General features: G+C 36.6%; 3 protein-coding genes and 1 non-coding gene across 7 annotated transcripts; 3 read left to right on the forward strand and 1 right to left on the reverse strand.

The window, feature by feature from the left end:
- Positions 1-13882: 13882 nt before the first annotated feature.
- Positions 13883-65660, reverse strand: LOC150106867 (uS5 assembly chaperone PDCD2L-like). 4 transcript variants are annotated; one of them, XM_090392778.1, is made up of 8 exons: positions 65433-65568; positions 60101-60352; positions 58212-58305; positions 49700-49913; positions 38981-39183; positions 30137-30247; positions 25155-25312; positions 13883-14108 (listed from the first exon to the last, which is right to left on the reverse strand). In XM_090392778.1, exons 3-8 carry the CDS (start codon positions 58265-58267, stop codon positions 13966-13968), a joined length of 885 nt encoding a protein of 294 aa, XP_090248904.1. In that variant the 5' UTR covers positions 58268-58305; positions 60101-60352; positions 65433-65568; the 3' UTR covers positions 13883-13965. The 4 variants fall into 4 exon arrangements, with proteins under 4 accessions (XP_090248904.1, XP_090248902.1, XP_090248903.1 ...); XM_090392776.1 differs by lacking the exon at positions 60101-60352 and having other exon boundaries at positions 58139-58305; positions 65433-65660; XM_090392777.1 differs by lacking the exon at positions 60101-60352.
- Positions 65661-92066: 26406 nt separating this feature from the next.
- LOC150106868 (regulating synaptic membrane exocytosis protein 2-like) lies at positions 92067-920218 on the forward strand. Its single transcript, XM_090393494.1, has 23 exons — positions 92067-92221; positions 168531-168735; positions 209690-211046; positions 259024-259097; positions 293137-293359; positions 325273-325396; positions 375820-375899; positions 388162-388220; positions 406242-406372; positions 450527-450692; positions 491292-491381; positions 514664-514805; positions 560007-560150; positions 560546-560744; positions 574811-575028; positions 603388-603694; positions 623268-623430; positions 626479-626506; positions 627675-627683; positions 666879-667032; positions 823092-823303; positions 891997-892136; positions 920027-920218. The coding sequence occupies exons 1-23, from the start codon at positions 92067-92069 to the stop codon at positions 920216-920218; spliced, it is 4572 nt and encodes a 1523-aa protein (XP_090249620.1).
- An 86375-nt stretch (positions 920219-1006593) lies between these two features.
- TRNAL-UAA (transfer RNA leucine (anticodon UAA)) lies at positions 1006594-1006677 on the forward strand. The gene has a single exon. It is a non-coding gene; the product is annotated as a tRNA-Leu (tRNA).
- An 84311-nt stretch (positions 1006678-1090988) lies between these two features.
- On the forward strand, positions 1090989-1112748 carry LOC150106870 (uncharacterized). Its single transcript, XM_090392780.1, has 2 exons — positions 1090989-1091115; positions 1111104-1112748. Exon 2 carries the CDS (start codon positions 1111499-1111501, stop codon positions 1112444-1112446), a length of 948 nt encoding a protein of 315 aa, XP_090248906.1. The 5' UTR covers positions 1090989-1091115; positions 1111104-1111498; the 3' UTR covers positions 1112447-1112748.
- The last annotated feature ends 4416 nt before the right edge of the window (positions 1112749-1117164 follow it).

Genomic DNA, 1117164 nt, shown 5'->3' on the forward strand with positions numbered 1-1117164 from the left:
AAACATCAACGTTTGCAACTTTATTCCTTCATGAAAAGAACTTCCTTCAAACAAAAGGCAGCCTTTTGCCTTTTATCCTGTTGAGTGCTACCACGTGACCCTTTTGACGCGATTCGAAAACTTTAATGTGCTGCAGCTTCCTACTCGAAATCGTCATATATAAATATTGCCATTAACTGATTCGTCTGAATTTGTGGTTGTAATCTTCTGAAATAGTATTTCTCCTCAGGTTTCCAGTGTATAAAACTCTGTAGTGGGTGGGTTCCAGAGTTTAGGTGTGTAGATGGACCCAATGAGGACTCTGAGATGTCCATCAAAAGTTTTCAAGAAGGTTGCAGAAGAGATGTTTTTCTTGACAGACACAAAAAATTGTAGTTTCACTGCAGTTATGATCAACTGTTTAGTATGTATTAATCTCAAAGTCCTCCACAAGTGTTTACAGTGATAGGAGAATCAAAATTTTACCTTTTACCTTAGCAAATTCTTGTTTTAGTCCTTATTACCAAAACAGAATTAAATTGTTTGACTCCTTATGCTGTTAGCAATAAAATAAAATAAAATAAAACTGCTGTGCCAAAATTCTCTCGCTCGTTCAGGAATCCAAAGTATTTTCTTTGCCAAAATCAAGCGAAATATATTTTGATGATGTTTCCAACAGTTTAATTCATTGTTAATCTGAATACGTGTCTATCGTCTTCTTTTCGTCATAGTTCGCCTTTCAGCATGATTGAATCGAGAAAAGGTAAGATTCTCAATCTTTTGCACAGTGTTTATTTTATCCCTAAGATACTGTTCATTAATGAACAATTCGAGGATGGTCTGAAAAGCTCTCGTCCTAACAATGAAAAAATTATTTATAATTTCAAAATTATTTTTATTTTTCAACATGATCTCTCTTAAGACTAATACATTTATTCCAGTGATGCCCCAGCGCTATTATCCCGTCCCTGTAGTGGTTCTCAATAAGATCTGCAAAACACCCCTCTATACCTGCAATCACCTCTTGATTCGAAGAAAAACGCTGATAAGCGAGGAAGAATTTCAGTTTTGGGAAGAGATAGAAGACAGAGGGAGCCAAATCTGGGGAATAGGGTGAATGTTCCAACAATTCATAGCTCAGATCCCTTAATTTACCCATTGCCAAAACACCTTTGTGGACAGGTGCATTCTCCTGATGAAGGATGATTTTTTCTTCTGCAAACTGAGTCTTTTCTCACGAATTTTTTCGTCTAGTCTGGTTAAAAGATCGGAATAATATTCCCCATTATTATTTTAACCTTTTCAAGATAATTAATAAATAAAATGCCTTTAGCATCTCAAAACACCCCATGACCTTCCCTGTTGATGGAAAGGTCATGGCATTTTTGTCTTCTTTGGCGCTGAACAACCGGCTTCTGTCCACTGTTTTGACTGCTGTTTGGATTCTGGTGTGTAATGGTGAATCTAAGTCTCATCGATATTAATAAATCGACGCACAAAATCAGTTTTATTCTTGTTAAAACGCTCCAAGCACTGTTCAGAGATTTTCATGCGAGTGCGTTTTTGATCTGCTATGAGCAAGCGCGGCCCCATCTTGCAAAGCTTTTTCGTTTGCAATTCTTCATGTAAAATATATCCTACACGTTCTTTTGAAATGCCTATAGTCTCAGCAATTTCATGCACTTTGACTCGCAGGTCATCCAATACACTTGATCAATGATTTCTGGTGTTGTTACACTTTTTGGACGTCCTTCACGTGAATCATCTTCAAGGCTGGTAAGGCCATGTTTAAACTTGGCAGCCCATTTCTTAAATGTCGACAACGAAGGAGAAGAGTGCCCATAAACTGTTATGAATTTCGAATGAATTTCTTTTGGCGTTAATCCTTTTTTTTTTTTTTACAAATAATTTTATAATAGCACGATGCTCTTTATCCACTTCAAAGGATACAGACAACATCTTGGCTTCCGACAGCTGTATAAAAAAAAAAACTACTTGATAGAATGACTTGCAATTTCACACGGATGCTTATGACAGATGTACCAACTTAGACAAATAAAAATGTTGCCGATAGTGTTGCCATCTATGGTGGAGGCAGAGAACTTTTCAGACCACCCTCGTAGTTTATCTAACAAACGGAATTAATATCCATAATACGCGGGCGTAAATAGTCTTGGGTATAATTCAAAATAATCTAATCCTAATACATGATAGTCTGCTCGGTTAGGCTAGTGGCTATGCGCTTCGCAATCATATGCCTGGGGGAGGAGTGTCCTAGGCTCGATTTCCGTCGACGACGTGAGGACCTTAAGGATCTTCCTCAGCCATAGTCAAGTTAGCCGGTCTTGGGCGTGGACAGCAGGGTTTTTCTCCCCGTTTACCTGGGGGTTTTTCATAACGAAAGCAGGCAAACCGTCCCCGAGAACACACAGGGATAGTCATGAATATCGCCCTTAGGGGGGGGGATGCAGCAGAGGAGTGACGAACCGGCTGCATTAATATGCCAGTAACCCCCTCATTAGAAGAGGACTCAACCTGTCTCCCTCCTAATGAGGATAGGATAGGATAATACAATAAGGACGAACATTTTACCTGTATATGGAAAATATTTTCATCACTACAGCAAAATGTGGACATAAATTTATTGCCAACATACTAATAAATTCTATTACACAAAAAAAGTGTTACAAATTACATTGCAATATGGTTTTGACAAAAGTTACAAATTTCCCAAGGACGTAATTAAGGAATTAATGTACAGTGTTTACAGAAAATATGCAGAGAGAGAGACATTTCAGTATGGAATATGTCCACTCCGAACTGCGATGCAGCTCTCACATCATACCATGCTTAGCATTAAGTAATTCATGAGTTCTTGAGGGGAAACTGGCTCACTTCTCCATCAGAGCAAAGATAAGGAATTGTTTTCTGGAGGAGAATTTCGAGAAGCAATGAATCTCAAACGTATTCTAGGGTGGAGATCTGGGAGTGTGTTGGCCAATTGATTCAATTAATATCCTCTGTCTACAGAAGAATCTCCACTGCTCGTGTACAATGTGATGTGGCACTGTCATCGATAAAATGGAATTCTTTGCCAAAGCAGCAAGGAACAATTGATTATATTGATTATATATATATATATATATAGCTTCGACCTCCTTTACAATCTTTCACCAGTCATAGTCCCTTTTTCCAGCACTTGTAGCTCAGTGCGTCCATTAAGCGTAATGCCTCCCAGAAACCACGACTCTCGCACTGCCGTATCTATCCACTTCAAGAACATTCTCGCGATGGCAAACAGTACCACTTTCACGCAGATCAAAGGTCTTCTAGAATCGGAAGACTAAAACAATCACATCTGTAAAGAGTACGTTTATCCATTGATATTTTGTCCAATTTTTATGGATACACCACTGAAAACGTGCTGTACAATGAGCTGTGGATAAAAGAGATACAGACTACAGGCATTCAGGCCTACTTGTTGCAGACATCTTGTCACAGTTTGTCGAGATATCTGTGAACTGCGCTTGAATGGAGCTGAACAGAAGTGGAGACAGAACCACCTTCTTTTCTTTGGATGTGTATATCCAGGAGGGAGATACCCTGTGGAGATTCTTTTTCCAGGGTGAATTTGATGCGAGAATGAAGGAGGTTGATTTTATCTAGAAACAAGTGTAGTTCTTGTTCAGAATGACCCCAGACAAAAGACTGGCTATGAAAATGGTAAAAATCTATACCTTAGATCAAAGGCATCTCCTAATGCCTTTCAAAAATTATGAAGAAATATAAATTGGTGACTACCTACAAACCAATCAGCCAAATCTACAGCGGGCTACTTTCTCCTAAAGACAAACTCTCATCTCTGATGCTACCTGGCATGTACGAGGTCCCATTCCTGTAAATTGTCGTACTATGGACAGACAGGTAGATCCGTCTTATCAAAACAGGGAAATCTGCCCTCCCACGACACAGAATTGAAAACCCAAACCATAGGATCCATTGGAAGACGACTAAACTTCTTCAATGGATCCTAGATCTTCATATAAACATGAATGTTTATATAAAAAAAGTGCTTGAAGCCCTACGTCACAGACCTAATTTGAACCATAATGATGCTCTTACTATCCCTAAAGTCTGGGCAAATTGTCATCCTGAACTGTGTAAAATAATATTTATATATGTTATCTCATTTTAATGTAATTTTTTAAAAAAATCCAGACATTTTAATATAATTCTATAACACGTTGCTGCAAGCATAGAGGGATTCCATTGTACACATGCACCCTAACTGTATATAATTCCCAGTATTGTTTGAATTAACTATACTGAAGATGTCCTATACTTAGGACGAAATATTTACTTATTAAAAATCACTACTGTGGTTACTTGTGTATGTTTAGTCACGAATGCTTCACAGGTTTCATTATACAACAAAGGAGGCTATATATATAATCTTTTTTAATGTAGTTCTCACTCAGGAAAGGTTGTAAGCTTATAGTATATTAATAGTGTGAGTAGGCTAAGAATTTATTTTATTCAATTTTTTGTATTTTTATTTATTTTACATAGTGAGGAAACCCTACTGTAGAACTGAGGTCAGTGTATTATGTACGTAGATTGCATGTGATTGAACACAGATGAATCCATTATCAATAGTAATATCTTGAGCACTAAACAAATGGCGTACAAAATACTGACAGAAATTCTGCCCCAAAAATGTCAGTTTTACAGTATTCAATTTCACCAAATGACCACAGTCCCTAATCATTTTTCCAACGATAACACACAAACACACACATTAGTAAATGCAGTCACCTAAAATCTGTAAATACTATTATAACTCATCATATTTCAAGGTATCAGTGTTATGTGAAATATCTATTGCGAGATTTTTTTTTAGTGCAATTGTCTTTATATTGTCTTTATATTAGCAATACTGAATGATTCTTCACATTACTCATTCATTCAAGGTTATCAATAATCACAAAGAAAGGTTGCTGTGTAAAGTTTTATGTAGAGCTGCCTTCAGCAACTAAATAGACCAAGGACAGCGTCAAGAATGCTCCCAAGGTGTAACCAATTAACACTGCAAATTTGAAAAAGCACTTTGGCATCACATTTCTACTATAACAAGAAGCTATTCACCACAGGTATATTTTTAATTTTTTTTGTTAGGTTAGCTACTGACTGATATTGATTTCTCATCACTACAGTGATGTGATATGGAGTAATTTGACCCTTATCCTTGAGGCATTTTTATTACTGTTATTATTAAATGCTATCTTAATTGATGACATTCATAAAAATAAATACATTTTTTTAATGATAAACTACAAAGTATCTTAAAAGATTGCAAAATATTTTTATGATAGGTCAATTCTAACTAATATAACACTATTACAGTGAACTCGCACTCAATACAATGAACTATGGATAACATTGAGGAGACTTCCAAATGGCCTTTTGAGGAATGTGAAGAACCAATCAGGGCTTCTGACCTAATGTAAATCCTCACCTTCTAGTGGTGCACCTGTTGGGTATCTACTTGGATACTAAACAAACTAGGATAGGATGACAATCTGGGATTTAGTTGACCAAAATGTATTCTTATTGGCTTAAACCATAACTTTAAAATGATGGAATTTTACACCAGCTAGGGGTGTAAAATTACCTTGTAATAGACCTTGTTTAACTGGGTGTGTCGCCCAGTTAAACAAGGTCTACTGGTTTGGTCAGAGAACCAGGACCAACAGTGAAAAGTTAGCTACTGGAACAAAACCCCAACTTAACATCAGCAGAGATCAAAATTGGCACCATCAACATAAGAAGCATCAATGGAAAAGAAATGGAGCTAGCAGAAGAATTGGAAAATTACAAGATCAACATAACAGGTGTTACTGAAACAAAGAAGACAACAACAGGTTAGATCTTTCTAAGCAGCAAATACAAGATATTATATTCAGGCAATAGCAATTATGGAAAAGAAGGGAAGGAGTAGCTATAATATTAAACACTAAATAAGAGGAGAACCTTCTTGAATGGCATGCAATATCAAGTAGTGATGTGGGCTAATATCAGAATGGGGAAGACAATGAGAGTTATTTGTGCTTATTGTCCCACAGAAGGTTCTAATAAAGAAGTGAAGGAATTTTTGAGGGGGCATTAGAGAAGGCAGCTGACAAAGGAAAAGCTGGTCCTTGTTGGAGAACTAAACAGCAGAGTAGGAAATGATTCTTGTATGTCTGGTAATGTTTTTTAAAAATTCAGAGAAAAGAGCAAAGCTAATAATAATGGTAAGTACCTGCTAGATTTCTGCTAAGGACATGGACTAGTTATTACTAGCACCAACATAAAAATGTTCACAAATTCACATGGAGAAAAGAAACAAGGAATAAGAAAAGTCTCATTGACTATGTTATTGTTGACAGTGATGTTTTCCTACTAGTTCAGGACACAAGAGTATACAGAGGATTTGAAATAGGAATCCCCCATTAAGTGTTGAAGAAGATAAAACTGTGTGTAAGAAAGGGTATGTAAGAAAGTTTTGAAACAAATCAAATTGTATAGCTATCAGATGTGAATTGTAGACTCAAATACACAAACATTATTCAAGAAAAACCAAAAAAAGTTTGGACAAAAGAACCAAACCTTGGAGATACAGTAGCAAATCCTAAAGAAAACTTTGATTGATTCAGCCAGAGAAGCATGTGGTGAGGTAATCTACAAGGATAGAAAATCAGAAATCCATGATAGACTCAGGAAGTTAAAGAGGCAGTCAAGGAAAAGAAGAAAGTATATTGAAAGTTTCTGGCAAGTAAGTCGGCTTGTGCTCTTAGGGAATACAAAGAAAAAATATAAAAAAGCAGCAAAGCACTGTGTAAAATATTAACTAAACAAAAGTCATGGGAAGACTTTGGTAATAATGTAGAAAATAAATATCAGGAAGGAGGTAAAATATTTTGCAGCCTATTGAAAAACGCTCAGAAATGAAGGAAAGAGTACTGTAAAAAGAATTAGAAATGATGAAGTGGAAATGAAAACTGAAGATAAAGATACTTTGAAAGATTGTTAAATGAAATGAGCAGTGACAGTATGGTAGTAGAAAATACTCAACAGGAATGCCATCTGGAATATATATCTGTACTTGAAGCAGAAAAAGCTATTCCTGAAATGTAGAAAGGCAGCTGGAGTAGATGATATTCATCTAGAAATGCTAAAATATGGAGATATAAAAGTTTTATAGCAGCTACGCTGCATAATTCAGAAGTCTTGGTCAGAGGGTCGAATTCCAGATGATTGGAGTAGAGCACTCAATAGTACCCATCTATAAAAAGAAAAGGGAATAAAGCTGAATGTGAGAATTAGAAAGAAATTTCTCTACTGAGTGTTCCTGGTAAGATTTATGCAAATATTCTTGAGAAACGGCTAAGAAAAATTGCAGAGGAGAAGATTGGAGCTGGGTTCAAGCCAGAGGTTGTAAGGATCAGATTTTCCTTTAAGACAAATAGTTGAAAAATCATGGGAACATAAGAAGGATCTGTATTTAAGTTTTGTAGATCTAGAAAAGGCATTTGGGAAGGTGCCAAAAGGAAATCTGTTCAAAATGCTCCCGTTATATGGTATAAATAGGGCATTATATCAAGCAATATATAATCTCTATTTAAGCTGTAAGTCAGCAGTTAGAATTGAAGGAGGTAACAGAAGATGGTTTGATGTCAAGTCAGGTGTGTGACAAGGTTGTATACATTATCTCCATTTTTATTCATTATTTATATGGATTACAGTATGAAGGAAAGCAGTAGTAAACCTGATATCAAAACTAGAGATGTTAATCTTAGCTCTTGCTGTGTAAAGTAAGATCTTAGATCTTACTTTATACAGATGATGTTATATTCTTAAATAAATCCAGGACAAATAAATTAAACTCAGGTGGTATGGTAAGTCTGCAGGATTCCCTGACCAAATTGAATATCTGCTGTAACAAATTTAGTATGAAAATTGGCAGAAACATTGAAAACATCAACTGCATCCTGAATAGAGAACATGTAAAACATTTCAGCTATTTAGGCACAATGTTTAGTGAATACAGCAAATTAAATATAGAAATAGACAATATAATTAGTAAAGCTGGTATGGTAGAAAGTCAGCTAAATAAATTTATATAGAATAAGAAAGAAATTAGGAGAAAAAAACAACTAAATTAGTTATTTCAAGACAATGTTCAAACCAACTTTAACTTATGGATATGAGAGCCAGGTTAGAACTATAACATGTCATCAAAGGCTGGAGACTACAGATATGAGTTCTGAGAAAGATTAGTGAACAGATGAACCATCAATGGCAGTATTATATTAAAAATTAGGATATCTGGAAAGAATTTGACATTGTTAGCATTCAAGAATGTGTTAACAGAGTTAAACTCAGGTGGAATGGATACCTGAACAGAATGGGAAGGGAAGAATTAGCTAGATATGTTCTTTGCCAGGTTGGCATGGAAAAGACCTTCAGGAAGACTAAGATATAGATTGACTGATACAGTAAAAAGTGCCTCAGAAGACAGAAATATAAGATCAGATAATATTGGAATGTTGACAGATAACAGGCTAATCTGGAGGAAAATTGTTGATAACAAGTTAGTAATGATGCAACTTTTCATGTGGTACTATCATAAGATACTGTACACTCCATGAGGGTATATGTCAGGAATTTGATGATGAAGATGAATAATTCATCATAGTAAACCTTACATATACACACACACACATTTTATAATGAACCCGTACATTAAAGATCACAAGACTTATAACAATAGTGCCATATGTGGGCAAGTATTTAAGGAAAAATAAGTAATCTATTAATGTTTGTTTAAAAAGTTGTGAACTGAACTCATTAGAAAAAATAGTATGGGGAGACTGTTCCAAAGAAAAGAGGTAGATTGTAGGAATGTAAGAAGATGATGAGTTGAACAGCAAATAGTTGTAGACTCCAGTTTCTTATTTACAGGATTAGAAGTGGAGGAATGGAAGCACAATGTAGAACTCAAGAGAACAATGGGTATGAAAGTGCCTACTAAAATAAGAATAAAAAATGCACACTGTGGAAACAGAGCACCTATGAGAAAGTGACTGGAAGGAGCCTGTGAGAGAGGTTGCCTATTAAGTAGATTGCCCTCTTCTGTAATCACCAACAATTCTTAGGAAGGTTAGGAGTACACCATGCCAAATATAAGAACAATATTCCAAGGTTGCTCTAATCTGGGATTTATAAAGTGCTAGGAGTTAAGCAGTGTTTTGAACAAAAAAGAGCACCAAGTTTTTAGAGGCTGAGGAGACTATAAATGTAATATGTTTTTGCCAGGCTGAATGCCAGACACCCCAAGAAGGGGAAACTGACCGTGAAGGATAAGACAAGATTTTAATAGTATTGAAGTTTACTAAGTTGTCTTCAACCCACTTGAGAATGGTGAGATCAGTATTTAAGGGATCAGCTATGGAGATCTTGAGGTACTATTTGAGTATTACAGGATTGTTCAAATAAAGATAAGGAATGGAGAGGACTGTCATCTACAAAACTATGAATAGGATTTGAAGTCAGAGAGAAAAGGTCATTAATGTAAAGGAGGAAGAGTGTAGAGTAACCAGCATTGATAAAAAAATCTGATGAGAGAAAGTCATCCACCATGACATGCAACAAACAAACAACTAGAGAAGATGTAAGCCAAATCACAAAGGGCAGGAGAGAAACCACAAGAGGATAGCTTGTTTAGAAGTCTCGATGCCAGACATAGATTTAAACATGGGCAATCTCACTATCAAGAGGCATGGGTTTCTCCAAATCTTTCCATGGCCTGTACCCAAAGGTAGGTAAGGTTGGCAAAGAAGCTGGATGTTGATGATCCTCTTCATCATTTTTGAGAGTAGTGAGGCAAGTGCAATGTGATGATAGTTTGGTGGCTGACCTTGATCTCCTTTTTTTGTGTGTGTGCAGCCCAGATAAAGGCTTGCTCTTCTATGCTGTTGGGTAGATGCCAGATGAATATGAGAGCTAAAGTGAAAATTGCTTTATAGTGAAAGTGTTGCTATACTTTCATATAAATGATGCAATGTTTGGCATGCATTTACTGAGTAGGTGATTCATAGACTCAAAACTGAATAAACAAGGATCAATCATACAGTCAAAGAGGGAACTATTTCTTTCCTTCTACAGCTTGTTAGAAAGTGATGAAAAATATACATTATAAAAATTTAATTCTTTTAAAATTAAAAACAGAATTATTGGTCTTGTCTCATGACCACTGTCAATGTAACGAATGACAATCTCAACCTTTCCCATTTTGGGGAAGAGATCTTACAAAATACAGCCCATCACTGTAGTTAATTTTGTGTTTCTGCTGTGAATTAACCCCCCCTGCACACACACACACCTTATACTCTTATGATATATAGATTAAGATCTTCACAGGTTTGTAATATCTTGTTTTGTAACACAATTTTTTAAACTGCTATTTAAAAGTGTTTTTTCAAACCATTCAGTTGCACTGACAAAGGTAATGAGACATGACCAAAAACTGCTTTTTTAATAATAATAATAAAAAAAAACTTTTGTAAATTCTTTCTGTGTTTAATTAGAACTTCAGTCAGTCAGCGATACTGCCTCTGAAAACTGCTATTTTGATGCCATATTTTTAATGTGATTTACACTTTATTTTATATTCATCATCATAATTTCATATTTATAGATTCATCACTCTATGAATACATATTTATTTTGAAAATTATTTTTGCAAGACATTTGTATCCAAGAAATTAAGTTAATGTGTCAGTGTTCTCAGCAACCACCTCATTTGAAGCTCTCTAAATAAGAATGACAGTTGTTCATACACAGCCAATTTTCAACTTGGGTGCTAAGGCTCAGATATCAATAAGGAAGATACAAAAAAGTTTATAATACATTTAAGACTGACATACCAACCTTTGTCACTAGATATGGCACAATATTGTTGTTTGCAATGGCAACTCAACAGCATATGATATGCTGTTTTGTAATTTTATGAATAAAGATCTATGACCATTGCTCAGGGAGAGTTAAAAAGAATTTACCGTGAAACTGAAAATCTAAATTGAATTGACTGGAAAGGCACGAAGTCCCTACACCGCACCAAAACCTGGTTTGAAAGAAAATTCAAAGAAGCTTTTGAAATGCTGAAACATTATCCAAACCTGAACAAAATTGATGGACTAATCATTCCAAGAATGTGGAGGACCCATCTGCAATCCGTATAGCAACAAGAACAAGCTCAAACAGAAGAAAATCTCAATATGAGAGGACTTTCGAAATGTTTAATGTAGTTCCGTTTATATGTTATTTTTAGTTTAAAATTTTTATTATTTTTTAAAAAATTTCATTGAATTTATTTTAATTTTTTCCACAAGAGGTTAGGCTAGGTTAAAGATTAACAAGCATTTAGATTCATCTTACTTATGTAGAGTGCAGTGTCATGTAGCTTGAATCTTATACAAATGTATTTTTCCTGATGATGATCGCAATACAGAGGTCAAAATGTTGAATGTTACTTTCCTAATGTTAAGTAAAGTAATTATTCTAACACATGTGTTATGTCTCCATAAATTTTTCACTATGAATGTTAACCACTGTGTAACCTTAAAAAAAAAGAACTCCATTTACAATATGTTACAGTTTATCAAGAAAGGCTGCTATTGCAAATGTATAAGCCAATGTATATGTGTGCGAGAAGAAATCGTCATTATAACATCAGCAGAGTGGACCAGTGATATACTGATTTATAAATAAAATTTTGAGATATCTTCTTAATTGTCTCAGTTCGTTTCTATAAGCCGTTCAGTTTTTAAAGTAGAAAGATAAACTGCAATAATATATTGTGGCTTCAGATTATTGGCATTAGTGAGACCTGGCTCTCAGAAGCAGCTACACTAACTGGTATCAAGTGTAAAGGATGGAGTATTTTTAGAAAGGATAGACAAAATAGGAGAGGAGGGGGATGTGATGTTAATGACATGGGATGATTTGAGTCCAGTTAGAATAGAAAGCTATGATTGCAATATTAGTAACACCTTTATATGTAGCAGTGAGTTTGAAGCTATACGGTGTTGATAAAGCCCTAGTAGATCCGTTGCTGGTGACAATTTAATGCAATGTCAAATAAGCGTAACAGGTACTGGATGACTAGTCATCACAGGTGATTGTAAAAAGTGGCTAAATTAATGGTCATTCAGAAAAGGTTACATGCTGAACTACAAAGCAGAAAATTATGAATAACTGAGAAGAATACTAGGCTTGATCCCATGGCATCACTGTTGTTCACACCTTCCTAGTGTCATTAATGACACTAGGAAGGTGTGACAAGAGATTACCAGGGTGCAATACAGCTATTTGCTGAAGATGCATAAGCAGGTTAATCAGGTATGCAACTGACATAACAGCACTTGCAGAATGATTTGAAGAGTCTGTACTTAGAGGAATGTGAAAATGGCTGTCAGTTCAATGATATAAATGTAAAGTTATGCACTTTGGTGCGTTGAGATATTTAGTGGTGTATTATATTGGTGGGATTATGCTAGAAGAAACTGACCAATCTAGGGATCTTGGAGTTTTAGTATATAACAAAGATTATAAATGCAATTCAGAGGACCACAATGCTGAGATGAACAAACATTGATAAGGATAAGGAAGTAATTTGTGATAGGGACCTGCAAACTTCTGAAGTCATACAGATACCAGAAGATGGAATTTTTCCACTTCATGGAGAAGGGATGAGAGGTATCTCTGGAAGTTGAGAATGAATGCAGTCAAGAAAGGTGCAAGGGCTCACATTTTCTCTCACAGAGCAATGAATGATTGGGATGGCTTGTCTTTGGAGGTGGAGTATAGTGTGAATAAATTCAAGAGAAGGTATGAGAGGTGGCATGAGAGATATGTGGCCTCCTTTGCTGACTTCCTGAGGTCTCTTATAATAATAATAATCTAGGAGCAATACTGCACAGAGTATGTGAAACATTAAATCCACAATAATCTTAAGAGATTAGATTAATAGTGTAGTACATAGTCTTCTATCATGCCTAATTTTGAAACTGGTTTGATTTAAACAAAAATTGAGCTGCACAACTAGATCAAAATCTCCAGTTGATCTGGAGTTTTCATGTTTGTTAAGACATATTGCAAATCGAATTTAATAAGGTTGCACACCTGACAAAAATGTCCAAAAATATTTATCTGAATACTGATGCAACAATATTCTGACTCTCTGCAGTCAAAGAGAGTATATCGCAATGTATTATATGGCTGGTGAGTGATATACTCACTTTGCTAGCAGAGAGTCAGAATATTGTTGTATCAATATTCAGCTAAATGTTTTTGGACATTCTGAACAGTGTGCAACCCTGTTAGATTTGATTTGTCTGTCTGTCTTAATGCATACAGTGAAGTGACTTGCTGTCTTGAGAGGTGCAGAGACCAATGCAATGGTTATCTCCAGAATGATTTTAACTGAGAAGTATGGAGAGGGACCAAAGTGAGAAATGTCTGAAAAATTAAGTTTGAATATGCTTTTAACCCATCTTTGATATCAGCTACTGTAAAACTGAATGTCAGTAAGGAAATATCGAAAGACTAAATCTTTGCATACTGGATTTAATTACTTTTCTGTGGTTCCTATAAAAGTATGTGGATTCTCATGTATTAAAGTATTATTTCTATCATACCCATGGGTGGTTTACACAAAAAATTTAAGTATTAAATACTTAATTATTTATTGTAATAATTCTGCATTAATCTAAAAGCTTTAAATGTAGAAATTAAACCAGTTATTTATTTATTGTTTTGTTTGAAAAAGTATTCATGTGATTTATTATTCATTTTCCAGTAATGATACTAATAAATATTAAGCTTTAATATCTGTACAACATTTACACAAAATTCATTTATAAATATAATACAATATACCAATTTTTAAAAACAGGGCTTTTTACTCATTAGATTAATATCAGAATATGGCTGAAAAAGTATATGTTCTATTTTAAATATATCTCTTTCATTCCAACAACTACTACTGCAAGAACTGACAATCATGGTTCCAAATTCTACTGCTGTACCTAGAAAAATATGAAATACAAAACACAATTACTGCTTCATGAAATATAACATCCTAATAAAAACGAATGAAGTCAAATAAAAATATTCTTTAAAAATTAAATAGAACAATCTAAATCTAAACATGTATGTAGGTGTGTGTGTGTGTGTGTGTGTGTGTGTGTGTGTGTGTGTGTGTGTGCGTGCTGATAGGTGACACCTGGGGATAAGTTACTCTAAACATGTGCTCCCACATTTTATCATCGTTACAAGTGTTTTTCACCAAAATTATCTGATAAACAAATCACAACAGTAGGTACTAAGGAACTAATTACTTCTACACAACCTGTAAATACCAGGCATCTGCAAGCACTTGCTATGCCTACTGTGCTCAGGTGCCATTGTTTTGGACCCATGAATAAAAGCAAGGACAAAACAAAATTCCCACACCTTGTGAAAGTGACTTGCGACACACCAACAAGCACATCTAAACTAATAACAGCAATTTAAGTTCAAAGGCACCCCCCCCTCCAATTGTACATATGAACTTGGCTGACCCAAAGAGAACAACGATGTAAAATTCAAAAACAATCTGAAGCAAAAGACAAAATAGAGATGACAGTTGGGGTCATCAACTACAAACAAGAAATGTTGGTGCAGAAATCAAGCGACACCACTAATTGCAACCATGGAGACCAGTATACAGGCACTGCATAGGAAATGTGCACGATTCTTGCAGTCAAATACATGCCTCACAGAGCTTTGCATATCTACTTCACCAACATCTATGGCCTCAACATCAACCTTAATAGTGTCCACTACCATCTCCAGTCTACCAAACCAACCTACTCTTTCTGGTAGAAACTCAAATCTCACCTCCCCCAGTACTATTCGTCTCAACTTTCCCAACTACACAATCTTGAACTCCTTTCAACCTAACGGTGACATCTGTACATATATCTGCTCTGACATACCATGCCAGAGGGCATACAACCTTGAACTTCTTTAGAAAATCTCCCTGCCTTCTCAGTCAAATTCATTTGCTATCTCTATTACTCCCCCAATGTCACCAACTACTCTGAGCTCTTTAACTTCCTATCCCTTAAAAACTGGTCTTCTTCAGTCACACTTCCCTAACAGCAAAATCATCCTCCTAGGAGATTTCAATGTCCACAACACCAACTGGCTTTCCTCCTCCAGTTGTACAGATCAAGCAGGCAGAGATTAAGAAACATTTGCCATCACTAACGACCTTACACAGATTGTTCACATGCCAACCAGAATATCAGATAACCCTGACCACTCCCCAAATACCTTAGACCTCTTCTTCACCAATGACCCTTCCAAATACACTGTGAATGTAGTGGACCCTTTTCCAATCGCAATCTAGTGTTGGTCTCCTTCCCCATGGAACAATGCTCACACAGACACTCCCATATAAGAGTAGTCTGGCATTATAACAGTGCTAAATGGGACAGCTTTTGTGACTTCCATGACTCATTACCATGGTTGGACTATTGTTTCCAGACTTCCAACCTAAATATATGCATTGGATGTATCACCAAAATAATCCTTACTGGCATGGAAACACACATTCCCCACACTACTCTGAACTGCAGTTCCTAACTAAGCTCTGGTTTTCCAAAAGATATGCCACTTGCATGTAGAAGCTTATGCCTTGAACAAAAGATTAAACCAAGTATATAATTTCTTGGTATTTTTAATTTATAGTATAACCAAGTGGAAAAAACGTCCAACAACTATCTCTAATCTAGAGTATTTTAATAATAAGGTGTGATACCTTTTGGAAACTCATATATGAAAATATGACCTGCATTACTTCAACCCAGGTATCATCTCTGGGTCTGGCTCCCACTGATGAGATTTCAATCAAGGTCAAAACTGGTGTGGGGTCTGGTGGATCTGGCTCTGAGAGGCTCCGTTTGGAGGTAGGTTTTTGCCTGTCTCTGAGCGGGGCCACTGCTGAGATTATGGCTCTGCTTGGTGGTGAGCCTGCCACTGGATAGAGCCAATATTGAGAAATTTTTCTTGGTGATGGGGTGAGCCTGTCACTGAGTGGAACAATGCTGAGTTGGGCGATCTTTCAGGATCGTCTTATTTTTAGCACTTCACCTATACAAAGGTCAAAACTGGTTTGGGTGGTGACCTTCCCCATAATGCATAACATTATATACATACCCTAAGGATATGTGCTTTGCATTATGGGATACTAAGGCAAGTAATGTGAAGTCATAAGCTTCTATATACCAGTTGCCCCAGTCCTGAAAATAGTTTAGGCACAAATTTGTTTGCTTACACTTGGATAAAGGATTAAACCAAGTATATAATTTCTTGGTATCTTTAATTTATAGTATAACCAAGTGGAAAAACTTCCAACAACTATGTCTAGTATTCATTTTATACTTTGCTTACATCTCCAACTTTTCCCTTTTATTTATCAACTGCCTTCTCTAATGACTCAAAAAATTCCTCCTCTTCTTTCTCAATAGAAGTTTTAATACAAAACTCTTATCTACATGTTTAGTAATGAATACTATAGCTACTCCTTCCTTTTCCCAATTATTATTGCCCAAATATAACATCTTGTATTTGTTTGTAGAAGAGTCTCAAATGTTTTTGTTTTCTTTGTTTTGGCAACACAATTACGTTGACATGGTACTTCTCTAATTCTTCTGTTAGTTCCACTTATTTTCAGTTGATGCGCTTTATGTTCATACTGAGTTAGATTTTTCACTGTTCACCACAGTTCCTGATGAAAATAGCAAGGGACTTGTTTAACTGAGAGACACCCTAGTTGGCATGACATTTCATCTTGGTATAAAGCCAATTACAAAAAACAACTTATTACCAACAGTTTGTGCTCTATTTAGAGGTTATTTCCTTTGAGGTTTTATCTATTACAATGGGTATGCACAAGAAATTAATGAACAGATGTTCAGATGTAGACTAGAAACAGGGTTTCTTGTAAATGAGAAAAGGCCCATAAAGACACTTTCAACTCAGCTGGTGTAACTAATATGATGCACACTATCATACATTTCAAAGGGATTAATATTATAAGATCAGTTAAAATAATTTATACATCATTAAACTAACTCAATTATGTGATCCTCGGCACAAAATGTTTAGATCCACAGATGAATACTAGAAATGTAATGAATGAAACTGCTCTTTTTTATTTTTAACTTTTATTTTATTTTATATTCAGCATTTATGACTGTTAATAAGCTTTGCATTGCACTTTTTGCATGTGATAGAACTGCAAAAGCAGGAAGGCAGAAAAAGCTACCTAAACAGCCCTTCCCCAGCATAAAAATGCTGTTGGCTGCTTATTGTTGATTTATATGTCAAATCACACTAAACTGAATGCATAATTTTTTTTTTTATATATGGGGAAAAAAAAAAATACATATATAAATATATGGCTTGTTCTTTTCATTGCACTTTTTTGCTTCATGTGAGATAGAACTGCAGCTTTGATTAGCATTACCGGTTATAGCAACCAGCAGAAAAGACTACATAAACAGCCCTTTCCCACAATAAAATACTGCTGGTTATTTATTGTTGATTTAAGTGTCATTAGTCCACTAAAGTGAATGAGCAAATATTTTTTATATATGGAAAAAAAAAAAAAAAAAAAAAAAAAAAAAAAAAATTATATATAACAGACCTCAGCAGCATTGCGTCAGAGGTGGGAGAATACCAACCTAGAGAAACAAGAAGTGTGGTAGAGGGTGAGGATAATGAGCAGAATGTAAATGAAAAACTAAAAGTGGGGAGTGTGGCAAGTTTGAATCATTGTGAAGTTTTCGGAGATGGTCTTAGTTGGGAGGAGGAAGAATGGCGAGCAAGAGTGGGCAACTTGCACAGAGAGAGAGAGAGAGAGAGAGAGGTGTTGAAAGAGGAAGTGAAATGTCTCAGGAATGAGTTGAGAAGCGTGAAAGAAGAGATTGAGTGACTGGAAACGATGAATGCAAAGGAAATCAGAGTAGGAGTGAACAAGTCATCAGCAAGTTTCTTCAGCAGATGACTAGGTCCCCCTGTTTCTAAGATGGTTTATATAATGAAGTACTTGATTAGGCAAGTTCCTATCTGTATTTTTTTCTTTAACTGTCCAACTGTATTTATATGTCTTTATTTTGTCTATTACTAGTTCTTGATTTATTTCTTTCATTATTTCTTCATTTCTCCATCATCATCAATTTCCTGAAAGTGAGGAAATTTCCAATTTCCTCAATTCCCTTAAGCAGTGTTCAGGCTACTATGACAGCACTACATGATTAAGTCGACATTATTATTAATCTCCTATCAACAATTTTATTCCAAATTTGTCCATTACCTGCCAGCACTCCAATATTGTTATAGCTAACATTCTGTGCTTCTAAGGCACTTCCAACTGAAACACAACTCACCTGGACCTTAAGTCTTCCTCTTGGTCTCTTTCCTGCTATATTGGCATCAAACATCTATTTTGCTAACCTTCCTCTCCCATTCTGTTTAAGTGGCCATACCACCTTAGATTAGTTCTGCTTACACATTTTTGAATGCTAACAATGTCAAGTTCATTTCTAATATCTCCACTTTTAATATGATTCTGTCACTTCTCCAAGGTTATGTAAAAATTCTAATTGGAAAAATCTGGCTTTTATATTATACTCCATCCCAGTTTGAGCAGCACTAGATTAATAAGCAACACTAAAACTTCCAAAGCAAACCACTACCTCATTACATCATATCATCATCATCATCAAATTCCTGCCATGTATCCTCAAGGGGTGTACAGGATATGATAGTAATACATGAAAAAAATTACATCATTATTAATTTCCTATCTACAATTTTCCTCCAAATCAGTCTCTTACCTGTCAAGACTCCAACATTATCAGATCTTATATTTCTATCGTCTAAGGCACTTTGTACCGTATCAATCCACCTATATCTTGGTCTTCCTCTGGGTCGTTTTCCTGTCAACTTGGCAGAGAACACTTGTTTTGCTAATCTTTCCTCGCTCATTCTGTTTAAGTGACCATATCACCTGAGATTAGCTCTGCTAACGTATTCCTGGATGCTGACAATGTTAAGTGCTTTCCTAATATTCTCGTTTTTAATATGATATTGCCATTGATGCCATCTGTTCATGCCTCTAATCTTTCTCAGGACTCTCATATCTGCAGTCTCTAGTCTTTGGTGAAGTGTTTTACTTCTGACCCAGCTCTCAGATCCATAAGTTAAAACTGGTTTGAACACTGTCTTGTATACAGCTAATTTAGTGTTCCAACTAATTTCTCTCTTATTCCATATGAATATATTCAATTGACTTCCTACCATACCACCTTTGTTGATTCTGTTGTCTATTTCCATATTTAATTTACCATCTTCACTAAAAATTGTGCCTAAGTAGCTGAAATGTTTTACTTGTTCCACAGGTTCTCCATTCACAACACAGTTGACATTTTCAATGATTCTGCCTATTTTCATTGTCTTTGTCTTTTTATTGCTGACCTTCATACCATATCTATTACAACAGTTATTCAATTTAGTCAGAGAATCTTGCAGACTTATAGCAGATTTATTTAGAAGTATAAAATCGTCTGCATAAAGCAAAGAGCTGACATTAACATCTCCAATTTTGATATCATGTTTAATACCACTTTCCTTCATAATGTGATCCATATAGATAATGAATAACAGAGGGGATAATATACATCCTTGTCTCACACCAGATTTAACATTAAATCATCTTCCTGTACTTCCTTCAATTCTAACTGCTGACTTACAACTCAAATAAAGACAAAGTATTGCTTGACATAATCCGCAAATACACCATATAACTGTAACCTCTCTTGGCACCTTGTCATAAGCCTTTTCCAAATCGACAAAACTTAAATACAGATCTTTGTTATATTCCCATGATTTCTCCACTATTTTTCGTAAAGTGAAAATCTGATCCTGAGAGCCTCTATTTGACCTGAATCCAGCTTGTTCTTCCACAATTCTTCTCAACCATTTCTCAGTGCATATATCTTACCAGGAACACTCAATAGTGATATACCTCTGCAATTCTCACATTCAGTTTTATATCCCTTTTTATATATAGGTACTATGAGAGCTCTACTCCAACCATTGGGAATTCGTCCCTCTGTCCATGCTTTCTGAACTATGCAGTGCAGCCACTGTAAGACTTTTATACCACCATACTTCAGCATTTCTGGTCGAATATCATCTACTCCTGCTGCCTTTCCACATTTCAAGCCTTTGATGGCTTTTTCTACTTCAAGTATGGATATGTATTCCTGACTGCATGCCTGGTCAGTGTTTTTTTATCACTGTGCTGTCATCACTACTTGTTTCATTTAGCAAATTTTCAAAGTAATTACTCCATACTTCCAGGATATCTTTTTCTCCCATTTTCATTTCACCTTTATCATCTCTAACTCCTTTTACGGCACTCTTTCCTCCATTCCTAAGCTTCTTTAACAACCTCCAGAATATTTTACCACCTTCTTGATATTTATTTTTTTATGTTCTTGCCAAAGTCCTCCCATAACTTTTGTTTAGCTAGTTTTACACACTGTTTAGCTTTCTTACATTTGTCTCTGTATTCTCTAAGAGCACAAGCTGACTTATTTGCTAGGAACTTTTGATATGCTTTCTTCTTTTCCTTCACTGCCTCTTTAACTTCCTGTGTCCACCATGGAGTTCTAATTTTTCTATCCTTGCAGACAACTTTACCACATGCCTCTCGAGCTGAATCAATCAGGGTTTTTTTCAAGGCTTGCCACTGAATCTCCAAGGTTTGGTTCCTGTTCTCAAACTCTTTCATTTTTCCTTCAATAATCTTTGTGTATTTTAGTCTAAAGTTTACATCTGAGAGCTTCTTAACTTTTACTCGCTTTAAAACTTTCTTACATGTCATTCTTTTCAATATGAAATTCAATTTTATCCTGCTCAAGACTAAATAGTGATCACTTCCAATTTCAAATCCTCTGTACACTCTGGTATCCTGCACCAGGGAGAAAACATCACTAACAACAATAACATAGTCAATGAGACTTTTCTTATTCCTTGCCTCTTCTCTCCATGTGAATTTGTGCACATTTTTATGTTGGAACATGGTGTTAGTAATAACCAGTCCATATCCTGAGCAGAAATCCAACAGGAATTTGCCATTATTATTAGCTTTGCTCTTTTCTCCAAATTTTCCCAAAACATTTTTGTATGTCTGACAATCACTTCCTACTCTGGTATTTAGATCCCCAACAAGGACCAACTTTTCCTTTTTCATTGTGTCAGTAGCTTTCTCTAGAGCCTCAAAAAATTCCTCCACTTCTACCTTAGTAGAACCTTCTGTGGGACCATAGGCACAAATAAGTCTCATTGTCCAATTCCGCATTCTGATATTTGCCCAAATCACTCTACTTGACACTGCCTGCCATTCAAGAAGATGAGCCTCATATTTTGTGTTGAATACTATGGCTACTCCTTCTTTGCCTTGATTGTCATTGCCTGAATATAACATTTTGTTTCATAGCCGAATAAGAAACTCAAAGAGTTTCATGCTGAATATAGTAGAAACTATAAAGTTCGGCGATTCCAAGCGTAAGCAAATATCTAGATACTGCAGCAACTCACCCTAAAGGTAGTGCAAGCTGAGGCAACTCATGTCAAAGGTGGAGCACGCTCCGATCACTATTCTTGATATTTACCCATAATGTGAACTTAGATCCTAGGAGCTGTATTACTGTTCAACATTATGAGAGAAGGTCACTACCCAGACCGGTTTCAACCTTTATTGAGGTCTCATCAGTGAGTAGGTAGACCTAGTTAATACCAAGTTTGTAGCGAACAGAACTTACAACCCTTCTATGAGTATTTCCGAGAGGTGTCCTAATAAATTATTATATATATGAAGAGCCAAAGGCTTCAATTTGGTGACATATGACTTGTTTAAGTTAAGGGATTTTATATCCCATATCGTTTCTTAGCCGAATATAGTTGAAACTATAAAGTTCAGTGATTCCAAGCGTAAGCAACTCATGTCAAAGGTGGAGCAAGATCCGATCACTATTCTTGATATTTACCCATAATGTGAACTTAGCACCTAGGAGCTGTATTACTGTTCAACATTATGAGAGAAGGTCACTACCCAGACCGGTTAACTTAAACAAGTCACATGTCGCCGAATTGAAGCCTTTGGCTCTTCATATATCTAATAACATTCTGTATTTATTGCTCAGAAAGATCTCACCAGTTTTTGTCTTTTTTGTTTCAGTCACTCCTATTATGTCGATCTAGTACTTATCTAATTCCTCCATTACATCATACCTCATTATTACTCATTACCTCATAAGACTTGTTAAACAAAGACTTGCAATATCATATTAAAAATGAGGATATTAGGAAAGAACTTGACATTGTCAGCATCCAGGAATGCATTAGCAGAGCTAATCTCAGGTGGTATGGTCACTTAAACAGAATGGGCGAGGAAAGATTAGCAAAGCAAGTGTTCTCTGCCAGGTTGGCAGCAAAATGACCCAGAGGAAGACCAAGATATAGGTGGATTGATACGGTACAAAGTGCTTTAGACGATAGAAATATAAGATCTGATAATGTTGGAGTCTTGACAAGTAACAGACTGATTTGGAGGAAAATTGTAGATAGAAATTAATAATGATGTAATTTTTTTCATGTAGTACTATCATATCCTGTACACCCCTTGAGGGTACATGGCAGGAATTTGATGATGATGATGACTTGTTAAACGAATAAAAAAAAATCATTAATGTTTGAATCTGGTTTTGAAATGATGATAGTCAGTCCTGTGTTTGTCTTCTAAGTGTGTGTACAAACAACAGATAAATATTCAAGCATCACTGTAGTATAGTTGGAACAATATGCACTCTAGGATCAGAAAAACTTGGGTTCACATTCCATCTTGGACACAGGAATATTTTGAATATTTTATGGAGAATTTTCAACTGAAATTCGAGAGGATTAACCACCCTATAAAAATAAACTTAGTTAAATGAAAGCTAAGTTACTTAGATGTAACAGGCTCTTCTAACAGTCTAATGTGGAAATGGAGGATGAGATGAGATAAAAATATTTAGAAGTAAAAAAATAAACTAAGTAATAAACTTTTTATGCTGCATTTGTAACATGGTTTTGCTATAGTTTATTTATTTATTTTTAATGTTATATTGATGACATGTACTATTCAGTAAGTTCTTAAAATATCTAGACATTTTACTGAAAGCAGCACTGAAAGGATGCCACATCATTAATCTTTATTGCATGTTACAACTTGTTTTCCATTTTATTGCTATCAACACTACTTGATGTGATAAAAAAAAAAAAGATCAATATAAGCTGAAACAGGAATCACTAAACCTAGAATTTGTTCATAAAATTTGAAACTGAACCAGTACATGTCAACAGGCTTATTCACAGAACACATCTATTGTCCAGAAGAAGCTGAAAGTTTTGAATATTACTGTAGAATAGTGGCTCATATAATATTAGTATTACAGTAACTTCCATGTAGTCAGAAGACTCATTGTTGGAGACCTACTTAACTTAAATGTCTATCACAATGAACCTTGAAATGATTCACAATCCTGCAATGCAAAAAATCTACTCCTTCACCACATCTTTATACAACTTGATGGCACCTTGTTCTTTCCGTCTTACCCTCCACTCTTTTTTTATAAATAGCAAACATTTGAAATAATGCTTCATACTGTTCAAGCTTTACTCTGAGATTCATAATCTTCATCATCCTTTTCTGATGTATTATCCTCAAGGAATGTTCCAAATATTATGATTTCCAACACAATTAATATTCCATGACTGGTTTCCTATCACCAACAACTTTTGAAGAAAATAGTTCCAAACATGAACTACACATTTCAGTTTTTTTCTCCTCTTATCACCTCCCTTCCCCAAAACACAAGAGGTTGTTGTTGTTGTGTGGGGTTCCCCCAATTTTCCTCATCCGTCCCTTAGGACCACTTGAGGATGTGCCCTCCAATGAGGGACTTCTAAGTATGTATTTTTGACTGTAGATCCATGTGTTCATGGAGCCAGTTCGCCTGTTCTGAGGGATGAAAAATCCGAGTTTCCAGGAAGGAAAAAAAAGACCAAATAAAATTCCTCACTTTATAGACGGGAATCGAACCCAGATCTTTCCGACCAAAGGGAGCCTTGTGTATACCGACTAAGCTATGGAGACTCAAACACAAGAGGTCTCAAGACTATTAAAAAAAAAAAAAAAAAAAAAAAAAACGCATCATGTGTGGGCAAGATGAGAGAGAAAAAAAGGAATCTGTTAACGTAATTCTTGAAGCAGCACAGTACTCCATAGGTACACTGCTATGTTAAAAGTTTTACTATAATAAACTATCCACCCATTATAACAAATTGTTGGTTCCTGTTACCTATGAATTTGCTGAAGTAAGTTGCATTCATAGTACAGTCAACACTCACTACAGCAAATTCACAGGTAACAGGAACCATTTGTTAAATGAGTGGATAGTTTATTATAGTAAACTTTTAACATAGCAGTGTACCTATGGAGTACTGTGCTGCTTTGGGTGGGATGTTTTGGCAGCCTGTTATAGTGAGAGATGAGGGTATTATTAGAGTATGCCCATCATTTTCTAGAGGAAAATAAATAAATAAAAATTATTATAAGTGCTGGCCTGGTTGGCTGAGTGGTTAGTATATCTACTCTCTCCAATCAAGAGTCTGCAGGTTCAAATCCCACCATGGGTATGAATGTTTTGATCATCTTTAGGTGGTAGATGAAATTCTTTACCTAGTATGAAATGAATGCTTACTGGTAGCCTGAAGTGACTTGAAAAAGTTTCACGTTTGGTTTCCAAAGTAAAGTTTCCAGACTATGTAAAAAATAAAATAAAATAATACAAGAAATGTATAAAACCAATAAAGAAAAATCCATATGAAAGTATTAATGTACTATAGGTTTAGAAAAAAGCTTTCATGGTTGCAAGTCACACAAAACAAGGCTAAAAAAATTATCAGCTTACCTGCTGTTTCAGCTCCCTTCAAAACAAGACTTTCTACTAAAGCTGGCATTAGTTGAAATTCAAATACTCTAGATGCATTACAATATTCACACGGAGGCAAAGATATATCTTGTGATTTCAGACTACTCATATAAAGAGGCTGACCCTGCCAATTATATCTACAGATAAAAATATCCAAATAATTTCTTATTAAAATATGGTTTGGAAAACATGCATTTCACAATAATGTATATCAAGAATAACAAATATCACTGACTACATTAAAACATATGAAATTATATTAGAATGATGACTAATATCTATATGCAATAGCTTAACAAAAATTCCATATGGAATAACAAGACATTCCTACCAAGCTAACAGCGGTTCCTGTCAAGTTGGCTATGGTGATACGTTTGGTTTATTTAGATTTATGGCTGAAGCAACTCAAGGGCTATGAGGCCAGTGTATTATGTATGTTAACTACATGTGTTCTAATGGCTGGGTTGCCTGTTCTGAGGGGCAAAAAACCACCTATCTCTGTATGAGATAGTGAGAGGTGACTGTAGTATGTTTTACAGATCAGCAGAATATACCAGCAGTAGTAAGTAAAGCTAAACCCACAAGACACATCTTGTGGCCTTAGCTTTACTGACTTTTACTTTACTTAACTACAGACCAAAAGGGTAATTTTTCAAGCGACCTCAGGCATTCAATACCAGTGATGGTCTTATAATTAGTGATAAAATTCAAAAATTCACCTACTACCTAAAGACATCTCCATGCCCATAGTGGGATATGAACTCAACAACCTGCTGGTTGGGAAACAAACATACTAACTGCTTAGCCAACCAGAATGGTATTACAGACATTCTACAGTCTTCAATGAAAACAGAAAACGTGGGTTCCTTCATATGTTGTTACGTGTTTAGAGATCAAATAAACAATCACAATGTTAAGTAAGCATTAAAAAGTGGGTGGGTTAGAAGCAGGAAATCTGCTATACAATAACAAAGCATGATCAGTTTTCACCCTATGCAGTTTCAATTGTGTCCAGATATTAAGGATGTGGTTTATTTGAAATTTCCTACAGCAATTTTGTCCGAGTCTGAACAACATGAAACATCCTTTTTATACAATGAAAAACAGCACCTGGAAAGGTATTTTTCACTAAGCAACATTTATCCTCATATTGTTTGGGAATATACATGCTAAAATCAAAGAGATATTAATGGAAGAGAAATATGAAAATTTCAGGACCTAAAATATCACCACCATCATCAATTTCCTGGTATGCACACCTGCAAGGGATGTTCAAGCTACTATGACAGCACCACATTATTAAGTTTGCAATTATTATTAATCTCCTATCAGCAATTTTCTTCCAAATTAGTCTATTATTTGTCAGCACTCCAATATTGTCATGTCTAACATTTCATACTTCTAAGGTACTTCTAACTGAATCAATCCACCTAGATATCAGTCTTCCTCTGGGTCTTTTTCATGCTATCTTGGCATCAAATACCTGTTTTGCTAACCTTTCCTCACCTATCCTCACAATCTAAGATGGTATGGTCACTCTATGTAAGTGACCATACCACCTTAGATTAGCTCGGATGACATATTCTTGAATGCTAACAATGTCATGTTTCTTTCTAACATCTCCATTTTTAATATGATTCTGCCATCGATGCCATCTATTCAATCCCCTAATTTTTCTCCAAACCCTCATATCTGTGGTCTCTAGTCTTTGATTAAGTGTTTATTTCTAACCCAACTCTCAGATCCAAAACTTAAAACTACTTTGAACACTGTCTTGTATATTGCTGGTTTGGTGTTTTGACTAATTTCTCTCTTATTCCATATAAATTTATTCAGCTAACTTCCTACTTCATATTTTATCAGTATGCCTTCTTTCCAAAGCAAGTTATCCATATTCTACATTATCCTAAAACTCCCATATATCTATAATATTTGACATCAAATACATCCTCAGATATTCTAATTATAGAATTGTCTTCACCACAAGCAACACTACATTTACTAAAACATAAAACTACAATATAATGTTGTTTACAAATTTAACTGCAATCAGGATGCAATACCAGAAAAACTTCTTTAAAGATTTCTTTATTGGAATATTACTGAATTTGCAATATCCCCATACTAGAACGCTTACATTTCACACTAAAAAGAAACACAAACAAAAACATACCAATAATATCAACAAAAAACCCAGTAAAGAAATAGCAATGCAAACTACAATTTAAACATACTTCTTAAACTGAAAAAGTTACCATCACTGATTTCCAAGAAAATGAAACCAAATTATGTTGTTCTGAATCTCTAGCAATAAGATCCAATCGGGATGCCATAAACATAAAAAGATCTTACCTATATTGCCATCTTAGCAATTAGAGAAAATAAAGTACTCCACATTAATCTAGAACTACCAAACAAGCTCGTAGTCAGTTCTGCACTCTTCGTTATTTGATGATTCCTATGAAATGTCCAGCGCACTGTCATGTTGCTGGTCTTGTATATTACTAGTGTTTGTCCTTTTTGGTCTTTAATTTTTAGTTTTCATAATTTTAATTCTTAACCTTTCAAAATCTACAGCCAATGTGATTCATTACCTTCCTTGTTTACTGGTTTTATTTGTTTCATTTTCACCTACTGAATATACGTATTTAAGTTCACATAATTGGGCTTCATTTTCAATATCTTTTTCTTACCACATGTTTTAGCACAATCAAGTTTGACTCCAAATATCTTGTCATTCCAACCTTCTAAAAATATACAACCCAGGTATGTCTTTTTGATTACTTTTTTAATACAAATTAAAATTTATATTAGTCAACTAACTTAGCCCCTGGTTTAGAGAAGCAGGGTAGCTTCATCACCTAATAAGCTTAGATGCATGAAATGAAAAACTGGTCATCTGATTTTTCTCATTGGATGACCAATGGGAAAAATTTCGAGCTGTAATGGTAGGAACAGCAGAACAAAATTATTATCTCATTATAAAAGTGATTAGTCATTGAATTAAATCTCAGGTATAATATAAACACTCAACTTACTGCTCATTTCTATGATAGTCATAATTCAAAATTTAATTAATTTTTATTATTTACATGATATATTTGTATATTTGTAAAATGCTGATTAACATAATTCATTATTTGATTTTGATCCTGTTACCATATGATGGACAATAAAGAGGAGAAAAACATTTTTGTGACTTGAGAAAACAAGATATTAATATAATGTTGTATAATGTGCATGCATTATTGTTTCTCCCTCCTCAGCTTCATTCAAGTGATGTTATTGTTTTGTACATATTATGATTGACATTATCCTGTTATACATAAGAATTATGTACAGGGTGTTCGGGATAAATTTGACATATTTATAATTAATTATATTTTTCCGTAAGTTACATGTATTAACACACACTTCTCTTCATTTAAAAGTTTGGACCCTTCTTCATTCATATACAAGATGTCAGAAAGGATGGATAGCTGGAACCCACCTGAATCATGGAAGGGAATAACTTGTATCATGATGATTCGTGCCCGCCATCAAAATAAGGATATTACGACTGCTGCCCAATGCTCCCTGAATACAGTAAAAACAATCAGGCATGAACTAGAGACTTGCAATGGTGACTACGAGGATGTAGCAAGAAGAAAGATCCCTAGCAGACGATCTGATTGCGTTCGTACAGCAGAATTCCTCGCAAATCTGCAGGAACAGGTGTTGAAGAACCCTGGCATTGGAATTCGGGCTTTGTTCGTGGAGTTGCTAACTGTAGTCAAGCCCTGGATAACAAGGGTAGCCAATGGTAGGCCGTATGTATGGCAGCAGGATTCGGCCCCTTGCCACACCTCTGGGAAAAGTCAAAAATGGTTGTCTGAAAATTTCTACGACTTCACCAGTCCAAATGTTTGGCCTCCAAACTCCCCAGACCTTAACCCCATGGATTATTTTGTATGGGGTGCAGTTGAAAAAGACACCAATCGCACTTCCAGTAATACAAAAGCCCAGTTAATGGATAAAATTAAAACAGTTTTTGTGGCCCTTCCCAGGGAGACTGTAGCATCAGCTTGTTCGAGGTTCCGAAGCAGAATTGAAGCTGTGATCGATGCTAATGGTGGTTATTTTGAGTAAATCTTGTTGATAGTATTGTAATTAACTCTGCCTGTAATGTTTTTTTGTCAATTCATTAAATTTAATAGATACAAAGAAGATTTTCTTTTTCCTTACGAAACTGTCAAATTTATCCCGAACACCCTGTATGTGGATATTTTGTATTATGATTTATTTATGCTTGTCTTGAGTATTCTGAAGCAACAGTGTCAAATGTTATAATTTTTATGCTTGTAATGACATGCATATTACATGCTAGAGAAAGACAATGTCATTTACATTTTTTTTTTCCTTTGAAGCAAAAATAATAATTTTACTACTGGCAGTGATGTGATCCTGTGAATCAAGATAGCATATTTTATTTATTATTCAATTTTTTGCTGTATTGGATTTGAATCATGCTGAAGTCAAATTTATATGGCTATTTTAAAATAAACTATTTCTTTATGTCATTTTACAGACATACACTGACACTGCTATATACTTTAACATTTTCAGTTTTTTTCCACACATAGCATTGATGTGATAGAGGTTTTGCAACATCTTGTGTGCAGGACCAGATGATATAAAACACACTGCTGATTTGAATTCCAATGTGGCCTAAAAAGTGCTATGTATGGTATCTGCATTATCTAACCCTTTCATTCACCTATGGTACTGAGTTTTAGAACTGTTTGTAGGTATGATAGTCATTAAAAAAAAAAAAAAAAAAAAAAAAAAAAAAAAAAAAAAAAAAAAAACATTTTCCCCAAAAGCCTCAAATAACTTGGCTACATCTTGAATTGAAGGCATCAGTTTTAACAATATCTGAACTTGCAATTTAAATACACATATATGAAAAATAGAAAACTTACCTAATAATTTGTTGAGGACAGCATGCAATTTTTTTGTGGAATTTGTGAAATGTTTTATCTCCATGCTTGATTTCCGATTTCTCATACTGCTCAAATGATTTGGAGTTTTGACTATAATGTAAAGATTAAAACAACATTAGCTAGTATTTACATTAGTGTATTTGCAAGCGATCTTAAGTTCACCAAACATTAATACTATATTGACACAATGCAACTACTATCTGGATATACCATAATTCTCAATACATAAGCAGAGATGAGTAACTTCTGATTTTATCCTCTGCTATACAGATCTCTGAAAATATCAAAAAGTAATTCTGATATGAACATCCATACTACTCGCATTTATAAAAATGTAATCAGCATAGAAATCTCCCCCACCCCCAAATTCATTGTGGACTTATCTTCCCAGGTACTTCATTGTATCAGTCCATAAAAATCTAGGTTTCCCACAGTGTTTCTCAATGTTCTCAAAGATTTTGATGCCCCCCCCCCTCGCTGACAATGGTGAGTGTTTTGAGTATATCAGTGATGCAGTTACGAATGCAACTGCATCATTTTCTAATTGTCCCCCCTGTGGGGACAATTAGAAAATGATGCAGTTGCATTCGTAACTGCATCACAAGAAATAACACTAGTGCAGTGTTTCTCAACGTGTATACCCCACGTTGAGAAACACTGCACTAGTGTTATTTCTTGCCACCCTGGCTCAAATACTTGCTATGCTAATCTTCCCTTTCCCATTCAGTATACTAAAGTGATAATACCATCTTAGATTAGCTCTGTTCACATATTCTTGGATGCTAACAATGTCAAGTTCCTTTCTAATATCTTCATTTTTAATATGATTCTGCCACTGATGCCATCTATTCACTCTCTAAGTTTTCTCCTAACTCTCATGCCTGTAGACCCTGATCAAATGCTTAATTTCTAACCAATCACCCAGAATTAACTGACAATCATCATTATATTCCTACTCTAATATGTATATATATACTCTCAAGGGAAATAAACAATACTAAGACAGTAATAATATAAATTGTGTAGTATTAACTTTCTATCAACAATCTTTCTCCATACTAGTCTGTCAGGACTCCAATATTATTCAGTATTTTACTAAAAATGTAAGATAGTCTTTTAAGGCCATTTTTTTATTGCATTAAGCCACCTAGATCAGACTTTCCCTATGGATCTTTTTCTGCCATCCTAGCATCAAACACCTGTTTGCTAATCTTTGCTTTCCCATTCTGTTTATGTGATCATGCCACCTGAGATTAGCTTCGCTAGCAGCTTCCTTTTAATATCTCCATTTTCATAAGATTCTGTCACTGATACCATCTGTTCACTTCTGTAATTTTTCTCTCATATCTGTGATCTTCAGTCTTTGATCAACTGTTTTATTTCTAGCACAGATCTCAGTACCTTAAATTAAAACTGGTTTGAACAATCTCTTGACTAATTTCTCTGTTAATCTATATAAATTTATTCAGGTGACTTCACTACCACTAGATTTGCTTATTCTGGTACATATCTACATAATTAACTTGCTATCATCACTAAAAAAAATGTGTTTACTTGTTCTACAGGTTCTGCAATCTACTTATTCTACATTTAAGATGTATTTGATGTTTTCAATGTTCCTAATTATTTTAGTCTGTTTTCTTAATGCTCATTTTCATACCAAATTTGTTACTGAAGTTATTCAATTTAGTTAAACAATCCTGCAGATTTGTACTAGAATGCACATATCATTATTTTTATGTTCCCTGAAGATGGTAATGTAACATTACCGAAATATAGGAAGTATTAATTAAAGTTTTTTTAATTAATATTATAGTATACGTTGTTTTTCCCTAAAAATCTGACAGTTATGGTGAATAGTAGTGGAGATAATGTACACCCTTGTTGCACACCTGATTTTACTCAAACTATATTCATGTGCCTCCTTCATATTCTGAATGCTAGGCTGGCATTTCACAACAAAAATGTAGCATTTTGAAAGCATTTCTTTTGGCAACTTGTGATATTTATGTTATATATATATATATATATATATATATATATATATATATATATATATGTGTGTGTAGAAAGTATTTTTACCTTGGGTATAATAAATGTTAAAAAATACCAAGTAATTTTAAACCTGGTTTTACTCCATTTCCCAAGTAAGCAAACAGACAAACAAGTCAAGTTTGTGCCTGCAAGTGATGCAAGTCTAGCTGATCCTACAGGTAGTGCAAGACCAAGGCAACTCGTGGTAAAGGTGGCATAAGCTCTGATCACTAATCTTAATATTTACCCTTAATGCCAAAACACATCTCCAAGAAGGGGATGTATGATGCTTTGTATTATATCAAGTCAAGTCTGCACCTGCATCACTTGCAGACGCAAACTTGACTTGTCTGTCTGTTTGCTTACTTGGGAAATGGAGTAAAACCAGGTTTAAAATTACTTGGTATTTTTTAACATTTATTATACCCAAAGTAAAAATACTTTCTACATTTATATCTCCTCCTGAGATTTTTATTTAATAAAGTTAAAACACCTTATGGTAACTTGTTCTGGTAAAATACTTATAAGCTCTGTATCACTAAAATCTTGGTATTTCTAGCCTGGCTCCCACTGATGAGACCTCAATAAAGGTCGAAACCGGTCTGGGTAGTGGCCCCCTTGCCTTTAATACAAAACATCATACATCCCCTTCTTGAAGATGTGTTTTGGCATTAAGGGTAAATTTTAAGATTAGTGATCAGAGCTTATGCCACCTTTACCACGAGTTGCCTTGGTCTTGCACTACATGTAGGATCAGCTAGACTTGCATCATTTGCAGGCGCAAACTTGACTTATTGTCTGTTTGCTTACTTGGGAAATGGAGTAAAACCAGGTTTAACATTGCTTGGTATTTTTAACATTTATTATACCAAAGGTAAAATACTTTCTACATATATATACATATATATAACATAAAAATCAACAGCAACAGGCAGTGATGACAACACAGTGGTAAAAAACACTGACCAGACATGCAGTCAGGAATACATATCCATACTTGAAGTAGAAAAAGCCATCAAAGTCTTGAAATGTGGAAAGGCAGCAGGAGTAGATGATATCATCATCATCATCAAATTCCTGCTATGTATCCTCAAGGGGGTGTCAGAATATGACAGTACTACATGAAAAAATTACATCATTACTAACTTCCTATCTACAATTTTCCTCCAAATGAGTCTGTTACTTGTCAAGACTCCAACATTATCAGATCTTATATTTCTATCGTCTAAGGCACTTTGTACCGTATCAATCGACCTATATCTTGGTCTTCCTCTGGGTCGTTTTCCTTTATGTCGATCTGGTAATTATCTAATTCCTCTGCTAGCTCCATTTCTTTGCCATTCAGGTTTCTTATGTTGATAGTACTGATCTTTAACTCTGGTGATGTTGAGTTGGGGTGCGTTTTCAGATTTGTTCCAGTAGCTGACTTTTCGCTGTTCGCCCTGGTTCCCTGGCGAAAACAAAGGGGGCCTTGTTTAACCGGGCGACGCCCCAGCTGGTCATTTCATTCTCCTTCAAATTAGTGGTGTCCACTTCCTATTTTAAATTCTCTGCATACTCTTGTGTTCTGAACCAGCATGAAGATATCACATCAGCTATAACACAATCAATGAGATTTCTTATTTATGTTCAACAGTAGATAATTATTATTTTCTATTTCAAATCCACATGCTTGAAGCAATCTGAAGCATCCTATCAAATAAACATTCAATAAACTTTTACTTGTTTCTTGTGTATTTTCAAGATGTGAATTTATGCATATCTCATGCATATTTATATGTACGAGGGACATCCAGAAAGAAAGTTCCATTTTTAAATCTTTTCACTGCAGTGCTGCGATTGTAATTGTATGCATGTGTGCTGAGTTTGTTGATTTATTAGCAAGGTGTTGGTGCCATTTTCCGACATTCTCAGAGTGCATACGCTTCTTGGTGTGTTTATAATGTCCAAGAAAATCAAATCGCCCACCGTATGTGAAGTTAGGTCAGTTACCCGTTTCTTGAATGTGAGGAACATTCAACCACTGAAATTCATCGGCATATTATTGAGGTTTATGGAGAACACGCAATGAGTGATTCAATGGTACGAAGTTGGGCAAGACTTTTTAATGAAGGAAGGACAGGTGTGCACGATGATGAATGGAGCGGACGACCCTCTTTAGTGACTGACGATTTGATACGTTCAGTTGAAAAGAAGATTCGACAAAATAGGGGATTCACTAGGCATTACTCTCACTGCAATTTATAGAAGTTTTACATTCATGTATTCATGAAATTGTGCCAGAGAAACTAAATTATTGAAAATTGAGTGCACGCTGGGTGCCGAAGTTGCTTACAGAACAACACAAAGTGAATTGGCTGGCAGTGTGTTGGAATTCTTGACACACTACCATGAGGATGGTAATATTTTCTCGAGCAGACTTGTCACATGGGACAAGACTTGGGTGTCGCACACAACCCCTGAATCCAAACAACAGTCCATGGAGTGGAGGTGCACCTCATCACCAGTCAAGAAGAATTGAAGACAACGGTTTCCACTTGGAAAATCATGTGCATTGTATTTTGGAACAGACAAGGAATTTTGCTGGTAGACTTTTGAGTCAAGGCTCCACAATCAATGCAAGAATGTACTGCCAAACTGTTAAGAAACTGTATCATGGAATCCAGAATAAATGACGTGGCATATTTACCAGGGCATTGTTTTGATCATGATAACGCCCACCCACACATGGCCGGCATAACACAACTTCTCGCCACCTTCAGCTAGAAACAATTCCATCATCCCCCATATAATCCTTACCTCATGCCAAACGACTTTCATCTGTTCAAACATCTGAAATCTTTCCTTGGTGGCTGGCAGTTTCAAGACGATGAGGTCAAAGAAGCAGCCAATACGTTTTTTTTGCACACAGGCGGCAGCCTTCTACGACAAAGGCATGCAACTCTTGGTGCCCCATTATGATAAGTGCCTGAATTTCTACATAATTTCTAATGGTGAAAATTATGTAGAAAAGTAGTAAAAGATGTCTACTTTAATTTTTTAAAGTTTTTTTGTAAGTATATTTTTGTTTCTCTGACAGCCCATCGGAACTTACATTCTGGAAGTCCCTCATAGAAACTGATGTTAGTAATGACTAGTCTATATCCTGAGCGGATACCTTTCTCTCCATTACATCAAACATTTCTATGTCTAGGATTCATTCTCTATTTTGCTGTTTTTCGGCATTCAATAAGTATCAGTTTATCCCTTTTCTATATTTGCTGCCTTCTTTAATACTTGAAAATTAGTCTATGAGGGTGGTCTGAAAAGTTCTTGGTCTCGGCCATAGATGGCAACACTATCATCAAGATTTTTTTTTCTAAGTTGGTACATCTGTCATAAGCATCCATGTGAAATTGCAAGTCATTCTATCAAGTAGTTTGTTTTGTACAGCTGTCTGAAGCAAAAGTGTTGTGTGTATCCCTTCGAATGGATAAAATTGAGTATCACTTGGCAACAACTCAGCAAGATTTTTTTTTTCTAAGTTGGTACATCTGTCATAAGCATCCATGTGAAATTGCAAGTCATTCTATCAAGTAGTTTGTTTTGTACAGCTGTCTGAAGCAAAGGTGTTGTGTGTATCCCTTCAAATGGATAAAATTGAGTATCATGTGGTTATCAAATTCTTTGTAAAAGAATGTTTAATGCAAAAAGAAATTCATTTGAAGTTCATAAAAGTTTATAGGCATTCTTCTGCTTCGTTTTCGACAATTAAGAAATGGGCTGCCAAGTTTAAATGTGGCTGTACCGTACCAGCCTTGAAGATAATCCATGAAGGACATTAAAAAAAAAAAAAAATAAAAAAAAAAAAATCAACACTAGAAATCATTGATCAAGTGCACGATATGGTATTGGATGACCAGCAAGTCAAAGTGCATGAAACTGCTGAGACTATAGGCATTTCAAAAGAAAGTGTAGGATATATTTTGCATGAGGAAATGAGAAAGAAAAAGCTTTGTGCAAGATGGGTGCTGCACTTGCTCACAGCAGATCAAAAATGCATTCACATGAAAATCTCTGAACAGTGCTTGGAGCGTTTTAACAAGAATAAAACTGATTTTATGCATTGGTTTATTGCTATGGATGAGCAATATGAACTTGGATTCATCATTACATACCAGAATCCAAACAGCAGTCAAAACAGTGGACAGAAGCTGGTTTGTTCAGCGCCAAAGAAAATAAAGTCGGTTCCATCAGCAGGGAAGGTCATAGCATCAGTGTTTTGGTATGCTAAAGGCATTTTGTTTATTAATTATCTTGAAAAGGGGTAAAACAATAACCGGTAAATATTATTCCGATAATAATCATTATCGTATGATGTACAATGTCTGTGAGTCCCCTTTACAGGGAGGTATGGCACCATCTCAGTCCTCCCAAATTTTATCCAGGCCCTGGAACTGGCATAGCTGACGAATCAGGCCTATCGCTGGGGGGGGGGTCAGTATTCCTGACTGCAATCTGCGTGTGTTCAGGGGGCCAGTTTGCCTGCTTGCAGGATGAAAAACTCCAGATAAACTGGTGGAAAAAATCCTGCTGTCCACTCCCAAGACCAGCTAACTTGGCTATGGCTGAGGAAGATCCTCAAGCTCCTTGCGTCGTCGACGGGAATCGAACCTAGGACACTCCTTCCCCAGGCATATGGTTGCAAAGAGCAAAGCCACTCGACTAACTGCGCGGACTATTCCGATATTTTAACCAGATTAGATGAAAAAATTCATGAGAAAAGACCTGGTTTGCAGAAGAAAAAAAATAATCATCTTTCATCAGGACAATGCATCTGCCCACAAAAGTGTTTTGGCAATGGGAAAATTAAGAGATCTGCACTATAAATTGTTGGAATATGCACCCTATTCCCCAGATTTGGCTCCCTCTGACTTCTATCTCTTCCCAAAATTGAAACTCTTCCTCGTTGGTCAGCATTTTTCGAATCAAGAGGTGACTGCAGCAGTAGAGGGGTATTTTGCAGATCTTACTGAGAACCACTACAGGGACGGGATAATGGCACTGGAATAAATGTATTAGTCTTAAGGGAGATTTTGTGAGCAGTAAATCAATATGTACCCATATGTTTTTTTTTGTACTGTTTTTTAGCGTGACAATTCGATAAAATAGAAATTACAAATTTCATATAAAAAATTTAAAATGCTGTAATAAAATCTAAAAACTAAAATTACTTAAAATATAAAGAGTCAATAGGCTTCAATTCGGCGATGTAACATTATTTAAATTAAGGGGTTATTAAATCCCATATTGTTTCAAAACCGAATAAGAAACTGAAAGATCGGAATCAAAGAGTTTATTATATTGCCGAATATAGTAAACTATAAAAGTATCAGCGAATACTAGCATAAGCCAAAGCACATAGTCCAACATTAGGGCAACTTGCTGCAAAGGTGGGGAAATTTCTGATCGCTATTCTTAGTATTTCCCATAATGTAAAACCCATCTCCTAAGAGTTGTATGATATTATACATTATGGTGGAAGGTGAGACCAGTTTCAACATTTATTGAGGTCTCATCAGTAAGTAGGTAGACCAAATTAATACTAAGGGTGTAGCGAAAAGAACTTATATACTCTGCTATATGAGTTGTCAAAAAGGTGCACCCATTAAATTACTTAGAATATAAAGAGCCAATTGGCTTCAATTCGGCGATGTAACATTATCAGAACTTTCCCCACCTTTGCAACAAGCTTCCCTAGTGTTGAACTATGTGCTTTTGCTTAGGCTAGTATTTGCCGATACATTTATAGTTTACTATATTCGGCATGAAACCCTTTGATTCCGATCTTTGAGTTTCTTATTCGGTTTTGAAACAATGTGGGATTTAATATCCCCTTAATTTAAATAATGTTACATCACCAAATTGAAGCCTATTGGCTCTTTATATTTTAAGTAATTTAATGGGTGCACCTTTTTGACAACTCATATAGCAGAGTATATAAGTTCTTTTCGCTACACCCTTAGTATTAGTAGACCTACTCTCATCAGTGAGTAGGTCTACCTACTCACTGATGAGACCTCAATAAAGGCTGAAACCGGTCTGGGTAGTGACCTTCCACCATAATGTATAACATCATACATCTCCTAGGAGATGGGTTTTACATTATGGGAAATACTAAGAATAGCGATCTGAACTTTCCCCACCTTTGCAACGAGTTGCCCTAGTGTTGGACTACGTGCTTTAGCTTACGCTAGTATTCGCCGATATTTTTATAGTTTACTATATTCGGCACGAAACTCTTTGATTCCGATCTTTGAGTTTCTTATTCAGTTTTGAAACAATGTGGGATTTAATATCCCCTTAATTTAAATAATCTAAAAACTAATATTTATTGAAACATACTAACAAAGAGGAGTAGTTTCTTCAGGTGATCTTTCTGCTTTCTTCAGAGACCAATGTTGGTTTCATTAATACTGAACTCAGAGTTGCTGTCCTGTTATTATGTCTGTGTGTTATCATGCATTGTGTCTGTTGCAGTTTGGTACTTTGTTTTAGTGATCTTATGATGATGTTTGTTTGTTTTATATATATATATATATATAAGAGAGAGAGAGAGAGAGTTGAATGTACTGTTAACACGAATGGTTTCAGAAACGAGTAATTTTGTTTTGTAATATAATTTTGATAGATTACATCATACAGATAACGCTTTAAGAAATTTTCGGGTGTTAGATAATTTCAAACTTTTGTGCAGTACAACAACTAATAACCATGTTTTTAAGTAAGGCAATAAAAATTACAACTTACTCATGTTTAAATGAATCTGGCATGATATCTCCACTCTTACTTTCGTATTCTCTCAACAAAACTTTAATATGTTCATCGATATGCACATCACTGTCATTAGGTTCTTCAATAACGTCGACATAGTAAGGTACGAAAGCTATTTGATTTTCACTTCCACTTTCTAATTTCAAACTTTCACTGCTTTTGGTTTCCACTGACAGTTCCTATTAAATGTTAAAAAAAAAATATTGAAGCTCATATTACTGAACAAATAATTTCTGCAAAATATAGTGATTATAAAAGCTGCTTTAACAAATGGAAAATAATATATATACATGTAGTTCACAGTACTTGCTCAAGACAGCTGGAGTTTGTGGAAATAATTCTATTAGCCAGCAATGTTGTACGATAGACAGACATACCACTTGTTGTCCAGATCAAATTTTCACTACCGGGCAAGGTAAGCTGGTAATTATAACAAGCAGTTTTTCTTTCCCCCATCCAAACCACAATGACTAGGTAATGTGATATGTACCTTCAATATCCATTTTAACTACAGAACAACTTAGGCCATGATGATCCAGCTGAGTCAGCAATTGTTGTCTCTTTTCAGGATGAAAATTCAGTTATGCACAGAAAATTTTACAATGTCCAACAGAGAACAACAATATCCGAAGAGTTCTAGAATGCATCATAATAACTGCTCTTCATTTATCCTTGCTACAAACCTGCTATAGCAAATGTCATTAAAGTGAATTCACTCAATATAGCAAACATTTCAAAAAGTCCCAGACAAAGTCTCCTGTAGTATAAATGCTATTCTAAAGAAACTATCCTTTGGCCTTTGCTATAGTGAGAATTGCCTTTATTTCCATCTTATGGGAAAAGTTCTTCCTCTATCAAGGTAACAATCACGGTGAAGTTTAGCAGAATAAACCCACATCCATAGATAACTAAATTTATTTATAATAAATTTAGTTTAATCCTTTATCCAAGTGTCCACAAACGAAGTTTATGTCTGAAAGTATCTTCAGGACTGGGTAAGGTAGTACAACACTGGGCAACTCGTTGCAAAGGTGGACCAAGCTAACATCACTCCTATCTCAGTATCTCCCATAATTTAGTCAAATTATCATGCCAATATTTCTCCATGGACATAAAGAAATAGACTGAGCATGTGCACATAGGCACAATGCAAACACAAACTAGTGTGAATGGCAGGATCCTACATTCCTAACTGGTGCCCTCTGTAAGTGTGATGACAGAAACCTGTTGAAGTCTCACAATGATGATCTCCCAGATTTTTGGGTAAAGTTAGACAGATTCTAGAAATCATGCCTCAAATTTATATCTACTCCTGTATATGGGAGAAGTTTTGATCTACTATTGATCAAATAATGATTGCTGATCACCATGTAATTATGAAAGAAAAGACTGAGAGAAAATTAATTAAACAGACGGTAATTATAAACAAGCAGTTTTTCTTTCCCCCATCCAAACCACAATGACTAGGTAATGTGATATGTACCTTCAATATCCATTTTAACTACAGAACAACTTAGTCCATGATGATCCAGCTAAGTCAGCAATTGTTGTCTCTTTAAGTAAATTCAAGAGTTTTTGTGCTACATAGCAAGTAAGAAAAAGAATGATTATGGAAAGATAACTTTACTCAGTGATGACAGGAAAGAGACAGAAGCAGAAGAAATAGTTCAGTTACTAAATGATCACTTTGCAAGGGTATATCATCCAGGTGGTGATTTTGTGGTTACTGAGGTTACAGAAACTGATGTGAGCATTGAGGTAGATGAACTGGAGCTCCACAGTATATTGAAAAATATCAATGTGAATAAAAGCAGATCAACTGGGCCTGGATGGGTGCTACAAGAATATTCAAGTGAATTGGCAATGACTCTAACAAAGTGTTGTTTAATGTTTAAGCTCTGGCAAGGTTCCAAGGGAATGGAAAGAGGGGTAAGATAGTTCCATTACATAAAAGTGGCACCAAGACAGAACTAGCAAATTACAGACTAATTAGTATATCTGGAGTAGTGGTTAAAGTATTGGAAAAGTTGGTTAAAAGTAAAATTCAGAAAATGGGTGGATAGGAATATGATACTCTATAGGAGGCAGCATGGCTTTGTAAAAAGGTAGGTCATGCCTCACTAATTTATTCATTTTATAATAAGGTTGACAGCAGAATTGGAAAAGAAAATGACAACATAATGATACTGGTGGACTTTGCAAAGGCATTTCACAGAATATCACATGGAAACTATTACATAAGTTGGCACAAATGGGAATGGAATCGAGGCAATGAGGGTGCCTAGTAGAGTGCCCCAGGGCTCTGGTATTAGGACCACTACTCTTCAATTTGTACATTAATGATATAGTGGAAGATTTGAAGGAGGATATTCAGTTGTTTGTCAATGATGCAAAACTAGGGAGTAAATAGTTGATAAAGGTGATGTAGATATCTTACAGGATGATTTAAATAAATTTGCAGCATGGGCAAAGGACAATGGTGTCAATTTAATGTTGTAAAATGCAAGGTAATACACTTTGGGATGAAAATATTACACATTTTGTATCATGTTGATGGTTTAATAGTTTACTTGTATATACAATCACCTTTCATTCACCACAGTAAAATGAAGGTCATAATTATTGTTGTTGTTGTTATTATTATTATTATTTATATGGGTACTCAATAAGTCAAAAGACTCATCACAGGAGACCAAATCTATTCATTAACACAATACCTATCATACATCTCCTTAGACCTATTCTCTGTTGGGGTGCTCACAGCCACCTCTGGCAATCCATTCCATTCATTCACCACTCCTAGAAAAGAACCTAGTCTGTACACTCTTACTAATCACATTCTTAGACAACTGGAATCACAATCTATCAATCAATTTTGTATCATGTTGATGGTACTAATTAACAGGAAATTGATGAGGCTAGGGATCTGGCAGGGGGGGGGTATAGAGATTTGAAATTAAGAGGAAAAGAGTTTGCAAAATAGCTCAGAGAATTACTTGGATGCTGAAGAGCACAGTGACAAGAAAGATAGAAAGGTTATTATCCCTCTTTATGAGATTGTGATTCCAGTTGTCTAAGAATGTGATTAGTAAGAGTGTGCAGACTAGGTTCTTTTCTAGGAGTGGTGAATGAATGAAATGGATTGCCAGAGGTGGCTGTGAGCACCCCAACAGCGAATAGGTTTAAGGAGATGTATGATAGGTATTGTGTTAATGAATAGATTGGATCTCCTGTGATGAGTCTTTTGACTTATTGAGTACCCATATAAATAATAATAATAATAACAACAACAATAATTATGACCTTCATTTTACTGTGGTGAATGAAAGGTGATTGTATATACAAGTAAACTATTAAAATATAAAAATTAGTGAAGCTCATGGGATAGGAAAGGTAAAATAATGCAATTGATAAATTACATTGGTGATTTAACAAGACACTTTGGCACAATGGATTGCAAGTTAATATTCACAATGCAGAATGATGACAAAGCCAAAGTATCTATTAAGTGCTGAGATATTATAATGTTCTGCTCACTTTAATTTTAAATGTCAATCCTATCCATAACAAGTTGGAAACTTACAGGATGTTTTAATGCTACAGGCAGGCTAAGGGTTAGATAATCTGGAAACTCAGTTTTATACATAGAATATATCCGTAGCTCAGTTTGTATTTTGCATACCGTGAAGCACTGGTATGAATAACCAACAACTAAACCTTTCTACGTGGAGGCTTACTAGTTTGTACTGCGATTTTTATTCTGACTAATTTTACAAACTGACATCCAGTTTCTGTTGTGGTCATGCCATTTTTTCATGGCTTCTGTTTGACTCAGCAGATAGCTTCCCACTCTCTCCAGTCATCTGCAGGCTATGGTTTAAATCTTACTGTAGCATGGATATATGCGAAAGCCATGGTTTGTAGATTGCACATACATTCATTGAAGAGTGGGGAACTGTCTACTCCAATAAATATGCAAAAGCCATGGTCTGTAGATTGCACAAACATTCATTGAAGAGTGGGGAACTGTTTGCTCCAATAAATATGCGAAAGCCATGGTCTGTAGATTGCACATACATTCATTGAAGAGTGGGGAACTGTCTACTCCAATAAATATGCAAAAGCCATGGTCTGTAGATTGCACAAACATTCATTGAAGAGTGGGGAACTGTCTGCTCCAATAAATATGTGAAAGCCATGGTCTGTAGATTGCACATACATTCATTGAAGAGTGGGGAACTGTCTACTCCAATAAATATGCAAAAGCCATGGTCTGTAGATTGCACAAACATTCATTGAAGAGTGAGGAACTGTCTGCTCCAATAAACAGGAGCCTGTTTATCAGGCCTGAAGAAGACTATGAAACCCATGTAGTGTCTCTGTTAATTTCATATGTTCTATGTTCTTCTGGTGATTTGCCTATTTTATAGGATGAAAACCTTGCTTTATAAGAGCTTCAGTTGAGAAGCCTTTATAAAGGTTCTTGTCTCATACAGGATTTGAGCCCATTCCCACCCATTGATGATTCTCTTTGGAGACCTAAACAGCAGAGTAGGAAATAAATTCCACCATCCATATAGAAAAGTTTTAGGAAAATACTGAGAAAAGGACAAGAATCAAAGTAAGTATCTGCTGGATTTCTGATCAGGATATGGATTGGTCATTACTACCACCATGTTCCAACATAATGATGTGCATAAGTTCACTTGGAGAGAAGACATAAGAAAAGCTTCAGTGACTATGTCATTATTAATAGTGATAGCTTCATGCATTTTGAGTAGGATAAAAATAAATATCACCTTATCATATTGAAAAGAACAATATGTAAGAAAGCTTGAAAAAAGAATTCAACTTGAGTAGTTTTTACAGGTAAACTGTAGATTCGACTATACAAACATTATTCACAGAAAAAATGAGATCATTATACAGAGAAATACACAGTCTATATTTGAGTTTTAAGTTAGCAATTAAATTGAAAGAAATACAGGAAGACGGTTTGATATAAAATCAGGTGTAAGACAATGATGCACATTAAATCCACTCTTATTCATCATCTATATGGATTACATTATGAAAGAGGGCATTAAATCTAAATATTTCAGAATAGGAAATATCAAAGAGCATTTCGCTTTATGCAGGTGATGATATTCTCCTAAATGCATCCAGTGCAAGTCTCTGGGATTCTCTAACTAAATTGCATAACAGTTGTTAACAAATTTGGCATGAAAATCAGCAATAAAAAGACCAAAACTATGAAAATAGAAAACTTCAGCTGCATTCTCAATTGAGAACATATAGAAGATATATAGAAGTTTTCTCAACTGAAAACTAGGAACAATATTTCAAGTTTTTATGAAGATGACAAATAAATCTCCACTGTTTATCTTCAATTCTGTTGAAGTTGTTCTTGTAACTAACTCTTTACTGTTCTATCCTGTTAAAACTACTGGAGTGATTCCTTGTTTTAATTCTAACTGACTTTACATTTGATTATTCCATACTGGGTCTGACTATTCTGGGTGGATATCTACTAACAAAGTGCACCTTGGAAAAACAACAATTGAACACTGGCTCAGAACTCCTCAGTTGGTTCACTGCACTCCATACAGGTTACCTGAAAGTATCTTTCTAGCTATACAGCTTTTACATCCAGTTATGATTATTTAAAAAAACATTGCATACTAAAAGAAGTTAATCTACCTACCAGATGCTAATTTCAGAAATAATTTACCTTTGATAATTGATACATTAGTACTTTAGTCCATGTTAGGATGCATTCAGTTACTACCTATTTCTGTCAATGGCATCACAATTATACAATTTTACACATGTTTAGTTATTATTATTTATTCGTATATACCAGGGGTGGCCACAGCGTTGCTCGCGAGTCACATGCAGCTCATGTCCACGATCTACCAGGAAAAAATAAACAAAAAGAGAAGAGACAACAAAAAAGAGGTACAAAATAAAAAAAAAAGAGAGAAGAGAGAGAGAAAAACAGGGTTAATAAAAATTACTGCAATAAAAAAGTTTAATTCGAAACACATTAAATGAAGTTTACTTTGAACAATTAGAATAATTTAAAGTCAAAACACAATAATTTTAGTTACTTATTTACTAGTAGAGGCCTTCCTTGTATCCAATTTCTTAGTAAACTCCTTAAAATTAGGTGTATAATTAATCAAAGCAGTTCTCACAAGCTCGTCATGCACACACTCACTTACTCCTGTACCCTGTACTATTGCATCAGTCAAAGGATGAGGCTCTATTAAGTCTTACTGGAATTATTTTGGCTCCAAAAGGACACATAGTTGGCCCCCGATATATACAGACATGCGAATAAAGTTTTATTTCTTTGCAGGATGGCCACAGGTGTCAGTTTATTCATAACAGTGCTTCTTAAATAATCAAAAATCTTAATCTGAAAGATTCAGACAATGACAAGACACCCTTGAGCTTATCAAGCCACATTTCCTGACTGATATATTTGAATTATTCAAATTAGCCATTCTTTCAAGCAATTCCAATTTCTACATGGAATTTCTAAATCAGGCACTCAACACAGCTAAACATAAAATGAACAGTTTGGCTACACTGTGTAGATCAGTGTTTCTCAAAGTGTGGTACGCGTGCCTCTGAGGGTATGCGAAAGGTCTTCAGGGAGGTACGTGGCAATTTTCGGCTATGCATCATTAACGCATGGAATCATTATTAAGAAAAAAAAGAATTATTTTAAAAGTATATATTTCTCAATAAAGTATATATTATGTATGAATTCTCCTACTCAAATAGCGGGTTACTATCGGGCACGATGTTCATGTCCTGGCAATAGTAACTCGTTCCCTGCGGTAAACAACGCCCTCCCCAACAGTGTCACTATACTGAAGACAAACATGTAGTTTTAGTGTATCACTGAATAAGGTAGAGAGACTTTGCAGTCTGTGTGATATATTTCCTCAACAAATAGTGCAATTTGAGACAACTGGGATAAAAATGGCACTAACTAATGAATCACATCTCCCCTACAACAGAAATTGCTGTACAGACTCAAGCAAAACCATACGTTGCCGGTGCAACATATGGTTTTGTTTGACACTACCCCCGCCGTGAACTTATTAATACTAAGAAATATATAGTGAATGTGTTTCAGATATTATGGAATTTGGTTGAAGAGAATTATCATTTCGACTCAACTGTGCTTGCCTTTGTCTTTGGTTTGCGTGATCTTTTGTTAATACCCCACCAATCATATGCGCTTCTTCATAGCTGCTCTATCTCTAATGGGCTACCATTGCTGTTTGTTTCACGTTCTGCTTTTACTTCTCATTAGTTATTTGTGAGATTGTTCATTACCTCAAGTCTTGTAAATTATTGGTAATTTTTGCTTGAAATAATGGGAAAAAAGATGGAGCTATTTGGGTAGATGACTTTGACGATGCACACAAGAAACTGTTTTCGATGCCAAAAGTAGCGATAGCGAATAGGAGCTTCTTGGTAAGTCACACCATTTTCAGTTTTTTCTGAAAAATTTTAGTTTCCAAAAATTCCCCGCATATAACTCCCACCACGATTTTTTAGCCTTAAATTTGGAAAAAAAAGTGTAAGTTATATTCGAATAAATACGATAAATTTTTTGTAGCTTTCAAATTCTTAAGTATGAATCATTGGTTAAAGACTGGATTTATAAAACACACAAAAAGAGAGCAATATAGCAAATACAAGTAATAGCAACAAGAAAACATTGATATTGTATCTGGATCAAATGAAATTGATAAGGGTGTGACATCTGACATCTCTAGAGAACCAACTAGGAAGAAGATGAAAAATCTTCCTAAGTATGATATGAATTACTTGAAATGTGGATTTTTATGGATGGGAAATGAAGAGGAACCTATTACAAATTTTGTTCTATTAAAAATGAATCATATTTTTGTTTACAACAACATTAAAATTCAAATAAAATAGATATTTATAATGAAATATACTTTATTTATTTATGTATTTATTTATTATTATTGTTTTGAAGGAGGTACTTGCTAATAACAAAAATTTAAGAAGGGGTACATGGATATCTGAAGTTTAAGAAACACTAGTGTAGATGATTGTTTGCTATATGGTCTGATGGTCCAGACACAGATACATTTTTAGCGCATTTAAACAGTGCCAACATCCCTAAAATACACTTCACTACTGAAAAAAAGACTGTCTTTCCTAGATATACTAACATGACTACCAAATGACATGTTACTATTTATTTGCTGTTTATTGGAAACTATACATACACACATGGTAAGATTCAAAAGAAATCACACCAGTATCCATCCTAACAGCATGGCATGATCAAAACGCTTACATATAGAGCTAGGGGCTATTTGTTCAAATGACAAAGGATGGCTATTGAACTCAGGCTTCACAACATGTTTTTAGCCACTTGTTACAACTCCTATAAAGCAGATAATATATTGCATGCCATCCATATATTCAATGTTCATCAGAAAAGACAGGTAAACTTCTCTATAAATATAACCTCGATACCACTTGCAAACCATACATCCTATACATCAACTAGTAACCTTCATCCATTATCCTAAGGATCAGCTTCATTCTCTTGCACATCCTAGAGTGTATAAAGTACCTTGTACCTGCAAACCTAGCTTATTTTGGACAGATTCTTAGATCTGTTAACATCTGCTTTGAAGAATATAAAAATTATGGTTACGATCATCTATGTCAAGTCAGCACTAGCAAACCATGCTCTGGACATTCCTTCACACAGGGTTAAATGGAAGAAAACTTTTTGGCAAAGAAGTTGCTAAAGGTCTAAGAGACTATTTTAAGAGCCCATCATTCTAAAACAACATTTATCTCGATTTTTTCTGGATAAAAGTATCCATGTTAGGACAGTAGTTCTTTTCGGTTACAAATTTGAACTGTTTTTATAATTTTCTGAGTGCTATGTATTTATCACATATGTAATTTTGTGCTGTGAGGAAGCTGGTTGGAAATCCAGCAATGTATTAGCCTAATGCAAGAGATGTGGTTTAAAAATAGTAGCAAACCATGATTTAACAGGAAAATACAAGGCATGTCAAGAAAGTAAGGTCTGTTCAAGAATTTTAAAAAAAGCTGGTAGAGAAGAAGAAAGTTTTATTATACACTGGAAGACCTACATACATATTTTCCCACATAATCATCATTGACTTCCAGGTATTTTTGGTATCGTGGCACCAACTTTTTCATACCATAAAAAAAAAAAAAAAACAGTCAACAGTCACTGCACTGACTGTTGTTTTGACTTGATGTTTGTGTATGAAATCCATGTTTCATAACCAGTCACAATAGGAGAAAAAAGTTCAACTTCTTCATTTACGTACTGGTCCAAAAATTTTGAGCTGATTTCACTCATTGCTGTTTATGTGCATTGGTCAGCACTTTTGGGACCCATCTAGCACAAAATTTCTTATACCTCAAGTTTTCTGTTACAATTCCATGAACGATCGAGGGTGAAACTTCCAGGAATTCAAAAGAAAGTTCTGTAATTGTGAAATGATGATTCTCACGTTCACTCTTTCCACCAAATTATCTGATTGGCCAGTTACAACACTCTTCATCATAAGCAATGTTGCGCTCTTCTTTAAACAAACAACACCATTGCTTAACCTTACTGTTCGTTCATTACATTATGCAAATAAACCTTACATAGTTGTCAGTGAATTTTTGCAGCACTATTATTTTCTGCCAACAAAAACCATATCACACCATGAACCTCTCAACTGACGGGATTTTTTATTGCAGCATTTTATAAAAATTATTCGTAGAAGATAACAAACAATAGCATGGTGAAAGTAAAATGGTCAACAGTTAGCTAATGAATTAAAAATGCCAAGAAATTATATTCCTGGTTTAATCCTTTATCCAAGTATAAGCAAACAAAGCTTGCATGTGAAGTCACTTCACGACTGGGCAATTCACATATAGAGGCTAATAACGTCACATTCTTAGTATCCTATAATGCAAAGCACATATCCTTATGGATATGTATAATGCTATGCATTACAGAAAGGGTTGCTCCCAGACTGGTTTCAACCTTTATTGAGGTCTCATCAGTGGGAACCCGACCCAGATGTGATACAAAGTTGAAGTAATGCAGAAGTCATATTTCCATATACAAGTAGACAAAAGGTGTCACACCTTATTACTAAAATACTCTGGATTAGCGATAGATGTTGAAAGTTTTTCCACTTGGAAATATGACTTTTCCATTACTTCACCCTTGGTATCACATCTGGGTCTGGTTCCCACTGATGAGACCTCAATAAATGTCGAAACTGGTCTGGGTAGCAACTCTTCTCGTAATGCATAACATTATACATGCCTGTAAGGATATGTGTTTTGCATTATGGGATACTAAGTCATTAGCCTCTATATACAAGCTGCCCAGTCGTGAAGTTACTTCATGCGCAAAATTTGCTTACACTTGGATAAAGGATTAAACCAGGAATATAATTTCTTGGCATCTTTAATTCATAGCATAACCAAGTGAAAAACCTTTCAACAGTTAGATAATGAGTCACTTTATGCTACAACATATATGCAACCCCTCTCCAATGTCTTATCTGGAGGTAAATTGTTACTTTCTGGATGTGCCTCATAATATATCATTAAATTTAATATTATATAATTATTTTTACTTACTGATGTTTTGAAAAGAGCAAGTCCATCTAATTTTGCTTCAATTCCTAACTCATCTTGTTTTGATCCCACCATTACATCCATGCAGATATTTGTATCACCAGTACAATCATTCTCCCAGCTATCCTCTTCATCTAGCCAATTACTGCTAGTTGAAGAATCAATTGGTGATGAGCATTCTTGCACTTCATGAAACTGACATCTTAACACCTGCCAACTAAAAATAATTTATTTATTTAGACATTTATAGTTGCAGGAGAATGAGAGACTTTCGTTCACACACTGATTTCTCCACACACATAAAACCATGTCATCACATCAAAGCACTATTAAAAATCTAAAACATGCTCTTTTGAAGATTTATTTGTAAATCTTATAGATGAACAGCAACCAAATCAATAGTATTTAAAAATTTAGTCACAGTTCAGTGAATTATTAGTTTATGAAATTAAAAATTAACTGATTAATTAAATAATCTAATCACTGATAATGAATTATGAACTTTAACTGATTTTCTTTGTTAATACAGAATATTTATGACATCTAAATCACTACCAATTTGGAAAGATATAGATTAAGCAGCACAAAAATTACAGATCTGCCCCATCATAAATCAACCTATCCACAAGAACACATCTTAAAACCCTTTATCCCCCTTCCCCCCCATGTTTCATCTAATTGTAATAATGTTGTTTTTCTCTTAGGATACATAAGAAGGCATGTCAGAGGTTTTGAAGAAATTCGAAGACACAGAGGTGTGGGCCGTCGTCAAGTTTTTTGTGCTGAAAGAAAAGTCTGCAACTGAGATTCACCAAACTTTGTGTGAGATTTTAGGGGAGTGTGCTCCGGCATATCCAACAGTTGTAAATGTAAGTTTCTGTGGTTTAGCAGTTCTGTTGGAAGTTTTTGGTCATTATAAATAAGCAATTAAAAACCCAACAAGCTGACTTAAGTCTTACAACATATGAAACTTGTCAGGTTTTAATTGCTTATTTTTTATTAAACTCCTTATTTATATTATAATGTGGTCTCAAAACCTAAAACTTCAACACAATATCCAACAGTTGCCAGACGGGTGGCCAAGTTTAAAAACTGGGGACATCTGATGTCTCAAGTTTGAGACATCGGATGTCCCCAGGCAGGAAGACCTTCCACAGAGATCGCACCTGAAAACATCGATGCAGTGCATGCCATGATCCTTGATGATAGATGAATACCAGCCAAATACATTGCAAAGGCTCTAGGGATATCCATGGAACGAGTTGGGGTCATTATCCACCAACATCTAAATGTGCAGAAGCTCTCAGTGAAGTGGGTCACCAAATGTTTGAATGCCAACCAAAAGAGAGAACATGTGCTGTCATCTCAAGATGATTTTGGGTCATTTCAGTGCAAATTTTTTGGTTAGTATTCTGCTTGTTGATGAAACATAGCTTCATCACTATGATCCAGAGAACAAATAACAGTCAATAGAGTGGAGACAAAAAGGTTACCCACAGCCAAAGAAGTTCCGAACCGAAAAGTCAGCAGGGAAGGTTCTTGCCATCGTCTTTTGGGATATGGATGGTGTAATCCAAAAATTCAAAAAAAAAGGAGAAACTGTTACAGCAGCAGTTTATTCAACAGCTCTGAAAGAAAAATGCTGCAGGAAACTGAGCAGAGGCATGTTGCTTTTGCAGGATAACGCACCTGCTCACACTGTTCATGAAACCCAACAGCCAATACACAACCTTGACTTTCAATGTCTGCCTCACCCATCCTATTTGCCAGACCTGGTCCTATCTGACTATTTTCTATTCCCAAATTTAAAGAAATACTTGAAAGGAACAAAATTTACCACTGATGATGAAGTTATTTTTATGCATCCCTACTGTACTTATTAGGGCTATGAGCAGGATGGGGAAGATCAGTCCAGTCAAATGTTGCAACTGCTTCCCCTGTGTGTAAACTGGTGTGAAGTTGGTCACTGTCACAGAGAAAGCAGACCCTATTCATGTTTCTAGTGGGCTGAACTCTATGGAAGTTTTCAATTTCTTTTGCATCTCCATACTTGTGAATTGATCATGGCATTTCTCCCCAAAAAGTAAACAAGCAAGACAACATCTTTATACAAGAACATAGCTGCCATTATTTTGCCTCTGAAAGCTGTTTTTGAATTTCTTCTTGCACAGTGAATTGAGATGATATCTTTCTATGAAATGGCTCTTTATTTCAGGGTCATAATGGTGAACCCATATATATCATCACCCGTGACTACACAAGAGGAAAGCCTTCCCCTCATTCTTGTAGTGCTAGAGAACTTCCATAAAGATGACTTTCCAGGCTTCTTTGTGTTCATCACTCAACATTTTGAGATCCATCACATGACATATTGCAGTGTGTCATTAACCATGGTTTATCAACACTGCACTGTGCAATTTCTGAGTTGGGATGCAATGTTCCTCTCTGAAGAGCATGCTAATGTGGTTCTTGTTTTCTATCCTCACTATTGTTGCTGGCCTGCCAATTTGAGGTTTGCCTGAGACCTTGGTTTCATCATTCTTAAAGTGTCTGCCTGCTCAAGAATAGTATCATCTCCATGCAAAACTTTCAAATGGATATTAACTGGTTTGACTATATGATAGCCTGCTCTCTGACACTCGCTACATAAACAAAATAATGTTATCTAATGGGTTATAATCAAAGTCACCAAAAAGAACCATTATGTGGATAATTTTTTTTTTTTTTTTAATTTTAGCAGGCTATTTGGCAGGTTATTTATTTTTCATGCTTTTCTTTAGATGACCTGGTTGTAAGATTGTCTTTACTGTGCTCTTGTTTGTGATGACTGTTTTGTTACTTCATGTCTGTTCGTGCTATATTAGAAATTGCATTTAATATTTTTATGGATGTGTTGTAAGAAGGTCATATATATGTCTTGGTGTTTTATGGGAGGTGTGTATTATGAGGGGAGGACAGGTAGGGCAGTTGGATTTTTTAAGGTGGTAGGTGTGTCTTTTTCAGGTGGCAGACAGTAGTTTTTTTAGGCAACAGCAAGTGTTTTTTTTTGCAGTGGGGGATGGAAATGGCAGTGCAGCGTGGCTGCATGCCAGTTGATCCTGTGATGACACTTCCAGTGATGTGACCACATGGTGGGTAGGTGTTCAAGTGGAAATGGGTGGCACAGAGCAGCACTGCTTCAGTTGCCCTTGTGAAGTAATTTTCCAACCGCCCACATGGTGGGTGAATGTTTTTCAGGCAGGGCACAACAGGAGAGCAAGTGGGTGGATGGGCAAGTTTTTTTAGGAGGGGAACAGCAGGTGGGTATACATTAGTCTCCGAGGGTTGCAGGCCAGAGGTCATCATCATCATCAAATTCCTGCCACGTACCCTCAAGGGGTGTACAGGATATGATAGTACTACATGAAAAAAAATTACATCATTACTAACTTCCTATCTACAATTTTCATCCAAATCAGCCTGTTACTTGTCAAGACTCCAACATTATCAGATCTTATATTTCTCTCGTCTAAGGCACATTGTACTGTATCAATCCATCTATATCTTGGTCTTCCTCTGGGTCATTTTCCTGCCAACCTGGCAGAGAACACTTGTTTTGCTAATCTTTCTTCGCCCATTCTGTTTAGGTGACCATACCACCTGAGATTAGCTCTGCTAATGCATTCCTGGATGTTGGCAATATTAAGTTCTTTCCTAATATCCTTGTTTTTAATATGATATTGCCATTGATGCCATCTGTTCATGCCTATAATCTTTTTCAGGACTCTCATATCTGCAGTCTCTAGTCTTTGGTCAAGTGTTTTACTTCTGACCCAGCTCTCAGATCCATAAGTTAAAACTGGTTTGAACACTGTCTTGTATATAGCTAATTTAGTGTTCCTACTAATTTCTCTCTTATTCCATATGAATTTATTCAATTGACTTCCTACCATACCAGCTTTGCTGATTATGTTGTCTATTTCTATATTTAATTTACCATCTTCAGTAAAAATCGTGCCTAAGTAACTGAAATGTTTCACTTGTTCAACAGGTTCTCCATTCACAACACAGTTGACATTTTCAATGATTCTGCCTATTTTCATTGTCTGTCTTTTTATTGCTGACCTTCATACCATATCTATTACAACAGCTATTCAATTTAGTCAGAGAATCTTGCAGACATGTAGCGGATTTATTTAGAAGTCTAACATCATCCGCATAAAGCAAAGAGCTGACATTAACATCTCCAATTTTGATATCATTTTTAATACCACTTTCCTTCATAATGTGATCCATATAGTTAATGAATAACAGTGGGGATAATGTACATCCTTGTGTCACACCAGATTTAACATTAAACCATCTTCCTGTACTTCCTTCAATTCTAATTGCTGACTTACAACTCAAATAAAGACTAAGTATTGCTTGATATAATGCCGCATTGACACCATATAACTGTAGCGTATTGAATAGCTTCTCTCTTGGCACCTTGTCATATGCCTTTTCCAAATCGACAAAACTTAAATACAGATCTCTGTTATATTCCCATGCTTTCTCGACTATTTGTCGTAAAGTAAAGATCTGATCCTGACAGCCTCTATTTGGCCTGAATCCAGCTTGTTCTTCACCAAGCTTTTCTTCCACAATTCTTCTCAACCGTTTCTCAAGTATACTTGCATAGATCTTGCCAGGAACACTCAGTAGGGAAATACCTCTGTAATTCTCACATTCAGTTTTATTTCCCTTTTTATATATGGGTACTATGAGAGCTCTACTCCAATCATCGGGAATTCGTCCCTCTGTCCAGGCTTTCTGAACTATGCAGTGCAACCACTGAAAGACTCTTATACCACCATACTTCAGCATTTCTGGTCGAATATCATCTACTCCTGCTGTCTTTCCACATTTCAAGCCTTTGATGGCTTTTCTACTTCAAGTATGGATATGTATTCCTGACTGCATGCCTGGTCAGTATTTTTTACCACTGTGCTGTCATCACTGCTTGTTTCATTTAACAGTTTTTCAAAGTAATTACTCCATACTTCAAGGATATCTTTTTCTCCTGTTTTGATGTCACCTTTATCATCTCTAACTCCGTTTACAGCACTCTTTCCTCCATTCCTAAGCTTCTTCAAAAACCTCCAGAACATTTTGCCACCTTCTTGGTATTTATTTTCTATATTCTTGCCAAAGTCCTCCAATGACTTTTGTTTAGCTAGTTTTACACAGTGTTTAGCATTTGTATTTGTGTTGTCTCTGTCTTGCATTTGTCTCTGTATTCTCTAAGAGCACAAGCTGACTTATTTGACAGGAACTTTTGATATGCTTTCTTCTTTTCCTTCACTGCCTCTTTAACTTCCTGTGTCCACCATGGAGTTCTGATTTTTTTATCCATGCAGACAACCTCACCACATGCCTCTCTGGCAGAATCAATTCCTGTTCTCAAACTCTTTCATTTTTTCTTCAATAATCTATGTGTGTATTTTAGTCTACAGTTCACATCTGAGAGCTGCTCAACTTTTATTCACTTTAAAACTTTCTTACATGTTATTCTTTTCAATATGAAATTCAATTTTATCCTGCTCAAGACTAAATAGTGATCACTTCCAATTTCAAATACTCTCTACACTCTGGTGTCCTGCACCTGGGAGAAAACATCACTATCAACAATAACATAGTCAATGAGACTTTTCTTATTCCTTACCTCTTCTCTCCATGTGAATTTGTGCACATTTTTATGTTGGAACATGGTGTTAGTAATAACCAGTCCATGTCCTGAGCAGAAATCTAACAGGTATTTGCTATTATTATTAGCTTTGTTCTTTTCTCCAAATTTTCCCAAAATATTTTTGTATGTCTCACAATCATTTCCTACTCTGCTATTCAGATCACCAACAAGGACCAACTTTTCCTTTTTCATTGTTTCAGTTGCTTTTTCTAAAGCATCAAAAAATTCCTCCACTTCTACCTTAGTAGAACCTTCTGTGGGACCATAGGCACAAATAAGTCTCATTGTCCAGTTCCCCATTCGGATATTTGCCCAAATCACTATACTTGATACTGACTGCCATTCAACAAGATTAGCCTCGTATTTTGTGTTGAATACTATGGCTACTTACTCCTTCTTTTACTTGTTTGTCATTTCCTGAAAATAACATTTTGTATTTATTGCTCACAAAGATCTCACCAGTTTTGGTCTTTTTTGTTTCAGTCACCCCTATTATGTCAATCTGGTACTTATCTAATTCCTCAGCTAGCTCCATTTCTTTGCCATTCAGGCTTCTTATATTGATAGTATCAATCTTTAACTCTGGTGATGTTGAGTTGGGGTTTGTTTTCAGATTTGTTCCAGTAGCTGACTTTTCGCTGTTCACCCTGGTTCCCTGGCGAAAACAACGGGAGCCTTGTTTAGCCCCAGCCAGCATGAAATTTTGTCATGTCGTACCATCATTTTTTTATTTTGGTTTAACCAATAAGAATACAATTTGGTCGGCTAAATCCCAAATTGCCCAGGCCAGAGGTGTCTGGTATTTATTGGCTGCATTTCTGGTATTGGTTTGTTTATGTTTTTCTTTGTTTGTTTGTATTCAGGTGGTGATTTGTTCGTTTCACTGACTTTAAATGGTCAAGTTAGCTCTCGAGGACCTGGTGGTCCTCGAGAGCTAACAAGTACCAAACACCAATACCTTTCCAGATTTGATGTTTTGGATTAATCTGAAGTGAGCTGTGTAGTGTTTTTTTTTTTTTTATGTGGTTGTGAACCCAGTGTCAATTTCAGTGAACCGACATCTAGAAAAGCAGAAATCCTTCTGCTCAGGTTTATACTCATCATTGTGCATTTCTTAGGTATTCAATGCAATTTGGAAGAAATAACAGCTAATATTTCCACATCAAGGGAAATCACACATTGCATATTAAGTTTCATTACCGAAAGTGAGGAAATACTATGAGTAACATCTTCATCAATGACTGTATTTAAGCTGACAATCACTGTAACAGAAGAATGCATTTTTGGAAATTATGGAGACAACTACCGTGTTTGAATAAAAACTTTAGTTTACTATTACTAAAATTTTACAATTCGACGTTTCGACCTTTATGTTAAGGTCATCTTCTGGAGCGTACAAATATACACAGGAAACAAGCTATACCACAATCATACTGGTTCGTTAAAGACACTGACTAACCGCTGACTAACAGCGGTTAGTCAGTGTCTTTAACGAACCAGTATGATTGTGGTATAGCTTGTTTCCTGTGTATATTTGTACGCTCCAGAAGATGACCTTAACATAAAGGTCGAAACGTCGAATTGTAAAATTTTAGTAATAGTAAACTAAAGTTTTTATTCAAACACGGTAGTTGTCTCCATAATTTCCAAAAATGCATTCGGATCACCGTGCAAGCCTAAAAGAAAGGAAAAAGTAACAGAAGAACATACAGCATTCAATATAGCTTACTAGTTTCCAATAGAATAATGATAGTTTTTCAACTTTATTTTCACATTTTTATTACTTGAATTTGCATAATGTAAACAATGCCAAGCAAAGGTGGAAACAAACTTAGAGAACATTTAATTTCTTTGTTGCAACAAAAATAAATGAATATCATATAATTATTCAAGGTTAGTGAACAACTGATCATTGTTTGAAGGAAAAGACAGGAATAACGTATAGTATTTATTATATTCTGGGTAAAACTAATGCTTCATAGATTACAAATAATGAAAGTAGAATTGCTATGTACAAAAGTGCCAGAAATTGACTGTCATTTCATCAAGATGTTTCTTATGATTGTGCTACAGAAGATCATCAGGTTTAATAGGAAGAAAATTAGTTATTTACATAGGCAAAGATATTTTGGGAAGGTCATATTACAAAACTGATATCAATAACTGTATTCTTATGTGTGCAATATGTGAATTTTTTCTGAAGTTTACTTGGCTTGTTTCCTTTACGAATTTTGATGTTTTTCAAATTTTGCCACAGAATGAATTCTAGTCTTCTGCGTGGTGTTTGTTCCTAGTTAACGTGATGTGTGGTGGCATGTCAATCATCCCGTAATGTTACTTCTGGTAACATCGAGATTATACTGCCCACTAGGTCACATGATTTCACTCATGCAGCAAGTTTCGAAGAGCAGGGTATCACTATATAGTCATACCCATGAATTTCCATTGACTGACATCTTCTGCATAAAGAATTCAATCACCACTCTCTGCTTCATATGCACATCTATAATGGTTACCATTTTTAGCTACTTATACAATGTACTCATATGACTGATTGCAGTGGCATTCAATGTAATGGAACTAGAGACTACTACCATCCACTCAGTGATGTTTAAAGCTTTCTGCCACACCCAAATTGAAATTAAAAAATAGGAGGCATTACTTTTGTACAGCACTCATAAGGTATGTTAAAAATTAAATAAAAAAATATAGAAGTTAATATCTTTATTGCTTACCCTAAAGACTGGTTCCAACAATGTGGGTTTCTACAACAGAAAACATATAGTGTTCTATGGTAAAAAGAATTACCTAGAGGACAGTACAGCTGCACTACCAGAATACTTGTCTTGGAACAAATATGACATAAAGGATTGCTCAATCCTTGCAAAGATGGACACCAATTCTATAAAATAAAATTCCTCCATACAGACACAATTTGGATATAAAGTTAAACAATATACGTGATCACAGAAAAGTCACAACACATAAAATTTAAACATTTATACTAAAATAGTGTTTTTACTGGGATCAGGACTAACAAAGGGTGGGGAAAGCAGAGGAATTCATGCTGTGCACAATTTATATAAAAATGCAGTTTAAAAAAAAATCAAAGATTTTTTGTTATTTTATACATTTTTGTTAATGTATTGTTTTTAATACACATCTAAATATTGGTGTTTGCATCCTCTGCACATGGCCGCATGAAGTTAGACATATAGTTCGAGTCCAATCGCCGAATGGAGGAACTTTTTCAAAGTCTTTCTACGACCGGTTCCCGAGTTAGTCGATCTCTGGCACGGGCAAGCAGGTTTTTTCTCCCAGAAACTCAAGAAAATCGACCATAAAACTCACATTATTTCAGACAGTAACATATCCTGTTAGGGTTAGGTACCAAGAGATGGCATCATTTGTTTGCCGGTCTTTTCATCAGTAGCTGCATATAATTAGTGATAGACATGGGCCAGCTATCTCTGATTGGCTACTGGTGGAGATTGAACTGCCCACTCAGTCTCCAAAAGGTAGAGGGTTTAAAGGCCTCACCTACTCCCTATATGGAAATAAAAAGGTGTTAGCTTATTATTATTATACCATATTAGAGTGGTTTTTAAACCAACTACCATGATCAGGCAAGTCTTAAGATCTCCCAAAAATGAGGTGCCTTTCTTCAAATTTCCTGGAGTATATGAAATTCCATGCACGTGTGGCCTTTCTTACATTGGACAGACCTCTAGAAGTTTTGAAATAAGACAGAAGGAACATGTGGGGGATGTCAATCACAATAGAATCATCACATCTGGTTTAGCTCATCATCAAATCACGTTATAGATTGGAAAAACAGTTCTATGCCTTACATCGAGAATGACTACAGACACAGAACTTTCAAAGAAGCAGCAGTAGTGCTACGCACAGGCAATAATTTAAATTAAAATCAAGGTGCTATTCTTAAAGACATATGGAAATATCTCATCAATTCTCTCAGCTCAACAATATGTGAAAAACTACACAACATGTGGTCATGTACCGGATTCTGGCTGAAGCATTCGAATGCATGCACACCACCAAACACGAATTATCAAATGTAACGGCCTAACAGTTACTAAAGTGTATGTTTTCATGTAACTTGATGCATTTGTTTTCACACCAGTACAGCCTTGAAAATGCTAGACAGTGGCTAGTGAAACTTGTTGGCTCTTTGTATTTGTAATCATTAAATCTTATGGTCTTTTAACAATAAATGTTCTCAATTATTATATCACATTTAAAACATTTTAAGGTATTCTTCAGCTGGAAAGGTATGCATAGTTAACATTTTGTTCCAGATACAAAAATGCATAGTTACATCATTGATTGCATAATTTCACTTTTAAATTAATATACATTCATTTAATACACCTAAATTAGTTAATTTAGGTAGTATTAGTTTTATGTTTGGTCATCAGAGCAGTTTGAATTATCTAATGCTTACCCATGGTACAATTAGATAATTCAAAGAAATAAATCAAAAATTGATATTCTATAAAGACAATGCTCCCCCCCCCAACCACTCAAAACTTCTGCTAGGTATATGAAGTCAGTCTTTGCAAGCAACTTACAGCACTTCTCCTTTGGGGAAGTGCTATAAGTGTTGCTTACAAATCAAATCAAAGAATTAAAGCAAGAAATAAATTAAAAAAAATAAATTTTTATGTGGCTCCTACCTGCAAATGGTCACAATACTATAGAAGTGCATTAGTACAATCTGGAGACCAAACATGGAACTTTTTCAAGCCAGTTCAGGCCTCCAATATATACGAGGTGGTCTTAAAAGTTCTCAGCCTCGAATATAGATGGCAACACTATTGGCACGATTTTTGATACATCTGTCATAAGCATCCATGTGAAATTGCAAGTCATTCTACCAAGTACTTTGTTTTATACAGCTGTCTGAAGCAAAAGTCTTGTCTGTATCCCTAGAAATGGATAAAATGAATATCGTGCAATTATAAAATTCTTTGTAAAAGAAGGTTTAACACCAAAAGAAATTTTCGAAGTTGATAAAAGTTTATGGTCACTTTTCTCCTTTGTTTTTGACAATTAAGAAATGGGCTGCCGAGTTTAAATGTGGCCGTACCAACCTTGAAGATGATCCACATGAAGGATGTCCAAAAAGTGTAACACCACCAGAAATCATTGATCAAGATATGGTATTGGATGACTGGCAAGTCAAAGTGCATGAAATTGCTGAGACTATAGGCATTTCAAAAGAACATGTAGATATATTTTGCATGAAGAATTGCAAATGAAAAAGCTCTGCACAAGATGGGTGCTGCGCTTGTTCAGAGTAGATCAAAAATGAACTCTCATGAAAATCTCTGAACAGTGCTTGGAGCATTTTAACAAGAATAAAACTGATTTTGTGTGTCGATTTATTACTATGGATGAGACTTGGATTCACCATTACACACCAGAATCCAAACAGCAGTCGAAATAGTGGACAGAAGCTGGTTGTTCAGTACCAAAGAAGACCAAGTCGGCTCCATCAGCAGGAAAGGTCATGGCATTGGTGTTTTGGGATGCTAAAGGCATTTTGTTTATTAATTATCTTGAAAAGAGTAAAACAATAACCGGGGAATATTGTTCTGATCTTTTAACCAAACTAGACGAAAAAATTCGTGAGAAAAAACCTGGTTTGCAGAAGAAAAAAATCATCTTTCATCAGGACAATGCAAATGCCCACAAAGGTGTTTAGGCAATAGGAATAAGGGATCTGCACTATGAATTGGAACAATCACCCTATTCCCCAGATTTGGTTCCCTCTGACTTCTATCTCTTCCCAAAACTAAAACTCTAACTTGCTGGTCAGCGTTTTTCTTCAAATCAAGAGGTGATTGCAGCTGTAGAGGTGTATTTTGTAGATCTTACTGAGAACCACTACAGGGATGGGATAATGGTGCTGGAGCATCGGTGGAATAAATGTATTAGTCTGAAGGGAGATTATTTTGAAAAATAAAAATAATTTTGAAATTATAAAATTCGTTTTATCATTGTTAGGCCATCTCCACATTGGAACTGGACACACTAAATTTTCTCCTGATATCTCAGCCCTATTTCAGTTCACAATGAACTCAGGCTATTTCGTTTGCCAGGGAAAATTCTACAAACAAATAGAGGGGACAGCCATGGGTTCACCACTCTCCTCACCCTTGGCCAATTTCTTTATGGAGACCTTTGAAGAAAAAGCCTTAGCTTCTGCCCCACAAAAACCAACCATATGGCTTCGCTACATTGATGATGTGTTCGCTATTCGACCACATGGCTCTGATACACTCCTCTCCTTCTTAACACACTTAAACAACCAACACCCCAGAATCAAGTTCACCCTGGAAAAAGAGGAAAACAACAGCCTCCCTTTTCTAGACACACTAGTCACCCACCAGCCTAATGGAACCTTGGTTTTCTCAGTTTATAGAAAACCCACCCATACAGGCAGGTACATTCACCAACAATCCCCCCCCCCCCACACACACACAAAGAAAATATGGAGTGGTGAAAACACTACATAACAGGGCTAAACTAATCTGTTCTAACGACATGGCCCTAAACACTGAACTAAATCACATCCTCAACACTTTCTCAGCCAATGGCTACCCCCTCAAAAAAATCCAAAAAATATTAAAACCTACAAACCACAACCCCCCCCCCTCCACAACAAGGATTACTCTAAATCCATCACCACTGCCTACATCCGAGACACCTTGAAAAAAATTACCAAAATCTTAAAAAAAACATGACCTGATCTCCTGTTACAGGCTATACAGAAAATTGGCATCCCTTATCCGCTCCACTAAAGACCAACCACTTCCCCTAGACCTACCTGGTGTATACCAGGTCCCTTGCAGCTGTAAACTGTCTTACTTTGGCTAAACAGGCAGGACAGCGAATATCAGAATTTCTGAACACAAGGACTACATCCATTTTCACAAGTACAGCCATTCTGGTCTTGCAGACCAAGCTCTGGATACAGGCCACAGAATACGGTGGAAGAAAGCTACAGTAATACACCGTAGCAAATACAAATTCAATAGACTATTTATGGAATCAGCCTCAGCCCTAAGAAACTCTCCAAACTTCAACAAATTTGGTTGTATGCGACTGCCCCAAATCTGGGAGGCATACATCAGCAGACCTTCAGCCCAATAGCCAAGAACACCTACTTAGCCCACTAGAGGGCATCATCAGGACTTTTAGGAGAACAATAGCGTCATCTCTTCATTCTCAGTTACTGTGTTGTAGTGCCTACGTGCACGTACCTTTTTTTATAAGTTCCTTTTGAAGATGGCAACGTGACGTTGCCGAAATATTGGAAATATTTATTAAAGTATAATTTAATTTATATTGGTATCTGCGTTTTTCAATTCCTTAAGTGATTTATTAATGCATAACCAATGTATAAGCCTGTCTATGAAAATTCATGTTGAAGGGGAGAAAGAAATAAGGCGATGTACGAATTGGTCACCAACAGCAAAATCACATGCTTAATACATAAAATTTTCCAACTGTTATACAAGCAAAATAGTTACCACTTTAAAAACTACAATGATCACAAAAGAGAAATTAATTTTCCGACGTGTAATAATAAACACTCATCCCACAATACGGATTGATTACCCTATTATCGGAATGGATTCTCCTTCTTTTGACATGTGCAGAAGTGTTGAAGGGTCTTGTATCTGTGGGTGTACTATAACAGCTTTTATTCCTCTATAGGTTGTTGGTGAAGCTGTTTTTAGCCCCATCTAACTTTCGGAGACTGAGTGGGGCGAAAGCAGTTCAATCTCCACCAGTAGCCAATCAGAGACAGCTGGCTGAAGACTATCACTAATTATACATGGCACCAATGAAGAGATGTGGCTGACAAGTACAACCTAATGGTCGTTAATCCTAACACTATGTCTCCATGTTATCCAGACTACCTTTTAGACAGTATGAAATATTTGAAAGAAATTTTTGGTACACCACTCCATATGGGAGAGCAAAATCCTAATGTAGGACAGATTTGGGACTTGATTTGGAACTGTGCAGTATCAGCACTGTATGTGCTAATACTGCACAGTTGAACAGGCGGGAAGAAAGGTGTGGAGTGGAAAAGGACACTTTTGGAGGTAGAGAAGGCAGTCTCTGATAGCTGAGCACAGTAGTGGTCTGCAAGAGTAGCAAATAGATTTTTCTCAGGGTAACAATTTGTGGAAGTGGTAAAGCCAGTAATGGTTAGTCAACTATTGAATTTAAGAGGGAGTTGGGTCATAACCGGGTCAATGAAGGGAATTCACGACACTTATTTATTTTATTTTTTTTAAATTCATAAAACAATAACAGGTACACAATTAAATAACGATTAACGGGTTAATTTCAACAAATATTGAAACAATTCAGATAGGTTGATATTCAAACTAGAGTAGATGGGGTTAGATATTACATTAGTGCACTGGATCAAAGATTGGCCATCTGATAAGTATCAGCAAGTTGTGCATGGAGGAACAATATCCCGGAAGAGGAAAGTCACTAATGGTGTGCCTTAAGGATTTGTTTTAGGGCCACTGCTGTTTAACCTGTATGTTAATGATATTGATAATGGAATTGTTAATGATATAATAATAAATATTCACATCCAAGGATTTAGATGTGGATCAGTTGTTTGCAGTGGATGCAAAGTTGGGACAACTATGAAGAGTAGAGCAGATGTTGTGACCTTACAAGAAGACTTGAACAGATTGGGTGAATGGGCACGGGAGTGGGAATGCCAGTTCAATGTTGCAAAATGTAAGATTTTAAATTTTGGGAAATAAAGATGGGATGTAGAATTTATGCTTGGTGGGGATATATTGTTGGAGGTGGAGGAAATAAGAGATCTTGGGGTGATCGTGGATAAGGATCTAAAATTTAGAAGACACATTGACAACATTGTGAGGATAATACAACAAATTCTGAGAATGATGTGTAAGACACTGACTTGTAGAAGTAAGGATATTCTTGTTCCATTGTATAAGGCTGCACATGGACTACTGTGCAAAAATTTGGTCAACTGGTCTTCAAAAGAATGAAGAGATGTTGGAAAGGGTCCAAATGACTAAGGTAGTTTCAGATCTCTGGAATGTCAAATATGAAGAAAGGTTGATAATTCTGTTGTGGGCGATGACAGTGAGCAAGTTCAAGGCAAGGTATGATAGATACTGTGAGAATGTTGAACAGTTGTGTGAACATGATGTTTAGGGCCTCCCTCGATGAGTCTAAGGACTCCTGAAGTAGCCCGTAGTAATAATAATAATAATAATAATAACATGCAATTTGCAGTCTAGCGAATAGGAAGAAGAGCTGTAATATGACAGAGACCTCCAAGTTAGTAAGGGGTTGTTATAGGTTCAATGATGAAGAGGTTTTACATAAAATGGTAGGAGATCAGGGGGAGAACAAGAGATCAGCCCTGAAAGCTGTATAAGGAGGATGTGAACAAGGCATGAGAAACAGGTTTTTTGCATGCAGAGTTGTAAATGATTGGAATGCCTTGCCTGAGAGGATGGTGTTGCTAAGAATTTGAGTGTGTTTAAGGCATGGCATGATGAGCTATGTGTATGACAATGGGACCTTTTAGATGAGTCTCTGACTCCATGGGGGGGGGTCTGAGGATAATAATAATAATTTTCATACAAAACATCAAAATATCAAACAAAAATATAAGAATTCATATGTTTTTTTAAAAAAGGATTTTCCCGTTTCTCGCTTGGAGAGTCATAATTAAATTACATTCATCTTTTTTCGGCACAGATCCATAGAACAAAAAAGGGAATATGACATCATAAATTAAGTTATTCATATTCTTAAATAACGCAATTTATTTCAAAAGATATCTTCTGAACAGTCTAGACTCGTCTTCTGACAGTCTATGCTAAAAGACTAAGAATTTAAACAAACCTCTCATTCGTATTACGTAGGCAAATACCTAATCTACAAAACAAGTTCGTTATATATGCAAACAACTCGGATAGTACTTACGGGATAGCCACCGATTTTGTTTACTTTATAACTACAGTTTGAATTTCCACTAGCAGTTATTTCTCCATTTTTTAAACCTAACAAAACATAATTCGCTGACATATTTTCTTTAGCATATGTTTTGTCTTAATTTATCTAGACTTTTGCTTATATATATATTTTTTAAAATAACATTTTTTTTTTTTTTTAATTAAACTACATGATAATAACAATTCACACGTAACTCTTTCAAATCAAAACATAACATGTAAGCATGTGGTGACGAATTCACTGACACGGTACACAAAATAACTTTGTTCTAACCATGATGTGAAAGTAATGACACGAATCATAAGTAAAAATTGAAATAAAATAATAATATTAATAATACAATAAAATAAAATAATAATAAAATAAAATAAAATAAAATAAAAAAATCAGCTAACGCCTTTTTGTTCCCGTATAGGAACTAGGCGAGACCATTTAGCAATAATAATAACAAACGCACAACCGATTCGCTTTTGTCCAGCTGAGCAACGTTTCATGGAAAGACTTAAAAAGGTCTAAAACAAAATCCAAATGCTGTATCTGGAAAAAAAAAATGTGCTAAAATAATTCTAATTTAATGTATCTACGGAATTCCTACAGTCTCCGTAGTTCAATTGGTTTCGACGAAGCTATTTGATTGAAAAAGCTAAAGAAGCTTTATCACGGCTTCAACCGTTAGTTATTATTTTTCATATGGGGTGAAAGGTTTTTCACCTTGAAATTGGGGTTCATCATCATCATCATCATTAAGCTCGTGAACATACATACACACAGATAATTAAATAAATAATAAAATAAAAAAACACCTTGTTCTATTATTATTCGGTAGAAAAGTACATCTTACTTTACTAGGGAATAACAGTAAAATAAAGCAATTATTAGAGTGAGGAAAGAAGAAAGACACGTAAAAATTAATCAATTATGTTTGAGAAACTTATTGAGTGTAGCATGATGTTGTTTCTTGAAACTAGTGCAGATAAAGGAGTGCATTTTTTTAAAAACTTTCTTGCAAGAATTAGAGTAGTAATCAAGCAACAAATTTCCTAGCATGCTGGTCAGTAACTCATTCAAGCTCAGGGGTCTCAGCTTCGTCACTTTCTCGTCTTCTGATATTATTATTATTATTATTATTATTATTATTATTATTATTATTATTCCTGATACCTCCAAGGAGTCCGAAGACTCATCGTGGGAGGACATCTACAATTCTCTCTACACCTAACCTCTACTACGAATCATCTCCATCAACCATCTACCGCCCACTTCCAACACCACCACAACTAGTAATTTTTGTCTGTAAATTGCGTGTGTTCTGATGGGCCGATTTGTATGTATGCGGGATGAAAAACCCGAGTTTCCGGGAGAAAAAACCCTGCTATCTTGGTGTTATATATCTTGGTGTTTTGTTGCGGTCTGTTCAATAGCTGCATCTTAGCAATTTTCACATTTGTTGTAACACTGTTTGTCATTTATACAAATTCTGACGTCTTATAATCAACTAAGATGGGGAAAAAAAAGGTTTTAGCTGACGTGTTACAATTCGAAATGAATAATTATTGCCATTGATCATATTTCGAATCATTGCGTGGGATTTCCATGAAGGCGGCGTGCTCAAAATCAAATAATGAACAAAGTTCTGAATGATATCGCTTCTTATTTATCGCCAACCATCGGCGTTTGTAAAAGATTAACCCATGGACTGGTGTCTTTGGATGTTGAAGTTAACAATTAAACTAATAAAATAAAATATATCGCCATGTCCTTATATTCCCAAAAGGCAGCACCCACAATTTAGCCCTAACTGACTTTCAGGGGCGGCTTGTGCATAGGCACTACAGAACTGCAGCAACCCCAATTTTTCTAGCTATATAAATATATTTATTAATTTATTTATATTTGCTTGTATTGTATAAAAATAATAAAAATCCATCTTGTAGCACTTAGGAGGGCTATGGACGCTAGCAGCACTGTGCTTATCACAGTGTCATATTACTACGCACGCAAGCATGTGCAGGTAAGGTCATAGTGAGATGCGAGCTATTAGCGTAATGCTGCACTGTCCGTTGCACAGTTCCACTGTTGTTTATATGCACTTCGCGCCAATAGTAGAATGTTCGTAATTCTTATCGTGTTTACTCCGTGTCTTTCAATATTTAGACATTACAATTAAAGACATAACATTTGTTATAGTTTTTATTTTAGAACATTATTGGGGTTATTATAAAAAATCAGCTAACGTCTTCTTGTTCCCTTTTAGGGAGTAGGCGAGGCCGGTTTTAAGCCCTATCGAACTTTTGGAGACTGAGTGTGCAGTTCAATCTCCATTGGTAGCCAATCAGAGATAGCTGTCCCAAGACTATCACTAATAATAGGCACGCAATGAAGAAGGCGGCTAGTAAGTGCCGCCATCTGGCGGTCCCTTACCGTAACACAACATATTTAATGTCTGAAAATAGTGTGGGTTCGACGGCCGATTTTCTTGAGTTTACGGGACGAAAAACCAGAGTTTCCGGGAGGAAAAACCAGCCAGTCCGTGCCAGAGATCAACTAACTCTGGAACCGGTCGAGAAGAGGCTTACAAAAAAAGTTCCTCTAGTCGGCGACTAGATTCCAACGCCTCTTATCCTGCGGTCAAGCGATGTAGAGTGCAAACGCTACTTCTACTGAGCTACACAAGCTCTTATTATAATGGATTTTATTTTTAAGTAATTTTGAATTATACTAAACTGTATAATTTTATCGATAATAAACAATATTATTTCATGTTTATTTTTTTAAATTTTTATTTTTATCATAATTTTGATATTTTATCCAAACATGTATATTTCGAAAGTTGCAAGCATCCCCACGGTTTTATGCCATGAGCAGCCACTGCAAGTCTCTGACTGTTGTTTCAGCCATTCCTAATCTTCTTCTGACGTCTTCTGAACAGCAGTTCTTCACCGTCGCTACGCTAACAATTCCTGTTAGTGTAGCAAGTGCGGAAAGAAGTTTTTCCAAGCTTAAACTGATTAAAAATTATTTGCGAACAGCCTTCAGCCAAGAAAGATTGGTTGGTCTAGCAACTATATCGATAGAGGCGGACATTGCTTATAATTTAAATTTAGAAGAGCTTATAAACAGTTTTATTGTGCTATATCCCCATAGGGCAAACATTAAATTAATATCATTATGTAATCGTTTTGCATTAATGTTTGTCTAGTTATAAAAGCAAAATAGCAATTGGAGATTTTCTTATATTTTTGTCTTAAAATCCATCAGGGGCGATATTTAATTGTTTTACCTCAGGGCGCGATCTACTCTCGCGACGGCCCTGCTGCTGCTACTACTACTACTACTAATAATAATAATATAATAATAATAATAATAATAATAATAATAATAATAATAATAATAATAATAATAATAATAATAATAATAATAATAATAATAATAATAATAAATCACTACAGAAGATGAATTTTTCAAGGTGACTTACTTTCACTTTCATTGTTCATTCTGATACTGATTCTTCTAACATTAATTCTAAACTAGCTTTGGATACCAAATCTAGCTTTGGATATCAAACATCAAAGCAATCAGGAAAATATATCTCATTTGTTATACATGAATGACCTTAAACTATACGGAAAATCATCCAGAGAAATTGAGTCACTGAAATGTCGTCACTGAGAATTCAGACTGCATTGAGCAGTTTGAATTTTCAGTGACGACATTTGTATGCAATTTGGGCTTGAGAAATGTAAAACACTCTCTATAAATCAAGAGCAAAAACAGGCAACAAAGAAACCATATTTGCAGATGGAAGGAAAATTAAAAATTTGCCACAGCATGAATCCTATAAATACCTAGAAATGTTGACGCAGGCGACGTTTCAAGTTCGGAAGTAAAAAAAAAAATGTGTGTGTGTGTGTGTGTGTGTGTGTGTGTGTGTGTGTGTGTGTGTGTGTGTGTGTGTGTGTGTGTGTGTGTGTGTGTGTGTGTGTGTGTGTGTGTGTGTGTGTGTGTGTGTGTGTGTGTGTGTGTGTGTGTGTGTGTGTGTGTGTGTGTGTGTGTGTGTGTGTGTGTAAAGGGGAGCCAGAAAAGTTCTAAAGTCCAAACTAAATGGAGGCAACGCTGCATCAGCAGTCGATACATGGATGATTCCTATAATCAGATACACAGCAGGGATAACTGACTTGACACAAAGCCAATTTGTGCACCTCATTGTAAAAGACGAAAGTCAATGACACTTAATCATGTTTTGTACCCACACAGTGATGTGGATCGGTTATACATAGCCAGGGAAAGGGTAATGCGTGGTCTTTTGCAAGTGAAGCAAATAGTAGAAGAAGAAAAGCGAGTGTAGAATACTTACATCAATAAGATCACAGAAATTATATTAACTGAAGCTTAGAAAGAAAAAGTAGTGAATATAGTAGATCCGAAAAAGAAGTAAAAGGAGAAAGTATGGCGAAAAGATATGGCATCAGTGCCAGGAAAGAGAGAGGTCTGATACTTGCTGCTCAAGATCAAGCAAAACAAACGAATCCAATAAAGGCGAAAATGCCTACTGTGAAGAGATAAAGAAAAGATAGTGGACCATCTAATTAGTCGAGAGGTTGCCCATACAGACTATAGACAAAGGCGACATGACCGAGTGCCAAAAGCTTGACACTAGGGCTTGTGCAGGAAACATGGTTTGCAACTTGCAAAATCTTTTGGGAAGAAGAGAGTTGAAAACATTATTGAAAATGAGAATGACAAGATGCCATGGGATTTTAAAATTCAGACAGATTGACATCTTGAACATACTCGTATATGCCGAACATCACTGCTGTCGATGAAAAACATTTGCAGTTTATTGATGTGGCAATACGAAGGTGATACTAGAGTAGAAGAAAAAGTACATGAAAAACTGACCAAGTACAGGAATCTGAAGATTGAAATTCAATGATATTAGAGCAACAAGAGTTCCAATTGTCATAGGAACGTTAGGAGTTATGCCAAAAACATTTATGAAACACCCGGAAAAGATGAGCCTTTCAGCTATGACGTCATCTGAACTTCAGCCAATTGTACTTTTAGAGATCTCTCACATCTTAAGACGATATGTTATCTAGTCGATTCCTTGGCCTTTTGATGAGGTCCAAATCGGGCTCATTTGCTAGTCAAATATTTCATTATTCTATTTTATATTTTTTGTTACTCTTTGACTGTGAACACCATTAACTGAATTTAATAATAATAATAATAATAATAATAATAATAATAATAATAATAATAATAATAATAATAATAATAATAATAATAATAATAATGGCAATTGTAATTTTGTTCAAGAGAAATATATAAAAGCAATGTCAGCTGCTAAACACTATAAATATCTAGGAATATTAGAAGCCAGTGGTGATCTCCACCTCGAAAGTTAAACAACAGGTACCAGCAAAATACACGAAAAGAGTTTGAAATATTCTGAAAACAAAACTGAATGGAGTAAACACAATTTGATCAATGAATTCCAGTGATCCGATACACAACTGGCATAATAGAATGGTCAAAAAGAGACCTGGAGAAACTTGAAAACTAATCAACATCACTTCGTGGATGCATTACATCCACGAAGTGATATTGACCGGTTTTACCTACCGAGGAGAATATGTGGACAGGGTATGCTGCAAGTGACACAAACTATGGAAGAAGAAGAAATTAGCTTAAAAAGTTACATCGACAATAGCTCTGAGCAAATGCTTCAAGCAGTTACACAAGAGGGTCTTCTGAAAGAAACAGAAAATAAATCCGATTACAAAAATGGAACAGCAAAATAACCGATAAGTGCGCTGGAAAATAAATCTTTGCATTGGTCAATTTCTTCGAGATACTGTGAACATAATTGAGGTGAACAAGATGTGGCAATGGCTACAATACGGATATATTAAAAAAAAAAGAAGGATTTATTCTAGCAGCTCAATAACAGGCATCACAATTTAATGCAATGAAAGCAAAAATTTTGAACATCAATAATAACAGTAAATGCAGATTATGCGATCAGAAAGATGAGATAGAACATATAATCAGGGCCTGCAGCAACATAGGCTCAAACTGACTAAAAATAGCGCCATGATCAAGTGGCTAAAATAATTTTTAGCCACTAGATTTTAGCTATTTTTGCATACATTGACATGTATGCAAAAATGGATTTCCTACTTCTGATAACTTGTGGCATCATAAAATAGAGACAGTATTGAAAAAACCAAACAGAAAAAATTCTCTGGGACTTTCGAATACAAACCGATCGGCATTTGGAACACAATAGACCTGAATCACAACAAAAAATTACTAAATATCGAGGTCTGGAAATCGAAGCTAGCAGTCTGTGGCTTAAAAACTAAACAGAAACTAAAGTTATCCCAATAGTTATCGGTGCACTCGGTGCAACTTCAAAGAAGCTATTCAAATATTTACAGCAATAATAATAATAATAATAATAATAATAATAATAATAATAATAATAATAATAATAATAATAATAATAATAATAATAATAATAATAATAATAATAATGATAATAATAATAATAATACAGATAGAGTGGTTCATTTTAAAATTAATTTCAAATAATATCTATAAATATCTTTATCTTCTTCCTTTTACGTATTATGCCTAGTGGCCTGTTACAGTCTCACCCCATCTGAGTCTGGGTCTTCCTACTGAACGTTCACCCTTTAGCCTGTAGTTCAAGAGTTTCTTTGGAATTCGGTTAATATTCATCCTCTGCACGTGATTCTTTCAGTTTTCCCTGTATTGCTTGATGTGTTCGATTATTGGTTTTACATCGATTTCTTTTAGAATGTCACTATTTCTTTTATGGTCGAAAAGTATATATATCCCGGTCATTATCTCATGAAATGCATCTCTGCTGCTGTTATCCTCTGTTCATCTCTCTCTCTCTCTCTCTCTTCTTTCAAGTCAAGTCTTCACTTCCCTAGCATAATACTGGTCTTGCCAAAAGCTATGATTCTGGTGTGCTTTTGAACAATTGAAGGTTTTAAAACTTGATTTATAATGCCTAGTGCTCTGTTGAATATAATCAATATCTTGATTATTTTGATGTTGATTATTTGATATAGAAAGATATTGATTATTTTATAATCAATATCTTTCTCTTTTTTTAAGGTTAAATGGTAGCCTAGGTATTTAAAAGTATTTACTTGTTCCAATATTTGGTGTTCAGTGCAAATTTTACTTCTTATGGGGATGTTACCTGAAGGCCATGCCTTTTATCAATAGATATTTTCATATCATTGTCTTTTGCAACAATGTCTAAATGATGTATGAAATACTGAAGTTCATTTTCTGATAAAGTATATAAGCACCTGGTCGTCTGCATATAGTAGTGTAATCTGAAATTGATTTTAGATAGTTTCCCTTTATTTTTCGTCTCCGAGTTTATATATATATATATATATATATATATAACAGAAGCTGGAAGAGACTACAGCCTTGTCTGTCTCCTCTGTTCATTGGTTTTCAATCTGAAGATTGTTTATTTGTTCGAACAGAAATAATGTTAGTTGTATATATGTGCTGATGCTTTTATCAGTTGGTTTGGAACTCTGTCATTTTCTAAAATATTCTGAAGATTTGTACGATGCACTATCAAATGTTCTACTGTAATCAATAAAATCCAGATGAGTCTCAATGTTACATTCCTTATGTTTCTCAATGATAAGTTTTAATGAAGAGTAACCATCAGCACACGTGCGTTCACGTCTAAAGTCATTTTGTTCTTCGCCCAGTCTTTCTTCATAAAATTTCCTGAGTTTATTTTTTATAAGTTTGCTGTATATTTTATAACCTGCATTTAGAAGACTGATTCCTCTATAATTATTGCAGTCATTTATATATATATATATAGTAATTCAAAAAAAAATCAGCTAACGCCTTTTGATTCCAGTATAGGGAGTAGGCGAGGCCGTTTTAGCCCTATCTAATTTTGGGAGACTGAGTGGGCAGTTCAATCTTCACTGGTAGCCAATCAGAGATAGCTGGCCCAAGGTTATCACTAATTAATAGGCACGAGTGAAGAAGGCGGCTAGTAAGTGCTGCCATCTGGTGGTCCCTAACCCTAACACAGTATTTTTAATGTCTGAAAATAGTGTGGGTTCGACGGACGATTTTCTTGCGTTTACGGGACGACAAACCCGAGTTTCAGGGAGAAAAAAACCCGCTAGCCTGTCAGAGATTGACTAACTCTGGAACCGGTCGAGAAAAGGCTTAGAAAAAGTTCCTTTAGTCGGCGACTAGATTCGAACGCCTTTCGTCGTGCGGTCAAGCGCTGTATTCAAAAAAATTCAAAAATTCAAAATTCAAACGCCTCTTCTACTGAGTTAATTTAAGGAATCGCATTTTGAATGATTCACTGGCATATTTAAAGAGTTACATGTTGATGCCATCCTCTCCTGCTGCCTTGTTATTCTTGAATGACTTTAAAGCTTCTTCCAGGTGTTTAAGATCTAGTTCTATATTATCATCATTAAAAATGAGTATGTTGGTTGATAAACACCATGTGTTTTTTTTCTCTCCATAGCGCTTGTAAATATTGTGCCCAAATATCTGTATCAATACTAGTAATTCTTGCTATGTCTTTTATATCCCTGTTTAAGTGATTTAATATTTTCTATGTTTTACTCTAGTTATATCTCTTTCTAATTCAGGAACAAAATTGTTCCAAGATTCTCTGTGATTTTGTCTCACTGCTTTCTTTTCTAAAATTCGTTTTCTCTTATAATCTTCCTGTGATTTGGTTGATAAGTATTTTTTGAATTTTTTCTTTCGTCTTCTACGATTTCTGCTATTTGGTTATTACATTTTCTTACTCTATTTCTTCTCTTTCTTTTCCTTTTTTTTTTTTTTACTAGAGTCTCTGAAGCGGCGCTTGCTAGAATTTTACATAGATTTTCCTACTGTTCTTTGATGTTCATACTTTCCTGGAACTCTTCTGTTTTTGTATGGGTACTTCCTGAGTACAGCCAACGAATTCTAAGTTCATTTAAGAGACTGACTTCAAATAAGCTATTCAATATTGAATGGTGATTTTGGGGTAATTTTTTTACTTTAATTTGATGAAAATCTGACTATTTCCACTAGAAGGAAATGATCTATTTCTATTTCATTTCCACGGATATGTTTTTGGAAATGAAATAGAAACAGATCATTTCCTTCTAGTGACAAAAGTCAAATTTTCATTAAATTGAAGTAAAAAAATTTCTTACTTCGATTTGATGAAGTAAGAAATTACTTCATGGTCACCACGAGCTGACCAGGTGAACTAATGGGCAGTTTTTATGTTCATATACATTATTCTCAGTTTAGTAAAAAGCGAAGTCTATTATTTTGTGCTGTTACTATTGCAAATATCTTCTCCCATTCCACACATGCAATCATTGATGTTCTTGTTTCAAATTCTAGCACTTAAATCTCCCATTAAAATAATGTAATCTGTCGTATAAATTTTGCGGAATATTTCCTGTAGTTTAAAGTGACATTTTTCAGTTTCTTCATTCTTACCTTCTACTGGTGCCTATACAACTAGAATTGTTATATGTTCTTGGCCAATATTTTAATCTAACCTGTAAGATTCTTTCATTACGAAATGGATAGTTTCAACATTATTTTTAAAGGTATTATTAATCATCAGCATTATGCCGCTTCCCGCGCTTTCATTTCTGTTAACACTTAGTATAACTTAAAGTAAGTGGATATAAATTTTGAACCTTGCAATTTCCAAATTCAAATTCCTTGCAAATTCTTAGTTTCGGATATTGCAGCTATTGTAATTTTATATTTAGATAAAATTTCATATGACTATTCTTCTTTATGTCCAAGTCCTTGGACATTCCAGGTGGCGAAAATTTCAAATGTTTTTCCTTTTCCAAGTCGTATTCTTTTTCAATCCAGGTCCGATATCCATATTTGACTGTCTTTTCTTCATATCTTTGTGACATTTAAAAGCAAAGAATATTTTCTGCAGATTGGTTGCTAGCCAAAATGCAGTAAGTCAGCAAGCACGCACCCTTTCGGACGTGTAAGATGCTATGCATAATGAGAAGGGTCATTAATCAGACCGGTTTCGACCATTATTCAGGTCTGATCAGTGGGAGCCAGATCCGGGAGAGATACCAAGGATCAAGTAATGCAGTTCACTGCTTAGAAAGAAGTCAACGAACACCATAGTGTGAAATACAAAGTCATTTCGCCCACCTTAATAAGATGTAGGACCTCCTTTTGCTGAGATGACTACAGCAATCATACGGGGCATGCTATCCACAAGCATATACGATAGCGATCAATGGGAATTTTAGACCATTCTTCCTGTATGTGTATAATGAGGTAATGAAATGTTATGGGGTGTACGTCCCTTGACTTCACCTGACACTCCAGTTCATCCCACAGATGTTCAATAAGGTTGAGATCAGGGCTCCACACGAGATTGGGGGGCTATAGGTGTGGTGATGTTCACGTTCACGAACCACTCAGTTACAGCAGTAGCCGTATGACATTGTTTTTGCTGAAAGAGACAATGATTAGTTCCGTAGAAATGCTACAAAGTAGGAAGCATTGCATTGTGCAAAATGTTTTCTATTTTCTAGTTTATGCTACAGCCTTTGTTGTTATCTTATCAAATGCCTTAGCAAAGTCCAGCTGTATCATAGTGTATTTTGCTAAAACGTAACATAAAACATAAAGAAATTGCTAAAACATAACCTCCTTTCAGTTAACTGTAGCCTACTCCACAGTAGGTTAGGCCGTTTTATTTAAACGCAAATAACAGAATGCACTGGCTTGAGGTTCGGGCGTAATTTCAAACGACATCAGCAATAAACAGTGAAAAGTAAAATACTGGCTGTCCCATAAGTTCCTAGATATTTCAATAATTCATAAAAATTAAAGAAAAATAGTATATTAGAGTACGGTTTGCACGAAAGTGAATCGCGAGGGAAATTTTTTGCTAGGAGAAAAAATTTACTTCAAAGCAAATGACAGGTCTATAAAACGCAGGGTGAACTGCTGACAGCTCGTAATGAATGCGTACAAATTCCCAGTCACTGGGAGTGAACAGAATTGTTTTTGTGAAAAGAAAAATTTGTTGCTGGGAGTTCCAGAATTACTGCCAGCATTGCTGAAGTTACTCCAGGTATGCTCTACTGCGTGTGGCAGGAAATTAATTACAGATGGGACATCTACAGATTACTGGAGAGAATCATATCGAACTGTCTGTATTGAAACTTCAAGTGTATTGTTATATTTGCATATTAGTAAAAATTGTTCATCTATTGCTATTTGCCTTCTATTGTCATTCAAAGTTGTGAAAGAAGTTCAATCTCCACTGGTACCCAATCAGCTATTTCTGATTGGGTACTAGTGAGATTGAACTGCCCACTTAGTCTCCATACGTGGCGACTGTGGGCAGTTCAATCGTTAAATAGGGCTAAAACGGACTCGCCTACTCTTTATACAGGAAAAAAAAAAGCGTCAGCTGATTTATTATTATTATTATTATTATTATTATCATTATTATTATTATTATTATTATTATTATTATTATTATTATTATTATTATTATTATTATTATTATTATTATTATTATTATTATTATTATTATTATTAAATTATGAAAGAATTAAACTAAGAACAAGTAATAGAAAAAATTAAAAAATATAAACATAAATGGATGGAACACGTTCAAAGAATGAAAACAGAAAGATTACCAAAACAAACCTTAAAGTACAAGCCATTAGGAAAAAGAAAACCCGGACATCCTCTTAAACGATTCAACGATGACTTCTAAAGCCGGAACAGGCCATGCTAGGCCTAAATCCTTAATATGCATTATTATTATTATTATTATTATTATTATTATTATTATTATTATTATTATTATTATTATTATTATTATTATTATTATTATTATTATAAAAAGGAAGAAGCACTAACTAAATGTTAGTTAATTACTAATTTAATAAGCCGAAAGGCTATTTTATCTTGCTCTACCTTTGCATGGAGTTGCCCTGGTGTTGTACTACCCAAGTGATTATTTACACTTGAGGCTCGTCGATAATTTTTCGGCATGAAACTCTATGGATTTCGATCCGAGTTTCGTACCCGGCTATAAAAACATAAAGGGATTACCATCTCCCTTTCTATTAAATGTTAGTTAGTGCTAAAAGGCCTCATCTGCGCCCTTTGAGGAATAGTGTTAAGGAGATTTATTTATTTTTTATTTATTTTACTCCAGACATCCATAATGTGCTTTTCTTTAATTTTTATGATCTCTAAGATTTTATTCATCTTCTTCAGTTTATTTCTAGTCTTCAAATACATTTTGGCTACATTTATTTTAATGTTTTCCCTAAGATCTTCCCATTACTAGTATTCGTTTATTTTTACACGCAGCCTTCTTATATTTTTTCCATATTCTCTAAAATCAACGAGAATATGTATTGTACACGCTCAGAAACTGTTTATAAAATTTTTTAATAGATTTCTTTAACTTCCTTTCTCCACTATGGGTTCTTATTTTTCTGACTTTCACAGAACTTCATCCACAAAATAATACAGGGTGTTTCGTGCGGTCAAGCGCGTGGTGCGTAAACGCCACAACCACTGAATCCGGATGGTTAGCCGAGTGGTTATGCGCATTGCAACCATATGACTGGGAAAGGAGTATCCTGGACTCGATTCCTGTCGCCGACGTGAGGAGCTTAAGGATCTTTCTCAGACATAGCCAAGTTAGCCGGTCTTGGGCATGGACTGCAGGTTTTTTTACCCAGTTTATCTAGGGTTTTTCCTCCTTCAAGCAGGCAAACCGGCCCTGTGAACACACTCATCTACAGACATAGGACACATCGGGAGGCTCAGGGCTAGCCACCTTATCCTCGGGATGGGTACGGCTTAGAAGGGCTAATGATAGCTCCGTTACAGCCACTAGGCCTAATACGTGAAAGGAAGAAGAAGAAAAAAAAATCAGCTAACGCCTATGTTGTTCCTGTATAGGGAGTAGGCGGGGGAAGAAGAAGAAGAAGATAATAATAATAATAATAATAAGCTACATCTTTTTATTTCCTTATAGGGAGTAGGCGAGGTCTTTATACCCTATCTAGCTCTTGAAGACTGAGTAGGCAGTTCAAACTCCAATGGTAGCCAATCAAAGATAGCTGGTCCATGTCTATCACTAATTATAGGCGGCCACCGATGAAGAGACCGGCAAACAAGTACTACCATCTGTTGGTAACTAACCCTAACAAGATGTGTTTCTGTCTGAATTTACGGTCGATTTTCTTGGAGTTACGGGACGAAAATCGGGTAAGTGGTTTTTTTCTACTTAGTTTCCAGGTGAAAAAACCCACTTGCTCATGCCAGATCTCGACTAACTCGGGAACCGGTCGAAGAAAGGATTAGAAAAAGTTCCTCCAGTGAGCGACTAGACCTGAACTGTAAGTCTATCTTTGGGTGGCCTAGTGCAGAAGATGCAAGTGCCACTTCCACTGAGCTACAAAGGCCTACTTCCCTTTTATTTATATATTTATTTGAAGATCGATGGGCGCCAACTTCGATCTTAACCGCCACTAATAACTGGCTCACGACAATCAATAGTTTCATAAATATTTGGAATGAGAGATGGCAGACTACTGTGCCCATCTCTTAGTCCCTAACTGTAAGAACACTATATATTATTATGTGAAACATAATGCGAATTCTATAGTTAAATTTCTTGATTTTTTTTTTTTTTGTGTTTGTTTAGAGGAGGGCACGTCTTTGTTGCTGGGAAATTTTGCCTTAGCAATTTACTTTGTTTCTATAATAGAGTGATGCCTGGTTGGATAAAACAGGTGCAGATACTATGCCTATACTATGATATTGCTGGACTTGACAAAAGCATTTAACACATTACTACATGGAATCTGTTAAGTAAACTGAAGCAAATGGGAACAGATACTGGATTGCTGAGATAGATAAGTGGGTTGTTGATATCAAACTGGCAGAGAAGAGTAGTGTGTGTGTGTGTGTGTGTGTGTGTGTGTGTGTGTGTGTGTGTGTGTGTGTGTGTGTGTGTGTGTGTGTGTGTGTGTGTGTGTGTGTGTGTGTGTGTGTGTGTGTGTGTGTGTGTGTTGTGGAGCTGTAGTGATGTGCCACAGGTCCGGTTCTTGTCCATTGCTGTTTAATCTGTATATTATGACATTGGAGATAATGTGACAAATGATACCCATTTGTTTGCTAATGATGATAAATTGGAAAGAACAATAGTAAATGAAAGAGATTTTCAATCTGTATATTCTATTGGTGGAATTTCACTGCTGAAAATCGAAACCAGTGATATGGAAGTAATGGTTGAAAGGAAATTGAAGTTCAGTGTCCATATTGCAAAAATGGCAAACCTCAAACCATTACTTGGATGCTTAAAAATACGTCGACTAGCAGGGACAAAGAAAGGACCTGATATGTGGATGTGGTTGAAAGAGATTCAGAGATGGTAACCAACATGGTTTCAGGATTGTGGAGTGTTCCCATGAATGGAAATTGGCAGAAAGACGATAAAGAGGAACATAATAGATACAGAGCATCTAAAAGAGTTTTGTAGAAAGGTGATAGGAGCTCCTCTCGGTTGATCGGCGATGGACTGTATGCCAGTTGGCCAGGAAAACTGGGATAACCACGAAAGTTTTGGCACATCCTAAAAGAGAGGCTCGGAATGCGAAATATTTCAGCTAAGGTTCCACATCAATTGACTTAAATGCAAAAATGGCAAACGTAGACAAATGCTGGCCTCCATCTGGAACGATACGAAAATGAAGGGGATGCATTTCCAAATCGTAGGGTAACCATTATATGGCAGGGGAAAAAAAAACAAGAAGTCATAATTGGAAGTTATTTTGAGATATTGAGATTTTTTGTTACGAAGGTGGTTAATGATGAAAAGAATTATCTGAAGTGGTTGTGAATACTTTTCGTTGGTGAATCAGTTTAGAAGAGATATGATAATTTGCTAATAATAGTTAGTTTGTGTTCTCTTGGTGAGATTTTGGAGGAAAAATGGAGTATGGAGTATATTGGGAAAAATATTTGTTGGGCCCTTCCAAGATGAGTCTTTGAAGTCCATAGAGATACCCGTTTAATAATAATAATAATGAAAGTCTAAGATCAACGAATTCTGCAGCCGCTGAAAAGTGCCTTAGAAAAAGTTTCTTCAGTAACCACTAGGATAAAATCTATACATACATGCATACATACATCTTCAAGGCCAACCTTTCCTAATTGGGTTGTGGGGGAAGCAGCTGTAAGAGAAACCTCCAATGGTCGGATAGAATCTATCTGAGTAATTATTTTTTTTTTAAACTAAGAGAGTTGTAAATAAAGTACAGTGGAACCTCGGTTTTCGAACGCCTCTGTTCTCGAACAATTCGGTTCGCGAACATATTTTCCGAACAAAAAACGCCCCGGTTTCCGCACAGAATTTCCGTTCCCGAACAGGAAAACGGCAACCAACTGCTTCGCGTGCTGAGCTGTAAGGCGGGAAAGCGTCAGTTACGCGGCAGCCTTCGTTCAGTGCCGACACCTGCTCGAATTTACAGTGAGTTTTCTTGATTTTCTTTTTTCTTTTTTTTCCATAAATTATTATTAATTAAGCCACCATGGGAACGGAGAAGATTAGTGATAGCAGCAAAGCAAAAAGAAAAGTTGTTAGAACCACAATAGAGATGAAAAAGGAAATCATATCCAAACATGAAAATGGGTTCGTGTCTCGGATCTTGCTATGCAGTTCGGTATAGCGAAATCAACGATCTGTACAATACTCAAAAATAAAGAGGCGATCAATTTTCGTCTATATTTTATCTATTTATTATGTTTATTCTTTTTATGTAATATTTTATGCATTTTCATTATGTTTGTATACGATCTTATGCATGAAATAATGTTGTAAAGGTTTAAATAAACAATCATCAGGGGTTCGGGAACGGATTAATCCATTATACATTAATTCTTATTGGAAATTGGTTGCAGTTTTCGAACAATTCGGTTTCCGAACAGCTTCGGGAACGAATTAAGTTCGACAACCGAGGTTCCACTGTAGTGGCAACATGTATGCAAAATGTAAAATAATTTATTTATAAAATCCATACAATTACATCCTCTCAATGTAATCTCTTGCCATGTTCTGCGCCCGTTTCCAAATTTGTGGGAATCGCCGGATACCATCAGCAGAGTATTGCCTATTGATATTAGTGATAGTGGCGGCTTACTGCACATGACGACACCGCTTACCTCTGAGGGGTTCTTTTATTCTGGAGAACAAGACGAAATCACAAGGACTGTTATGTTGTAAATACGGAGGATGTTCCAATAATTCTCATTGCCAAAGTCTAACATCTCTTCACCATTTGCGAAACATGACATCGTGCATTATCATTCAATAAACCCGCGAAATAATGTGGTCGCTTTCTCCCTAAAGATGGGCCTAAATGGTGCTACAGAAACCGTCAAGTACTGTGCGTTAACAGTTTGCCCTTAGGGCACAGCATGATGAAGAATGACACTTTGAACATCTTAAGCGACTGTCAGCATAACTTTGATTTTGCTGACTTCCTGGCGAAGTTCCTGTTTCGTGAATGGTGCCATTCGTTGGAGTTATCTCTTCAGTTCAGGCTTATAAGCCCTTACCTAAGCTTCATCAATGGCTATTATTATTATTATTTGACACCTCCAGGGAGTCCAAGGACTCATTGAAGGAGGGCGTCTGCTCTACAACTCCGTCTCCACCATTCAATCACCAACTGACCGAAATTATACCAACGCCATCTACCGCCGACTACCACTGGTATTTCCACAGACAATCACAAACATACATACCCACGGGGAGATTCGAACCTGCAGCCTTTTGACTGGAGAGCTGATACGCTATCCACTCAGCCAATCAGGCCGGCATGATACGATACTATTTGGAAATGCATCCCTTTCATTTTCGTATCGTTCCAGATGGAAGCCAGCATTCGCCTACCTTTGCCATTTTTGCATTTAAGTCAATTGATGTTGAACCTTAGCTGACATTTTTCGCATTCCGAGCCTCTCTGTTAGGATGTGCCAAAACTTTGGTGGTTTATCCCAGTTTCCTGGGCCAACTGGCATGCAGTCCATCGCCGATCAACCGAGAGGAGCCCCGCACAATCTCAACATATTCATCTGAAATGGCGAACAGTCCTCCACGACGATTACCATCCTGGTGATCTTACCCTGCACGAAATGCATTGAACCATCTTGTGACAGTCCGGTACAGTAGGGCCCTGTCGCCACAGGCTTTCCTAATGTCACGATAAGAGTTGCTCGCAGTTTTACCTAGTGCAACCTGGACCTTCATCCAGGATTGTTCTAATCTTTTGAACATACCTTAGAACGTTGCACACTGAGACATTGACTCTAACCACTTTTCCGCTAAAGGACACGTGTTAGAATGGGCTTTGTTGTCACCTTGTCCGCAATTACAGTACATACAAATAGCGCCTCTATCTGTCAAGAGTAACAACTGAGTTACCAACTACGTCTCCTGACAATGTTGCCATTACAGTATTTTATTTACAATTCTCGTATTAACTGAGCTAACAAGTAAAATATAAAAAGCCTCAAAAACCTGACGTTTTGAAAAGTGGCTGTAGTAAATGACATTCAAACTGTGCTTAGTATTGCCTAAGGGGCATACTTGGTAAAAAACCACTCTTCCCTCACTCGCCAAAAGTTAGAAATGGCTAAAACGGCTTCGCCTACTCCCTATAGGGAATAAAAGACATTAGCGGATTTATTATTATTATTATTATATTGGGCAACATTTCCTGACCTTCTTCCTGTACAAGAAAGTCCAACTACACCAGCAGAAGAATCAGAGTCTGCTTCTGCAAGAAGAGTTGTTACACATGAAGGAGAGCTGTGGCTACGTGCAATTCCAAGAAGACTGAATGTAGACCAATCAGAATCATCTGTTAATTAATCCAGTTCCTCTTCCAGTCCGGACATTAAACCATCCTGATGTGTCACTTGGAACAGAAGGAAGGATTACACCAGATAATGTGCATGATATAACACATAGTGGTCAAGCACAAGCTGCTTTAAATCAGCAATTAAAACTTAGACTAGCTGGTCCTCAAGTTTACATAATGCACCAGTTAGGCAATACACAACAATACAGAACGGTACTTGAGCAACAATTAGATCATCCGAGAAGAAGAAATGAACAGCTTGAAGCAGATAAGTCATAGTCGATCACAGATTCAAGAACTATCAGTGAGATTATAAGAAAATCAGGCTAGTATGGAAGAAAGGATAGCAAATTTGAGGTCTGCAGATTATCAAGAGTGGAATAGTATATTACATCAATTACAGGAAGAGATAATAACATTATGAGAAATAAGAAGTGAAGTAACTGATATGCAAACTTTAAGGCAACAAGTAATAGAACTTAAAGAACAGATTGATAATAAGGTACAGCGACAGGTTGAAAAATAACATCATGAATTAGAAGACAAATTATCCAAAAGGTTAAGTGAAGAATATAGTAGAATTGGTCAAAGTGTGTAGAATGCCATGCAGCAGTGTAGTCAGAGCTTGTGCGATAATGATTCAAGTGTATTATTAGAGAGCTGTAAGAAGAGTAATGATTGTCATACTTATCCTGTAGATAACATACTAGATGTTATAAGAGTAGAATTACAAAGGCATGAAGCACAGCAGAAAAAAGTTATTGAAAAAGAGAAACGCCAACAGTTGACAACAGTGTCTACAGCCTTACAGCCTGCCCTTCAGCATCTGTCAACAGCTATTGCTTCAGAAGAGACACCTAATTCTGAGGAAGATGCATCTTGATCACCATTCTTTTCCAAGTAGAGTGTTATTTTGGAATTCAGTGACTTATTTACAACACAGATGTCAGAACAATGATAAAGTCAGCATGGATTGCAATGAACTTTGTAATAAAGTTGCTTGCTGCATGCATACTAGAACCGAACATGTTTATATGATGTAGCTAATCGATTTTAATTTTATTTAGGATAGTGATTTAAAAAACAAATGAAAAAAAATTATTATTATTATTATTATTATTAGTTATTCCAAAGGCTGTAGTTCGAAATTCCGTATAAGACATGAATGTTTTTTAAAGCCTTCTTTAGATGAGCTTGTATAGCTCTTTGAGTCTATAAAGTTTGTCTTTTTGAAAAAAAAGAACAAAAAAGAAGCTGAAATATAAAATTTTTCATGTTGATAAGTGCATCATCTGGAACGCTTCATTACAAGGTCTGATCTAAGATGATGGGAGTAGGAATGTTATCGTTCCAGTTATAAAAAGGGAAACAACTAAATGTGTGGAATTTTTCTAATGTTGCGCCAAAGATACATTTAAATATATTTGAGAAAAAGTTACGAAATAGTTGTGAACAATAAGTTAGATAAAGGCAAATATTGCAATCGTTAGTAGTATTCATCACAATGGGAAAAACAAATGATCTTTTAGAGTTCGATAAATAACTAATTGTGAGTGCCGTTTGGCTGGAGTCACGATTCTGAAACCAGCAGGATTTTTCAAAAGGAGAGATATTCTGGGGTATTTAATCAGTGAAAAAAATATAAAAAAATACTTGTCTAAGAGGCGTAACTGTGGTCTTAAGGAAGTCTCTCAGAAACGAGATGCCTTCGTTTGCGAAGGGTTGTACAGACAAACAACTTTTTGTGTGCAGCAATTGACTATAGCACTTAATGAAGGCAGTCCCCGATCCCCGAGCCATAGGATCGGTATAGATAGTCGTATGCCTATACGAAAATCGAAAATATACGAAAAGCGTCTAATTCAGTGGCCAGTATGTGTAATAATTACTACAGAATACAAGCTTTGATGATCTCGGAAAAAAGAAAAAAACTAAGGCGGGAAACCGTTGAAAATATTAAAAAAAAATGCGTCTGTAGCGCAATTTGGCTACGGAGGTAGCAATGTTTTTCCCTCCCAGAAACTCGGATTTTTCATCCCGCATAAAGGAAAATCGTCCTTCAGAAAACTCAATTTACAGACAAAAATTACTGTTGTTATTCTTGGTGGCAGTAGTAGTTGGAGGATTAGGTTGGTGAATTGTGTAGATTGAAGTAGAGTGCCCTCTCATGATAATTCCTTGGAGGTGTCATGCAATAATAATAATAATAATAATAATAATAATAATAATAATAATAATAATAATAATAATAATAATAATAAATTAAGATAATTTATGACTCCATGCATGCATATTTTATATGAAATAGGCTTCCTTTCATCAATTATGTTTCAGCAGAAGTGAACACAAAGCCGTCGCGAATAATTTCTTACGTCCTTAAAATAATCCTTCATATGATCCATTTAGTTCAGTCGACTAGTTAGGGTTATCATATTGTTGTCTTCGATCCAGGTCCTCCCTTGATCATGTTCATATTTGTAACGAGAAGAATTATTTCGTTGACATATATATACGACCTTTACCATACAATTACATGTTGTAGATAACGTTGGTTACTGCAACGCTGACTGACAAAAATTAGCTTTTACCATGAAAATCATCGCCTATTAATGAAACGCATCTTCACAATAACACAATTCTACCACCATTTCAAACTGGGACAACCTAATTCTGTTTAAAATGTTCCCAGAACTGTCACTAGATTAACCTTCTGTGGTAGAAAATAAGTAGGGAGATTTGTGGCTCTAGCAAATGGCTTTTTATTCTTCCAGTTCCATCTTCTGTGGTCACAACACGACTGTAATCATCACTGGGTATTGCCTGCGATCATGACTTTCGGAGCTGCTGACGAAATGTGCTGATTTGAATATGCATCTGTTGTCAAAACTATTCTGAATGTCTTATATGATTCTGTTATCAATGTGACTGTTTTGAGAACTCATGTTTCTACTCGTAGGTTTTTGTAAAAATAAGCAGCCATTTCAATACTGGGATTTCAAAGATTCTCTGATTCATAAACAGTGGTAGATGAAAGGTTTGCTTAAAAAAGCAAACCTTTTGTTGATCACCCCCCTCAAAAAAAGGTGAAATTCACTGATACTTATATTTAAACTTTGATAATGGTGTGCTTAGCTCAGGCGTCCCAATACATATGGACACAATTTTTAGTTATAACGATTAACAACTAAAGTTTCTTCAACATTTCTTTAGAAATTCTTTCTGTTAATAACAAGACTTCCACCACTTTTCTAATTAAAAAAAAAAACACTCACGTTCCTAGAGAGAGAGAGAGAGAGAGAGAGAGAGAGAGAGAGAGAGAGAGAGAGAGAGAGAGAGAGAGAGAGCATATTGTTTAAATCATTTTGGTAAACAAATTAATTTTCCATTGCAGCACACAAGAAAGAACGTGGGTCATGATGACGTTGAATACCATATCAGACTCTATCACATCCCATGAAACTGCCATTTACTTTGTTCTGTCACTTAATTTCTCATGTGGATATAACGGAGATTTATTAGCTAACACATACAGACAATCTGACTTTGTGATAATCCTTGGTGACATGCAGAGGATCTCGCGTGCAAAACTTGTTTAAGCAAACCGGTGTGATCATTTGGTAATTTTGGCTTGCTTAGAGAAGCCACACAAGGATTTCCTATCATAGCTTTATCTGTACTTCTCGCAACCATCCTTGTGTTCTGGAAACGCTACCGACAAAGCATGTGGCACATCTAATCAATAGGCTATCTAAAGCTGCCATCCGAACATAATTCTTCTACGTGACATCTCTCTGTCTCACTCTCTCTCTCTCTCTCTCTCTCTCTCTCTCTTTTTCTCGTCATTTGTATATTACTTTTCTTAGTAATCATAAATGATCATTTTTATCGGATTAATTTTTTATTACTCTTCACATTCATCATTAGTTTAATTACATTAAAATTAAATGATCTATTAAAAGCTTTGAGAGAAGGAATAAGTATTCGAAATGTTTAATTTTATTTTATAATATTCGGAGGACATCATACATAGACACGTCAATAATATGAGTAAAATTATACAGGCTGTTTGATAGTGAACTGGATGGCCATTTCTCTATTGCTCAGTTTACTTCATGTTACCATGAAAAGGATAATTAAGTTTTTTTTTTTTTTAAATGCGAACATCGCTCGTTACTGGATGTTTTAAAGATTAGAAACTTTTATGCCTTTCAGGGTATATATTTAGTACTCACGTGGAATTTGTTCAACCCATTTTAGACCTGCAATAAGTAGAATGGTGGGGTGAGGTGGTCGTGCACTGTATAATGAAAAACAACAACAACAATAACCAGTCTAAAGATACAAGGATTATCAACATTTGTGCCACGTGGGATTTGAATACACTGCCTATAAACTTTGATTGCGAAGACGCTGTTCGTTTGTCCAACTAACCCATCAGAAATCCGCTATGACTACGATAGAAACCAGTTGTCAATTTTTAAAAATAACATAAAAATCATAAATTATGTAAGCCTATTATGCAACGAAGCTGTTAATATCAACTTCCCCCTTAATATAATTGTTAGGCTCAAATATTGTTCCATAAGAATGAATTAATCTTGTAATAAGACAAGGAAGCCAAGACGTGTGTACCCTGGGTCGGTTCACACGTATTGCTGGATTAAACATCCGAGTTTCCAGAAGGAAAAGTCATACGGAATTTTTCTTTTTGAAGTTCGGTTTTATTATTTATTATTATTATTTATTTAATAAGAGTCCTCCGGTCATAGACAGGAACACAGGTTATTTGAACTCAAGTCATTCCAAATAAATGATATCATCGGTCGTTCCTATACGAATACTTTTAAGTTCTAAAGTTTACATTTAATTCATAGAAGAACGTTTAAAATATTATACATAATTGCTTACCTTCTTTGCTTACGGGTCTGTGTAAACGGTGTTAATTTGGTGATCCTGATTTAAATAATAACAGGAGATCACAGTATGCAGTCTACTAGTAGTGAAAACAAAAAATATTTTAATAAAGATGATGCGATTAAATTTAAATAACTATTGTTGTTTGAAATTTAATTGCAAAGATGAATACGAGTTAATTATAAAGTCAGATAAACTGATATAACCCTACCTCGAACATATATGGAATCAGTGTTATAACGTAAATGTAAAGTAAGATGATTGTGGAGTTCCCATAATAGATCAACTAAGTTCTTTTAGTGGAAGGCTGAATTAGTTATTCGCATGTTTTTTTTCTTCGCTCTTATCTACACTTTGTATTATTTTTATTTATTTTTTTGTTTTCAATTTTTTTCAGAACTTTTATCAAAGTGCTATGAAAAAAAGTAAAAGACCGATATGTTAAATTGAAGCAAAGGATTTCATATTTTGAACAAGTATATTTTTTGTTTTGAGGTTTAACCAAAGGAGAACTTCATTTCTCGCATCCTTCCGTATTAATTCACACTTCACACACACACACACACACACACACACACACACACACACACACACACACACACACACACACACACACACACACACACACACACACACACACACACACACACACACACACACACACACCAGAAAAAGAAAAACATTATTTGATATGCAATAATTCTTAATGTTAATGTCAGGATTTAGCAATTTTATTGTATCCTTTAATGACCATTAAATATTTTAAAAACAAGTCGGTTTACTTTTATTTCTAATTTGAAACATTCAAACATTTCTGACAAAATACTTCCGAATTTGTCTCAAGACATTATACCAGATTCCCCTCTAGTGTGGCACATCATTTTACAATAGTCCGTCGGTTTACATGATAGAATACAAAGAAAGCAACTTTATTTTACGGGCTTAATTGATTGCATGATACGTTATCATTATTTTATTACTGTACAGCGTCACTCTTGCACATTATTTTTTATTAAATAATTAAAAAACAGAACAGTTAAAAGAGGGAAAGTATCTCACTAACCCTTAGTCTCACCTAAATATTATTTTCAAAACAGCAATAAAATATAATTTTATCCAACGAAATAATTTGCACTAAATTGTTCATTAGGAATGATACATAAATGGCTTATTACATGTTCTATAGTAGGAATCAGCAATTGTTTTGGATTAAGAGCAGTGCATATTTAACACTATAAATATTTGTATGTTCAATAATAGCCCAAATTCATCTTCCATTTAGCAAAATCATTGAGCTGATTTTGCACAAGTATTGTATTAAATAAACAGGATAAATAACAAACAATAATAAACATTATTGTTCTGATCTATTTTTTCTATCAACCATTCAAATAAGAAAAAAATACAACTTATCATTATAAAAATATACATTTTCGTAAATGGCCAGACACAGAGGCGGACTGAATGAAATCGGTTGGCGGAGCAACTATGTCTCCCCCCCCCCCAGCCCCACACATTCGGCCAGCTGTAATCTAGGAATAATGCCAATTTTTAGGAAAAATTACGCAGTAATGAATATGACTCTTATATGTGATATGTAAAAATGCTATTTCATGTGTGTGTGTACTGAATTTCTTTACAGTAATTAAAACCAATAATCAATTCGGTATTATTTATTTATTGTTTTTTACTAAATTTATCTTCAAATTATACACGCAGAAGTTTATATAAATATAAAATAACAGTTCTAAAGAAACTAAACTTTAATATTACATAATATATTTAACCCTTTCTGACCTGAATTTTTTTTACAAGTGAAAAAAATTTTTCTTTCTATTTATTTTGTCTTTAGGTCTAAAAAAGCAAGGATATCGAGTATTTTTCTGAAAAATACATTTTCATTTTTCAGAAAATGAAAAGGTATTTTTTTTTCAATGATTCATGGAAATTTCATTTTCAATGAATCATTGAAAATGAAATGATTCATTTTCAATGAATCATTTCAGAATTGGAATCATTTGTCACGTAATATGGGCTATGAAGGCCAAGAAAGTTAGTATTCCAATTGGAATCACTAGGGCAGAAAGGGTTAACAACCAAAACCAAAACCAAAACAAAAACAAAAACAAAAAAAAATGTTTTGGTTGTTAAATGAATCGTAAGTAATGTTGATATGAATTGAGACTTACTTCAGCATTTTTGCCTTGATAAATTAATACAGGATCAGTGCATGGTGATTATTGCTACTATTCGGAATACTTAGTTCACTTATAATAGAAATACTGTAACAGAAAAAAAAACGAAAGATATGCTTTGCCGCATAACACCAACTTCACAGTGAACATACATTTACAGGGGTTTGTATATTTTGTTCGTAAAATGTATTCAAAATTATATACACATTGCTTTTGTATACTATTCATGTTGTAAAAAATTTAATATACATTGTGCAGTCTCGATAAAGATTGCACAAAGGTCATCAAAGAAAACATATTATAAAATACTATAAAAGGCCATCAAATAAATTATAATTGTTATAATACTATAAAAGGTTAAAAGAAATTATGATTGTTGTGTAAAATTTTACGAAAATAGTTCTGCAACTGAAGGTGGAAAAAAAAACAACAACTTAACTTGTCATTATCGTTTGACATTTGATTTAAGAATGTTCTGGATTTTTTTTACAACATTTGTTTATTGCAAGTAATTAATCTAAAAACTTAGTGATACCGAAAGTTGCAGAGTAATTAATAGTTCTACAGCTATTAATGATTTTTGTGACAAAAATTTAACCTAACAACGAACATTATACCAACAGACTAAATTACACTTTTAGCACTTTTCAATTTCCTGTTTCTTATCGTGGTATTTCACCAATAGGTCAAAGTGAGAAACACTGAGAAATAGCTCATATAAATAGAGCTAAACGAAAAGAGAGAGAGAGAGAGAGAGAGATGAATAAAAATAAGAGATTAAACAGACATATTTTTGCTTTCCGCATATTCTGAGTGCTAACTTTAAAAGGACAAAATCTACCCATTCAGTTTTCTTTGTAGCATGTCGGTGTGTGCCGAAAATGGGCCGTTTGCCTTCCGAATGACGTCAACAGTGCAGAAGTCTCCGATTGGACTGCGGCAATGACGTTTCCCAACATGTTACCGGAGTAACTTATTCATAAGCCAGAGCCCACACTGAAACACGTATGTTTATGAACATTCTATGCCGCGCATTCGCGTTGTCGGCATCAGTAGCTGGCTCTCGACCCGCCCCGAGGTGCCATACGACTGCCGCCAACTCGGGGGCGCGTCTTTTTGCCTTCCATGAAGTAAATGGCCCCCCAAAACCACAACATTAATGTTTTCCTTCAAAATGGAACATCCTTTGCCACCTCGGATACTGTTTTCGTGTGGACGTAGGTGTTTGTGTTAGAGATTTTCGGCGCACAACACAAGAGAGTAATGGCGCAAACGACCTTCTCGGCGGTTGGCGGCCACCAGCACTCACTGCGACATCTGTAGCTCAGAGCTGCTAGCTCCCACCGAGTCTGCTGGACCACGGATAACATAGCCAATACTGGAGCTTGCGTATCCTCTACTTTATTGCTAGGCCTAACCAACATACTCGTAAGCCTAACCGAGGTTCGCCAGTGGCGGATTATAGTGTGGTATTGGTCTTCCATTGCAGTATAATGTCGGAGAAAAAAGGCCCCACCGGGGGGCCCGTGGCCTCTATACCTCCCTCCGTGCCTGATCTAAGTCATCTTACGGAGGAGGAAAGAAAGATAATAGAATCTGTGATGGCTCGACAAAAAGAAGAAGAGGACAGAGAGATGGAAATACTAAGGTAAGAAATATTTCTATTCATTATTAGTATTACCATATTTTAAGTACTTGTGCATTAAAAGGAACCGTAAACTTGAGTGTGTTATGTTCTGTTTGTGAAAAGGTCGTTTGACAGAAGCGAGTGACTGTAAACACCGCCTAATTCACATACAGTATTGGCTTTAATTTATGTGACACATTAGGAATTAATATACGCATTCTCTTTGTTTATTGGACCTTGCGTCTATGACAGCGATAAACATAATATACGCGAAGTATATTCAGTTCCTTAGTTCGCATTTCCTAGTGTAGTAGGGAGTCACAAGAGAAGATGACACATTTGGATTAATATCTTGTACTAGTTTGATAAGAAGCAGAGGAAAGAATGAATAAAAAAACGTAAATTATTATAGTGAGTTAAGGTAGAGATTTTCTTTCATAATAAAGCATATTCCAATGCTAATAATTATTGTAATTAATGATATTGATAATTGATATCATGATTAATGATAACAACACTATCATGATACTGTTATTGTTGTTGCTACGTAAAACTGTTACTAATCACAAACCAGTTAACAATCACAAAACACTAGTATGACTAATTTGAATGTCTTACATGTCAAATGATACCGAGTTACAACGGTAGGGGGCAGCACAGTAAAATTGTTTTAGACAGGATGTCAGTAAGTTTCACTCTCTTGCACACATATACACACAGTTCTATATTACTTATAAATAATTTATCTAGTTAATTAATTTTCATTGTATTCACACTAGGTATTCGTTAATATTTATATGTCCGTTTATTGAATTGATCTCTGTATGAATATCCTCATTGAATTTTGAGTGTTTTTTAAATAACAAATCAACTCGTAGACAAAAAGGAAGCACTGTAATTTATAGTTATGTAATTGAAAGAGAAATAAAGACACTATTCTTTTGCTAATTATGCAGAGAAGTGGAAAGAATGACATCAAATTGAATATCATAAGTAATATGAACGTGTAAGATTAAACAAATAGGAAAGCAATAAAGGTGTGTGTGTGTATGTGTAGAGTTGTAAACAGGATGAGGTTTGATTTCTGTTGTTAAGCAGAACTTTATTGTTTATGAACGTCATAAGAAAGAAAACGATGAGAAAGAGGAAAGGAAGAAAATTACCGTAAAGATTAGACCTAGCTCCGACTCCCCCACTTCTTGCTTTACTGTTCCCTTTAACTACGAAGCCGTAAGTCACAGGCCAGGAATGGGGGGGAGGGAATCTTCCTCTCCCCGCAGCACTAGACATATTTGTTGCGTGATACCGTGCACGTGCGCAGGGAAGTACCTGGAGGACTCTTAGTTTGGGGGGAAAACAACAAACCCGACAGCCGGTAGTCGCCATATTGAGTTTGTTCATTTTACGATGACTCTTCGAGTTCAAGTGATTGCGATTCGTTGTCCAAATGATCGGAACACCGGCCTACGTTTAGCGAGATGTTTTGCATCCGGTTTGTAGCTGTCAAAGGGGAAGGAGGGGGAGGAAGAAAAGTGGGTAAACACGTAACCGGAATAACGAAATGCGTAGCGTCGTTCGTCGGTTGCTCATGCCAGTGAAGAAAATGGCGTCATGAAAGAACGAACCATTCGCGAAAGCGGGGAAGCTCTGACGTGATGTTGCACATTGCAAAATACGGGGTTGCGTTGCATATTTTCTGATGCAACTTTTCACGGAAGTCGATCTACGGAAGCATAGAAAACTGGTTCACATTTTAAGGGAATCCTCACATATCACTGCTATAAAATATGCTTCGCCTTCTCGTCTTCGAACATTCTTTCGTCTTGTCGCACCATCAGATGCTACTGCAGCATACGAAATCTAAATATATACACATCACTGATGGATTGGAATTTTTGTTTTTCCCTGAAGTTTTAACTTTCTTCGTATTTCTGTTTTTAAAGCTACGTTAACCAACAATATTTTCAACTTATTCTTTCAACTCTGCCTATCCTAAGAACACTTTATTGTCTTAATTTTAAGCACAAATTCTATTGCAACCAACCAAATGGATGAAATTAGGTTACACATACATGAGTGCTTTTAAAACTAAAATATAAAGTTTCTTCAAAGTCATCTTAATAAATTTATTTCTACAGTGTAAAAGCTATGATTGCTGTGTCTCTATATTTAGTGAGATTATGTAAAGAATTCGGATTAGTGTTCATTTATTTCTGAAGTAGTGCAAGCGAACCGATATTGAAACACTTTTCGTCACAAAGGAGTAATATCTTTCTAGTAACAAAAGGAAGCATATTCCTGTGTATGACTATCATACACAGATGGCATTGTATCCTAAAAGTAGAGTAGATTTAGTAGATAATGTTAAATATTCTCTACAAACTTACAGTACACATGATAAGCTGAAACTATAATCAATTTAATTGTAATCAGGCTATTTGCACACTGATAACAATTGAGGAATAATTAAAACGATTGTACAATAATAATTCTAAACTTATAATTATGTATTTATAATTGTAAAATGATAACAACTGAATAATAATCAGAATAATTGTACATTTTGTTCGTTCACCCACTGTACTATTAGTTTATGTCACGAATGACATTTACATAAAAATGACATCACAGTTTTCGAGGTTTCTACATTTTTTCCATATAGAGTTGTGCATCTCCCCCCCCCCAAATCATAATGGTATCACAACTTTAAAAAAATAATAAAAATTCATTCTTCTTGTATTAAAATTTCTTTATGTATAAATGTCATGATCTTACTCACCTTTAAACTTCTAATAATTATAGAACTAATGAAGTAAAAATATTAATAATTCAAGGTGTTTAAAACAAATGTGCCGTTTTTTTATTCGCAAATATAGATAATGTTTGTTGGGCTTTCATTACTCCTACTCTTCTCCATCTACTTAAGGATTATTTTTTAAAACGAATTGCCTTCTAAAGTTAGTTAAGGATATTTTGATTCTCTAAGAACTATTTACGGGCATGTTATGTATGGAAATTATTCAAAATCTCTGACAACTCATACGATATTTACGCCATAACGGGATAGTTTCAACTTCATGGGAGTTAAACTTTAATTTGGATTATTAATAAGTTTCAAATATTTAAACGCGTAATCTTTAGCTAGAGTTTGAAAATGATAATTAACCATCTAGTACCAGCTGAATTAAAAGTAAGTTTTACAGAAGTTGGATACCAAGTTTATCCTGAAATTATATTCAATTAATTGCCTGTTGATGTGGCGATGACCAAAGAAGTAAAAAATCAACTCACAATTTGGTGCAGTAATGCTAAATGGAAGATAAAAAAACAACGTGTTCCATATTAATCCAATTCTCTTGCTTTTCCAATAATCAAACATTATCAATAGTGTGAAAGTGTTTACAAGAATAACAACACATATTCGATCAATTGTGTAATAATATTGATTTAGAAATTGCATCACGTCATCTTCATTAATAGTTATAATAATTGCAATAAGAGAGAGAGAGAGAGAGAGAGAGAGAGAGAGAGAGAGAGAAATAATACTCATAAAAGCAAGAACGATAATTTTATTGTGTGCATTTATTTTACATGATATGTATGATGCATGTATAAATATTCAAATATGACTACGTGTATAATAAAATTCCTTTTCATATAATATTTCCTGTGAGCCAACTGGATATTGGTGATTAGTATTTAAGATGATGGATATCTCAGAGTTCTGTTTTACATTTCTTGTTATTTATTTTATTAATAATAAAAGCAGGTTAAATATTAATGGTAAAATATGTTGTTTCGCTAATGGAGTTAGATGATTTAGTCAACTCTTTGGATGGTTGGAATCTTCTTCTAGATGCATTTTGTATAAACAGCATTTAGATGGATACAAAGGGAATGTAACAGGCTTTGAAAAAATGCTTCTGATTATAAAGATTTCCATACAAAAATGCTTAATAAAGTCATGCAGAGAAGACTGTTAGTTTAATTAAAAGAAGCTTTAATTATAAGTGGAAAGAAGATATACTCTTATGTAGTTTGTGAGTAGTCTAATAATAAACAGAGAATATCGCTTAGATTGTAATGGATGCTCACAGAATAGAAGATATCCATTGTGTATTGAGAATCTACTGTTCAAAACTTTGCAGATGGCATGAATCTCTTGCTCTGAGTTTTTCCTTACAATATTACGGTGAATAATAATAATTTTTTGTAATAATAATACTTTATTTTTGTCTCTGATTACTTGCATACATATGATATAGAATTTAAGCAATGATATTACATTTTATATCATATGATTCAAGAGCAATTTCTAATTATCATTTGCATAATGTGCAATGCTATTACAGGATAATAATAATAATAATAATAATAATAATAATAATAATAATAATAATAATAATAATAATAAACAGAGACGGTCGACTATGTGAAACTCACCATCAACAATGGATAATAGAAACAGAGAATTTAGATGTTTTTAAGGAAGACTAATTAAATAAAAGAGATAAGTTATGAGAGGAAAGTAAGCTACAATTAATTAACTTACAGTTAATTATATGTAATTAGTTACAGTTACACGTGATTAGTAATTTTGAGCTGCTGTAAGGTTTTGGGCATGTAAGATACGAATTAAGTTAAGTTATAATGAGAGAAAAAGAGAGGGAGGAGTTATGCGTAAAGATGCACCAGCCAAACGTTGTGTGTGTTACGTGTTAAGGCCGATTTTGTGTGACTTGTATCGTTTGTTTCATCTGCCCATGTCCGCGCGGTTAGCCTAGTGGCCATGCGCTTCGCAACCATATGCCTTGGGAAGGAGTGTCCTAGGTTCGATTCCCGTCGACAACATGAGGAGCTGAAGGATCTTCCTCAGCCATAGCCAAGTTAGCCGGTCTTGGGTGTGGACAGCAGGGTTTTTCCCCCCCAAGTTTATCTGGGTTTTTTCATCCCGCAAGCAGGCACACCGTCCTCGTGAACACACACGGATACAGTCAGGAATACTTCAGACAATCCTCCAGCCATAGGTCTGAATTGTCAGCTATGTCGGTCCCGAGCCCGGTTAAAAATAGGTGGGATTGAAGTAGTGTCGTACCTCCCCGTAAAAGGGGCTCACCGCCGTTGAATCACCATACGAAATGAAATGAATGGATGAATCTGATCATAATGGGCGATTTGTCAGTAATATTGTTCCTTTGCTGACAGTTGTGTTTGTAAAATTTATTATCCCCCAGCTGCTCTGGTTTTTATCGCGCAAACATAAATCTTTTCTGAAACATATTTTCTGATGATAATGCTGCATATATTTCGTTGGATAGAAACTAATAACAATGAAGTAATTTTTGTGTTTTATCCCATTCCTACTCGAGATGGGTCGTTGTTTAGGTACATTTAAAATAATGATTAAACATGCTATATTAGATTCCTTTTGCACACTTTTTTTATGATTGTCGCCTATAATTTCAGTATCTGCTATTACTGTTTCTGTTTTTTTATGTTTGACTTACCCAATCAATTTCTTACATGTTGAGGTCTGTAGGGGACGTGATGAAAATAATGCTACATATATACATATTTATTAATATCATATTTATATATATATATATATATATCATATTATAGTTAAATATCATATTATAATGTAGCATTATTTTATATATTTTATATATGTATATATATATATATATATATATATATATATATCATATTATAGTTAAATATTATATTATAATGTAGCATTATTTTCATCACGTCCCCTAGACCTCAACATGTAAGCAATTGATTGGGTAAGTCAATTTATGCGAATACATTACATTAGTCAATTACATTTATGCGAGTGAATCGAACTGGAATTAGATAAGTGGAAGTCCCTTCTCTGGAAAACAAACTGTATTTTATTATTTATTTATTTATTTGTGACATCTTAGAGAAAGAAAACAGTCATCTGCCTAACACATACTGAGGTGAGAGTGAAAAACATTGTTCCCTTCTTTCTAATACTGAAAATTCAAAAATCTCCTAATGAAATGCTTTGATATCTTTGTTACGTGATACTTCCCCGTCACGAAATATCATATTTTGTGTTTCTAAAGAGTACCAATGTCAGGACGACCTAAATAAATAATCTCAAATATTCTTCCACTCTATGAATAAGAATATAAACATGAATTAACAGCTGGATCACATAAGGATAGTGACAGATCTGCTTCCTTTTTTTTATAGGTTTTGAGTTAAGCGAAGAAATTATGGATGCCGGTTCATTTGAACAGTTCTAAGAAACTGCCTCTGCACTATTCCATATCCACGATAATACCCAGATCTTCAAACAGGATGAAATCTTTTCACGGATTAACACAAGCGTTCAACTTCTGGCATAAATACCTCACACCTACAGAATAACAGCCTCAGAAAAGTTGCTTTCTCCCGAGGTTAATTCTTGAACAACCACGTTACTTCGTAATTCTAATATTCTAATGCATCCTATACACTTGGTTCTCTACAAATACTAGATTTCGGACATTTGGGATAGTTCGCCAAAAATTATCCAAAAATACCTGTTCAAAAGAGGAAGGTCAATTAACTGTCAATTCTCTCTCTCTCTCTCTCTCTCTCTCTCTCTCTCTCTCTCTCTCTCTCTCTCTCTCTCTTATTCACTCACTCAACTTTCTTTCACACAGAAGGCCTCTGTATGCTTTATACATTTTCTATAGGTACTTAGAGTCACTCGCTCAAAACAGTATTTGGTCAACTTACTTTTTCTTTATGAAAGTCTTCCTCCTCTGTTCTCCAAAGATAAAAAGATCAATCTGTTTTTTTTTCTTTCTAACCTTTCGGCTTTAAATTTCAATCAATACTGCATATTTACTTCTGTATTTCAATTCTTTGGTCATAGCATTCAGGTGCTAATGCCTGTCGACATATATTTGTCTGCAGGAGACAAAATTTTACTCTAAAAAATAAGAAGAGAAAATCTAATGAGAAAACTTTAAAATTCGAGTTAGAAAGTGTTCTTTGGTCACTTGAAAATAAGAATTTTTATAAAGGCTTAAATAAGAAAATAGAAACATAATAATAGATAGATAGGGGCGAAGGTGCAAAAGATAGATAGATAGAGAGAGAGAGAGAGAGAGAGATAACAGACATCTGCCAAAATATGTCCATATTTCAAAAACGTGCACTGTGATTTATATGCAAGATATTTTTATCAAATACAGTCTGTATTATTTGCAATGTCACACACACGCACGCGCGCGCGCGCGCGCGCACACACACACACACACACACACATATACGGGTTTCCCTTACAAATGCCGATTTTTAAGGTAGTGTATATCATTGTTCTAAATATAGTAAGTGAAAACAAGCATTGATATAAATAGTCCACTTTTATTGCGAGGTAAGCTGTGAGCACACAGCATACGTGACCAATATCGTGTGGGCTAGCTCCATGTTTTAAATATTGATTTGTTCCAGTTTAAGAAAGATTTGGTGGGTATAAAAGGACAACATGCTCATGGTGGAGCACGGGAACCGTACACGTAAAGGTAGCGTTACTGCTGAACATCGGTGTAAAGCAGCGAAGTCACCACTTCCTGGTCAGTGAAACTTTTAAATCTTTTGGATAGACATCCAACCTTTGTTATTAATCTGCATAGAAAAACATATAAATATTTCTGATAACAGCATTACACTCAGTTTATAGTGTGTGAAATTGTGAGCGATGTATATTTAATTATTCTTTTCAGTAACGAATGTTATTTCAGGTATAAATTTAACATCGTTTCTTTCGCTGATAAAAAGGCCCAGTTAATATACAGTATATATATTATATTAGCTGAACAATATATCGTTACATACAATCTGTTGTAACAATAACTGATATAATCGATTGTTAAAACAGATGAACTGAGGTATGAAGACATTTGAGTGGACAAATCAGAACATAATCTCTCGCTATTATAATTAGTTAGTGGACTCCATCTCCTTCACCAACCCATCCACCTTCTCTTGTTTTTCAGAATATATGATTTAATTCCCGATTCAACAGTTTATTATCGCTACTACTATAAACGGGCTTCATTAATGCTATTACTATAATAATTTCGGATGACGTGTTTTTTATTTTATTTTATTTTATTTTCATCAATACCGACTTTGTCATCCTCGTGGTTTAATGATTTAATGACGTCTTATATCCAACACTGACCAACAGTTTATTCACGATTAAATTTCTTACTGCTAACAATAAGCAGGAGGAGGACGATTCCATGTATTTGGTTAAGTGAAAATTCAAGTCTCAATGCTCGTCAGTTAGCAGCGGAAAAGATGATGAAAGGTTAGGTTTTATATTGAGACTTATCCATATTTCATCGTCATCATCATCACGAACCATGGGCTCACTGCCCGTTGGTGTCCGATGCCTTCTTTACTATCTTCTTCCACCTTTCTTTGTCCAGTGCACAGTGTCGCAGTTTCTGTACATTCATTCTACACCAGTCCTTTATGTCGTCTATCCATTCTCTGTATGGTCTACCTCTTCTGTTTACACCATCCATAATACCAAACACGATTGTCTTTACTTTGCACAGTGCACTTCCAAATCCATATTTTGAAGTATTATTAATTATAGTGATATACAGTAGACCAATCACTTCAATTAATTTTTCCTTTTCTTGTATGGTAACTAATATTCCGATGTTGGGAACCTTTGCCTAATGTGGCATCATTTATCCTGCTTACACCATGATGGCAGTATTACCTTTTCTGTGTCTCATATGATTAACTACTGTGTATTTTGTCATGATGCAAATGAAGGCGATGTTACTGATGTAGAAAATGATTCGAGTCTCAAATCATTTTCTTAAGGGGGAAAAGTTTTGTTTTTAATCTCCGAAATACATCGTTTAACAAATTTCACAAATCATCAATGAATACTTCTCAGCGATTCGAAGACGAAGTGACACGTGTCTTTCGCTTGGGAATAAATCGTTTCAAGTGCTGAGGAAACTTCAGATGGATTGTTTTTTTAATTTCAGGAAATTGTCTGGTTTTTGTCCCCAGGAAAATACACCCAAGTGACAGAAGCCGTGACGTGAGTTCACTTTTAATCACCTGCTGGGAAGAAAATTTTCTATGCCTTTTTTTCAGACTGTTCCAGAGTTATTCGATCTTTGATACAGGCAATTAGGACTTTTCCCTTCGGAAACTCGCTTTTTTTTAACTCGGAAAAATCGACCGTAGAGCTCCCACTATTTTGGACTATAATATAATAGAGGTTTAGGAATACGCGATAGTGTAAAATGTGTACGATGCTCTCTCTCCTCTCTCTCTCTCTCTCTCCCCGGAAGTCTTTAAAATCATTCGTAGCCATGAACTCAGCTATGGGTGACAACTAAATGTGGAGACTGGTTTATCGATTTCAAAAAGTTCGGACTAAAGAGGTCTGCCTACTCCCTTCTCAAATAAGAAGGAATTAGAAGATTTATTTAAGTATTCTATAAAAATTATAACAATAGTAATAATAAAATTATCACAAAATATGAATATTCAAAATTCCTTGGTGATCATTCAGAATTTCATCGGGTATTTAAATCAAAATAATCACCAAGCTTAAGTTTGAATAGATTCAGACTATTAGTCCAATCCTTTAAGGGTAAAGTATTTAATGTCACCCCACCAACAATGTTAGATTTCCTTCTTCACTTATTTCGTGCTCAAATTTAAAGTATGTCCCCTTGTTTATTGTCCGAAGCGCATAAGAAGACAATTAATGTAATAAACTCTTTGTATATTGTATATCAGTCATCCTATGCGAGATTTCATCCTGATCATTGGATACCGGAAGTGCCTTAATAAAGTATAATGTCTAACTAGAGCGGAATTTTCGGATTATTTAATCCTTACTCATCCATGACATGACACTAATTGTGCAATAAGCTTCGGGTGAAGTTAGCATACAAAACGAAATTAGTCCGCGCGCGCGCACACACACACACACACACACATGCCGACACGGTCGGCCGAGTGGGTAGCATATCCGCTCTCCATCCAAGATTCTGTGAGTTCGAATCCCCACCCCCCACAAGGGCATGGAAGTTTGTGATTGTCCTACTAATCCTTTACCAAATGTACTACTGTAAACCTATGTTCTGCGCAGTATGATGTGTGATGTCTTTCCACCATGAAAAACCAAATCAAAACATACACACACATTCAAACTTACATAAGGAATGCCGCACAATCTAGAAATTCTTTTCACGAAGCTTGGAGAGCTATCCTGGCTTTTATAATATTTGAACCCGAGAATTTTTTAATGTAATTCTCAGTCATCAGCAGCCTAGTAGTTGGATAACAAATACACTAAACACTCGTCCAACGAGACCAAATCACCAAAATAATTTGATATTAATCACGATTGTATAAAGCATGCATATATAAACAACATTTATATACTCGTATACCTTTTTGTTCAGTGTATTTTAATATTTGCTTTTCACTCATTTGAACTGTCTCTCAAACTTTTCAAAGTCCCTTGCATTGCCGAATTTTACGGTTGTGACACTTTCCAATTCCAGTACTTTCACAAAGCAATCATTTTTCCTTTTCGTTTTTGAAAGAAACGAGTTCCAATCCAGTGTAGTATGTGAGGAACCTTTATAACGACTTTACAGCTGAAGGTGAGGTAGCCGGTCTCAGATGGTCATAGCAGTTTTTTATCATATAAAACAGGCCTTCCGGCTATAGAACAGACACAACACAAATTAACATATATAATACACTGTTCTCATAGTCTTAATTGTTTTGATGCGATCTAAACAGACGGAGCCAAACTCCTCCATTATAAAATTTAAGGGGACTACATCCCATGAACCTATACCTCTAGATACGCTACTTTCCATATTTACTTTTAATCCTTATTATTTTAAAAAATAAATAAACTTAACTTTATAAAATACATACATACATTCCTCTACTTTTCCCCTAACAAAATCCAACCGAAGTTAATTGAATTTACAGAAAGTTTCATCACTACATGTATTAAAAATTAATAAAGTGCAGGACTTGCTAATAAAAAAGTAGGAACAGTGAATAGTATTTCTTGTTACCACCGTTACATTCAATAATATTTGAATGTATGCATTATAAAATAAATATACTAGCGATCATAAAAGTGATGCTGTTCTTAGTGAAGTTAGTTCCTGTACAACAATCGATTTATTCTGCTAACGTCATATAGGAAACACTTCCTCCTAGACGAAGCAGGAGACAAGATTTTGACTGCCTGTATTTGTGTCAAGCTTAAGCTGATATTTTTGCCGCAGTTATATTTTTTTTTCATTATCTTCATGCTCATATATTTATTTTTCATTATTTATATTTTTTCTCTGTTTTACGTGCTCAGTAAAATTTTTCATGAGATGGTGATTGATCATTCCTATGGCTGATAGCTGCTAATCGATTGAATGATGACACTTACGCTTTTATTTTTTCCACAGTCGAAATACGTAGAACAAAATCTATTATATACCATTTTTATTCATTATGCTTGGCAGAATTATTTATTGTAGAGTTGTCAGCTGTTATCACGATTTTTTTAAATAATGTAAAATAATTTCTTCCTTATGATTTCTGTTTTCACCGTGTTCCAATTTGGTTTATATTCTTTAACAGGCTGAAGAAGATAATAAAGGAATTTCATTGGTTGGTATGAAATCCCCTAACCAGCTTATTTGAAGAGAAACTTCGAAATTTTTCAAGTACTGAAGTGGCTTGAAATGTTTCATGTTTGGTCCCTAGTGGTTGCAATTATAAGTCTTCAACCATTCGTGGGTCGGTTTCACATAAATAAAACTGAAGGTTGTAGGCCTCGAAAGAACGTAGAGCTGTCTCAAAGTATGAAGATAGATGGAATGAAAGACAAAGAAGAGAAGTTGGTTCGAAATGCTTGAAGCTAGATTACAAACGAATGCTAACCAGAGGCTTAAAATAAAACTAATGGAAAAGGAATAACGAAAAAACAAAATATCTTGAATAAAGTCAGATTGCCTTCTTATAGCTAGCAGAATGACTCTAAATGCGAAAAGAGTATTCTATATTTGGTTCGAATTTGGAAAATTTGGGATTGATTTTCTTATTAGTATCTGTCTAGGAGAGAAACGACCATCAAGTAGAAAGGGACACCAAGTTTTTTTTTTGGGGGGGGGGGGGTTGAGGAAAACATAGACATAATGCTAGGAAAGGTTGGAGATAAAATCAAAAATCTGGAGATTCATCTCAATTTCCTTCACAGTATTATGAAAGTTAAGAAGAAAACGAGATATTTCTTTTGCAAAACTCTGTTTCGATTGTATTGAAATCTGACGAATTTGTTCTCCTCCATTGAAGAATCGTTATGAATTTTTTTTTTATATTATAATGTTTGAATACTATAAAATTTGTCAGATGAAGAAGAACAATGGAATGTACTATTGTGAGCAAAAAATGATTTCGAGGATGTCATCGTTTACTGAAAGAAGGTTATTTATATATATAGGAAAAAGAATCTAATCTTAGGACACTCTAAAATTCGAGCAAAATTCTGAAAGCTGTCAGGCAACATGCAATTGCTTGGGCCTCAACAATTTGTGTGGTTATATTTGGATTACAAAATGCTTTGCATACTCCAGTATTTCCCTTATGTTCTGTAAAAATTCTCTTTCTCCTGTATGTTATGCGACTCCCTCTAAACGCATAATCATCCTTTATTTGAGAAGTTAAGTTATCAACCTTATTAATCAAAAAAAGATAGGTGTCTGACCACACCAATGCAACACGCCTGGGTCAATGTGAAGATTGCTCCGAAAATTTTGCTGCCCTCTTCAAACTCCGCGAAAAAAAAACAGACATATGGTCATGCAAGGTGCAATACAATATAAAAAGGGGGGAAAGGACTTGTATACAAGTGCTTCGTTGTATACAGGAAATCGCCGTCATTAAGGATCGATAAGGTCAGTATGATACTGATCATTATTGTGACACTAAATAATCCACTGTGTCCTAAGCGATATGTCGCTCAGCACAGCTTTGTCTACTTGTATAAATGTGATTCTTAGGGCCTCTTTCAAGTGTTCAATTGTCTAGTATATTTTCTTGAATACAAATCCATAATAGTTTCTCACAGTATATATTTTGAAAAACTGGAGGTCATTAACCTTTACAAGTACATCAGTCATCAACGTAATTAACTTAGCTGCCTGGTGTACCCATATACATTGATTACCCATATCCAACAAACATTAAATTGGATTATCAAAAAAAAAAATGATGCGTCAAAAAAGCAGCGCGGTCATTTAAGGCATAGATGGTATATCAGAAAGATATTTTAAGTGACATTTAATTAGGATCCAATACAAATCATTTGCTTTGTCTTATATTAACGTATTTTCTTTTTAATAACTCGTTTTTTATAGTTCATAATTACTTTTAGTATCTTCAAATTATGTTTAAACATCAATTCTGTTGATAATTAAAAAACGAATTTCAATTTAAAGATATCAGCTGTGGCTTTTATATGAACTATTAATTAATAATTATTACTAACAACAAACGTCTGTAGGAGTGATCATCTAGTGCACTGTTTACGCCTTCGAAGCCCAATTATGACAAATATCTTAGTTTTACTTTACATACTAAAAATTTCAATTTCGGCTTATTTAAATAAACGGTTTTATTTGGTGAGATTCATTCGATCATTTTTATGTACTTTTCGTAAAACGAGTTTGAACTATTTTATTAATTTCGTTTCCATATATTAGATTACTTACGAACGGGTCTAATGGATTTTTATTGACATATGGTACTGGAAATATTTATTAAAAATTGAAGGTCGTCTCGATTTCTGTAAAAACTGAACTAATTTTAGTGACAAACTTAAGCAAAACCATTCGAAATAAACCGAATTATAAGTTACAAATGGCAATATATAAACAGTATACAAAAAAGTCAAAAAATGGCTTTACATTTGTATTAAATTATGTCATTGTTTATTGATATGATTTCAAGAGACTCAAAAATGTTGCATTTTTTATTTATATGCAATATCAACTTTCTACGAATTTTCTTATATTATGAGATTTAAAATATAAGCGAAAAACAATGTAGTTGACAGATGTGAAATAATTTATTGATTTTCACGTGACGTATAACATGGGAGTATCGTATGTTCAGTAGCTTACCTTGAAGCGAATCAGCTTTTCACAATCCAGGTATTTTTCGATAATTTTATTCAATTAGTGTTACTTTCATGTTTATGTAATTTCAGTATTTACATCCATACTGCTGTTTATTCCATTTATTTATCTTTTTGGGTTTTACACGTTTGAAATTATAATAAAAACCGCATAAGTGCTAGAAGTGTAACGTGAATCTAGCTCATGAAAGATTGTACTTCCTTAGCATCATAAGTGGACTAAGGGATAGATAATCCAGTAATATATATATATATATATATATATATATATATATATATATATATTACTGGATATATATATATATATATATATATATATATATATACGCTGCTTGGAAAGAAGTCAACGCACATCTCCCATGGGCAAGGTACATCGTGCAATGCAACGAGTCACGTGTTTGTACCTGGTATAAATTGAAAGAATATGATGTTCCCGAGTCATTACAACTGTGCAGGGGTGAAATGGCTGCGAGAAGTGACGGAGTTTGAAAGAGAAGTTGCAGTGAGTAGAATCGATAGACCATGTTGTAGGCCTATCTGTTCCGCAAACTGTTGAGAAACTGAGCCATTTCAGTTCAACAATCAGTGATACCATACCGAGATGGAAGCGCAGGAAGTCAACTGCAAGCGCTACCCGCAGTGGACGACCCACCACACTCACCGAACGTGACCGTAAGGTGCTACTAAGGATAAAATGCAAAAATCGTCATTTTTCAACTGACACGTTCAATGCGGAGTCCTGGGCATCGGCTGGAACACGAATCGCACCAAAACATTCAGAACCCAGGCTCACAACATGGATTTTTCCATGGTACGATCGCAATATGGAAGCCTCACATTACCCGAACCAACACGCAACGTCGTCTTCAGTGGTGCAAAGCGCGGTTACAAACTCTGGTGAATGTCTCTCACCAGAGTTTGTAACCCCAACTATGAAATTTGGAAGTGGTAGTTCAATGGTATGGTCCTGTTTTTCCTGGTTTGGCCTCGGGCTTTTGTTTGCTGTGCCACAAACACCAAAACCTGAGAGGTACCTGAACATTCTGGACAATGCATTGTGTCACAAGGCTGCTGTTATAACTGCCTGGTTTGTGGACATGAATGCCAGTACACTTGACTGGCCTCCACAGAGCCATGACATCAACCCTATTGAACATCTGTAGGATGAACTGGAGCATCGGGTGGGGGTTAAAGGACATCTGTCCTGTAACAATTCAGTACCTCATTACATGCCATTGATCTATCGTAAGCTTGTGGAAAGTAAATTACATTGGATTACCGTAGTCATCGCAGCGAAAGGAAGACTGGAGCGAAAAATGCCATGAAGTGCTAATCCACTCGGACAATCAAACTGCCCAAAGAATTCTCAGACTGATTACTTTCTTTAAAATAAATTAGTACTCGTCCACCAGGTGATGTGGTCGAATTTGAAGTACTTCCATTCGAGTACAAATTTTCATTAATTTTCCAAAGCAAGTAAAATTATTAATAAACAATTTTGCGACTTTTTTTTTTGCAATCTCTGGAATGATCTGTCGTAGCTGACTTGATCTTTTTTCAGGATATGATTTATTTTATTTTATTTATTATTTATTTATTTATTTATTGAGGAGGTGTAAGCATAGGTCGCATTGTGTTAGGCTAGGTAAGATGATGTATACAACCCTGAATGGTGGAGTATTTTTTTCTTTCCTTTTCGTTTGGTTTTTATTGAAATTACAGCCGAAACAATAAAGACTATGAGACCAGTGTATGATTACTGTTGATTACGTGTGTGTGCGCTCAAGCTCGGTTTGTCTGTTTGCTGGATTACTTTATGTTGCTGCAATAACCAGTCACCTGCTAGTCGAGTAGATTTTTTTGGATGTTTCAACCTCTCTTTTAACTCCGTTTTAGTTATCGAGAATAATAATGTATTCTGAAACACAAAATAGTGTTAACATGACCCTGAACTTTGAAAATGCGAAAGATTTTTCTAGGCTTTCTTAATGTTTAAGCAATGTAAAAATAGTTGAGCGCCTCCTTTTTTTTATCATTTTGCAAGTTTTATACAAAATTTTACATTCTCACGCAATTTAGAATCTACATTGGAATTGCTTTACAAGATCCCACCCTAACTATGGAGAAAAACGAATCCCTCTTATCTGAGAAATAAGTCTTCTTGAAATAAAATAAAAAAAAAAAACATTTTTTGATATTTATTTTCGTGTTTAGCATTTCTTTTGTTTTCTTTTTTTTTTCAAAGATCTTTATTCTAATTTTATTATAAAATAAAAGTTAAGTATATCCTGTTAAACTTTCTAAAACTGCATTTTTTTCATTTAGTTTAACGTTTCAACAAACATGTACATCTGCCAAGTAAGCTGTAGTGAAAGATATGAAAAAAAAAAAAAAAATGAAAATATCGCCATGTTAGCGTGCTATTTTGCATGCTTCTATGCTTTAGCGTTGGCACGAAAGTTCTTGCGCACGCAGTACTTTACATACGGGTATTTCCTGATGTGTTAGTAAAGAATAATTCTCAAGCATTTTTGCCAATGCATTTCGAAAGCAAAAGAGTTAATGTGTTTGAATCATATATTTTTTGAAACGTAAGGTTATCACGCTAGTATGTCTTCAAAAATAATATTTTTTTTACGTCTGTAAGCTGAGATATTGTCCATTTCATACTGTTGACTATTAAATTATATGTATTTTCTGAAATATAGAATAACGATCGTTTTGACATAACGACTGATTTTGAGACGATTCCTTTATCCAATAATATTCCATAAAAACTCACTCTTAACGGGATTGGCTGGAAAATGATAATGCACAATTCTATAAGTTGTAAATACTCAATTTTTTAATAACTAAATTAAAAATAAATCAAAGATAGTTCTGCTTACTAATCATCAAGCGATTTTGCTGAAAGTGCATGTAAAAGAAGGAAAACGTAATATAAAGTACTTATAACAATAACGATTATTTAGGCAGACAGAAAAGCAATAACAAGATACATTATTATTGTTAATAGCGTTACAAAAGTGGATGTCTTGGCTGACCGGAAATTTAATTGTGGATATAAAACTAGATCTTAATCTGTTAAGTAGACAAACAATTCGCAAAGAAGGACATTCGATACTACACAAATAAAACACAAAGGCATATTAGGATCAACTCAAAACACATAAGTAATTAAACTGCTTGTTTCTTTGTTTTGAATTTACGACCGACACAGCTAAGGCTGTAAGACCGATGTATTATGTCTATTAATTGAGTATATTCTTCTAGAGTTTGCTTGCTGTATTAGATTTATAAACAACTCAAGTTTCCGGGGAAGGAAAAACATTAACACTTCCGTATGAGGCTGGCTAACTCATATCAACACTGTATAAAAGCTTCAAGATATATTAATAATAATGCGAGTTGTTGAAACAGCATTTACTACTTGATGAATTGTTATTTTTTATTCTCTTTTTTAATTTTATTTATTGTAAAGTATTTTATAGCGACCAAATTATAATTCTTTGGCTAGTGGTAGATAGGAAGGGGGGGGGGAGTAACAGCGAAAATTTTCCGCATAATCAACAAAATTCCATTTTTTTTTTCTAAATTTATAAACATTCAAATAGATATCCTTAATTTTATCTTCAATTTTGACTGTTTTAACATAGAGCCTCAACTCTTTACCTGATGCATGATGTTGTTTTGAATACTATTAAAAGTGTATGTTTTGTGATAATTTAATATGCCATGGGCACTGGAAGAAATTATTTATTTATTATTATATATAGTATTATATATATGCCCGCAATAACATACTATATGACTAGAAAAGTCGGAAATGTGCAGACCAATACATAATCCTTCGCACACGACACCTACACAGAAACTCTAGGCAGTTTATATTTCTTTCATCCAAAGCATATAATCCTGGGCTTCTGTAAGGCCTCCGAGCTCACATATATATTACGTGTTTGATATGTTACCGTTGTCCAAATTGCAGCTGTGACACAGTCCAGTCAAGCTACCCATTATCACATGTGTTCCAAAATTGACAATAACCTTTACAGAAAGTGTTCACTAGCGCTGTTCTTTTCTCGATAATTGGATATCGTATAAAGTGGGATTGGGAAGAAGATGAGGTAATGACCGAATAGTCTTTTCTTTGAGAGAGAGAGAGAGAGAGAGAGAGACCGTGTTACAATGCAGAGGAATCAACGCAGACGCTTTAAGGGTAGAGTATAATCGTTATTATTGACTGCATGGGAGAATGCTGCTTCTTTTAGGTTACAAAATATTAAAAATCTTCCTCTTTCTCCGCTGATTACTTTTCATTTCATTTGTTTTAGCTAATTATTCGTTGATACGACAGTATAAAACTTAAAGTTCATAAATTAACTAAATAGAAATAGGGGATTTAAAGATCCAACCTTATTTCAAATAAGGTTGGATTATTTGAAATAGAGAAATTAACCCCCCCCCTCTCTCTCTCTCTCTCTCTCTCTCTCTCTCTCCATAATTTTCTGTTTACGTCAATTGTGTGTATATTATTTGTCCAGTTGGCATGTTACAGAGAGTGAAAAACCTGAATTTATTGGGAAAAATGCTGTCACTTCCGGTTGAGAGAAACCAGAAGTGGCTTGTAACTTCCTTTTATGTCGAAAATCGAAAAACCGTTATAAGTGATCATCGTTCTAGAAGAGATTCAAACTCAGGTCGTTTGTTAACCAGAGAACATCACTAGAAAACACATGCACTAACCACAGTGAAGTTTTAATACGTAAATATTTCATCCCAAGTATCTTGGAACATCCTCAGTACAGTAAATACAAACCTATTAAGGGACAGTCTTGTTTTTATAATTTGGTTGCACAAATAAGGTTGATAAGAGAGATCCGTATATTGTATATATTTCTAGTTCTCGAAACGACACTTGACAGACTATCACGTGATGGGATATCAATCTGTCCGGCTCTCTAATAGATAAAAAGAATTCTAGAATAAGTTATATAATAGGAGAGCGGATCCCCTTCGACTACGGGAGAAAACTCTTAGGAATGATTCTGAAGTGGTGGCTTAGGATGATTTGAATATATTCGTATGGACAGGCAATTGGGTTTAAACTACGTTCAGTGAAAGAGTTTGAACTCTGGAGCTCAGTAACATGGAAAAAAGATGTTTAATACCATTTGTTTGAAGTTTGGAAACTTCTGGAAGTTATACTGTATATATTATACGATAGTTTCATATTATCTTCAATAAAAAATAATACTTTTACTTGATCCGTGATCAGCTTCTATATAGTTTGAAATAATATGCTTAGATTATAATGGAAAAATCAAAAAGAAGAAATTTTAAAATAAAATAAAAAAAATCAAAATTTCTCCAGCTGTTCTCTTCCAGCTGGAGAAAGGTATATTGGGTGTGGTGCTATACTAAGAGACGAAAAGAAGGCAGAAATTTTTAATTGAATAGTAATCTAAAGATCAAGGAGCTTCTTGCGACATGTGAGTATTATAATAGTAATAATAAGAGTCTGACTGGTAATGAGGTCATTGATCTAATTAAACTTTTATAAACGAACATCCACTTAGTAAGTGGTTGGTGGTCCCAATGTATGAATTTTAGACAACATCTGGACACTGTGAAAAGATTTATTTGACTACAGTTCAGGGAGATAAGCCTGCATTCATGAGGAGGATTCAGAGGCATATTACAAGGCCACAACGGAGATTGTGGAATGTGAGATTTGAGAATAGATTGAGAATATGTAATCTGCAGAATCTAGTAAATACGACGGGATGGATTACATGACTGCAACATAAGTTATATCATCCTAACCTATCCCATTTTGAGAGGAGTTTACTGGATGGAAGATATTACTCAAAGAGTTAAAGGAGAAAGTCAAGAACAGCAGGCATTCCCCGGAAATTATAAGTAATAATAAGGAAGGAAGAAGTAGAATTTCTGCGTGGAGAGTGGTTGAATGCCTTATCAAAAGTGAATGTCGAGAAGTAAATAAATTGAAGATGTGGCATCAAGGACATTGCAAGAATTAGCTTGCACTCCTACCAGCCACACGAGGTTATGTACCAATAAACTCTAATAACAGTATATCGTTAAATACTCTTATTAAATGTACATATCTGTTTTATTTAATTTTTGAAAAAATGCACACTAATTTCAACTAAGAATCATTGGGTAAATTTTTTTCTTAGTATATTGTTAACTCCAGTGTTTGAACTCATTTTCACTTAAATCAAACTCTTGCATAAGAATCATTGCTGTTACTTTGATAAGCAAAATTCATTTGTACAACTAAAAAAAAAAAAGAGAAACATCTAAGATGAAAAAGAAACAATTTTAAGTACATGTCGCTGTCAACTTCAGGAAGAAGGGGTTGCAACCATACGATAACGAGATATTTCGTGTTAAGATAGCGACCTACTAGATATTGCGTGTAGAATACTGTGTCAGATTTGTCCGCCCAAAGTCGTAAATGCAATTGTTATTGTCAAGAGCAGAACAGGCGTAATACATCACTGTATTTGCTTTATTTTACTAAGTTTCTAATTTTCAAGTGTGCTAACTTCAAATCAGGTTTTGTCTATAAGGTTTAAAAATCCACTTCTCTATTACCAAAGAATTATGACAGTTGCCCTCAAATTAGTTCATACGAGTTCATTTTTTTTCCGTTTTGAGGATTTCAGGTTGTAGGAACACCAGTAAGGTGTTCGAATAAAACTGGCTTACTTCTGAGATGACGTTGCCTGTTAGAATATAATGTTTAACAGTAATGTGGAGAACATTAAACATTCTGACTAACGATAAAAGAACAGTGATTGTTTAAATTATAATTAATTTTAAATATCACTTACTAGCATTTGATAATATAAAATACCACAATGTTACGTATTTTTATTTTTTATTCGACTTGAAGTAACACACATAATGAAATAAAACTAGGCCTGTGATTCTGTGAGACTTCAATGATTTGTGCGATAAAAATATATCGATCTATCCCATTAAAATGAAAGCTTAGTGCAAATTTATCTAATTAATTAACTAATTACCGTGGCTAAGTATATCGATAATTAGAAAGAAATTAAACCTTTTACCCACAATTAAAGTCACTACGTAGTTTTGAGATGCAGACGTGTAAAGTACAAGTTTTTGTCGTCTGACTGCATTTAATTATGAGATTTGAAATATTGGCTTTAATAATGTCTTTTATTTTACGGAGATTAATTAATGTAAGTCTTAATAACAACTAAAATCGGTTTAGATAATTTACCTCTTTACACAATCAGATATATTATTGACTTAATCTTCCTTCTTTTTTTAAATAATCCTATTTTCTTTCTGTGTGATTAATTTGATGTCAAATAAAGTCAGTTTTCTGTTTTTCTAATTTTATTTCCAATGGCAAAATGCAAACGAAATTTCATTGCTTTGTTTATACTCCATTTATTTTGAACTATTACATGAAAAGGCGAAACTGAATATTGTGTTTTCATTGCATTAACCAAGTTTCTTTTTAAACATTTAGAATAACTAATGTCTAGACACAGTACAGAAAGCCATGGGTTTTCTACAGTCACAGATTTGGATTTTTGCCAATGTACAGAACGCCCCTCACAAATAAATCTTCCATATTTATGCTATAATAGAGTCCATCATAGAGTAGAGGACACGTGTAATTTATGTTCTTGACATTTTAATTGTTTCATGACTCTCTGGAGGTGTTGCATATAGATATAAAATAGTTCAACATATATATTACAAGTTAGGCCTAAGGATTTATCTATAAATAAAGTGTAAAACATATATATATTTTTCTTTCTCCAAAACAATTTATAAGTACTCTTCCTTATAAACAATAAAAATAAAACCAGATAATCCTGGCTAAAATATTCTAGAAAATTAATCACTACATAAGAATTACATGCTTTTCATAAGCTGTTGCATGCTTCTCGAGTGTTTGGATTCAAAACCAGTTTTATCATAATAAAGCAAACAGCAAGACGCAGTAATAAACATCACTGTCGGCTAAAGCTACTAGAGAAAATTCTCCTTTTTATAGAATGGCCGTGATTTCTCTCGCATTTAATTATGTTACTCCCATAGGACTATGTTTCAGAGGCTGGAGAAACGGCGTTTAGATCTCTCCTCATTCCCATTGGGAGTGAGGAGATATCTAAAAGCAAGCCTCTCTAGAACGAACGATTTGAATTCTCACGAGGCAATACCTTCTTCCTATTATTATTATTTTTTCTACATTCGTCGATAATTTTCATTAGATATAGAAGAAAATCTTCAGAGATTTGAAAATATATAATATATAAAAAATGAGCCCATGTTTAAACATGTAGTAGGCTGCGGATTCTTTCTGATTAGAGTTGTGTGCGCGTGCGCGTGCGACCGAAGATAAATCTTGGAATAGTCCATTTATTGATAATAGGTAAGGTACTCGGTTGTTTGTCATTCCCATTGTTATCAATAGACATCCCCAGAGAGATTATACAAATAAAGGATTTTTTTTTTAAATTCAGAAAGCAATTTTATCATTTATTTCAGTTATATTACTAGTGTGAATTCAACAGATTTATTGACTAGTAACGAATAAACTAAACATGTCATAGAAATACACCTAATGTTAATAAATAAAACGTCTGCAAGTTAAAACATGTTATTTATTAAGTTTTTTATTGGAAGAAAATATTGTAACTCGTAGAATAAGGTTTTTGTTAAATATACTCTTCTCAGGCGACATTTATTTTCCAAATACAAAAAAAAGTGAAAATCTGACGAGATTACGTGAATTTCTATCTTTCTTTTAAGTATCACAAATTAACATTAAGCAAGGCCCTTGTTAATTATAGCGACGTACTGAATTTGCCTCAAGCGCCATATTAAAAAGACAAAAATTCGAAAAATCAATTAAAAAGGTTTCCGATTTTCAAAAATTGAAGTAAAAATTTCTCCCTAGTATGTGTAGCCGTAGGTGCCAACAAGCCGGGCGCCGAACTTGTACTTAAGATGTTAATTATGGCTAGTTTTCTAAGATTATAATATTCATAATTCTAAAAATACCACGAAGAAGTAGGAAGGGGGGGGGAATAAACATAGAAAAACACTTCGAAATGCTCATCTTAAAAATCAAAGGTATAGCTTTTTTTTTTAATATTCTTTTTTCTTCTTGCGTTTAATTAAAAAAAAATTAAAACAAATACAAAAACAAATTCTACCATTCCTTGTTGGAATATAATGAAATATGATATTTAGAATTATTATTGCAATTTTTCAAGTAGACCTTGTTGTTTCAAGTAGACCTATGACAAAATTAGGCAAATCAAAAATCATGTTTACCATACTTATTGCTTCACTAAAGAAAACACAACACTCTGATGAAATACATCCTTTTATGGTTGTCCGTAGTCATAAGAGGTTTCAGTTCATTGCATACTAACAGTAAATGTATTATTTTATTACGAAAAGACAGTGATTTAAGTTTTATTTTCAATTGCCATATAATTATTTATTACGTTCATTTTTTAAAAAAAAACTAACCCATTCCGTTAATTTGAAAATCTATGGTCCATTAACACTGGATTTAAATAAGTTCCCCAAATTCTCTTCTATAGGCCTAACATGATATTTCGGGTCTCTTTTTTTAGATTTCTAGTATTAGATTTCTAGTATTTTAGTATTATATGGCATATATTTGTATCGTTACGTCGATGGCATGAAGTAAAATGATGAAAGATAAAAGATAAAGCAATATTGTACTGGAGGGTTATACGGAAGATGTCTCATCTGTTTATTTAATTCCAAATAAAACTGGAAACCATTAAAATAGAGTATTTCTAGATTATGTATTTCCAGTTCCTTTTTTCTCATTCTTTTCCGTAAAATTTGACAGTATATTACAATTATAATTTCTTGACACTTTCAAAAAAAATCCAAGGACTCATCGTAGGCACTCCCCACAACAATTCACTACATTAATTAACTCTCAATCTACACACTCGCCACTATTCGTCTTCTGCACACTCCACCATTTATCGCCAATCGTATTTATGTATGTTAATTGCTTGTGTTTTCTGGCCAATGTGCCTGTGTGCGGGATGAAAAATTCGCGTTTTAGGGAGGAAAAAAAAAACCTGCTGTCTCCATAGGAGATCGTATAAAGATTCTTCTCAATCGAAAGTCACAAAGGCAACTGAAAAGCAACCTCCTTTTTTAATTTAAAAAGCATTTAAATATGTTTTCCTTCTAGTAAGTATTTCAGCATAAATTTTATGTTTATTTTGAATCTATGGTGCATTAACACTATGCTTAAATAAGCTCCCAAAACTATAAAGATAGTATATTTTTTTTATCAATCTTAACATTCACTTATCCTTTATACAAAAGAAAAGAAATAAAAAATAAAACGTTGATGTTTGAAGCCAACTTTCTATTTCGGTAAACTTATAAATGAACGAAATATCTTAAGAATTTCTTCATTTTTGATTAGGAACTAAATCGCTAGTTTAAATATTTGTTCTCATTGTAATAAAACAGTAAATTCAGTAGACAAATTGAATAAATTAGTAAAGATACTGAATAATAACACATGACTTGTTTTATCAACAACAAAGAACAGTACGTTTAGACTTTATTATAGAAATATAGCACTTAAGTGCATAAAGAAATAAATGATAGTCCTAAATTCGAACTGTTTTTGAGGCTGTTGTCTTAAATGAGACAGTTCCCTTTGCTATTATTAAAATAATTTCACGATGAAAAAAAAACACAACTGAATGGATATATGTTAATGGGTATATGTTATATAAGTCTCCGTGAATATTATTATTTAATAAATGTGTGAATTTTAATTGGCAGACAGCTTTTTCACTTTTTTTATGATCACTTCCTCCTCCAAAGTTGGCTAAGAAAGAATAATGTGGATGGGGAAAACCATTAAGCAGATAAGTCTCTTGGTAGCTGCCAAGAAATTTTTTTTTAACTGGAGGAAGTGTTATATAACTACGATAAAATGGGGCTTAAATTAGGGATGGTCTAATGGTGGTTATAGTTTGAATAAATCCTTTATTCTCATCCATCATAGGAATATCATTCATTTTCTCATTTCTCACGAATACTCAGAAAGAAAGAAATTGACAGCTGGTATCTTCCCTTGGATAAAGTATCATAGATATTATAGTATTCTTATGGTTTCGCTTGCTGTCTAATTTAAGAATGATCCATTGGTTTTTCTGTCCATTGACACTATTGGAATCAGTGTCAATGTATTTGGGCTGAAATGTTTTTCAGATTCTTGTATTCACTGCCGATTTTTATTTTTAAGGAGGAAACTGACCACTTTCTTCTAAGCATGACAAACAGCCGGGTTGAAAACGTATAGAAAATGTCTTTGGAGAGATTCGAACCTAGATTTTTTCAACCAAATGACATATGTTATTCTTTTGTCTTCTATGGTAGACATTTGCGCCCCATAAAGAAAAACAAACTATTTGTTTGAATCCCATATAAAAAAGGTTGTAAACCTATAAAAAATTGAGTGTCATGTATGGGCAAAGAATTGTTATTTTACGAACACTGCTTCTAGGTTTTAAGGTCCTATCACGGCCAAGTAACTGGGCTTCATAGAAGTTTATCTAATGCTACGTGAAGACCGCCCTATTTACATTTTTTTCCCATGTCTATCCAACCGTATTTCAGTGAAGTGAGGAAACAACCCTTCATTTCTCCATGAAACCGACTTAGAAACATTGCTCTAAAGATCATCATGGTTCTTTTACATACCACTTAGGTTTCCAATAAGCAATGTGGTGGCCTCATTTTAGGAGATGAGAAATCATCCTTGCGTACAATTTTTTTCGCAAAATATTTGTACCTCAGTGGGATTCTAACTCATTTTGGCAATTATGTTTTATTATAACAAATGTGAAGAAATAAATTAAAAAATTCTTTCGTTCGTTTGATTTAATTGTTTACTCCTCTGAAAGAACGGGTATGATATACGAAAAATTAGTTCCATATTCGATTTGTTTTTCTTAATTTGCAGTGTTACGTGAAGGATTAAAGAGCGAAATGATTTTCCAAAATGATGTGGTCGATCCATCATTTTTCTTGGATGCAAAAATGCAAGCCACCAATTTGAAGCAAACAATGGCTGGAAATGACTATGGCTGCCTTCTGAACTGAATTGAATATTAAATACTTATTCATTTCGTTTTTATCATTTCTACTCAGAGAGAGAGAGAGAGAAAGAGAGAGAGAGAGAGAGAGAGAGAGAGAGAGAGTTCCAGGGATTAAAAAAAAAGCAGTTTAAAGAGATAGCAACCGATTGCATTGGAGTGTTTGTTAATGTTTTTATTACTATTTGCACTTAGACATGTTAATTTCAACAATTATCTGATAATAGAGCCATTATCCAACTAAAACTCTCTTCAATTTAAATTTTTTAATTTCTGTGCCTCAGTCATCATTCAGACAATTATTCATTCCTTGCTTACGATTATTCTGCTGTTAAAGATCGACAACTAGGCTATAAGTACAATTTATTATGTCAATACCTGAGTTCTGTTTCGAGAGTTTCGGGCCACTTGTGTATAAGACTAACTCCATTTCAGCTGGAGAGTCCTAGTTAAGGTTCATCACGCACCTAGACAGGATTCGAACCCAGGTTTTTTCCTTACTTAAGAGAGGTTTTCTATATTGCTCTCAAAGATCACCGTTATGTGTCATTCTACTGTATTATTCTATTTGATTAATCTTGCGTGACTAATTACATTTTAAAATAAATATATGATTAGTTACTTTTAATGCAAACCTGTCCATAACAAGTTGAAAATCTGTAGTACACTACGTCATGGTTGCATCAAGTTAAAGAAAAGTCAGAAACACTGCTTGCTCTAGAGATTAAAATGTTTTTATTATTTATCATTTTGGACATTAGCAAGACATTCAAGTATCTTTAAACAAGTGCATTTCGTAATATTTTTTTTGTGATTATTCAGGACAAAATAGTAATTAATGTGATTTTAACTCGACTATTACGTTATTAAATTAGGTCATCTGATTATAGGTAACCCTCGTATAACGCGGATGTTAGGTTCCACAAAAATGTCGCGTTATGCGAGACTCAGATCACATAGAAAAAAAGTAGGGTTGTGTTCCCAAATCGTTTTTTTTTAAGATTATATAAACAATGACATATCCAACAAAAATATATTTTTATTTAATTCATGTAAGTTAAGAAAACATATAAACTATGAAACAAATACATAATATAAAATTATAAAAAATGATAAATTGTACGTAAACTTCATTGCATATAATACATAAATGTTTTAGTCAAAATAAAATAAAGTGTATATTTTAATCGTCATCACTCTCTTCAAAACTAACATTTCGTCGATGTTCTTTATTTACGAGTGGCCGGACGTCGTCATCACTTGAAATCTCTTGGACATCATTAGTATAATTCTCATTTCATACTTCGGCTGGTTTTGTTATCAAGAAGTCAGTAATAAGACCTTGCTTACCACTATGCTGCAATTTTTTATTAAGTTCATTATACGGAGCTAAACAAATATCCAATTGTCTCGTGAATTTTCCGGAGCGCTCCATTGATTGAGAGATCATTATCCATAAAATAACTTTCTTGCCAAGTCCAATCCTTCTGCTAATTTCTTTAAACTGAATTCTTTAACGGATTCGTCACAATCAGAATCTTTGGCAGAACTTTCCCCGCCATTTGGTTCGACGTCATCTATTAATTGTACCAGTTCTTCCTCATTTAAATCGCATTTCCCCATCAATTAATTCACTATTGAAGAGATTGGAGCACTTATGAAGAAGTTCGCGAAGGTTGAGTCTCATGTGCTGATCGAAACCGAATGTATCTTCAGTCTTGTTCAATTGTTACCTTGGCAGTTTGCAGCGGATGGATTTATCTCTATTAACACACGCGTATATAGCAAAAGCGCTCTAAGTGGCCATTACTATAAAAATATTTTTTTTACATAAAAAGAAGCATTACGTATGTAACTCACCAAAAAATAAAATGCTCAGCTTGAGATTAACACACTTATGATTTTTAATGCGCTTTCCTGGCAGAAAACGAAGACAATTTTCAACAATAAATACTTTATTCTGTAAACAATTAATGTACATGCGTACAAAAGGGTATTCCCCCTAATATAAATTCGTTACTTATAACTACATGCGCGATACGGGCAGATGCAAATTTAACGAAGATAAAATTTGGTTTTAAAGTCGCGCTTTGAAAATATGAAAAGATAAAGGGTTACTACAGTTTGTAGACCGTCTTATATCGAAACCGCGTTGTATAAATACCGAGTTTCAACAAGGGTTACTACAATTTGTAGACCGAGTTATACGAGGGTTATCTGTACTTCACTTTCTTCAGAGATATTATATTAGTGAAACTTTTGGCTTCATCGATCACTTTATTTTAATCCAAACTTTTATTCTTTGTCATATCCAAGATTAATTTGATGTTTTGGCTTTCCCATTTCTCTCCAGTTATTCAACTGGATTTCTTATAAAACTTTACTCATCTGTTACCTATGTATCCATTTATTTTACCTTTGTTACTAAAAATGTTTTGTAGTTTAGTAATGGTATTTTTATTTTCTAACTTCCATTTTGGTTTACCGTGAGTATACTTGGACTATTCAGCTATCTGGCGTTATGACCGAAGCAACTTAGACTATGCTTGTCTATATATTATGACCGCTAATGCATTATTCTGATCGGTTTGCCTGTTTTGGGATGAAAAACAAAAGTTTCCGGGAGGGGGGGAAAGGGAACGACATCTATATGCGAGTGGATAATGTTTCATTTCTCCATCCAAAGGAATGCGGATTCGAAGCCCAGTATGGCACGGTCGGTTGCTATCGTCTTTTAGGCGAGAGGTGAATTTTTCCCTCCCCGTTCGAGACTACCACTCTATTTATTAGAGACCCCCAAGTAACTTGAATCATTACCATATCTGATCTCTAGAGCAATATTCTCGGATTATCTAATAGTTAGCACTGACAGTACTAATGGACGATGTATTTAATCGTTCATGTTTTGTAGTCAGAATAGATACAGTTTATGTTTTCTGTTCGCATAGCTTCATTTTAAGGTTTTCGGTGAATTGTATGCATATCCGAATGGATATGCATACAATTATTAATTATACCAAAATTATTAATTATTGGCTAGTTTGCAATAGTTGATAACAATGATAATATGTTTTTCTCAATGAGAGCGTCCTCTGATGGAGTACATTACGGTGACAATTGCATTCATTTGTGAAAACTTAACAGTTGGCATCTGTCTTCGCTGGAATCTGTTTGCATATAGTATTTTTTGGGTGGTGGGGAGGGGTAACAGACAACAGATATGACATGTTTTCTTTTTTAATATCGATTCTACCATTTTGTTGTTTTTTGCGTGTAAAATAAATTATGAAGAATATTTTAATTATGAAAAGTTGATGTTGTTTCATGGATAGACAGTGAAATCCATCTCTGACTCATGACTGAAAAGCGCTTTCCGATCTTTTCTCCAATTCTGTGAAAAAAAAACACATTTTTAAAAAAAATCATTGAAGATAATGTATTACTTTCAAACAGCCAAATACTTCACAGATAGTTTAATGTTATTCATTTTCATAATAAAAATGTCAACCAGCCATTTTTTCCCCCTCTTCCTTGATCGCCACTGCCATTAATTATTAAAACTTCCTTAGATTTCGAAAACGGCACATTCCAGAGCATCAAAGACTAACCAAAGTGATTATCCCCGGAGAGTGCCACCATCAGTGGAAACCACTACCATACTTACGCCAAGTTGCTCATCATGTACGACCGAAAAGAGAGAAGACCCGGTTCAGGTTCGTTGACGTGCGCATACACGCACATGCACATACACAAACACCCAGCCGTCTTCCTGAGCGAAACAGCTACCGCCATTCTCGCTAGCCCTTGAGTACAAAATCAATAATTTTGCACGCCAGCTGTGACGACAGCGCCTCTCCGTCTGGCCACCACAGCCGGAGGTGAATCGACGCAGACGGTGACGTCACACGCTGAGAATCTACGGTTTTCGAAAGGGGAGTCATTCTGTTTGCCGTGAATGGGAAAGGGTCGTAATGACTTGCCGGAAGTGCTACGGAGTATTTGTGCGGAAGGAAAAACAACAAGGTTTATTCGATAGTTTCCAATGAACCGCAGCTAAGAGAATATCAGTAGCTGAGATAAATGTTTGCGATCGGTTCTGCCTTATCTTGGATAGTGGAATTGAGGGGAGGGAGAAGACGGAGAGAGGATTTTGAATAAAAGCATCTGCAGTAATGTGACTTGCAAAGTGATGCCCTCTCTAGTGGTGGAGTCAGTTTGCTACTGCATAAAGTGCAGAGGATGCAGTTTTATCTCTTTCATATCAAACAGCATTCTGCTGACGTAGTTTGCAGTACGCCAGAACCACCATTTGGCATCACTAATTAGTGTATTCTGATTAGACCAAGTACATTAAAAAAAAAGCTTACTCTTAAAAAAAAACATTTCGGGTGTAAGTCCTTAGAACCGATCTATATGAGTAATTCTTGATAGTTTGAAATCTAGAAGAATCGGAATTATAGCATACATATTACTCGATCAAATACAAATTCCTAGCTATTCGACAAGTAGGGATACGGATTCTTTTCAGACTTAATTTGGCGCTTAGTTGATTGAAGGAACAGTCTCATCTTTCAAACCTAGAAGCTGTAGGTTTGAATTGTATGGCATAGATATTTGTGAATGCATTTATGTGATAAGTGATAATAATCGTCGGTTTGAGTTAGCTATCCTATTGAGTGCGGGTATGAATGAAAAACTTTAAAAATATATCATGTTTTGGTCTCTAGAGCGAGATTCACGGATTTTCTTACTTATAGCACATTTAGTACTGAGGGCTAATCCCATTCATAGAAGATAAGAATTTTGCAAAAAATACTTAATGCTTTTTGAAAACGGGGAAGGAGGGGGGGGGGTTATGTTTTGTAGGCAATAGGTAGGGTTCTAAAATATGTTTTATAACATATTTTAGGTGTAAATAATTTTTTTAGTTTTTTTTCGTTTTCTCTTAAGTGTCATTAGATGAAAATTCCTTTATTGCTTCTGATTTCCAGATTAATTTAGTCCTTAACAATATAAACTAGATTAATTAGCTAAGATTCTCCAGAGTGTATATATTTATTACATTTAATTCTAATCAATTACAATGAATTTAACTCTTAATTAAATTTCTTTAGTCGGAGAAATAATTTCTTGCGTGATAGTAACACTTTAAATTTAATAAACACAAGAAAGCATGTAGGACGCAGATTATTATTCTATTTATACCATCACATGTGTTGCTCCAAAACCATTTCCCGAAATGCAAGAAAGAATCCCAGCAATTATTGCTCGTGACGAAAATGAAGATGTAGAATGGTATGACCACAAACGGAGGAGCATGCAATTTGATGCACTCTCTGATGAATCGGGTGATACCTTTCAAGTGATTATATTTCTTTAATTGCCAGTTAAAAGTTCTGCATGATAAGAAAAAAAATTAAAATAAAAAATTATTATTGTAATAATCTGAACACTTTATTTTATAAATTGGTGCCTGTACAAACCTGTGTAAATTGTGTGTATGCATCCATAGCGCTAGGCCGCCAGAAGAAAGACTGTTCTAATTTCTATTCTAGTCACCGAGGGCTAAAGGAGCTCTGTCTATTCCCTTTGATGAATAAAAGACGTTAGAGAATTATATTTCTTCAAAGGAATTTTCTTCCTGCTTCGAAATGCTTGAGCCAACCTGAGTATGCATGCAGCAACTGTTCAAGAAAATCGAATCATTTCTGTTGAAAGTAAATTTGCCAGTCTCGTACAACAGTGGTAATCCTTATGAAATAATAATAAAGATATGCACAGTTAAGATCTACAATTAAGTCAAGTGCAGGTATTTGCATGTCAGTGCAAAGGATATATTCCAGGCCAAATTTCAACATCAATTGCACAAATGATTTTTTGTTGTGAAACATGTACAAAAAACATCAAATATATTACATTTAAATAAAATTCAGTTACACCTGAATCATGTTACATGTTTCTTCAGTTAGAAGAAACGTGTCGGTAAGCAAAGTCATTTATTATTATTATTTTTTAATTTGAAAATCACGAAAAGTAATAACGAGAAATATCCGGAGTGGGAATTGAAATCACGAAGCTATATTACAAATTCCTGCACTAGTCGATATCTCTGATGCAATTAAGTGCGGTTTGTCGTCCAGAAACTCGAGTTTTCAATCTGGAAATACAGAAAAATATATGTAGAACTCACAGTATTTCTTGCATACATATTAATTAGAATTGTAAACAGCAGTGGTCTGACGTTATCCAAGTGCGCTTTTTGTTATGCATGCTAGCTAGAGATCGCACACTAATTTCTGACGATAAAGGTTGAGACTGCCTAATCGATATGAAAAAAGTTAGGGATGAAGAGTTCATTCTAATTCTACGGAATAAGAAAAATATAGGGGATTTATAAACTAAAATTAACCTAGAAAAGAACACTTGTTTTGCTAATCTTTCCTATCCCATTCTGTTTAAGTGACCATACCATTGAGATTAGCTCTGGTAACACATTCCTGAATGTTAACAATGTCAAGTTCTTTCCTAATATCCTCGTTTTTAATATGATATTGCCATTGATGTCATCTGTTCACGCCTCTAATCTTTCTCAGGACTCTCATATCGGTCTCTAGTCTTTGGTCAAGTGTTTTACTTCTGACCCAGCTCTCAGATCCATAAGTTAAAACTAGTTTGAACACTGTCTTGTATACAGCTAATTTAGTGTTCCGACCAATTTCTCTCTTATTCCATATAAATTTATTCAGTTGACTTCCCACCATACCAGATTTGCTGATTCTGTTGTCTATTTCCATATTTAATTTACCATCTTCAGTAAAAATCGTGCCTAAGTAGCTGAAATGTTTTATTTGTTCTGTAGGTTTACTATTCAGGATACAGTTCATAGTTTCCATGTCTGCCTATTTTCATCGTCTTTTTATTGCTGATTTTCATACCAAATCATTCAATTTAGTCAGTGAATCTTTCAGACTTGTACCGGATTTATTCAGAAGTATAACATCATCTGCATAAAGTTAAATAAAGAGCTAAGATTAACATCACCAATTTTGATATCAGATTTAATACCACTTTCCTTCATAATGTGATCCATATAGATAATAAATAACAGTGGAGATAATGTGCACTTCTTCAAGTCTAACTGCTGACTTACAGCTTAAATAGACACTGAGTATTGCCTGATATAATGTCCCATTTACACCATATAATTAGCGTTTTTAAGAGCTTTCTCTTGCCACATTATAAAGAAAAATATTTAATATTTTATAACTGTTATAATATTTTAACGTTTATTGTAGTTCGATATGATGTTGTAAATGTAATTACATATAACATAATCACACATAACTCTCTTTCTCTCTCTCTCTCTCTCTCTCATATCAGTATATTTACCATGATCCGTGCAAGAAAGTGTTGTTCGCTATTGATACTACACATTAACCATTCTAGTGTTGCTTTGGTAGTGTACTACAGTTTACGAGTATTTCTAAAGGTTTCAGTAATCTAATGGATGATTGATTTGCTTTTCTCTATCAAAGGTGCAGTAAAGACAGAAAAAACGATAGTTAAATATTTTATATATAATACAGTAGAGAACAGATCAGAATTCTTATTGCATAAATCTCAAAATTCTCTTTTGTATTATTGCCTCCCCTTCATGGAAATCGAAATACTTTCCTGTTTAAAACTGGTTATAACATTAATCTCACTTGACCAATAGATTGACTTTTAAAATAACATCTTCTTGTCTTAAAAACTGTCGTATGAACAATTTATTGCATAATAATAATAATAATAATAATAATAATAATAATAATAATAATAATAATAATAATAATAATAATAAGAAGAAGAAGAAGAAGAAGAAGAAGAAGAAGAAGAAGAAGAATGATTTATTCTAGTAATATTATATATTACTGGATCTATTATAGGATTAAATTTTATAGGATCTATTCTTATAAACAGAAGGATTTATTCTAGCAGCTGAAGAACAGGTGTACAAACTAATACAATGAAAGCAAAAATTTTTAACATCAATAATAACAGCAAATGCAGATTATGCGATCAGAAAGATGAGACTGTAGAACATATGATCACTGTCTGCAGCACGATAGCTCAAACTGACTATAAATACTGTCATGATAATTGGCTAAAATAATTCATTGGTATGTATGCACAAAATATGGCTTTCCTACTTCTGATAACTGGTGGCAACATAAAATAGACTGTATTGGAAAACCAAACAGCAAAAATTCTCTGGGATTTTAGAATACAAACTGATCGTCATTTAGAACACAATAGACCTGAATCACAATTATCGAACATCGATCACAGGTTTGGATCATTGATATCGCAACAAAGAACTGGAAAAAATGACTAAATATCGAGATCTGGCAATCGAAGTTGGCCACCTGTGGTTTAAACGCATCAAAGTCATTCCAATGGTTATTTGCAAAAAACAGCATTACTTTGAACAGTCTGTATTTTACGACGCTACCTGACGGACTATTCTTAGATTCTTTCTTAGATTCTTGGGTAGAATCTGAATTATTCTGTATCCCAGTCAAATTGTTTACTGTGTAGTATCAATTATGACAGTCTGCGCGGTTAGCCTAGCGGCTGTGCTCTTCGCAACCATGTGCCTGGGGAAGGAGTGTCCTAGGTGCGATTCCTGGGGTTTTTCATCCCGCAAAGCGGGCAAACCGGCCTTGAGAACTCAACAGTACAGGACATGGAATACACCGGTGCGTTGGGCTGACCACCTTATCCTCTGAACGGTTTGAGGCCCGATGATTAATAAACCCTCTCGACACCGCAAGGTGAAAGAGGGTATAAAGAAGATGAGATCAATTATGATAATAATCAAAAGTTTTACTAGAGTAAAGGACAAGCTCCTAATATCAAAAGTCGTTAAAATTTATTTTCCCAGTATATGATAGTTTTTTTTAAAGTCAGATAATTAAAAATAATTTAAGAAAAAAAATACATTCGATTGCTAAATTAAAGAAGTACAGCTGAGATACATACCGCCAAGCTAACAATAAACATTGCAACTATTTCCTAGAAGTGAAAGAAAGATATTTTAAGTAGTTTTTGATATAAATTATATTATGTTGTTGTGTTATTAATATTCTGAAAATACTGGAGCCCCTATTTCTTTTTATGTTTCTTGTAGCTGCTTCCACTGGGTATAAACAATACAACGTATTTTTGTATTGCTTTTATTTCTTTACATTTACTGACTATTGTGTCTCTTCTCTCCTAGGTAGCGCTTTATTTGCTATATCGTTGTAGTGAAATTTGCAATAAAATATGTATTTTTATTAATACTTTAAATTACTGAAAAATTGCGATGCTCCTAAATTTTTACAAGTGTAATGCACATTACTATAAACTTAAGAGCGGAACTTTTTTCCGTTTAGGAAACTTTTGCTAATAATAGAATTACAGCTAGTAGGTTTTAATTAAACCTTAGCCAACCGTAAACTAATTTATTCATTAATTTCCTTAATTATTGGTAATTGAGAAAATTGGTCTATAACGATGGCTCACAAAAAATAAAGAAGATATATAATAAGCAGTGACGACACCAAAGTATTTTTACAGGGATCTGGAAATACTTTGTGAAAATAAGAAAAACTAATAAATATTTTCATAGGGTGACCAAAATGAAGGCAACAGAAAGAATGAAAAAGTCAGAGAATTAATAGACACATTTAACAAATGAAAGTCAGCTGATCTCGGACATATCATTAGGAACAAACATATCGTGTATAATACAACACAATGAAACAAAAAGTGAAGATAAAAGAAGTAGAGGAAGGAACAAGTAAAGTAATAACTATGAAGCAGAGACTGAACAGTAATAATAAGTGATAAGTATATTATTTTCGACCACAAAACTAATGTAATAAAAATAATTAACATTGGGTTTATTGGTCGTAAAGACTTAATACTACTAGTTACCTTCTAATTTCGCCACGTAAACTAGTGGCTTCATCTGGGGTTTGGATGAACAAACATACATATACAAATAAACAACAAGCGTTGATTATGAATATATTCATTACTAAAAAAATACCGAATGCGTAGGAACTGTTACACAAGTATAAACACGTGGAGCGTGGATGCTGGCACATGGTCAATCATTGTTGAGGAGTATGTACCATGCCAGGTGCATCCGATAGTTAGCAGAGAAATTAAACTCTCATATGTTTAGAGATCTGATGAGTGCCTTCCAAATGTCACACAGAATCAGAATCATCCTTTGGTTTCTGTTTAGGGTACTTTGCGAGTGGATTACAACTGTAGCTTATTTGATGCTGTGGGAGTTGTAGTCTTCTTCTATGTATGGCGTGGTGCTCTTATCCCATTCAATGTTGTGGTGCAATGGAATACCAAACCTGAACTGCCCTCTATGTTGCTGTTGAAGTCTCTAATATGCTTCTTTTGTCTTATTCCCAAAATTCTCGAAGTTTGTCCTATGTAAGTAAGGCTACAGGAACATGAGATGTTGTAAACTCCCGGATGTTTTTGTTGAAAGAGTTGTGATCCTTGGGTGAGCATAACAGATTTCGTACCGTCATAATTGGTTTAAAGGCTACTCTAGTGTCATGAGATTTCAGGAGATTAGCAATTTTTTTGAGAAAGTTCGCCAACAAAAGGGATGGAAATTGAAATTCTGTAATGAATGTTATGGATTTGTTGTGGAGAGGGATTAGAGTAGTATTGTTTTTGCTATTTTTTAGGATATCCATTGCTGATCAATAGTTGAGAATATAATGTAATTCTTCTGTTAAAGTTCCTTCTTCTCTTATAATAGAGATCGCCCTCTTTTTCAGAGTATGTACCATGCCCAATTTTTCTGAAATATGGTGCAACGAGAAGAAATGTAGATAACAACCTGTGTGGGTCGGCTTACTGTACACACTAAGAAGTGCTTTCGTCTGCTTGTTTCGTAATTAAAATGTCTAGAAAAGTAATTTTCCTTCATTCCCAAGTTCTAAGGTGAATTTGATTTTATGGTGGAAGGAGTTAATAGATGTCAGAAAATCATATAACTCAGCTACACTGTGTTTCCATATTATGAATTGTTGTCTACATATCTCCACCAAATTAACGGTTTAGGATTTGTAGATAAAAAGACATCATTTTACTAGTATAATCGTAGAAATCATACAATATTATAGGTAGAATCGGAGAATATAAATCGTATTTATACTCGTATAATAAAAACACAAAGCTAATTTGAAATAAATTTGCATAATAACAATAAAATTTACAAGTAAGAAACGTTTCAATTTTAATTTCTTTTTCCATTTTTTAAATTCTAAAAAAACTGGTCTTGTTGTGTTTCTTTTCTAAGGGAATTTCAGTTTCCTTAAGAAGGAAATTACCAGTGCAGAAATTTTATTTCTACAGAATTAAAATAATTCTGTAGAAATACCAATAGACCATAACTACATGAAATTCTGTTTGTGGAATATCTTTTCGTTTTTGCCTCTAAAGATACGCTCTCTTAGTTGAATAGAAAGTGAATCAAGGAAAATAGACTTAGTAAGAAGACTTTTTTTCTTTTTTTTTTCAATCAACTCATAGCTGTCAACTTCGTCTTTTGATTGATCAGTAACTGTGCCACTGCAGATGTTAGAACGAGTGCCTCCAGGATACTACAGTGTGCAGTGATGAAATCTTATTCTTTGCTTTCTCTTCCTCAGTTTCCTAGGAAGATGCCAAAGTAATGGTTCAGATAGTACAGTGATGTTCTTGTAATATGTGGCGACCTTGGAACTGTCAAATGGAATAGCCGGATAATATGTATTAAGGAAACGTTAAAGAAATCAAGACTGACTCCCAAACTGGCGACGAGCAAACACAGCTACTGTTTTCCAGTTGTTCGCAGCCAACATCCGAACAGAAATGTCGTTTATTTTTGAATTTCTCTATAGTATCTTTTATATAAAATTTATTTGTGACGTTATTGATCCATGAAAACAAACTGCATTGCATCACTCAGAAATTAAATGGTACCCAAATGATACAGAATAAATAAGAAACAGAGAATTTAAATGGCATTTTAAGATATGATCGGATTTTTACACGGTAACTTGCCAATATTTCAAAAACCTCTTCACCTTGGTTTGACATCATCATTATATTAAATTGCTGTGAAATTTGTCCGGCTAAGGCAAGTGTATACTTGCCTTAGCTGGACCAGAATCAAAATCCTTTTTTAATCATTTTCTGGACCTGAATCAAATTTCCTTTTCTAATAATTGCAATATTGTAGAGAGAGAAGGGAAGTTTGAACAACCAATGACCTCCCCCCCTCTCTCACTCACTCACTCACTCTTTCCTCTTTCTCTCTGTCCTCTCTTACAGACTTCGTTCCTTCTCTGTCCCATTATGTATGATACTACGATGCTGGCGATGATGCTGAGTCCACCATAAATTTCTTGTCCTCTAAACGTTTTGATACGAGAGAGACTACTGGTCAACCCGCACTCACAATCCAAATAAAAATGTCTAAGAATTTGTTTCTATTTTTTTTTCATCTTTCATACCTCCCTTTCTATATTTGGCTTTCTTATTTGTTTTAAAAGGGTTCCTACATGGTATTAATGTATTATAAGTTTTACAAATTTGTTTAACCTGTAACAGTATGATGTCTGGTCATTGTACAATCGACAAAAACTAGCAATTCAATTACCATACGATGAAAAGCATTTTGCGACATGCTAGTCCATTTGTATCACCATGTTTCACAGGTAAAACAATAGACCAGAGAATTTGAGACAAATTCTCTGGTCTACTGCCAGTTGTAAATTTTTTTTCGAAGAATGAAAATGAAGGATAGAGATTTACAGTTCTAAAGAATGTTATTACTACTAGAGTGATGTTTCTGACGGTATGGCACTAATGTAATAGTTTCCGAGCATTAACGTTAAGTGATATATTTTGATGATGGGAAAATATTCCTGATGTTTGTACGCTTCGTCCTATAAAAATTCACGCTCTGTCCTTTCTTAGTTCAGCATTGTTATTGCCTTTCTTCTACCCCTATTCAGTACTTTTTGGGAATATGAATCTCCAAATTCCATAGAACACCAAGACTTGTAGTGCGGTAATGCCTTAGTCAAATACTAATCACTGATCTCTCTCTCTCTCTCTCTCTGGTACAATACTACTTATATACGTAGGCAAGAAGAATTTCTTAATCCAAAAAGTGGCTTGAAATTTTTTTGTTTGTTTTCTTTAACAGGATTTTGAGTTTATCTAATTTCCAATCGATATCCAAGGGTATTGATATATGATAGGTATATAAATTTTGAGAGTGGCCTGCACAAAAAATTTGTCATTATCAGAACCTACATTGCACATCATATGGTGTCCAAATACTTGTGAAAACAATTCATACTGATTCCTGTCTAATTTGACATTTGACAGAAATTCTAGAGAGTTCCATTATCTAGTTGGTGGTTTCTTTAGGATAATACTATAATAAAAAATTGAAATACAATAGTCGATATAGTTAATTGCATACAAAGTAAACAACTGTGTATATATTGACTTTACAGGATCAAAACTAGAAATTTCTCTGGTTCTCCATTTCATATATGTTGAGTACTTCAGTTTAAAGGGGCTTTAGGATTTAGGTTATTCATAATGAACTTACATCTCCAGCCATGAGAACAGTATATTTTACCTGTCAGTTGTTTGTGTTTACCGGTTTGCCTATTTTCACTGAAGGTTAAACCTTTTCGTCGCAGTTCTGAGATAGGCTAACTTAGCATTAGTCGATAAGCCTGATGAAATGCTTTTCGTCTTCGTTGAAATTTGAACCAAATTATTTTGAACCATAGTTCTCATATCTTTCAAGAGGTGCATTTAAGGAGACAAAGATGATGAATAATCAAATCCTAAATGAACTACGATAGAAACCAAGAAAAGAATAGAATATTCACCATGCATACCATCTTAACTAAAGACTGTGATACTTGAAATCTGAGAACGAAAAGTATATGTTCAGTGAACATCCCATCCCATCCCATCCCATCCCATCCCATCTTCCCTTTCGTGTTAGGCTTAATAGCCTTTCATGGCCAAGCAGCTTGGCTTCTAGAAACCTCATACTTTAATTATGATTTGGCGGTTAACTCACGGCCTTCAGTTGAAAAACCCTGATAAAGGTTCTTCGTGGTCTAGACGGAACCCCAGTCTTTCCAACCAATCGGTCTGGACCGATTGAATTACGGAGGCTCTATTTCATTTATTTGGATGATAAATATCGAAATGACAGTGGCATGTTTTACGATCTTTTTTTTTTTAGAAAGAAACGGTAGGATCACACGTTGTTCAATTTGAAGGTGGTGGTTATGCCTACCGATATTTTAAAGGTTTAGATGTTATCAGTTAATGAATTTCGCAAGATGATTTAAACATTTCATTGTTTTACATCACCTTAAAGACAATGAATTTAAATGGCTGCATTTTTTACCCCCCCCCCCCACCAAACAAAATGTAAATCATGGTGTGCTCAGTATTTTAAAAATTATATTTTATGTTTAAAATACCCGCTGATTTAATATTAGGCATTTGCTTATCATAAAAAGGTAGATCCATTTGACATATTCTGAAGCACTTGAAAATCCGGAACTTCAGATGGATTCAAAACCAAGTCAACAATGATAGCCATTACATAAGATGACAGAAAAATTGGATTTAATGGGTCGGAGATTTTGATACAAACTATTATACTGCTAGTTTCTCTACGTTAACTGGGTGGCTTCTTCTGGGACAGATAAATCTACACATAACAGCTTAAAAACAAAAACGAGCTTAAGTTACGAATCCCTTAAGATCATCTAAACAGAAACCAAGGGATGATCCTTGGTGACATCTGGAAATCATTCATAAAATCTCTCAACACATCGGAGTTCAACTTCGTAGCCAATTATAGGACGCAGTTGCTTAACAATTACTGACCAAGTGCTAACACTTGGTCAGTCATTAACATCCTAACATCCACGCTCCACGCATTTGTGTAACAGTTTCTATGAATTCGATATTTTTTCATCTTTCAGTTGTGTTAATTCGTAACTTAAGTTCGTTTTTGTTTTTAAGCTGTTATGTGTAGATTTATCTTGCTCAGAAGCCACCAGCTAACGTGGCGAAACTAGTAGGCTAATAGTTTGTATCAAAATCTCCGACGTATTAAACTCAGTTTTTCTGTCATCTCATGTAATATATAGTGATCGAAAAAAACATTTATAATGATAACCATTACATAACTAAGCAAGAATAAAAATAAAAGTAAGAAGAAACTCGTTGAACAAGACAATCGTCTATGTTCTGTTCTGTTCTATTCTATGAAATTAATTTTTTATAGTAATTTACACACGAGAGATTTTTGGACTTATAAATACAGTATTAATAACATGCATGAGTGGAGTGACGAGGAGAAAGAAGATATTGGATTGGAAGACCTGCAGAATGTACTATTTTAGGTTATATATAAGAGAAAATGCTTTCTGACGCGTAGTAATACAAAGAGAATGAAAGCACAGGATTAGTTATGCGAGCTTGGAAATGAATTGTGAATAGGTGTTCCATAGCTTTAGCACATATTAAAACGGATTTAGAGGGAAATGAAGGAATTACCAATAACAGTTCTGACGAACAATGACATCGAAATGTCCTTGAGAAATGTAAACAGCAGCAAGTGAACTAGAAGAACGTATGTATGTATGAAAGAGAATGGAGTAAATTGGGCGAATCGCCAATCATTAATTATCATTAATAATTGTGCTCTTCTGATTTAAATATACATTTTAATCTACCGATTCAAATAGTTTTGAGAACTGCTCAATGTAAACACAAGAACAGCATCCAGTGGTTGGGCCGATTTGTACTTTGTATGCAGTCGAAGTTCTTTAAAAATAATATAACTTATTGAGAGAGGGAGAAGAGGGTACTTATTACTAGTAATAAGTAACTGAATTTATGTAAGTTTTGTTACTTGGCAATGCTACTAATTATATATTTGATTTAATCCTTTATCCAAGTGTAAGCAAACAAAGTTACAATTTTTTTTCATAAACATATTACGTGTTTATGATAATTTTTCTGAGAATTGTCATAAAATGTATAAAATGGTACAAAGATAAATTCTGTTACTAATTGTATATTTGGTTTTATCCTTTATCCAAGCATAAGCAAACGAAGTTTGCGCCTGAAGTACTTTCAGGACTGGGGCAACTCGCGGTAAAGGTGGTATAAGTTCTCATCGCTTGCTTTAGTATCCCATAATGCAAAGCACATCTCCTTGCGGACATGTATAATGCTATGCATTAAGGGAAGGGCCACTATCCAGACCGGTTTCGACCTTTATTGAGGTCTCATCAGTGGGAGCCAGACCCAGATAGACCCAGACCCTCTTCTCCTGAGTCCGGCTCCCACTGATGAGACCTCAATAAAGGTCGAAACCGGTCTGGATAGTGACCCTTCCCTTACTGCATAGCATTATACATGTCCGCAAGGAGATGTGCTTTGCATTATGGGATATTAAGGCAAGTGATGAGAACTTATTCCACCTTTACCGCGAGTTGCCCCAGTCCTGAAAGTACTCAAGCGCAAACTTTGCTTGCTTACGCTTGGATAAAGAATAAAACCAATTTATAATTAGTAACAGAATTTATCTTTGTATCATTTTACACATGTTTATGACAATTCTCAGAAAAATTAGCATAAACATGTAATATGTTTATGAAAAAAAATTGTATGTTTGCAGGTTAGAAATATTCCAAGAAGAGAAACTTTCATGTCCAGAGATTTAGTTGTAAAATTGGAAGAAAGGGAAGGTGAATAAGACATGCTTGAGTTTTTCATAAAATGAAGTTAATATGGTTGTCAGAACCCTACCAAGGATTATTCGGAGATCAGGATGTGGGGTTATAAAAGTAAATATTCTAGATATTTGAGTGATTTTCATATTGTGAAGTTTGTCACAAGGGAAAGCAGAATGCGATATACTCTCATCAGTAACTGATGACCAGATTCATAGTCATCTGGAGAAGATCATGAATATACAGACGTAAGACGATAGGTAAAACAATGAAATATTCTAGAATCCCATAATTTCTTGCAAATGTTAAGGATAAATCATTTACTATCGTATGCAATATGCGTGCAGAAAAAAACCAGTCATAAAAGTCAAAAGATAGACTTTAAGATAAGTGCTTACTTAATAGTCCTTAGCATCAAATTCGATCCTTGAGAGGTATCTTTGATACTTGAGATCCTTGATATCTGAGAGGTATCAAGAGGTCGCTTTCTTATATGGAGAAACCTGTGAGGTATTCATAACTATAGTCACATATATACCACAGTAATTAACCTTTTTAATAATATGTATGTAATAATATGTTCCGGGTGAGGAGGCTCAATTATAAAAGGATGTTTTATTTAGTTCGTGACTTAAAGCAACATTTTAAGCCCAAATTGAATATCATCAAAGACAGGAATGGGGCATTACTAACAGAAGAAATGGAAATCAAAAACAGATGGAAAGAATACTGCGAAGAACTGTACAGTAGAGTGGATAAAGAAAATGCGGAGGAGCCCTCTCACCAGGAAAATTTTGATTTGGAACCTCCTCCACTTAGGAACGAATTGAAAGAGCGTTTAAGCAGCTTAACAGCAATAAGGCACCAGGTACAGATGAAATCCCAGCACAGTTAATTAAGGCCACAGAGGATGGAGGTATAAAAGTGTTTCATAGATTGATTACAAGGATATGGGAGACAGGATCAAGGCCTAGAGACTGAAAGAATTCTGTTTTCATACCACTACATAAGAAAGGAGATATGAAAGCGTGCAACAACTATAGAACTATTAGTTCAGTATCTCATGCAAGCAAAATTTTATTGAAGATCATGCTAAATAGGATTGAGGCCAAAGTTGAGGCAGAGATGTCCGAGGAACAAGCAGGTTTTAGGAAAGGTAAGGACACCAGAGATCAGATCCTTTGCCTTAGACAAATCATAGAAAAATATAAAGAATTTAGACTATTATATATATATATATATATATATATATATATATATATATATATATATATATATATATATATATATATATATATATATATATATATATATATATATATATATATATATATATATGCATATATGCGGAGAATATCATGCGTGAAGCATTGGATAAGCTCAAGACAGGAATTAGAATAGGAGATAGACTGATGTAATCTGAGGCATGCTGATGATACAGTACTCCTTTATAATGACATGGAAGAACTAGGACAAATTCTTTACATAATTAAGCCAACTTATTGAGATGAGTTGTTTTATTTGAAATTCACAGGGAAGCTCTTGAGAAACAAGTTTACCTTAATGGAAAAAGAATTGAGGAAGTCAGCAAGTTTGAGTACCTGGGATCCATTATTAATGTGAAGAATTGCTGTTCAGAAGACATCAGAAGAAGGTTAGGAATGGCTAAAACAGCAGTCAGAGATATGTCTAAAATCTGGAAGGATGGATCTATCTTCATGTGAACAAAGTTGAGGATTTTGGATGCAGTTGTTTTTCCAACAGCGACTTGTGGATGTGAGACTTGGAACCTAAAGAAGTCAGATAAGAAAAGTAGCGAGTTGAAAATTTTTGACAAACGTTCAGAGATGCCTTTGATATATGGTTAAGGCATCTCTGAACGTTTGTCAACATTTTTTGAAGAAATACGAACTCGGTGCTACCAATAACCCACATTCACAATTTGTTACCTTCTCTAAAAGACAAATTCTCACCATTTACCCCATGTTCTTGTAACTTGTTTTACTATGGACAAACAGGAAGATCTGTAGATAAACGCACCTCTGAACATCAAGAGCACATCCGTCTTATCAAACCTCACAAATCTGGTCTCGCACAACATGGAGTTGTAAATGCCAACCACAGGATCTAATGGCAATACACCAAGCTACTACATCGATCTATATATAAACATGAGCGTTTGTATAAAGTACTGAAGCCTTACGGCACAAATCCAATCTTAATCGTAACGACTGTCTTACTGTCCCGAAAGTTTGGGAAATTGTTATCCTCAACTGTATAAAATAAATTTATCAGATTTAATTTAATTTAATTACAGCCTAATAGTATTTAGTCCTTAAACACGCTACTGTATACATAGAGGGATTCCAATGTAAGCATGCGCACTAATGTGTTTTTTTTTAAGGTAATTCCTATTTTTATTTATAATTGTACTAATGATGTCTTATGATACTTCAGTCGAAATATTTACATATTATTAAAATGTTAATTACTGTGGCATACGTGTGAATTTATAGTCAAGAGAGCAAACTGAATTTCCATTATGATATATGCATAAACAAGTGCGTGTATTCTCAGAAATAGCGAGTGGTTTGTATGAGGAAAATAATTGAAATTTTCTGGAATAAAACTTTGCGTCTTTGGGATTCATAAATGGCCAATAGACACTTGAGTACATGGATTCCACAGGTTTTGGTACTTTTAGCAAAATTTTTATTTATTGATCATTTTATGGTATATAATTTGAAGTTTTCCTGACGACTTTAAAAATTAAAAAAATTTAATTTAAAGATTATCTATTCATTATATAACAGAATTGAATTTGCTATTGTTTAATGATATCGCTGAAATGAAATAACCAATTTGATAATTATAGTAGAGCTGGTTATCGTAGTTTGGTATTACGGCCAAAACAACTTATGCTATGAGATCCGTATTATGTATATGTATTATGTCTGTTAATTGATTGTATTTTAGTCGGTTAGATTGCATTATGGATGAAAAATCCGAGTTTCGGGGAGAAACCACTTTACTATCTTTGTATTAGACCAGCTAACTCACCTTCAGTCGAAAAGCTGCTGTAAGGTTCTCGGACTAAATGAAATTCGAACTTAGGAGTTGAACCATCATGTGACAAATATTTACTAGAACCAATGGAGAATTTCTACAATGGTTCAATGTAGAAATGTATCATAATTTTAAAGCGGCAGAAAATGTAAAGAAACACGAATGTCCAAATAAACATAAATAGTATCAAAATTAATCATACAGTAATAAACATTATTGCGTAATTAACTACATCACGTGTTTTTTAATTTAAAAGGTGATGATAGTTGTACTGATTATCAGTTGACTGAAAGAATACACTAAAGTGATCAAATACGAAATGATAGAAATTATATAAAAGAATGAAGAATAGTATAAGCAACTAAACAATTTAAAAAATAATGATTAAAAAATATCACTTTATTTAAAGTCTTCTTGTGGATAGTAAGAGGGATATTCGAGCATTCTTCCTCCAAAACTAACTCAACTTCAATTAAAAATACCTTTCTAATTTTTGTAAGCCTCAATTTCTTAAAAATTCTAATTGAAGTATTTTTTTTTAACCCAAAAAATGCTTGCGTTCTTCCGGAGGCGCCACGAAGGCGTCCAGTTTAGTAGGACGAAAAGGATGGTAGATGTAGTTTCAGCTGGATGAATTAGACAACTGAAAATAAATCTGTGAGACGTCGTCTGTCTCTCACTTCGTTATCTTTTACTTGTTGGCGGAAACCCTTGCATTTCTGTCTGATGGTTTCTTTGTACCTTTGATAGATTCAAACCCAAGTAACCATAAGAAATTGCTTTAGTAGCAGTTCTTTAATAGCAGTTTTGGAATTATGAATCCAATCAACTAAAGGCTATGCGGTCAGCATATTATATATGTTAATTGTAGTTCTATAAGGACAGTTGTGGTTAGCATAATTATAATTAGTGCAGAGACACCAAGGACAAGAAATCCATGTACTTAAGAGGGCATAATTCTGTTTATTTGATGGCAACACTCCAGAATAGAGCTCGGTTGTCCTGGGAGTTAGGTTAATTAAACCAAACTTTTCAACCAAGTGTGCACGTATAGGTGGAAAGAGAAGGTCATTCGCACTTCCCCCAAAGGAGGCATTTTCTATAAATTAAAAAAAAATGAATGGATGGTACGTATTAAAATCTCCGGAAGACTAAACTAAGAAGGAGAGATACACTTGTATTAAGAAGTGCACTTTATAGTTATATATAGGTAGCATAATCAAGTGGTAGTGTTCCTCCCATAATAATAACAAAAAATTAAAAAGAAAACTGAAAATGTTGATCATTGTTTAGAAATGTACAGAATGATGAACCATAACCGTTCTGATAATGCACGATAATAATCCTTCTCATAGCTAAGAATAATTATACCTCAATCACGAGAATTGTTATGTTATTTTAATGTGTCACCCACACAAGAAAGGTTACAGACCTACAGTAAATTGGTACTGTGGATTGGCTAAGGAATTTTCAGGCCTCCAATAAGCATGGCGATCGTCTGACGTCACTCTACGATATTCATCTCACACCTAAAACAATCAGAAACGACCAGGCCCACGAGGGGAAGATATTAGAACATGCAGTCTGTGGATTACAGATCAAATATGTTAACCATTCATCAAGTATTAATCTCATAAAAGCATCTCATATGGGAAAAAAAAAGTGAGCTGAGAAAGCAGAAAGTTGGCTCTAATCAGTATTATTGACGTTTTTCTCTCACGGGATGCTCAAATTTTATTTTAGAAAGGAATTTACATTCTCAATAACTGAAACAATAAGGTGAACAAAATAGTTGTTGCTGAAATAAATAAAATAAAATTTTGTCGAAATTGGTTGTCCTTTTATCTCACCTCCTGCTCTTTATTCTCGGGGCTGTGGAAGTCCCCGAGAATAAAGAGGGGGCAGATGATGAGAAAAAAAGAGGGAAATAAAATCCCCAAGTTTTGAGCTTTTTTGTGCTCAAAAAGTGAACCATTTGTCGATACCATTTCTTATGATAATAACTCAAAAAAAAATAATCTAGAGATATCTGGCCCACCCTATAATTACAACGGAATTATATATAGCATGATGATATCATTATATATCAATAATGAATTTTTTGAATAAGGCCTGTTGTATATATTATATTAACTCTTAGAACTTAATAGCATACAAATTAATCATGCACGTAATATGCTGTTCGGAATATTCTTGTTATAAAATTTTGGTCCGAATGATTTTATAACAAGAATATTCCGTGACTTGTTACTACTGGGCTTAAGAGTCGTGGCAGAAACTCTTGATAAACAGTTGATTTTACGATGAGAAACAAATTCAAGATAGGATCTATTTTTATATCAATCAGTTCCGCCCATTAAAGTTAGTTGTTTTGAGAATGGAGACGCATATCTTCTTCTCCAAACAGGCACCTGTTTAGCAGATCACAATCGAAACAATTCTGTAGCCTGTTGTTAGTACAATCTGCTTTTTTCAGTTTGAAGGAGGCTACTAAAAGTGAATTAAATAAAGTTCTTGTGATATTATTGAAACTGTTTTTTTTTTATTATTTGCAGCTTTTAATTAGGATTCTGTAACATAAAATAATTAAATAATTGAAATTGATAATATATTAAAATATCAGTTTTTAGTACGTTATCTAATTGCATGATATTGCAAGAGAGCATAAAATATAACCAATAGCATTATAATAGTATTATATATCAATAATGAATTTTTTGAATAAGGCCTGTTAAAACGCAACATTTTTGTCCGACTTCCGACTTCTTCAGGCGTGGGAACATAGAAAGCAAATAAAAAAAACACTATAAGAAACATCGTATCACTATAAAAACGACTATTATAAAATTCAGTTAGCTTAATAGTCGTTTTTATAGTGATATGATGCTTCTTATAGTGTTTTTTATTTGCTTTCTATGTTCCCACGCCTGAAGAAGTCGGAAGTCGGACAATCCGATGAAACATGTTGCGTTTTGAATAAATTTAATTGTTATTTTTATTTCTCGGTTCCAAGTCAGTATATATAAATATGAACATATCTCAATTCCGAGTTAATATTACAGACCGTTATATATATATATATATATATATATATATATATATGTATGTATGTATATATATCTTAATTATAACTCTGTCATCGATTGGCTATGATTTAAATAAACTCATGTAAACGTGCCACGATCAATTCATGATCAACAGAGTGTGGAGTGTAATCTGTCCAGGTGGAAGTGTGAACGTCACACAGAAGCGAAACAGTAGACTGTGAATCAGAACGGAGCGGAGAGAGAGAGAGAGAGAGAGAGAGAGAATGGCATATTGGCATGGCTATTTCCTCTCAAGGTTTGTGACTTTTCTCTGAGCTAGAGGCCAGTCTGTTTGGCTGAGTGGTTAGTGTATCCGCTCTCCAGCCAAAACGCTGCGGATTTGAATCCCGCCAAGGGCATGGATGTTTGAAATTGTCCTACTAACCAATTACCATATGTACTGCTATGACCTCTATCCTAGTGCAGTATGAACTTTGATGTCTTTGCGCCATAAAAAAAAAGCAAACTAAATCTTAGTTAGAGAAAAATTCTACGTATTAATACGAGTTAATAAAGTTACAACAAACTATAATGAGAGTTATCATGGTGCATCACTGCATGACTATGAAATTCACCATGATAACTCTCATTATGAGACAAATTCAGAATAGAATTAAGGGCAATTTTTTTGTCTACAAAATTACTTTTTCCTTAGGAAATTTCCATTGCATGCAAAACAACAATTTATTGAAAGACTATTTAAGCTCATGTTAGACCCGCCGACTATTTGAAAAGTGGTATGATGTTCATGGTAATTCTTTAAATCAATTAAAAAGGATGGAGTATCTATTGGTTATGGCTGTTAGCGCTTTAAATTCACAGCAGACTTTATTTTCTTACATTTCTATAAAATATATAAAAAAATCTCGTATTTACAATACTATTGTAAGATATTAATTTATACTATAGTATAAATAAATGCAAGCATCATGAAATCGAACCTGGGACTATAATTTTCCCCATGTTACCAATTATCCGGAAGGTCAGCATAAATTCGAAGGTTAAAATAGGTTAAAACAGTGACAGAAATGTAGAAAAATGATTGAAAATGTAAAATTATATCCATGTTAGTGAGGATTTCGAAGTGGCAATCATGTATTCGGGCGCATGCCAATTATGCAAGGAAGAGCCGCCTACTATCATTTTTATTAGAATTTCATCACTGAATATGATGCAGAATAAAAGCATTACGAAACACTTTAATCTCCACATATATTTTTTATGTGAAAACCTGTTTAAATAAAATATAAATGTAATTACGAAATATGGATGGCTGATTTCAGGGGGAGACACTGTACTGTTAAATACAGACACTCCTAAAAGAGAAACAAGATTGATTGTCGTGTTTTTATTGAGAGGAATTCACATTTTACTCCTCGTCAATATTTATAAATTTGTAATTGTTAAAAAATCGTTTTATGTTAAATCAGCAGTAGGGAAACCCGGAATGTGCAAAGCCATTATACAATCAGTGTATGGCATTATTCTTTCTTTATTTATTTGATAAAAATAAAAAAAAACACTCGATATATGACCTTTTTGGTCATATATCAGGTGTCAGCACTTGTACTTTTAAGCAGACGATTACGCTTCGAGCAACATGTACATTATTTTCTTTCGCAAAGGAAATTTGTATGAATTTAGAAGCAATTACATAATACATGGAACTATAAATTAGGTAAAATACTTTAATTTTAATACTAATTTAGTACATAAGTAATAGTAAGTTGTGTTAGTACGGTTGAATTTTACTAATTATGCAATTAGTGCGTTATGATATTTATGGATACCAAAGACAAGCTAAAAGAGTATTATCCTTGTATATCTTCGAAGGAAGAAGTATATATAAGTATATATACACTAGTAAAATAATATATATACATATGTATATATTATTAAAATGATTAAACGATCGTTGTATAATTTTCGAAGAGCACTTTTTTGGTTGTTTTACTCTTGTATTTCAAAATGAACATCCTAATAATTTTGATGTTCTAATTCTATAATTAGACTCACATATTTTATTCATCCTTATATTTTTTTTTATGAATAAGTAGGTTGCGGTTGGAAGGTTAATCACAGTCGTTTAGTTAGCAGTTTTGGAAAAAAAAGTTAGATTGAACGCTAACGGCCACCAATTCATGAAACCGAAAGGCATTGTGTTCGCGGCACTTCTCATTACAGCCATCTCAGATGGCCAAAGTAATTGAGGCTTCCTTCTGGCAGTCTGTCCTCTTCACTTAAATAGCCTGGCGGCTGTTTTGACGATGATCCGGATGTTTGCTCAGAATTCTTGATAGAGTCGTACTTAGACGATTGCTTCAGCAGTATTCTACTGCATATCAGAAAGGAAGGGGGGAATACTGTCTTAGGGACTCAACATGTGACAGGTCAAGACGAGTCCATACATGGAGAAAACAATGTGTTAATTTTCTGTGAGAAATTAGCAAACTGTTGAACGCTAATTTCTAACAGTAGAACATTTTACTGGTATTTTTGTTAGAAATATGTAATTTTGAGAAACAACATAAATGTTTTATTGATACTTTCATTTCGGCAATTTATTTAAGAATGCTTATCTAAATGCAGTTATATGAACGTATAAATTATTTGCATATATTTTAATATGACGCATATCTTTTTTGGATATGCGTGTAATAAAGTATGTATAAACGAATAGCAATAATTTACTAGATAATTAAATTCTTAACGGAAAAAAATAGATGAAATTGACTGAAATATGTTTATTTTATTTTATTTTTTTCCTTATGGAAATGACCATAAAATATGACAGACGAGACTTGGAGCACTTATGTAAGGAATTCTGGTATCTTTGAACGATTGTGTTTGAAGTTTTTGACAAGATAAATTAAACAAATTCGCGAATAAACAGAATTACTGGCAAACACACTTCTTCCAGAAATGATAACGATGGCGAAATGATGGATATAATAATTTCCTTACGGCAGTTAGCACTATAATGGATAGGCAGATTCATTTATCAAGGTTGTGACGTGATTATTAAGTGTTAGATATATTAATATAAATTATTCATGGCATTATAATTCGATGTTCTAAAGAATGCGATGTCCGATTAGACCAAACAATGAACGATTATCTATTTTAAGTTGACTTTTTTATATTGGTCTTGAACAAATAAACCTAGAATGCTCAAGGTTTTTTAAATTATTTTATTGCATTCAACCCACGCAAAGAGCTCGCATTAATTTCTTTAAGCAAGTATATGCTCTCTCTCTCTCTCTCTCTCTCTCTCTCTCTCTTTCTCTCCTTCATTTGTTATCCTTTTGAGTGGATCAGCTCTTTTATATTTCTAAAATGTAGTCACATTACGGAAGTTGTGGTTTTGATATTCCATAGACCACGCTGTTTCTTTTACTCTGAGTTTTCATTGAATTCAACGAACAATCATTTGTGAAATCAACTATATAAAAACCATTCATTATTATAAGGACTGACCAAGCAATACAGGGAGGGAAGTCAGTTCCATTGCACAAGAAGGTGATGCAGAAATGAAGAGAGGAAACGTCAGGGAAGTTAATATTTCTTGAGTGGTAGTTAAAAGACTTGGAAAAATTGGGTATGACTAGAATTCAGCATATGGGTAGATAAGTGTAAGATATTTTAGAATGCTCATGGTTTATGATGGGGGAGGGAGAAAGAGATAGATAGATAAAGAGAGAAAGAGATCTTTCTCAGTATCTACTTATATTGTGCAATAAAGTGACAATTGAGTTGGAGAAGAACAATGAATATACAAGGTAATGTTATTGGACTTTGAACAGATATTTGACACACACACACACACAAGAAAAAAAAACATCATAACGGATTACTAGATAAATCATTGTGACTGAGAATAGGTAATAAGCTAACAGCATGATAAGAGGGTGGCTGGCTGTCTATTAGTTATCCAAGAATAGTGTATGTACAGATGAACAGAGTCATAAAAATGATGAAAAGTGCTGTACGTCGTAGCTTTTGTACGCAAGTATAATTACATTGCGGATAGTCGGAAGAGGTATATTCAGTTATTTCGTTTGACAACAAATGACCGACATAGTATAGCATTGCTAGAATACGGGAAGCATTTCAGATAGAACGCATGTGAGCTCACAGCATTTAGAGTGTGAATAATTGAAACATGTCTTGTCGTGTTGTGTTGTGTTGTGTTCTCTGACCCCCCCACCCCACTACAATTTAGCGTACAACAGTGAATGATTGAAGTTGCATTTCACATGTTATCGTGTACACAGTGGATGAGCCTTTTACACGCTTGTAGAAGTGCATAAAACAACGCACAGTAATCACATTTTTGACGCATGAAAATGAATGTTACTGAAATTCAACGCCGATTACAGGGTTGCTATGATGAACGACGGAACTGTTGTTGTAAGTACTGTACGTTGTTAGGCACGAAGAATAAGAAACGGTGTTGACAGAATTGATATTAATGATATTAATGACTGATCATAACGTGGGCGGATAAAATCCGCAGCTGATGATGATGTTCATAAGCAAAAAGCTGAGTAGATAATCAGAAAAAAAATCGGAGAATAAATCAGGAATCACCGAAACTGAACATTAGATTCACGTGACAACCAAGTCGTTAGTGAACTGAACTGTAATAAAGTGTGAACAGGTTGGGTGCCTCGTCAGTTGACTAGCGAAATGAAACAGATGAGACTAGGTTTTGCTGACTGCTTCCGTCTGAGCCTATCAATAGGACCCCCGAAATGAAAATTCAGTCTATAAAATAATACTATTCTACTTATCATAGATTATAGACTAAGAGAAGTAAAAAGTTCAAAGTACAACTTATTCTAGAAAGTGCATATTTACATTGCTAAGAGACAGCAAGGTGTCACTCACTAAATCACTAAAACTCTATGGTGCAAGGGACGACAATAAACTCGCAACGCTATTTGAAGATCGTGAGAAAATTGAAACAATGAAATAATCGTGTTCAATGCAGACGAACAATACTTCTTTTGCAACATGACAACGAGGCCGGTCGCATACTAGCAAGTTCCTATCAGAAAGACGAATTTGACATTGCGTGGTATTCCCCCCCAACCCCGGCCTACTACTAGGTTGTCATCACTCACCCCACTAAACAATGATATAGAGTTCAGTGTTTAGAGCACAGGTTGTAGACGATTCTGTAGGTTCGTAGGAATGGAGCATACTCTCATCAGCAATATATGGACAGAATATGAGGCTCGCGAGAGAAAGAGTTATGTGTAGGAAAAAGAAATAGGTGATATAACACTGATATGCACCTACATTGGTAAAGAAATCTGAAAAGAGAACACCGACCATCATTACAACAATGAACAGCCAGAGAGAAAACTGGCTCCTCTATTGATGGAAGCCAGACCATAAGATGGCAATCTGGGTAGCTCTCCATGTTAGATCCTATTAAATGCCATGGAAAGAAATGGGTGATAAACACTGAATGCCATTGATTTTGATTTAGTATAGTAATCAATAGTTCAGGATAATATTGAAATTGACAATCATCCAATGAATATTCTGGAAATGCATCAAGGTTCATCACCAATTCTTAGTTATTAAGTTCTTGCTGAATTCCTCCTGAGCAATAATTATCATCATTTCTTCAACTATTTTTTTTCCTGCAATATACTTATCGGCTTTATTTCTAGTTTACTGTGGAGTAGTTTTTCTAGGTATACTTCTATGGCTCCTTATGAAGCGCAGATGAAGGGAAATATGCTCCACTTAAAGTGTACTATATGTTTTGAATAACGGCTTCACATATGTGAGAGGAAACTAAATATAATTTATTACTCCCATATACTTCGCTCAGTATATGACGAGCTCCTTTCTGGAGAAGACAGAAAAACTGGTAACAACACAGGGGATCCTCGAGTTACGGCGGAGATCCGTTCCTACGGACCGACGTAAGGCGATTTTCGATGCAAGTCGAAATTACCATAGCCAAAGTTACTTACCTAACCTAAAACACCCTAAAGTCATGCGTATATATCAAGAAACAGAACTAGGCCATAGGAAAATGAAAGGGAGAACATAATTACTGTATAGCTTTTTCGTAATCACAGTAGATTTCATGGGCGCCAATCCTTTCACGTGTTCAAGGATGCGAACTTTATCCTTGATAATATTCCCGACTGTGGTGCGACTTAAATTTAACGCGCGGCCGATGTTCGTTGTCGTTTCTCCTTTTTTTGCTCTTTTAATAATGTCTAATTTCACTTCTAATGTAATGGCTTTCCTTTCTTCGACACACTGCCATCGGAAAAGGCTGCCTTACGTTTAGGAGCCATATTGAAGGGTAAAAAGTCACAAAAAAAAAAAAACACAAACACAAAAGTGAGAGAGCGGAAGTAAACAAATCACGCAGTACCCAAAGAGCGTATGCTGGGACCCAAGCGACGCCACTTCTCCCAAACAAACGCTGCGTAACGACGTATTCTTCCGCCGCGCTCACAAACAAGTTCGCCCGCTACGTTTGAATTTTACGTCGCGCTGCTTCAAGTCGAAATTTATTTTTTTAATTATTTATGGGATTACCGCCGGAAAGTCGAAACGACGCATTTCGAGGACGACGCAGGTCGAGGATCCCCTGTATTTAAATTCTGCAATACAAGAACGAATCATACAGCATGCGTATGATATCACGTGTCTCGGTCGCAGCTGTCCAATAGGGGAAAACACTATTAGATTCAGAGACGTGGAAATCGATTTATAATTAATTTTAAAATAATAAATAAATAAAAGTTATAAACAATTAACGGCAATCGCTTCCCAAAGCTTAGAAATAGGCATACAATCTGTCCGATTAAGATTAGGACGTTGGCGTAGAGCTACTTTGGCTGATTATTTTATGAAGCATTTAGAGGATTGGATTTCTAACACTATTTCTCCTCGGCTTCGCATTTGTGGATGACATCTTTGCAATTTGGTCTCCCTCTGAAACAGAACTATTTCATTTTCTGGATAAAATTAACTCCTTATATACTCGCATCGAGTTCACTATTAACCGTGAATCTAACAGCAATGTTCCAATTTTGGATACTTTAATACATCCCAACTGTGCTGGTAATATTGAATTTTCTGTTTACAGGAAGCCATCCTTTACAGGCAGATATATCGACGCATCCTCACATCATGATTATCCTTCACAAAAATAGATATTACCAAAAGCCTCGTGCACTGATCACGCACAATGTTTTCTTCTGAGTCTCTTCTATTAGAAGAATTAAATAAAATAAAACTTTCTCTATTACTTAATGGATACAACGAGACTTTGATACAGAAAATACTTGCTAATTATCACGCCTCTTCTAGATTGAATATGATGTTAAAAGGATCAGCATATCCTACCTTAAAGGAATATCTAAACGAATATCAAGGGCTCTTCTCAGATATAATTTGTATATCACCATCAAACTAGCCCAGAAGTTGTCATCATTCTTACTACCTATCAAAAATACATCATCCCATTTATTGTTCTTGTCATTTTTGTCACTTTGGACAGGCTGACCGTTCTGCTACTATTAGAATCTAAGAACATCAATATTATCTAAGAGTTTTGGATTCTGAATGTTCAGGTCTTGCTTCTCATGCCATCGACACTAGACACAGAGTTCACTGGAACCGTACCAAGATGCTACAAGGTTCAAATCTGATGGTCTATTTTTAATCGTGTGAAGTCCTACACCGCCGTTCTAATCTTAATCGGACAGACTGTATGTTTATTTCTAAGCTTTGGAAAGTGATTGCTGTTAACTGTTTATATATTTTTTTAATATTTTTATTTATTATTTTAAAAATAATTAATTAATTATACATCTATTCCCACGTATCTGAACTCTAATAGTGTTTCCTCCTACTGGACAGCTGGGACGTACTCATGCTATATGACTCGTTCTTATATTCAGAACTTAAATGTTGTTACCAGTTTTTCTGTCTTCTCTCTGAAAGGAGCTCATGGTCATACATATTGAGCGAAATATATAGGAGCAATAAATTATTTTTAGTTTTCTCTTATATGTATAAAGCCATTATTTTAAAAATATATAGTAAGTCTAACGCGCATGTCTTCTTCAATTAAACAACTATTATCTTAAAGTGAAATTCAAGTAAACATTTCTCTTGACTATTTATTGCAAATATATCTTTTATTTATATATCAAAATTATATTTCAAGTTTTATTTGGTGTCATCATACATTAACTTGTTAATACCAGATCTAAACAATTTCAGTCGGATAAGAATCTAAAAGTCTGTACTTAAACATTCATGTTTAACATTCGTTACAGATTAAATTTTAATCAAGATTAGAATTCGCTACAATTTAGAAGTGGCCAGTCTCATAAATTTCTAGCAATATTATAATATCGGCAAAAACAGTAATATTAATTATTCGAAACAATGTTGGTATAGGAGTTCTAAAAATTTAGTCAACCTTCTATTTTGGCCGGACTTGGCTCATTAACCTTTTTTGAATGTGAAATTAATTTTCTGATATTTATTTCTTTGTGGCAGTAGTCAATAGAATAGTATGGACTATTGGCTAGGATGTCACGACAATTTTATTTTATTTTTTATTTCATAATTTTTGGCCAGTTTGATATTGCAAAAATCGAACAAAAGTGAAAGATGGAAATACTAACAAATATTAACCTTGTACACATTTCATGTGTACAAGATATAACTCTGATAGATAGTTTCTTGCCTCTTCGCTCTTATTGTAGAATATGGGATAATAGAAAGTGGGTCTTACAGGGAATGTAGGATATGAGACATACTGGATGGTGGACTAATTATTTTTTCTGCGTTCAAAAGAGAGCAAACTGGAAGAAACTATCTCTCAGAGACAGACAGTTTCCTGCCAGTGAATTGAATCCACAATTCTTCACACTTTATTACAAATCGCTTAAAACACACGAAGAATCAGTCATCATACACTCACAAGTGAATAAATAAGTTTTTACTTCCCCTCTACCTCAAATTATAGTCGACCGTATAACACTGTGGTAATGCTTTTGATTCCATAACAATAGATCATCCCAGGAAAGGAAACCTTATAGGTTACATTTGACTTATAGCTAGACAATTTTCTGTAGGTTTTGTTTCGGTAGGTTCTTCTTGAGTTAATCTATCTTTGACATTGACAACTGTGACTTTTTTTTATATCCCAGAATTTTTGGTTTTCCGCAACTCAGAAAAGTCTACTGTAGAACGTACACAATTTCCGACAATAATGCAACTTATGGTTTAAGATCGGTAGGCATAAACTCAGTTACCGGCAATGACTTAGGCTTGTAGGTCCGATTTTTAAAAGTTACTTAGGGCTCCTTTAATATTGCATTTATTTCCTTTGGAAAATAAAATGCTTCGTAGGATTTATTTATTTTATTATTATGCTTTGCACAATTTGACATAGCCACGAGAAATTTTTGACAACTGCATAAATAATTAAATCGAGTTAAACTTAGTAGAATTTTACTAAATTAAACGGAATCTTACTTCAACATTGTTTCACTGTCTTTTTGTTTTTTTCCGACAGCATCTCAGAAAGATTTTAGAAGAAACTAACAAAAAATATCTAAAATTGCGATTGTTTGAAGTGTTTTAGATCTTTTTGTTTGTTTCTTCTTCATGAAGATGCTGTCAGATAAAAAAAAACTGCGAAACATGTAAGTAATATTTAGTTTCAGGTATGAAAAATACAAATTTTTTGTCAACAAACTGTGAACAATTTAGTTGTTCATCGCTGGTTCTAGTGCGTTCTAGGTTACATACTCTTCCTATGTTTGAGATCTTTTTTTTTAATTCTTTTTTTTTTTCATTTTTAAAATGGCTATACACTCCTTGTGTGGACTCTCAGCAAGAAAGAAATATATCATCATGAGCTTCCGCTGATTGCCAAGGACATGTTGCAACCTTGCTTTTTAATAGAATGAATAGATCTAGTTAATGTGCGCACGCACGCGCGCACGCACACACACACGCACAAGCACACACACACACACACACACACACACACACACACACACACACACACACACACACACACACACACACACACACACACACACACACACACACACACACACACACACACACACACTCAGACTCGTGGCTTTAGTTGTCTCGTATTACTCTAAACAACTGTAATGATGTTATACTGGCACAGGCTTCCTGTCACAAGAAAATGAAAATGCGCAATTTATTCAAATCCAATAGCAATCCATTTTGTAATAAGCTGGTTTGTTGGAATTTACCACAGTGGCAATTAGGCTATAAGACTAGTGTATTATGTCTAGTGTCTATTCTTTGACAATTTGTTGGGATGAAAATCCCTAGATTTTAGGAGAATGAATTCCTCCACTTGCGTTTGAGATTCTTTCGTCTTCTGTTAAGAAGTCTCCTTGCTTTCTAGATGGAATCCGAAAATAGAGCTCTCCAAACGAAGGTCAAATGTGGCGACTACTCTAGTTTGTCATGGTTACTGAAAAGCAAATGTGCATCTTTCAAAATTATGACATTGACATGAATTGTTACAATATCTACATAACAACATATAATCACCAAAAAAGCCTTTCTGAGAGTTTGATTACTGGGGTCCCGTTCCCCCTCAATAATTACTACAAGGGAACTTTTTATTTTCGGTTTAATTCTGATTACCCGAAAAATTCTGTATTTACTTAAAATTATAACAAAGCAGTTTTCACTGCACATAACATATAGGAAAGAAGAAATGTGGCTGGAGATGAAAGAAAATCTCAGCGTCTACTGTTCCATTCATATATAGTTAAACAGAAACATCATTTTATTTTAGCAGTCAACTTAGATCCAGAGCGAATGATAAGTCTTGATGACAACATTTCTTTTTTTTTTTTTTCACTTTCACAAATTTTAAAGCCCAGTTAACTGATCACGGTTAGAAAAATTGAAGAACTGTTAACCAATTGTGCATATTGGTATTTTGGTATATCAGAAAAAATATGATTATATATATATATATATATATTGTATAATAGAGTTGAATGCCTTAAACCAAGAGTTAGGTAAAAAAAAGGGGAGTTAATAGTAAAACACGACTAGTTTCGGCTTATAACAGCCTTCATCAGGTGACATGATAAAAGAAAAGAAAAAACACTAAACACTGAAGGTTAAAAATAACTATGAACAACATAGAGAGTCTCTATACATAATTAGCATGAAAACGTTGTAGTTGTATTTAAAGCTGTTCTTTCGTTTGTTGCATTGTTGGGAGAGTGCGTGCTTGCAACATCACGTGAACGCCAGTACATGATTACAGCTGAATGACTATCTGGGAGGTTGTAGCTCAAGTTGTTATTTAGATGTTCAGGGTTGAGGATGAGTTCCCTAGATTCTACGATTTTTCTCTCCAATTCATCATGGCAACGAAAGATGTTAGTAGATTACATATATTACATATATTATATATATATATATATGTAATATATGTAAATATTGGATTATGGCTTTCATCTATATTTACCGTTTTTAATGAGTGCCAAAAGAATCGACAGTATCCAGAGAAGAGATTCGCCGAGTGTATGAGGGAAGACTGAATCATGATAGTTATGAAAATCAGTTGGATAGTTCCCCACACACGGCGCTGATCTGCTATAGGTCTTGTGACTTTTCGTGTGTGATTTAGATAAAAATCATAAAAAGATAACGAAGAATAGAATTAGAACATACGATTTTTTTTTTTTCTTTGATCTTAGGAGTTGAAAATATGAGGAATGGCCTTCAGCAATTAGGTTGTTTGGTATTTAGACGGAAGCAACACTAAAGCTACGAGACCAATGTATTAAGTTTATGTCAGATAATTGCATGTGTTCTAGTGGATTTGCTTATTTCAAGGGATAAAAATAGTTCGAGGTTCTTGGAGAAAAAACTCTTTCACCTGTGTATGAGGTGGAATATTTTTCTACACAGGATTCGAAGACAGGTCTTTCCATTCAAAGGGCATCGTGGTTGCCTAGGGAAGCATATTATAGAAGAGTCATTCATTCATTTCGTATGGTGATTCAACGACCGTGAGCCCCTTTTACTGGGAGGTACGGCACCACCTCAATTCCCCCCCCCCCCTATTTTTATCAGGGCTCGGGACCGGCATAGCTGACAATTCAGACCTATGGCTGGATGGATTGTCTTAAGTAATCCTGACTGTATCCGTGTGTGTTCACGGGGCCGGTTTGCCTGCTTGCGGTATGAAAAATCCCAGATAAACTGGGGAAAAATCCCTACTGTCCACACCCAAGACCGGCTAACTTGGCTATGGCTGAGGAAAATCCTTAAGCTCCTCACGTCATCGACAGGAATCGAACCTAGGACACTCCTTCCCCAGGAATATTTCACATATTCAAATCCATAAACTTTTCAAATGTATTTCCATTTTTGTGGGTGGTTCATTACTAAATAAATAATTCACCAATTCAAAATATTGCGGGAGAATTACAATGACTTCGCTTTTAATAATGATGATTGTTCAAATGTTCCGAAATCACTAACGTAATCTGTATGCACTCATGAGTACAACTTCCTAACTAGTGACCAAAGAATGTTTTCTTATGCCGCTTTTTTTTTTTTTTTTTCATTATGATGTTATCCAAATGATGAATCTTGCTATTTGGCATAAGATTTAACGGGGGAAAAAAGTGAACATTTGCTTTCTCTCGGAATAACCGGAAACAAATGTATTTAACTGATACTTAAATACGCAAAAACTTAGCTCTATGTTTGACTTGAAAAAAAAAAAGTAATGAATGAACGCCCAAGTAGAACGCTGTATATGTACTCGCTAATATGCTTGCCTATGAATCCCCCCCTAATAAGTCCAATAAAAGGACTTCCATAAAGGAGTTATAAGGAGTTCCATAAAATGATTGGTAGTGCTGTTTGGAGAATATTTTCGCAGTGTCAGAACCACTAGAAGAAAGAGAAGTAATAAATAATAATAACAGGAAGAACATTACTTGATTTTTTGTAAACTATACTTTGTTTCATTAATATTTGTTACTGTAGTGGCCCTTTATAATATTCATATTCTTCTGTGTGAAAGATTTTGTTTAGAAAACAAATTTTTTATTAAATAAAAAAAAAACAGTCTGCGGCTACTCGCCTGATGGCAAAAATATATTCCCCACTGGCTAGTGGGCGAGCGTATTTGTCGAGCCCTGTTCCCAAGCATAAGGTTGTTACTGATAAGTGGTATAAATTTTTACTCGTTTGAACTTTTTTTCCCCTACTTGCCTCAGAAATCATGGTCAAAACGGATGTAAGAAATATTTTTTAATATATTCCAAAAAGAAAAAAAAACACTGCAATGCGGAACGTAATAATAATAATAATTTAAAAATATGCTATAAATGGCATCTACTAAAATTTAAAATGCATTAATACATAAAATATGCTTATACCTCTTTTGTGTACACTTGAACTATATCTAAATTATACAACGTATTTATAAAAGCAGATATGTGCGATATAAATAAACTAAATATGTCTTTCTTTTGTTTATATTGGCCTGTCCTGATATTGATCGAACAAAATATGTTTATATTTTGTTTAATCAATATCAGGATACGGGTAGCACTTTATCGCACACCCACTTTTAACCATGAAATTGGTAGATAGTGAGTGAGTGGTATTCTGCTTCACTACTCCTTTAAAAGGATTAGTAATTTCCACTAAAAGCGACAAAGTGTTTTTCAAAGAAGAAAAGAAATAGAGATGAAGGTGAAAACCAAGTTTTAAGTTCGACTGCGAGGTAGAGATGAGTACTGGTCGTGATTTGTGTTTTGAGCGAAATGAGTCAACTAAACTCAGTCGCGCCATCCTGTAGAAATATTGATATAAGAGATAAAGGAAAAATGAGTGAGATGTTTATTAAAATTACAACCACACTAGACTCTGTCGAACAGAATGTTACAACTGATTATATTTGCTGTGTTGGGAAGCATTTCCCAACAGGGCAAATATAACCAGTTATAACATCTGTAGGGGAATAATAATAAAAAAATATATTAAAAGATTGACCCTTTTAGTGCTTAATCAGCCGAAATTTATTTTCTTTCATTTATTTATTATTTATTTTATTTATTATTTATTATTGAATTGCTCAAAAAATAATTTTCATTGTCAAATACGAAAAATGGTCAATAATGCAGACATCGGAATTTAAGCACTTGGTTGTGTATATTCTTAAGGCTTCATTTGTTTGTCAGCGCATTGCAAGTGTCATTAGATTGTCTCTGGCAGAGATCGAGGCGTGGTGCTCCCCTTTATTAATTATGATGATTTAGAGCAATTTTACAGTTGAGGTGTGCTTATTAAGATTATTTATAATTACTGCATTAAAAGATTAAAATAAAAATTACTTGCTGTCTCATTATTATAAAAGAAACATTAATTATAGTCTTATTTGTCATTATCATTGCAATGGTGGCGTACTGGACAAATTTAGCATGCAACAAATACTTGAACAGGATTGTTTTGAAAACGAAGGAAACAATCTGTATCTAATGAATTACACAATGATCTTGAATCTGACAATTAGGCAAGCTATTATTAAAACACCAACAATTAATTAATGTAAGAAAAAATTTAATTAATTTTACTAATAATGAACAAGCGTAAAAGTAGAAAAAAATCCTGAAACCCAGCACGAAATGAAAAGATTCTCATGGCATATTATAGTTTAATTTTAGCAGTTAGTTATTAAAACTAATGTTTGAAGCAAAACTTCTCTTAAAATAACTTTTATTTTTTCTTCGTTTACTTTTATCCCCTCTAAAAGTGAATTTATAATTTAATTGCCGAATCATTTTTTTCCTGAATTTTACAGAAACTTCTTCAAAATAATAGTATATTTACCAATAAATTTTAAGTATTTTATTCTTTCCCTATTTGTTACTAATCCTTTTTACTTAGTATTTATTTTTTCTAAATTTAGATGCGAATTTCTTTGTGGCTGAAATACTTTGTCTATGGTCTCTATTTAAATCGGGAAGTACCGGATTAAACGAATCAAATTTATGATTATATTAAGTATAAAATAAATATTATTTTCAAATTGATCAACAGGCAATCTTATGTTAAAATATATAACTTAAGTCAAAGTTACGTTTAAGCTTTCTAAGCCAATTTTAAGCATTTTCTCTCCCCACCCTTAGTTATTTCCATCAAATGAAATGTTTTCATTTGAAGCAAATAAAGTTTAGAGAATCGTCGAAAGCTGGAGTCATAGATGACTAAAATGTTATGCAATATTATAACATTTTACTCATCTTTTTACGGCAGTTTGGATAAGGCTCTGAGGCCAGTGTTTTATATCTGTAAACTCTGTATATTCTTCTAGCTAGTTTGCCTTTTTTGTGGGATTACAAATCCGAATTTATGGGAGAAAAAGTCCTGTCACTTCCACGTGATACAGACTAACTCATCTTCAGCTGTAAATAAAAATAATGATTTTTCAAGTACAGTACGTGATCAAAACTTTTTGCTAATTATTTATTTTTTAAAAAAGGTTGTTTGACATCTGATTTTTTAATACGATTCCCATATAAAACAAAATTATAAACTTATCGTGGGGGCGTTAACTAATCCGAGACTCTCTTCTCGACCAAACTTTAAAAATATTTCAAGATCTTTCAGATCTCTAACAAATTTTACACCTGCGAAACTATGCCGCCTGACATTAATTCCCATCCTTTCTGCAGTGGGATTCAAACTCACAGCCTGCTGGTTGGAGAATCGTAGAGATGTTATTTATTTGGCTAATCAGGTTGGCAGTTTGAAAGAAGACATGCCTCTACCTACTAGCATCCTCATTGCTTTTGTCTGTCTTTCATAGAGAGCAGGCGATCTGTTAACATTTTGTTTTGCAAAATGTTAACAGTCTAACTATCAATTAAAATGGATATGTATGATCGTTACCTATCAAGTTTCGCATAGACAAACGGTTTTTTTTTTATTCTCACATTGTTACGATGTTGACTACACAGTACCAAAGTTGGAATACGGCAAATTGTTTCCCAGTCTAGCTGATTTCGACGAATTCCTTTGGTTGGAAAGAACCAGGTTTAAATCCTGTCTTGGACGTGAAGAATTTATATTAGGAATTTTCAGTTAGAGGTAAGTTAACCGCTCCCCTGTAGATGTGAAAAAGTTTTTCTCCCACGAAATTATTGTTTTACACCCTAAATCAGGTTAACAGGCCAGCAGAATACACTCAGTCCACAACCGAAAAATATATATTTAGGCAGAAGACTAACTACTCTATTAAAATTATGGGCAGACTGTGAGCCTTGGGCTTATATGCGCCAAGGATTATTTTTGTTTTGAAATGGTCAGCTTTTCTCTATCTCGTTGGAAATTTTTGTCTTAACTATTTTGTTATATTTATGTTTCTCCATAGAGCACTTGGAAGCCATTGCCTTTTGGTGCTTCCCCGAATATATTGTATAGCTTCTTGCTCGTTCTAGGCTTTTCTACTATACTTATATAACTTTCGTCTACCGTATCTGTGCTTTAATAACTAAATTATCAGCAAAGCAATCCAGATAACATATATATATATATATATATATACTAGGGAGCTCCCACAGATCTCAAATTTATTTATCCTTAATAGTGTTCACCCACATTTGTGGTTAGTTAGTTATTCACATGTGACGTCAACTCACGCCGCATGGTCACTCCTGTACCTCATGGGGTTTTGGGAGTGAAGCTAGAAGAAGTGGCAGGGTTGCATATGTGCTTTCCACACAAAATTAGTAGGACAATTACAAACATTCATGCCCATGGCGGGATTCGAACATGTAGCCTTTTGGCTGGATAGCGGATACGCTAACCACTCGGGCAACCAGGCCAGGCACATGTGGGGTGGTGCACCTAAAACCTCCCTAAAAATTCTTGCTGCTGTCCTGAGAAGAGCAGTTCGACTCATAGATGACTTTTTCTCAAAGCCTCATTTCAACCTTTATTTTTGCAGACGCACTGTTTCAGTGATGTATCTCTTTTACAGGTACTTACAGGATCACTACTTCAGTGAACTGGAAAACAGCATTCCTCCGCTTTCTGTTGGACATGTTAAAACAACATCAGCAGCTTCCTGGCATCCTTTTTCATTACTACTACAAACAAATTGAACCTGATTCTTCTTTTCCTCATTTATTTCATCTACCTCTGTCCTCTGGAACATTATATAATATTAAATTTTATTTGTTGGGAAATGCATTCTCTTAATGCATTTCCTAACAACTTCAATCTCCAGCTCTTCAAGAAATATTAATAGATTTCTTCTTCCTTAATCTTTACGTGCCCTCTACACACGGAACTGTTGTGTTATAGGTTCTTGTACCTTTCGTATGTGGAATTATATATATATATATATATATATATATATATATAATATTTTTTATTTATTACATAAATGATAATTAAGTCATATTATTAACATAAACTTTTTTATATTGAAGTTCTCAAAATTATACATCAAGCTTTTATACTTGTACATATTGAAAAAACGTATTTTGAGTATGTGCTTTAAATACAGTATATATTCAGAATTCAGAATGCATATTCAATACAGTCACACATTATTTCTGGCTCTGACACTAACTTTCTTTCTTGATATAGAGACCCAGAGCATATTAACTATCTGTCTTATACACTAATTTCTATATTCTATGCAATTTCTTCCCATTATCTTTTGCTAACAATCGCGGAAAAGTTCATTAATCTAGGGAGCCTCTATAAAAAGGCCTTTAAGTGAAAATATTTAGATTTAAATATTAATGTAGTTCTGTGTGTGTAATGAGAGGCGAACTCTTATCTAGAAAAACTGACATCTTAGATTTTGGATTTTCCAGTTTTAATTTTGGATGTCTTTTAAAATGTTTATTATGCAGCGACGTGTGCTATTTTCATATTTTTCAAAACTCCTGCTAAATGTTTTGTGCTATATTCAAGAGCACTGATACAACTAGCAATCTGATTTCGGAACTGCGTTGTAAACTATGTATTTTGGGGAGAATCCTATCCTTCTCATCCGTCTCTTAGGACGGATGGAGTCCCCTTATGAGGGGCTTACGACGAATTAATGCAGCCGGCTCATTACTCCTCTGCTACATCCCCTAAGGGCAAGTATTCATGACTGTAGATCTGTGTGTGTGTGGTCACGGGGCCGATCTGCCTGTTCTGGGGTGAACAAAAAAAACCTGTATGAGACCGGCTAAGCCGAAAGAGACCAGATGAAGATTTCTCATCTCACTAACGGGGATTGAACCCAGGTCTTTCCGACCAAAGGGCTTCGTCTATACCAACTGAGCTACGGCGGAGGCTCTGGGGGAGAATATGGACCATTTTTACTATACTATCTGTTTCGATATGGTGAAAAAATTATTCTGGTTTATGTGGTTCCTGATAGTCAAATCATCTTTTTATGTAGTAAAACTAACATCTTTTTCTTCAGTGAATTTGCAGAATTTTCGCAAATTTCTTATTTTATTTATTTTATTTTGCATCGACGGCAAACAGTATTCATGACTAGTGCGAATCTGTTAGCTTCCGATTTTTTGCTTTATTGTTTTGAAGAGATACTTTCTTTTTTGTGCGATTGTTTAGTTGCAGTTTAATTTAGTTCATGCTGCTGTTATTTCAAGCCTACTAATGTTTACTATAGAACTGATATTTTTAATTCGGAACATAGCATGATTGTGAGCAAATGACTAACCATCACATAAAATAAATCTATCTTTCAGTTTTCGCTGTAGAATATCTTTTCAAATTTATATTTTAATGTTTCCAATGAAATTGGAATCTAAATACTGAAATAGAGTCAAAATTGTATTATTATTATTATTATTATTATTATTATTATTATTATTATTATTATTATTATTATTATTATTATTTGTAGTGTTGAGATATTTTAACAGAAGTTGTATAAGGTTAGTCAACATAGTTGAAGCACCATTATGTTATTGTATCACATCTAGAAATATGAGTGCTTAAGAATAGAGGTCGCCAGTGATACTTTATGCTAATCTGTAAAACGAAAATGTAAGAAAGCAAATTATTATATAAAAAGCACGTTGAAATACATTTAACGAAGAAATCGGAAAGCCTCAAAATTGTATTTTTGGTATTCTGCTATAACAGTAATGGTTATCAAATACAAAAGAATGAACACGGAGAATATATCTTTTGTGTAACTTTTAATGAACCACTCTATAATATGGCTTGGAGACACTGACTGACAAAATGGACTTTGATTGTTCAATCGAGATAAAAAAGTTAACTCAAATCTTTCATTTCTTTGGCGCTGAATAAAAGGTCTCTGTCTTGTCCAAGATGCCAATTAACAGTGCACTCTGCATTCTAGCTTTTTCTTGCTTTATGTTTTCAGGCTGAAAGCCAAATTGAAGAATTTTCCAAGGCCACATAAAATCGATGTGAAATTACATTCTTTCATTATATGTGTCCTGTCATACTTTTAAAGAAAGAACTTTGTAAGTATTGCTCTGTGCTATACTTAATACTCAAAATATATATAATATATTTAAGATCTAAATAATATTCAAAGACATGCAGAGAGAATTAATCTCCCTATCGTAGTAGCAATTAGGTTTCTATAAAGCCAAGTTATTTGGCCGTGAAAGGTAGCTGAGCTTAATACATTGAGCGATGATACCTAAGTTATATGTTGTCCTTAGGCTATAATGACTTTCATTGAGATTTCAAATGTGTCATGAATAAATAGACACTTTGAATTTTAAGAATCTTGTTTATAATTTCATAGGTATACGCTCATGACTCAAATGACACGAAGTCAATCCTCACTGATTTCTCTTTCATTAATATGATTATATATTTTTAAATTATTTATCATTTCATATTTTAAAGTTATCTTTGATTTTATCATACGAGAAGAAGTTTATTTATTCTCGTAGAAGTTTATTTATTCTGTATCCTTTTATTATTTTTTTATTTTCTGTTTGGTTATTTCTTTTAGATTTTAGTGATAAGTTGTCATGAGAATCTTCTTAGTTCAGAGGTTAAGAGGAGAACACACGCAATTTACACACAGAAATGCATATTTGAGCATAGAGCTTAACTAACGTATCCTAAAATACAGTTTCGAAAGCTAGGCTTACTTAATACATGGTGGGTGGGCACTTTAAGACCACGGATTGTATTATTAATTATTATCAAATATCATACGAGTAGATGAAGCCAAGATTTATTTAGTGATAGCTGACGTAGGTATATATATATATATATATATATATATATATATATATATATACAGGTATCCCTCTATTAACGCGGTTAATTAATCCTCGATGTTACCGCGTATATCAAAATCGCGTTAATCAAATCTAATAATGAATGGTAAACATTATAATTCGTCCATGATCGATTACCGTATTAATAATTCGTTTTATACGGTACTCTTTTAGGAAAGGTAAAAAATTAATGTAAAGTAAATGCTTAATAAATACTTCTACCTACATTATTTACTGCAATTTTTTTTATCAAAAAAGTTTTCAAGTGTCGTTTGAACAGTTTTAGTTTTTTTTCTTATCGGCATGAATTATACGATAACAAGCAAAATGACTCTCCAGACCTCGGCAAACAAGCAATGAAACATAAAGAAAAAACACTGCAATTATAATACATGATGGTATACAAATTAAGTTAATATTGAATCCAACATTATTTCATAACCGAATATAGAAACTACAAGAGTTTCGTGCCGAATATATAGAAATTAAAAGTTTCGGCAGATGCAAGCATAAGCAACCTTATGGGCAACTCGTAGTAAAGGTGGAGTAATCCAGATCTCTTTCCTTAGTATTTTCCATAATATAAAGCACATCTCCTAGAGGACATGTATGATAAATAAGCCTTTGGCTCTCTATTTCAGTAATACATGATGGTTTATTTATTTTCAGTTACAATCTAGAAATTATTGAACAAAGAATAAAAAAAAAAACTAAACCATACTATAGTGACCTCGGAGGTCGCGGTATATCTCTCAGATACAATTTATTGTAAAATATCACAAAACCTTTACATAAACATGTGTTAAAGCAAACTGACAGCAAAAAACAGTGCCGAATATCACTCGTAACATATGAAAGCACAGCTACGCATGACCTCCAAGCTATACACTGAATTGTGTAAGAATATTTATATTAAACATTTTGCATGCATCTGTCAGATCAGCTGCAAACTCTGCAGGGTTAAAGGCACGTTAATCAAAACTCTTCCGCGTATATCAAGGGATTGCCGCAATTAATTTCACCGCGTTAATCAAGGGATACCTGTAATGTATGTTTGAAAGGATTAGAATTTCGCTTCTAAAATTTATGAAAACGATAACTTCTTTCATATTTAGTATCCATTTTCATTCCCTACTATTTTTATTTTTCGAATCTATAACTAGAGTGTGCTCCCAACTTTTTATATTAGTCTTTCCTACGAATTGTTTTAAGTCTGAATCACATTAGCCAGTGGTTTCCAACCTTTTTCCACTTGTGTACCACTTTTAAACCCATTTCTATAAATTGTACCATATGTTTTTAAAATAGCTGTTTTTAATTAATGACATTTATGTTTCATAACTAACGTTTTGCATTTTGTTTACGTTACTTGTTTTTCCGCCATTACTGATTATTACGAGTACCACCGGTTGGGAACCATTGCACTAGACAGTGGGTAGGCTGAAGGTTAAATAATTCAGAAACCCTGCTCGACTGAGACTAAACACGGGGACTTTTTTTAGGCCATTTCAGGTCACCATTATAAAAAAAAGGTTGTGGTATACTGGCCGATCCGATGAAACTAATCTATGCCAAAAATATATTCCATATTCCAAATTTCCATTCCGCAACTGATTTTCAACCCAAAGTCTGTTAGTTGAAAAACAGAGACTCTCAATTGATATTCTAACTGATATTTCATTATTTAGCAGCCTAGTTAGATGACCAATGATTCAGTTTTTTCTGCTAAACAAACGTTGTAAGCATCAATTTACATCAAAATTTCAATATCTTCAGTTTTTAATCTTAGTGCCTTAAAATAGTATTATTCAAATTTCAGTTTGTTTCTTGCGTTTTGCTTAATTGCTGGATCTGTTTATGATCACCTTTTGAAAACAATATAACCATAACTTTGCAATTTACAGATAAGTTATTTCTACACAGACTTATTAATCTCTGCAAGGCAATTAATATTCCACTTGATAACTGATTTGTTACGGATAAATCCATAAATTTGAATTTAATAGCTGCAATATATATTAAAATAAAACTCATCTAAAATATAAAATTTATTATATAAAATTTTGTACACATTTATATAATTTTCACAGTTCTGTAACGGTATTAGTACTGATGCTATCAAACTACTGTTATTGGATTTCTCTACAGCACGAAGGAAATGTAGTTTTTTTCTTATCTTATCATCTCATCAAGCAAGCAAATATCATATATTTGCAGCCTGCTGGATAACTTAAATTCTTTCTGTTCAAAATGATCTCTCCACTTCAAAGGATAAGGAGAAGAAAAGCGATCGTAGGCAGATCATAAGGAGATGGGTGATGTTTAATAGCTGTATTAGTAGATGAGGTGAAGGATCAGAGAATTAAGATTTTCAGCTCTATCTTAAGAACGGCCATGGGATTTCAAATTCCTCGAAATGACCTTGGCAAACTTAATATTCTCGAATTACTAGTTAAGGAGAATTTAATTTACACATGATTGATATACTAATGTGGACTGATGGCTGTTGGAGTACATAATTGCTGAACTCGGAGTATATATGCCATACCACAGTACTGGTTGCTTCAGCTTTGATGATTTTTTTGCCTGTAGTATGCTATATTACAAATAACCTCACATTCGGAACATTTAAAAAAAATTAATTTAACATAAACGTGTTTTTATTTTTTCGGATAAACTTATAACAAATTGTTCTTATAAGGATTTCTCTTCTAAGGAATTTCTGGTTTTACGTGATGAGCAGCTTAAGTTTTTAAAATTTGATATGTTTAATAAAATTAGTCGAATAGCATTCAGTTATATGTAAAAGGGATTAAAATCTCTTAATATAGATAACACAATACTGGCAGTGACTCAAGATTCACTCCAAAGTTTTCTCTGACAGCAATGCAAATTTCAGATTGCCGACATTACAGAGTCTAAATTTAATTTCGCCTCGTGTGTAATGTGGGAGTTATAGGAACTATTACCGTTTCGAGGAGACTTAATATTTACTTCATGACTCATATTTACGTATGAAACCCTGCCATATGAGATGCCATTTCCCGTTATGTAATATGCTATTTGAAAGTCCTAATAAATTGAAAATTTGATTCATTAAGTATATTACCTAAAATGTGTAAGTCCCTATTAGATTCATTTTGTGTATTTTTCGGCAAATGAATAATTTCTCTGGTATAGCTGGACAGTTTTATGAAATTCAGTATTTCGAATCCGTACATGAACCTTTGTTTCAATCATATCGTTGCACTTGCAAAATTTAATAAAACGTTTCGAAATTATCCGAAACAATAACTACACCTTTAGCTGTAAGAAATTTAATGAAATTGTCATATAAAATTTGAAAATTGTATAATAAAATTTGTTAAATCATATGTTTTGGATTCTCTCAGTCGAATTTTAAAATTAGGCCTAACAGCATACACTACTATAAATCTGGTGGTTGACCACTCACTTATCCACGCTACTAACTTCATAACCACCACATTCGCTTCAGTTCACTTAACATAATACCATGCGATATATTGTCAGTGAATTGTCAATTCACTTCACTATAGAAGGAGAATAAATTGCTAATGCATGAACATCTCTCCTTTCATACTACGCTTTTGGTTTCAGTAGCTTCACAGTTTCATTCTCATTATGCTGTTGTTAACATGTTGTTGTTGTTGTTAGATACCCCACTCCAGGAAAAAGGCCTCCCCCAACTTCTCTCACCCTCTTCTTTTCCTGGGACACCCTTGTCCATGTGACATAGACCCTTTTTTTCGATGTCATCTCTCCATTTGTTTTCTCTGTCTTCCAAGTTTTCTGACTCCTTCGTTCGGCAGCCACTCCGTTGCTCTCTTTGCCCATCTCTCATCTTGATATCTTGCCAAGTGGCCTGCCCAATCGCATTTTGATTTAATAATTCTCCAAACGACGTTTTTTATATTTGTTGGGTATCTTAAGTCCTTTTTCCTTATTCCATCTAATCTGGACACTCCAAGTAAACTCCTCTCCATTGTTCTTTGGCAACCTTGGATCTTTTTTTATCTGTAATGATTAGTGCTCAAGTCTGGGAACCATAAATTAAAGTTGGTAGGATAATCATATCTAATAATTTTCCTTTTAGACAGATTGAGAGAGGTCCCCTTTCATCCAATATTTCATTCCCTAGTAACTCTTCCAAGCACTGGATTTCGAGGTCAAAACGATTTGAGATGGATATCTGTACACATATTCTTTGTATAGATATCCATGTTCACGGTTTGTGAATGTTTTTTGTTTTATGATAGTTTATGGTTAGACCTATTTCCTTGCTTTTTTATGCTTAATTCGTTGATCATAAGATTACGTTGAGAGCAATCTTCGACAAACAGAACGACGCCATCCTCAAAACGTAGATTGTTTAACATCTTCCACTGAATCTTAATGCCATAATCATCCCAATCCAGATCCCTGAAAATGGCTTCTAGGGCTGCTATAAAAAGGTTTGGGAGGAATGGGGATCACCTTGTTTGTTTCCTCTCTCTATCCTAAATAAGTTGCCGCCTCCTTCCAACCTGATAGATGCCTCACTATATTCATAAATGGTTTGAAGTAGCCGGATATTTTTCCTCGATTCCCATGTCTTGCAAAGCACAGAAGAGAGGGTAATGTTCTATGGAGTTAAATGGAAGGCTATATATAAAAGAGTATTGTATTCTAGATATTTTCTACTATTTGATTAACCGTGCGTAGAAAATATTTTCTAAAACCGGCTTGTTAATATGGTTGTTCAGAGTCCAGATGGTTACAAATTTCTAGATGATTATTCATTATAGTTTATTTTAATTACAAAAGTTACACTTTGTTAGTTTTATGCAAAAATACGTAATGATACGTAATGATACCAGAATAAATTGAAAGCTCTTCACTAATATATATTTCAATGTTGGAAATATATCAGAATATATTTTTGAAAGATGGGTCATAAATTATTTTCACCATAATGTACAGACTTATTGAAACACGTCTCTCTGGTAGAATGGTAGCGACTGCCAACAAATCTATGGAGGTTTATTCGTCATCACTTGTAAAATGTTTGGATTATTGAAAAAGACCTTTACTGGCCAATATTTCACAGCCTGGATCAGGACTTCATGGAGTCCTGGTGAACGACCTTCCACCCCCTCAGTGTTTACTTTTGAAACAGTTCCACTGTATATGTGTGGTTAGGTATCATCCCGAAACGAAAGTAGACTTCAGACTACAACATATGAGGTCATTTCGTTTGGATGAGCACGTTGAACCATGTTGCGATGTGATTCGGGTGTGATAATACAGCCCGAGAGAAATTGGCAAACATTGTTCTTTTGCCATCACAGAAGGGCACGAGCATCCTTTTGGTAATTATTTTTGAAATATTTGCACCAACAAATTATTGTCATGGCAAGCCTTTCTTTCCATATACACACATACTATTCGTCACTATATGTACCTTGATGTGATAGTCTATAACCACAAAAAATCACACAACACTATGTTATTCTGGGCGTGAACACGTAAGTCAGAAACACTATAGAAATATAGTAACAGCCAGTCAAGTGTTCGCACTGACAAAATTCCAAAAAACATTTAGATATCGTCTTTGACTTGTCATCATCATCATCATCGTCATCAAATTCTTGATATGTACCATAAAGGGGGGGGGGTGTACTAGATAATTATGATAGTACTACATGAAAACGTTGCACCATTACTAACTTCTGATCAACAACTTTCGTCCAAATTAATCTGTTATCTGTCAAGATTCGGGTCTTTTCCCCGCCAACCTGGCAAAGAACACTTGTTTTGCTAATCATTCCTATGCTAAATATGAGAAGATTATTCTCATATTTAGCATTAAATACTATAGCTACTTCCTCTTTTCCCCTGATTGTTATTGCCTAAATATAACATTTTCTATTTGCTTCTTAGAAAGATCTCACATATTTGTGTCTTTTTGTTTCAGTAACGACCTATTATGTCCATCTGGGACTTATCTAATTCATCTGCTAGTTCCATTTCTTTTCCATTGATGCTTCTTACGTTGATAATACCAATCTTGAACACTAGTGATGTTGAGTTGGGATGTTTTCCGGGATTTGTTCCAGTAGCTGACTTTGCGCTTTTTGCCCAGGATCCCTGACGAAGACAACGGGGACCTTGTATAACCGGGCGACGCTCTCAGCTGGCATGAAATTCTGTTATGTAGGACCATCATTTTACTTTGTAGTTTAAGCCAATAAGAATACAATTTGGTCAGCTAAATCCCAAATAGCTAGTCCATACTCGTTCGTTAAGTATTCGGGTACATACCTAAGAGGGTGCACCACGAGAAGGTGAGGACTGAACATTAGATCTTTGATTTGTGTATCCTGAAATATAAAATTTCTAAAATGTTCTTAACATTAAAATATTCAAGTAAACATACTTTGGAAAAGAACTTTCAATTTAATTTCCTAATGATATCACAAACGAAATTAATTACTCAAAGTAATTATTTAATCAGTGAAACGAATACTGAGAAAAGATAAAGAATAGTAATCTAAACTTAGCTTTTTTGTTTTTATTGTAGGAAAAAGCAGGACGAAGTTCGCTTACTGGAAACCGCTATTAGGAAAAGAAATGAAGAACAGCGGAAATTAGGAGCTGAACTGGATGCCACCTGCCAGATCTGCCTCAAAACGAAATTTGCTGATGGCATAGGACATATATGTAATTACTGCAATGTTCGTTGCTGTGCCCGTTGTGGCGGAAAGGTGTCCTTAAGGTCAAACAAGGTATGAGTGACCTCGCGTATTTATATTGTGCTATAATTTATACGAGCTATAATGCAAATATTATATGGACACCTAACTGCTTTATAAACGTTTTATTTTCATAGACCACAATAAACCGTTAGCCCTCCTGTGGCCGTGGTTATAGACCCACTTTCCTGAGTAAATTGTTCACTGAAGGTTGATAATAGGAATGTATTATAGCCCATTTCTCTACCAAAATGTCATTCAGCCTTTTTCAGTAAAGTTAGATGTTTTGGTTTTCTCCAAAAACCGACATATGAATTTTTCCGAGCAAGCTCTATAGGGTTCAGATCGCACAAAGCATTGTTTGTTTGTTTGTTTGTTGTGAGGTGATGTATGGCTTGTACGTAGAAGCTCTTCTGTGGAATACGTTGCTGTGAAATTTATGTAATTTTATGGAACAAATAGTGCCTCTGTAACTCAATCAGTATGGAAGATATCTTTTCGAATCTTTTCACTAATAATTTTTATGAAGGATTTTCAACCGAAGCTGAGTTAGCGATTTCATACAAAGACAAGATTTTTTTCCTCTCGTAAGCTATTTTAAGATTTTTTATTCCGCAGAGTAGGCAACTAACGGGACACACAGCAATTAATACATATACACATTGACCTCATCGTCTTATTTGCTTAAGCCGTAACAACAAAAATAACCTAGAAATACATTTGGGAATGCTATGGACCAGGAATCTCGAACCATTTTCCTATTTACTGCCATCAATTTATATGGTGTGCCTATTTTTATGAGATTACCTTTCCTCATAACGTTTCTGTTTCTTTAACAGGGTTAGCGGCAGTTGAATCTTAGATGCTCTTTTATACTGCAGTCGCATGAACTGATTGGTATGTAATATAACAACACAGCAATATAAAATTTTACTAGAAGGAGGCAGGTGGACAGCACTTTCGCCAGAGTAGACCGTAGGTTCAAATCCCAATGCAAAAATGGATGTTTTTGAGTCATTTCAGGTAAGAGGTGAATTTCATTGCCCGATCAAGATCACCGTCCTGCTTATTGGATTCCTGAAGCGTCTTGATCTCCAGAGCATAGTTTCTAGGTTGTCTAGCTTTTAGACAACTCGCAGTACTAACTGCACTTTACATTTATGTGAATCTCAACCGCCTCATCTTGCTGTATCAGGTAGTTTCAGGATATGTAGTATTTGAGAAAAATGGGTTTCTCTATAATTTTTGTAGCATAGTGTATATGGTTGAGAATCTTTGCAACTGTGCTGTTTTGGTCGTGCGAATTGATAGAGGAATTAATCATAATTTATCCGCGTTACTGTAACACAGAAGAAAGCACAAGGTCCTTTTAATTTATTTACTTGATTTTGTTGTTATGTACCAAAGTGAAAGAAATATTTCGGATTTTAGCTAGTTTTCACTCATTGTCAGTAATGAGTGAAAGAAACCACGGAGAGAGAGATGAATTAAATGTGAAAACAGTTCATCTATTTCTGTGAGTAGAATTTGGTAGATAATTATGAGGAATTCATTACCATCATTGCGCAATACCCAAGGCAAAGTAAAGACTACCTGCGTTTTATTAATTAGCAGTTAACTATTATTAGAAACTAATAAAATTGGAAAGTAACTATTGGATAAGTATTGCGCACGCGCGGACGGGAGCACACACACAGACATAAATATTGCCTATTGTTTATATAACTTATACGTAAAAATGTTAATGCTATTTATTCAGTTATATGATATGTATAACAAACATGATTTTTTTCTTTATTTATAAACATACTTCAGAAAATGGTGATATCACTCAGTTACTCTTGTTTGATATTGGAAAGAATCAGTCTCTCTGTAAATTTCATAAATTCTTTGTGCCCAAATCATTAATTAGTTAATGATTTGGGCACAAATTTGGGCACTACTGATGTAGGTACAGACATCATACGATTTATCTTGTAAACTGAAGATATCGATAAATACAGTACAGTACAGTACAGTCCTGTAAATGTATTTTCACTTCCTTATCATTTCTTTAATAACATTTGCTTTTCTCTAGCTTACTTTATTGTAAGAATAGAGCATATATTACATATATACAATACAAAAGATGTGATACTCGACTGTTTATGTTATCGACAAGGCATGTTTATGCTATCGGTCCGGTCAACAGTTGGCTATTAGTAAAGTTTTTGGGGAGTGAAAAGTTATACAGGAAAACCTCGCTTAACGCGAATTCGATATGCGCAATAATCAGTTAGCGATTGAGTGAAATAATACTATTTCCAGCTTTAAGCGAGTGATTAATCAGTTAACGCGAAATTTTGTCGCCAATCTGCAGCGAACGAAAAAGCTGGAAGTCATTAAGAGACGAAAGTGGCGCTAGTAATACAATGATTGTGCGAGACGAGACCTGGGATACAGCGAGTCTACAGCTTGGACTATATTAAATAAGAGCAAAGAATACAAAGAAAAAAGGAAAAGTTGCTACATCTTCTTTAAGCATGCAGATCACCCGAAATAGACGCCATTTAATGATCGAGATGAAGCGTCCTCTGTAACTCTGTATTGAGGATATAACCAAAAAACAATACTTCTTAGTACAGAGAATATTCAGGCAAAAGCTCTCAATAATTTTACCTCAGTGAAAGAGACCAAATTTCAATAGGGATGTGAAAAAGCTTTACTTCGAGTTTAGGATGGTTTGACGTTTTAAAAATCGAACTGGATTGCATAATAACAATAACTGACGAATCTGCTGGTGCTAATAAAGATTCTGCGGCTAAGTTTCCTGAAGAATTTCAAAGGATAATTCAGGAGGGTGATTATGACGCTCGGTAAATATTCAACGTCGACGAAACTGATCTGTTTTGGACGCGTATGCCAACAAAAACTTTCCTAGCTAAAACGGAAGCATCTCAACCGGGATACAAAGTATCTAAAGATCGTCTTACGCTTTTATTAGGAGGCAATGCAGAAGGAAACTTTAAACTCAAGCCTATGTTAGTTTCTCGTGAGCAAAATCCAAGATCTAACATTATTGAAGAAATCAGCACAATTGGAAAAGAACTTGGATTTAATGAACTGGATAATGAAAATGTGAGAAACTTGCTCGATTCCTATTCAGAACATTTAAGCGAGAATGATCTCATTCAACTAGAAGAACAGCGTGCACATGAAGAAGAAGATAAGGAGTGCGAACAAGAAGAGAATTACGACTAAGAAGCTAACTTCAAAAGAACTTGAGCTAGTTTTCAATCACATTGAGTACGCTAAGGAAATTTTGTTCGATGCTGATCCTCATATGGAACGAAGCTTCGAAGTCCACCGAAATCTTGATAAAGTGATCGCTAGCTATCGCAAATTGTATGACAAGATGAAAAATTCGAGCATGATTCAAACATCTTTACTTAATTTTTTTTGTAAAAAGCTCAATCAAATGTTTAGACACTAAATAAAAATTCAAGCAATTGACTTTTATCCTCTAATATAGCATATACTGTAATTTTTTTCCAAATTTACGCTAACTGGTGGATAAATTATAATTTTTCCTATTGTTTATTATATTCGCTTAACGCGATATCGCTTAGCGCACATTAATTGATGGATTAATCAATCGCATTAAGTGAGGTTTTCCTGTACGTTGATTTTCGAACAACGCGGAGTTTCAACGTCCCCAAACCCCGCGTTGTTCAAGGGTCAACTGTATATTTAATCTGATAATTTGAAAAGCTGCAGAATTCTCAAGTGTTGTGATAAGTTATGGGCTTTGTCTTTTTACAAATGGAAAAAAAAACACTTCGATATGTTTTATAAGTTCATTACTACTGCTAACGTCCAGCAAAATCTGGATACGATTCTATAACACCTATTGAATAATATGGACAATAAGTGCAATTTGATCTCATTATTTCATCCACCAGGGCAGGTAGAGAGGTTAAATATACTTTCTGAAAATTTATAGTTTGTTCCTTTTTCCTTGTATGATGAAACCCGGAAAGATTTCTCATTCCCCTCCTTTCTATATAAGATTTTTTGTTGCAACTTTTCCTCTGCAACAAACGCTTTTTAATATCTTTCAAAAGTGCTCTTTCCCACGCATTATGATATTTTTCTAATATGTTCCTATAGAGCAATTTTGTATTTCTGAATAATAGTAATGGATACCTGATGTCTGATGAGGCAATTTTTTTGCCTGAAATATTTGCTTTATGATTAGTATTATCTTCCAGGAAATCTTCATTTTTAGCAGGTCATATTTCTGTATGACCTGCTAAATATGACGCATAGAAATTATAAAATTTTATGAAATAAATCGCTTCTGCTTTAACAGATTATTCTTTTAAATCGAGTGCTAAGCATACTTAAGTAAAAAAAAAACCTCTTGATTACATATTGGTCATATGATATTGAATATATTTTACATTTTGCAGAATCCGTGTTGGAAAAAATCCATCAAATTCCGCAGAAAATTCTTTATATTTTTGTATTATTTATTTATTGAATTGGTGATTCAGTGTGTGTGTGTGTGTGTGTGTGTGTATATATATATATATATATATATATATATATATATACCCGGTCTTCTCTTTCCAATTGGTTTATATTTTATTATTTGTTTAGGATATCGAATGTTGGCCATTCGGTTTACATGTTCTATCCATTTTTGTTTATAATTGTTCAGTTTTTTTTATTGATTTGGTTTTTAGTTATTTTACGTATGTGGTCTGAAGAGTTCTCGGCATAACAATGAAAAAACGAATTTATAATTTCAAAATTACTTTGCAACATAATCTCCCTTAAGACGAATATATTTATTCCAGCAATACTCCACGCCATTACTCTTCCCTGTAGTGGTTCTCAGTAAGATCTGCAAAATACCCCTCTACAGCTGCAATCACCTCTTGATTCGAAGAAAAACGCTGACCAGGGAGGAAGATTTTTAGTTTTCGGAAGAGACAGAAGTCAGAGGGAGCCAAATATGGGGAATAGGGTGGATATTCCAACAATTCATAGTGCAGATCCCTTAATTTTCCAATTGCCAAAATACATTTGTGGCCAGTGCATTATCCTGAAAGATGATTTTTTTTCTTCTGCAAACCCGGTCTTTTCTCACGATTTTTTTCGTCTAGCCTGGTTAAAAGATTGGAATAATATTCCCCGGTTATTGTTGCTGTTTGGATTCTGGTGTGTACTGGTGACTCTATGTCTCATCCATAATAATAAATCGACGCACAAAATCAGTTTTTTTTCTTGTTAAAACGCTGCAAGCAATGTTCAGAGGTTTTCATGCGAGTGTGTTTTTGATCAGCACGGCACCCATCTTGCCCAAAGCTTTTTCATTTGCAATTCTTCATGCAAAATGTATCCTACACGTTCTTTTGAAATGCCTATAGTCTCAGCAATTTCCCGCACTTTGACTCGCCGGTCATCCAATACCATATCATGCATTGATCAATGATTTCTGGTATTGTTACACTTTTTGGACGTCCTTCACGTGGATCGTCTTCAAGGTTATTACGGCCACGTTTAAACTTGGCAGTCCATTTCTTAATTGTCGAAAACGAAGGAGAAGAGTGCCCATAAACGTTTATGAACTTCGAATGAATTTAGTTTGGCATTGAACCTTCTTTTACAAAGAATTTTATAACCGCACGATGCTCAATTTTATCCATTTCAAGGGATACAGACAACACTTTGGCTTCCGGCAGCTGTATAAAAAAAACTACTTGATAGAATGACTTGCAATTTCACATCGATGCTTATGACAGATGTACCAACCTAGGAAAAAAACAACTTGCCGATAGTGTTGCTATTTATGATTGAGGCCGAGAACTTTTCATACCACCCACATATCTTTGTTCTTTTTTTGGTCTAATAATGTGTATTTTTCAGTTCTTCTCATGAATCTCATTTCACTTTTTTTTATTCTTTGTTTATCTTGTTTGTTTATTGCCCAAATTTCACTGACATAATAATGTGGGCACTGCTAAAGTATCGTATATTTTCAAGAGTGTTTATGTTTGTATTATATTTGGATTGAGTGTTCTGTTCATCAGGACAAAGTTTGAAGTTTTTAATTTTATGTCTTTTTCTACTTCAAATGATATTTCACATCCAACCTAATTAAAAATATTTATCTGTTCTATTATTTATTATTAATAACCATTAATAATAACTATATAATAATAATAACTTCTAATTATGAATTTTAGTTGTTTTAATGGGACTTCATTGATATTCATGCGGCTTGGGAAAAAACAAGATGAAATTATCTAAATCTAATAGAAAGAGAGGATATTATAAATCCATTATTATTTTATTGCCAAATTACTGAATTTAAAACTTACAAAGTGTCATCGGAGTTACCTTGGTATTGCACTACTTAAAATAGATGAACTACAGTATGCACAGGAACTCGTACATTGCCTTTTTATTAATACGCCTGATTAAGGGTTCACTGGCCTGATAGTTGTTGCGAACTGTTGTTTCGTATCAAAGAGCAGGCAGAAACCTTAAGAGGCCAACATCCCTCTTTCACTACTTTAACAATCCTACATGTCAGAAAATTGCATTTTCTGAAGTCAATTCTGGTCTGGTCAATTTTGATTATTTTTATGTTTGAAATTCAATTATTTGACTAAACTAATGATGGATTTATAATATCCTTTATTTCTATAATTTTATAGCGTCAAATTGAGGCTTTCTAAGCTCATTCGTCAACTATTATATTCAGATCTAAGCTAGTCTAATAATATGTTTACCTGATGGATGTATGTTAAGCGATCGCAGGTTTAAATCACGAATGGGAGCTTAATTCCAATGGTATAGTAATATTTTTTGCACGAGGCTCGCTTGTATAATATTTTCATATTCTTCTTCTCACTTTTATTAAAATGAATATTATTTTTCAGAGGCCAACAACTTTCTTTTTATATAAAAGGAGTGAATATCTGTATGCCCATTAAAGTTATTCAAACGATAGTTTTGGGTCATTTCAGAGAATCCACTCAAAATATCTGTAATTAACCTAGTTTCTATTTGCTTTCTATGTTACAACTGGATATAATTTTGTATTTGATAGCCACATCAGCTAAGGATTCTGATCTCATCCTTAAATCCTCCAACCATTAGATTCAAAGAACATAAGTAGAAGGAAAGACCTAGGTGGACGAAAAGTTGGTTCTGTAGGATTGAAGCTGCACACTTAATGGACGTTGACCAGCAGTTGCTCACGCGTTTACAGACTTGAAGAATAGTGATAGCCAGTGAAGGGAACTGAATTTGTGAGCCAGCGAGGGAACTAAGAGGGATAATCAGATAAACGGGCTACCCTCTTCCAATAGCATCAGCATTTTTGGAAAAGCTTTTAATGCACGGTTCTAAATGTGAGAACAGTATTTTAAGACCGGGATGATTTGAGACTTGTGCATTGTTAGAAGTCTTACAGGCCGTACTTTAACCTGTACAATTGTACAGGTTACAATAGTCTTCACTGGGTAAAACACCTTTGTTGGAGCTGAGAAGACTATGGGCTTGAAGTGCGTATGCAAGAAGTTAAACGTATACGTTAGCTCCAAAAAGAGATTTTAGTATTATCAGAGATATGGGGAGGTGAAGTGTGATTTTTTTTTTTTTTTTGCGAAATAAGATAGGATTTTGTGTAGCATTGAAATTGCCAGAGTTATTATCATCATCATCATCATCATGATTCCACTGGAACTTGTAGCAAAGAGATAAATATTTAAGATAGTGTTTATGAATAATCTTGTAGCATTGTACAGTTGAGCATCACAAGTGTGTAAACTGAAAAGTGGAATGGAATATATTCTCATCAACAAATCTCTGGAAGATGTGAGGTTAGTGGGAAACTGTCATTTATATATAAAGGAGGAAATCAGGCGAAAGTGCAGCACCATGTGGTATTTAACACCGGTGAAGAACTCTGAAAACTGGAAGTCATCCTTCACGACACATAACGAGTGACCAAAGAGGAAATTGTAATAATCTCATCGCAGTGAATGAGAGAAAAACCATAAAATGGCAGTGTGGTAAGTAGGCTTTTGTGCTAGATTTGTTTAAATACCTTGAAAATGTTATGAGCACTAATTCGAGGTTCTCAAAACTGTTCTCGGTGTTATGTGCAAAGATGAGTAATGCTGATAAGAAATCTGAAATGGAGCGATTTTGACGGAATCCATATTGGCTGGCACTGATTAACTGGTGGGCTTTCAGTCAGTGAAGCGAGCGTTGATGAATGTCTCCTTCATTTTCGAGAGAACAGTAGTTAGGATAATTGGACAGTACAGTAGTTTGCTAGCTGACTTTAGTCTCCCTTGGGCTGAATGTGGGCTTGCTTCTACTATAAGTAGATGCTAGATGAGTACAAATGAATATACAGACTATATATGATGGGTGTTAATTCTGGAACACAATTGCGGGAATATACCATTTGGGCTAGAAAACCTCTTGGTATTCCAAGCTATTTGGAATATTTCTAATTAAAATCACATGGTTCATGCAGTCAGCTATCCTTCGTTATCTATGCATGAGCTTGTGGAGAAGAATGATACCAGGAGTTCAGCGTTATCTTTAAAAGATGTGACGATTGTACAGTAGCGAACAAATTAATCCGAACACCGCATATTAAAGAACAATTTTAATTTCTCAAGAAAATAAGTTCAAAAAGTAAGCTTCAACTTTACCTAATAATTTATTTGCATTCTTCTGTTCCTAATAAGTTCATTAATTCGCTTAGGCATGGACTCTACCAACATAGAACACGTATTTCTTATTTCTGCATTTTGAAACCGTACTTTTATGATGGATTGTATTAAGTTATCCTTCGTATCACAATTTAATTTTTGAATTAAATTGTGATACAAAGTCTCTTTTTCACTATGGCCCACAAATATTCTATTGGGTTAATGTCAGGAGAGTTACATAGCCACTGAAGCAATTCGATGTTGTGATTTTTGAGGAACTCTTTCACCTTTTTCTAAGTGTGACTTGCAGCGAGATCCTGTTCGAAGATGAGTTCCATTACTTCAGAACGTTTCAACTCTGGACTTGGAAAAGGTGATTGCTCAGTCAATGGCATGTACAGATATTTTCTCCAAATAACTTCACTTTTCAACACTGTTAGCAGTTTCTGTGATCACTTTGCATATAGGTTGATCGAAATGCTAATCTCTTTCATAGGTCAACAGATTTTGTATATTGCGTAGTTATATAGTTTTATTCTGTATTTCGACAGAAATTCCATGACTTTTGGCAGGAGTGTATGCTAACATCATAAAAATCATTAAAATATGGAAAAAAAGACTGCTGAATGTAAGAAAAATATTGTCCCGTGATAGAGCTTCCTGCCATTCATATTACCTGACAAATTCTAAAAAATAACATAAATACATAAAGTTTGTACGTTAAAGATACCAAGCTATTTTAATTATAAACCTGGTTTTAATCCATTTCCCAAGTAAGCAAACAGACAAGTAAGTCAAGTTTGCGCCTGCAAGTAATGCAAGTCTGGGTGACCCGCTTCTTTTAAAATTTACAAAGGAAAGAGGATGGAGGGATTTGAAAGCGTGATTTTTGTAGCCAAAGCAGAATAGAATATTTCAAAAGCAAGTAAAAAATGCTAAAATTTTGAAAAAGAGAAGGGTCTTGAGCAACATCATGCTTAGTAAATTTACTTAAATTAAGGGGGATATTAAATCCCACATAGTTTTAAAACCGAATAAGAAACTCAAAGATTGGAATCAGAGAGTTTCTTGCCGAATATAGTAAACTATAAAGTATCGGCGACACTAGCGTTAGCCAATGCAAGTGATCCTAGTACGTAGTACAATACCGGACGACACGTTGCAAAGGTGGGGAAGTTCAGATCGCTATTCTTAGGTATTTTCCATAATGTAAAAACACATTTCCTAGGAAATGTATGCTGTTATTACATTATGGAGGGAGGTCACTACCCAGACCGGTTTCAGCTTTTTTTGAGGCTTCATCAGTGAGTAGAATGGGAGTTAATGTCTTTCATCATCGGCCTTTGGAGTATAAAGATTGCTGAGGGTCAGCAGGTAGTAATAGGGGAGATTAAAGAAAGGTAGAGTAGGATAGTAGTAGGTAAAAAGAGGCCTCAGTCAAACCGTTTAGCTGTATAACCCAGAGGTTGTGGCTAAAAGGTCTGTAAAACATCATCTCCTTACACCTGTTCTAAAAAAAAAATCTTTGAAATAAACTTTTCTTATATGCGCTCGTAAAATACTTTTAAATTAACAATTTAACTGATCAGGTGTCTTTGGAGGTCATCTTCTAACACCTGTTTTAGTATAAAACTTAAATCGGATTTTTTTTTTTTTTATTATTATTATTTTTTATTATTATTATTATTTTTCTTTTTTATATATATATATATATAAACAGTAAGAGAACTGGCCAACCTTACACCACGGGAAGAGCAAGATTTGGGGGAAGAATCTGGCCCGAGAGATGCCGCTCACAAGGAGCAGCACCGCCTCGCTGTAAGCCTTCGCAGCCCGGGTTCTCAGATCTGCCCCCTCCTATATGAACTGTAAGAACTCGTGAAGAGAGAAAAAGAGAAGGAAAAAAAACAACAAACAAACAGATATTTATTTTTAAAGGAAGAGACACGGTATGATTAAGCCCTGTCTCAGGACACAGAGGATAGGAGGTTTGCACCATTTATGTACAAACCTCCCATCCCCTAGTATATGTCTTTTTGTGCGAAGAACCTAGGTAGGTAGAAATAGATCCCACTGAGTATTTTGGCTTGTATAGTGTTTTCATCGCTGATTTGGGACTTTTTCCGCACTTTCCAGATGTGATACTTGATTACACTGATGAGAAAAATTGTAAATTTCTGAATTTTCTTGACTGGTGGGGGAAATTGCAGGTACAAGACCTCCTGTAGGGTAAGCGGCTTGATTCCCAGTGCTGTGCTTAGTCTTTGCCAGACATATCGGGCGGGGGGGGGCACGAGTAAAAGAAATGTCCCACCGTTTCAATGCTCTGGCAGACGTCGCAGAAGGGGTCGCACGGTCTTGAAGTGTATGGGGACATAACCAGTTTCACCGGTAGCTGACCATAGGCTATTCGCCATGCCAGATCCCGGTGAAATGGCTGTCCCCAGCTATTTCTGATATTTTGAAATAGCGTTTCTATGTTAGTTTCTATATTTGGCGTATCACATCCGGAAAGTCGAAAGAACTCCCAATATCTTGCTTGTGGCTTTAATTTTAGAATTTCCATTCCTTCGGTTTTAAATTTTTTAAGTTGTTGGCATAATGGATAATACCATTCTGGCACAACCTCTGCGCTGGGGTTAGCATGTCCCGTGGTCCCGAAGTAGGGGAGAAAATGCTCTAGAAAATATATAATTAGGGATCCTGAAATATGGTTAGATTTTAAGGCTTTCCCTATGGTTTTGAGAGTGTTTGCATAGAATAGGCAGTTTAATTTCGGAAGTGAGAAACCCCCTTGATTGATTTTGAGTTTTAAATATTCTTTTTTAACTTCATGTTTTCTTCCGTTCCAAAAAAAATCTATTAGTATTTTGTAAAGTTGACCTTCTTGGGTTTTTTTTTATATTAGTAATATTTATTGTATGTATTAGCATGGAGATTATCGCCGTGAATGGGACGCCTAGTACTGTTAGGGGCTGAGTTTGCGGGACTAAACCACAAGGAAGGTTATTTCTATGGAAATTTCCAAAAATTTTAATTTTAGTCTTCGAAGTATTAACGCGAAGACCACTGGCCATGCTGAATTTTTGCAAAATGCCGAAATAAATGTAGATGGACTCAGAATCTCTGAGCGTCGCAACTACATCATCGGCATATGCTACAATTTTGCTCTGTCTGGAGACTAGGGGTAACGGTATTCCTCTGACTGCAGGGGAGTTATCTATTCTTCTTATGAGGGGGTCTAACGCGAGTGAGAAGAGGAGAGGGCTTAGTGGGCAGCCCTGTCTTACCCCCTTTTTAATAGGAACTGGTTCCGAGAGGAACCCGTTGATAGCTATTTGGGTAGAGGCCTTTGCGTAGATGTTTTTGATTGTTTGCCTAAGCCTCCAGCCCACACCTATTTTCTGAAGGATGTCCTGCAAGTACGTGTGTCTGACGCTGTCGAACGCCTTTTCCAGATCCGTAGAGAGAAGTGCCAAAGGGTAATTTTTATTTTTGGCCAGACGGATTAGATCTCGTAAGAAAAATAGATTTAATTCCATCGATCTACCCGGTATTCCGTAAACCTGGGTGCTTGTTATGATTTTTTCTATACCGCATTTGATGCGGCTGCAGATAATTTTTGCAAATATTTTGTAATCCGAATTTGTTAGGGAGATCGGTCGCCAGCTATCTGCCAAGGTGCGATCTCGATCTTTCTTTGGGATAAAAATTGTGTAGCTTTTAACGAATTCCTCGGGGATATTTCCCGAAGTGAGGAATTCGTTAAATATTTTTACCAAAACTGGTAGTGCGTAGTCCCAGATAGATCGGTAGAATTCTTTCCCTAACCCATCTAACCCTGGGGTTTTTCTTGCCTTCATTGTTTTGCAAGGTGTTTTTATTTCCTCAGCAGTTATCGGCCTGTCATGCAGAGCGGTAAGATGCTCGGGAAGACGTGTGATGTCCCACTCATTGAAAACATCTGCGCTCTGCTGATCAGAAAAGGCGCCGAGGTACTGCTGATGGAAGATGCGAAGTATTTCAGGGGTTGATTTTATCAGTTTGCCATTCTCTTGGATCTGGTAAACCGTTCGCTCGTCATTTGCCGCCACCCGTTGTTGATTGTAGAAAGCGGCGGAAGGTGTTTCCAAATATCTGAGATAGAGTCTCGCTCGAAAATCGAGGTCCTCGACTCTACTCTGCCGCTCTTGATGTAGCTCGATTTCTACCTGTCTGATAAGATCGCTACAGGGAATTCCTCTCCGCTCGTTGGTGCGGTACCAGCCGAGCTCCCTATAGAGATCCCTCAGACGTTGTCTCTGTTGGTGTGCCCTTTCACGCCCACACCGCTGAAAGAATTCCTTTGCCTGCGACTTGAACTGTAGCCAGGTTTCCCAGTCCCAGTTAGTGTCTCTCCATTCGTTACAGAGGTTCTGTAGCTTATCGCTAAAAATACTGGGGAAATTGGGAGTGAGCCTCCAAGGACCTCTGGCTGTTTCTATTATTTCTGGTATCCTTATTTTTAATAGTACCATTTTGTAGTCTGTTAGCAGACCTCTCGCAGCGATATGACGTACCCCAAGAACATGTGGTTCTAAAAACTGGGATACATAGAACCTGTCGAGCCTTGTTGATATCCGACCACGGCACCACGTTGTTCCGACTTTCAGTGGATTCTGCCGTCTCCAGATATCGACAAGGTCGAAGTTTTCGCAGCAACGTTTCAGTGCTGCAAAACCGCCACTTCCGCTGTTAGCATTCCCGCCTATTTTGTCATATCGTGCATCTTCTATACAGTTCCAGTCGCCCGCCACGATTAGGTGTTGCGCACCAAGAAAATAGTTTTCCAGTGTGGCAAAGAAACCGTCTCGTTGGTGGGGGTTATTCGGGGCGTAGACAGCCATAAACCGGGTGTTACGGCCACCGTACTTCCAGTCCACGGACAAAAAACGTCCCGCAGCGTCTTTCTGGACATTGAAGAACCCCCCCGCGATTGGGGGGCGAATTAGTATCCCCACCCCTCGCGAGTGAGCTTCCCCGAAGCACCAGTAGCTGGTAACTGGGTAGCTTCTCGAAAAGTTCTCCACGTCCCAGTGTTTGTAAAAGTGGGTTTCTTGTAAGAATAAAATGTTGATATTATGCATTAGCATCAGTCTCCAGACAGCGCTTTGCGCCTGAGGATTGCGCAGACCGCTTACGTTTAATGTTGCGATTTTTAAACTTTGGTTCATTTTAGAGGTTGGGGGAGGTGTTACTTCGTTTACGAACTTCCTGGATTTCTGGGGGGGGGGCTGTTGTATTGTTATCCTCCATGTTGCTGTCTTAGAATTTCATATCGTCGTGAGAGTCTTCTTTACCGGAGATCTGGGATTCCAGTTCCCCTGGTTCCCCCATTGTTGTTAGATTTTCCTTTGCGAGTAGCTAGACCTAATACCAAAGTGTATAGCGAAAAGAACTTATATACTCTGCGAACGAGTTTTCCAAACAGGTGCAACCATTAAGTTACTTAAGTATAAAGAGCTAATAAGCTTCATTTCGGCAATGAAAACATTACTTAAATTAAGGGGATATTAAATCCCACATAGTTTTAAAACCGAATAAGAAACTCAAAGATTGGAATCAGAGAGTTTCTTGCCGAATATAGTAAACTATAAAGTATCGGCGACACTAGCGTTAGCCAATGCAAGTGATCCTAGTACGTAGTACAATACCGGACGACACGTTGCAAAGGTGGGGAAGTTCAGATCGCTATTCTTAGGTATTTTCCATAATGTAAAAACACATTTCCTAGGAAATGTATGCTGTTATTATATTATGAAGCTTATTAGCTCTTTATACTTTAGTAAATTTAATTTTTTTCCCCCGTGAATTGTACTCAACAAAGATAGTAAATTTATTTTATTTTCCTAACCTCGTACTAAAATCAGTGGTCCCGCACGTAAACCGTAGTATATTAATATTAGTACCACGGGTGAAATAAGTACTGTATCATCCATAAACTTGCTGTAGATATCATCAAACAGGGACCTTTTCAAAGTCACGACATGCCTCTCCTATTCGAAACCAAAGCTTGTTGACTAAGGAGAAGAATACGCAGTTGGTCCAGTTGGTCAACAGGCGGGCAACTAAATATCTTTTGTGTTTAAATTCTTTATTGATAACTAGGCAAAACGGTAGACATTAAAATTTTGTACATTTTAGAATGGAATGCACAACATTCGGAGTGTGATTGTTGTGACCAAACATTGATATTACTTTACTGTACGCCCACAGATGAGAGATCCTTAGACACTTCTGCGCATGTCAGAAGAAGGAGAATCCATTCCGATAATAGGGTAATCAATCCATCTTGTGGGATGAGATGTTTATTATTACACGTTCGGAAAATTAACTTTTCTTTTATGAACACTGAAGTTTTTAAAGTGGTAACTATTTTGCTTCTATAGCAGTTGGAAATTTTTACGCTTATGCACGCCATTTCGCGTGTTCATAACGAATTCGTACATCGCCTTATTCTTTTCTCCCCTTCAACATGAACTGACTCTTCTTGACACATTGCCAACTGAGGGTCTTGGATCTGTGGTCCTTTCTTCTCTCAAATGTTGATATATTTATCAAAATACTTGAAATTTTGAATTGTATTTCTCGTCAGATTTCTTTTCGCTTTAATTTTCAAAATTCGATATAAATAAATAAAACTGGCTTGTGAAGGGTATATTTTACTGATAACACTACTGATATTCCCAAAACACTTCTTTTGGAGAAGAGTGCTAGCGTTATCAGACAAAACTTCTTGAATGCAATAAACTAAAAGTGAAATATAATAGATTGCAGTTTTATTTTAATTAACAAAAAAGAAACTTATCAAAGTATTAAAAGTTGAAAAAAACATCTAATAATAATATTCTGTGTGCCTTTTTAATTCCCAAAGGGAACAGGCAGCGCTAACATTTTGGAAATCATTTGGCAGCTAACCTCTAACTTTCGTGTAAACCGAAACTTTGTTTTCAGTATTTTATGCTTAAAAAAGGAGATTACATTAACTTAATATTGAGCTAATCACTTGGCTTTTGTTGTGTGTATTTTGCTGTGATAGACACTTGTCACATGTGTGCAACAGAAAGGCAAAATTTCCCCTTTCATTTATGATTTATTTATTTTTATTTACTTATTGCAAGTTTGATATTGATCTTGGTTTTTCTTTAGCCCCTCCTCCTATCACAACACATGAAAGCAATATAGTTGGGAAAATTATCAAAACACCAATTATGCCTACTACATTACATATCTTATTAAAAGATCAGTCAGTTGTTTTTTGTTTCCATTGGAATTATGACCGAAGCAACTAACTCTATGAGGCCAGTACTATGTCCGTTAACTGTATGTATTTTAGCCAGTGTTGGCCCGTTTTTTTTTTTAGTGGAGATGAAAAACCCGAGTTTCCAGGAGGAAAGATCTTACCGCCTCTTTCTTACTAATAATTTACCTTCAGATGGAGAGAAGAAAAAACAAAACAAAAGTTCTTCACGTCTTGGAATGGAATCTAACCAAAAAAACAAAAGCATCATCGATACCGAGTATACTAATCAAGCTCTACGAAAAAAGTGTCAACAATGAAAAGTGAGGAGATTGTGATGTATTGCAAACGTGACTGGAATGTTTAAACTGCAGAATAATTTTCTTAATATGTTTAGTTTTTACCTACTAAATTAAACTTATGTTATCCTCGAATATTTCAAATAATGATTATGATAATTTTTTGGCATTCTGTGGTCGATTTTTAAGCATATTTATCTTCATTATTCGCCCACATTATATCAGTTTCGATTGATAGGCTTATTGTAGTAAAGAAAATGAAGCAATAAAATACAAGGAACGTTTCTGCCACATCCCAAGCAGTCAGGTACCATTACCACACATGCGCCACACAGTACAAAAGAAAGAGGGAAGAGGAGAAGAAAAAGAATAAGAAAGAAAAAACACGAGGAAGCCAGTGGCTAGTATTGATTTAGGCCCTGTCGGAGTGCAAAAAATAGTAGCATATTCAGCAGGATTTTTATTTCTTTTTTATCAGAATCGATTCGCTATATCCGTGTGCCAATACTTTTTCTTATTAAAATATATGAATGCTGTTATGCTGAAAAATGTGCAAATTATGCTAAGTTGATCTGAGTAAACGTAAACATCGAGTTCTCATTCACTACCTTAATCGATATTTTTGAATGCGTTAATCCGCTGATTCGCACACTTAAAATTTTGCCGCTTTTTTATCTTTAAAATTTTTTTTAACTATATAATTTTGTGAATATTATTGTCTCATTTATTAATTTCAAAAATAAATTTGGAGCCTTTGTAACTCAGTCGGTTTGACTTTTGACGATGCCCGTTTGTTGGAAAGACCAGGATCGAATTCCGTCTAGGATAAGTAGATCCTTGATCAGAGGTTTTCAACTGAAAATGAGTTATCAGTCTCATATAGAAGAGAGTTGGCTGTGACAGGCGATCGGGTCTACCATTCACGGAGAAAATAGGAAAACGAATTTCCCTCCCTCTTTCTTTCTTTCTTTCTTTCTCTCTCTCTCTCTCTCTCTCTCTCTCTCTCTCTCTCTATATATATATATATATATATATATATATATAAACATAATCTTTTGCTATTCCTTTTCTTTAGAGCAAAGCAAAGTTTTTTAGTAAACCAGCTTACCGTTTTAAATTAAATTAGTATATCTTGAAATGATACCACAAGTTCCAAAAATCTTATGTTATCATTTCTAAGACCGAAAATTTTCAAAAATAATTTAGCTTCAGATTATCGATTAAGATTATTTAAGAATATATCAATGAACATTGTACGAATTAAATCTTATAGCAATTTGTGATTTAGACTGTAAAGAAAGGGTTTTCAACAAGATTTCTATAAAGTATTAATGCAAAAATAATACTTGCTTTTAGAAATATCTGCGATTTTCAGTGTTAAAAGAAGAACGGAGAAGCGAAGCCAAGAAATACGAATATGTACAATTTGTCTACATAAGCCGATGTCCAAGTTTTTGGCATTATTCCAACCCAGTCGAATTCCCCAGCATGCTATTTAATTGTCAGCACAGCTCACACAGTGCATCTACAATATAGATAGGAAAATTATATGTTCAGAATATTGAAATCCAGTTGTTTGGCTATTATATTGTTTATTTGACTATCCGTAGAAATATAACATTATTTCAAACGCATTTGAGAAAGTGAAATATTATTTGAAATAGCTAAAAAATTTTGTATAGTTTGCACACACACTAGAAATATTGAAAATTTCTGCATACCTGAATGAAATGAATTAACATCGTTAGTGTTTCCAAGAATCAGGATTGTTGGAAACACTAACGATATAATCAAATATAAGAAAAATGTATAATCAATTATACATTTTTTTATTAAATAAGAGTTTTATTTAAATAAGAGTTATCACCTTTTCAGAAATGTTCTTGCAATCGATGTCCCATTTTTATCCCGTGAAAATTTTATTTCCATTTTCATGAAAAGTTCGATAAAAGTTATTTAGAGCTATTGGAGCTCTCAGTAATCAAAATTTTTATTTGTGGCCAGTAAAGTTTCACCAGCTCCAAATGTATAAAGAGTGAGTGCGTATAATTTCCACGTACTATTCTTAAAAAACATAGCTTTTTGAATGGATATATTCTCTTTTATGAATTTTTCCTATTAACAAAAACCAACTCTAGAGGCAAAAGAATAGTTTTTAATATTTATTTTTCCCTTTTGCAGACTCCTTGAGCACTTAATAGAGGCACTTGAAGTAATAGGGAATATCGTTTTACACATAAAATGGTATTCCGTATATTACCCGAAGTTCCTCTGTTAGGGAAAACAGTTATGAAAGAAAATACAATTATTAGTATATCAACATGACTTCAACTCTCTGCCGGGAAATAATAGATATAATAATATGGATTAATATGACTGAGTCCCTGACTCCCTGGAGGTCTCATTACTACTACTACTACTACTACTACTACTACTACTACTATTAATAATAATAATAATAATAATAATAGTTATTATTTTTATTAAATCAAGTGCAATTAAGCAACGCTTATATGACATTGATCTCTGAAAACAGGCAGAATCTGCAGTCACATCCAAATACAGATACATTCAAGAAGACGCAGAATCTATAACACAACAGTCCCGGGTGTAGGAAAAGTGGCTGAAGAAAAAGAAGTAACCTGTTGATATGTTTACTGAATAACTAGAGGTCATAGTCCGTGAGAAAAGCTTTCAGGAAGGAAGGCTTTTTAAAGAACAGAGATTGATAGAAAGAAGAAGATAAAAAGTTGGTTGGCTCAGTTAATTCGAAGCGAAGCTGAACTGTTTATGGATATTGACCAGAAGATTCTGGTCATTGTTTCATATGCTTATAGGAAAGTGGAATGGTAACAGCCATTTCATTGGAGCAGTGTCCATGGAAATACTTATAAAATCGCATAAAGTAAAACCAGAATATCTGTGAGAAAGTTAAATGGAGTGGTCTGTGAGAGACGGGTCATCTCTTACGGCATTCCCTCTTCTGGAGAGTATCTAGCATTTCAATATAGCATTCAAGATGATTTGGATTTGTTAAACTTGTTTACCGATGTTGCTGGCTGCAGGGTAGACTGTGTACGAATATGAGGTTTAACTTCAGCCATTATATATATATATATATATATAATGGCTGAATAAATCACGGAACATGCCATAGAAAAGGCCTGTCTTTGGCAACTGCATAAGCATTTTAACATTACCAGATTTTTTTTATTAGTTATGAAAACACCACATCACGCAAATGCCTTCCATTTTCGGCTTCACAAAGATGTGTTCCTTTCTACTGAATGTTTCATGACTTATACTTTTATATAAGCCTATATATATATATATATATATATATACCTTAAATTTGGTGTTGAAATGAAGAAGGCCATCATTCCAACAAGGATTAGTTGTGATATAATATCCTGATGGGCAGATATTTAGATCAGCAGAGCGGAAACTGCAAGGAGACCATTGCACGAAGGAGCAAAACTGGAGTTATACCATTTCGTATCATTATAGTACCAAAGGACATAAGAATTGTCTGGGTGAATTACACATTATGCAGGAAAGAAAAATGCGGAGAAAAGTATAGTTAGAGTTAATAAGAGGAGAGGTGGCATCTGCAGGGTTGTTTAGAAAAGGTCCAAAAACGTGGGCATGATAATAAGGAAAATTAATTTAATGAGTAGTGAATGATATGGATATCATATTCATATTCAAAAATAAAATGTGTCAGCATTTCTTTCAACTTGATTAATGACGTTAGAGAAGAGATACTGGCTAAGTTCCAGAAGACAATAATTTTGCTATTTCAGAAAATCAAAAGCGGAAACGAATCCAAACTAAATGGTAAGGAAATTTTAAGCCAAATTAGAGAGAAGATTCTATGAAGATTCTAGTAGATTTAGCATTCTCTGATATGCAATATCAGATATGACAAAAGCTTATGTTCATTTTAATGGGAGAAATCAGGCAAAGTGTAGTTTAGACATTTGAGGCAGACAGTAGTTATTAATTATGCCAGTTGCAATTAGGAGAAATGTCATACATTTAGATAATGCCATGAAAAAAGTTTTCAAAATGCATTTTACACAGCGTTCCTTACAGAAGTCAGAAATGATCTTGATATTACTGAGGAAGTTAAGTGAGTTTGGCATACACAAACAAATTAACAAAGCTTCTAGAAAATCTATCTCTGTAATCATAAATTCTGATATTTAAACAATTCTTTGACAGGGTGCTGATAACCTTGTTAACTTCAGTATCTGTAAAACTCAATTCTCTCTTATTTTTTGGGAAAAAAAAAGAACGATTTCTTCCAGTTTTATTTTTTACAATTCCCAAATTAATCTCTGTCAAGTTGAGATTTCCGCTTATTGGAATAATTCTAAACTCCAATTTAAAAAAGACCACTCATTTACAACAAACAAGAAAGGCGACTTTCTTGGATTATTACCTCTCCAGCATTTAAGAAATTAGGTTTTACTTTAGCTCCTAATAACTATTAACTCCTCATACAAATCATAAACTTGCTCAACCATTAAATACTATTCTTGGTTATGAGATTGTGCCCTCTAAAAGCTCAATAAAACCCTTGACTCAGTACAGAAGATCACAGTTCGGTTGATTAATAATCTACCACTCATCAGTCCAATCTATGGGTTTCACACACATGGACTGGACTTCTCAATCTGTTGTTTCCATTTTCTGTAGATATTTTCATGATAATTGCTCATCATAATTTAAATTGGTAATTTCTTTTCTTCTCCTCTAAACCTGTTAAGGTCACTACTCATTAATCTCAAACACTAACAAAACAAATTTTCTTCCTCTTCTTCATTATTTCTCCTCGTAAATCCTTCACTCTTATGGGATACTTAAAGAGTTTAAAGTACAATGTGCAGGTCAGCGAATCCAATGTTAACAAGTTTCTTCGTTCTTCTTGATTTTCTACCTATACACTACTTCTGTATTATAGTTGAACAACGTCCCGTGTGTGAGATTACCATAAACATTTCATGAAAAATAAGGAAAGAAATGCATTCGCAAGTCTGATTGACTCATTACACCATTAAAATCATATTGGATTGTAATGCATCACTATTTCTAAGTCCTTTTTATCTTCCGCTGTCTTTAGTTTATTCCTATTTATTCATACCAAAATTATAGGCAACCTTACTACTACACAAATTTTTTACTAAACAGATTTTCAGTAGCAGTAATGTGTCTGGTTCGATTAGATCGCGATAACCAAATAAGTTATCTAAAACTAGTTTAGAAGCTGCAAAGTCTCTGAAGCCATATTATGAAGTCCAGTTAACCTTAAAAACTCTGGAAAACTGGGTAGCCCGTAGTAAACGAATGTTATATCCTAAACACAGTTTACAAATTCGGAAATTAGCAAATAGTAGTTCCTGTTTTGGTGGAATTTCTAAGACTATGAAGGTAATATATTAACTGCATGCATTCCCTGACTAGTTTTCCTGTTATTAGATAAAAATATCTGCACCCTCCTCATGGGACATCATACTACTAGTCAGTTAGTTCACTAACTAGGGCAGAAAATTATATTCGAGAATAACTTTTGTCTAGCTTTACCAACGTGATGAACCCTGATCATACCCAATATTCCAGCTACTAGCATACTCCTTGATTTAGCTTGGTAAGGCGAATTTTGAATAAATATTTATTCCATTTGCTTAGTTCTCTGTGTTCATTGAGATTCTCGAGTCTCAAAATATTGAAGAAAAAAAAAGGCTTCCGTGATGTCGAAAAAGTCTTCAACATCATACTCCAACGTCATAGATGTTATTATTCGAAAAGCAAATAAAAAGCAAATCGCATGGAATCTAATGCACATAATAAGTTTCCTTCTTCCCTTGTATTATCATATGTATGCTGTTTCAATTCTAAAATACTCGTTCTCTGGCTTTCAAAAAGAAATTTGTTAAATCACGTTTTTGGAGTAATTATCGCAAATTAAAGAGTTTCTTCTCTCCCGATGCACATCTCCTTTGTGCACTCATGCTTTTTGGTTGAAATGCTCTGGATTCGAACCCTTTCAAGGATGAGTGGAACATTTTCTAGGCCAGTTAAAACATCGGAATTGGCTATCCTCAGGGCGATGTGACAGAGTTTTTTCTCCACAAAAGATATAACACTGTTCGACGAACACACGCAATTAACAGACATATTAATTATTCATTCTTTAACTCAAAATAATCTAAATAACTCGTCCAGCTATTTGGAGTTAAATTCACAATTCGAATCTTCAGTGACATATTTTGTTGATTACATTAAAATTTCAAGTAAAGTTAAATTTCTAAACATTGTGAATTCGATGTTTTCAAAAATTATTTTATTTGTTTTTATTCTGTGAATACTGAAAGCAACTTTTCTTAACACCATTTTGGTGCACGCCATCTAATTTGAATACAGCCGGTTCTAAATTTCAATCACATTTATACTAATAAATATCTTAAATCACGATTATTTTTTATACATTAAAATTAGAACTGTAATTCAATTGTGAATTTTAACATTAAGAAAATGCATTATCAAAAAGGTATATTTTATATTAAAAGTGAAGTGGGTACAAAAATAGAGTCATGATTTACTTTCTGATTCTTGTTGAACAGTCACGCACAATCATACAATAACGAAGAGCATTTATTTTCAGAAGCAAATATGATGAGAATAGAAACTCTTCTTTTCTTTAGCGATTTTTCATTGCATGTCGCGAATAAGGTCGACGTCGACGATCTCTATATTTCGCTGATCACATCTACTCAAGTCTTCCTTGGTTTGTTACCGGTCATGCTCGGAGGTGAGAGATATTCACAGAGAGCGCAGATGTCAGGAAAGAGTTTTGATTTATGATGATCACCTCTTTAAGTGACTGCATATAAGAATAGTGGTAATCCCGTTGCAGATCGAATTTATTGGATTACTTTCACCAGTAATTAAGTTAATGAACTATTCAGAAAAATTCTGATCGATTAGTAAACATTGGTTATCAGAAAACAGTCCTATGAGATAAAACTGTTGAGAATTACAGATTTTGAAACTGCTGTTGCATAAGTCGTTCTAGCACTGAGAATTCTTTTAACAGAAGAAATAATTAATTACTCTTAATTTTATCAACATATACCTGAGATACAGAAAGACATAATTACGAATTATGTCATTTTGTATCTCAGGTATTTTTGAAAGAACAGAAATTATGTTCTTTCAAAAAAAAAAAAAAGAAGCAAAATTTAATATCTGATTGATTACCATAATACTGTTAATGACTGCGTTTCTGCTCGAGTTATGTACAGTCGCCTCCCTAACGTAGTTGGAAAAATAATATGTTCCTTTTAATCCTGTTTAATACTTGAGAAACATTTATAAAGATTTCGTTCATTTAGACGTAGGTTAGTCGATCTAAAGATGACCAGGCTCACCCACTCGGAAACACTGGGTTTATTTCCGGTTGAATGTATAATGTTTAGGTTAGGTAGGTTTTTAAAATACTGTCAGTAATGTTAATGAACAGACCTCTGTGACTAAAACCCAACATTTTTAAACTACAAAAAAATATATATGCAATAGTGCTACTCAGTTGTTTCCATCTTGACTAAAAAGGACGGGATGTTTTTCATATAGGCTTCAAATTGTAGGTAGGTCTAACTTAATTACAGATCGTTGTTGTCGTTTCCCACAAAGTAGTCTTCTACCTAATTTATATACTCAAACCAACTTTCCTACAGATTGTAAACATCGCAGAGAGTGTTGATTAAGTTTAGAATTGCCTGCGATTTTAGACGGAAATCTTTGGAACGTCCTCAGCATTTTCAACAATTTTAGCGTAGTGAACAAAAACGATCCCAGTGAGGAGTAGGAGCAGAGGGTTATGGGAGGTATAAGAGCACCGAAACGTGTTGTTTTGCGAAAAACCTCTTGCATACCGAACATAGTGTGGGCTAGATAGGATTATGATAGTGATGCAACTAATTCCGCATGTGTAACCTTTTTGATCGTTTTCGGCGAACATCTTTCCTTAAACGCCTGTGCAGTCTGCTTAGCTGTTAGCTGAGGCTCAGCAGCGAGAACGGATGCCAGATAGAAAAAAAAAAAACGTCGTGTTCATGATGTTCGATTGAATCTGCCTGGCATTCTTTGGATATGAATCTCTCCGATGCAGATTTATTGAATTGAAAACAATCGCTCATTGAGAAAATAGTAATACACAATGAGCATGATGCAACAAACTGTGTTTATATGAAAATACAGCAGAATATGATGCAAGTACTCAACAGATATTAACTTATAACGATTATAAATATAATTCTTTTCTGAATCCGAGAATTTATAGGCAATAATTCGTATGACTTACAGTAATCTCGATTTATTTTTTGGCAGTTATTGTACTAAATGCCTTCATTAGGAGAAAGCAAGAAATTATTTTGACAATGAACTGTGTACAAGTTCAAGAATACTTTTGGAGAAAATTTTAATTCAGCATGATTGCCAGTAGGGCAATTAAAAGTTTCCTTGAACTTGTGTACAATTTGCTTTCAAAATAAATTTACTCTTTCTCCCATGGTCAACATCAATCAGTACATAGATGTAAAAACATTACGTCGAAATATTGGTCTACATGTTATATTACGGTTATGAAAATTGTATTAATGAGAATGTTTTTGCATCAAAATACCCTGCAAATAACACCAGACTTCTTGGTTTTAAGATATATTGTTGTGCTGATACTTACCTGGACCTAGCCACATATAAAACAATCCATACCATACCATGACTCCATTAAACTTCACTGAATGTAATGCCAACTTTCCAGAAATATTCTGTGAGTCCGTTATATACAGGTGCTTCCATCGATTCAGCAAAACTCACCACTCCGTGACGCAATGACGGTATACGGTAATGCTATAAAGTTCATTGTTTTTACTCTTTGCACCAAAACATTTTTTATACGAAATTGCTAGTTTTTCCGTACAGAATGTATTGCGGTGATATTCCATTTTATTCCGGTCTTTTGTTTACACTGCAAACACAGTCATTATTTTGGTAAATATTAGTTTTCCATGAATAATTTTATTCCAGGACAGAAGAATGTATTGAACAATTTTCTACTAAATCCAAAAAATGCCTGCTTGCTACTGTTTCCCCCCATTACGTTTGATGATGAGGCAGTTTGTTAAATCTCTCAATTCCTCTTTTTTTGATGAATAAATTTCGAAGTCAAACTAAAATAAAAGAAAGTATTTTTGTTGTCCACACGAAAGACACTAATTTTGAAAACAAATCAAATGAAGTAGAAAAATCAACGCGTGTGTATGTGTGTGTGTGTGTGTGTGTGTGTGTGTTTTCCTGGATATCTATTTTTAGACGAGGTGGGTGTTCTTGTTTTGTGTTTCGGAGGTATACATTGCATTGAATAGACGCAGAAAGTCGTATGCGATATTCTTGTAGTTTTATTAAATTTTTATGCACATTTACATTCTTTCTGGATATTTATTTTAGACCAAATTTATCAAAAACTAAATAGCAATATGTTTCAGATTTCTTCATTGATTAACGCCGTGCCTATGCGTCTGTTGTCTATGCGTATATTACTTTAAATGTAATTTAATGTAATATACGTTTACAATATTTTGTAATGTATCATAGAGGAACAAGAAATAGGGGACGACCAAGAAGATGGACTGAGTCCGGAACAGGCCACATGGTCTAGAGCCTATACATCATTTATATTTCGTCTGACAATCGAGACTCCTCTTTGTGTTTCTATTTCTTGCATGACCATTTCGGAAATGTTCCCAAAATATGTCAGTGATAACAGACATCATTGCCGAACTACTCTCTATTGTAAGGGTGTGCTGTTAATTTCTATTGTAGATTGTTAATTCCTATATAGTTTTCGTTATTATCCATTTGAGTATTGCTCAATGTTTTCCAAGCCCTCTATAAGTTATCATGAGAGACAGCCAAATGTTTTTCCAGTATTAGTACAACAAAACTCGATCTGTTTTTATACAACAATCGATCTTTTGCATGTCATTCTGCAACATTTGTAGGTTTTTCAACTTCTACATTATATTGTTCTTTAGTTAACAGTTTTTTTATCAATAAACTTTTTGATATCCAATATTTTAAAAAGTAAATAATCCCAAGGCATTGATTAAATTGTTCTGCAATCTGAACATCTGAAGCAGTTGCTTTTTTTCATTACGATATGATGTGACCGTTTCCATATTTTCAGGCAAAATACCGTAATCATATATTAAATTATATTTTTTTTGCTCATAATTATTTTAACATTTTGCTTATAACCAAATCTGGACCAAGTGCTGATTTACTAACGTTTAGGGCATTGGTTTACTTCTTCAGATAAAACTGAAGAGCTATGTATTTCTTTCTCGTAATTTCTTTTTAGTACCTTCCGGTGATGAGTTTCTGGACTTCTTGGAAGTGTCTCGTAATAATAAATAATAATAAATAGTCATCACTGATGTTGTGAATACAGTTCATTTATCACAATGTATAAATGGTCATCTAGTCATTCCTAACCCCAAATTTAAAAGAATACTAATAAAAAATAGAATAAGAAATGCTGTTCTTAATATGCCACTACTTCCCGGATTTCTCAGAAATTCAAGGAATTCTCAGATTAAGAAAGTTGCAGAGAGAGAGAAAACCTAGGCGGTATTCATTCTGTTAATATATGCTGATATAAAAATAATGTAATTTTTTATATATTTTTAAGACGCAGTTCAGTTTTTCTTGCTTAACAAAATAAAGACGGGTTTCCCTGATGTTTTGATAACGAAAGGAACTCAATTAGTGTGATGAAAAAAATGATTAGAATAAATGCCGTCGTAGCCTTAGGTACTTCGGCAATAATTCCCACCAAACCACTGGTTTGGTTTCCTGCAATAAATAGATAGCATACTCGATCTCCAGCCGACAGACTGCAGTTTCGAATCGCTTCGTGGACAAGGATGTTTGTGAATGTCTTTAGATGGGAAATGAATTTCATCGTTTGGTGAGATCACTGCACTGTCTTAGTAAATGTAATTTAATGTAATATACGTTTACAATATTTTGTAATGTATCCTAGAGGAACAAGGAATATGGGACGACCAAGAAGATGGACTGAGTCCAGAACAGGCCACATGGTCTAGAGCCTGGATAGGAAGACCACGACGACAATATTTTGTGAGTTGGCATCACAGCTAAAAAAAGAAAAAATTCTAAAATATACCGTAAGAAATGAACATATCTCACACGATATCTATCTACAGATCTACAGCTACTGCAATCATATATATATATATATATATATTAGCTTTATATAAATGTCACTCATGAAATATCCACATCTTTACGAGGAACTTTCTGCACAGAACGTTTCTTTCAAACATTTTATCAATGGACACAAAGAAATCAGGTCTCGAATTCTCACGACGTCAAAAGCATGGCTATCGTTTAGTACCTGGAAAAGTGGCTTTCATCACTCAGCGCGCAAAAAAAGAAGTTCGCGGTTCAATTGTTTAATCACGTCTTTCAATGCTGGAGGGAATTGGCGTGAGCCATTGAGTGACTGAATGATGGACTGTGACTTACAGTTTCACGGAAGAAAAAATCAAATCTTAATGGTAGTAGGGTTGTATAGTGTAGCTAGCAGTGATTATTGGTTAGTAACTAGTTGAGACTTCATGATATTTTTTTAAAGAAATAACAAATAACATTTACTTTTAAATGTCATTTATTTAACATTTCGAAAATAGCTTGCTTAAGGCTTATCTTGTAAAATTGAATTTCTTGTAACATTATTTTTCAAGTACTGCAGAACACCCACAGAACCATAAACTGAAATTCTCAGTCTTTTCATGAGTCACGTGCTCAGGCAAAAATGTCATATCTTAATAAGTCCCAAAAAATTATATCTCTGCATCCCATTTACTATAATCCTGTTCTTGATATCAACCATTTTTATAGCTACCGTCATACAGTTTATTCCCGTTTCCTACATACTCTGACCAATCAATAATTAAACCACAATGACTTACAAACTGTTTCTTGAGCGGTCTGGTTATGAGATAAGAAAGTGAATAAAAATGTAGTAAGCGTACCTTCCTTTTAATAAAATGCAGCACACACACACACACACACACACACGCGCGCGCGCGAGGATGGTCTGGAAAGTTATCGTCCTCGACCATAGATGGCAACACTATCGTCAAGATTTTTTTTCTAAGTTGATACATCTATCATAAGAATCCATGTGAAATTGCAAGTCATTCTATCAAGTAGTTTGTTTTGTAGAGCTGTCTGAAACAAAAGTGTTGCCTGTATTCCTTGAAATGGATAAAATTGAGTATATAAAATTCTTTGTAAAAGAAGATTTAACGCCAAATGAAATTTATTCGAATTCCATAAACGTTTATGGGCACCCTTCTCCTTCGTTTTCGACATTTAAGAAATCAGCTACCGAGTTTAAACGTGACCATACTAGCCTTGAAGATGATCCACGTGAAGGACGTCCAAAAAGTGTAACAACACCAGAAATCATTGATCAAGTGCACGATATGGTATTGGATGACCGGCGAGTCAAAGTGTATTAAATTCCTGAGACTATAGGCATTTCAAAAGAAAGTGTAGGATATACGAGGGTGGTCTGAAAAGTTCTCGGCCTAACAATGAAAAGACGAATTTATAATTTCAAAATTATTTTTATTTTTCAACATAATCTCCCATAAGACTAATATATTTATTCCAGCGATGCTCCAGTGCCATTATTCAGTCCCTGTAGTGGTTGTCAGTAAGATCTGCAAAATACCCCTCTTCAGCTGCAATCACCTCTTGATTCGAAGAAAATTGCTGACAAGCGAGAAAGAGTTTTAGTTTTGGGAAGAGATAGAAGTCAGAGGGAGCCAAATCTAGGGAATAGGGTGAATGTTCCAACAATTCAGAGTGCCAAAACACATTTGTGGGCAGGTGCATTGTCCTGATGAAAGATGATTTTTTTCTTCTGCAAACCGGATCTTTTCTCACCGATTTTTTCGTCTAGTCTGGTTAAAATGTTGATTGGATTTTAACGGTATAGATGAGAACACAGATTGATAAGAAAATAACTATTTATTAACTTAAATGCTAATATTTCGCTGGTATTATATTCAGTATCTCAAGAGCATACAAACAAAGTGTTTGTTACAATAGCGAGACAACCGCAATCCGGTGTAACAGTGGGACTAGTATGAGTAATTGTTGCGTGCAACACAAAGACGAAAGTCCTAATTAGGGGCCATCTAAATTAAAAAATAATACAGATATTAATTTGGTCTTAGGATGACTGTCTCCCAAATGTTTGGTAGATTTATACAGCCATACTTGTTGAGGTTTGGAGTATGTTACAAGGCTTCTGTTGATTCCAGGAACAACCTCTCTTACTTGTAAAAGCTTCTGTGCAGTACTTTTGTTTGTTTTTTTCAATTGATCCTTTGTGCATGGGTATCCAAAGCATGGTCTTCCAGACCCGACTTGCCATAGCGAAAGTGCTGGATATATTTTTTGTGTTCACCGAGGCGGATATCCACAGTTCTTCTTGTCTGTCCATAGTAGGCTCGATGACACGAACAGGACACTTCATAGACTCCTGAATGCGATAAAGGAGATAATCTGTCCTTAGGTGAACGGAGGAGAGTTGCCAATTTCACATAAGGTTTAAATACAGTGCGTAGTTGGTGTTTGTTAAGCACCCTAGATATCATTTCAGATGTGCCTTTAATGTATGGGACAGTGATAGTTTTGTTGTAGTCTTCTGTGGTAAATAGTGGGGGGATTTTTGGGGGCATTTAGTATTTTATCTATCTTATGGGAATTATAGCCATTGTTCAGGAAGGTGTGATGCAAGTGAGAAAGTTCAGCAGTGAGAGCAATACCATTGGAACAGATTGCTCTAGCTCCATGGGTTAGCGTTTTTAAGATACCATATTGTTGAGAAGGGTGATGGTATGATTGTTCGCGTAAATATCTGCCTGTATGTGTGGGTTTTCTATAAACCCACATTGTTTGTATGCTCTGAAGATGCTGGATATTTATAATACCAGCGAAATATTAGCATTTAAGTTAATAAATAATTATTTACTTATCAATCTGTGTTTGCATCTATACCGTTAAAATCCAATCACCATGTGCGACGAACACATAAGCCTTTCCACACGGTTAAGTCTGGTTAAAAGATCGGAATAACAATCCCAGGTTATTGTTTTACCTTTTTCAAGAGATGCCTTTTGCATCCCAAAACACCGATGCCATGACCTTTCCTGCTGATGGAACCGACTTTGTCTTCTTTGGCGCTGAACAACCGGCTTCTGTCCACTGTTTTGGTTGCTGTTCGGATTCTGGTGTGTAATGGTGAAGCCAAGTATCATTCATAGTAATAAATTAATTCAAAAAATCAGTTTTATTCTTGTTAAAACGTTCCAAGCACTGTTCAGAGATTTTCATACGAGTGTGTTTTTGATCTGCTGTGAGCAAGCTTGGCACCCATCTTGCGCAAAGCTTTTTCATTTGCAATTCTTCATGCAAAATACGTGTAACTCTCGTTTAGAAGTCTGCAGTAGAAAATATGGGAAGGTATATGACCCATTCAGATGTTTAAAGAACATCTGAATGGATCAGATGTGGTTGTATATCAAAAACATCGTATATGGGGGATGCGTCTGCAAGATTCAGGGTAATCAGTAATGTGCCTCAAAGATTAGTCCTTGGTCCATTGTTATTCAATCTGTACATACATTAATGACATTGGGAAGGATTGGACGTGCGACATGCAGCTATTTGCTGATGAAGCGAAGATAGATATGGTAATCAGGAGTGCTGCTGATTTGCAGCACTTGTTGATTTGAATGATTTGAATAGGCTGAAATTGTGGGCATGTGAAAATGGCTGTTAATAAATGTTAATCAATGTAAAGTCATACACTTTGGAATTAGATATCTAATGTTGCATTTAATTGGTAGGATTATGCTAGAAGAAACTAATCATGCTAAGGATCTCGGAGTTTTAGCAGACAGGAAGTTGAAGTTCAGGGAGCAAATACAATTAAAAGGATAATCGCAATACTGAAACGAACTTTGACATGCAAAAACTAGGAAGTCAATTTGCCTCTTTACAAGGCCTTGATAAGACTTCACTTGGACTATTGCGCGCAGTCTGGTCTCCTGATTTCTGTGGTGATTCTGATACAGTGGAGAGAGAGAGTGTGCAAATGAGAGTGTCAAAATAATATTAATATCAAGTTTGTGGAATACTGATTATGAAGACAGATTCAGAATTCGTAGGCTACAAAAACTAGCAAACAGTAGAAAGATGGATGATATGATTGCGACTTACAAACTTCTGAAAGGGTTATACGGAATTTCAGTAAATGGAATTTTCCATTTTATGGAGGGTGGATAAAGGACGCAAAGGCATTTTTGGAAGTTGAGAATGAAAGCTGTCAAGAAGGGGATGAGGGCTAGATTTTTCTCTCAGAGGGTGGAATGTATTGCTGTTGGATGTTTTGTGTACAAGTAGTGTGAATGAATTCAAGAACAGGTATGATAGCTGGTACGCTCGATGAGTTTTTGACTCCCTTTTGGCCTCTCTTAATTTGTTTTTTCAATCTGCAGTTCATTTTAATTCATAAATTATATTTACAGTTTATTTTTGTGTTATCAGTACGGGATACTGAATGAATGGATTCATTTCACTTTTTAACATTGCTATATTTTGAATCAATAATAATTTTTTTTATCACTTTACTTCCCTTTTTATTACCTGTCAGAGAAATGATATATTTCATAATATATCATTTATATAGGCAACAGAACTATAATTTTTTACGTTACACTTTTCACTCTTAACATCTTTATAATTTGCATAATTGGAATTTATAACGGAATAATAACAATTACAGTAATCGTTTGAAAATATAATTCACAGTTACACAAGGTAGATAATATGATCACATGCTGCATTTTACATTTTATGATATACTCGTATATTTGTTTTCCTTTTTTTTTTTTTAATTTGGCAAAGTGTTATCGTTATCATACAGGCTATTTACATTTAGGCTATTCACATATTATGTTTATATTTTCGGTTTAGTACAGAATGTTATGTAATAATAATAATTGGTTACGGCAGCGATTTTCAACCGGTGTGCCGCGGCACATTGGTGTGCCGCGGGAGGTCTTCAGATGTGCCGCGAGATTTGTGAACACAATAATGTCGTAATTTGCGCATTTATTTATTAGTGTCTGGTCTTCCATCAGCACCTGAAGCTCCCTTATTTATATTTTACGAAACGTACGGTTGATGAATCGGTTTAAAATTGTGTGTTAATTAGCTTTAATCTTTTGATAAGTGTGTTTACAAATAACTTTATTTAATTCTCTTATTTTTAAGGTAACTGGTAAGAGTCTTTTATTGTTTTTTTTTTTTCATTCAGTTAATTTTATTCAATAGTATTCCTTTAACATGGATAAATTTGTAATAAAAACGCAAATATGAAGACAATGAAGAAAGTGAAGCTCGTACGTCGAAAGAAAAAAAAAAAGAAAGAAGAAAGTGAAGCTAGTTTTGCCCAGCACATCAGCAGCTGATACCATATCTACAGGGTGGCCATAAATTAACTTTCCCTCTTTGGATGTATCTGTAGCTAAAACTAATATACGAAATGCGACCACATTTTATATTGAGACTTTCGAAAGCATGGGGGAGATGAATTCCGAACAAAAGATTTAGTACCAAAAGTCGCCGATAGGGTAAATTTTGGCGCTTGCAGAACGGAAAGCAGTCAAATATTTGCAGTAAACGCAGGTAAAAAGGATTATGCAAATTTTACTGTGGATACGTGACAGCAGCGCCACTAATTCCACTTAAAAAGGGATTGGGAACGTTCATGCAGTTATTTGAATGACTGACGAATTGTGCTCAATATGCGTCCTACCTTGCCTCAGCGTGCTTTACTTGTTAAGTTGTTTTACCTTAAACAGTGCAATGTCGTAGTGGTCCTTCGGGAATTTAGAAGGCTTCATAACCTGCGTACAGGTTCTATGCCAGCTGTAGCACTGAGAACTATGATCAAGAAGTTTGAAGAAACTGGATCACTAGGAGTTAGACCTAGCAGAGAACGGAAAGCAGTGCAAGAAGAGACAGTAACAGACGTTGCTACTGCGGTGTTCGACGACACAGGGACCAATACTGGTCCAAGCGCTCGTGCCATAGCTCGCAAACTTGATATGGCTTATGGTACAGTCTGGAAAATCTTACGGAAAATGCTTCACTTTTATCCGTATATGATAAGTCGTGTGCAAGCACTAACTACAGCAGATTATGATAAGCGCATGACCTTCGCGCTAACGTTTCTTGCCCGAATGGAGGTCGACAATGACTGGCTTTGGAGAATATTGTGGGGTGATGAGGCTCATTTTTATCTGAATGGGTCGGTCGACACTCATAACTGCAGAATTTGGGCATCTGAACATCCCCAAGCGATCCAGCAAGTACCACTGCATTCTCCAAAAGTAACCGTGTGGTGTGTGGCTTCACAGCCGATTTCATAATAGGACCATACTTTTTTGAGCGTATTACCCCAACAGCGCCAAAATTTCCCCTATAGGGACTTTTGGTACTAAATCTTTTTTTCGCGGAAATCATCTCCCCATGCCTTTAAAAGTCTCACTATAAAATTTGGTCTCATTCCGTTTATTGGTTTTAGCTACAGATGCCACCAAAGAGGGAAAGTTATTTTATGGCCACCCTGTAGTACTGGTTCTTCTAAAACTAAATTAAAAACTAACATTCTCCATTACAACGAAAATTATTTGTCATTTGGCTTTATTTCCAGTCAAGAAGATCTGCCACGTCCTACATGCGTAGTTTGTGACGAAAAATTAGCAAACAACGCTATAGTTCCCAGTAAATTAAAAAGACATTTACAATCTAAACATTCTCACTTGAGGAAAAACAGGCTGAATATTTTAAAAGACTTGTACCGGATAAAACTATTCAAGCAAAAATATGGACTAAATTTGTAACTGTGTCCGAAAAAGCCCAAGAAGCCAGTTACGCAATCACAGAAATTGTTGCTAAAAATGAAATCTCACACAATTGAAGAATCTGCAATGCTGCCAGTATGCTATAAAATTGTTAATATCATGCTTGGCGAGAAATATGAAAAAGAAATTTTAAAAATTCCTATGTCAGATAATACCATTTATCGACGTATTCAGGATTTGGCCAAAGATGTTGATTTGCAAGTGGTATCTCACATTAAAGAAGCATATATATTTGCTATTCAGTTGGACGAATCAACTGATGTAACTGGTAAAGCTCAAGCCCTTCAGTAGATTTATTTATAAGGAAGATATTATAGAACAGTTTTTATTTAGCCGACCACTCCCAGAAACGACGAAGGGCCAAGATATTTTTGACGTTGTTGATAATTACTTTAATTGCCACATAACTTGTCTTGGGATTCTTGCATCAGTATTTGCACGAATGGTGCCCGCTCAATGTCAGGAAATGTGAAAGGACTTGTTACACTGGCTCAAAATAAGAATCCTAGAATTATTTTTACACATTGTTTTCTCCACAGAGAAGTACTAGCGTCAAAATCATTGTTACCTGATCTTAAAAAAGTACTAGACGAGACTATCAAAATTGTCAATTATATAAAAGCCAAGCCGTTACAATCGAGATTGGTTGCAGCACTATGTGCTGCATAATAAATAGATTTATTATGCATAGATGCTTCTTACACGCAGTTGTTAATACATACAGAAGTGAGATGGTTATCTCGTGGACGAGTTTTATCAAGATTTTATGAACTAAAAGAGGAAATTCTAATTTTTTTGACAACTCAACAATCTGAGTTATCAGATTTTCTTAGCGATGAGCATTGGTGCAGTAAGGTTGCATTTCTTGCTGATTTATTTCAATCTTTAAATGCACTTAATAAAAGTATCAAAGTAAGACTGTGCAAGCATTCTTACTTCCACTGACAAAATTAACGCATTCAAGGAAAAATTAATGCTTTGGGAAGAAAGAATCAGAAAAGAAAATGCAGTAAATATTTGAACTAACGAAAAAGTGCAAAATGAATGAAAATCTAATAGATCTAATTTTACAAACCTTAAGATTACTAACTACAAATATTGAAAAATATTTTCCCTCACTTGATATATCATTCTTCAATTGGATAAGAGATCTGTTTGTCTTAAGCGCGTGTAAATTGGGAAATTTAAAGATTACAGAAGAGGACGAATTAACAGATATAAGAAATGACAGAGGTTTAAAACTAAAACATTCAACAATAGATACTGCTTCGTTTTGGTTATCTCTAAGAAGTGAATTTCCCAATATTACCAAAGAGCAATAGAAGTACTTCCATTCTCCACGTCATATTTGTGCGAATCAAGCTTTTCTGCAATGAATATTATTAAGAACAAAAATAGATCGTGGCTGGAAGCCTTGGAAGATGATTTAAGAGTATGCCTATTTAAAAGTCAACCTCGCAAAAAACACATTCTGAAACAACATGAAGCTCAGATATCTCATTAAAATTAACTGCAAGTATGTATATTATTTAATACATTTAATATTCATTTGAAAAAATCAATCAATAAAAATTTTTAAATAAAAAACAATACTCAAATAATTTTGAGTATTGTATTTCTTACTCAAAATGTCAAAAATATAGTTTAAATTTTTTTGGAGCAAAAAAGGATAAGTAATTACTATTATTAATATCTTGTGTGTATAAATTAATCAAAATTATGCCTATTTTTTGCCAGATCGTCAAAAAAAACTAAAATAATATATTTTTAGCGTGCCGCAGAATTTTAATAATTAGTCTAGGTGTGCCATATTATGAGAAAGGTTGAAAATCACTGGGTTACGGTATTGTGACATGGAAGTTAATTGTAGTGATTGAGTAAAGAGGATAATAAGAATTAGATAATAATAATATAGATGGATGATGAATGATGAGGCGGAGTAGTCCACTAACTTCGAAGCTTCAGTTAGCTTTTCTGAAGCCAGTGGGATTAACGATTAACTAAATTTTTTTTTCTTTTTTCTTAGAGTTTGTTACTGTGATTAATATGTTTTACGTGAAATGGTGGTAATTGTTGCAGTTCTAAGTGTGCTGATACAATTTCTATAGTTCGGCTTTTAATGTTCTGTAACTGTTCAGATGTTTTACCTTATATGGATGGAAAGTTGTTGAGTAATGTGGGCATAAGATACTCCCTCATGGCTGCGCCATATAAATTTCTATTATGCCTGGTTGTGAAGAGGGTTGTGTTTAGTCTGGTTATGTCAGGTTCTTTATTATTAGCATTTACTATACTCGAATTATGATAGAAGTAGTCAGTTACGCTACGTTTCTCTGTTATTGCAGTAAGCGTTGTTGAAATAGTGTCTTAGTAACAATACGCAGTGTCTTAGATTCTTTATACTCAGGATTTTGTTTTGCCATTAGGGGTTCAGTTATTTCCTGGTGTGTATTAGTTAATCCCACTGTCTCCAAAGAACCGTTGAAACAATTCCTTGATGAAGTTTTTCTAAATTTGACAAGGTCACTATTTGCTGTGTTTGCGTAGACAGTTTTACCGTACCTTAGTAATGTTTCGCAAATTCCATGATATATGTTGTTGTTGTTTTTTTTTTACTTTGGTCGGCATCATATCTTTTGCTTCGAAGAGTTTTGCAGCAATCGTGCGTAGTTTGTTATGAAGGTATTCTATGTATTTAGTCCATTTAAGGTTGTTGCCAATGTATAAACCGAGGTATTTATCTTGCGTTACGGGTGTGATTTCGGAGCAGTGGCAGCTTCCATGGTTAATGCAATGGTATGTGTGACTATATATTGTTAGTGGTGTAGGGTGCATAATTCTAGGGTTCTTTATTATTAGCATTTGCGTTTTGGTGTTTACTATAATGGAATTGTGATAGTAGTTATTTTGTTTAGATCATGTTGTGCTTTGGAGAGTGCAGCGTTTATGTCTGTGCGGACTATTCGTAGTGTTGTGTCGTCTGCGTATGATGTCGAAGGGATGTTCAAAAAAAGACCGAACTTTTGCTATAAATACTTTATTGTTCATTTTAAAACATTTTAAGCACTGTCCCTTCAAAGTAGTCCCCTCTACTGGTGATACACCGTTCCCAACGTTTCTTTCATTGTTGGAATACTTCCTGAACTCACTTTCTGTGATCAGTTCTCTTATTGCATTTTCCTGAATCTCTTCTATGGTTTCGAAACGACGTCCGTTCAAAGTGGTTTTAAGTTTTGGAAACAGGAAAAAGCTTGCTGGGGCAAAGTCCGGAAAATAGGGTGGATGAAGCACAACTGATGTCTTATGTTTTGCTATAGTGATGACTACGCATTGTCGTGGCGCAACATCCAACTCTGGTTTTCCCACAATTCAGGCCTCCCCGGATCATACAATCCTTCCTGCGCACAGCGTCCCTCAAACGCGCTAAAACTTTCTGGTACAACTCTGTGTTTACCATCTAACAACGTGGTACAAATTCATAATGGACAATGCCTTTCCAATAAAAAAAAAAAAAAACACAACTAACATCACCTTGATCTTTGACGGACTCATCCATCGACTCTTAAACCACTCATAGCACTGCGCTCGGATCATACAATCCTCCCCGTATGCTAGGTTAAGCAAATGAAATGTCCTGTAAAATTTTTACCAAGTTTGCAGCAAAATTTCACACACACATGTTGTTCTTCAAGCTCTTTCATTGTCTCTTTGTCGCTAATCCGACGAACAGCTTGTGCACGTGCTCACTTCAGCGGATGTAACTCGACGAACTAATGCTCATAGTAGGATGTGGCAAATAGCAGTTTGTTGTCAAAACCTGCCACTAGGTGTCAGTAGCCGCAGGACTCTCTCTGTGCCGGTTGGTGCGCTATTTAAAAAGTTCGTTCTTTTTTTGGACACTTCGTATTCGACTTTGTAAAACCAAGTTTTGAATGCCATTTATGTATATGTTGAACAGTGTGGGTGATAATATTGCTCCTTGAGGGACTCCGTGTTGTATTTGTATTCTCCGGCTGTGATATGTGCCTATTTTTATTACTTGCGTTCTGTCTGTGAGATAATTCCTAAACCAGATGTGCAATGTCCCTCTTATTCCGAGTGTAGTTTGGATAGTAGTATTTCATGGTCAAGTGTGTCAAAAGCTTTGGTAAGATCAAGGAGTATGAAGTAGCAAAGTTGTTTTTGTCAAGAGCTTTATTTAGTTCGTTTGTAATGTCCTTTAATAACATGGTTGTGCTATTCTTTTCTTAGAAACCGTACTGCTTTTGTGAGATGGTGCTATATTTCTGTAAGTAGTTTTGTAGTCTTGCGTGTATTATTTTTTCAAGAAGTTTAGAGATGACAGGCAAGTTAGCTATTGGTCTGTAGTTGTGAATGTCACTTCTTTTTCCATGTTTGTAGATAAGTGTAACTATAGCGGTTTTTAGTTGTTTGGGAATAGCGCCAGTATCGAATATCACGTTCACCAGTTTTAGAAGTACAGGATTTAGTTGTTCAAAATGTGTTAGGAGGTATGTGAGTCTGATTTTGTCAATTCCTGGACTCGTCTTTTGCTTTGATTGTGAGAGAGCATCTTTAGTTCTAATTTGGATACAGGAGGAAAGTACATTGTTTGCTGTTGAATTTGGGTTAATAGTTTTGTGTTTGGCCTAATGGGAAAAGTATCTTTTTTTTTTTTTTTTGAGTTGTATAATGTTGTTACTGAAGGCATAATTAAATCATTCTGGGAGTTCATTCTGGTTTCTTTTCCTGACCGACGTTTTTAGTGATAAAATCTTGTGGGGGAGGTCTTCCTTTTTCGGGTTAATTGTTCATTAAGTGTAGACCATGTTTCTTTCATATTGGCACTGTATTTCGCGAATTTCTGATAGTAATAGTGTCTTTTTGCGTTCCTAATTTTAGTTATCAGCTGGCTTCTTGTGTTTTTGTACAATGCTTGTAGGTGAATGTCATTGGGTGATTTTTTACTCTCTTCCATAGAATGTCTTTTATTGCAATGCTGTTAAGGATGTCCTCATTTATCCATGGATTGTTTAGTGCATGTCTCTTGTTTCTTCGGTGTTTTGTTGCCTTTCTGTATATTTCTGTAAATAAACAGAAATTTGAGGCTGTCGTATAAAGTTATTGGATCATTTATAGTAAATAGATTGTTCCAGTTTGTTTTCTTTTATAAGGTTATCAGCGATGCTTTTTGCTATGATAGTACCGTGTTGTTTATCTAATGGGATTTTATAGCATGTGGATAAATGGTGGTCTTGTGGAATGACGTTGCGATAAAGTAGTGGTCAGCTAATTTAATAATAATAATAATAATAATAATAATAATAATAATAATAATAATTTTATTTTATTTATTTTTTTTTATATAGTTTATTATCCCTCAAATAATTACATGAATAGACTAATATTTAGGTAACAATGCATCTTTTTCTTGAAAAATGATTCAGTAAGAATTATAATTACTCTTAATATCATTATCATTTGCAGTAATAATAATAATAATAATAATAATAATAATAATAATAATAATAATAATAAAGTTTTGTTTAATTTTTTTAAATAGTATTGTGTCCATGTACGTATATCTAAATTAAATGCTTTTGTCTTGTATAACTAGGCTAAAGAGTAATTCTACAGTTTTTGTTATCTTTTGCAAGTTCAATGACTAACGTAAATATTAATACTTTTTGTTTATATTTAATTCTATGTCTTCTCTTTTCCTCCTTAAGAAGTTTTAGTTCTCCATGTCTGGATAATTTTCATATAAATATGCGATTTCAACAACATTTCAGGGTGCTTATTTTTTGTAATGATTATTTTAACTGAAACGGGACAAACAGCACACACGATGATTTCATATGTTTGTCAGACTCAATGTGAAATTATCTCGTCTGCTAAACTTTCATATGAACTATATTTAAAAAAATCCAAATTGGAGCAGTTGTTAACAGAGTTTTAGAACTTATAAAGAACTCTTCAACTTATAATTGTTTCCAGTTTTTTGAAAAATTAAAATTTTAGGAGTCAGTTTCCTGAAACATTGAAAAGTACAGAGCTATAGCAAAAAGTGGGATTTAGGAAACTAGCCCGAAGGAACTCTAACATAGTCGAGCAGCTACTGAAAAACTGTTTCGAAGGAAATGATTGATGAGTAGGAAAAATAAACTCTCAAAAGTAAAAGATGTGGAATTCATAGGAGTTTTTCTATGGACTTAATATTCAGCCAAATAAAGTCGAAAATTCTGGATTAGTGTCACGTATATATTAGAACTCAGTGATATATAATCAAAACTTTCCGTTACCAAAATTAAGATAATAGATTCCTGATGTGTGAATGTGATATAATCATTGAGAAATTTATCTACAATTTTAGTGAGTGTTTGTTGAACTTGACTGAACTAAATCATTTTTGAATGCTTTTAGTATTCAGACTACTTTTTCATTAGTTTCATTAATATGAAATTTAGGTTTGTTCCTTTAACTATTTGGAATTCAAAAATTGATAGAGTAATTCTGTATGGACATTAAACATTTATTTTGATTCTTCAGCTTTCAGGCTTCAGCATTTTGACCAATCCTCTTTTGCAGGTGATCTGGGTGTGCATCGTCTGCAGGAAGAAGCAAGAACTTCTCATCAAGACAGGACAGTGGGTGCACAGTGGGATGGCAGCCAAAGTGCAACAACTAGAAATGGAGTCCGCAGGAGAGACTATCACTCCTATCGACAAAAGGCCAAAACTGGAAAAAGGTCACAGTTCCGAAAAGGAAAACATCATCCAGCAACATCTAGCTGCTCACGGTATAGTTGTGCCACCACCGTCTGGTCGACGGAGTTCACTACAGAGGACAGGAAGTCAGCAAGGGCGTGAATTACATAGGCAATTTTCTCAAGAAAGGGAGCAAGGAAGACCAGTACCACCACCACCACCACCACCACCACCACCCGAACCTTCACAACAGCAACGAATAGAAAGGACAGAACGGTCTTTCACAAAACCGGGAGACAGACTCCCACCTGACAGGGGGCGGCCCCCTTCAGAAAGGAGTCCACCTAGTGATACCAAAAGGAAGCGGTCCTTAGGGGAGGGTGGGGAGGGACCACGAGAAACTCATCCAAGAGAGGTGAGTGAAAGAGGGCGACACATATATCCAGAGGGATCTAGATCCCGCGAGCCTTCTCCAGAACCTCCAAGTAGGAGGAATCACGAGAGAGAGTCGGAGAGGACTAGAGAGCAACATTCAGAACGTTCACGCGAAAGGGGGCGGGATGCTTCTGTCGAAAGGCAGAGGGATCATAGGCGAGGAAGTAGAGAGTATCGGGAGGAAGTGAGGAAAGAAGAAGGTGAAGACCGTCGGCGAGGAGAGCTGAGGCCGAGAGAAGGAGTTCCTAGAGAAGCCATTCATGAAAAGTCATGGGAACGGTCTCGAAACGATGAGCCACAAAGACTACGGGACCAATCTGTGGAACGAAGGCCTGTTAGAGAAAGTGGTCACCACATGCATGAAGAACACGGACTTAGGCATCATCGCGAGCCTAGTGATGTAGGAAGATTTGTTCACCAGGAAGAATGGAAGGACTCCAGAAGAGAATATGATCCACACGGTGCACCAGTGATGGTCTCAGACGACCCTCGATATAGGTTTACGCCGGTTAGGGGGTTAGAAGTGAGAAGGAATCATCTCGATCCTGGCTATGTAGTTGTAGATAGTCGTGTCAGAGTTCACAATAACCGTCGGAAAGTGGAGTCGGTTGTGAGGAACGACTCCCTTAGCTCCGACCAGTCGGAGTGTGTACGGCCACCTCCTCCTAAGCCTCATAAAAACAAGCGGGGCAAGAAATTAAGGCAAAGGTCACTTAGTAGTTCAGATGACGAAATCAGATCAACACCTGAGTGTTCCAGTTGTGAAGAACTGGAGATTGAAAGTGAAAGCGTAAGTGAGAAAGGTAAGGAAATTTTTCCATTAATCCTGTGCTTGTGGAATTTAAATGTTTTCTTATCAAAATTTCTAAAATGTGACGACTTTTAGCATTATTTCCTATCAAATATTGGAATAAATTATTAAACTGTAAATTGAATAGGTAAGCATGTTTTAAATATTTATTTAAAAACAATAACCTTTTCAAAAAATATTTGTTAAAAATATAGTTTCTTTTGAAGACTCACATGAATCCAAATTGTATGTTTCCTTCTTAGCTTTTTATATGTTATATTTATTTTAATCTTGGAATATATAGAATGAGCATATTCTACATCTGAAAAAATTCATTTTTAGTAGTGATACTTTATTTTAGAAGTGATGCATTTACTATTGTCATTTATATCATTTCTCTAGTGCAGTCTAAAAACCATGGATGATCTAAACACCATGGATGATCTATAAAATAGATCAACAATGGATTATCCACTACAAACCCTGCGTTGTACATAGGATGTCCTCACTTTATCTGTCCTATCGACAAACCTTTCACAATATTTTGGCTATATATATTTTTCTGCATTGGTATTATTTGAATTGAACCTGTGCTTGAAGTCGACATTTCCAAGAGAGCTTCTCAGCAAATCACAGTCTTTATGGTCTGTCTGTATGTCTGTCTTCTACCCTTTATAGTTGTATGGCAGTTTACTCTTAGACTTTCCCGCATATAATGATGGAATGATCGGGCGCTGTCTTCAGATATTCCTACTAACGCAGGTTTTTATTTTATCCATCAATTTTCCTTATATACATAAATAATGATTTCTCATTGATCTCAAACCCTGTGCATGGTTTTTCTGCGCTCGGTGTTCCTCCTACTCATACGACAAACCTTGCAGTATTCAAACATCTCCAGCTTAAAGATCAGATACAATCAGCGCCTTAAACATTGATCATACGACAATTTTGTCTTTTTTTTTTCTCAGCCAATATCTGCTCTCTTCTCGGACTAATACTTCTATCCTTTTCTAGCTGAAGCGCATCACTTTTATATCATCTGCGGCTTCCAATAAACTTGACAACCTTTCTTCGTTTTCAAGATATTACTTTATTTGTCCAGATACTGTCCAAACTTGAAATGCTGATTTCGAATTTGGAATGGTGCATCTAAAACCTTTCTAAAAACTTAAACTTCTATGTCAGCCGGACTGTTTAGCAGAAGTGGCATGGGTAATGTACCCATTTCTGCTAAACATTCAACGAACATTAACAACAGTTTCTGGTCAATGTCAATTTATAATTGTGTTCCTGAGTCATCTATCCTGCTACTTCCACTCATCTTTTATTAAAAAAAAAAACACAGATCACCTTCGTCCTCTTAATCCCTTTCCTTGTGGCGTATAGAATCGGCAAAATAATTTAATTATTTTGCCGATTCTATACGCCACATCATTAGCCATATCATTAATACATAAATAGAACAGTCATATATAATTTAAAATATATAATTTAAAATATAATTTAAAATATTAAAATATAAATAAAATACTGGGGTATATTATATGCACTTCAGTAACCAGAATTATTATTAAATGTAAGTCAACTACATATAATGTTCGAGCTTAATGTATGAGATGTGTTTAGAACTTTCTGGATACCTGTTATTTTATGCTTCCTTTAAAGTAGTGTCTTTGCAGTTTGATATCTATCGCACTATTCTCCGCATAGATGAGAGAATCTGCAGAAATCTGAACTCAGCAAGTATTGTAAACATTTTTTCCCAATCATGATGATATCATCAAATCTTCATCTCTCAAGTATCAACTTAATTTTTTTTAAAATGAAATTCGTGTAGTGTCCGATCTAGGGAGTAAGGAAGGTGTTTTTTTTTTTTTGGATCAGAAATTTCTGTGCAGCTAAGCAGAATGAGCCATTACTTGGTTTGTTTTTCCCGCTTATTTTTCAGTCTCTGCAGAATATCTCTATATAAATGTTGGCTCGTACTGACTTTTGAGAACGAATTCGTAATGCATGGATTAATTAAAAAAAAACTTTAGACACCACTCCACTTTGAATTTTGAAAATGAATCAAGTAATAGTTGCAGAGTCTAATAGGAATCAAAGCTCTGTTTTGGGTTGTAATGAAAACAGTGATAAAAAGCAACTAAGTGGAGAATGTATATTTTTTCATTAGGTGACACATGATTTCATGACGAAGCCCTTTGGCGGAAAAAGGTTTTTTTCTTTCTTCCCTGAAATTCGGGTTTTTCGTCCCGCAATCCGGAAACCGGCCGGCAGAACACTCGCAATTCACAGACTAAAGACTACTTATAGGTGTAGGGCTAACTACCTTATCCTCGAATTACGGTTACGAAATCTAAGGGTACTTGGAAGATCGTGGGCGCTTAAGTGCCTGCTAGAACCACTGATGATTCTATAAACTTCTGATGATTCTATAACCTAAATGATGATTTCATTTAGGCTATTGCTATTAGGGATTATTATTATTAGCAAAGCGAAACGGTATGAAGTAATACCATTTCGTTTTGCTAATTATGTAATTATGTTTCCCAGCGAGATTGCTTTAACAGGGGGAGGAACTCCAGTTTCCGAGAGGAAAACCTTGTCGCCTTTATGAGTCTTATTAATACACTTTACTTGAAAAGACCTTATAAAGATTGCTCGAAAAAGAAAAGGAACAAACCTAGATCTTTTCAACGAAAGGGCACTGTTGTTCATTCTTTCTTCCTATCGAAATTAAATACCTGAGTTACTAGACTGACTGTTATTGAACGACGTGTAATGGGCATGCTCATTGTAATCAGGAGATTGCAATGAACACGATAACTTTGATGATAACTCAGATTAAAACTTTGTAAGTAGAGAATATATTGCCATTAAGTAGAGAATATTAAGTAGAGAATATTATTGCCATCAAAAAGATTTTTTGAAAGTTAATTTCAAATGAAATACTACCTATTAGGTTATTTATTTATTTATTTTTAATTCATTTCGATTAATTCTCCTAACTTCTATAATGGTGTTGGTGTCTTGATGGAGGAAAATAGATACATTTGTTTCAATAACACCGCTCCAGAGCTTACAATTTCAGCGAAAGCAGTGTGTGCTGCATCGTTCGTGACCATTTTCATTGCAGAAAAGTTTGTGTAAGAAAACGCTCTTTGAACGGGACAGTCCTGATTTAGCACCATGTGATATTCATCTTTTTAGACCAATGAATGATCATCAAGTTCGAACACTGAACTATGCAAGTTATTCAGAAAGTTTTACTAGAAACTGTTTTTGTGAAACTAGTTGAGAGTGTATACGAAATTTTGTAATGCAGACCATAGAGAACCCACGTCAGACTGTTGCGGTATCAGGTGTTACAGAACCACCACTAGCATAGAGCTCTGCAAATTTCTTCTTCATCCAACATGAATTTTATTAGAACCAAGCATCTTGGCCTTTCCATATACAGTAGCATATTGGCTTCTGGGTGATCCATGGCTTACTCGTCATGTGGATGATAATGCACATTCCATTATGAAAAAAATAATAAATCCATTAATACTTTTACTCCCTAAAGGAGAAGTCTGAACTCTTTTAGCCTTAACTTTTGGAAATCAGTAGCAGCTTGTCTCCACAGTTAATCCTTACTCCTAGTTGTATTTATGATTGCCAGGAATTTGTAGATTTTTGTGAGCGAAAATAACTGCCACTATCTCGCATTCCTAACCATAACTTGTATGTTATCATCTGTGGTAGTATGAGTTCTAAGGTCAATTTTTCTGAGTTAAAAAATCGAGTTTTCAGGAAAAATAAATAAAAATTTATTTGACTGCGTAAAAAATCAACTAACTTGTAATCCCCTAAAAAATAAACAAAAGTAAAAAAAAAAAAAAAAAGCACTAAAAGGTTCCTCCACTCAGCGACAAAAATTGAACCTTCATTTTGGGAGTCACAGAAGCGTTACTCACTAAAAGCTACGCAAGCGCCAGCTCTAAAAACTTAAACACACATTCGTAATTGTCTAATTTTGTTAAGACGAATCTACACATAATAAGTCTAATACTTCTAGTTTGAAATCACTTTGCAATTTCAATAAGTTTGTAGTGGACATTGATATCAATGTGCATGGATATCGATGCATTACAATAATCGCGTGCGATATTTCGTTGCTGCGATGTGATATCGACACATATTTCGCTACAGAAGTACTAAAGCTGTATACATGTGAATGCCGAAGAAAAATGTTATCCAACTGATAACATGTTTGGCAGGTAGCCGGGATGACATCAAGACCCGAGTGAATGTTTCTGTTCTTCTCCTTCCCACTTTGTTCATATAGACATTGAACTACAAATTCCGATAGAACTGCGAAGCAGCATAGAAGAATTCTATCTGGCTATTAATAGAAATGGTAATAAATGTATATTATTACTTCATAGTGAATTGGTAGCACAGTGCCTCTCTTCAAAAATGTTTAGTTTCAAAAAACACGTGAGAGTTTATGAAAATACAACCTTGGGCATGAACGTGGTTTAGTACCGCACTACTTTAAAGTGGCAAATTCTGCCTAGGAGCTAATATACGATTATTAGCTTTTTATTGGTGGTTTTGTTTAAGGGTTTCATTGCCGTGCTAGCTATTTTGAACTGCTTGTTCCAAGGACCAGGCAAAAAAACACCTGGGGACAAATTCTTTAATGAATATTGTGTATGAAAGTTGTCTTTTTCATAAGTGAACTCGAGATCGGTTCCTAAATTAAAATTAAGAATTAAAAATACTTCATAAATTTATCTTTAGGTTTCAAAGGGAAGCATTGTTTTACTACTTGCCTGTGAAAACAATAATGTATATTCATTATTTTTCCCTATAATGTTTACTTTCTCAAGAATACTTTCATATCTCCAATACTTGGTAATTTTTTGCTTGTTTGAGAATGGGTATCCAAGCTTTGCTGAATTTATAAATCTCTTCTTCTCTGAAATCATCACATACCTGAAGGACTTGATACAGGTGTTCATCCTTAATATAGATATGTGCCAAATTAAGTCCAAGTTATACATCTTTTATATAAATTTCACAATATTTTAAATACATAATCTAATTTATAAATATAGGGATACATTTTTATTAACTTAGATATTCTAACATTTACTTGAAAGTTTTAGTACTATCGAATAAAACATCTACTCCTTCTGCTCTTTTCGAATGTAAAAGCTTCAAGAATTAGTTCTGCAGGCTAATATTAGGTTGGTATAGTTTTTACGAAAGGCTGAGCAAAACGTGTCTGTGGGAGATTGAAAACTCATATGACAAAACTTTCTTTACTGCTTGTACTGCGAGTATAAAAGTACATTGTTGAACCATAAATAGGATCAGAGAGGCGTATGCCATCCACAAGACTCCAGCTGCTGTAGCGAAAATAGTAAATAATTCAATGAATTCCATAATCTTGAATGTTGAGATAAAATAGAAGTGATATTTTTACACAGTCGTATCAATCCAATAGGAAATAAGAAGGAAAAATGTGAACTTGGTGAGGTGAGATTAGGAAAATAACAATATCGACCGTTAACCATATTAACAAATATCTATTACTAATGCAAACTCAGCTAACATACTCAATTACATATAATAGACACTAGGAGAAAAATAAAATATAATCCAAAAATAAATATTCAATACTGGATGTGGCCACGATGCCGCCTTAATAAATATATAAATAAATTAGACGAAAGGTCTAATTTCTTTCAATGACTTGAAATGAATTGTTTAATATGCTACGATATGAGTACGGAATTATCCAAACTAATGGAATTAGGCTAAAACATGCGGAAGGAAACATTCTGTGGATCATGCTAGGATCCACATTGCCATATAACGCTTGCATCAGAAAGCTGTCACTTCTGCGTCGTCCATTGCTTTTGTCTCTTGCACCATAATAATAATTGTTGGATAGAATCCATAAACGCTATCCTGAGCAGCTTCAGAGCTACGATATCAGAGAGAGAGAGAGAAAGAAGCCTATTCATTAGGTATTACGTATACCGAGCATCACCCTTTAATTCCAGGACAATCTCAGTATCTGAAATATGAACTCCACGAAATACCTAAAGCGTTCTAAAGAGATGATGGTCATGTAGATCCGATCGAATCTCGCAGTTGCTTTCCATTGGACTTCGCAAAGACCCTATAGTGAGCATTTTTTCCAGTTAATTCTACATATGCAGGCCGACTCACGATGACAAGGATCACAAGGAGTAACAATGATCAAGTAAACTGATGCACTCATACGTCTTTCCATCAATATTTGGAATCTGATATGCTGCTGTTACCAAAGCTGTGAAACAACTGTAATCCAAATTAGGAATAAACGATCTTTTTTTTTTCTTTCTTCCTTCAGATGAAGCGACCCGATCCATGTGAGTTTCAATGCATCCATTGCAAAAAGCATGTTGAGAAATGTTGAGAGAAAGAGCAAATACTGCTCTGTCAATGTGCCCAACTATTAGGCTGCCCAATTCTTTTAACCCCACGTTGTGCTCTTGCATCAGAAAGCTGTCACCAAGTTATTTTTTAAAATCATAGCAGGATAGTACTGTCTTTGATATTGCACAGGAAGATCTGGCGCTGACTATCTATGATACTGAGTTCAAATTGAACTCGGAATCATTATACCTCGGTAACTGCACACTTTGCTTTATGTATCATGTGAACTTATTCTCTGATGGGGCATTGGATTTCATGAAAGATGGCAGGTTTACTTAATCATTGTACATCCTGATGCCGATGCCTTTGTCAAGGCATTTATATGGAATACAGCTATTAGATTCGCCTGCCCTTTCTATTGATTTAAGCGTTCCGATATTTGTGTGTGTGTGTGTGTGTGTGTGTGTGTGTGTGTGTGTGTGTGTGTGTGTGTGTGTGTGTGTGTGTGTGTGTGTGTGTGTGTGTGTGTGTGTGTGTGTGTGTGTGTGTGTGTGTGTGTGTGTGTGTGTGTGTGTGTGTGTGTGTGTGTGTGTGTGTGTGTGTGTGTGTGTGTGTGTGTGTGAGAGAGAGAGAGAGAGAGAGAGAGAGAGAGAGAGAGAGCGGGTCCTCTTATGAGGTGTTTATTTACTTCGGAGAAAGACAGTATACAGGATCTCAGTATTTTAAAGTTACTCAGTGTGCTACAGAGAAAAAGAAGAAAAAAATAAGTAAAAGCTTGAGGGAACACATGCAAATCCGTTCTTGACCATCAATGTCTCTTAAAAATATATATTGCGTTATGCTAGTCACGCATCAGTCTATTCAGCCATCTCCGGACTAACCAGAGTAACGTTGCGAGTAAGTGCGATTGACGTCGATTTTGAGATACTCTTGATTTTGTAAGAAAATGTTATTTCAAAAAAAGAAGCATAACTTTTTTTTAATATGCATATATCAACTTATTCAGGTATTTAATTTTTACTCCAAATATTTTACTACTTGAAACTTTTAATTGGCAATTTTCATATGCAGGTTTTGTGGTCAAGCCTGACAAGTAAGCAGTTTTTTGGTACTTTTTTGGTGGCAAAAAGAAATAATCCCATGCGTTTCGCAAAATGCATAATCACCTATTTACTTTGGCCATCTGTATATACTACTGTAGTTATTCATGGACTCTGGCTATACGGATATGAGTAGCATTTCGTATTGGAAATCCAATTCGAAGGCAGATGGTCCAAGATTTTTTGTCCTTTTATAAGTTTGTCCAACGGAACACTCTTCCAGTCGTACATTTCGTCCAATCTCAACTGGCCCGGTCGTACATTTCGTCCAATCTCAATTTGTCCCATCGATGTCAACTGACTATTATTGTCACCTGTATCAACTGACTAACCTACTACTATGTCAACTGACTAACCTAACCTAACCTAACGTGTGACGGTGGACCATGCATATTGTCTTGCGCCCTTCTTTTTTGTGCCAACCGACTAACCTGACTAACCAATGTGTCAACTAACTAACCTAACCTAACGTGTGAGGGTGGACCATGAATATTGTCTTGCGCCCTTCTCTTTTGTGTCAACTGACTATTATGAATGATCACAAGTTACTTATAACTCCTTGGACTAATATGAAGAATTGGACAAATAGGATTGGACGAAATGCCCTGAAACCGGAAATCTACATAAAACTTTGTCAAGCCACCTCAGTTTTTTTGAATCGGACTATATTGTAATGACTGAAGAATCAAAAATTAAAAATAATAATAACAATAACTATACTCAAATTCGGAAGAACTGGTTATATTTTGGTTTTAGAATGTGCTCGAGACCTCATCTGTTTCAAGGGTTCCTGTATTCTTTGTCCTTGAAACTTCATCCATGTATTATCCCCTTACCAACTTAAATAGTGGTCATTAGGAATCCTGAAGGCCGACACATCTGACATCTGTTATACGGAAGTTTTTATGGGGAAGGGTGATTTGCTCTTCGCCCAACCCTCCTCTATCCCGGCTCGGGACCGGAATAAGGGGATAGACCTCCTTCCCCCTTTCCAAAGTCAGTTTCTCCTGTAACTGATAATATGTTATTGTTGTTTTTCTTGTTTTGTTGTTTGGAGTTACTGAAGAAGCAACTAAGACTGAGGCCAGTGTATTATGTCTGTTATTTGCATATCTGGAGGACATCTGTTTTAAGAGATGAAAAACCCAAGTTTCCTGAAGAGGAAATCCTACCAATTTCATATGAGCCCAGCTAACTCACATTAAGTTGGAAAGCAGTTGTAAAGGTTCTTCGCGTCCTAGAAAGGTTTCGAACCCAGGTCTTTCCAATTAAAATATATGCATATGCTATAGCACAGTGATTTCCACTATCAGGTTCAAGACTATTTGATGAGAAGGATTTTCTTCTTCCCGCTATTAATGATATAACAGTTCGAAATAATAATAATTCTCTGGTTCAGTGGAATTTAAGGAAATCTGGTGTTTAGAATAATTCGATCTTTAGAATAGATTTACTTGGATCATTTTAGTGGCAAAATGAGCAAACCACGACGAATCGAGATTCATGTCATTATAAAAAATTACTGTTGCAACACTCATATTTTTATTGTCTACGATCATTTCTATGTTTTAAGTTACAATTTTGTGACCAACACTCATTTCAACATGGAACATTGAAAAAAATGTCTTGTTTTACTATTCTTAGCATCTATCTTCGCTAGTTGTGTTTTGATTACAGTAAGTAATCTACATTCTTACAGCATTCCTTAACATAAATTTGTAGATCATTGATTCTTATCCCATAACTACTATTTATAATCATGAAATCAAATTATTTATGAGTTTGTTGTTTGTTGCCCAGACTTGTAGGAAAGATATATGATTGGTCATGAAATTCGAAAACGTTTTGAGGGTGACAATTTATCATAAATGAATTTCCTTTAACATACAACTTTACATTTAATGGCTATACTTATTTAAACACTCATCATCCATATATAATTGATAATGAGCATGCAATGAAAATATTCATCAACGAGGGAGAAATGTTCATAAACAAATGGCTGAAGTTCCTAAAAAGGTTTACGAATCCTCTGTTTTCGACTAAGTCATTAACTGTTCTCTCATTTCATTATATACTCGTCCATAAACTACAACAATGAAGACCGTTTTTTCTAAAAACAAATGCTAAGCAATAGCAACTCACTGTTTTTTCATTCACCTAAATTTTATGGAACTTCAACAATACAATAATGAGTTCAAGTGCATAACAAAATTTGTCTTCCAAAATAAGCGCGATAAATTTTCCATACCAAGATCTAAACGTTTGCTTTTCCTAGGAAAGCCAAAAAATAAAATGCTATCTATTCCGAAATACGTGACTTATTTAATAAAGAAAGCCCAAAATTTGAAGTAAGAATGAAAATTATTTATAAAAAAGTGATAATGAATTATCTTCATTCTTATATACTAAGTTTTTTTTTAAATGAATTCCATCCAAGAAGGATATCACAACCGTACTGCATTAGTGCTGTAGATGGTTCAGAATTTGTTCAATTTGTTCTTGTATAATCCGGATTACCGTGCTCTAGAGTATGGTCTCTTCCTTGAAGATGAAAATTATCTCCACCTAAAGACAAATCACAATCACAAATCACAATCCACCCCACCATGGGAATCGACTTCGCAGCCTGTCGATTGAGCGGAACCACTAGGCCAAGCAGTCCTATTAGCAAAAGATGCATGCCTTTTAAAGATTAAAAGTTCAGAAGTGTTGCGAGCTTAGAATACAAACTTTCGGCATGGGTTGTCCTAGTACTGCACTACCGTAAGAATAAGTCCTTCATGGAATCCATATATCCTTCAAAAGCTATCAGGTTTTCACAGACCTGACAGCTGTTTCGATTTTTTTTTTTTGGTACCAGTACCGATAATTTTATTTGTATTAGATTTTTCTAATAAACTTTTTTAAAACTGACACAACCAAAAGTACGATTAGATGAGGATGAAAGAACAGCGTAATCAGTGATAACCTACAAATATTATCTTCAGTTTGTTAAATTTCAGTAACTGTACATATACCATTAATACATAAATACCTTGTTCCACGAACGGACCCATATGTCTCTTCGCATATTAGAGACTCATTATTTTCTAGGATTTATTCTCTAAGTCGCAGTCATTTTACGAGCATCGGAAACAGGGTATTTCCTTTGGAACTACACGGTTCGAAATGAAAGAAGGGGTAGTAGAAATGAAGAGAAGTTCTTGCCATTAAGAAGATGGCGCATTTAAATAATAATAACGTACACTGCTTTTAAAAAAAGTTAACGAACATCCCCATGTTTTATCATGCCATGTAACGAGTCACGTCTTTGTAGCCCGTATAAATTGGAGGAATATCATGCTCCCAAATCAGTGTAACTGGGTGCGGGTGAAATGGCTGCGAGAAGGGAACTGCGGGAGTTTGAAAGGGGCGTTGGGATACGATGAAATGTTTCAGACCTATCTGTTAGGCAAATTGTTGATACAAATTGGGCCACCCCAGGTCAACAATCAGTGATGCCATATTGAGATGGAAGCGTAAGTAGTCAACTGCAAGTGCTACCTGCAGTAGACTTTTCACCATACTCACCGAACGTGAGTGTAAGGTGCTACGAATGATAAAATGTAAAAACCGCCGTCGGTTGACACGTTAAATGAGGAGTTCCGGGCATCGACCGGAACACAAATCTGCACAAAAACACAACTGAGGATCACGACTGGTTTCCATGGTAAGACCACAATATGCAAGCCCCACATTTCCCGAACCAACAATCAGCGTCGTCTTCAGCGGTGTAAAGATAATATACAATGGGACATGGAAGCTTGGAAAGTTGTGTTATTTTAGTAAAAAAAATTAGGATACCATATTACCTTTGTGGTATGTCCTTGCTGTTTTCATCATCATCATATCTACTCGTCCATCCTATTCTAGGACGGGTTGAGTCCCCTCCCCCTCCGTACCGAAGAAGCTTATAGCTAATTAATACAACCGGGTCCCCACTCCTTGCTGCATCCCCCTAAGGGCAGTAATTATGACTGTAGTACGTGTGTTCACTGGGCCGGTTTGCCTGTTCTCGAGTTTCTGGGTGAAAAAAAAAACCTCTCCCTCAGTATGAGACCGGTTAACTCATCTTTCGTCGAAAGGTTCCTCACGTCACTGACGGGAGTCGAACTGAGATCTTTCCAACCAAAAGGCTTCGTCTGTACTGACCGAGCTATGGAGGCTCCCTTGTTGTTTTGCCTTTCTATTAAAATGCCGTTTAAGAACAAATACAGTCCATCTTGGTCCACTTATTATCAAAGTCGAATTTTATGCCGTATTGATAATACTTAAATTAAGCTGGCATCTAAACTGATAGCCTTGGATCAGCTAACAGTTTAGCTCTGACTCCAAAAAAAAGTTTCAGCTAAATGGTCTCTCCTACTTTCGTCGGCGAATAAAATATATTAGAATAAAATACATTAGAATTTTTTTGTTTGTTTATTTGGTGTTTTATTTATTCTATTAATAAAAGGCGTTAGAAGATTTATTTACTATTATTTTTATGTAATGTTTTTCTCTTTGTTAGAAGTTACAAAAGTTTTATTATCAAGAAAAGATGAAACCTTTTATCTTATAATCAGTTATAAAAGTAGCTATCTTATAATTTATAATAATTTATAAAGTAGCCTTATAATCGATTATAAAGTATATTAAAATCAATATTATTAACAGACTTATGAAAATTATTTGTTTCCTCATGAAGGTGGTCTTTCAGATATTGTTACCAGCTCTCATGTTTATATGTTTCAGGTATAAAAGATTGGACTTCATTTTAGTCTTTATTTTTGATTCCCGACCTTAATCTGTCTTGAATGCTATAGAAAACTGTCACTTGCATTAGTCTAGGTAGATATCGATGGATCGTTGGTAAGCCTGAAGCACGAATTCCGCCATCATCGTTCTCCACCAACCTTCTCGAGAAGGTTGGTAGAGAACGGTCTGTGGAGTCTAATTGCTGTGCAGATTTTCCATATAACTTCAAGTCATCCATACACAGCATTACGGAAACTTTTATATTTAGGAATTATTATATTTAGGAATTTCATATCCAAGTTGTTTTCCTCAAAATAATGACAAACGGTATCAAAGAAATGTTGAAGAGTAATGGTGATAAGGAATGGCCTTGGAAAATTTTCACGTTTAATGCTAATATTTCGGAATCGTTCATTATTGCTATTAAAGTTGTTTTCCATGATTTCGTTGCAGCAACCAGAAATGAACATATATTTTTGCTGATTCCAAATATTTCTAGTGATTTTAGGATCCAAGAGTGTGGGAGAGAATAGAATGCTTTCTTATAGTCTATCTATGCCATATTTAAGTTCGTTTTTCGTCTTTTTGAATTTCATTTATCAACAAGGATCTGATCGTTTGTTCCTCTAGATTTTTCAAAAATTGTCTTTTTGCTCAATCGGATAAATCTGATTATCTGATAAGTAGCGGTATATGGAATTTATTATGATCGCAGTGAAATGCTTAAGTAGTAGTTGGTAGGCATGTTATTGGACGATACTTACTTGTGTCCGCACCCTTATCCTTATCTTTCATAATGAGAAAATTATTATTATTATTATTATTATTATTATTATATTTAATAAATTATTAAATTATTATACAAAATTATTATACAAAATATTATACAAATTATTATACAATAATATAAATACAAATACAGTAAATTATTATACAAAACACCTCCTGGAGTGGAGTCTCATTTAAGAAAGAGACTCATTTAAGAAAGTTACAATAACAAGCAATCTAACAGAGATTATATCTGACATTCCTCAACGTAAATTGATTTAATGTCTCACTCACTTATGCACTACACCGTACACAATTTCCAAGAATGACCTCTTGTTCCTAATCCGTTACCTCCCTCACCCCTTTCAAGAATATCCCAGTGTCTGTTTGGTATGTTTCTTTTAATAGTTTATGCCTCAGTCATATCACTTCTATGCCTATTTACCAAACTCTTCAACTTATATTCCCTTTTTCTTGTCATCAGAGTAATACGAGAAAAATGCCGGCCTGGTTGGCCAAGTGGTTAGCGTATCCGCTCTCCAACCAAAAGGCTACGGGTTCGAATCCGCCCCCATGGGCATGAATTTTTGGGACTGTCTGTTAAAATACTAGTGGTGGTGGTCGGTGGTAGATGGCGTTGGTGTAGATGATGTGTGGTTGCGATTGGTGGAGACGGAGAGTTATAGAGTAGGTGCCCTCCCTCGATGAGTCTTTGAACTCCCTGGAGGTGTTAAGTAATAATTATAATAATAATATTCTACAAACCCAATACTGCTTTTGTTATCGATCTTTGAATCTTTTCTAGAACTTGCTTCTCTCCCCTAAAAACAGAAGCTATCAAATCTTTGTTCAATGGACTAGATGCTTTCTAATCAAAGCTCTATAGAGTGAAATTACCTCCTCCTACGGAAAATTGGCTTGGATAATCGGATAGGAAATTAGTTTTCTGGTATATATCAAATGGTTGTGTACACAGAGAAGCTGTCTTTGAGGAGGAAAGCTACCATTGGGACTACTGCCACTGCTGCTGTTTAGTGATGCTATCGCGAGTGGTTTGAGTGGATATTCAACAGTATGCAGTAATGCAAAATTGGGAAAGTCTGTTTAGAATGATTCTGATGTATTGGTTTTCAGGGTGATTTGAATGCACTATCTATGTGAGCAGACGAGTGGGGTATACCAATTAAGCATCAATAAGTGTAAAGTTCTGCACTTTGAAAGTCGAAAATGTAACGCTGTACATCGCTTCCTTCACCTTCTGTTATACGGCAGGTAGAGGAAGCGAGAGATATTCGTGGTTAGAAAGCTGCAGTTCAAAGGATATATTGCAAAAGCGATAAAGAAACAACACAAAAGAGAAATGCTACAATATTCTTCTTGCTGTTGTGGCATTTCTCTTTTGTGTTGTTTCTTTATCGCTTTTGCAATATATCCTTTGAACTCCAGCTTTCTAACCACGAATATCTCTCGCTTCCTCTACCTGCTGTATAATAGAAGGTGAAGGAAGCGATGTACAGCGTTACATTTTTTTTCGACTTTCAAAGTGCAGAACTTTACACTTATTGATGCTTAATTGGTATACCCCACTCGTCTGCTCACATAGATAGTGCATTCAAATCACCCTGAAAACCAATACGTCAGAAGCATTCTAAACAGTCTTTCCCAATTTTGCATTACTGCATACTGTTGAATATCCACTCAAACCACTCACGATATCATCACTAAACAGCAGCAGTGGCAGTAGTCCCAATGGTAGCTTTCCTCCTCAAAGACAGCTTCTCTGTGTACACAACCATTTGATATATACCAGAAAACTAATTTCCTATCCGATTATCCAAGCCAATTTTCCGTAACTTATACACTAATCTATTATGTTTTAGTCAATTAAAGGCCTTTGAAAAATCCAAAAAATATTACCATATATGAATTACCTCTATCAATTTACAGTTTTTTCACCTCATTAATTATAAAATGTAGGTAGATTACAGAAACGAGACATTTCGTTAAGAAACCATTTTGACCAATACAGAATCTCCTCCTTATCTACCCATTCCTGAATGGGTAGATAAGGAGGAGAACAATATCTTCACAATCAGCCTGAAAAAAACTTAATCTTATGACAAAATAACACGAGAACACAAGGATAAGGATGAATATGTCCTACATTTATGCAAAAAGTATCTCTAAATATCAAAACCTTAAACTTAACAAAATGATCATTGGAGAGTTCCACTATAACTTATGCCTTGATCGCTCTTATTTCGTTTCGATTCAGCAGAATTATTTTCCCATAATCATCCTTTCTTTTACTAGCCGCATAATGGAAAAATTCCCTCATATTTTTTCTGGCTTTTCTCGCTATTTTACTCTAATGCTGCAACTTTTGTGAAGGTTACTGTTCTAGCCTGCGCTTCATATGTTTCGTGTAGCTGTTCACTTCTTCAACATTATATTTCCTCCATCGTCTTCTATTTTTCTTTAATTATTGCTTAATCTATTTATTAATCTAAAAATGAAATACTTCTTAGCTATCGCCCACTCAATTTCTGTCTCTCTTTCCCCGAAGCATCTCCTAGTTTCTTCAAAATTTCGATTCCACACTTCTGTTCTGCACTCTCTCCGGAAGAATTCTCACTTTTACTCATTCTACATCTTGCTTTCAGGTACCATCTCTTCATTAAGCTTACATTTCAACACGCGATGAAATCCTTCACAAAATTGAAAGCATTCAATTTTGTGTTTTTAAATGCTATATCCGTAAGTACTAGTGAAGGAAAAACAGAGATGTACTGTCATTCAGTCTATTCGTTGAACTTTGTCCTGCTAACATGTAAAACTTTTGCCCGTCCAAACTGGTTGCTTTCCTTATTAGTTTTAATCAAGGCATTTGGTTTTCTATATTTAGGACAGGTGGGTTTGGCCTCTCCGATGTTGTTATTATCTTTCAAGACGTCGCCTGAATTCCTTGTTCTCTTCTAACCACCACACAAAGCTGAATCACATGATTTCGAGGCTTACTGTTGCTTTTGATTAAATTTTCTTTTTCTTGTTTCCTGTTACACCTAGGTTTCCATGGCCTTTTGTTTGGTACTTAGAAACCAGAGAGAAACCTTAAGAGGACAAAACCCTCTGTCTAACTGGAGATCATCTTATGTCAGATCAAGGTCTTAGGAAAATTTTAATCTGGCTATTTAATTTTCTCTCTTAAGGTTTCTGCCCGGTCTCTGATGAGAACCAAACAGTTCGAAACAGCTGTCTGGCTAGCGAAACCTAAACGCACTAATGAAAGGCGAATATATGGGCTCGTGAACTGAGTTATGTACAGTATTTTAAGTAACATAAACCAAGGCAACTCCCATGCAGAAGATTATATTCTCATAAGCTTTCATGAAAATTTTAATCTTGCTATAAGAGAGTCAAATGGATATATAATATCCTTTTTATAAATAAATTTCTCCAATTGAGTTTTGACTAAGCATCATTGAGGACTACAATGTCTTTCTTCCAAAAGAAATTTGTAATTTGATAAACTTGAAAAAAATTCTTTTTCTATCTCTGAGCCAAACTTTAAAACGGTAGGAAATTATGAGATGGTCGTTTAAGAAGAAAGTTCTTACTGAACTCCCAATCGGGTGAATTCAATAAGAAGAGAAGAAATTTGGTGTTTGCTGAAAAATTTAGTTTTTTTCCTCGCTCCTCAAGAAAGCATTCACTCCCCACACTACTTTGTAGCTTTTTTGTTCTATCTTATACTAAGGTGCCATCCATTCTTTTTGGTGATCAACTGATCATATTTTATTATGCTACTAAATTGATCTAGGCAAATTATAATTTTGTGTTTTGTTTAGTGTCATTAGCAAAACTTACTATAAAATCCTTCCAAAGGTTACTCTTCGGCAAAAGTTTTTGTTAGCATTTTTATTTGACAGTAAGCGTTTTATTTTTTAATTTTTGACACTTGGTATTGTTCAGCATAACCTTCAAACATATTGAGATATTTGTTCTATCGTTCCACGAGTTTTTAATGTTTTTGTCGTAGTATGTGACCGCTGCCACGAAGACATCGGGTCAAACAGATTGAGGTCGCTTGGAACTAGGTCAGGTCTATTAGGAAAACGATGGAGGTTCTACCCCCCCCCCCCCCATCTCCCATGCCCAGTAATCGACGTGTTGTTGAATCAGATCGGTTGTATGTCACTGGGCATTGTCATGAAGTAGGCAAGCACGCTGGACTGCATTAAAAAAAAGCCAGTTTTTATTTTTATTGATTATTTTTTATTTAATGACAATCACATCAACCAAATTTCGAACTTGTAGAACATTATTATTGTTAGTGGGTAAAGAGTTCATAATCCGGGAGATTTACTCTAGAGACCAAATATAGCACTTTCCAAACTACTTCGAATCTTCGATAAATAATCGAGTGATATTCTCACACTGAAAAATGACATTCATCTATCACCTAAATTCATTCACAGACATTCACAGCAAATTCGGATTCGAACCCACATTCCGGAGGTTGGAAAGCAAAGCACTATTCATACACCAAACCCGGACAGAAGTCAACAAAGATATATAGCATTTGTCGCGATAACGTATCCTGTTCGTGATATCATTCGCCATTGAAAACAGGACCAAATGAATTATTTTTCTTTTGAATTGATCTGTATAGAAGTTGTTGAACTGCTGTTTAATCATGTCTGAACTACGCGTAATATCAACTTACCTTTTGGTATTATAAACATTTCACTTCATATACGAGGGCCATCTACAAATATGTTACTTAGTTTGACATTCTGGAGGGGGGAGGCAAAGTATACAAAACTTCCTTGTTCCTCTGGTAGGGACATAAAAAGGAGAGTCACCACATTTGAAATGTCACAGGAACGAGTGTAGTTTCGATAGCTGCAAGAAACGTATAGGCAATGTGTAGAATCTGCAAATATTGATACTAAAGTTAGCTTTAAGAAAAAGAATTCGATCAAAGAGAATTTGATTCTTACAGATATGTTAAAATTTTTAAAATAGTGACATATTAAGTCGTAATGATCATTATTCTCATTATAATAATTTATCACTATTATTTTTTATTTTATGTAAATGTCAACGGTCTTGCTTCCTAAATAATGCATTATGCTTAGTCAGATCTCTTTTATAACACACATTTGCGAATGCTCGAATGTGTTTTTGTAGGCACAGCACACATTTGAACTTGTGCTCAATTTCACTTCTTATTATAAGGAAATGGCTGCTTTCCGTTCCAGAATCATTTAGCAACTAAAACGATTTGTTAATGACTAGCTTAAGATGCGAACCATGTTTTCTTAAACATGACTCGAGTTTTTATAAATAGCTGCAGTATTTGTCTCCTGAATTAGCGAGAATCACAGTAAAGAAGAAAGTGCTCATAACAATGCCATGTTGATCCGCAGATTTATTCTAATTTTGCGTTTGTATTGGAATATACAAAACAACTAATCAGCATACGAAATCTGTTTAAAGAATACGAGTTACCTTAGTTACATGCCATCCGTACATTTTATTATATAAAAATTCATAAAGTTATGGGACATGTCGGTGCAAGATAAGTTATAGACCTAGACGTACGGAGCAACATATTTGTGTTAACTTTGTTTTAAAATGACAAATAGCTAACTTTATCATGATTTACCATAAAGAGCATATGGAGTGAATGTTATGGAAACATACACATGGATCTGATTAGCCCCTTCAATTTAAACAGGGAAGAATCACAATCGAAAGTGATTCGTTTTCTAGGGAGCCCTCACAATTCTGTTGGTATCATCGATGACATCCATTTGGTTGGATAAACCTGTTTTCGAATCATAACTTGTAGAACATTTGTAAAGTCTTTTCAGCTAATGGTGATTTTATCGGTCTGATATGTGGATAGAGGGAGTTTTTGATTCCAGTATTCAAAGTTTTTCAACCCACAAAACAGCTAAACTGACAAGAAAAACACACGCAATTAAGAGACATAATACAGTGGCTTCATAGTCATAGTTACTTCGGCTGCAATTCAAAATAACGCAAACTAACGATCTACATATTAAACGCTCATCAATGTCGACTAATGTGGAAACTAAAATGTGCAATTTAGTTCAAAATAATCACTTCACTAGTCACTTCATGCGAGACAGTACAAGAAGTTGAAATGTCCATATGCTTGTGCCATTCACTTTTAACCGAAAATCTAAACATGAAGTCCATTGCCGCATCTACTAACAGAGCAGCAACATTTGAACTCAAATTAACACCATTCCGTGCATTTTTATTTTTATCCCCAGGTCTCATTTTTTATCGAAAGACCACGAAGTTTGATGACTTCGAGAACATTAAAGAAAATAGTTGCCGTCACAAAATTTTGGATATCCTAAAAATGGAGTTCAACAGTGATGGAAATGATGGAAAACCGATTTGCTGCAAAAGGAGCGTGCGTTAAAGAAGATTAAATTCCGAATCATGTGACCTTCCTGATACTTTTTAACAAGTATTTATTTTAGTTAAATTCACTGGGAAATTTTACGATTGGAAATTGCCTATTACTGTTGAAATGTTGATGTTCACTTATCGTTTATTTTGATCAATAGAACATTTAACAGAACTCTTTCACCTCTGCGGTGGGCATCTAAACCAAGACGAATGGAATTTAGACACGTAGCTTCTATTCTTTGGATATTCTATATTCCTTTATCATTTTTAACAGCCTCGTCCTCATTTTAACTAGCATCAACAAAATCAGGTCATATAGTTATATTATTGTTTACTTCGATCCAAGAATAATTAGCAAATACTTTATAGACTATAGTTGTTGTGAAGAATTTCATAATTTTGTAAGATGATTTTCACTTAAATAATATAATTTTCTCTTTCCAATTAGAAATTCATTGAATATATTATAATTTCAATAAATGTCACTATTTGGAAGCTGACGTTTAACTTGACGGAATGTGTCCTAAAGAAAACACATTGTGTGATTTTTGGTCACAACTGCATGGATTGATGATGAACGAAATGCGGAAAAAAAAGACTGTGTCATTAAAAAGTTCACGATTGAAAACTTACAGAACTTTTTAATCATGAAACTGTAAGTTTCGTTATAACCTATAGGGTAAACTTCAAAAATTGTTCCTGTGGGACATGAGTAGGATATACATCTCCAATTGCTTCTTTTACACTTTGAAACAATTTGGGAAGTCTTCTTCAAAAAGTGTTTTGGAGATATTTTGTTAAGTCACTTTATGTGAACTAAAGTTATCAAAATGAGTTCTATCGAGAAATTAGGTTTGAAACCCAGAAAAAAACTTCTGAAGGGACGATATCTACGAATGCGGTTGGTGTTTCATTATTATGATTTTTCTTTTAGGCCAAATATTGCTTCACTGATAACGCTGAAAGAGAAGAGGAATTGTCGTGACAAACAACATACTAGTTAGACCGCAGCTCCTGTCTTTACAACGGTTATTCTCTCTCTCTCTCTCTCTCTCTCTCTTTCTTTCTTTCTTTCTTTCTTTCTTTTTCAATGCCTCCAGAACATCGCTGGGAGTACTGGTTAAACGTTTACTTTTCTAGAAGATAGTCGTATTACACATTTAATGTAAAAAAACGCCATCTATATTGTCTACACTTAATAGCCTCATATTTGCGCCTTCTTTTGCAGAGAATATGGGGGTCGTTGTCAACTAGAGGATTTTGTGCTTTTAGTTTCGGTTTCGGATTTCTTAGATTTGATGTTATGCACTTCTCTAAATCTTCTCTAATTTTCATTATATATTTTTCGACAGGAGTGATAAAACACGTCTTTACACAAATCACAAATGGATCTCACATTATTTATCAGTTTCGAATATGCGAGTGCTTATTAGGACCATGAGATTAGATTATGCTTATCAATTGACTCATCTGTTTGATTGAAGGGGTGTACTGCGTAAACTAAACTTTTCTTTTTTTCTTCCTCAAAATCATTTAAATAATAACGTGAAAACCTATATGTAACAGGGATTATTTTAAATCGTTATCTTTCTTCGCTGATCAAAAAGGCGTTTGACATGTCTGGTTTGTAATTTGTAAAACCGTTATATAGAATGCATGACAAAATGCTCTATGAAAACAGAAATTGGACACCCACTTTCCATGAAATAAAGTAAAGAAAAATTGGAAAATTCAGCTATATTATTTTTATGATGGCATTATTCTCTAATCATTTCAAATTGTTTCGTAACTTAGTTCTTGGTTCAAATCCCATTGATGGGATTCAACCTAAGAGCTTCCATTCTTATAACCTGAAATTTTTACGTCTGCAGTAAAAGAACGTATTATGAATTATTTCTGGAATAATATAATATATCGATTAAGCAAATCAATTTGGGAGGATTAATAATATGAGAAAGATTCAAAGGAATAAAAGAGTTTAGTAATATTAGGCAAGACAATCGAACAAATATTCTTCTATTGGACAAACAGATATTCTGTTTGAGCTGTGCAATTCGTTACTTGACTACACCGAGTTTCTGTCATTTCAACTATACCTTTTGTTTTTTTTAAATAATTTAATTTTTCTTCAGCAATAAGATATTAACTTGGTTAACTATCACAAATGTTAGGAAAAAATCTGGCATGTGTAATATTTCCTGAAATCTCTCAAAGAATCATTCAAGAATAGAGCCCTGTAGAAGACCTGTGACTAGGGACGTGATAAAAGGCTTAGTGCTTGAGCACTACGATTTAATTAGTACATTAATGATATCGAAATTTTCTGAGTGGAAATATTCAGTTGTTTGTACATGATGTAAAATTAGATATCCAATAGTCAATGAAGATAACATTGAAATGTTACAGGATCATTGAAATAGACTGATAGTATGGGCAAATGTCAATTTAATGTGGCAAATTGTAAAAGCCTCATCTGGATTGCTGCGTACAAATCTGGTCACCTGGGTTTCTGGAGATGTCGAACGGATTCAGACGCGAGTGACCAAGATGGTGCTGTGGGATGCTCCCTATGAGGAGAGATTGAACATATCACTCCCTTATCCACCGATCCACCACAGAGCGTGGTGGATCGGTGGATAAGGGAGTGATATCATAAAGACATATAAGTTACTTGAAGGGGGGGGCGTATAGGACTGACGTGGAAGAGATATTTCTGTACATCAATAATACTGGAAAACTAGAAGTCATCCATGTGAAATAAGTAAGACTCTATTTAGCATAGGAGATGAAGACTAGATTTTGTGCTTGGAGAGTGAAGAATGGGTAGAGTGAATTGCCAAAGTCAGTTGTATGCTTTATCGGTGAATGATTCCGAGACAAAGCATGACAGGTATTGTACAGATATTGATGGTTAATATTTATGTTATGGGCGCCTATGTGGAGTTCATAGACCCATCACGGGAGATCTGTACAATACCTGTCATGCTTTGCCTTGAAATCATTCACACCGATAAAGCACACAACTGACTTTGGCAATCCATTCTACTCATTCTTCACTCTCCAAGCAAAAAATCTAGTCTTCACCTCCTTTGCTAACCAGAGTCTTACTTATTTCACACAGATGAAGTCTGTCACTTCGGTTATCTCGGTAGCTGTGTAACTGATATTGGCGAGAAGTGAAGTGGGTAGAATATTAGCAATATATTCACGAGTATTCGAAAACTTATGGAAAGTTTTGAAAGGAAGCGGATTGTCATTAAAAACAAAATGGAAAATTTACAATAGTCTGTCTCTCTCTATTTTGCGTTATGGAGCTGAAATATGGATATTGTTATGAGTGATAACCAGAGATTTGATGAACTAATATCAGATCATTGAAGTCTGTTGAAAAGTCTTCTTCGGTGAATTTGTTTTTAATTTCTAAACTGGTTGCGTTATTTAATATTAACAATCAAAACAGTCACATTTGCTTGCCAGTGCACTACGGTTTTTGTTGCTTCACATGTGGATAAATTTTTGCATTTGTTTATTTTACATGCAATATACAAACAGCAATAAATAAATAAATAATGAATAACATACTATTAAGAAGAGAATTACGTCAAAAATAATTATCTGTTTATAGATGGTTCTCCTTCTTTCATCTGGAACCGAAGCTATGCGAAACACAGATATCGGTTTAACGAGAGAGATTGAATCGCTGTTTTCAAGGACTGTGGAACTTTCACAATGAAACAATAAAGATAAAAATATATGCACAGCTTTGGAGATTAGGCCAGTTCACAGAAAGTTCATCAAACTTAAAAACCAAAATACAAGTCAACTCCATCACCAAACAAAATAATTTGTTTGGCATTTTTCACACACACACACACACACACGCGCGCGCGCGCGTGCGTGTGTGTGTGTGTGTGTGTGTGTGTGTGTGTGTGAAAAAAGATTACGACTGCAATATTTCAATGTGTTTTTAAACTATAAAAATGGAAAAAAATGTAATTCCCCAAAACCGATTTGCGGAAATAATATTCAACTGCTGCATCCATCGAACTGAAAAAAACCATAAAATCCGTAAAGTTAAAAAGTTTCAAAAAAGAAACCAACGAAAATTATGAATACTGATTAGAAATACGAGTGAAGTGATATTCCAAATAATAAATGGAATAGGAGTCCCGATTAATAGATGGACAATTTTGTCATTTTTATTTTGATATTAATACACTAATACACGAAGCTTGTAAAATTGGATTCTAAAAGATCCTGTGAATTAAATCATTAACAAGAAATTCAGCTGCATATTGTGTGGATTTCTGAATCGCGGTTTGAGAAAGTTCCTATATTAAAGTTAATAATGCTACTTATAATGTTGTCAGAAGAGATCGAAATAGAAAGAAATAGAGAGCAATGTTATTTGCTTATAAAGAATATGTTGAATGTGAGATCGATAATTATTTAGTTCCCGTTCAGAGAAAAGTTGGAGATAATATGCTGCTTAATAAAACTGATAATAAACGAATGATAAATGACAATAAACAATACATATTTCTAGGAGAACGGACAGATGATAAAACAACTGATAGTAAAACTTCAGGAGCAACTTTGTACTAGTTTTTTTTTTTTCAAAGCTATGTACATGGATCTGTTAAAAGAGATAGATCTTGGATTTTATAATAACATTAAAGGAAGCAGTGATGGATCATATTAATTACTCAGAATCCATAGTTAAGAGCGATCATTTGACCTTAGCAGTGTGATTAAAATTACGTGAAGAAGTAATAAATGAGAAACATATGCATGGAATTTCATTAAAGCTAACTTTGAGGATTTGATAAGAGGAATTAAGTATTATTATTATTATTATTATTATTACGTAACACCTCCAAGGAGTCCTTGCACTCATTGTGGGAGGATACACTGCTCCATTACGCAGCAATTCACCGTTTCCTCTATTTATCTTCAAACTACGCACTGTGACACTATTGATATCAACATAGGGCACTATTTATCTGGGAAAAATTGTTCTAAGAAAGTGATACAAATACAAAATACACTGCTCGGAAAGAAGTGAACTTACGCTATAGTGTGAGGAACAAACAGCCATAGCGCTAACCATGATAAGATGTAAGACTACCTTTTGCTGCGATGACTGCAGCAATCATACGGAGTATACTTTCCACAAGCTTACGATAGCGATCAATGGGAATTTTGAACTATTCTTCCTGTAGGCATGTAATGAGGTACAGGACTATTGTGTAGTAGACGTCCCTTGACCTCACCCGATGCTCCACTTCATCCCACAGATGTTCAATAGTTGAGATCAGGGCTCTGTGGAGGTAGTGGTGTAGTTAGAGCTTTTGCTGCCTTTTTTTACTCATTATCCTTCGTAGCACCCTACGTCACGTTCGGTGAGTGTGGTATGTTGTCCATTGAGGGTACCATCTGCAGTTGACTCCCTGTACTTCCATCTGAGTATGGTATCACTGACTGTTGATCTGGGATGGCTCAGTTTGTCAACAATTCCGATCAGATAGTCCTGCAAGATGGCATCCTATCACAACGTCTCGAGAGGGATACTAATTTGTGGGTGGACGATAGAAAGGAAGCCAGCGTTTTAGAGTGATTTTTCTAGGCTTCATTGTTGGACATATGTTGTTTAATATCTTCATAAATGATTTAGGTTCAAAGATTATAATAAAACGTTTTCTCTTTGTTTATGACGGGAAGCTATCTAGAATACATGGAATAGTTAGTTGGTCGGATATTAGTTCTTTATAGGATGATCTTAGAGTGTAAGAATAGAAATGGAGATTTAATATCGACAGAAGAAGGTATTATTAGATCAATTTTGACTAAATGGACAGTGTTTGTGATTTGAACATTTTGGTTTACAAATTCAATTTCGGGAATCATACTGGGAAGAAAATTGGTGACGTTCTGATGATTGTAAATTTAGTTAAACGAAACTTCACTTGCATTCTTGCTCCCAGACATTTCATGGATCCCAAGAGATTTGCATGGGGAGTGGCCTGCACTAACGAGTGGAATAATTATGGAATTTTCTTAACATTAAGAAAAAATTAGACTACTGGTTGAGTGGATGACATGTCAGTTAAAAGTTACTGTATAATGATTACCTAATCATTCCCGTTTAACATGTCGGTATGTGTGTATAAGTTAACCTCTAGTTAAAACAAAACTATATTAAAAAGTAATAAACGAATATATGAAAATGGAGAGAGAGAGAGAGAGAGAGAGAGAGAGAGAGAGAGAGAGAGAGAGAGAGAGAGAGAGAGAGAGAGAGAGAAGCTAGTTGTAAGTAGGTCAATTTTTATGCCATTTCATGATTTTTTTCCAGTAATGTGTTATTGAATATATAACCATAAGCATGAAAGGTGCGTATGGTTCTGTTGGTTATAACACAACAGTCCACGATGAGATAAATGATTAGGGAGATTGAAGAAATCTGTTGATGTGTTGGTTGTAGATCTGGAGTTGTATTCCTTAAGGAAGACAGTATGAAGAAGACTGTTTCAAGGAACGGGATCAAATGGCATTAAGGAAGGGATAAGTTGGTTTGATGCGTTTGAAGATGAATGTGAGAATACTTATTTGTGGCTGCTCATTCTATGATTAGAGAAAACGGAGGTGGTTGTTCGTCGGAGTGGTATCCATGAAAATATCTATAAAAAGACAATCAATAAAAAGGCAATAAGACAATACAGAAAAAAGCGTCTGTGAGAAAAAGATTTCAGATTGTCGGTGTGAGAGGAGGCATCGGCAACTATTAACACAGATTTCTCTTTTCTGGATACTATCGAGCATTTTGAAGTGGTGGAGCTTAGAATGCGTTACCATACATGTGAGAATATGTTTCTTAGGTCGAATAGATTTCGGAATTATGAAGTGTTAGGTGAATAGTCAAGATTTGGGATTTATCAAGTGTCGGGAGGGTAGTCGCGATTTGGGATTTGTAAAGTGCAGAGATGAAGTAGTGTTTTGAACGAAAAAGAATACAAGATTATTTGCAGGCCGAAGAGGTTAGGGACGCGTTGTTTGTGCCACGATATGCTAGATGTGAATTTCAGCTCAAGAAGAGAAAACTGATTCTGACAAGGAATCTGTGTAATAATTGCCGATGCCTCCTTTCACACCGACTCCCTACAATATTTTTCATTCGATTCATTCACAACGTTTTATAATACTCAAAAGTAAGGAAGAAGAGAAGCAAAGCAAGATCTGTGTTGTGATAAATATGAGAGGACTGTGCTTTCGTAATATTGAAAATCACTAAATTATCCTAACTTTACCTGAGATCAATGTTTAAGACATTGGATATGGAAGGTCTTGAAGCTTGAGTCATTTTGAGTATTATGAAGAGTTGTGAATGAATAAGTGGAATGAGAGGTACTGTCCTCGACAAAATATTAGGTCCCTAGCTGTAGCTATGGTGTTGGTTTCTTTTTGGTATCTACTATTTCTCTTATAAATGTAATAGCGACCATTTCCACATTTGGTAACAATGGAAAGGTTTTTAAGGGTGAAGTAGTAATTTCGTGTAATTCGTAGAGTTCAAGCCATGTCTAGGGGTGGAAGGTAGGTGTATAATAACAATAATAATAATAACAGAGTGCTTTCTTTTGCTATCTTTAAACTTTTCTTAGAAATTTTAGGATTAGATTTCATTAATTTAACTTTATCATTCCCGTTTTTAATTTAATGTTCTTAATTGTATGTACTTCTGATAACTTTAGAATAAGATTTCAGAGATTATCTTTACCATTAATTAAATTTTGTACTTTTAAATTATACTTATACTTAAAATATATTCTTTTTTTTTTGTTTGTTTACACTTGGGTAAAGGATTTAACAAGAATATAATTTTTTGTCTACTATAATTAATTTTGAAACTACAAGGGAATTCTTTCTACAACTGTACTGAGTCAGAGTATTTTAATATTATCGTGATACACTATTTTGTCATTTGTATATGGAAAGTATATGATTTCTGCATTCAGCAAAGGACAATTATGGAGAATAATGATTGAATCAATCGACCGTGAGATGCGGTGATTGATTCGTTCGATCCAATACCCTTGGAGGGTAATGCTGTAGCCAGTGAAGTTCTAACTGAGGCTCGGTTATTGCTGTTACACTCCTGCCATGATCAGAGCTTTAATTGCTCAATACCACCTTATCCTTATACTGTCCTCTACAGATAACGGGGAAGATGAAAAGCATTCTTGCTTCGCCCCTTTAAGCCAGTCCTTATAAGGACTATAAGGACAATTATATCCGTTAATCAATCGATGCAGCCATCTAAGCACTGAAATACTACTATACAAGATGCTGATTAGGCCAATCCTGACATATGGTTGACCCAACTGGAGTCACACGGCAGGCTCAAGCGTCATCAAACTTCAGATAATCCAGAACCTGCTTACGAATATCAATCAAAGAATTGTGGTTTTTAAGAAACGTACAGTTTCACCGAAAAGCCGATATCTCACTCTTGTTCACACGTGAATGATATGAAAGGAACATCACACGATGATGTTCCTTTCATATCATTCACTTCTCATGGATCGCTTTTGCTTAATAAATTTGCAAAATCATCTCACTCAGACTTATTCTTTCTATAAAGTCGAAGTACACATTCAGGTACCACATTATTTGAGTATCTTTTGAAATTTTCCCCATACAGGCCTGATTGGCCGAGTGGTTAGTGCACCCGCTCTCAAACAAAACAGACTGCGGGTTCAATTTCCGCGGTGGGCATGACTTTTTGTATATCGTCAGGTGGGAGATGAGTTTCATCGCCCGGTGTGAGACTACCTCCTCGCTTATTGGAGGCCTGAAGTGGTTTGAAAAAGTTTCATGTTTGACTCAAGAGCAGGGTTTCCGGACTGTGGAAAAAATAAATTAATATATAGATAGATCTATTATATGCACTACTATGAGAGAAGTCAAGGGACAAGCCCATGAGCAACCTGCATCGTGTCACGTAACGAGTCATATACTTGTAGCCGGTATAAATTAGAGGAATATGATTCTTCCAATTCAGTGCAGCTGTGTCCGTGTGAAATGGCTGCTAGAAGGATACTGACAGAGTTTGAAAGAGGCATTGTGACAGGATTCCATGTTGCATACCTATCTTTTACACAAATTGTCGAGAAATTGGTCCACCCCAAGTCACCAATCAGTGATATCATACTGAGATGGAAGCGCAGGAAGTCAACTGCAAGTGACACCGCGGTGGACCTCCCACGACACTTACTGAACGTGACCGTTGCGTGCTACCAAGAATAATATGTAAAAATGACCATTCATCGGCCGACACCTTGAAAGCGGAGTTCCGTGCATCGACTGGAACACGAATCCGCACAAAAACATTCTGAATGGAAGCTATGGGTTTCCATGGTAGGACCGCAATATGCAAGTCCTACATAACCCGAACCAACAGCAGTGTCGTCTTCATCGGTTAAAGAGCATGTACAGTAGGACATGAAAGGTTAGAAAGCTGTGTTATGGAACGATGAATGACGTTACGCCCTCTACTTAGCAGATGGAGGAGTGCAGATGCCCGGTGAATGTGTCTTACCAGAGTGCGTAATCACAACTACGAAATTCGGAGGTGGCGATGTGATCCTGGTTTGGCCTCTAACTCTGTTTGTGGTGCCACGAACATTGAACTCCGAAACGTATCTGAACATTCTGGTCAATGCAATACTTACTATATTGTGGCGATTCTACGCCACATATTTAATCTGCAATTTAATTCCTTTTTAATAAATTAAAGACTTAATTCTGTATGTTAGTCAAGTAAATAATAGTTTAACATCCGACGTTTCACTGACTAATATCTGTCAGCATTTTCAAAGGATACACTGGTAAGCAATAGAAAGTAACAAAAACTAGGAAACTAACCGACAATTCTAAAAATTATATAAAGTTATCACTGTGCGTGATAACAATACAACATGATACAATACACGTGTCGCAAGTAAAACGTTTTATTTGTTGAGATATTTATTGTAATTTTCATGAAAGTTCCTTGATCTGATTAGAGTTTTCCATATATCTGATAGGATTAGGCCTTGATTCTTATTTAAGCTATCTGTTGAACGGGAGACTGTAGCAGCTTCTTTGAATGTTCTAGAATGGTAGTTCTCTTCTATGTAGAGCATATGACTCATATCCCATTCTATATTATGGTTGGTAGAGGCAAAGTGGGAAGAAAAGCCTGATATATCTTGTCTGTTATTCCTTACATAGCCTATGTGTTCTTTCTTTCTTGTTTCAAAACTTCTAGATGTCTGTCCGATGTAATTGATACCGCATGAACAGGTTATGCTATAAACTCCAGAGTATTTGTAGAAAGGATGGCTATCTTTTGGTGATCTTATAAACTTTTGAATGGTCTCAATAGGTTTGAAGGTTACTCTGATATTATATGTTTTAGAAGAAGAGTTAATTTTTTGGATGTGGTACTAACAAATGGAATTGTTATAGAGTTGATGTATTGGGTGTTTAATCTCGTTGTCTTTGCGGTATGTCATTATTAAAGAGAATCTTGTTGATGATTCTTGTAGGGTAGCCATTTAGGGATAGATCACTAGATATTTTAATTAATTCTTCTTGTAAGTCACCAGGGTCTGTGGTACACTGTATAGCTCTTTTTTTTTTTGAGCATATGGATAATGCTGAGTTTCTGGGATATGTGGTGAGACGAGTCGAAATGGAGGTAGCGTCCAGTGTTAGTAGGTTTTCTATATACCGACAGGTTGATGCTATTGTCAGTTTGTTTCTTAATAAGGACGTCTAGGAATGGAAGTGTGTTATCTTTTCTAGTTCCAATGTGAACTTAATAGTGTTGTGGAAGCCATTCATTTTGTTTAGATAATCTATTAGTTCTTCTTTTTTGTGATTCCAAATGATGAAGATGTCATCAACATACCTAAACCACGTGGTTGGTTTAGGGGTAATTTGGGATAAAATTTGAGTTTCCAATTTTTCTAAGAATAGGTCGGCACAAGAAGGAGAGAGAGAGGGCTACCATGGCTAATCCTGCAAGTTGTTTGTAGTAGATTTTTTTGTCATGTAAAATAATTCGAAGTTAAGCAATGATTGAACAACTTGGTGATGTTTGGTGGAATTAATAGGAATTAATAGGCATTTCGAATTACTTCTATGGGAGTTTTGATACTACGATAAATTCCAAATGGTTAGTGGAAGAATAGTGCAAAACTGAAGTTAATGGTATCCGGAGAGTTCACCGAAACACAGTTAACCGAAAGACAATTCAACGAACTCAATTCATCGGACGACAATTTATCGAAAAAGCAATTCACCGAATAATCAATTCATCGAAAATCATTTCATCGAACAACAATTAATCGAAAAAGCAATTCCTCGAAAGGCAATTCCACGAAAAAGCAATTCACCGATCAGCAGTTAATCGAAAACACAATTCATCGAAAATACAGTTCACCAAAGAATGAATTATAAGGCATGTGGGATGAAGATGTGTGTGGAATTTTTTTTTTTAAATTGTTTTGTGAGGGATATATCTTTCAGGTAACTTATATACAGTAAACTACTATTTATCCGATTTCGTTCGAAAAGCGATTTTTTTTGCGGGGCATACTGGTTGCAGTGAATGATATCCACTGAGGCGGATATAGTTGAGATGTTAAATGAACATTTCATAAAGGATTTCATCCTCGTGAAAATAACGTCCTACAGAACTTGAGGTCAGTGGGGAGGGAGGAGGAACATTGATGGTAAGTGAGTTGGAAGTATAAATGAGGAATTCAGTAAACTGGATATCAATCAGCATGTAGGACTTGTTGATATATCAACATGTGTCTTTGCGATATCTCAGAAGAGGAAGTCACTGGTGGTGTAGTGAAAGGACCAGTTGAAAGTAACAAGCTGTACGAGGGAGGGGAGGGGGACTGAAAAGTTCTGATAAACACCTAGAACAAAATGATGTTAAAGCATTCTGATATAAATCACAAGGAAGACCATATCTTAAAACCCTTTAATACCTATGTTTCCTGAAATCGTAATAATTATTGTTTTTCATTTAGGATATGTAAGAAAACATGTTAGTGGTTTTGAAGAAATACTAAATGATATTAGCAATTCCACTCTGGCTGGATGAAATTTTTAATTTCAATCGGATTAGATTTATTGCGACAAAATTTGGTGGAATGAAATGTCTTCTTCAGAGATAAATCGCTATCTGCACAAAGAAGCAGGATGTACACTTACATTAAATGTTCTAAAATGTAAGAAAATAATTATTACATTTCAATGACCCCTTCCATCTGTTGACTGTATCATGAGTAACGTTCAGTATTGTAACTGAATATTTTCTAAACAACAGTTTGCAAGAAAAATGACTTTTCGATGAATTATGAAAGAATTTATCGAAAAATTTTCGGTGAATTGTTTTTTCGATGAATTGCATTTTCGACGAATTGTCGTTCGATGAATTGCCTTTCGAGGAATTGGTCATTCGATGAATTGCCTTTTCGACGAATTGCCATTCGTTAAATTATCTTTCGATGAATTGTTAATTCGGCGAATTGCGTTTTCGATGAATTGCTGTTCGATGAATTGCATTCGATGAATTTTCTTTCGATTAACTGTTTTTCGATGAATTTGCCTGTAACCGAAGTTAATACATAGAAGAAAATAAGGAATTAGTAGATAACTTATACCAAGTGCATCAAGACTTGTGTATTTCTGTGCCTATAATTCAGTTATTATAGTGGAAGATTTCTTTGAATTGTCTTGCCATAAAGTAAAAGTCAACCAGGATTTCAAATGTGCATATGCGAATTCGATGTGTAGAAGCAGTAATCCGGTAAGAGTTGTCCTTTATATAACCTGTGAAGCTATGACAGTTAACTCCGTCGGATATATTTTGACCTTAGCTGTGATGTTATGCCAATTAATGGTCGGATGTTAGATGTACTGAAGTACTTTCTCCTCGAAATAATAAGTGTTATGTTGATCTATTAAGTGTTAGCTGACTGAGAAAGAATATAGTGTAGCCTGTCATAAGATTAGTTATTGTAACATTTGGAAGGTTAAACTTTTAAGAAATATTCTCAACTTGATTGACTGAGCATAAAGAACTGAAAAATGAGTGTTTGATATTTAATGGATTGTAATTATTCTGAATACTTTAAACTAAGCTAATATATTTATGATTTAATTCATCTAATTGGGTAGAGAGAACTATGTGAAAGAATTACCGATGCTTTAAGAAGTGTCAATATTAGCCATAATCCTTAAACCAAAATAAGAAGTTACTAATATCTGAATATGAATTTTTGTAATTGTTCAATTTGATAACCTTTTGCAGATAGTAATTCTTGAATGTATATGTTGTACTATTCCACATTAAATGTTTCCTTTTGTTGAGTTAAACTTGGTGTTTGCCTGATTTTCTTTCATTGCACCACTCATAAAATTATTTGGACCTTTGCAGAAGCCTTAAAATTATTAATAACCTTGGCCTGAAGATAAACTGATAATATAAGTATAGTTGATGATTGATTCCTCTATATTATTTAGACTAACCTGAATATAGGGTGGCGCAGTATAATATAAATTTCTTTGTATTCAGATGAGCATCAATCAACAACTAATGAATAAAAACGAAATTTAAAGAGGTAAAGATAAGATTAACAAACCAACAAAAATGGAACAGTCAGTTAGGTAGGACGTTCCAACAAAAGTGCAGTAGACAGGATAGATAAAGAAAAATATAATAAACTTCCATTCCTAGACGTACTTATTAAGAAAAAAACTGACAATAGCATCAACCTGTCGGTATATAGAAAACCTGCTAACACTGGATGCTACCTCCATTTCGTCTCGTCTCACCACATATCCCTTAAACACAGCATTATCCATGTGCTCAAAAAAGAGAGCTATTCATTTGTACCACAGTCCCTGGCGACTTACAAGAAGAATTAATGAAAATATCCAGAGATCTATCCCTAAATGGCTACCCTACAAGAATCATCAACAAGATTCTTTTTAATAATGACATACCGCAAAGACAACGAGCTGAAACCCAATACATCAACTCTATAACAATTCCATTTGTTAGTACCATATCAAAAAAATTAGCTCTTCTTCTAAAACCATATAATATCAGAGTAACCTTCAAACCTATTGAGACCATTCAAAAGTTTATAAGATCACCGAAAGATAGCCATCCTTTCTTCGAATACTCTGGAGTTTATAGCATACCCTGTTCATGCAGTATCAATTACATCGAACAGACATCTAGAAGTTTTGAAACAGTTAGCTCTTCTTCTAAAACCATATAATATCTGAGTAACCTTCAAGCCTATTGAGACCATTTAAAAGTTTATAAGATCACCAAAAGATAGCCATACTTTCTACAAATACTCTGGAGTTTATAGCATACCCTGTTCATGCAGTATCAATTACATCGAACAGACATCTAGAAGTTTTGAAACAAGAAAGAAAGAACACATAGGCTATGTAAGGAATAACAGACAAGATATATCAGGCCTTTCTTTCCACGTTGCCTCTACTAACCATAATATAGAATGGGATATGAGTCATATACCCTACATAGAAGAGAACTACCATTCCAGAACATTCAAAGAAGCTGCTACAGTTGCCTCAACAGGTAACTTAAATAAGAATCAAGGCCTAATCCTACCAGATATATGGAAAACTCTAATCAGATCATTTAACCAAAAAGAAAGGAATTTTCATGAAAATTACAATAAATATCTCAACAAATAAAACGTTTTACTTGCGACACGCGTATTGTATCATGTTGTATTGTTATCACGCACAGTGATAACTTTATATAATTTTTAGAATTGTCGGTTAGTTTCCTAGTTTTTGTTACTTTCTATTGCTTACCAGTGTATCCTTTGAAAATGCTGACAGATATTAGTCAGTAAAACGTAGGATATTAAACTGTTATTTACTTGACTAATATACAGAAATAAGTCTTTAATTTATTAATACTAGTGGTCAAGAAAAAGCTCATAATAATTAATTCCTTTTTTTTCCTTTTTTTTTTACAGTTTTGTCTTTTTCTCTTCGATTTTTACATTTTCTCCTTCTCATTTCGTTTCTTTTATTTTCTTTTGCCATAACTGCACTATTTTAATGACGAAATTCGGAAATTTATGCCTACAGTACACATTTGTACAGTTGTGCGCCGATTAGTTAGAGCAGTGGTTCCCAACCTTTCAAACCCATTTCTATAAATTGTACCCTTTGTTTTTAAAATAGGTGTTTTTAAATACGGAAATTTATTGTTTCATAACTAATGTTTTGCATTTTGTTTACTTTTCTTGTTTTTCAGCTATGACTGATTATTTTTTGTGTACCCCTGACGGCCCTGCACGTGCCCCCGGGGTATGCGTACCACCGATTGGGAACCGATTGGTTAGGATATCTCCTCTCCAAACAACGGGCCACGGATTTGAATCCCATCGGCGGCATGGATATTCTGTGAATGTTTTTAGAAGGGAGATGATTTCATCATCTAGTGCGAATCACCTCCTGGCTTGTTGGACGATTGAAAATTTTCCATAATTACTTCCAGTATCTGGATTATATAACTCATACCATTGGCATGGCCTCTGAGGGGAGGGGGGTGCATGGGATCCATCATACCTGCTGGGCCTGGGAGCCATAAAGAGAATGGCTAATGGAGAAGGCAAGGGGACCCAAAAGGAATTTTGTAGCCCCCTGATAAAATTTCTCTCAGGGGGCCCTGACAAGCGGTACTACTAATGTAATATACAAACAGTGGGAAAATCGTGGCAATTTTGGATTTTATTGTGTTTATCATAAAAGACAAAAATTCATGAGACATATATACTATTTTTAACAAACATATCAATGCATATACTAACATACATAAAATATAATACATATAAATGAGTAGAATTTTTCCAGCATAATATAAACGAATATTAAAAAAAATGGAGTTGACAATATAATAAATCTTGCTTAGGACATTTTGTTCTGCGTGATAGCCGCCAACGGGATAATATAATTAACACCAGTCGCCACTCACCAATATCCAGCAGTATCCCACAATTCACCCTGGGGATCTTGCATTATAACGAGTAATTTTGTTTTTAAAATTGGTTCGGACAACATTTTAAACAACTAGCATTAGAAGTGAAAGTCCTATAACACAGTTAGTTGTTTAAAATGTTCGAACAAAACAAGGGTAAGAAACAGAAGTATGTAGAAAAAAAAGAGTGTTTGAACAGGAATGGAAGAAAAGCTTTGTGCTAACTGTTAAGGGTGAGAAACCTATGTGTGGCAATGACAGAAAAGTTCAAATTTTTTAAAGAAAATATCTTGCAGCTGAAGAACATTTGAAAACCGCCCTATGTGACTTTGGTGCATCGGAAACTTGGCACCGCCGTAATATACACTAATAGATTTTCATAGGTGTGTTTCACATTAAATAAATAAATAAGTAAAATCAGGACTAGGATTGATTGTTTTGAATGATTAGTGTCCTTGTATTAGAATGCAATCATGAAACCTGCGTTCTTTATGATTATCAAATTATTTACTTATATATTGGCACATATATGGCACACATATCTTTCTTATGTTTTATTTGCCATTAATATTTTTCATCAAGAAGGTTTGTGTAGCTCAGTGTAAGTGGTCTTTACGCTTGGCCGCACGAAGATAGACTTCGAGTTTAGTCGACGATTGGAAAACTTTTTCTAAGCCTTTCTTCGACTGGTTCCCGAGTTAGTCATTCTCTGGCATGGACAAGCCGATTTTTTCTCCCAGAAACTCGGTTTTTTTTCATCCTGTAAACTCAAGAAAATCGACTGTAGAAACTACATTATTTTAGACAGTAACATATCCTGTTAAGGTTAGGTACCAAGAGATGGCAGCACTTGTTTGCTCGTCTCTTCATCGGTGCGCCTATAATCGGTGGGCGAGCTATCTCTGATTGGCTACCGAGGGAGATTGAACTGCCCACTCAGTCTCCAGAAAGCTAGATACTGCTTAAAGGCCTCACCTATAATAATGGAATAAAAGGCGTTAACTTATTTATTTATTTTTATTTTACATCAATTCCACACACGCGAGGCTGCAGGGCCTATGGAAAATAAACGACATCTGAGGTCAGGAATCAAGGGCAAAGCATTTGTTGATATTCGTTTTGAAGATCTTGGATGTAGTCCTGACGAATATTTCATGAGAAAGGCTGTTCCACAGAAAAGAGTTAAAAATAATAAAAATTATCATAATAAGAATAAAAGATCATCATCGCAGATAATCTTCCAGACCGAGATTATTAATATCAGATTCAAATCATTTTACCAATAACAAATGGTCTGATTGAAACTAAAATTAAACTACAATAATTTTTAGGGTTCATTTAAAATTCCAAATTTTATTAAAATCCACTACTAAGAGCAGAGCTATGGCATTAATATTCATGAGATATCCTAAGGAGTTCTCTCCTTATGTGGCCAACAGCAGGAGGAATGACTGTGAAAAAATGACGTTGCAAAATGGAACAGGTAGTAGTCGAATGAATATTGTAGATGGTACAGGTATTTATCGAATAGTGGTATTTCATTCTGGCAAAGCAGATTTTATTCCTAGAGGGCCAGTGATGATTGAAACATTACAACTGACATCTAGAATATTAAATATTCTAGATGTGAGCAAGGCACAGACCCAGTCTAGCAAGTGTGGACCCTAGGCAATATGACAGTATGGGGACTCACTAAGAAAAATTTCATTTCAAAATATATAATCTGATGTACCATAGATTTATTATAAAAAAAAGTATCTAATAATATTTAGAATAACATAGAAAAGAAGATACTTTACAAATATATAATATATTTTAAAGACAAATTTCTGAGCAATTCAAATGTGGTCCAATATTATTTTTAAGAAAGTCTTCCTTTCTTTTTGGTGGCCCCTTTTGCACTAAATATTCTCTTATATTTTGACTAATGTAATTCGGGGACGTCATGCCCTATCATCTGAAACTTTCAGTTGCTCGTGATCTGAATGTGTTTTTGTAATATCTATTTGTCCTGTATCTGTTTCACTAAATTATATACCTATTTCAGGCTAAATTGACCAAGGCATTTATCTGAAAGGATCATATATGAAAGGATCATTACCTATCTTCTAAATGATCCATAAGGCTCTTAACGATTAGTCATAAGCCTTATGTCTTAAGGCAATGTTTCTCAAAATGTGGTACGCATACCCTTGGGGATACTCGAAAGGTCTTCAGGTGATACATGGCAATTTCCGGCTATGCATCATTAACGCATGGAATCATTATATTTCTCAACGAATAGCGCAATTAGAGACAACTGGGATAAAAAGGCACTAACTAATGAATCACATCTCCTCTCCAACAGAAACTGCTGTACAGACTCAAGCAAAACCTTATGTTGCCGGTGCAACATATGGTTTTGCTTGATACCACTCCTTCGTGAACGTGTTAAAACTAAGAAATATACACATATATAGTGAATGTGTTTCAGATATTATGGAATTCGGTTGAAGAGAATTAGTATTTCAACTCAAACTCCATATCTACTTACATATAAATTTAAATAAAAATAGACATTTACAATGAAATATACTTCGCTTATTTATTATTTGATAAGGGGGTACTTGGTAATAATGAAAACATTTATTTGATAAGGGGATACTTGGTAATAATGAAAATTTAAGAAGGGGCATGTAGATATCAAGTTTGAGAAACACTGTCTTAAGGACATAAGGGCAACGCTTTTTTCCATGGATCCCATACCCTCTTCATTACTCAGGTCATAAATAGGTATCCGGGCTTCTCTTCTGCACAAATACTTGATCAGTGAGTACATTATTTTCTCTTTTTTTTTTTTTTTTTTGAGGGGGTTTGATTTGCTGATTTTTAGTTTTTGACTTCGGCTTAAGTATTTTCTTCCAGTGTCTCTAATTCGTACGGACGTTATCGAAGCTTCAAATCTGAAATATTTTAGTATTTATTAGAAAACGTATTCCATACTCTTTTTTTTTATATATGGTTCCCACCCACGACAGGTTATTAATAAACCTATAGTACATTTGGCAAATTGAGGAGCCTGTGTAGCTCAGTGGATGTCACGTTTGCATACCACAGCACTTGAGTGCACGCAGAAAGATTTGCTTTCGAATCTAGTTGGCGACTATGAGAAATTTTTATAAGCCTTTTTTCGACCGGTTCCCGAATTAGTCGATCTCTGGCAAGGACAAGTGGGATTTTCGTCCCATAAACTGAAGAAAATCGACCGTAGAACCCACATTATTTCAGATATTAAATATATTGTGTTAGAGTTAGGGATCAGAGATAGCCTTGGGCCAGCTATCTCTGATTATATATATATATATATTATTTCAGATATTGAGAATAACATTTAGAATAACAGTTTTTTTATAAAGATTTTATAGATATTAGATATTTTTGCACACCATGGCGCTTGGCCGCACGAAGGAAGACTTGATTTCGAGTCTAGTCGGCGACTAGAGGAAATTTTTCTAAGCCTTTTTTCGACCGGTTCCCGAGTTAGTCGATCTCTGGCACGGCAAGCGGGTTTTTCTCCCGGAAACTCAAGAAAATCGACCGTAGAACCCACATTAATTCAGACATTAAATACGAGTGTTAGGGTTAGGGACCACGAGATGGCGGCACTTGTTGAGCCGTCACTCTTCACTGCTTGCCTCTTAATTAGTGATAGCCTTGGGCCATCTATCTCTGATTGGTACCAGTGGAGATTGAACTGCCCACTCAGTCTCCAAAAGTTAGATAGGGATAAAAACGGCCTCGCCTACTCCCTATATATATGGGAATAAAAAAGGTGTCAGCTGATTTTTTTTACATTGTAAGTTTTATTTATTCTTTCATAGTACAGAAATCCTGCTCTAAAGACAAAATATGAAACTTTTTCAAGCCATTTCAGGCCTCCAATAAGCGGGGATGTGGTCTCACACTGGGTGATGAAATGCATCTTCTACCTAAAGAGAATCACAAAAATCCATGCTGGCGTGGATTTTTGTGATTCAAATCCTTAACCCGTTGGGGATTCGATCAACCAGGCCAGCAGTATTATAACAGTAATAGTAATAATAGCACCTACTCATATAATAGCCTTATATAAGATAGCCCCGACAACCCAGAAATTACTATATATTTCTTGCTTACAATTATTTTTTTAGAAACTAAATACATTTTGCAATTTTTATATTGTAATAGCATTTACGACAAAAAATTAAGAATATAATATAATATTTAATATAATATTTAATATAATATAATATAAAATATAATTTTAAAATTATATTTTAAAATATAATTAAAATTTATATTTTAATCCTATAAACAATTGCTTAAAGATTCCATAATGATGCACACATACTTCCTCAAAAATGTGCATTTCTGAAAGGATCACTACCTAGAAGGGTTGTTTCAGCTGAAAAGGAAAGATGGTAGCAGTGCATGAGAGTTGGTCAATGGGGCGCCGGAAGAGAAGCATTGAACAGTTGCTGATCTACCAGTTTGGCAAAATTATGAAACTCCACACTCGCACGGAATTAGTTAGATTCCAGAGCGTGTTAAAGTTAATCCCTTGAAGAGCACAGAAAATGAAAAACCTTAACAGAGTTCCACACCAAGACCAATAGATATAAGCAATTTTTCTCTATTCATTCAGAAACATCTTTATCGGTAGAGCAAAATGAATGAGTTAAATATACAGGCGTCTTAATGCTGCGAATCTTTTTAAGACTCTTGATCATTATCATCAAATTCCTGACATGTATCTTTTAGGGTTGTACAGGATATGATAGTACTATATGAAAAACGTACATCATGACTAATTTTCTATCTACAATTTTCCTCCAAATCAATCTGTTACCTGTCAAGACTCCAACATTGTCAGGTCTTATATTTCTATCTTCAACGCACTTTTTACTGTATCAATCCACCTATACCTTGGTCTTCCTCTAGGTCTTTTCCTGCTAACCTGGAAGAGAACACTTGTTTTGCTAATCTTTCCTCCCCCATTCTGGTTAAGTGACCATATCACCTGAGTTTAGATCTGCTAACAACACATTCCTGGATGCTCACAATGTTAAGTTCTTTCATAATATCCTCGTTTATAATATCATATTGCCATTGATGCCATCTATTCACTCCCCCTAATCTTTCTCAGGACTCTCATATCTGTGGTCTCTAGCCTTTGGACAAGTGTTTTACTTCTGACCCAGCTCTCAGATCCATAAGTTAAAACTGGTTTGAACACTGTCTTGTATACAGCTAATTTAGTGCTTTGACTAATTTCTCTTTTATTCCATATAAATTTATTCAGTTGACTTCCTACCATACCAGCTTTGTCGTTTCTGTTGTCTATTTCCGGATTTAATTTACGATCTTCACTGAAAATTGTGCCTGGGAAGCTGAAATGTTTTTCTTGTTCTATAGGTTCTCCATTCAGAATACACTTGATATTTTCAATGCTTCTGCCTATTTTGCCTTACTATCGAGGTCTGTGTAGCTCAGTGGAAGTGATCCTCTGCACTAAGCTGGGCGAAGATAGATTTACAGTTCGAGTCTAGTTGCCGAGTGGAGGAACTTTTTCTAACCCTTTCTTCGACCGGTTCCCGCGTTAGTCGATTTCTGGCACAGGCAGCCGGGTTTTTTCTCCCGGAAACTCGGGTTTTTCATCCCGTAAACTGAAGAAAATCGACCGTAGAACCCACATTCTTTCAGACGGTAACATATCCAGTTAGAGTTAGGAACCAAAGAGATGGCAGAATTTGTTTGCCAGTGTCTTCACTGGTGGCTGCCTATAATTAGTGATAGACATGGGCCAACTATCTCTGATTGGCTACCGGTGGAAATTGATCAGTGGCGGCTTGTACATAAGCACTGCGATACTGCCAGCACCCCAAAGAAAAAAATGAAAAAATTAAATTTTGTATGTGTTTATAAATAATAACAATGTTTACAACATTATGTAAATACAATACAACATGTTAAAGGCTACAGCTTATGTTTTGACATTGATTGAATAGTTAATAATTGGAATTGTTCGATTAACGCTTTAGAGTACGACACAAATGCACTGTGATCTAACGCGGCTTCGGAATTATCACATTCGGCCAAATGCAGCTGCACTCGCCGATATTCGTTTGCAATTCTCATTGAACGTTACCACTGATTCCGACACTGATCGTTTGGGCAGTGTATCGTATGCTTGCGCGCGTTATTTCTGTGAGATACGAAACTTTTATTACTGGTGCGTGTTCGTGGTGAACTATTTTTTGTAAATCTTATTTTAGTTTGTTAAAATAACATATAATTATTTATTTATTATAGATACAAGGCTGAATTATGACGAGTTTCTCACTGTTGAAAATATGAAACGAATTATATTTTTTCAATTATCGTTACACGAAACAAATGCACTGTGGTCTAATGCAGTGTCAGAATTATCGCGCCAATTGCAGCTAGACTTGCCGATATTCGTTTACGCTTGTCATTGCACGTTACAAGTGATTCCAACACTGTTCGTTTGGGCAGTGTCGCTTACAGATAAATTGTATGCATTCGGGCGTTATTTCTGTGAGATACGAAACTTTTATTAGTGGTTGTTCGTGGTGAAGGTGAAATATTTTTAATAAAGCAATTTTTTAATATGTAAATTTATTTATCAATAAATTGGTTACTGATTAGGAAAAAAAGAATTTTTTTTATTTGTATATGCAGCACCCCCCACTTAAAATTTTCACTGGCCGCCACTGAAACTGAACTACCCACTCAGTCTCCAAAAGCTAGTAGGGTTCAAAGGTCTCGCCTACTCTCTATAAGAGAATAAAAAGGCATTAACTTATTATTGTCTTGCTATTGCTGATTTTCATACCAAATTTCATATGTCAGAGAACCTTGCAGACTTGAAATGGATTTATTTAGGAGTATAACATCGTCTGCATAAAGTAAAGAGCTGCGATTAAAATTTCCAATTTTGATATCAGGTTTAATACCACTTTCCTTCATAATGTGATCCATATAGATAATGAATAACGGAGGGGATAATGTATATACTTGTCTGACATTATATTTTAAATATTAAATCATCTTCCTATACTCCTTTCAATTCTAACTGCTGACTTACAACTCAAATGAAGACAAAGTGTTGCTTAACATAATGCCCCATTGACACCATACAACTGTAGCGCTTTGAATAGCTTCTCTCTTGGCACATTTTCACATGCCTTTTCCAGATCTACAAAACTTAAGTACAGATCTTTGTTATATTCTCAATATTTCTCAACTATATATCATAAAGTGAAAATCTGATCCTGATACCCTCTATTTGGCCTGAATCCAGCTTGCTCTTCACCAATCTTCCCTTCCACAATCCTTCTCAACAGTTTTTCTCAAGTATACTTGCATAAATCTTACCAGAAACACTCGGTAGAGAAATACCTCTGTAATTCTCACGTTCAGATTTATTTCCCTTTTTATATGTGGGTACTATGAGAGCTCTACTCAAATAATGTGAAATTTGTCCCTCTCTCCAGGCCTTCTGAACTATGCAGTGCGGCCACTGTAAGACTTTTATATCTCCATACTGGAGCATTTCTGGTCGAATATCATGTAATCCAGCTGCCTTTCCACATTTCAGGCTTTTGATGGCTTTTTCTACTTCAAGTGCCTATTGAGTGTTTTATGCCACTGTGCTGTCACCGATTGTTTCATTTAGCAATTTTTTCGAAGTAATTACTTCATACATCAAGGAAATCTTTTTCTCCAGTTTTCATGTCACCTTTATTATCTCTGATTCCTTTTACAGTACTCTTTCGTCCATTTCTCAGCTTTTTCAATAACTTCCAGACTCTTAATCAAGGTTCTTAAAACCGAGAAGTAAAGGATAAAGCTTACCCTCTTAACAGGGTTTGCCATTGCGTTCGGTTCAGACTTAAAGCAGGCCATCTATTTACCTTTTTAGACATTCTTCTTTGTCAGCCAAATGGAAACCTTTACTTCTTCTTTTTTAGAAAGAAAACTCAGACAGAACTTGATTCATGTTTTTTAACATCATTAGCCTTTCAGTAATCTGATCCCATTAAGACTTGTACATCGAACCTACTATTTGCGCTGTACTAAAACTGCTATATCAATTCTTTTCTAAAGCCTTCATTGAGTCTTATATCAACAAAGCTGCTGATAGTTATAAAGTTTCCTTGTGATCTGCCTCCAAAGGAGAAGGAGTGATCCATCGTGTTAGATTTCCTTACATTAAACGTGCTTTGGAAGAATTAACTTAACTGCTTAGAACTGTTGATCTCCATATGTCATTCTACCTTGAGCCCTGAACTCTATCAAACTCCATGCTGATGCAAGTCTTTGGCAAATCTAATAGATTTCCAGATGTTTGTCGTCATGACATCTCCATCCATCTATCCGTTAATTGGACACCAACAGATGTCGTATGGGCACTCAGATTCTTGGTGATGTGCCACACCAGATCTTGCCATTTGGTATTGATGTATGTTTCTCTGGCGGTTTCAATTCTAAAGATCTGTCGCTCCAGAGATACCATCCACACATTTCATTAAGGATCTACCCCTTCCTCTTTTCCAGTAATTTTACCTTCTGTTACTATTCTGAGAAGTCCTCCTTCCAATCCTTTTAATGTGTACAAAGTATGTTAACTTTCTTCTGTCAGTACCCATAAGGAGTCTTAAGGTTCTATTGAGCCTTTCCAGCACCCGCCCATTTGTCTGCCTTTCAGCCTATGATATCCTAAACAGCCTTTTCTGACACCACATCTTAAAAGTAGTTCTCCTTTTCTATCAGATTTCTTTAGATCCCAAATCTCACATTCATAAGTAGCTGTTAGAAAAAAAACTGCATCCAAAATCCTCAACTTTGTTCTTATGGAGATAGATCCATCCGTCCAGATTTTAGACAAGTCTCTGACTGTTTTAGCCATTCCTAATCTTCTTCTGACGTCTTCTGAACAGCAATTCTTCATGAATTCCAAGTACTCCAACTTGCTACCTTCCTCAGTTCTTTCTCCATTAAGGTACACTTGTTTCTCAGGAGCTTCCCTGTCTCTTTATTTCCTTTGAGAACCATAATCTGTGTCTTAATAATGATTGAAATAAAGTCTTCTGTTCTTACTGATCTTGTTAATTTTGTCAAGAATTTGTCCCAATTCTTCCTTGTTGCTACAGAGGAGTACTGTATCATCAGCATATCTCAGATTACTGATTAATCTAACACCTACTCTAATTCCTGTCTTTAGCTCATCCAATGCTATATGCATGATATCCTTAGCATAACACTAAACAAGTGGGGAGAAAGTATTCTTGCCTAACTCCATTTTCAACCTGAAGCCAATCGGTTAATCTAACACCTGTTCTTATCATGGCCTGTGCTCTCTGTACAAGTTAGACATCAGCCTGGCAGCACGTTGAGGAAAATCCATTCTTTTCATTACTTTCCTCAGTTTCACATGCTGAACATAGACAAAAGCTTTAGAGTAGTCTATGAAACACATTACCATAAGGAGTCTAAATACTTTATAGAGGGTGGCCATAAAATAACTTTCCCTCTTTGGAGGCATCTGTAGCTAAAACCAATAAACGGAATGAGACCAAATTTTATATTGAGACTTTTGAAAGCATGGGGAGATGATTTCCGCGAAAAAAAAAAAGATTTAGTACCAAAAGTCACCGATAAGGGAAATTTTGGTGCTGGCGGAGCCGAAAACAAGGGGATAATTACATTAAAGGTAGATAAAATGGAATAATAACATTTCGACGGTGTAAGCGACAGCCGCATCACTCATTCCAGCTGGATATGTGGCGCATTACAATGATAATAATAATAATAATAATAATAATAATAATTAAACTCAAACAACAACTTGCGAGAGACACAGAAATTGATGTAGTGATTGAACTCGCAGGAAATAATGTTTTATTCATTAGAATCAGGGTCCCCTGGACCACATACACGATTTTCAGTGTGCTGACCTTTAACGTCTGTTGACTGCTGACTGTTGAAAAATAATAAAAATCCATCTTGTAGCACTTAGGAGGGCGAAGGACGCTTGCAGCACTGTGTTTACCACAGAGTCATATTGTTATACGGCGGCAAGCATATGCACGTCATAGTGAGATGAGAGCTACTAGCGTAATGCGGCACTATCCGTCGCGCATAAAATATAATATTGGACATTACAATTAAATCGATTAATTGTAATGTCCAAATATTTAAAGAGACAGAGTAAACACGATAAGCACTACGAACACTCTACTACTGGTGCAAACTGTTTATATGCAGTTTGCACCAGTAGTAGAGTGTTCGTAGTGCTTATCGTGTTTACTCTGTCTCTTTAAATATTTGGACATTACAATTAATCGATTTAATTGTAATGTCCAAAAATTGTTAAAACCCATTCCTTTAATTAATTACAATTAAAGGAATGGGTTTTATTTTTAAATAATTTTGAATTATACTAAACTGTATAATTTTATCGATAATAAACAATATTTTCTCATGAAACAAAACAAGAATATTATTATTATTATTATTCGTGACACCTCCATGGAGTCCAAAGACTCATCGCGGGAGTACACCTACTATACAACTGTCTCCACCGCTACACCAAACCTCTTCTGCTAATCATCTTCATCAACGCCATCTACCGCCCACCACCACTAGTATTTTTTGTCTGTAAATTGCGTGCGTTCTGAAGGGCCGATTTGTCTGTATGGGGGATGAAAAACCGGAGTTTTTATTTTATTTTATTATATATTTTATTTTTAAGTAATTTTGAATTATTATTATTATTATTATTATTATTATTATTATTAACTATTATATCAAACTGTATAATTTTATCGATAATAAACAATATTTTTTCATGTTTAATTTTTTTTAATTTTAATTTTACAATAATTTTCATATTTTATCCAAACACGTATACACTGTACCAGTGTGCATGTATATTTCGAAAGTTGCAGCACCCAACGATTTCAAGCCACGAGCCTCCAGTGCTCGTGAATTGTCTGGAGCGCTCCATTGAGAGATCATTATTTAAAATAGCTTCTTAACTTTCTTGCCAAGTCCAATCCTTCTGCTAATTTCTTTCAACTGAATTCTTTAACGGTTCATCACAATCAGAATCTTCGGCAGAACTTTCCCCACCACTTAGTTCGACGTCATCTATTAATTGTACCCGTTCCTCTTAATTTAAATCTATTTCCCCATCAATTAATTCACTAATTTCGTTTTCAACCATGTCGCAAAAGCCCTCTAAGTGGCCATTACTAAAAAAAAAAAAAATTCACATAAAAAAGCTTTACATATTGTATGTAACTCACCAGCAAATAAAGTGCTCAGCTTTAGATTGACACACTTATGATTTTTAATGCGCTTTCCTGGCAGAAAACGAAAACAACTTTCAACAATAAACACTTTATACGGTAAACATTTGACGTGCATGCGTGCTAAAGGGTATTTGCCCATAATATAAATTCGCTACTTATAACTACATGTGCGATACGGGCAGACGCAAATTTAACCAAGATAAAATTTGATTTTTAAGTCGCGCGGTGAAAAATAGATGAAAAGATAAAAGGTTACTACAATGTGTAGTAACACACTTATGATTTTGTTTACAATTTGTAGACCGCGTTGTATAAGTACCACGTTGAACAAGGGTTACTACAATTTGTAGACCGCGTTATATCGAAACAGCGTTGTATAAGGTTGTATAAGTACCGCGTTATAGGAGGGTTACCTGTATATATATATATATATATATATAGGTTATATATACATATATTTTATATATTTAGTATACTTTTTTTTTTTTGAAGGCAGGGAAGTAATCCCTAACCGCCATGACGTCTATAGACATCCAGCTAAATCTGGATACGATTCTGTAACACCTATTGAATAACATAGATAAAAAGTGCAATTTGGTCTCACTATTTCATTCACCAGGCAGGTAGGGAGGTTAATAAACATAGACATGGACCTCCTACACTAACATGCATATACTCCTATGTGTGTTGTAGGTTTTGGTCAATTGGTAGAGCCTCTGCTACTAATGGCTCAGTTAAGTAAGTTTGAGCGCAGTTAGGAGTTGGAAGGGGACCAATCATTCGATGCTGTTGGCACACTCTCCCTCGATGAGCCTTTGGACTCCCTGCAGGTGTCTAATAATAATAAATACCCCACAAGTTGGATGTGCACATGTGGGTGCAGGTGTGTGTGTGTGCGCGTGTTTGTTTGTGTCTGTTGTGTTCCACTGCTGTAGATATATATAGTACTGGAACTTCCTGAAAAGTATTAAGATAACACTTCTAATTTTTACCTTTAGCATTTTGTATTTTTAATAGGAGAAGCTGAAGTTTTGGGACACACATGGAAAAAAGAAGAAATTTTAGATGCCAAAATAAAAAAGTTCCTTGCAGTAAGTATATCAGCTAATTCAACCATCAGTCTTCTTTTTATAAATATCTGCCATTTCAATTTGGAGTATAGTTTTTTATTTGGAGTGAAGAAGATCATTGTGAGCTCTATGGATAGCTTGGTATACATTCCAGCCTGTGACTCAGCTCTTGATATGTATGTTGCAACAATTCTGGAGTACCTGTAGCCATAGCTACACTGTTTTTTAATTCTTATTTTATAAGTTAATAATTAACTTTGTTACAAGAATTTGTCACACTTATTATTATGTCACTATCATTAATATATTATCATCAAAACTTTGAGTTAAAATTCATTGTGGGGATGTATTCATTGTCACACCCAAAACTCGCATTGTGCTTTGCCTTCAACATATTTGCTATTTCTGTTCTCACCGCATTGTCAGGTAATGCATTCCACTCACCATCCACTCTCCATGGAAGAACCCTACTCTCCCTCTTCTTCTCTCTCTCTCTCTCTCTCTCTCTCTTGTTCATACCCTCCATATCTTCTAGGAATAGTGTCTTGTTCTACTCCTGTCTCCCTTCATTCTATGAAAATCTTTTCAATATTAATCTGGTAACAATCCCTTAACAACTTATTTATCTCAATTATATCACTGCCCCTATATGCAGGGTTCTGCAAAAGGCTTTCTCTAAATCTATCTTTATACTAGACATTCCAGAAACCCAATGTCATCTCAGTCATTCTTCTCTGAACCCTTTCTCATATATCTGGCATAGGAACAGGGTGGTGATACCATCAAGGAGGAATAATGCAGTTATCTAATGTAATGACTTGAACCACATGAGCTATGTGGTCTCTAAACTTTGACTCTTTATCCACTATAATCTCTAAGTCTCTGTCTTCATTGAGTATTTGCAGCAGATTCTGATTACTGTCACTCACACTCTCCTAACTTGGGATAACTGGATACCACCTTCTAGGCTGTTCTCGATATAATGACAACAGTGGCCCATGTACAGAACCGATACACTACTACTGGTTACCATCCTTCTCTTAGACTAATCACATCCATACATTATTTTCTGATACCTGTCAATCAGCCAGTCACTCTTGTATCCATGCCTCAAGCCTATTTTGTACATCTATCTCTTTCAATTTGTACAACAACTTCCCAAGTAGAATCCTGTTAAATGTTTTTGGCAAATTCTTGAAGCATCATTGTATATTTGTTTCCCTTATCCAACTCTGCTGTCGTATTAGAGAAAGTGAGAAGATAGCCAAAGCAAGATCTACCATTAACAAAACCAAGCTGTCATTGATAGAGCTCCTAGTATTTGAAAGTTTTTCACTTTGTTATAAATTAAATTAAAATGCCAAAAAATTATATTCATGTTTAATTATTTATCTAAGTGTTAGCAAACAAAGTTTGCATGTGAAGTATCTTCATTACTAGGCTGCTTCACATTAATTGCCTTAGTATCCCATAATGCAAAGCACATCCTTTTGGGTGTGTATAATTCTATATATTATGGGATGCACCACTACCCAGACTGTTTTTGACTTTTATTGAGGTCTCATCAGTGGGAGCCAGACCCAGAAGAAATACCAGGGTTGAAGTAATGCAGAAGTCATATATTTCTTGTATACAAATAGTGAAAAAGTGTAACACCTTATTATTAAAATATTCTAGATTAGAGCTAGTTGTTGAAAGTGTTTTTTCACTTGGTTACTTTATACAAGTAACCTAGTTTTGAAGATTTCACATGCAAACTTTGCTTACACTTGGATAAAGGATTAAACAAGAATATATTATTTCTTGTTTAAATTTAAAAAGAATATATAATTCCTTGGCATCTTTAATTTAATCTATAACAAAGTGAAAAAACTTTCACCAATAACTTCAACCTTGGTGTCGGATTCTGCTTTTGACTTTTGATGAGAATAGACGTATTATTTTAGATTGAGCCTGATTAGATTGCATACAAGGTTTTTCAGGAATCTCGCATTGCACTGGTGCTGACACAGTTTGATTCCTACTGTCTCCCCCTCTGCATGAAACATGCAAGAGGTCTGATGGCCAGCAGGCCCCATCCACTATGAGGACCAGTGGTGGATTTAAGGTATTATAGGGAGGTAGGCTTTCACTCTGTGGCCAAGTGAGATACTGACATTCCTTTCCTCATTTAGTAGGATGCTACAAGTCTAAATATTGCTAGTAGACCACCTTGGTCTGCAGGATTTTTTGCTGGCAGGCCCCTAGCCCTGCAGGATTATATATACTGCTCTCAAACAATTTCAGCTGGCAGGAGACCCTGCTCCGATATGGAAAACATCAAGGAGCAGATCCGGATTCTTAATAAAGAGCAGTCCCTAGAGGTAATGAAGCTCATAATGGACAAGCTTGAATCTGACTGGCCGGATTTTATAAAGCAGTACATTCAAACTAATGACCAGGATGGAGAGGAGGAGGTATCACAAGGAGAATTCATTACTGCTCTGTCACCAAAATCCCCCTGTCAAAACAACTCACAGGGGGAGCATTCTAACAAAAGATGTAGAACTACAGAGGATCAGATGGATGAAGACTCACCAACACCAGACGTCCTGAGGAACACTGAAAAGGTTCTACCTGTTATATTAAGGGACAAGGACAAATGGACCAATGTCTCATCAGCCCTTAGGTAACATAAAATCTCATATTCCTGGGCTAAAAACCAAGATGAAGGAGTCAAAATCCAGCCAGCCTCAGTCACTGACTACAGACAAATGACAAAGCTAATGGATAACAAAAGTCTTCCTTATCACACATTTGCTCTACCCAGTGAAAATAATCTCAAGGTGGTACTTCATGGGGTAACTGAAAGAGTCACCTCTGAAGAAATCATTTCTGACCTTATGAATCAGGGCCTGACCCCAGTCAAAGTGAGCAGGATGCTCAGGTCAGATAAACAGCAATGCCACTGGTAGAGATTGACAAGATGCAGAAAAAGATATATGAACTGACCACTATATATGTGGCCTCAGAATTTCTACTGAGCTGCTAAGGAAAAAGTCATCAGCTGGGCAGTGCCATAAGTGCCAAAGGTTTGGCCATGCCCAAAAACTTTGCAAGGCTAATTTCAGGTGTTTAAAATGTGGCGAGGGCCACCAGACCATCATATGCACCAAGCCAAGATCCATGCCAGCTAAATGTGCCAATTATGGAGGACCTCTCCCTGCCAACTACAAGGGGTGCATTACTCACCCAAAGAACCGCAGGACAGCAAAAGCTGCCCTTCCAACACACTACAGCGATGCTCAAGGCAGCCGTGCAGGTCGCACCCCTGTACAAATAATCTCCAGTTCAACAACTCAGGAAAGAAAACAAGCTGCAGCAATGAACAAAACTTATGCCAAGGCTGCACAAACTAAGGCTGTTCCATCCCATGAACAAACAAGCTCTAATCTAACATCAGTATTAACTGCCTCACTAGCTACCATGTTACAAGAATTCAGCATGACAAATCCTTCGACATCCTCCACGAAAAGATTCCTGCAAGGTATCCACTCAATTTTGACAGTCCTCAATAATGAATAAAAGAAAATACCAGCCCAACTCTCTCATGATCACTGCATGGAATGCAAATGGACTGAGTAACAAAATTCTGGAATTGCAAGAGTTCACTCACAGACACAATCCTGATGTAATATTAGTAAATGAAACACATCTCAGGCCAGCTAATAACTCCAAATTACAGAACTACATAATGTACAAAACAGACAGACTCACCAGCAGTGGAGGAGGTACAGCTGTATACATTAAAAACTACCTAAGCCACAATGTCCTGACCAATTCACCAACCAAGAACCTAAAGATAACAGGCATTGAAGTTCATACTAACAATGCTGGTAGTATCAAAATCTATGCTGTATACAATCCACCCAGCATTCCATTACTGGTATCTGAATTGGACTCCATTCTCGGCTTCACAGACTCCATCATCATGGCTGGTGACTTTAATGCCAAGCATACAGCCTGGTACAGCTCCACAATCAATGACAAAGGTTGTACTCTAAACCATTACTCAACGCAAAATTCTATTGTTATAGCCAGACCCTCAGAGCCCACCCATCACAGCTCAGCTGGAAGCTCAGATGTACTTGACATAGTCAAAGTCATCCTCAAAACAAAACAAAGTCATCCTCATGACATAGTCATCCTCAAAAAAATCAGATACCAGTATCAGTTGGAAACATTAAATGAACTTTCTTCCAATCACAACCCCATTCTGCTTAAACTCGATACACAAGAGCAATTCTCTCCTCCGCACTCTTTCATATCTTGGGACAAGCTCTCCAGAATTCTCCCACACCACATTGGCCCAGGCCCTGTTATTCACAATAAAGAGGAGATAGGCCTTGCTGTAAACAACCTAACCAGTCAGATCAAAAAAAGCAATAAAGTCAGTCACCCAAACTACAGTCTTTCACCCTAGTGGTCAGATCCCTGAGGAAATCTTGGATCTAATCAGATTGATAAACAAAGCCAGAAAGAGATACCATAACACAAGAGCCCCACAAGATAAAACAACTCTGAATAATCTAAATAGACAAGTCCGTGGAGCTCTGCAAGAACAACAAAGCTAAACCCAGAGGACAAATTCTTGAGAACCCTCTGCACTAAAAGGCAACTCATCACCCCATTTCAGACTAAGAAGGGAATAGCCCATACTGACAAGGAAAAGGCAGAGGGTCTGGTAGACAGCTTGGAAACTCAATGTAATCCCTCTTATGAAAATTTGAACATCAATCTTATCTACAAGATTCACCACGTCAAGCAGGTCATAACATAGCAAAAGGATGACCTAGAACCAATCACACCCACTTCTCCAGCAGAAGTTATAAATATCATAACCCATTTGAACAACAATAAGGCTCCAGGTCCAGATGGAATCACAAACAAAATAATCAAACTACTCCACAGAAAAGCCATTGTGCATCTAGTCAATATAATCAATGCCATCCTCAGGAAGATGGTGGATATCACGCCAATCAAAAAGATTGGAAAGAATTCCCAGCTCCCCAAAAGCTACAGACCTTTCAGTCTTCTGTCCAGCCTTGGAAAGGTTGCGGAAAAAGTCATCCTTAGAAGGCTTCAATCAGCAATGGATAAATTAGGTTTTATTCCCAATGAGCAGTTCGGATTCAGAAAAACCATAGCACTGTACAACAGATACACCGACTGCTCAAATTCATCACCAAAGGCTTCAACTGGAACCTCCACACAGCTGCAGTCTTTATAGATGCTGCGAAGGCTTTTGATAAGGTGTGACATCAGGGTCTTCTCTACAAGCTCATCATATTCAATATACCAACTAATCTAGTAAAAATAATTCACACATACCTCAATGACAGATTGATGCAAGTCAAAATAAATGAAACTGTGTCAACCAGATGCAAGATCCTCGCAGGTGTTTTCTATCTACATAGCTAATATCCCTCAAAATCCAAGTTCAACAATCACTGCGTTATATGCAGATGATACTGCATTATTAGCAACATCTCTCAGTCCCAAACTAGCTATCAGAAGACTCCAAAGCAGTATTCATACATTGGAGAAATGGTTGATGGACTGGAGGATCCAAGCAAACCCACAGAAGAGCTCAGCCATACTGTTCACTAAAAATAAGTTTCAGACCAAGGAAGACATACATCTGCTAGGAGTTAAGATTCCATGGTAGAGCGAAGTCAAATATCTCGGCATGATGCTCGACAAAAAACTGCAATTCACCAATCATATAAAACACATAAGCTTGAAGACATCCAAAGTAATCACACAGCTCTACCCCATGATCAACAGAAGAAGCAAACTGGATACTTGGAACAAACTACTCATATACAGGATGGTAATACGCCCAGTCACATTTACGCATCTTTTGCATGGAGCCATACCTCGGATACAAATATTCAAAAACTGCAGAGGATACGGAATAAATGCCTGAGAATGATTCTGGATGCCCCATGGTTTATCAAAAAATCCCAGATTCACAGAGAAGTCAACATTTCCTACATCACATCCCTCCTCCATGACCTAGCAGAAAAGTTCTTCACCAATCATCCAAACCCACTGATCAAGCAAGCTTCAGACTACAATGAAGCAGAATTCTGCAAATACAAAAGACTCAAGTCAATTCTATGCTCAGCTGAACACAGCTAATCTCACTGACCTTCCAGGGCGAGCTTAAAGCTCAATAATTCTCCATTCAAAGAACTTCCTTTTCAGACAAAGGGGAATGTGAAAAGCATTTATGCTTCACACATCAAATCAGTATCGTTCTGTGAACCTTGGTGTCTCTTCTGGGTCTGACTGACTGACTGACTGACTGATGATTTTTCATGATGTTTGTCTCTGGATTTTCTTACTTTCTGAGGAGTAGAGCCTTTGCTCAGTGGTAGGTTTTTGCCTGTCTCTGAGTGAAGTTACCACTCAGTTTGCTATCATGGAATGATTCGGGTTAGGAGTGATGAGTTTTTGAGACTTAATGACTTATGTGATCCTTTGAGTTGTTCATTGAGGTTGGATGATCCAAGGGATAGCTCTATTTTTTGAAGAAGGACCACACTTAAGCAGTCTTTCAGCTTAATTCAAGGATGTAGAGTGTTTCTGCTCAGTGGCAGGTTTTGCCTGTCACCGAGTAGAGCCACCGGTGAGAGTTTGATGAGTTTAATAGTAATCCTTTTGGGTCACTTAGTGAGATTTAGAGTGATGTTATAGATCACTTGGAGTGTTTGGAGAGAGATATGCCCCTACACCTTAACAGTACCTTAATAAAGATTGAAACCAGCTTGAGTAGTGGCCATTTCCATAATGCATAGCACTACGCATACCCGAAAGAATGTATGCTTTGTATTATTTGATAATAAGGCAATTAATGTGAAGTCATTAGCCTCTTTATATAAGTGGCCTAGTTGTGAAGATGCTTAATATGCAAACTTTGTTTGCTTACACTGGGATAAAGAATTAAACAAGTATATATGTATGCCGGCCTGGTTGGCCGAGTGGTTAGCATATCGACTCTCCAGCTAAAAGGTTGCGGGTTCGAATCCCGCTGTGGGCATGGATGTTTGTGATCGTCTGTGAAAGCCCTAGTGGTAGTAGTCAGCGGTAGATGACGTTGGTGTTAGATGATGAAGGTTGGTGGAGTAGTGAGACAAAAAGTTGATGCCCTCTCTCGATAAGTCTTTGGACTCCCTGGAGGTGTGATATAATAATAATAATAATATAATATCTTTTTCTCTTTAATTCAAGATCCTAATACTGTCTGTCCACCTTTGGATATGAAATTCCTAATCAGGTTCTCCATTACCTCAATGATCACACTGAAGATACTGACTAGGATTTTCTTATATTTTGGTATTTTGGCAATGTTACATTGCCATCTTCATGGAAACATAAAATTGTAATATGTGCACGCAGGCACTAACAACGAGCAAATGAGACCGAAGAGAGTAACTAACATAGTTCCTAGAGTCCTAAAGGTGCTCCCTAGCAGGCTAAATTGGGTTGTCTTGGCTGTTGGGCTGATGTTCGTGTGATGCAAGCTTCCCAAATTTGGGGCAGTCTCATGCACCCAAATTTGTTAAGGTTTGGGAAGTTTTTTAGAGCTGAGGCTGATTCCATGAACAGTCTTTCATACGACGGTGGCCTGAAAAGTTCTCAGCCTCGACCATAGGTGGCAACACTATTGGGAAGACTTTTATTTTTCTAAGTTGGTACATTTGTCATAAACGTCCATGTGAAATTTCAAGTCATTCTATCAAGTAGTTTGTTTTATACAGCTGTCTGAAACAAAAGTGTTGTCTGTATCCCTTGAAATGGATAAAATTGAGTATCGTGCAGTTATAAAATTCTTTGAAAAAGAAGGTTTAATGCCAAAAGAAATTCATTTGAAGTTCATAAAAGTTTATGGGCACTCCATTCCTTCATTTTCGACAATTAAGAAATGGGCTGCCGAGTTTAAACTTGGCCGTACCAGCCTTGAAGATGATCCACGATCCACGTGAAGGATGTCTAAAAAGTGTAACAACACCAGAAACCATTGATCAAGTGCACGATATGGTACTGGATGACCGGTGAGTCAAAGTGCATGAAATTGCTGAGACTATAGGCATTTCAAAAGAAATCCAGAAAATATTAAAACCAGTTAACCACAAACCTCCCCCCCCCCATAACAAAGATTACTAAATCTATTGCCATTCCTTATATCCGGGGCACCTTTGAAAAGTACCACCTTTGGCCATACCAGCCTTGAAGATGATCCACGAGAAGGATGTCTAAAAAGTGTAATAACACCAGAAACCATTGATCAAGTGCACAATATGGTACTGGATGACCTGCAAGTCAAAGTGCATGATATTGCTGAGACTATAGGCATTTCAAAAGAAATCCAGAAAATATTAATTTAATATAAATTTAATAAAAAATATTAAAACCAATTAAAAATATGACCTGATGACCTGTTACAAACTATATAAGAAATTGGCATCCTTTATCCACTCCACCAAAGACCAGCTACTTCTAATAGACATACCAGGAGTATACCAGGTCCCTTGCAGCTGTAACGGTACTACTATGGCCAAACAGGCAGGATAGCTAATATCAGAATATCCACACACAAAGACTACATTCGACCAATACAGCCATTCTGGGCTTGCGGACCATGCTTTGGATACCCACCACAGAATACAATGGAAGGAAGCCACTTTACTACACTGCAGCAAATATAAATATGAAAGACTGTTCATGGAATCAGCCTCAGCTCTAAAAAACTTCCCAAATCTCAACAAATTTGGGTACATGAGACTGTCTCAAATTTGGGAACATTATGAGAAAATATCAAGGATAGTGAGGAAGCTTGCTCCACCTTTGCTTCGAGTTGCCTTGGTGTTGTGCAGTCGCTTACACTTGGATTCGCCGATAGTTCTTCGGCATGAAACTCTTAGATCATAGTTTTTGATCTTAGAGTTTCGCATACTGGCTGTAAAAAAAAAAATTAAAAAAATAATAATAATAAGGGATTTTTATCCCCTTAATTTAACTAATTTTGACAGAAAAAATAGCCGTTTGGCTTTTCAACCAAATTTGGGAAGTTGGATCATGAGAACATCAGCCCAACAACTAAGACAACCCAATTTAGCCCACGAGGATACACCTTTAGGACTCTAAGAGCAACATTAGTTACTCTCTTTGGCCTCATTTGCTCGTTGTTGCCTGTGTGCACATATTACAATTTTATGTTCCCGTGAAGATGGCAATGTAACATTGCCAAAATACAGGAAATATTGATTAAAGTTTTCTTTTAATTAATATTTAGTATATGTTGTAATTTCCTGAAATAATTTAATAGTCATATGTTACAATGTATAAGCTTATTTTTACAAGAATGAGAGATTTAAAGAATGTAAATTGCAAAACCTTCTGAATAGGAGGAGGATGATTGGAGAGAGATATGATTGCGAAATATAAGTTAGTCAGGGGTTGTTATCTGTTGACATGGAAAAAATTTTTCATAGAATGGCAGAAGGGGGGGGGGGAGAACAAGAGACATCCCTGGAAACTGTATAAGGAGAGCACAGGAGTGAGAAGGTTCTTTGCATGGAGAGTAGTTGGTGAGTGAAATGCATTGCCTGAGTGTGTTGTGAATGTGAACACATTGAATCAATTTAAGACACAGGATGAGCTTTCTTTGTGATAGTGTATATCTCCATGATGAGTCTCTGACTGCATGGAGGTTAAATGTTAATAAAAATCTCTAATTTATGTATCTCTACCCTTTCATCAATTTTTCCCTCTTGAAATTCAGAGTGCTAATTGGATTTTGTCTTGAATATGTGAGAAACAAACAACCATTCTGTCCATATTAATAAGATGCTGGATCTTCTTTCACTGTGATGACTGCAGCAATTGAGCATCCTTTCCACAAGCACACTATAGCAGTCAATGGGATCTTAGACCATTATTCCTGTATACATGTAATGAGGTCCTGGGCTTTTGTAGAGCAGATTTAACTTGACCTCACTTGACACTTCAGTTCATCCTACAGATGTTCATTAGGGTTGAGACCAGGGCTCTGTCAAGTTTGATGATGTTCATGTTCACAAAGTGTGCTGTTATAGCAGCCTTATGATGTGGCTCATTGTCTTGCTGAAAGAGACAATGGTCAGTTCATTAGAAATGTTGCATAGTAGGAAGCATTGAATTGTCCAGAATGTTCAGATATCTCTCAGAGTTTGATGTTTATGGCACCGCAAACAGAAGTCCCAGGCCAAACCATGGATTTCATAGTTGGGATTACAAACTCTGGTAAGAGATGTTCACCAGGCATCCACTACACCCTTCCATCTGCTTATAGAGTTTAGTGTGATTTGTCGCTACAGTAACACATCTTTCCAGGATTCCAACTCACACTGTACATGCTCTTTGCATCACTGAAGATGACACTGCATGTTGGTTCCTGTAACGTGGGGCTTGCATATTGTGGTCATACCATGGAAACCCATGTTGTGATCCTTGGTTCTGAATGTTTTTGTGCAGATTTATGTGTCAGTTGATGCCTGGTACTCCACATTCAATGTGTCAGCTGACGAATGGCGGTTTTTACATATTATCCTTTGTAGTACCTTACAATCATGTTTGTTGAGTGCAGTGGCAGCCCGTGAAGCTTTAAGTGGGGGTGCTGCCTATACAAAATAATTTAAAAAAATTATTTTTTTCCTAATCAGTAACCACTTTATTAATAAATAAATCTACAGATCTATTTATTAATAAATTGGTTACTGATTAGGAAAAAAAGAATTTTTTAAAATTATTTTGTATAGGCAGCACCCCCCCACTTAAAGCTTCACGGGCCGCCACTGGTTGAGTGTGATGGGTCATCTGCTGTAGGTAGCACTTGCAGTTAACTCCCTTTGCTTCCATCTCCATATGGCATCACTGATTTGCTGAACAGATAGGCCTGTAACATGGCATCCATCGCAATGCCTCTTTTGTCCTCCGTTAGTTCCCTTCTTGCAGCCATTTCACCTGGACACAGTTGCACTGACTTAGGAGCATGATATTCCTCCAATTTATACCAGCAACAAACCTGACCATTTATACTAGCAACAAACCATGACCAAGGTGCATGGCTCGTTACATGCCATGTAACGAGCCATGCACCTTGACCATGGGCATGTCTGTTGACTTCTTTCCAAACAGTGTATTCCTTATTAAATTGAAGTGCTGATTTAGTAAGGTCATAATATCCGATATTCATTTAAGTTATTCTTCCTTTTAATTTCTAGGTAGTGAAAAAGTTCCCTGATTTTGCCTGCCATGTTTGGTTAACTTATCTTCATAATCCAACTTTTTGTCATCCTATGATGTTATTATTCTGGCCTGCTCTTTATACTGCTCCTGAGCTTCATGTTCACTCTTCTAATGAATCAGATTGACCCATTCTTTTCTTTATGCTGCTCCCACTTTAGAGTTAATTATCTACTAAATAACTGCAATTTATTTTCTTAACTATTTGGATGCAATTATACATTGCTTCCTTCAGTCTCCTTTTGACTACTATATACTGTTGATTCCACTAACATGCAGTGTGAAGGAACTTCAAGCTGCCTTCTCAGTTTATTGTAATCTTCTGCTTTATAGTTCCACACATGTTTCTTCTCGGTCAAAGTTCTCCTACACATCATCAACTCCTAAGTGAAAACTACATGATCATGTTCACAAAATTATTATTATTATTATTATTATTACCCAAGAACTCATGGAGTCAAAGACTGATCTGGGATGTCCTTTTATCACACAAACAGCTCATCATACCGTGCTTTGAACACATTCAAACTCCCTACAGACACCACACTCTCAGGCAAGGCATTCCAATCATTTACAACTCTGCACGAAAAAAACCGGCCACTCACTCCCCTACGCACACCTTCTTTATACGGTTTCCAGGGAATGACCTCTGGTTCTCCCCTGATCTCCCACTATTTTCTGTAGAACTTCTCCAGCATTGATCCTATAACAACCTCTTACCAACTTATAGGTCTCTACCATATCTCCCCCTCTTCCTCCTGTCCACCAAACTCTGCAAATTGCATCTCCTCAATCTTTCCTCATCCTTGACATTTCAGAGGTCAGAAACTACCTTAGAAAGGGTCACCTTTGGACCCTTTCAAATATCTCTTCATCCTTCTGAAAACCAGGTGACCAAATCTGGGCACAATAGTCCATGTGTGACCTAATCAAAGCCTTATACAACGGAACAAGAATCTCCCTACTTCTACATGTCAGTGTCCTCTGCATCATTCCCAGAAGCCTTTGTGTTATCTTCACAATTTTGGCTATGTGTCCCCTAAATTTCAGATCCTTATCCACTATCACCCCCAGATCTCTTATTTCTTCCACCTCCAACAATGTATCCTCACCAAGCATAAATTCTGCATCCCATCTTTGTTTTCCAAATTTTGCAACATTGAACTCACATCCCCATTTCCTTGCCCAATCACTCAGTTTATTCAAGTCTTCCTGCAAGATTACAACATCCTCACTACTCTTCATGGTTCATCCCAACTTTGTATCATCTGCAAACAACTGAATATCTCCATCCAAATCTTCACCTACATCATTAACATACAAGTTAAACAGTAATGGCCCTAAAACAGATCCCTGAGACTCTCCGCTAGTGACTTTCCTTTTCCTCGATATTCCCCCCCCCCATATACAACTTGTTGATACCTATCAGACAGCCAATCTCCAATCCAAAGCACCAATCTAATATCCAACCCCATCCACTCCAGTTTGACTATCAATTTATCATGAGGTACTTTATCAAAAGCCTTTGCGAAATCCAAGTATATCACTGTGTATCCTTCTCTTCTGTCCAAGGAAGCAGTCACTTTATTGTAATAAGTAAGTAGATTACTGAAACATGACCTACCTTTAGCAAATCCATGCTGTCCATCAAAGATGATACCATTGTTGTCAACCCAACTCTGGATCCTAGTTCTCACAAGCTTCTCCATCAACTTAACCACAACACCTGACACAGATAGGCCTATAGTTTGATGCTTAAATTTTATCACCTCCTTTATGAAGTGGCACAGTCTTGCCCTCCTTCCACTCCTTAGGCACTTGACCGAGTGCAAAACTCATATTAAAAAAATATGTCAAGACAGGTGTCAACTCCCTGGCACATTCTTTCAGAATACATGGCGATATATTATCAAGTCCCACAGCCTTATTAACATCTAGTTTACTCAACTCTCCATACACCTCTTGCTCACCTACAGTCAGTCTCTCCTCCCCATCATCAACTGCTCTGAATCCCTCCATGAAGTCACATTCACAAGATTGAAAGATCTTTATGAACTGCTCATTAAGTATCTTCACCACACATTTTGCATCAGCTGTCTGTATACCATTTTCTCCAATCAATGTCATCCTTCCGTATTTATTCTTTCTTTTGCTGGCTACATATCGAAAGAACTCCTTAGGATTCTTTCTGGCTTAATTAGCCAACTGCTGTTCATACCTCTCTTTAGCTAGGATCACTAACCAAGTCACCCTCCTTGCTTGGTCTTTGTAGACCTCATGGAATTGGTTATTTCCATTTCTCTTATGCTGCCTCCACAATGCCCTTTTTCTCTGTATCGCATGCTTAATCTCTTTATTCATCCATCTCACACCTACTTTCTTTAACCTTCTCACCCTTGGAATATATTTAGACATTGCATCTACTAGATAGTTTTTGAAAATCCCCCAAGCTGCATTGATCTCTTTTCCAGCTAACTGCTCATTCCATGTTACACCCACAAGCTGTCTCCTGAGCTCTTCATAATCACCCCCCCCCCCTTGTAGTTCCACATATACCCTTTTCTCACAGAGGTCCTCACACTGCTGGCCTTCACACCCAGGTAATCACCTCATGGTCACTCTAACCAACACCTTCATTTATATACAGATTCTTAGATGCAGGTGTTAGATTCAGTGTTCTTGTACACCATGATTTCTTTCCATCACATGATGCTTAAGGTTGCCACGTAATACATCATGTTTGTTGTTGCTGGTATAAATTGGAGGAATATGATGCTTCTAAGTCAGTGCAACTGTGTCCAGGTGAAATGGCCTCAAGAAGGGAACTAACGGAGTACAAAAGAGCCATTGTGATGGATGCCATGTTACAGACCCATCTGTTCAGCAAATCAGTAATGCCCTATGGAGATGGAAGCAAAGGGAGTCAACTGCAAGTGCAACGTACAGCAAATGACCCATCACACTCAACAAACATCATTGTAAGGTACTACAAAGTATAATTTCCCTCAGTGATACATAGGGCGAAGCGGAAGCTCGAGCGATTACAAAATTGTTTGCAGACTGCATCAGCTAACAGAAAGAAGCAAATGCGGGATAAGAAAAACGGGAGAATGATCTTGAGTGAATGAAAAATTAAGGAGCGAGTGTTGTATGGTGATTCAGTAGTAAAAGGTGTAATAGATGAGAATTTGACGAAATCGTGCTTTCCGGGTGCAAAAATTAATGATGTAAGTGAGGCTATTAGAGCACTCAAAAGCATAGGGTGAAAGAAATGATAGTAGTGGTAGGAACGAATGATTTAAAAGGTGAAAAATTTGCTATGAGAGAGGACTTGAAGAAATTACTAGAGGTAGCAAAAGAAAAGAGTGAGAGAGTTATGATAGTGAGTCTGTTGCTGCTATGTGACAGAGTAGAGTTGAGGAGGGCCATAATTGAGAATGACTCTATGCGCAGGTTATGCAGAAGGAGTGGTGTGGAGTTTGTGGATGTGTGAAGTGAGTTTGATGGACGAAAACACTTATACAAGAAGGATGGTTTGCATCTGAATGGATTTGGTTTGTGGAGACTGGAAAAAAGTGTTGCTGAATGAAGTGAAAGTGGATGTGCAGAATCAGGGAAACTAGAGCTATTGGGTGGGGGAGGAGAAAGTGGATATGCAGACATCAGTGAGGCAGTTGAGTGTAAGAATATGTATAATATGGCTGAGCTAGTATGTAGGACAACAAACTGGAATGGGATAGTTAGTAGAAGACATTAAGATAAGGGTGGGACTGCACTTTATGTATACTAATGCCAGGAGTATTAGGAACAATACTCCTGGCATTAGTTAAAAAGATAAATGAATTTTTGGCCTTGGTTGGCTCTTCCTGGCTACAGGTTATTGGTATTAGTGAGACATGGCTGACAGAAGATGATATAACTAGTGGGATAGAATGTGAAAGGTATAGCATGTTCAGGATGGACAGAGAGAAAAAAATCGGGGGAGATGTTATTGATTAATAAAGCTGATGAACCGCAGGATAGTGAAAAGAGCACATTTGAGGCTATTTGGTGTGAGATCGAGGCCAGAACAAAATATACAGTTGGGTGCTGCTACAGACCTGGTGATGGAATAAATGATGGAGATAGTATGCATAGACAAATAGACTCAATGAGTAGAAGACGGGTAATTATTATGGGGGATTTCAACTATGGTAACATTGATTGGAAGGAGGAGAGGACACATGGGAGGAAGGAAATGGATTTTATGCAGTTACTAAGGAATAACTACCTGAGAGCATGTCATGGAATATACTAGGGGTTCGAGAGTGCTTGAACTAGTAATTGCAGCTGAGAATTTGACTGTAATGAATATGACCATGTTGCCACCAATTGGTGAGAGCGAGCATAAGGTCTTGACCTGAGAGGTGGCTAAATGTGTGGAATTTTTAATTAAGACAGGGTACATGTGGAATTACCGGGCTGGTAAGTATGACAAGCTTAGGAGATTGCTTGATTCAGTGCCATGGCATGTAAAACTGCAAGGGCTGGATGTTGATAGTGCATGGGAAGTGGTTAAGGAGCATTTGCAGAAGGTAATGACTGACTGCATACCTAGAGTCCTGATAGTAAATCAAGTGGGGTTAAATGGATGAATAACACCATTAAGCTTGAGCTGCAAAGAAAGAAACAACTGTGGAGGGAATTTAAGGAGAAAGGTGACCTGCAGCCACACAAAAAGTATAAAGCTCAGACCAGAAGGGTAACTAGTGTGGTAAGAAAAGCAAAAGCAGATTATGAAAAGAAATTAGCAACGCAAGCTAAAGAGAATCCAAAAAACAGTTTTTTCGATATGCTGCAAGTAAAAGAAAAAATGTATACGGCAGAATGATTTTAAGGAATGCCGATGGTAGGGAGGTAACTGAATCAGTTGAAATAGTGTGGAATTACTGAGCGAGCACTTTGCAAAAGTATATCATCCAGGTGGTGATATTGCAGGAATGAAGGAACCAATAGCTTATACAGGAATTGAGGTGAATGAAATGGAGGTGAATAGTATATTACAAAACCTTAATGTGAATACATCTGTGGGATTGGATGGTATACCAGCTCGGGTCTTATGTGAAGCGGGAAAAGAATTGTCAGTGCCCTTGACCATTTTGTTTTATTTGAATCTTAGGTTTGGATTAGTCCCGAAGGGGTGGAAAGAGGAGAAAATAGTTCCATTGCATAAAGGCGGCTCCAAGACTGCTGTTGCAAATTTCCGACCGATCAGCATATCAGGAGTCATTATCAAGGTTTTGGAGAAAGTAGTCAAGAGAAAAATACAGGAATGGATAGATGATAATGGGATACTGTATGGGAGACAGCATGGTTTTGTGAAGGGTAGATCATGCTTCAGTAACTTGCTCATGTTTTATAACACAGTGACTGCTGAACTGGATAAGGGTAATGGGTTTACAGTGATACTGCTGGACCTTGCTAAGGCCTTTGACAGGATACCACATTGAATGCTAATCAGTAAACTGCAGCAGATGGGGATGGATATAGGGTTGGTGAGAGGATAGGAGGGTGGTTGATATAGAGATATCAGTTTATTCAGGAGTAGAGTCCAAAAGAAGGCCTGTGACTAGTGGTGTGCTGCAGGGTTCTGTTCTTGGATGACTGCTGTTTAATTTTTTCATTAACGATATAGGAAAGGATCTGAGAGGAACTGTTCATTTGTTTGCTGATGATGCAAAGTTGGGTAGAGCAATAGTGAATGCACATGATGTCAAAATTTTGCAGGATGATTTGGATAGATTAGAAGACTGGGCTAAGGAGAATGAATGCCAGTTTAATATGGCAAAGTGTAAGGTTATGCATTTTGGGGTGAAAAGAATAGCAGCAGTATACCACATTGGTGGAACTGTACTCCAGGAGATTGATGAGGCCAAGGGATTTGGGAGTGTTGGTGGACAGGGAGTTGAAGTTTAGGGGGCACATTACAAAAGTGGCTAAATCAGCTCATCAGATCACTTGGTTACCGAAGAATACTTTGACGAGCAGAGACAAGCAAGTTATTGTTAATCTTTCTGGAGCCTTGATAAAACCCTATCTTGACCACTGTGCCCAGATCTTGCTGCCAGGGTTTCTTCTTGACGGGGAGGAGGTAGAGTGTCGAGTGACCAAGATGATACCTAGCCTATGGAATGAACCTTATGAGAACAGGTTGAAGATCTGTGGGTTGCAGAAATTGGCTGATAGGCAGAAGAGGGGTGATATGATTGAGACATTCAAATTACTGAAGGGTTTTTACAAGATTAATTCAGAGGAAATTTTTCAGACCAGGTCTGGTGGTGGGAGAACTAGGGGCCATTCATGGAAACTGGGTAAGAGTGTGGTTAGCAAGGGTGTTAGAACTTGGTTTTTTGCATGGAGAGTGGTGAATGAGTGGAATAAGTGGAATAATATCTGTTGTGGGTGCAATGACTGTGAATGAGTTCAAGGCAAAGTATGATAGAAACTGTGTGGATGCTGAATAGTTGTTCTGGACGTGATGTTTAGGGCCTCCCTCAATGAGTCTAAGGACTCATTTTCCTTGGAGTTTCCTGTAATAATAAGAATAATAATGATGATGATGTTGCATGCTCTCTCTCTCTCTCTCCATTTTCCAGTTTATATCCCCATAGGTGAAATTGTCCATCAGTGAGAGTCCTACTTTTGTAGTCATAAGGTTGATCGGTCTATGAAGTTTGCAGTACTCTTCAGATGCTTGTCTGCAGTTATTAACAATACTCTTCTGTCTTTTCTATTTCATCTGTCCTCCCTGAATGCACTCAACCCATCACATTTCATTTGTATTAAGATATCCTCTTCTGTTAATGAAGTCATTAATGCTAATGATTTTTGATTCCGTTACATGTACTGATGCTAAGAACTCCTCACCTTTATTCCTAATACTTCTGGCATTAGTGTATGCTTATGATAACTGACTGCCAGGCTGATGAGTATTCATATAATGCTAAGTTGATTCTCAACTAAATGTCCAACTATATATCTGCAGTTTTCACTTCTCAAATTTGAGAAGTGAAATCAAAAAGAAATCAAATTTGTCTCTCCATTTCTGGGTTCATCTCTAACAAACTATCATAATCTCTCTCTCTATCATTACACTGATAATTTCAACTTTTTAATTTAATGCATGCACCCACCTAGACAGAATTCAATCTCACACCATACCATTCAAATGTGATTCATTCTGCAATCAATCACATGTCCTTTTGATCATCCAAATCAACATACTACACACCATTTCTCCAACACAGTCCAGTCAGTGAATTATTCACAATCGGCTCTCTGCCTCAGCTCATTTCTGTTATACCATGGTAAGAGACTCACAGTGTTCATCCTTTTGCTCTTCTTTTCACCTTATTCAACAACATTTTCATATCGTAACTATCAAGATTTCTATCTTTAAACTTCAAGATGAACAATGGAAGGAGTGATGACAAGAGGCCATCCCTGGAAGTTATGAAAGGAAACTGTGAGCAAGAAGGTGAGGAGTGGTTTCTTTGCATGGAGGGTGGTTGAAACATGGAATGCATTGCCTGATGGAGTGGTGAGAGCGAGAACGGTCAATGAGTTTAAGGAGTGGTATGATAGACTTTGTGTTTCTTAGGGGGGAGGAAACCTCCCCTCGATGAGTCTTGATAGACTTTGTGTTTCTTAGGAAGGACTTCCCACGATGAGTCTTTTGACTCCATGGAGGCCTGGATAATAATAATAATAATAATAATAATAACAGACAGTGTATAAGCTTGAACACCAGTCTTTCACATTTTCTCTTATACTGTACTTATATTCTTTCAGAGTGTTTATTCAGACCAATAAAATTATATCATTTACACATACTTGCTTACATATAGTAGCTTTGGTCATGATATGACCAAAATGATGTGTCTTTGCTCCCAGAAAATATGATTTCATATGATTTCCCAGGAAATATGATTTTCATCTGTCCTACCCCTAATAATGGAATGACCATATCCTCTTTTGTCAATTTCTTCTTTCTTATGTTCATTTCCTTTCTTGTCTTTCCTGCTGTTTGCCAGGTGCTTTTATTAGTCTCTCCAATTCTTGTATGGTGTTGGGAAGCACTTATTAATGACTCAAAATTTACCAACATGTGCCAACTCCTTTTTTTTTTTCCTATTGCTTTCATGCACATTTTTACACCTTTCACACTACTATCACCATCATTGACCATAACAGTTTAATTTATACTCACTTGCCTTCTTATGTGCATAGCAATCCCATTTCCACTCATTTGTAGTCTGGCTCACATTCATCACCTCATCATCCTCAATCTCCTAAATCAAAATTCATTTTTGACATATTCTAGCACCATCATCTTTTTCTCACAAGCTATACATATTTCACTGCAGGCATTCCACACATCAAAGGATTCGCTTCCTCCATTGTTATACCACACACTTTATATGTGATCAAAGGACTTCTCCTTGTCTTTGGCGTCATAGAAAAGAAAAGAACACTTCTCTTGCTATTGTTTTTCAATGCTAACTCCCTAGAACATTCCCTTACAACATGTGGTGATATGGCATTAAGTCCTATTGCTTTATTAACATCTAGTTTGCTTAACTTCTTGCTTGCTCACAAATAAGTTGTCTCTTATTTCATTCTCTATACTTGAGCTTCTGATTTTACACTGAAGATGAAACACCTTATTGAACTACTCACTGAATATTTCAGTGAGTAGTTCAATAAGGTGAGTAGTTCAACTATATCCTCTCCAACAGTTACCAATCTACCACTTTCATCCATTAACATAATCACTCTTCTCTCTGCTTGCCAGATATCGAAAAAAACCTCCCTAGAATTTTTCTTGGCCTGATTTACTAATTTCTGCTTGTACTGCACTTTTGCTGTCCTTACAAACTGAGTCACTCTCTCCTGGCCTACTCTTTACACTCTTCATGCAATTGATTATTTTCATTATGCATCTTGTGCTGTCTTGAAAGTGGCTTCTTCCAGATTTCATGCTTAATCCCCCTCATTCATCTATTTGACATCTACCTTATTCAGACTTTTGACCTTTGGAATAAATTCACACATTGATGATAAGTATCTCTTTGTTAGTTCCAAAGCAGCATATATTTCTTTTTCACTTACCTTCTCATTCCATCCCATAATTCCAAGCTGTCTCCTCAGCTTGTAATCATCAGCTTTGTAATTCCACATATGTATGAGATTGAGGGGGGGAGTACCCAAATATAACCAGAATGTGAACTTGGCATGCATTCATTTTCTAGTTATGGATGATGCCACAAGGCATCGTAAGTGTGCAGTTTTCTACACCAGTCTGGCAAGTGGCATCATAGGTTTTCCAGGCAATCAATGAAGATTATCGAAAGACCATTGAACAAGTTTCTGAAGAGACAAATTTGTCAGGAAGATTGTGCTAGAGAATTTTAAGAGAAGATTTGCAAATGAAACGTGTGTCCACTAAATCTGTGCCTCCTTTGCTCACAGAGGATCAAAAAAAAAAAAAAAAAAAAAACAATCATGTGAATGTTTGCTGCAATTTGAGGGAGCAAGTTCTTACTGACCAGAACTTTTTTCAGAAATTATGACCAGGGATTAGTGCTAAGGTTATGATTCAGAAACAAAAGCATCAAGCCAATGGAAATATGCAAATTCACCAAGACCCAAGAAGACATGTCAAGTTCGAGCAAATGTCAAGACAATGTCAATTTGTTTTTTTGATGACTGGAATTGTACACAAAGAATTTGATCCTCCTGGACAGACAGTGAACCAGCATTTTTATCTTAACACTTTGAGATAAAAATTTGAGAAGACTGCATGATAGTGTGCGACAAAGATGGCTAGAAATGTGGAATAGAAGAAATTGGCTGCTGCACCACAATGCCTTGTTGTGGTGCAGCATACGGCCTTGTCTGTCCAACAGTTTTATAATGAAAAAAAAAACATGCTGGTTGTTCTCCCACCCTCCCTATTCGCCTGATCTCTCTCTCTCTCTATTTGACTTTTTTTTTATTCCCATGGATAAAGAAAATAATGAAAGGGCAGTAATTTGTTGATGTTGACAAAGTGAAGGAAAAGTTACTGGAGGCATAAGCAGTATTCTAGTTGAGCAGTTCCAGAACTGTTTCCAGCGCTGGATAAAACATTATGACAAGTACATTGACTCACCTGGAGAGTACTTTAAAGGACACTAGAATGTGGTATTGTAAACTTTAATAAACGTTTTTAAAACAATAATTCCACTTATTTTGGGTACCCCCCCCCCCCCTTATGTATCCTTTCCTTACAAAAGTCTTCATGTGGCTAGCCAGAACTCAGGTGATAACTTCATGATCACTCTTATCAACTGGAGGGGAGGTGCAAAACCACTCAGTCACATCCTCTAATTAAATGAAAAGACTAAAACTCGATTCTCATGTGCCCTCCTTCACATACTGCTTAAGATAGGTTTCTCCCAAGAAATTCATTTTCCTTATTCAGAAATGCTCTCTTCATTTCAATCTATACTGTAATAATTAAAATTACCCTTCCCTTTTTCACTAACCAAAGTTGCTTATACATTTTTTCATCACTATCCGCTTCCTTATCTTATAGCAGCATCCAATTATATATTTCTTCATGGCAACCTCTGCCTCATCCCACACTGCCTCAGAACCATTGCACTATTTCCTTCTTTCATGTATACCTTATTATTATCCTAAGACCCCATAGAGTCAAATACTTATTTAGGAGATCACTTTGTCATACACACAGGTCGTCTTGCCCCTTAAACTCATTCAAATTCTCCACAGACACTACACTCATAGGCAATGCATTCCAATCATTCACAACTCTATGCAAAAAACCTGATTCTCACTCCCTTGTTCGATCTCCCACCATTTTATGAAAACCTATTCAATGTTAATCCTTTATATCAATCCAACTTGAATGTCTCTATCATATCGCCCCTTTTCTTATTCACTAGATTATAAATTGCATCTTCTCAACATTTCTTCATATTCAACATTAGAGAGATCAGAAACTACCTTGGTCAATCGCCTCTGGACTTTTTCCAACATCTCTTCATTCTTTTGAAAATCAGGAGACAAATCTGTGCACAGTAGTCCATATGTGGCCTAATCCAGGTCTTATACAATGGAACTGGAATCTCTTTACTTCTACAAGTTAGTTTCCTTTGCATGATTTGCAGAATTTGTTGTGTTGTCCTCACAGTTTTGGCAATGTGTCCCCTAAATTTTAGATTCTTATCTACCATCACCCCAAAATCTATTTTCTCCACCTCCAACAATATATCTCTACCAAGCATAAATTCTGCATCCCATCTTTGTTTCCCAAATTTTAAAAAGTTTCATTTTGCAATGTTGAACTGGTATCCCCACACCTGTGCCAATTCACTCAATCTATTCTAGTCCTCTTTTAAGGCCAGAACATTAACTCTACTTCTCATAGTTCATCCCAACTTTGCATCATCTGCAAACAACTGAATATCCTCATCCAAATCATTGCTAATATCATTAACCTATAGGTTAAAGAGCAATGGCTATAACACAGACCCATGAGGTAAACCAGTAGTGACTTCCTCTTCCAAGATATTGCTCCCCCATAAAAAACCTGCTGATACCAATCAGATAGCCAATCTCCAATTCATTGCACTAGTCTAATATCCAACTTAATCTATCAAAAGGCTATCAAAATCTAGGTATGTTTCTGTGTATCTATCTTCTTTGTTCAAGGAAGCCATCACCTTATTGTAATGAGTAATTAGATTACTAAACATGCCCTCCCTTTAGCATATCCATACTATCCATCAAAGAGAATACCACTGTTATTAATTCAATTCTGGATCCTGGTTCTTACCAGCCTCTCCAATAGTATAATCACAAACAATTGACACACAGATAGGCCTATAATTTGATGCTTGAGTTCTGTCACTCCCTTATGAAGTGGCACAATCTTGCCTTCGTTCTAATCCTTTAGAACTTGATCCAGTGCAAGACTCATATTAAACAAATATGTCAAGTCAGATGCCAACCCCCAGGAACATTCCTTCAGAATACATGGTGATATATTATAAAGTCTCACAACCTTATTAACATCAATTTTGCTCAATTCTCCCATATATACCGCTTGCTCACTTACGATTTGTCTCTCCTCCTCATAATCAAACTCTCCATGATGTTACATTCACAAGAATGGACCACCTTTATGACCTGCTCATTAAATATCTCAACTATATCTTCCACGGCAGTTGTTCTTATACCATTTTCTCCAATCAGTGTCATCCTTCCATAATCATTCTTTTTTTTTGCTGGCTGCATATCAAAAGAACTCCTTAGGATTTATTTTTTTGTCTTCATTAGCAAACTGCTGCTCATACTTCATTTCTGCTACTCTTACCAACCGAGTCACCCTCTTTGCCTGTTCTTTGTAATCCTGATGGAATTGATTATTACCACTTACTTAGGTTGCTTCAATCATGCCTTTATCCCTCTGTTATCACATGCTTATTTTCTTCATTCATCCATTTCACACCTACCTCATTTAACATTCTGACCCGTGGAACACATTTAGACATTGCTTCTACTAGATAGTTCTTGAATATCACCTGAGTAGCATTGATCTCGTTTGCACCTAACCCCTCAGTCCATGCTATACCTGCAAGCTGTCTCCAGAGCTTCTCATAATCACCAGCCTTGTAGATCTGCATGGTTGGCAACCATCCAAGTAATCATTTCATGCTCACTCTCACCAACTGAAGGGTGATTTGATAACTCATTCATAATCACATCCTCTGATGAGATGAGATGAGGTGATCAAATCCAAGACCCTCAATCCTTGTGTGCCCTCTGTTACATACTGCCTGAGGTAGTTGTCCATCAAAAACTCAAGAAACTTATTTTCTTTAAATATAAAGAGCCAATAGGCAACAATGTGGGCAGAACTTTCCCCACCTTTGCAACTAGTTGCCTGAGATTGTACTACGTACTAGGACTACTGGCATTAGCTCACGATAGTAACCGCCGATACTTTTATAGTTTACTATATTCGGCATGAAACTCTCTGATTCCAATCTTTGAGTTTCTTATTCGGTTTTAAAACAATGTGGGATTTAATATCCCCTTAATTTGAATAATACTTATTTTCTTTACTTCTAGTTGCTATATCATCATCCCAGTCTATATTGCCATAATCAAAATCACCCATAATCATCACCCTTTTCTTATTTTCTGGCTAATTTGATTGTGTTTCATGGTCACTACCATTAAAATTACCAGATCTATATCAATATCCGATCAAGTATTTCATTCTATCCTCTATCTCACACCATTGTGCCTCAAAACCACTGCCACTTTCTCTCTTGCCTCTGTATCTTGTATGGACATAATTCTTTTTCTAACATCAATAGCACTCCACCTTCTTTTTTATCCTTTTTATCTTCATGAAATATATCATACCCTTCCAACTCTATCCCTGTCAGGATGTCATCCTGACCAACCATGTCTCACTTAACAAACTGAACAAACTCAATCAATGCAACTATTTCATTTGCTTTGTTTCTTATACTTCTAGCATTTGTATACAAACATAACAGCTCATTCCTGAATCTATAACAAATTTAGGAATGAGCAGTTATGTTTGTAACTCATTCATCATTCTTCATTCTTCTCAACTACCTGTTAATATCCAATCTTACATTTTCCTTGTTCCCAGTGAAGTAATTTGTCCCTATTACCACTATCAACTCTTTTGATAGTGGTAATAGGGACAAATTGCTTGCTTACTCCTCATATCTAATGCCTCAATCACATAATTCCCATACTATCATCAGTAGCATTTCCCCTTCCTTGTTATCCTTTCTATCTTTGCAAAAAAACACTGAATCCTTCCATGTTTGTTCTATTTCTAATGCCTCAATCACATAATTCTCCTACTATCATCAGTAGCACTTCCCCTCCATACTTCCCCTTCCTTCTTATCCTTTCTATCTTTGCTAAAAACACTGAACCCTTCCATTTCCATTCTATTTCTATCAGGATATCATCCTCATTCAAAGATGTTTCACTTATTCCAACAATGTCTGGGTGAATAAATTCAATCAGTGAAATAATTTGATTTCCCTTATTTCTGATGCTCCTGGCATTTGTAAATAAACAAAGCAATTAACTTTTAGGTCTATAACTTGTCCTATCCAAGCCATCTGTTGGATGTGATTTCCCACTATACCTGTTTTTGCCAAATCACCTTTATCACCACTTATCCCATATATCTCTTCAGTCTCCTCTATATCCCAGCTCACATCCCAATCCATTCCATTTCTATGCTGATCATCCTCATACATATATTCACTACTGCTTCCAATATCCAATCTCCTCATTCATTTCTTATTTGAATTTTCAGTGTCTCCTGTCCACCCCAGCCCTCCCTATTTCCCTGTTCCTTTTGCATTTCTGCTCTCTCCATCTCTCTTTCCATCACCAAGCACTAAAGTCTCATGTGTTCCACTGTCCTGATTTTTCACTACACCTCTTACTTCTTCTGATCTCTTGCTTGCATTACACACTGTAATTCCTTCTGGTAACAGTGTCTCCAGTTTACTCATTCCAAAGCCATGGAAATGCGATCTGTCACTTTTGTACAAATCTGTTCTTCCCTCATACATGCCATATGCCTACAAACTGCACTCTCCTCCCCTCACACAGCTCTTCCATCATGCCATTCATGATTCTTGCTCTCCATCTCAACCCATCATTATCATACCTTGTTAGCATACTGACATTATGCTGTCATCTTTCACTCTTCTTGATAGCCTCCTGATATCCATCCTTACATTCTTTTTATGTCCAACTAATTCATTTGTTCCCACAACCACCACTAACTCTTTCGCTTGTTCCTTCCTCATATCCAAAACATGAATTACCTTGCTCATTCTCTCTTTCTCCTGGAAAGCAGACCTATTGACTTTCTCATGAACTAATCAGCTAATAATGGAATATCCATACACAGCTGTTCTCAAGACATTCTTCACCTCTTTTTTCTTTCATTCTGTCTTTCTACACTCTTTCATTTTTTCCACTAAATGTCCAATATCACTTTGCATTGTGCAAATTTCACTCTCTGCTGCTTCTGTAGTCTCGCTCTGCCTTACCTTTCTTACATTCTTTTATGCTGTCAGTCTCACAATGCCACACGCCTTTTGCACCCCCATTTATGCTAGCTTTCATTCCTTTAGTCTGTTTGCAGTCGCTGATAATTCAGTTTTTTTTCACATTTTACTATGCAAACGTGTTGCATTCATAACTTCAAACTATTTTCAAAAAGTCTATTGTTAATAGCATTTGATTTTCATGCTGCATGGCCTGCAGATCTTGTTCATACTGCTGTTGTCTTCCATTCAAGGCAAGATTCAGAATGTCAGTAACAAACCCACAAAGTCCAACAATCATGCAGATACACTATGCTATCAAAAATAAATAGTACTATATTAAAATGCAAGCAATATTGCCAATTATTACACAAAACAGCACATCTTTTCTGAATCTCTTTACCAACAATCATGTATGTTGGGGTCCTCTAACATTTAAATTTTATGCAGTGTCCTGTCAAATGCTTTTGCAAAGACTAGCAGTATCACTGTGTACCCATTTCCTTTATCCATCTCAGCTGTCACTTTATTATAAAAGGTGACAAAGTTACTGAAGCATTACTTACCCTATACAAAACCATACTGTCCTCCATAGAGTATCACATTCCTGAATTTTGTCTTTACCAAAATCTCTATTACCTTGACCATGACTCCTGAAATGCTGATTGGTTGATAATTTGCTACTTCTGTCTTATGAGCCTCTGTAGCTCAGTCAGTATAGATGAAGCCCTTCGGTCGGAAAGACCTGTGTTCAATTCCTGTCAGTGACGTGAGGAACCTTTATCTGGTCTCTTTCGACTAAATGTGAGTTGGCCGGTCTCATACAGAGGTAGATGTTATTTTCATCCAGAAAATCGGGTTTTTCATCCCCCAGAACAGGCAAACTTGCCCCGTGAACACACATGGATAATAGTCATGAATACACCCAGCCATATGCCGGTCTTGAGCCCGGATAAAACCGGGTGTTGGGGAAAGCAATGGTGAACTACCTTGTAAAAATCTTACCAGGAATACTTTGTGGGAAATGCCTACAAAGTCACCTATGGTCGGAAACAACTGAAAGGGAAAATCAGATTAGATCTGTCTTATAACCTCATTTATGTAACAGAACTATTTTCCCTTCCTTCTACTCCTTTGGGATTTCATCAGAATGGAGACTCAGATTAAACAATCTAGCCAATTCCCTAGCATATTCCCATAATACACAAGCTCATATTCCATCCAAATTCATAGCTGTATTCACACCAAGGCTCTGTAATATCCTACATACTTCAACTGTTTCTACCCCTATATCAACATTAAGCCATTATATCTATTACTGAAATATCTTCACCTGGATGGTACATCCTTGCAAAGTGATCACTCAATAATTCAACTAATTTGTTTGCTTCAGTCAACTCCCTACCATCTGCATCTATCAGAATTATTCTACTATGGTCATGCTTTCTTTTACTTGCCACATACTGTTTAAGAATGCTTTCAGATTATTCTTGACTCTCTTAGGTAGTCTCCACTCTCTCTCATTACCATACCACCCACTCTTCTGTCCTGAACTTTATACTGATCATATGGGCTTGCTCTTCATCTTTCTCTTTGAATCTCCTCCACATCTTTTCTTTTTTTTTTTCTTTAACTCTTGCTTAATGCTGCTACTCATCCATTTAATTCCCAATTTTTTTAACTCTAGGTATGCAGACAGTTACTTGTTACCTCAAACAAACCTTTATCACTTCCATCCACTACTAATATTTTTCCCTGAAGATGTCTTCCCATGGTACCACTCTAAGCAATTTCCTAAATTTCTCATAGTTTCCATCTCTGTAATTCCACATGTAACCCTTCTTCACTGAAAATTCAACATGTTTAGTCACCCCCCCCCCAAGAAAAAAACTGAATGATCACACTCACCAATTGGCAGCAATACTTAGTTATGGGCAAATCCTCTAATATAATTGAAAGGTCTAGCACTCAAGATCCTTTAGCACCTTCCATTACATGCTACCTTAGGTAATTATTCCTAAGAAGCATAAATTCTGTTTCATTCCACCTTTCCTCCTTCCAATCTATATCTCCATAATTAAAGTCACCCATTTGCATTCCCTGGCCTATAACAACAGCCAACTAAATACTTTGTCCTGTTAGACTCTGTGTTACACCAGACATCCCTAAGTGCACTGCTTTCCATCTTACTGACTTCCTCTAGTACTCCCACTCTTTTAGGCTCAGTTCATCTGCTATCATCAGTAATAGTACTCTCCAATCTGTCCTAAAATTATTATAACTTTCATATTGTATACACATAATTATATCATCCTCTGTCAGCCACATCTCACTAATACCCATAACTTTTGGCCATTAGAAACTAACCAAACTAAAAAACTCCTCTTTCTCGTTTCTAATATCTGTGGCATTAGTATACATAAATGATATTTTCCTCATATGCTAATAACTAACTTTATACTTTGTACTCAAGTCCCATTCCTATTTTCTACCTAAGGAACTAAAGGCATCACCATTTTCTGTCCAATCACACATTCATTTTCCTTATTTATCAGCTTCTCTGATTTTGCAGATCCAATCCAACTCCAGTTAGTAGCACTTTTTCTAAACTCATAACACCATATCCATTCAAGTGCATGCCATCTGGCTTATATAAGTCTTTTCGACAATCAGATTCACTCCATACATCCAGAAACTGCACACGTTCCTCCTTAACATCCTATGCATTTGTAATTATGGCTCTCATTTGCAACTCGCATCTATCATGCTGTGGCAATAGACTTACTATCGTTACACTCTTAATCTCCTCTTTTGCTACTGTCAGTACCATCTTCCTGTGTTCCCTCTTACCATACTTTTCACCATAAAGACACTCAATGACTGAATCCAAAGTGTAGTCTACCAATTCAGTAGATTCATATCACTCTTCCTCTGTTAGTATGTTACTATCATCATCATCATCAAATTCCTGCCATGTACCCTCAAGGGGTGTACAGGATATGATAGTACTACATGAAAAAAATTACATCATTACTAACTTCCTATCTATAATTTTCCTCCAAATCAGTCTGTTACTTGTCAAGACTCCAACATTATCAGATCTTATATTTCTATTGTCTAAGGCACTTTGTACCGTATCATTCCACCTATATCTTGGTCTTCCTCTGGGTCGTTTTGCTGCCAACCTTCCAGAGAACACTTGTTTTGCTAATCTTTCTTCTCCCACATTTGACTTGTTAATAATAGAAATGAAAGAAATAGAAAACTTGTTAAATAACTTAATGATTAATTTGAAAATTTTTGCCTGAATGTGCCAGGGCTAAAATTTTACAAAAATTTTCAGAACAGAAATAGAAAAGCATACTACACAAATAACAGATTCTAAAAAATTCCACATTAGTTACAGAAAGGTCACAAAACATTCACAATTCCTAATAATATATTTCAATCTACTGTGATTAGCAGATTAAAAAAGTACTATCTCCTATAAAGGACATAAACATAATCTAAGGACAATGAAGTTTCTTATAAAGTTATTCCATAAGAAATCTGCTCTTATGTAGGATCTTAGTCTTATTCAAGAGGACACTGTGCTTCATAGAGATGGCATGTTCAGCAGAATCAGATTGTTTAGACTCAAGATGCTTTATGCAAGATTTATGTTTGTCACAATGGACAAAGGCAGATTTTTCAGATTGTCCATAATAAGACAAGCGACAAGAGCAAGGAATGTGGTAAACACATGGAAAACTAAGCGAAGGAAGTTTATCCTTTGGTGAGAGAGAGGGGTGAAGTTTTTTCTGACTGGACAGTTTTAAAATGTTCACTGTAGGTCAGATTTTTCTTTCACATTAGGCAATGGATTGCGAATAATTTCTTCTTGAGCAGAGGAGGCAGGAATTTTATGCCTGCCTCCTCTGCATTGTTAATGACAACTTCACTGAAATCATTTAATGTAATGCAGTTCCTTTTATTCCCATTATTTGTGCAGTAAGTCATCTGTAGAAAATAAAATGTGGGCACAATGAATTAAGGTCTTAATAGTTCCAATATGTTGACTCGAGTGATAGTGTGATTTTGCATGAGTATATGTTTATATGTTTTTATTATTTTTTATTTTTATAATTAGTTTTATGGGTATTAGACTTGTTGCCTGTTTTGTTACATACTGTAGCTACTGTGGCATGTTTTAGAATCTTTTTGACTTCATATGAATACCTGAAATACAGCCTATAGAAATTCTTAGCTGATTTAAAAATCACTACTGGTGAATGCCATCATTTAATTTTGTCTCCCAGAATTCCCTTATATAGATTCAAGTATGTATGTGTGTGATCTCCAAGATATCATTCTTATATTTCTTTGCTACATCTTATCATCCATATTTGGCTATACATGGCTGACAGGTTATAGGTTTTGTAAACTTTTGTGTGTAGAATTCATTTAAAAAAACTAGCCAAGGAAAGATTACTATTATTAAGAATAAAAAGTTTCGGTATAGAGGAGATTGTCATTTGTTAAGTAGGTCTCTGTACCAAAACTTTAACATACAATCATTCCTTTTCGGAATGAGAATATTTTCATTCTGAAAAGGACTGTTCTGTTCTGAAAGACTGTTTTCATGAAAACAGAAGCATCTGTTGCATTCCTAAAGAATTTCACAAATAGACCAATGTATTTCATTTTCACTATAAGTTTCCACTACATTATCTAGCAAATGTCTTGCTTGATAATGTTATATCTTGAGATTGACATTTCATCAACATTCAGGCTCCACCATGCAAATACTACCTGGGATCTACTGCCATTTTAATATCATTAATCTTATGTGATCTGATCTGATCCATAGTAAACAGATTCTCCTTCCCACAAGCCCATCTAATATCTTTCTTCAGTAGCAGGTTCTCTAACAGGAGAATATCACCTTCAACCCTGATCACCTGATGCTTAGCTTGACTGTTGTTTCTCTCTTTCACAAAACATTCTGTAAGAACACACACACAGTTGTTAAAAGAAGACCTCTCTTTTATATCATATACCTAATCTAATTTATAATTTATTCAGAATATTTGGCTTTTCTCAACCAGTGACTGCTATTACATGAAGGAATTCAAAATCTAGACCAATCCTCTTTCTCATTTGGACTTAATTGCTGGTTTAACTTCATGTATGGATAATTATTATTACTCAAGTTTTCTCCAAGGTGTCTGAAGACTAATTGTAGGAGGCCCTACACTAACAATTATTCACACAATATCCATAACTTCTCAGAATTCATTCACAATCAACTCTGCCCACCCATTCTGCACCACTATCCAAGCAAAAAATTTAATCAAATATGTCTGTATTACCCACATTTTTACACAATATCCAGAGGTGACTCCTTTTTTTCTCCTTTCCTTTCTTGTCATGCACTGAAAAATTTCTTCTGCATAAATCCTGTAAACTTTTCTACAAAAGATTGATGACAGTTCAATAAAATGATCCCTATGAGGATGGAATTGGTTTGTGGATTACCAAGTCAAGATGATAGGTTGTACAGGCACTATCTTGGTTACTCCCTTCTGGATCTTCTTCAGCACTTCCTCAGCTCCAAGAAGCTCCAGGGAAACCACATCTCTGTACAGTAATCCAGATGTAGCTTTATCAAACCTTATAGAGAGAAGTTTGATATATATATTTATTTCTGCTTATCAGTGAGTTCTTCAACATCCAAGTGAGCTGTGTCCAAGTGTTTTGCAAATCAGCATAGCTCATTGAACACAGTGAATGAACCTCAACTACCTGTTTACCATCACCTCTAAATCCCATATAATCTTTTTATCCCAAGGTGTATAACCTTACACTTTGCCACATTAAGCTGACAACATCATCCTTTGTCCATAATGTCAGTAATTTTAAATCATTCTACCAGATTCTGCATGACTTTATTAATTGTTGCTCTACCCAGTTTTGCTATATCGGCAAACAACTGGATACTTCCCCTTATGTTATTGTCTGTAATCTGCAGAATGATTTGAGCACGCTGATGTTACAGGCCAAGGATATTGTTTTGTTTTGTTTTTAAGGAAATCCCAACCATTAAAAGTTATAAACCTCAAGTATGTTAGGGGAGCGAGTGTGCTTGAGGTTTATAACTTTTAATGGTTGGGATTTACTTTAAAAAAAAAAACAAAAACCAATATCCTTTGCCTGTAACATCAGTGTGTTCAAATCATTCTGCAGATTTCTACATTGCCTTTATTTATTATTGTCCTCCTCGATTTAGTATAATGCAAATACTTGAATCCAGGAGAAGGCAGCTGGCCAGTAACACTAGCAGTCACTTTATATTGATTCTGCTTCACCATATACTACTCTGCAATGTCTGTTTATCATCAACTTTCTAATCCATGTTTCGAGCTCTGTATCCATCCCAATTTATGTATTGATTTCTTACAATATCCTGTCAAATGGTGCTAAATCCAGGAAGATCATAGTATAGCTATTTCTCTTATCTAACTCAACCACATTACTGTATTGTAGAAAATGAGTAATTCATGACCTCTTACCCACAGATTATCATGATTTTTATCCACTCATTCCTGAATTCAGTCTTAACCAATTAATTTTTCCAATACTTGACCACTTCCACTACCACTGCAAAGACAATGACTAATCTATATTTTATACATCTGTCTCAGAGCCTTCTTTATCTGACTTTCCCTCTTTCCATTTCAATTTCACCCAGCTAGTTAGATGTGGTAGTCTAACTTTTATAGAAAATTAGTTGAAATACATTACCTTGAATGGATTGTTATAACTGATAATCTGAATGCTTTTAATGCAAGGCTTGACATTTATTAAAAATCAGGTTTTATTTCTGCTTTATAATAATAACAAAAAATGAAAATGAGTAAAGAAGATCAATGGTTGTTTTGTAGTCAGCCTTAATTTTCATTTGTGAATATCTTTAAGGTGGTAGGCAGTTTTCATCAATTCAATAAGCAAAGCCACCACCCTATGTATATCAAAGTCTGAAGTGACTTAAAAAAGTTCCATGTTTGGTCTCTGGAGAAGATCTTCCAGATTATCAAACTACTTTATTGCTAATGTACTATAAATATACAACCTTTTGTGGACAAGACTCACAATTAAAAAAAAAAAGAAAAAAAGTGAAAAAATGTTTTTGTTGAGCTTTTATCTCTCTCTCTCTCTCTCTCTCTCTCTCTCACACACACACACACACACACACACACACACACACACACACACACACACACACACACACACACACACACACACACACACACACACACACACACACAGATGCTATAAATAAAAATGTGCATCAGTCATAATAGAATCAGAATGAAATATTATGTGATTCACTGTAGCTGTTGAAGTTAAATCAAGTATTTTCACATTATATATATATATATACACATTAAATTAATGATATAATTATTAGACTGTTTTGCTTGGTGATATTTTAATGTATAACTATCAAACAATTAATACATTTTTTTGGCTTCATGAATTTGTTACAATTAGCTGTTACAATTTAACTTCCATGCATTTAGCATCCTGTCTCCTGGCAGCCATCAGCAGACGGCACAAAAATGATAGGCCACATGATACTGAAAAAGTCATTAAAAGAAGGCATGGATAGCAACAGTTCAAGTGCTACTATTTTAGGTTTGAAAGTAGTTGGTGGACGGATTATGGATTCTGGTCAGTTAGGTGCTGTTATAGAAAAAGTTAAGAGAGGAAGTATAGCAGATACTGTTGGTCACTTAAGACCAGGTAAAATTGCAGATATTGCTGAATCTATATCTGGTTGTTTTTATTAAAATAAACATACTTAATGAAAGGTTAATGAAATTAAAATCATATAATATATTTTTGTAGTAAAGCATTTAATTTGAATTTCATTAATTTCATATATAATTAATATAATCTTTTTAGCGTTTGACATCCTACTTTTGCACTTAGGATATTAGTTATGAATACATAAAATAATTTTTTTAGGAACTTGGCAATGAAGCATTTGTAAATAGAAACCACGTGTATGTCAGTAACTTCTTGATGAGTTGTTTGGTGGATTTTGTTGATTGACATTGTGCATAAAAAGATCTTTAAAAGTTTATTGACCAGATTTTGTGACTTCAACCCAGAAAATACTTTAAGAGTATAGTACATTAATATTATTGGTGGGCTAAGGGTTAGATAATCAAGAAGAGTCTTAAGTGATGGTACTTCTCTTGGGATTTCAGGATTCTCTCTTTGTGCCTTCCAGGACACACAGGTAGCATGGAGAACTTACCTGAGAATGACCTCTCAAATGTCTGAATAGCTCAGGATATTGTTGGAGGCTTAGGTGTCTTCTGATCCTACATGTGGGAATATAATAATAATAATAATAGTATGTAGCACTGTTTTCAATGCAAAGCTAGAAAAATAAAAATAAATCTCTAATAAGCAGGTGGTAGTCTCAAATTAAGCAAGGAAAAGTTGTCTGCCACCTAAATCATAATGATCTATTTATGATACAAATTCTTCATTGCTAGTGATTTAACAGTTTTCTAGCATTATGTGTCATGTCATGGAGTTCATGCCAAAGTCTTAATCATCATGGAGAGATTTTTTTCTGCTTATATTGAATATGTTATGTGCTGAAATGTATTAACAATGAAAACATTTTAATTACTTTTGAATTTTTATATTTTGACTTTTGCATTACATAAGTCAATGAAACCTTTATTAACTAATTTCGAAAAATTTTTGAAACTTTGATACATTTCATTTTTGCCACATTTTCTTGTACTTAGTATTGCTAAGATTTGTTTTTTAGTTGGGAAGATCCCCTCTTGTTTATCAGCATATAACAAAATCATATCATATAACAAAATAATGAATGCTTCATAAAAAAAAACAAACGAACAAACAATAAAATTTACAGTTCATGTGTGTGTGTGTGTGTGTGTGTGTGTGTGTGTGTGCTCTTATTATGTAATAATCCCTTATGAACTGGTCACACACTTAGATTTTATTAACTTTATCATAACTTGCTGTTTAACTTGTTTGTAAATGATATATCATGTGGACTGACTCAGGATCTTCAGTTATTTGCTGATGATGCAAAGTTTGGAAGAATTATAAGTAGCACTGCTGATGCTGAATCCCTTCAGGAAGATTTGAATAGTCTTTTTACTTGGACAAAAGAGTGGGGTTGTTTTTTTTAATATCAATAAACGCAAGGTGTTGCATTTTGGAGTGCAGAAATATAAGGCTGTGTACTATATTGATGGTGCCATACTGCAGGAGGTGGATGAGATTAGAGATTTGGGAATGATGGTTGATAGTAGACTGAAGTTTAGAGAGCATATTGCTAGTGTTGCAAAGGTTTCACATCATAGTGTTTCTATGATAAGAAGTACTCTAACATGCAAGGCACTGGGCAGACCACACTTGGATCATTGTGCTCAGATCTGGTCACCTGGTTTTCAATGTGATGTGGAGACATTGGAGAGAGTCCAGAGACGAGTGACTAAGACAATATCAGGACTTTGGAATGCTGGCTATGGAGAGAGGTTGAAGAAATGTGGATTACAGAGTTTAGTGGATAGGAGGAAGAGAGGTGATATGATAGAGACATTTAAGTTAGTGAGAGGATTTTATCAGAAATATCCAGAGGGGGATTATAAAAAGAGTAGAAAGTGAAAGGGGAAGAACCAGAGGTCATTCCTGAAAGTTGTTATTATTATTATTTGACACCTCCAGGGAGTCCAAATACTCATTGAGGTAGAGTGTGCCAACAGCATTGAACGATTGGTCCCCTTCCAACTACTAATTGCGCTCAAACTTACTTAACTGAGCCATAGTAGCAGAGGCTCTACCAATCGACCAACCTTTGCCGGCTATGTAAAAGTGTGGTGAAGAAGGGTGTGAGGAATAGATTTTTTACTTGGAGAATTGTCAGTGAATGGAATGCATTACTAGAATGTGTTGTTAATACAAGGAGTGTTAAGAATTTTAAGATTCTATATGATAAATATATTGTCAGTTGAATGAACCTCCCATGATGAGACTGTCGACTCCATGGAGAGTGTAATAATAATAATAACTTTTGGAGCCTCCAGAGCTCAGTTGGTATAGATGAAGCTCTTTGATTGGAAAGACCTGAGTTCATGTCTGTGATGGGAGGAACCTGTATCAGATTATTATTATTATTAAAAAAAAAAATGCTAACGTCTTTGATTCCCTTACAGGGAGTAGGCAAGGCCTTTAGCCCTGTTTAACTTTTTTGGAGACTGAGGGGCAGTTCAATCTCCACCAGAAGCCAATTAGTGGTGGCTGGCCCAAAACTATCACTAACAATATCTGACGTCTGGTGAAGAGTGGCAACTGACAAGTTCTGCAATCTCATGGTCCCTAACCCTAATGCTATATATTTATTGTCTGAGATAGTGTAAGTTCTTCAGTTGATTTTTTGAGTTTTTGGGATGAGAAACCTGAGTTTCCTGGAGGAAAAAACCCACTTGTCTGTGCCAGATATCGATTAACTCGGGAACCAGTCGAAGAAAGATTTAGAAAATGTTCCTCTAGTCAGCCAAGTTAATCGATATACACTGAGTTATGCAGGCTTCCCATTATCATCATTATTAATATTATTTATTATATTAGCACTCCATGGAATCAAAAGACTCATTGCCAGATTCACTCTATCCATTAATACAATAACTATCATACATCTCCTTAAACCGTCCGCACGGTTAGCCTAGGCTACGCACTTCGCAACCAATGCCTGGGGAAGGAGTGTCCTAGGTTCGATTCCTGTCGACGACGCGAGGAGCTTAAGGAACCTCCTCAGCCGTAGCCAAGTCAGCCAAGGGCATGGACAGCAGGGTTTTTTCCACCAGTTTATCTGGGGTTTTTCATCCCACAAGCAGGCAAACCAGTCCAGTGAACACACACACGGATTACAGTCAAGAATACTGACCCAGCCATAGGTCTAATTCATCAGCTATGCTGGTTCTGGAGCCCAGATAAAATTTGGGGGGACTAGATGGTACCGTACCTCTCCATAAAGGGGACCACGGCTGTGTATCATCATATGATTATTATTATTATCTCCTTAAACTTATTCACTGTTGGGGTGCTCACAACCAACAACCTCTGGCAATCTATTCCACTCATTCACCACTCTCCAAGAAAAGAACCTAGTCTACAAACCCTTACTAACCACACTCTTAGACAGCTTCCAAGTGTGACCCCCTTGTTTTCCTCTTACTCTCCATGCATTGAAAATTTCTTCTGTGTAGTTTATAGTATCCCTTTAGTAATTTATAAGTTTCTATCATATTCCCTCTCCTCTGCCTGTCACAAAGCTAAACTCTGCAACCCACACACCCTCAATCTATCCTCATAGGAAACATTCCACAAACCTGTCATCAGCTTGGTCACTCATCCCTGAATCCTCTCCACCACCTCTTGATCCCCAAGAAACACAGGTGATCATAGTAGTCAACATGTGGCCAAATCATGGCCTTATAAAGAGGGATAATAACCTCCTATCTTTACTTGTCAGTGTGCTCTTCTGCATCGCTCTGAGCTATTTTACCAACTCTTGCAATATGACATTCATTCCATGTAATTTCTAACGCCATGGCACTACTCCAAGTTGCTTCCTAAGTTTGTCATAATCGCCAGCTTTGTAGTTCTGCATAAGCCTTTCTTAACTGAAATTTCCACATGTTGAGCAACCTCCCAGGACTAGACTGCATGGTCACTTTCCCTGATCAGAGGTTGAGTTGAGCTGCAGTTATAGACAGATTTTCTGATGCTATTACCAGATCCAACATGCTCAAACTGCTGGTCTCTTCCATCATGTGCAGTTCAGGTAATTATCCCTTAGTAACTATATAAATTCCATTTCCAATTTGTCATGTGCTCTTACTAATTTGGTTTTCTTGGTTTGCTAATCTGCTGATGTAGGCCGACATTTTCTTCTGGATCCCCAGGCCTATAGCAGCAACCAACAATATATTTTTCATCATCATTGCACATTTCTCATATGTCAGATATGTCCAGTTCTTAAGGTTGCTGCTCCAAGTATTCTTTGCATTCCTCGTTCCCCCTTTCCCTTTGCCATTCCTTCCAGGAATGCTTTTTGTAGGCTATCATGTCTTAGCAAATGTCTGAAATGTTTGGCCTTTCCCATTTTGATAGTTTTAAGAAGACTTCTTTTTTCTCCCATCATTTATAGAACTTCTGCATTCGTTTTCTTCTGAGGCCATGATACCTTCATAATTCGTCTAAAAATTCACATCTCAAAAGCTTTCATTTTATCTTCTGCTTCCTTTAATATTGTCCATGTCTCAGCCCTATACAATAGTATTGACCATATATAGCATTTTATCAACCTTATCCTCATTTTTATGCTCAGATCTCTAGATGTCAGGACATTTTTCATTGTATTGAATTTCTCTTATTCCTTCTGTTATTAAGGTGCTGATATATGAAATTTGTCTACTTGCTGAATATGTATGTCATCTATTTTTCTATCAATTTTAGTTGTCTTTTTTCTGGTTATTGCCATTGTCTTGATTTTCTTGGGATTAAAACACAAACCATATTCCTCACTCATAACTCTTACATTGTTGATTAGATTTTCTAGATCTTTTTTATTTTCTGCCAACAGAGAACTGTATCATCATATCTTTGATTGTTTATGTTCTTTCCTCCTATTAATACTCCATTTATGTTTCAACTTCCTTGTATATTTCTTCAGTATATAAATTAAAGAGTATTGGGGATGGTATACATCCTTGTCATACACCTCTTTGGATTCTAAATTCTTTAGACGTCTCATTGTCAACTCTTATTGCTGCTGTTTTCTCCCAGTATAGATTTGTTAACAGCCTTATATCTTTTCCATCCATTCCAGTTTTATTGAGGCACTTGATCAGTTTCATATGGTTGTTTGAATCAAAAAATTTGGTGTAACCTAAAAGCATATATAAATGTCTCTATTTTTTCCAAGATATCTTTCTATTATTGTTCTTAGAGTGAAAATACTATCTCTTGTTCCATTTTTTCTTTGAATTCAAATTTATTTTATTTATTTTGTATGATAATACAATGACTGTGAGCCCCTTTTATGGAGAGGTACAGCACCATTTCAATTCCCCCCTAATTTTTATCCAGGCTTGGGACCTGCATAGCTGACAAATCAGGGCTATAGCTTGGTCTTGAGTTTTCCTGACTGTAATCCATGTGTGTTCACGAGGCCGGTTTGCCTGTTCTGGAGGACGAAAAACCCGAGTTTCCAGGTGAAAAAAACCCTACCTCTGTATGAGACCGCCTAACTCACCTATTGTCAAAAATTTCTTCACTCAGATAAAGTTCCTCACCTTTCGTCAAAAGAGACCAGATAAAGTTCCTCAACTCATGGATGGGAATCAAACCCAGGTCTTTCCGACAAAAGGGCTTCATCTATACCGACCGAGTTATGGAGACTCTGAATCCAAATTGATTTTCATCTGTTTCCCAGTTGACTTTTATTTTGTTTTTTTGCAGAATAATTTTTATCAGTATTTTAGCAACATGACTCATGATGCTAATTGTTCTATACTCTGAGCATTCTGAGCAATGTACTTTTTTGGAATGGGTATGAAAATAGAGTGTTCTTGGGTCTTTTGGGAGATATCCTGTGTTGTGAATGGTTGCATGCCATTCTCAAAGCATTTATGCCTATATTATTAAGAGTTTTGTAAAATTTCTGCTGTGATTTCATCGCTTCCTGCTGTTTTCTTATCCTTTAATCCCGTTATTGCATTATATACTTCACTAGCAAGAATATCAGGACCATCTAGGTTGTTTATGTTATCTTGCACCAGAAAGTCCCAAATGAACCATTTCCATCAGATCTACAATCTTCCTTAACTTCTATTTTTGCTGGTTGAAGTTCTCTCATGGTAGCTATCATTAATAATACCCCATCCTCCTGCCCTATTTCTTCTATCTTTTCTGAAAATACAATATCCATTGCATTCTATCTCTGTAACTACATCATTCTCTGACAACTCGGTCTCACTGATGCTAATAATGTTTGGCCAAATTGAGCTGACCAATACTAAAAACTCCTCTCCTTTATTTCTGATACTTTAGGCATTTGTGTACATGCATTTCAATGTTCCCTTGGTATAGATGAATCTCTTTGGTCAGAAAGTCCCAAGTTCAATTCCTATGTAGTTTTGGACTAAAGGTGATGTTTTTGATGAAAAATATATTTTCAACTAAAGGTGAGTTAGCCAATTTCATACAGAGGTGAGTTTTTCTCCTGGAAACTTTGGTTTTCAAACAAGAAAACTGGCCCCATGAACATACAGATCCACAGACATTGAACACTTTGGGTAATGATGGTAGCCTGCACTGACCCTCGACTAGGAAGTAGTCACTTCTGAATACCTCATCTCGGATACGAATGCTTATACTGGTATCTTAGATATTTACTTATGCTAACAATCATAGCTTTTGCACTTATATATGTTAGGTGGTTGGAATAATAGCCAAAGCAAAGGGCTATGAGGATTTAAGTATTTTCTAAGTTAATAACTGCATACATTTACAATTGCTAAATGTAAATGCACATAATTAACAGACAGTTAACATCTACAGTCGACAATTGTAGATATATGTATGGCTGGTTTGTTTGTTTTTAAAATCTTGAAACTTCCATATGAGGCTGGTTAACTTGCTTCAAATTGAAAAGACTCATATCTGGTGGGTAATTTTTGCTCAACTTTCAGGGTTGCAGGAAAATATCCCAAAATGATTTGTATCTAAGTTAAATGTATTTCTTTTTTCTTGAGAATTTACTTTTTCATGAATTATTTATTAATAGTGATTATATAAATGTATTAATTTTATAATTATTATATTTATTTATTATAATTATTATTAACTTTCAGCCTTTGTGAATTAAAAAGACTCATCACTGGGTGGTTTCCACTGTTGCACACAAAGCTCATTGAACCATCTCTTAAGCTTATTCATAATTTCTTCACTCATCACGCTCTCAGGCAGTATTTATTTATTTATTGATTGATATGGAGTTTCCTCTCTTTTCTCCTCCGTCCCTATTGGGGAGAGTTGAGCCCCCTCATTGGGGATATTTATGGCTGTAGATCCATGTGTGTTCACGGGGCCGGTTTGCCTGCTTGCGGGATATAAAACCGCAGGTAAACTGGGGGGGGGGGGGGGAACCCTGCTGTCCATGCCCAAGACTGGCTAACTTGGCTATGGAAGATCCTTAAGCTCCTCACGTCAGTGATGGGATTCGAACCCAGGACACTCCTTCCCCAGGCATATGGTTGCGAAGCGCAAAGCCACTAGGCTAACCGCGCGGACTCTCAGGCAGTGCATTCTCTCACAAACCACTCCATGTAGAGAACCTGCTCAGCACTCTTTTGGTCATATTCTCCTTATACACTTCCTGTCTCTCTCCATTTTGTGAAAAATCTCTTCCACAGTTAACATGTAACAACTGCTTACTAACTTAAATTTCTGAGGGATGCCATTTGCATCCCTCATTCTGTCTTCATATTTAATTGATAATTAAATATTTAAAAAAATGTTATAAGCAATGCAAATATCTCACTCACATGATTTCCTTCATAAAGAAAACACATCAGAAGAGTTTTATCCAAATGAATGTACTTTTTAGTACAAATCAACTTAATATTCATAGGAGGTTAAACTTGATTTAATTTTGTAAGTGTCTTATAACAAAAGAGTTAGTTTGCTTCACTAGTGTTGGCTGGCTGCAGTAAAATAACTATTATTTAATAAACTTAGTTAATTCAAAATTAATAGTATGCATAAATTTAAAGGTACTAAAGAAATTTTCACTCTAATTGTTGTTTATTGAAAAGTAACAAATTCAATATATATTTTATACAAGTTAGATTTAAATTTTGGTTTCTGAAATTTGACAGATGTTAAGAACAGAGTGCAGTGCACCAGAAGGCTGCTGGAATAAGTCCCTAAATGCTGAATATAATGGGATAGTGCCTCTGTAGTACAGTTTTAAAAACAATGGGGGCAATCACTCTTTGATTGGAAAAGACTCGATTATTTTCATGATAAGAATCCTTCTCCTCAGTGTGTAATTGAATGGTGAACAGCACTCAATATTATTAGATTTAAAGACCCAATTACTGTTTGAGATAAAAAAAAAAAACTTGAATAACATTAAAATTCTATGTTTCACAATTTACATTAATGTCATCTTCAGGAATGTATACATATCTGTTTGTGTGTTAAGGCTTACTGGGAGGACATGTTGGAGATTTAATGGAATATCAACAGCACTAGGAAAGGATCAAAAACTAATAACAAAATTTACAAACATATAGAGGTAACCGCTATAGGTTTCCCCCTCTTATCTCCTCTTGCCAATTTTTATATGGAAAATTTTGAAAAACGAGCCATAGACTCAGCTCCTCTCAAACCTTCTATCTGGCTAAGATATGTAGATGATGTGTTCTCAATTTGGCCTCATGGCCCAGACACATTAGACTTCTTCCTCAGTCACCTCAATAGTTAAACTATTGGATGTAGCATCCAAGAATCCGGTGATGTTTTATGATGGAAGAGGAAAATAACAATAATTTACTCTTCCTAGGCACCTTAGTAACACGTGAAGTGAATTCACATGCAAACTTTGTTTGATTACACTGGGATAAAGGATAAAACTAAGAATATAACTTCTTGGCATCTTTAATTTATAGTATAATCAAGTTGAAAAACTTTTAACACCTTTCTGTAATCCAGAGTAATTTAATCATAAGATGTGACACCTTTTGACTACTTGTATATGGAAATATGACTTTTGCATTACTTTAACCTTGGTATGAAGGTTTATGTGTGATGAGGTGAAAGTAGAGGCGTGCTTCAACGAATTTTAAGGATTGTGTAACATGTTAATAAAATAAATAAAATATATGAAACTCTGGTTTTGTAGTGTAGCTGCTAGATTAACTAGCAGAGACGCGATTGAAGTTTTTAAATTGTGGATTATATATAAGAACAGCAACACAGGTAAGTGGACTGTAATTGCAACGAGGGCGATTCGCTAGGCCTAACTGCCGTTGGAATTGGCATTGTTGATTTAATTATTAAAAGCAACTGAATCATAGGCTCACTGCCCTACTTTGTTGAAGGATTTTTTCATAGCATTTAAATAACTCCAGGAGACTCCCGATTGGCATGGAAGGCATCAAGAAACAGATTAAGACTCTAAACAAGGACGAGTCATTAGAAGTGTTAAAGCTTATCATGGCAAAGTTTGAGACTGACTGGCCGGGTTATTTAAACCTGTACGCCCAAACAAATGATCCAGAAGGAGAGGATGAAGAATCCCAAGGGGAATTCATAACTGTTCCACCATCTAAAACTCCCCGTCATAACAACTCACAAGAAGAGCAATCAAACAAATGGAGAAGAACAGCAGACGATCTTATAAAAGATGGCTCACCCACACAGGACGCTCCGAAAAACTCAGAGAAGGTCCCCCAGTTATTCTATGGGACAAGGAGAAATGGATTTCTGTCATATCAGCCCTCAGGGAGCAAAACATCACATACTCCTGGGCAAAAAACTCAGATGAGGGAGTCAAAATCCAGCCAGCCACCGTCACTGACTATAGGCAAATGACAAGGCTACTGGACACCAAAAATCTTCCTTACCATACATTCGCTTTACCGAGTGAAAAGACTTAAAGGTGGTAATACGTGGAGTCACAGAACGAATCACTCCAGAAGAAATCTCAGCTGATCTAAGCAACCAGAGCCTGACCCCAATCAAAGTGAGCAGGATGCTCAGGTCTGATAAAAGGATTGTCTCCACAAATACTAAATGCCTTTAGTATTTGTGGAGATTGATAACACCCAGAAGAAAATATATGAACTGACTGCTGTCTGCGGCCTCAGAATTACTACAGAACCTCTAAGAAAGGGAGCATCAGTAGGACAGTGCCACAGATGTCAGCGGTTTGGGCATGCCCAAAAGCTATGCCGGGCCAACTTCAAGTGCTTAAAATGTGATGAAGGCCACCAGACCATCATATGCACCAAGCTAAGATCTATGCCAGCTAAGTGCGCAAACTGCAGAGGTCCTCACCCCACCAACTATAAAGGATGCATAGCACACCCAAAGAACCACAGGTCTCCCACAACCGCTCATCCATCACCCAGTAGTGACACTCCGGGCAACTGTGCAGATCGCCATCCAGCTCAAATAACCTCCACCTTGACAATGCAGAAAGGAAATCAACCTGAAACCAGGACCAAAACATATACCGAGGCTGCATGATCCAATGAATTCACAAGCTCCAACCTTACATCAGTTCTAACTGCCTCACTAGCTACCATGCTTCAGGAATTCAGCAAAACAAATCCTACGCCATTCTTCATGAAGAAATTCCTTTAAGGTACCCATTCCATTCTGACAGCCCTTAATCATGAACAATAGGAAATATAAGCCCAACTCCCTCACCATAACTGCATGGAATGTAAATGGACTGAGCAACCAAATCCTTGAACTACAAGAGTTCACTTACAGGTACACTCCTGATATAATTCTAGTAAACGAAACTCATCTCAGCTAATAACCCTAAATTACAGAACTATGCAATGTACAAAACAGACAGACTCACTACCAGTGGAGGAGGCACAGCCATATTCATTAAAAAATTAAGTATTTTTAAGTATATACAAGGTGACCATAATTAAAGAGGAGGTGTTCAGAGCCCTGTAGCAAAAAATATATTGGACGAAATTTAATCAAACTTGGTGTGAGTACACTCTGGAACATAGGGTTTTGATTTACAGAAGATAAAAAATACTACAAAATTCTGCTACCAGGGGACATTTGATGCTATAAGCACGTGATTTGGTTGACACTGGGGAGTTCTTTCTTGGTTGAACAGCAGGAAGGAGTGATGATGAGGCGCCATCCCTGGAAGATACGAAACGAAACTGTGAGCAAGAGGGTGAGGAGTGGTTTCTTTGCATGGAGGATGGTTGAATCGTGGAATGCATTGCCTGATAGAGTGGTGAGAGCGAGAATGGTCAGCGAGTTTAAGGAGTGGTATGATAGAATTTGTGTTTCCTAGGAGAGACCTCCCACAATGAGCCTTGATAGACTTTGTGTTTCCTAGGAAGGACCTCCCGCGATGAGTCTTTTGACTCCTTTGAGGCCTAAATAATAATAATAATAATATGGAGGTAGGGGATTTTTCACCCAGAAACTCAGGGTTTTCATCCCCCAAAACATGCAAACAGGTCCTGTGAACACACGCATCTGTAGATGCGTGTGTTCACAGGATTTGTTTGCATCTAACCACCTTATCCTCAAGTTATGGTTACAGTTCTGAAGTCCAAGAATACTTGGAAAGGTCATGGGTGCTTAAGTGCCTGTTAGGACCACTGATAGGATAGGATAATGCGACTTTGCTATTTTTTGTGTCTTCTCTCCATGTCAATTTATACTCATGTTTATTTTGGAATATGGTATTAGTAATGACTAGTCCATGTGTTGAACAGAAATCCAGCAGTATATTACATATGACAATAAATTATATTCTTTTTTTCATCCTTTATGTTTACCCAGCAATAAGCAAACGAAGTTTGCATATGAAGTATTTTCATGATTAGTCTATTTGTATATACAGTGTCGGCCTGGTTGCCAAATGGTTAGCATATCCCCCTCTCTAGCTACGAAGTTGCAGGTTTGAATCCCATCAAGGGCATGGATTTCTGACTGTACTACTAACTGTTTACTAGATGTAGTGTTGTAACCTGCATCCTGGCGCAGTATGACTTTTGATGTCTTTTAGCTGGCCTGGTTGGATGAGTGGTTAGCATATCTTCTCTCCAGCCAAAAGGCTGTGGGTTCAAATCCCACCATGGGCATGGATGTTTGTGATTGTCTGTGAAAATAGTAGTAGTGGTGGTGGTTGGCAGATTGAGTGGCGGAGACAGAGTTGTAGAGTAGGTGTCCTCCCTTGGTGAGTCCTTGGACTCCCTGGAGATGTCAAGTAATAATAATAATAGTATATAAAGGCTGTTGACTTCATGCCTTACATCAATTGCCTGAGTATCTGAGACCATAATGCAAAAACATTATGGGAAGGGCCACTACCCAAACCAATTTTCATTTTTATTGAGGTCTTGTTAGTGGAAGCCAGATCCTGGAAGATCTTCTTCTTGGCTTCGCGTGTTAGGCGATTGTTGCCTGTAACGTTTTCAAGGGTTTAAAAAGTCTTCTGCCCATCTCCTTCTGGGTCTTCCTCTTGATCGGTGTCCCTTTGGTTTATATTTCCAGGCAATATTTGGGCTTGGAGCAGAGCTACTGTGACTAAGCGGGTCCCCAGGTGGCAGATAGGGGAATGGCCATCAGAAATGTTGGTTGGCTGCGAATACCCAATAAGCAGTTCTGAACCAAAGCAAGCATGTCTGGAGGCCATGAGATGGCAGCCCCATCACCAGACCAGACTGCAGATGTTTGGTAACCAGCCCAGCTGACAAATTCTTATACTTGAAAATTGCAAGGGAATAAAAACTGGACAGCCCAAACCCTGGAAGATAAGAAGGTTAAATCAATGTAGAAATCATATATTATCTAAAGCAGTTAGTCACCTTTCCTGTAATGTTTTTATTTATAGGATATTGAGGCAGCTTATATGAAGTACTTCAAGCATAAATGTTGTTTTCTTATGCTTAGATAAATGATTAAAATAAGATTATAATTTCTTATTGAGTATTATGCAATATAACTTTCTACAGTAATCAAGCAGATACTTGCCATTATTATTATTAGCATTGCTCTGTTCTCCAGATTTTACAAAAATGTTCTATATGTCTAGTATTCCTTTTCTACTCAGCTGTTTAGATTTCTGATAAGGACCAACTTTTCCTTTTTCTTTGCATCAGTTGCCTTCTCTGATCACTCAAAAAATTCCCCCACTTCTTTATAGTATCCTCATTGTACCTTGGTAAAACCATCTATGGGACCATAGGCACAAATAAATCTCATCTTTTAATCCCCATTTTGATGTTTGCCTTTTCTTGAAATTGCCTGCAATTCGAGAAGATGATTACTGAGTTTAGTGTTGATTACTACAGCTACTCCTTTCTTTCCCCCATGATAATACTAATAATAATAATTATTATTATTATTATTATTATTATTATTATTATTATTATCATCATTTATCCATGGATAAATGATGACATACTAAATACTATTACTGTAAAAGAAAATCTATGGAAAAAACTTAAAAAGTCACCCAGTAACACACATTTACAAACCTTATTCAAAAACACAAGAAAAAAAATAACAACAAAAATTCGTAGGGCAAAATGATGCTACTACTTCCAAAAATTCATGGAATATAACGACAACAGTAAGCAAACATGGGCTATACTCAACGAATTAGTAACCCGAAAAAAGAAAACTTCAGCACAAGATTTTATTGCAAAAAGCTTCGTTCAGGACACAAACCAAGAGGAACTAGCAGATTCATTCAACCATGCTTTCACAAACAACATCACACAACTCAAAAAAGACAAACTACCAACGATCAACAAAAAACTACCGACACAAAGTCAACTACAAACGATGTATTTTCCACCCATAACAAAACAGGAACTGAAAGAAGCAATCCTACAACTAAAACCAAAGACCACTCCAGGAATAGACAAAATAAGACTCACAGACCTTATAACACACTTTGAACAAATAAATCCAATACTTTTGAAACTCGTGAACACAATATTCGACACAGGCATTATTCCACAACAACTAAAAACTGCAGTAATTACGCCAATATACAAACATGGCAAAAGAAATGATACTCAGAACTACAGACCAATAGCTACACTACCAGTCATCTCAAAAATTCTAGAAAAAATAACACACACCAAACTACAGAACTATTTACAGAAGTACAACATCATCTCACAAAACCAATATGGCTTTCAGAAAACAAAAAGCACCATTACTTTATTAGAAGACATCGCCGACACAATAAACAAAGCTCTCGACAAAAACAAGTATGCCGTCCTTATACAGCTAGACCTAACCAAAGTATTTGACACATGACATACTACTCACCAAACTATACTCAATAGGTATAAGAGGAACAATGCATACATGGTTCAAGAACTACCTCTCAAACAGAACACAAGTAACAAAAATAGGTACATGTCACAGTCGGAGTATATAAGTAAAACACAGTGTACCTCAAGGTGCCATATTATCACCCACTCTATTCAACATATACATTAACGATGTTCATAACATATCCATAAGAAGTCAAATATTTCAATACGCAGATGACACTGCACTACTAGCAATCCACACAGACATTAACACAGCTCTCTGCAAAACACAACAAGACCTAAACGAAATCACAATATACTTCCACCAAAACGCAATTCTAATCAACGGCACCAAAACACAGATGTTGATAATACACAACCCAAGAATCATACGCCCTTCATCACTATTGATACATTGTCACACATACCACTGCATTAACAACAAAAATGCCTGCCAATGTTCTGAAATCAAATCTGTAACACACGCAAAATACCTTGATCTCTATATATAGATTCCCACCTTAAATGGACAAAACATATAGCATACCTACACACCAAACTCCGGATCATTGCAGCAAAACTCTTCCAAGTTAAAGACATTATTCCACCCAACATAAAAAAACTCCTATATCACAGTATCTGCGAATCCCTACTCAGATACAGAATAACAATCTATGCAAATACATCAAACTTACCACATAACAAAATTAGAAACACTACACAGGAAAATCGTGTCAACAGTGATCTGGACACCTTACACGCAACAACCAATATCCGACAAGCACATGGCGATACACAGAATTCTGAGCATTAAAAACCTGAAACACTACATGGCATTAACAAGGAATTACTTCAACATCACCTATCGAAACAACAGAGACACATATCGTATAACACAACCTACAACAACTCTCTACATCCCCCACACCCTTCAACAACTCATACGGTTCTTTTGTGAGATCACATCAGATACCCACGCAACTCAACAACCTACCAAGAAAGTTAAATCACGTAGATAACTACAGAACATTAAAAAATTAACTCTGGAAAATATACCAACAAAGTTAACAAACCATTAACACTAATATACACATCACAAATCACTAGCATCCAATGCCTACATCCCATACATAAACAGTAACAACAACACAAATAGTGAAGGCTAAATCCCACTCTCTTCATAAAAGCTAACCCAAGCTTCGAAGTAGGTGGGATTAACTTGCCTCACTCATCTACAAGTAATCCTTATAAGCAAATGCAGAAATTTGTATGTATAATCACTCTTTCTCAAACTTTAAAAAACAAAAAAAAAAAAAAATTAAAAAAAAAAAAAAAAAAATTATTCAGGTCTCCATGGAGTCAAAAGACTCATCGTGGGGAAGTCCTTTCTAAGAAACAAGTCTATGATGTTTCCTAGGAGGGACCTCTCTCGACGCGGTCCCTCCTAGGAAATTAAATAGAAGAAAACATAGGATTATATAGAAATCACTAAGGTGACAAAGAGGGTCAGATAGTTCTATTAGACTTTAAGACAGAAGTAGCAAATTACAGACCAATTAACATAACAGGAGTATTTGTATAATTTAAAAAAAAAGTTGATTATATATAAAATTCAGGAATGGCTGAATGGGATATGATGCTGAATAAGGGGGGGGCAGCATAACTTTGAAAAAAAGTACATTCTGCCTTAGTAATATACTTATTATTATATTTATTATTATTATTATTATTATTATTATTATATTGCCTGAATATAACATATTTTATTTATTAACTAGAAGAATCGCATGTGTTTATGTCGTCTATGTTTCAGTAACAGTGGTACTTTGATACTTCTGCAGTTCCAGTTCTTTATTATTATTATTATTATTATTCAGGCCTCCAAGGAGTCAAAAGACTCATCGAGGGAGGTCCTTCCTAAGACATAAAGTCTGTCAAGACTCATCGAGGGGAGGTCCCCCCCCTGAGAAACACAAAGTCTATCATACCACTCTTTAAACTCACTGACCGTTCTCGCTCCCACCACTCCATCAGGCAATGCATTCCACGGCTCAACCACCCTCCACACAAAGAAACCACTCCTTACTCTCTTGCTCACAGTTTCCTTTCGTAACTTCCAGGGATGGCCTCTTGTCATCACTCCTTCCCGCTGTTCAACCAAGTGAAAGAACTCCCCAGTGTCAACCCTGTAACCACCTCTCAACAGTTTAAAAGTCTCAATCATATCACCTCTCCTTCTTCTATCCACCAAACTCTGCAGTCCACATTCTCTCAGCCGATCCTCATAACTATCCTTGTACAGTCCTGAAACCATCTTTGTCATCCGTCTTTGTATCCTTTCCACAGTTAATTTATACCCTTCAAATCCTGGGGACCAAATCTGAGAACAATAGTCCAAGTGTGGTCTGATCAGAGACTTATACAACGGAATGATAACCCTCTTATCTCTGCAGGTCAGTGTCCTTCTCATAATAGCAGCAATCCTCTGTGTTACGCAATATGCCCCCTAAACTTCAGGTTTCTATCAATCATCAACCCCAGATCTCTTGTCTCCCCTACTTCCTCCAGTATAACTCCTCCCATAGAGTATGCCGCATCCCATCGATGTTTCCCAAACCTCAAGACCTTACATTTTGCTGCATTAAACTGACATCCCCATTCATTTGCCCATCTATCTAGCTTATTTAAATCCTCTTGCAGGGCTACCACATCTGCACTATTACTAATAATCCTTCCCAGCTTCGCATCATCCGGAAACAACTGAATATCCCCCTGCAATCCACTGGCTATGTCATTGATATAAAGGTTAAACAATATAGGTCCTAGTACTGAGCCCTGTGGGACCCCACTTGTAACCCTCTGCCTCCTGGAAACTGCTCCACCATACACAACTCTCTGTTAATACATCCTAAATTGATGGTGCCTGTCTTGAATTCATCTAATTCCGAGTTTGTTCCAGTAGTTCACTTTTCCTCCATTTATTCTTCTCACTTTGAGGATTATTATTATTACTATTATTGTTATTATTACAGGAAACTCCAAGGAGTCCTTAGACATATCGAGGGAGGACCTAAACATCATGTCAAGGACTATCCAACATTTGTGTAGTATATATCTTACTTTGCTTTGAATTCATTCACATTCATGACACCCACAACAGACTCTGGCAACCTATTCCTTATTCATTACTCTCTAAGCAAAAAAACCTAGTTCTAACAACACCCTTGCTAACTACACTCTTACTCAGTTTCCATGGATGGGCTCCTAGTTCTTCCACCACCAGACCTGTTCTGAAAAATTTCCTCTGAATTAATCTTGTAAAAATCCCTCAGTAATTAGTATGTCTCAATCATATCACCCCCTTTTCTGCCTGTCAGCCAGTTTATGTAACCCACAAATCTTATTCGTTCCATAGACTTGCTACCATCTTGGTCACTCGCTTCTGGATACTTTCCACTTCCTCCTTCTCATCATCACCAAGTAACCCTAGCACCCAGATCTGCATGCAATAGTCAAGATAGGGGTCTTATCAAGGCTCAATAAAGTGGAACAAAACCTGCTTGTCTCTGCTCATCAAAGTATTCTTCAGTAACCAAGTGATCTAATGAGCTGCTTTAGCCACTTTTGCTATGTGTCCCCTCAACTTGAACTCCCTGTCCACTAATACTCTCAAGTATCTGGTTTCGCCAGTTACCAGCTGCATACCAGTGTGGTACGCAGCTAGTAAACTTTTCATCCCAAAAGGCATAACCTAACACTTCTTTACCACATTAAACTGACATCCGTTTTCCTTTGCCCAATCTTGCAAATCATCCTACAAAATATTGGCATCATCTGTATTAACTACTGCTCTACCCAACTTTGCATCATTAGCAAATAACTGAACAGTTCCCCTCAGATCCTTTCCTATATTGTTAACGAACAAATTAAACAGTAGTGATCCAAGAACAGAACCCTGCAGCATGCCACTAGTCACAGGCTTTCTTCTGGACTCTACTCCTGAATAAACTCTTCTCTGATATCTCTCCATCAACCACCCTCCTATCCATCTGACCAACCCTATGTCCATCCCCATGTGCTGCAGTTTACAGATTGGAATTTCATGTAGCATCTTGTCAAAGGACTTTGTCAATTCCAGCAGTATCATTGTAAACCTATTACCTTTATCCAACTCAGCTGTCACTGTATTATAAAACATGAGCAAGTTGCTGAAGCATGACTTACCTTTCACAAAACCATGCTGCCCCATACATTATATCATTTCCATCTATCCATTCCTGTATTTTGCTCTTGACCAACTTCTCCAGTACTTTGACAACAACTCCTGATATGCTGATTGGTTGGCGATTTGCTACATCAGTCTTGGAGTTGCCTTTATGCAATGGAACTATTTTCCCGTCTTTCCACTCCCTTGGGACCAGAGCTGAGACTTATATTAAACAATATTATCAAATCATTTCATTCCCTTGCTGCTTCACTAGAACTCGATCTGGTACACCATCCAATTCTACATCTGTATTCACATTAAGGTTCTGTAATATGCTTTGCTTAAGCCTTTGACTCTCTCATTTCTCCAGGTGGTGATATACTCTTGCAAAATGTTCATGTAGTAATTTTACTATTTAGACTGATTTGGTTACCTCCCTACCATTGGCATTCCTTAGAATCCCTCTGCCATATACGCTCTTTCTTTTACTTGCAGCATATCGAAAGAACTGTTTGGGATTCTCTTTAGCCTGCATTGCTTACTTCCTTTCATAATCTGCTTTTGCCTTTCTTACCACACTAGTTACCCTTCTGGCCTGCCTTGTACTGTTTATGTGCTTACAGGTCACCTTTCTCCTTAAATTCCATCCAAATTTGTTTCTTTTTTTGTAGCTCCAGCTTGATGATGATATTCATCCATTTAATTCCCACTGGATTTCCTCTTCTGACTCTAGGTATGCAGTCTACCATAACTTCCCTCAAACACTCTTTTACCACTTCCCATGCACTATTAACATCCATCCCTTGCAGTTTTACATGCCATGGCACCAATCCAATCAATCTTCTAAGCTTGTCATACTTACCAGCCCTGTAATTCCACATATACCCCATCTTAACTGAAAATTCTACACATTTGGCCACCTCCCAGGTCAAGACCATGTGGTTAACTGTCACCAATTGATGGCAGTGTGGTGATATTTGTTATAGACAAATTCTCAGATGCAGTTACTAGATTGAGCACTCTTGAACCCCCTAGTATATTCCATTACATGCTCTCTCAGGTAATTATCCCTTAGTAACTGCATAAAATCCATTTCTTTCTTCCCATGTATCCTCTCCTCCTTCCAATCTATGTTCCCATAGTTGAAATCCCCCATAATAATTACCTGTCCTCCACTTGTTGAGTCTGTTTGTCATTTGGTCCATCCTCTAGTCTATAGCAGCATCCAACTGTATATTTTGTTCTGCTGGCCTCAGTCTCACACCAGATAGCTTCAAATGTGCTATTTTCACTGGCCTGCAGTTGAACATCAGCTATCATCAATAACACTCCTCCCCCATTCTTTTCTTTCTATCCTCCCTGAACACACTATACTCTTAACATTCTATCCCACTAACTATATCATCCACTGTTAGCCATGTCTTACTAATGCCAATAACCTTTGTCCAGGATGAGCCAACCAATGCCAAAAATTCTTCCTGCTTGCTCCATATGCTCCTGGCATTAGTGTACATAAAGTGTAAAAGCCCCTTATACTAACTATCCCATTCTGGTTTGTTACCAGACCCCCCCCCCCCCCCAAAAAAAAATTAGTTTCCCTGATTCTGCACATCCACTTTCACTTTCTTCAACAACACATTTTCCAGTCTCCAAACACCAAATCCATTCAGATGCAAACCATCCTTCTTGTATAAGTCCTTTCGCCCATCAAACTCTCTGCACCACTCCTTCATAATGCATTGGGTCATTTGCTATTTTAGCCCTCCTTCACAGCTCTATTCTGTCATACTGCAGCAACAGACTCACTATCTTAACTCTCTCACTTTTTTCTTTTGCTACTTCCAGTAATTCTTTCATGTCCTCTCTCATGCCATACTTTTCTTCTTTTAAATCATTTGTTCCAGCCACTACAATCATTTCTATCACCCTACCATTTGTGTTCTAGTAGCCTCACTAACATCATTAATTTTCACACCAGGAAAGCACAATTTTGTCAAACTCTCATTGATCGTATCTTTTATGAGTGAATTGCTGCACAACACTTACTCCTTGATTTTTCTTTCACTCATCCTTATATGTCCTCACATGCTATTCTATATTCCAGTTCTTGGTTACTCGTTGCCAGGTGGAGAGTGCAAAAGCCCCTTAGGCCCATCCACTTTATAACTATCCCATTCTGGTTAGAGATGGAGAGACAGCTGAAAAGCTGTCTCTCTATCTCTTTGGAACTAAAGTGCTCACAATAGTCCATGTGTGGTGTTATTGAAACCATGTAAAGTGGGAAAAAAAACTTCTTTATTCCTATACTTTGGTGTTTTTTTTTTTTTTAAAGGGAGTTGAAAGAAGACAAAATATTCCACTGCATGACTCCAAGTAAATTGTAGACCAATTGGTATCTCTGGAATGATAGTTAAGGTATTGAAAAAGTTTATAAAAGACAGAATTCAGAATTGTCTCAAAAAGAATATAACACTATAAAGGGGGCAGCATTGTTTTGTGAAGGGTAGGTCAGGGAGCCTCTGTAGCTCAGTGGATGTGGCGTTTGCATACCACCGCACTTGACCGCACGAAGGAAGACTTCGTTTCGAGTCTAGTCGGCGACTAGAGGAAATTTTTCTAATCCTTTTTTCGACCGGTTCCCGAGTTAGTCGATCTCTGGCACGGGCAAGCAGGTTTTTCCTCCCGGAAACTGGTTTTTCGTCCTGTAAACTCAAGAAAATCGACCGCAGAACCCACATTATTTCAGACATTAAATATATTGTGTTAGGGTTAGGGACCACGAGATGGCAGCACATTTGAGCCGTCTCTCTTTACTGCGTACCGCTTAATTAGTGATAGATTTGGGCCATCTGTCTCTGATTGGGTACCAGTGGAGATTGAACTGCCCACTCAGTCTCCAAAAGTTAGATAGGGCTAAATGGCCTCGCCTATTCCCGTATAAACGGGAATAAAAAGGCGTTAGCTGATTTTTTATATATATATATATATATATATATATATATATATATATATATATATATATATATATATAATAAAGTGACAGTTTAATAAGATAAAGGAAATGGCCACTCAGTAATACTGCTGGACTTTACAAAAGCATTTGACACGATTTCACATGGAACTTTGTTGGAAAATGGGAGCAAGTGGGAATGGATATGAAGCTGGTGATTTGGATAAGAGGGTGGCTGATGGCAGATATCAAGGAGTGATGTATTGTGGGGGGGGGGGAGAAGCTAGCGATGCACTGCAGGACTCAGTGCTTGGTTCTCTGCAGTTTAATTTGTACATCAGTGATATAGGAAATGATTAAGAGGAAATGTTCAGCTGTTCGTTAATGATGAAAAGCTAGGAAGAGCAATGTTCAATGAAAATGATGTAGAGATTCAGCAGGATGACTTAAATAGATTGAGAGTATGAGCAAATTTTAATGGCTGCCAGTTTAACATGGCCAAGTGTAAGGTCATGTGGTCATGAACAGATCATAGTTGTGTACTATGCTAATTAAAAGGAACTGTAAGAAGTTGATGAGGCCATGGATTTGGTGATTATTGTGGACAGGGTGCTGAATTTTAGAAGGCATATTGCAAAAATGGGCGAAGCAGCACAACAAATTATATTGGTGAAGAACACACTCACCATCATGGATAAGGAGGTTATTATTCACTTCATAAGACTTTAATACTGCCACATCTGGATAATGCATGTATGTCTGGTTGCTAGGATTCCATGGGGGATCAAGAAGTGGTGGAGAAGGTTTAGAGACAAGTGACCAACATTGTGGCAAGTGTCTGAAATACTCCCAATGAGAATATATTGAATCTGTCTGGGCTTCAAAAACTAGCTGATTGGCAAAAAAGAGAGGACATGATAAAAACATACGTTATTAAATCAATTTTTGTAGGATTGACACTGAAGACTTTTTTTCAGTGCATAGTGGGAGGGGAAAGAACAAACACCCCTGAAAATTGTATCAGAGTGAGGTTAACAGATTTTTAGCTTTGAGGGGTTAAATGGGCAGAAAGGGTTGCCATAGGTGGTTGTGAGTGCTATGTTGGTGAATGAATCCAAAGAGAGGTATGATACATATTGTTTAATAATGGTTAAGGTTGGTCTCCTGTGATGAGTCTTTAGCTCCATGGAACCATTCCAGAAATAATAATTTATTTTATTTAAATAATTGAATTTAAATGTTTTTAAATAATGATATTATTATTAAACTTTAACTCACTATTTACAAATAACTCTCCAAGTCTCTAGCTTCAACTGCTTTTTATGTGCCTGCCATCTACAAAAGTTTGTCAACCTATAAAATACTGTTGGTGGACTGAGGTTTTTTTCTTTATTTTTTTTAAGATATTATTTTTGTTAGGTATTTTAAATTTATTTTTTTTTCATAATCAAAAACCCTGTTCTAGAGACCAAACATGGAATTTTTTTCAAGCCCCTTCAGGCTTCCAATAAGCATAGCAGTGGTCTTATCGAGTGATGAAGTTATTCATAAATATCTGTACCTACAGTGGGATTTTGAACGTGCAACTTGTCACAGAATGAATACACTAACCACTGGACCAACCATTGTGTCAAATTCCACATGAAATTCCAATTAATACAAATAAGAATAGTCTGCCTGCATTCTCCATCCCAAATGCATAACTATACACATGGCAGAACTGAACTGATGTCTTTGTCATTTTGCTATATAACCAAGCTGTCCTCAAATAAACTTGCAGACATACTTCTCAGCTACGTTCCTTATCACTTACCCTAATGTAGCATTAACAGCAAATAACTGAAAGTTATTTGGCTGAAGTTATATGAATTAGCGAAGTTATATGTGATAGAATGGTTGGAGAAACACTTGGGGAGTAGTATGGCACAGAGAAAAAAAATAGGGAGTGGTGTGAGAGTAGAGAAAGCAGAGTACAAAAGAGCAAATGAAGATGAATTAAAACAGGGAGTATCTGTACAAAAATCAAGTTTCCCCAGGAAGAAATATTAAAGAAGTTAGTGTTAAGATAAAAAGGGAGGAAAGTGAAAGAGAGAATTATTTTGGCATGAATGATCAGGCTGGTGACAATATGAGTGTGCAAGAAGATATTAGAGGTGCTGGGACAAGTGCATGAGAAGAGTGAAAAAGTAAAGGTAGGTTGTGAGTTCTGCCAAGGTATAAAAGAGATGAGTTGAGATGAAAGGCTGTGATCACAAATTAGTCAATACAGAGGCTGTGTAGCAGGAATGGTGTGCAGTTTGTGGATATATATGGCATTACTTAGATCAATGAAATGTCTTATATAAGGCTGATGGTTTGCATCAGAATAGAGTTAGAGGTCAAAAGAAAGAGAGTGATTTCTAAAGTGCCTCCGTAGTGCAATTGGAAGAATGACGGTATATTGCGCCATTCGATTGGAATAGGCCTAAGTTCGATTCTCGTCGTGACGGGAGGAATCTTTATCTGGACGATTTCAATCGAAGGTGAGTTAGCCGATCTCATATGGAGGTAGCAGGGTTTTTTCTCCCGGAAACTCAGGTTTTTCATTCCGCATACAGACAAATCGGCTCTTCAGAACACGCGCAATTTACAGACAAAAAATACTAGTTGTTGTGGTGGTGGAGGTGTGCAGTAGATGGAGATGATTCGTAGTAGAGGTTCGGTGTAGTGGTTGAGACAGTTGTAGGTGTCCTCCCACGATGAGTCTTCGGACTCCTTGGAGGTATCAGGAATAATAATAATAATAATAATAAAGTTTAGAGTCTAGGAAAGTAGTATTTAAAGGGAGGGGTATAATTATAAATTATAATTTATAATTATAAAAAAAATATAATAATAATAATAATGATTATTATTATTATTATTATTATTATTATTATTATTTCATTATGATAATTATTATTATTATTACGGAGCCAGTACATAACATATCTCTTCTTGTTGAACTCATTCAGCATTGAAGCCTTCACAGTCACCCCTTGCGATTCATAGGTGGTTGTGATTGCTTCATTGGTGAAAGAGTTCAAGTGCTTCAAACAAAAAATATAATCCTAACACCCCCTGCTAACCATACTCTTATATAATTTCTTGGGGTTGTTCTCTCATTGACTTCATTCAAATTCCATGCATTGCTGATATGCATTTCCTTATGGCCACCTTTTTTAAAATGTCAACTAACATAAGAAACCAAACAGCAGTGACAAAAAATAACAAAATTAAAATTATAGTGTCACAGAACAATGTCTATATCCACTCTGCGTACGTAAGTAATACCTTTTTGGTAATAGTGCTTACAGAAAGCACTATTACCAAAACGTTATGCAATATAATTAAAAAAAAAAAAAATTTCATTAGTGCATTTCAAATACACTTCTAATTCCTTTCATCACGTTAGCTTTCTCAACACTTTTTAACATGAGATAGAATATAAACTTGGATCGATGAGAAGCATTTATAATTTGGTACCAACTGTATGGGACAGGGAAGATGCTTATTATTATTAATTCCAGACTTCCATGTGGTTAAAGACTCAGCATGGGAAGTCTCCTCTCTCACTTACATTGCTCATCATACGAGGCGGTCTGAAAAGTTCTCGGCCTCGACCATAGATGGCAACACTATCGGCAAGATTTTTTTTTCTAAGTTGGTATGTCTCTCATAAGTATCAATGTGAAATTGCAAGTCGTTCTATCAAGTACTTTGTTTTATACAGCTGTCTGAAGCAAAAGTGTTGTCTGTATCCCTTGAAATGGATAAAATTGAGTATTGTGCAGTTATAAAATTCTTTGTAAAAGAATGTTTAACACCAAAAGAAATTCATTCGAAGTTCATAAAAGTTTATGGGCACACTTCTCCTTCATTTTAGACAATTAAGAAATGTGCAGCCAAGTTTAAACATGGCCGTACCAGCCTTGAAGATGATCCACTTGAAGAACATCCAAAAAGTGTAACAATACCAGAAATCATTGATCAGGTGCATGATATGGTATTGGATGCCCGGTGAGTCAAAGTGCGTGAAATTACTGAGACTATAGGCATTTCAAAAGAACGTGTAGGATATATTTTGCATGAAGAATTGCAAATGAAAAAGCTTTGCGCAAAATGGGTACTGCACTTGCTCACAGCAGATCAAAAATGCACTCGCATGAAAATCTCTGAACAGTGCTTGGAGTGTTTCAACAAGAATAAAACTGACTTTGTGCATCGATTTATTACTATGGATGAGACTTGGAATCACCATTACACACCAGAATCAAACAGCAGTCAAAACAGGAACAGAAGCTTGTTGTTCAGTGCCAAAGAAGACAAAGTCAGTTCCATCAGCCGGAAAGGTCATGGCATCGGTGTTTTGGGATGCTAAAGGCATTTTCTTTATTAATTATCTTGAAAAGGGTAAAATAGTAACCAGGGAATATTATTCCAATCTTTTAACCATTGATTTTAACCTAGATGAAAAAATTTGTGAGAAAAGACCAGGTTTGCAGAAGAAAAAAATCATCTTTCATCAGGACGGCTGCAATGCACTTGTCCACAAAGGTGTTTTAGCAATGGGAAAATTAAGGGATCTGCACTATGAATTGTTGGAACATCCACCCTATTCCCCAGATTTGGCTTCGTCTGACTTCTATCTTTTCCAAAACTAAAACTCTTCCTCATTGTTCAGCATTTTTCTTCGAATCAGCTGTAGAGGGGTATTTTACAGATATTACTGAGAACCACTACAGGGATGGGATAATAATGCTGGAGCATCACTGGAATCAACGTATTAGTCTTAAGGGAGGTTATGTTGAAAAATAGAAATAATTTTGAAATTATAAATTCGTTTTTTCATTGTTAGGCTGAGAACTTTTCAGACCACCTTCATACAGTGCCTTGAATATATTCACATTGTCTATAATCATGCTCAACATTCCAGAGACTGAGACCACCTTAGTCAGTCATCACTGCACCCATTCTGATATTTCTTCATCTTTTTGAAAGCCAGATGACCAAATCTGTGCACAGTAGTCCATATGAACCTAATCCGTGCCTTATACAATTGACCCGTAATCTCCTTTCTTCTACAACTGAGTGTCCTCCAATCATTGCCAGAATTCGTTGTGCTGTCCTCACAATTTTAGTGCATGCCCTTTAAATTTTAGGTCCCTATCCCTCATCACCTTCAGATCTCTTATTTCTTATTTCCACCAATATATACCTTCAATTCTCTACTTTATATCTCATCTTTGTTTTCTGATTTTAATGTTAGACTTTGCAACATTGAACTGGCAGCTATTCCCACTTCCATGCTTATTGACTCACTCAACTCAAGTCTTCTTCTAAAGCGATAACATCTGAAAACAACTGAATATCACTATTGAAATGTTCTCCAATATCATCAACATACAAATTAAATTGCAATGACCCTGAAATAGACCCCTGAGGCACACCACTAGTGACCTTCCTCCTCCTGGATATTGCTCCTCCACTAATAATTTGCCGAAACATATATAGCCAGCTTCTATTCCAATGCGCTAACCCATTATCCAATCTCATTGGTTGCAATAAATTTATCATGTGACAATCTATTAAAGGCCTTTGCAAAATCTAAGTATACCAATGTATATGCATCTCCTTGCCCAGTGCACCTGTTTTCCTTATTGTAATAAGTAAGTAGACTTTAATCACAAGCACAACACTCAGATTGGTCTGTAATTTATAGATCGTGTCTTGTTACCTTCCTTATCTTGCCTTTCTTCCCTCATTTGGAACTTACCTCAATGTAACACTCGTTAACTGACTACTGCATACTTCTCTTTTGCTATCCTAACCAACCAACTCACCTTCCTTGCCTGTTCTTTGCACTCCTCATACAGCTGATTATTACCACTCATATTACGATGCTTCCATAATGTTTTCTTCCTTCAGATTGCATGCTTACTTTCATCATTCATCTGTTTCACACTTAACTCATATAACATTCTATTCCTTGGAATACATTTAGACATTTCTTCTACTAGATAGTACATTTAGAAATTGCATCTCACCCAACCAGCATTTATCTCCTTTCCACCCAAATGCTCATTCCATGCTCACCTGCAAATTGTCTCCTTAGCTTCTCATAATCACCAGCCTTGTAGTTCCATAACCTATCCTTACAGAAGTCCTCACACTGCTGGCAGTGACTCAGGTAATCACTTAATGGTCACTCTCACTAACTAGAGGGAAATTTGACATTTCATTTATAATGACATCCTCTTGATGAGATAATCAAATCCAATACTCTTGATCCTTTCATGCCCTCTGTTACAAGCTGCCTAAGGTAGTTATCCTTCAAAAACTACTCAAGAAATTCATTTTCTTTACTTCCAGATCTATCTTGTAATCTCAGTTTGTATTACTATAATTGAAATCACCCATCATGACCATGATTATTCCTATTTGCATGGATAATTTGCTTATACATTTTATTGTCAATGCCATTCACATCACCAGGTCAATAGCAATAGCCAACCAAGTAGTGTTCATTCTATTCACCTATACCTCACACCACACTACTTCAAAACCACTGCCATCTCCACCTTTCATGGGTACAACTCCTTTTCTATCATCAACAGCGCTCCACATCCCTTTTTGCCTTTACCATTTTTGCGAAAAATATCACACCTTCCATCTCTGTTTCTTTCAAGAAGTTGTCCTCATCCAACCACATCTCACTTATCCCAACAATTTTTGGCAGAATAAACAACAGTTTTGTTCCCCTTGTGTCTATAGCAAGTTCCACTGATACCACTTCTTAGCTGTGACTCCTTCATGCCTTCCCCAGCCATTCCTCTCTGTTATTGTTCATCTCAGAATCCTTTCTAGATCCATTTTCCCATCTTTTTTGCACACTTCTTCTCTCATTCTTATTGCTCATGCTGCTCAATTCTCCATTCATAAGTATTCCTTAAATTTCTCCTTCCTTACCATTCTGCTCTTCCACATTGCTTCTTACTTGCTCTGCAGTCATAACTCTATTTTCTAGCAGCACCTCTCCAGATGACTCACACCAAAACCATTCAAATTTTGTCTGTCACTCTTATATAGTTCCATTCATCCCTCAAACTCATCCCACACATTCACTCCTTTCTCTTCACACATTTCTGCTAACATGCTATTCATGATCCTTATTCTGTGCCTCAGCTTATCACTGCCATACCTGGGCACTGACTACCTTTCCTCTCACACTGTTAGCAATTATACAATGACTGTTCCGAGATGTTGCAATCATTCAGTAGTATATTGTAAAGCAAAGTGTTGTTGCAGTGAGGGGGGGGAATGGGATGGATAGTCAATTTGTATCTCAAAAAAAAAAAAAAAAGGTAATAAATGTCATACTACAAGATTTTGTTCTGGAGCTGCTACTGTATAATTTGTGTACTGATGATATAGTTCAAAGCACAAAAGGAGATTTTCATTTGTTTGTGTAACATTGAGAGAATAATAGAGGGGAAACTCTTAACTTGCTTTTTCTACAAGAGAAGTTGTAGAGATTTGCCCTTTAATGGGGAAGTCATATCAATATTGTCAAGTGCAATGTCATGCACTTTGGCTTACACAGAAGAAGAACATTATGGAGGCAGCATAAGAGAAGGGGAAATAACCAATTCCATGAGGACTACAAAGAACAGGCAAGGCTGGTGACTTGGATGGTGAGGGTAGCTAAAGAGAGGTATGAACAGCAGTTAGCTAATGAAGGCAAAAAGAATCCTAAGGAGTTCTTTCAATATGTAGCCAGCAAAAGAAAGAATGATTATGGAAGGATGACATTGATTGGAGAAAATGGTATAAAGACAGCCGATGCTGAATGTGTGGTGGAGATACTTAATGAGCAGTTCATAAAGGTCTTTTAATCTTGTGAATGTGACTTCATGGAGAGATTGAGAGCAGTTGATGATGGGGAAAGGAGATTGACTGTAAGTGAGCATGAGGTGTATGGGGAGTTGGGCAAACTAGATGTAAATAAGGTTGTGGGAATTGATAATATATCACCACGTATTCTGAAGGAATGTACCAGGGAGTTGACACCTGCCTTGACATATTTTGATAATACTAGTCTTGCACTTGGTCAAGTTCCCAAGCAGTGGAAGGCAGGCAAGATTGTGCCACTTCATATAGGAGGTGTTAGAACTCAAGATTCAACAATAAGCCTATCTGTGTATCAGGTGTTGTAGTTAAGTTGTTAGAGAAGCTTGTGAGAACGAGGATTCAGAATTGAGCTGACAACAATGGTATTATCTTTGATGGACAGCATGGATTTGCTAAAGGGAGGTCATCTTTTAGTAATCTACTTACTTATTACAATAAAGTGACTGCTTCCCTGGACAGAGGAGAAGGATACACAGTAATATACTTAGATTTTGCAAAGGCTTTTGATAGATTACCACATGATAAGTTGTTAGTCAAACTGGAGTGGATGTGGTTTGATATTAGATTGGTGGATTGGATTGGAGACTGGCTATCTGATAGGTGTCAACAAGTTGTGTATTGGGGAGCAATATTCAGGAAAAGGAAAGTCACTAGTGGTATGCCTCAGGAATCTGTTTTAGGGCCATTACTGTTTAACTTGTATATTAATGATATTGATGAAGATTTGGATGGAGATATTCAGTTGTTTGCAGATGATACAAAGTTGGGACGAACCATGAAGAGTAGAGAAGATGTTGTGGCCTTACAAGAAGACTTGAATAAATTGAGTGATTGGGCACAGGAATGGGAATGTGAGTTCAATGTTGCAAAATGTAAGGTGTTAAAATTTGGAAAACAAAGATGGGATGAAGAATTTATGCTTTGTTAGGATATATTGTCAGAGGTGGAGGAAATAAGACATCTGCAGGTGATAGTGAATAAGGATCTGAAATTTTGGGGACAAAGCCAAAATTGTGAAGACAATACAAAAGCTTTTGGGAATGATGCGGAGGACACTGGCGTGTAGAAGTAGGGAGATTCTTGTTCCATTGTATAAGGCTTTGATTATGCCACACATGGACTGTTATGCCCAGATTTGGTCACCTGGTTTTCAGAAGGACGAAGAGATGTTGGAAAGGGTCGAGAAGCGACTGACTAAGGTAGTTTCTAACCTCTGGGATGTCGAGTATGAGGAAAGACTGAGAAGATGCAACTTGCAGAGTCTGGTGGACAGGAGGAAGAGGGGAGATATGATAGAGACCTACAAGTTAGAATGGTTGTTATAGGATCAATGCTGGAGAGGTTCTACCGAAAATAGTTGGAGATCAGGGAAGAACCTGAGATCATCCCTGGAAACTATAAAGTGGGTGTGAATAGGGGAGTGAGAAGCAGGTTTTTTTTCATGCAGAGTTGTGAATGATTGGAATACCTTGCCTGAAAGTATGGTGTCTGCAGAGAATTTGAGTGTGTTTAAAGCACAGTATGATGAGCTGTGTGTATGATAAAAGGACCTCCCAGATGAGTCTTTGACTCCATGGGGTCTTGAGTATATAATAGTATATAATAATATATAATAATAATAGTGAATATATTATATATTCACTATATTATATTCATATAATATAGTGAACATATAATATAGTGAGTATATAATAATAATAGTGAACCAGAATAATATAAAAGCAGCAAAAATTCAGCCAGTGATAGCCCTGTGGCCAGAAACAGCTTATTGTTGAACAAAGGTGGTTACATGAATCATGCAGTTGCATGAAACAGGTCACAGATGGTCAAATGGTAGTGCAGTACAATGTTAGTCAGCAAATGAGCATATTGGAATGTACAATGCATCATATTCTTTTTTTGATAGAATATATTGTACTATCAGACATTCATAATGTAATATGGCAGGCATTTGTTTTATATGTATATAGTTATATTTCCAAAATCAATCTTGATAAATCAAAATAAGCTTCTCCATCAAGTATTGATAAGAAAGTAAAGCCAAATCTTTATGGATTCAAAAATACAAGAAGGGTTTGTCTTTGCTTTCTGAGATTGTACATATACCCATTTCAGAAAGATATAAAGGAAACAAATTTCAGTTAAATTCACTTTTTTTTTTCATTTATTTATTTATTGATATTTCTGTAAAATTCACTTTTTTCATTTATTTATTGATAATTCTGTAAAACTCTGAATAATACTTTGTATGATATGTTTTTTGAGTAATAAATATGTAAGAAAAACAGTGTATACTAGTATCTATAGTAGGGCATTCATATTTGTGTTTTGATTTTGTCTTCACATAATTGGAATTTTTTTATGATATATGGTATTTTCTTTATTTTGAAGCTGTTTAGAACATTAAAACTTTTTTATTTTAGCTCCCTTTGATACTGAAACATTTCTCTTTCTTTTTTCTCAGGTGATGAGGTGATGGAATGGAATGGGCGCTCACTTCAGAGTAAAACATTTGAAGAGGTACATGATATCATAGCTGAATCAAAACAAGAACCACAAGTAGAGCTTATAGTTTCTCGTCCTCTTAGGTAAAATTATTTTAAAATTCCTACATATTCTAAAACAGCTGATTTTCTGTGTTCATAGTATCTGAATTAGTAAATTTCAGTTATGTGTAAGATGTTGAAAAGTTCCAGCCTTTTCTTCTCTTCATACTACAGAGGTAGTTAAATTTTGATAAGAGGCTATATCATTATTAACTTTTTGATCTTTTGGTTACATATGCCATTGAAACATTTTTGTGGTGCAACTACTTTTTTTAAATTTATTTTTGACTGTATATAGCTCTCTAAATATAATATGCTCTTAATTTAATTGCTTAATTTAAACTGTCTTTCTTTCTCTAACTTCACATATCAATATGGAAGGGAAGCTTCATTCGATTATATAGATAAATTGCAGATATTTAAAGCAGATGGAAGGAGGGTGTGCGAAGTGTGAGCTGAATGAGGACTTGATGAATACTAAAATGTTGATAACCGAAAGTGTTGGTAGCAAAATGCTGTGAAGAAGAGGAGTGCTTGTCTGATAGAAAAGGACGGTGTAAAAGAGCAGCGAAAATATGGTAAAGAAGTTCTAAAAAAAAGAACAGGCAATCTGAGAAACTTAACAATCGATGGTAAGAAGGGCGAATATAGTGGAAGTTAAAAAACAAAGCACAGTTAAAGATTAGCTGGTGAGCCGCATTGACTACAAATGAGCATGTATGGCTAGCAACAAAATTGAGAGATTAAATGAGAGCGAAGATATGATGCAGGATTCGAAAGTTGAGTTGTTTAAGATCAGTCATGAGATGATATGGATGTGGAATGAAGTTAAGAGAATTTGAGATATGTATGAAAGAGTGAAAATGATGAAAGTGAATAATATTGGTATAAAAGAGGTAAAAAAAGACCTGCAAATGACATGAAAGGATGCACAAAGTTTATTTAACTGGTGGTAGAATGAGTAGAGGGATTGATGCATTGGATATAAGAAGTACCCAATGTGATTCAATTATTAAAGGTGTGCTGGATGAGAGGATGCACAAAGTTTGTTTAACTGGTGGTAGAATATGTAAAGAGTTGGTAGCTATAATAGGGACGAATGACTTGATTGCGAAACAAAGGACATGTCAGACTGGATATCAGGAGGTTGTTGAGATAGATAAAAGAGAATAGTGATAGGAAAGGTAGTAAGCGTGTTGCCCAAGTATGACAGTGGTGAGATGAGGTGGAGAACAAGGATTATTATTATTATTATTGTTCCGGGAAACTCCAAGGAGTCGACAGACTCATCGAGGGAGGCCCTAACATCATGTCTGGAACAACTATTCAACATTCACACAGTATCTATCATATCTTGCCTTGAACTCATTGACAGTCGTAGCACCCACAACAGACTCTGGAAGCTTATTCCACTCATTCACCACTCTCCAAGTAAAAAACCTAGCTCTAACACCCTTGTCAACCACGCTCTTGCCCAGCTTCCATGCATGGCCCCTAGTCCTCCCACCACCAGTCATATTTTCAAAAATATCTTCTGGATCAATCTTATAAAAACCCTTCAGTAATTTGAATGATATGATCAATCATATCACCCCTCCTTTGCCTATCATCCAATTTCTGCAACCCACAAATCCTCATTCCACAGTCCTGCTATTATCTTGGTCACTCGTCTCTGGACCCTCTCCACTTCCTCCCCATCACGAAGAAACCCTGGTGCCCATAACTGGGCACAGAAGTCCAGATGGGGTCTTATCAAGGCTCGATACAGAGGAACAACAACTTGTTTGTCTCTACATGTTAAAATATTTTTCGTAAGCCAAGTGATTTGGTGAGCTGTTTTAGTCACTTTTGCAATGTCCCCCCCCTAAACTTCAACTCCCTATCCACCAGCACTCCCAAATCCCTGGCCTCATCAATCTCCTGGAGTATGGTTCCACCAATGCGATATATTGCTGCTGTTCTTTTCGCCCCAAAGTGCATAACCTTACACTTTGCCACATTAAACTGACATCCATTTTTCCTAGCCCATTCCTCCAAACTATCCAAATCATCCTGTAAAATTTTGACATCCTGTGCACTCACAATTGCTCTACCCAACTTTGCATCATCAGCAAACAAGTGAACACTTCCTCTCAAATCCTTTCCAATATCATTGATGAACAAATTGAAAAGCAGTGGTCCAAGAACAGAGCCCTGCGGCACTCCACTAGTCACAAGACGTCTTTTTGACTCCACTCCTGAATAAACCACTCTCTGGTATCTCTCCTTCAACTACCCTCCTATCCATCTTATCAACCCTATATCTATCCCCATCTGCTCCAGTTTACTGATTAGGGTTCCATGTGGTATCCTGTCAAAGGCCTTGGCAAGGTCCAGTAGTATCACTGTAAACCCATTACCCCTATCCAGTTCAGCCATCACTGTGTTATAAAACGTGAGCAGGTTACTGAGGCATGATCTACCCTTCACAAAACCATGTTGTCCCCCATACAATATCCCATTTTCATCTATCCAATCCTGTATTCTTTTCTTGACTAATTTCTCTAAGACCTTGACAATGATTCCTGATATGCTAATCGGTCGGTAATTTACAACAGCAGTCTTGGAACCACCTTTATGCAGTGGAACTATTTTCTCCTCCTTCGACCCGCTTGGGACTAACCCAGACCCGAGACTCAAATTAAACAAAATGGTCAAGGGTACTGACAATTCTTTAGCTGCTTCTCGTACTACACGAGCTGGTATACCATCCAATCCCACAGATGTATTGACATTGAGGTTATGCAATAGACTACTCACCTCCACTTCATTCACCACAATTCCCGTATAATCTACTGGTTTATTCGTTTCTGCAATGTCACCACCTGGATGATATATTCTTGCAAAGTGCTCACTCAGTAACTCAGCTATCTCAACTGATTCAGTTACCTCCCTACCATCGGCATTCTTTAAAATCATTCTGCCATGTACATTTTTCCTTTTACTTGCTACAACTGTTTAGGATTCTCTTTAGCCTGCATGGCCAATGTTCTTTCGTAATCCTTTTTTGCTTTTCTTACCACACTCGTCACCCTTCTGGCTGCGCTTTATACCGTTCATGTGCCTGCCGGTCACCTTTCTCCTTAAATTCCCTCCATAGTTGTTTCTTTTTTTGCAGCTCAAGCTTAATGGTGTTATTCATCCATTTAACCCCTACTTGATTTATTATTCGGACTCTAGGTATACAGTGAGCCATTGCTTCATGCAAGCACTTCCTAACTACCTCCCATGCACTATCAACTTCTAGTCCTTGCAGTTGTACATGCCATGGCACTGAGCCAATCAAACTCCTAAGCTTGTCATACTTTCCCGCCCGATAATTCCACATGTACCCTGTCTTAATTGAAAATTCTACACCTTTAGCCACCTCCCAAGTCAAGACCCTATGATCACTCTCACCGATTGGTGGCAATGTGGTCATATTTGTTACAGCCAAATCCTCAGATGTAATTACTAGGTCAAGCACTCTCTGAACCCTAGTATTTTCCATTACATGCTGTCTCAGATAGTTATCCCTTAATAACCGCATAAAATCCAATTCCTTCCTCCCGTGTGTCCTCTCCTCACTCGAATCAATGCGACCATAGTTGAAATCTCCCATAATAATCACCCTCCTTCCACTCATTTCTTCTATTTGCTTGTGCATACTGTCACCACCATCTTTTCCATCACCTGGTCTATAGCAGCACCCAATTGTATATTTAGTTCTGCTAGCCACAATCTCACACCAAATGGCCTCAAATGTGCTCTTTTCTCTATCCTGCAATTCAACTTCTATTCTCCTTGGCTGTAGCTCATCAGCTATCATTAACAATACTCCTCCCCCCATTTTATTCTCTCTGTCATTCCTGAACACACTATACCCAACACATTCAATCCCACTAGCTATATCATCTACAGTCAGCCATGTTTCACTAATACCAATAACCTGTGGTCTGGAAGTGCCAACCATGGCCAAAAACTCTTCCTTCTTGTTTCTAATACTCCTAGTATTAGTGTACATGAATTAAGACCCCCATTAGCCCCAACCCTACTTTGATGCCTTATATTAACTATCCTGGTTTGTTGTCCTTATTTGCTCTAGCATATTATATTCATTCTTACATTCAACTGCCTCCCTAAGGACTGTATATCTACTCCTCCCCCTTAACAAATCTAGTTTCCCTGAATTTGCACATCCACTACATTCAGCAACACTCTCTCAAGTCTTCTTACAACATAACCATTCAAATGCAGGCCATCCATCTTATATAGATCCTTTCGCCCATCAAACTCACTCCACACGTCCACAAATTCCACACCACTCGTCATACATAACCCACGCATAAAGTCATTCGCAATTATGGCCCTCCTTTTAAACATTTCACTGTCATACCGTGGCAAAAGACTAATCATTCTAACTCTCTCACTCTTTTCTTTTGCTACCTCAAACAATTCATTCAGGTCTTCTATCATTTCCATTTTATCTCCTTTCAAATCATTCGTACCTGCCACAACAATCATTTCTTTCACCCTTTCCTTTTGCTCTCTAATAGACTCAGTTACATCCTTTATGGATGTAATCGCGTTCAACAATGCGATCTCACTCAATGCATCTATCTCATCCTTTTTATTCTCTGAGAAACCATTAATACTATCATTCACACTTTCTACATTCACACTCTCATAATTCTCATGTACAACCTTGCCGTTTCTTGTCATATCGCTATTTTCTTCATTCTGAAGTTTGACAAAATTATCACACTCACGATCCGAAATACACTTCAATTCCTCATTCTCCCTACATTTTCTACACACATTCAATCCTTTATTATCATCTATCCACACTCCGACCGCACTTCGCAAAGCGTACATTTCACAGCTAGTACACTGACTCATTTCTTTTATACTACCGTTCTTTGATAAAGATAGCGAACCATCATTAATGGCCGCCATTTTCCTTCGTACAGGTGCCATAATTGTTGCAACGTGTTTTATCAAATAATAAGTTATAACACACCAAAAACACACAAATAGACGCACTAAAATATGCAAGGCAAACAAAACCACGCAATATTAAGTAATTTTATCAATGATAACTGAAAATAATACTTATCTTATCAGGAGCTTGCACGAACACTACACACTACGATATAACCTCGGTATGTTAGCAGAAATGTGTGAGGAGAAAGGAGTGCAGTTTGTTAATGTGCGGAATAAGTTTGAAGGACAAAGTGAACTGTATCAAAATGATGGACTATTCATTCTTTACCACTCTAACTCTAATGAAACAACAGATTTATTCAAGAAGGTTAAGGATATAATCAAAAAATTCAAACCAAAACTTAATATAATTGCAGAGGAAAAAGGCAAGATCTGAAATGACACTATTGACATAGCCAAAAGATGGAAAGAGTATTACATGTGCTGAGCTTTACAAGGACTTAGTTATTCAATAAGAAAAATGAAGGAACTGTCAAAAACATGGAATCGGAACCAGAGATCCTCAAGAGTGAAGTAGAACAAGCAATCAAAAAATTAAAGAATAACAAAACTCCAGGTTCTGATTCAATATTGGCTGAAATGCTGAAAAAATCAAGTTTCAAGTTGACCATGTATCAAGTTGACCGCATTCTCCTTCAGGAGAATGCGGTCAACTTGATACATGATTTATGCAACAAAATCTGGAAGACTGGAAGATAGCCAAATGACTGGACCAGTTCCATCTTTATCCCAATCTACAAAAAAAAAAAAGGCAATCACAACAAATATGAAAACTACTGCACTATTGCCCTTATCTCACATACTAGCAAGATTTTACTACACATTATTAAGGAAGCATTACAAAGTTTTAGAAATCATTAAATCTCAGAAGAATAAGCAGAATTCAGAAAAGGTCAAGGAACTAGAGATCATATATCAAACATCAGACAAATAATCGAAAAAGCAAGTGAATTCAACTTAAGCCTTTATCTATGCTTTATAAATTACTCCAAGGCCGTTGACTATATGAGGTGGGATATCATGCAAGAATCGGGAATACGAAACCATCGAGTAGCCCTCATATATCAAGGAAATCAAGCAACAGTAAGAATTGAAAACTTGGTATCCCCCCCCCCCCCTGCATTTCAATTTGAAAAAGGATCAAGACAAGGATGCATTCTCTCACCATTACTATTCAACCTTTACAGTAAAACTATAATGAAAAGATCTCTAGAAAAGTGAAATGGAGGCATTAAATTAGGTGGCTGACAATCACTAATCTACGATACATAGATTCACAGTGATAATAGCCACAAACAAACAGGAATTAAAATCCATCCTGAATCAATTAGAATGGGAAAGTGTAAGCCATGGTTTATGAATAAATCAAGATAAAACCAAAATAATGATTTTAAACAATGCAGAAGAGATAGATATAGAAGGAATTGAAATTGTCAGCAATTTCAACTACCTTGGAGTGATAATAACAAAAAAAAGAGATGTAAAAAAGAGATAAGAAGAAGAATAGCACTAGCTAAGAAAGTGATGACTGATTTAACTAAGATCTGGAAAGACAGGCACATCTCCAAAAAGACTAAAATTAAGCTTGTAGAAAGCTTAATTTTTTTCAATTTTTATCTATGCTTCTGAGTCTCGGACAATGACAAATATGATAGAAGAAGAATTGAGGCATTTGAGCTCTGGTGCTGGAGAAGAATGTTAAGAGTTTCTTGGATAGAAAAACGAACATTCGTGCAATATTTTGGACACATATGCAGAAGGGAAGGCAACTGCCTGGAAAAAATAATCATCCAGGATAAACCATGTGAAAAATGAAAAGAGGGAAACCCCCCCAACAAATGGATTGACCAAATATCAAGAATCACTGGACTTAAACTAGAACAAATAGTAAGAGAAGCACAGGGGAGAAAGAAATGGTGAAGCATCATCAGGAAGGCCACGAGTCCTCAGACATGAAGAGATCTGAGAGAGAGAGAGAGATACATTATCTCATAAACATAAACACTTGATATACATTCTTGTTCAGTATTATAACTACTTACAATTCTTGTTCAGCATGCTGTCTTTCACCTTAACCTTCTGTTCACACGAAGTGTTCTTCTTGTCTTTCTTTCTGTCTGCCAGCTCATTCCTGATTTTTCTGCTGAATTTCGTCCTTGTCCGAGTTCATCTGTTATTCCTTACCATGTACGACCCTTAGCTTGGCAGTGATGTGCAGCTCTTTCCTTACATGATATCAACACAATACTTCTCACGTGGTGATGGACCCAGGCAGAAGACTCAGAATCCATGACACTTCTCTTTAGATTTCCAACAGCGAACCAAGTGTGACGGCAAACCCAGATAAGAGAAGGCTTAGAAAACTCCAAGACAAATTTCCTCCTCAACGACCTGCCTTTTATAAGCTTATGTGCATGCACGCACGTGTCTCTCGAAAATGGTCACCTATTGACATTTGGACATGATGATGTCATTCTTTAGGTGTTTTTTAAATTTCCATCTATGACAATTCCTGGAATTCTTCACTATTTTTATAATTAGACTTATTGATTTAACATGAGTTAATATTGTTACATGATGATGTCATGAGCCACATTATTTTAACAAAGGCTCATTACAAGATTATGACAAAAATTAACATTTCTCTCAGTACATTCTCCTAAACAAAAAACATGTAAAAACGAATGCCATAAGTTATGAAGTCACATATCATGAAATATTTTACAGAACTACAAGGCTGGTGTAGTTCTGTAAAATATTTCATGATATTTCATCATAAGGCTGTGATTATGGGGAACTCAGAATACAGCTTGGAGGTGTACCATGGAGTTAGCTGGAAAAGAGATCAATGCAGCTTGGAGGATATTCAAGAACTATATAGTAGAAGTAATATCAAAATGTATTCTAAGGGACAGAAGGGTTAAATAAGGTAGGTGTGAAATGGATGAATGAAGAGATTAAGCATGTGATACAGAGAAAAAAGGCAATATGGAGGCAAAATAAGAGAAGTGGTAATAATCAATTCCATGAGGATTACAAAAAAACAGGCAAGGAGAGTGACTTGGTTGGTAAGGGTAACAAAAGTGATGTATGAGCAGCAGTTAGCTAATGAAGCCAAAGAGAATCCTTGGGAGTTCTTTCGATATGTAGCCAGCAAAGGTGTGATTATAAGTGAGCAAGTAGTATATGGGGAATTGAGCAAACTTGATGTTAATAAGGCTGTGTAACTTGATAATATATCCACATATTCTGAAGGAATGTGCCGTGGAGTTGCCATCTGCCTTGATATATTTTTTTTTAATATGAGTCTTGCACTGGGTCAAATTCCAAAGTAGTGGAAGGAGGGCAAGATTGTGCTGATTCATAAGGGAGGTGATAGAACTCAAGCATCAAATTATAGGCCTATCTGTGTGTCAGGTGTTGTGGTTAAGTTGTTGGAGAAGTTTGTGATAACTAGGATCCAGAATTGGGTTGACAACATTGGTATTATCTTTGATGTACAGCATGGGTTTACTAAAGGGAAGTCATGTTTTAGTAATCTACTTATTATTACAATAAGGTGATGGCTTCCTTGGACAGAGGAGAAGGATGCACAGTAATATACTTAGATTTTGCAAAGGTTTTTGATAGATTACCACATGGTAAGTAGATATGTTAAAGATACCAAGCAATTTTAAACCTGGTTTTACTCCATTTTTTCCAAGTAAGCAAACAGACAAAATGTCAAGTTTGCACCTGCAATTTATGCAAGACTAGCTGATCCCACAGGTAGTGCAAGACCAAGGCAACTCGTGGTAAAAGTGGAGCAAGCTCTGATCACTAATCTTAATATTTACCCTTAATGCCAAAACACATCTCCAAGAAGGGGATGTATGATGTTTTGTATTAAAGGCAAGGGGCCACTACCCAGACCGGTTTCGACCTTTATTGAGGTCTCATCAGTGGGAGCTAGGCTAGAAATACCAAGATTTAGTAATGCAGAGCTTGTAAGTATTTTACCAAAACAAGTTACCATAAGGTGTTATAACCTTATTAAATAAAAATCTCGGAGGAGATATAGATATAGAAAGTATTTTTAACTTGGGTATAGTTATGTTAAAGATACCAAGCAATTTTAAACCTGGTTTTACTCCATTTTTTCAAGTAAGCAAACAGACAAAATGTCAAGTTTGCGCCTGCAGGTAAGTAGATAGTCAAACTAGAGCTGATGGGGTTGTATATCAGATTAGTGCATGGGGTCGGAGACTGGCTATCTGATAGGTATCAGCAAGTTGTGTATTGGGGAGCAGTATCCCAGAAGAGGAAAGTCACTAGTGGCATGCCTTAGGGGGGGGGGGGTCTGTTTTCAGACTATTACTGTTTAACCTGTATGTTAATGATATTGGCAAAGATTTGGATGGGTATATTCAGTTGTTTACAGATGATGGAAAGTTGGGACGAACTATGAAGAGTAGAGATGTTATGGCCTTATAAGGACTTGAATAAATTGAGTGAATGGGCAAAAGAATGGGGGATGCGAGTTCAGTGTTGCAAAACGTGAGGTTTTAAAATTTGGGAAACAAAGATGGGATGTAGATGCTTGGTGGGGATATATTGTTGGAGGTGGAGGTAATAAGAGATCTTGGGGTGATAGTGAATAAGGATCTGAAATTTAAGGGACACATTGCCAAAATTGTGAGGACAACACAAAGACTTCTGGGAATGATGTGGAGGGACACTGACTTGTAGAAGTAGGGAGATTCTTGTCCTTGTATAAGGCTTGATTAGGCTACATATGGACTACTGTGCAGAGATGTGGGAAAGGGTCCAGAGTTTCTGATCTCTGGAATGTCAAATTTGAGGAAAGGTTGAGAAGATGCAATTTACAGAGTCTAGAGGATAGGAGGAAGAGGGGTGATATGAGAGATGTACAAGTTAGTAAGGGATTGTTATAGGATCAATGTTGAAGAGGTTATACAGAAAACAGATGGAGATCATTGCACGCAGAATTTTGAATGATTCGAATCCCTTGCCTGTGAGGGTAATGTATGAAGAATGTGTGTTTAAGGTTTTTGAGTGTGTTTAAGGCATGGTATGATGAGCTGTATGTATGACAAAAGGACCTCCTAGATGAATCTTTGACTCCATGGGATCTTATGATAATTATAATAATATTATGACATAACACCTCCTGGGAGTCCAAAGACTCATCAACGGAGGGCACCTACTCTACAACTATCCACCAACTGCACTCACAGCATCTACTGCCTACCACCACCATTAGTTTTCCCACAGACAATCACAGACATCCATGCCCATGACAATATTCGAACCTGCAGCCTTTTGGCTGGAGAGCCAATACACTAGCCACTCTGCCAACCAGGCTGGTAAAATAATAATAATAGTAATAAATTATTTGTTCTTGGTCTGACAGCAATTGTTCACCTACTGAACAGATTACTTTATAATCCTCATAATTTTCATAACACTAGACCTTTTCTTGAAAACTCTCTTTCCAGATATGTGACAAATGCTGCTCTCCTTTTTGACAACTCTAACAATAACCTCAGAGTGTTTGCTTTTCTACAGATTGACTTCTTCCAGCTAGTTGCACCCTTTAGTTTTTTGGCCATGTAGTAATACCTAGTATGAAATTTTCTGTAATTTCTACACCTCTTTTCCAGGGTAAAACATTTAAAGATGTATGATATCATAGCTGAATCAAAACAAGAACTACTACTCCACAAATAATGAAAATAATACTTGCTAGATTGAGGCCTCCCATTCTTCTAATTTCCCTCTGCTGTTCAAGCTTTTGTTTTCTAGCAGTTGTGCTGAAATAGTTCTAGATTAAAAAAAAAAAAAAAAAAAAAAAGTAGCATATCTAAGATGACAAGTCAAAAACCTCAGTTCATACTTGGCCTACCAAAACTTCAGCAGGTGACATTTGCTGCAAAATATTATCAAAAAGTCCAAATCAGACTTTGTTAAGGCTATTGAGCCTTAACCAACTTCTCCCCTCCATGTTTCCATCTCTCTTACATCCAGTTTGGTTGGCTGTTTTGGATTTATAACCAAAGTATATTATATCTGTATATTGTGCATTTCCTACTGGCTAGTTTGTCTATTTTACAGGATGAAAAATCCAAGTTTCTAGGGTTAAAAATCCTGCCACCTATGAGCCCAGCTCAGATGATAAGACCCTTATGAAGGTTCTTTTCATCCTAAATGAGATGTGAACCCAGATGAAGATAAAGCTTTTAGTGTTATACAATCAGCCATTTCAGTAAATTATGGAGACTACAACCGTGTTAGGAATAATTACTTTAATTTTCAATGTTTTAACCTTCATATTAATGTCATCGAATCGAGGAGCCTGTGTAGCTCAGTGAATGTGGCATTTGCATACCACGGTGCTTGGTTGCATGAAGGAAGACTTGGCTTCAAATCTAGTCGCCGACTAGAGGAAATTTTTATAAGCCTTTTTTCGACTGGTTTCTGAGTTAGTTGATCTCTGGCACAGGCAAGCAGGTTTTTTCTCCCAGAAACTCGAGTTTTTCGTCTTGCAAACTCAAGAAAATCGACTGTAGAACCCACACTATTTCAGACATTAAATATATTGTGTTAGGGACCATGAAATGGTGGCACTGGATGAGCTGTTTCTTCACCATGGTGCTTAATTAGTGATAGTCTTGGGCCAGCTATCTCTGATTGGGTACCAGTAAGATTGAACTGCCCGTACAGTCTCCAAAAAGTTAGATAGGGCTAAAACGGCCTCGCCTACTCCCTATACGGGAATAAAAAGGCATTAGATGATTTTTTTTTTATTAATGTCATCATCTGGAGTATGCACATATATATAGAAAGACAAGCTATATTACATTTCAAACAGTATGCCAAACTGGCCTGACTTCAAGTGGAATAAAAAACTACATCAAAGCTATTTCCTGTTTATAACATCATCAGAGAACAAATTCATATAAATACCTTTAATATAGCAAAATTGGTGGCCTAATCAATAATTTAGTATAGATATTTGTTATACTAAAGCTAAGATCGTAGATTACTACAGTCCTAATTATAATTAGGACTGTAGTAATCCTAATTATAATTAGTAATAATGTAGTAATTAGGAGTTTACCAGTTGATTAATAATGATCAATATGGATTTTACTACTGAAATTTCACAGCAGTTCTCCTAGTCAACCTAATCCATCTTTAAATGCAAGCCATGGAAAAGCTTGAAGAAACGGTTGTGGATGCTCTTTCTATTTCCAGTGCATTTGATTGGGTCTAGCATAAAGGCCTTCTTCCCATGTTACAATCTTATCCCCCTTCTGGTCACTTTGTGTGTGTGTGTGTGTGTGTGTGTGTGTGTGTGTCTGTTATTATTATTATTATTATTACATCACACCTCCAGGGAGTCCAAAGACTCGTCAAGGGAGGGCATCTACTCTACCACTCTTCATCTCACTACTCCACCAACCTTCATCATCTAACACCAACGCCATCTACCGCCGACTTCCACCGCTAGTACTTTCACAGACAATCACAAACATCCATTCCCACAGCGGGATTCAAACCCGCAGCTTTTTTGGCTGGACAGCAGATACGCTAACCATTCGGCCAACCAGGCGGTGCGTGTGTGTGTTTTTTGGCATTTTCCTCCCAGTAGTAACCCTACCAGGAGGTAATTTATGTTCCATTCCATACAATGCATATATTACATGTAGCTTCCAAGTACTGATTAACATTTACATTTTTAATTTTATATCAATATTCATATTTACATTTCCAATTTTGTATCAATATTCATGTTTACATTTCCAATTTTGTATTAATATTCATATTTACATTTATATTTTTACGTCTATATGTATGTACATATTCCGACTTTTGCACCCATATTTATATTTATATTTTTATATATACATATATTTACACTATATAATTCATACAATATCAATAATTTATGTTACTTTACAACGACTGGTAGTTAATCTCATTGGCAAATTTAATTAGTTCTGAGTAATACTGTTCGATTAGTCTGTTTTGACACTGGCCACTTGTCTCCAGAAGTAACGACGTGTTGCATTAGGGGCATCCGTATGAAGTCCAGTAGCTGGCAGTCGTAAAGTATGTGGTCAACAGTCTGTTGGAGTTGTCAACTACAAATACATGATGGTGATTCCAGGATATGGAATATGTGTAAGTAGTGTCTTAGTTTTCCATGTCCCTATAGTAGTGTGGTTAAACTTGAAGAAATGGTGTGTTTTTTCAGCTGGAGTTTGTTTCTGATGCTAGGAAAGACTTATTTTGTTGATGATCCGTTTATTGATGTTTTACATTCTTCTTCCCACAAGTCTAGGCTTCTTTCTTCTGCAAGTGTTTTTATAGCAGATTTCGAGTACTTTTGGTAACTCGTTTTTGCCATTCACTTCTAGTCGCTTCCTTAGCCAACTGATCCGCTCTCTCGTTTCCTGCAACCCCTGTATGTGCGTTCACCCAGCAGAACTTGATTTCCCATCCTGATAGAGTGAGATTCCAAACCAGCTTTCTTGTCTGTTCTATTAATGCTATATGGTTGTTCTGGTTTTTTATGCCGTCTATAGTGCTTCTACTGTCACTGTAAATTGTTGCTGTCTTTTGATATAAGTGAATGGACTATAGCAAGTTGTTCTGCTTGGTTGTTGGAACGGAGAGGATGCAGTCTAGAGCAGCATTCTTGTATAATGGACTGCCTGTTATATGCCAGCCGACATTCCCTCTAGTTTTGCTTCCGTCAGTGTATATATGGAATTCGTCACTTTCAGAGCTTTCCTTCTCCTTAATATTCATTTTCTTTGCTGGGTGAGGCCACTTACTGTAGTGAAGCGGACGTTCGTAGTAATTTGGATCAATGTTAGAATTTTCATTATATCTTCCGGAAGTGACTTCGTATATTAGAGGTGATTCTTGTATTTTCAGGCAGATCGGTGTAAAAGCTGCAATAATGCAAGCTGCCTCGAAAGATATTGTCCTGTATCCTTTAATTTTATGTATGGCTATAAGGCATTGAACTCTATTTAGCTTTTGTCTATTTTTCTTTGATTTTAGTGACTGTTTCCAGGCAGGTGCAGCACAAGATATTAATGGTAGTATAGCTCCGTTATATATTGTTTTCAGCGCTCCTCCTAATCCCCACTTAATCCTTGCCGACTTTGCTAGAAGGTTTACAATTTGTAAGCTTTTTCAGCAACATATGAGATGTGCTTGTTGAAGGTAAATCTTTCATCTATTATTACCCCTAGGTATTTTAGCTCATTGGCTACTTCGATAACTTCTCCGTTTAGGAAGACTGTAACAGGTTGTTTTGATTTTTTACTTGAAATATGAAGCACTTTATACTTGCTGCTATTGAATGTAACTTTCTTCTCGCGTGCCCACTCTGCAATTTTAAAGAGTTCTTTGTTGGCTGTTACTTCTAGTTGTAACCCATTGCGTCCCCGAATCATTATCATTGCATCATCAGCGTAAGCTATGACTTTTGTTTAGTAGTGAAAGGAAGTCTTAATAGTGAGTCGTACTGGATGTTCCAGAAGCCTTGAGGGCAGCCTCATTTGACTTCTTTCATTACAGTTGTGGTTTTTAATAACATGGTTGCTCCTCTGTCTGTAAAATAATTTTTTGTAAGATCGAGTAAGTTTTTTGGACATTTTAAATCTCCTAATTGATTGATTATGGCTGGCCACCACACAGCATCGAAAGCTCCTTGTACGTCGAGTGAGATCAGTAGTATGTCTTTTTTTTGCTGTAGACTGTCTCCTGTGAACTCTTTTACCTCCATAATTGCGTCTACTGTGCTGGATTGAGGTCTAAATGCATATTGATTGCTGCTTAATAGGTTTCTTGAGCAGACATAGTGCATTATTCAGTTTATCAGAGTTTTTCTAGCACCTTACCAGCAACGTTTATGAGACTGATTGGCCTGTATTTGTTAATTTCGTCGGATGTTTCTTTTCCTGGTTTTATAATGGGTATAATTTTAGAACATTTCCATTTTAAAGGAAATCGCCCTCTTTTTAGGCATTCATCGTAAACTGTTGTTATGAATTCGGGGAATTCAACAAACGCTCTTAGTAGTATATCGCTGGTTATTCCATCCTCTCCAGGAGTTTTACTTGGATCCATTGATCTTAACCACGCTACCAGCCAGGACGTATATATATATATACGTCCAAGTAAACGTGGATGCAAAGTGCATATTAAAATTGTAATACCATTGATATTACATTGAAATATATGATGGATACGAAGTGTATGAGAATGCGTATTTGATCCATAATGGCCGGAAAGGTGGTTAATACTGCCTCAGTTTCTTTAGTTGTAAATAAGTCGTCATTAAGAGTATCTATGTCTGTTTTCATTCTTTGTCTGTAGGTTTTGTGGATTTCTTCGTCTGTTGATTCATTGTCATCAGGAATAAATTTGTTGATCATAATAGCTGCAGTTTCTGCTAAATGTTTAGTGTAGGTATTGTCTGTTTTCTTGATGGTTGATAATATAGATGTTGATGTATTCTTGCTTGCTGCTAATTTATATATGCAATTCCAAGGATTCAATATGGTTGAAACAGTACAGAATTTTTTCCATGATTCTGTTTTCGCATTTGTAATTTTGGACTGATAGCTGTATTTGGCTTTATAGTAGTTCTGTCTTCTGCTCTCTCTTAAATCTTGGTTATTGTATGCTCTTTGATATAGTCATCTGAGTGAATTAACACATTTTCTTAGGACTGTTAATTCGATGTTCCACCAGGGTACTGATTTTTCTTTCTTCGATGTTTAGCTTCTTGGTTGTTCTGAGTGTTTGGTCGCTGGATTTTTTCAGACCTGATGAAAGCACATAAACAAGAAAGTCTATATCGGCTTGTTTTGATGCCCAGATGACTAGGTTCTTGTCTAAGCTGAGCTGTTGTTTGCTGATCCCATTAAAGTGATGTTCTGAGATTAGGCATGGAAATTCGGTTTTTAATATTTTAGCAAATATCTCTAAATTGATTTTTATTGGTGAAGTACTCGATGTTAATGCGATGGTTTGTGTTGTTTATTCCATTTATATTTTTGTTACTGATATTAAAACTTAATATGTGATGATCAGAACAGCTTTCCTCTTCTTCGCATTTCCATTCAGAAACCTGGGATAAAATAGCGTTGTTTGCCAGTGTCAGATCAATGAAGCTTTTTCCTCTGGTATTTTCAAATGATGGAGTGTTACTGTCATCGTTTAGTATGTGTAGGGAGTTTGATTCTATGAACTCTTCCAAATTTTTACCTCTATTGTTTGTGCTCTCGTTAAACCATAAAACTGAATGGGCATTGCTATCTATTCCCATAATTAAGCCGTGGTTGATTGTAAAATCCACGATGTTGACCATTTTTTCTAAGTCATATTTTATGTCGGTGTGATAGTTTAGATACATACTTGCAGCAAAAGTTTTAACTCCTCTGTATGTAATTTCAATAAGTACCGAGTCCTCGTTGCTGTGCTGAGAAATTTATATTGCCTCGACTTCAGGGTTGACCACAAGTATTGCAGCTCTCTTTCTTTCAGATCCTTTGGAAAATATTTTAAAATTACTTGGAAAGCCGCATATTTTGTTGTTGTTGTGGTAGGGTTCTTGTATTAATGCCAGTCCTATATTTTTCTGTTTATGAGTTCTGTTAAGTTATAGACAGCCTTGATAGAGTGTTGTAGATTTATTTCAAGACATGCCAGGGAAGTAGTGCTGTTTCTACAACTTTATTATTGCTTTCCATAATCTATGTTTTGAATTTTGAGCTGTTTGTAGTAGTTGTATGTCGGGCAGTCTGCAAACATATGCCATTAAGCAATAATGGCATATGTTTGCAGTCGTTTTTGGTTTTGGCATGCTTGTTGTGATTTTGGCAATTTATGCAATTCATCTCGGACTTCATTTCGTGGGCACTCGCAGAACTTATGTTCTTTAGAGCAGAATGAACAGGTGATTTTTCCCCTGAAGTCTTGTGTATGATGGTGAAATTTATTGCAGTTAAAGCATCTCAGAATGCTTACGTAGTCTGCACAATGGCAAATTCTCCATAGGATTTTGACACCGGTTTTCAGTAGTTTGGTCCTCACCATTGGATCGAGTTCTATTATCAAGTTTCTTTTGTTCGTTTTTTTATTTGGCATGATAAATTTCTGTGTCATCTTCGATGAAGAGTTCTTCGTTCTGCATGTGGATTGAGTCTATTGCGTTGTCTGTATCTATTGGGAATATCATATATTATCAGCCTTGGAAGATGTTTCTTACTGGGATTTGCTACTAACATGTCTTTGCATTCCTTAGATATTTCGTTATGTAGCAAGTCTATATCGGCCTTTTCTTTTGATTCAATTAACACTCCTCCTTTATTAATGCTTTTCATTTTTGTGATTCCGATTTTTATTTTTCTTGGGTCTATTTTTTCTTTTATAAGATTTTTGGTTTCTTCATTGTTTAGTTGAGCTATCGGTTTGACTATTAATTTATATCAAGGATTGTTTTCGGATTCATCCTTATTTTTAGCATTGTTTTTAACCACTTGCGAGTATAGCTGAGTAGGCTGAGCCAAGTTAGGCTGTCCCTGGTTGTTTGTATTAGTCTGTTGTTCTATCGATACTTTAGTTTCGTTTTTCATTTTGTTGAAAACCTTTGTTAATTCACTTACTGCAGTTAGGATGTCCTTTTTTAAATCGTTCCTTAAATTGCCGCTTACTTTGGCTACGTTACGCAGCAAATTTAGGGCTTTTTCGAATTCTAATTCGTACCGTGCCGCCATTTTAATATTATTCGAAGTTGTAGTATTATATCCTCCTATTTATTTCACTGGGAATATCATATATTATCAGCCTTGGAAGATTATATCCTCCTATCTATTTCACTGAGAGTATCATATATTATCACCCTTGGAAGATGTTTCTTAGTGGGATTTGCTACTATGCATTTGCATTCCTTAGATATTTCGTTATGTAGTAAGTCTATATCGGCCTTTTCTTTGGATTCAATTAACACTCCTCTGTTATTAATGCTTTTCATTTTTGTGATTCCAATTTTTATTTTTTTTGGATCTATTTTTTCTTTTATAAGATTTTTGGTTTCTTCGCTATTTAGTTGAGCTATCGGTTTGACTATCAATTTATAGCAAGGATTGTTTTCGGATTCATCCTTATTTTTAGCATTGTTTTTAACCACTTGCGAGTATAGCTGAGTAGGATGAGCCAAGTTAGGCTGTCCCTGGTTGTTTGTATTAGTCTGTTGTTCTATCGATACTTTAGTTTCGTTTTTCATTTTGTTGAAAACCTTTGTTAATTCACTTACTGCGGTTAGGATGTCCTTTTTTAAATCGTTCCTTAAATTGCCGCTTACTTTGGCTACGTTACGCAGCAAATTTAGGGCTTTTTCGAATTCTAATTTGTACTGTGCCGCCATTTTAATATTATTCGAAGTTGTAGTATTATATCCTCCTATTTATTTCACTGGGAATATCATATATTATCAGCCTTGGAAGATTATATCCTCCTATCTATTTCACTGAGAGTATCATATATTATCACCCTTGGAAGATGTTTCTTACTGGGATTTGCTACTATGCATTTGCATTCCTTAGATATTTCGTTATGTATTAAGTCTATATCGGCCTTTTCTTTGGATTCAATTAACACTCCTCTGTTATTAATACTTTTCATTTTTGTGATTCCAATTTTTATTTTTTTTGGATCTATTTTTTCTTTTATAAGATTTTTGGTTTCATCGCTATTTAGTTGAGCTATCGGTTTGACTATCAATTTATAGCAAGGATTGTTTTCGGATTCATCCTTATTTTTAGCATTGTTTTTAACCACTTGCGAGTATAGCTGAGTAGGATGAGCCAAGTTAGGCTGTCCCTGGTTGTTTGTATTAGTCTGTTGTTCTATCGATACTTTAGTTTCGTTTTTCATTTTGTTGAAAACCTTTGTTAATTCACTTACTGCGGTTAGGATGTCCTTTTTTAAATCGTTCCTTAAATTGCTGCTTACTTTGGCTACGTTACGCAGCAAATTTAGGGCTTTTTCGAATTCTAATTTGTACCATGCCGCCATTTTAATATTATTCGAAGTTGTAGTATTATATCCTCCTATTTATTTCACTGGGAATATCATATATTATCAGCCTTGGAAGATTATATCCTCCTATCTATTTCACTGAGAGTATCATATATTATCACCCTTGGAAGATGTTTCTTACTGGGATTTGCTACTATGCATTTGCATTCCTTAGATATTTCGTTATGTATTAAGTCTATATCGGACTTTTCTTTGGATTCAATTAACACTCCTCTGTTATTAATACTTTTCATTTTTGTGATTCCAATTTTTATTTTTTTTGGATCTATTTTTTCTTTTATAAGATTTTTGGTTTCTTCGCTGTTTAGTTGAGCTATCAGTTTGACTATCAATTTATAGCAAGGATTGTTTTCAGATTCATCTTTGTTTTTAGCATTGTTTTTAACTACTTGTGAGTATAGCTGAGTAGGCTGAGCTAAATTAGGCTGTCCCTGGTTGTTTATAGTAGTCTGTTGTTCTATTGATACTTTAGTTGCATTTTTCATTTTATTAAATACCTTTGTTAGTTTGCTCACTGCTGTTAATGTGTCCTTTTTTAAATCATTTCTTCGATACTTTCGATACCGCTTCGATACCACTTACTTTGGCAACATTGCGCAGCAGATCTAGAGCTTTTTCGAACTCTAATTCATCCCGTGCCGCCATCTTAATGTTACTTAAAGTTGTGTGTTATAGCTTTCCTATTGAACTGCTACGCTTTCTAAGATACAAAGTTTAAGATAGCGTACTTATAGTTTTTCTGCTTGTTCCTAGAAGTGACACTTCCATTGAATTAGGCTTCAGAGGGTTGTTTCTTGTGTCCTTTGTACCTCCCAGTGGCAGCAATTTTTTTTTTTTTGTGGGGGAAAGTGTTAGCCCTTGCTGTAGCACTAATCCTATTATCACTGGTTTGAGATAGCTGAACAATAGATAGTCTGACTACAGCAGTATTCAGTTCAAAAAGATTTATCAATGAGTTTTATCAAAGATTTATCAATTTAAAAAGATCAGTGAGTAATTTACTCCATGTAGAGTAAATTACTCACTGTTAGAAAGAGCACTGTACGAGCTATCAGTCTATACTAGATACATCCAGTTTTTTTGTTCGATACTGCACAAAATCAAGGTAAAAGCAGGAGCGATGTTAGGCACGTCCGTTCGCGTCCGAGCTTGTGCGACTCTCTGAGTCACAAGTGTGTGTCATGGTAGATGGCTTCCTTTTATCATATTTCTCAATCATCGCCAAGATAAGCAGGGCTCTGTACTTTTTTCTCCTGTACATTATTGAAATTCTTTTGCTAATTTGATATTGTATCCATAGTTTGCTGTTGAAATACACTTCACTCCTCTACTTCATTCAGAAAACTTTGTAGTGCGCAAGTGATTCAAGCTTTGCCATTCTTTAGTAACATGAAGAAATCTAGTGAATTTCAGTGCTTTTTGAAAACAGAATCCTGTTTTTTTTATTTTATGTTATTCTCTGATGAAAGATCTTACTTCACTCCATGCTTTTGATAATATAATCACTAGTCAAGATCAATTTTCTTTTCTTTTGGAAGCTGAGCAAGCTGTGGCCTGCTCAGCTTCCAAAAAATTTGGTGTTCTCTTTCATTCAACACATACTTTTCATCTGCACAACTAACACTATAAATCTCAAATCCATATTTTAGAATATTTTCACATTTCACATTTTGGATCTAAGAATGCTTGATTGACTGCAGAAGAGGACAATCCTTAGCAGATGTCCCCTTTATTTTAGGATGTCCCCTCAATTCCATTGCTTTCTCACTTATATTTGTTTATTTTTTTAAGCTACTTTCATGGGCTTTCATCATCAAACTGGCCAGCACTATAAATTAAAAATGCCAAGAAACTATATTTTTGGTTTAATCCTTTATCCAAGTGTAAGCACACAAAGTTTGTGTGTGAAGTCACTTCATGACTGGGCTGCTTGTATATAGAGGCTAATGACTTTACATCAGTTGCCTTGGTATCCCATAATGCAAAACACATATCGAAAAGTCTCTGAAAAGCTATGAAAGTCTCTTTTTCAGCATGGCAGAGATTACTGCATTAAATCACTTTAGATTTTTTTAGTTGTTAGATAAATTAGTCTAAAAAAAAAAAAAGAAAGAAGCAAGTTCATAATAATGAGCAGACCCTCTTTGCCTCTATTGAAGAGGAAAATGTTGAAACTTTTGGTATAAAGTGGATATTTGATTTTTGAGTATTATCTTCCAGAATTTTTGATTTATTTGTGCTTTACTACTTTGACAGACATTGAGCATGGGGTTGTTATGGCCCAGGCAAAATTGAGTGGATTCTTGTTACAAACCAATATTCTTGTAAAATTGCTAGTGGAGATAATTTCTAAACAGCCTGCTACATAGGGAAGCAGATGGGAGAATGGAAACACAAAGATGCTCTGGCTGAATTTTCCACATCTCCATAAACAAGCTTGTCACCCAAATGCCACTAGTCACTGTGAATTGAAGTGCATGCTGTCTAGTTTACAGCCATTATAATTTTAACAACTGGCTCACAAAATCCCTGAGAATTTAACAAATTTGGTTCACGTAAGCTGGTCCAAAGGATGACATCATTGCAGCACTTATTACAGATTCAGATATAAACCCTCCATCTCCTCCATGTAGAAGCTATGCATTTCCCAATATATATCTTCTATGAAATGCAGATGTCATTACTTCCTTCAAGCCAGTGCAGACATTTCAAAGGGAATAAAGAATCTGTGGTAAAGGCTACAAAGAAAGGTTACAGAAATTATATCAGGATTATGGAATTTAGATTATGAGGACAGGTTATGAGTATGTGGATATTATAGATTGGTTAATAGGAGAAAGCAAAATGATGCAATAGAGGTCTATAAACTTCTGAATGGGTGTTATAACATCTGATAAAATTTTTCATTATATGGAAGGTAGGGAGAGAGCCTAGGGCATCCATGGAAGTTAAGTTTGTTTTTGGTTAAGAATGGGATAAGATGCTAGATTTTTCTCTCACAGAGCAATGAGTGGGATAGTTGAATGAGTTTAAGGGAAGGTATGACATCTGGTTTGGATGATGTATAACCTCCATTCAGGGAGTCCTTAGTCCCTAGAGTTCTCAGATAATAATAATAAATACAAAAAAGCTTAATCTCTCTGCTTCAGCCACTTTCTTGAGAACAGCTACATTTCCAATGTATAGCTTCTGTTTTAAGATATTCAGATGTCAGATCCTCCTTCAAGCCAGTGCAAACACTTCAATCTTTCATGATTCCCAAAAGATAGCAATCCCCAAAAGACAATTCCTTTTCAAAATTTTCTTCTTGCAGCGAAGTTTACATAAGTTTACAGCGAGGTTTACATCAGATTTCAAAGCCTCTTCCAGACTGGAAGAGGCTTTGAAATCTGAGTTTATCTGGGTGTGGGTGAAATCTGCAATGTCACCCACAAGTATAAGGATAAATCAGGTCTTGCACTTCGTCTTCACAAAACACTATGCTTATGCAATGGTCATTAGCTTGGCTTCAAGATGATAGCCTCCTATCCTGGCTTTTCAAAGAATCTGTCTTATCTTAGTAATTTACTCTTTTTCTTCAATAAAATTACAGCAGATTGGATAAAGATATTCAAGGATGATGTATGAGAACCCTAATATATAAGTTGAAGCAAATGGGAATGGACGTGAAGCTGGTGACGTGGATAAGAGAGTATATGACAAAGTTGGATCCAAGAGAAGAGACAAGACTCTTGGGCTGCTACTGTTTAGTTTGTACATTAATGATATTGGGAATATTTTTTGTGGGGGAGGGGAAGCCAGTTGTTTGTTAATGATGCTAAACTGAGAAGGGCAATAGTTAATAAAAGTGATATAGATTTTTTGTAGGATGATTTGACTGGTGGGGTGGATAGAAGGTAATGATTACCAGTTTAATGTGGCAAAGATGTGCAGTTATGGGTTGAAGAAATTGTGAACTGCATTATATAGACAATAAGAATATATTTGGACTAGAAAGTGTTGAAGAAATTTTTATAAACTCCTGTTTGAAATGGGTTGGATATGTATAGAGAATGTATTCAAAAAGAATGCCAAGTAGAACGTGTGAAATGAAAATTGATGGAAAAGACTAAGCAGAGGACCATAAAAATGGTGGAGACCAGATAAAATAAAATTAAAAAAAAAAAAAAAAAAAAAAACTTGAGCTGAAACAGTATTCATGAAAAAAAAAAAAAATACAGGAGGATGGAGAGAAATGGAGAACTTTTGTACACCTGACCTGAGAGTTTCTATTGGAGCAATTGGTAATATGTTGTATATTGATGGGAATACATTTCAGGAAATTGATGAGACTAGGAGTTTGGAAATAGTAGTAGATAACAAAGAGTTGAAGTTCAGAAGACATATTGCAGAAATGGGCAAAATAGCTCAAAGGATCACTTGGATATGAAGAAACATACCTAGCATTTAGGGAGAAGGAAGTTATTTTCTCTCTTCAGAAAACTTTGATATAACTGTGTCTGGACTATTGTGTGCAGTTTTGGTTTCCTCAGTTTCATGTGGGATGTGGAAATGGTGGAGGGCATTCAGAGGTGAGTGATCAAAATGGCGTCTGCCTATTGAATTCTCCCATTCTTTCTGTTGAGGATAGATAGGCCAAAGATTAGTGGGTTACAAAGTTTATCTGATAGGTGGAAAAGATGGGGGGGGGGATATGGTTGAAACATAAGTTACTAAGAATGATATAAAGTGGATGCTAAAGAAATTTTTCAGTTCTTGATTTGGATGGGAGAGAACAAGGGGTCATCTTTGAGATTATGTAAGGAGTAATTATCAAGGCATAAGGACTAGTGGGCAGTTGTGAATGCTCTGTTGGTGAATCAGTTAAAGAAGAAGTATGCTAGGAATTGTGATTAATATAGTGCTCCTGTGGTTGGTCATAGGACTCTACAGGTATCTCTGTGTATTAATAATATATGCAAAAATGCAAAGCAGCATTTGTTTTAAGAGAATGTGCTAAGGAGCTGGCAGAGTCATTATCCTGATTTTTTAATGAAAGTCTGGTAGCTGGATGACTCCTTTGGAAGTGGAAAGAAGGTAAGATAGTGCCATTTCATGAAAGAGGTTTTAAAATTGAAGCACAACTACAGACCAGTTTGCATTTCTTAGTAGCTAAAATTTTGGAAAAATTGGTAAGGGCTTATATTACAAGAATGGGCAAATGAGGGTGTAATTTTTTAAAGCGGTCAGTATTTGATTTATACAGGATAGTGCTATTTTAATGATCTGGCCACAGTTTTATGTTTTGAAGAGCATTTGATGATGCTAAGGCATATGCTGTGATAAATTAAGCTTGATACAAACTTATATTCTTGTTTAATCCTTTATCCAAGTGTAAGCAAACAAAGTTTGCATGAAGTCTCTTAATGACTATGCCAGTTGTATATAGAGGCATAGTTCACATCAATCACCTTAGTATCATATAATGCAAAGCACACTTCCTTTCAAAAGTGTATATTACTATGCATTGTGAGACAGGTCGCTACCTAGACTGGTTTCAACCTTTAGTAAGTTCTCATCAGTTGGAGCAATACCCAGAACAGATAATACCAAGGTTCAATTAATGCAGAGTTCATATATTTCCTATATATAAGTAGTAAAAAGGTGTATCACCTTATTATTAAAATACTCTGGATCAGAGGTAGAGGTCAAAACTGGTCTGTATAGTGACCCTTTCCATAATGCATAGCAGTACACACTTCTCAAAGGAAGTGTGCTTTGCATTTTGGGATACTAAGGCAATTGTTGTGAAGTCATCAGCCTCTGTATACAAGTAGCTTAGTTATGAAAATACATACTTAACATGCAAATTTTGTTTGCTTACACTCAGTGGGGGAGCTATGGAAATTTTAACAAAGGGCTCACATCGTCGAGGAAAAAAAAAAGGTCTAATTAGCCCTTGTAATACTTATATTGCGACTTTGCAGAGCTTCTGACAGATATCATGATTCCTGTAGGATATCAATCATTAATGCTAGATCTTTTAAAAATTCCAAATTGAGAAGTCGGTTTAAAAAGCCATTACATTTATCGTTAGATGCAAAATGCTTGCATAAAGCTGGGTAATTTCTCCACAAAGCAAGAGCCATTTGTAAACTGTAAGCTGCTTATCGTGGTCCAAACACACGGACGATCTTTAAAATTTTGATACCAAGGTCTTTTGCAATCATATTTAATTCTCATTGATTTTTTGGTGATTGAAGATAAAAAGCATGTAATTTATCCATAAACATTTCAAAATGATTTATTTCTTTAATGTTTTTTATCGAACCGTCTAATGCTGAGTGTAAACGATGAGCGTAATGCCAAATCTAAACGTTTGGAAATTTTTGTAGAAGTTTGATTGCAACACCTGATTTGTTTCCTAACATTACACTAGCTCCATCAGAACAAAATGCAATGAAATGATTTTTTATATAGTTATCAGAAAATCTATATGAATTTAAAGTAGCAGTTTTAGTAGCATGTATACATTCCACGGTGGTATTTTCTAATTCTACAAGATTATTAAACAAGAAGAACGAGGGGCATGCAAATTTGAGAAAAATTTAACAAAGAGCTCGCACGAGCCCCTTATAGCTCACCACTGCTTACACTTGAATAAAGGATTAAACATGAATATAATTTCTTTTCAGGCTTAATTTAATTTCTAACCAAGTGGAGAAACTTTCTCCAACATATGCTGGGATTTTCTGATTTGGCAAAAGCATCTGACAGGTTGCTGCATAATAAGTTCATATTGAAATTATTACAAATAAGTTTAGATAATTAGCTTGTAGATTAGACTGGATTTACAGTTTGCTATCTGCCAGATGTGAAGGAGTTATGTATAACAAGCAGCTACAAGTGATGCTCTAGAGTTCAATACTGAGATTGTTACTGTTCAGTCTGTATGTTAAAGATATTTTGAATGGATTGCAAGGGAATATTCAGTTGTTTGCATGGGGGAGGGGAGAGTTTGTTGCAGATGTTTACAAAGCTAGAAAGAATTATTAGAAATGGTGTTGGGAAAGGTGGACAAATGAACATTAGTAGAAATGCTAGTTTAATGCATGAGATTTTAAACTTTGGGATATCTGGAAGGATCTGTACTCAATTAGTTGTACTATACTGAAGGAGCTGTTGGAGGCAAGGGATCTTAGGAGTGATGGTCAACAGGGAGTTGAAGTTTGGGAGGGGAATGCATTTTGAAGTAGTGAAGACATTTACCAGCAGAGATAATGCTACCATCATATGGAATCTTATCTGATGGTACAATGGTAGATGAGACCACATATACCATTGTACCATTTCTAAAGTTAAGTTTCCTTGGATCTATGTTTCTCAATTAGTTGTACTATACTGGAGGAGCTGGTGGAGATAGAAATGGTATAATCTATATAATGTATATACATATACATATTAATGTATAATCTAAACTTGATCCGACCACTTGATACCATCTTTGTTACAAGGCTTTTAAATGTTGGTTATGAAGGCAGATTGAGGAGATATAATCTCTCAACATTTGGTGGATAGGAAGAGGAGTGAGGTATTTAATAAAAAAAGGGTTGAATTTATCAAATTTACAAATAAATATCCTTGAGATTTTTCAAAGAGCAGTTCAAAGAGATAAGACAAGAAACACATGGATTATAACTTGAAGTTGCATAGCTCAGAAGCAAGCAAGGGATTGATATGTCTTTTATTTTATTTATTTATTTATTTATTATTATTATTATTTTGAAGTGGAATGCTTTTGCCTGAGAGATGGTGAATATGCAAACAGCAATTAATTTTAAGGCATGATATGGTTGAATTAACTTCATTGGACCTAGAAAGAACCTCCAATGATGTATCTCATTGTTTTTTTCCATAGGATAGAGATAAACATTTGGAGGTGGTGAATGATTTTAATGTATGGAATCATCAACTCTGTTGGCCTCATGTAGTGAGTCTCTTGACTTCATGGAGGTTCAATAATAATAATAATAACAGTGTTGAGTTCAATGATAGCAAATGGTTACAAATATGAGGATAAAAGTGATCAGACAGATGATATTGTGAGGAATGACTTTAAACATAACGGTATTAGGTACTTTGTTTATGTAGAAATATACAGGTTGATGCTTGAAGAGGACAAGGGAGGGAGGGAGGCAGGGGGAGAGAGTGAGTGAGAGAGAGAGAGAGTAAATATTGTATCATAAGTTAAGGGGAGGGGGGAAATACAGATCTAGAGGTTGGTTATTATATTCATATAATTCACTGTAAACTTGTCTTGTTGAAGTTGTATATCTTGTAATATATATTCAGTATATTGAATTTAATAGGATTTTAATTGTGATCAATTTTGAGATAAAAATTTTTTCACAATTTCTCAAATGATACACCAAATTTTGTGAAAATCAAAATTGTGATTAATATTGGAGTTCGAGGTTATCTGGTGAAATAACGTGCTGTTAGAAAGCTCCTGAAAGATCTGTGATTTTTGTTGATTTGTTGATTGTTTTCTTTGATTTGATGGTGTATTATTGTGGTTTTTGGTGTGATTGTTGTACTACAAAGTTTTATAGCATAATTACAGAAATAATTACGAATTAAATACGAATTCGTTATTATTAGACCTTAGAGCAGTACCGGCAGAAAACATGGCGGCGGCTTTGTCATCAGGGTGACCATCCAGCAAAAATATTTTGTACTAACTTATGCAGGAAAAAAAAGTACTAAATTTTCATTTACTTTCGTTTCACTCTATTTAAGACATTTTATGATATTACTACCTTATTATCATAGATGAACTCAATGTAAAACCGCTAAATTAACATATCTACAACAAAAATGAAAAGAAAAAAAGTCAAAACTAACCTCACTGTATCATCTATGAGTCCAAGAGCTGCAGTTGTCAATCATCATAACAGAAGTCCCAGTTGTAATTCTAGCACTTCACATGTGTATTAATTTACCATATAATTTTTAGTCTCATTTTAGTGTTTAAAATAATGTAACATTAATTTTTCAGTTATTTATTATGCTATTTACATATATACAGAGGTTCCTACCCACAAGAAAAACACTGGAAGTATTTATTCATTATTTTTATCAGATTTTGCTAAATTAATTAACTCTTCAGAAACAGTAAAATCTGTAGCTGATGAATGTTTTCATTTTTCTTTTGTCAAAAGGAGTTCATTCATCAAAGGAATTTTTTTTTTTGAGATTTCATTGCGTGAATCTACAGCCAATGCATTTTTTATGACAGTTACATTTAGTGCGTCCACACTGTATTTTCTTAGCAATTTCACTATCAGGAGCAATTGTTTTCACTAGAGTTAGAAGAATATCCATAAGCCACAAAAGCAGATTGTGTTTGGCATCCAGGGCTGTTCCGTGGGTTTGCGACTCCTGAGTGCAACATTTTTGTGCCCCCTTTCCATTAAAAATTAAAGTATCCCGAAGTACAATAACATGTTACGAATCATTTTATTATACTGCACATTAAGAGGGATGTATCTTAAAATAAAGAAAAAACACAAATAGTAAAAAAAAAAAACTTATTTTATATAATAAACAAACATACTCCTATAATGCAACATGGAACACGACAAGAAAAGAAGAGACTCTCAGAATAATTCAGCGTGCAATAGAACTTAGGATTTGTAACATCAGCAAAATGGAACATGTTAGAAACACGGAACTAAGAAAGAGATCAGGCTTAAAAGATATGGTAACTGCAGTATATGAAAGCAGGATAAGATAGGCAGGTCACATAGCCAGACTCAGGAATAACAGATGGACATATAGAATATTCAACTGGCAACAGGAATAAAGAGAAAACCAGGAAGACCACCTATAAGATGAGAAGATCCACTAGTGAAATCTATGGGTATAACATGGAAGAGAGAGGCTCAAGATCAAGATTGTTGGAGGCATCTTTGTAACCTGCACTCATGGAGAAATTCTGAGTGAAACACAGGTCCATCAAGAAAAAACTCAAGAAACTCCTAAATGTTTGTTCTGTGTGCTGAGAGTAGTGATTAAAGTAAGTTGTGTTGAATTCGTACTATTTATTTAACTACCCAGCGACTCAGCCCCTCACTGAAATCTCTCACATTGGAAGGTTACAAATATGCACAAACAGTTCAGTGTATTATACATTCCCTATTTTTTATGAATGTGTTCGATTATATCACCCCTAAATTGTGCCACCCAGGTTCATTGTACTCTATGCACCCCTGAACGGAAGGGACCTGTCTGCATCATATGCACATAATCTTAATTCTGCCTCTTTAATTTGTTTTTCCGACTGGTATTTGGAACTGGATTTAAACAATGACATTATACCTGGTGACTTCTTTTAGATTCTACATTCTGCTAATGTTTTGGAGTGTTTGCATAACGAATCAACAGACATTTGCTACCATTAATGCTTATATCACAAAATTTACATTAAGCAGTGTCTCCTTTACTTTTACTTGAATAAATCAAGGATTTAAGAATGGGATCCTCCAACCATTCTTCTTTGAATTTTTACTTATATGATTTTTTCATCTTTTTAGATGAACCTTGTAAACCTGAATCATAACTATTATCACTTTCTCTTTTATCTGAATTACCTGCGTCAGAAGTGGTTTCTTGTGAGTGGGAAGGGCTGCCATTGAGATCTTCACTTTCAGTGGTTCGTTTATGTACTTTACTGACTCATGTACTACACATTTTCCCCTGAGATTTAGAATCAAATTTAAATTTAGAAAGTTTTTCCTTGTCCATGTTTAAAAGTAAAATCTAAATAATAATATTTTCGATGAAGAATTAAACTAGTTTTTGTTAATAAAATTAATAAAAACACTGGACTTCTTATAACACGTGAGTAGTGTTTGAACAGCGAAAAATATATTTTCATTGGCTAATGTCAGTTGGATTGCGTGAGCATGGGATCAGAGGGGCAAGAGAAGACTAGTGATAGGAAAAAAAGAGAAATCATTCTTGTGTCACTGAACGTGACACATGGGGAGGTGAGAGAAGAGAAAAACATTAAACTCATATGTCTAACTCTGATGTTGTTGTTATTATTATTCGGAAGGAAGGAAGTACTAGATCTGTTGGTGAACGTACTAGAACACTAAAAATTTATAAAACGTACTAGATCTAATACAAAAGTACTAGATGTGGTCACCCTATTTGTCATTCCATGATTTTAATTTAGACTTCAGTCATTTCGTTAAGTGTGAGGTGTGCTATATGTATTCTTTCGATTACATAAATGATTTGTGGATGTTTAGGGCTGATGGAAGGAGGGTGTGTGCAAAGTGCGACCTGAACGAGGAATTGATAAATGCAAATATGAAATTGATGACAGTGTTAGTAGAGAGAATGTCGCGGGGAAAATGAGTGCACGTTCGAAAGAGAAGCATGGTGTGAAAGAGAGGCGAAAGAAATGTTAAAAAATCAGTAAAAAAGAAAATGAGTAATATAAAATCCATATTGATTTTATATTACTATATAAAATGATGTTAAATATAATATGATTTTAAAAAGGACAAAAGTGAGGCGAGAGTGGCAGAAGGAAATGAAATTGAGAGAACGAATGAAACTGGAAACGGCATGATGAAGGAATTGAAAGTGGAAAAAATCGAAGAATGAATGATAGCGAAAGTTGGACGCATGTTGGACCGAAAGTACGGGAGAGTGAAAGTGACAAAAGGGGATCAAGAGTTAGAAAATTAGGAAGATTAAATGATAGAGAGAATGTGACATGAGATTCGGAAGTTGAATTGGATTGGATGAGGGGAAAGAGATTAAATGGATGCAGAATGAAATTAAGAAAATTCGGGTAAAAAATATTAAAACAAATCATGATGGCATGAAAGAGTTAATGAAAGATGAGTAAGTGGCTTTCTATGGCGACTCCATTATTAAAGGTGTGCTGGATGATAAGATGCATATGGTATGTTTTCCAGGTGGTAAAATGAGTAGAGTGATTGAGGCATTGGATATGAGGAGGGAGCGAGCAAAGGAGTTAATGGTATTAATTGGTACAAATGATTTGACAGAGGACAAAAAGAGCTTCAGAATGGATATCAGGAGGCTGCCTAGAAGGATAAAAGAGAATAATGTGACGAGAAGGGTGGTCAGCGTGTTGCCTAGGTATGACTGTGGTGAGATGAGGCGGAGAACAAGGATTATGAATGATATGTTGGCTGAAATGTGTGAGGAGACAGGAGTACAGTTTGTTAATGTGGGGAATGAGTTTGAGGGATGAAGTGAGCTGTATGGGAGCAATGGGCTGCATTTGAGTGGTTAATTGTGAGTCGCTTAGAGAGACTGCTGCTGGAAGGTAGGAAAGTGAGCAGAGTGAGAGAGAATAAATCAGATCAAGTGGGAAGTGATGTGGAAGAGCAGGAGAGTAAGATAGGAGAGATTGAAGAGGTGGTTATAAATGAGGAAGTGAGTGGTATGAGTATAGAAAATGAGGGAATGGGTGTGCAAAAGGAACAGGAAAACGGGGAGGCTCAGGTTGGACAGGGGTACACAACATGAGAAAGGTGGATGCTCTGAGAGGAGGTGAGAGCATGTGTAGAAAGGAATGGGATGACCTGGGATCAAGAGGAAACAGTTGGAATTGAAAAGGGTTTTAAAATGAATAAGCAGAAAGGGAAATGTCCCCAGTCGAGCATTGAGAGATCACATCGAGTGGATGGTATAAGTGGAACTATCTGTAGATCTAGAAATGAGCTGTTGTGTTTATATACAAATGCTAGAAGTATAAGAAACAAGGCAGATGAAATGGTTACATTAATTGCATCTGTTCACCCAAAGATTGTTGGAATAAGTGAGACACGGTTGGAAGAGGACGACATTATGACAGGAATGGAAGGGTATGATGTGTTTCGTGAGGATAGAAAGGGTAAAAAGGGAGGGGGAGTGCTATTGATGATAGAGAAAGAGTTATGTCCATACAAAGTAGAGATGCAAGAGGGAAATAGTGCCAGTGGTTTTCAGGCAGTATGGTGTGAGATAGAAGTGAATAGAATCAAATACTTGGTTGGATGTTGTTATAAACCAGGAAATGTGGGTAGTGTTGATAATGAAATGTATAATCAAATTAGATCCAAGCAAATAAGAAAAGGGGTGATCATTATGATTTTAATTATGGCAATATAGACTGGAATGATTAGATAGCAACTGGAAGTAAGGAAAATGAGTTTCTTGAGTTTTTGAGGGATAACTACCTCAGACAGTATGTAACAGAGGGCACACGAGGATTAAGGGTCTTGGATTTGGTCATCTCATCAGAGGATGTAATTATAAATGAGGTGTCAAATCATCTACCAATTGGTGAAAGTGACCATGAGGTGATTACTTGGGTGGTTGCCAGTAGTGCAAGGACCCCTGTGAAAAAAGGGTATATGTGGAACTACAAGGGGGGGTGTGATTATGAAGAGCTCAGGAGACAGCTTGTGGGTGTAACATGGAATGAGGAGTTAGCTGGAAAAGAGATCAATGCAGACTGGGGGATTTTCAAAAACTATCTAGTAGATGCAATGTCTATCTAGTAGATGCAATGTCTAAAGTAGATGCATGCGATACAGATAAAAAGGGCATATGGCAGCAGCATAAGGTAAGTGGAAATAACCAATTCCATGAAGTCTACAAAGACCAGGCAAGGAGGGTGATTTGATTGGTGAGGGTAACTAAAGAGAGGTATGAACAGCAGTTAGCTAATGAAGCCAAAAAGAATCCTAAGGAGTTCTTTCGATATGTAGCCACCAAAAGAAAAAATGATTATGGAAGGATGACATTGATTGGAGAAAATGGTATAAAGACAGCTCTTGCCGAATGTGTGGTGGAGATACTTAATGCGCAGTTCATACAGGTCTTTCAATCTTGTGAATGTTACTTCATGGAGAGATTGAGAGCAGTAGATGATAGGGAGGAGAGACTGACTGTAAGTGAGAAAGAGGTGTATGGGAAGTTGAGTAAACTAGGTGTTAATAAGGCTGTGGGACTTGATAATATATCGGCACGTATTCTGAAGGAATGTGCCAGGGAGTTGACACCTGTCTTGACATATTTTTTTAATACGAGTCTTGCACTCAGTCAAGTTCCTAAGGAGTGAAGGATGGCAAGATTGTGCTGCTTCATAAGGGAGATGATAGAACTCAAGCATGAAATTATAGGACTATCTGTGTGTGTGTGTGTCAGGTGTTGTTTTGATAAAGTACCTCATGATAAATTGATAGCCAAACTGGAGCGGATGGGGTTGGATATTAGATTGGTGCATTGGATTGGAGATTGGCTGTCTGATAGGTATCAACAAGTTGTGTATGGGGGAGCGATGTTGAGGAAAAGGAAAGTCACTAGCAGAGAACCTCAGGGACCTCTTTAAGGGCCATTACTGTTTAACTTGTATGTTAATGATATGTGTGAAGATTTGGATGGAGATATTCAGTTGTTTGCAGATGATGCAAAGTTGGGACGAACCATGAAGAGTAGTGAGGATGTTTTGACCTTGCAGAAAGACTTGAATAAATCGAGTGATTGGGCAGGGAAATGGGTATGTGAGTTCAATATTACAAAATGTAAGGGTTTGAAATTTGGAAAACAAAGATGGGATGCTGAATTTATACTTAGTGAGGATACATTGTGGGAGGTGGTGGTTAAGGATCTGAAATTTAGTTGACACATAGCCAAAATTGTGAAGACAACACAAAGACTTCTGGGAATGATGTGGAGGACACTGACTTGTAGAAGTAGAGAGATTCTTGTTCAATTGTATAAGGCTTTGATTAGGCCACACATGGACTATTGTGCCCAGATTTGGTCACCTGGTTTTCAGAAGGATGAAGAAATGTTGGAAAAGGTCCAAAGGCGACTGACTAAGGTAGTTTCTGACCTCTGGAATGTCGAGTATGGGGAAAGATTGAGGAGATGCAATTTGCAGTCTGGTGGACAGGAGGAAGAGGAGAGGTATGATAGAGACCTACAAGTTGGTAAGGAGTTGTTATAGGATTAATGCTGGAGAAGTCGTACAGAAAATAGTGGGAGATCAGGGGGAGAACCAGAGTTCATCCCTTGAAACTGTATAAAGAAGGTGTGAAACAAGTCCCGAAGGGGAGAAGGAAGGTAAAACTGTTCCACTTCACAAAGGTGGTGAGAAGACTGAGATACAAATTCCATGTCAACCTGTATATTTTGAGTTGGAGATAGGTGTTAGAGAGGTTAATGAGAGCTAAGATACAGAGTTGAGTTGATACCAGCAGCAACAGATAAAGAGTTATATCCATACAAAATAGAGATGTAAGAGGGAAATAGTGCCAGTGGCTTTTGAGGCAGTATGGTGTGAGATAGAGGTGAATGGAATGAAATACTTGGTTGGATGATGTTGTTATAGACCTGGTAATGTAGTGGTAGTGACTGTGAAATGTATAATCAAATTAGCCAAGAAAATAAGAAAAAGGTGATCATTATGGGTAATTTTATTTATGGCAATATAGACCGGGATGATAAGATAGCAACTGCAAATAAAGAAAATGAGTTTGTTGAGTTTTTGAGGGACAACTACCTCACAGTGATTTTATTTATGGCAATTTAGACTGGGATGATAAGATAGCAACTGCAAATAAAGAAAATGAGTTTGTTGAGTTTTGGAGGGACAGCTACCTCACAGTATGTAACAGAGGGCACACAAGGATTTAGGGTCTTGGATTTGATCATCTCATCACAGGATGTAATTATAAATGAGATGTCCAATCACTCTCCAATTGGTGAGAGTCTCCATTAAGTGCTTACCTGAGTGGTTTCCAGCAGCGTGAGGACCTCTGTGAGAAAAGCTTATATGTGGAACTACAAGTGTGGTGATTATGAAGTGCTCAGGAGACAGCTTGCAAGTGTGGCATGGAATGATGTGTAATCTGGAAAAGAGATCAATGCAGCTTAGAGGATATTCAGGCATTGCTTCTATATAGTAGAAGCAATGTCTAAATATATTAGAAGGGGGTCAGAAGGTTAAATAAGGTAGGTGAGAAATGGATGAATGAAGAGATTTAGCAGGGGAAAAAGACATTATGGAGACAGCATAAGACAAGTGGTAATAAACAATTCCTTGAGGATTACTAATGAAGCCACAGAGAATCCCAAGGAGTTCTATTGATATGTAGCCAGTAAAAAAAACAATCATTATGGAAGACGGATGAAATTGATTGGGAAAAATAGTATAAAGACAGCTGTTGCAGAAGATATAGTGGAGATACTTAATGATCAATTCATAAAGGTCTTTCAGTCTTGTGAATGTGACTTCATGGAGAGATTGAGAGCAGTTGATGGTGGAGAGAAGAGACTGATGTAAGTGAGCAAGAGGTGTATGGGGGAGTTGAGCAAACTAAATGTTAATAAGGCTGATGGACTTGATAATATAACACCATGCATTCTGAAGGAATGTACTAGGAGTTGACACCTGCCTTGACATATTTTTTTAAAATGAGTCTTGCACTGAGTCAAGTTCCTAAGGAGTGGAAGGATGGCAAGATTGTGCTGCTTCATAAGGGAGGTGATAGAACTCAAGCATGAAATTATAGGACTATCTGTGTGTGTCAGGTGTTGTGGTTAAGTTGTGGAGAACTGGAATCCAGAATTGGGTTGACAACAATGGTATTATCTTTGATGGACAGCATGGAATTGCTAAAGGGAGGTCATGTTTTAGTAATCTACTTACTTATTACAATAAGGTTACTGCTTCCTTGGACAAAAGATAGGGATGCACAGTAATATACTTAGATTTTGCAAAGGCTTTTGATAGATTACCACATGATAAGTTGATAGTCAAACTAGAGCGGATGGGGTTGGATATTAGATTAGCACATTGGATCGGAGGCTGGCTATCTGATAGGTATCAGCAAGTTGTGTATGGGGGAGCAATATCCCAGAAGAGGAAAGTCACTAGCTGTGTACCTCAGGGGTCTGTTTTAGGGCCATTACTGTTTAATTTGTATGTTAACGATATCGGTGAAGTTTTAGATGGGTATATTCAGTTGTTTGCTGATGATGCAAAGTTGGGATGAACTATGAAGAGTAGAGATGTTGTGGCCTTATAAGAAGACTTGAATAAATTGAGTGAATGGGCATAGTAATGTGGGATGCAAGTTCAGTGTTGCAAGATGTGAGGTTTTAAAATTTGGGAAACAGATGGGAAATAGAATTTATGCTTTGTGAGGATATATTGTCGCAAGTGGAGGAAATAAGAGATCTTGGGATAATAGTGGATAACGATCTGAAATTTAGGGGACACATTGCCAAAACTGTGAGACCAACACAAAGACTTCTGGGAACGATGTGGATGACACTGACTTGTAGGAGTAGGGAGATTCTTGTTCCGTTGTATAAGGCTTTGATTAGGCCCCACATGGACTACTGTGCACAGATTTGGTCACCTGTTTTTTTCAAAAATAGGTGAAGAGAAGTTGGAAAGGGTCCAGAGGAGACTGACTAAGGTAGTTTCTGACCTCTAGAATGTCGAACATGTGGAAAGGTTGAGAAGATGCAATTTACAAAGTCTAGTGGATAGGAGGAAGATTGGAAATACCTACAAGTTAGTAAGGGGTTGTTATAGGACAGGGGTGTTCAACCTTTTTTACTACGCGAGCTACTTTTCTATAAAAAGTTATTCAGTGATCTACTCTCTTATATATAAGTTATTTGGCGATTTACTCTCTTATATAAATCACGTTCCTCCAACCTGATATCCAATTATGCACAAATAAACAACTAAAAAAAAATACACAACTAAAAACTTTATTTGTTTATTTAAAATTTTATTTGTCACTTTTAATTATTATAATATGACAAATATTTTAATACAACAAAAAAAAAAATCAAATATATTCGAATAAAATATTTATTTGTCTATTTTGGAAAACTAAAGTTAGAAAAAACAACAGATTGATTACAAACTCAAAAGTTACAGGAAATGCTGGTTGATTAAAAAAAAAAGTTAATGTGAAATTTGGCATTGTTTGGACCTCACAATATTTTCATAGTCAAGTTGATATGAAAAAGTGGCCAATTGCAGACAATCATCCAAATAAGCATTTGTAATTTGGTTTCTTAATTGATTTTTTGTGGCAGTCATATTTGAAAAAGCGGATTGTGACAAGTACGTTGATCTGAAACATGACAGAATTTTTCGCGCAATATCAGTTAATATTGGGCATTTTTCATGTGCATACTTCCAAATGACTTCATTCTTTATTGATTTTAAATGTAGACTATTCTGAATATTTATTATCTCAAGTTCTACTTCAGCTTGGTTTATATAAAAAAATCCCACTAATTTTATTTAAAATTTCTGTGATGTTCAAGTTTTCTTGAAATGGATTATTGATAAAAGATATAATCATTTCAGTTTTATTAAAATCTTTAAATCTTGAATTTATTTCTTCCTCAACTAATTCTATTTCACGAATAAATTCTTTTAAATCATAGGGAAGCATTTCTTGATTTTGTTCAAAAAATTTTAATAAATATGGGAGATCTCTAAATTAGCTGTCATTTATATTTTTCTTTAATAAAAGTAAGTATTGTTGGAAAGTTTTTATTGAACTTAACATGTCAATTAAATTTTTATCTCTACCTTGTAACTCTAAATTTAAATTGCTTAATTTTGTACAGAAATCTACTAAAAATGATAAGTGTAACAACCATCTTTTATCACTTAGTTGTGGATAAATATCTTCTTTTTCATCAAGAAAATTTTTTATATCGTTAATTAATACAAGAAATCTTTCTAAAAATTGACTTCTGCTGAGCAAGCAAACATTATTGTACAACAGAAGTTCCCTATCATCATTTGCCTGTAATTTAAATAACCGCCATTGCAGGGCTTTTCCTCGAACAGAATTTACAATTTTAAATGTAATATCCAAAACATCTTTTGTGTTTAATCTTTTACTACACAGTACTTGTTGGTGAATAATACAGTGGTACTTTAAAAAATCTGGATATTTGTCATCGTTTTTACATAATGAAATGAAGCCTGATTTATTACCTATCATTGCAGGAGCACCATCAGTAGTAATAGACACAAATTTAAAAAGCGGAAGTATGTGTTGTTTCACAAATTCATCAAATGCCAAAAAAATGTCTTCTCTCCTAGTCCTTCCCAATAATGGTATAATTTTCAAAAGTTCTTCTTTATTTGAATAATCTTGAAATACCATGCGAATAAATACCATTAACTGAGCAATATCAGTGAAGTCATTTGATTCATCAAATTGTAATGAAAACACAACATGCTGGTGAATGTCTGACATTAACCTGGCATGGAAACTTTTCTCCGGCAATTGGAACTCTTCCTTTCGGCAATTTGAAACCTTGTCTACGGCCTAGAAATAGTCTCTCTCTCTAGCGACGTCTTGAACCGAGAAGCTCCCTTCTGGAAGTGAGAAACTCCTCTCTCAAGCAATGTGGATCCGGGCAGTCTCTCTGACGGCGACTCTGGACCGGGTGGCCTCCTCTCTGACAGCAATTCTGGAACCGAGATCCCCTTCTGCTTACTTCAGTCCTTTTTTATTAGGCCTCCTCCGAGACCTCACATGAAGTTTGGCAACCCCCAAAGAATTGGTATGAGTTTTTCATCTTAAGTTTCAAGTTCAGCATGCCTTTTGTTCTCCTCCGCTTTCTTTTGATTGTAAGTTGCCAGTCATCGGAAAGTTGTTTGAACTCTTTCTGACTGACTTCGGAGATGTTTACACTTAGAGCCTGCAAGCTTTTCTCATACATACAAATTTCAATAACAATCTTTCTAATGCCGCCATGTACAGCTTTGGCGACAAAAACATTGCCTTTGTTTTTAACACTCTAACATATTCTTATTAAAGCAGTATATACAGTTAGCTTCAAAAGAGTTATTTACAAAAACATCTAATGCAAACTATACTGAGACAAACAAAGTTTATTTTTTTTACAATATTCACATGGGACTTAACCTAAGTAAAAAATTGATGTAATGTGCTTTGGAATATTTAATATTTAAGCTACAATCAAGTTTTTACACTTTGCTTATAATTGTATTCACTCGGCTCGCTGTTTGACTTCCACTGATCCAAATTTATTTATTTACCTGGACTTATAAGAAAATTACTGATTTGACAATTTTAACGAAAAATAAATAAACAATAGCAATACACTTAAAGTGAATTAAAAATAATACAAAATAATGATAAATAAAATATTATGTTTTCAGTTTTAATTAAATTTGTAAGTAAGGAGGAATACACAAGAGGTCGACCGGTCGATTGCGATCGACGGGTTGAACACCCCTGTTATAGGATCAATGTTGGAGAGGTTCTACAGAAAAGAGTGAGAAATCAGGGGAGAACCAGAGGTCATCCCTGGCAACTGTATAAAGAGGGTGTGAGCAGAGGAGTGAGAAGCAGGTTTTTTGCATGCAGTGTTGTGAATGATTTGATTGCCTTGCCATAGAGTGTAGTGGGGAATTTGAGTGTGTTAGTTGATGATGAGCAGTGAGTATGATGAGCTGTGTGTATGATAAAAGGACCTCCTAGATGAGTCCTTGACTCCATGGGGTCTTGGGGTAATAATAATAATACCACTACTCAGCAGAGGTCTTTGAATAACGTTAATTGGGTACATACATCATGATAGTTAAATAGTTGAAGACAATTTTTTTTTTAACTCTGAATGATTTCAACATTTATTGTATGTAAATAATTGTAAGAGCTTTCTGCCACATTACCTGGGGGAATGTGGTAGAATGTGTCTAGCGAGCATCCTTATTGCAATCATTTTCATTGTTAAAGCAGTTTCAGATGAAAAAAAAATGTTTTGATTACAGTTTCATTTTAATAGTAAAACAATTTCATATGATGATAATTTTTTTCTTCTCTCACTATTCTTGGCCATTTTAATTGAAAAATGATTCAAAATTATTATTATGCTTTGATGAAATTTAAGGAAATTAAGTATTTAGAATTATTATTAAAAGTTGTTATTGTTGTTTTGACTGGATGATTTTAATCACAGAATTAGGAAGAACAAAATTATGTTTATGATGTAGATATGTCATATGCATATCTATTATGCAGATATAACATGTGAACTAACTGAGGATCTTCAGTTGTTTGCTGATGTTTCAAAGTTGTGGAAAATTATAAGTAGCACTGCTGATGCTAATTCCCTTCAGGAAGATTTGAATAGACTTTTGACTTGGACAAAGGAATGGGATTGTAATTTTAATATTGATAAGTTCAAGGTGTTACAATTTTGAATGCAGAAATATAAGGCTATGTACTACATTGATGGTGCTATTACTGCAGGAAGTGGATAAGATTCAAGATTTGACTACACTGAAGTTTAGAGGGCATATTACAAGGGTTTCAAATAATGTGCATCATATTGCTACTGTAGTAATAAGGACACTAACATTTAGGGATATGGAGGTTGTGGTGATGGTGGTGGTACCACTATATAAAGCCGCACTGGTTTTAATCAGATTTTATCACCTGGTTTTCATCATGTGGAAACATTGCATGAGGATCCAGAGACATGACTAAGACATGGCTCTGGAATGTTGGCTGTAAAAGGAAGTTAAAGGAATGTGGATTACAGAGTTTGGTGGATAGGAGGAAAAGAGGTGATATGATAGAGACATTTAAGTTAGTGAGAGGATTTTATCAGATTAATGCAGATAGGATTATAAAAAGAGTAGAAGATGAGAGGGGGAAAAACCAGAGGCCATCCATGGAAGTTATGTAAGAATTTGATGAAGAGGGGGTATGAGAAGTAGATTTTTACTTGTTAAATTGTCAGTGAATGAAATGTGTTACCAGTATGTGTTGTTAATGCAAGGAATATTAAGGATTTTTAAGATTTAGTATGATAAATATGTTGTCAATTGAATGAACCTCCCACAATGTGTCTACTAACTAAATGGAGGATGCAATAAACTAATAATAATAATAATAATACATTATGTATTAAAATGACACTAGGTCTGCTTATGGCAACTGAATGATGAGCCTGATTTTTTCTGGACCACAAGGGTGAGGCTAGGAAATATATGCTTCCTATCCCCACCCTAGCTCAGTTTTCAGAAATGATCCCAACACTCAAGCTTACAATGAGCTCGGAAATATATGGTATGATTCTCTTACTACCTCCTGTTCATTTTGACAAATTATGGAGTCTATAACCCTCTTAGGAATAATTACTTTTTTTTCTGAATATTTTGACCTTCATATTATTATTATTACTATTATTATTACCAAGACCTCATGGAGTCAAAGACTCATCTAGGAGGGCCTTTTATCATAACACAGCTCATCATACTGTGCTTTAAACACACTAAAATTTTCTGCAGACACCACACTCTCAGGCAAGGCATTCCAATCATTCACAACTCTGCATGAAAAAACCTGCTTCTCACTCCCTTGGTCACACCCTTATTATACAGCTTCCAGAGATGACCTCCAGTTCTCCCCTGATCTCCCACTATTTTCTGTAGACCCTCTCCAGCATTGATTCTATAACAACCCCTTACTAACTTGTAGGTCTCTAACATATCTCCCCTCTTTCTCATATCCACCAGACTCTGCAAGTTGCATTTTCTCAATCTTTCCTCGTACTCGACATTTCAGAGGTTAAAAACTACCTTAGTCAGTGGCCTATGGACCCTTTCCAACATCGCTTCATCCTTCTGAAAACCAAGTAACCAAATCTGGGTAGAACAGTCCATGTGTGCCTTAATCAAAGCATTATACAATGGAACAAGAATCTCCCTACTTCTACAAGTCAGTGTCCTCCGCATCATTCCCAGAAGCCTCTGTGTTGTCTTCACAATTTTGGCTGTGTGTCCTCGAAATTTCAGATCCTTATCCACTATCACCCCTAGATCTCTTATTTCCTCCACCTCCAACAATATATCCTCACCAAGCATAAATTCTGCATCCCATTTTTGTTTTTCAAAATTTAAAACCTTACATTTTGCAACATTGAACTCACATCCCCATTCCCAATCACTCAATTTATTCAAGTCTTCTTGTAACACCACAACATCTTCTCTACTCTTCATGGTTCGTCCCAACTTTCTATCATCTGCAAATATCTGCATATCTCCATCCAAAATCTTCTCCAATATCATTAATATACAAGTTAAATAGCAATGGCCCTAAAACAGACCCCTAAGGCACACCACTAGTAACTTTTCTTTACCTGGATATCGCTCCACCATACACAACTTGTTGATACCCATCAGATAGCCAGTCTCCAATCCAATGCACCTATCTAATATCTAACCCCATCCGCTCTAGTTTGACTATCAACTTATCATGTGGTAATCTATCAAAAGCCTTTGCGAAATCTAATCATATTACTGTGTATCCTTCTCCTCTGTCCATGGAAGCAGTCACCTTATTGTAATAAGTAAGTAGATTACTAAAACATGACCTCCCTTTAGGAAATCCACTGTCCATCAAAGATAATACCATTGTTGTCAACCCAATTCTGGATTCTAGTTCTCCAAGCTTCTCCAACAACTTAAACACAACACCTGACACACAGATAGGCCTGTAGTTTGATGCTTAAGTTCTATCACCTCCTTTATGAAGTGGCACAATCTTGCCCTCTTTCCACTCCTTAGGAACTTGATCCAGTGCAAGACTTTTTTTTTTAAAAAAATATGTCAACTCCCTAGCACATTTCTTCAAAATACGTGGTGATATATTATCAACTCCCACAGCCTTATTTATGTCTAGTTTGCTCAACTCCCCATACACCTCTTGCTTACTTACAGTCAGTCTCTCTTCCCCATCATCAGGCCTGGTAGTGATACTTAAGGAGCAGTTCATAAAGGTCTTTCAAACTTGTGAATGTGACTTCATAGAGAGATTGAGAGCAGTTGGCGATGGGGAAGAGAGACTGAAACAGCTGTCTTTATACCATTTTCTCCAATCAATGTCATCCTTCAATAATTATTCTTTCTTTTGCTGGTTACATATTGAAAGAACTCCTTAGGATTCTTTTTGACTTCATTAGCTAAATGCTGTTCATACTTCTCTTTAGCTACTCTCACCAACCAAGTCACCTGCCTTGGCTGGTCTTTGTAGTCCTCATGGAATTGTTTATTTCCACTTCTCTTATGCTGCCTGCATAATACCCTTTTTCTCTGTCCATGCTTAATCTCTTTATTCATCCATTTCACACCTACCTTATTTAACCTTCTCACCCTTGGAATACATTTAGACATTGCATCTACTAGATAGTTTTTGAAAATCTCCCAAGCTGCATTGATCTCTTTATCAGTTAACACCTCATTCCATGTTACACCCACAAGCTGTATCCTGAGCTCTTCATAATCACCCCCCCCCCCTTGTAGTTCCATATATACCCTTTCACAATTACCCTATTAAGGTCATTATCTGGAGTACACACACACATATATATATATACAGTGGGTGATCGGTTAACGAACAGTTCGGACTGCGAACAAATTGGACAACAAACACAAGAAGAAGCGACGATGTGTGTAAGATTTGTAGAACTGTATTTTACTGCCATCTATGAACGGTTTCTGGAACGAGATTTGACAGTTGTATACATAACCTTTTTGTGCGCTAGTTGATTTCTATTCTCTGAATTTTTGTAAGTGCTTTTCTGAACTTTTTATTTAAAAAAAAAAAAACTGATAATATTATGGGGCCTGAAAAGAGTGGAGTGTCAAGAACTGTGCTCACCATAGAAACCAAGCAAGAGATAATAACCAAAGTAGAGAGTGGGCAGAAGATGTCTGATGTTGCTAGGCAGTATGGCTTGAGCCAGTCTACAGTAGGCACAATCTTAGCTAAGAAAGATATAATCAAGAAGACTCGAGCAGCTAAAGGAGTAACGAAAATCACATCTTAGAAACAAAGATGTGCCATCCATGAAATGAAAAAATGGGGAGATTGCTTTTAGTTTGGATAAAAGAAAGGGAAATGAAAAAAGATGTAACTAGTATGACTATCATTCAAGAGAAGGCTAGAGAAATTTTTGAAGAACTGAAGAAAGAAACTGAGGAGATAGAATTGAAGGCTATCACTGGATGGTTTGCAAAGTTTAGAAGGAGATCTGGCATTAAACATGTGGTAATGCACAGTGAGTCTGCTAGTGCAAATAAAGAAGAAGCTGAGAAGTTCTGTCTCAAATTTCAAGAATTCGTTAAAAAAAGAAGGATATTATCCAGAACAAATTTTCAATTGTGATGAAACTGGTTTATTTTGGTAGCGCATGCCGAACTGTACCTACATCACGAAAGATGAGAAAAATATTCCTGGGCATAAGCCCATGAAAGACCGATTGACGTTACTTTTGGGAGCTAATGCTAGTGGTGATATGAAGCTTAAACTGCTTCTTGTCTACTCTGAGAACCCTAGAGCATTCAACAAAAATTCTATAATTAAAGAAAGACTGCCAATGATGTGGAGATCGAATGAAAGGGCATGGGTCACGCAGGTTCTTTTCAAAGAATGGCTGTTTAAAGTTTGTGCCCCAAGCATCAAGGATTACCTTCAGACCAATGAATTGCCATTGAAAGCACTGTTGCTATTGGACAATGCACCAGGACACCTAAAAGACCTTGAAGATAATTTGCTGGAAGGCTTTCCCTGGCTGACAGTTCAGTTTCTGCCTCTAAATACCACTTCATCGATTCAGCCAATCGATCAGGAGGTTATTGTGGGTTTCAAGAAATTGTACACTGGCTCGCTGTTTCATCGGTGTTTTGAAGCATGCCAGTTCTCCTCAGCGATGACATTAAAAACGTTTTGGAAAGAAAAATTTGATATTCTTGAAGCTATCCAGCTCATTCAAAAGGCATGGTCAGAAGTCACTCAACGACAGTTGAATTCTGCTTGGCAAAAGCTGTGTTCATCCTGCATTCAGGAAGACGGGATGATGTTCCTGAAATTATGGATGAAATTGTGACAAGTGCTAGAGATCTGGAATTGGAGGTGAATGAAGATGACATTGAAGAGCTCATAATGGAGCATGAAAATGATCTGACAACAGAAGAACTCCAAGAACTCTTGAATGAAGAACATCAAGAAATCAGCAAGATGTGTTTTCTTCTGAAAAAGAGGAAGACGTAAGAGGACCAATGCTGACATCTGCTGTTAAAGATCTTTTGAAGAAATAGGAGGATGTCAGAACAGTGGTCTTAGAATGGCACCCAAACCAGGTTGAGGTCAATAGGCTTGGGGATCTCTACAACGGCAATGCTATTAATCACTTCCGAAAAATCCTGAAGAAGAGAGAAAAGCGATTAACATTTAACAGATTCTTTAACACCCCACAAACGAAAAAAAAAACATGACTGATGACAATGCAAGACTGTGTATGTATGTATTATTGTTATTATAAATAAATGTAGTACGAAATTATATAATTTTTATTTTTTTTTGGTTCTCCAGAACGAATTAATCAAATTTCCATAAAAATCTATGGTAAATCAATGATTGGTTAATGAACAATTCGGGTAGCAAACATCGTCTTTGAATGGATTATGTTCCTTAACTGATCATCCTCTGTGTATATACATAGACAACCCACATTATATTTCAAACAGTAAAGTGACAATGATTTGATCTACTGTTATTGTACTGCCTGACCTTGAGTGAAAAAAAAAAAAAAAAAAAGCTACATCAAGGCTATGTGTTATAAATAGGATATAATTATGATGTAGATTTTATTTTTCACTAGAGGTCTGGCCAGTAGAATAACAATTGATCATATCATTGTCACTTTGGCATACTTTGAAATGTAGTGTAGCTTGTCTCTGCACGCACGCGCACGCACACACACAGTTTCCATAATTTATCAAAATGCATGCTGATCATTGTTTAACATTAAAGGAAAGGATTACAACCTTCTGTGTTGTTTCTACCATATCTTTCTATTTTTTAAACTTTGGTGACCACATTCCTCTCTCTCTCTCTCTCTATACACAATTCCATTGGCCAAATATCATCTGTTACTTGCTGCTAGATCTTTCTGACTGACTCCCTGTCTCCATAAAACTCAGATGACTTTATTTGAACACTGTAGTTCAGATGTAGTCCCACTTTAGAAGCCTTAGATAAGACTTCTAAAGCGGGAGAATAATTACTTTATTACTACTACTGCTGGTGCTGGTTAGTGTTCTCTTCAGTATTGTAGTTTTCCACCTTAGCAGCATGGCCTCTAAGTGAAACTTTCTAAAGCTCTTTTCTCTTATCTCTGATGATTCTGGTATTATACATGCATGGCAGTATTCCAGTAGGCCCATAAAGTATCTTTGTATCTTCTAAATGGTTCCAGTGCACCTATTAATTTCCTCTGCTATCATAACTGAATTATTCCGAATTACAGTGGTACCTTGAGATACAATGCCCCAACATACGAGTTTTTTGAGATACGAGCCGTCACTAAGGTCGATTTTTTGCCTTGAGTTACGAGCCAGAATTTGAGATACGAGTCTGCTTCGGTGACGTCACAACCACCACTCTGCTCAGATTCCCAACTCTTGCGCATTGTTCAGTTCACATGTTTACCTCACCGCAGAAGCATTTCTGTCGTGTTGAGTTTTAATTTTGTGTTTTTTTTTTTTTTTATGTACAGTTATTTAGTTAATTTTTTTTGTATAACCATGAGTCCAAAGAAGGTGAGTGTAAAGAACAGTGGTGAGAAAAGGAAAAAGGTGATATCCATGGAATTAAAGCATGAAATAATGGGCAAACATGAGCAAGGCATAAAAGTAATAGACTTGGCAATGCAGTACGATCACACTACTTCTACGATATGTACTATTCTGAAGCAGAAGGACTCAATAAAGGCTATAACTCCAGCTAAGGGTGTTAAAATTATTTCAAAGCTACACAACTCTGTCCATGAAAAGATGGAGAACCTGCTGAATTTTTGGTTGACAGGGAAGCAGCTTGCAGGAGACACTGTGACAGAGACTATAATTTGTGAGAAGGCACGAGCATTTGCTGCAGCAGACCCCAGATACTTCAGCACAGGAGGCTTCACAAGAGCAGTTCAAAGCCAGTCATGGGTGGTTCGAAAATTTCCGAAAAAGGACCGGCATTCACTCCGTTGTCAGGCATGGTGAGGCAGCGAGCTCTGATTCTAAGGCAGATGAGGAATTTGTAAAAACCTTTGCTGAATTGATTGAAGCCAAAGGATACATCCCTCAACAAGTTTTCAACTGTGATGAGACAGGGCTCTTCTGGAAGAAGATGCCAAGCAAAACTTACATAACGGCAGAAGAAAAGAATATGCCAGGTCACAAGCCCATGAAGGATAGGTTGACCCTCGCACTACGTGCAAATGCGAGTTGCGACTGCAAGATCAAGCTGCTGCTCATATACCACTCAGAAAACCCAAAGCCTTCAAGACACAAGGTTTTAAAAGAAAAACTGCAGGTTATGTGGAGGGCAAACCAAAGGCGGTGGTCACCAGGCAGTTTTTTGTGGAATGGGTCAACTTGGTTTTTGGTGGTCCTGCCATTAAGGAATACCTCGAGGTCAATGACTTATCCCTGCAAGCCCTTCTCATCCTTGACAATGCTCCTGCCTACCCACCAAACCTTGAGGTTGACATCCTCGAGGAGTTCAGCTTTATAAAGGTTTTCTCTACTTTCCACCCAACACCACCCCTATCTTACAGCCCATGGACCAACACAGGTGATCTCCAATTTCAAGAAACTTTTTACCAAACACATGTTCTGACACTGCTTTGAGGTTACGGAGAGCACAAACCTCACCCTTCGAGAGTTCTGGAAGGACCACTACAACATTGTCATATGCCTCAAAATTATTGATATGGCCTGGCAGGGTGTTACAAAAAGGACCTTGACCTCTGCAGGAGATTAGTACAACTGCAGAAGCAGAGAAGGTTATCTCTTCAAGTGAGATAAAGAAAGTGTTGGCAATGTGGGAAAAAGTTTCGGACCTTATTGAAAAGAAACACCCTGAAAAAGTTGCAACTGGTTGTGCAGCGGCGCTATTTAATGACACTTGCCTAACTCATTTTAAAAACATTCTAAAAGGGAGGAAGAAACAAAGCTCCTTGGACAGGTTTCTATTGAAACGCCCTGCAGATGAAAGTGACGAAAGCGTGAAAAAAGAAAAAAACTAGTGAAGCAGAAAATTAAGTTAAGCAAAAGTGAAATGAAAGAAAAAATTAATACCATACGCTAATCGGCTCCGCCAACATCTGTTTATTTCTTTAGAGTCTCTTTTACATGTATGTATGTATGTACAGTATTTGGTTTTATTTTGTTTGTATACAATATTTGTTCATTATAAATACATTATTACAAAAAAATTGGAGTGGTTTTTTTTGGGGGCTAGTATGAATTAATCTCATTTTAATTAATTTCAATGGGGAAAATTGATTTGAGATATGAGCATTTTGACTTACGAGCTCGGTCTAAACTTGTATCTCAAGGTACCACTGTATTTTGGAAGAGTTGGCTATGTTACATTTGATACTGTTATCCTTGCTCCTTTTTCGATATTTCTAAGAACATTTTGGGATTAATTTTAGTATTCTATAATAAATTTAGTTTAATCCTTTATCCAAGTGTAAGCAGACAAAGTTTGCACCTGAAAATATCTTCAGGACTGGGGTAAGGTAGTGCAACACCAGGAAACTCTGAGCAAAGGTGGACCGGGCTCTCGTCACTCCTTGTCTCAGTATCTCCCATAATGCAAAGCACATCTCCTTGTGGACACGTATACTGCTATGCATTAAGGGAAGGGTCACTACCCAGACCGGTTTCAACCTTTATTGAGGTCTCGTTAGTGGGAGGCAGACCCAAGGAGTGATGAGAGCTCGGTCCACCTTTGCTCGGAGTTGCCTGGTGTTGCACTACCTTATCCCAGTCCTGAAGATATTTTCATGTGCAAACTTTGTTTGCTTACACTTGGATAAAGGATTAAACTAAATTTATTATAGTCTAACCAAGTGAAAAATAAACTTCCAAAAAAAAATTTTAGTATTCCTAGATAGTTATTATTGAAATTTAGCTTTACAGATTTAGCAATTAAAAGTTGAAGCCATTTAGGTAACACTAACTTCAGGGAAGACCTAGAATGCATATTAATCCTTGATAATGTTAATGAGATCAGTGATAGCAGATGACTTAAAACCTCAAACTATTAAGATCATTGTGTTTTGTTTTCTTGTGATTCCATCAGAAAAGGATTTTGCAAAAGAAATTATGCTTTTCAAAATTGCAAAATAATCAATGAGGTCAGCAGATCTGAGTATTTGGGAACCATTATTAATGTGAAGAATTGTTATTCTGACGGCATCAGAAGAAGACTAGGAATGGCTAAGTTAATACTTAGCGAAGGATAGGATAGACCAGTTACCAGAAGAACCAACTTCAGATGCTGAATTCAACTGTTTTTTTTCAGTAGTAACTTTTGGATGTGAAAGTTGGAACCTAAAGAGGCCTGATAGTTTCCAGAAAACGATAGTTGCCTTTGAGATGTGGGAGGAGGCTTTTGAAGATTTCATGCATAAAAAGAGACAAATAGATAGGTTCTAAAGAGGATTGGCAGGAGATTTTCTTAAGAGCATGGATAATTCATGAGATTGATAATTCTAAAGACCAGTCAAACCTGCCAGGTCTTAAGAATTAAGGCTTCAGGCATAATGACACCTGCTGGAAATTTTTATTCCATTTCATAGAGCTTTAGAATAACCATACAGTGTCTGCTGGCATCTTATGTAATGTATGCTAGTATGATAGACATAACCCACAGCACAGCACTAGTTAGCTGATGGCAAAAATTCAACTTTATCTATTAGACTCTAATGGTGCATTAGTGCATGTAATTTTCAGCTTATTATAAACAACAGTAGTGTTGGATAATTGATCTGATTTCATATAATAAAAAAGCAGATGACTAATATTCCACCTGTCTTGTTAGAAATGTATAAGGTATAAGAATATTAGGGATGAGCTTCCTTACCAAAACACGTAATTAAAATATGTAGTGTTAGAAGAATGTAAGGGGAAACAAAGACATGACAACTAAACATAAAGGATCATTTGCTAACATTTCTCCATGTGCAGCATTTCTTATGACTTGTTATGAATTTAATTCATAGGCAAAACAAGTTATATTCAATTTTAATCATGATTGTGTAGAATCTATTTCTCAAATTCAGTTTATGAAATAGTTGTAAAACAGGTTATGCAGATTTTTCTTGTTTATGTAATTTCATTTAGTCAGATTTTGTTTTATTTATTTTTATAGTGATGTTGGTAGAGCTAATCTCCGTGAAAGATCTATACGGCGGCACACTCATATTGGAATTACTCCTGTAGGAACTAGTGGTGAGTAATTATTCTCAAGATATTGTGCTTTTTGAATTCTCTTAAGATGAAGCTGATTTTAGTAGAGCTATTCATTTAGACATAGACAGTAGCTTCTAGAATTTGAGTGCTTTGACATATTTTCTTTCTTTCAACATGCATTTTGTAGTCAGAATTATAAAACTTAATTTTGGGATATTTAGATCTTGAGAATGTTAATATGTTCACTGAACAAAAAAGCATTTATTGTTATTATTATCATCACCATTATCAGAAACTGCCAGGGAGTCAAGGCCTCATCAAGGGAGGCCAAACATCACTCACACCAGCTGTCATACCTTCTCTTAAACTTAAACTTATTCACACTAGATACACTCACTACTTCAACAGGCAAACTATTCTACTCATTCATGGTTCTAAGAGAGAAAACTCGAGCTCTTACTCCTTTCTTAACTGCACACATACTTAACTTTCATAGATGCCTCCCTTGCTCTCTCTCTCCACTTTCCATATAATGAAAAATTTTATCAACTGATATTATTATTATTATTATTTCGTGGCACCTCCAAGGAGTCCAAGACTCATCGAGAGAGGACACACACATACTCTACAACTTTCCATCTCCACCACTATATCAAACCTCTACCACCATCATCATCTACATCAACACCATCTACTGCTCACCACCACCAATATTTTTTGTCTGTAAATTGTGTGTGTTCTGGAGGGCTGATTTGTTTGTATGTGGGATGAGAAACCCAAGATTCCAGGAGAAAAAATCCTGCTACCTCTGTATGAGATCGACTAACTCACCTTCAATTGAAAAAATCCATATAAAAATTCTACGAGAATCGAACTTAGGCCTTTTCCAATGAAAGGGTGCACCGTACCATCATTCTTCCAATTGGGCTCCTGTAACACCCTCTCAAAAGTTTATAAACATCTACCATATTGCTTCCTCTTTCTTGTGTCTACCAGTGTCTGCATGCAGTCCACATACACTCATTCTATCCTCATAATCTACCTTCCATTATCTGATTACATCTTTGTAACCCTTCTTTGCATCCTTTCCTTTATCTTTTCTTTATCTCTTCAAAGCCTAGGAGATGAAAAAATATGCTCACAGTATTCCAGGTACAGTTGTAATAAGACCTTGGAAAAAAAAAGAAAACGACTTTCTTATCCTTACATGTCAGTATCATTTCAGCATTGCAGTTAACCTCTAAGTTGTATTTGCAATTTTTGTTATGTGACTTTTGAACCTCAAATTCCTATAACTTTAAGGTCCCTTACTTCATTGCTTTCTCCACCATTACTTACTTCATAATCCCACCATTACAACATGCAGTTGGATGTCTCATCATGCCAAAGTGCAAAACTTTACACTTACTAACATGGAGTTGATCATCATTATCATTTGCCATGCTTCCAGCCAATTCAAAGCATTCTGTAAATGCTGCGCATCAGTAGCATCCCTGATTGTCCTGCCTACCTTTGCATCATCAGAAAACAATTGAACCTCTCCTTTCAGGTCAGTCCTTTCCAGTATCATTAATATATAGATTGAACAAAATGGTCCAAGGATTGTTCCCTGGTGTACATCGCTGGTCACCTTAAATCTGGCAGATTCATGCTTCCCACACACCATATACCACTTTCTGATATCTGTCCACTAGCCAACTACTTATCAAAGTCAGTAGTTTATCTTCCAATCCCATATTCTCCAGTTTATTTAAGGACTAGATTTTATGCAGCACACTACAGGATTTTGTGGAATTGCAGTATATACACATCCTGGCAGTTAGAAAAGTAGCAGATGAGAAACTGAGGAATGTATGTCTGTTTAAAATGTAGAAAATGGGAAGAGCTTGGTAATATGGAAATTAGCATAATAGACTTCAGCAGTGTTTTTTCAGAAACAAATGCTTATCAAAGGAGATGAGTAACATCATCAAGGGTGATGAAGACAAGCATTATAGGAATAAAGATATGAAATCAGGGAGCATAGTAGGTTTGGAAGATGGTGTTGATTGTTGGGAGATGAATGTAGTTTGCTTGGAGAGAGAGAGAAAGAGGAAGAGAGATGCACTGAGAGAAGTGGAACATATGAGGAGTAAGTTAAGAAGTTTGAAAAAGAGATTAGGAGACTAGAAAGAATAGATGTGAATAATTGCCATAGTCACATTGTTTATCATTCCAGACAAACACTACTCTGGCATTCTATTTTACACTGCACAGATGCAAGTGAGCAAGGAAGGAACAGAATGGTAAGAGACATGATGTATAGAGATTAGATAATCCATGGAGTATAAAATAAAATGCCAGAGTAGTCTGCCTGGAATGATAGACTATGGCATTTAAGTGAGGTGAGAGACAGTGTGAATTGGGTGGCCAGAAATCTGAGGTTTATGCTTGAGGTTGTATGGCAGAAGACCAAGAGAGGGAAGATTATTATTATTATTATTATCTGACACCTCCAGAGAGTCAAAAGACTCATCGAGGGAGAGTGTGCCAACAGCATCGAACGATTGATTCCCTTCCAACTACTAACTGCACTCAAACTTGCTTAGCTTTTTGCGAGCTGTTAGTAGCAGAGGCTCTACCAATCTACCGACCTTTGCTGGCATAGTGTGTTACCTAAGTAGGATAATGCAGAACTAAGGAAAAGCGCATCATTAATGAATATTATGATAGCCAGAACATGTTAAAAGAGAGGCTTGGATTATGTGGATGCCTGGAGTGCATTTGAGGACAGAAAAGAACTGTATGCGAGAAGTGGTCTGTTTGACTGAGGAAGGATGTAGGCATCTGGAGAGAATGTTGTTCTCTGGACAAGTGAGAGTGTTGGTTCAGAGCATATGGGAATAGACACTTGGGAAAAGGAGGAATACATGGTGTAATGCAGAATCCAGTAAAGTTTGGAGAGAATAATGTAGGTATAGAAACACTGACAATGCATTGATGTTTCTTTATTCAAATGCTAGGATTATTCGAAATAAAGGAGATGATTGGTGGCACTGAGAGCCTCAGCCTGTCTAAAGATTATTGGGATCAGTGAAACATGGTTGATCTAAAGATGATATACTGACATGAATAAAAGGAGGGTATAGCATTTTTTTTGCAGGATAGGAAGAGCAAATGCAGTGGTGGAGTATTACTTATAAGTGATGAGTTGTGTTCTCTGAGTAGAGGATTTGGAGATTAATGGCACTAATTGTTTTGAGAGCATATGGCATGAGGTGGCGGTGAGTAAGTCGGGATAATTACTGGGGTGTTGCTGTAAGCCAGGTAGTATAGAGGATGAAGAGATGGAGATGTTTAGGCATTTGAGCTTGGTGAGTGTGAAAAGAATGATTGTTTTGAGCGATTCTAACTATATTATTATTGTATTATTATATTATATTATATTAAGCTATATTATTATTAAGAGAAGCCTCCAGGGAGTCAGGGCTCATCGAGGGAGATTACATAAATGCACCAGCTATCGTACTTGTTATTGAATTCATTCACACTGCTAGTGCATGCAACATCCAATGGTAATCCATTCCAATCATGCACCACTCTATGAGAGAAAAATCGAGATCTCACTCCCTTCTTAGCAACATTCATTCTCAGCTTCCAAGGATAACCTTTTGTCCTTTTCCCACCCTCCATAAAATAAAAAATTCCATCAACTGAAATCAAGTATGACGCTTTTCAGAAGTTTGTAAGTCTCAATCATGTCACCCCTCTTTCTCCTGTATGCTAGTGTCTGCAGTTACAAATTCTCAATCTGTCTTCATAATCAGTATTTCACAATCCTCATATCATTTCTAATATTCTCCTTTGTACTCTCTCTGCTGTATCTGAATCACAATGGAAGCCAGGAGACCAGACCAGACCTACACACAATAGTCCAAATGAGATCTTATCAAGGCCTTGTAAAGAAGCAAAATGACATTCTTATCTTTGCATGTCAAAGTTTGTTTCAACATTGCAATTATCTTTTGACTTGTATTTTCAATCTTTGTTACATGGCCCTGAACTTCAACTTTCTATCTACTAACACAACAAGATCTCTGTTTCTTCCAGCATAATTCGACCTATATAATTCAACATTCAATATCTAATCATGCTAAAGTGAATGACTTTACATTTACTGATATTGAACTGACATCCATTTTCCCATGCCCATAATTTCAGCCTATTCAAATCATTCTGCAAGTACTGCATATCAGCAGTATTCCTGATTACCCAACCTATCTTTTCATCATCAGCAAATAGCTGTACGTCACCTGTCAAATCATTCTCAATGTCATTAATGTACAGTTTGAATAACAATGAACCAATGACTGATTCTTGTGATACATCACTGGTCACCTTAAATCTTACAGGCTCACATTCCCCGTACACACTTTTTGATATCTGTCAGTCAACAATCCTCTTACCAAAGCTTACCAAAATCCAAAAGTATCATGGTGTATCCATGCTCATTGTCTAGCTCAGTGGTTCTTAAATGGTGTTTCCAGGAACACTTGTGTTCTGTGAACTGGTTACAAGTGTTCTGCTAGCGAAAGATGTCACATGACAGTTCTGAGTGTAATTGGCTACTCTGGTCCTAACAACTGAAGACTTCTATGATGTCTAAACCAATAGAATATCTTTTATAGGTCACGTGTTTGCAAGAGAGACTGGAAGGAGCATCTCTTTTACAGTCATTCAATGATGTGTGTTGTCTAACATCGTAATATCGCACAGTCAATTTTTAATGTTTATTTGATCTCTCTGATCCATTTATACAATGGATAAATTTATTATTAAATGAAAATATGATTCTGAGGCAAAGATTAATGATGGGGTAAGTACAACTATAAGTAGTAATAATGTTGCGGAAATACATCTCATACAGAAGATAGCATCATACGTAGTAAAATAAGAAAAATTAATAGACAATATTTGGATGAATATTTAAGTTGTGGTTTTACATGGACCAATGAATAAGAATGTCCTATATGTGGCCAGTAGGAGGAGGAATAATTATCTAAGAATGACATTGTTAGACAAAGATGGTAGCTCAGTGACTGATGCAGAGGACATAGCAGAGTTGTTTAATAATCATTCTGTTTCATCCTGGAGAAGAAGGCTTTAATATTAGAGAGGTGGGGAGGATTCATTGTTTAGAAGAGGTGCAAGAGGAGAATGTGTTTCAAATACTGAGTACTCTGAATGTAATTAAAGCAATGGGACTGAATGGAAAGTTGCTATGGGTTTTGAGAGAATGTGTGAATCACTGACAGCTCTGTTGACTTGGTTTTTCAATGAAATAATGAAATTCACGAAAGGTGTCTAAGGAGTGGAAGTAGGGCAGGATAGTGCCATTGCTAAAGGATGGTAGTAGAATGGAAGTGCCAAACTATAGACCAGTTTATATTTCTTCAGTAGTTGTTAAGATTTTGGAGAAATTAGTGGAAGATCATATACAGCATTGTGCGGATGAGGGTAATGTTATCTGTGAGAGTCAGCATGGATTTATTAAGTGGCACTTGTGTTTTAGTAATCTGGTTGCCTTTCATAATCAAGTAACAAGAGTGATTGATGAAGGAAAGATATATACTTCTATTTTTTTGGATTTTACGAATGTATTTGACAGGGTGCCATATGATATGCCGATATTTAAGGTAGAGCTCATGGGTTTAGATGTCAGGGTAGTGAACTGGATTGGAGATTGTCTGTCTGATAGATATCAGAGAGATGTATACGAGGGAGTGGTGTTAATGTAGCAGACAGGTACATGTACATGTTACCACAGCTCAGTTACTAGGACCTGTATTATTTAACCTGTATATCAATGATTCAATGGGAGAGTGAAAATGATTGCTATAAAAGAGATAATAAAAGACCCGTGAGTGGCGACTAAATTATTAAAGTTGTGCTGGACGTGAGGGTGCACAAGGTATAGTTTTCTGGTGGTAGAATGGGTAGAATTGAGGCATTGGATATGAGAAGGAAGTGAGCAAAAGAGTTGGTAGTTTTAATAGGTATGAATGATTTGACTGAGAACAAAGAGTATGTCAGATTGGATATGGGAACGATGGGCTGCATTTGAGTGGTTATGGTGTGAGATGCTTGGAGAGACTGCTGCTGCTGGAAGGTAGAGAAGTGAATAGAGAGAATGAATCAGATCGAGAGGGGAGTGATGTGGAAGAGCAGGAGAGTAAGACAGGAGAGATTGAAGAAGTGGATATCAATGGGGAAGTGAGTGGTATGAGTATAGAAAATGAGAGAATGGGTGTGCAAGAGGAGCAGGGAAACAGGGTGGATGCTACAAGAGGAGGTGAGAGTATGTGTAGGCAGGAAAGGAATGGGATGTCCAGGGATCAAGAGGAAACAGTTGGAATTGAAAAGGGTTCTAAAATGAAGAAGCAGAAGGGAAAATGGCCCCAGTCTAGCATGGAGAGATCACATCGAGTGAGTGGTATCAGTGGAACTAACTGTAGATCCAGGAATGAGCTGTTGTGTTTGTATACCAATGCTAGAAGTATAAGAAACAAGGCAGATGAAATGGTTGCACTAATTGAGTCTGTTCACCCAAAGATTGTCGGAATAAGTGAGACATGGTTGGAAGAGGATGACATCCTGACAGGAATAGAGATGGAAGGGTATGATGTGTTTCATGAGGTTAGAAGGGGTAAAAAGGGAGGGAGAGTGCTATTGATGATAGAGAAAGAGTTATGTCCATACAAAGTAGAGATGCAAGACGGAAATAGTGTGCCAGTGGTTTTGAGGCAATATCGAATGTGATAGAGGTGAATGGAATCAAATACTTGGTGGGATGTTGTTATAGACCTTGTAATGTGGATGGTGGTGATAGTGAAATGTATAGTCAAATTAGCCAAGCAAATAAGAAAAGGGTGATCAATATGGGTGATTTTAATTATGGCAATATAGACTGCAATGATGAGATAGCAACTGGAAGTAAAGAAAATGAGTTTCTTGAGTTTTTGAGGGATAACTACCTCAGACAGTATGTAACAGAGGGCACACGAGGATTAAGGGTCTTGGATTTGCTAATCTCATCAGAGGATGTAATTATAAATGAGGTGTCAAATCATCCACCAATTGGTGAGAGTGACCTCATGGTCACTGTGGTCACTCATGACCAACCTGGGTGGTTGCCAGCAGTGCAAGGACCCCTCTGAGAAAAGGGTATATGTGAAACTACAAGGGAAGGTGATTATGAAGAGCTCAGGAGACAGCTTGCGGGTGTAACATGGAATGAGGAGTTTTTGGAAAAGAGATCAGTGCAGCTTGGGGTATTTTCAAAAACTATCTAGTAGACGCAATGTCTAAATGTATTCCAAGGGTGAGAAGGTTAAATAAGGTATGTGTGAGATGGATGAATAAAGAGATCAAGCATGCGATACAGAGAAAAAGGGCATTGTGGAGGCAGCATAAGAGAAGTGGAAATAACCAATTTCATGAGGTCTACAAAGACCAGGCAAGGAGGGTGACTTGGTTAGTGAGAGTAGCTAAAGAGAGGTATGAACAGCAGTTAGCTAATGAAACCAAAAAGAATCCTAGAGAGTTCTTTCGATATGTAGCCAGCAAAAGAAAGAATGATTATGGAAGGATGACATTCATTGGATAGAATGGTATAAAGACAGAAGGTGTGGTGGAGATACTTAATGAGCAGTTCATGAAGATCTTTTAATCTTGTGAATGTGATTCCATGGAGAGATTGAGAGCAGTTGATGATGGGGAGGAGAGACTGACTGTAAGTGAGCAAGAGGTGTTTGGGGAGTTGAGTAAACTAGATGTAAATAAGGCTGTGGGACTTGATAATATATCACCACGTATTCTGAAGGAAAGTGTGAGAGTTGACACCTGCCTTGACTTATTTTTTTAATACGAGTCTTGCACTTGGTCAAGTTTCCAAGGAGTGGAAGGAGGGCAAGATTGTGCCACTTCATAAAGGAGTTGATCGAACTCAATCATCAAACTATATGCCTATCCGTGTGTCAGGTGTTGTGGATAAGTTTTTGGAGAAGCTTGTGAGAACTAGGATCCATAGTTGGGTAGACAACAATGATATAATCTTTGATGGGCAGCATGGATTTGCTAAAGGGAGGTCATGTTTTATTAATCTACTTACTTATTACAATAAAGTGACTGCTTCCTTGGAGAAAGGAGAAGGATACACAGTAATGTACGTGGATTTTGCAAAAGCTTTTGATAGAGTACCTCATGATAAGTTGACAGTGAAACTAAAGCAGATGGGGTTGGATATTAGATTAGTGCCTTGGATTGGAGACTGGCTATCTGATAGGTATCAACAAGTTGTGTATGGGGGTGCGATATCCAGGAAAAGGAAAGTCACTAGTGGGGTGCCTCAGGGGTCTGTTTTAGGGCCATTACTATTTAACTTATATATTAATGATATCGGCGAAGATTTGGATGGAGATATTCAGTTGTTTGCAGATGATGCAAAGTTGGAAGGAACCATAAAGAGTAGTGAAGATGTTGTGGCCTTGCAAGAAGACTTGAATAAATTGAGTAATTGGGCACAGAAATGGGGATGTGAGTTCAATGTTGCAAAATGTAAGGTTTTAAAATTTGGAAAACAAAGATGGGATGCAGAATTTATGATTGGTGAGAATATATTGTTGGAGGTAGAGAAAATAAGAGATCTGGGGGTGATAGTGGATAAGGATCTAAAATTTAGGGGACACATCACCAAAATTGTGAAGACAACACAAAGGCTTCTGAGAATGATGCGGAGGACACTGACTTGTAGAAGTAGGGAGATTCTTGTTCCTTTGTATAAGGCTTTGATTAGGCTACACATGGATTTGGTCACCGGGTTTTCAGAAGGATGAAGAGATGGTTGGAAAGGGTCCACAGGAGACTGACTAAGGTAGTTTCTGCCTTCTGGAATGTCGAGTATGAGGATAGATTGAGAAGATGTAATTTGCAGAGTCTGGTGGACAGGATGAAGAGGGGAGATATGATTAAAAACCTACAATTGGTAATGAGTTGTTATAAGATCAATAGTGGAGAAGTTCTACAGAGAATAGTGGGAGATCAGGGGAGAACCAGATGTCATCCCTAGAAACTGTATAAAGAGGGTGTGAGTAGGGGAGTGAGAGGCAGGTTTTTTTCGAGCAGAGTTGTGAATGATTGGAATGCCTTGCCTGAGAGTGTGGTGTCTGCAAGGAGTTTGAGTGTGTTTAAGGCCCAGTATGATGAGATATGTGTGTTTGTGATAAATGGACCTCCCAGATGAGTCTTTGACTCCATGAGGTCTTGGGGTAATAATAATAATAATAATATCCATGCATAATAATAATAAACAAAGGTAGTAAGCATGCTGTCTAGGTATGACAGTGGTGAGATGAGGTGGAGAGCAAGGATTATGAATGATATGTTAGCTGAAATGTGTGAGGAGAAATGAGTGCAATTTATTAATGTTTGGAATGAGTTTAAAGGACGAAATGAACTATATAAGAGTGATGGACTGCATTTGAGTGAATCGCTTGGAGAGACTGCTGGAAGGTAGAGAAGTGAGTACAGATAATAAAGCTGATCAAGTGAGGAGCGATGTGAAAGAGCGGGAAAATAAGACAGGAGAGATTGAAAAGGTGGTTATGAATGAGGAAGTGAGTGGCACGAATATAGAGAATGAAAGAATGTGTGTGCATGATGGACTGTGAAATGAGGAGGCTCAATGTGGACAGGGGAATGTTCTCATATCATGGTCCCATATCTTCCCTCAGAATGCTTGATTGTCTGGAAGAGACCTATTTGATTAATAAATGACCTCTCTATTCTCTCTCTGATTGACTCACTCTCTCTCTCTCTCTCTCTCTCTCCAATCACTTTTCCATAAACACTGCATTATGCGGAGAATAAGACAGGAGAGATTGAAGAGGTGGTTATGAATGAGGAAGTGAGTGCAACGAATATAGAGAATGAGAGAATGTATGTGCAAGATGGAACAGGGAAATAAGGAGGCTCAGGGTGGACAGGGGAATGTTCTCATATCATGGTCCCATATCTTCCCTCAGAATGCTTGATTGTCTGGAAGAGACCTATTTGATTAGTAAATGACCTCTCTCTCTCTCTCTCTCTCTCTCTGATTGACTTACTCTCTCTCCAATCACTTTCCTATAAACACTCTGCATTATGTCTTTTCTATAGGTATTTCTATTGACTCTGTTCCACTGAACTCGTCACCACCCCTCCAATTCCCTCTAATCATGTACAAACATGAATATTTGCTGCTTGTCAACATCCGCATAGTCATAAGCTCCAAACTCAACTAACCAACTTCTCATCTTCTTCATTCATTCCGTATACTTCTGCCCCAATGACATTTTCTCCACTGAACACAACCTCCAACTATTCAAGAAACATAAGAGATTTCTTTCTAGTCTCTCCAGTCACTTGCCCATACTGTCATGTCATTATGTTATAGATTTCGAGATTTTTTGTGTGGGGAGTCTCTCATATGAAAAAAATAAAATAAAAATTCGATTTCTATATCTAGATCTCATAGATGGTCTTCAGTTTCAGGTTGTATAAAACCAATGCTTTTTTTTTTAGAATTTTTGGGACAGTACACAACAGCACAGCATACCAGCACATTTACGAAGGTGGTCTGAAAGGTTCTCGACCTAACAATGAAAAAACGAATTTATAATTTCAAAATTATTTTTATTTTTCAACTTAATCCCTTAAGACTAGGTTCTCTGCAAAATACCCCTCTACAGCTGCAATCACCTCTTGATTCGAAGAAAAATGCTGACCAACGAGGAAGAGTTTTAATTTTAGGAAGAGAGAGAAGTCAGAGGGAGCCAAATCTGGGGAATAGGGTGGTTGCTTCAACAATTCATAGTGCAGATCCCTTAATTTTCCCATTGCCAAAACACCTTTGCAGGCAAGTGCATTGTCCTGATGAAAGATGATTTTTTCTTCTGCAAACCGGGTCTTTTCTCACAAAATTTTTTCATCTAGTCTGGTTAAAAGATTGGAATAATATTTCCTGGTTATTCTCTTACCCTTTTCCAGATAATTAATAAACAAAATGCTTTTAGCATCCCAAAACACTGATGACATGACCTTTCCTGCTGATGGAACCGACTTTGTCTTCTTTGGCACTGAACAACAGGCTTCTATCCACTGCTTTGCCTGCTGTTTGGATTCTGGTGTGTAATGGTGAATCCAAGTCTCATCCATAGTAATAAATCGATGCACAAAATCAGTTTTATTCTTGTCAAAACACTCCAAGCACTATTCAGAGATTTTCATGTGAGTGTGTTTTTGATCCGCTGTGAGCAAGCCCGGCACCCATCTTGCACAAAGCATTTTCATTTGCAATTCTGAAATGCCTGTAGTCTCAGCAGTTTCATGAACATGTATTGGTCATCCAGTGCCATATCGTGCACTTGATCAATGATTTCTGGTGTTGTTATACTTTTTGGACGTCCTTCACATAGATCAACTTCAAGGCTGGTAATGCCATGTTTAAACTCAGCAGCCCATTTCTTAATTGTCGAAAATGAAGGAGAAGAGTGCTCATAAACTTTTATGAATTCAAATGAATTTCTTTTGGCATTAAACCTTCTATTACAAAGAATTTTATAACCGCACGATACTTAATTTTATCAATTTCAAGGGATTCAGACAACACTTTTGCTTCAGCCAGCTGTATAAAACAAACTATTTGATAGAATGACTTGCAATTTCACATAGATGGTTATGACAGATGTACCAACTTGGAAAAAAAATCTTGCAGATAGTGTTGCCATCTATGGTCAAGTCCGAGAACTTTTCAGACCTCCCTCATATTAACAGAGACATGTAATATACTGATTCGGTATGGTTTTAATTTTCGACTTTTTCTGCTAGCAAAGAATGATATAATGGCACTTGCGGCTTTACAAAGAATAGTGCTGTAAACCATCTATTCATTTGTCTTTATTAAATTGGCTTTAACACATCATATAAAGGAGTAATGTATTATTTACTGTTTTCTCAAATGATGTTGTACTGTATAAAAGTCTGACCACTTGCAAACGCATATGTAAAGATGGGTGCATTTATTTGTTAAGTTTCATTATGTGCTAATTGAATTACAAACTGTAGAGATGAAGTGAGGAGCTATAGTTATGTATGTACATTCTCAAAAAAAAATGCAAATGATGATTTTTTTTTTTTTTTTTTTTTTTTTTTTTTTTTTTGTCATGGAATTGTTGAATAGCTCTTTTGTGATTTTCACATAAAGTCTCTGTTATTTCTTTTGTAGGTTCTCCAGACATTGGAAGATTAAGAAGACATGGATCAGCAGTTGGTGGAAGAATACAGGTATGTTATTGTTGTAGGTGAAAATGCTTTAGAAAACTTTTCTTTAAATTTGGATGAAACTGAATTTTATAAATGCAAAACTCAATGTTATGAGTATTTATGAATATTATTATTATTATCACATCAACCTTTACACAACTTCTATGGATGGCCTCTATTTCTTTTCCTTTCACCTTCCGGCCTTTTTATAATCCCACTGTATTAATCTGATAAAATCCAATCATTAACTTAAATGCCTCTATCGCCTCTCTTCCACCTATCCACTAAACTCTGCAATTTATATTCCCTTAATCTCTTCCCATAGCCAGCATTCCAGATCCAGATTTGGTCACCTAGTTTTCATTGTGATATGGAAAAATGGAGAACGTCCAGTGACAAGTAACCAGGACCTTCTCCATGTTTATTTATCACAATGAAAACTAGGTGACCAAATCTGAACTTGGTAGTCCACATGTGGTCTGACCTATGCAAGCACAGTCACCTCTTTATCCTTATTTGTGATGTTCTTATCCTAGTGATAATGCAGTGTGCAGTCTTTGCTACACTGCAAGGTATGCTCTAAACCAGCGCTTCCCAAACTGTGGGCAGCAGCACCCTCGGGGGCTGTAGGTTTTGTTGACGGGGCCATCAAATAATCAAAACAAATTGAAAATGTTTTAAGACTAAGTAGATTTTTTTTAATCTTAAAAGAAAAGTATTTAATTTTTATTATTTATTATTTCTTTTTTGTTATTTTTTATATTTTAATGGAAAAAAATCACACATTGGTGCGGGTTCACAAATTTTGCTTCCTGCATATTTCAGCACTTAATGAATATTAGTAAATATATGCTTATTCATATAAGTTTCATTTCAAAGCAGAAATCTAAGAATTGCAGTTTCAAACATTTCACTTGATATTGCCTTTTTGTGTAGCAGTATTGAAACACATCCATCACATTAAATTGTTATTAAACTTCTTTTATGTTTTTAATTATTTCTTTATTATTAATCATTTTACATTTCATGTGCTTGTACTGCAAATGTACAATAACAATCTATGTATTTAAAAATATGAGATAATATGCCATGTCAAATGTGTACATAAGACGCTAAAAATGTAATATTTGCATTTGATTTTTGCAATATTTGCTGTGTATGTTTTGTATTGAATATAATTACAATAAATATTATAATAATATATGTTCTATATTACAATTTTTTTTTGAAGGGATCGTGAAATATTTTAATTTTTACAAAGGGGGCCCTGACATCCAGAAGTTTGGGAAACACTGCTCTAAACTTCAGTCTGTCAGCCATCACCCTCAGATCATAAATCTCATTCATTTCTTTTAACACATTGCCATCAATATGGTGCACAGCCTTATAATATTATTATTATTATTATTACGGGCAACTCCAGGGAGTCCTTAGACTCATCGAGGGAGGCCCCAAATCATGTTCATCACAACTATTCGACATTCACACAGTATCTATCATACCTTGCCTTAAACTCATTCACTGTCACAACACCCACTACAGACTCTGGCAGCTTATTCCACTCATTCACCACTCTAAAAGTAAAGAACCCAGCTCTAACACCTTTACGAACCACACTCTTGCCCAGCTTCCATGGATGTCCCCTAGTCCTCCCACCACCAGCCCTTTCTCAAAAATATCTTCTGAATTAATTTAATAGAAACCCTTCAGTAATTTGAATGTCTCAATCATATCTCCCCTCCTCCACCTATCAACCAATTTCTGCAACCCACAAATCCTCAACCTGTTCTCATAAGGTTCATTCCACAGACCTGCAAATGTTATTAAATGGATGGCCTCTATTTATTTTTCTTTCACCTTCTGGCCTTTTTATAATCCCACTGATCTCTTATATACTTATATACTCCAATGTGCAACTGACACCTTGCACTTAGCTATATTAGAACTATAATTCCACTTATTTGATCAAGCTAAAAGTCTGTTCAAATCTTCCAAAAGAGAAGAATTAATATCAGCAGAGTTTCTTATAGTTCTCCTGAAGTTTGTATCATTTGCTAACATTATCACTATCGAAGATCCCAGTCAGTTCAAAGTGAAATAGCATTAAAAAATAAAATAGCAGGCATCCAAGAACAGAATCCTAGGGCACACCACTCATTATCTTCCTGTTTTGAGACACTGCCCATCACACAAAACTTGCTGGCATTGTTCATAGAGATTGTACCCTAGCTATCTAGCCAATTTCTTAACAATTCCCATCTTCTGCAGCTTGTACATCAAACTCTTGTGAATCTATCAAATACCTTTGCTAAGTCCATGAATATCATTGTATATAAATCTCAGAGTTCATGATATCCAGATATTTCTGGATCATGAAGCACCTCTGAGACTTGCCAGAAGCAGGAAAGTGAAGCGATGGAAGTTAATTCTGAAAGGTGAGAAATCAAGAGTGGTGTAGAGAATGGAGTTGAAGGAGTAAATGATAGGAAATAAATGTGAAAGAGAGTTTAAATGAGGTTGTTGAAGGCAACAATAACGTACACTATGTGAAGAATAGTCCAACTGAATGTCAGATAGCAAGCGTTAAAGCAACAAAGACGAAAGTGCATTTGACCAAGTAGACACAGCAAATGGCAGTGATAAAGTAATTCAGGACACAAATGCAGAGTTATAACTTACAGCAAGCTATTTTAGATCTAAATGAGATAGCCAAAGATTATGGTATAATAATATCAACAGAAAAATCAAAAACTATGGCCTTTAAAGGACAAGATCCAGTAAGAACTAAAATAGTAATAGATAACAAGATCTTAGAATAGGTGAATTCATTTAACTACCTAGGATGTATGATCACATATGAAAATGAAAACGATATAAACCTAAAAATTGCAAAATATTTAAAAATAACAGGTATAATTAACTCTGTATTTAAACCAAACCTAGTTCAAAAACAAACCGGACTAAAAGTATACAACACATTATATACAATACATTGTCTTATTGTATGGAAGTGAAATCTGGACAATAAAACAAAAAGCCAAACAACGATTAATAACAGCAGAAATGAAGTTTATGAGAAAAACTGCAAAGTATACTCTATTTGATCACAAAAGAAACAAAGAAATTATGAAAGAATTAAACCAAGAACCAGTAATAGAAAAAATTAAAAAATAGCATAAATGGATGGAACACATTCAAAGAATGAAAACAGAAAGATTACCAAAACAAGCCTTAAAGTACAAGCCATTAGTAAAAAGAAAACCAGGATGTCCTCTTAAAAGATTCAATGATGACTTCTAAGGCTGGAACAGGCCACGCTAGGCCTAAAATCTTGACATGCATGATGATGATGAAATGCAGAGTTGGTGAAGATGAGGCCTTAGAAGTCATCAAATAAACGAAGAAATTATTCATAATTTCTTCGTTTCTTTTGTGATCAAATAGAGTTATATTGTGATCAAATAGAATAATGGAGATAGAGATTAAGTGATTGTAGAGTGAAATGTGAGGAAGACTGGAATAAAAGATAGCAATATCAAGGTGGTGATGAATGATCCAAGAGTAACTATGGAAAAGGGATTCAATTGTTAAAAGCATAGTTAATGAGAAGGTGCATAAGGTGTAAGTTAGCAAAAGAGTTGGTAGTGGTAGGCACAAATGATTTGGTTGGTAACAAGAAGAATGTTAGGATGAATATATATATATATATATAGAGAGAGAGAGAGAGAAGGAACACAAGACAGATGAGGAAACAGGAGGGGGGGGGATCAGGGTCAGATACTCTCACATCCATACTACCAGCTTCATATCTATCTCCATTTGCTTCAATTTTTATTATTATTATTATTATTCAGGCCTCCATGGAGTCAAAAGACTCATCCTTCCTAAGAAACACAAAGTCTATCAAGACTTATGGTGGGAGGTCCCTCTTAGGAAACACATAGTCTATCATACCACTCCTTAAACTCATTGACCATTCTCATTCTCCACTCTATTAGGCAATGCATTCCATGGTTCAACCACCCTTCATGCAAAGAAACCATTCCTCACCCCCTTGCTCACAGTTTCCTTTCATAACTTCCAGGGATGGCCTCCTTGTCGTCACTCCTTCCCACTGTTCAACCAAGCGAAAGAACTCCCCAGTGTCAACCACGTAACCATTCTCAACAGTTTAGAAGTCTCAATCATATCACCTCTCCTTCTTCTATCCACCAAACTCTGCAGTCCACATCCCCTCAGCTGATCCTCATAACTAACATTGTACAATCCTGAAACCATCTTTGTTATCTGCCTTTGTACCCTTTCCACAGTTAATTTATTCCCTTCAAATCCTGGGGACCAAATCTGAGAACAATAGTCTAAGTGTGGTCTGATCAGAGTCTTATACAATGGAATGATAACTCTGAATGATAATGAATTATAACTGAGTTCCATGTGGAATTCTGTAAAATGTCTTATTACTTAGGCAAGGACTACCCTTCACAAAACCATGCTGGCCCAAACTATCATATTCCTGTACACCCATTTCTGAATTCTGCCTTTTATTAACTTATCCAATACCTTAATTTGTTACTTCTGTCTTGGTGCCTCCTTTTTAGCAATGGTACTATTTTGTCCTCTTTTCATTTCCTTATTACCTTCTCAGAGTTGAGACTTAAATTAAACATCTTGGTATTAGGAGTTACTGATTCTTCTGCAGTTTTATGTAATAAACAAACTGATATAGAAAGAAAAGTCAGAGAGTAAAAATCTTGCTACCTAGATATGATAGTACTGAATTAGAAGGAAGGCAATGATAGCAAATGATTTCATGTGCAGGCTATGTAGAAGAAATGGATGCAAGTTTATAGATGCATGGAGTATGTTTGATGGCAGATAAGACTTGTATAAGAGGGATTATAATAATAATAATAATAATATTAACAGATGAAATTCTTCTAAGGAACAAATACAAGATATATTCAGGCAAATAATGAGGGAAAAGATAGGTATCTATAGTATCAAATCCTAATTTCAAGGATAATCTTCTTGAATGGCAGGCAATAGCAAGTATACTGATGTGGACAAATATCAGAATGGGTTATTGGACAATTAGACTTATTGTGCTTTCCATTAAGCATATCAGAACATCAGAGCACATGCTGACAAGTGAAGTCAGCATGCGCTCTGAGGGAATACAAAGAAAAATGTAACAAAGCAAAGCAGTGTGTGAAATTAGCTAAACAAAATTAATGGGAAGATTTTGGTAAGAATATAGAAAATAATTCTTGTAGAATTATTAGAATATAGAAAATAAATAATAAATATTAGGAAGGTACGCAATATTATGGAAGCTGTTGAAAAAGCTTAGAAATGGAGTAAAGAGTACTGTAAAAGGAATGAGAGAAGATAAATGTGACATGTAAACTGAAGATAATCATATTCTAGATGTCTGGAGTAATTACTTGAAAGATTGCTAATTGAAACAAGCAGTGATACCATGATGGTAAGAAACAGTCAAGGCAAAATAATCACTAATACATATCAATTTTTGAAGTAGAAAAAGCCATCAAAAATTGAAATGTAGAGAGACAGCTGGAATAGATGCTATTCAAACAGAAATTCTCAAGTATGGAGGCATAAAAGTTTTACAGTGTGTCTACACTACATAAGTTAGGAGACCTGGTCATCCATCCATTTATTCATTGGACATCAACAGATGCTGTATGGTTATTCAAATTCTTGTTGATGTGCCACACGCCAGTCCTCACTACGTGGTCCTATTGTATGCTTTTCTGCAGGCTTCAACTCTCTGAAGATCAGTCACTCCAGACACACCATCCATCCATCCATCCATCTCATTGATGGTCTACCCCTTCCTCTTTTCCCAGGAACTTTACCTTCTATTACTGTTTTGGGAAGTCCTCCTTCCATCCTTTCAGTGTGTCTAAAGTATGTCATCTTTCTTCTGTCAATATCCTTAAGGAACCTTAAAGTTCTACTGATCCTTTGTAGCACCTATCTGTTTGTCTGCCTTTCAGTATATGATATCGTCAACAGCCTTCTGTAACATCACATCTCAAAAGCAGCTATCCTTTTCCTATCAGACTTCTTTAGGTTCCAAGTTTCACATCCATAAGTCACTGTTGGAAAAAACAGCTGCATCCAAAATCCTCAACTTTGTTCCCATCGAGATAGATCTACTCTTCCAGATTTTAGACAAGTCTCTTACTGACTCTTTTAGCCATTCCTAATCTTCCTCTGACATCTGTGAATAACAATTCTTCACATTAATAATGGATTCCCAGGTACTTGAACTTGCTGACTTTCTCAATTCTTTTTCTATTAAGGTACACTTGTTTCTCAGGAACTTCCCTGTTTGTATTTCCTTTCAGAGCCATAATCTTTGTCTTGCTAGGATTGTGAAGAATTTGCCCTAGTTCTTCCTCAGATTACTGATCAATCTACCACCTATCCTAATTCCTGTCTTGAGCAGCATAGATACTAACTTGATCACTGTACAAGTAAGCTTAAAACCTGATAGCATGTTGAGGAAAACCCATTCTTTTCATTACTTCTCACAGTTTCACATATTGAACACAGTCAAATATTTAGAGTAGTCTATGAAACACATTACCATAGGGAGTCTAAATACTTTATGCTTTTCTATGATCTGTCCAAAGCAAAGGATCTGAATCTCTAGTACCCTTACCTTTCCTAAAACCTGCTTATTCCTCAGGCATCTCATCCTTAACTTTGGCTCCAATCCTATTTAGAATGATTTTTAATAAAAGTTTGCTTGCATGAGATATTAAGCAAATAGTTCTATAGTACTTGCAATCCTTCATATCTCCATGCTTATATAGTAGTATGAAAACCAACTTCTTCCAGTCTCTAGGCCATGATCCTGTCTCCCATATCCTTATAATCAAGGATATGGGAGACAGGATCATGAGACAGTGTCATCTTAATTAACTCTGCTGGGATTCCATCTACACCTGGGACTTTATTGCTATTAATCTGTTTAACTGCTCTTTCAACCTCATGCTTAAGTGGAGCAGGTTCCAAATCAAAACATTCCTGATGAGAGAACTCCTCCAAATTTTTATTATTCTTTCTACTGTATAGTTCCTCATAGTATTCTTTCCATTTGATTTTGATTTTGATTTCTTCTGTTAGTACCTTCCATTCCTTTCTTTGATGACATTCAATACCTTGCAGAGGGTTGAATTTCAGATGACTGGAGTAGAGCTCTCATAGTATCCACCTATAAGAAGGGAAATAAAACCGAATGTGAGAATTATAGATGAATTTCCATACTCAGTGCTTTTTGTAAGACTAAATCAAGCATACTTGAGAAAAGGTTAAGAAAATTGCAGAATAGAAACTTGGAGAAGAATAAGCTGTATTCAGACCAAATAGACGTTGTCAGGTTCTTTAATTTTAACTTTAATAAAAACCTCCTATATTTCGGCATACAGGCAGATACATTCACCAGCAATCCCTCCCCCCTCACAATATGGGGTTATAAAAACACTATATAACAGGGCAAAATTAATCTGTTCAGATGACAATGCCCTAACCACATCCTTAATACTTTCTTAGCCAATGGCTACAATCCCCCAAAAATCCAAAAAATATTAAAACCAGTTAACCACAAGCCCCCCCCCCATCCATAACAAATATTACACTAAATCCATCACCATTCCCTATACCCAGGGCACCTCTGAAAAAATAACCAAAATCTTAAAAAAAATACGACCTGACTTCTTGTTACAAACCATATAAAAAATTGGCATCCCTTATCTGCTCCACCAAAGAACAACTACTTCCCCTTCCCCTATCTGGGGTATACCAGGTCCATTGCAACTTTCAACTGTCCTACTTTGGCTAAACAGGGGAGAGCAAATGTCAGGATTTCAGAACACAAAGACTACATCTGGTTTCACCAGTATAGCCACTCTGGGTTTGCACACCATGCTCTGGATACCCGTTACAGAATATGTTGGAAGAAAGCCATATTAATACACTGTAGCAAGTTTAAATATGAAAGATTGTTTATAGAATCAGCCTCAGCTCTAAAAAACTTTCCAAACCTCAACAAATTTGGGTGTATGAGACTGCCCCAAATTTGGGAAGCTTACATCATGAGAACATCAGCCCAACAGCCAAGACAACCCAATATAGCCCACTAGGGGGACACCATTAGGACTCTAGGAACAACAGTAGTTTCTCTCTTCTGCCTCATTTGCTTTTTGTAGTGCCTGTGTGCACATGTCATAGTTGTATGTTCCCATGAAGATGGCAATGTGACATTGCCGAAATATAGGAGGTATTTATTAAAGTTTCTTTTAATTAATATTCCAGTATTATTTTTATTATTATTATTATTATTATTATTGCAGGCAGCTCCAAGGAATCTTTAGACTCATCGGGGAGGCCCTAAACATCATGTCAAGAACAGAACAACTATTCAACATCCACACAGTATCTATCATACTTTGCCTTGAACTCATTCACAGTCATGGCACCCACAACAGACTCTGGCAACTTATTCACTCATTCACCACTCTCCAAGTAAAAAACCTAGTTCTAACACCCTTGCTAACCACACTCTTGCCCAGTTTCCATGGATGGCCCCTAGTCCTCCCACCACCAGTCCTGTTCTGAAAAATATCCTCTGAATTAATCTTATAGAAACCCTTCATTACTTTTGAATCTCTCAATCATATCACCCCTTTTCCACCTATCAACCAATTTCTGCAACCCACAAATCTTCAACCTGTTCTCATAAGGGTCATGGCATAGACTTGCTATCATCTTAGTCACTCGCCTCTGGTTCCTCTCCACCTCCTCCCCATCAAGAAGAAACCCTGGCACCCAGATCTGGGCACAGTAGTCAAGATGAGGTTTTATCAAGGCTCGAGAAAGATTAACAATAACTTGCTTGTCTCTGCTCGTCAAAGTATTCTTCAGTAACCAAGTGATTTGATGGGCTGATTTAGCCACTTTTGCAATGTGCCCCCTAAACTTCAACTCCTTATCACCAACACTCCCAAATCCCTAGCCTCATCAATCTCCTGCAGTACAGTTCCACCAATGTGGTATACTGCTGCTAATCTTTTCAGCCCAAAATGCATAACCTTACACTTTGCCACATTAAATTGACATCCATTCTCTTTAGCCCAGTCCTCCAATCTATCCAAATCATCCTGCAAAATTTTGACATCATGTGCATTCACTATTGCTCTACCCAACTTTGCATCATCAGCAAACAAAAGAACAGTTCCTCTCAGATCCTTTCCTATATCATTAATGAACAAATTAAATAGTAGTGGTCCAAGAACAGAATACGTTGTAAATTCCTTAAATAATTTAATAGTCAGATGTTGTCAGGATTAGATTTTCTCTTGAAGACAAATAGCTGAAAAATCATGAGAATATAACAAGGAAAAGGCATATGGAAATATACCAAGAGAAAAACTGATCAAAATACTACAGTTATATGGTATAAATAGGATAATATGTTGAACAGTACATAGTCTGTATTTAAGTTGTAAGTCAGTAGTGAGAATTGAAGTAGGTACAGAAAAATGATTTGATGTTAAATCAGGTGTGAGGCAAGGGCACACATTATCTTCACTGAAATTCATCATCTGTGTGGATATCAGGAAAAATATCATAAGTTCTGATATTAAAACTGGAGATATTCAACTTTATGCAGATGATGTTGTGCTGCTATACAATTCTCTAGAAGAGAACTACAATGCAGATATATATTATTATCATTATTATTTCAAGACCCAATGAAGTGAAAGATTCATGTAGGAGGTCCATTTGTCGCACATACACAGTTCATCATACCTTGCCTTAAACACATTCAAATTCTCTGCAGACCACACTCTCAAGCAAGGCATTCCAATCATCCACAACTATCCATGCAGAACATCTGCTTCTCACTCTCTTGCTCACACTCTCCTTATACAGCTTACAGGGATAACCTCTTGGTCACCTAGATCTCCCACCATTTTATGAAAAACCTCTTCGATGTTGATCCTATAACAACCCCTTACCAACTAGTATGTCTCTATCACGTTTCCTCTCTTCCTCCTATCCACTAGACTGCAAATTGCATCTTGTCAACTTTCTTCATATTCAGTATTCCAGAGATCAGAAACTACCTTAGTCAATCACCTCTGGACCCTTTCCAAATCTCGTCATCCTTTTGAAACACAGGTGACCAAATATGTGCACAGTAGTTGATATGTAGCCTAATCAAGGCCTTATACAATGGAACAAGAATCTCTTTACTTCTACAAGTTTAGTGTCATTTACATCATTCCCAGAATACGTTGTGTTGTCCTCACAATTTTGGCAATGTGTCCTCTAAATTATAGATACTTATCCACTATCACCTCAAGATCTATTATTTCTTCCATCTCCAACAATATTATTATTATTATTATTATTATTATTACACACCTCCAGGGAGTCCAAAGGCTCATCGAGGGAGGGGTAACCACTCTACAGCTTTGCCTCCGCCACTCATTCCACCAACTGACACAACTATACCAATGCCATCTACCGCCAACTACCACCACTAGTATTTCTAAAGACAATCACAAACATCCATGCTCATGGTGGGATTTGAACCCACAGCCTTTTGGCTGGAGAGTGGATATGCTAACCACTCGGCCAGCCTGGCTGGCCCCACATCTCCAACATCACCCACCAAGTGCAAATTCCACATCCCATCATTGTTTTCGAAATTTTAAAACCTTACATTTCTCAACATTGAACTGGTATCCTCATTCCCGTACCAATTCACTCAATTTATTCAATTCTTCTTTTAAGGCCAGAACATCCCCTATACTCTTCATAGTTAATCCCAACCTTGCATCATCTGCAAACAATTGAATATACCCATCCAAATCTTCCCCAATATCATTAACATACAGGAAAAATAGCACTGACACTAAAATAGATCCCTGATACACACCACTAGTGAGTTTCCTTTTCTGGAATATTGTGTCCCCATACAAAACTTGCTCATACTTATCAGATAGCCACTCTCCAATTCAATGCAGAAGTCGAATGTCCAACTTCATCTGCTCTAGTTTGACTATCAACATATCATGCAGAAATCTATTAAAAGCTTTGCAAAATCTTAGTATACTATTGTGTATCCATCTTCTTTGTCCAATGAAGCTACAACCTTATTGTAAGAAGTAAGTAGATTACTAAAACACCTCCCTTTAGGAAATTCATGCTGTCCATTAAAGATGATACCACTGATGTCAACCCAATTCTGGATCCTAGTTTTCACAAGCTTCTCCAACAACTGCTGTGTTCACATTCATATTTTTTTTAATATGCTGAACAATTCCTGTTCATTTACCTCAATGTTGATATTTCTGTAACATCAGCAACTGTAAAATCATCACCTGGATGACACGCCTTTGCAAAATGATTACCTAGAAACTCAACTATTTCTTTTGATTTAGTCATTGTCCTACCACAAGCATTGTTTAAAGTCTTTCCATAGAGGTAAAATGACTACCATAATCATTTTACCTCTTACTTGCTACATAACAAAAAAACTCTTTTGGGTTTACTTTGGCCTGTTTGACTAATAATCTCTTATAGTCTGATTTGGTCTTTCTTACCATACTAGTCACCACTCTTGCTTGCACTTTGTACTGCTCATGAGTATGCTGATCACTTTTTCTTTATATTTCCTCCACATTCTTTATTTGCAGCTCTTGCTTTATATCCCTATCCACTTAATTCCAACTTGATTTATTCTCCTGACCTGGGATATGCAGGCTCATACTGCTAGCTGCAAGTAATCTCTGACCACTTGCCAAGCACTACTGACATTCTTTCCTTGTAGCTTCTCAAGCAATGGTGCTGTTCCAAGATGATTCCTGAGTGTGTCATAATCACCAGTCTTATAATTGAACATAAAGTATGGAAATGACTGAATCATTTTCCCTTTCAGTCATTGCTGACTGTGACTTTGTAGGCATTGCCCTTGCCCCCCCCCCCAATTTTATCCGGGCTTAGGACTGGCATATGGCTGGGACATATTCATGACTGTAATCCATGTGTGTTCACTGGGCCAGTTTGTCTGTTCTCAGGGATGAAAAACCCGAGTTTTTTGGGTGAAAAAACACCCTACCTCCATATGAGACCAGCTAACTCACCTTTAGTCAAAAGAGATCAGATTCATTCATTCATTTCGTATGGTGATTCAATGGCCATGAGCCTCTTTTACAGGGAGGTATGGCACACCTTAATCCCCTATTTTTATCTGGGCTCAGGACTGGCATAGCTGACAATTCAGACCTATGGCTGGAGGGATTGTCTTAAGTATTCCTGACTATATCCATGTGTGTGTGTGTGTGTGTGTGTGTTCACAGGGCCGGTTTGCCTGCTTGCAGGATGAAAAACCCCAGATAAACTGGGGGGAAAACCCTGCTGTCCATGCCCAAGACCAGAGACCAGATAAAGGTTCCTCACGTCACTGACTGGAATCAAACCCATGTCTTTCCAACCAAAGGGCTCATCTATACTGACTGAGCTACGGAGGCTCTCAAGTATGGAAATAAACAAAATTAGCAAAGCTGGTATAATGGGGAGTCTGATGAAAGTTAAAGACTAAATTTTTTTAATTCATCTAAATTTAGTTAAAACACTAAACTGTGTATACGAGACACTGTTCAAACCAATGGTAACTTGATCTGAGAGCTGGATTAGAAATAAAACATTTGATCAAAGACTGGAGATTACAAGTATGAGAATTCTGCAAATTGTAACAACAATTTGCAAATAGATTGCATTGTGGGAGAACCATATTAAAAATTATGATATTAGGAACAAACTTGAGATTGCTAGCAATCAGGAATATGTGAGTAGTTCTAATCTTTGATATTATAGTTAATAGAATGGGAGAGGAAAGTCATAAGCTTAGGTGATGAAGGTTATTCATGACTTATTTTTAATGATATTGACAACACCAAATGAACTATTTTATAACAAAGATGTTTTATTTTGCTGAATTTCAGATCAGCATCTTCAGAGCACAACACACCATGTATATGCAACAGTGAGTAAGTAAAACAATGCAGTTGTAATGGACAAAAGATCTAAAGTCCTAATTTGGCTCCCTCTAATGTTGTAAAAAAAAAAAAATTACATCTATGTAGGAGTTGCTTATAAGATAATAACAGTCTCCCAAATTTTTTGCATATTAATGCAACCATACTGGTTCAGGTTAGGAGAATTCTTCATAGCCATGAATGACTCTAAAAATAATCTTTCGGATCTGTAACAACTTCTAAATAGCACATTAGTTTTTTCCATCTAATCCTGTTTGAAGTGGTGTCCAAGGCATGGTCTTTGCCATAATAATCATAGCTAATGTATTTTTTATGTTCTTCCAGGTGAATGTTAACAGATCTTCCTGTTTTCCCATAGTAGGCCAATTGACAGTCACAAGGAACTTTATACACTCCAAGGTATGCTAGTCCTTTCTTTTAGGCTTACACTGTGATCCGAATACATTTTGGAAAATTATGGAGACAACTACCGTGTTTGAGTAAAACTTTAGTTTAATATAAACCAAAATCCACATGCGACGTTTCGACCTTTATATCAAGCTCATCTTCTGGAGCATATATACTATATACAGAAAAACAAGCTGCACTACAATCTACATGGTTTGTTAAAGTTACTGACCAATCATTACAACAATTATTGGCCTGACCTCTGGCGAAAAAAATGGTGAGTGGGATAGTGGTGAGCCCATGGGCTCACCACTACCCCCCCCCCCAATCACTGACTTCTATATGGAAACTTTTGATCAAAGTGCTCTTGATTCCTCCACTCTAAAACCACAGTGTGGCTTAGATACATTGATGATGTGTTCATCATCTGGCTACATGGGCGACAAATGTTAAACACATTCCTTAGCCACCTGAACAAACAACATGCACGCATACAATTTACGATCAAAATTGAAAATCAGAACTCGCTCCCGTTCCTAGACACACTGGTCGCACGTCTTCCTTCAGGTAATCTATCCTTCATGGTCTACCACAAACCGACACACACTGACCAATATATACATGCTAATTCATACCACCACCCATCACAAAAATATGGAGTCATTAACACCCTTAAAAACAGAGCTATAACAATTTGCTCTAACCAGCAAGCTCTGAAACAGGAACTAAAAATCATCAGTGACACTTTTATAAATAATGGTTATAACAAAAATACTGTTAATAAAGTACTTCATAAAACATCATTAAAAAATAATCTAGATTACAGTAAAACCATAGCCATCCCATACATTAAAGGGGTTATCAGAAAAAATCAACAGAATCCTACACCAGTATAATTTCAATACCACCTTTAAACCACCTACAAAACTTAAAAAAATATTTAACTCCTCTAAGGATCCTCTCCTTTCATTAGCACATCCTGGAGTTTATTGCATCCACTGCATCTGTAACTTATCATACATTGGTGAAACAGGATGTACAATCCCCATACATAAGAAAGAACACATAAGACATGCATTTTTGAAAATTATGGAGACAACTACTGTGTTTGAATAAAAACTTCAGTTTGATATAACTAAAATCTATATTCCATAAAATTACATAAAATTCCATAAAAATACTCCATAAAACAACAACAAAAACGAATCTAGATTACAGTAAAACCATATCCATCCTATACATTAAACGGTTATCAGAAAAAATCAACAGAATCTTACAACATTATAATCTCAATGCCACCTTTAAACCACCCACTAAACTTAAAACCATATTCAACTCCTCTAAGGATCCTCTCCCCCCATTAGCACATTCTGGAGTCTGTTGCATCCGCTGCACCTGTAACTTACCGTACATTGGTGAAACAGGACGGACAATCCCTATACGCAAGAAAGAACACATTAGACACATTAAATATAACCTTTATGGTGAAGCAAGCCTCTCAGACCATGCACTCAACCTTACACCAAATCAACTGGAAAAGCACCTGCTCTTTACACCGCACAAAAACCTAGTACGAAAGGAAATTTAAGGAAGCCTGCAAAATCCTGATAAACCACCCAAATATCAACAACAAAGATGGCATGAAAATTCCAAGGATTTGGATGGCACACATCCAGCCTACCTAATATATAAGATCCAGCATAAGTCAGGACTCTAGCCAATCTTTAGCTAGTAATAGAAACCATTCCATACCAACTGGCTGGAATATACATGATGTTAATATATGTATTTCTACAACCAACAGATAACACTAATAATAGGACTCTAGCATTGATGTATAATTTTTTTTTTTGTAATATATATATATATATATTTTTTTTTATTTTATTTATTTATTTATTTTTTTTCACCAGAGGTCAGGCCAGCAATTATTGTAGTAGTTAGTCAGTGTCTTTAACAAACCAGTTTCATTGTAGTGTAGCTTGTTTTCTGTGTATAGTTGTATGCTCCAGAAGATGACCTTGACATAAAGGTCTAAACGTCTAATGTAGATTTTAGTTATATTAAACTAAAGTTTTTATTCAAACACGGTAGTTGTCTCCATAATTTTCAAAAATGCATTCGGATCACCGTGTAAGCTTATAAGAAAGGAAACACATAAGATACATTAAATACCATTTTGGTGAAGCAGGCCTCTCAGATCACTCTCTCAACACCTTACACCAAATCGACTGGAAAAGTACCTGCTCTTTACACCATTCAAAAACCTGGTGTGAAAGAAAATTTAAGGAAGCCTGAGAAATTCTGATAAACCACCCAAATATCAACAATAATGGTGGCATGAAAATTCCAAGAATCTGGATGGCACACATTCAGCCTACTTAATATTTAGTATCCAGCATACTTCAGGACTCTAGGCAACCTTCAGCTAGTATTGGAAACCATCCCATACCAACTGGTTAGAATATATATGTATAATCATGGTGTTTGTATGTATATATGTATAATCTTTATATATGTTTATATGTATAATCATTTGTTTATATGTTTGTATGTTTATGTTTATATGTATAATTAAATGCATATTTATAATATACATAATTGTATAAGGTTTATATGTATACTCATACATATATAGATTTGTTGTTGCTCCCAATGTAATTTTACAACCAATCAGGGGCGCGCCAGTAGTGTCTGGTGCCTGTGTGCAAAACTTTAGTTGGCGCCCCTATACCCTGTAGCACGCCAGTAGTGTCCGGCACCTGTGTGCAAAACTTTAGTTGGCGCCCCTATCCCCCTCCCCTCCAATCAAAAAATCACTTTAAAAAAACGTTTTTTTTTAAAGTATTTCCTTCTCTTTGGCACCTTTACTATCCTGACACCTGTGTGTGTCACACACATTGCACATATGGCCAGCGCGCCCCTGCAACCAATAGATAATATTAATAATAGGACTCTAGCATTGATGTAGTAAGTTTTTTTTTTTCACCAGAGGTCAGGCCAATAATTGTTGTAACGGTTGGTCAGTAACTTTAACAAACCATGTAGATTGTACTGCAGCTTGTTTTTCTGTATATAGTATACATGCTCCAGAAGATGAACTTGATATAAAGGTCGAAACATTGAATGTGGATTTTGGTTTATATTAAACTAAAGTTTTACTCAAACACAGTAGTTGTCTCCATAATTTTCCAAAAGGTGTGCTAGAGAGTGAAGTTCATCCTTAGCAGAGTGGATCAGAGTTGCTAATTTAACATGAGGTTTGAATGTGGCCATGTTTTATTGATACTTTGGCTATCTTATTATTATTATTATTATTTACAGCAAATCCATCGAGATTGGAGATTCATCGTGGGAGACCCAAATCATCCATCATACACACAAATCCTATCATATGTCTCCTTGAATTCATTCACCATCAGGGAATTCACAGCCAATTCTGGCAATCCATTACAATCACTCACCACTTTCCACACAAAAAATCTGGTCTGCACACGCTTACTAACCACACTCTTGCACAACTTCTATGGATGGCCACTAGTTCTCTGACTATTTGTCATATATTGAAAAATTTCACTTGCATCAATTTTAAAAGTTTATATCATGTCCTCTCTTTTCCACCTATCAACTAAACTTTGTAGCCCACAAACCTTCAACCTATCATAGGGAGTATTCCACAGACCTCTCATTATCTTGGTCATTCATCTCTGAATCTTTTCGACCACCTCTTGGTGCCCAAGAAACCCAGGTGATCAAATCTGTGCACAGTAGTCAAGATGAGGCTGAATCATAGCCTTATAAAGTTGATAATAACTTCCTTATCTTTGCTTGTTAGCATGTTTTTCAATCTTTTATTAGTACTTTGGCTATCTTTTCAGATATACCTCTGGAATAGGAATGGTAATGTTGTTACCATTCCTATTCCTATGTCATATGGTAAATACTACATAGCGCAATTACTTCTCCCTCCTCTAATTCCTGGGAATTAGAGGAGGGAGAAGTAATTGCGCTATGTAGTATTTTATCTATTTTGTAGGAATTGTAGTCATTGGCCAAGAAAGTATGGTACAGATGGGAGAAGGATCTCAAGAATGGGAGAGGAAAGGTTATCAAAAAAAATTATTTGTTCCATAGATGGCAGAAAAAAAAGAACCGGAGGAAGACGAAGATCTGGGTAGTTTGTTACGGTAAGAAGTGCCTTAGAAGACCAAAATATGAGATCTGACAATATTGGAGTCCTGACAGATAACAGATTTGGAGTTAGTAATGATGTAGTATTATCATAATATCTTGTTTATCCCCTCAATATACACATAATGAATTTGATGATGATGATGATCAAAATATTTTGATGTATTATTTCAATCATTTTGATGATTTCTTATCCAATTATTTTGATTTGACAGTGTTATTATTAGCTACTTATTGAATATCATCCATTCAATCTTTCTGGTAAGAATATTATAAGAATTCACACAAGAACTGTTATCATCATAAATGTTCAAATATGATACCATTATGTTTTGTTCATGAATGTATTTCTTTGTATATATAGGTGAAATTATGGTATGATGCTCAAGCCCTTCAGTTAGTGTTAACTATTGTTTGTGCAGTAGAACTGTCCGCAACACAGAACCACCAAGCCCGAAATCCATATATTAAAATGTTCCTGTTACCAGACAGAAGGTAAAATTTTTGCTGTTTTATAAACTTTGTTATATGAAAATAAGTTCAGAGAAAAAAAAAATTAGACAATTGATTTTATTTTATCAAGTTTCAGATCTATTATTTTAACTTTTCCAGCTGTTTGTCTAAATCTGCATTGTATTCTATTCCATTTTTAGGCATATTTTTTGCACAATGCTACTCTGAACCTATTTTATTGATTTAATTTGACAATCGAGACTTTCACTACTGGAGATCATTATGAGCTAATTTTATGAGCTATATTAACATTTGGTCAACAGCACACATTTCAGATTATGACTTCATCAAAGTCCATTATATGAATCATGCCTATTTACTTCTTATCATAATTACTGAGCCTTCATGGACTCAAGAGACTCATTATTTGAAGTTATCTGGGACTAAAAAACTCATACAGTACCCCAGAATAATTCACTGTTTGAAATATTTACCAGCCTTTTGGACAATGCTCCCACCTACAACAATTTCCATGCAAAAACCCACTTTTCATCTTCTTTTCTCATCCTCCATTTGAGCAACTTTAAGATTTGGTTTCTTATCCTTACTCCTGTCCAAATGCTGTCCTTTATAAAAAAATAATAAAAAAATTCCATAGGATCCATTTGATAAGTACTTCTCAACAAGTTATAGGTTTAATCATGTCACCTCCTCCTATCCCATCAAATTTTGCAAGGTTACATTCTTTTATTTATTTTTCATTTTTGGGGGGAGGGGGGAAGGAAGCCACAAGAAGTTGGTCAACTTATAGTACACTAGTACTGTGGATGGGCAAGAAGCAACTTGTTCACATTTATTTTGAAGAACTGTGGATTGTATTCCTTCGGAAACACTTAAGATGGCAGACTGGTTCCAGAGGACAGGTGGAAGGGATAAACAAAGAGGAGAAAATTTGTCCCGTGAGTTTGGAAATGCATTATGTGGGAGTGCTGATTAGTTGCTGCATACATTTGAACTGATATAATAGAGAGTGTGGGTGAGAGCTCATTAATCAGTCTGATTGCCCTTTTCTGTACAGAGTCCAGTATCCTTAGGGGTACCACCCCAGATATGGGACAATCAATGGTTGAACAGATTTGTGATTTGTATAAAGTTAGAAGTTATTTGGAATTGAAGTCACACCTTAAGCAAAAGAGAAAACCTAATTATTTGGAGGCAATATTCGTAATATGTTTGTTCCAAGAAACATTTGAGGTTAGTGTTATCCTAAGAAGATAAATCTCATCATGCACTGATGAATGTTTTGGAGATCTGTATTTAAGGTAGTTGTGGATCTGAGATTGTGGTGATTTGTACATTGCCGAGCTTGTCATATGAAAGGGAAGAATGCGATGTGCTGTCATCAGCAAAACTGTGTATTGAGTTGGCAGTTTGCTGGAGTAAGTCATTTATATATAGAAGGAATAGGGTGAGGGAGAGAACAGCATCTTGTGGGACCCATGCGCTTGTATACTTAGAAGATATGGAACCATCACCTGAAATGAGCATCCAGTCAGAAAGCTGGCAGTCCAAGTGCAGAAGTCAGGAGGGTAGACCAAATGATGAGAGTTTATTTAATAGGCCTTTATGCCAAACCTGTTCAAATGCCTTGGCAATATTAAGGGAAACTACTTGGGACTCGTCAAAATTTTCCATGGTATTTGTCCAGATATGGGTGACATATGTGAGTATATCAGCTGTTGAATGACTGTGATAGAAACCATACTGGCAGTCATTTATTAGCTGAGAGTCTTCAAGAGAGCATAGCAACTGAGTGTTCTTTTCATTAATTTGAAAAGAATGGAAATAAGAGAAACTGGACAGTAGTTTGAGGGTACAGATTTATCACCCTTTTTTAGGGATAGGTGAATATCAGCTAATTTCCAAAATGCAGGGTAGATACCTGTGGAATAAGAGAGTGTAAAAACATGACACAGAATGGGAGTCAACTCTGGAGCATAGACCTTTAGGACAATGGGAGGAATTCAGATCAGCATTTATACTTTTGAAGGCATAACCTAGGTGTAACCATTATGAGATCTCAAAAGAACAAGTCTATTTCAGTTAATCAAATTCATATGCATTTTTTTTTAGTTTATTGAAAATAAAAGCTGACATATCCATAATAACTGATTTTAATAAAATAAAAATAACACAACATTGGTATACATATATTTGCATTTAAAAATGTATAAAAATAAATCAGTTCAAATTTAAATTAAAAAATTAATATCTAAAAGTTTTTTTTTTCTGGCTTTGGTTTTAACAAATATATCTATAATGTCATCATAATTAATCAAGTACATTACATCTGATTCAATGCATAATAACAAGGTCACTTATTTTATTTTGGTGCAAGTTGCTTCTTAAATAATTTTTTATTCATTTCAACAATGAAAATGAGCGTTCAGCACTTGCATTTGGGATAGTCATCATCAAAAATATTTTTAAAATTGTTTCTACATTCGGAAAAGTGGACCTTAACCCATCTTTTATAATTTTGTGCATATTTTTAATTGAAGAATTTTCTTCTTTTATCATTATTAAAAATTATTTAACTTCATCAATAAATTTTTCTGGGTCAATATCAGTCCCATAAGTTTATAAAATTTTGTTAATACTAGTCTTGTACTTGTCTTTGATCTATATATTTCTTCAAAAAAAAAAATGTCAAACATATCTAATATGTCTAAAGAGCTTTTTGCTCTTTCATTGATTTCCAAAATTAGATTATTGCAAATGACATTAAAAGTATTAACAATGAAATTTTCTTTCTGTGTAATATAATCTCATCATTAGAGTGTGAAATTTTGTCACACATTTTTTTTCTCGTTTTTCACTCTTTCCTTCTCATCTTTAAATTTTATTTCATCTGTTAATAAATTTAGTTCTTCATTTAAAGCATTAAAACTATTTCTTATATCTAAAATAAAACCAACTAAAGACTGTAACAAAAATATTAACTAACAACAAATTCGTATCGGGATTTTGTAGAGATTTACTAATAATATTTATTCGTTGTAAAATTTTGTCCCACACAAGTGTTAAAATTGCTGTTTCTGAATTGTCAAAATGTTCAGCCAATGATGAGCTCTAATTTAGAAATAGGTTTTTCATGAGGAGAAATGGATAGTTCAAGTAATACATCTTTAATTTGTTAATATCCATGTTTCAAAGCCAATATAGCATCAGCTCTTGCAGACCACTTCATTTCGCTTAGTCTTGTAACTGTTAAAGATTTTTTTTATAAATGTTTAAGGAGTATACCCCATCTTCTTGTTGAAGATGAAAAGTAATTATATACATTTTGAATAAAACAAAAATATTTCACTGCTTCTGGACAAGATTCTGTGGCATAGTTGCCAATTAAATTTAAGGAATGACTAGAGCATGTATATAATGTGCAGAGAGACTATGTTTTTTTAGCCTCCCTTGAAAACTTGTATAGACACCTTTCATATTGGCAGCATTTTTGTTGGAGGTTTTTTCCCACTTGGTTAGACTATAATAAATTTAGTTTAATCCTTTATCCAAGTGTAAGCAAACAAAGTTTGCACCTGATCTTCAGGACTGAGGCAACTCGTGGTAAAGGTGGACCAAGCTCTCTCATCACTACTTCTCTTAGTATCTCCCATAATGCAAGGAGAATGTGCACATTAGCATATCTCCTCGCAGACACGTATAATGCATTAAGAGAAGGGCCACTACCCAGATCGGTTTCGGATGAGAAAGTAAAGATGCCATCATCAGCCTATTGAAAAATAAAAGGGGTCAGAGTGTCCCCAAAGAGAAGAAAAAGAAGGATAAGGAAGTGACAGAGAGGTTAAGGTTAGGTGCTTGAGGGGGGGGGGGGGGGAGGAAAAGGAGAAGAAAGGGAATGGGAAGGGCAGGTGGGGAGTGGGGAAGAAGAAAAATAGGCCTCAGCTCATAATTCTCATCTTGCTAGCTCAATGCTATCAGATAATAACTGTTCACCCAAACCAGATGTCTGTCTCATAAGATCAAAGGGACCACGGAGGTAACTGATGCATAGGTGATCCGCCCCTTCAGGGCAGACCGCCTCGAGTAGGCCTGCGCTGCTTGGGTTCTTCCTCTGAGTTACCCCTGTGGGAGACCAAGGAACAAAGTAGACCTCATAGGGGATGCAAAGACCAGAAACATGGCTAGAAGTAGAGATGCTGCTGCAGATGGAGATGTTAAAGCAGCAGCAAACAGAACTTGATGGTGTTATTTCTGTTAGCGCACAGGATTGGAGGTGTACACCACTGGATATTAAATCTGGTGCCACCCAAAGCCTCTTTCTCTCTCTCTCTCTCTCTCTCTCTCTCTCTCTCTCTCTCTCTAGATGTAGGAACCTCCTCAAAGAGCTATAAAACGTGTAGAGGACGACTCGAGAGAGAGATGCAACAGACTGGGAGGATTAGCATTGTTAGGGAATTTCTTCCTTACCTTCCAGATGTGGTATTTAATCTCATTAATGATGAATATCAGTAACTTCTGCTTGTTGGTGGCTGGTGGGGCAAACTGCAGGTGGATGATTTGTTCCTGCAGTAGGAGGAGTGGGATGCGGAACATGTCGCTTAACCTCCTCCTGATGTTGTTGGATAGAGGACACTCGTAGAAGGCATGCTCTATGGCAGTGGTTCTTAACTGGTGTTCCCCGGAACACTTGTGTTCCACGAACTGGTTACAAGTGTTCCGCTGGTGAAAGATGTTAAATGACACAGTTCTGAGTGTAATTGGCTACTCTGAATAAAAATGTCGAGAGAATTATTTCCATTATAACAGAACAATTAACAATATTAGAAGAAAATATTTTGAGCTACTTTCCTTCCTTAAATACACACAATTATGACTGGATACGAAATCCATTTGGCACAGTTAATACATCGAGTCGTGAATTTTCATTACAATTAGAACAATTAGTTACCTTGTCAACGGATCGTACTCTGAAAACGAAATTCTCAGAAACAACTCTATAGGAATTTTGGATTTTTGTCCAAGCCGAATACCCAGCTCTCTCCACAAGAGCACCGAAAATTTTTTTACATTTTTCAACATCATATTTGTGTGAGCTCGGTTTCTCAATATTAACAAATATAAAAACTAAAAAGCGTGAAAGACTTATTAATATAGACAAAGAAATAGGGTAGGTATATCACATATTAGAACTGATATTGTTGAAACCTGCAAAAGCCAACAAGCTCAACTATCGCATTAAAATCAGTTCCATTTTTATAAAAGACAAGTCTATGCATATTTTTATTGTTAGTTTTATGATCCTAATGCTTTTGGTGTTATCCAAATTTTTCTTATAATCAGAAGTGTTCCATGACTTTGAAATGGTTAAGAACCACTTCTCTATGGTGTCCAAGCCCTGGCAGAAGTCACAGAAGAGGTTCCTGGTGTTGTGGAACCTCCAGATGTTGATGTTAACGAACTTGAAGGTGGCTGTAGGCTATCCTTTACGCCTGGTCCTTTCTCGAAGGGTAGCCTCGATGTTTGGAGAGGTGGCCAAAGAGGATGTTGTTGTTGTCAATCCCTAGATCCGGAACATTGGTATGGAGGATGTTGAAGAAGTGGTCGTACCAAGTCTTGCTGTTCCAGATCCCGGTGGCATTAATACCCGACAAGTGAAGTTGTTGTATAAGCTGGACAATAATCCAGGACAATATCCACTTTGGGACCTTGGTGGACTATGATCCCAAACAGAGGAAGCTTGAAACCTAAGAAATACCACACAGGATAGCTGCAAGGATGGTTAGTTTGCAGTATCCTGTTGAGATGAAAGGCGGTATTACTTAGGTATCTGATGTTAAGGACAGGAAGGCCAAAGCTCCCCCACTTCTCCAGAAGTTGAAGGATCTTAATGTCAACTTCTTGGCGTAGATTGCCCCAGAAAAATTTCAGGGGTTTCCTATAGAGCTGAATTTCATGATCCTTGCTGATGTTGGTAATATTGACGATGTGCTGGTAGGCAGGGCATACGATGGTCTTGATCACAGTCGCCCTGGAGGAGTGACAGCTGTCCATATGACCAGTCCTTGAGGCTCTCAACTGTAGTGTTTATAAGATATTGCATGTTAAGTAGGTTGTGCAGCAAATGGGACCTCCCCCAGGATGGTGAGGGGATCTTCTGTAGGGACGAGACCCATAAGGGATATTATTTGGGTCCCAGGCTCCATACATCTTGATCTTAGTTTTGTCAGGGTTTGATGTTAGTCCTGACACTTTGAACTTCTCTATGGTGTTGAAGAAGTTCCGTATGGAGTCGTTGTCCATGAGGGTGGCCACCACATCGTCTGCATAGGCTATTACTTTGGAGTCATCCGCAGTAAGCGTGCCATCAGAATCCCTCTAATGGCATGCAAGTTGTTAACTGACCATAGGAACGGCTCAAGGGCTAGTGCGAAAAGCAGCGTACTAAGAGGACAACCTTGTTTGACCCCTTTCTGGATGTTGATGAGGAGGCAGGTGGAGCTGTTGTTGTATCCTCCTGTAATGATGGAAAGTAGTCCACTGCTGACCCCGACTTTCTGCAGGATGTCGAATAGAAAGGAATGCCAGACATTGTCGAATGCTTGGTTGAGATCGATGGATAACAATGCCATGGAATACTTTTTGATGTTAACCAGACGGAGCAGTTCTCGGATGAGGATGAGATTGAACTCCATCGATCGGTCAGGAACACACCATACACTTGTGTATTCTTGATGACATACTTCATCCCGACCTTCAGTCTGTCATTTAAAACCCTCTAGAAGTTTATCTCTCAATGCAACGTTCTTGACTACAATCAAATATTGTAGTCAAGAAAATAGAAAAAAAAAAGAAATTAAAAGTCTAGAGACTCTAATCCTGTAGCACTATAAAGCACTACCAGCAGGTTAGTAGTTAGTAATAACACGTAAGAAAAAGACAATATAACAACGTTAGTAAATATCAAGCAAAAACACAATATAACAACATAAGTAAATAGAAAATAAGGGGATAAACATCCTTTATTGTTTTATAGCCAGTAAGCAAAACTAAAGATCGATAACTACAATCTATAAGTTTCATGCCAAAAAACTATCGGCGAAGGCAATTCGAAGTAAAGGTGGAGCAAGCGCCCTCACTATTCTTGATGTTTTCTCATAATGTAAAACACAGCTCCTAGGAGATGTACTACTGTCATTACATTATGAGGAGAGGTCACTACCCAGACCGGTTTCAACCTTTTTTGAGGTCTCATCAGTGAGTAGGTAGACCTGGAAGATATCAAAGCTTAGTGAAAAGAACTTACATACCTTCACTATACGAATGCCATAAAGGTGTAATTATATTTTAGTTAAGATAAAAAGCCAAATGGCTAGTTTTCTGACACCTTAATATAGAAAATAAGGGGATAAACATCCTTTGTTGTTTTATAGCCAGTAAGCGAAACTAAAGATCGATAACTACGATCTATAAGTTTCATGCCGAAAAAGGGAGCCTGCTCCACCTTTACTTCGAATTGCCTTCGCCGATAGTTTTTCGGCATGAAACTTATAGATCGTAGTTATCGATCTTTAGTTTCGCTTACTGGCTATAAAACAACATAGGATGTTTATCCCCTTATTTTCTATATTAAGGTGCCAGAAAACTAGCCATTTGGCTTTTTATCTTAACTAAAATAACGTTAGTAAATATTAAACAAAAACACAATATAACAAGTAATTAAACTAGCAAATCAAATGCAAAAATCCTCTCGCAATCCTAAAGCATCAGTGGAAGTCAGACCAAGAGGTGGTGATACTGAGATGGAAGCAATGGGGAAGTCATATTTACCTGTACGAGTTGCCAAAAGGTGTCTCACCTTATTATTAAATTACTCTGGATTTAGAGAAAGATGTTGGAAGTTTTTTTCCACTTGGTTAGACTATAATAAATTTAGTTTAATCCTTTATCCAAGTGTGAGCAAACAAAGTTTGAGCCTGAAGTATCTTCGGGACTGAGGCAACTCTTGGTAAAGGTGGACTAAGCTCTCAACACTACTTGTCTTAGTATCTCCCATAATGCAAAGCACATCTCCTTGCAGACATTTATAATGCTATGCATTAAAGGAACACCTCTGAGTCTGACTCCCACTGACGAGACCCCAATAAAGGTCAAACCGGTCTGGGTAGTGGCCCTTCCCTTAATGCATAGCATTATTCAAGTTTGCAAGGAGATATGCCTTGCATCATGGGAGATACTAAGACAACTAGTGAAGAGAAATTGATCCACCTTTACCATGAGTTGCCTCTGTCCTGAAGATAATTCAAGTGTAATTTTCTTTGCTTACACTTGGATAAAGGATTAAACTAAATTTATTATAGTCTAACCAAGTCGACAAAAACTTCCAACATCTCTCTCTAAATCCAGAGTAATTCAATAATAAGGTGAGACACCTTTTGGCAACTCGTATAGGTAAATATGACTTCTCCATTGCTTCCACCTTAGTATCTCCCACTGATGAGACCTCAATACAGGTCGAAACTGTTCTGGGTAGTGATGCTTCCCTTAATGCATAGCATTATACTGTCTGCAAGGAGATGTGCTTTGCATTAAGGGAGATACTAAGACAAGTAGTGATGAAGGTCTACTATTAAATGATCAAGTAATGACTCATGGTAAAGGTCCACCTTTATTATTATTATTATTATTCAGGCCTCCATGGAGTCAAAAGATTCATCGTGGAAAGTCCTTTCTAAGAAACACAAGTCTATCAAGACTCATCGAGGGAGGTCCTTCCTAGGAAACACAAAGTCTATCATACCATTCCTTAAATGCATTGACTGTTCTCGCTCCCACCACTAAATCAAACAATGTATTCCATGGTTCAACCACCCTCCGTGCAAAGAAACCACTCCTCACCCTCTTTCTCACAGTTTCCTTTCGTAACTTCCAGGGATGGCTCCTTATCATGACTCCTTCCCGCTGTTCAACCAAGTGAAAGAACTCCTCAGTGTCAACCCTGTAACCACCTCTCAACAGTTTAAAAGTCTCAATCATATCACCCCTCCTTCTTCTATCCACCAAACTCTGCAGTCCACACTCCCTCAGCCGATCCTCATAACTATGCTTGTACAGTCCTGAAACCATCTTTGTTATCTGCCTTTGTACCCTTTCCACAGTTAATTTATCCCCTTCAAATCCTGGGGAGCAGATCTGAGAACAATAGTCTAAGTGTGGTCTGATCAGAGTCTCATACATGATAACCATTTTATCTCTGCAGGTCAGTGTCCTTCTCATTATTGCAGCAATGATCTGCCTTACCTTCACTAACCTTTGCAATATGTCCCCTAAATTTCAGGTTTCTATCAATCATGAAACCAAGATCTCTTGTCTTTCCTAGTTCCTCCAGTTTAACTCCTCCCATAGAGTATGCAGCCTCCCATGAATGTGTCCCAAACCTCAAGACCTTACATTTTGCTGCATTAAACTGAGCCCCATTCATTTGCCCATCTATCTAGCTTATTCCAATCCTCTTGCAGGGCTACCACTTCTACACTATTACTAATAACCCTTCCCAGTTTCGCATCATCTGCAAACAACCGAATATCCCCTTGCAATCCACGGACAATGTCATTGATATAAAGGTTAAACAATATAAGTCCCAGTACTGAGCCCTGTGGAACCCCACTTGTAACTTTCTGCCTCTTTGATATTGCTCCACCATACACAACTCTCTGATACCTGTCAGACAGCCAATCCTGAATCCAGTTGACCAATCTGACAACCAGAATTATGTGCTGCAACTTGAATATCAGCTTATCATGTGGCACCCTGTCTAATGCCTTTGCTAAGTTTAAGAAAATGGCAGTGCCTTTCCCTCATCTAATGCTCTTGTAACTTTATCATAAAAGGCTAGCATATTGCTAAAACAAGAGCGCCCCTTCACAAATCCATGCTGACTCTCACTGACAACATTACTCTAATCTGCCCAATGCTGTATACGGTCCCTCACTACTTTCTCCAAGATCTTACTAACTACTGAGAATGCACAAACTGGCTTATAATCACAAACTTCCAGTCTGCTACCGTTCTTATGCAATGGCACTATCTTACCTTCCTTCCATTCCATGGGCACCTTTCCCACAGCCAGACTATCATTGAAAAGCCAGGTCAAAGGCACTGTCAGTTCCTTAGCACATTCTCTCAAAACTCGTGCTGAAATACCATTCAGTCCCACAGCTTTTCTAACATCCAGAGTACTCAGTATGTGGAACACACTCTCCTCCTGCACCTCTAAACCTTGAACCTGCTCTATCCCTCTAGTATTCAAATTAACTCCTCCAGGATGAAATACTCCAATAAAGTGTTCATTGAACTATTGCGCTTTGTCCCCTGCATCAGTCATTCTAATCCCATTTTTATCCCACAATGTCATTCTTCCATAGTCATTTCTCCTCCTACTGGCCACATAGCTAAAAAATTCCGTGGGATTTTCCTTGGATCTAAGGGCCAATCTTTTCTCATATTCCAGTTTCGCTTTCCTTACCATACTAGTCACTCTTCCAGCCTGTGTCTTATATTCTTCATGCATCTTCTCTTCAACTGTCTCCTTATATCTCTTCCATAGCCTCTTTTTCGCATGCAATTCCGGTTTAATATTGTTTGTCATCCACTTTACTCCAAATTGTGTTCTCTTCTTCATTCGTGGAATACAGCTTACCATGGGTGCTAACAAATATTCCTTCACAATTTCCCAAGCACTAGTGATATCCTGGCCTTCCAATTCCTCCCTCCACTAGACTTCCCCAAGTTGACATCTAAGACTATTATAATCACCTGCTTTATAATTCCACATATGTTCCCATCTCTTTGATACTCCTGCATGTCTATTCATTTTCCAAGTCAAAACCATATGGTCACTCTCTCCAACTGGTGGGAGAGATGTCATCTCAGTTATTATCAGCTCTTCTGAAGCTATAACCAAATCCAAAAACTCTTGAACCTCTTGTTCCCTCTGTTACATGTTGCCTAAGTCATTTGTCCCTCAAGAATTCTAGAAATTCCATTCCCTTATTGTTACATGCATCATCCTTTCCCCAATCTATACTACTGTAGTTGAAATCTCCCATAACAATCGTTCTTGTACTTGCCACACTCAACTGTCTCAACATCTCCTAGTCCCCACCCTCTGTGCTGCTTGGTCTGTAGCAATAGCCCACTAAATATCCTGTCTTGCCCACCTCCACCTCATACCATATGCTTTCAAAATCATTAGTGTCACAGCTTCCGAAGCCTCCACTCTTAGAGGACATAGGTTGTCACTTATCATAAGCAGTACTCCACCACCACGCTTTCCCTTCCTATCCTGCTGAAAAATGCTGTACCCAGCAACTTCTATTCCTGTTATTATATCCTCTTCTGTCAACCACGTCTCTGTGATCCCAATAATCTTTGGCCAGTCTTATGCTATCAGTGCCACCAATTCCTCTCCCTTATTCTGAATACTCCTGGCATTGGTACAACGCATAAAAATGTCATTGTTTCTATACCCAGCATTATCCCCTCTAGACTCCACTGGGCTCAGCGTTACCTGATGTTGTCCCTCTTCTCCCAAATACCCATTCCCACAAGAGGTCACCCCTGCTACCTCCACACTGGGACACACTGACTCTTTCAGAACAGCAATCTCTCCAGATGCCTACGTCCTTCATTCAAATGCAGGTGGTCTCTCGCATATAATTCCTCTCTGCTCTCAAACACACTCCAAGCATCCACATATTCGAATCCTCTCTTCAGACACATTCTTGCTATTATGCCATTCAATATCACCGCTCTTCTGCTGAGCTCGACATTATCATACCTAGGCAACACACACAAACTATCTTTCCTCTCTGTGTTTTCTTTCGCACAGCATCAAGCAAGAATCTCATATCTGTCGCTGCCCTACGCAACTCTTTACCACGAGTTGCCTCAGTCCTGAAGATACTTCAGATGCTAACTTTGTTTGCTTATACTTGGATAAAGGATTAAACTAAATTTATTATATTGGCTGCATTATCATAGCTTTGCCCTCTTTATATTTTTATCTCCAAAGATAATTCTTCTAATTTTTTACTACCACTTCTAAATGTAAGGAATTATGTTGTGCAAATATAATATCTAAATATAATAGCTAGTTGGTCATTATGGGCGACACCTAGGGTTGAATTGAGTGTTATTGCAAAATAAGCAGCATCCTTAATTTCTGATATTAATATTTCTCTTGTTTTATTAGCTATTAACTATGAATTCATCACAAGTACGGTAAAAAAGATAATTTGATCTGCCAGAACCACAGTTGGCATACATTTTCACGTGATGTTTTAAAAAATCATCAAATTCACTTAAATAATGTAAACACAGCAATTTTAACACGACAAATAATTTCCACAAGAATTAGAAAAAATATCATTTATATTGCCTCTAAATTATTGTTATTATTATTATTAGAGGGAGAGGGTGCTGTGTAGGCATATGAATGGGCGCACGGTGATATCGCTGCTCCAGTTTTTTATAGTTTTAAAGTGGTTCCAACTCCTGTTTTAAGTTGAAAGTGTTCCCAAGTAACCCTACTTATCATGCCGAAGACAGTGATATAAAATTCATCGAGATTGGCTAAGAAGAAACCAAATTTTTAAGTGTTGATAAGTGAACAGAGAAGACCGTGAACAAGTGAAGAACAAAGGACGTCGCCATCTTTACAATCACGCCATACTGCCTAAGGGAAGAAAGGTGAGTCATGAAGTGTATCAAATGCCTGGAGGATTTATCGTCCAACGGAAATAATATAACTTGTTCGAAATGTAGTAGGATTCTACACTTAAAATGTGCCAGCTTTTCAGAAACATAAATATAAATCCGATGTAACACCCGAGGAATGGAAGAGCGTACTCTGTAGGAAGAACAAAGAAACGCACCTAAAGCAGCCACCTACGATGCAGCCGATTATACTGGAGGCAAAATCAGACGACGAACTGAACAGACAAAAAAATGCAGGTGAGTCCTATAATTTCAACCCTTTAAATATACTTATCGGAAATGGTCTAGAGACCATAAAAGCCAGCTTAGTAGACCTTGTGCAAGAACTCTTTAATAAACAGAACGAACAAATAACAAAAAAATCTAGCGAATATGAAGATTTGGTAAAACATAATAATTTAGCAGTTAAAGAAGTGTTGCAAATGGTAAAAGACATTAAAATGAGCATTAATGCACTAAATGACAGGCAACACAATTTGATGAAAGAGACATCCAAACTCCGCCAAGAACTTCATTCTCTAAAACTACAATACGAATGTTTAAATCAGCAACAACATAAAGAAGATCTTGTCATAAACGGTCTTCCTGAAACTGCACCTACAGATTGACCTCCTCAGAGACACGGTTTTAAAATTAGGCCATATAATTGATATCCCCCTAACAGCTTAATGACATTCAGACCGTAAATCAGATTCTTAGGAAGAGCAAAAACCAAGGCTTGCCACGACCTGCACCAGTCATAATTCGTCTTACGAGAAATTCCACAAGAGACAATCTCATAAAAGCTAGCAGGCAGAAAAAACCAGTTGCCAAGGACATGAACACACAGCAAGACAATACACCAATCTTCCTATCCGAATATTTAACACCATTCAACCAGAATCTGTTGTACCAAGCAAGAAAAGCAAAATTGGAAAAATAAATTACCAATTTTTGTGGACCAGAGATGCCAAGATATTCATAAGGAAGTCACAAACTTCAAAGCCGATACAAATTAAAAGCTCAAAACACATAGAAAGGCTGCCACACCTAATTAGCTCAAAAAGAAGCCACAATAAAAAAAAATGTGAACCATGAAGACAGATGCAATAACACAGGATATATCGGCAATTTCACTTTGATCAGACCTTTCAGATCATTCATTTGACCTCCCAAACAGCTGCCTACTTCCAACATAGCAACCAAATCAATAATATATATATATATATAACCAGTGTTATCCTCAGATAAGCTAATTACAAAGCTTCGAGGATGGAGTTGAGTTACATCCCAGTAGTAGTATTTATCTAACATTATTCACTTAACATTCTGTAATGAATACTTGTAGTAATCAGAAAATGTGATAGTAATACTTCAGTTATATATTTAAATTTAAAATTATATATTTAATTTACATATTTAAATTTTTTTTAAAAATTATTATTATTTAAACTGCAACATAAGTAATATTGTTTAACTTGTGAGTTATTAAGTGTAAAGTATTACTATGATTATTAAGGTAATAATACATGCTTTTTACTCTTGTGTCAATGAGAAATTCTGCAAATGATAATGATATTACGAGTAATTATAATTTTTACTCAACCATTTTGCAAGAAAAAGTTGCATTGTTGCTTAAATTTTTGTATATTCATGTAATTATTTGAGAGATAATGAACTATTATTATTTTTAAAAAAATTATTATTATTATCCAAACTATATAATTGTAAATTATTGTTATTTTAAAAGATAGCAAAAAAACTATGTTATCATCATTATTATGGAAATTTCATTATATGCAGCACTTTGTGCTGAACCTTGTAAAATAATATACTGAATGTTACTCAAGATGATAATTGTATATATGTAAATATTTGAGAGATCAATAAAAATAAAAAAAAAATTTAAAAAAATTACCCAAGACCCTCATGGAGTCAAAGACTCATTTAGGAGGTCCTTTTATCAAACATAGCTCATCATGCCTTGCTTTAAAAACACTCAGATTCTCTGCAGACACCAAACTCTCTGGCAAGGCATTCCAATCATTCACAACTCTACATGAAAAAAACTTGCTTCTCACTCCCCTACTCATTCCCTCCTTATACAGCTTTGAGGGATGACCTCTGGTTCTTCCCTGATCTCCCACTATTTTCCGTAGAATCTCTCTCTCTAGCATTGATCCTATAACAATCCCTTAATAACTTGTAGGTCTCTATCATATCTCCTGTCCTGTCCACCAGACTCTGCAAGTTGCATCTTCTCAATCTTTCCTCATACTCAAAATTCCAGAGGTCAGAAACAACCTTACTCAGTCGCCTCTGGACCCTCTCCAACATCTCTTCATCCTTCTGAAAAACAGGTGACCAAATCTGGGTACAGAAGTCCATGTGGCCAAATCAAAGCCTTATACAATGGAACAAGAATCTCCTTACTTCTACACGTCAGTGTCCTCCACATCATTCCCAGAAGCCTTTGTGTTGTCTTCACAATTTTGGCAATGTGTCCCCTATATTTTAGATCCTTATCCACTATCACCCCCCAGATCTCTCATTTCCTCCACCTATGACAGTATAACCTCACTAAGCATAAATTCTGCATCCCATTTTTGTTTTCCAAATTTTAAAATCTTACATTTTTCAACATTGAACTCACATCCCCAATCACTCAATTTATCAATTCTCCTTGTAAGGCCACAACATCCTCTCAACTCTTCATGGTGCATTCCAACTTTCTATCATATGCAAATATCTGCATATCTCCATCAAAAATCTTCTCCAATATCATTAATATACATGTTAAATAGCAATGGCCCTAAAACAGACCCCTAAGGCACACTACTAGTAACTTTTCTTTACCTGGATATCGCTCCACCATACACAACTTGTTGATACCTATCAGATAGCCAGTCTCCAATCCAATGCACCTATCTAATATCTAACCCAATCCGCTCTAGTTTGACTATCAACTTATCATGTGGTAATCTATCAAAAGCCTTTGCGAAATCTAATCATATTACTGTGTATCCTTCTCCTCTGTCCATGGGAGCAGTCACCTTATTGTAATAAGTAAGTAGATTACTAAAACATGACCTCACTTTAGCAAATCCATGCTGTCCATCAAAGATAATACCATTGTTGTTAACCCAATTCTGGGTCCTAGTTCTCACAAGCTTCTTCCACAGCTTAAACTACAACACCTGACACTCAGATAGGCCTATAGTTGGATGCTTGAGTTGTATTACCTCCTTTATGAAGTGGCACTATCGTGCCCTCCTTCCACTCCTTGGAACTTGACTGAGTGCAAGACTCACATTAAAAAAAATATGTCAAGGCCGGCATCAACTCCCTGGCACATTCCTTCAGAATATGTAGAGATATATTATCAAGTCCCACAGCCTTATTTATATCTAGTTTGCTCAACTCCCCATACACCTTGCCCACTTACAGTCAAGCTTTCTTTCCTCATCATCAACTGCTCTCAATCTCTCAATGAAGTCACATTCACAAGATTGAAAGACCTTTATGAACTGCTCATTAAGTATCTCCACCACACCTTCTGCAACAGCTGTCTTTATACCATTTTCTCCAATCAGTGTCATCCTTCCATAATCATTCTTTCTTTTGCTGGCTACATATCAAAAGAACTCCTTAGGATTCTTTTTGGCTTCATTATTAACTAACCTGCTCATACCTCACTTTCTCTGCCCTTACCCACCAGGTCACCCGCATTGCCTAGTCTATGTAATCCTCATGGAATTGGTTATTGTGACTTCTCTTATGCTGCCTCCATAATGCCCTTTTTCTCTGTATCGCATGCTTAATCTCTTTATTCATCCATTTCACACCTACCTTATTTAAGCTTCTCACCCTTGGAATACATTTAGCCATTGCATCTACTAGATAGTTTTTGAAAATCCCCCAAGCTGCATTGATCTCTTTTCCAGATAACTCCTCAATCCATGCTACACCTGGAAGCTGTCTTCTGAGCTCTTCATAATCCCCCCCCCCTTGTAATTCCACATATACCCTTTTTTTTACAGAGGCCCCACACTTCTGGCAACCACCCAGGTAATCACCTCATGGTCACTCTCACCAATTGGTGGGTGATTTTACACTTCATTTATAATTACATCCTCTGATGAGATGACCAAATCCAAGACCCTCAATTTCCGTGTGCCCTCTGTTACATACTATCTGAGCTAGTAACCTTCAAAAACTCAAGAAACTCATTTTCTTTACTTCCAGTTGCTATCTCATCATTCCAGTCTATATTTCCATAATTAAAATTGCCCATAATGCTAGCTATAGTTTACTAGTAACTTAATGGTAGGTATTATTCTTTTTAAAATCTCTCTCCAATAATTTTCTTCGGATTATATTTGTTTCATCAATTCGACTATTTACAGAACTTGATTTTCTTTTGTGATATGTGCACATAGCTCGTATATGCTCAGTGGAATGCTCGTGATCACATAAGGTTTGTGTTATATTTCTCCAGTTATTAAAACCTTTCATTAAGCCATTATTTGACTTAGAAAACAGTTTACAAACAAAGCAGTAAATTGCTTTGCTGGTTTCAGAAAAAATTAGCCACTCTTGTTTCTGCTTTGTTCCATTCACCTTTTTACAGTAAAAATGTGATTCGTTTACATTTCTGACATGTATTCTATTGCATTCTGTGTATTCCTTTTTTTTTAAATGTTCGATTTTACTAACATATTAAGCAATATTTATTAAAATATACTTGATAAATTGTTCATTAATACTAATTGGCCACACTGCTATATCAGTAGGATGAGTGATAGATTGCTTGCTGGTAAGTACAGACTCCAATTGAAAATTTTCTTCAAAACCCTCTTGATTAGTTTCATATACTTCTTTTTCTCCTTCTATGTTTTCCACATTATTTTGATGTTCTCGATTTTCACTTTCGTCTCCTCTTGATAGTGATACCAATGTTTCGCTTTCATTTCGAGAAGTTTGAGGTACAATTTCAGTTCTATGAAATTCTTCACTTCCTTCATTTTAAGAAGAATGTAGAAAGGACAAAATTGCTCCCTTTTGACTATTTAGCTGTTTTTTCTTTTCTCTGAGTCGTTTTCTTTTACTAGCTGCAGATTCAAAATTTCTTGTCATCATTATGTGTATTACGGTATCAAAAGTGAAATAAATATTTATTAATTCCAACATAAACAGATAAATAAATAAAATAAATAATTACATTAAAAGCTAAAATAATACAAAAATAGAAACAGCAGTATCTTGGTTTTGTTAAAATAAACAAGTAACAATAAAATAAGAATAATAAATTTATTGAAAAATATCTTCCTACCGACTGCTACAACTACTTTAACCATTAGCGAACCCACAGCCTCTCATGCCAAGAGGCTGTGGGTTCGAATCCCACGTAGGCATGGATGTTTGTGATTGTCCTCTCCCAATATGGATTGGGTCACCATGGGATTGGGTCACCTCTCCTGCAATGGGAGAGGCCTTCACCCTGCAGTGGGTAGAAAATAGGCTGTTAATTAATACACTTGTATATGATAGACTTTGTGTTTCTCAGGGGGCGGGACCTCCCCTCGATGGGTCTTGACAGACTTTATGTCTTAGGAAGGACCTCCCTCGATGAGTCTTTTGACTCCTTGGAGGCCTGAATAATAATAATAATAACAAATACTGACCAAATAACGGTAACTAAACTATCAGTTGTTACACGTGTATGAACGACACTTAACCTCCCTGCCAGACGAGGTGGATGAAATAGCAGACCACCCCAGCATTTTTCATGGATCAAAACTTCAGCATTCTACCTTCTATCATGCAATTATCCCTCCCCTCTGATGTTAATCCCTGAACGGCGATTTTAGAGCCATTAATGGATTAACTGTTGTGGAGCGACCTTTGTGTCACTTGTCTTAACATGTACTGTGTTACTTGGAATTTCCTTTACTGTCCTAATATTTGACCCTTTTTTGCTGCACAAATTTTCAGTGGCCTCTAGTTTTTATATTATGAATTGAATATTTAAAAATAAGTATTTTATTTTGCAACTATAACTTGACTGTTTTTTATATTGTTGTTTGTGAAGATTAAGGTTTTAAAATGTGGCCCCATAGAGAAAGAGTGAGGTCCCAGCTTGTGCCTAATGTGCCTTATGGTAAATGCTGCCCTTGGAGGAATTCCATCAGGACAAGAAGACTTTTCAGTATTCAATATGAGCCAAATTTTCTTTATCTCTTTTTGGCAAAAGGACACACTGGGCTTTGAATGTACAGTGTGTGGGATGGTTAGGGGACATTTTCCAAAATCGGCAGTACAAGAATTGGAGGAGAAGTATGAAGCCAGGTAATTGGCTTTTTCTGTAGGTGATCATGAAGCAGAGTTATCAAGATGCAACAGTGGTGGAAGTTGCATTTTGCTCACTGGCAATCCAAACATCTGCACTAAACTATTAACTGAATTAATCCTCAATCGAATGTGAGCCTTCATTTCCCACTCTACTCTGCAAACCCCAACCAATATCCAAGCCTTGGTTTTCAAAAAAAATGCACCTCTGCAGTTCATGATAAAAATGCAGCTTATGTTCAATAGCTTAAATTAAAAACTGCAGCGTTTCATATTCAGCTTTCACAGCATTCCAAAGCAGACTTCATAAGAATGAAATGAAATAAACTTGCCTCATGCTCAAGCGGCAATTGAGCCTTCTGGTCCCTTGCTAAGGCTGTTGGACATAACTTTTTCCCTTTCCTATTGCAACCCCTCTTGCATCCTGATGGAACCATTGTAAGTCCACCATGAAAAGGAAAGGCAGACCTCTTGGCATCAGTTTTTTCCCTCCAACTCTTGCCTGGACAGCCAAGACAAATCATCTCTTGCACTACCCCAGATTGTCCACTGCATGCCTGATTTGAACTTTTATCAAAAGGACATCAGGAAAACCCTGATCAATCTCACTACTAATAAGGCTTCTGTTCCTGATGGTATTCCTCCAGTTATGCTTAAAACTTGTGCTCCAAAATTAACATCCATCCTGTGTTGCCTATATAATATATCATATTCTACTGGCATCTACCTAACAGCATGTTGATAAGTCAACATCCAGCTTGTATCCAAAAAGGGAGACAAAAGTCAACCATCTATCAACTCATTGTTCTCACATTGGTACTTTAAAAAAAAAGTGATGGAGAAATCTATCAATGACCTGCTTCTTCATTACGTGGAGCCTCAACAGTTAATTAGCCATCACCATTATGGATTCTGCCATTCTCATTCTACCACTGACCTCCTAGCTAATTTCAACCACCTTTGGACACAAGCCATAGAAAGATTTGGAGAAACCTATTTTATCGCTCTCAATATTTCAAGGGCATTCAATTGTATCTGGCACCAAGCCCTCCTGAACAAGATTTTTTTATTATTTTTGTTTATTTATTTATTTTTATCTGGCTCCCATCCTTCAAACATTATTAGTAAACTTACATTTTATTTGTACCATGGATGGGTTAAGTATTTATTTTTTACCTGTTTTTATCAATTTTATGTATGTTTTGTAAATTGTGAAAAGTTATTTAACAGCCGGCCTGGTTGGAAAAGTGGTTAGCGTATCCGCTCTCCAGTCAAAAGGCTGCGGGTTCGAATCCTGCCATGGGCATGGATGTTTATGATTGTAAAATACTGGTGGTAGTGGGTGGTAGATGGCGCTGGTGTAGATAATGATGGTAGTTGCAGTTTGTTGTAGTTGATGGATTGAGTGGTGGAGACAGAGCTGTAGAGTAGGTGTCCTCCCTCGATGAGTCTTTGGACTCCTTGGAAGGATCACGTTGTAATAATAGCTGTTGTTTTGCCTATACTGTAATAACCTATTTAATGTGATATCTTTTTTCTATCTTTATTCTAATTAGCAGTGCTCGCTTTTTCTCTCATAACCTTTCTTATTCTACTGCGTACTATGTTTATCCACCTTCCGTATTTACTAGTCATATGCCTATGAACACTGGAAAATTTATTTGTAAGACTGCGCCACCAGTATTATTTATATCGGCAGATAACTTAGTAATATGTCTGGTAGATCTCTCTCTCTCTCTCTTACTAGCATGAGTTCCTTCAACAAAGTTTATATAAACAGTCGTGGTTCTTAAGTAACTGCGCTTTTATTGCCTTAGTTGTTTCCCCCCTCACAAGTCCGATTTTTTTAGGAACAGTGCAGTTGTAAAATAAAAAATCAGGCAGCACTCTATTTGCATATAAATAAAACACATTTAATTACAATAATAACAAAGTACATTAAATAAGTGATAGGGAGGTTACTCTCTCTATCTATCCTTTAGACTTTTAGCTTAAAGAAACAAACTTTCCCTTTTCAATACTAAATGACTATACAATATAATTACACTATTGCTTCTCTGTTAAAAAAATCAAATTGCAGAGACTAAATTACTCATAAAGAGATTAGCTAGCTATGGCAAGTTATCTTACAATTTATATTCCAGTAAACAACAATTCAGAGGACTCTATAGATTAGCTAGCACTCTTTTTCCTTGTTTTGTTGTGCAGCAGAAACTTTTCTGAAACTAGCGGATCTGTTTGATACGAACTCGGCAATGAAATTTCATCTCCCACCTAAAGACAATCAAAAACATCCATGCCCATGGCGGGATTTCAACCCACAGCCTTTTAGTTCGAGAGCAGGTATACTAACCACCTCAGCCAACCAGGTTGGCTAACCCAATTCACAGCTTTGCTGATGACAGTACTCTTCATTCCTCTTCCTCATTAGAGGAACCCTGTAGTACTCTAATGAAAGATGTCATCTTATGGCCTCCTTCCTGCGTTCTGTGATAGGATTGCCAGCTTCTTCACTGGTCATTCATTGCAAGTCATGATGGATGGCTTCCTCTCACCAGATTTCTCTATCACTGCTGGAGTGTACCAGGGTTCACTCACGCTTTTCCTCCATGACCTTCGCTCTCTGATTTCAAATCCTATTTGAAGTTTCGCCAATTACAGTACACTTCATTCTTCTTCCTCATTTGAGAAACCATGTAATACTCAAGTGATAAAAGCCTCAAGATCTTTCATATCCAATGACTTAAACACTGATCTCCTAACATTCTCAAATGGGGTGAAGACAACTTAGTATTTCAATGCCAAAAAACTTAAGCTTGCCTTATTACCCACAAGAAAGATCCTACCTCCTACCTGATTTATTACAAGATCCTAAATAAGTATTGGATCTGATAATAGCATCAGAAGAGCTGTATATAACTACAGTAGCAACCCTGCCTACGATTGGTGAAAGTGACCATGCAGTCTTGTCCTGGGAGGTTGCTCAACATATGGAAATTTCAGTCAAGAAAGAGCTTATGTGGAACTATGGTTGGCAATTATTAGAAACTTAGCACATGGAGCAGAGCCATGGCATAAAAAACTACATGGAATGAATGTTATTATTGCACAGGAAGCAATCAAGAAGGATTGTTTGAGTGAGGCAGTATCATCGTACATACCAAGGTCAGGAGGATAAACGAAGTAGGGATTAAGTAGATGAGTAACAATATAAAGCAGGAGCTGCAAAAAAAAAAAAAAAAAAAGCATTGGGGAAAGAATATAAACAAAAAGATTATTAGCATGCTCATGAGCAATATAAAGCATAAGTAACCAGGATAGTGAGGAAGGCTAAATCAGATTTTGAGAGAAAATTAGCTAAGCAGGCCAAAGTAAATCCAAAAGAGTTCTTTTGCTACATAGCAATAAGAAAAAGAACGATTATGGAAAGATAACTTTATTCAGTGCTGATGGTAGGAAAGTGACAGAAGCAGAAGAAATAGTTCAGTTACTAAGCGATCACTTTGCAAGGGTATCATCTCCAATTACATAGGTGATTACTTCGCAGCTGTGAGAATTGAGGTAGATGACCCAGAGGTATACAGTATACTGAAAAATATCAACGCGAATACAGCAGTGGGCCTAGATGGTAACAATCATAAATTATTATTGTTTGTTTTTAGAGAAATCAAAATGCTATTTAAAGCATTCGAGATGCATTAGTGTGGATGTGTTGAAATTTGCTAACAGAATGGTCTGTCAGCTCATGTGTTATGAGAATGTGCAAGTGAACTGGACGTGCAGTGCCTCTTATAAATTTGTTTAATCTACGTCTCAGCTACTTAAAAACTGAATAATATAAGTTAGGTTTTACGAAAAATAAATTAGGTAGTGTGTATTTTACTTGTATAAATATTGAAGAAATACATACCGCCCAGAAGAGACTTGTCCGTTTTTATAAATACGAAGTTATAACATGAAACCATTTTGTTCACTGCACATTAACAATAATAAATTAGTACTGTTTGTTTTTAGAGAAATCAAAATGCTATTTAAAGCAATCGAGATTCATTAATGTGGATGTATAGAAATTTGCTCACAGAATCGGAAGATTTCTGTCAGTGTTCTAGTATCTTCCATGTCAGCAATAATATCAGGGTTGAAATTACCACATTTCACTATTGCTTCACTAATGAGAAGGACACTGACCTGCAGAGATAAAACAGTTATCATTCCGTTGTATAAGACCCTGATCAGACCACACTTGACTATTGTTCTCAGATTTGGTCCCCAGGATTTGAAGGGGATAAATTAACTGTGGAAAGGGTACAAAGGCGGATAACAAAGATGCTTTCAGGACTGTACAATGATAGTTATGAGGATTGGCTGAGGGAATGTGGACTGCAGAGTTTGATGGATAGAAGAAGAAGAGGTGACATGATTGAGACTTTTAAACTGTTGAGAGGGGGTTACAGGGTTGACACTGGGGAGTTCTTTCGCTTGGTTGAACAGCGGGAAGGAGTAATGACAAGAGGCCATCCCTGGAAGTTACAAAAGGAAACTGTGAGCAAGAGGGTGAGGAGTGGTTTCTTTGCATAGAGGGTGGTTGAACCATGGCATTGCCTGATGGAGTGGTATGATAGACTTTGTGTTTCTTGGGGGGAGGGGGCTTCCCCTCGATGAGTCTTGATAGACTTTGTGTTTCTTAGGAAGGACCTCCCACGATGAGTCTTTTGACTCCATGGAGGCCTGAATAATAATAATAATAATAATAATAATAATAATAAAATGGTGTTTAAGTAGAATATATAAATGAGGAAAAGTGACACTTCATTGCTAATAACTTTAAACATAAGGAATGAACTCCTCTAATTCCATTTAAACTTTTCACTCTCTGAAAAACAACAAACAATGCAAATTATACAGATATAAAATAAGTTAAAGGGACCTTGTTTCTACTTGATATCCTTTACAGTACCATGACAAATACTTTCATTTAATTACTTAAATTATTAATGTTGAATATTCTGAGTATTAATATGTTAAATAAACCTAATTTATTCAATAAAATTGTAAAATTACTGCAATTGATACAGAAGAACATGAAAGAATAAAATATGGGAGATATGCATTTCAGTATAATAGTAATAAATGTTTCTTTTGGTGGTCATTTGTTGGTAAGTTAACACCAACAAATTCATGCTAGATTAATGCAATCGATTAGTTTAAAGCCTTTCAAAATTTAGAAAAAATTGGTCATGTTTGAAATAGACGCTCTGGCTATGTATTGTGAACCTGCATTAGTTTATTTGTGGAGGGAGGGTAAAATTGTTCCACTGCATAAAGGTGGAGATAAGGCTTCAAATTATAGACCGGTCTGTATATCTGGAGTTGTGGTGAAGGTCCTGGAGAAATTGGTGAGAAGTAGGATACAGAAATGGATTGATAACAGCAGTATTCTCTGTGGTTATCAGCATGCGTTTGTTAAGGGGAGATCATGTTTCACTAACCTATTTATCTATTATAACAAGGTGACAAATACCTTGGACAGGAAAGATGCATATACAGTGGCGTACTTCGATTTTGCAAAGGCTTTTGATAGACTGCCACACAACAAGCTCTTAAATAAATTGAAATGGATGGGATTGAATAACAGACTTCTGAGTTAGATCAGTGACTGGCTGTCAGATAGGTATCACAAAGTTGTATATGGGGAGTGCAGTATCCCGAAAGAGAAAGGTCACTAGTGGCGTGCAGCAGGGGTCAGTTTTGGGGCCATTGTTTTTCAATTTGTATGTTAATGATATTGGGTTGGGTTTAACTAGTGATATCCAGATGTTTGCAGATGATGCAAAACTGGGGAGAGCAATGGAGAGTCAATTGGATGTTATTGCCTTACAAGAGGACTTGAATAGATAGCATGAATGGGCAGGTAAGTGGAACTGTTAGCTCAGTGTTTCAAAGTGTAAGGCTTTGAGATTTGGTAAGCAACGATGGGATGCAAAGTATACACTTGATGGGGAAACTTTAATGAAAGTAGAGGGGATGAGAGATCTAGGAGTGATGGTGGACAAGGATCTGAAATTCAGGGGCCACATTGCACAAGTTGTGAAAACATCACATCGGATAATGGCAATGATGCGGAGGACCCTGACATGCAGAAATAGAGAGGTTTTGATTCCACCGTATAAGGCCTTGATCAGGCCTCATATGGATTACTGTACACAGATTTGGTCGCCGTTTTTCGTGGTTACGAAGATATGTTGGAAAGGGTCCAAAGAAGATTCACAAAGGTAGTCAGTGGTCTTTGGAATGTGGAGTACAAGGAGATTAAGGGAATGTAAGTTGCAGAGCCTCGTGAATAGGAGGAAGGGGGGGTATGATTGAGACATATAAGCTAGTCAGGGGTTGTTATTGGGTCAACATGGAAGAGATGTTTCATAGAATGGGAGAGGGGAGTAGAACAAGAGGCCATTGCTGAAAACTGTATAAGGAGGGTGTGAACTGAGGAGTGAGGAGTAGGTTCTTTGCATGGAGAGTGGTTGTTGAGTGTAATGCATTGCCTCAGTGTGTTGCGGGCATATACATTGAATCAATTTAAACCACAGTTGAATGAGCATTGTGTGCAATAGCGTGTACCTCCCACAGTAAGTCTCTGACTCATTTTGGGAGGTCAAATGTTAATAATAATAATAATAATAACTCGTTGCTTTGGCTTTTGAAATATCTGCTTAAATGAGTAAGTATTTAAAAGTTATTTGGTTATTTAGCAGGGAGCACAACATAGTTTGGGCATTTTCTCATAGATTTGGCTGGGGGGGGGGGGAAATTCCTTTATTATTCTACAGATACCTCCTGGAGTCAAATATTAATTATTCATTACCATTTTTTTCAAATATTAATAATCATTTCTTACATAGAAGTAAGCTAAACTAAAATAAAACATGATGTGTAATATACTCTTAATAGAAGAAAAATCACGACTTTGCAGATAACAGTTTGAAAGTGACATTTTTCCTGCTGAATAATTTCAATTAGGTGCTGACATATGGCAATCAATAATAATGCATTTCACAAAATCCGGTAGCTTTTTCTGAAACTGACCCAGATTTACTTTTCGTTATAGTGTGTTGTTAAAAGCAAACAAGCACTGGGTTTGCATTTAAAGCTCGAATAAGAGGCTTCAGAAATGTATCTGTGGCAATGGATGCAATTTCCCTACAAGCTGTGCTAATGTTAGTTACATTTCACTCATCTCAAATTCAGCCTTCCAGGAGAAAACCCTATCCATTCTATCAAAAAAAGTAATATTTTAAAAAACTTAAGTTAGAATTGTTTTGGGATGTGTATGCTTCTAACACTTTCAGTCAAGCGACTAATTATATATTATATAAGATTTTTTTTATATACTTTGTAAGATTTGCTACTTTCTCTAATAGACAAACTCTCACCAATGATCCTACCTAGCATATACCAAGTACTATATTCATGTAATTTGTCTTACTATGGACAAACAGGAAGATCTATAAATAAATGTATCTCTGAACATCAAGACTACATCTGGCCTTGCACAACATGGAATCGAAAATACTAACCACAGGATCCAATGGCAAAACGCAAGTTACTACATAAATCCACATACAAACATGAACGGTTATATGAAGAAAGTGCTGAAGCCTTATTTCATAGATCTAATCTTAATCAAAATGACTGTCTCTCTATTCCAAAAGTGTGGGAAATTGTTATCCTCAATTGTATCCAATAATTTATCTGCTATATTTTAATTTAATTCAAGTAATTTTAATTTCAGCCCAGTAGTTTTTAATCCATGAACATGCGACTGTGCACATAGAGGGATTCTAGTTTAAGCATGCACACTACTGTTTTTTGTTTTTTGAATTCAATTCCTATTGTTGTTCGTTAGTTGTACTGATGACGCCTTATACATAAGACAAAATGTTTACATAATAAAAAGTTATTTACTGTAGCATACATGTTATTCTATAGTTATGGATACCCCACAGGTTTCACTATATATAAAAAAAATATATGTAAGATTGGCGCACTGGATTTTCTCCTCCACCAATGCCTCTTGTGGTTTCCTTGTATAAATAACTTAAGCATTTTGTCAACATCCATACTTCTAATTCATTTCTGAACTACAACTGCCCTTGTACGAAATAAACAATGTGCACTGCACTCAGCTTTTAGAAGACTGCCAAGAGGGTGATAAAAAGGTTCATTCCCATTTGGTAGCTGTGGCATTATACTGTGGTTTGTTTGTGAAGTCATAGCGGTACACACTATGGCTCAGTCATCGTCATCATCATCATCATTACGAACCATGGGCACACTACTTATCGGTGTGTGATGCTTCCTTCACTATTTTTTTCCACCTTTTTTTTTTTCCAGTGCACAGTGTCACAGTTTCTGTAAACCCATTTCACACCAGGCCTTTGTGTCATCTATCCATGCTCTGTATGGTCTCCCTCTTCTACTTACATCATCCATAATACCAAACATGAATGTCTTTATCTTCTGATCCTCACTCATTCTGCATGTGTCCAAATAATTGCAGCATCTGTTGTATAATCTTCTGCATTAATTCTCCTTTGGTTGCATCTTCCGATAGAGCTCTTCATTTGTGATTTTCTCTACCCATTCTATTCTTAGAAATTTCCTGTAACATGATCTTTCAAATGCCAAATTCTTTTTCTTGATACCTTATTATATATTATATATAATTATTATATATTATTGTATTATATTATATATTATACCCACATTTCAGATCCATACAGTACACCACTAAAATTGCATGTTTCTAGTACTCTTAATTTTGTTTGCAGGCTGATCACTTTACTTTTCCAGATGTTATCTATGGCCTTCAGATTTGTTCTTCCCTTTACAATCCTGAACTTTATTTCTTTTTTACAGTCCAAATCATATGTCATTTTACTTCCCAAATATGTGAATTGTTCTACATTTTCTATATCAATTCCATCCACTTGTATTTGTTTCATGTTCTTCTCACCAAATACTATTGTCTTTGTTTTTCCAAGTTAATAATAAGTCCAAATCTCCTCCCTTCCTCATTTAACAATGTTTTTTGTAGTTCTCTTTTGTCTTCTTCAGTAATAACAATGTCATCTGCGAATCTCAGATTGTTAATTCTCATCCTGTGTACTGATATTTCAGAGAAAAAGGGCATTGTGGAGGCAGCATAAGAGAAATAGAAATAACCAATTCCATGAGGTCTACAAAGACCAAGCAAGGAGGATGACTTGGTTAGTGATCCTAGCTAAAGAGAGGTATGAACAGCAGTTGGCTGATTAAGCCAGAAAGAATCCTAAGGAGTTCTTTCGATATGTAGCCAGCAAAAGAAAGAATAATTATGAAAGGATGACATTGATTGGAGAAAATGGTATAAAGACAGATGATGCTGAATGTGTGGTGGAGATACTTAATGAGTAGTTCATAACGATCTTTCAATCTTGTGAATGTGACTTCATGGAGAAATTGAGAGCAGTTGGTGATGGGGAGGAAAGACTGACTGTAGGTGAGCACGAGGTGTATGGGGAGTTGAGTAAACTAGATGTTAATAAGGCTGTGGGACTTGATTATAAACTCCACATATTCTGAAGGCATGTGCCAGGGAGTTGATGCCAGCCTTGACATATTTTTTTAATGTGAGTCTTGCACTCAGTCAACTTCCCAAGGAGTAGATGGAGGGCAAGATTGTGACATTTCATAAAGGTAATAGAACTCAAGCATCAAACTGTAGGCGTATGTGAGTGTCAGGTGTAGTTTAAGCTGTGGGAGAAGCTTGTGAGAACTAGGATCCAGAATTGGGTTGACAACAATGGTATTATCTTTGATGGACAGCATGGATTTGCTAAAGGGAGGTCATGTTTTAGTAATCTACTTACTTATTACAATAAGGTGACTGCTTTCATGGACAGAGAAGAAGGATACACAGTAATATGCTCAAATTTTGCAAAGGCTTTTCATAGATTACTGCATAATAAGTTGATAGTCAAACTGGAGTGGATGGGGTTGGATATTAGATTGGTGCATTGGATTGCTGACTAGCTATCTGATAGGTATCAACAAGTTGTGTATGGGGGAGCGATATCCAGGAAAAGGAAAGTCACTAGTGGAGTGCCTCATGGGTCTGTTTTAGGTCTATTGCTGTTTAACTTGTATATTAATGATATAGGTGAAGATTTGGATGGAGATATTCAGTTGTTTGCAGATAATGCAAAGTTGGGACGAACCATGAAGATTAGTGAAGATGTTGTGGCTTTACAGGAAGACTCGAATAAATTGAGTGATTGGGCACGGAAATGGGGATGTGAGTTCAACGTTGCAAATTGTAAGGTTTTAAAATTTGGAAAACAAAGATGGGATGCAGAATTTATGCTTGGTGAGAATATATTGTTTGAGGTAGAGGAAATAAGAGATCTGAGGGTGATAGTGGATAAGGATCGAAAATTTAAGGGACACATCGCCAAAATTGTGAAGACAACACAAAGGCTTCTGGGAATGATGCAGAGGACACTGACGTGTAGAAGTAGGGAGATTCTTGTTCCGTTGTATAAGGCTTTGATTAGGCCACAAATGGACTATTGTGCCCAGATTTGGTCACCCGGTTTTCAGAAGGATGAAGAGATGTTGGAAAGGGTCCAAAGGAGACTGACTAAGGTAGTTTCTGACCTCTGGAATGTCGAGTATAAGGAAAAATTGAGAAGATGTAATTTGCAGAGTCTGGTGGACAGGAGGAAGAGGGAGATATGATAGAGACCTACAACTTGGTAATTGTTTGTTATAGGATCAATGCTGGAGAAGTTTTACAGAGAATCGTGAGAGATCAGGGGGAGAATCAGAGGTCATCCCTAGAAACTGTATAAAGAGGGTGTGAGTAAGGGAGTGAGAGGCAGGTTTTTTTCATGCAGAGTTGTGAATGATTGGAATGCCTTGCCTGAGAATGTGGTGTCTGCAAAGAGTTTGAATGTGTTTAAAACACGGTATGATGAGCTGTGTGTGTGATAAAAGGACCTCCCAGATGAGTTTTTGACTCCATGAGGTCTTGGGGTGGTAATAATAATAATAATAATAATATAAGTTGGTAAGTGGTTGTTACCTCATTAATGTGGAAGAATTTCATAGAATGGGAACAGGGGTGGAGAGGCTATCTCTGGAAACTGTATAAGGGGAATGTGAACAATAGAGTAAGGAGCAGATTCTTTGCATTGAGATTGGTTGGTGAGTGGAATGCATCATCTGAAAGTGGTGAATCCACTGAATGAGTTAAAAACAGTTTGATGAGCTTTGTATGTGCCAGTGTGAACGTTATAAGGCTTTTGTTTCTTTGCAGGTCTGGAGTTAATAAAAAAACAAATAAAAACCAGATGTTTGAAAATTATGTGAGGATATCAAAAACTGTGAATATACACACCTCAAATAAATTTGAGATATGTATATAATGATGCATGGCTGATAATAATGTAGACTATAGAATAGTATGATACCTCCAGTTTGATATCATGTTTACTGTCTTTTCTGAACCATATGATCCATATCAGTAACAAATATCACTGAAATTTATACAAGAATTCATTGACCTTAGTTAGGAAGTAGGAGAATTCAGATTTTTTTTCCCTAATCTGAAAAAATTCCTGCCATTAAATGATTAAATCAAAATCAAATAATTTCATGATATTAGGAGAAAAATCTGTGTGCAATATTTAGAATATATTAGAACTTGTCATAAGTTTGCCATGGGATTCTAGTGAACCCCATATCAAGCTTATTATTATTATTATTATTATTATTACCACCCCAAGTCCTCGTGGAGTCAAAGACTCATCTGGGAGGTCCTTTTATCACACACACACACACACAGCCCATCATACTGTGTTTTAAACACTTTCAAACTCTTTGCAGACACCACATTCTCAGGAAAGGCATTCCAATCATTCACAACTCTGCACGAAAAAAACCTGCCTCTTACTCCCCTACTCACACCCTCTTTATACAGTTTCCAGGGTTGACCTCTAGTTCTCCCCTGATCTCATACTATTCTCTGTAAAACTTCTCCAGCATTGATCCTATAACAACCCCTTACCAACTTGTAGGTTTCTACAAGTTGGTAAGGGGTTGTTATAGGTTGTAACATCTTCACTACATTTCATGGTTCGTTCCCTGAATATCTACATCCAAATCTACACCTATATCATTAATATACAAGTTAAACAGCAATGGACCTAAAACAGACCCCTGAGGCACTCAACTAGTGACTTTCCTTTTCCTGGATATCACTCCCCCATACACAACTTGTTGACACCTATCACATAGCCAGTCTCCAATCCAGTGCACCAATCTAATATCCAACCTCATCTGCTCTAGTTTGACTGTCAACCTATCATGAGGTACTCTATCAAAAGCCTTTGCAAAATCCAAGTATATTACTGTGTTTTCTTTATCTCTGTCCAAGGAAGCAGTCACTTTATTGTAATAAGTAAGTAAGTAGATTACTAAAACATGACCTTCCTTTAGCAAATTTGTGCTGTCCATCAAAGATAATAACATTGTTGTCAACCCAATTCTGGATCCTAGTTCTCACAAGCTTCTCCCACAGCTTACGCTACATCACCTGACACACAGATAGGCCTATAGTTTGATGCTTGAGTTCGATCACCTCCTTTATGAAGAGGCACAATCTTGCCCTTCTTCCACTTCTTAGGGACTTGACCAAGTGCAAGACTCGTATTAAAAAAATATGTCAAGGCAGGTGTCAAATCCCTGGCACATTCTTTCAGAATTCATGGTGATATATTATCAAGTCCCACAGCCTTATTAACATCTAGTTTACTCAACTCTATATACACCTCTTGCTCACCTGCAGTCAGTCTCACCTCCCCATCATCAACTGCTCTCAATCCCTCCATGAAGTCACATACACATGATTGAAAGATCTTTATGAATTGCTCATTAAGTATCTTCACCACATACTTTGCATCAGCTGTCTGTATACCATTTTCTCCAATCAATGTCATCCTTCCATATTTATTCTTTATTTTGCTGGCTACATATCGAAAGAACTCCTTAGGATTCTTTCTGGCTTAATTAGCCAACTGCTGTTCATACCTCTCTTTAGCTAGGATCACTAACCAAGTCATCCTCCTTGCTTGGTCTTTGTAGACCTCATGGAATTGGTTATTTCCATTTCTCTTATTCTGCCTCCACAATGCCCTTTTTCTCTGTATCGCATGCTTAATCTCTTTATTCATCCATCTCACACGTACTTTATTTAACCTTCTCACCCTGGAATACATTTCAACATTGCATCTGCTAAACAGTTTTTGAAAATCCCCTATGCTGCATTGATCTCTTTTCCAGCTAACTCCTCATTCCATGCTACACCCGCAAGCTGTCTCCTGAGCTCTTCATAATCACCCCCCCCCTTTGTAGTTCCACATATACCCTTTATTGTTGTCCTTGCACTGCTGGCAACCACCCAGGTAATCACCTCATGGTCACTCTCACCAATTGGTAGATGATTTGACACTTCATTTATAATTACATCCTCTGATTAGATGACCAAATCCAAGACCCTCAATCCTCTTCTGCCCTCTGTTACGTACTATCTGAGGTAGTTATCCCTCAGAAACTCAAGAAACTCATTTTCTTTACTTCCAGTTGCTATCTCATCATTCCAGTCTATATAGCCATAATTGAAATCACCCATAATGATCACCCTTTTCTTATTTACTTGGCTAATTTGATTATACATTTCATTATCACCGGCATCCACATTACCTGGTCTATAACAACATCCCACCAAGTATTTGATTACATTCATCTCTATCTCACACTATACTGCCTCAAAACCACTAGCACTATTTCCTCTTGCATCTCTACTTTATATGGACATAACTCTTTCTCTATCATCAATAGCCCTCCCCCTCCCTTTTTGTCCCTTCTGTCCTCACGAAACACATCATACCCTTCCATCTCTATTCCTGTCAAGATGTCATCCTCTTCCAACCATGTCTCACTTATTCCGACAATCTTTGGGTGAACATACACAATTAGTGCAACCATTTCATCTGCCTTGTTTCTTATACTTCTAGCATTTGTATACAAACACAACAGCTCATTTCTGGATCTACAGCTGGTTTCACTGATACCACTCACTCGATGTGATCTCTCCATGCCTGACTGGGGCCATTTCCCTTTCTGCTTCTTCATTTTAAAACCCTTTTCAATTCCAAGTGTTTCCTGTTGATCACTGGTCATCCCATTCCTTTCCTGCCTGCACATGCTCACCTCCTCTTGGAGCATCCACCTTTCTCATGCTGTGTACTGCTGTCCACCCTGAGCCTCCCCGTTTCTCTGCTCCTCTTGCACATAACCACCTCTTCAATCTCTCCTGTCTTACTCTCCAGCTCTTCCACATCACTTCCCACTCGATCTGATTCACTCTCTCTCTCTATTCACTTCTCTATCTTCCAGCAGCAGAGTCTCCAAGCGAATCACACCATAACCATTCAAATGCAGTCTATTGCTCCCATACAGCTCACTTCATTCCTCAAACTCATTCCACACATTAACAAACTGTACTCCTGTCTCCTCACACATTTCATCCAACATATCATTAATAATCCTTGCTGTCCACCTCATCTCACCACAGTCATACCTATGCAACACGCTAACTTCCCTTCCTGTCACACTATTCTCTTTTATCCTTCTAAGCAGCCTCCTGATATCCATTCTGATGCACTCTTTGTCCTCTCTCAAATCATTCATACCGATTAATACTATTAATTCTTTAGCTCGCTCCTGCCTCATATCCAATGCCTCAATCACTCTACTCATTTTAGAGCCTGGAAAACATACCTTGTGCATTCTATCCTCCAGCACACCTTTAATAATGGAGTCGCCATACAATGCCACTTGCTCATCCTTCGTTAACTCTTTCATGCCATCATTATTTAATTTAATAGTTTTTACCTGAATTTTCATAATTTCATTCCAAATCCATTTCATTTCTTGCCTTATCCAATCCTTCAAATTCAACTTCCGAATCTCACGGCAGATTCTCTCTATCATTCAATCTTTCTAACTTTCTAACTCTCAACCCTCTCTTCTCACTTTCACTCTCATTCATCCTTCTTTGTTTCCGTACTTTTGGTTCAACATTTGTCCAAGTTTCGCTATCATTCTTCCCATTTTCACACGCATTCATCTTGCTTTGTTTCTGTACTTTCAGTCCAACATGCATTGAAATTTTGCTATCATTCATTCTTTTTTCGCTATCATCCATTCTTTCGATTTTTTTCACTTTCTATTTCTGCGTCACGCCATTTCTAGTTTCATTTGTTCTCTCAATTTCGATTCCTTTCGACACACTTACCTCACTTTCGTCCCTTTTAACACCCGTTACGGTTTTCAAATTGCTCTTTTTCTTTTTTAATGATTATTTTCATTTTTTTTTTTGCCTCTGTTTCTCACCAGTCTTTTTTTTTTTTTTAATTATCTTATGATGATATACTGAAATAGACAGCACATCATTATTTCTACTGCTGGCTAGTCAGCTTTACTACAGTTTTTTTTTTTTTAGCTCATAATATTCAATATTTCATAATCTTTATGAAATTTAGAAATGATTTTAAAGGTTTTTATGCTTATTTTTTGGTATTTCTTTAATCACATATTTGGTTTTCACCTTTCAAATTGTATCCCAATAAGCAGAAAGCGAAATGGCTCTAGTTGAGCATGGAGAAATCACATCGAATGATTGGTATCAGTGGAACTAGTTGTACATCCAGAAATGAGCGGTTGTGTTTCTATACAAATGCTAGTAGTGTAAGAAACAAGGCAGATGAAATGGTTGCATTAATTGAGTCTGTTCACCCAAAAATTGTTGGAATAAGTGAGACATGGTTAGATGGTGATGACATCCTGACAGGAATAGAGATCCTCATGAAACACATATGATGTGTTTCATGAGGATAGAAAGGGTAGAAAGGGAGGGGGGGGGTGCTATTGATGATATAGAAAGAGTTATATCCATACAAAGTAGAGATGGAAGAGGAAATAGTGCCATTGGTTTTGAGGCAGTATGGTGTGAGATAGAGGCGAATAGAATGAAATACTTGGTTGGATGTTGTTATAGACCTGGTAATGTTAATGATAGTGACTGAAATGTATAATCAATTAGCCAATCAAATAAGAAAAGGGTGATCGTTATGGGCTATATTAATTATGGAAATATAGATTGGAATGTTGAGATAGCAACTGGAAGTAAAGAAAATAAGTTTCTTGAGTTTTGGAGAGTCAAATACCTCACAGTATGACAGAAGGCATATGAGGATTTAGAGTCTTGGATTTGATCGTCTCATCAGAGAATGTAATTATAAATGAAGTGTCCAATCACCCAACAATTGGTGAGAGTGACCATGAAGTGATTACCTGGGTGGTTGCCAGTAGTGTGAGGACCTCTGTGAGAAAAGGATATATGTGGAACTACAAGGGGCAGGGGTGATTATGAACAACTCAGGAGACAGCTTGTGGGTGTAGGATGGAATGAGGAGTTAGCTGGAAAAGAAATCAGTGCAGCTTGGGGGATTTTCAAGAACTATCTAGTAGAAGCAATGTCTAAATGTATTCCATGGGTCAGAAGGTTCAATAGGGTAGGTGTGAAATGGCTGAATAAAGAGATACAGAGAAAAAGGGCATTGTGGAGGCAGCATAAGAGAAGTTGTATTAACCAATTCCATGAGGATTACAAAGACCAGGCAAGACGGGTGACCTGGTGGGTAAGGGTAGCGAAAGTGGGGTATGAGCAGAAGTTAGTTAATGAATCCTAAAAGAATCCTAAGGAGGTCTTTCGATATGTATCCAGCAAATAAACAATGATTATGGAAGAAGGATGACATTGATTGGGGAAAATGGTATAAAGACAGTTGTTGTGGAAGATATAGTGGTGATACTTAATGAGCAGTTCATAAAGGTCTTTCAATCTTGTTAATGTGATTTCATGGAGAGATTGAGAGTAGTTGATGATGGGGAGGAGAAACTGACACTAAGTGAGCAAGAGGCGTATGGAGAGTTGAGCAAACTAGATGTTAATATCCAACCCCATCCACTCTAGTCAAACAAGTCAAAAAAAGTGGATGGGGTTGGATATTAGATTAGTGCATTGGATTGGAGATTGGCTATCTGATAGGTATCAGCAAGTTGTGTATGGGGGAGCAATAGCCCGGAATAGGAAAGTCACTAGCGGTGTGCTTCAGGGGTCTGTTTTAGAGCCATTGCTGTTTAACCTGGATGTTAATGATATTGGAAAAGATTTGGATGGAGATATTCAGTTGTTTGCATCTGATGCAAAGTTGGGATGAATACTATGAGGAGTAGAGCAAACAAAGATGGATGTAGAATTTATGCTTGGTGGGGATATATTGTTGGAGGTGGAAGAAATGAGAGATCTTTGGGTGATGGTGGATCAGGATCTAAAATTTAAACGCACATTGTCAAAATTTTCATGAGAACACAAAAAATTCTGGAAATGATGCAGAGGACTCCGACTTGTTGAAGTAAGGAGTTCTTGTTCCATTGAAAAAAGCCTTGATTAGGCCACGTGTCAGCTAATGTGCATACATTTGATCACCTGGTTTTCAAAAGAAACAGAGATGTTAGTAACGGTTCAGATGCAACTTACTAAGATAGTTTCTAATCTTAGGAATCTTGAATATGAGGGTAGGTTGAGAAGATACAATTTACAGAGTCTAGACTCTAGACTATATATAAGGAAGAGGCTTGATATGATAGTGACCTACAAGTCAGTAAGGGGTTGTTATAAGATGACTGCTTCCTTGGACAGAGGAGAAGGATACACAGTAATATGCTTAGATTTCGCAAAGGCTTTTGATAGATTACCGCATGATAGATTGATAGTCAAACTAGAGTGGATAGGGTTGGATATTAGATTAGTGTATTAGATTGGAGACTGGTTATCTGATAGGCATCAGCGAGTAGTGTATTGGGGAGCAATATCCAAGAAAAGGAAAGTCACTAGTAGTGTGCCTCAGGGATCTGTTTTAGGGCTACAACTGGTTAACTTGTATATTATTGATATTGGTGAAGATTTGGATGGAGATATTCAATTGTTTTCAGATGATGCAAAGTTAGGAAGACCCATGAAGAGTAGGGAAGATGTTGTGGCCTTACAAGAAGACTTACATAAATTGAGTGATTGGGAATGGGAATGTGAATTCAATGTTGAAAAATGTAAGGTTTTAAATTTTGGGAAATAAAGATGGGATGCAGAATTTGTGCTTGATGAGGATATATTGTCAGAGGTGAAGGAAATAAGAGATTTTGAGGTGATAGTGGATAAGGATCTGAAATTTAGTGGACACAATGCAAATTGTGAAGACAACATAAAGACTTCTGGGAATGATGCGGAGGACACTGACTTGTAGAAGTAGGGAGATTCTTGTTCCGTTGTATAAGGCTTTGATTAGGCCACACATGGACTATTGTGACCAGATTTGGTTACCGGGTTTTTCAGAAGGATGAAGAGATGGTTGGAAAGGGTCGAAAGGAGACTGACTAAGGTAGTTTCTGACCTCTGGAATGTCAAGTATGAGGAAAGATTGAGGAGATGAAATTTGCAGAGTCTGGTGGACAGGAGGAAGAGGAGAGGTATGATAGAGACCTACAAGTTGGTAAGGAGTTGTTATAGGATTAATGCTGGAGAAGTCCTACAGAAAATAGTGGGAGATCAGGGGAGAACCAGAGGTCAACCGTGGAAACTGTATAAAGAAGGTGTGAGCAGGGGAGTGAGAAGCAGGTTTTTTTTTAATGCAGAGTTGTAAATGATTGGAATGCCTTGCCTGAGAATGTGGTGTCTGCAGAGAGTTTGAGTTTGTTTAAAGCATGGTATGATGAGCTGTGTGTATGATAAAAGGTCCTCCTAGATGAGTTTTAACTCCATGGGGTCTTGGGTAATAATAATAATAATGTAATTTTTTTGGCTCAATTTTAAAATTTACTCAGCATATCACCATGTTCCTGATTTTCATATTATCCAGATATATCTGATTTATTACTCCTAATTTAAATTTTTAATTAAGAAATGAGCCATCAGTCTTAAACTTACATCAAGTATAGCTTTTTTTGTTTATTATTATTATTCTCCTTGCTATAATTCTAATGACTCTTGTCTCCAGAATATATACTATTAAAATAGTACTGTTCATCTTGTTTTTAAAATCTTCAGAATTTTACACATAAGGAGAATTATTTATAAAGTATTTGTATTTTAAATGAATTGAATTTGTTTCTTTGAGAACAAATTCAATAGTGGAAACTGATTCACAAAAGCACATATTCACATGTTAAGCAAAACTAAATGATTAAATATTAATAAAGAAAGAAAAGCAAATGAGTAATTCAACAAAATTGAAAAAAACTGCTTTGATATGTTTATTTCATTAATGAATCTATTGACTGAAGTGAATAAAATCATTGTTATTAAGATCTGACCTCCATGGAGTCAGAGACTCATCGTGGGAGTCATGACCAGCATAATAATGCTACAAATTAAAATCAGTCATTCTAATAACTTGAATTCACTTGGCCTTAACTTTGGACCACTCCCCCATCACTTGAACTGGCTCCTCTGACCAAGCTGTTTAATTTAAGCCTCAGTACTGGGAAGGTGCCAGGAGTGGAAAGAGGGCAAACACTAGATTCACTGCATAAAGTAGACCCTAAGACAGAAGCAGCAAATTATAGACCGATCTGTATCTCAGGGTGATGGTTAAAGTATTGAAGAATTTGATAAAAGACAGTATTCAGGACTGGGTGAATGGGAATATGATAATTAATAAGGAGCAACATGATCTTGCCTTAGCAATTTGTTTACTTTTCATAATAAAGTGACAATGGAGTTGGGTAAGGGAAATGGCTACTCAGTGATACTGCTTGGCTTGCAGAGGAATTTGACAAGATTCCACATACAACTATTTTCTTAAAATGGCACAAAAGGGGATGTATACGAATCTGGCAATTTGGATGAGAGGGTGGCTGATTGATTGATATCAAATAGCGGTTTATGGGGGAGTTGTGTCTGGGAGAAGGCAGGTAGCCAGTGGTGTACTAGAGGGCTCAGTACTTGCTTTTCTGTGGTTTAATTTGTACATCAGTGATTTCCCCCCTTAAATCTATAGGAAATGATTTAAGAGTAAATGTTAAGTTGTTTGCTGATGATGCAAAACTGGGAAGTGTGATAGTAAATGAAGATGAAGACATCCTGCAGAATGACTTACATAGGCTGGCTGTATGGGCCATGGTAAATGGCTGTCTATTTAACATGGCCACATGTAAGGTGATGCACTTGAAGAAGAGATCACAAGCTGTGTGCTATACTATGGAACTGAGCTGTAGGAGACTAAGGAGGCTAGGAAGTTGGGAGTGATTGTGGACAGGAAACTGAAGTTTATAGGGTATATTATGAAGGTAACAAAAACAGCATATTAGATTACCTGGTTGTTGAAAAACACACAAACAAGCAGGGATAGAGAGGTTATTGTTCCCCTATATATATATATATAGGGGAACAATATGGAATAGTCTATGGAATGAACCATATGAGAACAGGTTGAAGATTTGTGGGTTGCAGAAACTAGTTGATAGGCAGAAAAGGGGAGACATGATTGAGACATTCAAATTGCTAAAAGGATTCTATAGGATTAATTCAGATGATATTTTTGAGATCAGGACTGGTGGTGGTGGGAGAACTAGGGGACACCCATGGAAGCTGGGCAAGAGCGTGGTTAGCAGGGGTGTTAGAGCTGGGTTCTTTACTTTTAGAGTGGTAAATGAGTGGAATAAGCTGCCAGAGTCTGTTGTGGGTGCTATGACAGTGAGCTAGTTCAAGGCAAGGTATGATAGATACTGTGAGAATGTTGAACAGCTGCGTGAACATGATGTTTAGGGCCTCCCTCGATGAGTCTAAGGACTCCTGGAGTAGCCCGTGGTAATAATAATGATAATAATAATAATAATAATAATAATATATGGCTTTAAAAAGGCCACAGATATTAAAGCCGCATATAAAATAACAAATGCAGAAAACTCCTCCCTTCTTGTTTTTGGAATCAGTATTCATGAATGTATCCCCTTGGGCTCACAACCATCGCTACACATTGCATTGACTATCTCATTCACTTTCAGGATGTGAGCAACTACATTCAGCATTTTGAATCATTCTCCCATTTACTCATTCATCTCAAGGCTGCCTGCACACACACCCTACCTGAATCCCACCCTCCTTCAAAGCTCTAGCTTCAGTGACTCAGCACATCCATACTCTCACTGATCAAAACTTTTTCCAAACACCTATATCAACTCCATATCAATCACTGATATATATGAGCCTTCTGTCCATCAAATTTGCTCTACATATTCACAAGTTGCATACTATATGTTTTGCATAACCTATTTATTGATTCATTTTGATCATGGCTCTTCTTCACTCACCTCTGTCATACCACTGCAGCAGACTAACAGTTGTTCCTCTCTAACTGTTCTTTTCACATGTATCAGCAAGTTTTTCATAGTTTCTCATACCACACTTGTCTCCTTAGGGATCATTTGTACATGCTAAAATAATTATCCCTTTCACTCTTCCTCTCTGCATCTCTGCCAAACCTTTATTATTTTTCTAACAAAAATCCAATTTCAACTAGAATCACTGCTCATTTCGCTTTTCTCATTTTTCCACCCATGTAATCCTACCCATGAAAGTAGGGGAGAAAGACATTATTCTTGTAATAGCCAAAATAGACAACATAATTCTAGTGCTAAACCTCAGAAGCTTGGTTTAAACTTAAGTGTAAAGGTCCAAGTGACCTTATCCAAGTGTAAGGTCACTTCAGGAAGAAAAGATCACAAGTTGTATGCTATATTGATGGAACTAGAATGCAGGAAATTGACAAGGCCAGCGATTTGGGGGTTATCATGGACAGGGAGGTGGAGTTTAGAGAACATATTGCAAAAATGGGCAAAACAGTGCATCTGATTACTTGGATATTAAAAAACACACTGATAAGCAGGCATTAGGGAGGTTATTATTCCTTTGTAAGGCTTTAAATAAGACCATACCTGGACTAACTATGCACAGATATGATTGCCTGGATTCCTTGAGAAAGTAGTGAGAATCCAGAGGCAAGTGAACAAGGGTGTGATAGATCTATAAAACAGGTCTGTAGCATATGAGGATAGATTTAAGATCTGTAGGTTACAAAGACTAATTGATTATGAAAAAGAAGAGACATGATAGCAACACGTAAGTTATTAAAGGGGTTCCATAGGATTAACACTGAAGATTTTTTTATTATTCAGTGTTAATTTTATTATTTTACATAATTTTACATGAAAATTATGTAAAAGTGGTTAGCAAGGTGTTAGGACTAGAATATTTGCTTGGAGGATAGTGAACGGGTGGAATGCATTGCCAGAGGAGATTGCAGTCAGTGTTTTGTCAGTTAATAAGTTCAAGGAGAAGTGTTATAGGTATTGTATGGAATAATGGTTAGTATGGGTCTTCTGGAATGAGTCTTTGACTCCATGGAGATGCCTGAGAATATAATAATAATAATTTCTATTTTAACAGTTCATAAACTGTCGCAGATTGTTTTTTATCTGTAGTAAAGCAGGAATGTGCAATAAGAATGAATTCCCCTCCTTCATTGCCCAATGGATGAGATTTTAAACCAAAATGTCTGTGATACCTTTTGAAAAACTGTTAAATTATATACCATTATCAGTGGATAAACATGAAATTATTTAAAACAGCTACATTTTGATACAATAGTAACAATAAAGTTGTACTGGATTTGCATTTTTAAATATCAGTGACGAACATTACTATTAAAAAACTTATAACAACACCTTCCACAAACTTTCTGTGGAAGGTGTTTGTTGCTTCACTTTTGTAAAGTTAAAATTTTCCATATTCATTACCTTAGAAAGCAAAATTCCCATTTAGAAATCTAGAAATTTGTTCCCATCTAGACATGTTGCAGTCTTTGAACAGGATGGATGTTCTCTATGTTAGATCTTAAGGTCATTAAACGTTTTGAATGATCTAAACATTCTTATATATGTTTTATTTATTTATGTTTTCATGATAATTCCATACATGAAAGGTTACAAAATTATAAAATTTAATACTATGCACAGGGTGGAGTATTGCAGCTCTGTCAAACAGACCAAACATAGTTTTTTCCCTTAGCCACATCAAGACTTCTTCCTGAATAAGGTAGTAGACTAACAATGAAAATTATCTGCCACCTAAAGTTTTTCATTACCCAGTGTGAGACACACTTGAGTGAAAAGCAGATATGTTTTCTACTCAGTCACTCAAGCCTGCATTTTATAGAATGGACATGTCCCTCACAAAGCATTCGTTTCCATGGAGAATAGGGTGTACTTCATAAACTATCTATGCTGTGCAGGTTGAGTGGATGGAAGGAAAGAAGACTTTGCTAACATTTAGATTTGAATATCTGTAATTGTACTTAAAAGTACAATTACAGATATTCAAATTATTGCAAAATGTGCATACAGTAGACTCGACTATCCAGCCTAATGTGGCGGAAGGGCAGTCTGGATAACACAAAAGCCAGATAGGCCAGAGTTCTAGGCCTACCTTTTCACACAAATGTGAAAAGGTAGGCCTAAGATGAAAGAGTCAAAACTTACAGTTTTTAGTTTTTGAAAAAGTCCTTGATAGATGATTGCTTCACCCTTTTAGCCCTCTTCTGTGACACAATGTCCCTCCACTTACGCAAGCAGATGATATCAGCTGGCGTTGCTTCCTCCTGCTCACTAGTGTACTGCAGCACTGCCTCAATCGTCTTGAACCCTTTCGAATGTGGGATGAGATTTTTCCTGTCATCTAAGGATGCCTCCTCCTCCTCCTCTTCTTCTCCCCCCCACCGTGTCACCATTTCCACAATATTGTTGTCAGTTATTTCATCAACTTTGTCGTTTGACATCCATTCTGTAATGTCCTCTGCATCGACATCGTCACAGCTCGGTACATTTTTGAGCAACGAAACAAGTTTATCATTTTCATCTTCCACTTCGGTTTCACACGCAGGCTCAAGGTTAAAATGTCCACCTTCATGGTCCAAAAGAATTTTCCAAGACTTTACAAGTGATATGTTTCGAATCTCTTTACTAACAATTTACTAACGTAACCAGGAACAGTGGCAAACGTATTCTGCACTTGTGGACATCCGATACACAACAGACGAAGCAGGGAAATCTGCACTTTTCATGTCTCAACTTGTGTTATGCATACGGCATGTAGGAGGATTGTAGCAGATGCCCGCTTGCAACGCCTTGCAAAGTAAATTACAGTACATATTCCTCATTCTATCACAGAGAATTATTGTATTATTATAATTCTCCGTGATAAAATTCGGGCTCCGGATAGTACGAAGGCCAGATAGTCGTGAGCCAGATAGTCAAGAGTCTACTGTAGATATATTATATGCTACTTAATAAAATTTTATATTCTAAATGCTTATTTTCTGACACATAGGCTTAAAGGTTTTTAAAGTAACAAAAGGAATTATTATTATTATTTTATTTTTCTGACTTCGATGGAGTCACAAGACTCATTGTAGGAATGTAATAAAAATTTGTGTCAATTTAGTGTACATTAGACATGTGAGAGGGGTGAAGGTGATGACTAATTGCATGAATGTAGGATGCAACAAAAAAAAATTGTATATTCCTGTTCTAGATAATGACATTTTGCTCATTTTTAAAGTGGAAGAATAAAGAGTCTAATATCTTTCACTTACATAGTTTGAAATTATTGTTATCTGAGAATTTACTGAATTAAATATTGGAAATTTTTGTTTAAGCTTTACTGATAAAAAAAGCAGATTAAATTTATTTGCTGATACAAGTAGTTAAAATAATTTTAACAAGATTCTTACATATATTTTGATTTTTGATTTTTATTTTGTTTCAATGTCAAATATCTGCTTTTCATTCATGCTGTAGTGAAAAGAGCAAGCGGAGGACAAAAACCATAGCCAATACAAATGAACCTAAGTGGAATCAGACTTTTGTTTATTCTCCCTTAAGGAGATCAGACCTAAAGACAAGGTCATTAGAAATTACTGTCTGGGACTATGACAGATATGGTGCTAACGATTTTTTAGGAGAGGTAAGCTTTATTTCACATGTGTTTAATCCTATTACAAGGTTAACATTTATATCCTATGTAACTATATTACTTATTTATTAGAATTCATTTTGGAATTTAGAATTCATACACTAACCACTCGGCCTGGTTGGCTGAGTGGTTAGCATATCCACTCTCCATCCAAAAGGCTACAGGTTCGAATCCTGCCGTGGGCATGGATGTTTGTGATTGTCTGTGAAAATACTAGTGGTGATGACGGGCGGTAGATAGCATTGGTGTAGTTGCGATTAGTTGTAGTTGGTGGATTGAATGGTGGAAACAGATGTAGAGCAGGTGCCCTCCCTCGATGAGCTTTCGGACTCCCTGGAAATGTCATATAATAATAATAAAATTTTTCCTGTAAAAGAATGGTGCACTTACTTATCATATGTACATCTCTTACTGAGAGGAAGCAATCTCTGGCACAACCAACACAATACCCCTCTGTTAAATTAGAACTTCTTTCAAATAATACACTTAGTGAAGAAAAATAAATAACTTCTGTATGCTTTATCGGCTGTGCAGCCGACATTTTTGGGAAATTCACAAAGTAACAAAGTAAGGAATCTACTTACAAAATAAACAACATGGCAAATGATGTATATAAAACATTTGCACAGTAGTCAATTTCTGAGCTATTCCACTGTATTAAATCAGAAGTGAATGTCTTGTATTGCTTTAATAGAAGTGTCTTTTCTAAGAATGCAAATAAAATCATAAGTTGAGGTTGGCAATGTTCATATGACTTCAGCAACTTTCTTAAAAGCCCCCCCCCCCCCCCCCGTATTTATTTATGATGTGGGTGGTGGTTGATTTAGTGCTGTAAATGTGTTCATGTTTATTCCAACATGTTCCGTGTCATACAGTAATGGCTCACAACTGTGAACAAATGTTGTGTGGCAGCCAGAACAACAAAAAACAAGACCCAATTATTCTTCTGGTGGTAGGAGATCTAGGGGCCATCCTTGGAAACTGAGCAAGAGTGTAGTTAGCAATGATGTTAGAACTAGGTTTTTTGCTTGGAGAGTGGTGAACAAGTGGAATAGGTTGCCAGAGTCTATTGTGCTACCATGACTGTGAATGAGTTCAAAGCAAAGTATAGATACATGTGTTGAGGCTTAAGTGCTGTGAAGAATTCATGTTAGAGGTTTAATGGAATATTAACAGCACTGAGAAAGGATTAAAACTAATTTTAATACTTCCATCGTCTCCGTCACAGAGACATCTTCGGAGATTTCAAAAACTTTTTGTAACAACACACACACACAAATACAATACAGAGTGAAACTAAAGTCCTATCTAGGTGGTGTGCCCTCTATGGACATTTGCAGGTGGCCTGGGATGTAAAGAGGGATCTCTGATAATTAAAGTTTCCCAAATTTTGGGAAGTTTAATGCAACCATATTTGTTTAAATTAGGTTGATTCCTGAGTGCAGATTGTGATTCAAAGAATACCCTTTCTTTTTTGAATTTACTATCCTGTGGGAAGTATCCAAAACATGGTCTGCAAGGCCAGATTGACCATAATCGTGTTTGCAGATGTAAGAACTGTGTTCTTCTAACCAGATGGATGTTGACCTACCTGTTTGTCCGAAGTAGGCAAGTTTACAGGAACAAGGTACCTCTTTATACACTAGGCGCTGAAAGAGGAGGGAACTGGTCTTTAGTGGAGCGGATAAGGGTAGCAGGTTTAAGGTGGGGCTTAAAAGCTGTATGGAGGTTGTATTTTTTTAATGATCTGGCTATTTTTTCTGAAGTACCACGGATGTAAGGAATGGTGATGGCATTTCTGAAGTCCTTCTGAAGAGATGGTTGGGGAAGGGGGAAGGACTTGATTATTTTTTTAATTTTGTAGTCATTATAGCCATTGGAAAGGAAGGTGTTGTGTATGTGTTTGAGTTCGGTTGAAAGGGCAGTTTTACTGGAACAAAGATTGTGGGCCCTATTGATCAGAGTTTTAATAATGCCATATTGCTGGGAGGGGGTGGTGGTGGTGGGAGAGTTTGTGAATGTATCTGCCTGTACGAGTAGGTTTTCTATACACAGAGAAAGAAAGGTTACCATTAGGAAGGCGTGTTACTAAGGTGTATAGGAAGGGTAAACTATTGTTATTTTCCTTTTCCATCGTAAACTGGATTCTTAGATCTAGATGTTCTATTGAAGTGACTGAGGAAGGAATCTAATGTGTCTGGGCCATGAGGCCAAATAGAGAACGCATCATCTACATATCTTAGCCAGATAGACGGTTTTAGAGGGGGAAGAGTCAATGGCTCGTTTTTCAAAATTTTCCATGTAACAATTGGTAAGAGGGGGTGAGAGGGGGGAACCCGTGGCAGTTCCCTCTATCTGTTTGTAGATTTTGCTCTTCCAAGAGAAATAACCAGAGTTGATGGCAAAGGAAAAGAGCTCTAAGATATCAGAAGGAAAAACATTTTTTAAGAGTGTTAAGGTGTCAATTAGGGGAATATTTGTAAACAAAGAGATGATGTCAAAGCTGACCAATATATCTGTATTATTTAAAGTAAGATTTTCAATTAAGTTTTTAAAATGCATAAATTTCCCAAAATTCGGGAAACTTTAATTATCAGGCAGTTCCCTCTATCTGTTTGTAGATTTTGCTCTTCCAAGAGAAATAACCAGAGTTGATGGCAAAGGAAAAGAGCTCTAAGATATCAGAAGGAAAAACATTTTTTAAGAGTGTTAAGGTGTCAATTAGGGGAATATTTGTAAACAAAGAGATGATGTCAAAGCTGACCAATATATCTGTATTATTTAAAGTAAGATTTTCAATTAAGTTTTTAAAATGCATAAATTTCCCAAAATTCAGAAAACTTTAATTATCAGATGTTGAAAGTTTATTTTTCACTTGGTTAGACTATAATAAATTTAGTTTAATCCTTTATCCAATGTGAGCAAACAAAGTTTGTGCCTGAAAATATCTTCAGGACTGGGGCAAGGAGATGTGTTTTGCACTATGGGAGATACTGAGTTAGGAATGATGTTAGCTTGCTCCACCTTTGCTACGAGTAGCCCGGTGTTGTACTACCTTACCCCAGTCCTGAAGATATTTTCAGGTGCAAACTTTGTTTGCTCACACTTGGATAAAGGATTAAACTAAATTTATTATATTTAATTTTCAGAGATCCCTCTTTACATCCGAGGCCACCTGCTAATGCTCATAAAGGGCACACCACCTAGATAGGACTATAGTTTCACTCTGTATTGTATTTGTGTGTGTGTTGTTACAAAATAGTTTTTGTAATCCCCAAAGATGTCTCTGTGACAGAGACGAAATATTGGAAGTATTAAAATTAGTTTTAATCCTTTCTCAGTGCTGCTAATATTCCATTAAACCTCTAACATGAACAAAGTATAGATACTACACAAATGTTGGATAGTGCTTGGCATAATGTTTAGGGTCTCTCGCGATGAGTCTCAGGACCTCATGGAGTAGCACGTAATAATAATAATAACAACAATATTTTTTAGTGAAATATTCTTCTTGTGGAGTATTTTTTTTATATTATGATGTTTAGGTTGAGCACTATGTAAATTTTCTATTGATTTTTGGTGAGTATACTTTATGAAACTGTAGTGGTGGTGAACGTGTGAGCAGCCTGACTAATTTCAGTAGGAGCATATTACAGTGTAGTTATTGTGTGTACGTTACATGTAACTGCTATAGAAATTCTGTTGATGGTACTATGCTGATCAATCTGGTTAAGTAATCCTAATATAAGTATGTTATTTTAATGTTAGTTCAGTACTAAATATGATGACAAGTTTGCAGAAAATTTGCTTGAAAGGGTACAATCATAAATCTAATATATTATTATTATTATTATTATTATTATTCAGGCCTCCATGGAGTCAAAAGACTCATCGTAGGAGGTCCTTCCTAAGAACATAAAGTCTTTCAAGATTCATCGAGGGGAGGTCCCCCTTAAGAAACACAAAGTCTATCATACCACTCCTTAAACTCATTGACCGTTCTCGCTCTCACCACTCCATCAGGCAATGCATTCCACGGTTCAACCACCCTCCACGCAAAGAAACCACTCCTCACCCTCTTGCTCACAGTTTCCTTTCGTAACTTCCAGGGATGGCCTCTTGTAATCACTCTTTCCCGCTGTTCAACCAAGCAAAAGAACTCCCCAGTGTTAACCCTGTAACCACCTCTCAACAGTTTAAAAGTCTCAATCATATCACCTCTCCTTCTTCTATCCACCAAACTCTGCAGTCCACATTCCCTCAGCCGATCCTCATAACTATGCTTGTACAGTCCTGAAACCATCTTTGTTATCCGTCTTTGTATCATTTCCACAGTTAATTTATCCCCTTCAAATCCTGGGGACCAAATCTGAGAACAATAGTCTAAGTGTGGTTTGATCAGAGACTTATACAATGGGTGATAACCCTTTTATCTCTGCAGGTCAGTGTCCTTCTTATAATTGCAGCAATCCGCTGTGTTACCTTCACCACCTTTGCAATATGTCCCCTAAATTTCAGGTTTCTATCAATCAATGCCAGATCTCTTGTCTCCAGTATAACTCCTCCCATAGAGAATGCAGCATCCCATCGATGTTTCCCAAACCTCAAGACCTTACATTTTGCTGAATTAAACTGACATCCCCATTCATTTTCCCATCTATCTAGCTTATTCAAATCCTCTTGCAGGGCTACCACATCTGCACTATTACTAATAATCCTTTCCAGCTTTGCATCATCTGCAAACAACTGAATATCCCTCTGCAGTCCACTGACAATGTCATTGATATAAAGGTTAAACAATATAGGCCCCCACTTGTAACCCTCTGCCTCCTTGAAACTGCTCCACCATACACAACTCTCTGATACCTATCAGACAGCCAATCCTGAATCCAGTTGACCAATCTGACATCCAGACCCATGTGATGCAACTTAAATATCAGCTTATCATGTGGCACCCTGTCAAATGCCTTTGCTAAGTCTAAGAAAATTGCAGTATATGCCTTTCCCTCATCTAATGTTCTTGTAACTTTATTATAAAAGGCTAGCATATTGCTAAAACAAGAGCGCCCTTTCACAAATCCATGTTGACTCTCACAGATAACATTATCCTCATCTGCCCAATGCTGTATATGGTCCCTCACTACTTTCTCCAAGATCTTAACAACTACTGATGACACACAGACTGGCCTATAATTAGACACTTCCAGTCTGTTACCACCCTTATGCAGTGGCACTATCTTATCTTCCTTCCATTCCCTGGGCACCTTTCCCGCAGCCAGATTTTCATTGAAAAGCCAGGTTAAAGGCACTGTGAGTTCCCTAGCACATTCTCTCAAAATTCATGGTGAAACACCATCCAGTCCCAAAGCTTTACTGACATCCAGAGTACTCAGTATCTGAAACACACTCTCCTCCTATACATCTAAACCTCGAACCAGCACTATCCCTCTAGCATTAAAACTGACTCCTCTAGGATGAAATACTCCAATAAAATGTTCATTGAACAATTCCACTATGTCCTCTGCATCAGTCACTCTATTCCCATTTTTATCCCACAATATCATTCTTCCACAGTCATTTCTTCTCCTACTGGCCACATAGCTAAAACATTCCCTAGGATTTTCTTTGGATTTTAGGGCCAATCTCTTCTCATATTCCAGTTTCGCTTTCCTTACTACACTAGTCACGCTTCTGGCCTGTGTCTTATATTCTTCATGCATCTTCTCTTCACCTGTCTCCTTATATCTCTTCCATAGCCTCTTTTTCGCATGCAATTCCTGTTTAATATTGTTTGTCATCCACTTTACTCCAAATTGTGTTCTCTTCTTGACTCGTTGTATACAACTTACCATTGCTGATAACAAATATTCTTTCACAATTTCCCATGCACTAATGATATCCCAGATTTCCAATTCCTCCCTCCATGAAACTTCCCGAAGTTGATGCCTAAGTCTATTATAATCACCTGTTTTATAATTCCACATAAATTCCCATCTCTTTGATACTCCTGCATGTCTATTCATTTTCCAAGTCAAAACCATATGGTCACTCTCTCCAACTGGTGGGAGAGATGTCATCTCAGTTATTATCAACTCTTCTGATGCTATAACCAAATCCAAAACTCTTGAACCTCTTGTTCCCTCTGTTACATGTTGCCTGAGACATTTGTCCCTCAAAAATTCTAGAAATTCCATTCCCCTATTGCTACATGCATCTTCCTCTCTCCAATTTATACTATTATAGTTAAAATCTCCCATAACAATCATTCTTCTTGCACTTGCCAAACTTAACTGTCTAAACATCTCCTGGTCCCCATCCTCTGTGCTCCTGGGTCTGTAGCAACACCCCACTAAATATCCTGTCTTGCCTACCTCTACTTCACACCATATGCTCTCAAAATCATTTGTCTCACTTCCTTCCAAAACCTCCACTCTTAGAGGACATAGGTCATCACTTATCATAAGCAGTACCCCACCACCATGCTTTCCCCTCCTATCCTGATGAAAAATGCTGTACCCAGCGACTTCTATTCCTGTTATTATATCCCCTTCTGTCAACCACGTCTCAGTGATCCCAATAACTTTTGGCCAAGCTGATGCTATCTGCACCACCAATTCCTCTCCCTTATTCCAGATACTCCTGGCATTAGTATAAAGCATATAAATGCCATTGTTTCTATACCCAGCATTATTCCTTCTAGACTCCACTGGGTTCAGTGTTATCTGATGTCGTTTCCCCTTCTCCCAAGTATCCATTCCCACAAGAGGCTACCCCTGCTATCATCCTACCTGGGACACACGGACTCATTCAGAACAGCAATCGCTCCAGATGTCTACGTCCTTCCTCATTCAAATGTAAGCGGTCTCTCGCATACAATTCTTCTCTTTCCTCAAACGCACTCCAAGCATCCACATATACCAGTCCTCTCTTGTCGCACATTCTCGCTATTATGCCATTCAATATCACCGCTCTTCTGCTGAGCTCATTATTATCATACCTAGGCAACACGTACACTATTTTTCCTCTTTCTGTCTTCTTCCATACAGCCTCAAGCAAAAATCTCATATCTCTCGCTGCCCGACTTACATTACCACTCAAGTCATTTGTTCCTACCATCACAATCATCTCATCCACCCTTTCACCTCTCTTAATTGCCATAGCCACCCTTTCTGTTGTTCCTCCTGGCAAACACTCCTCACGCATCCTATCTTGAACACCACGAATCATTGAGTTGCCATACATTATACCTCTTACCATTCCCTCTCTCCTATTGTTTCCATTCTCTCCTCTCTTTCATTCCCATAAGTCTCTCTCATTCCCTCTCCTCTACTGCTATTCTCTCTTCTAGCATTCCCATACCTCTCTCTCTCCTACTGTTTCCATTCTCTCCTCTTCTAGCACTCCCATACATCTCTCTCATTGCCTCTCTCCAGCTGTTTCCATTTTCTCCACTTCTAGCACTTCCATATCCCTCTCTCATTCCGTCTCTCCTACTGTTTCCATCCTCTACTCTTCTAGCATTCCCATACCTCTCTCTCATTCCCTTTCTTCTACTGTTTCCTTTCTCTCCTCTTTGGCTTGCATTTATCTCTTCCATTCTCCTAATCTTATCCTTCATACTTCTGCTCTCATTCACAAGACATTCCACCTCCTCTTTCAACAATTCTATCTCCCTCTGCAGGTCAGTCACTCTTAATCTAAATTCACTCTTCCAAACAAAACCATCTCCTAAACTTTCACAGTCACTCATGCCTTCCACACTATCAACTATTATTTTCTCATTCATATATATATATATTTTTCATTCTCTCCTATCACACTACTTGTCTTCCTACATTCATTCCCCATTCCTGGAGCAACAAGGTCGGATACTGATATTTCGAATGCACTTATTTCCTCCCACTGCCTGTATTTTGCACACACATGCTCTCTGCTCTCTTTCACAAGCCACATATCCAATTCCCGAGACGCATACATGCCACAAGTACTGCATGCCACAAAGTCCCTTATGATATTGCTTATAATAGAGTTCTTAAATGGTGGAGGACTTGGCGATATGTCACTTGCGGCTGCAGCTGAATCCGCCATCATTCCTTACTGCCCAGTAGCATAATCGTTAATTATTCAATTAATAAAATCCGTTAAATAAATAAGAAAAAAGTACAAACAATTACAAGCAAAACAAAACCTTTAAGTACACTAAATAAAATGAAATATAACTAAATACAGTAATGAACGAAAACTTAGCTTCGTTTTGTCTTCCACCGTTATGCATTCGATTCCGACGGTAACCAAAATATATTATATTGCGACAGCAACTAACTTCCAAAACACAACCACTGAAGTACACTTGTATTCAGAGAAACAATTTAGCACTCAAAAACGTAGAAAAACGTGTAAAAAAATGGACTATTCACCGATTCAAAATCACTTTCTTCTGTACAGCTCAAATTCACCGCCGCGTACTACGGCGATGAATTATTTATGCCTCTATGTCACATATAGAGGCATATGTTATGCCTCTATATCACATATTATTCTGTATTAAGTGAAGTGAATATATAAAAGGGATCTAGACTGAAAATAATAATGGATTAGTGTTAGCAAACAGTTGATATTGTTGTGGTCCATTATCAGCTGGAGTGCCTGCCTGACTGTTTTAATTCCTAATCCTTATTTATGACACAAAACTAATGCATCATTGCTTTCAATCATGAACTTTGTAATAGTCTTGATTCTTGTCAGAAAAAGACACCATGGTATGTTCACAGAGATCATAAACAAGAGATTGTCATTATGTTACATTCCACAAAAAAATTACACTTTTAAACCTTCAAAAATCATCTGCCAATTATTAAGATCTCCAAAAGACAGTCATCCTTTTTTCAAATATGCCAGAGTCTACAACATCCCCTGTTCGTGTGGCTTAAACTATATTGGCTTTCAACTTCATTATATTTAATTGAACTTCATTTACTATGACCATTAACAATGTTCATACCAAAGTTTTGCAAAGAAATTGCTGTTCTATCACATGTAGCTTTCTCAAGAGCAGAGCAATGAAGACTACCATAACATGATAGCATTTTCTTGTTCAGCCACATCTGATTCATCAGAGTCTAAAAGGTCTTATTGAAGGTTACTTTAGAAGGAGAAAGTTTAAGCCAAGTCCACTTTAGCTTAATCGGCTTTTGAACATAACTCCCATATTAACTGCTTTTGATAATTTACTTGCTTGAAAGCCTGGTTGATGTAACATTATTGTATGAGGGAATGACCCTTAGGATTCATAAAGTGGTTCTATCCACGCAGTCCTCTTCTCTACAGCTTATTTTTAGAGAACTCGAGTAATCATTTTATTGTGACATTTAGTGATATGAAGCTTAATGACTTAAAGTTGATGGTTCAATATATGTACTATGGTTAAATTAATATATTGCAGGATATGTTTCCGTCATTGTTAAAGGCTGTGGAATTGTTAAAAATGTTAGCAATTCTAAAAAATCTTACGTAAAAAAATTTTTCTGGAACTTGCTAGTAAGTACCGTGATACTGTGGAAGGCACACAGCAGGAGCTTCAGGTAATGATCATCAGGAAGCAGGGAAACTGAATATGAATAGTCATATTGTGTCCAGCCAAAGATAGCTGCACTCAACTATGGAGATACAGATAAGTAAGAGTAGATGAGGAAAATTGTCAGAAAGCCCTGTGATGAACTTAGATCACAACATTACACAAAGCTAAATGCCTTCAAGAATTGAACAATCTAATTTGTTGTCTGTTATAGGTGATGCTAGGAAGAAGTTGTCAGGTGTTAAGCATCCTGAAATGTTTGTTGCCATCCCATGTAGATTTAAACTAGGTGAATATTTGAAAATATCATTTGACAACTCAAGTGACAGTGTCATAAATGAATTGGTATTATTAAAGGATAAGGAGTCAGACTTGCTTATTGAGTATGACAATGACAACTTTCAAATGGTCTTGACCTGGTTGCTGAAGACCAACTGTCAGATGAATCTATACAAACCACTGTATTGTCCCTTCCGGTTCTGATGCTTTAGTCAATACTCACCTGCCAATCAAAACCTTGGGTCCTGGTTACAATAGTCCTTTATTTTCTAGTTTGGAAAAGTCATCAGAATCTACCATTTCTTCTGTAATTCCAACACATGTCAGTAAACATCTTCTTCATCCTGTGTATCTATGATATCACCTCTTGTACCTGATTCCAAGGTAGAAATAAAAGCTCATGCAGACCATTTCATATCTTTTAATGTGTCTACTGGTTTGCCTGTTTTGACTCATATTGACACCAAAGTATTCATGAGATGTATGATGAGACATCTGCTTTGTCTATTGTTCCAAGTTTAAGCAAACATCAAGACTTCACATTTAAGTGCAATCAGTGTCTCATAGGAAGCATGCCTTCTTTATGCAACCATACTCCAATGTAACTGATAGAGGCATGTGGAGTAAATTGTGCCACAGGTTCTCTTGGGACAAAGAAACTGACATTTTTAAATGACTGGAATATATTTTATAATTTTGAACTGACCAATTTGTATAGCTTATCTTGCAGCATTCCAATATGTTCTGATTTTTTTTATGGAGTAGAAAGTATGGGCCTGTGTGGGGGACACCTGTAACCCCCATCGGGCATGTCTCCTGGTGGCAAATCGGGGAATGCTCCTCATGGTTTACTATGAAAGGTAGGAGGGAAATAAAATACCTTCCGCAGTCCAACAGGATAGCACTTTTTCATAGGCTGGTCTGGGGGCCTCAAAGGCGGCAGTCCCACCACCAGACTCAGGTGCTGAAGGCTAATCCCCCTACACACCTTAAAAATTTCACATATTAAAAGAAATAGCAAAGAGATAGCTGAACTGCCTAAATGGTTAATGACAAAGCGAGGAAAAAGGTACATGAGATAAGGAACATGGAATGTTAAAAGTTTACACAAGAAAAGACATGAATCTTTTTTCGTTTATGGTTTTTAAATTCATCTATTAAAAAATTAATAGATGAATTTATAAAATCGAAATTGAATCTCCTAGCAGTCACAGAAAGAAAATGAAAGGTCAAGGTTGCCAGAAAATGAAAAATGGATATATATATATATATACTTTTCTATTCAGGCGTAAGTCCAATCTATGCCATCATAAGCAAATTCTACTGGAAATATACAAAAAATGCAAGAGTATGTAGAGGTCCTGAAATAGGCAGTGACCACTACTTATTAGTATTGGAAATGATCCATAAAATAAAAATTTAAAAATGTAGAAAAAGTAGTAAGGGAATAAATGTTAAGATAATAAAGAACTACAAACTAAAGAAAGAAGAAACAACCATTGAGTATAAAAGTAAAATAGAAGAGAAGATGAAAGAAGTAGAAAAAGAGATATATGAAGACTAAGACATAGAAAGCCTATGGTACAGGTTCAAAACACTTCTTCTAGAAACAAGCAAGGAAATTTGTGGTGTATCAAGAAAAGAAAATGCTGGGAAGACTTCGGACATACTTTAGAACAAAATTTTAAAGGAAACCAAAAACTCTTCCATAATGTTTTAAGAAGAATGAGGTCAGAGAAAGAATGCCCCATAAGAAAGGGATTGACTATATTTAAGAAATGGGATTTCTTATTAGGTCTAACAAGATTAGACCTAATAAGAAATCAAACTATAAAAGACAATCTTCAAGTTACACCTCTGAACCAATTCATAACACGAGCCCAAACGAGGTGGTTTGGAGATCTTATTCAAATGGAAAAAGGAAGAATAGCAAAAACTATATGCAAGCAAGACAGGCAAGCAAGATTGAAGAAGATCAAAGAGAGGAAATTCAGGAAAATGAGCTGTTAGCAGCAATAAATAAAACTGGGCAAATCAGCAGGCCATGACCAAATAACACTAGAAATGATAAAGAATTTAGGAAAGAAAGCCATAAAATTTCTTTTACATCTATTTAATGTCATATAGAAAAAAAAATTTATTCCCCAAGACTGGGAAGTTGCAATGATAATTCCTATATTTAAGAAAGGGAATATCTATAAATGTGCAAACCATAGCGGAATTTCGCTTTTAAGCATTCTAGGAAAATTATATGCCTGTATTTTAGAACAGAGACTTAGGAACCAAATAGAGGATACACTGGATGAAATGCAATATGACTTTCAAGAAAATAGAAGCACACAGGTTCTTATCTTCATTCTTAGACAAATATCAGAGAAAACATTGGAATATGGAAAAGAACTACATGCATGTTTTATAGATTTTGAAAAGGCCTTTGATCCTGTAATAATAGATCAAAAGAATTTGAAACAAAGGTAGTTGTGAGGAAAGGCTGTATCTTCAGCCCCCTTCTTTTCATTATTATTATTATTATTATTATTATTCAGGCCTCCATGGAGTCAAAAGACTAATCATGGGAGGTCCTTCCTAAGAACATAAAGTCTGTCAAGACTCATTGAGGGGAGGCCCCCCCCCCAAGAAACACAAAGTCTATCATACCACTCCTTAAACTCATTGATCTTAAACTCACCACTCCATCAGGCAATGCATTCCATGGTTCAACCACCCTCCATGCAAAGAAACCACTCCTCACCCTCTTGCTCACAGTTTCATTTCGTAACTTCCAGGGATGGCCTCTTGTCATCACTCCTTCCTGCTGTTCAACCAAGTGAAAGAACTCCCCAGTGTCAACCCTGTAACCACCTCTCAAAAATTTAAAAGTCTCAATCATATCACCTCTCCTTTTTCTGTCTACCAAACTCTGCAGTCCACATTCCCTCAGCCGATCCTCATTACCAAAATTGTACAGTCCTGAAACCATCTTTGTCATCCGTCATACCCTTTCCACAGTTATTTTATCCCCTTCAAATCCTGGGGACCAAATCTGAGAACAATAGTCTAAGTGTGGTCTGATCAGAGACTTATACAATGGAATGATAACCCTTTTATCTCTGCAGGTCAGTGTCCTTCTCATAATTGCAGCAATCCTCTGTGTTACCTTTACCACCTTTGCAATGATGGGTAAAATTTTAAAGGCATGCCAAACAAAAACAAAAAAGTTCCACCTAGGATACAGGAAACTGAAAGAAACCAGGATTTCACATATGGCTTTTGCAGATGATGTAGTGATTCTAACAAATACAGCTGAAAATTTGTAGTATAATGTTAACATTTGGTATGAAGAAACAAAGAAAAGGAATATCACCATAAATATAAATAAAACTAAAATAATGATCATATCTAGAAACCAATCAAAACACATAATAAAAATAAATTAAAGATACCAAGAAATTATATACTTGGTTTAATCCTTTATTTAAGTGTAAGCAAACAAAGTTTACACCTAAAGTACTTTCAGGACTGGGCAACTCATAGTAAAGGTGGTATGACTTCACATCACTTGCCTTAGTATCCCATAATGCAAAGCACATCTCCTTGCAGACATGTATAATGCTATGTATTAAGGGAAGGGTCACTAACCAGACTGGTTTCAACCTTTATTGAAGTCTCGTCAGTGGGAGCCTGACCAGAGGTGATACCAAGGTTGAAGTGATGCAGAAGTCATATTTCCATATACAAGACATATTCAAGTCTCACCCTTTACCACGAGTTGCCCCAGTCCTGAAAATACTTCAGGTGCAAACTTTGTTTGCTTCCACTTGGATAAAGGATTAAACCAAGTATATAATTTCTTGATATCTTTAATTTATATTATAACCAAGTGAAAAACGTTCAATTATTATTATTATTATTATCACCCCAAGACCTCATGGTGTCAAAGACTCATCTGGGAGGTCCTTTTATCACACACAGCTCATCATATCGTGTCTTAAACACTCTCAAACTCTTTGCAGACACCACAATCTCAGGCAAGGCATTCCAATAATTTTCATCTCTACACAAAAAAAACCTGCCTCTCACACCCTCTTTATACAGTTTCCAGGGATGGTTTTCTCCCCTGATCTCCCACTATTTTCTGTAGAACTTTTCCAGCATTGATCCTATAGCAACCCCTTACCAACTTGTAGGTCTCTATCATATCTCCCCTCTTCCTCCTGTCCACCAGACTCTGCAAATTGAATCTCCTCAATCTTTCCTCATATACCAACATTCCAGAGGTCAGAAACGACCTTAGTCAGTCGCCTTTGGACCCTTTCCAACATCTCTTCATCCTTCTGAAAACCAGGTGACCAAATCTGGCCTAATCAAAGCCTTATACAATGGAACAAGAATCTCCCTGCTTCTACACGTCAGTGTCCTCCGCATCATTCCCAAAAGCCTTTGTGTTGTCTTCACAATTTTGGCTATGTGCCCCCTAAATTTTAGATCCTTATCCACTATTATCCCCAGATCTCTTATTTCCTCCACCTCCAACAATATATCCTCACCAAGCATAAATTCTGCATCCCATCTTTGCTTTCCAAATTTTAAAACCTTACATTTTGCAACGTTGAACTCGCATCCCCATTTCCGTGCCCAATCACTCAATTTATTCAAGTCTTCTTGTAAACCCCCAACATCTTCACTAATCTTCATGGTTCGTCCCAAATTTGCATCATCTGCAAACAACTGAATATCTCCATCCAAATCTTCACCAATATCATTAATATACAGTTAAACAGTAATGACCCTAAAACTGGAGTGGTATGATAGACTTTGCGTTTCCTAGGAAGGTCTTCCACAATGAGTTTCTTGACACCGTGGAGGTCTGAATAATAATAATAAAATAAACGTTAATGTTGGTACAAATACTGAACAGTACACTGACATTTTGTTATTCTGGGTAACTTCTTACTTATCTTGTAATGGGCATTTCTTTGCATAGAATAGCTTATAGAGATTCTATAATTAAGGATGTGAAAGATGGTAGAGTCATTAAAGCATGTTATCAATGTTCAAAGATATGGGATACAACTAATAAAACTAACAATAACTAATAAAAATAGAGAACTATGAACTGGAACAAGTTTACTCGTTTAAATACTTGGGATCATATGTACAAGAAGATGGTAGACTAGACACAGAAATTAACAACAGGATCATTGCAGAAACAAAGCTATCCTATGCAATATAGGGCCCATTCCAAGATTAGTAAGAAGTTACCCAGAATACCAAAATGGCAGTGTACTGTTCAGTGTTTGTACCAACATTAACGTTATTATTATTATTATTCAGGCCTCCATGGAGTCAAGAAACTCATTGTGGAAAACCTTCCTAGGAAACACAAAGTCTATCATACCACTCCTTGAACTCATTGACCGTTCTTGCTGAATGTTTGTTTGCAACTGTATGTTTAACATACAGGTGCAAGTATTAGTGTTTAACAACAGGAAATGCAAATAAACTACAAACAATTGAAATGAAACAACTTAAGAAAGTGCCACAAAAAACAAGATTAGACCTAATAAGAAATGAAACTATAAGAGATGATCTTCAAGTTGCACCTCTGAACCAATTCATAACACGAGCCCAAATGAGATGGTTTGGAGATCTTATTCGAATGGAAGAAGGAAGAATAGCAAAAACTATATATGAAAGCCAGAAAATAGGAACAAGAAACATAGGTAGGCCCAGGAAAGGTTGGCAGAAGGAAATTAAAGAAAAATTGGAAAAGAAGGGAATTAACTGGAAAGAAGCAAAAGAACAAGCTTGGACAGGATGGCATGGAAATCTCTTTGACAAAATCTCAATGCTTAAAGCACAAGAATTCATAGATGAAGAAGAAGCGAAAGTATTGGGGGGGGGGATTGAGAATGAATGATTATTTAGTAATGGATTAAGTAAGTGTGTGCAAGTAATGAAAAGTGCAGAAACACATATGCATAGATTACTGAGCAATGTACAAAAGAACATTAGAGAAGAATAGGGACAAAAACATGCAGCAGTAGGAGTAAAGGGGCGTGAAAATTAAAAGGAGGAAAAAATATAGTTTATGGAGATTCTATAATTAAGGATGTGAAAGATGGTAGAGTCATTAAAGCATGTTATCAATGGTCAAAGATAAGGATATAACTGAGACTGTGAAGTTGCAGAGGGATAGAGTGAGTGAGTCAAATTATTGTAGTTGTGGGAACAAAAGATCTAGGTAGTGAAAGATTTTCTGTGAGACAGGATTTGAAAGACTTAATGATAGCAATGAATGCAAAGGGCAAGAGTGGAAAGATTATGAGTGTGCTACCAAAACTCAACAGTGATGAAATAAGCAGAACAGTGATTGTCGAAAATGGAATGATGTCAAGATGCTGTAAAAACTTTTGTAAAGAAAAGAAACTGAAAATTCATTTTATGAATGTCCGGAATGAATTTGATAAAAGAAAGGAATTTTTGAAGAGTGATGGTTTGCACTTAAACTGATAGGGTGTATGGCATTTAGAACATTTACTGATAAGGATAGAATAAATAGTCACAAAAGAGAAATGGGATTTCCTAGAGAGGTATTCACAGCAATTATTGACCTTCATACTAAGGTCAATAATTTTGTGAATATGGGATTAATTGTTCTGAGAAAATAAATTGTATACAGAATGGGCTTAACTGGTAATTAGTTTACGGAATTAACAACACAAATAAAGTATATTAATTAAAGGTAACTTTAATGAATGCCATGGGTTCACCACTTTCCCAACCCTTGGCCAATTTCTTTATGGAGAGATTTGAAGAGAAAGCCTTAAACTCCGCCCCACAAAAACCCACTATTTGGCATCGTTATATGGATGATGTGTTTGCTATTTGGCCACATGGCTCAGGCACACTCCACTCCTTCCTAACACACTTAAACAACCAACACCCCAGAGTACAGTTCACCTTAGAAAAAGAGGAAAACAACACCCTCCCCTTCCTAGACACTTTAATCACCCGCCAGCTTGATGGATCTTTGGTTTTCTCTGTTTACAGAAAACCCACCCATACTGGCCGATACATTCACCAGCAATCCCCCCCCCCCTCACAACAATATGGGGTTATAAAAACACTATATAACAGGGCAAAATTAATCTGCTCAGATGACAAGGCCCTGACTACTGAACTAAACCACATCCTCAACACTTTCTTAGCCAATGGCTATAACCCCAAAAAAATCCAAAAAATACTAAAACCAGTAAACCACAACCCCCCCCTCCCCCCCTCCACAATAAAGATTACACCAAGTCTATCACCATCCCCTACATCCAGGGCACCTCTGAGAAAATAACCAATATCCTCAAAAAATATGACCTTACTTCCTGTTACAGACCATATAAAAAGTTGGCATCCCTTATCCGCTCTACCAAAGACCAACCACTTCCCCTAGACCTACCTGGTGTATACCAGGTCCCTTGCAGCTGCAAATTGTCCTACTTTGGCCAAACAGGCAGAACATCTAATATCAGAATTTCAGAACACAAAGACTACATCCGGTTTCAGTACAGCCGCTCAGGGCTGGCAGACCATGCCTTAGATACCCACCATAAAATTCGTTGGAAGAAAACAAAAATAATTCATCGCAGCAAGTTTAAATACGAAAGATTATTCAAAGAATCTTCAGCAGCTCTAAAAAACGTTCCTAACCTCAACAAATTTGGGTGCATGAAACTACCCCAAATTTGGGAGACTTACATTATGAGAACTTCAGCCCAACAGCCAAGACTACCAAATTAGCCCGCAAGAGGGCACCATAGGACTTTAGGAACAATATTAGTTTCTTGCTTTCTTCCTCATTTGCTTTGTGTTAGTGCCTGTGTGCACATACCATATCTTTATGTTCCTGAAGATGGCAATGTGACGTTGCCGAAATATAGAAGTGATTCATTAAAGTTACCTTTAATTAATATACTTTATTTGCGTTATTAATTCCGTAAACTAATTACCAGTTATGTCTAACCAACATATAAGCCTTGCTACTAGAAACAGAATGGGCTAATTTACACACAGGGAGGTTATGGAAGGAAGGGAGTATTGCAGTTTATGTATATGAGGGGGGTCTGAAAAATTCTCAGCCTAACAATGAAAAAATGAATTCATAATTTCAAAATTATTTTTATTTTTCACCATAATCTCCCTTAAGACATACATTTATTCCAGCGATGCTCCAGCACCATTATCCCATCCCTGTAGTGGTTCTCAGTAAGATCTAAGATCTGCAAAATACCCCTCTACAGCTGCAATCACCTCTTGATTCGAAGAAAAATGCTGACCAGCGAGGAAGAGTTTTAGTTTTAGGAAGAGATAGAAGTCAGAGGGAGCCAAATCTGGGGAATAGGGTGGATGTTCCGACAATTCATAGTGCAGATCCCTTAATTTTCCCATTATGAAAACACCTTTGTGGACAGGTGCATTGTCCTGATGAAAGATGATTTTATGCTTCTGCAAACCGGGTCTCTTCTCCCGAATTTTTTCATCTAGTCTGGTTAAAAGATCGGAATAATATTCCCCGGTAATTGTTTTACCCTTTTCAAGATAATTAATAAACAAAATGCCTTTAGCATCCCAAAACACTGATGCCATGACCTTTCCTGCTGATGGAATTGACTTTGTGTTCTGTCGCACTGAACAACCGGCTTCTGTCCACTGTTTTGGCTGGTGTTTGGATTCTGGTGTGTAATGGTGAATCCAAGTCTCATTCATAGTAATAAATCGATGCACAAAATCAGTTTTATTCTTGTTAAAATGCTCTAAGCACTGTTCAGAGATTTTCATGCGAGTACATTTTTGATCTTCTGTGAGCAAGCATGGCACCCTTCTTGCACAAAGCATTTTCATTTGCAATTCTTCATGCAAAATATATCCTACATGTTCTTTTGAAATGCCTGTAGTCTCAGCAGTTTCAACCACTTTGACTCGCCGGTCATCCAATACCAATCGTGCACTTGATCAATGATTTCTGGTGTTGTTACACTTTTTGGACGTCCTTCATGTGGATCATCTTCAAGGCTAGTAAGGCCATGTTTAAACTCGGCAGCCCATTTCTTAATTGTCAAAAATGAAGGAGAAGAGTGCCCATAAACTTTTATGAACTTTGAATGAATTTCTTTTGGCGTTAAACCTTTTTTTACAAAGAATTTTATAATACTCAATTTTATCCATTTCAAGGAATACAGACAACACTTTTACTTCAGACAGCTGTATAAAACAAACTACTTGATAGAATGACTTGCAATTTCACATGGATGCTTATGACAGATGTATACCAACTTAGAGAAAAAAAAAAAATCTTTCTGATAGTGTTACTATCTATGGTCGAGGCCGAGAACTTTTCAGAACACCCTTTTACTAATGCCAGAAGTATTTCAGCATAAATGTGAAGAATTTTGGGCATTAGTTAGTACAACTTGACCAAATATAGGACTTAGTGAGACTTTGTTGACTAAGAATGACATAGTTATAGGGATAGAGTATTTTCAGGGAGAAGAGAGATGACAAAATGGGGATAAGGTTTGCTAATGTTGGACAAAGAGTTGAAGCCAAAAAGAGTAGACATGCCTCAAGTTGATAGGTATCCAGAGAACAGTTCATTTGAGGCCGTTTGGTGTGAGATAGAGATCAACAGGATGAAATATGTAATTAGTTGCTGCTATAATCCAGGGGAGGGGGTATAAGGGAGAATGTAGATGGTATGCATTAGCAAGTTTGCATGATGAGTGCAGGTTGGGTTACTATTATGGGGGATTATAACTATGAGGACATAGATTGGGAGAAGAAATGGTCACAAGAAGGAGGAAAATAGAGTTTATATATTTGTTAAGAGATAATTACCTGAGACAGCATGTAATGGAAGGGACAAAAGGTTCGAGAGTGTTGGATCTGGTCATAAAATCAGAGAACATACCAATAACCAATTTAGTCAGACTGTCTCCACTTGGGGAAAACGAACATGCTGTTTACTTGGAAGTTAAGAAGTGCTGAATTTTCTGTTAAGAAGGGTTTATGTGGAATTACAAGGCTGGTTTTTGACAAGCTGAGAAGTCAGCTTTCAGCATGAGAATTTGTATGGGGAAGAGATGATGATGGCGCATGGGAGATTGTTAAAGGACGTTTAAGGAAAGAAGTATTAGACTGCACAGCCATAGTCATGAAGGGAAATCAAGTAGAAGTAAGATAGATGAATAGTATTATTAAGCAGGAGTTGCAGATAAAGAAAAGGCTGTGGAGGAAGTATAAAGAAAAAGGTGAGCAGCATGCCCATGAGTAGTACAAGGTATAGGCAAGGAGGTTTACCTGTATGGTAAGGAAGGCAAAAACTAATTATGAGAAGAACAGGGGTGAATGCTGGTCTTGAAATTCATGCTTGCTCTTGTTATCATTCAGGGAATGAGAGGTGTGATTGAAGTCTGATTAGTGGAATAATGAATTACTGACCATTTAAAACTATGTACAGGTAACCCTCGTATAACGCAGATGTTAGGTTCCGCAGAAATGCCGCGTTATATAAATCGCATTATGCGAGTCTCAGATTACATAGAAAAAATAGGGTTATGTTCCGAAATCTTTTTTTTTTTAAATTATATAAACAACGACATTTCCAACAAAAAATATATTTTTATTTAATTCAGGTAATTCATGTAAGTTAAGAAAACATATAAACTATGAAACAAATACATAGTATAAAAGTATAAAAATTACAAATTGTACTTAAACTTCATTGCACATTATTATAATTATTATAATATTATAATTATAATTATAATTATTTGACACCTCTAGGGAGTCCAAAGACTCATCGAGGGAGGACACATAATGCATAAATGTTTTAGGCAAAATAAAGTAGTGTATATTTTAATCTTTCATAGCACGAGGATTTGAGGATTGGTTAATAAACACTAGTTTTGTCATGTAATCACCTGATGCATTACTACAAAACAGTAGAGTGATTCTATCTTTGGAAACTTTGAATTCAGGAGCTGATCTTTCATTTTTCGAAATATAGGTGCGTTTTTGCAGTTTTTTCCAATATAACCCGGATTCATCTGCATTGAACACCTGGTCTGCACTATAAATATTTATAAACTTTGAGAGTTTTTTGTTTAATAAGATTTCCATCCATAGGAATTTTCTTTTGAGATGCAATCTTCTATCAAAATCATTAGAGATTTCTCCATTTTTTCATTAGAATATCGTGTACACGAGCAACGCACTTTGCACTTATCATTGACTCAGCAATAAACACTTTCTCAGATTCTATGTTCATTTTGTTTAATTGTTCGAATTGTTGATTCATTTAAATTAAAAGTCCCTGCAAAACCCCTGATTTTTCTCCATTTTTCAACCGATCCAAGATTTTGAATATTTTTCTTCGAGAGAAATTAATTTTGTTTTCAATGTTGGTTTTTTCCCTTTCATTGCAGTTTGTGGCCATTACTATAAAAATAATTTTTTACACAAAAAAGCAAGCATTACATATTGTATCTAACTCACCAGAAAATAAAGTGCTCAGCTTGAGATGAACACACTTATTATTTTTAATGCGCCTTCCTGGCAGAAACGTGGACAATTTTCAACAATAAACATTTTATACGGTAAACAATTGAGGTACATGCATGCTAAAGGGTATTTCCCCTAATATAAATTCACTACTTATAATTACATGCGGGATACAGGCAGACACAAATTTAACGAAGATAAAATTTGATTTTTAAGTTGAGCGGTGAAAAACATATGAAAAGATAAAGGGTTACTACAATTTGTAGACTGTGTTTTTATCAGAACCGTGTTCCATAAGTACCCGCATTCAATAAAGGTTACTACAATTTTAGACCACTTTATATCGAAACTGCATTGTATAAGTACCGCGTTATACGAGAGTTACCTGTATTTAGAAATTTATGTGCATTTAATCATACAGATACAACATTTATTTTACAAAAGATATTCTATATTTTTCAATTTAGCTACTTTGAATACAAATTCTTCTTTATGAACTGGTCAATAACATTGTCATAAAAAGTTGGTTGTAACTTAATTTTCCCAAGCAACATGCACACTTGTAAAGGCTGGCTGAAGCTCACTGGCTAGAGCTACTTTGACTGCGTATGGCCTGTGTTTAAGCAACAGGGTGAGATGACATGGAGGGAACGGAAATGGCTATGCGTGTGCATGAAATCACAGTGCTGGCCATATGCAATTTATAGACATAATACACTGTCCTCGTAGCCTTAATTGCTTCTTCCATAAATAAATAAAAAAAATAAAAACACCTATCCAATACAGTACACTTCATTTCATCCTATGTGGCCAAAGTTCCTGACTTTATGCTTAGTAATACTGAAGGGAAATCCATTTCGGCCCAAAGGTAATTTGGCCTGAAGAATGTGGATTTCATTTCAGTATTACTAAGTGTAAAGTCAGGAACTTTGGCCACATAGGATGAAATGAAGTGTATTGTATAGGATAGGTGTTTTTTTATTTTATTTTATTTTATTTATTTATGGAAGAAGCAATTAAAACTATGAGGACAGTGTATTATGTTATGTCTATAAATTGTGTATGGCCAGTTATTCTATTCAAATCTTTCTGAAGCAATATCATATCACAGCTTCCTGTTGTTGCTCTTCCTCATTTAGCATCATCAGCAAACAAATAAATATTACCTCTGAAACAATAAGTTACATTGTCAATATATAAATTAAACAACAGGTATCATGAAACAACAGAATTGTGCAGTAACTTGTTGTGTCCTTTCTTTTTTTTTTTGGACACTGCACTATTATACACAATTCACTGGCTCCTATCAGTCAACCATCCCTGTACACCATACTATCAACTGACAATCAATCCCCATGCTTCTCAATTTCAACAGTAGTTTTCCATGTGGTAGTCTATTAAAAGACAACAAAATCCAGAAAAATCACTGTATAAGCATATCCCTCTGACTAATATACTTGTCACCCATCACAAAACATAACTAAGTTTCTGTAGCAAGACTTCCCTTAAACAAACCCAGGGTGATCTCTCAAAAGATTTCTATTCTCACCAAGTGAGGTTTGTATTCTATCTCTAACACCTTCACCACTATACCTGATATACACATTAATTGGCTACTGATTTGGATTCTCCTTTATACAACAGCACTAATTTTCCTCTCTTCTGGAACTGTTTCTGTTACCAGTCTTCTTGAACAACAGATCAGGAACACTGCCAACTCCTTTGCACATTCCTCAATATATGTTATGACTGTTGTGATATTCTATCAAGTGCTACAGCCTTATTAACATAAAGCTTACTTGAAATTTTTAATAGTTCACACTTCTGAACTATCAGTCCTCTGGCCTCCCTGTTTCTCTTTAGAAACTACTACTGCTAGTTTCTACTGCTAGGAGGAAATTAATATTATAATGAAAGAGTCAAAAGATCCTATATCAGTGTACGGTGACTCGATCCTTAGAGGTATGATTACTAATAAAGTGAAAAAAAACATGCTTTCCTGGTGGAACAATGAAGCAAATAACTGGTGCATTGCAGAAAAGGAAATACTGGGTGTCAAAATTAGTCATGGTTACAAATGACTTAGTTGGGGAGAAAAAAAAATGTTGCTAGAAACTTGAGAAAGTTGTTGTATCAAGTAAAGAAGAATAGTGTTGTTGGTAAAGTCGTAGACATGTTGCCCAGACATGATAACATTGAATTGAGAAGGAAAGCAGAGATAATGAGTAGTAAGATGGCTGAGTTGTGTGAGGCAAAGGGGGTTCAATATGTAAATCTGTGGAGTAAATTTGAAGGGAAGTTGGAATGGTATAAAGCTGATGGATTACATTTGAATGGGTTTAGTGTTGATCATTTAGAAAGGCTATTGTTTTCTGAGAAGGCACGGAGTCAAGAAATTAATGTAGCAAATGATCTGAGTCTACCTGTGAAACAGGATAGTGCAAATCAACAGATTGTATGGCTATGGATATGAGGTTGAAGATGTGGTTGCAGCAGCACAAGATGATGGAATGCATAAAGATGAGGATGAGACAAGTAGGATATTGGAAATCACAGTCAGGATCAGGAAAACGGGAGTGATCAGACTGAAGAGAGAGAGAAGTATAGTATAGCTGCTAGAATAGAGAATGTTGTTGCTGGTAGAATGGTCTCAAACATACAGCAGTTGTTATGTTTATTCACAAATGTAAGGAGCATTGGAAACAAGAGAGCTGAGTTTGTTGCATTGATTGAGATGGCATGTAAAAAGAAGGTGATCCTGATGGAAGACTTTAATTACAGGAATATAGACTGGAAGGAGGAGATAGTGTATGGCAGGGCTGTGCATAATTGGAATAAGTGAAACTTGGTTGTCTGAAGGGGGATGTGATGTTGGAAATAGAATTATTAGGACATATTATTTTCCAGAAGGATAGAAATGTGAAAAGAAGAGGGGAGGAGTGCTATTAATGATTACAGAGGAACTGTGTCCGCAAAGTGTGGAAGTTGGTACTGCATGCATAGATTTTGAATCTGTGTAGTGCAAAGTTGAAATAAACAGGTTAGTATATCTGATAGGATGCTGTTATAGGCCAGGGAATACAGAGAGTACTGATTGTGAAATGTTTAGGCAAATTAGTTGGGCATGTAAAAAGAAGATGATCCTGATGGGAGACTTTAATTACAAGAATATAGACTGGAAGGAGGAGATAGTGTAATGCAGGGCTGTGCAAAACACTGCCTGCGGGCTGCGTGCGGCCTGCCTGTGGGTTTTAATTTTCACGAGTGAAAAAATAAAATAACAATTTGAATCAAATGTGTATTATATATTTTAATTCCATCACTAATCGATAATCTCAATGTTGGTAATTTTATTTGGTGTTTTTGCTCTCTCCAGGCACTTGTGGAGAACATGACAGCGCAATTAGTGTTGTTCGCTTGTTCAGCTATCGAGGTTGTGTCGCTGCTGCGCACCAAATTACTAGATGCACATTGTGATGCAGCCCTCGGATAAATCTTTTTTTTTAATGTGGCCCTCAGGTTACCTAAGGTTGGACAGCCCTGGTGTATGGGAACAAGGAGAGCAAGTTTGTGGAATTTCTGAGAGATAACTACCTTAAGCATGTAATTGAAGCAACTAGAGGCTTTAATGTTTTGGATTTGGTGATAACTTCACAAGATGTAGTTGTTAATGAAGTTTTCACACTGCTGTCGGTTGGTGAGAGTGATCATGAGGTATTTGTTTGGGAAGTGATGAAACAAGAAAGGTCACTGCCAAAAATGGATACATGTGGAAGTATAAAGCAGGTGAATATAGGAAGCTCTGTAGTCACTTAGTGACTACAGAGCTTCCTTTAAGCTTCTTTAAATGAGCTGAGCAAAAAAGATGTTGACATTGCATGGAAACTCACAAGGCAGTATCTCACAAAAGCAATGCATGACTGCATACCAAGGGTTAAGCAAGTAAATAGAGTAGGAGTGAAATGGATAAACAATGAAATCAAGCAAGCTGTGCTGGAAAAGAAAATGTTATGGAGGAGGTACAAGACAGTTGGTGGTGATCAGATCCATGAAGAGTATAAAGCGCAGGCTAGAAAGGTGTCGAACAACACATCAGTATTGTATTCAGTAATAACTGAAGATGCCACCATAATGCCAGTTGGTGAGAGAGCAATCATTTAGATTGCACTTATGAAGTGGCAATGTTTATGAAACTTCAGTGAAGTTTCATGAACTTCACATTTCATGAACTTCAAGTTTCATGAACTTCACATGAAACTTTCAGAGATGTGTGGAATTACGCAGCACAAGGCTATGATAAATTAAGCAAATAGATTAGTGACCTTCTGTGGCTTGATCTGATGAAAGGGAGAAATATTAGTAGTTCCTGGATCTTGGTTTGAAATTAGGTACTTATTATAATGTATTTTATTCCTAAAGTTAAAAGTATAAATACAGTAGTGGTGAAATGGATGAATCATCAAATTATGCAAAACTGATAAGAAAGAAGCTATCACAGAGGAGGTATAAAGAACAGGGTATTACTCCTCAGCAGTATGAAGAATATAAAACATAGGCTAAGGCAGAAAAGTAAACTCCTAGATAATTCTAGAGATATGTGGCTAGTAGTTTAATTAACTTAGTTGTTGGAGATGGCACAAGGATCACATCTGCTGAAGATATAGCCGAAATGTTCAGTAAATATTTTGTCAGTATATTTCATGTTGGAGGATAGCAGTAGTAGTTTCTAGAGAGAAATAAGGAGACTAGAGGACTGATAGTTCAGAAATGTGAACTATTACAAATTTCAAGTAAGCTTTAAGTTAATAAAGCTGTAGCACTTGATAGGATATCACAACAGTCACAACATATATTGAGGAATGTGCAAAGGAGTTGGCAGTGTTCCTGATCTGTTGTTCAAGAAGACTGGTGGGAACAGAAAAAGTTCCAAAAGAGAGGAAAATTAGTGCTGTTGTATAAAGGAGAATTCAAATCAGTAGCCAATTATAGGCCAATCAATGTGTATATCAGGTACAGTGGTGAAGGTGATAGAGATAGAATACAAACCTCAATTGATGAGAATAGAAATCTTTTGAGAGATCACCCTGGGTTTGTTTAAGGGAAGTCTTGCTACAGAAACTTAGTTATGTTTTGTGATGGGTGACAAGTATATTAGTCAGAGGGAGATGCTTATACAGTGATTTTTCTGGATTTTGTTGTTTTTAATAGAATACCACATGGGAAAACTACTGTTGAAATTGAGAAGCATGGGGATTGATGGTCAGTCGGTAGTATGGTGTACAGGGATGGCTGACTGATCTGATAAGAGCCAGTGAATTGTGTATAATAGTGCAGTGTCCAAAAAAAAAGAAGGGACACAACAAGTTACTGCACACTTCTGTTCTGTTTCATGATACCTGTTGTTTAATTTATATATTGACAATGTAACTTATTGTTTCAGAGGTAATATTTATTTGTTTGCTGATGATGCTAAATGAGGAAGAGCAATAACAGGAAGCTGTGATATGATATTGCTACAGAAAGATTTGAATAGGATAACTGGCTATAGACAATTTATAGACATAATACACTGTCCTCGTAGCTTTAATTGCTTCTTCCATAAATAAATAAAATAAAATAAAATAAAAAAACACCTATCCAATACAGTACACTTCATTTCATCCTATGTGGCCAAAGTTCCTGACTTTACACTTAGTAATACTGAAATGAAATCCACATTCTGCAGACCTTTGAGCCGAAATGGATTTCCCTTCAGTATGACAAAGCACAAAGTCAGGAACTTTGGCCACATAGGATGAAATGAAGTGTATTGTATTGGATAGGTGTTTTTATTTTTTTAATTTATTTATGGAAGAAGCAATTAAGGCTATGAGGACAGTGTATTATGTCTATAAATTGCATATGGCCAGTTTGGCATATGCAATTTATAGCAGGGTTTTGCTGCCCAGAAACTTGGCATTTTCATTCTGCAAGATGGACAGCAGAACCCTGCCATCTCTATGTGTGACACTGACCAACTCACCTTCAGTTGTAAAATCCTTATAAAGGTTCTTCACATTCTAGATGGAATACTCTATCAGAGGAACTTTGCTCCAGGAGAGAGAGAAGACAAGGGATTTTGGGGGAGGGGCCGGTGATTCAGGAACTGATGCTCAGTGGACATATTGCAAAGGATTGTGACAGTTAGGGAAGAGAAAGTGATTTAGGGAAAAATAAGTTTCTTAGCAGCCTGCTTAGCTTCCTGCTTTCTTGTTACATATGTATCCGTTCTTAATTGAAAATTTCCCAATTTCTTTTTATATCTCTTGGATATTTACTGATATTTATTATAATGGTTTATTAAGTATGTCATATCTTAATGTCTATTTTTTGATTTCTGTATTGCCAGCATGAAGTGTGAGGTCACTTGGGACATTATTATACTTTGTAACAAGTAATCTCTGACTTGTGATACCCAACTAATGTTTGGGCACTACAGGGCTCCATTCTCTTGTTTACTCTTCTTTCCTTCAATATATGAGTGACTCACTCCAATAATATTATTATTATTATTATTATTATTATTATTATTATTATTATTACGGGCAACTCCGGGGAGTCATTAGACTCATCGAGGGAGGCCCCAAATCATTTTCATCACAACTATTCGACATTCATACAGTATCTATCATACCTCGCCTTAAACTCATTCACTGTCACAGCATCCACCACAGACTCAGGGAGCGCATTCCACTCATTCACTACTCTAAAAGTAAAGAACCCAGCTCTAACACCTTTACTAACCACACTTTTGCCCAGTTTCCATGGATGTCCCCTAGTCCTCCCACAACCAGCCCTGTTCTCAAAAATATCTTCTGAATATTATTCGTATCAAAAACTAATATCAAAAATAATAGTTTTCTCATTTGACAAACTTTGCACCACACTTATCGATAAAAATCATTTTTCACTGCTTGCAAAGCACTGAAATTTCATTTCATAAGTCAGTCCATTTTTTTATATATATATTTTTTTTTATTGCAAAATAACTCTTGTCTTCATTTATCTTCTTTTGACAGCAACCAAATCTCTGGACATCTCAAGATTTCTGTTCTTGTGATTATTCTGACCTCAGTTATTTCTTGCAGCCTATTACTACACATCTGACCAGTTTAAATATATATAAATTAAAGAAATTCTGTCTGCCCATTCAATATTATTATTATTATTATTATTATTATTATTATTCCAAGACCCCATGAAGTCAAAGACAAATCTAGAAGGTCCCTTTATCCTACATACAGCTTATCATATACCTTGCCTCAAACACATTTAAATTCTCTGAAGACACCACATTCTCAGACAAGGCATTCAAATCATTCACAACTCTGAATGCAAAAAACCTGCTTCTCACTCCCTTGTTTACACCCTCTTTATAGAGCTTCCAGGGATGACTTCTTGTTCTCTCTTGATCTCCCACCATTTTATGAAAAATGTCTTCAACATTGATCCTATAACAACTCCTTATTAATTTGTACATCTACAGGGTGTTCGGGATAAATTTGACATATTTATAATTAATTATATTTTTCCGTAAGTTACATGTATTAACACACACTTCTCTTCATTTAAAAGTTTGGACCCTTCTTCATTCATATGCAAGCTGTCAGAAAGGATGGATAGCTGGAACCCACCTGAATCATGGAAGAGAATAACTTGTATCATGATGATTCGTGCCCGCCATCAAAATAAGGATATTACGACTGCTGCCCAATGCTCCCTGAATACAGTAAAAACAATCAGGCATGAACTAGAGACTTGCAATGGTGACTACGAGGATGTAGCAAGAAGAAAGATCCCTAGCAGACGATCTGATTGCGTTCGTACAGCAGAATTCCTCGCAAATCTGCAGGAACAGGTGTTGAAGAACCCTGGCATTGGAATTCGGGCTTTGTTCGTGGAGTTGCTAACTGTAGTCAAGCCCTGGATAACAAGGGTAGCCAATGGTAGGCCGTATGTATGGCAGCAGGATTCGGCCCCTTGCCACACCTCTGGGAAAAGTCAAAAATGGTTGTCTGAAAATTTCTACGACTTCACCAGTCCAAATGTTTGGCCTCCAAACTCCCCAGACCTTAACCCCATGGATTATTTTGTATGGGGCGCAGTTGAAAAAGACACCAATCGCACTTCCAGTAATACAAAAGCCCAGTTAATGGATAAAATTAAAACAGTTTTTGCGGCCCTTCCCAGGGAGACTGTAGCATCAGCTTGTTCGAGGTTCCGAAGCAGAATTGAAGCTGTGATCGATGCTAATGGTGGTTATTTTGAGTAAATCTTGTTGATAGTATTGTAATTAACTCTGCCTGTAATGTTTTTTTGTCAATTCATTAAATTTAATAGATACAAAGTAGATTTTCTTTTTCCTTACGAAACTGTCAAATTTATCCCGAACACCCTGTATATCACATTACCCCATTTCCTCATCATATTTGACATTCCAGAGATCAGAAAATTTGGACCCTTTCTCACATCTCTTTGCACCTTTTGAAACCCATGTGACCAAATCTTGGCAAAGTAGTCCATGTGTGGCCTAATCAGAGCCTTATACAATGGTACAAGAATCTCCCTACTTCAAGTCAGTGTACGCTGCATCATTCCTAAAATTCATTGTGTTGTCTTCACAATTTTGGCAATGTGTCCCCTAAATTTCAGATCCTTATTCACCATCACCTGATAATCTCTTATTTCCTCCACCTCCAACAATAAATATACCCCCACCAAGTCTAAATTTCTACATCCCATCTTTGTTTCCCAAATTGTAAAACTTTTCATTTTACAACATAAAACTAGCATCCTCACTCATGTGTCCATTCACTCAATCTGTTCTAGTCTTCTTGTAAGGCCAGAACATCTGCTCTCCTCCTTATAGTTTGTCCCAAATTTGCATCATCTGCAAACAACTGAATATACCCGTCCAAATATTCTCCAATATCATTAACATGCAGGTTAAACAGCAATGGTTCTAAAACAGACCCCTGAAGCACACCACTAGTGACTTTCCTCTTCTGTGATATTGCTCCCCCCCCATCCACAACTTGCTGATACCTATCAGATAGCCAAACTCCAATCCAATGCATTAGTCATCCAACTTCGTCTGCTCTAGTTTGACTATCAACTTATCATGTGGTAATCTATCAAAAGCCTTTGCAAAATTATTATTATTATTATTATTATTATTACATGACACCTCCAGGGAGTCCAAGGGACTCATCAAAGGAGGGTAACCAACTACAATGAACTGCAACTATCATCATCATTTACACCAATGGCATCTAACCCATGACCACCACTGGTATTTTCACAAACAATCACAAACATCCATGCCCACAGCAGATTCAAACCTGCAGCCTTTTGGCTGGAGAGTGGATACGCTAACCATGTGGCCAACCAGACCGGCTAAATCTAAGTATACTACTGTGAATTCGTCTCCTTTGTCCAGTGAAGCTGCCATCTTATTGTAAGTAAGTAGATTACTAAAACATGACCTCTCTCTCTCATCAAAGATAGACAGCATGGATTTTGTGGACACCAATTTTGTATCCTGGTTCTCCCCAGCCTCTCCAACGCTTCAGAACTGCAACAACTGACACACAAATAACCCTATAATTTGATGCTCAAGTTCTATCGTCTGCATTATAAAGCAGCACAATCTTGCCTTCCTTCCACTCCTTTGGAACTTGACCTATTGCAAGACTCATATTAAACAAATATGTCAAGGCAGATACCAACTACCTTACACATTCCTTCAAAATATGTAATGATATATTATGAAGTCCCACATCCTTATTAACACCAAGTTTGCTTAATTCCCCCATATACCTCTTGCTCACTTGCAATCGGTCTCTCCGATTCATCATCAACTGTTCTCAAGCTCTCCACGATGTCACATTCACCAGAATGATAGACCTTTATGAACGGCTCATTAAATATCTCAGCTTTATTTTCTGCAGCAGTTGTTCTTATACCGTTTTTTCCAATCAATGTTATTTGTCCATAATCATTATTTTTTTTTATTATTAGTTACACATCAAAAGAACTCCCCAGGATTCTTTTGTGTTCATTAGCTAACTGTTGCTCATTCTTCACTTTTGCTGTTGTTACCAACCAAGTCACCCATCTTGCTTGTTCTTTGTAATCCTCATGGATTCGAATATTACCACTCTTCTTATTTTGTCTTCATAATGCCTTTTTCCACTGTATTGCATGTTTAATTATTTTTATTCATCTATTTCTTACCCCTTATTTAACCTTCTTACCATTGGAATACATTTAGACATTGCTTCTAGTAGATAGTTCTTGAATATCACCTAAGCAGCATTGATCTCCTTTCAAGCTAACTCCTCATTTCATGCTACACCTGCAAGCTGTCTCCTGAGCTCCTCATAATCACTAGCCTTGTAGTTCCACATATACCATTTTCTCACAGAAGTCTCACACTGCTAGCTGTCCTCATACTCCCAGGTAATCCCTTCGTAGTCTCAACAACTGGAGGGTGATTTGACACCGCATTTTTAATAACATCCTCTGATGAGATGATCAAATCCAATACCCTCAGTCCTCTTTTGTCCTGTGTTATGTATTGCCTGAGATAGTTGTTTCTCAAAAACTCAAGAAACTCATTTTCTTTACCTCCAGTTGCTATCTCATCATCCCAGTCTATATTACTAATTAAAATCACTCATGGTTATCACCATTTTGCCATTTGCTTGGCTTATTTGCTTATGCATTTCGTGGTCACTACCAACCACATTGCCAGGTCTATAGCAACATCCAATGAAGTATTTCATTCTATTCCTCTCTATCACTCCACTTCCCTTTTTACCCTTTCTTTCTTCACAAAACACATTATACCTTTCCATCTCTATTCCTGTAAGGATGTCATCTTCATCCAACCATGTCTCACTTATTCCAGCAATTCTTTGGTTAACAGATTCAATTAATGCAACCATTTCTTTTGCCTTGTTTCTTACACTTCTAGTATTTGTATACAAACATAGCAACTCATTCCTGGATCTATAAGTTTCACTGATACCGCTTATTAGATCTGACTTCTCTATGCTTAACTCAAGCCATTTCTTTTTCTCCTTATTCATCTTAGAACCTTTTTTCAAATTCAACTGTTTGATCCCAGGTCATCCTTTTTGTCTACACACATTTATATCCTTTTGGAGCATCAACCTTTTTTCACTCTTTGTATCTCTGTCCACCCTGACCCGCCTCATTTCCCTGTTTGTCTTGCACATTTGTTCTCTCATTCCCTACACTCATGCTACCCACTTCTTCGTTCATAAGCACCACTTCAATCTCTCCTTCCTTACTCTCCTGCTCTTTCTTATTGCTTCTTAGCTGGTCAGATTCATTCTCTGCACTCATTTTTCTTCCTTCCAGCAGCAGTCTCTCCAAATTACTCACACCAAAACAATTCAAATGCAGTTTATCACTCTTATACAGTTCAATTCATTTTTCAAGCTTATTTAATACATTAACAAATTGCACTCATTTCTCCTCACACATTTCTGCTAACATATCATTGACATATGGATCACTTTTCCTAAAAGTTCTTGATTCAGTACAGATCATAATAAGGTTGGTTAATGACCTCTCTCTCTCTCTCTTGCCAAATCACTTTTCTTTCCACCAGCTCAGTTTTTTTACTATATTCATGCAGTTGCTGCTTTTTTCATTTTTTAAAAATAGGTTCTTCAGAATTGGTATCAATAATTCCCCTACTCTCCTTTTAAGTTTATTAAAACATGCAGTAGCTGCTCAACACTTGATGCAAACTGCTAGAACAAACTTTTCTTCCTTTGCATTATTCTCTCTCTCTCTTGTGAATTTCCTAGCATAATCTGCAGGTCTTATCTTCAATTCCAGTCTCAAAAATATTTTCTTCCCCATCAACTTTGTTCTCATTCATGCTAGTAAATCAAAATATTAGATTCTATTTGTTAACCTGGTTGGCAGTATGGATTATATATCTGCTTTCCAACTGGTCCCATGTGAGTTTGAATTCCACTATGGCATAAGTGTATGTGAATGTCTTTAGGCATTGATATTATTATTATTACCCAAGACACCATTGAGTCAAAGACTCATCTAGGATGTCCTTTTATCAAACTCACAGCTCATCATACCATGCTTTAAACACACTCAAATTCTTTGCAGACACCACACTCTCAGGCAAAGCATTCCAATCATTCACAACTCTGCAATGAAAAAATTTGCCTCTCACTCCCCTACTCACACCATCCTTATATAGCTTCCAGGGATGACCTCTGGTTCTCCCCTGATCTCTCACTATTTTCTGTAGAACCTCTCCAGCATTGATCCTATAACAACCACTTTATAACTTGTAGGTCTCTATCATATCTCCCCTCCTCCTCCTGTCCACCAGACTCTACAAGTTGCATCTTCTCAATCTTTCCAAATACTCGACATTCCAGAGGTTAGAAACTACCTTAGTCAGTCGTCTCTGGACCCTCTCCAACATCTCTTCATCCTTCTGAAAACCAGGTGACCAAATCTGGGCACAACAGTCCATTTGTGGCCTAATCAAAGCCTTATACAATGGAACAAGAATCTCCCTACTTCTACAAGTCAGTGTCCTCTGCATCATTCCCAGAAGCCTTTGTGTTATTATTATTATTATTATTATTATTATTATTATTACCCCAAGACCTCATGGAGTCAAAGACTCATCTGGGAGGTCCTTTTATCACACACACACAGCTCATCGTACCATGCCTTAAATGCATTCAAACTCCTTGCAGACACCACACTCTCAGGCAAGCCATTCCAATCATTTACAACTCTGCACAAGAAAAACCTGCCTCTCCCTTCCCTACTCACACCTTCTTTATACAGTTTCCAGGGATGACCTCTGGTTCTCCCCCAATCTCCCACTATTTTCTGTAGAACTTCTCCAGCATTGATCCTATAACAACCCCTTACCAACTTGTAGGTTTCTATCATATCTCCCCTCTTCCTCCTGTCCACCAGACTCTACAAATTGAATCCTTCTCAATCTTTCCTCATACTCAACATTCCAGAGATCAGAAACTACCTTAGTCATTTGCCTTTGGACCCTTTCCAACATCTCTTCATCCTTCTGAAAACCAGGTGACCAAATCTGGGCACAATAATCCATGTGTAGCCTAATCAAAGACATACAAAGGAACAAGAATCTCCGAACCTCTACAAGTCAGTGTCCTCTGCATCATTCCCAGAAGTCTTTATGTTGTCTTCACAATTTTGGCTATGTGTTCCCTAAATTTCAGATCCTTATCCACTATCACCCCCCAGAACTCTTATTTCTTTCACCTCCAACAATATATATCCTCACCAAGCATAAATTCTGCATTCCATCTTTGTTTTCCAAATTTTAAAACCTTACATTTTGCAACATTGAAGTCACATCCCCATTTCCGTGCCCAATCACTCAATTTATTCAAGTCTTCGTGTAAGGCCACAACATCTTCTCTACTCTTCATGGTTCATCCCAACTTTGCATCGTCTGCAAACAACTGAATATCTCCATCCAAATCTTCACCAATATCATTAATATACAAGTTAAACAGCAATGGCCCTAAAACAGATGCCTGAGGTGCACCACTAGTAACTTTCCTTTTCCCAGATATCGCTCTCTCATACAGAACTTGTTGATTCCTAATAGATAGCCAGTCTCCAATCCAATGCACCAATCTAATATCCAACCCCATCTACTCCAGTATGACTATCAACTTATCATGTGGTAATCTATCAAACGCCTTTGCAAAACTAAGTGTATTACTGTGTATCCTTCTCTTCTATCCATGGAAGCAGTCATTTATTGTAATAAATAAGTAGATTACTAAAACATGACCTCCCTTTAGCAAATTCATGCTGTCCATCAAATATAATACCATTGTTGTCGACCCAATTCTGGATCCTACTTCCCACAAGCTACTCCCACAGCTTAAACTACAACACCTGACACTCAGATAGGCCTATAGTTTGATGCTTGAGTTCTGTTACTTCCTTTATGAAGTGGCACAATTTTGCCCTCCTTCCACTCCTTGGGAACTTGACTGAGTGCAAGATTCGCATTAAAACAATATCTCAAGGCTGGCGTGAACTCCCTGGCACATTCCTTCAGAATGTGTGGAGATATATTATCAAGTCCCACAGCCTTATTTACAGCTAGTTTGCTCAACTTCCCATACACCTCTTGCTCACTTACAGTCAATCTCTCTTCCCGCATTATCAACTGCTCTCAATCTCTCAACGAAGTTACATTCACAAGATCGAAAGACCTTTATGAACTGCTCATTAAGTATCTCCACCATACCTGCAACAGCTGTCTTTATACCATTTTCTCCAATCAGTGTCATCCTTCCATAATCATGCTTTCTTTTGCTGGCTACATATCGAAAGAACTCCTTAGGATTCTTTTTGGCTTCATTAGCTAACTGTTGTTCATACTTCTCTTCAGCTACCCTCACCAACCAAGTCACCTGCCTTGCCTGGTCTTTGTAGTTCTAATGGAATCAGTTATTTCCTCTTCTCTTATACTGCCTCCATAATGCCCTTTTTCTCTGTATCGCATGCTTAATCTCTTTATTCATCCATTTCACACCTACCTTATTTCACCGTCTCACCCTTGGAATACATTTAGACATTGCATCTATCAAGTGGCATAGCTTTTTCATAAGTAGCTCTTCATAACCCCCCCCCCCCCCCATTCCCTGTAGATCCACATATACTCTTTTCTTACAGAGGTCCTCACACTGCTGGCAACCACCTAGGTAATGACCACATAATCACTCTCACAAATTGTTGGGTGATTTGACTCTTCATTCATATAGTTGGCTGAAATGTGTGTGGGATGGGAGAGTTTTGTGTCCCCTTTTTACCATCCTATAATTGTTAATTCCTCTTACAAGTTTATTTTTTATCTTGTTTGTAACAAATTTCTTACTATGTGCGATATCACCCAAATACAAGCTATCTAAGCTCTTGCTCCCCTTAGTGTCCTGAAACATTTATATTTTTTAGCTGTGCCATTTAGAACATTTAGTTTATGAAAGAAATTCTAAACAAGAAGCAATTTCTTAAATATGTTTAGGTGTGAAACAATTATGCAGCCATGACCTTGAACTCACAACTTAATCCCCCCCCCCCCCCGCTACTAGATTCATACGTTATTACAAGTGGTGCATTGAATGGCAATTTCAGACAACGGAGTTTTCAATGAGCAAAAGTTTTATTATACACATAAACACAATACAATACATTAAAATTCGTTAGAACTTAACTCAATACTAAGCTGAAGCAATACAATGCAATACTAGCAAACACAAATGATAGGTTATAAAATTCTATGTGGGAAGGGTGATTATGCTGCCACAAAAGACTCCACACATATGATACAAGGATATCCTTGCAAATGTTAACAATGGACTAAAACTTCTCATCTGTCTGAGCCCAATATTATGATACAATACCTTAATTAAACAAATTAGTTTATACACGTTAACTCACGAGAGTAATATGGGTTAAACAGTCCTATCGCTACAATAGTAACCACATTCTATTCTTCAGACAGCTCTCAGACAAAATATAGATGACATGCATAAGTTACTAGACACACGATTATTCATCTATTAACACTGACAAGCTTATTCTCTTTCTATTCTTAAATACGCTAAAGTCCTAGTTCAACTTTCGTTCAAGTCTTTCAATAGATCGGTAACTGGACTACAATCACAGCTACATAAGATTTGAAATAAAATAAGATTTTGCGATACCGTTTGATAAGGATCTTCTTTGCTAGTCTTTGCTCTCACTCGTCTGTAATTTTCGAGGACAAATTCTTCTCTGTAGTGGACCATATCTGAGATTTCTTGGATCAAGGTGGGCCTTCACATCTTCAGCACATCGAGCTTCTTCCAAGGAAACACAATGGATCTGTGATTCTGTAGTCGTGAGATTCACTATGCGGGCACCTACTTCTCCACAGATTTTTTTTTTTTTTTTTTTTTTTTTGTCAAGAACACGGTTGATATAACATGCAGTAGTTACCTTTCTTCTCAGCTGTCTGGCATCCCTCCTTTCTATAATAGGGAATTGGGATCGAAATCCCGCTTACTTTGTTCCTTGTTGTGATGGAAGGAGAGAACTCTTGACCGGCATTCAAGAAAACCACTTAATACAACCCATACGTAGACTGGAGAACCAAGAGAGAGAGCCTCGTGTGTGTGTGGGGGGGGGGGGGATTCCTAGCCCTTTTATACCATGACCCTACTGGCACCTTCTGCAATTAATCGTCCCCCCCCCCCCCCCCCGATGTCTGGATACGCTTTCTGTGACCAGTTAGGGTGGCGTTTTCCTGCTGAAATTTCCATGCAACTGACTCGTTGCGATGTCCAAAATCGGGAACTTTGACCTTGGACCTTACCTTGTTTCTTGCTAACCCTATGAGTCACATTTATTAAACTTTATCAGCTTACCAAACTTTTCTAAGAATTGACATAAACTTATAATCCCTTGTTTCAATTGTTTAATAGTGAGCCTTTACATGCAAAATTCTTATGACCAATATTCTATAATTTAATTGTCTTATTTTTATCATATTACAACAAATTTTCTTATGTGAGTTAACAAATACTCTCAGTTGTATTTCACACTTAGATGCAAGTATATTTTCTTTTTTTATTAGAGGTTCCTACTTGTTAAATTGTGACAAAATTTAAATTCCTTTTAGGAACTTTAATCACAAACTTTAACAGGAGTACAATTTGTTAATGTGTGGAATGAGTTTGAAGGATGAAGTGAACTGTATGGGAGTGATGGACTGCATTTGAGTGCTTATGGTGTGAGTCATTTGGAGAGACTGTTGCTGGAAGGTAGAGAAGTGAGTATAAAGAATGAATCAGATCAAGTGGGAAGTGATGTGGAAGAGCAGCAGAGTACGACAGGAGAGATTGAAGAGGTGGTTATAAATGAGGAAGTAAGTGGCATGAGTATGGAAAATGAGAGAATGGGTGTGCAAGATGAACAGGGAACCAGCGAGACTCAGGGTGGACAGGGGTATGCAGCGTGAGAAAGGTGGATGCTCCAAGAGGATGTGAGAGCATGTGTGGAAAGGAATGGGATGACTTGGAATCAAGAGGAAACAGTTGGATTGAAGAGGGTTCTAAAATGAATAAGCAGAAAGGGAAATGACCCCAGTCGAGCATGGAGAGATCACATTGAATGAACGTTATCAGTGGAACTATCTATAGATCCAGGAATGAGCTGTTGGGTTTATATACAAATGCTAGAAGTGTAAGGAACAAGGTAGATGAAATGGTTGCACTAATTGAGTCTGTTCACCCAAAAATTGTTGGAATAAGTGAGACATGGTTAGATGAAGATGACATCCTGACAAAAATAGAGATGGAAGGATAAAATATGGTTTAAAAAAAAAATAAATACATAGAAAAGAAAAATAATTGAACTTCACAGCCAAAAAATTTGATGTCTCAGTTTCATTTTTAATAATGCTGCAGTATTGATGCTTTTTATAAGATGAGTAATGATATTATGTGTTAGTACTTTTTTGTGGCCTATGGAAAAAGCATAAAAACAAAAGAGAAAATAAACTGTATGAAGAATTCAGTTATGCTGCCTGCTTATACCTTTTTTAAAAATAACTGTAATGATTTATCTGTTTTAATAATATTTTAAAAATATTTTTAAATATTTATTAATTTATTAAACAATGACCGCGCGGTTAGCCTAGTGGCTTTGCGCTTCGCAACCATATGCCTGGGGAAGGAGTGTCCCAGGTTCGATTCCCGTTGTAGACGTGAGGAATTTGAGGATCTTCCTCAGGCATAGCCAAGTTAGCCGGTCTTGGGCGCGGTCAGTAGGGTTTTTTCCGCCAGTTTATCTGGCGTTTTTCATCCCACAAACAGGCAAACCGGCCCCATGAACATACGCCTCTACAGTCAAAAATATATCCCCCCCCAGCGGCAGACCAGGCGACGGGTCGGTTGGGAGTAGTACTAACAAAGAAGTCGCATCTAAAGTAACATGCGGACCCTGCATAGGAAGCGGGAATAAAGCGTAGAAGAAGAAGAAGATTAATTTATTAAACAATCATTTATTATTTATTGAATGTTAAATATTTAATATTTAATCCAAAATGCATAACATTTTCCTTAATAACATTGAACTGATATTCATTGTCATTTTGCCATAGATCCAGTTTGTTCAGCCACCCTCCAAGGATTCTCATTCATTAACATTCCTTATCACCCTTCCTACCTTTGTATCATCATCATAAATTGTATATTATTATCCAAACCAACCCCATGTCATTAATATACAACAATAGCCCAAGTTCAGTACACTATGGGACTCCATTGGTTATCCTCCTTTTCTTAAACTTAGCACCACCATACATTACTCTTTGATACCTCATTCAGACATCCTCCAATCCACATCACAATCCTATTGTCCATACCAGTCCTTTGAGTTTTTATAACAACCTCCAATGTGGAATTCTGTCAAATGTCCTTGGCAAAATCCCAATATGTCATGGTATGTCCATTCCCTTATCCAACACTGCATTAAACTTTAAAAAATTAAACTTTATCAGATTGGCTAAAGCAAGACCTACTTTCAATAGAACCATGCTCTACTCTGTGATATAGATAAAATTGCTATTTCTATAATGATGATTCTAATTAGTCTCTCCAACACACCTTAATGCTTACTGTAGAGATACTGATTGTCGATAATTGGTTACTTCAGGTCCTTCCCTTGTATAATGGAATTATCCTTCATTCCCACTCATTCAGATCCGTGCTCATGTCGAGCCCAATTCCAAATGAGTTTATGATAAATAATAAGTTCCTAGTAAAGATAACGTAAACTATTTCTTAGTGTAAATTTAGTCTAATTGAAATCCATATGCAGGATTATTTCTTATTTTTCTGTTTAAAAGTGTAAAAAGTTATGCTTTCTGTTTGTAAAAATGGGACCTGAAAAAATTAAACAACTTAGAACTTTAGAGAAAAAAATTTATTATTTATAAATAAACAAATTTTTTACAACATTCTATTGGTTATTTTATAATACATTTATATGTAAATTTGTCTTTTGTTACAATTGTATGATAGGTGGTTATTGACTTAGCCTCAGTACCTTTGGACAACGAAGGAGAATGGTATTTACTAAGTAGTCATGAGGACAGCCTGGCTTCACAATTGGTTAGTGGCTTCACAAATATTTGCATCAGAAAAAAAAACTTATTTTTTAATTCTCAGTATGTTGAATATTATGTAAAAATAATTATTCTTTCATTCATTTCTTTTTCTATCCAGATTGGAATTTTTATATTCATTAAGAATAAGCAATATCACTGATTTTCTTGTATTATATACTAAAGAACATTATATTAGGATAAGATTCATAGAACACTTATGGTCAGGGTGCGATAAATTCGTTTGCCCAGTAGTTTTTTCCAGCTGATAAGTAGTTACAGACTGGATAAAATAGAATATTTTTTATTTATTAAGAAATCTTTTTTAACTTTAAGAAAACACAGAAGAATATGTGTAATATAAAGGCTATTCATCATCATCATCAAATTCCTGCCATGTACCCTCAAGGGGTGTACAGGATATGATAGTACTACATGAAAAAATTACATCATTATTAATTTCCTATCTACAATTTTCCTCCAAATCAGTCTGTTATTTATCAAGACTCCAACATTATCAGATCTTATATTTCTATCTTCTAAGACACTTTGTACCGTATCAATCCACCTATATCTTGGTCTTCCTCTGGGTCGTTTTGCTGCCAACCTGGCAGAGAACACTTGTTTTGCTAATCTTTCCTCGCCCATTCTATTTAAGTGACCATACCACCTGAGATTAACTCTGCTAATGCATTCCTGGATGCTGACAATGTCAAGTTCTTTCCTAATATCCTCGTTTTTAATATGATATTGCCATTGATGCCATCTGTTCATGCCTATAATCTTTCTCAGGACTCTCATATCTGCGGTCTCTATTCTTTGGTCAAGTGTTTTACTTCTGACCCAGCTCTCAGATACATAAGTTAAAACTGGTTTGAACACTGTCTTGTATACAGTTAATTTAGTGTTCCGACTAATTTCTATCTTATTCCATATGAATTTATTCAATTGACTTCCCACCATACCAGCTTTGCTGATTCTGTTGTCTATTTCTATATTTAATTTACCATCTTCATTAAAAATCATGCCTAAATAGCCGAAATGTTTTACTTGTTCCACAGGTTCTCCATTCACAACACAGTTGACATTTTCAATGATTCTGCCTATTTTCATTGTCTTTGTCTTTTTATTGCTGACCTTCATACCATATCTATTACAACAGCTATTCAATTTAGTCAGAGAATCTTGCAGACTTGTAGCAGATTTATTTAGAAGTATAACATCATCCGCATAAAGCAAAGAGCTGACATTAACATCTCCAATTTTGATATCATGTTTAATACCACTTAACTTCATGTCTCACACCAGATTTAACATTAAACCATCTTCCTGTACTTCCTTCAATTCTAACTGCTGACTTACAACTCAAATAAAGACAAAGTATTGCTTGATATAATGCCCCATTGACACCATATAACTGCAGTGTATTGAATAGCTTCTCTCTTGGCCCCTTGTCATATGCCTTTTCCAAATCGACAAAACTTAAGTACAGTTCTTTGTTATATTCCCATGCTTTCTCGACTATTTGTCGTAAAGTGAAGATCTGATCCTGACAGCCTCTATTTGGCCTGAATCCAGCTTGTTCTTCACCAAGCTTTTCTTCCACAATTCTTCTCAACCGTTTCTCAAGTATACTTGCATAGATCTTGCCAGGAACACTCAGTAGGAAAATACCTCTGTAATTCTCACATGCAGTTTTATTTCCCTTTTTATATATGGGTACTATGAGAGCTCTACTCCAATCATCGGGAATTCGTCCCTCTGTCCAGGCTTTCTAAACTATGCAGTGCAGCCACTGTAAGACTTTTATACCACCATATACTTCAGCATTTCTGGTCAAATATCATCTACTGCTGCTGCCTTTCCACATTTTAAGCCTTTGATGGCTTTTTCTACTTCAAGTATGGATATGTATTCCTGACTGCATGCCTGGTCAGTGTTTTTTAACACTGTGCTGTCATCACTGCTTGTTTCATTTAGCAGTTTTTCAAAGTAATTACTCCATACTTCAAGGATATCTTTTTCTTCCATTTTCATGTCACCTTTATCATCTCTAACTCCTTTTACAGCACTCTTTCCTCCATTCCTAAGCTTCTTCAACAACCTCCAGAATATTTTGCTACCTTCTTGATATTTATTTTCTATATTCTTGCGAAAGTCCTCCCATGACTTTTGTTTAGCTAGTTTTACACAGTGTTTAGCATTCCTGTATTTGTCTCTATATTCTCTAAGAGCACAAGCTGACTTATTTGACAGGAACTTTTGATATGCTTTCTTCTTTTCCTTCACTGCCTCTTTAACTTCCTGTGTCCACCAGGGAGTTCTGATTTTTTTATCCTTACAAACAACCTCACCACATGCCTCTCTGGCAGAATCAATCAATGTTTTCTTCAGTTTGCCACTGAATCTCCAAGGTTTGATTCCTGTTCTCAAACTCTTTCATTTTTTCTTCAATAATCTTTGTGTATTTTAGTCTATAGTTCACATCTGAGAGCTGCTCAACTTTTATTCGCTTTAAAACTTTCTTACATGTTTTTCTTTTCAATATGAAATTCAGTTTTATCTTGTTCAAGGCTAAATAGTGATCTCTTCCAATTTCAAATCCTCTGTGCACTCTGGTGTCCTGCACCAGGGAGAAAACATCACTATCAACAATAACATAGTCAATGAGACTTTTCTTATTCCTAGCTACTTCTCTCCATGTGAATTTGTGCACATTTTTATGTTGGAACATGGTGTTAGTAATAACCAGTCCATGTCCTGAGCAGAAATCCAGCAGGTATTTGCCATTATTATTAGCTTTGCTCTTTTCTCCAAATTTTCCCAAAATATTTTTGTATGTCTCACAATCATTTCCTACTCTGCTATTTAGATCCCCAACAAGGACAGACTTTTCATTTTTCATTGTGTCAGTTGCTTTTTCTAAAGCCTCAAAAAATTCCTCCACTTCTACCTTAGTAGAACCTTCCGTGGGACCATAGGCACAAATAAGTCTCATTGTCCAGTTCCCCATTCTCATAATTGCCCACATTACTCTACTTGAGACTGACTGCCATTGAAGAAGATTAGCCTCGTATTTTGTGTTGAATACTATGGCTACTTCTTCTTTTCCTTGATTGTCATTGCCTGAATATAACATTTTGTATTTATTGCTCAGAAAGATCTCACCAGTTTTGGCCTTTTTTGTTTCAGTCAGCCCTATTATGTCGATCTGGTACTTATCTAATTCCTCAGCTAGCTCCATTTCTTTGCCATTCGGGCTTCTTACATTGATAGTACCGATCTTTAACTCTGGTGATGTTGAGTTGGGGTTTATTTTCAGATTTGTTCCAGTAGCTGCCTTTTCGCTGTTCGCCCTGGTTTCCTGGCAAAAACAACGGGGGCCTTGTTTAACCGGGCGACGCCCCAGCCGGCATGAAATTTTGTCATGTTGTACTATCATTTTTTATTTTGGTTTAACCAATAAGAATACAATTTGGTTGGCTAAATCCCAAATTGCCAGCCCATCCTCGTTCGTTCAGTATCCAAGTAGATACCCAACGGGGTGCACCACGAGAAGGTGAGGATTGGACATTAGGTCAGAAGCCCTGGTCGGTTCTCTGCATTCCTTTAAAGGCTATGTGGAGGTCTCCTCTCAGTTATACAGCTTTGACCCTTAAGCACCCCTAAAGGCTATTCTAGTAACAAAAATCAATGTAATAAATTATATTTTAAAAAAATACAAAGTTATTTTTTACTGTTCTTTCTATTCTTAGTATTTATTGACTTCATCTTGGAATGGCTCATTCTCACAAATGGAAATGTGCTCTGTACAATAACACAATGCCACTAAACATGTATCGTTAAAAAAATTCAGGGTGGGAGGGAGGTCCTTGGGCAAGTACATTTTTGTTGTGGTGAGTAAGATTTTGCACAATTTGTTGAGCCCTGCTTATGGTAGATGATGTTTTCACACATGGTAATAATAATAATATCAAGAGAGATTCATAACTTTTTTCTTTTTTAAGATAGGATTGTTATAAAGCATTTCAACCCATTTTCAGCTTACTGCATTAGGCTCAGTGGCCTTCACAGCCAAGTAACTTTGCTTCATATAAACCTAATTAATTCTATGATGAGTCAGATTTTTTTTATGTGAATATGACACAAAACATTGATATGTTGCACTTTGGGAGGAATGTTTAGATCAGCATTTCCCAAATGGTAGGTCACTACCCGGCACCGGGTCACGGAAGCTAAATGCCGGGTCGCCTAAAAGTCTCTCAAAAACCTAGGTGTTAAAATCTAGTTAACAAACAACAGCATCACACTTCTCATTAATAAATTACTTGGCTTTAGTTTAATTTCTTTATATTTTTGTAAGAGTAAATGCTTCTTTTTCATAATAATAATAAATGAAAACTTTATGAACATTCAAATCTGTTTTATTTTACCTATTGGCCATAAAAATTTTAGTGGGTCACGAAGATGAAGTATTAAAATAAGTGGACCATGGAAAAAAAAGTTTGGGAAACCTTGTTTCAGATAATCTGGAAATTCTGCTCTAGAGACCAAATGTGGTAATGTTTTTCAAGCTGCTTTATGCCTCCAGATGGCTGTTTCACACACACACAGCAATGAAATTCATCAACAACAACAATATAAATATCCATATCTGCATAGGATTCAAACTTTAGCCAGAGAGTAGCTCCTTAACCAACAGTTCACTGTTATCCAATTTACACAGTTTGCTTATTTTGTGTTTACTGCTTGACTTATGCTTCAAGTTGAAATAGTTCTTATAAATTCCTTAGTTCAATCCAAGACAGGAATTACAAAAACTTAATTGAAATTCATTTGAAACTGAAAGTAATTGAAATTCAATAACTCACTTAATCAAAAAAAAAAAAAACAAGGAATATCAGATTTCCCCCTCCCCACCTCTCTCTCTCTCTCTCTGTGAGATTCATTGATTATGTAAATGTATTTGAGCTGTACCAATTTTAAAAACATTTTAAAATGCACAGAAAAGCAGTGAATACTACAAGAAAAGATACTACTCACAAAAAAAGAATAAAAATATTAAAAAATCACATCCAACATAATAGCAGGGTTTCTTTTGCACAAAAGCTCAAAAATATTGTGTTATGCAAGGTTTGCCACAATTCTCTGCATTAAGAGTAAAACTATGTTACATAAGTATTGTGCTGTGTCAAGATTGTTGCAATTTTCTAACCATGTTAAAGTGAAACCATATTGTAGAGGTACCGTGTTATATGGGAGTTGCCAAAAGGTATGCATCATCAAATAAGCCAGATGAGTGAAGAACACTGGCCTGGTTGGCTGAGTGGTTAGTGTATCCACTCTCCAATCAACAGGCTGTGGTTTGAATCCTAACATGGGCATGTATGTTTGTGATTGTCTTTAGGTGATAGATGAATTGTCCAGTATGAGTCCACTGCCCCACTTATTGGAGGCCTGAATGGCTTGAAAAAATTCTGTGATGGTCTCTAGAGCAGGTTTTCTGGTCCAGGTACAAAAATGGATAAAAGATACAAAATTACAAAAATGAATAAAAAAATATAAAAAAAAATCCTTAATCCACACACAGTACTAATGTTCTGTGGGTTTACAACCTTTTGTGGGTCACATAAAAAAATTAATAATAATGATCTGGGATTCAACTATTAGATCATAGATTGGAAAAGGACAGGACAGATGGGTAAAAGGAAATGGAATTTATGCATTGCTTAAGAAATAGTTACCTGAAGCAGCACATGATGAAAGGTTAGGGTTTTTAAGAGTACTGGATCTTGTGATTATATCAGGGAATTTGCCTATAACTAAGGTAGCAGTCACTGCCTCTGGGAAAGTAATCTTGCATTTTTTTTTGCCTTGGAAGATGGCTAAAAACGTGAAATTTTTAGTTAAGAAGCAATATATGTAAAGGTGTACTGTTTCTGGCATAAGAAAAAAGATGGTGATAGTGCATGGAAAATGAGCAAAGGATATTTGAAGAAAGTAGTATTGACCTGCATTAAGAGTCAAGAGGATAAACCAGATGGGAATTAAATAAATGATTAAAATCGTTAAGCAGGAACTGAAAAAAAAAGTTAGGGCAGCATTTAAAGCGAGTTTTTAAAAGAATTTAAAGAGATGAGCAGTACAAAGCACAGACAAAAATATGACTGCTAAAGTAAGTCAAATTGTGAAAGGTAGCAGAGCCAGAGTGAATTCCAAAGAGTTCTTTCTTTGTAGCAAATCAAAGGAGGAATGACTGTGACAGAATAATGCTGGTGCTAAAGAGGGGACAGAAAGTGGTTCAATTCCTGAGTGATCATTTTGCAGAATTTGTATTCCATTTGGATATATTCTAGTAATACACATAAAAGGGTATGATGTAGAAATAGAGATAGATAAACTAAAAGTGCATTGGATATTGGAAAATCTTGTGAATGCTGCTGTGAAATTAAACAGGATAGCAGCCTGGTCAGAGGCACAACTATTTCCATAGTGGCCTGTGTAATATGAGAATGTGCTATGGAAATAGCCATGCGCCTCTGACCTATCCCTGGAAGTTACGGAAGGAAACTGTGAGCAAGAGGGTGAGGAGTGGTTTCTTTGCATGGAGGGTAGTTGAACCATGGAATGCATTGCCTGATAGAGTAGTGAGAACGGTCAATGAGTTTAAGGAGTGGTATGATAGACTTTGTGTTTCCTAGGAGGGACCTCCCACAATGAGTCTTGATAGATTTGTGTTTCCTAGGAAGGACCTCCTGCAATGAGTCTTGCCTCCTTGGAGGCCTAAATAATAATAATAATAATTAAGTCTCAGCTCTGATAATGTATCAAGGGAGTGGAATAAGGATTTGACTGAGTGGTTGTTTTGGATTTATAGCTGAAGCAAATAAGACTATGAGGCCAGTTATTATGTCTGTAAATTACAAATATTCTTCTGGCTAGTTTGTCTGTTTTGTGGGGTGAAAAATCCAAATTTCCAGGAGGAAAAATGTTGCCTCTTCCATATGAGAAACTAAAGAGTGCAAAATTGCACAAAAGGTAACAAATTATAGGGGTGATTCAGTATCTCAGGAGTGGCAGTAAAAAGGAACAATTTAAGAATTGGATGGGAATATGATACTCTGAGAGTGATAGCACAAATTTCTTGCCTTAGAAATTTACTCACTTTCTTTTCTTTTTTTTCTTTTTTTTATTAAAGTGACAGGTGAGCTGGATAAAGGAAATGGCTACATGATAATACTGCTGGACTTTGTAAAGCATTGTGGTAGGATACACATGGAGCCTCATTACATAAAATGGAGAAAATGGGGATGCATATGAAGTGAGTGACTAACAGCTGTTCTATATATATGAACTACTGCTATATAATTTGTATGTTAATGATATAGGAAGCTGCACGAAGAGAAAGATTCAGTTATTTGCTGATGAAAAACTAGGTAAAGTAATAATCAATAAATAAAGATGCTGTAGAGATCTTGCAAGATCATTTAAATGGATTGACAGTATGAAAAGAGGAGAATGGTTGCCAATTTCACGTAAAAAAAAAAAAAAAGGGTAAGGTTATGCATCTTGAAGTGTGAAAAAGTATAGTGTATACTACATTGATGGAACTGGACTGCCAGAAATTGATGAGGCTAGGGGATATGGAGCAATGCTTATTGACAGGGATTACAAAATTAATTCATAGGATTACCTAGTTATTAAAGAACATGCTGACAAGCAGAAATTGAGAAGTATCTAGACTGCTGTGTGGAGATCAGGTTACCTGAATTTCTTGGGAAGAATAAGTGGTAGAAGTTTTCAGTGGTAAGTGACCAAGTTGGTGACAGTCTATGGCATTCTTCATGAGAATAGATTGAAGATTTGTAGGTTATGAAAATTGGTTGATAGGCAAAATATAGGGAATGACAGAGACATAAGTTACTAAAAGGGTTTTATATGATCGATACACTTTTAATTACAACCTCCCTAAATGAAACAGTTATTTGCTATAGAGAAAAATGGAAAGAACACATACTAAGAATGAATAGAAGCAGAATATCTAAACAAATTCTAAATTACCACCCAAAAGGTACTCGATGCAGAGGAAGACCCTTAAAAAGATGGAATTGAGTCCAGAACAGGCCACTTGGCCTATAAACCTGGAAAGGAAGAAGAATAAGAAGATATGATTGATACAGATTAAATTTTTCAATACATGACTGAAGAGATGAGAACAAAGGGTTATCCTTCAAAGTTGAGTATGTAGCTCATAAGTATGCATGGAGAGTGGTGAATTAATGGGATGGTTTGCTAGTAAAGGAGTTTAAAGAGAAGTATGATATGCACTACGTGAATGATGGTTAGTGGTTGGCGAAATGTGTAGTGGGCCTCCCATAATGAGTTTTTGGATTATGTGCAAATGCTAGTGTAATAATAATAGCAATAATAATTCCTGCTTATCTCTATTAGAAATTATCTCAAGAGAACTGCAGAAAGGGATCAGACAACAACTGAATATGAATAAAACCAAAATAGTGAACAATAAGTATCAAAGTGGACAAAAATAGAAGAAAACTATACTTGTTTATTGAGGAACACACACTGACAAGTAGAGATAGCAAAGTTATCCCTCTTAAAAGTCTTTTGATAGAACCACACCTGGACTACTGCGCACAGATTTCGTTATTTGGGTTCAGTGGAATGCTGTCACTGAGAATGGGTTGAAGATCGGCAGATTAAAAAAATTGGCTGATAGGTTAAAGAGAGGATGTGACAGAAATTTATAAGTTATTAACTAGGTTTTTTAGGATAAATGCAGAGATAACAAAGAAATTTTCTAAAGAAAGAATTTTGCATTACTCCACATGAGGAGAGAAAACAAAGAAGTCACCCCTGGTAGTTCATAAGAGAATGATTTGCAAGTGTTGAATGAGTACAGTGGGTTGCCAGAGGTTGTTTTGAGTACTATGTTAGTGTGCTTCTCAGTGCAGTGAACATCCACAGAGATGTTTACATGATGATGATAATAATAATAATAATAAATATCATTGTTCTTAATAAATAAAGGTGATGTGGCATGAGTTGAGGTGGTGTGAATTAAACATTGAACGTCATATGGGCTGCAGCAAGTTAAGTATTTATATTGAAATGTGTGCCAATATTGTCTAATTTGTAGATTGAATGTTACTGTGAGATATCTGAGTGTGAAACACACTGTTTGGATAAATTTCATAGGCAATATTATCATAAATTCATTGTTTTTGTTAGTGCACTGATACCGGCCTGGTTGACCGAGTGGTTAGTGTATCCACTTTCCAGCCAAAAGGCCGTGGGTTTGAATCCTGCCTTAGGCATGGATGTTGTGACTGTTTGTGAAAATACTAGCAGTGGTGGACAGTAGATGGCATTGGTGTCTAGATGATGTAGTTTGCTGTAGTTGGTGGATTGAGTGGTGGAGACGGAGAGTAGTAGAGTAGGTGTCCTCCCTCGATGAGTCTTTGGACTCCTTGAAGGTGTCATGTAAAAAAAAATTAAAATATGGCAGTGAAAGGCAAATCATTGTATAGGTCAGTGCAGAAGAAAAAGTAATCAGCATGGATTTTTTAAAAATGGTATGCCACTGTGAATGAAGTATGTTTGTGTGTGTGGGGGGGGGATGTTGCTGATATTTGTATAGAGAGGCTGAATAAGAGGAAAGAACGAGTGTGGGTATGTAGGAAATGCAACATTCTGAGGGACCATGAGGCTTGCTTAAATATGAGTTTAAATAGTTTAAACATGAGTAGGGAACATGGCATCATAATTGAAATGGCAGTTGAAGATTATACAAATGTTCAGAGATTGTGTGGAAGTGACAGTGAGAAAAAGACTGGTGATAAAGCAGGTGATAATGACATTGAAAAGCAGAGTGCAATTAATGGTAAGCTGGCGAGCAGGGTTGATGGCAAACAAGTGTGCATGACTGGTGATAAAATAGTGAGAGTGAATGACAGCGAAACAAAGATAAAACATTTGGTGAAGATGAGGTGGTAGCAGAGTGAAATGAAGAGAGTTGAAGATATGTATAGAAGAGTGAAGAAAACAAAAGCAAATAATGTCAGTATGAAAGAGATAACGAAAGAACCACAAGTGGTGTTGCATGGTGATTTGATTATTAAAGGTGTGGTAAATAAGATGCACAAGATTTATTTTCTGGAAGGTAAAATTAACAGAGTGATGGAGGTGTTGGATATGAGGAGTAAGCGAGCAAAGGAGTTGGTAGTAGTAGAAGGGAAAAAAGATTTGACTAGGAACAAGGAGAATGTAAGATTGGATATCAGGAGAGGTTTTTGAGTAGCATAAAACATAATAGTGTGATAGGAAAGATAGTCAGTGTGTTGCCTGTGTAGTCAGTGATGATATGAGGTAGAGAGCAAGAATTATGAATGATGTATTAATAGAAATGTGTGAAGGGAATGGAGTGCAATTTTTTAATGTGTGGAATGAGTTTGAAGGAAGAATTGAACTGTATAAAAGTGATGAACTGCATTTGAATGGTTCTGGTACGAGTCATTTGGAGAGATTGCTGCTGGAAAAGAGTAATAAGTGCAAAGAATAAATGAACAAGTAAGAGGTGATGTGAAAGAGCAGGACAGTAAGAAAGGAGAGATTGTAGTTGTGCTTATGAATGAAGAAGTGGATAGCATGAGTGTAGAGAATGAGAGAACAAATGTGCAAGACAAACAGGAAAACAGGAAGACTTAGGGTGAATAGGTGAACATATTGTGAGAAAAGTTGATGCTTCAAGAGGATGTGAATGCATGGGTAAACAAAATGGGAAGAGAATGACCCGGGATGTAGGGAAAACAGGTTGAAGAAGGTTCTAGGATGAGTAAGGAAAAAAGAAATGGCTCAAGAAAGATATGGAGAAATCACATCTGATAAGTGGTATCAGTGAAACTTGTTATACACCCTCTGTCCAAAAAGAAACTGAACTTTTTGAAAATAGAAGAAACTAATGGTGCCACCTGTTGTATCTTTTTGTTGTCATAAGTGGCAATGTTCATTAGTGTTGTGTTAACTGTTTATGAGATTCATTTCAATAGAAGCCGAGTTATAGTGCCAAGACGGATGGTATGTTTTGACGAAATGTCAGAAAATTAGTTTCAAACAGAGAGCTTCGATTGACTTTTGTGTTAAACTTGGTAAAGTTTTACTGAAACGCATCAAATTCTTCAAAAGGCATACGGTGATGAATGCTTATCCCGTACTCAAGTTTACAAGTGGTTTAAGCAATTTCAAAGTGGTTGTGAGATGCTTGAGGACGACAAAAAGCCGGGCCATCTAAAAACTGGACTGAATGAAGTTAACATCCAAAAAGTGCGTGATTTCGTCAAAAAATACCCAAAATCATCATTGAGATTGATTGAAGATGAATTGGGGATTCCAAAATCAACTGTGCACAACATTTTGACCAGGAGTTTGGGCCTTTGTAAATTGAATAATTTGAGATTTGTTCCCCACAAGCTGACCGACGACCAAAAAAATGTATTGAATTGAACAAACTGCAAAGACCTCATTAAAACCACTCGTAAGGAATCCTTGAAATGATCGTTACTGTAACAAAATGTGGTGTTTTGAGTATGAGCCCAAAACAAAGCTCCAGAGTGCTGAGTGGAGACCACCAGAAGAGGGGCATCTGAAAAAAAAGTCGCTTAGAGAAGTCAAAAGTAAAGACAATGCTAATTTATTTCTACAATTCCAAGGACATTATCCACCAAGAATTTGTTCCGCCTGGCCAAACGGTCAATGGTGAGTTTTATCTCGAAGTTTTGAAGTGATTGGTAGCAAGAATTTGTCGCATACAGCATGAATATTCTGATGTAGGCAGCTGGTCACTTTTGCACGATAACATACCATCTCATCGTTCGAACATTTTGTTCAAAAACAAAAACCAAGTTTGTGTATTGGATCACTCACCATATTCACCTGATTTAGCACCCTGTGACTTCTTTCTCTTCATATAATCTCAGTATTACCTAGATCTACCTACTCACTGATGAGATCTCAATAAAGGTCGAAACCGGTCCGGGTAGTGATCTTCCACCATAATGTATAATATCATACATCTCCTAGGAGATGTGTTTTACATTATGGGAAATACTAAGAATGGTGATCAGAACTTTCCCCACCTTTGCAACGAATTACTGTAGTGTTGAACTATGTGCTTTAGCTTACGCTACAATCCGCTGAAACTTTTATAGCTTGCTATATTCGGCATGAAACTCTTTGATTCCTATCTTTGAGTTCTTATTTGGCTTTGAAATAATGTGGGATTCAATATCCCCTTCATTTAAATAATGTTACATCACCGAAATGAAGCCTATTGACTCTTTATTTTAAGTAAAGAGATGAATAGAATAAAATAGTTCATTGGATGTTGCTATAGATCTTGTAATGTGGAGAGTAGTAACTAGGAAATGTATAAGCAAATGGCAAAAGGGCGATAATTATGGGTGATGTTAATTAAGGCAATATAGATCGGGATCATGAAATAGCAATTGGAAATAAAGAAAATGAGTTTGTTGAGTTTTTGAAGGACTATAACAAGGATTGAGGGTCTTGGATTTGATCATCTGATTAGAGGATATTATATAAACGAAGTGTCAAATCATCCTCCAGTTTGTGAGAGTGACCATGAGAATGATCATTATTACCTAGGTGGTTGCCAACCATGTGAGGACTTTTATGAGGAAAGGATTTATGTGTGGAACCACCAGGCTGGTGATTATGTGAAGCTCAGGAGACAGCTTGCAGCTGTAGCATGCAGTGAGGAGTTATGTGGAAAGGATATCAATGCTGCTTCTACTATTCTGGTAGATGCAATGTCTAAATGTATTCTCACAAGGTTAAAAAGGGTAGTTTGAAATGGATGAATGGAGAGATTAAGCATGTAATACAGAGAGAAAAGCATTATGGAGACAACATAAGAGAAGTGGTAATAATCAGTTCCATGAGGAATACAAATAGCAAGCAAGGGGGCAACTCAGTTGGTAAGGGTAGCAAAAGTTCAGTATGAGCAGTAGTTAGCTAATGAAGCAAAAAATAAATAAAAATAATAATCCTAGGAAGTTCTCATAGACCCCTGACCTCATCTGTCCTGCCAGGTGCATACTCCACATTCCATCTTTGTTTACTGAATTATTTTAAACCTTACACATTGCAACATTGGAATGGCAACTCCACTTCCATACCTATTCACTCAGCCAAAAGTCTTCTTGTAAGGACACAATATCTACAATATCACTCCTCATAGTTCTTCCCAACTTTGCATCATCTGCAAACAACTGAATATCCACATTCAAACCTTTCCCAATATCATTAACTCCCAGTTAATCATCAATGGCTGAATACCTTGCTGTCAGATAGCCAATCTCCAACTGCAGTAGTCTTAGATCCAACTCCATCAGTTCTAAGTTACAATTTACTATACAGCAATCTATTAAAATTCTTTGCAAAATTTAATTATAAGATTGTATATCCATTCCCATGTCCATTGCACCCTTCACCTTATTGTAATAAGTAAGCAGATTAGTAAAACATGACATTCCTTAGGAAACCTGTGCCGGTCCATCAAAGAGTTGTCAACCATATTCTGAATTTGGTCCTCATTAATATCTCCAACACTTTAATCATAACACTTTCACTTTATATAGTTTAATTTAATTTCTTCCGCTTTTTGTTTCTTGTGTGCTGGTTATTACAATTTTAATGTTTTTCTGAAGATGTTTCTGTGACAGAGACAAAATGTTTAAGTGATTGAACCTGCTGTTTAATATTTCTCTTTGTGCTGTAGTTATTCCATTAAAGTGTATTATGAAAGAAAATATTGTGGAGGGAATATTAAGAAAAATGTGATCAGCATACTCATGAAGTAGAAAGTGCAAGCAAGAATGGTGACTAGTATGGTAGAAAGTCCAAATCAGATTATGAGAGAAAATTAGCTAAGCAGGCCAAAATAAATTCAAAAGAGTTTTTTTTTGTTGTTATGTAGCAAGTAAGATGAGGAATGACTATGGAAGGTTGACTTTAATCGATATTGATTGTAGGAGATGACAGAGCAAAAGAAATAGTTGAGTTGCTGAGTGATCACTTTGTCACGGTGTATCATCCAGGTGGCGATTTTGCAGTTACTCATGTGATAGAGACTGACATCAGAATTGAGCTAGATGAACAGTTGGTGCTCAGCATATTGGTACAGGATGGCATGTTGACCTGTATGCTACACAAATGTACAAGAGAATTGGCGGTGCCTCTGATGAAGTTGCTTAATCTGAGTCTCAGTCTCAGCTCTAGTAAGCGATGACCTCTGGTTCTCCCCTGATCTCCCATTATTCTCTGTAGAACTTCTCCACCATTGATCCTATTACAACCCCTTACCAACTTGTAGGTCTCTATCATATCTCCCCTCTTCCTCGTGTCCACCAGACTCTGCAAATTACATCTTCTCAATTTTTCCTCATACTCGACATTCCAGAGGTCAGAAACTACCTTAGTCGCCTTTGGACCCTTTCCAATATCTCTTCATCCTTCTGAAAACCCAGTGACCAAATCTGGACACAATAGTCCATGTGTAGCCTAATCAAAGCCTTATACAAAGGAACAAGGATCTCCCTACTTCTACACGTCAGTGTCCTCCGCATCATTCCCAGAAGCCTTTGTGTTGTCTTCACAATTTTGGCGATGTGTCCCCTAAATTTTAGATCCTTATCCACTATCACCCCCAGATCTCTTATTTCCTCTACTTCCAACAATATATTCTCACCAAGCATAAATTCTGCATCCCATCTGTGTTTTCCAAATTTTAAAACCTTACATTTTGCAACATTGAACTCGCATCCCCATTTCCGTACCCAATCACTCAATTTATTCAAGTCTTTTTGCAAGGCCATAACATCTTCACTACTCTTTATGGTTCGTCCCAACTTTGCATCATCTGCAAACAACTGAATATCTCCATCCAAATCTTCGCCAATATCATTAATATACAAGTTAAACAGTAATGGCCCTAAAACAGACCCCTGAGACTCTCCACTAGTGACTTTCCTTTTCCTGGATATCGCACCCCCATACATAACTTGTTGATACCTATCAGATAGCCAGTCTCCAATCCAATGCACTAATCTAATATCCAACCCCATCTGCTCTAGTTTCACTGTCAACTTATCATGTGGTACTCTATCAAAAGCCTTTGCAAAATCCAAGTATATTACTCTGTATCCTTTTCTTCTGTCCAAGGAAGCAGTCACTTTATTGTAATAAGTAAGTAGATTACTAAAACATGACCTCCCTTTAGCAAATCCATACTGTCCATCAAAGATAATACCATTGTTGTCAACCCAACTCTAAGATAGTTCCATTACATAAAGGTGGCTCCAAGACAAAAGTTGCAAATTACAGACCAAATGACATCTCAGGAATGGTGGTTAAAGTATTGGAAAAGCTGGTTAAAGATAAAATCCAGATAGGTGGATTTACTCAAATTTTATAATAGTGTGTGCAGAATTAGATAAATGAAATGGCTCACCATGATACTGCTGGACTTTGTAAAGGCACTTGTCAGAATACTGCATGGAAAACTATTATGAAATGTTGGAGCAAATGAGAATGGATATGAAGCTGATAGCAAGGATGGAGGCTGATAGATACCGGAGAGTAGTATATGGTGAAGTGGAATCTAGGATAATGAGGGTGACTAGTGGAGTCTGTTTTGATTCCAGGGTCACTATGCTGTAATTTGGATATAAGGAAAGATTTAATGGAGGATATTCAGTTTTTTGCAGATGATGCAAAGCTGTAGAGGACAATAGTTGATAAAGGTGATGTAGTTATCTTGATGGATGATTTAAATAAATTGACAATCAGGAGAAGGATAATGATTGTCAATTTAATGTTGCAAAATATAAGGTTATGCATTTCAGGTTGAAAAGATTACATACTGTATATCACATTGATCAGATGAGGATAATGGTTGACAGAGAGTTGAAGTTGATATTGCAGAAGTTGGTAAACTAGCTCAAAGGATTAATTGGAAAATTAATTGGAAAAAACTACAAAAGATCTAAAGGATTAATTGGAAAATTAATCCTTTGAGCTAGTTAACAAAAACACACTAACGAGTAAAGATAGAAAAGTTATTATCCCTCTTTATAAGGCTATCTTGACTTAGCATCTTGGCTACTGTGCACAGTTTTGATCACCTGAGTTTCTTGGGGATCAGGAGGTGATGGAGAAGATTTAGAGACAATTGACCAAGCTGGTGACAGGTCTGGGGAATGCATCCTATGAAAATAGGTTAAAGGTATATGGATTGCAAAGTTTAGTTGATTGTGGAAAAAGAAGAATGACAGAAACTCATAAGAAGGGTTTCCATAACATTGACACAAAGGAAAATTTTCAATACATGATGAGTAGAAACAGAACTAGAAGTCAACCCTGGAAGTTGTTTAAGAGCATAGTTAGCCACCCTTACTAATAATGGTGTTTTGACTATATTTTTTGTGTCGAGAGTAGTGAGTGAGAGAAATGGATTGCCAGAATTAGTTGTAAGTGCCTTGGCAGTGAATAAGTTTAAAGAAGGGTATGATAAGTTTTCTGAATCCATGGAGATACCCATATATAATAATAATAATAATAATAACAACAACAATAATTAAAGTTATCCTTCCATAGTTATTCTTCCTCATGCTCACGATGTACTGAAAAACAAATTCTTGGATTTTCTTTGGCCTTATCAGCTATCTTCTTCTCATAATCTGTTTTTGTCTTCATAACACTGCTAATCACTGGTCTGTTCTTTGCACTGCTAATGAGTTTGTCAATCACATTTCTCTTTATATGCCCTCCACAACTTTTTTATGCAATACCACTTAGTGACACTTAATGATACTATTCATCCATCTACCTGATATGTTCTTACTCTGAATGTAAAGTCTTATACTGCTTTCTTTAAATACTTTTTAACTATTTCTCGTGCATTGTTAACATCTTTCCACTCCAGATGCTTATGAACTATGATACTGCTTTTAGCTAACATCTAACTTTGTCATAATCACCTGCTTTATAATTCCTCTTATAGCCCTTATTAACAGAAAATTCCACATCTGATAATTTCTTAGTTAAATACAGCATCATCCATTCTCCCCAGTCAGAGGGAATGTTGCTACATTGGTTACCAAGTCTTCTCCATTATCTTGAGTAATTATGTCTTAGGCAACTGTATAAATCTCATAATTTCTTTTCCTTCTTGTGACCATTCCTCCTTCCAGTCTGTATCTCATAGTTAAAGTGACCTATATGATAACTACTTACCCTGCACTGATTGTGCTGATTTGCCAATGCATGCCATTCATGTTTTCTTTTGCATCCCTTTGCCTATATCAGCAGCCAACTATATTTCATTCTGTTGTTCTCTGTCTCACACCATATAGCCTGAAATTCACTACTTTCCACATCACTGACATCCTGCTGAACTCCCTCTTTTAGCTTTGTTTCTTCTGCTATCATTAGCAAACTCCCCCATTCCTGTTCCCTCTGAAAATACTGTGCCCATTGCATTCTATCAATTCAACTGTATCATCCTCCATCAGCTAAGCCTCTGTAATTTCTATAACCCTTGGCCAAGTTGAACTAACCAATACCAAAAATTCCTATCCTTTATTCTGGATGCTTCTGGCATTAATATACATAAACGCTAGTATTCCTTTTGGGGCTCAACCTTCCTCACATTTTGTTGTATCTATCCCTCAATTTCATAACCTGTGAGCTACATTCAGCATCATTTGCTCATTCTTCCATTTGCTTGCCTCAATTATAAATACTCTTGTTTCCCTCTGCACTTCCAACTTTCACTGACGAATATGTTCTCAAGACATCTAACTCCAGATCTATCCAAATGCGAACTGTAACCAGATAACAAGATGATAAAGCAGTTGACAAGTGTTTACCACACTTGGCAACTGCTATTATCATTTGTACCTGTCAAAATAATCATCCCTTTTGGAGACCCTCTCTACATCCTAAAGATTAATCTTAGTGATGCTGTTAGGATGTAGAGAGGGTCTCCAAAAGGGATGATTATTTTGACAAGTACAAATGATAATAGCAGTTGCCAAGTGTGGTAAACACTTGTCAACTGCTTATATCTTGTCATCTGGTTACAGTTCGCATTTGGATAGATCTGGAGTTAGATGTCTTGAGAACATATTCGTCAGTGAGAGTTGGAAGTGCAGAGGGAAACGAGTATTTATAATTATAATTATAATCCTCAATGAAACACAATTTTGTCACACTCTTCTTAAGTAGCACTCCTCTTGTTGTGGAGTCTCCATACTAAACGCTCCTATTTCACTCCATTGTTCACTCCTGCATTCTTTTCTTTCTCTTCCCTTGCACCTCTCTCTCTCCTTACACTTTTTTTGCATCACTCAATAGGCATTTCTCCAGTTCTATCTTTGTGTTTTATCCTGTGTAGTACTACATGTAAGCATGCTGTCTTTGATTACTATCATCTCATCAAAACTCTAGATCAGGTTGGGTGTTCAAATCACATCTGGACATTGTGTTTTGTAATTCTGGCTGAGTGGTCTTAGGTGCCAGACTCGAGGTGTACAACCTTACCCTTTGTAAGGGTTGTGATTTTTGTTCATATATGTAGCATATGTTTAATCTCACAATCCCACTCTTGACAGAAACTTTTATATTTGAAATCATTTTTGGTGTGTGTGTGTGGGGGGGGATTTTCGGTTTGTTTATTGATGCTAAACTGAGGAGCGCAATAATTAATAAAGATGATAGAAGTAGTGTAAGATGGTTTAAATAGATTGACAATGTGAGCAAAGAATAATGGTTGATATTTCAGTGTGAGAGAATGTAAAGTTATGCACTTTGGACTGAAAAAATAACAAGCTACATATTATGCTGATGGGTTTACAGCAAGAAATTAACGAGATTAAAGATTTTTCAGTATATGATAGGAAGAAAAGAGAGGAAGAGAACAGGAGGTTGCCCATGGAAATTCTATAAAACATGATTAACAAGTTTATGAAAACTACATATTTTGTTTGGAGAGTGGTGAGTGAGTTGAATGGGTTATCATAGGTGGTTGCAGGGTGCTTTGTAAGTGGCTGAGTTTAAGAAGGACATGATAAATGTTTAAATAATGATTAGAGTGGGCCTTCTGTAAGAAACTCTTTACATTTATTATTATTATTATTATTATTATTTTATTTATTTTTTATGTAGCTCCTATCCATTTGTTTGCCTATAGTGTCTTCATTCCTATGGCAGGCTAAGGAATTTTTTTTTCTATTCTTTTTTTCAGTTTTTTTTTTTTGATTGTCTATTTATTTTTACATAGTCTGGCAACTCTTCTCTAGAAACCAAAAATGGAACTTTTTCAAGCCACTTTAGGCCTCTAGTAAGCCAGTTGGTGGTCTCACACTAGCAGTGAAATCCATCACCCACCTAAAGACAGTCATAAATATCTATGCCCACACAGTGGTATTTGAACCCTCAGCATGTTGGTTAGATAGCAGATAAGCTAGCCACTTGGCCAACCAGGCTGGCAAATAATGATGGCCGTGTGCCTAGTATTATATCTTTTAAAGCATTGATTCTTTAACATTTATATGTATTTTAGTATATTACTTTTTGAGTTCGGTTTTTCTTGCTTTTATGCTTAACTAATTAATATGTTTCAGTTTCTTATATCCTCCTGGTATGTATGTATGTATGTATGTGTGTGTGTGTGTGTGTGTGTGTGTGTGTGTGTGTGTGTGTGTGTGTGTGTGTGTGTGTAGGCAGTTAAAAAGAAAATAGGAACCTATATGTCTCTTGAGCAGCTGGAGTTATAATCTTGCTTGAAGAAAACAGTACAAGAAAGGCTGTTCCATTAAATTGTGGTGAATAGAATGGAAGAGGAGGATGAGTTGTTGGTTTGGTAAGTTTGAAGCTAAACTATATACAGATTTTAACTGGCATCTTTATGTGTTAGAGAAAAGTGGCAGAATGTTGGTGGCCAGTTTGCTGAAACAACACTATCAAAATATGTATAGAAAAAAGCATAAAGCAGAAAAAAAAATATACGTGAACTGAATAGTGAGTGTGTGAGAGAGGCATCATCTGTTAACTCACAATCAGATTAGCATCAATCATTTTTAGGGAAGTTTTGGTACTTCCTCTCAGATGTGATAATAGTATTCTATGGTTAGCAAATTTGAGATTTATAAAAGGTAAGGGAATACACCATGACACTTTTGGATTTTGCTAAGGCTTTTGACAGAATACAGCATGGTAGACTGTTGCATAAATTGGAGAAAATGGTTTTGGGTTATAGATTATTAGCATGGATAAAAGGATGGCCGACTGACAGATATCAAAAAGTAGTATATGGGGGATGTGAGTCTGCAAGATTTAAGGTAACAAGTGGTGTACCACAAGGATCAGTGCTTGGTCCACTGTTATTCAGTCTGTACATTAATGATATTGGGAAGGATTTGACAAGTGATATACAGCTATTTGCTGATGATGCAAAGATAGGTAGAGTAATCAGGAATGCTGCTGATGTGCAGTGCTTGCAGAATGATTTGAATAGGCTGGAATTGTGGGCTTGGGAAAACGGGTGTCAGTTCAATGTCAATAAAGGTAAAGTCACTCACTTTAGCATGATTAGATATCCAATGTTGCATTATATTGGTGGGGATATGCTAGAAGAAACTGATGAGGCTAGGGATCTTGGAGTGTTAGTAGATAGGAAGTTGAAGTTCAGGGGCCATGTGGCAAAGATTGCAAGTATAACTCAAAAGATAATTGCAATGCTGAAACGAACATTCACATGTAAAGATAAGGATGTTATTTTGCCTCTTTACATGGCCTTGATAAGACCTCACTTGGACTATTGTGCACAGTTCTGGTATCCTGGTTTCCATTATGATTCTGATATATTGGAGAGAGTTCAAAGGAGAGTGTTAAAAATGATATCAGGATTGTGGAATACTGATTGTGAAGACAGATTGAGAATTCGTAGACTGTAGACGCTAGCAAACAGGAAGAAGAGGGGTGATGTGATTGAAACTTACAAACTTCTTAAAGGGTCATACCGGATTTCAATTAATGGAATTTTTCAATTTATGGAAGTGGGGAAAATTCAAGAGGGCATCCTTGGAAGCTGAGAATGAGGGGCTGTTAAGAAGGGGGGTGAGGACTAGATCTTTCTCTCAGAGGGTGGTGCGTGATTGGAATGGTTTGCCATTGGATGTTGTGTGTGCAAGCAGTGTGAATGAATTCAAGAATAAGTATGATAGCTGGTGTGTGTAGTATATGGCCTCCCTCGATGAGTCTCTGACTCCCTGGAGGTCTCTCTCTTAATAATAATAATAGTATAATATATATTACATTCTGCAGAAATGATAAATTTTGTGTATTTACTACTAATTATACATTGCCCTACACTAGTTATACATACATATGATTAGATCATTACCAGGCTGGTTGGCTAAGAAGATTACCATCTCAATGAATCTCTATTGATGATGAATGTCTATAGGTGATAGATAAATTTTTTCACTTGGTATGAGACCACTACCATTCATGTTAGTGGCATGAAATGACTTAATAAAGCTTGTTGGCACTGTTCAAAGGCTATGATCCTTCTTATCATGATAAAACTTATGACATGAAAAAAAAATAGCAATCTAAATCACTAACCTAGTTCTCCAGGTAGATATATTTCTTCTCGACTAACAGGAGTTGTATGTATGATTAAATACAACTGTGAACATGGAAGTTTGTGAATGCCTTTAGGTGGCAGATGACTTTCATCACTTTACTTCATCAAATGTCTGAAACAACTTGAAGGTTTATTCCATGTTTGGTCTAGAGCAGGATTTCTTATCCATCTACCCATATTATATCACCAGTGTCCAAAACCTAGGGATGAACACTATTTCTGAATATTGCAACTGCAGATGAATCAGCTTGTGGTAATTTATATGACTGATGATTTCAAGTAGAAAGTGACTACACATTCAGATTTTTGAACTGTGTACAAAGGGGCCACATGGTGATACACAATCGGATAAAAGGCAAAAGACTGTGCTAAGTGAAGTGTGTTTGAAAGGAGATCTTTTCACGAAGGAGTAAAGTTGCAAACTTGGATGTCTTGTAATGTCTCAAAGACATCATCCAGATGATTTTATGCAGGGGATAATTATTGGAAATCTTGAAGAAGGCCGTAGAATTACTGATATTGCCAGAGAGTTTGGGATCTCACATAGCATTCTGTCCAGGCTCGAGGTAGCTTTTCAAACTTATGGAATATGTTCCAGACATTTGCTAAGAGGTAGCCCTCTCTTTACCATGGAGCATGGAGACAAATTTTTGGTTGTAACAGCAATACTTATTCGACACACTACATCAGGTCAGCTTGCATGTTGGCTCCATTCCAGCACAGGTATGCAGATATCTCGACAAACTGTGGCAAGACATCTGCTACAAATAAGCCTATATGCCCTATATATAAGGGCATATAGGCTTACTTTTTACTCTTTAGAGATGAAAATCATTTAAAGTTTTCCTCTGATTCTAGATGACACTTGATGGCATGAAAGTAGTACTACTTACCATCATGAGAATGTTCTTGAAAGGGATGGATGCTACAGTGCTGATCTCAGCCCAATAGAACATGTTTGGGGCGCAACAGAGAACACACTGCTGCTCGAAATTCCTCTCCAAAAATCAAATTATCCTTGCTCTGAAGGAGGAATTTTGCTTCAAGAACTCCTGAATCACATGGTGCTAAGTAATGCGTGACATTGTTTGGGGCTGGATTTATTACGTACTGAAATGTATCTCTGCAGAGTTTTCTGTAAGCACTATACATTAATTCCTTAACTATATCCTTAGGAAATTTGTTACTTTTGCCAAGAACATATTGCAAATTAATTTATACAAAATTTATGAGACATTTTTTGTGTAATATAATTTATTAGCATGCTGGCAATAAATTTATATCCCCATTTGACTGTAGTCATGAAAATTTTTCATATACAGGTAAAAATGTAGTTTGTCCTTAGCTTTTGGATACCGGTATACTAAATAAATGATTTATAGAAAAAATGGTTAGCCTAATTTTTTTTTATAATGTTGAATAATATTATTTTTCCAACTGATAACAACCAATCAGTTTTTTAATTAGTTTTAATAAAATGCAAGTAGAGTTATAATTGAAAAAAATAACTACAACTAATTCACCTTTATTTTTTCTTTTAGAGGAGACAGAATATGTATCTTGATACAGAGGCTGCTAGTACCATTACTTCCACTGACCATTTATCACCTCCTTCCACTATTTCGCGTCTCTCTGATAGTGATGTTTCAGAGTTTGACTACGAAGAAGCACTCTTACTGAGGGGTAAATGAAGTTATATTTTTGCTCTATGTTATATAAAAAATGTTTGCATTAATAAACATTAACTGCATTAAAGCAAACAGTTTTGTTTCTCTTTTTTTGAATGTGAATTTCTTTCTTAACCTGATTGATGTTTATATGACAACCAAAACATGGATGCAAAGTAAATGATAGTCGAAGTATTATACATGGATGAGAACTGCTAGCCATCATTTATCATCATTATAAAGTGCAGTAATTTTTCATGCTTAGGAGAACACTTAACAGGATTAACTTGTGTTTATAGCTTCATCTCTAAGTCAGAGTTACTGAAAATACATAATTCCTTATATTACTACTACTATATTATTATTATTATCCCAAGACCCCATAGAGTCACAGACTCATCTAGGAGATCCCTTTTATCATACACACAGCTCATCATACAGATGAGCTGTGTGTATGATAAAAGGGATCACACCTTAAACAAATTCAAATTCACTGCAGATGCTCTTAGTCAGTAGTCAGTGCATTCCAATAATTTACAACTCTCCATGCAAAAAACCTACTTCTCACTCCCCTCCTCACATGCTCCTTATATAGCTTCCAAGGATGACCTCTTGTTCTACCCAATCTTCCACCATTTTATGAAAAACCTCTTCAATATTAATCCTATAACAACCCCTTTCTAACTTGTACATCTCTATCATATTATATCATATCAACCCTCTTCCTCCTATCCACTAGACTCTGCAAATTGCATTGTGTCAGCTTTTCTTCATATTCAACATTAGATCAGAAAATATTTTGGTCAATCACCTCTAGATCCTATCCATCTCTTCATTCTTTTGCAAACAATGTGACCAATTCTGTGAATAGTAGTCCATATGTGGTCTAATCAGAACCATATACAATGGAACCAGAATCTCCTTACTTCCACAAGTCAGTGTCCTCCACATCATTCATAGAATTCCTTGTGTTTTCCTTACAGTTTTGCAATATGCCCTCCAAATTTCAGATCCTTATCCACCATCACCCCAAGATCTCTTATTTTCTCCATCTCCAATGATATATTTCCACTAACAGTAAATTCTACATCCCATCTTTGTTTTCCAAATTTTAAAACCTTACATTTTGCAACATTGAACTGTCATCCCTACTCCTGTGCCCATTCACACAGTTTATCCAAGTATTCTTGTAAGGCCACAACATCTGCTCTATCCCTCATAGTTTGTCCCAACTTTGCATCATTTGCAAACGACTGAATATCTCCATTCAATTCTTCCCCAATATTGTTAACATACAGGTTAAACATCAATGGCCTTCGATCAGACCCTGAGGCACACCACTAGTCACTTTCTTCTTCTGGGATATTGCTCCCCCATACACAACTTGTTGATAATTATCAGATGGTTAATCTCCAATCCATTACACTAATCTGATATCTAACACCATCCACTCTAGTTTGAATATCAACTTGTCATGCAGTAATCTATCAAAAGCCTTTGGATAGTTAAAGTACACTACTATGTCCATCTTCTGCATCTAATGCATCTGCTGTCATCTTATTATAATAAGTAAGTAGACTGCTATGCCTTTTTTCTATGTATTGCATACTTAATATCTTCATTCATCCATTTTACAGCTACCTTATTTAACCTTTTGACCTTGGAATACATTTACACATTACTTCTATTTGATAATTCTTGAGTATCAACCAAGCAGCATCAAGCTGTATCCTAGCTTCTCATAATCACCAGCCTTGTGGTTCCACATATACCCTTTCCTCACAGAAGTCCTCACATGGCTGGCAACCACTCAGGTAATCACTTCATGGTCACTCTCACCAACTGGATGATGATCTGACACCTCATTTATAATAACATCTTCTGATGATATGATCAAATCCAAGATCCTGAATCCTTGTGTTCCCCCTCTGTTACATACTGCCCGAGGTAGTTCTTCAAAAACTCAAGAAGCTCATTTTCTTTACTTCCAGTTGCTGCCTCATCATCCCAATCTCTATTGCTGTAATTAAAATCACCCATAATTATTTCCCTTTTGTCGTTGCTTGGCAAACTTGCTTATACATTTTCTGGTCACTGCCCTCCACATTACCAAGCGTATAGCAACAATCAACCAAGTATTTCATTTTATTCACCTCTATCTCACACCATACTGCCTCAAACCATTATCATTATTTCCCTCTTGCATTTCTACCTTATATGGTCCTAACTCTTTATCTATTATTAATAGCACTCCAGCACCCTTTTTACCCTTTCTATCTTCATGAAATACATTGTTTTTTCACAGGCTTCTTTCATAGGCTTCCATCTCTATTCCTGTCAGGATATTATTCTCATCCAACCATGTCTCACTTATTCCCACAATGTTTTGGTGAACAATCTCAATCAATGCCACCATTTCATTTTCATTGATTCTGACACTTCTAGCATTCCTATACAAAAATAACAGCTCATTCCTGGATATATATATCCAAGAATGAGCTCTTATATATATATATATATATATATATATATATATATATATAACAAGTTTCACTGATACCACGTATTAGATGCAACTTATCCATACTCTCCTCAAGCCATTTCTTTTTCTCCTTACTCGTCCCAGAACCCTCTTGAAATCCAACTGTTTTCCCTACATCCCAGATCATCCGCTTCCCTTTTTTTGTCTATCCACTTCAAGCGTCAAGAGGATGTGAATTGCACACTTGTTCTCTCATTCACTATACTCATACTACCCACTTCTTCATTCATAAGCACAACTACAATCTCTTCTTCCTCTTACTGTCCTGCTCTTTCACATCACCTCCTACTTGTTCATTCATTCTTTGCACTCATTACTCTTTTCCAGCAGCAATCTCTCCAAATGACTTGCACCAGAACCATTCAAATGCAGTTCATCACTCTTATACAGTTCAATTCTTCCTTCAACCTCATTCCACATTAACAAACTGCACTCCTTTTTCTTCACACATTTCAATTAACATATCATTCATAATTCTTGCTCACTGCCTCATGTCATCACTGACTACACAGGCAACAAACTGACTATCTTTCCTACCACACTATTATCTTTTATCCTTCTCAAAAATCTCACTCTTACATTCTCCTTGTTCCCAGTCAAATCTTTTTTCTCTTCTACCACTACCAACCCCTTTGCTCGCTTACTCCTCATATCCAACACCTCCATCACTCTGTTAATTTTACCTCCCAGAAAACAAACCTTGTGCATCTTATTTATCAAACCTCTAATAATCAACTCACCATGCAACACCACTCATAATTCTTTCATTATCTCTTTCAAACCGACATTATTTGTTTTCATGTTCTTCACTCTTCTATACATATCTACAATTCTCTTCATTTCAGTCCTCATCCACCTCATTTTTTGCCTCATGTTCACTAACTCAGTGAAGCTTGTTCACTATCATTCACACTCACTATTTTATTGCCAGTGACACACACTTGTTCGTGTCAGTGCCACTCTTCACCTTACTAGTAACTGGATTCTGTTTTTCAATGTTATTATTAATTAATTAATGATAATGCACACATTATCATTAATTTTTCTCTGGGTTTTAACATTGTATAAATAATCACCTGATGCATCATCAATCAAACTTTTTTCCATGGACATTCGCACAATCATCAACTGCTGTGTGAATTACAACGCCATGTTCCCTATTTGTATTTAAACTATTGAAACTCACATTTAAGCAAGCCTCATGGTCCATTACAATATTGCATTTCCTACACACCCACACTTGCTCTTCTCTCCTATTCAGCCTCCCCACATAAACATCTGTGACATCCCTCCCCCTACACATGTATACTACATTCATGTCACTATACCATTTTTGAGTAATAGCTGTAGTTGTGGATCGACATAAAAAACTAAACATATATAATTTATTTTTAAAATATTATCAAAAAATTTGCTATTGATATTTGAAAAATCAGCTCATTGAATGATAAGCATTTTTTTTATTCAGTAAGATTATTTTTGTGAAATAGTTATACTATAAACGAATTGAATATATTGTAGAAGCTTTGAAGAATTTACAGGTTTTCCTATATTAATATTGTTTAATATTTACTTATTATCTTATTTGCAAATAATTTCACAGAATGCTTAGAATAAACAGTATCCTTAGTCTTATTCCATGTGGCCTGTTCCGGTCTCATGCCATCTCTTTCTTGGTCTTCCGATTCTTCTTTTTCCACTTATTTTGTTTCTGTATAATATTTTTGGTAGTCTGCTGTTGTCCATTCGATTTAAATGATCTAACCATTTTTGTTTATACTGTCTTATGTAGTAATTAATTGGTTTGATTTTTAGGGATTGTAAGATTTCTTCATTTGTTTTGTGGTCCCACTTGGTATATCCAGCTGTTTTTCTGAGGAACTTCATTTCTGCTGTTTGAATTCGTTTTTCATCTTTCCTTTTCATGGTCCATGTTTCGCTTCCGTATAGTAGAGTTGGTTTTGACAAGACATTATATAGTCTGATTCTAGTGTGTTTTTGTACCAGGGATGGCTTAAATATACTATTTATTATGCCATTTACTTTGACAAAGTTTGATATTTTAGTGTCTATGTGTTATTATTATTATTATTATTATTATTATTAAACAAGACCTCATGGAGTCAAAGACTCATCTAGGAGGTCCTTTTATCTCACACACATCTCATCATACCGGGTCTTAAACACATTCAAACTCCTTGCAGACACCACACTCTCAGGCAAGGCATTCCAATCATTCACAACTCTGCACGAAAAAAACCTGCCTCTCACTCCCCTACTCACACAGTTTCCAGGCATGACCTCTGGTTCTCCCCTGATCTCCCACTATTCTCTGTAGAACTTCTCCACCATTGATCCTATAACAACCCCTTACCAACTTGTATGTCTCTATCATATCTCCCCTCTTCCTTCTCTCCACTAGACTCTGCAAATTACATCTTTTCAATCTTTCCTCATACTCGACATTCCAGAGGTCAGAAACTACCTTAGTCAGTCGCCTTTGGACCCTTTCCAACATCTCTTCATCCTTCTGAAAACCAGGTGACCAAATCTGGGCACAATAGTCCATGTGTGGCCTAATCAAAGCCTTATACAATGGAACAAGAATCTCCCTACTTCTACATGTCAGTGTCCTCCTCATCACTCCCAGAAGTCTTTGTGTTGTCTTCACAATTTTGGCGATGTGTCCCCTAAATTTTAGATCCTTATCCACTATCACTCCCAGATCTCTTATTTCCTCTACTTCCAACAATATATTCTCACCAAGCATAAATTCTGCATCCCATCTTTGTTTTCCAAATTTTAAAACCTTACATTTTGCAACATTGAACTCACATCCCCATTTGCTTGCCCAATCACTCAATTTATTCAAGTCTTCTTGAAAGGCCACAACATCTTCACTACTCTTTATGGTTCGTCCCAACTTTGCATCATCTGCAAACAACTGAATATCTCCATCCAAATCTTTGCCAATATCATTAATATACAAGTTAAATAGTAATGGCCCTAAAACAGATCCCTGAGGCACTCCACTAGTGACTTTCCTTTTCCTGGATATCGCACCCCCATACACAACTTGTTGATACCTATCAGATAGCCAGACTCCAATCCAATGCACTAATCTAATATCCAACCCCATCTGCTCTAGTTTGACTGTCAACTTATCATGAGGTACTCTATCAAAAGCTTTTGCAAAATCCAAATATATTACTGTGTATCCTTCTCCTCTGTCCAAGGAAGCAGTCACTTTATTGTAATAAGTAAGTAGATTACTAAAACACGACCTCCCTTTAGCAAATCCATGCTGTCCATCAAAGATTATACCATTGTTGTCAACCCAACTCTGGATCCTAGTTCTCACAAGCTTCTCCAACAACTTAACCACAACACCTGACACACAGATAGGCCTATAGTTTGATGCTTGAGTTCGATCACCTCCTTTATGAAGTGGTACAATCTTGCCCTCCTTCCACTCTTTAGGGACTTGACCAAGTGCAAGACTCGTATTAAAAAAATATGTCAAGGCAGGTGTCAACTCTCTGGCACATTCCTTCAGAATACGCGGTGATATATTATCAAGTCCCACAGCCTTATTTACATCTAGTTTACTCAACTCCCCAAACACCTCTTGCTCACTTACAGTCAGTCTCTCCTCCCCATCATCAACTGCTCTTAATCTCTCCATGAAGTCACATTCACAAGATTGAAAGATCTTTATGAACTGCTCATTAAGTATCTCCACCACACATTCTGCAACAGCTGTCTTTATACCATTTCCTCCAATCAATGTCATCCTTCCATAATCATTCTTTCTTTTGCTGGCTACATATCGAAAGAACTCCCTAGGATTCTTTTTAGCTTCATTAGCTAACTGCTGTTCATACCTCTCTTTAGCTACTCTCACCAACCAAGTCACTCTCCTTGCCTGGTCTTTGTAGACCTCATGAAATTGGTTACTTCCACTTCTCTTATGCTGCCTCCACAATGCCCTTTTTCTCTGTATTGCATGCTTAATCTCTTTATTCATCCATCTCACACCTAACTTATTTAACCTTCTCACCCGTGGTATACATTTAGACATTGCATCCACTAAATATTTTTTGAAAATCCCCCAAGCTGCATTGATCTCTTTTCCAGCTAACTCCTCATTCCATGCTACACCTGCAAGCTGTCTCCTGAGCTCTTCATAATCACCCCCCTTGTAGTTCCACATATACCCTTTTTTCACAGGGGTCCTTGCAATGCTGGCAACCACCCAAGTAATCACCTCATGGTCACTTTCACCAATTGGTGGATGATTTGATACCTCATTGATAATTACATCCTCCGATGAGATGACCAAATCCAAGACCCTTAATCCTCTTGTGCCCTCTGTTACATACTGTCTGAGGTAGTTATCCCTCAAAAACTCAAGAAACTCATTTTCTTTACTTCCAGTTGCTATCTCTTCATTCCAGTCTATATTGCCATAATTAAAATCACCCATAATGATCACCCTTTTCTTATTTGCTTGGCTTATTTGACTATACATTTCACTATCACCACCATCCACATTACCAGGTCTATAACAACATCCCACCAAGTATTTGATTCTATTCACCTCTATCTCACACCATACTGCCTCAAAACCTCTGGCCCCATTTCCCCCTTGCATCTCTACCTTGTATGGACATAACTCTTTCTCTATCATCAATAGCACTCCCCCTCCCTTTTTACCCCTTCTATCCTCACGAAACACATCATACCTTTCCATCTCTATTCCTGTCAGGATGTCATCCTCATCTAACCATGTCTCACTTATTCCGACAATCTCTGGGTGCACAGACGCAATTAGTGCAACCATTTCATCCGCCTTGTTTCTAATACTTCTAGCATTGGTATACAAACACAACAACTCATTTCTGGATCTACAGCTAGTTCCACTGATACCACTCACTCGATGTGATCTCTCCATGCTGGACTGGGGCCATTTCCCTTTCTGCTTCTTCATTTTAGAACCCTTTGCAATTCCATCTGTTTCCTTTTGATCCCTGATCATCCCATTACTTTCCTGCCTACACATTCTCTCACCTCCTCTTGGAGCATCCACCTTTCTCACGCTGTGTATCCCTGTCCACCCTGAGCCTCACCGTTTCCCTGCTCCTCTTGCACACCCATTCTCTCATATTCTATACTCATACCACTCACTTCCACATTCATTTCCACTCCTTCAATCTCTCCTGTCTTACTCTCCTGCTCTTCCACATCACTCCCCTCTCGATCTGATTCATTCTCTCTATTCACTTCTCTACCTTCCAGCAGCAGTCTCTCCAAGCGACTCACACCATAACCACTCAAATGCAGTCCATCGCTCCCATACAGCTCACTTCGTCCCTCAAACTCATTCCACACATTAACAAACTCTACTCCCATCTCCTCACACATTTCAGCCAGAATATCATTCATAATCCTTGCTCTCCGTGTTTTTCTTCTTCGTATGATAGATCACATCCCAAGTATCTGAAAGTGTTTACTTGTTCTAGTATTTTATCATCTATCACTATTTTACTTCTTATTGGGTTTTTTCCTTTGAATGCCATTATTTTTGTTTTTTCTTTGGATATTGTCATATTATATTGCTTTCAGATATCATTTAATGATTTTAATGATCTTTGTAAGTCGTCTTCTGATGTAGCTAATACTATTTGATCATCTGCAAATAGTAGTGTTTCTATCTTCATTTGCAGGGTCATTTGTATACCAAATGGGTTATGCTGTTTCCAGATTGTTAATATTTCATTTATATATATATTGAAAAGCAAAGGTGAGAGGGTACATCCTTGTCGTACTCCTCTTGATATATCTTTCCATTCTGAGGTGTGTTCTAATTTAACTGCTATTTTATTTCCTGTATATATTTCTTGAATAGATTGTAAAAGTTGGTTTGGTATGTTTAAATTGGTTAATATTTTAAACAATTTTTGTCGACTAATTTTGTCAAAAGCTTTTTCATAATCAATAAATGCCACATGTGTTTCTTTTTGAAATTCTCTTCTCTTTTCTATTAATTTTAAAGTAAAAATAGGATCTATGCAGGATCGGCCTTTTCGGAAGCCATTTTGTTCTTCTAGTAATTTGTTTTCTACAATGCTGCTTAGTTTCTCTTTTAATATTCCTGCATATATTTTATATCCTGTATTCAGCAGGCTAATTCCCCTATAATTATTGCAATTGTCTTTATTTCCTTTTTTATAGATTGGGATGACCAGTGCTTTTTTTCCAAGAGTTAGGGGTTTTTCCAGACATCCAAACCATATTAAAAAATTTCAAAAGTCTTTCATTAAATTTTTCACCTGCATTTTTGTATAGTTCTATATTTATATTGTCTTCTCCTGGTGTTTTCCTATTTTTCATCTTCTTTATTATATTTTTCAGTTCTAACATTGTGATATTTTCTATTAGGTCATTCTTTGTCTTATAAAATTTTAATTCATTGTTCTCATCTGTCCAGAGATTTTGGAAATAGGTTACCCATTTTTCTAAATTTATTGTTTGTATTTTTATCTTTTCTTTTATTTCTTTATTCATGTATTTTATTACTTTATAGGTTTTGGGTTGTGGCTTAAATAAATCCTTTTCTAGTTCTGTTACGAAATTGTTCCATCTTTCTCTATGTTTTTTCCTTACTTCTCGTTTTGCAATTGCACTATTTCTTTTATACTCTGTTTCTGCTTCTATTGTTTTGGAATTTAGCCATTTCTGGTAACTGTCCTTTTTGGTTTTTATTATATTTTCTATTTCTTTGTTCCAGTCTCGTAGTCCTCTTTTTCTAATCCATTTGTGCTTTATTCCTAAGGTTTCTGTTGCTGCTTTTGTGAGAATTTGTTTGAAATTTTCCCATTCATCTTCTATGTCACTTGATTCATGTGTGGTTTCTGTTTTTAAGTTTGTGCATTTTTGATATTGTAGTCTAACTTGAGGATCCTGTAATGAAGAAATTTTGTAGCTTGCCTGGTAAGAATTTTCACTTCTACGTGTTTTTAGCCACTTTGGTTTAAAACGAAATTTTGCTGATACCATATAATGATCAGGGTTTAATTCAAAGCCTCGATATGCTCTTACGTCTAAAATTAACTCCGCTAATTTAAAATTTGTGATAACGTAGTCAATTACTGATTTGTATCCTCTGGCTGACCAAGTATATTTATGTATTTCCTTGTGTTTAAACATTGAATTCATTATTCTCATATTATTATAAATGACAAAATCGCGCAATCTGCGACCATTTTGATTACATGTATCTTCGCCAAATTTACCTATGTTTGTTTTGTATTTTTTGTTTCCTATTCTGGCATTTAAATCTCCTGCTAGCAGTAAATAGTCAGTTTTGTTTGTTTTATCTATGGCATTCTGTAATTCTTTATAAAATATATTACTGTCTTCTTCTTTTCCCTCTTCTAGTGCATATGCACCAGTTATTGTTATGTGGCCTCTTAATGTCTTGAGTCTAATTTCTATTAGTCTTTCATTCAAATAGTTGTAAGATACAATATTGTTCTTTAGGGATTTATGTACCATAATCATTATACCTGCTTTTGCTCTTTCTTCTTTTTTTACCCCACTGTAGATTTGTATATAGTTGTTTGTTTCTTTTGTACCTTTTTGTTTTTTCTTTGTTTCTGTTATTATACATATTTTTATGTTAGCTTGGTTTAGTTGTTTATCAAGTTCTTCTTCTTTGTGTGCAATGCTTCTCACATTCCATGTTGCAATCTTCATTATGTGTTCCTTTTTCCAATTTCGTTTACCATTTTCTGGGTTGTGGTCTTTTCCCTGACAGTCCGTCCTGCTTTTCTTTGCATGAAACTTGAAAGTATTTTGAATTTCCCCAGGGCAGGTTACTAACCTGTCGCTGGGTAAGTATCCTTAGTGTGTATCAATTATCTGCAGTAATTGGGGGATGTTAGAGCCCAGATAATTGAAAAACATGATTAATCCAAATTATGTTTTATTGGGTCAAATACATGAAAAAACTATAAAAACATAAGAAAAATATTCTTGTATTATGTAAATACAAAATTGAACATTTCTGAACTTATTTAGAAAGAATGTCTGTAATTTTTGTTTGTTTTCTTTGTAGCATATTTTCTTGGTTAATTTTTCTTATATGGAAACAAATTTGTAAAACTCCATTGTAATCAACATCATCAACTTGACTTTCCATGAATTTAAGTAATGTTTTCACAGTGGGGCTTCATTAAAACTTACTGTGTGAGTTGGTTGAGTCCCTTGTCCTTGTCGAGAGAAACACTTATCCTGCCATTGGCAATGGTTCTTGCACATTTTGGATTAAGCCATTGTCAGACATTTTTTCATATTGGCTTCATTTTTGTCTATATTTAACCACTTGTTAATATTTTCTTCATCTATATCTTCAAGCCCATCAATATTTATAATTGATTTTAAAACATCAGGTTGATTTCTATACTATTATTTGAGTCTTCCACTTCCAAATTCTTTTCATCGATCACAAAGTTATCAGGCAATATTTTTTTGAATAAGTTTTCAATTGTTTCGTTTTTAACTTCTTTTAACAATGGCTGTAGAAATTATAGATAACATCTTTAAATGTTTCACGTTTTTCACATCTTTTAATAATTTCTCATTTATTATCTGCTGTTAAAACAACTTTTTTCTTTTTTCCCAACAGTTTAGGGGTTGAAATGGTACATACACCCTCTGTCCAAAAAGAAACCGAACTTTTCAAAAACAGAAGAAACTAGTGGCGCCACCTGTTGTATCTTTTTGTTGTCGAAAGGGGCAACCTTCATTAGTGTTGTGTCAACTGTTTATAACATTTGTTTCATTAGAAGCCGAGTTATATTGCCAAGAGTGACAATGTGTTTTGACGAACGGTCGGAAAATGAGTTTCAAACAGAGAGCTGCGATTCACTTTTGTGTTAAACTTGGTAAAGTTTTACTGAAACGCATCAAATGCTTCATAAAGCATATGGTGATGAATGCTTATCCCTTACTCAGGTTTACGAGTGGTTTAAGCGATTTCAAAGTGGTCGTGAGACACTTGAGGATGACGAAAAGCTGGGCCATCCAAAAACTGGACTGAGCGAAGTTAACATCCAAAAAGTGCGTGATTTCATCAAAGAAAACCCGAAATTGTCTGTGAGATTGATTGAAGATGAATTGGGGATTCCAAAATCAATTGTGCACAACATTTTGACTGAGAGTGAGTTTGGGCCTTCGTAAATTGAATTCGTGATTTGTTCCCCACAAGTTGATCAATGACCAAAAAAGTATCGAATTGAATACTGGAAGGACCTCATTAAAAAACTGCTCATAAGGACTCAAACTTCCTTGAAACGATCGTTACTGGTGATGAAACGTGATGCTTTGAGTATGAGCCCGAAAACAAAGCCTCAGAGTGCTGAGTGGAGACCACTAGAAGAGGGGAATCTGAAAAAAAAGTCGCTTGGAGAAGTCAAAAGTAAAGACAATGCTGATTTGTTTCTACAATTCCAAGGCATTAGCCACAAAGAATTTGTTCCACCTGGCAAAATGGTCAATGGTGAGTTTTATCTCGAAGTTTTGAAGTGATTAATAGCGAGAATTCATCACGTATGGCATGAATATCGTGATTCAGGCACCTGGTCACTTTTGCACGATAATGCACCATCTCATCGTTCGAACATTGTGAGACAGTTTTTCAGCAAAAACCAAGTTTGTGTGTTGGATCACTCACTGTATTCACCTAATTTAGCACCCTGTGACTTCTTTCTTTTCCCCTGACTTCATTTGCTGATGAAAGGAAAGCAATATGACACCATTGAAAACGTTCAAGCTGCAGTAACCACGACCCTCAACAGTATCCCAAAAACCGATATAAAAAACTCATTTAACGAATTTCATTTAACGAAATGAAAGGAAAGCAATATGACACCATTGAAAACATTCAAGCTGCAGTAACCACGACCCTCAACAGTATCCTAAAAACCGATATAAAAAACTCATTTAACGAATTAATTGACCATGCCAAAAGCTTTATCGAGGCTCAAGGAGAGTATATTGATTGAAATAAATGATTTGAATAATTATAATTGGCCTGTGTTTTATTTTCTATCAAAAGTTCGGTTTCTTTTTGGACAGAGGGTGTATATTTGGTTACACAAGAGGAGCACATGAACAAGCTTTCATAATGTTTAATAGACAAAAGTGACCACATTAACTTTGTAATACACTTGACTACATATTCTGATGGCAGAACAGGAAACTGTAATAGTAATTACAGGAACAACATGAGTCTTGTTAGCCCAAGTTCCAAAGGAGTGATTTGGAAGGATAACAAAATTGTTCCACTTCATAAAGGGAGTAATTAGACTAAGTCTTCAAATTATAGACCAATCTGCATGTCTGGAGTTGTGGTCAAGGTGTTGAAGAAGCTAGTGAAGACAAGGATTCAGAACTGGGTTGATAGCAGGAGAATTCTCTTTAATGGGCAGCATGGGTTCACTAAAGGAAGATCGTGTTTTAGTAGTCTGCTTACTTATTATAACAAGGTGACAAATACATTGGACAAGGGGGATGCATAGACAGCAGTATATTTAGATTTTACAAAAGCTTTCAATAGATTGCCACTTGGCAAACTTGTAGTTAAATTGAAACAGATGGGGTTGGAGAGTAGATTAATGCATTGTATTGAAGATTGACGGTCTGATAGGTATCACAAGTTATATATGGGGAGCGATATCGAAGAAGAGGAAAGTCACTAGTGACGTACCCAGGGGTCTATTTTGGGGCCATTGTTGTTTAATTTGTTGTAAATGACATTGGAAAAGGCTTAAATGGATATACATAGTTGTGTGCAGATGATGCAAAGTTGGGGAGAGTTACGAGAAGAAAGTAGAGTAGATGTTGTAGCTTTGCAAGAGAATCTAAATAGACTGGCTGAATGGACGAGTGTGTGGGGATATCAGCTTAATGTTTCAAAGTATAAAGTTTTAAAATTTCGGTAGCCAAGATGGAATGCAAAGTATAGCATTGGTGGCAATATTTTAAAGGAGGTGAGGAGATGAAAGATATGGGGTGATGGTGGATAGGGACTTTCCATGAACATTTTGATGAACATTTCATGAATATTTTGCTAAATTTGTGAGGGAAACACAGTGGATTATGGGAATGATGTGGAAAACACTGACATGGAGAAATGGGGGGCCGGGATGTCATTGGTGCTTGGGAAATTGTGGGGGAGTTTTTATTGGCAGCAATGGTGAGCTGTATTCCACGAGTGAAGAAGAAGGGGACACGGTTTGGAGTGGAGTGGATGACGGGCAATGTTAAACAGGAGCTGCATGCGAAGGGGAGGCTATGGGGGGAGATGTAGGGAGACAGGTGAGGAGGGGATGAATGGGAAGTATGGGACACAGGCCGGGGGAGAGACTGGAATGTGGGAGGGGATTGGCCCTTGGATCCGGGGAAAATCCTGGGGGTTTTTTTGGCTGTGTGGCCAGTGGGAGGAGGGGTGGTTGTGGAGGAGTGACGTTGTGGGATAGAAGTGGTAGTGGGGTGACTGATGCAGAGGACATGGTGGAATTGTTCGGTGGGCACTTTGTTGGGGTGTTTCATCCTGGAGGAGTCAATTTGAATACTAGAGGGATAGGGCAGGTTCAAGGTTTGGAGGAGCAGGAGAGAGTGTGTTCTCTGGATGTTAGTGGGGCTGTGGGACTGGATGGTGTTTCACCATGAGTTTTGAGAGAATGTGCTAAGGAACTGACAGCACCCTTGACCTGGCTTTTCTATGAAAGTCTGGCTGTGGGAAAGGTGCCCATGGAATGGAGGGAAGGTGGAATAGTGCAATTGCATGGGGGAGGAGACTGGAGGTGTCTAGTTGTGGGCCGGTTTATGTGTGTCATCGGTGGTCGATGGGATCTTGGGGGAGTGGTGGGGGCCGTATGCAGCATTGGGCAGATAGGGGGGTGTCAGTGAGAGTCGGCATGGATTTGTGAAGGGGCACTCTTGTTTTGGCAATATGCTAGCCTTTTATGTGCCCTTCCCTCATCATTAGATGAGGGAAGGGCATATACTGCCATTTTCCTGGACTTGGCGGGGGCATTTGATGGGGTGCCACATGATAAGCTGATATTTAGGTTGCAGCACATGGGTCTGGATGTCGGATTGGTCAACTGGATTCAGGATTGGCTGTCCGATGGGTATCGGAGAGTTGTGTGTGGTGGGGCAGTGTCAAAGGGGCAGAAGGTTACAAGTGGGGTTCCACAGGGCTCAGTGCTGGGACCTATATTGTTTAACCTTTATATCAATGACATTGTCAGTGGATTGCAAGGGGATATTCAGTTGTTTGCAGATGATGCGAAGCTGGGAAGGGTTGTTGGTAATGGTGCAGATGTGGTAGCCCTGCAGGAGGATTTGAATGGGCTGGATCGATGGGCAGATCAGTGGAGGGTATCAGTTTAATGCAGCAAAATTTAAGGTCTTGAGGTTTGGAACACATCGATGGGACGCTGCATACTATATGGGAGGAGTTAGGCTGGAGGAAGTGGGAGAGACAAGAGGTCTGGGTTTGATGATTGATAGAAACCTGAAATTTAGGGGACATATTGCAAAGGTAGTGAAGGTAACGCAGAGGATTGCTGCAATAATGAGAAAGACACTGACCTGCAGAGATAAAATGGTTATCATTCCGTTGTATAAGACTCTGATCAGACCACACTTGGACTATTGTTCTCGGATCTGGTCCACCCCTCCACAGTTAATCCATCCCCAGGATTTGAAGGGGATGGATTAACTGTGAAGGGGTGCAGGGGCGGATGGCAAGGATGGTGTCGGGACTATACAATGTTGGTTATGGGGATCGGCTGACGGGGTGTGGACTGCAGAGTTTGGTGGATGGAGGAGGGAGGGGTGTATGTGATTCAGACTTTTGAACTGTTGAGAGGTGGTTGCAGGGTTGACACTGGGGAGTTCTTTCGCTTGGTTGAACAATGGGAGGGAGTCATGATGGGGGACCATCCCTGGAGGTTGCAAGGGAAAACTGTGAGAGGGAGGATGAGTAGTGGTTTCTTTGCATGGAGGGTGGTTGGGCCATGGAGTGCATTGTCTGATGGAGTGGTGAGAGCGAGAACAGTGATTGCATTTAAGGAGTGGTGTGATAGACTTTGTGTAATCTTTTGACTCATGGAGGCCTGAGTAATAATAATAATTACCTTGTTATATTATGAATCTACTTGAATAGAGAATTTAAAAAATATGTGATTTGTATGTACTACAGAGGGCCATGATTAATCTGACCCATAGATATTTGGATCCCAGCTAATTGGCATTTTACTGTACATAAAATGTATAACACTGTGTTTTATTATTATTATGTTGTTGTTATTGTTATTATTTTCATCATCATCATCAGATCTGAAAAAATGAAAGGGGTGCTTAAGAGTCAAAGCTGGATAACTGGGAGGAGACCCCCATGTGGCCTTTTGGGAAATGCGGAGAAAATACAATTTGGTTGACTAAATCCCAAATTGCCAGCCCTTCCTTGTTAGGTATCTACCTAGATACTGAACAAACAAGGAAGGGCTGGCAATTTGGGATTTAGTCAACCAAATTGTATTTTTAATGGCTTAAACCATAACTCAAAATGATGGTACAACGTGATGTAATTCCATGTCGACTGGGACGTTGTCTGGTTAAGCAAGGCTCCCATTCTTTTTGGCAGGGAACCAGGGTTAACAGTTAAAAATCAGCTGATGGAACAAACTCCAACTCAACATTAGCAGATATCACGATTGTTGTAATGGTTTGTCAGTAACTTTAGCAAACCGTGTAGATTGCAATGCAGCTTGTTTCTCTGTATTGTATGCTCGAGATGATGACCTTGATATGAAGGTCGAGACGTCGAGTGTTCATTTTGGTTTACAAAGTAAAGTTTTGCTCAAACACAGTACTTGTCTCCATAATTTTCCATAATGTAGGTGAGATATTTCTAAGCAACAAATACAAGATGTGATATTCAGGAAATAACAATCAGGGTAAAGAAAGACTAGTTATAATATTAAACATTAAATATAAGGATAAGCTTGTTGAATGGCAGGCAATATCAAGTATAGTGATGAGGCTAATATTGGAATGGGGAACTGGACAACTGGAACTGGACTCTGCTGTTTTGATCTTAGAGATCTAAACAGCAGAGTAGGAAATGATTACCAGACATATAAGACTGTTTTGAGAAAATTTGGAGAAAAGAGCAAAGCTAATAACAATGGCAAGTACCTGCTAGATTTCTACTCAGAACATGGACTAGTTATTACTAAAACCATGTTCCGACATAAAAATGTGCAAAATTCACATAGAGAGAAGATGAAAGGAATAAGACAAGTCACATTGACCATGTTATTGTCAACAGTCATGTATTTTCCACTGGTTCAGGACACAAGAGTGTTGAGCAGGATAAAGTTTAATTTTATATTGAAAACAAGGGTGTGTAAGAAAGTTTTGAATGAATCAAAGTAGAATAAATAGCTATCAGATGTGAACTGTAGACCCCTAAAGAAAATTTTAATTTAATTTTGCAGAGGTGCATGTGGTGAGGTAATCTGCAAGGATAGAAAAATCAGAACTCCATGGTGGACTCAGGAAGTTATAGAGGAAAAGGAAAAGAAGAAAGCATATCAAAAGTTCCTGGAAAACAAGTCAGCTTGTGATCTTAGGGAATACACAGAAAAACATAAGATTGTAAAGCATTCTATTAAATTAGCTAAACAAAACGTAATGGGAAGACTTTGGTAAGAACATTGAAAATAAAATAAATATCAGGAAGGCTATTGAAAGAGCTCAAAAATGGAGGAAAGAGTACTATCATTGGAATTAGAGATAACAAAGGGGACATGAAAACTGAGGATAAAGATATTCTTGATGTATAGAATAATTACTTGGAAAGATTGCTAAACGAAACAAGCAGTGAGAGCAAGATAGTAGAAAACAACTAACAGCAATGGCATCTGGAATATATATCTGTACCTGAAGTAGAAAAAGCTATCACAAACCTGAAATGTGGGAAGGCAGCTAGAATATATGATATTTGATTAGAAATGCTAAAATATGGAGGTATAAAATTAATTTTTCTTCACTAGAGGTCATGCCAATAGAATAACATGGTGATCAATTCATTGTTTCTCTAGCTTACGGTTTGTAATGTAACGCAGCTTGTCTTTTGTGTATGCTCCAGATGATGATCTTGATATGAAGATCGAAACGTCAGGATAATAAAAAGAGTTATTTTAACATGGTTGTAGAATCCATAATTTCAAAAATGAATGCTGATCACTTGTAACACTAAAAGAAAGGAAAAAGAAAGGATGGAGGTATAAACTTTTTACAGCAGCTATACTACATAACTCAGAAGACCTAGTGAGAGGGTTCAATTCCAGATGATTGGAGTAGAGCACTCATAGTATCGTCTATAAGAAAAAAAGGAATAAATCTGAATGTGGGAATTACAGAGAAATTTCTCTAATGAGTGTTCCTGGTAAGATTTATGCAAGTATTCTTGAGAAATGGTTAAGAAAAATTGTGGAGGAGAAGCCTGGAGAAGAACAAGCTGGGTTCAGGTCAAACAGATGTTGTAAGGATCAGATTTTCAATTGAAGACAAATAGTTGAGAAATCATGGAAGTATAACAAGGATCTGTATTTAAGTTTTGTAGATCTGGAAAAGGTATATGACAAGGTGCCAAGAGGAAAATTGTTCAAAAACGATCCAATCATATTGTGTAAATGAGACATATCAAGCACTCTTTTTAACAGAAACTCAAATCTCACCTTTCCCCCAGCATTATCCATCTCAACCTTCCTAACTATACACTATTTAACTCATTTCGACCCAAGGGTGGCGTCTGTGCATATATCTGCTCTGACATACCCTGCCAGAGAGAGAGCACCTAACCTAGAATCGGCCAACTTCGACCTTCTTTGGCTGAAAATATCCCTCCCCCCATTAGTCAAATTCATCTGCTGTCTCTATCGCTCTCCTAATACCACCAACCACTCTAAGTTTTTTCATTTCCTCTCCTTAAAAGTTGATTTTCTCCATTTCCACTCTTCTAACAGTGAAATCATCCTCCTGGGTGATTATAATGTCCATAACACCAATTGGCTTTCCTCTTCCAGTTGTACAGATCCTGCATGCAGAAATACTAAAACATTTGCATCACTAACGACCTTACACAAATTGTTCAAAAGCTGACCAAAATACCAGATAACCCAAACCACTCCCCAAATACCCTAGATCTCTTCTTTATCAATGACCCCCTCTAAACATGCAGTGAATGTAGTGAGCCCCCTGGGTAATTCTGACCACAACCTAGTGCTCATCTTCTCCCCCATGCAACAATGCTTACACAATTACTCCCACACAAGAGTTGTTTGGCATTATAACAGTGCCAATTGGGACAGTCTCCAAGATGCTTCATTTGCACGGTTGGATTATTGTTTCCGGTCTTCCAGGTCAAACATATGCACCGAGCTCATCGCCAAAGTAATCCTCACTGGTATGAAAACATACACTCCCCACACTACTCTGAACTGCTGTCCCCTATCTAAATCCTTGTTCTCCAAAACATGTGCCAAGGTCGTACAAATGAAAAATCAGGCATACCACACTCAAATCAAGAACTCCATCCTCCTTCAGTGCTTATATTGAAGCCCAAAACAGATGCAAGAAAATTATCAATACGTCTAAAACAGAATTTAAATGGGCAAAAAGCAGGAAACTTGCAGCCTGTCCAAATGGCAGCCATGCCTTTTGGTCTCTCACTAAGGCAATTGGTAATAAGTTTTGCCCTACACTATTCCCACCCCTATCATACCCAGATGGCTCAATTGCAACATCACCATCAGAAAAAGCTAACCTCCTGGCTTCACACACTTTGCCTCTAATGCACACATAACTGACAATCGCAAATACCCTCCGGTCATTCCAACTTCCCAACATGCAATGCCTCCTATATCCTTTTGCCAAAAAGAGATCATAAACCTGTTGTCTAAATTAGACACAAAACAGTCCTCCTGACTCTGATGGCATTTCTACAATTGTCCTGAACGTCTGTGCACCAGAACTGACTCCTATCCTATGTCGTCTATACATACTCTCTTACTGCACTGGTATATATTCCAAAGCCTCCTATATTCAATCCATTCCTAAAAAGGGTGACAAATCACCGAAAAACCATCTAACTACCGCCCTATCTCACTCACTTCAGTCCTATCCAAAGTGATGGAGAAAACCATCAACTCTCAACTCCTATTCTGCCTTGAAGGTACCCAGCTGTTAAGCGACCACCAGTATGGATTCTGCCGATGCCAATCAACAGGAGATCTACTCTCAGACATCACCGATCGATGGAAAAATGCCATGGAGAAATTTGGCGAATCCATTGCACTTAATATCTCTAAAGCCTTAGACCTGGTCTGGCACAAAGGCTTACTAAGCAAACTCAAATCATTTGGACTGTCCCAGGACTTCTGTAGATGGATTGCGAGCTTCCTCTCTGGATGCACACGTGTGATGGTAGATGGCTCCCTATCCTCTCAACATCCAGCTAATGCTGGGGTCCCACAAGGTTCAGTTCTCTTACCGACCCTCTTTCTGCTATATCAACAACCTACTTCAGTTGACCTCCACCCCAATACACAGTTTTGCAGATGACAGCACATTGCACTCCTCCCTTTTATTTGATAAACCCTACTCAACACAACTCACTTTAACCCACAGAGCATCAACCACCACTGCCCTTAATTCTGATCTCCAAGCCATCGTCCAATGGGGGCTCAGATAACCTTGTCAACTTCCACGCTAGTAAAACCCAGTTCTATCTTATTTCTCACAAAAAAGAACCATTTTCCCTCAGCATTAATTTTGATAACACTCAAATTCCCAGGCAAGATGAGATTTCTCTTCTCGGAATTACCCTGACATCAAACCTCTCCCAACCATCGCATCCTCAGCTTCCAAAAAACTAGGTTTTTTCCTTTTGCTCAAGATGTTACTTCACCTCTAAACAGCTGTTAACCTTATACAAATCACAAATCTGCCTAGCTATCAAATACTGCTCTCACATTTGGAGTGGGGTTCCTAAAAGCTCCCTCAAAATGCTTGACTCAATACAGAGGAGAGCAATTAGATTGATAAATGACCTATCTCTTACCAACTTGCTCCCCTCACTCTCACATAGACTTTTGGTCTCTGCAATTTGTATATTCTATAAATATTTCCATGGGAAATCTGAAACAGCATCAATAATTCCCCCACTCTGTGCTAAGCCAATTGGAACACGTACAGCTGCCCCCAACATCCTTTCACAGTACACCTTGAAACCCACAGAACAAGTTTCTTTTCCTCTTCCTTCATCCCTGCTACTTCTGTACTGTGGAACAGTCTTCTCCCATGTATTTCCCAAAGAATTCAAATACAGGCTTTTAAATCAAATGTAAACAAGTTTCTCTTTTTCCAACCCACTACCCATACACGGTACTAACGTACTGTAGGTTGACCAGCCAACCTCCCGTATATGGGCCCAACATAAAAAAAAAAAAAAAAAAAAAGCAATACATATTGAGTTGTAAATCAGCATTTAGAATTGAAGGAGGTACAGGAAGATGGTTTGATGTTAAATCAGGTGTGTGACAAAGGTTGTACATTATCTCCACTGTTATTCATCATCTATATAGATAACATTATGAAGGAAAGTGGTATTAAACCTGATATCAAAATTGGAGATATTACTCTTAGCTCTTTACTTTATGCAGATGATGTTATATTTCTAAATAAATCCAGGACAAGTCTTCAGGATTCCCTGACCAAATTGAATAACTGCTGTAATAAATTTGGTATGACAATCAGCATGAGAAAGACAAAGACAATGAAAATAGGCAGAAACATTGAAAACATCAACTGCATCCTGAATGGAGAACCTATAGAACAAGTAAAACATCTCAGCTATTTAGGCATAATTTTTAGTGAAGATGGCAAATTAAATTTGGAAATAGTCAACAGAATTAGCAAAGCAAGTATAGTAGGAAGTCAATTGAATAAATTTATATGGAATAAGAGAGAGAGAGATTAGTCGAAACACTAAACTAGCTGTATACAAGAAAAGATGGATCTGAGAGCTGGGTTAGAAATAAAACTCTTGATCAAAGACTAGAGACTACAGATATGAGAATCCTGGGAAAGATTAGGCAGACTGAACAGATGGCATCAGTGGCAGTATCATATTAAAAATGAGGATATTACGAAAGAACATGACATTGTTAGCATTCAGGAATGTGTTAGCAGAGCTAATCTCATTTGGTATGGCCACTTCTTTGCCAGGATGGCAGGAAAAAGACCCAGAGGAAGACCAAGATGTAGGTGGATTGATACAGTAAAAAGTGTCTTAGAAGACAGAAATATAATCTCTGATAATATTGGAATGTTGACAGATAACAGGCTAATCTGGAGGAAAATTGTCAATAGGAAATTAGTAATGAGGTAACTATTCATGTAGTACTATCATAAGATCCTGTACACCTCCTGATGGTATGTCAGGAATTTGATGATGATGAGTTATGACCTCTCTTATTTTGCAAATCCACTTGAATAGAGAATTTAAAACAAAAGAAATTTGTATGTGTACTGCAGAGGACCATGGTTAATCTGACCCACAGATAACTGGGCCCTGGCTGATCAGCGATTTACTCTATACAAAATGAGTAGCACTGTGTTTTACTATGTTGTTGTTGTTATTATTATTGTCATTATCAGCAGACCTCCATGGAGTCAAAAGTCTCATTGCAGATGGGGGGTGTCCCGCTCTCACATACAAAGGTCATTGATCACCCACCACTCTGCATGTCAAAAAACCTACTCTTCACTCTCCTGCTCACAGCTTCCAGAAATAGTTTTGAAAGTTTTTTCACTCAGTTACAAAGTAAATTATATCTGACAAGAAATTATACTCATGTTTAATCCTTTATCCAAATATGAGCAAACAAAGTTTGCATGTGAAGTATCTTCACAGGTAGGCTACTTATATATAGATGCTGTTGACTTCACATTATTTGCCTTAGTCTGAAAGGAAGCATGCTTTATATAATGGGATACTAAGACAACTGATGTGATGTGATGTCAGCAAAATGTATATACAAATAGCTTAGTTGTGAAGATACTTCATGTGCAAACATTGTTTGCTTATACTTAGATAAAGGATTAAACAAGAATATAAATTCTTGTTAGGTATGATTAAATTACAGGGATGGTCTCTTGTTTTTCCCTCTATCTCCTCCCATTCTATGAACAGCCTCTTCCATATTAATCTTGTAAAAACCTCTTACCAGTTGATATGTCTCAATAATATCTCTCCCCTTCTAGTATTCACAATACTCAACAATCTGCAATCTTTCTTCATACTCAATGTTTCAGAGACAGGAAACCACCTTAATAACCATCTATGGATCCATTCCAATCTTCATTTTGTGTCAAGTATAATTTAACTTCCACCAATGGCTTCTTGTTTTTTCCCTGTCTTCTCCAATTCTATGAAGAACATCTTCCATATTAATCTAGTAAAAACCTCTTACCAACTGATATCTCTCAATCATCTCTCCTTCTAGTATCCACAATACTGGACAGGGTTCAATCTTTCTTTATAATCAACATTCCAGAGACCAGAAACCACCTTAGTTAACCATCCATGGACCTTTTCCAATATATCTTCATCCTTTTGAAAACCAGGTGACCAAATGTGTGTGCAATAATACATATGTGGTCAGGTGAAGGCTGTATACAAGAGAACCATAACTTCCTTAATTCTACATGTCAGTATCATCTGCATCACTGTTATAATCTGTTGCACTATCCTGACAATTTTAGCAATGTGCTTTTATTTTACGTCCTTGTCCACCATTACTTCCAGATCTCTTCTCTCCTTCACCTCTTGTAAGATATCTTCACCAATTGTATACCCTGTAGCCCATGTTTACTCCCTGAATTTTAAACCTTGCAATGTTGCAAAAGTGTAAGGTTTTAAAACTTTACACCTACCCCCATACAACTTGATTATACGTATTAGAAAGCCAATCTCCAATTCAGTGTGCTAACCTATTGTCCAACCATCCAATACATTAATCACCAGTCCAGACACACAGATTAGCCAATAATTTTAAGACTCAGTCTTATCACCTCCACTTCCTTTATAAAGTGAAATAATTTTGTTTTTGTTTGTTTTGGCCTCAGCCAATTAATTTCACCAGATCACATGGCCTCAGCATGAAGCAAAAAAAAAAAAACATCACCCACATAGTGTACCAAAATAATTATTGAGGTTGTATAAGAGGAGAATCAGATATTTTCTAGATGCTCAAAGTAGAAATTGACTAAGGCTCGAAGCCTGTAGAAGTACTGATAGAAGATACTTCTATGGGTCTTCTTTCCATAGGGAAAGAAAACCCACAGAAGTATAGCGTTCATTTATGCAACAGAGTTTGATTTCATCACTTGCAAGTGATGAAATCAAGCAGGTTGGCACTGTCTGGAGGAATTGCCTGTGATAATAACTGAAGAGTTTTAGCTAGAGGCACATTTGTAAATAAGGACTGAATGTCAGAACTGAACTGAATTTTTATTTTATTTTTTTTCATTTTTTAAAAACATCAGCAATGGGCAGTTAGAGAAGCAGTTAAGAGTTGAGATAAGAACTTTGCTAGAGTATATGCAGGAGAGTCAATGCATTCAACAATGGGTCTAACAGGAATACTTTCTTTATGGATTTTTGGAAACTCCATAAAGAAATTCCTTTCTCCAACATTACTGATTCTCGTAGACAGGCTTATACGTTGGTTATGCATTTCTAATAACTTAGGGAATTGAAACAACGTAGATCCGAATATAAATTAAATTATATTTTAATAGATATTTCCGATATTTCGGCAATGACACATTGCCATTTTCTAAAGGAACTTACAAAAAGGCAGGTGCACACAGGCAATAACAATACAGTAACTGAGAATGAAGATTTGAAGCTATCGTTCTCCTAGAAGTCCTGATGGTGCCCTCTGGTGGGCTAAGTAGGCGTTCTTGGCCGTTGGGCTGAAGGTCTACTGATGTATGCCTCCCAAATTTGGGGCAGTCGCATACAACCAAATTTGTTGAGGTTTGGAGAGTTTCTTAGGGCAGAGGCTGATTCCATAAATAATCTTTCGAATTTATATTTGCTCCGGTGTATTATTGTTGCTTTCTTCCACCGTATTCTGTGGCGAGTATCCAGAGCATGGTCTGCAAGACCAGAATGGCTATACTTGTAAAGCCGGATGTAGTCCTTGTGTTCAGAAATTCTGATATTCGCTGTCCTGCCTGTTTGGCCAAAGTACGACAGTTTACAACTGCAAGGGACCTGGTATACACCAGGTAGGTCTAGGGGAAGTGGTTGGTCTTTGGTAGAGCGGATAAGAGATGCCAATTTTCTGTAAGGTCTGTAACAGGAGGTGAGGTCATGTTTTTTTAGAATTTTGGTAATTTTTTCTGAGGTGCCTCGGATGTAGGGAATGGTGATGGATTTAGAGTAATCTTTTTTGTGGAGGGGGGGAGGAGGGGGGGCTGTGGTTTGTAGGTTTTAATATTTTTTGGATTTTTTTTTGGGGGGGGGTAGCCATTGGCTGAGAAAGTGTTGAGGATGTGATTTAGTTCAGTGTTAAGGGCTATGTCGTTAGAACAGATTAGTTTAGCCCTGTTGTATAGTGTTTTTACCACTCCATATTGTTGTGAGGGGGGGGAGATTGTTGATGGATGTATCTGCCTGTATGAGTGGGTTTTCTGTAAACTGAGAAAACCAAAGTTCCATAAGGCTGGCGGGTGACTAGTGTGTCTAGGAAAGGGAGGCAGTTGTTTTCCTCTTTTTCCAGGGTGAACTTGATTCTGGCGTGTTGGTTGTTTAAGTCTGTAAGGAAGGAGAGGAGTGTTTCAGAGCCATGTGGCCAAATAGCGAACACATCATCAACGTAGCGAAGCCGTATGGTTGGTTTTTGTGGGGCAGAGGCTAAGGCTTTTTCCTCAAAGGTCTCCATAAAGAAATTGGCCAAGGGTGGTGAGAGTGGTGAGCCCATGGCTGTCCCCTCTATTTGTTTGTAGAATTTTCCCTGCCAAACGAAATAGCCTGAGTTCATTGTGAACTGAAATAGGGCTGAGATATCGGGGGAAAATTTAGCTTGGATTAGCTCTAAAGTTTCCTTGAGTGGGACATTTGTGAATAAGGAGGAGATGTCGAAGCTGACCATTATGTCAGTATGTTGGAGTGTAAGGTTTTCTATGCTGGCTTTGAAGTCGGCTGAGTTTTTTATGTGTGATGGTGTGTTGCCAGTATAGTGTGTGAGCTCTTTGGCCAAATGTTTAGCTAATTTGTATGTGGGGGAATCAATGCCATCCACTATGGGACGTAATGGCACATTTTCTTTATGTATTTTTGGGAGTCCGTAAATATGGGGGGGTATAGAGTTAAATGGTTTTTATCTGTTGGTAACTACTACAGGCCAAGAAGTGACTTTCTTAAGGAGCCTGTGAAGTTTTCTAATTTGTGAGTTGGTGGGATTGTAATTGATAGGGAGGTAAGTAGCCCGATCTAATAGAAGAGCATTCAGCTTACCTTTGTAGTCCTTTTGGTTAAGTACTACAGTTGCATTTCCTTTATCCGCTTTGGTGATAACTAATTCTTTATTATTTCTCAATTCCTGTAGGGCTTTAAATTCCTTGTTGGATATATTGGTTTTGGGTGGTTTTGCTATGGAAAGGACACAAGCTACATCCAGTCTTACACTGTTGGCGATTTGATGTGGAAGGTGGCGGATTCCTCTTTCAATCTGGATCATAATATCCTCACTTGGTATTTTTCTGGGAGCAATGGAGAAGTTGTGGCCACGTGAAAGCACGTTGAGAGCTTCAGGCTTCAGGGTGACTGAAGAAAGGTTGATTACGGTGTTGGTAGCAAGTTTTGGATTGACGGTAGAATTCTTTTTTAATTTATCGAATTTCTTCATCTGTCGGCCTCGTATCTTTTCAAACTCTTTGTCTGCAGCGGTACACGAGATGTCATGTAAAATTGACCACAGTTCTTGATTCAAAGTGCACGAAAGTTCATCTTCGAGGGTACGAATAGCTTCGTTAATTTCGGCTAAGCCTAACCGCGTGGCGGTGATTTGTTCGCGAAGTAACGCGTAGCTAGCGCGGTTGTATACGGAGCGCTTTTTGCGACACAAAACGGTGCTTCAATTTTACACAGTTCGCGATTACCTTGTTATCCCGGCAGCGTTTCAGGAAAGTCAGACGATTTAATTGTCTAGACAGCTTCAACTTCATTTTACCATATTGGCGAGCTTTCCGTGCGATCGTATCTCCATGGATGATGTTGATTCTCGTAGATAGGCTTATACGTTGGTTATGCATTTCTAAATAACTTAGGGAATTGAAACAACGTAGATCCGAATATAAATTAAATTATATTTTAATAGATATTTCCGATATTTCGGCAATGTCACATTGCCATTTTCTAAAGGAACATAGCCCTTAACACTGAACTAAATCACATCCTCAACACTTTCTCAGCCAATGGCTACCCCCCCAAAAAAATCCAAAAAATATTAAAACCTACAAACCACAGACCCCCTCCTCCCCCCCTCCACAAAAAAGATTACTCTAAATCCATCACCATTCCCTACATCCGAGGCACCTCAGGAAAAATTACCAAAATTCTAAAAAAACATGACCTCACCTCCTGTTACAGGCCTTACAGAAAATTGGCATCCCTTATCCGCTCTACCAAAGACCAACCACTTCCCCTAGACCTACCTGGTGTATACCAGGTCCCTTGCAGTTGTAAACTGTCGTACTTTGGCCAAACAGGCAGGACAGCGAATATCAGAATTTCTGAACACAAGGACTACATCCGGTTTTACAAGTATAACCATTCTGGTCTTGCAGACCATGCGCTGGATACTCGCCACAGAATACGGTGGAAGAAAGCAACAATAATACACCGGAGCAAATATAAATTCGAAAGATTATTTATGGAATCAGCCTCTGCCCTAAGAAACTCTCCAAACCTCAACAAATTTGGTTGTATGCGACTGCCCCAAATTTGGGAGGCATACATATGAGAACAGGTTGAAGATTTGTGGGTTGCAGAAACTAGTTGATAGGCAAAAAAGGGGAGATATGATTGAGACATTCAAATTGCTAAAAGGATTCTATAGGATTAATTCAGATGATATTTTTGAGATCAGGACTGGTGGTGGGAGAACTAGGGGACACCCATGGAAGCTGGGCAAGAGCATGGTTAGCAGGGGTGTTAGAGCTGGGTTCTTTACTTTTAGAGTGGTAAATGAGTGGAATAAGCTGCCAGAGTCTGTTGTGGGTGCTATGACAGTGAGCGAGTTCAAGGCAAGGTATGATAGATACTGTGAGAATGTTGAACAGCTGTGTGAACATGATGTTTAGGGCCTCCCTCGATGAGTCTAAGGACTCCTGGAGTAGCCCGTGGTAATAATAATAATAATAATAATAATACATCAGCAGACCTTCAGCCCAACGGCCAAGAACGCCTACTTAGCCCGCCAGAGGGCACCATCAGGACTTCTAGGAGAACGATAGCTTCAAATCTTCATTCTCAGTTACTGTATTGTTATTGCCTGTGTGCACCTGCCTTTTTGTAAGTTCCTTTAGAAAATGGCAATGTGACATTTCCGAAATATCGGAAATATCTATTAAAATATAATTTAATTTATATTCGGATCTACGTTGTTTCAATTCCCTAAGTTATTTAGAAACTCCAACATTACTGATTAAGCTAGACTGGATGTGGAAGTTTTTGTTATAAACAGTAATCTAATGCAAATCGTACATTTACTTACCCAAATTCCCGATAATCCTCTCCACTTTCCCAATATCCTTGATCTTTCTTTTTGTTATTATTATGTGACACTTCTACTGATTCCAAGGACTCTTTGTAGGAGGGCACCCTACCCTACTCTATGCCACTACACACATTTCACTGTCTCCCTGCTACTTGATTTTCCAACTAGACACAATGACACCACTACTATCAATGCTATCTATCACTACCACCAACAGCAACATTATTTTTTGTCTGTAAATTACCTGTATTCTCATGACTGATTTGACTGTATGCAGGATGAAAAACCCCAAGTTTCTTGGAGAAAACGCCCTGCTATCTCCATATGAGAGTGGCTAATTCACTTTCAATTGAAAAAAGTCCCCTATAAAGATTCCTCTCATCACAACGAGAATTGAACACAGGTCCTTTCCATTCGAATGGTGCAGTGCTCCATTATTCTTCCAATTGTGCTACAAGGCTCTTTATCTTTTTATTTTAACTAGTACTCCTTCCAGATAAACTGAAGAGGTTACTTCTCTCTTCTGACAGCTATATCAAGTAGAAAATTTTCTGATCTCGTTAATTCAGTTTGTTAATGAGATTATAATTAGTTTCTTGGTAGGTGGTTCTGTCACTTAAAAGAAAGGATATTTGGTATGTGATCAGAATCCCTGCAGGTTAATTATTACCAAGTGTGAGAGAATGGGTAGGAGCAATGTATTGATGGAAATTTTCTGTGAGTAACCAGTGAAGCTGGAGACTTGGGGATGATAGTGGACAAAAAGTTAATGAACTACATGTAAAGTGTATAATAAATTTAGTTTAATCCTTTATCCAAGTGTGAGCAAACAAAGTTTGCGCCTGAAAATATCTTTAGGACTGAGGTAAGGTAGTACAACACCAGGCAACTCATAGCAAAGGTGGACCAAGTTAACATCACTCCTATCTCAGTATCTACTATAATGCAAAACACATCTCCTTGCGGATATGTATAATGTTATGCATTAAGGGAAGGGCCACTACCCAGACTACTGGGTACTAGCCACTACTGAGATAGGAGTGATGTTAGCTTGGTCCACCTTTGCTACGAATTGCCTGGTGTTGTACTACCATACTTCAGTCCTGAAGATATTTTCAGGTGCAAACTTTGTTTGCTCACATTTGGATAAAGGATTAAACTAAATTTATTATAGTCTAACCAAGTGCAAAATAAACTTTCTACATGTAAAGTGGTTAAGTCTTCACATGAATATGAATAATTGCACTATTATTATTATTATTTGACACTTCCAGGGAGTCCAAAGGCTCATTGAGGGAAGGCACCTGCTCTACAACTCTGTCTCCACCACTCAATCCACCAGCTGACTCCACAAACACCATCTACCACCAACCACCACCACTAGTATTTCCACAGACAATCACAAACATCCATGCCCATGGTGGGATTCGAACCCCGCAGCCTTTTGGCTAGAGAGCAGATATGCTAACCACTCGGCCAACCAGTCTTGAAGAGAACACTAACTTGTAGAAAAAATGAAGTTATTCTCCCACTTTATAAGGTTGTAAGACCCCATCTGGACTGCTGTGCACAGATATGATTACCTTGGATCTTTGGAGATGCAATAATTACAACAGGTAACCAAGATGATTCTTGGCATATGGAAATGTGCATATGAGAATGCGTGAATGTGATCTTCGAATTTTCAAAATAAATAGAAACGTTTGAGAAATAGGCAGATATAATGGAGACATGAAATCTGAGAAAGGGATTTTACATTTAGATCTGAGTGAGATTTTGCAGCTTATGAGAATTGGTAAGAAAACTCAGGGTCCCCCCACGAAGCTGACTGACAAAGTGGTTGTGATTAGGAGTTTTGAGTGCAACCTTCGTGAATTATGTGTTCAACAAATGATGTGATAAGTATCTAAGCATTGTGTAACTTAGAAAAGGCTCTCCGTTAGTGAGTCTTTGGACTCCCTGAAAGAATATGCAAATAATAATAATATTATTAAACCATGGTAAACCAAAATGTATGTGAAGCTTGTAACGTGGTTAAGAGATTGACTGGTAAACACTACAGAGTGGTATATTACTGTTATTATTATTATCATCCGTCCATAGAGTCATGACTTATTGTGGAACATCTTACTATTCACACACAGATTCACGTCGTCATCAAACTGTGAATTAAACCCATTTACTGATTAGTGGAATGTATGATGCAGTCAAAGCCACAGAATGGCAAGAAGACTGATCACTCTCTGTATGGGTTAATGTTCACAATGTCTATCTCTTCTAACTGCACATTCCTCTCCCCCTCTTTCCTTTCATCTAACAATAAACCAATAATGAAACAGACCAATAATGATGGCAACACTGCAATCAAAATAAATAACTCCCTCAATAACCAATACATCCAAACAAATCAAATGATGCACAATTTTCCAAACATACCAGAATTGCTAAAAAAAATAAATAAATAAAATAATAAAATAAAATAAAATAAATCATCTCTACATATCCTTTAAAACTTCCATGGCATAAATTCACATGAACAACATTCATCACAACTGACAGAAATCCAAACCAGATCTCCTTTTCTTAACAGAAATCCAGATTGAAGCTACACCACAGGGAGGGCACCTGCTCTATAACTCTGTCTCCACCACTCAATCTGCCAGCTGACTCCACCAATGCCATCTACCGCTGACCACCACCACTAGTATTTCCACAGACTATCACAAATATCCATGCCCATGGTGGGATTCGAACCTGCAGCCTTTTGGCTGGAGAGCAGATACACTAACCACTTGGCCAGCCAGGCTGAGTGGTTACCTTCAGTGCTAAAATTATACTCTTTGTGATTAACTTAGGAACATTCACCTGTTGTATTTACTGGTCTCCAAACTCTGAAAACTGATTGGATCTCTTCACCTAGGTGACCTGAATCTCCATAACTCCAGTTAGCTCCCCTTCTCCAACACTAATGATCAGCATCACATTCAGCTTGATTACTAATAATCAAGCTGAATGTGATGCTGAAATTTTTGCTATAAGCAATGGTTTAATGCATATTGTAGAACTACCTATTCCAATTCCTGATAATCTCTCCACTTTCCCAAATACTCTTGATCTTTTTTTTTAAACTAGTTCTCCTTCCAAATACAGTGTAGAAGTTACCCTCCTCTTGGCAACTCAGACCACAATCTTGTGCAAGTTTGCAGTCTCACAATGCCACTCTGCTTACCACACCCAATCTTGAGTTCTTTGGCACTATAAAGGTACCAAATGGAAGGACCTCTGGAACTATTATTCTTCTTTTCCATGGAATGAATGACTTTTGCTTCTGCTTCTGACACAGACATGCACTGCATGAATAACAGAACTCATCCACACTGGCACGAATGATTCAACAGATGATTCAACAGATGATGTTGAACCAGAGATTGCAGTTAAAGAAAAAACTCAGCTTACTGAAGGTGGGTGGCATTAAGAACCCCAATTTGATACTTGGCCTATATACCAAAGCACACAATAAATCTAAAACATCAATCAGCAAATCCAACTTTATAAAAACCAAGAGCAGAAAACTCACCTTTTGTCTAAATGGAAGCCATGTCTTTTGGTGCATCACACAAGCTGGAGGCATAGGTTGGCAAATTCTGCCAACCTCCACCTCTCTCTCTCTCTCTTATTCAGATGGCACTACTGTTACAGCACTCAAAGCTAAAGCTGATCTCCTGGCATCACTCTTTTCCTCTAACTCCTGCATAGATGATGAAGGCAAATTACTTCCTTCTATGCCTGCAACCAAGCCAAGCACTGTATGCCTCCTGTGGTCTTTCAGCAAAAAGACATAACAAGAATGTTAGACAACCTGAACACTACAAAGTTGTCTGGTTGTGATGGCATCTTTCCTCTTATACTAAAATGTTGTGCTCCAGAGCTAACACCTGTCCTCTGTCATCTCTTCTATCTTCTTTACTCAGCTGGCACCTATCTTATCATGGAATAAAGCATATATCCAATCCATTCCAACAAAGGGAGATAAATGCCAACTATCCAAATACCAACCAATTGCCATCAACTCAATCCTCCCCAAAATAATGGGAAAAGTTATCAATAGTTAACTTCTCCACTACGTACAAGCTCACCAGCTAATCAGAGACCATCAGCATGGATTCTGCTGATCTAGATTCACAATTGATTTCTTAGCTTACATCACCCATCACTGGATATGTGATGGGTGATGTAACGATAAACATGCACTATTTAATAGTGTTTGGCATCAAGGCCTGTTTTACAAACTGCTTTCCTTTGTTTTACATGCCACCTCTGTAACTGTATAGCCAGTTTTCTCTCTAGTCTTGCTTATCATGGTAGACTGCACCCTCTCTTCTATCTTTACAACTAATGCAGGAGTGCTTCAGGGCTCCATTCGATCCCCTGCCCTCTTTCTCTCATGCATAAATGACCTACTCTCATTCACTTCAAATCCTATCCATAGCTTTGCCAACAATAGCACTGTCCATTCATCCTACTCCTTTGACAAACCATGTAGTGCCCAGACACCTTTACATCAAGATCATCTGCAACCAGTGCCATAAAGACCAATCTCTATGCTTTCTTTCAGTGAGGCAAGGATAACCTAGTCACCTTCAATGCTGCCAAAAGTAATCCTGCCTTTTCTCTCACAAAAGGAATCTCAGCCCACCTTCCCTGATCCTCGGTAATATGCATATCATTAGACAGGATAGATTATCCCTCTCTCTCCTTGGCCTGACATTTACCTTCAGCTTCTAAAAAGCTAGTCATTCTTTTCTGCTCAAGCAGCTATTTTACACCCTCCTATCTACTATTTTATATAAATCCCAAATCCATCCATCCTTAGAATACTGTTCACACATTTGGAGTGGTGCACCCAAAACCTCCCTAAAAACTCTTAATGCTGTCTAGACAAGAGGGACTCAGCTCATAGATGCAGGCTTCATTCATCTTCCATCTCACAGATGCAATGTTTCAGATCTGTGTCCCTTCCACAGTATACTTCCATGGTCAATGGTCCAGTGAATTAGTAAGTATCATTCCTTCATTTGCTGTTGGACCTGTTCAAATAACAGCAGCAGTTGTCCGGCATCCAACTGCAAACACATCGACCCTGCTTATACTCTTCCTTATTTATTCCAACTGCCACTGCCCTATGGAACAACCTTCTTCATAATGTGTTTCCCAATAACTACAATGAACAGCTCTTTAAGAAAAATGTCAATAGACTTCTACTTTATCAGTTTTTAACTGTACTTCACACACAACAGTGATGCGCTGTTGGTTCTTGTGCCTCTTTTTGGATAAATAAAAATAAGAACTTTTTTACACCTCATCATACACTGGTGTTCAAAAGCTAAGGATAAATTACATTTTTACCTGTACATGAAAAACATTTCATGACTACAGCCAAATTACATATAGATGTGCAAGCATACTAATAAATTATGTTACACAAGAAATGTGTTATAAATTTTGTGCAAATTAAATTGCAATATGTTTTTGGCCAAAGTTACAAATTTCCTAAGCACGTAGTTAAGGAATTAATGTACAGTGCTTACAGAAACCTATGTGCATTGCCATTTCAGGATGGAATGTGTCCCTCCCGAAGCTGTGATGCAGTTCTCCCGATGTCATACCATTCTTAGCACCAAGTGATTTGGGAGTTCTTGAGGCAAACTGACCCACTTCTCCTTTAGAGCAAGGATAAGGCCTTGTTTCTTTTCTGGAGAGAAATTTTGAGCAGCAGTGTGTCTCTGTATTGTGTCTCAAATGTGTTCCATGAGGTTGAGATCTCGGGAGTGTGCTGGCCACTCAATTCGATTAGTATCCTCATCTCCAAAAGTATCTCTCTACTGCTCATGTATGATGTGGAGTAGCATTATCATCCATGAAAATGAATTCTTCACCTACAACACCATGGAACAATCAAACATAACATTGAAAAACTTTGTTGTAATATCGTTCACCAGTCATAATTTCTTTTTCCAGCAGTTGTAGCTCAGTGTGTCCATTAAGCATAATGCCTCTCTACATCATGATCTCAGTACTACCATATCTATCCCTTTCAAGAACATTCTCACAATGGTAAGCAGTACTGCTTTCATGCCTGATCAGGTGTCAACTAGCATTGGAGGAAAGACTAAAACGACTCTCATCTGTAGAGAGTGCATTAGCCCATTGATGTCGTGACCAATTTGAATGGATACAACCCCACTGAAAACATGCTCTACAATGAGCTGTGGATAAAGGTATGCAGACTACAACCTACTTGTTGCAAATGTCTTGCCACAGTTTGTCAAGATATCTGCCTACCTGTGCTTGAATGGAGCCATCTTGCAAGCTGATCTGTTGTGGTGTGCTGATTACATTTTGCTGTTATAACCAATAATCTGTCTTCATGCTCCATGAGAATGTGTTCATGCTCCAATGGAATGTGTTTCAGACATTTGCTAAGAGGTCGCCCTCGCAGAGCAAGGGTGACCTCTTAGCAAACGTCTGAAACACATTCCATGTCCAAAATGCTGCCCATAGTCTGAATACAACACTCTATGAGATTCCAAACTTTCTGGCAATATCAGTAATTCTGTGATCTTCTTCAGACTAGACAGACTGTCATGCTCAAATTTGGTTGCCTAGTTTTCATCATGATAAGAAAACACGGGAGAGGGTATGCAGATAAATGAGCAATGTGATATCAGGACTCTGGAGTGTTGATTATGCAGTTAAATATGTGCATTGACATATTTAGGATGTCAATGTAAATTGACATCCTAAATGGAATGTAAATTATGGAGTTTAGTGGATAGGAGGAAAAGAGATAATATGATAGAAACTTTCAGTTTGGTTAAGAGATCTTATCAGATTAAACTAGAGATAAAAAGAGTGGATGGTAAGATGAGAAGAATAATCAGCCATCTCTGAAAGTTGTATGAAGATGTTATGAAGAAGGGTGTGAGTAGTAGATTTTTTACATGGAGAGTTGAGTTGTTGGTGACTGGAACACATTGCTGGAGTGTCCACGAGTCTACTGACTTTGTGCAAGTTATTGTAATAATAATAATTATTATTAATACTATTTGCAAGAAATAAATAAAGACTATATACCCTGCCTTTTGCCTAAAATTAATAATAGAGAAAAGAAGAGAATACAATTTAGAAACACATATTGTATTTAGAAAGGGGGATTTACCATCCCCCTTTCTGTTTACCATCCCCCTTTCTGTTACCATCCCTTTGTGTTTTAAAAGCCGGGTACGAAACTCGGATCGAAATCCATAGAGTTTCAAGCCGAAAAACTATCAGCAGGCCCAAGTGTAAATGATCACTTGGGTAGTACCACAATTTCACCAGTAAAATAGCTTTTTGGCTTATTAAACATATTGTATTTATTGACTTTGAAAAAGCATTTGACAAAGTTAAAAGAAACATATTATTTAACATATTAAAAGAAAGACAAATACCAAATAACATCCTAAAAGCTATCACAAGTATATATGAAAATAATCAAATACAAATAAGATTAAATCACGAGCTATCATATACGAGAGAGATAAACCAAGGGGTCTGACAGGGATGTCCCCTCTCAGCAACTCTTTTTAATATTTACTTAAATGAAATAATAATAAAATGGAATAAAAATTTACATCAAGGAATTAAACTTTCTCCTACACAGTGAACTTAAACACTCTCCTTTTTGCTGACGACCAAATAATAATTACAAATTCTGAAGATAACTTACAGAAAGCTATTTTAGATCTAAATGAGATAGCCAAAGATTATGGTATGATAATATCAACAGAAAAATCAAAAACTATGGCCTTTAAAGGACAAGATCCAGCAAGAACTAAAATAGTAATAGATAACAGATCTTAGAACAGGTGAATTCATTTAACTACCTAGGATGTATGAGCACATATGAAAATGCAAAAGATATAAACGTAAAAATTGCAAAATATTTAAAAGTAACAGGTGTAATTAACTCTATATTTAAACCAAACCTAGTTCAAAAATAAACCAGACTAAAAGTATACAATACATTAGCCCTACCAGTCTTAATGTATGGAAGTGAAATCTGGACAATAAAACAAAAAGGCAAACAAAGATTAATAACAGCAGAAATGAAGTTTATGAGAAAAACTGCAAAGTATACCCTATTTGATCACAAAAGAAATGAAGAAATTATGAAAGAATTAAACTAAAAACCAGTAATAGAAAAAATTAAAAAATATAAACATAAATGGATGGAACATGTTCAAAGAATGAAAACAGAAATATTACCAAAACAAGCCTTAAAGTACAAGCCATTAGTAAAAAAAAAACCAGGACGTCCTCTTAAACGATTCAACAATGACTTCTAAGGCCGGAACAGGCCATGCTAGGCCTAAATCTTTGATACGCATCATCATCATCATCATCATGCGTACTTTAGAACTATAGCATTTATAGTTCTTTTCATTTTAGAAAAAATTAAACTTCCTCTAAAAAAAAAAATAATGCCTCTTATACCAACATATCTGATCTCGATATGTTTAGCTCTAACCTGTATAAAAATGGTTAAAAAGTTAACATTTTTATAACTTCTTAAAAAAACATAAAAGTTAATACTTTGTAGCACTCAGCCGAGTTCTCAATTGGAATCAGAAAGAACCTTTTTTGCAACTGGTTCACTTCACTTATCACCAAATAAAGAAGTTGGTGGAATGATTTTCAGTGCACTGGACAAACACATAATCTGTGAAGCTCTGTGTCCAGTTGTTTTGACAAAGTTAAAAGAAACATATTATTTAACATATTAAAAGAAAGACAAATACCGAAGTTCTTGGTACTGAAGTTCTTGTTTCAAAACCTTGCTTAAACTCTAAGTCTAATCTGAAAAAAAAACAGAATAATGTACTGGTCTTGTCTTTAATTGCAACACTTTTTCTAATTTGTCTATCAATATCTTGGGTTCTGTAGTTTCTTGGCATATCTTCTGACAGTGAAGAACTAGTAGCGATCATCTTCCTTGAAAAGCTTTGTAAATATAATTTTTGCAGATTCTTTGTTATATATAATTATAATAGCTATTAACTAAGAACAAAGTTATAGAATGGCAGTAGAGTGATGAGAGTAAGTAGTAGTATGAAAGTGGAGATGCCTACAATTATTAGATAGTAGATACAGTAAGTCACAGATATACTGAGTCAGTATTAGTGGTATTACTAATTCACTATGATTCTTAGTATATGAGTCATTGTATTATCTAGCAATCACAGACAACTACTTCACATGATACAGTATCTTATTATTTTCATTATTGAAAATAAATGAATTGCAACACTTTAATATGTCTGGGAAATCCTGGGAATATTTTCCAATTCCTGGGATTTTAAAATTCAATAAATACATACAGGATCCCTGGGATTCCTGGGTCAAGCAACCCTGGTTACTGCCCACACCGAGGAACTTTGGTATCTTAAGTTGAATTAATGTAGAAGTCATATATTTTTCATATACTTTTCATTTTTATAAAAAAAATTATAAAAAAAAATATAAAATTGATAAAAAGGGGATAAAAAAATCCTTAGCCCACCCACAATACAAATGTACTATAGGTTTACTAATAACCTTTCATGAGTGGGAACCACATAAAAAAAAAAAATAGCTTACAGAAAGTTCAGTACATGGATGGAAAAAAAGAGGATACGATAGTAATAACCTATAAATTACTGAAGGGATTTTATAGGATAGATCAGGAGCAGTTTTTCAGTACATGGTATGATGGGAAAGAATAAGGAGACATCCCTTGAAATTGAGCACTCTGAAAATTAAGTAAGGCTGTGGTTTGCAAAGGACTGATGAGCAGATTTTTTTCACTTGGTGAATAGCAAATGAGTGATAATTATTAATATTATTATTATCATTATTAACATTTGGCCTCCATGGAGTCAGAGACTCATCGTGGGAGGTCACACTATTGCACATAGTGCTCATCCAACACACACTATTACACACGATGCTCATCCAACACACACTATTACACACAATGCTCATCCAACACACACTATTGCACACAGTGCTCATCCAACTGTTTCTTATATTGATTCAAGATTCATTTGTGTTGTGGGTGTAGACACACCCACAACACAAATGTACTGTAGGTTTACTAATAACCTTTCACTGACTAGCTTGTATGTCTCAATCATATCCCTCCCCCTCTTCCTCCTATTCATGAGGCTCTGCAGCTTACATTCTCTCAATCTGTCCTCATACTGCACATTCCAACTGTCCTCATACTGCACATTCCAAAGACCACTGACTACCTTTGTGAATCTTCTCTGGATCCTTTCCAACATATCCTTGTCACTTTGTCACTATGAAAACCTGGCGACTAAATCTGAGCACAATAATCCATATGAGGCCTGATCAAGACCTTATACAGTGGAATCATTTCCTCTCTATTTCTGCATGTCAGGGTCCTCTGCATTGTTGCCATTATTCAGTGTGATGTCTTCACAATGTGGCCCCTGAATTTCAGGTCCTTGTCCACCATCACTTCTGGATCTCTCATCTCCTCTACTTCCATTAAAGTTTCCCCACCAAGTGTATGTATACTTTGCGTCTCATCGTTGCTTACCAAATCTCAAAACCTTTCACTTTGCAATATTGAACTGATAGTTCCACTCATCTGCCCAATCATGAAATCTATTCAAGTCCTCTTGTAAGGCAATAACTTCCGCTTCACTCTGCATTGCTCTCCCCCAATTTTGCATAATTTGCAGACAGCTGGATATCACTAGTTTAACCCAACCCAATATCATTAACATACAAATTTAACAACAGTGGCCCCAAAACCGGCTCCTGCGGCACACCGCTAGTTACCTTATCTTCTTTTTCAGGATACTGCACCCCCCATATACAACTTTCTGATACCTATCTGACAGCCAATCACTGATCCAACTCAGAAGTCTGTTATCCAATCCCATCTTTTTCAATTTATTTAAGAGCTTATCGTGTGGCAGTCTATCAAAAGCCTTTGCAAAATCTAAGTACACAACTATATATGCATCTGTATAATTCTCGAAATGCAGTCATGCACTGCTTGTGATAGATACTGCCTTATCATTTCCTATGCATTGTCAACATATTTTCTGCTCAATTCATCAGCCCAATGTATTGATTACTAGTAGACTGCAGAGCTGTATAATTAGTTGCAAAAGTGAGTGATAAGTTACTGTCAGCAAATGAGTTTAAAAAAAGTATAATGGGCATATAAAAATGTTGTCATGAAAAGGGATTTGAAAAAGTTGTTGTAGGAGGTGAAGGATAATAATGTCATTGGGAAAGTGGTTAGTTTGTTGCCCAGATGTGAGAGTCGTGAACTGAGAAGAGCGGTAATACTAAATGACAAGATGGCTGAATTGGGTAAGGTAGAGAGTGTTCAATTTGTGAATATATAGAATGAATTCAAATGCATCCCATCAAAACTGATGGAATGCATTTGAATTGGTTTGGTGATACAGTGGAACTATAAAGTGGGTAATTATGAGAAGCTCCACAGTCTACTAGTAATCAATACATTGGGTTGATCAATTCAACAGACAAAGATGTTGACAATGCATGGGAAATGATAAGGCAGTATCTATCACAAGCAGTTCATAACTGAATACCAAGAATTAAGCAAATAAATAGAATAGGAGTGAAATGGATGAACAGTGAAATCAAGCAAGCATAGTTACAAAAGAAGTTGTTATGGAGGAAGTACAAGACAAATTGCAGTGAACAGATGCATGAAGAATATAAACTGCAGCCCAGAAAAGTGAAATGCATGGTTAAAAAAAGAAAAAGTAGAATATGAGAGGAGATTGGCCACTCAGGTCAAATCTAATCCAAGGGAATTTTCTGCTATGTGGCAAACAAGAGGAAAAATAATTATGGCAGGTTGACATTGTTGGATAGTGATGGCACAGAGTAACCATAAAAATGATATAGTGGAATTATTTAATGAACACTTCATCATTCACACCACTTATCAGTGGTGTGAATGATGCTATTCAATATATAGAAGGGAGCCAAGGATTAGGAGAATTAAAGGCAAAAGAATCAGAGATGTATCAAAGTGTTGCTTGAATTAAATATTAATAAGGCTATAGGAATGGCTTTGAGCTGATTATTTAATGAAAGGCTTACAGAAACTAGCGTCAACACTCAAGTAGTTGGTAGGTCATTTCCCCTCCTATGTTAAAAATACACAGCACTTTTTAAACAAAATCAAAGACCGGTAAACAGTGAAGGAAAACACACTGGAAAAAGATGATTTATCAGTCAATTTTGACATCTCTGCTCTCTTCACAAATGTCCCAATCAATGACATCCTTCTATTACAGGACAAATTCCCTCTCGATATCAAAGCGCTCTTTGCGCATATACTACGCTCTGGCTATTTTGTGTGGCAAAACACTTTGTACCTACAAAAAGAAGGCACAGCCATGAGCTCACCATTATCCCCCCCCTATTGTTAACTTTTACATGGAACATTTTGAGCAACGTGCTCTAGATTCCTCTCCTTTAAAACCCAAAGTCTGGCTTAGATATGTTGATGAGGTTTTCACTGTCTGGCTCCATGGCCTCCAGACAGTAGACATCTTCCTCAGCCACCTAATGAAACAACACACAAATGCATACAATTCACAATTGAGATTGAAAAGCAGAACACACTTCCTTTTCTAGATACACTTGTCACACATCTTCCTTCTGGCAGTCTTTCCTTCACTGTTTACGGAAACCGACACATACTAGACAATATATATACAAAAACTAGGAGGTCATTAATACACTTAAAAACAGGGCTTTGAATATTTGCTCCAATGAACAGTCACTTAAAGATGAATTTAAAGCAGAACACACTTTCATTTCTAGATACACTGGTCACGTCTTCCTTCTGGCAATCTTTCCTTCACTGTTTATCGGAAACCGACACATACTGGCCAATATATATACACAAAAACTAGGGGTCATTAATACACTTAAAAACAGGGCTTTGAAGATTTGCTCCAATGAACAGGCACTTAAAGATGAATTAAAAGTTTTCAACAATACCTTCCTAAAAAAATGGTTACAGCCAATACTATCAACAAAATTCTGTACAAGACCTCACTTAAAAACAAAAATAAACAAGACTACAGTAAAACTATAACTATTCCATACATTAAAAGAATATCAGACAAAATAAACAGAATACTACAAAAATACAACCTTAACACCACCTTTAAACCTCCTGCAAAATTAAAGAATTTACTCAACTCATCCAAAGATCCACTCCCTCCACTGGCCCACCCTGGAGTATTCCATATTCATTGCACATGTAATTTGCCCTATATAGGGGAAACAGGATGCACAATTCCTATCAGAAAAAAGGAACATAAACGACACATTAAATATAATAACAATGGTCAAGCTGGTCTTTCTTATCATACCCTGAACCATAGAATTGACTGGAAAAGCCTGTTGCTTACAGCACATCAAAACATGGCATGAACGTAAATTTAAGGAGGCCGTGAGATTCTTATCAATCACCCTAATCTTAACAATAATGATGATCTAAAAATCCCAAATATATGAAAGGCACATATTCTACCCACCTTAACCTTTCTCCCTAAGAGTTAATTATAAATAGGACCATAGGTAATTTAGGATCTTAAATCTAATATAACAATTGTCATGGTAAATTAGGACATCATTTTACTTTAATAAAACTATCTATATAAAAGAATGTTTCTCTGATGTTGTAGAATATAGCTTTGATGTAGTTAATTTATTTGATTTTATTTCATTTATTTATTGTAATTTTATTTTATTTTCATTGGAGGTCAGGCCAGTAGAATAATCGTTGATCAAATCATTGTCTCTTCAGCATACTATATGAAAAGTAATTTATCTTGTCTCTGTATATATATGTGTATACTCCAGATGATGACCTTAATATGAAGGTCGAAACGTCGGGAAATTAAAGTAGTTATTTATAACACGGTTGTAGAGTCCATAATTTGTGTAAAATAAAGTGATCACTGTGTAACACTAAAAGAAAGGAAAATCTTACAGTGATGAAGGTTCCTAAGAAGTGGAAAAGAAGACAAAATAATACTGCTCCAGAAGCATGGTTTCATAACAGATTTTTCTAATTATAGCCCAGTCTGTAAATCTGCAGTTTTGATCAATGTGTCGGTAAAAGAATACAGGATTGGATTGATGGACATAAAATATCCTATGATAGTCAGCATGAGTTTGCGAAGGGCAGTTCTTGTTTTAGAAATCTGCTTATGTTTTATGATAAGGTGAAATGTGTTAGATAAGGGAGAATCATATACAGTAATATGCTTGAATTTTGCAAAAGCATTTGATGAGATTATAGTACATGTGATAAGTTGTTGTACAAGTTGCAGAGGATAGGAATGGATAGTATATTGGTTAGATGGATCAGAGATTGGCTCTCTGAGCAATACCAGCAAGTTGTATATGATGGAGCAGTGTCTTAGAAAAGGAAAATGACCAGTGGTGTGCCTCAGGGTTCTGTTCTTAGGTCCTACTATTTAACTTATTTGTTAATGATATTTCATGTGGATTGACTGGGAATCTTCAATGTTTGCCGATGATGCAAAGTTAGGTAGAATTATCAGGAGCAGTGCTGATGTTAATTCTCTATAGCAGCGTTTTGCAAACTTTTCCTATGATGGAACACTTTACAAATCCTGAAATTTTAATGAAACACCTTGGTTAGAGTCGAGTATCATAGGTCTCGTATTCAATGTAAAGCTAAGTGCACACTATCACCGAAGCAGGCTGTATCGCATCGCAAAAATGTGACACTGCACACTACAGGCATGCCGGGCCGCATTGCATCACATTGACCTTGCTTGTGACAACACATTTCCTAGAATAGATACCTCCGTACTTCACTCACGCTCGGAGGTGTCAACAACCATTGGCGGCTGCATCAAGGCCAGCGCATGCTGGCATTAATAGCACAATCCACATGTAAAATCAGCAGCGCCTGATTTTTAAACATGTTTGAACTTGTCGCAGCATTTAAAACCATTCTTGGCTCATATTAATTTTGATAATTTTTCACGGACCACTTATCCACTTTCCGCAGAACACTGGTGTTCCGCAGAACACAATTTGGGAAACCCTGCTCTACAGGAAGAGTTGAATAGCTGTATTTCAGGAAGTGGATTAGATTCGGGATCTTGGAGTGATAGTAGATAGTGGACTGAAGCTCCGGAGGCAGATCACACCTGTTGCAAAGACTGCACATTGTATTGCTGCTATGAAGTACATCGACATGTAGAGATAAGGAGGTGGTGCCTCTATATAAGGCATTGGTCTGACCACACATGAACTACTGTGCTCATATTTGGATCTCTGGATGAGCTGAGTGAGTTTGAAGGTTGCCTTAATATTGTATTTATGTAGTATTCTATCTATTTTTTCCTGATATATCCCTAATGTATGGTATGGCTATGCCATTCTTTTAATCTTTTTTTGCTTTTAATAGCATTTTTGTGGAGGATCGTTTGAACTGTATTTTTTTATTGTGTTGGATTTCTTGTGTAGCCATTTGCAAATGTTTGGCTAATAATTTCATATTCTTTGTTCAGTGCTTGCTCTTTGGAGCAAATTATGATTACTCTGTGTTTGAGGGTGCTGATGATCCCTAGTTTTTGTGTTGATTCCTTCAACTATCAGTCATAGTAGTGTTTTTGTTTTGTGTATTTTTGGCAGGCCATAAATTCTGGGAGTGTGGGCATAATGTGGTATTAGTTTTTTAATTGTTTCCTCTGGTCACGTGATCACTGACTTGATTAATTCTGTTTTCCTTTTGATGCGATTTGCAGGGTTAACCATTTGGTACATGTTGTAATTGGATACCAATTGGTTCATTTTTTCCAGGTATGCTGTCTGATCAGGGTTAATGGGAGCATTGCCTTTATCTGCTTTGATAATAACCATGTCTTGGTTATTTCTTAAAGATTTAAGGGCTAATTATTCTGCTTTGGTTAAATTGCAACTTTACTGTTTATTGGAATTTAGTATGTAGGATGTTTCCATTCATATTTTATTGGCAAATTGGAAGGGAGGTATTTTAGACCTCTTTCAATGTGGTAAATGAAATTAGTATGTTTACTGACCTTGGTGTGTTAATGTAGTTCAGGCCTTTTTTTCTTAATTATAAGTAAAGTAATTATTCCAACATGTGTGATTTTGTCTCCATAAATTCTTCGCTATGAATGCTGTCCACCATGTAACCTTAAAAGAAAGATATTATCAGATCATTTAAATTCAAAGTATTGTTATGTCGCTTTTATTCTTCATTATTTCTTACTTATATATACAGGCATGTTTACATATCTAAATACTCCAATATCACAGTGGCAATGATATTTTTATTGCTAGAATTACAGTTTCATGGGAATTTCAAGAGTGACAAAAGCACTCCACTAGTTATCTTCTCATTTTATGGAATAAACAAAAATGCACCATAACTGAGAGCACAACTGGTGGAGTGCTTTTGCTGCTTATTGATTGCCAGGAATAGTAATTTAACAAATTACATTCATTGCAATTTATGTAACATTTTATGCTGTTTTAAATTAGTATTAAAAAGTGAAGTTAATAAATAAATATTGTTTTTATTTTTCTTTTATTTATTTATTATTATTTTTTTTGACAGAACATAGAGTGGTTGGAGCAGATGGTGCCAGCATTAGCTCTGTAGGTAGTAGTCCTACACTTGTTGCAGAAGATATAAGCAAAGTAGTAGAAAGGAGATCCAGGAGAGACATGTGGCCAGAAGAAAGAGATCATTCTATATCAGGCAAGACTATTACGGTTTTTATGTGGGAGCCACATAAAAAATTTTTTTTCTGTGACAGATTTATTTGTAAACCTATAGCACATTCACACTGTGGAATGCTATGGATTTTTTTTCTCCATTTTTTATCGATTTTATATATGCTTTTGGCATTTTTACTTATTTTTTAAACCAGTTAATATTCTGAATATTACTTGGGATAATGCATAAGTTTTATATTAATATAAAAACTATAAACTATATGTAAATAAAATATATATAAATTATGAATGTTAAAACAAATTTTTATAATTTTATATATAATATATATGTTATATGATATTACTGAAAAATATATTTTGAATTCTTTTCTATAAGATGTTTATAACTAAAGATGTTTATTAATTCTTTTTAATTAGTTAGTACAAGGGAAAGAGAAGAAATGCTATATAGCCAACATGGAAGAACAGAAATGATGTCATTTGATGTTGCCTCCAGCATAGGTGCCAACAGAGGACGATCTAGGTCAGTTGCACCAGGAGAAGGATCATTAACAAGATCTCCATCACGGAGAGTGTCAGATACTGCATCTCGCTCCCTTTCCCCTCCTGAGTTACGGTATTATTAAATTTTGTAAATGTAGATTTCATAATGTTGTCTGGATTATGTGTTCACTTTTGGGGGTAGTAATGAGGGACACACACACATATATATATAGTCATGAGTGCATAATATATATCTCTATACAATGAAAATAAGAAAAAAAAATGCTGAAGCAGTTTTTGAAGAGATAAATAAACCAAAACATTTCTAAGTATGCACAGGGTGGGAATTTCATAGTTGGAAAACAAAAATCCCATATTTGCATCTCATATTTCAATCTTCTAAAGCAGGGATCGGCAACCTTTTCAGACTCGCTGGCCACATTCAACTTTTATTTTTAATAATCGGACTGCAAGCATTTAATTAAGAGAAAATAGTGAACGAAAAAATACTTAAGTTATCAATTTTTATTATATCAATTTTAAAAAACACAGAAATATTTAAAGTACCAGATATGAAACAAGCATGAAAATGAAACTCAATGAAAAATTATTATCACGTAAAAACAAAGTAATATAGTTTATGCATCACAATTTGTGTGTCTCCTTGCGTAATGTGACTTTTGTGATTGTTTTCCCTTAGCCAAATTATCTATATCCACTTTACAACCTGAGGTGCAAATTTGAATAGAAGCATGCAAAGTTCATCAGTCAGGTTGAGAAAAAAATTTATTTTTTCTAAAACTCATGGCAGAAAATGCACAAATGTATTCACAAATATATGTGCTTCCAAATGCGACTATCATCTTCTTTGTGAAACTGATTAATACTTCACATTTTTTTGATAAGCATCGATAAAATTTTGGGATATTTTCTAATGAAAATGCGTTCTTTATTGTTTCATTTTGCTGTAATTCCAAAACTTCCATCTGTAATTGGTTTCCAACAAAAGGAAACTTTTGTTGGAAATACCAACAAAAGTTTCCTTTTGTTTGTATTTCCAAGTTGCAGTGATATCACAAAGCATAAGTATAAAATTATTTTTAATTTATTATTCATATTATAAAATGTATTATTTAAATAATTCAACATATGGGCCACATGCCATGTAAGTATGATCAACCTTTTATGGGCTGTCAAAAATGCACGTTTGGGCTGCATGCAGGCCGCCGGTTGCCGACCCCTGTTCTAAAGCATCTCTTATTCTAGGTGGATTGATATAGTAAGAAGTGCCTTTGAAGACTAAAACATAAGATCTGATAAATACTGAAGTCTTGAAAGATAACAGATTAATTTGGAGGAAAATTGTCAATAGGAAGTTAATTATCATGTGATCTTTTTATGTGGTACTATCATAATACCCTGTAGCTCCCCTCCCTCCCTCCCCCTCCAGTGTATATATCAGGAATCTGATGACGATGAAGATGATGGAAATAAGAATGATATTTGATGAATAATTTATGTATGACGAAAAATTCCATTCTTGTTTTTATCTCCTTATTTTGGCATAGTGTAAGCAACAAATGTTTGTACGTGAACCATCTTCTTGATTAAGCTTGTGATGGAGTTGTCATCAAATTGCTGTTTGTATCCCATAATGCAATACTCCCATCTCAGAGCATGTATAATGCATCCGTTATGGTGAGTTGCTTTCCAGACTAGTTTGACCTTTACTGAGGTTTCAGTGGAATCTAGACCTACAATGATACTGAGAATTATCTCAATGGCATAAGTCACGTTTCTTATATACAAGTAGCTAAACAACATATCATCTAATTATTGTATTCTCTATTCAAGATAGTTGTTGAAGTTCTTGCTGAATTGGAAAGTATATTATACCATATAAGCAGATGTATTCTCATATTCATCATAGTTTACCTTAGCATCAGTAAACAAAGGTTTGTGAATGAAGATCTTCATTATTAAGTTTAGAAATTGGCCCATAAGTCATGGAACATTCTGTATCGAGGACCTGTCTTTGTAAGGCCAAAAATGGAAGGCATTTATGTGATGTTGTTTTTCATAACTTATAAAAAAAGAAATCTGGTGAGGTCAAAAAACTTATGCACATGCTTCACAAAGATGGGCCTTTTCTAAGACATGTTCCATGACTTATGGGTTATACAGACAGCAATTGACTTCACTTACATTAAGTTGCTTTCTGTATCTCATAAGACTTGATTAATATGCACCCTTCACATGGCATGTGCATTGCCATACATTATGGTGGGCGAGAATAACTTCCCAGACTGAATTTTACATTGTGTTTATTTCCTTTTCTTTTTTTTTAGTCCCTATCCCACTTTAAATATTTTATGCTAGCCTATCTGTAGAGAGAGTATAGATTTAGTTCTAAAGATGTTGTCAATGCTTCCCACTCTAAAAGAAATGTAACATATCATAAGTTTCTCATGACATAACATAATCGTTTTTTTTTTTTTACATTAACCATCAGAACATGATTTTTATCTTACAAATGTGTATATCTCGGATCCTACTGAATATTTTAAATTCATGCATATATGAAACATTCTTATTTATGTTAAGCGAAATAGATATTTATGCTTTAATAATTCAAAGTTATTTTACCTTAGTTACTAGAATAACTAATTCAAAGTTATTTTACCTTAGTTACTAGAATAACTTTCTAAATAACATTTTGTTTTCCTTTTTCTCAGTTCCACACAGTCCTGCAATTTTTTTTTTTTTTTTTTTTTTGTACAGCATATATTCGAGTTGCTTCCATAGCACAGTCAGTTTTGACAATGCCCGTTAGTTGGAAAGACTTGGATTCGAATCTAGACACAAAGAGCGTTTATCAGGGCTTTTCAACTGAAGGTGAGAAAGTAATGGAATATGCTATGCACGCTTTGTTGAATAATCACAATATTCTTAATTTTAGCTGGTCTGGTTGGCTGAGTGGTTAGCGTATCTGCTCTCCAGCCAAAAGGCCGCAGGTTCGAATCTTGCCGTAGGCATGGATGTTTGTGATTTTCTGTGAAAATACTAGTGGTGGTGGTGGTGGGCCATGGATGGCATTGGTGAAGATGATGCGGTTTGCGGTAGTTGGTGGATTAAGTGGTGGAGATGGTGAGTTGTAGAGTAAGTGCCCTCTCTCGATGAGTCTTTGGTCTGGAGGTGTCACATAATAATACTTTTTTTTAAAATTCAATCCTTTTTTATTATTAAAATTATGATTACATATTTACAACATATGATTTATATAGGATCATATATTTATAACACATATAGTTCTTTTTTTTTTTTCTTCTGATAGTTCTTTTTTTTTTTTTTTTTTTTTGTAACAGTGAAATTCATACAAATTTTCCTTTTTTTTTCTGTATAATGTATTAATAATAGTTACTGTAGTTGGTAATTTCTAGTTGCAGTTGGATAATATTGAATTTTTACAGCATTTATACAATAAAAATGAGTTATATATATTTACAATTTTTGATTTAATGTAATTAAGCTCTGTAACTATAGCACTTAAATATAATATATGGATTTTTTTTCCTTTTTTGTTGATCTTGGTTGAGATGTAATTTTTCAGCTTTCATCCTCGAAGCTTTTTTATTAAGCTTATCTGTTTTGTAGCTCGACAGATATCAAAATGATACTTGAGCTCTTGCCAAGTGTTTTTCAGCAACTGAGGCATTATTAGAATCCAAATCTCAAACTTTTCTCTGATATACACAGTCTTTAATAAAGCCTCATATAAAAAAGTCCAATGGAGTCATATCCGGAGATCTTGGTGGCCAGGCAGTTGGGTCTACTCTTACGATCCGATATCCAGGAAAACGGCTCATTTTTTGCCGATTTTTGTGCATGTGTGACTATGCATGCATACCAGTGACCTTGAGTGTGACAAAACAAATCTTGGAGAGATTCTCTATCAACTGAGCTTTAGTTTGAGAAAATATGAGTGGTTCTTGCATTATAAGCCATTATTTTCTGGATACTTCTAGCCTAGACCCCCTGTATTTTCTTCTTCTTCTTCTTCTTTCTTCCATCATCTATGTGGATGATGATGAGGCAGAATGAACTCTTTCCACTTCTGTCTGTCCCGGAAGAGTCCAAACAATTCTGTCCAGTTGGTTTTCAGGTTCTCTTTTATTTTCTCTATCCATCTAATTCTGGGCCATCCTTTGGATCTTTTACCTTCCATCGTTGTATTCAAGGCTTTAGATGGTAGTCTTTCTGCTCCTATTCTGGTCATATGGCCAAGCCATTGCAGTCTTCTTTCTTGGATTTTGTCTATTATTGTTATTTCTTGTTTTAGTCGTTTCCTTACGTCTTCATTTCTTAGTCAATCCAGCAGTATTTTATTTGTTCTATTTGCTCTCCATTAAGATTGCAGTTGATGTGTTCAATATTTCTGCCTATTTTCATACTTTTGGTCTTTTTATTGCTGATTTTCATGCCAAATTTGTTACAGCTGTTATTCAATTTAGTTAGAGAATCCTGGAGACTTGCACTAGATATGTTTAGGAGTACATCATCTGCATAAAGCAAAGAGCTATCTTCAGTTCTAATATCAGACCTAATGTCACTTTCTTTCATAATGTGATCCATATAGATGATGAATAAAAATAGAGATAATGTGCATCCTTGCCTTAGCCCTGATTTTACATCAAACTATCTTCCTGTATTTCCTTCAGTTCTAACTGCTGATTTACTACTTAAATATAGACTATATATTGCTCTGTGTAATTTATCCCATATAATTGTAGTATTTTGTAATATAATTGCAGTATAATTATAGTGTTTTGAAAAGCTTTTTTCTGGACACCTTGTCATATGCCTTTTCCAGATATACGAAACTTAAGCACAAATCCATAATATATTCCTATGATAAGGTGGACATGAAAGGGGGAAATAATGCCAATGGTTATAAGGCAGTGTGGTGTAACTTAGAGGTTGAGAGGAAGATATATTTAGTTAGATGTTGTTATAGACCTGTGGAGCGTGGTGATGAAGAAATGTATAAACAACTTAGATTAGTGAACAAAGGAAGGATAATTATTATGGATGATTTTAATTATGGTGGTATAGATTGGAATGAAGAGATAGCATTTAAAAATAAGGAAAATGAATTTCTCAACTTCTTGAGAGATAACTATCTCAGGCAGCACATAAAGGAAAGCACTCAAGGATCGAGAATTCTAGATCTAATCATTTCATCAAGGGATGTGATTGTAAGAGGGGTTTGACACTTTCTTCCAGTTGGAGAAAGTGATCATGAAGTAATCGCCTGTGTTTTGGCTAGTCATATGGACTTTTGTGAGAAAAGGATATATGTGGAACTATAAGGCTGGTGATAATCACAAACTTAGGAGACAGCTTGGAGCTATAACATGGAATGAGGAGTTGAGTGGTAAGGAAATAAATGCAGTATAGGAACTGACAAATAAATTATTATTATTATTATTCGTGACACCTCCAAGGAGTCCGAAGACTCATCGCGGGAGGACACCTGTTGTACAACTCTCCATCTCCACCACTACACCAAACCTCTACTAATAATCATCTACATCAGACAAACACATAACAGCATCAATGTGTGAATGTATTCCAAATGCCAAAAGGCTAAGTAAGGTTAAAGGAAAAAGAAAGTACTTTGGAGGAAGTACAAGATGAATAATAGTTATAATCAGTCACATGAAGAGTATAAAGAACAAGCCAAGAGAGTGACTCAGTTAGTAAGGAAAACAAAAAGTAGAGTATGAGAAGAAATTGGCAAATCAGACAAATAAAAACCCTAGAGAGTTTTGTAGATATGTGGAAAGTAGAAGGAAGAATGATCATGGTAAGATGAAGTTAATGGACGAAAGTGATAGAATGTTAACTGCTGCAGAAGACATTGTTGAGGTGTTCAGTGATCAATTTATATGGGTGTTTCATCCTGATCTGGGTGGAATCATGAGGAACTTAAGTGTAGAGGACATGAGAGGGGATGGCTTAATTGTGAGACAGCTTGGAACTATAACATGGAACAAGCAGGAGGTATTTGAGGAATTAAATAACCTTGATGTAAGTAAGGTGATAGGATTTGATTACATGTTACCACTCATCTTAAGGGAATGTCCAGGGAATTGGCAGTATCATTGGCATGCCTGTTTAATAAAGTCTGACAACAGCACAGGTTCCAAGGGAGTGGAAGGAGGGTAAAATTGTTACACTGCATAAAGGTGGTGATAACACTATAGCTTTAAATTATAGGTCGGTCTGTATATCTGTAGTTGTGATGATGGTACTGGAGAGATTAGTGAGAAGTAGAATACAGAAATGGGTTGATAACAGCAGTATTCTCTGTGGTTATCAGCATGGATTTATTAAGGGGGAGATCATGTTTCACTAACTTATTTATGTACTATAACAATGTGACAAATACCTTGGATAGAGGAGATGCATATACAGCGGTGCACTTAAATTTTACAAAGGCTTTTGATAGACTGCCACACGATAAGTTCTTCTATAAATTGAAATTGAATCTGACTGGCTGTCAGATACATATCAGAAAGTTGTATATGGGGGTGCGGTATCCTGAAAGAGAAAGGTCACTAGTGGTGTGCTACAAGGGCCAGTTTTGGGGTCACTGTTGTTCAATTTGTATGTTGATGATATTGGGAGGGTTTTAACTAATTATATGCAGCTGTTTGTGGATGATGCAAAATTGGGGAAAGCAATGCATGACTCATGACTCATTCTCATGACTGCAAGCCATTTCAGGCTTGCAGTCATGAGAATGACCTTTCGTTATCGAAAAAAGAGCAGCTAATTGAGCTTTCAAGGTCCAATGTTCCAGCTGATTCTGTAGAAGAGTATTTCAGGAGAACTATTTCATTCCATTTATTGACCAAATATTGACTCAACTTCATGAACGTTTCACTCGGCACTGCAACATTTTGAAATATATTTTTTTCTCTTCTACCAAATGGAAAAGATGCTCCAACAGCAAGTGCAATGGACAATTTTCATCAGTTGTGTGAATTTTATGCCAGTGATTTGCCTTATACAAATTCCAGCAATTTTGAATGCCAAATTCAAGTTGTGCTATAAGAAATTTGAAAAACCGTTTGCAATAGCTCCATGCAAAAATGCCATTGATGCAGTTTCAAAGTGTGACAAAATGATATATTCTAACATCTATAACTTATTAAAAATATTTGCAATGCTTCTGGTAACAACATGCATCAGTGAAAGGTCATTTTCTAACTTACGCCTTTTAAAAACCTATTTAAGATCTACCATAACACAATCACGATTGAACGGGCTGGCTATATACTTTGTTATATACATACACACAGACTTTGCTATATACATACACACAGAGAGAGATTAATGTAACCATGACTGAAATAATTCAAGAGCTTTGTAAAAAGAAAAGAAAACTGGATTTTATTCTTTAAATAAATTTTTATAATTACCTAATGAATTTTATTGAATGAATGAAATTTAACGAATTTTAGTTGAACAGATAAAAATATTTTTAATGCAAATTCATTGTATTAAAAATATTTTTATCCATTCAACTCGAGCCCCCCCCCCCAAGATTAAATCCTGGGCATGCCACTGTTGGGAGTACTGGTGAATAGGGAATTGAAGGTCATTGACTTACTGCAAAAGCGTCTACAGAAGCTCACAGAATTACATGGTTGTTGAAGAGCACACACAAGCGGGGATAAGGATCTGCTGTTGTGCCAATGGGTAGTATTGTTTTGGTTCCTTTATTATGAGAGGACAAGTTGGAGAGATCCATATGCAGTCATCATGATTGCATGTATATGGATCTAAATACAGGCAACTAGCTATGGAATGCTCCTTATGAAGAAAGATTGAAGATTTGTGGATTACAGAAATTGATATTGATTGATGGAAAAGGGTTTAGGAGAACATTACTAAATGGATTTTATAGAATTAATAAATAAATTTTTCAGTACATGAGTAGTGAAGAGAAGACATGGTGTCTTCCCTGGAAACGGATCAAGATTATAATAAATTTAGTTTAATCCTTTATCCAAGTGTGAGCAAACAAAGTTTGCACCTGAAAGTATCTTCAGGACTGGGGTAAGGTGGTAAAACACCAGGCAACTCATTGCAAAGGTGGAGCAAGCTCACAACACTCCTACCTCAGTATCTCCCATAATGCAAAACACATCTCCTTGCGGATATGTATAATGTTATGCATTAAGGGGAGGGCCACTACCCAGACTAGTTTCAACCTTTATTGAGGTCTCTTCAGTGGGAACCAGGCCCGAGTGGAGATACCAGGCAGAAGCATTAGCAACGTCATCTAGTTTGCTCACACTTGGATAAAGGATTAAACTAAATTTATTATAGTTTAACCAAGTGAAAAATAAACTTTCAGGATCAAGATTGTAAGTACTAGTTTTTTGTTTAAAGAGTGCTGAATGATTGGAATGGGTTTCCAGAGTCTGTCATGAGTGTTTGTTTGTCAGTGAAAGAGTGGTTCAAAGAGAAGTATGAAAAGTATTGTGTAAATGATAATTAGCATTTAGTGAAATGTGTAGTAGTCCTACAGTAATGAGTATTTGGGCATTATGAAGATGCCCATGTAATAACATTAATAACCAGTCTGATTAATTTTTCTAGTACTCCAAATTCCTTTAAGATTTTCTATAGACCTTCTCAACGTATGCTATCATATCCTTTTTTTGGAAGTCAATGAAGATATTATGACTTTCTTTATTGTATTCCCAATTTTTCTCTAATTTGTCTAAAGGTAAAAAGGTGATCAATGGTTGAACAACTTCTGCATCCTGCCTAATATTCTTCGAGAATTTCTTCTGCATTTGGAATAATTCTTTTTAGAATAATATCAGACAGGATTTTGTAACTAGTATTTAAAAGTGAGATGCCTCTGTAGTGTTCACATTTTCTTTTATCACCTTTTTTGTGGATGGGGATTATTATTGATTCTTTCCAGTCTTCTGGCAGTTTTTCATTTTTCCATATGAGTTTAATTAGTGCGAAAAGTTTGTTAGTTAATTCTTTTCCTCCATATTTAATTTGTTCAGATGTGATTTTATCAAATCCTGCAGCTTTATTTATGGTGGCTCTTTGACTTCAGGTTCACAAGTAGGATAAATTCTGGGTAGGAATGTTACTTGGGGATTTTGGCAGTTTAACAGCTGTTTGAAAAATTCCCTCCACCTTTCAGCCATCTGTTTGTTATTTGCAATAACTTGTCTTTTATTATAATTAATTTTTGCAGTTCTTGATTGATATCCTGTCTTTAGTTTATTTATACCTTAAAAAAAGTTCTTGCATTTTTATATGTTTTCTCTTTTTCAGTTTTATCAATTCTTTTTAAACAGTGTGTTTTTTCTTGCCTAATAATTTTGTTTGATTCACTACTAGCAAATCTATAGTTTTGATAGTTATTGTTATCCTGTTGGTTCTGAAGCCATTTAAGCTTAGCTTCTTTTTTTTTTTTTTTTCATTTCTATTGTTTATTTGGATCTATTGTTAAACCATTTATTATAATATGAAATATCTTGGAATCCTAAAACTTTTTCAGATGCTCTGGTTATACAACACTTAATTCCATTCCATAGAGTATCAATATTTTCAGTTTCTTCAATGTTATTAAGCTCTGCTTTTATTTCATTAGAATAATTTAATCTTATGTTATTGTTTTTCAGATTATCAATATTAAGTTTAGGATGTTTTTTTATTTTTATTGAAATAGTTTTTGTTAAGTTTTATTTTCATTACTAATTCTACCAAATAATGATCTGAATCACAGTCAGCACCTTTATAACTTCTAACAGTTTGAATGCTGCTTCTAAATCTTCTTTCTATTAAAATATTATTATTATTATTACCCCAAGACCTCATGGAATCAAAGACTCATCTGCGAAGTTCTTTTATCACACACACAGCTCATCATACCGTGCTTTGAACACATTCAAACTCCCCGCAGACACCACACTCTCAGGCAAGGCATTCCAATCATTTACAACTCTGCACGAAAAAAGCCTACCACTCACTCCGCTACTCACACCTTCTTTATACAGTTTCTATGGATGACCTCTAGTTCTCCCCTGATCTCCCACCATTCTCTGTAGAACTTATCCACCATTGATCCTATAACAACCCCTTACCAACTTGTAGGTCTCTATCATATCTCCCATCTTCCTCCTGTCCACCAGACTCTGCAAATTACATCTTCTCAATCTTTCCTCATACTTGACATTCCAGAGGTCAGAAACTACCTTAGTCAGTCGACTTTGGATACTTTCCAAAATCTCTTCATCCTTCTGAAAACCGGGTGACCAAATCTGGACACAATAATCCATGTGTGGTCTAATCAAAGCCTTATACAACGGAACAAGAATCTCCCAACTTCTACATGTCAGTGTCCTCCGCATCATTCCCAGAAACCTTTGTGTTGTCTTCACAATTTTGGCGATTTGTCCCCTAAATTTTAGATCCTTATCCACTATCTCCCCCAGATCTCTTATTTCCTCTACCTCCAACAATATATTCTCACCAAGCATAAATTCTGCATCTCATCATTGTTTTCCAAATTTTAAAACCTTACATTTTGCAACATTGAACTCACATCTCCATTTCCATGCCCAATCATTCAATTTATTCAAGTCTTCTTGTAAGGCCACAACATCTTCACTACTCTTTATGGTTCGTCCCAACTTTGCATCATCTGCAAATAACTGAATATCGCTATCCAAATCTTTGCCAATATTATTAATATACAAGTTAAACAGTAATGGCCCTAAAACAGACCCCTGAGGCACTCCACTAGTGACTTACCTTTTCCTGGATATCGCACCCCCATACACAACTTGTTGATACCTATCAGATAGCTAGTCTCCAATCCAATGCACTAATCTAATATCCAACCCCCATCTGCTCTAGTTTGACTGCCAACTTATCATGAGGTACTCTATCAAAAGCCTTTACTAAATCCAAGTATATTACTGTGTATTCTTCTCCTCTGTCCAAGGAAGCAGTCACTTTATTGTAATAAGTAAGCAGATTACAGAAACATGACCGCCCTTTAGCAAATCCATGCTGTCCATCAAAGATAATACCATTGTTGTCAACCCAACCTGGATCCTAGTTCTCACAAGCTTCTCCAACAACTTAACCACAACACCTGACATGATCAATTTGATTGTGAATTATTCCATCAGGTGATGTTCATGTTGCTTATGGATGTTACTTATGCTACTTATTATTAGATTCTTTGATATTGCTAAATTTATTAGCCTTATGCCATTAGCATTTTGATGTTTCATGTAGGCTATTATATCTGATTGTTTGTCTATAGATTTCTTCTCTTCCTATTTTTGCATTAAGGTCTCCTGAAAGTAATTATGTCATTATTTGGTATTTCATCAATTATTCCTTCCAGAGTATCACAGAATTCATCCATGTTATCTTAATCAGTTTCCTCTGTGGTGCATGTGCATTAATTAAGATTATTTTGAACTTTTTTCTTAGCAGTCTTATTTTACTGAGTCTTTCATTGATGGCCTCAAAACATATATTCTTTTCCTAGTTCATGCCTTCCAGTGATATTTCCACCATATGATAACAAATAATCTCCTAATTTATGTTCACCACTATCATTCCATCCAGTTTCTTGAATTGCCACTATATCCATTTTATATTTCTTAAGTTCATGACTTACATTTTGCAGTGCACCTGCTCTATATAAGCTTCAGACATTCCACATTCCAAATCATAATCCTTTATTCCAACCACAGATCAAGTTCCATCTTGTACAATCCTATATTGAGGCTTATTTGGTACTTGATTCCTAACAAGTAAGGTTTTTACAAAATGAGGTTGTCAGTCTCATGCTTAACTTCCAACCTGGAGGAACAGGGTATCTCTCTTAGTCTGGACCCTCACCTTTGACCAGTTTGGTTTGGGAGGCCCTACTAGCAGCATAGCTACCGCTAACATTGCTCTCAGAGTCATCTCAGACCCCCCTCCCCGGATCACCACAATAAGGTGGAGACACCATCGGGGGGGGTCAGAAATCAGTAGTATTTTTTTCTTAGAAAAGCAAAGAACTCCATCTAATTATATATATATACAGTTGGCCCTTGAACAGCATGGGTTTGAACTACGTAGGTCCACTTGCAGATTTTATGCAGATTTTTTCAATAATTATACTGGAATATTTTTTGAGATTTGCAATAATTTGAAAAACTCGCAGATGAACTGAGGAGCCTAGAAATATTGAAAAAATTAAGAAAGAGTTAAGTATGAGTTATTAGTATCTACATATAAAATATATGTAGATACTAATTTATTTTATCATTTACTGCCTTAAAATATACTGTACACAGTTCTATTATATAAAAATCTAAGGTTTATCAAAACTTACACTTACACAAACTCTTACACACTGTACACAGCACCATTCACAGTCAAGAGAAATGTAAAAAAATGTCAAGTATTATATCATCACGACATAAAATTAACTGTTATTAATTAATTATTAAATTTATTTAATTAATTAGAATAAAATAAAAATTTTATAATAATTAATTTATTAGTGTAAAGGCTAGGCTACCTTGAAGCAATCGTATTGATTGCACTAGGCTACCATAAAGCAATCATATTGCTGCTTCTTAGTTATCAATGCATGAATCGTTATACCTCTAAATAAATATAATTTCTTTTTCACGTTATCTTTTCATTTTTGATGACTAGTGTTAGCAGTACAGTAACAAGGGTATGAAGCGCCTGTGGCAAGTGTCTAACTTGCACCCCCCTAACCCAAAAATGACAAAAATTTTGAAAAATTTAAATGTTACAAGTTAAATTTTACTAAATGCAATATGGTAAATACTTACTATTAATCCCATCAGAATGAGTTGCAATGTGTTGCAGAATTTGTGTGTCTAAATATAATAAATTTAGTTTAATCCTTTATCCAAGTGTGAGCAAACAAAGTTTGCACCTGAAAGTATCTTCAGGACTGGGGTAAGGTGGTACAACACCAGGGCACTCCTTGCAAAGGTGGAGCAAGCGACCAACACTGCTAGCTCAGTATCTCCCATAATGCAAAACACATCTCCTTGCGGATATGTCTAATGTTATGCATTAAGGGAAGGGCCACTACCCAGACTAGTTTCAACCTTTATTGAGGTCTCTTCAGTGGGAGCCAGGCCCAAGTGGAGATACCAGGCAGAAGCATTAGCAGGTCATCTCTACCTATAGGAGTTGCCAAATGGTGTGCCACCCTTTTTTAATAAATTACTCTGGATTTAGAGAAAGATATTGAAAGTTTATTTTTCACTTGGTTAGAGTATAATAAATTTAGTTTAATCCTTTATCCAAGTGTGAGCAAACAAAGTTTGCGCCTGAAAGTATCTTCAGGACTGGAGTAAGGTGGTACAACATCAGGGCACTCCTTGCAAAGGTGGAGAAAGTTACCAGCACTCCTAGCTCAGTATCTCCCATAATGCAAAACACATCTCCTTGCAGATATGTCTAATGTTATGCATTAAGGGAAGGGCCACAACCCAGACTAGTTTCGACCTTTATTGAGGTCTCTTCTTGTGTGTCTAAAGCGGTGTATTGCCGAAATTTAAAAATATAATATAAAATAATGGACTTTTATATCTATTTATTTATTTTTATTTTTTACATTTTGCGCCCTAAACTTAGTTGCTCCCATGGCAGGTGCCTCTTTCACCACACCCTCGTTATGGCACTGAGTGTTAGTAATACATATCTAGTGTTTGGTATCATATAAGATAATATTGATGTAGGTACTGTAAATGAATATCTCTTCCTTATGATTTTTTTAATATGATTTTCTTTTCTCTAACTTACTTTATTGTAAGAATACAGTATATAATAACATAACATACAAAATATGTGATAATTGACTGTTTATATTATTGGTAGGGCATCTGGTCAAAAGTAGGGTATTAGTAGCTAAGTTTTTGGGGAGTCAAAAGTTATACATAGATTTTCAAATGTGGGGCTAGGGGGTCGGCACCCATATATATATATATATATATATAAAGTAATAATAAAACTTGACGCTTAATAAATCTTAATAAATTTATAAAACTCATATTTCTCCTAAACGGTGTTTCAAGTTTCTTTCTGTTTTTTATTTTGTAGACCTCATTCTCCACTTCAGGGTCCTCCAGTTGTAGGAATTCGACATACAGCTCACCCCCATTCTGTAGGTGGTACACCATCTGGCACACCATCCCCAAAAAAACGTCAGCTTCCTCAGATACCTGTAAGAAGGGCGAGCAGAGATCAAATGACTTTAGATCTAGAAGAACGGGCAAGGCAATTAAAACTTCGAATGCAAATGCAGAAAAGGCATGAGCGTAAGTTTAAATTAGAATTTATAAATTACAAAATCTTCAAAGTTAGCAAGTAAAATTTGCAAAAGTAATAAGTAGTTTTAAAGAATTTCAAGGTATATACATAAACACAAAACTAATATACTATAACAGTAAGACAAAAATTATGACATCTTCTTCTTATTCTTATTCTTCCTTTTGACAAAAGGTGAGTTAGCCTACGTATTAGGCCTAGTAACCTGTTACGGACATATTAGGCCTAACGATCTATTACGATTCAAAACCAGAACTCCCACAAAATAGGTCAGTCAATCCTTATTCCCAGAGTGTCCTATGTCTGTAGATGCGTGTGTTCATGGGACCAGTTTGCCTGTTCTGAGTGATGAAAAACCCAATATATATATCTATTGTATTACAAGTTCTGACACAAAACTGACATAGAGGTTATTATTTTAAAAAGTTTTATCTATTATCTATATAAAACTTGAGAGAGTCCATAAGGTCTACCATTCAGGAGGGAGAATGAGCAAGATAATTCAAGTTTTGGATATGAGGAGAAAGCAAGCAAGAGAATAATTAGTGATGGTTATGGGGACAAATGATTTTATTATTATTATTATTATTATTCAGGCCTCCATGGAGTCAAAAGATTCATTGTGGGAGGTCCTTTCTAAGAAACACAAGTCTATCAAGACTCATCGAAGGTCCCCCCCCCCTAAGAAACAAAGGCTATCATACCACTCCTTAAACCCATTGACCGTTCTCGATCTCACCACTCCATCAGGCAATGCATTCCATGGTTCAACCACCCTCCATGCAAAGAAACCACTCCTCACCCTCTTGCTCACAGTTTCTTTTCGTAACTTCCAGGGATGGCCTCTTGTCATCACTCCTTCCCGCTGTTCAACCAAGTGAAGGAACTCCCCAGTGTCAACCCTGTAACCACCTCTCAACAGTTTAAAAGTCTCAATCATATCGCCTCTCCTTCTTCTATCCACCAAACTCTGCAGTCCACATCCCCTCAGCCGATCCTCATAACATTGTACAATCCAGAAACCATCTCTGTTATCTGCCTTTGTACTCTTTCCACAGTTAATTTATCCCCTTCAAATCCTGTCCCCTAAATTTCAGTTCTCTATCAATCATTAACCCCAGATTTCTTGTCTCCCCTACTTCCTCGAGTTTAATTCCTCCCATAGAGTATGCAGCGTTCCATCGATATGCCCCAAACCTCAAAACCTTACATTTTGCTGCATTAAACTGACACCCTCCATTCGTTTACCCATCTGTCTAGCTTATTCCAATCCTCTAGCAGGGCTACTACATCTGCACTATTACTAATAATCCTTTCCAGCTTTGCATCATCCACAAACAACTGAATATCCCCTTGCAATCCATCCACTGACAATGTCATTGATATAAAGGTTAAATAACACAGGTCCCAGTACTGAGCCTTGTGGGACCCCACTTGTAACCCTCTGCCTCCTTGAAACTGCTCCACCATACACAACTCTCTGATTCCTATCGGACAGCCAATCCTGAATCCAGTTGACCAATCTGACATCCAGATCCATGTGCTGCAACTAAAATATCAGCTTATCATGTAGCACCCTGTCAAATGCCTTTGCTAAGTCTAGTAAAATGGCAGTATATGCCCTTCCCTCATCTAATGCTCTTGTAACTTTATCATAAAAGACCAGCATGTTGCTAAAACAAGAACGCCCTTCACAAATCCATGTTGACTCTCACAGATAACATTACCCTCATCTGCCCAATGCTGTGTACAGTCCCTCACTACTTTCTCCAAGATCTTACTAACTACTGATGACACACAAACTGGCCTATAATTAGACACTCCCAGTCTGTTACCACCCTTATACAATGGCACTATCTTACCTTCCTTCCATTCCATGGGACCTTTCCTGCAGCCAGACTTTCATTCTCTCAAAACACCTGGTGAAATACCATCCAGTCCCACCACTTTACTCACATCCAGAGTACTCAGTATGTGGAACACACTTGCCTCCTGCACCTCTAAACCTCGAACCTGAAATATCCCTCTAGTATTAAAATTGATTCCTCCAGGATGAAATACTCCAATAAAGTGTTCATTGAACAAATCCACCATGTCATCTGCATCAGTCACTCTATTCCCATTTTTATCCCACAATGTCATTCTTCCACAGTCATTTCTCCTCCTACTGGCCACATAGCTAAAAAATTCCCTAGGATTTTCCTTGGATCTCAGAGCCAATCATTTCTCATATTCCAGTTTTGCCTTCCTTACCATACTAGTCACTCTTCTGGCCTGTCTCTTATATTCTTCATGCATCTTCTCTTCACCTGTCTCCTTATATCTCTTCCATAGCCTCTTTTTCGCATGCAGTTCCTGTTTAATATTGTTTGTCATCCACTTTACTCCAAATTGTGTTCTCTTCTTCACTCGTGGAATACAGCTTACCATTGCTGCTAACAAATATTCCTTCACAATTTCCCACACACTGATGATATCCCGGCCTTCCAATTCCTCCCTCCATGAAAATTTCCCAAGTTGATGTCTAAGAATATTATAATCACCTGCTTTATAATTCCACATATGTTCCCGTCTCTTTGATACTTCTGCATGTCTATTCATTTTCCAAGTCAAAACCATATGGTCACTCTCTCCAACTGGTGGTAGAGATGTCATCTCAGTTATTATCAACTCTTCTGATGCTATAACCAAATCCAAAACTCTTGAATCTCTTGTTCCCTCTGTTACATGTTGCCTAAGACATTTGTCTCTAAAGAATTCTAGAAATTCCATTCCCTTATTTAAAATTTAGAAGAGCTTTTAAATAGTTTTATTGTGCGATATCCCCGTAGAGTAAACATTTAATTAATATTATTATATAATCATTTTGCATTAATATTTCTCTTGTAATAAAAACAAAAACAGCAATTGGAGATTTTCATATATTTTTGTCTTATAATCCAACAGGGGGGGATATTTAATTGTTTGTCTCAGGGCACGATCTAATCTGGCAACCGCCCTGACCTTGACTGTGACTTCAGTTATACAGACTGGGTCTATAATTGGAAACTTCCGTCCTAAGAACAATGCTTGTGGAGTGGTACTATTTTGCCTTTTCACTTCTTAGGAACCCTACCCACTTTCATTAAACAACCAGGTCAAGGGCAAGCTAACCGTTGTGCACATTCCTTAGGAATATGTGGTGAAAAGGCAAAATAATATTATTTTGCCTTATTAACATCTAACTCAATTAACATCTGGTACATCTCTCATTCTTTCACTTTCAGTTCTCCTAATATTTGCCTAACTTCTATATATTGCACTGTATCATTTACACAAATACTGAAGAAATCATTAGATTTTTTTTTTATGATCATGTCCTGTCTTAGATAGGTCATGTCTTAGAAACTTATTCACATTTTATAATAAAGCGACAACAGAATTGGATAAAGGTAATGGCTAAACCATTATACTGCTTGAATTTTCCAAGGCATTTGACAGAATACCACATGGAAAACTATTACAAAAGCTGGAGCAAATGGGAATGGATATGAGGCTAGCAGCATGGATTAGAGGGTGGATGGTGAATAGGAATCCAGAAGTAAGAGAATGATGGTGACTAGTGTAGTACCTCAGGGTTCTGTACTAGGGCTACTAATCTTTAATTTGTATATCAATGGCATAGGGAAAAATTTAAGAGGGGGATATTCGGTTATTTAGTGATGATGCAAAATTGGGGAGATCAATAGTTGATAAAGGTGATGTAGATATTAGTTAATGACTAATATTGATGTAGGATGTTAATGACTTCAGGTTGCATATGGTATATCATGTTAATGGTATTGGATTGTAAGAAATTGATGAAGCTAGAGACTTAGGGATAATGGTGGACAAAGAGTTGAAGTTCAGATAGCATATTACAAAAGTTGGTAAAATAGCTCCAAGGATTACTTGGATGTTGAAAAACATGCTACCAAGTAAAAATAAGGAAATTATTATCCCTCTTTATAAGGCTATGAGTTGACCACATCTTGATTACTGTGCACAGATTTGGTCACCTGGTTTCTTGGGGAACAGGAGGTGGTAGAGAGGATTCTGAGATGAGTGACCAAAATGATGACAGGTCTGTGGAATACTCCTACGAGGATGGGTTCAGTTTGTGGGTTACAAAGTTTAGTTGATAGGCAGAAAAGAGGGGACATGATAGAAACTTTCAAGATATTAAAGCAGTTTTATAAAATAAATGCAAGTGAAAATTTTCAATATATGACAAATAGTCATTGTACCAGGGACCATCCTTGGGAGTTGTGTAAGAGTGTTGTTAGTAGGGGTGTGAGGACCAGATTTTTATATAAGCAATACTTAGTCTTTATTTGAGTTGTAAGTTAGCAGTTAGAATTGAAGGAAGTACAGGAAGATGGTTTAATGTTAAATCTGGTGTGAGACAAGGATGTACATAATCCCCTCTGTTATTCATTATCTATATGGATCACATTATGAAGGAAAGTGGTATTAAACATGATATCAGAATTGGAGATGCTAATCTCAGCTCTTTGCTTTATGCAGACTATGTTATACGTCTAAATAAATCCGCTACAAGTTTGCAAGATTTGCTGACTAAATTGAATAACTGTTGTAATAGATATGGTATGAAGATCAGCAATAAAAAGACAAAGACAATGAAAATAGGTAGAATCATCGAAAATGTCAATTGCATTCTGAACAGAGAACCTGTGGAACAAGTAAAACATTTCAGCTACTTAGACACGATTTTTAGTGAAGATGGTAAATTAAATATGGAAGTAGACAACAGAATTAACAAAGCTGGTATGGTAGGAAGTCAATTGAATAAATTCATATGGAATAAGAGAGAAATTAGTCGGAACACTAAATTAGCTGTATACAAGACAGTGTTCAAACCAGTTTTAACTTATGGATCTGAGAGCTGGGTCAGAAGTAAAACACTTGACCAAAGACTAGAGACTGCAGATATGAGAGTCCTAAGAATGATTGGAGGCATGAACAGATGACATCCATATCATATTAAAAACGAGTATATTAGGAAAGAACTTGACATTGTCAGCATCCAGGAATGTGTTAGTAGAGCTAATCTTAGGTGGTATGGTCACTTAAACAGAATGGGCGAGGAAAGATTAGCAAAACAAGTGTTCTCTGCCAGTTTGGCAGGTAAACGACCCAGAGGTAGACCAAGATATAGGTGGATTGATACGGTACAAAGTGCCTTAGATGATTGAAATATAAGATCTGATAATGTTGGAGTTTTGACAAGTAACAGACTGATTTGGAGGAAAATTGTAGATAGGAAGTTAGTAATGATGTAAATTTTTCATGTAGTACTATCATATCCAGTACACCCGTTGAGGGTACATGTCAGGAATTTGATGATGATGATGAACACCCACTAGTTGCTAGAATATATGGAGTTCCCAAAATTCATAAATGAGATATACCAGTAAGACTGATAGTAGACGGAAGGGACTATCCAACTTCAAACCTGGCAAAGCACCTTCCAAACTTGATTTTACCACATATAGGAAAAACACCATCGTTCATTAAGAACAGCACAGACTTCATAGAGAAAGTAAAAGATATACACATTGATCTTTCAGACATATTAGTGAGTTTAGATGTGGTCAGCCTTTTCACAAAGATTCCAAAAAATGAAACAGTAAACATCCTAGAAAATCTCTTCCCACCGGACATTGTACAGCTCTACGAACATTGCATAAAAATTCTTCCTTTACCAAGACAAACTCTGGGAACAAAAAGGACTAGCAATGGGTTCACCCCTCTCACCAGCTCTAGCAAACCTCTATATGGAAAATTTTGAAAATAATGTTCTACAAAACTGGCACATCAAACCAAAAATTTGGCTCTGCTATGTGGATAATATCTTCATCATTTGGCCAGGAACAGCACTAGAACTGACTGCATTTAAAGACTATTTTAATAACTTACATCCTAACATAAAATTTACTCTGGAACTAGAAGAAAATAAAAAACTTCCTTTCCTAGACATCCTTATAGAAATAAATGAAAGAAAAAACAGATTATCATTCTCCATTTATAGCAAGCTAACAAACACAGGAAGATTCCTTCATGCTACCTCACACCACCATCCCAAGCAAAAAATAGGTCTCATAAAAACCTTAAGGGATAAAGCATACAGCATCCCCAGTACAGAAGAAAAGTGGAAAGAAGAAATACAATACTTAACACAGATCCTACACTTTTGAATGGTTTCAAAACTAAGACAATTAAGAAAATTCTCAATACAGCACCTACAAGAAACTTAAATAAACACGACTTCAAGAACACAGTCACCCTTCCTTATATCAAGAATGTAACAGATAAATTAGCCAAACTTCTTTACAAGTACAACATAAAAGTGACTTTCCTGCCACTTGAAAAAATATCAGAATCTCTTCATCCTCCGAAACCTCCACATCACCCCATGAAAAAACCAGGAGTTTATAATATTTGCTGTTCCTGTGTCATCTACTACGTAGGCCAGACGGGGAGATCGGGAGAAATTTGCATGAGCGAATATCGAAAGGATGTACAAAAAGAGAGAGAACATAAGTCTGGGTTGGCATTTCACACAGCTTCTACTGGTCATGATGTACTCTGGGACAGGACAAACATGTCCTACATTGATAAAAACTGTTTCACAAGAAAATTAAAAGAGGCAGCAAATATGATTAAAATTGCTATGCAATGCAACAAAAATCAAAGTTTGATTTTAAATCAAGTTTGGTCAGCGTTTATTAAAAATTTATCCAGTTCAGACCTCGGACAGAGTGAAAGTGAACCACAGAACCCGACATCAAATAGCATTGTTTCCAGCTAACACGTATTAACGATTGTATGGATCTGTTATTCGGTTTTTTAACAAACTTTTTTGATGTGCATAATACCAATAAACGAACTTGTTTTTTCATAATTTCTTATAGTTTGTGCTTTAACTTGTTAGTTCTCTTTATCCCTGAAGATGTTAGTCTGATGACTAACAAACTTGTCGGGTTGTTTTTTAGTACTTGTTTAGTTTTAAAAAACAGTCTTTTTTAATAAAAATGTGTTCACAAAACTGGAATAATTCGATTGAAATTCTTTATAATCATCGGGTATTATTCTATTTTTAATTACACATTTCTTAATCCCTTTATATTTGCTTTTTATTTCTTCACCACTTTTAATGAATATATTTTAGATATAAATCTTACATTTTACCTAATACTTTCTTCTTAACTTGATGTATATTGTATACTATCTGTCTATAGACCTATCTGTCTATTAGCACACACATATAAAATATTTGCCAGAATCATCCTAAACCGAATACAAACCTCCATCAATGAAAATAGCTGCAAAGAACTGGTATCAAAAAAGGCTTTTCAACAATAGATCACATTCAAACTATTACTCAGCTAACAGAAAGATGCAAAGAACACCAGATCCCACTTTGTCTTCTTTTTATAGATTTTAAAAAGGCATTAGACACTGTTGAGCATAACGCAGTATTCCATGCTTTAATAGAACAAGGCGTAGAAAAGCATACATCCAACTCATAAAAGATATCTACAAAGAAAGCACAACAAATATCACCCTTTTCAATCACTCGATTAAAATTAACTTAAGTAGAGGAGTACGTCAAGGTGATGCTTATCACCTAATCTCTTCACATCTACTCTGGACAGCATCTTTCGAAAAATTGACATGAAAGATAGAATAAACGTTGATGGTGAAATATTAAATATCCTATTATTCGCTGATGATGCGGTATTAATATCTCACTCACCCAAACTCTTAGAATCAATGCTGAATAACATAAGCCAAAACTGCCAAAAAATTGGATTGGAAATACACCCTGACAAAACAAGATGGATGAAAAACAAATACTGTAAAGATCATACAATCACTCTAGAGAATCAGACCATCGAAAAAGTTGAAGAATACATCTACCTCGGCCAGTCCATAAAAATGAATAATGATATATCAAATGAAATAGCAAGGAGAAAAAGAGCTGCTTGGATAGCCTTCAACAAATTAAATCAACAATTACCAACCAAAACATAGATATAGACATAAGAGCCCCTTTTTTTAATAGCAACATCTTACCAGCATTAACTTATGACAGTGAAACATGGAACACAACTTTAAAAGAAGAACAAAGCTTAATAACAACTCAACTTACAATAGAAAGAAGAATATGCAATATAAACAAACTAGACCACGTAAGACACACGGAAATCAGGAAGAAGTCTGGACTCACAGATATAATAAAAACAATCTACAACAGCAAAAGAAGATGGGCAGGACATCTCACCAGAAGGAGAGACAACAGATGGACAGTCAGAGTTACAAACTGGTATCTGAGAGATACCAAAAGGAAACCTGGAAAACTAGCCTTAAGGTGGGAAGACCCAATGATTAAGAAAGTTGGAAGAAAATAGAGAAGAAAGGCCCAAGACAGGAATAGCTGGACTCTTTACGACCTGCAGTCATGGAGAAATCCTGACTGAAACCACAGGTCCATCAAGGTAATCAAGGTAATATTGCATATGTTATCTTTTGCATAATCACATGTATCAAAGGTTCAATCATACTTTTCATATCTTCAGTTTTGATGTTTTTCCCTATAAAATGCTTTAATAAGGCCTTCTGGACTAATGCATGCAGATCTGGCTCCTGTATTATGTGGGGGATTGAGAGTCAGGTGACAAAGATTGTGTCTGGTCTATCTTTCCATGATAGATTGAATACTACGGCATACTCTATGGGAGGGGTTATACTGGAGGAAGTAGGAGAGACAAGAGATCTGGGGTTGATGATCGATAGAAACCTGAAATTTAGGGGACATATTGCAAAAGTGGTGAAGGTAACACAGAGGATTGCTGCAATAATGAGAAGGACACTGACCTGCAGAGATAAAACAGTTATCATTCCGTTGTATAAGACCCTGATCAGACCACACTTGGATTATTGTTTTCAGATTTGGTCCCCAGGATTTGAAAGGGATAAATAACTGTGGAAAGGGTACAAAGGCAGATAACAAAGATGGTTTCAGGACTGTACAATGATAGTTATGAGGATCGGCTGAGGGAATGTGGACTGCAGAGTTTGGTGGATAGAAGAAGGAGAGGTGATATGATTGAGACTTTTAAACTGTTGAGAGGTGGTTACAGGGTTGACACTCGGGAGTTCTTTTGCTTGGTTGAACAGCAGGAAGGAGTGACAGCAAGAGGTCATCCCTGTAAGTTGTTACAAAAGGAAACTGTGAGCATGAGGGTGAGGAGTGGTTTCTTTGCATGGAGGGTGGTTGAACCATGGAATGCATTGCCTGATGGAGTGGTGAGAGCAAGAACGGTCAATGAGTTCAAGGAGTGGTATGATAGACTTTGTGTTTCTTAGGAAGGATCTCCCACGATGAGTCTTTTGACTCCATGGAGGCCTGAATAATAATAATAATAATAATATGGTCTCTTGAGTCTCTAATGACACTTGTGTGATTTACTGTATTTGTCCTGCATATCATTTCTCTGATCTTTTCATGCATTTCTCTGCTTCTGTGTTTTCTATCAAGGTTGAGGTTAGTTGGTGGATTGAGTGGAAACAGAGTTGTAGAGCAGGTGCCCTCCCTGGTAAGTCTTTAGACTCCCTGGAGGTGTCTAATAATAATAAAATATTATCTAATTATATGAAGAGCCAAAGGCTTTAGTTCAGTGACGTGAAATTATTTAAGTTAAGGTATATTACATCCCATATTGTTAGGACACCTTCTTGGCAATTCTTATAGTAGGGTAATGTAAGTTCTGTTTGCTACAACTTGGTATTATCTAGGTCTACCTACTCACTGATGAGACCTCAATAATGGTTGAAACCGGTCTGGGTAGTGACTACCTTCTCTCATAATGTAGAACAGTAATACAGCTCCTAGGAGCTGGGTTTCACATTATGAGTAAATACCAAGAACTGTGATCAGAGCTTGCTCCACCCTTTCTATGAGTTGCTCCATGTTGCACTACCATATGGACTATCCAGGTATTTGCTTACACTTGAACTTGCCGAACTTTATATAGTTTCTATATTCGGCATGAAACTCTTTGAGTTTCTTATTCAGCTATGAAACAATATGGGATGTAATATCCCTTAACTTAAAAGATATTATCTATTCTTGCAGCTTTATGTGGTTTTTGTTTTCTGATGGCGTTTTCAACTTTACAAAGTAAAATGGATGGTCCTTCTAAATCTGTCTGTTCAGGAATATTATTTCTTTGTTGCTCATATAATTTCCTTGTGTATTCAATCTGTCTTTCCATGATTTCTTTTTTATCCATTAGAATATGGTCTCTTGAGTCTCTAATGACATGTGTGATTTACTGTATTTCTCCTGCTTATCATTTCTCTGATCTTTTCATGCATTTCTCTGCTTCTGTTTTTCTATCGAGGCTTTCTATGTCTGTACATTTATTCTTAATCCATTCCTCTTTGGCTTTCCTGCATTCTTTTTTTTCTTCTTTATTCATGCTTTTATATTCAGGTTTGTTCTTTAACTTTTTTCTTTGTTCCAGCAACTTTAATATTTTTTCATTTATCCAAAGTTTATTCCTTTTCCTTTTTAATCATGGGAGTGTATTTTTGGCTGCTTCATTAATGCTATTCCTGAATGTTTGCTAGTTCATGTTAAATTTTATCAATTGGTGTTCTATTTTCTGTGTGAGTTGTGGTGTCAGACGTTAACACACCAAAGATTCAAAAAAATAGACGATCAAATTTAACCTACTGTAGTATGACATCTTAGTATGGTTCTAGTTAACTCTGTGTCTAGTGTCAATGGCATAAGAAGCAATGCCAACCTTCGGAATTCAAAAATCTTATATAATTTCGATATTCTTTGATTCTAATAGTAGCAGAATAGCCAGTCTGTGCAAAGTAGCAAACATGACAAGAACAGGATATTTGATAAACACCAGGCAAGGATAAAGGTAATAATGCATCTTTGATAGATGGTAAGAAGACACCTTACAAGCTGGTTTGAAGATGGTGTACAAATTATATCTGGGAAGGGTCCTGGCTATTTGTTCCTTTAAGGTGGGTATCTGATCCTTTTAATATCAGTTTGCTGGTAATATTGAATTTTCTGTTTACAGGAAGCCATCCTTTACAGGCAGATGTATCCATACATCTTCACATCATCATCCTTCACAAAAAATAGGTATTATCAAAAGCCTAGTACACCGAGCATAAACAATTTGTTCTTCTGAGTCTCTTCTATTAAAAGAATTAAATGAAATAAAACTTATTCTATTATTTAACAGATACAGTGAGAGACCTTGATACAGAAAATAATTGATAATGATCATTACAATGTATTAATGTATTAAGTTACAATGTAACTTAATTAATGTATTAAGTTACAGAGATTGCAAAGATGCATGACATCTTTGTAATCTTGTCTTGCTCTGAAACAGAACTACTTAATAAAACTTACTACTAAATAAAATTTACTCCCATCAAGGTCACTATTGAACATGAATCCAAAACAGGGAAGATTATTGTTGGATTCATGTTCAATAGTGACCTTGATGGGAGTAAATTTTATTTAGTAGTAAGTTTTATTAAGTAGTTCTGTTTCAGAGCAAGACAAGATTACAAAGATGTCATGCATCTTTGCAATCTCTGATCTGCTGAAATAATTTATTATGGCAAAGAAAAAATAGCTGGCAGTGATAGTCAACTTGAATAAATTGACAATGTCAACAGGGAAATCTGCTTGTAAAAGTCGTAGAGTTTCTTGAAGTGGTATATTTGTAAACAGTGAAACTACTTCAAAGGAAACCAATGTTTCAGATTCTTGAAGATGAAGATCTTTAATTTTTCTTTGAAGTGGAAACTATTTTTTATACAAGAGGTGGCTTTTCCAGTAAAATTTCATAGAAATTTTGAAAGATATTTTGCCAAATAATAAGTTGGAGATCCTATGCAGTCAACTATTGGAAGTAATGGATAACCAGATTTGTGTACTTTAGGAACGCCATAAATACATGTGGAGATGAGCATGATGAATCTGCGACTTTTGAATAGTATCATTATAAAAGGAATATGTTTAATTTAACAATTTATTCAATTTGTTTAGCTGACCCTATTGCATAGGATCTCTGTCAATTATATTGTAAGCGGATCTAGCACGCAGTAAAACATTAAGTTTTCAATTGTGGTCAGTGGTATTCATGAGTACAGTTGCATTAGTACAAACGTTGTTATTATAATATTATTATTTTGGCAAGAGGATGTGAATAAACTAGACAGATCGGCAAATGAATGGGGGTGTCGGTTTAATGCAGCAAAATGTAAAGTCGTGAAGTTTGGGATACATCGGTGGGAGGGTGCATACTCATTTGCAGGAGCTGTACTGGAGGAAGTAGGGGAGACAAGAGATCTGGAGGTGATGATCGATAGAAACCTGAAATTCAGGAAACATATTGTAAAGGTGGTGAAGGTAACCCAGAGGATTGCTGCAATACTGAGAAGGATGCTGACCTGCAGAGATAAAAGAGTTAACTTTCTATTGTATAAGACCCTGATCAGACCATACTTAGACCATTGTTCTCAAATTTGGTCCCCAGGATTTGAAGGGGATAAATTAACTGTGGAAAGGGTGCATATTGATGACAAAGATAGTTTCAGGACTGTACAATGTTAATTATGAGGATCAGCTGAGGGAATGTGGACTGCAGAGTTTGGTGGATAGAAGAAGGAGAAGTGACATGATCGAGACTTTTAAACTGTTGGGAGGCAGTTACATGGTGGACACTGGGGAATTCTTTCACTTGTTGGAGCAGCGGGAAGAAGTGATGACAAGGGGCCATCCCTGGAAAGTATGAAAGGAATCTGTAAGCAAGAGGGTAGGGAATGGTTTTTTTGCCTGGAGGGTGGTAGAACCGTGGAATGCATTGCCTGATAGAGTGGTGAGAGCAAGAATGGTCATTGAGTTCAAGAAGTGATATGATAGATTTTGCGTTTCCTAGGAAGGGCCTCCTGCGATGAGTCTCTTGACTCCATGGAAGCCTAAATAATAATAATAAAGAAAGGAGAGGGCGCTAGTTAACCAAGCACTGCATTTTCTAGGAATAATTAAGTATATATGTGTAATTGTTTGAGTAAGAGTGGATGTAAACGTTGTACACTACCGGTATTATTAGTGTGGGGGATTTTTCTTGCTTAAACTAAATTACGAAATCGTTATTATTAGATCTAGTAACCTGCAGAGAGGAAAAAAATGGTGGCGTCATTGTCATTCCATGATTTTAATTTAGATTTCAGTCGTTTCGTTAAGTGTGAGGTATGTTATATGTATTCCTTCGATTAAATAAATGATTTGTGGATGTTTAGTGCAGATGGAAGAAGGGTGTGTGCGAAGTGTGACCTGAACGAGGAACTGATGAATGCAAATATGAAATTGATGACAGAAAATGTTAGTACCGATTGTGTCATGATTGCATGTTTGAAAGAGAAGGATGGTGAGAAGGAGAGGTGAAAAAATGTTAAAAAATCAGGAAAAATGAAACAGAGCGATTTGAAAACTGTAACGGATTTTAAAAGGGACAAAAGTGAGGCAGAAAGAAACGAAATTGAGAGAATGAATGAAAGTAGAAATGGCGTAATGCAGAAATTGCAAGTGAAAAAAATCGAAAGAATAAATGATAGCGAAAAAAGAATGAATGATGGCGAAAGTTGGATGCATGTTGGACCGAAAGTACGGAAACAAAGAAAGATAAATGAGAGTGAAAGTGAGAAGAATGATAGTGAAAGTTGGATGCATGTTAGTTCGAAAGTACGGAAACAAAGAAAGATAAATGAGAGTGAAAGTGAGAGGAATGATAGTGAAAGTTGGACGTATGTTGGACCGAAAGTACGGAAACAAAGAAGGATGAATGAGAGGGAAAGTGAGAAGAGGAGGTCGAGAGTTAGAAAGTTAGAAAGATTTAATGATACAGAGAATGTGTCACGAGATTTAGATTGGATGAGGCAAGAAATTAAATGGATGCGGAATGAAATTAAGAGAATTCTGGTCAAAACTATTAAAATAAATCATGATGGCATGAAAGAGTTAACGAAAGATCAATGAGTGGCATTGTATGGCGACTCCATTATTAAAGGTGTGCTAGAGGATAAAATGCACAACGTATGTTTTGCAGGCGGTAAAATGAGTAGAGTGATTGAGGCATTGGATATGAGGCAGGAGCAAGCAAAAGAGTTAATTGCATTAATCGGTACAAATGATTTGAGAGAGAACAAAGATAACTAATATTTAAGGAATTGACAGCGTATACTAGAAATATAGATTAAATAAACTTTAATATATACTTTCCGATATTTCGGCGAACGTCACGTTGCCATCTTCTTGGGAACTTACAATAAAGACACGTGCACACAAGTACTAATAACAGCAAATGAGACTGAAGCTAGCGTTTTCCTAAAGTCCTGATGGTGCCCCTGGCGGGCTGTATTGGTAGTTCTTGGCCGTTGGGCTGAAGTTCTTCTGATAAAAGTTTCCGCTCTCACACTATACTGGCAATACACCATCATACATAAAAAACTCAGCCCACTTCAAAGCCAGTATAGAAAACCTTACACTCCAACATAATGACATAATGGTCAGTTTTGATGTCTCCTCCCTATTCACGAATGTCCCACTCAAAGAAACCTTAAAGCTAATCCAAGCTAAATTTCCTCCCGATATCTCAGCCCTATTTCAGTTTACAATGAACTCAGGCTATTTCGTTTGGCAGGAAAAATTCTACAAACAGATAGAGGGGACAGCCATGGGTTCACCACTTTCCCCACCCTTGGCCAACTTCTTCATGGAGATGTTTGAAGAGAAAGCTTTAAACTCAGCCCCACAAAAACCTACCATATGGCTTCGCTACGTTGATGATGTTTTCGCTATTTGGCCACATGGCCCGGATTCACTCCTCTCCTTCCTAACACACCTGAACAACCAACACCCTAGAATCAAATTCACCCTGGAAAAAGAGGAAAACAATAACCTCCCCTTCCTAGACACACTAGTCACCCACCAACCTGATGGAACCTTGGTTTTCTCAGTTTATAGAAAACCCACCCATACAGGCAGATACATTCACCAACAATCCCCCCCCCCTCACAACAATATGGAGTTATTAAAACATTATTCAACAGGGCAAAAATAATCTGTTCTAATGATCAAGCCCTAACCACTGAACTAAATCACATCCGTGACACTTTCTCAGCTAACGGCTACCCCCTCCAAAAAATCCAAAAAATACTTAACCCAGTTATCCACAACCCACCACTCCCTCCCCTTCACAAAAAAGATTACTCTAAATCCATCACTATTCCCTACATCAGAGGCACCTCGGAAAAAATCAATAAAATCTTAAAAAAACATGACCTGACCACATGTTACAGACCACATAGAAAACTGGCATCCCTTATCCACTCCACCAAAGACCAACCACTTCCCCTAGACCTACCTGGTGTATACCAGGTCCCTTGCAGCTGTAAACTGTCCTACTTTGGCCAAACAGGCAGGACAGCAAATATCAGAATCTCAGAACACAAGGATTACATCCGATTTCACCAGTACAGCCACTCTGGGCTTGCAGACCACGCTCTGGATACTCGCCACAGAATAAGATGGAAGAAAGCCACAGTAATACACCGCAGCAAGTTCAAGTATGAAAGACTTTTCATGGAATCAGCCTCGGCCCTTAGGAACATGCCAAACCTCAACAAATTTGGATGCATAAAACTGCTCCAAATTTGGGAAACTTTTATCAGAAGAACTTCAGCCCAACGGCCAAGAACTACCAATACAGCCCGCCAGGGGGCACCATCAGGACTTTAGGAAAACGCTAGCTTCAGTCTCATTTGCTGTTATTAGTACTTGTGTGCACGTGTCTTTATTGTAAGTTCCCAAGAAGATGGCAACGTGACGTTCGCCGAAATATCGGAAAGTATATATTAAAGTTTATTTAATCTATATTTCTAGTATATGCTGTCAATTCCTTAAATATTAGTTATCATGTTTAACCAGCGTATAAGCCTCTCAACAAGAATAGAGAACAAAGAGCGTGTTAAAATGAATGTCAGGAGACTGCTTGGAAAGATAAAAGAGAATAGTGTGTCAGGAAGGGTAGTCAGTGTGCTGCCTAGGTATGATTGTGGTGAAATGAGGCGGAGAGCAAGGATTATGAATGATATTCTGGCTAAAATGTGTGAGGAGATGGGAGTACAGTTTGTTAATGTGTGGAATGAGTTTGAGGGACGAAGTTAGCTGTATGGGAGCGATGGACTGCATTTGAGTGGTTATGGTGTGAGTCGCTTGGAGAGACTGCTGCTGGAAGGTAGAGAAGTGAATAGAGAGAATGAATCAGATCTAGAGGGGAGTGATGTGGAAGAGCAGCAGAGTAAGACAGGAGAGATTGAAGAAGTGGAAATGAATGGGGAAGTGAGTGGTATGAGTATAGAAAATGAGAGAATGGGTGTGCAAGAGGAGCAGGGAAACGTGGATGCTCAGGGTGGACAGGGGTACACAGCGTGAGAAAGGAGGATGCTCCAAGAGGAGGTGAGAGCATGTGTAGGCAGGAAAGTAATGGGATGACCAGGGATCAAGAAAAAACAGATGGAATTGCAAAGGGTTCTATAATGAAGAAGCAGAAAGGGAAATGGCCCCAGTCCAGCATGGAGAGATCACATCGAGTGAGTGGTATCAGTGGAACTAGCTGTAGATCCAGAAATGAGCTCTTGTGTTTGTATACCAATGCTAGAAGTATAAGAAACAAGGCGGATGAAATGGTTGCACTAATTGCGTCTGTGCACCCAAAGATTGTGGGAATAAGTGAGACATGGTTAGATGAGGACGACATCCTGACAGGAATAGAGATGGAAAGGTATGATGTGTTTCGTGAGGATAGAAGGGATAAAAAGGGAGGGGGAGTGCTAGTGATGATAGAGAAAGAGTTATGTCCATACATGGTAGAGACGCAAGAGGGAAATAGGCCCAGTGGTTTTGAGGCAGTATGGTGTGAGATAGAGGTGAATAGAATCAAATACTTGGTGGGATGTTGTTATAGACCTGGTAATGTATGGTGGTGATGATAGTGAAATGTATAGTCAAATAAGCCAAGCAAATAAGAAAAGGGTGATCATTATGGGTGATTTTAATTATGGCAATATAGACTGGAATGAAGAGATAGCAACTGGAAGTAAAGAAAATGAGTTTCTTGAGTTTTTGAGGGATAACTACCTCAGACAGTATGTAACAGAGGGCACACGAGGATTAAGGGTCTTGGATTTGGTCATCTCATCGGAGGATGTAATTATAAATGAGGTGTCAAATCATCTACCAATTGGTGAAAGTGACCATGAGGTGATTACTTGGGTGGTTGCCAGTAGTGCAAGGACCCCTGTGAAAAAAGGGTATATGTGGAACTACAAGGGGGGGGGGGGGTGATTATGAAGAGCTCAGGAGACAGCTTGCAGGTGTAGCATAGAATGAGGAGTTAGCTGGAAAAGAGATCAATGCAGCTTGGGGGATTTTCAAAAACTATTTAGTAGATGCAATGTCTAAATGTATACCACGGGTGAGAAGGTTAAATAAGGTAGGTGTGAGATGGATGAATAAAGAGATTAAGCATGCAATACAGAGAAAAAGAGCATTGTGGAGGCAGCATAAGAGAAGTGGAAATAACCAATTCCATGAGGTCTACAAAGACCAGGCAAGGAGGGTGACTTGGTTAGTGAGAGTAGCTAAAGAGAGGTATGAACAGCAGTTAGTTAATGAAACCAAAAAGAATTCTAGAGAGTTCTTTCGATATGTAGCCAGCAAAAGAAAAAATGATTATGGAAGGATGACATTGATTGGAGGAAATGGTATAAAGACAGCTGTTGCAGAATGTGTGGTGGAGATACTTAATTAGCAGTTCATAAAGATCTTTCAATCCTGTGAATGTGACTTCATGGAGAGATTGAGAGCAGTTGATGATGGGGAGGAGAGACTGACTGTAAGTGAGCAAGAGGTGTTTGGGGAGTTGAGTAAACTAGATATAAATAAGGCTGTGGGACTTGATAATATATCACCGCGTATTCTTAAGGAATGTGCCAGAGAGTGGACACCTGCCTTGACATATTTTTTTAATCCGAGTCTTGCACTTGGTCAAGTTCCTAAAGAGTAGAAGGAGGGCAAGATTGTGCCACTTCATAAAGGAGGTGATCGAACTCGAGCATCAAACTATAGGCCTATCTCTGTGTCAGGTGTTGTGGTTAAGTTGTTGGAGAAGCTTGTGAGAACTGGGATCCAGAGTTGGGTTGACAACAATGGTATAATCTTTGATGGACAGCATGGATTTGCTAAAGGGAGTTCATGTTAGTAATCTACTTACTTACTTACTTACAACAATACGGTGACTGCTTCCTTGGACAGAGGAGAAGGATACACAGTAATATACTTGGATTTCGCAAAAGCTTTTGATAGAGTACCTCATGATAAGTTGACAGTCAAACCAGAGCAGATGGGGTTGGATATTAGATTAGTGCATTGGATTGGAGACTGGCTATCTGATAGGTATCAACAAGTTGTGTATGAGGGTGCAATATCCAGGAAAAGGAAAGTCACTAGTAGAGTGTCTCAGGGGTCTGTTTTAGGGCCATTACTGTTTAACTTGTATATTAATGATATTGGCGAATATTTGGATGGAGATATTCAGTTGTTTGCAGATGCTGCAAAGTTGGGACGAACCATAAAGAGTATTGAAGATGTTGTGGCCTTTCAAGAAGACTTGAATAAATTGAGTGATTGTGCAAGGAAATGGGGATGTGAGTTCAATGTTGCAAAATGTAAGGTTTTAAAATTTGGAAAACAAAGATGGGATGCAGAATTTATGCTTGGCGAGAATATATTGTTGGAAGTAAAGGAAATAAGAGATCTGGGGGTGATAGTGGATAAGGATCTAAAATTTAGGGGACACATTGCCAAAATTGTGAAGACAATACAAAGGTTTCTGGGAATGATGCGGAGGACACTGATGTGTAGAAGTAGGGAGATTCTTGTTCCATTGTATAAGGCTTTGATTAGGCCACACATGGACTATTGTGCCCAGATTTGGCCACCGGGTTTTCAGAAGGATGAAGAGATGTTGGAAAGGGTCCAAAGGCGACTGACTAAGGTAGTTTCTGACCTCTGGAATGTCGAGTATGAGGAAAGATTGAAAAGATGTAATTTGCAGAGTCTAGTGGAGAGAAGGAAGAGGAGAGATATGATAGAGACCTACAAGTTGGTAAGGGGTTGTTATAGGATCAATGGTGAAGAAGTTCTACAGAGAATAGTGGGAGATCAGGGGAGAACCAGATGTCATCCCTGGAAACTGTATAAAGAGGGTTTGAGTAGGGGAGTGAGAGGCAGGTTTTTTCGTGCATTGTTGTGAATGATTGGAATGCCTTGCCTGAGAGTGTGGTGACTGCAGGAGTTTGAGTGTGTTTAAGACACGGTATGATGAGATGTGTGTGTGTGATAAAAGGACCTCCCAGATGAGTCTTTGACTCCATGAGGTCTTGTTTAATAATAATAATAATAATAAGAGCTTGTAATTCAGGTAACGGAATATTCAATGAAGGAGGTTTAGATTTATACAAAATCTGTGCAATCTCAAATCTTAGCCTGTTAGTGTCATCTGTATGTAATTCCTTGATGATTTTTTCCATCTACCATAAAGTCTAAAAGGCTGACAATGAGGTGTTATTGCAAAATCTGGCATTTTGACAATACAATTACTTCGTTATTTGTAAAAGGACAGTTATTTAAAATTATAACCCATTTTTTATGGGTAGAGCTGGGTTGTTGATGAATGAACCAGCAACTTCTTTGTTCTAATAATTCAAACTTACATATCAACTTCTGTTTATAGCTTAAGTGAGCATGTCTGGCTGAGGAAAGAGAAATTCTACTGATCAAGTCAAAATGTTTAGAACTAAGATTATTCTGTAGTTGAGTTTGAACTGCTGAAGTTTTATTGTTATTAGAGAAGAACAGCTTATTAACATAACATAACCTTTCAGACAATGTTGCCTTGCTATCTCTTTGGTAAATATTATTGAGCAGAATAAGATTTAATAGCCTCATTTTCAGTGGCACCCAGGGGGGGGGGACACCCACCACCACCCAAAAAAAAGAAAAAGGAAAAAAACACTAGAAAATTTTCCAAAACTCGTTTCCTAATTAAAATTAATTATTTTATTTATGTTGTGTCATTCTTCTATTTCTATACTACTTATGAATTAGCGGTAACATAAGGTGGGAATATCCTATAGCTCTCGGGAATCACGGCTGCTGTGAACGCAAGGTGAATGAGGTAGTGCTTGGGCAGACCAAGCTCTATTTCGTTGCCTGAGCTGGGCCAGAGGAGATCACGGGTTTCATGTATTGGTGACCACTGCAGATGCTCAGTCATAGGTCGTATGCAATGCATAGTGTCTATTCTCAAATTGTCTACTCAACTCCCCCCTCTCCCCCAAGATTAAATCCTGAGTGCACCACTGGAAGGAGTTTGATAAATCTGGAAATTAAACCAGTATTACAACATTGTTTTAGAAACACAAGTTGGTTATGCAAGTGTGACTTCTTTAAATGTAGGTTACCAATTTTCTGATAGACCTCCAGTAATCTTCATCATAAGAATAAGTTACTAGTTGTTTAATAGAGACAAAAAATTTTGGAATACGTGGGTAGTCTGAAAAGTTCTTGGCCTAACAATGAAAAAACAAATTTAAAATTTCAAAATTATTTTTATTTTTCAACATAATCTCCCTTAAGACTAATACATTTATTCTAGCGATGCTCCAGCTCCATTATCCCGTCCCTGTAGTGGTTCTCAGTAAGATCTGCAAAATACACCTCTACAACAATCACCTCTCAATTCGAAGAAAAACGCTGACCATGAGGAAGAGTTTTAGTTTTAGGAAGTCAAAACCAAAGGGAAGAGATAGAAATCAGAGGGAACCAAATCTGGGGAATAGAGTGGATGTTCCAACAATTTATAGTGCAGATCCCTTAATTTTCCCATTGCCAAAACACCTTTGTAGGCAGGTGCATTGTCCTAATGACAATGAAGATAATTTTTTTCTTCTGCAAACCAGGCCTTTTCTCACGAATTTTTCATCTATGATTAAAAGATGGGAATAATATTCCGTGGTTATTGTTTTAGCCCTTTCAAGATAATTAATAAACAAAATGCCTTTAGCATCCCATAACACCAATGCCATGACCTTTCCTGCTGATGGAAATGGAACCGACTTTGTCTTCTTTGGTGCTGAACAACTGGCTTCTGTCCACTGTTCGAACTTCGAATGAATTTCTTTTGCCATTAAACCTACTTTTATAAAGAATTTTATAACCACATAATACTCAGTTTTATTCATTTCAAGGGATACAGACAACACTTTTGCTTCAGAAAGCTGTATAAAACAAACTACTTCATAGAATGACTTGCAATTTCACATGTATGCTTATAACAGATGCACCAACTTAGAAAAAAAAATCTTGCCGATAGTGTTGCCATCTATGGTCAAGGCTGAGAACTTTTCAGACCACCCTGTAGTATATTTTTTGAATAATGGCTTCACACATGTAAGAGAAAATGAATTGTAATTTATTACTCCTATATATATATATATATATATATATATATATATATATATATATATATATATATATATATATATATATTTCGCTTAACAGACACTGCGAGACCTTGATGCAGAAAATAATTGATAAGTATCATCCCTCTTCCAGACTGCAATCTGATGTTAAAAGGATCACATACCCTGCCTTAAAGGAACATCTGAACAAACATCAAGGACCCTTTGCAGATCTAATTTGTACATCACCTTCAAACCAGCCAGAAGTTGTTATTTTTCTTACCACATATCAAAGATACATTATCACCTTTATCCTTGCCTGGTGTTTATCCAATACTCTGTTCTTGTCATCTTTGCTATTTTAGACAGACTGGCCATTCTGCTACTATTAAAATTGAAGAACCTCAAGATTATCAGTGTCTAGTGTTGGCGGCATAAGAAGCAGGATCTGAACTTTAAGATTTTTGGATTCTGAAGGTTCAGGCCTTGCTTTTTATGCCATCAACACTTGCCACTAGAACTGTACAAAGATGCCACACTACTGTAGGTTCAATTTGATCATCTATTTTTTGAATCGTGTGAAGCCCTATACCACCATCCTAATATTAATTGGATAGACTGTATGCCTATTTCTAAGTTTTGAGAAGTTATTGCTGTTAATTCTTTATAATTGTTTATATTTTTATTTATTTATTATTTTAAAATTAATTAATTAATTATACATCTATTCCCACTTGTCTGAACTCTAATAGTGTTTCCTCCTACTGGACAGCTGTGACTAAGACACGTGATATTATATGCCTGCTGTTTGAGTTGTTGTTGTATTCAGATTTTAAAAATGTTATTAGTTTTTTTTCTATCTTCTCCCTGAAAGAGGCTCATGACATATTGAGCAAAATATGGAAGCATAACAAATTGTATTTAGTTTCTTTACAGGTCTGAAGCCATTATTCAAAAAATATAGTATCTGTAAGAAGTTATTTCAACACAATTTGAACTCTTGCTAAAATAATTATTTTAATAAGAAACCATTACAACAAAATGAATAATCCCCTCCTAATCACTGTAAAATGAAAATATCCAGTGATGCTTGAAATAGCACTGAAGCTTAACAGCAATGGTGGTAAAAGGAAATCATGCACGACTACACTAACGAAAATCTGCTTGGACACCAACTAAAACAATTTATTTATGTTTTCCAGGGGAAAGTTGATGTGCTACCAGGTGCAAACAACCTGTTAACAATCTGTTTTGTAGGTTTCTAGAATTATCTTTATGAGGAAGTATTTTATTTAAGAATCCCTTAAATTATTTTACTTACTCCCACTGGCTTTTTTAAGAGTTAAAGATCCTTCCCCCCACCATCAAACTTATCCAAGGACTCCAGTGGTCACTACACCACTTTGGGAATCTCTAGTCGAAAGGAAGGTGGGTAGGTAGAGCAATCTCCTAAGCAGGGAAGCAAGCTTGCCTGGGTAATCTTTTTTGTTTAAAACAACAGTGGTATTCCTCTTATATGCCTTTTACCCTTATCCACTCCAGAGACCAGCCACATTCTCTAGACACCAGGTGTTTACCAGGTTCCGTGCAGTTGCAGTCTGTCTTGCTTACTACACTCAAAGAGGCAGGACTGCAAATATCCAAATTTCTGAACACATGGACTACATCCGGTTCCATGAATACAGCCACTCTGGACTTTCTACCCATGCTTTGGACACCCACCACAGGATATGTTGGAATAAGGTCACCCAAATCTATCACATCAAATACAAATTATTATTATTATTATTATTATCCTAAGACCCCATTGAGTCATCCAGGAGGTCCTTTTGTCATACACACATCTCATCATACCATGCCTTAAACACACTCCAATGCCCTGCAGACACCACACTCTCAGGCAAGGCATTCCAATCATTCACAACTCTGCATGCAAAAAACCTGCTTCTCACTTCTCTGATCTCCCACCATTTTCTGCAAAAGCTCTTCAACATTAACCCCATAACAACCCCTTATTAACTTGTAGGTCTCTATCATATCACCCCCTCTTCCTCCTATCCACTAGATTGTGTAAATTGCATCTTCTAAACTTTTCCTCATATTCGACATTCCAGAGTTCAGAAACGACCTTAGTCAGTCACATCTGGACCCTTTCCAACATCTCTTTGTACTTTTGAAAACCAGATGACCAAATCAGAGCCTCTAATCTTATACAATGGAACAATAATCTCCTTACTTCCACAACTCAATGTCTTCTGTATCATTCCCAGAAATCGTTGTGTTGTTCTTACAATTTTGGCAATGTGTCTCCTGATTTTCAGATCCATATCCACTATCAAGATCTCATATTTCCTCCATCTCCAACAACATATCCCCGCTAAGCTTAAATTTGACATCCTATCTTTGTTTCCCAAATTTTAAAACCTTACAATTTGCAACATCGAACTGGTATCCCCATTCCTGTGTCCATTTACTCAATCTATTCAAGCCTTCTTGTAAGCTTCTACTCTTCATAGTTCGTGCCAACTTTGCATCATCTGCAAACAACTAAATATCCCTATCCAAATCTTTGCCATTAACAAACAAGTTAAACAGCAATGACCCTAAAACATACTCCTGAAGCACACCACTAATGACTTTCCTCTTCTGGAATATTGCTTCCCCATACACAACTTGCTGATACCTATTAGATAGCCAGTCTCCTATCCAATGCACTAATATAATATCCAACCCCATCCACTATCAACTTATCATGCTGTAATCTATCAAAAGCCTTTGCAAAAGCTAAGTATACTACTGTATATCCCTCTCCTCTGTTCAAGGAAGCCGTCACATTATTGTAATAAGTAAGTAGAATACTAAAACATAACCTCCCTTTAGCAAATCCATGCTGTTCATCAAAGATAATACCATTGTTGTCAACCCAATTCTGGATTCTAGTTCTCAACAGCTTCTCCAACATAACCACAACATCTCACACACACAGGTATGCGAATAATTTGATGTTTGAGTTCTATCTCCCTTATGAAGCAGCACAATCTTGCTCGACCCTGTGCAAGACTCATAATAAAAAAAATATGTCAAAGTAGATGCCAGCATACTGGCACATCCCTTCAGAATATGTCGTGATATATTATTAAGTCCTACAGCCTTATTAACATCAAGTTTGTTCATTTCCCAATATACCACTTGCTCAGTTACAGTCAGTCTCTCCTCCTCCTCATCATCATCATCAACAACAACAACTGCTCTCAAACTCTCCATGATGCCCATTAAGTATCTCCACTATATCTTCCACAACAGTTGTTCTTATACCATTTTCTCCAATCATTGTCATCCTTTCATAATCGTTCTTTTTTTTTTTTTTTGCTGACTACATATCAAAAGAACTCGCTAGGTTACTTTTTGGCTTCATTAGTTAACTGCAGCTCATACTTCACTTTTGCTACCCTTACCAACCAAGTCAACCCTCCTTGCTTATTCTTTCTAATCCTCATGGAATTGATTATTACCACTTTTCTTATGCTGCCTCCATAATGCCTTTTTCCTCTGTATCGCATGCTTAATCTCTTAAATTTCCCCCAGGCTGCATTGATCTCCTTTCCAGCTAACTCCTCGTTCCATGTTACACCTGCAAGCTGTCTCATGAGCGCCTCATAATCCCCCCCCCCCCTTGTAGTTCCACATATACCCTTTTCTCACAGAGGTCCTCACACTGCTGGCAACCACCCAGGTGATCACCTCGTGATCACTCTTACCAATTGGTGGATGATTTGACAGCTCATTTATAATTACATCCTCTGATGAAATGATGAAATCCAAGAACACTCAATCCTTGATCGCCCCCTATTACATACTGCCTGAGGTAGTTGTCCCTCCAAAACTCAAGAAAGTCATTTTCTTTGCTTCCTGTTGTTGTCTCATCATCCCAGTCTTCACTGCCATAATTAAAATCACCCATGATGATTACCCTTTTCTTATTTGACTGGCTAATTTTATTATACATATCATAGTCATTACCATCCACATTACCAGGTCTATTACAACATCTGACTAAGTAATTCATTTTATTCGCCTCTATCTTGCATTATTCTGTTTTAAAACCACTGGCACTGTTTCCTTTTTGCATTTCTACTTTGTATGGACATAACTCTTTCTCTATCATCAATAGCACTCCCGCTTCCCTTTTTACCATTTCTATCTTCACGAAACACATCATACCCTTTCATCTCTGTTCCTATCAGGATGTTATTCTCATCTAGCCATGTCTCACTTATTCCAACAATTCTTGGGTGAACAGGCTCAATTAATTCAACCCATTTCATTTGACTTGTTTCATACACTTCTAGCATTTGTATACAAACATAGCAGCGCATTCCTGTATCTGTAGGTAGTTCCACTGATACCACCTTTCAGATGTGATTTCTCCATAACTTTCTTGAGCCATTTCTTTTTTCCTTACTCATCCTAGAACCGTCTTCAAATTCAACTGTTTTCCCTACATCCCAGGCCATCCCTTTCCCTTTTTTGTCTACACATGTATTCACATCCTCTTGGAAGACTAACCTTTCTCACGCTATGTTCTCCTGTCCACCCTAAGCCTCCCCAATTCCCTGTCTATCTTGCACACCTGTTCTCTCATTCTCTATACTCATGCCACTTGATTCTTCATTCATAACCACCTCTTCAGTCTCTCCTGTCTTTCCAGCAGCAGTCTCTCCAAGTGACTGACAGCAAAACCATTCAAATGCAGTCCATCACTCTTATACAGTTCATTTCATCCTTCAAACTCATTCCACACATTAACAAACTGCATCCTTTCTCCTCACACATTTCTGCTAACATATCATTCATAATCCTTGCTCTCCACCTCATCTCCCCACTGTCATACCTGGTAACATGCTTGCTACTTTTCCTATCACACTATTATCTTTTATCTGTATCAACAATCTCCTGATATCCTAAATCTGACATGTTTTGTGTTCCCAGTCAAATTATTTGTCCCTATTACAACTACCAACTCTATTGCTTGCTTACTTCTCATATCTAGTACCTCAATCACTATGAGAGGCTATTCCTCGAATCTTCCTCAGCTCTGAAAAACTTTCCAAACCTCAACAGATTTGGGTGCATTAACCGTCTCCAAATTTGGAAAGTGCTCATCTCAGATTTTCAGCCCAACAGCCAAGCCCACTTGCTGTTGGGCTGAAAATCTATTTAGCCTACTAGAAGGATTTTGGGACTTTAGCCCTTCTTTAGTTGTTCAGTGTTCCTGATGATAGAAATTTGACTATGTTGAAATATCAGAATTATTAATTAAAGTTATTATAATTAATATTCAGTATGCATTATAATTTCCTCAAAAATAATAGTTATAACAAACTCAGAATGCAACTTAAAGCAGTGTCATGGCATATGAAAGCATATGGCATACAAAGCACCAACAAGAAGAGTCACTAGCATGATAAAAAATACAAATTCAGATATCTGCTCAGCAGAATTAAGGAAATGCTTGATATTGAGAGAACTATGTGGTAAGTAAACATTGGCATGATTAACAAATTATTCATTTTAATGATGCAGATGGTAAATGGCAACAGAAGCACAAGACATGATTAAATTACTGACTTGTGAGGGGTGCATTATTCAGGTGGAGATGATGCTGTGCCTGATGTGGCAGGGTCCAATGTAAGAATACAAGTAGATGAAATATAGGTGCTTAGGATTTTATATGCTTTTTGTAGAATGTTTCACTGACTTTCCTTTCAGGTTTGAGACCTGAGAAATGATTCAGCCTTTGTTGATCTTTTGCATTCTCACATATACTCACTTCAAGGAAGCCTTCGTGCTTGGCCACCTTGATATCCCTTCCCCTCTCTCATAGCTCTAGTTTTCTTGATTTTGCTCTTCCATTTTCTCATTGAGCACTTTTACGCTTTCTGCAAACTCCTAACTCAAAATTCATTGAAATGTAATCGATTAAACCCTATTCTACAGGCCAAAATGGAACCTTTTTCAAGCCACTTCAGGCTTCCAGTAAATAGGGCTGTGATCTCATCCAAAAAAATAATGAATTTCATCTCCCACCTAAATTCATTCCATACAAGTGCAAACTGCAAACCATTCATCCTACTCTTTCTACACTGTAACTCATTTATAACTGTGGTCCTTCTTAATTCACTCCTGATTATGTTCCTGTGCAGTAACATTCATTGCTAAACTATTAATGGTTCAAGACTGGTTCCTGAACAATTATTATTTTTTATTATAATTCCATTTTTATTGGCAAATAATTTGTAATATATTTTTGCTTGCTATAATTGAATTATTTTTATTGAAAAAACGACTAAGTGATGATAATAATTCCTCTATGTTAATAGAATTTAATGAAATTAGAATCACTTTCTAATTAAATTGGTTGATTCATTTTGAATATTTTAATGGCAGAATTAGGATGAACAAAATTATGTGTATGGGACATGTCAAAAAAAAAAAAAAAAGAGATCTCTGTTTAATTCTTGTGGTAATGAATAGTGTCATTGTGCATGAAAGCTTTTGCAAAACACACCTGTTTATGGCTATCTACAGTCATTTCTTTTTAACATACACATGTTCCTATTTTTAAAATAACAATATGAATTAATTTTTTACCTTTTCTGCTTTGTTCTGACCAGCAATGACTCCAGTAGGCATGTATTCAGACAGTGAAGTTACGTCCAGGCATGGTTTTGATAAGCAGCTCCATGTGCACCCACATAGGAGCTCAAGAGTTCCACCTGTAAGTTCTGTAAGCACACGAGGTGGAGGAAGTCGTTTAGCAGCAGCAATGGGATTGGGCCCGGGTCTAAGTCCTGAAAAAGAAATGGATGTTGTAGCAGGTTTAGAAAGTGATGGATCTGAAACTAGCTCAGTTTCCAAGTTCAGTGTCACTAGTGCCTTTTCTACTCAGTCTGAACACCCTAGGGGTAGCAGGACATTGAGGTAAGACATTCATATGAGTTCATTCGTTTTTAAATTATTGAATTATAGTATTTCATTAATGTATTATAAATACATATTTTACATTTCTATTTTTTAAAAAATCAGTGTCACACAATGTTAATCCTTTTCTTATTTGAAATTCACGTTATTTTCTTTAGTATGCAAAAAATTCACCAAAAACAATTTATTGAACAACAATTTGCCGAAAAGCAATTCATCAAAAAAAAAACATTTAATTGAATAAACAATTAATCGAAAACAATTCCTGTAACAACAATTAATTCGAAAAAGCAATTCATCAGAAGGGTGTTCCTCAAAAAACAGTTGAATTCATCAAAACTATAAATCATCAAATAAACACTTTATTGAATACCAAATTATAAGACATGAGGAGTCTTTTTTTTTCTATCAAAAATGGCTTCAATTTATATTGGATTTACAGTGATGCTGTAGAAGCTTACCTATATTTTTTTCCCCATTGTATATTTTATACATATGTGCGTATGTCATTTTTTTTTAAATTATTTATTTCACTCTGTATGCATATACCATGTATTTTATGTAACGTGGAAAAGATTATGCAAAAAATAATATTTACTTGCTTGAGACGAAAAACATGGACATTTTAGACCTTCGTATATATTCCTTATATGTATATATTATGGATCACATTATGAAGGAAAGTGGTATTAAACATGATATCAAAATTGGAGAAGTTAATGTCAGCTCTTTGCTTTATGCGGATGATGTTATACTTCTAAATAAATCCACTACAAGACTGCAAGATTCTCTGACTAAATTGAATAGCTGTTGTAATAGATATGGTATGAAGGTCAGCAATAAAAAGACAAAGACAATGAAAATAGGCAGAATCATTGAAAATGTCAACTGTGTTGTGAATGGAGAACCTGTGGAACAAGTAAAACATTTCAGCCATTTAGGCACGATTTTTACTGAAGATGGTAGATTAAATATAGAAATAGACAACAGAATTAGCAAAGCAGGTATGGTGGGAAGTCAGTTGAATAAATTCATATGGAATAAGAGAGAAATTAGTCAGAACACTAAATTAGCTGTATACAAGACAGTGTTCAAACCAGTTTTAACTTATGGATCTGAGAGCTGGGTCAGAAGTAAAACACTTGACCAAAGACTAGAGACCGCAGATATGTGAGTCATGAGAAAGATTATAGGCGTGAACAGATGGCATCAATGGCAATATCATATTAAAAACGAGGATATTAGGAAAGAACTTGACATTGTTAGCATCCAGGAATGGGTTAGCAGAGCTAATCACAGGTGGTATGGTCACTTAAACAGAATGGGCGAGGAAAGATTAGCAAAACAAGTGTTCTCTGCCAGGTTGGCAGCAAAACGACCCAGAGGAAGACCAAGATATAGGTGGATTGATACGGTACAAAGTGCCTTAGACTATAGAAATATAAGATCTGATAATGTTGGAGTCTTGACAAGTAACAGACTGATTTGGAGGAAAATTGTAGATAGGAAATTAATAATGATGTAATTTTTTTCATGTAGTACTATCATATCCTGTACACCCCTTGAGGGTACATAGCAGGAATTTGATGATGATAATGATGATGATGATGTATATATACATGTAAGGAAATAATAAAATCTTTCCATTTTGAAAAGTATATATATTTTCCTCCTTCAGTTTTTTTTTGAGTACATAAAAATATGAAGTAAAAGAAGTTGCTCTATTACAGTTAATCCTATTACATTTAATAATAATAATTAATAAATAAATCTATTACATAATAAATTTAGTTTAATCCATTATCCAAGTGTGAGCAAACAAAGTTTGCACCTGAAAGTATCTTCAGGACTGGGTTAAGGTGGTACACACCAGGGCAACTCGTTGCAAAGGTGGAGCAAGCTACCAACACTCCTATCCTAGTATCTCCTATAATGCAAAACACATCTCCTTGCGGATATGTCTATTGTTATGCATTAAGGGAAGGGCCACTACCCAGACCGGTTTCGACCTTTATTGAGGTCTCTTCAGTGGGAGCCAGGCCCAAGTCGAGATATCAGGCAGAAGCATTTGCAGGTCATCTCCACCTATAGGAATTGCCAATTGGTGTGCCACCCTTTTTTAATAAATTATTACTCTGGATTTAGAGAAAGATGTTGAAAGTTTATTTTCCACTTGGTTAGAGTATAATAAATTTAGTTTAATCCTTTATCCAAGTGTGAGCAAACAAAGTTTGCACTATCTTCATAAACTTTCAACAAATCTATTACAGTTAATAGAAAAAATTAAAAAATATAAACATAAATGAATGGAACACGTTCAAAGAATGAAAACAGAAAGATTACCAAAACAAGCCTTAAAATACAAGAATTAGGAAAAAGAAAACCAGGACATCCTCTTAAATGATTCAACGATGACTTCTAAGGCCGGAATAGGCCATGCTAGGCCTAAATCCTTGATATGTATGATGATGATGACAGTTAATCCATTAATGGTGCTACAGTCACTGGGAAGAAACTTATGGTAGAATGGATAATTATATGATAAAGGACAGAATGCTGCTTGTGCTTTGATCCATAAATAAATCCTTTTTTTGAGAGAGAGAGAATGAGAGATTATTTTTTATTAAATTATTATGGTTGATTTTAATTATGGCAGTATAGATTGGAATGAAGAGATAGCATTTGGGAATAAGGAAAATGAATTTCTCGAGGTCTTGAGAGAATAACTATCTCAGGCAGCAGGTAAAGCTGAGCATGCAAGGATTTAGAGTTTCAGATCTGATCATTTCATCAAAGGATGTAATTGTGAGTGGGGTTTTCACACTTTTCTTCAGCTGGTGAGAGTGATCATGAAGTGATCACCTGGGTTGTGGCCAGCCATATGCAGACTTTTGTGATGAAAGGATAAATATAGGATATAGGGATGGTGATTATGACAAGCTTAGGAGACAACTCGGAGCTATAGCATGGAATGAGGAGTTGAGCGGTAAGGAAATAAATGCTGCTTAGGAGATGAAGAAAAACATAACAGCATCAATGTGTGAATGTATTCCAAAGGCCCAAAGGCTGAATAAGGTGGGTGTAAAATGGATGAATGAGGAGATTAAGCATGAAATTTGGAAGAAGAAGGTTCTTTAGAGGCAGTACAAGATGAATAATGTTAATAATCAGTTACATGAAGAGTATAAAGAACAAGCCAGGATGGTGACCAGGGGCGAATGCTGGTCTTGAAATTCACGCTTGCTCTTGTTATCATTCAGGTAGTGAGAGGTGTGATTGAAGTCTGATTAGCGGAATAATGAATTACTGACCATTTAAAACTATAAATTTAGAAATTTATGTACATTTAATCATACAAATACAACATTTATTTTACAAATGATATATTATCTTTTTCAATTTACCTACTTGAATACAAATTCTACCCTATGGTTCTTCTTTATGAACTGGTCAATAACATCGTCATAAAAAGTTGGTTATAACTTAATTTTCCCAAGCAACACGCACACTTGTAAAGGCTGGCTGAAACTCACTGGCTAGAGCTACTTTCACTGCATATGGCCTGTGTTTAAGACGATATGAAGGGAGCAGAAATGGCTATGCATGTGCATGAAATCACAGTGGTGTAGCGAGGACCTGGAAGCTCCTACAACCGAGCAAGCCAAGGTAGCTTTAACTAGACGAGCAAGCATTGGCCTTCGATACACAACGCAAAGCTCAATTATTGCCACGCAAGCTTAAGACGTCTTCTGTCTTCAAAAATAAAAGCCTAAATGGAATGCTTATAAATCCATGCATTTATTAACAAATAAATATTACTTCTTTCTCAGGTAATGAGCTTGTGCAGCAAGCACACAGCAAGCATGGAGAATTTGCCCCTGATGGTGACTCATTTAGTAAGGAAAACAAAAGTGCAGCATGAGCAGAAATTGGCAAATGAAGTGAAGCCCTACAGAGTTTGTTTAGATATGTAGCAAGTAGAAGGAAAAATGATCATGATAAAATGATGTTAATGAATGAAAATGATAGAATGGTAACTGCTGCAAGACATTGTTGAGGTATTCAGTGACCAATTTATAAGGGTGTTTCATCCTAATCAGGGTGGAATCATGAGGAACTTAAGTGTAGAGGACATAGGAGAGGATGGCTTAATTGTGAGTGAGCAGGAGGTATTTGAGGAAATAAATAACCTGGATGTCATTAAGACAATAGGATTTGATGACATGTCACCATGCATTTTAAGGGAATGTTCCAAGGAATTGGCAGCAACATTGGTTATTAATAATATAACTTTTTAATAAGAATCTTATAACAGTACAGGTTCCAAGGGAGTGGATGGAGGGTAAAATTGTTCCATTGCATAAAAGTGGTGATAAGTCTGTAGCTTCAAATTATAGACCAATCCGTATATCTGGAGTTGTAGTGAATGGAGAAATTCATGAGAAGTAGGATACAGAAATTGGTTGATAACAGTAGTATTCTCTGTGGTTATTAGCATGGATTTGTTAAAAGGAGATCATGTTCTACTAACCTACTTATGTACTATAATGAGGTGACAAATACCTTGGACAGGGGAGATGCAATACAGTGGTGTACTTGGATTTTGCAAAAGCTTTTGATAGACTGCCACATGACAAACTGTTAAATAAACTGAAACAGATGGGATTGGATAACAAACTTCTGAGTTGAATCAGTGACTAACTGTCAGATAGGTACAGAAAGTTGTATATGGGGGTGCAATATCCCAAAAGAGGAAGCTCTTTCAGGATACTGCAAAACTGACTCCCTGTTGTACACCACTAGTGGTGTACTGCAGGGATCAGTTTGGGGACTATTGTTGTCCAATTTATATGTTAATAATATTGGGATGAGTTTAACATTGATTGGGACATTAGTGAAAAAGGCAGTTATGTCAAAGCTGACTAATAAATTTTTGTCATTGAGTGTGATGTTTCTAATCTTTATGAAGTGTTGTGTATTTTTTATGTAGGAGGAGGAGGAATGACCTACCAACTCCTTTAGTTTTCTGCTAATTTTTTGGCTAAGTGATAATTCGGGCTGTTGATCAGCTTTGACATAACTGCCCTTTTCACTAATGTCCCGATCAATTATACTATTCTTCTCTTACAAAACATATTTCTGCCTGATATCACAGCCCTCTTTGCCCATGTACTCTGCTCCAGGTATTTCATGTGGCAAAATAATTTTACCTACAAAAAAGAAGGTACAGCCATGGGCTCACCACTTTCCCCCAATAGCTAATTTTTTCATGGAAGACTTTGAGCAATGAGCTCTAGATTCGGGCAGCCTAAAATCCAAAGTCTGGCTCAGGTATGTTGATGATATTAGCCATTTGGCCGTTGATGATATTTTCACCATTTGGCCTCACAGTATTATGTATATTATGTATCTTCCTTGTCCAAGTTTATATATATATATATATATATATATATATGAAAAACCTTTAATGACTAATACCAAGAGATAAAAAGATGACAAGATATATTTATAAAGTATGAGTTCCAAACAAACGTATACTACGCGCTGTCGCGAGTGCGCCAGTACTAAACAGAAGTAACGTGTGCATCAGAGAGATTGTAACTCAGGCTGTTGTTGATATGAGAGGAATCTAGAGAAATTTCTCTGGATTCGACAATCTTTCTTTCGAGTTCATCGTAGCACACATGGATGTTAGACATTTGAGTCCAGTTTACAATGTGTTGGCGGCCTTCGTCTGAGTTAGCTGAAAAGAGAACGTGGCTAGAGAGAGTGCTAGCTCTAATCCTGTTATAGGAGATATCTCTACAGTGTTCATCCAAACGTAGAAGGATGGATTTGGCAGTCTGCCCATAGTATGAATGAACACCGTAGAGATATCTCCTATAACAGGAGTAGAGCTAGTGCTCTCTCTAGCCACGTTCTCTTTTCAGCTAACTCAGACGAAGGCCGCCAACACATTATAAACTGGACTCAAATGTCTAACATCCATGTGTGCTACGATGAACTCGAAAGAAAGATTGTCGAATCCAGGGAAATTTCTCTAGATTCCTCTCATATCAACAACAGCCTGAGTTACATTCTCTCAGATGCACACGTTGCTTCTGTTCAGTACTGGCACACTTGTGACAGCGCGTAGTATACGTTTGTTTGGAACTCATACTCGCATTTGTTTTTCAAACACGCTACTGTCTTTTTATACTTGTTCTGTTATTACAATTTTAAGTCTCTGTAATTTTTTATATATTTCTTTGATTGTGATACCTGAGGATGTTGATCTATTCAACGAAACTAGTAAACTAGTAGTATCTTTATAAATATATCTTGTCATCTTTTTATCTCTTGGTATTAGTCATTAAAGGTTTTTCATAATATTCCAACCGAGTAAAAATGAATTCTGAAAAAAAAAATATATATATACAAGTGTGTGCTGAAAAGTTGTGATATCACCATGAAGGGATTGAGGTAGAATTATGTAACTTACACATTATTCTACATATTCCCCAATGCTGCTGCATCATTTGCAATCGTTTGAAAAAAAAGTCTTTCCTTATTGCACAAACCAGTCCTCAGCTGCAGATATGATTCCATCATCTCTGGTAAATTTTATTCCTTTCAAGTGTCTCTTTAAATTTGAGAATAGGAAATAGGCAGATGAGGCCAGGTCTGGTGAATAGGGTGGGTGAGGCAGACATGGAAAGCCCAAGTTGTGTATTGTATTGGCTGTTGTGTTTCATGAGTGGTGTGAGCAGGTGCATTGTCCTGCAAAAGTAATATGCCTCTGCTCACTTTCTCGTAGCATTTTTCCTTCAGAGCTGTTGAATAAACTTCTGCTTTAACAGTTTCACCTTTTTTGAGCTACTTGGTAAGGATTACACCATCCATATGCTGGTCTGGTTGGCCGAGCGATTTGCTTATCTGCTCTCCAGCCAAAAGACTGTGGGTTCGAATCTCACTGTGGGCATGCTGTTTGTGATTGTCTGTGAAAATACTAGTGGTGATGATTGGCACTAGATGGCATTAGTATAGATAATGATGGTGGTGGTGGTTTTATTGAGATGGAGAGTTGTAGAGTGGGTGCCCTCCCTCAATGAGTCTTTGGACTCCTTGGTAATAATAATAATAATAGTAATATCCCAAAAGGCAATGACAAGAACCTTCCCTGCTGACTTTTTTTGGAACTTCTTTGGCCATGGAGAACCTTTGTGTCCCAGCTCCACTGACTGTTGTTTGGTCTCTGGGTCATAGTGATGAAGCCATGTTTCATCAACAGTCACAATATGAGCCAACAAAATTTGCACCTGAAATTACCCCAAATCCCTTGAGATGACATTCACACATTCTCTTTTTCTTTTAAGGTTACACGGTGATCAGCATTCATATTTCTGAATTTAGGGACACAAAACACACCTGTTGAAATGATTATTTTACTTATTATTAATAAAATAACATTTGACGTTTCGACCCCTGTATTAAGGTCATCATCAGAAGGATATATGTGTAGGTAACCAAGCTACATGCTCTTGTACTCTGTACTGGTAAATTAAATCTATGCCGTTAATTAATCTTTTTCTTAGCCTGATCTCTAGCGATAATTAAATAAAATAAAATAAAATAAAAGTTGAAAAAAAAAATATATATATATATATATATAAATTATAATTAATGAATAAAATAAATAAAAAACTACAATAAACTCTGCTAAATTCCTCATGTACTACGATTCTTCTGGATTTGTACAGTTGAGATTGTTTATATATGATTTTCTTCAGGACTTGTACAGTTTAAATTGCTATGGAATGTTAAGGAAAAAAAAAAAAAAAAACACTTCTTGTATTGGGATTTTACTCTGGCTTGTTCTGGTTGCTATAAAGGTTGCAGATGCATCCTCCACATTCTCGGAATGGTTAGGCCATCATTTTTATTCAGATTTGGGTTATGTTTGAGCATTTCACATGCTTCTTTGAATTTCCTCTCCAACCAGGTTTTGGTGCAGTGTAGAGACTTGGTATTTTTCCAATCAATTCTGTGGTATGTTTAGAGTGCGTGGTCAGAAAGGCCGGTTTTTCCAAAATGGAGGTATTTAATGTGTCGTTTGTGTTCGTCCTTCCTAATCGGAATGGTTCGCCCTGTTTCCCCTATGTATGGTAGGTTACATGTGCATTGTATTTTGTATATTCCTAGGTGGGCTAGGCACATAGGGGAAACAGGGTGAACCATCCCAATTAGGAAGGATGAACACAAACGACACATTAAATACCTCCATTTTGGAAAAACCGGCCTCAGAAAAAAGCCCACCAGACTCTACAAGTAGCATCTTCTCAATCTTTCCTCATACTCAACATGCCAGAGGTTAGAAACTACCTTCGTCAGTCATCTCTAGACCCTCTCCAACATCTCTTCATCCTTCTGAAAACCAAGTGACCAAATATGTGTGGTCACTTGGTATTCAGTTAGGCCACACAATAGTCCATGTGTGGCCTAATCAAAGCCTTATACAATGGAACAAGAATCTCCCTACTTCTACAAGCCAGTGTCCTCCGCATCATTCCCAGAAGCCTTTGTGTTGTCTTCACAAATTTGGCTATGTATCCCCTAAATTTCAGATCCTTATCCGCTATCACCCCCCAGATCTCTTATTTCCTCCACCTCCGACAATATATCCCCACCATGCATAAATTCTGCATCCCATCTATGTTTTCCAAATTTTAAAACCTTGCATTTTGCACCATTGAACTCACATCCCCATTTCCATGCCAAATCACTCAATTTATTCAAGTTTTCCTGCAAGGTCACAACATCCTCACTACTCTTCATGGTTCATCCCAACTTTTCATCATCTGCAAACAACTGAATATCTCCATCCAAATCTTCACCAGTATCATTAATATATGTTAAATAGCAATGGCCCTAAAACAGACCCCTGAGGCACACCACTAGTAACTTTCCTTTTCCTGGATATCGCTCCACCATACACAACTTGTTGATACCCATCAGATAGCCAGTCTCCAATCCAATGCACCTATCTAATATCTAACCCCATCCGCTCTAGTTTGACTATCAACTTATCATGTGGTAATCTATCAAAAGCCTTTGCAAAATCAAAGTATATTACTGTGTATCCTTCTCCTCTGTCCATGGAAGCAGTCACCTAATTGAACATGATCTCCCTTTAACAAATCCATGCTGTCCATCAAAGATAATACCATTGTTGTCAAACCAATTCTGGATACTAGTTCTCACAAGCTTCTCCAACAACAACTGACACACACAGATAGACCTATAGTTTGATGCTTGAGTTCTATCACCTTTATGATATGAAGTGGCACAATTTTACCCTCCTTCCACTCCTTAGGCACTTGACCGAGTGCAAGACTCATATTAAAAAAATATGTCAAGGCCAGCATCAACTCCCTGGCACATTCCTTCAGAATACATAGTGATATATTATCAAGTCCCACAGCCTTATTTACATCTAGTTTGCTCAACTCCCCATACACCTCTTGCTCACTTACAGTCAGTCTCTCCTCCCCATCATCATCTGCTCTCAATCTCTCCATGAAGTCACATTCACAAGATTGAAAGACCTTTATGAACTGCTCATTAAGTATCTCCACCACACCAAATCAAATATACGGAGGCTGTTCAATAAGTTATAAGACTATATTTATACAGAAAACAGATTACCTTTAATCGTCATCATTTACATGGTCTTTTTCAAAGTAACTACCGTGAGATGCAATGCATTTGTCCCAATGTTGCATCCACTTCTTAAACACATGTGAAAGTCCATTTTTTGAGAGTTCTTTCAAAACCACCTCCGCAGCTTTTACACTTGCTTTGTTGCTTTTGAAATGGCGGCCTCTTAGTGGTTTCTTGAGGTGAGAAAACAGCCAGAAATCGCATGGTGCGAGATCAGGACTGTATGGAAGGTGTGGTAGGATATCTATGTTGTTCTGCAAAACGTCCACTACACCACCAGCAATATGTGGCCTTGCATTATCGTGGTGCAATAAGAAGCCATTCTTTAGCAATGTACGCATCCTTTTGACGTGCTGTACCATTGTCCATAAAACATCCGCATAGTATGAGCCATTTACATTATTCCCGGGTTTACAGCGTGTTGGTAAACAATGCCTTTGTAGTCAAAAAACATTATGGTCGTAACTTTACCAGCCGATTTTACAGTTTTTGCTTTCTTGGGGGTAGGTGAAGACGATGCTTCCATTCACTGCTTTGTTGTTTCATTGTAGGATCATAGTGATACAACCAAGCTTCATCTGCTGTAATGATGCGTTTTAAGAAGTTGTCGCCTTCTTGTTCCAGTCTTTCTTTCCATTCTGTGCACACATCCACTCGATGCTGCATTTGCTCCGCTGTCGAGAGTTTGGGAATCCATCGGGTGCAAACACGTTTCAGTCCCAAATGTTCAGCCATGATTGAGTGAACACTTCCCACAGAAATATTCAGGATAACATGCAGCTGGAGTACTGTAATGCAGTGATCCTCCTTGATGAAATTGCTGCTGTGTTGATCATTGTCTCTGTGATGGACGTTGAAGGTCTTCCCTCACATTGAAGGTCTTCCCTTACGTTCAAGATCTTCCACATTTTGCCTTCCTTCCTTCAAAGTTTTATGCTAGCGAAAAACACTTGCCCTCGACATTGCTTCATCGTGGAAAGCTTCACGTATCATGTTAAAAGTGTCTGATGCTGGTTTTTGCAAATGCACACAAAATTTAATCGCATAACGCTGTTCCAAGGACGCTTCCATTTCGACGACTGGTCGTGGCTCGTTGGCACGCCGAAACAAGCTTGCGTTTAGTCACGTGACACTCTGACACATCAGCCCATATACATCATCCATCAACCTCTTTTGTTAATACAGACAGCAACATTTCTTTATTCCACAGAAATTAATATTATTAATTTCTGTTATCAGAAAAGAGTTATCAATAATAGAGGACTTTAATTATTTGAACATTGATTGGGTAGCTATGAAATCATGAGAAGAATGAAACTGAATTTATTGAGCTGTTGTGAGACAAATTCCTCAGACAGCATGGAGTATGCTTGGTTCAGTACCATGGTATCAGTTGTTGAGTGAGCAGGATATCAACAGTGCATGAGAAGCACTGTCGATATATTAGAATGTGTCCCTAGAGTGTGAAGAATAAATAGATAGGAGTGAAATTATGTGTGTTCTAATTAAGCAAGAGATTATTAAAGAAAAGATGATGTGGAAGGAATTCTGTGTGCATAAGGATGATGTCAGTTATGATAATTATAAGCAGTAGGTCAGAAAAGTCACAAGTGTTGCACGGAAAGCTAAGTTTGAATATGAAAAGAAACTGGTGCTGCAAGTAAAAGAAAGAATGACTCTACTGAATGCAAATGACTGATGCAGAAAAGATTGTCGAACTAATGAATAACTGTTTTGCTAAAAGCTATCAACCTGGTGTGGAGGAGACTATTAAGAATCCCATGGACTACAAGAATGACCCATAAGAAGGTTTTAGATAATATAAAGACAGAATTCTCCTTGGAGGCAATGACTGCTAAACAGAAGTTGATGTACTTTGGACATATTATGTGAGCTGATGAATCATTGGAAAAGGCAGTTATGTTGGGGAAGATTGAGGGAATTAGAAGAAGAGGAAGACCACAAAAGAGTTGGATGGACAACATAAAAGAACTTACCAACTTGAACTTACAATTACTGAAATAAAGGAGCCTTTGTTCACTGGATTACCAAGAGTCAGAAATGATTGGATGGTGCATAACAACAACATCAACCTGCTATATGCAACATTGAACTCACCCCTTCCTCTTTTTGAAGAAACACATGTATGAGGAGGAAGTACTAGAGTTGTTGTACAAACTGAATATGAATTCTGCAATAGGAACTGATGGGATACAGCATGGATGCTAAAAGAGTGTTCAGCTGAACTGGCTGTCCCTTTGACTAGGCTATATAATTTGATAATATAGTCTCTCCTTTCCTGTCTCAGAACAGGAAAGATTTCATGAGTGGAAATAATGTATGGTAATCTTATTGCACAATGTTGTTGCAAAGACCGATATATCCAACTACTGACCAATCACACAGGCATTTAGCTTCTGCATTATGTGCATTCTATAAATATTTCCATGGCAAATGTTCATCTGAAATAGCATCAATAATTCCCCCACTCAGTACTAAGTCTGTTTTAACACATGCATCTGCCATCCAACATTCCTTCACATAACACCTTGAAACTCACAGAACGAGTTCATTTTCCTCCTCTCTCATCCCTGCTACTGCTGCTGTATTGTGGAACTGTCTTCCTCCCCCACCCCAATGTGTTTCCTAAGGAATACAATATACAAGCTTTTAAAACAATGTAAACAAGTTTCTCCTTTCCCATTCCACATCCATACATGGTGCTAATCTACTATAGGTTGATTAGCCAACCTCTCATGTATAGGCTCAACATAAAAAATAAAAAATAATAAATAAATAAAAACCAGTATCTCTGGAGTGGTGGTGAAATTTTGGAAAAGATGGTTGGGACTTGCATCCAGAAATGGGTTGACAAAGGATCTCTACTTTGCAATGAAAAGCATGAGTTTACTAAGGGAAGGTGATGTGTTAGCAACTTGCTCACATTCTATAATAATATTCTCACTGAGTTAGACAAGGGGAATACACCATGATACTTTTAGATTTTGCTAAGACTTTTGACATAATACAGCATGGAAGACAGTTACATAAATTGGAGAATATGAGATTGGTTTATAAAATATTAACGTGGATAAGAGGATGGCTGACTGACAAATATCAGAACAATATTATCAGCAAATGGTTGTATGTCACATGTCAAATCCTTCCCAATGTCATTATTATACAGATTGAATAACCAGGGACCAAGGACTGATCCTTGAGGCACACCACTGGTTATGCCAAGATAGGTACAGTAATCAGGAGTGCTGCTGATATTCAGTATTTGCAGAATGATTTGAATAGGCTGGAATGTGAGCATGTGAAAATTGATGTCAGTTCAACGTTTGTGGGATTATGCTAGAAGAAACTGATCAGACCTTGGAATTTTAGCACAGAAAAAATTGAAGTTCAAGGGCCAATGCTGAAATGAACTTTGAAATCGCAAGATAAGGAAGTCATTTTGCCTCTTTACAAGGCATTGATAAGACATCATTTTGACTACTGCACACAGGTCTGATCTCCTGATTTCCATGGTGATTCTGATATAGTTGAGAGAATGCAAAGGAGAGTGTCAAAAATGATATTAGGATTGTGGAGTACTGATTATCAATGCCTTGTAAAGAGGCAAAATGACTTCTTTATCTTGAGATTTCAAAGTTCATTTGACAGATATAGAATTTGTAGGTTGCAGATGCTAGTGAACAGGAAAAAGTGGGTGATGGGATTGAGACTTACAAACTTCTGAAAGGGTTATACTGAATTTCAATGGATGGAATTTTTCATTTTATTGAAATTGGGGAAAGGGCACAAGGACATCTTTAAAAGTTGAGAATGAATGCTGTCAAGAAGCAGGTGAGGGCTAGATTTTACTCTCATTGAGTGATGCGTGATTGAAATGGATTGCAGTTTGATGTGTGCAAGTAATGTGAATGAATTCAAGAACAGGATGACAGCTGGTGCAAATAGTATGGCCTCCGTTGTTAAGTTCCTGACTCCCTGGAGGTCTCTCTCAACAATAACAATAATAATAATAATAATAATATTAATAATAAATTCTGGAAACAATGTGGATGACACTCACTTGTAGAAGTAAGAAGATTAGAATTCCATTATAAGGCCTTAATTAAATTAAATTGATTAAATTCATGCTGTGCATGAATTTAATCACCTTGTTTCCAAAAGGATGAAGAAATATTGGAAAGGATCCATAGCAAGTTAATTCAGGTGGGTTCTGGTCTCTGGAATGTTGAATATGAGGAAAGGTTGAAAAGATGCAATTTACAGAGTCTAGTTAGGAGGAGGAGGAAAGATATGATAGGGATGTATAAGTTGCTATGGAGTTCTTATCAGATTGATATTGAAGTGGTTTTCACAGAATGAGAGAACAAGAGGTCATCCCTAGAAGCTCTATAAGGAGGATATGAGCAAAAAAGTGAGAAGAAGTTTTTTTTTTGCATAGAGGGTAGTGAATGATTGCATAAGAGTGTGGTATCTGCATGGAATGTGAATGTATTTAAGGCATAGTATGGCAAACTGTGCGTATGATAGAGAGACCTCTCATTTTAGTCTTTGACTCCAGGGAGATCATCAACTAATAAGATAATGATAATAATAATAAACAGACATTCTGTCTTCTCAGGTTTCCTGCTTATTCAAATCCTCTTGAAGAGCCATAACACTGGTGCCATTATTAATATTCTTCCCTAGTATCATATCATGTGATGTGATGTGATGTGCCAGCCTGGTTGGATGAGTGGTTAGTGCACCTGGTCTCCAACCAACAGGCTGCATGTTTGAATCCCCACTGTGGGCATTAATCTTTGTGGTTGTCTTCAGATGTGAGATGAAGGTCATTGGCAAGTGTGAGACTACCATTCTACTTGTTGTAGGCCTGAAGTTGCTTGAAAAAGTTCCATGTTTGGTACTGTACACCCACAGATGCGAGACCCTTTGACACTTCTGCGCATGTCAAAAGAAGGAGCATCCATTCTAATAATAGGGTAATCAATCCGTTTTTTGGGATGAGTTGTTTATTATTGCACGTTGGAAAATTAACTTTTCTTTTATGAGCTTTGTAGTTTTTAAAGTGGTAACTATTTTGCTTGTATAACAGTTGGAAAATTTTACGTATAAAGCACGTGATTTCACGTGTTGGAGACCAATTTGTACATCCTTTATTTCTTTTTGCCCCTTCAGCATGATTTGACTCTTTTTGGCAGGTTGCTAGACTAGGCTCTCGGATCTGTGGTCAGACAGTATCTAGGGCAGGGTTTCCAGACTATGTAAAAAACAAATGAAAAATACAATCTATATATATATATATATATATATATATATATATATATATTTAAAAAATTTTAATAACTATATATATATATAAAATTTATAAAAATAGAAAAAATATATTTACTAAAATAAAAAGCCAAAAGGCTTCATTTTGGCAATGCAGAATTATATAAATCAAGTGGATATTAAATCCAGCATTATTTCAAAGCTGAATGTAGAAACTATGAAAGTTTCATAAAGAAATTGATCGGCATCGCCGAAATGAAGCCTTTTGGCTCTTTATTTTAGTAAATACTTTACGCACCAACTTAGAGTTCGTTTACGAAAAATACACTTCTCCAACACTATGAATTTCTTAGTACTGAATGAGAGTTTTTGCTCTCTTAAGGTTTCTGCCTGGTCTCTGAAGAGAACCAACCAGTTCTAAACAGCTGTCAAGCCATTGAAACCTTATCAAAATGGACCAATAAAAGGCAAATATATAGATGCTTAGGCAGCGCCTATATCTTCTATATGGTCTGTACTAGGGCAACTCATAAATGCTGGTGAGTGTATTTCTGTAAGCTGTCTGGTCAACTTCTTTATGAAACTTTCATAGTTTCTACATTCAGCTTTGAAATAATGCTGGATTTAATATCCGCTTGATTTATATAATAGAAAAAAATATCCCTATGCTACCCATAGCACAAAATGTATTATGGGCAGTATACACAAAATTAAATAACCTTTTGAGGATGAGAGCAACATAAAAAAAAATAATAATAAATCTTCCTGCAATTCAGTAACAGTATCTCTGACACTTAAAGGTTTAAGAGCAATGATACCTACTAGTACTGAGTCTTGTGGAATCACAACATAATCTTTTTATTGAGAATGACAGTCGTGAAATTTTAACCTATTTATCCCAGTCTCACACCTATCACCCTCAAAAAAATTGCATATATTGCTTTATTGTATCTCTACTTTGAGATGCATAATTCTTCTGCTTTCAATGCCAAGACTGAATAAGATTGAATTGTTTTAGCCCATTAATTACATTAAATATTTATGTGAATCCCATAATTTAAGGTTAAAAACCTATTTACATTTTGTTCCATGGGTGGGCTAGAAAATTATTATTATTATTATTATTCAGGCCTCCAAGGAGTCAAAAGACTCATCGAGGGAGGTCCTTCCTAAGACATAAAGTCTGTCAAGACTCATCGAGGGGAGGTCCCCCCCTGAGAAACACAAAGTCTATCATACCACTCTTTAAACTCACTGACCGTTCTCGCTCCCACCACTCCATCAGGCAATGCATTCCACGGCTCAACCACCCTCCACACAAAGAAACCACTCCTTACCCTCTTGCTCACAGTTTCCTTTCGTAACTTCCAGGGATGGCCTCTTGTCATCACTCCTTCCCGCTGATCAACCAAGCAAAAGAACTCCCCAGTATCAACCCTGTAACCACCTCTCAACAGTTTAAAAGTCTCAATCATATCACCTCTCCTTCTTCTATCCACCAAACTCTGCAGTCCACATTCTCTCAGCCGATCCTCATAACTATCCTTGTACAGTCCTGAAACCATCTTTGTCATCCGTCTTTGTATCCTTTCCACAGTTAATTTATCCCCTTCAAATCCTGGGGACCAAATCTGAGAACAATAGTCCAAGTGTGGGCTGATCAGAGACTTATACAACGGAATGATAACCCTCTTATCTCTGCAGATCAGTGTCCTTCTCATAATAGCAGCAATCCTCTGTGTTACCTTCACCACCTTTGCAATATGTCCCCTAAACTTCAGGTTTCTATCAATCATCAACCCCAGATCTCTTGTCTCCCCTACTTCCTCCAGTATAACTCCTCCCATAGAGTATGCAGCATCCCATCGATGTTTCCCAAACCTCAAGACCTTACATTTTGCTGCATTAAACTGACATCCCCATTCATTTGCCCATCTATCTAGTTTATTTAAATCCTCTTGCAGGGCTACCACATCTGCACTATTACTAATAATCCTTCCCAGCTTCGCATCATCCGCAAACAACTGAATATCCTCCTGCAATCCACTCACTATGTCATTGATATAAAGGTTAAACAATATAGGTCCTAGTACTGAGCCCTGTGGGACCCCACTTGTAACCCTCTGCCTCCTGGAAACTGCTCCACCATACACAACTCTCTGATACCTATCAGACAGCCAATCCTGAATCCAGTTGACCAATCTGACATCCAGACCCATGTGCTGCAACTTAAATATCAGCTTATCATGTGGCTCCCTGTCAAATGCCTTTGCCAAGTCTAAAAAAATTGCAGTATATGCCTTTCCCTCATCTAATGTTCTTGTAACTTTATTATAAAAGGCTAGCATATTGCTAAAACAAGAGCATCCTTTCACAAATCCATGTTGATTCTCACAGATAACATTACCCTCATCTGCCCAATGCTGTATACGGTCCCTCACTACTTTCCCCAAGATCTTAACAACTACTGATGACACACAGACTGGCCTATAATTAGACACTTCCAGTCTGTTACCACCCTTATGCAATGGCACTATCTTACCTTCCTTCCATTCCCTGGGCACCTTTGCTAAAGCCAGACTTTCATTGAAAAGCCACGTTAAAGGTACTGTCAATTCCCTAGCACATTCTCTCAAAACTCGTGGCGAAATACCATCCAGTCCCACAGCTTTACTGACATCCAGAGTACTCAGTATCCGAAACACACACTCCTCCTGTACCTCCAGACCTCTAACCAGTCCTATCCCTCTAGCATTAAAACTGACTCCTCTAGGATGAAATACTCCAATAAAGTGTTCATTGAACAATTCCACTATGTCCTCTGCATCAGTCACTCTATTCCCATTTTTATCCCACAATATCATTCTTCCACAGTCATTTCTCCTCCTACTGGCCACATAGCTAAAAAATTCCCTAGGATTTTCTTTGGATCTTAGGGCCAATCTCCTCTCATATTCCAGTTTCGCTTTCCTTACCACACTAGTCACTCTTCTGGCCTGTGTCTTATATTCCTCATGCATCTCTTCACCTGTCTCCTTATATCTCTTCCATAGCCTCTTTTTTGCATGCAATTCCTGTTTAATATTGTTTGTCATCCACTTTACTCCAAATTGCGTCCTCTTCTTCACTCGTGGTATACAACTTACCATTGCTGATAACAAATATTCTTTCACAATTTCCCACGCTCTGGTGATATCCCGGCCTTCCAATTCCTCCCTCCATGAAACTTCCCAAAGTTGACGTCTAAGACTATTATAATCACCTGCCTTATAATTCCACATAAGTTCCCGTCTCTTTGATACTCCTGCATGTCTATTCATTTTCCAAGTCAACACCATATGGTCACTCTCTCCAACTGGTGGGAGAGACGTCAACTCAGTTATTATCAACTCTTCTGATGCTATAACCAAATCCAAAACTTTTGAACCTCTTGTTCCTTCTGTTACATGTTGCCTAAGACATTTGTCCCTCAAGGATTCTAGAAATTCCATTCCCCTATTGCTACATGCATCTTCCTCTCTCCAATTTATACTACTGAAGTTAAAATCTCCCATAACAATCATTCTTCTTGCACTTGCCAAACTTAGCTGTCTAAACATCTCCTGGTCCCCATCTTCTGTGCTCCTGGGTCTGTAGCAACACCCCACTAAATATCCTGTCTTGCCTACCTCTACCTCACACCATACGCTCTCAAAATCATTTGTCTCACTTCCTTCCAAATTCTCCACTCTTAGAGGACATAGGTCATCACTTATCATAAGCAGCACCCCACCACCACGCTTTCCCCTCCTATCCTGACGAAAAATGCTATACCCAGCGACTTCTATTCCTGTTGTTATATCCCCTTCTGTCAACCACGTCTCAGTGATCTCAATAATTTTTTTCCAGGCTGATGCTATCTGCACCATCACTTCCTCTCCCTTATTCCGGATACTCCTGGCATTAGTATAAAGCATATAAATGCCATTGTTTCTATACCCAGCATTATCCTTTCTAGACTCCACTGGGCTCAGTGTTACCTGACATTGTCTCCCTTCTCCCAAGTATCCATTCCCACAAGAGGCCACCCCTGCTATCATCCTCCCTGGGACACACTGACTCATTCAGAACTGCAATCTCTCCAGATGCCTACGTCCTTCCTCATTCAAATGTAAACGGTCTCTCGCATACAACTCCTTTCTTTCCTCAAACGCACTCCAAGCATCCACATATACCAGTCCTCTCTTGTCACACATTCTCGCTATTATGCCATTCAATATCACCGCTCTTCTGCTCAGCTCATCATTATCATACCTAGGCAAAGTTAAATCTGGTTTTAACTTGCTCTGCAGACCAAATAGGATTCTATTTCAAGTATCCTCAGGCCACTACCAAGCTTGTCAATGCACCCATATATAATGATGAAAGTTATCTACCATCAAAAGACTTTTACAAACATTCATGACATGTGCAGTATTGTGCACTTCAAAATTACTGAACCAAACTGTACAGAATGAATACAAGTATCTCTTTCTTCAAAGATATGTTTGTATGTACTTCATTGTATAATCATTGTTTGTTTGTTTACATTTTCTTCTTATAGTGAATTTACATCTCGGATGCGGGTATGTGGGCCTGTCCATCCTCCATGGCCTTCTCGAGGGACCATGAACCACAGTTTGAGTAATAGCGATGGTCCTAATGATGATAAGGCAGATGGAAGTTTGTCTGATACTGCTGTTGACTCAACAACAGATAAGAGGAGTGTAGCAGAACAGCACAGTGGGAATAGGCCATGGTCTGGTGGGAAGGTTACGCAGTTTGGTGGATTATCCAAACGAAGTAGCAGCACATCACAATTAAGTGTTTCAGGTATGTAGTCTACACATTTTTATCCTTTGCTGAATTTTTATCATCATTCTCAAAAAAGATAATCATGATATCATAATTAGTATTAAATAGGAGTAGCATTTCATTAGCAGCTGCTGAGCTGAAGGTGTCTTAGAATATTTCTCCAATTTTGGGTTTATTAACTACATCAGCATTAATATGGATAAAATACATCCCTCCTCATACACTTCATATTCATCATATATTTCAGTGTAATAACAATGGTGTTGCAATTTTAATATGCACTTCACATCCATGGTAACTTTGATGTGTATACGTGTCATCATGGCCAGTTGAGTGGTTAATGCAGCCTTACGTTTTTAGTTCAGAAAGTACTTTATTGCTGATAATGACACCAAAAAATGTCCTCAGACCAATTACAGTTTCTATGTAGTCAATACCACAAAACGTTAACGTGAGTAATGATCAACACTTAAACCTTTCTATGTGTCATTCAGAATTATGTTTAATTATTGTCTTCTCATTCACTCTGCAGAAGCAGCTACTTGCAATTTTTCTAACAAATACAGCATTTAATTGGCTCATTATAAAAATATGCTATAAAAATAAATTGCATTGGGGAAGGAAGCAGAGTTCTGTCAGTGCTCTGTCAACAAGCGAAGTCTCTGATCAGCATCAGTTCTGGAACACCACCTCTACTGGTTACAATTAATAAGAAAGAAATTAACTCAATATAGTTATTCCGATTTTGTGACCACATGCTTATTAAAGAAAACTGTTTTTAAAACTAAACAAGTACTAAAAACAACACCCGACAAGTTTCGTTAGTCGTAAGACTAACATCCTCAAGGGTAAAGAGGACTAACAGTTTAAAGCACAAACTATAAGAAATTACGAAAAAACAAGTTCATTTGTTGGTATTAAGAACATCAAAAAGGTTCGTTAAAAAACTCCGTTAATGCATGTTAGCTGGAGACAATGCTATTTGTTGTCACGTTCTGTGGTTCATGCTCACTCTGTCCAAGGTCTGAAATTGGTAAATTTTTAATAAACAATGACCCAACTTGATTTTAAATCAAACCTTGGTTTTTGTTGCATTAAGTAGGAATTTTAATTATATTTGCTGCCTCTTTGAATTTTCTTGTGAAACAATTCTTATCTATATAGGACATGTTTGTTCTGTCCCAGAGTACATCATGACTGGTAGAGATTGTGTGCAATGACAATTCCGATTTATGTTCTCTCTTATTTTGTATGTCCTTTTGATGTTTGCTCATGCGGATTTCTCGTGATCTCCCCGTCTGGGTGATACCACATAGCAGATGCCACAGGAACAGTGAATATTATAAACCCCTGGTTTTTTCATTGGGTGATGTGGAGGTTTCGGAGGATGAAGAGATCTTGATATTTTTTCAAGTGGCAGGAAAGTCACTTTTATGTTGTATTTGTAGAGAAGTTTGTCTAAAAAAGTGACTTTCCTGCCACTAATTAACAGTGGATAATAATTGAATTTATTGTCCACTGGTCTGAAAATATACTCTGGATAAAATTGTTATAATTAGTTGGTGATGATGTACAAGATGAAACACAGAGAAAAATTTGACTACCTTAAAGATAATTTAAGAATTACGATTTAGTTACAAGGACAATTTAACACACATACACATAAACAAAAATAAACTACAATTTAAGATCATCATTAAAGAACCAGCAAAATTATTTTAAAAAAAATTTTACTCAGAATGAAACTAATGTGCCTGTTGGATACAATGCAGCAAAAATGATTGGACAAAATGATGTCAATTAATGATATTTATTTATTAGCTTGCACAATTATGATAGAAATAGAAGGTATTGGAAATGGGATATGGAGCAATAGTTATAAAGAAATGCAAATATATTTTGATATTTTTTCCTTGTGTTGAATGAAGTTATTAACATTAACTTTTAATAGTTATTTTTGGTACTGTTCAAAATTTTAATGATTTTGAAGAAAGAAATAACTGCTTTTTATAGTTTAAAAAAAAGGAAGCACAACAGCAGTGGTTTATTTTTTAATATACAAGAAACTATAAGCCTATTAGAAAAGTGGGAGAATTTAAAAAGTTACAACCAATGTGGAATTGAATATGAGCAGTCAAAAATCTGATGGATCTACTCATATTTCACAAAAAAATTATAGAATTGGTAATATAGCTCTAATGAAGCTAAAAATGAGAGAACTATTAATATAATTCAGAACACACACACACACACACACACACACACACACAATTTACCAACAAAAAATACTGTTGTTGGTGATGATGGGCAATAGATGGTGCTGATGGTATCAGAGAGTTGTGTATGGTGGAGCAGTTTCCAGGAGGCAGAGGGTTACAAGTGGGGTCCCACAGGGCTCAGTACTAGGACCTATATTGTTTAACCTTTATATCAATGACATAGCGAGTGGATTGCAGGGGGATATTCAGTTGTTTGCGGATGATGCGAAGCTGGGAAGGATTATTAGTAATAGTGCAGATGTGGTATCCCTGCAAGAGGATTTAAATAAACTAGATAGATGGGCAAATGAATGGGGTTGTCAGTTTAATGCAGCAAAATGTAAGGTCTTGAGGTTTAGGAAACATTGATGGGATGCTGCATACTCTGTGGGAGGAGTTATACTGGAGGAAGTAGGGGAGACAAGAGATCTGGGGTTGATGATTGATAGAAACCTGAAGTTTAGGGGACATATTGCAAAGGTGGTGAAGGTAACACAGAGGATTGCTGCTATTATGAGAAGGACACTGACCTGCTGAGATAAGAGGGTTATCATTCCGTTGTATAAGTCTCTGATCAGCCCACACTTGGACTATTGTTCTCAGATTTGGTCCCCAGGATTTGAAGGGGATAAATTAACTGTGGAAAGGATACAAAGACGGATGACAAAGATGGTTTCAGGACTGTACAAGGATAGTTATGAGGATCGGCTGAGAGAATGTGGACTGCAGAGTTTGGTGGATAGAAGAAGGAGAGGTGATATGATTGAGACTTTTAAACTGTTGAGAGGTGGTTACAGGGTTGATACTGGGGAGTTCTTTTGCTTGGTTGATCAGCGGGAAGGAGTGATGACAAGAGGCCATCCCTGGAAGTTACGAAAGGAAACTGTGAGCAAGAGGGTAAGGAGTGGTTTCTTTGTGTGGAGGGTGGTTGAGCCGTGGAATGCATTGCCTGATGGAGTGGTGGGAGCGAGAACGGTCAGTGAGTTTAAAGAGTGGTATGATAGACTTTGTGTTTCTCAGGGGGGGGGACCTCCCCTCGATGAGTCTTTTGACTCCTTGGAGGCCTGAATAATAAAATAATAAATAAAATAATGGTAGTAGTGTCATAGTTGGATAATTAAGCAGTAGTAGTGGAGATGATGAGATGTATTTAGGAAGTAGATTAGTGTGCCCTCCCATGATGAATCCTTGGATACCCTGGAAATGTCAAGTAGTAATAATAATAATATTAATTTCTATGAAAATTTTAAAATTGAACTCAGTTATCGATGTTATTATATTATATTGTTATTATTCAGGACCTCCCACAGTGAGTCACAAGGCTTATCGTGGGAGGTCCTAGACAACACAAAGTCTGTCATGACACTCAAATGCATTCCACAGTTCAACCACTTTCCATCCAAAAAGGCATTTTGCACACTATTGCTCACCACTTCCATTCATTACTTCAAAGAATGGTTATGAATGGAAGTGGTGACTGTAATTACCCTGTAGCAGTCTAACTACCTGTCACCAGTTTAAATGTCTCAGTCACAATACCTCTCGTTCTAACAATCGACCACACTTTTCAGTCCATATGCCCTCAGCCTATCCTCATAATTAACATTGTGCAGTTCTGGTATCATTTTTGTTATCTGCCTCCACATCCTTTCCTAGGTTAATTTATTCCCTCTTCAAAGATTGGTGACCAAATCTGAGCACAATAATCCAGATGTCGTCTGATAAGGGTTTTATACAATGAAATCATCACTTTCTATTTCTGCTGATCAGCATCTTTCTCAATATTGCAGCAGTCCTCTGGGTTAACTTCACCACCTTTGTGATATATCCCCAAAATTTTGCTTTTCTATCAGTCATCATCCCAAGGTCCTTTGCCCACTCCACTTCCTTTAGTACAGTTCCACCGAGTGCAGCCTCCCATCAGTGTATCCCAAACTTCAGTGCCTTATATTTTGTTGAATTAAACTGACATCCCACACTCGTTTCCCAATCCATTGCTTATTCAAATCCTCCTGAAGTACTGCCACATCTGCACTATTACTAATGACCCTTCCCAACTTCACATCATCTGCAAACAACTGATATACAGGTTAAACAATATAGGTCCTAGTACTGAGTCCTGTGGATCTCCACTTGTAATCTTTTGCTTCCTTGATACTGCCCCCTCATATGCAACTTTCTGATATCTATCAGACAACTAATCCCCAGTCTAATTTTTAATCCTGTGATCTAAGCATGTATGCTGTAACTTAAATATCAACTTATCATGTAGCACCCTGTCATTGCTTTTGCAAAATCTAAAAAAATGATAATATATGCCTTTCCCTCATCAACCACCCTTATTACACTATTATAAAAGGCAGTCAAATTACTAAAACAAGAGTATCCCTTAACAAATCCATACTGACCCTTACAGATAACACTATCCTAGTTTGCCCAGTTCTCTATATGATCTCTCACTAATTTCTCCAAAATTTTAACAACTACAGAAGAAATACAGAACTGGTCTATAGTTTGATGCTTCCATTCTACCACTACCTTTATGCAATGGCACTATCTTACCTTTCTTCCAATCCTTGAGCACTTTTCGTATAGCCAGATTCTCCTTGAAAAGAAATAGATGGAACTGTCAGTTCTTTAGCACATTCTCTTAAAACACATGTGAAGTCCCATTTAGTCCTATTGTTACAAGAGTACATAATATTTGAAACACACTCTCTAATGCACTTCTAAACCTTGAATTCTTCCCATTGCCTTAGTAACAAAACTTACAATTCCAGAATGAAATACCTGAATGAAAGGATCCTTGAAGAACTCCAGTATGTCTTCTGCATCAGTCACTCTGCTCTAATTTTCATCTACCACTATCACTCTTTCGCAATCATTTCTTCTCCTGCCAGAGGAGAAATGATTGTTCATGCATCCACTTTCCACCACTCTCCTTATACTTCTTTCAATATCTGTTTTTCATCTGCAGTTTGTGTTTAATATTGTTTATTTAACATCAAACCGTGTTCTCTTTTTTCCTTGAAGTATACAACCTGTCAACTTGAAGAATAAATATTTCTTCACTAGTTCCCATGCACTGCCAATATCTCACCCTTCCAATTCTTCCATCCATGGAACTGCTCCAAGCTGATTTCTAACATAATAATCATCTGCTTTATAATAAATTCCACATAAATTCCTTTCTCCTAGATACTTTTATATGTCTACTCATCCTCCAAGTCAACTCTACATGGTCTCTCTCTCTCTCCAACTGGGGGCAAGGATGTTATCTGAATTATAATCAGATCCTCTTCATCATAAAATATATATTAATACCAGAATCACTTACATTTAATATTTTTATTTGTAAAATTTTTGGCTAACTTTCATAGCCATTATCAAGCCAGTAATAGGAAAACTCTAAAAAGAACAACAATTTAATCTAAATCATGCGATATTATGTGTACTATAGGCTGCAGGAAAATAGCTCCATCTGCATTAATAGATATTCAGAATAAATTACAATAAAATAATTTAGTTAAATTATTTTTACATATAAACAATAAATTAATTACAAATTAAGGAACACATGAATGGTGAGTATTAGTATCACTTCCCAAAATTGAGAAAGTTTCAGGCAATCGCTTTTGTTCAGGTTCGGTATGTGAATGTGTGCTTCACAGCTTTCTTTATAGAGTGTAACATTTTGGTTTTGTTCCACTGAATCCTGTGTCTTGTAGATAAAGCATGGCTTGCCAAACCAGATTTGTTGGGTTCTTTAAGAGAAATGTATTCTTGATGTTCATCAAGATGAATTTGTGCAGATCTACCAGTTTGTCCATAATAACATAAGCCACAAGAGCAGGAGGAATTCTGTAAACTCCAGGAGAGGAATACATTTCTTTCAAGAATGTATTCTTGAAAATTCTTGAAATGTATTCTTTCAAGAATACAGATGATCAGATGGTTCATGAACCTCATCTTCAAAAAGGAGTTTGCTTATGTCCTGCCAAAACTGGTTTTTTTTTTTTTTTTTTTGGTCTTTCTCTTCCTCTGTATCCATTAGTTGGCCTATAAAGAGCAAGAACACTGAATGTAGGTGAAGGTGGATATCTATTTATATATTGAATATATTAGAGTAATATACTCAAATTATTAAAAAGATATATATTAGAAAAAAATTGCATCATTTACATTTTGAAACCCATATTTGAAAAGAACAAGATTTTACAATGTCCTACAACTAGATTTCTATAATTTCCACTTCTAGTGGAAATTATAGAATTACTTCAAAATGAATTTTAAAGAAATTTTCTGATTTTTATGAAACATTCAGAAAAAAATTGTCTCTTTCACCATTCACCTTGGCAATCAAAGATGTTTCTACTCATTAAAGTTGGAACTAATTAAGCTGATTAATTTGTAAACAAATAATATGCATAGTGTCTCTCTTTGATCATTGAAGCTAGTGGAATTGTACTAGTAGTGGTATTTAAATTTGTCTGCCTTCTCCTTTAAAAAAGTTCCCATTTAGAATAATAACTATGTGTCTATAACCAACAAAATGCCCTCCCACAGTGGGAAAGCATTTTGTTGTTTAGATAGTTGAAGGGTGGAATAATTGTAGGTACAAACAGTGCTGTACTAGAACTTATGTTGGCATACTAGCCCATTCAAGGGTTGGTTATGTGAAGATTCATTCAGTTGCAGGTCAGACAATTGAGAAATTAATTACAATTCTGTCATTTTTTGTGAACAAATGTTTTATGCATGAATTATATCAAACAGATTTTGATCTCAAATATTTGATGACCATGTACACTTAGAATTAGTACTACTAGCTTTGAAGGATATTACTAAATTTTCAAAAAACAAATACATAAATAAATAAAAATGAATAGCAACATTAAAAAGTACCAAAACACTGATTAATGCTTTTCATGGAAATTTTTGTAATTTTTGTTTCAGTATATATTTTTTACAATTTTGCTATAAATAGTTTAAAAATTTGCTATATCTCAATTTATTTTTGTACATGTATACCTTAAGTCCGCTAAATATATTGTCATCATTGGGTGATTGCAGTTTTATAAAATATGTTAATTAGTACGACCTGCTTACTCAGTGTCTCGCTCCAAAAGTCTCAGTTTGGCTCACATCAATAAAAAGTTGTCAATTTCTAGTATACAGTATTTTGCAACTTATGCAAAATAAAAAATTCACTTATACATTATTTAACTGTATAAGTAACTGTTTCTAAGTGAGACTTATCTGTGCCTGTGTTTTCACAGAAGAATCCAGTAAGGAAGAAGTAGAGGGATTTCTTGACTCATTAGACAAAGCAGTTAATATATAGAAAAGCTGGTCATCATTGGTAACTTGAATAGAAACAGAAATTATTATTTCTCAGGCATTTCCAAGGAATCAACAACTCGTTATGGGAGGTCTGTACTAACCACTATTAATGCAATCATACTTCTTATTGAATCAGTGAAACACTCACAGCTTCTTCTAACAAACAACCCATTCCACCTTTTCATACAAAAGACCTAATACTCACCCCTTACGAACCACAATTTTACACAATTTCCAGAGCTGACATTTTCTTCTCTCCCTTGCTGCCATGTATTGAAAATAAAGTCCTCTTGTGTGAATCCTATAAAATCCCTTTAAAAACTTTTATGTTCCTGTCATGACTTTTTTTTTTACTTATCAACTAGTCTTTCTAACCAACATATTTTTAAATTGTTTGAAGTTTTGTATACCCTATTCAATATACCCTATTCCTCCTATGGGTTTAAATTCGGAAGAAGGCGAGTTCAGAAGCCTTAAGGTAGCAGCCCTACCACTGAACTATTCCATCGTCAGGCTAGTCCCCTGACATGGAGAACATAACCATACTTGTAAGCTGACAGAAAAAAATAATCGGATTGAATCTATGGGAAACGACCCTGGAATGGAAAAGGGAAAACGAAAATGGAAACGACAAAATATAATACACATAGCAAACTGGAATGTAAGAGGAATAGCATATAAAGAAATAGAATTAGACCAGTTATTAAATGAAAGAAATTTTAAAATAGCAGTAATCACTGAAACAAAAAAGAAATTAAAAGGAACTATGAGAACTGAAAATTTTAATGTGATATACAGTGGAGTTGACAGAGACCAAAGAGCACAAGCAGGAGTCATGATTTGGATTCATAACTCCCTTTCAAAACAGTTAAAACATTATAAATTATGGAATGAAAGAATAATAGAAGCTAGAATAAAAATAGATAGAGGCTATTTAACAATAATTGGTTTATATGCCCCAGAAGAAGGAAGAGAACAGGATAATATTGATTTTTATAATCAGCTACAAAACATATATAATAAAATAAATAAAAATGATTACATAATTTTAGCAGGAGACTTAAATGCAAGAATTGGAAACACAAAAATTAATAATAATATAGGAATACATGGAGAACACACTCTAAACAGAAATGGTAAAAAATTGATTGACTTTGTAGTTTATAATAACCTAAAAATAATGAATTCCTTCTATAAACATAAAGACATACATAAATATACTTGGGCAGCAAGAGGATGGAAATCAATATTAGATTACTTCATATTAAATGAAAAGACATCAAAATTTTCACTAGATGTTAGAGTTCACAGAGGATATGAAATAAGCAGTGACCACTTCCTTGTTAAAATAAAATTAAGATTACCACCTAAATGGCTACAAGTAAGAAGAACAGAAAGAAAAATTGAAACATTTGTTTATAAAACTAGACTATTGAATGACACAAATGTACAATGGCTATATGAACAAAGAATTAACCAGTATCTAGATAAAATAAAACAAAATGAAGAAATAGAAATAGAATGGCGTAATATAAAAACGATACTAAATGCAGCAGCAAATGAAAGCTTAGGAAAGACCAAAAAATTCAATAAAAGAAAAAAACTGAAGATCTGGGATGATACAATCAAAGAAATAATCAAAAAGAAAAAAGAAGCCTATCACAAATGGTTAAGCAGTAAAAGATTAGAAGATGAAATAGAATATAAAAGAATAAGAGCCATAGCTAAAAGAGAAGTCAGAAAAAGACATAGAGAATCATGGAATAAATTTGTTTCTAATTTAGAACATGATTTATATAAAATAAGACCCAATGTATATAAGATTTTGAAACACCTAAATGCAGATACCAAAGAAAACATAAAATTAAACACTGAATTGAAATTAGAAGAATTTCTAAATTACTACACAGAACTGTGGACAGACAAATATTTTAAAAAAGACAACTGGCAAACAATTAACGAAAATGAAAAGGAAATAACTGAAGAAGAATTAGAAATCAGCCTGAAAGAAACAAGAAACGGAAAATCACCTGGAGAAGATAAGCTAGGTTCAGAACTATATAAATACGCAGGAACAAGATTCAAAGGAAGACTCTTATTATTTTTAAATAAAATTTACTCAACTGGTATCCCCCCAATAGAATGGAAAAAAGCAATTTTGATTCCTATCTTTAAGAAAGGTAATAGAGATGACCCTAAAAACTATAGAGGTATCAGTATACTAAATTCATGTTACAAAATATACAGCAGAATCTTAAATAACAAGCTAATGAAATATTCCGAAAACTTTATTCTAGAGGTACAAAATGGATTTAGAAAAGGACGATCATGTATAGACCCAGCCTTCTGCCTAAAATTAATAATAGAGAAAAGAAGATAATATAATTTAGAAACACATATTGCATTTATTGACTTTGAAAAAGCATTTGACAAAGTTAAAAGAAACATATTATTTAACATATTAAAAGAAAGACAAATACCAAATAATATCCTAAAAGCTGTCACAAGTATATATGAAAATAATCAAATACAAATAAGATTAAATCATGAGCTATCATATACAAGGGAGATAAACCAAGGGGTCCGACAGGGATGTCCCCTCTCAGCAACTCTTTTTAATACCTACTTAAATGAAATAATAATAAAATGGAGTAAAAATTTACATCAAGGAATTAAACTTTTACCTACAGTTAACTTAAACACTCTCCTCTTTGCAGACGACCAAATAATAATTACAAATTCTGAAGATAACTTACAGAAAGCTATTTTAAATCTAAATGAGATATCCAAAGATTATGGTATGATAATATCAACGGAAAAATCAAAAACTATGGCCTTTAAAGGACAAGATCCAGCAAGAACTAAAATAGTATTAGATAACAAGATCTTAGAACAGGTGAATTCATTTAATTACCTAGGATGTATGATCACTTATGAAAATGAAAAAGATATAAACATAAAAATTGCAAAATATTTAAAAATAACAGGAGTAATTAACTCTATATTTAAACTAAACCTAGTTCAAAAACAAACCAGGCTAAAAGTATACAATACATTAGCCCTACCGGTCTTAATGTATGGAAGCGAAATCTGGACAGTAAAACAAAAAGACAAACAAAGATTAACAACAGGAAATGAAGTTTATGAGAAAAACTGCAAAGTATACCCTATTTGATCACAAAAGAAATGAAGATATTATGAAAGAATTAAACCAAGAACCAGTAATTGAAAAAATTAAAAAATATAAACATAGATGGATGGAACACGTTCAAAGAATGAAAACAGAAAGATTACCAAAACAAGCCTTAAAGTACAAGCCATTAGGAAAAAGAAAACCAGAACATCCTCTTAAATGATTCAACGATGACTTCTAAGACCGGAACAGGCCATACTAGGCCTAAATCCTTGATACGTATGATGATGATGATGATGATGATGTTTTGGCTCTAAAAAGTTCCATATTTGATATCTAGAGCAGGGTTTCCAGACTAGGTTAAAAAATAAATAAAGAATATAAAAATATATATAAATATAATTATATAGATATATATAATTAATAAAAAATAGAAAAAAATCCATAACCCACTCAGAGTATTGCATTCTCTCCTCGACTTCAACACTCAGTTTAATCCCCCCCCTCCCTGAAAAAAAAATTTGTGGACTCATCGGTTTCCTCAATCCAGTTCCATCAATGTGTTACACATTTTATGTCAAAATAATCACCAGTCATCACTTTTGATTGATAGACGTTTTTCTGAAAATCAACCTGTGCTCTACAGAATACTCTGCTCTAAAGAAATATGTGTTAATAACTTCCAGACATCTGAGATACAGAAATTCTGTGTTTAAATCAACAATAATAACAACAAGAACCAAATATTTTGATACTTGCTGGATATTCTATGTTCTTATTCAATTTATTTTGTTTTCCTTATTATTTTTATCCTTGAGAAACTTCATTTAGTTGTTGAAATAATACTGATTAAAATATTTTATTATTTTTTTAAGTGTTGTTAATAATCTATTAAGTTTCTTTATTAACATATATAAACAATACATATAAATAAGTGGAATAATCTCTTGGTACTACACACTTTAAAGGATCCATCAGTGAAGGTTTGGTCTCCTCAGGGACCATCATTTACATCAGAAAGAATCTTAGCAGTTGCTGATAGGTTGTGAAAGTCTTTTTTTGCACATATAAAGTAGACTTTGGAGAAAACTACAGATGGTTATCTTTTGGAACTTTAAGAACATTATTACACTTTTACTATGGGTATGAGTGATGATGACATTTTATCACTGGCTATGGCTATATTCAATACTCCCCACACACTGCTCTTCTGTGGGGAGGGCATAGCCATATACACTATCTGTCAATAATTGTCCAGACACTTTAGCAATTTACAATTGATACCAGCAGGTGAACGCTAATATTGGGTATGTCCACCTTCAGCTTTGATCGCCTCCTGCACCCTTTGAGATAGTTTTTCTACCAATGTGCAATGTGCAGCAGACAACAGGTGGAATTTGTCTCCATTCTTCCATCAAAGCAGCACTAAGTTTAGCGACAGATCGAGCATGTGCTGCTCTAGACCTAAATCACTGCTCCAATTCGTCCCACAGGTGTTCGATGGGGTTGAGGTCAGGACTCTGCACAAGCCAAGTCAGTCATTTAACACCCATCTCATACCATTCCATAACAGCTGCAGCTTTGTGGCATGGGGCATTGTTGTCTTGATAGTAACATGAGTCCATTCCATAAAAACTCCACAGTGTAGGCAGCAAATGGTTATCCGAATATCAAGGTACTGAGCTGCTGTCGTGGAACCATGGACAACGACCAGTGGACCCACTCCAAACCATCTGAATGCACCCAACACCATTACTCCTCCACCACCAAACTTTACTGTGGATACAACACACTGTGATAACAAGCATTCACCAGACTGCCTCCACACCCACACCCTGCAATCAGACTGGAAACAGATGAACCTTGATTCATCACTTCAGAGTACCTTTTTCCACTGGTCAATTGTCCAGTTCACATGCCCTTTGCACCAGGCCAGACAAGCTGCTTTGTTCGTTGTTGTTGTGTTAGTTGTGTGGCACTGCTCTTCTGTGGAAACCCAGTAAATGGAGTTCTTTTCATACAGTATTAGTGCTCACCATGGTATTACTGTAGCTTTGGAACTCATCACGGATGGTCTGTGCCGATTGTAGCCAGTTTTTCCGTGCCATCTGTTTCAACACCCTCCTGTCCCTCTCAGTCATTTTCGGCAGGTGTTTTCCTGCACTAGTGATGCCAGAACATCTCCATTTGTTGATCACATCACCAGCTGTTGATTTTGGTGGCATATCCATACGTGTTATTGCTGCTCAACTGGAGTGGCAATAACACGTATGGACATGCTACCAATGTGACATCCCACGATGACACCTCTCTCAAAGTCACTGAGTTCACATCATGTTGCCATACCGCCTGTATTCAACTTCTGTGATGAAATACTACTTCCTACTATCTGTACACCAGTTTTTATGTTATTAACAAACCTGGAATGTTCCATAACTTTTTGTGGTGACATTGCAGAAACGAATAAACCAGTAGATTATACGGGAATTGTGGTTAATGAAGTGGAGGTGAGTAGTCTATTGCATAACCTCAATGTCAATACATCTGTGGGATTGGATGGTATACCAGCTCGTGTTGTACGAGAAGCAGCTAAAGAATTGTCAGTACCCTTGACCATTTTGTTTAATTTGAGTCTCGGGTCTGGGTTAGTCCCGAGCGGGTGGAAAGAGGGGAAAATAGTTCCACTGCATAAAGGTGGTTCCAAGACTGCTGTAGTAAATTACCGACCAATTAGCATATCAGGAATCATTGTCAAGGTCTTAGAGAAAATAGTCAAGAGGAAAATACAAGATTGGATAGAAGAAAATGGGATACTGTATCGGGGACAGCATGGTTTTGTGAAGGGTAGATCATGCCTCAGTAACTTGCTCACGTATTATAACACAGTGACGGCTGAACTGGATAAGGGTAATGGGTTTACGGTGATTCTACTGGACCTTGCCAAGGCCTTTGACAGGATTCCACATGGAATTCTAATCAGTAAATTGCAGCATATGGGAATGGACATAGGGTTGGTGAGATGGGTAGGAGGGTGGTTGACGGAGAGATATCAGAGAGTGGTTTACTCGGGAGTAGAGTCCACAAGACGGCCTGTGACTAGTGGTGTGCCACAAGGATCTGTTCTTGGACCACTGCTGTTTAATTTGTTCATAAATGATATAGGAAATGATCTGAGAGGAACAGTTCATTTGTTTGCAGATGATGCGAAGTTGGGTAGGGCAATAGTGAATGCAGATGACGTCAAAATTTTGCAGGATGATTTGGATAGATTGGAGGTCTGGGCTAAGGAGAATGGATGTCAGTTTAATGTGGCAAAATGTAAGGTTATGCATTTTGGGGTGAAAAGATTGGCGGCAGTTTACTGCATTGGTGGAACCGTGCTCCAGGAAATTGATGAGGCACAAGATTTAGGAGTGTTGGTAGATAAGGAATTGAAATTTAGGGGACACATTGCAAAAGTGACCAAAACAGCTCATCAAATCACTTGGTTGCTGAAGAATACGATGACAAGCAGAGACAAGCAGGTTATTGTTCCTCTGTATCGAGCCTTGATAAGACCCCATCTAGACTACTGTGCTCAGATTTGGTCACCTAGGTTTCTTCTTGATGGGGAGGAGGTGGAGAGGATCCAGAGGCGAGTGACCAAGATGATAGCAGGTCTGTGGAATGAACCGTATGAGAACAGGTTGAGGATTTGTTGGTTGCAAAAATTGGTTGATAGGCGGAGGAGGGGAGATATGATTGAGACATTCAAATTACTGAAGGGTTTCTATAAAATTGATTCAGAAGATATTTTTGAGAACAGGGCTGGTTGTGGGAGGACTAGGGGACATCCATGGAAACTGGGCAAAAGTGTGGTTAGTAAAGGTGTTAGAGCTGGGTTCTTTACTTTTAGAGTAGTGAATGAGTGGAATGCGCTCCCTGAGTCTGTGGTGGATGCTGTGACAGTGAATGAGTTTAAGGCGAGGTATGATAGATACTGTATGAATGTCAAATAGTTGTGATGAATATGATTTGGGGCCTCCCTCGATGAGTCCAATGACTCCCTGGAGTTGCCCGTAATAATAGTAATAGTAATAATAACTTTAAATAATAGGGGTGTCTGGACAATTTTTGGTAGATAGTGTTTGTCGAGTGCAGTATAGAACGCATTGAAATTGTAAATCCCGCAACTACCAATATACAAATCACTGGGGTAGAAGTCAGCATACTTAACTGAAATTCTCTACACAAACCTAACAGGAGACCTGAATGCTAAGCACACATCCTGAAACAGTAGAACTACAAATCGAAATGGTAGAGCTCTCAATAACTTTGCTGCTGCTGCTAGGAACACCATGATTATGAGACTTCCTGATGTCTTTGACATAGCGATACTACAAAATATTGTGTAATAATACCAAATAAGCATAGTGTACAACTTCAGCTCTTACCACAACCCAATTTTACTTCAACTGGGCTCATCACTGAAAATATCCTAGTTCTGGTCCCAACCATCAAATGCCCTGTTCCAACCATCAACTCAAAGGGAAAAAATCAGTGACCATGCACAAACTCCGCCCAACTTTGAGATGAGATTAAAAACCTGATCCATGAAAAAACATAGCCAGGCACCAATACCACAGAATGCTGGCGTCAGAACACTGATAAGCACTCAACAGGGCTAAAAAGGAAGTTCAATTGGTTCTCAGAAACTATTGAAACCAACAATGTGAGACAAAACTTTAGTCCTTAAACATAGAGGATCAGCTGCTCTGGAAAATGGCCAACATTCTACACATAGACAGTAAACCCCTCTCACCAATCCATTGTTAATGTGGTCTGGTTTACCATGATGTAGACAAAGCTAAAACTTTTACTGACAGCCTAGAGAAGCAGAGTCCAAACTACACCTGCACAAACTAGACTTCATCAGAAAAGTACACACCTGGGTACACTGTATGCCAAAATATGCAGAGGGCAAAATCTCATCCAACTGACATCATCTGCTGAGATACATGAAATCATCACCAAACTTAAAAATAAGAAAGCAGCAGGCCCAGAGCAAATTTCTAAAATAATTATCAAATGTCCCTGTCACATAAAGCCATAATTCACATTGTTGCTATTATTAATGTAATATTAAAATTCACTACTTTTCATCACAATAGAAAGTGGCTGATATAATCTTAATTCCAAAACCAGGAAACGGCACACCTTCCCAAAACTACTTCCCAGTCAGCCTGCTTTCCTGCCTAGGAAAAATAGTCAAGATGGTAGTACTAATAAAGACTGCAGAATGTTACTAAAGAATTAAATCTTATCCCCAAGGAGTAATTTGGATTCCAGGAGAACCATTCCACTGAACACGTTCTCAAAGTCATGGAAAATATCAGCATAGAGTTCAACTGAAAGCAACACACACACACACACACACACACTGAAGTGATCTTCCTGGACATTACCAAAGTATTTGACGAAACATGGCACAATGAGCTTCTTTTCATACTCCTGCAGGCCAAATTCCCACTGGGATTAGTCAAACTTACCAAATCGTACCTCAGTGATCACAAACTCCAAGTGAAACTACAGGAAATTAGATCATCTGAATGAAAAATCACAGGGCTCCCTATTGTCACCTCTGCTTTTTGCCATCTATGTAGCTGACATCCCACACACACACACACACACACACACAGTTGCCACAATAGTATTCCTATATAGAGATGATACTCCAATAATGGTCCACTCTCCCTGCAATCTAGATTAGCAACTGGAAAATTGTAAAATGCAGTCTCAGAACTAGAATAGTGGTTCAAAAAATAGTGAACTGATTTTAACAGTGCTGCAGTGCTGTTCACAAGAAAAGTGCCTCCATAGTGCAAAGTGGTCGTGTTTGGCGGTCCTATTCCATGGCAACCAGTAGCCAAATACTTAGAGGTTCAACTAGATAAAGGGCTTCACTTCCTGACTTATATTGATCATATCTGCTCAAAAGCAGTATGGAGTTATACTCATCATTGAACCATCATAGCTGACTAAGCAATTATGCTTAAACTGCTCCTATACAAGATGCTGATCAGGACAGTCCTAATGTATGCCTCACTAGTGTGAAGCCACACAGTGAATTCAAACATTAGCAAATTACAGACAATCCAAAACAGATGTTTACAAATAGCATCTATGTGGGTAGTCTGAAAAGTTCTCAGCCTATAAATGAAAACACAAATTTATAATTTCAAAATTATTTTTATTTTTCAACATAATCTCCCTTAAGACTAATACATTATTCCAGCGATGCTCCAGTGCCATTATCCATCCCTGTAGTGGTTCTCAATAAGATCTGCAAAATACCCCTCTACACAGTGGTGTAGCTAGAGCTTTTGCTGCCCAGGGCGGTCCATGAGTTTGCCGCCCCTCTCAATACACGCCAAAAATACTACAAAGAGTCAAAACGGCGTATAGGGAAATAAATTAAAACACTATGTTTATTTTTGAAGTAAAACTTTAATTTCAACATTGTAAAATGTTATTTTTCTTGCTTTTCTGTTAGTGAAATCGTTGATGACATTGGCAAAGTCTATTTCATAGTAATAGGTAATTCTTAATCAATTTAATTTAGAAAAACTCCTCTCACAACTAGCAACACTTACAACAATTGTGGGGAAAATTCGCAGTAGTATTACAATATTTGGAAATGAGTTCTCCAGACTGTATTTTAGAATTAACTGCAAAAGTTCTAAAAGGTTCAAAGTGCTGCCTGGCGACCGACCGCTCCTCCCTAGCTACACCTTTGCCTCTACAGCTGCAATCATCTCTTGATTTGAAGAAAAATGCTGACCAGCAAGGAAGATTTTTAGTTCTGGGAAGAGATAGAAGTCAGAGGGAGACAAATCTGGAGAACAGGGTGGATGTTCCAACAATTCGTAGTGTAGATTCCTTAATGTTTCCATTGCCAAAACACTTTGTGGGCAGGTGCATTGTCCTGAAGAAAGATGATTTTTTTTCTTCTGCAAACCGGGTCTTTTCTCACAAATGTTTTCGTCTAGTCTGGTTAAAAGATTGGAATAATATTCTCCGGTTATTGTTTTACTGTTTTCAAGATAATTAATAAACAAAATGCCTATTAGCATCCCAAACCACCAATACCATGACCTTGTCTTCTTTGCTGCTGAACAACTGGCTTCTGTCCACTGTTTTGACTGCTTGTTTGGATTCTGGTGTGTACGGGTGAATAGTGGTTCACCCGTACACACCAGAATCCAAAATCCAGAATCCAAACAAGCACATTTACCCGTGCTTGTTTGGATTCTGGTGTGTACGGGTGAATAGTGGTTCAAAAAATAGTGAACTGATTTTAACAATGCTGCAGTGCTGTTCACAAGAAAAGTGCCTCCATAGTGCAAAGTGGTCATGTTTGGCGGTCCTATTCCATGGCAACCAGTAGCCATGGAATAGGACCGCGTCAGAATCCAAACAAGCACGGGTGAAAAGTGCCCAGTCTCATCCATAGTAATAAATGATGCACAAAATCAGTTTTATTCTTGTTAAAATGCTCCAAGCACTGTTCAGAGATTTTCATGTGAGTGTGTTTTTGATCGGCGTGGCACCCATCTTGTGCAAAGCTTTTTCATTTGCAATTCTTCATGCAAAATGTATCCTACACATTTTTTTGAAATTTCTATAGTCTCAGCAATTTCACGCAATTTGACTCGCCAGTCATCCAGTACCATATCGTGCACTGCTCAATGATTTCTGGTGTTGTTAGACTTTTTGGCCATCCTTCACATGGATCATCTTCAAGGCTGGTATGGCCACGTTTAAACTCAGCAGCCCATTTCTTAATTGTTGAAAATGAAGGAGAAGAGTGCCCGTAAACTTTGAATGAATTTCTTTTGCCGTTAGAGGAACTGTTCATTTGTTTGCTGATGATGCAAAGTTGGGTAGAGCAATAGTGAGTGCACAGGATGTCGATTTTGCAGGATGATTTGGATAGTTTGGAGGACTGGGCTAAGGAGAATGGATGTCAATTTAATGTGGCAAAGTGTAAGGTTATGCATTTTGGGATGAAAATATTAGCAGCAGTATATCACAAGTAAGATGAAAAGCCAAACGGGTATTTTTTCTGGCGAGGTTGAAAAGTAAAGGGGATAAAAATCCCTTATTGTTTTTCAGCCAGTATGCAAAACTAAGATCAAAAACTACAATCTAAACGTTTCATGCTGACGAACTGTCGGCGGATCCAAGCGTAAGTGACCACTTGGTAGTGCCACACCAAGGCAACTCGATGCAAAGGTGGAGCAAGATCCCTCACTGTCCTTGATATTTTCTCATAATGTAAAAACACACAGCTCCTAGGAGTTGTAGAACTGCTTTACATTATGAGGAGAGGTCCCTACCCAGACCGGTTTCAACCTTTTTTTGAGGTCTCATCAGTGAGTAGCTAGACCTAGATAATATCAAAGTTTAAGTGAAAAGAACTTGCATACCTTTGCTATACGAATGCCAGAAAGGTGTGCCACTATACTATATTATAACATAAGTAAGATGAAAAGCCAAACGGCTTTTCACCTCGCCAGAAAAAATAGCCGTTTGGCTTTTCATCTTACTTATAATATGTTATAATATAATATAGTGGCACACCTTTCTGGCATTCGTATAGCAAAGGTATGTAAGTTCTTTTCACTTAAACTTTGATATTATCTAGGTCTAGCTACTCACTGATGAGACCTCAAAAAAAAAAAGGTTGAAACCGGTCTGGGTAGTGACCTCTCCTCATAATGTAAAGCAGTTCTACAACTCCTAGGAGCTGTGTGTTTTTACATTATGAGAAAATATCAAGGATAGTGAGGGAGCTTGCTCCACCTTTGCATCGAGTTGCCTTGGTGTGGCACTACCAAGTGGTCACTTACGCTTGGATTTGCCAACAGTTCGTCGGCATGAAACGTTTATATCATAGTTTTCGATCTTAGTTTCGCATACTGGCTGAAAAACAATAAGGGATTTTTATCCCCTTTACTTAGCAGTATATCACATCGGTGGAACTGTACTCCAGGAGATTGACGAGGCCAGGGATTTGGGAGTGTTGGTGGATAATGAGTTGAAGTTTAGGGGACACATCGCAAAAGTGGCTAAATCAGCTCATCAAATCACTTGGTTGCTGAAAAATACTTTAACAAGCAGAGACAAACAGGTTGTTTTTCCTCTGTATCGAGCCTTGATAAAACCCCATCTAGACTACTGTGCCTAGATATGGGTGCTAGGGTTTCTTCTTGATGAGGAGGTGGAGAGGATCCAGAGACATGACCAAGATGATAGCAGGTCTACGGAATGAACCTTATGAGAACAGGTTGAAGATTTGTGGGTTGCAGAAATTGGTTGATAGGCGGAAAAGGGGTGATATGATTGAGACATTCAAATTACTGAAAGGTTTCTACAAGATTAATTCAGAAGATATTTTTGAGAATAGGACTGGTGGTGGGAGGACTAGGGGTATCCATGGAAGCTGGGCAAGAGTGTGGTTAGCAAGGCTTTTAGAGCTAGGTTTTTTACTTGGAGAGTGGTGAATGAGTGGAATAAGCTGCCAGAGTCTGTTGTTGGTGCCATGACTGTAAATGAGTTCAAGGCAAAGTATGATAGATACTGTGTAAATGTCGAATAGTTTTCTTGACATGATGTTAGGGCCTCCCTCAATGAGTCTATGGACTCCTTGGAGTTGCCTGTAATAATAATAATAATAATAATAATAATAATAATAATAAACCTTCTTTTACAAAGAATTTTATAACGGCCTGATACTCAATTTTATCCATTTCAAGGGATACAGACAACACTTTGGCTTGTGACCGCTGTATAAAAAAAAACAACTTCATAATATGACTTTCAGTTTCACATGAATTCTTATGACAGATGCACCAACTTAGAAAAAAAAAATCTTGCTGATAGTGTTGCCATTTATGGTCGAGGCCAAGAACTTTTCAGACCATCCACATAATGCATCATGGTTCATTAGAAATATTCATTTTCATCAAGAAACCGATAAGATCAAAAATTTCCTATGGTAAAAGGGCTCCAAAAAGTGCTCGTGAGGCAACAGTTGCAGCGGCATGTAAGAAGTGCTCTGGATTCAGATAAGTTATTCTTGAAATAATTAATTGTATATGAGTGATTGTTTGAGTAGAGCTGCTATAAAGGTTGTGCGCTACTAGTATTATTAGTGAGTGGGATATTTTGTTTAAACTTGATTACAAATTCATTGTTTTTGGCCCTTAGGGCAGAGGAAACATGGCGGTGGCTTTGTCAGTGCATGATTTTAACTTAGACTTCAGTCTTTTTGTGAAGTGCGAGGTGTGCTACATGTATTCTTTTGATTACATAGATGGTTTGTGGACATTTAGGGCTGATGGAAGGAGGGTATGTGCGAAGTGTAAGCTAAAGGAGGATTTGATGAATGCTAATATGAATTTGATGACATAAAGTGTTAGTAGTGAGAATATCACAGGAAGAATGAGTGCTTATTCGAAAGATAAGCATGGTGTGAAAGAAAGACGAAAAATTGTAAAAGAAAACGAGTGATTTGAAAACCATAATGGATGGTAAAAAGAACAAAAGCGAGGCAAATGTGGTGGAAGGAAACAAAATTGGGAAACCAAAGAAATCGGAAATAGCATGACAAAAGGATCAAAAATGGGAAAAACGGAAAGCATGAATAAAAGTGAAAGTTGAACATATGGACCGAAAGTACAGAAACTCAAAAGGATGAATGAGAGTGAATGTGTGAAGCTGGAGTCGAGAGTTCGAAAATTAGAAAGATTGAAAGATAGAGAGAATGTGATGCGAGATTTGAAAGGTGAATTGGGTTGGATGAGGCAAGAGATGAAATGGATGCAGAGCGAAATTAAGAAAATTCGGATGAAAACGATTAAAACAAATCAAGCAGGTACCAAAGAGTTAACGAAAGACAAGCGAATGGCATTGTATGGCGACTCCATTATTAAAGGTGTGCTAGATGAGAGGATGCATAATGTATGTTTTCCAGGCGGTAAAATGAGTAGAGTGATTGAGGCATTGGATATGAGGAAGGAGCGAGTGAAGGAGTTGATGGTTTTAATAGCTACGAATGACTTGACAGAGGACAAAGAGCATGTCAGAATGGATATCAGGAGGCTGCTTAGATGGATAAAAGAGAATAGTGTGACAGGAAGAGTAGTTAGAGTGTTGCCTAGGTATGACTGTGGTGAGATGAGGTGGACAGCAAGGATTATGAATGGTACGTTGACTGAAATGTGTGAGGAGAGGGGAGTACAATTTGTTAATGTGTGGAATGAGTTTGAATGACGAAGTAAATTGTATGGCAGCAATGGACTCAGTAGCACAGCTGGCGGGGGGGGGGGGCTGTCCGATCCCGGGCAGCACTATGATGTCATTTTATTTACCCAACATGTCATTTTGAAGCTTAGTCTGTCCAAATAATTCACACCATAACCACTCAAATGCAGGCCATTCAGTGGCGTTGCTATAACTTTTGAAGTATAGAGAATGAATCAGATCAAGTGGGAAGTGACGTGGAAGAGCAGCATAGTATGACAGGAGAGATTGAAGAGCTGGTTATAAATGAGGAAGTAGGTGGCTTGAGTATGGAAAATGAGAGAATGGGTGTGCAAGATGAACAGGGAAACAGGGAGGCTCAGGGTTGACAGGGGTACACAGCGTGAGAAAAGTGGAAGATCCACGAGGATGTGAGAGCATGTGTAGACAGGAAAGGAATGGGATGACCTGGGATCAAGAGAAAACAGTTGGAATTGAAGAGGGTTCTAAAATGAATAAGCAGAAAAGGAAATGGCCCCAGTCGAGCATGGAGAGAGAGATCACATCGAATGAGTGTTATCAGTGAAACTGGCTATAGATCCAGGGATGAGCTGTTGTGTTTATATACAAATGCTAGAAGTGTAAGAAACAAGGCAGATGAAATAGTTGCACTAATTGAGTCTGTTCACCCAAAAAATGTTTGGAATAAGTGAGATATGGTTAGTTGAGGATGACATCCTGACAGGAATAGAGATGGAAGGCTACGATGTTTCTTGAGGATAGAAGGGGTAAAAAGAGAGGAGGAGTGCTATTTATGATAGAGAAAGAGTTATGTCCATACAAAGTAGAGATACATGAGGAAAATAGTGGCAGTGGTTTTGAGGCATTATGGTGTGAGATAGAGGTGAATGGAATGAAATACTTGGTTAGATATTGTTATATACCAGGAAATGTGGATGGTAGTGACTATGAAATGTATAATCAAATTAGCCAAGTAAATAAGAAAAGGGTGATCATTATGGGTGATTTTAATTATGGCAATATAGACTGGAATGATGAGATAGAAACTGGAAGTAAATAAAATGAGTTTCTTGAGTTTTTGAGGGATAAATACCTCAGACGTATGTAACAGAGGGCACACGAGGATTGAGATTGTTGAATTTGGTCATCTCATCAGAGGATGTAATTACAAATGAAGGGTCAAATCACCCAATAGTTGGAGAGTGACAATGAGGTGATTACCTGGATGGTTGCCAGCAGTGTCAGGACCTCTAAGAAAAGGGTATATGTGGAAGTACAAAGGTGGGTGATTATCAGGAGACAGCTTGCAGGCGTAGCATGGAATGAGGAGTTAGCTGGAGAAGAGATCAATGCAGATGGGGGGGATTTTCAAAAACTATCTTGTAGATGCAATGTCTAAATCTATTCCAAGGGTGAGAAGGTTAAATAAGATAGGTGCAAAATGGATGAATACAGAGATACAGAGAAAAAGGGCATATGGAGGCAGCATAAGAGAAGTGGAAATAACCAATTCCATGAGGACTACAACGACCAGGCAATGTGGGTGACTTGGTTGGTGAGGGTAACTAAAGAGAGGTATGAACAGCAGTTAGCTAATGAAGCCAAAAAGAATCCTAAGGAGTTCTTTCGATATGTAGCCAGTAAAAGAAAGAATGATTATGGAAGGATGACATTGATTGGAGAAAATGGTATAAAGACAGCTGTTGCAGAAAGTGTGGTGGAGATACTTAATGAGCAGTTCATAAAGGTGTTTCAATCTTGTGAATGTGACTTCATGGAGAGATTGAGAGCAGTTGATGATTGGGAAGAGAGACTGACTGTTAGTGAGCAAGAGGTGTATGGCGAGTTGAGCAAACTAGATGTAAATAAGGCTGTGAGACTTGATAATATAGCACCACATATTCTGAAGGAATGTGCCAGGGAGTTGATGCCGACCTTGACATAATTTTCAATATGAGTCTTGCACTCAGCCAAGTTCCTAAGGAGTGGAAGGAGGGCAAGATTGTGCCACTCCATAAAGGAGGTGATAGAACTCAAGCATCAAACTATAGCCCTATCTGTGTGTCAAGTGTTATAGTTAAGTTATTGCAGAAGCTTATGGGAACTAAGAACTAGAATTGGGTTGACAACAATGGTATTATCTTTGATGGACAGCATTAATTTGCTAAAGGGAGGTCATGTTAGTAATCTACTTACTTACAACAATAAGGTGACTGCTTCCATGGACAGAGGAGAAGGATACAGAGTAATATACTTAGATTTCTCAAAGGCGTTTGATAGATTACTGCATGATAAGTTGAGAATCAAACTAAAGTGGATGGGGCTGGATATTAGATTGGTGCATTGGATTGGAGACTGGCTATCTGATGGGTATCAACAAGTTGTGTATGGGGGAGCGATATCCAGGAAAAGGAAAGTTACTAGTGGTGTGCCTCAAGGGTTTGTTTTTGGGCCATTGCTGTTTAACTTGTATTGGTGAAGATTTGGGTGGAGATATTCAGAATTTTGACGACAATGCAAAGTTAGGATGAACCATGAAGAGTAGAGAAGATGTTGTGCCCTTACAAGAAGACTTGAATAAATGGAGTGATTGGGTATGGGAATGGGGATGTGAGTTCGTTGTTGCAAAATTTAAGGTTTTAAAATTTGGAAAACAAAAATGGGATGCAGAATTTATGCTTGGCGAGAATATATTGTCAGAGGTGGAGGAAATAAGAGAACTTGTGGTGATAGTGGATAAGGATCTGAAATTTAAGGGACAGATATCCAAATTTGTGAAGACAACACAAATGCTTCTGGAACTGATGCGGAGGACACTGACTTGTAGAATTTGGGAGATTCTTGTTCAATTGTATAATGCTTTGATTAGGCCATGCATGGATTATTGTGCTCAGATTTGGTCACCTGGTTTTCAGAAGGATGAAGAGATGTTGGAGAGGGTTCAGGGGCAACTGACTAAGGTAGTTTCTAACCTCTGGAATATCGAATATGAGGAAAGATTGAGATGATGCAACTTGCAAAGTCTGGTGGACAGGAGGAGGAGGAGGGAAGATGTGATAGAGACCTACAAATTAAAAAGGGGTTGTTATAGGATCAATGCTGGAGAGGTTCTACAGAAAATAGTGGGTGATCAGGGGAGAACCAGAGGTCATCCCTGGAAGCTGTATAAGAAGGGTATGAGTAGGGGAGTGAAAGGCAGGTTTTTTCATGCAGAGTTGTGAATGATTGGAATGCCTTGCCTGAGAGTGGTGTCTGCAGAGAATTTGAGTGTCGTTAAAGCACAGTATGATGAGCTGTGAGCTTGATAAAAGGACCTCCTAGATGAGTCTTTGACTCCATGGGTTCTTGGGTAATAATAATAAAATTCTTTGTAAATGCTGCCATCATTTCTAACCCCTTAATAATCAAGTGGTATGCTACGGTGACCATTCCCTGCCAAACACAAACATTACAGAACCACACTGAGCAGGTAAACTTTTTAGACCTTCTGTCAGAAGCCCAAAATGGGCAAGCTGAAGTCTCATGATATTCCAAATATATTATGGTCTGCCACATAGTGGTAGAATAAAACAAAAAAAAAATCTCTTTGAAGAAAAATATTTTTCTTTATCTCAAGAAGTAGGTTTTTTTTCCCTCTGCATTAAAAAAAAAAAAAAAAAAAAACACTTACTAGTAGTCAATATTCCATAATATGGATGAGAGAAGTGTTCAGTAATCATCATTAATTTCATCATTAATTCCAGCAATTTCATTGCAGATCCAACAAAGGAATAAAAGATCACAAGTCCATTCAGCCCATCGTGCTAGAACAGTTAACACTTAACCTTCGTATCTCTTCTGAGTCTGCCTTCCAATGAGTGGTTCTTTGCTGGCTGCTTGTGGAGGCTGATGCTTGGCTTGTGGGTCAATTTTTGCCTGTCATCATAGAACTGAGGCTTCTGTAGGGTTCATATAGCAGAACCATTGTTGAGTTTAATGGATTACAGTGATTTAGAAAGTTTCTTTTGGGTCATTCATTAAGGTTAGAGTTATCTGAAGTATCACCTAGTTTTTGGATACAGCCTTTTACTTATGCAAAGGGAGAAACCCGTCTCATTAGTGAACCTTTTCACTACTGAGATACGATGCATAGCAATATCCCTATCAAAGGAAGCTTGCTTTGCATTATGAGATAATCAAGCAATTAATGTGAAATCATTGGCATCTATATAAGTAGCCTAGTCATGATCATCATCATTATTATTATTAACATCTGACCTCCAGGAATGTGTTAGCAGAGCTAATCTCAGATGGTATGGGTCACTTAAACAGAATGGGAGAGGAAAGAATAGTAAAACAAGTGTTCTCTGCCAGTTTGCAGTACTATCATATCCTGTAAGCCCCTTGGGATAAATGTCAGGTATTTGATGACGATGATGTGGTGATGACATCTGACCTCCATAGAGTCAGAGACTCATCGTGGGAGGTACACACTATCGCACACAAAGCTCATCCAACCATGCTGTAAATTGATTTAATGTGTCTACATTAAATCATTTTAACTCTCCATGTAAAGAACTGTTTCTCACTTTTCTGCTCACACCCTCCTTTTACAGTTTCCAGGGATGGCCTCTTGTTCTATCCCTCTCTCATTCTATGAAAAATCTCCTCCATGTCAACCTGATAACAATCCCTAACTAATGTATATGTCTCAATCATATCCACCCCTCCTGTGCAAGCAAACCTTGTTTTCTTACACTTGGATAAAGGATTAGACATGAATATAATATCTTGGCAAGTTTAATTTAATTTCCAACCAAGTGGATAAAGAAAATTCTTCATCTATATATAGAAAGGAATGTACTGCAATAATAATAATGATAATAATATTTATATATATATATTTTTTTTTTTTCAGAATTCATTTTTACTCAGTTGGAATATTATGAAAAAGCTTTAATGACTGATACCGAGAGATAAAAAGATGACATGATATATTTGAAAAGATACTACTAGTTTCGTTGAATTGATCAACATCTTCAGGTATCACAATCAAAGAAGTATATAAAGAATTAATTCCGTTATTAAAATTGTAATAACGGAACAAGTACAAAAAGACAGTAACGTGTTTGAAATCAAAATTTTGTTTTCAAACACGCTACTGTCTTTTTGATATAAAAATGGCATGATAAAAAAAAGCCACTATTGTTATGTATTTGCATATGCTAAAAATATACAAGTGCAGGAATTATGTGAAGATGGCTTATCCAGAGTTTATAAGGCTTAAGCTTTTCAACTAAAATATGACTAAGTGGAAGCTGATATGAAGGCAACCAATTGCTTTCTAAAAACCCTCTCAATGAATAACCAAATAGTAGTCTTTATCTTTTATTATAGACAGCCTTGTATCATATCAGGTGATTTTTAATTTCTCTGTGGACCATAACTTTCCATCCGATGCTATTTTCACTGAAACAAACTACAGACTGGATCAAGGTAAAAGCCTTTAATGGAAGAATTTCACCTTGATCATCAATATGCTCCCCTTCTTATAGCTGAATTCAAATTCTTTTCTATTCTCCCACTTAGAAACAGAAAATAAATATATCAATGAATGCATAGTAATTATCAAGGTTGTTGGTAATTATGAAGGAATGGTCATGTTTTTTGTTTAATTACCAAGTACAAAGTACAATAAATGAAGGAAAAATGGTGATGATAACAAAAACAACAAGACTTATGGCTCAGAAATCAATTTGGTGAGCAGTGTAGATTTTTCAAACATGATTTGTTGTCAAAAGTGTAGGATGTATGCATGGGAGAATGTGGAGGATGTGCTTGTTGAGAGATTCAAGAGAAGGGAGATTCTATTACCAATTAATAATTGGTAATTATATTACCAATTAATAGAATTATTTAATAATATTTTATTAATATTAATCTTCTGGCATGCAGCAACAATTTAATTGGTAATCCACCAACTGTTCTGTATTTTGTATTCCATTCCTTTAACTGTTTGTTCTACATGATGATGTACTGTTACTTTCAGTATGAAATATTTGTACCTTTAATTCATTAAAGTTATTACTGTTGGTTTTATACATGTTAAGTTATTAATTTTACAAGGCATAATATATTAATGGGCTGAGAGATGGTAGGAGAAGGTGCTCTGTTGCTTAACATTGAGAGTCAGTAGTATTGCTGGAGCAAAGATAAGTTTTATTTTTTGAAATATTTTTGAAGAAATATGAAAAAACCAATTGCTTTCTGAATTAATAACTTAACACGTATAAAACCAACAGTAATAACTTTAATGAATTAAAGGTACAAATATTTAGTACTGAAAGTAACAGTACATCATCATCCGTGTAGAACAAACAGTTTTAAGGAATGAAATACAAAGTACAGAACAGTCAGTGGATTACCAATTAAATTGTTGCCATGTGCCAGAAGATTAATATTAATAAAATATTATTAAATAATTCTTAATTATTTAATAGAATTATTTAATAACAACAGACACACAGCATAAAAATTGAGTGTGTTGAGTGGTGGGAATTTTACCAAGATGGTTCACTGTCAGGAGTGTAATACGTTTTTTGAGGGTAAATGTGACAAATATGTTTCTTCAAGGATTAGACAAAAGAAGCGAGAGGATGAGGAGCTGCAGAAACTGTGATATATTAATGGTGCAGTGATTTGCATAAAAGCCGTGAACAGGAAATGAAGAATGCCAGATGAAGGGCGAAAAGCAGTGATGGGTATAAGACTGATAATGATAGCTGAAAGAGTGAGTGCAAAGAATCTGGTAGTGATTACAGAAATGATTGAAAAAGGAAAATAAAGCATAAATGTGGAAACAAAAGTGAGCTTGACTGATGGTGCAAGAGCTGTTGCAACTATGAAAATGGAAGAAAACTTCATTGATGGAACAGTAGTGAGAATGATTGCTGGAATGCAAGAACTATAAAATGAAAGATACTGGGAAAGAAGAAGTAGCAAATGACTCAAGAGTAGGTGCTATATGGTGATTCTATTATAAAAGGTGTGGTCAGTGACATTGAGCATAAGTTCTGCTTTCCAGGAGGGAGGATGCACACAATGGAGGCACTAGATATGAAAAGTAAGTTCAAGGGAGTTTGTGGTTGTAGTTGGAACAAATGATTTAGTTTGGCATCAGGAGAATGTGAGGATGGATAGCAGGAGATTATTGAAGAGAGCAAAAGACAACAGTGTAGCAGGATGAGTATTTTGTGTATTTCCCAGGAATGATGACAATGATTACTTGCAGCAGAGAGGAAAGATCTTGAATAGAATGTTAGTGGAAATGTGAGAAGAGAAAGAAGTAAAGATTGTGAATGTGTAGAATGAGATTTAGGGATGAATGGAACTGTATAAGAGTGATGGACTGTATCTGAATGATTTTGGAATGAGTCACATCAAAAGGCAGCTGCTGGATGGAAGTGTAATTAGTTATGTAAGCAAGGTATCAGTGGAAGACACCTTGTCAAAAGATGGACTAAGTGAGACCAGTGTGAATGGAAATGATAATGTGAGAACAATAATGTAAGTTGAACAGAAAAACAAGGAGATCAGGAAGACAGAGTGTAAGGAATGTGGATTCTGAAAGCAGTAAAGGGGGTTGAGTCTGGGAGGAAGCATATGGGACAAAAGGCAAGGTTGAGCAGACAGCAGCAAGTGTGGAGAAGTCACAGATGAGGAGTGGCATGGGTAGGACTGGTTATAGGCCAAGAAATGAATGGTTGTGCTTATTTATAATTCTAGGAGTATCAAAAAATAAGGGAGATGAAATTGTTTCATTAATTGAGTTTATTTGCTGAAAAATAGTTGGAATAAGTGAAACATGGTTGAATGAGAATGATATTTTGACAGGTATAGAAATGACAGGATATGTTTTTCGTGAAGATAGGATGGGCAAGAAGGGATGGGGAGGGAGTGCTGCTGAAGATAGTAGGGGAATTTTGTCCACACACAAGATTGAGATACAAAGGAAAAAATGTGGTAGTAGTCCTGCAGTAGTATGGTGTGATTGATAGAATGAAATATTTCATTTGGTTTTATTATAAGTAAGGTTAATGTGGAGGGTGGAGACAAAGAAATGTATAGGCAGCTTGGCTTAGTGAGTAAGCAAATGCTGATTATTGTGGATGTTTGTAATTATGGTAATATTGATGAGAATGAATAGATAATATCAGAGAATAAAGAGAATGACTTTCTTGAGTTCTTAAGGGAGAACTATCTTATATTCTTGAGTTCTTAAGGGAGAACTATCTTATATATATATATATATATATATATATATATATATATATATATATATATATATATATATATATATATATATAAAACTACTAGGCTGTGATTATGAAAAGCTTTGGAGACAACTGGGAGCTATGGCATAGAAAGAAGAGTTGAGTGGAAAGAACACAGATGCTGTTTGGCATTGATCAAGAGCTATTTAACATCAGCAGTGTCTGAATAGATTTTAAAGATGAAAAGGCTAAATGAGGTGGGAGTAAAATGTATGAATGAAGAGATTAAGCTTGAAATCTGGAAAAAAAAAGCACAGTGGAGATAACACAAAATGAATATTAGTAATAATCAGTTGAATTAAGAGTACAAAGAGCAGACCAGGAAGTTGACTCTATTGGTAAAAGCACAAAAGTGCAGTATGAGAAGAAATTAGCAATTCAAGCTGAGAAAAATACTAGCTAGTTCTTTTGATATGTGGCAAGAAGAAGAAAAAATGACTATGGAGGGGTGAGGAGTAATGCTTCTTAATAACACTAGCAAAGTGGTAACTGATGCAGAAGATATCGTTGAAACATTCATTGAGCAGTTTATTAGTGTATTTCATCCGTATGAAGGTAAAATCATAAGAAGTTGGAGTGTTGAGGATATGGTGGAGGAAGGACTGACCTGATAGTGAATGATTAGGAGGATTAAGAGGAATTAAGTAAACTTGATATTAATAAGGCAGTAGGTATTGACAATATATCATTGTGTGTCTTGAAGGAATGTTCTAGGTAATTAATGGCCTCTTTGGCACATCTATTTAACATAAGAGGTATGGGAATGCCAGAAGAGAGAATAGGAGCAGTAGAGGAGAGGGGATGAGAGAGAGAGACATATGGGAATGAAAGAAGAGGAGAGAATGGAAACAATAGGAGAGAGGGAATGGTAAGAGGTATAATGTATGGGGACTCAATGATCTGTGGTGTTCAAGATAGGATGTGTGAGGAGTGTTTGCCAGGAGGAACGATAGAAAGAGTGGCTGCTATGGCAATTAAGACAGGTGAAAGGGTGAATGTGATGATTGTGATGGTAAGAACAAATGACTTGAGTGGTAATGTAAGTTGGGCAGCGAGAGATATGAGATTTTTGGTTGAGGATATATGGAAGAAGAAAGAGAGAGGAAAGATAGTGTGCATGTTGCTTAGGTATGATAATGACGAGCTGAGCAGAAGAGCAGTAATATTGAATGACATAATAGCTAGAATGTGTGACAAAAGAGGACTGGAATATGTGGATGCTTGGAGCGCATTTGACGAAAGAGAGAGATTGTATGCGAAAGACCGCTCATATTTGAATGAGGAAGGACGTAGGCATCTGGAGAGATTGCTGTTCTGAATGAGTCCATGTGTCCCATGGAGGATAGTAGCAGGGGTGGTCTTTTGTGGGAATGGGTACTTGGGAGAAGTGGGACAACATCAGGTAACACTGACCTCAGTGGAGTTTAGAAAGGATAATGCTGGGTATAGAAACAATGGCATTTATATGCTTTATATTAATGCCAGAAGTATCCAGAATAAGGGAGAGGAATTGGTGGTGCAGATAGCATCAGCCTGGCCAAAAATTATTGGGATCACTGAGACATGGTTGACAGAAGAGGATATAATAACAGGAATAGAAGTCACTGGGTACAGCATTTTTCGGCAGGATAGGAAGAGAAAGTGTGGTGGTGGAGTACTGTTCATGATAACTGACGACCTATGTCCTCTAAGAGTGGAGGCTTTGGAAGGCAGTGACACTAATGATTTTGAAAGCATATAGTGTGAGGTAGAGGTGGGCAAGACAGGATATTTAGTGGAGTGTTGCTACAGACCCAGCAGCACAGAGGGTGGGGACTAGGAGATGTTTAGACAGTTCAGTTTGGCAAGTGCAAGAAGAATAATTGTTATGGGAGATTTTAACTACAGCAGTATAAATTGGGGAGAGGAATATGCATGTAGCAATAAGGGAATGGAATTTCTAGAATTCTTGAGGGACAAATGTCTTAGGCAACATGTAATAGAGGGAACAAGAGGTTCAAGAGTTTTGGATTTGGTTATAGCATCAGAAGAGTTGATAATAACTGAGATGACATCTCTCCCACCATTTGGAGAGAGTGACCATATGGTTAATGACTTGGAAAATGAATAGACATTATTATTATTATTATTATTATTATTATTATTATTATTATTAAACAAGACCTCATGGAGTCAAAGACTCATCTAGGAGGTCCTTTTATCTCACACACATCTCATCATACCGTGTCTTAAACACACTCAAACTCCTTGCAGACACCACACTCTCAGGCAAGGCATTCCAATCACTCATAACTCTGCACGAAAAAAATCTGCCTCTCACTACCCTACTCACACCCTCTTTATACAGTTTCCAGGTATGACCTCTGGTTCTCCCCTGATCTCCCACTATTCTCTGTAGAACTTCTCCACCATTGATCTTATAACAACCCCTTACCAACTTGTAGGTCTCTATCATATCTCCCCTCTTCCTTCTCTCCACTAGACTCTGCAAATTACATCTTTTCAATCTTTCCTCATACTCGACATTCCAGAGGTCAGAAACTACCTTAGTCAGTCGCCTTTGGACCCTTCCCAACATCTTTTCATCCTTCTGAAAACCAGGTGACCAAATCTGGGCACAATAGTCCATGTGTGGCCTAATCAAAGCCTTATACAATGGAACAAGAATCTCCCTACTTCTACACGTCAGTGTCCTCGCATCATTACCAGAAGTCTTTGTGTTGTCTTCACAATTTTGCCAATGTGTCCCCTAAATTTTAGATCCTTATCCACTATCACCCCCAGATCTCTTATTTCCTCTACTTCGAACAATATATTCTCACCAAGTATAAATTCTGCATCCCATCTTTGTTTTCCAAATTTTAAAATCTTACATTTTGCAACATTGAACTCATATCTCCATTAGCTTGCCCAATCACTCAATTTATTCAAGTCTTCTTGCAAGGCCACAACATCTTCACTACTCTTTATGGTTCATCCCAACTTTGCATCATCTGCTAACAACTGAATATCTCCATCCAAATCTTCGCCAATATCATTAATATACAAGTTAAATAGTAATGGCCCTAAAACACACCCCTGAGGCACTCCACTGGAGACTTTCCTTTTCCTGGATATTGCACCCCCATACACAACTTGTTGATACCTATCAGATAGCTAGTCTCCAATCCAATGCACTAATATCCAACCTCATCTGCTCTAGTTTGACTGTCAACTTATCATGAGGTACTTTATCAAAAGCTTTTGCGAAATCCAAGTATATTACTGTGTATCCTTCTCCTCTGTCCAAGGAAGCAGTCACTTTATTGTAATAAGTAAGTAGATTTCTAAAACATGACCTCCCTTTAGCAAATCCATGCTGCCCATCAAAGATTATACCATTGTTGTCAACCCAACTCTGGATTCTAGTTCTCACAAGCTTCTCCAACAACTTAACCACAACACTTGACACACAGATAGGATAGGCCTATAGTTTGATGCTTGAGTTCGATCACCTCCTTTATGAAGTGCCACAATCTTGCCCTCCTTCCACTCTTTAGGGACTTGACCAAGTGCAAGACTCGGATTAAAAAAATATGTCAAGGCAGGTGTCAACTCTCTGGCACATTCCTTCAGAATACGCGGTAATATATTATCAAGTCCCACAGCCTTATTTACATCTAGTTTACTCAACTCCCCAAACACCTCTTGCTCACTTACAGTCAGTCTCTCCTCCCCATCATCAACTGCCCTTAATCTCTCCATGAAGTCACATTCACAAGATTGAAAAATCTTTATGCACTGCTCATTAATTATCTCCACCACACATTCTGCAACAGCTGTCTCTATAACATTTCCTCCAATCAATGTCATCCTTCCATAATCATTCCTTCTTTTGCTGGCTACATATCGAAAGAACTCCCTAGGATTCTTTTTGGCTTCATTAGCTAACTGCTGTTCATACCTCTCTTTAGCTACTCTCACCAACCAAGTCACCCTCCTTGCCTGGTCTTTGTAGACCTCATGAAATTGGTTACTTCCACTTCTCTTATGCTGCCTCCACAATGCCCTTTTTCTCTGTATTGCATGCTTAATCTCTTTATTCATCCATCTCACACCTACCTTATTTAACCTTCTCACCCGTGGTATACATTTAGACATTGCATCTACTAAGTAGTTTTTGAAAATCCCCCACGTTGCATTGATCTCTTTTCCAGCTAACTCCTCATTCCATGCTACACCTGCAAGCTGTCTCCTGAGCTCTTCATAATCACCCCCCTTGTAGTTCCACATTTACCCTTTTTTCACAGGGGTCCTTGCACTGCTGGCAACCACCCAGGTAATCACCTCATGGTCACTTTCACCAATTGGTAGATGATTTGACACCTCATTTATAATTACATCCTCCGATGAGATGACCAAATCCAAGACCCTTAAACCTCGTGTGACCTCTGTTACATACTGTCTAAGGTCGTTATCCCTCAAAAACTCAAGAAACTCATTTTCGTTACTTCCAGTTGCTATCTCTTCATTCCAGTCTATATTGCCATAATTAAAATCACCCATAACGATCACCCTTTTCTTATTTGCTTGGCTTATTTGACTATACATTTCACTATCACCACCATCCACATTACCAGGTCTATAACAACATCCCACCAAGTATTTGATTCTATTCACCTCTATCTCACACCATACTGCCTCAAAACCACTGGCCCTATTTCCCTCTTGCATCTCTACTTTGTATGGACATAACTCTTTCTCTATCATCAACAGCACTCCCCCTCTCTTTTTACCCCTTCTATCCTCCCGAAACACATCATACCTTTCCATCTCTATTCCTGTCAGGATGTCGTCCTCATCTAACCATGTCTCACTTATTCCGACAATCTCTGGGTGCACAGATGCAATTAGTGCAACCATTTCATCCGCCTTGTTTCTTATACTTCTAGCATTGGTATACAAACACAACAACTCATTTCTGGATCTACAGCTAGTTCCACTGATACCACTCACTCGATGTGATCTCTCCATGCTGGACTGGGGCCGTTTCCCTTTCTGCTTCTTCATTTTAGAACCCTTTGCAATTCCATCTGTTTCCTTTTGATCCCTGATCATCCCATTACTTTCCTGCCTACACATGCTCTCACCTCCTCTTGGAGCATCCACCTTTCTCACACTGTGTACCCCTGTCCACCCTGAGCCTCCCCGTTTCCCTGCTCCTCTTGCACACCCATTCTCTCATTTTCTATACTCATACCACTCACCTCCCCATTCATTTCCACTTCTTCAATCTCTCCTGTCTTACTCTCCAGCTCTTCCACATCACTCCCCTCTCGATCTGATTCACTCTCTGTATTCACTTCTCTACTTTCCAGCAGCAATCTCTCCAAGCGACTCACACCATAACCACTCAAATGCAGTCCATCGCTCCCATACAGCTCACTTCGTCCCTCGAACTCATTCCACACATTAACAAACTGTACTCCCATCTCCTCACATATTTCAGCCAGAATATCATTCATAATCCTTGCTCTCCGCCTCATTTCACCACAATCATACCTAGGCAACACACTGACTACCCTTCCTGTCACACTATTCTCTTTTATCTTTCCAAGCAGTCTCCTGACATTCATTTTGACAAGCTCTTTGTTCTCTCTCAAATCATTTGTACCAATTAATACAATTAACTCTTTTGCTCGCTCCCGCCTCATATTCAATGCCTCAATCAATCTACTCGTTTTACCGCCTGGAAATCATACCTTGTGCATTTTATCCTCTAGCTCACCTTTAATAATGGAGTCGCGATACAACACCACTCGCTCATCTTTCGTTAACTCTTTCATGCCATCATGATTTATTTTAATAGTTTTGACCTGAATTCTCTTAATTTCATTTCTTGCTTCATCCAATCCAATTCACCTTCCGAACCTCTCGACACATTCTCTCTCTCATTAAATCTTTCTAACTTTCTATCTCTGAACCCCCTCTTCTCACTTTCCCTCTCATTCATCCTTCTTTGTTTCCGTACTTTCGGTCCAACATACGTCCAACTTTCACTATCATTCTTCTCACTTTCACTTTCATTTATCTTTCTTTGTTTCCGTACTTTCGAACTAACATGCATCTAACGTTCACTATCATTCTTCTCACTTTTACTGTCATTCATCTTTCTTTGGTTCAGTACTTTCGTTCCAACATGCGTCCAACTTTCGGCATCATTCATTCTTTTTTTGCTGTCATCCATTCTTTTGATTTTTTTTACTTGCAAATTCTGCATCACGCCATTTCTACTTTCATTTGTTCTCTCAATTTCATTTCTTTCCGCCTCACTTTCGTCCCTTTTAACATCCGTTACGGTTGTCAAATCGCTCTTTTTTCTTTTTTCCTGATTTTTTAACATTTTTTCGCCTCTTTTTCTCACCATCTTCTTTCAAACGTGCACTCGCGACACAATCGGTACTAGAACGTTCTGTCATCAATTTCATATTCGCATTCACCAATTCCTCGTTCAGGTCACATTTCACACACACCCTTCTTCCATCCGCACTAAACAACCACAAATCATTTATGTAATCGAAGGAATACATATAACAGACCTCACACTTAATGAAACGACTGAAATCTAAATTAAAATCATGGAATGACAATGCCGCCACCATTTTTTTTTTTTTCCCTCTGCAGGTTACTAGGTCTAATAATAACGATTTCGTATTTAGTTTAGACAAGAAAAAAACCCCACACTAATAATATCGATAGCGTACAACGTTTACAGCCGCTCTTACTTAAACAGTGACGTATGTGGAATTATAAAGCAGGTGATTATAATAGTCTAAGACATCAACTTCGGGAAGTTTCATGGAGGGAGGAATTGGAAGGCCGGGATATTATTAGTGCGTGGGAAATTGTGAAAGAATATTTGTTAGCAGCAATGATAAGTTGTATACCACAAGAGAAGAAGAGGACACAATTTGGAGTGAAGTGGATGACAAACAATATTAAGCAGGAACAGAAATTGCATGCAACAAAGAGGCTATGGAAGAGATATAAGGAGACAGGTGAAGAGAAGATGCATGAAGAATATAAGAGACAGGCCAGAAGAGTGACTAGTATGGTAAGGAAGGCAAAACTGGAATATGAGAGGAGATTGGCCATAAGATCCAAAGAAAATCCTAGGGAATTTTTTAGCAATGTGGCCAGTAGGAGGAGAAATGACTGTGGAAGAATTATATTGTGGGATAAAAATGGGTATAGAGTGACTGATGCAGAGGACATAGTGGAATTGTTCAATGAACACATTATTGGAGTATTTCATCCTGGAGGAGTCAGTTTTAATACTACAGGGATAGGGCTGGTTCGAGGTTTAGTGGTACTGGAGGAGAGTGTGTTTCAAATACTGAGTACTCTGGATGTCATTAAAGCTGTGGGACTGGATGGTATTTCACCACCAGTTTTGAGAGAATGTGTTAGGGAACTGACAGTGCCTTTGACCTGGCTTTTCAATGAAAGTCTGGCTGTGGGAAAGGTGCCCATGGAATGAAAGGAAGGTAAGATAGTGCCATTGCATAAGGGAGGTAGCAGACTGGAAGTGTCTAATTATAGGCCAGTTTGCATGTCATCGGTATTTCTTGGAGAAAGTAGTGAGAGACCGTATACAGCATTGGGCAGATGAGGGTGGTGTTGTCCGTGAGATCAACATGGATTTGTGACGCGGCACTCTTGTTTTAGCAATATGCCAGCCTTTAATAATAAAGTTACAAGAGCAGTAGATGAGGGAAAGGCATATACTGCCTTTTTTTTAAGACTTAGCGAAAGCATTTGACAGGGTGCCACATGATAAGCTGATATTTAAGTTGCAGCACATGGGTCTGGATGTTAGATTGGTCAACTGGATTCAGGATTGGCTGTCCGAAAGGTATCAGAGAGTTGTGTATGGGTATAGTTTCAAGGAGGCAGAGGGTTACAAGTGGGGTCCCATAAGGCTCAGTACTGGGACCTATATTGTTTAACCTTTATAACAATGACATTGTCAGTGAATTACAAGGGTATATTCAGTTGTTTGGGGATGATGCGAAGCTGGGAAAGATTATTAGTAATAGTGCAGATGTGGTAGCCCTGCAAGAGGATTGGAATAAGCTAGATAGATGGGCAAATGAATGGGGTTGTCAGTTTAATGCAGCAAAATGTAAGGTCTTGAGGTTTGGGACACATCGATGGGATGCTACATACTCTATGGGAGGAGTTATACTGGAGGAAGTAGGAGAGACAAGAGATCTGGAGTTGATGATTGATAGAAACCTGAAATATAGGGGACATATTGCAAAGGTGGTGAAGGTAACACAGAGGATTGCTTCAATAATGAGAACACCGACCTGCAGAGATAAAAGGGTTATCATTCTGTTGTATAAGTCTCTGATCAGACCACACTTAGACTATTGTTCTCAGATTTGGTCCCCAGGATTTGAAGGGGATAAACTAACTGTGGAAAGGGTACAAAAGTGGATAACAAAGATGGTTTTAGGACTGTACCATGTTAGGTATGAGGATCGCCTGACAGAATGTGGACTGCTGAGTTTGGTGGATAGAAGAAGCAGAGGTGATATGATTGAGACTTTTAAACTGTTGAGAGGTGGTTACATGGTTGATACTCAGGAGTTCTTTCGCTTGGTTGAACAGCAGGAAGGAGTGACGACAAGAGGCCATCCCTGTAAGTTACAAAATGAAACTGTGAGCATGAGAGTGAGGAGTGTTTTCTTTGCATGGAGGGTGGTTGAACCGTGGAATGCATTGCCTGATGGAGTGGTGAGAGTGAGAATGGTCAATGGGTTTAAGGAGTGGTATGATAGCCTTTGTTTCTTAGGGGGGGGACCTCCCTTCGATGAGTCTTCACAGACTTTATGTTCTTCGGAAGGACCTTCCACGATGAATCTTTTGACTCCATGGAGGCCTGAATAATATTTGTTTTCATTTCCATTCTTGCTTCATGTAATGGTCTGTTTGTTGTATGTTCACGCTAAGGATGACTCTTGCATGAAAAATTCTTAACATTTTCGTTGGGGGGGGGGGGGTAGGTAGCACCTAAGAAGTATGTTAATTAAGTAATTTAGTTTATTAACTTAATGTTTAGTGGAGGTATCTCATGGCTTTATTAAAACAATCCCTAAGAAGAAGTGAAATTGTACAGTAATATTTCTTTGCATCCATGATCACCATGGCATCTCCTTTGACAGTTATTGAAATAATAATTTTTTACTGAATATAATGCTCTGTTTCTGACTTTGGAATGCTTGATGATAGTAATTTAGAAGTATGTGCACCACTTCAAAATGTAATTTATCTGCAGAATCTGAAGGAAGATAACATAGATCCCAGTCTGCAGTGTAAAATATACATGAGAAATTTTCTTAGAGTGACAGCAAAATCATGACCTCTTGATAGAACATTACTTTCATTCTTAGCAAGTCTAAAATGGGCCAAATTAACTAGCCATTTATTTGTAAGCATTTGAAGTGAAAGGTACAATGTCTTCATCCAAGTTTTCTCATAATTTTGAATGTTTCTGTTGAAATTTTAATAATACTCTTGACAGATTCTTTAGAGATATGAATTATACAGCTCTAGTTTAAAATCTCCTTGATTTAAATAACATTAATCTAAATTCATCATCAGTGCTTGTGAGTTCAATGTCACTTGTGTCTGATGCTTGATTGGCCATTCCTTGCCATTTCTCTTTTTTCATTGCCAGGTGACTCAGATCCTTGAAACTCTTTTTACATCACTACCCACTCTCGTATTACAGAGAAAAAGGGCTTTATAGAGGCAGCATAAGAGAAGTGTAAATAACCAATTCCATGAGGACTACAAAGACCAGGCAATGTGGATGACTTGGTTGGTGAGGGTAGCTAAAGAGAGAGGTATGAACAGCAGTTAGCTCATGAAGCCAAAAAGAATCCTAAGGAGTTCTTTCGATATGTAGCCAGTAAAAGAAAGAATGATTATAGAAGGATGACATTGATTGGAGAAAATGGTATAAAGACTGCTGTTACAGAAGGTGGTGGAGATACTTAATGAGCAGTTCATAAAGGTCTTTCAATCTTGTGAATGTGACTTCATGGAGAGATTGAGAGTTGTTGATGATGGGGAAGAGAGACTGACTGTAAATGTGCAAGAAGTGTATTGGGAGTTGATCAAACTAGATGTAAATAAGGCTGTGGGACTTGATAATATATCACCATGTATTCTGAAGGAATGTGCCAGGGAGTTGATGCCGGCCTTGACATTTTTTTTTAATACAAGTCTTGCACTTGGTCAAGTTCCTAAGGAGTGGAAGGATTGCAAGATTGTGCCACTTCATAAAGGAGGTGATAGAACTCAAGCATCAAACTGTAGGCCTATATGTGTGTCAGGTGTTGTAGTTAAGTTGTTGGAGAAGCTTGTGAGAACTAGTATCCAGAATTGGTTTGACAACAATGGTATTTTATTTGATAGACAGCATCAATTTGTTAAAGGAAGCAGTCCCCTTATTGTCATAAGTAGATTACTAAAACATGACTATGCGGTAATCTATCAATAGCAAAGGCTTTTGATAGATTACCGCATGATAAGTTGATAGTCAAACTGGAGTGGATGGGGTTGGATATTAGATTGGTGCATTGGATTGGAGACCAGCAATCTGATAGGTATCAACAAGTTGTGTATGGGGGAGCGATGTATCCAGGTAAAGAAAAGTTACTAGTGGTGTGCTTCAGTGGTCTGTTTTAGGGCCATTGCTGTTTAACTTGTATATTAATGGTATTGGTGAAGATTTGGGTGGAGATATTCAGTTGTTTGAAGATGATGCAAAGTTGGGACGAACCATGAAGAGTAGAGAAGATGTTGTGGCCTTACAAGAAGACTTGAATAAATCGCGTGATTGGGCATGGGAATGGGGATGTGAGTTCAATGTTGCAAAATGTAAGGTTTTAAATTTTGGAAAACAACAATGGGATGCAGAATTCTCTATCATGATATCATGGCTATGAAAAAAGCAGTTCTTGCTTTAGCAATCTACATTACTTCAGGAAATGGGACACTTATATACAATGATATTTTTGGACTTAAAGGGCATTTGATAGATTGTCACATGCCAAGTTGATGCACAAGCTGACTGATGTGAATAATGGATAATAAATTAGTCATATGGATAAGAAATTGATTGTATGAACAGTGCCGCTAGTTTTATTCTTAGATAATTACTGTTCAACTTTTTTGTTATTGACATTTCAAGTGATTAATAGGAGATCTTCAGTTGCTTTTGGGTATTGAAAAGTCGAGTAGTTATAAAGAGTGCTACTAATGTCCATCCCCTTTAGGAAGATTTAAATAGACTTTTAGCTTGAAAAGATAATTAGGTTTGTTGTATTATGTTAATAAGTGCAATGTTCTGTACTTTGGATATGTGCAGAATGGTGGTTGTGTACTTTATTGGCTGAACTGAGCTCCAGAAGTTTGATGAGATTCAGCATCTGGTGGGATGATTTACAATGACCATGGTGACTAGTAAGAGTTTCTAAGGAATGCTGTACATTGATACTATGCTGAAGGAGGTGGTATACTTATTCATGCATGGGCTATCATTTGCTTATTTGGTCACTTGGTTATATTGAGATGAAGTAAAACTTGCAAAGATCAGTTCTGGGAAATAGATGTGGAAGTGCAAATTGCAAAATTTTTGTCAACAATTTGAAAAGATGTGGCATAATAGAATTATTTAAGTTATTCAGAGTAATTTTACAGAACAGACGACTACAACTCAATCCTAGCAAGACAAAGATTATAGTTCTCAAAGGAAATACAGACAAGGAAGCTCCTGAGAAAAAAGTATACCTTAATGGAGAAAGAATTGAAGAAGTTAGCAAGTTTGAGAACCTGGGATCCATTATTAATGTGAAAAATTGCTGTTCAGGAGATGTTAAAAGAAGATTAGAAATGCTAAAACAATAGTCAGACTCATCTAAAATCTGGAAGGATGTATCTTTCTCCACAGGAACAAAGTTGAGAATTCTGAATGCAACTGTTTTTCCAACAGCAACTTATGGATGTGAGACTTGGAATCTAAAGAAGTCAGATAGGGAAAGGATAGCTGCTTTTGAGATGTGGTTTTACAGAAGGCTGTTGAGGATATCATATACTGTGAAAGGCAGACAAACAGATAAGTGCTAGAAAGGATTGGTAGAACTTTAAGGCCCCTTAAGAATATTTACAGAGGACAATTGAAATACTTCGGACACATTGAATGGATGGAAGGAGAACTTCTCAAAACAGTAATAGAAGGTAAAGTTCCTGGAAAAAGAGGAAGGGATAGACTCTCAATGAGATGGACAGATGGTGTGTCTGGAGTGACTGATCTTCAGAGGGTTGAAGCCTCTAGAAAAGCATGCAACACGATCACCTGGCAAGGACTGATGTGGCACTTCACCGAGCAACAGAGTAACCATATGGCATCTGATGATATTTAATGAATAGATGGATTGATGGATGAGGAATTTTACGGGATTGTACATAGAATGAAATATCCAAGGGGAAGAACAAGAAGCCATTCCTGGAAGTTGTGTAGGGGTATGGTAAATAAAAGTCAGGAGTATATTTTTATATGGTGAGTGATGGGTGAATGGAGTGCATGTTCTGGAGTGTGCTATGAATGCTAAGAGTACAAATGACTTTAAGATTCAATATTCCAGATATTTCTGATTTATGAGAGCTCATGATGAGTCACTTGATTTTATGGAGATTTGTTAAAATAATAATGATAATAAATGAAAATTAGATTCTTTGTTTATGCATATATATATTATATGTAATAATTGTTTTTGTATATTTTTAATTGATTCAGAAAACTTTTTTGATTAATTTGTTTTCTAATATCACTTTAATTTCGTGTATAACTTTAATATGCATTATTATTTAAACATAGCATGCAGTTACTTGACCAGCATTTTAATAGTCTTTGCTATATGTGGTTGTTTGATTCCATATTTTCTGCTATAAAGGTCATAAAAAGCGGTTAGGTTTCCGACGTAAGAGGTCAACATTCAGTGTTCATCGTAGTGAGGAAATTGCTCCTGTGGAGTGCCGCCACCTAGTAAAGCAAGCTAGTAGTGTCTCTTCTGATGGAGAAGGCAGCCTAAGTGGTGACAGTGCTGTGTAAGTCTGCATGTTTTAGGCTGCAGGTGTAGTTTCCAACTGGCAAATTTGCTAAGGTGTAGATAGATGTCTAAAGAAACATCCTTCTCTCTTTTGTGGGATAATATTGCATCACAAGTTTATTCAGTATTTTTTTTTTGTATTTTGTTTTGTAATGGAAATGTTTAGAGTTTTAATGAATAATTAAGTACAAGAAATTACTTAAAAGATAACAGCTAATTAAGAATGGAACTTTTTTATAAGGATATTAATATCTGGAAAAATGTATTTATGTATTGAAAATATTGAAAACAAGATTAACAGGTATTATTTTAATTTTGATTTGTGAGCATTTTCCTCAGATATTTCAAAGCATAACACTTCCAAAACATTTTTGTTTATATAAATTTTTTTAAGGATTCATAATTTATAAAATTTGTGCAATTTAGAATACATTGCATCCTTATAATTGAGGGGATGTTTCTTTTGTTATTGACACTATCTTTGTATTCTGTTGCTTGGTAGCATCAGTTTTGCTTTGTCAAATGACTGATCATCATCATCATCAATCATTATCATCATACTTCCATATTTTCCTTTTACATAACCTATTTATTAAATATCCTATGCCCAATTATTTCTCTTCTTTGTTTATATTTTCAAGCTTATTTAATTTTCTTACTCTTCACTTTGTAACATTTTAAATTCTTGTTTTGTTTTGTCACCACCACAAAAGGCATTGACCAACTTCTATATTCACTTTGTTGCCACTAATATGGTATATGGTATTTGCGCTGATGGAAAATGTTCTTTTGCAGCAGCAGCAATAATATAAAACTTTAAGCTAGGCATGGTTATTTTCCTTGTTCTTGCAGAGGGCTGGGGTAAGAAAGCTAGTGATAGGGGCATTCAGCGTAGTGAAGAGGTTTATCCTCCCACCAAAACCCCAGTCTTAGTGAAACAGTCCAGCAAGGATTCCACCGATGGTAGCATGAACAGTATTAGCAGTGAATCCTCCCAGTAAGTAAGGGTACACTAGTGCAGGACTGGTTTTGCTTATTTTTAGCAAACAATTTCATTATCTTATCTCTTTCCAAAAAATTATATCTGACACATGCACACACACACACACACACACATATATATATATATATATATATACTGAGTTTTTTTTTTTTTTTTTTTTTTTTTCCCATATTCAGAGAGTTGCCAAGTTAGAACTTAAAATAACTCCAAACATTACCAGAACAACCAGAAATATTTTTTTCAAAACATATTTTAAAAGTTTAATGCCACTAGTACCGTTTTCATCCTGCCTTCATGTGGGATTGATATGCTTTATTATACTGACAACTAAAATATAAAAAATATCATTTAACAGAATTCTATGTATGGTGCCAATATACTTTTAGAATATTTGAAGTATACTTCTACAAAAGTTAAAATGTATACGGTAGGATCTTACCATTTTTAGCTTTACTATTTGCTGATTTTCTTGTCTTGAGATAATTTTTTGAGATCCTGTTCTGTAGATTGCAGGAGATGTTTTGGTTCTTTGCAGTTTCTGATGGAAAAAAGTAGTCTGTGCAGAAGTTTAGTGATAGTAATATGTGCGCCAATTAAGTAAACTAGACTTCTGGAGCTCTCTTTTTTTCACTTTACGTTTCATTTTTTTTATTTTTATGTATGGCTGGGGTTATGGTGAGGTGTCTAGTAAGGATAAGTCAAGTAGCTAACCTAGTAATAAGAAAACAGTATGAGTCACTGTTGATTCACCTAAAAAAATAGAAAAACAACATTTGGAGGAAACTATCAGCAAGACTCAAATGACAGAAGGATGGATCTGTAGACCTACAAGCATCTCACTGTGGTAATGGTATGAAGAATTAGTAAATATGAAAAACAGCATGGCCCTAAACATCATGTGGACATGATGTTTAGGGCCTCCCTCGATGAGTCTAAGGACTCCCTGGAGTCTTAGACAGCTTTGAAGAAGGCAATATTGAGGAGTTTATCATATCACTCTGTTGAATTACTGATGAAATCCACAGCTGGCAATATTTAGTAAGGATAATTCAGAGTATAAGTACACATGGACCCAGTCAAAAACTACAGGCACATACTTCAGAGGTCTGTAAATAGATGAGGTAGTTGATGACTTCTTCTAAAAGGATAATTTAATAAAAAGTAACATAATATTTCAAAGCTCCATTTTCAAATTGATAGGGATCCTCCACAAGAAAGTTTAGAAAGAAATTTCAGAAGACATTTGACTAAAATAAAATAAAATTCTTCTCACCAAATCATTTGTGTGTCATTCTAGTGATAAGCTTCAATGTTTATTATATGACACTTCATGTACCATTACTTTCAGAAAAATAATGTATCTACAATCTAACCTCACCATTTCCCAAATTTGAATTGCTGAAAGAACTTGACCAATGAAATTCGGTAATATGCAAATAAAAGATTCTATGGAAAAATATTTGAAGATGCTCCTCAAATAGGTTTCTTAACCTAACTGTATTTTTTTTTCATAGCATCAATATTTGTGCATTGGCTGTTTACTGTTTTTCAGAATTATGCCATACTATTTGGATGTTTGCTATACTATGCAAAAATGCTGCCTAAATGTGTTTTTCTATTCGGTATTGGAGATCATTAAAATTTCAAATTGTTGTCCCATGAATGTTTTCATCTCATTTATTTTTATTATTTCTATCATCACCATTGCTTATGATATTCTAGTGGATATATAAGTAATTCTCATGGCAGTGTGAGCACCATTTTTTTTTTTTTAAAAAAAACAATAATTGTGTAAAAGCACATGTTGAATATATGCTTTTACATACCCCCCTCCCCCCAAAGAAAAATTTGTTATACAGAGAGTGGTGAGTGAACATCATGTGTTGTAAATACTGGCAGTGTAAATGAGTTTAAGGTTTGGTGCAATAGGTATGTTGCTTGCTTAATGAGATCTCTCATGGTGAGTCTGTTGACTCCATAAAGGTTTAGAGGTTTGTTATAATAATAATAAAATGCATTGGTTGTTCTCTCTCTCTTATTATTCAGTTTCAGCATGTTTGAGTTCATCCCCATGAATCAGAGCATGTTAAATCATGCAGAATCAATTTCCTTTATGATCATATTTGGTGCTTTCTTCTCCTAAATACCATGCATAAAGGCTGGGACACAAGGAGGATGTTAGCATAAATGTTAGCATATTTTCTGATAATGCAAAGATGGAAAGAATTATAAGGAGCATTACTAATGCAAAATTGTTTGTGGATGATACAACATTGGGAAGAATTATAAGGAGAATTGATGATGTGCATTCTCTTAAGGAAGATATGAATAGATTTTTTTCAGTTGGACAAATGAATAGGGTTGTAGTTTTAATATTCATAAGTAAAATGTGTTGAACTTGGAAGTGCAGAAATATAATACTGTGTACTGTATTGGTGGAACTTGAATCTCATCCACTTCCTGTACTTTGGGAAGTGGATGAGATTCAAAATCTGGAGGTGATGATTAATAGTGGACCGAAGTTTAGAGCACACATTGCATGTGCTGTTATGACTGCACAAAGACTGTGACACGAGGGGGAGCCAGAATGGTACTGGTCTCTCACTTTATATTCAAAGCACAATTCAAAATGTGGTTGTGCCACTTTATAATATACTGGTCAGACTGCACTTGGACTACTGTGTTGAGATTTGGTCACCATTTTTCATTGTTATGTGGAAACATTGGAAATGATCCAGAGACTAGTGACCAAGGCAATAGCAGATCTCTGGAATGTTGGTTATGAAGAGTGAGACATTAACAGAATTTAAATTTCAGAGTTTAGTGGATAGGCAGAAAAGATGTGATATAATAGACATTCAACTTAGTGAGGAGATTTTATCAGATTAATACAAAGGTGATTATAAAAGAAGTAGAAGGTTAGAGGGAGAAGAACAAGGGGCCATCCCTGGAAGTTGTGTAAAGTTCTGATGAAGGGGGTATAAGGATTATATTTTTTACATGGATAAGTGAAATGCTTTACCAGCATGCATTATGAATGCTTAAATATGGTGTAATATTTTAATATCTTCTTCCCCACACTTTTACCTGCCTGGTGGGTTGAGTAGAAAGGATAACATACTTATTCTTAAAGCAAGCTGTTTGTGTGAATACCATTGTGGGCATAGATGTTTGTGAATGTCTTTAGGTGATAGCTGAATTTCATTGTCCAGTGAGACAACCACCTTACTCCTTGGAGGCCTGAAGTGGCTCAAAAAAATTCAATGTTTGGTCTCTAGAGCAGGATTTCTGGATTATTTTAACCCTTAGGCCACTCAGTAGAAATAATAATGTAATATAAGTTTACAAAGTTTTCTGGACATAAATATATATAGTAAAATGAGTTCTGCTCTTCATAGGCATTGTGTAACTTCAAATTCTGATCAAAATCATGTGCTTTGTAGCAACAACAAATGAACAACTATTACCACTGCATTTCACAAAGTTTAACACTAGTAAAGGGAAAGTAAATGTTCAAGTAAATGTTCAAATCACATGGGAGCAAAAGCTGATGTAATGTTCCCAGAAGCGGCCACACAAATGCCTACTCTCGCTCTTAATGGTGCAGTCACAGTGTATGAACAAAGCTCTATCACTGGATAATGTGATAAAAGTACCTTATTCAATTGCCTCTGGACTCTTTCCAGTGTCTCTTCATCCTTTTGAAAACCAGATGACAAGATCTATGCATAGTAGTTCATATTTTGCACTTATGCAAAATTGTGCTTTCCTCATAATTTTAGCAATGTGTCCTCTAAATTTTAAGATCTCCATCTGCCATCACTCTTGTAAAACCACAGCATTTGCTCTACTTCTCATAGTTCTTCCCAACTTTGTATCATCTGCAAACAACTGAATATCCTCAATATCATTAGCATACAAGTTAAACAACAATGGGCCTATGACAGATTCTTGAAGTATGCCACTAGTGACTTTCCTTTCTTCTGAGATATTGCTCCCCCATACTCAATTTGCTGATACCTATCAGATAGCTAGTCTCCATTCCAGTGCACTAATTACCCAATCATCCTATCCATTCCATGTGGTAACTATCAACTTACCATGCGACAAGCTGTCAAAAGTTTTTGCAAAATCAAAGTATACCAATGTGTATGCATCTCCCTTGTCCAGTGCACTTTGTCATTTTAATGAAATAATGAAACCAATTACTAGAAATCATCTTCCTTTAACAAACCCACTGTCCATCAAAGAGAATGTTGGTGTTGTCAATCCAGTTCTTGATCCAGACATCATGAAGAGTTTTAATGTAGAGGGAATGAAAGGAGAAAGGATCATTAGTGAGTGCAGGGAATATACGAAATATGAAGTAAACTTAAATTTAATAAGGCAATAGGACTTTTATGGATAAACACCACTGAAAACATGCTCTACGATGAGGGGATGCAGATTACAGACCTTCAGGCATATAGGCCTACTTGTCACAGACGTCGTGCCATGGTTTGTTGAGATATCGATGTACCTGTGCTTGAGTGAAGCAGACTTGCAAGCTGACCTGCTGTGGTGCATTTGCTGTTATAACCAAAAATCTGTCTTCGTGCTCCATGGCAGAGCAAGGTTAACCTCTTAACAAATGTCTGGAACACATTCCATTGGTTTGAAATGCTGCCCAAAGCCTGGATACAGTGCTATGTGAGTTTCAAAACTCTGGCAATATCAGTAATTCTGTGGCCTTCTTCAAGCTTTTCAATAATTCTTCTCCATGTGAAATCATCTAGATGATGTCTTTGAGACATCAGAAAATATCCAAATTTGCAACTTTATTCCTTCATGAAAAGAAAGCTTCCTTCAAAAAAATTCACTTAGTGTAGCCTTTTGTCTATTATCCTGTTGATTGCTACCACAGGACCGTTTGTATGCAATTTGAATGTGTACCTGGTTTCTACTTGAAATTTTCAGTGCTGGCAAAGGTTGGTCGATTGGTAGAGCCTCTGCTACTAATGGCTCAGTTAAGTAAGTTTGAACGCGTTTAGTCGTTGGAAGGGGACCAATCGTTCGATGCTGTTGGCACACTCTCCCTCGATGAGTCTTTGGACTCCCTGGAGGTGTCAAATAATAATAATAATATACTAATAATATACTTATACAAATTACCGCAGGCTGATTTGTCTAAATTTGTAGTTGTAATCTTTAGAAATGGTGTTTGTCCTTAGGTTTTCGATGCCAGTGTAATAATAATTATAGCCCCTTGCATGCACACAAATTTGTGTGCATGCAGATGGATATAAACAAACGTGAATTTTGAATCACTCACTATCTATTTCAGATATTTTGACATATCTTTTACACCATTTGAATATCATTATTGAAATGAACATCCTATAAAAATAAAATTAGCATTCACATTCTCCACTTTAATGTAAACCTGAGAGTCTTTCTGAAATAATAATACATATAAATTTGTAATATTTTAAAAATCATTCTGTCAGAAAGAAAGTATCATATGCAGGTTTAGTATCATTTGTTATTCATAAAGCATAACATCAGTATATCTAAAACTGAAAGCATAGTGACATGCATATATCCATTCATTGGACTCTGCAAGGAAAATAAAGAATGTCCAAATCATAAATAAAAATAATTAAATACTCTATTTGCCTTCATATTTACCAAAGAGAGTAGAGAAAAGTTTCCTTTACTAACTTTTGGCTAGTCTTCACCTTTAGTTCTCACTGAATTCATGGCTACCAGTGATTTGAAATCAAGTACAGCAGACAACTACTGCCATTTCTTGATCATTAAACCTAACTGTTCATATCTAAAATAGTGAGCTGTAAATTCAATTTTAACTGAATTTAAAAATCCAAGATTTTGTCAACAAAAAAAATAATTAAAATTAAATAAAAAAACTATTTTGCCTGCATCAGTGATCAATTAACTGAAAACAACAGAAAATAAAAAAGTTCCCCTGGTTGGCAACTAGAATTGGACCTATAACAATCTTTCTTCTGGCAGTCTAGTATTATGCATCCGAAAAAAACTTTACCATAAAGAAATACAGATGTTGCAAATCATGATTTTGATAAATGTTATTCAAGTACATCATTTCTTATAAGTCCTTAACATATTTTCAAAGCAAGCTTTTCAAATTAGCATGAAAATAATTTCCACATTCTTTCTTGTAAAATGGAAGCAACATCTTTTTTTTCCATTCAAAAATGCTTTCTCATCCATTTCACTCTTCTGTTTTCATTTTGCACATCACTCATTACACATCTTTTAGCGATAATCTCTCCAGTTTATTCATGGCAAATAGCATTTAAGTGCAATCCATCTCTTTTATACAATTCCATTTGTCTCTCAAATCTATCTTCCTTACCACACTGTTAACCTTCACTGTCCTCAACAGTCTTTTGATATCCATCTTCACATTCGCCCATTCAAATCATTTATTCCCACAACCACCACTAACTCTCTTGCATGCTTACTTCTGTTATTCAAAGCTTCCTGCCTGGTAAATAAACCCTCTCGTCCACCACATGTTTAATAATGGAATTTCCATACAGCACCATTCTTTCTGCACTTCTTTTATTATTATTATTATTATTATTATTCAGATCTCCATGGAGTCAAAAGACTCATGGGAGGTCCTTTCTAAGAAACACAAGTCTATCAAGACTCATCGAGGGAGGTCCCTCCTAGGAAACACAAAGTCTATCATACCACTCCTTAAACACATTGACTGTTCTCGCTCCCACCACTAAATCAAGCAATCCATTCCATGGTTCAACCACCCTCCATGCAAAGAAACCACTCCTCACCCTCTTTCTCACAGTTTCCTTTCGTAACTTCCAGGGAGTTCTTTCATTTTATTCTTTGCACCCATCCATTCATATTCACCAAATGCCTAATCTCATTTTACACACACCTTACTGATTGTAAAATGCAATTATTATTATTATTATTATTATTATTATTATTATTATTATTATTATTATTATTATTATTCTAAGAATATCCATGGAGTCAAAGACTCATTTAGAGGTCCTTTTGTCATACACACACACACACACACACACACACACACACACACACACAGCTCATCATACTGCACCTTAAACACACTCAAATTCTCTGCAGACACCACCCTCTCAGGCAAGACATTCCAGTCATTCACAACAATTATGCTGCTCATTCACAACAATTAACTGCTGTTAAGCTCATTTTGTTCTGTCATTTAAGTATGCTTATAATCCTACAACCAATCTTGCTTTTTTCTTCTCTATCAGTCATGCTCTTTCATGCTTGCTTGTCCTTCCTTTGCATTTTCCATATTATTATTATTGCACCCTCCGTGGAGTCAGCAGACTCATTATGGGAGGTTCATTCAACTGACAACATATTTATCATATAGAATCAAGGAGTGTTAAAATCTTTAACACTCCTTGAATTAATAACACATTATGGTAATGCGTTCCATTCACTGACAGTTCTCCACATAAAATGTCTGCACCTCACACCCCTCCTCACCACACTTTTACACAACTTCCAGGAATGACCTCTGGTTCTTTCCCTCTCACCATCTACTCATTTTATAATCTCCTCTGGATTAATCTGATAAAATCCTCTCACTAACTTAAATGTCTCTATCATATCACTCGCTTCCTTCTGGCCACCAAACTCTGCAATTCACATTTCTTCAATCTCTCTCTCCATAGACAACATTCCAAAGTCCCCATATGTCTTGGTCACTAGTCTCTGGATCCTTTCCAATATCTCCACAACACATCGAAAACCAGGTGATCATATTATTATTATTATTATTATTATTAAACAAGACCTCATGGAGTCAAAGACTCATCTAGGAGGTCCTTTTATCTCACACACATCTCATCATACCGGGTCTTAAACACATTCAAACTCCTTGCAGACACCACACTCTCAGGCAAGGCATTCCAATCATTCACAACTCTGCACGAAAAAAACCTGCCTCTCACTCCCCTACTCACACCCTCTTTATACAGTTTCCAGGGATGACCTCTGGTTCTCCCCTGATCTCCCACTATTCGCTGTAGAACTTCTCCACCATTGATCCTATAGCAACCCCTTACCAACTTGTAGGTCTCTATCATATCTCCCCTCTTCCTTCTCTCCACTAGTCTCTGCAAATTACATCTTTTCAATCTTTCCTCATACTCGACATTCCAGAGGTCAGAAACTACCTTAGTCAGTCGCCTTTGGACCCTTTCCAACATCTCCTCATCCTTCTGAAAACCAGGTGACCAAATCTGGGCACAAGGAGTGTTAAAATCTTTAACACTCCTTGAATTAATAACACATTATGGTAATGCGTTCCATTCACTGACAGTTCTCCACATAAAATGTCTGCACCTCACACCCCTCCTCACCACACTTTTACACAACTTCCAGGAATGACCTCTGGTTCTTTCCCTCTCACCATCTACTCATTTTATAATCTCCTCTGGATTAATCTGATAAAATCCTCTCACTAACTTAAATGTCTCTATCATATCACTCGCTTCCTTCTGGCCACCAATATCTGAGCACAATAGTCCAAGTGTGGTCTGACTAGTGCCTTATACAGTGGCACATACACTTCCTTATTCTTGCATGTTAGAGTACTTCTTTTCATAACAGCACTACAATGTGCAGCCTTTGCTACACTAGCAATATGCCCTCTAAACTTCAGTCTTCTGGAAGTTTTTCCACTTGGTTATACTATAAATTAAAGATACCAAGAAATTATATACGTGGTTTAATCCTTTATCCAAGTGGAAGCAAACAAAGTTTGCGCCAACCTAATTGGCTGAGTGGTTAGCATATCCGCTCTCCAGCCAAAAGGCTGCAGGTTCAAATCCTGCCATGGGCATGGATGTTTGTGATTGTCTGTGAAAATACTAGTGGTGGTTGGAGGTAGATGGCATTGGTGTAGTTGCAATTCGTTGTAGTTGGCGGGTTGAGTGGTGGAGATGGATAGCTAGAGTAGGAGCCCTCCCTCGATGAGTCATTGGACTCTCTGGAGGTGTCATGTAATAATAATAATAATAATAATAATAATCAGGACTAGGGCAACTTGTATATAGATGCTAATGACTTCACTTTGCTTGCCTTATTATCCCATAATGCAAAGCACATATCCTTACGAGTATGTATAATGATATGCATTATGGGAAGGGTCACTACCCAGACCAGTTCGACCTTTATTGAGGTCTCATCGGTGGGAGCCAGATCCAGAGGTGATGCTAAGGTTGAAGTAATGAAAAAGTCATATTTTTTCATATATGAGTTACCAAAAGGTGTCACACCTTATTATTAAAATACTCTAGATTAGAGATAGCTGTTGAAAGTTTTTCCACTTTGACCTTTACTACTTACTAATAAATCTATTACTGATAAATTTATTAGTAACCTTTTGAGTTAGCATTTGGATATCTCTAGCTTCCTATTTTGCTAACTAACAGAGCTACGTGAACTGATGCTCAGACATTAAAATTTGCTAAAATGTGAAATCGTTCTTCCCACTACAGAGAATGCAATGGATGTTCTGTTTCCTTCCATATTTTCATAATATTATTATTATTATTATTATTATTATTAAACAAGACCTCATGGAGTCAAAGACTCATCTAGGAGGTCCTTTTATCTCACACACATCTCATCATACCGGGTCTTAAACACATTCAAACTCCTTGCAGACACCACACTCTCAGGCAAGCCATTCCAATCATTCACAACTCTGCATGAAAAAAACCTGCCTCTCACTCCCCTCCTCACACCCTCTTTATACAGTTTCCAGGGATGACCTCTGGTTCTCCCCTGATCTCCCACTATTCGCTGTAGAACTTCTCCACCATTGATCCTATAGCAACCCCTTACCAACTTGTAGGTCTCTATCATATCTCCCCTCTTCCTTCTCTCCACTAATCTCTGCAAATTACATCTTTTCAATCTTTCCTCATACTCGACATTCCAGAGGTCAGAAACTACCTTAGTCAGTCGCCTTTGGACCCTTTCCAACATCTCTTCATCCTTCTGAAAACCAGGTGACCAAATCTGGGCACAATAGTCCATGTGTGGCCTAATCAAAGCCTTATACAATGGAACAAGAATCTCCCTACTTCTACACGTCAGTGTCCTCCTCATCATTCCCAGAAGTCTTTGTGTTGTCTTCACAATTTTGGCGATGTGACCCCTAAATTTTAGATCCTTATCCACTATCACTCCCAGATCTCTTATTTCCTCTACTTCCAACAATATATTCTTACCAAGCATAAATTCTGCATCCCATCTTTGTTTTCCAAATTTTAAAACCTTACATTTTGCAACATTGAACTCACATCCCCATTTGCTTGCCCAATCACTCAATTTATTCAAGTCTTTTTGCAAGGCCACAACATCTTCACTACTCTTTATGGTTCGTCCCAACTTTGCATCATCTGCAAACAACTGAATATCTCCATCCAAATCTTCGCCAATATCATTAATATACAAGTTAAATAGTAATGGCCCTAAAACAGAACCCTGAGGCACTCCACTAGTGACTTTCCTTTTCCTGGATATTGCACCCCCATACACAACTTGTTGATACCTATCAGTCTCCAATCCAATGCACTAATCTAATATCCAACCCCATCTGCTCTAGTTTGACTGTCAACTTATCATGAGGCACTCTATAAAAAGCTTTTGCGAAATCCAAGTATATTACTGTGTATCCTTCTCCTCTGTCCAAGGAAGCAGTCACTTTATTGTAATAAGTAAGTAGATTACTAAAACATGACCTCCCTTTAGCAAATCCATGCTGTCCATCAAAGATTATACCATTGTTGTCAACCCAACTCTGGATTCTAGTTCTCACAAGCTTCTCCAACAACTTAACCACAACACCCGACACACAGATAGGCCTATAGTTTGATGCTTGAGTTCGATCACCTCCTTTATGAAGTGGCACAATCTTGCCCTCCTTCCACTCTTTAGGGACTTGACCAAGTGCAAGACTCGTATTAAAAAAATATGTCAAGGCAGGTGTCAACTCTCTGGCACATTCCTTCAGAATACGCGGTGATATATTATCAAGTCCCACAGCCTTATTTACATCTAGTTTACTCAACTCCCCAAACACCTCTTGCTCACTTACAGTCAGTCTCTCCTCCCCATCATCAACTGCTCTTAATCTCTCCATGAAGTCACATTCACAAGATTGAAAGATCTTTTGAACTGCTCATTAAGTATCTCCACCACACATTCTGCAACAGCTGTCTTTATACCATTTCCTCCAATCAATGTCATCCTTCCATAATCATTCTTTCTTTTGCTGGCTACATATCGAAAGAACTCCCTAGGATTCTTTTTAGCTTCATTAGCTAACTGCTGTTCATACCTCTCTTTAGCTACTCTCACCAACCAAGTCACTCTCCTTGCCTGGTCTTTGTAGAACTCATGAAATTGGTTACTTCCACTTCTCTTATGCTGCCTCCACAATGCCCTTTTTCTCTGTATTGCATGCTTAATCTCTTTATTCATCCATCTCACACCTAACTTATTTAACCTTCTCACCCGTGGTATACATTTAGACATTGCATCCACTAAATATTTTTTGAAAATCCCCCAAGCTGCATTGATCTCTTTTCCAGCTAACTCCTCATTCCATGCTACACCTGCAAGCTGTCTCATGAGCTCTTCATAATCACCCCCCTTGTAGTTCCACATATACCCTTTTTTCACAGGGGTCCTTGCAATGCTGGCAACCACCCAAGTAATCACCTCATGGTCACTTTCACCAATTGGTGGATGATTTGATACCTCATTGATAATTACATCCTCCGATGAGATGACCAAATCCAAGACCCTTAATCCTCTTGTGCCCTCTGTTACATACTGTCTGAGGTAGTTATCCCTCAAAAACTCAAGAAACTCGTTTTCTTTACTTCCAGTTGCTATCTCTTCATTCCAGTCTATATTGCCATAATTAAAATCACCCATAATGATCACCCTTTTCTTATTTGCTTGGCTTATTTGACTATACATTTCACTATCACCACCATCCACATTACCATGTCTATAACAACATCCCACCAAGTATTTGATTCTATTCACCTCTATCTCACACCATACTGCCTCAAAACCTCTGGCCCCATTTCCCCCTTGCATCTCTACCTTGTATGGACATAACTCTTTCTCTATCATCAATAGCACTCCCCCTCCCTTTTTACCCCTTCTATCCTCACGAAACACATCATACCTTTCCATCTCTATTCCTGTCAGGATGTCATCCTCATCTAACCATGTCTCACTTATTCCGACAATCTCTGGGTGCACAGACGCAATTAGTGCAACCATTTCATCCGCCTTGTTTCTTATACTTCTAGCATTGGTATACAAACACAACAACTCATTTCTGGATCTACAGCTAGTTCCACTGATACCACTCACTCGATGTGATCTCTCCATGCTGGACTGGGGCCATTTCCCTTTCTGCTTCTTCATTTTAGAACCCTTTGCAATTCCATCTGTTTCCTTTTGATCCCTGATCATCCCATTACTTTCCTGCCTACACATTCTCTCACCTCCTCTTGGAGCATCCACCTTTCTCACGCTGTGTATCCCTGTCCACCCTGAGCCTCCCCGTTTCCCTGCTCCTCTTGCACACCCATTCTCTCATTTTCTATACTCATACCACTCATTTCCACATTCATTTCCACTCCTTCAATCTCTCCTGTCTTACTCTCCTGCTCTTCCACATCACTCCCCTCTCGATCTGATTCATTCTCTCTATTCACTTCTCTACCTTCCAGCAGCAGTCTCTCCAAGCGACTCACACCATAACCACTCAAATGCAGTCCATCGCTCCCATACAGCTCACTTCGTCCCTCAAACTCATTCCACACATTAACAAACTGTACCCCCATCTCCTCACACATTTCAGCCAGAATACCATTCATAATCCTTGCTCTCCGCCTCATTTCACCACAATCATACCTAGGCAACACACCGACCACCCTTCCTGTCACACTATTCTCCTTTATCTTTCCAAGCAGTCTCCTGACATTCATTTTGACATGCTCTTTGTTCTCTCTCAAATCATTTGTTCCAATTAATACAATTAACTGTTTTGCTCGTTCCCGCCTCATGTTCAATGCCTCAATCACTCTACTCATTTTACCGCCTGGAAAACATACCTTGTGCATTTTATCCTCTAGCACACCTTTAATAATGGAGTCGCCATACAACGCCACTCGCTCATCTTTTGTTAACTCTTTCATGCCATCATGATTTATTTTAATAGTTTTGACCTGCATTCTCTTAATTTCATTCCGCATCCATTTCATTTCTTGCTTCATCCAATCCAATTCACCTTCTGAACCTCGCGACACATTCACTCTATCATTAAATCTTTCTAACTTTCTAACTCTCGACCCTCTCTTCTCACTTTCCCTCTCATTCATCCTTCTTTGTTTCCGTACTTTAGGTCCAACATACGTCCAACTTTCACTGTCGTTCTTCTCACTTTCACTCTCACATATCTTTCTTTGTTTCCGTACTTTCGGACTAACATGCGTCCAACTTTCGCTATCATTCTTCTCACTTTTACTGTCATTCATCTTTCTTTGGTTCAGTACTTTCGTTCCAACATGTGTCCAACTTTCGCTATCATTCATTCTTTCGATTTTTTTTACTTGCGGTTTCTGCACCACGCCATTTCTACTTTCATTCGTTCTCTCAATTTCGTTTCTTTCCGCCTCACTTTCGTCCCTTTTAACATCCGTTACGGTTGTCAAATCGCTCTTTTTCTTTTTTCCTGATTTTTTAACATTTTTTCGCCTGTCTTTCTCGCCATTCTCTTTCAAACGTGCACTCACGACACAATCGGTACTAGCACTTTCTGTCATCAACTTCATATTCGCATTCATCAATTCCTCGTTCAGGTCACATTTCGCACACACCCTTCTTCCATCCGCACTAAACATCCACAAATCATTTATGTAATCGAAGGAATACATATAACAGACCTCACACTTAACGAACCTACTGAAATCCAATTTAAAATCATGGAATGACAATGCAGCCGCCATTTTTTTTCTCTGCAGGTTACTAGGTCTAATATTAACGTTTTCGTATTTAGTTTAAGCAAGAAAAAAAAAAACCCACACTAATAATATCGGTAGCTTACAACGTTTACAGCCGCTCTTACTTAAACAATTACGCATATATACTTAATTATTCCTAGTAAAACTTATCTGAATCAGGAGCTCTTCAAAGCACGTTCGTAGCGCTTGACCCACTAGCGCCCTGATTAGTCTTCTTATTGGTGTTTTTACATGAACAGTTTCATAGCAATTGTTTAATTGTGTGACAAATGGGTCACTTAACATTTGAAGCCAGATGATGTAATGAGTCATCTTAGTCATAGCCTACAAAAGCCTATAAAGCCTACAATCCTAAATATCAGTTTGATATTGAATTTGATATTAAATATAACAACCTCTGTATTAGATGTTTTTTCATCATCCAATGCATAGAAGTGACTAGCATTTCTGACTCGGTATCCATTCCTCACCATACGTAGTGTACCCAGTTAGTAGATATATATTTGGATACTTGAAATGATGATGAGCTGGTAATTTAGGACTTAACTAAGAAAATTACATTCTATACTTGCCAAACTACATATATATTATCATGGAGTTAAGATGCACAGCTGTATTATTGTTATTATTAACCAAACATCTCTGTAGAGTGTCATTGCAGGAAGCCCATGCTAACCATTATTCCCATAATATCTGTTATACTCCTCCTTAAATTCATTGACCAATGGAGCAGTCGCAACCACCTTTAGTACCTCATTCCACTTTGTCACATTGTCCAATCAAAATATATAATCCTCACATTCTTACTAAACTTCTACAGATGATCCTTTACTTTCTCCCCTCTTGTTATGTGTTGAAAAAAATTTATTTTCTATAAAACTCACTCAGTGACTTAGATATTTCTATCACATTCCCTTTTGACTACTTATCAAGCAAATTTTACAACCCAGCAAAACTTTATCCTTATAACAAGCAAGTTAACAGTCAGAGAGTGATCATGCAATATTGAAATGGAAGCCTGCTACACGTGTTGAATTTTCAATTAAAAAAAGTATATATAAACTTAGAGCAGGTAATCGTGACAAGCTGAGTAGCCAGTTTGGAGCAATTCCATAGCATGAGAGTATGGACAGTGCATGACAGATAGTCAAGGTGTGTTTGAAGAAAGCAGTATCAGACTGTATACTTACAATCAGGTGAATAAATCATTCAGGAGTTCAGTGGATGAGCATGATTAAGCAGGTATTGCAGAAAAAGAAAACGTTGTGAACGATATATAAATTATATTGCTGAGACAACTTGTAATAGTGAGAATTCATGGTACAAGAATACTGGAACTCATGATAGCCATGGAGAACTGGTCAGCAACCAAGATAATCACATTGCCTCCCTTTAGAGAATGATTGTGTGATATTCACTTGGAAGATTGTCAGATATGTAGAATTTTCAGTTGAGAAGATATATATATATATATATACGTGGAATTACAGAGCAGGTCATTATGACAAGCTGAGTAGTCAGCTTGGAGCAGTACCATAGCATAAGAATATGGAGAGGAAAGATGTTAGCAGTGCATGTGAGATGGCTGTTTGAAGAAAGTAATATCAGATTATATACCCAGAGGTCAGGAGGATAAGTTAGGTAGGAATTAGATAGATGAATTCCAACATTAAGCAGAGGTTGCAAAAGAAGAAGACAATGTGGAGCATGTAGAGATTATATGTATGTAAGATACTATTTTATTTTGGCTGGTTGACCTTTATATATCCTATCAGCTTGTGCCACTTGTAAATATGTATAATATCCTAGTAACTAACAATAATGATATCCTCCTTTCTGCTTGTTGTAGTGTTATAAAAATTTTACCACCCATGCTAATCTGTAGAATCTTACACACCTGAATATGTATAATAACACACAGATTCTCATACAGGTTAGGAGATATATAAACATTCAACAAACCTCTAAATATGAACTCTAGATTGTTTTTTAGAGAAAAAAATATGAATTATTTATTTACAAATAAAACATATGATATATATGATGAAATTTTCCTTTGAAGATCATTCATTCACACATTCTGACATTAATGTGAAATATTGTATATCTAAAAATTTGTAGAAATATGGCTATAATTGCCAACTCGAAAGTTAATAGACTAACAATATGTATATTACAATCATGTGACACTTCCCAGAATATCTTAAACACAACACCATATTTTTGTTTGTCTATATAACAGCAGAATATTCTCTTGGAGTCAGACATGCACTTTCACACTATTAAAAATCAGGGAAAGAATACTCATATCTTAAAGTAGAGAAACTTCACAATTACATATAATACTTCTCTTCTTGGAATGAGCAATACATATTTGTTTGACTTGAAATAATATCTAATTTTTTTTTTTCATATTGATTCCCATACACAAAATTAAAAGAACCTATAGCAAATTATTGCCATGTGTGGGGGTACAGGTGAGGATTTCAAAAGAAGTTTATTGACATTTTTCTTGAAGAGTTGGAGAATATCCGGTTTTTTAGTTGCTGAATAAGCCATCAATGTGATGTGCTGATGTCAGTCCAAGGAGAGATCTAATCCTGTCTGGTGACTCAGTATCACAGATGTTAAATGCAGGAGAGCTGAGATTACTTTTGATGGCATTGAAGGTGACCTGGTTATTCTCGCCCCTTTGAAGGATGGCATGATGATCAATTTTAAGTCACTGGTTGCAGATGATCTTGAAGCTTGGAATGTCTGAGCATTGCATAGTTTTTCAAGTGAGTAGGATGAATAGAGTGCACCATCATTAGCAAAGATGGGAATAGATTGAGAGATAAGATGATTTATGTATAGGAAAAAGAGAATAAGTGATAAAACAGACCCCTGAGGCATCCTTACCCTAATGGCAAGCTTAAAGAGAGAGAACTATCTGCTATAACATGTACTGAATGACCAGACAGAAAGCTGGCTGCCCAGCCTCTGAAGGTGGCATGTAGACTGAAGGATGGTAAAGCAGATATGTTGAAGGATGTCAGTCAAATGAACTGGCCTCAATGCCAGACAAAATCAAAAGATCTAGAATTGTCAAGAGCAGCAGCATGTTTCTTTGAACCATTCATGGCACATATCCAGTGTTGTGTAATGTAGGCTCTGAGGTTAGCCATGGATCTAGACCTACTGAATCCATACTGGTGGTTAATGTCCAACTGATTGGTCTTTAGGCAGTGGAGAAATTGACTGCTGATGATCCTCTTCACTATCATGGAGAGAATCGAAGTGATGGTGATCTGTTGGCAGCTTGGCAGCAGACATCTATTCCCCCCCCCCCCCACACACACACACACATTATGCCAGGTATATGACTGCTTCTACACATTGGAACAAGTGCTAGATGAGTCCAGATTGCAGAGATGCTTCAGGGCTGACACATAGGTGTCAGCCCTGAAGCAAAGTATTCAAGTACGTTTGGAGAAATTCCATCAGGAATGGAAGATTTTTTAATAGTGAAGCTATTTAGTATTTTTCTGATGTCTTTTTTCTAAAAAAATCATAGGATGCACTTGGTACTCAGTTTCTGGTATGGTAGGAGGTGATTTGCCTGATCATCTGTGCAGTAGTTGGAGGAGAAGAGTGATGTCTTATTAACTTTGGGTACTGTAACAGTGGTGATATCATGATGTGTGTCTGTGTGTGAGAGAAGAATCATAGATGAGCAGAATCCTTTAGTGTGACACAGTGATCAGCATTCATTTTACACAAATTATGGACTCTACAACCGTGTTATAAATAATTATTTTAATTTCTTGATGTTTCGACCTTCATATTAAGGTTATCATCTGGAGTACACACACACACACACACATATATCAATATATATATATACACAGAAACAAGCTAAATTACATTTCACATAGTATGCTGAAGAGACAATGGTTTGATCAACGGTTATTCTACTGGTCTGACTTCTAGTGAAAATAAAATAAAATTACAATAAATAAATGAAATAAAATAAAATAAATTAACTACATCAAAGCTATATTCTATTTAAGACAACATCAGAGAAACATTCTTTCATATAGATAGTTTTTTTACAGTAAAAATGATGTCCTAATTTAACATGACAATTGTTATATTAGATTTAGGATCCTGGATTACCTATGATTCTATTTAAAATTAACTCTTAGGGAGAAAGGTTAAGTGGGTAGAGTATGTGCCTTCCATATGTTTGGAATTTTTAGACCATCATTATTGTTAAGATTAGGGTGATTGATAAGAATCCCACTGGCCTCCTTAAATTTACGTTCGTATTATTTTTTTTTTTTGTGTTGTAAGCAACGGGTGCTTTTCCAGTGAATTCTATGTAAAGTGTTCAGGGCATGATCAGAAAAACCAGCTTGACCATAGTTATTATTTTTAATGTGTCATTTTATCTTCCTTTTTTTCTGATAGGAATTGGGCAACCTGTTTCCCCTGTATAGGGCAAATTACAGGTGCAATGAATATGGTATATCCCAGGGTGAGCCAGTGGAGGGAGTGGATCCTTGGATATGTTGAGTATGTTCTTTAATTTTGCAGGAGGTTTAAAGGTGGCTTTAAGGTTGTGTTTTTGTAGTATTCCATTTATTTTGTCTGATATTCCTTTAAAGTAGGAATGGTTACAGTTTTATTATAGTCTTGTTTATTTTTGTTTATAAGTGAGGTCTTGTACAAAATTTTGTGTTTAGTATTTTGGCATAACCATTTTTTAGGAAGGTATTGCTGATAACTTTTAATTCATCTTTAAGTGCTTGTTCATTGGAGCAAATCTTCAAAGCCCTTTTTTTAAGTGTATTAATGACTCCTAGTTTTTGTATTGGGTGGTGGTAGGAGTTTTTATGTATATATTGGCTGGTATATGTCAGTTTCCAGTAAACAGTGAAGGAAAGACTGCCAGAAGGAAGACGTGTGACAAGTGTATCTAGAAACAGAAGTCTGTTCTGCTTTTCAATCTCGATTGTGAATTGTATGCATTTGTGTTTGTTTAGGTGGCTGAGAAAAGTGTCTAGTGTCTGGCAGCCTTGTGGTGAAAACATTGTCAACATATCTAAGCCAGACTTTGGGTTTTAAAGTAGAGGAATCTAGAGCACATTGCTGAAAATGTTCCATGTAAAAGTTAGCAATGGAGGGAGGGGGGGGGGATAATGGCGAGCCCATGGCTGTGCTTTCTTTTTTGTAGGTAAAAAGAATGTTTTGCCACACAAAATAGCCAGAACATATGTGTAAAGAGCGCTGTGATATCAGGAGGGAATTTGTCCTGTAATAGAAGGATTGTGTCATTGATGTCTTTGACACAGAGACATCTCTGACATCTCTGTCCTCTTCACAAATGCCCCAATCAATGACACAATCCTTCTATTAATTTGCCCTATATAGGGGAAACAGGACACGCAATTCCTATCAGAAAAAAGGAACATAACGACACATTAAATATAATAACTATGGCCAAGCTGGTCTTTCTGATCATGCCCTGAACATTTTACATAGAATTAACTGGAAAAGCACCTGTTGTTTACATCAGACCAAAACATGGCATGAACATAAATTTAACGAGGCCTGTGAGATTCTTATCAATCACCCTAATCTTAACAATAATGATGGTCTAAAAATCCCAAATATATGAAAGGCACATATTCTACCCACTTAACCTTTCTCCCTAAGAGTTAATTTTAAATAGAACCATAGGTAATCCAGGATCCTAAATCTAATATAACAATGGTCATGTTAAAATAGGACATCATTTTCACTGTAACAAAACTATTTATATGAAAGAAGGTTTCTCTGATGTTGTCTTAAATAGAATATAGCTTTGATGTAGTTAATTTATTTTATTTTATTTCATTTATTTATTGTAATTTTATTTTATTTTCATTGGAGGTCAGGCCAGTAGAATAATCGTTGATCAAATCATTGTCTCTTCAGCATGCTATGTGAAATGTAATTTAGCTTGTCTCTGTATATACAGGGTGTTCGGGATAAATTTGACATATTTATAATTAATTATATTTTTCCGTAAGTTACATGTATTAACACACACTTCTCTTCATTTAAAAGTTTGGACCCTTCTTCATTCATATACAAGATGTCAGAAAGGATGGATAGCTGGAACCCACCTGAATCATGGAAGAGAATAACTTGTATCATGATGATTCGTGCCCGCCATCAAAATAAGGATATTACGACTGCTGCCCAATGCTCCCTGAATACAGTAAAAACAATCAGGCATGAACTAGAGACTTGCAATGGTGACTACGAGGATGTAGCAAGAAGAAAGATCCCTAGCAGACGATCTGATTGCGTTCGTACAGCAGAATTCCTCGCAAATCTGCAGGAACAGGTGTTGAAGAACCCTGGCATTGGAATTCGGGCTTTGTTCGTGGAGTTGCTAACTGTAGTCAAGCCCTGGATAACAAGGGTAGCCAATGGTAGGCCGTATGTATGGCAGCAGGATTCGGCCCCTTGCCACACCTCCTGGAAAAGTCAAAAATGGTTGTCTGAAAATTTCTACGACTTCACCAGTCCAAATGTTTGGCCTCCAAACTCCCCAGACCTTAACCCCATGGATTATTTTGTATGGGGCGCAGTTGAAAAAGACACCAATCGCACTTCCAGTAATACAAAAGCCCAGTTAATGGATAAAATTAAAACAGTTTTTGCGGCCCTTCCCAGGGAGACTGTAGCATCAGCTTGTTCGAGGTTCCGAAGCAGAATTGAAGCTGTGATCGATGCTAATGGTGGTTATTTTGAGTAAATCTTGTTGATAGTATTGTAATTAACTCTGCCTGTAATGTTTTTTTGTCAATTCATTAAATTTAATAGATACAAAGAAGATTTTCTTTTTCCTTACGAAACTGTATGTGTATACTCCAGATGATGACCTTAATATGAAGGTTGAAACGTTGAGAAATTAAAATAATTATTTATAACATGGCTGTAGAGTCCATAATTTATGCAAAATGAAATAGATGAGCAGAAGTTGCATCCAATGGCTTTTGCAAAAGATCTGAAGGCACAGCCTTTATGTGGACAAGAGACAAGCTCTGCTGCTGGCCCCATGAAGTCAGATTTGGATTTACTGTTGTTGTTTTGAATTTATCGCATGCTTCAGCATTGGGTATGAATCTTGAGTTCAAATCACAAGTCATCTGTGGTAAGCTGAGCCCTTTTCTTCAACTGCTCTGGTATACCTTTTATTGGACTAAGGCTTAAAGAGTGAATGAAAATTTATGTTAAAATGGGGAATAAATGTAGTTTTGCTGGTGAGGACAATTCCTGTGACTCAATTACAGCAGGTGTCTGAGTTAGAAGAGCAATAGTAATAGTGTGACCATGTGAAGAGAAGAGTAGAAATTACAAATATCATCCAACTTGGCACCTTTGTAGTACCAAAGGACATAGGGTTGGGAGTGATTCAAGGAAGGGCATTCTGTAAGAGAGGAAACCTGCATACATTATCTCACTTACAGAGGAAAACTGTTAAAAGTCATGAAGTTTTTTTTTAAGGAATTGAGTAGGAAGATCAAGAGGATAAACCAAGTAGGGATTAAGTGGATCAGTAGAGGTATAAAGCAAAACCTGCAAAAAAAAGAAAACACTGTAGAAGGAATATAAAGAAAAAGGTGATCAGCATACTAATGAGCAGTATAAAATACAATCAAGAAGGGTAACTAGCATAGTAAGAAAGGCCAAATATGATTACAAGAAAAAATTAGCTAAGCAGGACAAAGTAAATAAAAAAAAACAATTTTTTTTTTTTGACGTAGCAAGTAAGAAGAAGAAGAAGGATAGCTTTAATCAGTGCTGATGGTAGGAATGTGACAAAGGCAAAAGAAATAGTTGAGTTGATGAGTGATCATTTTCCAATGGTGTTTCATCCAAGTAACAATTTTTCAGATGCTGATGTGATAGAAACACATGTCAAAACTGAGGTAGATGAACAAGTGGTGCCCCGCATATTGAAAAATATCAATATGAATACAGCAGTGGGAATGGATGGCCGTTTAACTTATGTAATATGTGAATATTCAAGAGAACTGGCATTGCCTCTGATGAAGTTGTTCAATTTAAATCTCAGCTCTGGCAAGGTTTCAAGGGAGTGGAAAGAGGTTAAGATAGTTCTTAACCTCTTAACCACCTTTATGACATAAAGGTGGCTCCAAGACTGAAGTATTGGAGGTTGAAGCAAACGAATTAATATCTCAGGAGTGGTTGTTAAAATATTGGAAAAGTTGATTAAAGGTAAAATCCAAATTAGTGGATAGAGATACCATACTCTATAGTGGGCATCACAGTTTTGTAAAATGTAGGTCCTGCCTTAGTAATTTACTCACATTTTACTTGGGTTGGCAAATAAGTTCGTTCAGTTTATGCATTAGTACAAGTTTACGCTGCTTCGCCTGTCGCTATTTCAACGCTATTGCGCAGTTGATAAGCAACATTTCACATAGCCTTTCAGTGAATTTTCGTTCAGCCTACTTCAGTTGCTTGTGTGTAACATATTTTTAGAAATGGAAGGAAATAACGTACATTACCGGCATATTTTGCTTTTTTATTTCAAAAAAGGCAAATGAGCTGCGGAGGACCATAAAAAAAATATGCAGAGTATATGAGGATGGTGCCTTAACAGAATGCTTATGCCAAAAGTGGTTTGCCAAATTCTGTTCAAATCAACCTCGGATGCGCCTTGCGCCGGTCCGAGGTTGATTTGAGTGTTGTGAAGGATATCATCGACAAAAATCCGCCACAAACAGTGCAGGAAATTGCTGCAGTACTGAACATATCCCATACAAGCATTGAAAACCATTTGCACAACCTGGGATATGTTTCAAAACTTAATGTTTGGGTGCTGCATGAATTGACTGAGACCAAAATGACTGCTCGCATATCTGTGATTTGCTGCAATGTTGCCAAGAAAATGACCCTATTTTGAAGCAGATGATATCGGGAGATGAAAAATGGGTAATGTGATAACATGGTACGTAAAAGATCATGGGGGAACAAGAGCCGCTTCAAACAACCTCAAAAGTGGGATTGTACCCAAAGAAGATCATGCTCTATGTGTGGTGGGATTATAAAGGTGTTGTCCACTACAAGGTGTTACTGTCAAGCAGAACAATTGATTCAACTGCCTATTGATCACAGTTAATGCGACTGGCTCATGCAGTTAGCACAAAACATCCTGAATTGGCAAATCGGAAAGGTTTTGTCTTTCGCCACGACAACGCCAGACCCCACACATCGTTAACAACCCAGAGTAAATTGTTACGTCTTGGCTGGGATGTTTTGCTGCATCCTCTGTATTCACCGGACCTGGCACCTTCCGATTACCACTTATTCCAATCATTGCAGAATTCTCTGAATGGGAAAATCTTCGCTAATGAAGAGGCTGTCAAAAGATACCTGGATCAGTTTTTCGACAGTAAACCTTAGGAGTTTTATGAACATGGCATAATGAAGTTGCTGGACAGATTTCAAGAGGTCATTGATAAAGAGGGTCAATATATAACTGACTGGTATGTATTATATATATTAAATAAAATGTGTTTCATTCCACTCTGAAAAACCGAACGAACTTATTTGCCAACCCATAAAGTGATAGCAGATTCATATAAAGGAAATAGATGCACCATGATACTGCTGGACTTTGCAAAGGCATTTGACAGAATACCATATGGAAAACTATTACCACAAAAGTTGGAACAAATGGGAATGGATATGAAAATAGTAGCATGGATTTGGGGGCAGGGGTGACAGACAGACACCAGTATTATACAGTGAAGTGGAATCTAAAATGGATGAATAGAGGAGCAGCTCAGGGTTCTGTACTAGTGCCACTACTCTTTAATTTGTATATCAGTGATATAGGGAAAGATTTAAGGGGAGATATTCAGTTGCACGCTGATGATGCGAAACTGCAGAGGGCAATATTTTAATAAAGGTCACATAGATATCCTGCAGGATGATCTAAATATACTGTGGGTGAAGTATAATAGCTACCAGATTTTCTGGTTAAGTGTAAGTACACTTAGGGATGAAGAAATCAAAAGATGTGTACCACACTGATGGATATGAACTGCATAAAATTGCTAATGACTTTGGGGTGGTTAAAGACATAGAGTTGAAGTTTAGAGGGCATACTGCAAAGGTGACTAAAACAATATATCAGAATTATTTATTTATTGAAGAAGATTCTTATAGGGCAGTTTTATATGACTTTAATAAGACCATATCTGGACTAATATATGCAGATACGGTTGCCTAGACTTCTTGCAGATGAGTAAGTGGTGAGACGATTGAGAGGTAAATGATGACAGGCCTAAGGAATTCTTCCAGTGAGGATAGATTGAAGGACTGTCAGTTACAAGGGCTAGTTAATAGACAAAAAAGAGGGAACATGATACAGATGTATAAGTTATTAATGTGGTGTTATAGACTTGACACTGGAGACCTTTTCAAGACTTGGCAGAAAGGAGGGAAGAAAATAAAGGTTTACTCCTGGAAATAGTGTAAGAGCATAGTTAGGAATAGTTTGATGAATAGATTTTTTTTTGTGGTTGCAAATGTGTGGATTTGGGTTGCAAGGGACAGTTGGGAGTGCTTCATTTGGTAAACAAGTTCAGAGAGAAGTATGATAAATATCCCATGAATAATGGTTAGCACAGCTGGTTTCACAGACACCTCCATGAATCTTTGATTCCATGGAGGTGTCTGTGAAATTAATTACAACATATTTCACTATTGAAAAAAAAGAGCCTAAAAGGCTTTATTTTGTCAAAGTAAATTAATAAAAATTAGAGATATTATAGATCCATCCTCATTTCATAGCCAGATTTTGAAAAACAGACCAGAGAACTTATGAGAATACAGTCCTCAGCATCAGAGTTGCTTTAGCTAAGTGTAAGACATTGACTCTGCCCAGAAGACTATATATTCATCTTTAATTAGTGCACTGATTAGTTTCATTGTCCTGACAGTTTTGAACTCTTGGTTCTCATCAGAGCTGTTTGCTTCAAACAGAGGATTTGTGCCCTCTTGAGGTTTCTGCCTCATCTCTGATGAGAACTGACGGCTGAAATAAGCTATCAGGCCAGAAAAACCCAACCATTGCACTAATAAAAGGCAAATATGTGGATTTCTGGGTAGAGTCCATGTCTTTTTTTTTTTCCCAGTCAGGAAAGCCAAAGTGACTCAAATGCTGATGGTTGTATTCTCATAAGCTCTCTGGGTTGTTTTTCAAAACTTTTTAACTTTCTATAAAAACCTTCTAGAAATAATCATGGGTTCATAATATCATTGGAAGTTTTTTTCCACTTGGTTAGACTGTAATAAATTTAGTTTAATCCCTTATCCAAGTGTAAGCAAACAAAGTTTGTGCCTGAAGTATCTGTATGCCTCCCAGCAGTTGGATATGTGGCAGGTGAGAGAAGGGGGAGTGTGTGTATGTTTAAAATCTAGGCAATTGGAGGAATACAGTGAGTTAGATGTTATGATATCTGACCTCATTGCATCAGGAGTGGGAGATTTTTGAGAAACGAATAGTGTGATAGGCGAGAATAACGAACAGTGAAATATAAATGAAAAAGAGTGGGGAGTGTGGAAGGCTTGAATGATTATAAAGTTTTCGGAGATGGTCATGATTGGGAGGATGAATGGCAAGTAAGAGTAGCTAACTTGCAGAGAGAGAGAGAGATAGATGAGCTGAAAGAGATGGTGGAATATCTCGGGAATGAGATGAGAAGTATGAAAGATGAGATTAGGCAAATGGAAAAGATGAATGCAAGGCAAATCAGAGTAGGAGTTAGAGAGAGTTATGGGAATGATAGACGAGGAGGGAATAGGAGCAGTAGAGGAGAGGGAATGAGAGAGAGAGAGAGAGGTATGGAAATGATAGAAGAGGAAGACGAGGAGAGAACAGAAACAGTGGAAGAGAGGGAATGAGAAAGAGAGTTATGGGAATGATATAAGAGGAGAGAATGGAAGCAGTCAGAGAGAGAGAGAGAGAGAGAGAATGAGGACAATGCGAGGGAGTGCTGGAACCAGGGATCGAGTGATGCCAGGACAGTAGGTAAGTAGGGGTACACAGAGTGAAAGAGTTAGGAGAGAGAGAGAGAGAGAGTGAGGGATGCAGGTGAGCAGTCAAGGAACAGAGTGGTAAGAGCTGTGATGTATGGAGACTCGATGATCCGTGGTTTGAAAGATATGATGCCAGAGGAGTTTTTGCCTGGAGGAACGATTGAGAGTGTGGCTATGGCAATTAAGCAGGGTAAAAGGGTGGATGAGATGATTGTGATGGTGGGCATGAATGAATTGAGAGGCAATGTAAATCGATTTGTACAAAATTAAATGCAGAGAGGAAAGATTTTGTGTGTGGTATGTTGCCCAGGTATGATAGTGATGAGCTGAGCAGAAGAGCAGTAATAATAAATAGCATGATAGCCAGAATGTGTCAGAAGAGAAGATTGGAATATGTGGATGCTTGGAGGGCATTTGAGGATAGAAAGGAACTGTATGCAAGAGACCACTTGCATTTGAATGAGGAAGGACATAGGCATCTGGAGAGATTGCTGTTTTCTGAATGAGTTGGTGTGTCAATGCAGGGAAACTAGAATTCCCAGGGTGGATGGTTGTTTGGGGGAAGGGGGACGACATAAGGTAACACTGAGTCCGGTGGGGGTCTGGAGGGGATAATGATAGGTATAGAAGCAGTGACATTTTTATGCTTTATACCATCCAGAATAAAGGAGATGGGACAGTTCCATGGAGGGAGGAATTGGAAGGGCAAGATATCATTAGTGCTTGGGAAATTGTGAAGGAATATTTGTTAGCAGCAATAGAAAGCTGCATTCCATGAGTGAAGAAGAGAACACAATTTGGTGTAAAGAGGATGACAAACAATATCAAACAGGAACTGCAGGTGAAAAAGAGATTATGGAGGAGATAAACGGAGAGGAGTGGAGAGCAGATGCATGAAGAATATAAGACTCAGACAAGGAGAGTGGCTAGTATGATGAGAAAGGCAAAATTGGAATATGAGAAGAGATTAAATCTAAGATCCAAAGAAAATCCTAGGGAATTTTTTTAGTTATGTGGCCAGTATGAAGGAAAAATGATTATGGAAGAGGAATGTGGGATAAAAAAGGGAATAGAGTGACTGATGCAGAGGACATACTGGAGTTGTTCATTGAACACTTTATTGGAATATTTCATCCTGGAGAAATAGGTTTTAATACTAGAGGGATAGGCCAGGTTCAAGGTTTAGAGGTGCAAGAGGAGAGTATGTTCCGAATATGAGTACTCTGGATGTCAGTAAAACTGTGGGACTGTATGTTATTTCATGACGGGTTTTGATAGAATGTGCTGAAGAACTGACAACTCCTTTGACCTGGCTTTTCAATGAAAGTCTGGCTACGGGAAAGGTGCCCAGGAAATGGAAGGAAGGTAAGATAGTGCCATTGCATAAGGGCAGTAGCAGGCCGGAAGTGTCTAATTATAGGCCAGTTTGTGTATCATCAGTAGTTGTTAAGGTCTTGGAGAAAGTAGTGAGGGACCGTATACAAAATTGGGCAGATGAGGGTAATGTTATCTGTGAGAATCAACATGGATTTGTTAAGGGACTGTCTTGCTTTAGTAATATGATTGCCTTTTATAATAAAGTGACAACAGCAGTTGATGAGGGAAAGGCACATACTGCCATTTTTTGGATTTTGCAAAGACAATTGATAGGGTACCACATGATGAACTCATACTTAAGTTGCAGCACATGGGCTTAGATGTCGGTTAGCCAACTGGATTCTGAATTGGCTGTCTGATAGGTATCCGAGAGTTGTGTATGGCAGGGCAATATAAAGTAGGCAGAAGGTTAAAAGTGGGGTTCCACAGGACTCAGTACTGGGACATATAATTGTTTAAGTTTTATGTCAATGACATTGTCAATGGATTACAAGGGAATATTCAGTTCTTTGCAGATGATATGAAGCTGGGCAGGGTTATTAGTAATAGTGCAGATGTGGCAGCCCTGCAAGAAGATTTGAATAAACTGGACAGATGGTCAAATGAATGGAGGTGTCGGCTTGATGCAGCAAAATGTAATGTCTTGAAATTTGAGATACATCGATGGGAGGCTGCGTACTCTATTGGAGGAGCTGTACTGGAGAAAGTAAGGGATACAAGAGATCTGGGGGTGTTGATTGATAGAAAACTGAAATTCAGGGAGCATATCACAAAGTTGGTGAAGTAACCCACAGGATTGCTGCAATACTACGAAGGACACTGACCTGCAGAGATAAAAGAGTTATCATTCCATTGCATAAGACTCTAATCAGACCACACTTAGACTATTGTTCTCAAATTTGGTCCCCCAGGATTTGAAGGGGATAAATTAACTGTTGAAGGGGTACAGAGACAGATAACAAAGATAGTTTCAGGACTGTACAATCTTAATTATGAGGATCAGACTGCAGAGTTTGGTGGATAGAAGAAGGAGAGTGATATGTTTGAGACTTTTAAACTGTTGAGAGGTGATTACAGGGTTGACACTGAGGAGTTCCTTCACTTGGTGGAATGGCAGGAAGGAGTGATGACAAGGGGCCATCCCTTGAAGTTATGAAAGGAAGCTGTGAGCAAGAGGGTGAGAAGTGGTTTCTTTGCATGAAGGGTGGTTGAACTGTGGAATGCATTGCCTGATAAAGTGGTGAGAGCAAGAACGGCCAATGAGTTCAAGGAGCAGTATGATAGACTTTGTGTTTCCTAGGAAGGTCCTTCCACGATGATTCTCTTGACTTCATGTAGGCCTGAATAATTATAATAATAAATTTTCAATAATTAAATTACCCACTGACTGAGGGTTCAATTATGAAAAATAAAACTCTCAAACATAGGATTGATAAGGTATTGAACAGAGGATTTTTGCCCTCTTAAGGTTTCTGCCTGGTCTCTGAAAAGAACAGTAGGCCTTTACACTCTAGCAGCTTGTCTGATGCATCGCCGAGGGAAGGTTTATTCAGTCCTTGTACTTGCTTCTGGTTGTTGTGGGTTGAGGTTCAGGCCGTTGATTGGGTGGTGTGCAGAGATTCATAAAATATCCAATTTTGTTGCTACTGAAATGCGACTTTTTAAGTCACTGATGAGTTCATGAAATAACTGAACTAGCTGGTCTCTGATTGAACCGACAGTCCAAAACAGCTATCAAGTGAAACTTAATCAATGCACTAATTGAAGGCAAATATATGGGCTCCAAATATATACGTCCATATCATTTGACTAGTGTAAGGTAAGGCAAGTCCAATGCCAAGGGTTGTATTCTCATATGCTCTCTGGTATATTGTTTTAAACTTTTTATGTTTTTATACATTCAGCTATGAAATAATATATATACGTCCATATCCAAATATATACGTCCAAATATATACGTCCATATCATTTGACTAGTGTAAGGTAAGGCAAGTCCAATGCCAAGGGTTGTATTCTCATATGCTCTCTGGTATATTGTTTTAAACTTTTTATGTTTTTATACATTCAGCTATGAAATAAGGATGGATATATAATATCTCCTATGACTTAATATGTTTCATATTTTGCTTATATGTACAAAATATGAAATAGTTGTTATGAACCTATCTTCATCTAACATCAGGGACAGCAACTAATTTTTCCATACAGCATATTTTTTTTTCTTTAAAATGAGCCGTGAACAAGCGCTATCATTTCTATTTTTTGTGCATGATTAAAAAAGTAATTAATGCAGATTAAATTATTAAAACTCTTAATTATATTAAATCATTTTTCTTTTTTCATTACAAAAAATAAGCTAACTCCCACTGGATGACAACAATATCTTTTAGATGCTTTTCATAGTACTCATTTCAGATCAAAGCATATTAAAATAAACTAGGTACTATCACTAACTATTATTATATATATATATATATATATATATCCTCTTCTTCTTCTACTTTGAGGAAGATCCACTTACTTTAATCTTTCTTATAAGGCCTTATCAGCCAACTCTTCTTATTTTATGACCCTTATGCTATTAGAGTACTCGAGGGCCATGTGGTCTTTTCATTTCTGGCCTTACAACTATGCCCTCTCTATAAACCCTACTATAATTCTTCTATAATCTACTCTTTCCCCCTTCAATATACCCAATTCCTCCTATGGGTTTAAATTCGGAAGAAGGCTAGTTCAGAAGCCTTAAGGTAGCAGCCCTACCACTGAACTATTCCATCATCAGGCTGGTCCCCTGACATGGAGAACATAATTCTACTTGTAAGCTGACAGAAACTGCAAAGCTGAGACAAAAACAGAAAAACTGCAAAGTATACCCTATTTGATCACAAAAGAAACAAAGAAATTATGAAAGAATTAAACCAAGAACCAGTAATAGAAAAAATTAAAAAATATAAACATAAATGGATGGAACACGTTCAAAAAATGAAAACAGAAAGATTATCAAAACAAGCCTTAAAGTACAAGCCATTTGGAAAAAAAAACCAGGACGTCCTCTTAAACGATTCACCGATGAATTCTAAGGCCGAAGCAGGCCATTCTAGGCCTAAATCCTTGATACGCATGATGATGATGATTATTATTCAGGCCTCCATGGAGTCAAAAGACTCATTGTGGGAGGTCCTTCCTAGGAAACACAATGTCTATCATACCACTCCTTGAACTCATTGACTGTTCTTACTTTCACCACTCTGTCAGGCAATGGATTCCATGGTTCAATCACCATCAATGCAAAGAAACCACTCCTGACCCTCTTGCTCACAGCTTCCTTTCATAACCTCGAGGGATGGCTCCCTTGTCATCGCTACTTCCTGCTGTTCCACCAAGTGAAGGAAAACTCTGCAGTGTCAACCCTGTAACTGCCTTTCAACAGTTTAAAAGTCTCAATCATATCACCTCTCCTTCTTCTATCCACCAAACTCTGCAGTCCATATTCCTTCAGCTGATCCTCATAACTAACATTGTACAGTCCTGAAACCATCTTTGTTATCTGCTTCTGTACCCCTTCCACAGTCACTTTATCCCCTTCAAATCCTGGGGACCAAATTTGAGAACAATAGTCTTAAGTGTGGTCTGATTAGAGTCTTATGCAATGGAATGATAACTCTTTTATCTTTGCATGTCAGCATCCTTCTCAGTATTGTAGCAATCCTGTGGTTACCTTTACCAACTTTGTAATATACTCTCTCAGTTTCTGTTTTCTATCAGTCATCATCCCCAGATCTCTTGTGTCTGTCCCCTACTTCCTCCAGTACAGCTCCTCCAATTAAGTATGCAGCCTCCCATCGATGTATCCCAAACTTCAAGACTTTACATTTTACTGCATTACAATGGAACGATAACTCTTTTATCTTTGCAGGTCAGAGATACTGCCAAATTAACTGCTCAAATACCTAAGATGCTGATGATGTCAAAATTTTCAATTTCTGAAATATAACAGGGGCTGAAAAATATTTTCAAACCTGACCATGTTCAAACACATGCAAGAAAGACCATACAGTTGTCTCAAAACCTCATGTACAGTATGAAAATTAAATATGAATAAAAAAAAACTGCAGAAGAAGAAGAAGAAAAATAGTAATCAGAGAAATGAAATACCTGTGTAGAATAGCAATATACTCTGGGACATGACAAAAAAAAACAGGGAGAGAACTTAAAACACACTCACTAATAGACAAATGCAAAATGAAATGGATTGTGCATACTGAAAGAATGGACAACTGAGACCCTCCACCCAAGAAGATACCCTACTGGAGGACAAAGATATGAAGGACAACCAGGAAAAAGATGAAATGAGATAGCAAGCCACTGGACCTAGAATTCCTGGAAGGAAGATGGCGATAATCTGGTATTTTTTTGAAAGTCCTGGTTATTAGTTGGCAAGAGTAATAAACTATTTGATTATATTTTAACTCGTGCGAGCGGGTTCAAATATAATCTTAGGGAAGAAGTTAAAGATGATATGTTTAATTTGATAACATAACAGTTAAATATACATATATTATTGGTAGTTGTTAATATAATGCATATAATATAATGCAAAGTAATTCCAACAGATCAAGTGACACAGCAACACCAACTGCTGTGTGCAGACTTTAAAATAAGATCGAAGATAAGAACCTCTGGAAGCCATGGGATGAAGACAATTAATTGGTTTTGCTTAAAAGAAGAGAATGTGAGGAATCGTTTTAGGGAGAGGGTGTTAGAGAGGATTTCGGATGGACTGGAAAGTGTACAAGATTGGTGGAAACATAATTCAAAAGTAATCCTGAGCTGTGAAATCGAGGTGCTTGGTGAGACATCTGGGAAGATTAGAGAGCAGAAGGAGGGTTGGTAATGGAATAATAATGTACAAGTGGCAGTGACAGCTAAGAGGAAGGGAAAGCAGAAGTGGGATGAGTCAAGAGTGGAAGAGGACAGAGAGGTGTACAGAGAGAGAAAGCAAGAAGCCAAGAGAGTTGTGGCACAGGCGAAGGCCATGGCATATCAAGATCTGTATGATCAATTAGAAACAAAGGAAGGACAGAGAAAAATTTACCAACTAGCGAAATGTAGAAATAAAGCAGCAAAGGACATCTTACATGTGAGGCAGATCAAAGACGCTGAAGGAAGAGTATTATGGAGAGATGTGGACATAAGAAACAGATGGAGAATATACTTTGAGGGACTTTTGAATGAGACAAATGCAAGGACTCACAGAGAAGATGGGCAGCCTGCTGAGGGGATGGTGCAGAACATCAGTAGAGTGGAAGTGATGGAGGCCATGAAGAGGACGAGGAATGGAAAATCGGTGGGCCCCGACAGGATTCCAGTGGAGGCATGGAAGGCTCTGGGGGAAGAGGGAATTGACCTGCTGTGGGACCTGTTCGTGAAAGTTTGCCAACAGGAAAATATACCCGAGGAATGGAGGGAGAGTACTCTTGTCCCCATCTACAAGGGTAAAGGGGATGCACAAGACTGTAAAAATTACAGAGGAATAAAGTTGATGTCCCACACAATGAAAATCCTAGAAAGGTTCTTGATGGAAGATTGAGGAAGGAGGTGGAGATTGCAAAGGAACAATTTGGCTTCATGCCTGGCAGATCAACAACAGATGCTATCTTTGGGTTACGGCAGATGATGGAAAAGTTTCGAGAGAAACAACGGGAGCTACATCTGGCATTTATTGATCTGGAGAAAGCATACGATAGAGTGCCAAGGCAAGAAGTCTGGAGTGTCTGAGGGAGAAGAAGGTTCCGGAGAAATATGTCAGGTTGGTGCAGGAGATGTACAGAAATGTGAAGACAAGTGTTCGGACCTGTCTGGGACAGACAGAAAGATTTCAAGTAACAGTTGGCTTGCATCAAGGGTCAGCATTCAGTCCGTTTCTGTTTAACATTGTGATGGAGGTGGTGACGGAGGAGGTGAGAGAAGATGCGCCTTGGACAATGTTGTATGCAGATGACATCTTGCTGTGTGCAGATTCAAAAGAAGAAGTGGGAACTAAACTGGAAAAATGGAGAAAAGTACTGGAAGAGAGAGAGAGAGAGGTATGAGACTGAGCAGAAGTAAGACAGAGTATATGTGTTGCACTGTGGGCAGCGGCCAAGAGACAGATCTGGAGCTGGAAGGCAATGTCATCAGGAAGGTGAGGGGCTTTAGATATGTAGGTTCAACAGTGGAAGAAGACGGGGGAGCTGAGAAGGAAGTGGGATGCAGGATACAAGCAGGTTGGAGGAACTGGAGAGAGATGGCTGGAGTGTTATGCGATAAGAGGGTGCCGATCAATATGAAAGGCAAAATCTATAGGACAGTAGTGAGGCCAGCTATGATGTATGCTATAGAAACTGTGGCCCTGAGGAAAAATAACATCAGCAGGATGGAAGTAGCAGAGATGAGAATGCTTAGGTGGATGTGCGGTGTGACCAGAAAGGATCGTCTGAGAAATGACTATGTGAGGGGAACAGTGAAAGTTACGAACTTAGGAGCGAAGATACAGGAGGCAAGGTTGAGATGGTTTGGTCATGTGATGAGGAGGGAGGACAAATATGTGGGAAGAAGGGTCATGCAGATGGATGTGCAAGGAAGGAGGAAGTGTGGGTGGCCAAAGAAGAGATGGAGGGAGCTGTTAGAAGAGGACTTGAGGATGAAGAACTTGGATGTGGTGACAGCCCAAGACAGGAGGATGTGGAGGATACTCATCATCAACAGTGACCCCACTTAAGTGGGAGAAGCTGCAGAAGAAGAAGTTAATATAATGCATATACAGTAAAAACCAGAGTATATTTTTTCATGTTTCTTAAAAACTAAACATATACAGAGCAAAAACGTTTTTATTTTATTTATTTTAATTATTTTCTTAGCATATTCAGGAAAATGATTTAATGAACAATCAACATAGACATAAGAAACTGATTTCAACAATTCCCGTAAATAATTGTTGGAGAACTTGTACAAATGAATGCATAGCAGTAACTATTTTAATTCTAAATTTCATTCTCTGAAGGTCTTTCTTTAGTTGGCAGATGAATTTCTTCCAGCATGAGATGAGTTCTGCATTTGGTCTCTAGAGCAGGTTTTCTGGATCATCAAATACTCTACTTAGGCCAATAGATAGAATAGGATTCACATTAAAAAAAAAAAATTATACATATAATAGAGTGTTTCAGTTTAATGTATCCCTATTCAGAGCAATCTGTAGAGAGAGAGAGAGAGAGAGCCAGTAAACAAAAATACCCTTACTTAAACTTGGTGGGTACCCCAACCAGATCATTGGAAAGAGATTTTGACAATAAAAAAAATATTAGTTCAAAAATGACCAATAGGAGAATTATGATGCTATGAGTGAGAAAAGTTTTGCATGCCATATGAGCCATAAAGTAGCATAAGCGAAGTAGTGCAGCTCTACAGTCATTCGACTTGGTGTCATTGAGTGCTTCTATAGGAATAGAAGAATACTGCAGCAGTACTTCATGAGTACAGATACTTAAAAGACTTTGCAAACAGGCCAAGTGACACCAAATGCAGTGTGACATGTGGTTCATTGATTTGAAGAGACAGGCAGATTGAAATCCAACCCAGAAGAGGGCAAAAATCTGAAATTCCTCAAATGAATGGAGATATTGCAACTGCAATTGTTAAGTTGTCAAACAAGTATGCTGTAGGTTCATGTGCTATAGCAAGACAATTATGTTTGCCATACACAATGATATGGAGAACTTTGTATGAAGCATTGTAATGCTGCCTGTATAAATTCAGCCACAGCCAAGAGTTGCAAACAGGCAATGCATGTTTGCAACTCTTGGATGTGTCCAAGAAACATTTGTATTGACATTTCTGGCATGCATGCAGATGGATGAGAATTGGACCTGGACCATCCTATGGAGTGTTAAAGTGCATTTTCATGTTCATGGAACAGTAAACACTCAAAACTGTTGCATCTGGGATACAGAGGATTCCCATGCTTATCAACAAGTTCCTTTACATTCACTGAAGTTCACAGTATTGATAGGATTTAGGACAAAGTTCATTATTGGGCTGTTTTTTTTTTAAATCAAGGGACCTGTGACCTGCAGTTATCAGGACATGTTGAGTAGTTTCGTCATCTCGCAACTGCAGCAAAGAGAGAGCCTGAACACAATGGTGTTGATGCAAGATGGAATGCCTTCCCACATAGGACATGAAGTTCAACAATTATTTCGTCAACATTTCACAATGTGTTCACCAGACCTTAATCCTGTGATTTTTGGCTTTTGGTTACTTCAAATGCATGGTATATCAGGGAAAAGTTCCTGTCAGATTTGAAAGACCAACTCATATGTCATGTGCAAATCCTTTTCAACAGATCAGTTGTGTTCTGCTGTAGACAATGCTGTATGGTGATATCAGCTATTGGTCCTGCATAAAGGCCAACATATTGAACATCACCTCCATTGATTATTCCAGACTTCCTTGCAGCATGCCAGCTCTATGTAGTTTTTTTGTATCCCATTATTTTATGAAATGAGTGAAATGAACTTCATTGCGATGACATCATTTGTCATTTACTCTGAGTTTTTCATACATCTCATACATATTCATATTCATACTCATTTTCATTCATTCATATCATATTCGTACATATCATACAGTTGATGTTAATGTACTTTCTCACTCACAGTGCCATATTTTCACTATCGATAATTTTTGAACTGATTTTTTTTTATTGTCAAATTGTCTTTCCCATGATCTCGTTACTGTATCCACCATGTTTGAGGATATTTTGCATAGTGGTTCTCTCTGCAGATTGCTTTGAATAGGATACTTTCATTTTGAAACAACCTGTATATATATATATTAGGTGACAGATGAATTTCATTGCCCATTGAGAAACCAATGTCCCCCCCTCCACCCTTATTAGAGGCCTGAAGTTGCTTGAAAAAGCTCCATGTTTGGTCTCTAGAGCAGGGTTTCCAGACTAGGTACAAAATATAATGATAGCAAGAACAAAAAATAATAATAATAATAATAAATAAAATGAATAAAAATAGGGAAAAAACCCTAGTCCACCCATGGAAATAATCTTTTGGGTGAAAGCTACATAATATATATATAAACTAAGATTTAGTATGCATCAAATGAGAATAACTGATTAATGCTTGGAATTAATAAATATAATATTAATATAAAAACTTCCATAGTGAGTCTCACAATCTCATGGAGATACTGTGATATTAATGATAATAATAGTAATGCTACAAAGTATAAGTACAAACATATATTTACTGCTGGGAATATCATAATTGTAAAGATATACATATTAAAGATGAATTAAATATTAATACTGATAGAAAGCACTGTTGAGTGAAGCAACTGGCTCTTGTCAAATTATACTCTGTAATAACTTTAACTTGGAGAAAAAAGAAAAAAATAGCTCCTTCATCATTATTGACTTGGCAACTCTTGTAGCTGTTGGCAAAAAAAAAAATAAATAAATAAAATAAGAAGACATTAATTTCTTCAAATCCTTCCCTTCCCATAAAGTTATTTGTTCTTTGGTAAAAGAGATAAGAATTTTAGATGTACTTTTTTATAATTTTGTGTAATCATGAAGTAGATTTCAGTACTGTGTCTGTTTCATTGTGTTGCACTGCTTAGCTTTGTCATGTTATTAATGACTTGTGCATGTCAAACTTTATTTTATATTTTATTTTATTTTTCTTTTTGCCATTTCCTGCTTTCCCAAGAAGCTCAAATAGCTGTTTTCCTAGCATGTATTTATTTATTTTCTTGCACAAAACTATGTCTTTTCAATTTCATAAGTATATATACGGTTTCATTTTCACTTTATTTAAAGCACATGCAACAACAGCACTGCATTGGATAATTGTATCTACAAATCGAAGATATGCAAAAAAAAAAAAAAAAAGCGGGACTCCTGTGTAATATTTAAACACGTTACCAGAACATGTTGTTAATGCAGGAATTTTAAGATTTGGTATGATTGATATGTAGTCAGTTGAATGAACCTCCCACGATGAGTCTGCTGACCCCATGGAGGGCGTGATAATAATAATAATAATATTTAAATTTCTTTATGTTATATTAATTTGTTAAATACAAAATTATTTTACCTATTTGTTGCCAATGAAAATGGTAATGGATTATTTTTATTTGTATATAGAAAACTTCTCATAGAAAATTAGAGAATTGAAAGTCATTATACTGTCTTCTTGTCTAATTTTTTTGCAATAGGTCCATAACTGGACTTTTATATATGCTACATGGTAGATTTTAATACAGTTAATAGTTTATTAGATAGGTTATTTGATAGATCTGAATACAGTTCATATTTTTATCCAGATATTGGTGAATAATGGACATCTACAGTATTTTCCCCCACCCCACTGAAACTGTTGAGGACCATTTCAAGTTGATTTATATTCAGTTTCAGTTCATTTTGGAGTAATAAGGGTAAACACTTTTGTAGGCAGAATTGGGGATTTATTTATAAAACAAAATACATGTAGGAGAGATTACTATAAAAGATAAACAGGGATTTCATTTGGGTATATAAGTATCAGATGAGCAATATTAATATTTTCCAACAGCAGTGCTGTTTTTATTCTTTGCTGGCCTATGTTAATTCCTTTTCCCCCCCCTTCTCCTTAAAATGAACACTTCACAGTGTGGTCAATGCCTTGCACGTCCTATGGTGACAGCATACATGTATGTGGATGGCATTTAAGTGCACAGTGCTGCCACGCCTGGTTTTGAGGCATGGATCACTGCTTATCGGCATGACTGACTACCGCCACTCACTCTGGCCTTACTCTCCTTGAATACCACTTTGTCTTTTTCATATCAGACCCTCCACTATACATGTATGCATGCAATGCCTTAAATATTGATTGTTTAAATGCCTTTGTTTTGATATTAAGAATATTTTGTATTAGCCATATATGTTAATTTGTCTTTATGTCCATATATAAAAAAATAATGTATATTTTGTTAATATTTATTATACTAAAATATTTGTAATTAATTTATGATCATGAAAAAAAAAATTACTTTCTTTACTGTTGTGCATCTATAATGCAGTTATTAAACATATTTAATATTTGTATTAAATTCCTTAGCATACATACAACACAAGAAATGTTTAGAGAAAAATAAAGTAGTGATTTTTATTGAAATAAAATTATTTTTGAGCACGCACACACACACACACACATATATATATAATGATAATTCACACACACACACACACACACACTGGTGTCCAAAACCTAGAGACAAATACTATTTCTGTACAACCATAGATGAGTCTAATCCTCCTTGATAAGGTTTTGACTCTATGGAATCTTAGAATAATAATAATAAATTCAGATGAATCAGTTTGTGGAAATTTGTATAACTGATGACTTCATGTAGAAAGCAGGTACACATTCAAATATTCAATTGTATGCAAAAGAGGTCAGGTGGTAGCACTCAACAGGATAAAAGACAAAAGACTGCACTGAAGGAATTGAGTTTGAAGGAAGCTTTCTTTTCGTGAAGGAATAAAGTTGCAAACTTGGATGTTTTGTAATGTCTCAAAGACATCATCTAGATGATTTCACATGGAGAAGAATTATTGGAAAGCTTGAAAAAGGTCACAGAATTTCTGATGTTGCCAGATCTTTAAAGGTACCTGTGGCAAGACTATAAATAATAAATTACACGATAACCACAGTAATTAACTTTAATGAAATGAAAGTACAGATATTTTGTGCTGAAAATAACAATACATCATCGGTGTGTAGAAACAAGCAAATCAAAGGAATGGGAATACAAAGTATCTACAGCAGTCTGTGGTTTACCAATTAAAAACTGTTGCCATGTGCTAGATATTAATAAATAATATTATTAAAAATATTATTAAAAGCTATTTTTGATGGTTACATAAGATAAGAATCTCCCAAACTTTTGGAAGAGAGACACAATCATTCCGATTGAGATTTGGCTGGTGTTAAAGGGCTTCACAACTTTCTTTGAAAAGGTGTTCATATTTAAACCTGCATCTATGGAGAAGATGAGCTTCATCCCACTGGATACTGTGTTTAGTGTCAATACTATGTTGTGCCAGACCAGACTTTTGAGGTTTCATGTATTCCATATAAATGTTGATGTTCATTAATTATTTTTTCCACAGACCAGCCTGTTTGTTAGATTACATTCTAACAGTATCTGATAAATGAAAGCTAATGATAAAGGTGCCAGTTATCTTGTGTAGATGGCAACAGATGAGAAATTTTGTTGATTGGAAAATATGTGGGAATGAGATGATACCTCTACAAAATTCTACCAATCAGTTCCAAGATGCCAGTATGAAATTTATAATAAATTTTTGTGCAATATAATTTATTAGTATGCTGGCAATAAACTTATGCTCACATTTGGCTGTAGGAATTAAAATTTTTTTGTATAGAGGTAAAAATGTAGTTCGTTCTTAGCTTTTGGACACCGCTGTATATATACATGTGTGTTTGTGGGTATGTGAATTATCATTATTATAAAATTACTCTAATACTGGATTTAGTAATGGATTTTTTTTTTGAAGATATTATATAATAATGAATCAACCACATATTCATTTTTGTTTAAATTTATTTCCTTAATAAATTAAGTTGTGTAGATTAGTTATTGATATTCTGTTTTTTTTTTTTTTTTTTTTTTTTGCTTTTGCTATTAATACTTACTCTGCACTATAAACCATAAAAGGATTTCTTAACACACACACACACACACACAAAGAAATAAATTTTAAAAATATATATAGATATGTGGTTGATTCATTGTTATATAATATCTGCAAAAAAATTCATTACTAAATCCAGTATTAGTCACGCACACACAGATATAGGCATGTGCGTGTGTGTGTGTGTGTGTGTTATTATAAAATTTCTCTAATACTGGATTTAGTAATGGATTTTTTGCAAATATTATATAATAATGAATCAACTACCTATCTATATATTTTTTAATTTATTTCTTAACTGTTAATAGTATTCTGTTTTTTTATGTTTTTGCTATTAGTGCTTACTTTATGCACTATAAACCACACGAGAATTTGGGATCTCATTCTTCTCCTTCCTATCCAGGTTCTAGGCCAAGTGGCCTGTTCCAGACTCAGTCCATCTTCTTCTTGGTCGTCCCCTATTTCTTGTTCCTCTAGGCTTATATGTTAAGATCTTTTTTGGTAATCTTTCTCTCTGCATTCTTGCCATATGGTCTAGCCAGTTTTTCCTATCTTTAATCGCTGAGTCTGTTATGGAATTAATTTTAAGATTTTTAATTATTTCACTATTTCTTTTTTTATCTAATAGGGTTAGTTTTTCTGTTTTTCTCAGGAATTTCATTTCCGCTGCCTGAATTCTCTGTATATCTCTTTCTCTGAGGGTCCATATCTCACATCCATATACAGGGTGTTTGGGATAAATTTGACAGTTTCGTAAGGAAAAAGAAAATCTTCTTTGTATCTATTAAATTTAATGAATTGACAAAAAAACATTACAGGCAGAGTTAATTACAATACTATCAACAAGATTTACTCAAAATAACCACCATTAGCATCGATCACAGCTTCAATTCTGCTTCGGAACCTCGAACAAGCTGATGCTACAGTCTCCCTGGGAAGGGCCGCAAAAACTGTTTTAATTTTATCCATTAACTGGGCTTTTGTATTACTGGAAGTGCGATTGGTGTCTTTTTCAACTGCGCCCCATACAAAATAATCCATGGGGTTAAGGTCTGGGGAGTTTGGAGGCCAAACATTTGGACTGGTGAAGTCGTAGAAATTTTCAGACAACCATTTTTGACTTTTCCCAGAGGTGTGGCAAGGGGCCGAATCCTGCTGCCATACATACGGCCTACCATTGGCTACCCTTGTTATCCAGGGCTTGACTACAGTTAGCAACTCCACGAACAAAGCCCGAATTCCAATGCCAGGGTTCTTCAACACCTGTTCCTGCAGATTTGCGAGGAATTCTGCTGTACGAACGCAATCAGATCGTCTGCTAGGGATCTTTCTTCTTGCTACATCCTCATAGTCACCATTGCAAGTCTCTAGTTCATGCCTGATTGTTTTTACTGTATTCAGGGAGTATTGGGCAGCAGTCGTAATATCCTTATTTTGATGGCGGGCACGAATCATCATGATACAAGTTATTCTCTTCCATGATTCAGGTGGGTTCCAGCTATCCATCCTTTCTGACATCTTGTATATGAATGAAGAAGGGTCCAAACTTTTAAATGAAGAGAAGTGTGTGTTAATACATGTAACTTACGGAAAAATATAATTAATTATAAATATGTCAAATTTATCCCGAACACCCTGTAATAGTGTTGGTTGGGCTATTGTTTTGTATATTTCTGTACGTAATTAGGTTTAAAGGTTCTGCTAATTACTCCAGTGATTTTTATAAAGTTTGTCATCTTAAAATCAATATCTATATCATTTATGTAAGATAGTTTACAGCCTAGGTATTTTAAATTATTAACCTGCACAATTATTTTATCATTTATTACTGTTTTACTTCTGACAAGGTTATCTCCATGACTAGTTTTCCCCTGTTGATATTTCCAGGCCATATTGTTGTATAATATTATTTAAATTATTGATTGATTTCTGCAGTTCATCTTCAGTATTTCCAAAGATGATCTGATCATCAGCAAAGAGTAGCATGTCTATTTTTGTATGTCGATTAATTTGGAAGCCACATGTATTTACTTCTCTCCATTTTTTGATAATATTGTCCATATATATGTTAAATAATATAGGTAATAAAGGATAGCCTTGACGGACTCCTCTATTTATTGGTTTCCAAGTAGGTATGGCATTATTGTGGTATATGTTCAATAGAGCATTGTATAGTTGGCTTGGAATGTTATATTCCTTTAGAGTTTCCCATAGTTTATTTCTCAAAATTTTGTCAAATGCTTTTATATAATCAACCAAAGCTATGTGTCTTTCAATATTGTATTCTCTATGTTTTTCTATAATTATTTTTAAAATAAAAGCCGAGTCTATACATGATCTTCCCTTATGGAATCCATTCTGTTCTTCTCCCAGCTGTGATTCTATATAGAATATTAATTTGTTTGTTAACATCTTTGCATAGATTTTATAACCTGTATTGAGGAGGCTGATGCCACGATAGTTATTGCAATATCTGTTTTTTGTCCTTTCTTTTTTTGGGATCACTAGAGCTCTACCCCAGCTTTTTGGGGATTTTTCCTCTTTGTATGTTTGGTTTATAAGTTTTAGAAATCTGGTATTAAATTTTTTACCTGCAAATTTAATAAGTTCTGTGTTTATATTATCTTCTCCTGGTGACTTGCCTGTTAGGCTTTCTTTGAGGGTGTTTTGTAGTTCTTCGTATATAAATTCATCTATATTACTTATGTTGTATTTCAAGGGTAATTCTTGTATCAAGGAGTTATCATGCCATAACTTCTGGAAATACTCCTGTCCGGTTTCTGGTTTGATTATATCGATTTTTGTTCTTTCTTTTAAATCATTATTCATTTGTTTCAGGATTCTATATGTTTTAGGTCTTTTTAATGTATAGTCCCGTTCTAATTTTGCTATAAAATTTTCATATGTTTCTCTATTTTTTTTCTACATGTCTTTGCTATTGCTCTTTTCCTTTTATATTCAATGAATGATTCTTTAATTTATTAATTAATAAAATAATATAATAATAAAAATATTAATAAAAATAAAATAATAATTTATACTAATGCCAGGAGTATCAGGAATAAAGGAGAGGAATTGGTGGCACTGATAGCATCAGCCTGACCAAAGATTATTGGGATAACTGAGACGTGGTTGACAGAAGAGGATATAATAACAGGAATAGAAGTCACTGGGTACAGCATTTTTCGGCAGGATAGGAAGGGAAAGTGTGGTGGTGGAGTGCTGTTTATGATAAGTGACGACCTATGTCCTCTAAGAGTGGAGGCTTTGGAAGGCAGTGACACTAATGATTTTGAAAGCATATGGTGTGAGGTAGAGGTGGGCAAGACAGGATATTTAGTGGGGTGTTGCTACAGACCCAGGAGCACAGAGGATGGGGACCAGGAGATGTTTAGACAGTTAAGTTTGGCAAGTGCAAGAAGAATGATTGTTATGGGAGATTTTAACTACAGTAGTATAAATTGGAGAGAGGAAGATGCATGTAGCAATAAGGGAATGGAATTTCTAGAATTCTTGAGGGACAAATGTCTTAGGCAACATGTAACAGAGGGAACAAGAGGTTCAAGAGTTTTGGATTTGGTCATAGCATCAGAAGAATTTATAATAACTGAGATGACATTTCTCCCACCAGTTGGAGAGAGTGACCCATGTGGTTTTGACTTGGAAGAGGAATAGACATGCAGGAGTATCAAAGAGACGGGAACATATGTGGAATTATAAGGCAGTTGATTATAATAGTCTTAGACATCAACTTTGGGAAGTTTCATGGAGAGAGGAATTAGAAGGCTGGGATATCATTAGTGCTTGGGAAATTGTGAAGGAATATTTGATAGCAGCAATAGTAAGCTGTATTCCACAAGTGAAGAAGAGGACACAATTTGATGTAAAGTGGATGACAAACAATATTAAACAGGAACTGCATGTGAAAAAGAGGTTATGGAAGAGATATAAGGAGACAGGTGAAGAGCAGATGCATGAAGAATATAAGACACAATCCAGGAGAGTGACTAGTGTGGTAAGGAAGGCAAAACTGGAATATGAGAAGAGATTGGCCCTAAGATCCAAAGAAAATCCTAGGGAATTTTTTAGCTATGTGGCCAGTAGGAGGAGAAATGGTCATGGAAGAATGACATATAACGATAAAAATGGGAATAGTGTAATTGATGTGGAGGACATACTGCAATTGTTCAATGAACAATTTATTGGTGTATTTCATCCTGGAGGAGTAAATTTCAATACTAGAGGGATAGGGCAGGTTCGAGGTTTAGAGGTGCAGGAGGAGAGCATGTTCCAAATACTGAGTACTCTGGATGTCAGTAAAGCTGTGGGACTAGATGGTATTTCACCACGAGTTTTGAGTGAATGTACTAAAGAACTGACAACTCCTTTGACCTGGCTTTTCAATGAAAGTCTGGCTGCAGGAAAGGTGCCCATGGAATGGAAGGAAGGTAAGATAGTGCCATTGCATAAGAGTGTTAGCCGACTGAAAGTATCTAATTATAAGCCAGTTTGTGTGTCATCAGTAGTTGTTAAGATCTTGGAGACTGTATACAGCATTGTACAAATGAGGGTAATGTTATCCATGAGAGTCAACATGGATTTGTGAAGGTGCACTCCTATTTTAGTAATATGCTAGCTTTTTATAATAAAGTTACAAAAGCAGTAGATGAGGGAAAGACATATACTGCCATTTTCTTGAATTTAGCAAAGGCATTTGACAGGGTGCCACATGATAAGCTGATATTTAAGTTGCAGCACATGGGTTTGGATGTCAGGTTGGTCAACTGGATTCAGGATTGGCTGTCCAATAGTTATCAGAGAGTTGTGTATGGTGGGGCAGTTTCAAGGAGGCAGAGGTATAAGTGGGGTCCCACAGGGCTCAGGACCCGGACCTATATTGTTTAACCTTTATATCAATGATATTGTCAGTGGATTGCAGGGGGATATTCAGTAGTTTGCAGATGATGTGAAGCTGGGAAGGGTTATTAGTAACAGTGCAGTTGTGGTAGTCCTTGAAGAGGATTTGAATAAGCTAGACAGATGGGCAAATGAATGGGGCTCAGTTTAATGTAGCAAAATGTAAGGTCTTGAGGTTTGGGAAACATCGATGGGATGCTGCATACTCTATGGGAGGAGCTATACTGGAGGAAGTAGGGGAGAGAAGAGATCTGGGGTTGATGATTGATAGAAACCTGAAATTCAGGGTACATATTGCAAAGGTGGTGAAGGTAACACTGAGGATTGCTGCAATAATGATAACACTGACCTGCAGAGATAAAAGGGTTATATTTCTGTTGTATAAGTCTCTGATCAGACCACACTTAGACTATTGTTCTCAGATTTGGTCCCCAGGATTTGAAGGGGATAAATTAACTGTGGATAGGGTACAAAGCTGGATAACAAAGATAGTTTCAGGACTGTAGAATGATAGTTATGAGGATTGGCTGAGGGAATGTGGATAGAAGGAGAGGTGATACGATTGATACTTTTAAACTGTTGAGAGGTGGTTACAGGGTTGACTCTGCGGAGTTCTTTCGCTTGGTTGAACAGCAGGAAGGAGTGATGACAAGGGGCCATCCCTGGAAGTTACAAAATGAAACTGTGGGCTAGAGGGTGAGGAGTGGTTTCTTGCATGGAGTGTGGTTGAACTGTGGAATGCATTGCCTGATAGAGTGGTGAGAGCGAGAACGGTCAGTGAGTTTAAGGAGTGGTATGATAGACTTTGTGTTTCTTAGGAGGGACCTCCCACGATGAGGCTTGATAGACTTTGTGTTTCCTAGGAAGGACCTGGCTATGAGTCTTTTGACTCCTTGGAGGCTTAAATAATAATAATAATTCATCTGTCTTTAAATTTAGCCATTGTTTATATGCTATCTTTTTTCTTCAATTATCTGTTTGATCTCTTCATCCGATTGTCTTAGATCTCTGTGTCTTATCCATTTTCTTTTTGTTCCCAAACTCTCTCCTGCAGCATTTTCTAATATGCTTGTCTATGTGTTCTTCATATATAATCTAATGTGCTCTTTTGGCTGCCTTTGCAATATTCCTTCGAAACTGCAGCTCCCTGTCCACAGTCACTCCCAAATCCCTAGCATTATTCATTTCTTTCAGTTCAGTTCTGTCAATGTAGTACAGAGCCTTGTGATTTCTTTATCTAAAAATGCATGACCTTAGACTTTGTCGTATTAAATTGGTGGCAGTTGTTATCCTTTTTCTTAATACCAGTCTCTTTAACTCATTCTGTGAGATCTCTATATCATATTCATTAACTATCACTCAAGCCAGTTTTGCATCATCAAAAAACAACAGGATATTTCTCATATGATTTTTGTACAGATCACATAGTAGTGTCTTGAACATGATACTGAAAATCACTGCACTGCAATATATGCCAATGAACAATTACACATTCCCAATCAGTGTTATAAGTGTTTACATAAAGTTCAAATTTATTCAGAATTTAATTTTCAATTTCAATATTTCGTTCATTTTTGCATAACTCTCAAGATGTTCACGACAAATTTATGGTATATAAATAGTTGGATCAAATGGTGTTACTTTTGCAAAATTCCAGCAAATGTTAAAAGTTTATGGTTTATGAAAACTTGATCAGTTTATGAAACATTGATCTATTTCATTTAATTAACATAATTTTGTTTGGTCTATTTTTAGTAGAGAGATCTGATGAAACCAAAATTGAATTTTCATATTTGAATAGCAATACTAAATACCAAATTCCATTTAGCCTGAATTATTACTATCAGTTAGAATTGTGTTGCCAATAAAAATGTTGAAATCAAAACTGAACTGCATCATTATGTTCTATACAAATCCCAAATTTTATTAAATTCCACTCAGCTAGAATGGTGCTTATTACAATGTGTAATTTCAATAAGCACTTATGAGAAACTGACCAATCGGTTAAAAGAGATGTGATGGAGCTCTTCTTCTGTGGCAAGCAGGAGGAAGAATGGTTACAGGAGGATATTGGAGGATTGTAATGGTATCCAAGAATAAAATACAGTGATACCTCGGCTAACGAAGATAATTCGTTCCGGAATCTCATTCGTTAGCCGAAACTTGATTTCCCATAGGTTTCTATAGAAAAGCATTTAATTCATTCTGGATGCTGCTTACTATTTAAAGATAAGTTTTATAAAATAGTAAAAAGCACACTATAAAAGGGCAAAAACTCACCAAAGACTGAGATGAACAGCTACCCAATTAGATGAAGGAGAATGGAAAGTAGAATGAAAAACTAATGATCTTTACACTATTATATACACTTTATTAAACTGAAAATATGTACACAACATTTTTACTATTCTTCTTCCAAATTTTCAAAGTTTATTCAAGGTAAGTCTTCTCTTCTTCAGTAGCTGGCCTCTGTCTCTTTGCTAAAGGAGAAGTCAAAAATCTGTCCAACTTCTCTTTGTTTCAGAATGTTTTTAAAGTTCCTAATTATATGAAGAGCCAAAGGCTTCAATTCGGTGACATGAACTTATTAAGTTAAGGGATATTGCATCCCTTATGAAAAGTAATACAATAGAACAGTAATACAGCTCCTAGGAGCTAAGTTCACATTATGGGTAAATACCAAGAATAGTGATCGGAGCTTGCTCCACCCTTTATATGAGTTGCCTCGGTTTGCACTACCAAATGGGTCAGGTGCTGCTATCCAGGTATTTGCTTACGCTTGGAATTGGCGAACTTTATATAGTTTCTATATTTGGCATGAAACTCTCTGAGTTTCTTATTCAGCTAAGAAACAATATGGGATGCAATATCACTTAACTTAGTATGTTTTTAAAGTGATTCAGACACTTGTCTTCAGCCAAGGCACAAAGTCTGTTCATTTCAGCTTTGTTGGGACACCACTTTGTAGCCAAAGACTGAAACTCTTCCCAGTAGTGCAGCATTTTTTTAATATCACCTGTTGGCATTCTTCCCTTTTTATTGCTGTCCTCCTCCTCTAATGAGCACTCTTTATCTTCCTTGTCTCTTTCCTGATTCAGTTGCTTTTTCAACTCTTCAAGATTTTCTGTTGTCAGATCTTTTGAGTGTTCTTCAACTAATTCTTCTACATCTTCATTTACCTCCAAATGTAATGCTTTGCCCAAGGAGACTATCTTATCTACAATGTCAGCATTTTCAGCAGCAAGTTCCCCAGCAGCATCTTCAGCATCTTGAACACTGGAAACAGCACTTCTTATCTTGCAGCAGTCTGACCATAACTTTTTCCAGGCAGCATTAAGTATCCTAACTGACACTTCGTCCCATGCCATGGCATTGACTTGAATAGCATGAAGGATATGATAATGATCCTTCCAGAATTCCCTCAGAGTCAGACTGGTAAATGAAGTTGCATCAAAACATCTTTGGAACATGTGTTTTGTATACAATTTCTTCAAGTTTGATATGACCTGTTGGTCCATGGGTTGCAAAATAGATGTGGTGTTTGCAGGAAGAAATTTTATCTTGATGAAGTTAACTTCTGCCTCCAAATCTTCTTCCAAGCTAGGTGGATGCCCTGGAGCATTGTCCAGAAGAAGCACAGCCTTTTCAGGCAAGTTTTCTTCTCTCAGGTACTTTTTCACCGTGGGCCCAAACACCTCCACGATCCACTCTGTGAATATGCTTCTTGTTACCCATGCCTTGGTGTTTGACTTCCAATAAACACTAAGCAGTGGCTTGCAAGCATTCTCCTTCTTGAAAATTCTTGATGTCTCAGAGTGGTAGACCAACACTGGTTTAATTTTGAGATCACCATTTGTATTAGCACAAAATAAGAGAGTTATTCTGTTTTTCATAGGTTTGTACCCTGGCATACACTTCTCTTCTTTTGTGATGAAAGTTCTTTTGGGCATTTGCTTCCAGAACAACCCAGTTTCGTCACAATTAAACACTTGTTCTGGCTTGTATCCATGAATGATGGTCCACTCCTGAAATTCTCTAACAAACTTCTTAGCCTCCTCTTTATTTGCACTGTCTCCTTCTCCATGTCTAATTACACTATGGATCCCTGAACTTCTCAAACCATCCTCTGCTTCCTTTGAATTCTTCCTCTGCCGTACTGTATCCTGCAACATTTTTCTTCAAATTTTCATAAATCATTCTGGCTTTGCTGTAGATCATCTCTTAAGTCATAGTGTCACCAGCCATTTGATGCTCATTTATCCAGATCATCAGAAGCTTTTCCATTTCTTCATTCACAGAACTTCTTTGGGATTGAGAGGCCAAGGTCTTCACACCAGCTGCAACTGAATCTGCCTTAATCTCCTCCTTCTTCTTCAAAATTGTAGCTATTGATGATAATGCTATGCCATGCTTGACTGCTAAATCCACAATTCTGACTCCTCTTTCATATGCTGAAATTATTTCTTTCTTTTGCTCAATTGTGAGCAACTTTCTGCTTCCCTTGGGTTTGTTGCTTACATTTTTTGGACCCATTGTCAAGAAAATTTTTTTCACTTTTAACATTTTTTCTGAAAAATATAAAAGAAATATGACATATAGCATATTATTTATTTAATTAGATAAGAATAGAATTTACTAATTATAAATTAATCCCCCATAGTAGAATTTAGCCAAGTAAAGAATAAATGCTATCACACTTACCTCTCACATTCACAGCCACACAGAGCGTGCACCGTACTGACACTGGCATGAGGCGTCTCACTTCTCGCTGTCTTGAACGTAAACGACCCAGTTGGGTTGGTGGGTCTTCCCTGTGTAATGTGGTCAGCTCATTTCTTTGTCACACACATACAGATGGAAAAGATAAGCTCCTGGAATGGCCCGACCGTTCATGTTTGCTGCTTTATGTTAGCGCGCGCATCCACTAAAATATTCGTTAGCCGAGTCCGAAAAACAGCGAAAAAAATCTTCGTTAGCTGAAAAATTCATTAGTAGGGTCACTCATTAGCCGAGGTATCATTGTACACCTTGCTGGCATATTTGAAATTGTATATGAATTGGAATTCTGTGAAAGTGATTGATCACACTTAAATGGATCTGGTACAAGTATCCTGGAGAGTAAAATAGGTGAGACTGAAGAGGGTTAAGACAAAGAAACATGCATACAAATTGGCTTACTGAATTATTAATTTTTATCATTATTAATCTTGATTATACTGAAACAATCTTTATTACCATAATAAAGATATCAAAAAGTGGTATATGGAAGAGCAGAATCAAGGCGAAAACAGGTGATTAGTGGTTTACTGCAAAATTCAGAGTTGGGACCATTGCTGTTTAATATGTATGTAAATGATATAGGAAATAACCTGAAAAGGTTATATCCTAGGTAGAGTAATAGTTAATCAAGGCTATGTGGAGAGTTTGTAGGATGATTTAAATAGGATGTCAATATGGGAAAAAGATAATAGGTATCAGTTGAATGTGGAGAAATGTAAAGTTATGCATTTGGGGAAAAATAGATTACAAGCTGTGTATCACATTGATGGCACTGTACTCCAGGAAATAGATGAAGCTAAAGATTTAGGAGTGGTGGTAGACAAAAAGTGAAAGTTTACAGGACATATTGTTAAGGTTGCAAAGGCAGCCCCTAAGATTACTTGGCTATTGAAGCACACATTAACAAGTAGAGATAAGGAAGTTGTTATTCCACTTTATAATGCCTTGATACAACCACATCTGGATTACTGTATTCAAGTCTGGTCTCCTGGGTTTCTTGTGAATGAGGAAGTGATGGAGAAGATTCAGAAGCAGGTGACCAAGATGGTGAGTGGTCTGCAATCCACACACACACACACTCAATCTATCTTCAATCCACATACCCTCAATCTGTCTTAGGGAAGATATATTGAGGGTGTGTGGATTGCAGAAGTTGGTTGATATGAGAAAAAGAGGGGATATGCTAGAATCATTTAAATTTAAACATTCATCTGTGTTCATATCAAATCGTGAAATCTATTACAAAAATGTCTGACGAACACATAAGCCTATCCATGCATAGAAACATAATAGGATTGATGCAGGGGAAATGTTTCAGCACTTGGCTGGAGGGGGCCAGAACAAGGGGTCATCCCTGGAAGCCGAATAAAGGTGTGGTTAGTAGGGGTGTGAGGACTAGAAAATTTGCTTGGAGAGTTGTGAAGGAATGGGTTGCCAGAGGCAGTTATAAATGCTTTATCTGTTATTGGGTTCAAGGAGAGGTATGATAGATTGTGTGGATAGTTTGGGTTTCCTGCAGTGAGTCTTCAGACTTAATGGAGGTGTCCGTACAATAATCTTCTTCTTCTTCTTCTATTCAAGGATTAGTCATTTGCCTGTTCTGGCTTCACTGGTCTTTCCATCTTGTTGCTGGTCTTCCTCTCTTTCTCTCTCTCTTTCCCTTTGGTCATATCTATCCACCTCTTTTATTAGCTGATATCTTTACATCCTAAATAGATGTTCTTTCCATTTCTCTTTATATTCCTTGATCTTTTCATTTATGCTATAAATATCTAGTTCTTTTCTGATGTCTTCATTTCTTTGGACCAATTTTGTGCATCCTTTAATTGTTCTTAAAAATTTCATCTCTGCAGCTTGTATTTTACTTTCATCTTTCTTTTTAACCATCCATGTTTCTGAACTGTATAACAGAGTAAGAGTGGCCATTACTTTGTAAAATTTTTGTTGAGTTTCTCATCTTGTTTTTTTATTCAGTGTCCTTTTAATTGTTCCACACATTTTCTGAAATGTCTTTATTTTTTTATCTATATCTTTATCTTTTAGGTATGTTATTATGCAGCCTAAATAATTAATCTGTATCATCTGTTCTATTATTTTATTTTCTATAACTATTCTTGATCTAACACGATCCTGATTTTTAAATGCCATGACTTTTGTTTTCTTTTGTGAAATTTTTAAATTGCATTGTTGGGTTATTTTATTTAATTTGTAAACTGATTTTTGAAGGTCATCTTCATTGTTTTGTAATATAATCCGATCATCTGCATACAGCATTCTATTGATAACGTTTCTTTCTGGTTAACTTAATACCTTGTTTTATTGTTGTTTTCCATATTTTAATAATCTGATCAATACATATATATTGAATAGAGTTGGGGTACCTCCCTGTCTGACACCTTGATTTATTTCAATCTCTTCTGTTAGTTCATTACCTAACTGTAACTGTATTTTTGTATCTTTATATAAACTTTGTATAACTTGTACCAAATTTAATGGATATCCTTGTTTTTTCATTATATTGAATAGTTTTTCTCTGTGCATTTTATAAAAAGCTTTCTTGTAATCTATGAAGGCCATATAAGTTTCTAAATTAAATTCTCATCTGTTTTTAATAATTTGTTTTTAGCACATAAATATTGTCTATAGATGATTTTCATGAATGAAACCATTTCATTCTTCTGAGAGTAGATTCTTTGTGATATTTCCCACGATGAGTCTTTTGACTCCATGGAGACACCGTTAAAATAATAATAAAATAATAAAATAATAATAATTTCTAAGAATATAGAAATTACTGTATATGGTTATAGATAAGGATTTACTGTAATTTTGTAACCTCTGTTTATTATTACTGTTATTATTATTATTATGCAGACCTCCATTGAGTCAAAAGAGTCATCATGGGAGGCCTCTCCTAGGAAACACAAAGTCTATCATACCACTCCTTGAACTCATTGACCGTTTTTGCTCACACCACTCTATCAGGCAATGCATTCCACAGTTCAACCACCCTCCATGCAAAGAAACCACTCCTCACCTTCTTGCTCACTGCTTCCTTTCGTAACTTCCAGGGATGGCCCCTTGTCATCGCTCCTTCCTGCTGTTCCACCAGGTGAAAGAATTCCCCAGTATAAATCCTGTAACGACTTCTCAACAGTTTCAAATTCTCTATCGTATCACCTCTCCTTCTTCTATCCACCAAACTCTGCAGTCCACATTCCCTCAAGGTCTTATACAATAGAACGATAACTCTTTTATCTCTGCAGGTCAGCGTTCTTCTCAGTATCGCAGCAATCCTCTGGGTTACCCTCACCACCTTTGCAATATGTTCCCTAAATTACAGGTTTCTATCAATCATCACCTCCAAATCTCTTGTCTTCCCTACTTCCTCCAGTACATCTCCTCAAATTGAGTATGCAGTATCCCATTGATGTATCCCAACCTTCAAGACTTTACATTTTGCTGCATTAAACCGACACCTCCATTCATTTGCCTATCTGTCTAGTTTATTCAATTCCTCTTGCAGGGCTGCCACATCTGGACTATTACTAATAACCCTTCCCAGCTTCACAATTCATCTGAAAACAAATGAATATTCCCCTTGTAATCCATTGACAATGTCATTGATGTAAAGGTTAAACAATATATGTTCCAGTACCAAGCCTTGTGGAACCCCCACTTGTAACTTCTGCCTCCTTGATATTGCCCCACCACAGAAAACTCTCTGATACCTATCAGACAGCTAATCCTGAATCCAGTTGACTAACCTGACATCTAAAGCCATGTGCTGCAACTTAAATATCAGTTTATCATGTGGCACTCTGTCAAATGCCTTTGCAAAATTCAAAAAAATGGCAGTATATGCCTTTCCCTCATCAACTACTCTTGTCACTTTATTATAAAAGGCAATCATAATACTAAAGCAAGAGCGCCCTTAACAAATCCCTGTTGACTCTCACAGATAATGTTACCCTCAACTGCCCAACACTGTATATGGCCCCTCACTAATTTCTCCAAGATCTTAAGAACTACTGATGAAACACAGACTGGCCTATAATTGGACACTTCCAGTCTGCTACCACCCTTATGCAATGGCACTATCTTACCTTCCTTCCATTTCCTGGGCACTTTCCCATAGCCAGACTTTCATTGAAAAGCCAGGTCAAAGGAGCTGGCAGTTCTTTAGCACATTGTTTCAAAACCTGTGTCAAAATACCATCCATTCCCACAGCTTTACTGTCATCCAGAGTACTCAGTATTTGGAACATGCTCTCTTCTTGCACCTCTAAACCTTAAACGGCCCTATCTCTCTAATATTAAAACTTACTTCTCCAGGATGAAATACTCTCCTCCATAATATCTATATTTTATTATATATAGATATTATGGAGGAGATATAAGGAGAGGGGTAGGAGAGCAGATGCATGAAGAATATAAGACTCAGGCCAGGAGAGTGACTAGTATTGTAAGGAAGGTGAAACTGGAATATGAGAAGAGATTGGCCCCAAGATCCAAAGAAAATCCTGGAGAATTTTTTAGCTATGTGGCCGGTAGGAGGAGAAATGATTGTGGAAGAATGACATTGTGGAATAAAAATGAGAATAGAGTAACTGATTCATTGAACAACTCCACTATGTCCTCTGCATCAGTTACTCTATTCCCATTTTTATTCCACAATGTCATTCTTCCACAATCATTTCTTCTCCAACTGGCCACATAGCTAAAAAATTCCCTAGGATTTTCTTTGGATCTTAAGGCTAATCTCTTCTCATATTCCAGTTTCACCTTCTTTACAATACTAGTCACTCTCCTGGCCTGAGTCTTATATTCTTCATGCATCTGTGCTCCTCACCTGTCTCCTTATATCTCTTCCATAACCTCTTTTTCACATGCAGTTCCTGTTTGATATTGTTTGTCATCTGCTTTACACCAAATTGTGTTCTCTTCACTCATCGAATACAGCTTACTATTACTGCTAACAAATATTCCTTCACAATTTCCCAAGCACTAATAAAATATTACAGAGGAATAATTTAATAAAATTATTCCTCTGTAATTTCCACAATCATCTGTCTCTTTTATTATATATAGATATAACCTTAGCTTTTAACCAACTTGATGGAACTTAACATTTTCTCCAACAGTCCTGGGATGTAAATGTTCTCCACCATATTTTCAAAGTTCTGTATTTATGCCATCTGATCCAGTTAATTTTCTGTTTTTTGATACCTTTATTGCTTCTTTTAGTTCTTCCAATTTTATTGGTTTTGTATCAGTGCTGATTTCTTCATTATTATTTTCTGTTATTAAATTTGGGTCACCATATATTCTTATAATATTCTATCCATTGTTTATCTTATATTATGTTGATTTGTGTATCTACATTGTTTATTTTCCTTAATATTTTGTAGGCTATGTCTTGTCTTCCATGTATGTCGTCTTCTATTTTATTAATAAATCTATCTCCCATGAATTTTGGTGAGCTTTTTGTACTGTGGTTTTAGCTATATTTCTTTTGTTTTTGTATATTTCTTCTGTTTCCTTTGTATGTTTTTGAAGAAGTGATTTGTATGCCAGTTGTTTTTCTTTTATTGCAATTTCTATGTCTGTGTTCCATATTTTTAAATGTGCTTATTTTAATATTTTTTTCTTTCCAAGTACTTCAGATGCTCTAGTGCTTTCTTCTTGTAATAGATATACTTTGTATACCTATTCTATTTCTTGTTTTTTCTTATTTATCTCCTGTCTCCATTTTGCTAGCATTTCTGTTTTAGAGACTACTAAGTAATGATCTGAAAAAATGTCACTTCCTCTGTAAATATATACATCTCTCACACATGGAGCTAGTAATGATATAATCAATTATAGGTCTTATTCCTCTGCCATTCCAAGTATATATATATATATATGTGTGTATGTGTGTGTGGCACCCTGTGTTTTAGGATTAAATGACTGGGAAACCGAGATAAGAAGTAAAAAAAAAGTTTAATGGCACGACTAGTTTTGTCTTTAACAGACTTCTTCAGGTGCAAAAAATAACAGAAATAACCAACAAGAACAGTAAAGGAAATAACTAAACAGCACAAAAAAGTTACCGTATACATTTCGACGTAATGCATTGACATTTGTGTATTTAAAAACATTCTCTCTCTCTCTCTCTCTCTGACCTCACTGTTGGGCGTATGCGTGCGCTCACAATCTTGTGTACACCAATATTGGATAGCAGAACAATTACAGTCAGACAGGTTATAACTTAGGTTGCTGTTGAGATGTATAGGATTAAGGATGATTTCTTTAGATTCTACTATCTTTCTTTCTAGTTCATCGTAACACCAAAAATTATTAGTTGACCTATCCCATAGAACTGGATGGGTGTGGTTCTCTTCATTAGAATTTTCACAAAACAGAACATGGCTCGACAGAGCACTGGCTCACGTTCTCCCATAACTTAATTCCCTCTGATGTTCTTCGATGCGTAACTCAATGGATTTCTCTGTCTGGCCAAAATATGGTTTATCACAGTTGCACAAAATCTGGTAGATGCCGGGATACTTGAGGTTGATATGTCTAGGTTTAGGTCTGCCCAGTAAGGAACGGAGTTTCGGTTGAGGTGTGAATAAATTCCTATATTGTATTTCCTAAGAACCTTGGCCAATTTGGGAGAGACAGAGCTGATGCAAGGTAGAGAAACATTACCTTTAACACTTGTGGTATCTTCATTATGGTGAGGAAGTGAATTAAACAGGAATTTGTTAATAGTTTTCTGGGAATAGCCATTCAGTTGAAAGGTAGTCCAGAGGAAATTGAGTTCTTTGTTAAGTTCTTCTTCATCATAAAGAAGGGAGCAAGCCTGATGTTCAAGTATTGAAATTATTCCAATTTCTACACTTACACTTTTCTACTCCAATTTCTGCACAGTCATTTTTATTACATTTATTTAACTGTTTTTGTATCTCCTCATAAAATTCCTTCTTCAGGAGCATATACTCCTATGATATTTAAGTAGCTTCTATTTGTTTTTAATTTAATTGTTATAATCTGATCATTTACAAAATTGTACTTTCGTATTCTCTTTTTCTATTTATTAATGATTAAAATGGCCATGCCACTAGAAGCTTTGTTATGTTTGTCCATTCCACTATATAGCATAGTAAAACCATCTACAGGGTGATTCTAAATTATTGTCAGGGTTTCCATGGCCTATAATTTTCAAACCAGAAACAACAAAATTAAACTGCTGACAGATTTTGAAAGTGTAACTCACAATTACACTTTCAGACAATTTACTTTTCAGTTCATTTCAATTCAAAATATTAGTAGACCTGTCCCATAGAACTGGATGGATGTGGTTTTCTCTTCATTAGAATTTGCAGAAAACAGAACATGGCTCGACAGAGCACTGGCTCACGTTCTCCCATAACTTAATTCCCTCTGATGTTCTCCGATGTGTTCAAGATAATTCAAAGTGTAACTTTGAAAGTTACACTTTCAAACAATTCAGCAAGTTCAGCATTTGACAATGCTGTACTTGCTGAATTGATGTCTAGGATATAATGTGATGTCATACTTCATAATGGCGACTGTTCAAGAGAAAACAATGAGCATACTTTGAGTTTTTGAAACAAAGTCCATTATCACAATGCAGCATCATTACAGAACTTAGTATGGAAAACATCCATCTTCAGATAATGCTACCTGACGTTGGTTAAAGCAATTTCAAGAGACTGAGAGTGTTCAGCACCAGAAGGCACAGGAAGACTGAGCACTTTGTAGGAATATGCTGATCGAGGAAGCATTTTATCGTAGCTCAAAAAAACCAACTAGATGAGCATTTTTGCAGTTGGGTATAACAATGTCTTCATATAAAAATGACTTCATATCACTTGCCTTGATATGTATCCCATAATGCAAAGCACACCCCCTTTTGGACTTGTATAATGCAATGCAATGCATAATGGGAAGGGCATTGTACATGCCCAAAGGGGGTGGGATGCTTTGCATTATGGGATACATACTAAGGCAAGTGATATGAAGTCATTAGTCTCTATATACAAGTAGCTCAGACTTGAATATATTTCACATGTAAAACATTGTTTTGCTTCCTTGGGATAAGGATTAAAACCAAGTATAAAATTTCTTGGTATTTTAACATATAATAAACCCAAGGTAAAAAACTTTCTATATATGTTTTTTACCTTGAAATTTTTACTAAAAACTCAATGATTTTGGTTTTTACTTATTTTAGCAGTTCTAATTCCTTTATTTTTATGCTTTGCATATTCCACATGGCTACTTTTAAAAGACCTGAGATTCCTAATTGTTTACCTTTATTCTTTCTTGGTTATTTTCTGTTGTTTCAGGCTGATGAATTTTCCAGTTCAAGCATCTGAATTATAAAATCTTTTTACTTGATAAGATAACCAGCCTTATGCAAACCTTCAACCTGAGGACCATAAATCTCTCATTAGGATCACCTTCCTTTTACTTGTCTAACTAATTTGTCTAAACATTTCACAATTAGTGTTCTCCACGTTCTCTGGCCTATATCAACATCCTATTAAATATACTATTTTATTGATCTCAACTTAACACCAAATAGCTTCAAAATCTTCACATGTAATACTGTTTTCTACTTTCACTCTTGAAGGATATACAATTCCTCTACTATCATTAACAGTATTCTCCTCCTCTCTTCACTTACTTATCCTTTCAGAAAATTCTATATCCTACCGTTTCTAGTCCTGACAGTACATCTTCCTCAGACAACCAAGTTTCACTTATATCAATTATCCAACTGGGCATACTGATTCGATCAATGCTACAAAAACTCAGCCTCTTTATTTCTGATACTCCTTACATTAGTATACAACTCAGTGTATTCCCCACTCTTTGAGGTCATCCCACCAACACCATCATTCCATATACTTTCTGCTATAGTACAGTACACATCTCTCTTCGATCTGACCATCCATCCTTTCCTTGATCCTGACTCTGGTTTTTATTCATATCCTTATCATCCAAAACTTTAATTGCACTGCATCACTTTACACTACCATATTCACTTCATCACTTTTATATCTATCTTCTTTCAATATTTTCATAACCTTCTTAACTTCTCTCTGACCCTTAGCAATACTAATTTCATCCTATAGCAGGATATTTGTTAGCAGCAAGTTATCGAATATAAATTACCACAGGCAAAAATAGCCATAAAAATAATAAATTGCCACTATTAAAATAGCCAGTCATTTAAGTTTTATATATTAGCATACTTTTATTTTTAGACCCAAGAACGATGATGATACATTAGGGGCTGTATTTGCAAATAAAAATATGGAACCAACTCATCTCATTTGGCACCATTGTAAATGCCACAGGATATGAGACAGGGAATAACTGGGAGAAGAACGACCTGTAGAAAAGAAGATATGAACAAAGTTGGTTAGACTTGTGAAGAGAAGAGTTAATATCAGCAGCTTATTTGGAAGAGCTGGTTAAGAATAGATCCAGGGTGCTGGGAGAATAATGAGGATGGTATTGGTGGCAATAGAAACAGCTTCACAACTGCACTTCTTCCTGTCAAGTACACAATAAGGGAATCCTATAAATCACCCAGTAGTGGAATGGCACATCGAACCGGCATGGATGTTTGTGTTATCTTTTATGTTTCACTTTCCACCTAAAGTGATGAATTTCACTTTAGGTGGAAAGTGAAATTCATCATCTGGTGTAAGACCACTGCAGAAGTTTAGACAGTTGAGCTTGGCAAGTGCAAGAAGAATGATTGTTATGGGAGATTTTAACTACAGCAGTATAAATTGAGGAGAAGAAGATGCATGTAGCAATAAGGGAATTGAATTCTTGAGGGACAAATGTCTTAGACAACATGTAATAGAGAGAACAAGAGGTTCAAGAGTTTAGGATTTGGTCATAGCATCAGAAGAGTTGATAATAACTAAGATGACATCTCTCCCACCAGTTGGAGAGAGTGACCATGTGGTTTTGACTTGGAAGATGAATAGACATGCAGGAGTATCAAAGAGATGGGAACATATGTGGAATTATAAGGTAGGTGATTATAATAGTCTTAGACATCAACTTGGGGAAGTTACATGGAGAGAGGAATTATATGGCTGGGATATCATTAGTGCTTGGGAAATTATGAAGGAATATTTGTTAGCAGCAATAGTAAGCTGTATTCTACAAGTGAAGAAGAGGACACAATTTGATGTAAAGTGGATGACAAACAATATTAAACAGGAACTGCATGTGAAAAAGAGGTTATGGAAGAGATATAAGGAGACAGGTGAAGAGCAGATGCATGAATAATATAAGACTGGCCAGGAGAGTGACCAGTATGGTAAGGAAGGCAAAACTGGAATATATGAGAAGAGATTGGCCCTAAGATCCAAAGAAAATCATAGGGAATTTTTTAGCTATGTGGCCAATAGGAGGAGAAATTTTTGTGGAAGAATGACATTCAAGAATAAAAATGGGAACAGAGTGACTGATGCAGAGGACGTACTGGAATTGTTCAATGAATACTTTATTGGTGTATTTCATCCTGGAGGAGTAAATTTTAATACTAGAGGGATAGGGCAGGTTCGAGGTTTAGAGGTGCAGGAGGAGAGTGCGTTATAAATACTGAGTGCTCTGGATGTCAGTAAAGCTGTGGAACTGGATGGTATTTCACCACGAGTTTTGAGAGAATGTGCTAAAGAACTGAAGCTCCTTTGACCAGGCTTTTCCATGAAAGTCTGGCTACAGGAAAGGTGCCCAGGAAATGGAAGGAAGGTGAGCTAGTGTCATTGCATAAGGGTGGTAGCAGACTGGAAGTGTCTAATTATGGGCCAGTTTGTGCATCAGTAGTTGTTAAGATCTTGGAGAAATTAGTTAGGGACCGTATACAGCATTGTGCAGATGAGGATAATGTTATCTGTGAGAGTCAACATGGATTTGTGAAGGTGTGCTCTTGTTTTTATGATATGCTAGCCTTTTATAATAAAGATACAAGAGCAGTAGATGAGAGAAAGGCATATACTGCCATTTTCTTGGATTTAGCAAAGGCATTTGACAGGGTGCCACATGATAAGCTGATATTTAAGTTGCAGCACATGGGTTCGGATGTCAGGTTGGTCAACTGGATTCAGGATTGGCTGCCCGATAGGTTGTGTATGGTGGGGCAGATTCAAGGAGGCAGAGGATTACAAGTGGGATCCCACAGGGCTCAGTACTGGGACCTATATTTTTTCACCTTTATATCAATGACATTGTCAGTAGATTGCAGGGGGATATTCAGTTGTTTGCAGATGATGTGAAGCTGGGAATAATTATTAGTAATAGTGCAGGTGTGGTAGTTCTGCAAGAGGATTTGAATAAGCTGGACAGATGGACAAATGAATGGGGGTGTCAGTTTAATGCAGCAAAATGTGAGGTGTTGAGGTTTGGGACACATCGATGGGACACTGCATACTCTATTTGAGAAGCTATACTGGAGGAAGTAGGAGAGACAAGAGATCTGGGGTTGATGATTGATAGAAATCTGAAATTCAAGGGACATATTGCAAAGGTGGTGAAGGTAACACAGAGGATTGCTGCCATAATGAGAAGGACACTGACCTGCAGAGATAAAAGGGTTATCATTCAGTTGTATAAATTTCTGATCAGACCACACTTAGACTATTGTTCTCAGATTTGATCCCCAGGATTTGAAGGGGATAAATTAACAGTGAAAAGGGTACAAAGGCGGATAACAAAGATAGTTTCAGGACTGTACAATGTTAGTTATGAGGATTGGCTGAGGGAATGTGGACTGTGGAGTTTGGTGGATAGAAGAAGGAGTGGTGATATAATTGAGACTTTTAAACTGTTGAGAGGTGGTTACATGGTTGATACTGGGGAATTCTTTTGCTTGGTTGAACAGCGGGAAGGAGTGATGACAAGGGGCCATTCCTGGAAGTCACGAAAGGAAACTGTGAGCAAGAGTGTGAGGAGTGGTTTCTTTGCATGGAGGGTGGTTGAACCATGGAATGCATTGTCTGATAGAGTGGTGAGAGCGAGAATGGTCAATGAGTTTAAGGAGTGGTACGATAGACTTGGTGTTTCCTAGGAGGGACCTCTCACGATGAGTGTTTATATACTTGTGTTTCCTAGGAGTGACCTACTGCAATGAGTCCTTTGACTCCTTTGAGGTCTAAACAATAATAATAATAATAATAATTAACCCTTTTTACTCTTAATAAAGAACAATTACTCCAAATGTCCAACACAAATCTCATTCAAATGCAATCCATCAGATTTAAACCATTCTGACTTCCCTTCAAATTCCTGCCATACAATCAGAAATCGAATGCTCTTTTTCTGACATAATTCAGCCATCCTCTCATTTAGTATTTGCTTTTCTTCTCAGTTCACTAGTATCATACCTGGGCAGCAAATTAACCACTTTTTCATTGACACTATTATCCTTCACCTCCTGCAACAACTTCTTCAAAATCCCTTTCCATTTTCTTTTCTTATATCCAAGTCATTTGGGCCCATGACTACTACTTATTCTGATGCCCATTCCTTCCTTTCATTCAAAGCATCAGATATTCATTTCATTGTACCACCTGAAAAACATGTCTCACGTACCTTATTATTTACCAAACTTTTAATTATTGAATCACCATATAAATCCACCCTATCATCTTTAGATATTTGCTTCTTCCTATTAACCTCCTTCTTAATTACATCTTTAGATACATGTGTCTTTCCATTAATCACCTTCTCATTTACATCAGTAATCTCATCTTTAAATGTTCAGTTTCCTCCTCCATATGCAGGGTGTCCCAAAATTCACGCAAGAACTAATTTTGATAGAAAACACACGTTTTTAATTAAAAATTGTAATTTCTTATTGATTCATAAAGTATACAGTATAGGGTTATGCATGGAATAGCATATCGGGTAAATAACCTCCACGGCTTTGCTGGCACATTACGCACTCTTTTGTCGAAATTTTCCATGACCGTTTTGCATAAATGTGGCTGAATTTCGTTGATACAGTGCTCAATTTCCTCCTTCAAGGCATGGGTGGTCATGGGCTTGTTGGCAGGGGGGAGAGGATGACAGTATCAGGTGGGGCTCAGAGGTAAAAAGTTGGAGAACTACTGGCAAGGTGCATATCGGTATGGACATGCATAATTATTATTATTATTATTATTATTAAACAAGACCTCATGGAGTCAAAGACTCATCTAGGAGGTCCTTTTATCTCACACACATCTCATCATACCGGGTCTTAAACACATTCAAACTCCTTGCAGACACCACACTCTCAGGCAAGGCATTCCAATCATTCACAACTCTGCACGAAAAAAACCTGCCTCTCGCTCCCCTACTCACACCCTCTTTATACAGTTTCCAGGGATGACCTCTGGTTCTCCCCTGATCTCCCACTATTCGCTGTAGAACTTCTCCACCATTGATCCTATAGCAACCCCTTACCAACTTGTAGGTCTCTATCATATCTCCCCTCTTCCTTCTCTCCACTAGTCTCTGCAAATTACATCTTTTCAATCTTTCCTCATACTCGACATTCCAGAGGTCAGAAACTACCTTAGTCAGTCGCCGTTGGACCCTTTCCAACATCTCCTCATCCTTCTGAAAACCAGGTGACCAAATCTGGGCACAATAGTCCATGTGTGGCCTAATCAAAGCCTTATACAATGGAACAAGAATCTCCCTACTTCTACACGTCAGTGTCCTCCTCATCATTCCCAGAAGTCTTTGTGTTGTCTTCACAATTTTGGCGATGTGACCCCTAAATTTTAGATCCTTATCCACTATCACTCCCAGATCTCTTATTTCCTCTACTTCCAACAATATATTCTTACCAAGCATAAATTCTGCATCCCATCTTTGTTTTCCAAATTTTAAAACCTTACATTTTGCAACATTGAACTCACACCCCCATTTGCTTGCCCAATCACTCAATTTATTCAAGTCTTCTTGCAAGGCCACAACATCTTCACTACTCTTTATGGTTCTTCCCAACTTTGCATCATCTGCAAACAACTGAATATCTCCATCCAAATCTTCGCCAATATCATTAATATACAAGTTAAATAGTAATGGCCCTAAAACAGATCCCTGAGGCACTCCACTAGTGACTTTCCTTTTCCTGGATATTGCACCCCCATACACAACTTGTTGATACCTATCAGATAGCCAGTCTCCAATCCAATGCACTAATCTAATATCCAACCCCATCTGCTCTAGTTTGACTGTCAACTTATCATGAGGCACTCTATCAAAAGCTTTTGCGAAATCCAAGTATATTACTGTGTATCCTTCTCCTCTGTCCAAGGAAGCAGTCACTTTATTGTAATAAGTAAGTAGATTACTAAAACACGACCTCCCTTTAGCAAATCCATGCTGTCCATCAAAGATTATACCATTGTTGTCAACCCAACTCTGGATTCTAGCTCTCACAAGCTTCTCCAACAACTTAACCACAACACCCGACACACAGATAGGCCTATAGTTTGATGCTTGAGTTCGATCACCTCCTTTATGAAGTGGCACAATCTTGCCCTCCTTCCACTCTTTAGGGACTTGACCAAGTGCAAGACTCGTATTAAAAAAATATGTCAAGGCAGGTGTCAACTCTCTGGCACATTCCTTCAGAATACGCGGTGATATATTATCAAGTCCCACAGCCTTATTTACATCTAGTTTACTCAACTCCCCAAACACCTCTTGCTCACTTACAGTCAGTCTCTCCTCCCCATCATCAACTGCTCTTAATCTCTCCATGAAGTCACATTCACAAGATTGAAAGATCTTTATGAACTGCTCATTAAGTATCTCCACCACACATTCTGCAACAGCTGTCTTTATACCATTTCCTCCAATCAATGTCATCCTTCCATAATCATTCTTTCTTTTGCTGGCTACATATCGAAAGAACTCCCTAGGATTCTTTTTAGCTTCATTAGCTAACTGCTGTTCATACCTCTCTTTAGCTACTCTCACCAACCAAGTCACTCTCCTTGCCTGGTCTTTGTAGAACTCATGAAATTGGTTACTTCCACTTCTCTTATGCTGCCTCCACAATGCCCTTTTTCTCTGTATTGCATGCTTAATCTCTTTATTCATCCATCTCACACCTAACTTATTTAACCTTCTCACCCGTGGTATACATTTAGACATTGCATCCACTAAATATTTTTTGAAAATCCCCCAAGCTGCATTGATCTCTTTTCCAGCTAACTCCTCATTCCATGCTACACCTGCAAGCTGTCTCCTGAGCTCTTCATAATCACCCCCCTTGTAGTTCCACATATACCCTTTTATGCTATACCTATAATGCTATGCCTTATGGGAAGGATTGCTACCTAGACTGGTTTTGACCATTGGGCACTACAAGGGTGCCAAATGGGACCTCCGTGACTTCTTTCTCCTTCCCATGGTCTGACTACTACTCCATTTCTGATTCAAATACCTGCTCAGACTGAATAACAGAAATCATCCTCACAGAAATGAAGACTTTCATCCCTTACTCCACTTCAAATTCTCAGCCACCATCTAAGCCTTGGTTCTCAAAAAATTGTGCCAATGTAGTAAAAGAAAAAAATCCTCTGCATACTCATGAAAACTCCAGCTGCTCATTCTACAGTTCACAATAGCTGTAAAAGAATCATCACTAAATCAAACTTTGAAAGGGCCAAATGCTGCAAACTTGCCTCCTGCCCAGATGGCAATTGATCCTTCTGGTACTTGTTAAGGTCATTGGACACAACTTTTGCACACCCACCACTCTTACATCTGGATGATACTGTAGTTACCTCACCTAAAGACAAGGCCGACTTACTGGCATCGCTCTTCTCATCCAATTCCTGCATCGATGACCTGAGTAAAGTTCCATCCACTCCACCAAGAATGGCCTCTCCATGTCACCGATAGTCTTCCATAAGAAAGAAATCCGAAGAATCTATAACAACACAAACACAAACAAGGCATCTAATACCTATCCTGTATCGCCTCTTCAGTCTATCCTATTCAACTGGCATCTACCTTACAACATGGAAACAGACTCACATCAGTCCATCCCAAAGAAAGGTGATAAAAGTCAATGAACGAACTACCATACAATTGTTCTCACTTTAGTTCTATTTAAAATTATGGAGAAGGTCATTAACAGCCAACTCTTGAACCACCTAGAGACCTACCAACTAACCAGTGACCAGAAGTACAGATTCCGCTGCTCACGATCTACAGCTGATCTTCCTGCTTTTACCATCCATGTCTGGACTCAAGTAATGGAAAGTTATTTAGAAACAAAATCGAACTTTCGAACAAAATCATCTTCAGTGATTTTGTTCGAAAAATAAGCATCCACTTGTTGTTGTTCCATAATCCATTCAACAAACTCTCTTCGTTGTGTGTGTGTGGTCAGCAGGCTTCAGTTCTTGAGTCAAATGAACTTTGTAAGCATAAAGATGCAAATCTTTCATGAGAATACGCTGTAGAGAGCTTCTCGAAATGCCCAATTCAAGACCATGGTGTCGAATTGATGTTCCTGGACTCTCAGCAACACTCTCATGAACTGTTTCGATGTTTTCTGTTGAACGACTTGTTGAAGGACGGCCAGAGTGTATAAGATCACTAATTGATCCACTTTCCTTGAATTTTTTAATTAATCTTTTCACAGTTGATGAAGTTAAATCACTATTCCGACCATATTTTGTATGAAAATTGCGAACTGTAGCTGCCAAACCTTCATTATTTTTAAAATATTGCTCAACAATGAAAATGCGTTGTTCTTTCGTGTAGCGCTCCATTTTTAATAACCCTGAACTGTCAGCTGTCACGCTGTCTTTTTTTTCTCGTTGGCAACACTTTACCGCACAAATGGCGCTAAATTTAAATCTTGCGTGAATTTTGGGACACCCTTTATTTAACCTCACTCTTTATCGTCACATTTTCATTAACTTTCACCTGAGCTCTCCCACATTACTTCTATTACTATCATTACCAGCACTTCCATCCATTTTATGATTATTCATGCTGACACTGTTCTCATTTTTGGAATGCCCTAAGCTCTCATCGTGCTTCTCACACACTGTAAATTAAAGATACCTAGACGTTATATTCTGGTTTCATCCTTTATCCAAGTGTAAGCAAACAAAGTTTGTACACATGAAGTCACTTTACAATTGGACTACTTGTATGTAGAGACTAACGACTTGTCATTATTGCAATACTACAAAACCAAGAATATAACTTCTTGGCATCTTTAATTTAAAATATAACCAAGTGAAAAAACTTTCTCACAGACTGTAATACGTTCCTTCTTCTTGTTTAATTTAATACTCCATAAATCTTTAACATTTTTCAGCACATACACATAGTAATTGTCGCAGTGTATCCATTGTGAAAAGTCCAGGGAAAAAACTCATTCTCCAAGTTCAAATCTTTCACATTGCTGTTGTATACTCCTTTACTGCTGCCATCTTTGTAACATTAACTAGCACTTCCATGTTAATTAAAACAACAACCAAAAGGAATGCTTTTAAAATTGCAATACCACAGTACAATGCTTATGTCCAATATGACTATCACACAAAAGCAATATTATAAAAATCTACACAATATAATTATGGAAAAAAAAAAAACACTTTCATAACACCATTCAATTACTCTACTACCTCTACCTGTGACACAATATCCTGAAAAGGACAAAGCAAGTCCCAAAGAAGTTGAAATAGAATAAAATTGTTCTGTTTCACTAAGGGAATGGTAAGGCTAAGGGTACAAATTATAAATCATTCTATGAGTCTAGATTTGGTGAGGGCTAGGAAACAGAATTAGGCTGATAATAGCACCATTCTCTGTGATGTCAGCATGCATTTTTTTAAAGAGAAGTCATGTTTTAGTAGTTAACTTATCTGTTCCAACAAGGTGAGAAGTGCATTGGAAGGGAGATGAACAATATTATTATTATTATTAACAACGTCCGCGCAGTTAGCCTAGTGGCTTAGCGCTTCGCAACCATATGCCTGGGGAAGAAGTGTCCTAGGTTTGATTCCCGTCGGAGACGTGAGGAGCTCAAGGATCTTCCTCAACCATAGCCAAGTTAGCCGGTCTTGGGCGTGGACAGTAGGGTTTTTTCCGCCAGTTTATCTGGGGTTTTTCATCCCGCAAGCAGGCAAACTGGCCCCTGTGAACACACAGGTTACAGTCATAAAAAATACTTACGGCAAGGAAGGCAACGGGAAACCACCTTGCTCATAATCATCTCCCTAGTATGGTAGCATATATAGCTACCCTCCCCTGGCCGTATGGCAGAAGGGAACAGATAGATAGATTATTAACAACAGATCTCCATGGAGTCAAAAGTCTTGTCGCAAGAGGCACACACTGTTATACAGCCTGTCACTGTTTAAAGTCTATCAAACCGTGGTTTAAACTCATTCAGTGTATCTGCATTCACCACCATGTAATGCAACACATTCCATTTATTGTCCACTCTCCATGCAAAGAACCCATTTACACCCTTCTCATACAGCTTTCAGGGATGGCTCTTTGTTCTACCACCCCCTCTCCCATTCTCTGAAAAATTTCTTCCACATTAACCTGGATTATTATTATTATTATTATTACCACGGGCTACTCCAGGAGTCCTTAGACTCATCGAGGGAGGCCCTAAACATCAGGTTCACACAGCTGTTCAACATTCTCACAGTATCTATCATACCTTGCCTTGAGCTCGCTCACTGTCATAGCACCCACAACAGACTCTGGCAGCTTATTCCACTCATTTACCACTCTAAAAGTAAAGAACCCAGCTCTAACACCCCTGCAAACCACGCTCTTGCCCAGCTTCCATGGGTGTCCCCTAGTTCTCCCACCACCAGTCCTGATCTCAAAAATATCATCTGAATTAATCCTATAGAATCCTTTTAGCAATTTGAATGTCTCAATCATATCTCCCCTTTTTCGCCTATCAACTAGTTTCTGGAACCCACAAATCTTCAACCTGTTCTCATATGGTTCATTCCATAGACCTGCTATCATCTTAGTCACTCGCCTCTGGATCCTCTCAACCTCCTCCCCATCAAGAAGGAACCGAGGTAACAAAATCTGGGCACAGTAGTCGAGATGAGGTCTTATCAGGGCTCGGTACAGAGGTACAATAACTTGTTTTTCTCTGCTCGTCAAGGTATTTTTCAACAACCAAGTGAGTTGATGAGCTGATTTAGCTACTTTCGCAATGTGCCCCCTAAACTTCATCTCCCTATCCACCAACACTCCCAAGTCCCTGGCCTCATCAATCTCTTGGAGTACAGTTCCACCAATGTGGTATACTGCTGCTAATCTTTTCACTCCGAAATGCATAACCTTACATTTTGTCACATTAAATTGACATCCATTCTCCTTAGTCCAGAACTCCAATCTATCTAAGTCATCTTGCAAGACTTTGACATCTTCTGCATTCACTATCGCCCTACCCAACTTTGCATCATCAGCGAACAAATGAACTGTCCCACTTAGACCATTCCCTATATCGTTAATGAACAGATTAAACAGCAGTGGTCCAAGAACAGAACCCTGTGGCACACCACTAGTCACAGGCCGTTTTTTGGACTCTACTCCTGAATAAACTACTCTTTGATATCTCTCCATCAACCACCCAGTTATCCATCTCACCAACCCTATATCCATTCCCATATGTTGTAGTTTACGGATTAGAATTCCATGTGGTATCCTGTCAAACGCCTTTGCCAGGTCCAGCAGTATCACTGTAAACCCATTTCCCTTATCCAGTTCAGCCGTCACCTTGTTATAAAACTTGAGCAAGTTACTGAGGCATGATCTACCCTTCACAAAGCCATGCTGTCCTCTGTACAGTATCTCATTTTCATCAATCCATTCCTGTATTTTTCCCTTGACTACTTTCTCCAAGACCTTGACAACGACTCCTGATATGCTGATCGGTCGGTAATTTGCAACCATAGTCTTGGATCCTCCTTTATGCAGTGGAACTATTTTCCCCTCTTTCCACGCCTTCGGGACTAAGCCAGACCTGAGACTCAGATTAAACAACATGGTCAAGGGCACTGATAATTCATTAGCCGCTTCATGCAAGACCTGTGCCGGTATACCATCCAATCCCACAGATGTATTCACATTAAGGTTCTGTAATAGACTATTCACCTCCACTTCATTCATCACAATTCCCATATAAACTAATGGTTCCTTCATTTTTTCAATGTCACCACCTGGATGATATACTTTTGCAAAGTGCGCGCTCAGTAACTCCACTATATCGACTGGTTCAGTGAACTCTTTACCATCGTCATTCCTTAAAATCATTTTGCCATGTACAGTTTTTTTCTTGCTTGCAGCATATTGAAAGAACTGTTTGGGATTCTCTTTTGCTTGCATAGCTAGTTTCCTTTCATAATCGGCTTTTGCTGTTTTTACCACACTCGTTACCCTTCTAGCCCGTACTTTATACCGTTCGTGTGCCTGCAGGTCACCCCTTTCTTTAAATTCCCTCCATAGTTGTTTCTTTTTTTGCAGCTCAAGCTTAATGGTGTTATTCATCCATTTAACCCCTCCTTGTTTCACTATTCGGACCTTAGGTATACAATCAGCCATAACCTCCTGTAAATGCTCTTTGATCACTTCCCATGCTCTATCGACGTCCAGCCCTTGCAGTTGTACATGCCATGGCACTGATCCAAGCAATCTCCTAAGCTTGTCATACTTGCCAGCACGGTAATTCCACATATACCCTGTCTTAATCACAAATTTCACACCTTTAGCCACCTCCCAGGTCAAGACCTTATGATCACTCTCACCAATAGGTGGCAACATGGTCATATTCATTACAGTCAAATTCTCAGATACTATTACCAGGTCAAGCACTCTCACACCCCTAGTATTTTCAATTACATGCTGTTTCAGATAGTTATCCCTTAATAATTGAATAAAATCCATTTCCTTCCTCACATGTGTCCTCTCCTCCTTCCAATCAATGTTACCATAGTTGAAATCCCCCATAATAATTACCCTCCTTCCACTCATTTCATCAATTTGTTTATGCATACCATCTCCACCATCTATTCCATCACCTGGTCTATAGCAGCACCCAACTGTATATTTTATTCTGCCAGTATCAATCTCACACCAAATAGCCTCAAAGGAGCTCCTTTCACTATCCTGCAATACTTCAATTCTCCTTGGCTGCAGTTCATCAGCTATCATCAATAACACCCCTCCCCCAATTTATTCTCTCTGTCCCTCCTAAACATACTATAACCTACACATTCTATCCCACTAACTATATCATCTTCCGACAGCCATGTTTCACTAATGCCAATAACCTGTGGCCAGGAAGAGCCAATCAAGGCCAAAAATTCTTCCTTCTTGTTCCTAATACTCCTGGCATTAGTATACATGAATTGCAGTGTTCCCTTTGTCCCACCCCTATCTTGATGCGTTATTCTAAATATCCCATTCCCATTTTTTGTCCTTATTGCAGGCTCAGGTACATTATATACATTTTTACACTCAACTGTCTCACTGATGTCTGGATATCCACTTCTCCCCCTCCTTGGTAGTTCTAGTTTCCCTGGTTCTGCACATCCATTTTTACTTCATTCAGCAACACTTTTTCCAGTCTCCGCACACCAAGTCCATTCAAATGCAGTCCATCCATCTTTCCATCTTGTATAAGTCCTTTCGCCCATCAAACTAATTCCACACGTCCACAAATTCCACACCACACCGTCCGCATAACCTGCGCATAATATCATTTGCGATTATGGCCCTCCTTCTAAACTCCTCTCTGTCATACCGCGGTAACAGACTCACCATTCTAACTCTGTCACTCTTTTCTTTCGCTACCTTTAACAATACTTTCAAGTCCTCTCTCTCATTAACCTGGTAACAACCTTATCAACTTAAATGCTTCAATAATATCCCCTCTCTTCCTCCTATTCACAAGGTTTTGCAAACTGAATTCCCTCAATCTCCCCTTGTATCCCAAAGAATAGTTACAGCCTTAGTCAGTCTTGTGCACATCTGATCCACACACAAAAGGCCACAAGACCTATAGCACATTAGTGCTGTGTGGGGACAAGGGGACAAGAGGGTAATGAAGAAAGGGGGGGGAATCTGTTGACATTTGTTGAACAACCGAAGGTTGTATTCTTTGGGGAAGGCAGAGTAGGGAGACTGTTCCAAAGAACAGAAGTGAATGGAATGAAAGAGGAGGTAGTGAAGTTAGTTCACTGAGTTTCGAGATGGACTGTAAAAGGGTGTTAGTTAGCAGTGGCTCTTGTTCCAATGATTTTGGAGGAAAGCATCTGTAGTTGAGGCACAAGGCATAAACTGAACATCTGTGAGAGAGAGAAATTGAAGTGGATATGTGAGAGAAGGATCATTAATTAGCTGGATTGCCCTCTTGTGGATTGAATCAACCAATCTTAGAGAGGATTTTTGGTGTACCACCCCAAATAAGTGAGCAGTATTTCATGGCTAGGTGGATTTGGACTTTGTATAGAGTTAGCAGCTGTGAAGGTGTGAAGTAGCGTCTTGTGCAAAAAGTACCAAAAGTTTTTTTATTGCTGCAGAAGCTATAGTTGAAATGTGTTTGTGCCAAGAAAGATCAAAGGTGTAGGTCAGTTCAAGAAGGGAAATCTGATCATGTTTAGATATCTCTGTATTACTGAAGCTAAGAGGGAGGGATGCAGGCTCTTTCTTGCAAGAGATCAGACTGGACTGAATTTTGGCAGCATGGAAGGCTATAAGGTTGTCCTTGACCCATTGAGATATAGCTAGAAGATCAGAGCTCAGGACATTAGTCATGGTGGATCTTGAGGATTCTAATACTTGAACACTACAAGATTTGGAAAATTAAAAGAAAGAATAGAGTGTACTGTCATCAACAAAGCTATGGATAGGATTGGATGTCTGGGAGAGCAGCTCATTTATATACAAGAGGAAGAGAGTAGGCAAAAGAACAGAACTTTTGGAGTGCTCCTGCATTGATAAGGAAAATTGAGAGGAATCCATCCACCATGACACGTAGTGAGCAACCAGTGAGAAAGTTGGCGATCCAGTTGCAAAGTTTCGAAGACAGGCCATAGGATGCAGTTTGCTAAGTAGGCCCTGTGCCAAACCCAATCAAATGCCTTTGAAATATTAAAGTAACCACATGAGTTTCTAAATAACTTTCCATTACTTGAGTCCAGACATGGATGGTAAAAGCAGGAAGATCAGCTGTAGATCGTGAGCAGCGGAATCTGTACTTCTGGTCACTGGTTAGTTGGTAGGTCTCTAGGTGGTTCAAGAGTTGGCTGTTAATGACCTTCTCCATAATTTTAAATAGAACTAAAGTGAGAACAATTGTATGGTAGTTCGTTCATTGACTTTTATCACCTTTCTTTGGGATGGACTGATGTGAGTCTGTTTCCATGTTGTAAGGTAGATGCCAGTTGAATAGGATAGACTGAAGAGGCGATACAGGATAGGTATTAGATGCCTTGTTTGTGTTTGTGTTGTTATAGATTCTTCGGATTTCTTTCTTATGGAAGACTATCGGTGACATGGAGAGGCCATTCTTGGTGGAGTGGATGGAACTTTACTCAGGTCATCGATGCAGGAATTGGATGAGAAGAGCGATGCCAGTAAGTCGGCCTTGTCTTTAGGTGAGGTAACTACAGTATCATCCAGATGTAAGAGTGGTGGGTGTGCAAAAGTTGTGTCCAATGACCTTAACAAGTACCAGAAGGATCAATTGCCATCTGGGCAGGAGGCAAGTTTGCAGCATTTGGCCCTTTCAAAGTTTGATTTAGTGATGATTCTTTTACAGCTATTGTGAACTGTAGAATGAGCAGCTGGAGTTTTCATGAGTATGCAGAGGATTTTTTTCTTTTACTACATTGGCACAATTTTTTGAGAACCAAGGCTTAGATGGTGGCTGAGAATTTGAAGTGGAGTAAGGGATGAAAGTCTTCATTTCTGTGAGGATGATTTCTGTTATTCAGTCTGAGCAGGTATTTGAATCAGAAATGGAGCAGTAGTCAGACCATGGGAAGGAGAAAGAAGTCACGGAGGTCCCATTTGGCACCCTTGTAGTGCCCAATGGTCAAAACCAGTCTAGGTAGCGATCCTTCCCATAAGGCATAGCATTATGCATGTCCATACCGATATGCGCCTTGCCAGTAATTCTCCAACTTTTTACCTCTGAGCCCCACCTGATACTGTCATCCTCTCCCCCCTGCCAGTTTTATTTATCAAAATAGAAGTCATACTAAGTTTGAAGTTTTATTCAGTTTATTTTGTGTTTTCTACATACTATTTAATAGTTTTTGAGACAAAATAATTAAAGTATCACAATATTAGGCATACAATAAAAATTAGTTTCAACACTTGCAATTAACCAAAATATGTATTGAAATGAAACGATATTTAACTAACAAGTATTGAAATGAAACAATATTTAACCAACAAGTATTGAAATTAAACAATATTTAACTAACAAGTATTTAATTTTTCTCTGTAAAAATAATCAAACATTTAAATGTCAAAGCCTAATGTGATGGCACTAATACTGCCTTTGGCACACATATTTTATAAGTGTGAGTGAAGAAAATAATTATTAGTTATTTTGAAATGCATGACAATTAAAACCTGTATCATCAAAAGATTTTCTTTCTGTATTTTTATTTGTTGTTATTTTTAAAACTGATTTAGGGCAGTTTTAATATTTATCTGTAGGAAAGTATGCCACATCCCCCTTTCAAGCTATTTACCCCCCCCCCCCCTTGGGGGTCGTGCCCCACAGTTTGAGAACCACTGCATTATGGGATACTAAGGCAAGTGATGTAAAGTCTTTAGCCTCTATATATGAGTTGCCCAATCATGAAGTTACTTTGCGTGCAAACTTTGTTTGCTTACACTTGGATTAAACCAAGAGTATAATTTCTTGGCATCTTTAATTTATTGTATAAGCAAGTGGAAAAACTTTCTACAGCTGTTTCTAATCCAGAGTATTTTACTAATAAGGTGTGACACCTTTTGGATACTTGTATATGGAAATATGACTTTTGCATTACTTCAACCTTGGTATCAATTCTATTGGTGATACCATCAGGACCAGGAGTCTTTTTATTCTTCAATTGGGATATAATATTAATTATTTTATTATTATTATTATTATTCGTGACACCTCCAAGGAGTACGAAGACTCATCATGGGAGGACACCTACTGTACAACTCTCCGTCTCCACTACTACCTCAACTACCAATCACCTACATCAACACCATCTACTGCCCACAACCACAGCTGGTATTTTTTTATCTGTAAATTGCATGTGTTCTGAAAGGCCGATTTGTCTGTATGCAGGATGAAAAATCCGAGTTTCTGGGTGGAAAAAAACCTGCTACCTCCGTATGAGATTGGCTAACTCACCTTCAATTGAAAAAGTCCATATAAAGATTCCTCCCATCATGGCGAGAATCGAACTTAGGCCTTTTCTAATTGAAGGGCACAACATACCGTCGTTCTTCCAATTGCGCTATGGAGGCACTTATTGCGTTTTTTGGAGTAGTGGGGGTGATGAATTCTGAATCATCCTTAGGCTGACTTAAGGCTTTTCTGACTTGACGATGAACTTTATAAATGAGATTAATATTTAATTTTTCGTAAGATGGGCTGCATTGATTTTCCAGATTGTCAATAAGGGCTTCTACTTTTTCATCATCTGAGTGTGCAGTTCTAAGTTTGGTCTTTATAGGGGGAAGGGGTTGTCTTTTGTTACGAAGAGATTTTAGAAATTTCCGCATGGAGTTATCTTCTTGATGTCTGTGAGTTTAGATTACCATTCTGAATTCCTGTGATTCTGGAGAGCTTCTCGAACCTGTCTGTTTAAGGTTGTTTTGTCCTGCGGGGCTCTAGTGTTATGATAACGCTTTCTGGCTTTGTTTTTGGCCCTGATCAGGTCCATTATCTCTTCTGGGATCCGATTAGATGCATAGTGGTTTGAGTGACTAATGCTATTGCTGTGCTGATTTGCCTAGTTAGGTTGCTTACAGCTATGTCTATGTCTTCTTTTTTGTGAATGACAGGAGGTGGGCCAACGTGGACTGGGAGAACCTTAGAGCTTGTCCCATGCTAAGAAAGAATGTTGAGGAGAGAGCTGATCCTGGATTCCTAGCTTGAGCTGGATAGGATTATAAAATTACTCCCAAGGAAGGCCATAATTCATCTAGTTAATATCACCAATTCCATTTTAAGATTCCAATACATTCGTACAGCCTGAAAAACTGCTGACATCATCTCTCTGAAAAAGCCTGGTAACAACTCACAACTCCCCAAAAGCTACAGGCCCATTAGTCTTCTTTCCTGCCTTGGTAAAGTAACAGAAATAGTCATCCTAGCAAGGCTTCAATTAGCAGTTGACAAACATAAAATAATCCCTAATGAACAATTTGGGTTCCGCAAAGCTCACAACACTGCACAGCAAATTCACCGATTAACAAAACACATCACCCATGGTTTTAACTGGCACCTTCACATTGCTGCTGTATTCTTGGATGTAGCCAAGGCCTTTGATAAGGTAATTTATCAAAGGCCTTATCTTCAAACTTATTGTAAACAACATCCCAATTAAGCTAGTGAAACCTTATTTACTCATACCTTAAAGACAGATACATGCAAGTAAAGATTAACGGAATCGTCTCATCAAGACGCAAAATCCTGGCTGTTCACAACTTATGTATTAGACATTCCTCTTAACTCAAGAACCACCATTATGGCCCTTTATGCCGATGACATCGTTATTCTAGCAAGATCTCTCAGCCCTCGCCTGGCAATCTCTAGACTCCCAGGAAGTATCAACGCGCTGGAAAACTGGTCCACCAACTAGAGGATTCAAATAAACCCCCTCAAAAGCTCAGCCATGCTGTTCTCTAGAAAAATGATCTGCATCAAAGAGGACATCTTGTTTTCTGGTCAAAAGATCCCATGGCAATCAGAGGCCAAATATCTCAGAGTAATACTGGACAAGAAACTCCTTTTTAATAAGCACATCAATCTCATTTGCTCCAAGACATCCAAAGTAACAGCTCATCTCTATCCAATGATCAACCGTAAGAGCAAACTGAACTTACTAAATAAATTGCTACTTCACCGGATGGTCATCATCCAGTTATAACCTACGCCTCACCAGCATGGAGTCACACATCACAATCAAACATTTTAAAACTACAAAGAATCCAAAATAAATGCCTAAGGATGATTCTAGATGTCCCATGGTTCATCAGAAATTCACAGATTCATCAAGCAACTGACATTACATACATCTCCTCCTTTCTTCGTGATCTCGCAGAAAAATTCTTCATCAAGTCAAGTTTGCATTCAAACCCGCTGTCGTACAAGCTGTCAATTACAATGAAACAGACTACTACAAATACAAAAGACCAAAGACTATTCTACTCCCAGCTGTTCATAGCTAACACAACTGCCCCCAGTGGGCGAGCTTAATTGCTCACAAAACTCCCTTTCCCAGACAACTTACAGCACACACAAAGGGGAATATGAAAAGCACATATGCTTCACCCATCCTGACAGTAGTGTTAAGTGTTAAGCCTTGATATCACTTCTGGGTATGGCTACCACTGATTTGGTTTTATGCAGAAGTGGTTGCTGTGCTGAGATATGAGTGGCTCTGCTTAGTAGTAGGGGTGAGCCTCACATTGGGCTGAGCTGCTGCTGAGAGCTCCTTTCTGTGGCAGGGTGGGCCTGTGACTGAGTGGAACTGCTGAGTAAAGTGATCCTTTGGGTCACTTGCACTTTCTGAGTTTAGAGTGATCTGGAGGATTGCCTGAGTTTTTGGAGACTTCCCTTCATTTATATACTGAAACCAGTCTGGATAGTGACCCTTCCCATTATGCATAGTATTATACATGTCTATAAGGATATGTGCCTTGCATTATGGGATACTAAGGTAAGTGATGTGAAATCATTAGCCTCTATATATCAGTTGCCCAGTTGTGAAATTACTTCACATGCAAACTTTGCTTGCTTACACTTGGATAAAGGATTAAACCAAGAATATAATTTTTTTGGCATCTTTAATTTATTGCATATTATTATTATTATTATTATTATTATTATTGTTATTACATCCTCCATGGAGTTGATAGACAATCGTAGGAGTTTCATTCAACAGAATATATTTCATCATCATCAAATTCCTGCCATGTACCCTCAAGGGGTGTACAGGATATGATAGTACTACATGAAAAAAATTACATCATTACTAACTTCCTATCTACAATTATTTTCCTCCAAATCAGTCTGTTACTTGTCAAGACTCCAAAATTATCAGATCTTATATTTCTATTGTCTAAGGCACTTTGTACCGTATCAATCCACCTATATGGTTAGATGAGGATGACATCCTGACAGGAATAGAGATGGAAAGGTATGATGTGTTTCGTGAGGATAGAAGGGGTAAAAAGGGAGGAGGAGTGCTATTGATGATAGAGAAAGAGTTATGTCCATACAAGGTAGAGATGCAAGAGGGAAATGGGGCCAGTGGTTTTGAGGCAGTATGGTGTGAGATAGAGGTGAATAGAATCAAATACTTGGTGGGATGTTGTTATAGACCTGGTAATGTGGATGGTGGTGATAGTGAAATGTATAGTCAAATAAGCCAAGCAAATAAGAAAAGGGTGATCATTATGGGTGATTTTAATTATGGCAATATAGACTGGAATGAAGAGATAGCAACTGGAAGTAAAGAAAATGAGTTTCTTGAGTTTTTGAGGGATAACTACCTCAGACAGTATGTAACAGAGGGCACAAGAGGATTAAGGGTCTTGGATTTGGTCATCTCATCGGAGGATGTAATTATCAATGAGGTATCAAATCACCCACCAATTGGTGAAAGTGACCATGAGGTGATTACTTGGGTGGTTGCCAGCAGTGCAAGGACCCCTGTGAAAAAAGGGTATATGTGGAACTACAAGGGGGGTGATTATGAAGAGCTCAGGAGACAGCTTGCAGGTGTAGCATGGAATGAGGAGTTAGCTGGAAAAGAGATCAATGCAGCTTGGGGGATTTTCAAAAAATATTTAGTGGATGCAATGTCTAAATGTATACCATGGGTGAGAAGGTTAAATAAGTTAGGTGTGAGATGGATGAATAAAGAGATTAAGCATGCAATACAGAGAAAAAGGGCATTGTGGAGGCAGCATAAGAGAAGTGGAAGTAACCAATTTCATGAGTTCTACAAAGACCAGGCAAGGAGAGTGACTTGGTTGGTGAGAGTAGCTAAAGAGAGGTATGAACAGCAGTTAGCTAATGAAGCTTAAAAGAATCCTAGGGAGTTCTTTCGATATGTAGCCAGCAAAAGAAAGAAGAATGATTATGGAAGGATGACATTGATTGGAGGAAATGGTATAAAGACAGCTGTTGCAGAATGTGTGGTGGAGATACTTAATGAGCAGTTCATAAAGATCTTTCAATCTTGTGAATGTGACTTCATGGAGAGATTAAGAGCAGTTGATGATGGGGAGGAGAGACTGACTGTAAGTGAGCAAGAGGTGTTTGGGGAGTTGAGTAAACTAGATGTAAATAAGGCTGTGGGACTTGATAATATATCACCGCATATTCTGAAGGAATGTGCCAGAGTGTTGACACCTGCCTTGACATATTTTTTTAATACGAGTCTTGCACTTGGTCAAGTCCCTAAAGAGTGGAAGGAGGGCAAGATTGTGCCACTTCATAAAGGAGGTGATCGAACTCAAGCATCAAACTATAGGCCTATCTGTGTGTCAGGTGTTGTGGTTAAGTTGTTGGAGAAGCTTGTGAGAACTAGGATCCAGAGTTGGGGTGACAACAATGGTATAATCTTTGATGGACAGCATGGATTTGCTAAAGGGAGATCGTGTTTTAGTAATCTACTTACTTATTACAATAAAGTGACTGCTTCCTTGGACAGAGGAGAAGGATACACAGTAATATACTTGGATTTTGCAAAAGCTTTTGATAGAGTACCTCATGATAAGTTGACAGTCAAACTAGAGCAGATGGGGTTGGATATTAGATTAGTGCATTGGATTGGAGACTGGCTATCTGATAGGTATCAACAAGTTGTGTATGGGGGTGCAATATCCAGGAAAAGGAAAGTCACTAGTGGAGTGCCTCAGGGATCTGTTTTAGGGCCATTACTATTTAACTTGTATATTAATGATATTGGCGAAGATTTGGATGGAGATATTCAGTTGTTTGCAGATGATGCAAAGTTGGGACGAACCATAAAGAGTAGTGAAGATGTTGTGGCCTTGCAAGAAGACTTGAATAAATTGAGTGATTGGGCAAGCAAATGGGGATGCAAGTTCAATGTTGCAAAATGTAAGGTTTTAAAATTTGGAAAACAAAGATGGGATGCAGAATTTATGCTTGGTGAGAATATATTGTTGGAAGTAGAGGAAATGAGAGATCTGGGAGTGATAGTGGATAAGGATCTAAAATTTAGAGGACACATCGCCAAAATTGTGAAGACAACACAAAGACTTCTGGGAATGATGAGGAAGACGCTGACGTGTAGAAGTAGGGAGATTCTTGTTCCATTGTATAAGGCTTTGATTAGGCCACACATGGACTATTGTGCTCAGATTTGGTCACCTGGTTTTCAGAAGGATGAAGAGATGTTGGAAAGGGTGCAAAGGCGACTGACTAAGGTAGTTTCTGACCTCTGGAATGTCGAGTATGAGGAAAGATTGAAAAGATGTAATTTGCAGAGTCTAGTGGAGAGAAGGAAGAGGGGAGATATGATAGACACCTACAAGTTGGTAAGGGGTTGTTATAGGATCAATGGTGGAGAAGTTCTACAGAGACTAGTGGGAGATCAGGGGAGAACCAGAGGTCATACCTGGAAACTGTATAAAGAGGGTGTGAGTAGGGGAGTGAGAGGCAGGTTTTTTTCGTGCAGAGTTGTGAATGATTGGAATACCTTGCCTGAGAGTGTGGTGTCTGCAAGGAGTTTGAATGTGTTTAAGACCCGGTATGATGAGATGTGTGTGAGATAAAAGGACCTCCTAGATGAGTCTTTGACTCCATGAGGTCTTGTTTTAATAATAATAATAATAATAATAATAATATCTTGGTCTTCCTCTGGGTCGTTTTGCTGCCAACCTGGCAGAGAACACTTGTTTTGCTAATCTTTCTTCGCCCATTCTGTTTAAGTGACCTGAGATTAGCTCTGCTAACGCATTCCTGGATGTTGACAATTTCAAGTTCTTTCCTAATATCTTCGTTTTTAATATGATATTGCCATTGATGCCATCTGTTCACGCCTATAATCTTTCTCAGGACTCTCATATCTGCGGTCTCTAGTCTTTGGTCAAGTGTTTTACTTCTGACCCAGCTCTAAGATCCATAAGTTAAAACTGGTTTGAACACTGTCTTGTATACAACTAATTTAGTGTTCCGACTAATTTCTCTCTTATTCCATATGAATTTATTCAATTGACTTCCTATCCTACCAGCTTTGCTGATTCTGTTGTCTATTTCTATATTTAATTTACCATCTTCAGTAAAAATCGTGCCTAAGTAGCTGAAATGTTTCACTTGTTCCACAGGTTCTCCATTCACAACACAGTTGACACTTTCAATGACTTTGCCTATTTTCATTGTCTTTGTCTTTTTATTGCTGACCTTCATACCATATCTATTACAACAGCTATTCAATTTAGTCAGAGAGTCTTGCAGGCTTGTTGCAGATTTATTTAGAAGTATAACATCATCCGCATAAAGCAAAGAGCTGACATTAACATCTCCAATTTTGATATCATGTTTAATACCACTTTCCTTCATAATGTGATCCATATAGATAACGAATAACAGAGGGGATAATGTACATCCTTGTCTCTCGCCAGATTTAACATTAAACCATCTTCCTGTACTTACTTCAATTCTAACTGCTGACTTACAACTCAAATAAAGACAAAGTATTGCTTGATATAATGCCCCATTGACACCGTATAACTGTAGCGTATTGAATAGCTTCTCTCATGGCACCTTGTCATATGCCTTTTCCAAATCGACAAAACTTAAATACAGATCTCTGTTATATTCCCATGCTTTCTCGACTAGTTGTCGTAAAGTGAAGATCTGATCCTGACAGCCTCTATTTGGCCTGAATCCAGCTTGTTCTTCACCAAGCTTTTCTTCCACAATTCTTCTCAACCGTTTCTCAAGTATACTTGCATAGATCTTGCCAGGAACACTCAGTAGGGAAATATCTCTGTAATTCTCACATTCAGTTTTATTTCTCTTTTTATATATGGGTACTATGAGAGCTCTACTCCAATCATCGGGAATTCGTCCCTCTGTCCAGGCTTTCTGTACTATGCAGTGCAGCCACTGTAAGACTCTTATACCACCATACTTCAGCATTTCTGGTTGAATATCATCTACTTCTGCTGCCTTTCCACATTTCAAACCTTTGATGGCTTTTTCTACTTCAAGTATGGATATGTATTCCTGACTGCATGCCTAGTTAGTGTTTTTTACCACTGTGCTGTCATCACTGCTTGTTTCATTTAGCAATTTTTCAAAGTAATTACTCCATACTTCAAGGATATCTTTTTCTCCCATTTTCATGTCACTTTTATCATCTCTAACTCCTTTTGCAGCACTCTTTCCTCCATTCCTAAGCTTCTTCAACAACCTCCAGAATATTTTACCACCTTCTTGATATTTATTTTCTATATTCTTGCCAAAGTCTTCCCATGACTTTTGTTTAGCTAGTTTTACACAGTGTTTAGCTTTTTTTTTCATTTGTCTCTGTATTCTCTAAGAGCACAAGCTGACTTATTTGCCAGGAACTTTTGATATGCTTTCTTCTTTCCTTCACTGCCTCTTCAACTTCCTGTGTCCACCAGGGAGTTCTGATTTTTTTTATCCTTGCAGACAACCTCACCACATGCCTCTCTTGCAGTATCAATCAATGTTTTCTTTAGAGTTTGCCACTGAATCTCCAAGGTTTGGTTCCTGTTCTCAAACTCTTTCATTTTTTCTTCAATAATCTTTGTGTATTTTAGTCTACAGTTCACATCTGAGAGCTGCTCAACTTTTATTCGCTTTAAAACTTTCTTACATGTTTTTCTTTTCAATATGAAATTCAATTTTATCCTGCTCAAGACTAAATAGTGATCACTTCCAATTTCAAATCCTCTGTACACTCTGGTGTCCTGCACCAGGGAGAAAACATCACTATCAACAATAACATAGTCAATGAGATTTTTCTTATCCCTTGCCTCTTCTCTCCATGTTAATTTGTGCACATTTTTATGTTGGTACATGGTGTTAGTAATAACCAGTCCATGTCCTGAGCAGAAATCCAACAGATATTTGCCATTATTATTAGCTTTGCTCTTTTCTCCAAATTTTCCCAAAATATTTTAGTATGTCTCACAATCATTTCCTACTCTGCTTTTCAGATCTCCAACAAGGACCAACTTTTCCTTTTTCATTGTGTCAGTTGCTTTTTCTAAAGCGTCAAAAAATTCCTCCACTTCTACCTTAGTAGAACCTTCTGTGGGACCATAGGCACAAATAAGTCTCATTGTCCAGTTCCCCCATTCTCATAATTGCCCACATTACTCTACTTGAGACTGGCTGCCATTGAAGAAGATTAGCCTCGTATTTTGTGTTTAATACTGTGGCTACTCCTTCTTTTCCTTGATTGTCATTGCCTGAATATAACATTTTGTATTTATTGCTCAGAAAGATCTCACCAGTTTTTGTCTTTTTTGTTTCAGTCACCCCTATTATGTCGATCTTTTACTTATCTAATCCCTCAGCTAGCTCCATTTCTTTGCCATTCAGGCTTCTTATGTTGATAGTACCGATCTTTAACTCTGGTGATTTTGAGTTGGGGTTTGTTTTCAGATTTGTTCCAGTAGCTGACTTTTCGCTGTTCGCCCTGGTTCCCTGCGAAAACAACGGGGGCCTTGTTTAACCAGGCGACGTCCCAGCCGGCATGAATCCTTAACACTTCCTGAATTGACAACATGTTCCAGTTACATGTTCCACTTACTCACAATTCTCCACGTAAAAAATCTGCTCCTCAAACACTTTTTCACTCTTACTTAAAACGTTCGCTGCCAACTACGAGTATACTCGTAGTGGGTAAACCTGCTTCACAAGCCAGCTACGAGTATACTCGTATGACGTTTACTGCCGGGAACGAGATTATTGTAGTGAACTTGAAGAAGTGAAAATGCATGGCTTGTGGGGCTAGCATCAAAACTGTGTATTCTCATAGACCGTATATGCTCTGTACAAGCCAACTACGAGTATACTTGTAGGACACTTACCTCCGGTAACGAGATTATCGTACTGACCTTGAAGAAGTGAAATTGCTCGGCATAGGGGAACAGACCATGCCGAAGTAGCATGACAGCGAACGTGTTAACTTCCAGGGATGGCCTCTGGTTCTTCCACTCTCGTGTTCTACACTTTTTATAATCTCCTCTGGATTAATCCAATAACATCCTTTCACTGACTGAAACGTCTCTTATATTACCGCTTTTCCTCCTATCCACCAGACTGTGCAATCTACATTTCTTTAACCTCTCTCCATAGCCAGCATTCCAGAGTCCTGATGTTGTCTTAGTCACTCTTCTGTAGACCCGCTGCAATGTTTCCACATCACAATGAAAACCAATTGACCAAATCTGAGCACAATAATCCAAGTGTGGTCTGACCAGTGTTTTATACAGTGGCACAACCACCTCCTTATCCCTTATCATTCATAAAGGCACCATCATGTGCAGTCTTTGCAACACTTGCAATTTGCCCTTCAAAATTCAGTTTACTGTCAATCGTTACTCTCAAATATCAAATCTCATCCACTTCCTGCAGTGTAGTGCCATTAATATAGTACAGAGCCTTATATTTTTGCACTCCAAAATGCAACACCTTTGCATTTTATTAATATCAATAAGTGCAACACCCTTGCACTTATTGATATTAAAATTACAACCTCGCTCCTTTGTCCAAGTCAAAAATCTGTTCAAATCTTCCTGAAGGGTATAATGCCACATATTTTTATGGAATGTATAAAAGAAACTGTACTCTGCACCCAGTTACGTAAAGAGTGGTCCAAATAGAGAGTGACCCCAAAGGAATGAAAGAAGGCAAAATAGTGTTGCTGCAAAAATTGTGCTAAGTTCATAGGTCAGAAATGAAATTCAGGATAATGGATGGGTTGTTCTTTAACAATCTGCATGCATTTGCGATGAAGCAATGAATTTGTTGGACAGAAGTTCATGAATGTTAATATTCTTGGACTTTGTAAAGATATTTCACAGCCACATGGTAAGCTGTTATGCAGATTGAAGGTGATTTGGATAGATAATAGATTACTCAGATAGATAGGCAGTTAGTGAATGGAAGGTATTATTGTAGGATGTTGCGAATGCTAACACAGTGAACAAACTTGATGTTCATTATGATAGGTATATTGCTGGTTGATTAGGACCTCCCACAGAGAATCTTCATTTTATGATTTATTAATAATAATTTATTATTATTAACGGGCCTCCTTAGCTCAGTCACATGTAGAAGAAGCCCTTTATTTGGAAAGACCGCGGTTCAATTCCCTTCCATGACGTGAGAAAACTTTATCTGGTCTCTTTCAACTAAAGGTGAGTTAGCCAGTGTCACATGGAGGTAGAGGGTTTTTTCACCCAGAAACTCGTGTTTTTCATCCCTCAGAACAGACAAATCAATCCTGTGAACACGTGCAGATCTACAATCATTAAAAAAAAAAAAAAATACATACTTAATCCCTCATTAGGAGGACCAACCTATCCCTTAGGATTGGGAAGGAAAAGGGGAAGCCCATATGAAATAAATAAATTATTATTAACAAATGTCCAAATCTATATACATGCCTCTTCAAACTTTTCCAGTGAATTAATTGTATGTTTAGATGCTGTAGTTTTTTTTTTTTTTCATTCATCTTGATGATAATGCAGGAAGGAAGTGAGACAAATGATTTTGAGAGCGTATGATGTGAGGTAGAGGTAGGCAAGACAGGATATTTAGTAGGGTGTTGCTACAGACTCAGGAGCACAGAGGATGGGGACCAGGAGATGTTTAGACAGCTAACTTTGGCAAGTGCAAGAAGAATGATTATTATGGGAGATTTTAACTTCAGTAGTATAAATTGGAGAGAGGAAGATGCACGTAGCAATAGGGGAATGGAATTTCTAGAATTCTTGAGGGACAAATGTCTTAGGCAACATGTAACAGAGGGAACAAGAGGTTCAAAAGTTTTGGATTTGGTTATAGCATCAGAAGACTTGATAATAACTGAGTTGACGTCTCTCCCACCAGTTGGAGAGAGTGACCATATGGTGTTGACTTGGAAAATGAATAGACATGCAGGAGTATCAAAGAGATGGGAACTTATGTGGAATTATAAAGCAGGTGATTATAATAGTCTTAGATGTCAACTTCGCGAAGTTTCATGGAGGGAGGAATTGGAAGGCCGGGATATCATTAGTGCATGGGAAATTGTGAAAGAATATTTGTTATCAGCAATGGTAAGTTGCATACCACGAGTCAAGAAGAGGACGCAATTTGGAGTAAAGTGGATAACAAATAGGAATTGCATGCGAAAAAGAGGCAATGCAAGAGATATAAGGAGACAGGTGAAGAGATGCATGAGGAATATAAGACACAGGCCAGAAGAGTGACTAGTGTGGTAAGGAAAGCGAAACTGGAATATGAGAGGAGATTGGCCCTAAGATCCAAAGAAAATCCTAGGGAATTTTTTAGCTATGTGGCCAGTAGGAGGAGAAATGACTGTGGAAGAATGATATTGTGGGATAAAAATGGGAATAGAGTGACTGATGCAGAGGACATAGTGGAATTGTTCAATGAACACTTTATTGGAGTATTTCATCCTAGAGGAGTCAGTTTTAATGCTAGAGGGATAGGACTGGTTCGAGGTCTGGAGACAGGAGGAGAGTGTGTTTCAGATACTGAGTACTCTGGATGTCAGTAAAGCTGTGGGACTGGATGGTATTTCACCACGAGTTTTGAGAGAATGTGCTAGGGAATTGACAGTGCCTTTAACGTGGCTTTTCAATGAAAGTCTGGCTTTGGCAAAGGTGCCCAGGGAATGGAAGGAAGGTAAGATAGTGCCATTGCATAAGGGTGGTAACAGACTGGAATTGTCTAATTATAGGCCAATCTGTGTGTCATCAATAGTTGTTAAGATCTTGGAGAAAGTAGTGAGGGACCGTATGCAGCATTGGGTAGATGAGGGTAATGTTATCTGTGAGAATCAACATGGATTTGTGAAAGGACGCTCTTGTTTTAGCAATATGCTAGCCTTTTATAATAAAGTTACAGGAACATTAGATGAGGGAAAGGCATATACTGCAATTTTCTTAGACTTGGCGAAGGCATTTGACAGGGTGCCACATGATAAGCTGATATTTAAGTTGCAGCACATGGGTCTGGATGTCAGATTGGTCAACTGAATTCAGGATTGGCTGTCTGAGAGTTGTGTATGGTGGAGCAGTTTCCAGGAGGCAGAGGGTTACAAGTGGGGTCCCACAGGGCTCAGTACTAGGACCTATATTGTTTAACCTTTATATCAATGACATAGCCAGTGGATTGCAGGGGGATATTCAGTTGTTTGCGGATGATGCGAAGCTGGGAAGGATTATTAGTAATAGTGCAGATGTGGTAGCCCTGCAAGAGGATTTAAATAAACTAGATAGATTGGCAAATGAATGGGGGTGTCAGTTTAATGCAGCAAAATGTAAGGTCTTGAGGTTTGGGAAACATCGATGGGATGCTGCATACTCTATGGGAGGAGTTATACTGGAGGAAGTAGGGGAGACAAGAGCTCTGGGGTTGATGATTGATAGAAACCTGAAGTTTAGGGGACATATTGCAAAGGTGGTGAAGGTAACACAGAGGATTGCTGCTATTATGAGAAGGACACTGACCTGCTGAGATAAGAGGGTTATCATTCCGTTGTATAAGTCTCTGATCAGACCACACTTGGACTATTGTTCTCAGATTTGGTCCCCAGGATTTGAAGGGGATAAATTAACTGTGGAAAGGATACAAAGACGGATGACAAAGATGGTTTCAGGACTGTACAAGGATAGTTATGAGGATCGGCTGAGAGAATGTGGACTGCAGAGTTTGGTGGATAGAAGAAGGAGAGGTGATATGATTGAGACTTTTAAACTGTTGAGAAGTGGTTACTGGGTTGACACTGGGGAGTTCTTTCGCTTGGTTGATCAGCGGGAAGGAGTGATGACAAGAGGCCATCCCTGGAAGTTACGAAAAGAAACTGTGAGCAAGAGGGTAAGGAGTGGTTTCTTTGTGTGGAGGGTGGTTGAGCCGTGGAATGCATTGCCTGATGGAGTGGTGGGAGCGAGAACGGTCAGTGAGTTTAAAGAGTGGTATGATAGACTTTGTGTTTCTCAGGGGGGGACCTCCCCTCGATGAGTCTTGACAGACTTTATGTTTTAGGAAGGACCTCCCTCGAAGAGTCTTTTGACTCCTTGGAGGCCTGAATAATAATAATAAATAATAATAATAATAATAATAATAATAATACTTTGCAGCTGTTATTCTGCTGCCATGACTATCTATCCACCAGTGTCAATCTACCATAAACATTCTTTCTCTTGCTTGCCGTATAGCTGAAAAATTCACTTCAGTTGACCAGTCAATATCTTCTCATACTGCACATTTTCTTTCTTTACTAGCCCATCACCTTTCTAGCCTGCACTTTTTTCTCTTGATGGGTCTGATCACCACCACCAACTGTCTTGTACCTCCTCCATACCATTTACTTTTCTTGCACAGCTTGCTTGATTTCACTGTTTATCCATTTCATTCCTACTCTGTTTACTCTCGTAACCCTTGGTTATGCAGTTATACATTGCTTTTATCAGATACTGCCTTGTGAGTTTCCATGCATTGTCAATATCTCTTCTACTTAGCTCATCTACCCAACATACCGATGCTAACTGACTACAGATCTTCTTATAATCATCTTCTTTTGGTCTTTGCAATGTGGAATAGAACAGATTGAGAGAATGTAAGTTGCAAAGCTTCATGAATAGAAGAAAGAGGGGTGATAAACTAACTAGAGGTTGTTATCAGATTGACATGGAGGAGATTTTTCATAGAATAGGAGGGGGGGGTAGAACAAGAGGCCATCATTGGAAATTGTGTAGGGATGGTGTGAGCAGAGGAGTGGGAAAAGAGTCTTTGCATGGAGAATGGTTGGTGAACGGAATGCATTGCCTGAGTGTGTTGTGAATGTAGACACATTGAATTAGCTTAAAGCACTGTTGGATGATCATTTTGTGCAATAGTGTGTACTTCCCATGATGAGTCTCTTGCTCCATTGAGAGATGTTAATAATAATAATAATATCCATTTTTGGCAGTAATCTTTTCTTGTTTCATCACTTTCCAAACAAGCACCTAATGACCACCCTCACCAACTGGCAGCAGTGTCCACACCTCATTAACAATTGCATCTTATGAGGTTATCACCAAATCCAAAACATTAAATCCTCTGGTTGTTTCAGTCACATGCTGCTTAAGATACTTATCTCTCACAAATTCCACCAACTAACTCTCTTTGTTCCTACATTATCTCCTCCTTCCTGTAATTAATTATTCCTGTAATTAAAGTTTCCCATCAAGATCACCTTCTTTCTACATTTCCAACTAGTTTGCCTAAACATTTCTCTGCATTTCCTGGTCTATAACAGCATCCTATCAGATATACCTATCAAATATACTAACTTGTTTATTTCAACTTCACACCACACAGATTCAAAATCTGTGCATGCACTATCAACTTCCACACTTTGAGACACAATTCCTCTTCAATCATTAACAGCACTCCTCCCACCTCCTCTTTTCACATTTCTCTCCCTCCAGAAAATTATATATATCCTTCTGTTTCTATTCCTGACATCACATCCTCCTCAGACAACCAAGTTTTTTTAATTTATTCCAATTATCTTTTGGCATACTGACCAAATCAATGCAACAAATTCAACTCTCTTGTTTTGAATACTCCTTATGTTTATGTATAAACATAACAATGCCTGTGTGTTTGAGGCCATTGTATCAGTGCCAAAATTTTCTGTTCTAGCTGCTATACCTCACCTTTCTCTTTGGTCTGACCACTCTTGTTTTCCTGATCCTGACTCTGATTTCCATTCCTACCTGTTTCATCCTCATATTTTTTGCATTCCTTCATCTTGTGCAGCTACAACCACATCTTCAACCTCATATCCATTTTCCTCCTGTCCTACAATTTGTTTAGTTGTGCTATCTTGCTTCACAAGTAGACTCTGTTCATTCATGTTCATTTGCTACATTGACTTCTTGATATTAGACAGAGCTAATAGAGTGCTATTAGATTATTCCAAAACAATCGAGTATGAATACTTGGATATTGATTATCACTCATTTGAAGTTTAGTATCCTTACCTCTAGAGATAATAATTACTAATTAAATTTATTTAGCTAATAAATTACCAACATTTCTCCTCGGTCACCAAAGCATCTTCATCGGTACAAAGAAATACAGCTAAGCATGTGCATGCATGCACACTGTCAAGAAGGCAAACATGGGCAGAGTATGAAAGGCAGGATCTTACATTCGTAAATGATGCCCTCTATGAGTGCAGTGAAAGAATCTTAGTAATTTATTAGCTAAATAAATTTCATGATCATCATCATGCGTATCAAAGATTTAGGCCTAGCATGGCCTGTTCCGGCCTTAGAAGCCATCATTTAAGAGGACGTCCTGTTTTTCTTTTTCCTAATGGCTTGTACTTTAAGGCTTGTTTTGGTAATCTTTCTGTTTTCATTCTTTGAACGTGTTCCATCCATTTATGTTTATATTTTTTAATTTTTTCTATTACTGGTTCTTGGTTTAATTTTTTCATAATATCTTCATTTCTTTTGTGATCAAATAGGGTATGCTTTGCAGTTTTTCTCATAAGCTATATAAATTTAATAATAATTATTTCTAGATATGCTTTCACCATTAAATTACAACATGAGTCCAAACTATAGTAGTAGTTCCGTATATCAAAAGAGTATCTGAAAACATTAAAAAAGCACTTGGTAAGTTCAATTGTAAATGTAATTACAGATTTCTGATAGACTAATATTTAAACTAGCCTCCTTTATTTGTTTTCCAAAATATGAAGTTCACTCATTATCAGTACCTTGAGTACTGATATTGTCCATAATAAGCTTGCATATTATGGACATTCTGACAAATATGAAGCTAAAAGGAGAGAAGGACACTAGAATTATATAGTCATATGAACCAATATGGACAAAGTGGATTAGCACACCATGTTCTTGATATTCTACTTGCAGTTAGATGAAGAACCGTTACTTTAAAAAGACTATGATTCAAAAGTGACAGATCATTCTGAGAATCTGCTCATACTTTGAAAAATACTCCTAACCTAAATACTCGTAACTTAAAAACTTACAAAAATCTGAGAGACTGTAATTTTGCATTTATATCAACCAAAGACACCAGCTCCTTTTGACTGTGTCCACAGGGCATCAATGCTTAATGTCCTATATTCTTATTCAAACGACTCTGTAATCTTTTCCTTGACAGTGCCTCAGTTACTGTCATGCAAAACATTTAGAATAAAATTATTCTTTTTTTTTTCACTTCTGCAGTATTAATAATAAAAGTAAATAGTAAAAGCACTCGTTGGAATTTTTCTTCGCCCACAGCATTATTCTTTTCATATATTCTAATTTCATCTTCCTTATATGGGTCACTTTTCTAGCTTTTTCCCGTCCTGCACACCATTACCTCAGTGGTACTAGCTCCTGGTTCTCCATTCTTCATGGACACAGCTCATGTTTTCTCACAATTGTTCACTGTGCTGCTTTTTTCTCCACTACCCTCTCCTTTTTCTCTACTACTCAGGCTGACAAGTTTAACTTGCCAGCCTGGTTGGTCGAGTGGTTAGCATATCCACTCTGCAGCCAAAAGGCTGCAGGTTCGAATCCCGCCATGGACATGGATGTTTGTGACCGTCTGTGAAAATACTAATGGTAGTGGTCGGCGGTAGATGCCATTGGTGTAGATGATAAACACAGTTGTAGTTGGTGGATTGAGTGGCGGAGACAGAGCGTTGTGGAGTAGGTGCCCCTCCCTCGATGAGTCTTTGGACTCCCTGGAGGTGTTATGTATTAATAATAATAATAATATTTCTTATGTAACTACTCTGTCTGTGTCTCACTCTCTGTTCATTTTGAGCCCATACACAAGAAGTTGTTTAATCAACCTGTAGTACATTAGTATAGTGTATGTGTAATGAGTTGGGAAAGGAGAAACTTGTTTACATTTGATTTAAAAGCCTGTATAGTGTATTCCTTGGGAAACACATAAGGGAGAAGATTTGAACTTCCTCTGAAATTCTTGTTTGTTGTTTTCATTTCACTCTAAACTTATTTATCTTTCTTCCTCTAAGTACAGAATTTGTGAGTGCTATTAAAGAAATATTTAACTAACTCCCATGGACTACTGCCCCTATCCTCAAGTTTGACTGTCCATGATATTGCCCCAAGCTTACTCTTTATTCTGTCATGCTCAGACTGTTTTGTATTTCCATGTAAATCACTTTCTCGTATACACTCATTTGTTGTCCACCGTCCTCCCCAACATAATTCATCCTCTGACACAATGATGAAATCCATAACACTTCATCCTCAAGATTCTCCACCATATCCTGCTTAAAATACTTATCCCTCGCAATTTTACCCTCTACATTTTCTGACCTATGGCAAGAGTCCACTAATTTTTCCCAACTTACATTACCTTGCACTGTACACTCTCAGAGTGTATAGTGCAAGTATATATATATGTTACGGTGAAAGTGATAAATCCGGTTATTATTAATAATTACCGGTTAAAGTGAATAATTAGAAATAATCACTTTAACCGGTTAAAGTGAATAATTCCTAGAGGAGTCTGGTAAATGTAATAAAAACATGTTTATAGGTTTTATATATAGGTTTTCATTCTCAATTGAAATTATAACAGCTTAGGTTAGGTTAGTTTATAATGAAAAAAGTAAGGAAAGTACTTCTTTTGCACTCAATGAAATCAGAACTCATTATAACCTAAACTAACCTGGATGTCGCATGTAGAACCAGAGCCGTAGTTTGACATAGGCAGATTAATAGGGATGAAAGATAAACGTTGTTGTGGGCTGAGCTTAATGATTGCGGGCAGATGAATGGGGATAACAAATAAAAGTTGTTGTGGGCAAATGAATTGAGATAATAGATAAATCAGAGAGGAACTGATCAGTGTTTTTCTCCATTGATGAGGAAAGAGGTACAGCAACAACGTTTATCTATTATCCCCATTCATCTGCCTACAACAACTTTTATTTGTTATCCCCATTTATCTGCCCGCAATCATTAAGCTCAGCCCACAACAACGTTTATCATTCATCCCCATTAATCTGCCCACGTCAAACTACAGCTACACTCTGGTTTTACATGTGACATCCAGGTTAGGTTAGGTTAGGTTAATTTATAATGATTTCTGATTTCATTGAGTGCAAAAGAGTAGTTTCCTTACTTTTTTCATTATAAACTAACCTAACCTAACCAATAAAAGTTAAGTTAGTTTAGGTTAGGTTAGTTTATAATGATTTCCAACCAATAAAGGTTAGGTTAGCTTAGTTCATAATGATTTCTGATTTCATTGAGTGCAAAAGAAGTACTTTCCTTACTTTTTTCATTATTAACTAACCTAACCTAAGCTGTTATAATTTCTATTGAGAATGAAAACCTATATATAAAACCTATAAACATGTTTTTATTACATTTACCAGACTCCTCTAGGAATTATTCACTTTAATTATTCACTTTAAAGTGATTAATTCTTGTAAATTATTCACTTTAACTGGCAATTATTAATAATAACCAGTAACTATTAATAATAACTGGATTTATCACTTTAACCATAACATATATATGCATGTAGAGTGGTGTACTTGGATTTTGCAAAAGCTTTTGATGGAGACTGTCACATGACAAGCTGGTAAATAAATTGAAACAAATGGGTTTGGATAACAGACCTCTAAGTTGGATCAGTGACTGGCTGTCAGATAGGTATCTGAAAGTTGTATATGGGGGTGCAGTATCCTGAAAGAGAAAGGTCACTAGTGGTGTACCACAGAGGTCAGTTTTGGGACCATTGTTGTTCAATTTGTGTTGGGATGGGTTTAACTAGTGATATGCAGCAGTTTGCAGATGATGCAAAATTGAGGATTGCAATGCAGAGTCAAGCAGATGTTATGGCTTTACAAGAGGACTTGAATAGATTGCATGAATGGTTAGGTAAGTGGAATTATCAGTTCAACGTTGCAAAGTGTAAGGTTCGAGATTTGGTAAGCAGTGATGGGATGTGGCAGGGAAACTTTAAAGGAAGTAGAGGAGATGCGAGATATAGGAGTGATGATGGAAAGGACCTGAAATTCAGGGCCCACATTGCACAAGTTGTGAAGCATCACATTGGATAATGGCAGTGATGTAGAGGACCCTGACATGCAGAAACAGAGAGGTTATGATGCCATTGTATAAGGCCTTGATCAGGCCTCATATGGATTATTGTGCATAGATTTGGTTGCCAGGTTTTCATGGTGACAAGAATATGTTGGAAAGGGTCTAGAGAAGACTCACAAAGGTGGTCAGTGGTCTCTGGAATGTGGAGTACAAGGACAGATTGAGAGAATGCGAATTGAGAGCATTGTGAATAGGAGGAAGAAGGGGATATGATTGAGACATATAAGCTGATCAGGGGTTGTTATCAGGTTGACATGGAAGAGATTTTTCATAGAATGGGAGGGGGGGTAGAATGAGAGGCCATCACTAGAAACTGTATAAGGAGGGTGTGAGCAAAGGAGTGGGGAGAAAGTTCTTTGCATGTAGAGTGGTTGGTAAGTGGAATGCCTGAGTATGTTGTGAATGTAGACACACTGAATCAGTTTAAAGCATGGTTGGATGAGCATTGTGTGCAATAGGGTGTACCTCCCACAATGAGTCTCTGACTCCATGGAGGTCAGATGTTGATAATAATCATAAGTTATCCATTCTGCATGGACAAAATTGATACTTTCTCAGAAATAATTCTTCCCTACACTGTTTTTCTGTACTGTCCTTCCAAATTATGATGCACCTGTAAGTTCTGTTTCTGTCAGGATCTCATTTTATGTTAACACTCTTTAGTAAAACAAATAATCTCTCTGCAGAATAAATTTATCAAAGCTATGATGAATAAACACATTCAGTAAATGCATTTGAATGACTTAGAGAACAAGAAAGTTATGTGCTTGATGCTGAATATGAAAATTTTACACTTCACTGCTATAATTAGTTATTTTGGGCTAATAGTCAGATTTGTCTGTCAGTCCAAGAGAACTATTTGCCGGCCAGGTTGGCCAAGCAGATAGCATATCCATTCTGCAAAGGACTGTAGGCACAGATGTCTGCAGATGCCTTTGTGTGGTTCATGAATTTGCCTGTTTGAGATAACAATGCTACTTGGTAGAGGCCTATAGTGGTCTTGAAAAGAAAAGTTCCCTTGAAAAAAATTTTTAGTTTCCAGAAAAAGGTTTCCCCTCTAGAAACTAAACATACATTATCCCACCTATAATTCTAATACTAATGTTGTATAGGCTTATTTTACCCTCTACATTTTCTGACCTATGGCAAGAGTCCACTAATTTTTCCCAACTTGCATACCTTTACCTTGCACTGTACACTGTCAGAGTGTATAGTGCAAGTATATATATATATATGCATATAAACTGCTTCCAAGTACTTTGCAGTTTGAAGTATGATTTTGTGCAATAACTTAGCTTTCTTTAATCTGATATTGTAAGCTTTATTAATAACATGTTATGCTAATCCACATCTCTTATACAGCATATTATTATTATTATTATTAATGCAAAATCCCAATAGAGCCAAAGACTCATCATCAGAAGTATACACTATCACAAACACGCAAAGCTCATCAAACAATGCTCTAAACTCATTCAGTTGAAACAAGAAGATGCCAAGGTTTGTTTTCTGGTAGGTAAATGAATAGCGTGATTGAGACGTTGGATATCAGCAAGCATTAGAGTTGGTAGTGATAGCAGGGACAAATGACTTGACTAGGAACAAGGAGAACGTAAGACTGGATGTCAGGAGGTTGTTGAGAAGGATAAAAGTGGGTTGCTTGGGTATGACAGTGATGAGATGAGGTGGAGATCAAGGATTATGAATGATATGTTAGCAGAAATGTGAAGAGTAAGATGTGCAGTTTGTTAATGTGTGAAATGAGTTTGAAGGAAGAATCGAACTGTATAAGTGATGGACTACATTGCAATGGTTTTGGTATGAGTCATTTGTAGAGATTGTGGAGAGTAATGTGAAAGAGCAGGAGAGTAAGGAAGGAGGGATTGAAGTGGTGTTTATGAATGAATAAGTGAGAATTATGAGTGTAGAAAATGAGAGAACAAGTGTGCAAGAAAAACAGTAAAATTGGTAGACTCAGCTTGGACATAGGAACACAGCGTAAGAAAGGTTGATACTCAAAGAGGATGTGAATGCATTGTGTAGACAAGAAGAGAATGGGATGTAGATAAAACAGATGGATTTGAAGAAGGGTCTGGAATGAGTAAGCAGAAAAAGAAATGGCTTAATGAAGGTATGGAGAAGTCGCATCTAATAAGTGGTATCAGTGAAATTTATTATGGATCCAGGAATGAACTGTTATGTTTGTATACAAATGCTAAAGTATCAGAAACAAGGGAATAAAATCATTGCATTTATTGAGTCTATACACCCAAAAATTGTTGGAATAAGTGAGAAGTGGTTGAATGAGGATGAAATACTGACAGGAATAGAGATGTAAGGGTATGGTGTGTTTCATGAAGATAGAAAGGGTAAAATGGGAGGTGAAGTGCTATTGATGATAGAAAAAAAGAGTTATGTCCATGCATTGTAGAGATGCAAGAGAGAAATAGTGCCAGTGGTTTTGATGCAGTTTGGGGTGAGACAGAGGTGAATTGAATTAAATACTTACTCAGATGTTGTTATAGACCTGATAATGTGGAGGGTAGTGACCAGGAAATGTATAAGCAAATTAGCCAAGCAGATCAGAAAAAAGTAATCATTATGGGTGATTTTAATTACAGCAATATAGCTTTTAATGATGAGATAGCAACTCGAAGTAAACAAAATATGTTTCTTGAGATTTTGAGGGGACAACTACTTCAGGCAGTATGTAACAGAGGGCACATCACTTGAATTTGATCATCTCATCAGAGGATGTTATTATAAATGACGTGTTGAATCTCTCACCAGTTGGTGAGAGTGACCAACTGGTGAGAGATTCAACATTGCATATGTGAGGACTTCAATGAGGAAGTCCTCACATCATGGAGAATTTGAAAGCAGTGAATGAGGAGGAGGTAAGACTAATTATGAGTAAGCAAGAGGTATATGGAGAATTGAACAAACTTAATGTTAATAAAGTCAAGTTTCAGAGGAGTGGAAGGAAGACAAGATTATACTGCTTCATAAGAGAGGTGAACAGAACTCAAGCATCAAATTATAGGCCAATCTGTGTGTGTCAAGTGTTATGGCTAAAGTGTTGGAGAGGCTAGTGAGAACCATGATCCAGAATTAGGTTGACAATGTTATTATCTTTGATGTACATCATGGATTTGCTAAAGGGAAGTTACAGTGAAGCTGGGAAGGGTTATTAGTAAAGTAATAGTCCCATTGTGGTGGCCCTTCAGAAGAATTTGAATAAGCTGGACAGATGGGAAAAGGAATCGGGATGTCTGTTTAATGCAACTAAATATAAGGTCTTGAAATTTTGGATCTACAGATAGGAGGTTGTGTACTCTGATCAACAGAAATTTGAAGTTTAGAGGGCATATCACAAAATGGTTACATCTTTAAAATCACTATAAAGAAATATATTATAGGAAAATAAAACATTGCCATGAGTCTTTCTCAACTTTCCAAGCTTTTCAGCTTTCTGTATTCCATCATTGGATTTTCCACAATGCATCTGTTTAGGTTAACTGCAATTAGATATTTGCAATATGCTTGAACTGTCTCTAAAGATAAAATTATGCTTGTTTATGCTGTTCTTTTACTGGTCATATTTCATTATGGCAAAATCAGTGATAATCAACAAAATGGTCATTCATAATACTCGCATGTTCTCACAGGTACAATAAGTATGGTAAAAAAATATGAAACAAAAACTATTTACTACCTAAAACATAACAAAGATCAGCAATTTGTAAATAAAACTGACAGTTAAAGTGAAACAAGTGCTCTCTTTCATGCCCTGTCATTTTATACATTTCCAGTATCTTTAACTGCCTATTGACCTCCAGATTTTTTATACAAGAATTTTGTTATTGTTATATACAATGATAATACAATTTATGCACTACAGTTAATGAATATGTACAGTTCACTATTTATAAATGCAGTTAATTAAGACTATACTGTCATCACAATTTCCTGGTATGCAATCTGAAGACATGTATGGGATAGGGTGATAGTCTATTTAAGGTTCATGACTAGTTTTCCTATTAGCAATTTTCTTTAAAACTGGCTGGTTCTCGTCAGGTCCTCCATATCGTCAGCTTTGACATATGAGGGTGGTCTGAAAAGTTCTCAGCCTCAACCATAGATGGCAACATTATCAACAAGATTTTTTTTTCTAAGTTGATATATCTGTCATAAGCATCCATGTGAAATTGCAAGTCATTCTTTCAAGTAGTTTATACAGCTGTGTGAAGCAAATGTGTCGTCTGTATCCCTTAAAATGGATAAAATTGATTATCATATGGTTATAAAATTCTTTGTAAAAAAAGGTTTAACGCCAAAAGAAATTCATTCGAAGTTCATAAAAGTTTATGGGCACTTTTCTCCTTCATTTTTGACAATTAAGAAATGGGCTGCTGAGTTTAAACATGACCGCACCAGCCTTGAAGATGATCCACGTGAAGGACATCCAAAAAGTGTAACAACACCAGAAATCATTGATCAAATGAACGATATGATATTGGATGACCGGCGAGTCAAAATGTGTGAAATTGCTGAGACTATAGGCATTTCAAAAGAACGTGTAGGATACATTTTGCATGAAGAATTGCAAATGAAAAAGCTTAGCGCAAGATGGGTGCCACGCTTGCTCACAGCAGATCAAAAAAGCACTCCCATGAAAGTCTCTGAACAGTGCTTGGAGCATTTTAACAAAAATAAAACTGATTTTGTGCATCGATTTATTACTATGGATGAGACTCGGATTCACCATTACTCACCAGAATCTAAACAGCAGTAAAAACAGTGGACAGAAGCCGGTTGTTCAGTGCCAAAGATGACTAAGTCTGTTTCATCAGCAGGAAAAGTCATGGCATCACTGTTTCGGGATGCTAAAGGCATTTTGTTTATTAATTTAAGGTTCATGTACGGAAGAAGACAGAGAGAGGAAAAATAGTGTGCGTGTTGCCTAGGTATGATAATGATGAGCTGAGCAGAAGAGCGGTGATATTGAATGGCATAATAGCGAGAATGTGTGACAAGAGAGGACTGGTATATGTGGATGCTTGGAGTGCGTTTGAGGAAAGAGAGGAGTTGTATGCGAGAGACCGTTTACATTTGAATGAGGAAGGACGTAGGCATCTGGAGAGATTGCTGTTCTGAACGAGTCAGTGTGTCCCAGGGAGGATGATAGCAGGGGTGGCCTCTTGTGGGAATGGATACTTGGGAGAAGGGAGACAATGTCAGGTAACACTGAGCCCAGTGGAGTCTAGAAGGGATAAGGCTGGGTATAGAAACAATGGCATTTATATGCTGTATACTAATGCCAGGAGTATCCGGAATAAGGGAGAGGAATTGGTGGCGCAGATAGCATCAGCCTGGCCAAAAATTATTGCGATCACTGAGACGTGGTTGACAGAAGGGGATATAAAAACAGGAATAGAAGTCGCTGGGTATAGCATTTTTCGTCAGGATAGGAGGGGAAAGCGTGGTGGTGGGGTGCTGCTTATGATAATTGATGACCTATGTCCTCTAAGAGTGGAGAATTTGGAAGGAAGTGAGACAAATGATTTTGAGAGCGTATGGTGTGAGGTGGAGGTAGGCAAGACAGGATATTTAGTGGAGTGTTGCTACAGACCCAGGAGCACAGAGGATGGGGACCAGGAGATGTTTAGACAGCTAAGTTTGGCAAGTGCAAGAAGAATGATTGTTATGGGAGATTTTAACTTCAGTAGTATAAATTGGAGAGAGGAAGATGCATGTAGCAATAGGGGAATGGAATTTCTAGAATTCTTGAGGGACAAATGTCTTAGGCAACATGTAACAGAGGGAACAAGAGGTTCAAAAATTTTGGATTTGGTTATAGCATCAGAAGAGTTGATAATAACTGAGTTGACGTCTCTCCCACCAGTTGGAGAGAGTGACCATATGGTGTTGACATGGAAAATGAATAGACATGCAGGAGTATCAAAGAGACGGGAACTTATGTGGAATTATAAGGCTGGTGATTATAATAGTCTTAGACGTCAACTTCGGGAAGTTTCATGGAGGGAGGAATTGGACGGCCGGGATATCACCAGTGCGTGGGAAATTGTGAAAGAATATTTGTTATCAGCAATGGTAAGTTGTATACCACGAGTGAAGAAGAGGGCACAATTTGGAGTAAAGTGGATGACAAACAACATTAAACAGGAACTGCATGCGAAAAAGAGGCTATGGAAGAGATATAAGGAGACAGGTGAAGAGAGGATGGGTGAAGAATATAAGACACAGGCCAGAAGAGTGACTCGTGTGGTAAGGAAAGCGAAACTGGAATATGAGAGGAGATTGGCCCTAAGATCCAAAGAAAATCCTAGGGAATTTTTTAGCTATGTGGCCAGTAGGAGGAGAAATGACTGTGGAAGAATGATATTGTGGGATAAAAATGGGAATAGAGTGACTGATGCAGAGGACATAGTGGAATTGTTCAATGAACACTTTATTGGAGTATTTCATCCTAGAGGAGTCAGTTTTAATGCTAGAGGGATAGGACTGGTATGAGGTCTGGAGGTACAGGAGGAGAGTGTGTTTCAGATACTGAGTACTCTGGATGTCAGTAAAGCTGTGGGACTGGATGGTATTTCGCCACGAGTTTTGAGAGAATGTGCTAGCGAATTGACAATACCTTTAACGTGGCTTTACAATGAAAGCCTGGCTTTGGCAAAGGTGCCCAGGGATTGGAAGGAAGGTAAGATAGTGCCATTGCATAAGGGTGGTAACAGACTGGAAGTGTCTAATTATAGGCCAGTCTGTGTGTCATCAGTAGTTGTTAAGATCTTGGAGAAAGTAGTGAGGGACCGTGTACAGCATTGGGCAGATGAGGGTAATGTTATCTATGAGAATCAACATGGATATGTGAAAAGACGCTCTTGTTTTAGCAATATGCTAGCCTTTTATAATAAAGTTACAAGAGCATTAGATGAGGGAAAGGCATATACTGCAATTTTCTTAGACTTGGCGAAGGCATTTGACAGGGTGCCACATGATAAGCTGATATTTAAGTTGCAGCACATGGGTCTGGATGTCAGATTGGTCAATTGGATTCAGGATTGGCTGTCTGATAGGTATCAGAGAGTTGTGTATGGTGGAGCAGTTTCCAGGAGGCAGAGGGTTACAAGTGCGGTCCCACAGGGCTCAGTACTAGGACCTATATTGTTTAACCTTTATATCAATGACATAGCCAGTGGATTGCAGGGGGATATTCAGTTGTTTGCGGATGATGCGAAGCTGGGAAGGATTATTAGTAATAGCGCAGATGTGGTAGCCCTGCAAGAGGATTTAAATAAGCTAGATAGATGGGCAAATGAATGGGGTTGTCAGTTTAATGCAGCAAAATGTAAGGTCTTGAGGTTTGGGAAACATCGATGGGATGCTGCATACTCTATGGGAGGAGTTATACTGGAGGAAGTAGGGGAGACAAGAGATTTGGGGTTGATGATTGATAGAAACCTGAAGTTTAGGGGACATATTGCAAAGGTGGTGAAGGTAACACAGAGGATTGCTGCTATTATGAGAAGGACGCTGACCTGCAGAGATAAGAGGGTTATCATTCCGTTGTATAAGTCTCTGATCAGACCACACTTGGACTATTGTTCTCAGATTTGGTCCCCAGGATTTGAAGGGGATAAATTAACTGTGGAAAGGATACAAAGACGGATGACAAAGATGGTTTCAGGACTGTACAAGGATAGTTATGAGGATTGGCTGAGAGAATGTGGACTGCAGAGTTTGGTGGATAGAAGAAGGAGAGGTGATATGATTGAGACTTTTAAACTGTTGAGAGGTGGTTACAGGGTTGACACTGGGGAGTTCTTTCGCTTGGTTGATCGGCGGGAAGGAGTGATGACAAGGGGCCATCCCTGGAAGTTACGAAAGGAAACTGTGAGCAAGAGGGTAAGGAGTGGTTTCTTTGTGTGGAGGGTGGTTGAGCCGTGGAATGCATTGCCTGATGGAGTGGTGGGAGCGAGAACAGTCAGTGACTTTAAAGAGTGGTATGATAAACTTTGTGTTTCTCAGGGGGGGACCTCCCCTCGATGAGTCTTGACAGACTTTATGTCTTAGGAAGGACCTCCCTCGATGAGTCTTTTGACTCCTTGGAGGCCTGAATAATAATAATAATAATAATAATTATCTTGAAAAGGATAAAACAATAACCAGAGAATATTATTTGGATCTTTTAACCAGACTAGACAAAAATAATTCGTGAGAAAAGACCCAGTTTGGAGAAGAAAAAATCATCTTTCATCAGGACAACACCTGCCCACAAAGGTGTTTTGGCAATGGGAAAATTATGGGATCTGCACTATGCATTGTTGGAACATCCACCCTATTCCCCAGATGTGGCTCCTTCTGACTTCTATCTCTTCCCAAAACTAAAACTCTTCCTCACTGGTCAGTGTTTTTCTTCGAATCAAGAGGTGATTGCAGCTGTAGAGGGGTATTTTGCAGATCTTACTGAGAACCACTACAGGGATGGGATAATGGTGCTTGAGCATCGCTGGAATAAATGTATTAGTCTTAAGGGAGATTATGTTGAAAATTAAAATAATTTTGAAATTATAAATTCGTTTTTTCATTGTTAGGCCAAGAACTTTTCGGACCACTCACGTAGTGCTATTCTAGGTCTCCATGTATTAAGAAATCTCACTGTGATAGGCCAAAAACTCACAGACTACAATACATATTAGGACTTACCTTAAAAATATTTAACAGAGCATTTCACACGCACTCTAGTAACACATTTCACTTGTCTACCACCTACCATGCAGAAAAACCTTTGTATTATTCCCCAATTCATATGACTCTTATACAGGTTCCCAGTATAACCTCTTGTTCTTCCGTCACTTATTATCCTATGTGATATCTCCCTTATATCTATTTGATAAGCTTCTATGTTGCCTATCACATATGATATGCATGCTAAGTTCTGCAGAGCACATTTTCTTAATCTTTTGTACTCAACATACCAGAGTCCTATGGCTGTCTTAGTCACTAGCTTCTACACTATGACTCTCTCTCTCTCTCTCTGACATTTTCTTATTGCATAGATATTCAGATGAGCAGATATTTCTGTCTTCTATGATACTTCTAAATGCATTCTGCCTTTTTATATGTAAGTGCTTCACTCTGTATTTTCCTTCAAATACCTGTTTTGCTAAATACTTGTTTTTCTTCCATCTCCCATTCTTATTTATCAGGGCTTTTTTACCTGAAGGTGAGTTAACCAGTCTCATATGTGGTAGGGTTTTTACTTCTGGAAACTCAGGTATTTCATCCTGCAAACCAGCCAGATGAAACTACAAGTTACAGATTTGATACACAAGCTTTAGTTGCTTTTGGGTGTAAATCCAAAACAACAACCTGTTGTGATTAAATGATCATAACTTTTTAAATTAGAGCTCCTTACATATTCTTGAATACTAATAATATTCGGTGTCCCTGGTTAATAACATCATTTTAGGTGCATTTAATGAAATGATAAGTACATATTATGTATGTGTTTTCTTCTATACACAAATTATTCTGAGACTCTGGTTGGATGGATTTTATTGAAATTCGATATTTTGAATCCTTGCTGGATAAAAGAGTTCAGCTATTTTAAGTTTTATTATTATTCTTATTATTACCCAAGACCACATGAAGTCAAAGTCTCATCTAGGAGGTCCTTTTATCATACACACAGCTCATCATACCATGCTTTAAACACACTCAAATTCTCTGCAGACACCACACTCTCAGGCAAGGCATTCCAATCATTCACAACTCTGCATGAAAAAACCTACCTTTCACTCCCCTACTCACACCCTTCTTATACAGCTTCCAGGGATGACCTCTGGTTCTCCCCTGATCTCCCACTATTATCTGTAGAACCTCTACAGCATTGATCCTATAACAACCCCTTAATAACGTAGGCCTCGATCATATCTCTCCTCCTCCTCTTGTCCACCAGACTCTGCAAGCTGCATCTTCTCAAGCTTTCCTCATGCTCGACATTACAGAGGTTAGAAACTACCTTAGTCAGTCACCTCTGGACCCTCTCCAACATCTCTTCATCCTTCTGAAAACCAGGTGACCAAATCTGGGACAATAGTCCATGTGTGTGGCCTAATCAAAGTCTATACAATGGAACAAGAATCTCCCTCTTTCTACAAGTCAGTGTCCTCTGCATCATTTCCAGAAACCTTTGTGTTGTCTTCACAATTTTGGCTATGTGTCCCCTAAATTTCAGATCCTTATCCACTATCACCCCCCAGATTTCTTATTTCCTACACCTTCGACAATATAAATTCTGCATCCCATTTTTGTTTTCCAAATTTTAAAATTTTCTTTTTTATTTTCATTTTTAAGTTAAAATTAAAAAAAATGTATTTTAACTTAACCATTAGCAAGGACAAAATATGTCAAATTATAAATCACAATAGCTCTACTCAGAAAGAATATTTCATAAAATTTATTATTTAGCATTCACACAATAATATATACTGTGTGATTCAATTTTGGTTTTAAATTGGCCATTATTATTGGCAAAATTATTCAAACTGATATTAACAATATCAGTCTGCTAACATTTTTTTGAAATGAATGAAGGAGAGATCTTTTTTTTCTAAATTCTTATTGTGAAACTATTTATGTTTTAATACTTACTTTTTTTGTTAATGTTTAAAGATGGAAAGGGTTTTTTTGAAATGTTTTGTGCTAATGTATTTTTAGTTTATTTTTTATATTATAGTATACCATTAGCAAACAAGAATTAAGATTACCACTAAAATTAAGAATATTGTTAGTACTACAAATTCTCAAATTAGTATTTCTAAGTCATCTTAAGTTCAGTAGCATGAAAATTTTCGTCTTGAATATCAATTTTGCGTAGATTTTTCCTGGTGTATGTTCTGTATACCAAATATGAGTGAATAAATAACATAGGAATTAAATGGATGAACAGAAATTAGGTACACAGAATGGGAAAAGAATTTGTTAAGGAGGAGGAGTAGGAGATATAAGATAATGATTATGAATAGATTCATGAGGAGTATAAAATGGCTAAAAAAGTGACAATCATAGTAAAGAAAGAAAAAGTACAACATGAGAGGAGATTGGCCAGTCAAGGTAAAGAAAATAAGATGAAATTCATCTGTTTTGTACTAAACAAGAAGAAGAAAAGAAACACGAAAGAAAGCATTAGTATTTGGTGATGGTGATGGTAACAAAGTACAATACCTTAAAGAGGAGGTAGATGCTATAGAGATTTGAACTGAACAAACCAGATGATGATTTTTGAGCATGGTAAACATTTTGGGAAATAGAAGGAAAAAAAAATGATACTATCCCCAAGTTGGTTGTTTAATATTCTTGCAACAGAGAGGATCTCAGAAAAATAGAAAGATGCAGAATGGAGCTCCTGCAAAATAGTGGTACAAAAACTGGTGTTTCTGATTATAGATCAGGCTTGACATCTACAATTGCAATTAACGAAAAGATTGGTTGGAAATAGAAGAATGCAAGATCTACTGATAGATATGGTATTCCCCACAACATTCAGCTTGTGTTTGTAAAGAGTTGGCTGTGTTTTAACTGTTTACTCACATTTTATGACAAAGCGATGTATGGATGCTGGATGGCTACAATAGGGTGGTATTCTTGATTTAGATGGTTTGCCTCTTGCCAAGTTGATATACAAACTGGGAGTGATTAAAGGATGAATAATGATTCATCACATAAATAGGCAATTGACTGTGTAATTCCAGTAAGTTAATTTGTACATAGGTCCAATAACCAAGGAAACAAAGGTAATCACTGGCATATCAAGGAGTCATTGTGCCACTAGAGTTAATCTTATTTGTTGGTGCAGCTGAGTAAGCAAATGAAATCCAAAGATTTTTTATTATGTAACAAGCCATGAGAAGAATGGTTATAAAAGGATAACTATAATGAATGCAGATGGTATGAAGGTAACAGAAGTAAAAGAACTAGATGAATTGAGTGAATTGTGCATTATCTAAACTTGATTGCTTTGCAACCAAGTGGAGATGATGCACAAACTATTACATGGACAGATGTGAGAATACTAATAGAAAAACCAGTAAGTGTTTAAGATAATAAGAAATCTTGGCTGAGGGAATGTGGACTGCAGAGTTTGGTGGATAGAAGAAGGAGAGGTGATATGATTGAGACTTTTAAACTGTTGAGAGGTGGTTACAGGGTTGACACTGGGGAGTTCTTTCGCTTGGTTGAACAGCGGGAAGAAGTGATTACAAGAGGCCATCCCTGGAAGTTACGAAAGGAAACTGTGAGCAAGAGGGTAAGGAGTGGTTTTTTTTGTGTGGAGGGTGGTTGAACTGTGGAATGCACTGCCTGATGGAGTGGTGGGAGCAAGAACGGTCAATGAGTTTAAGGAGTAGTATGATAGACTTTGTGTTTCTTAGGGGGCACCTCCCCTCGATGAGTCTTGATAGACTTTATGTTCTTAGGAAGGACCTCCCACGATGAGTCTTTTGACTCCATGGAGGCCTGAATAATAATAACAATAAATTCAGCCATGAGACTTGATGAAGAAATGGTCCAGGTTAAATTACATAGCCTGCTTGGTAAATCTCAGAACTGGCAGGATCTAATGGCATGGGAAACAGGGCAAGACAATTCTATTGCATGAAAGAGACTCAAAGACAAAAGTGGCAAATTATAGATCAGTCAGTTTCTCAAGAGTGGATAAAGTATTGGAAAAATTTGCTAAAGGCAGAAACAGAGAATATGAGGAAAGGAATATAACTTCCTATGTGGTGAGCAGCATAGAATTCGTCCCTCTGTCCAGGCTTTCTGAACTATGCAGTGCAGCCACTGTAAGACTCTTATACCACCATGCTTCAGCATTTCTGGTCGAATATCATCTACTCCTGCTGCCTTTCCACATTTCAAGCCTTTGATGGCTTTTTCTAGTTCAAGTATGGATATGTATTCCTGACTGCATGCCTGGTTAGTGTTTTTTATCACTGTGCTGTCATCACTGCTTGTTTCATTTAGCAGTTTTTCAAAGTAATTACTCCATACTTCAAGGATATCTTTTTCTCCTGTTTTCATGTCACCTTTATCATCTCTAATTCCTTTTACAGCACTCTTTCCTCCATTCCAAACTTCTTCAACAACCTCCAGAATATTTTGCCACCTTCTTGATATTTATTTTCTATATTCTTGCCAAAGTCCTCCCATGACTTTTGTTTAGCTAGTTTTACACACTGTTTAGCTTTCTTACATTTGTCTCTGTGTTCTGTAAGAGTAAAAGCTGACTTATTTGCCAGGAACTTTTGATATGCTTTCTTCTTTCCTTCACTGCCTCTTTAACTTCCTGTGTCCACCAGGGAGTTCTGATTTTTTTAACCTTGCACACAACCTCACCACATGCCTCTCTGGCAGAATCAATCAATGTTTTCTTCAGAGTTTGCCACTGAATCTCCAAGGTTTGATTCCTGTTCTCAAACTCTTTCATTTTTTCTTCAATAATCTTTGTGTATTTTAGTCTACAGTTCACATCTGAGAGCTGCTCAACTTTTATTCGCTTTAAAACTTTCTTACATGTTTTTCTTTTCAATATGAAATTCAATTTTATCCTGCTCAAGGCTAAATAGTGATCACTTCCAATTTCAAATCCTCTGTACACTCTGGTGTCCTGCACCAGGGAGAAAACATCACTATCAACAATAACATAGTCAATGAGATTTTTCTTATTCCTAGCCTCTTCTCTCCATGCGAATTTGTGCACATTTTTATGTTCGAACATGGTGTTAGTAATAACAAGTCCATGTCCTAAGCAGAAATCCAACAGATATTTGCCATTACTATTAGCTTTGCTCTTTTCTCCAAATTTTCCCAAAATATTTTTGTATGTCTCACAATCATTTCCTACTCTGCTATTTAGATCCCCAACAAGGACCAACTTTTCCTTTTTCATTGTCTCAGTTGCTTTTTCTAAAGCCTCAAAAAATTCCTCCACTTCTACCTTAGTAGAACCTTCTGTGGGACCATAGGCACAAATAAGTCTCATTGTCCAGTTCCCCATTCTCATATTTGCCCACATTACTCTACTTGAGACTGACTGCCATTCAAGAAGATTAGCCTCGTATTTTGTGTTGAATACTATGGCTACTCCTTCTTTTCCTTGATTGTCATTGCCTGAATATAACATTTTGTATTTATTGCTCAGAAAGATCTCACCAGTTTTGGTCTTTTTTGTTTCAGTCAGCCCTATTATGTCGATCTGGTACTTATCTAATTCCTCAGCTAGCTCCATTTCTTTGCTATTCAGGCTTCTTACATTGATAGTACCGATCTTTAACTCTGGTGATGTTGAGTTGGGGTTTGTTTTCAGATTTGTTCCGGTAGCTAGTGGATGGTATGCATCAGGATATTGTGAAATCCGTGACTCATTATGAGGTTTAATAGAATAAATACAGCAAATAAAAATAATTTTTTCCATATTATTTGTCCACTTGTGGTTTTGGTGCAGTTTTAGTATTCTCTCTGATGATGTCTCAGTGATTGAGATATAGGATTGATTAAATGTGTGATTTTAGCCTCTGTAGCTCAGTTGGTATATTATTATTATTATTATTATTATTATTATTATTAACATTTGACTTCCATGAAGTCAGAGACTCATCATGGGAGGTAGATACTATTGCACACAATGCTCATCCAACCATGCCTTAAACTAATTCAATGTGTCCCCACCCACAACACACCCAGGCAATGCATTTCAATCCCCAACCACTATCGATGCAATGAACCTTCTCCTCACTCCTCTGCTTACACACTCCTTATACATTTTACAGCAATGACCTCTTGTCCTAGCCCTACCCCCTCTCCCATTCTATGAAAAATCTCCTTCATGTTGACATGATAACAACCCATGACTGGTTTATATGTCTCGATCATATCCCACCTCTTCTTCCTATTTACAAGGCTCTGCAACTTACATTCTCTCAATCTGTCCTTGTACTCCACATTCCAAAGACCGCTGACCACCTTTGTGAATCTTCTTTGGACCATTTCCAACATATCCTCATCACCATGAAAACCAGGCAACCAAATCTGTGCAAAATAATCCATATGAAGCCTGATCAAGGCCTCATATGGATTATTGTCATAACCTCTTTGTTTCTGCATGTCAGGATCCTCTATATCTTTGCCATTATCCAATGTGACATCTTCACAACTTGTGCAATGTGGCCTTTTAATTTCAGATCATTCTCCACCATCACTCCTATATCTCTCATCCCCTCTACTTCCTTTAAAGTTTCCCCACCAAGTGTATACTTCACATCCCATCATTGCTTACCAAATTTCGAAACCTAACACTTTGCAACAGTGAACTGATAGTTCCACTTAGTTCCACTCTTCTTGTAAGGCCATAAAGTCAAGTCTTCTTGTAAGGACTCTGCATTGCTCTCCCCAGTTTTGCATCATCTGCAAACTGCTGCATGTCACTAGTTAAATCCATTCCAATATCATTAACATATAAATTGAACAATAGTGGTTTGAAAACTGACCACTGCGACACACCACTAGTAACCTTTCTTTTTTGGGATACAGCACCCCCATATACAACTTTCTGATAGCTATCCGACAGCCAGTCACTTGATCCAACCTCAGAAGTCTGTTATCCAATCCCATCTGTTTCAATTTATATAAGAGCTTGTTGTGTGGCAGTCTCTCAAAAGTCTTTACAAAATCAATGTACAACACTGTATATGCTTCTCCACTCTCCAAGGTATTTGTCACCTTGTTATAGTACATAAGTGTATCCTATTTCTCACCAATCTCTCCAGTACCTTCACCATAACTCCAGATATACAGACTGGCCTATAATTTGAAGCTACAGCCTTATCACCACCTTTATGCAGTGGAACAATTTTACTCTCCGTCCACTCCCTTGAAAACCAGTGCTGTTGTAAGACTTATTAAACAAGCATGCCAGTGCTACTGCCAATTCCCTAGAACATTCTCTTAAGATGAATGGTGTATGTCATGAAATCCTACTGCCTTATTGACATCAATCTTATTTATTTCCTCAAATAACTCCTGCTCACTTATAATTAAGTCATCCTCTCCTACATCCTTTACACTTAAGTTCCTCATGAATTCAACCTAATCAGATTGAGACTGAGACTCGCAGAACAAAATATACAGTTGGGTGTTGCTATAGACCAGGTGATGGAATAGATGGTGGAGATAGTATGCATAAACAAATTGATGAAATCAGTGGAAGGAGGGTAATTATTATGGGGGATTTCAACTATGGTAACATTCATTGGAAGGAGGAGAGGACACATGTGAGGAAGAAAATGGATTTTATTCAATTATTAAGGGATAACTATCTGAGACAGCATGTAATTGAAAATACTAGGGGGTGTGAGAGTGCTTGACCTGGTAATAGCATCTGAGAATTTGAATGTAATGAATATGACCATGTTGCCATCGATTGGTGAGAGTGATCATAAGGGCTTGACCTGGGAGGTGGCTAAAGTATGCAATTTTCGATTAAGACAGGATATATGTGGAATTACCATGCTGACAAGTATGACAAGCTTAGGCGATTGCTTGGATCAGTGCCATGCCATGTACAACTGCAAGGGCTGGATGTCAATAGAGCCTGGGAAGTGGTCAAGGAGCATTTACAGGAGGTTATGGCTGATTGTAAACCTAGGGTCTGAATAGTAAAACAAGTAGTGATTAAATGGATGAATAACACCATTAAGCTTGAGCTGCAAAAAAAGAAACTGTGGAGGGAATTTAAAGAAAGAGGTGACCTGTAGGCACATGAACGGTATAAAGTGCATGCCAGAAGGGTAACGAGTGTGGTAAAAAAAGCAAAAGGGATTATGAAAGGAAACTAGCTATGCAAGCTAAAAAGAATCCCAAACAGTTCTTTCAATATGCTCCAAGCAAAAAAAAAACTACACAGCAAAATGATTTTAAGGAATGACGATGGTAAGGAAGTCACTTAATCAGTCGATATAGTGGAATTACTGAGCGAGCACTTTGCAAAAGTATATCATCCAGGTGGGGATATTGAAAAAATGAAGGAACCATTAGTTTATACGGGAATTGTGATGAATGAAGTGGAGGTGAATGAATAGTCTATTACAGAACCTTAATGTGAATACATCTGTTGGATTGGATGGTATACCGGCACGGGTCTTGCGTGAAGCGGCTAAGGAATTATCAGTGCCCTTGACCATGTTATTTAATCTGAGTCTCGGGTCTGGTTTAGTCTCGAAGGTGTGGAAAGAGGGGAAAATAGTTTCACTGCATAAAGGAGGTTCCAAGACTACTGTTGCAAAATAATGACCAATCAGCATATCAGGAGTCGTTGTCAAGGTTTTGGAGAAAGTAGTCAAGGGAAAAATATAGGAATGGATTGATGAAAATGAGAAACTGTACAGGGGACAGCAGGGCTTTGTGAAGGGTAGATCATTCCTCAGTAACTTGCTCAAGTTTTATAACAAGGTGACGGCTGAACTGGATAAGGGTAATGGGTTTACAGTGATACTGCTGGACCTGGCAAAGGCGTTTGACAGGATACCACATGGAATTCTAATCCGTAAACTACAACATATGGGAATGGATATAGAGTTGGTAAGATGGATAGGTGGGTGGTTGATGGAGAGATATCAGAGAGTAGTTTATTCAGGAGTAGAGTCCAAAAGACGGGCTGTGACTAGTGGTGTGCCGCAGGGTTCTGTTCTAAGACCACTGCTGTTTAATTTGTTCATTAACGATATAGGGAAGGATCTAAGAGGTACAGTTCATTTGTTTGCTGATGATGCAAAGGTGGGTAGGGCAATAGTGAATGCAGAAGATATCAAAATCTTGCAGGACGACTTGGATAGATTGGAGTTCTGGGCTAAGGAGAATGGATGTCAATTTAATGTGACAAAATGTAAGGTTATGCATTTTGGGGTGAAAAGATTAGCAGCAGTATACCACATTGGTGGAACTGTGTTCCAGGAGATTGATGAGGCCAGGGAATTGGGAGTGTTGGTGGGGGGTAGGGAGATGAAGTTTAGGGGGCACATTGCAAAAGTGGCTAAATCAGCTCATCGACTCACTTGGTTGTTGAAAAATACTTTGACGAGCAGCGACAAGTAAGTTATTGTACCTCTGTACCAAGCCTTGATAAGACCTCATCTCGACTACTGTGCTCAGATTTGGTCACCTAGGTTTCTTCTTGATGGGAAGGAGGTGGAGAGGATCCAGAGGCGAGTGACCAAGATGATAGCAGGTCTATTGAATGAACCTTATGAGAACAGGTTGAAGATCTGTGGGTTGCAGAAATTAGTTGATAGGTGGAAAAGGGGAGATATGATTGAGACATACAAATTGCTAAAGGGTTTCTATAGGATTAATTCAGAGGATATTTTTGAGATCAGGACTGTGGTGGGAGAACTAGGGGCCACCTATGGAAGCTGGGCAAGAGTGTGGTTAGCAAAGGTGTTAGAGCTGGGTTCTTTACTTTTAGAGTGGTAAATGAGTGGAATAAGCTGCCAGAGTCTGTTGTGGGTGCTATGACAGTGAGTGAGTTCAAGGCGAGGTATGATAGATACTGTGAGAATGTCGTATAGTTGTGTGGACATGATGTTTAGGGTCTCCCTTGATGAGTCTAAGGACTCCCTGGAGTTGCCCGTAATAATAATCAGGATGAAACACTCCTATAAATTGATCACTGAATACCTGAACACTGTCTTCTGTAGCAGTTACCATTCTGCCACTTTCATTCATTAACTTCATCTTACCATGATCATCTCCCCTCTACTTGCCACATATCTAAAAAAAAATCTCTGAGATTTTCCTTTGCTTGATTTGCCAATTTTTCTCCATACTCTACTTTTGTTTTCTTGACTAACTGAACTCTACTGGCTTGTTCTTTATATTCTTCATGTAACTGATTATTACTATTATTCATCTTGTACTTTCTCCAAAGTACTTGCTTATTCCAGATTTCATGCTTAAGCTCCACATTTATTCATTTTACACCTACCTTATTCAGCCTTTTAGCCTTCGGAATACATTCACACACTGATGCTGTTATGTATTTCTTTGTCAGTTCCCATGCAACAATTATTTCCTTACCACTCAACTCCTCATTCCATGTTATAGCTTCAAGCTGTCTCCTAAGCTTGACATAATCACCAGCTTTATAATTCCACATATATCCTTTCCTCACAAGAGTGTGTATATGACTAGCCACAATACAAGTGATTACTTCATGATCACCTTCATCAACTGGAGGAAAGTGTGAAACCCCTCTCACAATCACATTATCTGATGAAATGATTAGATCTAGAACTCTCAATTCTTGTCTGCCCTCCTGTGCATGCTGTCTGAGATATTTATCTCTCAAGAACTTGAGAAATTCATTTTCCTTAATCCCAAATGCTATCTGTTCATTCCAATCTATACCACCATAATTAAAATCATCTATAATAATTTCCCTTCCTTTTTTTCACTAATCCAAGTTGTTTATAAGGTTCTTCATCACCACTCTCCACATTCCCAGGCCTATAATAATATCGAACTAAATATGTCTTCCTCTTAACCTTCACATTACACCACACTGCCTCATAACCAGTGGTGAGCTATAAGGTTAAATTTTTCTCAAATTTGCGATCCATTGTTCTTCTTGTTTCCTTTTTTATTTTTTCAAAAAAAAAATTTTTTTTGAAACATATTAAACTACGAACTCATACGGTAACCTACCAAACATTAGTCTATTCACCAATGTATAGATTATTTGGAATTATTGTTTCAACTCCTCTATAAGGAATGCACCCAAGTTTGAAAATAAAATAAGCACATGCGCTATATTTACCCTTCTGATAGCCAATCGTATGGTAAAACCAGTAGCCAATCAAATGTTTTATAAAAGATTATAAAAGATTTCAATTTTATTATATTTTGATATAATATAATAAGATTGAAATCTTATTATATTATATTTTGATATAATATTATAAGATTGAAATCTTATTATATTATATCAAAGTTAAGAAATGTTTTTCTTATGTAAGATGAATTAACACAGTTGATTGTTTGCAAATATTTCATGTTTAGATCATGAAAATGATAGCCTTTAGAGGTTGATTGTCCTCTCATACTTTTTGACTGGAATTTGTACACAAGCTGTATTAATAACAGTTTTTGTGTGAAATGCGGCTTTTTTTTTTTTTTTTGCTCGACAATTTGTCGAGCAAAAAATTATACATGATATCATAATTCCCATTATGATATCATGTTCATTCAACCATGTTTCACTTATTCCAATGATTTTGGAGTGAATAAGCTCATTCATTGAAACCATTTCATCCCCCTTATGGCATTTGTAAACAAACAGCAGTTCATTTTTAGGTCTAGCCAGTCCCAAGTGATGCGTTTGTTGGTTGTGATTTCCCCACCACACCTGCCCAATCACCTTTATCACCACTTACCACATATATCTTCTCAGTCTCAACTTCCCCACCCACATTGCAATATACTCCATCCTCATACACATTCACTGCCACTTTCAACATCCACTCTCCCCATGCTATGTCTCTCTTTTCACCCCAAGCTCTCCCCATTTCCCTGTTCTTCTTGCATTCCCATTCTCTCTTCATCTCTCACACTACTACTGTTTCCACTGCCAAGCACTTCTGTCTCTTCAGTACCACTCTCCTGATTTTTCCCTTCATCTCCTTCTGATCTCTTGCACACATCAGAACTCTGGTTTTTTGTCCCTCAGAATAGGCAAACCGGCCCTGTGAACACACACACATGGATTATAGCCATGAATACTTACGTCTCAGCCATAGGTCCATCAGCTATATGCCAGTCTCAAGCCCAGATAAAATGGAGGGGGTTGGGGAATGCAATGGTGAACTACCCTGTGAAAATCTCACCAGAAATACTTTGTGGCAAGAACTCTTGCCTACGAAGTTACCAAGAGTCTGATACAATTGAAGGATTAAATCATCATCGAACGTGTGTTTAATTATTTTATGTGCTGTATTTATCCCATTAAATTAAACCTTATAATGGGTTCAAACCAGTATGTATTTTTAAATAGACGATTGCTATAAATCTGTTACATAAATTGTAGCAACTGGAGATAAATATTAGAGATAAATAAACATGTCACATAATTAAGAGAGAAGATGGTGGGCAGTTATCAAAGAGAGAGAGAGAATGCAGGTGACCAATGGCATGCAACAATACCATGTATTTGGACCTTTAGTGTTTAATTTGTACATCAGCAATATGAGAATGATTTGAAGGGGATATTCAGTTTTTATGATGCTGAACTGGGTAGGACATTAGTTAATAAAGATGAAAAACAACAATATATGATTATTAATTTTTCTGGCTATTTTTCCCTATTTTTGTTTAGGAGTACCCAGTGGTGAGCTATGGAAATTTTAACAAAGGGCTCGCATCGTCGAGCAAAAAAAAAAAAATAAAGAAAAAGAAAGGCTAACTTTGCCCTTATAACTTAGATTGCGACTTTGTAGAGCTTCTGACAGATATGATAATTCCTATAGGATATCAATCATTAATGCTAGATCTTTTAAAAATTCCAAATTGAGAAGTCGGTTTAAAAAGCCCTTATATTAATCGTTTGATGCAAAATACTTGCATAAAGCTGGGTAATTTCTCCACACAAGCTGCCCATCGTGGTCCAAACACACAGTCGATCTTTAAAATTTCAATACCAAGGCCTTTTGCAATCGTATTTAATTCTTGTTGATTTTTTGGCGATTGATTAATTCTTGTTGATTTTTTGGCGATTGATAAAAAAACATATAATTTATCCATAAATATTTCAAAATGATTTATTTCTTTAATGTTTTTTTATCGAATCGTCTAATGCTAATTGTAAATGACGAGCTACGCAATGCCAAATCACAATGTTGGGAAATCTTTGTAAAAGTTTGATTGCAACAGCTGATTTGTTTCCTAACATTACACTATCTCCATCAGAACAAAATGTTATCAGAAAATCCATATGAATTTAAAGTAGCAATTATAGTAGCATGTATACATTCTGCGGTGGTATTTTCTAGTTCTACAAGATTATTAAACAAGAAGAACAAGGGGCTCGCAAATTTGAGAAAAATTTAACAAAGGGCTCGCATGAGCCCCTTATAGCTCACCACTGGGAGTACCCCTTTTTATAATGTCATTGGTTTTTTTCTCAATTTTTAGGGCATTACTGATGTTATAAAAGACAGATACATGAACAATATATGGGAAGAATAATTTTGGACATACCTTTTGTAGGATATTCCTGGTTGTCTTCTTATTCAGTGGCATCTGGCATTGTATTACTGCTGAAGTATGACTTAAAGGAAGGGGGGAGTTTGGAAATATGGAGATAGAGATATGGGAGAATTGCGGGAGGCAAGAAATATGCGAATTTTAAAGCCCAGTTTAAGGGTGGGCTGAGAATTCTTTGGGAAGAAGGTGAAAAATCGAAAATTTTTTGGGGAAAGGAGAAGGATAGAATATAATAGAACAAGTAAATTTCTATTTTTATCTTCTTCCCAAAGAATTCTCAGCCCACCCTTAAAACCCAGGTTTTAAAATTCACATACCTCTTACCTCACTCACAATTCTCCCATAACTCTCTATCTCTACATTTCCACCCCCCCCTTCCTTTCAGTCATACTTTAGCAGTAATACAAATGTGTATTGCCATACCCCGAATGCCACTGAATAAAAAGACAACAAGGAACATCCTATAAAGGTATGTCCAAGATTATTCTTCCCATATATTGTTCATGTATCTGTCTTTAAAACATCAGTAATGCCTAAAAATTGAGCAAAAAGCCAATGACATTTTAAAAGGGGTACTCCTAAACAAAAATAGGCAAAAATAGCCAGAAAAGTTAATATTTATTTAGAGGAGTAACATGGAAATTTTTCCAGAAATAATACCTATAACAATATATGAACATGCAAACACAAGAAAATTTACTACTAAAGTATATAGCCAAATCTTTCAATCTGAAACTCTTCACCATGCCTGAAGTTCATAAAGGTAGGATGCTGGAGTGTCATAGACCATTAAAAAAAAGCATTAGTGTTTACAGGTTATAAGGTCAGACTTTCCAAAATATTTGGTAAGAAAATATGGTCATTCTCGTTAAAGTTGTGCTTCAGCACTTTCTTTCATAACTTTGGAATCCGGGCTTTGGAGAGACAGAGGTTGAAGAAATGTGGATTGCAGAGGTTGGTGAATAGGAGGAAAAGAGGTGATATGATAGAGACATTTAAGTTAGTGAGTGATTTTATCAGATTAATCCAGATGGGATTATAAAAAGAATAGGTGAGAGGGGAAGAACAAGGGGCCATCACTGGAAGTTGTGTAAGAATGTGGTGAGCTGGGGTGTGAGGAGTAGATTTTTTTACTTGAATTGTCAGTGAATGGATCGCATCACCAGAATGTGCTTTTTATGCAAGGAGTGTTAAAGATTTTAAGATTCAGTATGATAAGTATGTTGTCATTTAAATGAACCTTTCATGATGAGTCTGCCAACTCCATGGAGGGTGCAATAAGAATAATAATATAGTGATTGTAATATTCTTTAACCTACAAAACCATTTGATAGGACCTATCAAATGGTAGGACCTATCCTTCCCAAATCCATTTCCCCCTACAAAGTATCATATTCCTGTTCACCCAGTTCTTAATTCTGTCATTTACCAATTCTGCAATACCTTAACCACCATTCCTGAGATACTGATATGTCTATAATTTGCTTCTGTCTTGGAGTGTTCTTTATAGAGTGGAACTATTTTATCCTCTGTTCACTTGCCATCATCTCACAATTGAAGCTTAAATTCAACAGGTGATGAGAAGATGTGCTAATTCCCTTGCACATTCTTATAATACACAGGCTGATGTTCCATCTAATCCAATGTATATGTTAAGATTCTGCAATATAATAAGCACCTCCAGTTCATCTACCTCTATTCTCCTATCAATATCACATTTGGCACTGCAATATCTCCACCTAGATGAGACACCCTTCCAAAATGATCACTCAGTAACTCAACCATTTCATTGGCTTCAGTTACTTTTCTACTATCAGCATTTATTAAAGTCATTCTTCCTTTTACTTACCACATACTAGAAGAACTCTATGGGATTTTTTTTTTTTTTTTTTTTGCCTCATCAGCTCTCTTTTCATACAGGTTACCCTTCTTGCCTGCTGATTGCTTTTTCTTTATTCTACAGATCTTGACCATATGCCAGGCATTGTTAACATCTATCACCTCCAAATTCTTATGCTGTGTCACTGCTCTAAGCTAACTCCTCAATTTGCCATAATCAGCTGTTTTGTAATTCAACATATACCCTTTCTTACGAGAAAATTCTGCATGTCTGACAATATCCCAGGTTGTAAAGACTACATGATTGCTTTCCTCAAGTGCAGGCAGTATGGCTACATTAGCTACTGCTAAGTTCTCTGATGCTGTGACCAGATCCAGCACTCTTAGTCCTCAAGTCCTTTTCAGTGCATGGTGTCTCAGCTAATTACCTAGCAGCTAAAAACTTCATTTCCTTCTCTCACTGTGACCATTCCTCCTTCCAATCTGTATCATCATAGATCATGTCCTCCTTGTTAATAAGTGAAAGGTGTTGCAACTTTAGAGGGTAAAAGTCTAGCTGTATGCATATTTTATTAGTGGTACTGTGCTACACGAGTTGGATGACATTTGGAAACTGATGAATGACAGACTCATTCATTCAGTACCCTGGTATTGAAAGAATGGGGATGGGCTGACATTTGGAATTTAGCTGATCAAATTGCATTCTTATTGGCTTAAATAATTAATGGAAAATGATGGTACAACATGAAAGAATTTCATCACCTGGTTAAACAAGGCCCATTGTTTTCATCTTGAATGGCAGGAAATATTGAGTAGAGTAGTTTGGATGAATATCAGAATAGGGAACTGGACAGTGAGACTTATTTGTACCTATGATCCTGCAGAAGGTTCCACTAAGGAACAAACAGGAATTTTTTTGAGATACTGGAGAAGGCAGTTGACACAACAAAAAAAGGAAAAGTTGGTCCTTGTTGAGATCTAAACAGCAGAGTAGGAAATGATTACCAGACACATAGAAATGTTTTGGGAAATTTTGGAGAAAACAGCAAAGCTAATAATAAAATAAAAAAAAATAAATTTTAGCCTATTTTTTCTACCCACAACCGGATGAAGGCATCTCCCATTGTGGGAGGTTTTGGGTCTACTGCTCCCATGGTGACCCAGTCCATATTGGGAGAGGACATAACAAACATCCATGCCTATGTGGGATTCGAACCCACAGCCTGTTGGCCGGGAGGTGGATATGCTAACCACTCGGCCAGCCAGGCCGGCTAGTAATAATAAAGCTAATAATAGTATTTGCTAAATTTTTGCTCAGGACATAGGTTAGTTATTATTAACATCATGTACCAACATAAAAATGTGCACAAATTCACATGGAGAGAAGATGCAAGGAATAAGAAAAGTCTCATTGACTATGTGTGATATTTTCCCACTTTTTCAGGACACAAGAGTCTACAGAGAATTGGAAGAGATTACCATTTAGTGTTGAGCAGGATAAAATTGAATTTCAAATTGAAAGGAAGGATGTGTAAGAAAGTTTTGAAATGAATCAAAGTTGAGCAGCTATTAGAGGTGAACTGTAGACTCAAATACACAACTGCTATTCAAGAAAAAATAAAAGATATTGAAAACAAGATCCAAACCTTGGAGATTCAGTGACAAATCCTGAAGAAACATTGATGAAAACATCTGCAAGGATGCAAAAATCAGAACTCCGTGGTGAACTCAGGAAGTTAAAGAGACAGTGAAGGAAAAGAAGAAAGCATATCAAAAGTTCCTGGCAAGTAAGTCAGCTTGTACCCTTAGAGAATACAGATAAAAATGTAAGAAAGAGAAGCACTGTATAAAACTAGCTAAACAAAAGTCATGAGAAGACTTTGGTAACAACATAGAAAATAATTACCAGGAAGGTAGCAGAATCAACCAACCTTTACTAGCAAAGTTTGGTCGATTGGTAGCGCCTCTGCTACTAATAGCTCATGCAAAAAGTTAAGCAAGTTTAAGTATGGTTAGTAGTTGGAAGGGGTCAATCATTCAATGCTGTTGGCACACCCTCCCTCGATGAGTCTTTGGACTCCCTGGAGGTGTCACATAATAAGAATAATATTCTGGATGCAATTGAAAAAACTTAGAAATATAGAAAAGAACTAAAAGGAATCCAAGATGATAATGATCACAAGCACATGAAAACTGAAGATAAAGATATTCTAGATGTCTGGAATAATTACTTTGAAAGATTGTTAAATGAAACAAGGAGCATCAGCACAGTCGTAGAAAAACACTCAACAAGAATGTGGTCAAGAATACATATTCATTGTCAAAGTAGAAAAAGCCATTATAAACCTGAAATATGGAAAGGCAGCTGGAGTAGATTATATTTGACCAGAAATGTTCAAATATGGAGGTATAAAGGTTGTACAGTGGCTGCACTGCATAATTCAGAATGCCTGGCCAGAGAGTCATATTCTGGATGATTAAAGTAGAGCTCTCATTCTACTCATTCTACTAAAGAGGGAAATAAAACTGAAGATAAAACTGAATTTGAGAGCTACAGAGCCATTTCACTACTGAATGTTCCTGGTAAAAGTTATGTAAGTATCTTTGAGAAATGTCTAAGAAAAATTGTGGAAGAGAAGTTTGGTGAAGGACAATCTGGATTCAGGCTAAATAGAAATTGTCAGGATCAGTTTTCACTTGAAAAGAAATAGTTGAGGAATCTTGAGAATATAACAAGGATTTGTATTCAAGTTTCATAGATCTGGAAAAAGCACATGACAAGGCGCCAAGAGGAAAGATCTTCAAAATGCTACAATTATATGGTGTAAAGGGGATATTAAATCAAGCAACACACAGTCTCTATTTAAGCTTAGTTAACAGGAAGATAGTTTGATGTTAATTCAGGTGTGCAATAAGGGTGCACAATATCTCCAGTGTTAGTCATTATTTATATGGATTGCATTATAAAGGAAAGTGGTTTTACACTTGATATCAAAATTGCTGATGTTAATCTCAGCTCTTTACTTTATACAGATAATGTTATACTTCTAAATAAATCCAGTACAAATCTACACAATTCCTTGACCAAGCTGAATAACTGTTGTAATAAATTTGCTATGGAAATCAGTAAGACAAAGACAATGAAAATAGTCAGAAACATTGAAAACATCAACTGTATCCTGATTGGAGAACCTAATGAACAAGTAAAATATTTCAGCTATTTTTAGGCACAATTTTTTAGCAAAAATGGCCAATTAGATATTATTATTATTATTATTAACATCCAACCTTCATGGAGTCAGAGACTCATTATGGGATGTACACACTATTGCACACAATGCTCATCCAATCATGCCTCAAAATGATTCAATGTGTCTGCATTCACAACACACTCAGGTAATGAATTCCACTCTCCATGCAAAGAACCTATTCATCATTCCTCTGCTCACATCCTCTTTATACAGTTTCCAGCAATAGCCTTTTGTTCTATCCCTCCTCCCCTCTCTCATTCTATGAAAAATCTCTTCCATGTCAACCTGATAACAACCCCTGACAAGCTTATATGTCTCAATCATACCACCCCCCCTTTCCTCCTATTCACGAGACTTTGCAATTTACATTCTCTCAATCTTTCCTCATACTCCACATTCCAAAAATATGGAAATAGTCAACAGAATTAGTAAAGCTGGTAAGGTAGGAAGTCAGCTGAATACATTTATATGGAATAAGAAAAATATTAGTCAAAACAATAAATTAGCTGTATATAAGATAGTGTTCAAACCAGTTTTAACTTATGGAACTGAGAACCAGGTTAGAAATAAAACACTTGATTAAAGAGTGGGAAACTACACTCACTCATGTGTGTGTGTGTGGTTTCCCACTCTTTAATCAAGTGTTCTGAGAAAAATTAGGGGACTGAACAGATGGCATCACTGGCAGTATCATATTAAAAATGAGGATATTAGTAAACTCACTTGTCATTGTTATCATTCAGGAATTTGTTAGCTGAGGTAATCTCAGGTGGTGAAAGATTAACAAAACTAGTGTTCTTTACCAGGTTGGCAGGAAAGAGACACAAAGAATAACCAAGATGTAGGTGGGTTGATAATAAAAAGTACCTTAGAAGGCAGAAATATATGATCTAATAATGTTGGAGTCTTGACAAATAATAGATGAATTTGGACAGAAATTGTCAATAAGAAGTTAGTAACATATCAGGAATTTGATGATGACGTATCAGGAGTTTTATGATATGTATTATTTCATATTACACATCATAAAACATAATCAGTATGAGTGAAGAACAACAGTAATAAATTTGAACAAAAGAAATAGAGAATGTGTGCTAAATTAGAATAGCTTTATAAATGAAATCACATGTTGGTTAAGTTAAAAACTAATTGATAATTAAAATTCAGCAAAAGAAACTGAGCAGCCAATGAGAAGACTAAGAAGATTAGACAGAAATCTGTAGATTTCGTAAGTGGAAATTCATATGGAATCCACAACTAGTATGAGTGGTGTTATTTATTGGGCTGATTTCTCATTTTATCTAATTTTGGGGCACCATATATTTTGGGAAGGGAGGGAGGCTTGTATGGCAGGTTCTGTTTTTTTTTTTTTTTTTAATATTTTCTGTACTATGGATGTCTTAATAAACTCCCCAGTCACTAGATAAAATTACCAAAATTAAATGAAAGTAATTATTATTATTATTATTCAGGCCTCCATGGAGTCAAAAGACTCATCGTAGGGAGGTCCTTCCTAAGAACATAAAGTCTGTCAAGAATCATCGAGGGGAGGTCCCCCCCCCCCCTAAGAAACACAAAGTCTATCATACCACTCCTTAAACTCATTGACCATTCTCTCTCTCACCACTCCATCAGGCAATGCATTCCACGGTTCAACCACCCTCCATGCAAAGAAACCACTCCTCACCCTCTTGCTCACAGTTTTGTTTCATAACTTCCAGGGATGGCCTCTTGTCATCACTCCTTCCTGCTGTTCAACTAAGCGAAAGAACTCCCCAGTGTCAACCCTGTAACCACCTCTCAACAGTTTAAAAGTCTCAATCATATTACCTCTCCTTCTTCTATCCAACAACCTCTGCAGTCCACATTCCCTCAATCGATCCTCATAACTCATATTGTACAGTCCTGAAACCATATTTATTATCCGCCCCTGTACCCTTTCCACAATCAAATCCCCTTCAAATCCTGGGGACCAAATCTGAGAGCAATAGTCTAAGTGTGGTCTGATCAGAGACTTATACAACGGAATGATAACTGTTTTATCTCTGCAGGTCAGTGTCCTTCTCATAATTGCAGCAATCCTCTGTGTTACCTTCACCACCTTTGCAATATGTGCCCTAAATTTCAGGTTTCTATCAATCATCAACCCCAGATCTCTTGTCTCCCCTACTTCCTCCAGTATAACTCCTCCCATAGAGTATGCAGCATCCCATCGATGTTTCCCAAACCTCAAGACCTTACATTTTGCTACATTAAACTGAGCCCCATTCATTTGCCCATCTATCTAGCTTATTCAAAATCTCTTGCAGGGCTACCACATCTGCACTGTTACTAATAATCCTTCCCAGCTTCGCATCATCCGCAAACAACTGAATATCCTCTTGCAATCCACTGGCAATGTCATTGATATAAAGGTTAAACAATATAGGTCCTAGTACAGAGCCCTGTGAGACCCCACTTGTAACCCTCTGCTTCCTTGAAACTGCTCCACCATACACAACTCTCTGATACCTATCAGACAGCCAATCCTGAATCCAGTTGACCAATCTGACATCCAGACCCATATGTTGCAACTTAAATATCAGCTTATCATGTGGTGCCCTGTCAAATGCCTTTGCTAAGTCTAAGAAAATTGCAGTATATGCCTTTCCCTCATCTAATGTTCTTGTAACTTTATTATAAAAGGCTAACATATTGCTAAAACAAGAGCGTCCTGTCACAAATCCATGTTGTCTCTCACAGATAACATTACCCTCATCTGCCCAATGCTGTATACGGTCCCTCACTACTTTCTCCAAGATCTTAATAACTACTAATGACACACAAACTGGCCTATAATTAGACACTTCCAGTCTGTTACCACCCTTATGCAATGGCACTATCTTACCTTCCTTCCATTTGCTGGGCAATTTTCCTGCAGGCCAGACTCATTGAAAAGCCATGTTAAAGGCACTGTCAGTTCCCTAGCACATTCTCTCAAAACTCGTGGTGAAATACCATCCAGTCCCACAGCTTTAATGACATCCAGAGTACTCAGTATTTGAAACACACTCTCCTCCAGTACTTCTAAACCTCGAACCTGCCATATCCCTCTAGCATTAAAACTGATTCCTCTAGGATGAAATACTCCAATAAAGTGTTCATTGAACAATTCCACTATGTTCTCTGCATCAGTCACTCTATTCCCATTTTTATCCCACAATATCATTCTTCCCAGTCATTTCTCCTCTTACTGGCCACATAGCTAAAAAAATTCCCTAGGATTTTCTTTGGATCTTAGGGCCAATCTCCTCTCATATTCCAGTTTCGCTTCCCTTACCACACTAGTCACTCTTCTGACCTGTGACCTATATTTTTCATGCATCTTCTCTTCACCTGTCTCCTTATATCTCTTCCATTGCCTCTTTTTCGCATGCAATTCCTGTTTAATATTGTTTGTCATCCACTTTACTCCAAATGGTGTCCTCTTCTTCACTCATGGTATCCAACGTACCATTGCTGCTAACAAATATTCTTTCACAGTTTCCTACGCACTAATGATATCCCGGCCTTCCAATTCCTTCCTCCATGAAACTTCCCGAAGTTGACGTCTAAGACTATTATAATCACCTGCTTTATAATTCCACATAAGTTCCCGTCTCTTTGATCCTCCTGCATGTCTATTCATTTTCCAAGTCAAAACCATATGGTCACTCTCTCCAACTGTTGGGAGAGATGTCATCTCAGTTATTATCAACTTTTCTGATGCTATAACCAAATCCAAAACTCTTGAACCTCTTGTTCCCTCTGTTACATGTTGCCTAAGACATTTGTCCCTCAAGAATTCTAGAAATTCCATTCCCCTATTGCTACATGCATCTTCCTCTCTCCAATTTATACTACTGAAGTTAAAATCTCCCATAACAATCATTCTTCTTGCACTTGCCAAACTTAGCTGTCTAAACATCTCCTGGTCCCCATCCTCTGTACTCCTGGGTCTGTAGCAACACCCCACTAAATATCCTGTCTTGCCCACCTCTACCTCACACTATATGCTCTCAAAATCATTTGTCTCACTGCCTTCCAAATCCTCCACTCTTAGAGGACATAGGTCGTCACTTATCATAAGCAGTACCCCACCACCACGCTTTCCCCTCCTATCCTGCCACTGTCTATGCAAAAACTCAAAATTTCTGTCTGACCTTCTTCCTTCTATTACTGGTCACTCAGCCTCTACAAAAAATGGTTATTCTTCTATAAAAAGTCAGAATTTCTCACAAGGATACAAAATATTAAACTGATATCTTCAGATTATGGTGTCGAGTTTGACATTGCTTCCCTCTTCACAAATATTCTTCATACTGAACCAATAGAATATCTAACCCAAGAATTCCTATCAGACATTATAAACCTATTTAAATTCACAATTACACCTGGTTATTCATGTGGAAAGTTGAACTATATGAACAAGTGGAAGGAACTGTGATGAGTTCACAACTATCACCTAACCTAGCAAACCTTTATCTGGAACATGTGGAAGAAAGAAATTTTGCTCTCAACCAGAAACTCTTTGGCTATGATACATAGATGACATATTTGCAATTTGGAATCACACAGAGCCAGAACCAGAAAATTTGAATGGGATATACAGTTGTTGGCAGATGATGCAAAGTTGAGATAAACTATGATGAGTAAAGCAGGCATTGTGGCCTTACAAGAACACTCGAATAGACTGAGTGAGTGAATGGGCATAGGAGTGGGAATGCTAGTTTAGTGTTGCAAAATGTAAGGATTTGGAAAACAAAGATGGGATGTAAGTTACTCTTGGTGAGGATATATTGTTTGAAGTGGAGTAAATAAGAGATCTTGGGGTGATGGTGGATAAGGATGTAAAATTTAAATGACATATTTCCAAAATTATGAGTATAACACAATGAATTCTAGCAATGATGCAGAGGACACTGACTTGTAGAAGTAAGGAGATTATGGTTACACTGTATAAGGCTCTGATTAGGCCACATATGGACTATGCACAAATTTGGTCATCTGGTTTTCAAAATGACAAAGATATGTTGGAGAAGGTCCAGAGGCGATTGACCAAAATAGTTTCTGGTCTCTGGAATGTTGAATATAAAGAAAAGCTGACATGATGCAATTTGCAGTATTTAGTGGAAAGGAGGAAGAGGGGTGATATGATGGAGATGTACAAGTTGGTAAGGGGAGTTGTTATAGGATTAAAGTTGAAGAGGTTTTTCATAAAATGGCGCTAGATTGGGGGAGAACAAGAGGTAATATCCTGAAGCTGTATAAGGAGGTCTGCAGAGAATTTTAATGTGTTTAAGGAACAGTATGATGAGCTGTGTATGACAAAAGGGACCTCCTAGATGAGTCTTTTACTCCTTGTGGGTCTTATGATGATGATGATAATAATAATAATAATAATAATAAATCATGTTCTGTCCCACATTCTGCACTAGGTAGTGTTTTTGCTGCTTGTTTAGCACTTTTCCACTTGCTGGCAATAATATATCTATCTGATTTCTGTATTCACCATTAGGTGAAGTCAAACTCACTATATACATTTAAAAACTCATGCTCATTTCTTCTATACAGCCCCATTGAATCATTTTTATCATAGTCCCTCCTCCTTAACTTTTACTGTTGTATCTCAATAATAATCCAATAATTTTCACTTTCTCTCTCTCTCATTTTTCTTTCTCACTTCTTCCAGCAGTCCTTTCATATCTTCTCTGATGCTATATTTGACTACTTAAATTATTACTTTCAATAAGCACTACCATCTCTTTTACTTTTCCTTTCTGTTTCTTTACTACATATGTATCAGCTTTAATTTTCATCCCTGGGAAGCTAAAAGTAGTGACTCCATCAGAAAGTGCAAATTTCATGATCAAATTGCCATATCATATTACTTCTTTCTTATGTTCTAATTGGCTTAACTTGCTGTTATTATTCTTACTAACTTCTGTGCTTTGCTTCCTCTTCTTGTTCTGATTATTTTTCTTGAATAAGAAAAAATATTCAGAATAAGAATCAGAATTAGAACAAGAGGAGCTATGATAAAAAATGATTCAATGAAGCTATGTAGAAGAAATGAATGTGTAAAAAAACTTGAGAAAAAGCATTTCTCAAAATTTTCTTATTCTATGATTAATTGTCTAATAATTTGTATTAATTGGGATATTTCAAATGTCATGATATCCTTACTTATCAACATCGATGCTGCAATGCTTTTCACTGAGACAAAGGTTCTCTTATCTTGTACATTTGACACCACTTTGTTCTGATGGATATCTGGCTATCTTAAGCATTTCTAAAATTATATTATATAATACACTGAATACAATAATTTCACTGAAAAGCCACAATAATATACTAAAAACATGCCAATTTATCTAAGAAAGCACTCGATAAATTTTTAAAAAATCACATATTTTAGAGAAACTTTTGTAATAACATTATATTCAAAAATCAACATGTTGTGAAATTGCAATTAATGAAGCACATTAATTGCAATTTATGCCTAAACTATAAAAGTTTGGTGAGTCCAAGCGTGAGCAAACACCTGGGTGGTACAATATCAGACAACTCGTTGTAAAAGTGGATAAAGCTAGGATCGCTATTCTTAGTATTTGCCCTAATGTAAAACTCATTCCCTAGGAGATGCATGTTGTTTTACATTAAGAGAGATAGGTCACTACCCAGACTGGTTTCAACCTTTATTGAGGTCTCATCAGTGAGTAGGTAGACCAAATAATACCAAGATTATAGTAATAATAGCTTTAATACTTTACAGTACGAGTTGTCAAAAAGGTGCACAGATAAGTTAATGAAATAAAGAGCCAAAAGGCTTCACTTTGGCAATGTTAAAATTATTACAACCACCTTTACAACAAGTTGCCCGGTATTGTACCACCCAGGTGTTTGCTCACGCTTGGACTCGCCAAACTTTTATAGTTTGCTATATTCGGCATAAAACTCTTTGATTTCTATCTTAGAGTTTTCTTATTCAGCTTTGAAATAATGTGGGATTAAATATCCCCTTAATTTAAATAATTTTAACATCGCCGAAGTGAAGCCTTTTGGCTCTTTTTTTCATTAACAAGCTAAACTAAAATTAATTTTGTAATAACATTAACTTCAAAATTCAAACATGTGAAATTGAAAAGAATGAAGTACAAGCTAAACTACAATTAAATATGTCTGTAAACTGCAAAAATATTTGCTAGCCTGGTTGACCAAATGGTTGGCACATCCACTCTCCAACAGGCTGTAGGTTTGAATCCTGCCATGAGCATGTGGTTTGTGATTGAGTTGGTGGGAGATGAATTTCCTGTGGCATGAATGATCTGACTGGTAGCAAGAAGAATGTAAGGAGGGATGTCATGAGGCTGATAAAGAGAGAGTGAAAAATAACTGTGGTAGGTGAGGTATAGTCCTACCACATGAGCGAGAGCTGTCGTTGACAGACTACCAAGAAGAGTCAATTCATGTTGAAGGGGAGAAAGAAATAAGGCGATGTACGAATTGGTCACTAACATGCAAAATCACATGCTTTATACGTAAAATTTTCCAACTGTTAAACTATTTTATAGTGGTAACTATTTTCCAACAAGCAAAATAGTTACCACTTTAAACACTACAATGTTCATAAAAGAAAAGTTCATTTTCTGACGTGTAATAATAAACAACTCATCCCAAAAAAGCGGATTGATTACCCTATTATCGGAATGGATTCTCCTTCTTTTGACATGCGCAGAAGTGTCAAAGGATCTCGTATCTGTGGGCGTACTATAGTCGGCATGTGGCCCAGGTATGATAATGGTGAGAAGGCAAATGAAGATTTTGAATGGTATGCTAGCAGAGTTGTGTGTGGAGAAAGGAGTTCATTTTGTGAATGTGTGGGATGAGTTTGACATGCAGATAGAGCTGTATAAAAGAGATAGGCTAAATTTGAATGCATTTGGTGTGAATCATTTGGAGAAACTGTTTCTGCAAGAGAGAATGACTGAAGTGGATGTAAGACCCGAGGAAGTAAGAGGTGTTGTGGAAGAGCAGGAGAGTAAGGTAGGCAAATTTGTGAATGGAGAGATCAGTGGCACGAGTGGAGAGAAGGAACACAGAGTGGACAGGGAACACTCCATGAAATTGTAGATGATAGTTTCAGGAGTAGATGTGCGAGTGCATATGAAAGGAGTAAGACAGTCAAGGATGTTGGGATGACATTTAAGTCTGGGGATAATAGAAAGGAATGGATAGGGGAAAGTGTAGATCATCATGTTGGAGGCTTAATGGATTGTATACAGCACTCAGAAAGGATTAAAACAGAATTTATTTCTTCCTATATTTCGTCTCAGCCAATGAGACATCTTCAGGGATTACAAAAAAACTAATGTAACATATATACAAATAACAAACAATACTAAGCCCAACCACGTGGGGTGAGTCCTATCTAGGTGGAGCATCCTCTAAGGGCGGTTGTAAGTGGCCTGGAATGTAAAGTGGGACCTCCAAAATATTAGGAAGCTTAACGCAACCATATTTGTTAAGATTTGGTTGATTTGGTTGCTGCTGCTACTGCTGATTCTTAGAATCAGCAGCAGCTCTCACATATCCTTATGGATGTGTACAATGTTATGCATTATGGGAAGGGTCATTACTCAGACCGGTTTTGACCTTTATTGAGGTTTCATTTGGCAACTCTGTAAAAATATGACTTCTGCATTACTTCAACCTTGGTATCACCTCTAGGTCTGGCTCACACTGATGAGACCTCAATAAATGTCGACACTAGTCTGGGTAGTGACCCTCTCTATAATGCATAGCATTATACATATCCATAAGAATATGTGCTTTGCATTATGGAATACTAAGGCAAATGATGTGAAGTCATACACCTTTACCACGAGTTGCCTCAATCCTGAAAATAGGTTCAGGTGCAAACTTGTTTATTTACACTTCGATAAAGGATTAAACAAAGTATATAATTGTTCCAAATACTGAGTACTCTGGATACCAATAAAGCTGTTGAACTGGATGGTATTTCACCATGGGTTTTGAGAGAATTATTATTATTATTCGTGACACCTCCAAGGAGTCCGAAGACTCATCGCGGGAGGACATCTACTGTACAACTCTCTGTCTCCACCACTACTGAACCTATACTACCAATCAACTACATCAGTGTCATCTACCGTCCACCACAACAATAAGTATTTTTTTTATCTGTAAATTGCATGTGTTCTGAAAGGCCGATTTGTCTGTATGTGGGATGAAAAACCTGAATGTGCTAAAGAACTGACAGCTCCATTGACCTGGCTTTTCAATAAAAGTCTGGCTGAAGGAAAGGTACCCAGGGAATGGAAGGAAGGTAAGATAGTGCCACTGCATAAGGGCAGTAGAAGACTGGAAGTGTCTAATTATAGGCCTGTTTGTGTGTCATCAGTAGTTGTTAAGGTCTTGGAGGAATTAGTGAGGGACTATATACAGCGTTGGGTCGATGAGGGTAATGTTATCTGTGAGAATCAACATGGATTTGTTAAAGGGTGCTCTTGCTTTAGTAATATGATTGTCTTTTATAATAAAGTGATAAGAGCAGTTCCATGAGGGAAAGGCATATACTGCCATTTTTTTTGGATTTTGCAAAGCCGTTTGACAGGGTGCCACATGATAAGCTGATATTTAAGTTGCAGCACATGGGGTTAAATGTTGGGTTAATCAAATGGATTCAGGATTGGCTGACTGATAGGTATCAGAGAGTTGTGTGTGATGGGGCAATATCAAGGAAGCAGAAGGTTACAAGTGGGGTTCCCGGGGCTCAGTACTGGCACCTGTATTGTTCACTCCTTATATCAATGATATTTTCAATGGATTAAGTTGGGTCGATGAGGGTAATGTTATCTGTGAGAATCAACATGGATTTGTTAAGGGGTGCTCTTGCTTTAGTAATATGATTGTCTTTTATAATAAAGTGATAAGAGCAGTTCATGAGGGAAAGGCATATACTGCCATTTTTTTTTGGATTTTGCAAAGTCGTTTGACAGGGTGCCACATGATAAGCTGATATTTAAGTTGCAGCACATGAGTTTAAATGTTGGGTTAATCAAATGGATTCAGGATTGTCTGACTGATAGGTATCAGAGAGTTGTGTATGATAGGGCAGTATCAAGGAAGCAGAAGGTTACAAGTGGGGTTCCCAGGGCTCAGTACTGGGACCTGTATTGTTCAATCCTTATATCAATGATATTTTCAATGGATTGCAAGGGGACATTTAGTTGTTTACGGATGATGTGAAGTTGGGAAGGGTTATCAGTAATAGTGCAGATGTGGCAGCCCTGCAAGAGGATTTGAATAAACCAGACAGATGGGCAAATAAATGGGGTAGTCTGTTCAATGCAGCAAAATGTAGTCTTGAAGTTTGGGATCCATCGATGGGAGGAGCTGTACTGGAGGAGGTAGGGGAGACAAGAGATCTGGGGTGATGATTGATAGAAAACTGAAATTCAGGGAGCATATTTCAAAGGTGGTGAGGGTAACTCAGAGGATTGCTGCAATACTGAGAAGGATGCTGACCTGCAGAGATATGAGTTATCATTCCATTGTATAAGGCCCTGATCAGACCACACTTAGACTATTGTTCTCAGATTTGGTCCCCAGGATTTGAAGGGGATAAATTGACTGTGGAAAGGGTACAGAGGCAGATAATAAATATGGTTTCAGGACTGTACAATATGAGTTATGAGGATCGATTGAGGGAATGTGGACTGCAGAGGTTGTTGGATAGAAGAAGGAGAGGTGATATGATCGAGACTTTTAAACTGTTGAGAGGCAGTTACGACGTAGACATTGGAGAGTTCTTTCACTTGGTGGAACGGTGGGAAGGAGTGATGACAAGGGGGCCATCCCTGGAAGTTACAAAAGGAGGCTGTGCACAAGAGGATGAGGAGTGGTTTCTTTGTGTGGAGGGTGGTTGAACCTTGGAATGCATTGCCTGAGAGAGTGGTTGGAGTGGGGACGGTTAATGGGTTCAAGGAGTGGTATGGTATGATAGACTTTGTATTTCCTAAAAATTTCCCACGATGAGTCTTTTGACTCCATGGAGGCCTGGATAATAATAATAATTTCTTTGTCTTTAATTTATTGATTCAGAACTGGGTGGATAGCAGCAGAATTCTCTTTAATGGACAGCATTGGTTTGCTAAAGGATGATCGTGTTTTAGCAATCTGCTGATTTATTATAACAAGGTGATAAATACATTGGACAAGGGAGATGCATATACATTAGTATATTTGGATTTTCCAAAGGCTTTCAATAGATTACCACATGACAAAATAGTAATTAAATTGGAACAGATGGGCTTGGATTGGAGATTGGCTGTTTGATAGGTATAAACAGGTTGTGTAATGGGAAGTGATATTCCAGAAGATGAAAGTTACTAGTGGCATGCCCAAGGGATCTGTTTTGAGGCCATTATTGTTTAATTTGTATGTAAATGACATTGGAAAGGTCTTAAATGGTGATATAGAGTTATCTGCAAATGATGATTTAAAGTTGGGGAGAGTTATGAGAAATAGAGCAGATGTTGTAACTTTACAAGAGAACCTAAATAGACTGTCTGAATGGGCATGTGTGTGTGGGGGGGGGGGATGTCAGTTTAATGTTGCAAAGTGTAAGATTTAAAATTTTGGGAAGCAAAGATGGAATGCAGAGTATAGGATTGGTGGGGATATTTTGGAGGTTATGGTGGATAGAGACTTGAAATTTCAAGGACATTTTGCTAAAATTGTGAGGACAACACAGTGGATTATGGGAATGATGTAGAGAACACGGACATGGAAGTAAGGATGTTTTGATTCTATTGTACAAGACTTTGATCAAGATGCATATGGATTACTGTGCACAGATTTGGTCACCAGGTTTTTCAAAAGGATGATGAAATGCTGGAGAAGATTCAAAGACAATTGACTAAGTTGGTCTCTGGAATGTGAAATATGAGGACAGATTGAGAGAAAGCAAATTACAGAGCCTAGTGGATAGATGGAAGAGGGGGAGACATGATCGAGACATAAGTTGTAAGGGATAATTACCATATTAATTATTATTATTATTATTATTATTATTATTATTCAGGCCTCCAAGGAGTCAAAAGACTCATCGAGGGAGGTCCTTCCTAAGACATAAAGTCTGTCAAGACTCATCGAGGGGAGGTCCCCCCCTGAGAAACACAAAGTTTATCATACCACTCTTTAAACTCACTGACCGTTCTCGCTCCCACCACTCCATCAGGCAATGCATTCCACGGCTCAACCACCCTCCACACAAAGAAACCACTCCTTACCCTCTTGCTCACAGTTTCCTTTCGTAACGTCCAGGGATGGCCTCTTGTCATCACTCCTTCCCGCTGATCAACCAAGCGAAAGAACTCCCCAGTGTCAACCCTGTAACCACCTCTCAACAGTTTAAAAGTCTCAATCATAACACCTCTCCTTCTTCTATCCACCAAACTCTGCAGTCCACATTCTCTCAGCCGATCCTCATAACTATCCTTGTACAGTCCTGAAACCATCTTTGTCATTCGTCTTTGTATCCTTTCCACAGTTAATTTATCCCCTTCAAATCCTGGGGACAAAATCTGAGAACAATAGTCCAAGTGTGGTCTGATCAGAGTGTGGTCTGATTAATGTGGATAAGATTTTTCATATCTGAAGATGGGGAGAATGAGAGACCATCCCTGGAAGCTGTATAAGGAGAGTGTGAGTTGGGGTAATGAGGAGTATATTTTTTGCATGGAGAGTGATGGGTGATTGGAATGCATTGCCTGAGAATGTGGTGAGTACATGGACAATGAATGCATGTAATTCATGGTACAACGAGAGTGGGACCTCCCACAGTGAGTCTCTTGACTCCATGGGGGTCTGTTGATAATAATAATAATAATAATAATAATAATATGTGTTGTGAGACCACTACCCTGCCTATTGAAAGCCTGAATAGACCACTTATGAATGTACTATATACACTTCTTGGAAAGAAGTCAACAGACACCATAGTGTGAGAAACAAATGACCATGGCTGTTTGTTCCCACCTTAATAAGATGTAGGACCTCCTTTTGCTGTGATGATTGCAGCAGTCCAGCGTGGCATACTTTCCACAGGCATATGATAGTGATCAATAGGAATTTTGGACCATTCTTCCTGTAGATATGTAATGAGGTTCTGGACTGTTGTAGGTTGAGCATTCCTTGACCTCACTCAATGCACCAGTTCATCCCACAGATGTTCAATATTTTGAGATCAGAGCTCAGTAGCAGCCAGTCAAGTGTGGTGACGTTCATGTCCACAAAGCACGCGGTTACAGCAGAAACCTTATGAAATGGTGCATTGTCTTGCAGAAAGAGACAATGGTCAGTTATATAGAAACACCACAAAGTAAGAAGCATTGCATTGTCCAGAACATTCATATACTTCTCAATGTTCGTGGCACCACAAACAGAGATCTGAGGCCAAACCAGGAAAAAGAGGAACATACCATCATACTGCCACCTCCAAATTTCATAGTTAGAGTTGTGCACTCTGACAAGAGACGTTCACTGGGTATCTGCCACACCCATTCATCTGCTTGGTAGAGGGTGTAGCATGATTCTTTGCTCTATAACATAGCTTTAAGCAGAACATGCTTATACACGCTCTTTGTACATGCTGCATTGCTGCCTGTTTGTTCAGATAATGCGAGGCTTGCATATTGCAGTCTTACCATGGAAACCCATGTTGTGAGCCTCGATTCTTAATGTTTTTGTACAGATTCGTGTTCCATTTGATGACTGGAACTCCGCATTCCATGTGTCAGCCGATGAATGGTGGCTTTTACATATTATTCTTTATAGTACCCCATAGTCATGTTCAGTGATTGTGGTGGGTTGTCCACTGCAGGTAGCACTTGCAGTGGACTCCCTGCACTTCCATCTCAGTATGGCATCATTGATTGTTGACCTGGGATGGCCAAATTTGTCAAAAATTTGTTGAACAGATAGGCTTGCATAGCCTCCTAATCATAATGTCTCTTTTAAATTATGTCAGTTCATTTTTTTGCAGCCATTACACTCGGACAGAGTTGCACTGACTTAGGAGCATCTTATTCCTCATATTTATACCAGCTAGAAACATCTGAATCATTACATGGCGTGATGCACCTTTCCCGTGGAGGTGTCTGTTGACATCTTTTCAATCAGTGTGTAAATATGAATGTACCTATATATAGGTTTAGAAAAATATTTCATAAGTGGAAGCCACAAAAATAAATAAATAAAGTATGTGCAATGATGCAGTTCTGCATTAAATTATTCTCATATCTTCTCTATGAAATTCTCCAGAATTACAATTAGAAAATAATAATTTCTGTTATTCTATATGTGTCTGACTTTCAGTTTCTTGCTAAATACAAAAATGACTATACTGCCATCCTAGAAATGTAATGCTAAGTTCAGCAATTAGATTTGAATGTTGGCCTGTGTTTTATGAGAAGGCACAAGAGAACTGTTAGTGCCTCTGGCAAACTTGCTTAATCTAAGGCGTAGTTCTGGCAATGTTCCAAAGGAGTGAAAAGAGGGTAAGATAGTCCATTACATAAACAAAGCTCAAAGACAATAAGGGTATGTTATATAATAGTATAATATGTTTCAAAGTTTAGGTGACGAGCTGAAAGAAAGGGGACATTATAGAAACTTACAACAGACTAGTTATTATCTCAGGAGTAGTGGTTAAAATATTGTAAAACTTACTTAAAGGTAGAATTCAAGAAGAGGTGTATAGGAATGTGATACTCTATGGTAGGCAATGTCACTTTGGAAAAGGAAGGTTCTGCCTTAGTAATTTACTCACATTTTTTATCTGATGCATTTTGCAAAGTCATTTGAGAGAATATTACATGGAAAACTATTACATAAATTGGAGTAAATGGGAATGGATATGAAATTGGTGACATGAATGTGTGTGTGTGTGTGTGTGGTGGGGGGGGTTGGCTGACAGGCAGACACCAGAGAGTAGTATATAGGGAAGTGAATTCTAGAAAAAGGAGGGTGACTACTGAAGTGTCGCAAGGCTCTGCTAGGACTGCTGCTGTTTAATTGGTATATTAATGATATAGGGAATGATTGGGGGAGGAGTGAGAATATTCAGCTGTTTGCCAATGATACAAAACTGGAAAGAGCAATAGTTAATAAAGGTAAGGTAGGCATCCTGCAGAATGATTTTAATAAATTGGCATTGTAAGTAAAGGATAATGGTTGTAAATTTAATGTCGCAAAATGTAAAGTTATACACTACTGAAATAAAGAGCCAAAAGGCTTCCCTTCAGCAATGCAAAATTATTCAAATTAAGTGGATATTGAATCCAACATTATTTCAAAGCCGAATAGAGAAACTACAAGAGTTTCGTGCCGAATATAGAAACTACATAAAAGTTTCGGTAGATCCAAGCATAAGCAAACCTTTCATGACAGGGGCAGCTCGTGGTAAAGGTGAAGAAAGCGCTGATCACTTTCCTTAGTATTTCCCATAATGTAAAGCACATCTCCTTGCGGATATGTATGATGCTATACATTATGGGGGGGTCACTACCCAGACCGGTTTCGACATTTGTTGAGGTCTCATCAGTGGATAGATAGACCTAGATGTAAATACCTAGGTTAAAGTGATGCAGAAGTTATACTTTACCATACAAGTTGCCAAAAGGTGTCACATCACAAAAGGCACCAAGAATTACTGAAATAAAGAGCCAAAAGGCTTTACTTCGGTGATGCAAAATTATTCAAATTAAGTGGATATTGAATCCAACATTATTTCAAAGCCGAATAAGAGAAACTACAAAAGTTTCATGCCAAATATAAAAACTATATAAAAGTGGAGTAAAGTTATAAAGTTTGAGATAAAAAGATTATGTACTGTATATTACATCGATGATACTGGATTATAGGAAATTGATGAAGCTAGGGAGTGATAGTAGACAGAAAGTTAAAGTTAAGTGAGCATATTGCAAAGGTTAGCAAAGTAGTTTAAAGAATTGCTTGGATCTTGAAAACACACTAACAAGTAAAGATAAGCTGGTTATTATTCCTCCTTAATAAGGCCATTAATGTGGCTGCATCTTGGCTGCTGTGCACAAATTCGGTCGCCTGGGTTTTTTTGTGTATGAGGAGTTGGTGCGGAGGATCTAGAGATGAAGCTGGTAATAGGTCTGTGGAGTACTTCCCATGAGGATAGATTGAAGGTGTAGATATTTCAAAGTTTAGGTGACGAGCTGAAAGAAAGGGGACATGATAGAAACTTACAAGTTACTAAAGGATTTCTATAAGAGTGACACAAAAGGAATTTTTCAATACATGATCAGTAGAGACAGAGCTAAGGAATAACCCCCTGAAGCTGTTAGTAAGGGTGTGTGGACTAAAGATGTTTTGCTTAAAGAGTGGCCAAAAGGATTGCCAGAGAGTAATGATACATATGATAGATATATTGTGTGAATAATGGTTAGTATGGGTCTTCTGACTTCATGGTAATATCATATAGTCCGAATATAATAATATTATTATATTCTATAATTCTGATAATATTGTTATATTCTTATATAATAAGTTATTATTATTATTATCATTATTACACAGGCAACTCCTCCAAGGAGTATGTAGACTCATTGAGGGAGGTCCTAAACAGTATGCCAAATACCGTCCAATATTTGCACAATATCTATCATTCTTTGCTTGGAACTTATACACAATCATACCATTTACAACTGACTCTGGCAACCTATTCCACTCATTTACCACTCTCCATGCAAAAAAATTTGGTTCTCACATTCACACTAATTCACACATTTCTTGCTCAATTTCGAAGAATGGCCCTTAGTTTTTCTACCAACAGACCTGTTCTGAAAATTTCTTCTGTATTAATCCTGTAAACACCTTTCAGTAATTTGTAGGTCTCAATCATATCACCCCCTTTACCACTAACAGCCAATTTCTGTAACTCATAAATCTTCAGCCTATCCTTATAAGATGTATTCGATAGACCTGCTACCATCTTGGTTACTCACTTCTATATCGTTCCCAAGAAACCCATGTAATGAAGTCTTATCAAGGGAATATAAACAGGTATAAAAACCTGCTTATCTCTGCTCGTCAGGGTGTTCTTCAGTAATCAAGTGATCTGATAAGCTGTTTTAGCCAGTTTTGCAGTATGCCCACTAAACTTCAACTCCTGTCCTCTCAACTGCCTCCAAAATCCCTGGCTTCAATAATTTCCTGGAGTACAGTTCCATCAGTAGGCTACACAGCTGGTAATTTTTCACCCCGAAATGGATAACCTTACATTTTGCCACATTAAACTGGTATCCATTCTCTTTTGGCCATACTGCCAGTCTTTAAATCATCCTGTGAAATTTAACATCATCATCATTGTTGACTGTTGCTTTACCAATTTTGCATCATCCGCAAACAACCGAATATTTTCTCTCAGATCATTTCCTATATCATTAATGTACAAATTAAATAATAATGGCTTAAGTACATAGCCCTGGAGTGCCACTAGTGACAGGCCTTCTACTGAACTCTATGCCTTGAATAAACTGCTGTATGGCATCTCTCCATCAACCACCTTCTTATCCACTTTACCAATTTCATATCGTTCCCCATATGTTAAAATTTATTAATCAGAATTCCACACAGTATCACCTTTATCCAACTCAGCTGCTACTGTATTATAAAAAAGTAAGTTACTGAGGCATGAGCTATCTTTCACAAAATCATGTTGCCTTCATATGGTATCCCATTCCTGAATTTTTTCCTTAACCCACATCTCCAATACAATAATAATAATTTTCCTTGGCAGTTACTTTGATCACTGTCTCCTTTATTTTCATTTGCGTTTATTTTTAATTTCTACCTATTCATTTATTCAACGTCCTATCTCTCAGTTTTCTTAGATCTATAAAAGAAATGAAAAAACTCCTGTTACTGTCATACTTTGTGTGTGTGCGTGCATACACACACATATTATGTATATAAATATAATAAACACACACACATATGTGTGTGTTGTTTTTGTTTTTTTCAAGCAAGCAAGTTAGTTGATGAAGACCTTTTTTAATTTCCTGAAGTGGGTAATGAATATAATTACTCTCACAAATAAATAAAGTACAACATTTAATTGAGTAGTTCCTTTCTCCACTCTTTCTCTAGCAGCTTCCCATTTCTAGACAAAGTTGTTCAAAGACTCCTAACAAGCTCATCACTGAGATTCAAAGTAAATCTCATGTCAGAACAGGGCTACCGCTGGCACTGCAAAGAAGTTCTTCTTCTTCTTTCTCATCCATTAGATGATGGGCTGAGTCTCCCCTATGAACAAATCTTTGCCATCTGGCTCTATCTCTGGCCATTTCTGTCATCTCTCTGAAACTTGATAATCATAACCCTTCCTTCAAAGACTGTAGCCAAGTTCTTTTTTTAGTCTACCCCTTGATCATCTTTTCTCCAAAGATTCTATTCAAGACTATATTTGGTAATCTTTGAAAGGACATTTTCTGGATGTGTTCAAACCATCATAAATGCTGTTTAAAAATTATAGCTACAATATTTTCTCTATAGTTTAATTCGTGTTTGACTTGCTCATTTGTTTTATGTTCTGACCAGTGAGTCTTATATATTTTTCTTAAGCATTTCATTTTGAATGCTCTGATTTTCTATATTTCTTTCTGATTGAGTGTCCATGTCTCAGCTCCATATTATTATTATTATTATTACGTAACACCTCCAGGGAGTCCAAAGGCTCATCGAAGGAGGGCACCTACTCCACAACTCTCTGTCTCCATCAACTATAACTACATTCATCATCTACACCAATGCCATCTACCACCCACCACCACTAGTATTTTCAGAGACAATTACAAACATCCATGCCCATGTGGGATAGAGAAAAAACAGCACAGGGAACAGTTACATGTAAGAAAACATGAGCTGTGTCCATTCAGAATGGAGAACCAGGAGTGCTAGTACCTCTATGTTTCTGTAGGTATAATAATGTTTTATAGAGTTCTAGTTTGAGGCTTTTATGAAATGCTCTTTATATTTTGCTGTTTCTGTGTTGTTGAGACTGCCAATTGACAACTGTCAATTGCTTTACTTGTTCAAGTATATGATTTCTAAGTTTATTGAAATTTTTTCCTCACCTCTTTCTATTTTCCTTGTTTTAGTTTTGCTTAGATTGATTTTCATGTCAAAAGTTTTGCACTCTTCATTTAAAATTTTTATTATTTTTTCCAACTGTGCTTTAGATTCTGGAGAATAATAATATCATCTGCATATTTAATGTGGTTGATATTCATGCCATTTATTTGTAGACCTGATTCTTCAGCTATGGATTTGCATATTTCTTTGAAATAGTAAATAAATTTGGTGAGAGCAGTGCTTTTTTTTGGAAAAAAAGGTGCCAGTACTCACCATGAAGATGTTATTACAGCAACTTCCACACTTTTAACATATCTTCCGATATACCCTCGTCATCTCGCTTTGTGTGCTGCACTCTCCTTATGATCATAAATCTTTTTTCTTAATGACATTAATTGTTGTTTACGAGATTCTCCAAAATGACTGATTTTACCATTTGCCCACTCAGCTGAAATTTTCGTTCCATGTGTTTATCGGCAGCAAAACTTCCGACACCAGGACACACTTTATAGCCCAAGATTTTATTCTTAACATACAGCCACTCGTTTCTCTCGCAGAAGTCATTTTTCTGCAAAAGTGTCCAACATTCGGGGCAATCATTATCAGAATCTGCTTCCTTTTGACCATGTGGATCTTCGGTCTTGGTTACGTGATCCTCTTCACCAAGTATATTTTCGGTGCTAGTTTTCTGTTTTACAGGATCACAAGTAGATTCAACAATTTCTGCTTCTTCAGATTTCTTTTTTTTTACTCATTGGCATAAAGTAACTACTTATTTTACTCATTTTGATTGCACTGATTTACTTAGATTAATTCAAAACTCACATGAACACCTGCCTGTTGCAGAGTGAATATAGAACTGATAAACTGATATTGGAAGCAATCGGAAGTGAACACAACTTCCTGTTTCCGGTTGCGTACCAACCTATGAAATAGTAAATCAGGATAACAATTATGAGTAATTAAAGCTGAAAATTCAGTTTTTGAATACGGTACCATCTACCGGAATATTTATAATACATTATGCTGTCAATAAATCGCAAATTTTTAAAAACTTAAGAAAAAAGGTGCCGGTACTGCGTACCGCCAGAAAAAAAGCACTGGGTGAGAATAAAAGAAGTTTAAGAACTCATCAAAGGAGGGCACTCCCTCCATTCCACACAACACCATCCGCTGTCCACCAATAGTATTTTTTGTCTATAAAAAAAATGCTATTGCATATGTTCTCTGTCCAGGGAAGTACCTTGATAATTCTGTATAAGAATGGCTTACATTCAATTGAAAAAACTCATGTAAAATTCCTATTTCTTTTACCATGATAAGAATCAAATTCAGAACTTTTTCAGTCAAAGGAAAATATTGGAATCATTAATTATTGAGGAATAAGCCTTGTATAATAAAGTTACAAGAGCATTAGATGAGGGAAAGGCATATACTGCAATTTTCTTAGCGAAAGCATTTGACAGGGTGCCACATGATAAGCTGATATTTAAGTTGCAGCACATGGGTCTGGATGTCAGATTGGTCAACTGGATTCAGGATTGGCTGTCCAATAGGTATCAGAGAGTTGTGTATGGTGGGACAGTTTCAAGGAGGCAGAGGGTTACACGTGGGGTCCCACAGGGCTCAGTACTAGGACCTATATTGTTTAACCTTTATATCAATAACATTGTCAGTGGATTGCAAGGAGATATTCAGTTGTTTGCGGATGATGCAAAGCTGGGAAGGATTGTTAGTAATAGTGCAAATTAGGTAATTTGCACCTTTTGGTAAGTCCAAAGAGGGACACACTTATCGAATATGAAAGTCTTCCTATCCTCTAAATGTAAAAAATGAAAAAGCTAAAGTTGCATATGTAATTCTAACCTTATAAAAAATTAAAAGATTGAATACATTGGTACCAGTATTAGTGATTTAATAATATTTGTATTTTAAATATATAAGTTGTCCCGCTTAGGTGTAATTCGGGATGCTGAAAATTTTCTTAAAATTCGGGATGTCCTGCCTAATTCAGGACAGGTGGCAGTCCTAGTGCAGATGTGGTAGCCCTGCAAGAAGATTTGAATAAGCTAGATAGGCGGGCAAATGAATGGGGGGGTATCAGTTTAATGCAGAAAATGTAAGGTCTTGAGGTTTGGGACACATCGATGGGAGACTGCATGCTCTATGGGAGGAGTTAAACTGGAGGAAGTAGGGGAGACAAGAGATCTGGGATTGATGATTGATAGAAACCTGAAATTTAGGGGACATATTGCAAAAGTGGTGAAGGTAACACAGAGGATTGCTGCAATAATGAGAAGGACACTGACCTGCAGAGATAAAAGGGTTATCATTCCATTGTATAAGTCTCTGATCAGACCACACTTAGACTATTGTTCTCAGATTTGGTCCCCAGGATTTGAAGGGGATAAATTAATTGTGGAAAGGGTAGAAAGGCGGATAACCAAAATGGTTTCAGGACTGTACCATGTTAATTATGAGGATCGACTGAGGAAATGTGAACTGCAGAGTTTCGTGGATAGAAGGAGAGGTGATATGATTGAGACTTTTAAACTGTTGAGAGGTGGTTACAGGGTTGATACTGATGAATTCTTTTGCTTGGTTGAACAGCGGGAAGGAATGATGACAAGAGGCCATTCCTGGAAGTTACGAAAGAAAACTGTTTGCAAGAGGGTGAGGAGTGGTTTCTTTGCATGGAGGGTGGTTGAACCATGGAATGCATTGCCTGATGGAGTGGTGAGAGCGAGAACGGTCAATGAGTTTAAGGAGTTTTGATAGACTTTGTCTTTTCTCATGGGGAAGGCCTCCCCTCGATGAGTCTTGATAGATTTTGTGTTTTTTAGGAAGGACCTCCCACAATGAGTCTTTTGACTCCATTTAGGCTTGAATAATAATAATAATAATAATAATTAACTGAGGCAGCATGTGATGGAAGGAACCAAGGGTTGAGAGTTCCATATCTAGTGATTACATCAGAGGATTTGTCTGTAATCTAGTCAATCGCATTTTTCCTAATTGGTTATAGGCAGTCATATGAACTTGACCTGGGAGCTGAAAATTCCATACTAAATGTATGGAATTTTTATTTAAGAAGGGATACATGTGGAATTACAGAGTTCATAATTAAAACAAACTCAAGAGACTACTTGGAGCAGTACCATGGCATAAGAAGCTGCAGAGTTGATTGTTCATAATGCATGGTAAATAATAGGATGTTTGGAGGAAGTAGTAGCAGATTGCATGTCTAGAGGCAGGAGGATAAATCAAATGGGAATTAAATGTATGAATAACATCATTAAGTAGAAGATGCAAAAAAGGATAAAAGTATGTAAAGGGAATTTAAAGAAAAACGTTATCAAGCACATGCCAGAAAAGTGACCAGTTTCATGGTAGGGAGATAACAGAAGCAAATGGAATAGTTCAGTTCCTGAATGACAATTTTGCAAGGGTGTATCATCTAGGTGAAGATATTCCATTACCTGATGTGATGTTCAATTATATGAGAATACAAGTAGATGAATTGGAGATGTTTAATATATTTCAGAAGAAATATATAGAAAAAGTACAGATATAGCCATGGGATATTGGCTTACATATTACAAGAATGTACAAGGGCATTGGCAGCTCCTCTGACCAAGCAGTTTAATTTAAGCCTAAGTTCTTGGATAGTGCCTAGGAAGTGGAAAGAGGACAATCAGAGGTGGAATTATAGGCCAATTTGTATTTCAGGAGGTAGTTAATCTATTGAAGCAGCTGGTGAAAGGCAACATTTAGGACAGGGTGAACAGGAATATGATACTCTGTATGGGGGGGGGCATGATTTTTGAAGAGCAGATCTTACCTTAATAATTTGCTTAATATTTATAATAAAGGAAACTCATGATAAGAATGAAAGAGAATTTATTGAACTGTTGCAAAACAATTCTTTTAGACAACATGTGAAAGAAGGAACTTGAGGTCATAGAATGTGAGTTGATCATGGTGTCAATAGGGCATTGACACCATGCAGGATTTAAGGATGTGACTGTTTTGGTGACAGTGATCATGCCATACTGACCTGGAAAGTAACTAAGTATATGGATGTTCCAATTTGAAAAGGTTATATGCTGAAATAAATGCTGGAAATTATGACAAACTTGGGAGAATACTATCTTTGGTCCCATGGTATCAATTACTGAATGGAAAAGATATCAGCAATCAGTGTCTGAAATGCCCCTATAGTTTGAAGAACAAATAGGTTGGGAGTGAAATGGATAAGCAACCTTATTAAGCAAGAGGTCCATAAGAAGAATATGATGTGGAAGGAATATTGTGAGCATGAGAGTGAGAGGAGTTATGAAATATTTAAAGCACAAGCCATAAAAATTATGAGTATTCTATAGAAAGCAAAGTTAAGAATATAAAAATAAATTGGCTCTGCAGGCAAAATTCAACCGAAAATAATTTATTGTTATGCTGCAGAAAGAAAAAAAAAAAGAGTGAATAGAGAAGAATAACATTACTGAATGTAAATGATATGCTTGTGTCAGAAACAGATGTGCTTTCTCAGGAGCAGTACAAAGCATAAGCAAAAAAGGGTGACTAGTATGGTAAGGAAAACCAAATCAGACTATGAGAGAGAATTAGCCAAACAGGCCAAAGTAAAAAAAAAGTAGTAATAATAATAATAATAATAAAGAGTTTTTCGTTATGTAGCAAGTAAAAGGAAAAATGACTACAGTATGTTAGAATGATTTTAAACAATGCTCGTGGTAGGAAGGTGACTGAACCAAAAGACATAGTTGAGTTGCTGAGTGATAATTTTGCAAAGGTGTATCATCCAGGTGGTGATTTTACAGTTGTTGATGTTACAGATGTTATAGAGATGCATATTAACATTGAAGAAGATGAAACAGGAGGTGTTCAGCATATTAAAAAAAATATGAATGTGAACACAGCAATGGGACTGGATGGCTTATCAGTCCATGTACTATGTGAATGTGCAAGAGAATTGGCATTGCCTCTGACAAAGTTGTTCAATCGAAGTCTCATCTCTGGCAGGGTTCCATCAGAGTGGAAAGAGGATAACATAGTACATAAAAGTAGCTCCAAAGACAGAGGTAGCAAACTACAGACCAGTTAGTATATTGGGAGGTGGTTGTTAAAGTATTGGAAGATTTTTCACTAAAGTGAAAAAGATGTTGACAAGGCAGTATTTGACAAAAGCAATGTATGACTGCATACCAAGGGTTAAGCGAGTAAATAGAGTAGGAGTGAAATTGATGAACAATGAAATTAAGCAAGCTGTGCTGATCACCCTCCTTAATAATATCCTGATATCCATCCTCACATCTCCCTGTACCCAACCAAATCATTTATTCAGCCACAACCACTAACTCCCTTACACACTTACTTCTTATATCCAGAGTATCAATTACCCTGTTCATCCTCCCTCCCAGATAGCAGACCTTTGTGCACCTTCTCATCCACCAAACCTATTATAATAGAATCACCATACAGTGCTACTTTGAATCATTTGCTACTTCTTTGTTATTATTATTATTATTATTCAGGTCTCCATGGAGTCAAAAGACTCATCATGGGAGGTCCTTCCTAAGAAACACAAAGTCTATCAAGACTCATCGAGGGGAGGCCCCCCCCGAGAAACACAAAGTCTATCATACCACTCCTTAAACTCATTGACCGTTCTTGCTCTCACCACTCCATCAGGCAATGCATTCCATGGTTCAACCACCCTCCATGCAAAGAAACCACTCCTTATCCTCTTGCAAACAGTTTCCTTTCGTAACTTCCAGGGATGGCCTCTTGTCATCACTCCTTCCCGCTGTTCAACCAAGTGAAAGAACTCCCCATTGTCAACCCTGTAACCACCTCTTAACAGTTTAAAAGTCTCAATCATATCGCCTCTCCTTTTTCTATCCACCAAACTCTGCAGTCCACATTCCCTCAGCTGATTCTCCACTATCTTTCATTTTATTCTTTCACACTCTTCCATTTGTATCCAGCAAATGTTTAATCTGATTTTGAATACCTCATCTCATTCTTATTAAAGATCTATCAGAAATGAAGAGTTTAGAAGAGAGTTAATGTCTACTCCTAATTTGAGAAAATAGCAGAATATACATAAAAATGGAAAGACCTTGCAGAAGGAATGGCAAATGGAATATTACCAAAAGAAGTTTTATATTGCTATCCTAGAGACATGCATGACCACCAAACTGATTATGAAAGTTTAAGCTGGAAGAGGTATTGCTTATCCATGAAAAAGAAAAATGGCTTTTCAAATATCATAAGGAGTATGCTGACAAATAGAATCCAATCTCCTTGCATGATAAAGAAGCAATTGAAGTCTATATGTAACCTGACTGATGCCTTGTATAGTGATAAAATCACTGTAGAAGGCGTCAGTTTACATATCGACTATGCAAAAATTTGGTCACATATTTTCATTATCATGTGAAAACTGGTGCAGGTCCAGAGATAAGTAACTATGGTAATATCAGGATTCTGAAATGCTGATTATAGACAGCAAATAGGGTAAGGCACATAGAGTTTAGTGCATAGATAGGAATGATGTGATGTGACAGAGATGTTTAATTGGTGAAGGATTAAAATTTATGCAGGATTAAAATGGACAGAATTGTATATATTATAACAAACCTGTATGGAGTGAACAGACTTATCATGGAGAGTTCTCACTCTGCAATCAACATATCTATCATACTGAACCTTAACCTTATTCATTCTAGCATTCACAACACATTCTGGCAATATATTATTCCTATCTTGTCTTCCATTTTCCATTATCTCACACCAATTCTGGTATTTTACACTCACACTCCCCACCACCCAGTTTTCATGTCCCTGATTAGCTACACACTCTCCTCTCCTCATCAACAATCAACTCAGTTTCGCACTACCACTCTCACTCAAATGCTAACAATTATTATTATTATTATTATTCAGGCCTCCATGGAGTCAAAAGATTCATCGTAGGAAGTCCTTCCTAAGAAACACAAAGTCTATCAAGACTCATCGAGGGGAGGTCCCCCATAAGAAACAGAAAGTCTATCATACCACTCCTTAAACTCATTGACCGTTCTCGTTTTCACCACTCCATCAGGAAATGCATTCCATGGGTCAACCACCCTCCATGCAAAGAAACCACTCCTCACTCTCTTGCTCACAGTTTCCTTTCGTAACTTCCAGGGATGGCCTCTTATCATCACTCCTTCCCGCTGTTCAACCAAGCGAAAGAACTCCCCAATGTCAACTCTGTAACCACCTCTCAACAGTTTAAAAGTCTCAATAAGATAAGACCCCATCTAGACTACTGTGCCCATATCTGGGCACAGTAGTCTAGATGGGGTCTTATCAAGGCTCAATACAGAGAACCTGTTTGTCTCTGCTTGTTAAAGTATTTTTCAGCAACCAAGTGATTTGATGAGCTGATTTAGCCACTTTTGCAATATGCCCCCTAAACTTCAACTCCCTATCCACCAACACTCCCAAATTCCTGGTGTCGTCAATCTCCTGGAGTTTGGTTCCACCAATGTGATATACTGCTGCTAATCTTTTCACCCCAAAATGCATAATCTTACACTTTGCCACATTAAATTGACATCCATTCTCCTTAGCCCAGTCCTCCAAACTATCCAAATCATCTTGCAAAATGTTGACATCCTGTGCACTCACTATTGCTCTATCCAACTTTGCATCATCAGCAAACAAATGAACACTTCCTCTCAGATCCTTTCCTATATCGTTAATGAACAAATTGAAAAGTAGTGGTCCAAGAACAGAACCCTGCGGCACACCACTAGTCACAGGCCATCTTTTGGACTCTACTCCTGAATAAACCACTCTCTGATATCTCTCCATCAACTACCCTCCTATCCATCTCACCAACCTTGTATCCATCCCCATATGCTTCAGTTTACTGATTAGAATTCCATATGGTATCCTGTCAAAGGCCTTAGCAAGGTCCAGTAGAATCACTGTAAACCCATTACCCTTATCCAGTTCAGCCATCACTGTGTTATAAAACGTGAGCAAATTACTGAGGCATGATCTATCCTTCACAAAACCATGCTGTCCCCCATACAGTATCCCGTTTTCATCTATCCAGTCCTGTATTTTTCTCTTGACTATTTTCTCCAAGCCTTGACAACGATTCGTGATATGCTGATCGATCGGTAATTTACAACAGCAGCAGTCTTGGAACCTCCTTTATGCAGTGGAACTATTTTCCCCTCTTTCCACCCCCTCGAACTAACCCAGACCCAATACTCAAATTAAACAAAATGGTCAAGGGCACTGACAATTCTTTACCTGCTTCATGTACGACACGAGCTGGTATACCATGCAATCCCACAGATGTATTGACATTGAGGTTTTGTAATAGACTATTCACCTCCACTTCATTCACCACAATTTTCATATAAGCTATTGGTTCATTCATTCCTGCAATGTCTCCACCTGGATGATATACTCTTGCAAAGTGCTCGCTCAGTAATTCCACTATATCAACTGATTCGGTTACCTCCCTACCATTGACATTCTTTAAAATCATTCTGCCATATACATTTTTTCTTTTACTTGCAACATATCGAAAAAACTGTTTGGGATTCTCTTTAGTTGCATGGCTAATGTTCTTTCATAATCCGCTTTTGCTTTTCTTACCACACTCGTTATCCTTCTGGCCCTTCTTTACACTGTTCTTGTGCCTGCAGGTCACCTTTCTCCTTAAATTCCCTCCACAGTTGTTTCTTTTTTTGCAGCTCAAGCTTAATGGCGTTATTCATCCATTTAACCCCTACTTGATTTATTATTCGGACTCTAGGTATACAGTCAGCCATTGCCTCATGCAAACACTTCTTAACACCGCCTCCCATGCACTATCAACATCCAGCCCTTGTAGTTTTACATGCCATGGCACTGAACCAATCAAACTCCTAAGCTTGTCATACTTACCAGCCCGATAATTCCACATGTACCCTGTCTTAATTGTAAATTCCACACCTTTAGCCACCTCCCAAGTCAAAACCCTATGATCACTCTCACCTATTGGTGGCAACGTGGTCATATTCGTTACAGCCAAATTCTCAGATGCAATTACTATGTCAAGCTGACCCCTATTATTTTCCATTACATGCTGTCCCAGATAGTTATCCCTTAATAACTGCATAAAATCCAATTCCTTCCTCCCATGTGTCCTCTCCTCCTTCCAGTCAGTGTTACTACAGTTGAAATCTCTCATAATAATTACTCTCCTTCCACTTATTTCTTCTATTTGCTTATGCATACTATCTCCACCATCTATAGCAGCACCCAACTGTATATTTTGTTCTGCTAGTCTGAATCTCACACCAAATAGCCTCAAATGCCCTCTTTTCTCTATCTTGCAGTTCCACTTCTGTTCTCCTTGGCTGTAGCTTATCAGCTATCATCAATAACACTCCTCTCCCCATTTTATTCTCCCTGTCACTTCTGAACACACCATACCCCTCACATTCAATCCCACTAGCTATATCATCTTCTGTCAGCCATGTTTCACTAATGCCAATAACCTGTGACCTGGAAATGCCAACCAAGGCCAAAAATTCTTCCTTCTTGTTCCTAATACTTCTGGCATTAGTATACATGAATTGCAGAAGCCCATTTGTCCCATCCCTATTTTGATGCCTTATACTAACTATCCCATTCTGATTTGTTGTCCTTCATACTCACTCGGGCATATTACACACATTCATACACTCAACTGTCTCCCTAAAGTCTGCATATCTACTCCCCCCCCCTTAATAACTCTAGCTTCCCTGATTCTGCACTTCCACTTCATTCAACAACACCTTTTCATGTCTCTGCACACCAAATCCATTCAAATGTAAACCATCCATCTTATATAAATCCTTTCATCCATTGAACTCACTCCACAAATTCCACACCACTCCTCCTGCATAATCCACGCATAGTCATTAGCAATTTTGGCCCTCCTTCTATACTCTTCACTGTCATAACGCACCAACAGACTCACCATCCTAACTCTCTCACTCTTCTCTTTTGCTACCTCAAGCAATTCCTTCAGATCCTCTCTCATAGCCATATTACACATACTCATACACTCAACTGTCTCCCTAAAGTCTGCATATCTACTCCCCCCCCCTTAATAACTCTAGCTTCCCTGATTCTGCACTTCCACTTCATTCAACAACACCTTTTCATGTCTCTGCACACCAGATCCATTCAAATGTAAACCATCCATCTTATATAAATCCTTTCATCCATCGAACTCACTCCACAAATTCCACACTACTCTTCCTGCATAATCCACGCATAAAGTCATTAGCAATTTTGGCCCTCCTTCTATACTCTTCACTGTCATAATGTGCCAGCAGACTCACCATCCTAACTCTCTCACTCTTCTCTTTTGCTACCTCAAGCAATTCCTTCAAATCCTCTCTCATAGCCATTTTATCCCCTTTCAAATCATTTGTTCCTGCTACTACTATCAATTCTTTCACCCTCTGTTTTTCCATTCTAATTGACTTGCTTACATCCTTAACTTTCGCACCAGGTTGGTACGATTTTGTTAAACTCTCATCTATCACACCTCTTACTAAAGAATCTCCGTACAACACTCGCTCTTTCATTTTGTTTACACTCACTATCATACTCTTATTTTTCTTATCATACTTTTGCTGTTTATTAGTTGGTACGCTCGGTAAACATTTTTGCCAACGCTCCAGCTGCCGATTTGCCCTGTGTATTGCTTTGCGTAACCATGCGATCTCACTTATTGCATCTGTCTCATCATTTTTATTATCCCTTAATTCATTTATTCGTTCTATATGTTTACCTTCATTCTCACTTTCAACGCCACTCTCACAGCTATCTGGTACTACCTTGCAAATATCACTATTCATACCTCGCATATCACTATTTTCTACATTCTCACTTTAATCAACGATATCATTCTCACGACCTGAAACACTCTTTAAATCTTAACATTCCTTACACTTTCTGCACACATTCATTCCACTATCGTCTAACCAGACTCCAACCGCTCTCTTCAAAGCATACATTTCACAAACGGCACACTGAATAAAATCCTTTAAATTAAAATTTTTCGAGTGACAGTGTTCCCCTATCATATGACATGTTACCTCATACATGATTACTATCATGTCAGGTTAAGGTTGGTTGATTGGTACAGCCTCTGCTACTGATGGCTCACGCGAAAAGTTAAGTAAGTTTAAGCGTGGTTAGTAGTTGGAAGGGGTTCAATCATTTGATGCTGTTGGCACACTCTCCCTCGAATAGTCTTTGGACTCCCTGGAGGTGTCCCATAATAATAATAATAATAATATATATGTTACTGACTGAGAGAGAGAGAGAGAGAAATTCCTTCCATAATGAGCTTGTTATGATCATAAAAAAATAGTGTAGAGTGTATTAACCATAGTAGCTTAATTATAGGGTTATTTCCAGGTGGAAAAAAAAAAATTTTTTTTTAGTGCAAACCTTTGTTTCCAGCTTATAATGTGTGAAATGACCAAGAATGCTTACCCAGCCAAATTGTGCCTGCTTTTCTATTTTTTTATTTTATTTTATTTGTAATTGTTTACAACTTTTTCCTTTTCCTCTTCCAGCTTCATTTCATGTTTTGTTTTTTTTTGTCAATCCCGCTGATTAAAGTTTGAATACTTATATTTACACACTCTCTCTCTCTCATAGGCATGTCAAGGATATGAGAAACTGGAACCCAGTTTTATCCAATAAGCTAGTTTTTTTATCATCAAATCATCTGACCATGATGGTATCTCACTTGATAATAAGAATTATCTTTTTCTTTCTTTTCAAGAAATGTTCCCTACCCTTGGTCATGTATTAATAATAATCTTTCCACAGTGTCCCATTTTTGATGTTCTTGGTATACAGCCATCTCTATCCATTCCAATTCTCCATCTTAGTTCCACTTTTGTAATACTGATATTTTTAAATTCTCTGTTAATGTTTTTCACAAATCTCTTTTCTAGTTCTGTCAACTGCCATCATAAATTTATGAAAAATAATTAATATTGATGGTATACATCAAATAAATACAATTCGCTCATTAATCTTTTTAATGGCATTGATTCTAACCATGTATAAAGAACAAAATAAAGCATGTTGTTTATTAAGCTTCTATAGCAAATATAGATTATATACTGCTTGGTATAAAATCTCATTTGCACCATACTGGAGTATTTTTAGTAGCTTTTCTGTTGACACCTTATCACATTCCTTTATCAGATTTTAGAAAAGAACTAAAATTATGTCATGCACCTGCTAGAACTAGATATGTGTGCAATCATTTGTGGCTGTTATTGGACTCATAATAAGTCTCCTAGCTAATAGAAAGGGGGGATAGTAAATCCCTTTATTTTTTTATAGCTGGGTATGAAACTCGGATCGAAATCCATAGAGTTTCATGCCGAAAAAACTATCGGCGAGCCCAAGTGTAAATGATCACTTCGGTAGTACAACACCAGGGCAACTCCATGCAAAGACGGAGCTTGCATGGAGTTGCCCTGGTGTTGTACTACCGAAGTGATCATTTACACTTGGGCTCGCCGATAGTTTTTTCGGAATGAAACTCTATGGATTTCAATCCGAGTTTCGTACCCGGCTATAAAAAAATAAAGGGATTTACCATCCCCCTTTCTATTAACATATTCGCCGGTAAAATAGCCTTTCAGCCTATTAAATTAGTAGTCTCCTAGTTTTTTGGAGTATTAATGCATCCATGCTTGTTGACATTGGGAGAGTGCTTCTTTGCAGATGCTGACTGCAAATATAGCCTCTCAGATTTGTAACATTGGGCTTCAATATGGTAATTAAGTAAAGCTGCAGTCGTGTGTTTTTATTTATTCTTTTTTAATTTTTTTTTTTATGTGGACCCCACCTACAAAAGGCTGTAAGCCTGTAGTACATTAGCACTGTGGGTGGGTCAATGATTACATAATCCAGAAACCCTGCTCTGAAGACCAAACATGGTACTTTGCACACTTCAAGCTAATGAATTTTAAGACCACTGTCTAATAGGTTGGATGGTGGTCTCACACTGAACAGTGAAGATTATCTACCACTTAAAGACTTTCACAGGTGTCTGTACCATCATAAGATTATAGCCTTTTGGGTGGAGAGCAGATACACTGTTCACTCAGCCAACTAGGCCAGATGTGTCAAAGGTTGGAAATTTTTTTTGTAGAAGAATGGTTAAGGTTAGCTAGTTTGATATGTGATTTACAGGTGGTGTAAAATTATATACATAGCACTTTGGCTCTTTTCAAATTTATCCCAGATATAAGGGATGAGAATGGTTTTGCTATGATCTTCTATGGAAGATCATAGCAAAACCATTCTCATTTCCTCAGTGTAAGACTGAAGAAATGTAGTATTTATTTATTTTTTACTAAGGTTTTAGTCATTGGCTAAAAAGGTGTAGCACAGATAACCATGTTTTGTTATGTGCTACACAAAAGTACAAAGTAAGAAAATTGCTCTAATATTTTTTTCTTTTTTTTTATGTATGACAGTTTCACTAAGATAAAACTAGGCTAATTGTTATGGATGATTTTTGTTTAATGTTATTACTAAAATTAATTTTATCTAAACGCTGAGTGAGAATGTATTTTACAGGTGGTTCCCATCAATTCGGTTGGCACCAGAAGGAGAATTTTCTAATTTTGTTGAAGGATTAGGACCAGGACAGTTAGTTGGAAGGCAGGTACTGGCTTCTCCTAGTCTAGGTGATATACAGTTAAGCTTGTGTGATCGAAAAGGTAACTTGGAAGTGGAAGTAATCAGAGCTCGTGGACTACAGCCAAAACTTGGAGCCAAATTACTTCCAGGTAAATAGCTGAAATTTAAAACTTGTCTTATTTATGCATCAATGTTTCTTCATAACAATAGTCATTACCTAACATTTATAAGGGAAACACCAATATGAATTTTGTGAAACTTAAAATGATAGTGAAGTGTGAGCTATGCAGTTCAGTATGGTACAGAATAAAATCTCTTTACTGGAAACATGTTGCTGGAAACATATAAAGTACATAATGAAATATTTGAAAATAGAAATAACAATGGGAAGCACACATTGGCTGTGAAGTTTTTTAGCTAGTTTGTGGTTCTTCTGTGAACTACTGCTAACCACATGCTTGTCATTTTTAACTAGAGAAGACCAGACTTGATGTAAAATTATCCATTGTTTTTTGTTGCACTGTTGAGGATTTGATCATTTCAACTGACTCCTTGAATGCTCTTGAGAAAAATCTGTAATCTGTGTGGATCATTTTGGTTTGTTGCCATGCTATTTGATATTTGGTTTCAGTTTTCAGTGTGTATGTGTGTATGCTGCTAGTCCTGATTTATGCTTCCTTTTGTTCTCTATCCCCTTGATGTGTTTAAATTAGTATACTTCTCCCGACCTGCTTGTTCTGTCCTTTGTAGCACAAAAACAAGTACAGTAGCTTCTGTAGGTTTTTTGAGAGGCCGATATCAAGATTTTGGAGGTTTCAGAAAATTAGAGATCTTGCTGAGAGGCAGAAGGCAACCTTTATATTTTGTTGACATAGTATCATTGATGTCTTATCTGTGACATACTATATATACAGGGGAATCGCTGTTCCTCTGAAGTCTTGTTTTTCATGTTAATTCGACTGTTTGGAGATTAATGTAGAATTTTGTTGACCAATGTTTTCTTGTCATACTTTGATAGAATGGTGCTGAGCTCTTGATTTCTTTTATCTATATTATTATTACTATTATGTGATGCCTCCAGGGAGTCCAAAGACTCATCGAGGGAGGGCTACTCTACAACTCTCTGTTTCTGTATCCACCAACTACAATGATCTCCAACTGCCACTATCATCTACACCAATGCCATCTACCGACCACCACCATCACTAGTATTTTCACCGACAATCACAAACATCCATGTCCTCGGTGGGATTTGAACCCGCCGAGGGCACAGCCTTTTGGCTGGAAAGTGGATATGCTAACCACTTGACCAACCAGGCTGGCATTAATGGAGATTCTGTTAACTACTATTTTATGCAGGGATGAATAATGCCTATATTTTGTGACAGGTGGTGATGGGATGAAGGTTGCAAGTATTGTCCTTGCAGGAGGATCTGAATAGACTATGTGAGTGGACAAATGGAGCTTTCCATTTAATGTTGCAAAGTGCAAGGTCTCGAAATTTGTTAGGCAAGGTTTGGATCCAGGGTATACAATTAATGGGCAAATTTTGAAGGAGGTGGAGTAGACGAGAGACCTGGGAGTGATGGACAAAGACTTGAAGTTTAGGATTCACATTGCTAAAACTGTAAGAACATCACAACCGATTTGTTTCAATAATGAAATACCATTATTGTTGGCATATTCAAAAGAAATATAAAAATGGAGGAAAACTCAAGTAAAAAACTTTATTAATGTAGAATTTTTGCATAAATGTCATAGGCATGGTCACTACAGAATTACAGATTGGCAATGATAACAGAAAATTCTAATGAATTTTCGAATAATGAATTGGAATGACTCTATGGAAAATGACCTTGGAATGGAAAAGGTAAAATGAAAATGAAAACAACAAAATATAATACATATAACAAAATGGAACATAAGAGGAATAGCATATAAAGAAATAGAATTAGACCAAATATTAAATGAAAGAAATTTTCAAATAGCAGTAATCACTGAAACAAAAAAGAAATTAAAAGGAACCATGAGAACCGAAAAGTTTAATGTGATATATAGTAGAATTGACAGAGACCAAAGAGCACAAGCAGGAGTTATGATTTGGATTCATAACTCCCTTTCAAAACAGTTAAAACATTATAAATTATGGAATGAAAGAATAACAGAAGCTAGAATAAAATAGATAGAGGTTATTTAACAATAATTGGTTTATATGCCCCTGAAGAAGGAAGGATAATATTGAATTTTATAATCAGTTACAAAATATATATAATAAAATAAATAAAAATGATTATGTAATATTAGCAGGAGACCTAAATGCAAGAATTGGAAAAATGAAAATTAATAATAATATAGGAATATATGGAGAACATACTCTAAACAGGAATGGTAAAAAATTGATCGACTTTGTAGTTTATAATAACCTAAAAATAATGAATTCTTTCTATAAACATAAAGTATACATAAATATACTAGGCAGCAAGAGGATGCAAATCAATATTAGATTATTTTATCTTAAATGAAAAGACATCAGTGTTCTCTTTTAGATGTTCAAGTTCACAGAGGATATGAAATAAGTAGTGACCACTTCCTTGTTAAGATAAATTAAGATTACCATCTAAATGACTACAAATAACAAGAACAGAAAGAAAATTGAAAACATTTGTTTATAAAACTAGATTATTAAATGACACAAATATACAATGGCTATATGAACAAAGAATTAACCAATATTTAGATAAAATAAAACAAAATGAAGAAAATAGAAATAGTATGGCTTAATATAAAAACGATACTAAATGAAGCAGCAAATGAAAGCTTAGGAAAGACCAAAAAATTCAATAAAAGGAACTAGAGATATGGGATGATACAATCAAAGAAATAATCAAAATGAAAAAAGTGCCTATCAATAAATGGTTAAGCAGTAAAAGATTAGAAGATTAAATATTATTATTATTATTATTATTCAGGCCTCCATGGAGTCAAAAGACTCATCGTGGGAGGTCCTTCCTAAGAAACACAAAGTCTATCATACCACTCCTTAAACTCATTGACCGTTCTTGCTCTAACCACTCCAGGCAATGCATTCCATGGTTCAACCACCCTCCATGCAAAGAAACCACTCCTCACCCTCTTGCTCACAATTTCCTTTCGTAACTTCCAGGGATGGCCTCTTGTCATCACTCCTTCCCACTGTTCAACCAAGCGAAAGAACTCCCCAGTGTCAACCCTGTAACCACCTCTCCAGTATTCTCAAATAGAATATAAAAGAATAAGAGCCATGGCTGAAAGAGAAGTCAGAAAAAGACGTAGAGAATCATGGAACAAATTTGTTTCTAATTTAGAACATGATTTATAAAAAATAAGACCCAATGTATATAACATTTTGAAACACTTAAATACAGATACTAAAGAAAACATGAAATTAAACACCAAATTGAAATTAGAAGAATTTCTATACAGAACTGTGGATAGATAAATATTTTGAAAAAGATAACTGGCAAACATTTAATGAAAAGCTAAAGGAAATAACTAAAGAAGAATTAGAAATCAGTCTGAAAGAAACAAGAAACAGAAAATCACCTGGAGAAGATAAGCTAGGTTCAGAACCAGTACCGTCGACAGGGTGTAGCATAGAGGCAGCCTGCCTCACGGCACAGCTTAATAAGAGTGCTTGTTCAGCCATATTGTGCTAGGCACTTGCTACACTAACAATTCCTGTTAGCATAGTAAGTGCAGATAGAATTTTTTCAAGCTTAAACTGATTAAAAATTATTTGCAAACAGCAATAACCAAGAAAGATTGGTTGGTCTAGCAACTATATCGATAGAGGCGGACATAGCTTATAAACAGTTTTATTGTGCAATATCTCCATAGAGCAAAAATTTAATTAATATTATTATGTAATCGTTTTGCATTAATGTTTCTCTTGTAATAAAAACAAAATAGCAATTGGAGATTTTCTTATATTTTTGTCTTATAATCCATCAGGGGCGATATTTAATTGTTCGCCTCAGGGCAAGATCCAATCTGGCAACAGCCACCCTGTTCAGAACTATATAAATATGCAGGAACAACGTTCAAAGAAAGATTCATATTATTTTTAAATAAAATCTATTCAACTGGTAACCCCCCAATAGATTGGAAAAAAGCAATTGTGACTCCAATCTTTAAAAAAGGTAGTAGAGATGACCCTAAAAACTATAGAGGTATAACTATACTAAATTCCTGTTACACTTTCTTAGACAGCGAAGGCATTTGACAGGGTGCCACGTGATAAGCTGATATTTAAGTTGCAGCACATGGTTCTGGATGCCAGATTGGTCAACTGGATTCAGGATTGGCTGTCTGATAGGTATCAGAGAGTTGTGTATGGTGGGGCAGTTTCAAGGAAGCAGAGGGTTACAAGTGGGGTCCCACAGGGCTCAGTACTGGGACCTATATTGTTTAACCTTTATATCAATGACATTGTCAGTGGATTACAAGGAGATATTCAGTTGTTTGCAGATGATGCGAAGCTGGGAAGGATTATTAGTAATTGTGCAGGTGTGGCAGCCCTGCAAGAGAATTTGAATAAGCTAGATAAATGGGCAAATGAATGGGGGTAACGGTTTAATGCAGAAAAATGTATGGTCTTGAGGTTTGGGAAACATCGATGGGACACTGCATACTCTATGGGAGGAGTTATACTGGAGGAAGTAGGGGAGACAAGAGATATGGGGTTGATGATTGATAGAAACCTGAAATTTAGGGGACGTATTGCAAAGGTGGTGAAGGTAACACTGAGGATTGCTGCAATAATGCGAAGGACACTGACCTGCAGAGATAAAACAGTTATCAATCCATTGTATAAGACCCTGATCGAACCACACTTGGACTATTGTTCTCGTTTTGGTCCCCAGGATTTGAAGGGGATAAATTAACTGTGGAAATGGTAAAAGGCAGATAACAAAGATGGTTTCAGGACTGTACAATGATATTATGAGGATCGGCTGAGAGAATGTGGACTGCAGAGTTTGGTGGATAGAAGAAGGAGAGGTGATGTGATTGTGACTTTTAAACTGTTGAGAGGTGGTTACAGGGTTGACACTGGGGAGTTCTTTCGCTTGGTTGAACAGCAGGAAGGAGTGATGACAAGAGGCCATCCCTGGAAGTTACGAAAGGAAACTGTGAGCAAGAGGGTGAGGATGGTTTCTTTGCATGGAGGGTGGTTGAACCATGGAATGCATTGCCTGATGGAGTGGTGAAAGCAAGAATGGTCAATGAGTTCAAGGAGTAGTATGATAGACTTTGTGTTTCTTGGGGGAGGGGGGAACCACCCCTCGATGAGTCTTGATAGACTTTGTGTTTCTTGGGAAGGACCTCCCACGATGAGGCTTTTGACTCCATGGAGGCCTGAATAATAATAATAATAATAATAATAATAATAATAATAATAAAATATGTAGCAGAATTTTAAACAACAAACTAATAAAATATTCTGAAAACTTTATTTTAGAAGTACAGAGTAGAAAAGGAATCATGTATAGACCTGGCCTTTTGCCTAAAATTAATAATAGAGAACAGAAGAGAATACAATTTAGAAGCACATATTACATTTATTGACTTTGAAAAACCATTCGACGAAGTTAAAAGAAGCATTTTATTTAACATATTGAAAGAAAGACAAATACCAAATAATATCCTAAAAGCTATCACAAGTATATATGAAAATAATCAAATACAAATACGATTAAATCATGAGCTATCATATATGAGAGAGATAAAACAAGGGGTCCGACAGGGATGTCCCCTCTCAGCAACCCTTTTTAATATTTACTTAAATGAAATAATAATAAAATGGAATAAAAATTTACATCAAGGAATTAAACTTTCCCCTACAGTGAACTTAAACACTCTCCTTTTTGCTGACGACCGAATAATAATTACAAATTCTGAAGATAACTTACAGAAAGCTATTTTAGATCTAAATGAGATAGCCAAAGATTATAGTATGATAATATCAACAGAAAAATCAAAAACTATGGCCTTTAAAGGACAAGATCCAGCAAGAACTAAAATATAATAGATAACAGATCTTAGAACAGGTGAATTCATTTAACTACCTAGGATGTATGATCACATATGAAAATGAAAAAGATATAAACGTAAAAATTGCAAAATATTTAAAAATAACAGGTGTAATTAACTCTATATTTAAACCAAACCTAGTTCAAAAACAAACCAGACTAAAAGTATACAATACTTTAGCCCTTCCAGTCTTAATGTATGGAACTGAAATCTGGACAATAAAACAAAAAGACAAACAAAGATCAATAACAACTGAAATGAAGTTTATGAGAAAAACTGCAAAGTATACACTGTTGGACCACAAAAAGAAATGGAGAAATTATGAAAGAATTAAACCAGGAATCAGTAATAGAAAATATTAAAATATATAAACATAAATGGATGGAACACATCGAAAGAATGAAAACAGAAAGATTACCAAAACAAGCCTTAAAGTACAAGCCATTAGGAAAAAGAAAACCAGGACGTCCTCTTAAAAGATTCAACGATGACTTCTAAGGCCAGAACAGGCCACTCTAGGCCTAAATCCTTGATAGGCATGATGATGATGATGATGATGAGGAAATTCTAAAATGCACCACCACCTGAATAGCTATGCAAGATGTTTGTTTTAGGTTTTGGAGTGTCATTTTGACTTAAACAATGCGTCACATGGCCGCTTACCTGTTAGCCAAGTGATTGAGATTGATGAAGATAGGCTGAACAAAGTTGAGATCTGGGAGTGATGATTGATAGAAAACTGAAATTCAGAGAGCATATTGCAAAGGGGGTGAAGGTAACCCAGAAGATTGCTGCAATACCAAGAAGGACACTGACCTGCAGAAATACAAGAGTTATTATTCCATTGTATAAGACCCTGATCAGACCGTACTTAGACTATCGTTCTCAAATTTAGTCCCCAGGATTTGAAGGGGATAAATTAACTGTGGAAAGGGTAGTACAGAAGCGGATAACAAAAATGGTATCAGGATTGTACAATGTTAGTTATGAGGATCAGCTGAGGGAATGTGGACTGCAGAGTTTGGTAGATAGAAGAAGGAGTGGTTATATGATTGAGAAATTATTGAGAGGTAGTTACAGGGTTGACACTCGGGAGTTCTTTTGCTTGGTGGAACAGAGGGATAGGAACGATAACGAGGGTCATCCCTGGAAGTTGCAAAAGGAAGCTGCGAGCAAGAAGGTGAGGAGTGGTTTCTCTTGCATGGAGGGTGGTTGAACCCATGGAATGCATTGCCTGATAGAGTGGTGAGAGCAAGAATGGTCAATGAGTTCAAGATGTTTCCTAAGAAGGACCTCCCACGATGAGTCTTTTGGCTCCATGGAGGCCTGAATAATAATAATAATTTCCCAACTTAAAAAAAAAAAAAGTACAATTAAGTCAAGTTTCATAGATTTCTTTATAAAAACATTCTATGATAAAATGACTTTTATCATAGAATGACTTTTATCATAAAATGACTTTTATCATAGAATGACTGTAATACATGCTCCACAAATCCAGACTGTTCAAGGTCATGATATTTAATATATGACTTGTGTTCTTCTAAATGAATAAAAGCAGATCTTCCGGCTTGTCCTAAATAAGATAACCCACAGGAATCAGGTAGATGCCTGAAAAACTTAGAGTTGGAAGCTTGTCCTTAGGAAAGGTGAGAAAGGTGAAGATTTTTCTCATGGCTCCCTTTTATAAAGATTTGATCAGGCCACATATGGTCTGCTGTGCACAGATTTGGTCACCTGGTTTCGGGTGATTAGGATGTATTGGAGAGGATCCAGAGAAGGTTTACCAAGTTAGTGTGAGGTCTATGGAATGTCAGATATGAGAAGAGATTGAGGGAATACAAATTACAGAAACTTGTGAATAGAAGAAGAAGAGATATGATTGAAATACATAAGTTAGTCAGGGGTTGTTGCATTTCAAGTTACCTCAGTAACTTGAAATGCAACCAAAATTGGGCTTAGATCCTAAATGGCACACCCTACTGGACAAAAAAGGCTAGTCTTTGCCATTGGGCTGAAGATCTGAGGATTAATGCTTCCCAAATTTGGGCCAGTCTCATGCAACCCAAATTTGTTGGGATTTGGAAAGTTTTTCAGGACTGAGGCAGATTGGAGAAATAGCCTTTCATATCCTGTGGTGAGTGTCAATAGGATTTTACTGGGTCCACTAAATACACCCTCTCAGCAAGTCCTGAGTAGCTGTATTGGTGGAACTGGATGTAGTCCTTGTGTTCAGAAATTCTGATATTAGCTGTCCTGGCTGTTGGGCCATAGTAGAACAGCTTGCAACTGCAAGGGACCTGGTAGACAGCTGGTCGGTCTAGGGAAAGTGGAAGAAAAAGAATCTTTTTGTGTGGGAGAGTATAAACCTCCCATGATGAGGCCTTTGACTCCATGGAGTTTAGGTATTAATAATAATAATAATAATGTACTGTCTGAATTCTAATTTTTTAAGAAATTAGTATTATTAAGAAAGAAATAAAGTGGAAGGTACATCTATAACAGTGATTTTCTATTACTATAATCTACCATTGCTTATTAATTATATAGGATAAGACTGAGATCTCTAATACAGAGACTATTGATTAACATGAAATTGCAAGACTCAATTGGATGCTTATGTTAACTATTTTTGCTTCCCTTCTGAATGAGGCAGATTGGCTTACACAAGGGAATTCAAAATTTATCAGGTACTTGGATGCATAAATTTTCTATTATTTGTGAAGCTACCATTGTAGCAATATATGGGCTAAATTCACAAGTTGTTTTTACAGCAGGCCACCAGTAAAAGCAACAACAATGGGAGAGGAAGTTGTTTACTGCTGACAATATTTGTGATGCCCACAATGTTCTGGGTGAAATATTCACAATGGTTATAGACCTAAAAGTGAATTGCTGTTTGTTTGCAAATACAAGAAGTTGTATACCACGAGTGAAAAAGAGAACACAATTTGGAGTAAAGTGGATGACAAACAATATTAAACAGGAATTGCATGCGAAAAAGAGGCTATGAAAGAGATATAAGGAGACAGGTGAAGAGAGGATGCATGAAGAATATAAGACACAGGCCAGAAGAGTGACTAGTGTGGTAAGGAAAGCGAAACTGGAATATGAGAGGAGATTGGCCCTAAGATCCAAAGAAAATCCTGGGAATTTTTTAGACATGTGGCCAGTAGGAGGAGAAATGACTGTGGAAGAATGATATTGTGGGATAAAAATGGGAATAGAGTGACTGATACAGAGAACATAGTGGAATTGTTCACTGAACACTTTATTGGAGTATTTCATCCTAGAGGAGTCAGTTTTAATGCTAGAGGGATAGGACTGGTTCGAGGTTTAGAGGTACAGGAGGAGAGTGTGTTTCAGATACTGAGTACTCTGGATGTCAGTAAAGCTGTGGGACTGGATGGTATTTCACCACGAATTTTGAGAGAATGTGCTAGGGAACTGACAGTGCCTTTAACCTGGATTTTCAATGAAAGTCTGGTTGCAGGAAAGGTGCCCAGGGAATGGAAAGAAGGTAAGATAGTGCCATTGTATAAGGGTGGTAACAGATTGGAAGTGTCTAATTATAGGCCAGTTTGCGTGTCATCAGTAATTGTTAAGAGCTTGGAGAAAGTAGTGAGGGACCGTATACAGCATTGGGCAGATGAGGGTAATGTTATCTGTGAGAGTCAACATGGATTTGTGACAGGGCGCTCTTGTTTTAGCAATATGCTAGCTTTTATAATAAAGTTACAAGAACATTAGATGAGGAAAAGGCATATACTGCAATTTTTTTAGACTTGGCGAAGGCATTTGACAGGGAGCCACATGATAAGCTGATATTTAAGTTGCAGCACATGGGTCTGGATGTCAGATTGGTCAACTGGATTCAGGATTGGCTGTCTGATAGGTATCAGAGAGATGTGTATGGTGGAGCAGTTTCCAGGAGGCAGAGGGTTACAAGTGGGGTCCCACAGGGCTCAGTACTAGGACCTATATTGTTTAACCTTTATATCAATGACATTGCCAGTGGATTGCAAGGGGATATTCAGTTGTTTGCAGATGATGCGAAGCTGGGAAGGATTATTAGTAATAGTGCAGATGTGGTAGCCCTGCAAGAGGATTTGAATAAGTTAGATAAATGGACAAATGAATGGGGGTACCGGTTTAATGCAGCAAAATATATGGTCTTGAGGTTTGGGAAACATCTCTGGGATGCTGCATACTCTATGGGAGGAGTGATACTGGAAGAAGTAGGGGAGACAAGAGATCTGGGGGTTGATGGTTGATAGAAAGCTGAAATTTAGGTGACATATTGCAAAGGTGGTGAAGGTAACACAGAGGATTGCTGCAATTATTAGAAGGACACTGACCTGCAGAGATAAAAGAGTTATCATTTTGTTGTATAAGTCTCTGATCAGACCACACTTAGACTATTGTTTTCAGATTTGGTCCCCAGGATTTGAAGGGGTTAAATTAATTGTGGAAAGGGTACAAAGACAGATGACAAAGATGGTTTCAGGACTGTACAATTTTGGTTATGAGGATCGGCTGAGAGAATGTGGACTGCAGAGTTTGGTGGATAGAAGAAGGAGAGGTGATATGATTGAGACTTTTAAACTGTTGAGAGGTGGTTACAGGGTTGACACTGGGGAGTTCTTTCACTTGGTTGAACAGCTGGAAGGAGTGATGACAAGAGGCCATCCCTGGAGGTTACGAAAGGAAACTGTGTGCAAGAGGGTGAGGAGTGGTTTCTTTGCATGGAGGGTGGTTGAACCATGGAATGCATTGCCTGATGGTGTGGTGAAAGCAAGAATGGTCAATGAGTTCAAGGAGTGGTATGATAGACTTTGTGTTTCTTAGGGGAGGGATCTCCCCTCAATGAGTCTTGACAGACTTTATGTTCTTAGGAAGGACCTCCCACGATGAGGCTTTTGACTCCATGGAGGCCTGAATAATAATAATAATAATGATAATAATAACAAGAAGCATCAGAATAAGGGAGATAAAATGCTTTCCCTAAAGAAGTTATTCACCCAAAAAAGTATTAGAATAAGTGAAACATAGGTGGATAATGATGATATCCTAATGGGAATAGAAATGGAAAGTTATAATGTTTTCTTTGAGGATAGAAAGGATAAGAAGGGAGGGGGAGGGCAACTGTCTGATAATAGTAGGTGAATCATGTCTGCAAAAAGTGGAGATGTGAGAAAGAAATAGTGGCAATGGTTTGGAGTGAGTATGGTATGAGATGGAGGTCAAAGGAAGAGAAATTTTCTCAGATGCTGCTATAGGCCAGGAAATGTAGAGGAAAGTGATGAAGAAATATATAAGCAACTTGGGTTAGCAAACAAAGGACAGGTGAATAATCAGCTGTCCTTTGTTGGCCTAACCCAAGTTGCTTATACATTTCTTCATCACCTCATTCACTTCATGACATCTTTTCTTGTTGTTGTTGTTGTTGTCTTGTCCTTTGAAGAGTCTTAGATGTTTCCGTGTGCTCTTTGTACTGCTTTGGCTATGTCTGTGATTTTGTTTGTATAGAGCTGTTGTTCAGGATTAGGATCTATTACTTGCAAGGCTGCTGTAATTGCTGGACAGGTAAAGATGTGAGTGGGTGTCAGTTCAGTATTGGGGCAGTTGTTGCAGTTTCTATATGTTCTCGTATCATCTGTATTGATCTTCATTCCTCTATAATGTCCTGTTCGTAGTCTTGCTATCGTGGTGGAGGTCCTTCTGTCAGCATTGATCTCGGGAATTTGATGTTGTATCACTGATTTCAATGGAATTAGTTTAGCTTTTGCTAGTGCATTGGCATCAGCAAGAGTTATCATGTGAGTTTCTTGGTTGAGTTCTCTGGCCTCTTTTGCTAATTTATCAGCTGCTTCGTTGTGATCAATGCCTACATGAGCAGGAATCCATTGTAAAATGCAACTTTTACCTAACACTTTAGATGATTTAAGAGTTTATGGATGTCTTGTGTGAGCTTGGTATTGCCATTTTTGATTGCCTCCATAGCTGATCTTGAGTCACTGTAAATTATAATTCCTTCAGATTGTTGAGATGATGATAGATTTAAGTAGGCTTCTAGTGCTTTATTTATTGCGTAGAGTTCGCTGGTAAAATTGGAAGCGATTCTCCCAGATCCAACTTTTATTGAAAGTTTTTCACCTTTCGGGAGTAGAAGGAGAACACCAGCGCCTCCATTAATCATATTGGTGTCTGATGATCCATCGGTATAACAAATAACCTGTTTGGAGGATGAAAGAAGGTTGATGGTATTTAGGCCTTTTTCTTTAAGCATTTCTTTTGGTTCTTTTTTTGTACAGAGTTTGGTAAGGTTTAGATTTATGGAGGTATTTGAAGGTAAAGGACTGGTAAAGAGAGGTTCTTTGTTTTTGTGGACATTTTGCTGATCAAGACCTATTTCTTTCCTGATAGTGTCATCATATTGTAAAGTCGATGATCTGTGAAGTCTGCAAATTTGGTTCCAATGTTCATAAGTTTTTAGGGAGATATGATCACTTTGGTAGCTTCTGATATTATTTATGAATTTTATGGTGGCAAATTTTCGTCTGTCCTCCAGCAGGTCAAGCCCACATTCCTGTTGGGCTCTGATGTTGTTAGTGGATGAGACATCTTTTCTTCATATGATAATAATATCAGTGATTTGAATTATGGAAATATGGATTGGAATGACGAGACAGCATTTCGGCATAAGTAAAATTAATTTCTTTCGTTCTTGAGAGACAAATATCTTAGAAAAATGCCCTCCCTTACATAATGTCTAAGGGAGGGCACACGAGGACTGAGAGCATTAGATCTAATCATTTCATGATTGTGATTGTGGAGGCATCACGTTTCCCACATTTAGTGAGAATGACTGTGAGATGATCACCTGGGTAGTGGCCAGCCACATGAAGACTTCTGTTAAGAAAAGATACATGTGGACCCACAAGGCCAGTGATTATAAGAAGCTCAGAAGTCAGTTTGGAGCTATAACATAAAATAATCAATATTCACATATATTCGATGAGGTTCTTGATAGACTTTGTGTTTCTTAGGAAGGACCTCCCACGATGATTTTTCTTTTTATCCCATGATGATTATTATTATTATTCAGGCCTCCACTCCATGGAGGCCTGAATAATAATAATAATAATAATAATAATAATAATTCCAAAGGCTTAATAAGATAGGTGTCAAAGGATGAATGGATTAAGCATGAAATATGAAGAGAAAGATATTCTGGAGGTAGCACAAAATGAATAATGGTAATAATCAATTACATGAGAAGTATAAAGAGCAGGCCAGAAAGGTAACTCACTCGGTAAAGCCATTAAAAGTGCAGCATCAGCCAAGAAATTAACAATCAAATCCCAGAAAGTTTTTCCAGTACTTGGCAAGTAGAAGGAAGACTGACTATGGTAAGATGATGTTAATGGAATGAAAATGGTACATTGGTAACTGCTACAGAGGACACAACTGAGGTATTAAGTAAAAAAATTCATAAGAATGTTTGCTTCCTCTTCATTGCGAAATCATGAAAAACTGAAGTGGAGGAAATAGGAGAAGATGGATTAATTGTGAATGAACAGGAGAACAGTATATATGAAGAATTAAATAAGCTTCATGTCAGTCAGGCAACAGGATTTGATGTCACGTCACCACATATCTTAAGGGAATGTTACAGAATGTTGACAGTGTCCTTGGCATACTGTTTTAAGCACAGGTACGAAGGGAATGGAAAGAAGGGAAAATTGTTCCACTGCATATGGGAACAATTGAAAAGACTGTGGCTGCATATTATAGGCCAAGTTGTATATCTGGAGTTGTAATTAAGGTATTGGAGAGATTAGTTAAAACTAGGATACAGAAATGTGATGATAACAGCAATATGTTCTGTGATTGTCAGCATGGCTTAATTAAATGGAGATCATATTTCACAAACTTACTTATGTGCTAACAATGTGACAAATAAATGTGCAGGACAAGGGAGATGTATACACAGTGGTACACTTAGATTTTGGAAAAGCTTTTGATAGACTGCCACATGACAACCTGATAAATAAATTGAGACAAGTGAGATTGGATAACAGACTAGTGAGTTGGATCAGTGACTGGCTATCGGATAGGTATCAGAAAGTTGTATATGGAATTGCAGTATCCCAAAATTGGAATGTCACTAGTGGTGTGCAGCAGGGATCTCTACTTGGGCCATTGTTGCTCATCTTGTATATTAATGATATTGGGTTGGGTTTAACTAGAGATATACAACTGTTTGAAGATAATGCAAAATTAGCAAGGACAATACAGACTCAAGCAGGTGTTGTTGCTTTACAGTAGGACTTGAATAGATTATATGAATGAGCAGGTAAGTGGAACTTTCAGTTCAGTGTTGCAAAATGTAAAATTCTGAAATATGGTAAGCAAAGTTGGGATGCAAAGTATTATTATTATTATTATTATTATTAAACAAGACCTCATGGAGTCAAAGACTCATCTAGGAGGTCCTTTTATCTCACACACATCTCATCATACCGGGTCTTAAACACATTCAAACTCCTTGCAGACACCACACTCTCAGGCAAGGCATTCCAATCATTCACAACTCTGCACGAAAAAAACCTGCCTCTCACTCCCCTACTCACACCCTCTTTATACAGTTTCCAGGTATGACCTCTGGTTCTCCCCTGATCTCCCACTATTCTCTGTAGAACTTCTCCACCATTGATCCTATAACAACCCCTTACCAACTTGTAGGTCTCTATCATATCTCCCCTCTTCCTTCTCTCCACTAGACTCTGCAAATTACATCTTTTCAATTTTTCCTCATACTCGACATTCCAGAGGTCAGAAACTACCTTAGTCAGTCGCCTTTGGACCCTTTCCAACATCTCTTCATCCTTCTGAAAACCAGGTGACCAAATCTGGGCACAATAGTCCATGTGTGGCCTAATCAAAGCCTTATACAATGGAACAAGAATCTCCCTACTTCTACACGTCAGCGTCCTCCTCATCATTCCCAGAAGTCTTTGTGTTGTCTTCACAATTTTGGCGATGTGTCCCCTAAATTTTAGATCCTTATCCACTATCACTCCCAGATCTCTTATTTCCTCTACTTCCAACAATATATTCTCACCAAGCATAAATTCTGCATCCCATCTTTGTTTTCCAAATTTTAAAACCTTACATTTTGCAACATTGAACTCGCATCCCCATTTGCTTGCCCAATCACTCAATTTATTCAAGTCTTCTTGCAAGGCCACAACATCTTCACTACTCTTTATGGTTCGTCCCAACTTTGCATCATCTGCAAACAACTGAATATCTCCATCCAAATCTTCGCCAATATCATTAATATACAAGTTAAATAGTAATGGCCCTGAAACAGATCCCTGAGGCACTCCACTAGTGACTTTCCTTTTCCTGGATATTGCACCCCCATACACAACTTGTTGATACCTATCAGATAGCCAGTCTCCAATCCAATGCACTAATCTAATATCCAACCCCATCTGCTCTAGTTTGACTGTCAACTTATCATGAGGTACTCTATCAAAAGCTTTTGCAAAATCCAAGTATATTACTGTGTATCCTTCTCCTCTGTCCAAGGAAGCAGTCACTTTATTGTAATAAGTAAGTAGATTACTAAAACACGACCTCCCTTTAGCAAATCCATGCTGTCCATCAAAGATTATACCATTGTTGTCAACCCAACTCTGGATCCTAGTTCTCACAAGCTTCTCCAACAACTTAACCACAACACCTGACACACAGATAGGCCTATAGTTTGTTGCTTGAGTTCGATCACCTCCTTTATGAAGTGGCACAATCTTGCCCTCCTTCCACTCTTTAGGGACTTGCCCAAGTGCAAGACTCGTATTAAAAAAATATGTCAAGGCAGGTGTCAACTCTCTGGCACATTCCTTCAGAATACGCGGTGATATATTATCAAGTCCCACAGCCTTATTTACATCTAGTTTACTCAACTCCCCAAACACCTCTTGCTCACTTACAGTCAGTCTCTCCTCCCCATCATCAACTGCTCTTAATCTCTCCATGAAGTCACATTCACAAGATTGAAAGATCTTTATGAACTGCTCATTAAGTATCTCCACCACACATTCTGCAACAGCTGTCTTTATACCATTTCCTCCAATCAATGTCATCCTTCCATAATCATTCTTTCTTTTGCTGGCTACATATCGAAAGAACTCCCTAGGATTCTTTTTAGCTTCATTAGCTAACTGCTGTTCATACCTCTCTTTAGCTACTCTCACCAACCAAGTCACTCTCCTTGCCTGGTCTTTGTAGAACTCATGAAATTGGTTACTTCCACTTCTCTTATGCTGCCTCCACAATGCCCTCTTTCTCTGTATTGCATGCTTAATCTCTTTATTCATCCATCTCACACCTAACTTATTTAACCTTCTCACCCGTGGTATACATTTAGACATTGCATCCACTAAATATTTTTTGAAAATCCCCCAAGCTGCATTGATCTCTTTTCCAGCTAACTCCTCATTCCATGCTACACCTGCAAGCTGTCTCCTGAGCTCTTCATAATCACCCCCCTTGTAGTTCCACATATACCCTTTTTTCACAGGGGTCCTTGCACTGCTGGCAACCACCCAAGTAATCACCTCATGGTCACTTTCACCAATTGGTGGATGATTTGATACCTCATTGATAATTACATCCTCCGATGAGATGACCAAATCCAAGACCCTTAATCCTCTTGTGCCCTCTGTTACATACTGTCTGAGGTAGTTATCCCTCAAAAACTCAAGAAACTCATTTTCTTTACTTCCAGTTGCTATCTCTTCATTCCAGTCTATATTGCCATAATTAAAATCACCCATAATGATCACCCTTTTCTTATTTGCTTGGCTTATTTGACTATACATTTCACTATCACCACCATCCACATTACCAGGTCTATAACAGCATCCCACCAAGTATTTGATTCTATTCACCTCTATCTCACACCATACTGCCTCAAAACCACTGGCCCCATTTCCCTCTTGCATCTCTACCTTGTATGGACATAACTCTTTCTCTATCATCAATAGCACTCCCCCTCCCTTTTTACCCCTTCTATCCTCACGAAACACATCATACCTTTCCATCTCTATTCCTGTCAGGATGTCATCCTCATCTAACCATGTCTCACTTATTCCGACAATCTCTGGGTGCACAGACGCAATTAGTGCAACCATTTCATCCGCCTTGTTTCTTATACTTCTAGCATTGGTATACAAACACAACAACTCATTTCTGGATCTACAGCTAGTTCCACTGATACCACTCACTCGATGTGATCTCTCCATGCTGGACTGGGGCCATTTCCCTTTCTGCTTCTTCATTTTAGAACCCTTTGCAATACCATCTGTTTCCTTTTGATCCCTGATCATCCCATTACTTTCCTGCCTACACATTCTCTCACCTCCTCTTGGAGCATCCACCTTTCTCACGCTGTGTATCCCTGTCCACCCTGAGCCTCGCCGTTTCCCTGCTCCTCTTGCACACCCATTCTCTCATTTTCTATACTCATACCACTCACTTCCACATTCATTTCCACTCCTTCAATCTCTCCTGTCTTACTGTCCTGCTCTTCCACATCACTCCCCTCTCGATCTGATTCATTCTCTCTATTCACTTCTCTACCTTCCAGCAGCAGTCTCTCCAAGCGACTCACACCATAACCACTCAAATGCAGTCCATCGCTCCCATACAGCTCACTTCGTCCCTCAAACTCATTCCACACATTAACAAACTGTACTCCCATCTCCTCACACATTTCAGCCAGAATATCATTCATAATCCTTGCTCTCCGCCTCATTTCACCACAATCATACCTAGGCAACACACTGACCACCCTTCCTGTCACACTATTCTCCTTTATCTTTCCAAACAGTCTCCTGACATTCATTTTGACATGCTCTTTGTTCTCTCTCAAATCATTCGTACCAATTAATACAATTAACTCCTTTGCTCGTTCCTGCCTCATATTCAATGCCTCAATCACTCTACTCATTTTACCGCCTGGAAAACATACCTTGTGCATTTTATCCTCTAGCACACCTTTAATAATGGAGTCGCCATACAACGCCACTCACTCATCTTTTGTTATCTCTTTCATGCCATCATGATTTATTTTAATAGTTTTGACCTGAATTCTCTTAATTTCATTCCGCATCCATTTCATTTCTTGCTTCATCCAATCCAATTCACCTTCTGAACCTCGCGACACATTCACTCTATCATTAAATCTTTCTAACTTTCTAACTCTCGACCCCCTCTTCTCACTTTCCCTCTCATTCATCCTTCTTTGTTTCCGTACTTTCGGTCCAACATACGTCCAACTTTCACTATCATTCTTCTCACTTTCACTCTCACATATCTTTCTTTGTTTCCGTACTTTCGGACTAACATGCGTCCAACCTTCGCTATCATTCTTCTCACTTTTACTGTCATTCATCTTTCTTTGGTTCAGTACTTTCGTTCCAACATGCGTCCAACTTTCGCCATCAGTCATTCTTTGCACTGAGTGGGGAAACTTTGAAGGAGCTAGAGGTGATGAAAGATCTGGAGTGATGGCGAATAAAGACCTGATGTTCAGGGACTACATTGTACAAGTTGTGAAGTCATGTTATCCGATAATTATAATGAAGCAGTGGACCTTAGTATGTAGAAATAAAGAGGTTGATCCATTGCATAAAGCTTGATCAGGCTTCATATGGATTATGATGTACAGATTTGGTCATCTGGTTTTCATGATTATGAAGATATGTTAGAAGATTCACTAAGGTGGTAAATGGTCTTTGGAATGTGAAGCATGACAGCATATTGAGGGAATATAATTTGTAAAACCTCATGAATAGAAGGGGGAGAGGATATATGTTTGAAACATATAAGTTGGTCAAGACTTGTTACGAGGTGAACATGGAAGAAATATTTCATAGAATTGGAAAGGGATAGAATAAATGGCCATCCCTAGAAACTGTATAAGAAGGGTGTGAGCAAATTAGTTGGTGAGTGGAATGCATCACCTGAGTGCATTTGAATGTGGACACATGAAATAAGTTTAGGGCATGATTTGATGAGTTTGTGTGTGATGGCATGTACCTCCCACAATGGTGGTCTGATATTAATAATAATATGACAGATGATGCATCAGTGCCGAAAAGCAGTGCTCCACCACATTATGCATTAATCATGCTCAAAATTCTGAACAACTCATTTCTCTCATGCTCAGTTAGGCAAGGATCCCACCAGCTTCATCATTACAATGGCAACAAGAATCCAGATCATAATTCATTTAACAATTCCTTGTGATGTTTCATTAAAGAGTTTGTGTGTCTGGATATTTCATACCAGTGAAACACACTAGCAGTGCTAAGGTGGATGTTGCAGATGATATGCTGACAGATTATTTTCTATAGTGATAATGATGGGCAGCAAAATCATGTGTTTGAACAACTCTGGTGTCTTATACATGCAAAGTATTTCAGACATAGAACTTTTGGTCTGTTTTGAATATATTGCATTTCTCCACAGATTTTCTTACTTTTTCATTTTTCAGATATCACTTAAAGGTAAAAGATAAATAACTGGAGGAGATCTCCACCTTAGCCTGTAAACTGTGTGTTGAACTGACTGAGGCTTCTGACCTAATATAAAGTCTTACATTATTGTGGCGTTGAAGTTGAAATCATACTTGAATTGTTGAAATCACACTTGACAAGCAGGAATAAAGAGGTTATTGTTTCCTCAGGAATGACAAAGTTATTATTTTCTCAGCAAACTGCTGACTTAAGCCAATATGATGAAATCTCATACTGGCTGGGACATTGTCCAGTAAATAAGGCTTCCCCTGTTTTTGTTGGGTAACCATGACTAAACAGTTAAAAAGTAACTGAAACTAACTCAGTTCCACAGAATTGTAGGTAAGCACTGCCATCATCATAAAAAGTATCAAATGTACAAGAATTAGAGAAGTATCATGTAGATATTCCTGACAGGAACAGAGATGGAAGTGTATGATGTGTTTCGTGAGGATAGAAGGTGTAAAAAGGGAGGGGGAGTGCTATTGATGATAGAGAAAAAGTTATGTCCATACAAAGTAGAGATGCAAGACAGGAATAGTGCCAGTGGTTTTGAGGCAGTATGGTGTGAGATACAGGTGAATGGAAAATCAAATACTTGGTGGGATGTTGTTATAGACCAGGTAATGTGGACGGTGGTGATAGTGAAATGTATAGTCAAATTAGCCAAGCAAATAAGAAAAGGGTGATCATTATGGGTGATTTTAATTATGGCAATATAGACTGGAATGATGAGATAGCAACTGGAAATAAAGAAAATGAGTTTCTTGAGTTTTTGAGGGATAACTACCTCAGACAGTATGTAACAGAGGGCACACGAAAATTAAGGGTCTTGGATTTGGTCATCTCATCGGAGGATGTAATTATAAATGAGGTGTGAAATCATCCACCAGTTGATGAGAGTGACCATGAGGTGGTTGCCAGCAGTGCGAGGACCACTGTGAGAAAAGGGTATATGTGGAGCTACAAGGGGGGGGGGCGTGATTATGAAGAGCTCAGGAGACAGCTTGTGGGTGTAGCGTAGAATGCGGAGTTAGCTGGAAAAGAGATCAATGCAGCTTGGGGGATTTTCAAAAACTATCTAGTAGATGCAATCTCTAAATGTATTCCAAGGGTGAGAAGGTTAAATAAGGTAGGTGTGTGATGGATGAATAATGATATTAAGCATGCGATACAGAGAAAAAGGGCATTGTGGAAGCAGCATAAGAGAAGTGGAAATAACCAATTTTATGAGGTCTACAAAAACCAGGCAAGGAGGGTGACATGGTTGCTGAGAGTAGCTAAAGAGAGGTATGAACAGCAGTTAGCTAATGAAGCCAAAAAGAATCCAAGGGAGTTCTTTCGATATGTCGCCAGCAAAAGAAAGAATGATTATGGAAGGATGACATTGATTGGAGAAAATGGTATAAAGACAGCTGTTGCAGAAGGTGTGGTGGAGATACTTAATGAGCAGTTCATAAAGATCTTTCAATCTTGTGAATGTGACTTCATGGAGAGATTGAGAGCAGTTGATAATGTGGAGGAGAGACTGACTGTAAGTGAGCAAGAGTTGTTTGGGGAGTTGAGTAAACTAGATGTAAATAAGGCTGTGGGACTTGATAATATATCACTGCGTATTCTGAAGGAATGTGCCAGAGAGTTGACCTGCCTTGACATATTTTTTTAATACGAATCTTGTACTTGGTCAAGTTCCTAAGGAGTGGAAGGAGGGCAAGATTGTGCCACTTCATAAAGGAGGTGATCGAACTCAAGCATCAAACTATAGGCCTATCTCTGTGTGTCAGGTATTGTGGTTAAATTGTTGAAGACGCATGTGAGAACTAGGATCCAGAGTTGGGTTGACAACAATGGTATAATCTTTGATGGACAGCATGGATTTGCTAAAGGGAAGTCATGTTTTAGCAATCGACTTACTTATTTCAATAAAGTGACTGGTTCCTTGGGCAGAAGAGAAGGATACACAGTAATATACTTGGATTTCGCAAAGGCTTTTGATGGAGTACCTCATGATAAGTTGACAGTCAAACTAGAGCAGATGGGGTTAGATATTAGATTAGTGCATTGGATTGGAGACTGGCTATCTCATAGGTATCAACAAGTTGTGTATGGGGGTGTGATATCCAGGAAAAGGAAAGTCAATAGTGGAGTGCCTCAGGGGTCTGTTTTAGAGCCATTACTGTTTAACTTGTATATTAATGATATTGGCGAAGATTTGGATGGAGATATTCAGTTGTTTGCAGATAATGCAAAGTTGGGATGAACCATAAAGAGTAGTGAAGATGTTGTGGCCTTACAAGAAGACTTGAATAAATTGATTAATTGGGCACAGAAATGGGGATGTGAGTTTAATGTTGCTAAATGTAAGGTTTTAAAATTTGGAAAACAAGGATGGGATGCAGAATTTATGCTTGGTGAGAATATATTGTTGGAGGTAGAGGAAATAAGAGATCTGGGAGTGATAGTGGATAAGGATCTAAAATTTTAGATGACACATCGCCAAAATTGTGAAGACAACAGAAAGGCAGGAATGATGCCGAGGACACTGACGTGTAGAAGTAGGGAGATTCTTGTTCCATTGTATAAGGCTTTGATTAGGCCACACATGGACTATTGTGCCCAGATTTTGTCACCAGGTTTTCAGAAGGATGAAGAGATGTTGGAAAGGGTCCAAAGGCGACTGACTAAGGTAGTTCCTGATCTCTGGAATGTCGAGTATGAGGAAAGATTGAGAAGATGTAATTTGCAGAGTCTGGTGGACAGGAGGAAGAGGGGAGATATGATAGAGACCTACAAGTTGTTAAGGAGTTGTTATAGGATCAATGGTGGAGAAGTTCTACAGAGAATAGTGGGAGTTCAGAGGAGAACCAGAGGTCATCCCTGAAAACTATAAAGAGAATGTGAGTAAGGGAGTGAGAGGCAGATTTTTTTCGTGCAGAGTTGTGAATGATTGGAATGCCTTACCTGAGATTGTGGTGTCTGCAAGGAGTTTGAGTGTATTTAAGACACAGTATGATGAGATGTGTGTGTGATAATAGGACCTCCCAGATGAGTCTTTGAGTCCTGGTCTTGGGATAATAATAATAATAATGATATAATTTGTCTTTCCAAGAGGAAGAAGACTAAAATATTTGAGATTGTTATTATTGACCACAGTAGCAGTTTGCCAATAGAATAATTGAAGTGTTAGATAACTGATGCTACAATTACATCTGTACCAGAATACACAAATCCATTCAAGGATCAGTTAACAAAGTTCAGCCATTTGAGGATCACTTGTTATTCAAAACATCTATTAATGTTTTGAATAGTAAGTAGTTTGAAGTAGAATGATGTGGCAAATTTTAAAATTAGAAATTGGGCAATGAGGCTTAATTGTGTTTGTAGTCTCAAAAAAGGTTGTACTAAGAAAGAAGCGGAGAAATTTTTTGAGTCATTAGAAAAGGCCAATGACATAAAAAGGAAAACCTGATGTTTGTTGAATATCTAAACAGCAGAGTTTGGAATGGTTACCAGATATATAAGATGTTTTGAGAAAATTTGGAGAAATAGGCAATTAATAATGATGAAAGTACCAGCACAGATTTTTGTTCAGGATAAGGACTAGTCATTACTAACACAGTACTGCTTATTTTGACATCTGGATGACTGTGATTTTTATTAGGAATACATTAAAAAATCATAGTCAAATGAATTTGACCACGAATTTTCAAGGCACACATTTTTTTTTTCTTCCACTTCAGACAAGTGAAAAATTGATAACACCTATTAGCAAGAAGTATTGGTTTTGTAGTGGTTTGCAGAATAAAATTTTCTATGTGCATCATAAGGCACTGATATGCATCAGTCAATCAGTGTGCTCTAACTTGGTGTGTATTCTTTTTCTGCGACTTTGAACCCTCTTAATATGCCAGTTGAACCTGGTGTAATTCAGGCTTGTTTGCTTTATGAATTTAAGCAAACAAGCTTAAATTAAAACTCAGTTTGAAGGCTTCAGAAGCATCCTATACGATATGTGTGTGTGGCATTTGGAAAAGATGTGGCAGCAGAACGTACTGCACAGAAATGGTTTAAAAAATTTATTTCTATTGATTAATCGCTTGAAGATATACCACATTCAGGAAGGTCATCCATTATTGATAATGAAGAATAATTTTACATTAACATGTCATGAACTTTCACAAATGTTTAACGTGAGTGGTGAGACAATTTGTTTACACTTGCATCAACTGGGAAAATCATGGAAGCTAAGCAAATGGGTCTCACATGCATTATCAGATGAGAATAAACTTCAAAGGCTATCAATTTGTTCTTCACTTCTTTCACATCATAAAAACGAGCTGTTTTCCAATTACTTGCTCATTTGTGATGAAAAATGGATCTTGTACTCTAACAAGAAATGAATTTACCACTGGTTGTCACCAAACAATCCAGTACCACACACACACACACTTCAAAGGCACTGCTTTATCCCCAGAAGACTATGGTGTGGTGGATTGAAACCAGTATTGTCCATTACAAATTTCTCACTGCAGACCAAACAATTATGACCAAGACTCAATGCAACTCTTTCCCAATGAGATACAATTGTAAATTCTGCCTTTATAAAACGTTTTATCTTGAGAAGTAATAAATCTAGCAACCTCTGCTTCAATCTCTGTTTTACTGCAAAACTGTCTATTTCGCATGTGAATGTCTAGCACCAAAAAAAGGTGATAACTGCTTAGAGAAATGTCAGGAGAATATGGAGGATGAGGGAGTATCTCCCATCCTAAAGCACAAATCTTCTCATAGGTAAATTTTGCAATATCAGGTTTTGCATTGTTCTGTAAGAATAGCACTTTCCTATGCTTAACTATTCCTGTCTGTTTCTGAAGTAACGTATACTGCACATGCTTGAGTTGCATTGAGTCTTGGTCATAATTGTTTGGTCTGCAGTGAGAAATTTGTAATGGACAATACTGGTTTCAATCCACCACACCATAGTCTTCTGGGGATAAAGCAGTGCCTTTGAAGTGTGTGTGGTACTGGATTGTTATTATTTTATTAGTATTATTATTATTTAGGCCTCCAAAGAGTCAAAAGACTCATCGCAGGAGGTCCTTCATAGGAAACACAAGTCTATCAAGACTCATCGTGAGTCGTCCCTCCTAGGAAACACAAAGTCTATCGTACCACTCCTTAAACTCATTGACCGTTTTCGCTCTCACCACTCTATCAGGCAATGCATTCCACGGTTCAACCACCCTCTTGCTCACAGTTTCCTTTCATAACTTCAAAATGTTATGAAAAACTGCACAAACTTTTTTGGCTACCATATACTTGAGAGTAGAGTAGAGTAAAGCACAGAACTCCACAAGATATCACCATGAAACAAATGTCTTACAAAAATTTGCACTCGATGGATTTTTTCATGCCCATTAAATTTTAAATGCACAAACAGATAAGATATGCTGTTTGCACGTTTATGTGTTAGTTAAAGGATTTATTATTATTATTATTATTATTATTATTATTACCCCATGGAGTCAAAGACTCATCTAGGAGGTCCTATTATCATACACACATCTCATCATACCACGCTTTAAACACACTCAAATTCTTTGCAGAGACCACACTCTCAAACAAGACATTCCAATCATTCACAACTATGCATGCAAAAAAAACCCTGCTTCTCACACCTTCCTTATACAGGTTCTGGGGATGACCTCTGGTTCTCCCCTGATCTCCCACTGTTTTCTGTAGAACCTCTCCAATGTTGATCCTATAACAATCCCTTACTAACTTGTAGGTCTCTATCATATCTCCCCCTCTTCCTCCTACCCACCAGACTCTGTAAATTGCATCTTCTCAATCTTTCCTCATATTCAACATTTCAGTAGTCAGAAACTACTTTAGTCAGTCGCCTCTGGACACTTTCCAACATCTCTTCATCCTTCTGAAAACCAGGTGACCAAATCTGGACACAGTAGTCTACGTGTGGTCTAATCAAAGCCTTATACAATGGAACAAGAATCTCCCAACTTCTACAAGTCAGTTTCCTCCGCATCATTCCCAGAAGTCTTTGTGTTGTCTTCACAATTTTGGCAATGTGTCCCTTAAATTTCAGATTCTTATCCACTATCACCCCAAGATCTCTTATTTCCTCTGCCTCCAACAGTATATCCTCACTAAGCATAAATTCTGTGTCCCCAGTTTCCCAAATTTTAAAACCTTACAGTTTGCAACATTGAACTTGCATACCCATTCCCATGCCCAATCACTCAATTTATTCAAGTCTTCTTGTAAGGCCATAACATCTTCTCTACTCTTCATGGTTCGTCCCAACTTTGCATCATCTGCAAACAACTGAATATCTAAATCCAAATCTTCACCAATATCATTAAATATATACAAGTTAAACAGTAATGGCCCTAAAACAGACTCCTGAGGCACACCACTAGTGACTTTCCTTTTCCTGGATATTGCTCCCCATACACAACTTGCTGATACCTATCAGATAGCCAGTCTCTAATCCAATGCACTAATCTAATATCCAACCCCATCCACTCTTGTGTGACTATCAACTTATCATGCAGTAATCTATCAAAAGCCTTTGCAAAATCTAAGTATATTACTGTGTATCCCTCTCCTCTGTCCAAGGAAGAAGTCACCTTATTGTAATAACCAAGTAGATTACTAAAACATGCCTTTAGCAAATCCATGCTGTCTATTAAAGATAATACCATTGTTGTCAACCAATTCTGGATCCTAGTTCTCACCAGCTTCTCCGAATTAACCACAACACCTGACACACAGATAAACTTATAATTTGATGCCTGCACCTCCCTTATGAAGCGGCACAATCTTGCCCTCCTTCCACTCCTTAGGAACTTGACCCAATGCAATACTCATATTAAAAAAATATGTCAAGGCAGGGATGTAACTCCCTGTCACATTCCTTCAGAATACATGGGGATATATTATCAAGTCCCACAGCCTTATTTTCATCTAGTTTGCTCAACTCTCCATAGACCTCTCCTCCCAATCAACTGCTCTTAATCTCTCCATGAAGTCACATTCACAAGATTGAAAGACCTTTATGAACTGCTCATTAAGTATCTCCACTACATCTTCCACAAAAGCTGTCTTTATACCATTTTTTCCAATCAACGTCATCCTTCCATAATCATTGTTTTTTTCACTGGCTACATATCGAAAGAACTCCTTAGGATTCTTTTTGGCTTCATTAGCTAACTGCTGTTCATACTTCACTTTTGCTACCCCTTACCAACCAACTCACCCTCCTTGCCTGGTCTTTGTAATCCTCATGGAATTGGTTATCACCACTTCTCTTATGCTGCCTCCATAATGTCCCTTTTTTCTGTATCGCATGCTTCTTCTATCTCTATTCATCCATTTCACACCTACCTTATTTAACCTTCTGACCCTTGGAATACATTTAGACATTCTTCTACTAGATAGTTCTTGAAAACCTCCCAAGCTACGTTGATCTCTTTTCTAGCTAACTCCTCATTCCATGCTACAAGCTCTCTCCTGAACTATTCATAATTCATTTGTTTTTATTTTTCAGTTGGTTAGAAAGAAGGAACAACTTTTCAGTGTTTCATCTGGTCACATGTGCTATAACAAGATATACCATGTGGGCAACACCAAAGTATTTTAAAAAATGCAATAAATCATACTGTATTCATCTTTTGTGCATAACATGAGTGCAGCCTCAGTGAAGAGGGTGCACTCATAGAGTGTAGATGCATTATATTTCATTGTGAAAAATATATTTATTAGTAAGAAAACTTGCAAAACATGCACAAACATCCATAAAAGGGTACAGATTTATTATTATTATTATTATTATGGGTGACTCCAGGGTGTCCTTAGACTCATCGAAGGAGGCCCTAAACATCATGTCCACACAACCATACGACATTCTCACAGTATCTATCATACCTTGCCTTGAACTCACTCACCGTCATACCACCCACAACAGACTCTGGCAGCTTATTCCACTCATTTACCACTCTAAAGGGGTGGTAAATTAATGGAAGCAGGGGTGTAAGAACCCAGCTCTAACACACCTGCTAACCACACTCTTGCCCAGCTTCCATAGGTGTCCCCTAGTTCTCCCACCACCAGTTCTGATCTCAAAAATATCCTCTGAATTAATCCTATAGAAACCCTTTAGCAATTTGAATGTCTCAATCATATCTCCCCTTTTCCGCCTATCAACTAATTTCTGCTACCCACAAATCTTCAATCTGTTCTCATATGGTTCATTCCATAGACCCGCTATCATCTTAGTCACTCGCCTCTGGATCCTCTCCACCTCCTCCTCCTCCATCAAGAAGAACCCTAGGTAACCAAATCTGGGCACAGTAGTCGAGATGAGGTCTTATCAAGGCTCGGTACAGAGGTACAATAACTTGCTTGTCTCTGCTCGTCAAGGTATTTTTCAACAACCAAGTGAGTTGATCAGCTGATTTAGCTACTTTTGCAATGTGCCCCCTAAACTTCATCTCCCTATCCACCAACACTCCCAAGTCCCTGGCCTCATCAATCTCTTGGAGTACAGTTCCACTAATGTGGTATACTGCTGCTAATCTTTTCACCCCAAAATGCATAACCTTACATTTTGTCACATTAAATTGACATCCATTCTCCTTAGCCCAGAACTCCAATCTATCCAAGTCGTCCTGCAAGATTTTGACATCTTCTGCATTCACTATCGCCCTACCCAACTTTGCATCATCAGCGAACAAATGAACTGCACCTCTTAGATCCTTCCCTATATCGTTAATGAACAAATTAAACAGCAGTGGTCTTAGAACAGAACCCTGCGGCACACCACTAGTCACAGCCCGTCTTTTGGACTCTACTCCTGAATAAACTCTTTGATATGTCTCCATCAACCACCCACCTATCCATCTCACCAACTCTATATCCATTCCCATATGTTGTAGTTTACGGATTAGAATTCCATGTGGTATCCTGTCAAACGGCTTTGCCAGGTCCAGCAGTATCACTGTAAACCCATTACCCTTATCCAGTTCAGCCGTCACCTTGTTATAAAACTTGAGCAAGTTACTGAGGAATGATCTACCCTTCACAAAGCCATGCTGTCCCCTGTACAGTATCTCATTTTCATCAATCCATTCCTGTATTTTTCCTTTGACTACTTTCTCCAAGACCTTGACAACGACTCCTGATATGCTGATCGGTCGGTAATTTGCAACTGTAGTCTCGGATCCTCCTTTATGCAGTGAAACTATTTTCCCCTCTTTCCACACCTTCGGGACTAAACCAGACCCGAGACTCAGATTAAATAACATGGTCAAGGGCACTAATAATTCCTTAGCCACTTCACGCAAGACCCGTGCCGATATACCATCCAATCCCACAGATGTATTCACATTAAGGTTCTGTAATAGACTATTCATTCACCTCCACTTCATTCATCACAATTCCCGTATAAACTAATGGTTCCTTCATTTTTTCAATATCCCCACCTGGATGATATACTTTTGCAAAGTGCTCGCTTAGTAACTCCACTATATCGACTGATTCAGTGACCTCCTTACCATCGTCATTCCTTAAAATCATTTTGCCATGTAGTTTTTTTTTTTGCTTGCAGCATATTGAAAGAACTGTTTGGGATTCTCTTTAGCTTGCATAGCTAGTTCCTTTCATAATCCGCTTTTGCTTTTTTTTACCCTTCTTTTTTTACCATTCGTTACCCTTCTGGCCTGCACTTTACAACGTTCATGTGCCTGCAGGTCACCCCTTTCTTTAAATTCCCTCCACAGTTGTTTCTTTTTTTGCAGCTCAAGCTTAATGGTGTTATTCATCCATTTAATCCCTACTTGTTTTACTTTTCGGACCCTAGGTATACAATCAGCCATAACCTCCTGTAAATGCTCCTTGACCACTTCCCATGCTCTATCGACATCCAGCCCTTGCAGTTGTACATGGCATAGCACTGATCCAAGCAATCTCCTAAGCTTGTCATACTTGCCAGCATGGTAATTCCACATATACCCTGTCTTAATCGAAAATTGCACACCTTTAGCCACCTCCCAGGTCAAGATCTTATGATCACTCTCACCAATAGGTGGCAACATGGTCATATTCATTACAGTCAAATTCTGAGATACTATTACCAGGTCAAGCACTCTCACATCCCCCTAGTATTTTCAATTACATGCTGTCTCAGATAGTTATCCCTTAATAATTGAATAAAATCCATTTCCTTCCTCACATGTGTCCTCTCCTCCTTCCAATCAATGTTACCATAGTTGAAATCCCCCATAATAATTACCCTCCTTCCACTCATTTCATCAATTTGTTTATGCATACTATCTCCACCATCTATTCCATCACCTGGTCTATAGCAGCACCCAACTATATATTTTATTCTGCCAGTCTCAATCTCACACCAAATAGCCACAAATGAGCTGTTTTCAGTATGCTGCGATAAAACTTCAATTCGCCTTGGCTGCAGTTCATCGGCTATCATTAATAACACACCTCCCCACATTTTATTCTCTCTGTCTCTCCTAAACACACTATAATTTACACATTCTATATCACTAACTATATCATCTTCCGTCAGCCATGTTTCACTAATGCCAATAACCTGTGGTCAGGAAGAGCCAATCAAGGCCAAAAATTCTTCCTTCTTGTTCCTAATACTCCTGGCATTAGTATTCATGAAATGCAGTGATCCCTTTGTCCCACCCCTATCTTGATGTGTTATTCTAAATATCCCATTCCCATTTTTTGTCCTTAGTACTGGCTCAGGTATATTATATACATTCTTACACTCAACTGTCTCACTGATGTCTGCATATCCCCCCCCCTTCTTGGTAGTTCTAGTTTTCCTAGTTCTGCACATCCATTTTCACTTCATTCAGCCAAACTTTTTCCAGTCTCCGCACACCAAATCCATTCAAATGCAGGCCATCCATCTTGTATAAATCCTTTAACCCATCAAACTCATTCCACACGTCCACAAATTCCATACCACACCGTCTGCATAACCTGCGCATAATGTCATTTGCGATTATGGCCCTCCTTCTAAACTCCTCTCTGTCATACCGCGGCAACAGACTCACCATTCTAACTCTGTCACTCTTTTCTTTCGCTACCTTTAACAATACTTTCAAGTTTTCTCTCATGAAAAATTTATCTCCTTTCAATTCATTCGTACCCGAATTTATCAGAAGACATGATACATGAGAAAGTGCTGACCTTATTTTCTGATATGAAAAAGGAAGACCCAAGATGAACATTCAAATTTAATGCAAGTTACAGATGCTTTAGACACTTTAAGAGCATAACTGGGATCATACAAACTATTACTATTATGTTCTCTTCCATCTCCACGAAGTCAGACTCCTTGCAAGAGGCCCACATTAACCCATATTCTCATAATACTTATCATACCTCTCCATGAACTCGTCTAACTACACTGTTACCAAATTTCTAGTGATGATTCCTAATTCTTTCCCTTCTTGCCAAATATATATTAATATAATATAATATATATATATATACACTATATTATATTGCCCATCCCATTTAAAAGTGATAAAGACAGATCTGAACTCTATACCGCATCGCGCAGGTTACCAAAGGCTGCTCTGGATGTTAGGCTCCCTGGACATCCAGTGACAAGTGGGAGCAAGATTCGCAGAACTCAAAATTAATTACTAGGGAAAAGTGGAGCATGGCTGAAAATCGACAAGTTATGCAGTGCTTCTATTGTTCAAAAACCATCAATTAGGGGATTTCAGAAACAGATATTCCAACTTTGGCTTGAACCACACCCAGATTCGGAAATCAGCAGCATAGCTTCATTATCAAATGCAAGATATTTAGTGAACTTGAGCTTGAAGCACTGCAAGCTCAAATTGTAAAAGTAGACTGTACTGACCCTGAACTGACCGAGAATATGAACATAGCAGAACTAGATTCCAATGTGCAAAATCCTGAAAATATAGAAATAGTTGAAAGGAATCTATCAGAGAAGGAACAAGAACTCACCACAAAAATTACCGAGCAAATGAACAACAATGTGGAATGAGTCAGGCTTTCAGTATTGAGGCAAGTACCTCAACAAAAGTTAAAGGAACTTTTACAAGACGTCAATAAAGTTGCAATGGTGATTCCTACTGGAACTATTGGACAAATGAATCAACTTATGTACTCAATAGCCTACGTAGTAACATCTGAAATTAGGCTATATGATTAGTGAATTCAAAAGCAGTAAGGCTCAGAAAACAAAGTAGAAGTATCGACTGGAGAATAAAATTCTTAGAGCAGACATGAGCAATTTGAAAAACCTTAAGGAAAAGAAGCTGAAAAACACGAAAACCCAAAATAACCTCATAAAGAAGTATAATATTGGAACACGACCTATTGATGAAGTATTAGAGGAACTAAAGCAAAAAATACTTGCAGTCACAGCTGAAATAAGAAGATACACTGCACTCATTGAGCAGTACAAGCAAAATTTGATGTTCTGTGCGAATCAGCACCAATTTTACAAGAAAATTGATAGCTGCAGGAATGATAATTTTAAAGAAAATATAAATACTACAGACAAAGAAAATACACTTAAATTTTAGTAAAGCCAATGGGACAACCCTAAAAGGCATAATGATAAGGCAAAATGGATTGAACAAATTATGAAAAATCTCAAGAACGAAAAATGGACCAACTGAAATGGTTCAAAAGCAAGCTAAAAGAATAAAAAATTGGTCAACACCTGGGAAGGATGAATTACATGGCTACTGGTTGAAATATCTGACAGGCTTACACGAAAAACTTGCTAACCAATTTAATGATGTTTTAGAAGGACAAAGCAGAGAAGAGTGGCTCACAACAGGCAAAACTTTTCTGATCATAAAGATAAGGAAAACGTTCCAAAGCCAGAAAACTCCCAACCAATAACCTGCCTGCCAACAACTTTTAAGCTACTCACAGGCATGCTAGCTGACAAAATAATACAGCTATTGTAAAGCAAATTCGTTTTTTCCGATTGAATAAAAAAGTAGCAGCAAAAATTCAAAAGGCACAAAAGACAAATTGCTGATTGACAAAATGATTTTGAAAAATTGTAAACGTAGAAAAACCAGCCTTCGTATGGCTTGGATAGATTATAAAAAAGGTTTTGATTCTGTGCCTCATAGTTAGATTTTAAAATGCACAGAATTATTTGGTATTAGTGAAAACGTACAAAAATTCTTGCACGACAGCATGAAAAATTGGAAAACAATGTTGATCCTGAATAGAGAAGAAATTGGGGAGGTAAACATAAAAAGGGGTATTTTTCAAGGAGATTCATTATCTCCTTTATTGTTTATCTTGTCATTGATCCCCTTAACTAGAATTTTAAATAAAACTGCTCATGGTTACCAAACTGTGCAAAAAAGTGCAAAGATATCTCATCTGTTATACATGGATGATCTGAAGATGTATGCAAAATCAAAGAATGAACTTGAATCATTGCTTAATACTGTGCACATATTCAGTCAAGATATATCAATGGATTTTGGATTAGACAAATGTGCAATCGTTGGAATAACATGATGAAAGTTTGAAGACCTGAATGAAATTGAGCTGCTCAATGGCGAAAAAAATCAAGGCAATAAAATTCAAAGATAGCTACAAATATTTGGGAATTTTAGAAGCATCAGAAATTCTGCACAATAAGATCAAAGAAAAAACTAGAGCAGAATACATGAGGCAGCTAAGAAAACTCCTTAAGTCAATGCTTAATGTCGGAAATTTGATAAAAGCAATTAACACCTGGGCCATACCTGTTCTGAGATATTCAGCAGGCATTGTTGAATAGTCCCAGCTAGAACTGGAGAATTTAGACCAAAAAACTCGAAAACTAATGACAATGCACCATGCCCTTAATCCTCACAGTGACATTGATAGGCTCTATCTATCACGCAAAAAAGGAGGCAGAGATTACTACAAGTAAAGCAAATTGTTGAAGAAGAAAAACAAAATCTGAATGATTATCTGCAAAAAACAACAGACAAACTTCTAATTGAGGTAAGGAAAGAGGATTTATTTAAACCCATGGAGACAAAATTGGAGTACAAGACCAACCAAGTAAAAGTGAGAACCAAAAGATGGGAAAATAAGGCATTGCATGGAAATTACCTTCACAGCATAGAGGACAATGCTGACAACAACTTGACCTGGCAATGTTTGAGAAATGGAGCACTAAAGAAAGAAACAGAGTCGGTAATTTTTGCAGCACAAGAACAGGCTATTAAAACTAATGTTATGAAGGCAAATATACAAAAAATTCAAGAAGACAAATGCAGATTGTGCAAAAAAAAGGAAGAAACTGCAGACCACATTATAAGTGGGCGCAGCATGTACGTCAATTGTTTACCGTATAAAGTATTTATTGTTGAAAATCATCTTCATTTTCTGCCAGGAAAGCGCATTAAAAATCATAAGTGTGTTAATCTCAATCTGAGCACTTTATTTTTTGGCGAGTTACAATATGTAATGCTTTTTTTATAGTAATGGCCACTTAGAGTGCTTTTGTGATATGGTTGAAAATGAAATTAGTGAATTAAATGATGGGGAAGTAGATTTAAATTAGGAGGAACTGATACAATTAATAGATGGCGTCGAACCAAATGGCAGGGAAAGTAAGTTCTGCCGAAGATTCTGATTGCGATGAATCTGTTAAAGAATTCAGTTTAAAGAAATTAGCAGAGGGATTGAACTTGGCAAGAAAGTTATTTTATGGATAATGATCTCTCAATGGAGCGCTCCGGAAAATTTACAGGACAATTGGATATTTGTTTAGCTCCGTATTATTAACTTAATAAAAAATTGCAGCATAGTGGTAAGCAAGGTCTTATTACTGTCTTGTTGATAACTAAACCAGCAGAAATATGCAATGAGAATAATACAAATGATGTCCAAGAGATTTCAAGTGGGGATGACGTCTGGCCACTCTTAAATAAAGAACATCTACGAAATGTTCGTTTTGAAGACAGTGATGATGATTAAAATATCCACTTTATTTTATTTTGCCTAAAACATTTATGCATTATATGCAATGAAGTTTATATACAATTTATAATTTTTTATAATTTTATACTATGTATTTGTTTCATAGTTTACATGAATTACCATATTTGGCGGCGTATAAGGTTTTGCATCCATATGGTTTTGCTTGAGTCATACAGCATTTTCTGTGGGGGGGGATGCAATTCATTAGTTAGTGCCGTTTTTATTCCAGTTGTCTCTAATTGCACTGTTTGTTGAAAAACATATTACACAGCCTGCAGATGTCTCTGTACCTTATTCAGTGATACAATAGGAACGTTTTACGATCTCGAACTTCACGGATACGTGGAATTTTATTCTATGAGTTAATGATGCATAGCTGAAAATTTGCCACGGAGCCCCCGAAGACCTTTCACGTATCGTGAAAGGTATGCGTGAAAAATTGTGGTGCGTGTACCACACTTTGAGAAACACTGACATAGAGTTCAGTGGATGCACATGCGATGTCATCGTGATCACAGCTATGTCCTGTTCGTTTAAACTTTCCAATTGTCGTCACAGTTGTGAATGGTGATAAATTTCTGCCGTTAAATTTTATCTAAATTTCTTGGCAAATTATAGCTGAAAAACGTCGGCATTGTTACAATATTGCATATAAGCCACGTGTGATTGCGTATGCTAAAGAACATGGAAACAGGGCCTGCAGAGAGGCATTTCGGACGATCCCCAACTGAGAAAATTATAAGAACTTGGAATCAGGAAGAGGATTTAAAAAAAGCAACTCATGAAGCAAGTTGCTTTTTTTAAACTATGAAGTGGAACTGCAAAATGGCCAGAACTTGAGGCAGAACTGAATACTTGGATTTTAGACCACAGAAAAGCGGGTCTTTCGGTGTCTACAAAAATGATTATTCATCAAGCGAAAGCAATAGCCTGTTGAGAGGCTTATACGCTGGTTAAACATGATAACTAATATTTAAGGAATTGACAGCATATACTAGAAATATAGATTAAATAAACTTTAATATATACTTTCCGATATTTCGGCGAACGTCACATTGCCATCTTCTTGGGAACTTACTACAAAGACACGTGCACACAAGTACTAATAACAGCAAATGAGACTGAAGCTAGGAAGCTAGCGTTTTCCTAAAGTCCTGATGGTGCCCCCTGGCGGGCTATGTTGGTAGTTTTTGGCCTTTGGGCTGAAGTTCTTCTGATAAAAGTTTCCCAAATTTGGGGCAGTCTCATGCATCCAAATTTGTTGAGGTTTGGCATGTTCCTAAGGGCCGAGGCTGATTCCATGAATAGTCTTTCATATTTGAACTTGCTGCGGTGTATTACTGTGGCTTTCTTCCATCTTATTCTGTGGTATCCAGAGCGTGGTCTGCAAGCCCAGAGTGGCTGTACTGGTGAAATTGGATGTAATCCTTCTGTTCTGAGATTCTGATATTTGCTGTCCTGCCTGTTTGGCCAAAGTAGGACAGTTTACAGCTGCAAGGGACCTGGTATACACCAGGTAGGTCTAGGGGAAGTGGTTGGTCTTTGGTGGAGCGGATAAGGGATGCCAGTTTTCTATGTGGTCTGTAACAAGTGGTCAAGTCATGTTTTTTTAAGATTTTATTGATTTTTTCCGAGGTGCCTTGGATGTAGGGAATGGTGATGGATTTAGAGTAATCTTTTTTGTGAAGGGGAGGGGGTGGTGGGTTGTGGATAACTGGGTTAAGTATTTCTTGGATTTTTTGGAGGGGGTAGCCGTTGGCTGAGAAAGTGTCACGGATGTGATTTAGTTCAGTGGTTAGGGCTTGATCATTAGAACAGATTATTTTTGCCCTGTTGAATAATGTTTTAATAACTCCATATTGTTGTGAGGGGGGGGGGGGGATTGTTGGTGAATGTATCTGCCTGTATGGGTGGGTTTTCTATAAACTGAGAAAACCAAGGTTCCATCAGGTTGGCGGGTGACTAGTGTGTCTAGGAAGGGGAGGTTATTGTTTTCCTCTTTTTCCAGGGTGAATTTGATTCTAGGGTGTTGGTTGTTTAAGTGTGTTAGGAAGGAGAGGAGTGAATCCAGGCCATGTGGCCAAATAGCGAAAACATCATCAACGTAGCGAAGCCATATGGTAGGTTTTTGTGGGGCTGAGTTTAAGGCTTTCTCTTCAAATGTCTCCATGAAGAAGTTGGCCAAGGGTGGGGAAAGTGGTGAACCCATGGCTGTCCCCTCTATCTGTTTGTAGAATTTTTCCTGCCAAACGTAATAGCCTGAGTTCATTGTAAACTGAAATAGGGCTGAGATATTGAGAGGAAATTTAGCTTGGATTAACTCTAAGGTTTCTTTGAGGGGGACATTCGTGAATAGGGAGGAGACATCATTCGTGGTGTATACCAGGTCCCTTGCAGCTGTAGACTGTCCTACTTTGCCCAAACAGGCAGGACAGCAAATATCAGAATCTCAGAACAGAAGGATTACATCCAATTTCACCAGTACAGCCACTCTGGGCTTGCAGACCACGCTCTGGATACTCGCCACAGAATAAGATGGAAGAAAGCCACAGTAATACACCGCAGCAAGTTCAAATATGAATGACTATTCATGGAATCAGCCTCGGCCCTTAGGAACATGCCAAACCTCAACAAATTTGGATGCATGAGACTGCCCCAAATTTGGGAAACTTTTATCAGAAGAACTTCAGCCCAAAGGCCAAAAACTACCAACATAGCCCGCCAGGGGGCACCATCAGGACTTTAGGAAAACGCTAGCTTCCTAGCTTCAGTCTCATTTGCTGTTATTAGTACTTGTGTGCACGTGTCTTTGTAGTAAGTTCCCAAGAAGATGGCAACGTGACGTTCGCCGAAATATCGGAAAGTATATATTAAACTTTATTTAATCTATATTTCTAGTATACGCTGTCAATTCCTTAAATATTAGTTATCAAGAAAGCAGTAGCCACTAACAGAGGGATCGCCAACTTTACTGGATCAACATCATGGCGCTCAAGATTCACGAAGAGAAACCAGCTATGTATGCAGACTAAAACAAAAATATCACAAAAGATGCCAGATGAATATGAAGAAAAAATGATTGAATTTCATCGATTCGTCATTAACGCAAGGAAACGAGAAAATTTTGAACTTGCGCAAATAGCAAACATGGACAATGTTCTGCTGACTTTTGATGTGCCCTCAAACAAAATTGTAGATTCCAAGGGCACTAAAAGTGTTACTATTAAAACTTTGGGGCACAAAAAAACTAAGTACACGGTTGTTTTATCCTGCTGTGCTGATGGGACAAAATTGCTGCCACTATTGATTTTTAAAAGGAAGATGCTACCCAAAGAAAAACTGCTTAAAGGAGTGTTTGTACATGTTCATGCAAAAGGCTGGATGGACGGAGGAGGAATAAAGTTATGGATAGATAAAATTTGGTCTAGGAGCCCTGGTGGAATGTTGAAGAAGCCTACCATGCTAGTATGGAATCAGTTTCGTTCTCACAGAACAGACGATGTTACAAATAAACTAAAGGAATTGAAAACTCGGTTAGTCAGCTTCAATCTTTAGATGTCTGTATTAATAAACCATTTAAGGGATTTATGAAGGAGAAGCGGAACAGCTGGATGCATTCTTCAGATTTTGAGGTTACGCCATCAGGAAGAAGGAAGAGGCCTAGCATTTCACAAGTTTGTGAGTGGGTCAAAGCTTCATGGGATGCTGTGAAAACTGAGACAGTGGTTAAATCATTTAAGAAGTGTGGAATTAGTAATGCACTGGATGGTACAGAGGACAATTTGTTGTATGAGGACTCAGATTCTGATTTAGAAGAGGTTTCAAGTGTCTCTTCATTTAGCTCCGCAGATGAATTTCTGGGTTTTGACGATTAAAAGGTGGATACTTTTTCCTAGTTAGATTAGGTATTTGTTGAAAGTAGACCTATTTATTACTTTATATTTGAAATACTGTAAATTCATTATAATATTAAGTAATAAAGTTTTTTTCCTAAAAAATGTGTACAAAAAAGGGAGTGCGTCCTATACGCTGGTGCTTCTTATACGCTGGTGCTTCTTATATGCCGGCAAATACGGTACATGAAAAAAAAGAACGATTTCAGAACCTAACCCTAATTTTTCTATGTGATCTGAGTCTTGCATAATGAGATTTATATAACATAGCATTTCTATGGAATCTAACATCTGCGTTATACAAGGGTTAGCTGTAATTGTTTTGAAGTATAGTGTCATCTGCATGAAGTAAACAGCTGAGTTGAATATCTGCAATTTTGATATCAGGCCTAATACAACTTTCCTTCAGAATGTGATCATACAGATGATGAATAACAGCAAACATAATTTGCACTCTTGATTTACACCTGATTTAACATCATACCATCTTCCTGTACCTGCTTCAGTTCTAACTGCTGACATATACATTGGTATTGTCTGTGTATGTATGCCAATGTATGGCTGAGGGAATGTGGACTGCAGAGTTTGGTGGATAGAAGAAGGAGAGGTGATATGATTGAGACTTTTAAACTGTTGAGAGGTGGTTACAGGGTTGACACTGGGGAGTTCTTTCGCTTGGTTGAACAGCGGGAAGGAGTGATTACAAGAAGCCATCCCCTGGAAGTTACGAAAGGAAACTGTGAGCAAGAGGGTGAGGAGTGGTTTCTTTGCATGAAGAGTGGTTGAACCGTGGAATGCATTGCTTGATGGAGTGGTGAGAGCAAGAACGGTCAATGAGTTTAAGGAGTGGTATGATAGACTTTGTGTTTCTTGGGGGGGGGGGGAAACCTCCCCCTCAATGAGTCTTGACAGACTTTATGTTCTTAGGAAGGACCACCCACGATGAGTCTTTTGACTCCATGGAGGCCTGAATAATAATGTAGACGATGTATTATTTGATATAATGCTTCATTTACACCATATAATACATCACTCAGAGAAGCTTTTCTCTTGGCAGCTTTTCCTATGCCATTTCCAAATCTACGTAAATACAGATCCTTGTTATTTTCCTATGATTTTTCAACTATTTGTCTAAAAGTAAAAACCTGATCGTAACAACCTCTACTTAGCCTGAACCTAGCTTGTTCTTCTATAAGTTTCCCTTCCATAAATTTTCTTACCCTTTTCTCAAGCATGCTTGCATAAATGTCTTATCTAGAACACTCAATAAAAAAATTATTATTATTATTATTAACATCTGACCTCGGAGTCAGATACTCATCGTGGGAGGTACACACTATTGCACAAAATGCTCATCCAGCTGTGCCTTAAAATCATTCAATGTGTCTACATTCACAACACACTCAGGCAATTCATTCCACTCACCAACCACTTCCATGCAAAGAACTTACTCTACTCTACTCCTCACAGACTCTTTATAGTTTCCAGCAATGGCCTCTTGTTCTACCCCCACCTCTCTCATTCTATGAAAAATCTCTTGCATGTCAACCTGATAACAACCCCTGACTAGCATATATGTTTCAATCATGTTACACTCCCCCTCTTCCTCCTATTCATGAGGCTTTGCAATTTACATTCTCTCAATCTGTCCTCATACTCTACATACCAAAGACCAATGACAACCTTTGTGAATCTTCTCTGGACCCTTTCCAACATGTCCTTGCCACCATGAACACCCCGTGATCAGATCTGTGCACAATAATCCATATGAGGCCTGATCAAGGCCTTATACAATGGCATCATAGCCTCTTTATTTCTGCCTATCAGGATCCTCAGCATCATTGTCATTATCTAATGTGATGTCTTCACAACTTGTGTAATGTGGCCCCTGAATTTCAGGTCCTTGTCCATCATCACTCCTAGGTCTCTCATCTCCTTCACTTTCTTTAAACTTACCCCATCAAGTGTATACTTTGCATCCTATCATTGGTTACCAAATCTCAAAACCTTACACTTTGCAACATTGAACTGATAGTTCCACTTACCTGCCCATTCATGTTATCTATTCAAGTCCATAACAATCTTGTAAGACCATAACATCTGTTTGACTTTGCATTGCTGTCCCCAGTTTTGCATCATCTGCAAACAGCTGCATGTCACTAGTTAAACCCATCCCAATATCATTAATATATAAATTGAACAACAGTGGTCCCAAAATCCCTGCAGTACACCACTAGTGAACTTCCTCTTTTGGGATACCACACACCCACATATACAACTTTCTGATACCTATTTGACAGCCAGTCATTGATCCAACTCAGAAGCCTGTTATCCAATCCCATTTTTTTCAATTTATTTAATAGTTTGTCATGTGGGAGCCTAGCAAAAGCTTTTGCAAATTCCAGGTAACCACTATATATGCATTTTCCCTGTCCAAGGTATTTGTCACCTTGTTATAGTATTATTTGTGTTATTTGTGTTACATGTTTTACTGACTTACTCACTTACTTTAAGTCAGTAAAACATGTCTCCCCATAACAAACCCATGCTGATAACCACAAAGAATACTGCTGTTTTCAATCCAATTCCGTATCCTACTTCTCACCAATCTCTCTTTCTACTACCTTCTCCACAACTCCAGATATATAGATTGGCCTATAATTTAAAGTCACTGCCTTATCACAAATTCCTCTGTACTTCTCATATTCAGTTTTATTTAACCTTTTTTTAAAGGTGAGTGACATGCTCCAGTCATCTGGATTTTGACTCTCTCACCAGGGCCTTTTGAATTATGTATTGTAGCCACTATAAAGTTTTTATACTTCCATATTTGAGCATTAAATATCATCTACTCTGTCTTTCCCACATTTCAAGATTTTGATAGCTTTTTCTACTTCATGTTTATTAATTATTTAAGGAATTTACAATGTATACTGGAATATTAATTAAAAGAAACTTTAATAAATACTTCCTATATTTCGGCAATGTCACATTGCCATCTTCAATGGGAATATACAACTATAACATGTGTACACAGGCACTACAGAAAGCAAATGAGGCAGAAAAGAGAAACTACTGTTGTTTCTAGAGTCCTGATGGTGCCCCCTAGCGGGCTATATTGGGTTGTCTTGGCTGTTGGGCTGATGTTCTCGTGATGCAAGCTTCCCAAATTTGGGGCAGTCTCATGCACCCGAATTTGTTGAGGTTTGGAAAGTTTTTAGAGCTGAGTCTGATTCTATGAACAATCTTTCATATTTAAACTTGCTGTGGTGTATTAACGTGGTTTCTTTCAACGTATTCTGTGGCGGGTATACAGAGCATGGTCTGCAAGCCCAGAGTGGCTGTACTGGTGAAGCTGGATGTAGTCTTTCCGAAATCCTGACATTTGCTGTCCTGCCTGTTTGGACAAAGTAGGACAGTTTACAGCTGCAAGGGACCAGGTATATCCTAGTTATACAGCTATACAGGTGCCAATTTTTTATATGGCTTGTAAGAAGAAGTTAGGTCCTATTTTTTTAAGATTTTGGTTATTTTTTCCGAGGTGCCCCAGATATAGGGAATGGTGATGAATTTAGTGTAATCTTTGTTATGAAGTGGGGAGGAGGCTTGTGGTTATCTGGTTTTAATATTTTTTGGATTTTATGGGGGTTGTAACCATTGGCTAAGAAAGTATTAAGGATGTGGTTTAGTTCAGTGGTTAGGGCATTGTCATCTGAACAGATTAATTTTGCCCTGTTATATAGTGTTTTTATAACCCCATGTTGTTGTGTGTGTGTGTGGGGGGGGAATTGCTGATGAATGTATCTGCCTGTATGGGTGGGTTTTCTGTAAACATAGAATACCAAGGATCCATCAGGCTGGTGAGTGATTAGAGTGTCTAGGAAAGAGAGACTGTTGTTTTCCTCTTTTTCCAAGGTGAACTGGATTCTGGGGTGTTGGTTGTTTAAGTGTGTTGAGAAAGAGTGGAGTGTATCTGAGCCATGTGGCCAAATAGCGAACACATCATCAATGTAGCGAAGCCAAACAATGGGTTTTTGTGGGGCAGAGTTTAAGGCTTTCTCTTCAAAAGTTTCCATAAAGATGTTGGCCAGGGGTGGGGAGAGTGGTGAACCCATGGCTGTTCCCCCTCTATCTGTTTGTAGAATTTTCCTTGCGAAACGAAATAGCCTGAGTTCATTGTGAACTGAAATAGGGCTGAGATATCGGGAGGAAATTTGGCTTGGATGAGCTCTATTGAGTGGAACATTTGTAAATAGGGAGGAGACATCAAAACTGACCATTATGTCAGTATGTTGGAGTGAGAGGTTTTCTATACTGGCTTTGAAGTGGGCTGAGTTTTTTATGCCTGATGGTGTGTTGCAAGTATAGTGTGTGAGCGCTTTGGCTAAATGTTTGGCATTTTTTGTGTGTGTGGGGGGGGGGGGGGGAATCAATGCCATCCAGTATGGGATGTAATGGCACATTTTGTTTATGTATTTTTGGAAGTCCATATATTGGGGGGTTTAGTTTAACTAGAGTTAAAACTAGACTTTTAAAAAGTTAAAAGATTTTAGTTTGTTGGTAACTTCCACAGGCCAAGAAGTGACCTTCTTAAGGAGCGTTTGGAGTGTTCTAATTTGGGAGCTGGTGGGATTATACTCAATAGGGAGGTAGGTAGCCCGATCTAACAATAAAGTATTAAGCTTACCTTTGTAGTCCATTTGGTTGAGAACCACAGTGGTATTTCCCTTATCTTCTTTGGTGATTATTATTTCTTTGTTTTTCTTCATTTCTTGTGGAGCTTTATATTCACTTTTGGATATGTTGGTTTTTGGTGGTCTTGCTTTAGTGAGAACACCGGCTACATTCAGTCTGATATTGTTGGCGATATGGTTTGGAAGGTTGCTGATACCACATTCTATTTGAATCATTATTTCCTCGGCCAGTATTTTCTTTGGAGATATGTCAAAATTGTGGCCACGTGCTTCATGTATTGATATGTACTCATGATTGCAGTCATCTGGAATATTTTCAATCACTGATCTATCACTCCTTGTTTCATTCAATAATCTTTCAAAGTAATTTATATATATATATATAGGTAGATAGATGCTATGTGGTTACACTCTCCGCAACCATATGCCTGAGAAAGGAGTGTCCTGCGTTCAATTCTGTCGCTGACATGAGGAGCTTAGAATCTTTCTCGGACATAGCCAAGTTAGCTGGTTTTGGGCATGGACATGGACATAAATTTATTGCCAGCATATGAATAAATTACATTACACAATCGAAATTATGGAATCGAACGCAGGAATGTTCTGCATTCAATTCTGTCACTGACATGAGGAGCTTAGGATCTTTCTCCGTTAGCCGGTCTTGGGCATGGACCGCAGGTTTTTTCCAGCAGTTTATCTGGGGTTTTTCCTCCCATAAGCTGGCAAACTAGCCCTATGAACACACGCTTCTACAGACATAGGATACCTCCAGGAATAAGGAGTAACCAACCTATTCCGTTGGATTCTGGTTCCGAATGCCTACACCGTAAATGGTGTAGGTCTACGTGTGAGTGTAAATCAGGATCAGGATATATAGATAGATATATATAATAGTGCCTCCATTGCAAATTAGAAGAATGACAGTGTGTTACATCCTTCAATTGGAAAAGGCCAAAGTTCGATTCTCGTCATGATGAGAGGAATCTGTATATGGGAATTTTTCAATTGAAGATGAATTAACCAATCTCATATGGAGGTAGTAGGGTTTTTTCCCCCAGAAACTAGGGTTTTAAACACCAGTTGTACCACCTTACCCCAGTCCTGAAGATACTTTCAGGCGCAAACTTTCTTTGCTCACACTTGGATAAAGGATTAAACTAATTTTATTATACTCTAACCAAGTGAAAAATAAACTTTCAACATCTTTCTCTAAATCCAGAGTAATTTATTAAAAAAGGGTGGCACACCATTTGGCAACTCCTATAGGTAGAGATGACCTGCTAATGCTTCTGCCTGGTATCTCCACTTGGGCCTGACTCCCACTGAAGAGACCTCAATAAAGGTCGAAACTAGTCTGGGTAGTGGCCCTTCCCTTAATGCATAACATTAGACATATCCGCAAGGAGATGTTTTGCATTATAGGAGATACTGAGATAAGAGTGTTGGTATCTTGCTCCACCTTTGCAACGAGTTTCCCTGGTGTTGTACCACCTTACCCCAGTCCTGAAGATACTTTCAGGCGCAAATTTTGTTTGCTCACACTTGGATAAAGGATTAAACTAATTTTATTATATGCTATCTGGTGTGAGATAGAGTTCAACCGCACTAAATATGTAATTGGTTGCTGCTATAATCCAGGGGTATAAGGGAAAATGTAGATGATGTGACTTGACCTCTACTCATCATGCTCACAAATTATCATGATGAGTAGAGGTCAAGTAATTATTATGATGGATTTTAACTAATCGGACATAGATTGGGAGAAGCAATGGTCACAGGCAGGGAAGGAAATGGAATTTATACAGCTGCTGAGAATTACCTGAGGCAACATGTAATGGATGGGACATGAGGTTCAAGAGTGCTGGATCTGGTCATTGCATCAAGAACTTAATACTAACTAACAAAGTTACGCCACTTCTACTTGGAGAAAGTGATCATATAGCCTTCTTCCGGGAGATTGCCAGAGAGGCAGAATTTTCTATCGAGAAGGGATATACGTGGAATTTGATGAATTACAAAACAGGTGAGTATGACAAGCTGAGGAATCAGCTTTCAGCAGCTTGCATTGGCATAAGAATTTGGAGGGAAGACAGAAATGTTGATGGTGCATGGGAAGTGGTCAAGAGGCGTCTGAAGAAAACAGTATCTGAATGTATGCCTGGAGTAAGAAGGATAAATCAGGAAGGATAGATGAATGAATAGCTTCATTAAACAAGAATTACACACAAAGAAAAGGTTGTGGAGGGATTATAAAAAAAAAAAAAAGATGATCAGAATGCCCATGAACAGTATAAGACACAGGGCAAAAGAAGAGTGACCATTATGGTAAGGAAGGCTAAGGCTAATTATGAGAGAAAGCTAGCTGATGAAGCCAAAAGAAATCCTAAAGAGTTCTTTCACTATGGGCAAGTAAAAGGAGGAATGACTGTGGAAGGATGACTAAAAAGTGCTGATGTTGGGGAGGTCAAACCAAATAGTTGAATTACTGAGTGAGCATTTCGCAGGAATGTGTCATCTAGGTAATGGCATTGCAATGCCGGATGTGACATTGACTGATAGGAGAACAGAGATTGAAGAAATGGAGGTGCTTAAAATATTATAGAACCTTAATATGAAAACAGCATGGGATTAGATGGTATACTGGCCCTTGTATTACGAGAATGTCCAATGGAATTATCAGCTCCTCTGACCATGCTGCTTAATTTAAGTCTCAGTACTGGGAAGGGGCCAATAGAGTGGAAAAAGGGCAAAATAGTCCCATAAATTATAGGCCAATTTCAGGAATGATGGTTAAGGTATTGGAGAAATTGGTAAAAGACAGAATTCGGGACTGGGTGGATAGGAATATGATACTCTATAAAGGAACAACACAGTTTTGTGAAGGAGTGATCTTGTCTTAGTGATTTGATTATCTTTATAATTAAGTGACAATGGAGTTGGATAAGGGAAATGACTACTCAGTGATATTTCTAGATTTTGCAAAAGCATTTGACAAGATTCCGCATAAAACTCTATTACATAAATTGGAGCAAATGGGGATGGATACGAATCTGGTGATTTGGATTAGAGAGTGATTGATGGACAGATATCCAATGCAGGAGTTGAGTCTAGGAGAAGGCAGGTGACCTGTGGTGTACCACAGGGCTCAGTACTTGGTCCTCTGTTGTTTAATTTGTATATCAGTGATATAGGAAAATTATTTGGCAGGAAATATTTAGTTGTTTGCTGATGATGCTAAACCTGGGAAGAGCAATAGTAAATGAATGTGATGCAGAGATCCTGCAGGAAAACTTGAACAGACTAGCAGTATGAGCAAAGATAAATAGCTGCCAGTTTAATGTGGCCAAGTGTAAGGTGATGCACTTTGGGAAGTGATCACAACTGTATACTATGTTCCATCACTGTACTATATTGGTGTAACTGAACTGTAGGAAACTGAGGCCGAGGACTAAGGTGTGATCTTAGACAGGGAGTTGAAGTTTAGAGGGCATATTGTAAAGGTAACCAAAACAGCACAGCAGATTATGAGTTGTTGAAGAACACACTAACAAGCAGGGATAGAGAGGTTATTGTTCCCCTATATAAGGCTTTAATAAAGCCACATCTGGACTAGTGGGCACAGATCTAAACTCCCAAATTCTGTGGGAATGAAGAAGTTGTGGAGGGGATCCAGAGGTGACAAAGATTGTGGCAGGTCTGTGGAATGCTCTCTATGAGAATAGATTGATGGTCTGTGGGCTTCAAAAATTAGCTGATAGACAAAAAAGGAGGTGACATGATAGAAGCATTTAAGCTATTAAAGGAGTTTCTGAGGATTGGCATTGAAGACTTTTTTTTTTCTGGAGTCACCAGCAGAAGTTATATAAGAGTGTGGTTGGCAAGGCTGTTAGGATTAGATTTTTCATCAGTGAGTGATTTTAAGGAGAGGTATGATAGCTGTTGTGTGAATGATGGCTAGTTTGTGAATATGGATCTCCCACGATGAGTCTTCTGACTCCATGGATATACCTGTATAATAATAATAATAATAATAATGGAAGGGTCACTATCCAGACTGGTTTCGACCTATAATGAGGTCTTATCAGTGGATATATATAAGAATATAATTCTATACAGCAATGCAAGATACAATAAATATACAAGACACATGAATGTAATTTCTTGTCAAGGATAACTTACTTTGTAACCAAGTGAAGAAACTTTCTCTGATCTGCATTATTTTACTAATAAAATGTAGTAGTACTAATAAGTAGTAACCTTTTTACTATTTGTATATGGAGAATATATAACTTATGCATTAATTCTATCTTAGTATCTTCCTGGGTCTGGCTTGAACTGATGAGACCTCAGTAAAAGTTGAAAATGGCCTAGGCCTGAATCATCATAATAATAATATTATGGGCTACTAAGGCAATTGATATGAAGTTAACAGCTTATATATATATATATACAAGTAGCCTAACTATGAAGATACTTCATGAGCAAACTTTGTTTGCTTATGCTTGGATAAAGGATTAAATAAGCATATCATTTCTTTTCAAGTATAAAGTTTTTCACCTTTCCTTTACTAGTTCTCCATCCAGGTATACTACAGAAGCCATCTCTTCTCTTGTAAAAGTTTCCTATCTTCTGTAATGTCCTTCTCTCAGCTACTCTAAATTTCATGTCTTTGACATCATAATGGTACCAAGTGGCAATGACCTATGGTACTTTTCATTTTCAGAATACTGTTTCCACTTTGCAGGTGGCTTGAGGCAGAAACTCCAGGTTCATTCTCATGTAATAAGGCTTGCAGCAGTTGTAAACTATCATGTAAATCTGACTTCAAAAGAACAAAATAAAATAAAATTCGCCTCTTGTGATTTTTCTACATTTAATCACAATTGCATACATGTCGTCTGATCTCCTGTAGAGGCCACTGAGTTTAGCTTCTAGTCATTTGTGCTTCTTCCACCTCTCTCTCTCTCACACACACACACACACATACACACAGCACTAATGTAACAATCTGTAACAATATTTAAAGACAAAGATGACATTATTATTATTATTATTAACATCTGACTCCATGGAATCAACGGACTCATTGCAGGAAGTCCATGCCCTGTTATGCAAAAAGATCATTAAACCGTTCCTTAAACCCATTCATAGTTTCCATACTTGCAACACTCTCAGGCAATGCATTCTACTCAACTCTCCATGCAAAGAACCTGCTTCTCACTCTCCCCCTTGCTCACACCTTCCTTATACATCTTCCAGAAATGGCATTTTGTTCTACCCTTGTCTTGGGTAACAACCTCTCACCAACTTATGTCTTGGTCATATCCACCTCTCTTTCTTCTATTCATGAGGCTCTGCAAGTTGTTTTCTCCTAATCTCTCCTCATATACAGTAGTCCATATATGGCCTGATCAAAGCAGCATTATATAAGAGAACCATAACCTCTTTCATGTCACTGTTCGCCTCATTATTTCCATAATCAGTTGTGATGTTCTTACAATTTTAGCAGTGTGGCATATAAACTTCAAAGCTCTGTCCACTATCACTCCCAGATCTCTCATCTCTTCCACCTCCTTCAATACTTCCCTATTAATTATATACTCTGCATCCGAACCTTGCCTATCACATTTCAGGACTTAGCACTTTCACAATATTAAAAATGATAGCGCCACTCTCATAGTCTATTGAGATCCTCTTGCAAGGCCAACCATAACATTTGCTATACTTCTCATGGCTCTTCCCAACTTTGCAAACACTGCAGATCTCCAATTAAGCTGATTCCAGTGTCATTAACATGCAAGTTAAACAATAATGGTCCAAAAACAGATCCGTGGCACTTCACTATTGGCCTTCCAAATTTGGGATACCACTCCTCCATATGTGCTGAAATTATCTGAGAGCCAATCAGCTAACTCAGTAGTCTGTTATCTGAAAGTACCATTTTTAATAATACTTTGATCTACCGATATACTTATATGACACTTTCAAAATTTTGTAGCTCTCTATCATACCACTCCTCTTTCTCCTGTTTGCTAGCAGTCCACAAATTTTCAATATTCTTACCCTACATTGTACAGTGCTGATATTGTCTTTTAACACTCTCCTTCACTCTCTCTCTGTCTCTCTCGCTACACTGTATCTGCATCCACAAATACTATGCATGCACAACATTTCACATGAGGTCACATCAAAGTCTTGTGAAGAGGCAAAATGACTTCCTTATCCTCAAATGTTAATGTTCTATTCAGCATTGTGTTATCCTTCGAGTTGTATTTGCTATATGGCTCTTGAACTTCAACTTCCTCTACTAAAATTCCAAGCCCTGGCTTGATCAGTTTATTCTGGCATAATCCCACCTATATAATATTACAGAGGATATGTCATTATACCAAAATACATAACTTTACATTTGCTAACATTGAACTGATAACCATTTTCAAATGCCATAATTCCAGCCTCTTCAAACTGTTCTGAAAGTGCTGCATATCAATTACATCCCTAATTATCCTACTGATCTTTGCATCATCAACAAACAACTGTATGTGTGTCACCTGTTAAACTCTTTCAAATGTCACTAACATAAAGATTAAGGTGACACTAGTCACCTTAAATATTGCAGACTCAACCTCCCTTCCCCATACATGACTCTTTGATATTGGTCAATTAGCTATCTGCTTATACAAGCTAATAATTTATAATCGAATCTCATATCCTTCAACGTATGCAACAGCCTTCCATGCTGTATCCTGTCAAAAGCCTTACCAAAGTCCAAAAGTATCATGGTGTATCTTCCTCTTGTCTAACTCAACCATAACATTGTTATAAAATGTGTGCAAGTTGCTCGAACATGACCTTCCTTTAGTAAACCCATGCTGTTCTTTGCAAAGTATAGATTTACTGTCCACCCAGCTATCTGTGTGAGCTCTTACCAGTTTTTCCAACATCTTCACCACCACCACTCTAGAGATACTGATTGGTCAGTAGTTAGGAATGCATCAATCTTTGCACCACTGTTGTGTAATGGGATTATATATTCTTTTCACTCCTGTGAAATCTTCCCTGTTCTGAGGCTCTCAAATTATAGTCCAGTCAAAGGCATAATAAGTTTATCAGAACACTCTTTTATCATCTGTGCTGATATCTGATCAGTCCCTATTGCCAAATTCTAATTCAGTTTATGCAAAGCTCTAGTATTTTTTCCACATACACCTGAGTTTCTTCATCCATTGAAGAGGGAGCATTGAGTTAAATGTTGTGCATACTAGGTTGATAGCTCTTAGAAAAATCAACATTCATTAGTTGAACAATATCTTCTGCATTCAGTATTGTTATTTTTTCATATTCATTCTCTCTTTTACTTGCAGAGCCACTTTCTTTTATACTCAGACTAGCTTTCTATACAGTACTTGTAGCTCTTCTAGCCTGCACCTTATGATTTCCATATGAAATCCTTATGCACATGGTATTCCTTCCACGTCATCTTTTTTTTCTTAAGAATATCCTGCTTAACCACCTTACCGGCCATTAAAGATCAAATACACATCCTCAAAAGCTTCATATCCATCATAAATTTCAATGTAATATCAACGGTATATTACAATTTTAATATGCACTTCGCATCCATGGTAATGTGGACGTATATATATGTCCTGGCCAGTAGCGTGGTTAATAAGACAATACATCCATATTTATTCATTTAAGTATTTTTAAATGCACCCCATACACTGCTAATATCCTTCCTATCAAGCAACCAATACCATGGAACATAATCTGGTATACTTCTCAACTAGTCATACTTCCATACCTTTCACTTCAGGTTCAGTAGAGCAATTACTCTCACAAAGTGGAAGCAGAACACTCAAATCTTTAACTGAAATTCCTCTGAAGTTGTCTTGCAATAGCTCAATAAATACAGTTTCATTCTTCTCATGGGATCTCACCACTACCCATTCAATCTTTGGCTAATTAAAGTCACCCATGATGAGTTCTTGTTTAGTACCCATTAGATGTATTTGGTGATGCATTTCATCTTCACCAGCAACTTATCCAAAGTCTACAACAACACCCTGACAAGATATAAAGTGGACAAAAAATGAATACTGTCATAACCACCAGATCAAATTGCAAAATAAAGTCATAGACAGAGTGGAGAGCTACATTTATTTAGGATAAGCAATTGAAATGGACAATGATATTTGGGCAGATGAGGGTAATGTTATATGTGAGAGTCAACATGGATTTGTGAAGGGAGCTCTTGTTTTAGCAATATGCTAACCTTTTATAATAAAGTTACAAGAGCATTAGATGAGGGAAAGGCATATACTGCCATTTTCCTAGACTTAGCAAAGGCATTTGACAGAGTGCCACATGATAAGCTGATATTCAAGTTGCAGCACATGGATCTGGATGTCAGATTGGTCAACTGGATTCGGGATTGGTTGTCCGAAAGGTATCAGAGAGTTGTGTATGGTGGAACAATATCAAAGAGGCAGAAGGTTACAAGTGGGGTTCCACAGGGCTCAGTACTGAGACCTATATTGTTTAACCTTTATATCAATGACATTGTCCGTGGATTGCAAGGGGATATTCAGTTGTTTGCGGATGATGCGAAGCTGGGAAGGATTATTAGTAATAGTGCAGATGTGGTAGCCCTGCAAGAGGATTTCAATAAGCTAGATAGATGTGCAAATAAATGGGGATGCCGGTTTAATGCAGCAAAATGTAAAGTCTTGAGGTTTGGGAAACATTGATGGGACACTGTATACTCTATGGTAGGAGTTATACTTGAGGAAGTAGGAGAGACAAGAGATCTGGGGTTGATGATTGATAGAAACCTGAAATTTAGGGGACATATTGCAAAGGTAGTGAAGGTAACACAGAGAATTGCTGCAATAATGAGAAGGACACTGACCTGCAGAGATAAAAGGGTTATCATTCCGTTGTATAAGACTCTGATCATACCACACTTAGACTATTGTTCTCAGATCTGATCCCCAGGATTTGAATGGGATAAATTAACTGTGGAAAGGGTACTAAGGCAGATAACAAAGATGGTGTCAGGACTGTACAGTGTTAGTTATGAGGATCGGCTGAGGGAGTGTGGACTGCAGAGTTTGTTGGATAGAAGAAGGAGAGGTGATATTATTGAGACTTTTAAACTGTTGAGAGGTGGTTACAGGGTTGACACTGGGGAGTTCTTTCTCTTGGTTGAACAGCAGGAAGGAGTCATGACAAGGGCCATCTCTGGAAGTTACGAAAGGAAACTGTGAGCAAGAGGGTGAGGAGTGGTTTCTTTGCATGGAGGGTGGTTGAACCATGGAATGCATTGCCTGATAGAGTGGTGAGAGTGAGAACGGTCAATGCATTTATGGAATGGTGTGATAGACTCTCTGTTTCTTAGAAAGGACCTCCCACGATGAGTCTTTTGACTCCATGGAGGCCTGAATAATAATAATAATAATAATATATCAGATGAAATAAATAAACTCAAAAAGGCTGTTGTATAGCTTTTAACCAGATAAAAATAGAAGCAGAGCCTCCATAGCTCAGCCATTGCCAGCCTGGTTGGCCGAGTGGTTAGCATGTCTGCTCTCCAGCCAAAAGGCTGCTGGTTCAAATCCTGCCATGGGCATGGATGTTTGTGATTGTCTGTGAAAATACTAGTGGTGGTGGTGGATGGTAGATAGCGTTGGTGTAGTTGGTGGATTGAGTTGTGGAGACAGAGTTTGTAGAGTAAGCCCTCCCTCGATGAGTCTTTGGACTCCCTGGAGGTGATATATAATAATAATATATCAAAATAAGATTGAATTTTTGTAACAGCATTATTCTACCAACAATGACCTATGGTAGCGAGACATGGAACACAATAAAAAAGGAAGAACAAAGCCTTATAACAACACAAAGGGCGACAGAAAGAAGAGTCTGTAATATAAGCAAAAATATCATATAAAGACACTGAAATAATGAAAAAATCTTGATTCAAAGATGTGGTAGAATCTATCTATAACAACAAAACAAGGTGGGAAGAATTTCTTGTATGCATAGCATGCATACAAGATGATAAACGAACTCCAAGAATAAAAGACTTGTATCCCAGATATATAAAAAGAAAACCTGGTAGACCACCTGGAGATGATCACATATCAAGTCAGTAGGATGGAAATGGAGGAGATTGGCTCAGGAAAGAGAAAGGTGGCATCTTTGCAACCTACAATCATGGAAAAACTAAGACTGAGAACTAAGGTCCCTCATGGAATAAGGAATGAAAGTCATAACTTTCTATGCTAACTGGAACTCAAATCATCAGATATCATTAGCATCAAGTCCCTTTCTGTCCAGTCTTTTCTATCCTTCCTAAAAATACTGTGCCTTTACATTTGATACAAGTTAGTATATCTGCCTCTTAGAGTCAGGACTCTCTAATACCTACAATCTAATACTAAAACTGTATCACAAATACTGTATACTATCCTCTGTAGTCTGCTTGAACCATATGGACAACTTTCATAATCCTGCACATATCTAATGATTCACTTACACAAATATCCTTGTATATGCTTAATAAGTGCAAATAAAATGAGCACACAATCATCCTTTCTTTATAATCACCTCCATGATAATGCTCATTCATGTCTTTAACAGATTCACATAACTTGCAACTCTGTTAAAGACATGAACTCACTCTTACACATAGATTCTCACCATTCCTCCCATCATGATCTGGTTTCCCTGACTCTCTATATTAGGTCTCACATCAATAAATAATTTTTCCAGACTCCTGATACCAAATGCATTCATGTGTAGACTGTCCCTCTTATATTATATGAGGGATGGCCTGCACTTATATATTATCTATGCACTCTTTTTTATAATCAGCTGGCATTACCTCACAGCAGAAACTTGTTCAGTCTATTGAGCATATTTATCTGTCCCACAGTCTGTGTTCAGTTCCATCCAAAAAGAAAAGTCTCCCATCAAACTAGCAACCCATTGTTCTCATCTCAGTGGTTTCCAAGAAAATAATAAAAGTCATTAACATGTAACTTTAACTTCTTCAGTTCCTGTAAGTTCACTGATGTGGATTCTGCTACAGCAGATCTAGATGTGCAGACTTGGAAATCTGCTGGTCTTCTAATCTACATCATTTCCCCTTCCCCCTCTGGACAGGTTTGGAGAAACATAGTGTTGCACATTTATCTAAATCTATCCATGGCATATCTTGAGATGGAACACAGATGATTTAACTTCTGTCTTTTGTGCGTAAATAGCCACAGTTTTTGTTGTTTTTTTTCTCTCCTGGTTATTCAATACCTACTATGACGGACAAGTTTTTCTTACAATGATGGTGTACCCCAGGGCATTTTTTTACCTTCCCTCTTCTCCTATATACATAAAATAAATTACCTCTCACTGATCTTGAATCCTATCCATAGTTTTACTGATAATTTAAGTGCCTCCATAGTGCAATTGGAAGAATGACGGTACATTGCACCCTTCAATTGGAAAAGGCTTAAGTTCGAGTCTCGTCATGATGGGAGGAATCTTTATATATGGACTTTTTCAATCGAAGGTGAGTTAGCCGATCTCATATGGAGGTAGCAGGGTTTTTCCTCCTGGAAACTCGGGAGAAAAAACCCTGGTTTTTCATCCTGCATACAGACAAATCGGCCCTTCAGAACACACGCAATTTACAGTCAAAAAATACTAGCTGTGGTGGTGGTGGTGATGGGCAGTAGATGGCGCTGATGTAGATGATTAGATGAGGTTCGGTGGAGATGGAGAGTTGTACAATAGGTGTCCTCCCGCAATGAGTCTTCGGACTCCTTGGAGGTGTCACGAAAATAATAATAATAGTATGCTATATTCCTCATATGACAAACTGTTAAACCACAAACATCTCTTACTTCAAGGTCTTCTACAAGTAGTGCCTAAAATACTGATCTTCATACCATTTCACAGTCATCTTCAGTGTTACCCATACTGAATTCTGTGTTTCTTTCTTGCAAAAAATATTGCATTTCACCTCCCTTATTTTTAACAATAACAGACAAGATCATATCTTTCCCTTTCTCCTTGGGCTGACATTCACCTAAGGAGAAAGAGAGAGGCATTAGTTTTTTCCAGCACAAACACATTACATCTGTGTCTTCCTCAGTCTCCAAAAAACTTTGTATCTTTCCACTTAAAGACATTATTTTTAATCTCTCTAGCTGCTTACTCTGTATAAATTCCAAATATGCCCAATCTTGCAATTTGGAGTGGTACACTAAAATCTCCCCAAAAAAATCCTTAATACTATCCAAAATAGGGAATTAGCTAATCGATGTCACACACTCTCTCTCTCTCTCTCACACACACACACACACACACACACACACACACACACACAATCTCACTCCAACTCCTCCCTGTCCACATGGGACACCTGTTCATGGTGAGAGAGTTCTCAATAACAGTATCCCTTTCCTTCTCCTCTTTCTATATTTCTCTTCCTGGATGCCCAGGAAGATGTCCATGCAAGGGGGCTAAATCACTGCTTTGGCTTCTGCTTTAATAAAATATAGTCCTAGATGACCCAGTCAGGATCAATCAGTTCCACTTTTGAGCACAGTAATTTCTTGCTGGATAGTGGTTGACTATGGTGGGTAGGGAGATCTGGTGCTGAATTCAATATTCAGACTTTCTATTGCAAACAAATCTTTCATCCTCAGTTTTATCACAGCCTTAAAGAAGCCCCAACTCAGTTCAGAAACTATTGATACATCAACTGAAACAAAGAATTCCTCTCGTCATAATAAGAGGAATCTTTATATGGACTTTTTCAGTTGAAGGTGAGTTAGCCAATCTCATATGGAGGTAACAGGGTTTTTTCTCCCAGAAACTTGGGTTTTTCATCCTGCACACTGACAAATCAGCCTTGAGAACACACTCAATTTGCAGACAAAAAAAGACTAGTGGTGATGGTTGTGATGGGCAGTAGACAGTGTTGTTGTAGATGATGGTAGTGGTGGTTCAGTATGGATGGCAGATTAAGTGGTGGAGATGGAGAGTTGTAGAAGTAGGGGCTCTCCCTCGATGAGTCTTTGAACTCCTTGGAGGTGTCACATAATATAATAATGAAAAGAACAAGAAGCAGAAAACAGCAGGCTTGCAGATATACCATTTCTAATAATCTATTCCACTATCATTCATCTACTTAGGAAAATGCCACCCTTTTTATCCACAGGATAATGGTGGAATCCCCCAACATCTGTTATAAAAAATCTGTTCAAGAGACTTTCTAGTTGAAAAAGTTTCCCAAAAAAGGCATTCATAGCAACTCCTTGTGTGGTAGGAATACCACTTCCAGTAGTCTCTCACAAAATATTAAACTTTTCCAGAGGAGTAATAGCAGAATGACTCCTTCTTCGTATTCTAGATGAGGAGATCTGCTCTGAATTGAAAGATCAAGGAGTGACAACTGCCAGACAATTCCTAATATGCAGGGCTGGTAATCTTACCAACTAGCAGTGTAATCCTTATATTTAAGATCTCCAAAGCAGTGAAGCAGGCTATATTTCAACTGCCCTGTCAGATTATACATCCCAAATTCTTTGAGATGCTTGAAATGCCAGAAATACAGTCATTCTCAGACTGCCTGTTATTGCTCTACTATCTGTAGCTGATGCATAAGTAAACAGCATGAAAAGAAGACTGCACTCTAAAAACACGAAAATGCACTACTGTGAGGAAGAAAAGCCAACATACTTCCAAGCATATGAAAAGTGAAATGCAAAAAGATTCAAAAATCATAATAAAGAAGAACATTCCATATCAGGAGGTATAGAGAAGGTCTACTATAACAATGTCTAGTGGAAAACTTTCTTAATGCTGAAAAGGCAACAGTAAAAAAAGTAACCAATGATATTAAAATGCATGACTGTTTGCATGACACTGTTTCGCTAGGTCTCATATGGAGGTGGCAAAGTTTTTCTCCCAAAACTGGAGATTTTCATCCCTCAGACAGGCAAACCAGACAGAATTACACAACAGACATAATACATTGGCCTCATAGCCTTAGTTACTTCATCCTTAAGCTCAAATAAAGACATGACTTCTAATTAGAACAGATTAAGTTATGTGTAGAGGCTTAAGTGCTGGGACATCATGTTGGAGGCTTAATGGATTTTTTACAACACTCAAAAAGAATTAAAATAGAATTTATACTTCCTATATTTCGTCCTAGTCACTAGGACATCTACGGGGATTACAAAAACAATTAATGTAACATGCACACACAAATCTTACAATACTAAGCCCCACCATGTGGGTGACACTAAAGTCCTATCTAGGTGGAGCGCCCTCTAAGGGCGGTAGTAGGTGGCCTGGAATGTAAGGTGGGACCTCTGGTGATGAGTGGTTCCCAAATCTTCAGAAGCTTAATGCAACCATATTTATTAAGATTTAGTTGCTCCTGTAAGCTGGCATACTTTGGACAGACAGGCAGATCAGCATCCATCCGCCTGGAGGAACACAAGTCTTACATATGTAAACATAACTATGGCCATTCAGGCTTGGCTGACCATGTTTTGGACAGAGTATCATGGAAGAAAACCACCATGCTCCACCACAGAAAATTCAAGAAAGAGAGACTTTTCTTAGAAGCAACAGCAGCTCTCAGAAACCAACCAAATCTTAATAAATATGGTTGCATTAAGCTTCCGAAGATTTGGGAACCACTCATCACCAGAGGTCCCACCTTACATTCCAGGTCACCTACTACCGCCCTTAGAGGGCGCTCCACCTAGATAGGACTTTAGTGTCACCCACGTGGTTGGGCTTAGTATTGTAAGATTTGTGTGTGCATGTTACATTAACATGTTCGCTGCCACGCTATTTTGGCATGGTCTGTTCCCCTACGCCGAGCAGTTTTACTTCTTCAAGGTCAGTACGATAATCTCGTTACCGGAGGTAAACGTCCTACGAGTATACTCGTAGTTGGCTTGTACAGAGCATACATGGTCTATGAGAATACACAGTTTTGAAGCTAGCCCCACAAGCCAAGCATTTTCACTTCTTCAAGATCACTACAATAATCTCGTTCCCGGCGGTAAGCATCCTACGAGTATACTCGTAGCTGGCTTGTGAAGCAGGTTTACCCACTACGAGTATACTCGTAGTTGGCAGCGAACGTGTTAATTGTTTTTGTAATCCCCGTAGATGTCCTAGTGACTAGGACGAAATATAGGAAGTATTAAATTCTATTTTAATTCTTTTTGAGTGTTGTAAAAAATCCATTAAGCCTCCAACATGATAGAACAGATTAAGGAATCTAATACATATAGCCTCATCCAGAAAATACACCAAAAGTGGTTCTTCTGTATGAGAGATTCTCTAGTATAAAAATAGCACAAGCATCACTACTATATAAGCAAAAGCCTCCAGATATGTCCCCCCGACAAAAAAATGGGTGCCTCTTTATCCAGAAGAATCGAAAACAGTTGGAATCCCTGGTATCCTGAATGGAGTTGAATCTGATGACATTGGGATATTTTTCCAGAGGAGAAAGATATGGACACTGGCTCTTCATAGTTCCCAGAAAGGAAAAGTCTAGAGATTAGCCAGAACTCCCAAAATCAAAACCAGAAGCCAGTGGATCCACCAAACATGAATAATGAAAACATTTCTACAATGGAATTGTTATAAATTTGCCTGAAGTGATATTCAGGTCTTTTTTTTTCAGGAGCAGAAGCCAGGTGTGCTGTTTCACATGCAGGAGACTTATTTGAAACCTAGTAAAAATTATGTTGTACATTACAATAAATCATTATGATCCATAAGGACAGGATAAGCAATTGACCTTACCATGAAGAAGTCACCATCCTTGTGGAGAAGAATGGCTGTTCCAACAAATGGTCATTCTTGCATAGTATATATTCATGTATAGTATGGAACAACAGTCTGCTCCTCATCTATATACAAAAAAAACAAGTAGATTCCTTATCTCATTATGTTGCATCTATTTATTTATAGGAGGCAGTAACTAGAGTATGGAACAATGTTAATGAACTTATGTTGCACTTGCCACTTTGTATACTCATTATTAGTAGGGGATTTAAATCGCCACAGTACTCTGTGGGATAGTGCACAGACTAACATATGAAAAAGGATTGTCAAGCACCTACCTAAAAACAATAACCTCTCCCCTCTAAACAAATACTTAACACTTTCTTCTACACATCTATCTGAATATTCACTGCTGTTGACTTAATGATTTGCTTACTATTCCTATTCTCACTGTCTAAGTGGTAAGTATGAAAATAACATCTGTGAGAGTGATCATTTTCCTGTGATATCTACTGTCTTACATGGGCAAATCAGCCAACATCATAGTGTACCCTATCACAGATATCATAATGGAAAATAGATCAAGCTGATTGGAATGTATTCTCATCCTTAGCAGAATTTGATTCTACAACAATCTGCTCCTCACTTATCATGTTGCATGAAATATGTTACAGAGTATATAATAATAGCAAGCACAACTGCAATATCCAAAATGTGAAGCCAATTTTCACCTTTTCCTCAACTGTAGTGTTAAGAATAGTATTAACCCTCAACTATGGTGTTAAGAATGTTAAGAGCGAGAACGGTCAGTGAGTTTAAGGAGTGGTATGATTGACTTTGTGTTTCTCAGGGGGGGGGGGCCTCTCCTCGATAAGTCTTGATAGACTTTGTGTTTCTTAGGAAGGACCTCCCACGATGAGTCTTTTGACTCCATGGAGGCCTGAATAATAATAATAATAAAGAATGCCCAGTAGCCAAGAAAGCTCAAAGTATTATCAGTAGATAATTACCAGATGAAATTTATACAGGAAATGACTGCAAGACATATAGAAATTTTGGGGAAAATTTGGAGAAAATAGCAATGCTACTAATAATTGTAAGTGCTTGCTGAATTTCTCTTCAGGACATGGATTAGTTATTACTAGCACCATGTTCCAACATAAAGATATGTACAAATTCACATGGAGAGAAGATGCAAGAAATAAGAAAAGTCTCAATGGCCATGTTGTAGTTGATAGCGACATTTTCTCACTGGTTCAGCATACAAGAGTATACAGAGGATTTGAAATAGAAAGTGATCACCATCTGGGTTTGAGTAGGATAAAATTGAATTGAATTTCACATTGAAAAGAAGTGTGTATATAAGGAAGTTTTAAAACAAATCGAAATTGAGTAGCTTTCAGAGGTGAACTGTAGACTAAAATACTCAAACATTATTCAAGAAAAAATGAAAGAGTTTGAGAACAAGAACTAAACCTTGGAAATTCAATGGCAAAACCCGAAGAAAACGTTGATTGATTCAGTCAAAGAGTCTCGTGGTGAGGTTATGTGTAAGGATAGAAAAATTAGAACTCCATGGTGGATTAAGGAAGTCGAAGAGGCAATGAAGAAAAAGAATAAAGCATATCAAAAGTTATTGGCAAGTAAGTCAGCTTGTGCCCTTAGAAAATTATTATCGCCATTATTACTACCCCAAGACCTCATTGAGTCAAAGACTCATCTGGGAGGTCCTTTTATCACACACACATCTCATCATACCGTGTCTTAAACACACTCAAACTCCTTGCAGACACCACACTCTTAGGCAAGGTATTCCAATCTTTCACAACTCTGCATGAAAAAAACCTGCCTCTCACTCACTTACTGACATTCTCTTTATACAGTTTCCAGGGATGACCTCTGGTTCTCCCCTGATCTCCCACTAATTTCTGTAGACCCTCTCCAGCATTGATCCTATAACAACCCCTTACTAACTTGTAGGTCTCTATCATATCTCCTCTCTTCCTCATATCCACCAGACTCTGCAAGTTGCATCTTCTCAATCTTTCCTCATACTCGACATTCCAGAGGTCAGAAACTACCTTAGTCAGTTGCCTTTGGACCCTTTCCAACATCTCTTCATCCTTCTGAAAACCTGGTGACTAAATCTGGGCACAATAGTCCATGTGTGGCCTAATCAAAGCCTTATACAATGGAACAAGAATCTCCTTACTTCTACACGTCAGTGTCCTCGGCATCATTCCCAGAAGCCTTTCTGTTGTCTTCACAATTTTGGCGATGTGTCCCCTAAATTTTAGATCCTTATCCACTATCACCCCCAGATCTCTTATTTCCTCTACCTCCAACAATATATTCTCACCAAGCATAAATTCTGCATCCCATCTTTGTTTTCCAAATTTTAAAACCATACATTTTGCAACATTGAACTCACATCCCCATTTCTGTGCCCAATTAATCAATTTATTCAAGTCTTCTTGTACGGCCACATCATCTTAACTACTCTTTATGGTTCGTCCCAACTTTGCATCATCTGCAAACAACTGAATATCTCCATCCAAATCTCTGCCAATATCATTAATATACAAGTTAAACAGTAATGATCCTAAAACAGACCCCTGAGGCACTCCACTAATGACTTTTCTTTTCCTGGATATCGCACCCCCATACACAACCTGTTGATACCTATGAGATAGCCAGTCTCCAATCCAATGCACTAATCTAATATCCAACCCCATCTGCTCTAGTTTGACTGTCAACTTATCATGAGGTGCTCTATCAAAAGCCTTTGCGAAATCCAAGTATATTACTGTGTATCCTTCTCCTTCTCCTCTGTCCATACAGAGAAAAATGTAAGAAAGTGAAGCACTGTGAAAGAAAGTGAAGCTAAATAAAGAATTTGGTAAGAACATTGAAAAAGCTTAGAAATGGAGGAAAGAGTAATGTAAAAGGAATCCACGATGATAATGGTGACATGAGAAATTAAAGATAAAAATATTCTAGATGTCTGGAGTAATGAGAAAAATTGCCAGCCTGGTTGGTTGAGTGGCTAGTGTATCTGCTGTCCAGCCAAAAGGCTGCGGGTTCGAATCCTGCTATGGGCATGGATGTTTGTGATTGTCTGTGAAAATACTAGTAGTGGCCATGGGTGGTAGATGGCATTGGTGTGGTTGCGGTTCATTGTAGTTGGTGGATTGAGTGTGTGTGTGGTGGGGGGGGGAGACAGAGTTGTAGAGTAGGTGCCGATCTGGTTGGCTGAGTCATTAGCATATCCACTCTCCAGCCAAAAGGCTGTGGGTTTGAATCCCGCCATGGGCATGGATGTTTGTGATTGTCTGTGAAAATACTATTGGTGATGGTTGGCAGTAGATGGCATTGTATTTGCAGTTCGTTGTAGTTGGTGGATTGAGTGGTGGAGACAGAGAGCTGTAGAGTAGAAGCCCTCCCTCGATGACTCCTTGAACTCCGTGGAGGTGTCACGTAATAATAATAATAATTATTATTATTTTGTAAGATTGCTAAATGAAACAAGCAGTGTCAGCACAGTTGATAGAAAACTTCTAACAGGATTGCAGTCAGAAATACATATCTATACTTGAAGTAGAAAAGTCATCAAAGACCTGAAATGTGGAAAGGCAAATATGGAGGTATAAAAGTTTTACAGTGACTGCACTGCATAATTTAGAAGGCCTGGTTAGAGGGTCAAATTCCAGATGATTGGAGTAGAGCTTTAAAATACCCATCTGTAAAGAGGGGGAAATAAAACTGAATGTGAGAATTACAGCAGTATTTCTCTGCTGAGTGTTCCTGGTAAAATTTATGCAAGTATCTTTGAGAAATATCTAAGAAAAATTGTGGAATGGAGCTTGGTGAAGAACCAGCTGGATTCAGGCCAAATAGAGGTTCTCAGGCTCAGATTTTTACTTTCAGACAAATAGTTGAGAAATCTTGAGAATATAACAAGGATCTGTATTTAAGTTTTGTAGATCTGGAAAAGGCATACGATAAGGTCCCAAGAAGAAAGCTCTTCAAAATTATACAATTATATGGGATAATTATATCGTGGGATATTATGTCAAGCAATACATAGTCTATTTAATCTGTTAGGGTGCACATTATCTAAAATTTTTTTCATTATCTATATGGATTGCATTATGAAGGACAGTGGTATTACACCTGATATCGAAATTGGTGATGTCAATCTCAACTCTTTACTTTCTGGAGATGATGTTATACTGCTAAATAAATCAGTACAAATCTATACGATTACTTGACTAAATTGAATAACTGTCGTAATAAATTTGGTATGAAAATCAAAAATAAAAAGGCAAAGACAATGAAAATAGACAGAAACATTGAAAATATCAATTGTATTCTGTATGGTGACCCTATAGAACAAGTAAAAATTTCGGCTAATTGGACACAGTTTTTTAGTGACAACAACAACAAATGAAATATGGAAATAGTCAACAGAATTAGTAAAGCTGGCATGTTAAGAAGTCAGCTGAATAAATGTATATGGAATAAGAGAGATGTTAATCAATATACTAAATTAGCTGTATCCAAGATATTGTTCAAACTAATTTTAATTTATTGATCTGAGAGGCTGGGTTAGAAATAAAACACTTGGTCAAAGACTGGAGACCACAGATATGAGAGTTCTGATAAATATTAGTGGAGTGAATAGACATCAGTGGCAATACTGTATAAATATTGGCATCAATGGCAATACTGTATAAATATTGGCATCAATGGCAATACTGTATAAATATTGGCATCAATGGTAATACCGTATTAAAAATTATCATATTCGGAAAAAACTTGTGATTGTTAACATTCAGGAATGTGTTAGAAGAGCTAATATCAGATGGTGTGGTCATTTAAAAAGAATGGGAGAGGAAAGATTAAGAAAACAAGTGTTCTTCCCTATGTTGGCAGGAAAAAGACTCAGAAGAAGACAAAAATGCAGGTTGATTGATACAGTAGATAGTGTCTTAAAATACAGAATATAAGATATGCTAATTATTATTATTATTATTATTATTATTATTATTACGTGACACCTCTAAGGAGTCCAAAGACTCATCAAGGGAGGGCACCTACTCTACAACTCTCCATCTCCACCACTCAATCCACCAACTACAGCGAACTGCAACTGCCATCATCATCTACACCAATGCCATCCACTGGCCACCGCCACCACCACCACTAACATTTTCACAGACAATCACAAACATCGATGCCCACGGCAGAATTCGCATCTGCAGCCCTTTAGCTGGAGAGTAGTTATACTAACCACTCAGCCAACCAAGCTGGCATAATGATGGCTCTTGACAGACAGCATATTAATTTGGAGGAAAATTATTGACTGGAAGCTATTATTTGTGTAACTTTTTTCATGTACTACTATCATAATATCCTGTATACCCCATGAGGGTTGGTACATATCAGGAATTTGATGATAATGAAATTTCCTTCTTTCAAACTTAATTCCACTATATTCAGAGTCAAAAGAATTTGGGGATTATTTACATCTTCCATAACCAAATCAGCTAACATCATAGTGGTCTTGGCTAAAATCTGGAAAATGGAGTGAAGATATACCACCCACCTCAATCTATCCTGAAATATAATGGATGAACAATTGCTGACTCAAAAGCAATTTCAAGACCGATTGTCTGAGTTCTTATTCCACCTGCTCTCCAGCCACATATGTTGGTTTGAATTTTGTCTTGGTCATGGATGTTTGTAACTGTTTTTAAATGGTAGATGAATTTCATGATCCAGTGTGAGACCTCTACTCTGCTTATTGAAGGCCTAAGGTGGCTTGAAAAAGTTTCATTTTTGGTCTCTAGAGCACAATTTTATTAGAACTGCATAAAAAAAAAATAAATAAAAAATACAATAAATTATTAAAAAAATCCTTAGCCTGCCCACAGTATTGATGTACTATAGGCTTGCAGTCTTGTGTGGTATACAATTCATCTTAATTTTTTTTTAAATGCAAGTACTCTTGAAGAGAGCTTTACTAAAACTTTGACAATATGTTCTTACCCCAGCTTTCAGATTTTCTTTTTTGAATGGCCTGGTACATTGCAAGAGGCCATTAAAGGAAGAAAAACTAAAAGCTGCTTTGCTTTAACATCGACTGCTTGCTGTAGGACAGGATGAAATCCATTACAAGGTGATCAAACATTTCTTAAAATCTTTCATGGATCAGTTGCTCCATCTTATCAACAAAATTTTCTGTTGGAATAAATTTTTGGATTCCTGTAAAGGATGATCATTTGTGCCTTTACAGCTAAGTAAGGATCCAAAAATTGAAACAAATTATTGCTCCATAGCTCTGAGTAGTTGCTTGTGCAAATTGTGGATAAAATGGTTAACCCTTGTTTTTAATGTGGTTTCTGGAGAGAGCAACAATTTTTGTTTTTCCAAAGCACAGTCGGCTTCTATAAAATTACTGAAGATTAGGCCATTTAATCAGATTGGAAATAATCATTAGAGATGTTTTCCTAAAACATAAGCATTTAGTTTTCTTTATCGGAAACACATATGAAATAATTACTAAAATACCTACACAGTTTTTTTATTAGAAGGAATCTCCTCCTTTTTATCAAATATTTTCTTTCTAACTGTATAATCTAAGTCCAAGTAGGATCAACTTTGTCGCAGTTCTTTCTCCAAGAGAAGGAAGTTCTTACAAGAGTGTTTTGCATCATAGCTAACTTGATAGCAGAATAGCTTTCTGGAGCTGTAAATAATTGCTTTCTATGTGGATGTTTTTACCATGTTATTGTCATTCTTGAAGTATGAAGGTCACAGATTAGTTTCAGCAAGGCTTTGACCATCTTTCAATCTGAATGCTTTCAAATGGATTTAGATTCTCACCACAGAAGACTATTTGCATGCCCTTCTGCCAGTCTTCATTCAGATCAGAACTAAGTCTAGGACAAATAATAATCACAGCTGGTCTAGGGTAAAGTTTTTGGGACTCCGTTTCAATAAAAAAACTTACCACCTTTCTACTGAACACATATCAGTTGTATGATATGTGCCAAAGAGAAATTAACATCCTTCACATCTTGTCTCCCTTGGGATGCAGATTGACATTCTTTGCTCCTCTTATACTGATCGTTAATTCTGTTCAAGGCTTGATTATGAGTCTCAGGTCTGTGAGTTTGTGGAAAACAGCACACTTCAATGGTTTGACCCCCCATTCACCATTAGGCAATATCAGAATAGCAACTGATACATTTTGAACATCACCTGTTCCTAATCTTGACATCATGCAAATGAACCATCACTCTTTTTCATGTGTAACCATCTTTGCAATATGCAGTTAAAATAAAATTTCTGACAGGCCAATAATACATGGACAAGTATTTTTATCCACATTGGAAAAACTTGTATAACAGACTACTGTATAAAATATATACACGTTTGCCAAATATTTCTTGACTACTGTATGCTCTTTACTATGAGTATTGTAAGGTGTTTGTAAGCAAAAAAAATTTGCTTACAAACATCTTCACAATAGGTTACTTGTATTTCTTTTTTTGAATTAGCCTATATCTTTTCCACTACTGGGTAAAGGCCTCTCCCATTGATGGAGGATTGGATCTACTTTTCCCATGGTAATTCTTGTAGAAAGGCTTATATGCTGGTTAAACATGATTATTAAATACTTAAGGAATTGACAGCGTATACTAGAATATAAATTAAATCAAACTTTAATATATACTTTCCAATATTTCCCATGGTGACCCATCCCATCTTGAGAAAGTGTTTATATAGCTGTATGAATGAATGTATGAGGGTGAAAGACAATCACAAACATTCATGCCCTTGGTGGGATTCAAACTTGCAGCCTCTTGACTGGAGAGTGGATATGCTAACCACTCAGACAATGACTTTACATCAATTGCTTTAATATCCCATAATGCAAAACACGCATCCTTTTGGATGTGTGTATAATGCTATGCATTATGGGAATGGCCATTACCTAGACTGGTTTCCATGTTTATTGAGGTATGTTAAAGTGTGGGATATCTCTCCAAAAACTATGAGTAATCTACAAGATCATTCTAAATCTCATGGAGTTATCCTAAAGGATCGCTACTTAACTCTTCACTCCTGACCTGATTCACTCCAGGACAGGAAACTGAGCAGTGGCTCTGCTCAGTGGTAGTCAAAAACCTACCAGTGATGGAACCTCTCTACTCCCCAGGAAGAAAGCAAACCCAAAAACAACATTAATAAACATAATCTGTATTGCTGAGGATAAAGTCAATTTCATTAGCTTTGCCATTTAGACTTTTCAATGTCTACTTCCTATGTGTTTTTTTCTTGAAAAAATAATTCATGAAGTACAGGTTTTATTTTTCTACAAATTCTATTAACCTTGCTCCTCTATCATCTCTCATGCCATATCCAAAATTTCCCATTGAGCTTTCATCTAATTGTTGCATACCAATTCTAGCATTAAAGTCTCCCATTATAATTCTGAAATGATGTTTTTCTTTATTGTAAAGTTGGGGTACATGATTACAGAAGGCTTTAATTTCTCCATCAGTATGACTTATTGTTGGTGCATAGACTTGGATGATCTTAAGAGTATATCTTTTTGAGATTTGAACAACAATACTTGCTATACATTCAGATATACTGTTAAATTCTATTATGTTGTTGATATATATTAATAATATCAGTAATATATATATATCAACATATATCAATATTAATAATATTGATAAAAAGATATATTATTAAGTATATTATTATTAATATATGACACATATATTAATAAGTATTGATATACCTTTGAAAGCTGTTCAACTTTCATACATTTTAAATAGGAGGATAGGAGCGAGAGAGAGAGAGGGAGAGGATTTTTTTTATGTGCCTCACATATATATCAACATATATCAATAAGTATTGATATATATATATACAGTCTACCTTTGAAAGTTGCTCACTTTCATACATTTTAAATAGGAGGATAGGAGCAAGAGAGAGAGAGGAGCGGATTTTTTAATAAGCCTCACACCCACAAAAGGTTTTATTTGTAAACCTGTAAAACATTCATACCATGGGTGGGCTAAGGGTTTTTTTTTTTTCATTTTTATTTATTTTTTTACATAATCTGGAAACCATGTTCTAGAAACTAAGCATAAAACTCTTTCTGCTTCAGGCCTCCAATAACCATTGCAGTGATCTCACACTGTTAATGAAATTCATTTCCCACCTAAAGATAATCACAAACATCCATTCTCACACCAGGATTCGAACCCACAGCTTCTAGGCTGGAGAGCAGATAGAAGCATATAAGTTGATAAGAGGTTTTTATCAGATTAACATTGAAGTTCTTTCCCAATGTCTCGCCATTCTATGAATGGTGAAAGATTGGGAGAGAACAAGAAGCCATCCTGGGATAAGGAGGGTGTGGGCAAAGTAGTGAATGGTAGGTTTTTTTTTTTTGCATAGAGTGGTGAATGATTAGAATGCATTGCCTGAGAGTGCAGCGATTGCAGAGAATGTGAATATAAAAGGAAAAATCTCCACAATGTTAATCTGGTAAATACCTCTCGATATCTCTCAAGATTTCATTATAAACAATAACACTTTTCTTACATAATAAAATATTTTATGTAATTAAATATTTGCACTTTTAAAAAAATGTATATATCTAATTAATGCATTTAAAAGAGTTTTATTTTATTAGCCCCTTATGTAAAGGTATATCTTGTAAGTGGAAGAAAGTGTGTTGCTAAAGCAAAGACATCAATAGCAAGAAGGACATTAGATCCTCTGTATCAACAACAACTTGTGTTTCATGAAGATTACAGAGGATGTGTTTTGCAAGTAAGAAAATGTTGAAATACTTCTTACATATTAAGCTATTTAAATCAATAAAAGTATTTTCAGTGATAACATTATTGTTTTGAATATTTTATTTATATTCTTATAACATGCTGAGCTAATTTCCTTCATCTATTAAAAATATTTGTTTAAAATATTCCTTGCTTAGGATGTGAAATGTATCTTATCCATTAAACCATTATCACACAGTGTCTATAATACAACAGAGGATCCAGAAGCAAGTGAACAAAATGGAGTGAAAGGTCAATGGAATGCTTCTATGAGAATATACTGAAGGTTTGAGGATTGCAAAGTTTAGCTGATATACACAGTGTGCCTGTTAAATACTGAGATTGGTTTTTTTTACACAACAGCCCTTTGAATAAAAGTAACAAACGTGTTTATAGTGCTAGAGTGTGTTGTAATCACAGGTGCTGCTTTCGAGTTGGATGATGCAGCAGTTTTTATGTAGCAACCATTGAAGTAAGAGTGTGTGAGTGGAGCGTGTCAGAAGCTGCATCATGGAGCAAAGAACTGTGATAAAATTTTACTGTAAGTTAGGTAAAACTGCTACAGAAGTGTACCAAGACCTAAAAAAGTTTACACCGATGACTGTCTGAGCCATGCACAGATATTCCACTGGTTTTCAACATTTAAAGAGGGGAGGGAGTACCTGGAGTATCAAGACAATGGTCATTGTTTTGTTTTTTTTTGACACTGCTGGTATTATCCACCATGAATTTGTTCCTGAGGGCACCACAATGAATAGTCAGTATTATTTAGGAGTAATGCAACATCTGTATGCCCACATGCAATGTGTCAGGAAAGAACTGTTCCACAACAACAACAATCAGTTTCTGTTGCATGACAACGTGCCCACACACTGTGCACTGCCCGTGAAGCAGTTTCTGGCTTTGAATTCGATCTCTGTGATCGAACATGTAAACAGAAGTGTACATGTCCCCCCCTCATACATCAGATTTGACTCCCACAGACTATTTCCTCTTCCCGAAAATGAAGCATGCCTTGAAAGAGGAGCACCTCAGTGACATTGACGACATCCAATGCAGTGTAACCTAGACGCTGAAGGAAATTCTTGTTCAGAACTTCCACCGTGCCTTTGAACACTTATATAACAGATGTAAATGTTGCATGGAGTCGGAAGCAGATTACTTTGAATCTGTGTAATTGACAATTCCAAATATAGTTCTTTGTTTTGATATAATATTTCTCAGAGCGCCTGTGTAGCTAAGTGGAGATGGCATGTGCCTTCCACATCACTAAATCACCCAAAGCGAGAGAGCATCATAAGTTCGATTCTAGTCGTCCACTAGAAGGACTTTTATTAAGCTTTTTTTTAGCTGGCCTGGTTGACTGAGTGGTTAGCTTATCTGCTCTCCAGCCAAAAGACTGCAGGTTCGAATCTCACTGTGGCCATGGATGTTTGTGATTGTCTGTGGAAATACTAGTGGTGGTGGGTAGTAGATGGCATTGGTGTAGTTGCAGTTGGTGGATTGAGTGGTGAATACAGAGTCATAGAGTAGATGCCCTCCCTTGATGAGTCCTAGGACTCCCTCGAGGTGTCATGTAATAATAATAATAATAATTGTTGTCTCATTACTTAACGGTACACTGTGTATGCAAAAGAGGAAAATATGATAGAAACATGTTATTTAAGATTTTATATATAAGAAATTTTCCCATATGTGACTGAAAGGAAGAAAACCCCTGGAAATTATGAAAAAATGTGGTTCACCAGGTTGTGAGGACTAGGTTTTTTACTTGGATAGTGGAAGAATTGGTGGAATAGATTTCCAGAGTTGGTTATGAGTGCTTTGTTGGTAATAAGTTCAAGGGGAAGTATGATAGATGTTGTATAAATAACGGTTAGTGTAATAACCTCCATGATTGTCTTTCAGATGGTCTTTGACATGATTGTCTTTGACACTTAAATTAATATCCTTAAACTCATTCACTGCTAAAGCACTTGGTCTCTGGTAACTCATTTCACTCATTCATCACTCTTTAATTGAAAAAGCTAGTTTTATGCCATTGATAACCATACTCTTACACAACTTACAGGGACAACCTCCTAATTTCTCTGTTTCTCCTTTCATCATGTATTGAAAATCTTTTGCATGTGTGCTATAAAATCCATTTGGCAACCTCTATGTTTCTATCATTTTCCCGTTTCTTTTTCCACCTATCAACCAAATCTTGTAATTCACTGACATATGACAATCTTGGTAACTTGCAGTCACTTTTGGCAATCCATTTCATTCATTCTATGCTCTCCAAGGAATGATCTATTCTGCATGCTATTGCTAAACCATATCATTACACAACTTCCAAGGATGTTCTCTTCATGAAAAGTTTGTTCTGCATTTTATCCTATAAAAATCCCTTGAGTAACTTATATGTTTGTATCATATTTCCTTCTTTTCTACTTATCATACAATTTTTATGACCACACAGACTTTCAATCTATTATTGGGACACCATCTTAGTCACCCATCTCTGAATTGCTTTACCATATCTTCATTCCCATGAAACCAAGTGACCAAATATTTGCACTGTGGTGTTCAGATATGTTTGTATCAAACTGTTATAAAGAGAGAAATAATACTATTTTTCTCCTACTTTTTAGTCTGTTGATAAACAGACTGAAATATGTTCTCCTAGCATCAACTTCCTATTCCCTATCACCTCCAAATCTCTAGCCTCATCCAATTTCCTGTTCAGTTCCATTGATGTACTGAACTGACATCCAATATCCACATTGTGAATCTGTTTAAATCGTATTGCAGGAATCACATTTCCCAGTTGATTTATTATTATATGGGATACCTCCATGAAGGATTCATCACAGGTTACACTCCACATGCCCATCACTACTACTTAATCTGCACATAATGATACTACCCATCATCAGCAAAAAAACTCTCTCAAATCAAATCGTTCTTGATATAATTAGTGTACTGGTACCCTGCCTTCCACTTGATTATACTCACCACATTTAATGACATATATCCATCAGTAACTCTCTTATCCATGTCATTGCCATCATATCATATTCCCATCTACTCATATTGTCATCATCCTCATATCCATTCTCATTTGCTCATATGTATGCAGTAACCTGACAAACATCTTTGCAAGTCTAGCAGAATTTGCCTCTCTACAATTCCTTTATCACTCTTACTGTCCATCTATTGTAGAAAATAAGTAAATTAGTAAGGTAAGAACTATTATTTAGAAAACTGCACTGTCCCACAGCTTATCATTTACTATTTCTCCAATTCTTGAATTCCGATCTTAAACAACTTTCACCAATGCCTTAATTACCAATTACCAATCCTGAAATACTGACTGGTTTCTACTTTGTTACTTCTTTCTTGGAGCCTTCTTCTTTTTTATAGAAACTTTTCTCTTTCCACTCCCTTGAATACTTTCCAGTGCTAAAATGTAAATTAAAGTGAACAGTCAGGATCAGAATGGCATTACACTGCTCATGGGTTTCTGGGTCACATTTTACATTATACATTATACACACACGGACAAAGAAATTAGTGCTCCAAGAAGGAAACGTAGGATTCAACTGAAATTTTATTGGTGTAATGATACAGGTGAGTGATGCACATGATGGCAAAAACAGAGCTGAAGGACAATTACAAAGGGATCTGTGGTATGCAATCCGGTCATCATCAATAGCGCGTTGCACCACCTCGTGCGGCATTACATGCTACAATACGGTCCGGCATGGTGGCGAACAGACGCCTGATGTTCTCCTGTGGCAGACTGACCCACACGTGTTTGACGTTGTGTTCCAAATCCCGGATATTGCGGCATGGTGAGAGCTGGCGTTTCAGCTGCTCCCAAACATGTTCGATAGGGGACAAGTCTGGGGAGTGGGCAGGCCATGGAAGTGTCTGAACACAACATAGGCAGGCCTGGGCAACCCGAGTCGTGTGCGGACGGGCATTATCCTGCTGGTATAGCGCTCCTGGTATCCTGGCCAGGAATGGGAGAACGTGGGGCCATAGGATGTCGTCCATATACTGCTGCCCGTCAATGCGCCACGTACCACTACAAGGGGTGATCGGCTATCGTAAACTATGGCTCCCCAGACCATAATGCCTGCAGTGCGGGAGGTGTGATGCTCGATAGCGAGGTCGGGATTGTGTCCTTGACCAGGGGTCCTCCTCACCCGGACACGATGATCATCTGTCCCCAAGATGAAGCGGCACTCATCGCTGAAGACCACATGTCGCCAGTCTGTGGTGTTCCACATCGCTCTCGCCTGTCACCACTGCAAACAGAGTTGGCGATGTTGTGGTGTTAATGGGAGCACACATAAGGGCCACTGGGATTGTAGATTCACCTCCGTGAGGTGTCGGGAAATGGTTCGTGGGCACACAGGAGCCCCTACATCTGCCTGTATAGTGGACCAGGTCACCGTGGAATCCCTCTGTGCTTGCCGCACAATCCGTCGATCCTCTCTAGCATTGGTTCTCCTGATCCGACCAGTGCCGCTCTGCCATGTGGCAGTGCTGGAACGTGTCCACAGCTCCCAACACTGTCGAAAGGTATGGTTAGAGCAGTTCATGTGCACCCTCCGGTTTTCAGGCCGATGATCATGCCTCTGTCAAAGTCCGTAAGTTGCTTAAATCGACTCTCTGGCATCTACCTGGCATTATTGTCACTCTGTACTCTAGCTTTACGTCGGCCGGTGCTTTTCGCTTTAATTGGCTATCGACTACATGCCGGCTTTATAAGGCTACCGGTTCACGCTTGCAGTGCCACCGCAGGGTGTGTGGGCATGCACAATTTGGATCATTTGGATACCACCCTGCACTCTAGCTATTTGCTTAATTTTGCCATTGTACCATGTTTTCTTCCAGGTGCGCTAATTTCTTTGTCTGTGTGCGTATTTGTGTATTTTATTATTATTATCATCATCAGACATCCATGGAGGCAAAAGACTCATCATGAGAGGGACCACTGTCACACACAAAACTCACCAAACTGTGCCTTATACTCATTCACCATCTCAGCACTCAATGCCACACTTTGCATTCCCATCACCACAACTCTCCATGCAAAAAAAAAAAAAAACCTGTTTTCACTTCTCTACTCATACTCTCCTTCTACAGCTGCCAGGATGTTCTTCCCTGTTTTCCCCATTCTATGAAAAATCTTGTCCACATTAATCTGGGAGAAACCCCTGTCTTAATCATATCATCCACTTCCTAACCTTACACTCTGCTAATTGCATTTCCTCAATCTTTCTCCATACCCACATTCCTGAGCCTAGAAATCACCTTAAGTAATAACCATCAACAGATCCTTTCCAATATATCTCTAATTGAAATCCAAGAGACCATATCTGATCGACTGGAGAAATATGGAGGTTATAGCCCCCTTGAAATTACACTTACTCAAAATTGTTTACTAGTTAAGAAAAGCAAAATGAATCCAAGATTGTCTACTGTAGACTTAGAGACTTGGCAGTTAGTGGGATTAATGTTTCTGACATGACAGTCTGTTGAAGATTGTTGGAAACAGGGAGGACTGCCCACAGACCAAAAAGAAACAACTGTTGGTGAAGGGTATGCAGAAAAAGAGGCTTCAGTAGGAAAAAGTGTACAAATATTGGACTGTTAAGAAGTGGAAGAAGGTCATATTCTCAGATGAGAGCCATTTCTTTGCACCCTATGTTCACAAATTAGCAGCTGAGTAGATTTCTGCCCACCTTCTACAAGCTCCAACCTAAAAAGATGTTCTGAAGTTGTTTTACACATGATAGTCCAGAATCACTTCTGCTTGTTGATGGTATGATGAAAAGTGACCAATTCTTAAAAATATTGGAGAAAAAAGTAGCCACACAGATCCAGAAAGACGAAGAATTCATCTTCCAACAGGATCTCACTTCAAAAAAAGTGAAAGAATTCCTCAAAAAATCACATCCAGTTGCTTCAATGGCCAGATAATTTACCTGACATTAACCCATTAGAAAATTTCTGAGCCATAGTGAAAATGAGACTTGGAAAATTAAATTGTGATACCAAGGATAACTTAATACAATCCATTATAAAAGTATGGTTTCAAGATGCTGAAATAAGAAAAAATGTATTCTACATTGGTAGAGTCCATGCCTATATGAATTAATGAACTTATTAGGAACAGAGGAGCACATATAAATTATTAGGTAAAGTTGGAGTTTAATTTTTATACTTATTTTCTTGTGAAATTAAATTTTTTTTTTAAAATATGAGTGTTCAACTTAATTTGTTCGCTACTGTATATGTGCACCTTAAAATCTACAAAAAAAAAAAAAAAAAAAAAAAAGTGCCATTACACCCACTTGTGGATGGCATTGATTCACCTACCTAAAAACTAGCCAAAGTATTTTTCAGGAATACTGGTAACATCTCATCACACATAAAGAACTCTTCCTACTTTTAGTCCAGTGTAGAAAACCACAAGCTGAATTTCTTCTCAATCCTGTTTCATTTACTGTGAACTTGGACTATGACACATTTGACAAGGCAAATTTTACAAATGAATAGAAAGTTACAGCCATGGGTATGCCCTTTCCTCTCCCCTCAAGCCAACTAACTACATTATGGAGACTATGTTATATAGATGATATGCTTGCTGTTTAGCCACATGGGTCAGACATCAACTACAGAAAAGAAATCAACAACAATCTACCCTTTCTAGATACACTGATTATACATTGACTATATAGATCTTTGGCAATTGCTGTCTACACAAAACTCATGCACACAGTAAATACACCCACCCACAATCATACCCACCTCTTCCAAGAGTGTATTGTTATAAAAACTCAGGTCAGTAGAGCAAAATTGATTTCATCTGATGACAATATTCTCATTTTTGAATTCAACCACATACAAGTGTGGTCTGAAAAGTTCTCGGCCTAACAATGAAAAAACTAATTTATGATTTCAAAATTATTATTTTTTTTAACATAATCTCCCTTAAGATTAATACATTTATTCCAGTGATGCTCCAGCACCATTTTCCTGTCCCTGTAGTGGTTCTCAGTAAGATCTGCAAAATACCCCTCTACAGCTACAATTACCTCTTGATTCAAAGAAAAACACTGACCAGCGAGGGAGAGTTTTAGTTTTGGGAAGAGATAGAAGACAGAGGGAGCCAAATCTGGAGAATAGGGTGGATGTTCCAACAATTCATAGTACATATCCCTTAATTTTCCCATTGCCAAAACACCTTTGTGCACAGGTGCATTGTCCTGATGAAAGATGACTTTTTCTTCTGCAAACCAAGTCTTTTCTCATGAATTTTTTCATCTAGTCTGGTTAAAAGATCGGAATAATATTCCCTGGTTATTGTTTTATCCTTTTCAAGATAAATAAACAAAATGCCTTTAGCATCTCAAAACACCGATGCCATGACCTTTCCTGCTGATGGAATCGACTTTGTGTTCTGTCGCACTGAACAACCGGCTTCTGTCCACTGTTTTGACTGCTGTTTGGATTCTGGTGTGTAATGGTGAATCCAAATCTCATCCATAATAATAAATCGACACACAAAATCAGTTTAATTCTTGTTAAAACGCTCTCTTGGAGCATTTTAACAAGAATAAAACTTCTCATGCAAGTGCATTTTTGATCTGCTGTGAGCAAGAGCGATACCCATCTTGCACAAAGCTTTTTCATTTGCAATTCTTCATGCAAAATATATCCTACACGTTCTTTTGAAATGCCTATAGTCTCAGCAATTTCACGCATTTTGACTTACCTGTCATCCAATATCACATCGTGCACTTAATCAATGATCTCTGGTGTTGTTACACTTTTTGGATGTCCTTCACGTGAATCATCTTCAATGTTTAAGCATGGCTGGTACGGCCATGTTTAAACTTGGCAGCCCATTTCTTAATTGTCAAAAACGAAGGAGAAGAATGCCCATAAACTTTTATGAACTTTGAATGAATTTCTTTTGGCATTAAACTTTCTTTTACAAAGAATTTTATAACCACACAATACTCAATTTTATCCATTTCAAGGGATACAGACAACACTTTTGCTTCAAACAGCTGTATAAAACAAACTACATGATAGGATGACTTGCAATTTCAAATGGATGCTGATGACAGATGTACTTAGAAAAAAAAAATCGTGCCAATAGTGTTGCCATCTATGGTCGAGGACTGGGTCATATATGGCTGAGAACTTTTCAGACCACCCTTGTATGTAATTCCCTTTTTTTTAGCTATTAGCCATCATTAATAGCTAATAATCCCCCTTGCAGATAATATATATATATATATATATATATATATATATATTTCAAAAAATAGATTTAATGACTCCAAGACCGAGATAACATATAAAGATTTTAATGATAAATACTACTAGTTTCGGCATATAGCAGCCTTCTTCAGGTATTTATAAAGGAAAGGAGTATTTATCATTAAAATCTTTATATGTTATCTCGGTCTTGGAGTCATTAAATCTATTTTTTGAAATATATAACAACCGAGTAAAAACTAATCGCCACATATATATATATATATATATATATATATATATATATTAACACTCCACATCCTCTTCCTCTCTGAACAGGGCACAAGGGCTTACTAAGCTAGCTGCCATCATTTGGTCTATCTCAAGACTTCTGTAGTTGGATTGCCAGCTTTCTGTCTGGATACACACTATGTATGGTGGTCCTTATCCTTTCACCAATCCTCTTCCTACTATATATATATCAATGACCTACTTCAGCTGACTTCCAACCCAATACACAGTTTTGCAGACGACATCACATTGCATTCCTACCTTTCTTTTGATAAACCTTACTCTGCACAACTCACCTCAACCTACAGAACATCAACCACCGCTGCCCTCAATCTGATCTCCAAGCCATCTTCCAATGGGGTTCAGATAACCTAGTCAGTTTCAATGCTAATAAAACCAGTACTGTCTTTTCTCATAAAAAAGAATCATTTTCTCCCAGTATTATTTTTGACAACACCCAAATTTCCATACAATTTGAGATTTCTCTTCTTGGAATTACTCTGACATCAAGTCTCTCCTGGCATAAACACATCACAACCATTGCATCCTCAGTTTCTAAAAAACTAGGATTTCTCTTTCGCTGAAGACGTTACTTCACCCATGAACAGCTGTTAACCTTATACAAATCACAAATCTGCCCAGCCATTGAATACTGCTCTCACATATGTGTGGGGCCCCAAAAACTCCCTCAAAATGCTTGACTCAATACAGAGGAGAGCAGTCAGACTTATTAATGACCCATTTCTTACAAACTCACTCCCACCCCTACTTTCACAGAGACAATTGGTCTCTGCACTATGTGTATTCTACAAATATTTCCATCGAAAATGTTCATCCGAAATCACATCAATAATACCCCCACTTAGTACTAAGCTCATTGGAACATGTGTTGCTGCTGCTCAACATCCCTTCACAGTGCACCTTGAAACCACAGAACAAGTTTCTTCTCCTCCTCCTTCATCCCTGCAACTGTACAGAACAGTCTTCCCCCTGCTGGGTTCCCAAGGAATACAATATACAGTCATTCAAATCAAATGTGAACAAGTACCTTCTTTCCCAGCCCACCACCCATACATGGTATTAATGTACTATAGGTTGATTGACCAACCTCTTGTGTATGGTCTCAACATAAAAAGGAAAAAAGAACATAGCCTACAGTAAATCGATCACCACCCCCATATATCCATGTTACTTCTGAAAAGTTAGCCAGGATCCTGAAAATATGCAGTCTGGTGGCCATCTTCAAACCTCACAAAAAAATTAGCTCTTATCTACTCTGGAAGACTATCTAAAATCCACAGATTTTTCTGTAGTTGTAACCTATCCTACTATGGCCAAACAGGCTTTGAGCATCAAGACTACATTAAGTACTATCACTATGGTTGCTCAAAACTTGCAGACTAAGGCTTGGATACCTGTCACAAGATCAATTGGAAAAAAGGCCATCTTACTTCACTAAAGAAATCCAAGTATAAAAGATTACTCCTAAAATCTGCTTCTGTCCTAACCTCAATAAATATAGATGCATTAAATTGCCTCACATCTGAAAAATGCTTATCCTCAGACCATCAACTCAACAGCTAAGAGCACCGCAAGCTCTCTGGGTGGCACAATTTATGACTTTAGAACCTACTTGGCAGTGGCAGCGGGTGAAAATTTTAATTAAGGTGCTGCATATACAAAATAAGAAAAATAATTCATTTTTTCATAATCGGTAACCAATTTATTAATAAGTAAATTTACATATCAAAAAAATTGCTATATTAAAAATATTTCACCTTCACCATGAACACACACCAATAATAAAAGTTTAGTTTCGTACACAGAAATAATGCACGCTAGCATACAATTTATCTGTAGTGACACTGCTCAACAAGCAATGTCAGATTCACTTTTTATGTACAGTGACAAGTGCAAACAAATATCGCCGAGTCTAGCTGCAATTGGCCATATGTGATAATTCCGACACTGATTAGATCAATAAAGTTTCATTTCATGTAATGATAATTTTTCATGTAACTATAATTGAGAAAATATAATTCTTTTCATATTTTCAACAGTGACACTCATCATAATTCAGCCTTGTATCTATAATAAATAAATAATTATGTGTTATTTTAACAGAATAAAATAAGATTTACCAAAAATATTTTACCCTCACCACAAACACACACCAATAATAAAAGTTTCTTACACAAAAATAGTGCACGCAAGCATACACTTTATCTGTAGCGACACTGCTCAAACAAGCAGTGTCGGATTCACTTGTTACGTGTGACGACTGCAAACGAATATCGGCGAATCTAGCTGCAATTGGCCGAACGTGATAATTCCAACACTGCGCTACATCACAGTGGATTTGTTTCATAATCTAAAGCATTAATTGAACAAATCCAATTATTAACTATTCAATCAATGTCGAAACATATGTTAAAGCTGTAACCTTTAACATGTTATATTGCATTTATATAATGTTGTAATCATTGTTATTATTTATAAACACAAACAAAATTTAATTTTTTTGTGTTTTTCCTTGGGAGTGCTACAGTGTCGCAGTGCTTATGTACAAGCTGCCACTGCTACTTGGTCACCTCTCTCTAGATATGCTCCATGACATCTGCATTTCCAATTATAAAAAACAGTTTTTCTGGTCATGCATTATAGATGACCAGATCTGTGCATGGATGGTACTATTTGGATGGTACTTTAAAGAGAGATATTATTATCTCTCTTTATCTATTCCTTATCCTAATTTAGAGTGTGATCTTTTGAACTATTTTGTCACCTTTCGCTTAAGGTTCCTAAACTTAATGCAAAACTACCTCTCCGTCACCTCCAAATCTTTAGCTTCATCGATATCTTGCAGTTCAGTTCCATTAATTTACATTAATTTATATAAATAGCTTGTAATCTTTTCATTCCAGAGTGCATAACCTTATAGTTTGCTACACTGAACTGTTAGTCATTATCCTTTTCCATATTGTGAGTCCATTAAAATCATCCACAAGATTTCTGCATCACCTTTACATCTGTCACCATTTGCTCCAGTTTAAGTAACAGATTTCCTTGTGATATCTTATCAAACGCTTTGCAAAGTCATGCATTATTATGGTGTAGCCATTTTCTTTATCTAACTTGACTATCGCTTTATTACAGAAAGCGAGTAAGTTGCAAAGACAAGGCCTACCCTTCACATTTCCATGCTGCCATAGAGTATCATCCATTTCTGAATTCTGGCCTTAACTGACTTTTCCAATACACTCACCACCTGATACTCACCAGTATGTAATTAAACAGCCTGTTTAGGAGCACAATGCATATAAATAGATTGCTAAAATGTGATATCACTTTAACAAATGCATATTGGTCAATAAAGAGAATGCTGCTGTTATCAATCCAGTTCTGGATCCTGACCTTCTCCAACAATTTGTGCCTCCATAGTATAACTGGAAGAATAACAGAAATTTATGACCTTTGATTGGAAAAAGAGCTGGGTTTCATTCTTGTCATGATGAGAGGAATCTTTATATGGGCTTTTTCAATTAAAGGTGAGTTAGCTGATCTCATACAGAAGCAACAGGATCTTTCTCCTGGAAACTTGGGTTTTTCATCCCACAAACAGACAAACCAGCCATCAGAACACATGCAATTTACAGATAAAAAATACTATTGTTGTTGGTGGTGGTGGTGATGGGCAGCAGATGGCATTGATAGCAGTAGTGTTATTGTGTGTAGGTGGAGGATTAAGTAATAGGGGGAGATGGAGAGATATGTGTAGCAGAGTAGAGTTGAGTGCCCTCCCATGATGAATCCTTAGATTCCTTGGAGGTGTCACATAATAGTGGTGTGAATTTTAAACTATAGACTTGATAAACATGTCATCAAGGCTGTAGTTTACTCACTGGCACATTACTTCAAAGAATGCAGTGATAGGTCTGTACTAGATACATACATCAACTTTGTAATATCCAGTCTTGATCATCTTTCAGTGGACATTTGATGTAAGTGGGATGTCCCATAAAATAAATCTTTTCACATTAAAAGAAAAACCTCCATAGTGCAATTGGAAGAATGACAGTATGTTGTGCCCTTCAATTGGAAAAGGCCTGAGTTCAGTTCTCGTCTTGATGAGAGAAATCTTTATATGGACTTTTTCACTTGAAGTCAATTTAGCCAATCTCATACGGAGGTAGCAAGGTTTTATCTCCCAGAAATGTGAGTTTTTCATCCTGCATACAGACAAATTGGACTTGAGAACACAACTAATTTACAGACAAAAAATACTAGTAGTGATTTGGTATGGTTTGCAGATTAAGTGGTGGAGACGGAAAGTTGTAGAAGTAGGTGCCCTCCCTTGATGAGTCTTTGGACTCCTTGGAGGTGTCATGTAATAATAATAATAATAATAGATGTACGATGTATCAAAATCTACCACTTTGTTAATGTTGTTTACTTATTTCCTCATATACCTTCTACTTTTTCATTCTCACTGCATTCAAGTTCTGCATAATGTCACAGTTACATTTTCAACAATTAATATTATCTTTCTGTAATAATTCTTTTTCTCCTAGCCACATATCAAAAGAGCTTTCTAGGATTTGTATTTATCTCTTTGGATAATTGCTGCTTATAGTGCACTTTTGCTTTCCTTACCAAATGACTTATCATCCTGGCCTGCTCTTTATACTCCTCATGCAAGAAACTGATTATTACCACTTGTCTTCTGCTGCCTCAATAATGCCTTCTTCCTCTGGATTGCATACTTTATCTCTTTGTTCATCCATTTCACACCTGCCTTATTTAACCTTTTGACCGTTGGAATACATTTTGACATTGATTCTGCTAGATAGTTCTTGAATAGCACCCAAACAGCATTGATCCTCCTTTCCACCCAACAAGGAGGATCAATGCTGTTTAGCCGCAAGCTATCTCCTACTGTTTTCATAATCACCAAATTGTTGTAGATTCCACATATATCCTTTCTTTGCAGAAGTCTTCTTATAGATACCCACCACTCAGATAATCACTTCATGGTCACTCTTACCAACCAGAGGGAGATTTGATATCTCATTCATAATGATATTCTTTGATGAGATGATCAAATCCAAGATCCTTGATCCTTATGTGCCTTTGTTACATATTTTGTAAGATAGTTGTTCCTGAAAAAAACTTGATAAATTCATTCTGTTTGCCCCTGGATGCCATCACTGCATTCCAATCTGTATTATCATAATTAAAATCCCCCCCCCCAACAAAATCACCCTTTTCTTACTTGCTAAGCCAATTTGTTTATACATTTTCTTGTCACCAATTTCCGCATTCACAAGCCCATTAGCAACTTTGAACTAAATATTTACTTCTGCACACCTCTGTTTTGTCCATACTGCCTCAAAACCATTGCCAATATTCCCTCCTTACATTATCACCTTGTGCAGACAACTCAGCTGTCATCATAAACATCCTCATTCTCCCATCTTGCCTTTCATATCATCACAAAAAAACATCATACCACCTCACCTTCTGTGTTCCCTGTTTCACTTATTCCAGCAATTTTCAATTGAATGAACTCTATTCACTCTACAACAATTTCATTCCCCTTATTTCTGATAGTCTTTGCATTCATATAATAACAGCAAATAATTTCTGGATATATAACGTCCTACCCATTCCACCAAACAACAAACAACACCAGACAACAAAGGAATGGAATAGCATTCCAAGCTATTCCATTCCTTTGTTGTCTGTCCACACATACACATTTATCACTCTTCCAGTATTCACCCTGCTCATTCCATCTTCCCAGACTCCACCCCATTTCTGTATCTGTCTCACATTCTTGTCTTTCATTTCCTCTCTCAAACTATTTAATTTTCCATTTGAATGATAACAGCTGATCTTTCACATCAGCTGTTATCAGATCTCTTGTTCCTGTTATCACTCTTTCTTTCAACAAGCGCAACTCCAGATGACTGCACCAAAGTCATTTAAATGCAGTCCAGCACTCATATCATTTTATTCATTCCTCACACTCATTCCACACAAACTGCACTTCTTTTTCTTTACACAGCTCTCTATCTCAACATACTATTCATATACTTTTGCTTGCCATCTGTTACACCTGGGTCACAAACTGATTAATCATTCTATCAGACTGTTATCTTTTACTATCCTCAATAAACCTGCTACCCATTCTTTACATTCTCCTTCAACCCAACCAAATAATTTCCAACCACCACCACCACCAATAGCAGTGATCTTTTTTGCTTACTCCTCAAATTCAGATCATACACCTTACTGATCCACCATATCTCCAGCATATTCACCACACACATCTAGCATGTATGGTATCAAATGTGACAAATATTTTGAATATTTGAATATTTTGAAAATTTTTGAATATTTTGAACTTCTCATGATGGAGTCAGAAGACTCATCATGAGAAGTCCCATGGTTACATGCATGCACATACACACAGCTGTTGCTGCTGCCTAAACAACCAATATGCACATACACACAGCTGTTGCTGCTGCCTAAGCTTTTAATAATCATTGGTCTTGTAATTCCACATATATTATTTTTGCACAGAAGTCTACATATGAAGGCAACTAGAAGTAGATGTGATATGCCAGTTACAATCATCTTCTCTGATGATAAGAGCAGGCCTAGGCTTCTTGATTTTCATGCACCCTCTATTACATATTGACTAAGATGATTGTCCCTCGAGAATCAAGAAATTCATTCTCCTTAAACCCAGATGCTATTGCTTCATTCCAATCTGTATTGCCATAATTAAAATCACCCATGATGATCACACTTCTCTTGTTCACTAAGCCAATTTACCTATGCATTTCATGTCTCCACCCTTCACATACCTTGGCTTATAACAACATCCAACTAGATATACCATCCTGTCAACATCCACCTCACGTAAGATTGCAATACTAGTAGCCCATTAGTGTTGATACAATATGTGGACAAGTGGTTTAAAAGAAAAATTATTATTATTATTATTATGGGTATCTCCATGGAGTCAGTAGGTTTAAAAGAAAAATTATTATTATTATTATTATGGGTATCTCCATGGAGTCAGTAGACACATCATGGGAGACCCAATATCTGTCATATCTCTTCTTGAATTCATTTACAGACGAAGAACTCACAACTGAGTCAGGCAATGAATTCCACTCATTCACCACCTTCCAGGTGAAAAATCTAGTTCTCACACCCTTGTTAACTACACTTTTCCTTAATTTCCAGGGATGACAGCTTGTTTTTCCATTACTATCACACAGCTGAAATATTTCTCCTGCATCGATCTTATAAGAACTTTTTAGTAATTTAAATGTTCCTATCATATCCCCCTCTTCTCTGCCTATCAACCAACCTCTGCAATCCACAAGCTCTCAATCTGTCAATGTAGGGAGCATTTTTTTACATCACTAACCAACTTAGTCACTCTCCTCTGAACCCCTCTTTACAACCTCCCCATCTCCAAGGAATCCAGGTGACCAGACTTGAGCACAGTAATCCAAATGTGAAAGTATCAATTCCTTATAAAGGGGAATAATAACCTCTTTATCTCTGGATGCTAGTGTGTTCTTCAATAACCAAGTAGTCCTATGTGCAATCTTGGACACCTTAGCAATGTGCCCTCTGAACTTCATCTCCCTTATCCACCAACACCCCCCAAGTCCCTAGCCTCATCAATCTCTTGTAGTACCGTTTCATCAATGTAGTACACAACTGGTAATCTTTTAATCCCAAAATGCATAACTTTCACTTTTTCACAATCCATTACCTTTTTCCCAATTTGCCAGCTTATTTAAATCATTCTGCAAACTCTCAACATCAGCTTGATTTTTTATTGCACTATCCAACTTTGCATCATCAGCAAACAACTGAATATCTCTCTTCAAACCATTTCCTATATCATTTATGTACAAATGATATAGCAAATGAAGCCCTGAGGCACACCACTGGTCATTTGCCTCATCCTGGACTCTGTTCCTCCATACACCACTTTCTGGTATCTCTCCCTGAGCCATTCTCTTATCCATATCACCAGCTTAGTATCCATCCAAATCTGCTCTAATTTGTGCATCAGGATACCCCATCAAAAGCCTTAGCAAAATCCAGGCGTACAACTGTGTAACCATTTTCTTTGTTCAACTCAGATGTCATTCTATTATAAAAAGTTAATAAATCGCTAAGGCAGGATCGACCTTTAACAAAACCATGTTGGCCGATATAGAGTATCATAATCTTATCCATCCATATTTGAATTCTGTCGTTAACCCACTTTTCCAATACTTTTACCACCACTCCTGAGATGGTGATTGGTCTGTAATTAACTACCACAGTCTTAGAGCCACCTTTATGCAAAGAAATCACTTTGCCTTCCTTCCACTCCATAGGGACCATACTAGAGTTCAAAATTTAGTTAAATAACCAAGTAAGAGGCATTGACAATTCCTTTGCACATTCACATAACACCTGAGCTGATATTCCATCTGAACTTACAGCAGTGTTTGCATTTAAATTCTGCAATATACTAAGTACCTCTGATTTATTGACTCCAATTCTCACTTGTTATTGCTACAGGTCCAGAGATATCCTCACTTTTGATAGACTTTTGAAAAGTGATCACTCAGTAACTCTACTATTACATCTGAATTGGTCACCTCAATACCATTAGCACCCACTAAGGTTATCCTTCCAAAATCATTCTTCTTTTTACTTGCCACATAGCAGAAGAACTCTTTGGGATTTCCCTTGATCTCCTTGGCTAAGGTCTTCTCGTAATCTGATTGAGCTTATCATACTATGCTGGTAACCTTCCTAGCTTGAGCTTTGTACTGCTCATGGGTGTACTGATCGCCTTTCTCCTTGTATCGGCTGAGGGAGTGTGGACTGCAGAGTTTGATGGATAGAAGAAGGAGGGTTGATATGATTGAGACTTTTAAACTGTTGAGAGGTGGTTACACGGTTGACACTGTGGAGTTCTTTCACTTAGTTGAACAGCAGGAAGGAGTCATGACAAGGGGACATCCCTGGAAATTATGAAAGGAAACTGTGAGAAAGAGTGGTTTCTTTGCATGGAGGGTGGTTGAACCATGGAATGCATTGCCTGATGGAGTGGTGAGAGCAAGAACGGTCAATGCATTTAAGGAGTGGTATGATAGACTTTGTGTTTCCTAGGAAGGACCTCCCTCGATAAGTCATTTGACTCCATGGAGGCCTGAATAATAATAATAAAATTCTCCATAACATTTTCTTTTTTTGCAGATCAAGCCTGATACTACTACTCATCCATTTAACACCTACCTTGTTTGTCTTCCTGACCATGGGAATACATTCTGATATTGCCTTCCTCAGATACCCGCTGATTTTATCCCATGCACTGCTAACATCTTTCCCCTGCAATATGTTCTGCCATGGGATAGCTGTAAGCTCACTCTGAAGTTTGTTATAATTACCTAACCTGTAGTTCTGTATACCCCTTCTTAAGAGAGAAATCCACAAATTTTGCAACCTCCCAAATCAATACCACATGATTGCTCTCACCAGTTGGAGGTAACGAGGACACCTTACTTATGCATATGCCCTCTGAACCAATGACCAGGTCCAACACTCTCACACCACAAGTCCCTTCAGTTATGTGCTGTTTCAAGTAATTATCTCTTAGGAGGTGTATGAATTTCATTTCTTCCTTCCAATTGATATCACCATAATTAAAATCCCCCATAATAATTGATGCCTAGAACTCCATCATCCAATGAATGGCGGTTTATACATATTATTCTTGGTAGCACCTTACAGTCACTTTCAGTGAGTATGGTGGGTCGTCCACTGTAGGTAGCACTTGCAGTTGACTCCTGCAGTTACTGAGATGGATGGTATTTTTTTTTATTATGTGACACCTCCAGGGAGTCCAAAGACTCATTGAGAGAGGGCATCTATTTACAACTCTATCTCCACCATTCAATCCACCAACTACAATGAACCGCAACTACACCAACACCATCTACCACCACCACCACCAGTATTTTCACAGACAATTTCACAAACATCCATGCCCATGGCAGGATTCGAACCCGCAGCCTTTTGGCTGGAGTGTGGATACGCTAACCACTCAGCCAACCAGTCCATATTATTATTATATCACACCTCCAGGGAGTCCAGAGACTGATCGAGGGAGGGTATCTACCCTACAACTCGACATCTCACTACTCCAGCAACCTTCATCACCTAACACCAACTACAACCACTAGTACTTTCACAGACAATCCCAAACATCCATACACAAATATTCATGCCCTAAAGCATCACTAATTGTTGATCTGGGATGGCCCATTTTGTCAATAATTTACCGATTAGATAGGCCTGCAACATGGTATCCTATCACAATGCCTCTTTCAAACTCCATCAGTTCCTTTCTCGCAGTCATTTCACCCAGACAGAATTGTGCTAACTTGAGAGTATCATATTCCTCCAGTTTATGCAATCCACAAACATATGACTTGTTACGTGGCAAGACGGACCTTGCCCATGGGGGTGCTCATTGACTTCTTTCCAAGCAGTGTATATACAGTATATATATTTTGAAAGTTGCACCATATAACCATCATATTTCTTATTATTCCTCATCCATTACTATTTAAATGCACTTCTGATTTTGTTTTTTCACTGCAGATATTTTTTACAAATGAAGTTAAGATGACTGTGACATTTTTTTAAATTATTTTATAATGAAGTAGAAATGACCATTAAAGAACTAAAATGTGGAAAGGCAGAAGGAATAGATGAAATACCTGCAGAATTCCTGAAACAACTTCAGAAGAAAGGAACTGAAGAAATAACCAAAATAATAAATTTAATTTATAACAAAGGAGGACTACCAAAAGATTTTATGACCTTAATATTTATACCTATACCAAAGAAAAGTAATTCAGTGAACTGCAAGGATTTTAGAACAATAAGCCTCATTTCTCATAAATCAAAAATACTTATGAGAATCTTAACATGAAGAATTGCATATAAAGTTGAAGAATTTCTTGGAGAAGATCAGTTTGGTTTCAGGAAGGGTAGGGGAACAAGAGGTGTGATTGGACTGTTAAGAATAGTAAAGTGAAAGAAGTCTGGAAGTGAATAAAGAAGTTAATATCTGTTATATAGATTTTGAAAAAGCTTTTGACTTTGTAAAATGGGACAAGATAGTGGAAGTAATGGAAAAGATTGGTATAGATTGGAAAGACAGAAGGCTAATTATTTCACTATATATATATGGGACAAACTGCCATGGTGTGAGACATATATGGTACAACAGAACCAGGTATCATTGGATGAGGAGTAAGACAATGCTGTTCTCTGTCACCAGTTTTGTTTAACATGTATTCTGAAGCAATGTTTAAAGAAGCACTGGAGAATTCGGAAGAAGGAATAAAGATTGGAGGTAGACAGATATTTGCAATAAGATATGCAGATGACAAGGCATTATTATCAAATACTGAAACAGGACTACAACACCTGTTGAACAGATTACTGGAATCATGTATCAATTATGGAATGAAAATTAACATCAGAAAAGCAAAGGTAATGAAAACAGCAATGAAAGAGGCAAATATGGATATCAGAATAAATGGGGAAAAATTGAATCAAGTAAAGACATTTAAATATCTAGGAAGTGTTATTAGCAGTGATGGAAGATGTAAAAAAATGGAATTTATTCAGAAGTAAAATGGATAGAAACCTAAAGAAAAGACTAATAAAATGTTATGTGTGGACTATTGCCCTCTATGCAGCTGAAACTTGGACATTGAAGAAAGTAGAAATTAAGATTTTGGAAAGCTTTGAGATGTGGATTTGGAGAAGGATGGAAAAAATCAAATGGACAAATAAAATAACTAATGAAGAGGTCTTAAAAAGAGTAGAAGAAGAAAGAAGTCTGTTAAGGAGGATAAAAAGAAGCAAAGGAAACTGGATCGGGCATATTCTGAGAGGGAATGGACTCATCAGAGATGCCATCGAAGGAAAAATAGATGGAAAAAGACCCAGAGGAAGAGTAAGGAAAACAATGCTAGATGACATGCTGAATGGAGGCAGGTACACAACCTTGAAAGAGAAGACTCAGAAGAGAAAAGAGTGGAAGGAAAGTTTCCGCTACTAAAAGAAGAACCTGCTCAATTGCAGAATACTCAAGAAGAAGAAGATAATGACACCACACGTGAAAGGTCACAAGATCTACAACACAGTAGTGCTATGTGTGGGTTAGTGATTAAGGAAAAAGAAATAATCTATTGATATGTTCCTTAAAGATTTGGGGATTGCACTCAATGGGAAAAACAGTATTGGAGAGATTGTTCCAAAGAACAGGGATGGATGGGAAGTTCATTTGGTATGTTTGGAGTTGGATAGTGTATAGATGTGATGTTGGCCAGTGGTTGCTCTAGTTCTTACATGATTAGAAGAAATAGAGGAATTGTAGTAGTAGCCAGTTTAGCAGAGCAGTGTCCATAAAATTATCTATAGATTGGGGGGGGGGGGGAATCATCATCTTCTGTACATTGTCAAGAATTCTTAGGAAGATTTTGGGTGCACAATCTCAAATGTGAGAATGATATTCGCAGGTTGGTCAGATGTAAATGGTTAAGACTAGAACAAAACTTTGAAATTATAAAGTATCATGAAGGAGCATCATATGCTAAAATAGCACATGACAAAGGAATGAACGAGTGATTGGTATGAATGCTAATTAAGAAGATCAAATTTAAAAAACATTTTCTGCAATGGATAACATGGAATGTCTATTAATGATATGGAATGAAGACTGCAATCAGAAAAAAATTCCATTAAGTCAGATGAAAATCAAGCTCAAGTAACAAAGCTCTATAACAGTGCTTCCCAGACTTCTGGATGTCAGGGCCCCCTCGAAAAATAATAGTAATATAGACATATATTATTATAATATTTATTGTATTTACATTCAATACAAAACATACGCATCGAATATTCCAAAAATCAAATGCAAATATTACATTTTTAGCATCTTACTTACACATTTGACATGGCACATTATCTCATATTTTTATATAGATAGATAGATAGATTGTTATTGTACATTTGCAGTACGAGCACATGAAATGTAAAACAATTAGTAATAAAGAAAGAATTAAAAACATAAAAGAAGTTTAATGACAATTTAATGTGATGGATGTGTTTCAATACTGCTACACAAAAAAGTCAATATCAGGTGAAATATTTGAAACTGCAATTATTAGATTTCTGCTTTGAAATGAAACTTATATGAATAAGCATAGATTTACTAATATTCATTGAGCGCCGAAATACGCAGGAAGCAAAATTTGTGAACCAACACCAATGTGGGATTTTTTTCCATTAAAATATAAAAAATAACAAAAAAGAAATAATAAAAATTAAATACTTTTCTTTTAAGATAAAAAAATCTACTTAGTCTTAAATCATTTTAAATTTGTTTTCATTATTTCACGGGGGCCCCCCTCAACAAAACCTATGGCTCCCAAGGGGGCTGTGGCACACAGTTTGGGAAGTGCTGCTCTATAAGGTGGTGGAAGAAAACGGAGAAGAAAGTGGAGATTAAAGGGAAACTTTTTTTCAGCAAGTCATGGCTGGTTTTATAACTTTAAAAAGTATATGGGAATCCAAAATGTTTGAATTGTAAGATATAGTGCTAGTGCTGATAATGATGCTAATGCAAAATTTCTCATTGAGTTGAAGTGATTGAAAAATAGGAGGCTACAAGGATGAACAAATGTTTAATGTCAACGAAACAGGTTTGTTTTGGAAGATGCTTTTGCGCACTTATTTAGCAGAAAAGGAAAAGTCAGTTCCAACCAAGATATAAAATTTCAAAAGACTGACACTTATTAGATAGAAATACAGCTGCTAACTTTAAATTAAAGACTTTGTTTGTTTGCTGAGCTGAAAATTCATGAGCTCTTGAGGGCTATGCTAAAAGTGCTCTTCCTGTAATATGACAATCAATTAAATAACAAAGCATGGATGAAACAACAAATGTTTGAAGGTTGGCTTACAACTTCTTTTTGCCCTGCAGTCAAACATTACTACAAAGATAATGATATGGATTTTAAAATTTCGTTGTTAATAGACAATGCATTAAGTCATCCTACTGCTATTTCTGACTTCATAGAAAATGTTAAAATAAAACTCTTTTTATGCCACCTGACACAACATCATTATTGCAGCCAATGGATCAGGGTTTCATTGCTATGCTTAAGGCCCATTATTTGAGACAAGTTTGTTACAAAAATGATCTTGTTCCTAAAATGCTGTTGAATATATTGGTGACTCATGGCTTGAAGTAACTGTCAGCAACATGAGAGCTATGTGGTAATGTTATAAATTAAAGATACCAAGAAATTATATTCTTGGTTTCATCCTTTATCCAGGTGTGTTTTACCACATTGTAGGAATGATTTCACTAATTTTGAATCACGAATTAACACTATTTCTGGATTCTGACAATGTCCACAAATGCACCCACTTGAATTCAGATGACCCAGATATGAAACTCTCTCTTGGAGATGGACCAACAACGTTTATATGAAGAGGGTGATAAATTAGATGAAAGTGTTACTGATGCTTTAATACCACCATAATTAAAGTTGCCCATAATAATTACCCTTCCTTTGTTCACTAATCCAAGTTGTTTATACATTTCCTCATCACCACCTTCCACATTCCCTGGCCTATAGCAACATCCAACTAAATATGTCTTCCTGTCAACCTCCACTTTACACCACACTGCCTCATAACTATTGCCACTATTTTCCTCTTTCATGTCTATCTTATGTGGACATAATTCCCCCTGCTGTTATCAGAAGCACTCTTCCTTCCCTCTTGCCCTTTCTATTTTCACAAAAACTATCTTTTCATTTCTATTCTGTTAGGATATCATCTTCATTCAACCATGTTTAATTTATTTCTGTGATTTTGCAGATGAATAAACTCAATCAGTGAAATTTTTTCATCTCCTTATTTCTAATACTTCTGGTATTTGTAAACAAACAGAGCAGTTCATTTTTAGATCTATAATCAGTCCTGTTCAAGCCACTTGTTGGTTGTGATTTCATCACCACCCTTGCCCAATCAACTTTATCACTGCTTACCACATATTATTATTGTTATTATTTAGGCCTCCAAGGAGTCAAAAGACTCATTGTGGGAGGTCCTTCCTAAAAAACACAAAATCTATCAAGACTCTTCGTGAGAGGTCCCTCCTAGGAAACACAAAGTCTATCATACCACTCCTTAAACTCATTGACCGTTCTCGCCCTCACCACTCTATCAGGCAATGCATTCCACGGCTCAACCACCCTCCATGCAAAGAAACCACTCCTCACCCTCTTGCTCACAGTTTCCTTTCGTAACTTCCAGGGATGGCCTCTTGTCATCACTCCTTCCAGCTGTTCAACCAAGTGAAAGAACTCCCCAGTGTCTACCCTGTAACCATTTCTCAACAGTTTAAAATTCTCAATCATATCACCTCTCCTTCTATCTACCAAACTCTGCAGTCCACATTCCCTCAGCCGATCCTCATAACTAACATTGTAGAGTCCTGAAACCATTTTTGTTATCCACCTTTGTACCCTTTCCACAGTTAATTTATCCCCTTCAAATCCTGGGGATCAAATCTGAGAACAATAGTCTAAGTGTGGTCAATCAGGGTCTTATACAATGGAATGATAACTCTTTTATCTCTGTAGGTCAGCGTCCTTCTCATTATTGCAGCAATCCTCTGTGTTACCTTCACCACCTTTGCAATATATCTCCTGAATTTCAGGTTTCTATCATTCATTAACCCCAGATCTCTTGTCTCCCCTACTTCCTCCAGTATAACTCCTCCCACAGAGTATGCAGCATCCCATCGATGTGTCCCAAACCTCAAGACCATACATTTTGCTGCATTAAACCGGTACCCCCATTCATTTGCCCATCTATCTAACTTATTCAAATCCTCTTACAGGGCTACCCCATCTGCACTATTACTAATAACCCTTCCCAGCTTCACATCATCTGCAAACAACTAAATATCCCCCTGCAATCCACTAGCAATGTCATTGATATAAAGGTTAAACAATATAGGTCCCAGTACTGAGCCCTGTGGGACCCCACTTGTAACCCTCGGCCTCCTTGAAACTGCTCCACCATACACAACTCTCTGATACCTATCAGACAGCCAATCCTGAATACATTTGACCAACCTGACATCCAAACCCATGTGCTTCAACTTAATTATCAGCTTATCATGTGGCACCCTGTCATATGCCTTCAGTGAATCCAAGAAAATGGCAGTATATGCCTTTCCCTCATCTACTGTTCTTGTAACTTTATTTTAAAAGGTTAGCATATTACTAAAACAAGAGCACCCCTTCACAAATCCATGTTGACTCTCACAGATAACATTACCCTCATCTGCCCAATTCTGTATACGGTCCCTAACTAATTTCTCCAAGATCTTAACAACTACTGATGACACACAAACTGGCCGATAATTAGACACTTCCAGTCTGCTGCCATCCTTATGCAATGGCACTATCTTACCTTCCTTCCATTTCCTGGGCACCTTTACCATAGTCAGACTTTCATTGAAAAGCGAGGTCAAAGGAGCTGTCAGTTCTTTAGCACATTCTCTCAAATCTCGTGGTGAAATACCATCCAGTCCCACAGCTTTACTGACATCCAGAGTACTCAGTATTTGGAACACGCTCTCCTCCTGCACCTCTAAACCTCAAACCTGCCCTATCCAACTAGTATTAAAATTTACTCCTCCAGGATGAAATATACCAGTAAAGTGTTCATTGAACAATTCCACTATGTCCTCTGTATCAGTCACTCTATTCCCATTTTTATCCCACAATGTCATTCTTCCACAATCATTTCTCCTCCTACTGGCCACATAGCTAAAAAATTACCTGAGATTTTCTTTGGATCTTAAGGCCAATCTCTTCTCATATTCCAGTTTTGCCTTCCTTACCATACTAGTCACTCTCCTGGGCTGTGTCTTATATTCTTCATACATCTGTCTCCTTATATCTCTTCCATAGCCTCTTTTTTGCATGCAGTTCCTGTTTAATATTGTTTGTCATCCACTTTACACAAAATTGTCCTCTTCTTCACTTGTGGAATACGCTTACTATTGCTGCTAACAAATATTCCAATTCCTCCCCCCATGAAACTTCCCCAAGTTGATATCTAAGACTATTATATAACCTGCCTTATAATTTCACATATGTTCCCGTCTCTTTGATGCTCCTGCATATCTATTCATCTTCCAAGTCAAAACCACATGGTCACTCTCTACAACTGGTGGGAGAGATGTCATCGCAGTTATTATCAACTCTTCTGATGCTATGACCAAATCCAAAACTCTTGAACCTCTTGTTCCCTCTATTACATGTTGCCTAAGACATTTCACCCTCAAGAATTCTAGAAATTCCATTCCTTTATTGCTACATGCATCTTCCTCTCCCCAATTTATACTGCTGTAGTTAAAATCTCCCATTACAATCATTCTTCTTGCACTTGCCAAACTCAACTGTCCAAACATCTCCTGGTCCCCACCCTCTGTGCTCCTTGGTTTGTAGCAGCACTCCACTAAATATCCCGTCTTGCCCATCTCTACCTCACATCATATGCTTTCAAAATCATTAATGTCACTGCCTTTGAAAGCTTCCACTCTTAGAGGACATGTCCTCTACGATATATCTGTTCAGTTCTCAACTTCCCCAACCACATCACAATATACTCCATCTTTATACACACATTCACTGCTACTTTCGATATCTACTCTCTCACTCTATGCCATGTCTCCCTGTCTGCCCAGGCTCACCACGTTTCCCTGTTCCTCTTGCATTCCCATTCTCTCTTCATCTCTGTTTCCACTGCTAAGCACTTCTGCCTCTTTAATACCACTCTCCTGATCTTTCACTTCATTTCTTACTTCTGATCTCTTGCTTGCATCACACACTGCACTTTCATCTAACAACACTTTGTCCAGTGCACTCACTCCAAAACCATTCAAATGTAACCCATCATGTCTGTATAATTCCATTCTTTCCTCCAACAAATGCCATACACCCACAAACTATACTCCCTTCTTCTTGCACAGCTCTGATAGCATATCATTCTTGATTCTGGCTCTCTATCTCAACTCATCATTGTCATATCTCAGCAACATGCTGACAACCCACTACACTGTTATCTTTCACTCTTCTCAATAACCTCCTGATATTTGCGCTTACTTGCTCCTTATGTCCACTTAAATCATTTGTCTCCACAACCACCACCACCACTAATTTTCTTGCTTATTTCTTCCTCATGTCTTATGCCTGAATTATCTTACTCATTCTCCCTCCTGGATAGCAGACCTTATGGACTCTCTCATTAATTAATCCTGTTACTATGGGATCTCCATACACTGCTATGCTGGAATCACTCATTACCTCATTTACCTTTTTTTCTTTCATTTTATTCTTTTGCATACTTTCATTAGTTTCCACTAAACGTCTAATATCACTCTGCATATTCCTCATTTCATTTTTCAATTTCAATAACTGTTTCATCAAATCTTGTATTCCGATAATTTCACTCTCACTCTCTCTCCCTCTCTCTCGCTCCTGTAGTCTCACTACCTCTCATTCTGACGCACCTTACTTCTGTTTCCTACTTCCTTTTGCTTCATTATCACTAACTTTTGCTTCTACATTCTTGTGTTCTTTTGCTCCATCAGTTTCACTAGTTTTAGGTTTCATTTCCATTTCTTTCATTTACTCTATTGTTTATTTTTTCAGTCTGTTTTGCATTCATGAACTCTTAGTTCACACTTCCTACACACACACACATGGAATGACAAAAATACATTTTCAATAGTGACCTTTATTTGAGCATTTAATTGAATTATTTACTGGCTTGATAGGAGTTTTTAAAGTTTAAAAGCACATAAATATCATGCACTGTCTAGTATTTGAAATCTGCATATTTAATATCCTAATCTTTTACTTTCTTTTTTATTGTTTTTTTTTTCAAATATCAATTTGCTTATTTTGTTATAAGGAAAATTATAACTCTGCACAAAAAAAAAAAAAAAAAAAAAAATGTAATAGTATTTTGGCACATGTTTGTTCTCATGAAAATATGAAAATTTTTTAGTTAAGATAAATAAATAAATAGTCTATCCTATAATTGTAGCATTTATGATTTTTTTTTAAAAAAAGATTTGTTTTACTTCTATTTTAAACTTTTGATGCACGCATTTTATTATAGGTTACAGTGTGGGGTGACTATGGACGTATGGAGAAAAAAGTGTTTATGGGTGTAGCTCAAATCATGCTGGATGATTTGGACTTGTCAAATATTGTAATTGGTTGGTTCAAACTTTTCCATCCCTCCTCGTTGGTCAACCTTCCAGCAGGTGCACAACTGAATTCCCTAGTCTCCATAGACAGTTTTGGCTGACTGGGGTGCTCTCTAGCTTGTACAGTGTTGGTGACTCCAAGTGCCGCTATGGCTGGATAAAGCCAGTCAGCAAACCTGCAGAGATCTGTGCACGAGTGTTGCACATGCTGCAACCATTGCCGTTTCCTGTGGGAAGAGTGCCTGCAATGCTACTTCAGCATCCTTTGTGGATAAATTATTCCTCATGAACATCACTTAGTGTTCTTTGAATGGGCCATCTTCATATTTTATATTCTTTTCCTTAAACTATTTCTCCTTCATCTTCAGTATGCCTTGTGGTGCAGCCCTTATTGAGATTGGATTTCTGGTTGAAATAATATAATGTTTGAAATCTACATTCAACTCTGGACAGATACTTCCCACCATGTGATGCCAAATTAAGGATATAGACACTTAGTGGCCGAAACAGAACAAAAGCCAGTGGCCGCAGCTTTCTGCTTGCACCACTTGGATAATGAACCTTATACTAAATATATAAGAACATCGCCAGAATATTTCAGCCCAGCAGTTTGCCGGATGTTGTTCTAATTCTAATCAGTGGAAGATGAATAAGTGTTTTTCATAAGCCTTGAATAAGGGTAAGAGTAATATTATAAATATACAAAGGTGAGTATAAAATAAATCATAATATTAATGTATTGGACTGACAATTTGATGTATCTCAAGATAGGAAAAAATACAAAGCTGCAGAATACCAGCTTGGTTAAGCAGCATGAAAAAAAATAAAACAAAAAAGTGAATGAAACTGTTTGAAAACTAAAGTTCTTTGTCCTAATGGTGCTTCAGGTGCTCAGTTACTGAGCCACTTTTTACTGCCAAGTTTTATCAGGCTAAAGAAGTGTATAATGGGGCCTCATGAATTTGTTATCATTGGTACAATATCTATTAAGTGCTGTCTTTCATAATTGAAATTACTATTCCAAAATTATTGATTGTATCTGCAGATTCTTTTTTTCATTGTAAAAATTAGCCTTTTTCTTTTAGTTCTTAAAAGAATACTGTTTTTTCTGACTTTAATAAGTGTTTGAAAATCATTTCAAAGTTTTCATTTCTGCGTTAATTGGAACTAAACATTTTTATTTTGTATCACAAATCTTCTCATTTCACATTAAGCATAGTTTTTTTTTTTTTTTTGATAGCTCTCAGGAAATCTACAAGGGTGGGGTGGCATATATATGTATGTGTGTTAAAATTAGTAATGTTGAGTAGTTTTTATAAAACTTTACATTCAAAAGTTTAATTTTATTCCTTAAATTATATGCATTTTGTCTTAACTATCTTTTTGTGAAGTGCTGAAGATTATTTTAAAACAAAGCAATAAGAATATGACTTGAGGAATCCTTAAAGTTTTAGAATAATTCAGAGAAAATATTTATTAAATAAGAATATTTTTTTAAAAATTAGGATGAGACTGAAAATATATAATTAGTGCAGTTTTCCTTAACTTAAACAAGTGCTGTAAATGGTACTACAGAACATCATAAGTTTGTGAGTTTTGCTCTGAACTCTTGGTCATTCATTAAAAACTTATTTGACAATATCATGATCATTATATAAAGACTGAATAAGATAACTAGACCAGTGTGTGTGTGTGCAACCTTTATAATCTTGCAAGGTCTAATTCATTTGCTATTCCAATGTTTAAAATGCATCCTCATACTGTGTTCCATTTTTTTTTAACATCATGCACTTTTATTTATACTAAATAAGTTTGTTTCCTTTTTATTTATTATTAATTAATTTTTCCCATAATTCCTTTATCTTAAAAAAAAAATGTACAAACCTTCATAGACATAGCCCAGGTTCCACATAACTGGTCAGTGGATGTCAGCCTCAGAAAGAAAATAAGTTACTTTTGTTTGTCAAAATACTCTACCATTAATCTTATAGTTTAGTTACTTATTAACTGCTTCAGGAATTAAAAATACAACATTTCAGTACATAATGCTTCAGTATATGTAAGTTGACCATCAGTAATATATACTATGTAAACTAAATATGTAAACTAGTGATGTTTTTAATGAGTATTATTATGTTAAAATTAGAACTTCAATATAACATAAATCATTCAAATTTTGAGCTCCATTTTATTTTAGAATTTTTATTGTGCTCTCACATAGATCTGCAGTATTTTAGTTAGTGATTAAATATACTGGCATATATATATATATATATTTATTTATTTATTTTTATTTTTTTTTAAAAATATTCATGTACATTATATTAGAAGCATGCATGCACAATCTCTCTCTCTTTAAAAAATCTACACGAATACTCCAAAACATTTCTGTTGCTGTATATCAAAGCACTCAGTTATTGATGAAATCACACAGAAATGGACAACTGCTTAGCTGACTGAGGTTTTGAAAATTCAAAAGTTATTAGCAAGTATTGAAGTATGATTTACAAATATGTGGTATGCTCAAATATTTATTTCTATTGCAGCAAACCAAAGCTCAAAATAGTTCCTCAAAGTCCATCAAAAGAATACATATCTGAAACATAAAAGTACTATAAGAGATCGTACTTACCATATATATATATATATATATATATATATATATATATATATATATATATATATATATATATATATATATATATATATATATACATTAGGCCACTACCAGTGGTGTATAGAGGAATCCATGAGTCCGATTTTTCTATGAAACTGGGAGTCGAAATTTTTTAAAATTTTCTTTTTGTGCTATTATTTGCAAATATACTATTAAATAATGAAGAAAATTCAATACAACGAAGAAATTTGCCAAAATGACAGTGATAAATTGGTATACCAATTGTCGTTTTGGAATTTATGTAAAGTTTATGCTCCTTAAGGGGCAGAGTGGATGACTGGACATTACAGACCCCCTCCATTTCGTACACACACGCGCGCGCACGTGCACACAGACCAATGGGTAGATCCACTGGTATATATACAACTCTAGTTATATCGTGTAAATCCTCGGATTTATGTGATATACACATCCTCTGCTATTTTAGAAATCTGCCATGTGCTTTCATTAATCACATAGCTCTTGATGCTTGTAGAATTTATGCATGCAAATATCAGCATTTCTTTATAACAAGTAATGATTATGCTCTATGCTGCTTTGATTACTTAGTTTTCACTAGTGTGAAATACCATCAGCAGTGCCATCACATAAATACTTCCATTTGCTGTATGTAATGAGAACATGCATTGCTAATTTAGCATCATTTGATTTTTTTTAGTACTCATTTAGTTTGTCTTTTTTCAACGATGTGTTTATACTTCCAAAAACTATCAGTTTTGTTAACTGATAAGTTTTGTCCTAAAAGTGTGTGTGTGTGTGTGTGTGCACACGTGTGTGTGTGTGTATCCATATCCTTATATATTTATTATTGATTATAAAATTCTAAAGCTTATAAATATATTCATATTTCACAGCTCATTTTTGAAAACAGTGTAATATATTTGTTATATAATATACATCAAAAGAAAAAAAAAAGGAAAGGTTGCAGGAGTATTTATAGTATTTACAACTGTTACAGATAGAAAAGAATGCACTTTGCCTTGATATTTGGTGCTGTTTCCTGTTAGTGTGTGTGTGTGTGTGTGTGTGTGTGTGTGTGTGTGTGTGTGTGTGTGTGTGTGTGTGTGTGTGTGTGTGTAGGGAGAAGGGGGGGAATATATATATATATATACACACACATGTGCCATCAAAACTTGTTGATGATTTTATAGATAGAAGGAATGTTGATGACCATATGGAATGATTATTTATTAAGGGACATGGGCATTTATTTTTTAATCCATGATATATTTATATTACATGTTTAAATGATTTGGAATAATAATTTATATAAATTACAGAAGTTATTTCTCTTTACTGCATGATAATGTACATAATGGTCTTAATGTACTTTAGAACATAGATAAGATTAGGACAATACTAAATACTTAGCTGTGTTTTTAAAAAAATATGTACTCTTTAGAAAACATCCATCATGATATCTAAAAAGAAATTGATGAATACCTCACCATATTATAGACTAAATAGTATCATCAACAATTCATTGTTTCTAAAAATATGTACAGATATCATCTACTTATTAAAATAGCTTACATCATAGCATAGAATGACATAGCAGTTAATTTACATAGAAATATGTATGTGTAGACATTTTCTTAATCTTCAACTATATTTCTAATATTTTGAAGGCATTTATATTATGCCAAAAATAAGAAAGAAAGATTAAACAGCAGTGAGCTAGTCTTACATTCTTAACCTTACCTTACCTTACATTATATTTCGCAGTATAAAAACATTTACCTTATTGCAAAAAAATAAGGTAAGTATAAAATGGTAATGAATTATGAATTCATTCCCATCCTGCATTGGTAAATAACAGTGAGATTTTGAATGGTGTTTTAAAATTGCTGCTGTTGCATAAAGCATATTGTAAATGACATTATCTTAATTGTTAACAAATTGTTATATACACAAGTTACATCGAGATTTAGTAATTTGATAATAATGATTACTTTAGGTAGCAGAATTATGTAAAAAAAGTTATTTATACCACTTATTCTATTCAGTGTAAAATAACTGATATACAATTCCTGTCTACTAATAGTTATAATGGTATATACTGTTGGTAATTAGTGTAATGTTTAAATTAGTGAGAATTTTGCTAATTATTTTATATAATCACAAAAAACATATCAACAAAAAATATTTGTTTATTAGTGATGAACAATGTAAATGAATATATCATCTTCATTATCAAACTCCATTATGGACCTTGGTTTAAATAATACATTCTGTGTTTGATGTCTGTTTGTATTGTCCACCATTATAATTGTAATAGCATGAATTCTAGTGTAGGATTTAGTCATAATAATTATTCTAATAACACACTATGATTATTTTTATTATTATGATGAACACCAGACCTCCATGGAGTCATAGTAGGAATACACACTGTTACACACAAAGTCCATGAAACTGTGCGTTTCCCAGCTGTGAAGCCACTTCATATGCAAACTTCGTTTGCTTACACTTGGATAAAGGATTAAACCAAAAATATAATTTCTTTTACTTTAAACTCATTCAATGTCAGGCAATGCATTCCAATCACCAACCACTCTCCATGCAAAGAACCTGCTCTTTATATCCCTGCTCACACCCTCCTTATACAGCTTCCAGGAATGTCCCTTGTTCTACTTCCTTCTTCCACATTAATCCAGTAACAACCCTTTACCAACTAAAATGTCTAGATCATATCCCTTCTCTTCTTCCTATTCACAAGGCTTTGAAAACTAAACTGCATTGCCTCAATCTGCCTTTACATCCCAAAGATCAGGTACCACCTTAGGCACTCTTCTCTGGACCCTTTCCAATATATCCTCATCAGCACCATGAAAACCAAAACCAAAGAGGGGCCAAATCTGTGCATAATAATCTGTACAAAACCTTATGCACAGAACCTCCTTATTTCTGCACATTAATGTCTTCTGCATCATTGCCATAATCTTATGTGATAATTTCACAACTTGTGTAATGTTACCTCTGAACTTCAGATCCTTGTAATGCCAGACCAGGAGACCCTGGAGTGGTGGTGGTGGTGGTGCACTCAGAATTTCCCATTCAAGTGTATACTTTGCATCTCATTGCTGCATACAAAATTTCAGAACTTTGCAACATCGAACTGACAGTTCCATACGGTTGCTCACTCAGACAGTCGACTGAAGCCTCCTGTAGGGTCACATCAGCTTGATTCCTCATCACTCTCCCCTCTTTTGCATTATTTGCAAACAGTTGTATATCACCAGTTAAACCCATCCCAATATCATTTATATAAAAATTAAATAACAATGGTCCTAAAACAGACTCTTGTGGCACACTTTAGTCTGTTTTAGGAATGTCCCCACTTTCTCTTCCAGGATACCGCATCCTCATAAACAACTTGCTGATACCATCTGAGAGCCAGTTGCCTATCCAACTCACTAATCTGTCATCCAGTCCCATCTGCTCCAGTTTAGTTACCAACTTGTAGTGTGGCTATCTATCAAAAGCCTTTACAAAATCTAAGTATATCACTATATATGATCTCCCTTGTCCAATATATTTATCACTTTGTTATAGTATATAGCAAAGCGCAATTCCGTAGCGCAATTGGAAGAACGACAGTACATTGCGCCCTTAGATTGGAATAGGCCTAAATTCGATTCTCGTCATGATGGAAGGAATCTTTATCTGGATGATTTTCAATCGAAGGTGAGTTAGCCGATCTCATATGGAGGTAGCAGGGTTTTTCTCCCAGATACTCGGGTTTTTCATCCCGCATACAGACAAATTGGTCCTTCAGAACACATGCAATTTATAGACATAGAATACCAGTTGTGGTGGAGGTGGGCGGTAGATGTCGTTGATGGAGATGATTTATAGTAGAGGTTCGGTGTAGTGGTTGAGACAGTTATATCAGTTGAGACAGTTGCAGATGTCCTCCTGCGATGAGTCTTCGGACTCCTTGGAGGTGTCAGGAATAATAATAATAAACAAGTTGGTTAAACACGATCTCCCTTTAACAAATCAATGCAAACTAGCACAGAGAATGCCACTGTTATTGACCCACTTTTGTATCCTAACTCTCACCAACCTTTCCAATACATTAACTACAATTCCAGATATACATATCAGCCTATAATTTATAGCCTTAGCCTTATCACCACATTTGTGAATTGGTAATAATTGCAAAGGCACTGCTTACCCTATATATATCTCTTCAGTCTCAACTATCCTCCCCCCTAATCTAAAAAGTAGTAGCAAATGTGCATCCCCATATGCACATTTGCTACTACTTTTTAGATTCCTGTTCTCTCTCTCTCTCTCTCTCTTCATCTCTCACACTACTACTATTTTCACTGCCAAGCACTTCAGTCTCTTCCATTATTACACTCTCTGATCTCTTGCTTGCATCACACTTCACTTCCTTCTAGCAACAACAGTTTTTCCAGTTCACTCACTCTAAAGTCATTCAAATGCAATCTATCACTTTTGTACAATCCATTCTTACCTCAAATACATTCCACACATCTACAAACTGCACTCCCTTCTCCTCACAACTCTGCCATAATACTATTCATGATTCTCACTTTCTGTTTCAACTCATCTTTGTCATACCCTGGCAACACACTGACAACCTTTCCAACCATACTGTCATCTTTCACTCTCCTCAATAACCTCCTGATATCCATCCTTGCATTCTCCTTATATCCAACTAAATAATTTGTTCCCACAACTACCACTAACTCTGTTGTTCGTTTCCTCCTCATATCCAGAGTTTGAATTATTTACTCATTCTTTCTCCTAGAGGAGGAGGGAGACTTATGAACTCTCTCATTAACTAAACCTCTAGTAATGGAATCTCCAAGCATTGCCATTCTTGATTCATTTGTCACCTCTTTTTTCTCTTTCATTCTCTCATTTTGCACTCTCATTTGTTTCCACTAAACATCTAATATCACTTTGCATATTCCTCATTTCATTTTTCACTTTGAACAACTCTTTCTTCAAAGCAACGCTTTCTTCATTCCAGCAATTTCACTCATCACTTTCATTTCTTCATTCTTATGTTCTTTCACTCCCTCACTCTCACTAGCTTTTGTTTGGTTATGCACACAGTCTATTTCGCATTTGCTAGTAACTTGTAGTCCAACAAAATATTTGCATTTTCTACAAATTCACACTTTCTCTTATCTCCTGTTATAGATTTTCATTTACAATTATTAATTTGTAAGTACAGTGTTTAATCATTTTTATTTTCTTTATTTATTATTGTTAATTTTCTGTACATTTTATTAGTATAAAGTACAGAAAATACTGCTTTTCTAAGGCTGTAAAGGTATATTACATATAAGTAGTAATTCATAAATCCTTTATTTGCACTCCAAATCTCAACTTTATATTTTAGTCATGCTGAACACACTGGACATCAGTTATCAGTAGTGTTTTAATTTTTGGCAAAGAATTTCCTGGAGAAATGGTGGTAGTATAAACATTGTTATTGACATCCAAAGTATACCACCTTTAATTAAATAAAGGAAATGCAGTATGTAATGTTTACAACTTTTCATTCAGAAAACAAAATTATTCATGGAATGCAGGGAGTGGAAAATTAATTGTAGTTGCCAAAAGATTACCACCTACCTATCCTACCCCCCCCCCCTTCACTTCCAAAAGACATGCATTATATTAGAGGATAAGATAAAAGGATAAGATTTATATTTATATTCTTCACTATAAATTATAATACACAATATAACAAAAATTATATTCGTATTTTATTCCTTCAAACAGAGTCTACACATGTAATATCTTCATGACTATGCTACTTGTATATAGACGCTGTTGACTTCACATCAGTTCCCTCAATATTCACAGCATACTTCCTTTTGGACATATGCTGTGCATTATTATTGTCATCAGACCTCAAGGAGTCAAAAGACTCATTGTGGGAGGTTCCTTTGTCACACACACACACACACAGCTCATTAAACTGTACCTTAAATGAATTCACCATCTCTGCACTCACCGGCACACTCTAAGGGGTGCATTTCAGTCATGCTTCATGCAAAAACCTGCTTTAAAATCTCCTGCCTACTCTCCTTATATAGCTTTCAGGGATGATTTTGTTCTACCCCCTTAACCCCCATTCTATGAAAAATTCCTTCTACATTAATCTGGTAATATTACCTTACTAACTTAAATATCTCCATCATACTGCTTCCTCCCTCCTCCTCCTCTCTTTCTCTTACTATTCACCAGACTCAGTAAAATGCACATTCACAACCTTTCTTTATACTCAACATTCCAGAGACAGACCCTTTCCAATATCTCTTCATCTCCTTTTCAAAACTAGGTGAACATATATGTGCACATTAGTCCAATATTTACTATTCATTAGGGGAAGAGTTGCTACTGTCCAGTTTTGACCTCTATTGAGGTCTCATCATTGGATGTTAGATCCAGGAAAATACTGAGGTTAAATCCATACAATAGATGTATATTTTCTGTATATAAGTAGTAAAATGTTGTATTGCCATATATTATTCGAAATAATCTGAATCAGAGATAGTTTTGTAGAAAGTTGTGTTTTTTTCCTCCAACAGTCTCTATATACAAGTAGCCAGTCATGAAGATACTTCACATGCATACTTTCTTTTGCTTACTCTTGGGAAAAGGATTAAAACGAGCATATAATTTCATGTCTATTATAATTTACTTTGAAATCGAATGAAAAACCTTACTACAGCTATCTCAGAGAGTGTTTTAATAATATGGTAATATAATTTTACTACTTCTATGTGAAAAATATATAACTTGAATTAATTTAACTTCAGGATCTAGCTCCCACATATGAGACCCATTACATGTGGTTTCATCCTCTTAGTTCACCATGGTCTTATGGTCAATTGCAGGGATGACTGGAGAGCAAACCCAGGCAGAGAAGACCAACTCGAGGTTTTTTTTATATGTTGGGCCCATATATGAGAGGTTGGCTGGTCAACCTATAGTACACTAGTACCATATATGGGTAGTGGGTTGGGAAAGGAGAAACTTGTTTACATTTGATTTAAAAGCCTGTATGTTGTATTCCTTGGGAAATACGTCAGGAGGAAGACTATTCCACAGTACCGCAGTTGCAGGGATGAAGAAGGACAAACTTGTTCTGTGGGTTTTAAGGTGTACTGTGAAAGGATGCTGGGCGGCAGCTGTACGTGTTTCAATGGGCTTAGTACAGAGTGGAGGAATTATTGATGCTGTTTCGGATGAACATTTTCCATGGAAATATTTATAGAATATACAAATCGCAGAGACCATGTAATGTCTATGTGAAAGTGAGGGGAGCGAGTTGGTGAGAGATGGGTCATTTATCAATCTAATTGCTCTCCTCTGTATTGAGTCAAGCATTTTGAGGGAGCTTTTAGGAGCCCCACCCCAAATGTGAGAGCAGTCGATAGCTGGGTGGATTTGTGATTTGTATAATGTTAACAGCTGTTTAGAGGTGAAGTAGCATCTTGAGTGAAAGAGAAAACCTAGTTTTTTGGAAGCTGAGGATGTAATGGTTGTGATGTGTTTATGCCAGGAAAGGCTTGATGTCAGGGTAATTCCGAGAAGAGAGATCTCATCTTGTCTGGGAATTTGAGTGTTATCAAAAACAATGTTGGGGGAAAAATGGTTCTTTTTGTGAGAAATAAGACAGAATAGGGTTTTACTAGTGTTGAGGTTGACGATGTTATCTGAGCCCCATTGGAGGATGGCTTGGAGGTCCGAATTAAGGGTAGTGGTGTTTAATGTTCTATGGGTTGAAGTGAGTTGTGTAGAGTAGGGTTTGTCAAATGAGAGGGAGGAGTGTAATGTGCTGTTGTCTGCATAACTGTGTATTGGGTTAGAGGTCAACTGAAGTAAGTCATTGATATATAGAAGGAAGAGAGTTGGTGAGAGAACTGAACCTTGTGGGACCCCAGCATTAGTTTGATGGTGTGAGGATAGGGAGCCATCTACTATCACACATAGTGTTCATCCAGACAGGAAGATGGCAATCCATCTGCAGAAGTCCTGAGACAGTCCAAATGATGGGAGTTTGCTTAATAAGCCTTTGTGCCAGACCTGGTCAGAGGCTTTAGAGGTATCAAGTGCAACTACTTGGGATTCTCAGAATTTCTCCATGGCATTTGTCCAGCGATGGGTGATGATGAGAGTCCTGTTGATCGGCTTCGATGGAATCCGTACTGGTGGTCGCTTAATAGTTGAGCACCTTTAAGGTAGAGTAGGAGTTGAGAGTTGATGGTTTTCTATATCACTTTAGATAGGACTGAAGTGAATGAGACAGGGCGGTAGTTAGATGGCAGTGATTTGTCACCCTTTTTAGGAACGGGTTGAATGTGGGCCAATTTCCAGGCTTTGGGATATATACTAGTGGAGTAAGAGAGTGTGTACAGATGGCATAGGATAGGAGTAAGTTCTGTTGCACAGACTCTCAAGACAATTGGAGGAATGCCATCAGGGCCAGGAGACTTTTTTGTGTCTAATTTAGACAACAGGTTTATGATATCTTTTTAGCAAAAGGATATAGGGGACATTGTATGTTGGGCAGTTGGAATGACTGGAGGGCATTTGCCATTGTCAGTTATGTGTGCATTGGAAGCAAAGTGTGAAGCCAGGAGGTTAGCTCTTTATGTGGGTGATGTTGCAATTGAGCCTTTGAGTGAGATTTGAGTTTCTGTTAAAAAAGAGTATGTGGGGTTTGGCAGACTGCAGATGGTAGTGGACGTTATTAAGGTTGGAACTGAGCCACGAATGTTGGTGAAGTGGATATGCAAGGTTCTGTGAGGCATGGATTTGACCACAAGGGTCTTGCACATTTTCTATGCAGTGCCTGCATACTGGTCTCCTTGGTGGCTACTAGTGGAGTCACTTGGTTTTTGCAGTAGTTTGGTTTGTTTGTAGTCTATCATCCAACTGTTGTCTCCATTTTGGCGTTTTTCTTCTAGCTGTCCTTGGAGTTGGCATCTTTGTTCTCCCTGGGCAAAGGTTAAATCAGGTCGAGCACATATGCCGACTGGGGAAAAATGTCCTTTAGCACCATTATAAATTTGGATGTGTTTGTTGGTGTGTCACAGGTCACTTTCACAAGACGTGGAAAGTTCGTTCCATCCTTTCTTTTGTTTATGGGTCCGAAAAGTTTGATGATTATTATGATGAATATATTATGATGAATTTTGATGAAAATTATGATGAATTTTGATGAAAATTATGATGAATACCCCTTGACTTTTACACCTTATTACATTACATAGCAATATACACATCTGAATGCAGTGGCGCACTCAGGATTTAATCTTGGAGGGGGCCGAGTTGAGTAGATGATTTGCGAATACATACTATGCATCTCATACGACCTATGACTGAGCATCTGCAGTGATCGCTAATTCATAAGTAGTATAGAAATAGAAGACATGACACAACATAAATAAAAAAAATGAATTTTAATTAGGAAAATATTTTTGGAAATTTTTCTAGTGTTTTTCCCTTTTCTTTGGGGGGTGCCTGGACCCCTTGGCCCTCCCTCTGGGTGTGCCACTGTCTGAATGTGTTGTATTATGAAATACTAAGGCATTCGATGTGAAGCCAAGCACCTCTATATACCAATAGTCTAATCTTGAAGATACTTCATGTGCAAACTTTTTTTGCTTATACTTGATGAAAGATTAAAACAAGCATACAATTTCTTGTCTATTATAATTTACTTTGAAACCAAGCAAAATAAACTTTCTCCATTCTATATATATCCAATTGCAATTACTGTTGGATAACATTATATTTCCAGTGAAACTCTATCAACACAGCCATAAACAAGGAGTAAATTCATGATATAAAAGTTATTTTCACGAAAATATACCACAAACCCTCACACATCGGAAACTACCTCCATTTTCACTCATACCATCCGTATTCTGTTAAAAAATCCGTCATCTTATCACAATTCATAAATGCTCACAAATTTTCAACCAATCAAAATAGTCTAAACGCTGAAATAAAAAAACTAACACAGATCTTCTTAAATCGTAACTATCCTACACAACTGATTAACTACGCAAACAAGACGGCAAAAAACCGCCAAAACAACCCAAGTACCAAAACGAACTTCCCTACACAAAAAATTATCAAACTACCATACACCCAAAACACATACAAAGCCTATAAATACATCTTCAAACATACTGACTACAAACTGGTATTCACCACAAGCCAAAAACTGGCTAACCTCCTAAAATCCACCAAACCTCACACACAAAAAGATATATTTGAACAGCACAATGTAGTCTATAAATTTCCCTGCCAAAAAGACTGTGACATCACCTACACAGGTTCCACCATCAGGTCTTTATGGGCAAGACTACAAGAACACTTCCGTGACTGTAACATCCCTATTCCAGAACATTTAAACACTAAAAAACGCAACATTAAAAAGAAAAATCGTATACAAAGCACAGGAAAAACGGAAATAGCTGTTCACGCCCTTGAACAAAAACACACCCCGCAGATAGACAAGGCCATCATAATAGACAGACAAGACAATGAAACAATGCTCAGAATATCGGAAACAATAGCTATAAAGTGTGACGCGAACTCGATCAACGTACACAGGCCCTACATAATCTCCGAGGTTTGGAAGCTTCACAACATTAAATTGAGGTCACAATCCCGACCAATAGGAGACAACACAAACACCTCTGAAGCACCCACCCGACCTGACATAGCTTCCACTTTCCCAATATGTTCCGATGATGACCACGAATAGTCGAAACGGTCCACACCCCATCAACCACCTTTCCCCTTCCCCCTCCTTATTTTAAAAAATTAACCCTTTCACTTTTTCCCCACCCTATATAAAAGTATATGTACTATATATTACGAAAAAAACCCGGGTTTTTTCTAACTTATTCTACCAAACTGCCTACCCCTCCACACCACACACACACTCTGCAGTTCTCGACATCGCAGACAGAGGAAAAGCCACAACACCCAGAAAAAGGTATGTGCAATTTCTATTCCTTAAGCTACATATACTTTTTAGTACATCTACACTCATAATGCCCTAAGAACCCATGAGAAAATAGCCAATGACATTTAAACAGGGGCACTCCTAAACTGAAGCAGGCAATATAGCTGTATTATAATAGTTTATAATGAGGAGTAACATGGGAGTTTTCCCAGAAATAATATACGTTATTTTCAGCTTTTTTTGCAAGCATATATTTACTAGTACAATAAAAAAAAGTTTCTTCTTTTTATTGTATTAGTTTAAAAAATGCTTACAAAAAGCTGAAAATAATTTTTATACCATGAATTATAGAGACCAATAGTTTTCTAAATAAAAATGTGTTACAAAAGGGATTCATTTACTGAAAATGATGGTGGCATTTGATTGCTATGATTATTGATAAAGATTGAGGGATGAGTAGAAGTGTTATTGTGGGAAAGCGAGGCAGTTCAGAAATCCAGGGTTTGTGAAGTCAATCAAAAACTTACATAAGGCACACTTGAAACTGCAGTAACATTCCCAGCTTGGTTGGCCGAGTGGCTAGCGTATCCACTCTCCAGCCAAAAGGCTGCGGGTTCGAATCCTGCCGTGGGCATGGATGTTTGTAATTGTCTGTGAAAGTACTAGTGGTGTAGTGAGACGAAGAGCTGTGGAGTAGATGCCCTGCCTCGATGAGTCTTTGGATTCTCTGGAGATGTGATGTGATAATAATAATAATAATTAGATGCCAAACTATTACCGAACTAAGCCTTTCAAATGAAAACAGTGTACTCTTTTTGCAGAGCTTGTGTCAGTAAGATTTATTCCTTAAATATGTTTAAATCATTATGTAATCTGCTTCAGCACATCATTAAATAGCTTTATCACATTAGAGCTGCCTTCTTGGTGAACATGATAAAAGCATATGACTGCTGTAATTAATATACAATAGAATTACATCAAGAGTATGAGCATCCTGTTCTTATTGCCTATATAGTTTTCTTAATTCACCATTTGATAATCTTTTTTCTGTGATACAAGCAACCCTTTGGTTTTAGTGTCTTCCAAATAAGAAGCAGTTTGTTATCACTATGAAAAAAACGTGTAACAGAGGAGTATTTTGTGTTATAAGAGAAACATTCCCTAATGAAAAAACTATGTAATAATGAAAATATTTAAAACAAAATTATTTGAATGGTCTTTATACCATTCATGATTTGTGTATGCCATATAAATCTTCTATGAATAAATTGTGAATTCCATTTCAAAGATTGATTATGCATTTAAAATCATAAAAATTCTCTAAGTGATTCAATTTCACTTTCAGATTACATGAAACTTGTGGTACTTGTACAATAATATTTATGATACAATTGATCCTTCATAAAGGTTTCTTTATAAGAACATTATATTAGGGATCAAAGGAATAGTTTGTGATAGTGAAGTACTATAATTCCCTATTTCCAGGTATGCAGTATGCTCATTCAGGCTTTGTGTAGAATGTATTGGATGAACAGATAGCAAGTGCGCAAACAGCAAATAATTTTAGGATGTGGTATGATCAGCTTTGTTAGACTTAACATGGACCTCCCCATTATGAGTATTTTGCCTTCATGGATACAGTAATGATGATGATAATAAAAATTAACATACTACTGTTTGTTGTATATTTTCATTAATATATATTTGCAAAGCTTCATAAATAGGATGATTAGAGAGGATATAATTGAAATGTTTAAGTTGGTAAGGGATTGTTACTGGGCTATTGTATGGGTACAACAAGAGGCCATACCTGAAAACTGTATAAGGAAGGTGTGAGCAAGGGAACAAGGAGCAGTAAGAACTGCTCCTTACTCATTATCTGCATGGAGAGTGGCTGGTGAGTAGAATGCATTACCTGACAGTGTGGTAAATGCAGTACATTGAATGAGTTAAAGCACAATTTGATGAGCTTTGTGCATAATTTTTACTAGTAGTACAATAAAAAAAGTTACTTCTTCTTATTGTATTAGTTTAAAAAATGCTTACAAAACATTGAAAATAATTTTTATATCATGAATTTATAGAGACCACATTCGTCAATGAGTCATTTGACTCCATGGAGGTTTGGTATTAATGATAATAATAATAATAATATAGATTTAAGACCTAGAAATGGCAAGCATTATTTAGTGTTCTTATCAAACAGCATTTGTAAAAGGTAGAAAATTAAATTTTAAAACATATCTCAGGTTATACCATATTTATTTGTCAGTCTTTTCTTCATCCACTATTTACTACATAAGTCAGTTTGTGTTTTTAGAGAATACAGACAAACGTTAGAAAGCTAAACACTGTGTAAAACTAGCTAAACAAAAGTCACGGGAAGACTTAGAAAATAAATTGGTAAGAACATAGAAAATAAATATTAGGAAGGTGGCAAAATATTCTGGAGACTGTTGAAAAAGCTCAGAAATGGAGGAAAGAGTGCTATAGAAGGAATTACAGATGATAAAGGTGATGTGAAAACTAGAGAAAAAAATATCCTTGATGTCTAGAGTAATTACTTCATACATCAAGGATTTGCATCGAAAAATTGCCAAATGAAACAAGCAGTGACAGCACAATAGTAAAAAACATTCAAACAGAAATGCTCAAGTATGGAAGTATAAAAGTCTTACAGTGGCTACACTGCATAGTTCAGAAGGCCTGGATAGAGGGACGAATTCCAGATGATTGGAGTAGAGCTCTCATAGTACAAATATACAAAAAAGGGAAATAAAACTGACTGCAAGAATTACAGAGGTATTTCTACTGAGTGTTTCTGGTAAGATTTATGCAAGTATTATTATTATTATTATTATTCAGGCCTCCATGGAGTCAAAAGACTCATTGTGGGAGGTCCCTCCTAAGAACGTATAAAGTCTTTCAAGACTCATCGAGGGGGAGGGCTCCCGCCTAAGAAACACAAAATCTATCATCCCACTCCTCAAAACTCATTGACCGTTCTCGCTCTCACCACTCCATCAGGCAATGCATTCCACGGTTCAACCACCCTCCATGCAAAGAAACCATCCTCACTCTCTTGCTCACAGTTTCCTTTGGTAACTTCCAGGGATGGCCTCTTGTCATCACTCCTTCCTGCTGTTCAAAGTGAAAGAACTCCCCAGTGTCAACCCTAACCACCTCTCAAGAGTTTAAAAGTCTCAATCATATCACCTCTCCTTCTTCTATCCACCAAACTCTGCAGTCCACATTCCCTCAGCCGATCCTCATAACCAAAATTGTTCAGTCCTGAAACCATCTTTGTCATCCGTCTTTGTACCCTTTCCACAGTTAATTTATCCCCTTCAAATCCTGGGGACCAAATCTGAGAACAGTAGTCTAAGTGTGGTCTAATCAGAGACTTATACAATGGAATGATAACCCTTTTATCTCTGCAGGTCAGTGTCCTTCTCATAATTGCAGCAATCCTTTGTGTTACCTTCACCACCTTTGCAATATGTCCCCTAAATTTCAGGTTTCTATCAATCATCAACCCCCCAGATTTCTTGTCTCCCCTACTTCCTCCAGTATAACTCCTCCCATAGAGTATGCAGCATCCCATCGATATTTCCCAAACCTCAAGACCTTACATTTTGCTGTATTAAACCGATATCCCCATTCATTTACCCATCTATCTAGCTTAATCAAATCCTCTTGCAGGGCTACCACATCTGCACTATTACTAATAATCCTTCCCAGCTTCGCATCATCCACAAACAACTGAATATCCCCTTGCAATCCACTGGCAATGTCATTGATATAAAGGTTAAACAATATAGGTCCTAGTACTGAGCCCTGTGGGACCCCACTTGTAACCCTCGACATCCTTGGAACTGCTCCACCATACACAACTCTCTGATACCTATCAGACAGCCAATCCTGAATCCAGTTGACCAATCTGACATCCAGACCCATATGCTGCAACTTAAATATCAGCTTATCATGTGGCACCCTGTCAAATGCCTTTGCTAAGTCTAAGAAAATTGCAGTATATGCCTTTCCCTCATCTAATGTTCTTGTAACTTTATTATAAAAGATCATCCATCCCAATGGCTTTAACAGGCCTTTAAGGCCCACAACCTTCCAAGCATGCTTGGATTTCGTAACCGAAATACAAGGATAGAATGGTCACTCCTATGCCTCAAGGTATTCTTGGCTGTATCCCTGTGTGTTCAAGGGGCCGGTTTGCCTGCTTGCGGGATGAAAAACACCAGATAAACTGGTGGAAAAAACCCTACTGCCCGCGCCCAAGACCGGCTAACTTTGGCTATGGCTGAGGAAGATCCTTCAGCTCCTCACGTCTCCGACGGGAATCGAACCTAGGACACTCCTTCCCCAGGCATATGGTTGCAAAGCGTAAAGCCACTAAGCTAACCGCACGGACTATATAAAAGACTAGCATATTGCTAAAACAAGAGCGCCCCTTCACAAATCCATGTTGACTCTCACAGATAACATTACCCTCATCTGCCCAATGCTGTATAAGGTCCTTCACTACTTTCTCCAAGATCTTACTAACTACTGATGACACACAAACTGGTCTATAATTAGACACTTCCAGTCTGCTACCGCCCTTATGCAATGGCACTATCTTACCTTCCTTCCATTCCATGGGCACCTTTCCAGTAGCCAGACTTTCATTGAAAAGCCAGGTCAAAGGCACTGTCAGTTCCCTAGCACATTCTCTCAAAACTCGTGGTGAAATACCATCCCGTCCCACAGCTTTACTGACATCCAGAGTACTCAGTATTTGAAACACACTCTCCTCCTGTACCTCTAAACCTTGAACCTGCCTATCCCTCTAGCATTAAAACTGACATCTCTAGGATGAAATACTCCAATAAAGTGGTCATTGAACAATTCTACTATGTCCTCTGCATCAGTCACGCTATTCCCATTTTTATCCCACAATATCATTCTTCCACAGTCATTTCTCCTCCTACTGGCCACATGTCTAAAAAATTCCCAGGATTTTCTTTGGATCTTAGGGGTAATCTCCTCTCATATTCCAGTTTCGTCTTCCTTACCATACTAGTCACTCTTCTGGCCTGTGTCTTATATTCTTCATGCATCTTCTCTTCACCTGTCTCCTTATATCTCTTTCATAGCCTCTTTTTTGCATATAATTCCTGTTTAATATTGTTTGTCATCCACTTTACTCCAAATTGTGTCCTCTTCTTTACTCGTAGTCTCCAACTTACCATTGTTGCTAACAAATATTCTTTCACAATTTCCCATGCACAAATGATATCCCGGCCTTCCAATTCCTCCCTCCATGAAACTTCCCGATGTTGACGTCTAAGACTATTATAAATACCTGCTTTATAATTCCACATAAGTTCCCGTCTCTTTGATACTCCTGCATGTCTATTCATTTTCCAAGTCAAAACCATATGGTCACTCTCTCCAACTGGTGGGAGAGATGTCATCTCAGTTATTATCAACTCTTCTGATGCTATAACCAAATCCAAAACTCTTGAACCTCTTGTTCCCTCTGTTACATGTTGCCTAAGATATTTGTCCCTCAAGAATTCTATAAATTCCGTTCCCCTATTGCTACCTGCATCTTCCTCTTTCCAATTTATGCTACTGTAGTTAAAATCTCCCATAACAATCATTCTTCTTGCACTTGCCAAACTTAACTGTCTAAACATCTCCTGGTCCCCATCCTCTGTGCTCCTAGGTCTGTAGGAAAACTCCACTAAATATCCTGTCTTGCCTACCTCTACCTCACACCATATGCTCTCAAAATCATTTGTCTCACTGCCTTCCAAAGCCTCTACTTGAGAAACAGTTGAGATGGATTGTGGAAAAGAAGCTTAGTGAAGAACAATCTGGATTCAGGAGAAACAGAAAATGTCAGGATCAAATTTTCACTTAATGACAAACAGTTGATAAATCGCCAGAATATAACAAATATCTGTATTTAAGTTTTGTATACCTGCAAAAGGCATATGGCAAGGTGCCAAGAGAAAAATCATTCAAAATGCTACAGTTATATGGTGTCAATGGGGCATTATATCAAGCAATACTTAGTTTTTATTTGAGTTGTCAGCAGTTGGAATTGAAGGAAGTACAGGAAGATGGTTTGACTTTAAATCTGGTGTCAGACAAGGATGTACATTATCCCCTCTGTTAGTCATTATCTATATGGATCACATTTTGAAGGAAAGTGGTATGTGATACAAGAGCTAATCTCAGGTGGTATGGTCACTTAAACAGAATGCGAGAGGAAAGATTAGCAAAACTTGGTTGGCCTAGTGGTCAGTGTATCCTCTCTCCAGCCAAAATGCTGTGGGTTAGTGGTGATGGTGTGCAGTAGATGGTGTTGGTGTAGATGATGTGGTGCGCTATAGTTGGTGGATTGAGTGGCGGAGACATAGAATAGGTGCCCTCCCTAGATAAGTCTTTAGACTCCTTGGAGGTGTCACATAATAATAATAATAAAAACAAGTGTTCTCTGCCAGGTTGACAAGAAAAATACCCTGAGGAAGACTAAGATATAGGTAGATTCATACAGTAAAAAGTTCCTTAAATGACAGAAATATAAGATCTGATATTGTTGGAGTCTTGACAGATAACAGATTGATTTGGAGGAAAATTGTTGATAGGAAGTTAGTCATGTTTGTTATGTGCCTTCCAGTCGTTTTTGACTCTTGGTGATCTTGTGAACAAAGACTCTCCATCCTACTTGGCCTCTTATCCTTTCTTTCAGTAATTGTAAGTTCAAGTTGGTAAGTTCTTTTATGTTGTCCATCCAACTCTTTCGTGGTCTTCCTCTTCTTCTCATTCCTTCAATCTGCCCTAACATAACTGCCTTTTCCAACGATTCATCAGCTCACATAATATGTCCAAAGTACATCAATTTCTGTTTAGCAATCATCGCCTCCAAAGAGGTTTTTATTCTGTCTTTATATTCTCTAAAACCTTCTTATTGGTCATTCTTGCAGTCCATGAGATTCTTAACTATCATAGTCTCCTCCATCCATAATTCAAATGAATCAATTCGCTTTCTGTCTTTCTTCTTAATAATCCAGCTTTCACATCCATACATCACTAATGGAAATAGCATTGCTTTAACAATTCTAACTTTTGTGGTCTTACTCACATCTCTATCTTTCATAATTTTTGTCAGGTTCAACATCGCTTTTTTCCTGATGACTATCCTTCTTTTAATTTCATCTTCACATTTACCATCATAACTTCAAATAGTAAATCATAACTTCCTGTAGTACTATCATAATATCCTGTACACCCCTTGAGGGTACATGTCAGAAATTTGATGATGATTATATTTCCAGTTGTATAAAAATATGTAACTACTATCTTTTTTTTTTTTTATAATTTTGGGAACTTATGAATGTAAAGTTCAGGACAGACTCTTGAACACCCATTGAGGTATTCAAGAGTCTGTACATTTATCATCTTTACATTTAAAGTATGTTATACTTTATTTTTCAAAAATTACTGTCCCTCTAGTAAGGGTTGTTACCAACTCACTTACAGCTCAGAGGACATCATGATTTGCAAATTTGCTTCTCTGGCTTAGAGAGAATATTGCTGAGTGTTCTAAGTAATGCATCTACTTCCCCCCCCATTGTTCTTACTCCCTATATAAATTCTTTTCTATATACTCAGTGTCACTTAATTATTATTACTGTTATTATACAGGCATTTTCCTGGAGTCAGAAGACTCATTGCGGGAGGCATACTAACCATTATTCACACAATATTTATCATACCTCTCTTTAAACTTATTCACTATCAGAACACTCGCAACTATCTCTGGAATACAATACAGTCATTCCACTCTCAAAGCAAAAAATCTACTTCCCATATCAACTTATAGACAGGGTGACCATATTTCCTTGAGACAAAAACAGGACATTGGGATGGCAAAAATGGGATGGGGGTTAGGTAATATTCGTTATTCATGAAAAAGTAAAACAATAAAAAAAGTTTTATTACATAAACATATTGAACTTACCATTATTCTTCAGTGACAGAACCCATACAAAAATTTAGGTAGACATAGAGGTGGACTGTATTTCACCTCGTTCGTACCATGAATGTTTCTTCAATGAAGTGATCTTACAGAGCAAATTTCAGTCTTTCAACACATTATTATAACACTCCATGACACAATTTTGTCTTACAACTATTCTAGACTTCTCCTTTGAACACATACTGTTCATGTTTTTCTTTCAGGAAGTACAGCACCTGTTAAAAGAAAATATTCTTTTAACAGGTGCTGTACTTGCTGAGAGAAAAACATAAACTCTACAATATTACAAAAGTCATGAAAGTCTATTCATTTTTTGCTCATTTCATAAAATAAATCTGTGCCCATCTATCAGATACATGAATGTTTTCTTTATTCCATCTATCCAACTGGCTCACAATTATAGATTTTATGAGAGTTCACTGATTAAATAATACATGAGTTTCTTCTGTTTCTGTGCTTGTAATATTTCTTTCCAGTCAGTTGTCTTCCTTAGTAGCACCCACTTGAACTTCTCAGTGTTTCCTAAACTGCACTTCCACTTGTTGACATATTCTAAGCATTTCATAGAAATTCTCACTACCTCAAAAAACTTAGCCTCATTAATTTCTCCTGCATCTACTAATATTTTCAGTTGTTTTTTGACATCAAGTAGATACAAACGCTTCACTTTTTCTGGATTTTAAATTGTTTACAAGATTTTCAATGTTCATAGTTTCTTCTGCAGCTGAAATATTATCTTTTTCAATTAAGCTAATGTATGTTCAGGTTGACACTGGAGAGTTCTTTTGCTTGGTTGAACATCAGGAAGGAGTGATGACAAGGGGTCATCCCTGTAAGTTATGAAAGGAAACTGTGAGCAAGAGGGTGAGGAGTGGTTTCTTTGCATGGAGGGTGGTTGAACCATGGAATGCATTGCCTGATAGAGTGGGGAGAGCACGGTCAATGAGTTTAAGGAGTGGCGTGGTAGACTATGTGTTTCCTAGGAGGGACCTCCCACGATGAGTCTTGATAGACTTGTGTTTCCTAGGAAGGACTTCCCGTGATGAGTCTTTTGACTCCTTGGAGGCCTGAATAATAATAATAATAATAATAATGTTTAGAACATAGACACTTGATCTCTTGCAAATGACAACCACAATTTCAAACAGGGATCTTCAAACAGTTTTCGCAACACAACAGGGCATTTTTCTTAAGAAAATAAGAACGAATCTCATCAAACATGCTTAAAATTCGGTCAATTGGTGGATCCAAGGACAAAAACTTGTATTTATATGCTCTAACAATTTAGCATAATTGTTTCCTGCAAAGTCACAAAATTTTTCAGTTCTTCAACTCTGACTGTATATATATATATATATATATATATATATATTGAAGTATTTGTATACTTTCATCGCAAAACATTCAGTATCAATTGGTAATCAGTCAACAGCACACTGGAGACAATTGTGTATAATGTGCGCCCCCCCCCAACCAATACAGATAATCTGCCTCTTCAGTTCAGTTTCAAGTTTTTGCCAAGTCTTTTGCAACCACCAAAATTGGTGTTCTTGTTATCTACACACAAAGCAACAATTTTGTTTTGTAAGGCAAATTTGTCACTTAATTCTTTCAACATAGCACACTGTACGTCGGATGTTTCACAATGTAAGGAAATAAAGTCTATAATTTTGTCTTGAATACCACAATTTTGCAATAAATACTGCAAAACGATTGGAAAAAGTTTGATGTCTTTTTTGTGTCATGCATCTAAACTGATTGTAATGCTTTTTGTTTTATTCAAATCCTCTATTACTTCACCCAATATTATTATTATTATTATTATTATTATTATCATTATCCAGGCCTCCAGGGAGTCAAAAGACTCATCGCGGGAGGTCGTTTTTCAGACACACAAAGTTTATCATACCACTCCTTGAACCCATTGACCGTTCCTGCTCTAACCACTCTCTCAGGTAATGCATTCCATAGTTCAACCACCCTCCATTCAAAGAAACCACTCCTCACCCTCTTGCTCACAGCCTGCTTTCGTAACTTCCAGGGATGGTCCCTTGTCATCACTCCTTCCTGCTGTTCAACCAAGCGAAAGAACTCCCCAATATCTACCCTGTAACTGCCTCTCAATAGTTTAAAAGTCTCGATCATATCACCTCTCCCTCTTCTATCCACCAAACTCTGCAGTCCATTCCCTCAGTCGATCCTTTTAACAGACATTGTACAGATAACAAAGAAACCATCTTTGTTATTCGCCTCTGTACCCTTTCCACAGTTAATTTATCCCCTTCAAATCCTGGGGACCAAATCTGAGAAAAATAGTCTAAGTGTGGTCTGATCAGGTTCTTATACAATGGAATGATAACTGTTTTATCTCTGCAGGTCAGTGTCCTTCTCAGTATTGCAGCAATCCCCTGGGTTACCTTCACCACCTTTGCAATATGCTCCCTGAATTTCAGTTTTATATCAATCATCATCCCCAGATCTCTTGTCTCTCCTACTTTCTCCAGTATAGCTCCTCCAATCGAGTATGCATCTTCCCATCGATGGTTCCCAAACTTCAAGACTTGACATTTTACTGCATTAAACTGACATCCCCATTCATATGCCCATCTGTCTAATTTATTCAAATCCTCTTGCAGGGCTGCCATATGTGCACTATTACTGATAACCCTTCCCAGCTTCACAACATCTGTAAACAACTGAATTTCCCATTGCAATCCATTGACAATGTCATTGATATAAAGGTTGAACAATAGAGGTCCCAGTACTGAGCCGTGTGGAACAACACTATATATGGTGATAAAACGTCGGTAATTATTGCTTCTGATTTGGTACATGCTAAAAAAATTTTGGTTCATAAATTTTAGTTATCAATGTCTACAAGCAGTCATTTGCACAAAAACTTTGGCCATGATGCACCGCATGATAAGCAACAAGAACTTCACTTGCTGCAATTTTATCGTTTTCACTATCACCATCACATCTCACCATAAACAAGCTGATGTTTTTAACTGAAGCCAGAGTCTTTTCAGTATCCTTATATTTCTGGCTACGTAGATGTTGGTTGATGTCGCTTCTGCTTCCATGAGCAATGGAAAAATGTACATTACAATGTTGAAATACCACTTTTGTTCCATCACCACAGAGCTTGTCCAGTTTAATAAATTTGAATTATTTCTGGAGATCGTCATTAAATGCAAAGAAGTGGGGGTGAAATAGGGTGTGCTTTGCATTATGGGATACATTCTAAGTCAAGTGATATGAAGTCATTAGCCTCTAAATACAAGTAGCTCAGACCTCTATATACAAATAGCTCATGCACAAAACATTGTTTTGCTTCCTTGGGAAAAGGATTAAAACCAGGTATAAAATTTCTTGGTATCTTTAATGTAGAATTACCTCCTATCTCTACTTGACATGGTATTCTTCAATATACAAGTAAACCTTTGAGTTATTTTGTTGCTGTACTCTCTGAATTTCATCTCCCTGCTCACCATTGCTCCCAAATCCCTAGCCTGCCTCATCAATTTCCTGCAGTCCAGTACCATCAGTGTTATACACAATATGTAATATTTTCATCCCAAAGTGCATCAAGTTACACTTTGCCAATTAAATTGACAACCATTACCCTTTGCCAATCAAGGCAATTAATTTAACTCATCCTACAGGATACCTACATCAACTTTATTAATTGTTGCCTTCCTCAATTTTTGAATCATTAAAACTATCATTCCCTATATCATTAATATCTAAATTAATCAGCAGTATCCCTAATACAGAGCCCTGAAACACTTCTACTTCACCATATGCTGCACTCTAGTGGTTTATCAGCTGCCCTCCTGTCCATGCTACTAGCTTCACATCCATTCCTATTTGCTCTAACTTATGTAATAGTTTCCTATATGGTATTCTGCTTTGCAAAGTCCAGCAGTCGGTGGCAAAGGAATACTATGGCATTGGAGCAGTTGCCAAGAGCACCACTGGCAGGATGTTTTACCAATTTTCAAAATTGTCCCACTAAAATTACTGACATAGCTACAAATCTGCCAAGTACACCAAAAACTTAGCTATACTATAGACAGCAATATCATAGTGTAGGCATATCCTTTATATAACTTAGCTGTCACTCTATTACAAAATGTGAAAAAATTACTAAAACTGAATTCACCAATCTTTGAAATTATCCCACTAAAATTACTTACAGAGATATGAATCTGCTAAGTTTACCAAAAACCAAGCTAGGTTTTTGGTAAAAAACCTAGCTTGGTTTTTTATCAAAATGATACTGCTATCTTTTTACCAAAAAGATAGCAGTATCATTGCATAGGCATATCCTTTATATAACTCAGCTGTCACTTTATTGCAAAATGTGAGAAAATTACTAAAACTGGATCCGCCTTTTACAAAGCTATTCTGCTCACCATAGAATATCATATTCCTTTCCACCCATTCCTGAATTCTGCCTTTGAACAACTTTTCCACTACTTTAACCACAACTCCTGAGATGCTAACTGGTTTTGTAATTTGCTACTTCTCTTTCATACCCTCCTTATGTAATGGAACTATCTTGCCCTCATTCCACTTCCTCGGAATCTTGCTAGAGTTGAAACCTTAACAACTTGATCAGAGGTACTGTCAGTTCTGTTGCACATTCTCATAAGACACAGCCCAACATGCAATCCAGTATCCTACTACTGCATTCGCATTGATATTTCTCAATATGTTAAGCACCTCCAGTTTGTCTAACTCAGTTTTCGCATCAGTCTCTGTCACACTGGCAACTGCAGTATCTCCATGCTGCAGTTGCCAGTGCTTTTATATCATGCAGTACCTGGATGATATAAAATGATCACTTGGTATTTTAACTAATTTCTTCCACTTTTGCCATTTTCCTACCATCAGCACTGATTAAAGTTATCCTTCAATAATCATGCTTCTTCTTAATTGTTCCATAATGAAAAAACTCTAGGATTTTCTTTGGCCTGCTTAGCTAATTTCCTCTTATAATCTGATTTGACTTTCCTTTCAATACTGTGATGATGACTACAATAGTTCTTATTTGCAGATGAAATATCTTGGTGAAAAAAAGGTTGTCAGATGTAGTCAAATCTGATGAAGTAGTCATGCAGTAGTGCCTTTTAACCAACTAATGAATCAGAAAAAATTAAGGTCATGTTTCAATTAAAACCTTTACTTCATTATGAAAATGTGGTAGAGCACTACCTAGTTGACAGACTAAACAGTGCTTGTTGATAGTTGATACTTGTTTGTCCCAAACAGACTGGCATGTTGCTATAGCTAAAGCATCAAAAACTGAAAGCTGTCCAGAAAATCCACTCCAGTTTTTTACCACAAAATGAGGGGGGGGGCATAAACATGTTCAGTTTGTCATTATCACGATTGTCTTTTATTGAAACATAAGTTTTCTGTTTTTCCATATTCTGATTGTTCTATTTGTTCACCTTACTTTTGATGTGGAAAGCAACTGCATTACTAAAGACAATATTAACAGTAAAGTTTTTTCTCCATTTTTGGACTGACTAAGTCTCTCTCTCTCTCCCCTCCCTCTCTCCAACAGCTTCCATGATTTTATTGGTCCTCAATCAGTGATCAAGATTACAGTCCTTGCAAAAAAAGGTAGTCATTTTTGGTATGCAGTGATTATAGGATCTGTTCACGATTTTAGATTTATATTTGCATCTTAAAACCATTGACTTTAGAGTAATCATATAAAAACATACATAAAGTACTACCTTACTATTATGCATTTAGTTTACTAATATAAAAAACTGCAATATTCATAAAATACTTCCTTTCTGCATATTTTTATACGGGTTGTTGTAGGTTTATACAGATTTGCAGAAGTAATATTGCTTACAGCATTTTTGTTAGAAGACAAAATATTTACTAAAATGAGAATTTTTTGATGACTGTTTAGGATAATGTATTTCTATATTTCTTTTTGTTTTTATTTATAATTTTTATTAACAATTTATCAATTTTAGTATTTATGAATGCTGTTTATTATATGTAATAAAGTGAACTGTCCAGCACAAAATTCACCATTTATTAAGCATCCAAATTTATTATTCATTGAATTGAATTATAAAAGATAATTTGTTATCCCCCCCCCCATGAGCATAACAACAGAGTACAAAAAATTTTGTTCCTGCCCATCAACAAGTTAAAGAGTTCTGTGTTAAAGCATCTGGTAATAAAAATTATATTCTTCACTTTATTAGTGTCTGCAACAGCTGAATTTTGTATGGGTCCACTGATTTGTATAAAGACACCTTGTATGTACAGTTGACTTTTGTGGACTTTATGCATTATTTTTCCCATATACATTTCACTGCAACAAACAACAAAGACAATAGCTGCTATTGTCCTTGCTATCTATGCACCACACCATATTGCCACTAATCCTAGTTAAAACATTTGCTAGTTTTTGATGGACTTAATAGAGTGAAAGAGACAGTTCAACAAATCATTGGGGGGATTAGACACCAGATAAGGAGAAACTGGTTAGGAAAAGAACATAGGACTGGACTGATGGCTAGAGGATTCTCTATTATGGCCAGCATGAGTTGGTGAAGGGTAGGTTTTGTTTGAGCAGTCTACTTACATTTATCATAAGGTGAAGAATGTGCTGGATAAGGGAAATTCATATAAGTGATATTTGTGAACTTTGCAAAAGCATTCAAGCCTCCATAGCATAATTGGAAGAACAATGGAACATTGTGCCCTTCGCTTGGAAAAGACTCTCATCTTGATGAGAGGAATCTTTATGTGGGCTTTTTCAACTTAAGGTGAGTTAGCCACTATCATTTAGAAATAGCAGGGTTTATTTTTCCAGAAACTTGGTTTTATCATCCCACATACAGGCAAATCAGCCAACATAATTTACAGACATAAAATAATTCTATTCATAGTGGTGGTGGTGGGCAGTAGATAGTGCTGTGTGTTGATGGTAGTGGCATTGTAGTATGTAGTTGGAGGATTAAGTAGAGGAAATGGTGAGTTTGCATGGGTGGGGTAATGGGATCTACGGTTGTTTGCTGTTGATGCAAAGTTGGGAGAATTATAGGTATGTTCCTAATTCCTAATTTTACGCTCACACGTAGACCTACACTTTTTACCATGTAGGCATTCGGAACCGAAATCCTATGGAATAGGTTGGATACTCCTTATTCCTGAAGGTATCCTATGACTGTAGCCTGTGTGTTCATGCGGCCGGCTTGCCTGCTTGTGGGATGAAAAACCCCAGATAAACTGGGGGAAACCCTGCTACCCACACCCAAGGCTGCTAACTTGGCTATGACTGAAGAAGATCCTTGAGCTCCTCACATCATTGATGGGAATCAAACCTAGGACACTCATTCCCCAGGCATATAGCCACTAGGCTAACCACGCAGACATAAGTGTGTTACTAATGTTAATTTCCTTTAGGGAGGGTTAACAGACTTTCAGCTTGGACAGATGAGTGGAATTTTGCTTGTAATATTCATAAATGCCAGGTGCTATACTTTGGAGCTCAGAAATATAAGACTGGTTAGTGTATTACTGAAATTCTGCTTCAGGAAGTGGATGAGGTTTGGGATGGGGGGGGGGGGGGAATAGGTTAACAGTGACCTAAAGTTCAGAGGGCACATTGCAAGTGTGTCCTCTGAAGTTATCAAATTTTAATGGAGTAGTCCATGTGTGGTCTGACCAATACTTATTTAGTGGCAAAATCACTGCCTTATGCCTATTTGTCAATGTACTCACTATCATATCATATTGTTATGATAATGAGTTAAAATTAAAATTTGGTAACCTGGTTTCCATTTTGATGTGGAAATACTCTATCATGTCCAGTGATGAATGACCAAGGATTATGAAATATTAGTTATGCAGAGAGGGTGAGGAAAAGTAAACTGTAGAGTCTGGCATATATGAAGAGATAAGAGAGAAGGGTGTCAGATAAAAATGAGATACATAAAGGTACGTGGTGAAGAAGGGTCAGTAGTAGATTTTTCACATGGAAAGTAGTGGGTTAGTGGAATGCATTGTAAATGCAAAGAGCATAAATGAATGTAAGTTCAATATTCTAGGCATGCTGCTGATTAAGTGGATCTCCGACAATGAATCTATCAATTTCATGGAGGTTTGCTGTAGTAATAATAATAATAATAAAACTGTTGCTGAAAATGATGTTACACAATGGTTCAAGTCTTTGTTTCATTACACCTAACATACACATGCAGGGTACTAGCTTCCTGCAAATTCATCCATTTTGCTTAAGGTATTATTGTCAAAACAATAATACTATAAGTAGGAGGTAAAGACAACTAACTATGCAAAAAGAAACTTCCATTATCCTCCATTGCATTAAGTGCCTCCAACTGAAGCCAGATGGATGATGCAACATTCAGCCTTTTCTTGAAAAAGATTAGGTTTAATTTTCATTACTGATGCAAGGTACCTTTCTCTGATATAAAATTGCTTTTTCAACTGAAAGTGAGTTCCTTTGGAGGAGAAAATTTCCCTCCCAGGTAATTTAGAATTTTCATCTTGCAGAAATATGTCTTTCATAAACATTAAGCCATATAATGGTCTTTCATGATGTGGTCTGAATACAGAATGTTGTTAGCTAGGTGTAGTTTAAGAATAGGAGATCATGGGATTGCCTAAGAAGGACTAATTAGGAGTGAATAATACTAGAAACTTGGAACACAAATATGAAAAATAACTAAGAAAATGAATTAAGCAAAGTATGAATTTAAAATTTTAAATTCAGTTTGCTTAATTTTTTTATTACTGGTTTTATTCTTTTTTTTTTTTTTTTTTGTCTATTCGATAAGTATTTCTGCACTCATTATTAGTTCTTCATCTTTAGCACTTTTCAAAATTATATACCATCTGATCCCAATTAGGTTCTGTAACAAGTACTGAGTCATCTTTACCTTCAAAAAATTCATATGTGACCATGTCAAAATTAATAATCTTTTTTAATATAATAAATCTTATCATTAATAGTCTTTATCCAGTTGACAACATATATTAGGTACTTCATGAAATATTTCAGACAAATTTGGAATGCTAAACTTTGTTTGCTGTAGTTTTTTTTTCTTTTTTTAATGTGTGTGCTATCAGTGTTATAAATATCAAACTGAAGTTGCTTAACAATGATTTCATTCTTTGTTTTTGTATATTTTTAAATATTTGATTAAAGAATCCATTAGGATCCTGATTTTAAAAACTAGATAAATTTACTAATAATAAAATTAATTATATGAATTCTGTGATTACTTAACTATAATTTCAAGATATCCAATAATTTTCTTAAGAACCAATTTTTTAAGATTATAGAAAAAACTTTTTTTTTAAGTATAAATAAATAAAAGTTAAAGTATAAATAACTTTTAAAAAATACTAAATATTTGTTTGTATCTTATTAGTATTATTAAGATCATTAATGCTTATACTTTAAAGACTATGAATGATTATTTTTATTTTACATTTGGGTATAAGTTTTGTTTTTGTCACTGAAAAAAACTAACCAAAAAGCACATCTACTTTTTTACAATTTGAAAAAAAAAAAAAAGAAGTGAACATTTATTGTGTCATTGTCTTAAATGATTATTTTAGATTTCAAATTCATTACTCAATTTAAAAAATATATATATATCATATATATATATAAAGGAAAAATATTGTGATTTTTCATTTAATTACAAAATGCTCAAAGTGAGAAATGTAATTTTTCATCGTATTACATTTTTCTTCCTTTATCAGAAAACAATGTTATGTCAGGTTATGATTTATAAACTTTTATAAATCATAACCTGCTTTTCATTAACTTTAAAAGTACAAAAAGTATAAAATGAATACAACAATATTTAGAGCTAGGGTTAAAAAATCACTCTGAAAATTCTTTAATGCTTTCTTTCAATATAAAAAATAAAAAAAATTTTCAAATAACAGTTCTCTGTGTAAATACATACAGCTGATATTCAGAGTATTAAAATATTTTTAATTTAATAGTTTAATAGGTGTAATGTAAACGTGATTTTATATACTGCATATTATATTTACATTTAAAACAATGTTGATAGTACAAGATTCAAAAATGTCTTTCAGTGAAGTCATATCAGATGTGGTGCTAATTAGTTAGCTGTACCTGTTTTCATGTAATGGAGGTGTACAGAATGGTTTAAAAATTAATGATAGTATAGAACACTTGTGAAAGGCATATCATTTTAGATGGTTTAGTCATTCTACAAGAAATATTAGTAAATTACACTTTGTGATTATACTGTATTAATTGCTTATGTGTGTGTGGGGGTGCATTTGTGTGTATGTGTGTGTGTGTATATATATATATATATATATATATATATATATATAGATAGATAGATAGATGATAGATAAATAGATAGATAGATAGATATTTATAACACTCCTGATACCTTTCCTTTTTTTTTCTGTTTGTCTGCAATTTCTCTTAAATGTTTAAAATACACTATAAAGAAACAAATATCAAAAATTAATAGACTGAATTAGAATTCATATGCATTATAGCCAATAATACAAACACATAGAGTTTCATAAAAATTAGTATCTGTATACAACTTATAAGAATGACTGAAGAATTAGAACTACTACTACTAATTTTAGAAATTGCAGTTTGCTTTTCAAAACATTCTGCAATTTGAAACTTTAATAGTGTTTAACTGCATGTGTCATGTATGAGCTGTACATTGTAATATAAATTAATTGAGTTAAGACTCTTATTAGTATTAATCCTCCTCCAGAACATGTAAAAATTATATTTTAAAAAAAATGCATTGGACCAAAATTCATACACAGGGTAAAGTTTAACATTTCTTATGCTATATCAAACATGTTTTAGAGGTGGATAACATGCCAACTGTATTTACAATTGCAGCAAAGGTAATTATTAAATCTTTTGGTGAACTCTGAAATATATTCATTTGGATATAAATGGAAGGACAGTAGTAATATCCACATTTACTTTATTTATATGAGATTTAAAGCATCTGGCAAGACATAGTTTTACTTCTTCTCTTATCAGAAAACACAACCAAAAATGTTCAGTAAGATGAAGTTATAAACTTTTGGAAATTATGAACTTATGAATCATACTGTTGATTATAATTTGTGATTTGTGCTAACAAAAGATAGCCAGTCTTAAAAATATTATTCTGTATGTTAATTTTAATATTAGACATTATTTGTTACATAATATAATAACTTAGTGAAATACAATTTAAAATATCTTGCAGCCATAGAATATAAAGATAATTTCTAGCATAGAAATATGTGATTGATTTAGATACTAATGACAAAGGTAATGATGATAATGAATTCTAAAATGTTATAAATTTCTACAGACCAAAGATTGTTATGAATCTAATGAATATATATTATAATTTTTTTTACCCTGTGTGTTAAAGATTTTTTAAAATATTTCCTTTAAATTTTTCAATATCTTTTCTCTTTTACAAGGGTTGTCTAAAACGTTCTCAGCCTAACAATGAAAAAACGAATTCATGATTTCAAAATTATTTTTATTTTTCAACATAATCTTCCTTAAGAATAATACATTTATTCCAGCAGTGCTCCAGTGAGATTATCTGGTCCCTGTGGTATTTCTTAGTAAGAACTGCAAAATACCCCTCTATAGCTGTAATCACCTCTTGATTCAAAGAAAAACACTGACCAGTGAGGAAGAGTTTTAGTTTTGGAAAGAGAAAGAAGTCAGAGGGAGCCAAATCTGGGGAATAGGGTGGATGTTCCAACAATTCATACTGCAGATCCCTTAATTTTCCCATTGCCAAAACACCTTTGTGAGCAGATGCATTGTCCTGATGAAAGATGATTTTTTTCTTCTGCAAACTGGGTCTTTTCATCTAGTCTGGTTAAAAGATCGGAATAATATTCCCCGGTTATTGTTTTACCCTTTTCAAGATAATTAATAAAAAAATGCCTTTAGCATCCCAAAACACTGATGCCATGACCTTTCCTGCTGATGGAACTGACTTTGTCTTCTTTGGTGCCTGAACAACCGGCTTCTGTCCACTGTTCTGACTGCTGTTTGGATTCTTATGTGTAATGGTGAATCCAAGTCTTATCCATAGTAATAAATCAACACACAAAATCAGTTTTATTCTTGTTAAAATGCTCCAAGCACTGTTCAGAGATTTTCATGCAAGTGCATTTTTGATCTGCTGTTAGCAAGTGCAGCACCCATCTTGTGCAAAGCTTTTTCATTTGCAATTCTTCATGCAAAATATATCCTACACGTTCTTTTGAAATGCCTATAGTCTCAGCAATTTCACGTACTTTGACTCGCAGGTCATCCAGTACCACATTGTGCACGTGATGAATGATTTCTGGTGATGTTACACTTTTTGGACGTCATTCACATGGATCATCTTCAAGGCTGGTACGGTCATGTTTAAACTTGGCAGCCGATATATAATTGTCGAAAATGACGGAGAAGTGTGCCGATAAACTTTTATGAACTTCGAATTAATTTTTTTTTTTTTTGGCATTAAGCCTTCTTTTACAAAGAATTTTATAACCGTACAATACTCAATTTTATCCATTTCAAGGTATATAGACAATACAGACAACACTTTTGCTTCAGACAACTGTGTAAAACAAACTACTTGATAGAATGACTTGCAATTTCACATGGATGTTTATGACAGACATACCAACTTAGAGAAAAAAAAATGTGCCGATAGCATTGCCATCTAAGGTGGAGGCTGAGAACTTTTCAGACCACCCTCGTATGTATACTTTCAGTGATTTTATTTAAAAAAGAAATTGTGATATGTAAAATATTTAACAAAGTACTGCTTACATTTTTTAATATTAATATTTGTCTGTAAACTTTGTCATGTATAACTCAAATATAATTCATTTTTGATAATGATGTTCAAAGATTGGATATTGTTAATATTTGTTTAAAATCAATATAATTCCATTGCATAAAATAACATACCAATGATGTCTGAACAGTGTTTATATCAGATAGCAAAATTAGCTCTTTAATGACATTAGTCAAGATTTTTGTACTTTGACACACGTTATATATATATATATATATATATATAATGTGTATATGAATATGTCTTTGAAACGATACCTCAAACAACTGTAAATATGCTGTAGTTGATAACAATTTCATTATTTTACAACCTATAAAGCCTGCACCTTATTTTCCACAAAAAAAACAGTTTTAATTATGTAAATACAAGTTAAAAATTCATGAAATTAATCTGTGCAGCTCTTTTTATCAAGTGCAATGTGTCAAATATAACTGTTAATATCATAATATTCTTTTCATTTTTATCTCAAATGATAATTTTTTTTAAAAAAATTAGATATATCATAACATTTCCATTTAGAAAAACTAAGAATCTGGAAAGGAATCTCTCTCACACACACACACACACACACACACACACACATACACACATACAATAAAGCCTTGTACAAGGGTGTTTATAAATTTATGAACTTAAGTTTATTGATAACTCAAAAATTAAATCCAGGTAGTTCCTTCTAGCAAATTTCATCTTTAGCAAATGCTTTATCTTTGTTTAATTGTGTTTGTTTTCTAAAATAAATTTATTTCTATGTGTGTAGTCACACAAAAGGGAAATGGGAGGATACATGTGACAGAAAAAGAGAGAATTATATTTATCTTTATAACAGCATCCAGAAGTTTATCAACTCAATGATAAATTTTAAAAAATCTTCTAGAATAACCAAGGTATCAAGTAAATTCTATTTACTTTCATTTGTAGTAATAGTTGTAGTGAATTACTAGGCTTCATATATTGTGAATAGGTAAATAAGTACTGCAAATCAATAATACCTTGTTGTTGCAAACCAAAATTAAATACAGATATTAGTTTGTGGGTTTTGACTTCATGGAGGCCTAGAATAATACTTATACTAAATACTCTATTTTTTTATATCATTGTTGTGTGTGGACTGCAGAGTTTGGTGGATAGAAGAAGAAGAGGTGATATGATTGAGACTTTTAAACTGTTGAGAGGTGGTTACAGGGTTGACCTTAGGGAGTTCTTTCGCTTGGTTGAACAGCAGGAAGGAGTGATGACAAGAGGCCATCCCTGGAAGTTATGAAAGGAAACTGTGAGCAAGAGCGTGAGGAGTGGTTTCTTTGCATGGAGGGTTGTTGAACCATGGAATGCATTGCTTAATGGAGTAGTGGGAATGAGAACGGTCAATGCGTTTAAGGAGTGGTATGATAGACTTTGTGTTTCCTAGGAGGGACCTCCCTCGATGAGCCTTGATAGACTTGTGTTTCTTAGAAAGGACCTCCCACGATGAGTCTTTTGACTCCATGGAGGCCTGAATAATAATAATTATTATTATTTATTATTATTATTATTTAAAAAAACTTAACTGGAGATATAATGAATACTTTCCTTTTAAGAGGTAAAAAAATTAAAAATTTCAGCATTCTTTAGAAGCAGCTAAAACACACACACACACACACACATATATAATAGACTTAAAGCTCATGTTGATAGTTCCTCAGAAATGAATAACAGCAACTTATTATTATTATTATTACATGACACCTCGGGAATCCAAAGACTCATCGAGAGAGGGCACTACTCTACAACTCGCTGTCTCCACCACTCAAATCCACTAACTACACCTACACCAACACCATCAACCACCCATCATCACTAGTATTTCCATAGACAATCACAAACATCCATGTCCATGGTGGGATTTGAATCCGCAGCCTTTTGGCTGGAGAGCGGAATACACTAACCACCAGGTCTGCTGACTTGGTTGGCTGAGGAATATTATTATTATTATTATTACATAACACCTTCAGGGAATCTAAAGACTCATCGAGGGGGGGGGGCACCTGCTCTACAGCTCTCTGCCTCCATCACTCCACTAACCTCAACTACCTTTATCATCTACACCAGCGGCATCTACCGCCCATCGTCACCACTGATATTTTCACAAACATCCATGCCCACAGTGGGATTTTATCTATATTCCTCTATATATCTATATAGAGGAATATAGATAAAAATAATAATAAAAGAATAATAAAAAAATTAAATAAATAAAAGAATAATAAAAAAAAATTAAATAAATTAAAGAATAAAAATAATAATAAAAGAATAATAAAAAAATAAAATATAGAGGAATAAAAACAGAGATTTGATAATTCTGCTATTTCCTCTCTGCCAGAATGACATCATTGGGGTGCAATATAATATATATTTATATATATATATATACACACACACATACACAGAGTGTTTTGGGTATGTCAAATTAAAGTATCCCTATACAAAGCAGTCTGTCTGTAGGGAGAACCAGTAGATGAAATACTACCTTCAAACTTGGTTGGTACCTTAACCAGATAATGAGGAAGTGAATTTTGCATACCACTTGAGCTGTAAGGCAGTATAAATGGCATTTTAATGTTTGTGAAATAGTAAACACTCAAAACTGCTGCACCTGGGCTATAGAGAGTCCCCATGCGTTTCAACAAGTTCCCTAACACTCCCTAAGGTCACAGTATGGATAGGATTTAGGGTCACTACCATTTAATTTGTATATCAATGATATAAGAAAAGATTTAAGAGGGAATATTCAGCTGTATGCTGATGATGCAAAACTGGGGGGGTGGGGGGGAGCAATAGTTGATGAAGGTGATGCGCAGGATTATTTAAATAAATTGGCACTGTGGGCAAAGGATAATGATTATCAATTTAATGTTGCAGAATATAAGGTTATGCAATTGGGTTGAAAAGGTTACAAAGGAGGGTGACCTGTATGGTAAGGAAGGCCAAAGCTAATTATGAGAGGAAGCTGACTGATGAGCCCAAAAGAAATCCTGTGCCATGCAAAAGGAGGAACAACAATGGAAGGATGACTTTAAAATGTGTTGATGGTAGCAAAGTAACAGAAACAAATCAAATCTTGGTTGGGATATTGCAGTACTGAATGTGTCACTGACTGATGAGAGTCTAGAAATAGAAGAAATAGAGGTGCTTAGTATATTACAGAATCATGATGCTAACACTACCATAGGGTTAGATGACATATCAGTCCATGTTACGAGAATGTGTAAGCGAATTAGTATCTCCTCTGACCAAGCTGTTTAATTTAAGCCTCATTTCTGGTAAAGTTCAAATAAAGTGGAAAGAGAGGAAAAATAATTCCACTGCATAAAGGGAGGCTCCAAGACAGAAATAGCAAATTATAGGCCAATCAGTATATCAGGAGGTGGTTAAGCATCGGGTGGTTAAGGTTTTCGAGAAATTGATAAAAATTAGAATTCAGGACTGGACGGTTAGAAATATGATGCTTTATAAGGGACAACATGGTTTTGTGAAGGGTAGATCTTGCATTAAAGTAACAGTGGAGTTGGATAAAGGAAATTCTTACTCAGTAATGCTGTTGTACTTTGCAAAGCCATTTGACAGGATTCCACATGGAACTCTGTTGCATAAATTTAGAGCAAATGGGAATGGATCCAAAGCAGGTGATTTGGATTAGAGGATAGCTGATAGATATCAAAGAGTGGTTTATGGAAGAGCTGAGTCCAGGAGAAGGCAGGTGATTAGTGGTGTACCTCAGCACTCAGTACTTGGTCCTCTGTTGTTTAATTTGTACATTAATGATATTGGAAATAATTTGACAGGAAATATCTACTTGTTTGCTGATGATGCAAAATTGGGAAGAGCAACAATCAATGAAGGTGATGTGGATATCTTGCAAGATGACTTAAATATGCTGGTGGTATGGGCTAAGGTAAATGGCTATCAGTTTAACATGATGCACTTCAGGAGGATGAGATTGCATGCTGTGTACTGTACTGTATTAATGGAACTTAACTGCAAGAAGATGACAGGGCAAGGGACCATGGGATTATTATTATTATTATTATTATTATTATTATTATTATTATTATTATTTAGGCCTCCAAGGAGTCAAAGACTCATCACGGGAGGTCCTTTCTAGGAAACACGTCTATCAAGACTCAACGTGGGAGGTCCCTCCCAGGAAACACAAAGTCTGTCATACCGCTCCTTAAACTCATTGACCATTATCGCTCTCTCACCACTCTATCAGGCAATGCATTCCACACTTCAACCACCATCCATGCAAAGAAACCACTCCTCACTCTCTTGCTCACAGTTTCCTTTCGTAACTTCCGGGGATGGCCCCTTGTCATTACTCCTTCCCGTGATAGACAGAGAACTTAAGTTTAGAGGTCATATTGCAAAGGTTGCCAAAACATCACATCAAATTAAATGGTTGTTGAAGAACATACTGACAAGCAGGGATAGGAAAGTTATTGTTCTACTTTATACTGCATTAATAAGGCCACATCTGGACTACTGTGCATAGATCTGTTCACCTGGATTCCTTGGTGACGAAGAAATAGTGGAGAGGATCCAGAGGTCAGTGACAAAAATTGTTATTGTTAATTCTGTGGAATGTTTCCTATGAGGAAAGATTCAAGGTCTGTGAGATCCAAAAACTAATTGATAGGTGTAAGAGAGGAGGTATGATAGAAGCATATATAAGTTATTGAAGAGGTTTTATAGGATTCATACTGATGACTTTTTTTTCTGTACAGTGCAGGAAGTGAAAAAATGAGGAGTAATCCCTAGAAATTGTGTACGAGTGTAATTAACAAGGATATTAGGACTAGACTTTTTGCTTGGAGGGTGGTGAAAGATTCAAAGTCTGTGAGATCCAAAAACTAATTGATAGGTGTAAGAGAGGAGATATGATAGAAGCATATATAAGTTATTAAAGGGGTTTTATAGGATTCATACTGATGACTTTTTTTTCTGTACAGTGCAGGAAGTGAAAAAATGAGGAGTAATCCCTAGAAATTGTGTACGAGTGTGATTAACAAGGATATTAGGACTAGATTTTTTGCTTGGAGGGTGGTGAATGCATTGCCAGAGATGGTTGCAAATGCTTCATCTGTTAATGAAATTAAGGAGAAATATGATAGGTATTGTGTGAATAATGGTTAGTGTGCCAGTGTAGAGTCTCCCATGATGAGTCGTCTAACTCCATTGAGACACTGTTATAATAATAACAATAATAATAATATTGATGATACTGACTTCAGGAAATTGATGAGGCTAGGGACTTCTGGATAATTAATATTTTAATTATGTGGCACTTTCAAGGACTCGTTATGGAAGGATACTCTACTCTCTGCTACACACACACACACACATCTCACCATCTCCCCTACTGCTTAATTCTCTCGCTACACACACCTATCATTAATGCCATATACTGCCTATCACCACCAACAACAGTATTTTTTTTGTCTGTAAATTGCATGTGTGGTAGACAGAGAGTTGAAATTCAAGGAGCATGTTGCAAACTCAAAATAGCTCAAAGGATTACTTATTATCCCTCTCTAGAAATCTATGATTCAACCACACCTGGACTACTGTGCACAAATCTTGTCACCTGTGTTTCCTGGGAACCAGGAGGTGGTGGAGAATATTCAGAAATGAGTGACTAAGCTGGTGCCAGGTCTGGGTAATGCTCGCTATGAGGATAGGTTGAAAGTGTATTGGTTACAAAGTTTAGTTGATAGACAGAAAAGAGGGGAAATGATAGAAACTTAAGATATTAAAGAGGTTTTATAAAATTGATGCAAAGGAAATTAGGAATCACACATGGAAGTTGTGTAAGAGTGTGATTAGCAGAGGGATGCAAACTAGATTTTTTGCATGGAGAGAAGTGAATAAAAGGAATGGATTGCCAGAATTAGTTGTGAGTTCCCTTACAGTGAATGAGTTTAAGGAGAGGTATTGATAAGTTTTGTGTGTAAAAAAAGTTAGTTTGGGTCTCCCACGATGAGTCTCCGGACTCCATGTAGATACTATATAATAATAATTTACAGCCAAGTTTGTTATTGGGTCATTTTTCTTTGAAGTAAATCATCGAACTGGACCAGTGATATGTATGGTCAAGGCTGTGCATTATCAAGACGTGTTGAGCAGTTTTGTCATACTACAACTACAGCAAAGAGGGTGCCCAAACCTAACCATGTTGTTGAGGATGAACACCTCTCCGCATTGTACATGAAGTTCAACAATTATTGCATCAACATTTCACAGAGGATAGAGTAATCAGTTGCTCATTTTCTATGAACTGGCCATGTTCACCAGACCTTAACCACTGTGATGTTTGGCTTTAGGGTTATCTCAAAAACATGTATTTGTTTGTTCAGCTCTATATGATATGTTTTCTGTATCACATTGTTTTATGAAATGAGCAAAATAAACATCACTGAATGACTGTCATTGATGCTGAATTATTTCAGAGTCACATAACCATCCAGTTCACATGAATGTAATTTTCTCCCACTTACAGCACCGTATTTTCCCTAGCGGTCATTTTTGAACTAATTTTATTATTATTATTATTATTATTATTATTATTACGATTATTATTACGAGCGACTCCAGGGAGTCCTTAGACTCATCGAGGGGGGCCCTAAACATCATGTCCACACAACTATACGACATTCTCACTATCATACCTTGCCTTGAACTCACTCACCATCATAGCACCCACAACAGACTCTGGCAGCTTATTCCACTCATTTACCACTCTAAAAGTAAAGAATCCCAGCTCTAACACCCCTGCTAACCACACTCTTGCCCAGCTTCCACAGGTGTCCCCTAGTTCTCCCACCACCAGTCCTGATCTCAAAAATATCCTCTGAATTAATCCTATAGAAACCCTTTAGCAATTTGAATGTCTCAATCATATCTCCCCTTTTCCGCCTATCAACTAATTTCTGCAACCCACAAATCTTCAACCTGCTCTCATATGGTTCATTCCATAGACCTGCTATCATGTTGGTTGCTCGCCTCTGGATCCTCTCCACATCCTCCCCATCAAGAAGGAACCTAGGTGACCAAATCTGGGCACAGTAGTCGAGATGAAGTCTTATCACGGCTTGGTACAGAGGTACAATAACTTGCTTGTCTCTGCTCGTCAAGCAATTTTTCAACAACCAAGTGAGTTGATGAGCTGATTTAGCTACTTTTGCAATGTGCCCCCTAAACTTCATCTCCCTATCCACCAACACTCCCAAGTCCCTGGCTTCATCAATCTCGTGGAGTACAGTTCTGCCAATGTGGTATACTGCTGCTAATCTTTTCACCCCAAAATGCATAACCTTACATTTTGTTACATTAAATTGACATCCATTCTCCTTAGCCCAGAACTCCAATCTCTCCAAGTCGTCCTGCAAGATTTTGACATCTTCTGCATTCACTATCACCCTACCAAACTTTGCATCATCAGCAAACAATTGAACTGTTCCTCTTAGATCCTTCCCTATATCGTTAATGAACAAATTAAACAGCAGTGGTCCAAGAACAGAACCCTGCAGCACACCACTAATCACAGGCCGTCTTTTGGACTCTACTCCTGAATAAACTACTCTTTGATATCTCTCCAATTATCAAAATCTCTTCCCCATGATATGGTTAGGATACCCACCTAGTTTGAGGGTATTTCATCTACTGGTTTTCTTTACAGATCGCTCTGAATAGGGGTACTTTAATTTGAAACACCCTGTATATTATTATTATTTTCCTGTCCTCCATGGAGTCGCAAGACTCATAGTGGGAGGTCAACACAAAGTCTATCATACCACTCCTTAAACTCATCCACTGTCTACACATTCATCACCCTCTCAGACAATGCATTCTATGCTCCTACCTCTCTTCATGCAAAAAAAACTTAACTTCTTACCCTTTTATTCACCACTCCCTTTTGCAACTTCCAGGGATGGCCCCTTATCCTCACTCCTTCCCCTCATTGTACCATATGAAAAATCAGTGTTAACATGATAATAACCCTTCAACAGCTTAAATATCTTAATCATCTCCCCCCTTTGTCTTCTATCCATCAAACTCTGCAGTCTGCATGTGCTGTCTATCCTCATAGACAGCACACTGTACAGTCTTGACATCATTTTTGTTATCCATCTCTGCACCCTCTCCAAGATTACTTCATCCCCCTTCAAATCCCAGTGATCAGATCTGAGCACTGGTATCCAGATGTGATATGATCAAAGCTTTGTACAATGAGACCATCACGCTTTTATCTCTTGTGGTCAACATCCTCCTCAAGATTGCAACAATTCTTTGAGATGTCATCACAACCTTTGCAATATGTCCTCAGAACTTCAAATCTCTATTCACAATCACCCCAAGATCCCTTGCTTTCTCCACTTCTTCCAGTCTAGCCCCACTAAGTGAGTGGAACATCCTTTCTGCTGATCCTAAATTTTAAAACCTTATATTTACTTTCATTATGTTGTACTCCTGGTGATAACTCTGTGACAGATGAAATAATAGACTCATGAAACAGTCTTTTAATTTCATTCCTCTGTGCTCTGCTTCCTAAAGGAAGCTAAACTTTTTTACAGTATTTGGCAAACCACATAAAAGATAGTACAGCATTTGGAACATTCTCAAAATGAAGTTTGCATTTTTGTGATCTAAGGAGTTGCAGATAGTAGTCATTGAAATCTTCTATAATTCTATTAAATTATAATATATGCATTGTTACATGCTATTTTGACATTAAATTAACCATTACATTGGTCTGATAGGTTTATAACTCAGTAAATACATGATTGTGAAGTATCTGTTGAGATTGAAATAACATTTGGATAAGGAATACTGTTAGAATAACATGGATATGAAGCATAAATTAATATATATGTTTCATCCATATGGCTATTTGGGTAGTTAAGAGAAATTAGTTAGTGTGACACCTACATGATTTACTGTGAAGCCTGGAGGTTCAAATCCTACATAAGGATCACATATTCATAAATTCCTTGTGGAGAAGCATGTATATCTCATTTACATTTGAAATAAACATTTGTGCTTATTATTATTATTGTTCGTGACACCTCCAAGGAGTCCGAAGACTCATTGCATGGGGGGGGGACACCTATTGTACAACTCTCTGTCTCCACCACTGCACCGAACCTCTACTACCAATCACAACTAGTATTTTTTGTCTGTAAGCCATATTTTGCATTCATCTTTATAATGATGGCTGACTGACTAGAAATTAACACAAAAAAAAACAAGTAACAAAAAAAGTAAAACTTATTGGCTTAAAGTTTAATATCCATTGTTTTTGTATGCAAATAATTTTCTAATGTGACTAGTGTGATAAGGAAAGCGAAACTGGAATATGAGAGGAGATTGGCCCTAAGATCCAAAGAAAATCCTAGGGAATTTTTTAGCTATGTGGCCAGTAGGAGGAGAAATGACTGTGGAAGAATGATATTGTGGGATAAAAATGAGAATAGAGTGACTGATGCAGAGGATATAGTGGAATTGTTTAATGACCACTTTATTTGAGTATTTCATCCTGGAGGAATCAGTGTTAATGCTAGAGGGATAGGGCAGGTTCAAGGTTTAGAGGTACAGGAGGAGAGTGTGTTTCAGATACTGAGAACTCTGGATGTCAATAAAGCTTTGAGACTGGATGGTATTTCACCACGAGTTTTGAGAGAATGTGCTAGGGAACTGACAGTGCCTTTAACCTGGCTTTTCAATGAAAGTCTGGCTTCGGCAAAGGTGCCCAGGGAATGGAAGGAAGGTAAGATGGTGCCATTGCATAAGGGTGGTAACAGACTCGAAGTGTCTAATTATAGACCAGTCTGTGTGTCATCAGTAGTTGTTAAGATCTTGGAGAAAGTAGTGAGGAACCGTATACAGCACTGGGCAGATGAGGGTAATGTTATCTGTGAGAGTCAACATGGATTTGTGAAGGAGCGCTCTTGTTTTAGCAATATGCTAGCCTTTTATAATAAAGATACAAGAACATTAGATGAGGGAAAGGCATATACTGCAATTTTCTTAGACTTAGCAAAGGCATTTGAAAGGGTGCCACATGATAAGCTGATATTTAAGTTGCAACACATGGGTTTGGACGTCAGATTGGTCAACTGGATTCAGGATTGGCTGTCTGATAGGTATCAGAGAGTTGTGTATGGTGGAGCAGTTTCAAGGAGACAGAAGGTTACAAGTGGGGTCCCACAGGGCTCAGTACTAGGACCTATATTGTTTAACCTTTATATCAATGACATTGCCAGTGGATTGCAAGGGGATATTCAGTTGTTTGCAGATGATGCGAAGCTGGGAAGGATTATTAGTAATAGTGCAGATGTGGTAGCCCTGCAAGAGGATTTGAATAAGCTAGATAGATGGGCAAATGAATGGGGGGTGTCAGTTTAATGCAGCAAAATGTAAGGTCTTGAGGTTTGGGAAACATCGATGGGATGCTGCATACTCTATGGGAGGAGTTATACTGGAGGAAGTTGGGGAGACAAGAGATCTGGGGTTGATGATTGATAGAAACCTGAAGTTTAGGGGACATATTGCAAAGGTGGTGAAGGTAACACAGAGGATTGATGCAATTATGAGAAGGACACTGACCTGCAGAGATAAGAGGGTTATCATTCCGTTGTATAAGTCTCTGATCAGACCACACTTGGATTATTGTTCTCAGATTTGGTCCCCAGGATTTGAAGGTGATAAATTAACTGTGGAAAAGATACAAAGACGGATGACAAAGATGGTCTCAGGACTGTACAAGGATAGTTATGAGAATCGGCTGAGGGAATGTGGACTGCAGAGTTTGGCGGATAGAAGAAGGAGAGGTGATATGATTGAGACTTTTAAACTGTTGAGAGGTGGTTATAGGGTTGACACTGGGGAGTTCTTTCACTTGGTTGAACAGCAGGAAGGAGTGATGACAAGAGGCCATCCCTGGAAGTTATGAAAGGAAACTGTGAGCAAGAGGGTGAGGAGTGGTTGAGCCGTGGAATGCATTGCCTGATAGAGTGGTGAGGGCGAGAACGGTCAATGAGTTTAAGGAGTGGTATGATAGACTTTGTGTTTCTTAGGGGGAACCTCCCCTCGATGAGTCTTGACAGACTTTATGTTCTTAGGAAAGACCTCCCGCGAGAGTCTTTTGACTCCATGGAGGCCTGAATAATAATAATAATAATAATAATAATAATGCGTTAATTTCTTTTTTCTGTGAAAAAATACTGAAAATCGAGTAAAATATTTAAAATTTTAATCCAATTAGCAAATACACTGGCAGATTTTATGGTTTATCAAATGATATCTTCATTTTAACTTGTAGGTCTGCAATGAGTCTTGTGACTTCATGAGAGATCAGAAAAATACTAGGCTACAAAACATAAATCTTACATGGAACCCTTTAGAGAACTTCCTTTCTAATTATTCTTACATTCAGTTTATTTTCCTTTTTATAAATGGGAACTATGAGAGCTTTTCTCCAATATCTAGAACTGGACTTTCTGATCATGCCTTCTGAATTATGTAGAATAGCCACTATAAAACTTTTATACTTCCATATTTGAGGCTTTCTGCTTTTCTAATTTCGATAGCCTTTTCTGTCTCTACTCTTGATATGCACTAACAGTACATCAATAGTAGTGACAGAAGAGTGATAGAAAATATTCTACCACTGTTCTGTCACTTCATTTGATTCTTTCAAAGTACTTACTTCGAACATCTAGAATATTTTTATCTTCAATTTTATATCACCTTTATCATCTTTGATTCCTTTTACAATACTTACCTCCATTTCAATTTTTTGACAGCCTCCAAAATATTTTGCCACTTTCCTGATATTTATGTTTTCCATGTTTAGTTTCTTTTACATATAGTTTAGCTCTCTTACACTTTTAGGGCAGCTACCAACTTACTAATTTTTTATATGCTTTCGCCATTTCTTGGACTGTTTCATTAACTTTTTGTGTCCACCATGGAGTTTTTCTATCTTTGCAGATAACTTCACTAGATGCCTCTTCATCTGAATAAATCGAAGTTTGTCAATGAGACCATTCATTGAAAAAAAATAAAAAATAAAAGAGTTTTAAAACAAGAACCAAACATAGATTTCAGTTGGGGGGGGGGGGAGGCATAAGAACTAGTTTTTTGCTTGGAAAGTGTTGATGAGTTTAATGAGCTGTAAGATTTGATCATGAATGCTTTGTTAGTGAATATGTTCAAGGACAGGTATGATAGGTATGAATAACAGTCAATGTGAACCTTCTACGAACTCCCTAGAGATACTCAAGTAATAATAACAATATTAGTACTTTTCAAACTACTTCAATCCAATAGGACAGTGTCTCATACTGAGTAATAAAATTTATCTACCACCTAAAAAATACAGGAAATACACTTGCATTACTTTCTATTAAAAAGAACTAAATTTTAAAATTACTTATAGATCAAAAATTACAGTGCCTTCTGAGATCCCTAAAAGGTACTGTTTGTTTTCAAAAATTCACAGGAGTTTATAAAATCTACTGTACCTGCAGTAAGATTTACATTGGCCAAACTGGGTAAAATAATGAAATCCAAGAGCTAGAGCATCATATCACTGCAGCTCATAAAAGAGAGAGAGAGAATTGTGATCTCATTACATGTATCTCATCTCTCAACCACTATGAGCTCGTCTGTAACTGCAATGATTTATTATTATTATTATTTGACACCTCCAAGGAGTCCAAAGACTCATCGAGGGAGAGTGTACCAACAACAACGATTGACCCCTTTCCAACTACTAACCGTGCTCAAACTTACTTAACTTTTTGCATGAGCCATTAGTGGCAGAGGCTCTACCAATCGACCAACCTTTCTTGGTATGTCATTTTAGAGTCGGTAAGATTACCCAGTCGCATAGAACCCTAAATAGGAATTAAGGTCTAATTCTACATGATATTGGAAGTCCCTAATCAGATCCTGCAGTATTTCAAATTATAGCTATTCTAACAATCAAGCACTGCAGTAAAAGAAAAACAAGCTCATATTTGTTACATTTATGTATCAAATATGATACATTTTTTTTGTAACTTTGCGAAAGCTAGCAGCCATAAGTAGCAGTATTTCTAAAATTTAATTTGTATGGGATTTAATGTTGTTAAACAACAACATTAAATCCCAGTTGCTATTAATTAAATTTTATTTTTTGAATATTAATTCACAAGATGGTTGGCCGAGTGGTTACCGTATCTGCTCTTCAGCCTAATATTCTACCTGTAGGTTTGAATCCCTCCATATTTGGGATTGTCCGTGAAGATACTAGTGGTGGCGGTGGACGGTAGATGCATTGGTGTAGTTGATGACGGTAGTTGCGGTTTGTTGTAGTTGATGGATTGGGTGGTGGAGACAGAGTTGTGGAGTAGGTGCCCTCCCTCGATGAGTCTTTGGACTCCCTGGAGGTGTCACATAATATTTATATTATTATTATTATTACCACTCCAAGACCTCATGGAGTCAAAGACTCATCTGGGAGGTCCTTTTATCACACACACAGCTCATCATACTGTGCTTTAAACACATTCAAACTCTTTGCAGACACCACAATCTTGGGCAAGGCATTCCAATCATTCACAACTCTGCATGAAAAAAACCTGCCTCTCAATCCCCTACTCACACCCTCACACCCTCTTTATATAGTTTCCAGGGATGACCTCTGGTTCTCCCCTGATCGCCCAATATTCTCTGTAAAACTTCTCCAATGTTGATCCTATAACAACCCCTTACTAACTTGTAGGTCTCTATCATATCTCCCCTCTTCCTCCTGTCCACCAGACTCTGCAAATTACATCTTCTCAATCTTTCCCTCATACTTGACATTCCAGAGGTCAGAAACTATCTTAGTCAGTCTCTTTTGGACCATTTCCAACATCTCGTCATCCTTCTGAAAACCCGGTGACCAAATCTGGGCACAATAGTCCATGTGTGGCCTAATCAAAGCCTTATACAACAGAACAAGAATCTCCCTACTTCTACACGTCAGTGTCCTCCGTATCATTCCCAGAAGCCTTTGTGCTGTCTTCATAATTTTGGCGATGTGTCCCCTAAATTTTAGATCCTTATCCACTATCACCCCCAGATCTCTTATTTCCTCTGCCTCTAACAATATATCCTCACTAAGCATAAATTCTGTGATCCCAACTTTGTTGCCCAAATTTTAAAACCTTACATTTTGCAATATTGAACTCACATACCCATTTCCGTGCCCAATTACTCAATTTATTCAAGTCTTCTTGCAAGGCCACAACATCTTCACTACTCTTCATGGTTCATCTCAACTTTGCATCATCTGCAAACAACTGAATATCTCCATCCAAATCTTCACCTATATCATTGATATACAAGTTAAACAGCAATGGACCTAAAACAGACCCCTGAGGCACTCTACTAGTGACTTTCCTTTTCCTGGATATCGCTCCCCCATACACAACTTGATACCTCTCAGATAGCCAGTCTCCAATCCAATACAGAAATCTAATATCCAACCCCATCTGCTCTAGTTTGACTGTCAACCTATCATGAGGTACTCTATCAAAAGCCTTTGTGAAATACAAGTATATTACTGCGTATCCTTTTCCTGTGTCCAAGGAAGCGGTCACTTTATTGTAATAAGTAAGTAGATTACTAAAACATGACCTCCCTTTAGCAAATCCATGCTGTCCATCAAAGATAATACCATTGTTATCAACCCAACTCTGGATCCTAGTTCTCACAAGCTTCTCCAACAACTTAACCACAACACCTGACTCATAGATAGGCCTATAGTTTGATGCTTGAGGTTTATCACCTCCTTTATGAAGTGGCAGAATCTTGCCCTCCTTCCACTCCTTAGGAACTTGACCGAGTGCAAGACTCATATTAAAAAAATATGTCAGTTCAGGTGTCAACTCCCTGGCACATTCTTTCAGAATACATGGTGATATATTATCACGTCCCACAGCCTTATTAACATCTAGTTTACTCATCTCCCCATACACCTCTTGCTCACTTACAGTCAGTCTCTCCTCCCTATCATCAACTGCTCTCAATCTCTCCATGAAGTCACATCAAGATTGAAACACCTTTATGAACTGCTCATTAAGTATCTCCACCACACCTTCTGCAACAGCTGTCTTTATACCATTTTCTCCAATCAATGTCATCCTTCCATAATCATTCTTTCTTTTACTGGCTACATATAGAAAGAACTCCTTAGGATTCTTTTTGGCTTCATTAGCTAACTGCTGTTCATACCTCTCTTTAGCTACTCTCAGCAACCAAGTCACCCTCCTTGCCTGGTCTTTGTAGACCTCATGAAATTGGTTATTTCCACTTCTCTTATGCTGCTTCCACAATGCCCTTTTTCTCTGTATCGCATGCTTAATCTCATTATTCATCCATCACACACCTACCTTATTTAACCTTCTCACCCTTGGAATACATTTAGAGATTGCATCTACTAGATAGTTTTTGAAAATCCCCCAAGCTGCATTGATCTCTTTTCCAGCTAACCCCTCATTCTACGCTACACCCGCAAGATGTCTCCTGAGCTCTTCATAATCCCCCATGTAGCTCCACATATACCCTTTTCTCACAGGGGTCCTTGCACTGCTGGCAACCGCCTCATGGTCACTCTCACCAATTGGTGGATGATTTGACACCCCATTTATAATTACATCCTCTGATGAGATGACGAAATCCAATACCCTTAATTTTCGTGTGCCCTCTGTTACTTACTGTCTGAGGTAGTTATCCCTCCAAAACTCAAGAAACTTATTTTCTTTACTTCTAGTTGCTATCTCATCATTCCAGTCTATATTGCCATAATTAAAATTGCCCATAATGATCACCCTTTTCTTATATACTTGACTAATTTGATTGTACATTTCATTATCACCACCATCCACATTACCTGGTCTATAACAACATCCCACCAAGTATTTGATTCCATTCACCTCTATCTCACACCATACTGCCTCAAAATCACTGGCACTATTTCCCTCTTGCATCTCTACTTTATATGGACATAACTCTTTCTCTATCATCAATAGCACTCCTCCTCCCTTTTTACCCCTTCTGTCCTCACGAAACACATCACACCCTTCCATCTCTATTCCTGTCAGGATGTCATCCTCTTCCAACCATGTCTCACTTAACCCAACAGTCTTTGGGTGAACAGATGCAATTAGTGCAACCATTTCATCTGCCTTGTTTCTTATACTTCTAGCATTTGTATACATTCACAACAGCTCATTTTTGGATCTACAGCTAGTTCCACTGATACCACTCACTCGATGTGATCTCTCTCCATGCTTGATGGGGCCATTTCCCTTTCTGCTTCTTCATTTTAAAACCCTTTTCAATTCCAACTGTTTCCTCTTGATCCCTGGCTAATTTGATTTCCCTTCCCTAATTTGATTTCGTTTCCCTTCTCTTGCACACCCATTCTCTCATTTTCTATACAATAATAATAATAATAAGACACATGTAGCATGTGGGCTATCATAATTTTGTTGTTTCATTGACAATTTATAATGCAATAATATTGGGTTGCCATTCTCTCATTTATTTTTGACTTGGTTAAGCCAGTCTTGGACCAAGGTCACAGAGTTTTTCCTCCCAGAAATAGATTTTTCTAATTTGTTGGACATCACATACAGATACTCTGATCACTCTCCAGTAAAGGGAGGGTGCTAGTTGGATGGGGAGATGAGAAATCACTATGTGATGTCTACCAAATTATAAAAACAGTGTTTCCTGGAGGGAAACTCTGTGACTTGGTCTTGGTCTGAGACTGATTCAACCAAGTCAAAAATCAACTTGGTACTGTGACTGTGTATCTTAAATTCATTATATCAGGAGTTCTCATTTTCATAATATGTTTCATTCACCCATCACTGTCTATGTGAAAAAAAAATCTATTCCTTACTTAACACACCTTTTATGCCATTTCCAGAATGCCCTTTATTCCTGCCCCTCCACAAAACTGCTACATGAAAAATTTCCTTGTTTGTATCTATCCAGTAAGCTCCTCTCACCGGCCAGTGTCTCAAATATATTACTTTTCCCTCCTGTATGCTTAGCAAGTAAAAGAATAAATTGAAAAAAGTGACACTTTCTCAGCCTATCCTCATTATCATTTGTAAGTCCTGATATTACTTTGGTTGTTCAACTCTGGATGCAAAATGCAGAGGAAACTTTTGCATCAGTTTGGATATCTATATATTAAGTCAAGATCAGACCACATAATTCAATAGGGATTCATTGAACCATAGTAATCCATGAATTTTTAGCATAGTTTTTGTGCAAGTGAAGTATATCACACACCATAAAACTTAATTATCTATTTCTATTTAGATTATTTATTTAAATAATGACTTCATCTGCATATCATTATGAGGGAAGTATGGCTGAACATATAACCCATCATAAAATAATAGGCAAAATATTATCAATAAAATAAAAACTAGTTGTATAGCTGGAAATTCAGGAATTACAAAACATTAGCAATTAAGAAATAAATAAATAATATTTATTTATTTATTAATTGCTAATGTTTTGTAATTCCTGAATAAAAATAAATAAATAAATAAATAAAAATAAAGGAAAATTATCATATATAATGTTCATGATGTCAAGAAAAAAATGCAAGTATGCTAAAGAATTTTTAGTAGTGTTATTTATTGAAAAACATTCTAATTACAAATATGAAATAAAAGCAAAGAGAAATTTTCAATTTTTGTGACTTTTAATTAAACTATTTCTTTTTTAATATTTTTCTTGTCATAAGTTGATGGATTATAAATTCATATAATAATATCATTTATTAATTCATAAATTGTTCATTCATTTTTTAATATTATTATGGGTATCTCCATGGAGCCAGTAGACTGATCGCTGGAGACCCAAACTATCAAAACAATATCTATCATACCTCTTCTTGAATTCATTTAAAGATGAAGAACTCACAGCTAAGTCAGGCAATGCATTCCACTCATACACCACCCTCCAGGCAAAAAATCTAGTTCTTACACCTTTTTAAACCACACTTTTCCTTAATTTCCAGGGATGACCTCTTGTTCTTCCATCACTATCACACACCTGAAATACTCCCCTGCATCAATCTTATAAGAACCTTTTAGTAATTTAAATGTCTCTATCATATCCCCTATTTTCTGCCTATCAACCAACCTTTGCATTCCACAAGCTCTCGCTCTCAATCTATGAATGTAGGGAGCATTTTTACATCACTCACTAACTTAGTCACTCTCCTCTGAACCCTCTCTACAACCTCCTCATCTCCAATGAATCCAGGTGACCAGACTTGAGCACAGTAATCCAAATGTGGAAGTATCGATTCCTTATAAAGGGGAATAATAACCTCTTTATCTCTGGATGCTAGTGTGTTCTTCAATAACCACGTAATCCTATGTGCAATCTTGGACACCTTAGCAATGTGCCCTCTGAACTTCATCTCCCTATCCACCAACACCCCCAAGTCATAAGCCTCATCAATTTCTTGGAGTACTGTTCCATCAATGTAGTACACAGCTGGTAATCTTTTAATCCCAAAATGCATAACTTTACACTTTTCCACATTGAACTGACATCCATTACCTTTTGCCCATTTTGCTAGCTTATTTAAATCATCCTGCAAACTCTCAACATCAGCTTGATTTTTTATTGCGCTATCCAACTTTGCATCATCAGCAAACAACTGAATATCTCTCTTCAAGCCATTTCCTATATCATTTATGTACAAATTAAACAATAATGGTGCAAGCACAGAGTCCAAAGGCACACCATTGGTCACCTGCCTCATCCTGGACTCTGCTCCTCCATACACCACTTTCTGGTATCTCTCCCTGAGCCATTCTCTTATCCATATCACCAGTTTAGTATCCATCCCCATCTGCTATAATTTGTGCAACAGTATTCCATGGGGGTATCCTGTTAAAAGCCTTAGCAAAATCCAGGAGTATCACTGTGTAGCTATTTCCCTTGTCCAGCCCAGATGTCATTCTATTATAAAAAGTTAATAAATTGCTAAGGCAGAATAGACATTTAACAAACCATGTTGGCCCATATACAGTATCATATTCTGATCCACTCATCCTTGAATTCTGTCTTTAGCCAACTTTTCCAATACTTTCACCACCATTCCCGAGATGGTGATTGGTCTGTAATTAACTCCCACAGTCTTAGAGCCACCTTTATGCAAAGAAACCACTTTGCCTTCCTTCCATTCCCTAGGGACCATACTAGAGTTCAAACTTAAGTTAAATAATCAAGTAAGAGGCATTGACAATTCCTTTGCACATTCATGCAACACCCGAGTTGATATTCCATCTGAACCTACAGCAGTATTTGCATTTACATTCTGCAATATACTAAGTACCTCTGATTTACTGACTTCAATTCTCACTTGTTACTGCTATAGGTACAGAGATATTCTCACTTGGTGATAGAACTTTGAAAAGTGATCACTCAGTAGCTCTACTATTACATCTGAATTGGTCACCTCATTACCATCAGCACCCACTAAGGTTATCCTTCCAAAGTCATTCTTCCTTTTACTTACCACATCGCAGAAGAACTCTTTGGGATTACCCTTGATCTCCTTGGCTAAGGTCTTCTCATAATCTGATTGGGCTTATCTTAGTGTGCTGGTAACCTTCCTAGCTTGAGCCTTGTACTGCTCATGGGTGTACCGATCGCCTTTCTCCTTGTAAATTTTCTATAACATTTTCTTTTTTTGCAGATCAAGCCTAATACTACTACTACTCATCTATCTAACGCCTACCTTGTTTGTCTTCCTGACCATGGGGACACAATCTGATATTGCCTTCCTCAGATACCCACTGATTACATCCCATGTGCTGCTAACATCTTTCCCCTGCAATATGTTCTGGCATGGGACGGCTGTAAGCTCACTCCAAAGCTTGTTATAATTAGCTAACCTGTAGTTCCGTACATACTCCTTAAGAGAGAAATCTACAAATTTTGCAACCTCTGAAAATAATACCACATGATGTCTGTGACGAATTGGAGATAACAAGGACACCTTACTTATGCATATGTTCTCTGAGCCAATGACCAGGTCAATACTCTCACACCACGAATCCCTTCAGTCATGTGCTGTTTGAAGTAATTGTCTCTTAGAAGGTGTATGAATTCCATTTCCTTTTTATCACATGATATTTCCTCCTTCCAATTGATATCACCATAATTAAAATCCCCATAATAATCACTAACCCAGCACTCATTGCCTCAATTTGCTGATGCATGAATTCAATATCACTCCCTATACCCACTGGCCTATAGCAGCAACCAACTGTATATTTCATCACTATTTCACACCAGATCACCTCAAATGAACTACCATTTCCACATCTGTCATCTTGATATACTACTTTCTTTGGCTGCAACTCATCAGCTATCATCAACACTACTCCTCCTCTCCCATTCTATCTTCTCTTTCCTCCCTGAGAATTTTTTTTTGTAATTTCAAATAATAATATGTGAAACAGTTTCATTTTTAGCTTTTTCCGTGGCATGATTCACTTCTCTAGACTACTACTACCACTACCTTTCAAATGTTTCTCAACTGTTAAAAAAAAAAAAAAAAAAAGAAAACAAGGGGGGGAAAAATCTCCTTAACTCCATTCAATGCACTTATAATATTAGTAGATCTAAGCAAATCATTATTATTGTTATTATTATTATTCAGGCCTCCATGGAGTCAAAAGACTCTTCGTGGGAGGTCCTCCCTAAGAAACACAAAGTCTATCATATCACTCCTTAAACTCATTGACCGTTCTCACTCTCACCATTCCATGGTTCAACCATCCTCCATGCAAAGAAACCACTCCTCACCCTCTTGCTCACAGTTTCCTTTCGTAACTTCCAGGGATGGCCTCTTGTCATCACTCCTTCCCGCTGTTCAACCAAGTGAAAGAACTCCCCAGTGTCAACCCTGTAACCACCTCTCAACAGTTTAAATGTCTCAATCATATCACCTTTCCTTCTTCTATCCACCAAACTCTGCAGTCCACATTCCCTCAGCTGATCCTCATAACTATCCTTGTACAGTCCTGAAACCATCTTTGTCATCCGTCTTTGTATCCTTTCCACAGTTAATTTATCACCTTCAAATCCTGGGGACCAAATCTGAGAACAATAGTCCAAGTGTGGTCTGATCAGAGACTTATACAACGGAATGATAACCCTCTTATCTCGGCAGGTCAGTGTCCTTCTCATAATAGCAGCAATCCTCTGTGTTACCTTCACCACCTTTGCAATATGTCCCCTAAAATAGGTTTCTATCAATCATCAACCCCAGATCTCTTGTCTCTCCTAGTTCCTCCAATTTAACTCCTCCCATTGACGTGTCCCAAACCTCAAGACCTTATATTTTGCTGCATTAAACTGATACTCCCCCCATTCATTTGCCCATCTATCTAGCTTATTCAAATCCTCTTACAGGGCTGCTGCATCTGCACTATTACTAATAATCCTTCCCAGCTTCGCATCATCAACAAACAACTCAATATCCCCTTGCAATCCACTGGCAATGTTATTGACATAAAGGTTAAACAATATAGGGCCTAGTACTAAGCCCTGTGGGACCCCACTTGTAACCCTCTGCTTCCTTGAAATTACCCCACTATACACAACTCTCTGATACCTATTGGACAGCCAATCCTGAATCCAGTTGACCAATCTGACATCCGGACCTATGTGCTGCAACTTAAATATCAGCTTATCATGTGGCACCCTGTCAAATGCCTTCGCTAAGTCTAAGAAAATGGCAGTATATGCCTTTCCCTTATCTAATGCTCTTGTAACTTTATCATAAAAGACTAGCATATTGCTAAAACAAGAGCGCCTCTTCACAAATCCATGTTGACTCTCACAGATAACATTACTCTCATCTGCCCACTGCTGTATACGGTCCTTCACTACTTTCTCCAAGATCTTACTAACTACTGATGACACACAAATTGGCCTTTAATTAGACACTTCCCATCTGCTACCACCCTTATGCAATGGCACTATCTTACCTTCCTTCCATTCCATGGGCACCTTTCCTGCAGCAAGACTTTCATTAAAAAGCCAGGTCAAAGGCACTGTCAGTTCCCTAGCACATTCTCAAAAAATGTGTGGTGAAATACCATCCAGTCCCACAGCTTTACTGACATACAAAGTACTCAGTATTTGAAACACACTCTCCTCCTGTACCTCTAAACCTTGAACCTGCCCAATCCCTCTAGCATTAAAACTGACTCCTCCAGGATGAAATACTCCAATAAAGTGTTCATTGAACAATTCCACTATGTCCTCTGCATCAGTCACTCTATTCCCATTTTTATCCCACAATATCATTCTTCCACAGTCATGTCTCCTCCTACTGGCCACATATCTAAAAAATTCTCTAGGATTTTCTTTAGATCTTAGGGCCAATCTCCTCTCATATTCCAGTTTCGTCTTCCTTACCATACTAGTCACTCTTCTGGCCTGTGTCTTATACTCTTCATGCATCTTCTCTTCACCTGTCTCCTTATATCTTTTCCATAGCCTCTTTTTAGCATCCAATTCCTGTTTAATATTGTTTGTCATCAACTTTACTCCAAATTGTGTCCTCTTGTTCACTCGTGGTATACAACTCTTACCATTACTGCTAACAAATATTTTGTCATAATTTCCCATGCACTAATGATATCCCGGCCTTCGAATTCCTCCTGCCATGAAACTTCCCCAAGTTGGCATCTTAGACTATTATAATCACCTGTCTTATAATTCCACATGTGTTCCCTTCTCTTTGAAACTCCTGTATGTCTATTCATTTTCCAAGTCAAAGCCATATGGTCACTCTCTCCAACTTGTGGGAGAGATGTCATTTCAGTTATTATCAAGTCTTCTGATGCTTTGACTAAATCCAACTCTTGAACCTCTTGTTCCCTCTATTACATGTTGCCTAAGACATTTGTCCCTGAAGAATTCTATAAAATCCATTCCCTCCTTACTACGTGCATCTTCCTCTCCCCAGTTTATACTACTGTAGTTAAAATCTCCCATAACAATCATTCTTCTTGCACTTGCCAAACTCAACTGTCTAAACATTTCCTGGTCCCCACCCTCTGTGCTCCTGGGTCTGCAGCAACACCCCACTAAATATCCTGTCTTGCCCACCTCTACCTCACACCATATGCTTTCAAAAACATTAGTACCACTGCCTTCCAAAGTCTCCACTCTTAGAGGACATAGGTCGTCACTTATCATAAGCAGTACTCCACCACCACGCTTTCCCTTCCTATCCTTCCGAAAAATGCTGTACCCAGCGACTTCTATTCCTGTCATTATATGAACCAAGTAAAATAGAAAAAGCATAGTTCTGTAATTGTTATTGATTATTATAGTACTTATCTAATTATTTAGTAGAATGCTTTCAAAAACATTAGTACCACTGCCTTCCAAAGTCTCCACTCTTAGAGGACATAGGTCGTCACTTATCATAAGCAGTACTCCACCACCACGCTTTCCCTTCCTATCCTTCCGAAAAATGCTGTACCCAGCGACTTCTATTCCTGTCATTATATGAACCAAGTAAAATAGAAAAAGCATAGTTCTGTAATTGTTATTGATTATTATAGTACTTATCTAATTATTTAGTAGAAGGATTAAGCTTGTACAGGTATACCTCCCATACTTTTATATTAAAAAAGTTTGCACTTTGTGAAATTCATCATCTGCTTGAACATGTTAATCCATTAAGACAGTTCAAGTTTCCTCAGGTTTGATACTTAAACCTGATTATGGACCATTTTGGAAATGTTTACACAAAACATTGTTATATTTTAAAATTTATGCTTTTTAATTATTTATTCAACATTTGAAAATATTTAGATATTAAAGAATACATGCTGCAGTAAATCTGAAATGAAAATCAGCAGTTAGAAGAACAAAACTTGAAAATGGCAGGAAAACAGAAAACATCTAGTGCATTTACAGTTATTAATAGAACAAGTAATGCATTTTAGCTTCTTAGGCATGAAATTTTTGATGAAAGGAGAAAAAGCAAATATGGAACTAGATAATAGAGTTAATAAGGCTAGTATGACTGAGAGCCAATTAAATCAATTTATATATTTTTAGATATATTTTTGTATTTATTTTATACTTATATATTATATTTTTATATTTACATTTTTATGCCACTTAAAGGTTCTGCTGATCATGAACAGTGTGGTTACATAACGTATAATCATAAATTCATTATTTTAAGTATTAATCTTTTAGTTTTGTTCTTGAAATCAGTAGAAATTTTAATAGAAAGTTTTTTCTTAAGACATCATGAAGTTATTAAACTGCTGTTCAGTCAGCATTTTCATGGAAAGGTAAAATTCCATATAAATAGAAGAAACAACTATGGTTTTTCCTATTTTCTCTAATCTGTCATTTTATGAAGCATTTTTACCAAATATATATATATTTTTTTGTTTTTCTTTCCCTACTTCCCTCAAACCTATGTGTGGATTTGTTACATTGATGAATTCAACTTTGCAGTTTCTTTTCTATTGCACATCAATAAATATCCCTATTCATTCTTGAAAAATGAAAGAAAGTAAATGATTCTATAAACTACCCTTTCTTGGCATCTTAATAACCCAAGGAGCAGAAGGTAAACTGTTTTTAACCATTTATAGAAAACCTCACAGGTGTTGACAAAGCCTTCTATTTTCAATAGCTAAGAATAAAAACTTTGATTATTCCAAAAACTATACTACAGGTATCCCTCAATTAACGCGGTTAATTAATCCCTCGATGTTACCGCGTATATCAAAATCGCATTAATGAAATCTAATAATCAATGGCAAAAATTACAATTTGTCCATGATCAACTACTGTATTAATAATTCGTTTCATATGGTACTCTTTTAGGAAAGATAAAAAATGAATGCAAAGTAAATGTTTAATAAATGCTTCTACCTACATTATTTACTGCAATTTTTTTATCAAAAGAAATTATCAAGAGTCGTTTGAACAGTTTTAGTTTTTTTCTTATCAGCGGCATAAATTCTACGATAACGAGCAAAATGACTCTCCAGACCTCGGCAAAAATGCAATAAAACAAAGAAAAAAAAACACTGCAAATATAACACATGATGGTACAAATTAAGTGGATATTGAATCCAACATTATTTCATAGCTGAATATAGAAACTACAAGAGTTTCGTGCCGAATATATAGAAACTAAAAGTTTTGTCGGATGCAAGCATAAGCAACCTTATGGGCAACTCATAGTAAAAGTGGAATAAGCTCCAGATCCCTTTCCTTAGTATTTTCCATAATGTAAAGCACATCTCTTAGAGGACATGTATGATAAAAAAGACTTTGGCTCTCTATTTCAGTAATTCATGATGGTTTATTTATTTTCAGTTACAATCTAAAAATTATTGAACAAAGCAAAAAAAAACTAAACCATACTATACTGACATCGGAGATCATGGTATCTCTCAGATACAGCTTACTGTCAAAATATCACAAACCTTTACATAACATGTGTTAAACCAAACTGACAGCAAAAAACAGTGCCGAATATCACTCGTAGCATATGAATGCACAGCTACTCATGACCTCCAAACTATACACTGAATTGTGTAAGAATATTTATATAAAACATTTTGCATGTATCTGTCAGATCAGCTGCGAGCTCCGCAGGGTTAAAGGTGTGTTAATCAAAACTCTTGCTGCGTATATCAAGGGATTGCTGCAATTAATTTCGTCATGTTAATCATATCCCACGTTAAGCAAGGGATACCTGTATTTGTTCTTCTGAGGCACATTTAAAAACTATATATCTCTGATTTACGCAACAGGAAAATCTATACAAGTTCATCTTTAGTAATTAAGACTTACTAAAGATGAACTTGTATAGATTGTCAAAATTTTTTCCTAAGAATTTATTTCTTGAAAATGGGAAAGTCAAGTCTCACTCACCGTGCAATTAACATAATGTACAAAATTTTGTTTTCTTACACTTGGGGTTATTAGCGCCACATGTAGAAAAACAGAAATCTTATACAAAAGTAAATTCTGATGTAAAAAGCTATTTAAAGAATTTGTTGTGTACCTTAATATTAATAAAGTTGTTACATGCCCACCTCTAAGATTTAGAAGATGGCTCTAATACAGACACAACCATAATAACAACTAATTGCAACCTTACTGTAACAATATTGTTATGTTATGCTGTTTTGTGTTCTGATGACACAGCTGTTATAACTGTGAAATATAAACCAATTTACCATTAAAATAGTAATTTTTTTAATCTTATGTGTGGTTAATTCCATTTGAATCAACCCTGAAGTTATGATAAACAAAATGAATAGTGTTATACTTAGACCTCAAATTACAATCTATTTCTGAGACTCCATATCTCTAGTACTATGAAATCAACATCAGCATATCAATTCATCATTTTTCACCTTTACAATCTTTGGTGTTTTGCAAACCGGAGATGATTAGTTCAAAAGAATATTGTTTGTAATGCATTATGTGAATCAGCAGAGTATAAAAGTAAGAAATGGAAAAAATTAGAAAGGAATATATTTCATGGTGATGAGGATATGTTGGAAAGGGTCCAGAAAAGATTCACAAAGGTGGTCAGTGGTCTTTGGAATGTAGAGTATGACACATTGAGAGAATGTAAGTTGCAAAGCCTTGTGAATAGGAGGAAGAGGATCAGGATATCATCAAGACATATAAGAGATATAAAGTAGTCAGGGGTTGTTTTCAGGTTGACATTGAAGAGATATTGTATTTCATAGAATGGGAGAGGGCGATAGAACAAGAGGTCATTGCTGGAAACTGTATAAGGAGGGTGTGAGCAGAGACATGAGGAGTAGGTTCTTTGCATGGAGAGTACTTGGAGAGGGGAATGCACTGCCTGAGTGTGTTATGAATGTAGACACATTGAATCAGTTTAATGCACGGTTTGATGAGCATTGTGTGCAATAGTGTGTCGATGAGTCTGACTCCATGGAGATCAGACGTTAATAATAATAATAATAATATATGAATCAGTGGCGCACCTGGGAATCATGGCCGCTGTGAACGCAAGGTGAACGAAGCTCTACTGCATTTCCCAAGCCGGGCCAGAGGAGATCACAGGTATCACGTATTGGTAATTACTGCAGATGCTCAGTCATGGTTGTATGCAATGCGTAGTATGTATTCTCAAATTGTCTACTCAACTCGACCCCCCCCCCCAAGATTAAATCCTGAGTGCAGGATGAGAATAAGGCACTTCAACTAAAAATGGAGGTGAGAGAAAAACATAGAAGAACGTTTGAGGAAGAAGGCAAGAAAGTAAAATGAGGGATTAAAGAGGAACATGGCTGATGTAATTAGAAGTGCAAAACAGATGGTAGAATGTGAAAAAAGAAATGAATAGAAGAGCAGGAGAACAAGTGAAAGTGCAAAGCAGAAAGTGTGGGGGGGGGGAGAGAGAGAGAGGGAGAGAGCAAGGGAATGGAAATGCAAGAAACACATAACAGTATATGGAAGCGGTTTGATGTGATGTATAGAGAGTCTGTGATACATGGAGATTCTGTGATTCAGGGTATGCAAGTTGTAATGTCAGAGGAGCATTTGCATGGGGAGATGACAATACAAAGCATAATTTTAGTGATGAAGAGAGCTGAGATATCAGAATGTAAGAGAGGTGATAGTGTTGATTAGTTGGTACAAATAACCTGAAAGGAAGTGTGAATTGGGTACTGGAGCAAAATTGCATGGCAAAAGATGTGGAGTAAGAATGGTGAGCATGTTGCCTTGGTACGATATGGTATGGAAGAGAGTTGAGGTAATAAGCTGTGCTAATGAATGCCATGATAGCAAGAATGTGTAGGATTAAAGGTTTAGAATATATAGTGTGAAGGATATTTAATGGCAGAAGAGAGCTTGTTGTGCAAGTGATGGGAATTTGAACATGGAGGGATGCAGTGATATGGAGAAATTGCAAGCTTGTAGGAGAGAGGGAAGGAGAGAGAGAGGTATGGGAATGCTAAAAGAGGAGAGAATAGGAGCAGTAGAGGAGATGGAATGAGAGAGATGTATGGGAATGATAGAAGAGGAGAGAATGGGAATAGTAGAAGAGAGGGAATGAGGGAGAGTTATGGGAATAACACAAGAGGAAAGAATAGGATAAGTGGAAGAGAGGGAATGAGAGAGAGTTATGGGAGTGATGGAGGAGGAGAGAATGGAAACAGTAGGAGAGAGGGAATGATGAGAGGTGTAATGTATGGTGACTCATATGATCTGTGGTGTGCAAGATAGGATGTGTGAGGAGTGTTTGCATGGAGGAACAACAGAGAATGTGGCTATGGCAATTAAGAGGGGTGAAAGGATGGATGAGATGATTGTGATGGTGGGCACGAATGACTTGAGAGGCTGTGTAAATCAGGTGGCGAGAGATCTGAGATTCTTGCTTGAAGTTGTGCAAAAGAAAACGCAGATAGGGAAGATTGTGTGTGTGTGTGTTGCCCAGGTATGATAGTGACGAGCTGAGAAGAAGAGCAGCAATACTGAATCACATAATAGCCAGAATGTTTGAGAAGAGAGGGTTGGAATACGTGGATGCTTGGAGGACGTTTGAAGACAGAAGGGAACTGTATGCTAGAGACTGCTTACATTTGAATGAGGAAGGACGAAGGCATCTGGAAAGATTGTTGTTTTCTGAATCAGTCAGTGTGTAAATACGGGGATGGCCTCTTGTGGGAATGGGTGCTTGGGGGAAGGGGGACGATGTCAGGAAACATTGAGCCCAGGAGGGGGGTCGAGAGGGGACAATGATAGGTATAGAAGCAGTGACATTTATATGCTCTATACTAATGCCAGGAGTATCCGAAATAAAGGAAATGAATTGGTGGTGCTGATGACATCAACCTGACCAAAGATTATTGGGATCTCTGAGAAGTGGTTGACGGAGGATGATATAATAACCGGAATTGAAGTGGCAGGGTACAGCATTTTTCGGCAGGATAGGAAAGGAAAACGTGGTGGTGGTGGAGTACTGCTTGTGATAAGTGATGTCTTATGTCCTCTTAGAGTAGAGGCTTTGGAAGGCAGTGACACAAATGGTTTTGAAAGCACATGGTGTGAGGTAGAAGTGGCCAAGACAGGATATTGATTGGGGTGTTGCTATAAACCAGGGAGCACAGAGAGTGGGGACCAGGGGATGTTTAGGCAGTTGAGCTTGGCAAGTGCAAGAAGAATGATTGTTATGGGAGATTTTAACTACAGCAGTATAAGCTGGGAAGAGGAAAATGCAAGTAGTAAGAAGGGGAGAGAATTTCTGGAATTCTTGAGGGACAAATTTTGAAAGCATATGGTGTGAGGTAGAAGTGGCCAAGACAGGATATTTGGTTTATCAAGAGTTTTGGATTTTTTCATAGCATCAGACGAGCTGATAATAAGTGAGATGACATCTCTCCCACCAGTTGGAGAGAGTGACCATGTAGTTTTGACTTGGAAGATGAACAGACAAGCAGGTGTATCAAAGAAAGGAAACTTATGTGGAATTATAAGGCAGGTGATTATAGTAGTCTTAGGTATCAACTAGGGCAGTTCCATGGAGAGCAGAATTGGAAGGCCAGGATATCATTAGTGCTTGGGAAATTGTGAAAAAATATTTGTTAGCAGCAATTGTAAGCTGTATTCCACGGATGAAGAAGCGGACACAATTTGGTGTAAAGTGGATGACAAACGATATCAAACAGGAACTGCAGTTGAAAAAGAGATTATGGAAGATATACAAGGAGAGGGGTGGAGGACAGATACACGAAGAATATAAGATGCAGGCCAGGAGAGAGAGTGACCAGAATGGTGAGGAAGGCAAAAATTGAATATGAGAAGAGATTGGCACTGAGATCCAAAGAAAATCCTATGGAATTTTTTAGCTATGTGGCCAGTAGGCAGAGAAACGACTGTGGAAGAATGACATTGCGAGATAAAAATGGGAATACAGTGACTGATGCAGAGGACATAGTGGAGTTGTTCAATGAGCACTTTATGGAGTATTTCATCCTGGAGGAGGTTTTAATACTAGAGGGATAGGGCAGGATCAAGGTTTAGAGATGCAAGAGGAGAGTGTGTTCCAAATACTGAGTACTCTGGATACCAATAAAGCTGTTGGACTGGATGGTATTTCACGACGGGGTTTGAGAGAATGTGCTAAAGAACTGACAGCTCCGTTGACCTGGCTTTTCAATAAAGGTCTGACTGAAGGAAAGGTACCCAGGGAATGGAAGGAAGGTAAGATAGTGCCGCTGCATAAGGGCAGTAGCAGACTGGAAATGTCTAATTATAGGCCTGTTTGTGTGTCATCAGTAGTTGTTAAGGTCTTGGAGAAATTAGTGAGGGACTATATACAGTGTTGGGTAGATGACAGTAATGTTATCTGTGAGAATCAACATGGATTTGTTAAGGGGCGCTCTATCTTTAGTAATATGGTTGTCTTTTATAATAAAGTGACAAAAGCAGTTGATGAGGGAAAGGCATATACTGCCATTTTTTTTTGGATTTTGCAAAGGCGTTTGACAGGGTGCCACATGATAAGCTGATATTTAAGTTGCAGCACATGGGTTTAAATGTCAGGTTAGTCAAAATGAATTCAGGATTGGCTGACTGATAGGTATCAGAAAGTTATGTATGATGTGGCAATATCAAGGAAGCAGAAGGTTACAAGTGGCATTCCACAGGGCTCAGTACTGGAATTTAACTGTATGGTTCAATCTTTATATCAATAATATTGTCAATGGATTGCAAGGGGACATTCAGTTGTTTGCAGATGATGTGAAGTTGGGAAGGGTTATCAGTAATAGTGCAGATGTGGCAGCCCTGCAAGAGGATTTGAATAAACTAGACAGATGGGCAAATAAATGGGGTTCTCGGTTCAATGCAGCAAAATGTAAAGTCTTCAGGTTTGGGATCCATCGATGAAAGCATGCGTATTAATTGGAGGAGGTAGGGGAGACAAGAGATCTGGGGATGGTGATTGATAGAAAACTGAAATTCAGGGAGCATATTGCAAAGGTGGTGAGGATAACTCAGAGGATTGTTGCATTACTGAGAAGGACGCGACCTGCAAAGATAAAAGAGTTATCATTCCGTTGTATAAGGCCCTAATCAGACCACACTCAGACTATTGTTCTCAGATTTGGTCCCCAGAATTTAAAGGGGATAAATTGACTGTTGAAAGGGTACAGAGGTGGATAACAAAGATGGTTTCAGGACTGTACAATATGAGTTATGGGGATTGACTGAGGAAATGTGGACTGCAGAGTTTGGTGGATAGAAGAAGGAGAGGTGATATGATCGAGACTTTTAAACTGTTGAGAGGCAGTTACAGGGTAGACATTGGAGAGTTCTTTCACTTGGTGGAACGGCAGGAAGGAGCGATGACAAGGGGCCATCCCTGGAAGTTACGAAAGGAGACTGTGCACAAGAGGATGAGGAGTGGTTTCTTTGCGTGGAAGGTAGTTGAACCTTGGAATGCATTGCCTGAGAGAGTGGTTGGAGTGGGGACGGTTAATGGGTTCAAGGAGTAGTATGATAGACTTTGTATTTCCTAAAAATGACCTCCCATGATGAGTCTTTTGACTCCATGGAGGCCTGGATAATAATAATAATAATATCATCTCCTGTCAGTCCTGTTTCACTAATATTAATTATCTTTGGGCAAACGGAACCTATCAAGACCACAACTCATATGATATTATTTATAATACTTCTAAAATGCAATGGTTTCTTTGTGTGGAGGGTGGTTGAACCTTGGAATGCATTGCCTGAGAGAGTGGTTGGAGTATGGATGGTTAATGGGTTCAAGGAGTGGTATGATAGTCTTTGTATCTCCTAAAAACGACCTCCCATGATGAGTCTTTTGACTCCATGGAGGCCTGGATAATAATAATAATAATAATAATATCATCTCCTGTCAGTCCTGTTTCACTAATAATTATCTTTGGGCAAACTGAACCTATCAAGACCACAACTCATATGATATTATTTATAATACTTCTAAAATTCATACAGTCACAAAAGAGTTTGTTGTTGGTATTACTATTATTCTTATCACCATTACTATTCTCCTCAGTCTCCATTCTGCTCTGTGACAAGTTACACAATCTGCTGTTCACAAGCTATAGTTCCCATAGTAGACTTTTTTTTTACAATGTGAACCCATCTATAAGAAGGCTGTAAACTTTCTCTCATATATTGGCACCATGAATAGGCTAAGGATTAGATAATCCAGAAACCCTGTTCTAGAACTAAGTAACTCTTTCAAGCTACTTCTTCAGGCCTCTAAAAAGCTGAAATAATATTCTCAATGGACAACAAAAATTGTCCATGATCATGGTGGGATTTAGTCCAACATACTGCCAGTTTTTTTTGCCTGGTTATCTTACCCTTAGCTCACTTTTAGTACCAACATATAACAGGAGGTTTAAAGCCATTTGTAGGTAGAACTCACATGTAAAAAAAAATAAAGTATGTCATCTCACAAAATACTTGTAAAAATAAAAAAATAGCATGTCACAGAGCACAATGGAGACTGAGGAGAATAGTAATCGTTATAAGGATAATAGGAATACCAAACAACATAGTTTTAATACCAAATATGAATACTAAACAACATACAACATTCATTAAAGATTAAATAACCTACTGCTTTATCTGTGTATGAATTTTAGGGGGATTATAAATAACAGGGGTGAATATGTGGCTGTGATGGGTTTAGTTTGTCCAAATATAACTGATGTTAGTGAAACAGAGATGGCAGGAGATGATATCCTGACAGCATAAAGAATAAAAGCAATAGTGTATTTTGAAGTTCACAAGTTAAAAAAAAAAAAAAACAGAGTTGGTGGGGTGTTACTTACAGCAGATAAGCTGTGCCAACTCAGAGAAAAACAGCAGGAAAAGGACATCAGAATATTTAGTGAAATGTTGCTATCAACTAGGGGGTGAGGATTATGAGCATGATTTGTTTAGGCAAATTAGGTTAGCTCATATATAGCAGATAATTATTATTGTATATTTCAACTGTGCCAAAATAGACTGGAAAGAGAAATAGGCATTCATAATAACAAAATTTTTTTCTGGCAGCATGGGGGTGAAGGAAATATGAGATCAAGAGTTTTGGATTTGGTCATAGCATCACAGGATGTCACATGGATGAGATGTTATCTCACTCCACTAATTAGAGAGAATGGTGGTGTAGCCTACCTGAGGGTGAGTAGGCATGCATGAGTTTCAAGAAGAAAGGAATTAATGTGGAATTATAAGGGAAATGGTTATAATAGATTTAGGTGCCATTCAAAAGCTGTAACACTGATGGAAGAGCTTTGGAGTAAAGAAATCAGTAGTGGTTGAGAATTAGTCAAGGAATATTAGATAACAGCAGTGATAGACTGCATTCCTAGGTTGAGAAGGATAAATATGTTTGAAGAAGTGAAATATATGACCAGGAGGGCCAAACGTGAACTGCAAATCAAGAAGAGATATATAGGTATAAGTTGGAAAGTGGAGATGAGTTGCATATAGATTTTATAATATTTCACTCTAGTAGAATAGATTTTATTCCTATAGGAAGGAGCCAGATGAGGGTTGAGGGATCACTCTGAATTTTCAACAAGGTGCTGGAACCATATGAAATTTCACTATCAGTTCTTTGGCACCATCCATGGTTAATATGCCAAAGATTTGATGAAGCCATTATTGGAGATGATATAAAGCTGGGAAGTAATGCTAATATAGAAGCTCTTTAAGAGAATTTGTTTAATGAAAATCTTTCAACTAGTCAACTCCCTAGGAATAATGGAAGCATTAAAACTGTAGGCTAGTTTGCATCTCTTCAATAGCAGTTAACATTTTGAAAGCATTGGTGAGAGTTTGTATACAGGAATAGGTGATTGATGGTGAGATTCTTTGCAGAGGCCAGCATAGATTAGTTAAAGGCTGTCTTGTGTTAGTAATTTGGTAACATTGTTATAAAATGGTTATAAGAGCAGTTGAGGGGAATGCCTCTAATGTGATATTTCTTTATTTTGAAAAGAATTTGAGAATCCAGTTGTTGCATGAAGTGTTGATAATTAGCTAACTGGTTGCATTGACTTTCTTTTTTTTTTTTTTGGCTATTTGACAGATATCAAAGAATTGTATATCATTGTATACAGAAAGGTAGCATTAGGGAAGAGGAAGGTAATAAGTACATTTCTTCAGGATTGAGTAGGGGGTCATTACTATAAATTATTGGAAGTTTTTCCACTTAGTTATACTATAAATTAAAGATACCAAGAAATTACACTTGGATACACTTTGCTTACACTTGGATAGAGGTTTACTCCTCTACCGAACACCACCATCACCATTAGTATTTTCACAACAATCACAAACATCCGTGCCCAAGGCAGGATTCGTACCTACAGCCTTTTTGTCGGAGAGCAGATATGCTAACCACTCAGCCAACCAGGCTGGAAATGGAGAGGGGAATGATTCTTCTTCAGAATCATCTCCCTTGGAAGCAGGAAATATTATATGAGTAAGGAGATTGAATTTCTTGAGCTACTCAGGGACAATTATCTTATGCAGCATGTAGCTGAAACAACATGTGGGACTTGAGTGTTAGACGTAATAATATCATCTCACACAGTAATGACAGAAGATATCACCATGATGCCACCAATCAAAAAGAGTGATTGTGTGGTTGTGGTGTGGGGAGTGGGGAGTGGCTTGCAGGTACAAGCTTCATGAAATGAGATATGTGTGGAATTACAAAGCAGGGGAACTATGATAAATTAAGGAAACAGATCGGTGATGTGCAGTGGTTCAATCAGTTGAAAGGGAGTGAAATGAATAGTGCCCGGGATTTGGTTCAGAATCAATTATGTCAGAAGATTCAGAGGATAAATAAAGTAGGAGTCAAATGAACAATGGAATTATGCAGGAACTTCTGAGATGGTAGAAATGTTTAATAAGTATTTCGAAAATTTAATGTTTCCATTGAGTATAATTCACATAGAGGAACTAAAAGTAGTGTTGAATAGCAATAGGAAGTAGGACAGAAAAAGTGACAGTTCAAGAATAGGAAGTGTTTAGAATTTTAACCTTGATGCTAATAAGGCTGTGGGATTGGAGTGGATATCACTATCTATATTAAGGGAATGTACAAAATAACTGGCAGTGCCCTTGCCTTGGTTGTTTAACAGAAGTCTGACAACAGGTCAGGTCAGGAAATGGACCTGACAGCTCCATAAGCATGGAAAGAAGGAAAAAACAGTGCCACTGTATAAGGGAGAATCCAAGTCAGTAGTTTCAAACTATAGGCTAGTGTGTGTGTGTGTGTGTGTGTGTGTGTGTGTATATCAAGTGTGAATGGTGAAGATGTTGGAGAGACTGGTTAGAGACAGAATACAAACCTGGATCGATATGAAAAGAAATCTTTCGAAAGAACAGCATAAGTTTATTAAAGAGAGGTCATGCTTTAGTAACTTGGTTATATTTTATAATAGGGAGTGACTAGCATATTGGATGGGGGAGAGGCATATACAGTGATTCATTTGGATTTTGCTGAAGCATTTGGTCAAGTACTGCATGATAAACTACTGTTGAAATTGGGCAGAATGGGAATCATTTGATAGCTTGGATATAAGACTGGTTGACTAATAGGAGCTAGTGAGTTATATATGGAGATACAGTGTCTGAAAAAAGGAAGTAACAAGTGGAGTATAACAGGGTTCTATTCTGGGACCACTGTTGTTTAACTCATATATCAGCAATATAGTTCAGATGTTCATTTGTTTGCTAATTATGATAAATTAGAAAAAACAATGTCAGGAAGTTCTGATGGGTTGTTGTTGTTGTTACAAGAGGATTTGAATAGGTTGGTGCTTTAGGCTGAAAAATGAGAATGTCATTTCATCATTGCTAAGTGTAAAGTTATGCACTTTAGCCAGAGAAGGTGGAATGAGATTTATCATATTGGAGGAACTCTGCTTCAGGAAGCAGAGGAAGCAAAGGATCTAGGCATCTTGGTGGATAGGGAACTGAAGTTTGGGGTAGCATTGCAAAAGTTGTAAGGTTACCCAAACAATTGCTGCTATAATGTGAAGAACATTGACATGTATGGATAAGGAAGTGATAGTTCCACTCTATAAGGTGCTAATTATGCCTCATTTGGATTTCTGTGCACAGATGTGGTCTATATTGATGAATGGGGAACATTCGAGAGAGTGTAAAGGCGAATAACTAAAACTGTCTCAAGACTCTGAGCATGAAGCCAGATTGGGGGAGGGAGTGGTCTTCAGAGCTTCTCACCAGCTTGTATGATTGAGACATACAAGCTGGTGAGAGGAGCCTACTAAATAGATACAGGAAAATACATAGAATAATGGTGATGCAAGAACAAGAGATTATCTTTGGAAACTGTACAAAGTACGTGTAAGTGAAGAGGTGAAAATGTTATTTTTTACTTGGCAGATGGTGAATGAGTGGAATTCATATCTAGAGTTACTCGTGAGTGCTCCAACACTGAATGTGTTCAAGGCAAGGTATGATAGTTATTGTAGTCTGTGAGTGTTTGAACTCTCGCAATGAGTCTTTGTACTCCATGGAAGTTTGAAAGTAATACTAATACTATTATTTTTTTAATGATAATTCCACCAAAGAGAGGCTTATATGTAACCTATACATATATGCCTTTCTTGGATAGGGTATATGTAATGTATAGTACATTAGAACTGCAATTGGACTAAGGATTAGATAATCCAAGAATCCTGTTCAGGAGGCCAAGCATGGTATTTTTTCAAGCCACTTCAAGCTTGCAAGTAAGCAGAGCAGTGGTTTTTGCACTGTTAATAAAAATCATCTGCCACCTAAAGATATTCACAGAAATACATAAATGCATACCTATTATTATTCAAACACATAAACTGTAGATAAATGTCTGCTATCCACTCAAACATCTAGGCCAGCAGTCATGCAAACTACCTTATAAACAATAGTACAGTTAAGAGAAGAGTGATGCCTCCATAATGCAGTTAGAAAATAATATTCACTCTGATTGAAACTATTTGGGTTCAAATCACATCTAGGATACAGTGAAGATTTAGGTTTATTCAGCTGAAGATAAATTAATGTCTCAAACTGAGGTGACAGAGGTTTATCTTCCCACAGGATATGCCATTTATCCTGTGGGAATATGAACTACATATTCCACAAAAATTCTACATTTACATTTACATTCATGGTTTGATTGAATTCTAAACAAAAGCTAAGTGAAGAAGTAGAGAAAACATTCAAAGCAGTGTAGTGCTTCCTTCTGTCTATTGTTTTTCAGATATGTTTTGGTCCCCATAATAGCAAATTCAAATCGTGTCCTTGCCATGGTGAGCACACAATTTACTATACCATTCACAAAGAATGGTATAGTCACCATAAAAATCTAATAAATAAATAAATGCTAATTACTAGCTCATTAAATTATTGTGAATAAAGTATACAACACAATTATTTAATGCACAACTATATTAAGTAATGGTTTAGTTAAGCATTATAACAGACTGGAAGTGTCTAATTATAGGCCAATTTGTGTGTCAGTAGTTGTTAAGATCTTGGAGAAAGTAGTGAGGGACCGTATACAGCATTGGGCAGATGAGGGTAATGTTATCTGTGAGAGTCAACATGGATTTGTGAAAGGGCGCTCTTGTTTTAGCAATATGCTAGCCTTTTATAATAAAGTTACAAGAGCATTAGATGAGGGAAAGGCATATACTGCAATTTTCCTAGACTTAGCAAAGACATTTGACAGGGTGCCAGCATGGGTCTGGATGTCAGATTGGTCAACTGGATTCAGGACTGGTTGTCTGATAGGTATCAGAGAGTTGTGTATGGTGGAGCAGTTTCAAGGAGGCAGAGGGTTACAAGTGGGGTCCCACAGGGCTCAGTACTAGGACCTATATTGTTTAACCTTTATGTCAATGACATTGCCAGTGGATTGCAAGGGGATATTCAATTGTTTGTGGATGATGCAAAGCTGGGAAGGATTATTAGTAATAGTGCAGATGCAGCAGCCCTGCAAGAGGATTTGAATAAGCTAGATAAATGGGCAAATGAATGGAGGGCGTCAGTTTAATGCAGCAAAATGTAAGGTCTTGAGGTTTGGGAAATATCGATGGGATGCTGCATACTCTATGGGAGGAGTTATACTGGAGGAAGTAGGGGAGACAAGAGATTTGGGGTTGATGATTGATAGAAACCTGAAATTTAGGGGACATATTGCAAAGGTGGTGAAGGTAACACAGAGGATTTTGAGAAGGACACTGACCTGCAGAGATAAAAGGGTTATCATTCCATTGTATAAGACTCTGATCAGACCACACTTAGACTATTGTGCTCAGATCTGGTCCCCAGGATTTTAAGGGGATAAATTAACTGTGGAAAGGGTACAGAAGAGGATAACAAAGATGGTTTCAGGACTGTACAATGTTAGTTATGAGGATCGGCTGAGGGAGTGTGGACTGCAGAGTTTGGTGGATAGAAGAAGGAGAGGTGATATGATTGAGACTTTTAAACTCTTGAGAGGTGGTTACAGGGTTGACACTGGGGAGTTCTTTCGCTTGGTTGAACAGCGGGAAGGAGTGATGACAAGAGGCCATCCCTGGAAGTTACAAAAGGAAACTGTGAGCAAGAGGGTGAGGAGTGGTTTCTTTGCATGGAGGGTGGTTGAGTTGAACCGTGGAATGCATTGCCTGATGGAGTGGTGAGAGTGAGAACAGTCAATGAGTTTAAGGAGTGGTATGATAGACGTTGTGTTTCTTAGGGGGGGGGGGACCTCCCCTCAATGAGTCTTGACAGACTTTATGTTCTTAGGAAGGACCTCCCACGTCTTTTGACTCCATGGAGGCCTGAATAATGATAATAATAATAATAATTTGTATGACCATTAGAAATAAAATAAAGGGAAAAATATTTTTAAAAAATGGTTGCAGTTAAAACCAGCTGACAGAATGTATGCTTATAATACAGGTACACCATCCATTTTACTGGCAGTGGATGGTTTAGCATTTCCTTTAGTCTAGACAAAATTACAAGAGTGCACTTGAAACTCCTACAAACCACCAAGCAACAGTATCTGTGGCTGACTAGTTCACTGGGCCATCATAGATGGCATTGATTGTGTACATGCTCACTTAATTATTTAAATCTGCACTCGATAAGGTGATCTGAAAATTGTGGGAAAAAATTTCCCAATTTTCAGAAATTTTTTAGTATTCTTAGCTTATTTTGCTCACATTTAACTCTAGCCAGGGCTTCTAAGCAAGGGCCAGTTCACAATCATGGCAATAGTGGTGTCAAACATAAGCACAATTCCATATCCACTTGCACTGCGTCATTTATTATGAATGCATTTCATTTAATCACTCAATTCACATTTAATATTTAAGTTTCTAGCAGTACGTGGTGGTTTAGATACATCTGAGGGATAAAATTAGTGAACCAGAGGTGTATTGATGAATTATCATTGTGTGACCTCCACTGGTCCGGCAAGGCTCTGGAACCAACAGTGCCAAAAAATCAGTGGTGTATCTGTAATTAAAATTATAAATTTATACTTTATTCCAAAATTTATCATTAAGGTATCTTTATTACTAAAACATTTTCAACATCTAAAAAATAACAAAAAACAAAATAATCAGTTAATAAATTGAGGGTCATTCCACTTAATTCCTTTCAGTGACCTGTAACAATTTGTGATCTAGTGGACCAATTGAATAATAAATCATTTCACCTCTATATCAGTACAGGTGTAGATCCAACTTTTTCTAGCCAATGTAAAGATGGCCCTCACTACTACAAGATATTATTATTATTGTACAGGCCCCTCTACAGAGTCCAAAGACTCATCGCAGGAGACCTAAACTCCACACAATCTGTCATACCTCTCCTTGAGCCTTGAACCCATTAACAGACAAAGCACTCACAACTGACTCTGGCAATGCATTCCACTCATTCACAACTCTCCATGCAAAAAATCTAGTCCTCGCACCGTTACTAACCACATCTTTATTCAGCTTCCAGGGATGATCCCTTGTTCTGGTGCCTCTAGCCAAGTGCTGAAACATTTCCCCTGCATCAATCCTATAAAATCCTTGAAGCAACTTAAGTTTCTACCATATGCCTCTTCTTTTTCTCCTATCAACCAATTTCTGCAATCCATACACCTTCAAACTATCTTCATAGGGAACATTCCACAAGACCACTCACCATCTTGGTTACTCGCCTCTGAATCTTCTCCATCACTTTGTCATCCCCAAGAAACCCAGAAGACCAGACTTGAGCATAGTAACCCAGATGTGGATGTATCAAGGCCTTATAAAGAGGAATAACAACTTCCTTATCTCTACTTATTAATGTGTTCTTCAATAGCCAAGTAATCTTATCAGCTACCTTAGCAATATATCCTCTAAACTTTAATGCTCTGTCTACTATCCCCCTCCCCTTAATCTTTAGCTTCATCTGTTTCCTGGAATATAGTGTCATCAATGTGATACACAGCTTGTAATCTATTAATCCCAAAATGCATACCTTTACATTTCTCCACAGTAAACTGATACCCATTATCTTTTGCCCATACTGACAGCCTATTTAAATCATCCTGCAAGCTCTCCAACTCACCTTGATTAACTATTACTCCACCTAATTTTGCATATCTGCAAACAACTGAAAATTTCCTTTCAGGTTATTTTCTATATCATTTATGTACAACAAATTAAATAGCAATGGTCCCAGCACTGAACCTTGTGGCATACCAGTAGTGACCTGTTTTTGCCTCAATTTTTCCCCTGCACATATCACTTTTTGATATCTGTCCAGCAGTCACCGTCTTATCCACTTAACCAATGTCACCATTTGTTCTAAACTGCGTAACAGAGTTCCATGGTATTCTGTCAAAAGCTTTTGCAAAATCCAGCAGACTCATCATGTAGCTATTTCCTTTATCTAATTCTGTTGTTACTCTATTATAAAACGATAGTAAATGACTAAGGCATGACCAACCCTTCACAAAGCCATGTTGCCCCTCATTAAATATTGTACTTTTATCTACCCATTCTTGAATTCTCCTTTTTAACCAATTTTTTCACTTTTTACCAAGTATGGTGTAAAAGGTGAAAAACTTAGCATGGTGATAAAAGTACTTGGTACTTTTACCATGCCTGAGATACTGGTTGATCTATAATTTGCTACTGCAGTCTTAAAACCTCCCTTATGCAAGGAAATTATTTTGTCCTCTTTCCACTCCCTTGGAACTCTGCCAGAGCTGAGACTTAAATTAAAGAGCCTAGTCAGAGACAATTGCCAGTTCCCTTGCACGTTCTTGCAAATACCCAAGTTGAGATCCAATTTAATCCCACAGCTGTATTTACACTGAGATTCTGCAATATCCTAAAAACTTCCAATCCATCTGCCTCTGTTCCCATATTAGTGCCTGTCATATATGGTAAAGCTAGGATGATATACCTCACTAGGATATATACCTTTGCAAAGTGGGCACTCATTAACTCGAGTATTTTATCTGATTCTGTCACCTCGTGACCATCGCCACTCATTAAGGTAAATCTTCCATAGTCATTCTTCCTCTTACTTGCCACATAACTAAAGAACTCTTTTGGATTTCCTTTGGCCTGCTCAGCTAGATGCTTCTCATAATCTGATTTTTCCTTCCTTGCCATGCTGGTCACCTTTCTTGCCTCAGCCTTGTACTTCTCATATGTTTGCTGGTCATCTTTCTCTTTTTATACCCTCCACAGCATTTTGTTCTTCTGCAGCTCATACTTAATGATGTTACTCATCCATTAACTCCTACCTGATTAACCCTCCTTACCTTAGGTATATAATTTAATATTGCTTCTTGTAGATGACCCTTAACTATCTCCCATGCACTACTAACATCCTTACCCTGCAGTATTTAAGATTTAAGCTTTTTCCTAAGCTTGTCATAATCACCTGCCTTGTAGTTCCATATATATATATATATGGAACTACAAGGCAGGTGATTATGACAAGCTTAGGAAAAGCTTAAATACTGCAGGGTAAGGGAATATATATATATTCCATATATATATATATATATATATGGAACTACAAGGCAGGTGATTATGACAAGCTTAGGAAAAGCTTAAATCTTAAATACTGCAGGGTAAGGATGTTAGTAGTGCATGGGAGATAGTTAAGGGTCCTTGTCATATATATCCCTTTTTGACAGAATATTTCTCATATTGCACAATCTACCGAGTCAAGACCACATGGTCACCTTCACAGATCAGAAGCAATGTGGTCACCTTGGTTATGGATAGCTCTTCTGATCCTATGACCAGGTCCAATACTTTAACACCCCTAGTCCACTCCATCACATGCTGACTTAAGTAATTATCTCTCGGTAGGTGTATAAATTCCATTACCTTCCTGCCATGTGATCTTTTTTCCTTCCAGTCCATGTCTCCATAGTTTAAGTCCCACATACTTCCAGGACAGGGACTATACCTGATACTCCTTGCATTGGAATATAATTGCATCATCCCTTTAGGTCCCCACCCACCTTTACTTTCTGAATTGACCACCCTATTCAGTATTTTCGCTTGAGAGACTAGATTCTGCTCCTGATCCTTCTCATGCTTACTCACCTCATGGGTGCTCTCCTACAAACTCACCTGCTTCCACCCATGTCTCCATAGTTGAAGTCCTACATAATAATCACTCAACCTGTACTCATTGTACTAATTTGACAATGCATGTCTTCCAGATTATCTGTGGAACTCCCTGGGCTATAGCAACAATCAACTGGATATTTTGTCTTAGTCGCCTTAATCTCACACCAGACTGTTTCAAATGAACAGCCATCCTCTCGCCTATCTCCTATTCTTTTTCGCTGCAATTCATCTGCCCTCATTAGCACTACCCCTCCCTCCTCATCCTATTTTCCCTGAAAATACTAAATCCTTCACCTTCTATCCCTGTAACTACATCATCTGCTGTTAGCCAAGTCGCACTAATGCCTGTAACTTTTGGCTAGGTTGCACTAACCAATGCCAAAAACTCCTGTCTCCTGTCCCTGATACTTCTTGCTTGGTATATAGAAATTGCATCATCCCTTTAGGTCCCACCACCTTTACTTTCTGAATTGACCACCCTATCCAGTATTTTCGCTTGAGAGACTAGATTCTGCTCCTGATCCTTCTACGCTTACTCGCCTCATGGGTGCTCTCCCACAAACTCACTTGCTTCCACTCAAATTGCTTAAATTTTCATAAATTTGTGTTTCAGCATGCTCGGTGAACAAAGCTCTCTCTAGACACCTAACACCAAAATAATATTACAAAATATTATATGAAATTGATGATTTTCTGTTGTTTGTTATACTTTGATTTCTTTACATTAAATTTCATAGCATTACATTTTCATTTCATTATTTATATTTTTCTTTCATTACCTTTGTTTCTAAATATTTCAGGGCATTTCATTTCTAAGCTATTTTGAAGTATTTTTCAGTTTTTCTTGAGTTCTCCATAACATAAACAACAAGTGGAACTTTCTGTGATATGCTTGAAAATAATGTATAAATGAGCATTAATAGAATTCTAGCATAATTTTATTATATTAATAGAATGAAAACATAAAACTAATAAGTGAGAACATCATCTGCTTAATATGAGTTTTTTTTTCAAGAGTCAATATGAAGGAAAGGAGATTAAAAATAATGAACATAATAACCTTAATAATAATGCTGTAATAAAGAAAAATAGTAAGATAATGAATGTCAGTTAAACAATATAGAGATGTGCATGATCATTGATTACAATGATCATGCACATCAAATGATTAGAGATTACCGTTCATAATAACAGCTGTGAAGATAAGGAATCAAAAAAAATAAAGAATCAGTACATTAAAATGTGATGTTTGATCCACAAGTAAGAGCTTCACAACTTTCATTAAGTTACTATTTCCTTCTTTAAAAGAATCCAGTTTTGCTGGGTTTAAGTAATGTACACCCACAGATACGAGACCCTTCGACACTTCTGTGCATATCAGAAGAAGGAGAATCCATTCTGATATTAGGGTAATCAATGCGTTTCGTGGGATGAGTGTTTATTATTATATGTCGGAAAATTAGCTTTTCTTTTATGGAAATTCTAGTTCTTAAAGTGGTAACTATTTTGCTTGTACAACAGTTAGAAAATTTACATATAAAGCACGTGATTTCACGTGTTGGAATTTGTACATCCTTTATTTCTTTCTCCCCTTCAGCATGAATTGACTATTCTTGGCATATTGCCAGCCTTGCTTCTATGAACTGTGGGCATACAATATTGTTTTGTTATTCACTAATATTCCATTAAGTGACTCTTTGAATCTATTAAACAAAAATTTCTCCTTAAATGAGTCTGACTGAGTTTGTAATAAATGCTAAATACTTTGCTCGGAAAGGAAACCATATAAAGTAACTGAAGGGAAAGCCATAGGATACTTGACAAATTATTTTGTTGAACATTTAAAATAGTAGCACTTGAGTTCTCTTAATTATTATCCTTTATATATAATATTGTGGATGATTTTCAACAAATGGTATCTGTGGACTTGACATTCCTAGTTAAAATACAAGCATCCTTGTATTAAATTCACTTAATACAAGAAATAATGAAATGACAAAATTACTATCCTGAATGCCAAAGGAGAATTTTGCTCCTTACTGTCCTGTCAGATACTTAATTCATTGCTGGTGTCTAAAAAATTCCTTACACTTGTGAATTATCTTACTTTGGACTAGATTGGCAGCTACCCAGAGGAAGGAATATCTGCAGTGCATCGGCTTTCTTCAAACAGGTAAGGCAAACCTAGCAGGCTACATAATTCTGACTAGTAGATTCCACTAGAAGAAAAAAAATAAGATACTACACAAAAACAGGTTCCACCGTGAAAGATTATTTGAAGCTAATGGACTCATTTCAGGAGATCTGTACTCTCTCTCTCTCTCTCTCAAAAAAATCATCATACTGTGCCTTAAACCCATTTACACTTCCTGCACTCACCACACTTTCAGGCAGTGCATTCTGCTCACCAATCACTCTCCATGCAAAGAACCTGCTTCTCATTCCCCTGCTGACATCCTCCTTATACAGCTTCCAGAAATAGCCTCTTGTTCTACCCTTGTCTCAATCATATCATCTTTCCTTCTTCTATTCACTCTGCAACTTGCCTTCCCTCAATCTCTCATCGTATCTGATAAACATTATTTTTTTTTTTAATATTTATCCCAAGCACAAGAGGTACACAAACATATAACACATCAGTGCCAAGAACCCATTGATATTCTTCTAGGATATTGGGTGAAATTGTTGAGAAATGCATCATGAGGAAGGCTGTTCCAGAAGACAGAGGTAGATGGTGTAAATGAGGAAGAGAAGAAGCAGATTCAATGCATTTGCAGTTGTACTGTAAAGGGATGTTGGAGGAGCTTTTAAAACAACAGCTGCTGCTCTTGTTTTAACAGGCTTAACAGCAAGTGAATGTTTGCCAATTCACTGAAGCATTGACCGTGAAAGTACCTGCAGCAGAGACACAGAGCTGAAACACTGCATTTGTGGGATAAAGGTTGAAGTGAGTCTGAGTGAAGGATTATCTGTGAGCTGAATTGCTCCCTCTGAACAGCATCAAGAATTTTTAAGGAGGTTTTAGGTGTACCACCCCAAATCTGTGAACAGTATTCTAAGGATGAGAGGATTTGGGATTTGTATAGGGTTAGTAGCTGGGTGAGTGTAAAATAGCTTCTTAAGCAGAAAAGAATGCCTAGTTTTTTGGAAGCTGAGGAAGCTATTGATGTGATGTGTTTGTGCCAAGAGAGGTTGAAGGTAAATGTCTATCCAAGGAAAGATGGTTCATCCTGTCTGGTGATATGTGTATTGCTGAGGATGAAGAAAGGTGAGGTGAAATCCCTTTTGCAAGAGAAAAGGTGAGACTGCATTTTGGTGGCATTGAAGGTCACTAGGTTATCTTTGGCCCACTGAAAGATGGTGTGGAGATCAATGTTTAAGACACTGGTTACAGATATTCTTGATGTAAGGGATGTCTGGGAAGAACAACATGGTTTGTCAAAGGAGTAGTATGAATGAAGAGTGCTATTGTCAACAAAGCTATGAGCAGGATGTGTAGTGATTGAGAGTAGGTCATTCATGTATAAGAGAAAGAGGGTAGGTGAGAGAACAGAGCCCGGCACTCCTGTACTGGTGGAAAAGCTCAAAGAGAGGGTACCATCCACTGTGACATGCAGTGAACAGCCTGAGATGAAGCTTGCTATCCAGTTATGGAGGGTGGCAGATAGACCTAAAGAAGGAAGTTTGCAAAACAGGCCTTGATGCCAAATATGATCGAAAGCCTTGGAAATGTTAAGAGTGACAGTACACATTTCTCCAAGCCTTCCAGCGCTTGGAGAAATGTGAAACTGCATTCCTTGAGTGAAAAAAAAAAAAAAAAACAGTTTGGTGTAAAGTAGATGACTAAAGCAATTAAACACAAAGTGCATATGAAAAAGAGGTTATGGGAAAAGTATAAAGGAGTGGAGAGCAGTTCTGTGAGCAATATGACTCAGGCTAGGAAAGTGACTACTATAGTAAGGAAGATAAAAATGGAATACAAGAGACTAGTACTACGGTATATAAGAAAAATCATAAGGATTTTTTTTGTTATGTGGCCAGTAGGAGAAGAAATGACTGTGAATGAATGATCCTGTTAGATGGGAATGGGGGTCGAGTGACCAATGCAGATGACAGTGATCACTGTCATCTGCATATTTAATGATCACGTTATTAGAGTATCTCGGGAAAAGCAGATTTTATTCCTGGTGGGATGAGGAGGGTCAAAAGTTTAGAAATGCATGAAGATAATGTGCTTCAAATATTAAGTACCCTGGAAGTCAATAAGACAGTGACTGGATAGGATTTCACTACATGTAAAAGAATGTGCTAAGGAACTGACAATTCCAGTGACTTGGCTTTTCAGTGAAAGTCTAGCTACTGGGAAAGTGCCCAAGGAATGGAAAGGGAGTAAGACTGCACAATTTCATAAGGGTAATTGTAGAATGGTGGCATCAAACTATAGACCAGTTTGTATTTCTTCTGTATTTCTTTTTGAGAAAATAGTGAGAGATCATATACAAAATTGGGGGGGGGGGGGGATGAGATAATATTATCTGTGAAAATCCATATGGATTTGTTAAGGGGAACTCTTGTTTAGTAATTCATAATAAAATAACAAGTGCAATTCATGAGAGAAAGGCATATAGTGCCATTTTTGCAAAAGCATTCAGTATGGTGCCACATGATAACTAACCTGTAATGTGTCCAACTCAAATATCAACTTATGTTAATATTTGAGTTGTGAAACATTTAATTAGATATTAGGTTAGTGAACTGGATTAGAAATTGACTGTATGATAGATATCAGAGAGTTGTGTATAGAGGAGTAGTATCAAGAAAAAGAAAGGTCACAAGTAGGGTTTTTACAGGGTTCAGTACTGGAACCTTTGCTTTTTTTTTTTAACCATTATGTCAATGATATTGTCACTGGGTTGTAGGGAGATATTCAGCTATTTCCAGATGATGAGTAGCTTGAAAAAGTTATTAGTAATAGTGCAAATGTAGTAGCCCTTCAGGAGGATTTAAATAAGCTGGACAGATGGGAACATGAATGAGGATATCAGTTAAATCAACTAAATGTTGATTTAACTGATGCATTGGTTGACTGATTAGTTAACTGATTTAACCATTGCAGCTTCCCATTGGGATCCACCAATGGGAAGCTGCATACTCTGTTGGTGGAACTATACTAGAGGAAGTGGAGGAGGCAAGGAATCTTGGAGTGATAAGCAATAAAAATTTGTAGAAGAAGCTCTATTATCTTGGAAAGGGTACAGAGGCATGTCACAAAAAACTATATTAGGACTGTACAGTAGTTATGAGGATAGACTGAAAGCATGCGCACTATAGAGTTTGGGGAAAATAAGATGGAAGAATGACGTCACTGAGGCAATTAAGTTGAGAGGTATTTACAGGATTGGCATTTTTCATATAGTAGAACAAAGGGGAAAGAACAAGGGCTATCCCTGAAAGTTGCAAAAGGAGGTAGTAAGGAAGGTGAAACATGGCTTTTTTTTTTTTTTGCACAGAAGGTAATTGGACTATGGAATGCATCAGTGGTGAATTCTCCATGCTTGCAATGCAAGCTCATTAATTGAGAAAGAATTAATATTTATTTGTTAATAAATGCATGCATTTATAAGCATTCCATTATGCTTTTATTTTTGTAGACAGAAGACTTCTTAAGCTTGCGCGGCAATAATTGAGCTTTGCGTTGTGTATTGTAGTCGATGCTTGCTCGTCTAGTCAAAGCTACGTTGCTTGCTCGGTTGTAGGAGCTTCCAGATCCTCGCAGCAGCACTGTGATTTCATGCGCGTGCATAGCCATTTCACGTTGTCTCACTCTACTGCTTAAACACAGGCCATACCAGTCAACATAGCTCTAGCCGGTGAGCATCAGCTCCCCCCCCCTTACAAGTGTGTGTGTGTGCGTGTGTGTGTGTGTGTGTGTGTGTGTGTGTGTGTGTGTGTGTGTGTGTGTGTGTGTGTGTGTGTGTGTGTGTGTGTGTGTGTGTGTGTGCGTGTGTGTGTGTTGCTTGGGAAAATTAAGTTACAACCAACTTTTTATGAAGCTGTTATTGACCAGTTCATAAAGAAGAACCATAGGGTAGAATTTGTATTCAAGTAGCTAAATTAAAAAAGATAGAATATCACATTTGTAAAATAAATGTTGTATTTGTATGATTAAATGTACATAAATTTCTAAATATATAGTTTTAAATGATCAGTAATTCATTATTCCACTAATCAGACACTTCAATCACATCTCTCACTCCCTGAATGATAACAAGAGTAAGCATGAATTTCAAGACCAGCATTTGCCCCTGGAATGCATTGCGTATAGGGTGAATGGGTTTAAGGGGTGGTGTAATAGACTTTGTATTGTCTGAGATGGGTCTTCTGCAATAAGTCTTGTGACTCCGTGGAAGTCCTGATAAGTAATAATAACAATAATAAACTAATAAATTTAGTTTAATCCTTTATCCAAGTGAGAGCAAACAAAGTTTGTGCCTGAAAATATCTTCAGGACTGAATATTGGTGTTGTACTATCTTACCTGGGTAAGTAGTACAACACCAAGCAACTCGTAGCAAAGGTGGAGCAAGCTACCAACACTCCTAACCCAGTATCTCCCATAATGCAAAACACATCTCCTTGAGGATATGTATATGCATTAAGAGATTGGCCACTACCCAGACTAGTTTCGACCTTTATTGAGGTCTCTTCGGTGGGAGCCAGGCCCAGCTATTGCTTCTGCCTGGTATCTCCAACTCTGGGCCTGGCTCCCACTAAAGAGACCTCAATAAAGGTCGAAACTAGTCTGGGTAGTGGCCAATCCCTTAATGCATAACATTAGACATATCCACAAGGAGATGTGTTTTGCATTATGGGAGATACTGGGTTAGGAGTGTTGGTATCTTGCTCCACCTTTGCTATGAGTTGCCTGGTGTTGTATTACTTACCCAGGTAAGATAGTACAACACCATATTCAGTCCTGAAATATTTTCAGGTTCAAACTTTGTTTGCTCTCACTTGAATAAAGGATTAAACTAAATTTATTATAGTCTAACCAAGTGAAAAATAAACTTTCAATAATAAACTAAGTTTGCCCACACACGACACTAATCTTCTTGTAGGTCTTGTGACTTTTGTGTGTGGATCAGATAAAAAAAGGTTCATTTATCTTAATTCAAGAAAACTGTTATTCTTTATGTATCACATATTTTATTTTTTAATCTACTTCTCATAGCTGTTATTTTGGATTCTAATGGTTATTGCCATCTGACCATTTGGTAATGGCTGGAAATGAGAATCTCTCTCTCTCAGCATGTTTTAATTCAGCATCACTCGCTATGTGTTAGCAGTGAGTGAGTATGAATTATAACATACTTGCTATATACACACACACAAAATTGTCTCACACTTTTCTGTGTGTGTGTGTGTGTGTGTGTGTGCGTGCAGAAGAGAAAAATTAGCTTCAAATCTATAAACTAAAAATCTATTATTAAAAAGTACTATCTCCCACAAAGGGGATAGATGTAGACCATTATTATTATCTATATTTATATCTATTATTAAAAAGTACTATCTCCCACAAAACAAAGGCGATAGATGTAGACCATTAGATTTGTTTAATTCAGGACAAGTCTGTCCTGACTTAAACTTGTTTCAATAAACTCTTTGTTTAGCACAGATAGCATGCTTAGCAAGTCTAGCCTGTTAAGGCTGGTGATATTTAATATAAGACTTGTTTTCTTCTAGACAAATAAAAGCAGATCTTTCAGTTTGTCCAAAATAAGATAAGCAAGGAATCTGGTAGATGTCTGGAAAACCTAGAAGTGGAAGACATTTCTGAATGCACAGCAAAAGTTTTAAAAACAATGAATAATTTTGTTGTCTTTCACCTCATCAGAAAAATCTCTACCTTTCTTGCTTCTCCTAAAGACAATCTTCAACTTGTAGGTTTTCCAGGCATCCACCTTATTTTGTACAAATCATACCATGATTTCATTTTGTGCAAATCAAATCATACAAATCATATCATGAGCATGAGCAGTCTGGACTTGCTGAGCATGCTATCTGTGTTAAATATAAAGTTTATTGGAACAAGACAAGAGTCCATAAAAATCATTTCCTTGTTGAATGTCTTTATACTTTGTGAAACATGTGAAACTTTACTTCATTGTCCTAACTTAAACAGATCCAATGGTCTCTGCCTATCTCTTTTGTAGGTGATAGCACTTTTTAAATCTGCTAATCTTTCCTAACTTTATCTATCTATCTATCTGTCTATATATATATATATATATATATATTATTTTTTTTTGAAACAGATTAAATGACTATTAGCCAAGAAATAAAAAAAATAGAAACACTATTTTAATTTAAGTAAACTGTACAACTAGTTTCGTCTTCTTAGAAGACTTCTTCAGGTGTATAACATGAGGGAACTACCAACATACATTGCGAGAGAGAAAATATACATTAAAGCATTTTTCTTGAAAAAAAAGCATTGTTGTTAAGGAAAAATTGTTTTCCTTGAATCAAACATCTCACAATGTTTGTTGGTAGTTCCCTCAAGTTATGCAGCTGAAGAAGCCTTCTAGGAAGACCAAACTAGTTGTGCAGTTTGCTTAAATTAAAATAGTGTTTCTATTTTTCATCTCTCGACTTATATTCGTTTAATCTGTTTCAAAAATATGTCTCTCAGCGAAATAAATCAATTTATCATATATATATATATATATATATATATATATATAATTAGTTAGGAAATCAATAATGTACTGAAGATGCCTATGAAACTCGGGCAAACTTTTACAATAAATAAGTTTTTTTACGTGAGTTATCCTCTGTTTTTATAGTCATTATTATTCCTGTTGCTGTATCTACATTGAAATTTTGATATCTGAACACCTCTTAAGACACACCTCTATTCTCACATCTCTTCCCATCACATCACTCACTGTTTTTTCTCCACTTGGAAAAATTTTGTGAGAGTGAATTAATAAATTTTTTTACATGAGTTATCTTCTGTTTTTATAGTCATTATTATTCCTGTTGCATTGAAATTGTCGGGATGGCCGAGTGGTCTAAGGCGCCAGACTTAAGATCTCCTCCTCATAGGAGGGCGTGGGTTCGAACCCCACTCCTGACAGATTTTTTGCCAGCCTGGCTGGCCGAGTGGTTAGTGTATCTGCTCCCTAGCCAAAAAGCTGCGTGTTCAAATCCCGCCGTGGGCATGGATGTTTGTGATTGTCTGTGGAAATACCAGTGGTGGTGGTGGTCGGCGATAGATGGCGATGGTGTAGTTGCAGTCAGTTGGTGGATTGTGAAGTAGTGGAGACAGAGTGTAGAGTAGATGCCCTCCCTCGATGAGTCTTTGGACTCCCTGGAGGTGAAAATAATAATAATAATAATAATTAACACCCTCACAAAATCATCCAATAATTCAACTATTTCTTTGGCTGTTGTTTCCTTCTTACCATCTGCATCCATTAAAGTTATCCCTCTACAATGAACTTCTATAGGAAGTTCATAGGGACTACAGAAATAGTTTATTATAGGGGACACTTTGCTATAGTGAATATCCTTTAGAATAGCATTATGTCTATGGAGATTCTAAAGGATATTCACTATAGCAAAGTGTCCCCTATAACAAACTATTTCTGTAGTCCCTATGAACTTCCTATAGAGAATTGATTATGTAATCATTTGTCTTTCCAGAGGACATCAGGAATTTATTAAAGGACAAACCTTATTTCAGTAACGTAGGTTACATTTTATAATAGAGTAAAAGTCATATTGGACAGAGGAGCATTGTATAAAGGCATTTGATAGAATACCTTTATACAATGATATAATCACGTAATCACAAGAAAGATATTTATTTAACCAAACATAATTTCCAGACCGAAATATTTGGTTAAATAAATATCTTTCTTGTGATTACGTGATTATATCATTCAGTCTTATGTCGCAAGTATCCTTAAAACAACAAACCTTTATACAATATATAATGACAAATTTATACATGACAAATTATTGTTGAAGTTAAGAGAATGGAGATGGATAATTAGATACCTGGTTACAGGATGGTTTAATTAATAGACTTGCCCATATATGGCACATCTATGATGTGTCATAGTTGGTCAAACAGGTTTTGCAACCTGTCACATGTGGAGTTTGTATGGGTGCATATATAATATATATGATGATATAGCCTCTAGAATCCTCACTTCTTGGTGAAGGCCACTTCCTAATTCAGGAGGATTGAGATTCTCTTATGGTGATCCAGTCCATCTTGGGAGAGTGTATATATATGCATGTATGAATTAATGAGACTATCACAAACATCCATGTTCATGGTGGGATTTGAACCTGCAGCCTATTGGCTAGAAAGCAAATACACTTGGCCAACCAGGCTGACACAGTATGTAAACATACATACATATTTACTCCACATGTGAAAGATTAAAAAAAAAGTTGTTTTTTTTAAATAACAATAATAAAAAAAAAAGAGGCTAGCAAGTTGTGTTGAGTAAAACAGTCTCGAAGTAGAAGGAAATAGGTACTGCAGTTTTTGTTCTAAGGCTTCTCTTGTTTAATTTATATACTGTTGTTGTTGTAGTTCGAGGTTTGATAGGTCTCATAACGTCTCTTGAAATTTTTTACAACCTCAGAAACAGCTGTATTCCAAATATGGTTGAAAATCAGTTGAATGATGCAACTTGTATAGGTGTCTGTAGAGGAAATTACCCCCTACAATTCCTCCCTTCCTTTTAGTACAACTAGACTAAATATTTCAGAGGACCTTAAGCAATATTAGAAATAACAGTATTCTAAATTTGCTTATAAGAGATTGAACAATGCAACCTGTAGTGGTATCTTGTGCAGCATGAATGTCCCCCACTTTACAACTACCTTCATTTTAATCTGATTGCACCGAAATTCTTTGAGATGCATTGAACAACTAAATCTGATCAAAATTCCTGATAATTTCTTCAATGTTGGTACATAAGCTGACATAATTAGAAAAATTTAAGATAGAAACTTCAACTTATGTCAAATAAATTCATTAGTTGTAAAATTTTCACCTAAGTATCATAGGCATCTTTAGTGCAAAAAACCAATGGAACACAAAATAAAATTACAATAAATTGAATCAATTTCAAAAAGCCTGACTACAGCATCTGTGGACAGCAGGCAGTCAGTGAATTCCCAATTATTAAACAAATGAAAAAAAAAAATTACAATAAGATGATAATCACAAATGGGCATAAAAGTGATGCAATATTATTTCCGATAAAGAGGATAACCAAAGGCCATTAGATCTGTTTTAAATTCAGTTGGTGTAGAAAGGCTTCCCAACTCTCTTAATATAACTGCTCTTATAAGAAATTACTTTTATGTAAAAGTTTAGTTTTCTTCCAAAACACACTATTCAGTCAAGATGGCATGTTCTGCCTTGGCCAGACTCCTCAGATGAATGGCCGCAGATCGCCTAAAGTAAGAAAAATCACAGGAGCAGGAGATGTGGTAGGCACCTGGAAGGCTGACTGTGGAATAAAGCTTGTCTTTTGGTGAAGAAAGAAAAGTAAAAATCTTCCTGACTGGATGAACGGATACTGTTATATTAAGAGGTTTTAGACTTCAGCAGTATGTTCAGAAATTCCTTTAATGTACAGGGGTTTAATCAGAGTGATTTCTTCAGTATATCTATAGACTGGTGGCTTAAAGTTGTTAAAAAGCTTTCTTAATAAACAATTATTTAAAGCCATTTTTCATAAAAGCAGATTTGATACAATTCAATTCTTGCTGTAAGAGGTCTTCAGTTAAACATATATTATAAGAGTACGATGTAATAACGTCTTAATACCTCCATATTTTTTGACCAGGATGAAAGCCAACAACAGCTATTCAACTCACTAGTCCGTTATCTAATCTGTTTCAATTTAGCTAGCAGCTTGTCATGTGGCAGTCTATCAAAACCTTTTGAAAAATCCAAGTATACCACTGTATATGTATCCTCTTTATCTAGTGAATTTGTCCCCTTGTTTGTGATATGTAAGCAGATTGCTAAAGCATGACTTCCTCCTAACAGACCCATGCTGACCATCATAAAGACTACTGCTATGATCACCCCATTTCTAAATCCAGTCTCGCCAACTTCTCTAACATCTTAATAACTCCAGACACACATATTAGCCTATAATTTGAAGCCTCAGCTTAACCCTCTCCCCCCTCTTTGTGAAGTAGAACAGTTTTTCCCACCTTCTATTCTCTGGAACTTGCTTTGTTGCACAGGTGTGCCAAAGGCGCTGCTAATTCTACTGGACATTCTTTCAAGACACGTGGCAATATATTGTCAAGTCCTACTGCTTTATTAACATCAAGTTTACTTAAATTCCTCATATACCTCCTGCTCATTCACCTTCAGTCCCTACTTCATCATCACAGAGAGGAATTGATTCTAATAATGAAACCAGTGAACTGTGAAAGCATCCCAACTGAAGCATTAACCCCACCTTCAGCATATCAAGATAGACAATTGTATTTATAATAAGAAAAGAAAAAAAACTAAGAAATTTATGATGTTGTGAAATACACATTTACCTTGCCACTTCTGTGCATGTTAAACAAACAAGTATGAGAATCTTCTGTATCCTGTCTTGAGCATAATGGATTACATGAATTGTATGCTGTACAGAACATTTGCACAAACATTCTGCCATCTAAACTCTATTTATGAAATAGCAACAAAATATGAATGATAAAATAGTTACTTTTATTATATCATTATTACTATGAGTCAAATCATATGGAAACTGCTGTCTGGCATTATAGTAGTAGCTCATGTTGATTTTTGTAGACTACATAGATAAGTCATGCAAATACAATAATTTCCTCAGAGCTGCTTGGCCTACCAGAACTCACATTACATGAACAACTTGTTTCTATAAGTGCAAGCCAAAGGGTCAACAACCACTCTTTCACACAGCATAATAGCCAAAAGTTATACAGAATCAACCCTAAATTATAGAATAGCAAAATTCAGATAGCATTTATCTTCAAGTCAGTAATTTCATAATTTTTTACACTTACTATTTTATTATAAAAAAATAAAATAAAATATATATATATGTAATTAATTTTTTAATTTGGGGATACTGTATATTGGGTTACCAAGTAATTTTATAAGCTTGGTTATTTAACTCCTAATCCCAAGTAAGCAAACAGTTAAGTTTGCACCTGAAACATAGTTCAAGTCTAAAGATGGTACAACTCATTGTAAAGGTGGGTAATGTATATTGTGTATATTGTGGGTAATGTATAATGTATACACATCTCACTAGAAGATATATATTGCAGTATACATCTTCTAGTGAGATGTGCTTTACATTATGGGAAATACTAAGAATAGTGATCAGATCTTTACCCACCTTTATAATGAGTTGCCCTGGTGTTGTACCATCTTTAGACTTGAACTATGTTTCAGGTGCAAACTTAACTGTTTGCTTACTTGAGATTAGGAGTTAAATAACCAAGCTTATAAAATTACTTGGTAACCGTACTCAAACTATTACAAATATCAGTTAGATATATGAAAAGCATGTTAAAAATGTGTAATGAAGACTATGAATGAGCTGAATATTCAACAAACAATCCACAACCTTCTCAGATAATGAATAATTGACTTTTTCAATAATGTGAGGAAATGCAGAAACTACATATTTTAAACCTAACAATTTTTAAATCATTAACTGTATTTTTCTATAATCGTAAAAAAAAAATCCGTATATTAGTATTTTAAAACCAATTTGAAAACTTAGTTATTTGTCATTTTCCTGTTTTGTAATGTCGATGTATTATTGATTATCCATTATATTATTTATCCAATATAATATAGTAAAAAATTTTGTTTATATGCTTTAAATATGGTTTGATATTTTTACAAGTCTTTTGAATTCTACCTTCATACATATCAAAAGAGATGAAAATAATACTTAGCCATCAGTCACCTTCCATTATCAGATATAATAATCCAGAAATGCTCTTCATGGTGTGATAGCACATCCCAAACAGCAATAAAACAAATCAATTGGCATATAAATCAACCAAACACACCAGCCTTGTTTGACAGCCTCTCTGGTCTAGGATGTAGGTTCAAAACCCACTACCCACTGTGGCATGGATGTCTTTATTTTTCTCTTTTATCAACTCCACACATGAGAGATTATCAAACCTATAGGATATTAGTATTGTGCATGTGCATGTGTGTGCATGCGTGCACGCGCACAAGTGATTTTAGAAGAAAGATAGAATCTCTTGATTTGTAGATCTTGGGGAAACTGTGCAGCTTCCCTAAGATCTACAACTGTATAAATCATTAGCTGTATGTGCACGTTTTACATAAGGGAAAATGGAGGAAGATGGTATCCAATTCAGCAAAACAGCACTAGTGAAACTAACTATAGAGGAGTTGTAACACTCAGAAATGGAACATCTGTGAGAAAGTGATTGGAGTGAATCTGTTAGAGAGGAGTTATCAGTTAACCAGATTGCTCTCTCTCTGAAATATATCAAGCCTTTGAATGTCTGTCTGTAGATGGTACATGAATTTCATTGACCGGTATGACATGGATGTTTATTTTTTATCCCAGCCCCCACCAAGATGTTGCAAAACCTGTAGTGCATTAATACTGTGTTATTCTACATAGATTTAGCTTCAGCAGCATTACCAGATGATTTAGTTCTTAGCCTGCAGTGTTGATGTGATATAGGTTTGAAATCCATTATAGGAGAAACTGTTATAAAAAAAATAACAATAAATGAAAATCTGTTCTTAAAATGATCTGGTTCGCAGAGGAGCTAGTGTTTCTGTCCTATAACCACAGGCTGTGGTTTTGAATCCCACTGTTGGATGTAGATATATGTAAATGTTTTTATATTACCACGTATAAAGGAGGAGTAAGCAGCCTCACACCAGGCAATGATGAATTTCATTCCCTTGTGTGAGACTATTGCCCTTCTTACTGGAGGTCTGAAGTAACTTAAATATAAAAAGTATAATGCTCAGTTGCTATAGCAAAACACTCATGTTACTAATATGTTTACAACCTTTTGCAGATTGGATTTACATTAAAAAGAAAAAGAAAAAAAAAATCAAAATTCTAGTAATCTTATGGGTCAATCCAGAAAGGATTGGCTCAAAGGATTACTGATAGTAGAAAAAAGATGTATGGTACTTGTTTATGTGTTATACAGTTTTACACTTTTTATGTTTCTGATTGTAAACAGGCAAATAAAACTGCACTGACTTAATTTTTGTCATTCTCATTACTATAGAATATCATTATTATTATGTGAGCACCTCTAGGAAGTCCAAGGCCTCACTAAAGAAAGGGACTTCTAGGTCACACAGTGCTAAAATGCCCATCATCATCTCTCTCTCTCTCTCTCTCTCTCTCTCTCTCTCTCTCTCCCTCCTTGAACACCTTCACCAAAAATGCACTCACAACAGCCAATGGCAATCCATTCCACCCACTCTTTTGTAGTTTCTGCATGTAGTACTGGACATGAATAGTGAGAGAAAGAGAGAGAGGATCAGTATTAGAGCCTGTCCAATGACTCTTATTATGCTCACTTCTGCCAAGTCAAAACATAAATATGAACAAATAAATATTTACATCTTCATTTATTATACATTTTGTATATATTCAATAAATTCTTCTTATTATTGTGCTATCTTCTATCGAAGGTCAGCGACCATCTTGGCGAACAAACTGCGCTCTTGTGCTAATCTGAGCAGTTGTGCACTGCTCTTTCCTGTCCACGTCTTGATGTTGTCAAACCATGATATTCTTTTTCTTCCTCTAGGGTGGAATGGATTCCTCTAGGGTGGAATGGAAATGATTCAATAATTTACTTACACTAAATAATTAAGGTGACTCTGTACCAGAGATGTATATTAATATTTTAAACTCTACTATAGCATTTGATAGATCATCGCAAGTTAAGTTAATATTCGTATTAATGAGAATGGGAAATCAGTAGTGCTATGTGCTGATAGATGCCTAGTAAGCTGGGTATGGGAGAGAGAGAGAGTAGCATCATTTCAAACAGAAAGGTAGCATAGTATACCATAAAATTCTGCTCTTGATAAATAAATAAATAACATGTCAAGTGGCTTTGAAAGAAATAATGCTTTCAGATTATGCAAAATTTGGAAGATTTATAACATTATAAGGTGAATGTCATTTCCATTCTGTAAGAATTTGAATAGGAAGCTGGTGGTAGTAGGTAGATGCTTGAGGTAAGCAGTTCAGCTGCAAAATGTCAAGTTTGGTACTTGGAGATACAGATATGGAATCCTGTTTCCTCTATTAATAAACCTCTTCTGCAAAAGATAGATTAGATGTGATAAAGAAAAAGAAACTGAAATTTGAGGAATACATATCAAGAGTTATAACATTGTTGCTGCAATGAGGAAAACAATAACAGGTTGAGAAACAGATATCCTTATTCCAGGATATTTCTGGATTACATGGGGGAGAAAACTATGTCAGCTATGAGGTCACACAGAAGGAAGAGTAGAGATATGATAGATATTTACATTCATGAAGGTATTTTTCCAGATTAATACAATAAAATTATATATATAGAGTGGAAGGAAAGAGGGAGGGAGATATCAAGAGGCTATCCTTGAAAAAAAGTTTATATAGATAATAGTGAGTAAGAAGTCCTTTTTTTTCTCTTTTAACTTGGAAAGTAGAAGAGGAGTGAAGATGTGGTCATTATGATGGCTGTGAATGAGTTTTTATGATGGCTCTCCCACAAGACTTGTCTTAAGTTTTGTGACTTAAGATAGGTCTAGTCAAAATACTATAAATATTTTCCTGTGTTAAAACTGACATCTAGAATTTTCTTAAACATGATATCTTGAGCCTTTCTCTTCATGTACATGTATACTCATATCCAGTATATATATATAGCCATTTCTGGAATAAGAAGTTCACTATGAAAACATAGATATGCTCTGTTCATGGGTGGGTTAAGTATGTGTGACTTCTCAAGGTAAAAAAAAAAAAAAAGTATGAAATAAAAAGTGGCTCTTAGTCAACTATGCAAAAGGCAGGCTGTGGTGCATATTTTTTTTCCTGAAAAAGTGGTACAGTAGTGAAAAAATGAACAAAAAGAACAGATAAAAATTATTTTCTATGTGATCTCTGAAGAGAACCTGAGTTCAAAATAATGCTATCAAATATCAAAGAAACCCAAATAAAGGGTTTCTAATCAATGTGCTAATCAATAAATATTATTATTATTATTATTATTATTATTATTGATTAGGCACATCCAGTGGATTTCACTGGCTTATGAGAGGTTCAGTAACTGCACTGTATCTATTATACTTCTCCTCAAGCTCAATGGCAAAAAGCACTCATCTTACCTGGAAGCATACTCTACTCTTTTTCTCCACACACATGTACACACCATGAGAAAAATCTGAACTCCATGCCCATGTTGATCACAATCTTACCCAGCTTCCAAGAATGACCACATATCCTCTCTCCTCTCTCTCTCTCTCTCTCTCTCTCTCTCTCTCTCTCTCTCCCTCCCTCCCTCCCTCCCTCCCTCCCTCCCTCCTCACATGTTGAAAAATCTTCCCTATAACTTCCCTCTGCACGTTTTTTTTCGTGCAGAGTTGTGAATGATTGGAATGCCTTGCCTGAGAGTGTGGTGTCTGCAAGGAGTTTGAATGTGTTTAAGACCCGGTATGATGAGATGTGTGTGAGATAAAAGGACCTCCTAGATGAGTCTTTGACTCCATGAGGTCTTGTTTAATAATAATAATAACTATAAAATTCCCTTACGTCCTCTTACTAACTAGTGTTTTTTTTTTTCTGTCTTATCTCCTCTTCTTCATCTAAGCTAATTTTGAAAACCACATTTTATTAATCTTTTCTGATGATCAGCATTCCATGGGCTTGATATTCTCTTGGGTAGTCCTTTCTGAAACTTCTTTGCTGTCTGCTCTTCCTCTGATGAAAACCAGATGACCATATCAGAGCATAGTAATTAGATCAAGATCAAGCATAGTAATCTCATCAAGACTTTATGAAGAGGAAGAATGATGACCCAAATCAGTGTTCTCTTCAACATTGCAGCCATCTGTAATGTCATTGCAATTGGTAGTGTGGGTTTTCTAGACTTCCACCAGTGCAGTACCTTGTACTTCTTTACTCCAAAGTACAACACAAAACACTAAAACTGAAAACTCTATCCATTTATCCATGATAAAATCTACCAAAATCTTCCTAAAAGAACTTGAGCATCAGTTCTTATAATTCTCACCAACTTTGCATTATCAGCAACAAACAGTTGTATATTATCCATTGTCAATCCACATGAAATATCATTAACAAATAAACAGTATTAACCCAAAAGAACAGAACCCTGTAGTTTGCCAGTTACCTTCCTTTTCTGCCCCCCCCCCCCCAGCTTGTATATCAACTTGCAGTGCAGCAATCATTTATTAAATAACTTTGCAAAGGGAAAAGAAATCCACACACACACACACACACACACACATATATATATTACTCCCTTATTCAATATATTAACATATCTGTCACTAAATCATGAAATGCATGCTAAAGTTGAACCTTTTACAAACTTCTGCTGTAGAAAATCCTATATTTATCAACCCATTTCAGTATTTATTCTTAACTGCAACTGTACAAACTGGCTTATAACTAGGACATCTGTTCTAACACCACTTTTGTACATGGCATTATTTTATTTTGACATAACAAAGTTTTGATTAAACACCTGAAAGCATATAGTTATTTAAATTTTATTCATGTACAATGATAAAAAAAAGATAGTTAAAATATCATTGAATGTGAATCATAAATTTGCACAGATATAGATGATTTATTTGGTAATTAGGATTAGTTTGTTAAACATAATTTAAAATTTACCAAGCATATGTTAATGAACCAATAGTACATTTGATGAATTTAATATTATATTACTATAGATCAGTGATGGCGAACCTATGACACGCGTGTCAGCACTGACACACTTGAGGGTTTCAGGTGACACACCTTGGATGTTGAAAAATATTGGTATTCTGATGAAAAAACTAATTTCAATAATTTCAGTTTATTAAATTAATTGTATAATATGAATTCATAAATTGTATATGAATGTCCTATTAAATAAATAGCCTAATATGATATGTATAAGTCACCATCTATGATTAAGTAGTTAAATTTATAATGCATGTATGCAAGTGGCACATCAACAACGTCAATATTTAAAAAAAAAAAAAGATGTTTGACACACCTGGGTAAAAAGGTTCGCCATCACTGCTATAGATGGACAAGTGAAAAGAAAGAAGGAACTTCTTAATGTCAGCTGTGAATTCTGAAATTTCCTTTTCAGGAAATCCATAAAGAGAAAGCGATCATTCCTAAAAACAGAATTATAGCTGATTAAAAAAAAAGAAGGAAAAAAAAAGCTTGTTATTTCAACATTGAAAGAATACCAACTAGCTACTACTTTTTTGTTTCAAGGTGCTCCTGGATCTGAAGGACTGCCTACTGTTCATCACTCAGACTATACTAAAAAGAGGAATGAAGCACTGATACCACTTATATAAAAAGAACTGAATGTCAGAATACTATAAAATGTCTTAGGTCAGCACTTAACTACAAGAGGGGAAAAAATCTCTCTTGGATCCTAAAGAAATGATTTAAAATTAAAAAAAGGTCTCTGAAACATTTAAAGAAAAAGAGATTATAACAGGAAATGAACATCCAGTGGGAATGAATCCAGTGAATTATTAACTTCAGTATAAACTAAAGTTAATAATTCACATAATTACCTGACATCAACTTAATATGATATTTGAGGATATACAGCAAGACTATTTCTTATCACTGTTTGTTTCATAAGTGGAACAATGGTAAAACACTGAATTACCGTTGCATAATTATGATACTATTATTATAACCATATCTCTATGAATTCATTCTTTTAATATCACATGGTGATCAGCATTCATTATGGTAAAATTATGGAGAGTAGTAACTACCGTGTTCGAATAATAACTTTAATTTCCTAAGATTTCAACATTCATGTTAAGGTCATCTGAAATACATACACATATACAGAGAAACTAGTTATACTACAATCTACAATTCAAACAGTATGTGCCAAAGAATCACTGATTTGGTGATAAAAGCTACAGTTTTTTTTCATTGCCAGAGATCAAATTCTGTCATAGTATGATTTAATTAAAATGTAATTATTTGAATACAGATTGTGAGGTTCGATGTGGTTTAATATTATTTATGCACTTTTTGATGAAATGTGTATAGTACAGTGATGGAACTGCACTGCAAGAAAGAAACTGATGTAGCTAAAGACTTTTTGAGTGATGGTAGACAGAGTTGAAGTTAGCAGACAAATTGCAAGCATGAATAAAATGGCTCAAAGTAGGCATAAGGAATATGGCAGAAAAGATAATGGCAGAAATAAATTTTCAACACATGAAGGCGAAATACAAGGGATCCCCCCCCCTCTGGAAATCATGTAAAAGCAAGTGATCAGCAAGCATATAAGGCTATTTTTTTTAACTTGGAGAATGATGAAATGAAATAATTTGGTTGCTAGATATGGTTGTGAGTGCTTTCTCATCAAGACAGGCATTATGTGAATAACAGTAAGTGTGAATCTCCTGAAATGAATACAACTCTTTGCCTGAATAACATCTTTCACAAAAGTGACTAATGGCAGCCACCTACAACACAAAGTGTAGTCATGCTTCATAGGTCAAACATAGGACAGAAATATGCAAAAAAAAAATAAATAAATAAATAATAATGAATACCAGCCCATTTTTATATATGTACTTGAAATAAAAAATAATAAATTTAAAATTTTGAAAAAAAAATATTTTTTTTAATTTTAAAGAGTTTAGAATGGTAAATTTTGATAAGTGTTTTTAAATGGTATTCACACAAACACACACACACCATATTAGTGTTCTAGGATTAAGCACCGTATTTTTACGTGTATAAGACGCTCCCATGTATAAGATGAACCCAACTTTTTCGAACCCAAAATTAAGAAATCAATATTTTAAACATCTCCACTGTCTAATCATACACTCAGTGGGAGGAGGTCCAAACTTTTCTCTGAAGCTTCATTTCCATGTTCTTTTGGTAATTGATGACTTTTAACTTGAATTTTGAAGAATATGATAATCGCTTTTTATTTTCGGACATTTTTATGGGCTAGTGCTCAAAATATCATTAATGCATTAACTTACCCTGTCAACGATTGGTTTATTCAGAATCAGCTGTTAATGATGTCAATCAACAGAGTTAACAAAGGCTAGTGATTGGTGGAAGCCCGTTCACAGAGACAAGATACCAGCAGTTTTGCCACGACACCTGCGGGGTCTCTCAACTGGTTACCATCCCATGTATAAGACGACCCCCCCCCTCCATTTTTTGGTCTAAAAATTTTAGAAAAAAGTATCGTCTTATACTTGGAAAAATACGGTAAATTGTTTATTCTTGAGTATGGACTCTCCACAAGTGAGATGAAAGAGGAATACAGGCTGCTTAAATGCAGATATTTATCACATATGAAAAACTAGGGTTAAGAATAAAGACATAAGGAAAGAACTAAACATATTTTATTTTTACTAAAGGACAAAGTTGAGGAAGCTAGAAAAAAGTGGAAAGAACACGTGGATTGAGCTAGAATAATGAAAAAAGTTTTAAAAGAAAAACTAAAGTTAAAAAGAGAACCAAATAGATGATGGATGAGCTAGTATAATGTGTAATTGAAGCCAGGATAGGCACTACTCCAAACCATGAATGGTAAAAGAAGACAAAAATTATAATTATACTGAGTAAAAAGTACTCTACAAATAATCATCTCACATTTACATTTGTTTTATTTATTATATATGCAACTATAATCAAATTGCCAAAATCTTATTTAAATTTAAAATTGTAAAAAAAAATAAAAAACATAGATCAGCATTGAATTCTTGAATCACGTATGGAGTATGAGACCCCCCCCCCAAAAAAAAAAAAATAAAAAAATCACTAACAAAATTATCAAAAGATTTCAAAAAATAAACACTGTTTACAAACAGGAGGCAGGAAAGAACTTATTAAAGCTGTAATCTTCCCCAGCATCAGATCCAAGAAAGGGAGTAATGGTTCCATAAAAAATTGATAGAAAATAAAATTTCTGAATTTTCATTTAACAAGAAACCCTATATATAGATGTAAGTGAAACATTGTAGTTAATTATACTAAATAAGAAATATTAAAAACCTAATATGTGGTTATCAGTTACTTCTTCCCACCACACACACACACACACACACTGCAAAGACAGCAAAAAGTCTGTATCCATGCCTAACCTACCTGTAAATATAGCTATGGTCCTAATAAATAAAAAAAAAAAAGGGGGGGGGGGGGGGAGGATGCCTTCTCTTAATACATTGATCTATTTAATTATAATAATAATAAATATTAAGTGCCCTTCATGAGTCCAAGGGCTCATGCAGGCGGTCCAGTGCAGTCTTCATATAACTGGCCACTTTGTTTTGTTATCTCTCGGCAAAGTCCTTCTCTCTATACATCTCAATCTCCTGTCTGTTCTGGCAGTGTTTCACATTCTCCTCATTTTCATGCTATATGGGAGTGGGAGTGCTTATTATCCTTATTCCAAAAATGAAGAATAATGAAAATAATTGCTTATTTTCATCGTTCTATGCTATATATCCACAATAAAAAAGTTCTATGCTATATATCAGCAATAAAAAAGTGCTTCTTATCCTCTCATACTTACCCTTGTAAAAATATAAGTAGAAAAATAAATAAATCAGCTAACACCTTTTTTTGGAAGGATGAAGAGATGTTGGAAAGAGTCCAAAGGAGACTGAAAGTTTATTTTTCACTTGGTCAGACTATAATAAATTTAGTTTAATCCTTTATCCAAGTGTGTGCAAACAAAGTTTGCGCCTGAAAGTATCTTCAGGACTGGGGTAAAGTGGTACAACACCGGGCGACTCCTTGCAAAGGTGGAGTAAGCTACCAACACTCCTATCTCAGTATCTCCCATAATGCCAAACACATCTCCTTGCGGATATGTATAATATTATGCATTAAGGGAAGGGCCACTACCCAGGCTAGTTTCGACCTTTATTGAGGTCTCTTCAATATAGATTGATGGGATTTTATCAGATTAATACTGAATAAATTATTCATAGAGTGAAATAAAATGAGGAGATAACATGTGATCATCCCAGAAAGCTGTATAAAGGAATGAGAGCAGAGGAGAAGCAAATTTTATTTGGAGGATGGGTGGAATACACTGCTGGAAAGAGTTGTTATCTTAGCAACATAAAGAATTTATGGCAAGGTGTGGCAGATATGTGTTTGTCAGAGCGAACTGCAAAGAGGTTTGTGATTTTGAGTTCTGAAACATGAACTGGCAGCAGAAAGTAGTAGAAATTAAGAAAGGAATGTCAGTTACTGGGAATAATAATCTTTGATAGAAGAAATGTTTTCTATCACACTATTGTGTTATAGTAATACGATATGATATGAGTAATATCATATCATATTATATTACTCATATCATATCATATCATATTATCTGCATTCCAAGATAGTAATATGATATGAGTTTCAGATTTGACAACAGTAATTGATAATCATCTATCTCTCTCTAGTTGAAGAAGCTGTTGTGATTGTATTTTGAGATGTTGTCAGACTTGAAATTTCATGCAGGAAAGGATACATTCAAAAATTATGACATTTAGAAAATTATGACAAATTCAAAAGATAACTTGAAAAAAATATTATGACATGAAAAATATGATGGAAAAAAGATCAATAGTGCTTGTAAGTTAGAAAACATCACTTATGTTTACTGCATTCCAAGAATTCTAAAGTTAAATAAAGCAATTAATTATGATTTTCAAAATAAAACAAAATAAAAAACAGATGAAAGGATGAGGAATAGAGAAAAATAACCAATGTGATGTGGAAAGAGAAACTGGAACGCAAAAGGAAATTAGCAAAGAAGGTCAAAGAAGAAAGAAGGTCTGCTGGATGAGTAGATGCTAACTAACAGGATGAATAGGAATATAAGCCATAACAAAAATAAACGACAACTAACTATGGATTTATTACTTACATGAGACTTAATTTAGCACAGAATTTTTGCCCTAGTGGTTAGAACATCTTCAGTATGACTTTCAAATTAATGCATCATGCTGAGACATGTTTCATGCTGTACTAGAGCACCATAAGGTACTAGATGAAGTAAAATTGAAGTAGAAGTAGAATTAAACAAGTAGAAGAACTTGTTTAATTTGAATGCCATATTGAAGATCTTCTGGATACTAGGGCAAAAATTCTATGTTAAAATTATTATTATTATTATGTGGCACCTCCAAGGAGTCCAAAGAACTCATAAAGGGAGGGCAACTCAAGTAAGTAATAAATCCAAAGCTAGGTGTTATTTAGATGCCAAGTAGTTATATGACTATGAGGAATAATTCTATAAAGAGGAATAATTCTCTTTGATAGTATGCAATGGTAATGTAATAGATATGAGACAGGCAAAAAGTTTCAGCTATGACAGTAGTACTAGAAGATATGGTTGTTAGTATTCATTCTGCTTCCAGTTAGAAAAATATTCACATGAACCTGTTCTGAGAGATGCCAATTTTTACAGTTTTAACATTTTTTTTTTTAAATCTAAATATTGCTTTTTAACAACTCAACTGCAAATGAAAAGTTTTTAAATCTGAATTTGAGAATTATTTAAGACGATAAATAAGAAAGAGAGAGAGAGAGACTTTGGAAATAAAGTCTGTAATTTAAAATACTTAATTGTTTAGATTGTTTTTAGTTAGACATTTTATATTGCCATACTTTCTTTCTCTCTGTCTCTCTCTTTTTGTTCGCATATCAGACCGAATCATTTGGTTAAAAAATAGGATATATTAATAAACACAAACTATAAGAACAGACAGGCATATTCAGGAAAGTTACAAAGAATAGTAACTGTAGCAATCCTCTGAGATGATTTTAAGAGACTACAAGACTAGACAGCAAAAAAAAGAAGGAAAAAATACTGTTGTATATTTTTTTCTTCTTTTTTTGAAGGAGGGAAAATTGTGCTGAAACTAAATTTATTTGCAATATTAGCATTTTACATTTCGAATCCCCCCCCCCATTAGAATATAATTCCAATAAGATAGTTACAGTAACTGTTCATAGAGTGGTGGATATATAGTTAAGAGATAAAAAAAAGGAAGTTGTGGTAACCTGTTATTATTATTATTATACAAATGCCGCCTGGAGTCAAGACTCATCAAGGGAGGCTATAGTAAGATGCATTATAACAGAGAAAATGTTTATCATAACTCATCTTAAATTGGTTCAATGTTTCTGCACTCCCCATCTCATTTGGCAATAAATTCCGCTCCTCAACTACTCTACCGTGCAAAAAAGTCATGCTGCACTCTCTTATGCACCATACCTTTATACAACTTCCAAGACTGACCTCTTGTCTCTGTCCCCTTCTCTCCTTCAACCCTTTGAAAAATATCCTCGGTATCTATTTTAGAAGCACCCCTTAGCAATTTATCGTCTCCCCTCTTTAATATTATATGTATGTAACAATGCATTTCCCATCAAAAGCTAGGATATATTTTATCATTTTTTCTACTTATAGGCTTGTGTCGCTTAGTGGAAGTGGCACTTGCATCCTCTGTGCTAGGTCGCTTGAAGTTAGACTTAGGTTCAAGTCTAGTCGCCGACTGGAGGAACTTTTTCTAAGCTTATCTTCAGCTGGTTCCCATGTTAGTCAATCTCTGGCATAGGCAAGCAGGTTTTTTTTTCCTGGATACTCAAGAAAATTGACCGTAGTACCCACATTATTTCAGACAGTAACATATAATGTTAGGGTTAGGTACCAAGAGATAGCAGCACTTGTTTGCTCGTCTTTTCATTGGTGGCTGTTTATGATTAGTGATTAGTCATGGGCCAGCTATCTCTGATTGGTTACTGGTGGAGATTGAACTGCCCACTCAGTCTCCAAAAGCTAGACAGGGTTAAAAGGCCTCACTTACTCCTTATAAGGGAATTATTATTATTACTATTATTATTATTATTACCACCCCAAGACCTCATGGAGTCAAAGACTCATCTGGGAGGTCCTTTTATCACACACACAGCTCATCATACTGTGCTTTAAACACATTCAAACTCTTTGCAGACACCACATTCTGCAAATTACATCTTCTCAATCTTTCCTCATACTCGACATTCCAGAGGTCAGAAACTACCTTAGTCAGTCTCCTTTGGTTTAATAAATTTAGTTTAATCCTTTATCCAAGTGTGATCATATCATATTTTTTTGTTCCTATCCTCCAAGTTGTGCAAATTATATTCCTTCTTCCTATCCTCATAAAAAGCATCCCAGACAAAATCTTGGCACAGTAATCCAGGTGAAGTTCGATCAGTGCATTATAAAGTTGAAAAGAATGTGTTTGTTTCTGCTTGTTAGCAACAACCAACAAAGACAATACAGAAATCTGCTATATTGTCTTTACCATTCTTTCATTCTATCTACTGATTTGCAGTTCCTTAACCACTGTTATCAGTAACTCCAATATCTCCTCTGCCTCTTTCAGTTCAATCAACAATGAAGTGTACACTGCATTCCAAAACAAGACATTACACTTAGGAATGGAACATTATTATTCTATTCAAATCAAACCCTCCCAGGAGTGGCACTGTATTACTGTATCACTCTTCCCAGCTTTGCATCATTTGCAAACAGCTCAATACACCTCTCATCAAGTCATTGCATGAATGGGCAGGTAAGTGGAACTATTAGTTCAATGTTGCAAAGGTAAGGTTTAGAGGTTTGGTAAGCAACGATGGGATGCAAAGTATACACTTGGTGAGGACACTTTAAAGGAAGTAGAGGAGATGAGAGATCTAGGAATGATGGTGGACAAGGACCTGAAATTCAGAGGCCAAGGATGCAGAGGACCTAACATGCAGAAATAGAGAGATTATGATGCCATTGTATAAGGCCTTGATCAGGCCTCATATGAATTATTGTGCACAGATTTGGTTGCTGGGTTTTCATGGTGATAAGGATATGTTGGAAAGAGCCCAGAGAAGATTCACAAACATGGTCAGTGGTCTGTGGAATGTGGAGTACAAGGACAGATTGAGAGAATGTAAGTTGCAGAGCCTCATGGAAAGAAGGAAGCAGGGGGGGGGGATATGATTGAAACATATAAGCTAATCAGAGATTGTTATCAAGTCGACATGGAAGAGATTTTTCATACAATGGGGGGGGGGGGGTAGAACAAGAGGCTATCACTGGAAACTCTATAAGGAGGGTGTGAGCAGAGGAGTGAGAAGTAGGTTCTTTGCATGGAGAGTGGAATGGATTGCCTGAGTGTATTGTGAGTTTAGACACATTGAATAAGTTTAAAGCAGCACGGTTGGATGAGCATTGTGTGCAATAGTGTGTACTTCCCACGATAAGTCTCCAACTCCATGGAGGTCAGATGCTAATAATAATAATAACAACAACACTCTCTCCCTCGATGAGTCTTTGGACTCCCTGGAGGTGTAATAATAATAATAATAATATTTACTCAAATATAACTTGCATTTTTTTCCCAAAATTAAAGCTAAAAAATCATGGTGTGAGATATATGCAGGGATTTTTGGAAACTAAAGTTTTCAGGAAAAACACTGAAAATGAGTATGACTTACCAAGAATCTCCTATTTGCTATCGCTACTTCTGTCCTCGAGAGCCGTTTCCTTGTGTGTGTAACGCCAAAACCATCTACCCAAATAGCATCATCTTCTTTCCCATTATTTCAAGCAAAAATTACCACTAATTTACAAGACTCGAAATACGTAATAACAGTCCTTCACGAATGAGTAATGAGAAGTGAAAGCAGAGTGCAAAACAGATAGCAGTGGTAGGCCAGTAGAGATAGAGTGGCTATGAGGATGCGTATGTGATTGGTGCGGTATTAACAAAAGATTGTGCGGCCAAAAGACAAAGGCAAGCCAACAATTTTTGAGTTGAAATGCTAATTCTCTTCAACCGAATTCCATAATATCTGAAACTGCCATAACAACATTCACTAATATATTTCTTAGTTTTAACACATTCATGACAGGGTGGTGTTTTGCTTGTTTATCATTCTGATGGAACTTCTCATTACCAATATCCACATCGCACGGGCTGGCTCAACTCGCACAAAGTTTCAACTCTTTGGGTGAATTTTATTGCTGCTTGTTTGTGTGCCACTTCTGCATCTTTCAATTTACGGTAGAATTTTATTTCAAGTTAGCCTTTGTGATCTGTCTTAATGACATCGAAAATTTCAAAGGTTTACTGTGTTTGCTGGTGCAATGTGGTTTTGCTTGTGTCTATACAGCATAGTTTCTGTGGGAGGGGGGCATGTGATTCCTTAGTTAGTGCTGTTTTTATCCTACTTGTCTCTAATTGTACTATTTGTTGAGAAATATATTACACAGACTGTAAATATCTCTGTACCTTATTCAATGATACAATAAAACCATTTTTTTTCCCTTACATCTGCAGTATAGTTGTTTACTGGGGAGCAAGTTACTCTTGCACTGACTTGAATGCGTTTAAACTTTTTTTGTGTGTGCAAGGTATATGTGAAACTTTTTAATTTCTTTTTTCGTAAAGTAAAATCAGGGGTGTGAGTTATATGCAAGGGCGAGTTGTATTCAAGTAAATACGGTAATAACACAATATCAATAACATATAAATTTAAGAGTATGGTCAAAGAACAGAACCTTGCGGCACACTGCTTGATATCTTTCTGTTTAGGAACACAGCTTCCTCATCCCTTTATAGAAGTTGTGTACCTGCCAGCAATCATTTCACATATGTATAATCAGCGTCGTCGGCAGATTAGATCATGCCCTGAGGCAAACACTTAAATATCACCCCTAATGGATTATAAGACAAAAATATAAGAAAATCTCCAATTGCTATATTGTTTTTATTACAAGAGAAACATTAATGCAAAATGATTACATAATAATATTAATTAAATGTTTACTCTAGGGGATATTGCATAATAAAACTGTTTATTAGCTCTTCTAAATTTAAATTATAAACTATGTCCGCCTCTATCGATAGAGGTGGACATAGTTTATAGTTGCTAGACCAACCAATCTTTCTTGGGTCATTGCTGTTCGTAAATAATTTTTAATCAGTTTAAGCTTGGAAAAACTTCTTTCCACACTTGGTGAGCTAGAAGTGATGGCACTTACCGCAATATGGCTGAACGAGCGCAGCGCCCTTATTAAGCCTCGCCGCGAGGTAGGCTGCCTCTATGCTACACCCTGTCAACAGTACTGTGCATAATTTTACTATTAACTTTACTATTAACTAACTTGCATTTGGGATCTGTCCTCATAAAACATGAAAAGAACTGAGATATTGCTGTGTGCATATTTGCCCTCATGCAACACATTCAGTATTATTACAGAATATCATATTAAGACCTCCATGGAGTTAACAGACTCAAAATGGGCTGTTTCACTAAATAAAGCAATATATCTATCATATGTTGCTTTGCTGGGTGAATTGTTAGACTTATTCACTTAGCATTTGCAACACTTTCTAGCAATGCATTCCAATCATCCACCACTCTCCATGAAAAAATCTACACACGACTCCTCTCTTCACCACACCTTCCAGGAATGACGTCTAGTTTTCATCATCTTCCCTATGTGTAATCCTTCTGTATTAATCTTGTAAATTCTCTTCACCAACTCAAATATCTCTCTTCTATAACCTCTTTTCTATGTTGAAAGTTTTTTTCATTTGGTTATACTATGAATTAAGGATGCCCTTGGATAAAGGATTAAACCAAGAACATGATTTCTTGGCATCTTTAATTCAACCTCTTTTCTACTTGTCCATTTAAGTCTCAATACAAAGTTTGAAATTTACATTTACTCTGCAGTTTACATTGCTTCAACCATTCCACATGACCAATGTTTCCATATCACAATGGAAACTAGATGACAGATGTGAGCATGATAGTCTGTGTGGCCTGACCCTGAGTTTCTGGGAGAAAAAACTCTACTAATACTGTATGGTTCACAGTCCTGGACCCTGCCTTAGTAATTTACTCATATTTTATATTGCGTGACAGTGGAATTAGCTAAGGGAAATGGCTATACTATGCTGCTGCTGCTGCTGGACTTGTGACAAAAATACCGCACAAAAAACTATTACGAGTTGAACAAATGGGAATGGATGACTAGTGAAGTGCCTAATGGCTCTGTACTAGAGCCACTACTGTTTAATTTGTACAGTGGTACCTTGGTTTGCGAGCATAATTCGTTCAGGAAACGTGCTCCTAATCCAAAGCACTCGTATATCAAAGCAAATTTTCCCATAAGAAATAATAGAAACTCAGATGATTCGTTCCAAAACTCAATCATATAAAAATGATTAATACAAAATACATAAAGTAATCGAATTTATTAATTACATTACAGTAAATACAATTAATTGTATTGGGTAGTCACTGCTATCTGTCTCATCACAATTAAAAACTTGCTGCGGCAGGTAACACTCGGAAACCATGAGCTTCTGAAACTCGGCAACGAACGCCACAGCTGCCTTTGCGTCAGAACTCGGAGCCTCTCCGTGCATTAATGAATGGGGGGGGTCAGTTATTTGCTATTGATGCAAAACTCGGGAGGGCAATAGTTGATAAAGGTGAAGGGTGATTTAAATAAATTAGCAGTATGGGCAAAGGATAATGGCTAATCTAATGTTACAAAATGTAAGGTTTTTGAACTTTGTGATGAAAATATTACATATATCACAATGGTGGTACTGAATTACAGGATATTGATGAGATTATGGATTTAAGGATGATAGTGAACAGAGAGTGGAAGGTGAGAGAGTATTTTGCAAATATCTGCAGAATAGCATGGATTTTGAAGAACACCTCGACAAATAAAGTTAGGAAAGTTCTCTCTCTTTATAAAGTTACCATAAGGTTGCACTTGGCTACTAAGCACAGATCTGGTCACCTGGATTTCATGGGGATATGGAGGTAGTGAAGAGGATTCAGAGACAACCAAGCTGGTGACAAGTTTGTGGAATGTTTGTGGGTTGCATCATTTAGGTGACAGGCAGAAAAGAGGGAACATGATATAAGTTACTAAAGGGTTCCTATAAGATTAACACTAAAGAAATTTTTCAATATATGACAAACTCAGAGAGAACAGAGGTAAACCCTGGACATTGTAAGTGTAAGGAAGGATGTATGGACTAGATTTTTTGCTTTGAGAATGGTGAATGACTGGAACGAATTGCCAGAGATAGTTGTTAGTGTTATGACAGTGAACAAGTTTTAGGAAAAATATAATAGGTATTGGGTGAATAACAGGTAACATAGATCTTCCATGATGTCTTCTCATTCCATGGAGATAGTCGTATAATAATAATAATATGCACTCTCCTTACTATATTATTCACTTTCCTAACTGCATTTCACAAATTAGTTCATAAAATTACTTATTCACTATTCAATTATTTCACACGTACATTATTCATCCTGTTAAATCTTTAGCCATGGTAAGCTATATTCCACGAGTGAAGAACAGGACACAATTTGTTGTAAAGTGGATGACGAAAAATATCAAACAGGAACTGCAGGTGAAAGAGGTTATGGAAGAGATATAAGGAGACAGGTGGAGAGCAGGTGCATATAGAATATAAGACTCAGGCCAGGAGAGTGACTAGTATGGTAAGGAAGGCAAAACTGGAATATGAGAAGAGATTGGCCCAAAGAAAATCCTAGAGAATTTTTTACCTATGTGGCCAGTAGGAAGATAAATGATTGTGGAAGAATGACACTTTTGGATAAAAATGGAAATAGAGTGACTGATGCAGAGGACATAGTGGAGTTGTTCAATGAACAACTTATGTACTCTGGATGTCAATAAAGCTGTGGGACTGGATGGTATTTCGCCACGGATTTTCATTGACCTGGCTTTTCAATGAAAGTCTTGCTACGAGAAAGGTACCTAAGGAATGGAAGGAAGGAAGGTAAAATAGTGCCATTGCATGAGGGTGGTAGCAGACTGGAAGTGTCTAATTATAGGCCAGTTTGTGTATCATCAGTAGTTGTTAAGATCTTGGAGAAATTAGTGAGGGACCATATACAGCGTTAGGCAGATGAGGATAACGTTATCTGTGAGAATCAACATGGATTTGTTAAGGGGTGCTCTTGCTTGAGTAATATGATTGCCTTTTATAATAACGTGACAAGAGCAGTTGATGAGGGAAAGGCATATACTTCCATTTTTTTTGGATTTTGCAAAGACATTTGATAGGGGTGCCACATGATAAATTGATATTTAAGTTGTAGCACATGGGTTTAGATGTCAGCTTAGTCAACTGGATTCAGGATTGGCTATCTAATAGGTATCAGAGAGTTGTGTATAGTGGGGTAATATCAAGAAGGCAGAAAGTTACAAGTGGAGTCCCATAGCGCTCGGTACTGGGACCTGTATTGTTTAACATTAATATCAATAACATTGTCAGTGGATTGCAGGGGGATATTTGGTTGTTTGCAGATGATATGAAGCTAGAAAGGGTTATTAGTAATAGTGCAGATGTGGCAGCCCTGCAAGAGGATTTGAATAAACTGGACAGATGGGCGAATGAATGGGGGTAGCAATTTAATGCAGCAAAATGTAAAGTCTTGAAGTTTGGGATACATCAATGGGAAGCAGCATACTCTGTCAGAGGAGCTGTGCTGGAGGGACCAAGTAGGGGGAGACAAGATGTCTGGGGGTGATGATTGATAGAAACATGAAATTCAGGGAACATATTGTAAAGGTGGTGAAGGTAACTGAGAAGGATGCTGACCTGCAGAGATAAAACAGTTATTGTTCCATTGTATAAGACTCTGATCAGAACACACTTAGACTATTGTTCTCAAATTTGGTCCACAGCATTTGAAGGGGATAAATTAACTGTGAAAGGGATACAGAGGCAGATAACAATGATTTCAGGACTGTACAATGTTAGTTATGAGGATTGGCTGAGGGAATGTGAACTGCAGAGTTTGGTAGATAGAAGAAGGAGAGGTGATATGATTGACACTTTTAAACTGTTGAGAGGTAGTTATGGGGTTTACACTGGAGAGTTCTTTCGCTTGGTGAAACAGGGGGAAGAAGCAAAGACAAGGGGCCATCCCTGGAAGTTATGAAAGGAAGCTGTGAGCAAGAGGGTGAAGAGTTGTTTCTTTGCACGGAGGGTGGTTGAACTGTGGAATGCATTGCCTGATAGAGTAATGAGAGCACAAATGGTCAATGAGTTCAAGGAGTGGTATGATAGACTTTGTGTTTTCTAGGAAGGACCTTCCACAATGAGTCTTTTGACTTAATGGAGGCCTGAATCATAATAATAATATAAGTGAATTAAAATATCAATTTTAATTCACTTCAATGTGAATGAAAATTGATTAAACACAGAATGTTTCTCAGCCATTCTTTAGACATATATTAACATTTTACTACTATGCCAACTGTACTTTCCATGGTACTATTCCAAACTGTCTCTACAGTTTCCTATCATAATTTTCTGGCATACATTTCTACATACTCCTTTTGCTGTAGCCTGCACATGTCTGTCCACTTCAAAAAGAAATGTGCCACGAGTACTTTTAGCAACAGGGAAAAACTAACATTCATAATGCACCTTCTGATGCTGTTATCAAATTCAAAATCTTAATCACCATGTTCCTTCCATGACATGCCATCCAAGAAATTCAAGATATGTATTGGTTTACTTTCTTTCCATATGCTACTTCTTCCTCCCAATCTGTATCTTAAGTCTTTTCCTTCATCAGTCTATTTCACTTTTTTTTTTTTCCTCAACACTATCTTTGCTACAAGTACTTCTATGGATATTGCTTCAAACTAGCATCCATCATTCCTCTGCTTTCTACAGTACCTATTAAAACAAAAGTATAATATCCCTTTTTCTCTTTAATCTGCTTCTTTTCTTCTTCCACTTTTACTCGTCTGTCTCTATACTTTGCTACAGCTTTTCTCATGAAGCAGCCTCCCCCCAACAACTACAATTCTGTAGTTGTTGTTGTTGGGGGGGGCGGACAGCACAGCACTTAAGCCTTAACACAACTTACAATCTCCAGCTTTACTCCAGCTGGGGTAAAGTGGTACAACATTCAAGGAAAATGTCATCAACAGGGGGCCTTCTTTATCAACCTTTTGGTACACTCTACATGCTGCAGAAATATGCTATAGGCTCTTCTACCTCTCATGTGTAGAATTGATATTAAAAAAAAAACTGATCACAATGAAAACCTCTCTTTACAATCACTTTTTTCTTAATTGCCATATCAGTTTACTCAAGCATTTCAGTGATTCACACTATTCTTAGTCTGTAGTAAAATCCTATTAATATTTTGTTCTACCTCAACACCATACAAAGCAGCATCAAACCCACTGTCCCTCATAATAGACATATCACCATTTCTATTATGTCCAATCACTCCTCTTTCATTAATCAATAACTTCTGTACAAACAAACTCTTCTTCTAAACTAACTCCTAAAATTCCATAAACAAACAAGAATCCATTTTGCAATCCAATAACAACACTACTGATATTCACTAGTGCAGTGGCTCACTCAGAGAGGGGACAAGGGGCCCTGTCCCCATCCCAAAAAAAATAGGAAAGCACTAGAAAATTTTCCAAAAATCTTTTCCTAATTAAAATTAATTTTATTATTTATGTTGTGTTGTGTCTTCTATTTTTATACTACTTATGAATTAGTAGTAACATAACGTGGGAATACCCTACAGCTCTCAGGAATCACGGCTGCTGTGAATCCAAGGTAAACAAAGTAGTGCTCAGGTGGACCGAGCACTACTTTCATTTGCCTGAACCAGGCCAGAGGAGATCACAGGTATCATGTTTGGGCAATCACTCCAGATGCTCAGTCATAAGTCATATGCAATGCGTAGTGTGTGTGTATTCTCAAATCGTCTACTCAACTCGCCTGCCCCAAGATTAAATCTTGAATGCCCCCCAAGATTAAATCCTGAGTGCACCACTGCACTAGTGTGTCTTTCCCACCGCAAGATTACCACAGTAGCCACTCTTTCTTATTGAATGAAATTGCCACATTTACATATCACAAATGGATCCCATTCTGCTTTAGGCTACCCTCACACCATTGCTCCCTTGATAAAACTACACTCAGATTCAATCCTCTTTTAGGTCTTCATCTTGTACAATACACCAAACTACACCTGACATTTCTAATTTCCATGCTCTTTCTGACTGTCGACTCTCTTTCTTGCTCTTTCCCATCTTTGATTCATCTCTCACATCCCTTAATTCCGGCTTTTCCATAATCATACTCACCTTTCATTATCATCATGCTTTGTATTCTCTCTTTCTATCCAAGAACTTTTTCTTGTGTGTCCTTTTCTTCACATGCTCATTAAGTATTTTGCCTAAAAACTTCATTTTTCTTAACTTATCTTATTGATTTAAATACAGTAAGTATCAGATAGCTTAATGGTTACAGCTACCTACCTACTGCCTTTTTTTTTCTTTTCTGTTTTTACATGTATATATTTTTTCATAACCAAAATACTACAGTTATACTCCTCACACTCAGAAAATAGTATTACTATTATTAACTAAAAAAAAAAAAAAAAAACTTTACTTCCACATCTTCTAAATGATGTCTAGGGATCTCTTTCTTCTGCTCTATATATAATCCCTTCACCCACTTAAACATATCTATCATATCACTTCTTTCCCACCTGTCTACTAAACACTGTAATTTATATTTCCTCAACCTTTCCTCATAACCAGTTGACCGTAATCCTGATGTCTTAGTGACTCATTTCAGGACCATGATTTCCCAAATAATAATATAAACCAGGTGACTAAATTTGTACAGAGTAGTCATATGTGGTGTAATTAATTAATATCTTTTACAATGGTTCAACCATCTCTATTTGTCAGTGTGCTAATTATCATAACCTATAATGAAACACAGTTCTGCAAGAACAGAACTATGTGGCATACTGCTCAATGCCTACATTTTCTGGGACACTGCTCCTCCATACACAACTCGCTTTTGTCATTCAGCCAATCATCTATCCCTTTGATCACTGTTATTTTCCATTCCCATCTTCTTTGGCTTCTACAGCAACTTAGCATCCAGCTATCTATCAAATGCCTTGGAAAAGTCCATAAATATTAGTTATGTGAGTTATATCAATCGCAAACCTATGCTAATCCCAAAGTGAATTCAATATTGTTCAATGTAATCCTGTATTCTCTTCCTAATCAATCTCTCAAATACATACAAGTATTTGAGAGATTATTATTATTATTCAAATAGATACACTGATTATTCTATAACTGAAAACATCCATTCTATCTTTATATTCTTGTTTTAATTCTTTATTCCAGCATAAGCAAAGTTTGTGAATGCAGTATCTTCAAACTAGTTTGCTTGTATACAGAAGTTGTTGACATCACATCAGTTGCCTCAGACCAGTTTTGATCTTTGAGGTTTCATCAGTGGGAGCCAGATACTTCACATGCAACCTTTGCTTACTTACACTTGGGTAAAGGGTTAAAACAAGAATATAATTTGCCAAGTATAACAGCGTGTGTAACTCAGTCGTAAAACTTTCTATCCAATCACTACTTTTGTGCAGCAGCACCATTTTGACTTCTTTCTAGTCCTTGGAGACTTTACCCTATTCCAATCTCATCAAATAACCAGTTTATGAGTGGAATGAACTCTTTTGCACATTCTTTCCAACATATACAGTGATGTATCATCCATTGTTATTATCTGATCATCTCCATGGGGGTCTGAAGATTTATCAAGGAAGGTATACACTAGCCATCATTCACCCACTGCCTATCATACTGACAGGGCCTCAGATTACTCACAACCATCTTTAGTAAGTAACCCATTCCACTTGTTCACCACTCTCCAAACAAAATATTTAGTCCTAACATCCTTGTTTATTATTATTATTATTATTCGTGACACCTCTGAGGAGTCCGTAGACTCATCGCAGGAGAACACTTACTGTACAACTCTCCATCTCCAACACTACACCAAACCTCTACTACCAATCATCTACATTAACGCCATCTACCGCCCACTATCACAACTAGTTTTTTTTTTGTCTGTAAATTGCATGTGTTCTGAAGGGCCGATTTGTCTGTATGCAGGATAAAAAACCCGCGTTTCTGGGGGAAAAAACGAAAAATCCTGCTACCTTCGTATGAGATCAGCTAACTCACCTTCGATTGAAAAAGTCCATATAAAAATTCCTCCCCATCACGACGAGAATCGAATTTAGGCCCTTTTTAATCAAAGTGTTTATCACATTCTTAATCAATTTCCAGGGCTGAACTTTGTTTCTTGTCCCTCCTTTGTTTATATCCTCTGCATCTATTCTATAAAACTCCTTTAATTAATGTTTGTGTTCCTTTTATACAACCTCTTTTTTGCCTTCCATTCCCATCCCAACTTCCTTTCATGTTAGGCTTAATAGCCTGTCATGGCCAAGTAAACTTGGCATCTTAGAAAACTGATTACTTGTTATGATAGGGTGGTTAATCCTATTTGTATTGTTTGTAAATTGTATGTGTATTTCTGCCTGCAAAACTGTAGTGTCGCTACTCTGAAGGATGAAAAACCTGTTTCCAAGGCGGGGGAAAACTCTGCCACCTCCACATGAGACCAACTAACTCACCTTCACTTGAAAAAGACCTGATAAGGTCTTTTTCAAGTGAAAAAGATGATAATAAATTTAGTTTAATCCTTTATCCAAGTGTGCGCAAACAAAGCTTGTGCCTGAAAGTATCTTCAGGACTGGGGTAAAGTGGTACAACATCGGGCAACTCCTTGCAAAGATGGAGCAAGCTACTAACACTCCTATCTCAGTATCTCCCATAATGCAAAACACATCTCCTTGCGGATATATATGATGTTATGCATTAAGGGAAGGGCCACTACCCAGACTAGTTTCGACCTTTATAGAGGTCTCTTCAGTGGGAGCCAAGCCCAAACTTTCAACATGAAAAAGGTGAGTTAGCACAACCTAAACAGGATTCACACCCAGGTCACTAAAACCAGAGGATATCATCAGTACTTAATGAGCTACAGAAGCTCATCTTTTCTGCATATCAACTTCCAGAGATGGTCCATTCTCTTCATTCCTTACCACCATCACCACCACACACACACACACACTTCTATTGTACTGTGAAAAATATTTCTCTCTCTCGATGCTCTATTTTCTCACCTGTTTATATGTCTTGGTGATATCCTTTTTTTTTTCTGAGGGAGAGAGGGTCAGTTCCTGCTTTTCTCCCATCCACTTGACAGGAAAAATGCAGGAATGAGGAGATATCTAAATTATATTTCTATATGTAATCTAAACATAATTTGAATACCTTATATGTACATATTTCTTAAATCATTATCTGTACTAATATGCTAAGCATTAGTTAAGAATTACAGAAAAATAGGATTTAAAATTATTACAGATCAATGATTCATGATCGTGGATCATAAATTAATTGCGAATAGCTTTTTATTGAATAATATATGTTTTTTTTTTCGCTAAATTTATTTAATATTATTAGTATTATTACTCTATAACCTCCATGGAGTCTATATAGTCATCAATCCATGCATGTAATTACAACTTTTGTGTTAAAAAAATTCAGTCCTTTTCTCTTCTTTTTTCCCCTTTTTCTGCTGTTCCATATGGAAATACTTCAGCACTTAAAAAATGTTAGTGCTCCAGTTATTTATTCTTTCCTCATACAATATCTCATGTCTTTGTTATCCCACTCCTTCCTGCACAAAGACATCCAAAAAGATCAGAAGTTGGTCATATAATACATATAAAACTTTCAGTGATATAAGGATAGCTGTTTCATTTCTTTATCTTCCTTTTACTTTTTATTTCTGTTTGCACATGCTTAAGGTTTACTTTAGCTTCTGATCAAATGTCCAGTGATGAATCTTTTTAGCATTATGGTTTCTTTTAGGTACTTTAATCTAATATTTGAGCTCATTAGTTTATACAGTAATCAAACACTACACCACTATCTCCAATATTATCAGTCCATCTACCCATTGTCATCCAAGGTAAGTTGAAAAAAAATTATTCCTCCAGTAATAAGTAATGCTTTTTTTTATCATTATTTCTTTTCAAGTATATGTTACCATGATCAGAATTAAAATTAAAAGATTACCATAGCAGTATAGCACTTTCAAGTTATTTATTAATCATAATTATATATATTTTTTAAATGTATGGAGAATCTTTTAATACATATAAAGTTGTTGGTTTTATGTTAGTATTAATAATTAAGCATTCAAAAATAACTAATGCTCTTGATAATGTTATTTCCATGAACATAAAACATTTCTGCTGGAAAACAAAACTCTTTGAAAGCTTCAGTATTATTCATTTAATTATTGTAATATATTATTTAATTTAAAAGGTGGAAAATAAAGTGCAGCTTTTATATCATTGTTAAACTGTATATATATGAAAAGTGACTGTACACTATGAGCAATGTTAGTTGTAAAGCACAATGTACTTCAAAAAAAAAAAAATTTGGAAGTTGGTGGTAAAAATTAATGAAACGTTTTTGTAATAACATATATTCACTTTATATAATAATAATAAACATAAGCCTTAAAACAAAGATAAGGGAAAGTGTAATTTAGAATACACATATTAAGCACGGTATCACTACAAATGTATGAGGCCCCTTTAAATTAATTACAACCATTTGACTTGTACAACAATGGACATTATTGAATTTTGAAGAGAAAAAAAAAAATGAAAGTGAATTAAAAAATAATAAATGCACAAATTGAGATTGGCAGGACAAATGTCATTAAACTGGACTGCACTACCTTTAGAGGTGGATTAAGGCTGTTAACATCTGTTTCCCTTATTACTTCTCTCGCCTGGTTGCTGAGAGGAGAGTGAGAATTGTACATACCAGTGGCCAAGGATTATATCCTTCGGTCTCTGTACAGTATCCTTCGGCCTCTAATGTCACCTACTCACTGTGATGGAATCTCTTTCTGCAGCGCGGATTGTTTTTCTTTCATGATGTCTTAATTTTGATCTATCACAAGTTCAAAATAAAAAAAAAGAAAACCTTATACTTTTTGATCATGTTTCTTTCATTTCCATGAATTATTAGTGATGCTCCTGTAATTCTAAGTGAATTTAAGACATTTAAAATTATATTTGACAAGAAATTATATTCTTGTTGTATCCTTTACCCAAGTGTGAACACACAAGTTTACATTATTATTATTATTATTATTATTATTCAGAACCTCCATGGAGTCACAAGACTCATTTTGAAAGATGCCCACCTTAGACAACACAAACTCTATCATACCACTCCTTAAAGCCATTCACCATCTGCATGTTCACCACCCTGTTGGGAAATGCATTACATGGTCTAACCACCCTACATAGAGAAAAGCACCTCTCATTCTCTTATTCATCATCTTCTTTCGCAGTTTCCTGGGAGCACCCCTTGTCCCTCAGTGAAAAATCTTCCTGATTGTTAGTCCTGTAATTATATCTTAACAATTCGAATATCTCAGTCATACTACCCTCTTCATCATCATCTGTCCACTAAACTTTGTGACTTGTATGCCCTCAATCTATCCTCATAATGGACATTATACAGCCCTGATATCATTTTTGTTATCTGCATCTGTACTCTTTCAAAGGTTATTTCATCCTCTTCAAATCCTGGCCACTTGATTTGGGCACAGTAATACAGATGTGGTCTTTGTACAATGGAATCACTACTCTTATCTCTGCTAGTCCTTAAAAAGTATAAGACTTATTGATAAACTGACCATAGACTTTTAATTCATACGTATGTTCGTACAATATTGACTACCGGTTTCGCTAGTAACTGACTAGCTTTTTCAAGGCTTGCACAGTACAAAAAGATTTAAGAATACAAAAAACATTAATACCTCTTAGGTAGCTAAGGTAATACGTTCGCGTGACATGTCTGTATGAATTGTGACTTTCTACTAAGTATCATGAACACGCATTACATGCAAATGCGTAATATGATTATTCATGTACTGTAGTCCTGTTGAACTGAGAGAATTAATTAGGTTTTTCAAGTATCGTTCAGTATGGCTCCTTGATTTCTGTTTAGGTTGCTGCCTGTACGTAGCACTACTGCTGCTTCTTTAAATAATCGATGTCTGTAATCATCATCTACGTAGGGCATAGAGCTGTTATCCCAGTCTATAGTGAGGTTCGAAGTTGAAAAGTGATGTGCTAAACCAGAGGTGATAATTCTGTTGTGATTTACATTGCCAACATGTTCTTTCTGTCTTATTTCCAGGCTTCTTGAAGTTTGTCCAATGTAGGAAAGACTGCACGGGCATGGAATATTATACACAATGGAATATAAGACAGAAAGAACATGTTGGCGATGTAAATCACAACAGAACGATCACCTCTGGTTTAGCACATCCCTTTTCAACTTCTAACCACACTATAGACTGAGATAACAGCTCTATGCCCTACGTAGATGATTACAGACATCGATTATTTAAAGAAGCAGCAGTAGTGCTACATACAGGCAGTAACCTAAACAGAAATCAAGGAGCCATACTGAACGATACTTGAAAAACCTAATTAATTCTCTCAGTTCAACAGAACTACAGTACGCGAATAATCATATTACGCGTCTGCATGTAATGCGTGTTCATGATACTTAGTAGAAGGTCATAATTCATACAGACATGTCACGCGAACATGTTACCTTAGCTACCTAACAGGTACTAACGCTTTTTGTATTCTTAAATCTTTTTTGCATTTATCATTTTTTGTACTGTGCAAGCCTTGAAAAAGCTAGTCAGTTACTAGCGAAACCGGTAGTCAATATTGTACGAACATACATACGAATTAAAAATCTCTGGTCAGTTTATCAATAAGTCTTATGTTTTTTAACATTTTACGACCAAAAATATGTATAATCTGCTAGTCCTTTTTAGTATTGCAGCAAACATTTTGGTTACCTTCACCAGTGGCGCACCTAGGATTTAATCTTGGAGGGGCCCAAGTACTCAAGCTTTAATCTTGGGGAGGGAGATGAGCACTCATGATTTAATCTGGGGGAGGGCAGAGTTGAGTAGATGATTTGAGAATACACACTACGCATTGCATATGACCTATGACTGAGTCTGCAGTGATTACCAATACATGATATCTGTGATCTCTGGCCCAGCTCGGACAAACAAAGTATTGCCCAAGCACTACTTCGTTCGCCTTGCGTTCACAACGATCGTGATTCCCAAGAGCCAGAGGATATTCCCACCTTATGTGACCACTAATTCATAAATAGTATATAAAAAAAGACACGACACAACATAAATAAATAAATAAATAATTAGGAAAATATTTTTGGAAATTTTTCTAGTCTTTTTTTCCTTTTTCTTTTTTTTGGGTGGGGCAGGATCCCTTGGCCCCTCCCTGGGTGCACCAATGACCTTCACCACCTTTGTAATATGTTCCCTAAACCTAAACTTCAAATTTTTATCAACTATCACCCTAAGATTCCTTGCCTCCTCTAGTATAGTTCCACCAATAGAGTATGAAATCTTCCAGCAGTCGATCCCAAATTTCAAGACCATACATTTAGATGCATTAAATTGACATCCTTATTCATATACCCATCTGTCTGTCTCAAATCCACTTAAAGGGACACAACATCAGCACTGTTATTAATAACTCTTCCATGCCTCACATCACCTGCAGATAACTGAATCTCTCTCTCTAAAATAACTGAAGCTGCATGTGAAGTGTGTTCATGACTAAGCATGGTATATGTATAAAGATGGTTGACTTCACATAAAATTTACCTAGTATCCAGGTAAAGGCAAACCAGGAATATAATTTCTTATCAAGTATAATTTACTTTCTGAACAAGTGAAAAAAAAAACGATACAAAAAATTTAAATATATACAAAGATACAGATAATAAACTTATGAAATTACATATATTAGGATTAGAAATTTGTTCCCATGTTGATCATTTCATAGTTAACTATCAGAAAAAATTTACATAACCACCACAATAGTTATTTAGTAAATGAAAAGGATGAATTACACACAAATGTGTCTATAGTAGGTTGTATTTGGCTGTTGCTAGGACTGGTTCTAGGCACAAGAATGGCAAGCACAAACTTCGGGTGACACATTTAAGGGCACTTGAAGGATCATTTAACTCATTAAATCTCAATCATTCAAAAGATACTCAGCAGTGATTCTACTCCATGATAAGCTCACCCTACCATTGAGCAGAACTACTCATCTTCCAAGAAAACCCCATTTCTTTGGAAGACAACACAGGGAAGCCAGACCTAAAAGAGATACCAAGGTTGAATTAATGCAGTAATCATACACCCTCTATCCAAAAAGAAACCGAAATTTCGAAAAAAAGAAGAAAGAAACTAGTGGCGCCACCTGTTGTATCTTTCTGTTGTCGAAAGTGTCAACCTTCATTAGTGTTCTGTCAACTGTTTATGACATTTGTTTCATTAGAAGCTGAGTTATAGTGCCAAGAGTGACTGTGTTTTGACAAATGGTTGGAAAATGAGTTTCAAACAGAGAGCTGCAATTGACTTTTGTGTTAAACTTGGTAAAAGTTTTACTGAAACACATCAAATGCTTCAAAAAAGCATACGATGATGAATGTTTATCCCATACTCAAGTTTACAAGTGGTTTAAGCAATTTCAAAGTGGTCATGAGACGCTTGAGGATGACGAAAAGCCGGGCTGTCCAAAAACTGGACTGAGTGAAGTTAACATCCAAAAAGTGTGATTTCATCAAAGAAAACTCAAAATTGTCCATGAGATTGATTGAAGATGAATTGGGGATTCTAAAATCAACTCTGCTCTACATTTTGACTGAGAGTTTGGGCCTTCGTAAATTGAATTCGCAATTTGTTCCCCACAAGTTGACCGACGACCAAAAAATGTATCGAATTGAACACTGCAAGGACCTCATTAAAATCGCTTGTAAGGACTTAAACTTCCTTGAAACGATCGTTACTGGTGACGAAACATGGTGTTTTAAGTATGAGCCTGAAACAAAATGCCAGAGTGCTGAGTGGAGACCTCCAGAAGAGGGCATCCAAAAAAAAGGCGCTTCGAGAAGTCAAAAGTAAAGACAATGCTGATTTGTTTCTATGATTCCAAGGGCATTATTCACAAAGAATTTGTTCTACCTGGCCAAGTCAATGGTGAGTTTTATCTCGAAGTTGTGAAGCGACTGATAGTGAGAATTCGTGATGCAGGGAGCTGGTCACTTTTGCACAATAATGCATCCTCTCATCGTTCGAACATTGTGAGACAGTTTTTGAGCAAAAACCAAGTTTGTGTGTTGGATCACTCGCCATATTCACCTGATTTAGCACCCTATGACTTCTTTCTCTTCCCCCGACTTCATTTGCCGATGAAAATAAAGCAATACAACACCATTGAAAACATTCAAGCAGCAGTAACCACGACCCTCAACAGTATCCCAAAAACCGATATAAAAAATTCATTTAACGAATTTATTGACTGTGCCAAACTTTGTATCGAAGCTGAGGGAAAGTATATTGATTGAAATAAATGATTTGAATAATTATAATTGGCCTGTGTTTTATTTTCTATCAAAAGTTCAATTTCTTTTTGGACAGAGGGTGTATATTTCCCATATATACATAGAAAAAGGTGTATCACCTTTTTATTAAATTCTCTGATTTAGAGATAGATGCAGAAAGTTTTTTTTTTCACTTGGTTGCAAATTAAATTAAACTTGCCAAGAAATTATATTCTTGTTTTATCCTTTATCAAAGGATAAAACGATTATGCTACTTCTATATAGAAGTAGCATAATCGTGAATGTATTTCGTGTGAACTTTGCTTACTTACACTTGGATAAAAGATAAAACAAGAATATAATTCTTGGCAAATTTAATGTAACAGGTTTCTCTGTGCTGGATTCATTCCATTAAATTTAGTTATGAGTGTAACCAGCACCTAAGCCTCAGTTTAACTTAACTCATTTAAGGGCAGAATTCCATCAATATACAATAATAATAATAATAAAATAAAATAAAAAAACATGAAGCACAGTGTGAAAATATGGAACAAAGCACATACATGCTATTGCCTACAAGACTCTAATGTGCTATGGGTTTTTGAACCTCTTGCGTTTTTGGAGTTGATATATAAAAAATATCATTATTAAAAAAAACAACAACAACATAGTACCTGTTCTACTCCAGAAGAACAGAGTCTTATGATAATCCTTTAATGAACATAATAAAGCTAACATTTTAGTAGACAGTTCCACAGTTGTAATTTTCTAAGCAGTAATATTTTACTGAAGCACATCTGTCATACAGAACTGTAATAAATCCTATTGTAGTCAGAATTCCTTTCCTGAAAAAATGATCCTTCTGATAATTTTTATAACAATTTTTTATGAAGATTTCTTCCATGACCACTTCATTTTTGAAGTTGTCTCAGTGAAGCAAACAAGACAATTCCATTCTCTTTTTGATGGACAGACAAGACAGTTATCTATATTTTGATGGAACACATTTTTACAGACCTAAAAGATTGGAGAATTGATAGCATTATATGTTGCGTGTGTGGTGTGTGGGGGGAGTGTATTGTTGTTTCCTGGATCTTCGTGGATAGATGTTTCATCGTGGATTATTTAAAAGCTATTATTATTATTATATAGATATCTCCAAGGAGTTAGAAAACTTATTATGGGAGATCTAACTATTATTCACACAACAGGAAGAATGATGTGGAATTTGTGGATGTGTGAAGTGAGTTTTACAGATGAAAGGACTTATATAAGAAGGATGAAATGAAAGTGGAGATGCAAAATCAGGAAAAGTAGAGCTTTGGGGTGGGAACTGTTGGAGTGAGTGCACAGATACCAGTGAGGAAGCTGTAAGAATGTGCAAAAAATGCAATGGCATCTTAGGCCCAGCAGTGGGCCTAAGATGCTATTGCATTTTATGTACACTAATGCCAGGAGCATTTAGAAGAAGGGAGAGAAGTTTTTGGCATTGGTTAGTTTATCCTTGCCATTATTGGCATTAGTGAGACATGGCTCAGAGAAGATTATATAGTTAGTTGAATAGTATGTAAAGGGTATAGTATTTTCAGGGGGGGATAGCAAGAAAAAAATGGGAGGAGAGTATTATTGGTGATAGCTGATGAACTGCAACTAAAGAGAGTAGGATTTCAACTGCAGGCCAGTGAAAATAGCACATCTGAGGCCATCTGGTGTTGGGATAGTGATGTGGTAATGATGTGCCACAGGGCACATCACTTGTCACAAGCCTGGGCTGCTAATTTGTACATTAATGATATAGGAAAGTATCTGAAAGTAACTATTCAGTTGTTTGCCAATGATGCCAAATTGGGTAGAGCAATAGCTAAAGATGATGTTAAAATTTTGCAGGATGATTAAAATAGATTGACAGTCTGAGTAAAGGAGAATGGATGTCATTTTAAAGGAATATACACTCACATTCATAGAAACCGCGTCACCTTACATAAATATAGTTTTTAGTAATTAAATGGTCATTTTCATTGGTTTATCATTAAATATTTTGTTGTACTGCATTATCTATCATTCCCAGGGGTTTCTGTATAATGTAATAGTTGCTGCTATTGTATCAGAATTTTTTATGCTATAAATAGACAGCAAGAGCTAGTTTTTGCATTTTCATGCTGAGATTGCTATGGCTAGTTACACGCAGTTAACACCTCACAGAAAAGTGTGATTCAAGCTTTGAATAGAGAAGGCTATTAATCTCGTGAAATTGCTAAAAGGGTGTCCTGTAGTCAATTTACTGTGGTTCGGCTGCTGTCGAAAGTGAAGGAAACCAGATCTGCTGAAAGGAAGAAGGAGACGGGAAGAAAGCCACTGTCCACACCATGCCAAGATCAAGTTCTAAAGCAGCTCTGCCTCAAAAATCATTGTGCATCATCCAGAGAACTAAAATTAGACTGGGAAGAACAAACGGAGGAGTTGTGGCAAACTCTGTAACTGTCAGGAGAAGACTTAATCAACAGGGAATGATAGCCAGGCACCCTGAAAAGAAGCCCTTGTCTGATGGTCTGATGCTATGACCAGCTCCAGCACTTTCAAACCTCGTCCCCTGTATTACATGCTACCTGAGATAGCATTACATACTATCTCAAGTAACAGCTCTAGACAGCAACCATTACGTGCTTCACCTTTTGGCCTCTACCTAAACCAGATAGTCTCAAAAAGAGTAGAAATACATTAGAAGGACAAAAATGATGGCAGTTCATTTTAGGCTATCTGGTGTGAGATAAAGATGAACAGGATGAAATATGTAATCAGTTGCTGCTGTAACTCAGAGATTATGAGGGAGAACATAGATGGAATGCATTGGCAAATTAACATGATGAATGCAGGTCGAGTAATTATTATTGAGGGGATTCTAACTATGGGGGCATATATTGGTAAAAGGAATGGTCACCAGCAGGGAAGGTAATGGAATTTATACAGTTACTAAGAAATAATTACCTGAAATAGCATGTAATGGAGTGGAAATGAGGTTTGAGAGTACTGGATCTGATCATAGCATTAGAAAACTTAACAGTAACCAATCTAGCTGTGCTGCTTTTGCTTGGGGAAGCGTCATGTAGTCCTGACCTAGGAGATTGCCAAACATGCAGAATTTTCTGTTAAGAAAGATATATGTGGAATTACAAAGCTGGTGATCATAACAGGTTGTGGAGTTAGCTTTCAACAGTACTATGGCGTAAGCATTTGGAGGAAAGAGATGTTGGTGGTGCATGGGAGGTGGTTAAGGACTGTTTGAAGAAAGTAGTATCAGATTATATACCCAGAATCAGTAGGATAAATCATATAGGTGTTGGATGGATGAAAAACATCATAAAGCAGAAGTTGTAGAAAAAAGAAAAAATTGCGGAGGAAGTATAAATTTAAAAAAAGGGCAATCAACATGCCTGGGAGCAGTACAAGGCAGGCAAGAAGGATGATTAGTATGGTAAGGAAGGCAAAAGTTAATTATCAGAGGAAACCAGCTATTGAGGCCAAAAGAAATCCTAAAGAATTCTTTTGCTGTGGCAAATAAAACCAGAAGTAAACAAAACAGTTGAGTTACTGAGTGATCGATTTGCAAAGGGGGGATCATTGTAGTAGAAGTTTTTTTCAATTGGCTATGCTACCAATTATATTTGGTTAAATCCTTTATCCAAATCCTTTATCCACCTGAAATATTTTTAGGACTGGGGCAACTCGTGGTAAAGGAGGTATAAGTTCTGATCACTTGCCTTAGTATCCCATAATGCAAAACACATATCCTTATGATGTGTTTTGCATTATGGGATACTATGTATACATACTTATAGATATGTATACATACCCATAAGGATGTGTGTTTTGCATTATGGGATACTAAGGCAAGTGATCAGAACTTATACCTCCTTTACCACGAGTCGCCCCAGTCCTGAAAATATTTCAGGTGAAAACATTGTTTGCTTACACTTGGATAAAGGATTAAACCAAATATGTAATTGGAGATCATTGTAGGTGGTGATATGCAATGCCAGATGTGAAATTGACTGATGGGAGAATATAGGCTAAAGAATTGGAGGCTTATAGGCTAAAGAGTTAGGATATGCAGAACCTTAGTGTGAACAAGGCCATGGGATTAGATGCTGTACTGACCTGTGTATTATGAGAATGTTTAAGGGAATCATCAGCTCTTCTCACTAAGCTGTTTAATTTAGGCCACAATATGAGAAGGTGCCAGTGGAGTGGGAAAAAAAAAACGAGCAAAATAGTCCCTCTGCATAAAGGCAACTCCAAGACAAAAGTAGCAAAATATATACCAATCAGTATCTCACAATAGGTAGTTAAGGTATTGGAAAAACTGGTAAAAGACTGAATTCTGGACTGGGTGAACAGGAATGTGATACTTTGTAAAGGGCAACATGGTTTTGTGCATTGGTCTTGCCTTTGTAATTTGCTTACTTTTTTTTAATAAAGTGACATTGGAAATGGATAAAGGAAATCGGTACTCAGTGATACTGCTGGACTTTGCAAAGGCATTTATTATTATTATTATTATTATTATTACAAGACACCTCCAGGGAGTCCAAGGACTCATCAAGGGAGGGCACCTACTCTGCAACTCTCTCTCTCTCCACCACTCAATCTGCCAGCTACAATGAACTGCAACTACACCACCATCTGATGGGATTCTGCATGGAATTCTCTTGCATAAATTTGGAGAAGATGGGATGGATGTAAATTTGGTAATTATGAGTTAGGCCAACATTGGAGTGGAGGGTGCTGATGAGCAGATATCAAAGAGTACTTTATGGAAGAGTTCATTACAGGAGAGGACAGGTGACTAGTAGTGCGCCACAGGATTCAGTACTTGATCGTCTGTTGTTTCATTTATACATCAATGATATAGGAAATGAGTTGGACTGGAAAAAATTCACTTGTTTGCTGATGATGCAAAACTGAGAAGAACAGTAGTCAATGAAGGTGATGTAGAGATCCTGTAGAATGACTTAAATAGACTGGCAATATGGGAAAAGGTAAATGGCTGCCAGTTGAATGTGACCAAGTTTTAAGGTGAAGCACTCTGGGAAGAAAAGTTCACAAGCTGTGTACTATATTGATGGAACTGAACTGCAGGAATCTGATGAGTCCAGGAACTTGGGTGTGATTGTGGACAGGTAGTTGAAGTTTAGCGGGCATATTACAAAGATAGCCAAAACAGCACATCATATTATTATTATTATTATTACAGGCAACTCCAAGGAGTCCTTAGACTCATTGAGGGAAGCTCTAAACAACTACTCAACATCCACACAGTATCTGTCATACTTTCCCTTAAATTCATTCACAGTCATGGCACCCACAACAGACTCTGGCAACTTATTCCACTCATTCACCACACTCCAAGTAAAAAACCTAGTTCTAACACCCTTGCTAACCACACTCTTGTCCAGTTTCCATGGATGGCCCCCAGTCCTCCCACCACCAGTTCTGTTCTGAAAAATATCCTCTGAATTAATCTTATAGAAACCCTTCAGTAATTTCAATGTCTCAATCATATCACCCCTTTTCTGCCTATCAACCAATTTCTGCAACCCACAAATCTTCAACCTATATTACCAGCCTGGCTGGCCGAGTGGTTAGTGTATCTGCTCTCCAGCTAAAAGGCTGCGGGTTCGAATCCCACCATGGGCATGGATGGTTGTAATTGTCTGTGGAAGTACTAGTGGTGGTTGGTGTAGTTGCGGTCAGTTGGTGAATCGAGTGGTGGAGACAGAGTTGTAGAGCAGGTGCCCCCCCCCCTCGATGAGTCTTTGGACTCCATGGAGGTGTCAAATAATAATAATAATAATAATAATATTACATGGTTTTTGAAGAAAACACTGACAAAAAGGGATAAGGGAGACTATTGTTCCCTTCATAAGGTTTTAATAACGTAGCATTTGGATTACTGAGTGCAAAAATGTTGGGATTAAATTTTTTGCTGGGAGGGTGGCAGATAGGTGGAATAAAGTACCAGAGGTGGTTGTAAGTTTAAGGAGAGATATGATATTTCACACAATACATATCATTTTTCACACAATACATATGTATTGTGTGAAAAATGGCTAGCATGTGAATTATGGGTCTCTCTCAATGAGTCATCTGACTCCAAGGAGATACCTGTATAATAATAATAATAATAATTTAAATTTCGTATATAGTTTAATAGGCTATGGTATAAAAGTATTTTAGACATTTTATGGCACATTAGTAAAATCTTGGAATACATGCTGATTGCACTAGTATTAATCATTTTATTGATTCAATTATTCTTAGTAAATCAGTAAAATCAATAATTAAATCAATTCTAAATGCACTTATTTTACAGGATTTGTTTTTTCATCTTTTTTTGGCAGAGTTGATATGCTACAGCCTAGTTCTGCATATTCATTTGACATGATTTGTTTACTTTAAATTTTATTTCTAAAAAGAAAATTCTTGCAACATAAAACTAAGAGCATGTAATCATGATTCATTCGTTCCATAGTTTTGCAGATTTGTCTGCAAAACTATGGAACCTAAAATGAATGAATCATTGGTACTTTCATAAGGACCATCTGTCCATTACTGAAGTGTAACATAACAGTCACAACAGTGGGTCAAACCAGAAATTAATATATTATTCACAGCTTTATTGCAAATCCTAGTTTACTAAATTAATTATCCTGAACTTTTTTTCTTTAAAAAAAAATATGAATGTCTCATTTATAAAATTTGGGACTTTTGATGAAGTTAGTGTTTGGGGTTGTTGGTGGTTAAGGAGGTTGAAGTTCAGATGGAATACTGTAAAAGTGGTTGAGATAGCTCATATGATTCATTGGTTAATGAAGAATGAAGAATACACTAATAAGCAGTAATTATTATTATTATTATTATTATTATTCAGGCCTCCATGGAGTCAAAAGACTCTTCATGGGAGGGCCTTCCTAAGAACATAAAGTCTGTCAAGACTCATCGAGGGGAGGTCCCCCCCTAATAAACACAAAGTCTATCATACCACTCCTTAAACTCATTGACCGTTCTCGCTCTCACCACTCCATCAGGCAATGCATTCCACGGTTCAACCACCCTCCATGCAAAGAAACCACTCCTCACCCTCTTGCTCACAGTTTCCATTTCATAACTTCCAGGGATGGCCTCTTGCCATCACTCTTTCCCGCTGTTCAACCAAGCGAAAGAACTCCCCAGTGTCAACCCTGTAACCACCTCTCAACATTTTAAAAGTCTCAATCATATCACCTCTCCTTCCTCTATCCACCAAACTCTGCAGTCCACATTCCCTCAGCCTATCTCTGCAGGTCAGTGTCCTTCTCATAATTGCAGCAATCCTCTGTGTTACCTTCACCACCGTTGCAATATGTCCCCGAAACTTCAGGTTTCTATCAATCATCAACCCCAGATCTCCCCTACTTCCTCCAGTATAACTCCTCCCATAGAGTATGCAGCATCCCATCAATGTTTCCCAAACCACCAGACCTTACATTTTGCTGCATTAAACTGACAACTCCCCCATTCATTTGCCCATCTATCTAGCTTATTCCAATCCTCTTGCAGGGCTACCACATCTGCACTATTACTAATAATCCTTCCCAGCTTCGCATCATCCCTAAACAACTGAATATCCCCTTGCAATCCACTGGCAATGTCATTGATATAAAGGTTAAACAATATAGGTCCTAGTACTGAGCCCTTTGGGATCCCACTTGTAATCCTCTGCTTCCTTGAAACTGCCCCACCATACACAACTCTCTGATACCTATCAGACAGCCAATCTGACATCCAAACCCATGTGCTGTAACTTAAATATCAGCTTATCATGTGGCACCCTGTCAAATGCCTTCGCTAAATCTAAGAAAATTGTAGTATATGCCTTTCTCTCATTTAATGTTCTTGTGCGCCCTTTCACAAATCCATGTTGACTCTCACAGATAACATTACCCTCATCTGCCCAATGCTGTATACGGTCCCTCACTACTTTCTCCAAGATCTTAACAACTACTGATGACACACAAACTGGTCTATAATTAGACACTTCCAGTCTGCTACTGCCCTTATGCAATGGCACTATCTTACCTTCCTTCCATTCCCTGGGCACCTTTGCCGAAGCCAGACTTTCATTGAAAAGCCAGGTTAAAGGCACTGTCAGTTCCCTAGCACATTCTCTCAAAACTCGTCGTGAAATACCATCCAGTCCCAAAGCTTTACTGACATCCAGAGTACTCAGTATTTGAAACACACTCTCCTCCTGTACCTCTAAACCTCTAACCTGCCCAATCCCTCTAACATTAAAACTGACATCTCTAGGATGAAATACTCCAATAAAGTGTTCATTGAACAATTCCACTATGTCCTCTGCATCCGTCACTCTATTCCCATTTTTATCCCACAATATCATTCTTCCACAGTCATTGCTCCTCCTACTGGCCACATAGCTAAAAAATTCTCTAGGATTTTCTTTGGATCTTAGGGCCAATCTCCTCTCATATTCCAGTTTCGCTTTCCTTACCACACTAGTCACTCTTCTGGCCTGTGTCTTATATTCTTCATTCATCTTCTCTTCACCTGTCTCCTTATATCTCTTCCATAGTCTCTTTTTCGCATGCAATTCCTGTTTAATATTGTTTGTCATCCACTTTACTCCAAATTGTGTCCTCTTCTTCACTCGTGGTATACAACTTACCATTGCTGCTAACAAATATTCTTTCACAATTTCCCAAGCACTAATGATATCCCAGCCTTCCAATTCCTCCCTCCATGAAACGTCCCGAAGTTGACGTCTAAGACTATTATAATCACCTGCATTATAATTCCACATAAGTTCCCATCTCTTTGATACTCCTGCATGTCTATTCATTTTCCAAGTCAAAACCATATGGTCACTCTCTCCAACTGGTGGGAGAGAAGTCAACTCAGTTATTATCAACTCTTCTGATGCTATAACCAAATCCAAAACTCTTGAACCTCTTGTTCCCTCTGTTACATGTTGCCTAAGACATTTGTCCCTCAAGAATTCTAGAAATTCCATTCCCCTATTGCTACATGCATCTTCCTCTCTCCAATTTATACTACTGTAGTTAAAACCTCCCATAAGAATCATTCTTCTTGCACTTGCCAAACTTAGCTGTCTAAACATCTCCTGGTCCCCATCCTCTCTGCTCCTGGGTCTGTAGCAACACCCCACTAAATATCCTGTCTTGCCTACCTCTACCTCACACCATACGCTCTGAAAATCATTTGTCTCACTTACTTCCAAAGCCTCCACTCTTAGAGGACATAGGTCATCACTTATCATAAGCAGTACCCCACCACCACGCTTTCCCCTCCTATCCTGACAAAAAATGCTATACCCAGCGACTTCTATTCCTGTTATTATATCCCCTTCTGTCAACCACGTCTCAGTGATCCCAATAATTTTTGGCCAGGCTGATGCTATCTGTTCCACCAATTCCTCTCCCTTATTCTGGATACTCCTGGCATTAGTATAAAGCATATAAATGCCATTGTTTCTATACCCAGCATTATCCCTTCTAGACCCTACTGGGCTCAGTGTTACCTGACATCGTCTCCCTTCTCCCAAGTATCCATTCCGACAAGAGGCCACCCCTGCTATCATCCTCCCTGGGACACACTGACTCGTTCAGAACAGCAATCTCTCCAGATGCCTACGTCCTTCCTCATTCAAATGTAAGCAGTCTCTCGCATACAATTCCTCTCTTTCCTCAAACGCACTCCAAGCATCCACATATACCAGTCCTCTCTTGTCACACATTCTCGCTATTATGCCATTCGATATCACCATTCTTCTGCTCAGCTCATCGTTATCATACCTAGGCAACACGCGCACTATTTTTCCTCTCTCTGTCTTCTTCCATACAGCCTCAAGCAAAAATCTCATATCTCTCGCTGCCTGACTTACATTACCACTCAAGTCATTTGTTCCTACCATCACAATCATCTCATCCACCCTTTCCCCTCTCTAAATTGCCATAGCCACGCTTTCTATTGTTCCTCCTGGCAAACAATCCTTATGCATCCTATCTAGCATCCACATATACCAGGCCTCTCTTGTCACACATTCTAGCTATTATGCCATTCAATATCACCACTCTTCTGCTCAGCTCATTATTATCATACCTAGACAACATGCACACTATTTTTCCTCTCTCTGTCTTCTTCCATACAGTCTCAAGCAAAAATCTGATATCTCTCGCTGACGACTTTCATTACCACTCAAGTCATTTGTTCCTACCATCACAATCATCTCATCCACCCTTTCACCTCTCTTAATTCATAGCCATGCTTTCTATTGTTCCTCCTGGCAAACACTCTTTACTTTACGCATCCTATCTTGAACACCACGGATCATTGAGTCACCATACATTATACCTCTTACCATTTCCTCTCTCCTATTGTTTCCATTCTCTCCTCTTCTTTCATTCCCATAGGTCTCTTTCATTCCCTCTCCTCTACTGCTATTCTCTCTTCTAGCATTCCCATACCTCTCTCCTACTGTTTCCATTCTCTCCTCTTCCATCACTTCCATATCCCTCTCTCATTCCGTCTCTCCTACTGTTTCCATCTTCTCGTCTTCTAGCATTCCCATACATCTCTCTCATTCCCTCTCTCCTACTGTTTCCATTTTCTCCACTTCTAGCACTTCCATATCCCTCTCTCATTCCGTCTCTCCCACTGTTTCCATCCTCTCATCTTCTAGCATTCCCATACCTCTTTCTCATTCCATCTCTCCTACCGTTTCCATTCTCTCCTCTTCTAGTACTTCCATATCTCTCTCTCATTCCGTCTCTCCTACTGTTTCCATCCTCTCGTCTGCTAGCATTCCCATACCTCTCTCTCTCTCTCTCTCATTCCCTCTCTTCTACTGTTTCCATTCTCTCCTCTTCTAGCACCCCTATACCTCTCACTCATACTCCCAAAATTCTCTCTCTCCCCTACTCTGAATCACCTTGCATTTATCTCTTCCATTCTCCTAATCTTATCTTTCATACTTCTGCTCTCATTCACAAGACATTCCACCTCCTCTTTCAGCTCATCTATCTTCCTCTGCAGGTCAGTCACTCTTAATCTAAATTCACTCTCCCAAACAAAACCATCTCCTAAACTTTCACAGTCACTCACACCTTCCACACTATGAACTATTATTTTCTCATTCATATATATATTTTTTTCATTCTCTCCTATCACACTACTTGTCTTCCTACATTCATTCCCCATTCCTGGAGCAACAAGGTCGGATATCGATATTTCTAATGCACTTATTTCCTCCAACTGCCTGCATTTTGCGCACATACTCTCTCCGCTCTCTTTCACAAGCCACATATCCAATTCCCAAGACGCATACATGCCGCAAGTACTGCATGCCACAAAGTCCATTATGATATTGCTTATAATAGAGTTCTTAAATGGTGGAGGACATTATTCCTCTTTAACTAATACAAATCTGTATTACTGTGCACAGGTCTGGTTACCTCTGTTTCTTGGGACAAGAAAGTGGTGGTGAAGATCCAGAGGCAAGTGACCAAGATGGTGAGCAGACTTGGAATGCAGCTTACAACATCAGACTGAGAATTTGTGGGATGCAGAAAATGGTTGATAGGTGGAAAAGAGGGGATATAATAGAAATGTTTTACATTACTAAGAGGATTTTATAGGATTGATATAGATGAAATTTTTCAGCTCTTGGCTAAAGGAGGCAGAATTGTGGTCATCTCTGTTAACTGAAACTGAATAAGAGTGTGGTTAGTAAGTACATCAGGACTAGCTTTTTTGCTTGGTAAGTGATGATAAATAAGTGAATTTGCTTTTCGGAATCTGTTTTGACTGCTTTGTTCGTGAATGTGTTCTAGGAGAGTTAGTATGTATGAATAAATTTAATATTACTTCCCATGATGAGCCTTCATGAAGATGCTAACGCAGTAATAATAAGTTCCAACTGTGACATTTTCTATCTTTTTGGCAACTCTTAAAGGGTATTTACTAGTTATTATTATTATTAACATCTGACCTCTATGGAGTCAGAGACTCATCATGAGAGGTACACATTATCATATATACAAAACTCATCCAATTCTGTCTTAAACTGATTCAATGTGTCTACATTCACAACACTCAGGCAATGCCGTCCACCAACCACTCTCCATGCAAAGAACTTTCTCCTCACTCCTCTGCTTACACTCTCTTTATAGAGTTTCTAGGAATGGCCTCTCGTTCTACCTCCCTCCCCTCTCTCCCATGTATAAGCTCTTTAAGAATTGCCAATACATATACATCAAGCAACATGGAAACCATGACATGATGGACCAATGCTAATGTGTATAGTGATAGCAGGGCAGCTAGAGCAGTGGCAAAACTTGATTGTCATGACCCATGGTGCAATAGATTCCAGTGAATGCCATCATATAGCATCAAACTTATAACACAAGGTGGTCTCCAGTGACTTTTGCTGCCAATAGGAAAGTAATAGTGATTACTTGACCCCACACCCAAAGAAATGTAATTAATTAGCATAACAGAATGCACAATACTGTCTGACTTATTTGAATAAACTATATAGTTATCATGCACAAAACACAATCACAGTGGAGAGAATGAAACAATTTCAGACTAATTCCTATCAGAAACAGGGACGAATGCTGGTCTTGAAATTCATGCTTGCTCTTGTTATCGTTCAGGGAGTGAGAGGTATGATTGAAGTCTGATTAGCGGAATAATGAATTACTGACCATTTAAAAATGTATATTTAGAAATTTATGTACATTTAATCATACAAATACAACATTTATTTTACAAATGATATTCTATCTTTTTCAATTTAGCTACTTGAATACAAATTCTACCCTACGGTTCTTCTTTATGAACTGATCAATAACGTCGTCATAAAAAGTTGGTTGTAACTTAATTTTCCCAAGCAACACGCACACTTGTGAAGGCTGGCTGAAGCTCACTGGCTAGAGCTAATTTGACTGCATATGGTGTGTGTTTAAACAACAGAGTGAGATGATGAAATGGCTATGCGCGCACATGAACTCACAGTGCTACAGCAAGGACCTGGAAGCTCTCCTACAACCGAGCAAGCCAAGGTAGCTTTGACTAGACGAGCAAGCATCGGCCTTCGATACATAATGCAAAGCTCAATTATTGCCGCACAAGCTTAAGATGTCTTCTGTCTACAAAAATAAAATCCTAAATGGAATGCTTATAAATCCATGCATTTATTAACAAATAAATATTACTTCTTTCTCAAGTAATGAGCTTGAGCAGCAAGCATGGAGAATTCTCCCCTAATCAGAAGTCATTTGGTATCAAAATCACTCAATTCTGAAAAGTTGAGAGTCCAGAAAGATTGTTCCATTATGAAGACTGTGAACAGTCTTTGTAATGAAACCAGAAAAGGGTCCACTCCTGTAGCTGCAAAACACATCTGGAGTCACATCTCATCAGAATCCTGAGGGACTTATATTCGCCAATGGTAACAGTTTGTAATTTATCGCAATTAAAAATCTATTGTACACTAATAACATTCATAGCTTATGGGTTAGATAATTTGAAAACCTTTTTTCTAGAAACTAAACATAGACTCTTTAGAATCTATCCCAGTTCCTCTTGTGATATGTACATAATAAGAAAATTTCCATATTATGAAGATTTCCTTAAGGACATCATGTTCTACCTAGAGGCATTCACAAATATCCATAATACAGTAAAACTTTCACCCACAGCCAGGTTGGAAAGTAGAGAAACTATCCAGTCAGCCAACTAAGCTACAGATTTTCATATTTTCAATGTTCAAATCTTTATTCTTTTTTGCAAGAGTGTATAATCTTCTAAAAGGTATCAAAATTTGGATTTATAAGGACTAATCCATAAATTATGTCTGTGTTTTACATTTTTTTATATCTCCCAGTTCCTTTCTTGTGATATGTATATAATAAGAAAATTTCATATGATGAAAAGAAAATCCCAGAAAGATCTTTCGTTATATAGAAAGAAGAACAATTATGAAAGGATAACTTGTACATCAAAAGGTGCTGGTAGTTGAATTACTAACTCATCATGACACAAGAAGATATAAGATTTGGTTTCATTAGAAATAAGGTGCCATGAGACCAATGCATTATGTTTCTTAACTACCCAAACAGCCATATGGATAAACTATATCAAAAAATGTATACTTCATATTCATGTTGTTCTAATAATATCTATATGCTATTTCACTTTCAGTGGGCACTTTGCATGTTTAATTGCTAACATGTAAACATGTAAAGACCAATATGGTGGTTAATGGCATGTGTTTTTTAGGCTGATTGCTATTTTGCAAATGAAAAATCCCAGGTTTGCAGGAAGAAAATTAGTTATCTCCATATGTTAATGATATTGGCAAAGATTTGGATGGAGATATTCAGTTGTTTGCAGATGATGCAAAGTTGGGACGAACTATGAAGAGTAGAGCAGATGTTGTGGCCTTACAATAAGACTTGAATAAACTGAATGGGCATGGGAATGGGGATGCGAGTTCAATGTTGTGAAATGTAAGGTTTTAAAATTTGGGAAACAAAGATGAGATGTAGAATTTATACTTGGTGGGGATATATAGTCAGAGGTGGAGGAAATAAGAGCTCTTGGAGTGATAGTGGATAAGGATCTGAAGTTTTTGGGGACACGTTGCAAAACACATTGCCGGCCTGGTTGGCCAAGTGGTTAGCGTATCCGCTCTCCAGCCAAAAGGCTGCGGGTTCGAATCCTGCCGTGGGCATGGATGTTTGTGATTGTCTGTGAAAATAATAGTGGTGATGGTGGACAGTAAATGGCGTTGATGTAGATGAGGCAGTTTGTGGATGAGGTTGAGTGGTGAAGACAGAGAGTTGTAAAGTAGGTGCCCTCCCTGGAGGTGTCAAATAATAATAATAATAAATTGTGAGGGCAACACAAAGACTTCTCGTAATGATGCAGAAGACACTGACCTGTAGAAGTAAGGAGATTCTTCTTCCATGTATAAGGCTTTGATTAGGCTACAATGAACTACTGTGCACAGATTTGTTCACCTGGTTTTCAAAAGGATGAAGGGAATGTTGGAAAGGGTCCACAGGCAACTGACTAAGGTAGTTTCTGACCTCTGGAATGTCAAATATGAGGAAAGGTTGAGAAGATGCAATTTACAGAGTCTAATGGATAGGAGGAGGAGAGGAGATATAATAGGGACAAGTTAGTAATGGGTTGTTATTGGATCAATGTTGGAGAGGTTTTATATTAAACAGTGGGAGATCAGGGGAGAACCAGAGGTCATCCCTGGAAGCTGTATAAGGAGGGTGTGAGCATGGGAGTGAGAAGCAGGTTTTTTGCATGTAGAGTTGTGAATGATTGGAATGCCTTGCCTGAAAGTGTGGTATCTTCAGAGAATTTGAGTGTGTTTAAGGTGCAGTATGATGATCTATGTGTATGACAAAAGGAACTCCTAGATAAGTCTTTGACTCCATGGAGTCTTGGGTAATAATAATAATAATAAATAATATGAGACTGACTAACTCACTTTACATAAAGAACATAACTTAGAAAAATTCCTTACGAACCCACATCTTTCAACCATTGCCCTCACAATATACTATGGAGGCACTGGAAGAGATAAACTGCACTCTAATTACCCATATTATAGGTAATATAGGTAATTATTACCTATATTACCTATAATATGGGTAATTAGAGTGCAGTTTGTAATATAGGTAATAATTACCTATATTATAGGTAATTATTACCTATATTACCTATAATATAGGTAATTAGAGTGCAGTTTGCAAAATATTTCAAAATTTTGATATGAAATACAGCAATTATGATACAAATTTCTGTATTAAATTACACATTCGAATTTCTGATATTGCAAGAAAATGTGAGTAAACAATGCACAAAAAGGAAGGTTCTGTTTTAGCGCCACTGCTGTTTAACCAATATGTTAATGATACCAGAGAAGATTTGAATGGAGATATACAGTTGTTTGTAGATGATGCAACGTTGGGATGAGGAGTAGAGTAGATGTTCTCGCCTTACAAGAAGACTTGAGTAGACTGAGTGAATGGGAATGCCAGTTCAATGTTGCAAAATGTAAAGTTTTAAAATTTGGAAAACAAAGATGGGGTATAGAATTTACTCTTGGTGGGGTTATATTGTTGGAGGTGGAGGAATTAAGAGATCTTGGATAAAGATCTAAAATTTAGAAGACACACTGCCAATTGTGAGGACAAGACAATGAATTCTGGGAATGATGCAGAGGACACTGACTTGTAGAAGTAAGAAGATTCTGGTTCCATTGTAAAGGCCTTGATTAAGCCACATATGGACTACTCTGCACAGATTTGGTTACCTGGTTTTCAAAAGGACAAAGAGATGTTGGAAAGGGCCCAGAGGTGACTGACTAAAGTAGTTTCTTATCTCTGGAATGTTAAATATGAAGAAAGGTTGAAATGATGAAATTTGCAGAATCTAGTGGATAAGAAGAAGAGAGATGATATAATAGAGATGTACAAGTTGTTAAGGGATTGTTATAGGATTAATATTGAAGAGGTTTTTCATAAAATGGTAGGAGATTGGGGGGGGGAGCAAGGGAGTGAGAAGCAGGTTTTTTTGCATGGAGAGTTGTGAATGATTGGAATGCATTGCCTGAAAGCATGCTATTTACAGAGAATTGGAATGTGTTTAGAACATAATATGATGAACAGTGCATATGACAAAAGGGACCTCCTAGAAAAGTCTGCGACTCCATTTGGGGATCTGCCATTTAAGTCTCAATGGCAGGGAGTAGACAGAAGAAATTAGAGTTCTGATGTAAGGAGATTCTTCTTCCATGTATAAGGCTTTGATTAGGCCACAATGAACTACTGTGCACAGATTTGTTCACCTGGTTTTCAAAAGAATGAAAGGAATGTTGGAAAGGATCCACAGGCAACTGACTAAGGTAGTTTCTGACCTTTGGAATGTCAAATATGAGGAAAGGTTGAGAAGATGCAATTTACAGAGTCTAATGGATAGGTGGCTCCATGATGAAGGAATCAATTGCAGACCAGTCAATATTTCTGGAGTCTCAGTTAAGGCTAGAATTCAGTTTGGATATGAATGTGATACTCAATTAGAGACATCATGGTTTTGTAAAGGTTTTGATATTCTGTGATTGGCTAAGGACGGAAGCTAGCTGTCCACCAATCTTCAAAAAGTGAGAACTAAATGAAGAGTGAGAAATTGAAAATCTTTGGTATTTTACCTCGATATGATAAAAATGAATTAAGAAGGGCTATGATGGCAAACGATTTGATATGTAGGCTGTGAAAGAAGGAATGGATGTGTGGAGTGATCTGAGGGAAGATTGGATTTGTATAAGAGGGATGGCCTACACCTGAATGTGCTTGGTATCAGGAGTCTAGAAAAACTAATAACTGGTATGAGACCTAACACAAAGAGTCAGGGAAACTATATTATAAAGGAAGGAATGTTGAAAATGTGAGTGTAAAAGCAACAATGCTATATAACTGTGTTAATGATGGGAATGGGCTTTGTCATGGAAATGTTGATGAGGAGAGAATGATTTTGACTTTGTGTTCATCTGGTTTGGACCCATAAAATGTGTGCAAAGATGTCTACCTGTATAAGGTACTAGAGAAGAATAGAGTTGTCCATCTGTGTCATGCAAGATTATTATGTCTGTACACGAATACTAGGGGTATCAAAAACAAAGGGGTAGAGTTTGTTGCCTGAATCAATATGTTAGGACCTCGGGTTGTAGGCATTATTGAAACCTGGCTATCAGAATCAAACTGGTATCGAGTGTAAAGGGTACACTATTTTTAGGAAGGATAGAGAGGATAGGAGAAGAGGGGAGCAAGCTGCTAATGATGTCAGATGACTTGAATCCAGTTAGAATTGAGACCTATAATTGTAGTACTACTACTAACAGTATTTCATGTGGCAGTGAGTTTGAAGTCATCTGGTGTGAGGTGAAATCTAACAAGAGCAATTACATAGTGGGGTGTGTTACAGACCTGGTGGATCGGTTGCTGATGAAGAAATGCATCACCAAATAGAAAAAATGAGCACGAAAATAGTAATCATCATGGGAGACTTTAATTTTCAAATATTGATTGGGTAGCAGTAGAATCTCATGAGAAGAATGAAAATGTATTTATTGAGCTGTTGCGGGACAACTTCCTCAAGCAGCATGTGACAGAAGGAACTTGATGTCAAAGAATGTTAGATTTCATTATAGCATCAAAGGATGTTTCAGTTAAAGATGTAAATATTCTGCCTCTGGTTGGTGACAGTGATCATGCGGAACTCACTTGAGAAGTGACTAAGTTTATGAATATTCCATTAAGAAAAGGTTACATGCTGAACTACAAAGCAGGAAATTATGACCAACTGAGGAGTATACTGATTTCAGTCGAATGGGATCGGTAGATGGATGGGAAGAATATCGACAGTGCATGGGAAGCATTTACAAAACTTAAATGATGCAATATCAGAGTGTGTTCCGAGAGTTTGAAGAATAAATAGGTAGGAGTTAAATGGATGTGTAATCTTATTAAGCAAGAGATTAATAAGATTAATCTCTTGCTTAATAAGTAAGTAATAGTAAGAAAAGGATGATGCAGAAGGAATACCAGGTGCATAAGGATGATATCCATTATGAAAATTATAAGCAGCAGGCTAGAATAGTCACAACTGTTGTATGCAAAGTCTGAGTATGAAAAGAAATTGGCTCTATGTGCTAAAGACAACCTACAAGAATTCTATCAGTATGCTGCAAGTAAAAGAAAGAATGAATATGAAAGAATAACTCTTCTAAATGCAGATGGCATGAGGGTTACAGATGCAGAAGAAGAAGTTCAACTAATGAGTGCCCATTTTGTCAAAAGCTATTTATTTATTTTATGTGCAAACTACAGAAAATGTAATAGCATACATATAAATGATTAAACGCATATATTTAAAGGAATAGACATTAAAATAATTGGGATTAAAAGCATACATTAAAAGACAAAAATGCAACTTGCATGAAATATTAAGTAAAAACGTAAAATGTCAAATTTCACTCATCCAGTGACTAATATATTTTAAAGCTGTTTCATTACACTGCATTAAATCTTCTCAGGTAGCATATATTATTAATGTCTATTAAGCAGCATTGCAGAAGATGATCCATGGTTTGTGTTTCACCACATGAGCAGCTGTCATTGTCTGTGTAGCCCCATCTGGCCATATTCTGCTTTGATCTGCCCATTCCGGAATGAAGTCTATTCAATGTCTTCCATCTTTGCCAGTCAAAATGTAAGCCAGATGGAAGAGATTCGTTTAAGTTCAGAGCCTCTGGACATTGTTCTTGCCACATTGTTAACCTTGTAGCTTTTATGGAATCAACCAACAGTTCCACTGAGTGAATAAAACTTTTCCTTGATCTTAGCCTCTTATGTACTGCAACATGACCATACAAAGGATACTGTTCACCATTTAATTGTTGTTTCCGCTCATATCTACTCTGTGTAGTCCTTCTGATGTGAGGAGGTGCAATACCAGACAGTGAGTATAGATGGTCAATTTTTGTAGGCTTAAGGCAGCCAGTAATGTGCCAACATGTTTCATTAAGAACCTTATCAATAATTTTGACATGTTTTCAGCAATAGGGACTGATGAGATATCAGCACATGTGCTAAAAGAGTGTGCTGAGTTCTTATTATACAAATCGGAATATTCAAAGGAATAGCTGGCTGTTTAATATGAGTCTCAGAACAGGGAAGATTCTGCAGGAATGGAAACAATGTATGGTAATTCCATTCCACAAGGGTGGTGCAAAGAATGATGTATCCAACTATTAACCAATTAGTATCTCAGAAGTGGTGGTGTAGATTTTGGAAAAATTGGTCAGGGCTCGCATTCAGAAATGGGTTGACAATGTATGGTAATTCCATTCCACGAGGGTGGTGCAAAGAATGATGTATCCAACTATTAACCAATTAGTATCTCAGAAGTGGTGGTGTAGATTTTGGAAAAATTGGTCAGGGCTCGCATTCAGAAATGGGTTGACAATGAATCCTTACTTTGCAATGAGCAATATGGGTTTACTAAGGGAAGGTCATGTTTTAACAATTTGCTCACATTCTGTAATAATGTTACTAGACAAGGGGAATGGATATACCATGATGCTTTTGGATTTTGCTAAGGCTTTAATTCTTTGCACCACGAGGGTGGTGCAAAGAATGATGTATCCAACTATTAACCAATTAGTATCTCAGAAGTGGTGGTGTAGATTTTGGAAAAATTGGTCAGGGCTCGCATTCAGAAATGGGTTGACAATGAATCCTTACTTTGCAATGAGCAATATGGGTTTACTAAGGGAAGGTCATGTTTTAACAATTTGCTCACATTCTGTAATAATGTTACTAGACAAGGGGAATGGATATACCATGATGCTTTTGGATTTTGCTAAGGCTTTTGACAGAATACAGCATGGTAGACTGTTGCATAAATTGGAGAATATGGGTTTGGATTATAGAATATTAGTGTGGATAAGAGGATTGCTGACTGACAGATATCAAAAAGTGATATATGGGGGATGTGAGTCTGCAAGATTTAAGGTAACCACTGGTGTACCACAAGGATCCGTGCTTGGTCCACTGTTATTCAATCTGTACATTAATGATATTGGGGAGGATTTGACAAGCAACATACAGCATCAGCAACATTTGCTGATGATGCAAAGATAGGTAGGGTAATCAGGAATGCTGCTGATAAGCAGTACTTGCTGAATGATTTGAATAGGTTGGAATTGTGAGCATGGGAAAATGGATGTCAGTAAATGTAAAGTCATTCACTTTGGCATGATTAGATATCCAATTTTGTATTATATTGGTGGGATTATGCTTGAAGAAACTGATGGGGCTAGGGATCATGGAGTGTTAGTAGAGAGGAAGTTGAAGTTCAGGGCCCATGTCGCAAAGATTACAAATACATCTCAAAAGATAATTGCAATGCTAAAATGAATGTTCCCATATAAATATAAGGATGTCATTTTGCCTCTTTACAAGGCCTTGATAAGACCTCACTTGGACTATTGTGCGCAGGTCTGGTCTCCTGGTTTCCATTGTGATTATGACATATTGGAAAGAGTGCAAAGGAGAGTGGTAAAAATGATATGGCCTTCCTCAACAAGTATCTGACTCCCTGGAGGTCGCCCTTAATAATAATAATAAAAAAAAAAAGGGCTAAGTCTTTGATTGGCTAAATGCAGAGAACTTGCCACCTGGACCAATGGCAGTCATCCCTTGTGGTCCCTTGCAAAAGCTGCTGGGCACAACTTTTGTCTAGCTCTGTTTCAACCGCTTTCTCACACATATCACCTAAAGATAAGTCTGACCTCCTGCATCATTCTTCTCATCTAACTCCTGCATAGATGACCTGGCAAATCACCTTTTTCTTTACCTGGGACATTGCATTGCACTCCATCTCTCCTGTAGCCTTCATCAGAAGAATCTTGAACAACCCAGATAGCAAAAAGGCTTCTGGTCATGATGGAATCCCACCAGTTGTTTTTAAGAGATGTGCTCCTGAACTAACACCTCTTCCACCCACACACACTATATTATATTCATCTGACATCCACCCCACAGCATGGAAGCAAGTCCTGAAACAGCCAATTGGAAAAAGATGGGATAAGTGTCTACCATCAAACTATCCACCCATTACTTTCACCTCATTTATTATACACATGTATTCACAAGAATATAGTAATTTTATTACTGCAAATATTTCAACCAGAAACAAACTGGTCATCCTCAGTGCATTAGCTTAACCACAAGGTGAAGCTGCAACAAAGAATGTTAATCCTATTTACAGAACTGAGCCACAGAACTAGTGAGTGTTTGCAATAAAATAACATTACAATTAATGCCTAAATTTAAAATTAAGCGATTTGAAATAAAATTAAATGTAATTACATAATGAAATGATATAGCATTATATTAAATGTAAAAAAATTAATAATAATAATAAAACAAATAAGGGAGAGGAACGTTATTATTATTCTTGACACCTCCAAGGAGTCCAAAGACTCATCGCGGGAGGACACCTACTGTACAACTTTCCGTCTCCACCCGAACCTCTACTACCAATCATCCACATTAACGCCATCTACCACCACCACAACTAGTATTTTTTTGTCTGTAAATTGCGTGTGTTCTGAAGGGCCGATTTGTCTGTATGCGGGATGAAAAACCTGAGTTTCCGGGAGAAAACACCCTGCTACCTCCGTATGAGATTGGCTAACTCACCTTCGATTGAAAAAGTCCATATAAAGATTTCTCCGGTCATGACGAGAATCGAACTTAGGCCTTTTCCAATTGAAGGGCGCGACGTACCGTCATTCTTCCAATTACGCTATGGAGGCACTTTATTGCTCGTCATTTATGAGTACGAGACGTTCCCAAATCTTGGCAATGGAGAGACAGTCATTCCGATTTAAATTTGGGCAGTTTAGAAGTTTTTTAGACTCTCTTTAAATAACTGCTAAAACCTAAACCTATGCCAACGTAAGAGGTGAGTATTGGACCATAGGAAATTGTGATCCTGTTTGTCCAAAGCGAGTAGAGGCACTCACATTGAACATGGTAAACACAGGGGAGGGAGGGGGGGGGGCTGTTTATCTTTCATGAATAATAACCATGAGGATATTGATAGGTTTATGGTGAATAGAAGTAGCAAGTATTTCAGAAAGAGTAAGGGAAAGGAGGATGTCCATGAAGGCTAATTGTCCATCCTTTTCTTTTTCCATAAATGAAATTGATGAGTGGGTGCAAGCTGTTGATTTTAGTTGGAAAAAAAAAAGGGTAAGTAGAGATTCTTCCGCGCCTGGCCTGATGCAAACACATCATCTGCATATCGAACCCGAAAGGAAGGTGTGGGTTGTATTGAAGAGAATAAAGATTCTTCATGATGCTCTAAATAGAAATTAGCAAGTGCAGGCAACAAAGGGCTTCCTATGTCAGTTCCTTCAATCTGTAAAACTGGTTCCTGCAGATGAAACAGTCTGAATGCATGACAAAGGTGATCAGTTCAACTCTCTGGAGGAAGGACACTCATCTGATAACAGTTGAAGAGTGTCAGCCAGAGGTCTACTAGTAAATAAGTACTGGATATCAAAGTTAATCATGAGCTCCCCTTAACAAACCTACGAATCCCAGACTCATCGATTACAGAATTACGGAAATGTCACTTCCGTAATTCTGTAATCTTATTTAGTTTTAACTAATTCTCCAATAAGGGGGAAAAAATCATTGACCAGTTCTCCACCCCATATTTGTTAAATGAACAACATTAGCATCCCACTTTTATACAACCGTCCAAAAAAATTGAAACTAATTCCCAATTTTAATGTACTCACAAATAATCTCAAGATCTTCCTTTTTCAGTGGCTTTCTTAAAACATCGCAAGATTTTAAAGTTTTATTTTTATGTGAAAAACACAACTAAAACTAAACTAGTACTTCTGGTTTAGTTTTAGTCTTGAGTGTAATTACGCGTAAGGAATAAGTGTAATTACGACTGAAATGTTGCAATGCTACAAGAACTCACACACTTTCAAAAAAAGTTTTTCGTTTGGCCGGCTTGGTTGCCCGAGTGGTTAGCATATCCGCTCTCCAGCCAATAGGCTGCAGGTTCGAATCCCGCCGTGGGCATGGATGTTTGTGATTGTCTGTAAAAGTACTAGTGGTGTTAGCTGGCCCAAGGCTATCACTAATTAAGCGGTACGCAGTGAAGAGAGACGGCTCAACAGTGCCGCCATCTCGTGGTCCCTAACCCTAACACTCGTATTTAATGTCTGAAATAATGTGGATTCTGCAGTCGATTTTCTTGAGTTTACGGGACGAAAAACCCGCTTTCCCGTTCCGGAGATCGACTAACTCGGGAACCGGTCGAAAAAAAGGCTTAGAAAAATTTCTTCTAGTCGCCGACTAGATTCGAAACCAAGAAGTCTTCCTTCATGCAGTCAAGCGCCATGGTGTGCAAACGCCACATCCACTGAATATTTTATTTTCTCAAAAGCATCTTATGTACATTCGGACGAACTACTTACATATATACAATAAGTACATAGCATGCTTATTTCAGTTAACAATTTTCATTTACAACATGATAATATATACAATAAAATAATACAATAACATATATGCAATAAGTACATGGCATGCTTATTTCAGTTAACAATGTTTATTTACAACATGATAACATGCCCGATATATATTTTCTGCCCAAGATCGTGGTGAAATACAATCCCCCTCTGTGTCTACCTAAATTTTTGTATGCACATTTGGGTTCTGTCAATGAAAAATAATTTTTTGAGGTAGTTGAGAATTTCTATGAAACCAGCTTAGAATATGTCAACAAGTGATAGTGGAGTTTAGGAAATACTGAGAAGTTCAAGTGGCTGATACTAAGGAAAGGAATTCACCTGAATTACAGGACAGCCTGAACGAGGAAATGATCACACGTACAGAAACTTGTGTATTCGATCAGTGGACCCTCATGAAATCCATAATTTCTGATTCAAATGGTAAGCTCAATATGTTTATATAATAATTTTTTTTATCGTCTTACTTTTTCATGAATGCAGAATATTACATAACCCCCGTCCCGTTTTTGACAACCAAATGTCCCGTTTTTGTCTCAAGGAAATATGGTCAGCCTATTTCTGATTCAATATTTTTTGTACTGATTTCAGTTACTGAATATCGATTCCTGTCTCGGTTTCGATTCCAGTTTTTCAATTTTCTATATGTTTGTTGTTTTTATTTATTATTTAATGTCTGTTATGAAATGGACCAATGTAGATCAGTGGGTAAGCCAATGACCTTTGGTCTGGAAAGATCTGGGTTCTAAGACGCAAAAATCCTTCATCAACTGAACGTGAGTTAAGCTCTTTTCGAGAAACTTTATCTTCTATGACAGTTCTGAGATGTCCTCCTTCTATACTTTCAATCTGTCAAAAATATTTCAACTTTCTTCTGTCAATATCCTTAAGGAGCCTTAAAGTTCTACTAATCCTTTCTGGCAGCCATCCATTTAACTGCCTTTCAGTATATATATCATCAACAGCCTTCTGTAACATCACGTCTCAAAAGCAGCTATCCTTTTCCTATCATGAATCTTTGACTCCATGAGGTCTTGGGTAATAATAATAATAATAATATTTCTTAAGTCTCACAACCATGAGTCGCTGTTGGGAAAACAGCTGCATCCAAATCTTCAAATTTTTCCCTTGGAGATGGATACATCCTTCCAGATTTTAGCCGTTCCTAATCTACTGACGTCTTCTGAACAGAAAATCTTCACATTAATAATGGAGCCCAGGTACTCGAACTTGCTGACTTCCTCAATTCTTTTGCCATTAAGATACACTTGTTTCACAGGCGTTTCCCTGTTTTGCATTTCCTTTGAGAACCATAATCATAGTCTTGCTAGGATTGAGCTTCAGTCCTCTGTTATTACTGTTCTTGTTAACTTTATCGATAATTTGTCCTAGTTCTTCCAATGCTGCATGCATGATGTCCTCAGCATAGATACTAAACAGGTGAGGAGAGAGTAGACATCCTTGCCTAAATTCCTTTCCAACCAGAAGCCAATCAGTTAATTCAACATCTGTTTTACTGTACCTTCTTTCTCCCTGTACAAGTTAGCTATCAGCCTGAGAGTATGTTGAGGAAAACCCATTCTTTTCATTACTTCCTATAGTTTCACATGCTAAACACAGTTAAAAGCTTTAAAGTAGTCTATGAAACGCATTATCATAGGAAGCTAAATTCTTTATAATTTATGATCTGTCTAAGGCATGTGATCTCTGGTACCCATACTTTTCCTAAAATCTACTTGTTCCTCAGACATCTCTGCTCCAACTTTAACCTCATTCCTATTTAGAATGATATTTAATAATATCTTGTTTGCATGAGATATAAAACTAATAGTTCTGTAGTTCGTGAAACCCTTGATATCTCCCTTCTTATTTAGTGGTATGAAAACCGTAGTCTTAGTCTTACTATGGCTCCTACTAGCTAATGGTCTGTACCGCAATCTGCTCCAGGACAAGTATGCACATCAGAGATGCTTGTCTTTCGGATTCGAGAGCCAGGATGTAATTACTCTGGTGTCTTAACCTATCGATGTTAGATCTCGAAGTATAGGCCATGATCTTGTCTCCCATATCCTTGTAATCAATCTATGAAACACTCATCCCTGTAGCCTTAATTAACTCTGCTGGGATTCCATCTGCACCTGGATCATTAAACTGTTTCAATCTCATGTCCAAGTGGACATGAGGAGGTTCCATATCGAAATTTTCCTGGCGATGGGGCTCCACATTTTCTTTATCCACTCTGTTGTACAATTCCTTACAGTATTCTTTCCATCTGTTTTTGCCTGCCAGTTCTTTTAGTACTTCTCTATTTCTGTCTTTGATTACATTCGATTTGGGCTTAAACTTCTGCTTTAGGTCACGAACTAACGAAACGTCCTTTTAAAATTGTTTCCTCATCTAGAACACTATCTCTTCACATTTATTAGAATAAAAATATTCCATGTCCTGCCTGATTACTCTTCTGACTTCTCAGTATAATCTCTTTTATCCTTCAGTCCCTGTATCTTTTTTTTCCAACCGCCTTCTTTCAGTTAGATCCCAATTTCAATCTGGTATCCATGGGTGTCTGTCTTCTGATTGGACCGAGATACTTCTTGGCTGTATCCTGTATTATAACCTGTAATATAACCTTGACTCCTTCCCAAAGCATTTCTGGTGAGTTCGCCTCACTAGACTCCAAAAATAATCCAACCGAATTGATATTTCTTCTGTGAACTCACTAGCAATTAGTCTAACATCCAGTCTAGTAGTTCGCCTGACTTGAAAGGTTCGAAGTCTTAGTCTTACTATGGCTCCTACTAGCTAATGGTCTGTACCACAATCTGCTCCAGGACAAGTATGCCATCAGAGATGCTTGTCTTCCGGATTCGAGAGCCAGGATGTAATTAATCTGGTGTCTTGACCTATCGATGTTAGATCTCGAAGTATCGTCCGTCGTAGGTGCTTCTAGAAGCAGGTATTGGTAATAACTAATCTGTTAGCATTGGGGAATTCCAACAGTCTTTCACCACGGATGTTACACTCAACTAGACCAGACATGCCACACTCAGACATAACTCTCATACTCTTTCCCACTTTTGCATTTAAAGTCCCTTAAGATGTAAAGTGCATCTCTCCTTCGTAGGCAGTCTAAAACAATCTGTAAGTTTTAAGAATAGAATTCCTCACTCTCTTTATGAGGCCTATCTGAGTGGGGTGCATAAACTACCACGATTGGCACATTGGTAGGATGAGCCTTAAGTCTAATACAAAGTATCCTGTAATTAACGGTTTTCTGACCAAGAGGGATGCTTCCTTGAACTGTCTTCAGTATCACAGCTACACCATTGTTGCTTTGAGCCACCTCATAAATAAACAATTAGCTTATAATCCTGTCTTTTGAAGTGGCCCTCTCTATTCCATCTGGTCTCTGTAATTCCCAGGTTGTCAATTTTATGCATTTCCATCTCCTTGTAGACAATATCAAGAGTACAAATCTGTAGACCCGAACAACTATACCTTTTGTATTCCTCATTCACGATATCACTGACATTTGGTGGACCTTCTGCTTAATGAACGCCGATCTCATTATTCTGGGCGACAACCGATGCAACATGAAATGTATTATAAGGAACAACCATATTATAATTTTGGAGTGAAGTCACTGCAAGAAAAGAAAAAAAATCTGATAGGTTTGGAGAGGTCCTTTCCACACATCTGGGAATTTTTGTTCCCTAGTTCATTGCACATTGGCCAGGTGGGTTGAGACTTCCACCTACTAGGTGAAGCAGACTCCCATAAATCGCAAAATAGGAAAGATTCACTCCTAGCCCTCAAATACCTTAATAGCATTGGGGGAAGGAAGACGGGGATCAGTCTACCTGGAAAAAAAGGAAGGGGTAGACTGTCAATGTGATGGATGAATGAATGGTGATTGATCGGAAGTGAGTTTAAGCCTCCAGAAAAGCATACAACACGACCACATGGTGTTGCAGATCACTGACATCAGAGTGACCATACAGCATCTGTTGATGTCCAATGAATAAATGGATGGACATGAGTTAGTGGATCAGATAAGGTGGTGGCAAAATATTTCTCTCCCGGAAAACTCGAGATTTTCATCTACAAACCGACCCCCATGAATGAATGAACACATATATCTACAGACATAAAACACTAATCTTCAGAGGGATTGAACACAGGAATGGCAAACTAAGCTAAGCTAACGCCTTTTTATTCCCTTATAGGGAGTCTGCGAAGCCTTCTAACCCAATTTAGCTTTTGGAGGCTGAGTGGGCAATTCAATCTCCGCCGATAGCCAATCAGAGATAGCTGGCCGTTGACTATCACTAATTATAAGCTGCCATCGATGAAGAGAATGGCAAGCAAGGTCTATCATCTCTTGGTACCTGACCCTAACAGAATATGTTGCTGACTGAATTAATGTGGGTTCTACTGTCGATTTTCTTCAGTTTTCCGGATGAGTTTCTGGGAGAAAAAAAACTCGCTTGCCTTTGTCAGAGATCGACTAACTCGGAAACTGGTCGAAGATAGGCTTAAAAAAAGTTCGTCCAGTCGGCGATTAGACTTGAACTGAACTTTATCTTCTGGCGACTAGCGCAGAAGATGCAAGCATCACTTCCACTGAGCTATACAGGCAAGCATTAAATGCTGAAACCTTTAATGAGGGACTCAACCCGTCTATGGACAGACGAAAATTGGATGGATGGATTATGAATTGATTCCATTCTCATCATCAGCAAATTCCTGATATGTACCATCAGGGGAAGAGGGAGATCCAAGATATTATGATAGTACTACATGAAAAGTTACATCATTAATTACTTCCAATCGGCAATTTCCTCCAAATTAATCTGTTATTTGTCAAGTCTCCAATATCGCTGATATTCTATTTCTGTCTTCTAATGGACTTTTTACTGTATCAATCCACCTAGCTTTTACCCTTCCTCTAGGTCTTTTCTCTGCCAGCCTCGCAAAGAACACTTGTGTTTAAAGTTTCTTCTACAATTCTATTGAAGTGACCATACTAACTGAGATTAACTCTCCTAACACATTCTTGAATGCTAACAACATCAAGTTCTTCCTAATATTTCCATTTTAAATATGATATCTCCAATATTGCCATATATTCACTCCCCTAATCTTTCTCAGATCTCTCTTATTTGTGGCCTTTGATCAAGTATTTTATTTATAATCCATTTCTCAGATCTATAAGTTAAAATTGGTTTGAACACTGTCTTGTACACAGTTAGGTTAGTGATTTGACTAATTTCTCTGTTATTCCATATAAATTTATTCGTGTGACCTTCTACTATACCAGATTTTTTAATTCTATTGTCTCTTTCCATATATAATTTGAAACTTTCACTAAAAACTGTGCATAAATAGCTTAAATGGTTTACTTGTTGTTAAAGTTCTCCATTCAGGATGCAGTTGATATTTTAAATGTTTCTCCCCACTCTCATTTGCTTTATCTTCTTATTCCTGATTTTAACACCAAATTTATTACAATTGTTATTCAATTTAGTTAGGGAATCGTTCAGTGAATGTTTTGGGACAATAAAGTGTTCCTCTGTGGACTTAAAATCGTTCGGAAATAGGAAACACAGAAGCAGCAGCAGCTTAATAGCAGGACTGAAAAGAAACGGAAGCAGATGGTCCGAAGTAACAATAAAGGCCGAGCGAAGAAACAAGAAAAACAATTTAAGAAGAAAATTATATACGGAGACTCAATGATCAGGAGAGTACGTAATAAAAGTGATAAAATGTGATAAAATCCTGTTTCCCTGGTGCAAAATTCACGATATTATTATTATTATTATTATTATTATTATTATTATTATTATTATTATTATTATTATTATTATTATTCCTGACACTTCCAAGGAGTCCGAAGACTCATCGCGGGAGGACACCTACAACTGTCCACCCACTACACCGAACCACTTCTACGAATCATCTCCATCAACGCCATATTAGTCAGGCCATCTGGATGCAAAAAGGTAAGCGAAGGAAATGATTTGAGAGGCGAGAACAATTCTATGAGGGAGGATGCAAAGAAGTTATTAGAAGAGGCAAAACTGAAGAACGAGAAGGTGAAGATTATAAGTCTGCTACCACGCTATGATAGAGACGAACTAGGAAGGAGGGCGTTGCTAGCTAATGAGTCTACACGTGAGTTTTTCAGAAGGAATGATGTGGATATGTGGTATGTGTTTGACGGAAAGAAGGATTTTTTCCGTCAAATTCAGGAAAGCTTAAGCAATTATGAAAACTTAAGAAAATGTAAGTGAAACATTGTACCCTTCAATTGGAAAAGACCTGGGTTCGTTTCTCATCGTGACGAGGGGAATCCTTATGTGGGCTTTTTTCAATTGAAGGTTAGTTAGCTGATCTCATACGGTGATAGCAGGGTTTTTTTTCCTCCCAGAAACTCGGGTTTTTCATCCCTTGTACAGACAAATCGGCCTTCGGAGTACACGCAATTTACAGACAAAAAATACTGTTCTTGGTGATGATGGGCGATAGATGACGTTAATGGTAGTAGTGTCGTAGTTGGAAAATTAAACAGTAGTGGAGATGATAAGATGTATTTAGCGAAGTAGAGCAGTATGCCCTCGCACTATGAGTCCTTGGAGGTGTCACGTAAACGTAATAATAATAATTAGGCTGGAATAGGTGAGTTTGTGTGACAGTACATACAGTGGCATAGCTAGGGGGGGTGAGTGCGGAGGGGGCGGTCCGCCCTGGACGGCACTCGAGAACTCATTTCCAAATATTATAATACTACTGCGAATTTTCCCCACAATTGCTGTAAGTGTTGCTAGTTGTCAGAGGAGTTTTTCTAAATAAAATTTGATTAAGAATTACCTACATTACTATGAAATAACTTCGCCAATGTCATCGACGATTTTGCTAACAGAAAAGCAAGAAAAATAACATTTTAGAATGTTGAAATTAAAGTTTCACTTCAAAAATAAACATAGTGTTTTAATTTATTTCCCTGTACGTCGTTTTGACTTTCTGTAGTATTTTTGGTGTGTATTGAGAGGGGCGGCAAACTAAGGAACTGCCCCGGGCGGTAACTGCTCTAAGCTACGCCACATGAGTGTTAGAATGACGAAGTTCGGAATCTATTGCAATTGCAGCATCACCTAAAGGGTTGCTGCAATTGCTATATACCCACGGTGGCCAAACTGCGGCTCGCGAGCCGCATGTGGCTCTTCTTAAGTTATTGCGGCTCAACTAACAAATAAAAAATAGTTATAATTTTCCTTAATTTTCTAGCAGACATGGGGCAATCACCTAATAAAGTTTTTCTGAATGATGATAATAATTTAAAAAAACTCGAGGCAAAGCCAAAAAAAAAAGGGAAAAAAATCGATGTTTTACCTCTAAAAATCATCGATGTTTGTTTGCCATCTCTAATAAGCTGTATTTTGCTGCTCGATTGTTCAATGTTTTTGAACGATTTGATGAAATTTGCTGTTCATATCCTGTTCGGCAATGTAGTTATATTTAGATTACCTTGTCAGAAAATTTAAAAAGATACATTACTGAATTTCGTACTTATATTAATAAAAAGGCAATAATTGAAATTCCAAATGATTTAAATATTAATATTTTATTTTTAAAATGTTATTCTAGAATATTTTGCAGCATGACTCTTGAAAATAAACAGAAGCGAAAGTATATATCGACGATCATAGAAATTTTAAGGAAGAATGGGAAGACGACTATGCTTTTATTGAGAAAATGGTAAAGTTTTTTGCCTCATCTGTTGTTCAACAGTGAGCAGTTTCAAAGTAGGGAATTTAAAACGTCATTATGAAAAATTGCATCACGGGTTTTCGTCTCAATATCCAGAAAAATCTGAAATATGAATTAAAAAGCTTAAATCGTTGAAATCTTTGGTTAATAACCAAATTAACTTCATGGCAAAATTTACTGAAGAATCTAAAACTGTAATAGAGGCTAGTTTTAAAATATCATGGAACATTGCACGTGCAAAACGACCTTATACCGAAGGGGAATTTATTAAGCAAAACATTCTTGATACAATTGAGTCACTGGACCCTAATAATTCAAAACTTTTAAAGTTAATTACCGACATTCCTACTTCACGACATACAATTGAACGTCGAATTTCAGAAATAAACGTGGATTTATTATCAAAATTAGAAAACGATATAAAAGATTGTGTAGCATTTAGTTTGGCGCTTGACGAATCAACTGACATTACAGACCAACCACAATTAGCAATTTTTATTCGTTTCGTTCTTGAGGACGGAGTGACGCGAGAAGAATTATTAGATTTAATAGCATTAAAAGATAGCACTCGTGGCGTTGATATTAAGGAAGCTTTTGATGTTGCCCTTAAAAATGTTCCAAAAAAGTAAATTAGTAAGTGTGGCTACTGATGGAGCAGCAGCAATGGTGGGTAAGAATGTAGGATTAATTGGACTTTTAAAAAAAGATGAAAGCATTACCAATTTCATTCCAATTCATTGTATTTTGCATCAAGAACATCTTGTTGCAAAACACTTTAATTTTGAACATGTGTTTACACCACTCATAAAATTCGTAAATTTCATTCGTACAAATGCAAAAAACCACCGTCAGTTTCGAAATTTTATTGATATTGATAAATGTGATTTGAATGAACAAATAAATGATTTATCTTTGTACTGCATAGTGAAATGGTTATCTACGTACGATGTATTGAACAAATTTGTAGCTTTATTGGAACCTATTATCGAATTCCTAGATATAAAAAAGCAATCATATCAGCAATTAAAAAACAATGAATGGATCCAGGACTTAATATTTTTTACCGATATAATGGAACATTTACAAAATTTCAATATGTCGCTGCAAGGCAAGAACAAGAATATTTCAGAATAGAGTTAGAGCATTTTTATTTTAAAAAAAATACAGAATTTTAAAAAAATATAAGTGAAAACAAATTCAATCACTTTCCACAGTTGAAAAAAGCCAGTTCAGAATGTGATGTTCTTCCTACAGCTATCAGTAACTATCGAGCAAAATTAAATAACCTGTTGGACAATTTTGAAGAACGATTTGTAGACTTACAAGAAATGCGATAGATGGTTTTAAACTATCTATCGCATTTCTATTAAAATCCATTTGAAATTTATGTAATTAACAATGGTTTCCTGCTTTTAAAAAGCTTACTTCCTGGAACGGCATCAGGAGATATGGAATTAATAGAAATGCAAGAAGACGAAGGTCTTAAAATGTTACATAAATCAGTAAATTCAATCAATGAATTTTGGAAATGTGTACGTACCATAAAATACAGCCACTTAAAAAATGCAGCATATCGTTTATTATCGATTTTTGGATCGACATATGATGTTGATTCACTGTACTCAACGATGAAATTTGTAAAACCCAAGTATCGTTCTCAATTAACAAACCAACATTTGAAAGAATTAATAGGAAGTTCAATTACTAATTACGAACCAAATTATCAAAATTAGTTGCTAACTTAGAAATCCATAAACCTTTTACTAGTAAAGAGTAAATAAAAAAATGTAAATGCATCTAAAAAAATATGTAATAATAAATATAATGTTTCAAAAACTTTTTTTCCTTATTCCTTATAAATGATATTGTATTTATATGTGTACGTATAAGACTGACATAGACCTTTGGGATGTGGCTCTTAACAATTTCTGGTAGGTAACTAGGCAGGGGTGTAGTCGGGTAAGGGCGCGGCAGGGCGACGCACTAGTACTTTTTTAAAACTATCAAATTTTTTAAATTCATTATAATAAATTATAAGAATTATAATGCATTTCCAGCGTTCGGTCAAAAAATAGCAGCTTGCCGATCTTTTCATTTTCGTTTCAGAAAACAAGGCAATCTCTCTGCCATATAGCAATAATAATAATAATAATAATAATAATAATAATAATAATAATAATAATAATAATAATAATAATAATAATAATAATAATAATAATAATAATAATAATAATAATGCCACACTTCGTGCTTTGGATTTTTGTTTCCAAGGTAGAGCCCTGGCGTTATTTCTTTTAGGACTACTCTCCTGTAACTAGGGCTCTTTGCTGCAAAACTCTGGCCGCCCCTGCACTACTGCCAGATACTTCTGGCATTAGTGCAGTGGTGGCCAGAGTTTTGACATTGGTTTACTGCAACATTGCCAAAAGCTATAAGCAATACTGAAACTTGGCTAACAGTAGATGATGTAGTTACAGAGATAGAATGTGAATGGTTTAGTATTTTCAAGGAAGAGAGAGAAGATAGGATGGGAGGAATACTGCTGATGATAACGGATGAAATTGCAGCCAATAGAGGATAGGTGGAGGATGGCTGTTCATTTGAAGCAGCCTGGGGTGACATAAGGCCACTAAGACAAACTATACAGTTAGTTGTTTTTATAAGGCCATGATGTTCCACGAATGAGCTGAAAGACATGTATCGCCAAATTATTACAATGAGTGTTAGTCGAGTGATTATTATGGGAAACTTCATTTAATTCATTGAAGTGAAGAAAATGGAATTTATACACCTACTAAGAGATAATTACTTGAGGTAGCATGTCATGGAGGAGACTAGGGGTTTTAGAGTATTAGACCTGGTCATAGGAACAGAAGAACTATCCATAACCAAGGTAACCACATTACCTCCCATTTGCGAAAGTAATCATGTGGACTTGACTTGGCAGATTTTGCAATATTAGGAATATTCTGTTAAGAGAGAGTATTTGTGTAACTGTAAGGCGATGATGATATGCTTATAAAAAAACTTAAACTTGTACCATCATTGCACAAGACACTGCAGGGTAAAGATGTTAGTAGTGCACGGGATATAGTTTAGTGTCATCTAAATGAAGCAGTATTAGATTGTATACTTACAGTACAGTCGGTACTGTACTCCTCCATCTAACTCCTACCTGATTAATCCTCTGTACTGTACAGAGGAAATCAGATAGGAGTTAGATGGCTGAATACTATCATTAAGCACGAGCTGCAGAAGAAGAACATGCTGTAAAAGTTATATAAAGAGAAAGGTGGCCAGCAAACTCATGAGCAACAAGGCTGAGACAAGAAAGGTGACCAGTATAGCAAGGAAGGCAAAATCAGATTATGAGAAGAATCTAGCCGAGCAGACCAAAGGAAATCCAAAAGATTTCTTTCTTTATGTGGCAAGTAAGAGGAGGAATGACTGTGGATGATTAACCTTAATAAGTGATGAATCATGAGGTGACAGAAGCAGATAAAATAGTCGGGATACTGAGTGACCACTTTGCAAAGGTTTATCATCCTAGTGAGGTTATTGCTTTACCATATGTGAAAGGCACTAGTGTGAGAGTGGAGGTGGATGAATTGGGGGTTCTTACGATATTGAATCACCTCAATGTAAATACAGTTGTAGAATTAGATGTATCAGCTCGGATTTTGCAGATTGTGGAAAGGAACTGGCATTGCCTCTGACTAGGCTCTTTTAAGTCTAAGCTGTAGCAGAGTTCCAAGGTAAAATTATTCCTTTCATTAATTCCTTTCATCGATTAGATCGTCGGCTTGTCGAGAGCTCCTGAAAAGATTAGTAGTATTTTGTGTTAACATTAGATATTTTACTAGAATTTTAAGTAGTATTGTTTGCTTTTTGTTTCTTGGTGTGTCTGTGCAATTTTTGCGTGTTTTCTGTTATTTTAATTATTATTTTTAAGAAAAGATAGCGTACACATGGCACCGATAAAGAAAAAAATGGCGGCCAGGTCGCCAAGTTTGTTTAAGAGTTTTGATGTAAACGAATTTATGCAATGTGCTGTCTGTGAGATGTATGACTTGCGAAGAGCGGTGGGAGTCTGGTTAGAAAGTGATAGTGGAGTTAGTATGTGTAAAAAGTGTAAAGAGAATGAGGACTTCAAGCGTGTTTCGTGTGTCGAGAGTGATATCGTTAACGATAGTCAGAATGTAGAAAATGGCGGTGTGCTAGAGAATTGCGTGGTAGCCAGATAGGTGTGAGAGCGTCGCCGAAAATGTAAATGAAGGTAGAAACAGAGAAAGAATGGATGATTTGATCGATAATGAAAATGGTGAGATAAATGCGAGTAGCGAAATTGCCCGTTTGAATGGTGCGATACGCAGAGCTAAAAGACAACTGGAGCGTATGGAAAAATGTGTGTTGAACGTACCGACAAATAACCGGCGGAAGTCTGTGACGGCAAATAATAGAATGTTCGCAAACGTCAATAAAATGAAGGAGCGAGTGCTGTATGGGGATTCGCTATTAAGAGGCGTAATAAATTGAGAGTTTAACGAAGTCGTACCAGCCGGGTGCGAACATAAAGGACGTCAGCGAATCTATTCGACTGCAAAAACAGAGGGTGAAAGAGATGATAATCGTGGCAGGAACGAATGATTTGAAAGAGGACAAAATGGAAATGATAGAGGATGTGAAGGAGTTGTTTGAGGTAGCAAAAGAGAAGAGTGAGAGAGTTAGGATGGTGAGTATCTTACCGCGGTATGACAGCGAAGTGTTTAGGAGGGCCATAATTGCCAATGACTTTATGCGTGGGTTATGCATGGAGAGGGGTGTGGAATTTGTGGATGTGTGGAATGAGTTCGATGGGCGAAAGGACTTATATAAGATGGATGGGTTGCATTTGAATGGAGTTGGTGTACGGAGACTTGAAAGAGTGTTGATGAATGATGTGGAAGTGGATGTACAGACTCAGGGAAACTAGATTTATTAAGAGGGGGAGTAGATATGCAGACTTTAGGGGGGACGTTAAGTGTATGAATGAGAATATTATGCCCGAGCGAGTACGACGGACAACAAATCAGAATGGGATAGTTAGTATAAGGCATCAAAGTAGGGATGGGACAAATGGGCTTCTGTGATTCATGTACATGCCTGGAGTATTAGGAACAAGAAGGAAGAGTTTTTTCCAGGCCACAGGTTGTCGGTATTAGTGAAACATGGCTGACAGAAGATGACACAGTTAGTGAAATTGAATGTGAGGGGTATGGCGTGTTCAGGAGAGACAGGGAGAATAAAATGGGGGAGAGGAGTGTTATTAATGATAGCTGATGAGCATCAGCCAAGGAGTATAGAAGTTGAACTGCATGATGGGGAAAAAGGCACATTTGAGGCTGTTTGGTGTGAGATAGAATCTAGCAGAACAAAATATACAATTGCGTGCTGCTATAGACCGGGTGATGGAGTGGATGGTGGGGATAGTATGCATAAGCAAATAGAAGAAATGAGTGGAAGGAGGGTAATTATTATGGGTGATTTCAATTATGGTAACATTGACTGGAAAGAGGAGAGGGCACATGGGAGGAAGGAATTGGATTTTATGCGGTTATTAAGGGACAACTATCTACGGCAACATGTATTGGAAAATACCAGGGGGAAGAGAGTGCTGGACCTAGTAATTGCAACCGAGAATGTGGCTGTAACGAACATGACCATGTTGCCACCAATTGGTGAGAGTGACCATAAGGTCATGACTTGGGAGGTGGCTAAAGGAGTCGAATTTACAATTAAGACAGGGTACATGTGGAATTACCAGGCTGGTAAGTATGACAAGCTTAGGTGTGTGCTTGGCTCAATGCCATGGCATGTAAAACTGCAAGGGCTGGATGTTGATAGTGCATGGGAGGTGGTTAAGAACTGTTTGCAGGAGGCAATGGTTGACTGTATACCAAGAGTCCGAATAATAAATCAAGTAGGGGTTAAATGGATGAATAACACTGTTAAGCTTGAGCTGCAAAAAAAGAAACAATTGTGGAGGGAATTTAAGGAGAAGGGCGACCATCAGGCACAGGAACAGTATAAAGCTCAGGCTAGGATGGTAACAAGGGTGGTAAGAAAAGCCAAAGCAGATTACGAAAGGAAATTGGCCACGCAGGCTAAAGAGAATCCCAAACAGTTTTTTCAATATGTTGCAAGTAAAAGGAAAAATGCTCATGGTAGAATGATCTTAAAAAATGCTGAGGGTAGGGAGGTAACCGAATCAGTCGATATTGTGGAATTACTGAGCGAGCACTTTGCAAGAGTATATCATCCAGGTGGTGACTTTGCAGAAATGGAAGAACCAACAGCTTATACTGGAATTGTGATGAATGAAGTAGAGGTAACTAGTCTATCACAGAACCTCGATGTCAATACATCTGTGGGATTGGATGGTATACCAGCTTGTGTCGTAAGTGAAGCGGCCAAAGAATTGTCAGTACCCTTGACCATTTTGTTTAATTTGAGCCTCAGGACTGGGTCACTCCCAAGGGGTGGAAAGAGGGGAAAATAGTTCCACTGCACAAAGGTGGTTCCAAGGCTGCTGTTGAATATTACCGGCCAATCAGCATAACAGGAATCATTATCAAGGTCTTAGAGAAAATAGTCAGGAGGAAAATACAAGATTTGATAGAAGAAAATGGGATACTGTATCGGGGACAGCATTGTTTTGTGAAGGGTAGGTCATGCCTCAGTAACTTACTCACGTATTATACACTGTGACGGCTGAACTGGATAAGGGTAATGGGTTTACAGTGATTCTACTGGACCTTGCTAAGGCCTTTGACAGGATACCACATGGAATTCTAATCAGCAAATTGCAGCATATGGGAATGGACATAGGGTTGGTGAGATGGATAGGAGGGTGGTTGACGGAGAGATATCAGAGAGTGGTTTACTCAGGAGTAGAGTCCACAAGACGGCTGACTAGTGGTGTGCCACAAGGATCTGTTCTTGGACCACTGCTGTTTAATTTGTTCATAAATGATATAGGAAAGGATCTGAGAGGAACGGTTCATTTGTTTGCGGATGATGCGAAGTTGGGTAGGGCAATAGTGAATGCAGATGACGTCAAAATTTTGCAGGATGATTTGGATAGATTGGAGGTCTGGGCTAAGGAGAATGGATGTCAATTTAATGTGGCAAAATGTAAGGTTATGCATTTTGGGGTGAAAAGATTGGCGGCAGTTTACTGCATTGCTGGAACAGTGCTCCAGGAAATTGATGAGGCACGAGATTTAGGAGTGTTGGTGGATAAGGAATTGAAATTTAGGGGACACATTGCAAAAGTGGCCAAATCAGCTCATCAAATCACTTGGTTGCTGAAGAATACGTTGACAAGCAGAGACAAGCCGGTTATTGTTCCTCTGTATCGAGCCTTGATAAGACCCCATCTAGACTACTGTGCTCAGATTTGGTCACCTAGGTTTCTTCTTGATGGGGAGGAGGTGGAGAGGATCCAGAGGCGAGTGACCAAGATTATAGCAGGTCTGTGGAATGAACCGTATGAGAACAGGTTGAGGATTTGTGGGTTGCAAAAATTGGTTGATAGGCGGAGAAGGGGAGATATGATTGAGACATTCAAATTACTGAAGGGTTTCTATAAAATTAATTCCGAAGATATTTTTGAGAACAGGGCTGGTTGTGGGAGGACTAGGGGACAGCCATGGAAACTGGGCAAAAGTGTGGTTAGTAAAGGTGTTAGAGCTGGGTTCTTTACTTTTAGAGTAGTGAATGAGTGGAATGCGCTCCCTGAGTCTGTGGTGGATGCTGTGACAATGAATGAGTTTAAGGTGAGGTATGATAGATACTGTATGAATGTCAAATAGTTGTGATGAATATGATTTGGGGCCTCCCTCGATGAGTCTAATGACTCCCTGGAGTTGTCCGTAATAATAGTAATAGTAATAGTAATAGTAATTAAGGTTCTAAGACAGGAGTAGCAAATTATAGATGAATCAGTATCTCAGGTGTGGTGGTAAAAGTACTGGAAAAAATGGTAAAAAGGAGAATTCAAGAATGGATTCATAAAATGTAATACTGTATGAGGGACATCATGACTTTGTGAAGGGTCGGTTATGCCTTAGCAATTTATTAACCTTTTATAATAGAGTAACAGTAAAGTTGGATAAAGGAAATGGCTACATGATACTTCTGTTGAATTTTGCAAAATCACTTGACATAATACCACATGTAACTCTGTTAAGCATTTTAGAACAAATGGGGACACTGGGGTATGTGAATAAGACTGTGGCTGCTGGATAGATATCAAAAAGTGGTATATGCAGGGGCAAAATTGAAGCGAACACTGGTCACTAGTAGTCTGCTGCTGCAAGCTTCAGTGCTGGGACCAATACTTGTTAATTTGCACACAAATTATACAGGAAATAACATGAAAGGAAATTTTCAGTTGTTTGCTGATTATATGAAATTGAATCAGGGGCGAATACTCCTCTTGAAATTCATGCTTGCTTTTGTTATCATTCTGGGAGTGAGAGGTGTGATTGAAGTCTGATTAGCAGAATAATGAATTACTGACCATTTAAAATTATATATTTAGAAATGTATGTACATTTAATCATACAAATACAACATTTATTTTACAAATGATATTCTAACTTTTTCAATTTAGCTACTTTAATACAAATTCTACCTTACGGTTCTTTTTTATGAACTGGTCAATAACATCGTCATAAAAAGTTGGTTGTAACTTAATTTTCCCAAGCAACAGGCACACTTGTAAAGCCTGGCTGAAATTCACTGACTAGAGCTGCGTTGACCGCGTATGGTCTGTATTTAAACAACAGAGTGAGACGACGTGAAATGGCTATGCGCGCGCATGAAATCACAGTGTTGCGAGGACCTGGAAGCTCCTACAAACGAGCAAGCCAGGTAGCTTTGACTAGACGAGCAAGCATCGGCCTTCGATACACAACGCAAAGCTCAATTATTGCTGCGCAAGCTTAAGATGTCTTCTGTCTACAAAAATAAAATCCTAAATGGAATGTTTATAAAAGCATGCATTTATTAACAAATAAATATTACTTCTTTCTCAAGTAATGAGCTTGCGTAGCAAGCACAGCAAGCATGGAGAATTCGCTCCTGAATTGGATAGAGTAATAGTTAATCAAGAAGATGGGGAGAGCTTGCAATATGAATTAAATAGACTGTTAGTGTGGGCAAAACGTAATGGGTATCAGTTCAGTGTGAAGAAATGTAAAATTATGCATTGTGGGATAAACATATTACGTACCGTTTATTACATTGATAGCATTGTACTTTAGGAAATAGATGAAGCTAGAGATTTAGGGGTGGTGGTAGACAGAGAGTTAAAGTTTAGAGGACGTATTGCTAAAGTTGCTAAGGTGGCCCATAAGATGACTTGGCTATTGAAGAACACATTAGCAAGTAGAGGTAAGGAAGTTGTAATTCCTCTTTATAAGGCCTTGATACATCTACATCTGGATTACTGTGCTCAAGTCTGGTCTTCTGGGTTTCTTGGGGATGAGGAAGTGTTGGAGGAGATTCAGAGGCGAGTAACCAAGATGGTGAGTGGGCTGTGGAAATGGTACCTATGAATATAGTTTGAGAGTGTGTGGATTACAGAAGATGGTTGACAGGAGAGAAAGAGGGGATATGATAGAAACATTTAAGTTGCTTAAAAGGTTTTATAGGATAAATGCAAGGGAAATGTATCAGCACTTGACTGTAGGAGACAGAACAAGTGGTTATCCCTAGATGCTGAATAAATGTGTGGTTATTAAGTGTGTGTTATGACTAGTTTTTTGCTTGGAGAGTTGTGAATGAGGGAAAATGGGTTGCCATAGTCAAGTATGAATGCTTTGTCTGTTAATGGGTTCAAGGAGAGGTGTGATAGATTGTGTAGATAGATTGGGTCTCCTCTGATGAGTCTTCGGACTCCATGGAAGTGCCCATACATTAATAATAATAATAATAATAATAATAATAGGAAACTAAAGCCAATTTTTAAAAGTTTTCACATTTTAACCTCTACTGTTCTAATGAAATCAAATTAACTTCTGCTTTCATTATGCTTGCAATATGAATTAAATAGGCTAACATAAAATATGATAGTCTATTTAATATGTCATAATATATGTCATAAAAAAGATGGTAAAATGTCTTCTACTACTGAGGAATGTACTGATTACTATCATTGTAACACATAATTAAGTTTACATTAATTACTAATTTTCTATCAAACAGTTTCTTCAAAATTAGTCTTATCAGTTGATGATGATCATCATCAGTTAACTCCTTTTATTTCCTTATAGGAGTAGGCGAGGCTGTTTGAGCCCTATCTAACGTTTGAAGACTGAATCGGTTTGGTCTCCACTGGTAGCCAGTCAGAGATAGCTGGCCCAAGGCTATCACTTATTATAGGCTGGTAAACATGTGCTGCCTTCTCTTGGTACTTAACCCTAGCAAGATACAATCTTGTCTGAAATAGTATAGGTTCTACTGTCGATTTTCTTGAGTTTACGGGATGAACAAACCAGTTTCTGCAGGGGAAGGGGAGAAACCTGTTGCCTGTGCCTGAGATCAACTCGGTAACTGGTCGAAAAAGGTCTAGTAAAAGTTCCTCTAGTTGGCTACTAGAATAGAACTTGTTTCCTTCGTGCGATCTAGCGCCATGGACGGCACGTTACTTCACGGCCTGTCATCACTCTACTATTTTCAGATCTGCGACTTGTCTTTTAGGAACCGTCTGACAGCAGCACTCTACTTATATCTTGATCTTCATTTCTACTGGATCTCTTTCCTATCATTTTGTCCTCAACACCTGTTTTGCTAACTTTTCTCTCCCATTCTTTTTAAGAGGCTTACTAATAAATTAATTTTTAACATGATTTTGCCGTTGATTTGTGATTGAAGAAGATTAATTTTGATTAATTTTTTTTATTTCAAACCTAAAACCCAGATTCCTAACTTTAAAATATTTGAGCACTCTTTAGCATTTTTAAGGTAACCTGCTATGTTAGTGTTTTGGCTATCTTTTCCCTAATTCCATATAAATATATTCATTCGGCTCTCGCAATATCATCTTTTATTTGTTCTGTTGTCTACTCGAATATTCATTCAGTCATCTGCAGGTATATTGTTACTAAAGAGCTGAAATATTTTACTTTTCCGGAAAGTTTTCTACTGAGATAGTGATGTTTTCTACGCTCCTGCCTATTTTCACACTTTCTAATGTTTTTATTGCTGAGTTTCATATCAAATTTCTTATAGTAATCGTTTATTAGTTAAAGAATTTTGAAAAATTCTTGTAATCATTTTATGTAAGAGAATAACATTATCTTCATAATTGATTGAGTTGAATATTTTCACATTTTTGATGCCACTTTTCTTCATAAAATAATCCATGTAGATAATAAGTATTAATGGCGATAATGTCACTACCGACTTACATTTGATTTCACATCAAACCCCTTCTTATAACTCCTGCTAGAACGACTGACTTAAACTTAAATATGGATTTGTGATGCTCTATATAATTTACACCACATGTGATTTTAAGCACGTCTTCTCTCCACTTTATCATAAGACTTTTAAAGATCTTCAAAATATAAACACACACACACACACACACACACACACACACACACACACACACACACACACACACACACACACACACACACACACACACACACACACACACACACACACACACACACACACACACACACACACAAAGTAAGTCTGCTCGTGACATTCGCTATTCAGCACGAACATAACTTGTTGTTTTTCCTTCTCTTCCACAAAATTGTTAACATTTTCTTAATTATGCTTACACAGATCTTTCCTGGAACACTCAACAGGGAAGTTCCTCTTCTAAATGGGATCTTTGAGAAATATACTTAGTTCATTCTGGAACTCCAGCTTCTAATCAGTCTTTTTGAGTTATGCGCGTAACCAACATAAACTTTATATATTTCTATATTTGAGAGTCTCTCCTCAGTTACTATTTATTCCAATTGCTTTTTGACATTTCAGATTTCCTTTTTTTATGCATTTCTTTTAAATGCATTGGTCTATACAGTACTCTCCTGGTTACATTCTTCTTGACCATTTTCTATTGTAGTTTAATCATTGAATTTCTCCTTCTCATTTAATATCTTCCAATGCAATTACTGCAGACATCTTGAATACCTTTATCTCCAGGTTTTATGTCAGCTTTGTCATCTCTGATTCCTTATACAATACCCTTTCCTCCATTTCAAAGAACATTTTGTCACCCCTTCGTGGTATTCATTTCTATATTTTTACTAAAGTCTTTCTATGCATTTCTTTAACTATTTTTACACATAGCTCAGCTTTCTTACATTTTTTTCTCTGTATTCTCTAATGGCTTCTTATTTTCTGACTTATTTCTGAGATATTTGTTGTATACTTGCTTTATGGTTTTTCAAGATTACTTCTTTAATTTCTTGAGTCCGCCATAAAGTTGCAATTTTCTATAGACATTCATTTTTTTGTGAATGATATTGATATATTATTCGAGCAACTTTCATCTCTGAAAGTTGGTCGACTTTTGATTCTTGTTAGAACTTCCTCGTATATTCTCCTCTTCCATATGTTAATCATCTTTATTCTGTCAAAACTAAAATGGGAGTCACTTCTTATTTATTTATATAATTTATGTACATATTTATGTATCCATTATAAAAATATCGCTATTGATAGTAACAGAGTATATGAGACATTTCTTATTTCTGGTATGTTCACTCTGTGTGAATTTATTCACATCTCTACATTAGAACAAGATGTGATGACTGGTCTGTGTCCTCCATAGAAATCCAGCAAGTACTTATTATTATATCCGCCCAGCTATCGAATACTGCTCTCACATTTGGAGTGGGGCTCTTAAAAGCTCCCTCAAAATGCTTCCCTCAATACAGAGGGGAGCAATTAGACTGATAAATGACCCATCTCTTACCAACTCGCTGCCCTCACTCTCCCACAGACGTTTGGTCTCTGCAATTTGTATATTCTATAAATATTTCCATGGGAAATGTTCATCTGAAACAGCATCAATAATTCCCCCACTCTGTACTAAGCCAATTGGAACACGTACAGTTGCTGCCCAACATCCTTTCACAGTACACCTTGAAACTAACAGAACAAGTGTTTTTCCCTCCTCCTTCATCCCTGCTTGTAATGTGGAACAGTCTTCCCCTGACGTATTTTCCAAGGAATACATACATACAGGCTTTTAAATCAAATGTAAACAGGTTTTTCCATTCCCAACCCACTACCCATATATACTAACTTACTATAGGTTGATCAGCCAACCTCTCGTATATGGGCCCAACATAAAAAACAAAGAAAAAGAAAAAAGCAGGTAGCCAAATTGATCTTAATCAGCAACAGTATAATACATTTTGCAGTGACGGCTTGTCCATAAGGGCTGCAGAGCTTCAGCCGCTCCAGCATAAAATGAGAGTTCATTTTTTTATTATCGCCGTTCTTAAATTTTTATATATTTATATAAAAACCGTTATTTTCTTGTTTATAATACATTACCGCTCGATAGTATTTTATATAATTCATTTTGTAGCAATAGTTGTATTTTGCAATAGTCAATGTGCTGTGCGGACTAGGGCTAGTATCAGTACTGGGCTAGTATACTCAACGCTGGAGCTGCATTCAATGCAGACTGCACCAAACCGCTACCTAGTGGGGTTAACGCGTGATTTACGTGCAGTTTGGGTTGTTAGCATTACAGTCCCGCCACTACAAATTCTCACGAGCCGCCACTAGTATTTTGTAACTATACATAAAAATATAACGGAAAAACTCACGTAGAAAAATTATTTAATGGTATAATTTTCGCCCGTGTGTCACAGGCATCTTCAGTACAATTAGGCACAAAAATTAAACATTAACTGACAATTCCAAAAAGCGCCACCTAAGTAGCTGGTGTAAGATAACTAAAAAGGTCAATAACTTTCCTAAAAAAAAAAAAAAAAAAAAAAAAAAAAAAAAAAAAAAAAATTAATACAATAAAAAGTTAGGAAAGATTAGCTGATTTGTAAAGTACTATCTCCCATAAAGGGGACAGACGTAAGCCGTCGGATCTGTTTAAGTTAGGAGAATGAAGTAGAGTTTCACATGCTTCTTTATAAAGGCGTTCCATGAGAAACTGACTTTTGTGAAGAACTCTTGTCTTTTTCCAATGAACTCTGTGTCTAGTGAAGATGGCATGTTCTGCAAGTCCAGACTTTTCAGGTTTAAAGTATTCAATATAAGATTGGTGTTCTTCTAGCCGAATGGAGGCAGATCTTCCCGTTTGTCCGAAATAACATAATCCACAAGAGCACGGAATCTGGTAGACACCTGGATGATTGAGATGTGGAAGCTTGTCCTTTGGAGAAGCGAGAAAGGTGGAGATTTTTCTAAAAGGTCGAAAGGCAACAAAAATATTCAGTGGTTTTAAAATTTTTGCTATACGTTCACTGATGCCTTGTATATAAGGGATGGTAATGCGCGTTATTTCCTCTGTGTTTGAAGAGGGAGACATATTAAATCTACTCAAAGTTCTTTTAATGAAGCAATTCTTATAGCCATTAGATAGAAAGGAAGAAGTTATATATCGTATTTCTTTCTGTAAAAGATCGTCTGTAGAACAAAAGGAGTGGGCCCGATGAACCAGTGTTTTAATAGTTCCTGCCTTTTGACTGGGATGGTGATGAGATTCCGCATGGATATAATGGCCTGTATGAGTCTTCTTTCTATAAACTGAGAAATGTAGGTTACCATCTGGTTGGCGAAGAATTAGAAGATCTAAAAAGGCTAACTGCTTATTTGATTCTACTTCTAGGGTAAACTTGATCCTAGGATGAAATGCGTTTAACTTATTGAGAAATTGTTGAAGTTCATCAGAAGAGCCATTCCATACAGCAAAAATGTCATCGACATATCTGAACCAATGAGTAGGTCTGGGAGAAATATTGTCAAAGATACGTTGTTCAAAATGTTCCATAAAGAAATTGGAGATAGCAGGAGAGAGAGGATTACCCATTGCTGTTCCTTCAATTTGTTGATATAACTTATTTTTAAAAGAAAAATAACCAGAATTTATTACAAAATCAAATAAGTTTACAATGTCTGAAGGAAATTCCTGTTGTAGTAATTCAATACTTTCCGAAAGAGGCACATTTGTAAATAAAGAAACAACATCTAAACTGATCATGATATCAGAAACGTCCAAATGAAGATCTGAAATTTTATTTTTAAAATCCAAAGTATTTTTTTATATAAGTATCAGTTCTTCTAGTTGAAGAGGAGAGTAAATTAGATAAAAATTTTGAGATTTTGTAAGTTGGGCAACCTATACAATCTACGACTGGTCTTAACGGAATGCCTGGTTTATGAACTTTTGGAAGACCATACAATCTAGGTGGACGACCGAAGAAGGTTTTAAGTTTTTTCTTTTGATCTTCATTCCATGTAGATACATTATCTATAAGAGAATTAAGTCTCTTCAATTGACTCCGGGTAGGATCCGATGTAAGAGGCCTATAAGTTGAATAGTCGCGAAGTAAAAGAGACATTTTTCTCTCATATTCCTTCCTATCTTGAATCACTACAGCCTTCCCCTTATCAGCTTTCGTAATTATTAAATTATTGTTATTCTTCAGTGATTTCAATGCTTTAAATTCAGAGTAAGAAAGATTAGGACGAGGAGGCTTGGCATGAAAAAGAATTTGTGCACATTCAAAACGTAATCTGTTGGCTGTTTTTTGGGATAAGGATCGAATACCCCTGTCTATGTTATGAAAAAAATCCATAATAGGCACCTTATTCGGCGTAACAGCGAAATCATATCCTTTTGATAAAACAAAACGTTCACAGTCTGTTAGTGGACGTCCGGAAACATTTATGACTACTTTATCTATATCAATAGTATTATTACTGGATCTAGGTAAGCTGACTAGTGATTCAAATTTGCGTTTCAGCTTGTCACGAGAATCATTGAAAACCTTTAAGTAAGAACTCGAAGATATGCGCATTATAGTAGTAAAAGTTTCAACAGTTAAAATAGATTCCAGAGCAATTTTTATATCCATAATTTCTCTATTTAAGATGGCAAGAGATTTTTTAGCTTCGTGTAGCTGAATATTTAAAAGAGACTTACTAGCTTTGAAGTAGATCCGATGAGCTTTTGGGGACCTAAAAACTTCTTTTATTTTACAACAGGTTGGAATAACCTGGGCCATCTTACATCGTTTAAGGAATATCAATCTGTTAATGATATTCCTTAAACGATTTTGGAATTGTCAATTGGAATCGCTTTTTGGAATTGTCAGTTAATGTTTAATTTTTGTGCCTAATTGTACTGAAGATGCCTGTGACACACGGGCGAAAATTATACCATTAAATAATTTTTCTACGTGAGTTTTTCCGTTATATTTTTATGTATAGTTATGTCTACTCACGGTTTACCTCTTTTAAAACTTATAGTATTTTGTAACAACAGAAACACGTGTTATAGCTGAGTGCAATCGTAATGCGGCTCGTTTTTTTTTTTTTTTTTTTCCTTCACTGTTCTTACACCATTTCTGAGGTTATATACACAGCATGGCAGAACAACAGTGATATCATAAAACTGATGCCACCTAATGAATGTATACGTCGTTTAACACGTTGACAGCGGTTGTGTTTTGTGTTGGACTAGTATAGAACGAACAGAGAAATAAGAGGTGTAATGTAAGTATTTGTGTGTTCATGTTTTGGAATGTGTATTGTTAGAGAATTAAGTAGTAGGGGAGATAGTGAGATGTGTGTAGCGGAGCGTAGTGAAGACGTTGGAGTATCACGTAATAATCTAAGAAATTAAAATGGAATAGAGAGTTAGTATTAAGGTTTACGTTAAGCTGGAAAAAAGTCCACCAAGACGGTGTAATTTTGAAGATAATGAAACAAGTTTAATGACGATAATTGTCAATCTCAGCATTGTTTTTAAGTGACTAGACGACGAGTGTCCGGTGCAGTTAACAACAACAGTTAGCACACAGGAATTAGTTGAAAAGTTCGGGAAATCATAAACAACAATGTGTGAAGCGAACTGTTATTACTACTAAATGTGTTCAAAGTTTTTTTTTATTATTATTGTAAGGGGGAAAGCTGGATCACCCAAAGGGAAACCAATCCCACAGTTACAGTCTGACTGATTCACTCAATGTTAGAATAACAAAAACCAAGAGCAGGTGAACTACATACCAACTATCACTACTCTGAAAAACTGATATGCATATATCCTAAGATTCATCACCTTCCATATAGAATGGTTTGTGTATATTATTCGTTCAGCTTATCTATTCATTAATTCTCTCACCTTTCATATTATATATATATTATGTGTTTATTTTTTCTACACATATTTATACACCGAAATAATAATACCAACATGTTCAGTACTGACAAATTGGATAATCATTATTTGTAATATAACCTGACCTCCAGCCATGACTTACTTATTCCTCTTCACTCCATTGGGAGCATATCTCCATGGATTTCCATCTGACTCTGTTTTGTGCTTCTCTCTTCATCTGTGTCCAGATCTTTCAAAGGTTTTCTTCTAATTCTCTCCACCAGCTTATCTTTAGTCTACCTCTCTTCCTCTTTCCTTGTGGAGCCGACTCTAATGCTTGTTTGACTTTGTCTTTTTCAGGTTTTCTTATTACATGCCCTATCCATCTCTATTTTCTCAGGTGTCATACATTATTGGTGATGAGACTTCAATGAAGGTCAAAATTGGTCTGGGTAGTGACCCTTCCCATAATTCATAGCATTATACATGTCTGCAAGGAGATGTGCTATGCATTATGGTATACCAAGGCAACTGATGTGAAGTCATTAGTCTTATATGTTTTGTATGACTTGTGCCATTAAACATATATCATCTGCAAAATCCAGGTCATGTAGCTGTTCTATTGAATTTCACTGTATTCCTTTTGTGTTTTTCATGGCATTTCTCATAACCTAGTCTACAGTAATAAAAAAATATTGTTGAGAAGAGAATGCAGTCCTGACTAACTCTTGTTTTAATTTCAAACTTTTTGAAAGTTTGACTTTGTGTCTAATAGGTGGTGTGCAATTGTTCACTGATGATGCAAAGATAGGCAGTGCAATCAGGGATGCTGCTGATATCTAGCACTTACAAAATTATTTGAATAGGCTGGAAATTTGAGCAAAAGAAAATGGCTGTCAGTTTAATGTAGGTAAGTGTAAAGTTATGCACTTTGGCATGATGAGATTTCCAGCAGCATGTTATATTAGTGGGGTTATGCTACAAGAAACTGATGAGGCTAGGGATCTTGCCATAATGGTGGAATAGGAATTTGAAGTTCAAAGGTCACATAACAAAAGTTTCAGATACAATTCAGAGGATAACTGTGATGTTGAAGTGAACCTTGAGATGCAAGTAATTTTGCCTCTTTATAAGGCCTTGATACGATCACACCTGGATTATTGTGTGCAGATTTGGTTCCAAGCAGATAAAGAAGCTGTGGAAAGGGTGCAAAGAAGAGCTGTGAAGATTATATCTAGTTTGTGGGATTTAGATTGTGAGAACAGATTGTGAGAACAGATTGTGAGCATGTAGATTGCAGACTTTGGTTACCAGGAGAAAGAGGGGTGATATGATAGAGGTTTATAAACTTTTGAATAGGTGTTATAGGATATCGTCTAATGAAATTCTTCATTATATGGAAGGTGGGGAAAGAACATGGGGGGGGGAAGCATCAAGTTTGTTCTTAGTCAAGAAAGGGATAAGAACTAGGTTTTTCTCTCAACAGAGCAGTGAGTGAGTGGATTAGTTTCCCTTTAGTGGTAGCGAGTGCATATAGTGTGAATGAATTCAAGAGAAGGTATGCAGTTGGTGCTGGTGATTTATGGCCTCTCTCAATGAGTCCTTGACTCCCTGGAGGTCTCAGATAATAATAATAAAGTTCTCCATTGTGCATGATTTGTATTTTATATTTGACAACTTTTTTAACTATGTTGATAATTTTACATGGTATGTCATAATATGACACTAATTTCCATATTGTTACTCTGTCAATGTGCTGTCAAAAGCATTTTCAAAATCAACAAAGTTGATATAAAAATATGACTACCATTCTATTGACTATTCTATTATTAGTGCTGCTATTTGATCTATACACGACCTGTTGGCTCTAAATCCAGCTTGTGTTTTTCTTAGCTTTTGGTCTGTTTCTGTTTTTATTGTGTTTAGTGATATTCCCCTCCAAATTCTTATGGCATGGCACTGCTTGAAAGCTGACTCCTCAGTGTGCATAATCACCTGCTTTGTAATTCCATATATACCCCCTTAATAGAAAACTGCATATCTGGCCATCTCCTTTGAAGACTACATAATCAGTTTTCCCAAGTGGAAGCAGTATGATGTTTTCTGATATGATCAGATTCAGCACTCCCAAACCTGATGTCAAACCTCAACCAGATAGCCTCAAAGAAACTGTCCTCTGATTTCCTGTCCTAATATACTTCTATCCTGTCTGGCTTTAATTCTTATGGCATAGCACTTCTATCATAAGCACCCCCCCCCCCCTTACACACACACACACACTATTCCTTCTGTCCTCTCTGAAGATGCTCTATTATTTGCATTCTATTCCTATGACTATCATCCTTGGTTCACCAAGGATGATAGTCATAGGATAGTCACAGATAAACTCAAAGACCAACATTTGACGCAAACGACCAGGCCTTCTGACAAGCAGTGTGATTTTGGTGGACGACAATGCTACCCCACACACACTGCGCACACCACTTGTGAGTGGTTGCACTGTAAATGTTTCTTAAAGGGGCTGAACAACTCCCATTTGTTTGACCTCCTGAAGAAACACCTTTTGGAAGGCATTTCACTAGGTATGAGGAAGTTCATCAGGTGGTGCATTGATGGTTACTGAGTGTAGGCACCTACTTAAGTCCTGATATTGATAAATTGTTTCAGTGCAAAGATTGATACAGAATCTATTGAAGAAAAATACATTGGACCATGGGAGAAGGGGAAAGAAATGAATGAGGCAAACTCCTGGCAGAATTTGTTGCAGTAGAAAGGGTTTACATTATGAATAGTTCTTTTGTAAAAAGAGAACTGGAAAAAGATGGACTTGGCAATCCCCAAATGGAGAGACAAGAAATTAAATTGAGTTCATTCTAACAAATTGCAAAAGAATAGTAAAAAATGTTGAAGTCATTGGATAAACCTACTGTGATATTCATTCAGACCACCGTCTAATGAGAGCCATCCTCAAAATACATAAAAAAATTTAAAAAAGAACGTATACGAGCACAGTCCAATCATGCAGGACACAGTCCAATCAAAACCATAAAAAATGCTCAAAACAGATAAACTCAGAAGAATTTAGAAAAAATGAGGAAGAAACTGACTGGAAATTTAACAAAGATTTAACAAACTTTAATAGTCATTTATTGAACTACAAAGAAAGAAGCTCCTATGAACTTCCTCTGAAGACCAGGGGAATGCCTATCAGCAAGAATGATAGAACTATTGAAGAAAAGAAGAATACTGAAAGATATAGGAAAAGACCATTTAGAATATAAAATTATCTGTAAGCAACTGAGGCAGAATATCAAAGATGACTATAATATATATATAGAATGACAATTGGCAGAAATAGCTAGGCTCTGCAGTAGCCTAAAAAAAGTAGAAAAAGAAATAAGCCTAAAGCAGCCACTACCATCTGCCTTCATAGACAATCAAGGAAACAGAACACAGACAGAGGTGAAATGGAAAAAATAATAAAATTGTTTTATGAGAACCTTTACTTATCTAAACAAGTAGTCACAGTACCAGATGAAAATTTGGAAATACCATCTGTCCTACCTGAAGAAGTAAAAATGCTATCCACCATATTAAAAATGACCGATCATCAGGAATTGACAGTATAAAATCTGATGAATTAAAAATGGGTGGACAAGTACTCTTTAAAGCTGTAGCAGAAATATTTACTCGATATACACAGTTAAGAAAAGCACCTACTGAATGGAAAACAGAGACCATAATTCTGCATAAAAAAGTAATAAAGAACATAGTAATTACAGACCACCCATTTGTCAATTATTTAAGTACAGGAGTGCATCAGGGTGATGTCTTATCATCTAATTTCTTCAGATCTACTCTGAACAGCATAATTCGATAAACTGAGATGAAAGGTGGAATAAACATTGATGGTGAAATGTTAAATATCCTATTATTCGCTGACGATGTGGTATTAATATCTCACTCCCTTGAACCCTTAGAATCAATGCTGAATGACATAAGCCAAAACTGCCAAAAAATTGGATTGGAAATACATCTGAACGAAACAAGATGGATGAAAAACGATCACTGTAAAGATTATACAATCACTCTAGAATCCCACACCATCGAAAAGTTGAAGATCACATCTACCTCGGACAGTCCATAAAAATGAATAACAACATATCAAATGAAATGCTGGCTTAATCCTCTTCACTCCACCTGGGAGCATAGGTCTTCCACCACCATTTTCCACCGGACTCTGTTTTTTTGCTTCTGCTTTTATTTGGTTCCAGTTTTTATTAATAATTGTTATTTCTTTCAGTATTGTTCTTTTCCATGTTTCCCTTGGCCTTCCTCATCTTCTTTTACCCTGTGGGTTCCAATCTAAAACCTGTTTTACTATTATTTTATCTTCTTTCCTCAACACATGCCCCAACCATCTCCATTTCCTTTCACGTATTTGTTGCAACATGGGTTTCTGGTTTGTTCTCTGCCATAGTTCTTTGTTTGATATTTGTTTTGGCCAATATATTCCCAGTATCATTCTTAAATACTTGTTTAAGAAGACCTGGACATTGTTAACTATCTTTTTGTTTAACATTCATGTTTCTGATCCATACCTTAGCATTGCCTTTACATTTGAGTTAAATATTCTCATTTTAGTTTTTATAGACAAATTTTGTTTTTCCAAATATTTCTAAGTTGGTTGAAAGTTGAATAAGTCAGCTGCTTCCTTCTATTTATATCTTCAGTAGTTCCTCCTTTTATTGATGCTACTTCTTTAAGCAGTATTTCTTCTATTATTTGTTTATTTTGTTTTGCATTTATTTTCATCAACATTGTTTTATTTTTATTTATCGTAAGATCAACTTTTTTGGCTGTTTCTACAAGTGTTGTTTTTTGTTCTATATGTTGGTGCTTCTGTGAAAGTAAGCAGATAGAAAATGTAAACATGAAAGAAAAAAAATGTGTGTGTGTATTTGGGGGACATCACTGATAGCCTATAATTAATTATTTTAGAAAATGTCTAACTGCAACCTATTGACAAAAAAAAACCTGAAAGGAAAAAAAAAGAAGTAAACTGAGATTCTACTGAGATTCCAGTAGTTAATTATTTTAGAAAATGTGAACATGAAAGAAAAAAAAAGTGTGTGTGTGTGTGTTTCTTTGATGGGGAGTACCAGTGATATCCAGTAATTAATTCTTTTAGAAAATGTAAACATGAAAAAAAAAACGTGTTTGAGGGGGAGGGGAGGACACCAATGATATCCAGTAACTAATTATTTTAGAAAATGTCTACTGGTATATTAACAAATATTCTCCCATAGTTCCACAATCTAGCCAAAGACCCCAACATTTGCGGCATCAAGCGGCAGTGTATCTAATGATGTGCAACGACAGCAAACGAGTATCGGCGTTAGATCGCATTTGTTTTGTGTAACGATAAAAATATTCTTTTCATATTTTCAACAGTGACACGTCATAATTCAGTCTTGTACCTATAATAAATAAATAATTATATGTTATTTTAACAAAATAAAATAAGATTTACAAAAGAATAGTTAACCACGAACACACGCTAATAAATGTTTCATATCTCACAGAAATAAGGCGCATAAGCATACTCAAAATACGCTGCCACGTGAGCAGTAACAGTTGGGAATGACGTAATGTGCAATGATAAGGGCAAACGAATATCGGCCTTAGATCGCAGTTCATTTGTTTCGTAATCTAAAGCATTAATCGAACAATTCTAATTATTAACTATTCAATCGATGTCAAAACATAAGCTGTAACCTTTAACATGTACTGCATTTATATAATGTAAGCATTATTATTTATAAACACAAACAAAATTTAATTTTTTCATTTTTTCCTTGAGGGTGTTGCAGTGCTTATGTATTGCGCCGCCACTGCAATGCATAGTCTGTATTTTTAAATCATCTACTCAAACCCCCCCCCCCCAAAAAAAAATAATTAAATCCTGAATGTGGTTGGATATAAACTGAAACCATTTGTGATATGGCACAGTGAAAATCTACGAGCCTTCAAAAACATTAGGAAGGATACTCTTCCAGTTCATTATCGGAGCAATAATAAGTCATGGATTACTCGAAAATTGTTTGTGGATGACTTAATTAACTGCTATGCGAGTGAAATGGAAAGCTATTGTGTGAAAAAAAAATGTAGAATTTAAAATTTTATTAATTCTAGATAATGCTCCAGGTCATCCCCCTTACATTGATGATCTTCATCCCAATATCAAGGTCATGTTTCTCCCTCCAAACTCTACTTCACTGATCCAACCGATGGATCAGGGCGTTCTAGTAGTGTTTAAGTTTTATTATCTACAGAGAACTTTTTCACAAGATTTCTGTCACTGAAGGAAATTATCAGACTCTCGTGCAATTCTGCAAAGTATTCAATATTTATCATGCTATTAAAAATATTGCTGTCGCTTGGAACGAAGTGACTTCTCAGTGTATGAGTGACATTTGGAAAAAGACATTAAAAAGGTTTGTGCACGATTTTGGAAGTTTTGAAAAAAATGAAGACCTTTTTAAATTGAGTGAAGAAATAGTGGGCTTAGCAAACAACCTGAATCATGAAGTGAATGATGACAACATAGTTCAACTCATAGGAAGTGCCCCTGAAGAGTTAACCAATGAAGAATTGGTCGAACTGGAGGAAGAACGAGAAAAGGAAGAGAGAAAAGAGAAACAAGTAGAGGTAGTTAAGTAATTCACAGTCAGTGCCGGCCCAAGGAAATTTTTGAGTGTGTGCAAGATTTTTTTTCCTGCCCTTCAGTCGTAATTGTGTATATATATATATGCACAGTGCCGGCGCTAGGGGTCTTTGTCACCCACATGCAATTTCTATCTAAGGGCCCCTGTAACGATCCAGTCGTGTGTGGTTCTTTTACAACAATAAAAATTTAAATTATTTGAAATTTCTTAAATAAATTTTGACAGAACAGCCACATGTTGGTTCGCTAAATGTAACGAACTGGTGGTGTTGACTAGGCATTATAATTGTTGAAAACCCGAATATTCAAAAAAAATCTCAAAAGTTAAAGCAAATTTTGATAAAGCCACTTCACTTTAATCGTTGAATATAATGATACAGGAATTATAGCCTACTCACCGACCCGAATCGCTAACAGAATTAAAATGAATTTTAATTAAAGTTAAAATTTATTTAAAAAGTTTAAAAAATTCTTTGCATTTTACAAGTTACTAAATTCTTAGTAACTTGTAAAAATTTCTTAATAATTTTTTTAAGTGGAACTATCTTTTAGGGAAATAAAAGAAATTCAAGATAGATGAGAAAATAAGAAAATAATTCAGAAATAATTAGAACATTTAATATAAGTATTCAAAAAATACAATCTTTACAGAATAACAAAAAATAAATCAAATTACATAAATATACTTGAAATTTTTTAAATTAAAATTTTAGGGTTCTTGATTTCATATTCACAGAATTAGAAATAATGGTCTTAACATCTAATTCCGCACATATATCATTTTCAATAGCTATTAATGCCAAACTAACAAGCCTTTTTTGTGACATACTTTTTCTTAAGTCAATTTCAACTTGGAAAAAAGAACGTTCACCGCTCGCTCCAGTAACAGGTAAGGTTAATAGTATTCTTAAAGCAATTGAAAAGTTAGGGAAAGATAAATTATTGGATACAATAAAATTAAGAATATCGAAAGAGTTTTGAATATTTAAATTATCCTTCCGAAAAATATCCCAGAAAGCACATAACTCATCATATTGTTCTATTGCATTTACGTCTTTACTGTCGTCATCCTTCAAGGGAATCTCTAAATCGTCACAATTTTTTCATAAATCTTCATTATTAATTTGTAGTAATCTATATAAGAAATTGAAATTATCATATGTTTTTTGTTCAAAACGTTCTATTAACCAACACATTGCAACATCTAGAAGTGTATAAAACACATTCACTCTAAATTTATCTTCTGGCGATTGTGGCGTTTCATCATGATGCTTGTAGTCAAATTGTCGTGTCTACTTTCGTCATCGAACTTCCATACCAGTTTTAAATTCTTGTTCTCCATCCACCTCTTCACTCAGTTCTTTTGCCGTTTTTAGAACTTCTTTAAAATTTGTATCTGATCGATACTCTTGTAAGAATATTTTTAAGTTTTCGATAGATTCCAAAGCAAGTGTAATGTTCATATTTTTGTCTTGAAGCATTTTACTCACAGGGTTTATTCTGTTAAGTAAATCATGCCAAGTTATAAGAGAGCAAATAAATTTGTAGTCCTTTATTTTAGCACATAATGTTTGTGTTTCATGCTGAGTTTCTTTATTAAAATTTTCATTATTTAAAATTTCAAAAAGTGCATCATAAATTTCACCTAACTGATATCGTAGAGGGCGGATTGCATTAATTTTACTTTCCCATCGCGTTTCTGGTGGCTGTTTCAATGTTAAATTTTTTACGAACTTTAAAAGGATTGCCCAATGTTTGTGAGAGAATGAAAAGAAATTGTATATTTCTTGAATAATTGCAAAGAAACTAATTGTATCTGCATTCACTTTGGCTGCATCGGTAATGATTAAATTTAGAGTATGAGCAGCACATGGCACGTAAAATGCTCGAGGATTTTTCTTCAAAAGCAAATTTTGGAGCTCGTATTTTTTCCCTTTCATATTTGCCCCATTGTAATACCCTTGACCTCGCATGTCTTCAATGGGAATGTTCCATTTTTCCAATTGTTCCATTATTGTTGCACATAAACCACGTCCTGTGGAACCTGATATATCTGCAAAACCTAAAAACTTTTCCTGATCTTGACAATTCCATTGTCACAGGAAACAAAGCAAATAATAATGGTAATTTGTTCTGTTTTACTTGCATCAGGTGTGCAGTCTAAAATTATGGAATAATATTTAGATTTTCGAATTGATAATAAAATTGTATCCCTGGTTGCATTACTTAAAGTTTCCAATATTTCATTTTGACTGTCTTTACTCAAATAGTGTACTCTATTGTTTCATTGTAGGGCCCTTTCGACATGATTTTCCATAACGGGATCAAACTTTGCAAACAGTTCGACTAATTTTAAAAAATTACTGTCATTTTTTTCATATAATTTATCAGATGATCTGCGAAAAGCTAAATTTTGGCTACCAAGGAATTTTATAATTTCAATCAAGCATTCTAAAACACTCATCCAATGTTCATTTTCCATTTCATACATGCTTTGAGTCTGGCAATCAATAGTAGTTTTGTTTTTTAAATTTTTATCGAGTTCCTTCCATTTTAAGAAATTTTTCATGAGTTAAACTAGTCTCATGTCTATGCAAAGTTGTACTTACATTTCTCCAATCGTTATAACCTTCTACAAGACTACTTGACTACTTGTAGGTGTGAAAAGTTTACAACAAAAGCAAAAAACAGAATTTAAAGTTCTGGAATAAATGAGCCATGTTCTTGGCATGAGCTCCCCATTTTCCATTTTGCTATTATAATACATGTCACCAAATTTACGACCATATGTATCTCTGGGATATATTATATTTTTATTTTCAACAGGCCCCATTTCAATTAAAACAACTTGTAATTTTTCATCGATATTTCCCCATTCACCTGGATCTTCTAAATTTACTGAGACTAACAATGTGTTAGTGTCGTGGTCAACTACAACTAAATCTGTTTTTCACTTAAATCATGTGCGTCTTATTGTCTTGTTCAATAGTACTTTCATGCAAACTGGATGATGTGCACGGTTCGTCAACTCTGATTTCTGATGTATCGAGTTGGTTACAATCTGCATCAGAATATTTTAACAAATTTATTAAGAGCTCCAGTTTGTTTCTTAATATCTGCTTCTTTCCCAGCATGACTCCTACGATTTTGTGCACCGATAACTTTTTTTAGTTTTTGATTCCATTTCTATTTTATACCCACAAGAAATTATTACACGAAACAGAGACAAAATAGACCGCAGTGTGCTATTGTGCTAGGTAACCAGTCATATGATATGACTGGTTATCTAGCAACAAATGTTTTGTACGAAAATTCGTTTCTGCGCATAAAAACTGTTCGCCGTTTCACTTTAGATAGACTGCAGTAGACAACATTCTGCAGGCAAGCATTTAGCCTGCTCTCGCTGCAAAATTGTAAACATACAATTTATATACAATTTTTTAAAAATTTTTATTCGGTGTATCCGGCCTTATTTATTTTAATATTGATCATTCTAAGAATTTTTTGTTTTTATGATAAAAATTTTGCTTCTTAAAAATGAACTTATGAACCGTACCCCGGTGGCGGCGCCCGCATGCTCTGAATGCCCACTTCCGCCAGCCCTGTATGTATGTATGTGTGTGTGTGTGTGTGTATATATAATGAATAACCATATATAAATAAATAAAAATAATAAATTAATTAAATATTTTTGTGTTCATTTTATAATATGGATACATAATGTTAACACGATTTATAAATATTACATAAATCACATTAAATATGACAAAACAAATATAAAGAAATCTTTCTAGCCTTAATTTCGGCAAAATACTTTACTACTTCTTTTAGATCTAATGTCTCGGCCATGTTACTTTCAATAGATAAAGTGGCTAAGCCATCTAATCTCTCTTGGGACATTGTGGACCTCAAATAATTTTTAATAAGTCTTAATTTAGAAAAACTACGCACTGCACTTGCAATTATAGTTGGGATTGTTAAAAGAATTCGTAGTGATGTGTACATATTTTGAAAAAAACTTGTGCAGTCATTTGCACAATTTTTAATTTAATGCTTCTTTGGGAGAATAATTATTTGTTATCCTCCGAGACAATCTTTTTAATTCATCTAATAAATCTATTGTTGAAATATCTTTATGATCACCATCAGACAGAACAATTTCTAAGTTGAAACCAGCTTTTTTTACTGTATCTTTACCAAATTTTAAGTTACCAATGTTAAAGAGAAACCCAAAAATTGATTCATATTTATTTATCTGTTCAAATCTCTCAGTAATTGATGTTATTGCTTAATCAAGAATTACATTAAAAAATTAATTTTAAACTGTCGTGCAAAATTAGTAATTAATTTCAGTATCATAATCAAATTGAGTTTTTTCATGTCGAGTTTGTGTGCTGTCGTTAGTTGGGAAATCAGCTTTTAACTCATTATTTAGAGCAAAGTTATGGGCTTGGTGTTGAACTTTCAAAAAATTATTTTCGCTTCTGTATGATATCAAGAATTTTTTTGTGACATCTGATGAGTTCAAGGCTTCCATAATATTGAAAGAGATATTTTGCAATTTGCTAGATGCATTGACTTCACTTAGAATGTCATACCAAACGAATGTGCCAAATATAAACTTGAAAGAATTAATTTTTTTTTTTTTTTGCTAACAAATTAACTTCCAATTTTGTTTTAATGCCTTGTTGCCCAATTAAGCTGTCATCTTCTGTGATGAAAATTAAAGCTTCGTGCATTTCTTTTATTTGATTTCGTATTGTTTTTACAGCTTCAACACGGCTTTCTCATCTCGTCGTGCATAAAGGTTTTAAAGTAAAATTTTGGACGTGGTTTAGAACTGACCATCGATGACTCAATGAAGAAAAGAAATTATAGATTGACTGAATAATCTCAAAAAATAAAACCTTATCTACAATGCAGCTTGCTGCATCGCGCAATACCAAGTTCATGGAATGCGTACAACCCAATCGCTCAATACCAAATACAAGGAATGCGTAGCAATCTAATTTAATCCTCCTCAACATCAAGCATATATATACCTTTATAGCATACTTATCTTCTTACGTAGAAATAAACATTGCATTAGCCTCAATGACCAATGTATCCTCAGGCAAGATGGTCTACTTTTCTAGGTATCTGAGGCAAAAGAGTATCCTGCTGTGTAATTCACATTCCTGGCACCAAGAATCTTTAACTTTCTTAACCCTGCGGAGGTCATAGCTGATCTGACAGATACAAACAAATTGTTTAATATAAATATTCTTACATACATCCAGTGTATAGCTAGGAGGTCATGAGTAGCTGTGCATATAGTACCGTCGACAGGGTGTAGCATAGAGGTAGCCTGCCTCATGGTGCGGCTTAATAAGGGCACTCGTTCAGCTATATTGCGGTAGGCTCTGTAGCAAGTGCAGCTGATCTTGTTAACAATTCTTGTTAGCGTAGCAAGTGCGGAAAGAAGTCTTTCAAAGCTTAAACTGATTAAAAATTATTTGCGAACAGCAATGACTAAAGGAAGATTGGTTGGTCTAGCATAGTGTTGTCAGATTTCTTGGTTGTCAAAACGGGACATAGTACTGGATCGACGAAATTTTGACAACCAAAAAAAAACTACACATCTACTTTCTACAAATGAACTACAAATATCACAGTCACGAGATTCTTTATTTTATAAAGATAATACGACTCAACTAGAAAAAAAAAAATCACAGAGACAAATAAAACATTCTTTGTTTTAAAAAGATTCTACAATTCAACTAAAAAAATCACTGTAACAAATATGAAAATTCTTTGGTTTATAAAGATCTTGCAACTCAACTAAAAAAATCACGATAAATATAAAATATTAGATATTCAAGTTACTTGAATTTATACTTATTATTATTATTACGGGCAACTCCAAGGAGTCAACAGACTCATCGAGGAAGGCCCTAATATCATGTCAAGAACAACTATTCATCTTTCACACAGCATCTATCATACCTCACCTTAAACTCATTCACGGTCATAGCACCCATCCTGGCAGCTTATTCCACTCATTTACCACTCTCCAAGTAAAGAACCTAGCTCTAACACCCCTGTTAACCACATTTTTCCCCAGCTTCCATGTATGGCCCCTAGTCCTCCCACCACAAGCCCTATTCTCAAAAATATCTTCTGGATTAATCTTATAGAAACCCTTCAGTAATTTGAATGTCTCAATCATATCACCCCTTTTCTGCCTATCAACCAATTTTTGCAACCCACAAATCTTCAATCTATTTTCATAAGGTTCATTCCACAGACCTACCACCATCTTGGTCACTTGTCTCTTGATCCTCTCCACCTCCTCCCCATCAAGAATGAACCCTGGCACCCATATCTGGGCACAGTAGTCCAGATGGGGTCTTATCAGGGCTCGATATAGAGGAACAATAACTTGTTAGTCTCTGCTCGTTAAAGTATTTTTCAGTAACCAAGTGATTTGATGAGCTGTTTTAGCCACTTTTGCAATGTGCCCCATAAACTTCAACTCCCTATCCACCAACACTCCCAAATCCCTGGCCTCATCAATCTCCTGGAGTACGGTTCAACCAATGTGATATACTGCTGCTAATCTTTTCACTCCAAAGTGCATAACCTTACACTTTGCCACATTAATTGACATCCATTTTCCTTAGCCCAGTCCTCCAAACTATCCAAATCATCCTGCAAAATTTTGACATCCTGTGCACCACTCACAATTGCTCTACCCAACTTTGCATCATCAGCAAACAAGTGAACACTTCCTCTCAGATCCTTTCCTATATTGTTAATGAACAAATTGAAAAGTAGTGATCCAAGAACAGAACCCTGCGGCACACTACTAGTCACAAGCCGTCTTTTGGACTCAACTCCTGAATAAACCACTCTCTGGTATCTCTCCATCAACCACCCTCCTATCCATCTCACCAACCCTATATCCATCCCCATCTGCTCCAGTTTAATGATTAGAGTTCCATGTGGTATCCTATCAAAGGCCTTGGCAAGGTCCAGTAGAATCACTGAAAACCCATTACCCTTATCCAGTTCAGTCGTTACTGTGTTATAAAATGTGAGCAAATTACTGAGGCATGATCTACCCTTCACAAAACCATGTTGTCCCCCATACAGTATCCCATTTTCATTATCCAATCCTGTATTTTTCTCTTGACTAGTTTCTCCATGACCTTGACAATGATTCCTGATATGCTAATCGGTTGGTAATTTACAACAGCAGTCTTGGAACCTCCTTTATGCAGTGGAACTATTTTCCCCTCTTTCCACCCCTCGGGATTACCCCAGACCTGAGACTCAGATTAAACAGAATGGTCAAGGGTACTGACAATTATTTAGCCACTTCACGTACGACACGAGCTGGTATACCATCCAATCCCACAGATGTATTGACATTGAGGTTTTGTAATAGACTACTCACCTCCACCTCATTCACCACAATTCCCGTATAAACTTTTGGTTCATTCATTTCTGCAATGTCACCACCTTGATGATATACTCTTGCAAAGTACTTGCTCAGTAATTCAACTATATCAACTGATTCAGTTACCTCCCTACCATCGGCATTCTTTAAAATCATTCTGCCATATACATTTTTTCTTCTACTTACAACATATCGAAAAAACTGTTTAGGATTGTCTTTAGCCTGCATGGCCAATGTTCTTTTGTAATCCTTTTTTGCTTTTCTTACTACACTCGTTACCCTTCTGGCCTGGGCTTTATACTGTTCGTGTGTCTGCTGGTCACCTTTCTCCTTAAATTCCCTCCATAGTTGTTTCTTTTTTTGCAGCTCAAGCTTGATGGTGTTATTCATCCATTTAACTCCTACTTGATTTATTATTCGGACTCTAGGTATACAGTCAGCCATTGCTTCATGCAAACACTTCTTAACCGCCTCCCATGCTCTGTCAACTTCTAGCCCTTGCAGTTTTACATGCCATGGCACTGTACCAATCAATCTCCTAAGCTTATCATACTTACCAGCCCGATAATTCCACATGTACCCTGTCTTAATTGTAAATTCCACACCTTTAGCCTCCTCCCAAGTCAAGGCCCTATGATTGCTCTCACCAATTGGTGGCAACGTGGTCATATTCGTTACAGCCAAATTCTCAGATGCAATTACTAGGTCAAGCACTCTCTGAACCCTAGTATTTTCCATTACATGCTGTCGCAGATAGTTATCCCTTAATAACCGCATAAAATCCAATTCCTTCCTCCCATGTGTCCTCTCCTCCTTCCAATCAGTGTTACCATAGTTGAAATCTCCCATAATAATTACCCTCCTTCCACTCATTTCTTCTATTTGCTTATGCATACTATCCCCACCATCTATTCCATCACCTGGTCTATAGCAGCACCCAACTGTATATTTTGTTCTGCTAGTTTCAATCTCACACAAAATGGCCTCAAATGTGCTCTTATCTCTTTCCTGTTAATGGTTCCACTTCTATTCTCCTTGGCTGTAGCTCATCCACTATCATCAATAACACACCTCTCCCCATTTTATTCTCCCTGTCTCTCCTGAACATGCCATACCCCTCACATTCAATCTCACTAACTGTGTCATCTTCTGTCAGCCATGTTTCATTAATGCCAATAACCTGTGGTCTGGAAGTGCCATCCAAGGCCAAAAATTCTTCCCTCTTGTTCCTAATACTTCTGGCATTTGTATACATGAACTGAAGAAGCCGATTTGTCCCATTCCTATTTTGATGCCTTTTACTAACTATCCCATTCTGATTTGTGGTCTTTCCTACTCGCCTGGGCATATTATACACATTCACACACTCAACTTTCTCCCTAAAATCTGCGTACTTGAATCAAGTATAACAAAATTTAAAGAAAAGAAAATCACAAACTTTTTTTTTAATTATAACTATAAGAAATAATACCATGGGCTTATTTTAACTATTTAAAAATCACAAAACTAATATTAGTTATCCTTTGTTTTAAAATTAAAATATTACTCTTTCTTTTTGAACTTAACTAGATTTGGCCATTTTCAATAGAGCCTTGTTATTAAGTAAATAATCATGCATTTGAAGACAATTAAAATCGTAGTTTTCGAGACATTGAAGAATACTTTCAACAGTATTTGTTGAAAGTCTATTTCTATCCTCCGTCCATTGGATTTCCATTAAGGAAAATATTCTTTCCACGTTACCATTGTGACCAGGTATAGAAAAAACATATTCACATATGAAAGTTTATTTTTCACTTGGTTAGACTATAATAAATTTAGTTTAATCCTTTATCCAAGTGTGAGCAAACAAAGTTTGCACCTGAAAATATCTTCAGGACTGAGGTAAGGTAGTATAACACCAGGCAACTCGGAGCAAAGGTGGTCCAAGCTAACATCACTCCTATTTCAGTATCTCCCATAATGCAAAACACATCTCCTTGTGGATATGTATAATGTTATGCATTAAGGGAAGGGCCACTACCTAGACTGGTTTCAACCTTTATTGAGGTCTCGTCAGTGGGAGCCAGTCCTAGAAGTGGAGATACCAAGGCAGAAGCAATGGAGAGATCAAAACCAGTCTGGGTAGTGGCCCTTCCCTTAATGTGTAAAATTATACATATCTGCAAGGAGATGTGTTTTGCATTATGGGAGATAGGAGTGATGTTAGCTTAGTCCACCTTTGCTCCGAGTTGCCCAGTGGTGTACTGCCTTACCTCAGTCCTGAAGATATTTTCAGGCGCAAACTTTGTTTGCTCACACTTGGATAAAGGATTAAACTAAATTTATTATATTCACATATATTATACAAATCTTTATATTGCTTGGGAAATTCCTTTTCCATTTTTGAAAATATAAATGCCCATTTTTCTGAAGCTAATTTTTTATTCCACTCTGAAGATTTTAATTCTTCCTCTAATATGGTTTTCGATGTGGTGATTTGATTAAATAAGTATGTGTCATTTATATCAATATTTTTTGTCTTCAAATATTCAAAACTTTTTTCCACATCTTCCCACCTTTGGAATTTCTTCCAAAGTCATCCATGAAAATACTGAATATTTTTCCAATAGTATTGTCCACTGTTTTAAATATTCAGTCATTGTTTCATAAAATTTTGTTATTTCTTCGTGAAATTCATTGATTTGTTTTTTTGAAATTAATCCACTTTCTTCATATTTTTTTATTATTGTTTTAACTTGAAATGGTACAAAATTATTATTTAACTTTTCTATTGCTGTTTTGACACTAGATTTTATAACCTCTAAAACTTCTATAATCGACTTTTTTCTTCCTTCAATTTTTAATATTTGAAAATTAATACTACTACATTGGCTATGTAGGAACCAAAGATAGGCTTCGCTAAGAAGACTTAAAAAAATCTACTAAAGCGTAGGTTGCGTGTATCTGAGAGATACATTCATTATTATTATTATTATTAATACGAATAAATATATATATTTATTTATTCAACCATGACCTCCGCAGGGTTAACAAAGAGTTTATAATAATAATACTAATAATACTAGTCGCGTGCATCCCTCAGATACACGCGACCTGCGCTGCAATTTTTTCGCCCGTGACCTCCACAGGGTTAACGAAGGGCTTAGAATTTGAAAAATCGGGAGCAGCATTTAAGAGAGAGGATTAAGACTATTTCTTGGATTCATAAATGATGCTGAACATTGCTTACTTTTATCAGATAAACATTAATGGAGTTCGGATTAGCTCGCTAATAGTCTGTTTGAATATGTATATTTATTTACTATTACACCGTTACACCACTGTGTAATGCAGTAATCATTCATTACAGAATTTTATAGTAAAATGTAAATGTATGTAAAATGTTAATAAATGTAACAAAAAAAAAGAAAAAGTATTTCTGAGAATTTCTTCATTGTTGAACACAATGAGTTCTTTTTTTTTTTTAAATCAAGAATGAGGTTTGGTCCTAATGCATTAAATAAATGAAATAGAAAAGATTCAAATATTTTGCAGTAAGAGATGTTTAAATCTTAATCTATGTCATTTACATAAATTTTAGAGCTTTGTGAAGCTGTATTACGAGCTAATCGGATTGCTTTGGCATTGGGGCAGTTGCCAAGGGCATCAGTGGCAAGGTGTTTTGTCAAGTATCAAAAATCAGTTTTGTTCATGTCTAGCAAAATATTACAGGAATTTATGTCTGCTTATGAGTCCTTTGGTTTACCAGCCTGGTTAGCTGAATGGATTGCCGTGTTGATCACCAATCAATAAGTCATGAATTCTAATCCCATTGATGTATTTAGGTGGTAGATAAATATCATTGCCATGTATAAGGATTGCCACCTTGCTTGTTTGTTCTCTAGAACTAGGATTTTGGATTATCTGACCCTTAGTCTGCACATAATGAGTGGACTCTGAGTTTACAACCGTTTCTGGGGTGGGAATTCATGGTGGCAAGGATAAGGTCTCAATAGGCAACAAGCAACTCTTTGCAGAGATTCCACTGTTTGAAAATGCATACCAAGAATGGTAACATGTTTCTCATAAGTAAAACACGTGCCACCTGTGAAAATACACTGGGGACTTGTGTAGTAGTGCAGCATGTGAAGAAACAGTGTCATACGTTTGAAAATTATTAAGAGATGAAATCTGGAAGTTGCATCTATCGACATAAGTTTAAAATAACCTCTTAAACACTTTTCAGAGACATTCTTAAGCCAAGCCACACATTCAACATTTACTGCTCTTTGAAGAGATGTTTGTGTAGCTAACGTGTCTCACTGGATATCCAAAAGTAGATCAGGTGATAGTTATAGCATCAGTTCATTTTATAGCCCTAAACTGCAGTGGCCACTTTGATCAGCCACTAAGAAAAATACCTAAGGATGTGTCTATATCTGTCACCTCAGCATTTGGAAGTAAAAAATGCTGAAGTTGCAGTTGTTGTTGTTTTATTTACTCTCCTTTTAAATGCAATTTGAAATGGGGAAAATGAAAAAAAAAATAATAAATCAGCTAACGCCTTTTATTCCCTTATAGGGAGTAGGCGAGGCCTTTATACCCTATCTGGCTTTTGGAGACTGAGTGGGCAGTTCAATCTCCACCGGTAGCCAATCAGAGATAGCTGGCCCATGTCTATAGGCAGCCACCGATGAAGAGGCTGGAAAACAAGTGCTGTCATCTCTTGGTACCTAACCCTAACAATATGTTACTGTCTGAAATAATGTGGGTACTAAGGTCGATTTTCTTGAGTTTAAGGGATAAAAAACCCGAGTTTCCAGACCAAGCGCCACTTCCACTGAGCTACACAGGCCTTTGGTGAAAATATTAACTTCAAAAAAAAAAAAACAACCAGTAGTGTGTTTGAGAGCAGAAGAGTTCCTTTAATCTATTCATAATCCTAATAAGTTTGTCGTCTGTTTTGGCAACAGGAGATTTCCTATACAAGTAGCATATTTTGCAGAAAGAACTAAGTTAGCTGGTGCTAGACAGATGCCAGAGTATTGTTTCCTTTGAAACAGTCATTCAAACAAGATTGATGTTATAGCTCATGTTCTTGATCAATATTCACCGAAAGTGTTTCTGTCTAGGAGTCTTTGTACTGTATTGTTATTTTTATATTTAACATTTAGGTATTCCTTGTATGATTTTATCTAATAAAAACCCATAATTTTGAATATTTTCTGTTTCAGATTATATGAATTAAAGGTAAAGCATGGTTTCAAATGCTAACAGAAAGAATGAAAAGAAAATGGGACTTCTCTACTGAAATCCTAATGCAGCTGGTTTTATCATTTCTAGGAATTGTACAATAATCGTACACTTATATTTTCTGTAAGAATAGAATATACCATGCATACTCCTAAGTTTCTCTTTCAGTGTAGGCAGTCATTTCAGGAAATTTAAATTTTCATTAAGTTACAAGAGAAATACACTGTTCAATATAGCAGTGGGATATGAATGTCATTAGAATGGGTGATTTTATGAAAGTATCCTTTTGGCACATTGGTTATGATCTTTTTTTTTTTTTTTTTTAAACTTGATGTGCAAGTTTCACACCAAGTTTATTTCTTAAGATAAAAGTTTAATGGTAATAAAAATGAGTTCCAAAAAAATATTTTCATGTGAAATTTGTGGAAAAAAGTTTCGATACTTGTGTATCCTTAATAGACATAATAAAGTACACACTACTGAAAAACTATTTAAATGCAAAATATGCTGGAAAGCTTTTGCACAGTCTGGAAGTCTGACTAGACATTTAAGGGTTCACACTGCTGAAAGACCATTTATATGTGATATTTGTGGGGTAACATTTTCAGAATCAGGACATCTTAATGCACATAAAAGAATCCATACTAAAGAGCGACCTTTTACATGTGAATTGTGTGGCAAATTGTTTGCATTTTCTTCGAATCTCCACAGGCATAAGTTGAGCCACACAAATGAGAGACCATTTATATGTGAAATCTGTGGTAAAGCATTTTCATCTTTGGGAAATCTCAATAGACATAAGAAGTGTCATAACAGTGAAAAACCTTTCATGTGTGAATGTTGTGGAAAGGGATTTTTTGAGTCTGGCCATCTTAATTCTCACAGAAAACTTCACACTAATTTTAAGCCTTTTAAATGTGAAACTTGTGGTAAACCTTTTTCCACATCAGGTAGTTTAACTGAACATAAGAGGAGTCACAGTAAAGAGAAACCTTTTGTGTGCAAAGTATGCTATAAAGGATTTACTTGCTCAAGTAACCTTGTTCGACACAAGAGGATTCATACTAAAGAACGGCCCTATGTGTGTAATATATGTGGGAAAGCATTTTCAGATTCAGGATATCTTGCTAAGCATTTGAGATTCCACACCAATCAAAAACCTTTTAAGTGTGACACTTGTGGAAAATCATTTACAATTGCAGGTCATTTGAGGAGACACTGGAGTACCCACACTGATGAAAAGCCTTTTAAGTGTGAAATTTGTAACAAAATGTTTAAGACTTCAGGCAGTCTTCAAAGGCATATGAAAACACACAGAAAATAACATCTTGTCTTTTAAAAATATATAATGCCTTTTAACAAATTGTTGAAGTAATAGATATTTTAACTATTTACAAGTTATTAAAATGCTGTTTGCATGTATTATTACTATTTCATTCCTTAACCACAAGATTGACACATTCACATTGGGCATATTTTGCATATGAGAATGTGAAATTTGTAACAAAATGTTTAAGATATGAGTCAATCTTTGAAGGCATCAGAAAACTCACTGTAAATACCACCTTGTAAAAATATATATAATGTCTTTTAATAAATTGTTGAACATATTTATGAATTGGTAAAGTGCTGTTTGCATGTATTTCATAATACATTACCTACAAGATGACTTGACACATTCATGTTGGATATATTCTGCACATATATGAAATATATTCCATAAGTAATAACCATTGAGTTTTCACCGAAAATATGGCAGCTTGGTGATTTGTGCTTCAAATTGCTTTGTTATTACAAAAGGCATTTGTTTACATTATTACAAAAGAGCTAGATGGTGTCTAGCTCAGCTGAATGATATCAACACAATGAATACCATTGTGTTGATATAATTTGGCCAATTGTCTATAAAATGGCACAGCATTTGCAGATAAACTACAGTGCTTCATGTCAAAATGCTAGGGCTGCAAAATGCAAAGAAGCTGGACAATACATTTTGTCCAGCTTCATTGTAAAAAACAAATACTTGGATATAAGCATCAAAAATGGATTATCAACTGCCATCATGAACTGCAGTTAATATCCCATGTTCACAGAGAAATGCAGCTTGTTGCAACAATTGAATAATTCATGAGTAATGAAAAGTGCTGAACTATAATAGAATTAGCACAGAATGTAGAGATTTCTAAGTTTCAATAACAAGAATTTTATGGCTTAAAATGTGTGAGTGGTGCCCCACCTCCTAAATGACTGATGTGCTCTGAGACATGTTATATCAGTATAGAATTTTGTCATGCAGATGCATATTAAATCATATAATATTAAATTATTATTAAACAACACATTATCTGGATGGTTATCTGAATTCAAATGACAGATGACCATCCAGATAATGTGTTGTCATTTATGTGCAGTTACTATGAAAATACATAGTTGAAAACCATATTGGTTTACATTGTCAAAATTTTCTTATATATGTGTGTTTGTCATCCTGTTCTGCTTTAATTTGAAAATGAGTGATTATTACAAGTCACTTTTTTTTTATGAAATTTTGCTAGGGATTATTATTTGTACCATGAGCAGACAGGTTATTTTTTTACTGTTATCCACATAACTGGAGGATAATGCCACCATTCTGCATGATAATGCTACCTACACAGACCCTATTTAGACCATCTGTAGCTTGGAAATGAGTGCATCAGATAGTAGGTTTGCTGCTTTCCTCATCACTGGAAACTACTGTATTTTTCCATGTATAAGACAATACTTTTTTCTAAAAATTTTAGACCAAAAATTGGGGGGGCATCTTATACATGGGGGGTAACCGGTTGAGAGACTAGCGGTTGCCATTGCAAACTGCCGGTACTTTGTCTCCATGAACAGGCTTCTACCAATCACTAGCCTTTGTTAACTCTGTCGACTGATTCTGAATAAACAAATCAGAACTCTGAAAGCATTCATACTTCTGCAACTCGTTGGCAGGGTAAATTAATGCATTAACAATATTTTGAACACTAGCCCATAAAAATGTCTGGAAAAAAAAATACAGTTGTCATATTCTTCAAAATTCAAGTTAAAAATCATCGATTATGCAAAAGAACATGGAAATAAGCGCCTCCGTAGCGCAATTAGAAGAATGACGGTACATTGTGACCTTCAGTTAGAAAAGGCCTAAGTTCGATTCTCGTCATGATGGGAGGAATCTTTATATGGACTTCTTCAATTGAAGGTGAGTTAGCCGATCTCATATGGAGGTAGCAGAGTTTTTCGTTTTTTCTCCCTGAAACTTGGGTTTTTCATTCTGCATACAGACAAATCAGCCTTTCAGAACACGCAATTTACAGACAAAAAATTCTAGTGTGGTGGTTGTGGGCAGTAGATGGCGTTGATGTAGGTGATTGGTAGTAGAGGTTCTGTGTAGTAGTGGAGATGGAGAGTTGTACAGTAGGTGTCCTCCCGCGATGAGTCTTCAGACTCCTTGGAGGTGTCACGAATAATAATGATAAAGCTTCAGAGAGATAGTGTGGACTGAGTGTATGATTAGACAGTGGAGTTGTTTAAAATTCTGATTCATTGATTTCTTAATTTTGCATTCGAAAAAGCAGGGTTCGTCTTATACATGGAAAAATACAGTAATTTGAAAGAGGTTGGCTACTCGTAACGTTCACTTTTACCCCTTTTTCCAAAGTTGAAATCCGCATTGAAGGGCACCCATTTTCAGTCAGTGGATGAGGTAAAGGAGAAAACGGTAGTGCTACTGAAGCAGATAACACCTGATGACTTGCAGCACTGCTTCCAACAATGGAAAATTCGTATGCAACAGTGTACAGATAAAGGAGGGGAGTATGTTGAAGGGATAACAATTAAGTTGTACAGGTATAATAATCAACCACATTTTTGCAATCAGTCTCGTTATTTAATAGGCACACATCGTATAAGGCGGGTGTGAGGAGCAGTTTCTTTGCATGGAGAGTAGTTGGTGAGTGCAATGCATTATCTGAGTGTGTGTGTGTGTGGTGAAACATTGAATCAGTTTAAGGCATAGTTGGATGAGCATTGTGTCCAATAATGTGTACCTCCCATAATGAGTATCTGATTCCATGGAGGTCAGATGTTAATAATAATTGGTGGTGGGCAGGGCAGTAGATGGCATTGGTGTAGGTAATGATAGTATTATTTCGCTAGTGTTGGATTAAGTGGTGGAGACAGAGTTGTAGAATAGGTGCCCTCCCTCAATGAGTCTTTGGACTCCTTGGAGGTGTCACACAATAATACAGCAGTGCTTTCATTGTGACAGTATGGTGTGCTGGCACATGTATTAACAGTGATTTGTGATATAGAATATGGTACATTTAGAAATTTGTAATATTCAGTGATTTTTACAATTTTACCTAGAATGCAAATAAGCTTACTTGAAATTTACATTTTCTACCGCCTATTAAAATATTTCTATATAAAATTTTATTATTATAGAAAACCTCCATCGTCGAAGGTCCACTGTTATACACGCAGTTTATCATACCACACCTTAAATAGCACCCACCATACTTGGGCAGTGCATTCTAATCACTCCACTCTCCATGCAATAAACCAGCTCCTTGCCCACACTATCCTTATACTACTTCTAGGGATGACCTCTTGTTCTCTTCCTGTCTTCACCCATTCTGTGCAAAACCTCCCCAACATTAATCCGGGAATAACCACTTAGCATATGTCTCAATCATATCACTTCTCCTCCTATCCACCAATATCTACAAATTGCATTTTGTCAATCTGTCTTCATACTCAGCATTCAAGAAACCATCTTAGTCAATCGTCTCTGAACCTTTTCCAATACAGCTTCATCTTTTTGAAAACAGGTGACTAAATCTGCACATATGTGGCCTGATCAAAGCCTCATACAAGGGAATGATAACATCCTTCTAAAAGTCAGTGTCCTCTGCATCATTCCCATTATCCGCTGTGCTATCTTCACAATTTTAGTAACATGTCCCCGAAATTTTAAGTCCTTGTCTACAATCACTCTCAGATCTCTCATCTCCTCTACCTCTTCCAAGATATTTCCACCGATTGTGTACTTTACATCCCATCTCTGCTTCCTAATTTTCAAAACTTTACACTTTGCAACATTGAATTGATATCCCCACTGATTTATCCATTCAGCCAGTGTATTCAAGTCCTCTTGCAAAGTCATAGCATCTGCTCTACACCTGATAACTCTTCCCAACTTTGTATTTTCTGCAAATAACTGAATATCACCATTCTGACCTTTCCAGATATCATTTGCATACAAATTAAACAGCAATGGACCCAAAACAAACTCTTGGGGTATACTACTAGTAACTTTGCTCTTCTGGGATATCGTTCCTCCATAGACAACTCGCTGATAGCAGTTCAGCCCATCCATCCAGTTTAATTACCAGCTTGTCATGTGACAATTTATCAAACGCCTTTGCAAAATCTAAATATACCACTGTATGTGCAACACCATTATCCAATGTACCAGGTGATCCAAATGTAACAGAAAAAGTAAAAATTCAATAATTCGAAGAAAAGTATGGACAGTAGCACGATGCAGTTTTCACAGAAATACACAGACATGGGATTTTTTTTTAATAAAAAATTTTATTGCCAGAATAGTTACATTTGCCACCGACAGGTGGTGTTTCAGTAGTTTGTACATTGGCACAGCACAGCTCGCAACGCAGCTAGGATTACAAATGTTCAATGTGACGGCCATCAGACGTGGCACAGCATCGAAGAGGGTTTCAGCTGTAATTCCTGTCACATGATGGCGAATAGCTTCTTTCAACATGGCCAATGACGTCGGCCAACCTCTGTATACCTGTGACTTCAAGTAGCCCCCATAACCAAAAAGTCACAAAGTGTAAAGTCTGGAGACCTTGGTGGCCATTCGTGCACGAAATAGCAACTGAGGACATGGTCATCACCAAATATTGATCGCAGCAGGTGCTGGACAGGACCTGTGATGTGTGGAGGCACTCCATCCTGCATGAATGTTACACTATGAAGCGCTTGCCTCTT

Source organism: Typopeltis vanoorti, chromosome 5 (assembly GCF_054136105.1).
Source record: "Typopeltis vanoorti isolate ZY-2024b chromosome 5, IOZ_Tvanoo_1.0, whole genome shotgun sequence".
Classification (NCBI taxonomy): Eukaryota; Metazoa; Arthropoda; class Arachnida; order Uropygi; family Thelyphonidae; genus Typopeltis; species Typopeltis vanoorti.

Coding starts and splice junctions, on each gene's coding strand:
- LOC150106867 (XM_090392776.1), bottom strand. CDS start 65,534: ATGTCAGCGAATTATGTTTTGTTAGGTTTAAAAAATGGAGAAATAACT. Junction 58,306..65,432: donor ACAAAATCGGTGGCTATCCC/GTAAGTACTATC, acceptor TTTATTTTATAG/AATTGGTGTCCATCTTTGCA. Junction 30,248..38,980: donor CCAGATTCATTTAAACATGA/GTAAGTTGTAAT, acceptor TTTACATTATAG/TCAAAACTCCAAATCATTTG.
- LOC150106868 (XM_090393494.1), top strand. CDS start 92,067: ATGTCGGAGAAAAAAGGCCCCACCGGGGGGCCCGTGGCCTCTATACCT. Junction 514,806..560,006: donor AGAAGCACTCTTACTGAGGG/GTAAATGAAGTT, acceptor TTTTTTTGACAG/AACATAGAGTGGTTGGAGCA. Junction 623,431..626,478: donor CAACAACAGATAAGAGGAGT/GTAGCAGAACAG, acceptor GATAGTTATGAG/GATCGGCTGAGAGAATGTGG.
- LOC150106870 (XM_090392780.1), top strand. CDS start 1,111,499: ATGGTAATAAAAATGAGTTCCAAAAAAATATTTTCATGTGAAATTTGT.